Here is a 1,153,433-nt window from a genome sequence, read left to right as displayed (position 1 = left end):
AACCTGAAGTGAAGCATCGGAATGTGTAACTAGCGTCACAGGAATGGTTCGAAACATAGACACTAAGAAGAGTCAGTCTGCTTGTACTTAAGACGGCATTGTGCCTTTTGTATTTAATTCCGATGCAATTTCTGTGTTTGATCGCCAATAAGAAGGTCAGGGGGTTAAAGTACACCTGAAGTGAAGCATCGGAATCTATAACTAGAGTCACAGGAATGGTTCAAAACATAGTCAGTAAGAAGAGTCAGTCAATTTGTACTTAAGTCGGCATTGTGCCGTTTCTATTTAATTCCGATGCAATTTCTGTGTTTCATCGTCAATAAGAAGGTCCAAGGGTCACAGTAAACCTGGAGTGAAGAATCGGTATCTATAACTATTGTCACAGGAATGGTTCAAAACATAGACAGTAGGAAGTGTCAGTCTTGTTGTACTTAAGTCGGCATTGTGTCTTTTGTATTTAATTCCGATGCAATTTCTGTGTTTCATCGTCAATAAGAAGGTCCAAGGGTTACAGCAAACCTGGAGTGAAGCATCGGAATCTATAACTAGTGTCACAGGAATGGTTCAAAACATAGACAGGAAGAAGAGTCAGTCTTCTTGTACTTAAGTCGGCATTGTGAGTTTTCTCTTTAATTCCGATGCAATTTCTGTGTTTAATCGTCAATAAGAAGGTCAGAGGGTTACAGTAAACCTGAAGTGAAGCATCGGAATCTATAACTAGTGTCACAGGAATGGTTCAAAACATAGACAGTAAGAAGAGTCAGTCTTCGTGAACTAAAGTTGGCATTTTGCCTTTTGTATTTAATTCCAATGCTATATCTGCGTGTCACCGTCAATAACAAGGTCCAAGGGATACAGTAAACCTGAAGTGAAGCATCGGAATCTATAACTATTGTCACCGGAATGGTTCAAACTATTATCAGTAAGAAGAGTCAGTCCTCTTGTACTTAAGTCGGCATTGTGCCTTTTCTATTTCATTCCGATGCAGTTTCTGTGTTTCATCGTCAATAAGAATGTCAGAGGGATACAGTAAACTTGAAGGGAAGCTTCGGAATCTAAAACTAGTGTCACAGGAATGGTTCAAAACGTAGATAGTAAGAAGAGTCAGTCTTCTTGTCCTTAAGTCGGCATTGTGCCTTTTGTATTTAATTCCAAAGCAATTTCTGTGTTTCATCGTCATCAAGAAGGTACAAGGGATACAGTAAACCTGGAGTGAAGCATCGGAATCTATAACTAGTGTCACAGTAATGGTTCAAAACATAGACAGTAAGAAGAGTCAGTCTTCTTGTACTTAAGTCGGCATTGTGCCTTTTGTATTTAATTTCGATGCAATTTCTGTGTTTCATCGTCAATAAGAAAGTCCAAGGAATACAGTAAACCTGAAGTGAAGCATCGGAATCTATAACTAGTGTCACTGGAACGGTTCAAAATATAGACAGTAAAAAGAGTCAGACTTCTTGTACTTAAGTCGGCATTGTGCATTTTGTGTTTAATTTCGATGCAATTCCTGTGATTCATCGTCAATAAGAAGATCCAAGGAATACAGTAAACCTGAAGTGAAGCATCGGAATCTATAACTAGAGTCACAGGAATGTTTCAAAACATAGTCAGTAAGAAGAGTCAGTCTTCATGTCCTTAAGTCGGCATTGTGCCTTTTGTATTTAATTCAGATGCAATTTCTGTGTTTCATCGGCAACAAGGTCAGAGGGATACAGTAAACCTGAAGTGAAGCATCGGAACCTATAACTAGTGTCACAGGAATGGTTCAAAACATAGAGAGTAAGAAGAGTCAGTCTTCTTGTACTTAAGTCTACATTGAGCCTTTTCTATTTAATTCCGATGAAATTTCTGTGTTTCATCGTCAATAAGAATGTCCAAGGTATACAGTAAACCTGGAGTGAAGCATCGGAATCTATAACTAGTGTCACAGGAATGGTTCAAATCATAGACAGTAAGAAGAGTCAGTCTTCTTGTACTTAAGTCGGCATTGTGAGTTTTCTTTTAATTCCGATGCAATTTCTGTGTTTCATCGTCAATAAGAAGGTCAGAGGGATACAGTAAACCTGAAATGAAGCATCGGAATCTATAACAATTGTCACCGGAATGGTTCAAACTATTATCAGTAAGTAGAGTCAGTCCTCTTGTACTTAAGTCGGCATTGTGCCTTTTCTATTTCATTCCGATGCAGTTTGTGTGTTTCATCGTCAATAAGAAGGTCCAAGGGATACAGTAAACCTGGAGTGAGGCATCGAAATCAATAACGAGTATCACAGGGATGGTTGAAACATAGACAGTAAGAAGAGTCAGTCTTCTTTTACTTAAGTCGGCATTGCGCCTTTTCTTTTTAATTCCGATGCAATTTCTGTGTTTCATCGTCAATAAGAGGGTCAGAGGGATACAGTAAACCTGAAGTGAAGCATCGGAATCTATAACTAGTGTCGCAGGAATGGTTCAAAACATAGACAGTAAGAAGAGTCAGTCTTCTTGTCCTTAAGTCGGCATTGTGCCTTTTGTATTTAATTCCAATGCAATTTCTGTGTTACATCGTCAACAAGAAGGTACAAGGGATACAGTAAACCTGGAGTGAAGCATCGGAATCTATAACTAGTGTCACAGTAATGGTTCAAAACATAGACAGTGGGAAGAGTCAGTCTTCTTGTACTTAAGTCGGCATTGTGCCTTTTGTATTTAATTTCGATGCAATTTCTGTGTTTCATCGTCAATAAGAAAGTCCAAGGAATACAGTAAACCTGAAGTGAAGCATCGGAATCTATAACTAGTGTCACTGGAATGGTTCAAAATATAGACAGTAAGAAGAGTCAGACTTCTTGTACTTAAGTCGGCATTGTGCATTTTGTGTCTAATTCCGATGCAATTCCTGTGATTCATCGTCAATAAGACGATCCAAGGGATACGGTAAACCTGAAGTGAAGCATCGGAATCTATAACTAGAGTCACAGGAATGTTTCAAAACATAGTCAGTAAGAAAAGTCAGTCTTCATGTCCTTAAGTCGGCATTGTGCCTTTTGTATTTAATTCCGATGCAATTTCTGTGTTTCATCCGCAATAAGGCCAGAGGGATACATTAAACCTGAAGTGAGGCATCGGAATCTATAACTAGTGTCACAGGAATGGTTCAAAAAATAGTCAGTAAGAAGAGTCAGTCATCTTGTACTTAAGTCGGCATTGTGCCTTTTCTATTTAATTCCGATGCAATTTCTGTGTTTCATCGTCAATAAGAAGGTCCAAGGGTCACAGTAAACCTGGAGTGAAGCATCGGAATCTATAACTAGTGTCACAGGAATGGTTCAAAACATAGACAGTAGGAAGAGTCAGTCTTCTTGTACTTAAGTCGGCATTGTGCCTTTTGTATTTAATTCCGATGCAATTTCTGTGTTTCATCGTCAATAAGAAGGTCCAAGGGTACAGTCAACCTGGAGTGAAGCATCGGAATCTATAACTAGTGTCACAGGAAAGGTTCAAAACATAGACAGCAAGAAGAGTCAGTCTTCTTGTACTTAAGTCGACATTGAGCCTTTTCTATTTAATTCCGATGCAATTTCTGTGTTTCATCGTCAATAAGAATGTCCAAGGTATACAGTAAACCTGGAGTGAAGCATCGGAATCTATAAATAGTGTCACACGAATGGTTCAAATCATAGACAGTAAGAAGAGTCAGTCTTCTTGTACTTAAGTCGGCATTGTGCCTTTTCTATTTCATTCCGATGCAGTTTCTGTGTTTCATCGTCAATAAGAAGGTCCAAGGGTCACAGTAAACCTGGAGTGAAGCATCGGAATCTATAACTAGTGTCACAGGAATGGTTCAAAAAATAGACAGTAAGAAGAGTCAGACTTCTTGTACTTAAGTCGGCATTGTGCATTTTGTGTCTAATTCCGATGCAATTCCTGTGATTCATCGTCAATAAGACGATCCAAGGGATACGGTAAACCTGAAGTGAAGCATCGGAATCTATAACTAGAGTCACAGGAATGTTTCAAAACATAGTCAGTAAGAAAAGTCAGTCTTCATGTCCTTAAGTCGGCATTGTGCCTTTTCTATTTAATTCCGATGCAATTTCTGTGTTTCATCGTCAATAAGAAGGTCCAAGGGTCACAGTAAACCTGGAGTGAAGAATCGGTATCTATAACTATTGTCACAGGAATGGTTCAAAACATAGACAGTAGGAAGAGTCAGTCTTGTTGTACTTAAGTCGGCATTGTGTCTTTTGTATTTAATTCCGATGCAATTTCTGTGTTTCATCGTCAATAAGAAGGTCCAAGGGTTACAGCAAACCTGGAGTGAAGCATCGGAATCTATAACTAGTGTCACAGGAATGGTTCTAAACATAGACAGGAAGAAGAGTCAGTCTTCTTGTACTTAAGTCGGCATTGTGCCTTTTCTATTTAATTCCGATGCAATTTCTGTGTTTCATCGTCAATAAGAATGTCCAAGGTATACAGTAAACCTGGAGTGAAGCATCGGAAACTATAACTAGTGTCACACGAATGGTTCAAATCGTAGACAGTAAGAAGAGTCAGTCTTCTTGTACTTAAGTCGGCATTGTGCTTTTTCTATTTCATTCCGATGCAGTTTCTGTGTTTCATCGTCAATAAGAAGGTCCACGGTATACAGTAAACCTGCAGTGAAGCATCGGAATCTATAACTAGTGTCACAGGAATGGTTCAAAAAATAGACAGTAAGAAGAGTCAGTCTTCTTGTACTTAAGTCAGCATTGTGCCTTTTGTATTTAATTCCGATGCAATTTCTGTGTTTCATCGTCAATAAGAAGGTCAGTGGGATGCAGTGACCCTGAAGTGAAGCATCGGAATATATAACTAGTGTCACAGGAATGGTTGATACATAGACAGTAAGAAGAGTCAGTCTTCTTGTACTTAAGTCGGCATTGTGCCTTTTGTTTTTAATTCCGATGCAATTACTGTGTTTCATCGTCAACAAGAAGGTCCAAAGGATACAATAAACCTGGAGTGAAGCTTCGGATTCTATAACTAGTGTCACAGTAATGGTTCAAATCATAGACAGTAAGAAGAGTCAGTCTTCTTGTACTTCAGTCGGCATTGTGCCTTTTGTATTTAATTTCGATGCAATTTCTGTGTTTCATCGTCAATAAGAAGGTCCAAGGAATACAGAAAACCTGAAGTGAAGCATCAGAATCTATAACTAGTGTCACTGGAATGGTTCAAAATATAGACAGTAACAAGAGTCAGTCTTCTTGTACTTCAGTCGGCATTGTGCCTTTTGTATTTAATTCCGATGCAATTTCTGTGTTTCATCGTCAATAAGAAGGTACAAGGTATACAGTAAACCTGAAGTGAAACATCGGAATCTATAACTAGTGTCACAGGAATGGCACAAAACATAGTCAGTAAGAAGAGTCAGCCTTCTTGTACTTAAGTCGGCATTGTGCCTTTTCTATTTAATTCCGATGCAATTTCTGTGTTTCATCGTCACTAAGAATGTCCAAGGGTTACAGTAAACCTGGAGTGAAGCATCGGAATCTATAACTAGTGTCACAGGAATGGTTCAAAACATAGACAGTAAGAAGAGTTAGTCTTCTTGTACTTAAGTCGACATTGTGCCTTTTTTATTTAATTCCGATGCAATTTCTGTGTTTCATCGTCAATAAGAATGTCCAAGGTATACAGTAAACCTGAAGTAAAGCATCGGAATCTATAACTAGTGTCACATCAATGGTTCAAACATAGACAGTAATAAGAGTCAGTCTTCTTGTACTTAAGTCAGCATTGTGAGTTTTCTATTTAATTCCGATGCAATTTCGGTGTTTCATCGTCTATAAGAAGGTCAGAGGGATACAGTAAACCTGAAGTGAAGCGTCGGAATCTATAACTAGTGTCACAGGAATGGTTCAAACTATTATCAGAAAGAAGAAACAATCTTCTTGTACTTAAGTCGGCATTGTGCCTTTTCAATTTCATTCCGATGCAATTTCTGTGTTTCATCGTCAATAAGAAGGTCCAAGGGATACAGTAAACCTGGAGTGAAGCATCGGAATTATAACTAGTGTCACAGGAATGGTTGAAACATAGACAGTAAGAAGAGTCAGTCTTCTTGTACTTAAGTCGGCATTGTGGTTTTGTATTTAATTCCGATGCAATTTCTGTGTTTCATCGTCAATAAGAAGGTCAGAAGGATACAGTAAACCTGAAGTGAAGCATCGGAATCTATAACTAGTGTCACAGGAATGGTTCAAAGCATAGTCAGTAAGAAGAGTCAGTCTTCTTGCCCTTAAGTCGGCATTGTGCCTTTTTTATTTAATTCCAATGCAATTTCTGTTTTATCGTCAACAAGAAGGTCCAAGGGATACAGTAATCCTGGAGTGAAGCATCGGAATATATAACTAGTGTCACAGTAGTGGTTCAAAACATTGACAGTAAGAAGAGTCAGTCTTCTTGTACTTAAGTCGGCATTGTGCCTGTTGTATTTAATTTCGATGCAATTTCAGTGTTCATCGTCTATAAGAAGGTCCAAGGAATACAGTAAACCTGAAGTGAAGCATCTGAATCTATAACTAGTGTCACTGGAATGGTTCAAAATATAGACAGTAAGAAGAGTCAGTCTTCTTGTCCTTAAGTCGGCATTGTGCCTTTTGTATTTAATTCCGATGCAATTTCTGTAATTCATCGTCAATAAGAAGTTTCAAGGGATACAGTAAACCTGAAATGAAGCATCGGACTCTATAACTAGTGTCACAGAATTGGTTCAAAGCATAGACAGTAGGAAGAGTCAGTCTTCTTGTACTTAAGTCGGCATTGTGCCTTTTGTATTTTATTCCGATGCAATTTCTGTGTTTCATCGTCAATAAGAAGGTCCAAGGGAAACAGTAAACCTGAAGTGAAGCATCGGAATCTATAACTAGTGTCACAGGAATGGTTCAAATCCTAGACAGTAAGAAGAGTCAGTCTTCTTGTACTTAAGTCGGCATTGTGGCTTTTGTATTTAATTACGATGCAATTTCTGTTTTTCATCGTAAATAAGAAGGTCAGAGGGATACAGTAAACCTGAAGTGAAGCATCGGAATCTATAACTAGAGTCACAGGAATGGTTCAAAGCATAGTCAGTAAGAAGAGTCAGTCTTCTTGCGCTTTAGTCGGCATTGTGCCTTTTGTATTTACTTCCGATGCAATTTCTGTGTTTCATCGGCAATAAAGTCAAAGGGATACAGTAAAGCTGAAGTGAAGCATCGGAATCTATAACTAGTGTCACAGGAATGGTTCAAAACATAGACAGTAGGAAGAATCAGTCTTCTTGTACTTAAGTCGGCATTGTGCCTTTTGTATTTAATTCCGATGTAATTTCTGTGATTCATTGTCAATAAGAAGGTCAGAGGGATACCGTAAGCCTGAAGTGAAGCATCGGAATCTATAACTAGTGTCACAGGAATGGTTCAAAACATAGTCAGTAAGAAGAGACTGTCTTCTTGTACTTAAGTCGGCATTGTGCCTTTTGTCTTTAATTCCGATGCAATTTCTGTGTTTCATCGTCAATAAGAAGGTCCAAGGTAAACAGTAAACCTGAAGTAAAGCATCGCAATCTATAACTAGTGTCACAGCAATGGTTCAAACTATAATCACTAAGAAGAGTCAGTCTTCTTGTACTTAAGTCGGCATTGTGCCTTTTCTATTTAATTCCGATGCAATTTCTGTGTTTCATCGTCAATAAGAACGTCCAAGGGATACAGTAAACCCGGAGTGAAGAATCGGAATCTATATCTAGTGTCACAGGAATGGTTCAAAACATAGACAGTAAGAAGAGTCAGTCTTCTTGTACTTAAGTCGGCATTGTGAGTTTTCTTTTTAATTCCGATGCAATTTCTGTGTTTCATCGTTAATAAGAAGGTCAGAGGGATACAGTAAACTAGAAAGTGAAGCATCGGAATCTATAACTAGTGTCACAGGAATGGTTCAAAACATAGACAGTAAGAAGAGTCAGTCTTCGTGTACTAAAGTTGGCATTTTGCCTTTTGTATTTAATTCCAATGCTATTTCTGTGTGTCACCGTCAATAACAAGGTCCAAGGGATACAGTAAACCTGGAGTGAAGCATCGGAATAAATAACTAGTATCACAGGAATGGTTGAAACATAGACAGTAAGAAGAGTCAGTCTTCTTGTACTTAAGTCGGCATTGCGCCTCTTGTATTTAATTCCGATGCAATTTCTGTGTTTCATCGTCAATAAGAAGGTCAGAGGGATAGAGTAAACCTGAAGTGAAGCATCGGAATCTATAACTAGAGTCACAGGAATGTTTCAAAACATAGTCAGTAAGAAGAGTCAGTCTTCATGTCCTTAAGTCGGCATTGTGCCTTTTGTATTTAATTCCGATGCAATTTCTGTGCTTCATTGGCAATAACGTAAGAGGGATACAGTACACCTGAAGTGAAGCATCGGAAACTATAACTAGTGTCACATGAATGGTTCAAATCATAGACAGTAAGAAGAGTCAGTCTTCTTGTACTTAAGTCGGCATTGTGAGTTTTCTATATAATTCCGATGCAATTTCGATGTTTCATCGTCAATATGAAGGTCAGAGGGATACAGTAAACCTGAAGTGAAGCATCGGAATCTATAACTAGTGTCACAGGAATGGTTCAAAACATAGTCAGTAAGAAGAGTCAGTCATCTTGTACTTAAGTCGGCATTGTGCCTTTTCTATTTAATTCCGATGGAATTTCTGTGTTTCATCTTCAATAAGAAGGTCCAAGGGTCACAGTAAACCTGGAGTGAAGCATCGGAATCTATAACTAGTGTCACAGGAATGGTTCAAAACATAACCAGTAGGAAGAGTCAGTCTTCTTGTACTTAAGTCGGCATTGTGCCTTTTCTATTTAATTCCGATGCAATTTCTGTGTTTCATCGTCAATAAGAAAGTCCAAGGGATACAGTAAACCCGGAGTGAAGAATCGGAATCTATAACTAGTGTCACAGGAATGGTTCAAAACATAGACAGTAAGAAGAGTCAGTCTTCTTGTACTTAAGTCGGCATTGTGAGTTTTCTTTTTAATTCCGATGCAATTTCTGTGTTTCATCGGTAATAAGAAGGTCAGAGGGATACAGTAAACTTGAAGTGAAGCATCGGAATCTATAACTAGTGTCACAGGAATGGTTCAAAACATAGACAGTAAGAAGAGTCAGTCTTCGTGTACTAAAGTTGGCATTTTGCCTTTTGTATTTAATTCCGATGAAATTTCTGCGTTCCATCGTCAATAAGAAGGTCCAAGGAATTCAATAAACCTGAAGTGAAGCATCGGAATATATAACTAGTGTCACTGGAATGGTTCAAAATATAGACAGTAAGAAGAGTCAGTCTTCTTGTCCTGAAGTCGGCATTGTGCCTTTTGTATTTAATTCCGATGCAATTTCTGTAATTCATCGTCAATAAGAAGTTTCATGGGATACAGTAAACCTGAAGTGAAGCATCGGACTCTATAACTAGTGTCACAGAATTGGTTCAAAGCATAGACAGTAGGAAGAGTCAGTCTTCTTGTACTTAAGTCGGCATTGTGGCTTTTGTATTTAATTACGATGCAATTTCTGTGTTTCATCGTAAATAAGAAGGTCCGAGGGATACAGTATACCTGAAGTGAAGCATCGGAATCTATAACTAGAGTCACAGGAATGGTTCAAAGCATAGTCAGTAAGAAAAGTCAGTCTTCTTGTCCTTTAGTCGGCATTGTGCGTTTTGTATTTACTTCCGATGCAATTTCTGTGTTTCATCGGCAATAAAGTCAAAGGGATACAGTAAACCTGAAGTGAAGCATCGGAATCTATAACTAGTGTCACAGGAATGGTTCAAAACATAGACAGTATGAAGAGTCAGTCTTCTTGTACTTAAGTCGGCATTGTGCCTTTTGTATTTAATTCCGATGTAATTTCTGTGATTCATTGTCAATAAGAAGGTCAGAGGGATACAGTAAACCTGAAGTGAAGCATCGGAATCTATAACTAGTGTCACAGGAATGGTTCAAAACATAGTCAGTAAGAAGAGACTGTCTTCTTGTACTTAAGTCGGCATTGTGCCTTTTGTCTTTAATTCCGATGCTATTTCTGTGTGTCACCGTCAATAACAAGGTCCAAGGGATACAGTAAACCTGAAGTGAAGCATCGGAATCTATAACTATTGTCACCGGAATGGATCAAACTATTATCAGTAAGAAAGTCAGTCCTCTTGTACTTAATTCGGCATTGTGCCTTTTCTATTTCATTCCGATGCAGTTTCTGTGTTTCATCGTCAATAAGAAGGTCCAAGGGATACAGTAAACCTGGAGTGAAGCATCGGAATCTATAACTAGAGTCGCAAGAATGTTTCAAAACATAGTCAGTAAGAAGAGTCAGTCTTCTTGTACTTAAGTCAGCATTGTGCCATTTGTATTTAATTCCGATGCAATTTCTGTGTTTCATCGTCAATAAGAAGGTCAGAGGGATGCAGTGACCCTGAAGTGAAGCATCGGAATATATAACTAGTGTCACAGGAATGGTTGATACATAGACAGTAAGAAGAGTCAGTCTTCTTGTACTTAAGTCGGCATTGTGCCTTTTGTTTTTAATTCCGATGCAATTTCTGTGTTTCATCGTCAACAAGAAGGTCCAAAGGATACAATAAACCTGGAGTGAAGCTTCGGATTCTATAAGTAGTGTCACACGAATGGTTCAAATCGTAGACAGTAAGAAGAGTCAGTCTTCTTGTACTTAAGTCGGCATTGTGCTTTTTCTATTTCATTCCGATGCAGTTTCTGTGTTTCATCGTCAATAAGAAGGTCCAAGGTATACAGTAAACCTGGAGTGAAGCATCGGAATCTATAACTAGTGTCACAGGAATGGTTCAAAAAATAGACAGTAAGAAGAGTCAGTCTTCTTGTACTTAAGTCAGCATTGTGCCTTTTGTATTTAATTCCGATGCAATTTCTGTGTTTCATCGTCAATAAGAAGGTCAGAGGGATGCAGTGACCCTGAAGTGAAGCATCGGAATATATAACTAGTGTCACAGGAATGGTTGATACATAGACAGTAAGAAGAGTCAGTCTTCTTATACTTAAGTCGGCATTGTGCCTTTTGTTTTTAATTCCGATGCAATTTCTGTGTTTCATCGTCAACAAGAAGGTCCAAAGGATACAATAAACCTGGAGTGAAGCTTCGGATTCTATAACTAGTGTCACAGTAATGGTTCAAATCATAGACAGTAAGAAGAGTCAGTCTTGTTGTACTTCAGTCGGCATTGTGCCTTTTGTATTTAATTTCGATGCAATTTCTGTGTTTCATCGTCAATAAGAAGGTCCAAGGAATACAGAAAGCCTGAAGTGAAGCATCAGAATCTATAACTAGTGTCACTGGAATGGTTCAAAATATAGACAGTAACAAGAGTCAGTCTTCTTGTACTTCAGTCGGCATTGTGCCTTTTGTATTTAATTCCGATGCAATTTCTGTGTTTCATCGTCACTAAGAATATCCAAGGGTTACAGTAAACCTGGAGTGAAGCATCGGAATCTATAACTAGTGTCACAGGAATGGTTCAAAACATAGACAGTAAGAAGAGATAGTCTTCTTGTACTTAAGTCGACATTGTGCCTTTTTTATTTAATTCCGATGCAATTTCTGTGTTTCATCGTCAATAAGAATGTCCAAGGTATACAGTAAACCTGAAGTAAAGCATCGGAATCTATAACTAGTGTCACACCAACGTTCAAACATAGACAGTAAGAAGAGTCAGTCTTCTTGTACTTAAGTCAGCATTGTGAGTTTTCTATTTAATTCCGATGCAATTTCGGTGTTTCATCGTCTATAAGAAGGTCAGAGGGATACAGTAAACCTGAAGTGAAGCGTCGGAATCTATAACTAGTGTCACAGGAATGGTTCAAACTATTATCAGAAAGAAGAAACAATCTTCTTGTACTTAAGTCGGCATTGTGCCTTTTCAATTTCATTCCGATGCAATTTCTGTGTTTCATCGTCAATAAGAAGGTCCAAGGGATACAGTAAACCTGGAGTGAAGCATCGGAATTATAACTAGTGTCACAGGAATGGTTCAAAGAATAGACAGTAAGAATAGTCAGTCTTCTTGTACTTAAGTCGGCATTGTGCCTTTTGTATTTAATTCCGAAGCAATTTCTGTGTTTCATCGCCAATAAGAAGGTCAGAGGGATACAGTAAACCTGAAGTGAAGCATCGGAATCTATAACTAGTGTCACAGGAATGGTTGAAACATAGACAGTAAGAAGAGTCAGTCTTCTTGTACTTAAGTCGGCATTGTGCTTTTGTATTTAATTCCGATGCAATTTCTGTGTTTCATCGTCAATAAGAAGGTCAGAAGGATACAGTAAACCTGAAGTGAAGCATCGGAATCTATAACTAGTGTCACAGGAATGGTTCAAAGCATAGTCAGTAAGAAGAGTCAGTCTTCTTGCCCTTAAGTCGGCATTGTGCCTTTTTTATTTAATTCCGATGCAATTTCTGTGTTATCGTCAACAAGAAGGTCCAAGGTATACAGTAATCCTGGAGTGAAGCATCGGAATCTATAACTAGTGTCACAGTAGTGGTTCAAAACATTGACAGTAAGAAGAGTCAGTCTTCTTGTACTTAAGTCGGCATTGTGCCTTTTGTATTTAATTTCGATGCAATTTCAGTGTTCATCGTCTATAAGAAGGTCCAAGGAATACAGTAAACCTCAAGTGAAGCATCGGAATCTATAACTAGTGTCACTGGAATGGTTCAAAATATAGACAGTAAGAAGAGTCAGTCTTCTTGTCCTTAAGTCGGCATTGTGCCTTTTGTATTTAATTCCGATGCAATTTCTGTAATTCATCGTCAATAAGAAGTTTCAAGGGATACAGTAAACCTGAAGTGAAGCATCGGACTCTATAACTAGTGTCACAGAATTGGTTTAAAGCATAGACAGTAGGAAGAGTCAGTCTTCTTGTACTTAAGTCGGCATTGTGCCTTTTGTATTTTATTCTGATGCAATTTCTGTGTTTCATCGTCAATAAGAAGGTCCAAGGGAAACAGTAAACCTGAAGTGAAGCATCGGAATCTATAACTAGTGTCACAGGAATGGTTCAAATCCTAGACAGTAAGAAGAATCAGTCTTCTTGTACTTATGTCGGCATTGTGGCTTTTGTATTTAATTACGATGCAATTTCTGTTTTTCATCGTAAATAAGAAGGTCAGAGGGATACAGTAAACCTGAAGTGAAGCATCGGAATCTATAACTAGAGTCACAGGAATGGTTCAAAGCATAGTCAGTAAGAAGAGTCAGTCTTCTTGCCAATTAGTCGGCATTGTGCCTTTTGTATTTACTTCCGATGCAATTTCTGTGTTTCATCGGCAATAAGGTCAAAGGGATACAGTAAACCTGAAGTGAAGCATCGGAATCTATAACTAGTGTCACAGGAATGGTTCAAAACATAGACAGTAGGAAGAATCAGTCTTCTTGTACTTAAGTCGGCATTGTGCCTTTTGTATTTAATTCCGATGTAATTTCTGTGATTCATTGTCAATAAGAAGGTCAGAGGGATACAGTAAACCTGAAGTGAAGCATCGGAATCTATAACTAGTGTCACAGGAATGGTTCAAAACATAGTCAGTAAGAAGAGACTGTCTTCTTGTACTTAAGTCGGCATTGTGCCTTTTGTCTTTAATTCCGATGCAATTTCTGTGTTTCATCGTCAATTAGAATGTCCAAGGGATACAGTAAACCCGGAGTGAAGAATCGGAATCTATATCTAGTGTCACAGGAATGGTTCAAAACATAGACAGTAAGAAGAGTCAGTCTTCTTGTACTTAAGTCGGCATTGTGAGATTTCTTTTTAATTCTGATGCAATTTCTGTGTTTCATCGTTAATAAGAAGGTCAGAGGGATACAGTAAACTGGAAAGTGAAGCATCGGAATCTATAACTAGTGTCACAGGAATGGTTCAAAACATAGACAGTAAGAAGAGTCAGTCTTCGTGTACTAAAGTTGGCATTTTGCCTTTTGTATTTAATTCCAATGCTATTTCTGTGTGTCACCGTCAATAACAAGGTCCAAGGGATACAGTAAACCTGAAGTGAAGCATCGGAATCTATAACTATTGTCACCGGAATGGTTTAAACTATTATCAGTAAGAAAGTCAGTCCTCTTGTACTTAATTCGGCATTGTGCCTTTTCTATTTCATTACGATGCAGTTTCTGTGTTTCATCGTCAATAAGAAGGTCAGAGGGATAGAGTAAACCTGAAGTGAAGCATCGGAATCTATAACTAGAGTCACAGGAATGTTTCAAAACATAGTCAGTAAGAAGAGTCAGTCTTCATGTCCTTAAGACGGCATTGTGCCTTTTGTATTTAATTCCGATGCAATTTCTGTGCTTCATTGGCAATAACGTAAGAGGGATACAGTAAACCTGAAGTGAAGCATCGGAAACTATAACTAGTGTCACAGGAATGGTTCAAAACATAGACAGTAGTAAGAGTGAGACTTCTTGTACTTAAGTCGGCATTGTGCCTTTTGTATTTAATTCCGATGCAATTTCTGTGTTTCATTGTCAACAAGAAGGTCCAAGGTATACAGTAAACCTGGAGTGAAGCATTGGAATCTAAAACTAGTGTCACATGAATGGTTCAAATCATAGACAGTAAGAAGAGTCAGTCTTCTTGTACTTAAGTCGGCATTGTGAGTTTTCTATATAATTCCGATGCAATTTCGATGTTTCATCGTCAATATGAAGGTCAGAGGGATACAGTAAACCTGAAGTGAAGCATCGGAATCTATAACTAGTGTCACAGGAATGGTTCAAAACATAGTCAGTAAGAAGAGTCAGTCATCTTGTACTTAAGTCGGCATTGTGCCTTTTCTATTTTATTCCGATGGAATTTCTGTGTTTCATCTTCAATAAGAAGGTCCAAGGGTCACAGTAAACCTGGAGTGAAGCATCGGAATCTGTAACTAGTGTCACAGGAATGGTTCAAAACATGAACAGTAGGAAGAGTCAGTCTTCTTGTACTTAAGTCGGCATTGTGCCTTTTCTATTTAATTCCGATGCAATTTCTGTGTTTCATCGTCAATAAGAAAGTCCAAGGGATACAGTAAACCCGGAGTGAAGAATCGGAATCTATAACTAGTGTCACAGGACTGGTTCAAAACATAGACAGTAAGAAGAGTCAGTCTTCTTGTACTTAAGTCGGCATTGTGAGTTTTCTTTTTAATTCCGATGCAATTTCTGTGTTTCATCGTTAATAAGAAGGTCAGCGGGATACAGTAAACTTGAAGTGAAGCATCGGAATCTATAACTAGTGTCACAGAATTGGTTCAAAGCATAGACAGTAGGAAGAGTCAGTCTTCTTGTACTTAAGTCGGCATTGTGGCTTTTGTATTTAATTACGATGCAATTTCTGTGTTTCATCGTAAATAAGAAGGTCAGAGGGATACAGTATACCTGAAGTGAAGCATCGGAATCTATAACTAGAGTCACAGGAATGGTTCAAAGCATAGTCAGTAAGAAGAGTCAGTCTTCTTGTCCTTTAGTCGGTATTGTGCCTTTTGTATTTACTTCCGATGCAATTTCTGTGTTTCATCGGCAATAAAGTCAAAGGGATACAGTAAACCTGAAGTGAAGCATCGGAATCTATAACTAGTGTCACAGGAATGGTTCAAAACATAGACAGTAGGAAGAGTCAGTCTTCTTGTACTGAAGTCGGCATTGTGCCTTTTGTATTTAATTCCGATGTAATTTCTGTGATTCATTGTCAATAAGAAGGTCAGAGGGATACAGTAAACCTGAAGTGAATCATCGGAATCTATAACTAGTGTCACAGGAATGGTTCAAAACATAGTCAGTAAGAAGAGACTGTCTTCTTGTACTTAAGTCGGCATTGTGCCTTTTGTCTATAATTCCGATGCTATTTCTGTGTGTCACCGTCAATAACAAGGTCCAAGGGATACAGTAACCTGAAGTGAAGCATCGGAATCTATAACTATTGTCACCGGAATGGATCAAACTATTATCAGTAAGAAAGTCAGTCCTCTTGTACTTAATTCGGCATTGTGCCTTTTCTATTTCATTCCGATGCAGTTTCTGTGTTTCATCGTCAATAAGATGGTCCAAGGGATACAGTAAACCTGGAGTGAAGCATCGGAATCTATAACTAGAGTCGCAGGAATGTTTCAAAACATAGTCGGTAAGAAGAGTCAGTCTTCATGTCCTTAAGTCGGCATTGTGCCTTTTGTATTTAATTCCGATGCAATTTCTGTGCTTCATCGGCAATAACGTCACAGGGATACAGTAAACCTGAAGTGAAGCATCGGAATCTATAACTAGTGTCACAGGAATGGGTCAACACATAGACAGTAGTAAGAGTCAGTCTTCTTGTACTTAAGTCGGCGTTGTGCCTTTTGTATTTAATTCCGATGCAATTTCTGTGTTTCATCGTCAATAAGAAGGTCCAAGGAATACAGCAAATCTGAAGTGAAGCATCGGAATCTATAACTAGTGTCACTGGAATGGTTCAAAATATAGACAGTAAGAAGGGTCAGTCTTCTTGTACTTAAGTCGGCATTGTGCCTTTTGTATTTAATTCCGATGCAATTCCTGTGATTCATCGTCAATGAGAAGGTCCAAGGGATACAGTAAACCTGAAGTGAAGCATCGGACTCTATAACTAGTGTCACAGGAATGGTACAAAACATAATCAGTAAGAAGAGTCAGTCTTCTTGTACTTAAGTCGGCATTGTGCCTTTTCTATTTAATTCCGATGCAATTTCTGTGTTTCATCATCAATAAGAAAGTCCAAGGGTTACAGTAGCCTGGAGTGAAGAATCGGAATCTATAACTAGTGTCACAGGAATGGTTCAAATCATAGACAGTAAGAAGAGTCCTTCTTCTTGTACTTAAGTCGACATTGTACCTTTTTTATTTAATTCCAATGCAATTTCTGTGTTTCATCGTCAATAAGAATGTCCAAGGTATACAGTAAACCTGAAGTAAAGCATCGGAATCTATAACTAGTGTCACAGCAATGGTTCAAACTATAATCACAAAGAAGAGTCTGTCTTCTTGTACTTAAGTCGGCATTGTGCCTTTTCTATTTAATTCCGATGCAATTTCTGTGTTTCATCATCAATAAGAAGGTCCAAGGTATACAGTAAACCAGGAGTGAAGCATCGGAATCTATAACTAGTGTCACAGCAATGGTTCAAAACATAGATAGTAAGAAGAGTCAGTCTTCTTGTACTTAAGTCAGCATTCTGAGTTTTCTATTTAATTCCGATGCAATTTCGGTGTTTCATCGTCTATAAGAAGGTCAGAGGGATACGGTAATCCTGAAGTGAAGCATCGGAATCTATAACTAGTGTCACAGGAATGGTTCAAAACATAGACAAAAAGGAGAGTCAGTCGTCGTGTACTAAAGTTGGCATTTTGCATTTTGTATTTAATTCCAATGCTATTTCTGTGTGTCACCGTCAATAACAAGGTCCAAGGGATACAGTAATCCTGAAGTGAAGCATCGGAATCTATAACTATTGTCACAGGAATGGTTCAAACTATTATCAGTAAGAAGAGTCAGTCATCTTGTACTTAAGTCGGCATTGTGTCTTTTCAATTTCATTCCGATGCAGTTTCTGTGTTTCAACGTCAATAAGAAGGTCCAAGGGATACAGTAAACCTGGAGTGAAGCATCGGAATCTATAACTAGTGTTACAGGAATGGTTCAAAAAATAGACAGTAAGAAGAGTCAGTCTTCTTGTACTTAAGTCGGCATTGTGCTTTTGTATTTAATTCCGATGCAATTTCTGTGTTTCATCGTGAATAAGAAGGTCAGAAGGATACAGTAAACCTGAAGTGAAGCATCGGAATCTGTAACTAGTGTCACTGGAATGGTTCAAAATATAGACAGTAAGAAGAGTCAGTCTTCCTGCCCTTAAGTCGGCATTGTGCCTTTTGTATTTAATTCCGATGCGATTTCTGTCATTCATAGTCAATAAGAAGTTCCAAGGGATACAGTAAACCTGACGTGAAGCATCGGACTCTATAACTAGTGTCACAGAATTGGTTCAAAACATAGACAGTAGGAAGAGTCAGTCTTCTTGTACTTAAGTCGGCATTGTGGCTTTTGTATTTAATTACGATGCAATTTCTGTGTTTCATTGTCAATAAGAAGGTCAGAGGGATACAGTAAACCTGAAGTGAAGCATCGGAATCCAAAACTAGAGTCGCAGGAATGGTTCAAAACATAGACATTGGGAAGAGTCAGTCTTCTTGTACTTAACTCGGCATTGTGCCTTTTGTATTTAATTCCGATGCAATTTCTGTGTTTCATCGTCAATCAGAAGGTCCAAGGTATACAGTAAACCTGAAGTGAAGCATCGGAATCTATAACTAGTGTCACAGGAATGGTTCAAAACATAGACAGTAAGAAGAGTCAGTCTTCTTGTACTTAAGTCGACATTGTGCCTTTTCTATTTAATTCTGATGCAATTTCTGTGTTTCATCGTCAATAAGAATGTCCAAGGTATACAGTAAACCTGAAGTAAAGCGTCGGAATCTATAACTAGTGTCACAGCAATGGTTCAAAATATAGACAGTAAGAAGGGTCAGTCGTCTTGTACTTAAGACGGCATTGTGATTTTTGTATTTGATTCCGATGCAATTCCTGTGATTCATCGTCAATGAGGAGGTCCAAGGGATACAGTCAACCTGAAGTGAAGTATCGGACTCTATAACTCGTGTCACAGAATTGGTTCAAAACATAGACAGTTGGAAGAGTCAGTCTTCTAGTACCTAAGTCGGCATTGTGCCTTTTGTATTTAATTCCGATGCAATTTCTGTGTTTCATCGTCAATAAGAAGGTACAAGGTATACTGTAAACCTGAAGTGAAGCATCGGAATCTATAACTAGTGTCACAGGAATGGTACAAAACATAGTCAGTAAGAAGAGTCAGTCTTCGTGTACTTAAGTCGGCATTGTGCCTTTTCTATTTAATTCCGATGCAATTTCTGTGTTTCATCGTCAATAAGAAGGTCCAAGTGGTTCAGTAAACCTGGAGTGAAGCATCGGAATCTATAACTAGTGTCACAGGAATGGTTCAAAACATAGACAGTAAGAAGAGTCAGTCTCCTTGTACTTAAGTCGACATTATGCCTTTTTTATTTAATTCCGATGCAATTTCTGTGTTTCATCGTCAATAAGAATGTCCAAGGTATACACTAAACCTGAAGTAATGCATCGGAATCTATAACTAGTGTCACAGCAATGGTTCAAACTATAATCATAGAGAAGAGTCTGTCTTCTTGTACTTAAGTCGGCATTGTGCCATTTCTATTTAATTCCGATGCAATTTCTGTGATTCATCGTCAATAAGAAGTTCCAAGGGATACAGTAAACCTGAAGTGAAGCATCGGACTCTATAACTAGTGTCACAGAAATGGTTCAAAACATAGACAGTACGAAGAGTCAGTCTTCTTGTACCTAAGTCGTCATTGTGGCTTTTGTATTTAATTACGATGCAATTTCTGTGTTTCATTGTCAATAAGAAGGTCAGAGGGATACAGTAAACCTGAAGTGAAGCATCGGAATCCAAAACTAGTGTCACAGGAATGGTTCAAAACATAGACATTGGGAAGAGTCAGTCTTCTTGTACTTAAGTTGGCATTGTGCCTTTTGTATTTAATTCCGATGCAATTTCTGTGTTTCATCGTCAATAAGAAGGTCCAAGGTATACAGTAAACCTGAAGTGAAGCATCGGAATCTATAACTAGTGTCACAGGAATGGTTCAAAACTAAGACAGTAAGAAGAGTCAGTCTTCTTGTACTTAAGTCGACATTGTGCCTTTTCTATTTAATTCTGATGCAATTTCTGTGTTTCATCGTCAATAAGAATGTCCAAGGTATACAGTAAACCTGAAGTAAAGCGTCTGAATCTATAACTAGTGTCACAGCAATGGTTCAAACTATAGTCACTAAAAAGAGTCAGTCTTCTTGTACTTAAGTCGGCATTGTGCTTTTTCTATTTAATTCCGATGCAATTTCTGTGTTTCATCGTCAATAAGAAGGTCCAAGGGATACAGTAAACCTGGAGTGAAGCATCGGAATCTATAACTAGTGTCACAGGAATGGTTCAAAACATTGACAGTAAGAAGAGTCAGTCTTCTTGTACTTAAGTCGGCATTGTACCTTTTCTAATTAATTCCGATGCAATTTCTGTGTTTCATCGTCAATAAGAAGGTCTGAGGGATACAGTAACCCTGAAGTGTAGCAACGGAATCTATAACTAGTGTCAAAGGAATGGTTGATACATAGACAGTAAGAAGAGTCAGTCTTCTTGTACTTAAGTCGGCATTGTGCCATTTGTATTTAATTCCGATGCAATTTCTGTGTTTCATCGTCAATAAGAAGGTACAAGGTATACTGTAAACCTGAAGTGAAGCATAGGAATCTATAACTAGTGTCACAGGAATGGTACAAAACATAGTCAGTAAGAAGAGTCAGTCTTCTTGTACGTAAGTCGGCATTGTGCATTTTCTATTTAATTCCGATGCAATTTCTGTGTTTCATCGTCAATAAGAAGGTCCAAGGGTTACAGTAAACCTGGAGTGAAGTATGGGAATCTATAACTAGTCTCACAGCAATGGTTCAAAACATAGACAGTAAGAAGAGTCAGTCTTCTTGTACTTAAGTCAGCATTGTGAGTTTTCTATTTAATTCCGATGCAATTTCGGTGTTTCATCGTCTATAAGAAGGACAGAGGGATACAGTAAACCTGAATTGAAGCATCGGAATCTATAGCTAGTGTCACAGGAAAGGTTCAAAACATAGACAATAAGAAGAGTCAGTCGTCGTGTACTTAAGTCGGCATTGTGCCTTTTGTATTTAATTCCAATGCTTTTTCTGTGTGTCACCATCAATAAGAAGGTCCAAGGGAACAGTAAACCTGAAGTGAAGCATCGGAATCTATAACTAGTGTCACAGGAATGGTTCATATCATAGACAGTAAGAAGAGTCAGTCTTCTTGTACTTAAGTCGGCATTGTGGCTTTTGTATTTAATTACGATGCAATTTCTGTGTTTCATCGTCAATAAGAAGGTCAGAGGGATACAGTAAACCTGAAGTGAAGCATCAGAATCTATAACTAGAGTCACAGGAATGGTTCAAAACATAGTCAGTAAGAAGAGTCAGTCTTCTTGTCCTTAAGTCGGCATTGTGCCATTTGTATTTACTTCCGATGCAATTTCTGTGTTTCATCGGCAATAAAGTCAGAGGGATACAGTAAACCTGAAGTGAAGCATCGGAATCTATAACTAGAGTCACAGGAATGGTTCAAAACATAGTCAGTAAGGAGAGTCAGTCTTCTTGTCCTTAAGTCGGCATTGTGCCTTTTCTATTTAATTCCGATGCAATTTCTGTGTTTCATCGTCAATAAGAAGGTCAGAGGGATACAGTAACCCTGAAGTGAAGCATCGGAATCTATGACTACTGTCAAAGGAATGGTTGATACGTAGACAGTAAGAAGAGTCAGTCTTCTTGTACTTAAAACGGCATTGTGCCTATTGTATTTAATTCCGATGAAATTTCTGCGTTTCATCGTCAATAAGAAGGTCCAAGGATTCCAATAACCCTGAAGTGAAGCATCGGAATATATAACTAGTGTCACTGGATTGGTTCAAAATATAGACAGTAAGAAGAGTCACTCTTCTTGTCCTTAAGTCGGCATTGTGCCTTTTGTAATTCATTCCGATGCAATTTCTGTGTTTCATCGTCAATAAGAAGGTCCAAGGGATACAGTAGAACTGGAGTGAAGCATCGGAATCTATAACTAGTGTCAATGGAATGGTTCAATTCATAGACAGTAAGAAGAGTCCGTCTTCTTGTACTTAAGTCGGCATTGTGCCTTTTGTATTTAATTCCGATGCAATTTCTGAGTTTCATCGTCAATAAGAAGGTCAGAGGGATACAGTAAACCTGAATTGAATCATCGGAATCTATAACTAGTGTCACAGGAATGGTTCAAAACATAGTCAGTAAGAAGAGTCAGTCTTCTTGTACTTAAGTCGGCATTGTGCCTTTTCTATTTAATTCCGATGCAATTTCTGTGTTTCATCGTCTATAAGAAGGTCCAAGGGATACAGTAGAACTGGAGTGAAGCATCGGAATCTATAACTAGTGTCAATGGAATGGTTCAATTCATAGACAGTAAGAAGAGTCCGTCTTCTTGTACTTAAGTCGGCATTGTGCCTTTTGTATTTAATTCCGATGCAATTTCTGAGTTTCATCGTCAATAAGAAGGTCAGAGGGATACAGTAACCCTGAAGTGAAGCATCGGAATCTATAACTAGTGTCACAGGAATGGTTAAAAACATAGCCAGTAAGAAGTCAGTCTTCTTGTACTTAAGTCGGCCTTGTGCATTTTCAATTTAATTCCGATGCAATTTCTGTGTTTCATCGTCAATAAGAAGGCCCAAGGGATACAGTAAACCTGGAGTGAAGCATCGGAATCTATAACTAGTGTCAATGGAATGGTTCAATACATAGACAATAAGAAGAGTCAGTCTTCTTGTACTTAAGTCGGCATTGTGCCTTTTGTATTTAATTGCGATGCAATTTCTGAGTTTCATCGTCAATAAGAAGGTCAGAGGGATACAGTAAACCTGAAGTGAAGCATCGGAATCTATAACTAGTGTCACAGGAATGGTTGAAAACATAGTCAGTAATAGAGTCAGTCTTCTTGTCCTTAAGTCGGCATTGTGCCTTTTGTATTTCATTCCGATGCAATTTCTGTGTTTCATCGTCAATAAGAAGGTCCAAGGGATATAGTAAACCTGGAGTGAAGCATCGGAATCAATAACTAGTGTCACAGGAATGGTTCATAACATAGACTGTAAGAAGAGTCATTCTTCTTGTACTTAAGTCGGCATTGTGCCTTTTTTATTTAATTCCGATGCAATTTCTGTATTTCATCTTCTATAAGAAGGTCCAAGAGATACTGTAAACCTGAAGTGAAGCATCGGAATCTACAACTAGTGCCACAGGAATGGTTCAAAACATAGACAATAAGAAGAGTCGGTCTTCTTGTATTTAAGTCCGCATTGTGCCTTTTCTATTTAATTCTGATGCAATCTCTGTGTTTCATCGTCAATAAGAAGGTCACAGGGATACAGTAAACCTGAAGTGAAGCATCGGAATCTATAACTAGTGTCACAGGAATGGTTCAACACATAGTCAGTATGAACAGTCAGTCTTCTTGTCCTTAAGTCGGCATTGTGCATTTTGTATTTAATTCCGATGCAATTTCTGTGTTCCATCGTCAATAAGAAGGTCCAAGGGGTACAGTAAACCTCAAGTGCAGCATCGGACTCTATAACTAGTGGCACAGAAATGGTTCAAAACGTAGACAGTAGGAAGAGTCACTCTTCTTGTACTTAAGTCGGCATTGTGAATTTTGTTTTTTATTCCGATGCAATTTCTGTGTTTCATTCGCAATAAGAAGGTCCAAGGGAAACAGTAAACCTGATGTGATGCATCGCAATCTATAACTAGTGTCACAGGAATGGTTCAAAACATAGTCAGTAGGAAGAGACAGTCTTCTTGTCCTTAAGTCGCCATTGTGCCTTTTGTATTTAATTCCGAAGCTATTTCTGTGTTTCATCGGCAATAAGGTCAGAGGTATACAGTAAACCTGAAGTGAGGCATCGGAATCTATAACTAGTGTCACAGGAATGGTTCAAAACATAGACAGTAGGATGAGTCAGTTTTTTGTACTTAAGTCGGCATTGTGCCTTTTGTATTTAATTCCCATGCAATTTCTGTGTTTCATCGTCAATAAGAAGGTAAAAGGGATACAGTAAACGTGGAGTGAAGCATTGGAATCTACAACTAGTGCCACAGGAATGGTTCAAAACATAGACAGTAAGAAGAGTCAGTCTTCTTGTACTTAAGTCGGCATTGTGCCTTTTCTATTTATTTCCGATGCAATTCCTGTGTTTCATCGTCTATAATAATGTCCAAGGGATACAGTAGAACTGGAGTGAAGCATCGGAATCTATAAATGGTGTCAATGGAATGGATCAATTCATACACAGTAAGAAGAGTCAGTCTTCTTGTACTTAAGTCGGCATTGTGCCTTTTGTATTTAATTCTGATGCAATTTCTGAGTTTCATCGTCAAGAAGAAGGTCAGGGGGATTCAGTAACCCTGAAGTGAAGCATCGGAATCTATAACTAGTGTCACAGGAATGGTTCAAAACATAGTCAGTAAGAAGTCAGTCTTCTTGTACATAAGTCGGCATTGTGCATTTTCAATTTAAATCCGATGCAATATCTGTGTTTCATCGTCAATAAGAAGGCCCAAGGGATACAGTAAACCTGGAGTGAAGCATCGGAATCTATAACTAGTGTCAATGGAATGGTTCAACACATAGTCAGTATGAACAGTCAGTCTCCTTTTCCTTAAGTCGGCATTGTGCCTTTTGTATTTAATTCCGATGCAAATTCTGTGTTTCATCGTCAATAAGAAGGTCCAAGGGGTACAGTAAACCTGAAGTGCAGCATCGGACTCCATAACTAGTGTCACAGAAATGGTTCAAAACGTAGACAGTAGGAAGAGTCAGTCTTCTTGTACTTAAGTCGGCATTGTGCCATTTGTCTTTAATTCCGATGCAATTTCTGTGTTTCATTCGCAATAAGAAGGTCCAAGGGAAACTGTAAACCTGAAGTGAAGCATCGCAATCTATAACTAGTGTCACAGGAATGGTTCAAAACATAGTCAGTAAGAAGATACTGCCTTCTTGTCCTTAAGTCGCCATTGTGCCTTTTGTATTTAATTCCGAAGCAATTTCTGTGTTTCATCGCCAATAAGGTCAGAGGGATACAGTAAACCTGAAGTGAAGCATCGGAATCTATAACTAGTGTCACAGGAATGGTTCAAAACATAGACAGTAGGATGAGTCAGTTTTCTTGTACTTAAGTCGGCATTGTGCCTTTTGTATTTAATTCCCATGCAATTTCTGTGTTTCACCGTCAATAAGAAGGACAGTGAGATACAGTAAACCTGAAGTGAAGCATCGGAATCTACAACTAGTGCCACAGGAATGGTTCAAAACATAGACAGTAAGAAGAGTCAGTCTTCTTGTACTTATGTCGGCATTGTGCTTTTTCTATTTAATTCTGAAGCAATCTCTGTAATTCATCGTCAAGAAGAAGGTCACAGGGATACAGTAAACCTGAAGTGAAGCATCGGAATCTATAACCAGTGTCACAGGAATGGTTCAACACATAGTCAGTATGAACAGTCAGTCTTGTTGTCCTTAAGTCGGCATTGTGCCTTTTGTATTTAATTCCGATGCAATTTCTTTGTTTCATCGTCAATAAGAAGGTCCAAGGGATACAGTAAACCTGAAGTGCAGCATCGGACTCTAAAACTAGTGTCACAGAAATGGTTCAAAACGTAGACAGTTGGAAGAGTCAGTCTTCTTGTACTTAAGTCGGCATTGTGCCTTTTGTTTTTAATTCCGATGCAATTTCTGTGTTTCATTCGCATTAAGAAGGTCCAAGGGAAACAGTTAACCAGAAGTGAAGCATCGCAATCTATAACTAGTGTCACAGGAATGGTTCAAAACATAGTCGGTAAGGAGAGACAGTCTTCTTGTCCTTAAGTCGCCATTGTGCCTTTTGTATTTAATTCCGAAGCAATTTCGGTGTTTCATCGGCAATAAGGTCAGAGGGATACAGTAAACTTGAAGTGAAGCATCGGAATCTATAACTAGTGTCACAGGAATGGTTCAAAACATAGACAGTAGGATGAGTCAGTTTTCTTGTACTTAAGTCGGCATTGTGCCTTTTGTATTTAATTCCCATGCAATTTCTGTGTTTCATTGTCAATAAGAAGGTCAGAGGGATACAGTAAACCTGAAGTGAAGCATCGGAATCCAAAACTAGTGTCACAGGAATGGTTCAAAACATAGACAGTAGGAAGAGTATGTCTTCTTGTACTTAAGTCGGCATTGTGACTTTTGTATTTAATTCCGATGCAATATCTGTGTTTCATCGTCAATAAGAACTTCCAAGGTATACAGTAAAACTGTAGTGTAGCATCGGAATCTATAACTAGTATCACAGGAATGGTTCAAAACTAAATCAGTAAGACGAGTCAGTCTTCTTGTCCTTAAGTCGGCATTGTGCCTTTTGTATTTAATTACGATGCAATTTCTGTGTTTCATCGTCAATAAGAAGGTCCAGGGGATACAGTAAACCTGGAGTGTAGCATCGGGATCCATAACTAGTGTCACAGGAATGGTTCAAAACATAGACAGTAAGAAGAGTCAGTCTTCGTGTACTAAAGTTGGCAATTGTCCTTTTGTATTTAATTCCGATGCAATATCTGTGTTTCATCGTCAATAAAAAGGTCCAAGGGATACTGTAAACATGAAGTGAAGCATCGGAATCTATAACTAGTGTCACAGGAATGGTTCAAAACATAGTTAGTAAGAAGAGTCGGTCTTCTTGTACTTAAGTCGGCATTGTGCCTTTTCTACTTAATTCCGATGCAATTTCTGTGTTTCATCGTTAATAACAAGGTCCAAGGGATACAGTGAACCTGGAGTGAAGCATCGGAATCCATAACTAGTGTCAATGGAATGGGTCAAAACATAGACAGTAAGAAGAGTCAGTCTTCTTGTACTTAAGTCGGCATTATACCTTTTGTATTTAATTCCGATGCAATTTCTGTGTTTCACCGTCAATAAGAAGGTCAGAGGGATACAGTAAACCTGACGTGAAGCATCGGAATCTATTGCTAGTGTCACAGGAATGGTTCAAAACATAGACAGTAAGAAGAGTCAGTTTTCTTGTACTTAAGTCGGCATTGTGCCTTTTGCATTTAATTCCGATGCAATTTCTGTGCTTCATCGTGAATAAGAAGGTCCAGGGAATACAGTAAACCTGAAGTGCAGCATCGGACTCTACAACTAGTGTCACAGAAATGGTTCAAAACGTAGAAAGTAGGAAGAGTCAGTCTTCTTGTACTTAAGTCGGCATTGTGCCTTTTGTTTTTCATTCCGATGCAATTTCTGTGTCTCATTCGCAATAAGAAGGTCCAAGGGAAACAGTAAACCTGATGTGAAGCATCGCAATCTATAACTAGTGTCACAGGAATGGTTCAAAACATAGTCAGTAAGAAGAGACAGACTTCTTGTCCTTACGTCGCCATTGTGCCTTTTGTATTTAATTCCGAAGAAATTTCTGTGTTTCATCGGCAATAAGGTCAGAGGGACTCAGTAAACCTGAAGTGAAGCATCGGAATCTATAACTAGTGTCACAGGAATGGTTCAAAACATAGACAGTAGGATGAGTCAGTTTTCTTGTACTTAAGTCGGCATTGTGCCTTTTGTATTTAATTCCCATGCAATTTCTGTGTTTCACCGTGAATAAGAAGGACAGTGGGATACAGTAAACCTGAAGTGAAGCATCGGAATCTATAACTAGTGTCACAGGAATGGTTCAAACATAGACAGTAGGAAGAGTCAGTTTTCTTGTACTTAAGTCGGCATTGTGCCTTTTGTATTCAATTCCGATGCAATTTCTGTGTTTCTTCGTCAATAAGAAGGTAAAAGGGATACAGTAAACCTGGAGTGAAGCATCGGAATCTACAACTAGTGCCACAGGAATGGTTCAAAACATACACAGTAAGAAGAGTCAGTCTTCTTGTACTTATGTCGGCATTGTGCCTTTTCTATTTAATTCCGATGCAATCTCTGTGTTTCATCGTCAATAAGAAGATCACAGGGATACAGTAAACCTGAAGTGAAGCATCGGAATCTATAACTAGTGTCACAGGAATGGTTCAACACATAGTCAGTATGAACAGTCAGTCTTTTTGTCCTTAAGTCGGTATTGTGCCTTTTGTATTTAATTCCGATGCAATTTCTGTGTTTCATCGTCAATAAGAAGGTCCAAGGGATACAGTAAACCTGAAGTGCAGCATCGGACTCTATAACTATTGTCACAGAAATGGTACAAAACGTAGACAGTAGGAAGAGTCAGTCTTCTTGTACTTAAGTCGCCATTGTGCCTTTTGTATTTAATTCCGAAGCAATTTCTGTGTTTCATCGGCAATAAGGTCAGAGGGATTCAGTAAACCTGAAGTGAAGCATCGGAATCCATAACTAGTGTCAATGGAATGGGTCAAAACATAGACAGTAAGAAGAGTCAGTCTTCTTGTACTTAAGTCGGCATTATACCTTTTGAATTTAATTCCGATGCAATTTCTGTGTTTCATCGTCAATAAGAAGGTCAGAGGGATACAGTAAACCTGAAGTGAAGCATCGGATTCCACAACTAGTGTCACAGGAATGGTTCAAAACATAGACAGTAGGAAGAATCCGCCTTCTTGTAGTTATGTCGGCATTGTGCCTTTTGTATTTAATTCCGATGCATTGTCTGTGTTTCATCGTCAATACGAAGGTCCAAGGTATACAGTAAACCTGAAGTAAAGCATCGGAATCTATAACTAGTGTCACAGGAATTCTTCAAACATAGACAGTAAGAAGAGTCAGTCTTCTTGTACTTAAGTCGGCATTGTGCCTTTCGTATTTAATTCCGATGCAATTTCTGTGTTTCACCGTCAATAAGAAGGTCAGAGGGATACAGTAATCCTGAAGTGACGCATCGGAATCTATAACCAGTGTCACAGTAATGGTTCAAACATTGACAGTAAGAGGAGTCAGTCTTCGGGTACTTAAGTCGGCATTGTCCCTTTTGTATTTAATTCCGATGCAATTTCCGTGTTTCATCGTTAATAAGAAGGTCAGAGGGATACAGTAAACCTGAAGTGAAGCATCGGAATCTATAACTAGTGTCACAGGAATGGTTCAAGGCGTAGTCAGTAAGAAGAGTCAGTCTTCGGGTACTTAAGTCGGTATTGTCCCTTTTGTATTTAATTCCGATGCAATTAATGTGTTTCATCGTCAATAAGAAGTTCCAAGGGATACAGTAAACCTGAATGAAGCATCGGACTCTATAACTAGTGTCACAGAATTGGTTCAACACATAGACAGTAGGAAGAGTCAGTCTTCTTGTACTTTAGTCGGCATTGTGCATTTTCAATTTAAATCCGATGCAATATCTGTGTTTCATCGTCAATAAGAAGGCCCAAGGGATACAGTAAACCTGGAGTGAAGCATCGGAATCTATAACTAGTGTCAATGGAATGGTTCAACACGTAGTCAGTACGAACAGTCAGTCTCCTTTTCCTTAAGTCGGCATTGTGCCTTTTGTATTTAATTCCGATGCAAATTCTGTGTTTCATCGTCAATAAGAAGGTCCAAGGGGTACAGTAAACCTGAAGTGCAGCATCGGACTCCATAACTAGTGTCACAGAAATGGTTCAAAACGTAGACAGTAGGAAGAGTCAGTCTTCTTGTACTTAAGTCGGCATTGTGCCATTTGTCTTTAATTCCGATGCAATTTCTGTGTTTCATTCGCAATAAGAAGGTCCAAGGGAAACTGTAAACCTGAAGTGAAGCATCGCAATCTATAACTAGTGTCACAGGAATGGTTCAAAACATAGTCAGTAAGAAGATACTGCCTTCTTGTCCTTAAGTCGCCATTGTGCCTTTTGTATTTAATTCCGAAGCAATTTCTGTGTTTCATCGCCAATAAGGTCAGAGGGATACAGTAAACCTGAAGTGAAGCATCGGAATCTATAACTAGTGTCACAGGAATGGTTCAAAACATAGACAGTAGGATGAGTCAGTTTTCTTGTACTTAAGTCGGCATTGTGCCTTTTGTATTTAATTCCCATGCAATTTCTGTGTTTCACCGTCAATAAGAAGGACAGTGAGATACAGTAAACCTGAAGTGAAGCATCGGAATCTACAACTAGTGCCACAGGAATGGTTCAAAACATAGACAGTAAGAAGAGTCAGTCTTCTTGTACTTATGTCGGCATTGTGCTTTTTCTATTTAATTCTGAAGCAATCTCTGTAATTCATCGTCAAGAAGAAGGTCACAGGGATACAGTAAACCTGAAGTGAAGCATCGGAATCTATAACCAGTGTCACAGGAATGGTTCAACACATAGTCAGTATGAACAGTCAGTCTTGTTGTCCTTAAGTCGGCATTGTGCCTTTTGTATTTAATTCCGATGCAATTTCTTTGTTTCATCGTCAATAAGAAGGTCCAAGGGATACAGTAAACCTGAAGTGCAGCATCGGACTCTAAAACTAGTGTCACAGAAATGGTTCAAAACGTAGACAGTTGGAAGAGTCAGTCTTCTTGTACTTAAGTCGGCATTGTGCCTTTTGTTTTTAATTCCGATGCAATTTCTGTGTTTCATTCGCATTAAGAAGGTCCAAGGGAAACAGTTAACCAGAAGTGAAGCATCGCAATCTATAACTAGTGTCACAGGAATGGTTCAAAACATAGTCGGTAAGGAGAGACAGTCTTCTTGTCCTTAAGTCGCCATTGTGCCTTTTGTATTTAATTCCGAAGCAATTTCGGTGTTTCATCGGCAATAAGGTCAGAGGGATACAGTAAACTTGAAGTGAAGCATCGGAATCTATAACTAGTGTCACAGGAATGGTTCAAAACATAGACAGTAGGATGAGTCAGTTTTCTTGTACTTAAGTCGGCATTGTGCCTTTTGTATTTAATTCCCATGCAATTTCTGTGTTTCATTGTCAATAAGAAGGTCAGAGGGATACAGTAAACCTGAAGTGAAGCATCGGAATCCAAAACTAGTGTCACAGGAATGGTTCAAAACATAGACAGTAGGAAGAGTATGTCTTCTTGTACTTAAGTCGGCATTGTGACTTTTGTATTTAATTCCGATGCAATTTCTGTGTTTCATCGTCAATAAGAACTTCCAAGGTATACAGTAAAACTGTAGTGTAGCATCGGAATCTATAACTAGTATCACAGGAATGGTTCAAAACTAAATCAGTAAGACGAGTCAGTCTTCTTGTCCTTAAGTCGGCATTGTGCCTTTTGTATTTAATTACGATGCAATTTCTGTGTTTCATCGTCAATAAGAAGGTCCAGGGGATACAGTAAACCTGGAGTGTAGCATCGGGATCCATAACTAGTGTCACAGGAATGGTTCAAAACATAGACAATAAGAAGAGTCAGTCTTCGTGTACTAAAGTTGGCAATTGGCCTTTTGTATTTAATTCCGATGCAATATCTGTGTTTCATCGTCAATAAAAAGGTCCAAGGGATACTGTAAACATGAAGTGAAGCATCGGAATCTATAACTAGTGTCACAGGAATGGTTCAAAACATAGTTAGTAAGAAGAGTCGGTCTTCTTGTACTTAAGTCGGCATTGTGCCTTTTCTACTTAATTCCGATGCAATTTCTGTGTTTCATCGTTAATAACAAGGTCCAAGGGATACAGTGAACCTGGAGTGAAGCATCGGAATCCATAACTAGTGTCAATGGAATGGGTCAAAACATAGACAGTAAGAAGAGTCAGTCTTCTTGTACTTAAGTCGGCATTATACCTTTTGTATTTAATTCCGATGCAATTTCTGTGTTTCACCGTCAATAAGAAGGTCAGAGGGATACAGTAAACCTGACGTGAAGCATCGGAATCTATTGCTAGTGTCACAGGAATGGTTCAAAACATAGACAGTAAGAAGAGTCAGTTTTCTTGTACTTAAGTCGGCATTGTGCCTTTTGCATTTAATTCCGATGCAATTTCTGTGCTTCATCGTGAATAAGAAGGTCCAGGGAATACAGTAAACCTGAAGTGCAGCATCGGACTCTACAACTAGTGTCACAGAAATGGTTCAAAACGTAGAAAGTAGGAAGAGTCAGTCTTCTTGTACTTAAGTCGGCATTGTGCCTTTTGTTTTTCATTCCGATGCAATTTCTGTGTCTCATTCGCAATAAGAAGGTCCAAGGGAAACAGTAAACCTGATGTGAAGCATCGCAATCTATAACTAGTGTCACAGGAATGGTTCAAAACATAGTCAGTAAGAAGAGACAGACTTCTTGTCCTTACGTCGCCATTGTGCCTTTTGTATTTAATTCCGAAGAAATTTCTGTGTTTCATCGGCAATAAGGTCAGAGGGACTCAGTAAACCTGAAGTGAAGCATCGGAATCTATAACTAGTGTCACAGGAATGGTTCAAAACATAGACAGTAGGATGAGTCAGTTTTCTTGTACTTAAGTCGGCATTGTGCCTTTTTTATTTAATTCCCATGCAATTTCTGTGTTTCACCGTGAATAAGAAGGACAGTGGGATACAGTAAACCTGAAGTGAAGCATCGGAATCTATAACTAGTGTCACAGGAATGGTTCAAACATAGACAGTAGGAAGAGTCAGTTTTCTTGTACTTAAGTCGGCATTGTGCCTTTTGTATTCAATTCCGATGCAATTTCTGTGTTTCTTCGTCAATAAGAAGGTAAAAGGGATACAGTAAACCTGGAGTGAAGCATCGGAATCTACAACTAGTGCCACAGGAATGGTTCAAAACATACACAGTAAGAAGAGACAGTCTTCTTGTACTTATGTCGGCATTGTGCCTTTTCTATTTAATTCCGATGCAATCTCTGTGTTTCATCGTCAATAAGAAGATCACAGGGATACAGTAAACCTGAAGTGAAGCATCGGAATCTATAACTAGTGTCACAGGAATGGTTCAACACATAGTCAGTATGAACAGTCAGTCTTTTTGTCCTTAAGTCGGTATTGTGCCTTTTGTATTTAATTCCGATGCAATTTCTGTGTTTCATCGTCAATAAGAAGGTCCAAGGGATACAGTAAACCTGAAGTGCAGCATCGGACTCTATAACTATTGTCACAGAAATGGTACAAAACGTAGACAGTAGGAAGAGTCAGTCTTCTTGTACTTAAGTCGCCATTGTGCCTTTTGTATTTAATTCCGAAGCAATTTCTGTGTTTCATCGGCAATAAGGTCAGAGGGATTCAGTAAACCTGAAGTGAAGCATCGGAATCCATAACTAGTGTCAATGGAATGGGTCAAAACATAGACAGGAAGAAGAGTCAGTCTTCTTGTACTTAAGTCGGCATTATACCTTTTGAATTTAATTCCGATGCAATTTCTGTGTTTCATCGTCAATAAGAAGGTCAGAGGGATACAGTAAACCTGAAGTGAAGCATCGGATTCCACAACTAGTGTCACAGGAATGGTTCAAAACATAGACAGTAGGAAGAATCCGCCTTCTTGTAGTTATGTCGGCATTGTGCCTTTTGTATTTAATTCCGATGCATTGTCTGTGTTTCATCGTCAATAAGAAGGTCCAAGGTATACAGTAAACCTGAAGTAAAGCATCGGAATCTATAACTAGTGTCACAGGAATTCTTCAAACATAGACAGTAAGAAGAGTCAGTCTTCTTGTACTTAAGTCGGCATTGTGCCTTTCGTATTTAATTCCGATGCAATTTCTGTGTTTCACCGTCAATAAGAAGGTCAGAGGGATACAGTAATCCTGAAGTGACGCATCGGAATCTATAACCAGTGTCACAGTAATGGTTCAAACATTGACAGTAAGAGGAGTCAGTCTTCGGGTACTTAAGTCGGCATTGTCCCTTTTGTATTTAATTCCGATGCAATTTCCGTGTTTCATCGTTAATAAGAAGGTCAGAGGGATACAGTAAACCTGAAGTGAAGCATCGGAATCTATAACTAGTGTCACAGGAATGGTTCAAGGCGTAGTCAGTAAGAAGAGTCAGTCTTCGGGTACTTAAGTCGGTATTGTCCCTTTTGTATTTAATTCCGATGCAATTAATGAGTTTCATCGTCAATAAGAAGTTCCAAGGGATACAGTAAACCTGAATGAAGCATCGGACTCTATAACTAGTGTCACAGAATTGGTTCAACACATAGACAGTAGGAAGAGTCAGTCTTCTTGTACTTTAGTCGGCATTGTGCCTTTTGAATTTAATTCCGATGCAATTTCTGTGTTTCATCGTCAATAAGAAAGTCCACGGGAAACAGTAAACCTGAAGTGAAGCATCGGAATCTATAACTAGTGTCACAGGAATGGTTCAAATCATAGACAGTAAGAAGAGTCAGTCTTCTTGTATTTAAGTCGGCATTGTGGCTCTTGTATTTGATTACGATGAAATTTCTGTGTTTCATCGTCAATAAGAAGGTCAGAGGGATACAGTAAACCTGAAGTGAAGCATCGTAATCCATAACTAGAGTCACAGGAATGGTTCAAATCATAGTCAGTAAGAAGAGTCAGTCTTCTTGTCCTTAAGTCGGCATTGTGCCTTTTGTATTTAATTACGATGCAATTTCTGTGTTTCATCGGCAATAAAGTCAGAGGGATACAGTAAACGTGAAGTGAAGCATCGGAATCTATAACTAGTGTCACAGGAATGGTTCAAAACATAGACAGTAGGAACAGTCAGTCTTCTTGTACTTAAGTCGGCATTGTGCCTTTTGTATTTAATTCCGATGCAATTTCTGTGTTTCATCGTCAATAAGAAGGTCTAAGGGGTACAGTAAACCTGAAGTGAAGCATCGGAATCTATAACTAGTGTCACAGGAATGGTTGAAACATAGACAGTAAGAAGAGTCTGTCTTCGGGTACTTAAGTCGGCATTGTGCCTTTTGTATTTAATTCCGATGCAATTTCTGTGTTTCATAGTCAATAAGAATGTCCAAGGTATACAGTAAACCGGAAGTAAAGCGTCGGAATCTATAACTAGTGTCACAGCAATGGTTCAAACTATAATCACAAAGAGGAGTCAGTCTTCTAGTACTTAAGTCGGCATTGTGCCTTTTCTATTTAATTCCGATGCAATTTCTGTGTTTCATCGTCAATGAGAAGGTCCAAGGGATACAGTAAACCTGGAGTGAAGCATCGGAATCTATAACTAGTGTCACAGGAATGGTTCAAAACATAGACAGTACGAAGAGTCTGTCTTCTTGTACTTAAGTCGGCATTGTGCCTTTTCCATTTAATTCCGATGCAATTTCTGTGTTTCATCGTCAATAAGAAGGTCAGAGGGATACAGTAAACCTGAAGTGAAGCATCGGAATCTATAACTAGTGTCACAGGAATGGTTCAAAACATAGTCAGTAAGAAGAGACAGTCTTCTTGTCCTTAAGTCGCCATTGTGCCTTTTGTATTTAATTCCGAAGCAATTTCTGTGTTTCATCGGCAATAAGGTCAGAGGGATACAGTAAACCTGAAGTGAAGCATCGGAATCTATAACTAGTGTCACAGGAATGGTTCAAAACATAGACAGGAGGATGAGTCAGTTTTGTTGTACTTAGGTCGGCATTGTGCCTTTTGTATTTAATTCCCATGCATTTTCTGTGTTTCATTGTCAATAAGAAGGTTGAGGGATACAGTAAAACTGAAGTGGAGCATCGGAATCCAATACTACTGTCACAGGAATGGTCCAAAACATAGATAGTAGGAAGAGTCAGTCTTCTTGTACTTAAGTCGGCATTGTGCCTTTTGTATTTAATTCCGATGCAATTTCTGTGTTTCACCGTCAATAAGAAGGTCAGAGGGATACAGTAAACCTGGAGTGAAGCATCGGAATCCATAAATAGTGTCAATGGAATGGGTCAAAACATAGACAGTAAGAAGAGTCAGTGTTCTTGTACTTAAGTCGGCATTATACATTTTGTATTTAATTCCGATGCAAAGTCTGTGTTTCATCGTCAATAAGAAGGTCAGAGGGATACAGTAAACCTGAAGTGAAGCATCGGAATCCACAACTAGTGTCACAGGAATGGTTCAAAACATAGACAGTAGGAAGAATCAGCCTTCTTGTAGTTATGTCGGCATTGTGACTTTTGTATTTAATTCCGATGAATTTTCTGTGTTTCATCGTCAATAAGAAGGTCCAAGGTATACAGTAAACCTGAAGTAAAGCATCGGAATCTATAACTAGTGTCACAGAAATTCTTCAAACATAGTCAGTAAGAAGAGTCAGTCTTCTTGTACTTAATTCGGCATCGTGCCTTTCGTATTTAATTCCGATGCAATTTCTGTGTTTCACCGTCAATAAGAAGGTCAGAGGGATACAGTAATCCTGAAGTGAAGCATCGGAATCTATAACCAGTGTCACAGGAATGGTTCAAACATTGACAGTAAGAAGAGTCAGTCTTCGGGTACTTAACTCGGCATTGTCATTTGTATTTAATTCCGATGCAATTTCCGTGTTTCATCGTTAATAAGAAGGGCAGAGGGATACAGTAAATCTGAAGTGAAGCATCGGAATCTATAACTAGTGTTACAGGAATGGTTCAAGGCATAGTCAGTAAGAAGAGTCAGTCTTCGGGTACTTACGTCGGCATTGTCCCTTTTGTATTTAATTCCGATGCAATTTCTGTGTTTCATCGTCAATAAGAAGTTCCAAGGGATACAGAAAACCTGAAGTGAAGCATCGGACTCTATAACTAGTGTCACAGAATTGGTTCAAAACATAGACAGTAGGAAGAGTCAGTCTTCTTGTACTTAAGTCGGCATTGTGCCTTTTGTATTTAATTCCGATGCAATTTCTGTGTTTCATCGTCAATAAGAAGGTCCACGGGAAACAGTAAACCTGAAGTGAAGCATCGGAATATATAACTTGTGTCACAGGAATGGTTCAAATCATAGACAGTAAGAAGAGTCAGTCTTCTTGTACTTAAGTCGGCATTGTGGCAATTGTATTTAATTACGATGCAATTTCTGTGTTTCATCGTCAATAAGAAGGTCAGAGGGATACAGTAAACCTGAAGTGAAGCATCAGAATCTATAACTAGAGTCACAGGAATGGTTCAAAACATAGTCAGTAAGAAGGGTCAGTCCTCTTGTCCTTAAGTCGGCATTGTGCCTTTTGTATTTAATTACGTTGCAATTTCTGTGATTCATCGGCAATAAAGTCAGAGGGATACAGTAAACGAGAAGTGAAGCATCGGAATCTATATCTAGTGTCACAGGAATGGTTCAAAACATAGACAGTAGGAACAGTCAGTCTTCTTGTACTTAAGTCGGCATTGTGCCTTTTGTATTTAATTCCGATGCAATTTCTGTGTTTCATCGTCAATAAGAAGGTCAGAGGGATACAGTAAACCTGAAGTGAAGCATCGGAATCTATAAGTAGTGTCACAGGAATGGTTCAAAACATAGTCAGTAAGAAGAGTCAGTCTTCTTGTACTTAAGTCGGCATTGTGCCTTTTCTATTTATTTCCGATGCAATTTCTGTGTTTAATCGTCAATAAGAAGGTCAGAGGGATACAGTAAACCTGAAGTGAAGCATCGGAATCTATAACTAGTGTCACAGGAATGGTTCAAAACATAGTCAGTAAGAAGAGTCAGTCTTCTTGTACTTAAGTCGGCATTGTGCCTTTTCTATTTATTCCCGATGCAATTTCTGTGTTTCATCGTCAATAAGAAGGTCAGAGGGATACAGTAAACCTGATGTGAAGCATCGGAATCTATAACTAGTGTCACAGGAATGGTTCAAAACTTAGTCAGTAAGAAGAGTCAGTCTTCTTGTACTTAAGTCGGCATTGTGCCTTTTGTATTTAATTCCGATGCAATTTCTGTGTTTCATCGTCAATAAGAAGGTCAGAGGGATACAGAAAACCTGAAGTAAAGCATCGGAATCTATAACTAGTGTCACAGGAATGATTGAAACATAGACAGTAAGAAGAGTCTGTCTTCTTGTACTTAAGTCGGCATTGTGCCTTTTGTATTTAATTCCGATGCAATTTCCGTGTTTCATCGTCAATAAGAAGGTCCAAGGGATACAGTAAACATGAAGTGAAGCATCGGAATCTATAACTAGTGTCACAGGAATGGTTCAAAACATAGTCAGTAAGAAGAGTCAGTCTTTTTTGACCATAAGTCGGCATTGTGCCTTTTTTATTTAATTCCGATGCACTTTCTGTGTTTCATCGCCAACAAGATGGTCCAAGGGATACAGTAAACCTGCAGTGGAGCATCGGAATCTATAACTAGTAACACAGTAATGGTTCAAAGCATTGACAGTAAGAAGAGTCAGTCTTCTTGTATTTAAGGCGGCATTGTGCCTTTTGTATTTAGTTTCGATGCAATTTCTGTGTTTCATCGTCAATAAGAAGGGCCAAGGAATACAGTAAACCCGAAGTGAAGCATCGGAATCTATAACTAGTGTCACTGGAATGGTTCAAAATATAGACAGTAAGAAGAGTCAGTCTTCTTGTAGTTAAGTCGGCATTGTGCCTTGTGTATTTAATTCCGATGCAGTTCCTGTGATTCATCGTCAATAAGAAGGTCCATGGGATACAGTAAGCCTGAAGTGAAGCATCGGACTCTATTACTAGTGTCACAGAATTGGTTCAAAGCATAGACAGTAGGAAGAGTCAGTCTTCTTGTACTTAAGTCGGCATTGTGCCTTTTGTACTTAATTCCGATGAAATTTCTGTGTTTCATCGTCAATAAGAAGGTCCAAGGAATTCAGTAAACCTGAAGTGAAGCATCGGAATCTATAACTAGTGTCACTGGAATGGTTCAAAATATAGACAGTAGGAAGAGTCAGTCTTCTTGTACTTAAGTTGGCATTGTGTCTTTTCTATTTAATTCCGATGCAATTTCTGTGTTTCATCGTCAATAAGAATGTCCAAGGTATACAGTAAACCTGAAGTAAAGCGTCGGAATCTATAACTAGTGTCACAGCAATGGTTCAAACTATAATCACTAAGAAGAGTCAGTCTACTTGTACTTTAGTCGGCATTGTGCTTTTTCTATTTAATTCCGATTCAATTTCTGTGTTTCATCGTCAATAAGAAGGTCCAAGGGATATAGTAAACCTGGAGTGAAGCATCGGAATCTATAACTAGTGGCACAGGAATGGTTCATAACATAGACAGTAAGAAGAGTCAGTCTTCTTGTACTTAAGTCGGCATTGTGCCCTTTACATTTTATTCCGATGCAATTTCTGTGTTTCATCGTCAATAAGAATGTCCAAGGGATACAGTAAAAATGAAGTGAAGCATCGGAATCTATAACTAGTGTCACAGGAATGGTTCAAAACATAGTCAGTAAGAAGAGTCAGTCTTCTTGTACTTAAGTCGGCATTGTGCCTTTTCTATTTAATTCCGATGCCATTTCTGTGTTTCACCGTCAATATGAAGGTCCAAGGGATACAGTAAACCTGGAGTGAAGCATCGGAATCTATAACTAGTGTCACAGGAATGGTTCAAAACATAGACAGTAAGAAGAGTCAGTCTTCTTGTACTTAAGTCGACATTGTGCCTTTTCTATTTAATTCCGATGCAATTTCGGTGTTTCATCGTCAATAAGAATGTCCGAGGTATACAGTAAACCTGAAGTAAAGCGTCGGAATCTCTAACTAGTGTCACAGCAATGGTTCAAACTATAATCACTAAGAGGAGTCAGTCTTCTTGTACTTAAGTCGGCATTGTGCCTCTTCTATTTAATTCCGATGCAATTTCTGTGTTTCATCGTCAATAAGAAGGTCAGAGGGATACAGTAAATCTGAAGTGAAGCATCGGAATCTATTGCTAGGGTCACAGGAATGGTTCAAAACAGAGTCAGTAAGAAGAGTCAGTCTTCTTGTACTTAAGTCGGCATTGTGCCTTTTGTATTTAATTCCGATGCAATTTCTGTGTTTCATCGTCAATAAGAAGGTCCAAGGTATACAGTAAACCTGAAGTGAAGCATCGGAATCTATAACTAGTGTCACAGGAATGGTTCAAAACTAAGTCAGTAAGAAGAGTCAGTCTTCTTGTCCGTAAGTCAGAATTGTGCCTTTTGTATTTAATTCCGATGCAATTTCTGTGTTTTATCGTCAATAAGAAGGTCCAGGGGATACAGTGAACTTGGAGTGTATCATCGTGATCCATAACTAGTGTCACAGGAATTTTTCAAAACATAGACAGTTAGAAGAGTCAGTCTCTTCGTGTACTAAAGTTAGCAATTTGCCTTTTGTATTTAATTCCGTTGCAATTTCTGTGTTTCATCGTCAATACAAAGGTCCAAGGGCAACTGTAAACCTAAAGTGAAGCATCGGAATCTATAACTAGTGTCACAGTAATGGTTCAAAACGTAATCAGTAAGAAGAGTCAGTCTTCTTGTACTTAAGTCGGCATTGTGCCATTTCTATTTAATTCCGATGCCATTTCTGTGTTTCATCGTCAATATGAAGGTCCAAGGGATACAGTAAACCTGGAGTGAAGCATCGGAATCTATAACTAGTGTCACAGGAATGGTTCAAAACATAGACAGTAAGAAGAGTCAGTCTTCTTGTACTTAAGTCGACATTGTGCCTTTTCTATTTAATTCCGATGCAATTTCGGTGTTTCATCGTCAATAAGAATGTCCAAGGTATACAGTAAACCTGAAGTAAAGCGTCGGAATCTCTAACTAGTGTCACAGCAATGGTTCAAACTATAATCACTAAGAGGAGTCAGTCTCCTTGTACTTAAGTCGGCATTGTGCCTTTTTTATTTAATTCCGATGCAATTTCTGTGTTTCATCGTCAATAAGAAGGTCAGAGGGATACAGTAAATCTGAAGTGAAGCATCGGAATCTATTGCTAGGGTCACAGGAATGGTTCAAAACAGAGTCAGTAAGAAGAGTCAGTCTTCTTGTACTTAAGTCGGCATTGTGCCTTTTGTATTTAATTCCGATGCAATTTCTGTGTTTCATCGTCAATAAGAAGGTCTAAGGTATACAGTAAACCTGAAGTGAAGCATCGGAATCTATAACTAGTGTCACAGGAATGGTTCAAAACTAAGTCATTAAGAAGAGTCAGTCTTCTTGTCCGTAAGTCAGAATTGTGCCTTTTCTATTTAATTCCGATGCAATTTCCGTGTTTCATCGTCAATAAGAAGGTCAGAGGGATACAGTAAACCTGAAGTGAAGCATCGGAATCTATAACTAGTGTCACAGGAATGGTTCAAAACATAGTCAGTAAGAAGAGTCAGTCTTCTTGTACTTAAGTCGGCATTGTGCCTTTTGTATTTAATTCCGATGCAATTTCTGTGTTACATCGTCAATAAGAAGGTCAGAGGGACACAGTAAACCTGAAGTGAAGCATCGGAATCTATAACTAGTGTCACAGGAATGGTTGAAACATAGACAGTAAGAAGAGTCTGTCTTCTTGTACTTAAGTCGGCATTGTGCCTTTTGTATTTAATTTCGATGCAATTTCCGTGTTTCATCGTCAATAAGAAGATCCGAGGGATACAGTAAACATGAAGTGAAGCATCGGAATCTATAACTAGTGTCACAGGAATGGTTCAAAACATAGTCAGTAAGAAGAGTCAGTCTTCTTGTCCATAAGTCGGCATTGTGCCTTTTTTATTTAATTCCGATGCAATTTCTGTGTTTCATCGCCAACAAGATGGTCCAAGGGACACAGTAAACCTGCAGAGGAGCATCGGAATCTATAACTAGAGTCACAGTAATGGATCAAAACATTGACAGTAAGAAGAGTCAGTCTTCTTGTATTTAAGTCGGCATTGTGCCTTTTGTATTTTGTTTCGATGCAATTTCTGTGTTTCATCGTCAATAAGAAGGTCCAAGGAATATAGTAAACCTGAAGTGAAGCATCGGAATCTATAACTAGTTTCAATGGAATGGTTCAAGGTATAGACAGTAAGAAGAGTCAGTCTTCTTGTAGTTAAGTCGGCATTGTGCCTTGTGTATTTAATTCCGATGCAATTCCTGTGATTCATCGTCAATAAGAAGGTCCAAGGGATACAGTAAACCTGAAGTGAAGCATCGAACTCTATTACTAGTGTCACAGAATTGGTTAAAAGCATAGACAGTAGGAAGAGTCAGTCCTCTTGCACTTAAGTCGGCATTGTGCCTTTTGTATTTGATTCCGATGCAATTTCTGTGTTTCATCGTCAATAAGAAGGTCCAAGGGAAACAGTAAACCTGAAGTGAAGCATCGGCATCTATAACTAGTGTCAACGGAATGGTTCAAATTATAGTCCGTAAGAAGAGTCAGTCTTCTTGTACATAAGTCGGCATTGTGCCATTTCTATTTAATTCCGATGCAATTTCAGTGTTTCATCGTCAATAAGAAGGTCAGAGGGATACAGTAAACCTGAAGTGAAGCATCGGAATCTATAACTAGTGTCACAGGAATAGTTCAAAACATAGTCAGTAAGAAGAGTCAGTCTGCTTGTACTTAAGTCTGCATTGTGCCTTTTCTATTTAATTCCGATGCAATTTCTGTGTTTCATCGTCGATAAGAAGGTCAAAGGGATACAGTAGACCTGCAGTGAAGCATCGGAATCCATAACTAGTGTCAATGGAATGGTTCAATTCATAGACAGGAAGAAGAGTCAGTCTGCTTGTACTTAAGTCGGCAATGTGCCATTTTGTATTTAATTCTGATGCAATTTCTGAGTTTCATCGTCAATAAGAAGGTCAGAGGGATACAGTAAACCTGAAGTGATGCATCGGAATATATAACTAGTGTCACAGGAATGGTTAAAAACATAGTCAGTAAGAAGTCAGTCTTCTTGTACTTAAGTCGGCATTGTGCCTTTTCAATTTAATTCCGATGCAATTTCTGTGTTTCATCGTCAATAAGAAGGTCCAAGGGATACAGTAAACCAGGAGTGAAGCATCAGAATCTATAACTAGTGTCAATGGAATGGTTCAAAACATAGTCAGTAAGAAGAGTCAGTCTTCTTGTACTTAAGTCGGCATTGTGCCTTTTCTATTTTATTCCGATGCAATTTCTGTGTTTCATCGTCTATTAGAAAGTCCAAGGTATACTGTAAACCTGAAGTGAAGCATCGGATCTATAACTGGTGACACAGGAATGGTTCAAAACATTGTCAGTAAGACGAGTCAGTCTTCTTGTCCATAAGTCGGCATTGTGCCTTTTTTATTTACTTCCGATGCAATTTCTGTGTTTCATCGCCAACAAGATGGTCCAAGGGATACAGTAAACCTGCAGTGGAGCATCGGAATTTATAACTAGTGTCACAATAATGGTTCAAAGCATTGACAGTAAGAAGAGTCAGTCTTCTTGTATTTAAGTCGGCATTGTGCCTTTTGTATTTAGTTTCGATGCAATTTCTGTGTTTCATCGTCAATAAGAAGGTGCAAGGAATGCAGTAAACCTGAAGTGAAGCATCGGAATCCACAACTAGTGTCACAGGTATGGTTCAAAACATAGACAGTAGGAAGAGTCTGTCTTGTTGTACTTAACTCGGCATTGTGCCTTTTGTACTTAATTCCGGTGCAATGTCTGTGTTTCATCGTCAATAAGAAGGTCCAAGTTATACAGTAAACCGGAAGTTAAGCATCGGAATCTATAACTAGTGTCACAGGAAAGGTTCAAACTATAATCAGTAAGAACAGTCATCCTTCTTGTACTTATGTCGGCATTGTGGCTGTTGTATTTAATTCCGATGCAATTTCTGTGTTTCATCGTCAATAAGAAGGTCCAAGGGATACAGTAAACCTGGAGTGAAGCATCGGAATCTATAACTAGTGTCACAGGAATGTTTCTAAACATAGACAGTAAAAAGAGTCAGTCTTCTTGTACTTAAGTCGGCATTGTGCCTTTCGTATTTAATTCCGATGCAATTTCTGTGTTTCACCGTCAATAAGAAGGTCAGAGGGATACAGTAAACCTGAAGCATCGGAATCTATTACGAGTGTCACAGGAATGGTTCAAAACATAGTCAGTAGGAAGTGTCAGTCTTCTTGTCCTTAAGTCGGCATTGTGCCTTTTGTATTTAATTCCGATGCAATATCTGTGTTTCATCGTCAACAAGAAGGTCCAAGGGATACAGTAAACCTGGAGTAAAGCATCGGAATCTATAACTAGTGTCACAGTATTGGTTCAAAGCATAGACAGTAGGAAGAGTCAGTCTTCTTGTACTTAAGTCGGCATTGTGCCTTTTGTATTTAATTCCGATGCAATTTCTGTGTTTCATCGTCAATAAGAAGGTCAGAGGGATACAGTAAACCTGAAGTGAAGCATCGGAATCTATAACTAGTGTCACCGGAATGGTTCAAAACATAGTCAGTAAGAAGAGTCAGTCTTCTTGTCTGTAAGTCGGAATTGTGCCTTTCTATTTAATTCCGATGCAATTTCTGTGTTTTATCGTCAATAAGAAGGTCCAGGGGATACAGTGAACTTGGAGTGTATCATCGGGATCCATAACTAGTGTCACAGGAATGGTTCAAAACATAGACAGTTAGAAGAGTCAGTCTCTTCGTGTACCAAAGTTGGCAATTTGCCTTTTGTATTTAATTCCGTTGCAATTTCTGTGTTTCATCGTCAATACAAAGGTCCAAGGGCAACTGTAAACCTGAAGTGAAGCATCGGAATCTATAACTAGTGTCACAGGAATGGTTCAAAACATAGTCAGTAAGAAGAGTCATTCTTCTTGTACTTAAGTCGGCATTGTGCCTTTTCTATTTAATTCCGATGCCATTTCTGTGTTTCATCGTCAATATGAAGGTCCAAGGGATACAGTAAAAGTGGAGTGAAGCATCGGAATCTATAACTAGTGTCACAGGAATGGTTCAAAACATAGACAGTAAGAAGAGTCAGTCTTCTTGTACTTAAGTCGACATTGTGCCTTTTCTATTTAATTCCGATGCAATTTCGGTGTTTCATCGTCAATAAGAATGTCCAAGGTATACAGTAAACCTGAAGTAAAGCGTCGGAATCTCTAACTAGTGTCACAGCAATGGTTCAAACTATAATCACTAAGAGGAGTCAGTCTTCTTGTACTTAAGTCGGCATTGTGCCTTTTCTATTTAATTCCGATGCAATTTCTGTGTTTCATCGTCAATAAGAAGGTCCAAGGGATACAGTAAAACTGGAGTGAAGCATCGGAATCTATAACTAGTGTCACAGGAATGGTTCAAAACATAGACAGTAAGAAGAGTCAGTCTTCTTGTACTTAAGTCGGCATTGTGCCTTTTCTATTTAATTCCGATGCAATTTCTGTGTTTCATCGTCAATAAGAAGGTCAGAGGGACACAGTAAACCTGAAGTGAAGCATCGGAATCTATAACTAGTGTCACAGGAATGGTTGAAACATAGACAGTAAGAAGAGTCTGTCTTCTTGTACTTAAGTCGGCATTGTGCCTTTTGTATTTAATTCCGATGCAATTTCCGTGTTTCATCGTCAATAAGAAGATCCGAGGGATACAGTAAACATGAAGTGAAGCATCGGAATCTATAACTAGTGTCACAGGAATGGTTCAAAACATAGACAGTAAGAAGAGTCAGTCTTCTTGTACTTAAGTCGGCATTGTGCCTTTTCTATTTAATTCCGATGCAATTTCTGTGTTTCATCGTCAATAAGAAGGTCAGAGGGACACAGTAAACCTGAAGTGAAGCATCGGAATCTATAACTAGTGTCACAGGAATGGTTGAAACATAGACAGTAAGAAGAGTCTGTCTTCTTGTACTTAAGTCGGCATTGTGCCTTTTGTATTTAATTCCGATGCAATTTCCGTGTTTCATCGTCAATAAGAAGATCCGAGGGATACAGTAAACATGAAGTGAAGCATCGGAATCTATAACTAGTGTCACAGGAATGGTTCAAAACATAGTCAGTAAGAAGAGTCAGTATTCTTGGCCATAAGACGGCATTGTGCCTTTTTTATTTAATTCCGATGCAATTTCTGTGTTTCAACGCCAACAAGATGGTCCAAGGGACACAGTAAACCTGCAGAGGAGCAACGGAATCTATAACTAGTGGCACAGCAATGGTTCAAACTATAATCACTAAGAAGAGTCAGTCTACTTGTACTTTAGTCGGCATTGTGCTTTTTCTATTTAATTCAGATGCAATTTCTGTGTTTCATTGTCAATAAGAAGGTCCAAGGGATGTAGTAAACCTGGAGTGAAGCATCGGAATCTATAACTAGTGTCACAGGAATGGTTCAAAACTAAGTCAGTAAGAAGAATCAGTCTTCTTGTCTGTAAGTCGGAATTGTGCCTTTCTATTTAATTCCGATGCAATTTCTGTGTTTTATCGTCAATAAGAAGGTCCAGGGGATACAGTGAACTTGGAGTGTATCATCGGGATCCATAACTAGTGTCACAGGAATGGTTCAAAACATAGACAGTTAGAAGAGTCAGTCTCTTCGTGTACTAAAGTTGGCAATTTGCCTTTTGTATTTAATTCCGTTGCAATTTCTGTGTTTCATCGTCAATACAAAGGTCCAAGGGCAACTGTAAACCTGAAGTGAAGCATCGGAATCTATAACTAGTGTCACAGGAATGGTTCAAAACATAGTCAGTAAGAAGAGTCATTCTTCTTGTACTTAAGTCGGCATTGTGCCTTTTCTATTTAATTCCGATGCCATTTCTGTGTTTCATCGTCAATATGAAGGTCCAAGGGATACAGTAAACCTGGAGTGAAGCATCGGAATCTATAACTAGTGTCACAGGAATGGTTCAAAACATAGACAGTAAGAAGAGTCAGTCTTCTTGTACTTAAGTCGACATTGTGCCTTTTCTATTTAATTCCGATGCAATTTCGGTGTTTCATCGTCAATAAGAATGTCCAAGGTATACAGTAAACCTGAAGTAAAGCGTCGGAATCTCTAACTAGTGTCACAGCAATGGTTCAAACTATAATCACTAAGAGGAGTCAGTCTTCTTGTACTTAAGTCGGCATTGTGCCTTTTCTATTTAATTCCGATGCAATTTCTGTGTTTCATCGTCAATAAGAAGGTCCAAGGGATACAGTAAAACTGGAGTGAAGCATCGGAATCTATAACTAGTGTCACAGGAATGGTTCAAAACATAGACAGTAAGAAGAGTCAGTCTTCTTGTACTTAAGTCGGCATTGTGCCTTTTCTATTTAATTCCGATGCAATTTCTGTGTTTCATCGTCAATAAGAAGGTCAGAGGGACACAGTAAACCTGAAGTGAAGCATCGGAATCTATAACTAGTGTCACAGGAATGGTTGAAACATAGACAGTAAGAAGAGTCTGTCTTCTTGTACTTAAGTCGGCATTGTGCCTTTTCTATTTTATTCTGATGCAATTTCCGTGTTTCATCGTCAAGAAGAAGATCCGAGGGATACAGTAAACATGAAGTGAAGCATCGGAATCTATAACTAGTGTCACAGGAATGGTTCAAAACATAGACAGTAAGAAGAGTCAGTCTTCTTGTACTTAAGTCGGCATTGTGCCTTTTCTATTTAATTCCGATGCAATTTCTGTGTTTCATCGTCAATAAGAAGGTCAGAGGGACACAGTAAACCTGAAGTGAAGCATCGGAATCTATAACTAGTGTCACAGGAATGGTTGAAACATAGACAGTAAGAAGAGTCTGTCTTCTTGTACTTAAGTCGGCATTGTGCCTTTTTTATTTAATTCCGATGCAATTTCTGTGTTTCAACGCCAACAAGATGGTCCAAGGGACACAGTAAACCTGCAGAGGAGCATCGGAATCTATAACTAGTGGCACAGCAATGGTTCAAACTATAATCACTAAGAAGAGTCAGTCTACTTGTACTTTAGTCGGCATTGTGCTTTTTCTATTTAATTCAGATGCAATTTCTGTGTTTCATTGTCAATAAGAAGGTCCAAGGGATGTAGTAAACCTGGAGTGAAGCATCGGAATCTATAACTAGTGTCACAGGAATGGTTCAAAACTAAGTCAGTAAGAAGAATCAGTCTTCTTGTCTGTAAGTCGGAATTGTGCCTTTCTATTTAATTCCGATGCAATTTCTGTGTTTTATCGTCAATAAGAAGGTCCAGGGGATACAGTGAACTTGGAGTGTATCATCGGGATCCATAACTAGTGTCACAGGAATGGTTCAAAACATAGACAGTTAGAAGAGTCAGTCTCTTCGTGTACTAAAGTTGGCAATTTGCCTTTTGTATTTAATTCCGTTGCAATTTCTGTGTTTCATCGTCAATACAAAGGTCCAAGGGCAACTGTAAACCTGAAGTGAAGCATCGGAATCTATAACTAGTGTCACAGGAATGGTTCAAAACATAGTCAGTAAGAAGAGTCATTCTTCTTGTACTTAAGTCGGCATTGTGCCTTTTCTATTTAATTCCGATGCCATTTCTGTGTTTCATCGTCAATATGAAGGTCCAAGGGATACAGTAAACCTGGAGTGAAGCATCGGAATCTATAACTAGTGTCACAGGAATGGTTCAAAACATAGACAGTAAGAAGAGTCAGTCTTCTTGTACTTAAGTCGACATTGTGCCTTTTCTATTTAATTCCGATGCAATTTCGGTGTTTCATCGTCAATAAGAATGTCCAAGGTATACAGTAAACCTGAAGTAAAGCGTCGGAATCTCTAACTAGTGTCACAGCAATGGTTCAAACTATAATCACTAAGAGGAGTCAGTCTTCTTGTACTTAAGTCGGCATTGTGCCTTTTCTATTTAATTCCGATGCAATTTCTGTGTTTCATCGTCAATAAGAAGGTCCAAGGGATACAGTAAACATGAAGTGAAGCATCGGAATCTATAACTAGTGTCACAGGAATGGTTCAAAACATAGACAGTAAGAAGAGTCAGTCTTCTTGTACTTAAGTCGGCATTGTGCCTTTTCTATTTAATTCCGATGCAATTTCTGTGTTTCATCGTCAATAAGAAGGTCAGAGGGACACAGTAAACCTGAAGTGAAGCATCGGAATCTATAACTAGTGTCACAGGAATGGTTGAAACATAGACAGTAAGAAGAGTCTGTCATCTTGTACTTAAGTCGGCATTGTGCCTTTTGTATTTAATTCCGATGCAATTTCCGTGTTTCATCGTCAACAAGAAGATCCGAGGGATACAGTAAACATGAAGTGGAGCATCGGAATCTATAACTAGTGTCACAGGAATGGTTCAAAACATAGTCAGTAAGAAGAGTCAGTCTTCTTGTCCATAAGTCGGCATTGTGCCTTTTTTATTTAATTCCGATGCAATTTCTGTGTTTCAACGCCAACAAGATGGTCCAAGGGACACAGTAAACCTGCAGAGGAGCATCGGAATCTATAACTAGTGTCACAGTAATGGATCAAAACATTGACAGTAAGAAGAGTCAGTCTTCTTGTATTTAAGTCGGCATTGTGCCTTTTGTATTTTGTTTCGATGCAATTTCTGTGTATCATCGTCAATAAGAAGGTCCAAGGAATATAGTAAACCTGAAGTGAAGCATCGGAATCTATAACTAGTTTCACTGGAATGGTTCAAAGTATAGACAGTAAGAAGAGTCAGTCTTCTTGTAGTTAAGTCGGCATTGTGCCTTGTGTATTTAATTCCGATGCAATTCCTGTGATTCATCGTCAATAAGTAGGTCCAAGGGATACAGTAAACCTGAAGTGAAGCATCGAACTCTATTACTAGTGTCACAGAATTGGTTAAAAGCATAGACAGTAGGAAGAGTAAGTCTTCTTGTACTTAAGTCGGCATTGTGCCTTTTGTACTTAATTCCGATGAAATTTCTGTGTTTCATCGTCAATAAGAAGGTCCAAGGAATTCAGTAAACCTGAAGTGAAGCATCGGAATCTATAACTAGTGTCACTGGAATGGTTCAAAATATAGACAGTAAGAAGAGTCATTCTTCTTGTCCTTATGTTGGCATTGTGCCTTTTGTATTTAATTCCGATCCAATTTCTTTGATTCTTCGTCAATAAGAAGTTCCAAGGGATACAGTAAACCTGAAGTGAAGCATCGGACTCTATAACTAGTGTCACAGAATTGGTTCAAAACATAGACAGTAGGAAGAGTCAGTCCTCTTGCACTTAAGTCGGCATTGTGCCTTTTGTATTTGATTCCGATGCAATTTCTGTGTTTCATCGTCAATAAGAAGGTCCAAGGGAAACAGTAAACCTGAAGTGAAGCATCGGAATCTATAACTAGTGTCAACGGAATGGTTCAAATTATAGTCCGTAAGAAGAGTCAGTCTTCTTGTACATAAGTCGGCATTGTGCCATTTCTATTTAATTCCCATGCAATTTCAGTGTTTCATCGTCAATAAGAAGGTCAGAGGGATACAGTAAACCTGAAGTGAAGCATCGGAATCCATAACTAGTGTCAATGGAATGGTTCAATTCATAGACAGTAAGAAGAGTCAGTCTTCTTGTACTTAAGTCGGCATTGTGCCTTTTTGTATTTAATTCTGATGTAATTTCTGAGTTTCATCGTCAATAAGAAGGTCAGAGGGATACAGTAAACCTGAAGTGATGCATCGGAATATATAACTAGTGTCACAGGAATGGTTAAAAACATAGTCAGTAAGAAGTCAGTCTTCTTGTACTTAAGTCGGCATTGTGCCTTTTCAATTTAATTCCGATGCAATTTCTGTGTTTCATCGTCAATAAGAAGGTCCAAGGGATACAGTAAACCAGGAGTGAAGCATCGGAATCTATAACTAGTGTCAATGGAATGGTTCAAAACATAGTCAGTAAGAAGAGTCAGTCTTCTTGTACTTAAGTCGGCATTGTGCCTTTTATATTTTATTCCGATGCAATTTCTGTGTTTCATCGTCTATTAGAAAGTCCAAGGTATACTGTAAACCTGAAGTGAAGCATCGGAATCTATAACTGGTGACACAGGAATGGTTCAAAACTTTGTCAGTAAGAAGAGTCAGTCTTCTTGTCCATAAGTCGGCATTGTGCCTTTTTTAGTTACTTCCGATGCAATTTCTGTGTTTCTTCGCCAACAAGATGGTCCAAGGGATACAGTAAACCTGCAGTGGAGCATCGGAATCTATAACTAGTGTCACAATAATGGTTCAAAGCATTGACAGTAAGAAGTGTCAGTCTTCTTGTATTTAAGTCGGCATTGTGCCTTTTGTATTTAGTTTCGATGAAATTTCTGTGTTTCATCGTCATTAAGAAGGTGCAAGGAATACAGTAAACCTGAAGTGAAGCATCGGAATCCACAACTAGTGTCACAGGAATGGTTCAAAACATAGACAGTAGGAAGAGTCTGACTTGTTGTACTTAACTCGGCATTGTGCCTTTTGTACTTAATTCCGGTGCAATGTCTGTGTTTCATCGTCAATAGGAAGGTCCAAGTTATACAGTAAACCGGAAGTAAAGCATCGGAATCTATAACTAGTGTCACAGGAAAGGTTCAAACTATAATCAGTAAGAACAGTCATCCTTCTTGTACTTATGTCGGCATTGTGGCTGTTGTATTTAATTCCGATGCAATTTCTGTGTTTCATCGTCAATAACAAGGTCGAAGGGATACAGTAAACCTGGAGTGAAGCATCGGAATCTATAACTAGTGTCACAGGAATGTTTCTAAACATAGACAGTAAAAAGAGTCAGTCTTCTTGTACTTAAGTCGGCATTGTGCCTTTCGTATTTAATTCCGATGCAATTTCTGTGTTTCACCGTCAATAAGAAGGTCAGAGGGATACAGTAAACCTGAAGTGAAGCATCGGAATCTATAACTAGTGTCACCGGAATGGTTCAAAACATAGTCAGTAAGAAGAGTCAGTCTTCTTGTACATAAGTCGGCATTGTGCCTTTTCTATTTAATTCCGATGCAATTTCAGTGTTTCATCGTCAATAAGAAGGTCAGAGGGATACAGTAAACGTGAAGTGAAGCATCGGAATCTATAACTAGTGTCACAGGAATAGTTCAAAACATAGTCAGTAAGAAGAGTCAGTCTGCTTGTACTTAAGTCTGCATTGTGCCTTTTCTATTTAATTCCGATGCAATTTCTGTGTTTCATCGTCAATAAGAATGTCCAAGGTATACAGTAAACCTGAAGTAAAGCGTCGGAATCTATAACTAGTGGCACAGCAATGGTTCAAACTATAATCACTAAGAAGAGTCAGTCTACTTGTACTTTAGTCGGCATTGTGCTTTTTCTATTTAATTCAGATGCAATTTCTGTGTTTCATTGTCAATAAGAAGGTCCAAGGGATGTAGTAAACCTGCAGTGAAGCATCGGAATCTATAACTAGTGTCACAGGAATGGTTCAAAACTAAGTTAGTAAGAAGAGTCAGTCTTCTTGTCCGTAAGTCGGAATTGTGCCTTTCTATTTAATTCCGATGCAATTTCTGTGTTTTATCGTCAATAAGAAGGTCCAGGGGATACAGTGAACTTGGAGTTTATCATCGGGATCCATAACTAGTGTCGCAGGAATGGTTCAAAACATAGACAGTTAGAAGAGTCAGTCTCTTCGTGTACTAAAGTTGGCAATTTGCCTTTTGTATTTAATTCCGTTGCAATTTCTGTGTTTCATCGTCAATACAAAGGTCCAAGGGCAACTGTAAACCTGAAGTGAAGCATCAGAATCTATAACTAGTGTCACAGGAATGGTTCAAAACATAGTCAGTAAGAAGAGTCATTCTTCTTGTACTTAAGTCGGCATTGTGCCTTTTCTATTTAATTCCGATGCCATTTCTGTGTTCCATAGTCAATATGAAGGTCCAAGGGATACAGTAAACCTGGAGTGAAGCATCGGAATCTATAACTATTGTCACAGGAATGGTTCAAAACATAGACAGTAAGAAGAGTCAGTCTTCTTGTACTTAAGTCGACATTGTGCCTTTTCTATTTAATTCCGATGCAATTTCGGTGTTTCATCGTCAATAAGAATGTCCAAAGTATACAGTAAACCTGAAGTAAAGCGTCGGAATCTCTAACTAGTGTCACAGCAATGGTTCAAACTATAATCACTAAGAGGAGTCAGTCTTCTTGTACTTAAGTCGGCATTGTGCCTTTTCTATTTAATTCCGATGCAATTTCTGTGTTTCATCGTCAATAAGAAGGTCCAAGGGATACAGTAAAACTGGAGTGAAGCATCGGAATCTATAACTAGTGTCACAGGAATGGTTCAAAACATAGACAGTAAGAAGAGTCTGTCTTCTTGTACTTAAGTCGGCATTGTGCCTTTTGTATTTAATTCCGATGCAATTTCCGTGTTTCATCGTCAATAAGAAGATCCGAGGGATACAGTAAACATGAAGTGAAGCATCGGAATCTATAACTAGTGTCACAGTAATGGATCAAAACATTGACAGTAAGAAGAGTCAGTCTTCTTGTATTTAAGTCGGCATTGTGCCTTTTGTATTTTGTTTCGATGTAATTTCTGTGTTTCATCGTCAATAAGAAGGTCCAAGGAATATAGTAAACCTGAAGTGAAGCATCGGAATCTATAACTAGTGTCACTGGAATGGTTCAAAGTATAGACAGTAAGAAGAGTCAGTCTTCTTGTAGTTAAGTCGGCTTTGTGCCTTGTGTATTTAATTCCGATGCAATTCCTGTGATTCATCGTCAATAAGAAGGTCCAAGGGATACAGTAAACCTGAAGTGAAGCATCGGACTCTATTACTAGTGACACAGAATTGGTTCAAAGCATAGACAGTAGGAAGAGTAAGTCTTCTTGTACTTAAGTCGGCATTGTGCCTTTTGTACTTAATTCCGATGAAATTTCTGTGTTTCATCGTCAATAAGAAGGTCCAAGGAATTCAGTAAACCTGAAGTGAAGCATCGGAATCTATAACTAGTGGTTCTGGAATGGTTCAAAATATAGACAGTAAGAAGAGTCAGCCATCTTGTCCTTAAGTTGGCATTGTGCCTTTTGTACTTAATTCCGATCCAATTTCTGTTATTCTTCGTCAATAAGAAGTTCCAAGGGATACAGTAAACCTGAAGTGAAGCATCGGACTCTATAACTAGTGTCACCGGAATGGTTCAAATTATAGTCCGTAAGAAGAGTCAGTCTTCTTGTACATAAGTCGGCATTGTGCCATTTCTATTTAATTCCGATGCAATTTCAGTGTTTCATCGTCAATAAGAAGGTCAGAGGGATACAGTAAACCTGAAGTAAAGCATCGGAATCTATAACTAGTGTCACAGGAATAGTTCAAAACATAGTCAGTAAGAAGAGTCAGTCTGCTTGTACTTAAGTCTGCATTGTGCCTTTTCTATTTAATTCCGATGCAATTTCTGTGTTTCATCGTCGATAAGAAGGTCCAAGGGATACAGTAGACCTGCAGTGAAGCATCGGAATCCATAACTAGTGTCAATGGAATGGTTCAATTCATAGACAGTAAGAAGAGTCAGTCTTCTTGTACTTAAGTCGGCATTGTGCCTTTTTGTATTTAATTCCGATGCAATTTCTGAGTTTCATCGTCAATAAGAAGGTCAGAGGGATACAGTAAAGCTGAAGTGAAGCATCGGAATATATAACTAGTGTCACAGGAATGGTTGAAACATAGACAGTAAGAAGAGTCTGTCTTCTTGTACTTAAGTCGGCATTGTGCCTTTTTTATTTAATTCCGATGCAATTTCTGTGTTTCAACGCCAACAAGATGGTCCAAGGGACACAGTAAACCTGCAGAGGAGCATCGGAATCTATAACTAGTGGCACAGCAATGGTTCAAACTATAATCACTAAGAAGAGTCAGTCTACTTGTACTTTAGTCGGCATTGTGCTTTTTCTATTTAATTCAGATGCAATTTCTGTGTTTCATTGTCAATAAGAAGGTCCAAGGGATGTAGTAAACCTGGAGTGAAGCATCGGAATCTATAACTAGTGTCACAGGAATGGTTCAAAACTAAGTCAGTAAGAAGAATCAGTCTTCTTGTCTGTAAGTCGGAATTGTGCCTTTCTATTTAATTCCGATGCAATTTCTGTGTTTTATCGTCAATAAGAAGGTCCAGGGGATACAGTGAACTTGGAGTGTATCATCGGGATCCATAACTAGTGTCACAGGAATGGTTCAAAACATAGACAGTTAGAAGAGTCAGTCTCTTCGTGTACTAAAGTTGGCAATTTGCCTTTTGTATTTAATTCCGTTGCAATTTCTGTGTTTCATCGTCAATACAAAGGTCCAAGGGCAACTGTAAACCTGAAGTGAAGCATCGGAATCTATAACTAGTGTCACAGGAATGGTTCAAAACATAGTCAGTAAGAAGAGTCATTCTTCTTGTACTTAAGTCGGCATTGTGCCTTTTCTATTTAATTCCGATGCCATTTCTGTGTTTCATCGTCAATATGAAGGTCCAAGGGATACAGTAAACCTGGAGTGAAGCATCGGAATCTATAACTAGTGTCACAGGAATGGTTCAAAACATAGACAGTAAGAAGAGTCAGTCTTCTTGTACTTAAGTCGACATTGTGCCTTTTCTATTTAATTCCGATGCAATTTCGGTGTTTCATCGTCAATAAGAATGTCCAAGGTATACAGTAAACCTGAAGTAAAGCGTCGGAATCTCTAACTAGTGTCACAGCAATGGTTCAAACTATAATCACTAAGAGGAGTCAGTCTTCTTGTACTTAAGTCGGCATTGTGCCTTTTCTATTTAATTCCGATGCAATTTCTGTGTTTCATCGTCAATAAGAAGGTCCAAGGGATACAGTAAACATGAAGTGAAGCATCGGAATCTATAACTAGTGTCACAGGAATGGTTCAAAACATAGACAGTAAGAAGAGTCAGTCTTCTTGTACTTAAGTCGGCATTGTGCCTTTTCTATTTAATTCCGATGCAATTTCTGTGTTTCATCGTCAATAAGAAGGTCAGAGGGACACAGTAAACCTGAAGTGAAGCATCGGAATCTATAACTAGTGTCACAGGAATGGTTGAAACATAGACAGTAAGAAGAGTCTGTCATCTTGTACTTAAGTCGGCATTGTGCCTTTTGTATTTAATTCCGATGCAATTTCCGTGTTTCATCGTCAACAAGAAGATCCGAGGGATACAGTAAACATGAAGTGGAGCATCGGAATCTATAACTAGTGTCACAGGAATGGTTCAAAACATAGTCAGTAAGAAGAGTCAGTCTTCTTGTCCATAAGTCGGCATTGTGCCTTTTTTATTTAATTCCGATGCAATTTCTGTGTTTCAACGCCAACAAGATGGTCCAAGGGACACAGTAAACCTGCAGAGGAGCATCGGAATCTATAACTAGTGTCACAGTAATGGATCAAAACATTGACAGTAAGAAGAGTCAGTCTTCTTGTATTTAAGTCGGCATTGTGCCTTTTGTATTTTGTTTCGATGCAATTTCTGTGTATCATCGTCAATAAGAAGGTCCAAGGAATATAGTAAACCTGAAGTGAAGCATCGGAATCTATAACTAGTTTCACTGGAATGGTTCAAAGTATAGACAGTAAGAAGAGTCAGTCTTCTTGTAGTTAAGTCGGCATTGTGCCTTGTGTATTTAATTCCGATGCAATTCCTGTGATTCATCGTCAATAAGTAGGTCCAAGGGATACAGTAAACCTGAAGTGAAGCATCGAACTCTATTACTAGTGTCACAGAATTGGTTAAAAGCATAGACAGTAGGAAGAGTAAGTCTTCTTGTACTTAAGTCGGCATTGTGCCTTTTGTACTTAATTCCGATGAAATTTCTGTGTTTCATCGTCAATAAGAAGGTCCAAGGAATTCAGTAAACCTGAAGTGAAGCATCGGAATCTATAACTAGTGTCACTGGAATGGTTCAAAATATAGACAGTAAGAAGAGTCATTCTTCTTGTCCTTATGTTGGCATTGTGCCTTTTGTATTTAATTCCGATCCAATTTCTTTGATTCTTCGTCAATAAGAAGTTCCAAGGGATACAGTAAACCTGAAGTGAAGCATCGGACTCTATAACTAGTGTCACAGAATTGGTTCAAAACATAGACAGTAGGAAGAGTCAGTCCTCTTGCACTTAAGTCGGCATTGTGCCTTTTGTATTTGATTCCGATGCAATTTCTGTGTTTCATCGTCAATAAGAAGGTCCAAGGGAAACAGTAAACCTGAAGTGAAGCATCGGAATCTATAACTAGTGTCAACGGAATGGTTCAAATTATAGTCCGTAAGAAGAGTCAGTCTTCTTGTACATAAGTCGGCATTGTGCCATTTCTATTTAATTCCCATGCAATTTCAGTGTTTCATCGTCAATAAGAAGGTCAGAGGGATACAGTAAACCTGAAGTGAAGCATCGGAATCCATAACTAGTGTCAATGGAATGGTTCAATTCATAGACAGTAAGAAGAGTCAGTCTTCTTGTACTTAAGTCGGCATTGTGCCTTTTTGTATTTAATTCTGATGTAATTTCTGAGTTTCATCGTCAATAAGAAGGTCAGAGGGATACAGTAAACCTGAAGTGATGCATCGGAATATATAACTAGTGTCACAGGAATGGTTAAAAACATAGTCAGTAAGAAGTCAGTCTTCTTGTACTTAAGTCGGCATTGTGCCTTTTCAATTTAATTCCGATGCAATTTCTGTGTTTCATCGTCAATAAGAAGGTCCAAGGGATACAGTAAACCAGGAGTGAAGCATCGGAATCTATAACTAGTGTCAATGGAATGGTTCAAAACATAGTCAGTAAGAAGAGTCAGTCTTCTTGTACTTAAGTCGGCATTGTGCCTTTTATATTTTATTCCGATGCAATTTCTGTGTTTCATCGTCTATTAGAAAGTCCAAGGTATACTGTAAACCTGAAGTGAAGCATCGGAATCTATAACTGGTGACACAGGAATGGTTCAAAACTTTGTCAGTAAGAAGAGTCAGTCTTCTTGTCCATAAGTCGGCATTGTGCCTTTTTTAGTTACTTCCGATGCAATTTCTGTGTTTCTTCGCCAACAAGATGGTCCAAGGGATACAGTAAACCTGCAGTGGAGCATCGGAATCTATAACTAGTGTCACAATAATGGTTCAAAGCATTGACAGTAAGAAGTGTCAGTCTTCTTGTATTTAAGTCGGCATTGTGCCTTTTGTATTTAGTTTCGATGAAATTTCTGTGTTTCATCGTCATTAAGAAGGTGCAAGGAATACAGTAAACCTGAAGTGAAGCATCGGAATCCACAACTAGTGTCACAGGAATGGTTCAAAACATAGACAGTAGGAAGAGTCTGACTTGTTGTACTTAACTCGGCATTGTGCCTTTTGTACTTAATTCCGGTGCAATGTCTGTGTTTCATCGTCAATAGGAAGGTCCAAGTTATACAGTAAACCGGAAGTAAAGCATCGGAATCTATAACTAGTGTCACAGGAAAGGTTCAAACTATAATCAGTAAGAACAGTCATCCTTCTTGTACTTATGTCGGCATTGTGGCTGTTGTATTTAATTCCGATGCAATTTCTGTGTTTCATCGTCAATAAGAAGGTCGAAGGGATACAGTAAACCTGGAGTGAAGCATCGGAATCTATAACTAGTGTCACAGGAATGTTTCTAAACATAGACAGTAAAAAGAGTCAGTCTTCTTGTACTTAAGTCGGCATTGTGCCTTTCGTATTTAATTCCGATGCAATTTCTGTGTTTCACCGTCAATAAGAAGGTCAGAGGGATACAGTAAACCTGAAGTGAAGCATCGGAATCTATAACTAGTGTCACCGGAATGGTTCAAAACATAGTCAGTAAGAAGAGTCAGTCTTCTTGTACATAAGTCGGCATTGTGCCTTTTCTATTTAATTCCGATGCAATTTCAGTGTTTCATCGTCAATAAGAAGGTCAGAGGGATACAGTAAACGTGAAGTGAAGCATCGGAATCTATAACTAGTGTCACAGGAATAGTTCAAAACATAGTCAGTAAGAAGAGTCAGTCTGCTTGTACTTAAGTCTGCATTGTGCCTTTTCTATTTAATTCCGATGCAATTTCTGTGTTTCATCGTCAATAAGAATGTCCAAGGTATACAGTAAACCTGAAGTAAAGCGTCGGAATCTATAACTAGTGGCACAGCAATGGTTCAAACTATAATCACTAAGAAGAGTCAGTCTACTTGTACTTTAGTCGGCATTGTGCTTTTTCTATTTAATTCAGATGCAATTTCTGTGTTTCATTGTCAATAAGAAGGTCCAAGGGATGTAGTAAACCTGCAGTGAAGCATCGGAATCTATAACTAGTGTCACAGGAATGGTTCAAAACTAAGTTAGTAAGAAGAGTCAGTCTTCTTGTCCGTAAGTCGGAATTGTGCCTTTCTATTTAATTCCGATGCAATTTCTGTGTTTTATCGTCAATAAGAAGGTCCAGGGGATACAGTGAACTTGGAGTGTATCATCGGGATCCATAACTAGTGTCGCAGGAATGGTTCAAAACATAGACAGTTAGAAGAGTCAGTCTCTTCGTGTACTAAAGTTGGCAATTTGCCTTTTGTATTTAATTCCGTTGCAATTTCTGTGTTTCATCGTCAATACAAAGGTCCAAGGGCAACTGTAAACCTGAAGTGAAGCATCAGAATCTATAACTAGTGTCACAGGAATGGTTCAAAACATAGTCAGTAAGAAGAGTCATTCTTCTTGTACTTAAGTCGGCATTGTGCCTTTTCTATTTAATTCCGATGCCATTTCTGTGTTCCATAGTCAATATGAAGGTCCAAGGGATACAGTAAACCTGGAGTGAAGCATCGGAATCTATAACTATTGTCACAGGAATGGTTCAAAACATAGACAGTAAGAAGAGTCAGTCTTCTTGTACTTAAGTCGACATTGTGCCTTTTCTATTTAATTCCGATGCAATTTCGGTGTTTCATCGTCAATAAGAATGTCCAAAGTATACAGTAAACCTGAAGTAAAGCGTCGGAATCTCTAACTAGTGTCACAGCAATGGTTCAAACTATAATCACTAAGAGGAGTCAGTCTTCTTGTACTTAAGTCGGCATTGTGCCTTTTCTATTTAATTCCGATGCAATTTCTGTGTTTCATCGTCAATAAGAAGGTCCAAGGGATACAGTAAAACTGGAGTGAAGCATCGGAATCTATAACTAGTGTCACAGGAATGGTTCAAAACATAGACAGTAAGAAGAGTCTGTCTTCTTGTACTTAAGTCGGCATTGTGCCTTTTGTATTTAATTCCGATGCAATTTCCGTGTTTCATCGTCAATAAGAAGATCCGAGGGATACAGTAAACATGAAGTGAAGCATCGGAATCTATAACTAGTGTCACAGTAATGGATCAAAACATTGACAGTAAGAAGAGTCAGTCTTCTTGTATTTAAGTCGGCATTGTGCCTTTTGTATTTTGTTTCGATGTAATTTCTGTGTTTCATCGTCAATAAGAAGGTACAAGGAATATAGTAAACCTGAAGTGAAGCATCGGAATCTATAACTAGTGTCACTGGAATGGTTCAAAGTATAGACAGTAAGAAGAGTCAGTCTTCTTGTAGTTAAGTCGGCTTTGTGCCTTGTGTATTTAATTCCGATGCAATTCCTGTGATTCATCGTCAATAAGAAGGTCCAAGGGATACAGTAAACCTGAAGTGAAGCATCGGACTCTATTACTAGTGACACAGAATTGGTTCAAAGCATAGACAGTAGGAAGAGTAAGTCTTCTTGTACTTAAGTCGGCATTGTGCCTTTTGTACTTAATTCCGATGAAATTTCTGTGTTTCATCGTCAATAAGAAGGTCCAAGGAATTCAGTAAACCTGAAGTGAAGCATCGGAATCTATAACTAGTGGTTCTGGAATGGTTCAAAATATAGACAGTAAGAAGAGTCAGCCATCTTGTCCTTAAGTTGGCATTGTGCCTTTTGTACTTAATTCCGATCCAATTTCTGTTATTCTTCGTCAATAAGAAGTTCCAAGGGATACAGTAAACCTGAAGTGAAGCATCGGACTCTATAACTAGTGTCACCGGAATGGTTCAAATTATAGTCCGTAAGAAGAGTCAGTCTTCTTGTACATAAGTCGGCATTGTGCCATTTCTATTTAATTCCGATGCAATTTCAGTGTTTCATCGTCAATAAGAAGGTCAGAGGGATACAGTAAACCTGAAGTAAAGCATCGGAATCTATAACTAGTGTCACAGGAATAGTTCAAAACATAGTCAGTAAGAAGAGTCAGTCTGCTTGTACTTAAGTCTGCATTGTGCCTTTTCTATTTAATTCCGATGCAATTTCTGTGTTTCATCGTCGATAAGAAGGTCCAAGGGATACAGTAGACCTGCAGTGAAGCATCGGAATCCATAACTAGTGTCAATGGAATGGTTCAATTCATAGACAGTAAGAAGAGTCAGTCTTCTTGTACTTAAGTCGGCATTGTGCCTTTTTGTATTTAATTCCGATGCAATTTCTGAGTTTCATCGTCAATAAGAAGGTCAGAGGGATACAGTAAAGCTGAAGTGAAGCATCGGAATATATAACTAGTGTCACAGGAATGGTTAAAAGCATAGTCAGTAAGAAGTCACTCTTCTTGTACTTAAGTCGGCATTGTGCGTTTTCAATTTAATTCCGATGCAATTTCGGTGTTTCATCGTCAATACGAAGGTCCAAGGGATACAGTAAACCAGGAGTGAAGCATCGGAATCTATAACTAGTGTCAATGGAATGGTTCAAAACATAGTCAGTAAGAAGAGTCAGTCTTCTTGTACTTAAGTCGGCATTGTGCCTTTTCTATTTTATTCCGATGCAATTTCTGTGTTTCATCGTCTATTAGAAAGTCCAAGGTATACTGTAAACCTGAATGAAGCATCGGAATCTATAACTAGTGACACAGGAATGGTTCAAAACATAGTCAGTAAGAAGAGTCAGTCTTCTTGTACTTAAGTCGGCATTGTGCCTTTTGTATTTAATTCATATGAATTTCTGTGTTTCATCGTCAATAAGAAGGTCAGAGGGATACAGTAAACCTGAAGTGAAGCATCGGAATCTATAACTAGTGTCACAGGAATGGTTGAAACATAGACAGTAAGAAGAGTCTGTCTTCTTGTACTTAAGTCGGCATTGTGCCTTTTGTATTTAATTACGATGCAATTTCCGTGTTTCATCGTCAATAAGAAGGTCCAAGGGATACAGTAAACATGAAGTGAAGCATCGGAATCTATAACTAGTGTCACAGGAATGGTTCAAAACATAGTCAGTAAGAAGAGTCAGTCTTCTTGTCCATAAGTCGGCATTGTGCCTTTTTTATTTAATTCCGATGCAATTTCTGTGTTTCATCGCCAACAAGATGGTCCAAGGGATACAGTAAACCTGCAGTGGAGCATCGGAATCTATAACTAGTGGCACAGTAATGGTTCAAAACATTGACAGTAAGAAGAGTCAGTCTTCTTGTATTTAAGTCGGTATTGTGCTTTTTGTATTTAGTTTCGATGCAATTTCTGTGTTTCATCGTCAATAAGAAGGTCCAAGGTATACAGTAAACCGGAAGAAAAGCATCGGAATCTATAACTAGTGTCACAGGAAAGGTTCAAACTATAATCAGTAAGAACAGTCATCCTTCTTGTACTTATGTCGGCATTGTGGCTTTTGTATTTAATTCCGATGCAATTTCATGTTTCATCGTCAATAAGAAGGTCCAAGGGATACAGTAAACCTGGAGTGAAGCATCGGAATCTATAACTAGTGTCACAGGAATGTTTCAAAACATAGACAGTAAAAAGAGTCAGTCTTCTTGTACTTAAGTCGGCATTGTGCGTTTCGTATTTAATTCCGATGCAATTTCTGTGTTTCACCGTCAATAAGAAGGTCAGAGGGATACAGTAAACCTGAAGCATCGGAATCTATTACGAGTGTCACAGGAATGGTTCAAAACATAGTCAGTAGGAAGAGTCAGTCTTCTTGTCCTTAAGTCGGCATTGTGCCTTTTGTATTTAATTCCGATGCAATATCTGTGTTTTATCGTCAACAAGAAGGTCCAAGGGATACAGTAAACCTGGAGTAAAGCATCGGAATCTATAACTAATGTCACAGTATTGGTTCAAAGCATAGACAGTAGGAAGAGTCTGTCTTCTTGTACTTAAGTCGGCATTGTGCCTTTTGTATTTAATTCCGATGCAATTTCTGTGTTTCATCGTCAATAAGAAGATCCGAGGGATACAGTAAACATGAAGTGAAGCATCGGAATCTATAACTAGTGTCACAGGAATGGTTCAAAACATAGACAGTAAGAAGAGTCAGTCTTCTTGTACTTAAGTCGGCATTGTGCCTTTTCTATTTAATTCCGATGCAATTTCTGTGTTTCATCGTCAATAAGAAGGTCAGAGGGACACAGTAAACCTGAAGTGAAGCATCGGAATCTATAACTAGTGTCACAGGAATGGTTGAAACATAGACAGTAAGAAGAGTCTGTCTTCTTGTACTTAAGTCGGCATTGTGCCTTTTGTATTTAATTCCGATGCAATTTCCGTGTTTCATCGTCAATAAGAAGATCCGAGGGATACAGTAAACATGAAGTGAAGCATCGGAATCTATAACTAGTGTCACAGGAATGGTTCAAAACATAGTCAGTAAGAAGAGTCAGTCATCTTGTCCATAAGACGGCATTGTGCCTTTTTTATTTAATTCCGATGCAATTTCTGTGTTTCAACGCCAACAAGATGGTCCAAGGGACACAGTAAACCTGCAGAGGAGCATCGGAGTCTATAACTAGTGGCACAGCAATGGTTCAAACTATAATCACTAAGAAGAGTCAGTCTACTTGTACTTTAGTCGGCATTGTGCTTTTTCTATTTAATTCAGATGGAATTTCTGTGTTTCATTGTCAATAAGAAGGTCCAAGGGATGTAGTAAACCTGGAGTGAAGCATCGGAATCTATAACTAGTGTCACAGGAATGGTTCAAAACTAAGTCAGTAAGAAGAATCAGTCTTCTTGTCTGTAAGTCGGAATTGTGCCTTTCTATTTAATTCCGATGCAATTTCTGTGTTTTATCGTCAATAAGAAGGTCCAGGGGATACAGTGAACTTGGAGTGTATCATCGGGATCCATAACTAGTGTCACAGGAATGGTTCAAATCATAGACAGTTAGAAGAGTCAGTCTCTTCGTGTACTAATGTTGGCAATTTGCCTTTTGTATTTAATTCCGTTGCAATTTCTGTGTTTCATCGTCAATACAAAGGTCCAAGGGCAACTGTAAACCTGAAGTGAAGCATCGGAATCAATAACTAGTGTCACAGGAATGGTTCAAAACATAGTCAGTAAGAAGTCAGTCTTCTTGTACTTAAGTCGGCATTGTGCCTTTTTGTATTTAATTCTGATGTAATTTCTGAGTTTCATCGTCAATAAGAAGGTCAGAGGGATACAGTAAACCTGAAGTGATGCATCGGAATATATAACTAGTGTCACAGGAATGGTTAAAAACATAGTCAGTAAGAAGTCAGTCTTCTTGTACTTAAGTCGGCATTGTGCCTTTTCAATTTAATTCCGATGCAATTTCTGTGTTTCATCGTCAATAAGAAGGTCCAAGGGATACAGTAAACCAGGAGTGAAACATCGGAATCTATAACTAGTGTCAATGGAATGGTTCAAAACATAGTCAGTAAGAAGAGTCAGTCTTCTTGTACTTAAGTCGGCATTGTGCCTTTTATATTTTATTCCGATGCAATTTCTGTGTTTCATCGTCTATTAGAAAGTCCAAGGTATACTGTAAACCTGAAGTGAAGCATCGGAATCTATAACTGGTGACACAGGAATGGTTCAAAACTTTGTCAGTAAGACGAGTCAGTCTTCTTGTACTTAAGTCGGCATTGTGCCTTTTGTATTTAATTTCGGTGCAATTTCTGTGTTTCATCGTCAATAAGAAGGTCAGAGGGATACAGTAAACCTGAAGTGAAGCATCGGAATTTATAACTAGTGTCACAGGAATGGTTGAAACATAGACAGTAAGAAGAGTCCGTCTTCTTGTACTTAAGTCGGCATTGTGCCTTTTGTATTTAATTCCGATGCAATTTCCGTGTTTCATCGTCAATAAGAAGGTCCAAGGGATACAGTAAACATGAAGTGAGCTTCGGAATCTATAACTAGTATCACAGGAATGGTTCAAAACATAGTCAGTAAGAAGAGTCAGTCTTCTTGTCCATAAGTCGGCATTGTGCCTTTTTTAGTTACTTCCGATGCAATTTCTGTGTTTCTTCGCCAACAAGATGGTCCAAGGGATACAGTAAACCTGGAGTGGAGCATCGGAATCTATAACTAGTGTCACAATAATGGTTCAAAGCATTGACAGTAAGAAGTGTCAGTCTTCTTGTATTTAAGTCGGCATTGTGCCTTTTGTATTTAGTTTCGATGCAATTTCTGTGTTTCATCGTCAATAAGAAGGTGCAAGGAATACAGTAAACCCGAAGTGGAGCATCGGAATCCACAACTAGTGTCACAGGAATGGTTCAAAACATAGACAGTAGGAAGAGTCTGTCTTGTTGTACTTAACTCGGCATTGTGCCTTTTGTACTTAATTCCGGTGCAATGTCTGTGTTTCATCGTCAATAAGAAGGTCCAAGTTATACAGTAAACCGGAAGTAAAGCATCGGAATCTATAACTAGTGTCACAGGAAAGGTTCAAACTATAATCAGTAAGAACAGTCATCCTTCTTGTACTTATGTCGGCATTGTGGCTGTTGTATTTAATTCCGATGCAATTTCTGTGTTTCATCGTCAATAAGAAGGTCCAAGGGATACAGTAAACCTGGAGTGAAGCATCGGAATCTATAACTAGTGTCACAGGAATGTTTCTAAACATAGACAGTAAAAAGAGTCAGTCTTCTTGTACTTAAGTCGGCATTGTGCCTTTCGTATTTAATTCCGATGCAATTTCTGTGTTTCACCGTCAAAAAGAAGGTCAGAGGGATACAGTAAACCTGAAGCATCGGAATCTATTACGAGTGTCACAGGAATGGTTCAAAACATAGTCAGTAGGAAGAGTCTGTCTTCTTGTCCTTAAGTCGGCATTGTGCCTTTTGTATTTAATTCCGATGCAATATCTGTGTTTCATCGTCAACTAGAAGGTCCATGGGATACAGTAAGCCTGGAGTAAAGCATCGGAATCTATAACTAGTGTCACAGTATTGGTTCAAAGCATAGACAGTAGGAAGAGTCAGTCTTCTTGTACTTAAGTCGGCATTGTGCCTTTTGTATTTAATTCCGATGCAATTTCTGTGTTTCATCGTCAATAAGAAGGTCAGAGGGATACAGTAAACCTGAAGTGAAGCATCGGAATCTATAACTAGTGTCACCGGAATGGTTCAAAACATAGTCAGTAAGAAGAGTCAGTCATCTTGTCCATAAGACGGCATTGTGCCTTTTTTATTTAATTCCGATGCAATTTCTGTGTTTCAACGCCAACAAGATGGTCCAAGGGACACAGTAAACCTGCAGAGGAGCATCGGAGTCTATAACTAGTGGCACAGCAATGGTTCAAACTATAATCACTAAGAAGAGTCAGTCTACTTGTACTTTAGTCGGCATTGTGCTTTTTCTATTTAATTCAGATGGAATTTCTGTGTTTCATTGTCAATAAGAAGGTCCAAGGGATGTAGTAAACCTGGAGTGAAGCATCGGAATCTATAACTAGTGTCACAGGAATGGTTCAAAACTAAGTCAGTAAGAAGAATCAGTCTTCTTGTCTGTAAGTCGGAATTGTGCCTTTCTATTTAATTCCGATGCAATTTCTGTGTTTTATCGTCAATAAGAAGGTCCAGGGGATACAGTGAACTTGGAGTGTATCATCGGGATCCATAACTAGTGTCACAGGAATGGTTCAAATCATAGACAGTTAGAAGAGTCAGTCTCTTCGTGTACTAATGTTGGCAATTTGCCTTTTGTATTTAATTCCGTTGCAATTTCTGTGTTTCATCGTCAATACAAAGGTCCAAGGGCAACTGTAAACCTGAAGTGAAGCATCGGAATCAATAACTAGTGTCACAGGAATGGTTCAAAACATAGTCAGTAAGAAGTCAGTCTTCTTGTACTTAAGTCGGCATTGTGCCTTTTTGTATTTAATTCTGATGTAATTTCTGAGTTTCATCGTCAATAAGAAGGTCAGAGGGATACAGTAAACCTGAAGTGATGCATCGGAATATATAACTAGTGTCACAGGAATGGTTAAAAACATAGTCAGTAAGAAGTCAGTCTTCTTGTACTTAAGTCGGCATTGTGCCTTTTCAATTTAATTCCGATGCAATTTCTGTGTTTCATCGTCAATAAGAAGGTCCAAGGGATACAGTAAACCAGGAGTGAAACATCGGAATCTATAACTAGTGTCAATGGAATGGTTCAAAACATAGTCAGTAAGAAGAGTCAGTCTTCTTGTACTTAAGTCGGCATTGTGCCTTTTATATTTTATTCCGATGCAATTTCTGTGTTTCATCGTCTATTAGAAAGTCCAAGGTATACTGTAAACCTGAAGTGAAGCATCGGAATCTATAACTGGTGACACAGGAATGGTTCAAAACTTTGTCAGTAAGACGAGTCAGTCTTCTTGTACTTAAGTCGGCATTGTGCCTTTTGTATTTAATTTCGGTGCAATTTCTGTGTTTCATCGTCAATAAGAAGGTCAGAGGGATACAGTAAACCTGAAGTGAAGCATCGGAATTTATAACTAGTGTCACAGGAATGGTTGAAACATAGACAGTAAGAAGAGTCCGTCTTCTTGTACTTAAGTCGGCATTGTGCCTTTTGTATTTAATTCCGATGCAATTTCCGTGTTTCATCGTCAATAAGAAGGTCCAAGGGATACAGTAAACATGAAGTGAGCTTCGGAATCTATAACTAGTATCACAGGAATGGTTCAAAACATAGTCAGTAAGAAGAGTCAGTCTTCTTGTCCATAAGTCGGCATTGTGCCTTTTTTAGTTACTTCCGATGCAATTTCTGTGTTTCTTCGCCAACAAGATGGTCCAAGGGATACAGTAAACCTGGAGTGGAGCATCGGAATCTATAACTAGTGTCACAATAATGGTTCAAAGCATTGACAGTAAGAAGTGTCAGTCTTCTTGTATTTAAGTCGGCATTGTGCCTTTTGTATTTAGTTTCGATGCAATTTCTGTGTTTCATCGTCAATAAGAAGGTGCAAGGAATACAGTAAACCCGAAGTGGAGCATCGGAATCCACAACTAGTGTCACAGGAATGGTTCAAAACATAGACAGTAGGAAGAGTCTGTCTTGTTGTACTTAACTCGGCATTGTGCCTTTTGTACTTAATTCCGGTGCAATGTCTGTGTTTCATCGTCAATAAGAAGGTCCAAGTTATACAGTAAACCGGAAGTAAAGCATCGGAATCTATAACTAGTGTCACAGGAAAGGTTCAAACTATAATCAGTAAGAACAGTCATCCTTCTTGTACTTATGTCGGCATTGTGGCTGTTGTATTTAATTCCGATGCAATTTCTGTGTTTCATCGTCAATAAGAAGGTCCAAGGGATACAGTAAACCTGGAGTGAAGCATCGGAATCTATAACTAGTGTCACAGGAATGTTTCTAAACATAGACAGTAAAAAGAGTCAGTCTTCTTGTACTTAAGTCGGCATTGTGCCTTTCGTATTTAATTCCGATGCAATTTCTGTGTTTCACCGTCAAAAAGAAGGTCAGAGGGATACAGTAAACCTGAAGCATCGGAATCTATTACGAGTGTCACAGGAATGGTTCAAAACATAGTCAGTAGGAAGAGTCTGTCTTCTTGTCCTTAAGTCGGCATTGTGCCTTTTGTATTTAATTCCGATGCAATATCTGTGTTTCATCGTCAACTAGAAGGTCCATGGGATACAGTAAGCCTGGAGTAAAGCATCGGAATCTATAACTAGTGTCACAGTATTGGTTCAAAGCATAGACAGTAGGAAGAGTCAGTCTTCTTGTACTTAAGTCGGCATTGTGCCTTTTGTATTTAATTCCGATGCAATTTCTGTGTTTCATCGTCAATAAGAAGGTCAGAGGGATACAGTAAACCTGAAGTGAAGCATCGGAATCTATAACTAGTGTCACCGGAATGGTTCAAAACATAGTCAGTAAGAAGAGTCAGTCTTCTTGTACATAAGTCGGCATTGTGCCTTTTCTATTTAATTCCGATGCAATTTCAGTGTTTCATCGTCAATAAGAAGGTCAGAGGGATACAGTAAACGTGAAGTGAAGCATCGGAATCTATAACTAGTGTCACAGGAAGAGTTCAAAACATAGTCAGTAAGAAGAGTCAGTCTGCTTGTACTTAAGTCTGCATTGTGCCTTTTCTATTTAATTCCGATGCAATTTCTGTGTTTCATCGTCAATAAGAATGTCCAAGGTATACAGTAAACCTGAAGTAAAGCGTCGGAATCTATAACTAGTGGCACAGCAATGGTTCAAACTATAATCACTAAGAAGAGTCAGTCTACTTGTACTTTAGTCGGCATTGTGCTTTTTCTAGTTAATTCAGATGCAATTTCTGTGTTTCATTGTCAATAAGAAGGTCCAAGGGATGTAGTAAACCTGCAGTGAAGCATCGGAATCTATAACTAGTGTCACAGGAATGGTTCAAAACTAAGTCAGTAAGAAGAGTCAGTCTTCTTGTCCGTAAGTCGGAATTGTGCCTTTCTATTTAATTCCGATGCAATTTCTGTGTTTTATCGTCAATAAGAAGGTCCAGGGGATACAGTGAACTTGGAGTGTATCATCGGGATCCATAACTAGTGTCACAGGAATGGTTCAAAACATAGACTGTTAGAAGAGTCAGTCTCTTCGTGTACTAAAGTTGGCAATTTGCCTTTTGTATTTAATTCCGTTGCAATTTCTGTGTTTCATCGTCAATACAAAGGTCCAAGGGCAACTGTAAACCTGAAGTGAAGCATCAGAATCTATAACTAGTGTCACAGGAATGGTTCAAAACATAGTCAGTAAGAAGAGTCATTCTTCTTGTACTTAAGTGGGCATTGTGCCTTTTCTATTTAATTCCGATGCCATTTCTGTGTTCCATCGTCAATATGAAGGTCCAAGGGATACAGTAAACCTGGAGTGAAGCATCGGAATCTATAACTATTGTCACAGGAATGGTTCAAAACATAGACAGTAAGAAGAGTCAGTCTTCTTGTACTTAAGTCGACATTGTGCCTTGTCTATTTAATTCCGATGCAATTTCGGTGTTTCATCGTCAATAAGAATGTCCAAGGTATACAGTAAACCTGAAGTAAAGCGTCGGAATCTCTAACTAGTGTCACAGCAATGGTTCAAACTATAATCACTAAGAGGAGTCAGTCTTCTTGTACTTAAGTCGGCATTGTGCCTTTTCTATTTAATTCCGATGCAATTTCTGTGTTTCATCGTCAATAAGAAGGTCCAAGGGATACAGTAAAACTGGAGTGAAGCATCGGAATCTATAACTAGTGTCACAGGAATGGTTCAAAACATAGACAGTAAGAAGAGTCTGTCTTCTTGTACTTAAGTCGGCATTGTGCCTTTTGTATTTAATTCCGATGCAATTTCCGTGTTTCATCGTCAATAAGAAGATCCGAGGGATACAGTAAACATGAAGTGAAGCATCGGAATCTATAACTAGTGTCACAGTAATGGATCAAAACATTGACAGTAAGAAGAGTCAGTCTTCTTGTATTTAAGTCGGCATTGTGCCTTTTGTATTTTGTTTCGATGTAATTTCTGTGTTTCATCGTCAATAAGAAGGTCCAAGGAATATAGTAAACCTGAAGTGAAGCATCGGAATCTATAACTAGTGTCACTGGAATGGTTCAAAGTATAGACAGTAAGAAGAGTCAGTCTTCTTGTAGTTAAGTCGGCATTGTGCCTTGTGTATTTAATTCCGATGCAATTCCTGTGATTCATCGTCAATAAGAAGGTCCAAGGGATACAGTAAACCTGAAGTGAAGCATCGGACTCCATTACTAGTGTCACAGAATTGGTTCAAAGCATAGACAGTAGGAAGAGTAAGTCTTCTTGTACTTAAGTCGGCATTGTGCCTTTTGTACTTAATTCCGATGAAATTTCTGTGTTTCATCGTCAATAAGAAGGTCCAAGGAATTCAGTAAACCTGAAGTGAAGCATCGGAATCTATAACTAGTGGTTCTGGAATGGTTCAAAATATAGACAGTAAGAAGAGTCAGTCTTCTTGTCCTTAAGTTGGCATTGTGCCTTTTGTACTTAATTCCGATCCAATTTCTGTGATTCTTCGTCAATAAGAAGGTCCAAGGGATACCGTAAACCTGAAGTGAAGCATCGGACTCTATAACTAGTGTCACCGGAATGGTTCAAATTATAGTCCGTAAGAAGAGTCAGTCTTCTTGTACATAAGTCGGCATTGTGCCATTTCTATTTAATTCCGATGCAATTTCAATGTTTCATCGTCAATAAGAAGGTCAGAGGGATACAGTAAACCTGAAGTGAAGCATCGGAATCTATAACTAGTGTAACAGGAATAGTTCAAAACATAGTCAGTAAGAAGAGTCAGTCTGCTTGTACTTAAGTCTGCATTGTGCCTTTTCTATTTAATTCCGATGCAATTTCTGTGTTTCATCGTCGATAAGAAGGTCCAAGGGATACAGTAGACCTGCAGTGAAGCATCGGAATCCATAACTAGTGTCAATGGAATGGTTCAATTCATAGACAGTAAGAAGAGTCAGTCTTCTTGTACTTAAGTCGGCATTGTGCCTTTTTGTATTTAATTCCGATGCAATTTCTGAGTTTCATCGTCAATAAGAAGGTCAGAGGGATACAGTAAAGCTGAAGTGAAGCATCGGAATATATAACTAGTGTCACAGGAATGGTTAAAAGCATAGTCAGTAAGAAGTCAGTCTCCTTGTACTTAAGTCGGCATTGTGCGTTTTCAATTTAATTCCGATGCAATTTCGGTGTTTCATCGTCAATAAGAAGGTCCAAGGGATACAGTAAACCAGGAGTGAAGCATCGGAATCTATAACTAGTGTCAATGGAATGGTTCAAAACATAGTCAGTAAGAAGAGTCAGTGTTCTTGTACTTAAGTCGGCATTGTGCCTTTTCAATTTTATTCCGATGCAATTTCTGTGTTTCATCGTCTATTAGAAAGTCCAAGGTATACTGTAAACCTGAAGTGAAGCATCGGAATCTATAACTAGTGACACAGGAATGGTTCAAAACATAGTCAGTAAGAAGAGTCAGTCTTCTTGTACTTAAGTCGGCATTGTGCCTTTTGTATTTAATTCATATGAATTTCTGTGTTTCATCGTCAATAAGAAGGTCAGAGGGATACAGTAAACCTGAAGTGAAGCATCGGAATCTATAACTAGTGTCACAGGAATGGTTGAAACATAGACAGTAAGAAGAGTCTGTCTTCTTGTACTTAAGTCGGCATTGTGCCTTTTGTAATTAATTACGATGCAATTTCCGTGTTTCATCGTCAATAAGAAGGTCCAAGGGATACAGTAAACATGAAGTGAAGCATCGGAATCTATAACTAGTGTCACAGGAATGGTTCAAAACATAGTCAGTAAGAAGAGTCAGTCTTCTTGTCCATAAGTCGGCATTGTGCCTTTTTTATTTAATTCCGATGCTATTTCTGTGTTTCATCGCCAACAAGATGGTCCAAGGGATACAGTAAACCTGCAGTGGAGCATCGGAATCTATAACTAGTGTCACAGTAATGGTTCAAAACATTGACAGTAAGAAGAGTCAGTCTTCTTGTATTTAAGTCGGTATTGTGCTTTTTGTATTTAGTTTCGATGCAATTTCTGTGTTTCATCGTCAATAAGAAGGTCCAAGGTATACAGTAAACCGGAAGAAAAGCATCGGAATCTATAACTAGTGTCACAGGAAAGGTTCAAACTATAATCAGTAAGAACAGTCATCCTTCTTGTACTTATGTCGGCATTGTGGCTTTTGTATTTAATTCCGATGCAATTTCTGTGTTTCATCGTCAATAAGTAGGTCCAAGGGATACAGTAAACCTGGAGTGAAGCATCGGAATCTATAACTAGTGTCACAGGAATGTTTCAAAACATAGACAGTAAAAAGAGTCAGTCTTCTTGTACTTAAGTCGGCATTGTGCGTTTCGTATTTAATTCCGATGCAATTTCTGTGTTTCACCGTCAATAAGAAGGTCAGAGGGATACAGTAAACCTGAAGCATCGGAATCTATTACGAGTGTCACAGGAATGGTTCAAAACATAGTCAGTAGGAAGAGTCAGTCTTCTTGTCCTTAAGTCGGCATTGTGCCTTTTGTATTTAATTCCGATGCAATATCTGTGTTTTATCGTCAACAAGAAGGTCCAAGGGATACAGTAAACCTGGAGTAAAGCATCGGAATCTATAACTAATGTCACAGTATTGGTTCAAAGCATAGACAGTAGGAAGAGTCTGTCTTCTTGTACTTAAGTCGGCATTGTGCCTTTTGTATTTAATTCCGATGCAATTTCTGTGTTTCATCGTCAATAAGAAGGTCAAAGGGATACAGTAAACCTGAAGTGAAGCATCGGAATCTATAACTAGTGTCACCGGAATGGTTCAAAACATAGTAAGTAAGAAGAGTCAGTCTTCTTGTACATAAGTCGGCATTGTGCCTTTTCTATTTAATTCCGATGCAATTTCAGTGTTTCATCGTCAATAAGAAGGTCAGAGGGATACAGTAAACGTGAAGTGAAGCATCGGAATCTATAACTAGTGTCACAGGAATAGTTCAAAACATAGTCAGTAACAAGAGTCAGTCTGCTTGTACTTAAGTCTGCATTGTGCCTTTTCTATTTAATTCCGATGCAATTTCTGTGTTTCATCGTCAATAAGAATGTCCAAGGTATACAGTAAACCTGAAGTAAAACGTCGGAATCTATAACTAGTGTCACAGCAATGGTTCAAACTATAATCACTAAGAAGAGTCAGTCTACTTTTACTTTAGTCGGCATTGTGCTTTTTCTATTTAATTCAGATGCAATTTCTGTGATTCATTGTCAATAAGAAGGTCCAAGGGATGTAGTAAACCTGGAGTGAAGCATCGGAATCTATAACTAGTGTCACAGGTATGGTTCATAACATAGACAGTAAGAAGAGTCAGTCTTCTTGTACTTAAGTCGGCATTGTGCCTTTTATATTTAATTCCGATGCAATTTCTGTGTTTCATCGTCAATAAGAATGTCCAAGGGATACAGTAAAAATGAAGTATAGCAACGGAATCTATAACTAGTGTCACAGGAATGGTTCAAATCATTGTCAGTAAGAAGATTCGGTCTTCATGTACTTAAGTCGGCATTGTGCCTTTTGTATATAATTCCGATGCAATTTCTGTGTTTCATCGTCTATAAGAAGGTCCAAGGGATACAGTAAACCTGAAGTGAAGCATCGGAATCTACAAATAGTGCCACAGCCATGGTTCAAAACATAGACAGTAAGATGAGTCAGTCTTCTTGTACTTAAGTCGGCATTGTGCCTTTTCTATTTATTTCCGATGCAATCTCTGTGTTTCATCGTCAATGAGAAGGTCACTGGGATACAGTAAACCTGAAGTGAAGCATCGGAATCTACAACTAGTGCCACAGGAATGGTTCAAAACATAGACAGTAAGAAGAGTCAGTCTTCTTGTACTTAAGTCGGCGTCGTGCCTTTTCTATTTAATTCCGATGCAATCTCTGTGTTTCATCGTCAATAAGAAGGTCACAGGGATACAGTAAACCTGAAGTGAAGCATCGGAATCTATAACTAGTGTCACAGGAATGGTTCAAAACATAGTCAGTATGAACAGTCAGTCTTCTTGTCCTTAAGTCGCCATTGTGCCTTTTGTATTTAATTCCGATGCAATTTCTGTGTTTCATCGGCAATAAGGTATGAGGGATACAGTAAACCTGAAGTGAAGCATCGGAATCCATATTTAGTGTCACAGGAATGGTTCAAAACCAAGTCAGTAAGAAGAGTCAGTCTTCTTGTCCTTAAGTCAGCATTGTGCCTTTTGTATTTAATTCCGATGCAATTTCTGTGTTTCATCCTCAATAAGAAGGTCCAGGGGATACAGTAAACCTGGAGTATAGCATCGGGATCCATAACTAGTGTCACAGGAATGGTTCAATACATATACAGTAAGAAGAGTGAGTCTTCGTGTACTAAAGTTGGCAATTTGCCTTTTGTATTTAATTCCGATGCAATTTCTGTGTTTCATCGTCAATAAAAAGGTCCAAGGGATACTGTAAACTTGAAGTGAAGCATCGAAATCTATAACTAGTGTCACAGGAATGGTTCAAAAGATAGTCAGTAAGAAGAGTCGGTCTTCTTGTACTTAAGTCGGCATTGTGCATTTTCTACTTAATTCTGATGCAATTTCTGTGTTTCATCGTCAATAACAAGGTCCAAGGGATACAGTGAACCTGGAGTGAAGCATCGGAATCCATAACTAGTGTCAATGGAATGGGTCAAAACATAGACAGTAAGAAGCGTCAGTCTTCTTGTACTTAAGTCGGCATTATGCCTTTTGTATTTAATTCCGATGCAATTTCTTTGTTTCATCGTCAATAAGAAGGTCAGAGGGATACAGTAAACCTGAAGTGTAGCATCGGAATCTATTGCTAGTGTCACAGGAATGGTTCAAAACAGAATCAGTAAGAACAGTCAGTCTTCTTGTTCTTATGTCGGCATTGTGCCTTTTGCATTTAATTCCGATGCAATTTTTGTGTTTCATCGTCAATAAGAAGGTCAGAGGGATACACTAAACCTGAAGTGAAGCATCGAAATCCACAACTAGTGTCACACGAATGATTCAAAACATAGACAGTAGGAAGAATCAGCCTTCTTATACTTATGTCGGCATTGTGCCTTTTGTATTTAGTTCCGATGCATTTTCTGTGTTTCATCGTCAATAAAAAGGTCCAAGGTATACAGTAAATCTGAAGTAAAACATCGGAATCTATAACTAGTGTCATAGGAATGGTTCAAAAATAGTCAGTAAGAAGAGTCAGTCTTCTTGTACTTAAGTCGGCATTGTGCCTTTCGTATTTAATTCCGATGCAATTTCTGTGTTTCACCCTCAATAAGAAGGTCAGAGGGATACAGTAAACCTGAAGTGAAGCATCGGAATCTATAACCAGTGTCACAGGAATGGTTCAAACATTGACAGTAAGAAGAGTCAGTCTTCGGGTACTTAAGTCGGCATTGTCCCTTTTGTATTTAATTCCGATGCAATTTCTATGTTTCATCGTCAATAAGAAGGTCAGAGGGATACAGTAAACCTGAAGTGAAGCATCGGAATCTATAACTAGTGTCACAGGAATGGTTCAAGACATAGTCAGTAAGAAGAGTCAGTCTTCGGGTACTTTAGTCGGCATTGTCCCTTTTGTATTTAATTCCGATGCCATTTCTGTGTTTCATCGTCAATAAGAAGTTCCAAGGGATACAGTAAACCTGAAGTGAAGCATCGGACTCTATAACTAGTGTCACAGAGTTGGTCCAAAACATAGACAGTAGGAAGAGCCAGTCTTCTTGTACTTAAGTCGGCATTGTGGCTTTTGTATTTAATTCCGATGCAATTTCTGTGTTTCATCGGCAATAAAGTCAGAGGGATACAGTAAACCTGAAGTGAAGCATCGGAATCTATAAATAGTGTCACAGAAATGGTTCAGAGCATTGTCAGTAAGAAGAGTCAGTCTTCTTGTCCATAAGTCGGCATTGTGCCTTTGGTATGTAATTCCGATGCAAATTCTGTGTTTCATCGTCAATAAGAAGGTCCAAGGGATACAGTAAACATTAAGTGAAGCATCGGAATCAGTAACTAGTGACACAGGAATGGTTCAAACATAGTCAGTAAGAAGAGTCAGTCTTCTTGTACTTAAGTCTACATTGTGCCTTTTGTATTTAATTCCGAGGCAATTTCTGTGTTTCATCGTCAATAAGAAGGTCCAAGGGAAACAGGAAACCTGGAGTGAAGCACCGGAATCTATAACTAGTGTCACAGGAATGGTTGAAAAACATAGTCAGTAAGAAACGTCAATCTTCTTGTCCATTAAGTTGGCTTTGTGCCTTTTGTATTTAATTCCGATGCAATTTCTGTGTTTCATCGGCAATAAAGTCAGAGAGATACAGTAAACCTGAATTGAAGCAACGGGATCTATAACTAGTCTCACAGAAATGGTTCAAAACATAGACAGTAAGAAGAGTCAGTCTTCTTGTACTTAAGTCGGCATTGTGCCTTTTGCATTTAATTCCGATGCAATTTCTGTGTTTCATTGTCAATAAGAAGGTCAGAGGGATACAGTAAACCTGAAGTGAAGCATCGGAATCCAAAACTAGTGTCACAGGAATGGTTCAAAACATAGACAGTGGGAAGAGTCAGTCTTCTTGTACTTAAGTCGGCATTGTGCCTTTTTTATTTAATTCCGATGCAATTTCTGTGTTTCATCGTCAATAAGAAGGTCCAAGGTATACAGTAAACCTGAAGTGAAGCATCGGAATCTATAACTAGTGTCACAGGAATGGTTCAAAACTAAGTCAGTAAGAAGAGTCAGTCTTCTTGTCCGTAAGTCGGCATTGTACCTTTTGTATTTAATTCCGATGCAATTTCTGTGTTTCATCGTCAATAAGAAGGTCCAGCGGATACAGTAAACCTGGAGTGTATCATCGGGATCCATAACTAGTGTCACAGGAATGGTTCAAAACATAGACAGTTGGAAGAGTCAGTCTTCGTGTACTAAAGTTGGCAATTTGCCTTTTGTATTTAATTCCCATGCAATTTCTGTGTTTCACCGTCAATACAAAGGTCCTGGGGAAACTGTAAACCTGAAGTGAAGCATCGGAATCTATAACTAGTGTCACAGGAATGGTTCAAAACATAGTCAGTAAGAAGAGTCGAACTTCTTGTACTTAAGTCGGCATTGTGCTTTTTCTACTTAATTCCGATGCAATTTCTGTGTTTCTTCGTCAATAACAAGGTCCAAGGGATACAGTGAACCTGGAGTGAAGCATCGGAATCCATAACTAGTGTCAATGGAATGGGTCAAAACATAGACAGTAAGAAGAGTCAGTCTTCTTGTACTTAAGTCGGCATTATGCCTTATGTATTTAATTCCGATGCAATTTCTGTGTTTCATCGTCAATAGGAAGGTCAGAGGGATACAGTAAACCTGAAGTGAAGCATCGGAATCTATTGCTAGTGTCACAGGAATGGATCAAAACAGATACAGTAAGAAGAGTCAGTCTTCTTGTCCTTAAGTCGGCATTGTGCCTTTTGCATTTAATTCCGATGCAATTTCTGTGTTTCATCGTCAATAAGAAGGTCAGAGGAATACAGAAAACTGAAGTGAAGCATCGGAATCCACAACTAGTGTCACAGGAATGGTTCAAAACATAGACAGTAAGAAGAGTCAGTCTTCTTGTTCTTAAGTCAGCATTGTGCCTTTTGTATTTAATTCCGATGCATTTTCTGTGTTTCATCGTCAATAAGAAGGTCCAAGGTATACAGTAAACCTGAAGTAAAGCATCGCAATCTATAACTAGTGTCACAGGAATGGTTCAAACATAGTCAGTAAGAAGAGTCAGTCTTCTTGCACTTAAGTCGGCATTATCGTTTTGTATTTAATTCCGATGCAATTTCTGTGCTTCATCGTCAATAAGAAGGTCAGAGGGATACAGTATACCTGAAGTGAAGCATCGAAATCTATAAATAGTGTCACAGAAATGGTTCAGAGCATTGTCAGTAAGAAGAGTCAGTCTTCTTTCCCATAAGTCGGCATTGTGCCTTTGGTATTTAATTCCGATGCAAATTCTGTGTTTCATCGTCAATAAGAAGGTCCAAGGGATACAGTAAACCTTAAGTGAAGCATCGGAATCAGTAGCTAGTGACACAGGAATGGTTCAAACATAGTCAGTAAGAAAAGTCAGTCTTCTTGTACTTAAGTCGACATTGTGCCTTTTGTATTTAATTCCGAGGCAATTTCTGTGTTTCATCGTCAATAAGAAGGTCCAAGGGAAACAGGAAACCTGGAGTGAAGCACCGGAATCTATAACTAGTGTCACAGGAATGGTTGAAAAACATAGTCAGTAAGAAACGTCAGTCTTCTTGTACTTAAGTCGGCATTGTGCCATTTCTATTTAATTCCGAAGCAATTTCTGTGTTTCATCGTCAATAAGAAGGACAGAGGGATACAGTAAACCTGAAGTGAAGCATCGGAATCTATAACTAGAGTCACAGGAATGATTCAAACATAGTCAGTAAGAAGAGTCAGTCTTCTTGTCCTTAAGTCGGCATTGTGCCTTCTGTATTTATTTCCCATTCAATTTCTGTGTTTCATCGGCAACAAAGTCAGAGGGATACAGTAATACTGAAGTGAAGCATCGCAATCTATAACTAGTGTCACAGGAATGGTTCAAAACATAGACAGTGGGAAGAGTCAGTCTTCTTGTACATAAGTCGGCATTGTGCCTTTTGTATTTAATTCGGATGCAATTTCTGTGTTTCATCGTCAATAAGAAGGTCCAAGGTATACAGTAAACCTGAAGTGAACCATCGGGAGCTATAACTAGTGTCACAGGAATGGTTCAAAATATAGACAGTAAGAAGAGTCAGTCTTCTGTTACTTAAGTCGACATTGTGCCTTTTCTATTTAATTCCGATGCAATTTCTGTGTTTCGTCGTCAATAAGAATGTCCAAGGTATACAGTAAACCTGAAGTAAAGCGTCGGAATCTATAATTAGGTTCACAGCAATGGTTCAAACTATAATCACTAAGAAGAGTCAGTCTTCTTGTACTTAAGTCTGCATTGTGCATTTTCTATTTAATTCCGATGCAATTTCTGTGTTTCATCGTCAATAAGAAGGTCCAAGGGATACAGTAAACCTGGAGTGAAGCATCGGAATCTATAACTAGTGTCACAGGAATGGTTCAAAACATAGACAGTAAAAAGAGTCAGTCTTCTTGTACTTAAGTCGGCATTGTGCCTTTTCTATTTAATTCCGATGCAATTTCTGTGTTTCATCGACAATAAGAAGGTCAGAGGGTTACAGTAAACCTGAAGTGAAGCATCGGAACCTATAACTAGTGTCACAGGAATGGTTCAAAACATAGTCAGTAAGAAGAGTCAGTCTTCTTGAACTTAAGTCGGCATTGTGCCTTTTCTATTTAATTCCGATGCATGTTCAGTGTTTCATCGTCAATAAGAAGGTCCAAGGGATACAGTAAACCTGGAGTGAAGCATCGGAATCTATAACTAGTGTCAATGGAATGGTTCAATTCATTGACAGTAAGAAGCGTCAGTCTTCTTGTACTTAAGTCGGCATTGTGCCTTTTGTATTTAATTCCGATGCAATTTCTGAGTTTCATCGTCAATAAGAAGGTCAGAGGGATAAAGTAAACCTGAAGTGAAGCATCGGATGTATAACTAGTGTCACAGGAATGGTTCAAAACATAGTCAGTAAGAAGAGTCAGTCTTCTTGTTCTTAAGTCAGCATTGTGCCTTTTCTATTTATTTCCGATGCAATTTCTGTGTTTCATCGTCAATAAGAAGGTCCAAGGGATACAGTAAACCTGGAGTGAAGCATCGGAATCTATAACTAGTGTCAAAGGAATGTTTCAATTCATAGACAGTAAGAAGAGTCAGTCTTCTTGTACTTAAGTCGGCATTGTGCCTTTTGTATTTAATTCCGATGCAATTTCTGAGTTTCATCGTCAATAAGAAGGTCAGAGGGATACAGGAAACCTGAAGTGAAGCATCGGAATCTATAACTAGTGTCACAGCAATGGTTCAAAACATAGTCAGTAAAAGAGTCAGTCTTCTTGTCCTTAAGTCGGCATTGTGCCTTTTGTATTTAATTCCGATGCAATTTCTGTGTTTCATCGTCAATAAGAAGGTCCAAGGGATATAGTAAACCTGGAGTGAAGCAACGGAATCTACTACTAGAGTCACAGGAATGGTTCATAACATAGACAGTAAGAAGAGTCAGTCTTCTTAAGTCGGCATTGAGCCTTTTGTATTTAATTCCGATGGAATTTCTGTGTTTTATCGTCAATAAGAATGTCCAAGGGATACAGTAAAAATGAAGTGAAGCATCGGAATCTATAACTAGTGTCACAGGAATGGTTCAAAACATAGATAGTAAGAAGAGTCAGTCTTCTTGCACGTAAGTCGGCATTGTGCCTTTCGTATTTAATTCCGATGCAAATTCTGTGTTTCACCGTCAATAAGAAGGACAGTGGGATACAGTAAACCTGAAGTGAAGCATCGGAATCTATAACTAGTGTCACAGGAATGGTTCAAACATAGACAGTACGAAGAGTCAGTTTTCTTGTACTTAAGTCGCCATTGTGCCTTTTGTATTTAATTCCAATGCAATTTCTGTGTTTCATCGTCAATAAGAATGTCCAAGGGATACTGTAAACCTGAAGTGAAGAATGGGAATCTACAACTGGTCCCACAGGAATGCTTCAAAACATACATAGTAAGAAGAGTCAGTCTTCTTGTACTTAAGACGGCATTGTGCCTTTTAATTTAATTCCGATGTAATCTCTGTGTTTCATCGTCAATAAGCAGGTCACAGGAATACAGTAAACCTGAAGTGAAGCATCGGAATCTATAACTAGTGTCACAGGAATGGTTCAAAACATAGTCAGTATGAACAGTCAGTCTTCTTGTCCTTAAGTCGACATTGTGCCTTTTGTATTTAATTCCGATGCAATTTCTGTGTTTCATCGTCAATAAGAAGGTCCAAGGGATACAGTAAACCTGAAGTACAGCATCGGACTGTATAACTAGTGTCACAGAAAGGGTTCAAAACATAGACAGTAGGAGGAGTCAGTCTTCTTGTACTTAAGTCGGCATTGTGCCTTTTGTTTTTAATTCAGATGCAATTTCTGTATTTCATCGTCAATACGAAGGTCCAAGGGAAACAGTAAACCTGAAGTGAAGCATCGCAATCTATAACTAGTGTCACAGGACTGGTTCAAAACATAGTCAGTCTTCTTGTCCTTAAGTCGCCATTGTGCCTTTTGTATTTAATTCAGATGCAATTTCTGTGTTTCATCGTCAATAAGGTCAGAGGGATACAGTAAACCTGAAGTGAAGCATCGGGATCTATAACTAGTGTCACAGGAATGGTTAAAATATAAACAGTAAGAACAGTCTGTCTTCTTGTCCCTAAGTCGGCATTGTGCCTTTTGTAATTAATTCCTATGCAATATCTGTGTTTCAGCGTCAATAAGAAGGTCCAAGGGATACAGTAAACCTGAAGTGAAGCATCGGAATCTATAACTAGTGTCACAGGAATGGTTCAAACATTGACAGTAAGAAGAGTCAGTCTTCGGGTACTTAAGTCGGCATTGACGCTTTTGTATTTAACTCCGATGCAATTTCTGTGTTTCATCGTCAATAAGAAGGTCAGAGGGATACAGTAAACTTGAAGTGAAGCATCGGAATCTATAACTAGTGTCACAGGAATGGTTCAAGACATAGTCAGTAAGAAGAGTCAGACTTCGGGTACTTAAGTCGGCATTGTGCCTTTTGTATATAATTCCGATGCAATTTCTGTGTTTCATCGTCTATAAGAAGGTTCAAGGGATACAGTAAACCTGAAGTGAAGCATCGGAATCTAAAACTAGTGCCACAGGAATGGCTCAAAACATAGACAGTGAGAAGAGTCAGTCTTCTTGTACTTTAGTCGGCATTGTGCCTTTTCTATTTAATTCCGATGCAATCTCTATATTTCATCGTCAAAAAGAAGGTCACAGGGATACAGTAAACATGAAGTGAAGCATCGGAATCTATAACTAGTGTCACAGGAATGGTTCAAAACATTGTCAGTAAGAAGAGTCAGTCTTCTTGTACTTAAGTCGGCATTATGCTTTTTGTATTTAATTCCGATGCAATTTCTGTGTTTCATCGTCGATAGGAAGGTCAGAGGGATACAGTAAACCTGAAGTGAAGCATCGGAATCTATTGCTAGTGTCACAGGAAAGGTTCAAAACAGAAACAGTAAGAAGAGTCAGTCTTCTTGTCCTTAAGTCTGCATTGTGCCTTTTGTATTTAATTCCGATGCAATTTCTGTGTTTCATCGTCAATAGGAAGGTCAGAGGGATACAGTAAACCTGAAGTGAAGCATCGGAATCTATTGCTAGTGTCACAGGAATGATTCAAAACAGAGACAGTAAGAAGAGTCAGTCTTCTTGTCCTTAAGTCGGCATTGTGCCTTTTGCATTTAATTCCGATGCAATTTCTGTGTTTCATCGTCAATAAGAAGGTCCAAGGTATACAGTAAACCTGAAGTGAACCATCGGGAGCTATAACTAGTGTCACAGGAATGGTTCAAAATATAGACAGTAAGAAGAGTCAGTCTTCTGTTACTTAAGTCGACATTGTGCCTTTTCTATTTAATTCCGATGCAATTTCTGTGTTTCGTCGTCAATAAGAATGTCCAAGGTATACAGTAAACCTGAAGTAAAGCGTCGGAATCTATAATTAGGTTCACAGCAATGGTTCAAACTATAATCACTAAGAAGAGTCAGTCTTCTTGTACTTAAGTCTGCATTGTGCATTTTCTATTTAATTCCGATGCAATTTCTGTGTTTCATCGTCAATAAGAAGGTCCAAGGGATACAGTAAACCTGGAGTGAAGCATCGGAATCTATAACTAGTGTCACAGGAATGGTTCAAAACATAGACAGTAAAAAGAGTCAGTCTTCTTGTACTTAAGTCGTCATTGTGCCTTTTCTATTTAATTCCGATGCAATTTCTGTGTTTCATCGACAATAAGAAGGTCAGAGGGTTACAGTAAACCTGAAGTGAAGCATCGGAACCTATAACTAGTGTCACAGGAATGGTTCAAAACATAGTCAGTAAGAAGAGTCAGTCTTCTTGAACTTAAGTCGGCATTGTGCCTTTTCTATTTAATTCCGATGCATTTTCAGTGTTTCATCGTCAATAAGAAGGTCCAAGGGATACAGTAAACCTGGAGTGAAGCATCGGAATCTATAACTAGTGTCAATGGAATGGTTCAATTCATTGACAGTAAGAAGCGTCAGTCTTCTTGTACTTAAGTCGGCATTGTGCCTTCTGTATTTATTTCCCAGGCAATTTCTGTGTTTCATCGGCAACAAAGTCAGAGGGATACAGTAATACTGAAGTGAAGCATCGCAATCTATAACTAGTGTCACAGGAATGGTTCAAAACATAGACAGTGGGAAGAGTCAGTCTTCTTGTACTTAAGTCGGCATTGTGCCTTTTGTATTTAATTCCGATGCAATTTCTGTGTTTCTTCGTCAATAAGAAGGTCCAAGGTATACAGTAAACCTGAAGTGAACCATCGGGAGCTATAACTAGTGTCACAGGAATGGTTCAAAATATAGACAGTAAGAAGAGTCAGTCTTCTGTTACTTAAGTCGACATTGTGCCTTTTCTATTTAATTCCGATGCAATTTCTGTGTTTCGTCGTCAATAAGAATGTCCAAGGTATACAGTAAACCTGAAGTAAAGCGTCGGAATCTATAATTAGGTTCACAGCAATGGTTCAAACTATAATCACTAAGAAGAGTCAGTCTTCTTGTACTTAAGTCTGCATTGTGCATTTTCTATTTAATTCCGATGCAATTTCTGTGTTTCATCGTCAATAAGAAGGTCCAAGGGATACAGTAAACCTGGAGTGAAGCATCGGAATCTATAACTAGTGTCACAGGAATGGTTCAAAACATAGACAGTAAAAAGAGTCAGTCTTCTTGTACTTAAGTCGTCATTGTGCCTTTTCTATTTAATTCCGATGCAATTTCTGTGTTTCATCGACAATAAGAAGGTCAGAGGGTTACAGTAAACCTGAAGTGAAGCATCGGAACCTAAAACTAGTGTCACAGGAATGGTTCAAAACATAGTCAGTAAGAAGAGTCAGTCTTCTTGAACTTAAGTCGGCATTGTGCCTTTTCTATTTAATTCCGATGCATTTTCAGTGTTTCATCGTCAATAAGAAGGTCCAAGGGATACAGTAAACCTGGAGTGAAGCATCGGAATCTATAACTAGTGTCAATGGAATGGTTCAATTCATTGACAGTAAGAAGCGTCAGTCTTCTTGTACTTAAGTCGGCATTGTGCCTTTTGTATTTAATTCCGATGCAATTTCTGAGTTTCATCGTCAATAAGAAGGTCAGAGGGATAAAGTAAACCTGAAGTGAAGCATCGGATCTATAACTAGTGTCACAGGAATGGTTCAAAACATAGTCAGTAAGAAGAGTCAGTCTTCTTGTTCTTAAGTCAGCATTGTGCCTTTTCTATTTATTTCCGATGCAATTTCTGTGTTTCATCGTCAATAAGAAGGTCCAAGGGATACAGTAAACCTAGAGTGAAGCATCGGAATCTATAACTAGTGTCAAAGGAATGTTTCAATTCATAGACAGTAAGAAGAGTCAGTCTTCTTGTACTTAAGTCGGCATTGTGCCTTTTGTATTTAATTCCGATGCAATTTCTGAGTTTCATCGTCAATAAGAAGGTCAGAGGGATACAGGAAACCTGAAGTGAAGCATCGGAATCTATAACTAGTGTCACAGCAATGGTTCAAAACATAGTCAGTAAAAGAGTCAGTCTTCTTGTCCTTAAGTCGGCATTGTGCCTTTTGTATTTAATTCCGATGCAATTTCTGTGTTTCATCGTCAATAAGAAGGTCCAAGGGATATAGTAAACCTGGAGTGAAGCAACGGAATCTATTACTAGAGTCACAGGAATGGTTCATAACATAGACAGTAAGAAGAGTCAGTCTTCTTAAGTCGGCATTGAGCCTTTTGTATTTAATTCCGATGGAATTTCTGTGTTTTATCGTCAATAAGAATGTCCAAGGGATACAGTAAAAATGAAGTGAAGCATCGGAATCTATAACTAGTGTCACAGGAATGGTTCAAAACATAGATAGTAAGAAGAGTCAGTCTTCTTGCACTTAAGTCGGCATTGTGCCTTTCGTATTTAATTCCGATGCAAATTCTGTGTTTCACCGTCAATAAGAAGGACAGTGGGATACAGTAAACCTGAAGTGAAGCATCGGAATCTATAACTAGTGTCACAGGAATGGTTCAAACATAGACAGTACGAAGAGTCAGTTTTCTTGTACTTAAGTCGCCATTGTGCCTTTTGTATTTAATTCCAATGCAATTTCTGTGTTTCATCGTCAATAAGAATGTCCAAGGGATACTGTAAACCTGAAGTGAAGAATGGGAATCTACAACTGGTCCCACAGGAATGCTTCAAAACATACATAGTAAGAAGAGTCAGTCTTCTTGTACTTAAGACGGCATTGTGCCTTTTAATTTAATTCCGATGTAATCTCTGTGTTTCATCGTCAATAAGCAGGTCACAGGAATACAGTAAACCTGAAGTGAAGCATCGGAATCTATAACTAGTGTCACAGGAATGGTTCAAAACATAGTCAGTATGAACAGTCAGTCTTCTTGTCCTTAAGTCGACATTGTGCCTTTTGTATTTAATTCCGATGCAATTTCTGTGTTTCATCGTCAATAAGAAGGTCCAAGGGATACAGTAAACCTGAAGTACAGCATCGGACTGTATAACTAGTGTCACAGAAAGGGTTCAAAACATAGACAGTAGGAGGAGTCAGTCTTCTTGTACTTAAGTCGGCATTGTGCCTTTTGTTTTTAATTCAGATGCAAATTCTGTATTTCATCGTCAATACGAAGGTCCAAGGGAAACAGTAAACCTGAAGTGAAGCATCGCAATCTATAACTAGTGTCACAGGACTGGTTCAAAACATAGTCAGTCTTCTTGTCCTTAAGTCGCCATTGTGCCTTTTGTATTTAATTCAGATGCAATTTCTGTGTTTCATCGTCAATAAGGTCAGAGGGATACAGTAAACCTGAAGTGAAGCATCGGAATCTATAACTAGTGTCACAGGAATGGTTAAAACATAAACAGTAAGAACAGTCTGTCTTCTTGTCCCTAAGTCGGCATTGTGCCTTTTGTATTTAATTCCTATGCAATTTCTGTGTTTCAGCGTCAATAAGAAGGTCCAAGGGATACAGTAAACCTGAAGTGAAGCATCGGAATCTATAACTAGTGTCACAGGAATGGTTCAAACATTGACAGTAAGAAGAGTCAGTCTTCGGGTACTTAAGTCGGCATTGACGCTTTTGTATTTAACTCCGATGCAATTTCTGTGTTTCATCGTCAATAAGAAGGTCAGAGGGATACAGTAAACTTGAAGTGAAGCATCGGAATCTATAACTAGTGTCACAGGAATGGTTCAAGACATAGTCAGTAAGAAGAGTCAGACTTCGGGTACTTAAGTCGGCATTGTGCCTTTTGTATATAATTCCGATGCAATTTCTGTGTTTCATCGTCTATAAGAAGGTTCAAGGGATACAGTAAACCTGAAGTGAAGCATCGGAATCTAAAACTAGTGCCACAGGAATGGCTCAAAACATAGACAGTGAGAAGAGTCAGTCTTCTTGTACTTTAGTCGGCATTGTGCCTTTTCTATTTAATTCCGATGCAATCTCTATATTTCATCGTCAAAAAGAAGGTCACAGGGATACAGTAAACATGAAGTGAAGCATCGGAATCTATAACTAGTGTCACAGGAATGGTTCAAAACATTGTCAGTAAGAAGAGTCAGTCTTCTTGTACTTAAGTCGGCATTATGCTTTTTGTATTTAATTCCGATGCAATTTCTGTGTTTCATCGTCGATAGGAAGGTCAGAGGGATACAGTAAACCTGAAGTGAAGCATCGGAATCAATTGCTAGTGTCACAGGAAAGGTTCAAAACAGAAACAGTAAGAAGAGTCAGTCTTCTTGTCCTTAAGTCTGCATTGTGCCTTTTGTATTTAATTCCGATGCAATTTCTGTGTTTCATCGTCAATAGGAAGGTCAGAGGGATACAGTAAACCTGAAGTGAAGCATCGGAATCTATTGCTAGTGTCACAGGAATGATTCAAAACAGAGACAGTAAGAAGAGTCAATCTTCTTGTCCTTAAGTCGGCATTGTGCCTTTTGCATTTAATTCCGATGCAATTTCTGTGTTTCATCGTCAATAAGAAGGTCAGAGGGATACAGTAAAACTGAAGTGAAGCATCGGAATCCACAACTAGTGTCACAGGAATGGTTCAAAACATAGACAGTAGGAAGAATCAGCCTTCTTGTACTTATGTCGGCATTGTGCCTTTTGTATTTTATTCCGATGCATTTTCTGTGTTTCATCGTCAACAAGAAGGTCCAAGGTATACAGTAAACCTGAAGTAAAGCATCGCAATCTATAACTAGTGTCACAGGAAAGGTTCAAACATAGTCAGTAAGAAGAGTCAGTCTTCTTGTACTTAAGTCGGCATTGTCGTTTTGTATTTAATTCCGATGCAATTTCTGTGTTTCATCGTCAATAAGAAGGTCAGAGGGATACAGTAAACCAGAAGTGAAGCATCGGAATCTATAAATAGTGTCACAGAAAAGGTTCAGAGCATTGTCAGTAAGAAGAGTCAGCCTTCTTGTCCATAAGTCGGCATTGTGCCTTTGGTATTTAATTCCGATGCAAATTCTGTGTTTCATCGTCAATAAGAAGGTCCAAGGGATACAGTAAACCTGGAGTGAAGCATCGGAATCAGTAACTAGTGACACAGGAATGGTTCAAACATAGTCAGTAAGAAGAGTCAGTCTTCTTGTACTTTAGTCGACATTGTGCATTTTGTATTTCATTCCGAGGCAATTTCTGTGTTTCATCGTCAATAAGAAGGTCCAAGGGAAACAGGAAACCTGGAGTGAAGCACCGGAATCTATAACTAGTGTCACAGGAATGGTTGAAAAACATAGTCAGTAAGAAGGGTCAGTCTTATTTTACTTAAGTCGGCATTGTGCCATTTCTATTTAATTCCGATGCAATTTCTGTGTTTCATTGTCAATAAGAAGGACAGAGGGATACAGTAAACCTGAAGTGAAGTATCGGAATCTATAACTAGAGTCACAGGAATGATTCAAAACATAGTCAGTAAGAAGAGTGAGTCTTCTTGTCCTTAAGTCGGCATTGTGCCTTTTGTATTTATTTCCCAGGCAATTTATGTGTTTCATCGGCAAAAAAGTCAGAGGGATACAGAAAACCTTAAGTGAAGCATCGGAATCTATAACTAGTGTCACAGGTATGGTTCAAAACATAGACAGTAGGAAGAGTCAATCTTCTTGTACTTAAGTCGGCATTGTGCCTTTTGTATTTAATTCCGATGCAATTTCTGTGTTTCATTGTCAATAAGAAGGTCAAAGGGATACAGTAAACCTGAAGTGAAGTATCGGAATCTATAACTAGAGTCACAGGAATGATTCAAAACATAGTCAGTAACAAGAGTCAGTCTTCTTGAACTTAAGTCGGCAATGTGCCTTTTCTATTTAATTCCGATGCATTTTCAGTGTTTCATCGTCAATAAGAAGGTCCAAGGGATACAGTAGACCTGGAGTGAAGCATCGGAATCTATAACTAGTGTCAATGGAATGGTTCGATTCATAGACAGTAAGAAGAGTCAGTCTTCTTGTGCTTAAGTCGGCATTGTGCCATTTGTATTTAATTCCGATGCAATTTCTGAGTTTCATCGTCAATAAGAAGGTCAGAGGGATACAGTAAACCTGGAGTGAAGCATCGGAATCTATAACTAGTGTCAATGGAATGTTTCAATACATAGACAGTAAGAAGAGTCAGTCTTCTTGTACTTAAGTCGGCATTGTGCCTTTTCTATTTAATTCCGATGCAATTTCTGTGTTTCATCGTCAATAAGAAGGTCCATGGGATATAGTAAACCTGGAGTGAAGCATCGGAATCTATTATTAGTGTCACAGGAATGGTTCATAACATAGACAGTAAGAAGAGTCAGTCTTCTTAAGTCGGCATTGAGCCTTTTGTATTTAATTCCGATGCAATTTCTGTGTTTTATCGTCAATAAGAATGTCCAAGGGATACAGTAAAAATGAAGTGAAGCATCGGAATCTATAACTAGTGTCACAGGAATGGTTCAAAACATAGTCAGTAAGAAGAGTCAGTCTTCTTGCACTTAAGTCAGCATTGTGCCTTTCGTATTTAATTCCGATGCAAATTCTGTGTTTGACCGTCAATAAGAAGGACAGTGGGATACAGTAAACCTGAAGTGAAGCATCGGAATCTATAACTAGTGTCACAGGAATGGTTCAAACATAGACAGTAAGAAGAGTCAGTTTTCTTGTACTTAAGTCGGCATTGTGACTTTGTATTTAATTCCGATGCAATTTCTGTGTTTCATCGTCAATAAGATGGTCCAAGGGATACTGTAAACCTGAAGTGAAGCATCGGAATCTACAACTGGTGTCACAGGAATGTTTCAAAACATAGACAGTAAGAAGAGTCAGTCTTCTTGTACTTAAGACGGCATTGTGCATTTGCAATTTAATTCCGATGCAATCTCTGTGTTTCATCGTCAATAAGCAGGTCACAGGAATACAGTAAACCTGAAGTGAAGCATCGGAATCTATAACTAGTGTCACAGGAATGGTTCAATACATAGTCAGTAAGAAGAGACAGTCTTCTTGTCCTTAAGTTGGCATTGTGCCTTTTGTATTTAATTCCGATGCAATTTCTGTGTTTCATCGTCAATAAGAAGGTCCAAGGGATACAGTAAACCTGAAGTACAGCATCGGACTGTATAACTAGTGTCACAGAAAGGGTTCAAAACATAGACAGTAGGAAGAGTCAGTCTTCTTGTACTTAAGCCGGCATTGTGCCTTTTGTTTTTAATTCAGATGCAATTTCTGTATTTCATCGTCAATACGAAGGTCCAAGGGAAACAGTAAACCTGAAGTGAAGCATCGCAATCTATAACTAGTGTCACAGGACTGGTTCAATACATAGTCAGTAAGAAGAGACAGTCTTCTTGTCCTTAAGTCGCCATTGTGCCTTTTGTATTTAATTCAAATGCAATTTCTGTGTTTCATCGTCAATAAGGTCAGAGGGATACAGTAAACCTGAAGTGAAGCATCGGAATCTATAACTAGTGTCACAGGAATGGTTCAAAACATTGTCAGTAAGAAGAGTCAGTCTTCTTGTACTTAAGTCGGCATTATGCCTTTGGTATTTAATTCCGATGCAATTTCTGTGTTTCATCGTCAATAGTAAGGTCAGAGGGATACAGTAAACCTGAAGTGAAGCATCGGAATCTATTGCTTGTGTCACAGGAAAGGTTCAAAACAGAAACAGTAAGAAGAGTCAGTCTTCTTGTCCTTAAGTCTGCATTGTGCCTTTTGTATTTAATTCCGATGCAATTTCTGTGTTTCATCGTCAATAAGAAGGTCAGAGGGATACAGTGAACCTGAAGTGAAGCATCGGAATCCACAACTAGTGTCACAGGAATGGTTCAAAACATAGACATTAGGAAGAATCAGCCTTCTTGTACTTATGCCGGCATTGTGCCTTTTGTATTTAATGGTTCAAAACATAGTCAGTATGAACAGTCAGTCTTCTTGTCCTTAAGTCGCTATTGTGCCTTTTGTATTTAATTCAGATGCAATTTCTGTGTTTCATCGGCAAGAAGCTCAGAGGGATGCAGTCAACCTGAAGTGAAGCATCGGAATCTATAACTAGTGTCAATGGAATGGTTCAAAACATAGACAGTAAGAGGAGTCAGTCTTCTTGTACTTAAGTCGGCATTATGCCTTGTGTATTTAATTCCGATGCAATTTCTGTGTTTCATCGTCAATAAGGAGGTCAGAGGGATACAGTAAACCTTAAGTGAAGCATCGGAATGTATTGCTAGTGTCACAGGAATGGTTCAAAACAGAGTCAGTAAGAAGAGTCAGTCTTCTTCAGTAGGTAGAGTAAGTCTTCTTGTACTTAAGTCGGCATTGTGCCTTTTTTATTTAATTCCGATGAAATTTCTGTGTTTCATCGTCAATAAGAACGTCCAAGGGATACAGTAAACCTGAAGTGACGCATTGGAATCTATAACTAGTGTCACAGGAATGGTTCAAAACATGGTCAGTAAGAAGAGTCAGTCTCTTGTACTGAAGTCGGCATTGTGCCATTTGTTTTTTTTCCGATGGAATTTCAGTGTTTCATCGTCAATAAGAAGGTCAGAGGGATACAGTAAACCTGAAGTGAAGCATCGGAATCTGTAACTAGTGTCACAGGAATGGTTCAAAACATAGTCAGTAAGAAGAGTCCGTCTTTTTGTACTTAAGTCGGCATTTTCCCTTTTGTATTTAATTCCGATGCAATTTCTGTGTTTCATCGTCAATAAGAAGGTCCAAGGGATGTAGTAAACTTGAAGTCAAGCATCGCAATCTATAACTAGTGTCGCAGGAATGGTTCAAAACATAGACAGTTAGAAGAGTCAGTCCTCTTGTACTAAAGTCACATTGTGTCTTTTCTATTTAATTCCGATGCAATTTCTGTGTTTCATCGTCAAAGGTCAGAGAGATACAGTAAACTTGATGGGAAGCATCGGAATCTATAACTAGTGTCACAGGAATGGTTCGAAATATAGTCAGTAAGAATAGTCAGTCTTCTTGTACTTAAGTCGGCATTGTCGTTTTGTATTTAATTCCGATGCAATTTCTGTGTTTCATCGTCATTTAAGAAGGTCAGAGGTATACAGTAAAACTGAAGTGAAGCATCGGAATCCACAACTAGTGTCACAGGAATGGTTCAAAACATAGACAGTAGGAAGAATCAGCCTTCTTGTACTTATGTCGGCATTGTGCCTTTTGTATTTAATTCCGATGCATTTTCTGTGTTTCATGGTCAACAAGATGGTCCAAGGTATACAGTAAACCTGAAGTAAAGCATCGCAATCTATAACTAGTGGCACAGGAATGGTTCAAACATAGTCAGTAAGAAGAGTCAGTCTTCTTGTACTTAAGTCGGCATTGTCGTTTTGTATTTAATTCCGATGCAATTTCTGTGTGTCATCGTCAATAAGAAGGTCAGAGGGATACAGTAAACCAGAAGTGAAGCATCGGAATCTATAAATAGTGTCACAGAAATGGTTCAGAGCATTGTCAGTAAGAATAGTCAGCCTTCTTGTCCATAAGTCGGCATTGTGCCTTTGGTATTTAATTCCGATGCATATTCTGTGTTTCATCGTCAATAAGAAAGTCCAAGGGATACAGTAAACCTGGAGTGAAGCATCGGAATCAGTAACTAGTGACACAGGAATGGTTCAAACATAGTCAGTAAGAAGAGTCAGTCTTCTTGTACTTAAGTCGACATTGTGCATTTTGTATTTCATTCCGAGGCAATTTTTGTGTTTCATCGTCAATAAGAAGGTCCAAGGGAAACAGGAAACCTGGAGTGAAGCACCGGAATCTATAACTAGTGTCACAGGAATGGTTGAAAAACATAGTCAGTAAGAAGCGTCAGTCTTCTTGTACTTAAGTCGGCATTGTGCCATTTCTATTTAATTCCGATGCAATTTCTGTGTTTCATTGTCAATAAGATGGACAGAGGGATACAGTAAACCTGAAGTGAAGTATCGGAATCTATAACTAGAGTCACAGGAATGATTCAAAACATAGTCAGTAAGAAGAGTCAGTCTTCTTGTCCTTAAGTCGGCATTGTGCCTTTTGTATTTATTTCCCAGGCAATTTCTGTGTTTCATCGGCAACAAAGTCAGAGGGATACAGAAAACCTTAAGTGAAGCATCGGAATCTATAACTAGTGTCACAGGAATGGTTCAAAACATAGACAGTAGGAAGAGTCAATCTTCTTGTACTTAAGTCGGCATTGTGCCTTTTGTATTTAATTCCGATGCAATATCTGTGTTTCATTGTCAATAAGAAGGTCAAAGGGATACAGTAAATCTGAAGTGTAGCATCGGAATCCAAAACTAGTGTCACAGGAATTGTTCAAAACATAGACAGGGGGAAGAGTCAGTCTTCTTGTACTTAAGTCGGCATTGTGCCTTTTGTATTTAATTCCGATGCAATTTCTGTGTTTCATCGTCAATAAGAAGGTCCAAGGTATACAGTAGACCTGAAGTGAAGCATCGGGATCTATAACTAGTGTCACAGGAATGGTTCAAACATAGACAGTAAGAAGAGTCAGTCTTCTGCTACTTAAGTCGACATTGTGCCTTTTCTATTTAATTCCGATGCAATTTCTGTGTTTCGTCGTCTATAAGAATGTCCAAGGTATACAGTAAACCTGAAGTAAAGCGTCGGAATCTATAATTAGTTTCACAGGAATGGTTCAAACTATAATCACTAAGAAGAGTCAGTCTTCTTGTACTTAAGTCTGCATTGTGCATTTTCTATTTAATTCCGATGCAATTTCTGTGTTTCATCGTCAATAAGAAGGTCCAAGGGATACAGTAAACCTGGAGTGAAACATCGGAATCTATAACTAGTGTCACAGGAATGGTTCAAAACATAGACAGTAAAAAGAGTCAGTCTTCTTGTACTTAAGTCGGCATTGTGCCTTTTCTATTTAATTCCGATGAAATTTCTGTGTTTCATCGACAATAAGAAGGTCAGAGGGATACAGTAAACCTGAAGTGAAGCATCGGAACCTATTACTAGTGTCACAGGAATGGTTCAAAACATAGTCAGTAAGAAGAGTCAGTCTTCTTGAACTTAAGTCGGCAATGTGCCTTTTCTATTTAATTCCGATGCATTATCAGTGTTTCATCGTCAATAAGAAGGTTCAAGGGATACAGTAGACCTGGAGTGAAGCATCGGAATCTATAACTAGTGTCAATGGAATGGTTCGATTCATAGACAGTAAGAAGACTCAGTCTTCTTGTACTTAAGTCGGCATTGTGCCTTTTGTATTTAATTCCGATGCAATTTCTGAGTTTCATCGTCAATAAGAAAGTCAGAGGGATACAGTAAACCTGGAGTGAAGCATCGGAATCTATAACTAGTGTCAATGGAATGTTTCAATACATAGACAGTAAGAAGAGTCAGTCTTCTTGTACTTAAGTCGGCATTGTGCCTTTTCTATTTAATTCCGATGCAATTTCTGTGTTTCATCGTCAATAAGAAGGTCCAAGGGATATAGTAAACCTGGAGTGAAGCATCGGAATCTATTACTAGTGTCACAGGAATGGTTCATAACATAGACAGTAAGAAGAGTCAGTCTTCTTAAGTCGGCATTGAGCCTTTTGTATTTAATTCCGATGCAATTTCTGTGTTTTATCGTCAATAAGAATGTCCAAGGGATACAGTAAAAATGAAGTGAAGCATCGGAATCTATAACTAGTGTCACAGGAATGGTTCAAAACATAGTCAGTAAGAAGAGTCAGTCCTCTTGCACTTAAGTCGGCATTGTGCCTTTCGTATTTAATTCCGATGCCAATTCTGTGTTTCACCGTCAATAAGAAGGACAGTGGGATACAGTAAACCTGAAGTGAAGCATCGGAATCTATAACTAGTGTCACAGGAATGGTTCAAACATAGACAGTAAGAAGAGTCAGTTTTCTTGTACTTAAGTCGGCATTGTGACTTTTGTATTTAATTCCGATGCAATTTCTGTGTTTCATCGTCAATAAGAAGGTCCAAGGGATACTGTAAACCTGAAGTGAAGCATCGGAATCTACAACTGGTGCCACAGGAATGTTTCAAAACATAGACAGTAAGAAGAGTCAGTCTTCTTGTACTTAAGACGGCATTGTGCATTTTCAATTTAATTCCGATGCAATCTCTGTGTTTTATCGTCAATAAGCGTGTCACAGGAATACAGTAAACCTGAGGTGAAGCATCGGAATCTATAACTAGTGTCACAGGAATGGTTCAATACATAGTCAGTAAGAAGAGACAGTCTTCTTGTCCTTAAGTCGGCATTGTTCCTTTTGTATTTAATTCCGATGCAATTTCTGTGTTTCATCGTCAATAAGAAGGTCCAAGGGATACAGTAAACCTGAAGTACAGCATCGGACTGTATAACTAGTGTCACAGAAAGGGTTCAAAACATAGACAGTAGGAAGAGTCAGTCTTCTTGTACTTAAGTCGGCATTGTGCCTTTTGTTTTTAATTCAGATGCAATTTCTGTATTTCATCGTCAATACGAAGGTCCAAGGGAAACAGTAAACCTGAAGTGAAGCATCGCAATCTGTAACTAGTGTCACAGGACTGCTTCAATACATAGTCAGTAAGAAGAGACAGTCTTCTTGTCCTTAAGTCGGCATTGTGCCTTTTGTATTTAATTCCGATGCAATTTCTGTGTTTCATCGTCAATAGTATGGTCAGAGGGATACAGTAAACCTGAAGTGAAGCATAGGAATCTATTGCTTGTGTCACAGGACAGGTTCAAAACAGAAACAGTAAGAAGAGTCAGTCTTCTTGTCCTTAAGTCTGCATTGTGCCTTTTGTATTTAATTCCGATGCAATTTCTGTGTTTCATCGTCAATAAGAAGGTCAGAGGGATACAGTGAACCTGAAGTGAAGCATCGGAATCCACAACTAGTGTCACAGGAATGGTTCAAAACATAGACAGTAGGAAGAATCAGCCTTCTTGTACTTATGCCGGCATTGTGCCTTTTGTATTTAATGGTTCAAAACATAGTCAGTATGAACAGTCAGTCTTCTTGTCCTTAAGTCGCTATTGTGCCTTTTGTATTTAATTCAGATGCAATTTCTGTGTTTCATCGGCAAGAAGCTCAGAGGGATGCAGTCAACCTGAAGTGAAGCATCGGAATCTATAACTAGTGTCAATGGAATGGGTCAAAACATAGACAGTAAGAGGAGTCAGTCTTCTTGTACTTAAGTCGGCATTATGCCTTTTGTATTTAATTCCGATGTAATTTCTGAGTTTCATCGTCAATAAGGAGGTCAGAGGGATACAGTAAACCTGAAGTGAAGCATCGGAATGTATTGCTAGTGTCACAGGAATGGTTCAAAACAGAGTCAGTAAGAAGAGTCGGTCTTCTTCAGTAGGTAGAGTAAGTCTTCTTGTACTTAAGTCGGCATTGTGCCTTTTTTATTTAATTCCGATGAAATTTCTGTGTTTCATCGTCAATAAGAACGTCCAAGGGATACAGTAAACCTGAAGTGACGCATCGTGATCTATAACTAGTGTCACAGGAATGGTTCAAAGCATAGTCAGTAAGAAGAGTCAGTCTCTTGTACTGAAGTCGGCATTGTGCCATTTGTATTTTATTCCGATGGAATTTCAGTGTTTCATCGTCAATAAGAAGGTCAGAGGGATACAGTAAACCTGAAGTGAAGCATCGGAATCTGTAACTTGTGTCACAGGAATGGTTCAAAACATAGTCAGTAAGAAGAGTCCCTGTTTTTGTACTTAAGTCGGCATTTTCCCTTTTGTATTTAATTCCGATGCAATTTCTGTGTTTCATCGTCAATAAGAAGGTCCAAGGGATGTAGTAAACTTGAAGTCAAGCATCGCAATCTATAACTAGTGTCGCAGGAATGGTTCAAAACATAGACAGTTAGAGGAGTCAGTCTTCTTGTACTTAAGTCACATTGTGTATTTTCTATTTAATTCCGATGCAATTTCTGTGTTTCATCGTCAATAAGAAGGTCAGGGGGATACAGTAAACCTGGAGTGAAGCATCGGAATCTATAACTAGTGTCAATGGAATGGTTCAAAACATAGACAGTAAGAAGAGTCAGTCTTCTTGTACTTAAGTCGGCATTGTGCCTTTTGTATTTAATTCATATGCAATTTCTGAGATTCATCGTCAATAAGAAGGTCAGAGAGATACAGTAAACTTGATGTGAAGCATCGGAATCTATAACTAGTGTCACAGGAATGGTTCGAAATATAGACAGTAAGAAGAGTCAGTCTTCTAGTACTTTCGTCGGCATTGTGCCTTTTGTATTTAATTCTGATGCAATTTCTGTGATTCATCGTCAATAAGAAGGTCCAAAGGATACAGTAAACCTGAAGTGAAGCATCGGAATCTATAACTAGTGACACTGGAATGGTTCAAAATATAGACAGTAAGAAGAGTCAGTCTTCTAGTACTTTCGTCGGCATTGTGCCTTTTGTATTTAATTCCGATGCAATTTCAGTGATTCATCGTCAGTAAGAAGGTCCAAGGGATACAGTAAACCTGAAGTGATGCATCGGACCCTATAACTAGTGTCACAAAAATGGTTCAAAACATAGACAGTCGGAAGAGTCAGTCTTCTTGTACTTAAGTCGGCTTTGTGCCTTTTGTATTTATTTCCGATGCAATTTCTGTGTTTCATCGTCATTATGATGGTCAGAGGGATACAGTAAACCTGAAGTGAAGCATCGGAATCTATAACTAGTGACACTGGAATGGTTCAAAATATAGACAGTAAGAAGAGTCAGTCTTCTAGTACTTTCGTCGGCATTGTGCCTTTTGTATTTAATTCTGATGCAATTTCTGTGATTCATCGTCAATAAGAAGGTCCAAAGGATACAGTAAACCTGAAGTGAAGCATCGGAATCTATAACTAGTGACACTGGAATGGTTCAAAATATAGACAGTAAGAAGAGTCAGTCTTCTAGTACTTTCGTCGGCATTGTGCCTTTTGTATTTAATTCCGATGCAATTTCAGTGATTCATCGTCAATAAGAAGGTCCAAGGGATACAGTAAACCTGAAGTGAAGCATCGGACCCTATAACTAGTGTCACAGGAATGGTTCAAAACATAGACAGTAGGAAGAGTCAGTCTTGTTGTACTTAAGTCGGCATTGTGCCTTTTGTATTTAATTCCGATGCAATGTCTGTGTTTCATCGTCGATAAGTAGGTACAAGGTATACAGTAAAATGGAAGTAAAGCATCGGAATCTATAACTAGTGTCACAGGAATGGTTTAAACTATAATCAGTAAGAACAGTCATCCTTCTTGTACTTATGTCCGAATTGTGCCTTTTGTATTTAATTCCAATGCAATTTCTGTGTTTCATCGTCAATAAGAAGGTCCAAAGGATACAGTAAACCTGGAGTGAAGCATCGGAATCTATAACTAGTGTCACAGGAATGTTTCAAACATAGACAGTAAGAAGAGTCAGTCTTCTTGTACTTAAGGCGGCATTGTGCCTTTCGTATTTAATTCCGATGATATTTCTGTGTTTCACCGTCAATAAGAAGGTCAGAGGGATACAGTAAACCTGAAGTATCGGAATCTATTACAAGTGTCACAGGAATGGTTCAAACATGGACAGTATGAAGAGTCAGTCTTCTAGTACTTAAGTCGGCATTGTGCCTTTTGTATTTAATTCGGTTGCAATATCTGTGTTTCATCGTGAATAAGAAGGTCAGAGGGATATAGTAAACGCGAAGTGAAGCATCGGAATCTATAACTAGTGTCACAGGAATGGTTCAAATCATAGAAAGTAAGATGAGTCAGTCTTCTGGTCCATTTGTCGGCAATGTGCCTTTTGTATTTAATTCCGTTTGCAATTTCTGAGTTTCATCGTGAATAAGAAGGTCAGAGGGATACTGTAAACTTGAAGTGCAGCATCGGAATCTATAACTAGTGTCACAGGAAAGGTTCAAAAAATAGTCAGTAAGAAAAGTCAGTCTTCTTGTACTTAAGTCGGCATTGTGGCTTTTGTATTTAATTCCGATGCAATTTCTGTGTTTCATCGTCAATAAGAAGGTCCAAGGGATACAGTAAACGTGGAGTTAAGCATCGGAATCTATAACTAGTGTCACGGTAATGGTTCAAAACATAGAAAGTAAGAAGAGTCAGTCTTCTTGTACTTAAGTCGGCATTTTGCCTTTTGTATTTAATTCCGATGCAATTTCTGTGTTTCATCGTTAATAAGATGGTCCAAAGGATACAGTAAACCTGAAGTGAAGCATCGGAATCTATAACTAGTGTCACTGGAATGGTTCAAAATATAGACAGTAAGAAGAGTCAATCTTCTAGTACTTTCGTCGGCATCGTGACTTTTGTATTTAATTCCGATGCAATTTCTGAGATTCATCGTCAATAACAAGGTCCAAGGGATACAGTAAACCTGAAGTGAAGCACCGGACCCTATAACTAGTGTCACAGAAATGGTTCAAAACATAGACAGTAAGAAGAGTCAGTCTTCTTGTACTTAAGTCGGCATTGTGCCTTTCGTATTTAATTCCGATGCAATTTCTGTGTTTCACCGTCAATAAGAAGGTCAGAGGGATACAGTAAACCTGAAGCGTCGGAATCTATTACAAGTGTCACAGAAATGGTTCAAACATAGACAGTATGAAGAGTCAGTCTTCTTGTACTTAAGTCGGCATTGTGCCTTTTGTATTTAATTCGGTTACAATATCTGTGTTTCATCGTGAATAAGAAGGTCAGAGGGATATAGTAAACCTGAAGTGAAGCATCGGAATCTATAACTAGTGTCACAGGAATGGTTCAAAACATAGTCAGTAAGAAGAGTCAGTCTTCTTGTCCTTAAGTCGGCATTGTGCCTTTTGTATTTAATTCCGATGCAATATCTGTGTTTCATCGTCAACAAGAAGGTCCAAGGGATACAGTAAACCTGGAGTAAAGCATCGGAATCTATAACTAGTGTCACAGTATTCGTCAAAGCATAGACAGTAAGAAGAGTCAGTCTTCTTGTACTTAAGTCGGCATTGTGCCTTTTGTATTTAATTATAATGCAATTTCTGTGTTTCATCGTCAACAAGAAGGTCAGAGGGATACAGTAAACCTGAAGTGAAGCATCGGAATCTATAACTAGTGTCACAGGAATGGTTCAAAACATAGTCAGTAAGAAGAGTCAGTCTTTTTGTACATAAGTCAGCATTGTGCCTCTTGAATTTAATTCCGATGCAATTTCTGTGTTTCATCGTCAATAAGAAGGTCCAAGGGATGCAGTAAACCTGAAGTGAAGCATCGGAATCTATAACTAGTGTCACAGGAATGGTTTAAAACATAGACAGTAAGAAGAGTCAGTCTTCTTGTACTTAAGTCGGCATTGTGCCTTTTGTATTTAATTCCGATGCAATTTCTGTGTTTCATAGTCAATAAGAATGACCAAGGGATACTGTAATCCTGAAGTGAAGCATCGGAACTATAACTAGTGTTACAGGAATGGTTCAAAACATAGACAATAAGAAGAGTCAGTCTCTTGTACTTAAGTTGGCATTGTGCCTTTTGTATTTAATTCCGATGCAATTTCTGTGTTTCATCGTCCATAAGGAGGTCCATGGGATACAGTAAAAATGAAGTCAAGCATCGGAATCTATAACTAGTGTCGCAGGAATGGTTCAAAACATAGACAGTGAGAAGAGTCAGTTTTCTTGTTTTTAAGTCGGCATTGTGTCTTTTCTATTTAATTCCGATGCAACTTCTGTGTTTCATCGTCAATAAGAAGGTCAGAGGGATACAGTAAATTTGAAGTGATTCATCGGAATCTATAACTAGTGTCACAGGAATGTTTCAAAACATAGTCAGTAAGAAGAGTCAGTCTTCTTGTCCTTAAGTCGTCATTGTGGCTTTTGTATTTAATTCCGATGCAATTTCTGTGTTTCGTCGTCTATAAGAATGTCCAAGGTATACAGTAAACCTGAAGTAAAGCGTCGGAATCTATAATTAGTTTCACAGGAATGGTTCAAACTATAATCACTAAGAAGAGTCAGTCTTCTTGTACTTAAGTCTGCATTGTGCATTTTCTATTTAATTCCGATGCAATTTCTGTGTTTCATCGTCAATAAGAAGGTCCAAGGGATACAGTAAACCTGGAGTGAAACATCGGAATCTATAACTAGTGTCACAGGAATGGTTCAAAACATAGACAGTAAAAAGAGTCAGTCTTCTTGTACTTAAGTCGGCATTGTGCCTTTTCTATTTAATTCCGATGAAATTTCTGTGTTTCATCGACAATAAGAAGGTCAGAGGGATACAGTAAACCTGAAGTGAAGCATCGGAACCTATTACTAGTGTCACAGGAATGGTTCAAAACATAGTCAGTAAGAAGAGTCAGTCTTCTTGAACTTAAGTCGGCAATGTGCCTTTTCTATTTAATTCCGATGCATTATCAGTGTTTCATCGTCAATAAGAAGGTTCAAGGGATACAGTAGACCTGGAGTGAAGCATCGGAATCTATAACTAGTGTCAATGGAATGGTTCGATTCATAGACAGTAAGAAGACTCAGTCTTCTTGTACTTAAGTCGGCATTGTGCCTTTTGTATTTAATTCCGATGCAATTTCTGAGTTTCATCGTCAATAAGAAAGTCAGAGGGATACAGTAAACCTGGAGTGAAGCATCGGAATCTATAACTAGTGTCAATGGAATGTTTCAATACATAGACAGTAAGAAGAGTCAGTCTTCTTGTACTTAAGTCGGCATTGTGCCTTTTCTATTTAATTCCGATGCAATTTCTGTGTTTCATCGTCAATAAGAAGGTCCAAGGGATATAGTAAACCTGGAGTGAAGCATCGGAATCTATTACTAGTGTCACAGGAATGGTTCATAACATAGACAGTAAGAAGAGTCAGTCTTCTTAAGTCGGCATTGAGCCTTTTGTATTTAATTCCGATGCAATTTCTGTGTTTTATCGTCAATAAGAATGTCCAAGGGATACAGTAAAAATGAAGTGAAGCATCGGAATCTATAACTAGTGTCACAGGAATGGTTCAAAACATAGTCAGTAAGAAGAGTCAGTCCTCTTGCACTTAAGTCGGCATTGTGCCTTTCGTATTTAATTCCGATGCCAATTCTGTGTTTCACCGTCAATAAGAAGGACAGTGGGATACAGTAAACCTGAAGTGAAGCATCGGAATCTATAACTAGTGTCACAGGAATGGTTCAAACATAGACAGTAAGAAGAGTCAGTTTTCTTGTACTTAAGTCGGCATTGTGACTTTTGTATTTAATTCCGATGCAATTTCTGTGTTTCATCGTCAATAAGAAGGTCCAAGGGATACTGTAAACCTGAAGTGAAGCATCGGAATCTACAACTGGTGCCACAGGAATGTTTCAAAACATAGACAGTAAGAAGAGTCAGTCTTCTTGTACTTAAGACGGCATTGTGCATTTTCAATTTAATTCCGATGCAATCTCTGTGTTTTATCGTCAATAAGCGTGTCACAGGAATACAGTAAACCTGAGGTGAAGCATCGGAATCTATAACTAGTGTCACAGGAATGGTTCAATACATAGTCAGTAAGAAGAGACAGTCTTCTTGTCCTTAAGTCGGCATTGTTCCTTTTGTATTTAATTCCGATGCAATTTCTGTGTTTCATCGTCAATAAGAAGGTCCAAGGGATACAGTAAACCTGAAGTACAGCATCGGACTGTATAACTAGTGTCACAGAAAGGGTTCAAAACATAGACAGTAGGAAGAGTCAGTCTTCTTGTACTTAAGTCGGCATTGTGCCTTTTGTTTTTAATTCAGATGCAATTTCTGTATTTCATCGTCAATACGAAGGTCCAAGGGAAACAGTAAACCTGAAGTGAAGCATCGCAATCTGTAACTAGTGTCACAGGACTGCTTCAATACATAGTCAGTAAGAAGAGACAGTCTTCTTGTCCTTAAGTCGGCATTGTGCCTTTTGTATTTAATTCCGATGCAATTTCTGTGTTTCATCGTCAATAGTATGGTCAGAGGGATACAGTAAACCTGAAGTGAAGCATAGGAATCTATTGCTTGTGTCACAGGACAGGTTCAAAACAGAAACAGTAAGAAGAGTCAGTCTTCTTGTCCTTAAGTCTGCATTGTGCCTTTTGTATTTAATTCCGATGCAATTTCTGTGTTTCATCGTCAATAAGAAGGTCAGAGGGATACAGTGAACCTGAAGTGAAGCATCGGAATCCACAACTAGTGTCACAGGAATGGTTCAAAACATAGACAGTAGGAAGAATCAGCCTTCTTGTACTTATGCCGGCATTGTGCCTTTTGTATTTAATGGTTCAAAACATAGTCAGTATGAACAGTCAGTCTTCTTGTCCTTAAGTCGCTATTGTGCCTTTTGTATTTAATTCAGATGCAATTTCTGTGTTTCATCGGCAAGAAGCTCAGAGGGATGCAGTCAACCTGAAGTGAAGCATCGGAATCTATAACTAGTGTCAATGGAATGGGTCAAAACATAGACAGTAAGAGGAGTCAGTCTTCTTGTACTTAAGTCGGCATTATGCCTTTTGTATTTAATTCCGATGTAATTTCTGAGTTTCATCGTCAATAAGGAGGTCAGAGGGATACAGTAAACCTGAAGTGAAGCATCGGAATGTATTGCTAGTGTCACAGGAATGGTTCAAAACAGAGTCAGTAAGAAGAGTCGGTCTTCTTCAGTAGGTAGAGTAAGTCTTCTTGTACTTAAGTCGGCATTGTGCCTTTTTTATTTAATTCCGATGAAATTTCTGTGTTTCATCGTCAATAAGAACGTCCAAGGGATACAGTAAACCTGAAGTGACGCATCGTGATCTATAACTAGTGTCACAGGAATGGTTCAAAGCATAGTCAGTAAGAAGAGTCAGTCTCTTGTACTGAAGTCGGCATTGTGCCATTTGTATTTTATTCCGATGGAATTTCAGTGTTTCATCGTCAATAAGAAGGTCAGAGGGATACAGTAAACCTGAAGTGAAGCATCGGAATCTGTAACTTGTGTCACAGGAATGGTTCAAAACATAGTCAGTAAGAAGAGTCCCTGTTTTTGTACTTAAGTCGGCATTTTCCCTTTTGTATTTAATTCCGATGCAATTTCTGTGTTTCATCGTCAATAAGAAGGTCCAAGGGATGTAGTAAACTTGAAGTCAAGCATCGCAATCTATAACTAGTGTCGCAGGAATGGTTCAAAACATAGACAGTTAGAGGAGTCAGTCTTCTTGTACTTAAGTCACATTGTGTCTTTTCTATTTAATTCCGATGCAATTTCTGTGTTTCATCGTCAATAAGAAGGTCAGGGGGATACAGTAAACCTGGAGTGAAGCATCGGAATCTATAACTAGTGTCAATGGAATGGTTCAAAACATAGACAGTAAGAAGAGTCAGTCTTCTTGTACTTAAGTCGGCATTGTGCCTTTTGTATTTAATTCATATGCAATTTCTGAGATTCATCGTCAATAAGAAGGTCAGAGAGATACAGTAAACTTGATGTGAAGCATCGGAATCTATAACTAGTGTCACAGGAATGGTTCGAAATATAGACAGTAAGAAGAGTCAGTCTTCTAGTACTTTCGTCGGCATTGTGCCTTTTGTATTTAATTCTGATGCAATTTCTGTGATTCATCGTCAATAAGAAGGTCCAAAGGATACAGTAAACCTGAAGTGAAGCATCGGAATCTATAACTAGTGACACTGGAATGGTTCAAAATATGGACAGTAAGAAGAGTCAGTCTTCTAGTACTTTCGTCGGCATTGTGCCTTTTGTATTTAATTCCGATGCAATTTCAGTGATTCATCGTCAGTAAGAAGGTCCAAGGGATACAGTAAACCTGAAGTGATGCATCGGACCCTATAACTAGTGTCACAAAAATGGTTCAAAACATAGACAGTCGGAAGAGTCAGTCTTCTTGTACTTAAGTCGGCTTTGTGCCTTTTGTATTTATTTCCGATGCAATTTCTGTGTTTCATCGTCATTATGATGGTCAGAGGGATACAGTAAACCTGAAGTGAAGCATCGGAATCTATAACTAGTGACACTGGAATGGTTCAAAATATAGACAGTAAGAAGAGTCAGTCTTCTAGTACTTTCGTCGGCATTGTGCCTTTTGTATTTAATTCTGATGCAATTTCTGTGATTCATCGTCAATAAGAAGGTCCAAAGGATACAGTAAACCTGAAGTGAAGCATCGGAATCTATAACTAGTGACACTGGAATGGTTCAAAATATAGACAGTAAGAAGAGTCAGTCTTCTAGTACTTTCGTCGGCATTGTGCCTTTTGTATTTAATTCCGATGCAATTTCAGTGATTCATCGTCAATAAGAAGGTCCAAGGGATACAGTAAACCTGAAGTGAAGCATCGGACCCTATAACTAGTGTCACAGGAATGGTTCAAAACATAGACAGTAGGAAGAGTCAGTCTTGTTGTACTTAAGTCGGCATTGTGCCTTTTGTATTTAATTCCGATGCAATGTCTGTGTTTCATCGTCGATAAGTAGGTACAAGGTATACAGTAAAATGGAAGTAAAGCATCGGAATCTATAACTAGTGTCACAGGAATGGTTTAAACTATAATCAGTAAGAACAGTCATCCTTCTTGTACTTATGTCCGAATTGTGCCTTTTGTATTTAATTCCGATGCAATTTCTGTGTTTCATCGTCAATAAGAAGGTCCAAGGGATACAGTAAACCTGGAGTGAAGCATCGGAATCTATAACTAGTGTCACAGGAATGTTTCAAACATAGACAGTAAGAAGAGTCAGTCTTCTTGTACTTAAGGCGGCATTGTGCCTTTCGTATTTAATTCCGATGATATTTCTGTGTTTCACCGTCAATAAGAAGGTCAGAGGGATACAGTAAACCTGAAGTATCGGAATCTATTACAAGTGTCACAGGAATGGTTCAAACATGGACAGTATGAAGAGTCAGTCTTCTAGTACTTAAGTCGGCATTGTGCCTTTTGTATTTAATTCGGTTGCAATATCTGTGTTTCATCGTGAATAAGAAGGTCAGAGGGATATAGTAAACGCGAAGTGAAGCATCGGAATCTATAACTAGTGTCACAGGAATGGTTCAAATCATAGAAAGTAAGATGAGTCAGTCTTCTGGTCCATTTGTCGGCAATGTGCCTTTTGTATTTAATTCCGTTTGCAATTTCTGAGTTTCATCGTGAATAAGAAGGTCAGAGGGATACTGTAAACTTGAAGTGCAGCATCGGAATCTATAACTAGTGTCACAGGAAAGGTTCAAAAAATAGTCAGTAAGAAAAGTCAGTCTTCTTGTACTTAAGTCGGCATTGTGGCTTTTGTATTTAATTCCGATGCAATTTCTGTGTTTCATCGTCAATAAGAAGGTCCAAGGGATACAGTAAACGTGGAGTTAAGCATCGGAATCTATAACTAGTGTCACGGTAATGGTTCAAAACATAGAAAGTAAGAAGAGTCAGTCTTCTTGTACTTAAGTCGGCATTTTGCCTTTTGTATTTAATTCCGATGCAATTTCTGTGTTTCATCGTTAATAAGATGGTCCAAAGGATACAGTAAACCTGAAGTGAAGCATCGGAATCTATAACTAGTGTCACTGGAATGGCTCAAAATATAGACAGTAAGAAGAGTCAATCTTCTAGTACTTTCGTCGGCATCGTGACTTTTGTATTTAATTCCGATGCAATTTCTGAGATTCATCGTCAATAACAAGGTCCAAGGGATACAGTAAACCTGAAGTGAAGCACCGGACCCTATAACTAGTGTCACAGAAATGGTTCAAAACATAGACAGTAAGAAGAGTCAGTCTTCTTGTACTTAAGTCGGCATTGTGCCTTTCGTATTTAATTCCGATGCAATCTCTGTGTTTCACCGTCAATAAGAAGGTCAGAGGGATACAGTAAACCTGAAGCATCGGAATCTATTACAAGTGTCACAGAAATGGTTCAAACATAGACAGTATGAAGAGTCAGTCTTCTTGTACTTAAGTCGGCATTGTGCCTTTTGTATTTAATTCGGTTACAATATCTGTGTTTCATCGTGAATAAGAAGGTCAGAGGGATATAGTGAACCTGAAGTGAAGCATCGGAATCTATAACTAGTGTCACAGGAATGGTTCAAAACATAGTCAGTAAGAAGAGTCAGTCTTCTTGTCCTTAAGTCGGCATTGTGCCTTTTGTATTTAATTCCGATGCAATATCTGTGTTTCATCGTCAACAAGAAGGTCCAAGGGATACAGTAAACCTGGAGTAAAGCATCGGAATCTATAACTAGTGTCACAGTATTCGTCAAAGCATAGACAGTAAGAAGAGTCAGTCTTCTTGTACTTAAGTCGGCATTGTGCCTTTTGTATTTAATTATAATGCAATTTCTGTGTTTCATCGTCAACAAGAAGGTCAGAGGGATACAGTAAACCTGAAGTGAAGCATCGGAATCTATAACTAGTGTCACAGGAATGGTTCAAAACATAGTCAGTAAGAAGAGTCAGTCTTTTTGTACATAAGTCAGCATTGTGCCTCTTGAATTTAATTCCGATGCAATTTCTGTGTTTCATCGTCAATAAGAAGGTCCAAGGGATGCAGTAAACCTGAAGTGAAGCATCGGAATCTATAACTAGTGTCACAGGAATGGTTTAAAACATAGACAGTAAGAAGAGTCAGTCTTCTTGTACTTAAGTCGGCATTGTGCCTTTTGTATTTAATTCCGATGCAATTTCTGTGTTTCATAGTCAATAAGAATGACCAAGGGATACTGTAATCCTGAAGTGAAGCATCGGAACTATAACTAGTGTTACAGGAATGGTTCAAAACATAGACAATAAGAAGAGTCAGTCTCTTGTACTTAAGTTGGCATTGTGCCTTTTGTATTTAATTCCGATGCAATTTCTGTGTTTCATCGTCCATAAGGAGGTCCATGGGATACAGTAAAAATGAAGTCAAGCATCGGAATCTATAACTAGTGTCGCAGGAATGGTTCAAAACATAGACAGTGAGAAGAGTCAGTTTTCTTGTTTTTAAGTCGGCATTGTGTCTTTTCTATTTAATTCCGATGCAACTTCTGTGTTTCATCGTCAATAAGAAGGTCAGAGGGATACAGTAAATTTGAAGTGATTCATCGGAATCTATAACTAGTGTCACAGGAATGTTTCAAAACATAGTCAGTAAGAAGAGTCAGTCTTCTTGTCCTTAAGTCGTCATTGTGGCTTTTGTATTTAATTCCGATGCAATTTCTGTGTTTCATCGTCAATAAGGAGGCCCAAGGGATACAGTAAACCTGTAGTGAAGCATCGGAATCTATAACTAGTGTCACAGTAATGGCTCAAAACATAGAAAGTAAGAAGAGTCAGTCTTCTTGTACTTAAGTCGGCATTGTGCCTTTTGTATTTAGTTCCGATGCAATATCTGTGATTCATCGTCAATAAGAAGGTCCAAAGGATACAGTAAACCTGAAGTGAAGCATCGGAATCTATAACTAGTGTCACTGGAATGGTTCAAAATATAGACAGTAAAAAGAGTCAGACTTTTTGTACTTAAGTCGGCATTGTGCCTTTTGTATTAAATTCCGATGCAATTTCTGTGTTTCATCGTCATTAAGAAGGTCCAAGGGATACAGTATACCTGGAGTGTAGCATCGGAATCTATAACTAGTGTCAATGGAATGGTTCAAAACATAGAAAGTAAGAAGAGTCAGTCTTCTTGTACTATAGTCGGCATTGTGCCTTTTGAATTCAATTCCGATGCAATTTCTGAGTTTCATAGCCTATAAGAAGGTCAGAGGGATACAATAAACCTGAAGTGAAGCATCGCAATCAATAATTAGTTCACAGGAATGGTTCAAAACATAATCAGTAAGAAGAGTCAGTCTTCTTGTCCTTAAGTCGGCATTGTGCCTTTTGTATTTAATTCCGATACAATATCTGTGCTTCATCGTCAATAAGAAGGTCAAAGGGATAAAGTAAACGTGGAGTGAAGCATCAGAATCTATAACTAGTGTCACAGGAATGGTTCAAATCATTGACAGTAAGAAGAGTCAGTCTTCTTGTACTTAAGTCGGCATTGTGCCTTTCGTATTTAATTCCGATGCGATTTCTGTGATTCATCGTCAATTAGAAGGTCCAAGGGATACAGTAAACCTGAAGTGAGGCATCGGACTCTATAACTAGTGTCACGGGAATGGTTCAAAACTTAGACAGTAGGAAGAGTCAGTCTTCTTGTACTTAAGTCGGCATTGTGCCTTTTCTATTTAATTCCGATGCAATTTCTGTGTTTCATCGTCAATAAGAACGGCAGAGGGATACAGTAACCTGAAGTGAAGCATCGGAATCTATAACTAGTGTCACAGGAATGGTTCAAAACATAGTAAGAAGAGTCAGTCTCTTGTACTTAAGTCGGCATTGTGCGTTTTGTATATAATTCCGATGCAATTTCTGTTTTTCATCGTCAATAAGAATGTCCAAGGGATACAGTAAAACTGAAATCAAACATCGGAATCTATAACTAGTGTCACAGGAATGGTTCAAAACTTAGACAGTAAGAAGAGTCAGTCTTCTTGTACTTAAGTCTTCATTGTGCCTTTTGTATTTAATTCCGATGCAATTTCTGTGTTTCATCGTCAATAAGAATGTCCAAGGGATACAGTAAACCTGAAGTGAAGCATCCGAATCTATAACTAGTGTCACAGGAATGGTTCAAAACATAGTCAGTAAGATGAGTCAGTCATATTGTACTTAAGTCGGCATTGTGCCTTTTGTATTTAATTCGGATGCAATTATTGTGTTTCATCGTAAATAAGAAGGTCAGAGGGATATAGTACACCCGAAGTGAAGCATCGGAATCTATAACTAGTGCCACAGGAATGGTTCAAAACATATTCAGTAAGAAGAGTCAGTCTTCTTGTCCTTAAGTCGGCATTGTGCCTTTTGTATTTAATTCCGATGCAATATCTGTGTTTCATCGTCAACAAGAAGGTCCATGGGATACAGTAAACCTGGAGTAAAGCTTCGGAATCTATAACTAGTGTCACAGCATTGGTTCAAAGCATAGACAGTAAGAAGAGTCAGTCTTCTTGTACTTAAGTCGGCATTGTGCGTTTTGTATTTAATTCCGATGCAATTTCTGTGTTTCATCGTCAATAAGAAGGTCGAAGGAATACAGTAAACATGAAGTGAAGCATCGGAATCTATAACTAGTGTCACTGGAATGGTTCAAAATATAGACAGTAAGAAGAGTCAGTCTTCTTGTACTTAAGTCGGCATTGTGCCTTTTGTATTTAATTCCGATGCGATTTCTGTGATTTATCGTCAATTAGAAGGTCCAAGGGATACAGTAAACCTGAAGTGAGGCATCGGACTCTATAACTAGTGTCACGGGAATGGTTCAAAGCTTAGACAGTAGGAAGAGTCAGTCTTCTTGTACTTAAGTCGGCATTGAGCCTTTTCTATTTAATTCCGATGCAATTTCTGTGTTTCATCGTCAATAAGAACGGCAGAGGGATACAGTAACCTGAAGTGAAGCATCGGAATCTATAACTAGTGTCACAGGAATGGTTCAAAACATAGTAAGAAGAGTCAGTCTCTTGTACTTAAGTCGGCATTGTGCGTTTTGTGTATAATTCCGATGCAATTTCTGTTTTTCATCGTCAATAAGAAGGTCCAAGGGATACAGTAAAACTGAAGTCAAACATCAGAATCTATAACTAGTGTCACAGGAATGGTTCAAAACTTAGACAGTAAGAAGAGTCAGTCTTCTTGTACTTAAGTCTTCATTGTGCCTTTTGTATTTAATTCCGATGCAATTTCTGTGTTTCATCGTCAATAAGAATGTCCAAGGGATACAGTAAACCTGAAGTGAAGCATCCGAATCTATAACTAGCGTCACAGGAATGGTTCAAAACATAGTCAGTAAGATGAGTCAGTCTTCTTGTACTTAAGTCGGCATTGTGCCTTTTGTATTTAATTCGGATGCAATTATTGTGTTTCATCGTGAATAAGAAGGTCAGGGGGATATAGTACACCCGAAGTGAAGCATCGGAATCTATAACTATGGTCACAGGAATGGTTCAAAACATAGTCAGTAAGAAGAGTCAGTCTTCTAGTCCTTAAGTCGGCATTGTGCCTTTTGTATTTAATTCCGATGCAATATCTGTGTTTCATCGTCAACAAGAAGGTCCATGGGATACAGTAAACCTGGAGTAAAGCTTCGGAATCTATAACTAGTGTCACAGTATTGGTTCAAAGCATAGACAGTAAGAAGAGTCAGTCTTCTTGTACTTAAGTCGGCATTGTGCCTTTTGTATTTAATTCCGATGCAATTTCTGTGTTTCATCGTCAATAAGAAGGTCGAAGGAATACAGTAAACCTGAAGTGAAGCATCGGAATCTATAACTAGTGTCACTGGAATGGTTCAAAATATAGACAGTAAGAAGAGTCAGTCTTCTTGTACTTAAGTCGGCAATGTGCCTTTTGTATTTAATTCCGATGCGATTTCTGTGATTCATCGTCAATAAGAAGGTCCAAGGGATACAGTAAACCTGAAGTGAGGCATCGGACTCTATAACTAGTGTCACAGAAATGGTTCAAAACATAGTCAGTAGGAAGTGTCGGTCTTCATGTACTTAAGTCGGCATTGTGCCTTTTGTATTGAATTCCGATGCAATTTCTGGGTTTCATCGTCAATAAGAAGGTCCAAGGCAAACAGTAAACCTGAAGTGAAGCATCGGAATCTATTACTAGTGTCACGGGAATGGTTCAAAACTTAGACAGTAGGAAGAGTCAGTCTTCTTGTACTTAAGTCGGCATTGTGCCTTTTCTATTTAATTCCGATGCAATTTCTGTGTTTCATCGTCAATAAGAACGGCAGAGGGATACAGTAACCTGAAGTGAAGCATCGGAATCTATAACTAGTGTCACAGGAATGGTTCAAAACATAGTAAGAAGAGTCAGTCTCTTGTACTTAAGTCGGCATTGTGCGTATTGTATATAATTCCGATGCAATTTCTGTTTTTCATCGTCAATAAGAAGGTCCAAGGGATACAGTAAAACTGAAGTCAAACATCGGAATCTATAACTAGTGTCACAGGAATGGTTCAAAACGTAGACAGTAAGAAGAGTCAGTCTTCTTGTACTTAAGTCGGCATTGTGGCTTTTCTATTTAATTCCGATGCAATTTCAGTGTTTCATCGTCAATGTGAAGGTCAGAGGGATACAGTAAACCTGAAGTGAAGCATCGGAATCTATAACTAGTGTCACAGGAATGGTTAAAACATAGTCAATAAGAAGAGTCAGTCTTCTTGTACTTAAGTAGGAATTGTGCCTTTTGTATTTTATTCCGATGCAACTTCTGTGTTTCATCGTCAACAAGAACGTCAGAGGGATACAGTAAACCTGAAGTGAAGCATCGGAATCTATAACTAGTGTCACAGGAATGTTTCAAACCATAGTCGGTAAGAAGAGTCAGTCTATTTGAACATAAGTCGGCATTGTGCCTTTTGAATTTAATTCCGATGCAATTTCTGTGTTTCATCGTCAATAAGAAGGTCCAAGGGATGCAGTAAACCTGAAGTGAAGCATTGGAATCTATAACTAGTGTCACAGGAATGGATAAAAACATAGACAGTAAGAAGAGTCAGTCTTCTTGTACTTAAGTCGGCATTGTGCCTTTCGTATTTAATTCCGATGCAATTTCTGTGTTTCACCGTCAATAAGGAGGTCAGAGGGATACAGTAAACCTGAAGCATCGGAATCTATTACAAGTGTCACAGGAATGGTTCAAACATAGACAGTATGAAGAGTCAGTCTTCTTGTACTTATGTCGGCATTGTGCCTTTTGTATTTAATTCGGATGCAATTTCTGTGTTTCATCGTGAATAAGAAGGTCAGAGGGATATAGTAAACCCAAAGTGAAGCATCGGAATCTACAACTAGAGTCACAGGAATGGTTCAAAACATAGTCAGAAAGAAGAGTCAGTCTTCTTGTCCTTAAGTCGGAATTGTGCCTTTTATATTTAATTCCGATGAAATATCTGTGTTTCATCGTCAACAAGAAGGTCCAGGGGATACAGTAAACCTGGAGTAAAGCATCGGAATCTATAACTAGTGTCACAGTATTGGTTCAAAGAATAGACACTAAGAAGAGTCAGTCTTCTTGTACTTAAGTCGGCATTGTGCCTTTTGTATTTAATTCCGATGCAATTTCTGTGTTTCATCGTCAACAATAATTTCGAAGGAAAACAGTAAATCTGAAGTGAAGCATCGGAATCTATAACTAGTGTCACTGGAATTGTTCAAAATATAGACAGTAAGAAGAGTCAGTCTTCTTGTACTTAAGTCGGCATTGTGCCTTTTGTATTTAATTCCGATGCGATTTCTGTGATTCATCGTCAATAAGAAGGTGCAAGGGATACAGTAATCCTTAAGTGAGGCATCGGACTCTATAACTAGTGTCACAGAAATGGTTCAAAACATAGTCAGTAAGAAGTGTCGGTCTTCATGTACTTAAGTCGGCATTTTGCCTTTTGTATTGAATTCGGATGCAATTTCTGTGTTTCATCGTCAATAAGAAGGTCCAAGGGAAACACTAAACCTGAAGTGAAGCTTGGGAATCTATAACTAGTGACACGGGAATGGTTCAAATCTTAGACAGTAGGAAGAGGCAGTCTTCATGTACTTAAGTCGGCATCGTGCCTTTTCTATTTAATTCCGATGCAATTTCTGTGTTTCATCGTCAATAAGAACGGCAGGGGGATACAGTAAACCTGAAGTGAAGCATCGGAATCTATAACTAGTGTCACAGGAATGGTTCAAAACATAGTCAGTAAGAAGAGTCAGTCTCTTGTACTTAAGTCGGCATTGTGCGTTTTGTATTTAATTCCGATGCAATTTCTGTTTTTCATCGTCAATAAGAAGGTCCAAGGGATACAGTAAAACTGAAGTCAAACATCGGAATCTGTAACTAGTGTCACAGGAATGGTTCGAAACGTAGACAGTAAGAAGAGTCAGTCTTCTTGTACTTAAGTCGGCATTGTGCCTTTTCTATTTAATTCCGATGCAATTTCAGTGTTTCATCGTCCATACGAAGGTCAGAGGGATACAGTAAACCTGAAGTGAAGCATCGGAATCTATAACTAGTGTCACAGGAATGGTTCAAAACATGACAGTAAGAAGAGTCAGTCTTCTTGTACTTAAGTCGGCATTGTGCCTTTTGTATTTAATTCCGATGCAATTTCTGTGTTTCATCGTCAATAAGAATGTCCAAGGGATACAGTAATCCTGAAGTAAAGCATCGGAATCTATAACTAGTGTCACAGGAATGGTTCAAATCATAGACAGTAAGAAGAGTCAGTCCCTTGTACTTAAGTCGGCATTGTGCCTTTTGTATTTAATTCCGATGCAATTTCTGTGTTTCATCGACCATAAGGAGGTCCATGGGATACAGTAAAAATGAAGTCAAGCATCGGAATCTATAACTAGTGTCGCAGGAATGGTTCAAAACATAGACAGTAAGAAGAGTCAGTCTTCTTGTTTTTAAGTCGGCAGTGTGCCTTTTCTATTTAATTCCGATGCAATTTCGGTGTTTCATCGTCAATAAGTAGGTCAGAGGGATACAGTAAATTTGAAGTGAAGCATCGGAATCTATAACTAGTGTCACAGGAATGGTTCAAACATAGGCAATAAGAAGAGTCAGTCTTCTTGTACTTAAGTAGGCTTTGTGCCATTTGTATTTAATTCCGATGCAATTTCTGTGTTTCATCGTCAATAAGAAGTTCAGAGAGATACAGTAAACCTGAAGTGAAGCATCGGAATCCAAAACTAGTGTCACAGGAATTTTTCAAAACATAGACACCATTAAGAGTCAGTCTTCTTGTACTTCAGTCGGCATTGTGCCTTGTGTATTTAATTTCGTTGCAATTTCTGTGTTTTATCGACAATAAGCAGGTCCAAGGGATACAGTAAACCTGGAGATTAGCATTGGAATCTATAACTAGTGTCACAGAGAATGGTTAAAAACATAGACAGTAAGAAGAGTCGGTCTTCATGTACTTAAGTCGGCATTGTGCCTTTTGTATTTAATTCCGATGCAATTTCTGTGTTTCATCGTCAATACGAAGATCCAAGAGATACAGTAAACCTGAAGTGAAGCATCGGAATCCATAACTAGTGTTCAGGAATGGTTCAAATCATAGTCAGTAAGAAGAGTCAGTCTTCTTGTACTTAAGTCGGCATTGTGCCTTTTCTATTTAATTCCTTTGCAATATCTGTGTTTCATCGTCAATAAGAGGGTCCAAGGGATACAGAAAACCTGGAGCGAAGCATCGGAATCTATAACTAGTGTCAATGGAATGGTTCAAAACATAGACAGTAAGAAGAGTCAGTCTTCTTGTACTAAAGTCGGCATTGTGCATTTTGTATTTAATTCCGATGCAATTTATGAGTTTCATAGTCAATGAAAAGGTCAGAGTGATACAGTAAACTTGAAGTGAAGCATCGGAATCTATAGCTAGTGTCACAGGAATGGTTCAAAACATAGTCAGTAAGAAGAGTCAGTCTTCTTGTACTTAAGTCGGCATTATGCCTTTTGTATTTAATTCCGATGCAATTTCTGTGTTTCATCGTCAATAGGAAGGTCAGAGGGATACAGTAAACCTGAAGTGAAGCATCGGAATCTATTGCTAGTGTCACAGGGAAGGTTCAAAACAGAAACAGTAAGAAGAGTCAGTCTTCTTGTCCTTAAGTCTGCATTGTGCCTTTTGTATTTAATTCCGATGCAATTTCTGTGTTTCATCGTCAATACGAAGGTCAGAGGGATACAGTAAACCTGAAGTGAAGCATCGGAATCCACAACTAGTGTCACAGGAATGGTTCAAAACATAGACAGTAGGAAGAATCAGCCTTCTTGTACTTATGCCGGCATTGTGCCTTTTGTATTTAATGATTCAAAACATAGTCAGTATGAACAGTCAGTCTTCTTGTCCTTAAGTCGCTATTGTGTCTTTTGTATTTAATTCAGATGCAATTTCTGTGTTTCATCGGCAATAAGCTCAGAGAGATGCAGTCAACCTGAAGTGAAGCATCGGAATCTATAACTAGTGTCACAGGAATGGTTAAAAACATAGACAGTAGGAAGAGTCAGTCTTCTTGTACTTAAGTCGGCATTGTGCCTTTTGTATTTAATTCCCATGCAATTTCTGTGTTTCATTGTCAATAAGAAGGTCAGAGGGATACAGTATACCTGAATCCAAAACTAGTGTCACAGGAATGGTTCAAAACATAGACAGTAGGAAGAGTCAGTTTTCTTGTACTTAAGTCGGCATTATGCCTTTTGTATCTAATTCCGATGCAATTTCTGTGTTTCATCGTCAATAAGGAGGACAGAGGGATACAGTAAACCTGAAGTGAAGCATCGGAATCTATAACTAGTGTCACAGGAATGGTTCAAAACATAGTCAGTAAGAAGAGTCAGTCTCTAGTACTGAAGTCGGCATTGTGCCATTTGTATTTCATTCCGATGCAATTTCTATGTTTCATCGTCAATAAGAAGGTCCAAGGGATACAGTAAAACTGAAGTCAAACATCGGAATCTATAACTAGTGTCACAGGAATGGTTCAAAACGTAGACAGTAAGTAGAGTCAAACTTCTTGTAGTTTAGTAGGCATTGTGCCTTTTGTATTTTATTCCGATGGAATTTCAGTGTTTCATCGTCAATAAGAAGGTCAGAGGGATACAGTAAACCTGATGTGAAGAATCGGAATCTATAACTAGTGTCTCAGGAATGGTTCAAAACATAGTCAATAAGAAGAGTCAGTCTTCTTGTACTTAAGTAGGCATTGTGCCTTTTGTATTTTATTCCGATGCAATTTCTGTGTTTCATCGTCAACAAGAAGGACAGAGGGATACAGTAAACCTGAAGTGAAGCATCGGAATCTATAACTAGTGTCACAGGAATGGTTGAAAACATAGTCAGTAAGAAGAGTCAGTCTCTTTGTACATAAGTCAGCATTGTGCCTTTTGAATTTAATTCCGATGCAATTTCTGTGTGTTTCATCGTCCATAAGAAGGTCCAAGGGATGCAGTAAACCTGAAGTGGAACATCGGAATCTATAACTAGTGTCACAGGAATGGTTTAAAACATATACAGTAAGAAGAGTCAGTCTCCTTGTACTTAAGTCGGCATTGTGCCTTTTGTATTTAATTCCGATGCAATTTCTGTGTTTCATCGTCAATAAGAATGACCAAGGGATACAGTAATCCTGAAGTGAAGCATCGGAATCTATAACTACTGTCACAGGAATGGTTCAAAACATAGACAATAAGAAGAGTCAGTCTCTTGTACTTAAGTTGGCATTGTGCCTTTTGTATTTAATTCCGATGCAATTTCTGTGTTTCATCGTGAATAAGAAGGTCAGAGGGATATAGTAAACCCAAAGTGAAGCATCGGAATCTACAACTAGTGTCACAGGAATGGTTCAAAACATAGTCAGAAAGAAGAGTCAGTCTTCTTGTCCTTAAGTCGGAATTGTGCCTTTTGTATGTAATTCCGATGCAATATCTGTGTTTCATCGTCAACAAGAAGGTCCAGGGGATACAGTAAACCTGGAGTAAAGCATCGGAATCTATAACTAGTGTCACAGTATTGGTTCAAAGCATAGACAGTAAGAAGAGTCAGTCTTCTTGTACTTAAGTCGGCATTGTGCCTTTTGTATTTAATTCCGATGCAATTTCTGTGTTTCATCGTCAACAATAATTTCGAAGGAAACCAGTAAACCTGAAGTGAAGCATCGGAATCTATAACTAGTGTCACTGGAATGGTTCAAAATATAGACAGTAAGAAGAGTCAGTCTTCTTGTACTTAAGTCGGCATTGTGCCTTTTGTATTTAATTCCGATGCGATTTCTGTTATTCATCGTCAATAAGAAGGTGCAAGGGATACAGTAAACCTGAAGTGAGGCATCGGACTCTATAACTAGTGTCACAGTATTGGTTCAAAGCATAGACAGTAAGAAGAGTCAGTCTGTTGTACTTAAGTTGGCATTGTGCCTTTTGTATTTAATTCCGATGCAATTTCTGTGTTTCATCGTGAATAAGAAGGTCAGAGGGATATAGTAAACCCAAAGTGAAGCATCGGAATCTACAACTAGTGTCACAGGAATGGTTCAAAACATAGTCAGAAAGAAGAGTCAGTCTTCTTGTCCTTAAGTCGGAATTGTGCCTTTTGTATTTAATTCCGATGCAATATCTGTGTTTCATCGTCAACAAGAAGGTCCAGGGGATACAGTAAACCTGGAGTAAAGCATCGGAATCTATAACTAGTGTCACAGTATTGGTTCAAAGCATAGACAGTAAGAAGAGTCAGTCTTCTTGTACTTAAGTCGGCATTGTGCCTTTTGTATTTAATTCCGATGCAATTTCTGTGTTTCATCGTCAACAATAATTTCGAAGGAAAACAGTAAACCTGAAGTGAAGCATCGGAATCTATAACTAGTGTCACTGGAATGGTTCAAAATATAGACAGTAAGAAGAGTCAGTCTTCATGTACTTAAGTCGGCATCGTGCCTTTTCTATTTAATTCCGATGCAATTTCTGTGTTTCATCGTCAATAAGAACGGCAGGGGGATACAGTAAACCTGAAGTGAAGAATCGGAATCTATAACTAGTGTCACAGGAATGGTTCAAAACATAGTCAGTAAGAAGAGTCAGTCTCTTGTACTTAAGTCGGCATTGTGCGTTTTGTATTTAATTCCGATGCAATTTCTGTTTTTCATCGTCAATAAAAAGTCCAAGGGATACAGTAAAACTGAAGTCAAACATCGGAATCTATAACTAGTGTCACTGGAATGGTTCAAAATATAGACAGTAAGAAGAGTCAGTCTTCATGTACTTAAGTCGGCATTGTGCCTTTTGTATTTAATTCCGATGCAATTTCTGTGTTTCATCGTCAATAAGAATGTCCAAGGGATACAGTAATCCTGAAGTAAATAATCGGAATCTATAAGTAGTGTCACAGGAATGGTTCAAATCATAGACAGTAAGAAGAGTCAGTCCCTTGTACTTAAGTCGGCATTGTGCATTTTGTATTTAATTCCGATGCAATTTCTGTGTTTCATCGACCATAAGGAGGTCCATGGGATACAGTAAAAATGAAGTCAAGCATCGGAATCTATAACTAGTGTCGCAGGAATGGTTCAAAACATAGACAGTAAGAAGAGTCAGTCTTCTTGTTTTTAAGTCGGCAGTGTGCCTTTTCTATTTAATTCCGATGCAATTTCTGTGTTTCATCGTCAATAAGTAGGTCAGAGGGATACAGTAAATTTGAAGTGAAGCATCGGAATCTATAACTATAGTCACAGGAATGGTTCAAACATAGGCAATAAGAAGAGTCAGTCTTCTTGTACTTAAGTAGGCTTTGTGCCATTTGTATTTAATTCCGATGCAATTTCTGTGTTTCATCGTCAATAAGAAGTTCAGAGAGATACAGTAAACCTGAAGTGAAGCATCGGAATCCAAAACTAGTGTCACAGGAATTTTTCAAAACATAGACACCATTAAGAGTCAGTCTTCTTGTACTTCAGTCGGCATTGTGCCTTGTGTATTTAATTTCGTTGCAATTTCTGTGTTTCATCGACAATAAGCAGGTCCAAGGGATACAGTAAACCTGGAGTTTAGCATTGGAATCTATAACTAGTGTCACAGAGAATGGTTAAAAACATAGACAGTAAGAAGAGTCGGTCTTCATGTACTTAAGTCGGCATTGTGCCTTTTGTATTTAATTCCGATGCAATTTCTGTGTTTCATCGTCAATACGAAGATCCAAGAGATACAGTAAACCTGAAGTGAAGCATCGGAATCCATAACTAGTGTTCAGGAATGGTTCAAAGCATAATCAGTAAGAAGAGTCAGTCTTCTTGTACTTAAGTCGGCATTGTGCCTTTTCTATTTAATTCCGATGCAATTTCTGTGTTTCATCGTCAATAAGAGGGTCCAAGGGATACAGAAAACCTGGAGCGAAGCATCGGAATCTATAACTAGTGTCAATGGAATGGTTCAAAACATAGACAGTAAGAAGAGTCAGTCTTCTTGTACTTAAGTCGGCATTGTGCATTTTGTATTTAATTCCGATGCAATTTCTGAGTTTCATAGTCAATGAAAAGGTCAGAGTGATACAGTAAACTTGAAGTGAAGCATCGGAATCTATAGCTAGTGTCACAGGAATGGTTCAAAACATAGTCAGTAAGAAGAGTCAGTCTTCTTGTACTTAAGTCGGCATTATGCCTTTTGTATTTAATTCCGATGCAATTTCTGTGTTTCATCGTCAATAGGAAGGTCAGAGGGATACAGTAAACCTGAAGTGAAGCATCGGAATCTATTGCTAGTGTCACAGGGAAGGTTCAAAACAGAAACAGTAAGAAGAGTCAGTCTTCTTGTCCTTAAGTCTGCATTGTGCCTTTTGTATTTAATTCCGATGCAATTTCTGTGTTTCATCGTCAATACGAAGGTCAGAGGGATACAGTAAACCTGAAGTGAAGCATCGGAATCCACAACTAGTGTCACAGGAATGGTTCAAAACATAGACAGTAGGAAGAATCAGCCTTCTTGTACTGATGCCGGCATTGTGCCTTTTGTATTTAATGGTTCAAAACATAGTCAGTATGAACAGTCAGTCTTCTTGTCCTTAAGTCGCTATTGTGCCTTTTGTATTTAATTCAGATGCAATTTCTGTGTTTCATCGGCAATAAGCTCAGAGAGATGCAGTCAACCTGAAGTGAAGCATCGGAATCTATAACTAGTGTCACAGGAATGGTTAAAAACATAGACAGTAGGAAGAGTCAGTCTTCTTGTACTTAAGTCGGCATTGTGCCTTTTGTATTTAATTCCCATGCAATTTCTGTGTTTCTTTGTCAATAAGAAGGTCAGAGGGATACAGTAAACCTGAATCCAAAACTAGTGTCACAGGAATGGTTCAAAACATAGACAGTAGGAAGAGTCAGTCCTCTTGTACTTAAGTCGGCATTATGCCTTTTGTATTTAATTCCGATGCAATTTCTGTGTTTCATCGTCAATAAGGAGGACAGAGGGATACAGTAAACCTGAAGTGAAGCATCGGAATCTATTGCTAGTGTCACAGGAATGGTTCAAAACAGAGTCAGTAAGAAGAGTCAGTTTTCTTCAGTAGGTAGAGTAAGTCTTCTTGTACTTAAGTCAGCATTGTGCCTTTTTTATTTAATTCCGATGAAATTTCTGTGTTTCATCGTCAATAAGAACGTCCAAGGGATACAGTAAACCTGAAGTGACGCATCGGAATCTATAACTAGTGTCACAGGAATGGTTCAAAACATAGTCAGTAAGAAGAGTCAGTCTCTTGTACTGAAGTCGGCATTGTGCCATTTGTATTTCATTCCGATGCAATTTCTGTGTTTCATCGTCAATAAGAAGGTCCAAGGGATACAGTAAAACTGAAGTCAAACATCGGAATCTATAACTAGTGTCACAGGAATGGTTCAAAACGTAGACAGTAAGTAGAGTCAAACTTCTTGTAGCTTAGTAGGCATTGTGCCTTTCGTATTTTATTCCGATGGAATTTCAGTGTTTCATCGTCAATAAGAAGGTCAGAGGGATACAGTAAACCTGAAGTGAAGCATCGGAATCTATAACTAGTGTCACAGGAATGGTTCAAAACATAGTCAATAAGAAGAGTCAGTCTTCTTGTACTTAAGTAGGCATTGTGCCTTTTGTATTTTATTCCGATGCAATTTCTGTGTTTCATCGTCAACAAGAAGGTCAGAGGGATACAGTAAACCTGAATGAAGCATCGGAATCTATAACTAGTGTCACAGGAATGGTTCAAAACATAGTCAGTAAGAAGAGTCAGTCTCTTTGTACATAAGTCAGCATTGTGCCTTTTGAATTTAACTCCGATGCAATTTCTGTGTGTTTCATCGTCAATAAGAAGGTCCATGGGGTGCAGTAAACCTGAAGTGGAGCATCGGAATCTATAACTAGTGTCACAGGAATGGTTTAAAACATATACAGTAAGAAGAGTCAGTCTTCTTGTACTTAAGTCGGCATTGTGCCTTTTGTATTTAATTCCGATGCAATTTCTGTGTTTCATCGTCAATAAGAATGACCAAGGGATACAGTAATCCTGAAGTGAAGCATCGGAATCTATAACTAGTGTCACAGGTATGGTTCAAAACATAGACAATAAGAAGAGTCAGTCACTTGTACTTAAGTTGGCATTGTGCCTTTTGTATTTAATTCCGATGCAATTTCTGTGTTTCATCGTCCATAAGGAGGTCCATGGGATACAGTAAAAATGAAGTCAAGCATCGGAATTGATAACTAGTGTCGCAGGAATGGTTCAAAACATAGACAGTGAGAAGAGTCAGTTTTCTTGTTTTTAAGTCGGCAGTGTGCCTTTTCTATTTAATTCCGATGCAACTTCTGTGTTTCATCGTCAATAAGAAGGTCAGAGGGATACAGTAAATTTGAAGTGATGCATCAGAATCTATAACTAGTGTCACAGGAATGGTTCAAAACATAGTCAGTAAGAAGAGTCAGTCTTCTTGTCCTTAAGTCGTCGTTGTGGCTTTTGTATTTAATTCCGATGCAATTTCTGTGTTTCATCGTCAATAAGGAGGCCCAAGGGATACAGTAAACCTGGAGTGAAGCATCGGAATCTATAACTAGTGTCACAGTAATGGTTCAAAACATAGAAAGTAAGAAGAGTCAGTCTTCTTGTACTTAAGTCGGCATTGTGCCTTTTGTATTTAATTCCGATGCAATATCTGTGTTTCATCGTCAATAAGAATGTCCAAGGGATACAGTAAACCTGAAGTGAAGCATCCGAATCTATAACTAGTGTCACAGGAATGGTTCAAAACATAGTCAGTAAGTGTCAGTCTTCTTGTACTTAAGTCGGCATTGTGCCTTTTGTATTTAATTCGGATGCAATTATTGTGTTTCATCGTGAATAAGAAGGTCAGAGGGATATAGTACACTCGAAGTAAAGCATCGGAATCTATAACTAGTGTCACAGGAATGGTTTAAAACATAGTCAGTAAGAAGAGTCAGTCTTCTTGTCCTTAAGTCGGCATTGTGCCTTTTGTATTTGATTCCGATGCAATATCTGTGTTTTGTCGTCAACAAGAAGGTCCATGGGATACAGTAAACCTGGAGTAAAGCTTCGGAATCTAAAACTAGTGTCACAGTATTGGTTCAAAGCATAGACAGTAAGAAGAGTCAGTCTTCTTGTACTTAAGTCGGCATTGTGCCTTTTGTATTTAATTCCGATGCAATTTCTGTGTTTCATCGTCAATAAGAATTTCGAAGGAATACAGTAAACCTGAAGTGAAGCATCGGAATCTATAACTAGTGTCACTGGAATGGTTCAAAACATAGTCAGTAGGAAGTGTCGGTCTTCATGTACTTAAGTCGGCATTATGCCTTTTGTATTGAATCCGATGCAATTTCTGGGTTTCATCGTCAATAAGAAGGTCCAAGGCAAACAGTAAACCTGAAGTGAAGCATCGGAATCTATTACTAGTGTCACGGGAATGGTTCAAAACTTAGACAGTAGGAAGAGTCAGTCTTCTTGTACTTAAGTCGGCATTGTGCCTTTTCTATTTAATTCCGATGCAATTTCTGTGTTTCATCGTCAATAAGAACGGCAGAGGGATACAGTAACCTGAAGTGAAGCATCGGAATCTATAGCTAGTGTCACAGGAATGGTTCAAAACATAGTAAGAAGAGTCAGTCTCTTGTACTTAAGTCGGCATTGTGCGTTTTGTATATAATTCCGATGCAATTTCTGTTTTTCATCGTCAATAAGAAGGTCCAAGGGATATAGTAAAACTGAAGTCAAACATGGGAATCTATAACTAGTGTCACAGGAATGGTTCAAAACGTAAATAGTAAGAAGAGTCAGTCTTCTTGTACTTAAGTCGGCATTGTGCCTTTTCTATTTAATTCCGATGCAATTTCTGTGTTTCACCGTCAATAAGAAGGTCAGAGGGATACAGTAAACCTGAAGCATCGGAATCTATTACAAGTGTCACAGGAATGGTTCAAACATAGACAGTATGAAGAGTCAGTCTTCTTGTACTTATGTCGGCATTGTGCCTTTTGTATTTAATTCGGATGCAATTTCTGTGTTTCATCGTGAATAAGAAGGTCAGATTGATATAGTAAACCCGAAGTGAAGCATCGGAATCTACAACTAGTGTCACAGGAATGGTTCAAAACATAGTCAGAAAGATGAGTCAGTCCTCTTGTCCTTAAGTCGGCATTGTGCCTTTTGTATTTAATTCCGATGCAATATCTGTGTTTCATCGTCAACAAGAAGGTCCAGGGGATACAGTAAACCTGGAGTAAAGCATCGGAATCTATAACTAGTGTCACAGTATTGGTTCAAAGCATAGACAGTAAGAAGAGTCGGTATTCTTGTACTTAAGTCGGCATTGTGCCTTTTGTATTTAATTCCGATGCAATTTCTGTGTTTCATCGTCAATAATAATTTCGAAGGGAAACAGTAAACCTGAAGTGAAGCATCGGAATCTATAACTAGTGTCACTGGAATGGTTCAAAATATAGACAGTAAGAAGAGTCAGTCTTCTTGTACTTAAGTCGGCATTGTGCCTTTTGTATTTAATTCCGATGCGATTTCTGTGATTCATCGTCAATAAGAAGGTGCAAGGGATACAGTAAACCTGAAGTGAGGCATCGGACTCTATAACTAGTGTCACAGAAATGGTTCAAAGCATAGTCAGTAAGAAGTGTCGGTCTTCATGTACTTAAGTCGGCATTGTGCCTTTTGTATTGAATTCGGATGCAATTTCTGTGTTTCATCGTCAATAAAAAGGTCCAAGGGAAACACTAAACCTGAAGTGATGCTTGGGAATCTATAACTAGTGACACGGGAATGGTTCAAAACTTAGACAGTAGGAAGAGTCAGTCTTCTTGTACTTAAGAAGGCATCGTGCCTTTTCCATTTAATTCCGATGCAATTTCTGTGTTTCATCGTCAATAAGAACGGCAGGGGGATACAGTAAACCTGAAGTGAAGCATCGGAATCTATAACTAGTGTCACAGGAATGGTTCAAAACATAGTCATTATGAAGAGTCAGTCTCTTGTACTTAAGTCGGCTTTGTGCGTTTTGTATTTAATTCCGATGCAATTTCTGTTTTTCATCGTCAATAAGAAGGTCCAAGGGATACAGTAAAACTGAAGTCAAACATCGGAATCTATAACTAGTGTCACAGGAATGGTTCGAAACGTAGACAGTAAGAAGAGTCAGTCTTCTTGTACTTAAGTCGGCATTGTGCCTTTTCTATTTAATTCCGATGCAATTTCAGTGTTTCATCGTCAATACGAAGGTCAGAGGGATACAGTAAACCTGAAGTGAAGCATCGGAATCTATAACTAGTGTCACAGGAATGGTTCAAAACATGGACAGTAAGAAGAGTCAGTCTTCTTGTACTTAAGTCGGCATTGTGCTTTTTGTATTTAATTCCGATGCAATTTCTGTGTTTCATCGTCAATAAGAATGTCCAAGGGATACAGTAATCCTGAAGTAAAGCATCGGAATCTGTAACTAGTGTCACAGGAATGGTTCAAAACATAGACAGTAAGAAGAGTCAGTCTCTTGTACTTAGGTCGGCATTGTGCCTTTTGTATTTAATTCCGATGCAATTTCAGTGTTTCATCGTCCATAAGGAGGTCCATGGGATACAGTAAAAATGAAGTCAAGCATCGGAATCTATAACTAGTGTCGGAGGAATGGTTCAAAACATAGACAGTAAGAAGAGTCGGTCTTCATGTACTTAAGTCGGCATTGTGCCTTTTGTATTTAATTCCGATGCAATTTCTGTGTTTCATCGTCAATACGAAGGTCCAAGAGATACAGTAAACCTGAAGTGAAGCATCGGAATCCATAACTAGTGTCACAGGAATGGTTCAAAGCATAGTCAGTAAGAAGAGTCAGTCTTCTTGTACTTAAGTCGGCATTGTGCCTTTTATATTTAATTCCGATGCAATTTCTGTGTTTCATCGTCAATAAGAGGGTCCAAGGGATACAGAAAACCTGGAGCGAAGCATTGGAATCTATAACTAGTGTCAATGGAATGGTTCAAAACATAGACAGTAAGAAGAGTCAGTCTTCTTGTACTTAAGTCGACATTGTGCATTTTGTATTTAATTCCGATGCAATTTCTGAGTTTCATAGTCAATGAAAAGGTCAGAGTGATACAGTAAACCTGAAGTGAAGCATCGGAATCTATAACTAGTGTCACAGGAATGGTTCAAAACATGGACAGTAAGAAGAGTCAGTCTTCTTGTACTTAAGTCGGCATTGTGCCTTTTGTATTTAATTCCCATGCAATTTCTGTGTTTCATTGTCAATAAGAAGGTCAGAGGGATACAGTAAACCTGAATCCAAAACTAGTGTCACAGGAATGGTTCAAAACATAGACAGTAGGAAGAGACAGTCTTCTTGTACTTAAGTCGGCATTGTGCCTTTTGCATTTAATTCCGATGCAATTTCTGTGTTTCATCGTCAATAAGGACTTCCAAGGTATACGGTAAACCTCAAGTGTAGTATCGGAATCTATAACTAGTGTCACAGGAATGGTTGAAAACACAGGCAGTAAGAAGAGTCAGTCTTCTTGTACTTATGTCGGCATTGTGCCTTTTCTACTTAATTAAGATGCAATTTCTGTGTTCCATCGTCAATAACAAGGTCCAAGGGAATACAGGGAACCTGGAGTGAAGCATCGGAATCCATAACTAGTGTCACAGGAATGGTTCAAAACATAGACAGTAGGAAGAGTATGTCTTGTTGTACTTAAGTCGGCATTGTGCCTTTTGTATTTAATTCCGATGCAATGTGTGTGTTTCATCGTCAATAAGAAGGTACAAGGTATACAGTAAACCGGAAGTAAAGCATCGGAATCTATAACTAGTGTCACAGGAATGGTTCAAACTATAATCAGTAAGAACAGTCATCCTTCTTGTACTTATGTCCGAATTGTGCCTTTTGTATTTAATTCCGATGCAATTTCTGTGTTTCATCGTCAATAAGAAGGTCCAAGGGATACAGTAAACCTGGAGTGAAGCATCGGAATCCATAACTAGTGTCACAGGAATGTTTCAAACATAGACAGTAAGAAGAGTCAGTCTTCTTGTACTTAAGTCGGCATTGTGCCATTCGTATTTAATTCCGATGATATTTCTGTGTTTCACCGTCAATAAGAAGGTCAGAGGGATACAGTAAACCTGAAGCATCGGAATCTATTACAAGTGTCACCCGAATGGTTCAAACATAAACAGTATGAAGAGTCAGTCTTCTTGAACTTAAGTCGGCATTGTGCCTTTTGTATTTAATTCGGTTGCAATATCTGTGTTTCATCGTGAATAAGAAGGTCAGAGGGATATAGTAAACCCAAAGTGAAGCATCGGAATCTATAACTAGTGTCACAGGAATGGTTCAATCATAGAAAGTAAGATGAGTCAGTCTTCTGGTTTATTTGTCGGCATTGTGCCTTTTGTATTTAATTCCGTTTGCAATTTCTGAGTTTCATCGTGAATAAGAGGGTCAGAGCGATACTGTAAACTTGAAGTGAAGCATCGGAATCTATAACTAGTGTCACAGGAATGGTTCAAAAAATAGTCAGTAAGAAAAGTCAGTCTTCTTGTACTTAAGTCGGCATTGTGGCTTTTGTATTTAATTCCGATGCAATTTCTGTGTTTCATCGTCAATAAGACGGTCCAAGGGATACAGTAAACGTGGAGTGAAGCTTCGGAATCTATAACTAGTGTCACGGTAATGGTTCAAAACATAGAAAGTAAGAAGAGTCAGTCTTCTTGTACTTAAGTCGGCATTGTGCCTTTTGTATTTAATTCCGATGCAATATCTGTGTTTCATCGTCAATAAGAAGGTCCAAAGGATACAGTAAACCTGAAGTGAAGCATCGGAATCTATAACTAGTGTCACTGGAATGGTTCAAAATATAGACAGTAAGAAGAGTCAATCTTCTAGTACTTTCGTCGGCATCGTGTCTTTTGTATTTAATTCCGATGCAATTTCTGAGATTCATCGTCAATAACAAGGTCCAAGGTATACAGTAAACCTGAAGTGAAGCATCGGACCCTATAACTAGTGTCACAGAAATGGTTCAAAACATAGACAGTAGGAAGAGTCAGTCTTCTTGTACTTAAGTCGGCTTTGTGCCTTTTGTATTTAATTCCGATGCAATTTCTGTGTTTCATCGTCATTAAGATGGTCAGAGGGATACAGTAAACCTGAAGTGAAGCATCGGAATCCACAACTAGTGTCACAGGAATGGTTCAAAACATAGACAGTAGGAAGAGTCAGTCTTGTTGTACTTAAGTCGGCATTGTGCCTTTTGTATTTAATTCCGACGCAATGTCTGTGTTTCATCGTCAATAAGAAGGTCCAAGGTATACAGTAAACCGGAAGTAAAGCATCGGAATCTATAACTAGTGTCACAGGAAAGGTTCAAACTATAATCAGTAAGAACAGTCATCCTTCTTGTACTTATGTCCGAATTGTGCCTTTTGTATTTAATTCGGTTGCAATATCTGTGTTTCATCGTGAATAAGAAGGTCAAAGGGATATAGTAAACCCGAAGTGAAGCATCGGAATCTATAACTAGTGTCACAGGAATGGTTCAAAACATAGTCAGTAAGAAGAGTCAGTCTTCTTGTACTTAAGTCGGCATTGTGCCTTTTTTTTTAAATTCCGATGCAATATCTGTGTTTCATCGTCAGCAAGAAGGTCCAAGGGATACAGTAAACCTGGAGTAAGGCATCGGAATCTATAACTAGTGTCACAGTATTCGTCAAAGCATAGACAGTAAGAAGAGTCAGTCTTCTTGTACTTAAGTCGGCATTGTGCCTTTTGTATTTAATTCCAATGCAATTTCTGTGTTTCATCGTCAATAAGAAGGTCGAAGGAATACAGTAAACCTGAAGTGAAGCATCGGAATCTAAAACTAGTGTCACGGGAATGGTTCAAAGCATAGGCAGTAGGAAGAGTCAGTCTTCTTGTACTTAAGTCGGCATTGTGCCTTTTCTATTTAATTCCGATGCAATTTCTGTGTTTCATCGTCAATAAGAACAACAGAGGGATACAGTACACCTGAAGTCAAGCATCGGAATCTATAACTAGTGTCACAGGAATGGTTCAAAGCATAGTCAGTAAGAAGAGTCAGTCTCTTGTACTTAAGTCGGCATTGTGCCATTTGTATTTAATTCCGATGCAATTTCTGTGTTTCATCGTCAATAAGAAGGTCCAAGGGATACAGTAAAACTGAAGTCAAACATCGGAATCTATAACTAGTTTCTCAGGAATGGTTCAAAACGTAGACAGTAAGAAGAGTCAGTCTTCTTGTACTTAAGGCGGCATTGTGAATTTTCTATTTAATTCCGATGCAATTTCAGTGTTTCATCGTCAATACGAAGGTCAGAGGAATACAGTAAACCTGAAGTGAAGCATCGGAATCTATAACTAGTGTCACAGGAATGGTTCAAAACATAGTCAGTAAGAAGAGTCAGTCTTTTTGTACATAGGTCGGCATTGTGCCTTTTGAATTTAATTCCGATGCAATTTCTGTGTTTCATCGTCAATAAGAAGGTCCAAGGGATGCAGTAAACCTGAAGTGAAGCATCGGAATCTATAACTAGTGTCACAGGAATGGTTTAAAACATAGACAGTAAGAAGAGACAGTCTTCTTTTACTTAAGTCGGCATTGTGCCTTTTGTATTTAATTCCGATGCAATTTCTGTGTTTCATCGTCAATAAGAATGACCAAGGGATACAGTAATCCTGAAGTGAAGCATCGTAATCTACAACTAGTGTCACAGTAATGGTTCAAAACATAGACAGTAAGAAGAGTCAGTCTCTTGTACTTAAGTTGGCATTGTGCCTTTTGTATTTAATTCCGATGCAATTTCTGTGTTTCATCGTCCATAAGTAGGACCATGGGGTACAGTAAAAATGAAGTCAAGCATCGGAATCTGTAACTAGTGTCGCAGGAATGGTTCAAAACATAGACAGTCAGAAGAGTCAGTCTTCTTGTTTTTAAGTCGGCAGTGTTCCTTTTCTATTTAATTCCGATGAACCTTCTGTGTTTCATCGTCAATAAGAAGGTCAGAGGGATACAGTAAATTTGAAGTGATGCATCGGAATCTATAACTAGTGTCACAGGAATGGTTCAAAACATAGTCAGTAAGAAGAGTCAGTCTTCTTGTCCTTAAGTCGTCATTGTGGCTTTTGTATTTAATTCCGATGCAATTTCTGTGTTTCATCGTCAATAAGGAGGCCCAAGGGATACATTAAACCTGGAGTGATGCATCGGAATCTATAACTAGTGTCACAGTAATGGTTCAAATCATAGAAAGTAAGAAGAGTCAGTCTTCTTGTACTTAAGTCGGCATTGTGCCTTTTGTATTTAGTTCCGATGCAATTTCTGTGTTTCATCGTCAATAAGAAGGTCCAAAGGATACAGTAAACCTGAAGTGAAGCATCGGAATCTATAACTAGTGTCACTGGAATGGTTCAAAATATAGACAGTAAAAAGAGTCAGACTTTTTGTACTTAAGTCGGCATTGTGCCTTTTTTATTAAATTCCGATGCAATTTCTGTGTTTCATCGTCATTAAGAAGGTCCAAGCGATACAGTATACCTGGAGTGTAGCATCGGAATCTATAACTAGTGTCAATGGAATTGTTCAAAACATAGAGAGTAAGAAGAGTCAGTCTTCTTGTACTTAAGTCGGCATTGTGCCTTTTGAATTCAATTCCGATGCAGTTTCTGAGTTTCATAGCCTATAAGAAGGTCAGAGGGATACAATAAACCTGAAGTGAAGCATCGGAATCAATAATTAGTTCACAGGAATGGTTCAAAACATAATCAGTAAGAAGAGTCAGACTTCTTGTCCTTAAGTCGGCATTGTGCCTTTTGTATTTAATTCCGATACAATATCTGTGCTTCATCGTCAATAAGAAGGTCCAAGGGATAAAGTAAACCTGGAGTGAAGCATCAGAATCTATAACTAGTGTCACAGGAATGGTTCAAATCATAGACAGTAAGAAGAGTCAGTCTTCTTGTACTTAAGTCTTCATTGTGCCTTTTGTATTTAATTCCGATGCAATTTCTGTGTTTCATCGTCAATAAGAATGTCCAAGGGATACAGTAAACCTGAAGTGAAGCATCCGAATCTATAACTAGTGTCACAGGAATGGTTCAAAACATAGTCAGTAAGATGAGTCAGTCTTCTTGTACTTAAGACGGCATTGTGCCTTTTGTATTTAATTCGGATGCAATTATTGTGTTTCATCGTGAATAAGAAGGTCAGAGGGATATAGTACACCCGAAGTGAAGCATCGGAATCTATAACTAGTGTCACAGGAATGGTTCAAAACTTAGTCAGTAAGAAGAGTCAGTCTTCTTGTACTTAAGTCGGCATTGTGCCTTTCGTATTTAATTCCGATGCAATTTCTGTGTTTCACCGTCAATAAGAAGGTCAGAGGGATACAGTAAACCTGAAGCATCGGAATCTATTACAAGTGTCACAAGAATGGTTCAAACATAGACAGTATGAAGAGTCAGTCTTCTTGTACTTATGTCGGCATTGTGCCTTTTGTATTTAATTCGGATGCAATTTCTGTGTTTCATAGTGAATAAGAAGGTCAGAGGGATATGGTAAAAACGAAGTGAAGCATCGGAATCTACAACTAGTGTCACAGGAATGGTTCAAAACATAGTCAGAAAGAAGAGTCAGTCTTCTTGTCCTTAAGTCGGCATTGTGCCTTTTGTATTTAATTCCGATGCAATATCTGTGTTTCATCGTCAACAAGAAGGTCCAGGGGATACAGAAAACCTGTAGTAAAGCATCGGAATCTATAACTAGTGTCACATTATTGGTTTAAAGCATAGACAGTAAGAAGAGTCAGTCTTCTTGTACTTAAGTCGGCATTGTGCCTTTTGTATTTAATTCCGATGCAATTTCTGTGTTTCATCGTCAATAATAATTTCGAAAGAAAACAGTAAACCTGAAGTGAAGCAGCGGAATCTATAACTAGTGTCACTGGAATGGTTCAAAACATAGACAGTAAGATGAGTCAGTCTCTTGTACTTAAGTCGGCATTGTGCCCTTTGTATTTAATTCCGATGCAATTTCTGTGTTTCATCGTCCATAAGGAGATCCATGGGATAGAGTAAAAATGAAGTCAAGCATCGGAATCTATAACTTGTGTCGCAGGAATGGTTCAAAACATAGACAGTAAGAAGAGTCAGTCTTCTTGTTTTTAAGTCGGCAGTGTGCCTTTTCTATTTAATTCCGATGCAATTTCTGTGTTTCATTGTCAATAGGAAGGTCAGAGGGATACAGTAAATTTGAAGTGAAGCATCGGAATCTATAACTAGTGTCACAGGAATGGTTCAAACATAGGCAATAAGAAGAGTCAGTCTTCTTGTACTTAAGTAGGCTTTGTGCCTTTTGTATTTAATTCCGATGCAATTTCTGTGTTTCATCGTCAATAAGAAGTTCAGAGAGATACAGTAAACCTGAAGTGAAGCATCGGAATCCAAAACTAGTGTCACAGGAATTTTTCAAAACATAGACAGCAGGAAGAGTCAGTCTTCTTGTACTTCAGTCGGCATTGTGCCTTGTGTATTTAATTTAGTTGCAATTTCTGTGTTTCATCGACAATAAGCAGGTCCAAGGGATACAGTAAACCTGGAGTTTAGCATTGGAATCTATAACTAGTGTCACAGAGAATGGTTAAAAACATAGACAGTAAGAAGAGTCGGTCTTCATGTACTTAATTCGGCATTGTGCCTTTTGTAATGAATTCGGATGCAATTTCTGTGTTTCATCGTCAATAAGAATGTCCAAGGGAAACACTAAACCTGAAGTGAAGCTTGGGAATCTATAAGTAGTGTCACGGGAATGGTTCAAAACTTAGACAGTAGGAAGAGTCAGTCTTCTTGTACTTAAGTCGGCATCGTGCCTTTTCTATTTATTTCCGATGCAATTTCTGTGTTTCATCGTCAATAAGAACGGCAGGGGGATACAGTAAACCTGAAGTGAAGCATCGGAATCTATAACTAGTGTCACAGGAATGGTTCAAAACATAGTCAGTAAGAAGAGTCAGTCTTCTTGTACTTAAGTCGGCATTGTGCGTTTTGTATTTAATTCCGATGCAATTTCTGTTTTTCATCGTCAATAAGAAGGTCCAAGGGATACAGTAAAACTGAAGTCAAACATCGGAATCTATAACTAGTGTCACAGGAATGGTTCGAAACGTAGACAGTAAGAAGAGTCAGTCTTCTTGTACTTAAGTCGGCATTGTGCCTTTTGTATTTAATTCCGATGCAATTTCTGAGTTTCATAGTCAATAAGAAGGTCCAAGGGATGCAGTAAACCTAAAGTGAGGCATCGGACTCTATAACTAGTGTCACAGAAATGGTTCAAAACATAGTCAGTAGGAAGTGTCGGTCTTCATGTACTTAAGTCGGCATTGTGCCTTTTGTATTGAATTCCGATGCAATTTCTGGGTTTCGTCGTCAATAAGAAGTTCCAAGGCAAACAGTAAACCTGAAGTGAAGCATCGGAATCTATTACTAGTGTCACGGGAATGGTTCAAAACTTAGACAGTAGGAAGAGTCAGTCTTCTTGTACTTAAGTCGGCATTGTGCCTTTTCTATTTAATTCCGATGCAATTTCTGTGTTTCATCGTCAATAAGAACGGCAGAGGGATACAGTAACCTGAAGTGAAGCATCGGAATCTATAACTAGTGTCACAGGAATGATTCAAAACATAGTAAGAAGAGTCAGTCTCTTGTACTTAAGTCGGCATTGTGCGTTTTGTATATAATTACGATGCAATTTCTGTTTTTCATCGTCAATAAGAAGGTGCAAGGGATACAGTAAAACTGAAGTCAAAATTCGGAATCTATAACTAGTGTCACAGGGATGGTTCAAAACGTAGACAGTAAGAAGAGTCAGTCTTCTTGTACTTAAGTCGGCATTGTGCCTTTTCTATTTAATTCCGATGCAATTTCAGTGTTTCATCGTCAATACGAAGGTCAGAGGGATACAGTAAACCCGAAGTGAAGCATCGGAATCTACAACTAGTGTCACAGGAATGGTTCAAAACATAGACAGTAAGAAGAGTCAGTCTTCTTGTACTTGAGTCGGCATTGTGCCTTTCGTATTTAATTCCGATGCAATTTCTGTGTTTCACCGTCAATAAGAAGGTCAGAGGGATACAGTAAACCTGAAGCATCGGAATCTATTACAAGTGTCACAAGAATGGTTCAAACATAGACAGTATGAAGAGTCAGTCTTCTTGTACTTATGTCGGCATTGTGCCTTTTGTAATTAATTCGGATGCAATTTCTGTGTTTCATCGTGAATAAGAAGGTCAGAGGGATATAGTAAACCCGAAGTGAAGCATCGGAATCTACAACTAGTGTCACAGGAATGGTTCAAACCATAGTGAGAAAGAAGAGTCAGTCTTCTTGTCCTTAAGTCGGCATTGTGCCTTTTGTATTTAATTCCGATGCAATATCATTGTTTCATCGTCAACAAGAAGGTCCAGGGGATACAGTAAACCTGGAGTAAAGCATCGGAATCTATAACTAGTGTCACAGTATTGGTTCAAAGCATAGACAGTAAGAAGAGTCAGTCTTCTTGTACTTAAGTCGGCATTGTGCCTTTTGTATTTAATTCCGATGCAAGTTCTGTGTTTCATCGTCAATAATAATTTCGAAGGAAAACAGTAAACCTGAAGTGAAGCATCGGAATCTATAACTAGTGTCACTGGAATGGTACAAAATATAGACAGTAAGAAGAGTCAGTCTTCTTGTACTTAAGTCGGCATAGTGCCTTTTGTATTTAATTCCGATGCGATTTCTGTGATTCATCGTCAATAAGAAGGTGCAAGGGATACAGTAAACCTGAAGTGAGGCATTGGACTCTATAACTAGTGTCACAGAAATGGTTCAAAACATAGTCAGTAAGAAGTGTCGGTCTTCATGTACTTAAGTCGGCATTGTGCCTTTTGTATTGAATTCGGATGCAATTTCTGTGTTTCATCGTCAATAAGAAGGTCCAAGGGAAACACTAAACCTGAAGTGAAGCTTGGGAATCTATAACTAGTGTCACGGGAATGGTTCAAATCTTAGACAGGAAGAGTCAGTCTTCTTGTACTTAAGTCGGCATCGTGCCTTTTCTATTTAATTCCGATGCAATTTCTGTGTTTCATCGTCAATAAGAACGGCAGGGGGATACAGTAAACCTGAAGTGAAACATCGGAATCTATAACTAGTGTCACAGGAATGGTTCAAAACATAGTCAGTAAGAAGAGTCAATCACTTGTACTTAAGTCGGCATTGTGCGTTTTGCATTTAATTCCGATGCAATTTCTGTTTTTCATCGTCAATAAGAAGGTCCAAGGGATACAGTAAAACTGAAGTCAAACATCGGAATCTATAACTAGTGTCACAGGAATGGTTCAAAACGTAGACAGTAAGAAGAGTCAGTCTCTTGTACTTAATTCGGCATTGTGCCTTTTGTATTTAATTCCGATGCAATTTCTGTGTTTCATCGTCCATAAGGAGGTCCATGGGATACAGTAAAAATGAAGTCAAGCATCGGAATCAATAACTAGTGTCGCAGGAATGGTTCAAAACATAGACAGTAAGAAGAGTCAGTCTTCTTGTTTTTAAGTCGGCAGTGTGTCTTTTCTATTTAATTCCGATGCAATTTCTGTGTTTCATCGTCAACAAGAAGGTCAGAGGGATACAGTAAATTTGAAGTGAAGCATCGGAATCTATAACTAGTGTCACAGGAATGGTTCAAACATAGGCAATAAGAAGAGTCAGTCTTCTTGTACTTAAGTAGGCTTTGTGCCTTTTGTATTTAATTCCGATGCAATTTCTGTGTTTCATCGTCAATAAGAATGACCAAGGGATACAGTAATCCTGAAGTGAAGCATCGTAATCTACAACTAGTGTCACAGTAATGGTTCAAAACATAGACAGTAAGAAGAGTCAGTCTCTTGTACTTAAGTTGGCATTGTGCCTTTTGTATTTAATTCCGATGCAATTTCTGTGTTTCATCGTCCATAAGTAGGACCATGGGGTACAGTAAAAATGAAGTCAAGCATCGGAATCTGTAACTAGTGTCGCAGGAATGGTTCAAAACATAGACAGTGAGAAGAGTCAGTCTTCTTGTTTTTAAGTCGGCAGTGTGCCTTTTCTATTTAATTCCGATGAACCTTCTGTGTTTCATCGTCAATAAGAAGGTCAGAGGGATACAGTAAATTTGAAGTGATGCATCGGAATCTATAACTAGTGTCACAGGAATGGTTCAAAACATAGTCAGTAAGAAGAGTCAGTCTTCTTGTCCTTAAGTCGTCATTGTGGCTTTTGTATTTAATTCCGATGCAATTTCTGTGTTTCATCGTCAATAAGGAGGCCCAAGGGATACATTAAACCTGGAGTGATGCATCGGAATCTATAACTAGTGTCACAGTAATGGTTCAAATCATAGAAAGTAAGAAGAGTCAGTCTTCTTGTACTTAAGTCGGCATTGTGCATTTGTATTTAGTTCCGATGCAATTTCTGTGTTTCATCGTCAATAAGAAGGTCCAAAGGATACAGTAAACCTGAAGTGAAGCATCGGAATCTATAACTAGTGTCACTGGAATGGTTCAAAATATAGACAGTAAAAAGAGTCAGACTTTTTGTACTTAAGTCGGCATTGTGCCTTTTTTATTAAATTCCGATGCAATTTCTGTGTTTCATCGTCATTAAGAAGGTCCAAGCGATACAGTATACCTGGAGTGTAGCATCGGAATCTATAACTAGTGTCAATGGAATGGTTCAAAACATAGAAAGTAAGAAGAGTCAGTCTTCTTGTACTTAAGTCGGCATTGTGCCTTTTGAATTCAATTCCGATGCAGTTTCTGAGTTTCATAGCCTATAAGAAGGTCAGAGGGATACAATAAACCTGAAGTGAAGCATCGGAATCAATAATTAGTTCACAGGAATGGTTCAAAACATAATCAGTAAGAAGAGTCAGTCTTCTTGTCCTTAAGTCGGCATTGTGCCTTTTGTATTTAATTCCGATACAATATCTGTGCTTCATCGTCAATAAGAAGGTCCAAGGGATAAAGTAAACCTGGAGTGAAGCATCAGAATCTATAACTAGTGTCACAGGAATGGTTCAAATCATAGACAGTAAGAAGAGTCAGTCTTCTTGTACTTAAGTCTTCATTGTGCCTTTTGTATTTAATTCCGATGCAATTTCTGTGTTTCATCGTCAATAAGAATGTCCAAGGGATACAGTAAACCTGAAGTGAAGCATCCGAATCTATAACTAGTGTCACAGGAATGGTTCAAAACATAGTCAGTAAGATGAGTCAGTCTTCTTGTACTTAAGACGGCATTGTGCTTTTGTATTTAATTCGGATGCAATTATTGTGTTTCATCGTGAATAAGAAGGTCAGAGGGATATAGTACACCCGAAGTGAAGCATCGGAATCTATAACTAGTGTCACAGGAATGGTTCAAAACTTAGTCAGTAAGAAGAGTCAGGCTTCTTGTCCTTAAGTCGGCATTGTGCCTTTTGAATTTAATTCCGATGCAATTTCTGTGTTTCATCGTCAATAAGAAGGTCCAAGGGATGCAGTAAACCTGAAGTGAAGCGTTGGAATCTATAACTAGTGTCACAGGAATGGTTCAAAACATAGACAGTAAGAAGAGTCAGTCTTCTTGTACTTAAGTCGGCATTGTGCCTTTCGTATTTAATTCCGATGCAATTTCTGTGTTTCACCGTCAATAAGAAGGTCAGAGGGATACAGTAAACCTGAAGCATCGGAATCTATTACAAGTGTCACAAGAATGGTTCAAACATAGACAGTATGAAGAGTCAGTCTTCTTGTACTTATGTCGGCATTGTGCCTTTTGTATTTAATTCGGATGCAATTTCTGTGTTTCATCGTGAATAAGAAGGTCAGAGGGATATGGTAAAAACGAAGTGAAGCATCGGAATCTACAACTAGTGTCACAGGAATGGTTCAAAACATAGTCAGAAAGAAGAGTCAGTCTTCTTGTCCTTAAGTCGGCATTGTGCCTTTTGTATTTAATTCCGATGCAATATCTGTGTTTCATCGTCAACAAGAAGGTCCAGGGGATACAGAAAACCTGTAGTAAAGCATCGGAATCTATAACTAGTGTCACATTATTGGTTCAAAGCATAGACAGTAAGAAGAGTCAGTCTTCTTGTACTTAAGTCGGCATTGTGCCTTTTGTATTTAATTCCGATGCAATTTCTGTGTTTCATCGTCAATAATAATTTCGAAAGAAAACAGTAAACCTGAAGTGAAGCAGCGGAATCTATAACTAGTGTCACTGGAATGGTTCAAAACATAGACAGTAAGATGAGTCAGTCTCTTGTACTTAAGTCGGCATTGTGCCTTTTGTATTTAATTCCGATGCAATTTCTGTGTTTCATCGTCCATAAGGAGATCCATGGGATAGAGTAATAATGAAGTCAAGCATCGGAATCTATAACTTGTGTCGCAGGAATGGTTCAAAACATAGACAGTAAGAAGAGTCAGTCTTCTTGTTTTTAAGTCGGCAGTGTGCCTTTTCTATTTAATTCCGATGCAATTTCTGTGTTTCATTGTCAATAGGAAGGTCAGAGGGATACAGTAAATTTGAAGTGAAGCATCGGAATCTATAACTAGTGTCACAGGAATGGTTCAAACATAGGCAATAAGGAGAGTCAGTCTTCTTGTACTTAAGTAGGCTTTGTGCCTTTTGTATTTAATTCCGATGCAATTTCTGTGTTTCATCGTCAATAAGAAGTTCAGAGAGATACAGTAAACCTGAAGTGAAGCATCGGAATCCAAAACTAGTGTCACAGGAATTTTTCAAAACATAGACAGCAGGAAGAGTCAGTCTTCTTGTACTTCAGTCGGCATTGTGCCTTGTGTATTTAATTTCGTTGCAATTTCTGTGTTTCATCGACAATAAGCAGGTCCAAGGGATACAGTAAACCTGGAGTTTAGCATTGGAATCTATAACTAGTGTCACAGAGAATGGTTAAAAACATAGACAGTAAGAAGAGTCGGTCTTCATGTACTTAAGTCGGCATTGTGCCTTTTGTAATGAATTCGGATGCAATTTCTGTGTTTCATCGTCAATAAGAATGTCCAAGGGAAACACTAAACCTGAAGTGAAGCTTGGGAATCTATAAGTAGTGTCACGGGAATGGTTCAAAACTTAGACAGTAGGAAGAGTCAGTCTTCTTGTACTTAAGTCGGCATCGTGCCTTTTCTATTTATTTCCGATGCAATTTCTGTGTTTCATCGTCAATAAGAACGGCAGGGGGATACAGTAAACCTGAAGTGAAGCATCGGAATCTATAACTAGTGTCACAGGAATGGTTCAAAACATAGTCAGTAAGAAGAGTCAGTCTTCTTGTACTTAAGTCGGCATTGTGCGTTTTGTATTTAATTCCGATGCAATTTCTGTTTTTCATCGTCAATAAGAAGGTCCAAGGGATACAGTAAAACTGAAGTCAAACATCGGAATCTATAACTAGTGTCACAGGTATGGTTCGAAACGTAGACAGTAAGAAGAGTCAGTCTTCTTGTACTTAAGTCGGCATTGTGCCTTTTGTATTTAATTCCGATGCAATTTCTGAGTTTCATAGTCAATAAGAAGGTCCAAGGGATGCAGTAAACCTGAAGTGAGGCATCGGACTCTATAACTAGTGTCACAGAAATGGTTCAAAACATAGTCAGTAGGAAGTGTCGGTCTTCATGTACTTAAGTCGGCATTGTGCCTTTTGTATTGAATTCCGATGCAATTTCTGGGTTTCGTCGTCAATAAGAAGTTCCAAGGCAAACAGTAAACCTGAAGTGAAGCATCGGAGTCTATTACTAGTGTCACGGGAATGGTTCAAAACTTAGACAGTAGGAAGAGTCAGTCTTCTTGTACTTAAGTCGGCATTGTGCCTTTTCTATTTAATTCCGATGCAATTTCTGTGTTTCATCGTCAATAAGAACGGCAGAGGGATACAGTAACCTGAAGTGAAGCATCGGAATCTATAACTAGTGTCACAGGAATGATTCAAAACATAGTAAGAAGAGTCAGTCTCTTGTACTTAAGTCGGCATTGTGCGTTTTGTATATAATTACGATGCAATTTCTGTTTTTCATCGTCAATAAGAAGGTGCAAGGGATACAGTAAAACTGAAGTCAAAATTCGGAATCTATAACTAGTGTCACAGGGATGGTTCAAAACGTAGACAGTAAGAAGAGTCAGTCTTCTTGTACTTAAGTCGGCATTGTGCCTTTTCTATTTAATTCCGATGCAATTTCAGTGTTTCATCGTCAATACGAAGGTCAGAGGGATACAGTAAACCCGAAGTGAAGCATCGGAATCTACAACTAGTGTCACAGGAATGGTTCAAAACATAGACAGTAAGAAGAGTCAGTCTTCTTGTACTTGAGTCGGCATTGTGCCTTTCGTATTTAATTCCGATGCAATTTCTGTGTTTCACCGTCAATAAGAAGGTCAGAGGGATACAGTAAACCTGAAGCATCGGAATCTATTACAAGTGTCACAAGAATGGTTCAAACATAGACAGTATGAAGAGTCAGTCTTCTTGTACTTATGTCGGCATTGTGCCTTTTGTATTTAATTCGGATGCAATTTCTGTGTTTCATCGTGAATAAGAAGGTCAGAGGGATATAGTAAACCCGAAGTGAAGCATCGGAATCTACAACTAGTGTCACAGGAATGGTTCAAACCATAGTGAGAAAGAAGAGTCAGTCTTCTTGTCCTTAAGTCGGCATTGTGCCTTTTGTATTTAATTCCGATGCAATATCATTGTTTCATCGTCAACAAGAAGGTCCAGGGGATACAGTAAACCTGGAGTAAAGCATCGGAATCTATAACTAGTGGCACAGTATTGGTTCAAAGCATAGACAGTAAGAAGAGTCAGTCTTCTTGTACTTAAGTCGGCATTGTGCCTTTTGTATTTAATTCCGATGCAAGTTCTGTGTTTCATCGTCAATAATAATTTCGAAGGAAAACAGTAAACCTGAAGTGAAGCATCGGAATCTATAACTAGTGTCACTGGAATGGTACAAAATATAGACAGTAAGAAGAGTCAGTCTTCTTGTACTTAAGTCGGCATAGTGCCTTTTGTATTTAATTCCGATGCGATTTCTGTGATTCATCGTCAATAAGAAGGTGCAAGGGATACAGTAAACCTGAAGTGAGGCATTGGACTCTATAACTAGTGTCACAGAAATGGTTCAAAACATAGTCAGTAAGAAGTGTCGGTCTTCATGTACTTAAGTCGGCATTGTGCCTTTTGTATTGAATTCGGATGCTATTTCTGTGTTTCATCGTCAATAAGAAGGTCCAAGGGAAACACTAAACCTGAAGTGAAGCTTGGGAATCTATAACTAGTGTCACGGGAATGGTTCAAATCTTAGACAGGAAGAGTCAGTCTTCTTGTACTTAAGTCGGCATCGTGCCTTTTCTATTTAATTCCGATGCAATTTCTGTGTTTCATCGTCAATAAGAACGGCAGGGGGATACAGTAAACCTGAAGTGAAACATCGGAATCTATAACTAGTGTCACAGGAATGGTTCAAAACATAGTCAGTAAGAAGAGTCAATCACTTGTACTTAAGTCGGCATTGTGCGTTTTGCATTTAATTCCGATGCAATTTCTGTTTTTCATCGTCAATAAGAAGGTCCAAGGGATACAGTAAAACTGAAGTCAAACATCGGAATCTATAACTAGTGTCACAGGAATGGTTCAAAACGTAGACAGTAAGAAGAGTCAGTCTCTTGTACTTAATTCGGCATTGTGCCTTTTGTATTTAATTCCGATGCAATTTCTGTGTTTCATCGTCCATAAGGAGGTCCATGGGATACAGTAAAAATGAAGTCAAGCATCGGAATCAATAACTAGTGTCGCAGGAATGGTTCAAAACATAGACAGTAAGAAGAGTCAGTCTTCTTGTTTTTAAGTCGGCAGTGTGTCTTTTCTATTTAATTCCGATGCAATTTCTGTGTTTCATCGTCAACAAGAAGGTCAGAGGGATACAGTAAATTTGAAGTGAAGCATCGGAATCTATAACTAGTGTCACAGGAATGGTTCAAACATAGGCAATAAGAAGAGTCAGTCTTCTTGTACTTAAGTAGGCTTTGTGCCTTTTGTATTTAATTCCGATGCAATTTCTGTGTTTCATCGTCAATAAGAAGTTCAGAGAGATACAGTAAACCTGAAGTGAAGCATCGGAATCCAAAACTAGTGTCACAGGAATTTTTCAAAACATAGACAGCAGGAAGAGTCAGTCTTCTTGTACTTCAGTCGGCATTGTGCCTTGTGTATTTAATTTCGTTGCAATTTCTGTGTTTCATCGACAATAAGCAGGTCCAAGGAATACAGTAAACCTGGAGTTTAGCATTGGAATCTATAACTAGTGTCACAGAGAATGGTTAAAAACATAGATAGTAAGAAGAGTCGGTCTTCATGTACTTAAGTCGGCATTGTGCCATTTGTATTTAATTCCGATGCAATTTCTGTGTTTCATAGTCAATACGAAGGTCCAAGAGATACAGTAAACCTGAAGTGAAGCATCGGAATCCATAACTAGTGTCACAGGAATGGGTCAAAGCATAGTCAGTAAGAAGAGTCAGTCTTCTTGTACTTAAGTCGGCATTGTGCCTTTTCTATTTTATTCCGATGCAATTTCTGTGTTTCATCGTCAATAAGAGGGTCCAAGGGATACAGAAAACCTGGAGCGAAGCATCGGAATCTATAACTAGTGTCAATGGAATGGTTCAAAACATAGACAGTAAGAAGAGTCGGTCTTCTTGTACTTAAGTCGGCATTGTGCATTTTGTATTTAATTCCGATGCAATTTCTGAGTTTCATAGTCAATGAAAAGGTCAGAGTGATACAGTAAACTTGAAGTGAAGCATCGGAATCTATAACTAGTGTCACAGGAATGGTTCAAAACATAGTCAGTAAGAAGAGTCAGTCTTCTTCTCCTTAAGTCGGCATTGTGCATTTTCTATTTCATTCCGATCCAATTTCTGTGTTTCATCGGCAATAAGAAGGTCCAAGGAATATAGTAAACCTGGAGTGAAGCATCGGAATCTATAACTACTGTCACAGGAATGGTTTAAAGCATAGAAAGTAAGAACAGTCAGACTTCTTGTCCATTTGTCGGCATTCTGCCTTTTGTATTAAATTCCGATGCAATTTCTGTGTTTCATCGTCAATAATAATTTCGAAGGAAAACAGTAAACCTGAAGGTAAGCATCGTAATCTATAACTAGTGCCACTGGAATGGTTCGAAACATAGACAGTAAGAAGAGTCAGTCTTCTTGTACTTAAGTCGGCATTGTGCATTTTGTATTTAATTCCGATGCAATTTCTGTGTTTCATCGTTAATTAGAAGGTCAGAGGGATACAGTAAATTTGATGTGAAGCATCGGAATCAATAACTAGTGTCACAGGAATGGTTCAAACATAGGCAATAAGAAGAGTCAGTCTTCTTGTACTTAAGTAGGCTTTGTGCCTTATGTATTTAATTCCGATGCAATTTCTGTGTTTCATCGTCAATAAGAAGTTCAGAGAGATACAGTAAACCTGAAGTGAAGCATCGGAATCCAAAACTAGTGTCACAGGAATTTTTCAAACATAGACAGCAGGAAGAGTCAGTCTTCTTGTACTTCAGTCGGCATTGTGCCTTGTGTATTTAATTTCGTTGCAATTTCTGTGTTTCATCGACAATAAGCAGGTCCAAGGGATACAGTAAACCTGGAGTTTAGCAATGGAATCTATAACTAGTGTCACAGAGAATGGTTAAAAACATAGACAGTAAGAAGAGACGGTCTTCATGTACTTAAGTCGACATTGTGCCTTTTGTATTTAATTCCGATGCAATTTCTGTGTTTCATCGTCAATAAAAAGGTACAAGGGATACAGTAAACCTGAAGTGAAGCATCGGAATCTATAACTAGTGTCACAGCAATGGTTCAAACATAAACAGTAAGAAGAGTCAATCTTCTTGTACTTAAGTCGGCATTGTGCCTTTTGTATTTATTTCCGATGCATTTTCTGTGTTTCATCGTCAATAAGAAGGTCAGAGGGATACAGTAAACCTGAAGTGAAGCATCGGAATCTATACCTAGTGTCACAGGAATGGTTCAAAACATAGTCAGTAAGAAGAGTCAGTCTTCTTGCCCTTAAGTCGGCATTGTGGCTTTTGTATTTAATTCCGATGCAATTTCTGTGTTTCATCGTCAATAAGGAGGTCCAAGGGATACAGTAAACCTGGAGTGAAGCATCGGAATCTATAACTAGTGTCACAGTAACGATTCAAAACATAGAAAGTAAGAAGAGTCAGTCTTCTTGTACTTAAGTCGGCATTGTGCCTTTTGTATTTAATTGCGATGCAATTTCTGTGTTTCATCGTCAATGTCCAAAGGATACAGTAAACCTGAAGTGAAGCATCGGAATCTATAACTAGAGTCACTGGAATGGTTCAAAATATAGACAGTAAGAAGAGTCAGTCTTCTTGTACTTAAGTCGGCATTGTGCCTTTTGTATTTAATTCCGATGCAATTTCTGTGATTCATCGTCAATAAGAAGGTCCAAGGGATACAGTAAACCTGAAGTGAAGCATCGGACTCTATAACTAGTGTCACAAAAATGGTTCTAAGCACAGACAGTAGGAAGAGTCAGTCTCCTTGTACTTAAGTCGGCATTGTGGCTTTTATATTTAACTCCGTTGCAATTTCTGTGTTTCATTGTTAATAAGAAGATCCAAGGTAAACAGTAAACCTTCAGTGAAGCATCGGAATCTATAACTAGTGCCACAGGAATGGTTCAAAGCATAGACAGTAAGAAGAGTCAGTCTTCTTGTACTTAAGTCGGCATTGTGGCTTTTGTATTTAATTCCGATGCAATATCTGTGTTTCATCGTCAATAGGAAGGTCAGAGGGATACAGTAAACCTGAAGTGAAGCATCGGAATCTATAACTAGTTTCACAAGAATGGTTCAAAACATAGTCAGTAAGAAGAGTCAGTCTTCTTGTCGTTAAGTCGGCATTGTGCCTTTTGTATTTAAATCCGATGCAATTTCTGTGTTTCATCGGCAATAAGGTCAAAGGGATACAGTAAACCTGAAGTGAAGCATCGGAATCTATAACTAGTGTCACAGGAATGGTTCAAAACATAGACAGTAGGACGAGTCAGTCTTCTTGTACTTAAGTCGGCAATGTGCCTTTTGTATTTAATTCCGATGCAATTTCTGTGATTCATCGTCATTAAGAAGGTCAGAGGGATATAGTAAACCCGAAGTGAAGCATCGGAATCTACAACTAGTGTCACAGGAATGGTTCAAAACATAGTCAGAAAGAAGAGTCAGTCTTCTTGTCCTTAAGTCGGCATTGTGCCTTTTGTATTTAATTCCGATGCAATATCTGTGTTTCATCGTCAACAAGAAGGTCCAGGGGATACAGTAAACCTGGAGTAAAGCATCGGAATCTATAACGAGTGTCACAGTATTGGTTCAAAGCATAGACAGTAAGAAGAGACAGTCTTCCTGTACTTAAGTCGGCATTGTGCCTTTTGTATTTAATTCCGATGCAATTTCTGTGTTTCATCGTCAATAATAATTTCGAAGGAAAACAGTAAACCTGAAGTGAAGCATCGGAATCTATAACTAGTGTCACTGGAATGGTACAAAATATAGACAGTAAGAAGAGTCAGTCTTCTTGTACTTAAGTCGGCATAGTGTCTTTTGTATTTAATTCCGATGCGATTTCTGTGATTCATCGTCAATAAGAAGGTGCAAGGGATACAGTAAACCTGAAGTGAGGCATCGGACTCTATAACTAGTGTCACAGAAATGGTTCAAAACATAGTCAGTAAGAAGTGTCGGTCTTCATGTACTTAAGTCGGCATTGTGCCTTTTGTATTGAATTCGGATGCAATTTCTGTGTTTCATCGTCAATAAGAAGGTCCAAGGGAAACACTAAACCTGAAGTGAAGCTTGGGAATCTATAACTAGTGTCACGGGAATGGTTCAAATCTTAGACAGTAGGAAGAGTCAGTCTTCTTGGACTTAAGTCGGCATCGTGCCTTTTCTATTTAATTCCGATGCAATTTCTGTGTTTCATCGTCAATAAGAACGGCTGGGGCATACTGTAAACCTGAAGTGAAGCATCGGAATCTATAACTAGTGTCACAGGAATGGTTCAAAACATAGTCAGTAAGAAGAGTCAGTCTCTTGTACTTAAGTCGGCATTGTGCGTTTTGTATTTAATTCCGATGCAATTTCTGTTTTTCATCGTCAATAAGAAGGTCCAAGGGATACAGTAAAACTGAAGTCAAACATCGGAATCTATAGCTAGTGTCACAGGAATGGTTCGAAACGTAGACAGTAAGAAGAGTCAGTCTCTTGTACTTAAGTCGGCATTGTGTCTTTTGTATTTAATTCCGATGCAATTTCTGTGTTTCATCGTCCATAAGGAGGTCCATGGGATACAGTAAAAATGAAGTCAAGCATCGGAATCTATAACTAGTGTCGCAGGAATGGTTCAAAACATAGACAGTAAGAAGAGTCAGTCTTCTTGTTTTTAAGTCGGCAGTGTGCCTTTTCTATTTAATTCCGATGCAATTTCTGTGTTTCATCGTCAATAAGAAGGTCAGAGGGATACAGTAAATTTGAAGTGAAGCATCGGAATCTATAACTAGTGTCACAGGAATGGTTCAAACATAGGCAATAAGAAGAGTCAGTCTTCTTGTACTTAAGTAGGCTTTGTGCCTTTTGTATTTAATTCCGATGCAAATTCTGTGTTTCATCGTCAATTAGAAGTTCAGAGAGATACAGTAAACCTGAAGTGAAGCATCGGAATCCAAAACTAGTGTCACAGGAATGTTTCAAAACATAGACAGCAGGAAGAGTCAGTCTTCTTGTACTTCAGTCGGCATTGTGCCTTGTGTATTTAATTTCGTTGCAATATCTGTGTTTCATCGACAATAAGCAGGTCCAAGGGATACAGTAAACCTGGAGTTTAGCATTGGAATCTATAACTAGTGTCACAGAGAATGGTTAAAAACATAGACAGTAAGAAGAGTCGGTCTTCATGTACTTAAGTCGGCATTGTGCCTTTTGTAATGAATTCGGATGCAATTTCTGTGTTTCATCGTCAATAAGAATGTCCAAGGGAAACACTAAACCTGAAGTGAAGCTTGGGAATCTATAAGTAGTGTCACGGGAATGGTTCAAAACTTAGACAGTAGGAAGAGTCAGTCTTCTTGTACTTAAGTCGGCATCGTGCCTTTTCTATTTATTTCCGATGCAATTTCTGTGTTTCATCGTCAATAAGAACGGCAGGGGGATACAGTAAACCTTAAGTGAAGCATCGGAATCTATAACTAGTGTCACAGGAATGGTTCAAAACATAGTCAGTAAGAAGAGTCAGTCTTCTTGTACTTAAGTCGGCATTGTGCGTTTTGTATTTAATTCCGATGCAATTTCTGTTTTTCATCGTCAATAAGAAGGTCCAAGGGATACAGTAAAACTGAAGTCAAACATCGGAATCTATAACTAGTGTCACAGGTATGGTTCGAAACGTAGACAGTAAGAAGAGTCAGTCTTCTTGTACTTAAGTCGGCATTGTGCCTTTTGTATTTAATTCCGATGCAATTTCTGAGTTTCATAGTCAATAAGAAGGTCCAAGGGATGCAGTAAACCTGAAGTGAGGCATCGGACTCTATAACTAGTGTCACAGAAATGGTTCAAAACATAGTCAGTAGGAAGTGTCGGTCTTCATGTACTTAAGTCGGCATTGTGCCTTTTGTATTGAATTCCGATGCAATTTCTGGGTTTCGTCGTCAATAAGAAGTTCCAAGGCAAACAGTAAACCTGAAGTGAAGCATCGGAGTCTATTACTAGTGTCACGGGAATGGTTCAAAACTTAGACAGTAGGAAGAGTCAGTCTTCTTGTACTTAAGTCGGCATTGTGCCTTTTCTATTTAATTCCGATGCAATTTCTGTGTTTCATCGTCAATAAGAACGGCAGAGGGATACAGTAACCTGAAGTGAAGCATCGGAATCTATAACTAGTGTCACAGGAATGATTCAAAACATAGTAAGAAGAGTCAGTCTCTTGTACTTAAGTCGGCATTGTGCGTTTTGTATATAATTACGATGCAATTTCTGTTTTTCATCGTCAATAAGAAGGTGCAAGGGATACAGTAAAACTGAAGTCAAAATTCGGAATCTATAACTAGTGTCACAGGGATGGTTCAAAACGTAGACAGTAAGAAGAGTCAGTCTTCTTGTACTTAAGTCGGCATTGTGCCTTTTCTATTTAATTCCGATGCAATTTCAGTGTTTCATCGTCAATACGAAGGTCAGAGGGATACAGTAAACCCGAAGTGAAGCATCGGAATCTACAACTAGTGTCACAGGAATGGTTCAAAACATAGACAGTAAGAAGAGTCAGTCTTCTTGTACTTGAGTCGGCATTGTGCCTTTCGTATTTAATTCCGATGCAATTTCTGTGTTTCACCGTCAATAAGAAGGTCAGAGGGATACAGTAAACCTGAAGCATCGGAATCTATTACAAGTGTCACAAGAATGGTTCAAACATAGACAGTATGAAGAGTCAGTCTTCTTGTACTTATGTCGGCATTGTGCCTTTTGTATTTAATTCGGATGCAATTTCTGTGTTTCATCGTGAATAAGAAGGTCAGAGGGATATAGTAAACCCGAAGTGAAGCATCGGAATCTACAACTAGTGTCACAGGAATGGTTCAAACCATAGTGAGAAAGAAGAGTCAGTCTTCTTGTCCTTAAGTCGGCATTGTGCCTTTTGTATTTAATTCCGATGCAATATCATTGTTTCATCGTCAACAAGAAGGTCCAGGGGATACAGTAAACCTGGAGTAAAGCATCGGAATCTATAACTAGTGGCACAGTATTGGTTCAAAGCATAGACAGTAAGAAGAGTCAGTCTTCTTGTACTTAAGTCGGCATTGTGCCTTTTGTATTTAATTCCGATGCAAGTTCTGTGTTTCATCGTCAATAATAATTTCGAAGGAAAACAGTAAACCTGAAGTGAAGCATCGGAATCTATAACTAGTGTCACTGGAATGGTACAAAATATAGACAGTAAGAAGAGTCAGTCTTCTTGTACTTAAGTCGGCATAGTGCCTTTTGTATTTAATTCCGATGCGATTTCTGTGATTCATCGTCAATAAGAAGGTGCAAGGGATACAGTAAACCTGAAGTGAGGCATTGGACTCTATAACTAGTGTCACAGAAATGGTTCAAAACATAGTCAGTAAGAAGTGTCGGTCTTCATGTACTTAAGTCGGCATTGTGCCTTTTGTATTGAATTCGGATGCTATTTCTGTGTTTCATCGTCAATAAGAAGGTCCAAGGGAAACACTAAACCTGAAGTGAAGCTTGGGAATCTATAACTAGTGTCACGGGAATGGTTCAAATCTTAGACAGGAAGAGTCAGTCTTCTTGTACTTAAGTCGGCATCGTGCCTTTTCTATTTAATTCCGATGCAATTTCTGTGTTTCATCGTCAATAAGAACGGCAGGGGGATACAGTAAACCTGAAGTGAAACATCGGAATCTATAACTAGTGTCACAGGAATGGTTCAAAACATAGTCAGTAAGAAGAGTCAATCACTTGTACTTAAGTCGGCATTGTGCGTTTTGCATTTAATTCCGATGCAATTTCTGTTTTTCATCGTCAATAAGAAGGTCCAAGGGATACAGTAAAACTGAAGTCAAACATCGGAATCTATAACTAGTGTCACAGGAATGGTTCAAAACGTAGACAGTAAGAAGAGTCAGTCTCTTGTACTTAATTCGGCATTGTGCCTTTTGTATTTAATTCCGATGCAATTTCTGTGTTTCATCGTCCATAAGGAGGTCCATGGGATACAGTAAAAATGAAGTCAAGCATCGGAATCAATAACTAGTGTCGCAGGAATGGTTCAAAACATAGACAGTAAGAAGAGTCAGTCTTCTTGTTTTTAAGTCGGCAGTGTGTCTTTTCTGTTTAATTCCGATGCAATTTCTGTGTTTCATCGTCAACAAGAAGGTCAGAGGGATACAGTAAATTTGAAGTGAAGCATCGGAATCTATAACTAGTGTCACAGGAATGGTTCAAACATAGGCAATAAGAAGAGTCAGTCTTCTTGTACTTAAGTAGGCTTTGTGCCTTTTGTATTTAATTCCGATGCAATTTCTGTGTTTCATCGTCAATAAGAAGTTCAGAGAGATACAGTAAACCTGAAGTGAAGCATCGGAATCCAAAACTAGTGTCACAGGAATTTTTCAAAACATAGACAGCAGGAAGAGTCAGTCTTCTTGTACTTCAGTCGGCATTGTGCCTTGTGTATTTAATTTCGTTGCAATTTCTGTGTTTCATCGACAATAAGCAGGTCCAAGGGATACAGTAAACCTGGAGTTTAGCATTGGAATCTATAACTAGTGTCACAGAGAATGGTTAAAAACATAGATAGTAAGAAGAGTCGGTCTTCATGTACTTAAGTCGGCATTGTGCCATTTGTATTTAATTCCGATGCAATTTCTGTGTTTCATAGTCAATACGAAGGTCCAAGAGATACAGTAAACCTGAAGTGAAGCATCGGAATCCATAACTAGTGTCACAGGAATGGGTCAAAGCATAGTCAGTAAGAAGAGTCAGTCTTCTTGTACTTAAGTCGGCATTGTGCCTTTTCTATTTTATTCCGATGCAATTTCTGTGTTTCATCGTCAATAAGAGGGTCCAAGGGATACAGAAAACCTGGAGCGAAGCATCGGAATCTATAACTAGTGTCAATGGAATGGTTCAAAACATAGACAGTAAGAAGAGTCGGTCTTCTTGTACTTAAGTCGGCATTGTGCATTTTGTATTTAATTCCGATGCAATTTCTGAGTTTCATAGTCAATGAAAAGGTCAGAGTGATACAGTAAACTTGAAGTGAAGCATCGGAATCTATAACTAGTGTCACAGGAATGGTTCAAAACATAGTCAGTAAGAAGAGTCAGTCTTCTTCTCCTTAAGTCGGCATTGTGCATTTTCTATTTCATTCCGATCCAATTTCTGTGTTTCATCGGCAATAAGAAGGTCCAAGGAATATAGTAAACCTGGAGTGAAGCATCGGAATCTATAACTACTGTCACAGGAATGGTTTAAAGCATAGAAAGTAAGAACAGTCAGACTTCTTGTCCATTTGTCGGCATTCTGCCTTTTGTATTAAATTCCGATGCAATTTCTGTGTTTCATCGTCAATAATAATTTCGAAGGAAAACAGTAAACCTGAAGGTAAGCATCGTAATCTATAACTAGTGCCACTGGAATGGTTCGAAACATAGACAGTAAGAAGAGTCAGTCTTCTTGTACTTAAGTCGGCATTGTGCATTTTGTATTTAATTCCGATGCAATTTCTGTGTTTCATCGTTAATTAGAAGGTCAGAGGGATACAGTAAATTTGATGTGAAGCATCGGAATCAATAACTAGTGTCACAGGAATGGTTCAAACATAGGCAATAAGAAGAGTCAGTCTTCTTGTACTTAAGTAGGCTTTGTGCCTTATGTATTTAATTCCGATGCAATTTCTGTGTTTCATCGTCAATAAGAAGTTCAGAGAGATACAGTAAACCTGAAGTGAAGCATCGGAATCCAAAACTAGTGTCACAGGAATTTTTCAAACATAGACAGCAGGAAGAGTCAGTCTTCTTGTACTTCAGTCGGCATTGTGCCTTGTGTATTTAATTTCGTTGCAATTTCTGTGTTTCATCGACAATAAGCAGGTCCAAGGGATACAGTAAACCTGGAGTTTAGCAATGGAATCTATAACTAGTGTCACAGAGAATGGTTAAAAACATAGACAGTAAGAAGAGACGGTCTTCATGTACTTAAGTCGACATTGTGCCTTTTGTATTTAATTCCGATGCAATTTCTGTGTTTCATCGTCAATAAAAAGGTACAAGGGATACAGTAAACCTGAAGTGAAGCATCGGAATCTATAACTAGTGTCACAGCAATGGTTCAAACATAAACAGTAAGAAGAGTCAATCTTCTTGTACTTAAGTCGGCATTGTGCCTTTTGTATTTATTTCCGATGCATTTTCTGTGTTTCATCGTCAATAAGAAGGTCAGAGGGATACAGTAAACCTGAAGTGAAGCATCGGAATCTATACCTAGTGTCACAGGAATGGTTCAAAACATAGTCAGTAAGAAGAGTCAGTCTTCTTGCCCTTAAGTCGGCATTGTGGCTTTTGTATTTAATTCCGATGCAATTTCTGTGTTTCATCGTCAATAAGGAGGTCCAAGGGATACAGTAAACCTGGAGTGAAGCATCGGAATCTATAACTAGTGTCACAGTAACGATTCAAAACATAGAAAGTAAGAAGAGTCAGTCTTCTTGTACTTAAGTCGGCATTGTGCCTTTTGTATTTAATTGCGATGCAATTTCTGTGTTTCATCGTCAATGTCCAAAGGATACAGTAAACCTGAAGTGAAGCATCGGAATCTATAACTAGAGTCACTGGAATGGTTCAAAATATAGACAGTAAGAAGAGTCAGTCTTCTTGTACTTAAGTCGGCATTGTGCCTTTTGTATTTAATTCCGATGCAATTTCTGTGATTCATCGTCAATAAGAAGGTCCAAGGGATACAGTAAACCTGAAGTGAAGCATCGGACTCTATAACTAGTGTCACAAAAATGGTTCTAAGCACAGACAGTAGGAAGAGTCAGTCTTCTTGTACTTAAGTCGGCATTGTGGCTTTTATATTTAACTCCGTTGCAATTTCTGTGTTTCATTGTTAATAAGAAGATCCAAGGTAAACAGTAAACCTTCAGTGAAGCATCGGAATCTATAACTAGTGCCACAGGAATGGTTCAAAGCATAGACAGTAAGAAGAGTCAGTCTTCTTGTACTTAAGTCGGCATTGTGGCTTTTGTATTTAATTCCGATGCAATATCTGTGTTTCATCGTCAATAGGAAGGTCAGAGGGATACAGTAAACCTGAAGTGAAGCATCGGAATCTATAACTAGTTTCACAAGAATGGTTCAAAACATAGTCAGTAAGAAGAGTCAGTCTTCTTGTCGTTAAGTCGGCATTGTGCCTTTTGTATTTAAATCCGATGCAATTTCTGTGTTTCATCGGCAATAAGGTCAAAGGGATACAGTAAACCTGAAGTGAAGCATCGGAATCTATAACTAGTGTCACAGGAATGGTTCAAAACATAGACAGTAGGACGAGTCAGTCTTCTTGTACTTAAGTCGGCAATGTGCCTTTTGTATTTAATTCCGATGCAATTTCTGTGATTCATCGTCATTAAGAAGGTCAGAGGGATATAGTAAACCCGAAGTGAAGCATCGGAATCTACAACTAGTGTCACAGGAATGGTTCAAAACATAGTCAGAAAGAAGAGTCAGTCTTCTTGTCCTTAAGTCGGCATTGTGCCTTTTGTATTTAATTCCGATGCAATATCTGTGTTTCATCGTCAACAAGAAGGTCCAGGGGATACAGTAAACCTGGAGTAAAGCATCGGAATCTATAACTAGTGTCACAGTATTGGTTCAAAGCATAGACAGTAAGAAGAGACAGTCTTCCTGTACTTAAGTCGGCATTGTGCCTTTTGTATTTAATTCCGATGCAATTTCTGTGTTTCATCGTCAATAATAATTTCGAAGGAAAACAGTAAACCTGAAGTGAAGCATCGGAATCTATAACTAGTGTCACTGGAATGGTACAAAATATAGACAGTAAGAAGAGTCAGTCTTCTTGTACTTAAGTCGGCATAGTGTCTTTTGTATTTAATTCCGATGCGATTTCTGTGATTCATCGTCAATAAGAAGGTGCAAGGGATACAGTAAACCTGAAGTGAGGCATCGGACTCTATAACTAGTGTCACAGAAATGGTTCAAAACATAGTCAGTAAGAAGTGTCGGTCTTCATGTACTTAAGTCGGCATTGTGCCTTTTGTATTGAATTCGGATGCAATTTCTGTGTTTCATCGTCAATAAGAAGGTCCAAGGGAAACACTAAACCTGAAGTGAAGCTTGGGAATCTATAACTAGTGTCACGGGAATGGTTCAAATCTTAGACAGTAGGAAGAGTCAGTCTTCTTGGACTTAAGTCGGCATCGTGCCTTTTCTATTTAATTCCGATGCAATTTCTGTGTTTCATCGTCAATAAGAACGGCTGGGGCATACTGTAAACCTGAAGTGAAGCATCGGAATCTATAACTAGTGTCACAGGAATGGTTCAAAACATAGTCAGTAAGAAGAGTCAGTCTCTTGTACTTAAGTCGGCATTGTGCGTTTTGTATTTAATTCCGATGCAATTTCTGTTTTTCATCGTCAATAAGAAGGTCCAAGGGATACAGTAAAACTGAAGTCAAACATCGGAATCTATAGCTAGTGTCACAGGAATGGTTCGAAACGTAGACAGTAAGAAGAGTCAGTCTCTTGTACTTAAGTCGGCATTGTGTCTTTTGTATTTAATTCCGATGCAATTTCTGTGTTTCATCGTCCATAAGGAGGTCCATGGGATACAGTAAAAATGAAGTCAAGCATCGGAATCTATAACTAGTGTCGCAGGAATGGTTCAAAACATAGACAGTAAGAAGAGTCAGTCTTCTTGTTTTTAAGTCGGCAGTGTGCCTTTTCTATTTAATTCCGATGCAATTTCTGTGTTTCATCGTCAATAAGAAGGTCAGAGGGATACAGTAAATTTGAAGTGAAGCATCGGAATCTATAACTAGTGTCACAGGAATGGTTCAAACATAGGCAATAAGAAGAGTCAGTCTTCTTGTACTTAAGTAGGCTTTGTGCCTTTTGTATTTAATTCCGATGCAAATTCTGTGTTTCATCGTCAATTAGAAGTTCAGAGAGATACAGTAAACCTGAAGTGAAGCATCGGAATCCAAAACTAGTGTCACAGGAATGTTTCAAAACATAGACAGCAGGAAGAGTCAGTCTTCTTGTACTTCAGTCGGCATTGTGCCTTGTGTATTTAATTTCGTTGCAATATCTGTGTTTCATCGACAATAAGCAGGTCCAAGGGATACAGTAAACCTGGAGTTTAGCATTGGAATCTATAACTAGTGTCACAGAGAATGGTTAAAAACATAGACAGTAAGAAGAGTCGGTCTTCATGTACTTAAGTCGGCATTGTGCCTTTTGTATTTAATTCCGATGCAATTTCTGTGTTTCATCGTCAATACGAAGGTCCAAGAGATACAGTAAACCTGAAGTGAAGCATCGGAATCCATAACTAGTGTCACAGGAATGGTTCAAAGCATAGTCAGTAAGAAGAGTCAGTCTTCTTGTACTTAAGTCGGCATTGTGCCTTTTCTATTTAATTCCGATGCAATTTCTGTGTTTCATCGTCAATAAGAGGGTCCAAGGGATGCAGAAAACCTGGAGCGAAGCATCGGAATCTATAACTAGTGTCAATGGAATGGTTCAAAACATAGACAGTAAGAAGAGTCGGTCTTCTTGTACTTAAGTCGGCATTGTGCATTTTGTATTTAATTCCGATGCAATTTCTGAGTTTCATAGTCAATGAAAAGGTCAGAGTGATACAGTAAACTTGAAGTGAAGCATCGGAATCTATAACTAGTGTCACAGGAATGGTTCAAAACATAGTCAGTAAGAAGAGTCAGTCTTCTTCTCCTTAAGTCGGCATTGTGCCTTTTGTATTTAATTGCGATGCAATTTCTGTGTTTCATCGTCAATAAGAAGGTCCAAGGAATATAGTAAACCTGGAGTGAAGCATCGGAATCTATAACTAGTGTCACAGGAATGGTTTAAAGCATAGAAAGTAAGAACAGTCAGACTTCTTGTCATTTGTCGGCATTGTGCTTTTTGTATTTAATTCCGATGCAATTTCTGTGTTTCATCGTCAATAATAATTTCGAAGGAAAACAGTAAACCTGAAGTGAAGCATCGGAATCTATAACTAGTGTCACAGTAACGATTCAAAACATAGAAAGTAAGAAGAGTCAGTCTTCTTGTACTTAAGTCGGCATTGTGCCTTTTGTATTTAATTGCGATGCAATTTCTGTGTTTCATCGTCAATAAGAAGGTCCAAAGGATACAGTAAACCTGAAGTGAAGCATCGGAATCTATAACTAGAGTCACTGGAATGGTTCAAAATATAGACAGTAAGAAGAGTCAGTCTTGTTGTACTTAAGTCGGCATTGTGCCTTTTGTATTTAATTCCGATGCAATTTCTGTGATTCATCGTCTATAAGAAGGTCCAAGGGATACAGTAACCCTGAAGTGAAGCATCGGACTCTATAACTAGTGTCACAAAAATGGTTCAAAACACAGACAGTAGGAAGAGTCAGTCTTCTTGTACTTAAGTCGGCATTGTGGATTTTGTATTTAACTCCGTTGCAATTTCTGTGTTTCATCTTTAGTAAGAAGATCCAAGGTAAACAGTAAACCTTAAGTGAAGCATCGGAATCTATAACTAGTGCCACAGGAATGGTTCAAAGCATAGACAGTATGAAGAGTCGGTCTTCTTGTACTTAAGTCGGCATTGTGGCTTTTGTATTTAATTCCGATGCAATATCTGTGTTTCATCGTCAATAGGAAGGTCAGAGGGATACAGTAAACCTGAAGTGAAGCATCGGAATCTATAACTAGTTTCACAAGAATGGTTCAAAACATAGTCAGTAAGAAGAGTCAGTCTCCTTGTCCTTAAGTCGCCATTGTGCCTTTTGTATTTAAATCCGATGCAATTTCTGTGTTTCATCGGCAATAAGGTCAAAGGGATACAGTAAACCTGAAGTGAAGCATCGGAATCTATAACTAGTGTCACAGGAATGGTTCAAAACATAGACAGTAGGACGAGTCAGTCTTCTTGTACTTAAGTCGGCAATGTGCCTTTTGTATTTAATTCCGATGCAATTTCTGTGATTCATCGTCATTAAGAAGGTCAGAGGGATACAGTAAACCTGAAGTGAAGCATCGGAATCTATAACTAGTGTCACAGGAATGGTTCAAAACATAGTCAGCAAGAAGAGTCAGTCTTCTTGTACTTAAGTCGGCATTGTGCCTTTTGTATTACATTCCGATGTAATTTCTGTGTTTCATCGTCAATAAGAAGGTCCAAGGGATACAGTAAACCTGGAGTGTAGCATCGGAAACTATAACTAGTGTCAATGGAATGGTTCAAAACATAGACAGTAAGAAGAGTCAGTCTTCTTGTCCTTATATCGGCATTGTGCCTTTTGTATTTAAATCCGATGCAATTTCTGTGTTTCATCGTCAATAAGAAGGTCCAAGGGATATAGTAAACCTGGAGTGAAGCATCGGAATCTATAACTAGTGTCACAGGAATGGTTCAAAACATAGACAGTAAGAAGAGTCAGTCTTCTTGTACTTAAGTCGGCATTGTGCCTTTTGTATTTAATTCCGATGCAATTTCTGTGTTTCATCGTCAATAAGAATGTCCAAGGGATACAGTAAACCTGAAGTGAAGCATCGGAATCTATAACTAGTGTCACAGGAATGGTTCCAACTCTAAGCAGTAAGAAGAGTCAGTCTTCTTGTACTAAAGTCGGCATTGTGCCTTTTCTATTTAATTCCAATGCAATTTCTGTGTTTCATCGTCAATACGAAGGTCCAAGGGATACAGTAAACCTGAAGTGAAGCATCGGAATCCATAACTAGTGTCACAGGAATGGTTCAAAGCATAGTCAGTAAGAAGATTCAGTCTTCTTGTACTTAAGTCGGCATTTTGCCTTTTGTATTTAATTCCGATGCAATTTCTGTGTTTCATCGTCAATAAGGTCAGAGGGATACAGTAAACCTGAAGTGAAGCATCGGAATCTATAACTAGTGTCACAGGATGGGTTCAAAACATAGATAATAGAAAGAGTCAGTCTTCTTGTACTTAAGTCGGCATTGTGCCTTTTGTATTTAATTCCGATGCAATTTCCGTGTTTCATCGACAATAAGAAGGTCCAAGGGATACAGTAAACCTTGAGTGACGCATCGGAATCTATAACTAGTGTCAATGGAATGGTTCAAAACATAGACAGTAAGAAGAGTCAGTCTTCTTGTACTTATGTCGGCATTGTGCCTTTTGTATTTAATTCCGATGCAATTTCTGAGTTTCATCGACAATAAGAAGGTCAGGGGGATACAGTAAACTTGATGTGAAGGATGGGAATCTATAACTAGTGTCACAGGAATGGTTCAAAGCATAGTCAGTAAGAAGAGTCAGTCTTCTTGTCCTTGAGTCGGCATTGTGCTTTTGTATTTAATTCCGATGCTATTTCTGTGTTTCATCGTAAATAAGAAGGTCCAAGGGATATAGTAAGCCTGGAGTGAAGCATCGGAATCTATAACTAGTGTCACAGGAATGGTTCTAAACATAGAAAGTAAGAAGAGTCAGTCTTCTTGTACTTAAGTCGGCATTGTGCCTTTTGTATTTAATTCCGATGCAATTTCTGTGTTTCATCGTCAATAAGAAGGTCCAAATGATACAGTAAACCTGAAGAGAAGCATCGGAATCTATAACTAGTGTCACTGGAATGGTTCAAAATATAGACAGTAAGATGAGTCAGTCTTCTTGTACTTAAGTCATCATTGTGCCTTTTGTGTTTAATTCCGATGCAATTTCTGTGATTCATCGTCAATAAGACGGTTCAAGGGATACAGTAAACCTGAAGTGAAGCATCGGACTCTATAACTAGTGTCACACAAATGGTTCAAAACATAGACAGTAGGAAGGGTCACTCTTCTTGTACTTAAGTCGGCATTGTGCCTTTTGTATTTAACTCCGATGCAATTTCTGTGTTTCATCGTCAATAAGAAGGTCCAAGGGAAACAGTAAACCTGAAGTGAAGCTTCGGAAACTATAACTAGTGCCACAGGAATGGTTCAAAAGATAGACAGTAAGAAGAGTCAGTCTTCTTGTACTTATGACGGCATTGTGGCTTTTGTATTTAATTCCGATGCAATATCTGTGTTTCATCGTCAATAAGAAGGTCAGAGGTATACAGTAAACCTGAAGTGAAGCATCGGAATCTATAACTTGTTTCACAGGAATGGTTCAAAACATAGTCAGTGAGAAGAGTCAGTCTTCTTTTCCTTAGGTCGGCATTGCGCCTTTTGTATTTAAATCCGATGAAATGTCTGTGTTTTATCGCCAATAAAAACAGAGGGATACAGTAACCCTGAAGTGAAGCATCGGAATCTATAACTAGTGTCACAGGAATGGTTCAAGACATAGACAGTAGGAAGAGTCAGTCTTGTTGTACTTAGGTCGGCATTGTGCCTTTTGTATTTAATTCCGATGCAATTTCTGTGTTTCACCGTCAATAAGAAGGTCAGAGGAATACAGTATACTTGAAGCATCTGAATCTATAACTAGTGTCACAGGAATGGTACAAACATAGACAGTAAGAAGAGTCAGTCTTCTTGTACTTAAGTCGGCATTGTGACTTTTGTATTTAATTAACATGCAATTTCTGTGTTTCATCGTCAATAAGAAGGGCAGAGGGATACACTAAACCTGAAGTGAATCATCGGAATCTATGACTAGTGTCACAGGAATGGTTCAAAGCATAGTCAGTAAGAAGAGTCAGTCTTCTTGTACTTAAGTCGGCATTGTGCCTTTTCTATTTAATTCCGATGCAATTTCTGTGTTTCATCGTCAATAAGAGGGTCCAAGGGATACAGAAAACCTGGAGCGAAGCATCGGAATCTATAACTAGTGTCAATGGAATGGTTCAAAACATTGACAGTAAGAAGAGTCAGTCTTCTTGTACTTAAGTCGGCATTGTGCATTTTGTATTTAATTCCGATGCAATTTCTGAGTTTCATAGTCAATGAAAAGGTCAGAGTGATACAGTAAACTTGAAGTGAAGCATCGGAATCTATAACTAGTGTCATAGGAATGGTTCAAAACATAGTCAGTAAGAAGAGTCAGTCTTCTTCTCCTTAAGTCGGCATTGTGCATTTTCTATTTCATTCCGATCCAATTTCTGTGTTTCATCGGCAATAAGAAGGTCCAAGGAATATAGTAAACCTGGAGTGAAGCATCGGAATCTATAATTAGTGTCACAGGAATGGTTTAAAGCATAGAAAGTAAGAACAGTCAGACTTCTTGTCCATTTGTCGGCATTGTGCCTTTTGTATTTAATTCCGATGCAATTTCTGTGTTTCATCGTCAATAATAATTTCGAAGGAAAACAGTAAACCTGAAGTGAAGCATCGGAATCTATAACTAGTGTCACAGGAATGGTTCAAACATAGGCAATAAGAAGAGTCAGTCTTCTTGTACTTAAGTAGGCTTTGTGCCTTATGTATTTAATTCCGATGCAATTTCTGTGTTTCTTCGTCAATAAGAAGTTCAGAGAGATACAGTAAACCTGAAGTGAAGCATCGGAATCCAAAACTAGTGTCACAGGAATTTTTCAAAACATAGACAGCAGGAAGAGTCAGTCTTCTTGTACTTCAGTCGGCATTGTGCCTTGTGTATTTAATTTCGTTGCAATTTCTGTGTTACATCGACAATAAGCAGGTCCAAGAGATACAGTAAACCTGGAGTTTAGCATTGGAATCTATAACTAGTGTCACAGAGAATGGTTAAAACATAGACAGTAAGAAGAGACGGTCTTCATGTACTTAAGTCGACATTGTGCCTTTTGTATTTAATTCCGATGCAATTTCTGTGTTTCATCGTCAATAAAAAGGTACAAGGGATACAGTAAACCTGAAGTGAAGGATCGGTATCTATAACTAGTGTCACAGCAATGGTTCAAACATAAACAGTAAGAAGAGTCAATCTTCATGTACTTAAGTCGGCATTGTGCCTTTTGTATTAATTTCCGATGCAATTTCTGTGTTTCATCGTCAATAAGAAGGTCAGAGGGATACAGTAAACCTGAAGTGAAGCATCGGAATCTATAACTAATGTCACATGAATGGTTCAAAACATAGTCAGTAAGAAGAGTCAGTCTTCTTGCCCTTAAGTCGGCATTGTGCCTTTTGTATTTAATTCCGATGCAATTTCTGTGTTTCATCGTCGATAAGGAGGTCCAAGGAATACAGTAAACCTGGAGTGAAGCATCGGAATCTATAACTAGTGTCACAGTAACGATTCAAAACATAGAAAGTAAGAAGAGTCAGTCTTCTTGTACTTAAGTCGGCATTGTGCCTTTTTTATTTAATTGCGATGCAAATTCTGTGTTTCATCGTCAATAAGAAGGTCCAAGGGATACAGTAAACCTGAAGTGAAGCATCGGAATCTATAACTAGAGTCACTGAAATGGTTCAAAATATAGACAGTAAGAAGAGTCAGTCTTCTAGTACTTAAGTCGGCATTGTGCCTTTTGTATTTAATTCCGATGCAATTTCTGTGATTCATCGTCAATAAGAAGGTCCAAGGGATACAGTAAACCTGAAGAGAAGCATCGGACTCTATAACTAGTGTCACAAAAATGGTTCAAAACACAGACAGTAGGAAGAGTCAGTCTTCTTGTACTTAAGTCGGCATTGTGGCTTTTGTATTTAACTCCGTTGCAATTTCTGTGTTTCATCGTTAATAAGAAGATCCAAGGTAAACAGTAAACCTTAAGTGAAGCATCGGAATCTATAACTAGTGCCACAGGAATGGTTCAAAGCATAGACAGTAAGAAGAGTCAGTCTTCTTGTACTTAAGTCGACATTGTGGCTTTTGTATTTAATTCCGATGCAATATCTGTGTTTCATCGTCAATAGCAAGGTCAGAGGGATACAGTAAACCTGAAGTGAAGCATCGGAATCTATAACTAGTTTCACAAGAATGGTTCAAAACATAGTCAGTAAGAAGAGTCAGTCTTCTTGTCCTTAAGTCGGCATTGTGCCTTTTGTATTTAAATCCGATGCAATTTCTGTGTTTCATCGGCAATAAGGTCAAAGGGATACAGTAAACCTGAAGTGAAGCATCGGAATCTATAACTAGTGTCACAGGAATGGTTCAAAACATAGACAGTAGGACGAGTCAGTCTTCTTGTACTTAAGTCGGCAATGTGCCTTTTGTATTTAATTCCGATGCAATTTCTGTGATTCATCGTCATTAAGAAGGTCAGAGGGATACAGTAAACCTGAAGTGAAGCATCGGAATCTATAACTAGTGTCACAGGAATGGTTCATAACATAGTCAGCAAGAAGAGTCAGTCTTCTTGTACTTAAGTCGGCATTGTGCCTTTTGTATTAAGTTCCGATGTAATTTCTGTGTTTCATCGTCAATAAGAAGGTCCAAGGGATACAGTAAACCTGGAGTGTAGCATCGGAAACTATAACTAGTGTCAATGGAATGGTTCAAAACATAGACAGTAAGAAGAGTCAGTCTTCTTTTACTTAAGTTGGCATTGTGTCTTTTGTATTTAATTCCGATGCAATTTCTGAGTTTCATCGCCAATAAGAAGGTCAGAGGGATACAGTAAACCTGAAGTGAAGCATCGGAATCTATAACTAGTGTCACAGGAATTGTTCAAAACATAGCCAGGAAGAAGAGTCAGTCTTCTTGTCCTTACATCGGCATTGTGCCTTTTGTATTTAATTCCGATGCAATTTCTGTGTTTCATCGTCAATAAGAAGGTCCAAGGGATATAGTAAACCTGGAGTGAAGCATCGGAATCCATAACTAGTGTCACAGGAATGGTTCAAAGCATAGACAGTAAGAAGAGTCAGTCTTCTTGTACTTAAGTCGGCATTGAGCCTTTTGTATTTAATTCCGATGCAATTTCTGTGTTTCATCGTCAATAAGAATGTCGAAGGGATACAGTAAACCTGAAGTGAAGCATCGGAATCTATAACTAGTGTCACAGGAATGGTTCCAACTCTAAGCAGTAAGAAGAGTCAGTCTTCTTGTACTAAAGTCGGCATTGTGCCTTTTCTATTTAATTCCAATGCAATTTCTGTGTTTCATCGTCAATACGAAGGTCGAAGGGATACAGTACACCTGAAGTGAAGCATCGGAATCCATAACTAGTGTCACAGGAATGGTTCAAAGCATAGTCAGTAAGAAGAGTCAGTCTTCTTGTACTTAAGTCGGCATTGTGCCTTTTGTATTTAATTCCGATGCAATTTCTGTGTTTCATCGTCAATAAGGTCAGAGGGATACAGTAAACCTGAAGTGAAGCATCGGAATCTATAACTAGTGTCACAGGATGGGCTCAAAACATAGATAATAGGAAGAGTCAGTCTTCTTGTACTTAGGTCGGCATTGTGCCTTTTGTATTTAATTCCGATGCAATTACCGTGTTTCATCGACAATAAGAAGGTCCAAGGGATACAGTAAACCTTGAGTGACGCATCGGAATCTATAACTAGTGTCAATGGAGTGGTTCAAAACATAGACAGTAAGAAGAGTCAGTCTTCTTGTACTTATGTCGGCATTGTGCCTTTTGTATTTAATTCCGATGCAATTTCTGAGTTTCATCGACAATAAGAAGGTCAGGGGGATACAGTAAACCTGATGTGAAGGATGGGAATCTATAACAAGTGTCACAGGAATGGTTCAGAGCATAGTCAGTTAGAAGAGTCAGTCTTCTTGTCCTTAAGTCGGCATTGTGCTTTTGTATTTAATTCCGATGCTATTTCTGTGTTTCATCGTCAATAAAAAGGTCCAAGGGATACAGTAAACCTCGAGTGTAGCATCGGAATCTATAACTAGTGTCACAGAGAATGGTTAAAGACATTGACAGTAAGAAGAGTCGGTCTTCATGTACTTAAGTCGGCTTTGTGCCCTTTGTATTTAATTCCGATGCATTTTCTGTGTTTCATCGTCAATAAGACGGTACAAGGGATACGGTAAAACTGAAGTGAAGCATCGGAATCTATAACTAGTGTCACAGGAGTGGTTCAATCATAGACAGTAAGAAGAGTCAGTCTTCTTGTACTTTAGTCGCAATTGTGCCTTTTGTATTTAATTCTGATGCAATTTCTGTGTTTCATCGTCAATAAGAAGGTCAGAGGGTACAGTAAACCTGGAGTGAAGCATCGGAATCTATAACTGGTGTCACAGTAATGGTTCAAAACATAGAAAGTAAGAAGAGTCAGTCTTCTTGTACTTAAGTCGGCATTGTGCCTTTTGTATTTAATTCCGATGCAATTTCTGTGTTTCATCGTCAATAAGAAGGTCCAAATGATACAGTAAATCTGAAGAGATGCATCGGAATCTATAACTAGTGTCACTGGAATGGTTCAAAATATAGACAGTAAGATGAGTCAGTCTTCTTGTACTTAAGTCATCATTGTGCCTTTTGTGTTTAATTCCGATGCAATTTCTGTGATTCATCGTCAATAAGACGGTTCAAGGGATACAGTAAACCTGAAGTGAAGCATCGGACTCTATAACTAGTGTCACACAAATGGTTCAAAACATAGACAGTAGGAAGGGTCACTCTTCTTGTACTTAAGTCGGCATTGTGCCTTTTGTATTTAACTCCGATGCAATTTCTGTGTTTCATCGTCAATAAGAAGGTCCAAGGGAAACAGTAAACCTGAAGTGAAGCTTCGGAAACTATAACTAGTGCCACAGGAATGGTTCAAATGATAGACAGTAAGAAGAGTCAGTCTTCTTGTACTTATGTCGGCATTGTGGCTTTTGTATTTAATTCCGATGCAATTTCTGTGTTTCATCGTCAATAAGAAGGTCAGAGGTATACAGTAAACCTGAAGTGAAGCATCGGAATCTATGACTTGTTTCACAGGAATGGTTCAAAACATTGTCAGTGAGAAGAGTCAGTCTTCTTTTCCTTAGGTCGGCATTGCGCCTTTTGTATTTAAATCCGATGAAATGTCTGTGTTTTATCGGCAATAAGGACAGAGGGATACAGTAAACCTGAAGTGAAGCATCGGAATCTATAACTAGTGTCACAGGAATGGTTCAAAACATAGACAGTAGGAAGTGTCAGCCTTCTTGTACTTAAGTCGGCATTGTGCCTTTTGTATTTAATTCCGATGCAATTTATGTGTTTCATCGTCATTAAGAAGGTCAGAGTGATACAGTAAACCTGAAGTGAAACATCGGAATCCACAACTAGTGTCACAGGAATGTTTCAAAACATAGACAGTAGGAAGAGTCAGTCTTGTTGTACTTAGGTCGGCATTGTGCCTTTTGTATTTAATTCCGATGCAATTTCTGTGTTTCACCGTCAATAAGAAGGTCAGAGGAATACAGTAAACTTGAAGCATCTGAATCTATAACTAGTGTCACAGGAATGATACAAACATAGACAGTAAGAAGAGTCAATCTTCTTGTACTTAAGTCGGCATTGTGACTTTTGTATTTAATTAACATGCAATTTCTGTGTTTCATCGTCAATAAGAAGGGCAGAGGGATACACTAAACCTGAAGTGAAGCATCGGAATCTATGACTAGTGTCACAGGAATGGTTCAAAAGCATAGTCAGTAAGAAGAGTCAGTCTTCTTGTCCTTAAGTCGGCATTGTGCCATTTGTATTTAATTCCGATGCTATTTCTGTGTTTCATCGTCAACAAGAAGGTCCAAGGGATACAGTAAACCTTGAGTGAAGCATCGGAACCTATAACTAGTGTCACAGTTTTGGCTCAAAACATAGACAGTAAGAAGAGTCAGTCTTCTTGTACTTATGTAGGCAATGTGCCTTTTGTATTTAATTCCGATGCAATTTCTGTGTTTCATGGTCAATAAGAAGGTCCAAGGAATACAGTAAACCTGAAGAGAAGCATCGGAATCTTTAACTAGTGTCACAGTATTGGTTCAAAACATAGACAGTAAGAAGAGTCAGTCTTCTTGCACTTAAGTCGGCATTGTGGCTTTTGTATTTAATTCCGATGCAATTTCTGTGTTTCATCGTCTATAAGAAGGTCAGAGGGATACAGTAAACCTGAAGTGAAACATCGGAATGTATAACTAAAGCCACAGGAATGGTTCAAAACATAGTCAGTAAGAAGAGTCAGTCTTCTTGTCCTTAAGTCAGCATTGTGCCTTTTGTATTTAATTCCGATGCAATTTCTGTGATTCATCTTCAATAAAAAGGTACAAGTGATACAGTAAACCTGAAGTGAAGCATCGGACTCTATAACTAGTGTCACAGAATTGGTTCAAAACGTAGACAGTGGGATGAGTCCGTCTTCTTGTACTTAGGTCGGCATTGTGCCCTTTGTATTTAATTCCGATGCAATTTCTGTGTTTCATCGTCAATAAGAAGGTCAGAGGTATACAGTAAACCTGAAGTGAAGCATCGGAATCTATAAGTAGTTTCACAGGAATGGTTCAATACACAGTCAGTAAGAAGAGTCAGTCTTCTCTTCTTTAGGTCGGCATTGCGCCTTTTGTATTTAAATCCGATGAAATGTCTGTGTTTCATCGGCAATAAGGTCAGAGGGATACAGTAAACCTGAAGTGAAGCATCGGAATCTATAACTAGTGTCACAGGAATGGTTCAAAACATAGACAGTAGGAAGAGTCAGTCTTCTTGTACTTAAGTCGGCATTGTGCCTTTTGTATTTAATTCCGATGCAATTTATGTGTTTCACCGTCATTAAGAAGGTCAGAAGGATACAGTAAACCTGAAGTGAAGCATCGGAATCCACAACTAGTTTCACAGGAATGGTTCAAAACATAGACAGTAGGAAGAGTCAGTCTTGTTGTACTTAGGTCGGCATTGTGCCTTTCGTATTTAATTAATATGCAATTTCTGTGTTTCATCGTCAATAAGAAGGTCAGAGGGATACAGTAAACCTGAAGTGAAGCATCGGAATCTATGACTAGTGTCACAGGAATGGTTCAAAACATAGTCAGTAAGAAGATTCAGTCTTCTTGTCCTTAAGTCGGCATTGTGCCTTTTGTATTTAATTCCGATTCAATTTCTGTTTTTCATCGGCAATAAGGTCAGTGTTATACACTAAACCTCAAGTGAAACATGGAATCTATAACTAGTGTCACAGGAATGGTTCAAAACATAGACAGTAGGAAGAGTCAGTCTTCTTGTACTTAAGTCGGCATTGTGCCTTTTGTATTTAATTCCGATGCATATTCTGTGTTTCATCGTCAATAAGAAGGTCCAAGGAATACAATAAACCTGAAGTGATGCATCGGAATCTATAACTAGTGTCACAGTATTGGTTCAAAGCATAGACAGTAAGAAGAGTCAGTCTTCTTGTACTTAAGTCGGCATTGTGCCTTTTGTATTTAATTCGGATGCAATGTCTGTGATTCATCTTCAATAAGAAGGTCCAAGTGATACAGTAAACCTGAAGTGAAGCATCGGACTCTATAACTAGTGTCACAGAATTGGTTCAAACGTAGACAGTAGGAAGAGTCAGTCTTCTTGTACTTAAGTCGGCATTGTGCCTTTTGTATTTAATTCCGATGCAGTTTATGTGTTTCATCGTGATTAAGAAGGTCAGAGGGATACAGTAAACCTGAAGTGAAGCATCGGAATCCACAACTAGTGTCACATCAATGGTTCATAACATAGACAGTAGGAAGAGTCAGTCTTCTTGTACTTAAGTCGGCATTGTGCCTTTTGTATTTAATTCCGATGCAATTTCTGTGTTTCATCGTCAATAAGAAGGTCCAAGGAATACAATAAACCTGAAGTGAAGCATCGGAATCTATAACTAGTGTCACAGTATTGGTTCAAACCATAGACAGTAAGAAGAGTCAGTCTTCTTGTACTTAAGTCGGCATTGTGCCTTTTGTATTCAATTCCGATCTAATTTCTGTGATTCATCTTCAATAAGAAGGTCCAAGGGAAACAGTAAACCTGAAGTGAAGCATCGGAATATATAAGTAGTGTCACAGGAATGGTTCAAATCATAGACAGTAAGAAGAGTCAGTCTTCTTGTACTTAAGTCGGCATTGTGACATTTGTATTTCATTCCGATGCAATTTCTGTGTTTCATCGTCAATAAGAAGGTCAGAGGGATACAGTAAACCTGAAGTGAAGCATCGGAATCCAAAACTAGTGTCACAGGAATGGTTCAAAACATAGACAGTAGGAAGAGTCAGTCTTCTTGTACTTAAGTCGGCATTGTGCCTTTTGTATTTAATTCCGATGCAATTTCTGTGTTTCATCGTCAATAAGATGGTCCAAGGTATAAAGTAAACCTGAAGTGAAGCATCGGACTCTATAACTAGTGTCACAGAATTGGTTCAAAACGTAGACAGTAGGAAGAGTCAGTCTTCTTGTACTTCAGTCGGCATTGTGCCCATTGTATTTAATTCCGATGCAATTTCTGTATTTCATCGTCAATAAGAATGTCCAAGGGATACAGTAAACCTGGAATGAAACATCGGAATCTATAACTAGTATCACAGGAATGGTTCAAAACATAGACAGTAAGAAGAGTCAGTCTTCTTGTACTTAAGTCGACATTGTGCCTTTTCTATTTAATTCCGATGCATTTTCTGTGTTTCATCGTCAATAAAAAGGTCCAAGGGATACAGTAAACCTGGAGTGTAGCATCGGAATCTATAACCAGAATCACAGGAATGGTTCAAAACATTGACAGTAAGAAGAGTCAGTCTTCGTGTACTAAAGTCGGCATTTTGCCTTTTGTATTTTATTCCGATGCAATTTCTGTGTTTCATCTCCAATAAGAAGGTCCAAGGGATACAGTAAATCTGAAGTGAAGCATCGGAATCCATAACTAGTGTCACAGGAATGGTTAAAATCATTGTCAGTAAGAAGAGTCGGGCTTTAAGAACTGAAGTCGGCATTGTGCCTTTTGTATTTAATTCCGATGCAATTTCTGTGTTTCATCGTCAATAAGAAGGTCCAAGGGGTACAGTAAACCTGAAGTGATGCATCGGAATCTACAACTAGTGCCACAGAAATGGTTCAAAACATAGTCAGTAAGAAGAGTCAGTCTTCTTGTACTTAAGTCGGCATTGTGCCTTTTCTATTTAATTCCGATGCAATTTCTGTGTTTCATCGTCAATAAGGAGGTCAGAGGGATACAGTAATCCTGAAGAGAGGTATCGGAATGTATAACTAGTGTCACAGGAATGGTTCAAAACATAGTCAGTAAGAAGAGTCAGTCTTCTTGTACTTAAGTCGGCATTGTGCCTTTTGTATTTAATTCCGATGCATATTCTGTGTTTCATCGTCAATAAGAAGGTCCAAGGAATACAATAAACCTGAAGTGATGCATCGGAATCTATAACTAGTGTCACAGTATTGGTTCAAAGCATAGACAGTAAGAAGAGTCAGTCTTCTTGTACTTAAGTCGGCATTGTGCCTTTTGTATTTAATTCGGATGCAATGTCTGTGATTCATCTTCAATAAGAAGGTCCAAGTGATACAGTAAACCTGAAGTGAAGCATCGGACTCTATAACTAGTGTCACAGAATTGGTTCAAACGTAGACAGTAGGAAGAGTCAGTCTTCTTGTACTTAAGTCGGCATTGTGCCTTTTGTATTTAATTCCGATGCAGTTTATGTGTTTCATCGTGATTAAGAAGGTCAGAGGGATACAGTAAACCTGAAGTGAAGCATCGGAATCCACAACTAGTGTCACATCAATGGTTCATAACATAGACAGTAGGAAGGGTCAGTCTTCTTGTACTTAAGTCGGCATTGTGCCTTTTGTATTTAATTCCGATGCAATTTCTGTGTTTCATCGTCAATAAGAAGGTCCAAGGAATACAATAAACCTGAAGTGAAGCATCGGAATCTATAACTAGTGTCACAGTATTGGTTCAAACCATAGACAGTAAGAAGAGTCAGTCTTCTTGTACTTAAGTCGGCATTGTGCCTTTTGTATTCAATTCCGATCTAATTTCTGTGATTCATCTTCAATAAGAAGGTCCAAGGGAAACAGTAAACCTGAAGTGAAGCATCGGAATATATAACTAGTGTCACAGGAATGGTTCAAAGCATAGACAGTAAGAAGAGTCAGTCTTCTTGTACTTAAGTCGGCATTGTGACTTTTGTATTTCATTCCGATGCAATTTCTGTGTTTCATCGTCAATAAGAAGGTCAGAGGGATACAGTAAACCTGAAGTGAAGCATCGGAATCCAAAACTAGTGTCACAGGAATGGTTCAAAACATAGACAGTAGGAAGAGTCAGTCTTCTTGTACTTAAGTCGGCATTGTGCCTTTTGTATTTAATTCCGATGCAATTTCTGTGTTTCATCGTCAATAAGATGGTCCAAGGTATAAAGTAAACCTGAAGTGAAGCATCGGACACTATAACTAGTGTCACAGAATTGGTTCAAAACGTAGACAGTAGGAAGAGTCAGTCTTCTTGTACTTCAGTCGGCATTGTGCCCATTGTATTTAATTCCGATGCAATTTCTGTATTTCATCGTCAATAAGAATGTCCAAGGGATACAGTAAACCTGGAATGAAACATCGGAATCTATAACTAGTATCACAGGAATGGTTCAAAACATAGACAGTAAGAAGAGTCAGTCTTCTTGTACTTAAGTCGACATTGTGCCTTTTCTATTTAATTCCGATGCATTTTCTGTGTTTCATCGTCAATAAAAAGGTCCAAGGGATACAGTAAACCTGGAGTGTAGCATCGGAATCTATAACCAGAATCACAGGAATGGTTCAAAACATTGACAGTAAGAAGAGTCAGTCTTCGTGTACTAAAGTCGGCATTTTGCCTTTTGTATTTTATTCCGATGCAATTTCTGTGTTTCATCTCCAATAAGAAGGTCCAAGGGATACAGTAAATCTGAAGTGAAGCATCGGAATCCATAACTAGTGTCACAGGAATGGTTAAAATCATTGTCAGTAAGAAGAGTCGGGCTTTAAGAACTGAAGTCGGCATTGTGCCTTTTGTATTTAATTCCGATGCAATTTCTGTGTTTCATCGTCAATAAGAAGGTCCAAGGGGTACAGTAAACCTGAAGTGATGCATCGGAATCTACAACTAGTGCCACAGAAATGGTTCAAAACATAGTCAGTAAGAAGAGTCAGTCTTCTTGTACTTAAGTCGGCATTGTGCCTTTTCTATTTAATTCCGATGCAATTTCTGTGTTTCATCGTCAATAAGGAGGTCAGAGGGATACAGTAAACCTGAAGAGAGGTATCGGAATGTATAACTAGTGTCACAGGAATGGTTCAAAACATAGTCAGTAAGAAGAGTCAGTCTTCTTGTACTTATGTCGGCAATGTGCCCTTTGTATTTAATTCCGATGCAGTTTCTGAGTTTCATCGTCAATGAGAAGGTCAGAGGTATACAGTAAACCTGAAGTGAAGCATCGGAATCTATAAGTAGTTTCACATGAATGGTTCAAAGCACAGTCACTAAGAAGAGTCAGTCTTCTTTTCTTTAGGTCGGCATTGCGCCTTTTGTATTTAAATCCGTTGAAATGACTGTGTTTCATCGGCAATAAGGTCAGAGGGATACAGTAAACCTGAAGTGAAGCATCGGTATCTATAACTAGTGTCACAGGAATGGTTCAAAACATAGACAGTAGGAAGAGTCAGTCTTCTTGTACTTAAGTCGGCATTGTGCCTTTTGTATTTAATTCCGATGCAATTTACGTGTTTCATCGTCATTAAGAAGGTCAGAGGGATACAGTAAACCTGAAGTGAAGCATCGGAATCCACAACTAGTGTCACAGGAATGGTTCAAAACATAGACAGTAGGAAAAGTCAGTCTTGTTGTACTTAGGTCGGCATTGTGCCTTTTGTATTTAATTCCGATGCAATTTCTGTGTTTCACCGTAAATAATAAGGTCAGAGGGATACAGTAAAACTGAAGCATCGGAATCTATAACTAGTGTCACAGGAATGGTACAAACATAGACAGTAGGAAGAGTCAGTCTTCTTGTTCTTAAGTCGCCATTTTGCCTTTCGTATTTAATTAATATGCAATTTCTGTGTTTGATCGTCAATAAGAAGGTCAGAGGGATACAGTAAACCTGAAGTGAAGCATCGGAATCTGTGACTAGGGTCACAGGAATGGTTCAAAACATAGTCAGTAAGAAGATTCAGTCTTCTTGTCCTTAAGTCGGCATTGTGCCTTTTGTATTTAATTCCGATGCAATTACTGTGTTTCATCGTCAATAAGAAGGTCCAAGTGATACAGTAAACCTTAAGTGAACCATCGGACTCTATAACTAGTGTCACAGTATTGGTTCAAAACATAGACAGTAAGAAGAGTCAGTCTTCTTGCACTTAAGTCGGCATTGTGGCTTTTGTATTTAATTCCGATGCAATTTCTGTGTTTCATCGTCAATAAGAAGGTCAGAGGGATACAGTAAACCTGAAGTGAAGCATCGGAATCTATAACTAGAGTCACAGGAATGGTTCAAATCATAGTCAGTAAGAAGAGTCAGTCTTCTTGTCCTTAAGTCGGCATTGTGCCTTTTGTATTTAATTCCGATGCAATTTCTGTGATTCATCTTCAATAAGAAGGTCCAAGTGATACAGTAATTCTGAAGTGAAGCATCGGACTCTATAACTAGTGTCACAGAATTGGTTCAAAACGTAGACAGTGGGAAGAGTCAGTCTTCTAGTACTTAGGTCGGCATTGTGCCCTTTGTATTTAATTCCGATGCAATTTCTGTGTTTCATCGTCAATAAGAAGGTCAGAGGTATACAGTAAACCTGAAGTGAAGCATCGGAATCTATAAGTAGTTTCACAGAAATGGTTCAAAACACAGTCAGTAAGAAGAGTCAGTCGTCGTTTCTTTAGGTCAGCATTGCGCCCTTTGTATTTAATTCCGATGCAATTTCTGTGTTTCATCGTCAACAAAAAGGTCCAAGGGATACAGTAAACCTGCAGTGAAGCATCGGAACCTATTACTGGTGTCACAGTATTGGTTCAAAACATAGACAGTAACAAGAGTCAGTCTTCTTGTACTTATGTCGGCATTGTGCCTTTTGTATTAAATTCCGACGCAATTTCTGTGTTTCATTGTCAATAAGAAGGTCCTAGGAATACAGTAAACCTGAAGTGAAGCATCGGAATCTATAACTAGTGTCACAGTATTGGTTCAAAACATAGACAGTAAGAAGAGTCAGTATTTTTGTACTTAAGTCGGCATTGTGGCCTTTGTATTTAATCCCGATGCAATTTCTGTGTTTCATCGTCAATAAGAAGGTCCAAGTGATACAGTAAACCTGAAGTGAAGCATCGGACTCTATAACTAGTGTCACAGTATTGGTTCAAAACATAGACAGTAAGAAGAGTCAGTCTTCTTGTACGTAAGTCGGCATTGTGCCGTTTGTATTTAATTCCGATGGAATTTCTGTGATTCATCTTCAATAAGAAGGTCCAAGTGATACAGTAAACCTGAAGTGAAGCATCGGACTCTATAACTAGTGTCACAGAATTGGTTCAAAACGTAGACAGTAGGGAGAGTCAGTCTTCTTGTACTTAGGTCGGCATTGTGCTTTTTGTATTTAATTCCGATTCAATTTCTGTGTTTCATCGTCAATAAGAAGGTCCAAGGGAAACAGTACACATGAAGTGAAGCATCGGAAACTATAACTAGTGTCACAGGAATGGTTCAAAGCATAGACAGTAAGACGAGTCAGTCTTCTTGTACTTAAGTCGGCATTGTGACTTTTGTATTTAATTCCGATGCAATTTCTGTGTTTCATCGTCAATACGAAGGTCAGAGGGATACAGTAAACCTGAAGTGAAACATCGGAATCCAAAACTAGTGTCACAGGAATGGTTCAAAACGTAGAGAGTAGGAAGAGTCAGTCTTCATGTACTTAAGTCGGCATTGTGCCATTTGTATTTAATTCCGATGCAATTTCTGTATTTCATCGTCAATAAGATGGTCCAAGGTATAAAGTAAACCTGAAGTGAAGCATCGGACTCTATAACTAGTGTCACAGAATTGGTTCAAAACGTAGACTGTAGGAAGAGTCGGTCTTCTTGTACTTAAGTCGGCATTGTGAACTTTGTATTTAATACCGATGCAATTTCTGTGTTTCATCGTCAATAAGAAGGGCAGAGGGATACAGTAAACATGAAGTCAAGCATCGGAATCTATAAGTAGTGTCACAAGAATGGTTCAAATCATTGACAGTAAGAAGAGTCAGTCTTCTTGTACTAATGTAGGCAATGTGCCTTTTGTATTTAATTCCGATGCAATTTCTGAGTTTCATCGCCAATAAGAAGGTCCAAGGAATACAGTAAACCTGAAGTGAAGCATCGGAATATATAACTTGTGTCACAGTATTGGTTCAAAACATAGACAGTAAGAAGAGTCAGTCTTCTTGTACTTACGTAGGCAATGTGCCTTTTGTATTTAATTCCGATGCAATTTCTGTGTTTCATCGTCAATAAGAAGGTCCAGGGAATACAGTAAACCTGAAGTGAAGCATCGGAATCTATAACTAGTGTCACAGTATTGGTTCAAAACATAGACAGTAAGAAGACTCAGTCTTCTTGCACTTATGTCGGCATTGTGGCTTTTGTATTTAATTCCGATGCAATTTCTGTGTTTCATCATCAATAAGAAGGTCAGAGGGATACAGTAAACCTGTAGTGAAGCATCGGAATCTATAACTAGAGTCACAGGAATGGTTCAAAACATAGTCAGTAAGAAGAGTCAGTCTTCTTGTCCTTAAGTCGGCATTGTGCATTTTGTATTTAATTCCGATGCAATTTCTGTGATTCATCTTCAATAAGAAGGTCCAAGTGATACAGTAAACCTGAAGTGAAGCATCGGAATCTGTAAGTCGTTTCACAGGAATGGTTCAAAACACAGTCAGTAAGAAGAGTTATTCTTCTTTTCTTTAGGTCGGCATTGCGCCTTTTGTATTTAATTCCGATGCAGTTTATGTGTTTCATCGTGATTAAGAAGGTCAGAGGGATACAGTAAACCTGAAGTGAAGCATCGGAATCCACAACTAGTGTCACAGGAATGGTTCAAAACATAGACAGTAGGAAGAGTCCGTCTTGTTGTACTTAGGTCGGCATTGTGCCCTTTGTATTTATTTCCGATGCAATTTCTGTGTTTCACCGTCAATAATAAGGTCAGAGGGATACAGTAAACCTGAAGCATCGGAATCTATAACTAGTGTCACAGGCATGGTACAAACATAGACAGTAAGAAGAGTCAGTCTTCCAGTACTTAAGTCGGCATTGTGCCTTTTGTATTTAATTAATATGCAATTTCTGTGTTTCATCGTTAATAAGAAGGTCCGAGGGATACAGTAAACCTGAAGTGAAGCATCGGAATCTATGACTAGTGTCACAGGAATGGTTCAAAACATAATCAGTAAGAAGATTCAGTCTTCTTGTCCTTAAGTTGGCATTGTGCCTTTTGTATTTAATTCCGATGCAATTTTTGTGTTTCATCGTCATTAAGAAGGTCAGAGGGATACAGTAAAACTGAAGTGAAGCATCGGAATCCACAACTAGTGTCACAGGAATAGTTCAAAACATAGACAGTAGGAAGAGTCAGTCTTGTTGTACTTAGGTCGGCATTGTGCCTTTTGTATTTAATTCCGATGCAATTTCTGTGTTTCACCGTCAGTAATAAGGTCAGAGGGATACAGTAAACCTGAAGCATCGGAATCTATAACTAGTGTCACAGGAATGGTACAAACATAGACAGTAAGAAGAGTCAGTCTTCCTGTACTTAAGTCGGCATTGTGCCTTTTGTATTTAATTAATATGCAATTTCTGTGTTTCATCGTCAATAAGAAGGTCAGAGGGATACAGTAAACCTGAAGTGAAGCATCGGAATCTATGACTAGTGTCACAGGAATGGTTCAAAATAGTCAGTAAGAAGATTCAGTCTTCTTGTCCTTAAGTTGGCATTGTGCCTTTTGTATTTAATTCAGATGCAATTTCTGTGTTTCATCGTCAACGAGAAGGTCCAAGGGATACAGTAAACCTGGAGTGAAGCATCGGAACCTATAACTGGTGTCTCAGTATTGGTTCAAAACATAGACAGTAAGAAGAGTCAGTCTTCTTGTACTTATGTCGGCATTGTGCCTTTTGTATTTAATTCCGATGCAATTTCTGTGTTTCATCGACAATAAGAAGGTCCTAGGAATACAGTAAACCTGAATGAAGCATCGGAATCTATAACTAGTGTCGCAGTATTGGTTCAAAACATAGACAGTAAGAAGAGTCAGTATTCTTGTACTTAGGTCGGCATTGTGCCTTTTGTATTTAATTCCGATGCAATTTCTGTGTTTCACCGTCAATAATAAGGTCAGAGGGATACAGTAAACCTGAAGCATCGGAATCTATAACTAGTGTCACAGGAATGGTACAAACATAGACAGTAAGAAGAGTCAGTCTTCCTGTACTTAAGTCGGCATTGTGCCTTTTGTATTTAATTAATATGCAATTTCTGTGTTTCATCGTCAATAAGAAGGTCAGAGGGATACAGTAAACCTGAAGTGAAGCATCGGAATCTGTAACTAGAGTCACAGCAATGGTTCAAAGCATAGTCAGTAAGAAGAGTCAGTCTTCTTGTCCTTAAGTCGGCATTGTGCCTTTTGTATTTAATTCCGATTCAATTTGTGTTTTTCATCGGCAATAAGGTCAGTGGTATACACTAAACCTCAGTTGAAACATCGGAATCTATAACTAGTGTCACAGGAATGGTTCAAAACATAGACAGTAGGATAAGTCAGTCTTCTTGTACTTAAGTCGGCATTGTGACTTTTGTATTTAATTCCGATGCAATTTCTGTGTTTCATCGTCAATAAGAAGGTCAGAGGGATACAGTAAACCTGAAGTGAAGCATCGGAATCTATAACTAGTGTCACAGGAATGGTTCAAAACATACACAGTAGGAAGAGTCAGTCTTCTTGTACTTAAGTCGGCATTGTGCCTTTTGTATTTAATTCCGATGCAATTTCTGTGTTTCATCGTCAATAAGATGGTCCAAGGTATAAAGTAAACCTGAAGTGAAGCATCGGACTCCATAACTAGTGTCACAGAATTGGTTCAAAACGTAGACAGTAGGAAGAGTCAGTCTTCTTGTACTTAAGTCGGCATTGTGCCCTTTGTATTTAATTCCGATGCAATTTCTGTATTTCATCGTCAATAAGAATGTCAAAGGGATACAGTAAACCTGGAATGAGACATCGGAATCTATAACAAGTGTCACAGGAATGGTTCAAAACATAGACAGTAAGTAGAGTCAGTCTTCTTGTACTTAAGTCGACATTGTGCCTTTTCTATTTAATTCCGATGCAATTTTTGTGTTTCAACGTCAATAAGAAGGTCAGAGGGATACAGTAAACCTGAAGTGAAGCATCGGAATCTATAACTAGTGTCACAGGAATGGTTCAAAACATAGCCAGTAAGAAGAGTATGTCTTCTTGTACTTAAGTCGGCATTTTGCCTTTTGTATTTAATTCCGATGCAATTTCTGTGTTTCATCGTCAATAAGAAGGTCCTAGGGATACAGTAAACCTGAAGTGAAGCATCGGATTTTACAACTAGTGCCACAGAAATGGTTCAAAACATAGTCAGTAAGAAGAGTCAGTCTTCTTGTACTTAAGTCGACATTGTGCCTTTGCTATTTAATTCCGATGCAATTTCTGTGTATCATCGTCAATAAAAAAGTCCAAGGGATACAGTAAACCTGGAGTGTAGCATCGGAATCTATAACTAGTGTCACAGGAATGGTTCAAAACATTGACAGTAAGAAGAGTTAGTCTTCGTGTACTTAAGTCAGCATTTTGCCTTTAGTATTTTATTCCGATGCAATTTCTGTGTTTCATCGCCAATAAGAAGGTCCAAGGGATACAGTAAACCTGAAGTGAAGCATCGGAATCCCTAACTAGTGTCACAGGAATGGTTAAAATCATTGTCAGTAAGAAGAGTCGGTCTTTAAGCACTGAAGTCGGCATTGTGCCTTTTGTATTTAATTCCGATGCAATTTCTGTGTTTCATCGTCAATAAGGAGGACCTAGGGATACAGTAAACCTGAAGTGAAGCATCGGAATCTACAACTAGTGCCACAGAAATGGTTCAAAACATAGTCAGTAAGAAGAGTCAGTCTTCTTGTACTTAAGTCGGCATTGTGCCTTTTCTATTTAATTCCGATGCAATTTCTGTGTTTCATCGTCAATAAGGAGGTAAGAGGGATACAATAAACCTGAAGAGAGGTATCGGAATCTATAACTAGTGTCACAGGAATGGTTCAAAGCATAGTCAGTAGGAAGAGTCAGTCTTCTTGTACTTATGTCGGCATTGTGCCCTTCGTGTTTAATTCCGATGCAATTTCTGTGTTTCACCGTCAATAAGAAGGTCAGAGGGATACAGTAAACCTGGAGTGAAGTACCCGAATCTATAACAAGTGTCACAGGAATTGTTGAAAAAATAGACAGTAAGAAGAGTCAGTCTTCTTGTACTTAAGTCGGCATTGTGCCTTTTCTATTTAATTCCGATGCAATTTCTGTGTTTCATCGTCAATAAGAAGGTTAGAATGATACAATAAATCTGGAGTGAAAAATCGGAATCTAAAACTAATGTCACAGTGATGGTTCAAAGCATAGACAGTAAGAAGAGTCAGTCTTCTTGTACTTAAGTCGGCATTGTGCTTTTTGTATTTACTTCCGATGCAATTTCTGTGTTTCATCGTCAATAAGAAGGTCCAAGGGGTACAGTAAACCTGAAGTGAAGCATCGAAATCTATAACTAGTGTCACAGGAATGGTTCAAACATAGACAGAAAGAAGAGACAGTCTTCTTGTACTTAAGTCGGCATTGTGTCTTTTGTATTTAATTCCGATGCAATTTCTGTCATTCATCGTCAATAAGAAGGTCCAAGAGATACAGTAAACCTGAAGTGAAGCATCGGACTCTGTAACTAGTGTCACAGGAATGGTTCAAAACATAGACAGTAAGAAGTATCAGTCTTCTTGTACTTAAGTCGGCATTGTGCTTTTTGTATTTACTTACGATGCAATTTCTGTGTTTCATCGTCAATAAGATGGTCCAAGGGGTACAGTAAACCTGAAGTGAAGCATCGGAATCTATAACTAGTGTCACTAGAATGGTTCAAAATATAGACAGTAAGAAGAGTCAGTCTTCTTGTACTTAAGTCGGCATTGTGCCTTTTGTATTTAATTCCGATGCAATTTCTGTGATTCATCGTCAATAAGAAGGTCCAAGAGATACAGTAAACCTGAAGTGAAGCATCGGACTCTATAACTAGTGTCACAGGAATGGTTCAAACATAGACAGAAAGAAGAGTCAGTCTTCTTGTACTTATGTCGGCATTGTGCCTTTTGTATTTAATTCCGATGCAATTTCTGTGTTTCATCGTCAATAATAAGGTCAGAGGGATACAGTAAACTTGAAGTGAAGCATCGGAATCTATAACTAGTGTCACAGGAATTGTTCAAAAAATAGACAGTAAGAAGAGTCAGTCTTCTTGTACTTAAGTCGGCATTGTGCCTTTTGTATTTAATTCCGATGCAATTTCTGTGTTTCATCGTCAATAAGAAGGTCAGAGGGATACAGTAAACCTGGAGTGAAGCATCGGAATCTATAACTAATGTCACAGGGATCGTTCAAAACATAGACAGTAAGATGAGTCAGTCTTCTTGTACTTATGTCGGCATTGTGCCTTTTCTATTTAATTGAGATGCAATTTCAGTGTTTCATCGTCAATAAGAAGGTCAGAGGTATACAGTAAACCTGAAGTGAAGCATCGGAATCTATAACTAGTGTCACAGGAATGGTTTAAACATAGACAGTAAGAAGAGACAGACTTCGTGTACTTAAGTCGGCATTGTGCCTTTTGTATTTAATTTCGATGCCATTTCCGTGTTTCATCGTCAATAAGAAGGTCAGAGGGGTACAGTAAACCTGAAGTGAAGCATCGGAATCTATAACTAGTGTCACTGGAATGGTTCAAAATATAGACAGTAAGATGAGTCAGTCTTCTTGCACTTAAGTCGGCATTGTGCCTTTTGTATTTAATTCCGATGCAATTTCTGTGATTCATCGTCAATAAGATGGTCCAAGAGATACAGTAAACCTGAAGTGAAGCATCGGACTCTATTACTAGTGTCACAGAAATAGTTCAAATCTTAGACAGTAGGAAGAGTCAGTCTTCTTGTACATAAGTCGGCTTTGTGCCTTTTGTATTTAATTCCGATGCAACTTCTGTGTTTCATCGTCAATAAGAACGTCCAAGGGATACAGTAAACCTGAAGTGAAGCATCGGAATCTATAACTAGTGTCACAGGAATGGATCAAAACATACACAGTAAGAAGAGTCAGTCTTCTTGTACTTAAGTCGACATTGTGCCTATTCTATTTAATTCCGATGCAATTTCTGTGTTTCGTCGTCAATAAGAAGGTCCAAGGGATACACTAAAACTGAAGTCAAGCATCGGAATCTATACCTAGTGTCACAGGATTGGTTCAAAACAATGTCAGTAAGAAGAGTCAGTCTTCTTGTCCTTATGTCGGCATTGTGCCTTTTCTATTTAATTCCGATGCAATTTCTGTGTTTCATCGTCAATAAGAAGGTCCAAGGGATACAGTAACCCTGGAGTGAAGCATCGGAATCTATAACTAGTGCCACAGGTATTGTTCAAAGAATAGACAGTAAGAAGAGTCAGACCTCTTGTATTTAAGTCGGCATTGTGCCTTTTGTATTTAATTCCAATGCTATTTCTGTGTTTCACAGTCAATACCAAGGTCGAAGGGATTCAGTAAATTTAAAGTGAAGCATCGGAATCTATAACTATTGTCACAGGAATGGTTCAAACTATTATCAGTAATAAGAGTCAGTCTTCTTGTATTTAAGTCGGCATTGTGCCTTTTCTATTTCATTCCGATGCAATTTCTGTGTTTCATCGGCAATAAGAACGTCCAAGGGATACAGTAAACCAGGGGTGAAGCATCGCAATCTGTAACTAGTGTCACAGTGATGGTTCAAAACATAGACCGTAAGAAGAGTCAGTCTTCTTGTACTTAAGTCGGCATTGTGCTTTTTGTATTTACTTCCGATGCAATTTCTGTGTTTCATCGTCAATAAGAAGGTCCAAGGGGTACAGTAAACCTGAAGTGAAGCACCGGAACTATAACTAGTGTCACTGGAATGGTTCAAAATATAGACAGTAAGAAGAGTCAGTCTTCTTGTACTTAAGTCGGCATTGTGCCTTTTGTAATTAATACCGATGCAATTTCTGTGATTCATCGTCAATAAGAAGGTCCAAGAGATACAGTAAACCTGAAGTGAAGCATCGGACTCTATGACATGTGTCACAGGAATGGTTCAAACATAGACAGTAAGAAGAGTCATTCTTCTTGTACTTAAGTCGGCATTGTGAATTTTGTATTTAATTCCGATGCAGTTTCTGTGTTTCATCGTCAATAAGAAGGTCCAAGGGAACAGTAAACCTGAAGTGAAGCATCGGATTCTATAACTAGTGTCACAGGAATGGTTCAAAACAGAGACAGTAGGAAGAGTCAGTCTTCTTGTACTTAAGTCGGCATTGTGCCTTTTGTATTTAATTCCGACGCAATTTCTGTGTTTCATGGTCAATAGGAAGGTCAGAGGGATACAGTAAACCTAAAGTAAAGAATCGGAATCTAAAACTAGTGTCACAGGAATGGATCAAAACATAGACAGTAGGAAGAGTCAGTCTTCTTGTACATAAGTCGGCATTGTGCCTTTTGTATTTAATTCCGATGCAATTTCTGTGTTTCATCGTCAATAAGAACTTCCAAGGTATACAGTAAACCTGAAGTGAAGCATCGTAATCTATAACTAGTGTCACAGGAATGGTTCAAAGCATAGTCAGTAAGAAGAGTCAGTCTTCGTGTACATAAGTCGGCATTCTGCCTTTTCTATTTAATTCCGATGCAATTTCTCTGTTTCATCGTCAATAAGAAGGTCAGAGGGATACAGTATACCTGGAGAGAGGCATCGGAATCTATAACTAATGTCACAGGGATGGTCAAAACATAGACAGTAAGATGAGTCAGTCTTCTTGTACTTATGCGGCATTGTGCCTTTTCTATTTAATTCCGATGCAATTTCTGTGTTTCATCGTCAATAAGAAGGTCAGAGGGATACAGTAAACCTGAAGTGAAGCATCGGAATCTATAACTAGTGTCACAGGAATGGTTCAAATTATAGACAGTAAGAAGAGTCAGTCTTCTTGTACTTAAGTCGACATTGTGCCTTTTCTATTTAATTCCGATGCAGCTTCTGTGTTTCATCGTCAATAAGAAGCTCCAAGGGATACCCTAAAACAGAAGTCAAGCATCGGTATCTGTACCTAGTGTCACACGATTGGTTCAAAACAAAGTCAGTTAGAAGACTCAGTCTTCTTGTCCTTTAGTCGGCATTGTGCCTTTTGTATATAATTCCGATGCAATTTCTGTGTTTCATCGTCAATAAGAAGGTCAGAGGGATACAGTAAACCTGAAGTGAAGCATTGGAATCTATAACTAGTGTCACTGGAATGGTTCAAAGTATAGACAGTAAGAAGAGTCAGTCTTCTTGTACTTAGGTCGGCATTGTGCCTTTTGTATTTATTTCCGATGCAATTTATGTGTTTCATCGTCAATAAGAAGGTCAGAGGGATACAGTAAACCTGAAGTGAAGCATCGGAATCTATAACTAGTGTCACAGGAATGGTTCAAACATAGACAGTAAGAAGAGACAGTCTTCTTGTACTTAAGTCGGCATTGTGCTTTGTGTATTTACTTCCGATGCAATTTCTGTGTTTCATCGTCAATAACAAGGTCCAAGGTGTACAGTAAACCTGAAGTGAAGCATCTGAATCTATAACTAGTGTCACTGGAATGGTTCAAATTATACACAGTAAGAAGAGTCAGTCTTCTTGTACTTAAGTCGGCATTGTGAATTATGTATTTAATTAGGATGCAATTTCTGTGATTCATCGTCAATAAGAAGGTCCAAGAGATACAGTAAACCTGAAGTGAAGCATCGGACTCTATAACTAGTGTCACAGAAATGGTTCAAAACATAGACAGTAGGAAGAGTCAGTCTTCTTGTACTTAAGTCGGCATTGTGCCTTTTGTATTTAATTCCGATGCAATTTCTGTGTTTCTTCGTCAGTAAGAAGGTCCAAGGGAAACAGTAAACCTGAAGTGAAGCATCGGAATCTATAACTAGTGTCACAGGAATGGTTCAAACATAGACAGTAAGAAGAGTCAGTCTTCTTGTCCTTAAGTCGCCATTCTGCCTTTTGTATTTAATTCCGATTCAATTTCTGTGTTTCATCGGCAATAAGGTCAGAGGGATGCAGTAAACCTGAAGTGAAGCATCGGAATCTATAACTAGTGTCACAGGAATGGTTCAAAACAGAGACAGTAGGAAGAGTCAGTCTTCTTGTACTTAAGTCGGCATTGTGCCTTTTGTATTTAATTCCGACGCAATTTCTGTGTTTCATGGTCAATAAGAAGGTCAGAGGGATACAGTAAACCTGAAGTATAGAATCGGAATCTAAAACTAGTGTCACAGGAATGGATCAAACATAGACAGTAGGAAGAGTCAGTCTTCTTGTACATAAGTCGGCATTGTGCCTTTTGTATTTAATTCTTATGCAATTTCTGTGTTTCATCGGCAATAAGAACTTCCAAGGTATACAGTAAACCTGAAGTGAAGCATCGTAATCTATAACTAGTGTCACAGGAAAGGTTCAAAGCATAGTCAGTAAGAAGAGTCAGTCTTCTTGTACATAAGTCGGCATTGTGCTTTTTGTATTTAATTCCGATGCAATTTCTGTGTTTCATCGTCAATAAGAAGGTCAGAGGGATACAGTATACCTGGAGTGAAGCATCGAAATCTGTAACTAATGTCACAGGGATGGTCAAAACATTGACAGTAAGATGAGTCAGTCTTCTTATACTTATGTCGGCATTTTGCCTTTTCTATTTACTTCCGATGCAATTTCTGTGTTTCATCGTCAATAAGAAGGTCAGAGGGATACAGTACACCTGAAGTGAAGCATCGGAATCTATAACTAGTGTCACAGGAATGGCTCAAACATACACAGTAAGAAGAGACAATCTTCTTGTACTTAAGTCGGCATTGTGCCTTTTGAATTTAATTCCGATGCAATTTCCGTGTTTCATCGTCAATAAGAAGGTCAGAGGGATACAGTAAACCTGGAGTGAAGAATGGGAATCTATAACTAGTGTCACAGTGATGGTTCAAAACATAGACCGTAAGAAGAGTCAGTCTTCTTGTACTTAAATCGGCATTGTGCTTTGTGAATTTACTTCCAATGCAATTTCTGTGTTTCATCGTCAATAAGACGGTCCAAGGGGTACAGTAAACCTGAAGTGAAGCATCTGAATCTATAACTAGTGTCACTGGAATGGTTCAAAATATACACAGTAAGAAGAGTCAGTCTTCTTGTACTTAAGTCGGCATTGTGCCTTATGTATTTAATTAAGATGCAACTTCTGTGATTCATCGTCAATAAGAAGGTCCAAGGTGTACAGTAAACCTGAAGTGAAGCATCGGACTCTATAACTAGTGTCACAGAAATGGTTCAAAACATAGACAGTAGGAAGAGTCAGTCTTCTTGTACTTAAGTCGGCATTGTGCCTTTTGTATTTAATTCCGATGCAATTTCTGTGTTTCTTCGTCAATAAGAAGGTCCAAGGGAAACAGTAAACCTGAAGTGAAGCATCGGAATCTATAACTAGTGTCACAGGAATGGTTCAGATATAGTCAGTAAGATGAGTCAGTCTTCTTGTCCTTAAGTCGCCATTCTGCGTTTTGCATTTAATTCCGATTCAATTTCTGTGTTTCATCGGCAATAAGGTCAGAGGGATACAGTAAACCTGAAGTGAAGCATCGGAATCTATTACTAGTGTCACAGGAATGGTTCAAAACAGAGACAGTAGGATGAGTCAGTCTTCTTGTACTTAAGTCGGCATTGTGCCTTTTGTATTTAATTCCGACGCAATTTCTGTGTTTCATGGGCAATAAAAAGGTCAGAGGGATACAGTAAACCTGAAGTAAAGAATCGAAATCTAAAACTAGTGTCACAGGAATGGATCAAACATAGACAGTAGGAAGAGTCAGTCTTCTTGTACATAAGTCGGCATTGTGCCTTTCGTATTTAATTCTTATGCAATTTCTGTGTTTCATCGTCAATAAGAACTTCCAAGGTATACAGTAAACCTGAAGTGAAGCATCGTAATCTATAGCTAGTGTCACAGGAAAGGTTCAAAGCATAGTCAGTAAGAAGAGTCAGTCTTCTTGTACATAAGTCGGCTTTGTGCATTTTGTATTTAATTCCAATGCAATTTCTGTGTTTCATCGTCAATAAGAAGGTCAGAGGGATACAGTAAACCTGGAGTGAAGCATCGGAATCTATAACTAGTTTCACTGGAATGGTTAAAGTCATAGACTGTAAGAAGAGTCAGTCTTCTTGTACTTAAGACGACATTGTTCCTTTTCTATTTAATTCCGATGCAATTTCTGTGTTTAATCGCCAATAAGAATGTCCAAGGTATACAGTAAACCTGAAGTAAAGCATCGGAATCTATAACTAGTGTCACAGCAATGGTTCAAACTCTAATCACTAAGAAGAGTCAGTCTTCTTGTACTTAAGTCGGCATTGTGCCTTTTCTATTTATTTGCGATGCAATTTCTGTGTTTCATCGTCAATAAGAAGGTTCAAGGGATACAGTAAACCTGGAGTGAAGCCTCGGAAACTATAACTAGTGTCACAGGAATGGTTCAAACATAGTCAGTAAGAAGAGTCAGTCTTCTTGTCCTTAAGTCGCCATTCTGCCTTTTGTATTTAATTCCGATTCAATTTCTGTGTTTCATCGGCAATAAGGTCAGAGGGATACAGTAAACGTGAAGTGAAGCATCGGAATCTATAACTAGTGGCACAGGAAAGGTTCAAAGCATAGTGAGTAAGAAGAGTCAGTCTTCTTGTACATAAGTCGGCATTGTGCATTTTGTATTTAATTCCGATGCAATTTCTGTGTTTCATCGTCAACAAGAAGGTCAGAGGGATACAGTATACCTGGAGTGAAGCATCGGAATCTATAACTAATGTCACAGGGGTGGTCAAAACATAGACAGTAAGATGAGTCAGTCTCCTTATACTTATGTCGGCATTGTGCCTTTTCTATTTAATTCCGATGCAATTTCTGTGTTTCATCGTCAATAAGAAGGTCAGAGGGATACAGTAAACCTGAAGTGAAGCATCGGAATCTATAACTAGTGTCACAGGAATGGTTCAAACGTAGACAGTAAGAAGAGACAGTCTTCTTGTACTTAAGTCGGCATTGTGCCTTTTGTATTTAATTCCGATGCAATTTCCGTGTTTCATCGTCAATAAGAAGGTCAGAGGGATACAGTAAACCTGATGTGAAGCATCGGAAACTATAACTAGTGTCAGAGGAACTGTTCAAAAAATAGACAGTAAGAAGAGTCAGTCTTCTTGTACTTAAGTCGGCATTGTGGCTTTTGTATTTAATTCCGATGCAATTTCCATGTTTAATCGTCAATAAGAAGGTCAGAGGGATACAGTAAACCTGAAGTGAAGAATGGGAATCTATAACTAGTGTCACAGTGATGGTTCAAAACATAGACAGTAAGAAGAGTCAGTCTTCTTGTACTTAAGTCGGCATTGTGCTTTGTGAATTTACTTCCAATGCAATTTCTGTGTTTCATCGTCAATAAGAAGGTCCAAGGGGTACAGTAAACCTGAAGTGAAGCATCTGAATCTATAACTAGTGTCACTGGAATTGTTCAAAATATACACAGTAAGAAGAGTCTGTCTTCTTGTACTTAAGTCGGCATTGTGCCTTATGTATTTAATTAAGATGCAATTTCTGTGATTCATCGTCAATAAGAAGGTCCAAGAGATACAGTAAACCTGAAGTGAAGCATCGGACTCTATAACTAGTGTCACAGAAATGGTTCAAAACATAGACAGTAGGAAGAGTCGGTCTTCTTGTACTTAAGTCGGCATTGTGCCTTTTGTATTTAATTCCGATGCAATTTCTGTGTTTCTTCGTCAATAAGAAGGTCAGAGGGATACAGTAAACCTGAAGTAAAGAATCGAAATCTAAAACTAGTGTCACAGGAATGGATCAAACATAGACACTAGGAAGAGTCAGTCTACTTGTACATAAGTCGGCATTGTGCCTTTCGTATTTAATTCTTATGCAATATCTGTGTTTCATCGTCAATAAGAACTTCCAAGGTATACAGTAAACCTGAAGTGAAGCATCGTAATCTATAACTAGTGTCACAGGAAAGGTTCAAAGCATAGTCAGTAAGAAGAGTCAGTCTTCTTGTACATAAGTCGGCATCGTGCATTTTGTATTTAATTCCAATGCAATTTCTGTGTTTCATCGTCAATAAGAAGGTCAGAGTGATACAGTAAACCTGAAGTGAAGCATCGGAATCTATAACTAGTGTCACAGGAATGGTTCAAAACAGAGACAGTAGGAAGAGTCAGTCTTCTTGTACTTAAGTCGGCATTGTGCCTTTTGTATTTAATTCCGACGCAATTTCTGTGTTTCATGGTCAATAAGAAGGTCAGAGGGATACAGTAAACCTGAAGTAAAGAATCGAAATCTAAAACTAGTGTCACAGGAATGGATCAAACATAAACAGTAGGAAGAGTCAGTCTTCTTGTACATAAGTAGGCATTGTGCCTTTCGTATTTCATTCTTATGCAATTTCTGTGTTTCATCGTCAATAAGAACTTCCAAGGTATACAGTAAACCTGAAGTGAAGCATCGTAATCTATAACTAGTGTCACAGGAAAGGTTCAAAGCATAGTCAGTAAGAAGAGTCAGTCTTCTTGTACATAAGTCGGCATTGTGCATTTTGTATTTAATTCCAATGCAATTTCTGTGTTTCATCGTCAATAAGAATGTCCAAGGGATACAGTAAACCTGAAGTGAAGCATCGGAATCTATAACTAGTGTCACAGGAATGGTTCAAACTTAGACAGTAAGAAGAGACAGTCTTCTTGTACTTAAATCGGCAATGTGCCTTTTGTATTTAATTCCGATGCAATTTCCGTGTTTCATCGTCAATAAGAAGATCAGAGGGATACAGTAAACCTGGAGTGTAGCATCGGAATCTATAACTAGTTTCACTGGAATGGTTAAAGTCATAGACTGTAAGAAGAGTCAGTCTTCTTGTACTTAAGACGACATTGTTCCTTTTCTATTTAATTCCGATGCAATTTCTGTGTTTCATCGCCAATAAGAATGTCCAAGGTATACTGTAAACCTGAAGTAAAGCATCGGAATCTATAACTAGTGTCACAGCAATGGTTCAAACTATAATCACTAAGAAGAGTCAGTCTTCTTGTACTTAAGTCGGCATTGTGCCTTTTCTATTTAATTCCGATGCAATTTCTGTGTTTCATCGCCAATAAGAAGGTTCAAGGGATACACTAAACCTGGAGTGAAGCATCGGAATCTATAACTAGTGTCACAGGAATGGTTCAAAACATAGACAGTAAGAAGAGTCAGTCTTCTTGTACTTAAGTCGGCATTGTGAGTTTTCTATTTAATTCCGATGCAATTTCTGTGTTTCATCGTCAATAAGAAGGTCAGAGGGATACAGTAAACCTGAAGTGAAGCATCGGAATCTATAACTAGTGTCACAGGAATGGTTCAAAACATAGACAGTAAGAAGAGTCAGTCTTCGTGGACTAAAGTTGGCATTTTGCCTTTTGTATTTAATTCCAATGCTATTTCTGTGTTTCACCGTCAATAACAAGGTCCAAGGGATACAGTAAACCTGAAGTGAAGCAGCGGAATCTATAACTATTGTCACTGGAATGGTTCAAACTATTATCAGTAAGAAGAGTCAGTCTTCTTGTACTTAAGTCGGCATTGTGCCTTTTCTATTTAATTCCGATGCAATTTCTGTGTTTTATCGTCAATAAGAAGGTCAGAGAGATACAGTTAACCTGAAGTGAAGCATCGGAATCTATAACTAGTGTCACAGGAATGGTTCAAACATAGTCAGTAAGAAGAGACAGTCTTCTTGTACTTAAGTCGGCATTGTGCCTTTTGTATTTAATAACGATGCAATTTCCGTGTTTCATCGTCAATAAGATGGTCAGTGGGATACAGTAAACCTGAAGTGAAGCATCGGAATCTATAACTAGTGTCACAGGAATTGTTCAAAAAATAGACAGTAAGAAGAGTCAGTCTTCTTGTACTAAAGTCGGCATTGTTCCTTTTGTATTTAATTCCGATGCAATTTCTGTGTTTCATCGTCAATAAGAATGTCAGAGGGATACAGTAAACCTGAAGTAAAGAATCGGAATCTAAAACTAGTGTCACAGGAATGGATCAAACATAGACAGTAGGAAGAGTCAGTCTTCTTGTACATAAGTCGGCATTGTGCCTTTTGTATTTAATTCCGATGCAATTTCCATGTTTCATCGTCAATAAGAAGGTCAGAGGGATACAGTAAACCTGGAGTGAAGAATGGGAATCTATAACTAGTGTCACAGTGATGGTTCAAAACATAGACAGTAAGAAGAGTCAGACTTCTTGTACTTAAGTCGGCATTGTGCTTTGTGAATTTACTTCCGATGCAATTTCTGTGTTTCATCGTCAATAAGAAGGTCCAAGGGCTACAGTAAACCTGAAGTGAAGCATCTGAATCTATAACTAGTGACACTGGAATGGTTCAAAATATACACAGTAAGAAGAGTCAGTCTTCTTGTACTTAAGTCGGCATTGTGCCTTATGTATTTAATTAAGATGCAATTTCTGTGATTCATCGTCAATAAGAAGGTCCAAGAGATACAGTAAACCTGAAGTGAAGCATCGGAATCTGTAACTAGTGTCACAGGAATGGTTCAAACATAGTCAGTAAGAAGAGTCAGTCTTCTTGTCCTTAAGTCGCCATTCTGCCTTTTGTATTTAATTCCCGTTCAATTTCTGTGTTTCATCGGCAATAAGGTCAGAGGGATACAGTAAACCTGAAGGGAAGCATCGGAATCTATAACTAGTGTCACAGGAATGGTTCAAAACAGAGACTTTAGGAAGAGTCAGTCTTCTTGTACTTAAGTCGGCATTGTGCCTTTTGTATTTAATTCCGACGCAATTTCTGTGTTTCATGGTCAATAAGAAGGTCAGAGGGATACAGTAAACCTGAAGTAAAGAATCGGAATCTAAAACTAGTGTCACAGGAATGGATCAAACATAGACAGTAGGAAGAGTCAGTCTTCTTGTAATTAAGTCGGCATTGTGCCTTTTGTATTTAATTCTTATGCAATTTCTGTGTTTCATCGTCAATAAGAACTTCCAAGGTATACAGTAAACCTGATGTGAAGCATCGTAATCTATAACTAGTGTCACAGGAAAGGTTGAAAGCATAGTCAGTAAGAAATTTCAGTCTTCTTGTACATAAGTCGGCATTGTGCATTTTGTTTTTAATTCCAATGCAATTTCTGTGTTTCATCGTCAATAAGAAGGTCCCAGGGAGACAGTAAACCTGGAGTGAAGCATCGGAATCTATAACTGGTTTCACTGGAATGGTTAAAGTTATAGACTGTAAGAAGAGTCAGTCTTCTTGTACTTAAGACGACATTGTTCCTTTTCTATTTAATTCCGATGCAATTTCTTTGTTTCATCGCCAATAAGAATGTCCAAGGTATACAGTAAACCTGAAGTAAAGCATCGGAATCTATAACTAGTGTCACAGCAATGGTTCAAACTATAATCACTAAGAAGAGTCAGTCTTCTTGTACTTAAGTCGGCATTGTGCCTTTTCTATTTAATTCCGGTGCAATTTCTGTGTTGCATCGTCAATAAGAAGGTCCAAGGGATACAGTAAACCTGGAGTGAAGCATCGGAATCTATAACTAGTGTCACAGGAATTGTTCAAAACATAGACAGTAAGAAGAGTCAGTCTTCTTGTACTTAAGTCGGCATTGTGAGTTTTCTATTTAATTCCGATGCAATTTCTGTGTTTCATCGTCAATAAGAAGGTCAGAGGGATACAGTAAACCTGAAGTGAAGCATCGGAATCTATAACTAGTGTCACAGGAATGGTTCAAAACATAGACAGTAAGAAGAGTCAGTCTTCGTGGACTAAAGTTGGCATTTTGCATTTTGTATTTAATTCCAATGCTATTTCTGTGTTTCACCGTCAATAACAAGGTCCAAGGGATACAGTAAACCTGAAGTGAAGCATCGGAATCTATAACTATTGTCACTGGAATGGTTCAAACTATTATCAGTAAGAAGAGTCAGTCTTCTTGTACTTAAGTCGGCATTGTGCCTTTTCTATTTAATTCCGATGCAATTTCTGTGTTTTATCGTCAATAAGAAGGTCAGAGAGATACAGTTAACCTGAAGTGAAGCATCGGAATCTATAACTAGTGTCACAGGAATGGTTCAAATATAGTCAGTAAGATGAGTCAGTCTTCTTGTCCTTATGTCGCCATTCTGCCTTTTGTATTTAATTCCGATTCAATTTCTGTGTTTCATCGGCAATAAGGTCAGAGGGATACAGTAAACCTGAAGTGAAGCATCGGAATCTATAACTAGTGTCACAGGAATGGTTCAAAACAGAGACAGTAGGAAGAGTCAGTCTTCTTGTACTTAAGTCGGCATTGTGCCTTTTGTATTTAATTCCGACGCAATTTCTGTGTTTCATGGTCAATAAGAAGGTCAGAGGGATACAGTAAACCTGAAGTAAAGAATCGAAATCTAAAACTAGTGTCACAGGAATGGATCAAACATAGACAGTAGGAAGAGTCAGTCTTCTTGTACATAAGTCGGCATTGTGCCTTTCGTATTTAATTCTTATGCAATTTCTGTGTTTCATCGTCAATAAGAACTTCCAAGGTATACAGTAAACCTGAAGTGAAGCATCGTAATCTATAGCTAGTGTCACAGGAAAGGTTCAAAGCATAGTCAGTAAGAAGAGTCAGTCTTCTTGTACATATGTCGGCATTGTGCATTTTGTATTTAATTCCAATGCAATTTCTGTGTTTCATCGTCAATAAGAAGGTCAGAGGGATACAGTAAACCTGAAGTGAAGCATCGGAATCTATAACTAGTGTCACAGGAATGGTTCAAACTTAGACAGTAAGAAGAGACAGTCTTCTTGTACTTAAGTCGGCATTGTGCTTTTTGTATTTAATTCCGATGCAATTTCCGTGTTTCATCGTCAATAAGAAGGTCAGAGGGATACAGTAAATCTGGAGTGAAGCATCGGAATCTATAACTAGTTTCACTGGATTGGTTAAAGTCATAGACTGTAAGAAGAGTCAGTCTTCTTGTACTTAAGACGACATTGTTCCTTTTCTATTTAATTCCGATGCAATTTCGTGTGTTTCATCGCCAATAAGAATGTCCAAGGTATACAGTAAACCTGAAGTAAAGCCTCGGAATCTATAACTAGTGTCTCAGCAATGGTGCAAACTATGATCACTAAGAAGAGTCAGTCTTCTTGTACTTAAGTCGGCATTGTGCCTTTTCTATTTATTTGCGATGCAATTTCTGTGTTTCATCGTCAATAAGAAGGTTCAAGGGATACAGTAAACCTGGAGTGAAGCATCGGAATCTATAACTAGTGTCACAGGAATGGTTCAAACATAGTCAGTAAGAAGAGTCAGTCTTCTTGTCCTTAAGTCGCCATTCTGCCTTTTGTATTTAATTCCGACTCAATTTCTGTGTTTCATCGGCAATAAGGTCAGAGGGATACAGTAAACCTGAAGTGAAGCATCGGAATCTATAACTAGTGTCACAGGAATGGTTCAAAACAGAGACAGTAGGAAGAGTCAGTCTTCTTGTACTTAAGTCGGCATTGTGCCTTTTGTATTTAATTCCGACGCAATTTCTGTGTTTCATGGTCAATAAGAAGGTCAGAGGGATACAGTAAACCTGAAGTAAAGAATCGGAATCTAAAACTAGTGTCACAGGAATGGATCAAACATAGACAGTAGGAAGAGTCAGTCTTCTTGTACATAAGCCGGCATTGTGCCTTTTGTATTTAATTCTTATGCAATTTCTGTGTTTCATCGGCAATAAGAACTTCCAAGGTATACAGTAAACCTGAAGTGAAGCATCGTAATCTATAACTAGTGTCACAGGAAAGGTTCAAAGCATAGTGAGTAAGAAGAGTCAGTCTTCTTGTACATAAGTCGGCATTGTGCATTTTGTATTTAATTCCGATGCAATTTCTGTGTTTCATCGTCAATAAGAAGGTCAGAGGGATACAGTATACCTGGAGTGAAGCATCGGAATCTATAACTAATGTCACAGGGTGGGTCAAAACATAGACAGTAAGATGAGTCAGTCTTCTTATACTTATGTCGGCATTGTGCCTTTTCTATTTAATTCCGATGCAAATTCTGTGTTTCATCGTCAATAACAAGGTCAGAGGGATACAGTAAACCTGAAGTGAAGCATCGGAATCTATAACTAGTGTCACAGGAATGGTTCAAACGTAGACCGTAAGAAGAGACAGTCTTCTTGTACTTAAGTCGGCATTGTGCCTTTTGTATTTAATTCCGATGCAATTTCCGTGTTTCATCGTCAATAAGAAGGTCAGAGGGATACAGTAAACCTGAAGTGAAGCATCGGAAACTATAACTAGAATCACAGGAATTGTTCAAAAAATAGACAGTAAGAAGAGTCAGTCTTCTTGTACTTAAGTCGGCATTGTGCCTTTTGTATTTAACTCCGATGCAATTTCCATGTTTCATCGTCAATAAGAAGGTCAGAGGGATACAGTAAACCTGGAGTGAAGAATGGGAATCTATAACTAGTGTCACAGTGATGGTTCAAAACATAGACAGTAAGAAGAGTCAGTCTTCTTGTACTTAAGTCGGCATTGTGCTTTGTGAATTTACTTCCAATGCAATTTCTGTGTTTCATCGTCAATAAGAAGGTCCAAGGGGTACAGTAAACCTGAAGTGAAGCATCTGAATCTATAATTAGTGTCACTGGAATGGTTCAAAATATACACAGTAAGAAGAGTCAGTCTTCTTGTACGTAAGTCGGCATTCTGCCTTATGTATTTAATTAAGATGCAATTTCTGTGATTCATCGTCAATAAGAAGGTCCAAGAGATACAGTAAACCTGAAGTGAAGCATCGGACTCTATAACTAGTGTCACAGAAATGGTTCAAAACATAGACAGTAGGAAGAGTCAGTCTTCTTGTACTTAAGTCGGCATTGTGCCTTTCGTATTTAAATCTTATGCAATTTCTGTGTTTCATCGTCAATAAGAACTTCCAAGGTATACAGTAAACCTGAAGTGAAGCATCGTAATCTATAACTAGTGTCACAGGAAAGGTTCAAAGCATAGTCAGTAAGAAGAGTCAGTCTTCTTGTACATAAGTCGGCATTGTGCATTTTGTATTTAATTCCAATGCCATTTCTGTGTTTCATCGTCAATAAGAAGGTCAGAGGGATACAGTAAACCTGAAGTGAAGCATCGGAATCTATAACTAGTGTCACAGGAATGGTTCAAAACAGAGACAGTAGGAAGAGTCAGTCTTCTTGTACTTAAGTCGGCATTGTGCCTTTTGTATTTAATTCCGACGCAATTTCTGTGTTTCATGGTCAATAAGAAGGTCAGAGGGATACAGTAAACCTGAAGTAAAGAATCGAAACCTAAAACTAGTTTCACAGGAATGGATCAAACATAGACAGTAGGAAGAGTCAGTCCTCTTGTACATAAGTCGGCATTGTGCCTTTCGTATTTAATTCTTATGCAATTTCTGTGTTTCATCGTCAATAAGAACTTCCAAGGTATACAGTAAACCTGAAGTGAAGCATCGTAATCTATAACTAGTGTCACAGGAAAGGTTCAAAGCATAGTCAGTAAGAAGAGTCAGTCTTCTATTACATAAGTCGGCATTGTGCATTTTGTATTTAATTCCAATGCAATTTCTGTGTTTCATCGTCAATAAGAAGGTCAGAGGGATACAGTAAACCTGAAGTGAAGCATCGGAATCTATAACTAGTGTCACAGGAATGGTTCAAACTTAGACAGTAAGAAGAGACAGTCTTCTTGTACTTAAGTCGGCATTGTGCCTTTTATATTTAATTCCGATGCAATTTCCGTGTTTCATCGTCAATAAGAAGGTCAGAGGGATACAGTAAACCTGGAGTGAAGCATCGGAATCTATAACTAGTTTCACTGGAATGGTTAAAGTCATAGACTGTAAGAAGAGTCAGTCTTCTTGTACTTAAGACGACATTATTCCTTTTCTATTTAATTCCGATGCAATTTCTGTGTTTCATCGCCAATAAGAATGTCCAAGGTATACAGTAAACCTGAAGTAAAGCATCGGAATCCATAACTAGTGTCACAGCAATGGTTCAAACTATAATTACTAAGAAGAGTCAGTCTTCTTGTACCTAAGTCGGCATTGTGCCTTTTCTATTTAATTCCGATGCAATTTCTGTGTTCATCGTCAATAAGAAGGTTCAAGGGATACAGTAAACCTGGAGTGAAGCATCGGAATCTATAACTAGTGTCACAGGAATGGTTCAAAACATAGACAGTAAGAAGAGTCAGTCTTCTTGTACTTAAGTCGGCATTGTGAGTTTTCTATTTAATTCCGAAGCAATTTCTGTGTTTCATCGTCAATAAGAAGGTCAGAGGGATACAGTAAACCTGAAGTGAAGCATCGGAATCCATAACTAGTGTCACAGGAATGGTTCAAAACATAGACAGTAAGAAGAGTCAGTCTTCGTGGACTAAAGTTGGCATTTTGCCTTTTGTATTTAATTCCAATGCTATTTCTGTGTTTCACCGTCAATAACAAGGTCCAAGGGATACAGTAAACCTGAAGTGAAGCAGCGGAATCTTTAACTATTGTCACTGGAATGGTTCAACTATTATCAGTAAGAAGAGTCAGTCTTCTTGTACTTAAGTCGGCATTGTGCCTTTTCTATTTAATTCCGATGCAATTTCTGTGTTTTATCGTCAATAAGAAGGTCAGAGAGATACAGTTAACCTGAAGTGAAGCATCGGAATCTATAACTAGTGTCACAGGAATGGTTCAAACATACACAGTAAGAAGAGACAGTCTTCTTGTACTTAAGTCGGCATTGTGCCTTTTGTATTTAATTACGATGCAATTTCCGTGTTTCATCGTCAATCAGATGGTCAGTGGGATACAGTAAACCTGAAGTGAAGCATCGGAATCTATAACTAGTGTCACAGGAATTGTTCAAAAAATAGACAGTAAGAAGAGTCAGTCTTCTTGTACTTAAGTCGGCCTTGTTCCTTTTGTATTTAAATCCGATGCAATTTCTGTGTTTCATCGTCAATAAGAAGGTCAGAGGGATACAGTAAACCTGAAGTAAAGAATCGGAATCTAACACTAGTGTCACAGGAATGGATCAAACATAGACAGTAGGAAGAGTCAGTCTTCTTGTCCATAAGTCGGCATTGTGCCTTTTGTATTTAATTCCGATGCAATTTCCATGTTTCATCGTCAATAAGAAGGTCAGAGGGATACAATAAACCTGGAGTGAAGAATGGGAATCTATAACTAGTGTCACAGTGATGGTTCAAAACATAGACAGTAAGAAGAGTCAGTCTTCTTGTGCATTGTGCTTTGTGAATTTACTTCCGATGCAATTTCTGTGTTTCATCGTCAATAAGAAGGTCCAAGGGGTACAGTAAACCTGAAGTGAAGCATCTGAATCTATAACTAGTGTCACTAGAATGGTTCAAAATATACACAGTAAGAAGAGTCAGTCGTCTTGTACTTAAGTCGGCATTGTGCCTTATGTATTTAATTAAGATGCAATTTCTGTGATTCATCGTCAATAAGAAGGTCCAAGAGATACAGTAAACCTGAAGTGAAGCATCGGATTCTATAACTAGTGTCACAGAAATGGTTCAAAACATAGACAGTAGGAAGAGACAGTCTTCTTGTACTTAAGTCGGCATTGTGCCTTTTGTATTTAATTCCGATGCAATTTCTGTGTTTCATCGTCAATAAGAAGGTCCAAGGGAAACAGTAAACCTGAAGTGAAGCATCGGAATCTATAACTAGTGTCACAGGAATGGTTCAAACATAGTCAGTAAGAAGAGTCAGTCTTCTTGTCCTTAAGTCGCCATTCTGCCTTTTGTATTTAATTCCCGTTCAATTTCTGTGTTTCATCGGCAATAAGGTCAGAGGGATACAGTAAACCTGAAGGGAAGCATCGGAATCTATAACTAGTGTCACAGGAATGGTTCAAAACAGAGACAGTAGGAAGAGTCAGTCTTCTTGTACTTAAGTCGGCATTGTGCCTTTTGTACTTAATTCCGACGCAATTTCTGTGTTTCATGGTCAATAAGAAGGTCAGAGGAATACAGTAAACCTGAAGTAAAGAATCGGAATCTAAAACTAGTGTCACAGGAATGGATCAAACATAGACAGTAGGAAGAGTCAGTCTTCTTGTACTTAAGTCGGCATTGTGCCTTTTGTATTTAATTCTTATGCAATTTCTGTGTTTCATCGTCAATAAGAACTTCCAAGGTATACAGTAAACCTGAAGTTAAGCATCGTAATCTATAACTAGTGTCACAGGAAAGGTTCAAAGCATAGTCAGTAAGAAGAGTCAGTCTTCTTGTACATAAGTCGGCATTGTGCATTTTGTATTTAATTCCAATTGCAATTTCTGTGTTTCATCGTCAATAAGAAGGTCCCAGGGAGACAGTAAACCTGGAGTGAAGCATCGGAATCTATAACTGGTTTCACTGGAATGGTTAAAGTCATAGACTGTAAGAAGAGTCAGTCTTCTTGTACTTAAGACGACATTGTTCCTTTTCTATTTAATTCCGATGCAATTTCTTTGTTTCATCGCCAATAAGAATGTCCAAGGTATACAGTAAACCTGAAGTAAAGCATCGGAATTTATAACTAGTGTCACAGCAATGGTTCAAACTATAATCACTAAGAAGAGTCAGTCTTCTTGTACTTAAGTCGGCATTGTGCCTTTTCTATTTAATTCCGATGCAATTTCTGTGTTTCATAGTCAATAAGAAGGTCCAAGGGATACAGTAAACCTGGAGTGAAGCATCGGAATCTATAACTAGTGTCACAGGAATGGTTCAAAACATAGACTGTAAGAAGAGTCAGTCTTCTTGTACCTAAGTCGGCATTGTTAGTTTTCTATTTAATTCCGATGCAATTTCTGTGTTTCATAGTCAATAGTAAGGTCAGAGGGATACAGTAAACCTGAAACGAAGCATCGGAATCTATAACTAGTGTCACAGGAATGGTTCAAAACATAGACAGTAAGAAGAGTCAGTCTTCGTGGACTAAAGTTGGCATTTTGCCTTTTGTATTTAATTCCAATGCTATTTCTGTGTTTCACCGTCAATAACAAGGTCCAAGGGATACAGTAAACCTGAAGTGAAGCATCGGAATCTATAACTATTGTCACTGGAATGGTTCAAACTATTATCAGTAAGAAGAGTCAGTCTTCTTGTACTTAAGTCGGCATTGTGCCTTTTCTATTTAATTCCGATGCAATTTCTGTGTTTCATCGTCAATAAGAAGGTCAGAGAGATACAGTTAACCTGAAGTGAAGAATCGGAATCTATAACTAGTGTCACAGGAAAGGTTCAAAGCATAGTCAGTAAGAAGAGTTAGTCTTCTTGTACATAAGTCGGCATTGTGCATTTTGTATTTAATTCCAATGCAATTTCTGTGTTTCATCGTCAATAAGAAGGTCCCAGGGAGACAGTAAACCTTGAGTGAAGCATCGGAATCTATAACTAGTTTCACTGGAATGGTTAAAGTCATAGACTGTAAGAAGAGTCAGTCTTCTTGTACTTAAGGCGACATTGTTCCTTTTCTATTTAATTCCGATGCAATTTCTGTGTTTCATCGCCAATAAGAATGTCCAAGGTATACAGTAAACCTGAAGTAAAACATCGGAATCTATAACTAGTGTCACAGCAATGTTTCAAACTATAATCACTAAGAAGAGTCAGTCTTCTTGTTCTTAAGTCGGCATTGTGCCTTTTCTATTTAATTCCGATGCAATTTCTGTGTTTCATCGTCAATAAGAAGGTCCAAGGGATACAGTAAACCTGGAGTGAAGCATCGGAATCTATAACTAGTGTCACAGGAATGGTTCAAAACATAGACAGTAAGAAGAGTCAGTCTTCTTGTACTTAAGTCGGCATTGTGAGTTTTCTATTTAATTCCGATGCAATTTCTGTGTTTCATCGTCAATAAGAAGGTCAGAGGGATAGAGTAAACCTGAAGTGAAGCATCGGAATCTATAACTAGTGTCACAGGAATGGTTCAAAACATAGACAGTAAGAAGAGTCAGTCTTCGTGGACTAAAGTTGGCATTTTGCCTTTTGTATTTAATTCCAATGCTATTTCTGTGTTTGACCGTCAATAACAAGGTCCAAGGGATACAGTAAACCTGAAGTGAAGCATCGGAATCTGTAACTATTGTCACTGGAATGGTTCAAACTATTATCAGTAAGAAGAGTCAGTCTTCTTGTACTTAAGTCGGCATTGTGCCTTTTCTATTTAATTCCGATGCAATTTCTGTGTTTCATCGTCAATAAGAAGATCAGAGAGATACAGTTAACCTGAAGTGAAGCATCGGAATCTATAACTAGTGTCACAGGAATGGTTCAAACATAGACAGTAAGAAAAGACAGTCTTCTTGTACTTAAGTCGGCATTGTGCCTTTTGTATTTAATTACGATGCAATTTCCGTGTGTCATCGTCAATAAGATGGACAGTGGGATACAGTAAACCTGAAGTGAAGCATCGGAATCTATAACTAGTGTCACAGGAATTGTTCAAAAAATAAACAGTAAGAAGAGTCAGTCTTCTTGTACTTAAGTCGGCATTGTTCCTTTTGTATTTAATTCCGATGCAATTTCTGTGTTTCATCGTCAATAAGAAGGTCAGAGTGATACAGTAAACCTGGAGTGAAGAATCGGAATCTATAACTAGTGTCACAGTGATGGTTCATAACATAGACAGTAAGAAGAGTCAGTCTTCTTGTACTTAAGTCGGCATTGTGCTTTTTGTATTTACTTCCGATGCAATTTCTGTGTTTCATCGGCAATAAGAAGGTCCAAGGGGTACAGTAAACCTGAAGTGAAGCATCGGAATCTATAACTAGTGTCACTTGAATGGTTCAAAATATAGACAGTAAGAAGATTCAGTATTCTTGTACTTAAGTCGGCATTGTGCCTTTTGTATTTAATTCCGACGCAATTTCTGTGATTCATCGTCAATGATAAGGTCCATGAGATACAGTAAACCTGAAGTGAAGCATCGGACTCTATAACTAGTGTCACTGGAGTGGTTCAAAACATAGACAGTAAGAAGAGTCAGTCTTCTTGTACGTAAGTCGGCATTGTGCCTTTTGTATTTAATTCCGATGCAATTTCTGTGTTTCATCGTCAATAAGAAGGTCAGAGGGATACAGTAAACCTGGAGTGAGGCATCGGAATCTATAACTAGTTTCACTGGAGTGGTTAAAGTCATACACTGTAAGAAGAGTCAGTCTTCTTGTACTTAAGACGTCATTGTTCCTTTTCTATTTAATTCCAATGCAATTTCTGTGTTTCATCGCCAATAAGAATGTCCAAGGTATACAGTAAACCTGAAGTAAAGCATCGGAATCTATAACTAGTGTCACAGCAATGGTTCAAACTATAATCACTAAGAAGAGTCAGTCTTCTTGTACTTAAGTCGGCATTGTGCCTTTTCTATTTAATTCCTATGCAATTTCTGTGTTTCATCGTCAATAAGAAGGTTCAAGGGATACAGTAAACCTGGAGTGAAGCATCGGAATCTATAACTAGTGTCACAGGAATGGTTCAAAACGTAGACAGTAAGAAGAGTCAGTCTTCTTGTACTTATGTCGGCATTATGAGTTTTCTATTTAATTCCGATGCAATTTCTGTGTTTCATCGTCAATAAGAAGGTCAGAGGGATACAGTAAACCTGAAGTGAAGCATCGGAATCTATAACTAGTGTCACAGGAATGGTTCAAAACATAGACAGTAAGAAGAGTCAGTCTTCGTGGACTAAAGTTGGCATTTTGCCTTTTGTATTTAATTCCAATGCTATTTCTGTGTTTCACCGTCAATAACAAGGTCCAAGGGATACAGTAAACCTGAAGTGAAGCAGCGGAATCTATAACTATTGTCACTGGAATATTTCAAACTATTATCAGTAAGAAGAGTCAGTCTTCTTGTACTTAAGTCGGCATTGTGCCTTTTCTATTTAATTCCGATGCAATTTCTGTGTTGTATCGTCAATAAGAAGGTCAGAGAGATACAGTTAACCTGAAGTGAAGCATCGGAATCTATAACTAGTATAACAGGAATGGTTCAAACATAGACAGTAAGAAGAGACAGTCTTCTTGTACTTAAGTCGGCATTGTGCCTTTTGTATTTAATTACGATGCAATATCCGTGTTTCATCGTCAATAAGATGGTCAGTGGGATACAGTAAATCTGAAGTGAAGCATCGGAATCTATAACTAGTGTCACAGGAATTGTTCAAAAAATAGACAGTAAGAAGAGTCAGTCTTCTTGTACTTAAGTCGGCATTGTTCCTTTTGTATTTAATTCCGATGCAATTTCTGTGTTTCATCATCAATAAGAGGGTCAGAGGGATACAGTAAACCTGAAGTAAAGAATCGGAATCTAAAACTAGTGTCACAGGAATGGATCAAACATAGACAGTAGGAAGAGTCAGTCTTCTTGTACATAAGTCGGCATTGTGCCTTTTGTATTTAATTGCGATGCAATTTCCATGTTTCATCGTCAATAAGAAGGTCAGAGGGATACAGTAAACCTGGAGTGAAGAATGGGAATCTATAACTAGTGTCACAGTGATGGTTCAAAACATAGACAGTAAGAAGAGTCAGTCTTCTTGTACTTAAGTCGGCATTGTGCTTTGTGAATTTACTTCCGATGCAATTTCTGTGTTTCATCGTCAATAAGAAGGTCCAAGGGGTACAGTAAACCTGAAGTGAAGCATCTGAATCTATAACTAGTGTCACTGGAATGGTTCAAAATATACACAGTAAGAAGAGTCAGTCTTCTTGTACTTAAGTCGGCATTGTGCCTTATGTATTTAATTAAGATGCAATTTCTGTGATTCATCGTCAATAAGAAGGTCCAAGAGATACAGTAAACCTGAAGTGAAGCATCGGACTCTATAACTAGTGTCACAGAAATGGTTCAAAGCATAGACAGTAGGAAGAGTCAGTCTTCTTGTACTTAAGTCGGCATTGTGCCTTTTGTATTTAATTCCGATGCAATTTCTGTGTTTCATCGTCAATAAGAAGGTCCAAGGGAAACAGTAAACCTGAAGTGAAGCATCGGAATCTATAACTAGTCTCACAGGAATGGTTCAAACATAGTCAGTAAGAAGAGTCAGTCTTCTTGTCCTTAAGTCGCCATTCTGCCTTTTGTATTTAATTCCCGTTCAATTTCTGTGTTTCATCGGCAATAAGGTCAGAGGGATACAGTAAACCTGAAGGGAAGCATCGGAATCTATAACTAGTGTCACAGGAATGGTTCAAAACAGAGACAGTAGGAAGAGTCAGTCTTCTTGTACTTAAGTCGGCATTGTGCCTTTTGTATTTAATTCCGACGCAATTTCTGTGTTTCATGGTCAATAAGAAGGTCAGAGGGATACAGTAAACCTGAAGTAAAGAATCGGTATCTAAAACTAGTGTCACAGGAATGGATCAAACATAGACAGTAGGAAGAGTCAGTCTTCTTGTACTTAAGTCGGCATTGTGCCTTTTGTATTTAATTCTTATGCAATTTCTGTGTTTCATCGTCAATAAGAACTTCCAATGTATACAGTAAACCTGAAGTGAAGCATCGTAATCTATAACTAGTGTCACAGGAAAGGTTCAAAGCATAGTCAGTAAGAAGAGTCAGTCTTCTTGTACATAAGTCGGCATTGTGCATTTTGTATTTAATTCCAATAGCAATTTCTGTGTTTCATCGTCAATAAGAAGGTCCCAGGGAGACAGTAAACCTGGAGTGAAGCATCGGAATCTATAACTGGTTTCACTGGAATGGTTAAAGTCATAGACTGTAAGAAGAGTCAGTCTTCTTGTACTTAAGACGACATTGTTCCTTTTCTATTTAATTCCGATGCAATTTCTTTGTTTCATCGCCAATAAGAATGTCCAAGGTATACAGTAAACCTGAAGTAAAGCATCGGAATCTATAACTAGTGTCACAGCAATGGTTCAAACTATAATCACTAAGAAGAGTCAGTCTTCTTGTACTTAAGTCGGCATTGTGCCTTTTCTATTTAATTCCGATGCAATTTCTGTGTTTCATCGTCAATAGGAAGGTCCAAGGGATACAGTAAACCTGGAGTGAAGCATCGGAATCTATAACTAGTGTCACAGGAATGGTTCCAAACATAGACAGTAAGAAGAGTCAGTCTTCTTGTACTTAAGTCGGCATTGTGAGTTTTCTATTTAATTCCGATGCAATTTCTGTGTTTCATCGTCAATAAGAAGGTCAGAGGGATACAGTAAACCTGAAGTGAAGCATCGGAATCTATAACTAGTGTCACAGGAACGGTTCAAAACATAGACAGTAAGAAGAGTCAGTCTTCGTGGACTAAAGTTGGCATTTTGCCGTTTGTAGTTAATTCCAATGCTATTTCTGTGTTTCACCGTCAATAACTAGGTCCAAGGGATACAGTAAACCTGAAGTGAAGCATCGGAATCTATAACTATTGTCACTGGAATGGTTCAAACTATTATCAGTAAGAAGAGTCAGTCTTCTTGTACTTAAGTCGGCATTGTGCCTTTTCTATTTAATTCCGATGCAATTTCTGTGTTTTATCGTCAATAAGAAGGGCAGAGAGATACAGTTAACCTGAAGTGAAACATCGGAATCCATAACTAGTGTCACAGGAATGGTTCAAACATAGACAGTAAGAAGAGACAGTCTTCTTGTACTTAAGTCGGCATTGTGCCTTTTGTATTTAATTACGATGCAATTTCCGTGTTTCATCGTCAATAAGATGGTCAGTGGGATACAGTAAACCTGAAGTGAAGCATCGGAATCTATAACTAGTGTCACAGGAATTGTTAAAAAAATAGACAGTAAGAAGAGTCAGTCTTCTTGTACTTAAGTCGGCATTGTTCCTTTTGTATTTAATTCCGATGCAATTTCTGTGTTTCATCGTCAATAAGAACTTCCAAGGTATACAGTAAACCTGAAGTGAAGCATCGTAATCTATAACTGGTGTCACAGGAAAGGTTCAAAGCATAGTCAGTAAGAAGAGTTAGTCTTCTTGTACATAAGTCGGCATTGTGCATTTTGTATTTAATTCCGATGCAATTTCTGTGTTTCATCGTCAATAAGAAGGTCCCAGGGAGACAGTAAACCTGGAGTGAAGCATCGGAATCCATAACTGGTTTCACTGGAATGGTTAAAGTCATAGACTGTAAGAAGAGTCAGTCTTCTTGTACTTAAGACGACATTGTTCCTTTTCTATTTAATTCCGATGCAATTTCTGTGTTTCATCGCCAATAAGAATGTCCAAGGTATACAGTAAACCTGAAGTAAACCATCGGAATCTATAACTAGTGTCACAGCAATGGTTCAAACTATAATCACTAAGAAGAGTCAGTCTTCTTGTTCTTAAGTCGGCATTGTGCCTTTTCTATTTAATTCCGATGCAATTTCTGTGTTTCATCGTCAATAAGGAGGTCCAAGGAATACAGTAAACCTGGAGTGAAGCATCGGAATCTATAACTAGTGTCACAGGAATGGTTCAAAACATAGACAGAAAGAAGAGTCAGTCTTCTTGTACTTAAGTCGGCATTGTGAGTTTTCTATTTAATTCCGATGCAATTTCTGTGTTTCATCGTCAATAAGAAGGTCAGAGGGATAGAGTAAACCTGAAGTGAAGCATCGGAATCTATAACTAGTGTCACAGGAATGATTCAAAACATAGACAGTAAGAAGAGTCAGTCTTCGTGGACTAAAGTTGGCATTTTGCCTTTTGTATTTAATTCCAATGCTATTTCTGTGTTTCACCGTCAATAACAAGGTCCAAGGGATACAGTAAAACTGAAGTGAAGCATCGGAATCTATAACTATTGTCACTGGAATGGTTCAAACTATTATCAGTAAGAAGAGTCAGTCTTCTTGTACTTAAGTCGGCATTGTGCCTTTTCTATTTAATTCCGATGCAATTTCTGTGTTTCATCGTCAATAAGAAGGTCGCAGAGATACAGTTAACCTGAAGTGAAGCACGGAATCTATAACTAGTGTCACAGGAATGGTTCAAACATAGACAGTAAGAAGAGACAGTCTTCTTGTACTTAAGTCGGCATTGTGCCTTTTGTATTTAATTACGATGCAATTTCCGTGTTTCATCGTCAATAAGAAGGTCAGAGGGATACAGTAAACCTGGAGTGAAGAATCGGAATCTATAACTAGTGTCACAGTGATGGTTCATAACATAGACAGTAAGAAGAGTCAGTCTTCTTGTACTTAAGTCGGCATTGTTCCTTTTGTATTTAATTCCGATGCAATTTCTGTGTTTCATCGTCAATAAGAAGGTCCAAGGGGTACAGTAAACCTGAAGTGAAGCATCGGAATCTATAACTAGTGTCACTGGAATGGTTCAAAATATAGACAGTTAGAAGATTCAGTATTCTTGTACTTAAGTCGGCATTGTGCCTTTTGTATTTAATTCCGACGCAATTTCTGTGATTCATCGTCAATGATAAGGTCCATGAGATACAGTAAACCCGAAGTGAAGCATCGGACTCTATAACTAGTGTCACAGGAGTGGTTCAAAACATAGACAGTAAGAAGAGTCAGTCTTCTTGTACGTAAGGCGGCATTCTGCCTTTTGTATTTAATTCCGATGCAATTTCTGTGTTTCATCGTCAATAAGAAGGTCAGAGGGATACAGTAAACCTGAAGTGAAGCATCGGAATCTATAACTAGTGTCACAGGAATTGTTCAAAAAATAGACAGTAAGAAGAGTCAGTCTTCTTGTACTTAAGTCGGCAATGTGTTTTTTGTATTTAATTCCGAAGCAATTTCTGTGTTTCATCGTCAATAAGAAGGTCAGAGGGATACAGTATACCTGGAGTGAAGCATCGGAATCTATAACTAATGTCACAGGGATGGTCAAAACATAGACAGTAAGATGAGTCAGTCTTCTTGTACTAATGCGTTATTGTGCCTTTTCTATTTAATTCCGATGCAATTTCTGTGTTTCATCGTCAATAAGAAGGTCAGAGGGATACAGTGAACCTGAAGTGAAGCATCGGAATCTATAACTAATGTCACAGGAATGGTTCAAACATAGACAGTAAGAAGAAACAGTCTTCTTGTACTTAATTCGGCATTGAGCCTTTTGTATTTAATTCCGATGCAATTTCCGTGTTTCATCGTCAATAAGAAGGTCAGAGGGATACAGTAAACCTGAAGTGAAGCATCGGAAACTATAACTAGTGTCACAGGAATAGTTCAAAAAATAGACAGTAAGAAGAGTCAGTCTTCTTGTACTTAAGTCGGCATTGTGCCTTTTGTATTTAATTCCGATGCAATTTCCATGTTTCATCGTCAATAAGAAGGTCAGAGGGATACAGTAAACCTGGAGTGAAGAATGGGAATCTATAACTAGTGTCACATTAATGGTTCAAAACATAGACAGTAAGAAGAGTCAGTCTTCTTGTACTTAAGTCGGCATTGTGCTTTGTGTATTTACTTCCGATGCAATTTCTGTGATACATCGTCAATAAGAAGGTCCAAGGGGTACAGTAAACCTGAAGTGAAGCATCTGAATCTATAACTAGTGTCACTGGAATGGTTCAATATATACACAGAAAGAAGAGTCAGTCTTCTTGTACTGAAGTCTGCATTGTGCCTTATGTATTTAATGAAGATGCGATTTCTGTGATTCATCGACAATAAGAAGGTCCAAGAGATACAGTAAACCTGAAGTGAAGCATCGGACTCTATAACTAGTGTCACAGAAATGGTTCAAAACATAGACAGTAGGAACAGTCAGTCTTCTTGTACTTAAGTCGGCATTGTGCCTTTTGTATTTAATTCCGATGCAATTTCTGTGTTTCATCGTCAATAAGAAGGTCCAAGGGAAACAGTAAACCTGAAGTGAAGCATCGGAATCTATAACTAGTGTCACAGGAATGGTTCAAACATAGTCAGTAAGAAGAGTCAGTCTTCTTGTCCTTAAGTCGCCATTCTGCGTTTTGTATTTAATTCCAATTCAATTTCTGTGTTTCATCGGCAATAAGGTCAGAGGGATACAGTAAACCTGAAGTGAAGCATCGGAATCTATAACTAGTGTCACAGGAATTGTTCAAAACAGAGACAGTAGGAAGAGTCAGTCTTCTTGTACTTAAGTCGGCATTGTGCCTTTTGTATTTAATTCCGACGCAATTTCTGTGTTTCATGGTCAATAAGAAGGTCAGAGGTATACAGTAAACCTGAAGTAAAGAATCGGAATCTAAAACTAGTGTCACAGGAATGGATCAAACATAGACAGTGGGAAGAGTCAGTCTTCTTGTACATAAGTCGGCATTGTGCCTTTTGTATTTAATTCTTATGCAATTTCTGTGTTTCATCGTCATAAGAACTTCCAAGGTATACAGTAAACCTGAAGTGAAGCATCGTAATCTATAACTAGTGTCACAGGAATGGTTCAAAGCATAGTCAGTAAGAAGAGTCAGTCTTCTTGTACATAAGTCGGCATTGTTCCTATTCTATTTAATTCCGATGCAATTTCTCTGTTTCATCGTCAATAAGAAGGTCCAAGGGATACAGTAAACCAGAAGTGAAGCATCGGAATCTATAACTAGTGTCACAGGAATGGTTCAAATTATAGACAGTAAGAAGAGTCAGTCTTCTTGTACTTAAGTCGACATTGTGCCTTTTCTATTTAATTCCGATGAAATTTCTGGGTTTCATCGTCAATAAGAAGGTCCAAGGTATACAGTAAACCTGAAGTGAAGCATCGGTATCTATAATTAGTGTCACAGGAATGGTTCAAAACATAGTCAGTAAGAAGAGTCAGTCTTCTTGTACTTAAGTCGGCATTGTGCCTTTTCTATTTAATTACATTGCAATTTCTGTGTTTCATCGTCAATAAGAAGGTCCAAGGGATACAGTAAACCTGGAGTGAAGCATCGGAATCTATAACTAGTTTCACTGGAATGGTTAAAGTCATAGACTGTAAGAAGAGTCAGTCTCCTTGTACTTAAAACGACATTGTTCCTTTTCTATTTAATTCCGATGCAATTTGTGTGTTTCATCGTCAATAAGAATGTCCAAGGTATACAGTAAACCTGAAGTAAAGCATCGGAATCTATAACTAGTGTCACAGCAATGGTTCAAACTATAATCACTAAGAAGAGTCAGTCTTCTTGTACTTAAGTCGGCATTGGGCCTTTTCTATTTAATTCCGATGCAATTTCTGTGTTTCATCGTCAATAAGAAGGTCCAAGGGATACAGTAAACCTGAAGCGAAGCATCGGAATCTATAACTATTGTCACTGGAATGGTTCAAACTATTATCAGTAAGAAGAGTCAGTCTTCTTGTACTTAAGTCGGCATTGTGCCTTTTCTATTTAATTCCGATGCAATTTCTGTGTTTTATCGTCAATAAGAAGGGCAGAGAGATACAGTTAACCTGAAGTGAAGCATCGGAATCTATAACTAGTGTCACAGGAATGGTTCAAACATAGACAGTAAGAAGAGACAGTCTTCTTGTACTTAAGTCGGCATTGTGCCTTTTGTATTTAATTACGATGCAATTTCCGTGTTTCATCGTCAATAAGATGGTCAGTGGGATACAGTAATCCTGAAGTGAAGCATCGGAATCTATAACTAGTGTCACAGGAATTGTTAAAAAAATATACAGTAAGAAGAGTCAGTCTTCTTGTACTTAAGTCGGCATTGTTCCTTTTGTATTTAATTCCGATGCAATTTCTGTGTTTCATCGTCAATAAGAACTTCCAAGGTATACAGTAAACCTGAAGTGAAGCATCGTAATCTATAACTAGTGTCACAGGAAAGGTTCAAAGCATAGTCAGTAAGAAGAGTTAGTCTTCTTGTACATAAGTCGGCATTGTGCATTTTGTATTTAATTCCAATGCAATTTCTGTGTTTCATCGTCAATAAGAAGGTCCCAGGGAGACAGTAAACCTGGAGTGAAGCATCGGAATCTATAACTAGTTTCACTGGAATGGTTAAAGTCATAGACTGTAAGAAGAGTCAGTCTTCTTGTACTTAAGACGACATTGTTCCTTTTCTATTTAATTCCGATGCAATTTCTGTGTTTCATCGCCAATAAGAATGTCCAAGGTATACAGTAAACCTGAAGTAAACCATCGGAATCTATAACTAGTGTCACAGCAATGGTTCAAACTATAATCACTAAGAAGAGTCAGTCTTCTTGTTCTTAAGTCGGCATTGTGCCTTTTCTATTTAATTCCGATGCAATTTCTGTGTTTCATCGTCAATAAGAAGGTCCAAGGGATACAGTAAACCTGGAGTGAAGCATCGGAATCTATAACTAGTGTCACAGGAATGGTTCAAAACATAGACAGTAAGAAGAGTCAGTCTTCTTGTACTTAAGTCGGCATTGTGAGTTTTCTATTTAATTCCGATGCAATTTCTGTGTTTCATCGTCAATAAGAAGGTCAGAGGGATAGAGTAAACCTGAAGTGAAGCATCGGAATCTATAACTAGTGTCACAGGAATGGTTCAAAACATAGACAGTAAGAAGAGTCAGTCTTCGTGGACTAAAGTTGGCATTTTGCCTTTTGTATTTAATTCCAATGCTATTTCTGTGTTTCACCGTCAATAACAAGGTCCAAGGGATACAGTAAACCTGAAGTGAAGCATCGGAATCTATAACTATTGTCACTGGAATGGTTCAAACTATTATCAGTAAGAAGAGTCAGTCTTCTTATACTTAAGTCGGCATTGTGCCTTTTCTATTTAATTCCGATGCAATTTCTGTGTTTCATCGTCAATAAGAAGGTCAGAGAGATACAGTTAACCTGAAGTGAAGCATCGGAATCTATAACTAGTGTCACAGGAATGGTTCAAACATAGACAGTAAGAAGAGACAGTCTTCTTGTACTTAAGTCGGCATTGTGCCTTTTGTATTTAATTACGATGCAATTTCCGTGTTTCATCGTCAATAAGATGGTCAGTGGGATACAGTAAACCTGAAGTGAAGCATCGGAATCTATAACTAGTGTCACAGGAATTGTTCAAAAAATAGACAGTAAGAAGAGTCAGTCTTCTTGTACTTAAGTCGGCATTGTTCCTTTTGTATTTAATTCCGATGCAATTTCCATGTTTCATCGTCAATAAGAAGGTCAGAGGGATACAGTAAACCTGGAGTGAAGAATGGGAATCTATAACTAGTGTCACATTAATGGTTCAAAACATAGACAGTAAGAAGAGTCAGTCTTCTTGTACTTAAGTCGGCATTGTGCTTTGTGTATTTACTTCCGATGCAATTTCTGTGATACATCGTCAATAAGAAGGTCCAAGGGGTACAGTAAACCTGAAGTGAAGCATCTGAATCTATAACTAGTGTCACTGGAATGGTTCAATATATACACAGAAAGAAGAGTCAGTCTTCTTGTACTGAAGTCTGCATTGTGCCTTATGTATTTAATGAAGATGCGATTTCTGTGATTCATCGACAATAAGAAGGTCCAAGAGATACAGTAAACCTGAAGTGAAGCATCGGACTCTATAACTAGTGTCACAGAAATGGTTCAAAACATAGACAGTAGGAACAGTCAGTCTTCTTGTACTTAAGTCGGCATTGTGCCTTTTGTATTTAATTCCGATGCAATTTCTGTGTTTCATCGTCAATAAGAAGGTCCAAGGGAAACAGTAAACCTGAAGTGAAGCATCGGAATCTATAACTAGTGTCACAGGAATGGTTCAAACATAGTCAGTAAGAAGAGTCAGTCTTCTTGTCCTTAAGTCGGCATTGTGAGTTTTCTATTTAATTCCGATGCAATTTCTGTGTTTCATCGTCAATAAGAAGGTCCAAGGGATACAGTAAACCTGGAGTGAAGCATCGGAATCTATAACTAGTGTCACAGGAATGGTTCAAAACATAGACAGTAAGAAGAGTCAGTCTTCTTGTACTTAAGTCGGCATTGTGAGTTTTCTATTTAATTCCGATGCAATTTCTGTGTTTCATCGTCAATAAGAAGGTCAGAGGGATAGAGTAAACCTGAAGTGAAGCATCGGAATCTATAACTAGTGTCACAGGAATGGTTCAAAACATAGACAGTAAGAAGAGTTAGTCTTCGTGGACTAAAGTTGGCATTTTGCCTTTTGTATTTAATTCCAATGCTATTTCTGTGTTTCACCGTCAATAACAAGGTCCAAGGGATACAGTAAACCTGAAGTGAAGCATCGGAATCTATAACTATTGTCACTGGAATGGTTCAAACTATTATCAGTAAGAAGAGTCAGTCTTCTTATACTTAAGTCGGCATTGTGCCTTTTCTATTTAATTCCGATGCAATTTCTGTGTTTCATCGTCAATAAGAAGGTCAGAGAGATACAGTTAACCTGAAGTGAAGCATCGGAATCTATAACTAGTGTCACAGGAATGGTTCAAACATAGACAGTAAGAAGAGACAGTCTTCTTGTACTTAAGTCGGCATTGTGCCTTTTGTATTTAATTACGATGCAATTTCCGTGTTTCATCGTCAATAAGATGGTCAGTGGGATACAGTAAACCTGAAGTGAAGCATCGGAATCTATAACTAGTGTCACAGGAATTGTTCAAAAAATAGACAGTAAGAAGAGTCAGTCTTCTTGTACTTAAGTCGGCATTGTTCCTTTTGTATTTAATTCCGATGCAATTTCTGTGTCTCATCGTCAATACGAAGGTCAGAGGGATACAGTAAAGCTGGAGTGAAGAATCGGAATCTATAACTAGTGTCACAGTGATGGTTCATAACATAGACAGTAAGAAGAGTCAGTCTTCTTGTACTTAAGTCGGCATTGTGCTTTTTGTATTTACTTCCGATGCAATTTCTGTGTTTCATCGTCAATAAGAAGGTCCAAGGGGTACAGTAAACCTGAAGTGAAGCATCGGAATCTATAACTAGTGTCACTGGAATGGTTCAAAATATAGACAGTAAGAAGATTCAGTATTCTTGTACTTAAGTCGGCATTGTGCCTTTTGTATTTAATTCCGACGCAATTTCTGTGATTCATCGTCAATGATAAGGTCCATGAGATACAGTAAACCTGAAGTGAAGCATCGGACTCTATAACTAGTGTCACAGGAGTGGTTCAAAACATAGACAGTAAGAAGAGTCAGTCTTCTTGTACGTAAGTCGGCATTCTGTCTTTTGTATTTAATTCCGATGCAATTTCTGTGTTTCATCGTCAATAAGAAGGTCAGAGGGATACAGTAAACCTGAAGTGAAGCATCGGAATCTATAACTAGTGTCACAGGAATTGTTCAAAAAATAGACAGTAAGAAGAGTCAGTCTTCTTGTACTTAAGTCGGCAATGTGTTTTTTGTAATTAATTCCGATGCAATTTCTGTGTTTCTACGTCAATAAGAAGGTCAGAGGGATACAGTATACCTGGAGTGAAGCATCGGAATCTATAACTAATTTCACAGGGATGGTCAAAACATAGACAGTAAGATGAGTCAGTCTTCTTGTACTTATGCGGCATTGTGCCTTTTCTATTTAATTCCGATGCAATTTCTGTGTTTCATCGTCAATAAGAAGGTCAGAGGGATACAGTGAACGTGAAGTGAAGCATCGGAATCTATAACTAATGTCACAGGAATGGTTCAAACATAGACAGTAAGAAGAAACAGTCTTCTTGTACTTAATTCGGCATTGTGCCTTTTGTATTTAATTCCGATGCAATTTCCGTGTTTCATCGTCAATAAGAAGGTCAGAGGGATACAGTAAACCTGAAGTGAAGCATCGGAAACTATAACTAGTGTCACAGGAATTGTTCAAAAAATAGACAGTAAGAAGAGTCAGTCTTCTTGTACTTAAGTCGGCATTGTGCCTTTTGTATTTAATTCCGATGAAATTTCCATGTTTCATCGTCAATAAGAAGGTCAGAGGGATACAGTAAACCTGGAGTGAAGAATGGGAATCTATAACTAGTGTCACAGTGATGGTTCAAGACATAGACAGTAAGAAGAGTCAGTCTTCTTTTACTTAAGTCGGCATTGTGCTTTGTGTATTTACTTCCGATGCAATTTCTGTGTTTCATCGTCAATAAGAAGGTCCAAGGGGTACAGTAAACCTGAAGTGAAGCATCTGAATCTATAACTAGTGTCACTGGAATGGTTCAATATATACACAGAAAGAAGAGTCAGTCTTCTTGTACTTAAGTCGGCATTGTGCCTAGTGTATTTAATGAAGATGCGATTTCTGTGATTCATCGACAATAAGAAGGTCCAAGAGATACAGTAAACCTGAAGTGAAGCATCGGACTCTATAACTAGTGTCACAGAAATGGTTCAAAACATAGACAGTAGGAAGAGTCAGTCTTCTTGTACTTAAGTCGGCATTGTGCCTTTTGTATTTAATTCCGATTCAATTTCTGTGTTTCATCGGCAATAAGGTCAGAGGGATACAGTAAACCTGAAGTGAAGCATCGGAATCTATAACTAGTGTCACAGGAATGGTTCAAAACAGAGACAGTAGGAAGAGTCAGTCTTCTTGTACTTAAGTCGGCATTGTGCCTTTTGTATTTAATTCCGACGCAATATCTGTGTTTCATGGTCAATAAGAAGGTCAGAGGTATACAGTAAACCTGAAGTAAAGAATCGGAATCTAAAACTAGTGTCACAGGAATGGATCAAACATTGACAGTAGGAAGAGTCAGTCTTCTTGTACATAAGTCGGCATTGTGCCTTTTCTATTTAATTCCGATGCAATTTCTGTGTTTCATCGTCATAAGAACTTCCAAGGTATACAGTAAACCTGAAGTGAAGCATTGTAATCTATAACTAGTGTCACAGGAATGGTTCAAAGCATAGTCAGTAAGAAGAGTCAGTCTTCTTGTACATAAGTCGGCATTGTTCCTATTCTATTTAATTCCGATGCAATTTCTCTGTTTCATCGTCAATAAGAAGGTCCAAGGGATACAGTAAACCTGAAGTGAAGCATCGGAATCTATAACTAGTGTCACAGGAATGGTTCAAATTATAGACAGTAAGAAGAGTCAGTCTTCTTGTACTTAAGTTGACATTGTGCCTTTTCTATTTAATTCCGATGAAATTTCTGGGTTTCATCGTCAATTAGAAGGTCCAAGGGATACAGTAATCCTGGAGTGAAGCATCGGAATCTATAACTAGTGTCACAGGAATGGTTCAAAACATAGACAGTAAGAAGAGTCAGTCTTCTTGTACTTAAGTCGACATTGTGCCTTTCTATTTAATTCCGATGCAATTTCTGTGTTTCATCGTCAATAAGAATGTCCAAGGTATACAATAAACCTGAAGTAAAGCATCGGAATCTACAACTAGTGTCACAGCAATGGTTCAAACTATAATCACTAAGAAGAGTCAGTCTTATTGTACTTAAGTCGGCATTGTGCCTTTTCTATTTAATTCCGATGCAATTTCTGTGTTTCATCGTCAATAAGAAGGTCCAAGAGATACAGTAAACCTGGAGTGAAGCATCGGAATCTATAACTAGTGTCACAGGAATGGTTCAAAACATAGTCAGTAAGAAGAGTCAGTCTTCTTGTACTTATGTCGGCATTGTGCCTTTTCTATTTAATTCCGATGCAATTTCTGTGTTTCATCGTCAATAAGAAGGTCCAAGGGAGACAGTAAACCTGGAGTGAAGCATCGGAATCTATAACTAGTTTCACTGGAATGGTTAAAATCATAGACTGTAAGAAGAGTTAGTCTTCTTGTACTTAAGACGACATTGTGCCTTTTCTATTTAATTCCGATGCAATTTCTGTGTTTCATCGTCAATAAGAAGGTCCAAGGAATTCAGTTAACCTGAAGCATCGGTGTCTATAACTAGTGTCACTGGAATGGTTCAAAATATAGACAGTAAGAAGAGTCAGTCTTCTTGTACTAAAGTCGGCATTGTGCATTTTGTATTTAATTCCAATGCAATTTCTGTGTCTCATCGTCAATAAGAAGGTCCAAGGGAGACGGTAAACCTGGAGTGAAGCATCGGAATCTATAACTAGTTTCACTGGAATGGTTAAAGTCATAGACTGTAAGAAGAGTCAGTCTCCTTGTACTTAAAACGACATTGTTCCTCCTCTATTTAATTCCGATGCAATTTGTGTGTTTCATCGTCAATAAGAATGTCCAAGGTATACAGTAAACCTGAAGTAAAGCATCGGAATCTATAACTAGTGTCACAGCAATGGTTCAAACTATAATCACTAAGAAGAGTCAGTCTTCTTGTACTTATGTCGGCATTGTGCCTTTTCTATTTAATTCCGATGCAATTTCTGTGTTTCATCGTCAATAAGAAGGTCAGAGGGATACAGTAAACCTGAAGTAAAGCATCGGAATCTATAACTATTGTCACTGGAATGGTTCAAACTATTTTCAGTAAGAAGAGTAAGTCTTCTTGTACTTAAGTCGGCATTGTGCCTTTCCTATTTAATTCCGATGCAATTTCTGTGTTTCATCGTCAATAAGAAGGTCAGAGGGATACAGTTAACCTGAAGTGAAGCATCGGAATCTATAACTAGTGACACAGGAATGGTTCAAACATAGACAGTAAGAAGAGACAGTCTTCTTGTACTTAAGTAGGCATTGTACCTTTTGTATTTAATTACGATGCAATTTCCGTGTTTCATCGTCAATAAGATGGTCAGTGGGATACAGTAAACCTGAAGTGAAGCATCGAAATCTATAACTAGTGTCACAGGAATGGTTCAAAACATAGTCAGTAATAAGAGTCAGTCTTCTTGTACATAAGTCGGCATTGTTCCTATTCTATTTAATTCCGATGCAATTTCTCTGTTTCATCGCCAATAAGAAGGTCCAAAGGATACAGTAAACCTGAAGTGAAGCATCGGAATCTATAACTAGTGTCACAGGAATGGTTCAAACTATAATCACTAAGAAGAGTCAGTCTTCTTGTACTTAAGTCGACATTGTGCCTTTTCTATTTAATTCCGATGCAATTTCTGTGTTTCATCGTCAATAAGAAGGTCCAAGGGAGACAGTAAACCTGGAGTGAAGCATCGGAATCTATAACTAGTTTCACTGGAATGGTTAAAATCATAGACTGTAAGAAGAGTTAGTCTTCTTGTACTTAATACGACATTGTGCCTTTTCTATTTAATTCCGATGCAATTTCTGTGTTTCATCGTCAATAAGAAGGTCCAAGGAATTCAGTAAACCTGAAGCATCGGAATCTATAACTAGTGTCACTGGAATGGTTCAAAATATAGACAGTAAGAAGAGTCAGTCTTCTTGTACTTAAGTCGGCATTGTGCATTTTGTATTTAATTACAATGCAATTTCTGTGTTTCATCGTCAATATGAAGGTCCAAGGGAGACAGTAATCCTGGAGTGAAGCATCGGAATCTATAACTAGTTTCACTGGAATGGTTAAAGTCATAGACTGTAAGAAGAGTCAGTCTTCTTGTACTTAAAACGACATTGTTCCTTTTCTATTTAATTCCAATGCAATTTGTGTGTTTCATCGTCAATAAGAATGTCCAAGGTATACAGTAAACCTGAAGTAAAGCATCGGAATCTATAACTAGTGTCACAGCAATGGTTCAAACTATAATCACTAAGAAGAGTCAGTCTTCTTGTACTTAAGTCGGCATTGGGCCTTTTCTATTTAATTCCGATGCAATTTCTGTGTTTCATCGTCAATAAGAAGGTCCAAGGGAGACAGTAAACCTGGAGTGAAGCATCAGAATCTATAACTAGTTTCACTGGAATGGTTAAAATCATAGACTGTAAGAAGAGTTAGTCTTCTTGTACTTAAGACGACATTGTGCCTTTTCTATTTAATTCCGATGCAATTTCTGTGTTTCATCGCCAATAAGAAGGTCCAAGGAATTCAGTTAACCTGAAGCATCGGTATCTATAACTAGTGTCACTGGAATGGTTCAAAATATAGACAGTAAGAAGAGTCAGTCTTCTTGTACTAAAGTCGGCATTGTGCATTTTGTATTTAATTCCAATGCAATTTCTGTGTTTCATCGTCAATAAGAAGGTCCAAGGGAGACGGTAAACCTGGAGTGAAGCATCGGAATCTATAACTAGTTTCACTGGAATGGTTAAAGTCATAGACTGTAAGAAGAGTCAGTCTCCTTGTACTTAAAACGACATTGTTCCTCCTCTATTTAATTCCGATGCAATTTGTGTGTTTCATCGTCAATAAGAATGTCCAAGGTATACAGTAAACCTGAAGTAAAGCATCGGAATCTATAACTAGTGTCACAGCAATGGTTCAAACTATAATCACTAAGAAGAGTCAGTCTTCTTGTACTTATGTCGGCATTGTGCCTTTTCTATTTAATTCCGATGCAATTTATGTGTTTCATCGTCAATAAGAAGGTCAGAGGGATACAGTAAACCTGAAGTAAAGCATCGGAATCTATAACTATTGTCACTGGAATGGTTCAAACTATTTTCAGTAAGAAGAGTAAGACTTCTTGTACTTAAGTCGGCATTGTGCCTTTCCTATTTAATTCCGATGCAATTTCTGTGTTTCATCGTCAATAAGAAGGTCAGAGGGATACAGTTAACCTGAAGTGAAGCATCGGAATCTATAACTAGTGACACAGGAATGGTTCAAACATAGACAGTAAGAAGAGACAGTCTTCTTGTACTTAATTAGGCATTGTACCTTTTGTATTTAATTACGATGCAATTTCCGTGTTTCATCGTCAATAAGATGGTCAGTGGGATACAGTAAACCTGAAGTGAAGCATCGAAATCTATAACTAGTGTCACAGGAATGGTTCAAAACATAGTCAGTAATAAGAGTCACTCTTCTTGTACATAAGTCGGCATTGTTCCTATTCTATTTAATTCCGATGCAATTTCTCTGTTTCATCGTCAATAAAAAGGTACAAGGGATACAGTAAACCTGAAGTGAAGCATCGGAATCTATAACTAGTGTCACAGGAATGGTTCAAACTATAATCACTTAGAAGAGTCAGTCTTCTTGTACTTAAGTCGACATGGTGCCTTTTCTATTTAATTCCGATGCAATTTCTGTGTTTCATCGTCAATATGAAGGTCCAAGGGAGACAGTAAACCTGGAGTGAAGCATCGGAATCTATAACTAGTTTCACTGGAATGGTTAAAATCATAGACTGTAAGAAGAGTTAGTCTTCTTGTACTTAATACGACATTGTGCCTTTTCTATTTAATTCCGATGCAATTTCTGTGTTTCATCGTCAATAAGAAGGTCCAAGGAATTCAGTAAACCTGAAGCATCGGAATCTATAACTAGTGTCACTGGAATGGTTCAAAATATAGACAGTAAGAAGAGTCAGTCTTCTTGTACTCAAGTCGGCATTGTGCATTTTGTATTTAATTACAATGCAATTTCTGTGTTTCATCGTCAATAAGAAGGTCCAAGGGAGACAGTAAACCTGGAGTGAAGCATCAGAATCTATAACTAGTTTCACTGGAATGGTTAAAGTCATAGACTGTAAGAAGAGTCAGTCTTCTTGTACTTAAAACGACATTGTTCCTTTTCTATTTGATTCCAATGCAATTTGTGTGTTTCATCGTCAATAAGAATGTCCAAGGTATACAGTAAACCTGAAGTAAAGCATCGGAATCTATAACTAGTGTCACAGCAATGGTTCAAACTATAATCACTAAGAAGAGTCAGTCTTCTTGTACTTAAGTCGGCATTGGGCCTTTTCTATTTAATTCCGATGCAATTTCTGTGTTTCATCGTCAATAAGAAGGTCCAAGGGAGACAGTAAACCTGGAGTGAAGCATCGGAATCTATAACTAGTTTCACTGGAATGGTTAAAATCATAGACTGTAAGAAGAGTTAGTCTTCTTGTACTTAAGACGACATTGTGCCTTTTCTATTTAATTCCGATGCAATTTCTGTGTTTCATCGTCAATAAGAAGGTCCAAGGAATTCAGTTAACCTGAAGCATCGGTATCTATAACTAGTGTCACTGGAATGGTTCAAAATATAGACAGTAAGAAGAGTCAGTCTTCTTGTACTAAAGTCGGCATTGTGCATTTTGTATTTAATTCCAATGCAATTTCTGTGTTTCATCGTCAATAAGAAGGTCCAAGGGAGACGGTAAACCTGGAGTGAAGCATCGGAATCTATAACTAGTTTCACTGGAATGGTTAAAGTCATAGACTGTAAGAAGAGTCAGTCTCCTTGTACTTAAAACGACATTGTTCCTCCTCTATTTAATTCCGATGCAATTTGTGTGTTTCATCGTCAATAAGAATGTCCAAGGTATACAGTAAACCTGAAGTAAAGCATCGGAATCTATAACTAGTGTCACAGCAATGGTTCAAACTATAATCACTAAGAAGAGTCAGTCTTCTTGTACTTATGTCGGCATTGTGCCTTTTCTATTTAATTCCGATGCAATTTCTGTGTTTCATCGTCAATAAGAAGGTCAGAGGGATACAGTAAACCTGAAGTAAAGCATCGGAATGTATAACTATTGTCACTGGAATGGTTCAAACTATTTTCAGTAAGAAGAGTAAGTCTTCTTGTACTTAAGTCGGCATTGTGCCTTTCCTATTTAATTCCGATGCAATTTCTGTGTTTCATCGTCAATAAGAAGGTCAGAGGGATACAGTTAACCTGAAGTGAAGCATCGGAATCTATAACTAGTGACACAGGAATGGTTCAAACATAGACAGTAAGAAGAGACAGTCTTCTTGTACTTAATTAGGCATTGTACCTTTTGTATTTAATTACGATGCAATTTCCGTGTTTCATCGTCAATAAGATGGTCAGTGGGATACAGTAAACCTGAAGTGAAGCATCGAAATCTATAACTAGTGTCACAGGAATGGTTCAAAACATAGTCAGTAATAAGAGTCAGTCTTCTTGTACATAAGTCGGCATTGTTCCTATTCTATTTAATTCCGATGCAATTTCTCTGTTTCATCGTCAATAAAAAGGTACAAGGGATACAGTAAACCTGAAGTGAAGCATCGGAATCTATAACTAGTGTCACAGGAATGGTTCAAACTATAATCACTTAGAAGAGTCAGTCTTCTTGTACTTAAGTCGACATTGTGCCTTTTCTATTTCATTCCGATGCAATTTCTGTGTTTCATCGTCAATATGAAGGTCCAAGGGAGACAGTAAACCTGGAGTGAAGCATCGGAATCTATAACTAGTTTCACTGGAATGGTTAAAATCATAGACTGTAAGAAGAGTTAGTCTTCTTGTACTTAATACGACATTGTGCCTTTTCTATTTAATTCCGATGCAATTTCTGTGTTTCATCGTCAATAAGAAGGTCCAAGGAATTCAGTAAACCTGAAGCATCGGAATCTATAACTAGTGTCACTGGAATGGTTCAAAATATAGACAGTAAGAAGAGTCAGTCTTCTTGTACTTAAGTCGGCATTGTGCATTTTGTATTTAATTACAATGCAATTTCTGTGTTTCATCGTCAATAAGAAGGTCCAAGGGAGACAGTAAACCTGGAGTGAAGCATCGGAATCTATAACTAGTTTCACTGGAATGGTTAAAGTCATAGACTGTAAGAAGAGTCAGTCTTCTTGTACTTAAAACGACATTGTTCCTTTTCTATTTGATTCCAATGCAATTTGTGTGTTTCATCGTCAATAAGAATGTCCAAGGTATACAGTAAACCTGAAGTAAAGCATCGGAATCTATAACTAGTGTCACAGCAATGGTTCAAACTATAATCACTAAGAAGAGTCAGTCTTCTTGTACTTAAGTCGGCATTGGGCCTTTTCTATTTAATTCCGATGCAATTTCTGTGTTTCATCGTCAATAATAAGGGCCAAGGGAGACAGTAAACCTGGAGTGAAGCATCGGAATCTATAACTAGTTTCACTGGAATGGTTAAAATCATAGACTGTAAGAAGAGTTAGTCTTCTTGTACTTAAGACGACATTGTGCCTTTTCTATTTAATTCCGATGCAATTTCTGTGTTTCATCGTCAATAAGAAGGTCCAAGGAATTCAGTAAACCTGAAGCATCGGAAACTATAACTAGTTTCACTGGAATGGTTAAAGTCATAGTCTGTAAGAAGAGTCAGTCTTCTTGTACTTAAAACGACATTGTTCCTTTTCTATTTAATTCCGATGCAATTTGTGTGTTTCATCGTCAATAAGAATGTCCAAGGCATACAGTAAACCTGAAGTAATGCATCGGAATCTATAACTAGTGTCACAGCAATGGTTCAAACTATAATCACTAAGAAGAGTCAGTCTTCTTGTACTTAAGTCGGCATTGGGACTTTTCTATTTAATTCCGATGCAATTTCTGTGTTTCATCGTCAATAAGAAGGTCAGAGGGATACAGTTAACCTGAAGTGAAGCATCGGAATCTATAACTAGTATCACAGGAATGGTTCAAACATAGACAGTAAGAAGAGACAGTCTTCTTGTACTTAAGTAGGCATTGTACCTTTTGTATTTAATTACGATGCAATTTCCGTGTTTCATCGTCAATAAGATGGTCAGTGGGATACAGTAAACCTGAAGTGAAGCATCGAAATCTATAACTAGTGTCACAGGAATGGTTCAAAACATAGTCAGTAATAAGAGTCAGTCTTCTTGTACATAAGTCGGTATTGTTCCTATTCTATTTAATTCCGATGCAATATCTCTGTTTCATCGTCAATAAGAAGGTCCAAAGGATACAGTAAACCTGAAGTGAAGCATCGGAATCTATAACTAGTGTCACAGGAATGGTTCAAACTATAATCACTAAGAAGAGTCAGTCTTCTTGTACTTAAGTCGACATTGTGCCTTTTCTATTTAATTCCGATGCAATTTCTGTGTTTCATCGTCAATAAGAAGGTCCAAGGGAGACAGTAAACCTGGAGTGAAGCATCGGAATCTATAACTAGTTTCACTGGAATGGTTAAAATCATAGACTGTAAGAAGAGTTAGTCTTCTTGTACTTAATACGACATTGTGCCTTTTCTATTTAATTCCGATGCAATTTCTGTGTTTCATCGTCAATAAGAAGGTCCAAGGAATTCAGTAAACCTGAAGCATCGGAATCTATAACTAGTGTCACTGGAATGGTTCAAAATATAGACAGTAAGAAGAGTCAGTCTTCTTGTACTTAAGTCGGCATTGTGCAATTTGTATTTAATTACAATGCAATTTCTGTGTTTCATCGTCAATATGAAGGTCCAAGGGAGACAGTAAACCTGGAGTGAAGCATCGGAATCTATAACTAGTTTCACTGGAATGGTTAAAGTCATAGACTGTAAGAAGAGTCAGTCTTCTTGTACTTAAAACGACATTGTTCCTTTTCTATTTAATTCCAATGCAATTTGTGTGTTTCATCGTCAATAAGAATGTCCAAGGTATACAGTAAACCTGAAGTAAAGCATCGGAATCTATAACTAGTGTCACAGCAATGGTTCAAACTATAATCACTAAGAAGAGTCAGTCTTCTTGTACTTAAGTCGGCATTGGGCCTTTTCTATTTAATTCCGATGCAATTTCTGTGTTTCATCGTCAATAAGAAGGTCCAAGGGAGACAGTAAACCTGGAGTGAAGCATCGGAATCTATAACTAGTTTCACTGGAATGGTTAAAATCATAGACTGTAAGAAGAGTTAGTCTTCTTGTACTTAAGACGACATTTTGCCTTTTCTATTTAATTCCGATGCAATTTCTGTGTTTCATCGTCAATAAGAAGGTCCAAGGAATTCAGTAAACCTGAAGCATCGGAATCTATAACTAGTGTCACTGGAATGGTTCAAAATATAGACAGTAAGAAGAGTCAGTCTTCTTGTACATAAGTCGGCATTGTGCATTTTGTATTTAATTCCAATGCAATTTCTGTGTTTCATCGTCAATAAGAAGGTCCAAGGGAGACAGTAAACCTGGAGTGAAGCATCGGAATCTATAACTAGTTTCACTGGAATGGTTAAAGTCATAGACTGTAAGAAGAGTCAGTCTTCTTGTACTTAAAACGACATTGTTCCTTTTCTATTTAATTCCGATGCAATTTGTGTGTTTCATCGTCAATAAGAATGTCCAAGGTATACAGTAAACCTGAAGTAAAGCATCGGAATCTATAACTAGTGTCACAGCAATGGTTCAAACTATAATCACTAACAAGAGTCAGTCTTCTTGTACTTAAGTCGGCATTGGGCCTTTTCTATTTAATTCCGATGCAATTTCTGTGTTTCATCGTCAATAAGAAGGTCCAAGGGATACAGTAAACCTGGAGTGAAGCATCGGAATCTATAACTAGTGTCACAGGAATGGTTCAAAACATAGACAGTAAGAAGAGTCAGTCTTCTTGTACTTAAGTCGGCATTGTGAGTTTTCTATTTAATTCCGATGCAATTTCTGTGATTCATCGTCAATAAGAAGGTCAGAGGGATACAGTAAACCTGAAGTGAAACATCGGAATCTATAACTAGTGTCACAGGAATGGTTCAAAACATAGACAGTAAGAAGGGTCAGTCTTCGTGGATTAAAGTTGGCATTTTGCATTTTGTATTTAATTCCAATGCTATTTCTGTGTTTCACCGTCAATAACAAGGTCCAAGGGATACAGTAAACCTGAAGTGAAGCATCGGAATCTATAACTATTGTCACTGGAATGGTTCAAACTATTTTCAGTAAGAAGAGTCAGTCTTCTTGTACTTAAGTCGGCATTGTGCCTTTCCTATTTAATTCCGATGCAATTTCTGTGTTTCATCGTCAATAAGAAGGTCAGAGGGATACAGTTAACCTGAAGTGAAGCATCGGAATCTATAACTAGTGTCACAGGAATGGTTCAAACATAGACAGTAAGAAGAGACAGTCTTCTTGTACTTAAGTAGGCATTGTACCTTTTGTATTTAATTACGATGCAATTTCCGTGTTTCATCGTCAATAAGATGGTCAGTGGGATACAGTAAACCTGAAGGGAAGCATCGAAATCTATAACTAGTGTCACAGGAATGGTTCAAAGCATAGTCAGTAATAAGAGTCAGTCTTCTAGTACATAAGTCGGCATTGTTCCTATTCTATTTAATTCCGATGCAATTTCTCTGTTTCATCGTCAATAAGAAGGTCCAAGGGATACAGTAAACCTGAAGTGAAGCATCGGAATCTATAACTAGTGTCACAGGAATGGTTCAAATTATAGACAGTAAGAAGAGTCAGTCTTCTTGTACTTAAGTCGACATTGTGCCTTTTCTATTTAATTCCGATGCAATTTCTGTGTTTAATCGTCAATAAGAAGGTCCAAGGGAGACAGTAAACCTGGAGTGAAGCATCGGAATCTATAACTAGTTTCACTGGAATGGTTAAAATCATAGACTGTAAGAAGAGTTAGTCTTCTTGTACTTAAGACGACATTGTGCCTTTTCTATTTAATTCCGATGCAATTTCTGTGTTTCATCGTCAATAAGAAGGTCCTAGGAATTCAGTAAACCTGAAGCATCGGAATCTATAACTAGTGTCACTGGAATGGTTCAAAATATAGACAGTAAGAAGAGTCAGTCTTCTTGTACTTAAGTCGGCATTGTGCATTTTGTATTTAATTACAATGCAATTTCTGTGTTTCATCGTCAATAAGAAGGTCCAAGGGAGACAGTAAACCTGGAGTGAAGCATCGGAATCTATAACTAGTTTCACTGGAATGGTTAAAGTCATAGACTGTAAGAAGAGTCAGTCTTCTTGTACTTAAAACGACATTGTTCCTTTTCTATTTAATTCCGATGCAATTTCTGTTTTTCATCGTCAATAAGAAGGTCAGAGGGATACAGTAAACCTGAAGTGAAGCATCGGAATCTATAACTATTGTCACTGGAATGGTTCAAACTATTTTCAGTAAGAAGAGTCAGTCTTCTTGTACTTAAGTCGGCATTGTGCCTTTTCTATTTAATTCCGATGCAATTTCTGTGTTTCAAAGTCAATAAGAAGGTCAGAGGGATACAGTTAACCTGAAGTGAAGCATCGGAATCTATAACTAGTGTCACAGGAATGGTTCAAACATAGACAGTAAGAACAGACAGTCTTCTTGTACTTAAGTAGGCATTGTACCTTTTGTATTTAATTACGATGCAATTTCCGTGTTTCATCGTCAATAAGATGGTCAGTGGGATACAGTAAACCTGAAGTGAAGCATCGGAATCTATAACTAGTGTCACAGTGATGGTTCAAACCATAGACAGTAAGAAGAGTCAGTCTTCTTGTACTTAAGTCGGCATTGTGCTTTTTGTATTTACTTCCGATGCAATTTCTGTGTTTCATCGTCAATAAGAAGGTCCAAGGGGTACAGTAAACCTGGAGTGAAGCATCGGAATCTATAACTATTGTCACTGGAATGGTTCAAACTATTATCAGTAAGAAGAGTCAGTCTTCTTGTACTTAAGTGGGCATTGTGCCTTTTCTATTTAATTCCGATGCAATTTCTGTGTTTCATGGTCAATAAGAAGGTCAGAGGGATACAGTTGACCTGAAGTAAAGAATCGGAATCTAAAACTAGTGTCACAGGAATGGATCAAACCATAGACAGTAGGAAGAGTCTGTCTTCTTGTACATAAGTCGGCATTGTGCCTTTTGTATTTAATTCATATGCAGTTTCTGTGTTTCATCGTCAATAAGAACTTCCAAGGTATACAGTAAACCTGAAGTGAAGCATCGTAATCTATAACTAGTGTCACAGGAATGGTTCAAAGCATAGTCAGTAAGAAGAGTCAGTCTTCTTGTACATAAGTCGGCATTGTGCAATTTCTATTTAATTCCGATGCAATTTCTCTGTTTCATCATCAATAAGAAGGTCCAAGGGATACAGTAAACCTGAAGTGAAGCATCGGAATCTATAACTAGTGTCACAGGAATGGTTCATATTATAGACAGTAAGAAGAGTCAGTCTTCTTGTACTTAAGTCGAGTGCCTTTTCTATTTAATTCCGATGCAATTTCTGTGTTTCATCGTCAATACGAAGGTCCAAGGTATACAGTAAACCTGAAGTGAAGCATCGGAATCTATAACTAGTGTCACAGGAATGGTTCAAAACATAGTCAGTAAGAAGAGTCAGTCTTCTTGTACTTAAGTCGGCATTGTGCCTTTCCTATTTAATTCCATTGCAATTTCTGTGTTTCATCGTCAATAAGAAGGTCCAAGGGATACAGTAAATCTGGAGTGAAGCATCGGAATCTATAACTAGTGTCACAGGAATGGTTCAAAACATAGACAGTAAGAAGAGTCAGTCTTCTTGTACTTAAGTCGACATTGTGCCTTTTCTAATTCATTCCGATGCAATTTCTGTGTTTCATCGTCAATAAGAATATCCAAGGTATACAATAAACCTGAAGTAAAGCATCGGAATCTACAACTAGTGTCACAGCAATGGTTCAAACTATAATCACTAAGAAGAGTCAGTCTTATTGTACTTAAGTCGGCATTGTGCCTTTTCTATTTAATTCCGATGCAATTTGTGTGTTTCATCGACAATAAGAAGGTCCAAGAGATACAGTAAACCTGGAGTGAAGCATCGGAATCTATAACTAGTGTCACAGGAATGGTTCAAAACATAGTCAGTAAGAAGAGTCAGTCTTCTTGTACTTATGTCGGCATTGTGCCTTTTCTATTTAATTCCGATGCAATTTCTGTGTTTCATCGTCAATAAGAAGGTCCAAGGGAGACAGTAAACCTGGAGTGAAGCATCGGAATCTATAACTAGTTTCACTGGAATGGTTAAAATCATACACTGTAAGAAGAGACAGTCTTCTTGTACTTAAGACGACATTGTTCCTTTTCTATTTTATTCCGATGCAATTTCTGTGTTTCATCGTCAATAAGAATGTCCAAGGTATACAGTAAACCTGAAGTAAAGCATCGGAATCTATAACAAGTGTCACAGCAATGGTTCAAACTATAATCACTAAGAAGAGTCAGTCTTCTTGTACTTAAGTCGGCATTGGGCCTTTTCTATTTAATTCCGATGCAATTTCTGTGTTTCATCGTCAATAAGAAGGTCCAAGGGATACAGTAAACCTGGTTTGAAGCATCGGAATCTATAAGTAGTGTCACAGGAATGGTTCAAACATAGACAGTAAGAAGAGACAGTCTTCTTGTACTTAAGTCGGCATTGTGCCTTTTGTATTTAATTACGATGCAATTTCCGTGTTTCATCGTCAATAAGGTGGTCAGTGGGATACAGTAAACCTGAAGTGAAGCATCGGAATCTATAACTAGTGCCACAGGAATTGTTCAAAAAATAGACAGTAAGAAGAGTCAGTCTTCTTGTACTTAAGTCGGCATTGTTCCTTTTGTATTTAATTCCGATGCAATTTCTGTGTTTCATCGTCAATAAGTAGGTCAGAGGGATACATTAAACCTGGAGTGAAGAATCGGAATCTATAACTAGTGTCACAGTGATCGTTCAAAACATAGACAGTGAGAAGAGTCAGTCTTCTTGTACTTAAGTCGGCATTGTGCTTTTTGTATTTACTTCCGATGCAATTTCTGTGTTTCATCGTCAATAAGTAGGTGCAAGGGGTACAGTAAACCTGAAGTGAAGCATCGGAAGCTATAACTAGTGTCACAGGAATGGTTCAAAACATAGACAGTAAGAAGATTCAGTCTTCTTGTACTTAAGTCGGCATTGTGCCTTTTGTATTTAATTCCGATGCAATTTCTGTGATTCATCGTCAATAATAAGGTCCAAGAGATACAGTAAACCTGAAGTGAAGCATCGGACACTATAACTAGTGTCACAGGAATGGTTCAAACATAGACAGTAAGAAGAGTCAGTCTTCTTGTACTTAAGTCGGCATTGTGCCTTTTGTATTTAATTCCGATGCAATTTCTGTGTTTCATCGTCAATAAGATGGTCAGAGGGATACAGTAAACCTGAAGTGAAGCATCGGAATCTATAACTATTGTCACTGGAATGGTTCAAACTATTATCAGTAAGAAGAGTCAGTCTTCTTGTACTTAAGTCGGCATTGTGCCTTCTCTATTTAATTCCGATGCAATTTCTGTGTTTCATGGTCAATAAGAAGGTCAGAGGGATACAGTAAACCTGAAGTAAAGAATCGGAATCTAAAACTAGTGTCACAGGAATGGATCAAAACATAGACAGTAGGAAGAGTCAGTCTTCTTGTACATAAGTCGGCATTGTGCCTTTTGTATTTAATTCTTATGCAATTTCTGTGTTTCATCGTCAATAAGACCTTCCAAGGTATACAGTAAACCTGAAGTGAAGCATCGTAATCTATAACTAGTGTCACAGGAATGGTTCAAAGCATAGTCAGTAATAAGAGTCAGTCTTCTTATACCTAAGTCGACATTGTGCCTTTTCTATTTAATTCCGATGCAATTTCTCTGTTTCATCGTCAGTAAGAAGGTCCAAGGGATACAGTAAACCTGAAGTGAAGCATCGGAATCTATAACTAGTGGCACAGGAATGGTTTAAATTATAGACAGTAAGAAGAGTCAGTCTTCTTGTACTTAAGTCGACATTGTGCCTTTTCTATTTAATTCCGATGCAATTTCTGTGTTTCATCGTCAATAAGAAGGTCCAAGGTATACAGTAACCCTGAAGTGAAGCATCGGAATCTATAACTAGTGTCAAAGGAATGGTTCAAAACATAGTCAGTAAGAAGAGTCAGTCTTCTTGTACTTAAGTCGGCATTGCGACTTTTCTATTTAATTCCATTGCAATTTCTGTGTTTCATCGTCAATATGAAGGTCCAAGGGATACAGTAAATCTGGAGTGAAGCATCGGAATCTATAACTAGTGTCACAGGAATGGTTCAAAACATAGACAGTAAGAAGAGTCAGTCTTCTTGTACTTAAGTCGACATTGTGCCTTTTCTATTTAATTCCGATGCAATTTCTGTGTTTCATCGTCAATAAGAATGTCCAAGGTATACAATAAACCTGAAGTAAAGCATCGGAATCTACAACTAGTGTCACAGCAATGGTTCAAAATATAATTACTAAGAAGAGTCAGTCTTATTGTACTTAAGTCGACATTGTGCCTTTTCTATTTAATTCCGATGCAATTTCTGTGTCTCATCGTCAATAAGAAGGTCCAAGAGATACAGTAAACCTGAAGTAAAGAATCGGAATCTAAAACTAGTGTCACAGGAATGGATCAAAACATAGACAGTAGGAAGAGTCAGTCTTCTTGTACATAAGTCAACATTTTGCCTTTTGTATTTAATTCTTATGCAATTTCTGTGTTTCATCGTCAATAAGAACTTCCAAGGTATACAGTAAACCTGAATTGAAGCATCGTAATCTATAACTAGTGTCACAGGAATGGTTCAAAGCATAGTCAGTAAGAAGAGTCAGTTTTCTTGTACATAAGTCGGCATTGTGCCTTTTCTATTTAATTCCGATGCAATTTCTCTGTTTCATCGTCAATAAGAAGGTCCAAGGGATACAGTAAACCTGAAGTGAAGCATCCGAATCTATAACTAGTGTCACAGGAATGGTTCAAATTATAAACAGTAAGAAGAGTCAGTCTTCTTGTACTTAAGTCGGCATTGTGCCTTTTCTATTTAATTCCAATGCTATTTCTGTGTTGCACCGTCAATAATAAGGTCCAAGGGATACAGTAAATTTGAAGTGAAGCATCGGAATCTATAACTATTGTCACAGGAATGGTTCAAACTATTATCAGTAATAAGAGTCAGTCTTCTTGTACTTAAGTCGGCATTGTGCCTATTCTATTTCATTCCGATGCAATTTCTGTGTTTCATCGGCAATAAGAAGGTCCAAGGGATACAGTAAACCTGGAGTGAAGCATCGCAATCTATTACTAGTGTCACAGGAATGGTTCCAAAAATAGACAGTAAGAAGAGTAAGACTTCTTGTACTTTAGTCGGCATTGTGCCTTTTGTATTTAATTCCGATGCAATTTCTGTGCTTCATCGTCAATACGAAGGTCAGAGGGATACAGTAAACCTGAAGTGAAGCATCGGAATCTATAACTAGTGTCACTGGAATGGTTCAAAATATAGACAGTAAGAAGAGTCAGTCTTCTTGTACTTAGGTCGGCATTGTGCCTTTGGTATTTATTTCCGATGCAATTCCTGTGATTCATCGTCAATAAGAAGGTCCAAGGGATACAGTAAACCTGAAGTGAACCATCGGACTCTATAACTAGTGTCACAGAATTGGTTCAAAACGTAGACAGTAGGAAGAATCAGTCTTTTTGTACTTAAGTCGGCATTGTGCCTTTTGTATTTAATTCCGATGCAATTTCTGTGCTTCAGCGTCAATAAGAAGGTCCAAGGAATTCAGTAAACCTGAAGCATCGGAATCTATAACTAGTGTAACTGGAATGGTTCAAAATATAGACAGTAAGAAGAGTCAGTCTTCTTGTACTTAAGTCGGCATTGTGCATTTTGTATTTAATTCCGATGCAATTTCTGTGTTTCATCGTCAATAAGAAGGTCCAAGGTATACAGTAAACCTGAAGTGAAGCATCGGAATCTTTAACTAGTGTCACAGGAATGGTTCAAAACATAGTCAGTAAGAAGAGTCAGTCTTCTTGTACTTAAGTCGGCATTGTGCCTTTTCTATTTAATTCCATTGCAATTTCTGTGTTTCACCGTCAATAAGAAGGTCCAAGGGATACAGTAAATCTGGAGTGAAGCATCGGAATCTATAACTAGTGTCACAGGAATGGTTTAAAACATAAACAGTAAGAAGAGACAGTCTTCTTGTACTTAAGTCGACTTTGTGCATTTTCTATTTAATTCCGATGCAATTTCTGTGTTTCATCGTCAATAAGAATGTCCAAGGTATACAATAAACCTGAAGTAAAGCATCGGAATCAATAACTAGTGTCACAGCAATGGTTCAAACTATAATCACTAAGAAGAGTCAGTCTTCTTGTACTTAAGTCGGGATTGTGCCTTTTCTATTTAATTCCGATGCAATTTCGGTGTTTCATCGTCAATTAGAAGGTCCAAGGGATACAGTAAACCTGGAGTGAAGCATCGGAATCTATAACTAGTGTCACAGGAATGGTTCAAAACATAGTCAGTAAGAAGAGTCGGTCTTCTTGTACTTATGTCGGCATTGTGCCTTTTCTATTTAATTCCGATGCAATTTCTGTGTTTCATCGTCAATAAGAAGGTCCAAGGGAGACAGTAAACCTGGAGTGAAGCATCGGAATCTATAACTAGTTTCACTGGAATGGTTCAAAATATAGACAGTAAGAAGAGTCAGTCTTCTTGTACTTAAGTCGGCATTGTGCATTTTGTATTTAATTCCAATGCAATTTCTGTGTTTCATCGTCAATAAAAAGGTCCAAGGGAGACAGTAAACCTGGAGTGAAGCATCGGAATCTATAACTAGTTTCACTGGAATGGTTAAAGTCATAGACTGTAAGAAGAGTCAGTCTTCTTGTACTTAAGACGACATTGTTCCTTTTCTATTTAATACCGATGCAATTTCTGTGTTTCATCGTCAATAAGAATGTCCAAGGTATACAGTAAACCTGAAGTAAACCATCGGAATCTATAACTAGGGTCACAGCAATGGTTCTAACTATAATCACTAAGAAGAGTCAGTCTTCTTGTACTTAAGTCGGCATTGTGCCTTTTCTATTTAATTTCGATGCAATTTCTGTGTTTCATCGTCAATAAGAAGGTCCGAGGGATACAGTAAACCTGGAGTGAAGCATCGGAATCTATAACTAGTGTCACAGGAATGGTTCAAAACATAGACAGTAAGAAGAGTCAGTCTTCTTGTACTTAAGTCGGCATTGTGAGTTTTCTATTTAATTCCGATGCAATTTCTGTGTTTCATCGTCAATAAGAAGGTCAGAGGGATACAGTAAACCTGAAGTGAAGCATCGGAATCTATAACTAGTGTCACAGGAATGGTTCAAAGCATAGACAGTAAGAAGAGTCAGTCTTCGTGGACTAAAGTTGGCATTTTGCCTTTTGTATTTAATTCCAATGCTATTTCTGTGTTTCACCGTCAATAACAAGGTCCAAGTGATACAGTAAACCTGAAGTGAAGCATCGGAATCTATAACTATTGTCACTGGAATGGTTCAAACTATTATCAGTAAGAAGAGTCAGTCTTCTTGCACTTAAGTCGGCATGGTGCCTTTTCTATTTCATTCCGATGCAGTTTCTGTGTTTCATCGTCAATAAGAAGGTCGAAGCGATACAGTAAACCTGGAGTGAAGCATCGGAATCTATAACTAGTGTCACAGGAATGGTTCAAAAAATAGACAGTAAGAAGAGTCAGTCTTCTTGTACTTAAGGCGGCATTGTGCCTTTTGTATTTAATTCCGATGCAATTTCTGTGTTTCATCGTCAATAAGAAGGTCAGAGGGATACAGTAAACCTGAAGTGATGCATCGGAATCTATAACTAGTGTCACAGGAGTGGTTGAAACATAGACAGTAAGAAAAGTCAGTCTTCTTCTACTTAAGTCGGCATTGTGCCTTTTGTATTTAATTCCGAAGCAATTTCTGTGTTTCATCGTCAATAAGAGGGTCAGAGGGATACAGTAAACCTAAAGTGCGGCATCGGAATATATAACTAGTGTCACAGGAATTGTTCAAAACATAGTCAGTAAGAAGAGTCAGTCTTCTTGTCCTTACGTCGGCATTGTGCCTTTTGTATTTAATTCCGATGCAATTTCTGTGTTTCATCGTCAAAAAGAAGGTCCAAGGGATACAGTATTCCTGGAGTGAAGCATCGGAATCTATAACTAGTGACACAGTAATGGTTCAAAACATAGACAGTAAGATGAGTCAGTCCTCTTGTACTTAAGTCGGCATTGTGCCTTTTGTATTTAATTTCGATGCAATTTCTGTGTTTCATCGTCAATACGAATGTCCAAGGAATACAGTAAACCTGAAGTGAAGCATCGGAATCTATAACTAGTGTCACTGGAATGGTTCAAAATATATACTGTAAGAAGAGTCAGTCTACTTGTACTTAAGTCGGCATTGTGCATTTTGATTTTAATTCCAATGCAATTTCTGTGTTTCATCGTCAATAAGAAGGTCCAAGGGAGACAGTAAACCTGGAGTGAAGCATCGGAATCTATAACTAGTTTCACTGGAATGGTTAAAGTCATAGACTGTAAGAAGAGTCAGTCTTCTTGTACTTAAGACGACATTGTTCCTTTTCTATTTAATTCCGATGCAATTTCTGTGTTTCATCGTCAATAAGAATGTCCAAGGTATACAGTAAACCTGAAGTAAACCATCGGAATCTATAACTAGTGTCACAGCAATGGTTCTAACTATAATCACTAAGAAGAGTCAGTCTTCTTGTACTTAAGTCGGCATTGTGCCTTTTCTATTTAATTTCGATGCAATTTCTGTGTTTCATCGTCAATAAGAAGGTCCGAGGGATACAGTAAACCTGGAGTGAAGCATCGGAATCTATAACTAGTGTCACAGGAATGGTTCAAAACATAGACAGTAAGAAGAGTCAGTCTTCTTGTACTTAAGTCGGCATTGTGAGTTTTCTATTTAATTCCGATGCAATTTCTGTGTTTCATCGTCAATAAGAAGGTCAGAGGGATACAGTAAACCTGAAGTGAAGCATCGGAATCTATAACTAGTGTCACAGGAATGGTTCAAAGCATAGACAGTAAGAAGAGTCAGTCTTCGTGGACTAAAGTTGGCATTTTGCCTTTTGTATTTAATTCCAATGCTATTTCTGTGTTTCACCGTCAATAACAAGGTCCAAGGGATACAGTAAACCTGAAGTGAAGCATCGGAATCTATAACTATTGTCACTGGAATGGTTCAAACTATTATCAGTAAGAAGAGTCAGTCTTCTTGCACTTAAGTCGGCATGGTGCCTTTTCTATTTCATTCCGATGCAGTTTCTGTGTTTCATCGTCAATAAGAAGGTCGAAGCGATACAGTAAACCTGGAGTGAAGCATCGGAATCTATAACTAGTGTCACAGGAATGGTTCAAAAAATAGACAGTAAGAAGAGTCAGTCTTCTTGTACTTAAGGCGGCATTGTGCCTTTTGTATTTAATTCCGATGCAATTTCTGTGTTTCATCGTCAATAAGAAGGTCAGAGGGATACAGTAAACCTGAAGTGATGCATCGGAATCTATAACTAGTGTCACAGGAGTGGTTGAAACATAGACAGTAAGAAAAGTCAGTCTTCTTCTACTTAAGTCGGCATTGTGCCTTTTGTATTTAATTCCGAAGCAATTTCTGTGTTTCATCGTCAATAAGAGGGTCAGGGGGATACAGTAAACCTAAAGTGCGGCATCGGAATATATAACTAGTGTCACAGGAATTGTTCAAAACATAGTCAGTAAGAAGAGTCAGTCTTCTTGTCCTTACGTCGGCATTGTGCCTTTTGTATTTAATTCCGATGCAATTTCTGTGTTTCATCGTCAAAAAGAAGGTCCAAGGGATACAGTATTCCTGGAGTGAAGCACCGGAATCTATAACTAGTGACACAGTAATGGTTCAAAACATAGACAGTAAGATGAGTCAGTCCTCTTGTACTTAAGTCGGCATTGTGCCTTTTGTATTTAATTTCGATGCAATTTCTGTGTTTCATCGTCAATACGAATGTCCAAGGAATACAGTAAACCTGAAGTGAAGCATCAAAATCTATAACTAGTGTCACTGGAATGATTCAAAATATAGACTGTAAGAAGAGTCAGTCTTCTTGTACTTAAGTCGGCATTGTGCCTTTTGTATTTACTTCCGATGCAATTCCTGTGATTCATCGTCAATAATAAGGTCCAAGGGATACAGTAAACCTGAAGTGAAGCATCGGAATCTATAACTAGTGTCACTGGAATGGTTCAAAATATAGACAGTAAGAAGAGTCAGTCTTCTTGTACTTAAGTCGGCCTTGTGCTTTTGTATTTAATTCCGATGCAATTTCTGTGTTTCATCGGCAATAAGGTCAGAGGGATAGAGTAAACCTGAAGTGAAGCATCGGAATCTATAACTAGAGTCACAGGAATTTTTCAAAACATAGTCAGTAAGAAGAATCAGTCTTCTTGTCCTTAAGTCGGCATTGTGAATTTTGTATTTAATTCCGATGCAATTTCTGTGTTTCATCGGCAATAAGGTCAGAGGATTACAGTAAACCTGAAGTGAAGCATCGGAATCTATAACTAGTGTCACAGGAATGGTTCAAAACATAGACAGTAGGAAGAGTCAGTCTTCTTGTACTTAAGTCGGCATTGTGCTTTTGTATTTAATTCCGATGCAATTTCTATGTTTCATTGTCAATAAGAAGGTCAGAGGGATACAGTAAACCTGAAGTGAAGCATCGGAATCCAAAACTAGTGTCACAGGAATGGTTCAAAACATAGACATTAGGAAGAGTCAGTCTTATTGTACTTAAGTCAGCATTGTGCCTTTTGTATTTAACTCCGATGCAATTTCTGTGTTTAATCGTCAATAAGAAGGTCCAAGGTATACAGTAAACCTGAAGTGAAGCATCGGAATCTATAACTAGTGTCACAGGAATGGTTCAAAGCATAGTCAGTAAGAAGAGTCAGTCTTCTTGTACTTAAGTCGGTATTGTGCCTTTTCTATTTAATTCCGATGCAATTTCTGTGTTTCGTCGTCAATAAGAAGGTCCAAGGGTTACAGTAAACCTAGAGTGAAGCATCGGAATTTATAACTAGTGTCACAGGAATGGTTCAAAACATAGACAGTAAGAAGAGTCAATCTTCGTGTACTAAAGTTAGCATTTTGCCTTTTGTATTTAATTTCAATGCTATTTCTGTGTGTCACCGTCAATAACAAGGTCCAAGGGATACAGTCAACCTGAAGTGAAGCATCGGAATCTATAACTATTGCCACCGGAATGGTTCCAACTATTATCAGTAAGAAGAGTCAGTCTTCTTGTACTTAAGTCGGCATTCAGCCTTTTCTATTTCATTCCGATGCAGTTTCTGTGTTACATCGTCAATAAGAAGGTCAGAGGGATACAGTAAACCTGAAATGAAGCATCGGAATCTGTAACTAGTGTCACAGGAATGGTTCAAAACATAGACAGTAGGAAGAGTCAGTCTTCTTGTACTTAAGTCGGCATTGTGCATTTTCTATTTAATTCCGATGCAATTTCTGTGTTTCATCGTCAAAAAGAAGGTCCAAGGGATACAGTATACGTGGGGTGAAGCATCGGAATCTATAACTAGTGACACAGTAAGATGAGTCAGTCTTCTTGTACTTAAGTCGGCATTGTGCCTTTTGTATTTAATTTCGATGCAATTTCTGTGTTTCATCGTCAATACGAATGTCCAAGGAATACAGTAAACCTGAAGTGAAGCATCGGAATCTATAACTAGTGTCACTGGAATGGTTCAAAATATAGACTGTAAGAAGAGTCAGTCTTCTTGTACTTAAGTCGGCATTGTGCCTTTTGTATTTACTTCCGATGCAATTCCTGTGATTCATCGTCAATAACAAGGTCCAAGGGATACAGTAAACCTGAAGTGAAGCATCGGAATCTATAACTAGTGTCACTGGAATGGTTCAAAATATAGACAGTAAGAAGAGTCAGTCTTCTTGTACTTAAGTCGGCTTTGTGCCTTTTGTATTTAATTCCGATGCAATTTCTGTGTTTCATCTGCAATAAGGTCAGAGGGATACAGTAAACCTGAAGTGAAGCATCGGAATCTATAACTAGAGTTACAGGAATTTTTCAAAACATAGTCAGTAAGAAGAATCAGTCTTCTTGTCCTTAAGTCGGCATTGTGAATTTTGTATTTAATTCCGATGCAATTTCTGTGTTTCATCGGCAATAAGGTCAGAGGATTACAGTAAACCTGAAGTGAAGCATCGGAATCTATAACTAGTGTCACAGGAATGGTTCAAAACATAGACAGTAGGAAGAGTCAGTTTTCTTGTACTTAAGTCGGCATTGTGCTTTTGTATTTAATTCCGATGCAATTTCTATGTTTCATTGTCAATATGAAGGTCAGAGGGATACAGTAAACCTGAAGTGAAGCATCGGAATCCAAAACTAGTGTCACAGGAATGGTTCAAAACATAGACAGTAGGAAGAGTCAGTCTTATTGTACTTAAGTCGGCATTGTGCCTTTTGTATTTAACTCCGATGCAATTTCTGTGTTTAATCGTCAATAAGAAGGTCCAAGGGTTACAGTAAAACTAGAGTGAAGCATCGGAATCTATAACTAGTGTCACAGGAATGGTTCAAAACATAGACAGTAAGAAGAGTCAGTCTTCTTGTACTTAAGTCGACATTGAGCATTTTCTATTTAATTCCGATGCAATTTCTGTGTTTCATCGTCAATAAGAATGTCGAAGGTATACAGTAAACCTGAAGTAAAGCATCGGAATCTATAACTAGTGTCACAGCAATGGTTCAAACTATAATCACTAAGAAGAGTCAGTCTTCTTGTACTTTTGTCGGCATTGTGCCTTTTTCTATTTAATTCCGATGCAATGTCTGTGCTTCATCGTCAATAAGAAGGTCCAAGGGATACAGTAAACCTGGAGTGAAGCATCGGAATCTATAACTAGTGTCACAGGAATGGTTCAAAACATAGACAGTATGAAGAGTCAGTCTTCTTGTACTTAAGTCGGCATTGTGAGTTTTCTATTTAATTCCGATGCAATTTCTGTGTTTCATCGTCAATAAGTAGCTCAGAAGGATACAGTAAACCTGAAGTGAAGCATCGGAATCTATAACTAGTGTCACAGGAATGGTTCAAAACATAGACAGTAAGAAGAGTCAATCTTCGTGTACTAAAGTTAGCATTTTGCCTTTTGTATTTAATTTCAATGCTATTTCTGTGTGTCACCGTCAATAACAAGGTCCAAGGGATACAGTAAACCTGAAGTGAAGCATCGGAATCTATAACTATTGTCACCGGAATGATTCAAACTATTATCAGTAAGAAGAGTCAGTCTTCTTGTACTTAAGTCGGCATTCTGCCCTTTCTATTTCATTCCGATGCAGTTTCTGTGTTACATCGTCAATAAGAAGGTCGAAGGTATACAGTAAACCTGAAGTAAAGCATCGGAATCTATAACTAGTGTCACAGCAATGGTTCAAACTATAATCACTAAGAAGAGTCAGTCTTCTTGTACTTAAGTCGGCATTGTGCCTTTTGTATTTAATTCCGATGCAATTTCTGTGTTTCATCGTCAATAAGAAGGTCAGAGGGATACAGTAAACTTAAAGTGCGGCATTGGAATCTATAACTAGTGTCACAGGAATTGTTCAAAACATAGTCAGTAAGATGAGTCCTTCTTCTTGTACTTAAGTCGGCATTGTGCCTTTTGTATTTAATTTCGATGCAATTTCTGTGTTTCATCGTCAATACGAATGTCCAAGGAATACAGTAAACCTGAAGTGAAGCATCGGTATCTATAACTAGTGTCACTGGAATGGTTCAAAATATAGACTGTAAGAAGAGTCAGTCTTCTTGTACTTAAGTCGGCATTGTGCCTTTTGTATTTACTTCCGATGCAATTCCTGTGATTCATCGTCAATAATAAGGTCCAAGGGATACAGTAAACCTGAAGTGAAGCATCGGAATCTATAACTAGTGTCACTGGAATGGTTCAAAATATAGACAGTAAGAAGAGTCAGTCTTCTTGTACTGAAGTCGGCATTGTGCCTTTTGTATTTAATTCCGATGCAATTTCTGTGTTTCATCGGCAATAAGATCAGAGGGATACAGTAAACCTGAAGTGAAGCATCGGAATCTGTAACTAGAGTCACAGGAATTTTTCAAAACATAGTCAGTAAGAAGAATCAGTCTTCTTGTCCTTAAGTCGGCATTGTGAATTTTGTATTTAATTCCGATGCAATTTCTGTGTTTCATCGGCAATAAGGTCAGAGGATTACAGTAAACCTGAAGTGAAGCATCGGAATCTATAACTAGTGTCACAGGAATGGTTCAAAACATAGACAGTAGGAAGAGTCAGTCTTCTTGTACTTAAGTCGGCATTGTGCCTTTGTATTTAATTCCGATGCAATTTCTATGTTTCATTGTCAATAAGAAGGTCAGAGGGATACAGTAAACCTGAAGTGAAGCATCGGAATCCAAAACTAGTGTCACAGGAATGGTTCAAAACATAGACAGTAGGAAGAGTCAGTCTTATTGTATTTAAGTCGGCATTGTGCCTTTTGTATTTAACTCCGATGCAATTTCTGTGTTTAATCGTCAATAAGAAGGTCCAAGGTATACAGTAAACCTGAAGTGAAGCATCGGAATCTATAACTAGTGTCACAGGAATGGTTCAAAGCATAGTCAGTAAGAAGAGTCAGTCTTCTTGTAATTAAGTCGGTATAGTGCCTTTTCTATTTAATTCCGATGCAATTTCTGTGTTTCATCGTCAATAAGAAGGTCCAAGGGTTACAGTAAACCTAGAGTGAAGCATCGGAATCTATAACTAGTGTCACAGGAATGGTTCAAAACATAGACAGTAAGAAGAGTCAGTCTTCTTGTACTTAAGTCGGCATTGTGAGTTTTCTATTTAATTCCGATGCAATTTCTGTGTATCACCGTCAATAAGTAGGTCAGAAGGATACAGTAAACCTGAAGTGAAGCATCGGAATCTATAACTAGTGTCACAGGATTGGTTCAAACTATTATCAGTAAGAAGAGTCAGTCTTCTTGTACTTAAGTCGGCATTCTGCCTTTTCTATTTCATTCCGATGCAGTTTCTGTGTTACATCGTCAATAAGAAGGTCAGAGGGATACAGTAAACCTGAAATGAAGCATCGGAATCCATAACTAGTGTCACAGGAATGGTTCAAACATAGACAATAGGAAGAGTCAGTCTTCTTGTACTTAAGTCGGCATTGTGCCTTTTCTATTTAATTCCGATGCAATTTCTGTGTTTCATCGTCAATAAGAAGGTCAGAGGGATACAGTACACCTGAAGTGAAGCATCAGAATCTATAACTAGTGTCACAGGAATGGTTGAAACATAGACAGTAAGAAAAGTCAGTCTTCTTCTACTTAAGTCGGCATTGTGCGTTTGTATTTAATTCCGATGCAATTTCTGTGTTTCATCGTCAATAAGAAGGTCAGAGGGATACAGTAAACCTAAAGTGCGGCATCGGAATCTATAACTAGTGTCACAGGAATTGTTCAAAACATAGTCAGTAAGAAGAGTCAGTCTTCTTGTCCTTACGTCTGCATTGTGCCTTTTGTATTTAATTCCGATGCAATTTCTATGTTTCATCGTCAAAAAGAAGGTCCAAGGGATACAGTATACCTGGAGTGAAGCATCGGAATCTATAACTAGTGACACAGTAATGGTTCAAAACATAGACAGTAAGATGAGTCAGTCTTCTTGTACTTAAGTCGGCATTGTGCCTTTTGCATTTAATTTCGATGCAATTTCTGTGTTTCATCGTCAATACGAATGTCCAAGGAATACAGTAAACCTGAAGTGAAGCATCGGAATCTATAACTAGTGTCACTGGAATGGTTCAAAATATAGACAGTAAAAAGAGTCAGTCTTCTTGTACTTGAGTCGGCATTGTGCCTTTTGTATTTAATTCCGATGCAATTTCTGTGTTTCATCGGCAATAAGGTAAGAGGGATACAGTAAACCTGAAGTGAAGCATCGGAATCTATAACTAGAGTCACAGGAATTTTTCAAAACATAGTCAGTAAGAAGAATCTGTCTTCTTGTCCTTAAGTCGGCATTGTGAATTTTGTATTTAATTCCGATGCTATTTCTGTGTTTCATCGGCAATAAGGTCAGAGGATTACAGTAAACCTGAAGTGAAGCATCGGAATCTATAACTAGTGTCACAGGAATGGTTCGAAACATAGACAGTAGGAAGAGTCAGTCTTCTTGTACTTAAGTCGGCATTGTGCTTTTGTATTTAATTCCGATGCAATGTCTATGTTTCATTGTCAATAAGAAGGTCAGAGGGATACAGTAAACCTAAAGTGAAGCATCGGAATCCAAAACTAGTGTCACAGGAATGGTTCAAAACATAGACAGTAGGAAGAGTCAGTCTTATTGTACTTAAGTCGGCATTGTGCCTTTTGTATTTATTTCCGATGCAATTTCTGTGTTTAATCGTCAATAAGAAGGTCCAAGGTATACAGTAAACCTGAAGTGAAGCATCGGAATCTATAACTAGTGTCACAGGAATGGTTCAAAGCATAGTCAGTAAGAAGAGTCAGTCTTCTTGTACTTAACTCGGTATTGTGCCTTTTCTATTTAATTCCGATGCAATTTCTGTGTTTCATCGTCAATAAGAAGGTCCAAGGGTTACAGTAAACCTAGAGTGAAGCATCGGAATCTATAACTAGTGTCACAGGAATGGTTCAAAACATAGACAGTAAGAAGAGTCAGTCTTCTTGTACTTAAGTCGACATTGAGCATTTTCTATTTAATTCCGATGCAATTTCTGTGTTTCATCGTCAATAAGAATGTCGAAGGTATGCAGTAAACCTGAAGTAAAGCATCGGAATCTATAACTAGTGTCACAGCATTGGTTCAAACTATAATCACTAAGAAGAGTCAGTCTTCTTGTACTTTTGTCGGCATTGTGCCTTTTGTATTTAATTCCGATGCAATTTCTGTGATTCATCGTCAATAAGAAGGTCCAAGGGATACAGTAAACCTGGAATGAAGCATCGGAATCTATAACTAGTGTCACAGGAATGGTTCGAAACATAGACAGTATGAAGAGTCAGTCTTCTTGTACTTAAGTCGGCATTGTGAGTTTTCTATTTAATTCCGATGCAATTTCTGTGTTTCATCGTCAATAAGTAGGTCAGAAGGATACAGTAAACCTGAAGTGAAGCATCGGAATCTATAACTAGTGTCACAGGAATGGTTCAAAACATAGACAGTAAGAAGAGTCAATCTTCGTGTACTAATGTTAGCATTTTGCCTTTTGTATTTATTTTCAATGTTATTTCTGTGTGTCACCGTCAATAACAAGGTCCAAGGGATACAGTAAACCTGAAGTGAAGCATCGGAATCTATAACTAGTGTCACAGGAATGGTTCAAAACATAGACATTAGGAAGAGTCAGTCTTCTTGTACTTAAGTCGGCATTGTGTCTTTTGTGTTTAATTCCGATGCAATTCCTGTGATTCATCGTCAATAAGAAGGTCCAAGGGATACAGTAAACCTGAAGTGAAGCATCGGAATCTATATCTAGAGTCACAGGAATGTTTCAAAACATAGTCAGTAAGAGGAGTTAGTCTTCTTGTTCTTAAGCCGGCATTCTGCCTTTTGTATTTAATTCCGATGCAATTTCTGTGTTTCATCGGCAATAAGGTCAGAGGGATACAGTAAAGCTGAAGTGAAGCATCGGAATCTATAACTAGTGTCACAGGAATGGTTCAAAACATAGACAGTAGGAAGAGTCAGTCTTCTTGTACTTAAGTCGACATTGAGCATTTTCTATTTAATTCCGATGCAATTTCTGTGTTTCATCGTCAATAAGAATGTCGAAGGTATACAGTAAACCTGAAGTAAAGCATCGGAATCTATAACTAGTGTCACAGCAATGGTTCAAATTATAATCACTAAGACGAGTCAGTCTTCTTGTACTTAAGTCGGCATTGTGCCTTTTGTATTTAATTCCGATGCAATTTCTGTGTTTCATCGTCAATAAGATGGTCAGAGGGATACAGTAAACCTGAAGTGAAGCATCGGAATCTATAACTAGTGTCACAGGAATGGTTGAAACATAGACAGTAAGAAAATTCAGTCTTCTTCTACTTAAGTCGGCATTGTGCCTTTTGTATTTAATTCCGATGCAATTTCTGTGTTTCATCGACAATAAGAAGGTCAGAGGGATACAGTAAACCTAAAGTGCGGTATCGGAATCTATAACTAGTGTCACAGGAATTGTTCAAAACATAGTCAGTAAGAAGAGTCAGTCTTCTTGTCCTTACGTCGGCATTGTGCCTTTTGTATTTAATTCCGATGCAATTTCTGTGTCTCATCGTCAAAAAGAAGGTCCAAGGGATACAGTATACCTGGAGTGAAGCATCGGAATCTATAACTAGTGACACAGTAATGGTTCAAAACATAGACAGTAAGATGAGTCAGTCTTCTTGTACTTAAGTCGGCATTGTGCCTTTTGTATTTAATTTCGATGCAGTTTCTGTGTTTCATCGTCAATACGAATGTCCAAGGAATACAGTAAACCTGAAGTGAAGCATCGGAATCTATAACTAGTGTCACTGGAATCGTTCAAAATATAGACTGTAAGAAGAGTCAGTCTTCTTGTACTTAAGTCGGCATTGTGCCTTTTGTATTTACTTCCGATGCAATTCCTGTGATTCATCGTCAATAATAAGGTCCAAGGGATACAGTAAACCTGAAGTGAAGCATCGGAATCTATAACTAGTGTCACTGGAATGGTTCAAAATATAGACAGTAGGAAGAGTCAGTCTTCTAGTACTTAAGTCGGCATTGTGCCTTTTGTATTTAATTCCGATGCAATTTCTGTGTTTCATCGGCAATAAGGTCAGAGGGATACAGTAAACCTGAAGTGAAGCATCGGAATCTATAACTAGAGTCACAGGAATTTTTCAAAACATAGTCAGTAAGAAGAATCAGTCTTCTTGTCCCTAAGTTGGCATTGTGAATTTTGTATTTAATTCCGATGTAATTTCTGTGTTTCATCGGCAATAAGGTCAGAGGATTACAGTAAACCTGAAGTGAAGCATCGGAATCTATAACTAGTGTCACAGGAATGGTTCAAAACATAGACAGTAGGAAGAGTCAGTCTTCTTGTACTTAAGTCGGCATTGTGCTTTTGTATTTAATTCCGATGCAATTTCTATGTTTCATTGTCAATAAGAAGGTCAGAGGGATACAGTAAACCTGAAGTGAAGCATCGGAATCCATAACTAGTGTCACAGGAATGGTTCAAAACATAGACAGTGGGAAGAGTCAGTCTTATTGTACTTAAGTCGGCATTGTGCCTTTTGTATTTAACTCCGATGCAATTTCTGTGTTTAATCGTCAATAAGAAGGTCCAAGGTATACAGTAAACCTGAAGTGAAGCATCGGAATCTATAACTAGTGTCACAGCAATGGTTCAAACTATAATCACTAAGAAGAGTCAGTCTTCTTGTACTTTAGTCGGCATTGTGCCTTTTCTATTTAATTCCGTTGCAATTTCTGTGCTTCATCGTCAATAAGAAGGTCCAAGGGATACAGTAAACCTGGAGTGAAGCATCGGAATCTATAACTAGTGTCACAGGAATGGTTCAAAACATAGACAGTATGAAGAGTCAGTCTTCTTGTACTTAAGTCGGCATTGTGAGTTTTCTATTTAATTCCGATGCAATTTCTGTGTTTCATCGTCAATAAGTAGGTCAGAAGGATACAGTAAACCTGAAGTGAAGCATCGGAATCTATAACTAGTGTCACAGGAATGGTTCAAAACATAGACAGTAAGAAGAGTCAATCTTCGTGTACTAAAGTTAGCATTTTGCCTTTTGTATTTAATTTCAATGCTATTTCTGTGAGTCACCGTCAATAACAAGGTCCAAGGGATACAGTAAACCTGAAGTGAAGCATCGGAATCTATAACTATTGTCACCGGAATGGTTCATACCATTATCAGTAAGAAGAGTCAGTCTTCTTGTACTTAAGTCGGCATTCTGCCTTTTCTATTTCATTCCGATGCAGTTTCTGTGTTACATCGTCAATAAGAACGTCAGAAGGATACAGTAAACCTGAAATGAAGCATCGGAATCTATAACTAGTGTCACAGGAATGGTTCAAAACATAGACAGTAGGAAGAGTCAGTCTTCTCGTCCTTAAGCCGGCATTGTGCCTTTTGTATTTAATTCCGATGCAATTTCTTTGTTTCATCGGCAATAAGGTCAGAGGGATACAGTAAACCTGAAGTGAAGCATCGGAATCTAAAACTAGAGTCACAGGAATTTTTCAAAACATAGTCAGTAAGAAGAATCAGTCTTCTTGTCCCTAAGTAGGCATTGTGAATTTTGTATTTAATTCCGATGTAATTTCTGTGTTTCATCGGCAATAAGGTCAGAGGATTACAGTAAACCTGAAATGAAGCATCGGAATCTATAACTAGTGTCACAGGAATGGTTCAAAACATAGTCAGTAAGAAGAGTCAGTCTTCTCGTCCTTAAGCCGGCATTGTGCCTTTTGTATTTAATTCCGATGCAATTTCTGTGTTTCATCGGCAATAAGGTCAGAGGGATACAGTAAAGCTGAAGTGAAGCATCGGAATCTATAACTAGTGTCACAGGAATGGTTCAAAACATGGACAGTAGGAAGAGTCAGTCTTCTTGTACTTAAGTCGGCATTGTGCCTTTTGTATTTAATTCCGATTCAATTTCTGTGTTTCATTGTCAATAAGAAGGTCAGACGGATACAGTAAATTTGAGGTGAAGCATCGGAATCCAAAACTAGTGTCACAGGAATGGTTCAATACATAGACAGTAGGAAGAGTCTGTCTTCTTGTACTTAAGTCGGCATTGTGCCTTTTGTATTTAATTCCGATGCAATTTCTGTGTTTCATCGTCAATAAGATGGTACAAGGTATACAGTAAACCTGAAGTGAAGCATCGGAATCTATAACTAGTGTCACAGGAATGGTTCAAAACATAGTCAGTAAGAAGAGTCAGTCTTCTTGTACTTAAGTCGGCATTGTGCCTTTTCTATTTAATTCCGATGCAATTTTGTGTTTCATCGTCAATAAGAAGGTCCAAGGGTTACAGTAAACCTGGAGTGAACCATCGGAATCTATAACTAGTGTCACAGGAATGGTTCAAAGATAGACAGTAAGAAGAGTCAGTCTTCTTGTACTTAAGTCGACATTGTGCCTTTTCTATTTAATTCCGATGCAATTTCTGTGTTTCATCGTCAATAATAATGCCCAAGGTATACAGTAAACATGGAGTGAAGCATCGGAATCTATAACTAGTGTCACAGGAATGGTTCAAAACATAGACAGTAAGAAAAGTAAGTCTTCTTGTACTTAACTCGACAATAAGCTTTTTCTATTTAATTCCGATGCAATTTCTGTGTTTCATCATCAATAAGAATGTCCAAGGTATACAGTAAAAGTAAGTCTTCTTGTACTTAACTCGACAATAAGCCTTTTCTATTTAATTCCGATGCAATTTCTGTGTTTCATCATCAATAAGAATGTCCAAGGTATACAGTAAACCTGAAGTGAAGCATCGGAATCTATAACTAGTGTCACAGGAATGGTTCAAGGCATAGTCAGTAAGAAGATTCAGTCTTCTTGTACTTAAGTCGGCATTGTGCCTTTTGTATTTAATTCCGATGCAATTTCTGTGTTTCATCGTCAATAAGATGGTCCAAGGGATACAGTAAACCTGGAGTGAGGCATCTGAATCTGTAACTAGTGTCACAGGAATGGTTCAAAACATAGACAGTAAGCAGAGTCAGTCTTCTTCAACTTAAGTCGGCATTGTGCCTTTTTTATTTAATTCCTATGCAATTTCTGTGTTTCATCGTCAATAAGAAGGTTCAAGGGATACATTAAACCTAGAGTGAGGCATCGGAATCTATAACTAGTGTCACAGGAATGGTTCAAAACATACGCAGTAAGAAGAGTCAGTATTCTTGTACTGAAGTCGGCATTGTGCCTTTTGTATTTAAATCCGATGCAATATCTGTGTATCATAGTCATTTAGAAGGTCCAAGGGATACAGTCAAACTGGAGTGAAGCATCGGAATCTATAACTAGTGTCACGGGGATGGTTCGAAACATAGGCAGTAAGAAGAGTCAGTATTCTTGTACTTAAGTCGGCATTGTGCCTTTTGTATTTAATTCCGATGCAATTTCTGTGTTTCATCGTCAATAAGAATGTCCAAGGTATACAGTAAACCTGGAGTGAAGCATCGGAATCTATAACTAGTGTCACAGGAATGGTTCAAAACATAGACAGTAAGAAGAGTCAGTCTTCTTGTACTTAAGTCGACATTGAGCCTTTTCTATCTAACTCCGATGCAATTTCTCTGTTTCATCGTCAATAAGAATGTCCAAGGTATACAGTAAACCTGAAGTGAAGCATCGGAATCTATAACTAGTGTCACAGGAATGGTTCAAAGCATAGTCAGTAAGAAGAGTCAATCTTCTTGCACTTAAGTCGGCATTGTGCCTTTTGTATTTAATTCCGATGCAATTTCTGTGTTTCATTGTCAATAAGAAGGTCAGAGGGATACAGTAAACCTGAGGTGATGCATCGGAATCCATAACTAGTGTCACAGGAATGGTTCAAAACATAGACAGTAGAAAGAGTCAGTCTTCTTGTACTTAAGTCGGCATTGTGCCTTTTGTATTTAATTCCGATGCAATTTCTGTGTTTCATCGTCAATAAGAAGGTACAAGGTATACAGTAAACCTGAAGTGAAGCATCGGAATCCATAACTAGTGTCACAGGAATGGTTCAAAACATAGTCAGTAAGAAGAGTCAGTCTTCTTGTACCTAAGTTAGCATTGTGCCTTTTCTATTTAATTGCGATGCAATTTCTGTGTTTCATCGTCAATAGGAAGGTCCAAGGATTACAGTAAACCTGGAGTGAAGCATCGGAATCTATAACTAGTGTCACAGGAATGGTTCAAAACATAGACAATAAGAAGAGTCAGTCTTCTTGTACTTAAGTCGACATTGAGCCTTTTCTATCTAACTCCGATGCAATTTCTCTGTTTCATCGTCAATAAGAATGTCCAAGGTATACAGTAAACCTGAAGTGAAGCATCGGAATCTATATCTAGTGTCACAGGAATGGTTCAAACATAATCAGTAAGAAGAGTCAATCTTCTTGCACTTAAGTCGGCATTGTGCCTTTTGTATTTAATTCCGATGCAATTTCTGTGTTTCATTGTCAATAAGAAGGTCCAAGGGATACAGTAAGCCTGGAGTGAGGCATCGGAATCTGTATCTAGTGTCAAAGGAATTGTTCAAAACATAGACAGTAAGAAGAGTCAGTATTCTTGTACTTAAGTCGACATTGTGCCTTTTGTATTTAATTCCGATGCAATTTCTGTGTTTCTTCGTCAATAAGAATGTCCAAGGTATACCGTAAACCTGAAGTAAAGCATCGGAATCTATAACTAGTGTCACAGGAATGGTTCTAAACATAGACAGTAAGAAGAGTCAGTCTTCTTGTACTGAAGTAGGCACTGTGCCTTTTCTATTTAATTCCGATGCAATTTCTGTGCTTCATCGTCAATAAGAAGGTCCAAGGGATACAGTAAACCTGGAGTGAAGCATCGGAATCTATAACTAGTGTCACAGGAATGGTTCAAAACATAGACAGTATGAAGAGTCAGTCTTCTTGTACTTAAGTCGGCATTGTGAGTTTTCTATTTAATTCCGATGCAATTTCTGTGTATCATAGTCCTTTAGAAGGTCCAAGGGATACAGTCAAACTGGAGTGAAGCATCGGAATCTATAACTAGTGTCACGGGGATGGTTCGAAACATAGGCAGTAAGAAGAGTCAGTATTCTTGTACTTAAGTCGGCATTGTGCCTTTTGTATTTAATTCCGATGCAATTTCTGTGTTTCATTGTCAATAAGAAGGTCAGAGGGATACAGTAAACCTGAGGAGATGCATCGGAATCCTTAACTAGTGTCACAGGAATGGTTCAAAACATAGACAGTAGAAAGAGTCAGTCTTCTTGTACTTAAGTCGGCATTGTGCCTTTTGTATTTAATTCCGATGCAATTTCTGTGTTTCATCGTCAATAAGAAGGTACAAGGTATACAGTAAACCTGAAGTGAAGCATCGGAATCTATAACTAGTGTCACAGGAATGGTTCAAAACATAGTCAGTAAGAAGAGTCAGTCTTCTTGTACCTAAGTTAGCATTGTGCCTTTTCTATTTAATTGCGATGCAATTTCTGTGTTTCATCGTCAATAGGAAGGTCCAAGGATTACAGTAAACCTGGAGTGAAGCATCGGAATCTATAACTAGTGTCACAGGAATGGTTCAAAACATAGACAATAAGAAGAGGCAGTCTTCTTGTACTTAAGTCGACATTGAGCCTTTTCTATCTAACTCCGATGCAATTTCTCTGTTTCATCGTCAATAAGAATGTCCAAGGTATACAGTAAACCTGAAGTGAAGCATCGGAATCTATAACTAGTGTCACAGGAATGGTTCAAAGCATAGTCAGTAAGAAGAGTCAATCTTCTTGCACTTAAGTCGGCATTGTGCCTTTTGTATTTAATTCCGATGCAATTTCTGTGTTTCATTGTCAATAAGAAGGTCCAAGGGATACAGTAAGCCTGGAGTGAGGCATCGGAATCTGTATCTAGTGTCACAGGAATTGTTCAAAACATAGACAGTAAGCAGAGTCAGTATTCTTGTACTTAAGTCGACATTGTGCCTTTTGTATTTAATTCCGATGCAATTTCTGTGTTTCTTCGTCAATAAGAATGTCCAAGGTATACCGTAAACCTGAAGTAAAGCATCGGAATCTATAACTAGTGTCACAGGAATGGTTCTAAACATAGACAGTAAGAAGAGTCAGTCTTCTTGTACTGAAGAAGGCATTGTGCCTTTTCTATTTAATTCCGATGCAATTTCTGTGCTTCATCGTCAATAAGAAGGTCCAAGGGATACAGTAAACCTGGAGTGAAGCATCGGAATCTATAACTAGTGTCACAGGAATGGTTCAAAACATAGACAGTATGAAGAGTCAGTCTTCTTGTACTTAAGTCGGCATTGTGAGTTTTCTATTTAATTCCGATGCAATTTCTGTGTTTCATCGTCAATAAGTAGGTCAGAAGGATACAGTAAACCTGAAGTGAAGCATCGGAATCTATAACTAGTGTCACAGGAATGGTTCAAAACATAGACAGTAAGAAGAGTCAATCTTCGTGTACTAAAGTTAGCATTTTGCCTTTTGTATTTAATTTCAATGCTATTTCTGTGTGTCACCGTCAATAACAAGGTCCAAGGGATACAGTAAACCTGAAGTGAAGCATCGGAATCTATAACTATTGTCACCGGAATGGTTCAAACTATTATCAGTAAGAAGAGTCAGTCTTCTTGTACTTAAGTCGGCATTCTGCCTTTTCTATTTCATTCCGATGCAGTTTCTGTGTTACATCGTCAATAAGAACGTCAGAGGGATACAGTAAACCTGAAATGAAGCATCGGAATCTATAACTAGTGTCAAAGGAATGGTTCAAAACATAGACAGTAGGAAGAGTCAGTCTTCTTGTACTTAAGTCGGCATTGTGTCTTTTGTGTTTAATTCCGATGCAATTCCTGTGATTCATCGTCAATTAGAAGGTCCAAGGGATACAGTAAACCTGAAGTGAAGCATCGGAATCTATAACTAGAGTCACAGGAATGTTTCAAAACATAGTCAGTAAGAAGAGTCAGTCTTCTCGTCCTTAAGCCGGCATTGTGCCCTTTGTATTTAATTCCGATGCAATTTCTTTGTTTCATCGGCAATAAGGTCAGAGGGATACAGTAAAGCTGAAGTGAAGAATCCGAATCTATAACTAGTGTCACAGGAATGGTTCAAAACATAGACAGTAGGAAGAGTCAGTCTTCTTGTACTTAAGTCGGCATTGTGCCTTTTGTATTTAATTCCGATTCAATTTCTGTGTTTCATTGTCAATAAGAAGGTCAGACGGATACAGTAAATTTGAGGTGAAGCATCGGAATACAAAACTAGTGTCACAGGAATGGTTCAATACATAGACAGTAGGAAGAGTCTGTCTTCTTGTACTTAAGTCGGTATTGTGCCTTTTGTATTTAATTCCGATGCAATTTCTGTGTTTCATCGTCAATTAGATGGTACAAGGTATACAGTAAACCTTAAGTGAAGCATCGGAATCTATAACTAGTGTCACAGGAATGGTTCAAAACATAGTCAGTAAGAAGAGTCAGTCTTCTTGTACTTAAGTCGGCATTGTGCCTTTTCTATTTAATTCCGATGCAATTTTGTGTTTCATCGTCAATAAGAAGGTCCAATGGTTACAGTAAACCTGGAGTGAAGCATCGGAATCTATAACTAGTGTCACAGGAATGGTTCAAACATAGACAGTAAGAAGAGTCAGTCTTCTTATACTTAAGTCGACATTGTGCCTTTTCTATTTAGTTCCGATGCAATTTCTGTGTTTCATCGTCAATAAGAATGTCCAAGGTATACAGTAAACCTGAAGTAAAGCATCGGAATCGATAACTAGTGGCACAGCAATGGTTCAAACTATAATCACTAAGAAGAGTCAGTCTTCTTGTACTTAAGTCGGCATTGTGCCTTTTCTATTTAATTCCGATGCAATTTCTGTGTTTCATCGTCAATAAGCAGGTCCAACGTATACAGTAAACATGCAGTGAAGCATCGGAATCTATAACTAGTGTCACAGGAATGGTTCAAAACATAGACAGTAAGAAAAGTAAGTCTTCTTGTACTTAACTCGACAATAAGCCTTTTCTATTTAATTCCGATGCAATTTCTGTGTTTCATCATCAATAAGAATGTCCAAGGTATACAGTAAACCTGAAGTGAAGCATCGGAATCTATAACTAGTGTCACAGGAATGGTTCAAAGCATAGTCAGTAAGAAGAGTCAGTCTTCTTGTACTTAAGTCGGCATTGTGCCTTTTGTATTTAATTCCGATGCAATTTCTGTGTTTCATCGTCAATAAGAAGGTCCAAGGGATACAGTAAACCTGGAGTGAGGCATCTGAATCTGTAACTAGTGTCACAGGAATGGTTCAAAACATAGACAGTAAGCAGAGTCAGTATTCTTGTACTGAAGTCGGCATTGTGCCTTTTGTATTTAATTCCGATGCAATTTCTGTGTATCAACGTCATTTAGAAGGTCCAAGGGATACAGTCAAACTGGAGTGAAGCATCGGAATCTATAACTAGTGTCACGGGGATGGTTCGAAACATAGGCAGTAAGAAGAGTCAGTATTCTTGTACTTAAGTCGGCATTGTGCCTTTTGTATTTAATTCCGATGCAATTTCTGTTTTTCATCGTCAATAAGAATGTCCAAGGTATACAGTAACCCTGAAGTAAAGCATCGGAATCTATAACTAGTGTCACAGCAATGGTTCAAACTATAAACACTAAGAAGAGTCAGTCTCCTTTTACTTAAGTCGGCATTGTGCCTTTTCCATTTAATTCCGATGCAATTTCTGTGTTTCATCGTCAATAAGAAGGTCCAAGGCATACAGTAAACCTGGAGTGAAGCATCGGAATCTATAACTAGTGTCACAGGAATGGTTCAAAACATAGACAGTAAGAAGAGTCAGTCTTCTTGTACTTGAGTCGGCATTGTGAGTTTTCTATTTAACTCCGATGCAATTTCGGTGTTTCATCGTCAATAAGAAGGTCAGAGGGATACAGTAAAACTGAAGTGAAGCATCGGAAACTGTAACTAGTGTCACAGGAATGGTTCAAACATAGTCAGTAAGAAGAGTCAGTCTTCTTGTACTTAAGTCGGTTTGTGCCTTTTCTATTTAATTCCGATGCAATTTCTGTGTTTCATCGTGAATAAGAAGGTCCAAGGGTTACAGTAAATGTGGAGTGAAGCATCGGAATCTATAACTAGAGTCACAGGGATGGTTCAAAACATAGACAGTAAGAAGAGTCAGTCTTCTTGTACATAAGTCGACATTGTGCCTTTTCTATTTAATTCCGATGCAATTTCTATGTTTCATCGTCAATAAGAATGTCCAAGGTATACAGTAAACCTGAAGTAAAGCATCGGAATCTATAACTAGTGTGACAGCAATGGTTCAAACTATAATCAGTAAGAAGAGTCAGTCTTCTTGTACTTAAGTCGACATTGTGCCTTTTCTATTTAATTCCGATGCAATTTCTATGTTTCATCGTCAATAAGAATGTCCAAGGTATACAGTAAACCTGAAGTGAAGCATCGGACTCTAAAACTAGTGTCACAGGAATGGTTCAAATCATAGACAGTAGGAGGAGTCAGTCTTCTTGTGCTTATGTTGGTATTGTGCCATTTGTATTTAATTCCGATGCAATTTCTGTGTTTCATTGCCAATAAGAACGTCAGAGGGATACAGTAAACCTGAGGTGATGCATCGGGATCCATAACTAGTGTCACAGGAATGGTTCAAAACATAGACAGTAGAAAGAGTCAGTCTTCTTGTACTTAAGTCGGCATTGTGCCTTTTGTATTTAATTCCGATGCAATTTCTGTGTTTCATCGTCAATAAGAAGGTACAAGGTATACAGTAAACCTGAAGTGAAGCATCGGAATCTATAACTATTGTCACAGGAATGGTTCAAAACATAGACAGTAAGAAGAGTCAGTCTTCTTGTACTTAAGTTAGCATTGTGCCTTTTCTATTTAATTGCGATGCAATTTCTCTGTTTCATCGTCAATAGGAAGGTCCAAGGATTACAGTAAACCTGGAGTGAAGCATCGGAATCTATAACTAGTGTCACAGGAATGGTTCGAAACATAGACAATAAGAAGAGTCAGTCTTCTTGTACTTAAGTCGACATTGAGCCTTTTCTAAATAACTCCGATGCAATTTCTCTGTTTCATCGTCAATAAGAATGTCCAAGGTATACAGTAAACCTGAAGTGAAGCATCGGAATCTATAACTAGTGTCACAGGAATGGTTCAAAGCATAGTCAGTAAGAAGAGTCAATCTTCTTGCACTTAAGTCGGCATTGTGCCTTTTGTATTTAATTCCGATGCAATTTCTGTGTTTCATTGTCAATAAGAAGGTCCAAGGGATACAGTAAGCCTGGAGTGAGGCATCGGAATCTGTATCTAGTGTCACAGGAATTGTTCAAAACATAGACAGTAAGCAGAGTCAGTATTCTTGTACTTAAGTCGACATTGTGCCTTTTGTATTTAATTCCGATGCAATTTCTGTGTTTCTTCGTCAATAAGAATGTCCAAGGTATACAGTAAACCTGAAGTAAAGCATCGGAATCTATAACTAGTGTCACAGGAATGGTTGAAAACATAGACAGTAAGAAGAGTCAGTCTTCTTGTACTGAAGTATGCATTGTGCCTTTTGTATTTAATTACGATGCAATTTCTGTGTATCATCGTCAATTAGAAGGTCCAAGGGATACAGTCAAACTGGAGTGAAGCATCGGAATCTATAACTAGTGTCACGGGGATGGTTCGAAACATAGGCAGTAAGAAGAGTCAGTATTCTTGTACTTAAGTCGGCATTGTGCCTTTTGTATTTAATTCCGATGCAATTTCTGTGTTTCATCGTCAATAAGAATGTCCAAGGTATACAGTAAACCTGAAGTAAAGCATCGGAATCTATAACTAGTGTCACAGCAATGGTTCAAACTATAATCACTAAGAAGAGTCAGTCTTCTTTTACTTAAGTCGGCATTGTGCCTTTTCTATTTACCGATGCAATTTCTGTGTTTCATCGTCAATAATAAGGTCCAAGGTATACAGTAAACCTGGAGTGAAGCATCGGAATCTATAACTAGTGTCACAGGAATGGTGTCAAAACATAGACTGTAAGAAGAGTCAGTCTTCTTGTACTTGAGTCGGCATTGTGAGTTTTCTATTTAACTCCGATGCAATTTCGGTGTTTCATCGTCAATAAGAAGGTCAGAGGGATACAGTAAACCCAAAGTGAAGCATCGGAATCTATAACTCGTGTCACAGGAATGGTTCAAACATAGTCAGTAAGAAGAGTCAGTCTTCTTGTACTTAAGTCGGCATAGTGCCTTTTCTATATAATTCCGATGCAATTTCTGTGTTTCATCGTCAATAAGAAGGTCCAATTGTTACAGTAAATGTGGAGTGAAGCATCGGATTCTATAACTAGAGTCACAGGAATGGTTCAAAACATAGACAGTAAGAAGAGTCAGTCTTCTTGTACTTAAGTCGACATTGTGCCTTTTCTATTCAATTCCGATGCAATTTCTATGTTTCATCGTCAATAAGAATGTCCAAGGTATACAGTAAACCTGAAGTAAAGCATCGGAATCTATAACTAGTGTGACAGCAATGGTTCAAACTGTAATCACTAAGAAGAGTCAGTCTTCTTGTACTTAAGTCGGCATTGTGCCTTTTCTATTTAATTCCGATGCAATTTCTGTGTTTCATCGGCAATAAGGTCAGAGGGATACAGTAAACCTGAAGTGAAGCATCGGAATCTATAACTAGTGTCACAGGAATGGTTCAAAACATAGACAGTAGGAAGAGTCAGTCTTCTTGTGCTTAAGTTGGCATTGTGCCATTTGTATTTAATTCCGATGCAATTTCTGTGTTTCATTGTCAATAAGAAGGTCAGAGGGATACAGTAAACCTGAGGTGATGCATCGGAATCCGTCACTAGTGTCACAGGAATGATTCAAAACATAGACAGTAAGAAGAGTCAGTCTTCTTGTACTTAAGTCGACATTGAGCCTTTTCTATTTAATTCCGATGCAATTTCTCTGTTTCATCGTCAATAAGAATGTCCAAGGTATACAGTAAACCTGAAGTGAAGCATCGGAATCTGTAACTAGTGTCACAGGAATGGTTCAAAGCATAGTCAGTAAGAAGAGTCAGTCTTCTTGCACTTAAGTGGCATTGTGCCTTTTGTATTTAATTCCGATGCAATTTCTGTGTTTCATTGTCAATAAGAAGGTCCAAGGGATACAGTAAGCCTGGAGTGAGGCATCGGAATCTGTATCTAGTGTCACAGGAATTGTTCAAAACATGGACAGTAAGCAGAGTCAGTCTTCTTGTACTTAAGTCGGCATTGTGCCTTTTTTAATTAATTCCTATGCAATTTCTGTGTTTCATCGTCAATAAGAAGGTTCAAGGGATACATGAAACCTAGAGTGAGGCATCGGAATCTATAACTAGGGTCACAGGAATGGTTCAAAACATAGACAGTAAGGAGAGTCAGTCTTCTTGTACTAAAGACGGCATTGTGCCTTTTGTATTTAATTCCGATGCAATTTCTGTGTATCATCGTCAATTAGAAGGTCCAAGGGATACAGTCAACCTGGAGTGAAGCATCGGAATCTATAACTAGTGTCACGGGGATGGTTCGAAACATAGACAGTAAGAAGAGTCAGTATTCTTGTACTTAGGTCGGCATTGTGTTTTTTGTATTTAATTCCGATGCAATTTCTGTGTTTCATCGTCAATAAGAATGTCCAAGGTAACAGTAAACCTGAAGTAAAGCATCGGAATCTATAACTAGTGTCACAGTAATGGTTCAAACTATAATCACTAAGAAGAGTCAGTCTTCTTGTACTTAAGTTGGCATTGTGCCTTTTCGATTTAATTCCGATGCAATTTCTGTGTTTCATCGTCAATAAGGAGGTCCAAGGTATACAGTATACCTGGAGTGAAGCATCGGAATCTATAACTAGTGTCACAGGAAAGGTTCAAAACATAGACAGTAAGAAGAGTCAGTCTTCTTGTACTTGAGTCGGCATTGTGAGTTTTCTATTTAACTCCGATGCAATTTCGGTGTTTCATCGTCAATAAGAAGGTCTGAGGGATACAGTAAACCTGAAGTGAAGCATCGGAATCTGTAACTAGTGTCACAGGAATGGTTCAAAACATAGTCAGTAAGAAGAGTCAGTCTTCTTGTACTTAAGTCGGTATTGTGCCTTTTCTATTTAATTCCGATGCAATTTCTGTGTTTCATCGTCAATAAGAAGGTCCAAGGGTTACAGTAAACCTAGAGTGAAGCATCGGAATCTACAACTAGTGTCACAGGAATGGTTCAAAACATAGACAGTAAGAAGAGTCAGTCTTCTTGAACTTAAGTCGACATTGAGCATTTTCTATTTAATTCCGATGCAATTTCTGTGTTTCATCGTCAATAAGAATGTCGAAGGTATTCAGTAAACCTGAAGTAAAGCATCGGAATCTATAACTAGTGTCACAGCAATGGTTCAAACTATAATCACTAAGAAGAGTCAGTCTTCTTGTACTTAAGTCGGCATTGTGAGTTTTCTATTTAATTCCGATGCAATTTCTGTGTTTCATCGTCAATAAGTAGGTCAGAAGGATACAGTAAACCTGAAGTGAAGCATCGGAATCTATAACTAGTGTCACAGGAATGGTTCAAAACAGAGACAGTAAGAATAGTCAATCTTCGTGTACTAAAGTTAGCATTTTGCCTTTTGTATTTAATTTCAATGCCATTTCTGTGTGTCACCGTCAATAACAAGGTCCAAGGAATACAGTAAACCTGAAGTGAAGCATCGGAATCTATAACTATTGTCACCGGAATGGTTCAAACTATTATCAGTAAGACGAGTCAGTCTTCTTGTACTTAAGTCGGCATTGTGCCTTTTCTATTTCATTCCGATGCAGTTTCTGTGTTACATCGTCAATAAGAAGGTCAGAGGGATACAGTAAACCTGGAATGAAGCATCGGAATCTATAACTAGTGTCACAGGAATGGTTCAAAACATAGACAGCAGGAAGAGTCAGTCTTCTTGTACTTAAGTCGGCATTGTGCCTTTTGTGTTTAATTCCGATGCAATTCCTGTGATTCATCGTCAATAAGAAGGTCCAAGGGATACAGTAAACCTGAAGTGAAGCATCGGAATTTATAACTAGAGTCACAGGAATGTTTCAAAACATAGTCAGTAAGAAGAGTCAGTCTTCTTGTCCTTAAGCCGGCATTGTGCCTTTTGTATTTAATTCCGATGCAATTTCTGTGTTTCATCGGCAGTAAGGTCAGAGGGATACAGTAAAGCTGAAGTGAAGCATCGGAATCTATAACTAGTGTCACAGGAAAAGTTCAAAACATAGACAGTAGGAAGAGTCAGTCTTCTTGTACTTAAGTCGGCACTGTGCCCTTTGTATTTAATTCCGATGCAATTTCTGTGTTTCATTGTCAATAAGAAGGTCAGAGGGATACAGTAAACTTGAGGTGAAGCATCGGAATCCAAAACTAGTGTCACAGGAATGGTTCAATACATAGACAGTAGGAAGAGTCTGTCTTCTTGTACTTAAGTCGGCATTGTGTCTTTTGTATTTAATTCCAATGCAATTTCTGTGTTTCATCGTCAATAAGATGGTACAAGGTATACAGTAAACCTGAAGTGAATCATCGGAATCTATAACTAGTGTCACAGGAATGGTTCAAAACATAGTCAGTAAGAAGAGTCAGTCTTCTTGTACTTAAGTCGGCATTGTGCCTTTTCTATTTAATTCCGATGCAATTTTTGTGTTTCATCGTCAATAAGAAGGTCCAAGGATTACAGTAAACCTGGAGTGCAGCATCGGAATCTATAACTAGTGTCACAGGAATGGTTCAAACATAGACAGTAAGAAGAGTCAGTCTTCTTGTACTTAAGTCGACATTGTGCCTTTTCTATTTAATTCCGATGCAATTTCTGTGTTTCATCGTCAATAAGAATGTCCAAGGTATACAGTAAACCTGAAGTAAAGCATGGGAATCGATAACTAGTGTCACAGCAATGGTTCAAACTATAATCACTAAGAAGAGTCAGTCTTCTTGTACTTAAGTCGGCATTGTGCCTTTTCTATTTAATTCCGATGTAATTTCTGTGTTTCATCGTCAATAAGAAGGTCCAAGGGTTACAGTAAACCTGGAGTGAAGCATCGGAATCTATAACTAGTGTCACAGGAATGGTTCAAAACATAGACAGTAAGCAGAGTCTGTTTTCTTGTACTTAAGTCGGCATTGTGCCTTTTGTATTTAATTCCGATGAAATTCCTGTGTTTCATCGACAATAAGAAGGTCCAAGGGATACAGTAAACCTGGAGTGAGGCATCGGAATCTGTAACTAGTGTCACAGGAATGGTTGAAAACATAGACAGTAAGCAGAGTCAGTCTTCTTGTACTTAAGTCGCCATTGTGCCTTTTTTATTTAATTCCTATGCAATTTCTGTGTTTCATCGTCAATAAGAAGGTTCAAGGGATACATTAAACCTTGAGTGAGGCATCGGAATCTATAACTAGTGTCACAGGAATGGTTCAAAACATAGACAGTAAGAAGAGTCAGTCTTCTTGTACTGAAGTCGGCATTGTGCCTTTTGTATTTAATTCCGATGCAATTTCTGTGTATCATCGTCAATTAGAAGGTCCAAAGGATACAGTCAACCTGGAGTGAAGCATCGGAATCTATAACTAGTGTCACGGGGATGGTTAGAAACATAGGCAGTAAGAAGAGTCAGTATTCTTGTACTTAAGTCGGCATTGTGCCTTTTGTATTTAATTCCGATGCAATTTCTGTGTTTCATCGTCAATAAGAATGTCCAAGGTATACAGTAAACCTGAAGTAAAGCATCGGAATCTATAACAAGTGTCACAGCAATGGTTCAAACTATAATCACTAAGAAGAGTCAGTCTTCTTTTACTTAAGTCGGCATTGTGCCTTTTCAATTTAATTCCGATGCAATTTCTGTGTTTCATCGTCAATAAGAAGGTCCAAGGGTTACAGTAAACCTGGAGTGAAGCATCGGAATCTATAACTAGTGTCACAGGAATGGTTCAGGCATAGACAGTAAGAAGAGTCAGTCTTCTTGTACTTAAGTCGACATTGTGCCTTTCCTATTTAATTCCGATGCAATTTCTGTGTTTCATCGTCAATAAGAATGTCCAAGGTATACAGTAAACCTGAAGTAAAGCATCGGAATCGATAACTAGTGTCACAGCAATGGTTCAAACTATAATCACTAAGATGAGTCAGTCTTCTTGTACTTAAGTCGGCATTGTGCCTTTTCTATTTAATTCAGATGCAATTTCTGTGTTTCATCGTCAATAAGCAGGTCCAACGTATACAGTAAACCTGGAGTGAAGCATCGGAATCTATAACTAGTGTCACAGGAAAGGTTCAAAACATAGACAGTAAGAAGAGTCAGTCTTCTTGTACTTGAGTCAGCATTGTGAATTTTCTATTTAATTCCGATGCATTTTCGATGTTTCATCGTCAATAAGAAGGTCAGAGGGATACAGTAAACCTGAAGTGAAGCATCGGAATCTGTAACTAGTGTCACAGGAATGGTTCAAACATAGTCAGTAAGAAGAGTCTGTCTTCTTGTACTTAAGTCGGCATTGTGCCTTTTCTATTTAATTCCGATGCAATTTCTGTGTTTCATCGGCAATAAGGTCAGAGGGATAAAGTAAACCTGAAGTGAAGCATCGGAATCTATAACTAGTGTCACAGGAATGGTTCAAAACATAGACAGTAGGAAGAGTCAGTCTTCTTGTACTTAAGTCGGCATTGTGCCTTTTGTATTTAATTCCGATGCAATTTCTGTGTTTTATCGTCAATAAGAAGGTCAGAGGGATACAGTAAACCTGAAGTGAACCATCGGAATCTATAACTAGTGTCACAGGAATGGTTCAAAGCATAGTCAGTAAGAAGAGTCAGTCTTCTTGTCCTTAAGTCGGCATTGTGCCTTTTGTATTTAATTCCGATGCAATTTCTGTGTTTCATCGTCAACAAGAAGATCCAAAGGATACAATAAACCTGGAGTGAAGCTTCGGAATCTATAACTAGTGTCACAGTAATGGTTCAAAGCATAGACAGTAAGAAGAGTCAGTCTTCTTGTACTTAAGACGGCATTGTGCCTTTGTATTTAATTTCGATGCAATTTCTGTGTTTCATCGACAATAAGAAGGTCCAAGGAATATAGCGAACCTGAAGTGAAGCATCGGAATCTATAACTAGTGTCACTGGAATGGTTCAAAATATAGACAGTAAGACGAGTCAATCTTCTTGTACTTAATTCGGCATTGTGCCTTTTGTATTTAATTCCGATGCAATTCCTGTGATTCATCGTCATTGAGAAGGTCCAAGGGATACAGTAAACCTGAAGTGAAGCTTCGGACTCTATAACTAGTGTCACAGAATTGGTTCAAAACATAGACAGTAGGAAGAGTCAGTCTTCTTGTACTTAAGTCGGCATTGTGCCTTTTGTATTTAATTCCGATGCAATTTCTGTGTTTCATCGTCAATAAGAAGGTACAAGGTATACTGTAAACCTGAAGTGAAGAATCGGAATCTATAACTAGTGTCACAGGAATGGTACAAAACATAGTCAGTAAGAAGATTCAGTCTTCTTGTACTTAAGTCGGCATTGTGCCTTTTCTATTTAATTCCTATGCAATTTCTGTGTTTCATCGTCAATAAGAAGGTCCAAGGGTTACAGTAAACCTGGAGTGAAGCATCGGAATCTATAACTAGTGTCACAGGAATGGTTCAAAACATAGAGAGTAAGAAGAGTCAGTCTTCTTGTACTTAAGTCGACATTGTGCCTTTTTTATTTAATTCCGATGCAATTTCTGTGTTTCATCGTCAATAAGAATGTCCAAGGTATACAGTAAACCTGAAGTAAAGCATCGGAATCTATAACTAGGGTCACAGCAATGGTTCAAACTATAATCACAAAGAAGAGTCTGTCTTCTTGTACATAAGTTGGCATTGTGCCTTTTGTATTTAATTCCGATGCAATTTCTGTGTTTCATCGTCATTAAGAAGGTCCAAGGTATACATTAGACCTGGAGTGAAGCATCGGAATCTATAACTAGTGTCACAGCAATGTTTCAAAACATAGACAGTAAGAAGAGTCTGTCTTCTTGTACTTAAGTCAGCATTGTGAGTTTTCTATTTAATTCCGATGCAATTTCGGTGTTTCATCGTCTATAAGAAGGTCAGAGGGATACAGTAAACCTGAAGTGAAGCATCGGAATCTATAACTAGTGTCACAGGAAAGGTTCAAAACATAGACAATAAGAAGAGTCAGTCGTCGTGTACTAAAGTTGGCATTTTGCCTTTTGTATTTGATTCCAATGCTATTTCTGTGTGGCACCGTCAATAACAAGGTCCAAGGGATACAGTAAACCTGAAGTGAAGCATCGGAATCAATAACTATTGTCACAGGAATGGTTCAAACAATTATCAGTAAGAAGAGTCAGTCTTCTTGTACTTAAGTCGGCATTGTGCCTTTTCAATTTCTTTCCGATGCAGTTTCTGTGTTCATCGTCAATAAGAAGGTCCAAGGGATACAGTAAACCTGGAATGAAGCATCGGAATCTATAACTAGTGTCACAGGAATGGTTCAAAGAATAGACAGTAAGAAGAGTCAGTCTTCTTGTACTTAAGTCGGCATTGTGCAATTTCTATTTAATTATGATGCAATTTCTGTGTTTCATCGTCAATAAGAAGGTCAGAGGGATACAGTAAACCTGAAGTGAAGCATCGGAATCTATAACTAGTGTCACAGGAATGGGTGAAACATAGACAGTAAGAAGAGTCAGTCTTCTTGTACTTAAGTCGGCATTGTGCTTTTGTATTTAATTCCGATGCAATTTCTGTGTTTCATCGTCATTAAGAAGGTCAGAAGGATACAGTAAACCTGAAGTGAAGCATCGGAATCTATAACTAGTGTCACAGGAATGGTTCAAAACATAGTCAGTAAGAAGAGTCAGTCTTCTTGCCCTTAAGTTAGCATTGTGCCTTTTGTATTTAATTCCGATGAAATTCCTGTGATTCATCGTCAATAAGATGGTCCAAGGGATACAGTAAACCTGAAGTAAAGCATCGGACTCTATTACTAGTGTCACAGAATTGGTTCAAAACATAGACAGTAGGAAGAGTCAGTCTTCTTGTACTTAAGTCGGCATTGTGCCTTTTGTATTTAAATCCGATGAAATTTCTGCGTTTCATCGTCAATATGATGTCCAAGGATTTCAATAAACCTGAAGTGAAGCATCGGAATCTATAACTATTGTCACAGGAATGGTTCAAACAATTATCAGTAAGAAGAGTCAGTCTTCTTGTACTTAAGTCAGCATTGTGGCTTTTGTATTTAATTACGATGCAATTTCTGTGTTTCATCGTCAATAAGAAGGTCAGAGGGATACAGTAAACCTGAAGTGAAGCATCGGAATCCACAACTAGTGTCACAGGAATTGTTCAAAACATAGACAGTAGGAAGAATCTGCCTTCTTGTACTTAAGTCGGCATTGTGCCTTTTGTATTTAACTCCGATGCAATTTCTGTGTTTCATCGTCATTAAGAAGGTCCAAGGTATACAGTAAACCTGGAGTGAAGCATCGGAATCTATAACTAGTGTCACAGCAATGGTTCAAAACATAGACAGTAAGAAGAGTCTGTCTTCTTGTACTTAAGTCAGCATTGTGAGTTTCCTATTTAATTCCGTTGCAATTTCGGTGTTTCATCGTCTATAAGAAGGTCAGAGGGATACAGTAAACCTGAAGTGAATCATCGGAATCTATAACTAGTGTCACAGGAAAGGTTCAAAACATAGACAATAAGAAGAGTCAGTCGTCGTGTACTAATGTTGGCATTTTGCCTTTTGTATTTAATTCCAATGATATTTCTGTGTGTCACCGTCAATAACAAGGTCCAACGGATACAGTAAACCTGAAGTGAAGCATCGGAATCTATAACTAGTGTCACAGTAATGGTTCAAAGCATTGACAGTAAGAAGAGTCAGTCTTCTTGTCTTTAAGTCGGCATTGTGCATTTTGTATTTAATTCCGATGCAATTTCTGTGTTTCATCGTCAATAAGAAGGTCCAAGGGATACAGTAAACCTGAAGTGCAGCATCGGACTCTATAACTAGTGTCACTGAAATGGTTCAAAACATAGACAGTAGGAAGAGACAGTCTTCTTGTACTTAAGTCGGCATTGTGCCTTTTGTATTTAATTCCGATGCAATTTCTGTGTTTCATCGTCAATAAGAATGTTCAAGGGATACAGTAAACCTGGAGTGAAGCATCGGAATCAAAAACTAGTGCCACAGGAATGGTTCAAAACATAGACAGTAAGAAGAGTCAGTCTTCTTGTACTTTCGTCGGCATTGTGCCTTTTATACTTATTTCCGATGCAATTTCTATGGTTCATTGTCAATTAGAAGGTCAGAGTGATACAGTAAACCTAAAGTGAAGCATCGGAATCCAAAACTAGTGTCGCAGGAATGGTTCAAAACATAGACAGTAGGAAGAGTCAGTCTTCTTGTACTTAAGTCGGCATTGTGCCTTTTGTATTTAATTCCGATGCAATTTCTGTGTTTCATCGTCAATAAGAAGGTCCAAGGGAAACAGTAAACCTGAAGTGAAGCATCGGAATCAAAAACTAGTGCCACAGGAATGGTTCAAAACATAGACAGTAAGAAGAGTCAGTCTTCTAGTACTTAAGCCGGCATTGTGCCTTTTCTATTTAATTCCGATGCAATCTCTGTGTTTCATTGTCAATAAGAAGGTCCAAGGGAAACAGTAAACCTGAAGTGAAGCATCGGAATCTAAAACTAGTGCCACAGGAATGGTTCAAAACATAGTCATTAAGAAGAGTCAGTCTTCTTGTACTTAAGTCGGCATTGTCCCTTTTGTATTTAATTCCGATGCAATTTCTGTGTTTCATCGTCTATAAGAAGGTCAGGGGGATACAGTAAACCTGAAGTGAGGCATCGGAATCTAAAACTAGTGTCACAGGAATGGTTCAAACATAGTCAGTAAGAAGAGTCAGTCTTCTTGTACTTAAGTCGGCATTGTGCCTTTTGTATTTAATTCCAATGCAATTTCTGTGTTTCATCGTCAATAAGAAGGTCCAAGGGATACAGTAAACCTGGAGTGAAGCATCGGAATCAATAACTAGTGTCACAGGAATGGTTAAAAACATAGACAGTAAGAAGGGTCAGTCTTCTTGTCCTTAAGTCGACATGGTGCTTTTTGTATTTAATTCCGATGCAAATTCCGTGTTTCATCGGCAATAAGGTCAGAAGGATGCAGTAAACCTAAAGTGAAGCATCGGAATCTAAAACTAGTGTCACAGGAATGGTTCAAAACATAGTAAGAAGAGTCAGTCTGCTTGTACTTAAGTCGCCATTGTGCCTTTTGTATTTAATTCCGATGCAATTTCTGTGTTTCATCGTTAATAAGAAGGTCCAAGGTACACAGTAAACCTGAAGTAAAGTATCGGAATCTATAACTAGTGTCACAGGAATGGTTCAAACTATAATCAGTAAGAAGAGTCAGTCTTCTTGTACTTAAGTCGGCATTGTGCTTTTTCTATTTAATTCCGATGCAATTTCTGTGTTTCATCGTCAATAAGAAGGTCCAAGGGATACAGTAAACCTGGAGTGAAGCATCGGAATCTATAACTAGTGTCACAAGAATGGTAGAATACATAGACAGAAAGAAGAGTCAGTCTTCTTGTACTTAAGTCGTCATTGTGCCTTTTCTATTTAATCCCGATGCAATTTCTGTGTTTCATCGTCAATAAGAAGGTCCAAGGGATACAGTAAACCTGAAGTGAAGCATCGGAATCTATACCTAGTGTCACAGGAATGGTTCAAAACATAGTAAGAAGAGTCAGTCTGCTTGTACTTAAGTCGCCATTGTGCCTTTTGTATTTAATTCCGATGCAATTTCTGTGTTTCATCGTCAATAAGAAGGTCCAAGGTACACAGTAAACCTGAAGTAAAGTATCGGAATCTATAACTAGTGTCACAGGAGTGGTTCAAACTATAATCAGTAAGAAGAGTCAGTCTTCTTGTACTTAAGTCGGCATTGTGCCTTTTCTATTTATTTCCGATGCAATTTCTGTGTTTCATCGTCAATAAGAAGGTCCAAGGGATACAGTAAACCTGGAGTGAAGCATCGGAATCTATAACTAGTGTCACAAGAATGGTAGAATACATAGACAGTAAGAAGAGTCAGTCTTCTTGTACTTAAGTCGGCATTGTGCCTTTTCTATTTAATTCCTATGCAATCTCTGTGTTTCATCGTCAATAAGAAGGTCCAAGGGAAACAGTAAACCTGGAGTGAAGCATCGGAATCTGAAACTAGTGCCACAGGAATGGTTCAAAACATAGGCAGTAAGAAGAGTCAGTCTTCTTGTACTTAAGTCGGCATTGTCTATTTTGTATTTAATTCCGATGCAATTTCTGTGTTTCATCGTCAATAAGAAGGTCAGGGGGATACAGTAAACCTGAAGTGAAGCATCGGAATCTAAAACTAGTGTCACAGGAATGGTTCAAATATAGTCAGTATGAAGAGTCAGTCTTCTTGTACTTAAGTCGGCATTGTGCCTTTTGTATTTAATTCCGATGTAATTTCTGTGTTTCATCGTCAATAAGAAGGTCCAAGGGATACAGTAAACCTGGAGTGAAGCATCGGAATCAATAACTAGTGTCACAGGAATGGTTAAAAACATAGACATTAAGAAGAGTCAGTCTTCTTGTATTTAAGTCGGCATTGTGGCTTTTGTATTTAATTGCGATGCAATTTCTGTGTTTCATCGTCAATAAGAAGGTCAGAGGGATACTGTAAACCTGAAGTGAAGCATCGGATTCTATAACTAGAGTCACAGGAATACTTCAAAACATAGTCAGTAAGAAGAGTCAGTGTTCTTGTCCTTAAGTCGACATTGTGCCTTTTGTATTTAATTCCGATGCAATTTCTGTGTTTCATCGGCAATAAGGTCAGAAGGATACAGTAAACCTGAAGTGAAGCATCGGAATCTATAACTAGTGTCACAGGAATGGTTCAAAACATAGACAGTAGGAAGAGTCAGTCTTCTTGTACTTAAGTCGGCATTGTGCGTTTTGTACTTATTTCCGATGCAATTCCTATGGTTCTTTGTCAATTAGAAGGTCAGAGTGATACAGTAAACCTAAAGTGAAGCATCGGAATCCAAAACTAGTGTCGCAGGAATGGTTCAAAACATAGACAGTAGGAAGAGTCAGTCTTCTTGTACTTCAGTCGGGATTGTGCCTTTTGTATTTAATTCCGATGCAATTTCTGTGTTTCATCGTCAATAAGAAGGTCCAAAGGATACAGTAAACCTGAAGTGAAGCATCGGAATCTATAACTAGTGTCACAGGAATGGTTCAAAACATAGTAAGAAGAGTCAGTCTGCTTGTACTTAAGTCGCCATTGTGCCTTTTGTATTTAATTCCGATGCAATTTCTGTGTTTCATCGTCAATAAGAAGGTCCAAGGTACACAGTAAACCTGAAGTAAAGTATCGGAATCCATAACTAGTGTCACAGGAATGGTTCAAACTATTATCAGTAAGAAGAGTCAGTCTTCTTGTACTTAAGTCGGCATTGTGCCTTTTCTATTTAATTCCGATGCAATTTCTGTGTTTCACCGTCAATAAGAAGGTCATAGGGATACAGTAAACCGGAAGTGTAGCATCGGAATCTATAACTAGTGTCACAGGAATGTTTCAAACATAGACATTAAGAAGAGTCAGTCTTCTTGTACTTAAGTCGGCGTTGTGCCTTTTATATTTAATTCGGATGCAATTTCTGTGTTTCATCGTCAATAAGAAGGTCCAAGGGATACAGTAAACCTGGAGTGAAGCATCGGAATCTATAACTAGTGTGACAGTAATGGTTCAAAGCATAGACAGTAAGAAGACTCAGTCTTCTTGTCTTTAAGTCGGCATTGTGCCTTTTGTATTTAATTCCGATGCAATATCTGTGTTTCATCGTCAATAAGAAGGTCCAAGGGATACAGTAAACCTGAAGTGCAGCATCGGACTCTATAACTAGTGTCACAGAAATGGTTCAAAACATAGACAGTAGGAAGAGTCAGTCTTCTTGTACTTAAGTCGTCATTGTGCCTTTTGTTTTTAATTCCGATGCAATTTCTGTGTTTCATCGTCAAGAAGAAGGTCCAAGGGATACAGTAAACCTGATGTGCAGCATCGGACTCTATAACTAGTGTCACAGAAATGGTTCAAAACATAGACAGTAGGCAGAGTCAGTCTTCTTGTACTTAAGTCGGCATTGTGCCTTTTGTTTTTAATTCCGATGCAATTTCTGTGTTTCATCGTCAATAAGAAGGTCCAAGGGAAACAGTAAACCTGAAGTGAAGCATCGCAATCTATAACTAGTGTCACAGGAATGGTTCAAAACATAGTCAGTTAGAAGAGACAGTCTTCTTTTCCTTAAGCCGCCATTGTGCCTTTTGTATTTAATTCCGATGCAATTTCTGTGTTTCTTCGGCAATAAGGTCAGAGGGATACAGTAAACCTGAAGTAAAGCATCGGAATCTAAAACTAGTGTCACAGGAATGGTAGAATACATAGACAGTAAGAAGAGTCAGTCTTCTTGTACTTAAGTCGTCATTGTGCCTTTCTATTTTATCCCGATGCAATCTCTGTGTTTCATCGTCAATAAGAAGGTCCAAGGGATACAGTAAACCTGAAGTGAAGCATCGGAAACTAAAACTAGTGGCACAGGAATGGTTCAAAACATAGTCAGTAAGAAGAGTCAGTCTTCTTGTACTTAAGTCGGCATTGTGACTTTCGTATTTAATTCCGATGCAATTTCTGTGTTTCACCGTCAATAAGAAGGTCCAAGGGATACAGTAAACCGGAAGTGTAATATCGGAATCTATAACTAATATCACAGGAATGGTTCAAACATAGACAGTAAGAAGAGTAAGTCTTCTTGTACTTAAGTCGGCATTGTGCCTTTTGTATTTAATTCCGATGCAATTTCTATGTTTCATCGTCAATACGAAGGTCCAAGGGATACAGTAAACCTGGAGTGAAGCATCGGAATCTATAACTAGTGTCACAGTAATGGTTCAAAGCATTTACAGTAAGAAGAGTCAGTCTTCTTGTCTTTAAGTCGGCATTGTGCATTTTGTATTTAATTCCGATGCAATTTCTGTGTTTCATCGTCAATAAGAAGGTCCAAGGGATACAGTAAACCTGAAGTGCAGCATCGGACTCTATAACTAGTGTCACAGACATGGTTCAAAACGTAGACAGTAGGAAGAGTCAGTCTTCTTGTACTTAAGTCGGCATTGTGCCTTTTGTATTTAATTCAGATGCAATTTATGTGTTTTAATCGTCAATAAGAAGGTCCAAGGAATACAGTAAACCTCAAGTGAAGCAACGGAATCTATAACTAGAGTCACTGGAATGGTTCAAAATATGGACAGTAAGAAGAGTCAGTCTACTTGTACTTTAGTCGGCATTGTGCCTTTTGTGTTTAATTCCGATGCCATTTCTGTGATACATCGTCAATAAGAAATTCCAAGGGATTCAGTAAACCTGAAGTGAAGCATCGGACTCTATAACTAGTGTCACAGAAATGGTTCAAACATAGACAGTAGGAAGAGTCAGTCTTCTTGTACTTAAGTCGGCATTGTGCCTTTTCTATTTAATTCCGATGCAGTTTCTGTGTTTCATCGTCAATAAGAAGGTCCAAGGGAAACTGTAAACCTGAAGTGAAGCATCGGAATCTAAAACTAGTGCCACAGGAAAGGTTCAAAACATAGACAGTAAGAAGAGTCAGTCTTCTTGTACTTAAGTCGGCAATGTGCCTTTTCTATTTAATTCCGATGCAATCTCTGTGTTTCATCGTCAATAAGAAGGTCCAAGGGAAACAGTAAACCTGAAGTGAAGCATCGGAATCTAAAACTAGTGCCACAGGAATGGTTCAAAACATAGTCAGTAAGAAGAGTCAGTCTTCTTGTACTTAAGTCGGCATTGTCCCTTTTGTATTTAATTCCGATGCAATTTCTGTGTTTCATCGTCAATAAGAAGGTCAGGGGGATACAGTAAACCTGAAGTGAAGCATCGGAATCTAAAACTAGATCCACAGGAATGGTTCAAACATAGTCAGTAAGAAGAGTCAGTCCTCTTGTACTTAAGTCGGCATTGTGCCTTTTGTATTTAATTCCGATGCAATTTCTGTGTTTCATCGTCAATAAGAAGGTCCAAGGGATACAGTAAACCTGGAGTGAAGCATCGGAATCAATAACTAGTGTCACAGGAATGGTTAAAAACATAGACAGTAAGAAGAGTCAGTCTTCTTGTATTTAAGTCGGCATTGTGGCTTTTGTATTTAATTGCGATGCAATTTCTGTGTTTCATCGTCAATAAGAAGGTCAGAGGGATACAGTAAACCTGAAGTGAAGCATCGGAATCTATAACTAGTGTCACAAGAATGGTAGAATACATAGACAGAAAGAAGAGTCAGTCTTCTTGTACTTAAGTCGTCATTGTGTCTTTTCTATTTACTCCCGATGCATTTTCTGTGTTTCATCGTCAATAAGAAGGTCCAAGGGATACAGTAAACCTGAAGTGAAGCATCGGAATCTATAACTAGTGTCACAGGAATGGTTCAAAACATAGTAAGAAGAGTCAGTCTGCTTGTACTTAAGTCGCCATTGTGCCTTTTGTATTTAATTCCGATGCAATTTCTGTGTTTCATCGTCAATAAGAAGGTCCAAGGTACACAGTAAACCTGAAGTAAAGTTTCGGAATCTATAACTAGTGTCACAGGAGTGGTTCACACTATAATCAGTAAGAAGAGTCAGTCTTCTTGTACTTAAGTCGGCATTGTGCCTTTTCTATTTAATTCCGATGCAATTTCTGTGTTTCATCGTCAATAACAAGGTCCAAGGGATACAGTAAACCTGGAGTGAAGCATCGGAATCTATAACTAGTGTCACAAGAATGGTAGAATACATAGACAGTAAGAAGAGTCAGTCTTCTTGTACTTAAGACGTCATTGTGCCTTTTCTATTTAATCCCGATGCAATTTCTGTGTTTCATCGTCAATAAGAAGGTCCAAGGGATACAGTAAACCTGAAGTGAAGCATCGGAAACTATAACTAGTGTCACAGGAATGGTTCAAAACATAGTCAGTAAGAAGAGTCAGTCTTCTTGTACTTAAGTCGGCATTGTGCCTTTCGTATTTAATTCCGATGCAATTTCTGTGTTTCACCGTCAATTAGAAGGTCAGAGGGATACAGTAAACCGGAAGTGTAGCATCGGAATCTATAACTAGTGTCACAGGAATGGTTCAAACATAGACAGTAAGAAGAGTCAGTCTTCTTGTACTTAAGTCGGCATTGTGCCTTTTATATTTAATTCCGATGCAATTTCTGTGTTTCATCGTCAATAAGAAGGTCCAAGGGATACAGTAAACCTGATGTGCAGCATCGGACTCTATAACTAGTGTCACAGAAGTGGTTCAAAACATAGACAGTAGGAAGAGTCAGTCTTCTTGTACTTAAGTCGGCATTGTGCCTTTTGTTTTTAATTCCGATGCAATTTCTGTGTTTCATCGTCAATAAGAAGGTCCAAGGGAAACAGTAAACCTGAAGTGAAGCATCGCAATCTATAACTAGTGTCACAGGAATGGTACAAAACATAGTCAGTTAGAAGAGACAGTCTTCTTTTCCTTAAGTCGCCATTGTGCCTTTAATTCCGATGCAATTTCTGTGTTTCTTCGGCAATAAGGTCAGAGGGATACAGTAAACCTGAAGTGAAACATCGGAATCTATAACTAGTGTCACAGGAATGGTAGAATACATAGACAGTAAGAAGTGTCAGTCTTCTTGTACTTAAGTCGTCATTGTGCCTTTCTATTTTATCCCGATGCAATTTCTGTGTTTCATCGTCAATAAGAAGGTCCAACGGATACAGTAAACCTGAAGTGAAGCATCGGAAACTAAAACTAGTGGCACAGGAATGGTTCAAAACATAGTCAGTAAGAAGAGTCAGTCTTCTTGTACTTAAGTCGGCATTGTGCCTTTCGTATTTAATTCCGATGCAATTTCTGTGTTTCACCGTTAATAAGAAGGTCCAAGGTATACAGTAAACCGGAAGTGTAATATCGGAATATATAACTAATATCACAGGAATGGTTCAAACATAGACAGTAAGAAGAGTCAGTCTTCTTGTACTTAAGTCGGCATTGTGCCTTTTGTATTTAATTCCGATGCAATTTCTGTGTTTCATCGTCAATACGAAGGTCCAAGGGATACAGTAAACCTGGAGTGAAGCATCGGAATCTATAACTAGTGTCACAGTAATGGTTCAAAGCATTGACAGTAAGAAGAGTCAGTCTTCTTGTCTTTAAGTCGGCATTGTGCATTTTGTATTTAATTCCGATGCAATTTCTGTGTTTCATCGTCAATAAGAAGGTCCAAGGGATACAGTAAACCTGAAGTGCAGCATCGGACTCTATAACTAGTGTCACAGACATGGTTCAAAACATAGACAGTAGGAAGAGTCAGTCTTCTTGTACTTAAGTCGGCATTGTGCCTTTTGTATTTAATTCCGATGCAATTTATGTGTTTTAATCGTCAATAAGAAGGTCCAAGGAATACAGTAAACCTCAAGTGAAGCATCGGAATCTATAACTAGAGTCACTGGAATGGCTCAAAATATAGACAGTAAGAAGAGTCAGTCTTCTTGTACTTTAGTCGGCATTGTGCCTTTTGTATTTAATTCCGATGCCATTTCTGTGATTCATCGTCAATAAGAAATTCCAAGGGATTCAGTAAACCTGAAGTGAAGCATCGGACTCTATAACTAGTGTCACAGAAATGGTTGAAACATAGACAGTAGGAATAGTCAGTCTTCTTGTACTTAAGTCGGCATTGTGCCTTTTCTATTTAATTCCGATGCAATTTCTGTGTTTCATCGTCAATAAGAAGGTCCAAGAGAAACTGTAAACCTGAAGTGCAGCATCGGAATCTAAAACTAGTGCCACAGGAATGGTCCAAATCATAGACAGTAAGAAGAGTCAGTCTTCTTGTACTTAAGTCGGCAATGTGCCTATTCTATTTAATTCCGATGCAATTTCTGTGTTTCATCGTCAATAAGAAGGTCCAAGGGATACAGTAAACCTGGAGTGAAGCATCGGAATCAATAATTAGTGTCACAGGAATGGTTAAAAACATAGACAGTAAGAAGAGTCAGTCTTCTTGTATTTAAGTCGGCATTGTGGCTTTTGTATTTAATTGCGATGCAATTTCTGTGTTTCATCGTCAATAAGAAGGTCAGAGGGATACAGTAAACCTGAAGTGAAGCATCGGAATCTATAACTAGAGTCACAGGAACGCTTCAAAACATAGTCAGTAAGAAGAGTCAGTCTTCTTGTCCTTAAGTCGACATTGTGCCTTTTGTATTTAATTCCGATGCAATTTACGTGTTTCATCGGCAATAAGGTCAGAAGGATACAGTAAACCTGGAGTGAAGCATCGGAATCTATAACTAGTGTCACAGGAATGGTTCAAAACATAGATAGTAGGAAGAGTCAGTCTTCTTGTACTTAAGTCGGCATTGTGCCTTTTGTACTTATTTCCGATGCAATTTCTATGGTTCATTGTCAATTAGAAGGTCAGAGTGATACAGTAAACCTAAAGTGAAGCATCGGAATCCAATACTAGTGTCGCAGGAATGGTTCAAAACATAGACAGTAGGAAGAGTCAGTCTTCTTGTACTTCAGTCGGCATTGTGCCTTTTGTATTTAATTCGGATGCAATTTCTGTGTTTCTTCGTCACTAAGAAGGTCCAAGGTATACGGTAAACCTAAAGTGAAGCATCGGAATCTACAACTAGTGTCACAGGAATGGTTCAAAACATAGTAAGAAGAGTCAGTCTGCTTGTACTTAAGTCGCCATTGTGCCTTTTGTATTTAATTCCGATGTAATTTCTGTGTTTCATCGTCAATAAGAAGGTCCAAGGTACACAGTAAACCTGAAGTACAGTATCGGAATCTATAACTAGTGTCACAGGAATGGTTCAAACTATAATCAGTAAGAAGAGTCAGTCTTCTTGTACTTAAGTCGGCATTGTGCTTTTTCTATTTAATTCCGATGCAATTTCTGTGTTTCACGTCAATAAGAAGGTCCAAGGGATACAGTAAACCTGAAGTGAAGCATCGGAATCTATAACTAGTGTCACAAGAATGGTAGAATACATAGACAGAAAGAAGAGTCAGTCTTCTTGTACTTAAGTCGTCATTGTGCCTTTTCTATTTACTCCCGATGCAATTTCAGTGTTTCATCGTCAATAAGAAGGTCCAAGGGATACAGTAAACCTGAAGTGAAGCATCGGAATCTATAACTAGTGTCACAGGAATGGTTCAAAACATAGTAAGAAGAGTCAGTCTGCTTGTACTTAAGTCGCCATTGTGCCTTTTGTATTTAATTCCGATGCAATTTCTGTGTTTCATCGTCAAGAAGAAGGTCCAAGGTACACAGTAAACCTGAAGCAAAGTATCGGAATCTATAACTAGTGTCACAGGAGTGGTTCAAACTATAATCAGTAAGAAGAGTCAGTCTTCTTGTACTTAAGTCGGCATTGTGCCTTTTCTATTTAATTCCGATGCAATTTCTGTGTTTCATCGTCAATAAGAAGGTCCAAGGGATACAGTAAACCTGGAGTGAAGCATCGGAATCTATAACTAGTGTCACAAGAATGGTATAATACATAGACAGTAAGAAGAGTCAGTCTTCTTGTACTTAAGACGTCATTGTGCCTTTTCTATTTAATCCCGATGCAATTTCTGTGTTTCATCGTCAATAAGAAGCTCCAAGGGATACAGTAAACCTGGAGTGAAGCATCGGAATCTGAAACTAGTGTCACAAGAATGGTATAATACATAGACAGTAAGAAGAGTCAGTCTCCTTGTACTTAAGACGTCATTGTGCCTTTTCTATTTAATCCCGATGCAATTTCTGTGTTTCATCGTCAATAAGAAGGTCCAAGGGATACAGTAAACCTGAAGTGAAGCATCGGAAACTATAACTAGTGTCACAGGAATGGTTCAAAACATAGTCAGTAAGAAGAGTCAGTCTTCTTGTACTTAAGTCGGCATTGTGCCTTTCGTATTTAATTCCGATGCAATTTCTGTGTTTCACCGTCAATTAGAAGGTCAGAGGGATACAGTAAACCGGAAGTGTAGCATCGGAATCTATAACTAGTGTCACAGGAATGGTTCAAACATAGACAGTAAGAAGAGTCAGTCTTCTTGTACTTAAGTCGGCATTGTGCCTTTTATATTTAATTCCGATGCAATTTCTGTGTTTCATCGTCAATAAGAAGGTCCAAGGGATACAGTAAACCTGGAGTGAAGCATCGGAATCTATAACTAGTGTCACAGTAATGGTTCAAAGCATAGACAGAAAGAAGAGTCAGTCTTCTTGTCTTTAGGTCGCCATTGTGTCTTTTGTTTTTAATTCCGATGCAATTTCTGTGTTTCATCGTCAATAAGAAGGTCCAAGGGAAACAGTAAACCTGAAGTGAAGCATCGCAATCTATAACTAGTGTCACAGGAATGGTTCAAAACATAGTCAGTTAGAAGAGACATTCTTCTTTTCCTTAAGTCGCCATTGTGCCTTATGTATTTAATTCCGATGCAATTTCTGTGTATCTTCGGCAATAAGGTCAGAGGGATACAGTAAACCTGTAGTGAAGCATCGGAAACTATAACTAGTGTCACAGGAATGGTTCAAAACATAGTCAGTAAGAAGAGTCAGTCTTCTTGTACTTAAGTCGGCATTGTTCGTTTCGTATTTAATTCCGATGCAATTTCTGTGTTTCACCGTCAATAAGAAGGTCAGAGGGATACAGTAAACCGGAAGTGTAGCATCGGAATCTATAACTAATATCACAGGAATGGTTCAAACATAGACAGTAAGAAGAGTCAGTCTTCTTGTACTTAAGTCGGCATTGTGCCTTTTGTATTTAATTCCGATGCAATTTCTGTGTTTCATCGTCAATACGAAGGTCCAAGGGATACAGTAAACCTGGAGTGAAGCATCGGAATCTATAACTAGTGTCACAGTAATGGTTCAAAGCATTGACAGTAAGAAGAGTCAGTCTTCTTGTCTTTAAGTCGGCATTGTGCATTTTGTATTTAATTCCGATGCAATTTCTGTGTCTCATCGTCAATAAGAAGGTCCAAGGGATACAGTAAACCTGAAGTGCAGCATCGGACTCTATAACTAGTGTCACAGAAATGGTTCAAAGCATAGACAGTAGGAAGAGTCAGTCTTCTTGTACTTAAGTCGGCATTGTGCCTTTTGTATTTAATTCCGATGCAATTTCTGTGTTTCATCGTCAATACGAAGGTCCAAGGGATACAGTAAACCTGGAGTGAAGCATCGGAATCTATAACTAGTGTCACAGTAATGGTTCAAAGCATTGACAGTAAGAAGAGTCAGTCTTCTTGTACTTAAGTTGGCATTGTGCCTTTTCTATTTAATTCCGATGCAATTTCTGTGTTTCATCGTCAATAAGAAGGTCCAAGGGAAACAGTAAACCTGAAGTAAAGCATCGGAATCTAAAACTAGTGCCACAGGAATGGTTCAAAACATAGACAGTAAGAGGAGTCAGTCTTCTTGTACTTAAGTCGGCATTGTGCCTTTTCTATTTAATTCCGATGCAATCTCTGTGTTTCATCGTCAATAAGAAGGTCCAAGGGAAACAGTAAACCTGAAGTAAAGCATCGGAATCTAAAACTAGTGCCACAGGAATGGTTCAAAACATAGACAGTAAGAGGAGTCAGTCTTCTTGTACTTAAGTCGGCATTGTGCCTTTTCTATTTAATTCCGATGCAATCTCTGTGTTTCATCGTCAATAAGTAGGTCCAAGGGAAACAGAAAACCTGAAGTGAAGCATCGGAATCTAAAACTAGTGCCACAGGAATGGTTCAAAACATAGTCAGTAAGAAGAGTCAGTCTTCTTGTACTTAAGTCGGCATTGTCCCTTTTGTATTTAATTCCGATGCAATTTCTGTGTTTCATCGTCAATAAGAAGGTCAGGGGGATACAGTAAACCTGAAGTGAAGCATCGGAATCTAAAACTAGTGTCACAGGAATGGTTTAAACATAGTCAGTAAGAAGAGTCAGTCTTCTTGTACTTAAGTCGGCATTGTGCCTTTTGTATTTAATTCCAATGCAATTTCTGTGTTTCATCGTCAATAAAAAGTTGGACCTTCTTATTGACGATGAAATACAGTAAACCTGGAGTGAAGCATCGGAATCAATAACTAGTGTCACAGGAATGGCTAAAAACATAGACAGTAAGAAGAGTCAGTCTTCTTGTACTTAAGTCGGCATTGTGCCTTTCGTATTTAATTCCGATGCAATTTCTGTGTTTCACCGTCAATAAGAAGGTCAGAGGGATACAGTAAACCGGAAGTGAAGCATCGGAATCTATAACTAGTGTCACAGAAATGGTTCAAACATAGACAGTATGAAGAGTCAGTCTTCTTGTACTTAAGTCGGCATTGTGCCTTTTATATTTAATTCCGATGCAATTTCTGTGTTTCATCGTCAATAAGAAGGTCCAAGGGATACAGTAAACCTGGAGTGAAGCATCGGAATCTATAACTAGTGTCACAGTAATGGTTCAAAGCATAGACAGTAAGAAGAGTCAGTCTTCTTGTCTTTAAGTCGGCATTGTGCCTTTTGTATTTAATTCCGATGCAATATCTGTGTTTCATCGTCAATAAGAAGGTCCAAGGGATACAGTAAACCTGAAATGCAGCATCGGATTCTATAACTAGTGTCACAGAAATGGTTCAAAACATAGACAGTAGGAAGAGTCAGTCTTCTTGTACTTAAGTCGGCATTGTGCCTTTTGTTTTTAATTCCGATGCAATTTCTGTGTTTCATCGTCAATAAGAAGGTCCAAGGGATACAGTAAACCTGAAGTGCAGCATCGGACTCTATAACTAGTGTCACAGAAATGGTTCAAAACATAGACACTAGGAAGAGTCAGTCTCCTTGTACTTAAGTCGGCATTGTGCCCTTTGTTTTTAATTCCGATGCAATTTCTGTGTTTCATCGTCAGTAAGAAGGTCCAAGGGAAACTATAAACCTGAAGTGAAACATCGCAATCTATAACTAGTGTCACAGGAATGGTCCAAAACGTAGTCAGTTAGAAGAGTCAGTCTTCTTTTCCTTAAGTCGCCATTGTGCCTTTTGTATTTAAATCCGATGCAATTTCTGTGTTTCATCGGCAATAAGGTCAGAGGGATACAGTAAACCTGAAGTGAAGCATCGGAATCTATAACTAGTGCCACAGGAATGGTAGAATACATAGACAGTAAGAAGAGTCAGTCTTCTTGTACTTAAGTCGTCATTGTGCCTTTCTATTTAATCCCGATGCAATTTCTGTGTTTCATCGTCAATAAGAAGGTCCAAGGGATACACTAAACCTGAAGTGAAGCATCGGAAACTATAACTATTGCCACTGGAATGGTTCAAAACATAGTCAGTAAGAAGAGTCAGTCTTCTTGTACTTAAGTCGGCATTGTGCCTTTCGTATTTAATTCCGATGCAATTTCTGTGTTTCACCGTCAATAAGAAGGTCAGAGGGATACAGTAAACCGGAAGTGTAGCATCGGAATCTATAACTAGTGTCACAGGAATGGTTCAAACATAGACAGTAAGAAGAGTCAGTCTTCTTGTACTTAAGTCGGCATTGTGCCTTTTGTATTTAATTCCGATGCAACTTCTGTGTTTCATCGTCAATACGAAGGTCCAAGGGATACAGTAAACCTGGAGTGAAGCATCGGAATCTATAACTAGTGTCACAGTAATGGTTCAAAGCATTGACAGTAAGAAGACTCAGTCTTCTTGTCTTTAAGTAGGCATTGTGCATTTTGTATTTAATTCCGATGCAATTTCTGTGTTTCATCGTCAATAAGAAGGTCAGAGGGATACAGTAAACCTGAAGTGCAGCATCGGTCTCTATAACTAGTGTCACAGAAATGGTTCAAAACATAGACAGGAGGAAGAGTCAGTCTTCTTGTACTTAAGTCGGCATTGTGCCTTTTGTTTTTAATTCCGATGCAATTTCTGTGTTTCATCGTCAATAAGAAGGTCCAAGGGAAACAGTATACCTGAAGTGAAGCATCGCAATCTATAACTAGTGTCACAGGAATGGTTCAAAACATAGTCAGTTAGGAGAGACAGTCTTCTCTTCCTTAAGTCGCCATTGTTCCTCTTGTATTTAATTCCGATGCAATTTCTGTGTTTCATCGGCAATAAGGTCAGAGGGATACAGTAAATCTGAAGTGAAGCATCGGAATCTATAACTAGTGTCACAGGAATGGTTCTAAACATAGACAGTAGGAGGAGTCAGTCTTCTTGTACTTAAGTCGGCATTGTGCCTTTTGTATTTAATTCCGATGCAATTTCTGTGTTTCATAGTCAATAAGAAGGTCCAAGGGATACAGTAAACCTGAAGTGCAGCATCGGACTCTATAACTAGTGTCACAGAAATGTTTCAAAACATAGACAGTAGGAAGAGTCAGTCTTCTTGTACTTAAGTCGGCATTGTGACTTTTGTTTTTAATTCCGATGCAATTTCTGTGTTCATCGTCAATAAGAAGGTCCAAGGGAAACAGTAAACCTGAAGTGAAGCATCACAATCTATAACTAGTGTCACAGGAATGGTTCAAAACATAGTCAGTAAGAAAAGACACTCTTCTTGTACTTAAGTCGACATTGTGCCTTTTGTATTTAATTCCGATGCAATTTCTGTGTTTCATCGGCAATTAGGTCAGAGGATTACAGTAAACCTGAAGTGAAGCATCGGAATCTATAAGTAGTGTCACAGGAATGGTTCAAAACATAGACAGTAGGAAGAGTCAGTCTTCTTGTACTTAAGTCGGCATTGTGCCTTTTAAATTTAATTCCGATGCAATTTCTGTGTTTCATCGTCAATAAGAAGGTCCAAGGGATACAGTAAACCTGGAGTGAAGCATCGGAATCTATAACTAGTGTCACAGTAATGGTTCAAAGCATAGACAGTAAGAAGAGTCAGTCTTCTTGTCTTTAAGTCGGCATTGTGCCTTTTGTTTTTAATTCCGATGCAATTTCTGTGTTTCATCGTCAATAAGAAGGTCCAAGGGAAACAGTAAACCTGAAGTGAAGCATCGCAATCTATAACTAGTGTCACAGGAATGGTTCAAAACGTAGTCAAATAGAAGAGACATTCTTCTTTTCCTTAAGTCGCCATTGTGCCTTTTGTATTTAATTCCGATGCAATTTCTGTGTTTCTTCGGCAATAAGGTCAGAGGGATACAGTAAACCTGAAGTGAAGCATCGGAATCTGTAACTAGTGTCACAGGAATGGTAGAATACATAGACAGTAAGAAGAGTCAGTCTTCTTGTACTTAAGTCGTCATTGTGACTTTCTATTTAATCCCGATGCAATTTCTGTGTTTCATCGTCAATAAGAAGGTCCAAGGGATACAGTAAACCTGAAGTGAAGCATCGGAAACTAAAACTAGTGTCACAGGAATGGTTCAAAACATAGTCAGTAAGAAGAGTCAGTCTTCTTGTACTTAAGTCGGCATTGTGCCTTTCGTATTTAATTCCGATGCAATTTCTGTGTTTCACCGTCAATAAGAAGGTCAGAGGGATACAGTAAACCGGAAGTGTAGCATCGGAATCTATAACTAATATCACAGGAATGGTTCAAACATAGACAGTAAGAAGAGTCAGTCTTCTTGTACTTAAGTCGGCATTGTGCCTTTTGTATTTAATTCCGATGCAATTTCTGTGTTTCATCGTCAATACGAAGGTCCAAGGGATACAGTAAACCTGGAGTGAAGCATCGGAATCTATAACTAGTGTCACAGTAATGGTTCAAAGCATTGACAGTAAGAAGAGTCAGTCTTCTTGTCTTTAAGTCGGCGTTGTGCATTTTTTATTTAATTTCGATGCAATTTCTGTGTTTCATCGTCAATAAGAAGGTCCAAGGGATACAGTAAACCTGAAGTGCAGCATCGGACTCTATAACTAGTGTCACAGAAATGGTACAAAACATAGACAGTAGGAAGAGTCAGTCTTCTTGTACTTAAGTCGGCATTGTTCCTTTTGTATTTAATTCCGATGCAATTTCTGTGTTTCATCGTCAATAAGAATGTTCAAGGGATACAGTAACCATGGAGTGAAGCATCGGAATCTATAACTAGTGTCACAGTAATGGTTCAAAGCATAGACAGAAAGAAGAGTCAGTCTTCTCGTACTTAATTCGGCATTGTGCCTTTTGTATTTAATTCCGATGCAATTTATGTGTTTTAATCGTCAATAAGGAGGTCCAAGGAATACAGTAAACCTCAAGTGAAGCATCGGAATCTATAACTAGTGTCACTGGAATGGTTCAAAATATAGACAGTAAGAAGAGTCAGTCTTCTTGTACTTTAGTCGGCATTGTGCCTTTTGTATTTAATTCCGATGCCATTTCTGTGATTCATCGTCAATAAGAAGGTCCAAGGGATACAGTAAACCTGAAGTGAAGCATCGGACTCTATAACTAGTGTCACAGAAATGGTTCAAACATAGACAGTAGGAAGAGTCAGTCTTCTTGTACTTAAGTCGGCATTGTGCCTTTTCTATTTAATTCCGATGCAATTTCTGTGTTTCATCGTCAATAAGAAGGTCCAAGGGAAACAGTAAACCTGAAGTAAAGCATACGAATCTAAAACTAGTGCCACAGGAATGGTTCAAAACATAGACAGTAAGAAGAGTCAGTCTTCTTGTACTTAAGTCGGCATTGTGCCTTTTCTATTTAATTCCGATGCAATCTCTGTGTTTCATCGTCAATAAGAAGGTCCAAGAGAAACAGTAAACCTGAAGTGAAGCATCGGAATCTAAAACTAGTGCCACAGGAATGGTTCAAAACATAGTCAGTAAGAAGAGTCAGTCTTCTTGTACTTAAGTCGGCATTGTCCGTTTTGTATTTAATTCCGATGCAATTTCTGTGTTTCATCGTCAATAAGAAGGTCAGGGGGTTACAGTAAACCTGAAGTGAAGCATCGGAATCTAAAACTAGTGTCACAGGAATAGTTCAAACATAGTCAGTAAGAAGAGTCAGTCTTCTTGTACTTAAGTCGGCATTGTGCCTTTTGTATTTAATTCCGATGCAATTTCTGTGTTTCATCGTCAATAAGAAGTTGGACCTTCTTATTGACGATGAAATACAGTAAACCTGGAGTGAAGCATCGGAATCAATAACTAGTGTCACAGGAATGGTTAAAATATAGACAGTAAGAAGAGTCAGTCTTCTTGTACTTAAGTCGGCATTGTGCCTTTCGTATTTAATTCCGATGCAATTTCTGTGTTTCACCTTCAATAAGAAGGTCAGAGGGATACAGTAAACCGGAAGTGTAGCATCGGAATCTATAACTGGTGTCACAGAAATGGTTCAAACATAGACAGTAAGAAGAGTCAGTCTTCTTGTACTTAAGTCGGCATTGTGCCTTATATATTTAATTCCGATGCAATTTCTGTGTTTCATCGTCATTAAGAAGGTCCAAGGGATACAGTAAACCTGGAGTGAAGCATCGGAATCTATAACTAGTGTCACAGTAATGGTTCAAAGCATAGACAGTAAGAAGAGTCAGTCTTCTTGTCTTTAAGTCGGCATTGTGCCTTTTGTATTTAATTCCGATGCAATATCTGTGTTTCATCGTCAACAAGAATGTCCAAGGGATACAGTAAACCTGAAGTGCAGCATCGGATTCTATAACTAGTGTCACAGAAATGGTTCAAAACATAGACAGTAGGAAGAGTCAGTCTTCTTGTACTTAAGTCGGCATTGTGCCTTTTGTTTTTAATTCCGATGCAATTTCTGTGTTTCATCGTCAATAAGAAGGTCCAAGGGATACAGTAAACCTGAAGTGCAGCATCGGACTCTATAACTAGTGTCACAGAAATGGTTCAAACATAGACAGTAAGAAGAGTCAGTCTTCTTGTACTTAAGTCGGCATTGTGCCTTTTGTATTTAATTCCGATGCAATTTCTGTGTTTCATCGTCAATACGAAGGTCCAAGGGATACAGTAAACCTGGAGTGAAGCATCGGAATCTATAACTAGTGTCACAGTAATGGTTCAAAGCATTGACAGTAAGAAGACTCAGTCTTCTTGTATTTAAGTCGGCATTGTGCATTTTGTATTTAATTACGATGCAATTTCTGTGTTTCATCGGCATTAAGGTCAGAGGGATACAGTAAACCTGAAGTGAAGCATCGGAATCTATAACTAGTGTCACAGGAATGGTAGAATACATAGACAGTAAGAAGAGTCAGTCTTCTTGTACTTAAGTCGTCATTGTGCCTTTCTGTTTAATCCCGATGCAATTTCTGTGTTTCATCGTCAATAAGAAGGTCCAAGGGATACAGTAAACCTGAAGTGAAGCATCGGAAACTATAACTATTGCCACAGGAATGGTTCAAAACATAGTCAGTAAGAAGAGTCAGTCTTCTTGTACTTAAGTCGGCATTGTGCCTTTCGTATTTAATTCCGATGCAATTTCTGTGTTTCACCGTCAATAAGAAGGTCAGAGGGATACAGTAAACCGGAAGTGTAGCATCGGAATCTATAACTAGTGTCACAGGAATGGTTCAAACATAGACAGTAAGAAGAGTCAGTCTTCTTGTACTTAAGTCGGCATTGTGCCTTTTGTATTTAATTCCGATGCAATTTCTGTGTTTCATCGTCAATACGAAGGTCCAAGGGATACAGTAAACCTGGAGTGAAGCATCGGAATCTATAACTAGTGTCACAGTAATGGTTCAAAGCATTGACAGTAAGAAGACTCAGTCTTCTTGTCTTTAAGTCGGCATTGTGCATTTTGTATTTAATTCCGATGCAATTTCTGTGTTTCATAGTCAATAAGAAGGTCCAAGGGATACAGTAAACCTGAAGTGCAGCATCGGACTCTATAACTAGTGTCACAGAAATGTTTCAAAACATAGACAGTAGGAAGAGTCAGTCTTCTTGTACTTAAGTCGGCATTGCGAATTTTGTTTTTAATTCCGATGCAATTTCTGTGTTCATCGTCAATAAGAAGGTCCAAGGGAAACAGTAAACCTGAGGTGAAGCATCACAATCTATAACTAGTGTCACAGGACTGGTTCAAAACATAGTCAGTAAGAAAAGACACTCTTCTTGTACTTAAGTCGACATTGTGCCTTTTGTATTTAATTCCGATGCAATTTCTGTGTTTCATCGTCAATAAGAAGGTCAGAGGGATACAGTAAACGTGAAGTGAAGCATCGGAATCCACAACTAGTGTCACAGGAATGGTTCAAATCATAGACAGTTGGAAGAATCAGCCCTCTTGTACTTAAGTCGGCATTGTGCATTTTGTATTTAATTCCGATGCATTTTCTGTGTTTCATCGTCAATAAGAAGGTCCAAGGGATACAGTAAACGTGAAGTGAAGCATCGGAATCCACAACTAGTGTCACAGGAATGGTTCAAATCATAGACAGTAGGAAGAATCAGCCCTCTTGTACTTAAGTCGGTATTGTGGCTTATATATTTAATTCCGATGCAATTTCTGTGTTTCATCGTCAATAAGAAAGTCCAAGGGATACAGTAAACATGGAGTGAAGCATCGGAATCTATTACTAGTGTCACAAGAATGGTTCAAAACATAGTAAGAAGAGTCAGTCTGCTTGTACTTAAGTCGCCATTGTGCCTTTTGTATTTAATTCCGATGCAATTTCAGTGTTTCATCGTCAATAAGAAGGTCCAAGGTACACAGTAAACCTGAAGTAAAGTATCAGAATCTATAACTAGTGTCACAGGAATGGTTCAGACTATAATCAGTAAGAAGAGTCTGTCTTCTTGTACTTAAGTCGGCATTGTGCTTTTTCTATTTAATTCCGATGCAATTTCTGTGTTTCATCGTCAATAAGAAGGTCCAAGGGATACAGTAAACCTGCAGTGAAGCATCGGAATCTATAACTAGTGTCACAAGAATGGTAGAATACATATACAGAAAGAAGAGTCAGTCTTCTTGTACTTAAGTCGTCATTGTGCCTTTTCTATTTAATCCCGATGCAATTTCTGTGTTTCATCGTCAATAAGAAGGTCCAAGGGATACAGTAAACCTGAAGTGAAGCATCGGAATCTATACCTAGTGTCACAGGAATGGTTCAAAACATAGTAAGAAGAGTCAGTCTGCTTGTACTTAAGTCGCCATTGTGCCTTTTGTATTTAATTCCGATGCAATTTCTGTGTTTCATCGTCAATAAGAAGGTCCAAGGTACACAGTAAACCTGAAGTAAAGTATCGGAATCTATAACTAGTGTCACAGGAGTGGTTCAAACTATAATCAGTGAGAAGAGTCAGTCTTCTTGTACTTAAGTCGGCATTGTGCCTTTTCTATTTAATTCCGATGCAATTTCTGTGTTTCATCGTCAATAAGAAGGTCCAAGGGATACAGTAAACCTGGAGTGAAGCATCGGAATCTATAACTAGTGTCACAAGAATGGTAGATTACATAGACAGTAAGAAGAGTCAGTCTTCTTGTACTTAAGTCGGCATTGTCTATTTTGTATATAATTCCGATGCAATTTTTTGTGTTTCATCGTCAATAAGAAGGTCAGGGGGATACAATAAACCTGAAGTGAAGCGTCGGAATCTAAAACTAGTGTCACAGGAATGGTTCAAACATAGTCAGTAAGAAGAGTCAGTCTTCTTGTACTTAAGTCGTCATTGTGACTTTTGTATTTAATTCCGATGCAATTTCTGTGTTTCATCGTCAATAAGAAGGTCCAAGGGATACAGTAAACCTGGAGTGAAGCATCGGAATCAATAACTAGTGTCACAGGAATGGTTAAAAACATAGACAGTAAGAAGAGTCAGTCTTCTTGTATTTAAGTCGGCATTGTGGCTTTTGTATTTAATTGCGATGCAATTTCTGTGTTTCATCGTCAATAAGAAGGTCCGAGGGATACAGTAAACCTGAAGTGAAGCATCGGATTCTATAACTAGAGTCACAGGAATGCTTCAAAACATAGTCAGTAAGAAGAGTCAGTCTTCTTGTCCTTAAGTCGACATTGTGCCTTTTGTATTTAATTCCGATGCAATTTCTGTGTTTAATCGGCAATAAGGTCAGAAGGATACAGTAAACCTGAAGTGAAGCATCGGAATCTATAACTAGTGTCACAGGAATGGTTCAAAACATAGACAGTAGGAAGAGTCAGTCTTCTTGTACTTAAGTCGGCATTGTGCGTTTTGTACTTATTTCCGATGCAATTTCTATGGTTCATTGTCAATTAGAAGGTCAGAGCGATACAGTAAACCTAAAGTGAAGCATCGGAATCCAAAACTAGTGTCGCAGGAATGGTTCAAAACATAGACAGTAGGAAGAGTCAGTCTTCTTGTACTTCAGTCGGCATTGTGCCTTTAGTATTTAATTCCGATGCAATTTCTGTGTTTCTTCGTCACTAAGAAGGTCCAAGGTATACAGTAAACCTAAAGTGAAGCATCGGAATCTATAACTAGTGTCACAGGAATGGTTCAAAACATAGTAAGAAGAGTCAGTCTGCTTGTACTTAAGTCGCCATTGTGCCTTTTGTATTTAATTCCGATGCAAATTCTGTGTTTGGTCGTCAATAAGAAGGGTCAAGGTACACAGTAAACCTGAAGTAAAGTATCGGAATCTATAACTAGTGTCACAGGAATGGTTCAAACTATAATCAGTAAGAAGAGTTAGTCTTCTTGTACTTAAGTCAGCATTGTGCCTTTTCTATTAAATTCCGATGCAATTTCTGTGTTTCATCGTCAATAAGAAGGTCCTAGGGATACAGTAAACCTGGAGTGAAGCATCGGAATCTATAACTAGTGTCACAAGAATGGTAGAATACATAGACAGTAAGAAGAGTCAGTCTTCATGTACTTAAGTCGTCATTGTGCCTTTTCTATTCAATCCCGATGCAATTTCTGTGTTTCATCGTCAATAAGAAGGTCCAAACGATACAGTAAACCTGAAGTGAAGCATCGGAATCTATAACTAGTGTCACAGGAATGGTTCAAAACATAGTAAGAAGAGTCAGTCTGCTTGTACTTAAGTCGCCATTGTGCCTTTTGTATTTAATTCCGATGCAATTTCTGTGTTTCATCGTCAATAAGAAGGTCCAAGGTACACAGTAAACCTGAAGTAATGTATCGGAATCTATAACTAGTGTCACAGGAATGGTTCAAAATATAATCAGTAAGAAGAGTCAGTCTTCTTGTACTTAAGTCGGCATTGTGCCTTTTCTATTTAATTCCGATGCAATTTCTGTGTTTCACCGTCAATATGAAGGTCGTAGGGACACAGTAAACCGGAAGTGTAGCATCGGAATCTATAACTAGTGTCACAGGAATGGTTCAAACATAGACAGTAAGAAGAGTCAGTCTCCTTGTACTTAAGTCGGCGTTGTGCCTTTTATATTTAATTCGGATGCAATTTCTGTGTTTCATCGTCAATAACAAGGTCCAAGGGATACAGTAAACCTGGAGTGAAGCATCGGAATCTATAACTAGTGTCACAGTAATGGTTCAAAGCATAGACAGTAAGAAGAGTCAGTCTTCTTGTCTTATGTCGGCATTGTACCTTTTGTATTTAATTCCGATGCAATATCTGTGTTTCATCGTCAATAAGAAGGTCCAAGGGATACAGTAAACCTGAAGTGCAGCATCGGACTCTATAACTAGTGTCACAGAAGTGGTTCAAAACATAGACAGGAGGAAGAGTCAGTCTTCTTGTACTTAAGTCGGCATTGTGCCTTTTGTTTTTAATTCCGATGCAATTTCTGTGTTTCATCGTCAATAAGAAGGTCCAAGGGAAACAGTATACCTGAAGTGAAGCATCGCAATCTATAACTAGTGTCACAGGAATGGTTCAAAACATAGTCAGTTAGAAGAGACAGTCTTCTTTTCCTTAAGTCGCCATTGTTCCTTTTGTATTTCATTCCGATGCAATTTCTGTGTTTCATCGGCAATAAGGTCAGAGGGATACAGTAAATCTGAAGTGAAGCATCGGAATCTATAACTAGTGTCACAGGAATGGTTCTAAACATAGACAGTAGGAGGAGTCGGTCTTCTTGTACTTAAGTCGGCATTGTGCCTTTTGTATTTAATTCCGATGCTTTTTCTGTGTTTCATCGTCAATAAGAAGGTCCAAGGAATACAGTAAACCTGAAGTGAAGCATCGGAAACTATAACTAGTGTCACAGGAATGGTTCAAAACATAGTCAGTAAGAAGAGTCAGTCTTCTTATACTTAAGTCGGCATTGTGCATTTCGTATTTAATTCCGATGCAATTTCTGTGTTTCACCGTTAATAAGAAGGTCAGAGGGATACAGTAAACCGGAAGTGTAGCATCGGAATCTATAACTAGTGTCACAGGAATGGTTCAAACTATAATCAGTAAGAAGAGTCAGTCTTCTTGTACTTAAGTCGGCGTTGTGCCTTTTGTATTTAATTCCGATGCAATATCTGTATTTCATCGTTAATAAGAAGGTCCAAGGGATACAGTAAACCTGGAGTGAAGCATCGGAATCTATACCTAGTGTCACAGGAATGGTTCAAAACACAGTAAGAAGAGTCAGTCTGCTTGTACTTAAGTCGCCATTGTGCCTTTTGTATTTAATTCCGATGCAATTTCTGTGTTTCATCGTCAATAAGAAGGTCCAAGGTACACAGTAAACCTGAAGTAAAGTATCGTAATCTATAACTAGTGTCACAGGAGTGGTTCAAACTATAATCAGTAAGTAGAGTCAGTCTTCTTGTACTTAAGTCGGCATTGTGCCTTTTCTATTTAATTCCGATGCAATTTCTGTGTTTCATCGTCAATAAGAAGGTCCAAGGGATACAGTAAACCTCGAGTGAAGCATCGGAATCTATAACTAGTGTCACAAGAATGGTAGATTACATAGACAGTAAGAAGAGTCAGTGTTCTTGTACTAAAGTCGGCATTGTCTATTTTGTATTTAATTCCGATGCAATTTCTGTGTTTCATCGTCAATAAGAAGGTCAGGGGGATACAATAAACCTGAAGTGAAGCGACGGAATCTAAAACTAGTGTCACAGGAATGGTTCAAACATAGTCAGTAAGAAGAGTCAGTCTTCTTGTACTTAAGTCGGCATTGTGCCTTTTGTATTTAATTCCGATGCAATTTCTGTGTTTCATCGTCAATAAGAAGGTCCAAGGGATACAGTAAACCTGGAGTGAAGCATCGGAATCAATAACTAGTGTCACAGGAATGGTTAAAAACATAGACAGTAAGAAGAGTCAGTCTTCTTGTATTTAAGTCGGCATTGTGGCTTTTGTATTTAATTGCGATGCAATTTCTGTGTTTCATCGTCAATAAGAAGGTCCGAGGGATACAGTAAACCTGAAGTGAAGCATCGGATTCTATAACTAGAGTGACAGGAATGCTTCAAAACATAGTCAGTAAGAAGAGTCAGTCTTCTTGTCCTTAAGTCGACATTGTGCCTTTTGTATTTAATTCCGATGCAATTTCTGTGTTTCATCGGCAATAAGGTCAGAAGGATACAGTAAACCTGAAGTGAAGCATCGGAATCTATAACTAGTGTCACAGGAATGGTTCAAAACATAGACAGTAGGAAGAGTCAGTCTTCTTGTACTTAAGTCGGCATTGTGCGTTTTGTACTTATTTCCGATGCAATTTCTATGGTTCATTGTCAATTAGAAGGTCAGAGTGATACAGTAAACCTAAAGTGAAGCATCGGAATCCAAAACTAGTGTCGCAGGAATCGTTCAAAACATAGACAGTAGGAAGAGTCAGTCTTCTTGTACTTCAGTCGGCATTGTGCCTTTTGTATTTAGTTCCGATGCAATTTCTGTGTTTCTTCGTCACTAAGAAGGTCCAAGGTATACAGTAAACCTAAAGTGAAGCATCGGAATCTATAACTAGTGTCACAAGAATGGTTCAAAACATAGTAAGAAGAGTCAGTCTGCTTGTACTTAAGTCGCCATTGTGCCTTTTGTATTTAATTCCGATGCAATTTCTGTGTTTCGTCGTCAATAAGAAGGTCCAAGGGAAACAGTAAACCTGAAGTGAAGCATCGCAATCTATAACTAGTTTCACAGGAATGGTTCAAAACATAGTCAGTAAGAAGAGACAGTCTTCTTGTCCTTAAGTCGCCATTGTGCCTTTTGTATTAAATTCCGATGCAATTTCTGTGTTTCATCTACAATATGGTCAGAGGGATACAGTAAACCTGAAGTGAAGCATCGGAATCTATAACTAGTGTCACAGGAATGGTTCAAAACATAGACAGTAGGGAGAGTCAGTCTTCTTGTACTTATGCCGGCATTGTGCCTTTTGTATTTAATTCCCATGTAATTTCTGTGTTTCATTGTCAATAAGAAGGTCAGAGGGATACAGTAAACCTGAAGTGAAGCATCGGAATCCAAAACTAGTGTCACAGGAATGGTTCAAAACATAGACAGTAGGAAGAGTCAGTCTTGTTGTACTTAAGTCGGCATTGTGCCTTTTGTATTTAATTCCGATGCAATTTCTGTGTTTCATCGTCAATAAGAATGTTCAAGGGATACAGTAAACCTGAAGTGAAGCATCGGAATCTATAACTAGTATCACAGGAATGGTTCAAGACACAGTAAGAAGAGTCAGTCTGCTTGTACTTAAGTCGCCATTGTGCCTTTTGTATTTAATTCCGATGCAATTTCTGTGTTTCATCGTCAATAAGAAGGTCCAAGGTACACAGTAAACCTGAAGTAAGTATCGGAATCTATAACTAGTGTCACAGGAGTGGTTCAAACTATAATCAGTAAGAAGAGTCAGTCTTCTTGTACTTAAGTCGGCATTGTGCCTTTTCTATTTAATTCCGATGCAAATTCTGTGTTTCATCGTCAATAGGAAGGTCCAAGGGATACAGTAAACCTGGAGTGAAGCATCGGAATCTATAACTAGTGTCACAAGAATGGTAGAATACATAGCCTTAAGAAGAGTCAGTCTTCTTGTACTTAAGACGTCATTGTGCCTTTTCTATTTAATCCCGATGCAATTTCTGTGTTTTATCGTCAATAAGAAGGTAAAAGGGATACAGTAAACCTGAAGTGAAGCATCGGAAACTATAACTAGTGTCACAGTAATGGTTCAAAGCATATACAGTAAGAAGAGTCAGTCTTCTTGTCTTTAAGTCGGCATTGTGCCTTTTGTATTTAATTCCGATGCAATATCTGTGTTTCATCGTCAATAAGAAGGTCCAAGGGATACAGTAAACCTGAAGTGCATCATCGGATTCTATAACTAGTGTCACAGAAATGGTTCAAAACATAGACAGTAGGAAGAGTCAGTCTTCTTGTACTTAAGTCGGCATTGTGCCTTTTGCTTTTAATTCCGATGCAATTTCTGTGTTTCTTCGTCAATAAGAAGGTCCAAGGGATACAGTAAACCTCAAGTGCAGCATCGGACTCTATAACTAGTGTCACAGAAATGGTTCAAAACATAGACAGTAGGAAGAGTCAGTCTTCTTGTACTTAAGCCGGCATTGTGCCTTTTGTTTTTAATTCCGATGCAATTTCTGTGTTTCATCGTCAATAAGAAGGTCCAAGGGAAACAGTAAACCTGAAGTGAAGCATCGCAAACTATAACTAGTGTCACAGGAATGGTTCAAAACATAGTCAGTTAGAAGAGTCAGTTTTCTTTTCCTTAAGTCGCCATTGTGCCTTTTGTATTTAATTCCGATGCAATTTCTGTGTTTCATCGTCAATAAGAAGGTCCAAGGGATACAGTAAACCTGAAGTGAAGCATCGGAAATTTTAACTATTGCCACAGGAATGGTTCAAAACATAGTCAGTAAGAAGAGTCAGTCTTCTTTTACTTAAGTCGGCATTGTGCCTTTCGTATTTAATTCCAATGCAATTTCTGTGTTTTACCGTCAATAAGAAGGTCAGAGGGATACAGTAAACCGGAAGTGTAGCATCGGAATCTATAACTAGTCTCACAGGAATGGTTCAAACATAGACAGTAAGAAGAGTCTGTCTTCTTGTACTTAAGTCGGCATTGTGCCTTTTGTATTTAATTCCGATGCAATTTCTGTGTTTCATCGTCAATACGAAGGTCCAAGGGATACAGTAAACCTGGAGTGAAGCATCGGAATCCATAACTAGTGTCACAGTAATGGTTCAAAGCATTGACAGTAAGAAGACTCAGACCTCTTGTCTTTAAGTCGGCATTGTGCATTTTGTATTTAATTCCGATGCAATTTCTGTGTTTCATCGTCAATAAGAAGGTCCAAGGGATACAGTAAACCTGAAGTGCAGCATCGGACTCTATAACTAGTGTCACAGACATGGTTCTAAACATAGACAGTAGGAGGAGTCAGTCTTCTTGTACTTAAGTCGGCATTGTGGCTTTTGTATTTAATTCCGATGCAATTTCTGTGTTTCATAGTCAATAAGAAGATCCAAGGGATACAGTAAACCTGAAGTGCAGCATCGGACTCTATAACCAGTGTCACACAAATGGTTCAAAACATAGACAGTTGGAAGAGTCAGTCTTCTTGTACTTAAGTCGATATTGTGACTTTTGTTTTTAATTCCGATGCAATTTCTGTGTTCATCGTCAATAAGAAGGTCCAAGGGAAACAGTAAACCTGAAGTGAAGCATCGCAATCTATAACTAGTGTCACAGGAATGGTTCAAAACATAGTCAATAGGAAGAAACACTCTTCTTGTACATAAGTCGACATTGTGCCTTTTGTATTTAATTCCGATGCAATTTCTGTGTTTCATCGTCAATAAGAAGGTCAGAGGGATACAGTAAACCTGAGGTGAAGCATCGGAATCCGCAACTAGTGTCACAGGAATGGTTCAAAACATAGACAGTAGGAAGAATCAGCCTTCTTGTACTTAAGTCGGCATTGTGCCTTTTGTATTTAATTCCGATACATTTTCTGTGTTTCATCGTCAATAAGAAGGTCCAAGGGATACAGTAAACCTGAAGTGAAGCATCGGAAACTATAACTAGTGTCACAGGAATGGTTCAAAACATAGTCATTAAGAAGAGTCAGTCTTCTTATACTTAAGTCGGCATTGTGCCTTTCGTATTTAATTCCGATGCAATTTCTGTGTTTCACCGTCAATAAGAAGGTCAGAGGGATACAGTAAACCGGAAGTGTAGCATCGGAATCTATAACTAGTGTCACAGGAATGGTTCAAAACATAGACAGTAAGAAGAGTCAGTCTTCTTGTATTTAATTCGGCATTGTGGCTTTTGTATTTAATTCCGATGCAATTTCTGTGTGTCATCGTCAATATGAAGGTCAGAGGGATACCTTAAACCTGAAGTGAAGCATCGGAATCCAAAACTAGTGTCGCAGGAATGGTTCAAAATATAGTAAGAAGAGTCAGTCTGCTTGTACCTAAGTCAGCATTGTGACTTTTGTATTTAATTCCAATGCAATTTCTGAGTTTCATTGTCAATAAGAAGGTCCAAGGTACACAGTAAACCTGAAGTAAAGTATCGGAATCTATAACTAGTGTAATAGGAATGGTTCAAACTATAATCAGAAAGAAGAGTCAGTCTTCTTGTACTTCAGACGGCATTGTGCCTTATCTATTTAATTCCGATGCAATTTCTGTGTTTCATCGTCAATAAGAAGGTCCAAGGGATACAGTAAACCTGGAGTGAAGCATCGGAATCTATAACTAGTGTCACAGTAATGGTTCAAACATAGACAGTAAGAAGAGTCAGTCTTCTTGTATTCTTGTACTTAAGTCGGCATTGTGCCTTTTATATTTCATTCCGATGCAATTTCTGTGTTCCATCGTCAATAAGAAGGTCCAAGGGATACAGTAAACCTGCAGTGAAGCATCGGAATCCACAACTAGTGTCACAGGAATGGTTCAAAACATAGACAGTAGGAAGAATCAGCCTTCTTGTACTTAAGTCGGCATTGTGCCTTTTGTATTTAATTCCGATGCATTTTCTGTGTTTCATCGTCAATAAGAAGGTCCAAGGTATACAGTAAACCTGAAGTGAAGCATCGGAATCTATAACTAGTGTCACAGGAATGGTTCAAACATAGACAGTAAGAAGAGTCAGTCTTCGGGTACTTAAGTCGGCATTGTCCCTTTTGTATTTAATTGCGATGAAATTTCTGTGTTTCATCGTCAATAAGACGGTCAGACGGATACAGTACACCTGAAGTGAAGCATCGGAATCTATAACTAGTGTCACAGGAATGGTTCAAGACATAGTCAGTAAGAAGAGTCACTCTACTTGTACTTAAGTCGGCATTGTGCCTTTTGTATTTAATTCCAATGCAATTTCTGTGTTTCATCGTCAATAAGAAGGTCCAAGAGATACAGTAAACCTGGAGTGAAGCATCGGAATCAATAACTGGTGTCACAGGAATGGTTCAAAACATAGACAGTAAGAAGAGTCAGTCTTCTTGTATTTAAGTCGGCATTGTGGCTTTTGTATTTAATTCCGATGCAATTTCTGTGTTTCATCGTCAATAAGAAGGTCAGAGGGATACAGTAAACCAGAAGTGGAGCATCGGAATCTATAAATAGAGTTACAGGAATGGTTCAAACCATAGTCAGTAAGAAGAGTCAGTCTTCTTGTCCTTAAGTCGGCATTGTGCCTTTTGTATTTAATTCCGATGCAATTTCTGTGTTTCATCGGCAATAAGGTCAGAGGGATACAGTAAACTTGAAGTGAAGCATCGGAATCTATAGCTAGTGTCACAGGAATGGTTCAAAACATAGACAGTAGGAAGAGTCAGTCTTCTTGTACTTAAGTCGGCATTGTGCCTTTTGTACTTATTTCCGATGCAATTTCTGTGTTTCGTTGTCAATTAGAAGGTATGAGTGATACAGTAAACCTGAAGTGAAGCATCGGAATCCAAAACTAGTGTCGCAGGAATGGTTCAAAACATAGACAGTAGGATGAATCAGTCTTCTTGTACTTCAGTCGGCATTGTGCCTTTTGTATTTAATTGCGATGCAATTTCTGTGTTTCAGCGTCACTACGAAGGTCCAAGGTATACAGTAAACCTAAAGTGATGCATCGGAATCTATAAGTAGTGTCACTGGAATGGTTCAAAATATAGACAGTAAGAAGAGTCAGTCTTCTTGTACTTTAGTAGGCATTGTGCCTTTTCTATTTAATTCCGATGCAATTTCTGTATTTCATCGTCAACAAGAAGGTCCAAGGGGTACAGTAAACCTGGAGTGAAGCATCGGAATCTATAGCGAGTGTCACAGTAATGGTTCAAAACATAGACAGTAAGAAGAGTCAGTCTTCTTGTACTTAAGTCGGCATTGTGCCTATTCTATTTAATTCCGATGCAATTAATGGTTTTAATCGACAATAAGAAGGTCCAAGGAATACAGTAAACCTGAAGTGAAGCATCGGAATCTATAAGTAGTGTCACTGGAATGGTTCAAAATATAGACAGTAAGAAGAGTCAGTCTTCTTGTACTTTAGTCGGCATTGTGCCTTTTCTATTTAATTCCGATGCAATTTCTGTGTTTCATCGTCAATAAGAAGGTCCAAGGGAAACAGTAAACCTGAAGTGAAGCTTCGTAATCTAATACTAGTGCCACAGGAATGGTTCAAAACATAGACAGTAAGAAGAGTCAGTCTTCTTGTACTTAAGTCGCCATTGTGCCATTTCTATTTAATTCCGATGCAATCTCTGTGTTTCATCGTCAATAAGAAGGTCACAGGGATACAGTAAACCTGAAGTGAAGCATCGGAATCTATAACTAGTGTCAAAGGAATGGTTCATAACATAGTCAGTAAGAAGAGTCAGTCTTCTAGCACTTAAGACGGCATTGTGCCTTTCGTATTTAATTCCGATGCAATTTCTGTGTTTCACCGTCAATAAGAAATACAGTGGGATACAGTAAACCTGAAGTGAAGCATCGGAATCTATAACTAGTGTCACAGGAATGGTTCAATCATAGTAAGAAGAGTCAGTTTTCTTGTACTTAAGTCGGCATTGTGCCTTTTGTATTTAATTCCGATGCAATTTCTGTATTTCATCGTCAATAAGAAGGTCCAAGGGATACAGTAAACCTGAAGTGAAGCATCGGAATCTACAACTAGTGCCACAGGAATGGTTCAAAACATAGGCAGTAAGAAGAGTCAGTCTTCTTGTACTTAAGTCGGCATTGTGCCTTTTCTATTTAATTCCGATGCAATTTCTGTGTTTCATCGTCAATAAGAAGGTCCAAGGGATACAGTAAACCTGAAGTGCAGCATCGGACCCTATAACTAGTGTCACAGAAATGGTTCAAACATAGACAGTAGGAAGAGTCAGTCTTCTTGTACTTAAGTCGGCATTGTGCCTTTTGTATTTAATTCCGATGCAATATCTGTGTTTCATCGTCAATTAGAAGGTCCAAGGGAAACAGTAAACCTGAAGTGAAGCATCGGAATCTATAACTAGTGTCACAGGAATGGTTCAAAACATAGACAGTAGGTAGAGTCAGTCTTCTTGTACTTATGCCGGCATTGTGCCTTTTGTAATTAATTCCCATGCAATTTCTGTGTTTCATTGTCAATAAGAAGGTCAGAGGGATACAGTAAACCTGAAGTGAAGCATCGGAATCCAAAACTAGTGTCACAGGAATGGTTCAAAACATAGACAGTAGGAAGAGTCAGTCTTCTTTTACTTAAGTCGGCATTGTGCCTTTTGTATTTCATTCCGATGCAATTTCTGTGTTTCATCGTCAATAAGAACTTCCAAGGTATACAGTAAACCTGAAGTGTAGCACCGGATCTATAACTAGTGTCACAGGAATGGTTCAAAACATAGGCAGTAAAAAGAGTCAGTCTTCTTGTACTTTAATCGGCATTGTGCCTTTTCTATTTAATTCCGATGCAATTTCTGTGTTTCATCGTCAATAAGAAGGTCTAAGGGATACAGTAAACCTGATGTGCAGCATCGGAATCTATAACTAGTGTCACAGGAATGGTTCAAAACATAGACAGTAAGAAGAGTCGGTCTTCTTGTACTTAAGTCGGCATTGGGCCTTTCGTATTCAATTCCGATGCAATTTCTGTGTTTCACCGTCAATAAGAAGGTCAGAGGGATACAGTAAACCTGAAGTGAAGCATGGGAATCTATAACTATCGTCACAGGAATGGTTCAAACATTGACAGTAAGAAGAGTCAGTCTTCGGGTACTTAAGTCGGCATTGTCCCTTTTGTATTTAATTCCGATGCAGTTTCTGTGTTTCATCGTCAATAAGAAGGTCAGAGGGATACAGTCAACCTGAAGTGAAGCATCGGAATCTATAACTAGTGTCACAGGAATGGTTCAAGACATAGTCAGTAAGAAGAGTCAGTCTTCTTGTACTTAAGTCGGCATTGTGGCTTTTGTATTTAATTCCGATGCAATTTCTGTGTTTCATCGTCAATAAGAAGGTCCAAGGGATACAGTAAACCTGAAGTGCAGCATCGGACTCTATAACTAGTGTCACAGAAATGGTTCAAAACATAGACAGTAGGAAGAGTCAGTCTTCTTGTACTTAAGTCGGCATTGTGACTTTTGTTTTTAATTCCGATGCAATTTCTGTGTTCATCGTCAATAAGAAGGTCCAAGGGAAACAGTAAACCTGAAGTGAAGCATCGCAATCTATAACTAGTGTCACAGGAATGGTTCAAAACATAGTCAGTAAGAAGAGACACTCTTCTTGTACTTAAGTCGACATTGTGCCTCTTGTATTTAATTCTGATGCAATTTCTGTGTTTCATTGTCAATAAGAAGGTCAGAGGGATACAGTAAACCTGAAGTGAAGCATCGGAATCCACAACTAGTGTCACAGGAATGGTTCAAAACGTAGACAGTAGGAAGAATCAGCCTTCTTGTACTTAAGTCGGCTTTGTGCCTTTTGTATTTAATTCCGATGCATTTTCTGTGTTTCATCGTCAATAAGAAGGTCCAAGGGATACAGTAAACGTGAAGTGAAGCATCGGAATCCACAACTAGTGTCACAGGAATGGTTCAAATCATAGACAGTAGGAAGAATCAGCCCCCTTGTACTTAAGTCGGTATTGTGCCTTATATATTTAATTCCGATGCAATTTCTGTGTTTCATCGTCAATAAGAAAGTCCAAGGGATACAGTAAACATGGAGTGAAGCATCGGAATCTATTACTAGTGTCACAAGAATGGTTCAAAACATAGTAAGAAGAGCCAGTCTGCTTGTACTTAAGTCGCCATTGTGCCTTTTGTATTTAATTCCGATGCAATTTCAGTGTTTCATCGTCAATAAGAAGGTCCAAGGTACACAGTAAACCTGAAGTAAAGTATCAGAATCTATAACTAGTGTCACAGGAATGGTTCAGACTATAATCAGTAAGAAGAGTCTGTCTTCTTGTACTTAAGTCGGCATTGTGCTTTTTCTATTTAATTCCGATGCAATTTCTGTGTTTCATCGTCAATAAGAAGGTCCAAGGGATACAGTAAACCTGCAGTGAAGCATCGGAATCTATAACTAGTGTCACAAGAATGGTAGAATACATATACAGAAAGAAGAGTCAGTCTTCTTGTACTTAAGTCGTCATTGTGCCTTTTCTATTTAATCCCGATGCAATTTCTGTGTTTCATCGTCAATAAGAAGGTCCAAGGGATACAGTAAACCTGAAGTGAAGCATCGGAATCTATACCTAGTGTCACAGGAATGGTTCAAAACATAGTAAGAAGAGTCAGTCTGCTTGTACTTAAGTCGCCATTGTGCCTTTTGTATTTAATTCCGATGCAATTTCTGTGTTTCATCGTCAATAAGAAGGTCCAAGGTACACAGTAAACCTGAAGTAAAGTATCGGAATCTATAACTAGTGTCACAGGAGTGGTTCAAATTATAATCAGTGAGAAGAGTCAGTCTTCTTGTACTTAAGTCGGCATTGTGCCTTTTCTATTTAATTCCGATGCAATTTCTGTGTTCCATCGTCAATAAGAAGGTCCAAGGGATACAGTAAACCTGGAGTGAAGCATCGGAATCTATAACTAGTGTCACAAGAATGGTAGATTACATAGACAGTAAGAAGAGTCAGTCTTCTTGTACTTAAGTCGGCATTGTCTATTTTGTATATAATTCCGATGCAATTTCTGTGTTTCATCGTCAATAAGAAGGTCAGGGGGATACAATAAACCTGAAGTGAAGCGTCGGAATCTAAAACTAGTGTCACAGGAATGGTTCAAACATAGTCAGTAAGAAGAGTCAGTCTTCTTGTACTTAAGTCGTCATTGTGCCTTTTGTATTTAATTCCGATGCAATTTCTGTGTTTCATCGTCAATAAGAAGGTCCAAGGGATACAGTAAACCTGGAGTGAAGCATCGGAATCAATAACTAGTGTCACAGGAATGGTTAAAAACATAGACAGTAAGAAGAGTCAGTCTTCTTGTATTTAAGTCGGCATTGTGGCTTTTGTATTTAATTGCGATGCAATTTCTGTGTTTCATCGTCAATAAGAAGGTCCGAGGGATACAGTAAACCTGAAGTGAAGCATCGGATTCTATAACTAGAGTCACAGGAATGCTTCAAAACATAGTCAGTAAGAAGAGTCAGTCTTCTTGTCCTTAAGTCGACATTGTGCCTTTTGTATTTAATTCCGATGCAATTTCTGTGTTTAATCGGCAATAAGGTCAGAAGGATACAGTAAACCTGAAGTGAAGCATCGGAATCTATAACTAGTGTCACAGGAATGGTTCAAAACATAGACAGTAGGAAGAGTCAGTCTTCTTGTACTTAAGTCGGCATTGTGCGTTTTGTACTTATTTCCGATGCAATTTCTATGGTTCATTGTCAATTAGAAGGTCAGAGCGATACAGTAAACCTAAAGTGAAGCATCGGAATCCAAAACTAGTGTCGCAGGAATGGTTCAAAACATAGACAGTAGGAAGAGTCAGTCTTCTTGTACTTCAGTCGGCATTGTGCCTTTAGTATTTAATTCCGATGCAATTTCTGTGTTTCTTCGTCACTAAGAAGGTCCAAGGTATACAGTAAACCTAAAGTGAAGCATCGGAATCTATAACTAGTGTCACAGGAATGGTTCAAAACATAGTAAGAAGAGTCAGTCTGCTTGTACTTAAGTCGCCATTGTGCCTTTTGTATTTAATTCCGATGCAATTTCTGTGTTTGGTCGTCAATAAGAAGGGTCAAGGTACACAGTAAACCTGAAGTAAAGTATCGGAATCTATAACTAGTGTCACAGGAATGGTTCAAACTATAATCAGTAAGAAGAGTTAGTCTTCTTGTACTTAAGTCAGCATTGTGCCTTTTCTATTAAATTCCGATGCAATTTCTGTGTTTCATCGTCAATAAGAAGGTCCTAGGGATACAGTAAACCTGGAGTGAAGCATCGGAATCTATAACTAGTGTCACAAGAATGGTAGAATACATAGACAGTAAGAAGAGTCAGTCTTCTTGTACTTAAGTCGTCATTGTGCCTTTTCTATTCAATCCCGATGCAATTTCTGTGTTTCATCGTCAATAAGAAGGTCCAAAGGATACAGTAAACCTGAAGTGAAGCATCGGAATCTATAACTAGTGTCACAGGAATGGTTCAAAACATAGTAAGAAGAGTCAGTCTGCTTGTACTTAAGTCGCCATTGTGCCTTTTGTATTTAATTCCGATGCAATTTCTGTGTTTCATCGTCAATAAGAAGGTCCAAGGTACACAGTAAACCTGAAGTAATGTATCGGAATCTATAACTAGTGTCACAGGAATGGTTCAAAATATAATCAGTAAGAAGAGTCAGTCTTCTTGTACTTAAGTCGGCATTGTGCCTTTTCTATTTAATTCCGATGCAATTTCTGTGTTTCACCGTCAATAAGAAGGTCATAGGGACACAGTAAACCGGAAGTGTAGCATCGGAATCTATAACTAGTGTCACAGGAATGGTTCAAAGCATAGACAGTAAGAAGAGTCAGTCTTCTTGTCTTTAAGTCGGCATTGTACCTTTTGTATTTAATTCCGATGCAATATCTGTGTTTCATCGTCAATAAGAAGGTCCAAGGGATACAGTAAACCTGAAGTGCAGCATCGGACTCTATAACTAGTGTCACAGAAGTGGTTCAAAACATAGACAGGAGGAAGAGTCAGTCTTCTTGTACTTAAGTCGGCATTGTGCCTTTTGTTTTTAATTCCGATGCAATTTCTGTGTTTCATCGTCAATAAGAAGGTCCAAGGGAAACAGTATACCTGAAGTGAAGCATCGCAATCTATAACTAGTGTCACAGGAATGGTTCAAAACATAGTCAGTTAGAAGAGACAGCCTTCTTTTCCTTAAGTCGCCATTGTTCCTTTTGTATTTCATTCCGATGCAATTTCTGTGTTTCATCGGCAATAAGGTCAGAGGGATACAGTAAATCTGAAGTGAAGCATCGGAATCTATAACTAGTGTCACAGGAATGGTTCTAAACATAGACAGTAGGAGGAGTCAGTCTTCTTGTACTTAAGTCGGCATTGTGCCTTTTGTATTTAATTCCGATGCATTTTCTGTGTTTCATCGTCAATAAGAAGGTCCAAGGAATACAGTAAACCTGAAGTGAAGCATCGGAAACTATAACTAGTGTCACAGGAATGGTTCAAAACATAGTCAGTAAGAAGAGTCAGTCTTCTTATACTTAAGTCGGCATTGTGCATTTCGTATTTAATTCCGATGCAATTTCTGTGTTTCACCGTCAATAAGAAGGTCAGAGGGATACAGTAAACCGGAAGTGTAGCATCGGAATCTATAACTAGTGTCACAGGAATGGTTCAAACTATAATCAGTAAGAAGAGTCAGTCTTCTTGTACTTAAGTCGGCGTTGTGCCTTTTGTATTTAATTCCGATGCAATATCTGTATTTCATCGTTAATAAGAAGGTCCAAGGGATACAGTAAACCTGGAGTGAAGCATCGGAATCTATACCTAGTGTCACAGGAATGGTTCAAAACATAGTAAGAAGAGTCAGTCTGCTTGTACTTAAGTCGCCATTGTGCCTTTTGTATTTAATTCCGATGCAATTTCTGTGTTTCATCGTCAATAAGAAGGTCCAAGGTACACAGTAAACCTGAAGTAAAGTATCGGAATCTATAACTAGTGTCACAGGAGTGGTTCAAACTATAATCAGTAAGAAGAGTCAGTCTTCTTGTACTTAAGTCGGCATTGTGCCTTTTCTATTTAATTCCGATGCAATTTCTGTGTTTCATCGTCAATAAGAAGGTCCAAGGGATACAGTAAACCTCGAGTGAAGCATCGGAATCTATAACTAGTGTCACAAGAATGGTAGATTACATAGACAGTAAGAAGAGTCAGTGTTCTTGTACTTAAGTCGGCATTGTCTATTTTGTATTTAATTCCGATGCAATTTCTGTGTTTCATCGTCAATAAGAAGGTCAGGGGGATACAATAAACCTGAAGTGAAGCGTCGGAATCTAAAACTAGTGTCACAGGAATGGTTCAAACATAGTCAGTAAGAAGAGTCAGTCTTCTTGTACTTAAGTCGGCATTGTGCCTTTTGTATTTAATTCCGATGCAATTTCTGTGTTTCATCGTCAATAAGAAGGTCCAAGGGATACAGTAAACCTGGAGTGAAGCATCGGAATCAATAACTAGTGTCACAGGAATGGTTAAAAACATAGACAGTAAGAAGAGTCAGTCTTCTTGTATTTAAGTCGGCATTGTGGCTTTTGTATTTAATTGCGATACAATTTCTGTGTTTCATCGTCAATAAGAAGGTCCGAGGGATACAGTAAACCTGAAGTGAAGCATCGGATTCTATAACTAGAGTGACAGGAATGCTTCAAAACATAGTCAGTAAGAAGAGTGAGTCTTCTTGTCCTTAAGTCGACATTGTGCCTTTTGTATTTAATTCCGATGCAATTTCTGTGTTTCATCGGCAATAAGGTCAGAAGGATACAGTAAACCTGAAGTGAAGCATCGGAATCTATAACTAGTGTCACAGGAATGGTTCAAAACATAGACAGTAGGAAGAGTCAGTCTTCTTGTACTTAAGTCGGCATTGTGCGTTTTGTACTTATTTCCGATGCAATTTCTATGGTTCATTGTCAATTAGAAGGTCAGAGTGATACAGTAAACCTAAAGTGAAGCATCGGAATCCAAAACTAGTGTCGCAGGAATCGTTCAAAACATAGACAGTAGGAAGAGTCAGTCTTCTTGTACTTCAGTCGGCATTGTGCCTTTTGTATTTAATTCCGATGCAATTTCTGTGTTTCTTCGTCACTAAGAAGGTCCAAGGTATACAGTAAACCTAAAGTGAAGCATCGGAATCTATAACTAGTGTCACAGGAATGGTTCAAAACATAGTAAGAAGAGTCAGTCTGTTTGTACTTAAGTCGCCATTGTGCCTTTTGTATTTAATTCCGATGCAATTTATGTGTTTCGTCGTCAATAAGAAGGTCCAAGGGAAACAGTAAACCTGAAGTGAAGCATCGCAATCTATAACTAGTTTCACAGGAATGGTTCAAAACATAGTCAGTAAGAAGAGACAGTCTTCTTGTCCTTAAGTCGCCATTGTGCCTTTTGTATTAAATTCCGATGCAGTTTCTGTGTTTCATCTACAATATGGTCAGAGGGATACAGTAAACCTGAAGTGAAGCATCGGAATCTATAACTAGTGTCACAGGAATGGTTCAAAACATAGACAGTAGGTAGAGTCAGTCTTCTTGTACTTATGCCGGCATTGTGCCTTTTGTATTTAATTCCCATGTAATTTCTGTGTTTCATTGTCAATAAGAAGGTCAGAGGGATACAGTAAACCTGAAGTGAAGCATCGGAATCCAAAACTAGTGTCACAGGAATGGTTCAAAACATAGACAGTAGGAAGAGTCAGTCTTGTTGTACTTAAGTCGGCATTGTGCCTTTTGTATTTAATTCCGATGCAATTTCTGTGTTTCATCGTCAATAAGAATGTTCAAGGGATACAGTAAACCTGGAGTGAAGCATCGGAATCTATTACTAGTGTCACAGTAATGGTTCAAAGCATAGACAAAAAGAAGAGTGAGTCTTCTCGTACTTAAGTCGGCATTGTGCCTTTTGTATTTAATTCCGATGCAATTTACGTGTTTTAATCGTCAATAATAAGGTCCAAGGAATACAGTAAACCTCAAGTGAAGCATCGGAATCTGTAACTAGTGTCACTGGAATGGTTCAAGATATAGACAGTAAGAAGAGTCAGTCTTCTTGTACTTAAGTCGTCATTGTGCCTTTTCTATTCAATCCCGATGCAATTTCTGTGTTTCATCGTCAATAAGAAGGTCCAAGAGATACAGTAAACCTGAAGTGAAGCATCGGAATCTATAACTAGTATCACAGGAATGGTTCAAGACACAGTAAGAAGAGTCAGTCTGCTTGTACTTAAGTCGCCATTGTGCCTTTTGTATTTAATTCCGATGCAATTTCTGTGTTTCATCGTCAATAAGAAGGTCCAAGGTACACAGTAAACCTGAAGTAAGTATCGGAATCTATAACTAGTGTCACAGGAGTGGTTCAAACTATAATCAGTAAGAAGAGTCAGTCTTCTTGTACTTAAGTCGGCATTGTGCCTTTTCTATTTAATTCCGATGCAAATTCTGTGTTTCATCGTCAATAGGAAGGTCCAAGGGATACAGTAAACCTGGAGTGAAGCATCGGAATCTATAACTAGTGTCACAAGAATGGTAGAATACATAGCCTTAAGAAGAGTCAGTCTTCTTGTACTTAAGACGTCATTGTGCCTTTTCTATTTAATCCCGATGCAACTTCTGTGTTTTATCGTCAATAAGAAGGTAAAAGGGATACAGTAAACCTGAAGTGAAGCATCGGAAACTATAACTAGTGTCACAGTAATGGTTCAAAGCATATACAGTAAGAAGAGTCAGTCTTCTTGTCTTTAAGTCGGCATTGTGCCTTTTGTATTTAATTCCGATGCAATATCTGTGTTTCATCGTCAATAAGAAGGTCCAAGGGATACAGTAAACCTGAAGTGCATCATCGGATTCTATAACTAGTGTCACAGAAATGGTTCAAAACATAGACAGTAGGAAGAGTCAGTCTTCTTGTACTTAAGTCGGCATTGTGCCTTTTGCTTTTAATTCCGATGCAATTTCTGTGTTTCATCGTCAATAAGAAGGTCCAAGGGATACAGTAAACCTCAAGTGCAGCATCGGACTCTATAACTAGTGTCACAGAAATGGTTCAAAACATAGACAGTAGGAAGAGTCAGTCTTCTTGTACTTAAGCCGGCATTGTGCCTTTTGTTTTTAATTCCGATGCAATTTCTGTGTTTCATCGTCAATAAGAAGGTCCAAGGGAAACAGTAAACCTGAAGTGAAGCATCGCAAACTATAACTAGTGTCACAGGAATGGTTCAAAACATAGTCAGTTAGAAGAGTCAGTTTTCTTTTCCTTAAGTCGCCATTGTGCCTTTTGTATTTAATTCCGATGCAATTTCTGTGTTTCATCGTCAATAAGAAGGTCCAAGGCATACAGTAAACCTGAAGTGAAGCATCGGAAATTTTAACTATTGCCACAGGAATGGTTCAAAACATAGTCAGTAAGAAGAGTCAGTCTTATTTTACTTAAGTCGGCATTGTGCCTTTCGTATTTAATTCCAATGCAATTTCTGTGTTTTACCGTCAATAAGAAGGTCAGAGGGATACAGTAAACCGGAAGTGTAGCAACGGAATCTATAACTAGTCTCACAGGAATGGTTCAAACATAGACAGTAAGAAGAGTCTGTCTTCTTGTACTTAAGTCGGCATTGTGCCTTTTGTATTTAATTCCGATGCAATTTCTGTGTTTCATCGTCAATACGAAGGTCCAAGGGATACAGTAAACCTGGAGTGAAGCATCGGAATCCATAACTAGTGTCACAGTAATGGTTCAAAGCATTGACAGTAAGAAGACTCAGACTTCTTGTCTTTAAGTCGGCATTGTGCATTTTGTATTTAATTCCGATGCAATTTCTGTGTTTCATTGTCAATAAGAAGGTCCAAGGGATACAGTAAACCTGAAGTGCAGCATCGGACTCTATAACTAGTGTCACAGACATGGTTCTAAACATAGACAATAGGAGGAGTCAGTCTTCTTGTACTTAAGTCGGCATTGTGGCTTTTGTATTTAATTCCGATGCAATTTCTGTGTTTCATAGTCAATAAGAAGATCCAAGGGATACAGTAAACCTGAAGTGCAGCATCGGACTCTATAACCAGTGTCACAGAAATGGTTCAAAACATAGACAGTTGTAAGAGTCAGTCTTCTTGTACTTAAGTCGATATTGTGACTTTTGTTTTTAATTCCGATGCAATTTCTGTGTTCATCGTCAATAAGAAGGTCCAAGGGAAACAGTAAACCTGAAGTGAAGCATCGCAATCTATAACTAGTGTCACAGGAATGGTTCAAAACATAGTCAATAGGAAGAAACACTCTTCTTGTACTTAAGTCGACATTGTGCCTTTTGTATTTAATTCCGATGCAATTTCTGTGTTTCATCGTCAATAAGAAGGTCAGAGGGATACAGTAAACCTGAAGTGAAGCATCGGAATCCGCAACTAGTGTCACAGGAATGGTTCAAAACATAGACAGTAGGAAGAATCAGCCTTCTTGTACTTAAGTCGCCATTGTGCCTTTTGTATTTAATTCCGATGCATTTTCTGTGTTTCATCGTCAATAAGAAGGTCCAAGGGATACAGTAAACCTGAAGTGAAGCATCGGAAACTATAACTAGTGTCACAGGAATGGTTCAAAACATAGTCATTAAGAAGAGTCAGTCTTCTTATACTTAAGTCGGCATTGTGCCTTTCGTATTTAATTCCGATGCAATTTCTGTGTTTCACCGTCAATAAGAAGGTCAGAGGGATACAGTAAACCGGAAGTGTAGCATCGGAATCTATAACTAGTGTCACAGGAATGGTTCAAAACATAGACAGTAAGAAGAGTCAGTCTTCTTGTATTTAATTCGGCATTGTGGCTTTTGTAGTTAATTCCGATGCAATTTCTGTGTGTTATCGTCAATATGAAGGTCAGAGGGATACCTTAAACCTGAAGTGAAGCATCGGAATCCAAAACTAGTGTCGCAGGAATGGTTCAAAATATAGTAAGAAGAGTCAGTCTGCTTGTACCTAAGTCAGCATTGTGCCTTTTGTATTTAATTCCAATGCAATTTCTGAGTTTCATTGTCAATAAGAAGGTCCAAGGTACACAGTAAACCTGAAGTAAAGTATCGGAATCTATAACTAGTGTAATAGGAATGGTTCAAACTATAATCAGAAAGAAGAGTCAGTCTTCTTGTACTTCAGACGGCATTGTGCCTTATCTATTTAATTCCGATGCAATTTCTGTGTTTCATCGTCAATAAGAAGGTCCAAGGGATACAGTAAACCTGGAGTGAAGCATCGGAATCTATAACTAGTGTCACAGTAATGGTTCAAACATAGACAGTAAGAAGAGTCAGTCTTCTTGTATTCTTGTACTTAAGTCGGCATTGTGCCTTTTATATTTCATTCCGATGCAATTTCTGTGTTCCATCGTCAATAAGAAGGTCCAAGGGATACAGTAAACCTGCAGTGAAGCATCGGAATCCACAACTAGTGTCACAGGAATGGTTCAAAACATAGACAGTAGGAAGAATCAGCCTTCTTGTACTTAAGTCGGCATTGTGCCTTTTGTATTTAATTCCGATGCATTTTCTGTGTTTCATCGTCAATAAGAAGGTCCAAGGTATACAGTAAACCTGAGGTGAAACATCGGAATCTATAACTAGTGTCACAGGAATGGTTCAAACATAGACAGTAAGAAGAGTCAGTCTTCGGGTACTTAAGTCGGCATTGTCCCTTTTGTATTTAATTGCGATGAAATTTCTGTGTTTCATCGTCAATAAGACGGTCAGACGGATACAGTACACCTGAAGTGAAGCATCGGAATCTATAACTAGTGTCACAGGAATGGTTCAAGACATAGTCAGTAAGAAGAGTCACTCTACTTGTACTTAAGTCGGCATTGTGCCTTTTGTATTTAATTCCAATGCAATTTCTGTGTTTCATCGTCAATAAGAAGGTCCAAGAGATACAGTAAACCTGGAGTGAAGCATCGGAATCAATAACTGGTGTCACAGGAATGGTTCAAAACATAGACAGTAAGAAGAGTCAGTCTTCTTGTATTTAAGTCGGCATTGTGGCTTTTGTATTTAATTCCGATGCAATTTCTGTGTTTCATCGTCAATAAGAAGGTCAGAGGGATACAGTAAACCAGAAGTGAAGCATCGGAATCTATAAATAGAGTTACAGGAATGGTTCAAACCATAGTCAGTAAGAAGAGTCAGTCTTCTTGTCCTTAAGTCGGCATTGTGCCTTTTGTATTTAATTCCGATGCAATTTCTGTGTTTCATCGGCAATAAGGTCAGAGGGATACAGTAAACTTGAAGTGAAGCATCGGAATCTATAGCTAGTGTCACAGGAATGGTTCAAAACATAGACAGTAGGAAGAGTCAGTCTTCTTGTACTTAAGTCGGCATTGTGCCTTTTGTACTTATTTCCGATGCAATTTCTGTGTTTCGTTGTCAATTAGAAGGTATGAGTGATACAGTAAACCTGAAGTGAAGCATCGGAATCCAAAACTAGTGTCGCAGGAATGGTTCAAAACATAGACAGTAGGATGAATCAGTCTTCTTGTACTTCAGTCGGCATTGTGCCTTTTGTATTTAATTGCGATGCAATTTCTGTGTTTCATCGTCACTACGAAGGTCCAAGGTATACAGTAAACCTAAAGTGAAGCATCGGAATCTATAAGTAGTGTCACTGGAATGGTTCAAAATATAGACAGTAAGAAGAGTCAGTCTTCTTGTACTTTAGTAGGCATTGTGCCTTTTCTATTTAATTCCGATGCAATTTCTGTATTTCATCGTCAACAAGAAGGTCCAAGGGGTACAGTAAACCTGGAGTGAAGCATCGGAATCTATAGCGAGTGTCACAGTAATGGTTCAAAACATAGACAGTAAGAAGAGTCAGTCTTCTTGTACTTAAGTCGGCATTGTGCCTATTCTATTTAATTCCGATGCAATTAATGGTTTTAATCGACAATAAGAAGGTCCAAGGAATACAGTAAACCTGAAGTGAAGCATCGGAATCTATAAGTAGTGTCACTGGAATGGTTCAAAATATAGACGGTAAGAAGAGTCAGTCTTCTTGTACTTTAGTCGGCATTGTGCCTTTTCTATTTAATTCCGATGCAATTTCTGTGTTTCATCGTCAATAAGAAGGTCCAAGGGAAACAGTAAACCTGAAGTGAAGCTTCGTAATCTAATACTAGTGCCACAGGAATGGTTCAAAACATAGACAGTAAGAAGAGTCAGTCTTCTTGTACTTAAGTCGCCATTGTGCCATTTCTATTTAATTCCGATGCAATCTCTGTGTTTCATCGTCAATAAGAAGGTCACAGGGATACAGTAAACCTGAAGTGAAGCATCGGAATCTATAACTAGTGTCAAAGGAATGGTTCATAACATAGTCAGTAAGAAGAGTCAGTCTTCTAGCACTTAAGTCGGCATTGTGCCTTTCGTATTTAATTCCGATGCAATTTCTGTGTTTCACCGTCAATAAGAAATACAGTGGGATACAGTAAACCTGAAGTGAAGCATCGGAATCTATAACTAGTGTCACAGGAATGGTTCAATCATAGTAAGAAGAGTCAGTTTTCTTGTACTTAAGTCGGCATTGTGCCTTTTGTATTTAATTCCGATGCAATTTCTGTGTTTCATCGTCAATAAGAAGGTCCAAGGGATACAGTAAACCTGAAGTGAAGCATCGGAATCTACAACTAGTGCCACAGGAATGGTTCAAAACATAGGCAGTAAGAAGAGTCAGTCTTCTTGTACTTAAGTCGGCATTGTGCCTTTTCTATTTAATTCCGATGCAATTTCTGTGTTTCATCGTCAATAAGAAGGTCCAAGGGATACAGTAAACCTGAAGTGCAGCATCGGACCCTATAACTAGTGTCACAGAAATGGTTCAAACATAGACAGTAGGAAGAGTCAGTCTTCTTGTACTTAAGTCGGCATTGTGCCTTTTGTATTTAATTCCGATGCAATATCTGTGTTTCATCGTCAATTAGAAGGTCCAAGGGAAACAGTAAACCTGAAGTGAAGCATCGGAATCTATAACTAGTGTCACAGGAATGGTTCAAAACATAGACAGTAGGTAGAGTCAGTCTTCTTGTACTTATGCCGGCATTGTGCCTTTTGTATTTAATTCCCATGCAATTTCTGTGTTTCATTGTCAATAAGAAGGTCAGAGGGATACAGTAAACCTGAAGTGAAGCATCGGAATCCAAAACTAGTGTCACAGGAATGGTTCAAAACATAGACAGTAGGAAGAGTCAGTCTTCTTTTACTTAAGTCGGCATTGTGCCTTTTGTATTTCATTCCGATGCAATTTCTGTGTTTCATCGTCAATAAGAACTTCCAAGGTATACAGTAAACCTGAAGTGTAGCACCGGATCTATAACTAGTGTCACAGGAATGGTTCAAAACATAGGCAGTAAAAAGAGTCAGTCTTCTTGTACTTTAATCGGCATTGTGCCTTTTCTATTTAATTCCGATGCAATTTCTGTGTTTCATCGTCAATAAGAAGGTCTAAGGGATACAGTAAACCTGAAGTGCAGCATCGGAATCTATAACTAGTGTCACAGGAATGGTTCAAAACATAGACAGTAAGAAGAGTCGGTCTTCTTGTACTTAAGTCGGCATTGGGCCTTTCGTATTCAATTCCGATGCAATTTCTGTGTTTCACCGTCAATAAGAAGGTCAGAGGGATACAGTAAACCTGAAGTGAAGCATGGGAATCTATAACTATCGTCACAGGAATGGTTCAAACATTGACAGTAAGAAGAGTCAGTCTTCGGGTACTTAAGTCGGCATTGTCCCTTTTGTATTTAATTCCGATGCAGTTTCTGTGTTTCATCGTCAATAAGAAGGTCAGAGGGATACAGTCAACCTGAAGTGAAGCATCGGAATCTATAACTAGTGTCACAGGAATGGTTCAAGACATAGTCAGTAAGAAGAGTCAGTCTTCTTGTACTTAAGTCGGCATTGTGGCTTTTGTATTTAATTCCGATGCAATTTCTGTGTTTCATCGTCAATAAGAAGGTCCAAGGGATACAGTAAACCTGAAGTGCAGCATCGGACTCTATAACTAGTGTCACAGAAATGGTTCAAAACATAGACAGTAGGAAGAGTCAGTCTTCTTGTACTTAAGTCGGCATTGTGACTTTTGTTTTTAATTCCGATGCAATTTCTGTGTTCATCGTCAATAAGAAGGTCCAAGGGAAACAGTAAACCTGAAGTGAAGCATCGCAATCTATAACTAGTGTCACAGGAATGGTTCAAAACATAGTCAGTAAGAAGAGACACTCTTCTTGTACTTAAGTCGACATTGTGCCTCTTGTATTTAATTCTGATGCAATTTCTGTGTTTCATTGTCAATAAGAAGGTCAGAGGGATACAGTAAACCTTAAGTGAAGCATCGGAATCCACAACTAGTGTCACAGGAATGGTTCAAAACGTAGACAGTAGGAAGAATCAGCCTTCTTGTACTTAAGTCGGCTTTGTGCCTTTTGTATTTAATTCCGATGCATTTTCTGTGTTTCATCGCCAATAAGAAGGTCCAAGGTATACAGTTAACCTGAAGTGAAGCATCGGAATCTATAACTAGTGTCACAGGAATGGTTCAAACATAGACAGTAAGAAGAGTCAGTCTTCGGGTACTTAAGTCGACATTGTCCCTTTTGTATTTAATTCCGATGCAATTTCTGTGTTTCGTCGTCAATAAGACGGTCAGAGGGATACAGTAAACCTGAAGTGAAGCATCGGAATCTATAACTAGTGTCACAGGACTCGTTCAAGACATAGTCAGTAAGAAGAGTCAGTCTTCTTGTACTTAAGTCGGCATTGTGCGTTTTGTATTTAATTCCGATGCAATTTCATTGTTTCATCATCAATAAGAAGGTCCAAGGGATACAGTAAACCTGGAGTGAAGCATCGGAATCTATAAATAGAGTTACAGGAATGGTTCAAACCATAGTCAGTAAGAAGATTGAGTCTTCTTGTCCTTAAGTCGGCATTGTGCTTTTGTATTTAATTCCGATGCAGTTTCTGTGTTTCATCGGCAATAAGGTCAGAGGGATGCAGTAAACTTGAAGTGAAGAATCGGAATCTATAGCTAGTGTCACAGGAATGGTTCAAAAAATAGACAGTAGGAAGAGTCAGTCTTCTTTTACTTAATTAGGCATTGTGCCTGTTGTACTTATTTCCGATGCAATTTCTGTGTTTCATTATCAATTAGAAGGTATGAGTGATACAGTAAACCTGAAGTGAAGCATCGGAATCCAAAACTAGTGTCGCAGGAATGGTTCAAAATATCGACAGTAGGATGAATCAGTCTTCTTGTACTTTAGTCGGCATTGTGCCTTTTGTATTTAATTCTGATGCAATTTCTGTGTTTCATCGTCACTAAGAAGGTCCAAGGTATACAGTAAACCTAAAGTGAAGCATCGGAATCTATAACTAGTGTAACAGGAAAGGTTCAAAACATAGTAAGAAGAGTCAGTCTGCTTGTACTTAAGTCGGCATTGTGCCTTTTGTATTTAATTCCTTTGCAATTTCTGTGTTTCATCGTCAATAAGAAGGTCCAAGGTACACAGTAAACCTGAAGTAAAGTATCGGAATCTACAACTAGTGTCACAGGAATGGTTCAAACTATAATCGGTAAGAAGAGTCAGTCTTCTTGTACTTAAGTCGGCATTGTGCCTTTTCTATGTAATTCCGATGCAATTTCTGTGTTTCATCGTCAATAAGAAGGTCCAAGAGATACAGTAAACCTGGAATGAAGCATCGGAATTTATAACTAGTGTCACAAGAATGGTACAATACATAGACAGTAAGAAGAGTCAGTCTTCTTGGACATAAGTCGTCATTGTGCCTTTTCTATTTAATCCCGATGCAATTTCTGTGTTTCATCGTCAATAAGAAGGTCCAAGGGATACAGTAAACCTGAAGTGAAGCATCGGAATCTGTAACTAGTGTGACAGGAATGGTTCAAATCATAGTCAGTAAGAAGAGTCAGTCTTCTTGTACTTAAGTCGGCATTGTGCCTTTTGTATTTAGTTCCGATGCAATTTCTGTGTTTTATCGTCAATAAGAAGGTCCAAGGGGTACAGCAAACCTGGAGTGAAGCATCGGAATCTATAGCTAGTGTCACAGTAATGGTTCAAAACATAGACAGTAAGAAGAGTCAGTCTTCTTGTACTTAAGTCGGCATTGTGCCTTTTCTATTTAATTCCGATGCAATTTATGTGTTTTAAACGACAATAAGAAGGTCCAAGGAATACAGTAAACCTTAAGTAAAGCATCGGAATCTATAAGTAGTGTCGCTGGAATGCTTCAAAATATAGACAGTCAGAAGAGTCAGTCTTCTTGTACTTTAGTCGGCATTGTGCCTTTTCTATTTAATTCCGATGCAATTTCTGTGTTTCGTCGTCAATAAGAAGGTCCAAGGGAAACAGTAAACCTGAAGTGAAGCATGGGAATCTAATACTAGTGCCACAGGAATGGTTCAAAACATAGACAGTAAGAAGAGTCAGTCTTCTTGTACTTAAGTCGGCATTGTGCCTTTTCTATTTAATTCCGATGCAATCTCTGTGTTTCATCGTCAACAAGAAGGTCACAGGGATACAGTAAACCTGAAGTGAAGTATCGGAATCTATAACTAGTGTCACAGCAATGGTTCATAACATAGTCAGTAAGAAGAGTCAGTCTTCTAGCACTTAAGTCGGCATTGTGCCTTTCGTATTTAATTCCGATGCAATTTCTTTGTTTCACCGTCAATAAGAAGGACAGTGGGATACAGTAAACCTGAAATGAAGCATCGGAATCTATAAATAGTGTCACAGGAATGGTTCAATCATAGTAAGAAGAGTCGGTTTTCTTGTACTTAAGTCGGCATTGTGCCTTTTGTATTTAATTCCGATGCAATTTCTGTGTTTCATCGGCAATAAGGTCACAGGGATACAGTAAACCTGAAGTGAAGCATCGGAATCTATAGCTAGTGTCACAGGAATGGTTCAAAACATAGACAGTAGGTAGAGTCAGTCTTCTTGTACATATGTCGGCATTGTGCCTTTTGTATTTAATTCCCATGCAATTTCTGTGTTTCATTGTCAATAAGAAGGTCAGAGGGATACAGTAAACCTGAAGTGAAGCATCGGAATCCAAAACTAGTGTCACAGGAATGGTTCAAAACATAGACAGTAGGTAGAGTCAGTCTTTTTGTACTTAAGTCGGCATTGTGCCTTTTGTATTTAATTCCGATGCAATTTCTGTGTTTCATCGTCAGTAAGAACTTCCAAGGTATACAGTAAACCTGAAGTATAGCACCGGAATCTATAACTAGTGTCACAGGAATGGTTCAAAACATAGGCAGTAAGAAGAGTCAGTCTTCTTGTACTTAAGTAGGCATTGTGCCTTTTCTATTTAATTCCGATGCAATTTCTGTTTTTCATCGTCAATAAGAAGGTCCAAGGGATACAGTAAACCTGGAGTGTAGCATCGGAATCTATAACTAGTGTCACAGGAATGGTTCAAAACATAGACTGTAACAAGAGTCAGTCTTCTTGTACTTAAGTCGACATTGTGCCTTTTCTATTTAATTCCAATGCAATTTCTGTTTTTCATCGTCAAGAAAAAGGTCCAAGAGATACTGTAAACCTGAAGTGAAGCATCGGAATCTATAACTAGTGTCACTGGAATGGTTCAAAGCATAGCCGGTAAGAAGAGTCAGTCTTCTTGTATTTAAGTCGGCATTGTGCCTTTTCTACTTAATTCCGATGCAATTTCTGTGTTTCATCGTCAATAACAAGGTCCAAGGGATACAGTGAACCTGGAGTGAAGCATCGGAATCCACAACTAGTGTCACACGAATGGTTCAAAACATAGACAGTAGGAAGAATCAGCCTTCTTGTACTTAAGTCGGCATTGTGCCTTTTGTATTTAATTCCGATGCATTTTCTGTGTTCCATCGTCAATAAGAAGGTCCAAGGTATACAGTAAACATGAAGTAAAGCATCGGAATCTATAACTAGTGTCACAGGAATGGTTCAAACATAGTCAGTAAGAAGAGTCGGTCTTCTTGTACTTAAGTCGGCATTGTGCCTTTCGCATTTAATTCCGATGCAATTTCTGTGTTTCACCGTCAAGTAGAAGGTCAGAAGGATACAGTAAGCCTGAAGTGAAGCATCGGAATCTATAACTAGTGTCACAGGAATGGTTCAAAACATAGACAGTAAGAAGAGTCAGTCTTCTTGTATTTAATTCGGCATTGTGGCTTTTGTATTTAATTCCGATGCAATTTCTGTGTGTCATCGTCAATATGAAGGTCAGAGGGATACCTTAAACCTGAAGTGAAGCATCGGAATCCAAAACTAGTGTCGCAGGAATGGTTCAAAATATAGTACGAAGAGTCAGTCTGCTTGTACCTAAGTCAGCATTGTGCCTTTTGTATTTAATTCCAATGCAATTTCTGAGTTTCATTGTCAATAAGAAGGTCCAAGGTACACAGTAAACCTGAAGTAAAGTATCGGTATCTATAACTAGTGTAATAGGAATGGTTCAAACTATAATCAGAAAGAAGAGTCAGTCTTCTTGTACTTCAGACGGCATTGTGCCTTATCTATTTAATTCCGATGCAATTTCTGTGTTTCATCGTCAATAAGAAGGTCCAAGGGATACAGTAAACCTGGAGTGAAGCATCGGAATCTATAACTAGTGTCACAGTAATGGTTCAAACATAGACAGTAAGAAGAGTCAGTCTTCATGTACTTAAGTCGGCATTGTGCCTTTTGTATTTAATTCCAAAGCAATTTATGTGTTATAATCGTCAATTAGAAGGTCCAAGGAATACAGTAAACCTGAAGTGAAGCATCGGAATCTATAACTAGTGTCACTGGAATGGTTCAAAATATAGACAGTAAGAAGAGTCAGTCTTCTAGTACCTTAGTCGGCATTGTGGCTTTTGTATTTAATTCCGATGCAATTTCCGTGATTCATCGTCAATAAGAAGGTCCAAGGGATACAGTAAACCTGAAGTGAAGCATTGGACTCTCTAACTAGTGTCACAGAAACGGTTCAAAACATAGACAGTAGGAAGAGTCAGTCTTCTTGTACTTAATTCGGCATTGTGCCTTTTCTATTAAATTCCGATGCAATTTCTGTGTTTCATCGTGAATTAGATGGTCCAAAGGCAACAGTAAACCTGAAGTGAAGCGTCGGAATCTATAACTAGTGTCACAGGAAAGGTTCAAATCATAGGCGGTAAGAAGAGTCTGTCTTCTTGTACTTAAGTCGGCATTGTGGCTTTTTTATTTAATTCCGATGCAATTTCTGTGTTTCATCGTCAATAAGAAGGTCAGAGGGATACAGTAAACCTGAAGTGAAGCATCGGAATCTATAACTAGAGTCACAGGAATGGTTCAAAACATAGTCAGTAAGAAGAGTCAGACTTCTTGTCCTTAAGTCGGCATTGTGCCATTTGTATTTAATTCCGATGCAATTTCTGTGTTTCATCGTAAATAAGGTCAGAGGGATACAGTACACCTGAAGTGAAGCATCGGAATCTATAACTAGTATCACAGGAATGGTTCAAAACATAGAAAGTAGGAAGAGTCAGTCTTCTTGTACTTCAGCCGGCATTGTGCCTTTTGTATTTAATTCCGATGCAATTTCCGTGTGTCATCATCAATATGAACGTCAGAGGGATACCTTAAACCTGAAGTGAAGCATCGGAATCCAAAACTAGTGTCGCAGGAATGGTTCAAAACATAGACAGTAGGAAGAGTCAGTCTCCTTGTACTTCAGTCGGCATTGTGCCTTTTGTATTTAATTCCGATGCAATTTCTGTGTTTCATCGTCAATAAGAAGGTCCAAGTTATACAGTAAACCTAAAGTGAAGCATCGGAATCTATAACTAGTGTCACAGGAATGGTTCAAAACATAGTAAGAAGTGTCAGTCTGCTTGTACTTAAGTCAGCATTGTGCCTTTTGTATTTAATTCCGATGCAATTTCTGTGTTTCATTGTCAATAAGAAGGTCCAAGGTACACAGTAAACCTGAAGTAAAGTATCGGAATCTATAACTAGTGTAACAGGAATGGTTCAAACTATAATCAGTAAGAAGAGTCAGTCTTCTTGTACTTCAGTCGGCATTGTGCCTTATCTATTTAATTCCGATGCAATTTCTGTGTTTCATCGTCAATAAGAAGGTCCAAGGGATACAGTAAACCTGGAGTGAAGCATCGGAGTCTATAACTAGTGTCACAGTAATGGTTCAAACGTAGACAGTAAGAAGAGTCAGTCTTCTTGTACTTAAGTCGGCATTGTGCCTTTTGTATTTAATTCCGGTGCAATTTATGTGTTATAATCGTCAATAAGAAGGTCCAAGTAATACAGTAAACCTGAAGTGAAGCATCGGAATCTATAACTAGTGTCACTGGAATGCTTCAAAATATAGACAGTAAGAAGAGTCTGTCTTCTTGTACTTAAGTCGGCATTGTGGCTTTTTTATTTAATTCCGATGCAATTTCTGTGTTTCATCGTCAATAAGTAGGTCAGAGGGATACAGTAAACCTGCAGTGAAGCATAGGAATCTATAACTAGAGTCACAGGTATGGTTCAAAACATAGTCAGTAAGAAGAGTCAGACTTCTTGTCCTTAAGTCGGCATTGTGCCTTTTGTATTTAATTCCGATGCAATTTCTGTGTTTCATCGTAAATAAGGTCAGAGGGATACAGTACACCTGACGAGAAGCATCGGAATCTATAACTAGTGTCACAGGAATGGTTCAATCATTCTCAGTAAGAAGAGTCGGTCTTCATGTACTTAAGTCGGCATTGCGCGTTTTGTATTTAATTCCGATGCAATTTCTGTGTTTCTCCGTCAATAAGAAGGTCAGAGGGATACAGTAAACCTGAAGTGAAGCATCGGAATCTATAACTAGTGTCACAGGTATGGTTCAAAGCATAGTCAGTAGGAAGAGTCAGTCATCTTGTCCTTAAGTCGGCATTGTGCCTTTTGTATTTAATTCCGATGCAATTTCTGTGTTTCATCGTCAATAAGAAGGTCCAAGGGATACAGTAAACCTGGAGTGAAGCATCGGAACCTACAACTAGTGTCACAGTGATGGTTCAAATCATAGACAGTAAGAAGAGTCAGTCTTCGTGTACTTAAGTCGACATTGTGCCTTTTGTATTTAATTCCGATGCAATTTATGTGTTTTAATCGTCAATAAGAAAGTCCACGGAATACAGTAAAACTGAAGTGAAGCATCGGAATCTATAACTAGTGTCACTGGAATGGTTCAAAATATAGACAGGCAGAAGAGTCAGTCTTCTTGTACCTTAGTCGGCATTGTGCCTTTTGTATTTAATTCCGATGCAATTTCTGTGTTTCCTCGTCAATAAGTGGGTCCAAGGGAAACAGTAAACCTGAAGTGAAGCATCGGAATCTATAACTAGTGTCACTGGAATGGTTCAAAATATAGACAGTAAGAAGAGTCAGTCTTCTAGTACCTTAGTCGGCATTGTGGCTTTTGTATTTAATTCCGATGCAATTTCCGTGATTCATCGTCAATAAGAAGGTCCAAGGGATACAGTAAACCTGAAGTGAAGCATTGGACTCTCTAACTAGTGTCACAGAAACGGTTCAAAACATAGACAGTAGGAAGAGTCAGTCTTCTTGTACTTAATTCGGCATTGTGCCTTTTCTATTAAATTCCGATGCAATTTCTGTGTTTCATCGTGAATTAGATGGTCCAAAGGCAACAGTAAACCTGAAGTGAAGCGTCGGAATCTATAACTAGTGTCACAGGAAAGGTTCAAATCATAGGCGGTAAGAAGAGTCTGTCTTCTTGTACTTAAGTCGGCATTGTGGCTTTTTTATTTAATTCCGATGCAATTTCTGTGTTTCATCGTCAATAAGAAGGTCAGAGGGATACAGTAAACCTGAAGTGAAGCATCGGAATCTATAACTAGAGTCACAGGAATGGTTCAAAACATAGTCAGTAAGAAGAGTCAGACTTCTTGTCCTTAAGTCGGCATTGTGCCATTTGTATTTAATTCCGATGCAATTTCTGTGTTTCATCGTAAATAAGGTCAGAGGGATACAGTACACCTGAAGTGAAGCATCGGAATCTATAACTAGTATCACAGGAATGGTTCAAAACATAGAAAGTAGGAAGAGTCAGTCTTCTTGTACTTCAGCCGGCATTGTGCCTTTTGTATTTAATTCCGATGCAATTTCCGTGTGTCATCATCAATATGAAGGTCAGAGGGATACCTTAAACCTGAAGTGAAGCATCGGAATCCAAAACTAGTGTCGCAGGAATGGTTCAAAACATAGACAGTAGGAAGAGTCAGTCTCCTTGTACTTCAGTCGGCATTGTGCCTTTTGTATTTAATTCCGATGCAATTTCTGTGTTTCATCGTCAATAAGAAGGTCCAAGTTATACAGTAAACCTAAAGTGAAGCATCGGAATCTATAACTAGTGTCACAGGAATGGTTCAAAACATAGTAAGAAGTGTCAGTCTGCTTGTACTTAAGTCAGCATTGTGCCTTTTGTATTTAATTCCGATGCAATTTCTGTGTTTCATTGTCAATAAGAAGGTCCAAGGTACACAGTAAACCTGAAGTAAAGTATCGGAATCTATAACTAGTGTAACAGGAATGGTTCAAACTATAATCAGTAAGAAGAGTCAGTCTTCTTGTACTTCAGTCGGCATTGTGCCTTATCTATTTAATTCCGATGCAATTTCTGTGTTTCATCGTCAATAAGAAGGTCCAAGGGATACAGTAAACCTGGAGTGAAGCATCGGAGTCTATAACTAGTGTCACAGTAATGGTTCAAACGTAGACAGTAAGAAGAGTCAGTCTTCTTGTACTTAAGTCGGCATTGTGCCTTTTGTATTTAATTCCGGTGCAATTTATGTGTTATAATCGTCAATAAGAAGGTCCAAGTAATACAGTAAACCTGAAGTGAAGCATCGGAATCTATAACTAGTGTCACTGGAATGCTTCAAAATATAGACAGTAAGAAGAGTCTGTCTTCTTGTACTTAAGTCGGCATTGTGGCTTTTTTATTTAATTCCGATGCAATTTCTGTGTTTCATCGTCAATAAGTAGGTCAGAGGGATACAGTAAACCTGCAGTGAAGCATAGGAATCTATAACTAGAGTCACAGGTATGGTTCAAAACATAGTCAGTAAGAAGAGTCAGACTTCTTGTCCTTAAGTCGGCATTGTGCCTTTTGTATTTAATTCCGATGCAATTTCTGTGTTTCATCGTAAATAAGGTCAGAGGGATACAGTACACCTGACGAGAAGCATCGGAATCTATAACTAGTGTCACAGGAATGGTTCAATCATTCTCAGTAAGAAGAGTCGGTCTTCATGTACTTAAGTCGGCATTGCGCGTTTTGTATTTAATTCCGATGCAATTTCTGTGTTTCTCCGTCAATAAGAAGGTCAGAGGGATACAGTAAACCTGAAGTGAAGCATCGGAATCTATAACTAGTGTCACAGGTATGGTTCAAAGCATAGTCAGTAGGAAGAGTCAGTCATCTTGTCCTTAAGTCGGCATTGTGCCTTTTGTATTTAATTCCGATGCAATTTCTGTGTTTCATCGTCAATAAGAAGGTCCAAGGGATACAGTAAACCTGGAGTGAAGCATCGGAACCTACAACTAGTGTCACAGTGATGGTTCAAATCATAGACAGTAAGAAGAGTCAGTCTTCGTGTACTTAAGTCGACATTGTGCCTTTTGTATTTAATTCCGATGCAATTTATGTGTTTTAATCGTCAATAAGAAAGTCCACGGAATACAGTAAAACTGAAGTGAAGCATCGGAATCTATAACTAGTGTCACTGGAATGGTTCAAAATATAGACAGGCAGAAGAGTCAGTCTTCTTGTACCTTAGTCGGCATTGTGCCTTTTGTATTTAATTCCGATGCAATTTCTGTGTTTCCTCGTCAATAAGTGGGTCCAAGGGAAACAGTAAACCTGAAGTGAAGCATCGGAATCTATAACTAGTGTAACAGGAATGGTTCAAAACATAGACAGTAAGAAGGCTCAGTCTTCTTCTACTTATGTCGGCATTGTGGCTTTTGTATTTAATTCCGATGCATTTTCTGTGTTTCATAGTCAATAAGAAGGTCAGAAGGATACAGTAAACCTGAAGTGAAGCATCGGAATCTATAACTATCGTCACAGGAATGGTTCAAACATTGACAGTAAGAAGAGTCAGTCTTCGGGTACTTAAGTCGGCATTGTCCCTTTTGTATTTAATTCCGATGCAATTTCTGTGTTTCATCGTCAATAAGAAGGTCAGAGGGATACAGTAAACCTGGAGTGAAGCATCGGAATCTATAACTAGTGTCACAGGAATGGTTCAAAACATAGACAGTAAGAAGAGTCAGTCTTCTTGTATTTAATTCGGCATTGTGGCTTTTGTATTTAATTCCGATGCAATTTCTGTGTGTCATCGTCAATAAGAAGGTCCAAGGTATACAGTAAGCCTAAAGTGAAGCATCGGAATCCATAACTAGTGTCACAGGAATGGTTCAAAATATAGTAAGAAGAGTCAGTCTGCTTGTACTTAAGTCAGCATTGTGCCTTTTGTAATTAATTCCAATGCAATTTCTGAGTTTCATTGTCAATAAGAAGGTCCAAGGTACACAGTAAACCTGAAATAAAGTATCGGAATCTATAACTAGTGTAACAGGAATGGTTCAAACTATAATCAGTAAGAAGAGTCAGTCTTCTTGTACTTCAGTCGGCATTGTGCCTTATCTATTTAATTCCGATGCAATTTCTGTGTTTCATCGTCAATAAGAAGGTCCAAGGGATACAGTAAACCTGGAGTGAAGCATCGGAGTCTATAACTAGTGTCACAGTAATGGTTCAAACGTAGACAGTAAGAAGAGTCAGTCTTCTTGTACTTAAGTCGGCATTGTGCCTTTTGTATTTAATTCCGGTGCAATTTATGTGTTATAATCGTCAATAAGAAGGTCCAAGTAATACAGTAAACCTGAAGTGAAGCATCGGAATCTATAACTAGTGTCACTGGAATGCTTCAAAATATAGACAGTAAGAAGAGTCTGTCTTCTTGTACTTAAGTCGGCATTGTGGCTTTTTTATTTAATTCCGATGCAATTTCTGTGTTTCATCGTCAATAAGTAGGTCAGAGGGATACAGTAAACCTGCAGTGAAGCATAGGAATCTATAACTAGAGTCACAGGTATGGTTCAAAACATAGTCAGCAAGAAGAGTCAGTCTTCTTGTCCTTAAGTCGGCATTGTGCCTTTTGTATTTAATTCCGATGCAATTTCTGTGTTTCATCGTAAATAAGGTCAGAGGGATACAGTACACCTGACGAGAAGCATCGGAATCTATAACTAGTGTCACAGGAATGGTTCAATCATTCTCAGTAAGAAGAGTCGGTCTTCATGTACTTAAGTCGGCATTGCGCGTTTTGTATTTAATTCCGATGCAATTTCTGTGTTTCACCGTCAATAAGAAGGTCAGAGGGATACAGTAAACCTGAAGTGAAGCATCGGAATCTATAACTAGTGTCACAGGTATGGTTCAAAGCATAGTCAGTAGGAAGAGTCAGTCATCTTGTCCTTAAGTCGGCATTGTGCCTTTTGTATTTAATTCCGATGCAATTTCTGTGTTTCATCGTCAATAAGAAGGTCCAAGGGATACAGTAAACCTGGAGTGAAGCATCGGAACCTACAACTAGTGTCACAGTGATGGTTCAAATCATAGACAGTAAGAAGAGTCAGTCTTCTTGTACTTAAGTCGACATTGTGCCTTTTGTATTTAATTCCGATGCAATTTATGTGTTTTAATCGTCAATAAGAAAGTCCACGGAATACAGTAAAACTGAAGTGAAGCATCGGAATCTATAACTAGTGTCACTGGAATGGTTCAAAATATAGACAGGCAGAAGAGTCAGTCTTCTTGTACCTTAGTCGGCATTGTGCCTTTTGTATTTAATTCCGATGCAATTTCTGTGTTTCCTCGTCAATAAGTAGGTCCAAGGGAAACAGTAAACCTGAAGTGAAGCATCGGAATCTATAACTAGTGTAACAGGAATGGTTCAAAACATAGACAGTAAGAAGGCTCAGTCTTCTTCTACTTATGTCGGCATTGTGGCTTTTGTATTTAATTCCGATGCATTTTCTGTGTTTCATAGTCAATAAGAAGGTCAGAAGGATACAGTAAACCTGAAGTGAAGCATCGGAATCTATAACTATCGTCACAGGAATGGTTCAAACATTGACAGTAAGAAGAGTCAGTCTTCGGGTACTTAAGTCGGCATTGTCCCTTTTGTATTTAATTCCGATGCAATTTCTGTGTTTCATCGTCAATAAGAAGGTCAGAGGGATACAGTAAACCTGGAGTGAAGCATCGGAATCTATAACTAGTGTCACAGGAATGGTTCAAAACATAGACAGTAAGAAGAGTCAGTCTTCTTGTATTTAATTCGGCATTGTGGCTTTTGTATTTAATTCCGATGCAATTTCTGTGTGTCATCGTCAATAAGAAGGTCCAAGGTATACAGTAAGCCTAAAGTGAAGCATCGGAATCTATAACTAGTGTCACAGGAATGGTTCAAAATATAGTAAGAAGAGTCAGTCTGCTTGTACTTAAGTCAGCATTGTGCCTTTTGTAATTAATTCCAATGCAATTTCTGAGTTTCATTGTCAATAAGAAGGTCCAAGGTACACAGTAAACCTGAAATAAAGTATCGGAATCTATAACTAGTGTAACAGGAATGGTTCAAACTATAATCAGTAAGAAGAGTCAGTCTTCTTGTACTTCAGTCGGCATTGTGCCTTATCTATTTAATTCCGATGCAATTTCTGTGTTTCATCGTCAATAAGAAGGTCCAAGGGATACAGTAAACCTGGAGTGAAGCATCGGAGTCTATAACTAGTGTCACAGTAATGGTTCAAACGTAGACAGTAAGAAGAGTCAGTCTTCTTGTACTTAAGTCGGCATTGTGCCTTTTGTATTTAATTCCGGTGCAATTTATGTGTTATAATCGTCAATAAGAAGGTCCAAGTAATACAGTAAACCTGAAGTGAAGCATCGGAATCTATAACTAGTGTCACTGGAATGCTTCAAAATATAGACAGTAAGAAGAGTCTGTCTTCTTGTACTTAAGTCGGCATTGTGGCTTTTTTATTTAATTCCGATGCAATTTCTGTGTTTCATCGTCAATAAGTAGGTCAGAGGGATACAGTAAACCTGCAGTGAAGCATAGGAATCTATAACTAGAGTCACAGGTATGGTTCAAAACATAGTCAGTAAGAAGAGTCAGTCTTCTTGTCCTTAAGTCGGCATTGTGCCTTTTGTATTTAATTCCGATGCAATTTCTGTGTTTCATCGTAAATAAGGTCAGAGGGATACAGTACACCTGACGAGAAGCATCGGAATCTATAACTAGTGTCACAGGAATGGTTCAATCATTCTCAGTAAGAAGAGTCGGTCTTCATGTACTTAAGTCGGCATTGCGCGTTTTGTATTTAATTCCGATGCAATTTCTGTGTTTCACCGTCAATAAGAAGGTCAGAGGGATACAGTAAACCTGAAGTGAAGCATCGGAATCTATAACTAGTGTCACAGGTATGGTTCAAAGCATAGTCAGTAGGAAGAGTCAGTCATCTTGTCCTTAAGTCGGCATTGTGCCTTTTGTATTTAATTCCGATGCAATTTCTGTGTTTCATCGTCAATAAGAAGGTCCAAGGGATACAGTAAACCTGGAGTGAAGCATCGGAACCTACAACTAGTGTCACAGTGATGGTTCAAATCATAGACAGTAAGAACAGTCAGTCTTCTTGTACTTAAGTCGACATTGTGCCTTTTGTATTTAATTCCGATGCAATTTATGTGTTTTAATCGTCAATAAGAAAGTCCACGGAATACAGTAAAACTGAAGTGAAGCATCGGAATCTATAACTAGTGTCACTGGAATGGTTCAAAATATAGACAGGCAGAAGAGTCAGTCTTCTTGTACCTTAGTCGGCATTGTGCCTTTTGTATTTAATTCCGATGCAATTTCTGTGTTTCCTCGTCAATAAGTAGGTCCAAGGGAAACAGTAAACCTGAAGTGAAGCATCGGAATCTATAACTAGTGTAACAGGAATGGTTCAAAACATAGACAGTAAGAAGGCTCAGTCTTCTTCTACTTATGTCGGCATTGTGGCTTTTGTATTTAATTCCGATGCATTTTCTGTGTTTCATAGTCAATAAGAAGGTCAGAAGGATACAGTAAACCTGAAGTGGAGCATCGGAATCTATAACTATCGTCACAGGAATGGTTCAAACATTGACAGTAAGAAGAGTCAGTCTTCGGGTACTTAAGTCGGCATTGTCCCTTTTGTATTTAATTCCGATGCAATTTCTGTGTTTCATCGTCAATAAGAAGGTCAGAGGGATACAGTAAACCTGGAGTGAAGCATCGGAATCTATAACTAGTGTCACAGGAATGGTTCAAAACATAGACAGTAAGAAGAGTCAGTCTTCTTGTATTTAATTCGGCATTGTGGCTTTTGTATTTAATTCCGATGCAATTTATGTGTTATAATCGTCAATAAGAAGGTCCAAGGAATACAGTAAACCTGAAGTGAAGCATCGGAATCTATAACTAGTGTCACTGGAATGGTTCAAAATATAGACAGTAAGAAGAGTCAGTCTTCTAGTACTTTAGTCGGCATTGTGGCGTTTGTATTTAATTCCGATGCAATTTCCGTGATTCATCGTCAATAAGAAGGTCCAAGGGATACAGTAAACCTGAAGTGAAGCATTGGACTCTATAACTAGTGTCACAGAAACGGTTCAAAACATAGACAGTAGGAAGAATCAGTCTTCTTGTACTTAAGTCGGCATTGTGCCTTTTGTATTTAATTCCGATGCAATTTCTGTGTTTCATCGTAAATAAGGTCAGAGGGATACAGTACACCTGAAGTGAAGCATCGGAATCTATAACTAGTATCACAGGAATGGTTCAAAACATAGAAAGTAGGAAGAGTCAGTCTTCTTGTACTTCAGCCGGCATTGTGCCTTTTGTATTTAATTCCGATGCAATTTCCGTGTGTCATTGTCAATATGAAGGTCAGAGGGATACCGTAAACCTGAAGTGAAGCATCGGAATCCAAAACTAGTGTCGCAGGAATGGTTCAAAACATAGACAGTGGGAAGAGTCAGTCTTCTTGTACTTCAGTCGGCATTGTGCCTTTTGTATTTAATTCCGATGCAATTTCTGTGTTTCATCGTCAATAAGAAGGTCCAAGGGGTACAGTAAACCTGGAGTGAAGCATCGGAATCTACAACTAGTGTCACAGTGATGGTTCAAATCATAGACAGTAAGAAGAGTCAGTCTTCTTGTACTTAAGTCGACATTGTGCCTTTTGTATTTAATTCCGATGCAATTTATGTGTTTTAATCGTCAATAAGAAGGTCCACGGAATACAGTAAAACTGAAGTGAAGCATCGGAATCTATAACTAGTGTCACTGGAATATTTCAAAATATAGACAGTAAGAAGAGTCAGTCTTCTTGTACCTTAGTCGGCATTGTGCCTTTTGTATTTAATTCCTATGCAATTTCTGTGTTTCCTCGTCAATAAGAAGGTCCAAGGGATACAGTAAACCTGAAGTGAAGCATTGGACTCTATAACTAGTGTCACAGAAACGGTTCAGAACATAGACAGTAGGAAGAGTCAGTCTTCTTGTACTTAAGTCGGCATTGTGCCTTTTCTATTTAATTCCGATGCAATTTCTGTATTTCATCGTGAATTAGAAGGTCCAAAGGAAACAGTAAACCTGAAGTGAAGCGTCGGAATCTATAACTAGTGTCACAGGAATGGATCAAATCATAGACGGTAAGAAGAGTCTGTCTTCTTGTACTTAAGTCGGCTTTGTGGCTTTTTTATTTAATTCCGATGCAATTTCTGTGTTTCATCGTCAATAAGAAGGTCAGAGGGATACAGTAAAACCTGAAGTGAAGCATCGGAATCTATAACTAGACTCACTGGAATGGTTCAAAACATAGTCAGTAGGAAGAGTCGGTCTTCTTGTCCTTAAGTCGGCATTGTGCCTTTTGTATTTAATTCCGATGCAATTTCTGTGTTTCATCGTAAATAAGGTCAGAGGGATACAGTACACCTGAAGTGAAGCATCGGAATCTATAACTAGTATCACAGGAATGGTTCAAAACATAGAAAGTAGGAAGAGTCAGTCTTCTTGTACTTCAGCCGGCATTGTGCCTTTTGTATTTAATTCCGATGCAATTTCCGTGTGTCATCGTCAATATGAAGGTCAGAGGGATACCTTAAACCTGAAGTGAAGCATCGGAATCCAAAACTAGTGTCGCAGGAATGGTTCAAAACATAGACAGTAGGAAGAGTCAGTCTCCTTGTACTTCAGTCGGCATTGTGCCTTTTGTATTTAATTCCGATGCAATTTCTGTGTTTCATCGTCAATAAGAAGGTCCAAGTTATACAGTAAACCTAAAGTGAAGCATCGGAATCTATAATTAGTGTCACAGGAATGGTTCAAAACATAGTAAGAAGAGTCAGTCTGCTTGTACTTAAGTCAGCATTGTGCCTTTTGTATTTAATTCCGATGCAATTTCTGTGTTTCATTGTCAATAAGAAGGTCCAAGGTACACAGTAAACCTGAAGTAAAGTATCGGAATCTATAACTAGTGTAACAGGAATGGTTCAAACTATAATCAGTAAGAAGAGTCAGTCTTCTTGTACTTCAGTCGGCATTGTGCCTTATCTATTTAATTCCGATGCAATTTCTGTGTTTCATCGTCAATAAGAAGGTCCAAGGGATACAGTAAACCTGGAGTGAAGCATCGGAGTCTATAACTAGTGTCACAGTAATGGTTCAAACGTAGACAGTAAGAAGAGTCAGTCTTCTTGTACTTAAGTCGGCATTGTGCCTTTTGTATTTAATTCCGGTGCAATTTATGTGTTATAATCGTCAATAAGAAGGTCCAAGTAATACAGTAAACCTGAAGTGAAGCATCGGAATCTATAACTAGTGTCACTGGAATGCTTCAAAATATAGACAGTAAGAAGAGTCTGTCTTCTTGTACTTAAGTCGGCATTGTGGCTTTTTTATTTAATTCCGATGCAATTTCTGTGTTTCATCGTCAATAAGTAGGTCAGAGGGATAAAGTAAACCTGCAGTGAAGCATAGGAATCTATAACTAGTGTCACAGGTATGGTTCAAAGCATAGTCAGTAGGAAGAGTCCTTAAGTCGGCATTGTGCCTTTTGTATTTAATTCCGATGCAATTTCTGTGTTTCATCGTCAATAAGAAGGTCCAAGGGATACAGTAAACCTGGAGTGAAGCATCGGAACCTACAACTAGTGTCACAGTGATGGTTCAAATCATAGACAGTAAGAAGAGACAGTCTTCTTGTACTTAAGTCGACATTGTGCCTTTTGTATTTAATTCCGATGCAATTTATGTGTTTTAATCGTCAATAAGAAAGTCCACGGAATACAGTAAAACTGAAGTGAAGCATCGGAATCTATAACTAGAGTCACTGGAATGGTTCAAAATATAGACAGGCAGAAGAGTCAGTCTTCTTGTACCTTAGTCGGCATTGTGCCTTTTGTATTTAATTCCGATGCAATTTCTGTGTTTCCTCGTCAATAAGTAGGTCCAAGGGAAACAGTAAACCTGAAGTGAAGCATCGGAATCTATAACTAGTGTAACAGGAATGGTTCAAAACATAGACAGTAAGAAGGCTCAGTCTTCTTCTACTTATGTCGGCATTGTGGCTTTTGTATTTAATTCCGATGCATTTTCTGTGTTTCATAGTCAATAAGAAGGTCAGAAGGATACAGTAAACCTGAAGTGAAGCATCGGAATCTATAACTATCGTCACAGGAATGGTTCAAACATTGACAGTAAGAAGAGTCAGTCTTCGGGTACTTAAGTCGGCATTGTCCCTTTTGTATTTAATTCCGATGCAATTTCTGTGTTTCATCGTCAATAAGAAGGTCAGAGGGATACAGTTAACCTGGAGTGAAGCATCGGAATCTATAACTAGTGTCACAGGAATGGTTCAAAACATAGACAGTAAGAAGAGTCAGTCTTCTTGTATTTAATTCGGCATTGTGGCTTTTGTATTTAATTCCGATGCAATTTCTGTGTGTCATCGTCAATAAGAAGGTCCAAGGTATACAGTAAACCTAAAGTGAAGCATCGGAATCTATAACTAGTGTCACAGGAATGGTTCAAAATATAGTAAGAAGAGTCAGTCTGCTTGTACTTAAGTCAGCATTGTGCCTTTTGTAATTAATTCCAATGCAATTTCTGAGTTTCATTGTCAATAAGAAGGTCCAAGGTACACAGTAAACCTGAAGTAAAGTATCGGAATCTATAACTAGTGTAACAGGAATGGTTCAAACTATAATCAGAAAGAAGGGTCAGTCTTCTTGTACTTCAGTCGGCATTGTGCCTTATCTATTTAATTCCGATGCAATTTCTGTGTTTCATCGTGAATAAGAAGGTCCAAGGGATACAGTAAACCTGGAGTGAAGCATCGGAATCTATAACTAGTGTCACAGTAATGGTTCAAACATAGACAGTAAGAAGAGTCAGTCTTCTTGTACTTAAGTCGGCATTGTGCCTTTTGTATTTAATTCCGATGCAATTTATGTGTTATAATCGTCAATAAGAAGGTCCAAGGAATACAGTAAACCTGAAGTGAAGCATCGGAATCTATAACTAGTGTCACTGGAATGGTTCAAAATATAGACAGTAAGAAGAGTCAGTCTTCTAGTACTTTAGTCGGCATTGTGGCGTTTGTATTTAATTCCGATGCAATTTCCGTGATTCATCGTCAATAAGAAGGTCCAAGGGATACAGTAAACCTGAAGTGAAGCATTGGACTCTATAACTAGTGTCACAGAAACGGTTCAAAACATAGACAGTAGGAAGAATCAGTCTTCTTGTACTTAAGTCGGCATTGTGCCTTTTCTATTAAATTCCGATGCAATTTCTGTGTCTCATCGTGAATTAGATGGTCCAAAGGAAACAGTAAACCTGAAGTGAAGCGTTGGAATCTATAACTAGTGTCACAGGAAAGGTTCAAATCATAGGCGGTAAGAAGAGTCTGTCTTCTTGTACTTAAGTCGGCATTGTGGCTTTTTTGTTTAATTCCGATGCAATTTCTGTGTTTCATCGTCGATGAGAAGGTCAGAGGGATACAGTAAACCTGAAGTGAAGCATCGGAATCTATAACTAGAGTCACAGGAATGGTTCAAAACATAGTCAGTAAGAAGAGTCAGTCTTCTTGTCCTTAAGTCGGTATTGTGCCTTTTGTATTTAATTCCGATGCAATTTCTGTGTTTCATCGTAAATAAGGTCAGAGGGATACAGTACACCTGAAGTGAAGCATCGGAATCTATAACTAGTATCACAGGAATGGTTCAAAACATAGAAAGTAGGAAGAGTCAGTCTTCTTGTACTTCAGCCGGCATTGTGCCTTTTGTATTTAATTCCGATGCAATTTCCGTGTGTCATCGTCAATATGAAGGTCAGAGGGATACCGTAAACCTGAAGTGAAGCATCGGAATCCAAAACTAGTGTCGCAGGAATGGTTCAAAACATAGACAGTAGGAAGAGTCAGTCTTCTTGTACTTCAGTCGGCATTGTGCCTTTTGTATTTAATTCCGATGCAATTTCTGTGTTTCATCGTCAATAAGAAGGTCCAAGGGGTACAGTAAACCTGGAGTGAAGCATCGGAATCTACAACTAGTGTCACAGTGATGGTTCAAATCATAGACAGTAAGAAGAGTCAGTCTTCTTGTACTTAAGTCGACATTGTGCCTTTTGTATTTAATTCCGATGCAATTTATGTGTTTTAATCGTCAATAAGAAGGTCCACGGAATACAGTAAAACTGAAGTGAAGCATCGGAATCTATAACTAGTGTCACTGGAATATTTCAAAATATAGACAGTAAGAAGAGTCAGTCTTCTTGTACCTTAGTCGGCATTGTGCCTTTTGTATTTAATTCCTATGCAATTTCTGTGTTTCCTCGTCAATAAGAAGGTCCAAGGGATACAGTAAACCTGAAGTGAAGCATTGGACTCTATAACTAGTGTCACAGAAACGGTTCAGAACATAGACAGTAGGAAGAGTCAGTCTTCTTGTACTTAAGTCGGCATTGTGCCTTTTCTATTTAATTCCGATGCAATTTCTGTATTTCATCGTGAATTAGAAGGTCCAAAGGAAACAGTAAACCTGAAGTGAAGCGTCGGAATCTATAACTAGTGTCACAGGAATGGATCAAATCATAGACGGTAAGAAGAGTCTGTCTTCTTGTACTTAAGTCGGCTTTGTGGCTTTTTTATTTAATTCCGATGCAATTTCTGTGTTTCATCGTCAATAAGAAGGTCAGAGGGATACAGTAAACCTGAAGTGAAGCATCGGAATCTATAACTAGACTCACTGGAATGGTTCAAAACATAGTCAGTAGGAAGAGTCGGTCTTCTTGTCCTTAAGTCGGCATTGTGCCTTTTGTATTTAATTCCGATGCAATTTCTGTGTTTCATCGTAAATAAGGTCAGAGGGATACAGTACACCTGAAGTGAAGCATCGGAATCTATAACTAGTATCACAGGAATGGTTCAAAACATAGAAAGTAGGAAGAGTCAGTCTTCTTGTACTTCAGCCGGCATTGTGCCTTTTGTATTTAATTCCGATGCAATTTCTGTGTTTCATCGTCAATAAGAAGGTCCAAGTTATACAGTAAACCTAAAGTGAAGCATCGGAATCTATAACTAGTGTCACAGGAATGTTTCAAAACATAGTAAGAAGAGTCAGTCTGCTTGTACTTAAGTCGGCATTGTGCCTTTTGTATTTAATTCCGATGCAATTTCTGTGTTTCATCGTAAATAAGGTCAGAGGGATACAGTACACCTGACGTGAAGCATCGGAATCTATAACTAGTGTCACAGGAATGGTTCAATCATTCTCAGTAAGAAGAGTCGGTCTTCATGTACTTAAGTCGGCATTGCGCGTTTTGTATTTAATTCCGATGCAATTTCTGTGTTTCACCGTCAATAAGAAGGTCAGAGGGATACAGTAAACCTGAAGTGAAGCATCGGAATCTATAACTAGTGTCACAGGTATGGTTCAAAGCATAGTCAGTAGGAAGAGTCAGTCATCTTGTCCTTAAGTCGGCATTGTGCCTTTTGTATTTAATTCCGATGCAATTTCTGTGTTTCATCGTCAATAAGAAGGTCCAAGGGATACAGTAAACCTGGAGTGAAGCATCGGAACCTACAACTAGTGTCACAGTGCTGGTTCAAATCATAGACAGTAAGAAGAGTCAGTCTTCTTGTACTTAAGTCGGCATTGTGCCTTTTGTATTTAATTCCGTTGCTATTTCTGTGTTTCATCGTCAATAAGAAGTTCCAAGGTATACAGTAACCCTGAAGTGAAGCATAGGAATCTATAACTAGTGTCACAGGAATGGTTCAAAACATAGTCAGTAAGAAGTGTCAGTCTTCTTGTACTTAAGTCGCCATTGTGCCTTTTCTCTTTAATTCCGGTGCAATATCTGTGTTTCATCGTCAATAAGAAGGTCCAAGGGATACAGTAAACCTGGAGTGAGGCATAGGAATCTATAACTAGTGTCACAGGAAACGTTCAAAACATAGACAGTAAAAAGGGTCAGTCGTCTTGTACTTAAGTCGACATTGTGCCTTTTCTATTTAATTCCGATGCAATTTCTGTGTTTCATCGTCAATAGGAAGGTCAGAGGGATACAATAAACCTGAAGTGAAGTATCGGAATGTACAAGTAGTGTCAATGGAATGGTTCAAAACATAGACAGTAAGAAGAGTCAGTCTTCATGTACTTAAGTCGGCATTGTGCCTTTTGTATTTAATTCCGATGCATTTTCTGTGTTTCATCGTCATTAAGAATGTCCAAGGTATTCAGTAAACCTGAAGTAAAGCATCGGAATCTATAACTAGTGTCACAGGAATGGTTCAAATCATTGACAGTAAGAAGAGTCAGTCTTCTTGTACTTAAGTCGGCATTGTGCCTTTTGTATTTAATTCCGATGCATTTTCTGTGTTTCATTGTCAATCAGAAGGTCTGAGGGATACAGTTAACCTGAAGTGAAGCATCGGAATCCAAAACTAGTGTCACAGGAATGGTTCAAAGCATTGACAGTAGGAAGAGTCAGTCTTCTTGTACTTAAGTCGGCATTGTGACTTTTGTATTTAATTCCGATGCAATTTCTGTGTTTCATCGTCAATAAGAAGGTCCAAGGTATACAGTAACCCTGAAGTGAAGCATCGGAATCTATAAATAGTGTCACAGGAGTGGTTCAAAACATAGTCAGTAAGAAGAGTCACTCTTCTTCTCCTTAAGTCGGCATTGTGCCTTTTGTGTTTAATTCCGATGAAATTTCTGTCTTTCATCGTCAATAAGAAGGTCCAACGGATACAGGAAACTTGGAGTGAAGCATCGGAATCTATAACTAGTGTCACAGGAATGGTTCAAAATATAGACAGAAAGAAGAGTCAGTCTTCTTGTACTTAAGTCGGCATTTTGCCTTTTGTATATAATTCCGATGCAATTTCTGTGATTCATTGTCCAAGAAGGTCCAAGGGATACAGTAAACCTGAAGTGAAGCATCGAACTCTATAACTAGATTCACAGAAATGGTTCAAAACATAGTAAGAAGAGTCAGTCTGCTTGTACTTAAGTCGGCATTGTGCCTTTTGTATTTAATTCCGATGCAATTTCTGTGTTTCATCGTCAATAAGAAGGTCCAAGGGATACAGTATACCTGGAGTGAAGCATCGGAATCTATTACTAGTGTCACAGGAATGGTTCAAAATATAGACAGTAAGAATAGTTAGTCTTGTTGCACTTCAGTCAGCATTGTGCCTTTTGTATTCAATTCCGATGCAATTTCTGTGTTTCATTGTTTATAAGAATGTCCAAGGGATACAGTAAACCTGATGTGAAGCATCGGAATCTATAACTAGTGTCGCAGGAATGGTTCAATCATTCTCAGTAAGAAGAGTCGGTCTTCATGTACTTAAGTCGGCATTGCGCCTTTTGTATTTAATTCCGATGCAATATCTGTGTTTCACCGTCAATTAGAAGGTCAGAGGGATACAGTAAACCTGAAGTGAAGCATCGGAATCTATAACTAGTGTCACAGGAATGGTTCAAAGCATAGTCAGTAAGAAGAGTCAGTCTTCTTGTCCTTAAGTCGGCATTGTGCCTTTTGTATTTAATTCCGATGCAATTTCTGTGTTTCATCGTGAATAAGAAGGCCCAAGGGATACAGTAAACCTGGAGTGAAGCATCGGAATCTACAACTAGTGTCACAGTGATGGTTCAAAACATAGACAGTAAGAAGGGTCAGGCTTCTTGTACTTAAGTCTGCATTGTGCTTTTTGTATTTAATTCCGATGCAATTTCTGTGTATCATCGTCAATAAGAAGGTCCAAGGGATACAGTAAACCTGAAGTGAAGCATCGGAATCTATAACTAGTGTCACAGGAGTGGTTCAAAACTTAGACAGTAAGAAGAGTCAGTCTTCTTGTACTTAAGTCGGCATTGTGCCTTTTGTATTTCTTTCCGATGCAATTTCTGTGTTTCATTGTCAATAAGAAGGTCTGAGGGATACGGTTAACCTGAAGTGAAGCATCGGAATCCAAAACTAGTGTCACAGGAATGGTTCAAAACATTGACAGTAGGAAGAGTCAGTCTTCTTGTACTTAAGTCGGCATTGTGCCTTTTTTTTTTAATTCCGATGCTATTTCTGTGTTTCATCGTCAATAAGAAGTTCCAAGGTATACAGTAACCCTGAAGTAAAGCATAGGAATCTATAACTAGTGTCACAGAAATGGTTCAAAACATAGTCAGTAAGAAGTGTCAGTCTTCTTGTTCTTAAGTCGGCATTGTGCCTTTTCTATTTAATTCCGATGCAATATCTGTGTTTCATCGTCAATAAGAAGGACCAAGGGATACAGTAAACCTGGAGTGATGCATCGGAATCTATAACTAGTGCCACAGGAAAGGTTCAAAACATAGAGAGTAAGAAGAGTCAGTCGTCTTGTACTTAAGTCGACATTGTGCCTTTTCTATTTAATTCCGATGCAATTTCTGTGTTTCATCGTCAATAAGAAGGTCCTAGGGATACAGTAAACCTGAAGTGAAGCATCGGAATCTATAACTAGTGTCACAGGAATGGTTCAAAACATAGACAGTAAGAAGGGTCAGTCTTCTTGTACTTAAGCCGGTATTGTGCCTTTTCTATTTAATTCCGATGCAATTTCTGTCTTTCATAGTCAATAAGAAGGTCAGAGGGATACAGTAAACCGGAAGTGAAGCATCGGAATCTATAACTAGTGTCACAGGAATGGTTCAAAACATAGTCAGTAAGAAGAGTCAGTCTTCTTGTTCTTAAGTCGGCATTGGGCCTTTTGTATTTAATTCCGATGCAATTTCTGTGTTTCATCGGCAATAAGGTCAGAGGGATACAGTAAACCAGAAGTGAAGCATCGGAATCTATAACTAGTGTCACAGGAATGGTTCAAAACAAAGTCAGTAAGAAGAGTGAGTCTTCTTGTCCTTAAGTCGGCATTGCGCCTTTTGTGTTTAATTCCGATGAAATTTCTGTGTTTCATCGTCAATAAGAAGGTCCAAGGGATATACTAAACCTGGAGTGAAGCATCGGAATCTATAACTATTGTCACAGGAATGGTTCAAATCATAGACAGTAAGAAGTGTCAGTCTTCTTGTACTTAAGTCGGCATTGTGCCTTTTTTATTTAATTCCGATGCAATTTCTGTGTTTCATCGTCTTTAAGAATGTCCAAGGGATACAGTAAACCTGAAGTAAAGCATCGGAATCTATAACTAGTGTCACAGGAATGGTTCAAATCATTGTCAATAAGAAGAGTCGGTCTTCATGTACTTAAGTTCGCATTGTGCCTTGTTATTTATTCCGATGCAATTTCTGTGTTTCATCGTCAATAAGAAGGTCCAAGGGATACAGTATACCTGAAGTGAAGCATCGGAATCTATAACTAGTGTCACTGGAATGGTTCAAAATATAGACAGAAAGAGGAGTCAGTCTCCTTGTACTTAAGTCGGCATTTTGCCTTTTGTATATAATTCCGTTGCAATTTCTGTGATTCATTGTCAATAAGAAGGTCCAAGGGATACAGTAAACCTGAAGTGAAGCATCGAACTCTGTAAATAGTGTCACAGAAATGTTTCAAAACATAGACAGTAGGAAGAGTCAGTCTTCTTGTACTTAAGTCGGCATTGTGCCTTTTGTATTTAATTCCGATGCAATTTCTGTGTTTCATCGTCAATAAGAAGGTCCAAGGGATACAGTATACCTGGAGTGAAGCATCGGAATCTATTACTAGTGTCACAGGAATGGTTCAAAATTTAGGCAGTAAGAATAGTTAGTCTTGTTGCACTTCGGTCGGCATTGTGGTTTTTGTGTTCAATTCCGATGCAATTTCTGTGTTTCATTGTTTATAAGAATGTCCAAGGGATACAGTAAAACTGATGTGAAGCATCGGAATCTATAACTAGTGTCACAGGAATGGTTCAATCATTCTCAGTAAGAAGAGTCGGTCTTCATGTACTTAAGTGGGCATTGCGCCTTTTGTATTTAATTCCGATGCAATTTCTGTGTTTCACCGTCAATAAGAAGGTCAGAGGGATAGAGTAAACCTGAAGTGAAGCATCGGAATCTATAACTAGTGTCACAGGAATGGTTCAAAGCATAGTCAGTAAGAAGAGTCAGTCTTCATGTACTTAAGTCGGCATTATGCCTTTTGTATTTAATTCCGATGCAATATCGGTGTTTCATCGTCAATAAGAAGGTCAGAGGGATACAGTAAACCCGAAGTGAAGCATCGGAATCTATTGCTAGTGTCACAGGAATGGTTCAAAACATAGGCAGTAAGAAGAGTCAGTCTTCTTGTCCTTAAGTCGGCATTGTGCCTTTTGTATTTAATTCCGATGCAATTTCTGTGTTTCATCGTCAATAAGAAGGTCCAAGGGATACAGTAAACCTGAAGTGAAGCATCGGAATCTATAACTAGTGTCACAGGAATGGTTCAAAACATAGACAGTAAGAAGGGTCAGTCTTCTTGTACTTAAGCCTTCATTGTGCCTTTTCTATTTAAATCCGATGCAATTTCTGTGTTTCATAGTCAATAAGAAGGTCAGAGGGATACAGTAAACCTCAAGTGAAGCATCGGAATCTATAACTAGTGTCACAGGAATGGTTCAAAGCATAGTCAGTAAGAAGAGTCAGTCTTCTTGTTCTTAAGTCGGCATTGGGCGTTTTGTATTTAATTCCGATGCAATTTCTGTGTTTCATCGCCAATAAGGTCAGAGGGATACAGTAAACCAGAAGTGAAGCATCGGAATCTATAACTAGTGTCACAGGAATGGTTCAAAGCATTGACAGTAGGAAGAGTCAGGCTTCTAGTACTTAAGTAGGCATTGTGCCTATTGTATTTAATTCCGATGCAATTTCTGTGTTTCATCGTCAATAAGAAGGTCCAAGGTATACAGTAACCCTGACGTGAAGCATCGGAATCTATAACTAGTGTCACAGGAGTGGTTCAAAACATAGTCAGTAAGAAGAGTCAGTCTTCTTCTCCTTAAGTCGGCATTGTGCCTTTTGTGTTTAATTCCGATGAAATTTCTGTGTTTCATCGTCAATAAGAAGGTCCAACGGATACAGTAAACTTGGAGTGAAGCATCGGAATCTATAACTAGTGTCACAGGAATGGTTCAAAACATAGTAAGAAGAGTCAGTCTGCTTGTACTTAAGTCGGCATTGTGCCTTTTGTATTTAATTCCGATGCAATTTCTGTGTTTCATCGTCAATAAGAAGGTCCAAGGGATACAGTATACCTGGAGCGAAGCATCGGAATCTATTACTAGTGTCACAGGAATGGTTCAAAATATAGACAGTAAGAATAGTTAGTCTTGTTGCACTTCAGTCGGCATTGTGAACTTTGTATTCAATTCCGATGCGATTTCTGTGTTTCATTGTTTATAAGAATGTCCAAGGGATACAGTAAACCTGATGTGAAGCATCGGAATCTATAAGTAGTGTCACAGGAATGGTTCAATCATACTCAGTAAGAAGAGTCGGTCTTCATGTAGTTAAGTCGGGATTGCGCCTTTTGTATTTAATTCCGATGCAATTTCTGTGTTTCACCGTCAATAAGAAGGTCCAAGGGATACAGTAAACCTGGAGTGAAGCATCGGAATCTACAACTAGTGTCACAGTGATGGTTCAAAACATAGACAGTAAGAAGAGTCAGTCTTCTTGTACTTAAGTCTGCATTGTGCTTTTTGTATTTAATTCCGATGCAATTTCTGTGTATCATCGTCAATAAGAAGGTCCAAGGGATACAGTAAACCTGAAGTGAAGCATCGGAATCTATAACTAGTGTCACTGGAATGGTTCAAAGTATAGACAGAAAGAAGAGTCAGTCTTCTTGTACTTAAGTCGGCATTTTGCCTTTTGTATATAATACCGATGCAATTTCTGTGATTCATTGTCAATAAGAAGGTCTAAGGGATACAGTAAACCTGAAGTGAAGCATCGGACTCTGTAACTAGTGTCACAGAAATGGTTCAAAACATAGACAGCAGGAAGAGTCAGTCTTCTTGTACTTAAGTCGGCACTGTGCCTTTTGTATTTAATTCCGATGCAATATCTGTGTTTCATCGTCAATAAGAAGGTCCAAGGGAAACAGTAAACCTGAAGTGAAGCATCGGAATCTATAACTACTGCCACAGGAATGGTTCAAAACATAGACAGTAAGAAGGGGCAGTCTTCTTCTACTTATGTCGGCATTGTGGCTTTTGTATGTAAATTCCGATGCATTTTCTGTGTTTCATAGTCAATAAGAAGGTCAGAGGGATACAGTAAACCTGAAGTGAAGCATCGGAATCTATAACTAGTGTCACAGGAATGGTTCAAAACATAGTCAGTAAGAAGAATCAGTCTTCTTGTCCTTAAGTCTGCATTGTGCCTTTTGTATTTAATTCCGATGCAATATGTGTGTTTCATCGGCAATAAGGTCAGAGGGATACAGTAAACCTGAAGTGAAGCATCGGAATCTATAATTAGTGTCACAGGAATGGTTCAAAAAATAGACAGTAAGAAGAGTCAGTCTTCTTGTACTTAAGTCGGCATTGTGCCTTTTGTAATTATATCCGATGCAATTTCTGTGTTTCATTGTCAATAAGAAGGTCTGAGGGATACAGTTAACCTGAAGTGAAGCATCGGAATCCAAAACTAGTGTCACAGGAATGGTTCAAAACATTGACACTAGGAAGAGTCAGTCTTCTTGTGCCTTTTGTATTTAATTCCGATGCAATTTCTGTGTTTCATCGTCAATAAAAAGTTCCAAGGTATACAGTAACCCTGAAGTGAAGCATAGGAATCAATAACTAGTGTCACAGTAATGGTTCAAAACATAGTCAGTAAGAAGTGTCAGTCTTCTTGTACTTAAGTCGGCATTGTGCCTTTTCTATTTAATTCCGATGCAATATCTGTGTTTCATCGTCAATAGGAAGGTCCAAGGGATACAGTAAAACTGGAGTGATGCATCGGAATCTATAACTAGTGTCACAGGAAAGGTTCAAAACATAGACAGTAAGAAGAGTCAGTCGTCTTGTACTTAAGTCGACATTGTGCCTTTTCTATTTAATTCCGATGCAATTTCTGTGTTTCATCGTCAATAGGAAGGTCAGAGGGATGCAATAAACCTGAAGTGAAGTATCGGAATCTACAAGTAGTGTCAATGGAATGGTTCAAATCATAGACAGTAAGAAGAGTCAGTCTTCATGTACTTAAGTCGGCATTATGCCTTTTGTATTTAATTCCGATGCAATATCTGTGTTTCATCGTCAATAAGAAGGTCAGAGGGATACAGTAGACCCGAAGTGAAGCATAGGAATCTATTGCTAGTGTCACAGGAATGGTTCAAATCATAGTCAGTAAGAAGAGTCAGTCTTCTTGTTCTTAAGTCGGCATTGGGCCTTTTGTATTTAATTCCGATGCAATATCTGTGTTTCATCGTCAATAAAAAGGTCAGAGGGATACAGTAAACCCGAAGTGAAGCATCGGAATCTATAACTAGTGTCACAGGAGTGGTTCAAAACATAGTCAGTAAGAAGAGTCAGTCTTCTTGTTCTTAAGTCGGCGTTGAGCCTTTTGTATTTAATTCCGATGCAATTTCTGTGTTTCATCGGCAATAAGGTCAGAGGGATACAGTAAACCAGAAGTGAAGCATCGGACTCTGTAACTAGTGTCACAGAAATGGTTCAAAACATAGACAGCAGGAAGAGTCAGACTTCTTGTACTTAAGTCGGCACTGTGCCTTTTGTATTTAATTCCGATGCAATATCTGTGTTTCATCGTCAATAAGAAGGTCCAAGGGAAACAGTAAACCTGAAGTGAAGCATCGGAATCTATAACTACTGCCACAGGAATGGTTCAAAACATAGACAGTAAGAAGGGGCAGTCTTCTTCTACTTATGTCGGCATTGTGGCTTTTGTATGTAAATTCCGATGCATTTTCTGTGTTTCATAGTCAATGAGAAGGTCAGAGGGATACAGTAAACCTGAAGTGAAGCATCGGAATCTATAACTAGTGTCACAGGAATGGTTCAAAACATAGTCAGTAAGAAGAATCAGTCTTCTTGTCCTTAAGTCTGCATTGTGCCTTTTGTATTTAATTCCGATGCAATATGTGTGTTTCATCGGCAATAAGGTCAGAGGGATACAGTAAACCTGAAGTGAAGCATCGGAATCTATAATTAGTGTCACAGGAATGGTTCAAAAAATAGACAGTAAGAAGAGTCAGTCTTCTTGTACTTAAGTCGGCATTGTGCCTTTTGTAATTATATCCGATGCAATTTCTGTGTTTCATTGTCAATAAGAAGGTCTGAGGGATACAGTTAACCTGAAGTGAAGCATCGGAATCCAAAACTAGTGTCACAGGAATGGTTCAAAACATTGACACTAGGAAGAGTCAGTCTTCTTGTACTTAAGTCGGCATTGTGCCTTTTGTATTTAATTCCGATGCAATTTCTGTGTTTCATCGTCAATAAAAAGTTCCAAGGTATACAGTAACCCTGAAGTGAAGCATAGGAATCAATAACTAGTGTCACAGTAATGGTTCAAAACATAGTCAGTAAGAAGTGTCAGTCTTCTTGTACTTAAGTCGGCATTGTGCCTTTTCTATTTAATTCCGATGCAATATCTGTGTTTCATCGTCAATAAGAAGGTCCAAGGGATACAGTAAAACTGGAGTGATGCATCGGAATCTATAACTAGTGTCACAGGAAAGGTTCAAAACATAGACAGTAAGAAGAGTCAGTCGTCTTGTACTTAAGTCGACATTGTGCCTTTTCTATTTAATTCCGATGCAATTTCTGTGTTTCATCGTCAATAGGAAGGTCAGAGGGATACAATAAACCTGAAGTGAAGTATCGGAATCTACAAGTAGTGTCAATGGAATGGTTCAAATCATAGACAGTAAGAAGAGTCAGTCTTCATGTACTTAAGTCGGCATTATGCCTTTTGTATTTAATTCCGATGCAATATCTGTGTTTCATCGTCAATAAGAAGGTCAGAGGGATACAGTAGACCCGAAGTGAAGCATAGGAATCTATTGCTAGTGTCACAGGAATGGTTCAAATCATAGTCAGTAAGAAGAGTCAGTCTTCTTGTTCTTAAGTCGGCATTGGGCCTTTTGTATTTAATTCCGATGCAATATCTGTGTTTCATCGTCAATAAAAAGGTCAGAGGGATACAGTAAACCCGAAGTGAAGCATCGGAATCTATAACTAGTGTCACAGGAGTGGTTCAAAACATAGTCAGTAAGAAGAGTCAGTCTTCTTGTTCTTAAGTCGGCATTGAGCCTTTTGTATTTAATTCCGATGCAATTTCTGTGTTTCATCGGCAATAAGGTCAGAGGGATACAGTAAACCAGAAGTGAAGCATCGGAATCTATAACTAGTGTCACAGGAATTTTTCAAAACAAAGTCAGTAAGTCGAGTGAGTCTTCTTGTCCTTAAGTCGGCATTGTGCCTTTTGTGTTTAATTCCGATGAAATTTCTGTGTTTCATCGTCAATAAGAAGGTCCAAGGGATATAGTAAACCTAGAGTGAAGCATCGGAATCTATAACTATTGTCACAGGAATGGTTCAAATCATAGACAGTAAGAAGAGTCAGTCTTCTTGTACTTAAGTCGGCATTGTGCCTTTTGTATTTAATTCCGATGCAATTTTTGTGTTTCATCGTCTTTAAGAATGTCCAAGGGATACAGTAATCCTAAAGTAAAGCATCGGAATCTATAACTAGTGTCACAGGAATGGTTCAAATCATTGTCAATAAGAAGAGTCGGTCTTCATGTACTTAAGTTTGCATTGTGCCTTTTGTATTTATTCCGATGCAATTTCTGTGTTTCATCGTCAATAAGAAGGTACAAGGGATACAGTAAACCTGAAGTGTAACATCGGAATCTATAACTAGTGTCACTGGAATGGTTCAAAACATAGACAGTAGGAAGAGTCAGTCTTCTTGTACTTAAGTCGGCATTGTGGCTTTTGTATTTAATCCGATGCAATTTCTGTGTGTCATAGTCAATAAGAAGGTCAGAGGGATACAGTAAACCCGAAGTGAAGCATCGGAATCTATAACTAGTGTCACAGGAATAGTTCAAAACATAGTCAGTAAGAAGAATCAGTCTTCTTGTTCTTAAGTCGGCATTGGGCCTTTTGTATTTAATTCCGTTGCAAATTCTGTGTGTCATCGGCAATAAGGTAGAGGGACACAGTATACCTGAAGTGAAGCATCGGAATCGATAACTAGTGTCACAGGAATGGTTCAAAACATAGACGTTAAGAAGAGTCAGTCTTCTTGTACTTAAGTCGGCATTGTGCCTTTTGTATTTAATTCCGATGCAATTTCTTTGTTTCATCGTCAATAAGAAGGTCCAAGGGATATAGTAAACCTGGAGTGAAGCATCGGAATCTATAACTAGTGTCACAGAAATGGTTCTAAACATAGACCGTAAGAAGAGTCTGTTTTCTCGTACTTAAGTCGGCATTGTCGCCTTTGTATTTAATTCCGATGCAATTTCTGTGTTTCATCGTCAATAAGAAGGTCCAAGGGAAACAGTAAACCTGAAGTGAAGCATCGGAATCTATAACTAGTGTCACAGGAATGGTTCAAAAAATAGACAGTGAGAAGGGACAGTCTTCTTGTACTTAAGTCGGCATTGTGGCTTTTGTATTTAATCCCTATGCAATTTCTGTGTTTCATAGTCAATAAGAAGGTCAGAGGGATACAGTAAACCTGAAGTGAAGCATCGCAAACTATAACTAGTGTCACAGGAATGGTTCAAAACATAGTCAGTAAGAAGAGTCAGTCTTCCTGTTCTTACGTCGGCATTGGGCCTTTTGTATTTAATTCCGATTCAATTTCTGTGTTTCATAGTCAATAAGAAGGTCAGAGGGATACAGTAAACCTGAAGTGAAGAATCGCAAACTATAACTAGTGTCACAGGAATGGTTCGAAACATAGTCAGTAAGAAGAGCCAGTCTTCTTGTTCTTACGTCGGCATTGGGCCTTTTGTATTTAATTCCGATGCAATTTCTGTGTTTCATCGGCAATAAGGTCAGAGGGATACAGTATACCTGACGTGAAGCATCGGAATCTATAACTAGTGTCACAGGAATGGTTCAAAACATAGTCAGTAAGAAGAGGCAGTCTTCTTGTACTTAAGTCGGCATTGTGCCTTTTCTATTTAATTCCGATGCAATTTCTGTGTTTCATCGTCAATAAGAAGGTCCAAGGGATACAGTAAACCTGGAGTGAAGCATCGGAATCTATAACTAGTGTCACAGGAAAGGTTCAAATCATTGACAGTAAGAAGAGTCAGTCTTCTTGTACTTAAGTCGACATTGTGCCTTTTCTATTTAATTCCGATGCAATTTCTGTCTTTCATCGTCAATAGGAAGGTCAGAGGGATACAATAAACCTGAAGTGAAGCATCGGAATCTATAACTAGTGTCACAGGAGTGGTACAAATCAAAGTCTGTAAGAAGAGTCAGTCTTCTTGTACTTAAGTCGGCATTGTGCTTTTTGTATTTAATTCCGATGCAATTTCTGTGTTTCATTGTCAATAAGAAGGTCCAAGGTACACAGTAAACCTGAAGTAAAGTATCGGAATCTATATCTAGTGTCACAGGATTGGTTCAAACAATAATCAGAAGGAAAAGTCAGTCTTCTTGTACTTAAGTCGGCATTGTGCCTTATCTATTTATTTCCGATGCAATTTCTGTGTTTCATCGTCAATAAGAAGGTCCAAGGGATACAGTAAACCTGAAGTGAAGCATCGGAATCTATAACTAGTGTCACAGGAATGGTTCAAAACATAGTCAGTAAGAAGAGTCAGTCTTCTTGTACTTAAGTCGGTGTTGTGCCTTTTGTATTTAATTCCGATGCAATTTCTGTGTTTCATCGTAAATAATGTCAGAGGGATACAGTACACCTGAATTGAAGCATCGGAATCTATAACTAGTGTCACAGGAATGGTTCAAAACATAGACAGTAGGAAGAGTCAGTCTTCTTGTACTTAAGTCGGCATTGTGCCATTTGTATTTAATTCCGATGCAATTTCTGTGTTTCATTGTCAATTAGAAGGTCAGAGGGATACAGTAAACCTGAAGTGAAGCATCGGAATCTATAACTAGTGTCACAGGAATGGTTCAAAACATAGAAAGCAGGAAGAGTCAGTCTTCTTGTCTTTAAGCCGGCATTGTGCCTTATGTAATTAATTCATATGCAATTTCTGTGTTTCATCGTCAATAAGAAGGTCCAAGGCATACAGTAAACCTGAAGTGAAGCATCGGAATCTATAACTAGTGTCACAGGAATGGTTCAAAACAAAGTTAGTAAGAAGAGTCAGTCTTCTTGTACTTAAGTCGGCATTGTGTCTTTCCTATTTAACTCCGTTGCAATTTCTGTGTTTCATCGTCACTAAGGAGGTCCCAGGGATACAGTAAACCTGGAGTGAAGCATCGGAATCTATAACTAGTGTCACAGGAATGGTTCAAAGCATTGACAGTAGGAAGAGTCACTCTTCTTGTACTTATGTCGGCATTGTGCCTTTTGTATTTAATTCCTATGCAATTTCTGTGTTTCATCGTCAACAAGAAGGTCCATGGTATACAGTAAACCTGAAGTGAAGCATCGGAATCTATAACTAGTGTCATAGGAGTGGTTCAAAACATAGTCAGTACGAAGAGTCAGGCTTCTTCTCCTTAAGTCGGCATTGTGCCTTTTGTGTTTAATTCCGATGAAATTTCTGTGTTTCATCGTCAATAAGAAGGTCCAACGGATACAGTAATCTTGGAGTGAAGCATCGGAATCAATAACTAGTGTCACAGGAATGGTTCAAAACATAGTAAGAAGAGTCAGTCTGCTTGTACTTAAGTCGGCATTGTGCATTTTGTATTTAATTCCGATGCAATTTCTGTGTTTCATCGTCAATAAGAAGGTCCAAGGGATACAGTATACCTGGAGTGAAGCAGCGGAATCTATAACTAGTGTCACAGGAATGGTTCAAAATATAGACAGTAAGAATAGTTAGTCTTCTTGCACTTAAGTCGGCATTGTGCCTTTTGTATTCAAATCCGATGCAATTTCTGTGTTTTATTGTTTATAAGAATGTCCAAGGGACACAGTAAACCTGATGTGAAGCATCGGAATCTATAACTACTGTCACAGGAATGGTTCAATCAATCTCAGTAAGAAGACTCCGTCTTCATGTACTTAAGTCGGCATTGCGCCTTTTTTTTTAATTCCGATGCAATTTCTGTGTTTCACCGTCAATAAGAAGGTCAGAGGGATACAGTAAACCTGAAGTGAAGCATCGGAATCTATAACTAGTGTCACAGGAATGGTTCAAAGCATTGTCAGTAAGAAATGTCAGTCTTCTTGTCCTTAAGTCAGCAGTGTGCCTTTTGTATTTAATTCCGATGGAATTTCTGTGCTTCATCGTCAATAAGAAGGTCCAAGGGATACAGTAAACCTGGAGTGAAGCATCGGAATCTACAACTAGTGTCACAGTGATGGTTCAAAACATAGACAGTAAGAAGAGTCAGTCTTCTTGTACTTAAGTCTGCATTGTGCTTTTTGCATTTAATTCCGATGCAATTTCTGTGTATCATCGTCAATAAGAAGGTGCAAGGGATACAGTAAACCTGAAGTGAAGCATCGGAATCTATAACTAGTGTCACTGGAATGGTTCAAAATATAGACAGAAAGAAGAGTCAGTCTTCTTGTACTTAAGTCGGCATTTTGCCTTTTGTATATAATTCCGATGCAATTTCTGTGATTCATTGTCAATAAGAAGGTCCAAGGGATACAGTAAACCTGAAGTGAAGCATCTAACTCTGTAACTAGTGTCACAGAAATGGTTCAAAAATTAGACAGTAGGAAGAGTCAGTCTTCTTGTACTTAAGTCGGCATTGTGCCTTTTGTATTTAATTCCGATACAATTTCTGTGTTTCATCGTCAATAAGAAGGTCCCAGGGGGAACAGTAAACCGGAAGTGAAGCATCGGAATCTATAACTAGTGTCACAGGAATGGTTCAAAACATAGACAGTATGAAGGGGCAGTCTTCTTCTACTTATGTCGGCATTGTGGCTTTTGTATTTAATTCCGATGCATTTTCTGTGTTTCATAGTCAATAAGAAGGTCAGAGGGATACAGTAAACCAGAAGTGAAGCATCGGAATTTATAACTAGTGTCACAGGAATGGTTCTAAACATAGTCAGTAAGAAGAGTCAATCTTCTTGTCCTTAAGTCTGCATTGTGCCTTTTGTATTTAATTCCGATGCAATATGTGTGTTTCATCGGCAATAAGGTCAGAGGGATACAGTAAACCTGAAGTGAAGCATCGGAATCTATAACTAGTGTCACAGGAATGGTTCAAAACATAGACAGTAAGAAGAGTCAGTCTTCTTGTACTTAAGTCGGCATTGTGCCTTTTGTATTTATTTCCGATGTAATTTCTGTGTTTCATTGTCAATAAGAAGGTCTGAGGGATACAGTTAACATGAAGTGAAGCATCGGAATCCAAAACTAGTGTCACAGGAATGGTACAAAACATTGGCAGTAGGAAAAGTCATTCTTCTTGTACTTAAGTCGGCATTGTGCCTTTTGTATTTAATTCCGATGCAATTTCTGTGTTTCGTCGTCAATAAGAAGTTCCAAGGTATACAGTAACCCTGAAGTGAAGCATAGGAATCTATAACTAGTGTCACAGGAATGGTTCAAAACATAGTCAGTAAGAAGTGTCAGTCTTCTTGTACTTAAGTCGGCATTGTGCCTTTTCTATTTAATTCCGATGCAATATCTGTGTTTCATTGTCAATAAGAAGGTCCAAGGGATACAGTAAACCTGGAGTGATGCATCGGAATCTATAACTAGTATCACAGGAAAGGATCAAAACATAGACAGTAAGAAGAGTCAGTCGTCTTGTACTTAAGTCGACATTGTGCCTTTTCTATTTAATTCCGATGCAATTTCTGTGTTTCACCGTCAATAGGAAGGTCAGAGGGATACAATAAACCTGAAGTGAAGTATCGGAATATACAAGTAGTGTCAATGGAATGGTTCAAATCATAGTCAGTAAGAAGAGTCAGTCTTCTTGTTCTTAAGTCGGCATTGGGCCTTTTGAATTTAATTCCGATGCAATTTCTGTGTTTCATCGGCAATAAGGTCAGAGGGATACAGTAAACCAGAAGTGAAGCATCGGAATCTATAACTAGTGTCACAGGAATGGTTCAAAACAAAGTCAGTAAGACGAGTGAGTCTTCTTGTCCTTAAGTCGGCATTGTGCCTTTTGTGTTTAATTCCGATGAAATTTCTGTGTTTCATCGTCAATAAGAAGGTCCAAGGGATATAGTAAACCTGGAGTGAAGCATCGGAATCTATAACTATGGTCACAGGAATGGTTCAAATCATAGACAGTAAGAAGAGTCAGTCTTCTTGTACTTAAGTCGGCATTGTGCCTTTTGTATTTAATTCCGATGCAATTTCTGTGTTTCATCGTCTTTAAGAATGTCCATGGGATACAGTAATCCTGAAGTAAAGCATCTGAATCTATAACTAGTGTCACAGGAATGGTTCAAATCATTGTCAATAAGAAGAGTCGGTCTTCATGTACTTAAGTTCGCATTCTGCCTTTTGTATTTATTCCGATGCAATTTCTGTGTTTCATCGTCAATAAGAAGGTACAAGGGATACAGTAAACCGGAAGTGAAACATCGGAATCTATAAATAGTGTCACTGGAATGGTTCAAAACATAGACAGTAGGAAGAGTCAGTCTTCTTGTACTTAAGTCGGCATTGTGGCTTTTGTATTTAATCCGATGCTATTTCTGTGTTTCATAGTCAATAAGAAGGTCAGAGGGATACAGTAAACCCGAAGTGAAGCATCGGAATCTATAACTAGTGTCACAGGAATGGTTCAAAACATAGTCAGTAAGAAGAGTCAGTCTTCTTGTTCTTAAGTCGGCATTGGGCCTTTTGTATTTAATTCCGTTGCAATTTCTGTGTTTCATCGGCAATAAGGTCAGAGGGACACAGTATACCTGAAGTGAAGCATCGGAATCTATAACTAGTGTCACAGGAATGGTTCAAAACATAGACGGTAAGAAGAGTCAGTCTTCTTGTACTTAAGTCGGCATTGTGCCTTTTGTATTTAATTCCGATGCATAATCTGTGTTTCATTGTGAATAAGAAGGTCTGAGGGATACAGTTAACCTGTACTTATTGTACTTAAGTCGGCATTGTGCCTTTTCTATTTAAATCCGATGCAATTTCTGTGTTTCATCGTCAATAAGAAGGTCCAAGGGATACAGTAAACCTGAAGTGAAGCATCGGAATCTATAACTAGTGTCAATGGAATGGTTCAAAACATAGACACCAAGAAGAAACGGTCTTCTTGTACTTAAGTCGGCATTGTGCCTTTTGTATTTAATTCCGATTGAATTTCTGAGTTTCATCGTCAATAAGAAGGTCAGAGGGATACAATAAACCTGAAGTGAAGCATCGGAATCTATAACTAGTGTCACAGGAATGGTTCAAGGCATAGTCAGTAAGAAGAGTCAGTCTTACTGTCCTTAAGTCGCCATTGTGCCTTTTGTATTTAATTCCGATGCAATTTCTTTGTTTCATCGTCAATAAGAAGGTCCAAGGGATATAGTAAACCTGGAGTGAAGCATCGGAATCTAAAACAAGTGTCACAGAAATGGTTCTAAACATAGACAGTAAGAAGAGTCTGTTTTCACGTACTTAAGTCGGCCTTGTGCCTTTTGTATTTAATTCCGATGCAATTTCTGTGTTTCATCGTCAATAAGAAGGTCCAAGTCAAACAATAAACCTGAAGTGAAGCATCGGAATCTATAACTAGTGTCACAGGAATGGTTCAAAAAATAGACAGCAAGAAGGGTCAGTCTTCTTGTACTTAAGTCGGCATTGTGGCTTTTGTATTTAATTCCTATGCAACTTCTGGGTTTCATAGTCAATAAGAAGGTCAGAGGGATACAGTAAACCTGAAGTGAAGCATCGCAAACTATAACTAGTGTCACAGGAATGGTTCAAAACATAGTTAGTAAGAAGAGTCAGTCTTCTTGTTCTTAAGTCGGCATTGGGCCTTTTATATTTAATTCCGATGCAATTTCTGTGTTTCATCGGCAATAAGGTCAGAGGGATACAGTATACCCGACGTGAAGCATCCGAATCTATAACTAGTGTCACAGGAATGGTTCAAAACATAGACGGTAAGAAGAGTCAGTCTTCTTGTACTTAAGTCGGCATTGTGCCTTTTGTATTTAATTCCGATGCAATATCTGTGTTTCATTGTCAATAAGAAGGTCTGAGGGACACAGTTAAACTGAAGTGAAGCATCGGAATCCAAAACTAGTGTCACAGGAATGGTTCAAAGCATTGACAATAGGAAGAGTCAGTCTTCTTGTACTTAAGTCGGCATTGTGCTTTTTGTATTTAATTCCGATGTAATTTCTGTGTTTCATTGTCAATAAGAAGGTCTGAGGGATACAGTTAACATGAAGTGAAGCATCGGAATCCAAAACTAGTGTCACAGGAATGGTTCAAAGCATTGACAATAGGAAGAGTCAGTCTTCTTGTCCTCAAGTCGCCAATGTGCCTTTTGTATTTAATTGCGATGCAATTAATGTGTTTCATCGTCAATAAGTAGGTCCAAGGGATACAGAAAACCTCGAGTGAAGCATCGGAATCTATAACTAGAGTCACAGTAATGGATCAAAACATAGAAAGTAAGAAGAGTAGGTCTTCTTGCACTTAATCGGCATTGTGCCTTTTGTATTTAATTCCGATACAATTTCGGTGTTTCATCGTCAATAAGAAGGTCCAAGGGATACAGTAAACATGAAGTGAAGCATCGGAATCTATAACTAGTGTCATTAGAATGGTTCAAAACAAAGACAGTATGAAGAGTCAGTCTTCTTTAACTTAAGTCGGCATTGTGCCTTATGTATTTAATTCCTATGCAATTTCTGTGTTTCATCGTCAATAAGAAGGTCAGAGGGATACAGTAATCCTGAAGTGAAGCATCGGAATCCAAAACTAGTGTCACAGGAACGGTTCAAAACGTAGACAGTAGGAAGAGTCAGTCTTCTTGTACGTAAGTCGGCATTGTGCCTTTTGTATTTAATACCGATGCAATTTCTGTGTTTCATCGTCAATAAGAAGGTCCAAGGTATACAGCAAACCTGAAGTGAAGCATCGGAATCTGTAACTAGTGTCACAGGAATGGTTCAAAGCATAGTCAGTAAGAAGAGTCAGTCTTCTTGCACTTATGTCGTCATTGTGCCTTTTCTATTTAATTCCGATGCAATTTCTGTGTTTGATGGTCAATAAGAACGTCAGAGGGATACAGTAATCCTGAGGTGAAGCATCGGAATCTATAACTAGTGTCACAGGAATGGTTCAAAACATAGTCAGTAAGAAGAGTCAGTCTTCTTGTACTTAAGTCGGCATTGTGCCTTTTGTATTTAATTCCGATGCAATTTCTGTGTTTCATCGTCAATAAGAATGTCCAAGGGATACAGTAAACCTGGAGTGTAGCATCGGAATCTATAACTAGTGTCACAGGAATGGTTAAAAACATAGTCAGTAAGAAGAGTCAGTCTCTTTGTACTTAAGTCGGCATTGAGCCTTTTGTATTTAGTTCCAATGCTATTTCTGAGTTTCATCGTCAATAAGAAGGTCAGAGGGATACAGTAAACCTGAAGTGAAGCATCGGAATCCATAACTAGTGTCACAGGAATGGTTCAAAACATAGTCAGTAATAAGAGTCAGTCTTCTTGCAATTAAGTCGGTGTTCTGCCTTTCGTATTTAATTCCGATGCAATATCTGTGTTTCACCGTCAATAAGAAGGACAGAGGGATACAGTAAACCTGAAGTGAAGCATCGGAATCTATAACTAGTGTCACCGTAATGGTTCAAATCATAGACAGTAAGAAGAGTCAGTCTTCTTGTACTTAAGTCGGCATTGTGCCTTTTGTATTTGATTTCGATGCAATTTCTGTGTTTCATCGTCAATAAGAAGGTCCAAGGAATACAGTAAACCTGAAGTGAAGCATCGGAATCTATAACTAGTGTCACTGGAATGGTTCTAATTATAGACAGTAAGAAGAGTCAGTCTTCCTGTACTTAAGTCGGCATTGTGGCATTTGTATTTAATTCCGATGCAATTTCTGTGTTTCATCGTCAATAACAAGGTCAAAGGGATACATTAAACCTGGAGTGAAGCATCGGAATCTATAACTAGAGTCACAGGAATGGTTCAAAACGTGGTCAGTAGGAAGAGTCAGTCTTCTTGTCCTTAAGTTGGCATTGTGCCTTTTGTATTTAATTCCGATGCAATTTCTGTGTTTCATCGTCAATAACAAGGTCAGAGGTATACAGTAAACCTGAAGTGATGCATCGGAATCCACAACTAGTGTCACAGGGATGGTTCAAAACACAGAGAGTAGCAATAGTCAGTCTTCTTGTACTTAAGTCGGCATTGTGGCTTTTGTATTTAATTCCGATGCAATTTCTGTGTTTCATCGTCAATAAGAAGGTCCAAGGTATACAGTAAACCTGAAGTAAAGCATCGGAATCTATAACTAGAGTCACAGGAATGGTTCAAACTATAATCAGTAAGAAGAGTCAGTCTTCTTGTACTTAAGTCGGCATTGTGCATTTTCTATTTAATTCCGATGCTATTTCTGTGTTTCATAGTCAATAAGAAGGGCCAAGGGATACAGTAAACCTGGAGTGAAGCATCGGAATCTATAACTAGTGTCACAGGAAAGGTTGAAAACATAGACAGTAAGAAGAGTCAGTCTTCTTGTACGTAAGTCGGCATTGCGCCTCTTCTATTTAATTCCGATGCAATTTCTGTGTTTGATCGTCAATAAGAAGGTCAGAGGGATACAGTAAACCTGAGGGGAAGCATCGGAATCTATAACTAGTGTCACAGGAATGGTTCAAACATAGTCAGTAAGAAGAGTCTGTCTTCTTGTACTTAAGTCGGCATTTTGCCTTTTGTATTTAATTCCGATGCAATTTCTGTGTTTCATCGTCAATAAGAAGGTCCAAGGGATGTAGTAAACCTGGAGTGAAGCATCGGAATCTATAACTAGTGTCACAGGAATGGTTCAAATCATTGTCAATAAGAAGAGTCGGTCTTCATGTACTTAAGTCGGCATTGTGTCTTTTGTATTTAATTCCGATGCAAAATCTGTGTTTCATCGTCAATAAGAAGGTCCAAGGGATACAGTAAACCTGAAGTGAAGCATCGAAATCTACAACTAGTATCACAGGAATGGTTCAAATCATTGTCAATAAGAAGAGTCGGTCTTCATGTACTTAACTCGGCATTGTGCCTTTTGTATTTAATTCCAATGCAATTTCTGTGTTTCATCGTCAATAAGAAGGTACAAGGGATACAGTTAACCTGAAGTGAAGCGTCGGAATCTATAACTAGTGCCACAGGAATGGTTCAAAACATAGACAATAGGAAGAGTCAGTGTTCTGGTACTTAAGTCGGTATTGTGCCTTTTGTATTTAATTCCGATGGAATTTCTGTGTTTCATCGTCAATAAGAAGGTCCAAGGGATACAGTAAACCTGAAGTGAAACATCGGAATCTACAACTAGTGTCACAGGATTGGTTCAAAACATAGACAGTAAGAAGAGTGTGTCTTCTTGTACTTAAGTCGGCATTGTGCCTTTTCTATTTTATTCCGATGCAATTTCTGTGTTTCATCGTCAATAAGAGGGTCAGAGAGATACAGTAAACCTCAAGTGAAGCATCTGAATCTATAACTAGTGTCACAAGAATGGTTCAAAACATAGTCGGTAAGAAGAGTCACTTTTCTTGTACTTAAGTCGGCATTGAGCCTTTTGTAATTAATTCCGATGCAATTTGTGTGTTTCGTCGTCAATAAGAGGGTCAGAGGGATACAGTAAACATGAAGTGAAGCATCGGAATCTATAACTAGTGTCACAGGAATGGTTCAAAACATAGTCAGTAAGAAGAGTCAGTCTTCTTGTCCTAAAGTCGGCATTGTGCCTTTTGTATTTAATTCCCATGCAATTTCTGTGTTTCATCGTCAATAAGTAGGTCTAAGGGATACAGTAAACCTGGTGTGATGCATCGGAATCTATAACTAGAGTCACAGTAATAGTTCAAAACATAGACAGTAAGAAGGGTCGGTCTTCTTGTACTTAAGTCGGCATTGTGCCTTTTGTATTTAATTCCGATGCAATTTCTGTGTTTCATCGTCAATAAGAAGCTCCAAGGGATACAGTAAATCTGAAGTGAAGCATCAGAATCTATAACTAGTGTCACTGGAATGGTTCAAAATATAGACAGTAAGAAGAGTCAGTCTTCTTGTACTTAAGTCGGCATTGTGCCTTTTGTATTTAATTCCGATGCAATTTCTGTGTTTCATCGCCAATAAGAAGGTACAAGGGATACAGTTATCCTGAAGTGAAGCGTCGGAATCTATAACTAGTGCCACAGGAATGGTTCAAAACATAGACAGTAGGAAGAGTCAGTTTTCTTGTACTCAAGTCGCATTGTGCCTTTCGTATTTAATTCCGATTCAATTTCTGTGTTTCATCGTCAATAAGTAAGTCCAAGGGATACAGTACACCTGAAGTGAAGCATCGGAATCTACATCTAGTGTCTCAGGATTGGTTCAAAGCGTAGACAGTAAGAAGAGTCAATCTTCTTGTACTTAATTCGGCATTGTGCCTTTTCTATTTAGTTCCGATGTAATTTCTGTATTTCAACGTCAATAAGAAGGTCAGAGGGATACAGTAAACCTGAGGTGAAGCATCGGAATCTATAACTAGTGTCACAGGAATGGTTCAAAACATAGTCAGTAAGAAGAGACCGTCTTCTTGTACTTAAGTCGGCATTGTGCCTTTCGTATTTAATTCCGATGCAATTTCTGTGTTTCATCGTCAATAAGAGGGTCAGAGGGATACAGTAAACATGAAGTGAAGCATCGGGACCTATAACTAGTGTCACAGGAATGGTTCAAAACATAGTCAGTAAGAAGATTCAGTCTTTTTGTCCTCAAGTCGCCAATGTGCCTTTTATATTTAATTGCGATGCAATTTCTGTGTTTCATCGTCAATAAGTAGGTCCAAGGGATACAGTAAACCTCGAGTGAAGCATCGGAATCTATAACTAGAGTCACAGTAATGGATCAAAACATAGAAAGTAAGAAGAGTAGGTCTTCTTGCACTTAATCGGCATTGTGCCTTTTGTATTTAATTCCGATACAATTTCGGTGTTTCATCGTCAATAAGAAGGTCCAAGGGATACAGTAAACATGAAGTGAAGCATCGGAATCTATAACTAGTGTCACTGGAATAGTTTAAAATATAGACAGTAAGAAGAGTCAGTCGTCTTGTACTTGAGTCGGCATTGTGCCTTTTGTATTTAATTCCGATGCAATTTCTGTGTTTCATCGTCAATAAGAACGTCAGAGGGATACAGAAAATCTGAAGTGAAGCATCGGAATCAATAACTAGTGTAACAGGAATGGTTCAAATCATAGTCAGTAAGAAGAGTCAGTCTTCTTGTACTTAAGTCGGCATTGTGCCTTTTGTATTTAATTCCGATGCAGTTTCTGTGTTTCATCGGCAATAAGGTCAGAGGGATACAGTAAACCTGAAGTGAAGCATCGGAATCTATAACTAGTGTCATTAGAATGGTTCAAAACAAAGACAGTATGAAGAGTCAGTCTTCTTTAACTTAAGTCGGCATTGTGCCTTATGTATTTAATTCCTATGCAATTTCTGTGTTTCATCGTCAATAAGAAGGTCAGAGGGATACAGTATTCCTGAAGTGAAGCATCGGAATCCAAAACTAGTGTCACAGGAACGGTTCAAAACATAGACAGTAGGAAGAGTCAGTCTTCTTGTACGTAAGTCGGCATTGTGCCTTTTGTATTTAATACCGTTGCAATTTCTGTGTTTCATCGTCAATAAGAAGGCCCAAGGTATACAGCAAACCTGAAGGGAAGCATCGGAATCTGTAACTAGTGTCACAGGAATGGTTCAAAGCATAGTCAGTAAGAAGAGTCAGTCTTCTTGCACTTATGTCGGCATTGTGCCTTTTCTATTTAATTCCGATGCAATTTCTGTGTTTCATCGTCAATAAGAAGGTCAGAGGGATACGGTTAACCTGAGGTGAAGCATCGGAATCTATAACTAGTGTCACAGGAATGGTTCAGAACATAGTCAGTAAGAAGAGTCAGTCTTCTTGTACTTAAGTCGGCATTGTGCCTTTTGTATTTAATTCCGATGCAATTTCTGTGTTTCATCGTCAATAAGAATGTCCAAGGGATACAGTAAACCTGGAGTGTAGCATCGGAATCTATAACTAGTGTCACAGGAATGGTTAAAAACATAGTCAGTAAGAAGAGTCAGTATTCTTGTACTTAAGTCGGCAATGAGCCTTTTGTATTTAGTTCCAATGCTATTTCTGAGTTTCATCGTCAATAAGAAGGTCAGAGGGATACAGTAAACCTGAAGTGAAGCATCGGAATCCATAACTAGTGTCACAGGAATGGTTCAAAACATAGTCAGTAATAAGAGTCAGTCTTCTTGCAATTAAGTCGGTGTTCTGCCTTTCGTATTTAATTCCGATGCAATATCTGTGTTTCACCGTCAATAAGAAAGACAGAGGGATACAGTAAACCTGAAGTGAAGCATCGGAATCTATAACTAGTGTCACCGTAATGGTTCAAATCATAGACAGTAAGAAGTGTCAGTCTTCTTGTATTTAAGTCGGCATTGTGCCTTTTGTATTTGATTTCGATGCAATTTCGGTGTTTCATCGTCAATAAGAAGGTCCAAGGAATACAGTAAACCTGAAGTGAAGCATCGGAATCTATAACTAGTGTCACAGGAATGGTTCTAATTATAGACAGTAAAAAGAGTCAGTCTTCCTGTACTTAAGTCGGCATTGTGGCTTTTGTATTTAATTCCGATGCAATTTCTGTGATTCATCGTCAATAAGAAGGTCCAAGGGAAACAGTAAACCTGAAGTGAAGCATCGGAATCTATAACTAGTGTCACTGGAATGGTTCTAAACATAGTCAGTAGGAAGAGTCAGTCTTCTTGTCCTTAAGTTGGCATTGTGCCTTTTGTATTTAATTCCGATGCAATTTCTGTGTTTCATCGTCAATAACAAGGTCAGAGGTATACAGTAAACCTGAAGTGAAGCATCGGAATCCACAACTATTGTCACAGGGATGGTTCAAAACACAGACAGTAGCAAGAGTCAGTCTTCTTGTACTTAAGTCGGCATTGTGCCTTTTGTATTTATTTCCGATGCAATTTCTGTGTTTCATCGTGAATATCGTGAATAAGAAGGTCCAAGGTATATAGTAAACCTGAAGTAAAGCATCGGAATCTATAACTAGTGTCACAGGAATGGTTTAAACTATAATCAGTAAGAAGAGTCAGTCTCCTTGTACTTAAGTCGGCATTGTGCCTTTTCTATTTAATTCCGATGCTATTTCTGTGTTTCATAGTCAATAAGAAGGGCCAAGGGATACAGTAAACGTAAAGTGAAGCATCGGAATCTATAACTAGTGTCACAGGAAAGGTTGAATACATAGACAGTAAAAAGAGTCAGTCTTCTTGTACTTAATTCGGCATTGCGCCTCTTCTATTTAATTCCGATGCAATTTCTGTGTTTGATGGTCAATAAGTAGGTCAGAGGGATACAGTAAACATGAGGTGAAGCATCGGAATCTATAACTAGTGTCACAGGAATGGTTCAAATCATAGTCAGTAAGAAGAGTCTGTCTTCTAGTACTTAAGTCGGCATTGTGAATTAGGTATTTAATTCCGATGCAATTTCTGCCTTTCATCGTCAATAAGAAGGTCCAAGGGATACAGTAAACCTGGAGTGAAGCATCGGAATCTGTAACTAGTGTCACAGGAATGGTTCAAATCATAGACAATAAGAAGGGTCAGTCTTCGTGTACTTAAGTCGGCATTTTGCCTTTTGTATTTAATTTAGATGCAATTTCTGTGTTTCATCGTCAATAAGAAGGTCCAAGGGATGTAGTAAACCTGGAGTGAAGCATCGGAACCTATAACTAGTGTCACAGGAATGGTTCAAACATAGACAGCAAGAAGAGTCAGTCTTCTTGTACTTAAGTCGGCATTGTGCCTTTTGTATTAAATTCCGATGCAATTTCTGTGTTTCATCGTCAATAAGAAGGTCCAAGGGATATAGTAATCTTGACGTGAAGCATCGAAATCTATAACTAGTATCACAGGAATGGTTCAAATCATTGTCAATAAGAAGAGTCGGTCTTCATGTACTTAAGTCGGCATTGTGCCTTTTGTAATTAATTCCGATGCAATTTCTGTGTTTCATCGTTAATAAGAAGGTACAAGGGATACAGTTAACTTGAAGTGAAGCGTCGGAATCTATAACTAGTGCCACAGGAATGGTTCAAAACATAGACAGTAGGAAGAGTCAGTGTTCTGGTACTTAAGTCGGTATTGTGCCTTTTGTATTTTATTCCGATGCAATTTCTGTGTTTCATCGTCAATAAGAAGGTCCAAGGGATACAGTAAACCTGAAGTGAAGCATCGGAATCTATAACTAGTGTCACTGGAATGGTTCAAAATATAGACAGTAAGAAGGGTCGCTCTTCTTGTACTTAGGTCGGCATTGTGCCTTTTGTATTTAATTCCGATGCAATTTCTGTGTTTCATCGTCAATAAGAAACTCCAAGGGATACAGTAAACCTGAAGTGAAGCATCAGAATCTATAACTAGTGTCACTGGAATGGTTCAAAATATAGACAGTAAGAAGAGTCAGTCTTCTTGTACTTAAGTCGGCATTGTGCCTTTTGTATTTAATTCCGATGCAATTTCTGTGTTTCATCGCCAATAAGAATGTACAAGGGATACAGTTATCCTGAAGTGAAGCATCGGAATCTATAACTAGTGACACAGGAATGGTTCAAAACATAGACAGTAGGAAGAGTCAGTGTTCTTGTACTTAAGTCGCATTGTGCCTTTCGTATTTAATTCCGATTCAATTTCTGTGTTTCATCGTCAATAAGTAGGTCCAAGGGATACAGTAAACCTGAAGTGAAGCATCGGAATCCACATCTAGTGTCTCAGGATTGGTTCACAGCATAGACAGTAAGAAGAGTCAATCTTCTTGTACTTAATTCGGCATTGTGCCTTTTCTATTTAATTCCGATGTAATTTCTGTGTTTCATCGTCAATAAGAATGTCAGAGGGATACAGTAAAACTGAGGTGAAGCATCGGAATCTATAACTAGTGTCACAGGAATGGTTCAAAACATAGTCAGTAAGAAGAGACCGTCTTCTTGTACTTAAGTCGGCATTGTGCCTTTCGTATTTCATTCCGATGCAATTTCTGTGTTTCATCGTCAATAAGAGGGTCAGAGGGATACAGTAAACATGAAGTGAAGCATCGGGACCTATAACTAGTGTCACAGGAATGGTTCAAAACATAGTCAGTAAGAAGATTCAGTCTTCTTGTCCTCAAGTCGCCATTGTGCCTTTTGTATTTAATTGCGATGCAATTTCTGTGTTTCATCGGCAATAAGGTCAGAGGGATACAGTAAACCTGAAGTGAAGCATCGGAATCTATAACTAGTGTCACATGAATGGTTCAAAACATAGACAGTATGAAGAGTCAGTCTTCTTTAACTTAAGTCGGCATTGTGCCTTTTGTATTTAATTCCTATGCAATTTCTGTGTTTCATCGTCAATAAGAAGGTCAGAGGGATACAGTAAACCTGAAGTGAAGCATCGGAATCCAAAACTAGTGTCACAGGAACGGTTCAAAACATAGACAGTAGGAAGTGTCAGTCTTCTTGTACGTAAGTCGGCATTGTGCCTTTTGTATTTAATTCCGATGCAATTTCTGTGTTTCATCGTCAATAAGAAGGTCCAAGGTATACAGCAAACCTGAAGTGAAGCATCGGAATCTGTAACTAGTGTCACAGGAATGGTTCAAAACATAGTCAGTAAGAAGAGTCAGTCTTCTTGCACTTATGTCGGCATTGTAGCTTTTCTATTTAATTCCGATGCAATTTCTGTGTTTCATCGTCAATAAGGAGGTCAGAGGGATACAGTAAACCTGAGGTGAAGCATCGGAATCTATAACTAGTGTCACAGGAATGGTTCAAAACATAGTCAGTAAGAAGAGTCAGTCTTCTTGTACTTAAGTCGGCATTGTGCCTTTTGTGTTTAATTGCGATGCAATTTCTGTGTTTCATCGTCAATAAGAATGTCCAAGGGATACAGTAAACCTGGAGTGTAGCATCGGAATCTATAACTAGTGTCACAGGAATGGTTCAAAACATAGTCAGTAATAAGAGTCAGTCTTCTTGCAATTAAGTCGGTATTCTGCCTTTCGTATTTAATTCCGATGCAATATCTGTGTTTCACCGTCAATAAGAAGGACAGAGGGATACAGTAAACCTGAAGTGAAGCATCGGAATCTATAACTAGTGTGGTGTCACCGCCAGACACCACACTTGCTAGGTGGTAGCTTAAATCGGCCGCGGTCCAATTAGTACATGTCGGACCCGCGTGTCGCCATTGTGTAATCGCAGACCTAGCGCCACCACCAAGGCAGGTCTCGTAATACGAGAGAGCACTCGCCCCAGTTGTACGAGAACCTAGCTACCGACCAGATGTACGAAGCCTATCTCTCTCATTAGCCGAGAGACAGAATAGCCATCAGCTAAGTTAATGGCTACGAACTAGCAAGGCGCCATTAGCCATACAGTGATTGTACTTAAAGTCTCCTGTGTATCGTCAAAATCGATGTACCACCATGATTGAGTAAAGTTAAGTATTAAACCTGCTACGTACTTTTCTTAATAACATTAATTACGTAGCCTGTTCCAGTACTTAACGCCCGTCTGCGTTAGTCTAGCGTGCATTTTCAGCCATCTCAACTTCACGGTGTCGGCCCAGCTACCGACACAACATTGGCGACGAGGGAAAAGAGTTCTTTCTGATTGCTTACATTTAATTGTGTCATGGCTTCGCCACATTCTCCAGATGTACTGTCCGAATTTTATCGCTTGCAGAATCAGCAGACGCAGGCGTTACTGGATGCCCTTGGACAGCTCGTCCAGGGTCAACGTACCATTCAAACCGATGCGGCCGCCGCCGCTTCTTCGCTACCGCTGCCACTAAACGCTGTTGCACCTCCCTTTCGACCATACGTGGCAGCCGATGAGACCTGGCACGAGTGGTCTCGCCAGTTCAACTTTCATCTAGCAGCCTACAGAATTCAAGGTAAAGAGCGGCAGCCGTTTTTGCTTTCTTGTGTCGGTGTGTCCACATACCGTGTGATAGTGAAATTGTTTCCCCGACGCGACGTAGCAACTCTGTCCTACGAGGAAATTTTGTCTGCTTTAGATGCCTATTTCAAAGAAACAGTTAATGTGGTTGCAAAACGGTATACGTTTTTTCGTACAAAACGTACGGCCGGTCAAACTAATAGGGAGTGGGTAGCAACATTGCAAGGACTTACTAGGGACTGTGCCTTTGAATGTGACTGTGGTCTTTCTTATTCAGATACAATGGTGCGTGATGCAATTGCACAGAACGTTTCTGATGTTCGCATACGGGAGCAAATTTTGAAACTAGTTAATCCCTCCCTTCAACAAGTGATAGACATATTGGATAGACAGGACACACTTGACTGTGCTCAGGAATCTTTTGAAACTTCGCCAGCCGTGTGTAACATTAACCGGCCCGCTGGACGCGCTCCGCGGCCCGGTAACCGGGCTTCGCGCACGTCCGCACAGCTGCCGCCGCGCGCTAAGCCACGTGTGCCGCGCCAGCCCACAAATGTAGTGAAATCGTGCCCGCGGTGTGCTACTAGACATTCGCGTGAACATTGCCCGTCACTCCGAGCTATTTGCTTTTTCTGCAATAAGAAAGGACATGTTCAAAGTGTTTGCCAGAAACAGCTCAGATCAGACAATCACAATCATTCCAGGCCCTTTGCTTCGCGCCGGAATCGAACCAAGGACACTCAGGCTCGTGGACCTTCGCCTATGGACATTCATGTCGTTAATTCCACTTCGTCCAGTGACACTTTCTCTAACAGTAACTGTGTTCGTCCCACAAAAACTGTGCGTCGACGTCGCCGGAAATCACGTCAATTAGCAAGTGATTCTGTACCAGTGTCTGTTCCAATTGCACAAAACAGTCGCTCTTGTCGTCAGCAGAACAATAAACTTTTTGTGGACTTAGACTTTGAAGGCAAAGTGATACCATTCCAGCTCGATACCGGAGCTGCGGTTTCATTGCTCAATCATGACACGTACAAACAACTGGGCAAACCTCCGTTGCGTTCCGCAAATGTTAAGCTAACTACATATTCCGGACAGAAAATTCCTGTGTTAGGACAGTGCAGCCTTCTTGCAACATACAAGGGACAAACAAAACTTGTGTCATTTTACGTTCTTCGTTCTTCTACTGCAGTGAACTTGTTTGGTCTAGATTTATTTAAGTTGTTTAACATGTCTATTGTAAATCAGGTGCTATCAGTGAATCAGACTGTGCCTACAGACAGTGTTTCTCGGCTGTGTGACGAATTTGCAGACATTTTTGCACCGGGCTTAGGTTGCGCTAAAAACTATGAAGCACATTTAGAACTGGAAGGAAACGCGCAACCGAAATTTTTCAGAGCGCGCAATGTTCCCCACGCATTGCGTCAGGAGGTCGCAAGAACATTGCACAATGTAGAATCACAAGGTGTGAGTGAATGTGCGCAATGCCTCTTCCATTTCAGCTCCGCTTCATCGCTTACGCCATAAAGGTGTTCCGTTCGTCTGGACGACGGAATGTGAACGCGCCTTTCGCCAGTTGAAATCGGCGTTGCTTTCTAATACTTGCCTTACGCCATTCGATCCCCAGAAACCCCTTTTGTTGATGGTAGATGCATCGGATTTCGGGATCGGTGCTGTGCTTGCGCACAAAGTTGGCTCCCATGATCGTCCTATTGCCTTTGCGTCCAAATTGCTGTCGTCTGCGCAAAGAAATTATTCACAGATAGAGAAAGAAGCATTGGCTCTCGTGTTTGGTGTTACTAAGTTCCATGATTTCTTGTATGGTCGTCACTTTACCATCATCACAGACCACAAACCTTTGACTTCGCTTTTTCATCCGACCAAGCCTGTACCTCCACGTACAGCGCAGAAATTCATTCGCTGGTCTATTTTACTCTCGCAGTACCGCTACGATATCTTGTATCGGTCCACTGCTAAGCACGGCAACGCCGATGCGTTGTCCCGTTTGCCTGTTGCTGAGGATAAAGCATTCGATTCTTCCGAACTTGCTTGCATGTTCATTGATTCGGATACCGATGAAATGGTCGAATCGTTTCCGATTGATTTTCGTCGTGTCGCTACAGCCACAGCTGCTGACCCTGTCCTTGCTACTGTTTTACGTTTTGTTGCTACGCAATGGCCTTTGTCAAAGTCTCGGATCGAGGATCCGTTGGTTCGCCGATTTTTTGCTCACAAGGAGAGACTTTTTGTTCGGCGTGGTGTTTTGTTGTTGCGTTCTGATAATGATCAGTCCAGAGTCGTGGTCCCACGTTCGTTACAGTCCTCTGTTTTACGGCTTCTTCACCAAGGACATTGGGGTATAGTGCGAACGAAACAACTTGCTCGTCAGCACTGTACTTGGTTCGGAATCGATGCTGCGATTACGAATATGTGTTCTTCGTGCCCGGCGTGTGCCGAACAACAGTCCGCACCGCCGCGGAAAGTCTTTGCGTGGCCAAAAGCCACTTCCCCTTGGCAACGCTTGCACATTGATTTTGCTGGTCCATTCTGGAATGCTCGATGGTTGGTTCTGGTCGACGCCTTCAGTAATTTTCCTTTTGTTGTCCGGATGTCTTCCACGACGTCCTACGCCACCATCCAAGCGTTGTCTGCTATCTTTTGAAATGAAGGTCTTCCGCAGACTATTGTTTCCGACAATGGCCCACAATTCATGTCCGCAGAATTTCAGTCATTCTGCCAGGCCAATGGTATTCAACATCTGACATCCGCGCCGTTTTCGCCTCAGTCCAACGGTGCCGCTGAACGATTGGTCCGGACTTTCAAGTCACAGATGTTGAAATTGAAAGAGTCGCATTCTCGGGAGGACGCATTGTTGCTCTTTTTATCTTCGTATCGCTCTCAGCCCCGAGATGGTCGCTCGCCGGCTGAGTTGCTCCACGGTCGTCCTCATCGCACCTTGATGTCTTTGCTGCATCCGCCGCATCAGGTTCCTGTGCAGCGGCAGACTCCTGCTTTTGCTCCAGGCGACGTTGTATTTTATCGCAACTATCGCGGTTCACGGCGTTGGCTCGCAGGGCGCATTCTTCGCTGCCTCGGCCGCGCGATGTATTTGGTTTTGGGGGCCTCTGGTGAGGTGCGTCGGCATCTCAATCAGCTGCGCCTCTGTCGTCGCTCGGGTTCTGCCGCTCCCCGTCTGCTTTCAGCGACGGTGCCGTCCGGTCAGCGCCCTGGGGACCCATCTACTGACTCGCCTCATCCCCAGGTGTTACCGACGATGCCTTCCATTTTGCCCCATGGCGACGCGCCGCCGCCGCCGCAGCAGCAGCAGCCGCCGCCGCCGCCGCTTGTTCTCCCGCCGGCGCCGCCCGCATTCGACGCTTCGTTGCAGCCGCCAAGCGCCTCCCAGGGTCACGCGCCGCCGATCGCTTCCCGTGACCAGCTGTCCTCCGCCATGGAACTCCCGCCCGCTCCGGACCACATGACGTCATCGCGAGTCGGCTACCCCGACGCAATGGAGGTTGATCCTTCGGTCCCTCCTGTCTCTTTACGGGCGCATACACCGCATGTTGACGTGCACCCTGGACTAGTTTTTCAGGCGTTTCCTAGCTCCCCTCGGACCGAATGGCCGGGTGCGGGTGGCACAGCCTCGCCTGTTGTTAGGCTCCCCACCTCATCGCATACGTCAACATGTGGTCCTCCCCGCGGCGGGCGGAAGCCTTATCACACGACCGTTCGCCGATTTGCGGGGGAGGAATGTGGTATCACCGCCAGACACCACACTTGCTAGGTGGTAGCTTAAATCGGCCGCGGTCCATTTAGTACATGTCGGACCCGCGTGTCGCCACTGTGTAATCGCAGACCTAGCGCCACCACCAAGGCAGGTCTCGTGATACGAGAGAGCACTCGCCCCAGTTGTACGAGAACCTAGCTACCGACCAGATCTACGAAGCCTTTCTCTCTCATTAGCCGAGAGACAGAATAGCCATCAGCTAAGTTAATGGCTATGAACTAGCAAGGCGCCATTAGCCATACAGTGATTGTACTTAAAGTCTCCTGTGTATCGTCAAGATCGATGTACCACCATGATTGAGTAAAGTTAAGTATTAAACCAGCTACGTACTTTTCTTAATAACCTTAATTACGTAGCCTGTTCCAGTACTTCACGCCCGTCTGCGTTAGTCTAGCGTGCATTTTCAGCCATCTCAACTTCACGGTGTCGGCCCAGCTACCGACACAACAACTAGTGTCACCGTAATGGTTCAAAACATAGACAGTAAGAAGAGTCAGTCTTCTTGTACTTAAGTCGGCATTGTGCCTTATGTATTAGATTTCGATGCAATTTCTGTGTTTCATCGTCAATAAGAAGGTCCAAGGAATACAGTAAATCTGAAGTGAAGCATCGGAATCTATAACTAGTGTCACTGGAATGGTTCTAATTATAGACAGTAAGAAGAGTCAGTCTTCCTGTACTTAAGTCGGCATTGTGGCTTTTGTATTTAATTCCGATGCAATTTCTGTGATTCATCGTCAATAAGAAGGTCCAAGGGAAACAGTAAACCTGAAGTGAAGCATCGGAATCTATAACTAGTGTCACAGGAATGGTTCAAACTATAATCAGTAAGATGAGTCAGTCTTCATGTACTTAAGTCGGCATTGTGCCTTTTCTATTTAATTCCGATGCAATTTCTGTGTTTCATCGACAATAAGAAGGTCCAAGGGATACAGTAAACCTGGAGTGAAGAATCGTAATCTATAAGTAGTGTCACAGGAATGGTTCAAACTATAATCAGTAAGAAGAGTCAGACTTCTTGTACTTACGTCGGCATTGTGCCTTTTGTATTTAATTCCGATGCAAATTCTGTGTTTCATCGTCAATATGAAGGTCCAAGGGATACAGTAAACCTGGAGTGAAGCATCGGAATCTATAACTAGTGTCACAGGAAAGGTTCAAAACATAGACAGTAAGAAGAGTCAGTCTTCTTGTACTTAAGTCGGCATTGTACCTTTTCTATTTAATTCCGATGCAATTTCTGTGTTTCATCGTCAATAAGAAGGTCGGAGGGATACAGTAAACCTGAGGTGTAGCATCGGAACCCATAACTAGTGTCACAGGAATGGTTCAAACATAGTCAGTAAGTAGAGTCAGTCTTCTTGTACTTAAGTCGGCATTGTGCCGTTCGTATTTAATTCCGATGCAATTCTGTGTTTCACCGTCAATAAGAAGGTCAGAGGGATACAGTAAACCTGAAGTAAAGCATCGGAATCCATAACTAGTGTCACAATAATGGTTCAAAACATAGACAGTAAGAAGAGTCAGTCTTCTTGTACTTAAGTAGGTATTGTGCCTTTGTATTTGATTCCGATGCAATTTCTGTGTTTCATCGTCAATAAGAAGGTCCAAGGAATACAGTAAACCTGAAGTGAAGCATCGGAATTTATAACTAGTGCCACTGGAATGGTTCTAATTATAAACACTAAGAAGAGTCAGTCTTCCTGAACTTATGTCGGCATTGTGGCTTTTGTATTTAATTCCGATGCGATTTCTGTGATTCATCGTCAATAAGAAGGTCCAAGGGAAACAGTAAACCTGAAGTGAAGCATCGGAATCTATAACTAGTGTCACAGGAATGGTTCAAATCATAGACAGTACGAAGAGTCAGTCTTCTTGTACTTAAGTCGGCATTGTTCCTTTTGTATTTAATTCCGATGCAATTTCTGTGTTTCATCGTCAATAACAAGGTCCAAGGGATACAGTAAACCTGGAGTGAAGCATCGGAATCTATAACTAGAGTCACAGGAATGGTTCTAAACATAGTCAGTAGGAAGAGTCAGTCTTCTTGTCCTTAAGTTGGCATTGTGCCTTTTGTATTTAATTCCGATGCAATTTCTGTGTTTCATCGTCAATAACAAGGTCAGAGGTATACAGTAAACCTGAAGTGAAGCATCGGAATCCACAACTAGTGTCACAGGGATGGTTCAAAACACAGACAGTAGCAAGAGTCAGTCTTCTTGTACTTAAGTCGGCATTGTGCCTTTAGTATTTAATTCCGATGCAATTTCTGTGTTTCATCGTCAATAAGATGGTCCAAGGTAAACAGTAAACATGAAGTAAAGCATCGGAATCTATAACTGGTGTCACAGGAATGGTTCAAACTATAATCAGTAAGAAGAGTCAGTCTTCTTGTACTTAAGTCGGCAATGTGCCTTTTCTATTTAATTCCGATGCTATTTCTGTGTTTCATAGTCAATAAGAAGGGCCAAGGGATACAGTAAACCTGGAGTGAAGCATCGGAATCTATAACTAGTATCACAGGAAAGGTTGAAAACATAGACAGTAAAAAGAGTCAGTCTTCTTGTACTTAAGTCGGCATTGTGCCTCTTCTATTTAATTCCGATGCAATTTCTGTGTTTGATGGTCAATAAGAAGGTCAGAGGGATACAGTAAACCTGAGGTGAAGCATCGGAATCTATAACTAGTGTCACAGGAATGGTTCAAACATAGTCAGTAAGAAGAGTCTGTCTTCTTGTACTTAAGTCGGCATTGTGAATTAGGTATTTAATTCCGATGCAATTACTGTCTTTCATCGTCAATAAGAAGGTCCAAGGGATACAGTAAACCTGGAGTGAAGCATCGGAATCTGTAACTAGTGTTACAGGAATGGTTCAAATCATAGACAATAAGAAGAGTCAGTCTTCGTGTACTTAAGTCGGCATTTTGCCTTTTGTATTTAATTCCGATGCAATTTCTGTGTTTCATAGTCAATAAGAAGGTCCAAGGGATGTAGTAAACCTGGAGTGAAGCATCGGAACCTATAACTAGTGTCACAGGAATAATTCAAATCATAGACAGCAAGAAGAGTCAGCTTCTTGTACTTAAGTCGGCATTGTGCCTTTTGTATTTAATTCCGATGCAATTTCTGTGTTTCATCGTCAATAAGAAGGTCCAAGGGATACAGTAAATCTGGAGTGTAGCATCGGAATCTATAACTAGTGTCACAGGAAAGGTTGAAAACATAGACAGTAAAAAGAGTCAGTCTTCTTGTACTTAAGTCGGCATTGTGCCTCTTCTATTTAATTCCGATGCAATTTCTGTGTTTGCTGGTCAATAAGAAGGTCAGAGGGATACAGTAAACCGGAGGTGAAGCATCGGAATATGTAACTAGTGTCACAGGAATGGTTCAAATCATAGACAATACGAAGAGTCAGTCTTCGTGTACTTAAGACGGCATTGTGCCTTTTGTATTTAATTCCGATGCAATTTCTGTGTTTCATCGTCAATAACAAGGTCAGAGGTATTCAGTAAACCTGATGTGAAGCATCGGAATCCACAACTAGTGTCACAGGGATGGTTCAAAACACAGATAGTAGCAAGAGTCAGTCTTCTTGTAATTAAGTCGGCATTGTGCCTTTTGTATTTAATTCCGATGCAATTTCTGTGTTTCATCGTCAATAAGAAGGTCCAAGGTATACAGTAAACCTGAAGTAAATCATCGGAATCTATAACTGGTGTCACAGGAATGGTTCAAACTATAATCAGTAAGAAGAGTCAGTCTTCTTGTACTTAAGTCGGCATTGTGCCTTTTCTATTTAATTCCGATGCTATTTCTGTGTTTCATAGTCAATAAGAAGGGCCAAAGGATACAGTAAACCTGGAGTGAAGCATCGGAATCTATAACTAGTGTCACAGGAAAGGTTGAAAACACACACAGTAAAAAGAGTCAGTCTTCTTGTAGTTAAGTCGGCATTGTGCCTCTTCTATTTAATTCCGATGCAATTTCTGTATTTGATGGTCAATAAGAAGGTCAGAGGGATACAGTAAACCTGAGGTGAAGCATCGGAATCTGTAACTAGTGTCACAGGAATGGTTCAAATCATAGACAATAAGAAGAGTCAGTCTTCGTGTACTTAAGTCGGCATTTTGCCTTTTGTATTTAATTCCGATGCAATTTCTGTGTTTCATCGTCAATAAGAAGGTGCAAGGGATGTAGTAAACCTGAAGTGAAGCATCGAAATCTATAACTAGTATCACAGGAATGGTTCAAATCATTGTCAATAAGAAGAGTCGGTCTTCATGTAGTTAAGTCGGCATTGAGCCTTTTGTATTTAATTCCGATGCAATTTCTGTGTTTCATCGTCACTAAGAAGGTACAAGGGATACAGTTAACCTGAAGTGAACCGTCGGAATCTATAACTAGTGCCACAGGAATGGTTCAAAACATAGACAGTAGGAAGAGTCACTGTTCTGGTACTTAAGTCGGTATTGTGCCTTTTGTATTTTATTCCGATGCAATTTCTGTGTTTCATCGTCAATAACAAGGTAAAAGGGATACAGTAAACCTGAAGTGAAGCATCGGAATCTACAACTAGTGTCACAGGATTGGTTCAAAACATAGACAGTAAGAAGAGTCAGTCTTCTTGTACTTAAGTCGGCATTGAGCCTTTTGTAATTAATTCCGATCCAATTTCTGTGTTTCATCGTCAATAAGAGGGTCAGAGAGATACAGTAAACATGAAGTGAAGCATCGAAATCTATAACTAGTATCACAGGAATGGTTCAAATCATTGTCAATAAGAAGAGTCAGTCTTCATGTACTTAAGTCGGCATTGTGCCTTTTCTATTTAATTCCGATGCAATTTCTGTGTTTCATCGTCAATAGGAGGGTCAGAGGGATGCAGTAAACCTCAAGTGAAGCATCGGAATCTATAACTAGTGTCACAAGAATGGTTCAAAACATAGTCAGTAAGAAGAGTCAGTTTTCTTGTACTTAAGTCGGCATTGAGCCTTTTGTAATTAATTCCGATGCAATTTCTGTGTTTCATCGTCAATAAGAGGGTGAGAGGGATACAGTAAACATGAAGTGAAGAATCGGAATCTATTACTAGTGTCACAGGAATGGTTCAAAACATAGTCAGTAAGAAGAGTCAGTCTTCTTGCCCTAAAGTCGGCATTGTGCCTTTTGTATTTAATTCCCATGCAATTTCTGTGTTTCATCTTCAATAAGTAGGTCTAAGGGATACAGTAAACCTGGAGTGATGCATCGGAATCTATAACTAGAGTCACAGTAATGGTTCAAAACATAGACAGTAAGAAGGGTCGGTCTTCTTGTACTGAAGTCGGCATTGTGCCTTTTGTATTTAATTCCAACGCAATTTCTGTGTTTCATCGTCAATAAGAAGGTCCAAGGGATACAGTAAACCTGAAGTGAAGCATCAGAATCTATAACCAGTGTCACTGGAATGGTTCTAAATATAGACAGTAAGAAGGGTCGGTCTTCTTGTACTTAAGCCGGCATTGTGCCTTTTGTATTTAATTCCGATGCAATTTCTGTGTTTCATCGTCAATAAGAAGGTCCAAGGGATACAGTAAACCTGAAGTGAAGCATCAGAATCTATAACTAGTGTCACTGGAATGGTTCAAAATATAGACAGTAAGAAGAGTCAGTCTTCTTGTACTTAAGTCGGCATTGTGCCTTTTGTATTTAATTCCGATGCAATTTCTGTGTTTCATCGCCAATAAGAAGGTACAAGGGATACAGTTATCCTGAAGTGAAGCGTCGGAATCTATAACTAGTGCCACAGGTATGGTTCAAAACATAGACAGTAGGAAGAGTCAGTGTTCTTGTACGTAAGTCGCATTGTGCCTTTTGTATTTAATTCCGATGCAATTTCTGTGTTTCATCGTCAATAAGTAGGTCCAAGGGATACAGTAAACCTGAAGTGAAGCATCGGAATCTACAACTAGTGTCTCAGGATTCGTTCAAAGCATAGACAGTAAGAAGAGTCAATCTTCTTGTACTTAATTCGGCATTATGCCTTTTCTATTTAATTCCGATGTAATATCTGTGTTTCATCGTCAATAAGAAGGTCAGAGGGATACAGTAAACATAAGTTGAAGCAACGGAATCTATAACTAGTGTCACAGGAATGGTTCAAAACATAGTCAGTAAGAAGAGACCGTCTTCTTGTACTTAAGTCGGCATTGTGCCTTTCGTATTTAATTCCGATGCAATTTCTGTGTTTCACCGTCAATAGGGAGATCAGAGGGATAACGTAAAAATGAAGTGAAGCATTAGAATCTATAACTAGTGTCACAGGAATGGTTCAAACATATATAGTAAGAAGAGTCAGTCTTCTTGTACTTAAGTCGGCATTGTGCCCTTTGTATTTAATTCCGATGCAATTTTGTGTTTCATCGTCAATAAGAGGGTCAGAGCGATACAGTAAACATGAAGTGAAGCATCGGGACATATAACTAGTGTCACAGGAATGGTTCAAAACATAGTCAACAAGAAGATTCAGTCTTCTTGTCCTTAAGTCGCCATTGTGCCTTTTGTATTTAATTGCGATGCAATTTCTGTGTTTCATCGTCAATAAGTAGGTCCAAGGGATACAGTAAACCTCGAGTGAAGCACCGGAATCTATAACTAGAGTCACAGTAATGGATCAAAGCATAGAAAGTAGGAAGAGTAGGTCTTCTTGTACTTAATCGGCATTGTGCCTTTTGTATTTAATTCCGATACAATTTCGGTGTTTCATCGTCAATAAGAAGGTCCAAGGGATACAGTAATCATGAAGTGAAGCATCGGAATCTATAACTAGTGTCACTGGAACAGTTCAAAATATAGACAGTAAGAAGAGTCAGTCTTCTTGTACTTGAGTCGGCATTGTGCTTTTTGTATTTAATTCCGATGCAATTTCTGTGTATCATCGTCAATAAGAAGGTCCAAGAGATACAGTAAACCTGAAGTGAAGCATCGGAATCTATATCTAGTGTCACAGGAATGGTTCCACACATAGACAGTACGAAGAGTCAGTCTTCTTGTACTTAAGACGGCATTGTGGCTTTTGAATTTAATTCCGATGCAATTTCTGTGTTTCATCGTCAATAAGAACGTCAGAGGGATACAGAAAATCTGAAGTGAAGCATCGGAATCATTAACTAGTGTCACAGGAATGGTTCAAATCATAGTCAGTAAGAAGAGTCAGTCTTCTTGTCCTTAAGTCGGCATTGTGCCTTTTGTATTTAATTCCGATGCAATTTCTGTGTTTCATCGTCAATAAGAAGGTCCAAGGGATACAATAAATCTGGAGTGTAGCATCGGAATCTATAACTAGTGTCACAGGAAAGGTTGAAAACATAGACAGTAAAAAGAGTCAGTCTTCTTGTACTTAAGTCGGCATTGTGCCTCTTCTATTTAATTCCGATGCAATTTCTGTGTTTGATGGTCAATAAGAAGGTCAGAGGGATACAGTAAACCTGAGGTGAAGCATCGGAATATGTAACTAGTGTCACAGGAATGGTTCAAATCATAGACAATAAGAAGAGTCAGTCTTCGTGTCCTTAAGTCGGCATTGTGCCTTTTGTATTTAATTCCGATGCAATTTCTGTGTTTCATCGTCAACAACAAGGTCAGAGGTATACAGTAAACCTGAAGTGAAGCATCGGAATCCACAACTAGTGTCACAGGGATGGTTCAAAACACAGATAGTAGCAAGAGTCAGTCTTCTTGTACTTAAGTCGGCATTGTGCCTTTTGTATTTAATTCCGATGCAATTTCTGTGTTTCATCGTCAATAAGAAGGTCCAAGGTATACAGTAAACCTGAAGTAAAGCATCGGAATCTATAACTGGTGTCACAGGAATGGTTCAAACAATAATCAGTAAGAAGAGTCAGTCTTCTTGTACTTATTCGGCATTGTGCCTTTTCTATTTAATTCCGTTGCTATTTCTGTGTTTCATAGTCAATAAGAAGGGCCAAGGGATACAGTAAACCTGGAGTGAAGCATCGGAATCTATAACTAGTGTCACAGGAAAGGTTGAAAACATAGACAGTAAAAAGAGTCAGTCTTCTTGTACTTAAGTCGGCATTGTGCCTCTTCTATTTAATTCCGATGCAATTTCTGTGTTTGATGGTCAATAAGAAGGTCAGAGGGATACAGTAAACCTGAGGTGAAGCACCGAAATCTATAACTAGTATCACAGGAATGGTTCAAATCATTGTCAAAAAGAAGAGTCGGTCTTCATGTACTTAAGTCGGCATTGAGCCTTTTGTATTTAATTCCGATGCAATTTCTGTGTTTCATCGTCAATAAGAAGGTACAAGGGATACAGTTAACCTGAAGTGAAGCGTCGGAATCTATAACTAGTGCCACAGGAATGGTTCAAAGCATAGACAATAAGAAGAGTCAGTCTTCGTGTACTTAAGTCGGCATTTTGCCTTTTGTATTTAATTCCGATGCAATTTCTGTGTTTCATCGTCAATAATATGGTCCAAGGGATACAGTAAACCTGAAGTGAAGCATCAGAATCTATAACTAGTGTCACTGGAATGGTTCTAAATATAGACAGTAAGAAGGGTCGGTCTTCTTGTACTTAAGTCGGCATTGTGCCTTTTGTATTTAATTCCGATGCAATTTCTGTGTTTCATCGTCAATAAGAAGGTCCAAGGGATACAGTAAACCTGAAGTGAAGCATCAGAATCTATAACTAGTGTCACTGGAATGGTTCTAAATATAGACAGTAAGAAGAGTCAGTCTTCTTGTACTTAAGTCGGCATTGTGGCTTTTGTATTTAATTCCGATGCAATTTCTGTGTTTCATCGCCAATAAGAAGGTACAAGGGATACAGTTATCCTGAAGTGAAGCGTCGGAATCTATAACTAGTGCCACAGGAATGGTTCAAAACATAGACAGTAGGAAGAGTCAGTGTTCTTGTACTTAAGTCGCATTGTGCCTTTTGTATTTAATTCCGATGCAATTTCTGTGTTTCATCGTCAATAAGTAGGTCCAAGGGATACAGTAAACCTGAAGTGAAGCATCGGAATCTACAACTAGTGTCTCAGGATTGGTTCAAAGCATAGACAGTAAGAAGAGTCAATCTTCTTGTACTTAATTCGGCATTGTGCCTTTTCTATTTAATTCCGATGTAATATCTGTGTTTCATCTTCAATAAGAAGGTCAGAGGGATACAGTAAACCTGAGGTGAAGCATCGGAATCTATAACTAGTGTCACAGGAATGGTTCAAACATTGTCAGTAAGAAAAGACCGTCTTCTTGTACTTAAGTCGGCATTGTGCCTTTCGTATTTAATTCCGATGCAATTTCTGTGTTTCACCGTCAATAGGGAGATCAGAGGGATAAAGTAAAAATGAAGTGAAGCATCGGAATCTATAACTAGTGTCACAGGAATGGTTCAAACATATATAGTAAGAAGAGTCAGTCTTCTTGTACTTAAGTCGGCATTGTGCCCTTTGTATTTAATTCCGATGCAATTTTATGTTTCATCGTCAATAAGAGGGTCAAAGCGATACAGTAAACATGAAGTGAAGCATCGGGACCTATAACTAGTGTCACAGGAATGGTTCAAAACATAGTCAACAAGAAGATTCAGTCTTCTTGTCCTTAAGTCGCCATTGTGCCTTTTGTATTTCATTGCGATGCAATTTCTGTGTTTCATCGTCAATAAGTAGGTCCAAGGGATACAGTAAACCTCGAGTGAAGCACCGGAATCTAAAACTAGAGTCACAGTAATGGATCAAAGCATAGAAAGTAGGAAGAGTAGGTCTTCTTGTACTTAATCGGCATTGTGCCTTTTGTATTTAATTCCGATACAATTTCGGTGTTTCATCGTCAATAAGAAGGTCAAGGGATACAGTAATCATGAAGTGTAGCATCGTAATCTATAACTAGTGTCACTGGAACAGTTCAAAATATAGACAGTAAGAAGAGTCAGTCTTCTTGTACTTGAGTCGGCATTGTGCTTTTTGTATTTAATTCCAATGCAATTTCTGTGTATAATCGTGAATAAGAAGGTCCAAGGGAAACAGTAAACCTGAAGTGAAGCATCGGAATCTATAACTAGTGTCACAGGAATGGTTCCACACATAGACAGTACGAAGAGTCAGTCTTCTTGTACTTAAGACGGCATTGTGGCTTTTGAATTTAATTCCGATGCAATTTCTGTGTTTCATCGTCAATAAGAACGTCAGAGGAATACAGAAAAGCTGAAGTGAAGCATCGGATTCATTAACTAGTGTCACAGGAATGGTTCAAATCATAGTCAGTAAGAAGAGTCAGTCTTCTTGTCCTTAAGTCGGCATTGTGCCTTTTGTATTTAATTCCGATGCAATTTCTGTGTTTCATCGTCAATAAAAAGGTCCAAGGTATACAGTAAACCTGAAGTAAAGCATCGGAATCTATAACTGGTGTCACAGGAATGGTTCAAACTATAATCAGTAAGAAGAGTCAGTCTTCTTGTACTTAAGTCGGCATTGTGACTTTTCTATTTAATTCCGATGCAATTTTTTTGTTTCATAGTCAATAAGAAGGGCCAAGGGATACAGTAAACCTGGAGGGAAGCATCGGAATCTATAACTAGTGTCACAGGAAAGGTTGAAAACATAGACAGTAAAAAGAGTCAGTCTTCTTGTACTTAAGTCGGCATTGTGCCTCTTCTATTTAATTCCGATGCAATTTCTGTGTTTGATGGTCAATAAGAAGGTCAGAGGGATACAGTAAACCTGAGGTGAAGCATCGGAATCTGTAACTAGTGTCACAGGAATGGTTCAAATCATAGACAATAAGAAGAGTCAGTCTTCGTGTACTTAATCGGCATTGTGCCTTTTGTATTTAATTCCGATACAATTTCGGTGTTTCATCGTCAATAAGAAGGTCGAAGGGATACAGAAATCATGAAGTGAAGCATCGGAATCTATAACTAGTGTCACTGGAACAGTTCAAAATATAGACAGTAAGAAGAGTCAGTCTTCTTGTACTTGAGTCGGCATTGTGCTTTTTGTATTTAATTCCGATGCAATTTCTGTGTATCATCGTCATTAAGAATGTCCAAGGGATACAGTAAACCTGGAGTGTAGCATCGGAATCTATAACTAGTGTCACAGGAATGGTTAAAAACATAGTCAGTAAGAAGAGTCAGTCTTCTTGTACTTAAGTCGGCATTGTGCCTTTTCTATTTAATTCCGATGCAATTTCTGTGTTTCATCGTCAATAAGAAGGTCCAAGGGATACAGTAAACCTGGAGTGAAACATCGGAATCTGTAACTAGTGTCAATGGAATGGTTCAAAACATAGACAGTAAGAAGACTCAGTCTTCTTGTACTTAAGTCGGCATTGAGCCTTTTGTATTTAATTCCAATGCTATTTCTGAGTTTCATCGTCAATAAGAAGGTCACAGGGATACAGTAAACATGAAGTGAAGCATCGGAATCTATAACTAGTGTCACAGGAATGGTTCAAAACATAGTCAGTAAGAAGAGTCAGTCTTCGTGTACTTAAGTCGGCATTGTGCCTTTTGTATTTAATTCCGATGCAATTTCTGTGTTTCATCGTCAATAACAAGGTCAGAGGTGTACAGTAAACCTGAAGTGAAGCATCGGAATCAACAACTAGTGTCACAGGGATGGTTCAAAGCAAACACAGTAGCAAGAGTCAGTCTTCTTGTACTTAAGTCGGCATTGTGCCTTTTGTATTTAATTCCGATGCAATTTCTGTGTTTCATCGTCAATAAGAAGGTCCAAGGTATACAGTAAACCTGAAGTAAAGCATCGGAATCTATAACTGGTGTCACAGGAATGGTTCAAACTATAATCAGTAAGAAGAGTCAGTCTTCTTGTACTTAAGTCGGCATTGTGACTTTTCTATTTAATTCCGATGCTATTACTTTGTTTCATAGTCAATAAGAAGGGCCAAGGGATACAGTAAACCTGGAGTGAAGCATCGGAATCTATAACTAGTGTCACAGGAAAGGTTGAAAAGATAGACAGTAAAAAGAGTCAGTCTTCTTGTACTTAAGTCGGCATTGTGCCTCTTCTATTTAATTCCGATGCAATTTCTGTGTTTGATGGTCAATAAGAAGGTCAAAGGGATACAGTAAACCTGAGGTGAAGCATCGGAAACTGTAACTAGTGTCACAGGAATGGTTTAAATCATAGACAATAAGAAGAGTCAGTCTTCGTGTACTTAAGTCGGCATTTTGCCTTTTGTATTTAATTCCGATGCAATTTCTGTGTTTCATCGTCAATAAGAAGGTCCAAGGGATGTAGTAAACCTGAAGTGAAGCATTGAAATCTATAACTAGTATCACAGGAAAGGTTCAAATCATTGTCAATAAGAAGAGTCGGTCTTCATGTACTTAAGTCGGCATTGAGCATTTTGTATTTAATTCCGATGCAATTTCTGTGTTTCATCGTCAATAAGAAGGTACAAGGGATACAGTTAACCTGAAGTGAAGCGTCGGAATCTATAACTAGTGCCACAGGAATGGTTCAAAACATAGACAGTAGGAAGAGTCAGTGTTCTGGTACTTAAGTCGGTATTGTGCCTTTTGTATTTTATTCCGATGCAATTTCTGTGTTTCATCGTCAATAAGATGGTCCAAGGGATACAGCAAACCTGAAGTGAAGCATCGGAACCTACAACTAGTGTCACAGGATTGGTTCAAAACATAGACAGTAAGAAGAGTCAGTCTTCTTGTACTTAAGTCGGCATTGTGCCTTTTCTATTTAATTCCGATGCAATTTCTGTGTTTCATCGTCAATAAGAGGGTCAGAGGGATACAGTAAACATGAAGTGAAGCATCGGAATCTATAACTAGTGTCACAGGAATGGTTCAAAACATAGTCAGTAAGAAGAGTCAGTCTTCTTGCCCTAAAGTCGGCATTGTGCCTTTTGTATTTAATTCCCATGCAATTTCTGTGTTTCATCGTCAATAAGTAGGTCCAAGGGATACAGTAAACCTGAAGTGAAGCATCAGAATCTATAACAAGTGTCACTGGAATGGTTCTAAATATAGACAGTAAGAAGAGTCAGTCTTCTTGTACATAAGTCGGCATTGTGCCTTTTGTATTTAATTCCGATGCAATTTCTGTGTTTCATCGCCAATAAGAAGGTACAAGGGATACAGTTATCCTGAAGTGAAGCGTCGGAATCTATAACTAGTGCCACAGGAATGGTTCAAAACATAGACAGTAGGAAGAGTCAGTGTTCTTGTACTTAAGTCGCATTGTGCCTTTTGTATTTAATTCCGATGCAATTTCTGTGTTTCATCGTCAATAAGTAGGTCCAAGGGATACAGTAAACCTGAAGTGAAGCATCGGAATCTACAACTAGTGTCTCAGGATTGGTTCAAAGCATAGACAGTAAGAAGAGTCAATCTTCTTGTACTTCATTCGGCATTGTGCCTTTTCTATTTAATTCCGATGTAATATCTGTGTTTCATCGTCAATAAGAAGGTCAGAGGGATACAGTAAACCTGAGGTGAAGCATCGGAATCTATAACTAGTGTCACAGGAATGGTTCAAAACATAGTCACTAAGAAGAGACCGTCTTCTTGTACTTAAGTCGGCATTGTGCCTTTCGTATTTAATTCCGATGCAATTTCTGTGTTTCACCGTCAATAGGGAGATCAGAGGGATAAAGTAAACCTGAAGTGAAGCATCGGAATCTATAACTAGTGTCAGAGGAATGGTTCAAACATATATAGTAAGAAGAGTCAGTCTTCTTGTATTTAAGTCGGCATTGTGCCCTTTGTATTTAATTCCGATGCAATTTTGTGTTTCATCATCAATAAGAGGGTCAGAGCGATACAGTAAACATGAAGTGAAGCATCGGGACCTATAACTAGTGTCACAGGAATGGTTCAACACATATTCAGTAAGAAGATTCAGTCTTCTTGTCCTTAAGTCGCCATTGTGCCTTTTGTATTTAATTGCGATGCAATTTCTGTGTTTCATCGTCAATAAGTAGGTCCAAGGGATACAGTAAACCTCGAGTGAAGCACCGCAATCTATAACTAGAGTCACAGTAATGGATCAAAACATAGAAAGTAGGAAGAGTAGGTCTTCTTGTACTTAATCGGCATTGTGCCTTTTGTATTTAATTCCGATACAATTTCGGTGTTTCATCGTCAATAAGAAGGTCCAAGGGATACAGTAATCATGAAGTGAAGCATCGGAATCTATAACTAGTATCACAGGAATGGTTCAAATCATTGTCAATAATAAGAGTCGGTCTTCATGTACTTAAGTCGGCATTGTGCCTTTTGTATTTAATTCCGATGCAATTTCTGTGTTCCATCGTCAATAAGAAGGTACAAGGGATACAGTTAACCTGAAGGGAAGCGTCGGAATATATAACTATTTTCACAGGAATGGTTCAAAGCATAGACAGTAGGAAGAGTCAGTCTTCTTGTACTTAAGTCGCATTGTGCCTTTTGTATTTAATTCCGATGCAATTTCTGTGTTTCATAGTCAATAAGAAGGTCCAAGGTATACAGTAAACCTGAAGTAAAGCATCGGAATCTTTAACTAGTGTCACAGGAATGGTTCAAACTATAATCAGTAAGAAGAGTCAGTCTTCTCGTACTTAAGTCGGCATTGTGCCTTTTCTATTTAATTCCGATGCAATTTCTGTGTTTCATCGTCCATAACAAGGTCCAAGGGATACAGTAAACCTGGAGTGAAGAATCGAAATTTATAACTAGTGTCACAGGAAAGGTTCAAAACATAGACAGTAAGAAGAGTCAGTCTCCTTGTACTTAAGTCGGCATTGTGCCTTTTCTATTTAATTCCGATTCAATTTCTGTGTTTCATCGTCAATAAGAAGGTCAGAGGGATACAGTAAACCTGAGGTGTAGCATCGGAATTCATAACTAGTGTCACAGGAATGGTACAAAACATAGTCAGTAAGAAGAGTCAGTCTTCTTGTACTTAAGTCGGCATTGTGCCTTTTGTATTTAATTCCGATGCAATTTCTGTGTTTCATCGTCAATAAGAAGGTCCAAGGGGTACAGTAATCATGAAGTGAAGCATCGGAATCTATAACTAGTGTCACTGGAATAGTTCAAAATATAGACAGTAAGAAGAGTCAGTCTTCTTGTACTTGAGTCGCCATTGTGCCTTTTGTATTTAATTCCGATGCAATTTCTGTGTATCATCGTCAATAAGAAGGTCCAAGGGAAACAGTAAACCTGAAGTGAAGCATCGGAATCTATAACTAGTGTCACAGGAATGGTTCCACACATAGACAGTACGAAGAGTCAGTCTTCTTGTACTTAAGACGGCATTGTGGCTTTTGAATTTAATTCCGATGCAATTTCTGTGTTTCATCGTCAATAAGAACGTCAGAGGGATACAGAAAATCTGAAGTGAAGCATCGGAATCATTAACTAGTGTCACAGGAATGGTTCAAATCATAGTCAGTAAGAAGAGTCAGTCTTCTTGTCCTTAAGTCGGCATTGTGCCTTTTGTATTTAATTCCGATGCAATTTCTGTGTTTCATCGTCATTAAGAACGTCCAAGGGATACAGTAAACCTGGAGTGTAGCATCGGAATCTATAACTAGTGTCACAGGAATGGTTAAAAACATAGTCAGTAAGAAGAGTCAGTCTTCTTGTACTTAAGTCGGCATTGTGCCTTTTCTATTTAATTCCGATGCAAATTCTGTGTTTCATCGTCAATAAGAAGGTCCAAGGGATACAGTAAACCTGGAGTGAAGCATCGGAATCTGTAACTAGTGTCAATGGAATGGTTCAAAGCATAGACAGTAAGAAGAGTCAGTCTTCTTGTACTTAAGTCGGCATTGAGCCTTTTGTATTTAATTCCAATGCTATTTCTGAGTTTCATCGTCAATACGAAGGTCACAGGGATACAGTAAACATGAAGTGAAGCATCGGAATCTACAACTAGTGTCACAGGAATGGTTCAAAACATAGTCAGTAAGAAGAGTCAGTCGTCCTGTCCTTAAGCCGGCATTGTGCCTTTTGTATTTAATTCCGATGCAATTTCTGTGTTTCATCGTCAATAAGAAGGTCCAAGGGATATAGTAAATCTGGAGTGAAGCATCGGAATCTATTACTAGTGTCACAGGAATGGTTCAACACATAGACAGTAAGAAGATTCAGTCTTCTTGTACTTAAGTCGGCATTGTGCCTTTTGTATTTAATTCCGATGCAATTTCTGTGTTTCATCGACAATAAGAAGGTCCAAGGGATACAGTAAACATGAAGTGAAGCATCGGAATCTATAACTAGTATCACAGGAATGGTCCAAATCATTGTCAATAATAAGAGTCGGTCTTCATGTACTTAAGTCGGCATTGTGCCTTTTGTATTTAATTCCGATGCAATTTCTGTGTTTCACCGTCAATAAGAAGGTACAAGGGATACAGTTAACCTGAAGTGAAGCGTCGGAATCTATAACTATTGTCACAGGAATGGTTCAAAGCATAGACAGTAGGAAGAGTCAGTCTTCTTGTACTTAAGTCGGCATTGTGCCTTTTGTATTTAATTCCGATGCAATTTCTGTGTTTCATCGTCAATAAGAAGGTCCAAGGTATACAGTAAACCTGAAGTAAAGCATCGGAATCATTAACTAGTGTCACAGGAAAGTTTCAAACTATAATCAGTAAGAAGAGTCAGTCTTCTCGTACTTAAGTCGGCATTGTGCCTTTTCTATTTAATTCCGATGCAATTTCTGTGTTTCATCGTCCATAACAAGGTCCAAGGGATACAGTAAACCGGGAGTGAAGAATCGGAATTTATAACTAGTGTCACAGGAAAGGTTCAAAACATAGACAGTAAGAAGAGTCAGTCTCCTTGTACTTAAGTCGGCATTGTGCCTTTTCTATTTAATTCCGATTCAATTTCTGTGTTTCATCGTCAATAAGAAGGTCAGAGGGATACAGTAAACCTGAGGTGTAGCATCGGAATTCATAACTAGTGTCACAGGAATGGTTCAAAACATAGTCAGTAAGAAGAGTCAGTCTTCTTGTACTTAAGTCGGCATTGTGCTTTTAGTATTTAATTCCGATGCAATTTCTGTGTTTCATCGTCAATAAGAAGGTCCAAGGGATACAGTAAACCTGGAATGTAGCATCGGAATCTATAACTAGTCTCACAGGAATGGTTCCACACATAGACAGTACGAAGAGTCAGTCTTCTTGTACTTAAGACGGCATTGTGGCTTTTGTATTTAATTCCGATGCAATTTCTGTGTTTCATCGTCAATAAGAACGTCAGAGGGAAATCTGAAGTGAACCATCGAAATCAATAACTAGTGTCACAGGAATGGTTCAAATCATAGTCAGTAAGAAGAGTCAGTCTTCTTGTCCTTAAGTCGGCATTGTGCCTTTTGAATTTAATTCCGATGCAATTTCTGTGTTTCATCGGCAATAAGGTCAGAGGTATACAGTAAACCTCAAGTGAAGCATCGGAATCTATAACTAGTGTCACAAGAATGGTTCAAAACATAGACAGTATGAAGAGTCAGTCTTCTTTAACTTAAGTCGGCATTGTGCCTTTTGTATTTAATTCCTATGCCATTTCTGTGTTTCATCGTCAATGAGAAGGACAGAGGGATACAGTAAACCTGAAGTGAAGCATCGAAATCGAAAACTAGTGTCACAGGAACGGTTCAAAACATAGACAGTAGGAAGAGTCAGTCTTCTTGTACCTATGTCGGCATTGTGCCTTTTGTATTTAATTCCGATGCAATATCTGTGTTTCATCGTCAATAAGAAGGTCCAAGGTATACAGCAAACCTGAAGTGAAGCATCGGAATCTATAACTAGTGTCACAGGAATGGTTCAAAACATAGACAGTAAGAAGAGTCAGTCGTCTTGTACTTAAGTTGGCATTGTGCATTTTGTATTTAATTCCGATGCTATTTCTGAGTTTCATCGTCAGTAAGAAGGTCAGAGGGAAATAGTAAACCTGAAGTGAAGCATCGGAATCTATAACTAGTGTCACAGGAATGGTTCAAAACATAGACAGTAAGAAGAGTCAGTCTTCTTGTACTTAAGTCGGCATTGTGAATTTTCTATTTAATTCCGATGCAATTTCTGTGTTTCATCGTCAATAAGAAGGTCAGAGGGATACAGTAAACCTGAAGTGAAGCATCGGAATCTATAACTAGTGTCACAGGAATGGTTCAAAACATAGTCAGTAAGAAGAGTCAGTCTTCTTGTACTGAAGTCGGCATTGTGCCTTTCGTATTTAATTCCGATGCAATTTCTGTGTTTCACCGTCAATAAGATGGTCAGAGGGATACAGTAAACCTGAAGTGAAGCATCGGAATCCATTACTAGTGTCACAGTAATGGTTCAAAACATAGACATTAAGAAGAGTCAGTCTTCTTGTACTTAAGTCGGCATTGTGCCTTTTGTATTTGATTCCGATGCAATTTCTGTGTATTCATCGTCAATAAGAAGGTCCAAGGAATACAGTAAACATGAAGTGAAGCATCGGAATCTATAACTAGTGTCACTGGAATGGTTCTAATTATAGACAGTAAGAAGAGTCAGTCTTCTTGTACTTAAGTCGGCATTGTGCCTTTTGTATATAATTCTGATGCAATATCTGTGTTTCATCGTCAATAACAATGTCCAAGGGATACAGTAAACCTGGAGTCTAACATCGGAAACTATAACTAGTGTCACTGGAATGGTTAAAAACATAGTCAGTAAGAAGAGTCAGTCTTCTTGTACTTAAGTCGGCATTGTGCCTTTTCTATTTAATTCCGATGCAATATCTGTGTTTCATCGTCAATAAGAAGGTCCAAGGGATACAGTAAACCTGGAGTGAAGCATCGGAATCTGTAGCTAGTGTCAATGGGATGGTTCAAAACATAGACAGTAAGAAGAGTCAGTCTTCTTGTACTTAAGTCGGCATTGAGCCTTTTGTATTTAATTCCAATGCTATTTCTGAGTTTCATCGTCAACAAGAAGGTCACAGGGATACAGTAAACCTGGAGTGAAGCATCGGAATCAATAACTAGTGTCACAGGAATGGTTCAAAACATAGTCAGTAAGAAGAGTCAGTCTTCTTGCACTTAAGTCGGCATTGTGCCTTTTCTATTTAATTCCGATGCAATTTCTGTGTTTCATCGGCAATAAGGTCAGAGGGATACAGTAAACCTGAAGTGAAGCATCGGAATCTATAACTAGTGTCACAAGAATGGTTCAAAACATAGACAGTATGAAGAGTCAGTCTTCTTGTACTTAAGTCGGCATTGTGCCTCTTCTATTTAATTCCGATGCAATTTCTGTGTTTGATGGTCAATAAGAAGGCCAAAGGGATACAGTAAACCTGAGGTGAAGCATCGGAATCTGTAACTAGTGTCACAGGAATGGTTTAAATCATAGACAATAAGAAGAGTCAGTCTTCGTGTACTTAAGTCGGCATTTTGCCTTTTGTATTTAATTCCGATGCAATTTCTGTGTTTCATCGTCAATAAGAAGGTCCAAGGGATGTAGTAAACCTGAAGTGAAGCATTGAAATCTATAACTAGTATCACAGGAATGGTTCAAATCATTGTCAATAAGAAGAGTCGGGCTTCATGTACTTAAGTCGGCATTGAGCCTTTTGTATTTAATTCCGATGCAATTTCTGTGTTTCATCGTCAATAAGAAGGTACAAGGGATACAGTTAACCTGAAGTGAAGCGTCGGAATCTATAACTAGTGCCACAGGAATGGTTCAAAACATAGACAGTAGGAAGAGTCAGTGTTCTGGTACTTAAGTCGGTATTGTGCCTTTTGTATTTTATTCCGATGCAATTTCTGTGTTTCATCGTCAATAAGATGGTCCAAGGGATACAGCAAACCTGAAGTGAAGCATCGGAACCTACAACTAGTGTCACAGGATTGGTTCAAAACATAGACAGTAAGAAGAGTCAGTCTTCTTGTACTTAAGTCGGCATTGTGCCTTTTCTATTTAATTCCGATGCAATTTCTGTGTTTCATCGTCAATAAGAGGGTCAGAGGGATACAGTAAACATGAAGTGAAGCATCGGAATCTATAACTAGTGTCACAGGAATGGTTCAAATCATAGTCAGTAAGAAGAGTCAGTCTTCTTGCCCTAAAGTCGGCATTGTGCCTTTTGTATTTAATTCCCATGCAATTTCTGTGTTTCATCGTCAATAAGTAGGTCCAAGGGATACAGTAAACCTGAAGTGAAGCATCAGAATCTATAACAAGTGTCACTGGAATGGTTCTAAATATAGACAGTAGGAAGAGTCAGTCTTCTTGTACATAAGTCGGCATTGTGCCTTTTGTATTTAATTCCGATGCAATTTCTGTGTTTCATCGCCAATAAGAAGGTACAAGGGATACAGTTATCCTGAAGTGAAGCGTCGGAATCTATAACTAGTGCCACAGGAATGGTTCAAAACATAGACAGTAGGAAGAGTCAGTGTTCTTGTACTTAAGTCGCATTGTGCCTTTTGTATTTAATTCCGATGCAATTTCTGTGTTTCATCGTCAATAAGTAGGTCCAAGGGATACAGTAAACCTGAAGTGAAGCATCGGAATCTACAACTAGTGTCTCAGGATTGGTTCAAAGCATAGACAGTAAGAAGAGTCAATTTTCTTGTACTTAATTCGGCATTGTGCCTTTTCTATTTAATTCCGATGTAATATCTGTGTTTCATCGTCAATAAGAAGGTCAGAGGGATACAGTAAACCTGAGGTGAAGCATCGGAATCTATAACTAGTGTCACAGGAATGGTTCAAAACATAGTCAGTAAGAAGAGACCGTCTTCTTGTACTTAAGTCGGCATTGTGCCTTTCGTATTTAATTCCGATGCAATTTCTGTGTTTCACCGTCAATAGGGAGATCAGAGGGATAAAGTAAACCTGAAGTGAAGCATCGGAATCTATAACTAGTGTCAGAGGAATGGTTCAAACATATATAGTAAGAAGAATCAGTCTTCTTGTATTTAAGTCGGCATTGTGCCCTTTGTATTTAATTCCGATGCAATTTTGTGTTTCATCATCAATAAGAGGGTCAGAGCGATACAGTAAACATGAAGTGAAGCATCGGGACCTATAACTAGTGTCACAGGAATGGTTCAACACATATTCAGTAAGAAGATTCAGTCTTCTTGTCCTTAAGTCGCCATTGTGCCTTTTGTATTTAATTGCGATGCAATTTCTGTGTTTCATCGTCAATAAGTAGGTCCAAGGGATACAGTAAACCTCGAGTGAAGCACCGCAATCTATAACTAGAGTCACAGTAATGGATCAAAACATAGAAAGTAGGAAGAGTAGGTCTACTTGTACTTAATCGGCATTGTGCCTTTTGTATTTAATTCCGATACAATTTCGGTGTTTCATCGTCAATAAGAAGGTCCAAGGGATACAGTAATCATGAAGTGAAGCATCGGAATCTATAACTAGTATCACAGGAATGGTTCAAATCATTGTCAATAATAAGAGTCGGTCTTCATGTACTTAAGTCGGCATTGTGCCTTTTGTATTTAATTCCGATGCACTTTCTGTGTTTCATCGTCAATAAGAAGGTACAAGGGATACAGTTAACCTGAAGGGAAGCGTCGGAATATATAACTATTGTCACAGGAATGGTTCAAAGCATAGACAGTAGGAAGAGTCAGTCTTCTTGTACTTAAGTCGCATTGTGCCTTTTGTATTTAATTCCGATGCAATTTCTGTGTTTCATAGTCAATAAGAAGGTCCAAGGTATACAGTAAACCTGAAGTAAAGCATCGGAATCATTAACTAGTGTCACAGGAATGGTTCAAACTATAATCAGTAAGAAGAGTCAGTCTTCTCGTACTTAAGTCGGCATTGTGCCTTTTCTATTTAATTCCGATGCAATTTCTGTGTTTCATCGTCCATAACAAGGTCCAAGGGATACAGTAAACCTGGAGTGAAGAATCGGAATTTATAACTAGTGTCACAGGAAAGGTTCAAAACATAGACAGTAAGAAGAGTCAGTCTCCTTGTACTTAAGTCGGCATTGTGCCTTTTCTATCTAATTCCGATTCAATTTCTGTGTTTCATCGTCAATAAGAAGGTCAGAGGGATACAGTAAACCTGAGGTGTAGCATCGGAATTCATAACTAGTGTCACAGGAATGGTTCAAAACATAGTCAGTAAGAAGAGTCAGTCTTCTTGTACTTATGTCGGCATTATGCCTTTTGTATTTAATTCCGATGCAATTTCTGTGTTTCATCGTCAATAAGAAGGTCCAAGGGGTACAGTAATCATGAAGTGAAGCATCGGAATCTATAACTAGTGTCACTGGAATAGTTCAAAATATAGACAGTAAGAAGAGTCAGTCTTCTTGTACTTGAGTCGGCATTGTGCCTTTTGTATTTAATTCCGATGCAATTTCTGTGTATCATCGTCAATAAGAAGGTCCAAGGGAAACAGTAAACCTGAAGTGAAGCATCGGAATCTATAACTAGTGTCACAGGAATGGTTCCACACATAGACAGTACGAAGAGTCAGTCTTCTTGTACTTAAGACGGCATTGTGGCTTTTGAATTTAATTCCGATGCAATTTCTGTGTTTCATCGTCAATAAGAACGTCAGAGGGATACAGAAAATCTGAAGTGAAGCATCGGAATCATTAACTAGTGTCACAGGAATGGTTCAAATCATAGTCTGTAAGAAGAGTCAGTCTTCTTGTCCTTAAGTCGGCATTGTGCCTTTTGTATTTAATTCCGATGCAATTTCTGTGTTTCATCGTCATTAAGAACGTCCAAGGGATACTGTAAACCTGGAGTGTAGCATCGGAATCTATAACTAGTGTCACAGGAATGGTTAAAAACATAGTCAGTAAGAAGAGTCAGTCTTCTTGTACTTAAGTCGGCATTGTGCCTTTTCTATTTAATTCCGATGCAAATTCTGTGTTTCATCGTCAATAAGAAGGTCCAAGGGATACAGTAAACCTGGAGTGAAGCATCGGAATCTGTAACTAGTGTCAATGGAATGGTTCAAAGCATAGACAGTAAGAAGAGTCAGTCTTCTTGTACTTAAGTCGGCATTGAGCCTTTTGTATTTAATTCCAATGCTATTTCTGAGTTTCATCGTCAATACGAAGGTCACAGGGATACAGTAAACATGAAGTGAAGCATCGGAATCTACAACTAGTGTCACAGGAATGGTTCAAAACATAGTCAGTAAGAAGAGTCAGTCGTCCTGTCCTTAAGCCGGCATTGTGCCTTTTGTATTTAATTCCGATGTAATTTCTGTATTTCATCGTCAATAAGAAGGTCCAAGGGATATAGTAAATCTGGAGTGAAGCATCGGAATCTATTACTAGTGTCACAGGAATGGTTCAACACATAGACAGTAAGAAGAATCAGTCTTCTTGTACTTAAGTCGGCATTGTGCCTTTTGTATTTAATTCCGATGCAATTTCTGTGTTTCATCGACAAGAAGAAGGTCCAAGGGATACAGTAAACATGAAGTGAAGCATCGGAATCCATAACTAGTATCACAGGAATGGTCCAAATCATTGTCAATAATAAGAGTCGGTCTTCATGTACCTAAGTCGGCATTGTGCCTTTTGTATTTAATTCCGATGCAATTTCTGTGTTTCACCGTCAATAAGAAGGTACAAGGGATACAGTTAACCTGAAGTGAAGCGTCGGAATCTATAACTATTGTCACAGGAATGGTTCAAACCATAGACAGTAGGAAGAGTCAGTCTTCTTGTACTTAAGTCGGCATTGTGCCTTTTGTATTTAATTCCGATGCAATTTCTGTGTTTCATCGTCAATAAGAAGGTCCAAGGTATACAGTAAACCTGAAGTAAAGCATCGGAATCATTAACTAGTGTCACAGGAAAGTTTCAAACTATAATCAGTAAGAAGAGTCAGTCTTCTCGTACTTAAGTCGGCATTGTGCCTTTTCTATTTAATTCCGATTCAATTTCTGTGTTTCATCGTCAATAAGAAGGTCAGAGGGATACAGTAAACCTGAGGTGTAGCATCGGAATTCATAACTAGTGTCACAGGAATGGTTCAAAACATAGTCAGTAAGAAGAGTCAGTCTTCTTGTACTTAAGTCGGCATTGTGCTTTTAGTATTTAATTCCGATGCAATTTCTGTGTTTCATCGTCAATAAGAAGGTCAAAGGGATACAGTAAACCTGGAATGTAGCATCGGAATCTATAACTAGTCTCACAGGAATGGTTCCACACATAGACAGTACGAAGAGTCAGTCTTCTTGTACTTAAGACGGCATTGTGGCTTTTGTATTTAATTCCGATGCAATTTCTGTGTTTCATCGTCAATAAGAACGTCAGAGGGAAATCTGAAGTGAAGCATCGAAATCAATAACTAGTGTCACAGGAATGGTTCAAATCATAGTCAGTAAGAAGAGTCAGTCTTCTTGTCCTTAAGTCGGCATTGTGCCTTTTGAATTTAATTCCGATGCAATTTCTGTGTTTCATCGGCAATAAGGTCAGAGGTATACAGTAAACCTCAAGTGAAGCATCGGAATCTATAACTAGTGTCACAAGAATGGTTCAAAACATAGACAGTATGAAGAGTCAGTCTTCTTTAACTTAAGTCGGCATTGTGCCTTTTGTATTTAATTCCTATGTCATTTCTGTGTTTCATCGTCAATAAGAAGGACAGAGGGATACAGTAAACCTGAAGTGAAGCATCGAAATCGAAAAATAGTGTCACAGGAACGGTTCAAAACATAGACTGTAGGAAGAGTCAGTCTTCTTGTACCTATGTCGGCATTGTGCCTTTTGTATTTAATTCCGATGCAATTTCTGTGTTTCATCGTCAATAAGAAGGTCCAAGGTATACAGCAAACCTGAAGTGAAGCATCGGAATCTATAACTAGTGTACAGGAATGGTTCAAAACATAGACAGTAAGAAGAGTCAGTCGTCTTGTACTTAAGTTGGCATTGTGCATTTTGTATTTAATTCCGATGCTATTTCTGAGTTTCATCGTCAGTAAGAAGGTCAGAGGGAAATAGTAAACCTGAAGTGAAGCATCGGAATCTATAACTAGTGTCACAGGAATGGTTCAAAACATAGACAGTAAGAAGAGTCAGTCTTTTTGTACTTAAGTCGGCATTGTGAATTTTCTATTTAATTCCGATGCAATTTCTGTGTTTCATCGTCAATAAGAAGGTCAGAGGGATACAGTAAACCTGAAGTGAAGCATCGGAATCTATAACTAGTGTCACAGGAATGGTTCAAAACATAGTCAGTAAGAAGAGTCAGTCTTCTTGTACTTAAGTCGGCATTGTGCCTTTCGTATTTAATTCCGATGCAATTTCTGTGTTTCACCGTCAATAAGATGGTCAGAGGGATACAGTAAACCTGAAGTGAAGCATCGGAATCCATTACTCGTGTCGCAGTAATGGTTCAAAACATAGACATTAAGAAGAGTCAGTCTTCTTGTACTTAAGTCGGCATTGTGCCTTTTGTATTTGATTCCGATGCAATTTCTGTGTATTCATCGTCAATAAGAAGGTCCAAGGAATACAGTAAACATGAAATGAAGCATCGGAATCTATAACTAGTGTCACTGGAATGGTTCTAATTATAGACAGTAAGAAGAGTCAGTCTTCTTGTACTTAAGTCGGCATTGTGCCTTTTGTATATAATTCTGATGCAATATCTGTGTTTCATCGTCAATAACAATGTCCAAGGGATACAGTAAACCTGGAGTCTAACATCGGAAACTATAACTAGTGTCACTGGAATGGTTAAAAACATAGTCAGTAAGAAGAGTCAGTCTTCTTGTACTTAAGTCGGCATTGTGCCTTTTCTATTTAATTCCGATGCAATATCTGTGTTTCATCGTCAATAAGAAGGTCCAAGGGATACAGTAAACCTGGAGTGAAGCATCGGAATCTGTAGCTAGTGTCAATGGAATGGTTCAAAACATAGACAGTAAGAAGAGTCAGTCTTCTTGTACTTAAGTCGGCATTGAGCCTTTTGTATTTAATTCCAATGCTATTTCTGAGTTTCATCGTCAACAAGAAGGTCACAGGGATACAGTAAACATGAAGTGAAGCATCGGAATCTATAACTAGTGTCACAGGAATGGTTCAAAACATCGTCAGTAAGAAGAGTCAGTCGTCTTGTCCTTAAGCCGGCGTTGTGCCTTTTGTATTTAATTCCGATGCAATTTCTGTGCTTCATCGTCAATAAGAAGGTCCAAGGGATATAGTAAACCTGGAGTGAAGCATCGAAATCAATAACTAGTGTCACAGGAATGGTTCAAAACATAGTCAGTAAGAAGAGTCAGTCTTCTTGCACTTAAGTCGGCATTGTGCCTTTTCTATTTAATTCCGATGCAAATTCTGTGTTTCATCGGCAATAAGGTCAGAGGGATACAGTAAACCTGAAGTGAAGCATCGGAATCTATAACTAGTGTCACAAGAATGGTTCAAAACATAGACAGTATGAAGAGTCAGTCTTCTTTAACTTAAGTCAGCCTTGCGCCTTTTGTATTTAATTCCTATGCAATTTCTGTGTTTCATCGTCAATAAGAAGGTCAGAGGGATACAGTAAACCTGAAGTGAAGCAACGGAATACAAAACTAGTGTCACAGGAACGGTTCAAAACATAGACAGTAGGAAGAGGCAGTCTTCTTGTACCTAAGTCGGCATTGTGCCTTTTGTATTTAATTCCGATGCAATTTCTGTGTTTCATCGTCAATAAGAAGGTCCAAGGTATACAGCAAACCTGAAGTGAAACATCGGAATCTATAACTAGTGTCACAGGAATGGTTCAAAACATAGTCAGTAAGAAGAGTCAGTCCTCTTGCACTTAAGTCGGCATTGTGCCTTTTCTATTTAATTCCGATGCAATTTCTGTGTTTCATCGTCAATAAGAAGATCCAAGGGATACAGTAAACCTGGAGTGAAGCATCGGAATCTGTAACTAGTGTCAATGGAATGGTTCTAATTATAGACAGTAAGAAGAGTCAGTCTTCCTGTAGTTAAGTCGGCATTGTGGTTTTGTATTTAATTTCGATGCAATTTTTGTGATTCATCGTCAATAAGAAGGTCCAAGGGAAACAGTAAACCTGAAGTGAAGCATCGGAATCTATAACTAGTGTCACAGGAATGGTTCAAAACATAGACAGTACGAAGAGTCAGTCTTCTTGTACATAAGTCGGCATTGTTCCTTTTCTATTTAATTCCAATGCAATTTCTGTGTTTCATCGTCAATAACAAGGTCCAAGGGATACGGTAAACCGTGAGTGAAGCATCGGAATCTATAACTAGAGTCACAGGAATGGTTCAAAACATAGTCAGTAAGAAGAGTCAGTCTTCTTGTCCTTAAGTTGGCATTGTGCCTTTTGAATTTAATTCCGATGTAATTTCTGTGTTTGATCGTCAATAACAAGGTCCAAGGTATACAGCAAACCTGAAGTGAAGCATCGGAATCTATAACTAGTGTCACAGGAATGGTTCAAAACATAGTCAGTAAGAAGAGTCAGTCTTCTTGTACTTAGGTCGGCATTGTGCCTTTTCAATTTAATTCCGATGCAATTTCTGTGTTTCATCGTCAATAAGATGGTCCACGGTATACAGTAAACCTGAAGTAAAGCATTGGAATCTATAAATAGTGTCACACGAATGGTTCAAACTATAATCAGTAAGAAGAGTCAGTCTTCTTGTACTTAAGTCGGCATTGTGCCTTTTCTATTTAATTCCGATGCAATTTCTGTGTTTCATCGTCAATAAGAATATCCAAGGGATACAGTAAACCTGGAGTGAAGCATCGGAATCCATAACTAGTGTCACAGGAAAGGTTCAAAACATAGACAGCAAGAAGAGTCAGTCTTCTTGCACTTAAGTCGGCATTGTGCCATTTCTATTTAATTCCGATGCAATTTCTGTGTTTCATCCTCAATAAGAAGGTCCAAGGGATACAGTAAACCTTGAGTGAAGCATCAGAATCTGTAACTAGTGTCAATGGAATGGTTCAAAACATAGACAGTAAGAAGAGTCAGTCTTCTTGTACTTAAGTCGGCATTGTGCCTTTTGTATTTAATTCCGATGTAATTTCTGAGTTTCATCGTCAATCAGAAGGTCTGAGGGAAACAGTAAAGCTCGAGTGAAGCATCGGAATCTGTAACTAGTGTCAATGGAATGGTTCAAAACATAGACAGTAAGAAGAGTCAGTCTTCTTGTACTTAAGTCGGCTTTGTGCCTTTTGTATTTAATTCCGATGTAATTTCTGAGTTTCATCGTTAATCAGAAGGTCAGAGGGAAACAGTAAACCTGAAGTGAAGCGTCGGAATCTATAACTAGTGTCACAGGAATGGTTGAAAACATAGACAGTAAGAAGAGTCAGTCTTCTTGTACTTAAGTCGGCATTGTGCCATTCCTATTTAATTCCGATGCAATTTCTGTGTTTCATCGTCAATTAGATCGGCAGAGGGATACAGTAAACCTGAAGTGAAGCATCGGAATCCATAACTAGTGTCACAGTAATGGTTCAAAACATAGACAGTAAGAAGAGTCAGTCTTCTTGTACTTAAGTCGGCATTGTGCCTTTTGTATGTGATTCCGATGCAATTTCTGTGTTTCATCGTCAATAAGAAGGTCCAAGGAATACAGTAAACCTGAAGTGAAGCATCGGAATCTATAACTAGTGTCACTGGAACGGTTCTTATTATAGACAGTAAGAAGAGTCAGTCTTCCTGTACTTAAGAAGGCATTGTGGCTTTTGTATTTCATTCCGATGCAATTTCTGTGATTCATCGTCAATAAGAAGGTCCAAGGGAAACAGTAAACCTGAAGTGAAGCATCAGAATCTATTACTAGTGTCACAGGAATGGTTCAAAACATAGACAGTACGAAGAGTCAGTCTTCTTGTACATAAGTCGGCATTGTTCCTTTTCTATTTAATTCCGATGCATTATCTGTGTTTCATCGTCAATAACAAGGTACAAGGGATACAGTAAACCTGGAGTGAAGCATCGGAATCTATAACTAGTGTCACAGGAATGGTTCAAAACATGGACAGTAAGAAGAGTCAGTCTTCTTGTACTTAAGTCGGCATTGTGCCTTTTCTATTTAATTCCGATGCAATTTCTGTGTTTCATCGTCAATAACAAGGTCCAAGGTATACAGCAAACCTGAATGAAGCATCGGAATTTATAACTAGTGTCACAGGAATGGTTCAAAACATAGTCAGTAAGAAGAGTCAGTCTTCTTGTACTTAAGTCGGCATTGTGCCTTTTCTATTTAATTTCGATGCAATTTCTGTGTTTCATCGTCAATAAGAAGGTCCACGGTATACATTAAACCTGAAGTAAAGCTTCGGAATCTATAACTAGTGTCACAGGAATGGTTCAAACTATACTCAGTAAGAAGAGTCAGTCTTCTTGTACTTAAGTCGGCATTGTGCCTTTTCTATTTAATTCCGATGCAATTTCTGTGTTTCATCGTCAATAAGAAGGTCCAAGGGATACAGTAAACCTGGAGTGAAGCATCGGAATCTATAACTAGTGTCACAGGAAAGGTTCAAAACATAGACAGCAAGAAGTGTCAGTCTACTTGCACTTAAGTCGGCATTGTGCCTATTCTATTTAATTCCGATGCAATTTCTGTGTTTCATCCTCAATAAGAAGGTCCAAGGGATACAGTGAACCTGGAGTGAAGCATCGGAATCTGTAACTAGTGTCAATGGAATGGTTCAAAATATGGACAGTAAGAAGAGTCAGTCTTCTTGTACTTAAGTCGGCATTGTGCCTTTGGTATTTAATTCCGATGCTATTTCTGAGTTTCATCGTCAATAAGAAGGTCAGAGGTAAACAGTAAACCTGAAGTGAGGCATCGGAATCTATAACTAGTGTCACAGGAACGGATCAAAACATAGACAGTAAGAAGGGTCAGTCTTCTTGTACTTAAGTCGGCATTGTGCCTTTTCTATTTAATTCCGATGCAATTTCTGCGTTTCATCGTCAATAAGAAGGTCAGAGGGATACAGTAAACCTGAAGTGAAGCATCGTAATCTATAACTAGTGTCACGGGAATGGTTGAAATCATAGTCAGTAAGAAGAGTCAGTCTTCTTGTACTTAAGTCGGCATTGTTCCTTTCGTATTTAATTCCGATGCAATTTCTGTGTTTCACCGTCAATAAGAAAGTCATAGGGATACAGTAAACCTGAATTGAAGCATCAGAATCCATAACTAGTGTCACATTAATGGTTCAAAACAAAGACCGTAAGAAGAGTCAGTCTTCTTGTACTTAAGTCGGCATTGTGCCTTTTGTATTTGATTCCGATGCAATTTCTGTGTTTCATCGTCAATAAGAAGGTCCAAGGAATACAGTAAACCTGAAGTGAAGCATCGGAATCTATAACTAGTGTCACTGGAATGGTTCTTATTATAGACAGTAAGAAGAGTCAGTCTTCCTTTACTTAAGTCGGCATTGTGTCTTTTGTATTTAATTCAGGATGCAATTTCTGTGATTCATCGTCAATAAGAAGGTCCAAGGGAAACAGTAAACCTGAAGTGAAGCATCGGAATCTATAACTAGTGTCACAGGAATGGTTCAAAACATAGACAGTACGAAGAGTCAGTCTTGATGTACATAAGTCGGCATTGTTCCCTTTCTATTTAATTCCGATGCAATATCTGTGTTTCATCGGCAATAACAAGGTCCAAGGGATACAGTAAACCTGGAGTGAAGCATCGGAATCCACAACAAGTGTCACAGGGATGGTTCAAAACACAGACAGTAGGAAGAGTCAGTCTTCTAGTACTTAAGTCGGCATTGTGCCTTTTGTATTTAATTCCGATGCAATTTCTGTGTTTCATCGTGAATTAGAAGGTCCAAGGTATACAGTAAACCTGAAGTAAAGCATCGGAATCTATAACTAGTGTCACAGGAATGGTTCAAACTATAATCAGTGAGAAGAGTCAGTCTTCTTGTACTTAAGTCGGCATTGTGCCTAATCTATTTAATTCCGATGCTATTTCTGTGTTTCATTGTCATAAAGAAGGTCCAAGGGATACAGTAAACCTGGTGTGAAGCATCGGAATCTATAACTAGTGTCACAGGAAGGGTTCAAATCATTGCCAGTAAGAAGAGTCAGTCTTCTTGTACTTAAGTCGGCATTGTGCCTCTTCTATTTAATTCCGATGAAATTTCTGTGTTTCATCGTCAATAAGAAGGTTAGAGGGATACAGTAATCCTGAGGTGAAGCATCGGAATCTATAACTAGTGTCACAGGAATGGTTCAAAACATAGTCAGTAAGAAGAGTCAGTCATCTTCTACTTAAGTCGGCATTGTGCCTTTTCTATTTAATTCCGATGCAATTTCTGTGTTTCATCGTCAATAAGAAGGTCCGAGGGGGTACAGTAAACCTGGAGTGTAGCATCGGAATCTATAACTAGTGTCAAAGGAATGGTTCAAAACATAGACAATAAGAAGAGTCAGTTTTCGTGTACTTAAGTCGGCATTTTGCCTTTTGTATTTAATTCCGATGCAATTTCTGTGTATCATCGTCAATAAGAAGGTCCAAGGGATATAGTAAACCTGGAGTGAAGCATCGGAATCTATAACTAGTGTCACAGGAATGGTTCAAAACATAGACAGCAAGAAGAGTCAGTCTTCTTGTACTTAAGTCGGCATTGTGCCTTTTCTATTTAATTCCGATGCAATTTCTGTGTTTCATCGTCAATAAGAAGGTCCAAGGGATACAGTAAACCTGATATGAAGCACCGGAATCTATAACTAGTATCACAGGAATGGTTCATATCATTGTCAATAAGAACAGTCGGCCTTCATGTACTTAAGTCGGCATTGTGCCTTTTGTATTTAATTCCGATGCAATTTCTGTGTTTCATCGTCAATAAGAAGGTCCAAGGGATACAGTAAACCTGGAGTGAAGCTTTGGAATCTGTACCTAGTGTCAATGGAATGGTTCAAAACATAGACAATAAGAAGAGTCAGTCTTCGTGTACTTACGTCGGCATTTTGCCTTTTGTATTTAATTCCGGTGCAATTTCTGTGTTTCATCGTCAATAAGAAAGTCCAAGGGATACAGTAAAACTGAAGGGAAGCATCGGAATCTATAACTAGTGTCACAGGAATGGTTCAAAACATAGTCAGTAAGAAGTGTCAGTCTTCTTGCACTTAAGTCGGCATTGTGCCTTTTCTATTTAATTCCGATGCAATTTCTGTGTTTCATCGTCAATAAGAAGGTCCAAGGGATACAGTAAACCTGGAGTGAAGCATCGGAATCTGTAACTAGTGTCAATGGAATGGTTCAAAACATAGACAGTAAGAAGAGTCAGTCTTCTTGTACTTAAGTCGGCATTAAGCCTCTTGTATTTAATTCCGATGCTATTTCTGAGTTTCATCGTCAACAAGAAGGTCAGAGGGAATCAGTAAACCTGAAGTGAAGCATCGGAATCTATAACTAGTGTCACAGGAAAGGTTCAAAACATAGACAGTAAGAAGAGTCAGTCTTCTTGTACTTAAGTCGGCATTGTGCCTTTTCTATTTAATTCCAATGCAATGTCTGTGTTTCATCGTCAATAAGAAGGTCGGAGGGATAGAGTAAACCTGAGGTGTAGCATCGTAACCCGTAACTAGTGTCACAGGAATGGTTCAAACATATACAGTAAGAAGAGTCAGTCTTCTTGTACTTAAGTCGGCATTGTGCCCTTTGTATTTTATTCCGATGCAATTTCTGTGTCTCATCGTCAATAAGAAGGTCCAAGGTATACAGCATACCTGAAGTGAAGCATCGGAATCTATTACTAGTGTCACAGGAATGGTTCAAAACATAGTCAGTAAGAACAGTCAGTCTTCTTGTACTTAAGTCGGCATTGTGCCTTTTCTATTTCATTCCGATGCAATTTCTGCGTTTTATCGCCAATAAGAAGGTCCAAGGGATACAGTAAACCTGGAGTGAAGCATCGGAATCTATCACTAGAGTCACACGAATGGTTCAAAACATAGACAGTAAGAAGAGTCAGTCCACTTGTACTTATGTCGACATTGTGCCTTTTCTATTTCATTCCGATGCAATTTCTGTGTTTCATCGTCAATACGAAGGTCAGAGGGATACAATAAACCTGAAGTGAAGCATCGGAATCTATAACAAGTGTCACAGGAAAGGTTAAAAACATAGACAGTAAGAAGAGTCAGTCTTCTTGTACTTAAGTCGGCATTGTGCCTTTTCTATTTAATTCCGATGCAATTTCTGTCTTTCATCGTCAATAAGAAGGTCAGAGGGATACAGTAAACCTGAGGTGAAGCATCTGAATCTATAACTAGTGTCACAGGAATGATTCAAAACATAGTCAGGTAGAAGAGTCAGTCTTCTTGTACTTAAGTCGGCATTGTGCCTTTTGTATTTAATTCCGATGCAATTTCTGTGTTTCATCGTCAATAAGAAGGTCCAAGGGAAACAGTAAACCTGGAGTGTAGCATAGGAATCTATAACTAGTGTCACAGGAATGGTTCAAAGCATAGACAGTAAGAAGAGTCAGTCTCCGTATACTTAAGTCGGCATTTTGCCTTTTGTATTTAATTCCGATGCAATTTCTGTGTTTCATCGTCAATAAGAAGGTCCAAGGGATACAGTAAACCTGGAGTGTAGCATAGGAATCTAGAACTAGTGTCACAGGAATGGTTCAAAACATAGACAGTAAGAAGAGTCAGTCTTCGTATACTTAAGTCGGCATTTTGCCTTTTGTATTTAATTCCGATGCAATTTCTGTCTTTCATCGTCAATAAGAAGGTCCAAGGGATACAGTAAACCAGAAGTGAAGCATCGGAATCAATGACTAGTGTTACAGGAATAGTTCAAAACATTGTCAGTAAGAAGAGTCAGTCTTCTTGTACTTACGTCGGCATTGTGCCTTTTATATTTAATTCCGATGCAATTTCTGTGTTTCATCGGCAATAACAAGGTCCAAGGGATACAGTAAACCTGGAGTGAAGCATCGGAATCTATAACTAGAGTCACAGGAATGGTTCAGAACATAGTCAGTAAGAAGAGTCAGTCTTGTTGTCCTTAAGTTGGCATTGTGTCTTTTGTATTTAATTCCGATGCAATTTCTGTGTTTCATCGTCAATAACAAGGTCAGAGGTATACAGTAAACCTGAAGTGAAGCATCGGAATCCACAACTAGTGTCACAGGGATGGTTCAAAACACAGACAGTAGGAAGAGTCAGTCTTCTAGTACTTAAGTCGGCATTGTGCCTTTTGTATTTAATTCCGATGCAATTTCTGTGTTTCATCGTCAATTAGAAGGTCCAAGGTATACAGTAAACCTAAAGTAAAGCATCGGAATCTATAACTAGTGTCACAGGAATGGTTCAAACTATAATCAGTAAGAAGAGTCAGTCTTCTTGTACTTAAGTCGGCATTGTGCCTTTTCTATTTAATTCCGATCCTATTTCTGTGTTTCATTGTCATAAAGAAGGTCCAAGGGATACAGTAAACCTGGTGTGAAGCATCGGAATCTATAACTAGTGTCACAGGAAGTGTTCAAAACATTGACAGTAAGAAGAGTCAGTCTTCTTGTACTTAAGTCGGCATTGTGCCTCTTCTATTTAATTCCGATGCATTTTCTGTGTTTCATCGTCAATAAGAAGGTTAGAGGGATACAGTAAACCTGAGGTGAAGCATCGGAATCTATAACTAGTGTCACAGGAATGGTTCAAAACATAGTGAGTAAGAAGAGTCAGTCTTCTTGTACTGAAGTCGGCATTGTGCCTTTTGTATTTAATTCCGATGCAATTTCTGTGTTTCATCGTCAATAAGAAGGTCCAAGGGATACAGTAAACCTGGAGTGTAGCATCGGAATCTATCACTAGTGTCACAGGAATGGTTCAAAACATAGACAGTAAGAAGAGTCAGTTTCGTGTACTTAAGTCGTCATTCTGCATTTTGTATTTAATTCCGATGCAATTTCTGTGATTCATCGTCAATAAGAAGGTCCAAGGGATACAGTAAACCTGAAGTGACGCATCGGAATCTATAACTAGTGTCACGGGAATGGTTCAAAGCATAGTCAGTAAGAAGAGTCAGTCTTCTTGTACTTACGTGGGCATTGTGCCTTTTCTATTTAATTCCGATGCAATTTCTGTGTTTGATCGTCAATAAGAAGGTCAGAGGGTTACAATAAATCTGAAGTGAAGCATCGGAATCTATAACTAGTGTCACAGGAATGGTTCAAAACATAGTTAGTAAGAAGAGTCAGTCTTCTTGTACTTAAGTCGGCATTGTGCCTTTCGTATTTAATTCCGATGCAATTTTTGTGTTTCATCGTTAATAAGAAGGTCAGAGGGATACAGTAAACCTGAAGTGAAGCATCGGAATCTATAACTAGCGTCACAGGAATGGTTCAAAACATAGTGAGTAAGAAGAGTCAGTCTTCTGGTCCTTGAGTCGGCATTGTGCCTTTTCTTTTTAATTTCGATGCAATTTCTGTGTTTCATCGTCAATAAGAAGGTCCAAGGGATACAGTAAACCGGGAGTGAAGCATCGGAATCTATAACTAGTGTCACAGGAATGGTTCAAAACATAGACAGTGAGAAGAGTCAGTCTTTTTGTACTTAAGTTGGCATTGTGCCTTTTGTATTTAATTCCGATGCAATTTCTGTGTTTCATCGGCAATAAGGTCAGACGGATACAGTAAACCTGAAGTGAAGCATCGGAATCTATAACTAGTGTCTCAGGAATGGTTCAAGACATAGACAGTAGGAAGAGTCAGTTTTCTTGTACTTATGTCGGCATTGTGCCTTTTGTATTTAATTCCGATGCAATTTCTGTGTTTCATCGTCAATAAGAAGGTCAGAGGGATACAGATAACCTGAAGTGAAGCATCGGAATCCAAAACTAGTGTCACAGGAATGGTTCAACTCATAGACAGTAGGAAGAGTCAGTCTTCTTGTACTTAAGTCGGCATTGTGCCTTTTGTATTTAATTCCGATGCAATTTCTGTGTTTCATCGTCAATAAGAAGGTCCAAGGTATACAGTAAACCTGAAGTGAAGCATCGGAATCTATAACTAGTGTCACAGGAATGGTTCAAAACATAGTCAGTAAGAAGAGTCAGTCTTCTTGTCCTTAAGGTGGCATTGTGCCTTTTGTATTTAACTCCGATGCAATTATTGTGTTTCATCGTCAATAAGAAGGTCATAGGGATACAATAAACCTGAAGTGAAGCATCGGAATCTTTAATTAGTGACACAGGAATGGTTCAAAGCAAAGTCAGTAAGAAGAGTCAGTCTTCTTGTATTTAAGTCGGCATTGTGCCTTTTCTATTTATTTCCGATGCAATTTCTGTGTTTCATCGTCAATAAGAAGGTCCAAGGGATACAGTAAACCTGGAGTGTAGCATCGGAATCTATCACTAGTGTCACAGGAATGGTTCAAAGCATAGACCGTAAGAAGAGTCAGTCTTCGTGTACTTAAGTCGGCATTGTGCCTTTTGTATTTAATTCCGATGCAATTTCTGTGTTTCATCGTCAATAAGATGGTCCAAGGGATACAGTACACCTGGAGTGTAGCATCGTAATCTATCACTAGTCTCACGGAATGGTTCAAAACATAGACAGTAAGAAGAGTCAGTCTTCATGAACTTAAGTCGGCATTGTGCCTTCTATATTTAATTCCGATGCAATTTCTGTGTTTCATCGTCAATAAGAAGGTCAGAGGGATACAGTAAACCTGAAGTGAAGCATCTGAATCCACAACTGGTGTGACAGGAATGGTTCAAAACATAGAAATTAGGATGAGTCAGTCTTCTTGTACTTCAGTCGGCATTGTGCCTTTTCTATTTAATTCCGATGTAATTTCTGTGTTTCATCGTCAATTAGAAGGTCCAAGGGATACAGTAAACCTGGAGTGAAGCATCGGAATCTATAACTAGTGTCACAGGAATGGTTCAAAACATAGTCAGTAAGAAGAGTCAGTCTTCTTGTCCTTAAGGTGGCATTGTGCCTTTTGTATTTAACTCCGATGCAATAATTGTGTTTCACCGTCAATTCTGGTCATAGGGATACAATAAACATGAAGTGAAGCATCGGAATCTTTAATTAGTGACACAGGAATGGTTCAAAGCAAAGTCAATAAGAAGAGTCAGTCTTCTTGTACTTATGTCGGCATTGTGCCATTTGTATTTAATTCTGATGCAATTTCTGTGTTTCATCGACAATAAGAAAGTCCAAGGGATACAGTAGACCCGGAGTGAAGCATCGGAATCTATAACTAGTGTCACAAGAATGGTTCAAACATAGACAGTAAGAAGAGTCAGTCTTCTTGTACTTAAGTCGGCATTGTGCCTTTTGTATTTAATTCCGATGCAATTTCTGCGTTTCATCGTCAATAAGAAGGTCCAAGGGATACAGTAAACCTGGAGTGTAGCATCGGAATCTATCACTAGTGTCACAGGAATGGTTCAAAGAATAGACAGTAAGAAGAGTTAGTCTTCATGTACTTAAGTCGGCATTGTGCCTTTTGTATTTAATTCCGATGCAATTTCTGTGTTTCATCGTCAATAAGAAGGTCCAAGTCATACAGTAAACCTAGAGTGAAGCATCGGAATCTATAACTAGTGTCAATGGAATGGTTCAAAACATAGACAGTAAGAAGAGTCAGTCTTCTTGTACTTAAGTCGGCATTGTGCCTTTTCTATTTAATTCCGATGCAATTTCTGTGTTTCATCGTCAATAAGAAGGTCAGAGGGATACAGTAAACCTGAAGTGAAGCATCGGAATCTATAACTAGTGTCACAGGAATGGTTCAAAACTTAGACAGTAGGAAGAGTCAGTCTTCTTGTACTTAAGTCGGCATTGTGCCTTTTGTATTTAATTCCGATGCAATTTCTGTGTTTCATCGTCAATAAGAAGGTCCAAGGGATACAGTAAACCTGGAGTGTAGCATCGGAATCTATCACTAGTGTCACAGGAATGGTTAAAAACATAGACAGTAAGAAGAGTCAGTCTTCGTGTATTTAAGTCGTCATTCTGCTTTTTGTATTTAATTCCGATGCAATTTCTGTGATTCATCGTCAATAAGAAGGTCCAAGGGATACAGTAAACCTGAAGTGACGCATCGGAATCTATAACTAGTGTCACAGGAATGGTTCAAAGCATAGACAGTAAGAAGAGTCAGTCTTCTTGTACTTAAGTTGGCATTGTGCCTTTTCTATTTAATTCCGATTCAATTTCTGTGTTTCATCGTCAATAAGAAGGTCCAAGTCATACAGTAAACCTAGAGTGAAGCATCGGAATCTATAACTAGTGTCAATGGAATGGTTCAAAACATAGACAGTAAGAAGAGTCAGTCTTCTTGTACTTAAGTCGGCATTGTGCCTTTTGTATTTAATTCCGATGCAATTTCTGTGTTTCATCGTCAATAAGAAGGTCCAAGGGATACAGTAAACCTGGAGTGTAGCATCGGAATCTATCACTAGTGTCACAGGAATGGTTAAAAACATAGACAGTAAGAAGAGTCAGTCTTCGTGTATTTAAGTCGTCATTCTGCTTTTTGTATTTAATTCCGATGCAATTTCTGTGATTCATCGTCAATAAGAAGGTCCAAGGGATACAGTAAACCTGAAGTGACGCATCGGAATCTATAACTAGTGTCACAGGAATGGTTCAAAGCATAGACAGTAAGAAGAGTCAGTCTTCTTGTACTTAAGTTGGCATTGTGCCTTTTCTATTTAATTCCGATTCAATTTCTGTGTTTCATCGTCAATAAGAAGGTCCAAGTCATACAGTAAACCTAGAGTGAAGCATCGGAATCTATAACTAGTGTCAATGGAATGGTTCAAAACATAGACAGTAAGAAGAGTCAGTCTTCTTGTACTTAAGTCGGCATTGTGCCTTTTCTATTTAATTCCGATGCAATTTCTGTGTTTCATCGTCAATAAGAAGGTCAGAGGGATACAGTAAACCTGAAGTGAAGCATCGGAATCTATAACTAGTGTCACAGGAATGGTTCAAAACTTAGACAGTAGGAAGAGTCAGTCTACTTGAACTTAAGTCGGCATTGTGCCTTTTGCATTTAATTCCGTAGCAATTTCTGTGTTTCATCGGCAATAAGGTCAGACGGATACAGTAACCCTGAAGTGAAGCATCGGAATCTATGACTAGTGTCACAGGAATGGTTCAAAACATAGACAGTAGGAAGAGTAAGTCTTCTTGTACTTATGTCGGCATTGTGCCTTTTGTATTTAATTCCGATGCAATTTCTGTGTTTCATCGTCAATAAGAAGGTCAGAGGGATACAGAAAACCTGAAGTGAAGCATCTGAATCCAAAACTAGTGTCACAGGAATGGTTCAAAGCATAGACAGTAGGAAGAGTCAGTCTTCTTGTACTTAAGTCGGCATTGTGCCTTTTGTATTTAATTCCGATGCAATTTCTGAGTTTCATCGTCAATAAGAAGGTCCAAGATATACAGTAAATCTGAAGTGAAGCATCGGAATCTATAACTAGTGTCACAGGAATGGTTCAAAACATAGTCAGTAAGAAGAGTCAGTCTTCTTGTACTTAAGTCAGCATTGTGCCTTTTGTATTTAATTCCGATGCAATTTCTGTGCTTCATCGTCAATAAGAAGGTCTATTAAGAAGGTCCATGGGATACAGTAAACCCGGAGTGAAGCATCGGAATCTATAACTAGAGTCATAAGAATGTTTCAAAACATAGACAGTAAGAAGAGTCAGTCTTCTTGTACTTAAGTCGACATTGTGCCTTTTCTATTTAATTTCGATGCAATTTCTGTGTTTCATCGTCAATAAGAAGGTCAGAGAAATACAATAAACCTGAAATGAAGCATCGGAATCTATAATTAGTGTCACAGGAATGGTTCAAAACAAAGTCAGTAAGAATAGTCCGTCTTCTTGTCCTTAAGTCGGCATTGTGCCTTTTGTATTTAATTCCGATGCAATTTCTGTGTTTCATCGTCAATAAGAAGGCACAAGGGATACAATAAGCCTGGAGTGTAGCATCGGAATCTATAACTAGTGTCACAGGAATGGTTCAAAACATAGTCAGTAAGAAGAGTCAGCCTTCTTGTACTTAAGTCGGCATTGTGCCTTTTGTATTTAATTCCGATGCAATTTCTGTGCTTCATCTTCAATAAGAAGGTCCATGGGATACAGTAAACCCAGAGGGAAGAATCGGAATCTATAACTAGTGTCACAAGAATGGTTCAAAACATAGACAGTAAGAAGAGTCAGTCTTCTTGTACTTAAGTCGACATTGTGCCTTTTCTATTTAATTCCGATGCAATTTCTGTGTTTCATCGTCAATAAGAAGGTCCAAGGGATACAGTAAACCTGGAGTGAAGCATCGGAATCTGTAACTAGTGTCAATGGAATGGTTCAAAACATAGACAGTAAGAAGAGTCAGTCTTCTTGTACTTAAGTCGGCATTGAGCCTTTTGTATTTAATTCCAATGCTATTTCTGAGTTTCATCGTCAATAAGAAGGTCATAGGGATACAGTAAACATGAAGTGAAGCATCGGGATCTATAACTAGTGTCACAGGAATGGTTCAAAACATAGTCAGTAAGAAGAGTCAGTCGTCTTGTCCTTAAGTCGGCATTGTGCCTTTTGTAATTAATTAGGATGCAATTTCTGTGTTTCATCGTCAATAAGAAGGTCCTAGGGATATAGTAAACCTGGAGTGAAGCATCGGAATCTATTACTAGTGTCACAGGAATGGTTCAAAACATAGACAGTAAGAAGAATCAGTCTTCTTGTACTTAAGTCGGCATTGTGCCTTTTGTATTTAATTCCGATGCAATTTCTGTGTTTCATCGTCAATAAGAAGGTCAGAGGGATACAATAAAACTGATGTGAAGCATCGGAATCTATAACTAGTGTCACAGGAATGGTTCAAAACATAGACAGTAGGAAGAGTCAGTCTTCTTGTACTTAAGTCGGCATTGTGCCTTTCGTATTTAGTTCCGATGCAATTGCTGTGTTTCACCGTCAGTAAGAAGGTCAGAGGTATACAGTGAACCTGAAGTGAAGCATCGGAATCTATAACTAGTGTCACAGGAATGGTTCAAAACATAGTCAGTAAGAAGAGTCAGTTTTCTTGTACCTAAGTTCTCATTGTGCCTTTCCTATTTAAATCCGATGCAATTTCTGCATTTCATCGTCAATAAGAAGGTCCAAGGGATACATTAAACCTGGAGTGTAGCATCGGAATCTATAACTAGTGTCAATGGAATGGTTCAAAACATAGTCAGTAAGAAGCGTCAGTTTTCTTGTCCTTAAGTCGGCATTGTGCCTTTTCTATTTAATTATGATGCAATTCCTGTGTTTCATCGTCAATAATAAGGTCCAAGGGAAACAGTAAACCTGGAGTGAAGCACTGGAATCTATAACGAGAGTCACAGGAATGGTTCAAAACATACACTGTTAGAAGAGTCAGTCTTCTTGTACTTTAGTCGGCATTGTGCCTTTTGTATTTAATTACGATGCAATTTCTGTGTTTCATCGTCAATAAGAGGGTCCAAGGGATACAGTAAACCTGTAGTGAAGAATCGGAATCTATAACTAGTGTCACAGGAATGGATCAAATCATAGACAGTAAGAAGAGTCAGTCTTCTTGTACTTAATTCTGAATTGTGCCCATTGTATTTAATTCCGATGCAATCTCTGTGTTTCATCGTCAATAAGAAGATCCAAGGGATACAGTAAACCTGAAGTGAAGCATCGGAATTTATAACTATTGTCACAGGAATGGATCAAAACATAGTCAGTAAGAAGAGTCAGTCTTCTTGTACTTAAGTCGGAATTTTGCCTTTTGTATTTAATTGCGATGCAATTTCTGTGTTTCATCGTCAATAAGAAGGACCAAGAGATACAGTAAACCTGGAGTGTAGCATCGGAATCCATATCTAGTGTCACAGGGATGGTTCAAAACATAGACACCAAGAAGAGTCAGTCTTCTTGTACTTAAGTCGACATTGTGCCTTTTGTATTTAATTCCGATACAATATCTGTGTTTCATCGGCAATAAGAAGTCAGAGGGATACAGTAATCCTAAAGTGAAGCATCGGAATCTATAACTAGTGTCACAGGAATGGTTCAAAGCATAGTCAGTAAGAATAGTCAGTCTTCTTGTACTTAAGTCATCATTGTGCATTTTCTATTTAATTCGGATGCAATTTCTGTGTTTCATCGTCAATAAGAAGGTCCAAGGGATACAGTAAACCCGGAGTGAAGCATCGGAATCTATAACTAGTGTCACAGGAATGGTTCAAAACATAGACAGTTGGAACAGTCAGTCTTCTTGTACTTAAGTCGGCGTTGTGTCTTTTGTATTTATTTCCGATGCAATTTCTGTGTTTCATCGTCAATAAGAAGGTCAGAGGTATACAGTAAACCTGAAGTGAAGCATCGGAATCTATAACTAGTGTCACAGGAATGGTTCAGAACATAGACTGTATGAAGAGTCAGTCTTCTTGTACTTTAGTCGGCATTGTGCCATTTGTATTTAATTCCGATGCAATTTCTGTGTTTCATCGTCAATAAGAAGGTCAGAGGGATACAGTAATCCTGAAGTGAAGCATCGGAATCCATAACTAGTGTCACAGGAATGGTTCCAAACATAGACAGTAAGAAGAGTCAGTCTTCTTGTACTTAAGTTGGCATTGTGCATTTTGTATTTAATTCCGATGCAATTTCTGCGTTTCATCAGCAAAAAGGTCAGAGGGATACAGTAAACCTGAAGTGAAGCATCGGAATCTATAACTAGTGTCACAGGAATGGTTCAAAACATAGACAGTAGGAAGAGTCAGTCTTCTTGTTCTTACGTCGGATTGTGCCTTTTGTATATAATTCCGATGCAATTTCTGTGTTTCATCCTCAATAAGAAGATCAGAGGGATTCAGTAAACCTGAAGTGAAGCATCGGAATCCAAAACTAGTGTCACAGGAATGGTTCAAATCATAGACAGTAGGAAGAGTCAGTCTTCTTGTACTTAAGTCGGCATTGTGCCTTTTGTATTTAATTCCGATGCAATTTCTGTGTTTCATCGTCAATAAGAAGGTCCACGGTATACAGTAATCTGAAGTGAAGCATCGTAATCTATAACTAGTGTCACAGGAATGGTTCAAATCATAGTCAGTAAGAAGAGTCAGTCTTCTTGTACTTAATTCAGCATTGTGCCTTTTGTATTTAATTCCGATGCAATCTCTGTGTTTCATCGTCAACAAGAAGATCCAAGGGATACAGTAAACCTGAAGTGAAGCATCGGAATTTATAACTAGTGTCACAGGAATGGATCAAAACATAGTGAGTAAGAAGAGTCAGTCTTCTTGTACTGATGTCGGAATTTTGCCTTTTGTATTTAATTCCGATTCAATTTCTGTGTTTCATCGTTAATAAGAAGGACCAACGGATACAGTAAACCTGGAGTGTAGCATCGAAATCTATAACTAGTGTCACAGGGATGGTTCAAAACATAGACAGTAAGAAGAGTCAGTCTTCTTGTACTTAAGACGGCATTGCGCCATTTGTATTTAATTCCGATACAAAATCTGTGTTTCTTCGTCAATAAGAAGGTCAGAGGGGTACAGTAATACTAAAGTGAAGCATCGGAATCTATAACTAGTGTCACAGGAATGGCTCAAAGCATAGTCAGTAAGAATAGTCAGTCTTCTTGTACTTAAGTCATCATTGTGCATTTTCTATTTAATTCAGATGCAATTTCTGTGTTTGAACGTCAATAAGAAGGTCCAAGGGATACAGTAAACCAGGAGTGAAGCATCGGAATCGATAACTAGTGTCACAGGAATGGTTCAAATCATAGATAGTAAGAAGAGTCAGTCTTCTTGTACTGAAGTCGGCATTGTGCCTTTTGAATTTAATTCCAATGCAATTTCTGTGTTTCATCGTCAATAAGAAGGTCCAAGGGATACAGGAAACCTGGAGTGAAGCATCGGAATCTATAGCTAGTGTCACAGGGACGGTTCAAAACATAGACAGTAAGTTGAGTCAGTACTTTTGTACTTAAGTCGGCATTGTGCTTTTTGTATTTAATTCCGATGCAATTTCTGTGTTTCATCGTCACTAAAAGGTCAGAGGGATACAGTAATCCTGAAGTTAAGCATCGGAAACTATAACTAGTGTCACAGGAATGGTTCAAAATATAGACAGTTGGAACAGTCAGTCTTCTTGTACTTAAGCCGGCGTTGTGTCTTTTGTCTTTAATTCAGATGCCATTTCTGTGTTTCATCGTCAATAACAAGGTCCGAGGTATATAGTAAACCTGAAGTGAAACATCGTAATCTATAACTAGTGTCACAGGAATGGTTCAAAACATAGTCAGTAAGAAGAGTCAGTCTTCTTGTCCTTATGTCGGCATTGTGCCTTTTGTATTTAATTCCGATGCAATTTCTGTGTTTCATCGTCAATAAGAAGGTCCAAGATATACAGTAAATCTGAAGTGAAGCAACGGAATCTATAACTAGTGTCACAGGAATGGTTCAAAACATAGTCAGTAAGAAGAGTCAGTCTTCTTGTACTTAAGTCAGCATTGTGCCTTTTGTATTTAATTCCGATGCAATTTCTGTGCTTCATCGTCAATAAGAAGGTCTATTAAGAAGGTCCATGGGATACAGTAAACCCGGAGTGAAGCATCGGAATCTATAACTAGAGTCATAAGAATGTTTCAAAACATGGACAGTAAGAAGAGTCAGTCTTCTTGTACTTAAGTCGACATTGTGCCTTTTCTATTTAATTCCGATGCAATTTCTGTGTTTCATCGTCAATAAGAAGGTCAGAGAAATACAATAAACCTGAAATGAAGCATCGGAATCTATAATTAGTGTCACAGGAATGGTTCAAAACAAAGTCAGTAAGAATAGTCCGTCTTCTTGTCCTTAAGTCGGCATTGTGCCTTTTGTATTTAATTCCGATGCAATTTCTGTGTTTCATCGTCAATAAGAAGGCACAAGGGATACAATAAGCCTGGAGTGTAGCATCGGAATCTATAACTAGTGTCACAGGAATGGTTCAAAACATAGTCAGTAAGAAGAGTCAGCCTTCTTGTACTTAAGTCGGCATTGTGCCTTTTGTATTTAATTCCGATGCAATTTCTGTGCTTCATCTTCAATAAGAAGGTCCATGGGATACAGTAAACCCAGAGTGAAGAATCGGAATCTATAACTAGTGTCACAAGAATGGTTCAAAACATAGACAGTAAGAAGAGTCAGTCTTCTTGTACTTAAGTCGACATTGTGCCTTTTCTATTTAATTCCGATGCAATTTCTGTGTTTCATCGTCAATAAGAAGGTCAGAGGGATACAGTAAACCTGAAGTGAAGCATCGGAATCCACAACTGGTGTCACAGGAATGGTTCAAAACATAGAAATTAGGATGAGTCAGTCTTCTTGTACATAAGTCGGCATTGTGCCTTTTCTATTTAATTCCGATGTAATTTCTGTGTTTCATCGTCAATTAGACGGTCCAAGGGATACAGTAAACCTGGAGTGAAGCATCGGAATCTATAACTAGTGTCACAGGAATGGTTCAAAACATAGTCAGTAAGAAGAGTCAGTCTTCTTGTCCTTAAGGTGGCATTGTGCCTTTTGTATTTAATTCCGATGCAATTTCTGTATTTCATCGTCAATAAGAAGGTCCAAGTGATACAGTAAACCTGGAGTGAAGCATCGGAATCTATAACTAGTGTCAATCGAATGGTTCAAAACATAGACAGTCAGAAGAGTCAGTCTTCTTGTACTTAAGTTGGCATTGTGCCTTTTGTATTTAATTCCGATGCAATTTCTGTGTTTCATCGTCAATAAGAAGGTCAGAGGGATACAGTAAAACTGATGTGAAGCATCGGAATCTATAACTAGTGTCACAGGAATTGTTCAAAACATAGACAGTAGGAAGAGTCAGTCTTCTTGTACTTAAGTCTTCATTGTGCCTTTCGTATTTAGTTCCGATGCAATTGCTGTGTTTCACCGTCAGTAAGAAGGTCAGAGGTATACAGTGAACCTGAAGTGAAGCATCGGAATCTATAACTAGTGTCACAGGAATGGTTCAAAACATAGTCAGTAAGAAGAGTCAGTTTTCTTGTACTTAAGTTCTCATTGTGCCTTTCCTATTTAAATCCGATGCAATTTCTGCGTTTCATCGTCAATAAGAAGGTCCAAGGGATACAGTAAACCTGGAGTGTAGCATCGGAATCTATAACTAGTGTCAATGGAATGGTTCAAAACATAGTCAGTAAGAAGCGTCAGTTTTCTTGTCCTTAAGTCGGCATTGTGCCTTTTCTATTTAATTATGATGCAATTCCTGTGTTTCATCGTCAATAATAAGGTCCAAGGGAAACAGTAAACCTGGAGTGAAGCACTGGAATCTATAACGAGAGTCACAGGAATGGTTCAAAACATACACTGTTAGAAGAGTCAGTCTTCTTGTACTTTAGTCGGCATTGTGCCTTTTGTATTTAATTACGATGCAATTTCTGTGTTTCATCGTCAATAAGAGGGTCCAAGGGATACAGTAAACCTGTAGTGAAGAATCGGAATCTATAACTAGTGTCACAGGAATGGATCAAATCATAGACAGTAAGAAGAGTCAGTCTTCTTGTACTTAATTCTGCATTGTGCCCATTGTATTTAATTCCGATGCAATCTCTGTGTTTCATCGTCAATAAGAAGATCCAAGGGATACAGTAAACCTGAAGTGAAGCATCGGAATTTATAACTATTGTCACAGGAATGGATCAAAACATAGTCAGTAAGAAGAGTCAGTCTTCTTGTACTTAAGTCGGAATTTTGCCTTTTGTATTTAATTGCGATGCAATTTCTGTGTTTCATCGTCAATAAGAAGGACCAAGAGATACAGTAAACCTGGAGTGTAGCATCGGAATCCATATCTAGTGTCACAGGGATGGTTCAAAACATAGACACCAAGAAGAGTAAGTCTTCTTGTACTTAAGTCGACATTGTGCCTTTTGTATTTAATTCCGATACAATATCTGTGTTTCATCGGCAATAAGAAGGTCAGAGGGATACAGTAATCCTAAAGTGAAGCATCGGAATCTATAACTAGTGTCACAGGAATGGTTCAAAGCATAGTCAGTAAGAACAGTCAGTCTTCTTGTACTTAAGTCATCATTGTGCATTTTCTATTTAATTCGGATGCAATTTCTGTGTTTCATCGTCAATAAGAAGGTCCAAGGGATACAGTAAACCCGGAGTGAAGCATCGGAATCTATAACTAGTGTCACAGGAATGGTTCAAAACATAGACAGTTGGAACAGTCAGTCTTCTTGTACTTAAGTCGGCGTTGTGTCTTTTGTATTTATTTCCGATGCAATTTCTGTGTTTCATCGTCAACAAGAAGATCCAAGGGATACAGTAAACCTGAAGTGAAGCATCGGAATTTATAACTAGTGTCACAGGAATGGATCAAACATAGTGAGTAAGAAGAGTCAGTCTTCTTGTACTGATGTCGGAATTTTGCCTTTTGTATTTAATTCCGATTCAATTTCTGTGTTTCATCGTCAATAAGAAGGACCAACGGATACAGTAAACCTGGAGTGTAGCATCGAAATCTATAACTAGTGTCACAGGGATGGTTCAAAAGATAGACAGTAAGAAGAGTCAGTCTTCTTGTACTTAAGTCGGCATTGCGCCATTTGTATTTAATTCCGATACAAAATCTGTGTTTCTTCGTCAATAAGAAGGTCAGAGGGGTACAGTAATACTAAAGTGAAGCATCGGAATCTATAACTAGTGTCACAGGAATGGTTCAAAGCATAGTCAGTAAGAATAGTCAGTCTTCTTGTACTTAAGTCATCATTGTGCATTTTCTATTTAATTCAGATGCAATTTCTGTGTTTCAACGTCAATAAGAAGGTCCAAGGGATACAGTAAACCTGGAGTGAAGCATCGGAATCGATAACTAGTGTCACAGGAATGGTTCAAATCATAGATAGTAAGAAGAGTCAGTCTTCTTGTACTGAAGGCGGCATTGTGCCTTTTGAATTTAATTCCAATGCAATTTCTGTGTTTCATCGTCAATAAGAAGGTCCAAGGGATACAGAAAACCTGGAGTGAAGCATCGGAATCTATAGCTAGTGTCACAGGGACGGTTCAAAACATAGACAGTAAGTTGAGTCAGTATTTTTGTACTTAAGTCGGCATTGTGCTTTTTGTATTTAATTCCGATGCAATTTCTGTGTTTCATCGTCACTAAAAGGTCAGAGGGATACAGTAATCCTGAAGTTAAGCATCGGAATCTATAACTAGTGTCACAGGAATGGTTCAAAATATAGACAGTTGGAACAGTCAGTCTTCTTGTACTTAAGCCGGCGTTGTGTCTTTTGTCTTTAATTCAGATGCCATTTCTGTGTTTCATCGTCAATAACAAGGTCCGAGGTATATAGTAAACCTGATGTGAAACATCGTAATCTATAACTAGTGTCACAGGAATGGTTCAAAACATAGTCAGTAAGAAGAGTCAGTCTTCTTGTCCTTATGTCGGCATTGTGCCTTTTGTATTTAATTCCGATGCAATTTCTGTGTTTCATCGTCAATAAGAAGGTCCAAGGGATACAGTAAACCTGCAGTGAAGCATCGGAATTTATAACTAGTGTCACATAAATGGTTAAAACATAGACAGTAGGAAGAGTCAGTCTTCCTGTACTTAAGTCGGCATTGTGCCTTTTGGATTTAATTCCGATGCAATTTCTGTGTTTCATCGTCAATAAGAAGGTCCAAGGGAAACAGTAAACCTGAAGCGAAGCATCGGAATCTATAACTAGTGTCACAGGAATTGTTCAAACATAGTCAGTAAGAAGAGTCAATCTTCTTGTCCTTAAGTCGGCATTGTGCCTTATGTATTTAATTCCGATGCAATATCTGTGTTTCATCGGCAATAAGGTCAGAGGGATACACTAAACCTGAAGTGAAGTATCGGAATCTATAACTAGTGTCACAGGAATGGTTCAAAACATAGACAGTAGGAAGAGTCAGTCTTCCTGTACTTAAGTCGGCATTGTGCCCTTTTTGTGTTTAATTCCGATGCAATTTCTGTGTTTCATCGTCAATAAGAAGGTCAGAGGGATACAGTAAACCTGAAGTGAAGCATCGGAATCCAAAACTAGTGTCACAGGAATGGTTCAAAACATAGACAGTAGGAAGAGTCAGTCTTCTTGTACTTAAGTGGGCATTGTGCCTTTTGTATTTAATTCCGATGCAATTTCTGTGTTTCATCGTCAATAAGAAGGTCCAAGGTATACAGTAAACCTGAAGTGAAGCATCGGAATCTATAACTAGTGTCACAGGAATGGATCAAAACATAGTCAGTAAGAAGAGTCAGTCTTCTTGTACTTTAGTCGGCATTGTGCCTTTTGTATTTAATTCCGATTCAATTTCTGTGTTTCATCGTCAATAAGAGGGTCCAAGGGATACAGTAAACCTGTAGTGAAGAATCGGAATCTATAACTAGTGTCACAGGAATGGATCAAAACATAGACAGTAAGAAGAGTCAGTCTTCTTGTACTTAATTCTGCATTGTGCCCATTGTATTTAATTCCGATGCAATCTCTGTGTTTCTTCGTCAATAAGAAGATCCAAGGGATACAGTAAACCTGAAGTGAAGCATCGGAATTTATAACTAGTGTCACAGGAATGGATCAAAACATAGTCAGTAAGAAGAGTCAGTCTTCTTGTACTTAAGTCGGAATTTTTCCCTTTGGATTTTAATTGCGATGCAATTTCTGTGTTTCATCGTCAATAAGAAGGACCAAGGGATACAGTAAACCTGGAGTGTAGCATCGGAATCCATATCTAGTGTCACAGGGATGGTTCAAAACATAGACAGTAAGAAGAGTCAGTCTTCTTGTACTTAAGTCGACATTGTGCCTTTTGTATTTAATTGCGATACTATATCTGTGTTTCATCGGCAATAAGAAGGTCAGAGGGATACAGTAATCCTAAAGTGAAGCATCGGAATCTATAACTAGTGTCAGAGGAATGGTTCAAAGCATAGTCAGTAAGAATAGTCTGTCTTCTTGTACTTAAGTCATCATTGTGCATTTTCTATTTAATTCGGATGCAATTTCTGTGTTTCATCGTCAATAAGAAGGTCCAAGGGATACAGTAAACCTGCAGTGAAGCATCGGAATTTATAACTAGTGTCACATAAATGGTTAAAACATAGACAGTAGGAAGAGTCAGTCTTCCTGTACTTAAGTCGGCATTGTGCCTTTTGGATTTAATTCCGATGCAATTTCTGTGTTTCATCGTCAATAAGAAGGTCCAAGGTATACAGTAATCTGAAGTGAAGCATCGTAATCTATAACTAGTGTCACAGGAATGGTTCAAATCATAGTCAGTAAGAAGAGTCAGTCTTCTTGTACTTAATTCTGCATTGTGCCTTTTGTATTTAATTCCGATGCGATCTCTGTGTTTCATCGTCAATAAGAAGATCCAAGGGATACAGTAAACCTGAAGTGAAGCATCGGAATTTATAACTACTGTCACAGGAATGGATCAAAACATAGTCAGTAAGAAGAGTCAGTCTTCTTGTACTTAAGTCGGAATTTTGCCTTTTGTATTTAATTCCGATGCAATTTCTGTGTTTCATCGTCAATAAGAAGGACCAAGGGATACAGTAAACCTGGAGTGTAGCATCGGAATCTATAACTAGTGTCAAAGGGATGGTTCAAAACATAGACAGTAAGAAGAGTCAGTCCTCTTGTACTTAAGTCGGCTTTGCGCCATTTGTGTTTAATTCCGATACAAAATCTGTGTTTCATCGTCAACAAGAAGGTCAGAGGGATACAGTAATCCTAAAGTGAAGCATCGGAATCTATAACTAGTGTCACAGGAATTGTTCAAACATAGTCAGTAAGAAGAGTCAATCTTCTTGTCCTTAAGTCGGCATTGTGCCTTATGTATTTAATTCCGATGCAATATCTGTGCTTCATCGCCAATAAGATCAGAGGGATACACTAAACCTGAAGTGAAGTATCGGAATCTATAACTAGTGTCACAGGAATGGTTCAAAACATAGACAGTAGGAAGAGTCAGTCTTCTTGTACTTAAGTCGGCATTGTGCATTTTGTGTTTAATTCCGATGCAATTTCTGTGTTTCATCGTCAATAAGAAGGTCAGAGGGATACAGTAAACCTGAAGTGAAGCATCGGAATCCAAAACTAGTGTCACAGGAATGGTTCAAAACATAGACAGTAGGAAGAGTCAGTCTTCTTGTACTTAAGTGGGCATTGTGCCTTTTGTATTTAATTCCGATGCAATTTCTGTGTGTCTTCGTCAATAAGAAGGTCCAAGGGATCCAGTAAACCTGGAGGGAAGCATCGCAATCTGTAACTAGTGTCACAGCAATGGTTCATAACATAGACAGTAAGAAGAGTCAGTCTCCTTGTGCTTAAGTCGACATTGTGCCTTTTCTATTTAATTCCGATGCAATTTCTGTGTTTCATCGTCAATAAGAAGGTCAGAGGGATACAATAAACCTGAAGTGAAGCATCGGAATCTATAACTAGTGTCACAGTAATGGTTCAAAACATAGTCAGTAAGAACAGTCAGACTTCTTCTCTTGAAGTCGGCATTGTGCATTTTGTATTTAATTCCGATGCAATTTCTGTGTTTCATCGCCAATAGGAAGGTCCAAGGGATACAGTAAACCTGGAGTGTAGCATCAGAATCTATAACTAGTGTCACAGGAATGGTTCAAAACATAAACAGTAAGAAGAGTCAGTCTTCGTGTACTTAAGTTGCCATTTTGCCTTTTTTATTTAATTCCGATGCAATTTCTGTGTTTCATCGTCAATAAGAAGGTGCAAGCGATACAGTAAACCTGAGGTGAAGCATTGGAATCTATAACTAGTGTCACAGGAATGGTTCAGAACATAGTCAGTAAGAAGAGTCAGTCTTCTAGTCCTTTAGTCGGCATTGTCTCTTTTGTATTTAATTCCGATGCAATTTCTGTGTTTCATCGTCAATAAGAAGATCAGAGAGATACAGTAAACCTGAAGTGAAGCATCGGAATCTATAACTAGTGTCACAGGAATGGTTCAAATCATTGACAATAGGAAGAGTCAGTCTTCTTGTACTTAAGTCGGCATGGTGCCTTTTGTACTTAATTCAGATGCAATTTCTGTGTTTCATCGTCAATAAGAAGGTCCAAGGGATACAGTAAACCTGAAGTGAAGCATCGGAATCTATAACTAGTGTCACAGGATTGGTTCAAATCATAGTCAGTAAGAAGAGTCAGTCTTTTTGTACTCAAGTCGGCATTGTGCCTTTTGTGTTTAATTCCGATGCAATTTCTGTGTTTCAGCGTCAATAAGAAGGTCCAACGGTTACAGTAAACCTGAAGTGAAGCATCGGAATCTATAACTAGTGTCACAGGAATGGTTCAAAACATAGACAGTAAGATGATTCAGTCTTCGTGTACTTAAGTCGGCATTTTGCCTTTTTTATTTAATTCCGATTCAATTTCTGTGTTTCATCGTCAAAAAGAAGGTCCAAGGGATACAGTAAACCTGAAGTGAAGCATCGGAATCAATAACTAGTGTGACAGGAATGCTTCAGAACATAGTCAGTAAGAAGTGTCAGTCTTCTATTCCTTAAGTCGGCATTCTGCTTTTTCTATTTAATTCCGATGCAATTTCTGTGTTACATCGTCAATTAGAAGGTCCAAGGGATACAGTAAACCTGGAGTGTAGCATCGGAATCTATAACTAGTGTCACAGGAATGGTTCAAACCAAGACAGTAAGAAGAGTCAGTCATCTTGTACTTAAGTCAGCATTGTGCATTTTGTCTGAAATTCCGACGCAATTTCTGTGTTTCATCGTCAATTAGAAGGTCCAAGGGATACAGTAAACCTCAAGTGAAGCATCGGAATCTATAACTAGTGTCACAGGAATGGTTCAAACATAGTCAGTAGGAAGAGTCGGTCTTCATGTACTTAAATCGGCATTGTGCCTTTTGTATTTAATTCCGATGCAATTTCTGTGTTTCATCGTCAATAAGTAGTTCCAAGGGATACAGTTAACCTGAAGTGAAGCATCGGAATGTATAACTAGTGTCACAGGAATGGTTCAAAACATAGACAGTAAGAAGAGTCAGTCTTCTTGTACTTAAGTCGGCATAGTGCCTTTTGTATTTAATTCCGACGCAATTTCTGTGTTTCATCGTCAATAAGACGGTCAGAGGGATACAGTAAACCTGAAGTGAAGCACCGCAATCTATAACTAGTGTCACAGGAATGGTTCAAAACATAGTCTGTAAGAAGAGTCAGTATTTTTGTACTTAAGTCGGCATTGTGCCTCATGTGCTTAATTCCGATGCAATTTCTGTGTTTCAGCGTCAATAACAAGGTCCAAGGGATACAGTAAACCTGAAGTGAAGCATCGGAATCTATAACTAGTGTCACAGGAATGGTTCAAAACATAGACAGTAAGATGAGTCAGTCTTCTTGTACTTAAGTCGGCATTGTGCCTTTTGTATTTAATTCCGATGCAATTTCTGTGTTTCATCGTCAATAAGAAGATCAGAGGGATACAGTAAACCTAAAGTGAAGCATCGGAATCTATAACTAGTGTCACAGGGATGGTTCAAAACATAGACAGTAAGAAGAGTTAGTATTCTTGTACTTAAGTCAGCATTGTGCCTTTTGTATATAATTCCGATGCAATTTCTGTGTTTCATCGACAATAAGAAGGTCCAAGGGATACAGTAAACCTGAAGTGAAGCACCGGAATCTATAACTAGTGTCACAGGAAAGGTTCAAAGCATAGTCAGTAAGAACAGTCAGTCTACTTGTACTTAAGTCGGCATTGTGCCTTTTGTATTTAATTCCGATGCAATTTCTGTGTTTCATCGTCAATAAGAAGGTCCAAGGGATACAGTAAACCTAAAGTGAAGGATCAGAGTCTATAACTAGTGTCACAGGAATGGTTGAAAACATAGTCAGTAAGAAGAGTCAGTCTTCTTGTACTTAAGTCGGCATTGTGCCTTTTGTATTTAATTCCGATGCAATTTCTGTGTTTCCTCGTCAATAAGAAGGTCAGAGGGATACAGTCAACCTAAAGTGAAGCACCGGGATCTATAACAAGTGTCACAGGTATGGTTCAAAACATAGTCAGTAAGAAGAGTCAGTCTGCTTGTACTTAAGTCGGCATTGTGCCTTTTGTATTTAATCCCGATGCAATTTCTGTGTTTCATCAGGAATAAGAAGGTCCAAGGGATACAGTAAACCTGAAGTGAAGCATCGGAATCTATAAGTAGTGTCACAGGAATGGTTCAAAACATAGTCAGTAAAAAGAGTCAGTCTTCTTGTACTTAAGTCGGCATTGTGCCTTTTGTATTTAATTCCGATGCAATTTCTGTTTTCATCGTCAATAAGAAGGTCGGAGGGATACAGTAAACCTGAAGTGAAGCATCGGAATCTATAACTAGTGTCACAGGAATGGTTCAATACATAGTCAGTAAGAAGAGTCATCTTTTTGTACTTAAGACGGCATTGTGCCTTTTGTGTTTAATTCTGATGCAATTACTGTGTTTCATCGTCAATAAGAAGGTCCAAGGGATACAGTAAACCTGAAGTGAAGCATCGGAATCTATACTAGAGTCACAGGAATGGTTCAAAAAATAGACAGTAAGATGAGGCAGTCTTCTTGTACTTATGTCGGCATTGTGTCTTTTGTATTTAATTCCAATGCAATTTCTGTGTTTCATCGTCAATAAGAAGATCAGAGGGATACAGTAAACCTGAAGTGAAGCATCGGAATCTATAACTAGTGTCACAGGAATGGTTCAAATCATTGACAATAGGAAGAGTCAGTCTTCTTGTACTTAAGTCGGCATTGTGCCTTTTGTATTTAATTCCGATGCAATTTCTGTGTTTCATCGTCAATAAGAAAGTCCAAGGGATACAGTTAACCTGAAGTGAATCATCGGAATCAATAACTAGTGTCACAGGAATGGTTCAAAACATAGTCAGTAACAAGAGTCAGTCTTCTAGTCCTTAAGTCGGCATTGTGCCTTTTGTATTTAATTCCGATGCATTTTCTGGGTTTCATCGTCAATAAGAAGGTCCTAGGGATGCAGTAAACCTGGAGTGTAGCATCGGAATCTATAACTAGTGTCACAGGAATGGTTCAAAACATAGACAGTAAGATGAGTCAGTCTTCTTGTACTTAAGTCGGCATTGTGAATTTTGTATTCAATTCCGATGCAATTTCTGTGTTTCATCGTCAATAAGAAGATCAGAGTCAAACAGTAAACCTGAAGTGAAGCATCGGAATCTATAACTATTGTCACAGGAATGGTTCAAAGCATAGACAGTAAGAAGAGTCAGTCTTCTTGTACTTAAGTCGGCATAGTGCCTTTTGTATTTAATTCCGATGCAATTTCTGTGTTTCATCGTCAATAAGATGGTCAGAGGGATACAGTAAACCTGAAGTGAAGCATCGCAATCTATAACAAGTGTCACAGGATTGGTTCAAAACATAGTCAGTAAGAAGAGTCAGTCTTTTTGTACTTAAGTCGGCATTGTGCCTTTTGTGTTTAATTACGATGCAATTTCTGTGTTTCAGCGTCAATAAGAAGGTCCAAGGGATACAGTAAACCTGAAGTGAAGCATCGGAATCTATAACTAGTGTCGCAGGAATGGTTCAAAACATAGACGGCAAGATGAGTCAGTCTTCTTGTACTTAAGTCGGCATTATGCCTTTTGAATTTCATTCCGATGCAATATCTGTGTTTCATCGTCAATTAGATCAGAGGGATACAGTAAACCTGGAGTGAAGCATCGGAATCTACAACTAGAGTCACAGGAATGGTTCAAAACAGTGACAGTAGAAAGAGTCAGTCTTCCTTGTACTTAAGTCGGCATTGTGCCCTTTGTATTTAATTCCGATGCAATTTCTGTGTTTCATCGTCAATAAGAAAGTCCAAGGGATACAGTAAACCTGAAGTGAAGCATCGGAATCTATAACTAGTGTCACAGGAATGGTTCAAAATATAGACAGTAAGAAGAGTCAGTCTTCTTGTACTTAATTCTGCCTTGTGCCTTTTGTATTTAATTCCGATGCAATTTCTGTGTTTCATCGTCAATAAGAAGGTCCAAGGGATACAGTAAAAGTGAAGTGATGAATCGGAATCTATAACTAGTGTCACAGGAATGGTTCGAAACATAGACAGTAAGAAGGATCAGTCTTCTTGTACTTAAGTCGGCATTGAGCCTTTTGTATTTAATTCCGATGCAATTTCTGTGTTTCGTCGTCAATAAGAAGGTCCAAGGGATACAGTAAAGCTGAGGTCAAGCATCGGAATCTACAACTAGTGTCACAGGAATGGTTCAAAACATAGCTAGTAAGAAGAGTCAGTCTTCTTGTACTTAATTCGGCATTGTGCCTTTTGTATTTAATTCCGATGCAATTTCTTTGTTCCATCGTCAATAAGAAGGTCAGAGGGATACAGTAAACCTCAAGTGAAGCATCGGAATCTATAACTAGTGTCACAGGAATGGTTCAAAACATAGTCAGTAAGAAGAGTCGGTCTTCATGTACTTAAGTCGGCATTGTGCTTTTGTATTTAATTCAGATGCAATTTCTGTGTTTCATCGAAATTGAGAAGGTCCAAGGGATACAGTAAATCTGGAGTGAAGTATCGGAATCTATAAGAAGTGTCACAGGGATGAATCAAAACATAGACAGTAAGAAGAGTCAGTATTCTTGTACTTAAGTCGGCATTGTGCCTTTTGTATTTAATTCCGATGCAATTTCTGTGTTTCTTCGTCAATAAGAAGGTCCAAGGGATACAGTAAACCTGAAGTGAAGCATCGGAATCAATATCTAGCGTCACAGGAATGGTTCAAAACATAGTCAGTAAGAAGACTCAGTCTTCTAGTCCTTAAGTCGGCATTGTGCCTTATGTATTTAATTCCGATACAATTTCTGTGTACACCGTCAATAAGAAGGTCCAAGGATACAGTAAACCTGGAGTGTAGCATCGGAATCTATAACTAGTGTCACAGGAATGGTTCAAAACATACACAGTAAGAAGAGTCAGTCTTCTTGTACTTAAGTCGGCATTGTGCCATTTGTATTTAATTCCAATGCAATTTGTGTGTTTCATCGTCAATAAGAAGGTCCAAGGGATACAGTAAACCTGAAGTGAAGGATCGGAATCTATAATTAGTGTCACAGGAATGGTTCAAAACATAGACAGTAAGAAGAGTCAGTCTTCTTGTACTTAAGTCGACATAGTGCCTTTTGTATTTAATTCCGATGCAATTTCTGTGTTTCATCGTCAATAAGATTGTCAGAGGGATACAGTAAACCAGAAGTGAAGCATCGCAATCTATAACTAGTGTCACAGGATTGGTTCAAAACATAGGCAGTAAGAAGAGTCAGTATTCTTGTACTTATATCGGCATTGTGCCTTTTGTATTTAATTCCGATGCAATTTCTGTGTTTCATCGTCAATAAGAAGGTCCAAGGGATACAGTAAACTAGAAGTTAAGCATCGCAATCTATAACTAGTGTCACAGGATTGGTTCAAAACATAGACAGTAAGAAGAGTCAGTATTCTTGTACTTAAGTCGGCATTGTGTCTTTTGTATTTAATTTCGATGCAATTTCTGTGTTTCATCGTCAGTAAGATGATCAGAGGGATACAGAAAACCTGAAGTGAAGCATCGGAATCTATAACTAGTGTCCCAGGAACGGTTCAAATCATTGACAATAGGAAGAGTCAGTCTTCTTGTACTTAAGTCGGCATTGTGCATTTTGTATTTAATTCCGATGCAATTTCTGTGTTTCATCGTCAATAAGAAGGTCCAAGGGATACAGTAAACCTGAAGTGAAGCATCGGAATCTATAACTAGTGACACAGGAATGGTTCAAAACATAGACAGTAAGAAGAGTGAGTCGTCTTGTACTTAGGTCGGTATTGTGCCTTTTGTATTTAATTCCGATGGAATTTCTGTGTTTCATCATCAATATAAAGGTCCCAGGGATACAATAAATCTGAAGTGTAGCATCGGAATCTATAACTAGTGTCGCAGGAATGGTTCAAAGCATAGACAGTAAGAAGAGTGAGTCGTCTTGTACTTAGGTCGGTATTTTGCCTTTTGTATTTAATTCCGATGCAATTTCTGTGTTTCATCGCCAATAGGAAGGTCCAAGGGATACAGTAAACCTCAAGTGAAGCATCGGAATCTATAATTAGTGTCACAGGAATGGTTCAAACATAGTCAGTAGGAAGAGTCGGTCTTCATGTACTTAAATCGGCATTGTGCCTTTTGTTTTTACTTCCGACGCAATTTCTGTGTTTCATCGTCAATAAGAAGGTCCAAGGGATACAGTAAACGTGAAGTGAAGCATCGGAATTTATAACTAGTGTCACAGGAATGGTTCAAAACATAGACAGTATGAAGAGTCAGTCTTCTTGTACTTAAGTCGGCATTGTGCCTTTTGTATTTAATTCCGATGCAATTTCTGTGTTTCATCGTCAATAAGTAGTTCCAAGGGATACAGTTAACCTGAAGTGAAGCATCGGAATCTATAACTAGTGTCACAGGAATGGTTCAAAACATAGACAGTAAGAAGAGTCAGTCTTCTTGTACTAAAGTCGGCATAGTGCCTTTTGTATTTAATTCCGACGCAATTTCTGTGTTTCATCGTCAATAAGATGGTCAGAGGGATACAGTAAACCTGAAGTGAAGCACCGCAATCTATAACTAGTGTCACAGGAATGGTTCAAAACATAGTCAGTAAGAAGAGTCAGTATTTTTGTACTTAAGTCGGCATTGTGCCTCATGTGCTTAATTCCGATGCAATTTCTGTGTTTCAGCGTCAATAACAAGGTCCAAGGGATACAGTAAACCTGAAGTGAAGCATCGGAATCTATAACTAGTGTCACAGGAATGGTTCAAAACATAGACAGTAAGATGAGTCAGTCTTCTTGTACTTAAGTCGGCATTGTGCCTTTTGTATTTAATTCCGATGCAATTTCTGTGTTTCATCGTCAATAAGAAGATCAGAGGGATACAGTAAACCTAAAGTGAAGCATCGGAATCTATAACTAGTGTCACAGGGATGGTCAAAACATAGACAGTAAGAAGAGTCAGTATTCTTGTACTTAAGTCAGCATTGTGCCTTTTGTATATAATTCCGATGCAATTTCTGTGTTTCATCGACAATAAGAAGGTCCAAGGGATACAGTAAACCTGAAGTGAAGCACCGGAATCTATAACTAGTGTCACAGGAATGGTTCAAAGCATAGTCAGTAAGAACAGTCAGTCTACTTGTACTTAAGTCGGCATTGTGCCTTTTGTATTTAATTCCGATGCATTTTCTGGGTTTCATCGTCAATAAGAAGGTCCAAGGGATGCAGTAAACCTGGAGTGTAGCATCGGAATCTGTAACTAGTGTCACAGGAATGGTTCTAAACATAGACAGTAAGATGAGTCAGTCTTTTTGTACTTAAGTCGGCATTGTGCCTTTTGTGTTTACTTGCGATGCAATTTCTGTGTTTCAGCGTCAATAAGAAGGTCCAAGGGATACAGTAAACCTGAAGTGAAGCATCGGAATCTATAACTAGTGTCGCAGGAATGGTTCAAAACATAGACGGCAAGATGAGTCAGTCTTCTTGTACTTAAGTCGGCATTATGCCTTTTGAATTTCATTCCGATGCAGTATCTGTGTTTCATCGTCAATAAGATCAGAGGGATACAGTAACCCTGGAGTGAAGCATCGGAATCTACAACTAGAGTCACAGGAATGGTTCAAAACAGTGACAGTAGAAAGAGTCAGCCTTCCTTGTACTTAAGTCGGCATTGTGCCCTTTGTATTTAATTCCGATGCAATTTCTGTGCTTCATCGTCAATAAGAAAGTCCAAGGGATACAATAAACCTGAAGTGAAGCATCGGAATCTATAACTAGTGTCACAGGAATGGTTCAAAAGATAGACAGTAAGAAGAGTCAGTCTTCTTGTACTTAATTCGGCCTTGTGCCTTTTGTATTTAATTCCGATGCAATTTCTGTGTTTCATCGTCAATAAGAAGGTCCAAGGGATACAGTAAAAGTGAAGTGATGAATCGGAATCTATAACTAATGTCACAGGAATGGTTCGAAACATAGACAGTAAGAAGGGTCAGTCTTCTTGTACTTAAGTCGGCATTGTGCTTTTGTATTTAATTCAGATGCAATTTCTGTGTTTCATCGAAAATGAGAAGGTCCAAGGGATACAGTAAATCTGGAGTGAAGTATCGGAATCTATAAGTAGTCTCACAGGGATGAATCAAAACATAGACAGTAAGAAGAGTCAGTATTCTTGTACTTAAGTCGGCATTGTGCCTTTTGTATTTAATTCCGATGCATTTTCTGTGTTCCATCGTCAATAAGAAGGTCAGAGGGATACAGTAAACCTCAAGTGAAGCATCGGAATCTATAACTAGTGTCACAGGAATGGTTCAAAACATAGTCAGTAAGAAGAGTCGGTCTTCATGTACTTAAGTCGGCATTGTGCTTTTGTATTTAATTCAGATGCAATTTCTGTGTTTCATCGAAAATGAGAAGGTCCAAGGGATACAGTAAATCTGGAGTGAAGTATCGGAATCTATAAGTAGTCTCACAGGGATGAATCAAAACATAGACAGTAAGAAGAGTCAGTATTCTTGTACTTAAGTCGGCATTGTGGATTTTGTATTTAATTCCGATGCAATTTCTGTGTTTCATCGTCAATAAGAAGGTCCAAGGGATACAGTAAACCTGAAGTGAAGCATCGGAATCAATATCTAGCGTCACAGGAATGGTTCAAATCATAGTCAGTAAGAAGACTCAGTCTTCTAGTCCTTAAGTCGACATTGTGCCTTATGTATTTAATTCCGATACAATTTCTGTGTACACCGTCAATAAGAAGGTCCAAGGATACAGTAAACCTGGAGTGTAGCATCGGAATCTATAACTAGTGTCACAGGAATGGTTCAAAACATACACAGTAAGAAGAGTCAGTCTTCTTGTACTTAAGTCGGCATTGTGCCTTTTGTATTTAATTCCAATGCAATTTGTGTGTTTCATCGTCAATAAGAAGGTCCAAGGGATACAGTAAACCTGAAGTGAAGGATCGGAATCTATAACTAGTGTCACAGGAATGGTTCAAAACATAGACAGTAAGAAGAGTCAGTCTTCTTGTACTCAAGTCGACATAGTGCCTTTTGTATTTAATTCCGATGCAATTTCTGTGTTTCATCGTCAATAAGATGGTCAGAGGGATACAGTAAACCAGAAGTGAAGCATCGCAATCTATAACTAGTGTCACAGGAATGGTTCAAAACATAGACAGTAAGAAGAGTCAGTATTCTTGTACTTATATCGGCATTGTGCCTTTTGTATTATATTCCGATGCAATTTCTGTGTTTCATCGTCAATTAGAAGGTCCAAGGGATTCAGTAAACCAGAAGTTAAGCATCGCAATCAATAACTAGTGTCACAGGATTGGTTCAAAACATAGACAGTAAGAAGAGTCAGTATTCTTGTACTTAAGTCGGCATTGTGTCTTTTGTATTTAATTTCCATGCAATTTCTGTGTTTCATCGTCAATAAGATGATCAGAGGGATACAGTAAACCTGAAGTGAAGCATCGGAATCTATAACTAGTGTCCCAGGAACGGTTCAAATCATTGACAGTAGGAAGAGTCAGTCTTCTTGTACTTAAGTCGGCATTGTGCATTTTGTATTTAATTCCGATGCAATTTCTGTGTTTCATCGTCAATAAGAAGGTCCAAGGGATACAGTAAACCTGAAGTGAAGCATCGGAATCTATAACTAGTGACACAGGAATGGTTCAAAACATAGACAGTAAGAAGAGTCAGTCGTCTTGTACTTAGGTCGGTATTGTGCCTTTTGTATTTAATTCCGATGGAATTTCTGTGTCTCATCGTCAATAAGAAGGTCCAAGGGATACAGTAAACCTGAAGTGAAGCATCGGAATCTATAACTTGTGTCACAGGAATGGTTCAAAACATAGTCAGTAAGAAGAGTCAGTCTTCTTGTTCTTAAGTCGGCATTGTGCCTTTTCTATTTAATTCCGATGCAATTTCTGTGTTTCAGCGTCAGTAAGAAGGTCCAAGGGATACAGTAAACCAGAAGTGAAGCATCGGAATCTATTACTAGTGTCACAGGTATGGTTTAAATCATAGACAGTAACATGAGTCAGTCTTCTTGTACTTAAGTCGGCATTGTGCCTTTTGTATTTAATTCAGATGCAATTTCTGTGTTTCATCGAAAATGAGAAGGTCCAAGGGATACAGTAAATCTGGAGTGAAGTATCGGAATCTATAAGTAGTGTCACAGGGATGAATCAAAACATAGACAGTAAGAAGAGTCAGTATTCTTGTACTTAAGTCGGCATTGTGCCTTTTGTATTTAATTCCGATGCAATTTCTGTGTTTCATCGTCAATAAGAAGGTCCAAGGGATACAGTAAACCTGAAGTGAAGCATCGGAATCAATATCTAGCGTCACAGGAATGGTTCAAAACATAGTCAGTAAGAACACTCAGTCTTCTAGTCCTTAAGTCGGCATTGTGCCTTATGTATTTAATTCCGATGCAATTTCTGTGTACACCGTCTATAAGAAGGTCCAAGGATACAGTAAACCTGGAGTGTAGCATCGGAATCTATAACTAGTGTCACAGGAATGGTTCAAAACATACACAGTAAGAAGAGTCAGTCTTCTTGTACTTAAGTCGGCATTGTGCCTTTTGTATTTAATTCCAATGCAATTTGTGTGTTTCATCGACAATAAGAAGGACCAAGGGATACAGTAAACCTGGAGTGTAGCATCAAAATCTATAACTAGTGTCACAGGGATGGTTCAAAACATTGACAGTAAGAAGAGTCAGTCTTCTTGTACTTAAGTCGGCATTGCGCCATTTGTATTTAATTCCGATACAAAATCTGTGTTTCATCGTCAATAAGAAGGTCAGAGGGATACAGTAATACTAAAGTGAAGCATCGGAATCTATAACTAGTGTCACAGGAATGGGTCAAAGCATAGTCAGTAAGAATAGTCAGTCTTCTTGTACTTAAGTCATCATTGTGCATTTTCTATTTAATTCAGATGCAATTTCTGTGTTTCATCGTCAATAAGAAGGTCCAAGGGATACAGTAAACCTGGAGTGAAGCATCGGAATCGATAACTAGTGTCACAGGTATGGTTCAAATCATAGATAGTAAGAAGTGTCAGTCTTCTTGTACTGAAGTCGGCATTGTGCCTTTTGAATTTAATTCCGATGCAATTTCTGTGTTTCATCGTCAATAAGAAGGACCAAGGGATACAGAAAACCTGGAGTGAAGCATCGGAATCTATAGCTAGTGTCACAGGGACGGTTCAAATCATAGACAGTAGGAAGAGTCAGTCTTCTTGTACTTTAGGCGGCATTGTGCCTTTTGTATTTAATTCCGATGCAATTTCTGTGTTTCATCGTCAATAAGAGGGTCCAAGCGATACAGTAAACCTGTAGTGAAGAATCGGAATCTATAACTAGTGTCACAGGAATGGATCAAAACATAGACAGTAAGAAGAGTCAGTCTGCTTGTACTTAATTCTGCATTGTGCCCATTGTATTTAATTCCGATGCAATCTCTGTGTTTCATCGTCAATAAGAAGATCCAAGGGATACATTAAACCTGAAGTGAAGCATCGGAATCTATAACTAGTATCACAGGAATGGTTCAAAACATAGTCAGTAAGAAGAGTCAGTCTTCTTGTACTTTAGTCGGCATTGTGCCTTTTGTATTTAATTCCGATGCAATTTCTGTGTTTCATCGTCAATAAGAGGGTCCAAGCGATACAGTAAACCTGTAGTGAAGAATCGGAATCTATAACTAGTGTCACAGGAATGGATCAAAACATAGACAGTTAGAAGAGTCAGTCTTCTTGTACTTAATTCTGCATTGTGCCCATTGTATTTAATTCCGATGCAATCTCTGTGTTTCATCGTCAATAAGAAGATCCAAGGGATACAGTAAACCTGAAGTGAAGCGTCGGAATTTATAACTAGTGTCACAGGAATGGATCAAAACATAGTCAGTAAGAAGAGTCAGTCTTCTTGTACTTAAGTCGGAATTTTGTATTTGTATTTAATTGCGATGTAATTTCTGTGTTTCATCGTCAATAAGAAGGACCAAGGGATACAGTAAACCTGGGGTGTAGCATCGGAATCCATATCTAGTGTCACAGGGATGGTTCAAAACATAGACAGTAAGAAGAGTCAGTCTTCTTGTACTTAAGTCGACATTGTGCCTTTTGTATTTAATTGCGATACTATATCGGTGTTTCATCGGCAATAAGAAGGTCAGAGGGATACAGTAATCCTAAAGTGAAGCATCGGAATCTATAACTAGTGTCACAGGAATGGTTCAAAGCATAGTCAGTAAGAATAGTCAGTCTTCTTGTACTTAAGTCATCATTGTGCATTTTCTATTTAATTCGGATGCAATTTCTGTGTTTCATCGTCAATAAGAAGGTCCAAGGGATACAGTAAACCCGGAGTGAAGCATCGGAATTTATAACTAGAGTCACAGGAATGGTTCAAAACATAGACAGTTGGAACAGTCAGTCTTCTTGTACTTAAGTCGGCATTGTGCCTTTTGTATTTAATTCCGATGCATTTTCTGTGTTTCATAGTCAATAAGAAGATCAGAGGGATTCAGTAAACCTGAAGTGAAGCATCGGAATCCAAAACTAGTGTCACAGGAATGGTTCAAATCATAGACAGTAGGAAGAGTCAGTCTTCTTGTACTAAAGTCGGCATTGTGCCTTTTGTATTTAATTCCGATGCAATCTCTGTGTATCATCGTCAATAAGAAGGTCCAAGGTATACAGTAATCTGAAGTGAAGCATCGTAATCTATAACTAGTGTCACAGGAATGGTTCACATCATAGTCAGTAAGAAGAGTCAGTCTTCTTGTACTTAATTCTGCATTGTGCCTTTTGTATTTAATTCCGATGCAATCTCTGTGTTTCATCGTCAATAAGAAGATCCAAGGGACACAGTAAACCTGAAGTGAAGCATCGGAATTTATAACTAGTGTCACAGGAATGGATCAAAACATAGTCAGTAAGAAGAGTCAGTCTTCTTGTACTTAAGTCGGAATTTTGCCTTTTGTATTTAATTCCGATGCAATTTCTGTGTTTCATCGTCAATAAGAAGGACCAAGGGATACAGTAAACCTGAAGTGAAGCATCGCAATCTATAACTAGTGTCACAGGATTGGTTCAAAGCATAGTCAGTAAGAAGAGTCAGTCTTTTTGTACTCAAGTCGGCATTGTGCCTTTTGTGTTTAATTCCGATGCAATTTCTGTGTTTCAGCGTCAATAAGAAGGTCCAACGGGTACAGTAAACCTGAAGTGAAGCATCGGAATCTATAACTAGTGTCACAGGAATGGTTCAAAACATAGACAGTAAGATGATTCAGTCTTCGTGTACTTAAGTCGGCATTTTGCCTTTTTTATTTAATTCCGATTCAATTTCTGTGATTCATTGTCAAAAAGAAGGTCCAAGGGATACAGTAAACCTGAAGTGAAGCATCGGAATCAATAACTAGTGTGACAGGAATGCTTCAGAACATAGTCAGTAAGAAGAGTCAGTCTTCTAGTCCTTAAGTCGGCATTGTGCTTTTTCTATTTAATTCCGATGCAATTTCTGTGTTACATCGTCAATTAGAAGGTCCAAGAGATACAATAAACCTGGAGTGTAGCATCGGAATCTATAACTAGTGTCACAGGAATGGTTCAAAACATAGACAGTAAGAAGTGTCAGTCATCTTGTACTTAAGTCGGCATTGTGCCTTTTGTATGAAATTCCGATGCAATTTCTGTGTTTCATCGTCAATTAGAAGGTCCAAGGGATACAGTAAACCTCAAGTGAAGCATCGGAATCTATAACTAGTGTCACAGGAATGGTTCAAAACATAGTCAGTAGGAAGAGTCGGTCTTCATGTACTTAAATCGGCATTGTGCCTTTTGTTTTTACTTCCGACGCAATGTATGTGTTTCATCGTCAATAAGAAGGTCCAAGGGATACAGTAAACGTGAAGTGAAGCAGTGGAATTTATAACTAGTGTCACAGGAATGGTTCAAAACATAGACAGTAGGAAGAGTCAGTCTTCTTGTACTTAAGTCGGCATTGTGCCTTTTGTATTTAATTCCGATGCAATTTCTGTGTTTCATCGTCAATAAGAAGTTCCAAGGGATACAGTTAACCTGAAGTGAAGCATCGGAATCTATAACTAGTGTCACAGGAATGGTTCAAAACATAGACAGTAAGAAGAGTCAGTCTTCTTGTACTTAAGTCGGCATAGTGCCTTTTGTATTTAATTCCGACGCAATTTCTGTGTTTCATCGTCAATAAGATGGTCAGAGGGATACAGTAAACCTGAAGTGAAGCACCGCAATCTATAACTAGTGTCACAGGAATGGTTCAAAACATAGTCAGTAAGAAGAGTCAGTATATTTGTACTTAAGTCGGCATTGTGCCTCATGTGCTTAATTCCGATGCAATTTCTGTCTTTCAGCGTCAATAACAAGGTCCAAGGGATACAGTAAACCTGAAGTCAAGCATCGGAATCTATAACTAGTGTCACAGGAATGGTTCAAAACATAGACAGTAAGATGAGTCAGTCTTCTTGTACTTAAGTCGGCATTGTGCCTTTTGTACTTAATTCCGATGCAATTTCTGTGTTTCATCGTCAATAAGAAGATCAGAGGGATACAGTAAACCTAAAGTGAAGCATCGGAATCTATAACTAGTGTCACAGGGATGGTTCAAAACATAGACAGTAAGAAGAGTCTGTATTCTTGTACTTAAGTCAGCATTGTGCCTTTTGTATATAATTCCGATGCAATTTCTGTGTTTCATCGTTAATAAGAAGGTCCAAGGGATACAGTAAACCTGAAGTGAAGCACCGGAAGCTATAACTAGTGTCACAGGAATAGTTCAAAGCATAGTCAGTAAGAACAGTCAGTCTACTTGTACTTAAGTCGGCATTGTGCCTTTTGTATTTAATTCCGATGCAATTTCTGTGTTTCATCGTCAATAAGAAGGTCCAAGGGATACAGTAAACCTAAAGTGAAAGATCAGAGTCTATAACTAGTGTCACAGGAATGGTTGAAATCATAGTCAGTAAGAAGAGTCAGTCTTCTTGTACTAAAGTCGGCATTGTGCCTTTTGTATTTAATTCCGATGCAATTTCTGTGTTTCCTCGTCAATAAGAAGGTCAGAGGGATACAGTAAACCTAAAGTGAAGCACCGGGATCTATAACAAGTGTCACAGGAATGGTTCAAACATAGTCAGTAAGAAGAGTCAGTCTGCTTGTACTTAAGTCGGCATTGTGCATTTTGTATTTAATCCCGATGCAATTTCTGTGTTTCATCGTGAATAAGAAGGTCCAAGGGATACAGTAAACCTGAAGTGAAGCATCGGAATCTATAACTAGTGTCACAGGAATGGTTCAAAACATAGTCAGTAAAAAGAGTCAGTCTTCTTGTACTTAAGTCGGCATTGTGGCTTTTGTATTTAATTCCGATGCAATTTCTGTGTTTCATCGTCAATAAGAAGGTCGGAGAGATACAGTAAACCTTAAGTGTAGCATCGGAATCTATAACTAGTGTCACAGGAATGGTTCAATACATAGTCAGTAAGAAGAGTCATCTTTTTGTACTTAAGACGGCATTGTGCCTTTTGTGTTTAATTCTGATGCAATTACTGTGTTTCATCGTCAACAAGAAGGTCCAAGGGATACAGTTAACCTGAAGTGAAGCATCGGAATCTATACTAGAGTCACAGGAATGGTTCAAAAAATAGACAGTAAGATGAGGCAGTCTTCTTGTACTTATATCGGCATTGTGTCTTTTGTATTTAATTCCGATGCAATTTCTGTGTTTCATCGTCAATAAGAAGATCAGAGGGATACAGTAAACCTGAAGTGAAGCATCGGAATCTATAACTAGTGTCACAGGAATGGTTCAAATCATTGACAATAGGAAGAGTCAGTCTTCTTGTACTTAAGTCGGCATTGTGCCTTTTGTATTTAATTCCGATGCAATTTCTGTGTTTCATCGTCAATAAGAAAGTCAAGGGACACAGTAAACCTGAAGTGAATCATCGGAATCAATAACTAGTGTCACAGGAATGGTTCAAAACATAGTCAGTAACAAGAGTCAGTCTTCTAGTCCTTATGTCGGCATTGTGCCTTTTGTTTTTAATTCCGATGCATTTTCTGGGTTTCATCGTCAATAAGATGGTCCAAGGGATGCAGTAAACATGGAGTGTAGCATCGGAATCTATAACTAGTGTCACAGGAATGGTTCAAAACATAGTCAGTAAGAAGAGTCAGTCTTTTTGTACTTAAGTCGGCATTGTGCCTTTTGTGTTTAATTCCGATGCAATTTCTGTGTTTCAGCGTCAATAAGAAGGTCCAAGGGATACAGTAAACCTGAAGTGAAGCATCGGAATCTATAACTTGTGTCGCAGGAATGGTTCAAAACATAGACGGCAAGATGAGTCAGTCTTCTTGTACTTAAGTCGGCTTTATGCCTTTTGTATTTCATTCCGATGCAATATCTGTGTTTCATCGTCAATGAGATCAGAGGGATACAGTAAACCTGGAGTGAAGCATCGGAATCTATAACTAGAGTCACAGGAATGGTTCAAAACAGTGACAGTAGGAAGAGTCAGTCTTCCTTGTACTTAAGTCGGCATTGTGCCCTTTGTATTTAATTCCGATGCAAATTCTGTGTTTCATCGTCAATAAGAAAGTCCAAGTTATACAGTAAACCTGAAGTGAAGCATCGGAATCTATAACTAGTGTCACAGGAATAGTTCAATACATAGTCAGTAAGAAGAGTCATCTTTTTGTACTTAAGACGGCATTGTGCCTTTTGTGTTTAATTCTGATGCAATTACTGTGTTTCATCGTCAATAAGAAGGTCCAAGGGATACAGTTAACCTGAAGTGAAGCATCGGAATCTATACTAGAGTCACAGGAATGGTTCAAAAAATAGACAGTAAGATGAGGCAGTCTTCTTGTACTTATGTCGGCATTGTGTCTTTTGTATTTAATTCCGATGCAATTTCTGTGTTTCATCGTCAATAAGAAGATCAGAGGGATACAGTAAACCTGAAGTGAAGCATCGGAATCTATAACTAGTGTCACAGGAATGGTTCAAATCATTGACAATAGGAAGAGTCAGTCTTCTTGTACTTAAGTCGGAATTTTGCCTTTTGTATTTAATTCCGATGCAATTTCTGTGTTTCATCGTCAATAAGAAGGACCAAGGGATACAGTAAACCTGAAGTGAAGCATCGCAATCTATAACTAGTGTCACAGGATTGGTTCAAAGCATAGTCAGTAAGAAGAGTCAGTCTTTTTGTACTCAAGTCGGCATTGTGCCTTTTGTGTTTAATTCCGATGCAATTTCTGTGTTTCAGCGTCAATAAGAAGGTCCAACGGGTACAGTAAACCTGTAGTGAAGCATCGGAATCTATAACTAGTGTCACAGGAATGGTTCAAAACATAGACAGTAAGATGATTCAGTCTTCGTGTACTTAAGTCGGCATTTTGCCTTTTTTATTTAATTCCGATTCAATTTCTGTGATTCATTGTCAAAAAGAAGGTCCAAGGGATACAGTAAACCTGAAGTGAAGCATCGGAATCAATAACTAGTGTGACAGGAATGCTTCAGAACATAGTCAGTAAGAAGAGTCAGTCTTCTAGTCCTTAAGTCGGCATTGTGCTTTTTCTATTTAATTCCGATGCAATTTCTGTGTTACATCGTCAATTAGAAGGTCCAAGAGATACAATAAACCTGGAGTGTAGCATCGGAATCTATAACTAGTGTCACAGGAATGGTTCATAACATAGACAGTAAGAAGTGTCAGTCATCTTGTACTTAAGTCGGCATTGTGCCTTTTGTATGAAATTCCGATGCAATTTCTGTGTTTCATCGTCAATTAGAAGGTCCAAGGGATACAGTAAACCTCAAGTGAAGCATCGGAATCTATAACTAGTGTCACAGGAATGGTTCAAAACATAGTCAGTAGGAAGAGTCGGTCTTCATGTACTTAAATCGGCATTGTGCCTTTTGTTTTTACTTCCGACGCAATGTATTTGTTTCATCGTCAATAAGAAGGTCCAAGGGATACAGTAAACGTGAAGTGAAGCAGTGGAATTTATAACTAGTGTCACAGGAATGGTTCAAAACATAGACAGTAGGAAGAGTCAGTCTTCTTGTACTTAAGTCGGCATTGTGCCTTTTGTATTTAATTCCGATGCAATTTCTGTGTTTCATCGTCAATAAGAAGTTCCAAGGGATACAGTTAACCTGAAGTGAAGCATCGGAATCTATAACTAGTGTCACAGGAATGGTTCAAAACATAGACAGTAAGAAGAGTCAGTCTTCTTGTACTTAAGTCGGCATAGTGCCTTTTGTATTTAATTCCGACGCAATTTCTGTGTTTCATCGTCAATAAGATGGTCAGAGGGATACAGTAAACCTGAAGTGAAGCACCGCAATCTATAACTAGTGTCACAGGAATGGTTCAAAACATAGTCAGTAAGAAGAGTCAGTATATTTGTACTTAAGTCGGCATTGTGCCTCATGTGCTTAATTCCGATGCAATTTCTGTCTTTCAGCGTCAATAACAAGGTCCAAGGGATTCAGTAAACCTGAAGTCAAGCATCGGAATCTATAACTAGTGTCACAGGAATGGTTCAAAACATAGACAGTAAGATGAGTCAGTCTTCTTGTACTTAAGTCGGCATTGTGCCTTTTGTATTTAATTCCGATGCAATTTCTGTGTTTCATCGTCAATAAGAAGATCAGAGGGATACAGTAAACCTAAAGTGAAGCATCGGAATCTATAACTAGTGTCACAGGGATGGTTCAAAACATAGACAGTAAGAAGAGTCTGTATTCTTGTACTTAAGTCAGCATTGTGCCTTTTGTATATAATTCCGATGCAATTTCTGTGTTTCATCGTTAATAAGAAGGTCCAAGGGATACAGTAAACCTGAAGTGAAGCACCGGAATCTATAACTAGTGTCACAGGAATGGTTCAAAGCATAGTCAGTAAGAACAGTCAGTCTACTTGTACTTAAGTCGGCATTGTGCCTTTTGTATTTAATTCCGATGCAATTTCTGTGTTTCATCGTCAATAAGAAGGTCCAAGGGATACAGTAAACCTAAAGTGAAAGATCAGAGTCTATAACTAGTGTCACAGGAATGGTTGAAATCATAGTCAGTAAGAAGAGTCAGTCTTCTTGTACTAAAGTCGGCATTGTGCCTTTTGTATTTAATTCCGATGCAATTTCTGTGTTTCCTCGTCAATAAGAAGGTCAGAGGGATACAGTAAACCTAAAGTGAAGCACCGGGATCTATAACAAGTGTCACAGGAATGGTTCAAACATAGTCAGTAAGAAGAGTCAGTCTGCTTGTACTTAAGTCGGCATTGTGCATTTTGTATTTAATCCCGATGCAATTTCTGTGTTTCATCGTGAATAAGAAGGTCCAAGGGATACAGTAAACCTGAAGTGAAGCATCGGAATCTATAACTAGTGTCACAGGAATGGTTCAAAACATAGTCAGTAAAAAGAGTCAGTCTTCTTGTACTTAAGTCGGCATTGTGGCTTTTGTATTTAATTCCGATGCAATTTCTGTGTTTCATCGTCAATAAGAAGGTCGGAGAGATACAGTAAACCTTAAGTGAAGCATCGGAATCTATAACTAGTGTCACAGGAATGGTTCAATACATAGTCAGTAAGAAGAGTCATCTTTTTGTACTTAAGACGGCATTGTGCCTTTTGTGTTTAATTCTGATGCAATTACTGTGTTTCATCGTCAACAAGAAGGTCCAAGGGATACAGTTAACCTGAAGTGAAGCATCGGAATCTATACTAGAGTCACAGGAATGGTTCAAAAAATAGACAGTAAGATGAGGCAGTCTTCTTGTACTTATATCGGCATTGTGTCTTTTGTATTTAATTCCGATGCAATTTCTGTGTTTCATCGTCAATAAGAAGATCAGAGGGATACAGTAAACCTGAAGTGAAGCATCGGAATCTATAACTAGTGTCACAGGAATGGTTCAAATCATTGACAATAGGAAGAGTCAGTCTTCTTGTACTTAAGTCGGCATTGTGCCTTTTGTATTTAATTCCGATGCAATTTCTGTGTTTCATCGTCAATAAGAAAGTCAAGGGACACAGTAAACGTGAAGTGAATCATCGGAATCAATAACTAGTGTCACAGGAATGGTTCAAAACATAGTCAGTAACAAGAGTCAGTCTTCTAGTCCTTATGTCGGCATTGTGCCTTTTGTTTTTAATTCCGATGCATTTTCTGGGATTCATCGTCAATAAGATGGTCCAAGGGATGCAGTAAACATGGAGTGTAGCATCGGAATCTATAACTAGTGTCACAGGAATGGTTCAAAACATAGTCAGTAAGAAGAGTCAGTCTTTTTGTACTTAAGTCGGCATTGTGCCTTTTGTGTTTAATTCCGATGCAATTTCTGTGTTTCAGCGTCAATAAGAAGGTCCAAGGGATACAGTAAACCTGAAGTGAAGCATCGGAATCTATAACTTGTGTCGCAGGAATGGTTCAAAACATAGACGGCAAGATGAGTCAGTCTTCTTGTACTTAAGTCGGCTTTATGCCTTTTGTATTTCATTCCGATGCAATATCTGTGTTTCATCGTCAATGAGATCAGAGGGATACAGTAAACCTGGAGTGAAGCATCGGAATCTATAACTAGAGTCACAGGAATGGTTCAAAACAGTGACAGTAGGAAGAGTCAGTCTTCCTTGTACTTAAGTCGGCATTGTGCCCTTTGTATTTAATTCCGATGCAAATTCTGTGTTTCATCGTCAATAAGAAAGTCCAAGTTATACAGTAAACCTGAAGTGAAGCATCGGAATCTATAACTAGTGTCACAGGAATAGTTCAATACATAGTCAGTAAGAAGAGTCATCTTTTTGTACTTAAGACGGCATTGTGCCTTTTGTGTTTAATTCTGATGCAATTACTGTGTTTCATCGTCAATAAGAAGGTCCAAGGGATACAGTTAACCTGAAGTGAAGCATCGGAATCTATACTAGAGTCACAGGAATGGTTCAAAAAATAGACAGTAAGATGAGGCAGTCTTCTTGTACTTATATCGGCATTGTGTCTTTTGTATTTAATTCCGATGCAATTTCTGTGTTTCATCGTCAATAAGAAGATCAGAGGGATACAGTAAACCTGAAGTGAAGCATCGGAATCTATAACTAGTGTCACAGGAATGGTTCAAATCATTGACAATAGGAAGAGTCAGTCTTCCTTGTACTTAAGTCGGCATTGTGCCCTTTGTATTTAATTCCGATGCAATTTCTGTGTTTCATCGTCAATAAGAAGGTCCAAGGGATACAGTAAAAGTGAAGTGATGAATCGGAATCTATAACTAGTGTCACAGGAATGGTTCGAATCATAGACAGTAAGAAGGGTCAGTCTTCAAGTACTTAAGTCGGCATTGAGCCTTTTGTATTTAATTCCGATGCAATTTCTGTGTTTCGTAGTCAATAAGAAGGTTCAAGGGATACAGTAAAGCTGAGGTCAAGCATCGGAATCTACAACTAGTGTCACAGGAATGGTTCAAAACATAGCCAGTAAGAAGAGTCAGTCTTCTTGTACTTAATTCGGCATTGTGCCCTTTGTATTTAATTCCGATGCAATTTCTGTGTTCCATCGTCAATAAGAAGGTCAGAGGGATACAGTAAACCTCAAGTGAAGCATCGGAATCTATAACTAGTGTCACAGGAATGGTTCAAAGCATAGTCAGTAAGAAGAGTCGGTCTTCTTGTACTTAAGTCTGCATTGTGCCTTTTGTAATTAATTCAGATGCAATTTCTGTATTTCATCGAAAATGAGAAGGTCCAAGGGATACAGTAAATCTGGAGTGAAGTATCGGAATCTATAAGTAGTGTCACAGGGATGAATCAAAACATAGACAGTAAGAAGAGTCAGTATTCTTGTACTTAAGTCGGCATTGTGCCTTTTGTATTTAATTCCCATGCAATTTCTGTGTTTCATCGTCAATAAGAGGGTCCAAGGGATACAGTAAACCTGAAGTGAAGCATCGGAATCAATATCTAGCGTCACAGGAATGGTTCAAACATAGTCTGTAAGAAGACTCAGTCTTCTAGTCCTTAAGTCGGCATTGTGCCTTATGTATTTAATTTCGATGCAATTTCTGTGTACACCATCAATAAGAAGGTCCAAGGATACAGTAAACCTGGAGTGTAGCATCGGAATCTATAACTAGTGTCACAGGAATGGTTCAAAACATACACAGTAAGAAGAGTCAGTCTTCTTGTACTTAAGTCGGCATTGTGCCTTTTGTATTTAATTCCAATGCAATTTGTGTGTTTCATCGTCAATAAGAAGGACCAACGGATACAGTAAACCTGGAGTGTAGCATCGAAATCTATAACTAGTGTCACAGGGATGGTTCAAAACATAGACAGTAAGAAGATTTAGTCTTCTTGTACTTAAGTCGGCATTGCGCCATTTGTATTTAATTCCGATACAAAATCTGTGTTTCTTCGTCAATAAGAAGGTCAGAGGGGTACAGTAATACTAAATTGAAGCATCGGAATCTATAACTAGTGTCACAGGAATGGTTCAAAGCATAGTCAGTAAGAATAGTCAGTCTTCTTGTACTTAAGTCATCATTGTGCATTTTCTATTTAATTCAGATGCAATTTCTGTGTTTCAACGTCAATAAGAAGGTCCAAGGGATACAGTAAACCTGGAGTGAAGCATCGGAATCGATAACTAGTGTCACAGGAATGGTTCAAAACATAGACAGTAAGATGAGTCAGTCTTCTTGTACTTAAGTCGGCATTGTGCCTTTTGTATTTAATTCCGATGCAATTTCTGTGTTTCATCGTCAATAAGAAGATCAGAGGGATACAGTAAACCTAAAGTGAAGCATCGGAATCTATAACTAGTGTCACAGGGATGGTTCAAAACATAGACAGTAAGAAGAGTCTGTATTCTTGTACTTAAGTAAGCATTGTGCCTTTTGTATATAATTCCGATGCAATTTCTGTGTTTCATCGTTAATAAGAAGGTCCAAGGGATACAGTAAACCTGAAGTGAAGCACCGGAATCTATCACTAGTGTCACAGGAATGGTTCAAAGCATAGTCAGTAAGAACAGTCAGTCTACTTGTACTTAAGTCGGCATTGTGCCTTTTGTATTTAATTCCGATGCAATTTCTGTGTTTCATCGTCAATAAGAAGGTCCAAGGGATACAGTAAACCTAAAGTGAAAGATCAGAGTCTATAACTAGTGTCACAGGAATGGTTGAAATCATAGTCAGTAAGAAGAGTCAGTCTTCTTGTACTAAAGTCGGCATTGTGCCTTTTGTATTTAATTCCGATGCAATTTCTGTGTTTCCTCGTCAATAAGAAGGTCAGAGGGATACAGTAAACCAGAAGTGAAGCACCGGGATCTATAACAAGTGTCACAGGAATGGTTCAAACATAGTCAGTAAGAAGAGTCAGTCTGCTTGTACTTAAGTCGGCATTGTGCCTTTTGTATTTAATCCCGATGCAATTTCTGTGTTTCATCGTGAATAAGAAGGTCCAAGGGATACAGTAAACCTGAAGTGAAGCATCGGAATCTATAACTAGTGTCACAGGAATGGTTCAAAACATAGTCAGTAAAAAGAGTCAGTCTTCTTGTACTTAAGTCGGCATTGTGGCTTTTGTATTTAATTCCGATGCAATTTCTGTGTTTCATCGTCAATAAGAAGGTCGGAGAGATACAGTAAACCTTAAGTGAAGCATCGGAATCTATAACTAGTGTCACAGGAATGGTTCAATACATAGTCAGTAAGAAGAGTCATCTTTTTGTACTTAAGACGGCATTGTGCCTTTTGTGTTTAATTCTGATGCAATTACTGTGTTTCATCGTCAACAAGAAGGTCCAAGGGATACAGTTAACCTGAAGTGAAGCATCGGAACCTATACTAGAGTCACAGGAATGGTTCAAAAAATAGACAGTAAGATGAGGCAGTCTTCTTGTACTTATATCGGCATTGTGTCTTTTGTATTTAATTCCGATGCAATTTCTGTGTTTCATCGTCAATAAGAAGATCAGAGGGATACAGTAAACCTGAAGTGAAGCATCGGAATCTATAACTAGTGTCACAGGAATGGTTCAAATCATTGACAATAGGAAGAGTCAGTCTTCTTGTACTTAAGTCGGCATTGTGCCTTTTGTATTTAATTCCGATGCAATTTCTGTGTTTCATCGTCAATAAGAAAGTCAAGGGACACAGTAAACCTGAAGTGAATCATCGGAATCAATAACTAGTGTCACAGGAATGGTTCAAAACATAGTCAGTAACAAGAGTCAGTCTTCTAGTCCTTATGTCGGCATTGTGCCTTTTGTTTTTAATTCCGATGCATTTTCTGTGTTTCATCGTCAATAAGATGGTCCAAGGGATGCAGTAAACATGGAGTGTAGCATCGGAATCTATAACTAGTGTCACAGGAATGGTTCAAAACATAGTCAGTAAGAAGAGTCAGTCTTTTTGTACTTAAGTCGGCATTGTGCCTTTTGTGTTTATTTCCGATGCAATTTCTGTGTTTCAGCGTCAATAAGAAGGTCCAAGGGATACAGTAAACCTGAAGTGAAGCATCGGAATCTATAACTTGTGTCGCAGGAATGGTTCAAAACATAGACGGCAAGATGAGTCAGTCTTCTTGTACTTAAGTCGGCTTAATGCCTTTTGTATTTCATTCCGATGCAATATCTGTGTTTCATCGTCAATGAGATCAGAGGGATACAGTAAACCTGGAGTGAAGCATCGGAATCTATAACTAGAGTCACAGGAATGGTTCAAAACAGTGACAGTAGGAAGAGTCAGTCTTCCTTGTACTTAAGTCGGCATTGTGCCCTTTGTATTTAATTCCGATGCAATTTCTGTGTTTCATCGTCAATAAGAAAGTCCAAGTTATACAGTAAACCTGAAGTGAAGCATCGGAATCTATAACTAGTGTCACAGGAATGGTTCAATACATAGTCAGTAAGAAGAGTCATCTTTTTGTACTTAAGACGGCATTGTGCCTTTTGTGTTTAATTCTGATGCAATTACTGTGTTTCATCGTCAATAAGAAGGTCCAAGGGATACAGTTAACCTGAAGTGAAGCATCGGAATCTATACTAGAGTCACAGGAATGGTTCAAAAAATAGACAGTAAGATGAGGCAGTCTTCTTGTACTTATATCGGCATTGTGTCTTTTGTATTTAATTCCGATGCAATTTCTGTGTTTCATCGTCAATAAGAAGATCAGAGGGATACAGTAAACCTGAAGTGAAGCATCGGAATCTATAACTAGTGTCACAGGAATGGTTCAAATCATTGACAATAGGAAGAGTCAGTCTTCTTGTACTTAAGTCGGCATTGTGCCTTTTGTATTTAATTCCGATGCAATTTCTGTGTTTCATCGTCAATAAGAAAGTCAACGGACACAGTAAACCTGAAGTGAATCATCGGAATCAATAACTAGTGTCATAGGAATGGTTCAAAACATAGTCAGTAACAAGAGTCAGTCTTCTAGTCCTTAAGTCGGCATTGTGCCTTTTGTTTTTAATTCCGATGCATTTTCTGGGTTTCATCGTCAATAAGATGGTCCAAGGGATGCAGTAAACATGGAGTGTAGCATCGGAATCTATAACTAGTGTCACAGGAATGGTTCAAAACATAGTCAGTAAGAAGAGTCAGTCTTTTTGTACTTAAGTCGGCATTGTGCCTTTTGTGTTTAATTCCGATGCAATTTCTGTGTTTCAGCGTCAATAAGAAGGTCCAAGGGATACAGTAAACCTGAAGTGAAGCATCGGAATCTATAACTTGTGTCGCAGGAATGGTTCAAAACATAGACGGCAAGATGAGTCAGTCTTCTTGTACTTAAGTCGGCTTTATGCCTTTTGTATTTCATTCCGATGCAATATCTGTGTTTCATCGTCAATGAGATCAGAGGGATACAGTAAACCTGGAGTGAAGCATCGGAATCTATAACTAGAGTCACAGGAATGGTTCAAAACAGTGACAGTAGGAAGAGTCAGTCTTCCTTGTACTTAAGTCGGCATTGTGCCCTTTGTATTTAATTCCGATGCAATTTCTGTGTTTCATCGTCAATAAGAAGGTCCAAGGGATACAGTAAAAGTGAAGTGATGAATCGGAATCTATAACTAGTGTCACAGGACTGGTTCAATACATAGTCAGTAAGAAGAGTCATCTTTTTGTACTTAAGACGGCATTGTGCCTTTTGTGTTTAATTCTGATGCAATTACTGTGTTTCATCGTCAACAAGAAGATCCAAGGGATACAGTTAACCTGAAGTGAAGCATCGGAACCTATACTAGAGTCACAGGAATGGTTCAAAAAATAGACAGTAAGATGAGGCAGTCTTCTTGTACTTATATCGGCATTGTGTCTTTTGTATTTAATTCCGATGCAATTTCTGTGTTTCATCGTCAATAAGAAGATCAGAGGGATACAGTAAACCTGAAGTGAAGCATCGGAATCTATAACTAGTGTCACAGGAATGGTTCAAATCATTGACAATAGGAAGAGTCAGTCTTCTTGTACTTAAGTCGGCATTGTGCCTTTTGTATTTAATTCCGATGCAATTTCTGTGTTTCATCGTCAATAAGAAAGTCAAGGGACACAGTAAACCTGAAGTGAATCATCGGAATCAATAACTAGTGTCACAGGAATGGTTCAAAACATAGTCAGTAACAAGAGTCAGTCTTCTAGTCCTTATGTCGGCATTGTGCCTTTTGTTTTTAATTCCGATGCATTTTCTGTGTTTCATCGTCAATAAGATGGTCCAAGGGATGCAGTAAACATGGAGTGTAGCATCGGAATCGATAACTAGTGTCACAGGAATGGTTCAAAACATAGTCAGTAAGAAGAGTCAGTCTTTTTGTACTTAAGTCGGCATTGTGCCTTTTGTGTTTATTTCCTATGCAATTTCTTTGTTTCAGCGTCAATAAGAAGGTCCAAGGGATACAGTAAACCTGAAGTGAAGCATCGGAATCTATAACTTGTGTCGCAGGAATGGTTCAAAACATAGACGGCAAGATGAGTCAGTCTTCTTGTACTTAAGTCGGCTTAATGCCTTTTGTATTTCATTCCGATGCAATATCTGTGTTTCATCGTCAATGAGATCAGAGGGATACAGTAAACCTGGAGTGAAGCATCGGAATCTATAACTAGAGTCACAGGAATGGTTCAAAACAGTGACAGTAGGAAGAGTCAGTCTTCCTTGTACTTAAGTCGGCATTGTGCCCTTTGTATTTAATTCCGATGCAATTTCTGTGTTTCATCGTCAATAAGAAAGTCCAAGTTATACAGTAAACCTGAAGTGAAGCATCGGAATCTATAACTAGTGTCACAGGAATGGTTCAATACATAGTCAGTAAGAAGAGTCATCTTTTTGTACTTAAGACGGCATTGTGCCTTTTGTGTTTAATTCTGATGCAATTACTGTGTTTCATCGTCAATAAGAAGGTCCAAGGGATACAGTTAACCTGAAGTGAAGCATCGGAATCTATACTAGAGTCACAGGAATGGTTCAAAAAATAGACAGTAAGATGAGGCAGTCTTCTTGTACTTATATCGGCATTGTGTCTTTTGTATTTAATTCCGATGCAATTTCTGTGTTTCATCGTCAATAAGAAGATCAGAGGGATACAGTAAACCTGAAGTGAAGCATCGGAATCTATAACTAGTGTCACAGGAATGGTTCAAATCATTGACAATAGGAAGAGTCAGTCTTCTTGTACTTAAGTCGGCATTGTGCCTTTTGTATTTAATTCCGATGCAATTTCTGTGTTTCATCGTCAATAAGAAAGTCAAGGGACACAGTAAACCTGAAGTGAATCATCGGCATCAATAACTAGTGTCACAGGAATGGTTCAAAACATAGTCAGTAACAAGAGTCAGTCTTCTAGTCCTTAAGTCGGCATTGTGCCTTTTGTTTTTAATTCCGATGCATTTTCTGGGTTTCATCGTCAATAAGATGGTCCAAGATATGCAGTAAACATGGAGTGTAGCATCGGAATCTATAACTAGTGCCACAGGAATGGTTCAAAACATAGTCAGTAAGAAGAGTCAGTCTTTTTGTACTTAAGTCGGCATTGTGCCTTTTGTGTTTAATTCCGATGCAATTTCTGTGTTTCAGCGTCAATAAGAAGGTCCAAGGGATACAGTAAACCTGAAGTGAAGCATCGGAATCTATAACTTGTGTCGCAGGAATGGTTCAAAACATAGACGGCAAGATGAGTCAGTCTTCTTATACTTTAGTCGGCTTTATGCCTTTTGTATTTCATTCCGATGCAATATCTGTGTTTCATCGTCAATGAGATCAGAGGGATACAGTAAACCTGGAGTGAAGCATCGGAATCTATAACTAGAGTCACAGGAATGGTTCAAAACAGTGACAGTAGGAAGAGTCAGTCTTCCTTGTACTTAAGTCGGCATTGTGCCCTTTGTATTTAATTCCGATGCAATTTCTGTGTTTCATCGTCAATAAGAAGGTCCAAGGGATACAGTAAAAGTGAAGTGATGAATCGGAATCTATAACTAGTGTCACAGGAATGGTTCGAATCATAGACAGTAAGAAGGGTCAGTCTTCTTGTACTTAAGTCGGCATTGAGCCTTTTGTATTTAATTCCGATGCAATTTCTGTGTTTCGTAGTCAATAAGAAGGTTCAAGGGATACAGTAAAGCTGAGGTCAAGCATCGGAATCTACAACTAGTGTCACAGGAATGGTTCAAAACATAGCCAGTAAGAAGAGTCAGTCTTCTTGTACTTAATTCGGCATTGTGCCCTTTGTATTTAATTCCGATGCAATTTCTGTGTTCCATCGTCAATAAGAAGGTCAGAGGGATACAGTAAACCTCAAGTGAAGCATCGGAATCTATAACTAGTGTCACAGGAATGGTTCAAACATAGTCAGTAAGAAGAGTCGGTCTTCTTGTACTTAAGTCGGCATTGTGCCTTTTGTAATTAATTCAGATGCAATTTCTGTATTTCATCGAAAATGAGAAGGTCCAAGGGATACAGTAAATCTGGAGTGAAGTATCGGAATCTATAAGTAGTGTCACAGGGATGAATCAAAACATAGACAGTAAGAAGAGTCAGTATTCTTGTACTTAAGTCGGCATTGTGCCTTTTGTATTTAATTCCCATGCAATTTCTGTGTTTCATCGTCAATAAGAGGGTCCAAGGGATACAGTAAACCTGAAGTGAAGCATCGGAATCAATATCTAGCGTCACAGGAATGGTTCAAACATAGTCAGTAAGAAGACTCAGTCTTCTAGTCCTTAAGTCGGCATTGTGCCTTATGTATTTAATTTCGATGCAATTTCTGTGTACACCATCAATAAGAAGGTCCAAGGATACAGTAAACCTGGAGTGTAGCATCGGAATCTATAACTAGTGTCACAGGAATGGTTCAAAACATACACAGTAAGAAGAGTCAGTCTTCTTGTACTTAAGTCGGCATTGTGCCTTTTGTATTTAATTCCAATGCAATTTGTGTGTATCATCGTCAATAAGAAGGACCAACGGATACAGTAAACCTGGAGTGTAGCATCGAAATCTATAACTAGTGTCACAGGGATGGTTCAAAACATAGACAGTAAGAAGAGTCAGTCTTCTTGTACTTAAGTCGGCATTGCGCCATTTGTATTTAATTCCGATACAAAATCTGTGTTTCTTCGTCAATAAGAAGGTCAGAGGGGTACAGTAATACTAAATTGAAGCATCGGAATCTATAACTAGTGTCACAGGAATGGTTCAAAGCATAGTCAGTAAGAATAGTCAGTCTTCTTGTACTTAAGTCATAATTGTGCATTTTCTATTTAATTCAGATGCAATTTCTGTGTTTCAACGTCAATAAGAAGGTCCAAGGGATACAGTAAACCTGGAGTGAAGCATCGGAATCGATAACTAGTGTCACAGGAATGGTTCAAAACATAGACAGTAAGAAGAGTCAGTATTCTTGTACTTAAGTCGGCATTGTGTCTTTTGTATTTAATTTCGATGCAATTTCTGTGTTTCATCGTCAATAAGATGATCAGAGGGATACAGAAAACCTGAAGTGAAGCATCGGAATCTATAACTAGTGTCACAGGAACGGTTCAAATCATTGACAATAGGAAGAGTCAGTCTTCTTGTACTTAAGTCGGCATTGTACATTTTGTATTAAATTCCGATGCAATTTCTGTGTTTCATCGTCAATAAGAAGGTCCAAGGGATACAGTAAACCTGAAGTGAAGCATCGGAATCTATAACTACTGTCACAGGAATGGTTCAAAACATAGACAGTAAGAAGAGTCAGTCGTCTTGTACTTAAGTCGGTATTGTGCTTTTTGTATTTATTTCCGATGGAATTTCTGTGTTTCATCGTCAATAAGAGGGTCCAAGGGATACAATAAATCTGAAGTGTAGCATCGGAATCTATAACTAGTGTCGCAGGAATGGTTCAAAGCATAGACAGTAAGAAGAGTCAGTCTTCGTGTACTTAGTTCTGCATTTTGCCTTTTTTATTTAATTCCGATGCAATTTCTGTGTTTCATCGTCAATAAGAAGGTCCAAGGGATACAGTAAACCTGAAGTGAAGCATCGGAATATATAACTTGTGTCACAGGAATGGTTCAAAACATAGTCAGTAAGAAGAGTCAGTCTTCTTGTTCTTAAGTCGGCATTGTGCCTTTTCTATTTAATTCCGATGCCATTTCTGTGTTTCAGCGTCAGTAAGAAGGTCCAAGGGATACAGTAAACCAGAAGTGAGGCATCGGAATCTATAACTAGTGTCACAGGTATGGTTTAAATCATAGTCAGCAACATGAGTCAGTCTTCTTGTACTTAAGTCGGCATTGTGCCTTTTGTATTTAATTCCGATGCAATTTCTGTGTTTCATCGTCAATAAGATGGTCAGAGGGATACAGTAAACCAGAAGTGAAGCATCGCAATCTATAACTAGTGTCACAGGATTGGTTCAAAACATAGACAGTAAGAAGAGTCAGTATTCTTGTTCTTAAGTCGGCATTGTGCCTTTTGTATTTAATTCCGATGCAATTTCTGTGTTTCATCGTCAATAAGAAGGTCCAAGGGATACAGTAAACCAGAAGTGAAGCATCGCAATCTATAACTAGTGTCACAGGATTGGTTCAAAACATAGACAGTAAGAAGAGTCAGTATTCTTGTACTTAAGTCGGCATTGTGTCTTTTGTATTTAATTTCGATGCAATTTCTGTGTTTCATCGTTAATATGATGATCAGAGGGATACAGGAAACCTGGAGTGAAGCATCGGAATCTATAACTAGTGTCACAGGAACGGTTCAAATCATTGACAATAGGAAGAGTCAGTCTTCTTGTACTTAAGTCGGCATTGTGCATTTTGTATTTAATTCCGATACAATTTCTGTGTTTCATCGTCAATAAGAAGGTCCAAAGGATACAGTAAACCTGAAGTGAAGCATCGGAATCTATAACTAGTGTCACAGGAATGGTTCAAAGCATAGACAGTAAGAAGAGTCAGTCGTCTTGTACTTAAGTCGGTATTGTGCCTTTTGTATTTAATTCCGATGGAATTTCTGTGTTTCATCGTCAATAAGAAGGTCCAAGGGATACAATAAATCTGAAGTGTAGCATCGGAATCTATAACTAGTGTCGCAGGAATGGTTCAAAGCATAGACAGTAAGAAGAGTCAGTCTTCGTGTACTTAGGTCTGCATTTTGCCTTTTGTATTTAATTCCGATGCAATTTCTGTGTTTCATCGTCAATAAGAAGGTCCAAGGGATACAGTAAACCTGAAGTGAAACATCGGAATCTATAACTTGTGTCACAGGAATGGTTCAAAACATAGTCAGTAAGAAGAGTCAGTCTTCTTGTTCCTAAGTCGGCATTGTGCCTTTTCTATTTACTTCCGATGCAATTTCTGTGTTTCAGCGTCAGTAAGAAGGTCCAAGGGATACAGTAAACCAGAAATGAAGCATCGGAATCTATAACTAGTGTCACAGGTATGGTTTAAATCATAGACAGTAACATGAGTCAGACTTCTTGTACTTAAGTCGGCATTGTGCCTTTTGTATTTAATTCCGATGCAATTTCTGTGTTTCATCGTCAATAAGAAGATCAGAGGGATACAGTAAACCTGAAGTGAAGCATCGGAATCTATAACTAGAGTCACAGGAGCGGTTCGAAATAGTGACAGTAGGAAGAGTCAGTCTTCTTGCACTTAAGTCGGCATTGTGCCCTTTGTATTTCATTCCGATGCAATTTCTGTGTTTCATCGTCAACAAGAAAGTCCAAGGGATACAGTAAACCTGGAGTAAAGCTTCGGAATCTATGACTAGTGTCACAGGGATGGTTCAAAACATAGACAGTAAGAAGAGACAGTATTCTTGTACTTAAGTCGGCATTGTGCCTTTTGTATTTAATTCCGATGCAATTTCTGTGTTTCATCGTCGATAAGGAGGTCCAATGGATACAGTAAATCTGAAGTGAAGCACCGGAATCTATAACTAGTGTCACAGGAATGGTTCAAACATATAAGTAAGAACAGTCAGTCTTCTTGTACTTAATTCTGCATTGTGCCCATTGTATTTAATTCCGATGCAATCTCTGTGTTTCATCGTCAATAAGAAGATCCAAGGGATACAGTAAACCTGAAGTGAAGCATCGGAATTTATAACTAGTGTCACAGGAATGGATCAAAACATAGTCAGTAAGAAGAGTCAGTCTTCTTGTACTTAAGTCGGAATTTTTCCCTTTGGATTTTAATTGCGATGCAATTTCTGTGTTTCATCGTCAATAAGAAGGACCAAGGGATACAGTAAACCTGGAGTGTAGCATCGGAATCCATATCTAGTGTCACAGGGATGGTTCAAAACATAGACAGTAAGAAGAGTCAGTCTTCTTGTACTTAAGTCGACATTGTGCCTTTTGTATTTAATTGCGATACTATATCTGTGTTTCATCGGCAATAAGAAGGTCAGAGGGATACAGTAATCCTAAAGTGAAGCATCGGAATCTATAACTAGTGTCAGAGGAATGGTTCAAAGCATAGTCAGTAAGAATAGTCTGTCTTCTTGTACTTAAGTCATCATTGTGCATTTTCTATTTAATTCGGATGCAATTTCTGTGTTTCATCGTCAATAAGAAGGTCCAAGGGATACAGTAAACCTGAAGTGAAGCATCGGAATCTATAACTAGTGTCACAGGAATGGTTCAAAACATAGACAGTATGAAGAGTCACTCGTCTTGTACTTAAGTCGGTATTGTGCCTTTTGTATTTAATTTCGATGCAATTTCTGTGTTTCATCGTCAATAAGAAGGTCCAAGGGATACAATAAATCTGAAGTGTAGCATCGGAATCTATAAGTAGTGTCACAGGAATGGTTCAAAAATAGTCAGTAAGAAGAGTCAGTCTTCTTGTCTTTAAGGTGGCATTGTGCCTTTTGTATTTAATTCCGATGCAATTTCTGTGTTTCATCGTCAATAAGAAGGTCAGAGGGATACAGTAAACCTGAAGAGAAGCATCGGAATCCACAAGTAGTGTCACAGGAATGGTTCAAACCATAGATAGTAGGAATAGTCTGTCATCTTGTCCTTAAGTCGGCTTTGTGCCTTTTGTATTTCATTCCGATGCAATTTCTGTGTTTCATCGTCAATAAGAAGGTCCAAGGTATACAATTTAACTGGAGTGTAGCATCGGAATCTATAACTAGTGTAACAGGAATGGTTCAAAGCATAGACAGTAAGAAGAGTCAGTCTTCGTGTACTTAAGTCGGCATTTTGCCTTTTGTATTTAATTCCAAGGCAATTTCTGTGTTTCATCGTCAGTAAGAAGGTCCAAGGAATACAGTAAATCTGAAGTGAAGCATCGGAATCTATAACTAGTGTCACAGGAATGGTTCAAAATATAGTCAGTAAGAAGACTTAGTCTTCTTGATCTTAAGTCGGCATTGTGCCTTTTCTATTTAATTCCGATGCAATTTCTGTATTTCATCGTCAATAACAAGGTGCAAGGGATACAGTGAAGCTGGAGTGAAGCATCGGAATCATTAACTAGTGTCACAGGAATGGTTCGAAACATAGTCAGTAAGAAGAGTCAGTCTTCTTGTCCTTAAGGTGGCATTGTGTCTTTTGTATTTAATTTTGATACAATTTCTTTGTTTCATCGTCAAGAAGAAGGTCAGAGAGATACAGTAAACCTGAAGAGAAGCATCGGAATCCACAACTCGTGTCACAGGCTTGGTCAAAACATAGACAGTAGGAAGAGTCAGTCTTCTTGTACTTAAGTCGGCATTGTGCCTTTTGTATTTAATTCCGATGCAATTTCTGTGTTTTATCGTCAATAAGAAGGTCCAAGGTATACAGTAAACCTGAAGTAAAGCGTCCGAATCTGTAACTAGTGTCACAGGAATGGTTCAAACTATAATCAGTAAGAAGAGTCAGTCTACTAGTACTTAAGTCGGCATTGTGCCTTATCTATTAAATTCCGATGCAAAATCTGTGTTTCATCGTCAATAAGAAGGTCCAAGGGATACAGTAAACCTAAAGTGAAAGATCAGAGTCTATAACTAGTGTCACTGGAATGGTTGAAATCATAGTCAGTAAGAAGAGTCAGTCTTCTTGTACTAAAGTCGGCATTGTGCCTTTTGTATTTAATTCCGATGCAATTTCTGTGTTTCCTCGTCAATAAGAAGGTCAGAGGGATACAGTAAACCTAAAGTGAAGCACCGGGATCTATAACAAGTGTCACAGGAATGGTTCAAAACATAGTCAGTAAGAAGAGTCAGTCTGCTTGTACTTAAGTCGGCATTGTGCCTTTTGTATTTAATCCCGAAGCAATTTCTGTGTTTCATCGTGGATAAGAAGGTCCAAGGGATACAGTAAACCTGAAGTGAAGCATCGGAATCTATAACTAGTGTCACAGGAATGGTTCAAAACATAGTCAGTAAAAAGAGTCAGTCTTCTTGTACTTAAGTCGGCATTGTGGCTTTTGTATTTAATTCCGATGCAATTTCTGTGTTTCTTTGTCAATAAGAAGGTCGGAGAGATACAGTAAACCTTAAGTGAAGCATCGGAATCTATAACTAGTGTCACAGGAATGGTTCAATACATAGTCAGTAAGAAGAGTCATCTTTTTGTACTTAAGACGGCATTGTGTCTTTTGTGTTTAATTCTGATGCAATTACTGTGTTTCATCGTCAATAAGAAGGTCCAAGGGATACAGTTAACCTGAAGTGAAGCATCGGAATCTATACTAGAGTCACAGGAATGGTTCAAAAAATAGACAGTAAGATGAGGCAGTCTTCTTGTACTTATATCGGCATTGTGTCTTTTGTATTTAATTCCGATGCAATTTCTGTGTTTCATCGTCAATAAGAAGATCAGAGGGATACAGTAAACCTGAAGTGAAGCATCGGAATCTATAACTAGTGTCACAGGAATGGTTCAAATCATTGACAATAGGAAGAGTCAGTCTTCTTGTACTTAAGTCGGCATTGTGCCTTTTGTATTTAATTCCGATGCAATTTCTGTGTTTCATCGTCAATAAGAAAGTCAAGGGACACAGTAAACCTGAAGTGAATCATCGGAATCAATAATTAGTGTCACAGGAATGGTTCAAAACATAGTCAGTAACAAGAGTCAGTCTTCTAGTCCTTAAGTCGGCATTGTGCCTTTTATTTTTAATTCCGATGCATTTTCTGGGTTTCATCGTCAATAAGGTGGTCCAAGGGATGGAGTAAACATGGAGTGTAGCATCGGAATCTATAACTAGTGTCACAGGAATGGTTCAAAACATAGTCAGTAAGAAGAGTCAGTCTTTTTGTACTTAAGTCGGCATTGTGCCTTTTGTGTTTAATTCCGATGCAATTTCTGTGTTTCAGCGTCAATAAGAAGGTCCAAGGGATACAGTAAACCTGAAGTGAAGCATCGGAATCTATAACTTGTGTCGCAGGAATGGTTCTAAACATAGACGGCAAGATGAGTCAGTCTTCTTGTACTTAAGTCGGCTTTATGCCTTTTGTATTTCATTCCGATGCAATATCTGTGTTTCATCGTCAATGAGATCAGAGGGATACAGTAAACCTGGAGTGAAGCATCGGAATCTATAACTAGAGTCACAGGAATGGTTCAAAACAGTGACAGTAGGAAGAGTCAGTCTTCCTTGTACTTAAGTCGGCATTGTTTCTTTTGTATTTAATTCCGATGCAATTTTTGTGTTTCATCGTCAATAAGAAGATCAGAGGGATACAGTAAACCTGAAGTGAAGCATCGGAATCTATAACTAGTGTCACAGGAATGGTTCAAATCATTGACAATAGGAAGAGTCAGTCTTCTTGTACTTAAGTCGGCATTGTGCCTTTTGTATTTAATTCCGATGCAATTTCTGTGTTTCAACGTCAATAAGAAAGTCAAGGGACACAGTAAACCTGAAGTGAATCATCGGAATCAATAACTAGTGTCACAGGAATGGTTCAAAACATAGTCAGTAACAAGAGTCAGTCTTCTAGTCCTTAAGTCGGCATTGTGCCTTTTGTTTTTAATTCCGATGCATTTTCTGGGTTTCATCGTCAATAAGATGGTCCAAGGGATGCAGTAAACATGGAGTGTAGCATCGGAATCTATAACTAGTGTCACAGGAATGGTTCAAAACATAGTCAGTAAGAAGAGTCAGTCTTTTTGTACTTAAGTCGGCATTGTGCCTTTTGTGTTTAATTCCGATGCAATTTCTGTGTTTCAGCGTCAATAAGAAGGTCCAAGGGATACAGTAAACCTGAAGTGAAGCATCGGAATCTATAACTCGTGTCGCAGGAATGGTTCAAAACATAGACGGCAAGATGAGTCAGTCTTCTTGTACTTAAGTCGGCTTTATGCCTTTTGTATTTCATTCCGATGCAATATCTGTGTTTCATCGTCAATGAGATCAGAGGGATACAGTAAACCTGGAGTGAAGCATCGGAATCTATAACTAGAGTCACAGGAATGGTTCAAAACAGTGACAGTAGGAAGAGTCAGTCTTCCTTGTACTTAAGTCGCCATTGTGCCCTTTGTATTAAATTCCGATGCAATTTCTGTGTTTCATCGTCAATAAGAAAGTCCAAGTTATACTGTAAACCTGAAGTGAAGCATCGGAATCTATAACTAGTGTCACAGGAATGGTTCAAAAGATAGACAGTAAGAAGAGTCAGTCTTCTTGTACTTAATTCGGCCTTGTGCCTTTTGTATTTAATTCCGATGCAATTTCTGTGTTTCATCGTCAATAAGAAGGTCCAAGGGATACAGTAAAAGTGAAGTGATGAATCGGAATCTATAACTAGTGTCACAGGAATGGTTCGAAACATAGACAGTAAGAAGGGTCAGTCTTCTTGTACTTAAGTCGGCATTGAGCCTTTTGTATTTAATTCCGATGCAATTTCTGTGTTTCGTAGTCAATAAGAAGGTTCAAGGGATACAGTAAAGCTGAGGTCAAGCATCGGAATCTACAACTAGTGTCACAGGAATGGTTCAAAACATAGCCAGTAAGAAGAGTCAGTCTTCTTGTACTTAATTCGGCATTGTGCCCTTTGTGTTTAATTCCGATGCAATTTCTGTGTTCCATCGTCAATAAGAAGGTCAGAGGGATACAGTAAACCTCAAGTGAAGCATCGGAATCTATAACTAGTGTCACAGGAATGGTTCAAAACATAGTCAGTAAGAAGAGTCGGTCTTCTTGTACTTAAGTCGGCATTGTGCCTTTTGTAATTAATTCAGATGCAATTTCTGTATTTCATCGAAAATGAGAAGGTCCAAGGGATACAGTAAATCTGGAGTGAAGTATCGGAATCTATAAGTAGTGTCACAGGGATGAATCAAAACATAGACAGTAAGAAGAGTCAGTATTATTGTACTTAAGTCGACATAGTGCCTTTTGTATTTAATTCCGATGCAATTTCTGTGTTTCATCGTCAATAAGATGATCAGAGGGATACAGAAAACCTGAAGTGAAGCATCGGAATCTATAACTAGTGTCACAGGAACGGTTCAAATCATTGACAATAGGAAGAGTCAGTCTTCTTGTACTTAAGTCGGCATTGTGCATTTTGTATTTAATTCCGATGCAATTTCTGTGTTTCATCGTCAATAAGAAGGTCCAAGGGATACAGTAAACCTGAAGTGAAGCATCGGAATCTATAACTAGTGTCACAGGAATGGTTCAAAACATAGACAGTAAGAAGAGTCAGTCGTCTTGTACTTAAGTCGGTATTGTGCTTTTTGTATTTAATTCCGATGGAATTTCTGTGTTTCATCGTCAATAAGAAGGTCCAAGGGATACAATAAATCTGAAGTGTAGCATCGGAATCTATAACTAGTGTCGAGGGAATGGTTCAAAGCATAGACAGTAAGAAGAGTCAGTCTTCGTGTACTTAGGTCTGCATTTTGCCTTTTTTATTTAATTCCGATGCAATTTCTGTGTTTCATCGTCAATAAGAAGGTCCAAGGGATACAGTAAACCTGAAGTGAAGCATCGGAATCTATAACTTGTGTCACAGGAATGGTTCAAAACATAGTCAGTAAGAAGAGTCAGTCTTCTTGTTCTTAAGTCGGCATTGTGCCTTTTCTATTTAATTCCGATGCAATTTCTGTGTTTCAGCGTCAGTAAGAAGGTCCAAGGGATACAGTAAACCAGAAGTGAAGCATCGGAATCTATAACTAGTGTCACAGGTATGGTTTAAATCATAGACAGCAACATGAGTCAGTCTTCTTGTACTTAAGTCGGCATTGTGCCTTTTGTATTTAATTCCGATGCAATTTCTGTGTTTCATCGTCAATAAGATGGTCAGAGGGATACAGTAAACCAGAAGTGAAGCATCGCAATCTATAACTAGTGTCACAGGATTGGTTCAAAACATAGACAGTAAGAAGAGTCAGTATTCTTGTTCTTAAGTCGGCATTGTGCCTTTTGTATTTAATTCCGATGCAATTTCTGTGTTTCATCGTCAATAAGAAGGTCCAAGGGATACAGTAAACCAGAAGTGAAGCATCGCAATCTATAACTAGTGTCACAGGATTGGTTCAAAACATAGACAGTAAGAAGAGTCAGTATTCTTGTACTTAAGTCGGCATTGTGTCTTTTGTATTTAATTTCGATGCAATTTCTGTGTTTCATCGTCAATAAGATGATCAGAGGGATACAGAAAACCTGGAGTGAAGCATCGGAATCTATAACTAGTGTCACAGGAACGGTTCAAATCATTGACAATAGGAAGAGTCAGTCTTCTTGTACTTAAGTCGGCATTGTGCATTTTGTATTTAATTCCGATGCAATTTCTGTGTTTCATCGTCAATAAGAAGGTCCAAGGGATACAGTAAACCTGAAGTGAAGCATCGGAATCTATAACTAGTGTCACAGGAATGGTTCAAAATATAGTCAGTAAGAAGACTTAGTCTTCTTGTTCTTAAGTCGGCATTGTGCCTTTTCTATTTAATTCCGATGCAATTTCTGTATTTCATCGTCAATAACAAGGTTTAAGGGATAGAGTGAAGCTGGAGTGAAGCATCGGAATCATTAACTAGTGTCTCAGGAATGGTTCAAAACATAGTCAGTAAGAAGAGTCAGTCTTCTTGTCCTTAAGGTGGCATTGTGTCTTTTGTATTTAATTTTGATACAATTTCTTTGTTTCATCGTCAAGAAGAAGGTCAGAGATATACAGTAAACCTGAAGAGAAGCATCGGAATCCACAACTCGTGTCACAGGCTTGGTCAAAACATAGACAGTAGGAAGAGTCAGTCTTCTTGTACTTAAGTCGGCATTGTGCCTTTCGTATTTAATTCCGATGCAATTTCTGTGTTTTATCGTCAATAAGAAGGTCCAAGGTATACAGTAAACCTGAAGTAAAGCGTCCGAATCTGTAACTAGTGTCACAGGAATGGTCCAAACTATAATCAGTAAGAAGAGTCAGTCTTTTAGTACTTAAGTCGGCATTGTGCCTTTTCTATTAAATTCCGATGCAAAATCTGTGTTTCATCGTCAATAAGAAGGTCCAAGGGATACAGTAAACCTGGAGTGAAGCATCGGAATCTATAACTAGTGTCACAGAAATGGTTCAAAACATAGACAGTAAGACGAGTCAGTCTTCTTGTACTTAAGTCGGCATTGTGCCATTTCTATTTAATTCCGATGCAATTTCTGTGTTCCATCGTCAATAAGAAGGTCCAAGGGATACAGTAATCCTGGACTGTAGCATCGGAATCTATAACTAGTGTCACAGGAATGGTTCAAAACATAGACAGTAAGAAGAGTCAGTCCTCTTGTACTTAAGTCGGCATTGTGCCTTTTGTATTTAAGTCCGATGCAATTTCTTTGTTTCATCGTCAATAAGAAGGTCCAAGGGATAGAGTAAACCTGAAGTGAAGCATCGGAATCTACAACTAGTGTCTCAGGATTGGTTCAAAACATAGACAGTAAGAAGAGTCAGTCCTCTTGTACTTAAGTCGGCATTGTGCCTTTTGTATTTAATTCCCATGCAATTTCCGTGATTCATCGTCAATAAGAAGGTACAAGGGATACAGTAAACCTGAAGTGAAGCGTCGGAACCTATAACTAGTGTCACAGGAATGGTTCAAATCATACACAGTAGGAAGAGTCAGTGTTCTTGTACTTAAGTCGGCATTGTGCCTTTTGTATTTAATTCCGATGCAATTTCTATGTTTCATCGTCAATAAGACGGTCCAAGGGCTACAGTAAACCTGAAGTGAAGCATCGGAATCTATAACTAGTGTCACAGGAATGGTTCAAAACATAGACAGTATGAAGAGTTAGTCTCCTTATACTTAAGTCGGCATTGTGCCTTTTGTATTTAATTCCGATGCAATTTCTATGTTTCATCGTCAATAAGACGGTCCAAGGGCTACAGTAAACCTGAAGTGAAGCATCGGAATCTACAACTATTGTCACAGGATTGGTTCAAATCATAGGCAGTAAGATGAGTCAGTCCTCTTGTACTTAAGTCGGCATTGTGCATTTTGTATTTAAGTCCGATGCAATTTCTTTGTTTCATCGTCAATAAGAAGGTCCAAGGGATAGAGTAAACCTGAAGTGAAGCATCGGAATCTACAACTACTGTCACAGGATTGGTTCAAAGCATAGACAGTAAGAAGAGTCAGTCTTCTTGTCCTTAAGGTGGTATTGTGTCTTTTGTAATTAATTTTGATACAATTTCTTTGTTTCATCGTCAATAAGAAGGTCAGAGAGATACAGTAAACCTGAAGAGAAGCATCGGAATCCACAACTCGTGTCACAGGCTTGGTCAAAACATAGACAGTAGGAAGAGTCAGTCTTCTTGTACTTAAGTCGGCATTGTGCCTTTAGTATTTAATTCCGATGCAATTTCTGTGTTTCATCGTCAATAAGAAGGTCCAAGGTATACAGTAAACCTGAAGTAAAGCATCCGAATCTGTAACTAGTGTCACAGGAATGGTTCAAACTATAATCAGTAAGAAGAGTCAGTCTTCTAGTTCTTAAGTCGGCATTGTGCCTTTTCTATTTAATTCCGATGCAAATTCTGTGTTTCATCGTCAATAAGAAGGTCCAAGGGATACAGTAAACCTGGAGTGAAGCATCGGAATCTATAACTGGTCTCACAGAAATGATTCAAAACATAAACAGTAAGACGAGTCAGTCTTCTTGTACTTAAGTCGGCATTGTGCCATTTCTATTTAATTCCGATGCAATTTCTGTGTTCCATCGTCAATAAGAAGGTCCAAGGGATACAGTAATCCTGGAGTGTAGCATCGGAATCTATAACTAGTGTCACAGGAATGGTTCAAAACATAGACAGAAAGAAGATTTAGTCTTCATGTACTTAAGTCGGTATTTTGCCCTTTGTATTTAATTCCGAAGCAATTTCTGTGTTTTATCGACAATAAGAAGGTCCAAGGGATACAGTAAACCTGAAGTGAAGCATCGGAATCTATAACTAGTGTCACAGGAATGGTTCAAAACATAGACAGTAAGAAGAGTCAGTCTTCTTGTACTTAAGTCGGCATTGTGCCTTTTGTATTTAATTCCGATGCAATTTCCGTGATTCATCGCCAATAAGAAGGTACAAGGGATACAGTACACCTGAATTGAAGCGTCGGAACCTATAACTAGTGTCACAGGAATGGTTCAAATCATAGACAGTAGGAAGAGTCAGTGTTCTTGTACTTAAGTCGGCATTGTGCCTATTGTATTTAATTCCGATGCAATTTCTATGTTTCATCGTCAATAAGACGGTCCAAGGGCTACAGTAAACCTGAAGTGAAGCATCGGAATCTACAACTAGTGTCACAGGATTGGTTCAAAACATAGACAGTTAGAAGAGTCAGTCCTCTTGTACTTCAGTCGGCATTGTGCCTTTTGTATTTAAGTCCGATGCAATTTCTTTGTTTCATCGTCAATAAGAAGGTCCAAGAGATAGAGTAAACCTGAAGTGAAGCATCGGAATCTACAACCAGTGTCACAGGATTGGTTCAAAACATAGACAGTAAGAAGAGTCAGTCCTCTTGTACTTAAGTCGGCATTGTGCCTTTTGTATTTAATTCCGATGCAATTTCCGTGATTCATCGTCAATAAGAAGGTACAAGGGATACAGTAAACATGAAGTGAAGCGTCGGAACCTATAACTAGTGTCACAGGAATGGTTCAAATCATACACAGTAGGAAGAGTCAGGGGTCTTGTACTTAAGTCGGCATTGTGCCTTTTGTATTTAATTCCGATGCAATTTCTATGTTTCATCGTCAATATCACGGTCCAAGGGCTACAGTAAACCTGAAGTGAAGCATCGGAATCTATAACTAGTGTCACAGGAATGGTTCAAAACATAGACAGTAAGAAGAGTCAGTCTTCTTGTACTGAAGTCGGCATTGTGCCTTTTGTATTTAATTCCGATGAAATTTCCGTGATTCATCGTCAATAAGAAGGTACAAGGGATACAGTAAACCTGAAGTGAAGCGTCGAAACCTATAACTAGTGTCACAGGAATGGCTCAAATCATAGACAGTAGGAAGAGTCAGTGTTCTTGTACTTAAGTCGGCATTGTGCCTTTTGAATTTAATTTCGATGTAATTTCTGTGTTTCATCGTCAATAAGAAGGTCCAAGGGATACAATAAATCTGAAGTGTAGCATCGGAATCTATAACTAGTGTCACAGGAATGGTTCAAAAGATAGTCAGTAAGAAGAGTCAGTCTTCTTGTTTTTAAGCTGGCATTGTGCCTTTTGTATTTAATTCCGTTGCCATTTATGTGTTTCATCGTCAATAAGAAGGTCAGAGGGATACAGTAAACCTGAAGAGAAGCATCGGAATCCACAAGTAGTGTCACAGGAATGGTTCAAACCATAGACAGTAGGAATAGTCTGTCTTCTTGTCCTTAAGTCGGCTTTGTGCCTTTTGTATTTCATTCCGATGCAATTTCTGTGTTTCATCGTCAATAAGAAGGTCCAAGGTATACAATTTAACTGGAGTGTAGCATCGGAATCTATAACTAGTGTAACAGGAATGGTTCAAAGCATAGACAGTAAGAAGAGTCAGTCGTCGTGTACTTAAGTCGGCATTTTGCCTTTTGTATTTAAGTCCGATGCATTTAATGTGTTTCATCGTCAGTAAGAAGGTCCAAGGAATACAGTAAACCAGAAGTGAAGCATCGGAATCTATAACTAGTGCCACAGGAATGGTTAAAAATATAGTCAGTACGAAGACTTAGTCTTCTTGTTCTTAAGTCGGCATTGTGCCTTTTCTATTTAATTCCGATGCAATTTCTGTGTTTCATCGTCAATAACAAGGTCCAAGGGATACAGTGAAGCTGGAGTGAAGCATCGGAATCATTAACTAGTGTCACAGGAATGGTTCAAAACATAGTCAGTAAGAAGAGTCAGTCTTCTTGTCCTTAAGGTGGCATTGTGCCTTTTGTATTTAATTCCGATGCAATTTCTGTGTTTCATCGTCAATAAGAAGGTCCAAGGGATACAATAAATCTGAAGTGTAGCATCGGAATCTATAACTAGTGTCACTGGAATGGTTCAAAAGATAGTCAGTAAGAAGAGTCAGTCTTCTTGTCTTTAAGCTGGCATTGTGCCTTTTGTATTTAATTCCGATGCCATTTCTGTGTTTCATCGTCAATAAGAAGGTCAGAGGGATACAGTAAACCTGAAGAGAAGCATCGGAATCTATAACTAGTGTCACAGGAATGGTTAAAAATATAGTCAGTAAGAAGACTTAGTCTTCTTGTTCTTAAGTCGGCATTGTGCCTTTTCTGTTTACTTCCGATGCAATTTCTGTGTTTCATCGTCAATAACAAGGTCCAAGGGATACAGTGAAGCTGGAGTGAAGCATCGGAATCATTAACTAGTGTCACAGGAATGGTTCAAAACATAGTCAGTAAGAAGAGTCAGTCTTCTTGTCCTTAAGGTGGCATTGTGCCTTTTGTATTTAATTCCGATGCAATTTCTGTGTTTCATCGTCAATAAGAAGGTCCAAGGGATACAATAAATCTGAAGTGTAGCATCGGAATCTATAACTAGTGTCACTGGAATCGTTCAAAAGAGAGTCAGTAAGAAGAGTCAGTCTTCTTGTCTTTAAGCTGGCATTGTGCCATTTGTATTTAATTCCGATGCCATTTCTGTGTTTCATCGTCAATAAGAAGGTCAGAGGGATACAGTAAACCTGAAGAGAAGCATCGGAATCTATAACTAGTGTCACAGGAATGGTTCAAAACATAGACAGTAAGAAGAGTCAGTCTTCTTGTACTTAAGTCGGCATTGTGCCTTTTGTATTTAATTCCGATGCAATTTCCGTGATTCATCGTCAATAAGAAGGTACAAGGGATACAGTAAACCTGAAGTGAAGCGTCGGAACCTATAACTAGTGTCACAGGAATGGTTCAAATCATAGACAGTAGGAAGAGTCAGTGTTCTTGTACTTAAGTCGGCATTGTGCCTTTTGTATTTAATTCCGATGCAATTTCTATGTTTCATCGTCAATTAGACGGTCCAAGGGCTACAGTAAACCTGAAGTGAAGCATCGGAATCTACAACTAGTGTCACAGGATTGGTTCAAAACATAGACAGTAAGAAGAGTCATTCCTCTTGTACTTAAGTCGGCATTGTGCCTTTTGTATTTAATTCCGATGCAATTTCTGTGTTTCATCGTCAATAAGAAGGTCCAAGGGTTAGAGTAAACCTGAAGTGAAGCATCGAAATCTATAACTAGTGTCACTGGAAAGGTTCAAAATATAGACAGTAAGATGAGTCAGTCTTCTTGTACTTAAGTCGGCAATGTGGCTTTTGTATTTAATCCCGATGGAATTTCTGTGATTCATTGTCAATAAGAAGGTCCAAGAAAAACAGTAAACCTGAAGTGAAGCATCGGAATCTATAAGTATTGCCACAGGACTGGTTCGAAGCATAGACAGTACGAGGAGTCAGTCTTCTTGTACTTAAGTCGGCATTGTGCCTTTTCTATTTGACTGCGATGCAATTTCTGTGTTTCATCGTCAATGAGAATGTCCAAGGGATACAGTAAACCTGGAGTGAAGCATCGGAAACTATAACTAGTGTCACAGGAATGGTTGAAAATGTAGTCAGTAAGAAGAATCAGTCTTCTTGTCCTTAAGTTGGCATTGCGCCTTTTGTATTTAATTCCGATGCAATTTCTGTGTTTCATCGTCAATAAGAAGGTCAGAGGGATACAGTAAACCTGAAGTGAAGCATCGGAATCTATAACTAGTGTCACAGGAATGGTTCAAATCATAGTCAGTAAGAAGAGACAGTCTTCTTGTACTTAAGTCGGCATTGTGCCTTTTCTATTTAATTCCGATGCAATTTCTGTGTTTCATCGTCAATAAGAAGGTCAGAGGGATACAGTAAACCTGAAGTGAAGCATCGGAATCTATAACTAGTGTCACAGGAATGGTTCAAAACATAGTCAGTAAGAAGAGACAGTCTTCTTGTACTTAAGTCTTCATTGTGCCTTTTGTATTTAATTCCGATGCAATTTCTGTGTTTAATCGTCAATAAGAAGGTCCAAGGTATACAGTAAACCTGAAGTAAAGCGTCGGAATCTATAACTAGCGTCACAGGAATCGTTCAAACTATAATCAGTAAGAAGAGTCAGTCTTCTTGTACTTAGGCGGCATTGTGCCTTTTCTATTTAACTGCGATGCAATTTCTGAGTTTCATCGTCAATGACAATTTCCATGGGATACAGTACACCTGGAGTGAAGCATCGGAAACTATAACTAGGGTCACAGGAATGATTGAAAACGTAGTCAGTAGGAAGAGTCAGTCTTCTTGTCCTTATGTTGGCATTGTGCCTTTTGTATTTAATTGCGATGCAATTTCTGTGTTTCATCGTCAATAAGAAGGACAAAGGGAAACAGTAAACCTGGAGTGAAGCATCGGAATCTGTAACTAGTGTCAATGGAATGGTTCAAAACATAGACAGTAAGAAGAGTCAGTCTTCTTGTACTTAAGTCGGCATTGTGCTTTTTGTATTTAATTCCGATGCAATTTCTGTGTTTCATTGTCAATAAGAAGGTCCAAGGGATACAGTAAACCTGAAATAAAGCATCGGAAACTACAACTAGTGTCACAGGATTGGTTCAAAACATAGACAGTAAGAAGAGTCAGTCTTCTTGTACTTAAGTCGGCATAGTGCCTTTTCTATTTAATTCCGATGCAATTTCTGTGTTTCATCGTCAATAAGAAGGTCAGAGGGATACAGTAAACCTGAAGTGAAGCATCGGAATCTATAACTAGTGTCACAGGAATGGTTCAAATCATAGTCAGTAAGAAGAGTCAGTCTTCTTGTAGTTAGGTCAGCATTGTGCCTTTCGTATTTAATTCCGATGCAATTTCTGTGTTTCACCGTCAATAAGTAGGTCAGAGGGATACAGATAACCTGAAGTGAAGCATCGGAATCTATAACTAGTGTCACAGTAATGGTTCCAGACATAGACAGTAAGAAGAGTCAGTCTTCTTGTACTTAAGTCGGCATTGTGCCTTTTGTATTTGATTCCGATGCAATTTCTGTTTTTCATCGTCAATAAGAAGGTCCAAGGGATACAGTAAACCTGAAGTGAAGCAACGTAATCTATAACTAGTGTCACTGGAATGGTTCTAAATATAAACAGTAAGAAGAGTCAGTCTTCCTGTACTTAAGTCGGCATTGTGATATTTGTATTTAATTCCGATGCAATTTCTGTGTTTCATCGTCAATAACAAGGTCCAAGGGATACAGAAAACCTGGAGTGAAGCATCGGAATCTATAATTAGTGTCACAGGAATTGTTCAAACATAGTCAGTATGAAGAGTCAGTCTTCTTGTCCTTAAATTGGCATTGTGCCTTTTGTATTTAATTCCGATGCAATTTCTGTGGTTCCTCGTCAATAAGAAGGTCAGAGGTATGCAGTAAACCTGAAGTGAAGCATCGGAATCCACAACTAGTGTCACAGGAATGGTTCAAAACATAGACAGTAGGAAGAGTCAGTCTTCTTGTACTTAGGTCGGCATTGTGACTTTTGTATTTAATTCCGATGCAATTTCTGTGTTTCATCGTCAATAACAAGGTCCAAGGGATACAGAAAACCTGGAGTGAAGCATCGGAATCTATAATTAGTGTCACAGGAATGGTTCAAACATAGTCAGTATGAAGAGTCAACTTTCTTGTCCATAAGTTGGCATTGTGCCTTTTGTATTTAATTCCGATGCAATTTCTGTGGTTCCTCGTCAATAAGAAGGTCAGAGGTATACAGTAAACCTGAAGTGAAGCATCGGAATTCACAACTAGTGTCACAGGAATGGTTCAAAACATAGACAGTAGGAAGAGTCAGACTTCTTGAACTTAGGTCGGCATTGTGCCATTTGTATTTAATTCCGATGCAATTTCTGTGTTTCATTGTCAATAAGAAGGTTCAAGGTATACAGTAAACCTGAAGTAAAGCTTCGGAATCTATAACTAGTGTCACAGGAATGGTTCAAACTATAATCAGTAAGAAGAGTCACTCTTCTTATACTTAAGTCGTCATTGTGCCTTTTCTATTGAATTCCGATGCTATTTCTGTGTTTCATCGTCAATAAGAAGGTCCAAGGGATACAGTAAACCTGGAGTGAAGCATCGGAATCTATAACTAGTGTCACAGTAATGGTTCAAATCATAGTCAGTATGAAGAGTCAGTCTTCTTGTCCTTAAGTTGGCATTGTGCCTTTTGTATTTCATTCCGATGCAATTTCTGTGGTTCATCGTCAATAAGAAGGTCAGAGGTATACAGTAAACCCGAAGTGAAGCATCGGAATCCACAACTAGTGTCACAGGAATGGTTCAAAACATAGACAGTAGGAAGAGTCAGTCTTCTTGTACTTAGGTCGGCATTGTGCCTTTTGTATTTAATTCCGATGCAATTTCTGTGTTTCATCGTCAACAAGAAGGTCCAAGGTATACAGTAAACCTGAAGTAAAGCTTCGTAACCTATAACTAGTGTTACAGGAATGGTTCAAAACAAAGTCTGTCAGAAGAGTCAGTCTTCTTGCACTTAAGTCGGCACTGTGCCTTTTCTATTGAATTCCGATGCTATTTCTGTGTTTCATCGTCAATAAGAAGGTCCAAGGGATACAGTAAATCTGGAGTGAAGCATCGGAATCTATAACTAATGTCACAGTAATGGTTCAAAGCATAGACAGTAAGAAGAGTCAGTCTTCTTGTACTTAAGTCGGCATAGTGCCTTTTCTATTTACTTCCGTTGCAATTTCTGTGTTTCATCGTCAATAAGAAGGTGAGAGGGATACAGTAAACCTGAAGTGAAGCAACGGAATCTTTAACTAGTGTCACAGGATTGGTTCAAATCATAGTCAGTAAGAAGAGTCAGTCTTCTTGTACTTAAGTCGGCATTGTGCCTTTCGTATTTAATTCCGATGCAATTTCTGTGTTTCACCGTCAATAAGAAGGTCAGAGGGATACAGTAAACCTGAAGTGAAGCATCGGAATCTATAACTAGTGTCACAGTAATGGAACAAAACATAGACAGTAAGAAGAGTTAGTCCTCTTGTACTTAAGTCGGCATTGTGCCTTTTGTATTTGATTCCGATGCAATTTCTGTGTTTCATCGTCAATAAGAATGTCCAAAGGATACAGTAAACCTGAAGTGAAGCATCGGAATCCATAACTAGTGTCACTGGAATAATTCTAAATATAGACAGTAAGAAGAGTCAGTCTTCCTGTACTTAAGTCCGCATTGTGGCTTTTGTATTTAATTCCGATGCAATTTCTGTGATTCATCGTCAATATGAAGGTCCAAGGGAAACAGTAAACCTGAATTGAAGCAACGGAATCTATAACTAGTGTCACAGGAATGGTTCAAAACATAGACAGTACGAAGAGTCAGTCTTCTTGTACTTAAGACGGCATTGTGCCTTTTCTATTTAATTCCGATGCAATTTCTGTGTTTCATCGTCAATAACAAGGTCCAAGGGATACAGAAAACTTGGAGTGAAGCATCGGAATCTATAATTAGTGTCACAGGAATGGTTCAAAAGTTAGTCAGTATAAAGAGTCAGTCTTCTTGTCCTTAAGTTGGCATTGTGCCTTTTGTATTTAATTCCGATGCAATTTCAGTACTTCATCGTCAATAAGAAGGTCAGAGGTATACACTAAACCTGAAGTGAAGCATCGGAATCCTCAACTAGTGTCACAGGAATGGTTCAAAACATAGACAGTAAGAAGAGTCAGTCTTCTTGTACTTAAGTCGGCATTGTGCCTTTTGTATTTAATTCCGATGCTATTTCTGTGTTTCATCGTCAATAAGAAGGTCCAAGGTATACAGTAAACCTGAAGTAAAACATCGTAATCTATAACTAGTGTCACAGGAATGGTTCAAACTATAAAAAGTAAGAAGAGTCAGTCTTCTTATACTTAAGTCGGCATTGTGCCCTTTCTATTTCATTCCGATGCAATTTCTGTGTTTCATCGTCAATAAGAAAGTCCAAGGGATACAGTAAACCTGGAGTGAAGCATCGGAATCTATAACTAGTGTCACAGGAAAGGTTCAAAACATAGACAGTAAGAAGAGTCAGTCTTCTTGTACTTAAGTCTGCATTGTGCCCTTTCTATTTAATTCCGATGCAATTTCTGTGTTTCATCGTCAATAAGAAGGTCAGAGGGATACAGTATACCTGAGGTGAAGCATGGGAATCTATAACTAGTGTCACAGGAATGGTTCAAATCATAGTCAGTAAGAAGAATCAGTCTTCATGTACTTCAATCAGCAATGTGCCTTTTGTATTTAATTCCGATGCATTATCTGTGTTTCATCGTCAATAAGAAGATACAAGGGAAACAGTAAACCTTGAGTGTAGCATCGGAATCTATAACTAGTGTCACACGAATGGTTCAAAACATAGACAGTAAGAAGAGTCAGTCTTCATGTACTGAAGTCGGCATTTTGCCATTTGTATTTAATTCCGAAGCAATTTCTGTGTTTCATCGTCAATAAGAAGGTCCAAGGGATACAGTAAACCTGAAGTGAAGCATCAGAATCTATAACTAGTGTCACAGGAATGGTTCAAAACATAGTCAGTAAGAAGAGTCAGTCTTCTTGCACTTAAGTCGGTATTGTGCCTTTTCTATTGAATTCCGATGGTATTTCTGTGTTTCATTGTCAATTAGAAGGTCCAAGGGATACAGTAAACCTGGAGTGAAGCATCGGAATCTGTAACTAGTGTCAATGGACTGGTTCAAATCATAGACAGTAAGAAGAGCCAGTCTTCTTGTACATAAGTCGGCGTTGTGCCTTTTGTATTTAATTCCGATGAAATTTCTGTGTTTCAACGTCAATAAGAAGGTACAAGGGATACAGTAAACCTGAAGTGAAGCGTCGGAATCTATAACTAGTGTCACAGGAATGGTTCAAAACATAGACAGTAGGAAGAGTCAGTGTTCTTGTACTTAAGTCGGCATTGTGCCTCTTGTATTTAATTCCGATGCAATTTCTGTGTTTTATCGTCAATAAGAAGGTCCAAGGGATACAGTAAACCTGAAGTAAAGCATCGGAATCTACAACTAGTGTCACAGGATTGGTTCAAAACATAGACAATAAGAAGAGTCAGTCTTCTTGTACTTAAGTCGGCATAGTGCCTTTTCTATTTAATTCCGATGCAATTTCTGTGTTTCACCGTCAATAAGAAGGTCAGAGGGACACAGTAAACCTAAAGTGAAGCATCGGAATCTATAACTAGTGTCACAGTAATGGTTCAAAGCATAGTCAGTAAGAAGAGTCAGTCTTCTTGTACTTAAGTCGGCATTGTGCCTCTTGTATTTAATTCCGATGAAATATCTGTGTTTCATCGTCAATAACAAGGTCCAAGGGATACAGAAAACTTGGAGTGAAGCATCGGAATCTATAATTAGTGTCACAGGAATGGTTCAAAAGTTAGTCAGTATAAAGAGTCAGTCTTCTTGTCCTTAAGTTGGCATTGTGCCTTTTGTATTTAATTCCGATGCAATTTCTGTACTTCATCGTCAATAAGAAGGTCAGAGGTATACACTAAACCTGAAGTGAAGCATCGGAATCCTCAACTAGTGTCACAGGAATGGTTCAAAACATAGACAGTAAGAAGAGTCAGTCTTCTTGTACTTAAGTCGGCATTTTGCCTTTTGTATTTAATTCCGATGCTATTTCTGTGTTTCATCGTCAATAAGAAGGTCCAAGGTATACAGTAAACCTGAAGTGAAACATCGTAATCTATAACTAGTGTCACAGGAATGGTTCAAACTATAAAAAGTAAGAAGAGTCAGTCTTCTTATACTTAAGTCGGCATTGTGCCCTTTCTATTTCATTCCGATGCAATTTCTGTGTTTCATCGTCAATAAGAAAGTCCAAGGGATACAGTAAACCTGGAGTGAAGCATCGGAATCTATAACTAGTGTCACAGGAAAGGTTCAAAACATAGACAGTAAGAAGAGTCAGTCTTCTTGTACTTAAGTCTGCATTGTGCCCTTTCTATTTAATTCCGATGCAATTTCTGTGTTTCATCGTCAATAAGAAGGTCAGAGGGATACAGTATACCTGAGGTGAAGCATGGGAATCTATAACTAGTGTCACAGGAATGGTTCAAATCATAGTCAGTAAGAAGAATCAGTCTTCATGTACTTCAATCAGCAATGTGCCTTTTGTATTAATTCCGATGCATTATCTGTGTTTCATCGTCAATAAGAAGATACAAGGGAAACAGTAAATCTTGAGTGTAGCATCGGAATCTATAACTAGTGTCACACGAATGGTTCAAAACATAGACAGTAAGAAGAGTCAGTCTTCATGTACTGAAGTCGGCATTTTGCCATTTGTATTTAATTCCGAAGCAATTTCTGTGTTTCACCGTCAATAAGAAGGTCAGAGGGACACAGTAAACCTAAAGTGAAGCATCGGAATCTATAACTAGTGTCACAGTAATGGTTCAAAGCATAGTCAGTAAGAAGAGTCAGTCTTCTTGTACTTAAGTCGGCATTGTGTCTTTTTGTATTTGATTCCGATGCAATTTCTGTGTTTCACCGTCAATAAGAAGGTCAGAGGGACACAGTAAACCTAAAGTGAAGCATCGGAATCTATAACTAGTGTCTCAGGAATGGTTCAAATAATAGACAATAAGAAGAGCCAGTCTTCGTGTACTTAAGTCGGCATTTTGCCTTTTGTATTTAATTGCGATGCAATTTCTGTGTTTCATCGTCAATAAGAAGGTCCTAGGGATTCAGTAAACCTGAAGTGAAGCATCGGAATCTATAACTAGTGTCACAGGAATGGTTCAAAACATAGTCAGTAAGAAGAGTCAGTCTTATTGCACTTAAGTCGGCATTGTGCCTTTTCTATTAAATTCCGATGCAATTTCTGTGTTTCATCGTCAATAAGAAGGTCAGAGATATACAGTAAACCTGAAGTGAAGCATCGGAATCTATAACTAGTGTCTCAGGAATGGTTCAAAACATAGTCAGTAAGAAGTGTCAGTCTTCTTGTACTTAAGTCGGCATTGTGCCCTTCGTATTTAATTCCGATGCAGTTTCTGTGTTTCACCGTCAACAAGAATGTCAGAGGGATACAGTAAACCTGAAGTAAAACATCGGAATCAATAACTAGTGTCACAGTAATGGTTCAAAAAATAGACAGTAAAAAGAGTCAGTCTTCTTGTACTTAAGTCGGCATTGTGCCTTTTGCATTTGATTCCGATGCAATTTCTGTCTTTCATCGTCAATAAGAAGGTCCAAGGAATACAGTAAACCTGAAGTGAAGCATCGGAATCTATAACTAGTGTCACTGGAATGGTTCAAATCATAGACAGTACGAAGAGTCAGTCTTCTTGTACTTAAGTCAGCATTGTTCCTTTTCTATTTAATTCCGATGCAATTTCTGTGTTTCATCGTCAATAACAAGGTCCAAGGGATACAGTAAACCTGGAGTGAAGCATCGGAATCTATAACTAGAGTCACAGGAATGGTTCAAAACATAGTCAGTAAGAAGAGTCAGTCTCCTTGTACTTAAGTCGGCATTGTGCCTTTCGTATTAAATTCCGATGCATTTTCTGTGTTTTACCGTCAATAAGAAGGTCAGAGGGATACAGTAAACCTGAAGTGAAGCATCGGAATCTATAACTAGTGTCACAGTAATGGTTCAAAGCATAGACAGTAAGAAGAGTCAGTCTTCTTGTACTTAAGTCGCCATTGTGCCTTTTGTATTTGATTCCGATGCCATTTCTGTGTTTCATCGTCAATAAGAAGGTCCAAGGTATACAGTAAACCTGAAGTGAAGCATCGGAATCTATAACTAGAGTCACTTGAATGGTTCTAAATATAGACAGTAAGAAGAGTCAGTCTTCCTGTACTTAAATCGGCATTGTGGCTTTTGTATTTAATTCCAATGCAATTTCTGTGATTCATCGTCAATATGAAGATCCAAGGGAAACAGTAAACCTGAAGTGAAGAATCGGAATCTATAACTAGTGTCACAGGAATGGTTCAAAACATAGACAGTACGAAGAGTCAGTCTTCATGTACTTCAATCAGCAGTGTGCCTTTTGTATTTAATTCCGATGCATTATCTGTGTTTCATCGTCAATAAGAAGATACAAGGGAAACTGTAAACCTGGAGTGTAGCATCGGAATCTATAACTAGTGTCACACGAATGGTTCAAAGCACAGACAGTAAGAAGAGTCAATCTTCATGTACTGAAGTCGGCATTTTGCCATTTGTATTTAATTCCGATGCAATTTCTGTGTTTCATCGTCAATAAGAAGGTCCAAGGGATACAGTAAACCTGAAGTGAAGCATCAGAATCTATAACTAGTGTCACAGGAATGGTTCAAAACATAGTCAGTAAGAAGAGTCAGTCTTCTTGCACTTAAGTCGGCATTGTGCCTTTTCTATTGAATTCCGATGCTATTTCTGTGTTTCATTGTCAATTAGAAGGTCCAAGGGATACAGTAAACCTGGAGTGAAGCATCGGAATCTGTAACTAGTGTCAATGGAATGGTTCAAAACATAGACAGTAAGAAGAGTCAGTCTTCTTGTACTTAAGTCGGCATTGTGCCTTTTGTATTTAATTCCGATGAAATTTCTGTGTTTCAACGTCAATAAGAAGGTACAAGGGATACAGTAAACCTGAAGTGAAGCCTCAGAATCTATAACTAGTGTCACAGGAATGGTTCAAAACATAGACAGTAGGAAGAGTCAGTGTTCTTGTACTTAAGTCGGCATTGTGCCTCTTGTATTTAATTCCGATGCAATTTCTGTGTTTTATCGTCAATAAGAAGGTCCAAGGGATACAGTAAACCTGAAGTAAAGCATCGTAATCTACAACTAGTGTCATAGGATTGGTTCAAAACATAGACAATAAGAAGAGTCAGTCTTCTTGTACTTAAGTCGGCATAGTGCCTTTTCTATTTAATTCCGATGCAATTTCTGTGTTTCACCGTCAATAAGAAGGTCAGAGGGATACAGTAAACCTAAAGTGAAGCATCGGAATCTACAACTAGTGTCACAGTAATGGTTCAAAGCATAGTCAGTAAGAAGAGTCAGTCTTCTTGTACTTAAGTCGGCATTGTGCCTTTTTGTATTTGATTCCGATGCAATTTCTGTGTTTCATCGTCAATAAGAAGGTCCAAGGGATACAGTAAACCTGAAGTGAAGCATCGGAATCTATAACTAGTGTCACTGGAATGGTTCTAAATATAGACAGTAAGAAGAGTCATTCTTCCTGTACTTAAGTAGGCATTGTGGCTTTTGTATTTAATTCCGATGCAATTTATGTGATTCATCGTCAATAAGAAGGTCCAAGGGAAACAGTAAACCTGAAGTGAAGCATCGGAATCTATAACTAGTGTCACAGGAATGGTTCATAACATAGACAGTGCGAAGAGTCAGTCTTCTTGTACTTAAGTCGGCATTGTGCCATTTCTAATTAATTCCGATGCAATTTCTGTGTTTCATCGTCAATAACAAGGTCCAAGGGATACAGAAAACCTGGAGTGAAGCATCGGAATCTATAATTTGTGTAACAGGAATGGTTCAAAACATAGTCAGTATGAAGAGTCAGTCTTCTTGTCCTTAAGTTGGCATTGTGCCTTTTGTATTTAATTCCGATGCAATTTCTGTGTTTCATCGTCAATTATAAGGTCAGAGGTATACAGTAAACCTGAAGTGAAGCATTGGAATCCACAACTAGTGTCACAGGAATGGTTCAAAACATAGACAGGAGGAAGAGTCAGTCTTCTTGTACTTAAGTCAGCATTGTGCCTTTTGTATTTAATTCCGATGCAAATTCTGTGTTTCATCGTCAATAAGAAGGTCCAAGGGATACAGTAAGCCTGGAGTGTAGCATCTGAATCTGTAACTTGTGTCACAGGAATGGTTCAAAAAATAGACAATAAGAAGAGCCAGTCTTCGTGTACTTAAGTCGGCATTTTGCCTTTTGAATTTAATTGCGATGCAATTTCTGTGTTTCATCGTCAATACGAAGGTCCTAGGGATTCAGTAAACCTGAAGTGAAGCATCGGAATGTATAACTAGTGTCACAGGAATGGTTAAAACATAGTCAGTAAGAAGAGTCAGTCTTATTGCACTTAAGTCGGCATTATGCCTTTTCTATTTAATTCCGATGCAATTTCTGTGTTTCATCGTCAATAAGAAGGTCAGAGATATACAGTAAACCTGAAGTGAAGCATCGGAATCTATAACTAGTGTCACAGGAATGGTTCAAAACATAGTCAGTAAGAAGAGTCAGTCTTCTTGTACTTAAGTCGGCATTGTGCCCTTCGTATTTAATTCCGATGCGATTTCTGTGTTTCACCGTCAATAAGAAGGTCAGAGGGATACAGTAAACCTGAAGTAAAGCATCGGAATCAATAACTAGTGTCACAGTAATGGTTCAAAACATAGACAGTAAAAAGAGTTAGTCTTCTTGTACTTAAGTCGGCATTCTGCCTTTTGTATTCGATTCCGATGCAATTTCTGTGTTTCATCATCAATAAGAAGGTCCAAGGAATACAGTAAACCTGAAGTGAAGCATCGGAATCTATAACTAGTGTCACTGGAATGGTTCTAAATATAGACAGTAAGAAGAGTCAGTCTTCCTGTACTTAAATCGGCATTGTGGCTTTTGTATTTATTTCCGATGCAATTTCTGTGATTCATCGTCAATATGAAGGTCCAAGGGAAACAGTAAACCTGAAGTGAAGCATCGGAATCTATAACTAGTGTCACAGGAATGATTGAAAACATAGACAGTACGAAGAGTCAGTCTTCTTGTACTTAAGTCAGCATTGTTCCTTTTCTATTTAATTCCGATGCAATTTCTGTGTTTTATCGTCAATAAGAAGGTCCAAGGGATACAGTAAACCTGAAGTAAAGCATCGGAATCTACAACTAGTGTCACAGGATTGGTTCAAAACATAGACAATAAGAAGAGTCAGTCTTCTTGTACTTAAGTCGGCATAGTGCCTTTTCTATTTAATTCCGATGCAATTTCTGTGTTTCACCGTCAATAAGAAGGACAGAGGGACACAGTAAAGCTAAAGTGAAGCATCGGAATCTATAACTAGTGTCACAGTAATGGTTCAAAGCATAGTCAGTAAGAAGAGTCAGTCTTCTTGTACTTAAGTCGGCATTGTGCCTTTTTGTATTTGATTCCGATGCAATTTCTGTGTTTCATCGTCAATAAGAAGGTCCAAGGGATACAGTAAACCAGAAGTGAAGCATCGGAATCCACAACTAGTATCACAGGAATGGTTCAAAACATAGACAGGAGGAAGAGTCAGTCTTCTTGTACTTAAGTCAGCATTGTGCCTTTTGTATTTAATTCCGATGCAAATTCTGTGTTTCATCGTCAATAAGACGGTCCAAGGGATACAGTAAGCCTGGAGTGTAGCATCAGAATCTATAACTAGTGTCACAGGAATGGTTCAAATAATAGACAATAAGAAGAGCCAGTCTTCGTGTACTTAAGTCGGCATTTTGCCTTTTGTATTTAATTGCGATGCAATTTCTGTGTTTCATCGTCAATAAGAAGGTCCTAGGGATTCAGCAAACCTGAAGTGAAGCATCGGAATCTGTAACTAGTGTCACAGGAATGGTTCAAAACATAGTCAGTAAGAAGGGTCAGTCTTCTTGTACTTAAGTCGCCATTGTGCCTTTTGTATTTGATTCCGATGCCATTTCTGTGTTTCATCGTCAATAAGAAGGTCCAAGGTATACAGTAAACCTGAAGTGAAGCATCGGAATCTATAACTAGAGTCACTGGAATGGTTCTAAGTATAGACAGTAAGAAGAGTCAGTCTTCCTGTACTTAAATCGGCATTGTGGCTTTTGTATTTAATTCCAATGCAATTTCTGTGATTCATCGTCAATATGAAGATCCAAGGGAAACAGTAAACCTGAAGTGAAGAATCGGAATCTATAACTAGTGTCACAGGAATGGTTCAAAACATAGACAGTACGAAGAGTCAGTCTTCATGTACTTCAATCAGCAGTGTGCCTTTTGTATTTAATTCCGATGCATTATCTGTGTTTCATCGTCAATAAGAAGATACAAGGGAAACTGTAAACCTGGAGTGTAGCATCGGAATCTATAACTAGTGTCACACGAATGGTTCAAAGCATAGACAGTAAGAAGAGTCAATCTTCATGTACTGAAGTCGGCATTTTGCCATTTGTATTTAATTCCGATGCAATTTCTGTGTTTCATCGTCAATAAGAAGGTCCAAGGGATACAGTAAACCTGAAGTGAAGCATCAGAATCTATAACTAGTGTCACAGGAATGGTTCAAAACATAGTCAGTAAGAAGAGTCAGTCTTCTTGCACTTAAGTCGGCATTGTGCCTTTTCTATTGAATTCCGATGCTATTTCTGTGTTTCATTGTCAATTAGAAGGTCCAAGGGATACAGTAAACCTGGAGTGAGGCATCGGAATCTGTAACTAGTGTCAATGGAATGGTTCAAAACATAGACAGTAAGAAGAGTCAGTCTTCTTGAACTTAAGTCGGCATTGTGCCTTTTGTATTTAATTCCGATGAAATTTCTGTGTTTCAACGTCAATAAGAAGGTACAAGGGATACAGTAAACCTGAAGTGAAGCCTCGGAATCTATAACTAGTGTCACAGGAATGGTTCAAAACATAGACAGTAGGAAGAGTCAGTGTTCTTGTACTTAAGTCGGCATTGTGCCTCTTGTATTTAATCCCGATGCAATTTCTGTGTTTTATCGTCAATAAGAAGGTCCAAGGGATACAGTAAACCTGAAGTAAAGCATCGTAATCTACAACTAGTGTCACAGGATTGGTTCAAAACATAGACAATAAGAAGAGTCAGTCTTCTTGTACTTAAGTCGGCATAGTGCCTTTTCTATTTAATTCCGATGCAATTTCTGTGTTTCACCGTCAATAAGAAGGTCAGAGGGATACAGTAAACCTAAAGTGAAGCATCGGAATCTATAACTAGTGTCACAGTAATGGTTCAAAGCATAGTCAGTAAGAAGAGTCAGTCTTCTTGTACTTAAGTCGGCATTGTGCCTTTTTGTATTTGATTCCGATGCAATTTCTGTGTTTCATCGTCAATAAGATGGTCCAAGGGATACAGTAAACCTGAAGTGAAGCATCGGAATCTATAACTAGTGTCACTGGAATGGTTCTAAATATAGACAGTAAGAAGAGTCATTCTTCCTGTACTTAAGTAGGCATTGTGGCTTTTGTATTTAATTCCGATGCAATTTCTGTGATTCATCGTCAATAAGAAGGTCCAAGGGAAACAGTAAACCTGAAGTGAAGCATCGGAATCTATAACTAGTGTCACAGGAATGGTTCAAAACATAGACAGTGCGAAGAGTCAGTCTTCTTGTACTTAAGTCGGCATTGTGCCATTTCTAATTAATTCCGATGCAATTTCTGTGTTTCATCGTCAATAACAAGGTCCAAGGGATACAGAAAACCTGGAGTGAAGCATCGGAATCTATAATTTGTGTAACAGGAATGGTTCAAAACATAGTCAGTATGAAGAGTCAGTCTTCTTGTCCTTAAGTTGGCATTGTGCCTTTTGTATTTAATTCCGATGCAATTTCTGCGTTTCATCGTCAATAAGAAGGTCAGAGGTATACAGTAAACCTGAAGTGAAGCATTGGAATCCACAACTAGTGTCACAGGAATGGTTCAAAACATAGACAGGAGGAAGAGTCAGTCTTCTTGTACTTAAGTCAGCATTGTGCCTTTTGTATTTAATTCCGATGCAAATTCTGTGTTTCATCGTCAATAAGAAGGTCCAAGGGATACAGTAAGCCTGGAGTGTAGCATCAGAATCTGTAACTAGTGTCACAGGAATGGTTCAAAAAATAGACAATAAGAAGAGCCAGTCTTCGTGTACTTAAGTCGGCATTTTGCCTTTTGTATTTAATTGCGATGCAATTTCTGTGTTTCATCGTCAATACGAAGGTCCTAGGGATTCAATAAACCTGAAGTGAAGCATCGGAATCTATAACTAGTGTCACAGGAATGGTTAAAACATAGTCAGTAAGAAGAGTCTGTCTTATTGCACTTAAGTCGGCATTATGCCTTTTCTATTTAATTCCGATGCAATTTCTGTGTGTCATCGTCAATAAGAAGGTCAGAGATATACAGTAAACCTGAAGTGAAGCATCGGAATCTGTAACTAGTGTCACAGGAATGGTTCAAAACATAGTCTGTAAGAAGAGACAGTCTTCTTGTACTTAAGTCGGCATTGTGCCCTTCGTATTTAATTCCGATGCAATTTCTGTGTTTCACCGTCAATAAGAAGGTCAGAGGGATACAGTAAACCTGAAGTAAAGCATCGGAATCAATAACTAGTGTCACAGTAATGGTTCAAAACATAGACAGTAAAAAGAGTCAGTCTTCTTGTACTTAAGTCGGCATTCTGCCTTTTGTTTTCGATTCCGATGCAATTTCTGTGTTTCATCGTCATTAAGAAGGTCCGAGGAATACAGTAAACCTGAAGTGAAGCATCGGAATCTATAACTAGTGTCACTGGACTGGTTCTAAATATAGACAGTAAGAAGAGTCAGTCTTCCTGTACTTAAATCGGCATTGTGGCTTTTGTATTTATTTCCGATGCAATTTCTGTGATTCATCGTCAATATGAAGGTCCAAGGGAAACGGTAAACCTGAAGTGAAGCATCGGAATCTATAACTAGTGTCACAGGAATGATTGAAAACATAGACAGTACGAAGAGTCAGTCTTCTTGTACTTAAGTCAGCATTGTTCCTTTTCTATTTAATTCCGATGCAATTTCTGGGTTTCATCGTCAATAACAAGGTCCAAGGGAAACAGTAAACCTGGAGTGAAGCATCGGAATCTATAACTAGAGTCACAGGAATGGTTCAAAACATAGTCAGTAAGAAGAGTCAGTCTTCTTGTACTTAAGTCGGCATTGTGCATTTTGTATTTAATTCCGATGAAATTTCTGTGTTTCAACGTCAATAAGAAGGTACAAGGGATACAGTAAACCTGAAGTGAAGCGTCGGAATCTATAACTAGTGTCACAGGAATGGTTCAAAACATAGACAGTAGGAAGAGTCAGTGTTCTTGTACTTAAGTCGGCATTGTGCCTCTTGTATTTAATTCCGATGCAATTTCTGTGTTTTATCGTCAATAAGAAGGTCCAAGGGATACAGTAAACCTGAAGTAAAGCATCGTAATCTACAACTAGTGTCACAGGATTGGTTCAAAACATAGACAATAAGAAGAGTCAGTCTTCTTGTACTTAAGTCGGCATAGTGCCTTTTCTATTTAATTCCGATGCAATTTCTGTGTTTCACCGTCAATAAGAAGGTCAGAGGGATACAGTAAACCTAAAGTGAAGCATCGGAATCTATAACTAGTGTCACAGTAATGGTTCAAAGCATAGTCAGTAAGAAGAGTCAGTCTTCTTGTACTTAAGTCGGCATTGTGCCTTTTTGTATTTGATTCCGATGCAATTTCTGTCTTTCATCGTCAATAAGAAGGTCCAAGGGATACAGTAAACCTGAAGTGAAGCATCGGAATCTATAACTAGTGTCACTGGAATGGTTCTAAATATAGACAGTAAGAAGAGTCAGTCTTCCTGTACTTAAGTAGGCATTGTGGCTTTTGTATTTAAGTCCGATGCAATTTCTGTGATTCATCGTCAATAAGAAGGTCCAAGGGAAACAGTAAACCTGAAGTGAAGCATCGGAATCTAATAACTAGTGTCACAGGAATGGTTCAAAACATAGACAGTGCGAAGAGTCAGTCTTCTTGTACTTAAGTCGGCATTGTGCCATTTCTAATTAATTCCGATGCAATTTCTGTGTTTCATCGTCAATAACAAGGTCCAAGGGATACAGAAAACCTGGAGTGAAGCATCGGAATCTATAATTTGTGTAACAGGAATGGTTCAAAACATAGTCAGTATGAAGAGTCAGTCTTCTTGTCCTTAAGTTGGCATTGTGCCTTTTGTATTTAATTCCGATGCAATTTCTGTGTCTCATCGTCAATAAGAAGGTCAGAGGTATACAGTAAACCTGAAGTGAAGCATTGGAATCCACAACTAGTGTCACAGGAATGGTTTAAAACATAGACAGGAGGAAGAGTCAGTCTTCTTGTACTTAAGTCAGCATTGTGCCTTTTGTATTTAATTCCGATGCAAATTCTGTGTTTCATCGTCAATAAGAAGGTCCAAGGGATACAGTAAACCTGAAGTGAAGCATTGGAATCCACAACTAGTGTAACAGGAATGGTTTAAAACATAGACAGGAGGAAGAGTCAGTCTTCTTGTACTTAAGTCGGCATTCTGCCTTTTGTATTCGATTCCGATGCAATTTCTGTGTTTCATCGTCAATAAGAAGGTCCAAGGAATACAGTAAACCTGAAGTGAAGCATCGGAATCTATAACTAGTGTCACTGGAATGGTTCTAAATATAGACAGTAAGAAGAGTCAGTCTTCCTGTACTTAAATCGGCATTGTGGCTTTTGTATTTATTGCCGATGCAATTTCTGTGATTCATCGTCAATATGAAGGTCCAAGGGAAACAGTAAACCTGAAGTGAAGCATCGGAATCTATAACTAGTGTCACAGGAATGATTGAAAACATAGACAGTACGAAGAGTCAGTTTTCTTGTACTTAAGTCAGCATTGTTCCTTTTCTATTTAATTCCGATGCAATTTCTGTGTTTCATCGTCAATAACAAGGTCCAAGGGAAACAATAAACCTGGAGTGAAGCATCGGAATCTATAACTAGAGTCACAGGAATGTTTCAAAACATAGTCAGTAAGAAGAGTCAGTCTTCTTGTACTTAAGTCGGCATTGTGCATTTTGTATTTAATTCCGATGAAATTTCTGTGTTTCAACGTCAATAAGAAGGTACAAGGGATACAGTAAACCTGAAGTGAAGCGTCGGAATCTATAACTAGTGTCACAGGAATGGTTCAAAACATAGACAGTAGGAAGAGTCAGTGTTCTTGTACTTAAGTCGGCATTGTGCCTCATGTATTTAATTCCGATGCAATTTCTATGTTTTATCGTCAATAAGAAGGTCCAAGGGATACAGTAAACCTGAAGTAAAGCATCGGAATCTACAACTAGTGTCACAGGATTGGTTCAAAACATAGACAATAAGAAGAGTCAGTCTTCTTGTACTTAAGTCGGCATAGTGCCTTTTCTATTTAATTCCGATGCAATATCTGTGTTTCACCGTCAATAAGAAGGTCAGAGGGATACAGTAAACCTAAAGTGAAGCATCGGAATCCATAACTAGTGTCACAGTAATGGTTCAAAGCATAGTTAGTAAGATGAGTCAGTCTTCCTGTATTTAAGTCGGCATTGTGCCTTTTTGTATTTGATTCCGATGCAATTTCTGTGTTTCATCGTCAATAAGAAGGTCCAAGGGACACAGAAAACCTGAAGTGAAGCATCGGAATCTATAACTAGTGTCACTGGAATGGTTCTAAATATAGACAGTAAGAAGAGTCAGTCTTCCTGTACTTAAGTAGGCATTGTGGCTTTTGTATTTAATTCCGATGCAATTTCTGTGATTCATCGTCAATAAGAAGGGTCAAGGGATACAGTAAACCTGGAGTGAAGCATCGGAATCTATAACTAGTGTCACAGGAATGGTTCGAAACATAGACAGTAAGAAGAGTCAGTCTTCTTGTACTTAAGTCGGCATTGTGCCATTTCTAATTAATTCCGATGCAATTTCTGTGTTTCATCGTCAATAACAAGGTCCAAGGGATACAGAAAACCTGGAGTGAAGCATCGGAATCTATAATTTGTGTCACAGGAATGGTTCAAAACATAGTCAGTATGAAGAGTCAGTCTTCTTGTTCTTAAGTTGGCATTGTCCCTTTTCTATTTAATTCCGATGCAATTTCTGTGTTTCATCGTCAATAAGAAGGTCATAGGGATACAGTAAACTTGAAGTGAAGCATCGGAATCTATGTCTAGTGTCACAGGAATGGTTCAAAACGTAGTCAGTAAGAAGAGTCAGTCTTCATGCACTTAAGTCGGCATTGTGCCTTTTCTATTTAATTCCGATGCAATTTCTGTGTTTCATCGTCAATAAGAAGGTCAGAGGGATACAGTAAACCTGAAGTGAAGCATCGGAATCTATAACTAGTGTCACAGGAATGGTTCAAAGCATATACAGTACGAAGAGTCAGTCTTCTTGTACTTAAGTCGGCATTGTCCCTTTTCTATTTAATTCCGATGCAATTTCTGTGTTTCATCGTCAATAAGAAGGTCAGAGGGATACAGTAAACTTGAAGTGAATCATCGGAATCTATAACTAGTGTCACTGGAATGGTTCTAATTATAGACAGTAAGAAGAGTCAGTCTTCCTGTACTTAAGTCGGCATTGTGGCTTTTGTATTTAATTCCGATGCAATTTCTGTGATTCATCGTCAATAAGAAGGTCCAAGGGAAACAGTAAACCTGAAGTGAAGCATCGGAATCTATAACTAGTGTCACAGGAATGGTTCAAAACATAGACAGTACGAAGAGTCAGTCTTCTTGTACTTAAGTCGGCATTGTTCCTTTTCTATTTAATTCCAATGCAATTTCTATGTTTCATCTTCAATAACAAGGACCGAGGGATACAGTAAACCTGGAGTGAAGCATCGGAATCTATAACTAGAGTCACAGGAATGGTTCAAAACATAGTCAGTAAGAAGAGTCAGTCTTCTTGTCCTTAAGTTGGTATTGTGCTTTTTGTATTTAATTACGATGCAATTTCTGTGATTCATCGTCAATAAGAAGGTCCAAGGTATACAGTAAACCTGACGTAAAGCATCGGAATCTATAACTAGTGTCTCAGGAATGGTTCAAAACACAGACAGTAGGAAGAGTCAGTCTTCTTGTACTTAAGTCGGCATTGTGCCTTTTGTATTTAATTCCGATTCAATTTCTGTTTTTCATCGTCAATAAGAAGGTCCAAGGTATACAGTAAACCTGAAGGAAAGCATCGGAATCTATAACTAGTGTCAAAGGAATGGTTCAAACTATAATCAGTAAGAAGAGTCAGTCTTCTTGTACTTAAGTCGGCATTGTGCCTTCTCTCTTTAATTCCGATGCAATTTCTGTGTTTCATCGTCAATAAGAAGGTCCAAGGGATACAGTAAACCTGGAGTGAAGCATCGGAATCTATAACCAGTGTCACAGGAAAGGTTCAAAGCATAGACAGTAAGAAGAGTCAGTCTACTTGTACTTATGTCGGCATTGTGCCTCTTCTATTTAATTCCGATGCAATTCTGTGTTTCATCGTCAATAAGAAGGTCAGAGGGATACAGTAAACCTGAGGTGAAGCATCGGAATCTATAACTAGTGTCACAGGAATGGTTCAAAACATAGTCAGTAAGAAGAGTCAGTCTTCTTGTACTTAAGTCGGCACTGTGCCTTTTGTATTTAATTCCGATGCAATTTCTGTGTTTCATCGTCAATGAGAATGTCCAAGGGATACAGTAAACCTGGAGTGTAGCATCGGAATCTATAACTAGTGTCACAGGAATGGTTCAAAACTTAGTCAGTAAGAAGAGTCAGTCTTCTTGTACTTAAGTCTGCATTGTGCCTTTTCTATTTAATTCCGATGCAATTTCTGTGTTTCATCGTCAATAAGAAGGTCCAAGGGATACAGTAAACCTGGAGTGAAGCATCGGAATCTGTAACTAGTGTCAATGGAATGGTTCAAAACATAGACAGTAAGAAGAGTCAGTCTTCTTGTACTTAAGTCGGCATTGAGCCTTTTGTATTTAATTCCAATGCTATTTCTGAGTTTCATCGTCAATAAGAAGGTCATAGGGATACAGTAAACATGAAGTGAAGCATCGGGATCTATAACTAGTGTCACAGGAATGGTTCAAAACATAGTCAGTAAGAAGAGTCAGTCGTCTTGTCCTTAAGTCGGCATTGTGCCTTTTGTAATTAATTAGGATGCAATTTCTGTGTTTCATCGTCAATAAGAAGGTCCTAGGGATATAGTAAACCTGGAGTGAAGCATCGGAATCTATTACTAGTGTCACAGGAATGGTTCAAAACATAGACAGTAAGAAGAATCAGTCTTCTTGTACTTAAGTCGGCATTGTGCCTTTTGTATTTAATTCCGATGCAAATTCTGTGTTTCATCGTCAATAAGAAGGTCCAAGGGATACAGTAAACATGAAGTGAAGCATCGTAATCTATAACTAGTATCACAGGAATGGTTCAAATCATTGTCAATAATAAGAGTCGGTCTTCATGTACTTAAGTCGGCATTGTGCCTTTTGTATTTAATTCCGATGCAATTTCTGTGTTTCATCGTCAATAAGAAGGTACAAGGGATACAGTTAACCTGAAGTGAAGCGTCGGAATCTATAACTATTGTCACAGGAATGGTTCAAAGCATAGACAGTAGGAAGAGTCAGTCTTCATGTACTTAAGATGGCATTGTGCCTTTTGTATTTAATTCCGATGCAATTTCTGTGTTTCATCGTCAATAAGGAGGTCCAAGGTATACAGTAAACCTGAAGTAAAGCATCGGAATCAATAACTAGTGTCACGGGAATGGTTCAAACTATAATCAGTAAGAAGAGTCAGTCTTCTCGTACTTAAGTCGGCATGGTGCCTTTTCTATTTAATTCCGATGCAATTTCTGTGTTTCATCGTCAATAAGAAGGTCAGAGGGATACAGTAAACCTGAGGTGTAGCATCGGAATTCATAACTAGTGTCACAGGAATGGTTCAAAACATAGACAATAAGAAGAGTCAGTTTTCGTGTACTTAAGTCGGCATTTTGCGTTTTGTATTTAATTCGGATGCAATTTCTGTGTTTCATCGTCAATAAGAAGGTCTAAGGGATACAGTAAACCTGGAGTGAAGCATCGGAATCTGTAACTAGTGTCAATGGAATGGTTCAAAACATATACAGTAAGAAGAGTCAGTCTTCTTGTACTCAAGTCGGCATTGTGCCTTTTCTATTTAATTCCGATGCTATTTCTGAGTTTCATCGTCAATAAGATGGTCAGAGGGATACAGTAAACCTGAAGTGAAGCATCGGAATCCATAACTAGTGTCACAGGAATGGTTCAAAACATAGTCAGTAAGAGGAGTCAGTCTTCTTGCAATTAAGTCGGCATTGTGCCTTTCGTATTTAATTCCGATTCAATTTCTGTTTTTCACCGTTCATAAGAAGGTCAGAGGGATACAGTAAACCTGGAATGTAGCATCGGAATCTATAACTAGTGTCACAGGAAAGGTTCAAAACATAGACAGTAAGAAGAGTCAGTCTCCTTGTACTTAAGTCGGCATTGTGCCTTTTCTATTTAATTCCGATTCAATTTCTGTGTTTCATCGTCAATAAGAAGGTCAGAGGGATACAGTAAACCTGAGGTGTAGCATCGGAATTCATAACTAGTGTCACAGGAATGGTTCAAAACATAGTCAGTAAGAAGAGTCAGTCTTCTTGTACTTAAGTCGGCATTGTGCCTTTTGTATTTAATTCTGATGCAATTTCTGTGTTTCATCGTCAATAAGAAGGTCCAAGGGATACAGTAAACGTGGAATGTAGCATCGGAATCTATAACTAGTGTCACAGGAATGGTTCAAAACATAGACAATAAGAAGAGTCAGTCTTCGTGTACTTAAGTCGGCATTGTGCCTTTTGTATTTGATTTCGATGCAATTTCTGTGTTTCATCGTCCATAAGAAGGTCCAAGGAATACAGTAAACCTGAAGTGAAGCATCGGAATCTACAACTAGTGTCACTGGAATGGTTCTAATTATAGACAGTAAGAAGAGTCAGTCTTCCTGTACTTAAGTCGGCATTGTGGCTTTTGTATTTAATTCCGATGCAATTTCTGTGATTCATCGTCAATAAGAAGGTCCAAGGGAAACAGTAAACCTGAAGTGAAGCATCGGAATCTATAACTAGTGTCACAGGAATGGTTCAAACTATAATCAGTAAGATGAGTCAGTCTTCATGTACTTAAGTCGGCATTGTGCCTTTTCTATTTAATTCCGATGCAATTTCTGTGTTTCATCGTCAATAAGAAGGTCCAAGGGATACAGTAAACCTGGAGTGAAGAATCGGAATCTATAAGTAGTGTCACAGGAATGGTTCAAACTATTATCAGTAAGATGAGTCAGTCTTCATGTACTTAAGTCGGCATTGTGCCTTTTCTATTTAATTCCGATGCAATTTCTGTGTTTCATCGTCAATAAGAAGGTCCAAGGGATACAGTAAACCTGGAATGTAGCATCGGAATCTATAACTAGTGTCACAGGAATGGTTCAAAACATAGACAATAAGAAGAGTCAGTCTTCGTGTACTTAAGTCGGCATTGTGCCTTTTGTATTTGATTTCGATGTAATTTCTGTGTTTCATCGTCCATAAGAAGGTCCAAGGAATACAGTAAACCTGAAGTGAAGCATCGGAATCTACAACTAGTGTCACTGGAATGGTTCTAATTATAGACAGTAAGAAGAGTCAGTCTTCCTGTACTTAAGTCGGCATTGTGGCTCTTGTATTTAATTCCGATGCAATTTCTGTGATTCATCGTCAATAAGAAGGTCCAAGGGATACAGTAAACCTGGAGTGAAGCATCGGAATCTATACCTAGTGTCACAGGAAAGGTTCAAAACATAGACAGTAAGAAGAGTCAGTCTTTTTGTACTTATGTCGGCATTGTGCCTTTTCTATTTAATTCCGATGCAATTTCTGTGTTTCATCGTCAATAAGAAGGTCGGAGGGATACAGTAAACCTGAGGTGTAGCATCGGAACCCATAACTAGTGTCACAGGAATGGTTCAAACATAGTCAGTAAGAAGAGTCAGTCTTCTTGTACTTAAGTCGGCATTGTGCCTTTTGTATTTGATTCCGATGCAATTTCTGTGTTTCATCGTCAATAAGAAGGTCCAAGGAATACAGTAAACCTGAAGTGAAGCATCGGAATTTATAACTAGTGTCACTGGAACGGTTCTAATTATAGACAGTAGGAAGAGTCACTCTTCCTGAACTTATGTCGGCATTGTGGCTTTTGTATTTAATTCCGATGCAATTTCTGTGATTCATCGTCAATAAGAAGGTCCAAGGGAAACAGTAAACCTGAAGTGAAGGATCGGAATCTATAACTAGTGTCACAGGAATGGTTCAAATCATAGACAGTACGAAGAGTCAGTCTTCTTGTACTTAAGTCGGCATTGTTCCCTTTGTATTTAATTCCGATGCAATTTCTGTGTTTCATCGTCAATAACAAGGTCCAAGGGATACAGTAAACCTGGAGTGAAGCATCGGAATCCACAACTAGTGTCACAGGGATGGTTCAAAACACAGACAGTAGCAAGAGTCAGTCTTCTTGTACTTAAGTCGGCATTGTGGCTTTTGTATTTAATTACGATGCAATTTCTGTGTTTCATCGTCAATAAGAAGGTCCAAGGTATACAGTAAACCTGAAGTAAAGCATCGGAATCTATAACTAGTGTCACAGGAATGGTTCAAACTATAATCAGTAAGAAGAGTCAGTCTTCTTGTACTTAAGTCGGCATTGTGCAGTTTCTATTTAATTCCGATGCTATTTCTGTGTTTCATGGTCAATAAGAAGGTCCAAGGGATACAGTTAACCTGAAGTGAAGCGTCGGAATCTATAACTAGTGCCACAGGAATAGTTCAAAACATAGACAGTAGGAAGAGTCAGTGTTCTGGTACTTAAGTCGGTATTGTGCCTTTTGTATTTAATTCCGATGCAATTTCTGTGTTTCATCGTCAATAAGAAGGTCCAAGGGATACAGTAAACCTGAAGTGAAGCATCGGAATCTACAACTAGTGTCACAGGACTGGTTCAAAACATAGACAGTAAGAAGAGTCAGTCTTCTTGTACTTAAGTCGGCATTGTGCCTTTTCTATTTAATTCCGATGCTATTTCTGTGTTTCATCGTCAATAAGAGGGTCAGAGGGATACAGTAAACCTCAAGTGAAGCATCGGAATCTATAACTAGTGTCACAAGAATGGTTCAAAACATAGTCAGTAAGAAGAGTCAGTTTTCTTGTACTTAAGTCGGCATTGAGCTTTTTGTAATTAATTCCGATGCAATTTCTGTGTTTCGTCGTCAATAAGATGGTCAGAGGGATACAGTAAACATGAAGTGAAGCATCGGAATCTATAACTAGTGTCACAGGAATGGTTCAAAACATAGTCAGTAAGAAGAGTCAGTCTTCTTGCCCTAAAGTCGGCATTGTGCCTTTTGTATTTAATTCCCATGCAATTTCTGTGTTTCATCGTCAATAAGTAGGTCCAAGGGATACAGTAAACCTCGAGTGAAGCATCGGAATCTATAACTAGAGTCACAGTAATGGATCAAAACATAGAAAGTAAGAAGAGTAGGTCTTCTTGCACTTAGTCGGCATTGAGCCTTTTGTATTTAATTCCGATACAATTTCGGTGTTTCATCGTCAATAAGAAGGTCCAAGGGATACAGTAAACATGAAGTGAAGCATCGGAATCTATAACTAGTGTCACTGGAATAGTTCAAAATATAGACAGTAAGAAGAGTCAGTTTTCTTGTACTTGAGTCGGCATTGTGCCTTTTGTATTTAATTCCGATGCAATTTCTGTGTTTCATCGTCAATAAGAACGTCAGAGGGATACAGAAAATCTGAAGTGAAGCATCGGAATCAATAACTAGTGTAACAGGAATGGCTCAAATCATAGTCAGTAAGAAGAGTCAGTCTTCTTGTCCTTAAGTCGGCATTGTGCCTTTTGTATTTAATTCCGATGCAGTTTCTGTGTTTCATCGGCAATAAGGTCAGAGGGACACAGTAAAGCTGAAGTGAAGCATCGAATCTATAACTAGTGTCACAAGAATGGTTCAAAACAAAGACAGTATGAAGAGTCAGTCTTCTTTAACTTAAGTCGGCATTGTGCCTTATGTATTTCATTCCTATGCAATTTCTGTGTTTCATCATCAATAAGAAGGTCAGAGGGATACAGTAAACCTGAAGTCAAGCATCGGAATCCAAAACTAGTGTCACAGGAACGGTTCAAAACATAGACAGTAGGAAGAGTCAGTCTTCTTGTACGTAAGTCGGCATTGTGCCTTTTGTATTTAATTCCGATGCAATTTCTGTGTTTCATCGTCAATAAGAAGGTCCAAAGTATTCAGCAAACCTGAAGTGAAGCATCGGAATCTGTAACTAGTGTCACAGGAATGGTTCAAAACATAGTCAATAAGAAGAGTCAGTCTTCTTGCACTTATGTCGGCATTGTGCCTTTTCTATTTAATTCCTAAGCAATTTCTGTGTTTCATCGTCAATAAGAAGGTCAGAGGGATACAGTAAACCTGAGGTGAAGCATCGGAATCTATAACTAGTGTCACAGGAATGGTTCAAAGCATAGTCAGTAAGAAGAGTCAGTCTTCTTGTACTTAAGTCGGCATTGTGCCTTTTGTATTTAATTCCGATGCATTTTCTGTGTTTCATCGTCAATAAGAATGTCCAAGGGATACAGTAAACCTGGAGTGTAGCATCGGAATCTATAACTAGTGTCACAGGAATGGTTCAAAACATAGACAGTAAGAAGAGTCAGTCTTCTTGTACTTAAGTCGGCATTGAGCCTTTTGTATTTAGTTCCAATGCTATTTCTGAGTTTCATCGTCAATAAGAAGGTCAGAGGAATACAGTAAACCTGAAGTGAAGCATCGGAATCCATAACTAGTGTCACAGGAATGGTTCAAAAGAAAGACAGTAAGAAGAGTCAGTCTTCTTGCTCTAAAGTCGGCATTGTGCCTTTTGTATTTAATTCCCATGCAATTTCTGTGTTTCATCGTCAATAAGTAGGTCCAAGGGATACAGTAAACCTCGAGTGAAGCATCGGAATCTATAACTAGAGTCACAGTAATGGATCAAACATAGAAAGTAAGAAGAGTAGGTCTTCTTGCACTTAGTCGGCATTGTGCCTTTTGTATTTAATTCCGATACAATTTCGGTGTTTCATCGTCAATAAGAAGGTCCAAGGGATACAGTAAACATGAAGTGAAGCATCGGAATCTATAACTAGTGTCACTGGAATAGTTCAAAATATAGACAGTAAGAAGAGTCAGTCTACTTGTACTTGAGTCGGCATTGTGCCTTTTGTATTTAATTCCGATGCATTTTCTGTGTTTCATCGTCAATAAGAATGTCCAAGGGATACAGTAAACCTGAGGTGAAGCATCGGAATCTATAACTAGTGTCACAGGAATGGTTCAAAGCATAGTCAGTAATAAGAGTCAGTCTTCTTGCAATTAAGTCGGTATTCTGCCTTTCGTATTTAATTCCGATGCAATATCTGTGTTTCACCGTCAATAACAAGGACAGAGGGATACAGTAAATTTGAAGTGAAGCATCGGAATCTATAACTAGTGTCACCGTAATGGTTCAAATCATAGACAGTAAGAAGAGTCAGTCTTCTTGTACTTAAGTCGGCATTGTGCCTTTTGTATTTAATTTCGATGCAATTTCTGTGTTTCATCGTCAATACGAAGGTCCAAGGAATACAGTAAACCTGAAGTGAAGCATCGGAATCTATAACTAGTGTCACTGGAATGGTTCTAATTGTAGACAGTAAGAAGAGTCAGTCTTCCTGTACTTAAGTCGGCATGGTGGCTTTTGTATTTAATTCCGATGCAATTTCTGTGATTCATCGTCAATAAGAAGGTCCCAGGGAAACAGTAAACATGAAGTGAAGCATCGGAATCTATAACTAGTGTCACAGGAATGGTTCTAAACATAGTCAGTAGGAAGAAGCAGTCTTCTTGTCCTTAAGTTGGCATTGTGCCTTTTGTATTTAATTCCGATGCAATTTCTGTGTTTCATCGTCAATAACAAGGTCAGAGGTATACAGTAAACCTGAAGTGAAGCATCGGAATCCACAACTAGTGTCACAGGGATGGTTCAAAACAAAGACAGTAGCAAGTGTCAGTCTTCTTGTACTTAAGTTGGCATTGTGCCTTTTGTGTTTAATTCCGATGCAATTTCTGTGTTTCATCGTCAATAAGAAGGGCCAAGGGATACAGTAAACCTGGAGTGAAGCATCGGAATCTATAACTAGTGTCACAGGAGAGGATGAAAACATAGACAGTAAAAAGAGTCAGTCTTCTTGTACTTAAGTCGGCATTGCGCCTCTTCTATTTAATTCCGATGCAATTTCTGTGTTTGATGGTCAATAAGAAGGTCAGAGGGATACAGTAAACCTGAGGTGAAGCATCGGAATCTATAACTAGTGTCACAGGAATGGTTCAAAACATAGTCAGTAAGAAGAGTCTGTCTTCTTGTACTTAAGTCGGCATTGTGAATTAGGTATTTAATTCCGATGCAATTTCTGTGTTTCATCGTCAATAACAAGGTCCAAGGTATACAGTAAACCTGAAGTAAAGCATCGGAAACTATAAATAGTGTCACAGGAATGGTTTAAACTATAATCAGTAAGAATAGTCAGTCTTCTTGTACTTAAGTCGGCATCGTGCTTTTCTATTTAATTCCGATGCTATTTCTGTGTTTCATAGTCAATAAGAAGGGCCAAGGGATACAGTAAACCTGGAGTGAAGCATCGGAATCTATAACTAGTGTCACAGGAAAGGATGAAAACATAGACAGTAAAAAGAGTCAGTCTTCTTGTACTTAAGTCGGCATTGCGCCTCTTCTATTTAATTCCGATGCAATTTCTGTGTTTGATGGTCAATAAGAAGGTCAGAGGGATACAGTAAACCTGAGGTGAAGCATCGGAATCTATAACTAGTGTCACAGGAATGGTTCAAAACATAGTCAGTAAGAAGAGTCTGTCTTCTTGTACTTAAGTCGGCATTGTGAATTAGGTATTTATTTCCGATGCAATTTCTGTGTTTCATCGTCAATAAGAAGGTCCAAGGGATACAGTAAACCTGGAGTGAAGCATCGGAATCTGTAACTAGTGTCACAGGAATGGTTCAAATCATAGACAATGAGAAGAGTCAGTCTTCGTGTACTTAAGTCGGCATTTTGCCTTTTGTATTTAATTTAGATGCAATTTCTGTGTTTCATCGTCAATAAGAAGGTCCAAGGGATGTAGTAAACCTGGAGTGAAGCATCGGAACCTATAACTAGTGTCACAGGAATGGTTCAAAACATAGACAGCAAGAAGAGTCAGTCTTCTTGTACTTAAGTCGGCATTGTGCCTTTTGTATTTAATTCCGATGCAATTTCTGTGTTTCATCGTGAATAAGAAGGTCCAAGGGATACAGTAAACTTGAAGTGAAGCATCGAAATCTATAACTAGTATCACAGGAATGGTTCAAATCATTGTCAATAAGAAGAGTCGGTCTTCATGTAGTTAAGTCGGCATTGTGCCTTTTGTATTTAATTCCGATGCAATTTCTGTGTTTCATCGTCAATAAGAAGGTACAAGGGATACAGTTAACCTGAAGTGAAGCGTCGGAATCTATAACTAGTGCCACAGGAATGGTTCAAAACATAGACAGTAGGAAGAGTCAGTGTTCTGGTACTTAAGTCGGTATTGTGCCTTTTGTATTTTATTCCGATGCAATTTCTGTGTTTCATCGTCAATAAGAAGGTCGGAGGGATACAGTAAACCTGAGGTGTAGCATCGGAACCCATAACTAGTGTCACAGGAATGGTTCAAACATAGTCAGTAAGAAGAGTGAGTCTTCTTGTACTTAAGTCGGCATTGTGCCTTTTGTATTTGATTCCGATGCAATTTCTGTGTTTCATCGTCAATAAGAAGGTCCAAGGAATACAGTAAACCTGAAGTGAAGCATCGGAATCTATAACTAGTGTCACTAGAACGGTTCTAATTATAGACAGTAGGAAGAGTCAGTCTTCCTGAACTTATGTCGGCATTGTGGCTTTTGTATTTAATTCCGATGCAATTTCTGTGATTCATCGTCAATAAGAAGGTCCAAGGGAAACAGTAAACCTGAAGTGAAGGATCGGAATCTATAACTAGTGTCACAGGAATGGTTCAAATCATAGACAGTACGAAGAGTCAGTCTTCTTGTACTTAAGTCGGCATTGTTCCCTTTGTAACTAATTCCGATGCAATTTCTGTGTTTCATCGTCAATAACAAGGTCCAAGGGATACAGTAAACCTGGAGTGAAGCATCGGAATCTATAACTAGAGTCACAGGAATGGTTCAAAACGTAGTCAGTAGGAAGAGTCAGTCTTCTTGTCCTTAAGTTGGCATTGTGCCTTTTGTATTTAATTCCGATGCAATTTCTGTGTTTCATCGTCAATAACAAGGTCAGAGGTATACAGTAAACCTGAAGTGAAGCATCGGAATCCACAACTAGTGTCACAGGGATGGTTCAAAACACAGACAGTAGCAAGAGTCAGTCTTCTTGTACTTAAGTCGGCATTGTGGCTTTTGTATTTAATTCCGATGCAATTTCTGTGTTTCATCGTCAATAAGAAGGTCCAAGGTATACAGTAAACCTGAAGTAAAGCATCGGAATCTATAACTAGTGTCACAGGAATGGTTCAAACTATAATCAGTAAGAAGAGTCAGTCTTCTTGTACTTAAGTCGGCATTGTGCAGTTTCTATTTAATTCCGATGCTATTTCTGTGTTTCATGGTCAATAAGAAGGTTTAAGGGATACAGTTAACCTGAAGTGAAGCGTCGGAATCTATAACTAGTGCCACAGGAATAGTTCAAAACATAGACAGTAGGAAGAGTCAGTGTTCTGGTACTTAAGTCGGTATTGTGCCTTTTGTATTTAATTCCTATGCAATTTCTGTGTTTCATCGTCAATAAGAAGGTCCAAGGGATACAGTAAACCTGAAGTGAAACATCGGAATCTACAACTAGTGTCACAGGACTGGTTCAAAACATAGACAGTAAGAAGATCAGTCTTCTTGTACTTAAGTCGGCATTGTGCCTTTTCTATTTAATTCCGATGCTATTTCTGTGTTTCATCGTCAATAAGAGGGTCAGAGGGATACAGTAAACCTCAAGAGAAGCATCGGAATCTATAACTAGTGTCACAAGAATGGTTCAAAACATAGTCAGTAAGAAGAGTCAGTTTTCTTGTACTTAAGTCGGCATTGAGCTTTTTGTAATTAATTCCGATGCAATTTCTGTGTTTCGTCGTCAATAAGATGGTCAGAGGGATACAGTAAACATGAAGTGAAGCATCGGAATCTATAACTAGTGTCACAGGAATGGTTCAAAACATAGTCAGTAAGAAGAGTCAGTCTTCTTGCCCTAAAGCCGGCATTGTGCCTTTTGTATTTAATTCCCATGCAATATCTGTGTTTCATCGTCAATAAGTAGGTCCAAGGGACACAGTAAACCTCGAGTGAAGCATCGGAATCTATAACTAGAGTCACAGTAATGGATCAAAACATAGAAAGTAAGAAGAGTATGTCTTCTTGCACTTAGTCGGCATTGTGCCTTTTGTATTTAATTCCGATACAATTTCGGTGTTTCATCGTCAATAAGAAGGTCCAAGGGATACAGTAAACATGAAGTGAAGCATCGGAATCTATAACTAGTGTCACTGGAATAGTTCAAAATATAGACAGTAAGAAGAGTCAGTCTTCTTGTACTTGAGTCGGCATTGTGCCTTTTGTATTTAATTCCGATGCAATTTCTGTGTTTCATCGTCAATAAGAACGTCAGAGGGATACAGAAAATCTGAAGTGAAGCATTGGAATCAATAACTAGTGTAACAGGAATGGCTCAAATCATAGTCAGTAAGAAGAGTCAGTCTTCTTGTCCTTAAGTCGGCATTGTGCCTTTTGTATTTAATTCCGATGCAGTTTCTGTGTTTCATCGGCATTAAGGTCAGAGGGATACAGTAAAGCTGAAGTGAAGCATCGAATCTATAACTAGTGTCACAAGAATGGTTCAAAACAAAGACAGTATGAAGAGTCAGTCTTCATGTACTTAAGTCGGCATTGAGCCTTTTGTATTTAGTTCCAATGCTATTTCTGAGTTTCATCGTCAATAAGAAGGTCAGAGGAATACAGTAAACCTGAAGTGAAGCATCGGAATCCATAACTAGTGTCACAGGAATGGTTCAAAACATAGTCAGTAATAAGAGTCAGTCTTCTTGCAATTAAGTCGGCATTGTGCCTTTTGTATTTAATTCCGATGCAATTTCTGTGTTTCATCGTCAATAAGAAGGTCCAAGGTATTCAGCAAACCTGAAGTGAAGCATCGGAATCTGTAACTAGTGTCACAGGAATGGTTCAAAACATAGTCAATAAGAAGAGTCAGTCTTCTTGCACTTATGTCGGCATTGTGCCTTTTCTATTTAATTCCTAAGCAATTTCTGTGTTTCATCGTCAATAAGAAGGTCAGAGGGATACAGTAAACCTGAGGTGAAGCATCGGAATCTATAACTAGTGTCACAGGAATGGTTCAAAGCATAGTCAGTAAGAAGAGTCAGTCTTCTTGTACTTAAGTCGGCATTGTGCCTTTTGTATTTAATTCCGATGCATTTTCTGTGTTTCATCGTCAATAAGAATGTCCAAGGGATACAGTAAACCTGGAGTGTAGCATCGGAATCTATAACTAGTGTCACAGGAATGGTTCAAAACATAGACAGTAAGAAGAGTCAGTCTTCATGTACTTAAGTCGGCATTGAGCCTTTTGTATTTAGTTCCAATGCTATTTCTGAGTTTCATCGTCAATAAGAAGGTCAGAGGAATACAGTAAACCTGAAGTGAAGCATCGGAATCCATAACTAGTGTCACAGGAATGGTTCAAAACATAGTCAGTAATAAGAGTCAGTCTTCTTGCAATTAAGTCGGTATTCTGCCTTTCGTATTTAATTCCGATGCAATATCTGTGTTTCACCGTCAATAAGAAGGACAGAGGGATACAGTAAATTTGAAGTGAAGCATCGGAATCTATAACTAGTGTCACCGTAATGGTTCAAATCATAGACAGTAAGAAGAGTCAGTCTTCTTGTACTTAAGTCGGCATTGTGCCTTTTGTATTTAATTTCGATGCAATTTCTGTGTTTCATCGTCAATACGAAGGTCCAAGGAATACAGTAAACCTGAAGTGAAGCATCGGAATCTATAACTAGTGTCACTGGAATGGTTCTAATTATAGACAGTAAGAAGAGTCAGTCTTCCTGTACTTAAGTCGGCATGGTGGATTTTGTATTTAATTCCGATGAAATTTCTGTGATTCATCGTCAATAAGAAGGTCCCAGGGAAACAGTAAACATGAAGTGAAGCATCGGAATCTATAACTAGTGTCACAGGAATGGTTCTAAACATAGTCAGTAGGAAGAAGCAGTCTTCTTGTCCTTAAGCTGGCATTGTGCCTTTTGTATTTAATTCCGATGCAATTTCTGTGTTTCATCGTCAATAACAAGGTCAGAGGTATGCAGTAAACCTGAAGTGAAGCATCGGACTCCACAACAAGTGTCACAGGGATGGTTCAAAACAAAGACAGTAGCAAGTGTCAGTCTTCTTGTACTTAAGTTGGCATTGTGCCTTTTGTGTTTAATTCCGATGCAATTTCTGTGTTTCATCGTCAATAAGAAGGTCCAAGGTATACAGTAAACCTGAAGTAAAGCATCGGAAACTATAAATAGTGTCACAGGAATGGTTTGAACTATAATCAGTAAGAAGAGTCAGTCTTCTTGTACTTAAGTCGGCATTGTGCCTTTTCTATTTAATTCCGATGCTATTTCTGTGTTTCATAGTCAATAAGAAGGGCCAAGGGATACAGTAAACCTGGAGTGAAGCATCGGAATCTATAACTAGTGTCACAGGAAATGATGAAAACATAGACAGTAAAAAGAGTCAGTCTTCTTGTACTTAAGTCGGCATTGCGCCTCTTCTATTTAATTCCGATGCAATTTCTGTGTTTGATGGTCAATAAGAAGGTCAGAGGGATACAGTAAACCTGAGGTGAAGCATCGGAATCTATAACTAGTGTCACAGGAATGGTTCAAAACATAGTCAGTAAGAAGAGTCTGTCTTCTTGTACTTAAGTCGGCATTGTGAATTAGGTATTTAATTCCGATGCAATTTCTGTGTTTCATCGTCAATAAGAAGGTCCAAGGGATACAGTAAATCTGGAGTGAAGCATCGGAATCTGTAACTAGTGTCACAGGAATGGTTCAAATCATAGACAATAAGAAGAGTCAGTCTTCGTGTACTTAAGTCGGCATTTTGCCTTTTGTATTTAATTTAGATGCAATTTCTGTGTTTCATCGTCAATAAGAAGGTCCAAGGGATGTAGTAAACCTGGAGTGAAGCATCGGAACCTATAACTAGTGTCACAGGAATGGTTCAAAACATAGACAGCAAGAAGAGTCAGTCTTCTTGTACTTAAGTCGGCATTGTGCCTTTTGTATTTAATTCCGATGCAATTTCTGTGTTTCATCGTGAAAAAGAAGGTCCAAGGGATACAGTAAACTTGAAGTGAAGCATCGAAATCTATAACTAGTATCACAGGAATGGTTCAAATCATTGTCAATAAGAAGAGTCGGTCTTCATGTAGTTAAGTCGGCATTGTGCCTTTTGTATTTAATTCCGATGCAATTTCTGTGTTTCATCGTCAATAAGAAGGTACAAGGGATACAGTTAACCTGAAGTGAAGCGTCGGAATCTATAACTAGTGCCACAGGAATGGTTCAAAACATAGACAGTAGGAAGAGTCAGTGTTCTGGTACTTAAGTCGGTATTGTGCCTTTTGTATTTTATTCCGATGCAATTTCTGTGTTTCATCGTCAACAAGAAGGTCCAAGGGATACAGTAAACCTGAAGTGAAGCATCGGAATCTGCAACTAGTGTCACAGGATTGGTTCAAAACATAGACAGTAAGAAGAGTCAGTCTTCTTGTACTTAAGTCGGCATTGTGCCTTTTCTATTTAATTCCGATGCAATTTCTGTGTTTCATCGTCAATAAGAGGGTCAGAGGGATACAGTAAACATGAAGTGAAGCATCGGAATCTATAACTAGTGTCACAGGAATGGTTCAAAACATAGTCAGTAAGAAGAGTCAGCCTTCTTGCTCTAAAGTCGGCATTGTGCCCTTTGTATTTAATTCCCATGCAATTTCTGTGTTTCATCGTCAATAAGTAAGTCTAAGGGATACAGTAAACCTGGTGTGATGCATCGGTATCTATAACTAGAGTCACAGTAATGGTTCAAAACATAGACAGTAAGAAGGGTCGGTCTTCTTGTACTTAAGTCGGCATTGTGCCTTTTGTATTTAATTCCGATGCAATTTCTGTGTTTCATCGTCAATAAGAAACTCCAAGGGATACAGTAAACCTGAAGTGAAGCATCAGAATCTATAACTAGTGTCACTGAAATGGTTCAAAATATAGACAGTAAGAAGAGTCAGTCTTCTTGTACTTAAGTCGACATTGTGCATTTTGTATTTAATTCTGATGCAATTTCTGTGTTTCATCGCCAATAAGAAGGTACAAGGGATACAGTTATCCTGAAGTGAAGCATCGGAATCTATAACTAGTGACACAGGAATGGTTCAAAACATAGACAGTAGGAAGAGTCAGTGTTCTTGTACTTAAGTTGCATTGTGCCTTTTGTATTTAATTCCGATTCAATTTCTGTGTTTCATCGTCTATAAGTAGGTCCAAGGGATACAGTAAACCAGAAGTGAAGCATCGGAATCTACATCTAGTGTCTCAGGATTGGTTCAAAGCATAGACAGTAAGAAGAGTCAATCTTCTTGTACTTAATTCGGCATTGTGCCTTTTCTATTTAATTCCGATGTAATTTCTGTGTTTCATCGTCAATAAGAAGGTCAGAGGGATACAGTAAACCTGAGGTGAAGCATCGGAATCTATAACTAGTGTCACAGGAATGGTCCAAAACATAGTCAGTAAGAAGAGACCGTCTTCTTGTACTTAAGTCGGCATTGTGCCTTTCGTATTTAATTCCGATGCAATTTCTGTGTTTCATCGTCAATAAGAGGGTCAGAGGGATACAGTAAACATGAAGTGAAGCATCTGGACCTATAACTAGTGTCACAGGAATGGTTCAAAACATAGTCAGTAAGAAGATTCAGTCTTCTTGTCCTCAAGTCGCCATTGTGCCTTTTGTATTTAATTGCGATGCAATTTCTGTGTTTCATCGTCAATAAGTAGGTCCATGGGATACAGTAAACCTCGAGTGAAGCACCGGAATCTATAACTAGAATCACTGTAATGCATCAAAACATAGAAAGTAAGAAGAGTAGGTCTTCTTGCACTTAATCGGCATTGTGCCTTTTGTACTTAATTCCGATACAATTTCGGTGTTTCATCGTCAATAAGTAGGTCCAAGGGATACACTAAACATGAAGTGGAGCATCGGAATCTATAACTAGTGTCACTGGAATAGTTCAAAATATAGACAGTAAGAAGAGTCAGTCTTCTTGTACTTGAGTCGGCATTGTGCCTTTTCTATTTAATTCCGATGCAATTTATGTGTTTCATCGTCAATAAGAACGTCAGAGGGATACCGAAAATCTGAAGTGAAGCATCGGAATCAATAACTAGTGTAACAGGAATGGTTCAAATCATTGTCAGTAAGACGAGTCAGTCTTCTTGTCCTTAAGTCGGCATTGTGCCTTTTGTATTTAATTCCAATGCAATTTCTGTGTTTCATCGGCAATAAGGTCAGAGGGATACAGTAAACCTGAAGTGAAGCATCGGAATCCATAACTAGTGTCACAAGAATGGTTCAAAACATAGACAGTATGAAGAGTCAGTCTTCTTTAACTTAAGTCGGCATTGTGCCTTTTGTATTTCATTCCTATGCAATTTCTGTGTTTCATCGTCAATAAGAAGGTCAGAGGGATACAGTAAACCTGAAGTGAAGCATCGGAATCCAAAACTAGTGTCACAGGAACGGTTAAAACCATAGACAGTAGGAAGAGTCAGTCTTCTTGTACGTAAGTCTGCTTTGTGCCTTTTGTATTTAATTCCGATGCAATTTCTGTGTTTCATCGTCAATAAGAAGGTCCAAGGTATACAGCAAACCTGAAGTGAAGCATCGGAATCTGTAACTAGTGTCACAGGAATGGTTCAAAACATAGTCAGTAAGAAGAGTCAGTCTTCTTGCACTTATGTCGGCATATTACCTTTTCTATTTAATTCCGATGCAATTTCTGTGCTTCATCGTCAATAAGAAGGTCAGAGGGATACAGTAAACCTGAGGTGAAGCATCGGAATCTATAACTAGTGTCACAGGAATGGTTCAAAACATAGTCAGTAAGAAGAGTCAGTCTTCTTGTACTTAAGTCGGCATTGTGCCTTTTGTGTTTAATTCCGATGCAATTTCTGTGTTTCATCGTCAATAAGAATGTCTAAGGGATACAGCAAACCTGAAGTGAAGCATCGGAATCTGTAACTAGTGTCACAGGAATGGTTCAAAACATAGTCAGTAATAAGAGTCAGTCTTCTTGCAATTAAGTCGGTATTCTTCCTTTCGTATTTAATTCCGATGCAATATCTGTGTTTCACCGTCAATAAGAAGGACAGAGGGATACAGTAAACCTGAAGTGAAGCATCGGAATCTATAACTAGTGTGGTGTCACCGCCAGACACCACACTTGCTAGGTGGTAGCTTAAATCGGCCGCGGTCCATTTAGTACATGTCGGACCCGCGTGTCGCCACTGTGTAATCGCAGACGTAGCGCCACCACCAAGGCAGGTCTCGTAATACGAGAGAGCACTCGCCCCAGTTGTACGAGAACCTAGCTACCGACCCGATGTACGAAGCCTTTCTCTCTCATTAGCCGAGAGGCAGAATAGCCATCTGCTAAGTTAACGGCTACGAACTAGCAAGGCGCCATTAGCCATACAGTGATTGTACTTAAAGTCTCCTGTGTATCGTCAAGATCGATGTACCACCATGATTGAGTAAAGTTAAATATTAAACCTGCTACGTACTTTTCTTAATAACATTAATTACGTAGCCTGTTCCAGTACTTCACGCCCGTCTGCGTTAGTCTAGCGTGCATTTTTAGCCATCTCAACTTCACGGTGTCGGCCCAGCTACCGACACAACATTGGCGACGAGGGAAAAGAGTTCTTTTTGATTGCTTACATTTAATTGTGTCATGGCTTCGCCACATTCTCCAGATGTACTGTCCGAATTTTATCGCTTGCAGAATCAGCAGACGCAGGCGTTACTGGATGCCCTTGGACAGCTCGTCCAGGGTCAACGTACCATTCAAACCGATGCGGCCGCCGCCGCTTCTTCGCTACCGCTGCCACTAAACGCTGTTGCACCTCCCTTTCGACCATACGTGGCAGCCGATGAGACCTGGCACGAGTGGTCTCGCCAGTTCAACTTTCATCTAGCAGCCTACAGAATTCAAGGTAAAGAGCGGCAGCCGTTTTTGCTTTCTTGTGTCGGTGTGTCCACATACCGTGTGATAGTGAAATTGTTTCCCCGACGCGACGTAGCAACTCTGTCCTACGAGGAAATTTTGTCTGCTTTAGATGCCTATTTCAAAGAAACAGTTAATGTGGTTGCAAAACGGTATACGTTTTTTCGTACAAAACGTACGGCCGTTCAAACTAATAGGGAGTGGGTAGCAACATTGCAAGGACTTACTAGGGACTGTGCCTTTGAATGTGACTGTGGTCTTTCTTATTCAGATACAATGGTGCGTGATGCAATTGCACAGAACGTTTCTGATGTTCGCATACGGGAGCAAATTTTGAAACTAGTTAATCCCTCCCTTCAACAAGTGATAGACATATTGGATAGACAGGACACACTTGACTGTGCTCAGGAATCTTTTGAAACTTCGCCAGCCGTGTGTAACATTAACCGGCCCGCTGGACGCGCTGCGCGGCCCGGTAACCGGGCCTCGCGCACGTCCGCACAGCTGCCGCCGCGCGCTAAGCCACGTGTGCCGCGCCAGCCCACAAATGTAGTGAAATCGTGCCCGCGGTGTGCTACTAGACATTCGCGTGAACATTGCCCGTCACTCCGAGCTATTTGCTTTTTCTGCAATAAGAAAGGACATGTTCAAAGTGTTTGCCAGAATCAGCTCAGATCAGACAATCACAATCATTCCAGGCCCTTTGCTTCGCGCCGGAATCGAACCAAGGACACTCAGGCTCGTGGACCTTCGCCTATGGACATTCATGTCGTTAATTCCACTTCGTCCAGTGACACTTTCTCTAACAGTAACTGTGTTCGTCCCACAAAAACTGTGCGTCGACGTCGCCGGAAATCACGTCAATTAGCAAGTGATTCTGTACCAGTGTCTGTTCCAATTGCACAAAACAGTCGCTCTTGTCGTCAGCAGAACAATAAACTTTTTGTGGACTTAGACTTTGAAGGCAAAGTGATACCATTCCAGCTCGATACCGGAGCTGCAGTTTCATTGCTCAATCATGACACGTACAAACAACTGGGCAAACCTCCGTTGCATTCCGCAAATGTTAAGCTAACTACATATTCCGGACAGAAAATTCCTGTGTTAGGACAGTGCAGCCTTCTTGCAACATACAAGGGACAAACAAAACTTCTGTCATTTTACGTTCTTCGTTCTTCTACTGCAGTGAACTTGTTTGGTCTAGATTTATTTAAGTTGTTTAACATGTCTATTGTAAATCAGGTGCTATCAGTGAATCAGACTGTGCCTACAGACAGTGTTTCTCGGCTGTGTGACGAATTGGCAGACATTTTTGCACCGGGCTTAGGTTGCGCTAAAAACTATGAAGCACATTTAGAACTGGAAGGAAACGCGCAACCGAAATTTTTCAGAGCGCGCAATGTTCCCCACGCATTGCGTCAGGAGGTCGCAAGAACATTGCACAATGTAGAATCACAAGGTGTGAGTGAATGTGCGCAATGCCTCTTCCATTTCAGCTCCGCTTCATCGCTTACGCCGTAAAGGTGTTCCGTTCGTCTGGACGACGGAATGTGAACGCGCCTTTCGCCAGTTGAAATCGGCGTTGCTTTCTAATACTTGCCTTACGCCATTCGATCCCCAGAAACCCCTTTTGTTGATGGTAGATGCATCGGATTTCGGGATCGGTGCTGTGCTTGCGCACAAAGTTGGCTCCCATGATCGTCCTATTGCCTTTGCGTCCAAATTGCTGTCGTCTGCGCAAAGAAATTATTCACAGATAGAGAAAGAAGCATTGGCTCTCGTGTTTGGTGTTACTAAGTTCCATGATTTCTTGTATGGTCGTCACTTTACCATCATCACAGACCACAAACCTTTGACTTCGCTTTTTCATCCGACCAAGCCTGTACCTCCACGTACAGCGCAGAAATTCATTCGCTGGTCTATTTTACTCTCGCAGTACCGCTACGATATCTTGTATCGGTCCACTGCTAAGCACGGCAACGCCGATGCGTTGTCCCGTTTGCCTGTTGCTGAGGATAAAGCATTCGATTCTTCCGAACTTGCTTGCATGTTCATTGATTCGGATACCGATGAAATGGTCGAATCGTTTCCGATTGATTTTCGTCGTGTCGCTACAGCCACAGCTGCTGACCCTGTCCTTGCTACTGTTTTACGTTTTGTTGCTACGCAATGGCCTTTGTCAAAGTCTCGGATCGAGGATCCGTTGGTTCGCCGATTTTTTGCTCACAAGGAGAGACTTTTTGTTCGGCGTGGTGTTTTGTTGTTGCGTTCTGATAATGATCAGTCCAGAGTCGTGGTCCCACGTTCGTTACAGTCCTCTGTTTTACGGCTTCTTCACCAAGGACATTGGGGTATAGTGCGAACGAAACAACTTGCTCGTCAGCACTGTACTTGGTTCGGAATCGATGCTGCGATTACGAATATGTGTTCTTCGTGCCCGGCGTGTGCCGAACAACAGTCCGCACCGCCGCGGAAAGTCTTTGCGTGGCCAAAAGCCACTTCCCCTTGGCAACGCTTGCACATTGATTTTGCTGGTCCATTCTGGAATGCTCGATGGTTGGTTCTGGTCGACGCCTTCAGTAATTTTCCTTTTGTTGTCCGGATGTCTTCCACGACGTCCTCCGCCACCATCCAAGCGTTGTCTGCTATCTTTTGAAATGAAGGTCTTCCGCAGACTATTGTTTCCGACAATGGCCCACAATTCATGTCCGCAGAATTTCAGTCATTCTGCCAGGCCAATGGTATTCAACATCTGACATCCGCGCCGTTTTCGCCTCAGTCCAACGGTGCCGCTGAACGATTGGTCCGGACTTTCAAGTCACAGATGTTGAAATTGAAAGAGTCGCATTCTCGGGAGGACGCATTGTTGCTCTTTTTATCTTCGTATCGCTCTCAGCCCCGAGATGGTCGCTCGCCGGCTGAGTTGCTCCACGGTCGTCCTCATCGCACCTTGATGTCTTTGCTGCATCCGCCGCATCAGGTTCCTGTGCAGCGGCAGACTCCTGCTTTTGCTCCAGGCGACGTTGTATTTTATCGCAACTATCGCGGTTCACGGCGTTGGCTCGCAGGGCGCATTCTTCGCTGCCTCGGCCGCGCGATGTATTTGGTTTTGGGGGCCTCTGGTGAGGTGCGTCGGCATCTCAATCAGCTGCGCCTCTGTCGTCGCTCGGGTTCTGCCGCTCCCCGTCTGCTTTCAGCGACGGTGCCGTCCGGTCAGCGCCCTGGGGACCCATCTACTGACTCGCCTCATCCCCAGGTGTTACCGACGATGCCTTCCATTTTGCCCCATGGCGACGCGCCGCCGCCGCCGCAGCAGCAGCAGCCGCCGCCGCCGCCGCTTGTTCTCCCGCCGGCGCCGCCCGCATTCGACGCTTCGTTGCAGCCGCCAAGCGCCTCCCAGGGTCACGCGCCGCCGATCGCTTCCCGTGACCAGCTGTCCTCCGCCATGGAACTCCCGCCCGCTCCGGACCACATGACGTCATCGCGCGTCGGCTACTCCGACGCAATGGAGGTTGATCCTTCGGTCCCTCCTGTCTCTTTACGGGCGCATACACCGCATGTTGACGTGCACCCTGGACTAGTTTTTCAGGCGTTTCCTAGCTCCCCTCGGACCGAAAGGCCGGGTGCGGGTGGCACAGCCTCGCCTGTTGTTAGGCTCCCCACCTCATCGCACACGTCAACATGTGGTCCTCCCCGCGGCGGGCGGAAGCCTTATCACACGACCGTTCGCCGATTTGCGGGGGAGGAATGTGGTGTCACCGCCAGACACCACACTTGCTAGGTGGTAGCTTAAATCGGCCGCGGTCCATTTAGTACATGTCGGACCCGCGTGTCGCCACTGTGTAATCGCAGACATAGCGCCACCACCAAGGCAGGTCTCGAGATACGAGAGAGCACTCGCCCCAGTTGTACGAGAACCTAGCTACCGACCAGATGTACGAAGCCTTTCTCTCTCATTAGCCGAGATACAGAATAGCCATCAGCTAAGTTAATGGCTACGAACTAGCAAGGCGCCATTAGCCATACAGTGATTGTACTTAAAGTCTCCTGTGTATCGTCAAGATCGATGTACCACCATGATTGAGTAAAGTTAAGTATTAAACCTGCTACGTACTTTTCTCAATAACATTAATTACGTAGCCTGTTCCAGTACTTCACGCCAGTCTGCGTTAGTCTAGCGTGCATTTTCAGCCATCTCAACTTCACGGTGTCGGCCCAGCTACCGACACAACAACTAGTGTCACCGTAATGGTTCAAAACATAGACAGTAAGAAGAGTCAGTCTTCTTGTACTTAAGTCGGCATTGTGCCTTTGTATTTCATTTCGATGCAATTTCTGTGTTTCATCGTCAATAAGAAGGTCCAAAAAATACAGTAAATCTGAAGTGAAGCATCGGAATCTATAACTAGTGTCACTGGAATGGTTCTAATTATAGACAGTAAGAAGAGTCAGTCTTCCTGTACTTAAGTCGGCATTGTGGCTTTTGTATTTAATTCCGATGCAATTTCTGTGATTCATCGTCAATAAGAAGGTCAAAGGGAAACAGTAAACCTGAAGTGAAGCATCGGAATCTATAACTAGTGTCACAGGAATGGTTCAAACTATAATCAGTAAGATGAGTCAGTCTTCATGTACTTAAGTCGGCATTGTGCCTTTTCTATTTAATTCCGATGCAATTTCTGTGTTTCATCGACAATAAGAAGGTCCAAGGGATACAGTAAACCTGGAGTGAAGAATCGTAATCTATAAGTAGTGTCACAGGAATGGTTCAAACTATAATCAGTAAGAAGAGTCAGTCTTCTTGTACTTACGTCGGCATTGTGCCTTTTGTATTTAATTCCGATGCAAATTCTGTGTTTCATCGTCAATATGAAGGTCCAAGGGATACAGTAAACCTGGAGTGAAGCATCGGAATCTATAACTAGTGTCACAGGAAAGGTTCAAAACATAGACAGTAAGAAGAGTCAGTCTTCTTGTACTTAAGTCGGCATTGTGCCTTTTCTATTTAATTCCGATGCAATTTCTGTGTTTCATCGTCAATTAGAAGGTCGGAGGGATACAGTAAACCTGAGGTGTAGCATCGGAACCCATAACTAGTGTCACAGGAATGGTTCAAACATAGTCAGTAAGAAGAGTCAGTCTTCTTGTACTTAAGTCGGCATTGTGCCTTTTGTATTTAATTCCGATGCAATTTCTGTGTTTCATCGTCAATATGAAGGTCCAAGGGATACAGTAAACCTGGAGTGTAGCATCGGAATCTATAATTAGTGTCACAGGAATGGTTCGAAACATAGTCAGTAAGAAGAGTCAGTCTTCTTGTAGTTAAGTCGGCATTGTGCCTTTCGTATTTAATTCCGATGCAATTCCTGTGTTACACCGTCAATAAGAAGGTCAGAGGGATACAGTAAACCTGAAGTAAAGCATCGGAATCCATAACTAGTGTCACAATAATGGTTCAAAACATAGACAGTAAGAAGAGTCAGTCTTCTTGTACTTAAGTCGGCATTGTGCCTTTTGTATTTGATTCCGATGCAATTTCTGTGTTTCATCGTCAATAAGAAGGTCCAAGGAATACAGTAAACCTGAAGTGAAGCATCGGAATTTATAACTAGTGTCACTGGAATGGTTCTAATTATAGACAGTAAGAAGAGTCAGTCTTCCTGTACTTAAGTCGGCATTGTGGCTTTTGTAATTAATTCCAATGCAATTTCAGTGTTTCATCGTCAATAAGAGGGTCAGAGGGATACAGTAAACATGAAGTGAAGCATCGGAATCTATAACTAGTGTCACAGGAATGGTTCAAAACATAGTCAGTAAGAAGAGTCAGTCTTCTTGCACTAACGTCGGCATTGTGCCTTTTGTATTTAATTCCCATGCAATTTCTGTGTTTCATCGTCAATAAGTAGGTCTAAGGGATACAGTAAACCTGGAGTGATGCATCGGAATCTATAACTAGATTCACAGTAATGGTTCAAAACATAGACAGTAAGAAGGGTCGGTCTTCTTGTACTTAAGTCGGCATTGTGCCTTTTGTATTTAATTCCGATGCAATTTCTGTGTTTCATCGTCAATAAGAAGGTCCAAGGGATACAGTAAACCTGAAGTGAAGCATCAGAATCTATAACTAGTGTCGCTGGAATGGTTCTAAATATAGACAGTAAGAAGAGTCAGTCTTCTTGTACTTAAGTCGGCATTGTGCCTTTTGTATTTAATTCCGATGCAATTTCTGTGTTTCATCGCCAATAAGAAGGTACAAGGGATACAGTTATCCTGAAGTGAAGCGTCGGAATCTAAAACTAGTGTCACAGGAATGGTTCAAAACATATACAGTAGGAAGAGTCAGTGTTCTTGAACTTAAGTCGCATTGTGCCTTTTGTATTTAATTCCGATGCTATTTCTGTGTTTCATCGTCAATAAGTAGGTCCAAGGGATACAGTAAACCTGAAGTGAAGCATCGGAATCTACAACTAGTGTCTCAGGATTGGTTCAAAGCATAGACAGTCAGAAGAGTCAATCTTCTAGTACTTAATTCGGCATTGTGCCTTTTCTATTTAATTCCGATGTAATATCTGTGTTTCATCGTCAATAAGAAGGTCAGAGGGATACAGCAAACCTGAGGTGAAGCATCGGAATCTATAACTAGTGTCACAGGAATGGTTCAAAACATAGTCAGTAAGAAGAGACCGTCTTCTTGTACTTAAGTCGGCATTGTGCCTTTCGTATTTAATTCTGATGCAATTTCTGTGTTTCACCGTCAATAGGGAGATCAGAGGGATAAAGTAAAAATGAAGTGAAGCATCGGAATCTATAACTAGTGACACAGGAATGGTTCAAACATATATAGTAAGAAGAGTCAGTCTTCTTGTACTTAAGTCGGCATTGTGCCCTTTGTATTTAATTCCGATGCAATTTTGTGTTTCATCGTCAATAAGAGGGTCAGAGCGATACAGTAAACATGAAGTGAAGCATTGGGACCTATAACTAGTGTCACAGGAATGGTTCAAAACATAGTCAACAAGAAGATTCAATCTTCTTGTCCTTAAGTCGCCATTGTGCCTTTTGTATTTAATTGCGATGCAATTTCTGTGTTTCATCGTCAATAAGTAGGTCCAAGGGATACAGTAAACCTCGAGTGAAGCACCGGAATCTATAACTAGAGTCACAGTAATGGATCAAAGCATAGAAAGTAGGAAGAGTAGGTCTTCTTGTACTTAATCGGCATTGTGCCTTTTGTATTTAATTCCGAAACAATTTTGGTGTTTTATCGTCAATAAGAAATCCAAGGGATACAGTAATCATGAAGTGAAGCATCAGAATCTATAACTAGTGTCACTGGAACAGTTCAAAATATAGACAGTAAGAAGAGTCAGTCTTCTTGTACCTAAGACGGCATTGTGGCTTTTGAATTTAATTCCGATGCAATTTCTGTGTTTCATCGTCAATAAGAACGTCAGAGGGATACAGAAAATCTGAAGTGAAGCATCGGAATCATTAACTAGTGTCACAGGAATGGTTCAAATCATAGTCAGTAAGAAGAGTCAGTCTTCTTGTACTTAAGTCGGCATTGTGCCTTTTCTATTTAATTCCGATGCAATTTCTGTGTTTCATCGTCAATAAGAAGGTCCAAGGGATAAAGTAAACATGGAGTGAAGCATCGGAATCTGTAACTAGTGTCAATGGAATGGGTCAAAACATAGACAGTAAGAAGAGTCAGTCTTCTTGTACTTAAGTCGGCATTGAGCCTTTTGTATTTAATTCCAATGCTAATTCTGAGTTTCATCGTCAATAAGAAGGTCACAGGGATACAGTAAACATGAAGTGAAGCATCGGAATCTATAACTAGTGTCACAAGAATGGTTCAAAACATAGTCAGTAAGAAGAGTCAGTCTTCGTGTACTTAAGTCGGCATTGTGCCTTTTGTATTTAATTCCGATGCAATTTCTGTGTTTCATCGTCAATAACAAGGTCAGAGGTATACAGTAAACCTGAAGTGAAGCATCGGAATCCACAACTAGTGTCACAGGGATGGTTCAAAACACAGACAGTAGCAAGAGTCAGTCTTCTTATACTTAAGTCTGCATTGTGCCTTTTGTATTTAATTCCGATGCAATTTCTGTGTTTCATCGTCAATAAGAAGGTCCAAGGTATACAGTAAACCTGAAGTAAAGCATCGGAATCTATAACTGGTGTCACAGGAATGGTTCAAACTATAATCAGAAAGAAGAGTCAATCTTCTTGTACTTAAGTCGGCATTGTGACTTTTGTATTTAATTCCGATGCTATTTCTGTGTCTCATAGTCAATAAGAAGGTCCAAGGGATACAGAAAACCTGGAGTGAAGCATCGGAATCTATAACTACTGTCACAGGAAAGGTTGAAAACATAGACAGTAAAAAGAGCCAGTCTTCTTGTACTTAAGTCGACATTGTGCCTCTTCTATTTAATTCCGATGCAATTTCTGTTTTTGATGGTCAATAAGAAGGTCAGAGGGATACAGTAAACCTGAGGTGAAGCATCGTAATCTGTAACTAGTGTCACAGGAATGGTTCAAATCATAGACAATAAGAAGAGTCAGTCTTCGTGTACTTAAGTCGGCATTTTGCCTTTTGTATTTAATTCCGATGCAATTTCTGTGTTTCATCGTCAATAAGAAGGTCCAAGGGATGTAGTAAACCTGAAGTGAAGCATCGAAATCTATAACTAGTATCACAGGAATGGTTCAAATCATTGTCAATAAGAAGAGTCGGTCTTCATGTACTTAAGTCGGCATTGAGCTTTTGTATATAATTCCGATGCAATTTCTGTGTTTCATCGTCAATAAGAAGGTAAAAGGGATACAGTTAACCTGAAGTGAAGCGTCGGAATCTATAACTAGTGCCACAGGAATGGTTCAAAACATAGACAGTAGGAAGAGTCAGTGTTCTGGTACTTAAGTCGGTATTGTGCCTTTTGTATTTTATTCCGATGCAATTTCTGTGTTTCATCGTCAATAAGAAGGTCCAAGGGATACAGCAAACCTGAAGTGAAGCATCAGAATCTACAACTAGTGTCACAGGATTGGTTCAAAGCATAGACAGTAAGAAGAGTCAGTCTTCTTGTACTTAAGTCGGCATTGTGCCTTTTCTATTTAATTCCGATGCAATTTCTGTGTTTCATCGTCAATAAGAGGGTCAGAGGGATACAGTAAACCTCAAGTGAAGCATCGGAATCTATAACTAGAGTCACAGTAATGGTTCAAAACATAGACAGTAAGAAGGGTCGGTCTTCTTGTACTTAAGTCGGCATTGTGCCTTTTGTATTTAATTCCGATGCAATTTCTGTGTTTCATCGTCAATAAGTAGGTCCAAGGGATACAGTAAACCTGAAGTGAAGCATCGGAATCTACAACTAGTGTCTCAGGATTGGTTCAAAGCATAGACAGTAAGAAGAGTCAATCTTCTTGTACTTAATTCGGCATTGTGGCTTTTCTATTTAATTCCGATGTAATATCTGTGTTTCATCGTCAATAAGAAGGTCAGAAGGATACAGTAAACCTGAGGTGAAGCATCGGAATCTACAACTAGTGTCACAGGAATGGTTCAAAACATAGTCAGTAAGAAGAGACCGTCTTCTTGTACTTAAGTCGGCATTGTGCCTTTCGTAATTAATTCCGATGCAATTTCTGTGTTTCACCGTCAATAGGGAGATCAGAGGGATAAAGTAAACCTGAAGTGAAGCATCGGAATCTATAACTAGTGTCACAGGAATGGTTCAAACATATATAGTAAGAAGAGTCAGTCTTCTTGTACTTAAGTCGGCATTGTGCCCTTTGTATTTAATTCCGATGCAATTTTGTGTTTCATCGTCAATAAGAGGGTCAGAGCGATACAGTAAACATGAAGTGAAGCATCGGGACCTATAATTAGTGTCACAGGAATGGTTCAAAACATAGTCAGTAAGAAGATTCAGTCTTCTTGTCCTTAAGTCGCCATTGTGCCTTTTGTATTTAATTGCGATGCAATTTCTGTGTTTCATCGTCAATAAGTAGGTCCAAGGGATACAGTAAACCTCGAGTGAAGCACCGGAATCTATAACTAGAGTCACAGTAATGGATCAAAGCATAGAAAGTAGGAAGAGTAGGTCTTCTTGTACTTAATCGGCATTGTGCCTTTTGTATTTAATTCCGATACAATTTCGGTGTTTCATCGTCAATAAGAAGGTCCAAGGGATACAGTAATCATGAGTGAAGCATCGGAATCTATAACTAGTGTCACTGGAATAGTTCAAAATATAGACAGTAAGAAGAGTCAGTCTTCTTGTCCTTAAGTCGGAATTGTGCCTTTTGTATTTAATTCGGATGCAATTTCTGTGTTTCATCGTCATTAAGAATGTCCAAGGGATACAGTAAACCTGTAATGTAGCATCGGAATCTATAACTAGTGTCATAGGAATGGTTAAAAACATAGTCAGTAAGAAGAGTCAGTCTTCTTGTACTTAAGTCGGCATTGTGCCTTTTCTATTTAATTCCGATGCAATTTCTGTGTTTCATCGTCAATAAGAAGGTCCAAGGGATACAGTAAACCTGGAGTGAAGCATCGGAATCTGTAACTAGTGTCAATGGAATGGTTCAAAACATAGACAGTAAGAAGAGTCAGTCTTCTTGTACTTAAGTTGGCATTGAGCCTTTTGTATTTAATTCCAATGCTATTTCTGAGTATCATCGTCAATAAGAAGGTCACAGGGATACAGTAAACATGAAGTGAAGCATCGGAATCTAGAACTAGTGTCACAGGAATGGTTCAAAACATAGTCAGTAAGAAGAGTCAGTCGTCCTGTCCTTAAGCCGGCATTGTGCCTTTTGTATTTAATTCCGATGCAATTTCTGTGTTTCATCGTCAATAAGAAGGTCCAATGGATATAGTAAACCTTGAGTGAAGCATCGGAATCTATTACTAGTGTCACAGGAATGGTTCAACACATAGACAGTAAGAAGAATCAGTCTTCTTGTACTTAAGTCGGCATTGTGCCTTTTGTATTTAATTCCGATGCAATTTCTGTGTTTCATCGTCAATAAGAAGGACCAAGGGATACAGTAAACATGAAGTGAAGCATCGGAATCTATAACTAGTATCACAGGAAAGGTTCAAATCATTGTCAATAATAAGAGTCGGTCTTCATGTACTTAAGTCGGCATTGTGCCTTTTATATTTAATTCCGATGCAATTTCTGTGTTTCATCGTCAATAAGAAGGTACAAGGGAAACAGTTAACCTGAAGTGAAGCGTCGGAATCTATAACTATTATCACAGGAATGGTTCAAAGCATAGACAGTAGGAAGAGTCAGTCTTCTTGTACTTAAGTCGGCATTGTGCCTTTTGTATTTAATTTCGATGCAATTTCTGTGTTTCATCGTCAATAAGAAGGTCCAAGGTATACAGTAAACCTGAAGTAAAGCATCGGAATCATTAACTAGTGTCACAGGAATGGTTCAAACTATAATAAGTAAGAAAAGTCAGTCTTCTCGTACTTAAGTCGGCATTGTGCCTTTTCTATTTAATTCCGATGCAATTTCTGTGTTTCATCGTCCATAACAAGGTCCAAGGGATACAGTAAACCTGGAGTGAAGAATCGGAATTTATAACTAGTGTCACAGGAAAGATTCAAAACATAGACAGTAAGAAGAGTCAGTCTCCTTGTACTTAAGTCGGCATTGTGCCTTTTCTATTTAATTCCGATTCAATTTCTGTATTTCATCGTCAATAAGAAGGTCAGAGGGATACAGTAAACCTGAGGTGTAGCATCGGAATTCATAACTAGTGTCACAGGAATGGTTCAAAACATAGTCAGTAAGAAGAGTCAGTCTTCTTGTACTTAAGTCGGCATTGTGCCTTTTGTATTTAATTCCGATGCAATTTCTGTGTTTCATCGTCAATAAGAAGGTCCAAGGGATACAGTAAACCTGGAATGTAGCATCGGAATCTATAACTAGTGTCACAGGAATGGTTCAAAACATAGACAATAAGAAGTGTCAGTCTCCGTGTACTTAAGTCGGCATTTTGCCTTTTGTATTTAATTCCGATGCAATTTCTGTGTTTCATCGTCAATAAGAAGGTCCAAGGGATCCAGTAAACCTGAAGTGAAGCATCGGAATCTATAACTAGTGTCACAGGAATGGTTCAAAACATAGTCAGTAAGAAGAGTCAGTCTTCTTGTACTTAAGACGGCATTGTGGTTTTTGTATTTAATTCCGATGCAATTTCTGTGTTTCATCGTCAATAAGAAGGTCCAAGGGAAACAGTAAACCTGAAGTGAAGCATCGGAATCTATAACTAGTGTCACAGGAATGGTTCCACACATAGACAGTACGAAGAGTCAGTCTTCTTGTACTAAAGACGGCATTGTGGCTTTTGTATTTATTTCCGATGCAATTTCTGTGTTTCATCGTCAATAAGAAGGTCCAAGGGATAAAGAAACATGGAGTGAAGCATCGGAATCTGTAACTAGTGTCAATGGAATGGTTCAAAACATAGACAGTAAGAAGAGTCAGTCTTCTTGTACTTAAGTCGGCATTGAGCCTTTTGTATTTAATTCCAATGCTATTTCTGAGTTTCATCGTCAATAAGAAGGTCACAGGGATACAGTAAACATGAAGTGAAGCATCGGAATCTATAACTAGTGTCACAAGAATGGTTCAAAACATAGTCACTAAGAAGAGTCAGTCTTCGTGTACTTAAGTCGGCATTTTGCCTTTTGTATTTAATTCCGATGCAATTTCTGTGTTTCATCGTCAATAAGAAGGTCCAAGGGATACAGTAAACCTGAAGTGAAGCATCGGAATCTATAACTAGTGTCACAGGAATGGTTCAAAACATAGTCAGTAAGAAGAGTCAGTCTTCTTGTACTTAAGACGGCATTGTGGTTTTTGTATTAAATTCCGATGCAATTTCTGTGTTTCATCGTCAATAAGTAGGTCTAAGGGATACAGTAAACCTGGAGTGATGCATCGGAATCTATAACTAGAGTCACAGTAATGGTTCAAAACATAGACAGTAAGAAGGGTCGGTCTTCTTGTACTTAAGTCGGCATTGTGCCTTTTGTATTTAATTCCGATGCAATTTCTGTGTTTCATCGTCAATAAGAAGGTCCAAGGGATACAGTAAACCTGAAGTGAAGCATCAGAATCTATAACTAGTGTCACTGGAATGGTTCTAAATATAGACAGTAAGAAGAGTCAGTCTTCTTGTACTTAAGTCGGCATTGTGCCTTTTGTATATAATTCCGATGCAATTTCTGTGTTTCATCGCCAATAAGAAGGTACAAGGGATACAGTTATCCTGAAGTGAAGCGTCGGAATCTATAACTAGTGCCACAGGAATGGTTGAAAACATAGACAGTAGGAAGAGTCAGTGTTCTTGTACTTAAGACGCATTGTGCCTTTTGTATTTAATTCCGATGCAATTTCTGTGTTTCATCGTCAATAAGTAGGTCCAAGGGATACAGTAAATCTGAAGTGAAGCATCGGAATCTACAACTAGTGTCTCAGGATTGGTTCAAAGCATAGACAGTAAGAAGAGTCAATCTTCTTGTACTTAATTCGGCATTGTGGCTTTTCTATTTAATTCCGATGTAATATCTGTGTTTCATCGTCAATAAGAAGGTCAGAAGGATACAGTAAACCTGAGGTGAAGCATTGGAATCTACAACTAGTGTCACAGGAATGGTTCAAAACATAGTCAGTAAGAAGAGACCGTCTTCTTGTACTTAAGTCGGCATTGTGCCTTTCGTAATTAATTCCGATGCAATTTCTGTGTTTCACCGTCAATAGGGAGATCAGAGGGATAAAGTAAACCTGAAGTGAAGCATCGGAATCTATAACTAGTGTCACAGGAATGGTTCAAAACATAGTCAGTAAGAAGATTCAGTCTTCTTGTCCTTAAGTCGCCATTGTGCCTTTTGTATTTAATTGCGATGCAATTTCTGTGTTTCATCGTCAATAAGTAGGTCCAAGGGATACAGTAAACCTCGAGTGAAGCACCGGAATCTATAACTAGAGTCACAGTAATGGATCAAAGCATAGAAAGTAGGAAGAGTAGGTCTTCTTGTACTTAATCGGCATTGTGCCTTTTGTATTTAATTCCGATACAATTTCGGTGTTTCATCGTCAATAAGAAGGTCCAAGGGATACAGTAATCATGAGTGAAGCATCGGAATCTATAACTAGTGTCACTGGAATAGTTCAAAATATAGACAGTAAGAAGAGTCAGTCATCTTGTACCTGAGTCGGCATTGTGCCTTTTGTATTTAATTCCGATGCAATTTCTGTGTATCATCGTCAATAAGAAGGTCCAAGGGAAACAGTAAACCTGAAGTGAAGCCACGGAATCTATAACTAGTGTCACAGGAATGGGTCCACACATAGACAGTACGAAGAGTCAGTCTTCTTGTACTTAAGACGGCATTGTGGCTTTTGAATTTAATTCCAATGCAATTTCTGTGTTTCATCGTCAATAAGAACGTCAGAGGGATACAGAAAATCTGAAGTGAAGCATCGGAATCATTAACTAGTGTCACAGGAATGGTTCAAATCATAGTCAGTAAGAAGAGTCAGTCGTCCTGTCCTTAAGCCGGCATTGTGCCTTTTGTATTTAATTCCGATGCAATTTCTGTGTTTCATCGTCAATAAGAAGGTCCAAGGGATATAGTAAACCTTGAGTGAAGCATCGGAATCTATTACTAGTGTCACAGGAATTGTTCAACACATAGACAGTAAGAAGAATCAGTCTTCTTGTACTTAAGTCGGCATTGTGCCTTTTGTATTTAATTCCGATGCAATTTCTGTGTTTCATCGTCAATAAGAAGGACCAAGGGATACAGTATACATGAAGTGAAGCATCGGAATCTATAACTAGTATCACAGGAAAGGTTCAAATCATTGTCAATAATAAGAGTCGGTCTTCATGTACTTAAGTCGGCATTGTGCCTTTTATATTTAATTCCGATGCAATTTCTGTGTTTCATCGTCAATAAGAAGGTACAAGGGAAACAGTTAACCTGAAGTGAAGCGTCGGAATCTATAACTATTGTCACAGGAATGGTTCAAAGCATAGACAGTAGGAAGAGTCAGTCTTCCTGTACTTAAGTCGGCATTGTGCCTTTTGTATTTAATTCCGATGCAATTTCTGTGTTTCATCGTCAATAAGAAGGTCCAAGGTATACAGTAAACCTGAAGTAAAGCATCGGAATCATTAACTAGTGTCACAGGAATGGTTCAAACTATAATAAGTAAGAAAAGTCAGTCTTCTCGTACTTAAGTCGGCATTGTGCCTTTTCTATTTAATTCCGATGCAATTTCTGTGTTTCATCGTCCATAACAAGGTCCAAGGGATACAGTAAACCTGGAGTGAAGAATCGGAATTTATAACTAGTGTCACAGGAAAGATTGAAAACATAGACAGTAAGAAGAGTCAGTCTCCTTGTACTTAAGTCGGCATTGTGCCTTTTCTATTTAATTCCGATTCAATTTCTGTATTTCATCGTCAATAAGAAGGTCAGAGGGATACAGTAAACCTGAGGTGTAGCATCGGAATTCATAACTAGTGTCACAGGAATGGTTCAAAACATAGTCAGTAAGAAGAGTCAGTCTTCTTGTACTTAAGTCGGCATTGTGCCTTTTGTATTTAATTCCGATGCAATTTCTGTGTTTCATCGTCAATAAGAAGGTCCAAGGGATACAGTAAACCTGGAATGTAGCATCGGAATCTATAACTAGTGTCACAGGAATGGTTCAAAACATAGACAATAAGAAGTGTCAGTCTTCGTGTACTTAAGTCGGCATTTTGCCTTTTGTATTTAATTCCGATGCAATTTCTGTGTTTCATCGTCAATAAGAAGGTCCAAGGGATACAGTAAACCTGAAGTGAAGCATCGGAATCTATAATTAGTGTCACAGGAATGGTTCAAAACATAGTCAGTAAGAAGAGTCAGTCTTCTTGTACTTAAGACGGCATTGTGGTTTTTGTATTTAATTCCGATGCAATTTCTGTGTTTCATCGTCAATAAGAAGGTCCAAGGGAAACAGTAAACCTGAAGTGAAGCATCGGAATCTATAACTAGTGTCACAGGAATGGTTCCACACATAGTCAGTACGAAGAGTCAGTCTTCTTGTACTAAAGACGGCATTGTGGCTTTTGTATTTATTTCCGATGCAATTTCTGTGTTTCATCGTCAATAAGAACGTCAGAGGGATACCGAAAATCTGAAGTGAAGCATCGAAATCAATAACTAGTGTCACAGGAATGGTTCAAATCATAGTCAGTAAGAAGAGTCAGTCTTCTTGTCCTTAAGTCGGCATTGTGCCTTTTGAATTTAATTCCGATGCAATTTCTGTGTTTCATCGGCAATAAGGTCAGAGGAATACAGTAAACCTGAAGTGAAGCATCGGAATCTATAACTAGTGTCACAAGAATGGTTCAAAACATAGACAGTATGAAGAGTCAGTCGTCTTTAACTTAAGTCGGCATTGTGTCTTTTGTATTTAATTCCTATGCCATTTCTGTGGTTCATCGTCAATAAGGAGGTCAGAGGGATACAGTAAACCTGAAGTGAAGCATCGGAATCCAAAACTAGTGTCACAGCAACGGTTCAAAACATAGACAGTAGGAAGAGTCAGTCTTCTTGTACCTAAGTCGGCATTGTGCCTTTTGTATTTAATTCCGATGCAATATCTGTGTTTCATCTTCAATTAGAAGGTCCGAGGTATACAGCAAACCTGAAGTGAAGCATCGGAATCTATAACTAGTGTCACAGGAATGGTTCAAAACATAGACAGTAAGAAGAGTCAGTCTTCTTGTACTTAAGTTGGCATTGTGCATTTTGTATTTAATTCCGATGCAATTTCTGTGTTTCACCGTCAATAAGATGGTCAGAGGGATACAGTAAACATGAAGTGAAGCATCGGGACCTATAATTAGTGTCACAGGAATGGTTCAAAACATAGTCAGTAAGAAGATTCAGTCTTCTTGTCCTTAAGTCGCCATTGTGCCTTTTGTATTTAATTGCGATGCAATTTCTGTGTTTCATCGTCAATAAGTAGGTCCAAGGGATACAGTAAACCTCGAGTGAAGCACCGGAATCTATAACTAGAGTCACAGTAATGGATCAAAGCATAGAAAGTAGGAAGAGTAGGTCTTCTTGTACTTAATCGGCATTGTGCCTTTTCTATTTAATTCCGATACAATTTCGGTGTTTCATCGTCAATAAGAAGGTCCAAGGGATACAGTAATCATGAGTGAAGCATCGGAATCTATAACTAGTGTCACTGGAATAGTTCAAAATATAGACAGTAAGAAGAGTCAGTCATCTTGTACCTGAGTCGGCATTGTGCCTTTTGTATTTAATTCCGATGCAATTTCTGTGTATCATCGTCAATAAGAAGGTCCAAGGGAAACAGTAAACCTGAAGTGAAGCCACGGAATCTATAACTAGTGTCACAGGAATGGGTCCACACATAGACAGTACGAAGAGTCAGTCTTCTTGTACTTAAGACGGCATTGTGGCTTTTGAATTTAATTCCAATGCAATTTCTGTGTTTCATCGTCAATAAGAACGTCAGAGGGATACAGAAAATCTGAAGTGAAGCATCGGAATCATTAACTAGTGTCACAGGAATGGTTCAAATCATAGTCAGTAAGAAGAGTCAGTCGTCCTGTCCTTAAGCCGGCATTGTGCCTTTTGTATTTAATTCCGATGCAATTTCTGTGTTTCATCGTCAATAAGAAGGTCCAAGGGATATAGTAAACCTTGAGTGAAGCATCGGAATCTATTACTAGTGTCACAGGAATTGTTCAACACATAGACAGTAAGAAGAATCAGTCTTCTTGTACTTAAGTCGGCATTGTGCCTTTTGTATTTAATTCCGATGCAATTTCTGTGTTTCATCGTCAATAAGAAGGACCAAGGGATACAGTAAACATGAAGTGAAGCATCGGAATCTATAACTAGTATCACAGGAAAGGTTCAAATCATTGTCAATAATAAGAGTCGGTCTTCATGTACTTAAGTCGGCATTGTGCCTTTTAAATTTAATTCCGATGCAATTTCTGTGTTTCATCGTCAATAAGAAGGTACAAGGGAAACAGTTAACCTGAAGTGAAGCGTCGGAATCTATAACTATTGTCACAGGAATGGTTCAAAGCATAGACAGTAGGAAGAGTCAGTCTTCTTGTACTTAAGTCGGCATTGTGCCTTTTGTATTTAATTCCGATGCAATTTCTGTGTTTCATCGTCAATAAGAAGGTCCAAGGTATACAGTAAACCTGAAGTAAAGCATCGGAATCATTAACTAGTGTCACAGGAATGGTTCAAACTATAATAAGTAAGAAAAGTCAGTCTTCTCGTACTTAAGTCGGCATTGTGCCTTTTCTATTTAATTCCGATGCAATTACTGGGTTTCATCGTCCATAACAAGGTCCAAGGGATACAGTAAACCTGGAGTGAAGAATCGGAATTTATAACTAGTGTCACAGGAAAGATTGAAAACATAGACAGTAAGAAGAGTCAGTCTCCTTGTACTTAAGTCGGCATTGTGCCTTTTCTATTTAATTCCGATTCAATTTCTGTATTTCATCGTCAATAAGAAGGTCAGAGGGATACAGTAAACCTGAGGTGTAGCATCGGAATTCATAACTAGTGTCACAGGAATGGTTCAAAACATAGTCAGTAAGAAGAGTCAGTCTTCTTGTACTTAAGTCGGCATTGTGCCTTTTGTATTTAATTCCGATGCAATTTCTGTGTTTCATCGTCAATAAGAAGGTCCAAGGGATACAGTAAACCTGGAATGTAGCATCGGAATCTATAACTAGTGTCACAGGAATGGTTCAAAACATAGACAATAAGAAGTGTCAGTCTTCGTGTACTTAAGTCGGCATTTTGCCTTTTGTATTTAATTCCGATGCAATTTCTATGTTTCATCGTCAATAAGAAGGTCCAAGGGATACAGTAAACCTGAAGTGAAGCATCGGAATCTATAATTAGTGTCACAGGAATGGTTCAAAACATAGTCAGTAAGAAGAGTCAGTCTTCTTGTACTTAAGACGGCATTGTGGTTTTTGTATTTAATTCCGATGCAATTTCTGTGTTTCATCGTCAATAAGAAGGTCCAAGGGAAACAGTAAACCTGAAGTGAAGCATCGGAATCTATAACTAGTGTCACAGGAATGGTTCCACACATAGACAGTACGAAGAGTCAGTCTTCTTGTACTAAAGACGGCATTGTGGCTTTTGTATTTATTTCCGATGCAATTTCTGTGTTTCATCGTCAATAAGAACGTCAGGGGGATACCGAAAATCTGAAGTGAAGCATCGAAATCAATAACTAGTGTCACAGGAATGGTTCAAATCATAGTCAGTAAGAAGAGTCAGTCTTCTTGTCCTTAAGTCGGCATTGTGCCTTTTGAATTTAATTCCGATGCAATTTCTGTGTTTCATCGGCAATAAGGTCAGAGGGATACAGTAAACCTGAAGTGAAGCATCGGAATCTATAGCTAGTGTCACAAGAATGTTTCAAAACATAGACAGTATGAAGAGTCAGTCTTCTTTAACTTAAGTCGGCATTGTGTCTTTTGTATTTAATTCCTATGCCATTTCTGTGGTTCATCGTCAATAAGGAGGTCAGAGGGATACAGTAAACCTGAAGTGATGCATCGGAATCCAAAACTAGTGTCACAGCAACGGTTCAAAACATAGACAGTAGGAAGAGTCAGTCTTCTTGTACCTAAGTCGGCATTGTGCCTTTTGTATTTAATTCCGATGCAATATCTGTGTTTCATCTTCAATTAGAAGGTCCGAGGTATACAGCAAACCTGAAGTGAAGCATCGGAATCTATAACTAGTGTCACAGGAATGGTTCAAAACATAGACAGTAAGAAGAGTCAGTCTTCTTGTACTTAAGTTGGCATTGTGCATTTTGTATTTAATTCCGATGCAATTTCTGTGTTTCACCGTCAATAAGATGGTCAGAGGGATACAGTAAACCTGAAGTGAAGCATCGGAGTCCATTACTAGTGTCACTGGAATGGTTCTAATTATAGACAGTAAGAAGAGTCAGTCTTCTTGTACTTAAGTCGGCATTGTGCCTTTTGTATATAATTCTGATGCAATATCTGTGTTTCATCGTCAATAAGAATGTCCAAGGGATACAGTAAACCTGGAGTGTAGCATCGGAAACTATAACTAGTGTCACAGGAATGGTTAAAAACATAGTCAGTAAGAAGAGTGAGTCTTCTTGTACTTAAGTCGGCATTGTGCCTTTTGTATTTAATTCCGATGCAATTTCTGTGTTTCATAGTCAATAAGAAAGTCCAAGGGATACAGTAAACCTGGAGTGAAGCATCGGAATCTGTTGCTAGTGTCAATGGAATGGTTCAAAACATAGACAGTAAGAAGAGTCAGTCTTCTTGTACTTAAGTCGGCATTGAGCCTTTTGTATTTAATTCCAATGCTATTTCTGAGTTTCATTGTCAATAAGAAGGTCGCAGGGATACAGTAAACATGAAGTGAAGCATCGGAATCCATAACTAGTGTCACAGGAATGGTTCAAACATAGTCAGTAAGAAGAGTCAGTCGTCTTGTCCTCAAGCCGGCATTGTGCCTTTTGTATTTAATTCCGATGCAATTTCTGTGTTTCATCGTCAATAAGAAGGTCCAAGGGATATAGTAAACCTGGAGTGACGCATCGGAATCTATTACTAGTGTCACAGGAATGGTTCAAAACATAGTCAGTAAGAAGAATCAGTCTTGTTGTACTTAAGTCGGCATTGTGCCTTTTGTATTTAAATCCGATGCAATTTCTGTGTTTCATCGTCAATATGAAGGTCCAAGGGATACAGTAAATATGAAGTGAAGCATCGGTGTGTATAACTAGTATCACAGGAATGGTTCAAATCATTGTCAATATTAAGAGTCGGTCTTCATGTACTTAAGTCGGCATTGTGCCTTTTGTATTTAATCCCGATGCAATTTCTGTGTTTCATCGTCAATAAGAAGGTACAAGGTATAGAGTTAACCTGAAGTGAAGCGTCGGAATCTATAACTATTGTCACAGGAATGTTTCAAAGCATAGACAGTAGGAAGAGTCAGTCTTCTTGTACTTAAGTCGGCATTGTGCCTTTTGTATTTAATTCCGATGCAATTTCTGTGTTTCATCGTCAATAAGAAGGTCCAAGGTATACAGTAAACCTGAAGTAAAGCAACGGAATCATTAACTAGTGTCACAGGAATGGTTCAAACTATAATCAGTCAGAAGAGTCAGTCTTCTTGCACTTAAGTCGGCATTGTGCCTTTTCTATTTAATTCCGAGGCAATTTCTGTGTTTCATCGTCCATAACAAGGTCCAAGGGATACAGTAACCCTTGAGTGAAGAATCGGAATTTATAACTAGTGTCACAAGAAAGGTTCAAAACATAGACAGTAAGAAGAGTCAGTCTCCTTGTACTTAAGTCGGCATTGTGAATTTTCTATTTAATTCCGATTCAATTTCTGTGTTTCATCGTCAATAAGAAGGTCAGAGGGATACAGTAAACCTGAGGTGTAGCATCGGAATTCATAACTAGTGTCACAGGAATGGTTCAAAACATAGTCAGTAAGAAGAGTCAGTCTTCTTGTACTTAAGTCGGCATTGTGCCTTTTGTATTTAATTCCGATGCAATTTCTGTGTTTCATCGTCAATAAGAAGGTCCAAGGGATACAGTAAACCTGGAATGTAGCATCGGAATCTATAACTAGTGTCACAGGAATGGTTCAAAACATAGACAATAAGAAGAGTCAGTCTTCGTGTATGTAAGTCGGCATTTTGCCTTTTTATTTAATTCCGATGCAATTTCTGTGTTTCATCGTCAATAAGAAGGTCCAAGGGATACAGTAAACCTGAAGTGAAGCATCGGAATCTATAACTAGTGTCACAAGAATGGTTCAAAACATAGTCAGTAAGAAGAGTCAGTCTTCTTGTATTTAAGACGGCATTGTGGCTTTTGTATTTAATTCCGATGCAATTTCTGTGTTTCATCGTCAATAAGAAGGTCCAAGGGAAACAGTAAACCTGAAGTGAAGCATCGGAATCTATAACTAGTGTCACAGGAATGGTTCCACACATAGACAGTACGAAGAGTCAGTCTTCTTGTACTTAAGACGGCATTGTGGCTTTTGTATTTAATTCCGATGCAATTTCTGTGTTTCATCGTCAATAAGAACTTCAGAGGGATACAGAAAATCTGAAGTGAAGCATCGGAATCAATAACTAGTGTCACAGGAATGGTTCAAATCATAGTCAGTAAGAAGAGTCAGTCTTCTTGTCCATAAGTCGGCATTGTGCCTTTTGTATTTAATTCCGATGCAATTTCAGTGTTTCATCGGCAATAAGGTCAGAGGGATACAGTAAACCTGAAGTGAAGCATCGGAATCTATAACTAGTGTCACAAGAATGGTTCAAAACATAGACAGTATGAAGAGTTAGTCTTCTTTAACTTAAGTCGGCATTGAGCCTTTTGTATTTAATTCTTATGAGATTTCTGTGTTTCATCGTCAATAAGAAGGTCAGAGGGATACAGTAAACCTGAAGTGAAGCATCGGAATCCAAAACTAGTGTCACAGGAACGGTTCAAAACATAGACAGTAGGAAGAGTCAGTCTTCTTGTACCTAAGTCGTCATTGTGCCTTTTGTATTTAATCCCGATGCAATTTCTGTGTTTCATCGTCAATAAGAAGGTCCTAGGTATACAGCAAACCTGAAGTGAAGCATCGGAATCTATAACTAGTGTCACAGGAATGGTTCAAAACATAGTCAGTAAGAAGAGTCAGTCTTCTTGCACTTAAGTCGGCATTGTGCCTTTCCTATTTAATTCCGATGCAATTTCTGTGTTTCATCGTCAATAAGAAGGTCCAAGGGATACAGTAAACCTGGAGTGAAGCATCGGAATTTGTAACTAGTGTCAATGGAATGGTTCAAAACATAGACAGTAAGAAGAGTCAGTCTTCTTGTACTTAAGTTGGCATTGTGCATTTTGTATTTTATTCCGATGCTATTTCTGAGTTTCATCGTCAATAAGAAGGTCAGAGGGAAATAGTAAACCTGAAGTGAAGCATCGGAATCTATAACTAGTGTCACAGGAATGGTTCAAAACATAGACAGTAAGAAGAGTCAGTCTTCTTGTACTTAAGTCGGCATTGTGCCTTTTGGATTTAATTCCGATGCAATTTCTGTGTTTCATCGTCAATAAGAAGGTCAGAGGGATACAGTAAACCTGAAGTGAAGCATCGGAATCTATAACTAGTGTCACAGGAATGGTTCAAAACATACCCAGTACGAAGAGTCAGTCTTCTTGTACATAAGTCGGCATTGTTTCTTTTCTATTTAATTCCAATGCAATTTCTGTGTTTCATCGTCAATAACAAGGTCCAAGGGATACGGTAAACCGTGAGTGAAGCATTGGAATCCATAACTAGAGTCTCAGGAATGTTTCAAAACATAGTCAGTAAGAAGAGTCAGTCTTCTTGTCCTTAAGTTGGCATTGTGCCTTTTGTATTTAATTGCGATGTTATTTCTGTGTTTCATCGTCAATAACAAGGTCCAAGGTATACAGCAAACCTGAAGTGAAGCATCGGAATCTACAACTAGTGTCACAGGAATGGTTCAGAACATAGTCAGTAAGAAGAGTCAGTCTTCTTGTACTTAAGTCGGCATTGTGCCTTTTCAATTTAATTCCGATGCAATTTCTGTGTTTCATCGTCAATAAGAAGGTCCACGGTATACAGTAAACCTGAAGTCAAGCATTGGAATCTATAAATAGTGTCACAGGAATGGTTCAAACTATAATCAGTAAGAAGAGTCAGTCTTCTTGTACTTAAGTCGGCATTGTGCCTTTTCTATTTAATTCCGATGCAATTTCTGTGTTTCATCGTCAATAAGAAGATCAAAGGGATACAGTAAACCTGGAGTGAAGCATCGGAATCCATAACTAGTGTCACAGGAAAGGTTCAAAACATAGACAGCAAGAAGTGTCAGTCTTCTAGCACTTAAGTCGGCATTGTGCCATTTCTATTTAATTCCGATGCAATTTCTGTGTTTCATCCTCAATAAGAAGGTCCAAGGGATACAGTAAACCTCGAGTGAAGCATCGGAATCTGTAACTAGTGTCAATGGAATGGTTCAAAACATAGACAGTAAGATGAGTCAGTCTTCTTGTACTTAAGTCGGCATGTGCCTTTTGTATTTAATTCCGATGTAATTTCTGAGTTTCATTGTCAATAAGAAGGTCAGAGGGAAACAGTAAACCTGAAGTGAAGCATCGGAATCTATAACTAGTGTCACAGGAATGGTTGAAAACATAGACAGTAAGAAGAGTCAGTCTTCTTGTACTTAAGTCGGCATTGTGCCTTTTGTATGTGATTCCGATGCAATTTCTGTGTTTCATCGTCAATAAGAAGGTCCAAGGAATACAGTAAACCTGAAGTGAAGCATCGGAATCTATAACTAGTGTCACTGGAATGGTTCTTATTATAGACAGTAAGAAGAGTCAGTCTTCCTGTACTTAAGTCGGCATTGTGGATTTTGTATTTCATTCCGATGCAATTTCTGTGATTCATCGTCAATAAGAAGGTCCAAGGGAAACAGTAAACCTGAAGTGAAGCATCGGAATCTATAACTAGTGTCACAGGAATGGTTCAAAACATAGACAGTACGAAGAGTCAGTCTTCTTGTACATAAGTCGGCATTGTTACTTTTCTATTTAATTCCGATACATTTTCTGTGTTTCATCGTCAATAACAAGGTACAAGGGATACAGTAAACCTGGAGTGAAGCATCGCAATCTATAACTAGAGTCACAGGAATTGTTCAAAACATAGTCAGTAAGAAGAGTCAGTCTTCTTGTCCTTAAGTTGGCATTGTGCCTTTTGTATTTAATTCCGATGCAATTTCTGTGTTTCATCGTCAATAACAAGGTCAGAGGCATACAGTAAACCTGAAGTGAAGCATCGGAATCCACAACTAGTGTCACAGGGATGGTTCAAAACACAGACAGTAGGAAGTGTCAGTCTTCTTGTACTTAAGTCGTCATTGTGCCTTTTGTATTTAATTCCGATGCAATTTCTGTGTTTCATCGTCAATAAGAAGGTCCAAGGTATACAGTAAACCTGAAGTAAAGCATCGGAATCTATAACTAGTGTCACAGGAATGGTTCAAACTATAATCAGTAAGAAGAGTCAGTCTTCTTGTACTTAAGTCGGCATTGTGCCTTTTCTATTTAATTCCGATGCTATTTATGTGTTTCATAGTCAATAAGAAGGTCCAAGGGATACAGTAAACCTGGAGTGAAGCATCGAAATCTATAACTAGTGTCACAGGAAATGTTCAAAACATAGACAGTAAGAAGAGTCGATCTACTTGTACTTAGGTCGGCATTGTGCCTCTTCTATTTAATTCCGATGCAATTTCTGTGTTTCATCGTCAATAAGTAGGTCAGAGGGATACAGTAAACCTGAGGTGAAGCATCGGAATCTATAACTATTGTCATAGGAATGGTTCAAAACATAGTCAGTAAAAAGAGTCAGTCTTCTTGTACTTAAGTCGGCATTGTGCCTTTTGTATTTAATTCCGATGCAATTACTGTGTTTCATCGTCAATAAGAAGGTCCGAAGGGATACAGTAAATCTGGAGTGTAGCATCGGAATCTATAACTATTGTCACAGGAATGGTTCAAAACATAGACAATAGGAAGAGTTAGTCTTCGTGTACTTATGTCGGCATTTTGCCTTTTGTATTTAATTCCGATGCAATTTCTGTGTTTCATCGTCAATAAGAAGGTCCAAGGGATATAGTAAACCTGGAGTGAAGCATCGGAATCTATAACTAGTGTCACAGGAATGGTTTAAAACATAGACAGCAAGAAGAGTCAGTCTTCTTGTACTTAAGTCGGCATTTTGCCTTTAGTATTTAATTCCGATGCAATTTCTGTGTTTCATCGTCAATAAGAAAGTCCAAGGGACACAATAAACCTGAAAAGAAGCATCGGAATCTATAACTAGTGTCACAGGAATGGTTCAAAACATAGTCAGTAAGAAAAGTCAGTCTTCTTGCACTTAAGTCGGCATTGTGCCTTTTCTATTTAATTCCGATGCAATTTCTGTGTTTCATCGTCAATAAGAAGGTCCAAGGGATACAGTAAACCTGGAGTGAAGCATCGGAATCTGTAACTAGTGTCAATGGAATGGTTCAAAACATAGACAGTAAGAAGAGTCAGTCTTCTTGCACTTAAGTCGGCATTGTGCCTTTTCTATTTAATTCCGATGCAATTTCTGTGTTTCATCGTCCATAACAAGGTCCAAGGGAGACAGTAAACCTGGAGTGAAGCATCGGAATCTGTAACTAGTGTCAATGGAATGGTTCAAAACATAGACAGTAAGAAGAGTCAGTCTTCTTGCACTTAAGTCGGCATTGTGCCTTTTCAATTTAATTCCGATGCAATTTCTGTGTTTCATCGTCAATAAGAAGGTCCACGGTATACAGTAAACCTGAAGTAAAGCATTGGAATCTATAAATAGTGTCACAGGAATGGTTCAAACTATAATCAGTAAGAAGAGTCAGTCTTCTTGTACTTAAGTCGGCATTGTGCCTTTTCTATTTAATTCCGATGCAATTTCTGTGTTTCATCGTCCATAACAAGGTCCAAGGGAGACAGTAAACCTGGAGTGAAGCATCGGAATCTGTAACTAGTGTCATAGGAATGGTTCAAAACATAGTCAGTAAAAAGAGTCAGTCTTGTTGTACTTAAGTCGGCATTGTGCCTTTTGTATTTAATTCCGATGCAATTTCTGTGTTTCATCGTCAATAAGAAGGTCCGAAGGGATACAGTGAATCTGGAGTGTAGCATCGGAATCTATAACTATTGACACAGGAATGGTTCAAAACATAGACAATAGGAAGAGTTAGTCTTCGTGTACTTAAGTCGGCATTTTGCCTTTTGTATTTAATTCCGATGCAATTTCTGTGTTTCATCGACAATAAGAAGGTCCAAGGGATATAGTAAACCTGGAGTGAAGCATCGGAATCTATAACTAGTGTCACAGGAATGGTTTAAAACATAGACAGCAAGAAGAGTCAGTCTTCTTGTACTTAAGTCGGCGTTTTGCCTTTAGTATTTAATTCCGATGCAATTTCTGTGTTTCATCGTCAATAAGAAAGTCCAAGGGATACAATAAACCTGAAAACAAGCATCGGAATCTATAACTAGTGTCACAGGAATGGTTCAAAACATAGTCAGTAAGAAAAGTCAGTCTTCTTGCACTTAAGTCGGCATTGTGCCTTTTCTATTTAATTCCGATGCAATTTCTGTGTTTCATCGGCAATAAGAAGGTCCAAGGGATACAGTAAACCTGGAGTGAAGCATCGGAATCTGTAACTAGTGTCAATGGAATGGTTCAAAACATAGACAGTAAGAAGAGTCAGTCTTCTTGCACTTAAGTCGGCATTGTGCCTTTTCTATTTAATTCCGATGCAATTTCTGTGTTTCATCGTCCATAACAAGGTCCAAGGGATACAGTAAACCTGGAGTGAAGCATCGGAATCTGTAACTAGTGTCAATGGAATGGTTCAAAACATAGACAGTAAGAAGAGTCAGTCTTCTTGTACTTAAGTTGGCATTGTGCATTTTGTATTAAATTCCGATGCTATTTCTGAGTTTCATCGTCAATAAGAAGGTCAGAGGGAAATAGTAAACCTGAAGTGAAGCTTCGGAATCTATAACTAGTGTCACAGGAATGGTTCAAAACATAGACAGTAAGAAGAGTCAGTCTTCTTGTACTTAAGTCGGCATTGTGCCTTTTCTATTTAATTCCGATGCAATTTCTGTGTTTCATCGTCAATAAGAAGGTTAGAGGGATACAGTGAACCTGAAGTGAAGCATCGGAATCTATAACTAGTGTCACAGGAATGGTTCAAAACATAGACAGTACGAAGAGTCAGTCTCCTTGTACATAAGTCGGCATTGTTTCTTTTCTATTTAATTCCAATGCTATTTCTGTGTTTCATCGTCAATAACAAGGTCCAAGGGATACGGTAAACCGTGAGTGAAGCATCGGAATCTATAACTAGAGTCACAGGAATGTTTCAAAACATAGTCAGTAAGAAGAGTCAGTCTTATTGTCCTTAAGTTGGCATTGTGCCTTTTGTATTTAATTAAGATGTTATTTCTGTGTTTCATCGTCAATAACAAGGTCCAAGGTATACAGCAAACCTGAAGTGAAGAATCGGAATCTATAACTAGTGTCACAGGAATGGTTCAAAACATAGTCAGTAAGAAGAGTCAGTCTTCTTGTACTTAAGTCGGCATTGTGCCTTTTCAATTTAATTCCGATGCAATTTCTGTGTTTCATCGTCAATAAGAAGGTCCACGGTATACAGTAAACCTGAAGTAAAGCATTGGAATCTATAAATAGTGTCACAGGAATGGTTCAAACTATAATCAGTAAGAAGAGTCAGTCTTCTTGTACTTAAGTCGGCATGTGCCTTTTGTATTTAATTCCGATGTAATTTCTGAGTTTCATCGTCAATAAGAAGGTCAGAGGGAAACAGTAAACCTGAAGTGAAGCATCGGAATCAATAAGTAGTGTCACAGGAATGGTTCAAAACATAGACAGTACGAAGAGTCAGTCTTCTTGTACATAAGTCGGCATTGTTACTTTTCTATTTAATTCCGATGCATTTTCTGTTTTTCATCGTCAATAACAAGGTACAAGGGATACAGTAAACCTGGAGTGAAGCATCGGAATCTATAACTAGAGTCACAGGAATTGTTCAAAACATAGTCAGTAAGAAGAGTCAGTCTTCTTGTCCTTAAGTTGGCATTGTGCCTTTTGTATTTAATTCCGATGCAATTTCTGTGTTTCATCGTCAATAACAAGGTCAGAGGTATACAGTAAACCTGAAGTGAAGCATCGGAATCCACAACTAGTGTCACAGGGATGGTTCAAAACACAGTCAGTTGGAAGAGTCAGTCTTCTTGTACTTAAGTCGGCATTGTGCCTTTTGTATTTAATTCCGATGCAATTTCTGTGTTTCATCGTCAATAAGAAGGTCCAAGGTATACAGTAAACCTGAAGTAAAGCATCGGAATCTATAACTAGTGTCACAGGAATGGTTCAAACTATAATCAGTAAGAAGAGTCAGTCTTCTTGTACTTAAGTCGGCATTGTGCCTTTTCTATTTAATTGCGATGCTATTTATGTGTTTCATAGTCAATAAGAAGGTCCAAGGGATACAGTAAACCTGGAGTGAAGCATCGAAATCTATAACTAGTGTCACAGGAAATGTTCAAAACATAGACAGTAAGAGGAGTCGATCTTCTTGTACTTAAGTCGGCATTGTGCCTCTTCTATTTAATTCCGATGCATTTTCTGTGTTTCATCGTCAATAAGAAGGTCCAAGGGATATAGTAAACCTGAAGTGAAGCATCGGAATCTATATCTGGTGTCACAGGTATGGTTCCACACATAGACAGTACGAAGAGTCAGTCTTCTTGTACTTAAGACGGCATTGTGGCTATTGTATTTAATTCCGATGCAATTTCTGTGTTTCATCGTCAATAAGAACGTCAGAGGGATACAGAAAATCTGAAGTGAAGCATCGGAATCAATAACTAGTGTCACAGGAATGGTTCAAATCATAGTCAGTAAGAAGAGTCAGTCTTCTTGTCCTTAAGTCGGCATTGTGCCTTTTGTATTTAATTCCGATGCAATTTCTGTGTTTCATCGGCAATAAGGTCAGAGGGATACAGTAAACCTGAAATGAAGCATCGGAATCTATAACTAGTGTCACAAGAATGGTTCAAAACATAGACAGTATGAAGAGTCAGTCTTCTTTAACTTAATTCGGCATTGTGCCTTTTGTATTTAATTCCTATGCAATTTCTGTGTTTCATCGTCAATAAGAAGGTCAGAGGGATACAGTAAACCTGAAGTGAAGCAACGGAATACAAAACTAGTGTCACAGGAACGGTTCAAATTATAGACAGTAGGAAGAGTCAGTCTTCTTGTACCTAAGTCGGTATTATGCCTTTTGTATTTAATTCCGATGCAATTTCTGTGTTTCATCGTCAATAAGAAGGTTCAAGGTATACAGCAAACCTGAAGTGAAGCATCGGAATCTATAACTAGTGTCACAGGAATGGTTCAAATCATAGTCAGTAAGAAGAGTCAGTCTTCTTGCACTTAAGTCGGCTTTGTACCTTTTCTATTTAATTCCGATGCAATTACTGTGTTTCATCGTCAATAAGAAGGTCCAAGGGATACAGTAAACCTGGAGTGAAGCATCGGAATCTGTAACTAGTGTCAATGGAAAGGTTCAAAACATAGACAGTAAGAAGAGTCAGTCTTCTTGCACTTAAGTCGGCATTGTGCCTTTTCTATTTAATTCCGATGCAATTTCTGTGTTTCATCGTCAATAAGAAGGTCCAAGGGATACAGTAAACCTGGAGTGAAGCATCGGAATCTGTAACTAGTGTCAATGGAATGGTTCAAAACATAGACAGTAAGAAGAGTCAGTCTTCTTGCACTTAAGTCGGCATTGTGCCTTTTCTATTTAATTCCGATGCAATTTCTGTGTTTCATCGTCCATAACAAGGTCCAAGGGATACAGTAAACCTGGAGTGAAGCATCGGAATCTGTAACTAGTGTCAATGGAACGGTTCAAAACATAGACAGTAAGAAGAGTCAGTCTTCTTGTACTTAAGTTGGCATTGTGCATTTTGTATTAAATTCCGATGCTATTTCTGAGTTTCATCGTCAATAAGAAGGTCAGAGGGAAATAGTAAACCTGAAGTGAAGCATCGGAATCTATAACTAGTGTCACAGGAATGGTTCAAAACATAGACAGTAAGAAGAGTCAGTCTTCTTGTACTTAAGTCGGCATTGTGCCTTTTCTATTTAATTCCGATGCAATTTCTGTGTTTCATCGTCAATAAGAAGGTTAGAGGGATACAGTAAACCTGAAGTGAAGCATCGGAATCTATAACTAGTGTCACAGGAATGGTTCAAAACATAGACAGTACGAAGAGTCAGTCTCCTTGTACATAAGTCGGCATTGTTTCTTTTCTATTTAATTCCAATGCAATTTCTGTGTTTCATCGTCAATAACAAGGTCCAAGGGATACGGTAAACCGTGGGTGAAGCATCGGAATCTATAACTAGAGTCACAGGAATGTTTCAAAACATAGTCAGTAAGAAGAGTCAGTCTTCTTGTCCTTAAGTTGGCATTGTGCCTTTTGTATTTAATTCCGATGTTATTTCTGTGTTTCATCGTCAATAACAAGGTCCAAGGTATACAGCAAACCTGAAGTGAAGCATCGGAATCTATAACTAGTGTCACAGGAATGGTTCAAAACATAGTCAGTAAGAAGAGTCAGTCTTCTTGTACTTAAGTCGGCATTGTGCCTTTTCAATTTAATTCCGATGCAATTTCTGTGTTTCATCGTCAATAAGAAGGTCCACGGTATACAGTAAACCTGAAGTAAAGCATTGGAATCTATAAATAGTGTCACAGGAATGGTTCAAATTATAATCAGTAAGAAGAGTCAGTCTTCTTGTACTTAAGTCGGCTTGTGCCTTTTGTATTTAATTCCGATGTAATTGTTGAGTTTCATCGTCAATAAGAAGGTCAGAGGGAAACAGTAAACCTGAAGTGAAGCATCGGAATCTATAACTAGTGTCACAGGAATGGTTCAAAACATAGACAGTACGAAGAGTCAGTCTTCTTGTACATAAGTCGGCATTGTTACTTTTCTATTTAATTCCGATTCATTTTCTGTTTTTCATCGTCAATAACAAGGTACAAGGGATACAGTAAACCTGGAGTGAAGCATCGGAATCTATAACTAGAGTCACAGGAATTGTTCAAAACATAGTCAGTAAGAAGAGTCAGTCTTCTTGTCCTTAAGTTGGCATTGTGCCTTTTGTATTTAATTCCGATGCAATTTCTGTGTTTCATCGTCAATAACAAGGTCAGAGGTATACAGTAAACCTGAAGTGAAGCATCGGAATCCACAACTAGTGTCACAGGGATGGTTCAAAACACAGACAGTTGGAAGAGTCAGTCTTCTTGTACTTAAGTCGGCATTGTGCCTTTTGTATTTAATTCCGATGCAATTTCTGTGTTTCATCGTCAATAAGAAGGTCCAAGGTATACAGTAAACCTGAAGTAAAGCATCGGAATCTATAACTAGTGTCACAGGAATGGCTCAAACTATAATCAGTAAGAAGAGTCAGTCTTCTTGTACTTAAGTCGGCATTGTGCCTTTTCTATTTAATTCCGATGCAATTTCTGTGTTTCATCGTCAATAAGAACGTCAGAGGGATACAGAAAATCTGAAGTGAAGCATCGGAATCAATAACTAGTGTCACAGGAATGGTTCAAATCATTGTCAGTAAGAAGAGTCAGTCTTCTTGTCCTTAAGTCGGCATTGTGCCTTTTGTATTTAATTCCGATGCATTTTCTGTGTTTCATCGGCAATAAGGTCAGAGGGATACAGTAAACCTGAAATGAAGCATCGGAATCTATAACTAGTGTCACAAGAATGGTTCAAAACATAGACAGTATGAAGAGTCAGTCTTCTTTAACTTAATTCGGCATTGTGCCTTTTGTATTTAATTCCTATGCAATTTCTGTGTTTCATCGTCAATAAGAAGGTCAGAGGGATACAGTAAACCTGAAGTGAAGCAACGGAATACAAAACTAGTGTCACAGGAACGGTTCAAATTATAGACAGTAGGAAGAGTCAGTCTTCTTGTACCTAAGTCGGTATTATGCCTTTTGTATTTAATTCCGATGCAATTTCTGTGTTTCATCGTCAATAAGAAGGTTCAAGGTATACAGCAAACCTGAAGTGAAGGATCGGAATCTATAACTAGTGTCACAGGAATGGTTCAAAACATAGTCAGTAAGAAGAGTCAGTCTTCTTGCACTTAAGTCGGCTTTGTGCCTTTTCTATTTAATTCCGATGCAATTTCTGTGTTTCATCGTCAATAAGAAGGTCCAAGGGATACAGTAAACCTGGAGTGAAGCATCGGAATCTGTAACTAGTGTCAATGGAAAGGTTCAAAACATAGACAGTAAGAAGAGTCAGTCTTCTTGTACTTAAGTTGGCATTGTGCATTTTGTATTTAATTCCGATGCTATTTCTGAGTTTCATCGTCAATAAGAAGGTCAGAGGGAAATAGTAAACCTGAAGTGAAGCATCGGAATCTATAACTAGTGTCACAGGAATGGTTCAATACATAGACAGTAAGAAGAGTCAGTCTTCTTGTACTTAAGTCGGCATTGTGCCTTTTCTATTTCATTCCGATGCAATTTCTGTGTTTCATCGTCAATAAGAAGGTCAGAGGGATACAGTAAACCTGAAGTGAAGCATCGGAATCTATAACTAGTGTCACAGGAATGGTTCAAATCATAGACAGTACGAAGAGTCAGTCTCCTTGTACATAAGTCGGCATTGCTTCTTTTCTATTTAATTCCAATGCAATATCTGTGTTTCATCGTCAGTAACAAGCTCCAAGGGATACGGTAAACCGTGAGTGATGCATCGGAATCTATAACTAGAGTCACAGGAATGTTTCAAAACATAGTCAGTAAGAAGAGTCAGTCTTCTTGTCCTTAAGTTGGCATTGTGCCTTTTGTATTTAATTCCGATGTTATTTCTGTGTTTCATCGTCAATAACAAGGTCCAAGGTATACAGCAAACCTGAAGTGAAGCATCGGAATCTATAACTAGTGTCACAGGAATGGTTCAAAACATAGTCAGTAAGAAGAGTCAGTCTTCTTGTACTTAAGTCGGCATTGTGCCTTTTCAATTTAATTCCGATGCAATTTCTGTGTTTCATCGTCAATAAGAAGGTCCACGGTATACAGTAAACCTGAAGTAAGGCATTGGAATCTATAAATAGTGTCACAGGAATGGTTAAAACTATAATCCGTAAGAAGAGTCAGTCTTCTTGTACTTAAGTCGGCATGTGCCTTTTGTATTTAATTCCGATGTAATTTCTGAGTTTCATCGTCAATAAGAAGGTCAGAGGGAAACAGTAAACCTGAAGTGAAGCATCGGAATCTATAACTAGTGTCACAGGAATGGTTGAAAACATAGACAGTAAGAAGAGTCAGTCTTCTTGTACTTAAGTCGTCATTGTGCCTTTTGTATGCGATTCCGATGCAATTTCTGTGTTTCATCGTCAATAAGAAGGTCCAAGGAATACAGTAAACCTGAAGTGAAGCATCGGAATCTATAACTAGTGTCACTGGAATGGTTCTTATTATAGACAGTAAGAAGAGTCAGTCTTCCTGTACTTAAGTCGGCATTGTGGCTTTTGTATTTCATTCCGATGCAATTTCTGTGATTCATCGTCAATAAGAAGGTCCAAGGGAAACAATAAACCTGAAGTGAAGCATCGGAATCTATAACTAGTGTCACAGGAATGGTTCAAAACATAGACAGTACGAAGAGTCAGTCTTCTTGTACATAAGTCGGCATTGTTACTTTTCTACTTAATTCCGATGCATTTTCTGTTTTTCATCGTCAATAACAAGGTCAGAGGTATACAGTAAACCTGAAGTGAAGCAACGGATTACAAAACTAGTGTCACAGGAACGGTTCAAAACATAGACAGTAGGAAGAGTCAGTCTTCTTGTACCTAAGTCGGCATTATGCCTTTTGTATTTAATTCCGATGCAATTTCTGTGTTTCATCGTCAATAAGAAGGTTCAAGGTATACAGCAAACCTGAAGTGAAACACCGGAATCTATAACTAGTGTCACAGAAATGGTTCAAAACATAGTCAGTAAGAAGAGTCAGTCTTCTTGCACTTAAGTCGGCTTTGTGCCTTTTCTATTTAATTCCGATGCAATTTCTGTGTTTCATCGTCAATAAGAAGGTCCAAGGGATACAGTAAACCTGGAGTGAAGCATCGGAATCTGTAACTAGTGTCAATGGAGTGGTTCAAAACATAGACAGTAAGAAGAGTCAGTCTTCTTGCACATAAGTCGGCATTGTGCCTTTTCTATTTAATTCCGATGCAATTTCTGTGTTTCATCGTCAATAAGAAGGTCCAAGGGATACAGTAAACCTGGAGTGAAGCATCGGAATCTGTAACTAGTGTCAATGGAATGGTTCAAAACATAGACAGTAAGAAGAGTCAGTCTTCTTGTACTTAAGTTGGCATTGTGAATTTTGTATTTAATTCCGATGCTATTTCTGAGTTTCATCGTCAATAAGAAGGTCAGAGGGAAATAGTAAACCTGAAGTGAAGCATCGGAATCTATAACTAGTGTCACAGGATTGGTTCAAAACATAGACAGTAAGAAGAGTCAGTCTTCTTGTACTTAAGTCGGCATTGTGCCTTTTCTATTTAATTCCGATGCAATTTCTGTGTTTCATCGTCAATAAGAAGGTCAGAGGGATACAGTAAACCTGAAGTAAAGCATCGGAATCTATAACTAGTGTCACAGGAATGGTTCAAAACATAGACAGTACGAAAAGTCAGTCTCCTTGTACATAAGTCGGCATTGTTTCTTTTCTATTTAATTCCAATGCAATTTCTGTGTTTCATCGTCAATAACAAGGTCCAAGGGATACGGTAAACCGTGAGTGAAGCATCGGAATCTATAACTAGAGTCACAGGAATGTTTCAAAACATAGTCAGTAAGAAGAGTCAGTCTTCTTGTTCTTAAGTTGGCATTGTGCCTTTTGTATTTAATTCCGATGTTATTTCTGTGTTTCATCGTCAATAACAAGGTCCAAGGTATACAGCAAACCTGAAGTGAAGCATCGGAATCTATAACTAGTGTCACAGGAATGGTTCAAAACATAGTCAGTAAGAAGAGTCAGTCTTCTTGTACTTAAGTCGGCATTGTGCCTTTGCAATTTAATTCCGATGCAATTTCTGTGTTTCATCGTCAATAAGAAGGTCCACGGTATACAATAAACCTGAAGTAAAGCATTGGAATCTATAAATAGTGTCACAGGAATGGTTCATACTATAATCAGTAAGAAGAGTCAGTCTTCTTGTACTTATGTCGGCATTGTGCCTTTTGTATGTGATTCCGATGCAATTTCTGTGTTTCATCGTCAATAAGAAGGTCCAAGAAATACAGTAAACCTGAAGTGAAGCATCGGAATCTATAACTAGTGTCACTGGAATGGTTCTTATTATAGACAGTAAGAAGAGTCAGTCTTCCTGTACTTAAGTCGGCATTGTGGCTTTTGTATTTCATTCCGATGCAATTTCTGTGATTCATCGTCAATAAGAAGGTCCAAGGGAAACAGTAAACCTGAAGTGAAGCATCGGAATCTATAACTAGTGTCACAGGAATTGTCCAAAACATAGTCAGTAAGAAGAGTCAGTCTTCTTGTCCTTAAGTTGGCATTGTGCCTTTTGTATTTAATTCCGATGCAATTTCTGCGTTTCATCGTCAATAACAAGGTCAGAGGTATACAGTAAACCTGAAGTGAAGCATCGGAATCCACAACTAGTGTCACATGGATGGTTCAAAACACAGACAGGTGGAAGAGTCAGTCTTCTTGTACTTAAGTCGGCATTGTGCCTTTTGTATTAAATTCCGATGCAATTTCTGTGTTTCATCGTCAATAAGAAGGTCCAAGGTATACAGTAAACCTGAAGTAAAGCATCGGAATCTATAACTAGTGTCACTGGAATGGTTCTTATTATAGACAGTAAGTAGAGTCAGTCTTCCTGTACTTAAGTCGGCATTGTGCCTCTTCTATTTAATTCCGATGCAATTTCTGTGTTTCATCGTCAATAAGAAGGTCAGAGGGATACAGTAAACCTGAGGTGAAGCAACGGAATCTATAACTATTGTCATAGGAATGGTTCAAAACATAGTCAGTAAGAAGAGTCAGTCTTCTTGTACTTAAGTCGGCATTGTGCCTTTTGTATTTAATTCCGATGCAATTTCTGTGTTTCATCGTCAATAAGAAGGTCCAAGGGGTACAGTAAACCTGGAATGTAGCATCGGAATCTATAACTAGTGTCACAGGAATGGTTCAAAACATAGACAATAAGAAGAGTCAGTCTTCTTGTACTTAAGTCGGCATTTTGCCTTTTGTATTTAATTCCGATGCAATTTCTGTGTTTCATCGTCAATAAGAAGGTCCAAGGGATACAGTAAACCTGAAGTGAAGCATCGGAATCTATAACTAGTATCACAGGAATGGTTCAAAACATAGTCAGTAAGAAGAGTCAGTCTTCTTGTACTTAAGACGGCATTGTGGCTTTTGTATTTAATTCCAATGCAATTTCTGTGTTTCATCGTCAATAAGAAGGTCCAAGGGAAACAGTAAACCTGAAGTGAAGCATCGGAATCTATAACTAGTGTCACAGGAATGGTTCCACACATAGACAGTACGAAGAGTCAGTCTTCTTGTACTTAAGACGGCATTGTGGCTTTTGTATTTAATTCCGATACAATTTCTGTGTTTCATCGTCAATAAGAACGTCAGGGGTATACAGAAAATCTGAAGTGAAGCATCGGAATCAATAACTAGTGTCACAGGAATGGTTCAAATCATAGTCAGTAAGAAGAGTCAGTCTTCTTGTCCTTAAGTCGGCATTGTGCCTTTTGTATTTAATTCCGATGCAATTTCTGTGCTTCAACGGCAATAAGGTCAGAGGTATACAGTAAACCTGAAATGAAGCATCGGAATCTATAACTAGTGTCACAAGAATGGTTCAAACATAGACAGTATGAAGAGTCAGTCTTCTTTAACTTAAGTCGGCATTGTGCCTTTTGTATTTAATTCCTATGCAATTTCTGTGTTTCATCGTCAATAAGAAGGTCAGAGGGATACAGTAAACCTGAAGTGAAGCAACGGAATACAAAACTAGTGTCACAGGAACGGTTCAAAACATAGACAGTAGGAAGAGTCAGTCTTCTTGTACCTAAGTCGGCATTATGCCTTTTGTATTTAATTCCGACGCAATTTCTGTGTTTCATCGTCAATAAGAAGGTCCAAGGTATACAGCAAACCTGAAGTGAAGCATCGGAATCTATAACTAGTGTCACAGGAATGGTTCAAAACATAGTCAGTAAGAAGAGTCAGTCTTCTTGCACTTAAGTCGGCATTGTGCCTTTTCTATTTAATTCCGATGCAATTTCTGTGTTTCATCGTCAATAAGAAGGTCCAAGGGATACAGTAAACCTGGAGTGAAGCATCGGAATCTGTAACTAGTGTCAATGGAATGGTTCAAAACATAGACAGTAAGAAGAGTCAGTCTTTTTGTACTTAAGTTGGCATTGTGCATTTTGTATTTACTTCCGATGCTATTTCTGAGTTTCATCGTCAATAAGAAGGTCAGAGGGAAATAGTAAACCTGAAGTGAAGCATCGGAATCTATAACTAGTGTCACAGGAATGGTTCAAAACATAGACAGTAAGAAGAGTCAGTCTTCTTGTACTTAAGTCGGCATTGTGCGTTTTCTATTTAATTCCGATGCCATTTCTGTGTTTCATCGTCAATAAGAAGGTCAGAGGGATACAGTAAACCTGAAGTGAAGCATCGGAATCTATAACTAGTGTCACAGGAATGGTTCAAAACATAGTCAGTAAGAAGAGTCAGTCTTCTTGTACTTAAGTCGGCGTTGTGCCTGTCGTATTTAATTCCGATGCAATTTCTGTGTTTCACCGTCACTAAGATGGTCAGAGGGATACAGTAAACCTGAAGTGAAGTCTCGGAATCCATTACTAGTGTCACAGTAATGGTTCAAAACATAGATAGTAAGACGAGTCAGTCTTCTTGTACTTAAGTCGGCATTGTGCCTTTTGTATTTGATTCCGATGCAATATCTGTGTTTCATCGTCAATAAGAAGGTCCAAGGAATACAGTAAACCTGAAGTGAAGCATCGGAATCTATAACTAGTGTCACTGGAAAGGTTCTAATTATAGACAGTAAGAAGAGTCAGTCTTCCTGTAGTTAAGTCGGCATTGTGGTTTTGTATTTAATTCCGATGCAATTTCTGTGATTCATCGTCAATAAGAAGGTCCAAGGGAAACAGTAAACCTGAAGTGAAGCATCGGTATCTATAACTAGTGTCACAGGAATGGTTCAAAACATAGACAGTACGAAGAGTCAGTCTTCTTGTACATAAGTTGGCATTGTTCCTTTTCTATTTAATTCCAATGCAATTTCTGTGTTTCATCGTCAATAACAAGGTCCAAGGGATACGGTAAACCGTGAGTGAAGCATCGGAATCTATAACTAGAGTCACAGGAATGGTTCAAAACATAGTCAGTAAGAAGAGTCAGTCTTCTTGTCCTTAAGTTGGCATTGTGCCTTTTGGATTTTAATTACGATGTAATTTCTGTGTTTCATCGTCAATAACAAGGTCCAAGGTATACAGCAAACCTGAAGTGAAGCATCGGAATCTATAACTAGTGTCACAGGAATGGTTCAAAACATAGTCAGTAAGAAGAGTCAGTCTTCTTGTACTTAAGTCGGCATTGTGCCTTTTCAATTTTTTTCCGATACCATTTCTGTGTTTAATCGTCAATAAGATGGTCCACGGTATACAGTAAACCTGAAGTAAAGCATTGGAATCTATAAATAGTGTCACAGGAATGGTTCAAACTATAATCAGTAAGAAGAGTCAGTCTTCTTGTACTTAAGTCGGCATTGTGCCTTTTCTATTTAATTCCGATGCAATTTCTGTGTTTCATCGTCAATAAGAAGATCCAAGGGATACAGTAAACCTGGAGTGAAGCATCGGAATCCATAACTAGTGTCACAGGAAAGGTTCAAAACATAGACAGCAAGAAGAGTCAGTCTTCTTGCACATAAGTCGGCATTGTGCCATTTCCATTTAATTCCGATGCAATTTCTGTGTTTCATCCTCAATAAGAAGGTCCAAGGGATACAGTAAACCTCGAGTGAAGCATCGGAATCTGTAACTAGTCTCAATGGAATGGTTCAAAACATACACAGTAAGAAGAGTCAGTCTTCTTGTACTTAAGTCGGCATTGTGCCTTTTGTATTTAATTCCGATGTAATTTCTGAGTTTCATCGTCAATCAGAAGGTCAGAGGGAAACAGTAAACCTGAAGTGAAGCATCGGAATCTATAACTAGTGTCACAGGAATGGTTGAAAACATAGAGAGTAAGAAGAGTCAGTCTTCTTGTACTTAAGTCGGCATTGTGCCATTTCTATTTAATTCCGATGCAATGTCTGTGTTTCATCGTCAATAAGAAGGTCGGAGGGATACAGTAGACCTGAGTTGTAGCATCGTAACCCGTAACCAGTGTCACAGGAATGGTTCAAACATAGTCAGTAAGAAGAGTCAGTCTTCTTGTACTTAAGTCGGCATTCTGCCTTTTCTATTTAATTCCGATGCAATTTCTGTGTTTCATCGTCAATAAGAAGGTCCAAGGGATACAGTAAACCAGGAGTGAAGCATCGGAATATATAACTAGTGTCATAGGATAGGTTCAAAACATAGACAGTAAGAAGAGTCAGCCTTCTTGTACATAAGTCGTCATTGTGCCTTTTCTAATTCATTCCAATGCAATGTCTGTGTTTCATCGTCAATAAGAAGGTCGGAGGGATACAGTAAACCTGAGGTGTAGCATCGTAACCCATAACTAGTGTCACAGGAATGGTTCAAACATAGTCAGTAAGAAGAGTCAGTCTTCTTGTACTTAAGTCGGCATTGTGCCTTTTGTATTTAATTCCGATGCAATTTCTGTGTTTCATCGTCAATAAGAAGGTCCAAGGGATACAGTAAACCTGGAGCGTAGCATCAGAATCTATAACTAGTGTCACAGGAATGGTTCAAAACATAGACAATAAGAAGAGTCAGTCTTCGTGTACTTAAGTCGGCATTTTGCCTTTTGTATTTAATTCCGATGCAATCTCTGTGTTTCATCGTCAATAAAAAAGTCCAAGGGATACAGTAAACCTGAAGGGAAGCATCGGAACCGATAACTAGTGTCACTGGAATGGTTCAAAACATAGTCAGTAAGAAGAGTCAGTCTTCTTGCACTTAAGTCGGCATTGTGCCTTTCGTATTTAATTCCGATGCAAATTCTGTGTTTCACCGTCAATAAGAAGGTCAGAGGGATACAGTAAACCTGGAGTGTAGCATCGGAATCTATAAGTAGTGTCACAGGAATGGTTAAAAAAAAAAGACAATATGAAGAGTCAGTCTTCGTGTACTTAAGTCGGCATTTTGCCTTTTGTATTTAATTACGATGCAATTTCTGTGTTTCATCGTCAATAAGAAGGTACAAGGGATACAGTTAACCTGAAGTGAAGCGTCGGAATCTATAACTAACGCCACAGGAATGGTTCAAAACATAGTCAGTAAGAAGAGTCAGTCTTCTTGTACTTAAGTCGGCATTGTGCCTTCCGTATTTAATTCCGATGCAATTTCTGTGTTTCACCGTCAATAAGAAGGTCAGAGGGATACAGTAAACCTGAAGTGAAGCATCAGAATCCATAACTAGTGTCACAGTAATGGTTCAAAACATAGACAGTAAGAAGAGTCAGTCTTCTTGTACTTAAGTCGGCATTGTGCCTTTTGTATTTGATTCCGATGCAATTTCTGTGTTTCATCGTCAATAAGAAGGTCCAAGGAATACAGTAAACCTGAAGTGAAGCATCGGAATCTATAACTAGTGTCACAGGAATGGTTCAAAACATAGACAGTAAGAAGAGTCAGTCTTCTTGTACTTAAGTCGGCATTGTGCTTTTTGTATTTAATTCCGATGCAATTTCTGTGTTTCATCGTCAATAAGAAGGTCCAAGGGATACAGTAAACCTGATATGAAGCACCGGAATCTATAACTAGTATCACAGGAATGGTTCATATCTTTGTCAATAAGAAGAGTCGGTCTTCATGTACTTAAGTCGGCATTGTGCCTTTTGTATTTAATTCCGATGCAATTTCTGTGTTTCATCGTCAATAAGAAGGTACATGGGATACAGTTAACCAGAAGTGAAGCGTCGGAATCTATAACTAGTGCCACAGGAATGGTTCAAAACATAGACAGTAAGATGATTTAGTCTTCATGTACTTAAGTCGGCATTGTGCCTTTTCTATTTAATTCCGATGCAATTTCTGTGTTTCATCGTCAATAAGGAGGTCCAAGGGATACAGTAAACCTGGAGTGAAGCATCGGAATCTGTAACTAGTGTCAATGGAATGGTTCAAAACATAGACAGTAAGACGAGTCAGTCTTTTTGTACTTAAGTTGGCATTGTGCATTTTGTATTTACTTCCGATGCTATTTCTGAGTTTCATCGTCAATAAGAAGGTCAGAGGGAAATAGTAAACCTGAAGTGAAGCATCGGAATCTATAACTAGTGTCACAGGAATGGTTCAAAACATAGACAGTAAGAAGAGTCAGTCTTCTTGTACTTAAGTCGGCATTGTGCGTTTTCTATTTAATTCCGATGCCATTTCTGTGTTTCATCGTCAATAAGAAGGTCAGAGGGATACAGTAAACCTGAAGTGAAGCATCGGAATCTATAACTAGTGTCACAGGAATGGTTCAAAACATAGTCAGTAAGAAGAGTCAGTCTTCTTGTACTTAAGTCGGCGTTGTGCCTGTCGTATTTAATTCCGATGCAATTTCTGTGTTTCACCGTCACTAAGATGGTCAGAGGGATACAGTAAACCTGAAGTGAAGTCTCGGAATCCATTACTAGTGTCACAGTAATGGTTCAAAACATAGATAGTAAGACGAGTCAGTCTTCTTGTACTTAAGTCGGCATTGTGCCTTTTGTATTTGATTCCGATGCAATATCTGTGTTTCATCGTCAATAAGAAGGTCCAAGGAATACAGTAAACCTGAAGTGAAGCATCGGAATCTATAACTAGTGTCACTGGAAAGGTTCTAATTATAGACAGTAAGAAGAGTCAGTCTTCCTGTAGTTAAGTCGGCTTTGTGGTTTTGTATTTAATTCCGATGCAATTTCTGTGATTCATCGTCAATAAGAAGGTCCAAGGGAAACAGTAAACCTGAAGTGAAGCATCGGTATCTATAACTAGTGTCACAGGAATGGTTCAAAACATAGACAGTACGAAGAGTCAGTCTTCTTGTACATAAGTTGGCATTGTTCCTTTTCTATTTAATTCCAATGCAATTTCTGTGTTTCATCGTCAATAACAAGGTCCAAGGGATACGGTAAACCGTGAGTGAAGCATCGGAATCTATAACTAGAGTCACAGGAATGGTTCAAAACATAGTCAGTAAGAAGAGTCAGTCTTCTTGTCCTTAAGTTGGCATTGTGCCTTTTGGATTTTAATTACGATGTAATTTCTGTGTTTCATCGTCAATAACAAGGTCCAAGGTATACAGCAAACCTGAAGTGAAGCATCGGAATCTATAACTAGTGTCACAGGAATGGTTCAAAACATAGTCAGTAAGAAGAGTCAGTCTTCTTGTACTTAAGTCGGCATTGTGCCTTTTCAATTTTTTTCCGATACCATTTCTGTGTTTAATCGTCAATAAGATGGTCCACGGTATACAGTAAACCTGAAGTAAAGCATTGGAATCTATAAATAGTGTCACAGGAATGGTTCAAACTATAATCAGTAAGAAGAGTCAGTCTTCTTGTACTTAAGTCGGCATTGTGCCTTTTCTATTTAATTCCGATGCAATTTCTGTGTTTCATCGTCAATAAGAAGATCCAAGGGATACAGTAAACCTGGAGTGAAGCATCGGAATCCATAACTAGTGTCACAGGAAAGGTTCAAAACATAGACAGCAAGAAGAGTCAGTCTTCTTGCACATAAGTCGGCATTGTGCCATTTCCATTTAATTCCGATGCAATTTCTGTGTTTCATCCTCAATAAGAAGGTCCAAGGGATACAGTAAACCTCGAGTGAAGCATCGGAATCTGTAACTAGTCTCAATGGAATGGTTCAAAACATACACAGTAAGAAGAGTCAGTCTTCTTGTACTTAAGTCGGCATTGTGCCTTTTGTATTTAATTCCGATGTAATTTCTGAGTTTCATCGTCAATCAGAAGGTCAGAGGGAAACAGTAAACCTGAAGTGAAGCATCGGAATCTATAACTAGTGTCACAGGAATGGTTGAAAACATAGAGAGTAAGAAGAGTCAGTCTTCTTGTACTTAAGTCGGCATTGTGCCATTTCTATTTAATTCCGATGCAATGTCTGTGTTTCATCGTCAATAAGAAGGTCGGAGGGATACAGTAGACCTGAGTTGTAGCATCGTAACCCGTAACCAGTGTCACAGGAATGGTTCAAACATAGTCAGTAAGAAGAGTCAGTCTTCTTGTACTTAAGTCGGCATTCTGCCTTTTCTATTTAATTCCGATGCAATTTCTGTGTTTCATCGTCAATAAGAAGGTCCAAGGGATACAGTAAACCAGGAGTGAAGCATCGGAATATATAACTAGTGTCATAGGATAGGTTCAAAACATAGACAGTAAGAAGAGTCAGCCTTCTTGTACATAAGTCGTCATTGTGCCTTTTCTAATTAATTCCAATGCAATGTCTGTGTTTCATCGTCAATAAGAAGGTCGGAGGGATACAGTAAACCTGAGGTGTAGCATCGTAACCCATAACTAGTGTCACAGGAATGGTTCAAACATAGTCAGTAAGAAGAGTCAGTCTTCTTGTACTTAAGTCGGCATTGTGCCTTTTGTATTTAATTCCGATGCAATTTCTGTGTTTCATCGTCAATAAGAAGGTCCAAGGGATACAGTAAACCTGGAGCGTAGCATCAGAATCTATAACTAGTGTCACAGGAATGGTTCAAAACATAGACAATAAGAAGAGTCAGTCTTCGTGTACTTAAGTCGGCATTTTGCCTTTTGTATTTAATTCCGATGCAATCTCTGTGTTTCATCGTCAATAAAAAAGTCCAAGGGATACAGTAAACCTGAAGGGAAGCATCGGAACCGATAACTAGTGTCACTGGAATGGTTCAAAACATAGTCAGTAAGAAGAGTCAGTCTTCTTGCACTTAAGTCGGCATTGTGCCTTTCGTATTTAATTCCGACGCAAATTCTGTGTTTCACCGTCAATAAGAAGGTCAGAGGGATACAGTAAACCTGGAGTGTAGCATCGGAATCTATAAGTAGTGTCACAGGAATGGTTAAAAAAAAAAGACAATATGAAGAGTCAGTCTTCGTGTACTTAAGTCGGCATTTTGCCTTTTGTATTTAATTACGATGCAATTTCTGTGTTTCATCGTCAATAAGAAGGTACAAGGGATACAGTTAACCTGAAGTGAAGCGTCGGAATCTATAACTAACGCCACAGGAATGGTTCAAAACATAGTCAGTAAGAAGAGTCAGTCTTCTTGTACTTAAGTCGGCATTGTGCCTTCCGTATTTAATTCCGATGCAATTTCTGTGTTTCACCGTCAATAAGAAGGTCAGAGGGATACAGTAAACCTGAAGTGAAGCATCAGAATCCATAACTAGTGTCACAGTAATGGTTCAAAACATAGACAGTAAGAAGAGTCAGTCTTCTTGTACTTAAGTCGGCATTGTGCCTTTTGTATTTGATTCCGATGCAATTTCTGTGTTTCATCGTCAATAAGAAGGTCCAAGGAATACAGTAAACCTGAAGTGAAGCATCGGAATCTATAACTAGTGTCACAGGAATGGTTCAAAACATAGACAGTAAGAAGAGTCAGTCTTCTTGTACTTAAGTCGGCATTGTGCTTTCTGTATTTAATTCCGATGCAATTTCTGTGTTTCATCGTCAATAAGAAGGTCCAAGGGATACAGTAAACCTGATATGAAGCACCGGAATCTATAACTAGTATCACAGGAATGGTTCATATCTTTGTCAATAAGAAGAGTCGGTCTTCATGTACTTAAGTCGGCATTGTGCCTTTTGTATTTAATTCCGATGCAATTTCTGTGTTTCATCGTCAATAAGAAGGTACATGGGATACAGTTAACCAGAAGTGAAGCGTCGGAATCTATAACTAGTGCCACAGGAATGGTTCAAAACATAGACAGTAAGATGATTTAGTCTTCATGTACTTAAGTCGGCATTGTGCCTTTTCTATTTAATTCCGATGCAATTTCTGTGTTTCATCGTCAATAAGGAGGTCCAAGGGATACAGTAAACCTGGAGTGAAGCATCGGAATCTGTAACTAGTGTCAATGGAATGGTTCAAAACATAGACAGTAAGACGAGTCAGTCTTCTTGTACTTAAGTCGGCATTGTGCCTTTTGTATTTAATTCCGATGCAATTTCTGTGTTTCATCGTCAATAAGAAGGTCAGAATGATACAGTAAACCTGAGGTGAAGCATCGGAATCTATAACTATTGTCACAGGAATGGTTCAAAACATAGTCAGTAAGAAGAGCCAGTTTTGTTGTATTTAAGTCGGCATTGTGCCTTTTGTATTTAATTCCGATGCAATTTCTGTGTTTCATCGTCAATAAGAAGGTCCGAAGGGATACAGTAAATCTGGAGTGCAGCATCGGAATCTTTAACTATTGTCACAGGAATGGTTCAAAACATAGACAATAGGAAGAGTTAGTCTTCGTGTACTTAAGTCGGCATTGTGCCTTTTGTATTTAATTCCGATGCAATTTCTGTGTTTCATCGTCAATAAGAAGGTCCAAGGGATACAGTAAACCTGAAGTGAAGCATCAGAATCTATAACTAGTGCCACTGGAATTTTTCAAAATATAGACAGTAAGAAGAGTTAGTCTTCTTGTACTTAATTCGGCATTGTGCCTTTTGTATTTAATTCCGATGCAATTTCTGTGTTTCATCGTCAATAAGAAGGTACAAGGGATACAGTTAACCTGAAGTGAAGCGTCGGAATCTATAACTAGTGCCACAGGAATGGTTCAAAACATAGACAGTAAGACGAGTCAGTCTTCTTGTACTTAAGTCGGCATTGTGCCTTTTCTATTTAATTCCGATGCAATTTCTGTGTTTCATCGTCAATAAGAAGGTCCAAGGGATACAGTAAACCTGGAGTGAAGCATCGGAATCTGTAACTAGTGTCAATGGAATGGTTCAAAACATAGACAGTAAGACGAGTCAGTCTTCTTGTACTTAAGTCGGCATTGTGCCTTTTGTATTTAATTCCGATGCAATTTCTGTGTTTCATCGTCAATAAGAAGGTCCGAAGGGATACAGTAAATCTGGAGTGTAGCATCGGAATCTATAACTATTGTCACAGGAATGGTTCAAAACATAGACAATAGGAAGAGTTAGTCTTCGTGTACTTAAGTCGGCATTTTGCCTTTTGTATTTAATTCCGATGCAATTTCTGTGTTTCATCGTCAATAAGAAAGTCCAAGGGATATAGTAAACCTGGAGTGAAGCATCGGAATCTATAACTAGTGTCTCAGGAATGGTTCAAAACATAGACAGCAAGAAGAGTCAGTCTTCTTGTACTTAAGTCGGCATTTTGCCTTTTGTATTTAATTCCGATGCAATTTCTGTGTTTCATCGTCAATAAGAAAGTCCAAGGGATACAGTAAACCTGAAGGGAAGCATCGGAATCTATAACTAGTGTCACAGGAATGGTTCAAAACATAGTCAGTAAGAAGAGTCAGTCTTCTTGCACTTAAGTCGACATTGTGCCTTTTCTATTTAATTCCGATGCAATTTCTGTGTTTCATCGTCAATAAGAAGGTCCAAGGGATGCAGTAAACCTGGAGTGAAGCATCGGAATCTGTAACTAGTGTCAATGGAATGGTTCAAAACAAAGACAGTAAGACGAGTCAATCTTCTTGTACTTAAGTCGGCATTGTGCCTTTTGTATTTAATTCCGATGCTATTTCTGAGTTTCATTGTCAATAAGAAGGTCAGAGGGAAACAGTAAACCTGAAGTGAAGCATTGGAATCTATAACTAGTGCCACAGGAAAGGTTCAAAACATAGACAGTAAGAAGAGTCAGTCTTCTTGTCCTTAAGTTGGCATTGTGCCTTTTGTATTTAATTCCGATGTAATTTCTGTGTTTCATCGTCAATAACAAGGTCCAAGGTATACAGCAAACCTGAAATGAAGCATCGGAATCATTTACTAGTGTCACAGGAATGGTTCAAAACATAGTCAGTAAGAAGAGTCAGTCTTCTTGTACTTAAGTCGGCATTGTGCCTTTTCTATTTAATTCCGATGCAATTTCTGTGTTTCATCGTCAATAAGAAGGTCCGCGGTATACATTAAACCTGAAGTAAAGCATCGGAATCTATAACTAGTGTCACAGGAATGGTTCAAACTATACTCAGTAAGAAGAGTCAGTCTTCTTGTACTGAAGTCGGCATTGTGCCTTTTCTATTTAATTCCGATGCAAATTCTGTGTTTCATCGTCAATAAGAAAGTCCAAGGGATACAGTAAACCTGGAGTGAAGCATCGGAATCTATAACTAGTGTCACAAGAAAGGTTCAAAACATAGACAGCAAGAAGTGTCAGTCTACTTACACTTAAGTCGGCATTGTGCCTATTCTATTTAATTCCGATGCAATTTCTGTGTTTCATCCTGAATAAGAAGGTCCAAGGGATACAGTAAACCTAGAGTGAAGCATCGGAATCTGTAACTAGTGTCGATGGAATGGTTCAAAATATGGACAGTAAGAAGAGTCAGTCTTCTTGTACTTAAGTCGGCATTGTACCTTTGGTATTTAATTCCGATACTATTTCTGAGTTTCATCGACAATAAGAAGGTCAGAGGTAAACAGTAAACCTGAAGTAAAGCATCGGAATCTACAACTAGTGTCACAGGAATGGTTCAAAACATAGACATTAAGAAGGGTCAGTCTTCTTGTACTTAAGTCGGCATTGTGCCTTTTCTATTTAATTCCGATGCAATTTCTGCGTTTCATCGTCAATAAGAAGGTCAGAGGGATACAGTAAACCTAAAGTGAAGCATCGGAATCTATAACTAGTTTCACGGGAATGGTTCAAAACATAGTCAGTAAGAAGAGTTAGTCTTCTTGTACTTCAGTCAGCATTGTGCCTTTCGTATTTAATTCCGATGCAATTTCTGTGTTTCACCGTCAATAAGAAGGTCAGAGGGATACAGTAAACCTGAAGTGAAGCATCAGAATCCATAACTAGTGTCACATTAATGGTTCAAAACATAGACAGTAAGAAGAGTCAGTCTTCTTGTACTTAAGTCGGCATTGTCCCTTTTGTATTTGATTTCGATGCAATTTCTGTGTTTCATCGTCAATAAGAAGGTCCAAGGAATACAGTAAACCTGAAGTGAAGCATCGGAATCTATAACTAGTGTCACTGGAATGGTTCTTATTATAGACAGTAAGAAGAGTCAGTCTTCCTTTACTTAAGTCGGCATTGTGTCTTTTGTATTTAATTCCGATGCAATTTCTGTGATTCATCGTCAATAAGAAGGTCCAAGGGAAACAGTAAACCGGAAGTGAAGCATCGGAATCTATAACTAGTGTCACAGGAATGGTTCAAAACATAGACAGTACGAAGAGTCAGTCTTGATGTACATAGGTCGGCATTGTTCCCTTTCTATTTAATTCCGATGCAATTTCTAAGTTTCATCGGCAATAACCAGTTCCAAGGGATACAGTAAACCTGGAGTGAAGCATCGGAATCTATAACTAGAGTCACAGGAATGGTTCAAAACATAGTCAGTGAGATGAGTCAGTCTTGTTGTCCTTAAGTTGGCATTGTGTCTTTTGTATTTAATTCCGATGCAATTTCTGTGTTTCATCGTCAATAACAAGGTCAGAGGTATACAGTAAACCTGAAGTGAAGCATCGGAATCCACAACTAGTGTCACAGGGATGGTTCAAAACACAGACAGTAGGAAGAGTCAGTCTTCTAGTACTTAAGTCGGCATTGTGCCTTTTGTATTTAATTCCGATGCAATTTCTGTGTTTCATCGTCAATTAGAAGGTCCAAGGTATACAGTAAACCTGAAGTAAAGCATCGGAATCTATAACTAGTGTCACAGGAATGGTTCAAAACATAGTCAGTAAGAAGAGTCAGTCTTCTTCTACTTAAGTCGGCATTGTGCCTTTTGTATTTAATTCCGATGCAATTTCTGTTTTTCATCGTCAATAAGAAGATCCGAGGCGATACAGTAAACCTGGAGTGTAGCATCGGAATCTATAACTAGTGTCACAGGAATGGTTCAAAACATAGACAATAGGGAGAGTCAGTTTTCGTGTACTTAAGTCGGCATTTTGCCTTTTGTATTTAATTCCGATGCAATTTCTGTGTATCATCGTCAATAAGAGGGTCCAAGGGATATAGTAAACCTGGAGTGAAGCATCGGAATCTATAACTAGTGTCACAGTAATGGTTCAAAACATAGACAGCAAGAAGAGTCAGTCTTCTTGTACTTAAGTCGGCATTGTGCCTTTTGTATTTAATTCCGATGCAATTTCTGTGTTTCATCGTCAATAAGAAGGTCCAAGGGATACAGTAAACCTGATATGAAGCACCGGAATCTATAACTAGTATCACAGGAATGGTTCATATCATTGTCAATAAGAAGAGTCGGTCTTCATGTACTTAAGTCGGCATTGTGCCTTTTGTATTTAATTCCGATGCAATTTCTGTGTTTTATCGTCAATAAGAAGGTCCAAGGGATACAGTAAACCTGGAGTGAAGCTTTGGAATCTGTACCTAGTATCAATGGAATGGTTCAAAACATAGACAATAAGAAGAGTCAGTCTTCGTGTACTTAAGTCGGCATTTTGCCTTTTGTATTTAATTCCGATGCAATTTCTGTGTTTCATCGTCAATAAGAAAGTCCAAGGGATACAGTAAAACTGAAGGGATGCATCGGAATCTATAACTAGTGTCACAGGAATGGTTCAAAACATAGTCAGTAAGAAGTGTCAGTTTTCTTGCACTTAAGTCGGCATTGTGCCTTTTCTATTTAATTCCGATGCAATTTCTGTGTTTCATCGTCAATAAGAAGGTCCAAGGGATACAGTAAACCTAGAGTGAAGCATCGGAATCTGTAACTAGTGTCAATGGAATGGTTCAAAACATAGACAGTAAGAAGAGTCAGTCTTCTTGTACTTAAGTCGGCATTAAGCCTCTTGTATTTAATTCCGATGCTATTTCTGAGTTTCATCGTCAACAAGAAGGTCAGAGGGAATCAGTAAACCTGAAGTTAAGCATCGGAATCGATAACTAGTGTCACAGGAAAGGTTCAAAACATAGACAGTAAGAAGAGTCAGTTTTCTTGTACTTAAGTCGGCTTTGTGCCTTATCTATTTAATTCCAATGCAATGTCTGTGTTTCATCGTCAATAAGAATGTCGGAGGGATAGAGTAAACCTGAGGTGTAGCATCGTAACCCGTAACTAGTGTCACAGGAATTGTTCAAACATATACAGTAAGAAGAGTCAGTCTTCTTGTACTTAAGTCGGCATTGTGCCTCTTCTATTTAATTCCGATGCAAGTTCTGTGTTTCATCGTCAATACGAAGGTCAGAGGGATACAGTAAACATGAAGTGAAGCATCGGCACCTATAACTAGTGTCACAGGAATGGTTCAAAACATAGACAGTAAGAAGAGTCAGTCCTCTTGTACTTATGTCGACATTGTGCCTTTTCTATTTCATTCCGATGCAATTTCTGTGTTTCATCGTCAATACGAAGGTCAGAGGGATACAATAAACCTGAAGTGAAGCATCGGAATCTATAACAAGTGTCACAGGAAAGGTTAAAAACATAGACAGTAAGAAGAGTCAGTCTTCTTGTACTTAAGTCGGCATTGTGCCTTTTGTATTTAATTCCGATGCAATTTCTGTGTTTCATCGTCAATTAGAAGGTCCAAGGTATAGAGTAAACCTGAAGTAAAGCATCGGAATCTATAACTAGTGTCACAGGAATGGTTCAAACTATAATCAGTAAGAAGAGTCAGTCTTCTTGTACTTAAGTCGGCATTGTGCCTCTTCTATTTAATTCCGATGCAAGTTCTGTGTTTCATCGTCAATAAGAAGGTTAAAGGGATACAGTAAACCTGAGGTGAAGCATCGGAATCTATAACTAGTGTCTCAGGAATGGTTCAAAACATAGTCAGTAAGAAGAGTCAGTCTTCTTCTACTTAAGTCGGCATTGTGCCTTTTGTATTTAATTCCGATGCAATTTCTGTTTTTCATCGTCAATAAGAAGGTCCAAGGGATACAGTAAACCTGGAGTGAAGCATCGGAATCTGTAACTAGTGTCACAGGAATGGTTCAAATCATAGACAATGAGAAGAGTCAGTCTTCGTGTACTTAAGTCGGCATTTTGCCTTTTGTATTTAATTTAGATGCAATTTCTGTGTTTCATCGTCAATAAGAAGGTCCAAGGGATGTAGTAAACCTGGAGTGAAGCATCGGAACCTATAACTAGTGTCACAGGAATGGTTCAAAACATAGACAATAAGAAGAGTCAGTTTTCGTGTACTTAAGTCGGCCTTGTGCCATTTGTACTTAATTCCGATGCAATTTGTGTGTATCATCGTCAATAAGAAGGTCCAAGGGATATGGTAAACCTGGAGTGAAGCATCGGAATCTATAACTAGTGTCACAGGAATGGTTCAAGACATAGACAGCAAGAAGAGTCAGTCTTCTTGTTCTTAAGTCGGCATTGTGCCTTTTGTATTTAATTCCGATGCAATTTCTGTGATTCATCGTCAATAAGAAGGTCCAAGGGATACAGTAAACCTGATATGAAGCACCGGAAACTATAACTAGTATCACAGGAATGGTTCATATCATTGTCAATAAGAAGAGTCGGTCTTCATGTACTTAAGTCGGCATTGTGCCTTTTGTATTTAATTCCGATGCAATTTCTGTGTTTCATCATCAATAAGAAGGTCCAAGGGATACAGTAAAACTGGAGTGAAGCTTTGGAATGTGTACCTAGTGTCAATGGAATGGTTCAAAACATAGACAATAAGAAGAGTCAGTCTTCGTGTACTTAAGTCGGCATTTTGCCTTTTGTATTTAATTCCGATGCAATTTCTGTGTTTCATCGTCAATACGAAGGTCAGAGGGATACAATAAACCTGAAGTGAAGCATCGGAATCTATAACAAGTGTCACAGGAAAGGTTAAAAACATAGACAGTAAGAAGAGTCAGTCTTCTTGTACTTAAGTCGGCATTGTGCCTTTTCTATTTAATTCCGATGCAATTTCTGTGTTTCATCGGCAATAAGAAGGTCAGAGGGATACAGTAAAATTGAAGTGAAGCATCGGAATCAATAACTAGTGTCACAGGAATGGTTCAAATCATAGTCAGTAAGAAGAGTCAGTCTTCTTGTCCTTAAGTCGGCACTGTGCCTTTTGTATTTAATTCCGATGCAATTCCTGTGATTCATCGTCAATAAGAAGGTCCAAGGGATACAGTAAACCTGAAGTGAAGCATCGGACTCTATAACTAGTGTCACAGAAATGGTTCAAAACATAGACAGTAGGAAGAGTCAGTCATCTCATACTTATGTCGGCTTTGTGCCTTTTGTATTGAATTCCGATGCAATTTCTGTGCTTCATCGTCAATAAGAAGGTCCAAGGGAAACAGTAAACCTGAAGTGAAGCATCGGAATCTATAACTGGTGTCACAGGAATGGTTCCACACATAGACAGTAAGAAGAGTCAGTCTTCGTATACTTAAGTCGGCATTTTGCCTTTCGTATTTATTTCCGATGCAATTTCTGTGTTTCATCGTCAATAAGAAGGTCCAAGGGATACAGTAAACCTGAAGTGAAGCATTGGAATCTATGACTAGTGTCACAGGAATGGTTCAAATCATTGTCAGTAAGAAGAGTCAGTCTTCTTGTACTTACGTCGGCATTGTGCCTTTTCTTTTTAATTCCGATGCAATTTCTGTGTTTCATCGTCAATGAGAAGGTCCAAGGGATACAGTAAACCTGGAGTGAGCATCGGAATCTGTAACTAGTGTCAATGGAATGGTTCAAAACATAGACAGTAAGAAGAGTCAGTCTTCTTGTACTTAAGTCGGCATTGTGCCTTTTGTACTTAATTCCGATGCTATTTCTGAGTTTCATCGTCAATAAGAACGTCAGAGGGATACAGAAAATCTGAAGTGAAGCAATGGAATCAATAACTAGTGTCACAGGAATGGTTCAAATCATAGTCAGTAAGAAGAGTCAGTCTTCCTGTCCTTAAGTCGGCATTGTGCCTTTTGTATTTAATTCCGATGCAATTTCTGTTTTTCATCGGCAATAACGTCAGAGGGATACAGTAAACCTGAAGTGAAGCATCGGAATCTATAACTAGTGTCACAATAATGGTTCAAAACATAGAGAGTAGGAAGAGTCAGTCTTCTTGTACTTAAGTCAGCATTGTGCCTTTTGTATTTAATTCCGATGCAATTTCTGTGTTTCATCGTCAATAAGAAGGTACAAGGGATACAGTTAACCTGAAGTGAAGCGTCGGAATCTATAACTAGTACCACAGGAATGGTTCAAAACATAGTCAGTAAGAAGAGACCGTCTTCTTGTACTTCAGTCGGCATTGTGCCTTTCGTATTTAATTCCGATGCAATTTCTGTGTTTCACCATCAATAGGAAGGTCAGAGGGATACAGTAAACCTGAAGTGAAGCATCGGAATCTATAACTAGTGTCACAGGAATGGTTCAAACATATACAGTAAGAAGAGTCAGTCTTCTTGTACTTAAGTCGGCATTGTGCCCTTTGTATTAAATTCCGATGCAATTTCTGTGTTTCATCGTCAATAATAGGGGCAGAGGGATATAGTAAACATGAAGTGAAGCATCGGAACCTTTAACTAGTGTCACAGGAATGATTCAAAACATAGACAGTAAGAAGATTCAGTCTTCTTGTCCTTAAGTCGCCATTGTGCATTTTGTATTTAATTGCGATGCAATTTCTGTGTTTCATCGTCAATAAGTAGGTCCAAGGGTTACAGTAAACCTGGAGTGATGCACCGGAATCTATAACTAGAGTCACAGTAATGGATCAAAGCATAGAAAGTAACAAGAGTAGGTCTTCTTGTACTTAATCGGCATTGTGCCTTTTGTATTTAATTCCGATGCATTTTCGGTTTTTGATCGTCAATAAGAATGTCCATGGGATACAGTAAACATGAAGTGAAGCATTGGAAACTATAACTAGTGTCACTGGAATAGTTCAAAATATAGACAGTAAGAAGAATCAGTCTTCTTGTACTTGAGTCGGCATTGTGCCTTTTGTATTTAATTCCGATGCAATTTCTGTGATTCATCGTCAATAAGAAGGTCCAAGGGATACAGTAAACCTGAAGTGAAGCATCGGACTCTATAACTAGTGTCATAGAAATGGTTCAAAACATAGACAGTAGGAAGAGTCAGTCATCTCATACTTAAGTCGGCATTGTGCCTTTTCTATTTTATTCCGATGCAATTTCTGTGTTTCATCATCAATACGAATGTCCAAGGGAATCAGTAAACCTGAAGTGAAGCATCGGAATCTATAACTAGTGTCACAGGAATGGTTCCACACATAGACAGTACGAAGAGTCAGTCTTCTTGTACTTAAGTAGGCATTGTGGCTTTTGTATTTAATTCCGATACAATTTCTGTGTTTCATCGTCAATAAGAACGTCAGAGGGATAAAGAAAATCTGAAGTGAAGCATCGGAATCAATAACTAGTGTCACAGGAGTGGTTCAAATCATAGTCAGTAAGAAGAGTCAGTCTTCTTGTCCTTAAGTCGGCACTGTGCCTTTTGTATTTAATTCCGATGCATTTTCGGTGTTTGATCGTCAATAAGAATGTCCATGGGATACAGTAAACATGAAGTGAAGCATCGGAATCTATAACTAGTGTCACTGGAATAGTTCAAAACATAGACAGTAAGAAGAATCAGTCTTCTTGTACTTGAGTCGGCATTGTGCCTTTTGTATTTAATTCCGATGCAATTTCTGTGTTTCATCGTCAATAAGAAGGTCCAAGGTATAGAGTAAACCTGAAGTAAAGCATCGGAATCTATAACTAGTGTCACAGGAATGGTTCAAACTATAATCAGTAAGAAGAGTCAGTCTTCTTGTACTTAAGTCGGCATTGTGCCTCTTCTATTTAATTCCGATGCAAGTTCTGTGTTTCATCGTCAATAAGAAGGTTAGAGGGATACAGTAAACCTGAGGTGAAGCATCGGAATCTATAACTAGTGTCTCAGGAATGGTTCAAAACATAGTCAGTAAGAAGAGTCAGTCTTCTTCTACTTAAGTCGGCATTGTGCCTTTTGTATTTAATTCCGATGCAATTTCTGTTTTTCATCGTCAATAAGAAGGTCCGAGGGGATCAGTAAACCTGGAGTGCAGCATCAGAATCTATAACTAGTGTCACAGGAATGGTTCAAAACATAGACAATAAGAAGAGTCAGTTTTCGTGTACTTAAGTCGGCCTTGTGCCATTTGTACTTAATTCCGATGCAATTTGTGTGTATCATCGTCAATAAGAAGGTCCAAGGGATATGGTAAACCTGGAGTGAAGCATCGGAATCTATAACTAGTGTCACAGGAATGGTTCAAGACATAGACAGCAAGAAGAGTCAGTCTTCTTGTACTTAAGTCGGCATTAAGCCTCTTGTATTTAATTCCGATGCTATTTCTGAGTTTCATCGTCAACAAGAAGGTCAGAGGGAATCAGTAAACCTGAAGTTAAGCATCGGAATCGATAACTAGTGTCACAGGAAAGGTTCAAAACATAGACAGTAAGAAGAGTCAGTTTTCTTGTACTTAAGTCGGCTTTGTGCCTTATCTATTTAATTCCAATGCAATGTCTGTGTTTCATCGTCAATAAGAATGTCGGAGGGATAGAGTAAACCTGAGGTGTAGCATCGTAACCCGTAACTAGTGTCACAGGAATTGTTCAAACATATACAGTAAGAAGAGTCAGTCTTCTTGTACTTAAGTCGGCATTGTGCCCTTTGTATTTAATTCCGATGCAATTTCTGTGTTTCATCGTCAATAAGAGGGTCAGAGGGATACAGTAAACATGAAGTGAAGCATCGGCACCTATAACTAGTGTCACAGGAATGGTTCAAAACATAGACAGTAAGAAGAGTCAGTCCTCTTGTACTTATGTCACATTGTGCCTTTTCTATTTCATTCCGATGCAATTTCTGTGTTTCATCGTCAATACGAAGGTCAGAGGGATACAATAAACCTGAAGTGAAGCATCGGAATCTATAACAAGTGTCACAGGAAAGGTTAAAAACATAGACAGTAAGAAGAGTCAGTCTTCTTGTACTTAAGTCGGCATTGTGCCTTTTGTATTTAATTCCGATGCAATTTCTGTGTTTCATCGTCAATTAGAAGGTCCAAGGTATAGAGTAAACCTGAAGTAAAGCATCGGAATCTATAACTAGTGTCACAGGAATGGTTCAAACTATAATCAGTAAGAAGAGTCAGTCTTCTTGTACTTAAGTCGGCATTGTGCCTTTTCTATTTAATTCCGATGCTATTTCTGTGTTTCATTGTCATAAAGAAGGTCCATGGGATACAGTAAACCTGGTGTGAAGCATCGGAATCTATAACTAGTGTCACAGGAAGGGTTCAAAACATTGACAGTAAGAAGAGTCAGTCTTCTTGTACTTAAGTCGGCATTGTGCCTCTTCTATTTCATTCCGATGCAAGTTCTGTGTTTCATCGTCAATAAGAAGGTTAGAGGGATACAGTAAACCTGAGGTGAAGCATCGGAATCTATAACTAGTGTCTCAGGAATGGTTCAAAACATAGTCAGTAAGAAGAGTCAGTCTTCTTCTACTTAAGTCGGCATTGTGCCTTTTGTATTTAATTCCGATGCAATTTCTGTTTTTCATCGTCAATAAGAAGGTCCAAGGGATACAGTAAACCTGGAGTGAAGCATCGGAATCTGTAACTAGTGTCACAGGAATGGTTCAAATCATAGACAATGAGAAGAGTCAGTCTTCGTGTACTTAAGTCGGCATTTTGCCTTTTGTATTTAATTTAGATGCAATTTCTGTGTTTCATCGTCAATAAGAAGGTCCAAGGGATGTAGTAAACCTGGAGTGAAGCATCGGAACCTATAACTAGTGTCACAGGAATGGTTCAAAACATAGACAATAAGAAGAGTCAGTTTTCGTGTACTTAAGTCGGCCTTGTGCCATTTGTACTTAATTCCGATGCAATTTGTGTGTATCATCGTCAATAAGAAGGTCCAAGGGATATGGTAAACCTGGAGTGAAGCATCGGAATCTATAACTAGTGTCACAGGAATGGTTCAAGACATAGACAGCAAGAAGAGTCAGTCTTCTTGTTCTTAAGTCGGCATTGTGCCTTTTGTATTTAATTCCGATGCAATTTCTGTGATTCATCGTCAATAAGAAGGTCCAAGGGATACAGTAAACCTGATATGAAGCACCGGAAACTATAACTAGTATCACAGGAATGGTTCATATCATTGTCAATAAGAAGAGTCGGTCTTCATGTACTTAAGTCGGCATTGTGCCTTTTGTATTTAATTCCGATGCAATTTCTGTGTTTCATCATCAATAAGAAGGTCCAAGGGATACAGTAAAACTGGAGTGAAGCTTTGGAATGTGTACCTAGTGTCAATGGAATGGTTCAAAACATAGACAATAAGAAGAGTCAGTCTTCGTGTACTTAAGTCGGCATTTTGCCTTTTGTATTTAATTCCGATGCAATTTCTGTGTCTCATCGTCAATACGAAGGTCAGAGGGATACAATAAACCTGAAGTGAAGCATCGGAATCTATAACAAGTGTCACAGGAAAGGTTAAAAACATAGACAGTAAGAAGAGTCAGTCTTCTTGTACTTAAGTCGGCATTGTGCCTTTTCTATTTAATTCCGATGCAATTTCTGTGTTTCATCGGCAATAAGAAGGTCAGAGGGATACAGTAAAATTGAAGTGAAGCATCGGAATCAATAACTAGTGTCACAGGAATGGTTCAAATCATAGTCAGTAAGAAGAGTCAGTCTTCTTGTCCTTAAGTCGGCACTGTGCCTTTTGTATTTAATTCCGATGCAATTCCTGTGATTCATCGTCAATAAGAAGGTCCAAGGGATACAGTAAACCTGAAGTGAAGCATCGGACTCTATAACTAGTGTCACAGAAATGGTTCAAAACATAGACAGTAGGAAGAGTCAGTCATCTCATACTTATGTCGGCTTTGTGCCTTTTGTATTGAATTCTGATGCAATTTCTGTGTTTCATCGTCAATAAGAAGGTCCAAGGGAAACAGTAAACCTGAAGTGAAGCATCGGAATCTATAACTGGTGTCACAGGAATGGTTCCACACATAGACAGTAAGAAGAGTCAGTCTTCGTATACTTAAGTCGGCATTTTGCCTTTCGTATTTATTTCCGATGCAATTTCTGTGTTTCATCGTCAATAAGAAGGTCCAAGGGATACAGTAAACCTGAAGTGAAGCATTGGAATCTATGACTAGTGTCACAGGAATGGTTCAAATCATTGTCAGTAAGAAGAGACCGTCTTCTTGTACTTCAGTCGGCATTGTGCCTTTTGTACTTAATTCCGATGCTATTTCTGAGTTTCATCGTCAATAAGAACGTCAGAGGGATACAGAAAATCTGAAGTGAAGCAATGGAATCAATAACTAGTGTCACAGGAATGGTTCAAATCATAGTCAGTAAGAAGAGTCAGTCTTCCTGTCCTTAAGTCGGCATTGTGCCTTTTGTATTTAATTCCGATGCAATTTCTGTTTTTCATCGGCAATAACGTCAGAGGGATACAGTAAACCTGAAGTGAAGCATCGGAATCTATAACTAGTGTCACAATAATGGTTCAAAACATAGACAGTAGGAAGAGTCAGTCTTCTTGTACTTAAGTCAGCATTGTGCCTTTTGTATTTAATTCCGATGCAATTTCTGTGTTTCATCGTCAATAAGAAGGTACAAGGGATACAGTTAACCTGAAGTGAAGCGTCGGAATCTATAACTAGTACCACAGGAATGGTTCAAAACATAGTCAGTAAGAAGAGACCGTCTTCTTGTACTTCAGTCGGCATTGTGCCTTTCGTATTTAATTCCGATGCAATTTCTGTGTTTCACCATCAATAGGAAGGTCAGAGGGATACAGTAAACCTGAAGTGAAGCATCGGAATCTATAACTAGTGTCACAGGAATGGTTCAAACATATACAGTAAGAGGAGTCAGTCTTCTTGTACTTAAGTCGGCATTGTGCCCTTTGTATTAAATTCCGATGCAATTTCTGTGTTTCATCGTCAATAATAGGGGCAGAGGGATATAGTAAACATGAAGTGAAGCATCGGAACCTTTAACTAGTGTCACAGGAATGATTCAAAACATAGACAGTAAGAAGATTCAGTCTTCTTGTCCTTAAGTCGCCATTGTGCATTTTGTATTTAATTGCGATGCAATTTCTGTGTTTCATCGTCAATAAGTAGGTCCAAGGGTTACAGTAAACCTGGAGTGATGCACCGGAATCTATAACTAGAGTCACAGTAATGGATCAAAGCATAGAAAGTAACAAGAGTAGGTCTTCTTGTACTTAATCGGCATTGTGCCTTTTGTATTTAATTCCGATGCATTTTCGGTTTTTGATCGTCAATAAGAATGTCCATGGGATACAGTAAACATGAAGTGAAGCATTGGAAACTATAACTAGTGTCACTGGAATAGTTCAAAATATAGACAGTAAGAAGAATCAGTCTTCTTGTACTTGAGTCGGCATTGTGCCTTTTGTATTTAATTCCGATGCAATTTCTGTGATTCATCGTCAATAAGAAGGTCCAAGGGATACAGTAAACCTGAAGTGAAGCATCGGACTCTATAACTAGTGTCATAGAAATGGTTCAAAACATAGACAGTAGGAAGAGTCAGTCATCTCATACTTAAGTCGGCATTGTGCCTTTTCTATTTTATTCCGATGCAATTTCTGTGTTTCATCATCAATACGAATGTCCAAGGGAATCAGTAAACCTGAAGTGAAGCATCGGAATCTATAACTAGTGTCACAGGAATGGTTCCACACATAGACAGTACGAAGAGTCAGTCTTCTTGTACTTAAGTAGGCATTGTGGCTTTTGTATTTAATTCCGATACAATTTCTGTGTTTCATCGTCAATAAGAACGTCAGAGGGATAAAGAAAATCTGAAGTGAAGCATCGGAATCAATAACTAGTGTCACAGGAATGGTTCAAATCATAGTCAGTAAGAAGAGTCAGTCTTCTTGTCCTTAAGTCGGCACTGTGCCTTTTGTATTTAATTCCGATGCATTTTCGGTGTTTGATCGTCAATAAGAATGTCCATGGGATACAGTAAACATGAAGTGAAGCATCGGAATCTATAACTAGTGTCACTGGAATAGTTCAAAACATAGACAGTAAGAAGAATCAGTCTTCTTGTACTTGAGTCGGCATTGTGCCTTTTGTATTTAATTCCGATGCAATTTCTGTGTTTCATCGTCAATAAGAAGGTCCAAGGTATAGAGTAAACCTGAAGTAAAGCATCGGAATCTATAACTAGTGTCACAGGAATGGTTCAAACTATAATCAGTAAGAAGAGTCAGTCTTCTTGTACTTAAGTCGGCATTGTGCCTCTTCTATTTAATTCCGATGCAAGTTCTGTGTTTCATCGTCAATAAGAAGGTTAGAGGGATACAGTAAACCTGAGGTGAAGCATCGGAATCTATAACTAGTGTCTCAGGAATGGTTCAAAACATAGTCAGTAAGAAGAGTCAGTCTTCTTCTACTTAAGTCGGCATTGCGCCTTTTGTATTTAATTCCGATGCAATTTCTGTTTTTCATCGTCAATAAGAAGGTCCGAGGGGATCAGTAAACCTGGAGTGCAGCATCGGAATCTATAACTAGTGTCACAGGAATGGTTCAAAACATAGACAATAAGAAGAGTCAGTTTTCGTGTACTTAAGTCGGCCTTGTGCCATTTGTACTTAATTCCGATGCAATTTGTGTGTATCATCGTCAATAAGAAGGTCCAAGGGATATGGTAAACCTGGAGTGAAGCATCGGAATCTATAACTAGTGTCACAGGAATTTTTTCAAGACATAGACAGCAAGAAGAGTCAGTCTTCTTGTTCTTAAGTCGGCATTGTGCCTTTTGTATTTAATTCCGATGCAATTTCTGTGATTCATCGTCAATAAGAAGGTCCAAGGGATACAGTAAACCTGATATGAAGCACCGGAAACTATAACTAGTATCACAGGAATGGTTCATATCATTGTCAATAAGAAGAGTCGGTCTTCATGTACTTAAGTCGGCATTGTGCCTTTTGTATTTAATTCCGATGCAATTTCTGTGTTTCATCATCAATAAGAAGGTCCAAGGGATACAGTAAAACTGGAGTGAAGCTTTGGAATGTGTACCTAGTGTCAATGGAATGGTTCAAAACATAGACAATAAGAAGAGTCAGTCTTCGTGTACTTAAGTCGGCATTTTGCCTTTTGTATTTAATTCCGATGCAATTTCTGTGTTTCATCGTCAATACGAAGGTCAGAGGGATACAATAAACCTGAAGTGAAGCATCGGAATCTATAACAAGTGTCACAGGAAAGGTTAAAAACATAGACAGTAAGAAGAGTCAGTCTTCTTGTACTTAAGTCGGCATTGTGCCTTTTCTATTTAATTCCGATGCAATTTCTGTGTTTCATCGGCAATAAGAAGGTCAGAGGGATACAGTAAAATTGAAGTGAAGCATCGGAATCAATAACTAGTGTCACAGGAATGGTTCAAATCATAGTCAGTAAGAAGAGTCAGTCTTCTTGTCCTTAAGTCGGCACTGTGCCTTTTGTATTTAATTCCGATGCAATTCCTGTGATTCATCGTCAATAAGAAGGTCCAAGGGATACAGTAAACCTGAAGTGAAGCATCGGACTCTATAACTAGTGTCACAGAAATGGTTCAAAACATAGACAGTAGGAAGAGTCAGTCTTCTTGTACTTAAGTCAGCATTGTGCCTTTTGTATTTAATTCCGATGCAATTTCTGTGTTTCATCGTCAATAAGAAGGTACAAGGGATACAGTTAACCTGAAGTGAAGCGTCGGAATCTATAACTAGTACCACAGGAATGGTTCAAAACATAGTCAGTAAGAAGAGACCGTCTTCTTGTACTTCAGTCGGCATTGTGCCTTTCGTATTTAATTCCGATGCAATTTCTGTGTTTCACCATCAATAGGAAGGTCAGAGGGATACAGTAAACCTGAAGTGAAGCATCGGAATCTATAACTAGTGTCACAGGAATGGTTCAAACATATACAGTAAGAAGAGTCAGTCTTCTTGTACTTAAGTCGGCATTGTGCCCTTTGTATTAAATTCCGATGCAATTTCTGTGTTTCATCGTCAATAATAGGGGCAGAGGGATATAGTAAACATGAAGTGAAGCATCGGAACCTTTAACTAGTGTCACAGGAATGATTCAAAACATAGACAGTAAGAAGATTCAGTCTTCTTGTCCTTAAGTCGCCATTGTGCATTTTGTATTTAATTGCGATGCAATTTCTGTGTTTCATCGTCAATAAGTAGGTCCAAGGGTTACAGTAAACCTGGAGTGATGCACCGGAATCTATAACTAGAGTCACAGTAATGGATCAAAGCATAGAAAGTAACAAGAGTAGGTCTTCTTGTACTTAATCGGCATTGTGCCTTTTGTATTTAATTCCGATGCATTTTCGGTTTTTGATCGTCAATAAGAATGTCCATGGGATACAGTAAACATGAAGTGAAGCATTGGAAACTATAACTAGTGTCACTGGAATAGTTCAAAATATAGACAGTAAGAAGAATCAGTCTTCTTGTACTTGAGTCTTCATTGTGCCTTTTGTATTTAATTCCGATGCAATTTCTGTGATTCATCGTCAATAAGAAGGTCCAAGGGATACAGTAAACCTGAAGTGAAGCATCGGACTCTATAACTAGTGTCATAGAAATGGTTCAAAACATAGACAGTAGGAAGAGTCAGTCATCTCATACTTAAGTCGGCATTGTGCCTTTTCTATTTTATTCCGATGCAATTTCTGTGTTTCATCATCAATACGAATGTCCAAGGGAATCAGTAAACCTGAAGTGAAGCATCGGAATCTATAACTAGTGTCACAGGAATGGTTCCACACATAGACAGTACGAAGAGTCAGTCTTCTTGTACTTAAGTAGGCATTGTGGCTTTTGTATTTAATTCCGATACAATTTCTGTGTTTCATCGTCAATAAGAACGTCAGAGGGATAAAGAAAATCTGAAGTGAAGCATCGGAATCAATAACTAGTGTCACAGGAATGGTTCAAATCATAGTCAGTAAGAAGAGTCAGTCTTCTTGTCCTTAAGTCGGCACTGTGCCTTTTGTATTTAATTCCGATGCATTTTCGGTGTTTGATCGTCAATAAGAATGTCCATGGGATACAGTAAACATGAAGTGAAGCATCGGAATCTATAACTAGTGTCACTGGAATAGTTCAAAACATAGACAGTAAGAAGAATCAGTCTTCTTGTACTTGAGTCGGCATTGTGCCTTTTGTATTTAATTCCGATGCAATTTCTGTGTTTCATCGTCAATAAGAAGGTCCAAGGTATAGAGTAAACCTGAAGTAAAGCATCGGAATCTATAACTAGTGTCACAGGAATGGTTCAAACTATAATCAGTAAGAAGAGTCAGTCTTCTTGTACTTAAGTCGGCATTGTGCCTCTTCTATTTAATTCCGATGCAAGTTCTGTGTTTCATCGTCAATAAGAAGGTTAGAGGGATACAGTAAACCTGAGGTGAAGCATCGGAATCTATAACTAGTGTCTCAGGAATGGTTCAAAACATAGTCAGTAAGAAGAGTCAGTCTTCTTCTACTTAAGTCGGCATTGTGCCTTTTGTATTTAATTCCGATGCAATTTCTGTTTTTCATCGTCAATAAGAAGGTCCGAGGGGATCAGTAAACCTGGAGTGCAGCATCGGAATCTATAACTAGTGTCACAGGAATGGTTCAAAACATAGACAATAAGAAGAGTCAGTTTTCGTGTACTTAAGTCGGCCTTGTGCCATTTGTACTTAATTCCGATGCAATTTGTGTGTATCATCGTCAATAAGAAGGTCTAAGGGATATGGTAAACCTGGAGTGAAGCATCGGAATCTATAACTAGTGTCACAGGAATGGTTCAAGACATAGACAGCAAGAAGAGTCAGTCTTCTTGTTCTTAAGTCGGCATTGTGCCTTTTGTATTTAATTCCGATGCAATTTCTGTGATTCATCGTCAATAAGAAGGTCCAAGGGATACAGTAAACCTGATATGAAGCACCGGAAACTATAACTAGTATCACAGGAATGGTTCATATCATTGTCAATAAGAAGAGTCGGTCTTCATGTACTTAAGTCGGCATTGTGCCTTTTGTATTTAATTCCGATGCAATTTCTGTGTTTCATCATCAATAAGAAGGTCCAAGGGATACAGTAAAACTGGAGTGAAGCTTTGGAATGTGTACCTAGTGTCAATGGAATGGTTCAAAACATAGACAATAAGAAGAGTCAGTCATCGTGTACTTAAGTCGGCATTTTGCCTTTTGTATTTAATTCCGATGCAATTTCTGTGTTTCATCGTCAATACGAAGGTCAGAGGGATACAATAAACCTGAAGTGAAGCATCGGAATCTATAACAAGTGTCACAGGAAAGGTTAAAAACATAGACAGTAAGAAGAGTCAGTCTTCTTGTACTTAAGTCGGCATTGTGCCTTTTCTATTTAATTCCGATGCAATTTCTGTGTTTCATCGGCAATAAGAAGGTCAGAGGGATACAGTAAAATTGAAGTGAAGCATCGGAATCAATAACTAGTGTCACAGGAATGGTTCAAATCATAGTCAGTAAGAAGAGTCAGTCTTCTTGTCCTTAAGTCGGCACTGTGCCTTTTGTATTTAATTCCGATGCAATTCCTGTGATTCATCGTCAATAAGAAGGTCCAAGGGATACAGTAAACCTGAAGTGAAGCATCGGACTCTATAACTAGTGTCACAGAAATGGTTCAAAACATAGACAGTAGGAAGAGTCAGTCATCTCATACTTATGTCGGCTTTGTGCCTTTTGTATTGAATTCCGATGCAATTTCTGTGTTTCATCGTCAATAAGAAGGTCCAAGGGAAACAGTAAACCTGAAGTGAAGCATCGGAATCTATAACTGGTGTCACAGGAATGGTTCCACACATAGACAGTAAGAAGTGTCAGTCTTCGTATACTTAAGTCGGCATTTTGCCTTTCGTATTTATTTCCGATGCAATTTCTGTGTTTCATCGTCAATAAGAAGGTCCAAGGGATACAGTAAACCTGAAGTGAAGCATTGGAATCTATGACTAGTGTCACAGGAATGGTTCAAATCATTGTCAGTAAGAAGAGTCAGTCTTCTTGTACTTACGTCGGCATTGTGCCTTTTCTTTTTAATTCCGATGCAATTTCTGTGTTTCATCGTCAATGAGAAGGTCCAAGGGATACAGTAAACCTGGAGTGAGCATCGGAATCTGTAACTAGTGTCAATGGAATGGTTCAAAACATAGACAGTAAGAAGAGTCAGTCTTCTTGTACTTAAGTCGGCATTGTGCCTTTTGTACTTAATTCCGATGCTATTTCTGAGTTTCATCGTCAATAAGAACGTCAGAGGGATACAGAAAATCTGAAGTGAAGCAATGGAATCAATAACTAGTGTCACAGGAATGGTTCAAATCATAGTCAGTAAGAAGAGTCAGTCTTCCTGTCCTTAAGTCGGCATTGTGCCTTTTGTATTTAATTCCGATGCAATTTCTGTTTTTCATCGGCAATAACGTCAGAGGGATACAGTAAACCTGAAGTGAAGCATCGGAATCTATAACTAGTGTCACAATAATGGTTCAAAACATAGACAGTAGGAAGAGTCAGTCTTCTTGTACTTAAGTCAGCATTGTGCCTTTTGTATTTAATTCCGATGCAATTTCTGTGTTTCATCGTCAATAAGAAGGTACAAGGGATACAGTTAACCTGAAGTGAAGCGTCGGAATCTATAACTAGTACCACAGGAATGGTTCAAAACATAGTCAGTAAGAAGAGACCGTCTTCTTGTACTTCAGTCGGCATTGTGCCTTTCGTATTTAATTCCGATGCAATTTCTGTGTTTCACCATCAATAGGAAGGTCAGAGGGATACAGTAAACCTGAAGTGAAGCATCGGAATCTATAACTAGTGTCACAGGAATGGTTCAAACATATACAGTAAGAAGAGTCAGTCTTCTTGTACTTAAGTCGGCATTGTGCCCTTTGTATTAAATTCCGATGCAATTTCTGTGTTTCATCGTCAATAATAGGGGCAGAGGGATATAGTAAATATGAAGTGAAGCATCGGAACCTTTAACTAGTGTCACAGGAATGATTCAAAACATAGACAGTAAGAAGATTCAGTCTTCTTGTCCTTAAGTCGCCATTGTGCATTTTGTATTTAATTGCGATGCAATTTCTGTGTTTCATCGTCAATAAGTAGGTCCAAGGGTTACAGTAAACCTGGAGTGATGCACCGGAATCTATAACTAGAGTCACAGTAATGGATCAAAGCATAGAAAGTAACAAGAGTAGGTCTTCTTGTACTTAATCGGCATTGTGCCTTTTGTATTTAATTCCGATGCATTTTCGGTTTTTGATCGTCAATAAGAATGTCCATGGGATACAGTAAACATGAAGTGAAGCATCGGAAACTATAACTAGTGTCACTGGAATAGTTCAAAATATAGACAGTAAGAAGAATCAGTCTTCTTGTACTTGAGTCGGCATTGTGCCTTTTGTATTTAATTCCGATGCAATTTCTGTGATTCATCGTCAATAAGAAGGTCCAAGGGATACAGTAAACCTGAAGTGAAGCATCGGACTCTATAACTAGTGTCATAGAAATGGTTCAAAACATAGACAGTAGGAAGAGTCAGTCATCTCATACTTAAGTCGGCATTGTGCCTTTTCTATTTTATTCCGATGCAATTTCTGTGTTTCATCATCAATACGAATGTCCAAGGGAATCAGTAAACCTGAAGTGAAGCATCGGAATCTATAACTAGTGTCACAGGAATGGTTCCACACATAGACAGTACGAAGAGTCAGTCTTCTTGTACTTAAGTAGGCATTGTGGCTTTTGTATTTAATTCCGATACAATTTCTGTGTTTCATCGTCAATAAGAACGTCAGAGGGATAAAGAAAATCTGAAGTGAAGCATTGGAATCAATAACTAGTGTCACAGGAATGGTTCAAATCATAGTCAGTAAGAAGAGTCAGTCTTCTTGTCCTTAAGTCGGCACTGTGCCTTTTGTATTTAATTCCGATGCATTTTCGGTGTTTGATCGTCAATAAGAATGTCCATGGGATACAGTAAACATGAAGTGAAGCATCGGAATCTATAACTAGTGTCACTGGAATAGTTCAAAACATAGACAGTAAGAAGAATCAGTCTTCTTGTACTTGAGTCGGCATTGTGCCTTTTGTATTTAATTCCGATGCAATTTCTGTGTTTCATCGTCAATAAGAAGGTCCAAGGGAAACAGTAAACCTGGAGTGTACCATAGGAATCTATAACGAGTGTCACAGGAATGGTTCAAAACATGGACAGTACGAAGAGTCAGTCTTCTTGTACTTAAGTCGGCATTGTGGCTTTTGTATTTAATTCCGATGCAATTTCTGTGTTTCATCGTCAATAAGAAGGTCCGAGGAATACAGTAAACCTGAAGTGAAGCATCGCAATCCACAACTAGTGTCACAGGGATGGTTCAAAACACAGACAGTAGGAAGAGTCAGTCTACTTGTACTTAAGTCGGCATTGTGCCTTTTGTATTTAATTCCGATACAATTTCTGTGTTTCATCGTCAATAACAAGGTCCAAGGGATACAGTAAAACTGGAGTGAAGCATCGGAATCTATAACTAGAGTCACAGGAATGGTTCATAACATTGTCAGTAAGAAGAGTCAGTCTTCTTGTCCTTAAGTTGGCATTGTGCCTTTTGTATTTAATTCCGATGCAATTTCTGAGTTTCATCGTCAATAACAAGGTCAGAGGTATACAGTAAACCTGAAGTGAAGCATCGGAATCCAAAACTAGTGTCACAGGGATGGTTCAAAACACAGACAGTAGGAAGAGTCAGTCTTCTTGTACTTAAGTCGGCATTGTGCCTTTTGTATTTAATTCCGATGCAATTTCTGTGTTTCATCGTCAATAAGAAGGTGCAAGGTATACAGTAAACCTGAAGTAAAGCATCGGAATCTATAACTAGTGTCACGGGAATGGTTTAAACTATAATCAGTAAGAAGAGTCAGTCTTCTTGTACTTAAGTAGGCATTGTGCCTTTTCTATTTAATTCCGATGCTATTTCTGTGTTTCATAGTCAATAAGAAGGTCCAAGGGATACAGTAAACCTGGAGTGAAGCATCGGAATCTATAACTAGTGTCACAGGAAAGGTTCAAAACATTGACAGTAAGAAGAGTCAGTCTTCTTGTACTTAAGTCGGCATTGTGCCTCTACTATTTAATTCCGATGCAATTTCTGTGTTTCATCGTCAATAAGATGGTCAGAGGGATTCAGTAAACCTGAAGTGAAGCATCGGAATCTATAACTAGTATCACAGGAATGGTTCAAATCATTGTCAATAAGTAGAGTCGGTCTTCATGTACTTAAGTCGGCATTGTGCCTTTTGTATTTAATTCCGATGCAATTTCTGTGTTTTATCGTCAATATGAAGGTACAAGGGATACAGTTAACCTGAAGTGAAGCATCGGAATCTATAACTAATGCCACAGGAATGGTTCAAAACATAGACAGTAGGAAGAGTCAGTGTTCTGATAGTTATGTCGGCATTGTGCCTTTTGCATTTAATTCCGATGCAATTTCTGTGTTTCATCGTCAATAAGAAGGTCCAAGGGATACAGTAAACCTGAAGAGAAGCATCGGAATCTACAACTAGTGTCACAGGATTGGTTCAAACATAGACAGTAAGAAGAGTCTGTCTTCTTGTACTTAAGTCGCCATTGTGCTTTTTCTATTTAATTCCGATGCAATTTCTGTGTTTCATCGTCAATAAGAGGGTCAGAGGGATATAGTACACCTCAAGTGAAGCATCGGAATCTATAACTAGTGTCACAAGAATGGTTCAAAACATAGTCAGTAAGAAGAGTCAGTCTTCTTCTACTTAAGTCGGCATTGTGCCTTTCGTATTTAATTCCAATGCAATTCCTGTGTTTCACCGTCAATAAGAAGGTCAGAGGGATACAGTAAACCTGAAGTGAAGCATCAGAATCTATAACTAGTGTCACAGGAATGGTTCAAACATATACAGTAAGAAGAGTCAGTCCTCTTGTATTTAAGTCGGCATTGAGCCTTTTGTATTTAATTCCGATGCAATTTCTGTGTTTCATCGTCAATAAGAGGGTCAGAGGGATACAGCAAACATGAAGTGAAGCATCGGAATCTATAACTAGTGTCACAGGAATGGTTCAAAATATAGTCAGTAAGGAGAGTCAGTCTTCTTGCCCTAAAGACGGCATTGTGCTTTTTGTATTTAATTCCCATGCAATTTCTGTGTCTCATCGTCAATAAGTAGGTCTAAGGGATACAGTAAACCTGAAGTGAAGCATCGGAATCTAATCCTAGTGTCACAGGATTAGTTCAAAACATAGACAGCAAGAAGAGTCAATCTTCTTGTACTTAATTCGGCATTGTGCCTTTTCTATTTAATACCGATGCAATTTCTGTGTTTCATCGTCAATAAGAAGGTCAGAGGGATACAGTAAACCTGAGGTGAAGCATCGGAATCTATATCTAGTGTCACAGGAATTGTTCAAAACATTGTCAGTAAGAAGAGACCGTATTCTTGTACTTAAGTCGGCATTGTGCCATTGTGCCTTTCGTATTTAATTCCGATGCAATTTCTGTGTTTCATCGTCAATAAGAAGGTCCAAGGGATAGAGTAAACCTGAAGTGAAGCATCAGAATCTATAACTAGTGTCACTGGAATGGTTCAAAATATTGACAGTAAGAAGAGTCAGTCTTCTTGTACTTAAGTCGGCATTGTGCCTTTTGTATTTAATTCCGATGCAATTTCTGTATTTCATCGTCAATAAGAAGGTACAAGGGATACAGTTAACCTGAAGTGAAGCGTCGGAATCTATAACTAGCACTACAGGAATGCTTCAAAACATAGACAGTAGGAAGAGTCAGTGTTCTTGTACTTAAGTCGCATTGTGCCTTTTGTATTTAATTCCGATGCAATTTCTGTGTTTCATCGGCAATAAGTAGGTCCAAGGGATACAGTAAACCTGAAGTGAAGCATCGGAATCTAATCCTAGTGTCACAGGATTAGTTCAAAACATAGACAGTAAGAAGAGTCAATCTTCTTGTACTTAATTCGGCATTGTGCCTTTTCTATTTAATACCGATGCAATTTCTGTGTTTCATCGTCAATAAGAAGGTCAGAGGGATACAGTAAACCTGAGGTGAAGCATCGGAATCTATAACTAGTGTCACAGGAATTGTTCAAAAGATTGTCAGTAAGAAGTGACCGTATTCTTGTACTTAAGTCGGCATTGTGCCATTGTGCCTTTCGTATTTAATTCCGATGCAATTTCTGTGTTTCACCGTCAATAGGAAGGTCAGAGGGATACAGTAAACCTGAAGTGAAGCATCGGAATCTATAACTAGTGTCACAGGAATGGTTCAAACATATACAGTAAGAAGAGTCAGTGTTCTTGTACTTAAGTCGGCATTGTGCCCTTTGTATTTAATTCCGATGCAATATCTGTGTTTCATCGTCAATAAGAGGGGCAGAGGGATATAGTAAACATGAAGTGAAGCATCGGAACCTATAACTAGTGTCACAGGAATGGTTCAAAACATAGTCAGTAAGACCATTGAGTCTTCTTGTCCTTTAGTCGCCATTGTGCCTTTTGTATTTAATTGCGATGCAATTTCTGTGTTTCATCGTCAATAAGTAGGTCCAAGGGATACAGTAAACCTGGACTGAAGCACCGGAATCTATAACTAGAGTCACAGTAAAGGATCAAAGCATAGAAAGTAAGAAGAGTAGGTCTTCTTGTACTTAATCGGCATTGTGCCTTTTGTATTTAATTCCGATGCAATTTCGGTGTTTCATCGTCAATAAGAACGTCCATGGGATACAGTAAACATGAAGTGAAGCATCGGAATCTATAACTAGTGTCACTGGAATAGTTCAAAATATAGACAGTAAGAAGAATCAGTCTTCTTGTACTTGAGTCGGCATTGTGCCTTTTGTATTTAATTCCGATGCAATTCCTGTGATTCATCGTCAATAAGAAGTTCCAAGGGATACAGGAAACCTGGAGTGAGCATCAGAATCTGTAACTAGTGTCAATGGAATGGTTCAAAACATAGACACTAAGAAGAGTCAGTCTTCTTGTACTTAAGTCGGCATTGTGCCTATTGTACTTAAATCCGATGCTATTTCTGAGTTTCATCGTCAATAGGAAGGTCAGAGGGATACAGTAAACCTGAAGTGAAGCATCAGAATCTATAACTAGTGTCACAGGAATGGTTCAAAACATAGTCAGTGAGAAGAGTCAGTCTTCTTGTCCTTAAGTGGGCATTGTGCCTTTTGTATTTAATTCCGATGCAATTTCTGTGTTTCATCGTCAATAAGAAGGTACAAGGGATACAGTTAACCTGAAGTGAAGCGTCGGAATCTATAACTAGTACCACAGGAATGGTTCAAAACATAGTCAGTAAGAAGAGACCGTCTTCTTGTACTTCAGTCGGCATTGTGCCTTTCGTATTTAATTACGATGCAATTTCTGTGTTTCACCGTCAATAGGAAGGTCAGAGGGATACAGTAAACCTGAAGTGAAGCATCGGAATCTAAAACTAGTGTCACAGCAACGGTTCAAATCATACACAGTAGGAAGAGTCAGTCGTCTTGTACGTAAGTCGGCATTGTGCCTTTTGTATTTAATTCCGAAGCAATTTCTGTGTTTCATCGTCAATAAGAAGGTCCAAGGGAAACAGTAAACCTGGAGTGTACCATAGGAATCTATAACGAGTGTCACAGGAATGGTTCAAAACATGGACAGTATGAAGAGTCAGTCTTCGTATACTTAAGTCGGCATTTTGCCTTTTGTATTTAATTCCGATGCAATTTTTGTGTTTCATCGTCAATAAGAACGTCCAAGGGATACAGTAAACCTGGAGTGTAGCATACGAATCTATAACTAGTGTCACAGGAATGGTTCAAAACATAGTCAGTGAGAAGAGTCAGTCTTCTTGTCCTTAAGTCGGCATGGTGCCTTTTGTATTTAATTCCGATGCAATTTCTGTGTTTCATCGTCAATAAGAAGGTACGAGGGATACAGTTAACCTGAAGTGAAGCGTCGGAATCTATAACTAGTACCACAGGACTGGTTCAAAACATTGTCAGTAAGAAGAGACCGTCTTCTTGTACTTCAGTCGGCATTGTGCCTTTCGTATTTAATTCCGATGCAATTTCTGTGTTTCACCGTCAATAGGAAGGTCAGAGGGATACAGTAAACCTGAAGTGAAGCATCGGAATCTATAACAAGTGTCACAGGAATGGTTCAAACATATACAGTAAGAAGAGTCAGTCTTCTTGTACTTAAGTCGGCATTGTGCCCTTTGTATTAAATTCCGATGCAATTTCTGTGTTTCATCGTCAATAATAGGGGCAGAGGGATATAGTAAACATGAAGTGAAGCATCGGAACCTATAACTAGTGTCACAGGAATGGTTCAAAACATAGACAGTAAGAAGATTCAGTCTTCTTGTCCTTAAGTCGCCATTGTGCCTTTTGTATTTAATTGCGATGCAATTTCTGTGTTTCATCGTCAATAAGTAGGACCAAGGGTTACAGTAAACCTGGAGTGAAGCACCGGAATCTATAACTAGAGTCACAGTAATGGATCGAAGCATAGAAAGTAAGAAGAGTAGGTCTTCTTGTACTTAATCGGCATTGTGCCTTTTCTATTTAATTCCGATGCATTTTCGGTGTTTGTCGTCAATACGAATGTCCATGGGATACAGTAAACATGAAGTGAAGCATCGGAATCTATAACTAGTGTCACTGGAATAGTTCAAAATATAGACAGTAAGAAGAATCAGTCTTCTTGTACTTTAGTCGGCATTGTGCCTTTTGTATTTAATTCCGATGCAAATTCTGTGATTCATCGTCAATAAGAAGGTCCAAGGGATACAGTAAACCTGAAGTGAAGCATCGGACTCTATAACTAGTGTCATAGAAATGGTTCAAAACATAGACAGTAGGAAGAGTGAGTCATCTCATACTTAAGTCGGCATTGTGCCTTTTGTATTTTATTCCGATGCAATTTCTGTGTTTCATCGTCAATAAGAACGTCAGAGGGATACAGAAAATCTGAAGTGAAGCATCGGAATCAATAACTAGTGTCACAGGAATGGTTCAAATCATAGTCAGTAAGAAGAGTCAGTCTTCTTGTCCTTAAGTCGGCACTGTGCCTTTTGTATTTAATTCCGATGCAATTTCTGTGTTTCATCGGCAATAAGGGCAGAGGGATACAGTAAACCTGAAGTGAAGCATCGGAATCTATAACTAGTGTCACAAGAATGGTTCAAAACATAGACAGTAGGAAGAATCAGTCTTCTTGTACTTAAGTCAGCATTGTGCCTTTTGTATTTAATTCCGATGCAATTTCTGTTTTTCATCGTCAATAAGAAGGTCAGAGGGATACAGTAAACCTGAAGTGAAGCATCGGAATCCAAAACTAGTGTCACAGGAACGGTTCCAAACATAGACAGTAGGAAGAGTCAGTCTTCTTGTACGTAAGTCGGCATTGTGCCTTTTGTATTTAATTCCGATGCAATTTCTGTGTTTCATCGTCAATAAGAAGGTCAGAGGGATACAGTAAACCTGAGGTGAAGCATCGGAATCTATAACTAGTGTCACAGGAATGATTCAAAACATTGTAAGGAAGAAGAGTCAGTCTTCCTCGTACTTAAGTTGGCATTGTGCCTTTTGTATTTAATTCCGATGAAATTTCTGTGTTTCATCGTTAATAAGAAGGTTCAAGGGATACAGTAAACCTACAGTGTAGCATAGGAATCTATAACTAGTGTCACAGGAATGGTTCAAAACATAGACAGTAAGAAGAGTCAGTCTTCGTATACTTAAGTCGGCATTTTGCCTTTTGTATTTAATTCCGATGCAATTTCTGTGTTTCATCGTCAATAAGAAGGTCCAAGGGATACAGTAAACCTGAAGTGAAGCATCGGAATCTATGAGTAGTGTCACAGGAATGGTCAAAACATTGTCAGTAAGAAGAGTCAGTCTTCTTGTACTTACGTCGGCATTGTGCCTTTTCTATTTAATTCCGATGCAATTTCTGTGTTTCATCGTCATTAAGAAGGTCCAAGGGATACAGTAAACCTGGAGTGAGCATCGGAATCTGTAACTAGTGTCAATGGAATGGTTCAAAACATAGACAGTAAGAAGAGTCAGTCTTCTTGTACTTAAGTCGGCATTGTGCCTTTTGTATTTAATTCCGATGCTATTTCTGAGTTTCATCGTCAATAAGAAGGTCTAAGGGATACAGTAAACCTGGAGTGAAGCATCGGAATCTATAACTAGAGTCACAGTAATGGTTCAAAACATAGACAGTAAGAAGGGTCGGTCTTCTTGTACTTAAGTCGGCATTGTGCCTTTTGTATTTAATTCCGATGCAATTTCTGTGTTTCATCGTCAATAAGAGGGTCAGAGGGATACAGTAAACATGAAGTGAAGCATCGGAATCTATAACTAGTGTCACAGGACTGGTTCAAAACATAGTCAGTAATGAGAGTCAGACTTCTTGCCCTAAAGTCGGCATTGTGCCTTTTGTTTTTAATTCCCATGCAATTTCTCTGTTTCATCGTCAATAAGTAGGTCTAAGGGATTCAGTAAACCTGGAGTGAAGCATCGGAATTTATAACTAGAGTCACAGTAATGGTTCAAAACATAGACAGTAAGAAGGGTCGGTCTTCTTGTACTTAAGTCGGCGTTGTGCATTTTGTATTTAATTCCGATGCAATTTCTGTGTTTCATCGTCAATAATTAGGTCCAAGGGATACAGTAAACCTGAAGTGAAGCATCGGAATCTATAACTAGTGTCACAGGAATGGTTCAAAACATAGTCAGTAAGAAGAGTCCCTCTTCTTGTACTTAAGTCTGCATTGTGCCTTTCGTATTTAATTCCGATGCAATTTCTGTGTTTCACCCTCAATAGGAAGGTCAGAGGGATACAGTAAACTTGAAGTGAAGCATCGGAATCTATAACTAGTGTCACAGGAATTGTTCAAACATATACAGTAAGAAGAGTCAGTCTTCTTGTACTTAAGTCGGCATTGTGCCCTTTGTATTTAATTCCGATGCAATTTCTGTGTTTCATCGTCAATAAGAGGGGCAGAGGGATATAGTAAACATGAAGTGAAGCATCGGAACCTATAACTAGTGTCACAGGAATGGTTCAAAACATAGTCAGTAAGAAGATTCAGTCTTCTTGTCCTTAAGTCGCCATTGTGCCTTTTTTATTTAATTGCGATGCAATTTCTGTGTTTCATCTTCAATAAGGACAGAGGGATACAGTAAACCTGAAGTGAAGAATCGGAATCTATAACTACTGTCACAAGAATGGTTCAAAACATATACAGTAAGAAGAGTCAGTCTTCTTGTACTTAAGTCGGCATTGTGCCTTTTGTATTTAATTCCGATGCAATTTCTGTGATTCATCGTCAATAAGATGGTCAGAGGGATACAGTAAACCTGGAGTGTAGCATAGGAATCTATAACTAGTGTCACAGGAATGGTTCAAAACATGGACAGTAAGAAGAGTCAGTCTTCGTATACTTAAGTCTGCATTTTGCCTATTGTATTTAATTCCGATGCAATTTCTGTGTTTCATCGTCAATAAGAAGGTCCAAGGGATACAGTAAACCTGGAGTGTAGCATAGGAATCTATAACTAGTGCCACAGGAATGGTTCAAAACATAGACAGTAAGAAGAGTCAGTCTTTGTATACTTAAAACGGCATTTTGCCTTTTGTATTTAATTCCGATGCAATTTCTGTGTTTCATCGTCAATAAGAAGGTCCAAGGGATACAGTAAACCTGAAGTGAAGCATCGGAATCTATGACTAGTGTCACAGGAATGTTTCAAAAGATTATCAGTAAGAAGAGTCAGTCTTCTTGTACTTAAGTTGGCATTGTGCCTTTTCTATTTAATTCCGATGCAATTTCTGTGTTTCATCGTCAATAAGAAGGTCCAAGGGATACAGTAAACCTGAAGTGAAGCATCGGAATCTATAACTAGTATCACAGGAATGGTTCAAATCATTGTCAATTAGAAGAGTCGGTCTTCATGTACTTAAGTCGGTATTGTGCCTTTTGTATTTAATTCCGATGCAATATCGGTGTTTCATCGTCAATAAGAAGGTCCAAGGGATATAGTAAACCTGGAGTGAAGCATCGGAATCTATGACTAGTGTCACAGGAATGTTTCAAAAGATTATCAGTAAGAAGAGTCAGTCTTCTTGTACTTAAGTCGGCATTGTGCCGTTTCTATTTAATTCCGATGCAATTTCTGTGTTTCATCGTCAATAAGAAGGTCAGAGGGATACAGTAAACCTGAAGTGAAGCATCGGAATCTATAACTAGTGTCACAGGAATGGTTTAACACATAGCTAGTGAGAAGAGTCAGTCTTCTTGTCCTTAAGTCGGCATTGTGTTTTTTGTATTTAATTCCGATGCAATATCGGTGTTTCATCGTCAATAAGAAGGTCCAAGGGATATAGTAAACCTGGAGTGAAGCATCGGAATCTATAACTAGTGTCACAGGAGTGGTTCAAAACATAGACAGTAAGAAGAGTCAGTCTTCTTGTACTTAAGTCGGAATTGTGCCTTTTGTATTTAATTCCGATGCAATTTCTGTGTTTCATCGTCAATAAGAATGTCCAAGGGATACAGTAAACCTGAAGTGAAGCATCGGAATCTATAACTAGTATCACAGGAATGGTTCAAATCATTGTCAATTAGAAGAGTCGGTCTTCATGTACTTAAGTCGGTATTGTGCCTTTTGTATTTAATTCCGAAGCAATTTCTGTGTTTCATCGTCAATAAGAAGGTACAAGGGATACAGTAGACCTGAAGTGAAGCGTTGGAATCTATAACTAGTGTCACAGGAATGGTTCAAAACATAGACAGTAGGAAGAGTCAGTGTTCTTGTACTTGAGTCGGCATTGTGCCTTTTGTATTTAATTCCGATGCAATTTCTGTGTTTCATCGTCAATAAGAAGGTCCAAGGGATACAGAAACCTGAAGAGAAGCATCGGAATCTACAAATAGTGTCACAGGATTGGTTCAAAACATAGACAGTAAGAAGAGTCAGTCTTCTTGTACTTAAGTTGGCATTGTGCCTTTTCTATCTATTTTTGATGCAAATTCTGTGTTTCATCGTCACTAAGAAGGTCAGAGGGATACAGTAAACCGGAAGTGAAACATCGGAATCTATAGCTAGTGTCACAGGAATGGTTCAAACATAATCAGTAAGAAAAGTCAGTCTTCTTGTACTTAAATCGACATTGTGCCTTTCGTATTTAATTCCGATGCAATTTCTGTGTTTCACCGTCAATAAGAAGGTCAGAAGGATACAGTAAACCTGAAGTGAAGCATCGGAATCTATAACCAGTGTCAGAGTAATGGTTCAAACATATACAGTAAGAAGAGTCAGTGCTCTTGTACTTAAGTCGGTATTGTGCCTTTTGTATTTAATTCCGAAGCAATTTCTGTGTTTCATCGTCAATAAGAAGGTACAAGGGATACAGTAGACCTGAAGTGAAGCGTTGGAATCTATAACTAGTGTCACAGGAATGGTTCAAAACATAGTCAGTAAGAAGAGTCAGTCTTCTTGTACTTTGGTTGGCATTGTGCCTTTTCCATTTAATTCCGATGCAATTTCTGTGTTTCATCGTCAATAAGAAGGTCCAAGGGATCCAGTAAACCTGGAGTGAAGCATCGGAATCTGTAACTAGTGTCAATGGAATGGTTCAAAACATAGACAGTAAGAAGAGTCAGTCTTCTTGTACTTAAGTCGGCATTGTGCCTTTTGTATTTAATTCCGATGCTATTTTAGAGTTTCATCGTCAATAGGAAGGTCCAAGGGATACAGTAAACCTGGAGTGAAGCATCGGAATCTATCACTAGAGTAACAGGAATGGTTCAAAACATAGACAGTAAGAAGAGTCAGTCCTCTTGTACTTAAGTCGACATTGTGCATCTTCTATTTAATTCCGATGCAATTTCTGTGTTTCATCATCAATAAGAACGTCCAAGGAATACAGTATACCTGAAGTGAAGCATCGGAATCTCTAACTAGTGTCACTGCAATGGTTCTTATTATAGACAGTAAGAAGAGTCAGTCTTCCTGTACTTAAGTCAGCATTGTGGATTTTGTATTTAATTCCGATGCAATTTCTGTGATTCATCGTCAATAAGAAGGTACAAGGGAAACAGTAAACCTGAAGTGAAGCATCGGAATCTATAACTAGTGTCACAGGAGTGGTTCAAAACATAGACAGTACGAAAAGTCAGTCTTCTTGTACATAAGTCGGCATTGTTCCTTTTCTATTTAATTCCGATGCAATTTCTGAGATTCATCGTAAATAACAAGGTCCAAGGGATACAGTAAACCTGCAGTGAAGCATCGGAATCTATAACTAGAATCACAGGAATGGTTCAAAACATAGTCAGTAAGAAGAGTCAGTCTTCTTGTCCTTAAGTTGGCATTGTGCCTTTTGTATTTAATTCCGATGCAATTTCTGTGTTTCATCGTCAATAACAAGGTCAGAGGTATACAGTTAACCTGAAGTGAAGCATCGGAATCCACAACAAGTGGCACAGGGATGGTTCAAAACACAGACAGTAGGAAGAGTCAGTCTTCTTGTACTTAAATCGGCATTGTGCCTTTTGTATTTAATTCCGATGCAATTTCTGTGTTTCATTGTCAAAAAGAAGGTCCAAAGGATACAGTAAACCTGGAGTGTAGCATCGGAATCTATAACTAGTGTCACAGGAATGGTTCAAAACATAGGCAATAAGAAGAGTCAGTCTTCGTGTACTTAAGTCGGCATTTTGCCTTTTGTATTTAATTCCGATGCAATTTCTGTGTTTCATCGTCAATAAGAAAGTCCAAGGGATACAGTAATCCTGAAGGGAAGCATCGGAATCTATAACTAGTGTCACAGGAATGGTTCAAAACATAGTCAGTAAGAAGAGTCAGTCTTCTTGCACTTAAGTCGGCATTGTGCCTTTTCTATTTAATTCCGATGCAATTTCTGTGTTTCATCGTCAATAAGATGGTCCAAGGGATACAGTAAACCTGGAGTGAAGCATCGGAATCTGTAACTAGTGTCAATGGAATGGTTCAAAACATAGACAGTAAGAAGAGTCAGTCTTCTTGTACTTAAGTCGGCATTGTGCCTTTTGTATTTAATTCCGATGCTATTTCTGAGTTTCATCGTCAATAAGACGGTCAGGGGGAAACAGTAAACCTGACGTGAAGCATCGGAATCTATAACTAGTGTCACAGGAATGGTTCAAAACCTAGACAGTAAGAAGAGTCAGTCTTCTTGTACTTAAGTCGGCATTGTGCCTTTTGTATTTGATTCCGATGCAATTTCTGTGTTTCATCGTCAATAAGTAGGTCCAAGGAATACAGTAAACCTGAAGTGAAGCATCGGAATATATAACTAGTGTCACTGGAATGGTTCTTATTATAGACAGTAAGAAGATTCAGTCTTCCTGTACTTAAGTCGGCATTGTGGCTTTTGTATTTAATTCCGATGCAATTTCTGTGATTCATCGTCAATAAGAATGTCCAAGGGAAACAGTAAATCTGAAGTGAAGCATCGTAATCTACAACTAGTATCACAGGAATGGTTCAAATCATTGTCAATAAGAAGAGTCGGTCTTCATGTACTTAAGTCGGCATTGTGCCTTTTGTATTTAATTCCGATGCAATTTCTGTGTTTCATCGTCAATAAGAAGGTCCAAGGGATACAGTAAACCTGAAGTGAAGCATCGGAATCTACAAATAGTGTCACAGGATTGGTTCAAAACATAGACAGTAAGAAGAGTCAGTCTTCTTGTACTTAAGTTGGCATTGTGCCTTTTCTATTTATTTTCGATACAATTTCTGTGTTTCATCGTCACTAAGAAGGTCAGAGGGATACAGTAAACCGGAAGTGAAGCATCGGAATCTATAACTAGTGTCACAGGAATGGTTCAAAACATAATCAGTAAGAAAAGTCAGTCTTCTTGTACTTAAGTCGGCATTGTGCCTTTCGTATTTAATTCCGATGCAATTTCTGTGTTGCACCGTCAATAAGAAGGTCAGAAGGAGACAGTAAACCTGAAGTGAAGCATCGGAATCTATAACCAGTGTCAGAGTAATGTTTCAAACATATACAGTAAGAAGAGTCAGTGCTCTTGTACTTAAGTCGGCATTGTGCCTTTTGTATTTAATTCCGATGCAATTTCTGTGTTTCATCGTCAATAAGAAGGTTCAAGGGATACAGTAAACCTGAAGTGAAGCATCGGAATCTACAACTAGTGTCACAGGATTGGTTCAAAACATAGACAGTAAGAAGAGTCAGTCTTCTAGTACTTAAGTCGGCATTGTGCCTTTTGTAATTAATTCCGATGCAATTTCTGTCTTTCATCGTCAATACGAATGTCCAAGGGATACAGTAAACCTGAAGTGAAGCAACGGGATCTTTAACTAGTGTCACAGGAGTGGTTCAAAACATCGGCAGTAGGAAGAGTCAGTCTTCTTGTACTTAAGTCGGCATTGTGCCTTTTCTATTTAATTCCGATGCAATTTCTGTGTTTCATCGTCAATAAGAAGGTCCTAGGGATGCAGTAAACCTGAAGTGAAGCTTCGGAATCTATAACTAGTGTCACAGGAATGGTTCAAAACATAGTCCGGAAGAAGAGTCAGTCTTTTTGTACTTAAGTCGGCATTGTGCCCTTTGAATTTAATTCCGATTCAATTTCTGTGTTTCATCGTCAATAAGAAGGTCCAAGGGATACAGTAAACCTGGAGTGTAGCATAGGAATCAATAACTAGTGTCACAGGAATGGTTCAAAACATAGACAGTAAGAAGAGTCAGTCTTCGTATACTTAAGTCGGCATTTTGCCTTTTGTATTTAATTCCGATGCAATTTCTGTGTTTCATCGTCAATAAGAAGATCCAAGGGATACAGTAAACCTGAAGTAAAGCATCGGAATCTATAACTAGTGTCACAGGAATGGTTCAAAACATAGTCAGTAAGAAGAGTCAGTCTTCTTGTACTTACGTTGGCATTGTGCCTTTTCTATTTAATTCCTATGCAATTTCTGTGTTTCATCGTCAATAAGAAGGTCCAAGGGATGCAGTAAACCTGGAGTGAAGCATCGGAATCTGTAACTAGTGTCATTGGAATGGTTCAAAACATAGACAGTAAGAAGAGTCAGTCTTCTTGTACTTAAGTCGGCATTGTGCCATTTGTATTTAATTCCGATGCTATTTTAGAGTTTCATCGTCAATAGGAAGGTCCAAGGGATACAGTAAACCTGGAGTGATCATCGGAATCTATCACTAGAGTCACAGGAATGGTTCAAAACATACACAGTAAGAAGAGTCAGTCCTCTTGTACTTAAGTCGACATTGTGCCTTTTCTATTTATTTCCGATGCAATTTCTGTGTTTCATCGTCAATAAGAAGGACAGAGGGATACAATATACCTGAAGTGAAGCATCGGGATCTATAACTAGTGTCACAGGAATGGTTCAAAACATAGGCAGTAGGAAGAGTCAGTCTTCTTGTACTTAAGTCGGCATTGTGCCTTTTCTATTTAATTCCGATGCAATTTCTGTGTTTCATCGTCAATAAGAACGTCCAAGGAATACAGTAAACCTGAAGTGAAGCATCGGAATCTCTAACTAGTGTCACTGCACTGGTCCTTATTATAGACAGTAAGAAGAGTCAGTCTTCCTGTACTTAAGTCAGCATTGTGGATATTGTATTTAATTCCGATGCAATTTCTGTGATTCATCGTCAATAAGAAGGTACAAGGGAAACAGTAAACCTTAAGTGAAGCATCGGAATCTATAACTAGTGTCACAGGAATGGTTCAAAACATAGACAGTACGAAAAGACAGTCTTCTTGTACATAAGTCGGCATTGTTCCTTTTCTATTTAATTCCGATGCAATTTCTGAGTTTCCTCGTCAATAACAAGGTCCAAGGGATACAGTAAACCTGCAGTGAAGCATCGGAATCTATAACTAGAATCACAGGAATGGTTCAAAACATAGTCAGTAAGAAGAGTCAGTCTTCTTGCACTGAAGTCGGCATTGTGCCTTTTCTATTTAATTCCGATGCAATTTCTGTGTTTCATCGTCAATAAGAAGGTCCAAGGGATACAGTAAACCTGGAGTGAAGCATCGGAATCTGTAACTAGGGTCAATGGAATGGTTCAAAACATAGACAGTAAGAAGAGTCAGTCTTCTTGTACTTAAGTCGGCATTGTGCCTTTTCTATTTAATTCCGATGCAATTTCTGTGTTTCATCGTCAATAAGAAGGTCCAAGGGATACAGTAAACCTGGAGTGAAGCATCGGAATCTGTAACTAGGGTCAATGGAATGGTTCAAAACATAGACAGTAAGATGAGTCAGTCTTCTTGTACTTAAGTCGGCATTGTGCCTTTTCTATTTAATTCCGATGCTATTTCTGAGTTTCATCGTCAATAAGAGGGTCAGAGGGAAACAGTAAACCTGAAGTGAAGCATCGGAATCTATAACTAGTGTCACAGGAATGGTTGAAACTATAATCAGTAAGAAGAGTCAGTCTTCTTGTACTTAAGTCGGCATTGTGCCTTTTCTATTTAATTCCGATGCAATTTCTGTGTTTCATCGTCAATAAGAAGGTCCAAGGGATACAGTAAACCTGGAGTGAAGCATCGGAATCTATAACTAGTGTCACAGGAAAGGTTCAAAACATAGACAGTGAGAAGAGTCAGTCTTCTTGTACTTAAGTCGGCATTGTGCCTTTTCTATTCAATTTCGATGCGATTTCTGTGTTTCATCGTCAATAAGAAGGTCGGAGGGATACAGTAACCCTGAGGTGTAGCATCGGAACCCATAACTAGTGTCACAGGAATGGTTCAAACATAGTCAGTAAGAAGAGTCAGTCTTCTTGTACTTAAATCGGCATTGTGCCTTTTGTATTTAATTCCGATGCAATTTCTGTGTTTCATTGTCAAAAAGAAGGTCCAAAGGATACAGTAAACCTGGAGTGTAGCATCGGAATCTATAACTAGTGTCACAGGAATGGTTCAAAACATAGGCAATAAGAAGAGTCAGTCTTCGTGTACTTAAGTAGGCATTTTGCGTTTTGTATTTAATTCCGATGCAATTTCTGTGTTTCATCGTCAATAAGAAAGTCCAAGGGATACAGATAACCTGAAGGGAAGCATCGGAATCTATAACTAGTGTCACAGGAATGGTTCAAAACTTAGTCAGTAAGAAGAGTCAGTCTTCTTGCACTTATGTCGGCATTGTCCTTTTTCTATTTAATACCGATGCAATTTCTGTGTTTTATCGTCATTAAGAAGGTCCAAGGGATACAGTAAACCTGGAGTGAAGCATCGGAATCTGTAACTAGTGTCAATGGAATGGTTCAAAACATAGACCGTAAGAAGAGTCAGTCTTCTTGTACTTAAGTCGGCATTGTGCCTTTTGTATTTAATTCCGATGCTATTTCTGAGTTTCATCGTCAATAAGACGGTCAGGGGGAAAAAGTAAACCTGAAGTGAAGCATCGGAATCTATAACTAGTGTCACAGGAATGGTTCAAAACGTAGACAGTAAGAAGAGTCAGTCTTCTTGTACTTAAGTCGGCATTGTGCCTTCTGTATTTGATTCCGATGCAATTTCTGTGTTTCATCGTCAATAAGTAGGTCCAAGGAATACAGTAAACCTGAAGTGAAGCATCAGAATCTATAACTAGTGTCACTGGAATGGTTCTTATTATAGGCAGTAAGAAGATTCAGTCTTCCTGTACTTAAGTCGGCATTGTGGCTTTTGTATTTAATTCCGATGCAATTTCTGTGATTCATCGTCAATAAGAATGTCCAAGGGAAACAGTAAACCTGAAGTGAAGCATCGTAATCTATAACTAGTGTCACAGGAATGGTTCAAAACATAGACAGTACGAAAAGGCTGTCTTCTTGTACATAAGTCGGCATTGTTCCTTTTCTATTTAATTCCGATGCAATTTCTGTGTTTCATCGTCAATAACAAGGTCCGAGGGATACAGTAAACCTGAAGTGAACCATCGGAATCTATAACTAGTGTCACAGGAATGGTTCAAACATAGTCAGTAAGAAGAGTCAGTCTTCTTGTACTTAAGTCGGCATTGTGCCTTTCGTATTTAATTCCGATGCAATTTCTGTGTTTCACCGTCAATAAGAAGGTCAGAGGGATACAGTAAACCTGAAGTGAAGCATCGGAATCCATAACTAGTGTCACAGGAATGGTTCAAAACATAGACAGTAAGAAGAGTCAGTGTTCTTGTACTTAAGTCGGCATTTTGCCTTTTGTATTTAATTCCGATGGTATTACTGAGTTTCATCGTCAATAAGAAGGTCAGAGGGAAACAGTAAACCTGAAGTGAAGCATCGGAATCTATAACTAGTATCACAGGAATGGTTCAAAACATAGACAGTAAGAAGAGTCAGTCTTCTTGTACTTAAGTCGGCATTGTGCCTTTTCTATTTAATTCCGAAGCAATTTCTGTGTTTCATCGTCAATAAGAAGGTCAGTGGGATACAGTTAACCTGAAGTGAACCATCGGAATCTATAACTAGTGTCACAGGAATGGTTCAAACATAGTCAGTAAGAAGAGTCAGTCTTCTTGTACTTAAGTCGGCATTGTGCCTTTCGTATTTAATTCCGATGCAATTTCTGTATTTCACCGTCAATAAGAAGGTCAGAGGGATACAGTAAACCTGAAGTGAAGCATCGGAATCCATAACTAGTGTCACAGGAATGGTTCAAAACATAGACAGGAAGAAGAGTCAGTCTTCTTGTACTTAAGTCGGCATTTTGCCTTTTGTATTTAATTCCGATGCAATTTCTGTGTTTCATCGTCAATAAGAAGGTCCAAGGGATACAGTACACCTGGAATGAAGCATCGGAATCTGTAACTAGTGTCAATGGAATGGTTCAAAACATAGACAGTAAGAAGAGTCAGTCTTCTTGTACTTAAGTCGGCATTGTGCCTTTTGTATTTAATTCCGATGCTAGTTCTGAGTTTCATCGTCAATAAGACGGTCAGGGGGAAAAAGTAAACCTGAAGTGAAGCATCGGAGTCTATAACTAGTGTCACAGGAATGGTTCAAAACATAGACAGTAAGAAGAGTCAGACTTCTTGCACTTAAGTCGGCATTGTGCCTTTTCTATTTAATTCCGATGCAATTTCTGTGTTTCATCGTCAATAAGACGGTCCAAGGGATACAGTAAACCTGGAGTGAAGCATCGGAATCTGTAACTAGGGTCAATGGAAGGGTCAAAACATAGACAGTAAGAAGAGCCAGTCTTCTTGTACTTAAGTCGGCATTGTGCCTTTTCTATTTAATTCCGATGCTATTTCTGAGTTTCATCGTCAATAAGAAGGTCAGAGGGAGACAGTAAACCTGAAGTGAAGCATCGGAATCTATAACTAGTGTCACAGGAATGGTTCAAACTATAATCAGTAAGAAGAGTCAGTCTTCTTTTACTTAAGTCGGCATTGTGCCTTTTCTATTTAATTCCGATGCAATTTCTGTGTTTCATCGTCATCAAGAAGGTCTAAGGGATACAGTAAACCTGGAGTGAAGCATCGGAATATATAACTAGTGTCACAGGAAAGGTTCAAAACATAGACAGTAAGAAGAGTCAGTCTTCTTGTACTTAAATCGGCATTGTGCCTTTTGTATTTAATTCCGATGCAATTTCTGTGTTTCATTGTCAAAAAGAAGGTCCAAAGGATACAGTAAACCTGGAGTGTAGCATCGGAATCTATAACTAGTGTCACAGGAATGGTTCAAAACATAGGCAATAAGAAGAGTCAGTCTTCGTGTACTTAAGTCGGCATTTTGCGTTTTGTATTTAATTCCGATGCAATTTCTGTGTTTCATCGTCAATAAGAAAGTCCAAGGGATACAGTAAACCTGAAGGGAAGCATCGGAATCTATAACTAGTGTCACAGGAATGGTTCAAAACATAGTCAGTAAGAAGAGTCAGTCTTCTTGTACTTAAGTTGGCATTGTGCCTTTTCTATTTATTTTCGATGCAATTTCTGTGTTTCATCGTCACTAAGAAAGTCAGAGGGATACAGTAAACCGGAAGTGAACCATCGGAATCTATAACTAGTGTCACAGGGATGGTTCAAAACATAATCAGTAAGAAAAGTCAGTCTTCTTGTACTTAAGTCGGCATTGTGCATTTCGTATTTAATTCCGATGCAATTTCTGTGTTTCACCGTCAATAAGAAGGTCAGAAGGATACAGTAAACCTGAAGTGAAGCATCGGAAACTATAACCAGTGTCAGAGTAATGGTTCAAACTTATACAGTAAGAAGAGTCAGTGCTCTTGTACTTAAGTCGGCATTGTGCCTTTTGTATTTAATTCCGATGCAATTTCTGTGATTCATCGTCAATAAGAAGGTCCAAGGGATACAGTAAACCTGAAGTGAAGCATCGGAATCTACAACTAGTGTCACAGGAATGGTTCAAAACATAGACAGCACGAAAAGTCAGTCTTCATGTACATAAGTCGGCATTGTTCCTTTTGTATTTAATTCCTATGCAATTTCTGAGATTCATCGTAAATAACAAGGTCCAAGGGATACAGTAAACCAGCAGTGAAGCATCGGAATCTATAACTAGAATCACACGAATGGTTCAAAACATAGTCAGTAAGAAGAGTCAGTCTTCTTGTCCTTAAGTTGGCATTGTGCCTTTTGTATTTAATTCCGATGCAATTTCTGTGTTTCATCGTCAATAACAAGGTCAGAGGTATACAGTAAACCTGAAGTGAAGCATCGGAATCCACAACAAGTGTCACAGGGATGGTTCAAAACACAGACAGTAGGAAGAGTCAGTCTTCTTGTACTTAAATCGGCATTGTGCCTTTTGTATTTAATTCCGAAGCAATTTCTGTGTTTCATTGTCAAAAAGAAGGTCCAAAGGATACAGTAAACCTGGAGTGTAGCAGCGGAAACTATAACTAGTGTCACAGGAATGGTTCAAAACATAGGCAATAAGAAGAGTCAGTCTTCGTGTACTTAAGTCGGCATTTTGCCTTTTGTATTTAATTCCGATGCAATTTCTGTGTTTCATCGTCAATAAGAAAGTCCAAGGGATACAGTAAACCTGAAGGGAAGCATCGGAATCTATAACTAGTGTCACAGGAATGGTTCAAAACATAGTCAGTAAGAAGAGTCAGTCTTCTTGCACTTAAGTCGGCATTGTGCTTTTTCTATTTAATTCCGATGCTATTTCTGAGTTTCATCGTCAATAAGACGGTCAGGGGGAAACAGTAAACCTGAAGTGAAGCATCGGAATCTATAACTAGTGTCACAGGAATGGTTCAAAACCTAGACAGTAAGAAGAGTCAGTCTTCTTGTACTTAAGTCGGCATTGTGCCTTTTGTATTTGATTCCGATGCAATTTCTGTGTTTCATCGTCAATAAGTAGGTCCAAGGAATACAGTAAACCTGAAGTGAAGCATCGGAATATATAACTAGTGTCACTGGAATGGTTCTTATTATAGACAGTAAGAAGATTCAGTCTTCCTGTACTTAAGTCGGCATTGTGGCTTTTGTATTTAATTCCGATGCAATTTCTGTGATTCATCGTCAATAAGAATGTCCAAGGGAAACAGTAAATCTGAAGTGAAGCATCGTAATCTACAACTAGTATCACAGGAATGGTTCAAATCATTGTCAATAAGAAGATTCGGTCTTCATGTACTTAAGTCGGCATTGTGCCTTTTGTATTTAATTCCGATGCAATTTCTGTGTTTCATCGTCAATAAGAAGGTACAAGGGATACAGTAAACCTGAAGTGAAGCGTTGGAATCTATAACTAGTGTCACAGGAATGGTTCAAAACATAGACAGTTGGAAGAGTCAGTGTTCTTGTACTTGAGTCGGCATTGTGCCTTTTGTATTTAATTCCGATGCAATTTCTGTGTTTCATCGTCAATAAGAAGGTCAGTGGGATACAGTTAACCTGAAGTGAACCATCGGAATCTATAACTAGTGTCACAGGAATGGTTCAAACATAGTCAGTAAGAAGAGTCAGTCTTCTTGTACTTAAGTCGGCATTGTGCCTTTTGTATTTAATTCCGATGGTATTACTGAGTTTCATCGTCAATAAGAAGGTCAGAGGGAAACAGTAAACCTGAAGTGAAGCATCGGAATCTATAACTAGTATCACAGGAATGGTTCAAAACATAGACAGTAAGAAGAGTCAGTCTTCTTGTACTTAAGTCGGCATTGTGCCTTTTCTATTTAATTCCGAAGCAATTTCTGTGTTTCATCGTCAATAAGAAGGTCAGTGGGATACAGTTAACCTGAAGTGAACCATCGGAATCTATAACTAGTGTCACAGGAATGGTTCAAACATAGTCAGTAAGAAGAGTCAGTCTTCTTGTACTTAAGTCGGCATTGTGCCTTTCGTATTTAATTCCGATGCAATTTCTGTGTTTCATCGTCAATAAGAAGGTACAAGGGATACAGTAAACCTGAAGTGAAGCGTTGGAATCTATAACTAGTGTCACAGGAATGGTTCAAAACATAGACAGTTGGAAGAGTCAGTGTTCTTGTACTTGAGTCGGCATTGTGCCTTTTGTATTTAATTCCGATGCAATTTCTGTGTTTCATCGTCAATAAGAAGGTCAGTGGGATACAGTTAACCTGAAGTGAACCATCGGAATCTATAACTAGTGTCACAGGAATGGTTCAAAACCTAGACAGTAAGAAGAGTCAGTCTTCTTGTACTTAAGTCGGCATTGTGCCTTTTGTATTTGATTCCGATGCAATTTCTGTGTTTCATCGTCAATAAGTAGGTCCAAGGAATACAGTAAACCTGAAGTGAAGCATCGGAATATATAACTAGTGTCACTGGAATGGTTCTTATTATAGACAGTAAGAAGATTCAGTCTTCCTGTACTTAAGTCGGCATTGTGGCTTTTGTATTTAATTCCGATGCAATTTCTGTGATTCATCGTCAATAAGAATGTCCAAGGGAAACAGTAAATCTGAAGTGAAGCATCGTAATCTACAACTAGTATCACAGGAATGGTTCAAATCATTGTCAATAAGAAGAGTCGGTCTTCATGTACTTAAGTCGGCATTGTGCCTTTTGTATTTAATTCCGATGCAATTTCTGTGTTTCATCGTCAATAAGAAGGTACAAGGGATACAGTAAACCTGAAGTGAAGCGTTGGAATCTATAACTAGTGTCACAGGAATGGTTCAAAACATAGACAGTTGGAAGAGTCAGTGTTCTTGTACTTGAGTCGGCATTGTGCCTTTTGTATTTAATTCCGATGCAATTTCTGTGTTTCATCGTCAATAAGAAGGTCAGTGGGATACAGTTAACCTGAAGTGAACCATCGGAATCTATAACTAGTGTCACAGGAATGGTTCAAACATAGTCAGTAAGAAGAGTCAGTCTTCTTGTACTTAAGTCGGCATTGTGCCTTTTGTATTTAATTCCGATGGTATTACTGAGTTTCATCGTCAATAAGAAGGTCAGAGGGAAACAGTAAACCTGAAGTGAAGCATCGGAATCTATAACTAGTATCACAGGAATGGTTCAAAACATAGACAGTAAGAAGAGTCAGTCTTCTTGTACTTAAGTCGGCATTGTGCCTTTTCTATTTAATTCCGAAGCAATTTCTGTGTTTCATCGTCAATAAGAAGGTCAGTGGGATACAGTTAACCTGAAGTGAACCATCGGAATCTATAACTAGTGTCACAGGAATGGTTCAAACATAGTCAGTAAGAAGAGTCAGTCTTCTTGTACTTAAGTCGGCATTGTGCCTTTCGTATTTAATTCCGATGCAATTTCTGTATTTCACCGTCAATAAGAAGGTCAGAGGGATACAGTAAACCTGAAGTGAAGCATCGGAATCCATAACTAGTGTCACAGGAATGGTTCAAAACATAGACAGGAAGAAGAGTCAGTCTTCTTGTACTTAAGTCGGCATTTTGCCTTTTGTATTTAATTCCGATGCAATTTCTGTGTTTCATCGTCAATAAGAAGGTCCAAGGGATACAGTACACCTGGAATGAAGCATCGGAATCTGTAACTAGTGTCAATGGAATGGTTCAAAACATAGACAGTAAGAAGAGTCAGTCTTCTTGTACTTAAGTCGGCATTGTGCCTTTTGTATTTAATTCCGATGGTATTTCTGAGTTTCATCGTCAATAAGAAGGTCAGAGGGAGACAGTAAACCTGAAGTGAAGCATCGGAATCTATAACTAGTGTCACAGGAATGGTTCAAACTATAATCAGTAAGAAGAGTCAGTCTTCTTGTACTTAAGTCGGCATTGTGCCTTTTCTATTTAATTCCGATGCAATTTCTGTGTTTCATCGTCATCAAGAAGGTCTAAGGGATACAGTAAACCTGGAGTGAAGCATCGGAATATATAACTAGTGTCACAGGAAAGGTTCAAAACATAGACAGTAAGAAGAGTCAGTCTTCTTGTACTTAAATCGGCATTGTGCCTTTTGTATTTAATTCCGATGCAATTTCTGTGTTTCATTGTCAAAAAGAAGGTCCAAAGGATACAGTAAACCTGGAGTGTAGCATCGGAATCTATAACTAGTGTCACAGGAATGGTTCAAAACATAGGCAATAAGAAGAGTCAGTCTTCGTGTACTTAAGTCGGCATTTTGCGTTTTGTATTTAATTCCGATGCAATTTCTGTGTTTCATCATCAATAAGAAAGTCCAAGGGATACAGTAAACCTGAAGGGAAGCATCGGAATCTATAACTAGTGTCACAGGAATGGTTCAAAACATAGTCAGTAAGAAGAGTCAGTCTTCTTGTACTTAAGTTGGCATTGTGCCTTTTCTATTTATTTTCGATGCAATTTCTGTGTTTCATCGTCACTAAGAAAGTCAGAGGGATACAGTAAACCGGAAGTGAACCATCGGAATCTATAACTAGTGTCACAGGAATGGTTCAAAACATAATCAGTAAGAAAAGTCAGTCTTCTTGTACTTAAGTCGGCATTGTGCATTTCGTATTTAATTCCGATGCAATTTCTGTGTTTCACCGTCAATAAGAAGGTCAGAAGGATACAGTAAACCTGAAGTGAAGCATCGGAAACTATAACCAGTGTCAGAGTAATGGTTCAAACTTATACAGTAAGAAGAGTCAGTGCTCTTGTACTTAAGTCGGCATTGTGCCTTTTGTATTTAATTCCGATGCAATTTCTGTGATTCATCGTCAATAAGAAGGTCCAAGGGATACAGTAAACCTGAAGTGAAGCATCGGAATCTACAACTAGTGTCACAGGAATGGTTCAAAACATAGACAGCACGAAAAGTCAGTCTTCATGTACATAAGTCGGCATTGTTCCTTTTGTATTTAATTCCTATGCAATTTCTGAGATTCATCGTAAATAACAAGGTCCAAGGGATACAGTAAACCAGCAGTGTAGCATCGGAATCTATAACTAGAATCACACGAATGGTTCAAAACATAGTCAGTAAGAAGAGTCAGTCTTCTTGTCCTTAAGTTGGCATTGTGCCTTTTGTATTTAATTCCGATGCAATTTCTGTGTTTCATCGTCAATAACAAGGTCAGAGGTATACAGTAAACCTGAAGTGAAGCATCGGAATCCACAACAAGTGTCACAGGGATGGTTCAAAACACAGACAGTAGGAAGAGTCAGTCTTCTTGTACTTAAATCGGCATTGTGCCTTTTGTATTTAATTCCGAAGCAATTTCTGTGTTTCATTGTCAAAAAGAAGGTCCAAAGGATACAGTAAACCTGGAGTGTAGCATCGGAAACTATAACTAGTGTCACAGGAATGGTTCAAAACATAGGCAATTAGAAGAGTCAGTCTTCGTGTACTTAAGTCGGCATTTTGCCTTTTGTATTTAATTCCGATGCAATTTCTGTGTTTCATCGTCAATAAGAAAGTCCAAGGGATACAGTAAACCTGAAGTGAAGCATCGGAATATATAACTAGTGTCACTGGAATGGTTCTTATTATAGACAGTAAGAAGATTCAGTCTTCCTGTACTTAAGTCGGCATTGTGGCTTTTGTATTTAATTCCGATGCAATTTCTGTGATTCATCGTCAATAAGAATGTCCAAGGGAAACAGTAAATCTGAAGTGAAGCATCGTAATCTACAACTAGTATCACAGGAATGGTTCAAATCATTGTCAATAAGAAGAGTCGGTCTTCATGTACTTAAGTCGGCATTGTGCCTTTTGTATTTAATTCCGATGCAATTTCTGTGTTTCATCGTCAATAAGAAGGTACAAGGGATACAGTAAACCTGAAGTGAAGCGTTGGAATCTATAACTAGTGTCACAGGAATGGTTCAAAACATAGACAGTTGGAAGAGTCAGTGTTCTTGTACTTGAGTCGGCATTGTGCCTTTTGTATTTAATTCCGATGCAATTTCTGTGTTTCATCGTCAATAAGAAGGTCCAAGGGATACAGTAAACCTGAAGTGAAGCATCGGAATCTACAAATAGTGTCACAGGATTGGTTCAAATCATAGACAGTAAGAAGAGTCAGTCTTCTTGTACTTAAGTTGGCATTGTGCCTTTTCTATTTATTTTCGATGCAATTTCTGTGTTTCATCGTCATTAAGAAGGTCCAAGGGATACAGTAAACCTGGAGTGAAGCATCGGAATCTGTAACTAGTGTCAATGGAATGGTTCAAAACATAGACCGTAAGAAGAGTCAGTCTTCTTGTACTTAAGTCGGCATTGTGCCTTTTGTATTTAATTCCGATGCTATTTCTGAGTTTCATCGTCAATAAGACGGTCAGGGGGAAAAAGTAAACCTGAAGTGAAGCATCGGAATCTATAACTAGTGTCACAGGAATGGTTCAAAACATAGACAGTAAGAAGAGTCAGTCTTCTTGTACTTAAGTCGGCATTGTGCCTTCTGTATTTGATTCCGATGCAATTTCTGTGTTTCATCGTCAATAAGTAGGTCCAAGGAATACAGTAAACCTGAAGTGAAGCATCAGAATCTATAACTAGTGTCACTGGAATGGTTCTTATTATAGGCAGTAAGAAGATTCAGTCTTCCTGTACTTAAGTCGGCATTGTGGCTTTTGTATTTAATTCCGATGCAATTTCTGTGATTCATCGTCAATAAGAATGTCCAAGGGAAACAGTAAACCTGAAGTGAAGCATCGTAATCTATAACTAGTGTCACAGGAATGGTTCAAAACATAGACAGTACGAAAAGGCTGTCTTCTTGTACATAAGTCGGCATTGTTCCTTTTCTATTTAATTCCGATGCAATTTCTGTGTTTCATCGTCAATAACAAGGTCCGAGGGATACAGTAAACCTGGAGTGAAGCATCGGAATCTATAACTAGTGTCACAGGAATGGTTCAAAACATTGACAGCAAGAAGAGTCAGTCTTCTTGTACTTAAGTCGGCATTGTGCCTTTTGTATTTAATTCCGATGCAATTTCCGTGTTTCATCGTCAATAAGAAGGTCCAAGGGATACAGTAAACCTGGAGTGAAGCATCGGAATCTGTAACTAGTGTCAATGGAATGGTTCAAAACGTAGACAGTAAGAAGAGTCAGTCTTCTTGTACTTAAGTCGGCATTGTGCCTTTTGTATTTAATTCCGATGCTAATTCTGAGTTTCATCGTCAATAAGACGGTCAGGGGGAAAAAGTAAACCTGAAGTGAAGCATCGGAATCTATAACTAGTGTCACAGGAATGGTTCAAAACATAGACAGTAAGAAGAGTCAGTCTTCTTGTACTTAAGTCGGCATTGTGCCTTTTGTATTTGATTCCGATGCAATTTCTGTGTTTCATCGTCAATAAGTAGGTCCAAGGAATACAGTAAACCTGAAGTGAGGCATCAGAATCTATAACTAGTGTCACTGGAATGGTTCTTATTATAGACAGTAAGAAGATTCAGTCTTCCTGTACTTATGGTAGGCATTGTGGCTTTTGTATTTAATTCCGATGCAATTTCTGTGATTCATCGTCAATAAGAAGGTCCAAGGGAAACAGTAAACCTTAAGTGAAGCATCGTAATCTATAACTAGTGTCACAGGAATGGTTCAAAACATAGACAGTACGAAAAGGCAGTCTTCTTGTACATAAGTCGGCATTGTTCCTTTTCTATTTAATTCCGATGCAATTTCTGTGTTTCATCGTCAATAACAAGGTCCGAGGGATACAGTAAACCTGGAGCGAAGCATCGGAATCTATAACTAGTGTCACAGGAATGGTTCAAAACATAGACAGCAAGAACAGTCAGTCTTCTGGTACTTAAGTCGGCATTGTGCCTTTTGTATTTAATTCCGATGCTATTTCCGTGTTTCATCGTCAATAAGAAGGTCCAAGGGATACAGTAAACCTGGAGTGAAGCATCGGAATCTGTAACTAGTTTCAATGGAATGGTTCAAAACATAGACAATAAGATGAGTCAGTCTTCGTTTACTTAAGTCGGCATTTTGCTTTTTGTATTTAATTCCGATGCAATTTCTGTGTTTCATCGTCAATAAGAAAGTCCAAGGGATACAGTAAACCTGAAGGGAAGCATCGGAATCTATAACTAGTGTCACAGCAATGGTTCAAAACATAGTCAGTAAGAAGAGTCAGGCTTCTTGCACTTAAGTCGGCATTGTGCCTTTTCTATTTAATTCCGAAGCAATTTCTGTGTTTCATCGTCAATAAGAAGGTCAGAGGGATACAGTAAACCTGAAGTGAACCATCGGAATCTATAACTAGTGTCACAGGAATGGTTCAAACATAGTCAGTAAGAAGAGTCAGTCTTCTTGTACTTAAGTCGGCATTGTGCCTTTCGTATTTAATTCCGATGCAATTTCTGTGTTTCACCGTCAATAAGAAGGTCAGAGGGATACAGTAAACCTGAAGTGAAGCATCGGAATCCATAACTAGTGTCACAGGAATGGTTCAAAACATAGACAGTAAGAAGAGTCAGTGTTCTTGTACTTAAGTCGGCATTTTGCCTTTTGTATTTAATTCCGATGGTATTACTGAGTTTCGTCGTCAATAAGAAGGTCAGAGGGAAACAGTAAACCTGAAGTGAAGCATCGGAATCTATAACTAGTATCACAGGAATGGTTCAAAACATAGACAGTAAGAAGAGTCAGTCTTCTTGTACTTAAGTAGGCATTGTGCCTTTTCTATTTAATTCCGAAGCAATTTCTGTGTTTCATCGTCAATAAGAAGGTCAGAGGGATACAGTAAACCTGAAGTGAACCATCGGAATCTATAACTAGTGTCACAGGAATGGTTCAAACATAGTCAGTAAGAAGAGTCAGTCTTCTTGTACTTAAGTCGGCATTGTGCCTTTCGTATTTAATTCCGATGCAATTTCTGTGTTTCACCGTCAATAAGAAGGTCAGAGGGATACAGTAAACCTGAAGTGAAGCATCGGAATCCATAACTAGTGTCACAGGAATGGTTCAAAACATAGACAGGAAGAAGAGTCAGTCTTCTTGTACTTAAGTCGGCATTGTGCCTTTTCTATTTAATTCCGATGCAATTTCTGTGTTTCATCGTCAATAAGAAGGTCCAAGGGATACAGTAAACCTGGAGTGAAGCATCGGAATCTGTAACTAGGGTCAATGGAAGGGTCAAAACATAGACAGTAAGAAGAGTCAGTCTTCTTGTACTTAAGTCGGCATTGTGCCTTTTCTATTTAATTCCGATGCTATTTCTGAGTTTCATCGTCAATAAGAAGGTCAGAGGGAAACAGTAAACCTGAAGTGAAGCATCGGAATCTATAACTAGTGTCACAGGAATGGTTCAAACTATAATCAGTAAGAAGAGTCAGTCTTCTTGTACTTAAGTCGGCATTGTGCCTTTTCTATTTAATTCCGATGCAATTTCTGTGTTTCATCGTCATCAAGAAGGTCTAAGGGATACAGTAAACCTGGAGTGAAGCATCGGAATCTATAACTAGTGTCACAGGAAAGGTTCAAAACATAGACAGTAAGAAGAGTCAGTCTTCTTGTACTTAAATCGGCATTGTGCCTTTTGTATTTAATTCCGATGCAATTTCTGTGTTTCATTGTCAAAAAGAAGGTCCAAAGGATACAGTAAACCTGGAGTGTAGCATCGGAATCTATAACTAGTGTCACAGGAATGGTTCAAAACATAGGCAATAAGAAGAGTCAGTCTTCGTGTACTTAAGTCGGCATTTTGCGTTTTGTATTTAATTCCGATGCAATTTCTGTGTTTCATCGTCAATAAGAAAGTCCAAGGGATACAGTAAACCTGAAGGGAAGCATCGGAATCTATAACTAGTGTCACAGGAATGGTTCAAAACATAGTCAGTAAGAAGAGTCAGTCTTCTTGCACTTATGCCGGCATTGTCCTTTTTCTATTTAATTCCGATGCAATTTCTGTGTTTTATCGTCAATAAGAAGGTCCAAGGGATACAGTAAACCTGGAGTGAAGCATCGGAATCTGTAACTAGTGTCAATGGAATGGTTCAAAACATAGACAGTAAGAACAGTCAGTCTTCTTGTACTTAAGTCGGCATTGTGCCTTTTGTATTTAATTCCGATGCTATTTCTGAGTTTCATCGTTAATAAGACGGTCAGGGGGAAAAAGTAAACCTGAAGTGAAGCATCGGAATCTATAACTAGTGTCACAGGAATGGTTCAAAACATAGACAGTAAGAAGAGTCAGTCTTCTTGTACTTAAGTCGGCATTGTGCCATTTGTATTTGATTCCGATGCAATTTCTGTGTTTCATCGTCAATAAGTAGGTCCAAGGAATACAGTAAACCTGTAGTGAAGCATCAGAATCTATAACTAGTGTCACTGGAATGGTTCTTATTATAGACAGTAAGAAGATTCAGTCTTCCTGTACTTACGTCGGCATTGTGGCTTTTGTATTTAATTCCGATGCAATTTCTGTGATTCATCGTCAATAAGAAGGTCCAAGGGAAACAGTAAACCTGAAGTGAAGCATCGTAATCTATAACTAGTGTCACAGGAATGGTTCAAAACATAGACAGTACGAAAAGGCAGTCTTCTTCTACATAAGTCGGCATTGTTCCTTTTCTATTTAATTCCGATGCAATTTCTGTGTTTCATCGTCAATAACAAGGTCCGAGGGATCCAGTAAACCTGGAGTGAAGCATCGGAATCTATAACTTGTGTTACAGGAATGGTTCAAAACATAGACAGCAAGAAGAGTCAGTCTTCTTGTACTTAAGTCGGCATTGTGCCTTTTGTATTTAATTCCGATGCAATTTCCGTAGTTTCATCGTCAATAAGAAGGTCCAAGGGATACAGTAAACCTGGAGTGAAGCATCGAAATCTGTAACTAGTTTCAACGGAATCGTTCAAAACATAGACAATTAGAAGAGTCAGTCTTCGTGTACTTAAGTCGGCATTTTGCTTTTTGTATTTAATTCCGATGCAATTTCTGTGTTTAATCGTCAATAAGAAAGTCCAAGGGATACAGTAAACCTGAAGGGAAGCATCGGTATCTATAACTAGTGTCACAGCAATGGTTCAAAACATAGTCAGTAAGAAGAGTCAGGCTTCTTGCACTTAAGTCGGCATTGTGCCTTTTCTATTTAATTCCGATGCAATTTCTGTGTTTCATCGTCAATAAGAAGGTCCAAGGGATACAGTAAACCTGGAGTGAAGCATCGGAATCTGTAACTAGTGTCAATGGAATGGTTTAAAACATAGACAGTAAGAAGAGTCAGTCTTCTTGTACTTAAGTCGGCATTGTGCCTTTTGTATTTAATTCCGATGGTATTTCTGAGTTTCATCGTCAATAAGAAGGTCAGAGGGAAACAGTAAACCTGAAGTGAAGCATCGGAATCTATAACTAGTGTCACTGGAATGGTTCTTATTATAGACAGTAAGAAGATTCAGTCTTCCTGTACTTACGTCGGCATTGTGGCTTTTGTATTTAATTCCGATGCAATTTCTGTGATTCATCGTCAATAAGAAGGTCCAAGGGAAACAGTAAACCTGAAGTGAAGCATCGTAATCTATAACTAGTGTCACAGGAATGGTTCAAAACATAGACAGTACGAAAAGGCAGTCTTCTTGTACATAAGTCGGCATTGTTCCTTTTCTATTTAATTCCGATGCAATTTCTGTGTTTCATCGTCAATAAGAAGGTCCAAGGGATACAGTACACCTGGAATGAAGCATCGGAATCTGTAACTAGTGTCAATGGAATGGTTCAAAACATACACAATAAGAAGAGTCAGTCTTCTTGTACTTAAGTCGGCAATTTGCCTTTTGTATTTGATTCCGATGCAATTTCTGTGTTTCATCGTGAATAAGAAAGTCCAAGGGATGCAGTAAACCTGAAGGGAAGCATCGGAATCAATAACTAGTGTCACAGCAATGGTTAAAAACATAGTCAGTAAGAAGAGTCAGTCTTGTTCCACTTAAGTCGGCATTGTGCCTTTTCTATTTAATTCCGATGCAATTTCAGTGTTTCATCGTCAATTAGAAGGTCCAAGGGATACAGTAAACCTGGAGTGATGCATCGGAATCTGGAACTAGTGTCACAGGATAGGTTCGAAACATAGACTGTAAGAAGAGTCAGTCTTCTTGTACTTAAGTCGGCATTGTGCCTTTTCTATTTAAGTTCGATGCAATTTCTGTGTTTCATCGTCAATAAGAAGGTCGGAGGGATACAGTAACCCTGAGGTGTAGCATCGGAACCCATAACTAGTGTCACAGGAGTGGTTCAAACATAGTCAGTAAGAAGAGTCAGTCTTCTTGTACTTAAATCGGCATTGTGCCTTTTGTATTTAATTCAGATGCAATTTCTGTGTTTCATCGTCAAAAAGAAGGTCCAAGGGATACAGTAAACCTGGAGTGTAGCATCGGAATCTATAACTAGTGTCACAGGAAATGGTTCAAAACGTAGACAATAAGAAGAGTCAGTCTTCGTGTACTTAAGTCGGCATTTTGCATTTGTATTTAATTCAGATGCAATTTCTGTGTTTCATCGTCAAAAAGAAGATCCAAGGGATACAGTAAACCTGAAGTGTAGCATCGGAATCTATAACTAGTGTCACAGGAATGGTTCAAAACGTAGACAATAAGAAGAGTCATTCTTCGTGTACTTAAGTCGGCATTTTGCATTTGTATTTAATTCCGAAGGAATTTCTGTGTTTCATCGTCAATAAGAAAGTCCAAGGAATATAGTAAACCTGAAGGGAAGCATCGGAACCTATAACTAGTGTGGTGTCACCGCCAGACACCACACTTGCTAGGTGGTAGCTTAAATCGGCCGCGGTCCATTTAGTACATGTCGGACCCGCGTGTCGCCACTGTGTAATCGCAGACCTAGCGCCACCACCAAGGCAGGTCTCCTGATACGAGAGAGCACTCGCCCCAGTTGTACGAGAACCTAGCTACCGCCCAGTTGTACGAGAACGTAGCTACCGACCAGATGTACGAAGCCTTTTCTCTCTCATTAGCCGAGAGACAGAATAGCCATCAGCTAAGTTAATGGCTTCGAACTAGCAAGGCGCCATTTGTATCAGTGCCTATAGCTTACGAGTATTCAAGAGAGATGTATTCCAAGGACTAAATAAAAGATAAGTAATAAGCATCTACATACTTTTCTTCTTATTCATTTATAAGTTCTCATGTTCCAGACTTCACGCCCGTCTGCGGTAGCCTTGCGTGCCCTATCGGCTACAACGTTAGTCTAGCGTTCATTTTCAGCCATCTCAACTTCACGGTGTCGGCCCAGCTACCGACACAACAACTAGTGTCACAGGAATGGTTCAAAACATAGTCAGTAAGAAGAGTCAGTCTTCTTGCACTTAAGTCGGCATTGTGCCTTTTCTATTTAATTCCGATGCAATTTCTGTGTTTCATCGTCAATAAGAAGGTCCAAGGGATACAGTAAACCTGAAGTGAAGCATCGGAATCTATAACTAGTGTCACAGGAATGGTTCAAAACATAGTCAGTAAGAAGAGTCAGTCTTCTTGTACTTAAGTCGGCATTGTGCCTTTCGTATTTAATTCCGATGCAATTTCTGTGTTTCACCGTCAATAAGGAGGTCAGAGGGATACAGTAAACCTGAAGTGAAGCATCGGAATCCATAACTAGTGTCACAGTAATGGTTCAAAACATAGACAGTAAGAAGAGTCAGTCTTCTTGTACTTAAGTCGGCATTGTGCCTTTTGTATTTGATTCCGATGCAATTTCTCTGTTTCATCGTCAATAAGAAGGTTCAAGGAATACAGTAAACCTGGAGTGAAGCATCGGAATCTGTAACTAGTTTCAATGGAATGGTTCAAAACATAGACAATAAGAAGAGTCAGTCTTCGTTTACTTAAGTCGGCATTTTGCTTTTTGTATTTAATTCCGATGCAATTTCTGTGTTTCATCGTCAATAAGAAAGTCCAAGGGATACAGTAAACCTGAAGGGAAGCATCGGAATCTATAACTAGTGTCACAGCAATGGTTCAAAACATAGTCAGTAAGAAGAGTCAGGCTTCTTGCACTTAAGTCGGCATTGTGCCTTTTCTATTTAATTCCGAAGCAATTTCTGTGTTTCATCGTCAATAAGAAGGTCAGAGGGATACAGTAAACCTGAAGTGAACCATCGGAATCTATAACTAGTGTCACAGGAATGGTTCAAACATAGTCAGTAAGAAGAGTCAGTCTTCTTGTACTTAAGTCGGCATTGTGCCTTTCGTATTTAATTCCGATGCAATTTCTGTGTTTCACCGTCAATAAGAAGGTCAGAGGGATACAGTAAACCTGAAGTGAAGCATCGGAATCCATAACTAGTGTCACAGGAATGGTTCAAAACATAGACAGTAAGAAGAGTCAGTGTTCTTGTACTTAAGTCGGCATTTTGCCTTTTGTATTTAATTCCGATGGTATTACTGAGTTCCATCGTCAATAAGAAGGTCAGAGGGAAACAGTAAACCTGAAGTGAAGCATCGGAATCTATAACTAGTATCACAGGAATGGTTCAAAACATAGACAGTAAGATGAGTCAGTCTTCTTGTACTTAAGTCGGCATTGTGCCTTTTCTATTTAATTCCGAAGCAATTTCTGTGTTTCATCGTCAATAAGAAGGTCAGAGGGATACAGTAAACCTGAAGTGAACCATCGGAATCTATAACTAGTGTCACAGGAATGGTTCAAACATAGTCAGTAAGAAGAGTCAGTCTTCTTGTACTTAAGTCGGCATTGTGCCTTTCGTATTTAATTCCGATGCAATTTCTGTGTTTCACCGTCAATAAGAAGGTCAGAGGGATACAGTAAACCTGAAGTGAAGCATCGGAATCCATAACTAGTGTCACAGGAATGGTTCAAAACATAGACAGGAAGAAGAGTCAGTCTTCTTGTACTTAAGTCGGCATTTTGCCTTTTGTATTTAATTCCGATGCAATTTCTGTGTTTCATCGTCAATAAGAAGGTCCAAGGGATACAGTACACCTGGAATGAAGCATCGGAAAATGTAACTAGTGTCAATGGAATGGTTCAAAACATAGACAGTAAGAAGAGTCAGTCTTCTTGTACTTAAGTCGGCATTGTGCCTTTTGTATTTAATTCCGATGCTAGTTCTGAGTTTCATCGTCAATAAGACGGTCAGGGGGAAAAGTAAACCTGAAGTGAAGCATCGGAGTCTATAACTAGTGTCACAGGAATGGTTCAAAACATAGACAGTAAGAAGAGTCAGACTTCTTGTACTTAAGTCGGCATTGTGCCTTTTCTATTTAATTCCGATGCAATTTCTGTGTTTCATCGTCAATAAGAAGGTCCAAGGGATACAGTAAACCTGGAGTGAAGCATCGGAATCTGTAACTAGGGTCAATGGAAGGGTCAAAACATAGACAGTAAGAAGAGTCAGTCTTCTTGTACTTAAGTCGGCATTGTGCCTTTTCTATTTAATTCCCATGCTATTGCTGAGTTTCATCGTCAATAAGAAGGTCAGAGGGAAACAGTAAACCTGAAGTGAAGCATCGGAATCTATAACTAGTGTCACAGGAATGGTTCAAACTATAATCAGTAAGAAGAGTCAGTCTTCTTGTACTTAAGTCGGCATTGTGCCTTTTCTATTTAATTCCGATGCAATTTCTGTGTTTCATCGTCATCAAGAAGGTCTAAGGGATACAGTAAACCTGGAGTGAAGCATCGGAATCTATAACTAGTGTCACAGCAATGGTTCAAATCATAGTCAGTAAGAAGAGTCAGGCTTCTTGCACTTATGCCGGCATTGTCCTTTTTCTATTTAATTCCGATGCAATTTCTGTGTTTTATCGTCAATAAGAAGGTCCAAGGGATACAGTAAACCTGGAGTGAAGCATCGGAATCTGTAACTAGTGTCAATGGAATGGTTCAAAACATAGACAGTAAGAAGAGTCAGTCTTCTTGTACTTAAGTCGGCATTGTGCCTTTTGTATTTAATTCCGATGCTATTTCTGAGTTTCATCGTTAATAAGACGGTCAGGGGGAAAAAGTAAACCTGAAGTGAAGCATCGGAATCTATAACTAGTGTCACAGGAATGGTTCAAAACATAGACAGTAAGAAGAGTCAGTCTTCTTGTACTTAAGTCGGCATTGTGCCATTTGTATTTGATTCCGATGCAATTTCTGTGTTTCATCGTCAATAAGTAGGTCCAAGGAATACAGTAAACCTGTAGTGAAGCATCAGAATCTATAACTAGTGTCACTGGAATGGTTCTTATTATAGACAGTAAGAAGATTTAGTCTTCCTGTACTTACGTCGGCATTGTGGCTTTTGTATTTAATTCCGATGCAATTTCTGTGATTCATCGTCAATAAGAAGGTCCAAGGGAAACAGTAAACCTGAAGTGAAGCATCGTAATCTATAACTAGTGTCACGGGAATGGTTCAAATCATAGACAGTACGAAAAGGCAGTCTTCTTCTACATAAGTCGGCATTGTTCCTTTTCTATTTAATTCCGATGCAATTTCTGTGTTTCATCGTCAATAACAAGGTCCGAGGGATCCAGTAAACCTGGAGTGAAGCATCGGAATCTATAACTTGTGTTACAGGAATGGTTCAAAACATAGACAGCAAGAAGAGTCAGTCTTCTTGTACTTAAGTCGGCATTGTGCCTTTTGTATTTAATTCCGATGCAATTTCCGTAGTTTCATCGTCAATAAGAAGGTCCAAGGGATACAGTAAACCTGGAGTGAAGCATCGAAATCTGTAACTAGTTTCAACGGAATCGTTCAAAACATAGACAATGAGAAGAGTCAGTCTTCGTGTACTTAAGTCGGCATTTTGCTTTTTGTATTTAATTCCGATGCAATTTCTGTGTTTAATCGTCAATAAGAAAGTCCAAGGGATACAGTAAACCTGAAGGGAAGCATCGGAATCTATAACTAGTGTCACAGCAATGGTTCAAATCATAGTCAGTAAGAAGAGTCAGGCTTTTTGCACTTAAGTCGGCATTGTGCCTTTTCTATTTAATTCCGATGCAATTTCTGTGTTTCATCGTCAATAAGAAGGTCCAAGGGATACAGTAAACCTGGAGTGAAGCATCGGAATCTGTAACTAGTGTCAATGGAATGGTTTAAAACATAGACAGTAAGAAGAGTCAGTCTTCTTGTACTTAAGTCGGCATTGTGCCTTTTGTATTTAATTCCGATGGTATTTCTGAGTTTCATCGTCAATAAGAAGGTCAGAGGGAAACAGTAAACCTGAAGTGAAGCATCGGAATCTATAACTAGTGTCACTGGAATGGTTCTTATTATAGACAGTAAGAAGATTCAGTCTTCCTGTACTTACGTCGGCATTGTGGCTTTTGTATTTAATTCCGATGCAATTTCTGTGATTCATCGTCAATAAGAAGGTCCAAGGGAAACAGTAAACCTGAAGTGAAGCATCAGAATCTATAACTAGTGTCACAGGAATGGTTCAAAACATAGACAGTACGAAAAGGCAGTCTTCTTGTACATAAGTCGGCATTGTTCCTTTTCTATTTAATTCCGATGCAATTTCTGTGTTTCATCGTCAATAAGAAGGTCCAAGGGATACAGTACACCTGGAATGAAGCATCGGAATCTGTAACTAGTGTCAATGGAATGGTTCAAAACATACACAATAATAAGAGTCAGTCTTCTTGTACTTAAGTCGGCATTTTGCCTTTTGTATTTGATTCCGATGCAATTTCTGTGTTTCATCGTGAATAAGAAAGTCCAAGGGATGCAGTAAACCTGAAGGGAAGCATCGGAATCTATAACTAGTGTCACAGCAATGGTTAAAAACATAGTCAGTAAGAAGAGTCAGTCTTGTTCCACTTAAGTCGGCATTGTGCCTTTTCTATTTAATTCCGATGCAATTTCAGTGTTTCATCGTCAATAAGAAGGTCCAAGGGATACAGTAAACCTGGAGTGATGCATCGGAATCTGGAACTAGTGTCACAGGATAGGTTCGAAACATAGACTGTAAGAAGAGTCAGTCTTCTTGTACTTAAGTCGGCATTGTGCCTTTTCTATTTAAGTTCGATGCAATTTCTGTGTTTCATCGTCAATAAGAAGGTCGGAGGGATACAGTAACCCTGAGGTGTAGCATCGGAACCCATAACTAGTGTCACAGGAGTGGTTCAAACATAGTCAGTAAGAAGAGTCAGTCTTCTTGTACTTAAATCGGCATTGTGCCTTTTGTATTTAATTCAGATGCAATTTCTGTGTTTCATCGTCAAAAAGAAGGTCCAAGGGATACAGTAAACCTGGAGTGTAGCATCGGAATCTATAACTAGTGTCACAGGAAATGGTTCAAAACGTAGACAATAAGAAGAGTCAGTCTTCGTGTACTTAAGTCGGCATTTTGCATTTGTATTTAATTCAGATGCAATTTCTGTGTTTCATCGTCAAAAAGAAGGTCCAAGGGATACAGTAAACCTGAAGTGTAGCATCGGAATCTATAACTAGTGTCACAGGAATGGTTCAAAACGTAGACAATAAGAAGAGTCAGTCTTCGTGTACTTAAGTCGGCATTTTGCATTTGTATTTAATTCCGAAGGAATTTCTGTGTTTCATCGTCAATAAGAAAGTCCAAGGAATATAGTAAACCTGAAGGGAAGCATCGGAACCTATAACTAGTGTGGTGTCACCGCCAGACACCACACTTGCTAGGTGGTAGCTTAAATCGGCCGCGGTCCATTTAGTACATGTCGGACCCGCGTGTCGCCACTGTGTAATCGCAGACCTAGCGCCACCACCAAGGCAGGTCTCCTGATACGAGAGAGCACTCGCCCCAGTTGTACGAGAACCTAGCTACCGCCCAGTTGTACGAAACGTAGCTACCGACCAGATGTACGAAGCCTTTTCTCTCTCATTAGCCGAGAGACAGAATAGCCATCAGCTAAGTTAATGGCTTCGAACTAGCAAGGCGCCATTTGTATCAGTGCCTATAGCTTACGAGTATTCAAGAGAGATGTATTCCAAGGACTAAATAAAAGATAAGTAATAAGCATCTACATACTTTTCTTCTTATTCATTTATAAGTTCTCATGTTCCAGACTTCACGCCCGTCTGCGGTAGCCTTGCGTGCCCTATCGGCTACAACGTTAGTCTAGCGTTCATTTTCAGCCATCTCAACTTCACGGTGTCGGCCCAGCTACCGACACAACAACTAGTGTCACAGGAATGGTTCAAAACATAGTCAGTAAGAAGAGTCAGTCTTCTTGCACTTAAGTCGGCATTGTGCCTTTTCTATTTAATTCCGATGCAATTTCTGTGTTTCATCGTCAATAAGAAGGTCCAAGGGATACAGTAAACCTGAAGTGAAGCATCGGAATCTATAACTAGTGTCACAGGAATGGTTCAAAACATAGTCAGTAAGAAGAGTCAGTCTTCTTGTACTTAAGTCGGCATTGTGCCTTTCGTATTTAATTCCGATGCAATTTCTGTGTTTCACCGTCAATAAGGAGGTCAGAGGGATACAGTAAACCTGAAGTGAAGCATCGGAATCCATAACTAGTGTCACAGTAATGGTTCAAAACATAGACAGTAAGAAGAGTCAGTCTTCTTGTACTTAAGTCGGCATTGTGCCTTTTGTATTTGATTCCGATGCAATTTCTCTGTTTCATCGTCAATAAGAAGGTTCAAGGAATACAGTAAACCTGAAGTGAAGCATCGGAATCTATAACTAGTGTCACTGGAATGGTTCTTATTATAGACAGTAAGAAGATTCAGTCTTCCTGTACATAAGTCGGCATTGTGGTTTTTGTATTTAATTCCGAAGCAATGTCTGTGATTCATCGTCAATAAGAAGGTCCAAGGGAAACAGTAAACCTGAAGTGAAGCATCGGAATCTATAACTAGTGTCACAGGAATGGTTCAAAACATAGACAGTACGAAAAGTCAGTCTTCTTGTACATAAGTCGGCATTGTTCCTTTTCTATTTAATTCCGATGCAATTTCTGTGTTTCATCGTCAATAACAAGGTCCAAGGGATACAGTAAACCTGTAGTGAAGCATCGGAATCTATAACTAGTGTCACAGGAATGGTTCAAAACATAGACTGTAAGAAGAGTCAGTGTTCTTGTACTTAAGTCGGCATTGTGCCTTTTGTATTTAATTCCGATGGTAATTCTGTGTTTCATCGTCAATAGGAAGGTCCAAGGGATACAGTAAACCTGGAATGAAGCATTGGTATCTGTAACTAGTGTCAATGGAATGGTTCAAAACATACACAATAAGAAGAGTCAGTCTTCGTGTACTTAAATATGCATTTTTCCGTTTGTATTTAATTCCGATGCAATTTCTGTGTTTCATCGTGAATAAGAATGTCCAAGGGATGCAGTAAACCTGAAGGGAAGCATCGGAATCTATAACTAGTGTCACAGCAATGGTTCAAAACATAGTCAGTAAGAAGAGTCAGTCTTGTTGCACTTAAGTCGGCATTGTGCCTTTTCTATTTAATTCCGATGCAATTTCTGTGTTTCATCGTCAACAAGAAGGTCCAAGGGATACAGTAAACCTGCAGTGAAGCATCGGAATCTGTAACTAGTGTCAATGGAATGGTTCAAAACATAGACAGTAAGAAGAGTCAGTCTTCTTGTACTTATGTCGGCATTGTGCCTTTTCTATTTAATTCCGATGCTATTTCTGTGTTTCATCGTCAATAAGAAGGTCAGAGGGAAACAGTAAACCTGAAGTGAAGCATCGGAATCTATAACTAGTGTCACAGGAATGGTTCAAACTATAATCACTAAGAAGAGTCTGTCTTCTTGTACTTAAGTCGGCATTGTGCCTTTTCTACTTAATTCCGATGCAATTTCTGTGTTTCATCGTCAATAAGAAGGTCCAAATGATACAGTAAACTTGGAGTGAAGCATCGGAATCTATAACTAGTGTCACAGGAAAGGTTCAAAACATAGACAGTAAGAAGAGTCAGTCTTCTTGTACTTAAGTCGGCATTGTGCCTTTTCTATTTAATTTCGATGCAATATCTGTGTGTCATCGGCAATATGAAGGTCGGAGGGATACAGTAACCCTGAGGTGTAGCATCGGAACCCATAACTAGTGTCACAGGAGTGGTTCAAATCATAGTCAGTAAGGAGAGTCAGTCTTCTTGCACTTAAGTCGGCATTGTGCCTTTTGTATTTAATTCCGATGCAATTTCTGTGTTTCATCGTCAATAAGAAGGTCCAAGGGATACAGTAAACCTGGAGTGATGCATCGGAATCTGTAACTAGTGTCAATGGAATGGTTCAAAACATAGACAGTAAGAAGAGTCAGTCTTCTTGTACTTAAGTCGGCATTGTGCCTTTTGTATTTAATTCACATGCAATTTCTGTGTATCATCGTCAATAAGAAGGTACAAGGGATACAGTTAACCTGAAGTGAAGCGTCGGAATCTCTAACTAATGCCACAGGAATGGTTCAAAACATAGACAGTAGGAAGAGTCAGTGTTCTGGTACTTAAGTCGGCATTGTGCCTTTTGTATTTACTTCCGATGCAATTTCTGTGTTTCATCGTCAATAAGAAGGTCCAAGGGGTACAGTAAACCTGAAGTGAAGCATCGGAATCTTCAACTAGTGTCACAGGATTTGTTCAAACATAGAGAGTAAGAAGAGTCAGTCTTCTTGTACTTAAGTCGGCATTGTGCCTTTTCTATTTTATTACGATGCAATTTCTGTATTTCATCGTCAATAAGAGGGTCAGAGGGATACAGTAAACCTCAAGTGAAGCATCGGAATCTATAACTAGTGTCACAGGAATGGTTCAAACATATACAGTAAGAAGAGTCAGTCTTCTTGTATTTAAGTCGGCATTGAGCCTTTTGTATTTAATTCCGATGCAATTTCTGTGTTTCATCGTCAATAAGAAGGTCCAAGGGATACAGTAAACCTGGAGTGATGCATCGGAATCTGTAACTAGTGTCAATGGAATGGTTCAAAACATAGACTGTAAGAAGAGTCAGTCTTCTTGTACTTAAGTCGGCATTGTGCTTTTTCTCTTTTATTCCGATGCAATTTCTGTGTTTCACCGTCAATCAGAAGGTCAGAGGGATACAGTAAACCTGAAGTGAAGCATCGGAATCCATAACTAGTGTCACAGTAATGGTTCAATACATAGGCAGTATGAAGAGTCAGACTTCTTGTACTTAAGTCGGCATTGTGCCTTTTGTATTTGATTCTGATGCAATTTCTGTGTTTCATCGTCAATAAGAAGGTCCAAGGAATACAGTAAACCTGAAGTGAAGCATCGGAATCTATAACTAGTGTCACTGGAATGGTTCTTATTATAGACTGTAAGAAGATTCAGTCTTCCTGTACATAAGTCGGCATTGTGGCTTTTGTATTTAATGTCGATTCAATTTCTGTGATTCATCGTCAATAAGAAGGTCCAAGGGAAACAGTAAACCTGAAGTGAAGCATCGGAATCTATAACTAGTGTCACAGGAATGGTTCAAAACATAGACAGTACGAAAAGTCTGTCTTCTTGTACATAAGTCGGCATTGTTCCTTTTCTATTTAATTCCGATGCAATTTCTGTGTTTCATCGTCAATAACAAGGTCCAAGGGATACAGTAAACCTGGAGTGAAACAATGGAATCTATAACTAGCGTCACAGGAATGGTTCAAAACATAGTCAGTAAGAAGAGTCAGTCTTCTTGTCCTTAAGTTGGCATTGTGCCTTTTGCATTTAATTCTGATGCAATTTCTGTGTTTCATCGTCAATAACAAGGTCAGAGGTATACAGTAAACCTGAAGTGAAGCATCGGAATCCACAACTAGTGTCACAGGGATGGTTCATAACACAGACAGTAGGAAGAGTCAGACTTCTTGAACTTAAGTCGGCATTGTGCCTTTTGTATTTAATTCCGATGCAATTTCTGTGTCTCATCGTCAATAAGAAGGTCCAAGGGATACAGTAAACCTGGAGTGAAGCATCGGAATCTATAACTAGTGTCACAGGAAAGGTTCAAAACATAGACAGTAAGAAGAGTCAGTCTTCTTGTACTTAAGTCGGCATTGTGCCTCTTCTGTTTAATTCCGATGCAATTTCTGTGTTTCATCGTCAATAAGAAAGTCAGAGGGATACAGTAAACTTGAGGTGAAGCATCGGAATCTATAACTAGTGACACAGGAATGGTTCAAAACATAGTCAGTAAGAAGAGTCAGTCTTCTTGTACTTAAGTCGGCATTGTGCCTTTTGTATTTAATTCCGATGCAATTTCTGTGTTTCATCGTCAATAAGAAGGTCCGAAGGGATACAGTAAACCTGGAGTGTAGCATCGGAATCTATAAATAGTGTCACAGGAATGGTTCAAAACATAGACAATAAGAAGAGTCAGTCTTCGTGTACTTAAGTCGGGATTATGCCTTTTGTATTCAATTCCGATGCAATTTCTGTGTTTCATCGTCAATAAGAAGGTCCAAGGGATATAGTATACATGAAGTGAAGCATCGGAATCTATAACTAGTGTCACAGGAATGGTTCAAAACATAGACAGCAAGAAGAGTCAGTCTTCTTGTACTTAAGTCGGCATTGTGCCTTTTGTATTTACTTCCGATGCAATTTCTGTGTTTCATCGTCAATAAGAAGGTCCAAGGGGTACAGTAAACCTGAAGTGAAGCATCGGAATCTTCAACTAGTGTCACAGGATTTGTTCAAACATAGAGAGTAAGATGAGTCAGTCTTCTTGTACTTAAGTCGGCATTGTGCCTTTTCTATTTTATTACGATGCAATTTCTGTATTTCATCGTCAATAAGAGGGTCAGAGGGATACAGTAAACCTCAAGTGAAGCATCGGAATCTATAACTAGTGTCACAGGAATGGTTCAAACATATACAGTAAGAAGAGTCAGTCTTCTTGTATTTAAGTCGGCATTGAGACTTTTGTATTTAATTCCGATGCAATTTCTGTGTTTCATCGTCAATAAGAGTGTCAGAGGGATACAGTACACATGAAGTGAAGCATTGGAATCTATAACTAGTGTCACAGGAATGGTTCAAAACATAGTCAGTAAGAAGAGTGAGTCTTCTTTTCCCTAAAGTCGGCATTGTGCCTTTTGTGATTAATTCCCATGCAATTTCTGTGTTTCATCGTCAATAAGTAGGTCTAAGGGATACAGTGACCTGGAGTGAAGCATTCGAATCTGTAACAAGAGTCACAGTAATGGTTCAAAACATAGACAGTAGGAAGGGTCGGTCTTCTTGTACTTAAGTCGGCATTGTGCCTTTTGTATTTAATTCCAATGCAATTTCTGTGTTTCATCGTCAATAAGAAGGTCAGAGGGATACAGTAAACCTGAAGTGAACAATCGGAATCTATAACTAGTGTCACAGGAATGGTTCAAAACATAGTCAGTAAGAAGAGTCAGTCTTCTTGTACTTAAGTCGGCATTGTGCCTTTTCTATTTAATTCCGATGCAATTTCTGTGTTTCATCGTCAATAAGAAGGTCAGAGGGATACAGTAAACCTGAAGTGAACAATCGGAATCTATAACTAGTGTCACAGGAATGGTTCAAACATAGTCAGTAAGAAGAGTCAGTCTTCTTGTACTTAAGTCGGCATTGTGCCTTTCGTATTTAATTCCGATGCAATTTCTGTGTTTCATCGTCAATAAGAAGGTCCAAGGAATACAGTAAACCTGGAGTGAAGCATCGGAATCTGTAACTAGTGTCAATGGAATGGTTCAAAACATAGACAGTAAGAAGAGTCAGTCTTCTTGTACTTAAGTCGGCATTGTGCCTTTTCTATTTAATTCCGATGCTATTTCTGAGTTTCATCGTCAATAAGAAGGTCAGAGGGAAACAGTAAACCTGAAGTGAAGCATCGGAATCTATAACTAGTGTCACAGGAATGGTTCAAACTATAATCAGTAAGAAGAGTCAGTCTTCTTGTACTTAAGTCGGAATTGTGCCTTTTCTCTTTAATTCCGATGCAATTTCTGTGTTTCATCGTCAATAAGAAGGTCCAAGGGATACAGTAAACCTGGAGTGAAGCATCGGAATCTATAACTAGTGTCACAGGAAAGGTTCAAAACATAGACAGTAAGAAGAGTCATTCTTCTTGTACTTAAGTCGGCATTGTGCCTTTTCTATTTAATTTCGATGCAATTTCTGTATTTCATCGTCAATAAGAAGGTCGGAGGGATACAGTAACCCTGAGGTGTAGCATCAGAACCCATAACTAGTGTCACAGGAGTGGTTCAAACATAGTCAGTAAGAAGAGTCAGTCTTCTTGTACTTAAATCGGCATTGTGCCTTTTGTATTTAATTCAGATGCAAATTCTGTGTTTCATCGTCAAAAAGAAGGTCCAAGGGATACAGTAAAACTGGAGTGAAGCATCGGAATCTATAACTAGTGTCACAGGAATGGTTCAAAACGTAGACAATAAGAAGAGTCAGTCTTCGTGTACTTAAGTCGGCATTTTGCCTTTTGTAGTTAATTCCGATGCAATTTCTGTGTTTCATCGTCAATAAGAAGGTCCAAGGGGTACAGTAAACCTGAAGTGAAGCATCGGAATCTTCAACTAGTGTCACAGGATTTGTTCAAACATAGAGAGTAAGAAGAGTCAGTCTTCTTGTACTTAAGTCGGCATTGTGCCTTTTCTATTTTATTACGATGCAATTTCTGTGTTTCATCGTCAATAAGAGGGTCAGAGGGATACAGTAAACCTCAAGTGAAGCATCGGAATCTATAACTAGTGTCACAGGAATGGTTCAAACATATACAGTAAGAAGAGTCAGTCCTCTTGTATTTAAGTCGGCATTGAGACTTTTGTATTTAATTCCGATTCAATTTCTGTGTTTCATCGTCAATAAGAGTGTCAGAGGGATACAGTACACATGAAGTGAAGCATTGGAATCTATAACTAGTGTCACAGGAATGGTTCAAAACATAGTCAGTAAGAAGAGTGAGTCTTCTTGCCCTAAAGTCGGCATTGTGCCTTTTGTATTTAATTCCCATGCAATTTCTGTGTTTCATCGTCAATAAGTAGGTCTAAGGGATACAGTAAACCTGGAGTGAAGCATCGGAATCTGAAACAAGAGTCACAGTAATGGTTCAAAACATAGACAGTAGGAAGGGTCGGTCTTCTTGTACTTAAGTCGGCATTGTGCCTTTTGTATTTAATTCCAATGCAATTTCTGTGTTTCATCGTCAATAAGAAGGTCCAAGGGATACAGTAAACCTGAAGTGAAGCATCAGAATCTATAACTAGTGTCACTGGATTGGTTCAAAATATAGACAGTAAGAAGAGTCAGTCTTCTTGTACTTAAGTCGGCATTGTGCCTTTTCTATTTAATTCCGATGCAATTTCTGTGTTTCATCGTCAATAAGAAGGTCAGAGGGATACAGTAAACCTGAAGTGAACAATCGGAATCTATAACTAGTGTCACAGGAATGGTTCAAAACATAGTCATTAAGAAGAGTCAGTCTTCTTGTACTTAAGTCGGCATTGTGCCTTTTCTATTTAATTCCGATGCAATTTCTGTGTTTCATCGTCAATAAGAAGGTCAGAGGGATACAGTAAACCTGAAGTGAACAATCGGAATCTATAACTAGTGTCACAGGAATGGTTCAAACATATACAGTAAGAAGAGTCAGTCTTCTTGTATTTAAGTCGGCATTGTGCCTTTTGTATTTAATTCCGATGCAATTTCTGTGTTTCATCGTCAATAAGAAGGTCCAAGGGATACAGTAAACCTGGAGTGATGCATCGGAATCTGTAACTAGTGTCAATGGAATGGTTCAAAACATAGACTGTAAGAAGAGTCAGTCTTCTTGTACTTAAGTCGGCATTGTGCTTTTTCTCTTTAATTCCGATGCAATTTCTGTGTTTCACCGTCAATCAGAAGGTCAGAGGGATACAGTAAACCTGAAGTGAAGCATCGGAATCCATAACTAGTGTCACAGTAATGGTTCAATACATAGGCAGTATGAAGAGTCAGACTTCTTGTACTTAAGTCGGCATTGTGCCTTTTGTATTTGATTCTGATGCAATTTCTGTGTTTCATCGTCAATAAGAAGGTCCAAGGAATACAGTAAACCTGAAGTGAAGCATCGGAATCTATAACTAGTGTCACTGGAATGGTTCTTATTATAGACTGTAAGAAGATTCAGACTTCCTGTACATAAGTCGGCATTGTGGCTTTTGTATTTAATGTCGATTCAATTTCTGTGATTCATCGTCAATAACAAGGTCCAAGGGAAACAGTAAACCTGAAGTGAAGCATCGGAATCTGTAACTAGTGTCACAGGAATGGTTCAAAACATAGACAGTACGAAAAGTCTGTCTTCTTGTACATAAGTCGGCATTGTTCCTTTTCTATTTAATTCCGATGCAATTTCTGTGTTTCATCGTCAATAACAAGGTCCAAGGGATACAGTAAACCTGGAGTGAAACAATGGAATCTATAACTAGCGTCACAGGAATGGTTCAAAACATAGTCAGTAAGAAGAGTCAGTCTTCTTGTCCTTAAGTTGGCATTGTGCCTTTTGCATTTAATTCTGATGCAATTTCTGTGTTTCATCGTCAATAACAAGGTCAGAGGTATACAGTAAACCTGAAGTGAAGCATCGGAATCCACAACTAGTGTCACAGGGATGGTTCATAACACAGACAGTAGGAAGAGTCAGACTTCTTGTACTTAAGTCGGCATTGTGCCTTTTGTATTTAATTCCGATGCAATTTCTGTGTTTCATCGTCAATAAGAAGGTCCAAGGGATACAGTAAACCTGGAGTGAAGCATCGGAATCTATAACTAGTGTCACAGGAAAGGTTCAAAACATAGACAGTAAGAAGAGTCAGTCTTCTTGTACTTAAGTCGGCATTGTACCTCTTCTGTTTAATTCCGATGCAATTTCTGTGTTTCATCGTCAATAAGAAAGTCAGAGGGATACAGTAAACTTGAGGTGAAGCATCGGAATCTATAACTAGTGACACAGGAATGGTTCAAAACATAGTCAGTAAGAAGAGTCAGTCTTCTTGTACTTAAGTCGGCATTGTGCCTTTTGTATTTAATTCCGATGCAATTTCTGTGTTTCATCGTCAATAAGAAGGTCCGAAGGGATACAGTAAACCTGGAGTGTAGCATCGGAATCTATAAATAGTGTCACAGGAATGGTTCAAAACATAGACAATAAGAAGAGTCAGTCTTCGTGTACTTAAGTCGGGATTATGCCTTTTGTATTCAATTCCGATGCAATTTCTGTGTTTCATCGTCAATAAGAAGGTCCAAGGGATATAGTATACATGAAGTGAAGCATCGGAATCTATAACTAGTGTCACAGGAATGGTTCAAAACATAGACAGCAAGAAGAGTCAGTCTTCTTGTACTTAAGTCGGCATTGTGCCTTTTGTATTTAATTCTGATGCAATTTCTGTGTTTCATCGTCAATAAGAAGGTCCAAGGGATACAGTATACCTGAAGTGAAGCATCGGAATCTATAACTAGAGTCACAGGAATGGTTCAAAACATTGTCAATAAGAAGAGTCGGGCTTCATGTACTTAAGTCGACTTGTGCCTTTTGTTTTAATTCCCATGCAATTTCTGTGTATCATCGTCAATAAGAAGGTACAAGGGATACAGTTAACCTGAAGTGTAGCGTCGGAATCTCTAACTAATGCCACAGGAATGGTTCAAAACATAGACAGTAGGAAGAGTCAGTGTTCTGGTACTTAAGTCGGCATTGTGCCTTTTGTATTTACTTCCGATGCAATTTCTGTGTTTCATCGTCAATAAGAAGGTCCAAGGGGTACAGTAAACCTGAAGTGAAGCATCGGAATCTTCAACTAGTGTCACAGGATTTGTTCAAACATAGAGAGTAAGATGAGTCAGTCTTCTTGTACTTAAGTCGGCATTGTGCCTTTTCTATTTTATTACGATGCAATTTCTGTATTTCATCGTCAATAAGAGGGTCAGAGGGATACAGTAAACCTCAAGTGAAGCATCGGAATCTATAACTAGTGTCACAGGAATGGTTCAAACATATACAGTAAGAAGAGTCAGTCTTCTTGTATTTAAGTCGGCATTGAGACTTTTGTATTTAATTCCGATGCAATTTCTGTGTTTCATCGTCAATAAGAGTGTCAGAGGGATACAGTACACATGAAGTGAAGCATTGGAATCTATAACTAGTGTCACAGGAATGGTTCAAAACATAGTCAGTAAGAAGAGTGAGTCTTCTTTTCCCTAAAGTCGGCATTGTGCCTTTTGTGATTAATTCCCATGCAATTTCTGTGTTTCATCGTCAATAAGTAGGTCTAAGGGATACAGTGACCTGGAGTGAAGCATTCGAATCTGTAACAAGAGTCACAGTAATGGTTCAAAACATAGACAGTAGGAAGGGTCGGTCTTCTTGTACTTAAGTCGGCATTGTGCCTTTTGTATTTAATTCCAATGCAATTTCTGTGTTTCATCGTCAATAAGAAGGTCCAAGGGATACAGTAAACCTGAAGTGAAGCATCAGAATCTATAACTAGTGTCACTGGATTGGCTCAAAATATAGACAGTAAGAAGAGTCAGTCTTCTTGTACTTAAGTCGGCATTGTGCCTTTTCTATTTAATTCCGATGCAATTTCTGTGTTTCATCGTCAATAAGAAGGTCAGAGGGATACAGTAAACCTGAAGTGAACAATCGGAATCTATAACTAGTGTCACAGGAATGGTTCAAAACATAGTCAGTAAGAAGAGTCAGTCTTCTTGTACTTAAGTCGGCATTGTGCCTTTTCTATTTAATTCCGATGCAATTTCTGTGTTTCATCGTCAATAAGAAGGTCAGAGGGATACAGTAAACCTGAAGTGAACAATCGGAATCTATAACTAGTGTCACAGGAATGGTTCAAACATAGTCAGTAAGAAGAGTCAGTCTTCTTGTACTTAAGTCGGCATTGTGCCTTTCGTATTTAATTCCGATGCAATTTCTGTGTTTCATCGTCAATAAGAAGGTCCAAGGAATACAGTAAACCTGGAGTGAAGCATCGGAATCTGTAACTAGTGTCAATGGAATGGTTCAAAACATAGACAGTAAGAAGAGTCAGTCTTCTTGTACTTAAGTCGGCATTGTGCCTTTTCTATTTAATTCCGATGCTATTTCTGAGTTTCATCGTCAATAAGAAGGTCAGAGGGAAACAGTAAACCTGAAGTGAAGCATCGGAATCTATAACTAGTGTCACAGGAATGGTTCAAACTATAATCAGTAAGAAGAGTCAGTCTTCTTGTACTTAAGTCGGAATTGTGCCTTTTCTCTTTAATTCCGATGCAATTTCTGTGTTTCATCGTCAATAAGAAGGTCCAAGGGATACAGTAAACCTGGAGTGAAGCATCGGAATCTATAACTAGTGTCACAGGAAAGGTTCAAAACATAGACAGTAAGAAGAGTCATTCTTCTTGTACTTAAGTCGGCATTGTGCCTTTTCTATTTAATTTCGATGCAATTTCTGTATTTCATCGTCAATAAGAAGGTCGGAGGGATACAGTAACCCTGAGGTGTAGCATCAGAACCCATAACTAGTGTCACAGGAGTGGTTCAAACATAGTCAGTAAGAAGAGTCAGTCTTCTTGTACTTAAATCGGCATTGTGCCTTTTGTATTTAATTCAGATGCAAATTCTGTGTTTCATCGTCAAAAAGAAGGTCCAAGGGATACAGTAAAACTGGAGTGAAGCATCGGAATCTATAACTAGTGTCACAGGAATGGTTCAAAACGTAGACAATAAGAAGAGTCAGTCTTCGTGTACTTAAGTCGGCATTTTGCCTTTTGTAGTTAATTCCGATGCAATTTCTGTGTTTCATCGTCAATAAGAAGGTCCAAGGGGTACAGTAAACCTGAAGTGAAGCATCGGAATCTTCAACTAGTGTCACAGGATTTGTTCAAACATAGAGAGTAAGAAGAGTCAGTCTTCTTGTACTTAAGTCGGCATTGTGCCTTTTCTATTTTATTACGATGCAATTTCTGTGTTTCATCGTCAATAAGAGGGTCAGAGGGATACAGTAAACCTCAAGTGAAGCATCGGAATCTATAACTAGTGTCACAGGAATGGTTCAAACATATACAGTAAGAAGAGTCAGTCCTCTTGTATTTAAGTCGGCATTGAGACTTTTGTATTTAATTCCGATGCAATTTCTGTGTTTCATCGTCAATAAGAGTGTCAGAGGGATACAGTACACATGAAGTGAAGCATTGGAATCTATAACTAGTGTCACAGGAATGGTTCAAAACATAGTCAGTAAGAAGAGTGAGTCTTCTTGCCCTAAAGTCGGCATTGTGCCTTTTGTATTTAATTCCCATGCAATTTCTGTGTTTCATCGTCAATAAGTAGGTCTAAGGGATACAGTAAACCTGGAGTGAAGCATCGGAATCTGAAACAAGAGTCACAGTAATGGTTCAAAACATAGACAGTAGGAAGGGTCGGTCTTCTTGTACTTAAGTCGGCATTGTGCCTTTTGTATTTAATTCCAATGCAATTTCTGTGTTTCATCGTCAATAAGAAGGTCCAAGGGATACAGTAAACCTGAAGTGAAGCATCAGAATCTATAACTAGTGTCACTGGATTGGTTCAAAATATAGACAGTAAGAAGAGTCAGTCTTCTTGTACTTAAGTCGGCATTGTGCCTTTTCTATTTAATTCCGATGCAATTTCTGTGTTTCATCGTCAATAAGAAGGTCAGAGGGATACAGTAAACCTGAAGTGAACAATCGGAATCTATAACTAGTGTCACAGGAATGGTTCAAAACATAGTCATTAAGAAGAGTCAGTCTTCTTGTACTTAATTCGGCATTGTGCCTTTTCTATTTAATTCCGATGCAATTTCTGTGTTTCATCGTCAATAAGAAGGTCAGAGGGATACAGTAAACCTGAAGTGAACAATCGGAATCTATAACTAGTGTCACAGGAATGGTTCAAACATATACAGTAAGAAGAGTCAGTCTTCTTGTATTTAAGTCGGCATTGTGCCTTTTGTATTTAATTCCGATGCAATTTCTGTGTTTCATCGTCAATAAGAAGGTCCAAGGGATACAGTAAACCTGGAGTGATGCATCGGAATCTGTAACTAGTGTCAATGGAATGGTTCAAAACATAGACTGTAAGAAGAGTCAGTCTTCTTGTACTTAAGTCGGCATTGTGCTTTTTCTCTTTAATTCCGATGCAATTTCTGTGTTTCACCGTCAATCAGAAGGTCAGAGGGATACAGTAAACCTGAAGTGAAGCATCGGAATCCATAACTAGTGTCACAGTAATGGTTCAATACATAGGCAGTATGAAGAGTCAGACTTCTTGTACTTAAGTCGGCATTGTGCCTTTTGTATTTGATTCTGATGCAATTTCTGTGTTTCATCGTCAATAAGAAGGTCCAAGGAATACAGTAAACCTGAAGTGAAGCATCGGAATCTATAACTAGTGTCACTGGAATGGTTCTTATTATAGACTGTAAGAAGATTCAGACTTCCTGTACATAAGTCGGCATTGTGGCTTTTGTATTTAATGTCGATTCAATTTCTGTGATTCATCGTCAATAAGAAGGTCCAAGGGAAACAGTAAACCTGAAGTGAAGCATCGGAATCTGTAACTAGTGTCACAGGAATGGTTCAAAACATAGACAGTACGAAAAGTCTGTCTTCTTGTACATAAGTCGGCATTGTTCCTTTTCTATTTAATTCCGATGCAATTTCTGTGTTTCATCGTCAATAACAAGGTCCAAGGGATACAGTAAACCTGGAGTGAAACAATGGAATCTATAACTAGCGTCACAGGAATGGTTCAAAACATAGTCAGTAAGAAGAGTCAGTCTTCTTGTCCTTAAGTTGGCATTGTGCCTTTTGCATTTAATTCTGATGCAATTTCTGTGTTTCATCGTCAATAACAAGGTCAGAGGTATACAGTAAACCTGAAGTGAAGCATCGGAATCCACAACTAGTGTCACAGGGATGGTTCATAACACAGACAGTAGGAAGAGTCAGACTTCTTGTACTTAAGTCGGCATTGTGCCTTTTCTATTTAATTCCGATGCAATTTCTGTGTTTCATCGTCAATAAGAAGGTCCAAGGGATACAGTAAACCTGGAGTGAAGCATCGGAATCTATAACTAGTGTCACAGGAAAGGTTCAAAACATAGACAGTAAGAAGAGTCAGTCTTCTTGTACTTAAGTCGGCATTGTACCTCTTCTGTTTAATTCCGATGCAATTTCTGTGTTTCATCGTCAATAAGAAAGTCAGAGGGATACAGTAAACTTGAGGTGAAGCATCGGAATCTATAACTAGTGACACAGGAATGGTTCAAAACATAGTCAGTAAGAAGAGTCAGTCTTCTTGTACTTAAGTCGGCATTGTGCCTTTTGTATTTAATTCCGATGCAATTTCTGTGTTTCATCGTCAATAAGAAGGTCCGAAGGGATACAGTAAACCTGGAGTGTAGCATCGGAATCTATAAATAGTGTCACAGGAATGGTTCAAAACATAGACAATAAGAAGAGTCAGTCTTCGTGTACTTAAGTCGGGATTATGCCTTTTGTATTCAATTCCGATGCAATTTCTGTGTTTCATCGTCAATAAGAAGGTCCAAGGGATATAGTATACATGAAGTGAAGCATCGGAATCTATAACTAGTGTCACAGGAATGGTTCAAAACATAGACAGCAAGAAGAGTCAGTCTTCTTGTACTTAAGTCGGCATTGTGCCTTTTGTATTTAATTCTGATGCAATTTCTGTGTTTCATCGTCAATAAGAAGGTCCAAGGGATACAGTATACCTGAAGTGAAGCATCGGAATCTATAACTAGAGTCACAGGAATGGTTCAAAACATTGTCAATAAGAAGAGTCGGGCTTCATGTACTTAAGTCGACTTGTGCCTTTTGTTTTAATTCCCATGCAATTTCTGTGTATCATCGTCAATAAGAAGGTACAAGGGATACAGTTAACCTGAAGTGTAGCGTCGGAATCTCTAACTAATGCCACAGGAATGGTTCAAAACATAGACAGTAGGAAGAGTCAGTGTTCTGGTACTTAAGTCGGCATTGTGCCTTTTGTATTTACTTCCGATGCAATTTCTGTGTTTCATCGTCAATAAGAAGGTCCAAGGGGTACAGTAAACCTGAAGTGAAGCATCGGAATCTTCAACTAGTGTCACAGGATTTGTTCAAACATAGAGAGTAAGATGAGTCAGTCTTCTTGTACTTAAGTCGGCATTGTGCCTTTTCTATTTTATTACGATGCAATTTCTGTATTTCATCGTCAATAAGAGGGTCAGAGGGATACAGTAAACCTCAAGTGAAGCATCGGAATCTATAACTAGTGTCACAGGAATGGTTCAAACATATACAGTAAGAAGAGTCAGTCTTCTTGTATTTAAGTCGGCATTGAGACTTTTGTATTTAATTCCGATGCAATTTCTGTGTTTCATCGTCAATAAGAGTGTCAGAGGGATACAGTACACATGAAGTGAAGCATTGGAATCTATAACTAGTGTCACAGGAATGGTTCAAAACATAGTCAGTAAGAAGAGTGAGTCTTCTTTTCCCTAAAGTCGGCATTGTGCCTTTTGTGATTAATTCCCATGCAATTTCTGTGTTTCATCGTCAATAAGTAGGTCTAAGGGATACAGTGACCTGGAGTGAAGCATTCGAATCTGTAACAAGAGTCACAGTAATGGTTCAAAACATAGACAGTAGGAAGGGTCGGTCTTCTTGTACTTAAGTCGGCATTGTGCCTTTTGTATTTAATTCCAATGCAATTTCTGTGTTTCATCGTCAATAAGAAGGTCCAAGGGATACAGTAAACCTGAAGTGAAGCATCAGAATCTATAACTAGTGTCACTGGATTGGCTCAAAATATAGACAGTAAGAAGAGTCAGTCTTCTTGTACTTAAGTCGGCATTGTGCCTTTTCTATTTAATTCCGATGCAATTTCTGTGTTTCATCGTCAATAAGAAGGTCAGAGGGATACAGTAAACCTGAAGTGAACAATCGGAATCTATAACTAGTGTCACAGGAATGGTTCAAAACATAGTCAGTAAGAAGAGTCAGTCTTCTTGTACTTAAGTCGGCATTGTGCCTTTTCTATTTAATTCCGATGCAATTTCTGTGTTTCATCGTCAATAAGAAGGTCAGAGGGATACAGTAAACCTGAAGTGAACAATCGGAATCTATAACTAGTGTCACAGGAATGGTTCAAACATAGTCAGTAAGAAGAGTCAGTCTTCTTGTACTTAAGTCGGCATTGTGCCTTTCGTATTTAATTCCGATGCAATTTCTGTGTTTCATCGTCAATAAGAAGGTCCAAGGAATACAGTAAACCTGGAGTGAAGCATCGGAATCTGTAACTAGTGTCAATGGAATGGTTCAAAACATAGACAGTAAGAAGAGTCAGTCTTCTTGTACTTAAGTCGGCATTGTGCCTTTTCTATTTAATTCCGATGCTATTTCTGAGTTTCATCGTCAATAAGAAGGTCAGAGGGAAACAGTAAACCTGAAGTGAAGCATCGGAATCTATAACTAGTGTCACAGGAATGGTTCAAACTATAATCAGTAAGAAGAGTCAGTCTTCTTGTACTTAAGTCGGAATTGTGCCTTTTCTCTTTAATTCCGATGCAATTTCTGTGTTTCATCGTCAATAAGAAGGTCCAAGGGATACAGTAAACCTGGAGTGAAGCATCGGAATCTATAACTAGTGTCACAGGAAAGGTTCAAAACATAGACAGTAAGAAGAGTCATTCTTCTTGTACTTAAGTCGGCATTGTGCCTTTTCTATTTAATTTCGATGCAATTTCTGTATTTCATCGTCAATAAGAAGGTCGGAGGGATACAGTAACCCTGAGGTGTAGCATCAGAACCCATAACTAGTGTCACAGGAGTGGTTCAAACATAGTCAGTAAGAAGAGTCAGTCTTCTTGTACTTAAATCGGCATTGTGCCTTTTGTATTTAATTCAGATGCAAATTCTGTGTTTCATCGTCAAAAAGAAGGTCCAAGGGATACAGTAAAACTGGAGTGAAGCATCGGAATCCATAACTAGTGTCACAGGAATGGTTCAAAACGTAGACAATAAGAAGAGTCAGTCTTCGTGTACTTAAGTCGGCATTTTGCCTTTTGTATTTAATTCCGATGCAATTTCTGTGTTTCATCGTCAATAAGAAGGTCCAAGGGGTACAGGAAACCTGAAGTGAAGCATCGGAATCTTCAACTAGTGTCACAGGATTTGTTCAAACATAGAGAGTAAGAAGAGTCAGTCTTCTTGTACTTAAGTCGGCATTGTGCCTTTTCTATTTTATTACGATGAAATTTCTGTGTTTCATCGTCAATAAGAGGGTCAGAGGGATACAGTAAACCTCAAGTGAAGCATCGGAATCTATAACTAGTGTCTCAGGAATGGTTCAAACATATACAGTAAAAAGAGTCAGTCCTCTTGTATTTAAGTCGGCATTGAGACTTTTGTATTTAATTCCGATGCAATTTCTGTGTTTCATCGTCAATAAGAGTGTCAGAGGGATACAGTACACATGAAGTGAAGCATTGGAATCTATAACTAGTGTCACAGGAATGGTTCAAAACATAGTCAGTAAGAAGAGTGAGTCTTCTTGCCCTAAAGTCGGCATTGTGCCTTTTGTATTTAATTCCCATGCAATTTCTGTGTTTCATCGTCAATAAGTAGGTCTAAGGGATACAGTAAACCTGGAGTGCAGCATCGGAATCTGTAACAAGAGTCACAGTAATGGTTCAAAACATAGACAGTAGGAAGGGTCGGTCTTCTTGTACTTAAGTCGGCATTGTGCCTTTTGTATTTAATTCCAATGCAATTTCTGTGTTTCATCGTCAATAAGAAGGTCCAAGGGATACAGTAAACCTGAAGTGAAGCATCAGAATCTATAACTAGTGTCACTGGATTGGTTCAAAATATAGACAGTAAGAAGAGTCAGTCTTCTTGTACTTAAGTCGGCATTGTGCCTTTTCTATTTAATTCCGATGCAATTTCTGTGTTTCATCGTCAATAAGAAGGTCAGAGGGATACAGTAAACCTGAAGTGAACAATCGGAATCTATAACTAGTGTCACAGGAATGGTTCAAAACATAGTCATTAAGAAGAGTCAGTCTTCTTGTACTTAAGTCGGCATTGTGCCTTTTCTATTTAATTCCGATGCAATTTCTGTGTTTCATCGTCAATAAGAAGGTCAGAGGGATACAGTAAACCTGAAGTGAACAATCGGAATCTATAACTAGAGTCACAGGAATGGTTCAAAACATAGTCAGTAAGAAGAGTCAGTCTTCTTGTACTTAAGTCGGCATTGTGCCTTTCGTATTTAATTCCGATGCAATTTCTGTGTTTCATCGTCAATAAGAAGGTCCAAGGAATACAGTAAACCTGGAGTGAAGCATCGGAATCTGTAACTAGTGTCAATGGAATGGTTCAAAACATAGACAGTAAGAAGAGTCAGTCTTCTTGTACTTAAGTCGGCATTGTGCCTTTTCTATTTAATTCCGATGCTATTTCTGAGTTTCATCGTCAATAAGAATGTCAGAGGGAAACAGTAAACCTGAAGTGAAGCATCGGAATCTATAACTAGTGTCACAGGAATGGTTCAAACTATAATCAGTAAGAAGAGTCAGTCTTCTTGTACTTAAGTCGGAATTGTGCCTTTTCTCTTTAATTCCGATGCAATTTCTGTGTTTCATCGTCAATAAGAAGGTCCAAGGGATACAGTAAACCTGGAGTGAAGCATCGGAATCTATAACTAGTGTCACAGGAAAGGTTCAAAACATAGACAGTAAGAAGAGTCATTCTTCTTGTACTTAAGTCGGCATTGTGCCTTTTCTATTTAATTTCGATGCAATTTCTGTATTTCATCGTCAATAAGAAGGTCGGAGGGATACAGTAACCCTGAGGTGTAGCATCGGAACCCATAACTAGTGTCACAGGAGTGGTTCAAACATAGTCAGTAAGAAGAGTCAGTCTTCTTGTACTTAAATCGGCATTGTGCCTTTTGTATTTAATTCATATGCAATTTCTGTGTTTCATCGTCAAAAAGAAGGTCCAAGGGATACAGTAAACCTGGAGTGTTGCATCGGAATCTATAACTAGTGTCACAGGAATGGTTCAAAACGTAGACAATAAGAAGAGTCAGTCTTCGTGTACTTAAGTCGGCATTTTGCCTTTTGTATTTAATTCCGATGCAATTTCTGTGTTTCATCGTCAATAAGAAGGTCCAAGGGGTACAGGAAACCTGAAGTGAAGCATCGGAATCTTCAACTAGTGTCACAGGATTTGTTCAAACATAGAGAGTAAGAAGAGTCAGTCTTCTTGTACTTAAGTCGGCATTGTGCCTTTTCTATTTTATTACGATGCAATTTCTGTGTTTCATCGTCAATAAGAGGGTCAGAGGGATACAGTAAACCTCAAGTGAAGCATCGGAATCTATAACTAGTGTCACAGGAATGGTTCAAACATATAGTGTAAGAAGAGTCAGTCCTCTTGTATTTAAGTCGGCATTGAGACTTTTGTATTTAATTCCGATGCAATTTCTGTGTTTCATCGTCAATAAGAGTGTCAGAGGGATACAGTACACATGAAGTGAAGCATTGGAATCTATAACTAGTGTCACAGGAATGGTTCAAAACATAGTCAGTAAGAAGAGTGAGTCTTCTTGCCCTAAAGTCGGCATTGTGCCTTTTGTATTTAATTCCCATGCAATTTCTGTGTTTCATCGTCAATAAGTAGGTCTAAGGGATACAGTAAACCTGGAGTGCAGCATCGGAATCTGTAACAAGAGTCACAGTAATGGTTCAAAACATAGACAGTAGGAAGGGTCGGTCTTCTTGTACTTAAGTCGGCATTGTGCCTTTTGTATTTAATTCCAATGCAATTTCTGTGTTTCATCGTCAATAAGAAGGTCCAAGGGATACAGTAAACCTGAAGTGAAGCATCAGAATCTATAACTAGTGTCACTGGATTGGTTCAAAATATAGACAGTAAGAAGAGTCAGTCTTCTTGTACTTAAGTCGGCATTGTGCCTTTTCTATTTAATTCCGATGCAATTTCTGTGTTTCATCGTCAATAAGAAGGTCAGAGGGATACAGTAAACCTGAAGTGAACAATCGGAATCTATAACTAGTGTCACAGGAATGGTTCAAAACATAGTCATTAAGAAGAGTCAGTCTTCTTGTACTTAAGTCGGCATTGTGCCTTTTCTATTTAATTCCGATGCAATTTCTGTGTTTCATCGTCAATAAGAAGGTCAGAGGGATACAGTAAACCTGAAGTGAACAATCGGAATCTATAACTAGTGTCACAGGAATGTTTCAAAACATAGTCAGTAAGAAGAGTCAGTCTTCTTGTACTTAAGTCGGCATTGTGCCTTTCGTATTTAATTCCGATGCAATTTCTGTGTTTCATCGTCAATAAGAAGGTCCAAGGAATACAGTAAACCTGGAGTGAAGCATCGGAATCTGTAACTAGTGTCAATGGAATGGTTCAAAACATAGACAGTAAGAAGAGTCAGTCTTCTTGTACTTAAGTCGGCATTGTGCCTTTTCTATTTAATTTCGATGCAATTTCTGTATTTCATCGTCAATAAGAAGGTCGGAGGGATACAGTAACCCTGAGGTGTAGCATCAGAACCCATAACTAGTGTCACAGGAGTGGTTCAAACATAGTCAGTAAGAAGAGTCAGTCTTCTTGTACTTAAATCGGCATTGTGCCTTTTGTATTTAATTCAGATGCAAATTCTGTGTTTCATCGTCAAAAAGAAGGTCCAAGGGATACAGTAAAACTGGAGTGAAGCATCGGAATCCATAACTAGTGTCACAGGAATGGTTCAAAACGTAGACAATAAGAAGAGTCAGTCTTCGTGTACTTAAGTCGGCATTTTGCCTTTTGTATTTAATTCCGATGCAATTTCTGTGTTTCATCGTCAATAAGAAGGTCCAAGGGGTACAGGAAACCTGAAGTGAAGCATCGGAATCTTCAACTAGTGTCACAGGATTTGTTCAAACATAGAGAGTAAGAAGAGTCAGTCTTCTTGTACTTAAGTCGGCATTGTGCCTTTTCTATTTTATTACGATGCAATTTCTGTGTTTCATCGTCAATAAGAGGGTCAGAGGGATACAGTAAACCTCAAGTGAAGCATCGGAATCTATAACTAGTGTCACAGGAATGGTTCAAACATATACAGTAAGAAGAGTCAGTCCTCTTGTATTTAAGTCGGCATTGAGACTTTTGTATTTAATTCCGATGCAATTTCTGTGTTTCATCGTCAATAAGAGTGTCAGAGGGATACAGTACACATGAAGTGAAGCATTGGAATCTATAACTAGTGTCACAGGAATGGTTCAAAACATAGTCAGTAAGAAGAGTGAGTCTTCTTGCCCTAAAGTCGGCATTGTGCCTTTTGTATTTAATTCCCATGCAATTTCTGTGTTTCATCGTCAATAAGTAGGTCTAAGGGATACAGTAAACCTGGAGTGCAGCATCGGAATCTGTAACAAGAGTCACAGTAATGGTTCAAAACATAGACAGTAGGAAGGGTCGGTCTTCTTGTACTTAAGTCGGCATTGTGCCTTTTGTATTTAATTCCAATGCAATTTCTGTGTTTCATCGTCAATAAGAAGGTCCAAGGGATACAGTAAACCTGAAGTGAAGCATCAGAATCTATAACTAGTGTCACTGGATTGGTTCAAAATATAGACAGTAAGAAGAGTCAGTCTTCTTGTACTTAAGTCGGCATTGTGCCTTTTCTATTTAATTCCGATGCAATTTCTGTGTTTCATCGTCAATAAGAAGGTCAGAGGGATACAGTAAACCTGAAGTGAACAATCGGAATCTATAACTAGTGTCACAGGAATGGTTCAAAACATAGTCATTAAGAAGAGTCAGTCTTCTTGTACTTAAGTCGGCATTGTGCCTTTTCTATTTAATTCCGATGCAATTTCTGTGTTTCATCGTCAATAAGAAGGTCAGAGGGATACAGTAAACCTGAAGTGAACAATCGGAATCTATAACTAGTGTCACAGGAATGGTTCAAAACATAGTCAGTAAGAAGAGTCAGTCTTCTTGTACTTAAGTCGGCATTGTGCCTTTCGTATTTAATTCCGATGCAATTTCTGTGTTTCATCGTCAATAAGAAGGTCCAAGGAATACAGTAAACCTGGAGTGAAGCATCGGAATCTGTAACTAGTGTCAATGGAATGGTTCAAAACATAGACAGTAAGAAGAGTCAGTCTTCTTGTACTTAAGTCGGCATTGTGCCTTTTCTATTTAATTCCGATGCTATTTCTGAGTTTCATCGTCAATAAGAATGTCAGAGGGAAACAGTAAACCTGAAGTGAAGCATCGGAATCTATAACTAGTGTCACAGGAATGGTTCAAACTATAATCAGTAAGAAGAGTCAGTCTTCTTGTACTTAAGTCGGAATTGTGCCTTTTCTCTTTAATTCCGATGCAATTTCTGTGTTTCATCGTCAATAAGAAGGTCCAAGGGATACAGTAAACCTGGAGTGAAGCATCGGAATCTATAACTAGTGTCACAGGAAAGGTTCAAAACATAGACAGTAAGAAGAGTCATTCTTCTTGTACTTAAGTCGGCATTGTGCCTTTTCTATTTAATTTCGATGCAATTTCTGTATTTCATCGTCAATAAGAAGGTCGGAGGGATACAGTAACCCTGAGGTGTAGCATCGGAACCCATAACTAGTGTCACAGGAGTGGTTCAAACATAGTCAGTAAGAAGAGTCAGTCTTCTTGTACTTAAATCGGCATTGTGCCTTTTGTATTTAATTCATATGCAATTTCTGTGTTTCATCGTCAAAAAGAAGGTCCAAGGGATACAGTAAACCTGGAGTGTTGCATCGGAATCTATAACTAGTGTCACAGGAATGGTTCAAAACGTAGACAATAAGAAGAGTCAGTCTTCGTGTACTTAAGTCGGCATTTTGCCTTTTGTATTTAATTCCGATGCAATTTCTGTGTTTCATCGTCAATAAGAAAGTCCAAGGTATATAGTAAACCTGAAGGGAAGCATCGGAACCTATAACTAGTGTCACAGGAATGGTTCAAAACATAGTCAGTAAGAAGAGTCAGACTTCTTGCACTTAAGTCGGCATTGTGCCTTTTCTATTTAATTCCGATGCAATTTCTGTGCTTCATCGTCAATAAGAAGTTCCAAGGGATACAGTAAACCTGGAGTGATGCATCGGAATCTGTAACTAGTGTCAATGGAATGGTTCAAAACATAGACAGTAAGAAGAGTCAGTCTTCTTGTACTTAAGTCGGGATTGTGCCTTTTGTATTTAATTCCGATGCTATTTCTGAGTTTCATCGTCAATATGAAGGTCAGAGGGAAACAGTAAACCTGAAGTGAAGCATCGGAATCTATAACTTGTGTCACAGGAATGGTTCAAAACACAGACAGTAAGAAGAGTCAGTCTTCTTGTACTTAAGTCGGCATTGAGCCTTTCGTATTTAAATCCGATGCAATTTCTGTGTTTCACCGTCAATAAGAAGGTCAGAGGGATACAGTAAACCTGAAGTGAAGCATCGGAATCCATAACTAGTGTCACAGTAATGGTTCAAAACATAGACAGTAAGGAGAGTCAGTCTTCTTGTACTTAAGTCGGCATTGTGCCTTTTGTATTTGATTCCGATGCAATTTCTCTGTTTCATCGTCAATAAGAAGGACCAAGGAATACAGTAAACTAGAAGTGAAGCATCGGAATCTATAACTAGTGTCACTGGAATGGTTCTTATTATAGACAGTAAGAAGATTCGGTCATCCTGTACTTAAGTCGGCATTGTGGCTTTTGTATTTAATTCCGATGCAATTTCTGTGATTCATCGTCAATAAGAAGGTCCAAGGGAAACAGTAAACCTGAAGTGAAGCATCGGAATCTATAACTAGTGTCACAGGAATGGTTCAAAACATAGACAGTACGAAAAGTCAGTCTACTTGTACATAAGGCGGCATTGTTCCTTTTCTATTTAATTTCGATGCAATTTCTGTGTTTCATCGTCAATAACAAGGTCCAAGGGATACAGTAAACATGGAGTGAAACAATGGAATCTATAACTAGCGTCACAGGAATGGTTCAAAACATAGTCAGTAAGAGGAGTCAGTCTTCTTGTCCTTAAGTTGGCATTGTGCCTTTTGTATTTAATTCCGATGCAATTTCTGTGTTTCATCGTCCATAACAAGGTCTGAGGTATACAGTAAACCTGAAGTGAAGCATCGGAATCCACAACTAGTGTCACAGTGATGGTTCATAACACAGACAGTAGGAAGAGTCAGTCTTCTTGTACTTAAGTCGGCATTGTGCCTTTTGTATTTAATTCCGATGCAATTTCTGTGTTTCATCGTCAATAAGAAGGTCCAAGGTATACATTAAACCTGAAGTAAAGCATCGGAATCTATAACTAGTGTCACAGGAATGGTTCAAACTATAATCAGTAAGAAGAGACAGTCTTCTTGTACTTAAGTCGGCATTGTGCCTTATCTATTTAATTCCGATGCTATTTCTGTGTTTCATAGTCCATAAGAAGGTCCGAAGGGATACAGTAAACCTGGAGAGTAGCATAGGAATCTATAACTAGTGTCACAGGAATGGTTCAAACCATAGTCAATAAGAGGAGTCAGTCTTCGTGTACTTAAGTCGGGATTTTGCCTTTTGTATTCAATTCCGATGCAATTTCTGTGTTTCATCGTCAATAAGAAGGTCCAAGGGATATAGTATACCTGAAGTGAAGCATCGGAATCTATAACTAGTGTCACAGGAATGGTTCAAAACATAGACAGCAAGAAGAGTCAGTCTTCTTGTACTTAAGTCGGCATTGTGCCTTTTGTATTTAATTCTGATGCAATTTCTGTGTTTCATCGTCAATAAGAAGGTCCAAGGGATACAGTATACCTGAAGTGAAGCATCGGAATCTATAACTAGTATCACAGGAATGGTTCAAAACATTGTCAATAAGAAAAGTCGGGCTTCATGTACTTAAGTCGGCATTGTGCCTTTTGTACTTAATTCCCATGCAATTTCTGTGTATCATCGTCAATAAGAAGGTACAAGGGATACAGTTAACCTGAAGTGAAGCGTCGGAATCTCTAACTAATGCCACAGGAATGGATCAAAACATAGACAGTAGGAAGAGTCAGTGATCTGGTACTTAAGTCGGCATTGTGCCTTTTGTATTTAATTCCAATGCAATTTCTGTGTTTCATCGTCAATAAGAAGGTCAGAGGGATACAGGAAACCTGAAGTGAAGCATCAGAATCTATAACTAGTGTCACTGAATTGGTTCAAAATATAGACAGTAAGAAGAGTCAGTCTTCTTGTACTTAAGTCGGCATTGTGCCTTTTCTATTTATTTCCGATGCAATTTCTGTGTTTCATCGTCAACAAGAAGGTCTAGGGATACAGTAAACCTGGAGTGAAGCATCGGAATCTATAACTAGTGTCACAGGAAAGGTTCAAAACATAGACAGTAAGAAGAGTCATTCTTCTTGTACTTAAGTCGGCATTGTGCCTTTTCTATTTAATTTCGATGCAATTTCTGTATTTCATCGTCAATAAGAAGGTCGGAGGGATACAGTAACCCTGAGGTGTAGCATCGGAACCCATAACTAGTGTCACAGGAGTGGTTCAAACATAGTCAGTAAGAAGAGTCAGTCTTCTTGTACTTAGATCGGCATTGTGCCTTTTGTATTTAATTCAGATGCAATTTCTGTGTTTCATCGTCAAAAAGAAGGTCCAAGGGATACAGTAAACCTGGAGTGTTGCATCGGAATCTATAACTAGTGTCACAGGAATGGTTCAAAACGTAGACAATAAGAAGAGTCAGTCTTCGTGTACTTAAGTCGGCATTTTGCCTTTTGTATTTAATTCCGATGCAATTTCTGTGTTTCATCGTCAATAAGAAAGTCCAAGGTATATAGTAAACCTGAAGGGAAGCATCGGAACCTATAACGAGTGTCACAGGAATGGTTCAAAACATAGTCAGTAAGAAGAGTCAGACTTCTTGCACTTAAGTCGGCATTGTGCCTTTTCTATTTAATTCCGATGCAATTTCTGTGCTTCATCGTCAATAAGAAGTTCCAAGGGATACAGTAAACCTGGAGTGATGCATCGGAATCTGTAACTAGTGTCAATGGAATGGTTCAAAACATAGACAGTAAGAAGAGTCAGTCTTCTTGTACTTAAGTCGGCATTGTGCCTTTTGTATTTAATTCCGATGCTATTTCTGAGTTTCATCGTCAATATGAAGGTCAGAGGGAAACAGTAAACCTGAAGTGAAGCATCGGAATCTATAACTAGTGTCACAGGAATGGTTCAAAACATAGACAGTAAGAAGAGTCAGTCTTCTTGTACTTAAGTCGGCATTGTGCCTTTCGTATTTAATTCCGATGCAATTTCTGTGTTTCACCGTCAATAAGAAGGTCAGAGGGATACAGTAAACCTGAAGTGAAGCATCGGAATCCATAACTAGTGTCACAGTAATGGTTCAAAACATAGACAGTAAGGAGAGTCAGTCTTCTTGTACTTAAGTCGACATTGTGCCTTTTGTATTTGATTCCGATGCAATTTCTCTGTTTCATCGTCAATAAGAAGGTCCAAGGAATACAGTAAACTTGAAGTGAAGCATCGGAATCTATAACTAGTGTCACTGGAATGGTTCTTATTATAGACAGTAAGAAGATTCGGTCATCCTGTACTTAAGTCGGCATTGTGGCTTTTGTATTTAATTCCGATGCAATTTCTGTGATTCATCGTCAATAAGAAGGTCCAAGGGAAACAGTAAACCTGAAGTGAAGCATCGGAATCTATAACTAGTGTCACAGGAATGGTTCAAAACATAGACAGTACGAAAAGTCAGTCTACTTGTACATAAGGCGGCATTGTTCCTTTTCTATTTAATTTCGATGCAATTTCTGTGTTTCATCGTCAATAACAAGGTCCAAGGGATACAGTAATCCTGGAGTGAAACAATTGAATCTATAACTAGGGTCACAGGAATGGTTCAAAACATAGTCAGTAAGAAGAGTCAGTCTTCTTGTCCTTATGTTGGCATTGTGCCTTTTGTATTTAATTCCGATGCAATTTCTGTGTTTCATCGTCAATAAGAAGGTCCAAGGGATATAGTATACCTGAAGTGAAGCATCGGAATCTATAACTAGTGTCACAGGAATGGTTCAAAACATAGACAGCAAGAAGAGTCAGTCTTCTTGTACTTAAGTCGGCATTGTGCCTTTTGTATTTAATTCTGATGCAATTTCTGTGTTTCATCGTCAATAAGAAGGTCCAAGGGATACAGTTAACCTGAAGTGAAGCGTCGGAATCTCTAACTAATGCCACAGGAATGGATCAAAACATAGACAGTAGGAAGAGTCAGTGTTCTGGTACTTAAGTCGGCATTGTGCCTTTTGTATTTAATTCCAATGCAATTTCTGTGTTTCATCGTCAATAAGAAGGTCAGAGGGATACAGTAAACCTGAAGTGAAGCATCAGAATCTATAACTAGTGTCACTGGATTGGTTCAAAATATAGACAGTAAGAAGAGTCAGTCTTCTTGTACTTAAGTCGGCATTGTGCCTTTTCTATTTAATTCCGATGCAATTTCTGTGTTTCATCGTCAATAAGAAGGTCAGAGGGATGCAGTAAACCTGAAGTGAACAATCGGAATCTATAACTAGTGTCACAGGAATGGTTCAAAACATAGTCAGTAAGAAGAGTCAGTCTTCTTGTACTTAAGTCGGCATTGTGCCTTTCGTATTTAATTCCGATGCAATTTCTGTATTTCACCGTCAATAAGAAGGTCAGAGGGATACAGTAAACCTGAAGTGAAGCATCGGAATCCATAACTAGTGTCACAGTAATGGTTCAAAACATAGACAGTTAGAAGAGTCAGTCTTCTTGTACTTATGTCGGCATTGTGCCTTTGGTATTTGATTCCGATGCAATTTCTGTGTTTCATCGTCAATAAGAAGGTCCAAGGAATACAGTAAACCTGAAGTGAAGCATCGGAACCTATAACTAGTGTCACTGGAATGGTTCTTATTATAGACAGTAAGAAGATTCAGTCTTCCTGTACTTAAGTCGGCATTGTGGCTTTTGTATTTAATTCCGATGCAATTTCTGTGATTCATCGTCAATAAGAAGGTCCAAGGGAAACAGTAAACCTGAAGTGAAGCATCGGAATCTATAACTAGTGTCACAGGAATGGTTCAAAACATAGACAGTACGAAAAGTCAGTCTTCTAGTACATAAGTCAGCATTGTTCCTTTTCTATTTAATTCCGATGCAATTTCTGTGTTTCATCGTCAATAACAAGGTCCAAGGGATAAAGTAAACCTGGAGTGAAGCATCGGAATCTATAACTAGTGCCACAGGAATGGTTCAAAACATAGACAGTAAGAAGAGTCAGTCTTCTTGTACTTAAGTCGGCATTGTGCCTTTTGTATTTAATTCCGATGCATTTTCTGTGTTTCATCGTCAATAAGAAGGTCCAAGGGATACAGTAAACCTGGAATGAAGCATCGGAATCTGTAACTAGTGTCAATGGAATGGTTCAAAACATACACAATAAGAAGAGTCAGTCTTCGTGTACTTAAGTCGGCATTTTGCCTTTTGTGTTTAATTCAGATGCAATTTCTGTGTTTCATCGTGAATAAGAAAGTCCAAGGGATGCAGTAAACCTGAAGGGAAGCATCGGAATCTATAACTAGTGTCACAGCAATGGTTCAAAACATAGTCAGTAAGAAGAGTCAGTCTTGTTGCACTTAAGTCGGCATTGTGCTTTTTCTATTTAATTCCGATGCAATATCTGTGTTTCATCGTCAATAAGTAGGTCCAAGGGATACAGTAAACCTGGAGTGAAGCATCGGAATCTGTAACTAGTGTCAATGGAATGGTTCAAAACATAGCCAGTAAGAAGAGTCAGTCTTCTTGTACTTAAGTCGGCATTGTGCCTTTTCTATTTAATTCCGATGCTATTTCTGAGTTTCATCGTCAATAAGAAGGTCAGAGGGAAACAGTAAACCTGAAGTGAAGCATCGGAATCTATAACTAGTGTCACAGGAATGGTTCAAACTATGATCAGTAAGAAGAGTCAGTCTTCTTGTACTTAAGTCGGCATTGTGCCTTTTCTCTTTATTCCGATGCAATTTCTGTGTTTCATCGTCAATAAGATGGTCCAAGGGATACAGTAAACCTGGAGTGAAGCATCGGAATCTATAACTAGTGTCACAGGAAAAGTTCAAAGCATAGACAGTTTTAAGAGTCATTCTTCTTGTACTTAAGTCGGCATTGTGCCTTTTCTATTTAATTTCGATGCAATTTCTGTATTTCATCGTCAATAAGAAGGTCGGAGGGATACAGTAACCATGAGGTGTAGCATCGGAACCCATAACTAGTATCACAGGAGTGGTTCATACATAGTCAGTAAGAAGAGTCAGTCTTCTTGTACTTAAATCGGCATTGTGCCTTTTGTATTTAATTCAGATGCAATTTCTGTGTTTCATCGTCAAAAAGAAGGTCCAAGGGATACAGTAAACCTGGAGTGTTGCATCGGAATCTATAACTAGTGTCACAGGAATGGATCAAAACGTAGACAATAAGAAGAGTCAGTCTTCGTGTACTTAAGTCGGCATTTTGCCTTTTGTATTTAATTCCGATGCAATTTCTGTGTTTCATCGTCAATAAGAAAGTCCAAGGTATATAGTAAACCTGAAGGGAAGCATCGGAACCTATAACTAGTGTCACAGGAATGGTTCAAAACATAGTCAGTAAGAAGAGTTAGACTTCTTGCACTTAAGGCGGCATTGTGCCCTTTCTATTTAATTCCGATGCAATTTCTGTGCTTCATCGTCAATAAGAAGTTCCAAGGGATACAGTAAACCTGGAGTGATGCATCGGAATCTGTAACTAGTGTCAATGGAATGGTTCAAAACATAGACAGTAAGAAGAGTCAGTCTTCTTGTACTTAAGTCGGCATTGTGCCGTTTGTATTTAATTCCGATGCTATTTCTGAAATTCATCGTCAATATGAAGGTCAGAGGGAAACAGTAAACCTGAAGTGAAGCATCGGAATCTATAACTAGTGTCACAGGAATGGTTCAAAACATAGACAGTAAGAAGAGTCAGTCTTCTTGTACTTAAGTCGGCATTGTGCCTTTTGTATTTGATTCCGATGCAATTTCTCTGTTTCATCGTCAATAAGAAGGTCCAAGGAATACAGTAAACTTGAAGTGAAACATCGGAATCTATAACTAGTGTCACTGGAATGGTTCTTATTATAGACAGCAAGAAGATTCGGTCATCCTGTACTTAAGTCGGCATTGTGGCTTTTGTATTTAATTCCGATGCAATTTCTGTGATTCATCGTCAATAAGAAGGTCCAAGGGAAACAGTAAACCTGAAGTGAAGCATCGGAATCTATAACTAGTGTCACAGGAATGGTTCAAAACATAGACAGTACGAAAAGTCAGTCTACTTGTACATAAGTCGGCATTGTTCCTTTTCTATTTAATTTCGATGCAATTTCTGTGTTTCATCGTCAATAACAAGGTCCAAGGGATACAGTACACCTGGAGTGAAGCATCGGAATCTATAACTAGTGTCACAGGAATGGTTCAAATCATAGACAGTAAGAAGAGTCAGTCTTCATGTACTTAAGTCGGCATTGTGCCTTTTGTATTTGATTCCGATGCAATTTCTGTGTTTCATCGTCAATAAGAAGGTCCAAGGGAAACAGTAAACCTGAAGTGAAGCATCGGAAACTATAACTAGTGTCACAGGAATGGTTCAAAACATAGACAGTAAGAAGATTCAGTCATCCTGTACTTAAGTCGGCATTGTGGCTTTTGTATTTAATTCCGATGCAATTTCTGTGATTCATCGTCAATAAGAAGGTTCAAGGGAAACAGTAAACCTGAAGTGAAGCATCGGAATCTATAACTAGTGTCACAGGAATGGTTCAAAACATAGACAGTAGGAAGAGTCAGTCTTCTTGTACTTATGTCGGCATTGTGCCTTTTCTATTTAATTCCGATGCAATTTCTGTGTTTCATCGTCAATAAGAAGGTCAGAGGGATACAGTAAACCTGAAGTGAAGCATCGGAATCCATAACTAGTGTCACAGTAATGGTTCAAATCATAGACACTAAGAAGAGTCAGTCTTCTTGTACTTAAGTCGGCATTGTGCCTTTTGTATTTGATTCCGATGCAATTTCTGTGTTTCATCGTCAATAAGAAGGTCCAAGGAATACAGTAAACCTGAAGTGAAGCATCGGAATCTATAACTAGTGTCACTGGAATGGTTCTTATTATAGACAGCAAGAAGATTCAATCTTCCTGTACTTAAGTCGGCATTGTGGCTTTTGTATTTAATCCCGATGCAATTTTTGTGATTCATCGTCAATAAGAAGATCCAAGGGAAACAGTAAACCTGAAGTGAAGCATCGGAATCTATAACTAGTGTCACAGGAATGGTTCAAAATATAGACAGTACGAAAATTCAGTCTTCTTGTACATAAGTCGATATTGTTCCTTTTCTATTTAATTCCGATGCAATTTCTGTGTTTCATCGTCAATAACAAGGGCCAAGGGATACAGTAAACCTGGAGTGAAGCAATGGAATCTATAACTAGCGTCACAGGAATGGTTCAAAACATAGTCAGTAAGAAGAGTCAGTCTTCTTGTCCTTAAGTTGGCATTGTGCCTTTTGTATTTAATTCCGATGCAATTTCTGTGTTTCATCGTCAATAACAAGGTCAGAGGTATACAGTAAACCTGAAGTGAAGCATCGGAATCCACAACTAGTGTCACAGGGATGGTTCAAAACACAGACAGTAGGAAGAGTCAGTCTTCTTGTACTTAAGTCGGCATTGTGCCTTTTGTATTTGATTCCGATGCAATTTCTGTGTTTCACCGTCAATAAGAAGGTCAGAGGGATACAGTAAACCTGGAGTGAAGCACCGGAATCTACAACTACAGTCACAGTAATGTTTCAAACATAGACAGTATGAAGAGTCGGTCTTCTTGTACTTAAGTCGGCATTGTGCCTTTTGAATTAAATTCCGATGCAATATCAGTGTTTCATCGTCAATAAGAAGGTCCAAGGGATATAGTAAACCTAAAGTGAAGCATCGGAATCTATAACTAGTGTCACTGGAATGGTTCAAAATATAGCCAGTAGGAAGAGGCAGTCTTCTTGTACTTAAGTCAGCACTGTGCCTTTTCTATTTAATTCCGATGCAATTTCTGTGATTCATCGTCAATAAGAAGGATAGAGGGATACAATAAACCTGAAGTGAAGCATCGGAATCTATAACTAGTGTCACAGGAATGGTTCAAAACACTGACAGTAAGAAAAGTCAGTCTTCGTGTACTTAAGTCGGCATTTTGCCTTTTGTATTTAAAACCGATGCAACTTCTGTGTTTCATCGTCAATACGAATGTCCAAGGGATACAGTAAACCTGAAGTGAAGCATCGGGATCTATAACTAGTGTCACAGGAATGGTTCAAAACATAGCCAACAAGAAGAGTCAGTTTACTTGTACTTAAGTCGGCACTGTGCCTTTTGTATTTAATTCCGATGCAATTTCTATGTTTCATCGTCAATAAGAATGTCTACGGGATACAGTAAACCTGAAGTGAAGCATCGGAATCTACAACTAGTGTCAAAGGATTGGTTCAAAACATAGACAGTAAGAAGAGTCAATCTTCTTGTACTTAAGTCGGCATTGTGCCATTTCTATTTAATTCCGATGCAATTTCTGTGTCTCTCCGTCACTAAGAAGGTCGGAAGGATACAGTAAACCTGAAGTGAAGCATCGGAATCTACAACTAGTGTCAAAGGATTGGTTCAAAACATAGACAGTAAGAAGAGTCAGTCTTCTTGTACTTAAGTCGGCATTGTGCCTTTTGTATTTAATTCCTATGCAATTTCTGTGTTTCATCGTCAATAAGAATGTCCAAGGGATACAGTAAACCTGAAGTGAAGCATCGGAATCTATAACTAGTATCACAGGAATGGTTCAAATCATTGTCAATAAGAAGAGTCGGTCTTCTTGTACTTAAGTCGGCATTGTGCCTTTTCTATTTAATTCCGATGCAATTTCTATGTTTCACCGTCAATAAGAAGGTCAGAGGGATACAGTAAACCTGAAGTGAAGCATCGGAATCTATAACCAGTGTCGCAGGAATGGTTCAAACATATACAGTAAGAAGAGTCAGTCTTCTTGTACTTAAGTCGGCATTGTGCCTTTTGTATTTAATTCCGTTGCAATTTCTATGTTTCATCGTCAATAAGTAGGTCCAAGGGATACAGTAAACCTGGAGTGAAGCATCGGAATCTATCACTAGAGTCACAGGAATGGTTCAAAACATAGACAGTGAGAAGAGTCGGTCCCCTTGTACTTAAGTCGACATTGTGCCTTTTCTATTTATTTCCGATGCAATTTCTGTGTTTCATCGTCAATAAGAAGGACAGAGGGATACAATAAACCTGAAGTGAAGCATCGGAATCTATAACTAGTGTCACAGGAATGGTTCAAAACATAGACAGTAAGAAGAGTCAGTCTTCGTATACTTAAGTCTTCATTTTGCCTTTTGTATTTAATTCCGATGCAATTTCTGTGACTCATCGTCAATAAGAAGATCCAAGGTATACAGTAAACCTGAAGTGAAGCATCGGAATCTATAACTAGTGTTACAGGAATGGTTCAAAACATAGTCAGTAAGAAGATTCAGTCTTCTTGTACTTACGTTGGCATTGTGCCTTTTCTATTTAATTCCGATGCAATTTCTTTGTTTCATCGTCATTAAGAAGGTCCAAAGGATACAGTAAACCTGAAGTGAAGCATTGGAATCTGTAACTAGTGTCACAGGAATGGTTCAAAACATAGTCAGTAAGAAGAGTCATCCGTCTTGTCCTTAAGTCGGCATTGTGCCTTTTGTATTTAATTCAGATGCAATTTCTGTGTTTCATCGTCAATAAGAAGGTCCAACTGATATAGTAAACCTGGAGTCAAGCATCGCAATCTATAACTAGTGTCACAGGATTGGTTCAAAACATAGACAGTAAGGAGAGTCAGTCTTCTTGTACTTAAGTCGGCATTGTGCCTTTTGTATTTAAGTCCGATGCAATTTCTGTGTTTCATCGTCAATAAGAATGTCCAAGGGATACAGTAAACTTGAAGTGAAGCATCGGAATCTATAACTAGTATCACAGGAATGGTTCAAATCATTGTTAATAAGAAGAGTCGGTCTTCATGTACTTAAGTCGGCATTGTGCCTTTTCTATTTAATTCCGATGCAATTTCTGTGTTTCATCGTCAATAAGAAGGTCCAAGGGATACAGTAAACCTGAAGTGAAGCATCGGAATCTACAACTAGTGTCACAGGATTGGTTCAAAACATAGACCGTAAGAAGAGTCAGTCTTCTTGTACATAAGTCGGCATTGTGCCTTTTCTATTTAATTCCGATGCAATTTCTGTGTTTCACCGTCAATAAGAAGGTCCAAGGGATACAGTAAACCTGGAGTGTAGCATCGGAATCTATAACTAGTGTCACAGGATTGGTTCAAAACAAAGACAGTAAGAAGAGTCAGTCTTCGAATACTTAAGTCGGCATTTGGCCTTTTGTATTTAATTCCGATGCAATTTCTGTGTTTCATCGTCAATAAGAAGGTCAGAGGGATACAGTAAACCTGAAGTGAAGCATCGGAGTCCAAACTAGTGTCACAGAACGGTTCAAAACATAGACAGTAGGAAGAGTCAGTCTTCTTGTACGTAAGTCGGCATTGTACCTTTTGTATTTAATTCCGATGCAATTTCTGTGTTTCATCGTCTATAAGAAGGTCCAAGGTATACAGCAAACCTGAAGTGAAGCATCGGATTCTATAACTAGTGTCACAGGTATGGTTCAAAACAGAGTCAGTAAGAAGAGTCAGTCTTCTTGTACTTAAGTCGGCATTGTGCCTCTTCTATTTAATTCCGATGCAATTTCTCTGTTTCATCGTCAATAAGAAGGTCCAAGGGATACAGTAAACCTGGAGTGAAGCATCGGAATCTATCACAAGAGTCACAGGAATGGTTCAAAACATAGACAGTGAGAAGAGTCGGTCCCCTTGTACTTAAGTCCACATTGTGCCTTTTCTATTTATTTCCGATGCAATTTCTGTGTTTCAACGTCAATAAGAAGGACAGAGGGATACAGTAAACCTGAAGTGAAGCATCGGAATCCAAACTAGTGTCACAGAACGGTTCAAAACATAGACAGTAGGAAGAGTCAGTCTTCTTGTACGTAAGTCGGCATTGTACCTTTTGTATTTAATTCCGATGCAATTTCTGTGTTTCATCGTCTATAAGAAGGTCCAAGGTATACAGTAAACCTCAAGTGAAGCATCGGAATCTATAACCAGTGTCACAGGAATGTTTCAAACATATACAGTAAGAAGAGTCAGTCTTCTTGTACTTAATTCGGCATTGTGCCTTTTGTATTTAATTCCGTTGCAATTTCTGTGTTTCCTCGTCAATAAGTAGGGCCAAGGGATACAGTAAACCTGGAGTGAAGCACCGGAATCTATAACTAGAGTCACAGTAATGGTTCAAAACATAGACAGTATGAAGAGTCGGTCTTCTTGTACTTAAGTCGGCATTGTGCGTTTTCTATTTAATTCCGATGCAATATCTGTGATTCATCGACAATAAGAAGGTCCAAGGGAAACAGTAAACCTGACGTGACGCATCGGAATCTGTAACTAGTGTCACAGGAATGGTTCCAAACATAGACAGTACGAAGAGTCACTCTTCTTGTACTTAAGTCGTCATTGTGGATTTTGTATTTAATTCCGATGCAATTTCTGTGTTTAATCATCAATAAGAAGGTCAGAGGGATACAGTAAACCTGAAGTGAAGCATCGGAATCTATAACTAGTGTCACAGGAATGGTTCAAATATAGTCAGTAAGAAGAATCAGTCTTCTTGTCCTTATGTCGGCATTGTGCCTTTCGTATTTTATTCCGATGCAATTTCTGTGTTTCATTGGCAATAAGGTCAGAGGGATACAGTAAACCTGAAGTGAAGCATCGGAATCCTAAACTAGTGTCACAGGAATGATTCAAATCATAGACAGTAGGAAGAGTAAGTCTTCTTGTACTTAAGTCGACATTGAGCCTTTTCTCTTTAATTCCAATGCAATTTCTGTATTTCATCGTTAATAACAAGGGCCAAGGGATACAGTAAACCTGGAGTGAAGCATCGGAATCTATAACTAGTGTCAATGGAATGGTTCAAAACATAGACAGTAAGAAGACTCAGTCTTCTTGTACTTAAGACGGCATTGTGCCTTTTGTATTTAATTCCGATGCAATTTCTGTGTTTCATCGTCAACAAGCAGGTCCAAGGGATACAGTAAACCTGAAGTGAAGCATCGGAATCTATAACTAGTGTCACACTAATGGTTCAAAACAAAGTCAGTAAGAAGAGTGAGTCTTCATGCCCTTAAGTCGGCATTGGGAATTTTGTATTTAATTCCGATGCAATTTCTGTGTTTCATCGTCAATAAGAAGGTCCAAGGGATACAGTAAACCTGGAGTGTAGCATCGGAATCTGTAACTAGTGTCACAGGATTGGTTCAAAACATAGACAGTAAGAAGAGTCAGTCTTCGTATACTTAAGTCGGCATTTTGCCTTTTGTATTTAATTCCGATGCAATTTCTGTGTTTCATCGTCAATAAGAAGGTCAGAGTTATACAGTAAACCTGAAGTGAAGCATCGGAATCCAAACTAGTGTCACAGAACGGTTCAAAACATAGACAGTAGGAAGAGTCAGTCTTCTTGTACGTAAGTCGGCATTGTACCTTTTGTATTTAATTCCGATGCAATTTCTGTGTTTCATCGTCTATAAGAAGGTCCAAGGTATACAGCAAACCTGAAGTGAAGCATCGGATTCTATAACTAGTGTCACAGGTATGGTTCAAAACAGAGTCAGTAAGAAGAGTCAGTCTTCTTGTACTTAAGTCGGCATTGTGCCTCTTCTATTTAATTCCGATGCAATTTCTCCGTTTCATCGTCAATAAGAAGGTCCAAGGGATACAGTAAACCTGGAGTCAAGCATCGGAATCTATCATTAGAGTCACAGGAATGGTTCAAAGCGTAGACAGTAAGAAGAGTCAGTCCTCTTGTACTTAAGTCGACATTGTGCCTTTTCTATTTCATTCCGATGCAATTTCTGTGTTTCATCGTCAATACGAAGGTCAGAGGGATACAATAAACCTGAAGTGAAGCATCGGAATCTATAACAAGTGTCACAGGAAAGGTTCAAAACATAGACAGTAAGAAGAGTCAGTCTTCGTATACTTAAGTCGGCATTTTGCCTATTGTATTTAATTCCGATGCAATTTCTGTGTTTCATCGTCAATAAGAAGGTCCAAGGGATACAGTAAACCTGAATTGAAGCTACGGAATCTATGACTAGTGTCACAGGAATGGTTCAAAACATTGTCAGTAAGAAGAGTCAGTCTTCTTGTACTTACGTCGGCATTGTGCCATTTCTATTTAATTCCGATGCAATTTCTGTGTTTCATCGTTAATTAGAAGGTCCAAGGGATATAGTAAACCAGAAGTGAAGCATCGGAATCTATAACTAGTGTCACAGGAATGGTTCAAAACATAGACAGTAAAAAGAGTCAGTCTTCTTGTACTTAAGTCGGCATTGTGCCTTTTGTATTTAATTCCGATGCAATTTCTGTGTTTAATCATCAATAAGAAGGTCAGAGGGATACAGTAAACCTGAAGTGAAGCATCGGAATCTATAACTAGTGTCACAGGAATGGTTCAAATATAGTCAGTAAGAAGAATCAGTCTTCTTGTCCTTATGTCGGCATTGTGCCTTTTGTATTTTATTCCGATGCAATTTCTGTGTTTCATTGGCAATAAGGTCAGAGGGATACAGTAAACCTGAAGTGAAGCATCGGAATCCTAAACTAGTGTCACAGGAATGATTCAAATCATAGACAGTAGGAAGAGTAAGTCTTCTTGTACTTAAGTCGACATTGTGCCTTTTCTCTTTAATTCCAATGCAATTTCTGTATTTCATCGTTAATAACAAGGTCCAAGGGATACAGTAAACCTGGAGTGAAGCATCGGAATCTATAACTAGTGTCAATGGAATGGGTCAAAACATAGACAGTAAGAAGAGTCAGTCTTCTTGTACTTAAGTCGGCATTGTGCCTTTTGTATTTAATTCCGATGCAATTTCTGTGTTTCATCATCAACAAGAAGGTCCAAGGGATACAGTAAACCTGAAGTGAAGCATCGGAATCTATAACTAGTGTCACACTAATGGTTCAAAACAAAGTCAGTAAGAAGAGTGAGTCTTCATGCCCTTAAGTCGGCATTGGGAATTTAGTATTTAATTCCGATGCAATTTCTGTGTTTCATCGTCAATAAGAAGGTCCAAGGGATACAGTAAACCTGGAGTGTAGCATCGGAATCTATAACTAGTGTCACAGGATTGGTTCAAAACATAGACAGTAAGAAGAGTCAGTCTTCGTATACTTAAGTCGGCATTTTGCCTTTTGTATTTAATTCCGATGCAATTTCAGTGTTTCATCGTCAATAAGAAGGTCAGAGGGATACAGTAAACCTGAAGTGAAGCATCGGAATCCAAACTAGTGTCACAGAACGGTTCAAAACATAGACAGTAGGAAGAGTCAGTCTTCTTGTACGTAAGTCGGCATTGTACCTTTTGTATTTAATTCCGATGCAATTTCTGTGTTTCATCGTCTATAAGAAGGTCCAAGGTATACAGCAAACCTGAAGTGAAGCATCGGATTCTAAACTAGTGTCACAGGTATGGTTCAAAACAGAGTCAGTAAGAAGAGTCAGTCTTCTTGTACTTAAGTCGGCATTTTGCCACTTCAATTTAATTCCGATGCAATTTCTCTGTTTCATCGTCAATAAGAAGGTCCAAGGGATACAGTAAACCTGGAGTGAAGCATCGGAATCTATCATTAGAGTCACAGGAATGGTTCAATGCGTAGACAGTAAGAAGAGTCAGTCCTCTTGTACTTAAGTCGACATTGTGCCTTTTCTATTTAATTCCGATGCAATTTCTGTGTTTCATCGTCAATACGAAGGTCAGAGGGATTCAATAAACCTGAAGTGAAGCATCGGAATCTATAACAAGTGTCACAGGAAAGGTTCAAAACATAGACAGTAAGAAGAGTCAGTCTTCGTATACTTAAGTCGGCATTTTGCCTATTGTATTTAATTCCGATGCAATTTCTGTGTTTCATCGTCAATAAGAAGGTCCAAGGGATACAGTAAACCTGAATTGAAGCTACGGAATCTATGACTGGTGTCACAGGAATGGTTCAAAACATTGTCAGTAAGAAGAGTCAGTCTTCTTGTACTTACGTCGGCATTGAGCCATTTCTATTTAATTCCGATGCAATTTCTGTGTTTCATCGTTAATTAGAAGGTCCAAGGGATATAGTAAACCAGAAGTGAAGCATCGGAATCTATAACTAGTGTCACAGGAATGGTTCAAAACATAGACAGTAAGAAGAGTCAGTCTTCTTGTACTTAAGTCGGCATTGTGCCTTTTGTATTTAATTCCGATGCAATATCTGTGTTTCATCGTCAATAAGAATGTCCAAGGGATACAGTAAACCTGAAGTGAAGCATCGGAATCTATAACTAGTGTCACAGGAATGGTTCAAAACATAGTCAGCAAGAAGAGCCAGTCTTCTTGTCCTTAAGTCGGCATTGTGCCTTTTGTATTTAATTCCGATGCAATTTCTGTGTTTCATCGTTTATTAGAAGCTCCAAGGGATATAGTAAACCAGAAGTGAAGCATCGGAATCTATAACTAGTGTCACAGGAATGGTTCAAAACATAGACAGTAAGAAGAGTCAGTCTTCTTGTACTTAAGTCGGCATTGTGCCTTTTGTATTTAATTCCGATGCAATATCTGTGTTTCATCGTCAATAAGAATGTCCAAGGGATACAGTAAACCTGAAGTGAAGCATCGGAATCTATAATTAATATCACAGGAATGGTTCAAATCATTGCCAATAAAAAGAGTCGGTCTTCATGTACTTAAGTCGGCATTGTGCCTTTTGTATTTAATTCCGATGCAATTTCTGTGTTTCATTGGCAATAAGGTCAGAGGGATACAGTAAACCTGAAGTGAAGCATCGGAATCCTAAACTAGTGTCACAGGAATGATTCAAATCATAGACAGTAGGAAGAGTAAAACTTCTTGTACTTAAGTCGACATTGTGCCTTTTCTCTTTAATTCCAATGCAATTTCTGTGTTTCATCGTTAATAACAAGGTCCAAGGGATACAGTAAACCTGGAGTGAAGCATCGGAATCTATAACTAGTGTCAATGGAATGGTTCAAAACATAGACAGTAAGAAGAGTCAGTCTTCTTGTAATTAAGTCGGCATTGTGTCTTTTGTATTTAATTCCGATGCAATATCTGTGTTTCATCGTCAACAAGATGGTCCAAAGGATACAGTAAACCTGAAGTGAAGCATCGGAATCTATAACTAGTGTCACACTAATGGTTCAAAACAAAGCCAGTAAGAAGAGTGAGTCTTCATGCCCTTAAGTCGGCATTGGGCATTTTGTATTTAATTCCGATGCAATTTCTGTGTTTCATCGTCAATAAGAAGGTCCAAGGGATACAGTAAACCGGGAGTGTAGCATCGGAATCTATAACTAGTGTCACAGGATTGGTTCAAAACATAGACAGTAAGAAGAGTCAGTCTCCGTATACTTAAGTCGGCATTTTGCCTTTTGTATTTAATTCCGATGCAATTTCTGTGTTTCATCGTCAATAAGAAGGTCAGAGGGATACAGTAAACCTGAAGTGAAGCATCGGAATCCAAACTAGTGTCACAGAACGGTTCAAAACATAGTCAGTAGGAAGAGTCAGTCTTCTTGTACGTAAATCGGCATTGTGCCTTTTGTATTTAATTCCGATGCAATTTCTGTGTTTCATCGTCAATAAGAAGGTCCAAGGTATACAGCAAACCTGAAGTGATGCATCGGACTCTATAACTAGTGTCACAGGTATGGTTCAAAACATAGTCAGTAAGAAGAGTCAGTCTTCTTGTACTTAAGTCGGCATTGTGCCTTTTCTATTTAATTCCGATGCAATTTCTGTGTTTCATCGTCAATAAGAAGGTCCAAGGTATACAGCAAACCTGAAGTGATGCATCGGACTCTATAACTAGTGTCACAGGTATGGTTCAAAACATAGTCAGTAAGAAGAGTCAGTCTTCTTGTACTTAAGTCGGCATTGTGCCTTTTCTATTTAATTCCGATGCAATTTCTCTGTTTCATCGTCAATAAGAAGGTCCAAGGGATACAGTAAACCTGGAGTGAAGCATCGGAATCTATCATTAGAGTCACAGGAATGGTTCAAAACGTAGACAGTAAGAAGAGTCAGTCCTCTTGTACTTAAGTCGACATTGTGCCTTTTCTATTTAATTCCGATGCAATTTCTGTGTTTCATCGTCAATACGAAGGTCAGAGGTATACAATAAACCTGAAGTGAAGCATCGGAATCAATAACAAGTGTCACAGGAAAGGTTCAAAACATAGACAGTAAGAAGAGTCAGTCTTCGTAAACTTAAGTCGGCAATTTGCCTATTGTATTTAATTCCGATGCAATTTCTGTGTTTCATCGTCAATAAGAAGGTCCAAGGGATACAGTAAACCTGAAATGAAGCTACGGAATCTATGACTAGTGTCACAGGAATGGTTCAAAACATTGTCAGTGAGAAGAGTCAGTCTTCTTGTACTTACGTCGGCATTGTGCCATTTCTATTTAATTCCGATGCAATTTCTTTGCTTCATCGTCAATAAGAAGGTCCAAGGGATACAGTAAACCTGGAGTGAGCATCGGAAACTTTAACTAGTGTCAATTTAATGGTTCAAAACATAGACAGTAAGAAGAGTCAGTCTTCTTGTACTTAAGTCTGCATTGTGCCTTTTGTATTTAATTCCGATACTATTTCTGAGTTTCATCGTCAATAAGAAGGTCAGAAGGATACAGTAAACCTGAAGTGAAGCATCGGAATCTATAACTAGTGTCACAGGAATGGTTCAAAACATAGTCAGTAAGAAGAGTCAGTCTTCTTATCCTTAAGTCGGCATTGTGCCTTTTGTATTTAATTCCGATGCAATTTCTGTGTTACATCGTTAATTAGAAGGTCCAAGGGATATAGTAAACCAGAAGTGAAGCATCGGAATCTATAACTAGTGTCACAGGAATGGTTCAAAACATAGACAGTAAGAAGAGTCAGTCTTCTTGTACTTAAGTCGGCATTGTGCCTTTTGTATTTAATTCCGATGCAATATCTGTGTTTCATCGTCAATAAGAATGTCCAAGGGATACAGTAAACCTGAAGTGAAGCATCGGAATCTATAACTAATATCACAGGAATGGTTCAAATCATTGCCAATAAAAAGAGTCGGTCTTCATGTACTTAAGTCGGCATTGTGCCATTTGTATTTAATTCCGATGCCATTTCTGTGTTTCATCGTCAATAAGAAGGTACAAGGGATACAGTAAACCTGAAGTGAAACGTCGGAATCTATAATTAGTGTCACAGGAATGGTTCAAAGCATAGACAGTAGGAAGAGTCAGTGTTCTTGTACTTAAGTCGGCATTGTGGCTTTTGTATTTAATTCCGATGCAATTTCTGTGTTTCATCGTCAATAAGAAGGTCCAAGGGATACAGTAAACCTGAAGTGAAGCATCGGAATCTATAACTAGTGTCACAGGAATGGTTCAAAACATAGACAGTATGAAGAGTCGGTCTTCTTGTACTTAAGTCGGCATTGTGCCTTTTGTATTAAATTCCGATGCAATATCAGTGTTTCATCGTCAATAAGAAGGTCCAAGGGATACAGTAAACCTGAAGTGAAGCATCGGAATCTATAACTAGTGTCACTGGAATTGTTCTAAATTTAGACAGTAAGAAGAGTCAGTCTTCTTGTACTTAAGTCGGCATTGTGCCTTTTCTATTTAACTCCGATGCAATTTCTGTGATTCATCGTCAATAAGAAGATCCAAGGGAAACAGTAAACCTGACGTGACGCATCGGAATCTGTAACTAGTGTCACAGGAATGGTTGCAAACATAGACAGTACGAAGAGTCACTTTTCTTGTACTTAAGTCGTCATTGTGGAATTTGTATTTAATTCCGATGCAATTTCTGTGTTTAATCATCAATAAGAAGATCAGAGGGATACAGTAAACCTGAAGTGAAGCATCGGAATCTATAACTAGTGTCACAGGAATGGTTCAAAACATAGTCAGTAAGAAGAATCAGTCTTCTTATCCTTATGTCGGCATTGTGCCTTTTGTATTTAATTCCGATGCAATTTCTGTGTTTCATTGGCAATAAGGTCAGAGGGATACAGTAAACCTGAAGTGAAGCATCGGAATTCTAAACTAGTGTCACAGGAATGATTCAAATCATAGACAGTAGGAAGAGTAAGTCTTCTTGTACTTAAGTCGACATTGTGCCTTTTCTCTTTAATTCCAATGCAATTTCTGTGTTTCACCGTTAATAACCAGGTCCAAGGGATACAGTAAACCTGTAGTGAAGCATCGGAAACTATAACTAGTGTCAATGGAATGGTTCAAAACATAGACAGTAAGAAGAGTCAGTCTTCTTGTACTTAAGTCGGCATTGTGCCTTTTCTCTTTAATTCCGATGCAATTTCTGTGTTTCATCGTCAATAAGAAGGTCCAAGGGATACAGTAAACCTGGAGTGAAACATCGGAATCTATCATTAGAGTCACAGGAATGGTTCAAAACGTAGACAGTAAGAAGAGTCAGTCCTCTTGTACTTAAGTCGACATTGTGCCTTTTCTATTTAATTCCGATGCAATTTCTGTGTTTCATCGTCAATACGAAGGTCAGAGGGATACAATAAACCTGAAGTGAAGCATCGGAATCTATAACAAGTGTCACCGGAAAGGTTCAAAACATAGACAGTAAGAAGAGTCAGTCTTCGTATACTTAAGTCGGCATTTTGCCTATTGTATTTAATTCCGATGCAATTTCTGTGTTTCATCGTCAATAAGAAGGTCTGAGGGATACAGTAAACCTGAAGTGAAGCATCGGAATCCAAACTAGTGTCACAGAACGGTTCAAAACATAGACAGTAGGAAGAGTCAGTCTTCTTGTACGTAAGTCGGCATTTTGCCTTTTGTATTTAATTCCGATGTAATTTCTGTGTTTCATCGTCAATAAGAAGGTCTGAGGGATACAGTAAACCTGAAGTGAAGCATCGGAATCCAAACTAGTGTCACAGAACGGTTCAAAACATAGACAGTAGGAAGAGTCAGTCTTCTTGTACGTAAGTCGGCATTGTGCCTTTTGTATTTAGTTCCGATGCAATTTCTGTGTTTCATCGTCAATAAGAAGGTCCAAGGTATACAGCAAACCTGAAGTGAAGCATCGGACTCTATAACTAGTGTCACAGGTATGGTTCAAAACATAGTCAGTAAGAAGAGTCAGTCTTCTTGTACTTAAGTCGGCATTGAGCCACTTCTATTTAATTCCGATGCAATTTCTCTGTTTCATCGTCAATAAGAAGGTCCAAGGGATACAGTAAACCTGGAGTGAAACATCGGAATCTATCATTAGAGTCACAGGAATGGTTCAAAACGTAGACAGTAAGAAGAGTCAGTCCTCTTGTACTTAAGTCGACATTGTGCCTTTTCTATTTAATTCCGATGCAATTTCTGTGTTTCATCGTCAATACGAAGGTCAGAGGGATACAATAAACCTGAAGTGAAGCATCGGAATCTATAACAAGTGTCACCGGAAAAGTTCAAAACATAGACAGTAAGAAGAGTCAGTCCTCGTATACTTAAGTCGGCATTTTGCCTATTGTATTTAATTCCGATGCAATTTCTGTGTTTCATCGTCAATAAGAAGGTCCAAGGTATACAGTAAACCTGAAACGAAGCTACGGAATCTATGACTAGTGTCACAGGAATGGTTCAAAACATTGTCCGTAAGAAGAGTCAGTCTTCTAGTACTTACGTCCGCATTGTGCCATTTCTATTTAATTCCGATGCAATTTCTTTGTTTCATCGTCAATAAGAAGGTCCAAGGGATACAGTAAACCTGGAGTGAGCATCGGAAACTTTAACTAGTGTCAATTGAATGGTTCAAAACATAGACAGTAAGAAGAGTCAGTCTTCTTGTACTTAAGTCTGCATTGTGCCTTTTGTATTTATTTCCGATGCTATTTCTGAGTTTCATCGTCAATAAGAAGGTCAGAGGGATACAGTAAACCTGAAGAGAAGCATCGGAAACTATAACTAGTGTCACAGGAATGGTTCAAAACATAGTCAGTAAGAAGAGTCAGTCTTCTTGTCCTTAAGTCGGCATTGTGCCTTTTGTATTTAATTCCGATGCAATTTCTGTGTTTCATCGTTAATTAGAAGGTCCAAGAGATATAGTAAACCAGAAGTGAAGCATCGGAATCTATAACTAGTGTCACAGGAATGGTTCAAAACATAGCCAGTAAGAAGAGTCAGTCTTCTTGTACTTAAGTCGGCATTGTGCCTTTTGTATTTAATTCCGATGCAATATCTGTGTTACATCGTCAATAAGAATGTCCAAGGGATACAGTAAACCTGAAGTGAAGCATCGGAATCTATAACTAATATCACAGGAATGGTTCAAATCATTGCCAATAAAAAGAGTCGGTCTTCATGTACTTAAGTCGGCATTGTGCCTTTTGTATTTAATTCCGATGCAATTTCTGTGTTTCATCGTCAATAAGAAGGTACAAGGGATACAGTAAACCTGCAGTGACACGTCGGAATTTATAACTAGTGTCACAGGAATGGTTCAAAACATAGACAGTAGGAAGAGTCAGTGTTCTTGTACTTAAGTCGGCATTGTGCCTTTTGTATTTAATTTCGATGCAATTTCTGTGTTTCATTGTCAATACGAAGGTCCAAGGGATACAGTAAACCTGAAGTGAAGCATCGGAATCTATAACTAGTGTCAGAGGAATGGTTCAAAATATAGTCAGTAAGAAAAGTCAGTCTTCTTGTACTTAAGTCGGCATTGTGCCATTCGTATTTAATTCCGATGCAATTTCTGTGTTTCACCGTCAATAGGAAGGTCAGAGGGATTCAGTAAACCTGAAGTGAAGCATCGGAATCTATAACGAGTGTCAGAGTAATGGTTCAAACATATACAGTAAGAAGAGTCAGCGTTCTTGTACTTAAGTCGGCATTGTGCCTTTTGTATTTAATTCCGATGCAATTTCTGTGTTTCATCGTCAACAAGAAGGTCCAAGGGATACAGTAGACCTGAAGTGAAGCATCGGTATCTACAACTAGTGTCACAGGATTTTTTCAAACATAGACAGTAAGAAGAGTCAGTCTTCTTGTACTTAAGTCGGCATTGTGCCTTTTGTATTTAATTCCGATGCAATTTCTGTGTTTCATCGTCAATAAGTAGGTCCAAGGGATACAGTAAACCTGGAGTGAAGCACCGGAATCTATAACTAGAGTCACAGTAATGGTTCAGAACATAGACAGTAAGAAGAGTCGGTCTTCTTGTACTTATGTCGGCATTGTGCGTTTTGTTTTTAGTTCCGATGCGATATCAGTGTTTCATCGTCAATAAGAAGGTCCAAGGGATACAGTAAACCTGAAGTGATCCATCGTAATCTATAACTAGTGTCACTGGAATGGTTCAAAATATAGACAGTAAGAAGAGTCAGTCTTCCTGTACTTAAGTCGGCGTTGTGCCTTTTCTATTTAATTCCCATGCAATTTCTGTGATTCATCATCAATAAGAAGGTCCAGGGGAAACAGTAAACCTGAAGTGACGCATCGGAATCTATAACTAGTATCACAGGAATGGTTCCAATCATAGACAGTACAAAGAGTCAGTCTTCTTGTACTTAAGTCGGCATTGTGGCTTTTGTATTTAATTCCGATGCAATTTCTGTGTTTCATCGTCAATAAGAAGGTCCAAGGGAAACAGTAAACCTGAAGTGAAGCATCGGAATCTATAACTAGTGTCACAGGAATGGTTCCACACATAGACAGTACGAAGAGTCAGTCTTCTTGTACTTAAGTCGGCATTGTGGCTTTTGTATTTAATTCCGATGCAATTTCTGTGTTTCATCGTCAATAAGAATGTCAGAGGGATACAGTAAACATGAGGTGAAGCATCGGAATCCATCACTAGTGTCACAGGAATGGTTCAAAACATAGTCACTAAGAAGAGTCAGTCTCCTTGTCCTTAAGTCGGCATTGTGCCTTTTGTATTTAATTCCGATGCAATGTCTGTGTTTCTTCGGCAATAAGGTCAGAGGGATACAGTAAACCTGAAGCGAAGCATCGGAATCCATAACTAGTGTCACAGGAATGGTTCAAAGCATAGACAGTAGGAAGAGTCAGTCTTCTTGTACTTATGTCGGCATTGTGCCTTCTGTATTTAATTCCGATGCAATTTCTGTGTTTCATCGTCAATAAGAAAGTCAGAGGGATACAGTGTACCTGAAGTGAAGCATCGGAATCCAAAACTAGTGTCACAGGAATAGTTCAAATCATAGACAGTAGGAAGAGTCAGTCTTCTTGTACGTAAGTCGGCATTGTGCATTTTCTATTTAATTTCGATGCAATTTCTGTGTTTCTTCATCAATAAGAAGGTCCAAGCCATACAGTAAACCTGGAGTGTAGCATAGGAATCCACAACTAGTGTCACAGGAATGGTTCAAAACAAAGACAGTAAGAAGAGTCAGTCTTCGTATACTTAAGTCGGCGTTTTGCCTTTTGTATTTAATTCCGATGCAATTTCTGTGTTTCATCGTCAATAAGAAGATCCAAGGGATACAGTAAACCTGAAGTGAAGCATCGGAATCTATAACTAGTGTTCACTGGAATGGTTCAAAACATAGTCAGTAAGAAGAGTCAGTCTTCTTGTACTTACGTTGGCATTGTGCCTTTTCTATTTAATTCCGATGCAATTTCTGTGTTTCATCGTCAATAAGAAGGTCCAAGGGATACAGTAAAGCTGGAGTGAAGCATCGGAATCTGTAACTAGTGTCAATGGAATGGTTCAAAACATAGACAGTGTGAAGAGTCAGGCTTCGTATACTTAAGTCGGCATTTTGCCTTTTGTATTTAATTCCGATGCAATTTCTATGTTTCATCGTCAATAAGAAGATCCAAGGTATACAGTAAACCTGAAGTGAAGCATCGGAATCTGTAACTAGTGTCACAGGAATGGTTCAAAACATAATCAGTAAGAAGAGTCAGTCTTCTTGTACTTACGTTGGCATTGTGCCTTTTCTATTTAATTCCGATGCAATTTCTGTGTTTCATCGTCAATAAGAAGGTCCAAGGGATACAGTAAAGCTATAGTGAAGCATCGGAATCTGTAACTAGTGTCAATGGAATGGTTCAAAACATAGACAGTAAGAAGAGTCAGTCTTCTTTTACTTAAGACGGCATTGTGCCTTTTGTATTTAATTCCGATGCAATATCTGTGTTTCATCGTCAATAAGAACGTCCAAGGGATATAATAAACCTGAAGTGAAGCATCGGAATCTATAACTAGTATCACAGGAATGGTTCAAATCATTGTCAATAAGAAGAGTCGGTCTTCATGTATTTAATTCGCCAGTGTGCTTTTGTATTTAATTCCGATGCAATTACTGTGTTTCATCGTCAATAAGAAGGTACAAGGGAAACAGTAAACCTGAAGTGAAGCGTCGGAATCTATAACTAGTGTCACAGGAATGGTTCAAAACATAGCCAGTTGGAAGAGTCAGTGTTCTTGTACTTAAGTCGGCATTGTGCCTTTTGTATTTAATTCCGATGCAATTTCTGTGTTTCATCGTCAATAAGAAGGTCCAAGGTATATAGTAAACCTGACGTAAAGCATCGGATACTATAACTAGTGTCACAGGAATGGTTCAAACTATAATCAGTAGGAAGAGTCAGTCTTCTTGTACTTAAATCGGCATTGTGCCTTTTCTATTGAATTCCGATGCAATTTCTGTGTTTCATCGTCAATAAGAAGGTCCAAGGGATACAGTAAACCTGGAGTGAATCATCGGAATCTCTACCAAGGGTCACAGGAAAGGTTCAAAACATAGACAGTAAGAAGAGTCAGTCTTCTTGTACTTAAGTCGGCATTCTGCCTTTTCTATTTAATTCCGATGCAATTTCTGTGTTTCTTCGTCAATAAGAAGGTCCTAGGGATACAGTAAACCTGAAGTGAAGCTTCGGAATCTATAACTAGTGTCACAGGAATGGTTCAAAACATAGTCCGGAAGAAGAGTCAGTCTTTTTGTACTTAAGTCGGCATTGTGCCCCTTGTATTTAATTCCGATGCAATTTCTGTGTTTCATCGTCAATAAGAAGGTCCAAGCCATACAGTAAACCTGGAGTGTAGCATAGGAATCTACAACTAGTGTCACAGGAATGGTTCAAAACATAGACAGTAAGAAGAGTCAGTCTTCGTATACTTAAGTCGGCGTTTTGCCTTTTGTATTTAATTCCGATGCAATTTCTGTGTTTCATCGTCAATAAGGAGATCCAAGGGATACAGTAAACCTGAAGTGAAGCATCGGAATCTATAACTAGTGTCACTGGAATGGTTCAAAACATAGTCAGTAAGAAGAGTCAGTCTTCTTGTACTTACGTTGGCATTGTGCCTTTTCTATTTAATTCCGATGCAATTTCTGTGTTTCATCGTCAATAAGAAGGTCCAAGGGATACAGTAAAGCTGGAGTGAAGCATCGGAATCTGTAACTAGTGTCAATGGAATGGTTCAAAACATAGACAGTGTGAAGAGTCAGTCTTTGTATACTTAAGTCGGCATTTTGCCTTTTGTATTTAATTCCGATGCAATTTCTGTGTTTCATCGTCAATAAGAAGATCCAAGGGATGCAGTTAACCTGAAGTGAAGCATCGGAATCTGTAACTAGTGTCACAGGAATGGTTCAAAACATAATCAGTAAGAAGAGTCAGTCTTCTTGTACTTACGTTGGCATTGTGCCTTTTCTATTTAATTCCGATGCAATTTCTGTGTTTCATCGTCAATAAGAAGGTCCAAGGGATACAGTAAAGCTGGAGTGAAGCATCGGAATCTATAACTAGTATCACAGGAATGGTTCAAATCATTGTCAATAAGAAGAGTCGGTCTTCATGTACTTAATTCGCCATTGTGCTTTTGTATTTAATTCCGATGCAATTACTGTGTTTCATCGTCAATAAGAAGGTCCAAGGGATACAGTAAACCTGAAGTGAAGCATCGGAATCTACAACTAGAGTCACAGGATTGGTTCAAAGCATAGACAGTAAGAAGAGTCAGTCTTCTTGTACTTAAGTCGAAATTGTGCCATTTCTGTTTAATTCCGATGCAATATCTGTGTTTCATCGTCAATAAGAAGGTCCAAGGGATACAGTAAACCTGGAGTGAAGCATCGGAATCTATCACTAGAGTCACAGGAATGGTTCAAAACATAGACAGTAAGAAGAGTCAGTCATCTTGTATTTAAGTCGACATTGTGCCTTTTCTGTTTATTTCCGATGCAATTTCTGTTTTTCATCGTCAATAAGAAGGACAGAGGGATACAATAAAACGGAAGTGAAGCATCGGAATCTAACCCTAGTGTCACAGGAATGGTTCAAATCATAGACAGTAAGAAGAGTCAGTCTTCGTGTAATTCAGTCGGCATTTTGCCTTTTGTATTTAAATCCGATGCAATTTCTGTGTTTCATTGTCAATACGAATGTCCAAGGGATACAGTAAACTTGAAGTGAAGCTTCGGAATCTATAACTAGTGTCACTGGAATGGTTCAAAACATTGTCCGGAAGAAGAGTCAGTCTTTTTGTACTTAAGTAGGCATTGTGCCCCTTGTATTTAATTCCGATGCAATTTCTGTGTTTCACCGTCAATAAGAAGGTCCAAGCGAAACAGTAAACATGGAGTGTAGCATAGGAATCTATAACTAGCGTCACAGGAATGGTTCAAAACATAGATAGTAAGAAGAGTCAGTCTTCGTATACTTAAGTCGGCATTTTGCCTTTTGTATTTAATTCCGATGCAATTTCTGTGTTTCATCGTCAATAAGAAGATCCAAGGGATACAGTAAACCTGAAGTGAAGCATCGGAATCCATAACTAGTGTCACAGGAATGGTTCAAAACATAGTCAGTAAGAAGAGTCAGTCTTCTTGTACTTACGTTGGCATTGTGAATTTTCTATTTAATTCCGATGCAATTTCTGTGTTCCATCGTCAATAAGAAGATCCAAGGGATACAGTAAACCTGAAGTGAAGCGTCGGAATCTATAACTAGTGTCACTGGAATGGTTCAAAGAATAGTCAGTAAGAAGAGTCAGTCGTCTTGTTCTTAAGTCGGCATTGTTCCTTTTGTATTTAATTCAGATGCAATTTCTGTGTTTCATCGTCAATAAGAACGTACAACTGATATAGTAAACCTGAAGTGAAGCATCGCAATCTATAACTAGTGCCACAGGAATGGTTCAAAACATAGACAGTAAGAAGAGTCAGTCTTCTTGTACTTAAGTCGGTATTGTGCCCTTTGTATTTAATTCCGATGCTATTTCTGTGTTTCATCGTCAATAAGAATGCCCAAGGGATACAGTAAACCTGAAGTGAAGCAACGGAATCTATAACTAGTATCACAGGAATGGTTCGAATCATTGTCAATAAGAAGAGTCGGTCTTCATGTACTTAAGTCGGCATTATGCCTTTTGTATTTAATTGCGATGCAATTTCTGTGTTTCATCGTCACTAAGTGGGTCAGAGGGATACAGTAAACCTGAAGTGAAGCATCGGAATCTATAACTAGTGTCACAGGAATGGTTCAAAACATAGTCAGTAAGAAGAGTCAGTCTTCTTGTACTTAAGTCGGCATTGTGCCTTTCGTATTTAATTCCAATGCAATCTCTGTGTTTCACCGTCAATAAGAAGGTCAGAGGGATACAGTAAACCTGAAGTGAAGAATCGGAATCTATAACAGGAATGGTTCAAACATATACATTTAGAAGAGTCAGTCTTCTTGTACTTAAGTCGGCATTGTGCCTTTTGTATTCAATACCGTGAAATTTCTGTGTTTCATCGTCAATAAGTAGGTCCAAGGGATACAGTAAACCTGGAGTGAAGCACCGGAATCTATAACTAGAGTCACAGTAATGGTTCAAAACATAGAAAGTAAGAAGAGTCAGTCTTATTGTACTTAAGTCGACATTGTGCCTTTTGTATTTAATTCCGATGCAATTTCTGTGTTTCATCGTCAATAAGAAGGACAGAGGGATACAATAAACCTGAAGTGAAGCATCGGAATCTATAACTAGTGTCACAGGAATGGTTCAAAACATAGACAGTAAGAAGAGTCAGTCTTCGTGACCTTAAGTCGGCATTTTGCCTTTTGTATTTAAATCCGATGCAATTTCTGTGTTTCATCGTCAATACGAATGTCCAAGGGATACAGTAAACCTGAAGTGAAGCATCGGGATCTATAACTAGGGTCACAGGAATGGTTCAAAACGTAGTCAGTAAGAAGAGTCAGTCTTCTTGTCCTTAAGTTGGCATTGTGCCTTTTGTATTTAATTCCGATGCAATTTCTGTGTTTCATCGTCAATACGAAGGTCGGAGGGATACAGTAAACCTGAAGTGAAGCATCGGAATCCTCAACTAGTGTCACAGGAATGGTTCAAAACATAGGCAGTAGGAAGAGTCAGTCTTCCTGTACTTAAGTCGGCATTGTGCCTTTTGTATTTAATTCCGATGCAATTTCTGTGTTTCATCGTCAATAAGAAGGTCCAACGTATACAGTAAACTGACGTAAAGCATCGGAACCTATAACTAGTGTCACAGGAATTGTTCAAACTATTATCAGTAAGAAGAGTCAGTCTTCTTGTACTTAAGTCGGCATTGTGCCTTTTCTATTTAATTCCGATGCAATTTCTGTGTTTCATCGTCAATAAGAAGGTCCAAGGGATACAGTAAACCTGGAGTGAGGCATCGGAATCTAGAACAAGTGTCACAGGAAAGGTTCAAAACATCGACAGTAAGAAGAGTCAGTCTTCTTGTACTTAAGTCGGCATTGTGCCTTTTCTATTTAATTCCGATTCAATTTCTGTGTTTCATCGTCAATAAGAAGGTCCAACTGATATAGTAAACCGGGAGTGAAGCATCGCAATCTATAACTAGTGTCACAGGAATGGTTCAAAGCATAGACAGTAAGAAGAGTCAGTCTTCTTGTACTTAAGTCGGCATTGTGCCTTTTGTAATTAATTCCGATGCAATTTCTGTGTTTCATCGTCAATAAGAATGTCCAAGGGAGACAGTAAACCTGAAGTGAAGCATCGGAATCTATAACTAGTATCACAGGAATGTTTCAAATCATTGTCAATAAGAAGAGTTGGTCTTCATGTACTTAAGTCGGCATTGTGCCTTTTGAATTTAATTCCGATGCAATTTCTGTGTTTCATCGTTAATAAGAAGGTACAAGGGATACAGTAAACCTGAAGTGAAGCGTCGGAATCTATAACTAGTGTCACAGGAATGGTTCAAAACATAGCCAGTAGGAAGAGTCAGTGTTCTTGTACTTAAGTCGGCATTGTGCATTTTCTATTTAATTCCGATGCAATTTCTGTGTTTCATCGTCACTAAGAAGGTCAGAGGGATACAGTAAACCTGAAGTGAAGCATCTGAATCTATAACTAGTGTCACAGGAATGGTTCAAAACATAGTTAGTAAGAAGAGTCAGTCTTCTTGTACTTAAGTCGGCATTGTGCCATTCGTATTTAATTCCGATGCAATTTCTGTGTTTCACCGACAATAAGAAGGTCAGAGGGATACAGTAAAGCTGAAGTGAAGCATCGGAATCTATAACTAGTGTCACAGGAATGGTTCAAAGCATAGTCAGTAAGAAGATCCACTCATCTTGTACTTAAGTAGGCATTGTGCCTTTCGTACTTAATTCCGATGCTATTTTTGTGTTTCACCGTCAATAAGAAAGTCAGAGGGATACAGTAAACCTGAAGTGAAGCATCGAAATCTATAACCAGTGTCACAGGAATGGTTCAAACATATACTGTAAGAAGAGTCAGTCTTCTTGTACTTAAGTCAGCATTGTGCATTTTGTATTTAAATCCGGTGCAATTTCTGTGTTTCATCGTCAATAAGAGGGTCAGAGGGATACAGTAAACATAATGTCAAGCATCGGAATCTATAACTAGTGTCACAGGAATGGTTCAAAACATAGTAAGAAGAGTCAGTCCTCGTGTCCTTATGTCGGCATTGTGCCTTTTGTTTTTAATTCCGATGCAATTTCTGTGTTTCATCGTCAATAAGTAGGTCCAAGGGATACAGTAAACCTGGAGTGATGCACCGGAATCTATAACTAGAGTCACAGTAATTGTTCAAAACATAGACAGTAAGAAGAATCGGTCTTCTTGTACTTAAGTTGGCATTGTGCCTTTTGTATTTAATTCCGATGCAATTTCAGTGTTTCATTGTCAATAAGAAGGTCCAAGGGATACAGTAAACCTGAAGTGAAGCTTCGGAATCTATAACTAGTGTCACTGGAATGGTTCAAAATATAGACAGTAAGAAGAGTCAGTCTTCTTGTACTTAAGTCGGCATTGTGCCTTTTCTATTTAATTCCGATGCAATTTCTGTGTTTCATCGTCAATAAGAAGGTCAGAGGGATACAATAAAACAGGAGTGAAGCATCGGAATCTATAACTAGTGTCACAGGAAAGATTCAAAACATAAACAGGAAGAAGAGTCAGTCTTCGTGTACTTATGTTGGCATTTTGCCATTTGTATTTCATTCCGATGCAATTTCTGTGTTACATCGTCAATAAGAAGGTCCAAGGGATACAGTAAACCTGAAGTGAAGCATCGGAATCTATAACTAGTGTCACAGGAATGGTTCAAAACATAGACAGTAAGAAGAGTCAGTCTTCGTGAACTTAAGTCGGCATTTTGCCTTTTGTATTTAAATCCGATGCAATTTCTGTGTTTCATCGTCAATACGAATGTCCAAGGGATACAGTAAACCTGAAGTGAAGCATCGGGATCTATAACTAGGGTCACAGGAATGGTTCAAAACGTAGTCAGTAAGAAGAGACAGTCTTCTTGTCCTTAAGTTGGCATTGTGCCTTTTGTATTTAATACCGATGCAATTTCTGTGTTTCATCGTCAATATGAAGGTCGGAGGGATACAGTAAACCTGAAGTGAAGCATCGGAATCCTCAACTAGTGTCACAGGAATGGTTCAAAACATAGGCAGTAGGAAGAGTCAGTCTTCCTGTACTTAAGTCGGCATTGTGCCTTTTGTATTTAATTCCGATGCAATTTCTGTGTTTCATCGTCAATAAGAAGGTCTAACGTATACAGTAAACTGACGTAAAGCATCGGAACCTATAACTAGTGTCACAGGAATGGTTCAAACTATAATCAGTAAGAAGAGTCAGTCTTCTTGTACTTAATCTCGGCATTGTGCCTTTTCTATTTAATTCCGATGCAATTTCTGTGTTTCATCGTCAATAAGAAGGTTCTAGGTATACAGTAAACCTGAAGTGAAGCTTCGGAATCCATAACTAGTGTCACAGGAATGGTTCAAAACATAGTCCGGAAGAAGAGTCAGTCTTTTTGTACTTAAGTCGGCATTGTGCCCTTTGTATTTAATTCCGATGCAATTTCTGTGTTTCATCGTCATTAAGAAGGTCCAAGGGAAACAGTAAACCTGATGTGAAGCGTCGGAATCTATAACTAGTGTCACAGGAATGGTTCAAAACATAGCCAGTAGGAAGAGTCAGTGTTCTTGTACTTAAGTCGGCATTGTGCCTTTTGTATTTAATTCCGATTTAATTTCTGTGTTTCATCGTCAATAAGAAGGTCCAAGGGATACAGTAGACCTGAAGTGAAGCATCGGAAACTACAACTAGTGTCACAGGATTGGTTCAAAACATAGACAGTAAGAAGAGTCAGTCTTCTTGTACTTAAGTCGGCATTGTGTCTTTTCTATTTAATTCCGATGCAATTTCTGTGTTTCATCGTCACTAAGAAGGTCAGAATGATACAGTAAAACTGAAGTGAAGCATCGGAATCTATAACTAGTGTCACAGGAATTGTTCAAAACATAGTCAGTAAGAACAGTCAGTCTTCTTCTACTTAAGTCGGCATTGTGCCTTTTGTATTTAATTCCGAAGGTATTTCTGAGTTTCATCGTCAATAAGAAGGTCAGAGGGATACAGTAAACCTAAAGTGAAGCATCGGAATCTATAACTAGTGTCACAGGAATGGTTCAGAACATAGTCAGTAAGAAGAGACAGTCGTCTTGTCCTTAAGTCGGCATTGTGCCTATTGTATTTAATTCAGATGCAATTTCTGTGTTTCATCGTCAATAAGAAGGTCCAACTGATATAGTAAACCTGGAGTGAAGCATCGCAATCTATAACTAGTGTCACAGGAATGGTTCAAAACATAGACAGTAAGAAGAGTCAGTCTTCTTGTACTTAAGTCGGCATTGTGCCTTTTGTATTTAATTCCGATGCAATTTCTGTGTTTCATCGTTAATAAGAAGGTACAAGGGATACAGTAAACCTGAAGTGAAGCGTCGGAATCTATAACTAGTGTCACAGGAATGGTTCAAAACATAGACAGTAGGAAGAGTCAGTGTTCTTGTACTTAAGTCGGCATTGTGCATTTTCTATTTAATTCCGATGCAATTTCTGTGTTTCATCGTCACTAAGAAGGTCAGAGGGATACATTGAACCTGAAGTGATGCATCTGAATCCATAACTAGTGTCACAGGAATGGTTCAAAACATAGTTAGTAAGAAGAGTCAGTCTTCTTGTACTTAAGTCGGCATTGTGCCATTCGTATTTAATTCCGATGCAATTTCTGTGTTTCACCGACATTAAGAAGGTCAGAGAGATACAGTAAAGCTGAAGTGAAGCATCGGAATCTATAACTAGTGTCACAGGAATGGTTCAAAGCATAGTCAGTAAGGAGACACACTCATCTTGTACTTAAGTCGGCATTGTGCCTTTCGTACTTAATTCCGATGCAATTTTTGTGTTTCACCGTCAATAAGAAGGTCAGAGGGATACAGTAAACCTGAAGTGAAGCATCGAAATCTATAACCAGTGTCACAGGAATGGTTCAAACATATACAGTAAGAAGAGTCAGTCTTCTTGTACTTAAGTCAGCATTGTGCATTTTGTATTTAAATCCGGTGCAATTTCTGTGTTTCATCGTCAATAAGAGGGTCAGAGGGATACAGTAAACATAATGTCAAGCATCGGAATCTATAACTAGTGTCACAGGAATGGTTCAAAACATAGTAAGAAGAGTCAGTCCTCGTGTCCTTATGTCGGCATTGTGCCTTTTGTTTTTAATTCCGATGCAATTTCTGTGTTTCATCGTCAATAAGTAGGTCCAAGCGATACAGTAAACCTGGAGTGATGCACCGGAATCTATAACTAGAGTCACAGTAATTTTTCAAAACATAGACAGTAAGAAGAATCGGTCTTCTTGTACTTAAGTCGGCATTGTGCCTTTTGTATTTAATTCCGATGCAATTTCAGTGTTTCATTGTCAATAAGAAGGTCCAAGGGATACAGTAAACCTGAATGAAGCATCGTAATAAACAACTAGTGTCACTGGAATGGTTCAAAATATAGACAGTAAGAAGAGTCAGTCTTCTTGTACTTAAGTCGGCATTGTGCCTTTTCTATTTAATTCCGATGCAATTTCTGTGTTTCATCGTCAATAAGAAGGTCAGAGGGATACAATAAACAAGGCGTGAAGCATCGGAATCTATAACTAGTGTCACAGGAAAGATTCAAAACATAAACAGTAAGAAGAGTAAGTCTTCGTGTACTTATGTTGGCATTTTGCCTTTTGTATTTAATTCCGATGGAATTTCTGTGTTTCATCGTCAATAAGAAGGTCCAAGGGATAGAGTAAACCTGAAGTGAAGCATCGGAATCTATAACTAGTGTCACAGGAATGGATCAAAACATAGACAGTAACAAGAGTCAGTCTTCTTGTCCTTAAGTCGGCATTGTGCCTTTTGTATTTAATTCCGATGCAATTTCTGTGTTTCATCGGCAATAAGGTCAAAGGGATACAGTAAACCTGAAGTGAAGCATCGGAATCTATAACTAGTGTCACAGGAATGGTTCAAAACGTAGACAGTAGGAAGAGTCAGTCTTCTTGTACTTAAGTCGGCATTGTGCCTTTTGTACTTAATTCCGATGGAATTTCTGTGTTTCATCGTCAATAAGACGGTCAGAGGGATACAGTAAACCTGAAGTGAAGCATCGGAATCCAAAACTAGTGTCACAGGATTAGTTCAAAACATAGACAGTAGGTAGAGTCAGTCTTCTTGTACGTAAGTCGGCATTGTGCCTTTTGTATTTAATTCCGATGCAATTTCTGTGTTTCATCGTCAATACGAAGGTCCAAGGTATACAATAAACCTGAAGTGAAGCATCGGAATCTATAACCAGTGTCACAGAAATGGTTCATAACATAGTCAGCAAGAAGAGTCAGTCTTCTTGTACTTAAGTCGGCATTGTGCATTTTCTATTTAAATCCGATGCAATTTCTGTGTTTCATCGTTAATAATAAGGTCCAAGGGAAACATTAAACCTGAAGTGAAGTATCGGAATCTATAACTAATGTCACAGGAATGGTTCCACACATAGACAGTACGAAGAGTCAGAGTTCTTGTACCTAAGTCGGCATTGTGGCTTTTGTATTTAATTCTGATGCAATTTCTGTGTTTCATCGTCAATAAGAAGGTCTGAGGGATACAGTAAACCTGAAGTGAAGCATCGGAATCTATAACTACTGTCACAGGAATGGTTCAAAGCATAGTCAGTAAGAAGAGTTAGTCTTCTTGTCCTTAAGTCGGCATTGTGCCTTTTGTATTTAATTCCGGTGCAATTTCTGTGTTTCATCGGCAATAAGGTCAGAGGGATACAGTAAACCTAAAGTGAAGCATCGGAATCTATAACTAGTGTCACAGGAATGGTTCAAAACATAGACAGTAGGAAGAGTCAGTCTTCTTGTACTTTAGTCGGCATTGTGCCTTTTGTATTTAATTCCGATGCAATTTCTGTGTCTCATCGTCAATTAGAAGGTCAGATGGATACAGTAAACCTGAAGTGAAGCATCGGAATCCAAAACTAGTATCACAGGAATGGTTCAAAACATAGACAGTAGGAAGAGTCAGTCTTCTTGTACGTAAGTCGGAATTGTGCCTTTTGTATTTATTTCCGATGCAATTTCTGTGTTTCATCGTCAATAAGAAGGTCCAAGGTATACAGCAAACCTGAAGTGAAGCATTTGAATCTATAACTAGTGTCACAGGAATGGTTCAAATCATTGTCAATAAGAAGAGTCGGTCTTCATGTACTTAAGTCGGCATTGTGCCTTTTGTATTTACTTCCGATGCAATTTCTATCTTTCATCGTCAATAAGACGGTAAAAGGGATACGGTAAACCTGAAGTGAAGCGTCGGAATCTATAACTAGTGTCACAGGAATGGTTCAAAACATAGACAGTAGGAAGAGTCAGTGTTCTTGTACTTAAGTCGGCATTGTGCCTTTTGTATTTAATTCCGATGCAATTTCTGTGTTTCATCGTCAATAACAAGGTCCAAGGGATACAGTAAACCTGAAGTGAAGCATCGGAATCTACAACTAGTGTCACAGGATTGGTTCAAAACATAGACAGTAAGAAGAGTCAGTCTACTTGTAGTTATGTCGGCATTGCGTCTTTTCTATTTAATTCCGATGCAATTTCTGTGTTTCATCGTCACTAAGAAGGTCAGAGGGATACAGTAAACCTGAAGTGAAGCATCGGAATCTATAACTAGTGTCACAGGAATGGTTCAAAGCATAGTCAGTAAGAAGACACACTCATCCTGTACTTAAGTCGGCATTGTGTCTTTCGTACTTAATTCCGATGCAATTTTTGTGTTTCACCGTCAATAAGAAGGTCAGAGGGATACAGTAAACCTGAAGTGAAGCATCGAAATCTATAACCAGTGTCACAGGAATGGTTCAAACATATACAGTAACAAGAGTCAGTCTTCTTGTACTTAAGTCGGCATTGTGCATTTTGTATTTAATTCCGGTGCAATTTCTGTGTTTCATCGTCAATAAGAGTGTCAGAGGGATACAGTAAACATGATGTCAAGCATCGGAATCTATACCTAGTGTCACAGGAATGGTTCAAAACATAGACAGTAAGAAGAGTCAGTCCTCGTGTCCTTATGTCGGCATTGTGCCTTTTGTTTTTAATTCCGATGCAATTTCTGTGTTTCATCGTCAATAAGTAGGTCCAAGTGATACAGTAAACCTGGAGTGATGCACCGGAATCTATAACTAGAGTCACAGTAATTGTTCAAAACATAGACAGTAAGAAGAGTCGGTCTTCTTGTAATTAGGTCGTCATTGTGCCTTTTGTATTTAATTCCGATGCAATTTCAGTGTTTCATCGTCAATAAGAAGGTCCAAGGGATACAGTAAACCTGAAGTGAAGCATCGGAATCTATAACTAGTGTCACAGGAATGGTTCAAAACATAGACAGTAAGAAGAGTCAGTCTTCTTGTCCTTAAGTCGGCATTGTGCCTGTTGTATTTAATTCCGATGCAATTTCTGTGTTTCATCGGCAATAAGGTCTGAGGGATACAGTAAACCTGAAGTGAAGCATCGGAATCTATAACTAGTGTCACAGGAATGGTTCAAAACGTAGACATTAGGAAGAGTCAGTCTTCTTGTACTTAAGTCGGCATTGTGCCTTTTGTAATTAATTTCGATGCAGTTTCTGTGTTTCATCGTCAATGAGAAGGTCAGAGGGATACAGTAAACCTGAAGTGAAGCATCGGAATCCAAAACTAGTGTCACAGGATTAGTTCAAAGCATAGACAGTAGGTAGAGTCAGTCTTCATGTACGTATGTCGGCATTGTTCCTTTTGTATTTAATTCCGATGCAATTTCTGTGTTTCATCGTCAATACGAAGGTCCAAGGTATACAGCAAACCTGAAGTGAAGCATCGGAATCTATAACTAGTGTCACAGGAATGGTTCAAAGCATAGTCAGTAAGAAGAGTCAGTCTTCTTGTACTTAAGTCGGCATTGTGCCTTTTCTATGTAATTCCGATGCAATTTCTGTGTTTCATCGTCAATAAGAAGGTCCAAGGGATACAGTAAACCTGGAGAGAAGCTTCGGAATCTGTCACTAGTGTTACAGGAATGGTTCAAAACATAGACAGTAGGAAGAGTCAGTGTTCTTGTACTTAAGTCGGCATTGTGCCTTTTGTATTTAATTCCGATGCAACTTCTGTCTTTCATCGTCAATAAGAAGGTCAGAGGGATACAATAAACCTGAAGTGAAGCATCGGAATCTATAACAAGTGACACAGGAATGGTTCAAAACGTAGACAGTAATAAGAGTAGGTCTTCATGTACTTAAGTCGGAATTTTGCCTTTTGTATTTTATTCAGTTGCAATTTCTGTGTTTCATCGTCAGTAAGAAGCTCCAAGGGATACAGTAAACCTGAAGTGAAGCATCGGAATCTATAACTAGTGTCACAGGAATGGTTCAAAGCATAGTCAGTAAGGAGAGTCAGTCTTCTTGTACTTATGTCGGCATTGTGACTTTTCCATTTAATTCCGAGGCAATTTCTGTGTTTCATCGTCAATAACAAGGTCCAAGGGATACAATTAACCTGGAGCGAAGCATCGGAATCTATAACTAGTGTCAATGGAATGGTTCAAAACATAGACAGTAAGAAGAGTCAGTCTTCTTGTACTTAAGTCGGCATTGTGCCTTTTGTATTTAATTCCGATGCAATTTATGTGCTTCATCGTCAATATGAAGGTCGAAGGGATACAGTAAACCTGAAGTGAAGCATCGTAATCAATAACTAGAGTCACACTAATGGTTCAAAACAAAGTCAGTAAGAAGAGTCAGTCTTTTTGTCCTTAAGTCAGCATTGTGCCTTTTGTATTTAATTCCGATGCAATTTCTGTGTTTCATCGTCAATAAGAAGGTCCAAGGGATACAGTAAACCTGGAGTGTAGCATCGGAATCTATAACTTGTGTCACAGGAATGGTTCAAAACATAGACAGTAAGAAGAGTCAGTCTTCGTGTACTTAAGTCGGCATTTTGCCTATTGTATTTAATTCCGATGCACTTTCTGTGTTTCATCGTCAATAAGAAGGTCCAAGGGATACAGTAAAGCGGAAGTGAAGCATCGGAACCTATAACTAGTGTCACAGGAATGGTTCAAAACATAGTCAGTAAGAAGAGTCAGTCTTCTTGTACTTAAGTCTGCATTGTGCCTTTTCTATTGTATTCCGATGCAATTTCTGTGTTACATCGTCAATAAGTAGGTCCAAGGGATACAGTAAACCTGGAGTGAAGTACCGGAATCTATAACTAGAGTCACAGTAATGGTTCAAAGCATAGACAGTAAGAAGAGTCGGTCTACTTGTACTTAAGTCGGCATTGTGCCTTTTGTATTTAATTCCGATGCAATTTCAGTGTTTCATCGTCAATAAGAAGATAAGAGGGATACAGTAAACTTGGAGTGAAGCATCGGAATCTATAACTAGTGTCAATGGAATGGTTGAAAACATAGACAGCAAGAAGAGTCAGTCTTCGTGTACTTATGGCGGCATTTTGCCTTTTGTATTTAATTCCGATGCAATTTCTGTGTTTCATCGTCAATAAGAAGGTCCAAGGGATACAGTAAACCGGAAGTGAAGCATCGGAATCTATAACTAGTGTCACAGGAATGGTTCAAAACATAGTCAGTAAGAAGAGTCAGTCTTCTTGTACTTAAGTCTGCATTGTGCCTTTTCTATTTTCTTCCGATGCAATTTCTGTGCTTCATCGTCAATAAGAAGGTCAGAGGGATACAGTAAACCTGAAGTGAAGCATCGGAATCTATAACTAGGGTCACAGGAATGGTTCAAAACATAGTCAGTACGAAGTGTCAGTCTTCTTGTACTTAAGTCTGCATTCTGCCTTTCGTATTTAATTTCGATGCAATTTCTGTGTTTCACCGTCAATAAGAAGGTCAGAGGGAGACAGTAAACCTGAAGTGATGCATCGGAATCAATAACTAGTGTCACAGTAATGGTTCAAACGTAGACAGTAAGAAGAGTCAGTCAACTTGTACTTAAGTCGGCATTGTGCCTTTTGTATTTAATTCCGATGCAATTTCTGTGTTTCATCGTCAATAAGACGGTCAGAGGAATAGAGTAAACCTGGAGTGAAGCGTCGGAATCTATAACTAGAGTAACAGTAATGGTTCAAAACATAGACAGTACGAAGAGTCAGTCTCCTTGTACTTAAGTCGGCATTGTCGCTTTTGTATTTAATTCCGATGCAATTTCTGTGTTTCATCGTCTATAAGAAGGTCAGAGGGATACAGTAAACCTGAAGAGAAGCATCGGAATCTATAACTAGTGTCACAGGAATGGTTCAAACATAGTCAGTAAGAAGAGTCAGTCTTCTTGTCCTTGGGTCGGCATTGTGCATTTTGTATTTAATTCCGATGCAATTTCTGTGTTTCATCGGCAATAAGGTCAGTGGGATACAGTAAACCTGATGTGAAGTATCGGAATCTATAACTAGTGTCACAGGAATGGTTCACAACATAGACAGTAGGAAGAGTCAGTCTTCTTGTACTTAAGTCGGCATTGAGCCTTTTGTATTTGATTCCGATGCAATATCTGTGTTTCATCGTCAATAAGAAGGTCAGAGGGTTACAGTAATCCTGAAGTGAAGCATCAGAATCCAAAACTAATGTCACAGCAATGGTTCAAACATAGACAGTATGAAGAGTCAGTCTTCTTGTACGTAAGTCGGCATTGTGCTTTTTGTATTTAATTCCGATGCAATTTCTGTGTTTCATCATCAATAAGAAAGTCCAAAGTATACAGTAAACCTGAAGTGATGCATCGGAATCTATAACTAGTGTCACAGGAATGTTTCATAACATAGTCAGAAATAAGAGTCGGTCTTCTTGTCCTTAAGTCGGCATTGTGCCTATTGTATTTAATTCCGATGCAATTTCTGTGTTTCATCGTCAATAAGATGGTCCAAGGGTCTAGTAAACCTGGAGTGAAGCATCGGAATCTATAACTAGTGTCACAGGAATGGTTCTAAACATAGACAGTAAGAAGAGTCAGTCTTCTTGTACTTAAGTCGGCATTGTGCCTTTTGTATTTAATTCCGATGAAATTTCTGTGTTTCATCGTCAATAAGAATGTCCAAGGGATACAGTAAACCTGAAGTGAAGCATCGGAATCTATAACTAGTATCACAGGAATGGTTCAAATCATTGTCAATAAGAAGAGTCGGTCTTCATGTACTTAAGTCGGCATTGTGCCTCTTGTATTTAATTCCGAAGCAATTTCTGTGTTTCATCGTCAATAAGAAGGTACAAGGGATACAGTAAACCTGAAGTGAAGCGTCGGAATCTATAACTAGTGTCACAGAAATGGTTCAAAACATAGACAGTGGGAAGAGTCAGTCTTCTTGTACTTAAGTCGGCATTGTGTCTTTTGTATTTAATTCCGAAGCAATTTCTGTGTTTCATCGTCAATAAGTAGGTCCAAGGGATACAGTAAACCTGGAGTGAAGCACCGGAATCTATAACTAGAGTCACAGTAATGGTTCAAAACATAGACAATAAGAAGAGTCGATCTTCTTGAACTTAAGTCGGCATTCTGCCTTTTGTATCTAATTCCGATGCAAATTCAGTGTATCATCGTCAATAAGAAGGTCCAAGGGATACAGTAAACCTGAAGTAAAGCATCGGAATCTATAACTAGTGTCACTGGAATGTTTCAAAATATAGACTGTAAGAAGAGTCAGTCTTCTTGTACTTAAGTCGGCATTGTGCCTTTTCTATTTAATTCCGATGCAATTTCTGTGATTCATCGTCAATAAGAAGGTCCAAGGGATACAGTAAACCTGAAGTGAAGCATCGGAATCTATAACTAGTGTCACAGAAATGGTTCAAAACATATACAGTAGGAAGAGTCACTCTCCTTGTACTGAAGTCTGCATTGTGCCTTTCGTATTTAATTCCGATGCAATTTAAGTGTTTCACCGTCAATAAGAAGGTCAGAGGGATTCAGTAAACCTCAAGTGAAGCATCGGAATCTATAACTAGTGTCACAGGAATGGTTCAAACATAGACAGTAAGAGGAGTCAGTCTTCTTGTACTTAAGTCGGCATTGTGCCTTTTGTATTTAATTCCGATGAAATTTCTGTGTCTCATCGTCAATAAGATGGTCCAAGGGATAGAGTAAACCTGGAGTAAGGCATCGGAATCTATAAGTAGTGTCACAGGATTGGTTCAAAACATAGACAGTAAGAAGAGTCAGTCTTGTTGAACTTAAGTCGGCATTGTTTCTTTTGTATTTAATTCCGATGCAATTTCTGTGTTTCATCGTCAATAAGGTCAGAGGGATACAATAAACCAGGAGTGAAGCATCGGAATCTGTAACTAGTGTCACAGGAATGATTCAAAACATAGACAGTAAGAAGAGTCAGTCTTCGTGTACATATGTCGGCATTTTGCCTTTTGTATTTAATTCCGATGCAATTTCTGTGTTTCATCGTCAATAACAAGGTCCAAGGGATACAGTAAACCTGGATTGAAGCATCGGAATCTATAACTAGTGGTAATGGAATGCTTCAAACATAGACAGTAAGAAGAGTCAGTCTTCTTGTACTTAAGTTGGCATTGTGCCTTTTCTATTTTATTCTGATGCAATTTCTGTGTTTCATCGTCAATAAGAAGGCCAGAGGGATACAGTAAACCTGAAGTGAAGCATCGGAATCTATAACTAGTATCACAGGAATGGTTCAAATCATTGTCAATAAGAAGAGTCGGTCTTCATGTACTTAAGTCGGCATTGTGCCTCTTGTATTTAATTCCGAAGCAATTTCTGTGTTTCATCGTCAATAAGAAGGTACAAGGGATACAGTAAACCTGAAGTGAAGCGTCGGAATCTATAACTAGTGTCACAGAAATGGTTCAGAACATAGACAGTGGGAAGAGTCAGTCTTCTTGTACTTAAGTCGGCATTGGGCCTTTTGTATTTAATTCCGAAGCAATTTCTGTGTTTCATCGTCAATAAGTAGGTCCAAGGGATACAGTAAACCTGGAGTGAAGCACCGGAATCTATAACTAGCGTCACAGTAATGGTTCAAACATAGACAATAAGAAGAGTCGATCTTCATGTACTTAAGTCGGCATTCTGCCTTTTGTATCTAATTCCGATGCAATTTCAGTGTATCATCGTCAATAAGAAGGTCCAAAGGATACAGTAAACCTGAAGTAAAGCATCGGAATCTATAACTAGTGTCACTGGAATGTTTCAAAATATAGACAGTAAGAAGAGTCAGTCTTCTTGTACTTACGTCGGCATTGTGCCTTTTCTATTTAATTCCGATGCAATTTCTGTGATTCATCGTCAATAAGAAGGTCCAAGGGATACAGTGAACCTGAAGTGAAGCATCCGACTCTATAACTAGTGTCGCAGAAATGCTTCAAAACATAGACAGTAGGAAGAGTCAGTCATCTCATACTTAAGTCAGCATTGTGCCTTTTGTATTTAATTCCGATGCAATTTCTGTGTTTCATCGTTAATAATAAGGTCCAAGGGAAACATTAAACCTGAAGTGAAGCATCGGAATCTATAACTAGTGTCACAGGAATAGTTCCACACATAGACAATACGAAGAGTCAGAGTTCTTGTACTTAAGTCGGCATTGTGGCTTTTGTATTTAATTCCAATGCAATTTCTGTGTTTCATCGTCAATAAGAAGGTCTGAGGGATACAGTAAACCTGAAGTGAAGCATCGGAATCTATAACTACTGTCACAGGAATGGTTTAAAACATAGTCAGTAAGAAGAGTTAGTCTTCTTGTCCTTAAGTCGGCATTGTGCCTTTTGTATTTAATTCCGATGCAATTTCTGTGTTTCATCGGCAATAAGGTCAGAGGGATACAGTAAACCTGAAGTGACGCATCGGAATCTATAACTAGTGTCACAGGTATGGTTCAAAACATAGACAGTAGGAAGAGTCGGTCTTCTTGTAGTTAAGTCGGCATTGTGCCTTTTGTATTTAATTCCGATGCAATTTCTGTGTCTCATCATCAATAAGAATGTCAGTTGGATACAGTAAACCTGAAGTGAAGCATCGGAATCCAAAACTAGTGTCACAGGAATGGTTCAAAACATAGACAGTAGGAAGAGTCAGTCTTCTTGTACGTAAGTCGGCATTGTGCCTTTTGTATATCATTCAGATGCAATTTCTGTGTTTCATCGTCAATAAGAAGGTCCAAGGGAAACAGTAAACCTGAAGTGAAGCATCGGAACCTATAACTAGTGTCACAGGAATGGTTCATAACATAGTCAGAAAGAAGAGTCAGTCTTCTTGTACTTAAGTCGGCATTGTGCATTTTCTATTTAATTTCGATGCAAATTCTGTGTCTCATCGTCAATAAGAAGGTCCAAGGGACAGAGTAAACCTGCAGTAAAGCATCGGAATCTATAACTAGTGTCACAGGAATGGTTCAAAACATAGACAGTAAGAAGAGTCAGTCTTCTGAGACTGAAGTCGGCATTGTGACTTGTATTTAATTCCGATGCAATTTCTGTGTTTAATCGTCAATAAGAAGGTCAGAGGGATACAATAAACTAGGAGTGAAGCATCGGAATCTGTAACTAGTGTCACAGGAATGATTCAAAACATAGACAGTAAGAAGAGTCAGTCTTCGTGTACATATGTCGGCATTTTGCTTTTTGTATTTAATTCCGATGCAATTTCTGTGTTTCATCGTCAATAAGAAGGTCCAAGGGATACAGTAAACCTGGAGTGAAGCATCGGAATCTATAACTAGTGTCAATGGAATGCTTCAAACATAGACAGTAAGAAGAGTCAGTCTTCTTTTACTTAAGTCGGCATTGTGCCTTTTCTATTTTATTCTGACGCAATTTCTGTGTTTCATCGTCAATAATAAGGCCAGAGGGATACAGTAAACCTGATGTGAAGCATCGGAATCTATAACTAGTGTCACAGGAATGGTTCAAAACATAGTCAGTAAGAAGTGTCAGTCTTCTTGTACTTAAGTCTGCATTGTGCCTTTCGTATTTAATTCCGATGCAATTTCTGTGTTTCATCGTCAATAAGAAGGTCCAAGGGATACAGTAAACCTGAAGTGAAGCATCGGAATCTTTAACTAGTGTCACAGGAATGGTTCAAAACATAGACAGTAAGAAGAGTCAGTCTTCTTGTCCTTAAGTCGGCATTGTGCCTTTTGTATTTAATTCCGATGCAATTTCTGTGTTTCACCGTCAATAAGAAGGTCAGAGGGATACAGTAAACCTGAAGTGAAGCATCGAAATCTATAACCAGTGTCACAGGAATGGTTCAAACATATACAGTAAGAAGAGTCAGTCTTCTTGTACTTAAGTCGGCATTGTGCTTTTTGTATTTAATTCCGGTGCAATTTCTGTGTTTCATCGTCAATAAGAGGGTCAGAGGGATACAGTAAACATGATGTCAAGCATCGGAATCTATAACTAGTGTCACAGGAATGGTTCAAATCATAGCAGTAAGAAGAGTCAGTCCTCGTGTCCTTATGTCGGCATTGTGACTTTTGTTTTTAATTCCGATGCTATTTCTGTGTTTCATCGTCAATAAGTATGTCCAAGGGATACAATAAACCTGTAGTGATGCACCGGAATCTATAACAAGAGTCACAGTAATTGTTCAAAACATAGACAGTAAAAAGAGACTGTCTTCTTGTACTTAGGTCGGCATTGTGGCTTTTGTATTTAATTCCGATGCAATTTCAGTGTTTCATCGTCAATAAGAAGGTCCAAGGGATACAGTAAACCTGAAGTGAAGCATCGGAATCCTAAACTGGTGTCACAGGAATGGTTCAAAACATAGACAGTAAGAAGAGTCAGTCTTCTTCTACGTAAGTCGGCATTGTGCCTTTTGTATTTAATTCCGATGCAATTTCTGTGTTTCATCGTCAATAAGAAGGTCCAAAGTATACAGTAAACCCGAAGTGAAGCATCGGAATCTATAACTAGTGTCACAGGAATGGTTCATAACATAGTCAGCAAGAAGAGTCAGTCTTCTTGTACTTAAGTCGGCATTGTGCATTTTCTATTTAAATCCGATGCAATTTCTATGTTTCATCGTCAATAAGAAGGTCCAAAGTGTACAGTAAACCTGAAAAGAAGCATTGGAATCTATAACTAGTATCACTGGAATGGTTCAAAATATAGACAGTAAGAAGAGTCAGTCTCTTGTACTGAAGTAGGCATTGTGCCATTTGTCTTTAATTCCGATGCAATTTCTGTGATTCATCGTCAATAAGAAGGTCCAAGGGATACAGTAAACCTGAAGTGAAGCATCGGACTCTATAACTAGTGTCGCAGAAATACTTCAAAACATAGACAGTAGGAAGAGGCAGTCATCTCATACTTAAGTCGGCATTGTGCCTTTTGTATTTAATTCCGATGCAATTTCTGTGTTTCATCGTTAATAATAAGGTCCAAGGGAAACATTAAACCTGAAGTGAAGCATCGGAATCTATAACTAGTGTCACAGGAATGGTTCCGCACATAGACAGTACGAAGAGTCAGAGTTCTTGTACTTAAGTCGGCATTGTGGCTTTTGTATTTAATTCCGATGCAATTTCTGTGTTTCATCGTCAGTAAGAAGGTCTGAGGGATACAGTAAACCTGAAGTGAAGCATCGGAATCTATAACTAGTGTCACAGGAATGGTTCAAAACATAGACAGTAGGAAGAGTCGGTCTTCTTGTACTTAAGTCGGCATTGTGCCTTTTGTATTTAATTCCGATGCAATTTCTGTGTCTCATCGTCAATGAGAAGGTCAGATGGATACAGTAAACCTGAAGTGAAGCATCTTAATCCAAAACTAGTGTCACAGGAATGGTTCAAAACATAGACAGTAGGAAGAGTCAGTCTTCATGTACGTAAGTCGGCATTGTGCCTTTTGTATTTAATTCCGATGCAATTTCTGTGTTTCATCGTCAATAAGAAGGTCCAAGGTATACAGCAAACCTGAAGTGAAGCATCGGAATCTATAACTAGTGTCACAGGAATGGTTCAAAACATTGTCAGTAAGAAGAGTCAGTCTTCTAGTACTTAAGTCGGCATTGTGCTTTTCTATTTAATTCCGAGGCAATTTCTGTGTTTCATCGTCAATAAGAAGGTCCAAGGGATACAGTAAACCTGGAGTGAAGCATCGGAATCTATCACTAGAGTCATGGGAATGGTTCAAACATAGACAGTAAGAAGAGTCAGTCCTCTAGTACTTAAGTCGACATTGTGCCTTTTCTATTTAATTCCGATGCAATATCTGTGTTTCATCGTCAATAAGAAGGTCAGAGGGATACACTAAACCTGGAGTGAAGCATCGGAATCCATAACAAGTGTCACAGGAAAGGTTCAAACCATGGACAGTAAGAAGAGTCAGTCTTCTTGTACTTAAGTCGGCATTGTACCTTTTCTATTTAATTCCGATGGAATTTCTGTGTTTCATCGTCATTAGGAAAAACAGAAAGATACAGTAAACCTGAGGTGAAGCATCGCAATCTATAACTAGTGTCACAGGAATGGTTCAAAACATAGTAAGAAGAGTCAGTCTTGTTGTACTTAAGTCGGCATTGACCCTTTTGTATTTGATTCCGATACAATTTCTGTCTTTCATCGCCAATAAGAAGGTCCAAGGGATACAGAAAACCTCTAGTGTAGCATAGGAATCTATAACTAGTGTCACAGGAATGGTTCAAAGCATAGACAGTAAGAAGAGTCAGTCTTCGTGTACTTAAGTCGGCATTTTGCCTTTTGTATTTAATTCAGATGCAATTTCTGTGTTTCATCGTCAATAAGAAGGTCCAAGGGATACAGTAAATCAGAAGTGAAGCATCGGAATCTATAACTAGTGTCACAGGAACGGTTCTAAACATAGTCAGTAAGAAGAGTCAGTCTTCTTGTAGTTATGTCGGCATTGTGCCTTTTCTATATAATTCCGATGCACATTCTGTGTTTCACTGTCAATAAGAAGGTCCAAGGGGTACAGTAAACGTGGAGTGTTGCATCGGAATCTGTAACTAGTGTCAATGGAATGGTTCAAAACATTGACAGTAAGTAGAGTCAGTCTTCTACTACTTAAGTCGGCATTGTGCCTTTTGTATTTTTGTATTTAATTCCGATGCTATTTCTGAGTCTCATCGTCAATAAGAAGGTCAGAGGGAAACAGGAAACCTGAAGTGAAGCATCGGAATCTATAACTAGTGTCACAGGAATGGTTCAAAACATAGTCAGTAAGAAGAGTCAGTCTTCTTGCCCATAAGTCGTCATTGTGCCGTTTGTATTTAATTCCGATGCAATTTCTGTGTTTCATCGTCAATAACAATGTCCAAGAGATACAGTAAACCTGGAGTGTAGCATAGGAATCTATAACTAGTGTCACAGGAATGGTTCAAAGCATTGACAGAGAGAAGAGTCAGTCTTCGTGTACTTAAGTCGGCATTTTGCCTTTTGTATTTAATTCAGATGCAATTTCTGTGTTTCATCGTCAATAAGAAGGTCCAAGGGATACAGTAAATCAGAAGTGAAGCATCGGAATCTATAACTAGTGTCACAGGAACGGTTCTAAACATAGTCAGTAAGAAGAGTCAGTGTTCTTGTACTTAAGTCGGCATTGTGCCTTTTGTATTTAATTCCGATGCAATGTCTGTGTTTCATCGTCACTAAGAAGGTCAGAGGGATACAGTAAACCTGAAGTGAAGCATCGGAATCTATAACTAGTGTCACAGGAATGGGTCAAACCATAGTCAGTAAGAAGACACACTCATCTTGTACTTAAGTCGGCATTGTGCCTTTCGTACTTAATTCCGATGCAATTTTTGTGTTTCACCGTCAATAAGAAGGTCAGAGGGATACAGTAAACCTGAAGTGAAGCATCGAAATCTATAACCAGTGTCACAGGAATGGTTCAAACATATACAGTAAGAAGAGTCAGTCTTCTTATACTTAAGTCAGCATTGTGCATTTTGTATTTAATTCCGGTGCAATTTCAGTGTTTCATCGTCAACAAGAGGGTCAGAGGGATACAGTAAACATGATGTCAAGCATCGGAATCTATAACTAGATTCACAGGAATGGTTCAAAACATAGTAAGAAGAGTCAGTCCTCGTGTCCTTATGTCGGCATTGTGCCTTTTGCTTTTAATTCCGATGCAATTTCTGTGTTTCAACGTCAATAAGTAGGTCCAAGGGATACAGTGAACCTGGAGTGATGCACCGGAATCTATAACTAGAGTCACAGTAATTGTTCAAAACATAGACAGTGTGAAGAGTCGGTCTTCTTGTACTTAAGTCGGCATTGTGCCTTTTGTATTTAATTCCGATGCAATATCAGTGTTTCATCGTCAATAAGAAGGTCCAAGGGATACAGTAAACCTGAAGTGAAGCATCGGAATCTATAACTAGTGTCACTGGAATGGTTCAAAATATAGACAGTAAGAAGAGTCAGTCTTCTTGTACTTAAGTCGGCATTGTGCCTTTTCTATTTAATTCCGATGCAATGTCTGTGTTTCATCGTCATTAAGAAGGTCAGAGGGATACAATAAACCAGGAGTGAAGCATCGGAAACTATTACTAGTGTCACAGGAAAGATTCAAAACATAAACAGTAAGAAGAGTCAGTCTTCGTGTACTTATGTTGGCATTTTGCCTTTTGTATTTAATTCCGATGCAATTTCTGAGTTTCATCGTCAATAAGAAGGTCCAAGGGATACAATAAACCTGAAGTGAAGCATCGGAATCTATAACTAGTGTCACAGGAATGGTTCAAAACATAGACAGTAAGAAGAGTCAGTCTTCTTGTCCTTAAGTCGGCATTGTGCCTTTTGTATTTAATTCCGATGCAATTTCTGTGTTTCATCGGCAATAAGGTCAGAGGGATACAGTAACCCTGAAGTGAAGCATCGGAATCTATAACTAGTGTCACAGGAATGGTTCAAAACGTAGGCAGTAGGAAGAGTCAGTCTTCTTGTACTTAAGTCGGCATTGTGCCTTTTGTACTTAATTCCGATGCAATTTCTGTGTTTCATCGTCAATAAGAAGGTCAGTGGGATACAGTAAACCTGAAGTGAAGCATCGGAATCCAAAACTAGTATCACAGGATTAGTTCAAAACATAGACAGTAGGTAGAGTCAGTCTTCTTGTACGTAAGTCGGCATTGTGCCTTTTGTATTTAATTCCGATGCAATTTCTGTGTTTCATCGTCAATAACAAGGTCCAAGGGATACAGTAAACCTGGAGTGAAGCATCGGAAACTATAACTAGTGTCAATGGAATGGTTCAAAACATAGACAGTAGGAAGAGTCAGTCTTCTTGTACTTAAGTCGGCATTGTGCCTTTTGTATTTAATTCCGATGCAATTTCTGTGCTTCATCGTCAATAAGAAGGTCCAAGGGATACAGTAAACCTGAAGTGAAGCATCGTAATCTATAACTAGTGTCACACTAATGGTTCAAAACAAAGTCAGTAAGAAGAGTCAGTCTTTTTGTCCTTAAGTCGGCATTGTGCCTTTTGTATTTAATTCCGATGCAATTTCTGTGTTTCATAGTCAATAAGAAGGTCCAAGGGATACAGTAAACCTGGAGTGTAGCATCGGAATCTATAACTAGTGTCACAGGAATGGTTCATATCATAGACAGTATGAAGAGTCAGTCTTCGTGTACTTAAGTCGGCATTTTGCCTTTTGTATTTAATTCCGATGCACTTTCTGTGTTTCATCGTCAATAAGAAGGTCCAAGGGATACAGTAAACTGGAAGTGAAGCATCGGAATCTATAACTAGTGTCACAGGAATGGTTCAAAACATAGTCAGTAAGAAGAGTCAGTCTTCTTGTACTTAAGTCTGCATTGTGCCTTTTCTATTCTATTCCGATGCAATTTCTGTGTTACATCGTCAATAAGTAGGTCCAAGGGATACAGTAAACCTGGAGTGAAGCACCGGAATCTATAACTAGAGTCACAGTAATGGTTCAAAGCATAGACAGTAAGAAGAGTCGGTCTACTTGTACTTAAGTCGGCATTGTGCCTTTTGTGTTTCATTCCGATGCAATTTCAGTGTTTCATCGTCAATAAGAAGGTCAGAGGGATACAGTAAACCTGAAGTGAAGCATCGGAATCTATAACTACTGTCACAGGAATGGTTCAAATCATAGTCAGTAAGAAGAGTTAGTCTTCTTGTCCTTAAGTCGGCATTGTGCCTTTTGTATTTAATTCCGATGCAATATCTGTGTTTCATCGGCAATAAGGTCAGAGGGATACAGTAAACCTGAAGTGAGGCATCGGAATCTATAACTAGTGTCACTGGAATGGTTCAAACAAAGACAGTAAGAAGAGTCAGTCAACTTGTACTTAAGTCGGCATTGTGCCTTTTGTATTTAATTCCGATGCAATTTCTGTGTTTCATCGTCAATAAGACGGTCAGAGGGATACAGTAAACCTGGAGTGAAGCATCGGAATCTAAACTAGAGTAACAGTAATGGTTCAAAACATAGACAGTAAGAAGAGTCAGTCTTCTTGTACTTAAGTCGGAATTGTGCTTTTTGTATTTAATTCCGGTGCAATTTCTGTGTTTCATCGTCAATAAGAGGGTCAGAGGGATACAGTAAACATGATGTCAAGCATCGGAATCTATAACTAGTGTCACAGGAATGGTTCAAACATAGTCAGTAAGAAGAGTCAGTCTTCTTGTCCTTAGGTCGGCATTGTGCATTTTGTATTTAATTCCGATGCAATTTCTGTGTTTCATCGGCAATAAGGTCAGTGGGATACAGTAAACCTGAAGTGAAGCATCGGAATCTATAACTAGTGTCACAGGAATGGTTCAAAACATAGTCAGTACGAAGTGTCAGTCTTCTTGTACTTAAGTCTGCATTCTGCCTTTCGTATTTAATTTCGATGCCATTTCTGTGTTTCACCGTCAATAAGGAGGTCAGAGGGAGACAGTAAACCTGAAGTGAAGCATCGGAATCAATAACTAATGTCACAGTAATGGTTCAAACAAAGACAGTAAGAAGAGTCAGTCAACTTGTACCTAAGTCGGCATTGTGCCTTTTGTATTTAATTCCGATGCAATTTCTGTGTTTCATCGGCAACAAGGTCAGTGGGATACAGTAAACCTGAAGTGAAGCATCGGAATCTATAACTAGTGTCACAGGAATGGTTAACAACATAGACAGTAGGAAGAGTCAGTCTTCTTGTACTTAAGTCGGCATTGAGCCTTTTGTATTTGATTCCGATGCAATATCTGTGTTTCATCGTCAATAAGACGGTCAGAGGGATACAGTTAACCTGGAGTGAAGCATCGGAATCTAAACTACAGTAACAGTAATGGGTCAAAACATTGACAGTAAGAAGAGTCAGTGTTCTTGTACTTAAGTCGGCATTGTGCTTTTTGTATTTAATTCCGGTGCAATTTCTGTGTTTCATCGTCAATAAGAGGGTCAGAGGGATACAGTAAACATGATGTCAAGCATCGGAATCTATAACTAGTGTCACAGGAATGGTTCAAACATAGTCAGTAAAAAGAGTCAGTCTTCTTGTCCTTAGGTCGGCATTGTGCATTTTGTATTTAATTCCGATGCAATTTCTGTGTTTCATCGGCAACAAGGTCAGTGGGATACAGTAAACCTGAAGTGAAGCATCGGAATCTATAACTAGTGTCACAGGAATGGTTAACAACATAGACAGTAGGAAGAGTCAGTCTTCTTGTACTTAAGTCGGCATTGAGCCTTTTGTATTTGATTCCGATGCAATATCTGTGTTTCATCGTCAATAAGAAGGTCAGAGGGGTACGGTAATCCTGAAGTGAAGCATCGGAATCCAAAACTAATGTCACAGGAATGGTTCAAACGTAGACAGTAAGAAGAGTCAGTCTTCTTGTACGTAAGTCGGCATTGTGCCTTTTGTATTTAATTCCGATGCAATTTCTGTGTTTCATCATCAAAAAGAAGGTCCAAAGTATACAGTAAACCTGAAGTGAAGCATCGGAATCTATAACTAGTATCACAGGAATGGTTCAAATCATTGTCAATAAGAAGAGTCGGTCTTCATGTACTTAAGTCGGCATTGTGCCTCTTGTATTTAATTCCGAAGCAATTTCTGTGTTTCATCGTCAATAAGAAGGTACAAGGGATACAGTAAACCTGAAGTGAAGCGTCGGAATCTATAACTAGTGTCACAGGAATGGTTCAAAACATAGACAGTGGGAAGAGTCAGTGTTCTTGTACTTAAATCGGCATTGTGCCTTTTTTGTTTAATTCCGATGCAATTTCTGTGTTTCATCGTCAATAAGAAGGTCCGAGGGATACAGTAGACCTGAAGTGAAGCATCGGAATCTACAACTAGTGTCACAGGATTGGTTCAAAACATAGACGGTAAGAAGAGTCAGCCTTCTTGTACTGAAGTCGGCATTGTGCCGTTTCTATTTAATTCCGATGCAATTTCTGTGCTTCATCGTCACTAAGAAGGTCAGAGTGATACAGTAAACCTGAAGTGAAGCATCGGAATCTATAACTAGTGTCACAGGAATGGTTCAAAACATAGTCAATAAGAAGAGTCAGTATTCTTGTACTTAAGTCGGCATTTTGCCTTTCGTATTTAATTCCGATGCAATTTCTGTGTTTCACCGTCAATAAGAAGGTCAGAGGGATACAGTAAACCTGAAGTGTAGCATCGGAATCGATAACTAGTGTCACAGGAATGGTTCAAACATATACAGTAAGAAGATTCAGTCTTCTTGTACTTAAGTCGGCATTGTGCCTTTTGTATTTAATTCCGAAGCAATTTCTGTGTTTCATCGTCAATAAGTAGGTCCAAGGGATACAGTAAACCTGGAGTGAAGCACCGGAATCTATAACTAGGGTCACAGTAATGGTTCAAAACATAGACAATAAGAAGAGTCGATCTTCTTGTACTTAAGTCGGCATTGTGCCTTTTGTATCTAATTCCGATGCAATTTCAGTGTTTCATCGTCAATAAGAAGGTCCAAGGGATACAGTGAACCTGAAGTAAAGCATCGGAATCTATAACTAGTGTCACAGGAATGGTTCAAAACATAGTCAATAAGAAGAGTCAGTCTTCTTGTACTTAAGTCGGCATTGTGCGTTTTCTATTTAATTCCGATGCCATTTCTGTGATTCATCGTCAATAAGAAGGTCCAAGGGATACAGTAAACCTGAAGTGAAGCATCGGACTCTATAACTAGTGTCACAGAAATGGTTCAAAACATATACAGTAGGAAGAGTCAGTCTTCTTATACTTAAGTCGGCATTGTGCCTTTTGTATTTAATTCCGATGCAATTTCTGTGTTTCATCGTCAATAAGAAGGTCCAAGGGAAACAGTAAACCTGAAGTGAAGCATCGGAAACTATAACTAGTGTCACAGGAATGGTTCATAACATAGTCAGAAAGAAGAGTCAGTCTTCTTGTACTTAAGTCGCCATTGTGCATTTTCTATTTAATTCCGATGCAATTTCTGTGTCTCATCGTCAATATGAAAGTCCAAGGGATTGAGTAAACCTGGAGTTAAGCATCGGAATCTATAACTAGTGTCACAGGAATGGTTCAAAACATAGACAGTAAGAAGAGTCAGTCTTCTTGTACTTAAGTCGGCATTGTGCCTTTTGTATTTAATTCCGATGCAATTTCTGTGTTTCATCGTCAATAAGAAGGTCAGAGGGATACAATAAACCAGGAGTGAAGCATCGGAATCTGTAACTAGTGTCACAGGAATGATTCAAATCATTGACAGTAAGAAGAGTCAGTCTTTGTGTACATATGTCGGCATTTTGCCTTTTGTATTTAATTCCGATGCAATTTCTGTGTTTCATCGTCAATAAGAAGGTCCAAGGGATACAGTAAACCTGGAGTGAAGCATCAGAATCTATAACTAGTGTCAATGGAATGCTTCAAACATAGACAGTAAGAAGAGTCAGTCTTCTTGTACTTAAGTCGGCAATGTGCCTTTTCTATTTTATTCTGATGCAATTTCTGTGTTTCATCGTCAATAAGAAGGCCAGAGGGATGCAGTAAACCTGAAGTGAAGCATCGGAATCTATAACTAGTGTCACAGGAATGGTTCAAAACATAGTCAGTACGAAGTGTCAGTCTTCTTGTACTTAAGTCTGCATTGTGCCTTTCTTATTTAATTCCGATGCAATTTCTGTGTTTCACCGTCAATAAGAAGGTCAGAGGGATACAGTAAACCTGAAGTGAAGCATCGGAATCTATAACTAGTGTCACGGGAATGGTTCAAACATAGACAGTAAGAGGAGTCAGTCTTCTTTTACTTAAGTCGGGATTGTGCCTTTTGTATTTAATTCCGATGCAATTTCTGTGTTTCATCGTCAATAAGACGGTCAGAGGGATACAGTAAACCTGGAATGAAGCATCGGAATCTATAACTAGAGTCACAGTAATGGTTCAAAACATAGACAGTAAGAAGAGTCAGTCTTCTTGTCCTTAAGTCGGCATTGTGCCTTTTGTATTTAATTCCGATGCAATTTCTGTATTTCACCGTCAATAAGAAGGTCAGAGGGATACAGTAAAACTGAAGTGAAGCATCGAAATCTATAACCAGTGTCACAGGAATGGTTCAAACAAATACAGTAAGAAGAGTCAGTCTTCTTGTACTTAAGTCGGCATTGTGCTTTTTGTATTTAATACCGGTGCAATTTCTGCGTTTCATCGTCAATAAGAGGGTCAGAGGGATACAGTAAACATGATGTCAAGCATCGGAATCTATAACTTGTGTCACAGGAATTGTTCAAAACATAGTCAGTAAGAAGAGTCAGTCCCCGTGTCCTTATGTCGGCATTGTGCCTTTTGTTTTTAATTCCGATGCAATTTCTGTGTTTCATCGTCAATAAGTAGGTCCAAGGGATACAGTAAACCTGGAGTGATGCACCGGAATCTATAATTAGAGTCACAGTAATTGTTCAAACATAGACAGTAAGAAGAGTCGGTCTTCTTGTACTTAAGTCGGCATTGTGCCTTTTGTATTTAATTCCGATGCAATTTCTGTGTTTCATCGTCAATAAGATGGTCCAAGGGAAACAGTAAACCTGAAGTGAAGCATCGGAATCTATAACTAGTGTCACAGGAATGGTTCATAACATAGTCAGAAAGAAGAGTCAGTCTTCTTGTACTTAAGTCGCCGTTGTGCATTTTCTATTTAATTACGATGCAATTTCTGTGTCTCATCGTCAATAAGAAGGTCCAAGGGATACAGTAAACCTGGAGTAAAGCATCGGAATCTATAACTAGTGTCACAGGAATGGTTCAAATCATAGACAGTAAGAAAAGTCAGTCTCCTTGTACTTAAGTCGGCATTGTGCCTTTTCTATTTAATTCCGATGCAATTTCTGTGTTTCATCGTCAATAAGAAGGTCAGAGGGATACAATAACCCAGGAGTGAAGCATCGGAATCTGTAACTAGTGTCACAGGAATGATTCAAAACATAGACAGTAAGAAGAGTCAGTCTTAGTGTACATATGTCGGCATTTTGCCTTTTGTATTTAATTCCGATGCAATTTCTGTGTTTCTTCGTCAATAAGAAGGTCCGAAGGGATACAGTAAACCTGAAGTGAAGCATCGTAATGTACAACTAGTGTCACAGGATTGGTTCAAAACATAGACAGTAAGATGAGTCAGTCTTCTTGTACTTAAGTCGGCATTGTGCCTTTTCTATTTTATTCTGATGCAATTTCTGTGTTTCATCGTCAATAAGAAGGCCAGAGGGATACAGTAAACCTGAAGTGAAGCATCGGAATCCAAAACTAGTGTCACAGGATTGGTTCAAAACATAGACAGTAGGTAGAGTCAGTCTTCTTGTACGTAAGTCGGCATTGTGCCTTTTGTATTTAATTCCGAATCAATTTCTGTGTTTCATCGTCAATACGAAGGTCCAAGGTATACAGCAAACCTGAAGTGATGCATCGGAATCAATAACTAGTGTCACAGGAATGGTTCAAAGCATAGTCAGTAAGAAGAGTCAGTCTTCTTGTACTTAAGTCGGCATTGTGCCTTTTCTATTTAATTCCGATGCAATTTCTGTGTTTCATCGTCAATAAGAAGGCCCAAGGGATACAGTAAACCTGGAGTGAAGCATCGGAATCTGTCACTAGTGTCACAGGAATGGTTCAAAACACAGTCAGTATGAAGTGTCAGTCTTCTTGTACTTAAGTCTGCATTCTGCCTTTCGTATTTAATTCCGACGCAATTTCTGTGTTTCACCGTCAATAAGAAGGTCAGAGGGAGACAGTAAACCTGAAGTGAAGCATCGGAATCAATAACTAGTGTCACAGTAATGGTTCAAATATAGAGAGTAAGAAGAGTCAGTCATCTTGTAATTAAGTCGGCATTGTGCCTTTCGTATTAAATTCCGATGCAATTTCTGCGTTTCATCGTCAATAAGACGGTCAGAGGGATACAGTAAACCTGGAGTGAAGCATCGGAATCCATAACTAGAGTCACAGTAATGGTTCAAAACATAGACAGTAAGAAGAGTCAGTCTTCTTGTACTTAAGTCGGCATTGTGGCCTTTGTATTTAATTCCGATGCAATTTCTGTGTTTCATCGTCTATAAGAAGGTCAGAGGGATACAGTAAACCTGAAGAGAAGCATCGGAATCTATAACTAGTGTCACAGGAATGGTTCAAACATAGTCAGTAAGAAGAGTCAGTCTTTCTTGTCCTTAGGTCGGCATTGTGCCTTTTGTATTTAATTCCGATGCAATTTCTGTGTTTCATCGGCAATAAAGTCAGAGGGATACGGTAAATCTGAAGTGAAGCATCGGAATCTATAACTTGTGTTACATGAATGGTTCACAACATAGACAGTAGGAAGAGTCAGTCTTCTTGTACTTAAGTCTGCATTGTGCCTTTTCTATTTAATTCCGATGCAATTTCTGTGTTTCATCGTCAATAAGAAGGTCCAAGGATCTAGTAAACCTGGAGTGAAGCATCGAAATCTATAACTAGTGTCACAGGAATGGTTCAAAACATATACAGTAAGAAGAGTCAGACTTCTTGTACTTAAGTCGGCATTGTGCCTCTTGTATTTAATTCCGATGCAATTTCTGTGTTTCATCGTTAATAAGAATGTCCAAGGGATACAGTAAACCTGAAGTGAAGCATCGGAATCTATAACTAGTATCACAGGAATGGTTCAAATCATTGTCAATAAGAAGAGTCGGTCTTCATGTACTTAAGTCGGCATTGTGCCTCTTGTATTTAATTCCGAAGCAATTTCTGTGTTTCATCGTCAATATGAAGGTACAAGGGATACAGTAAACCTGAAGTGAAGCGTCGTAATCTATAACTAGTGTCACAGGAATGGTTCAAAACATAGACAGTGGGAAGAGTCAGTGTTCTTGTACTTAAGTCGGCATTGTGCCTTTTTTATTTAATTCCGATGCAATTTCTGTGTTTCATCGTCAATAAGAAGGTCCGAGGGATACAGTAGACCTGAAGTGAAGCATCGAAATCTACAACTAGTGTCACAGGATTGGTTCAAAACATAGACGGTAAGAAAGTCAGCCTTCTTGTACTTATGTCGGCATTGTGCCGTTTCTATTTAATTCCGATGCAATTTCTGTGCTTCATCGTCACTAAGAAGGTCAGAGTGATACAGTAAACCTGAAGTGAAGCATCGGAATCTGTAACTAGTGTCACAGGAATGGTTCAAAACATAGTCAATAAGAAGAGTCAGTATTCTTGTACTTAAGTCGGCATTTTGCCTTTCGTATTTAATTCCGATGCAATTTCTGTGTTTCATCGTCAATAAGAAGGTCCAAGGGATACAGTGAACCTGAAGTAAAGCATCGGAATCTATAACTAGTGTCACTGGAATGTTTCAAAATATAGACAGTAAGAAGAGTCAGTCTTCTTGTACTTAAGTCGGCATTGTGCGTTTTCTATTTAATTCCGATGCAATTTCTGTGATTCATCGTCAATAAGAAGGTCCAAGGGATACAGTAAACCTGAAGTGAAGCATCGGACTCTATAACTAGTGTCACAGAAATGGTTCAAAACATATACAGTAGGAAGAGTCAGTGTTCTTATACTTAAGTCGGCATTGTGCCTTTTGTATTTAATTCCGATGCAAGTTCTGTGTCTCATCGTCAATAAGAAGGTCCAAGGGATAGAGTAAACCTGGAGTTAAGCATCGGAATCTATAACTAGTGTCAATGGAATGCTTCAAACATAGACAGTAAGAAGAGTCAGTCTTCTTGTACTTAAGTCGGCATTGTGCATTTTCTATTTAATTCCGATGCAAGTTCTGTGTCTCATCGTCAATAAGAAGGTCCAAGGGATAGAGTAAACCTGGAGTTAAGCATCGGAATCTATAACTAGTGTCACAGGAATGGTTCAAAACATAGACAGTAAGAAGAGTCAGTCTTCTTGTACTTAAGTCGGCATTGTGCCTTTTGTATTTAATTCCGATGCAATTTCTGTGTTTCATCGTCAATAAGAAGGTCAGAGGGATACAATAAACCAGGAGTGAAGCATCGTAATCTGTAACTAGTGTCACAGGAATGATTCAAAACATAGACATTAAGAAGAGTCAGTTTTTGTGTACATATGTCGGCATTTTGCCATTTGTATTTAATTCCGATGCAATTTCTGTGTTTCATCGTCAATAAGAAGGTCCAAGGGATAGAGTAAACCTGGAGTGAAGCATCGGAATCTATAACTAGTGTCAATGGAATGCTTCAAACATAGACAGTAAGAAGAGTCAGTCTTCTTGTACTTAAGTCGGCATTGTGCCTTTTCTATTTTATTCTGATGCAATTTCTGTGTTTCATCGTCAATAAGAAGGCCAGAGGGATACAGTAAACCTGGAATGAAGCATCGGAATCTATAACTAGAGTCACAGTAATGGTTCAAAACATAGACAGTAAGAAGAGTCAGTCCTCATTTACTTAAGTCGGCATTGTGTCTTTTGTATTTAATTCCGATGCAATTTCTGCGTTTCATCGTCAATAAGAAGGTACAAGGGATACAGTAAACCTGAAGTGAAGCATCGGAATCTTTAACTAGTGTCACAGGAATGGTTCAAAACATAGACAGTAAGAAGAGTCAGTGTTCTTGTCCTTAAGTCGGCATTGTGCCTTTTGTATTTAATTTCGATGCAATTTCTGTGTTTCACCGTCAATAAGAAGGTCAGAGGGATACAGTAAACCTGAAGTGAAGCATCGAAATCTATAACCAGTGTCACAGGAATGGTTCAAACATATACAGTAAGAAGAGTCAGTCTTCTTGTACTTAAGTCGGCATTGTGCTTTTTGTATTTAATTCCGGTGCAATTTCTGTGTTTCATCGTCAATAAGAGGGTCAGAGGGATACAGTAAACATGATGTCAAGCATCGGAATCTATAACTAGTGTCACAGGAATGGTTCAAAACATAGTCAGTAAGAAGAGTCAGTTCTCGTGTCCTTATGTCGACATTGTGCCTTTTGTTTTTAATTCCGATGCAATTTCTGTGTTTCATCGTCAATAAGTAGGTCCAAGGGATACAGTAAACCTGGAGTGATGCACCGGAATCTATAACTAGAGTCACAGTAATTGTTCAAAACATAGACAGTAAGAAGAGTCAGTCCTCTTGTACTTAAGTCGGCATTGTGGCTTTTGTATTTAATTCAGATGCAATTACAGTGTTTCATCGTCAATAAGAAGGTCCAAGGGATACAGTAAACCTGAAGTGAAGCATCGGAATCTATAACTAGTGTCACTGGAATGGTTCAAAATATAGACAGTAAGAAGAGTCAGTCTTCTTGTACTTAAGTCGGCATTGTGCCTTTTCTATTTAATTCCGATGCAATTTCTGTGTTTCATCGTCAATAAGAAGGTCAGAGGGATACAATAAACCAGGAGTGAAGCATCGGGATCTATAACTAGTGTCACAGGAAAGATTCAAAACATAAACAGTAAGAAGAGTCAGTCTTCGTGTACTTATGTCGGCATTTTGCCTTTTGTATTTAATTCCGATGCAATTTCTGTGTTTCATAGTCAATAAGAAGGTCCAAGGCACACAATAAACCTGAAGTGAAGCATCGGACTCTATAACTAGTGTCACAGAAATGGTTCAAAACATATACAGTAGGAAGAGTCAGTCTTCTTATACTTAAGTCGGCATTGTGCCTTTTGTATTTAATTCCGATGCAATTTCTGTGTTTCATCGTCAACAAGAAGGTCCAAGGGAAACAGTAAACCTGAAGTGAAGCATCGGAATCTATAACTAGTGTCACAGGAATGGTTCATAACATAGTCAGAAAGAAGAGTCAGTCTTCTTGATCTTAAGTCGCCATTGTGCATTTTCTATTTAATTCCGATGCAATTTCTGTGTCTCATCGTCAATAAGAAGGTCCAAGGGATACAGTAAACCTGGAGTAAAGCATCGGAATCTATAACTAGTGTCACAGGAATGGTTCAAAACATAGACAGTAAGAAGAGTCAGTCTCCTTGTACTTAAGTCGGCATTGTGCTTTTCTATTTTATTCCGATGCAATTTCTGTGTTTCATCGTCAATAAGAAGGTCAGAGGGATACAATAAACCAGGAGTGAAGCATCGGAATCTGTAACTAGTGTCACAGGAATGATTCAAATCATAGACAGTAAGAAGAGTCAGTCTTAGTGACCATATGTCGGCATTTTGCATTTTGTATTTAATTCCGATGCAATTTCTGTGTTTCATCGTCAATAAGAAGGTCCAAGGGATACAGTAAACCTGGAGTGAAGCATCGGAATCTATAGCTAGTGTCAATGGAATGCTTCAAACATAGTCAGTAAGAAGAGTCAGTCTTCTTGTACTTAAGTCGGCATTGTGCCTTTTGTATTTAATTCCGATGCTATTTCTGAGTTTCATCGTCAATAAGAAGGTCAGAGGGATATAGTAAACCTGAAGTGAAGCATCGGAATCTATAACTAGTGTCACAGGAATGGTTCAAAACATAGACAGTAAGAAGAGTCAGTCTTCTTGTACATAAGTCGGCATTGTGTCTTTTGTATTTAATTCCGATGCAATTTCTGCGTTTCATCGTCAATAAGAAGGTCCAAGGGATACAGTAAACCTGAAGTGAAGCATCGAAATCTATAACCAGTGTCACAGGAATGGTTCAAACATATACAGTAAGAAGACTCAGTCTTCTTGTACTTAAGTCGGCATTGTGCTTTTTGTATTTAATTCCGGTGCAATTTCTGTGTTTCATCGTCAATAAGAGGGTCAGAGGGATACAGTAAACATGATGTCAAGCATCGGAATCTATAACTAGTGTAACATGAATGGTTCAAAACATAGACAGTAGGAAGAGTCAGTCTTCTTGTACTTAAGTCTGCATTCTGCCTTTCGTATTTAATTCCGATGCAATTTCTGTGTTTCACCGTCAATAAGAAGGTCAGAGGGAGACAGTAAACCTGAAGTGAAGCATCGGAATCAATAACTAGTGTCACAGTAATGGTTCAAATATAGATAGTAAGAAGAGTCAGTCATCTTGTACTTAAGTCGGCATTGTGCCTTTTGTATTAAATTCCGATGCAATATCTGTGTTTCATCGTCAATAAGACGGTCAGAGGGATACAGTAAACCTGGAGTGAAGCATCGGAATCTATAACTAGAGTCACAGCAATAGTTCAAAACATAGACAGTAAGAAGAGTCAGTCTTCTTGTACTTAATTCGGCATTGTGGTTTTTTATTTAATTCCGATGCAATTTCTGTGTTTCATCGTCTATAAGAAGGTCAGAGGGATACAGTAAACCTGAAGAGAAGCATCGGAATCTATAACTAGTGTCACAGGAATGGTTCAAACATAGTCAGTAAGAAGAGTCAGTCTTCTTGTCCTTAGGTCGGCATTGTGCCTTTTGTATTTAATTCCGATGCAATTTCTGTGTTAAATCGGCAATAAGGTCAGAGGGATACGGTAAACCTGAAGTGAAGCATCGGAATCTATAACTTGTGTCACAGGAATGGTTCACAACATAGACAGTAGGAAGAGTCAGTCTTCTTGTACTTAAGTCGGTATTGAGCCTTTTGTATTTGATTCCGATGCAATATCTGTGTTTCATCGAAAATAAGAAGGTCAGAGGGATACAGTAAACCTGAAGTGAAGCATCGGAATCCAAAACTAATGTCAAAGGAATGGTTCAACCATAGACAGTAAGAAGAGTCAGTCTTCTTGTACGTAAGTCGGCATTGTGCCTTTTGTATTTAATTCCGATGCAATTTCTGTGTTTCATCATCAATAAGAAGGTCCAAAGTATACAGTAAACCTGAAGTGAAGCATCGGAATCTATAACTAGTGTCACAGGAATGGTTCATAACATAGTTAGAAATAAGAGTCAGTCTTCTTGTCCTTAAGTCGGCATTGTGCCTTTTCTATTTAATTTCGATGCAATTTCTGTGTTTCATCGTCAATAAGAAGGTCCAAGGGTCTAGTAAACCTGGAGTGAAGCATCGGAATCTATAACTAGTGTCACATTAATGGTTCAAAACATAGACAGTAAGAAGAGTCTGACTTCTTGTACTTAAGTCGGCATTGTGCCTTTTGTATTTAATTCCGATGCAATTTCTGTGTTTCATCGTCAATAAGAATGTCCAAGGGATACAGTAAACCTGAAGTGAAGCATCGGAATCTATAACTAGTATCACAGGAATGGTTCAAATCATTGTCAATAAGAAGATTCGGTCTTCATGTACTTAAGTCGGCATTGTGCCTCTTGTATTTAATTCCGAAGCAATTTCTGTGTTTCATCGTCAATATGAAGGTACAAGGGATACAGTAAACCTGAAGTGAAGCGTCGGAATCTATAACTAGTGTCACAGGAATGGTTCAAAACATAGACAGTGGGAGGAGTCAGTGTTCTTGTACTTAAGTCGGCAATGTGCCTTTTTTATTTAATTCCATGCAATTTCTGTGTTTCATCGTCAATAAGAAGGTCCAAGGGATACAGTAGACCTGAAGTGAAGCATCGGAATCTACAACTAGTGTCACAGGATTGGTTCAAAACATAGACGGTAACAAGAGTCAGCCTTCTTGTACTTGAGTCGGCATAGTGCCGTTTCTATTTAATTCCGATGCAATTTCTGTGTTTCATCGTCACAAAGAAGGTCAGAGGGATACAGTAAACCTGAAGTGAAGCATCGGAATATATAACTAGTGTCACAGGAATGGTTCAAAACATAGTCAATAAGAAGAGTCAGTCTTCTTGTACTTAAGTCGGCATTTTGCCTTTCGTATTTAATTCCGATGCAATTTCTGTGTTTCACCGTCAATAAAAAGGTCAGAGGGATACAGTAATCCTGAAGTGTAGCATCGGAATCTATAACTAGTGTCACAGGAATGGTTCAAACATATACAGTAAGAAGAGTCAGTCTTCTTGTACTTAAGTCGGCATTGTGTCTTTTGTATTTAATTCCGATGCAATTTCTGTGTTTCATCGTCAATAAGTAGGTCCAAGGGATACAGTAAACCTGGAGTGAAGCACCGGAATCTATAACTAGAGTCACAGAAATGGCTCAGAACATAGACAATAAGAGGAGTCGTTCTACTTGTACTTATGACGGCATTGTGCCTTTTGTATCTAATTCCGATGCAATTTCAGTGTTTCATCGTCAATAGGAAGGTCCAAGGGATACAGTAAACCTGAAGTGAAGCATCGGAATCTATGACTAGTGTCACAGGAATGGTTCATAACATAGTCAGAAAGAAGAGTCAGTCTTCTTGTACTTAAGTCGGCATTTTGCATTTTCTATTTAATTCCGATGCAATTTCTGTGTTTCATCGTCAATAAGTAGGTCCAAGGGATACAGTAAACCTGAAGTGAAGCATCGGAATCTATAACTAGTGTCACAGGAATGGTTCAAACATAGACAGTAAGAAGAGTCAGTCTTCGTGTACTTAAGTCGGCATTGTGCCGTTTCTATTTAATTCCGATGCAATTTCTGTGTTTCATCGTCACTAAGAAGGTCAGAGGGATACAGTAAACCTGAAGTGAAGCATCGGAATCTATAACTAGTGTCACAGGAATGGTTCAACACATAGACAGTAAGAAGAGTCAGTCTTCTTGTACTTAAGTCGGCATTGTGCCTTTTCTATTTAATTCCGATGCAATTTCTGTGTTTCATCGTCAATAAGAGGGTCAGAGGGATACAATAAACCAGGAGTGAAGCATCGGAATCTGTAACTAGTGTCACAGGAATGATTCAAAACATAGACAGTAAGAAGAGTCAGTCTTCGTGTACATATGTCGGAATTTTGCCTTTTGTATTTAATTCCGATGCAATTTCTGTGTTTCATCGTCAATAAGAAGGTCCAAGGGATACAGTAAACCTGGAGTAAAGCATCGGAATCTATAACTAGTGTCACAGGAATGGTTCAAACATAGACAGTAAGAAGAGTCAGTTTTCTTGTACTTAAGTCGGCATTGTGCCTTTTCTATTTATTTCCGATGCAATTTCTGTGTTTCATCGTCAATAAGAAGGTCCGAAGGGATACAGTAAACCTGAGTGAAGCATCGTAATGTACAACTAGTGTCACAGGATTGGTTCAAATCATAGACAGTAAGATGAGTCAGTCTTCTTGTACTTAAGTCGGCATTGTGCCTTTTCTATTTTATTCTGATGCAATTTCTGTGTTTCATCGTCAATAAGAAGGCCAGAGGGATACTGTAAACCTGAAGTGAAGCATCAGAATCTATAACTAGTGTCACAGGAATGGTTCAAAACATAGTCAGTAAGAATTGTCAGTCTTCTTGTACTTAAGTCTGCATTGTGCCTTTCGTATTTAATTCCGATGCAATTTCTGTATTTCACCGTCAATAAGAAGGTCAGAGGGATACAGTAAACCTGAAGTGAAGCATCGGAATCTATAACTAGTGTCACAGGAATGGTTCAAACATAGACAGTAAGAGGAGTCAGTCTTCTTGTACTTAAGTCGGCATTGTGCCTTTTGTATTTAATTCCATTGCAATTTCTGTGTTTCATCGTCAATAAGACGGTCAGAGAGATACAGTAAACCTGGAGTGAAGCATCGGAATCTATAACTAGAGTCACAGTAATGGTTCAAAACATAGACAGTAAGAAGAGTCAGTCTTCTTGTACTTAAGTCGGCATTGTGGCTTTTGTATTTAATTCCGATGCAATTTCTGTGCTTCATCGTCAATAAGAAGGTCAGAGGGATACAGTAAACCTAAAGAGAAGCATCGGAATCTATAACTAGTGTCACAGGAATGGTTCAAACATAGTCAATAAGAAGAGTCAGTCTTCTTGTCCTTAGGTCGGCATTGTGCCTTTTGTATTTAATTCCGATGCAATTTCTGTGTTTCATCGGCAATAAGGTCAGAGGGATACGGTAAACCTGAAGTGAAGCATCGGAATCTATAACTAGTGTCACAGGAATGGTTCACAACATAGACAGTAGGCAGAGTCGGTCTTCTTGTACTTAAGTCGGCATTGAGCCTTTTGTATTTGATTCCGATGCAATATCTGTGTCTCATCGTCAATAAGAATGTCCAAGGGATACAGTAAACCTGAAGTGAAGCATCGGAATCTATAACTAGTATCACAGGAAAGGTTCCAATCATTGTCAATAAGACGATTCGGTCTTCATGTACTTAAGTCGGCATTGTGCCTCTTGTATTTAATTCCGAAGCAATTTCTGTGTTTCATCGTCAATATGAAGGTACAAGGGATACAGTAAACCTGAAGTGAAGCGTCGGAATCAATAACTAGTGTCACAGGAATGGTTCAAAACATAGACAGTGGGAGGAGTCAGTGTTCTTGTACTTAAATCGGCAATGTGCCTTTTTTATTTAATTCCATGCAATTTCTGTGTTTCATCGTCAATAAGAAGGTCCAAGGGATACAGTAGACCTGAAGTGAAGCATCGGAATCTACAACTAGTGTCACAGGATCGGTTCAAAACATAGACGGTAACAAGAGTCAGCCTTCTTGTACTTGAGTCGGCATAGTGCCGTTTCTATTTAATTCCGATGCAATTTCTGTGTTTCATCGTCACAAAGAAGGTCAGAGGGATACAGTAAACCTGAAGTGAAGCATCGGAATATATAACTAGTGTCACAGGAATGGTTGAAAACATAGTTAATAAGAAGAGTCAGTCTTCTTGTACTTAAGTCGGCATTTTGCCTTTCGTATTTAATTCCGATGCAATTTCTGTGTTTCACCGTCAATAAAAAGGTCAGAGGGATACAGTAATCCTGAAGTGTAGCATCGGAATCTATAACTAGTGTCACAGGAATGGTTCAAACATATACAGTAAGAAGAGTCAGTCTTCTTGTACTTAAGTCGGCATTGTGTCTTTTGTATTTAATTCCGATGCAATTTCTGTGTTTCATCGTCAAGAAGTAGGTCCAAGGGATACAGTAAACCTGGAGTGAAGCACCGGAATCTATAACTAGAGTCACAGAAATGGCTCAGAACATAGACAATAAGAGGAGTCGTTCTACTTGTACTTAAGACGGCATTGTGCCTTTTGTATCTAATTCCGATGCAATTTCAGTGTTTCATCGTCAATAGGAAGGTCCAAGGGATACAGTAAACCTGAAGTGAAGCATCGGAATCTATAACTAGTGTCACAGGAATGGTTCATAACATTGTCAGAAAGAAGAGTCAGTCTTCTTGTACTTAAGTCGGCATTTTGCATTTTCTATTTAATTCCGATGCAATTTCTGTGCTTCATCGTCAATAAGTAGGTCCAAAGGATACAGTAAACCTGAAGTGAAGCATCGGAATCTATAACTAATGTCAAAGGAATGGTTCAAACATAGACAGTAAGAAGAGTCAGTCTTCTTGTACGTAAGTCGGCATTGTGCCTTTTGTATTTAATTCCGATGCAATTTCTGTGTTTCATCGTCAATAAGACGGTCAGAGAGATACAGTAAACCTGGAGTGAAGCATCGGAATCTATAACTAGAGTCACAGTAATGGTTCAAAACATAGACAGTAAGAAGAGTCAGTCTTCTTGTACTTAAGTCGGCATTGTGGCTTTTGTATTTAATTCCGATGCAATTTCTGTGCTTCATCGTCTATAAGAAGGTCAGAGGGATACAGTAAACCTGAAGAGAAGCATCGGAATCTATAACTAGTGTCACAGGAATGGTTCAAACATAGTCAATAAGAAGAGTCAGTCTTCTTGTCCTTAGGTCGGCATTGTGCCTTTTGTATTTAATTCCGATGCAATTTCTGTGTTTCATCGGCAATAAGGTCAGAGTGATACGGTAAACCTGAAGTGAAGCATCGGAATCTATAACTAGTGTCACAGGAATGGTTCACAACATAGACAGTAGGCAGAGTCTGTCTTCTTGTACTTAAGTCGGCATTGAGCCTTTTGTATTTGATTCCGATGCAATATATGTGTTTCATCGACAATAAGAAGGTCAGAGGGATACAGTAAACCTGAAGTGAAGCATCGGAATCCAAAACTAATGTCAAAGGAATGGTTCAAACATAGACAGTAAGAAGAGTCAGTCTTCTTGTACGTAAGTCGGCATTGTGCCTTTTGTATTTAATTCCGATGCAATATCTGTGTTTCATCATCAATAAGAAGGTCCAAAGTATACAGTAAACCTGAAGTGAAGCATCGGAATCTATAACTAGTGGCACAGGAATGGTTCATAACATAGTCAGAAATAAGAGTCTGTCTTCTTGTCCTTAAGTCGGCATTGTGCCTTTTCTATTTAATTCCGATGCAATTTCTGTGTTTCATCGTCAATAAGAAGGTCCAAGGGTCTAGTAAACCTGGAGTGAAGCATCGGAATCTATAACTAGTGTCACAGGAATGGTTCAAAACATAGACAGTAAGCAGAGTCAGTCTTCTTGTACTTAAGTCGGCATTGTGCCTTTTTTATTAAATTCCGATGCAATTTCTGTGATTCATCGTCAATAAGAAGGTCCAAGGGATACAGTAGACCTGAAGTGAAGCATCGGAATCTACAACTAGTGGCACAGGTTTGGTTCAAAACATAGACGGTAAGAAGAGTCAGCCTTCTTGTACTTAAGTCGGCATAGTGGCGTTTCTATTTAATTCCGATGCAATTTCTGTGTTTCATGGTCACTAAGAAGGTCAGAGGGATACGGTAAACCTGAAGTGAAGCATCGGAATCTGTAACTAGTGTCACAGGAATGGTTCCAAACATAGTCAATAAGAAGAGTCAGTCTTCTTGTACTTAAGTCGGCATTTTGCCTTTCGTATTTAATTCCGATGCAATTTCTGTGTTTCACCGTCAATAAGAAGGCCAGAGGGATACAGTAAACCTGAAGTGGAGCATCGGAATCTATAACTAGTGTCACAGGAATGGTTCAAAACATAGACAGTAAGAAGAGTCAGTCTTCGTGTACATATGTCGGCATTTTGCCTTTTGTATTTAATTCCGATGCAATTTCTGTGTTTCATCGTCAATAAGAAGGTCCGAAGAGATACAGTAAACCCGAGTGAAGCATCGTAATGTACAACTAGTGTCACAGGATTGGTTCAAAACATAGACAGTAAGATGAGTCAGTCTTCTTGTACTTAAGTCTGCATTGTGCCATTCGTATTGAATTCCGATGCAATTTCTGTGTTTCACCGTCAATAAGAAGGTCAGAGGGATACAGTAAACCTGAAGTGAAGCATCGGAATCTATAACTAGTGTCACAGGAATGGTTGAAACATAGACAGTAAGAGGAGTCAGTCTTCTTGTACTTAAGTCGGCATTGTGCCTTTTGTATTTAATTCCGATGCAATTTCTGTGTTTCGTCGTCAATAAGACGGTCAGAGGGATACAGTAAACCTGGGGTGAAGCATCGGAAACTATAACTAGGGTCACAGTAATGGTTCAAACATAGACAGTAAGAGGAGTCAGTCTTCTTGTACTTAAGTCGGCATTGTGCCTTTTGTATTTAATTCCATTGCAATTTCTGTGTTTCATCGTCAATAAGACGGTCAGAGAGATACAGTAAACCTGGAGTGAAGCATCGGAATCTATAACTAGAGTCACAGTAATGGTTCAAAACATAGACAGTAAGAAGAGTCAGTCTTCTTGTACTTAAGTCGGCATTGTGGCTTTTGTATTTAATTCCGATGCAATTTCTGTGCTTCATCGTCAATAAGAAGGTCAGAGGGATACAGTAAACCTAAAGAGAAGCATCGGAATCTATAACTAGTGTCACAGGAATGGTTCAAACATAGTCAATAAGAAGAGTCAGTCTTCTTGTCCTTAGGTCGGCATTGTGCCTTTTGTATTTAATTCCGATGCAATTTCTGTGTTTCATCGGCAATAAGGTCAGAGGGATACGGTAAACCTGAAGTGAAGCATCGGAATCTATAACTAGTGTCACAGGAATGGTTCACAACATAGACAGTAGGCAGAGTCGGTCTTCTTGTACTTAAGTCGGCATTGAGCCTTTTGTATTTGATTCCGATGCAATATCTGTGTCTCATCGTCAATAAGAATGTCCAAGGGATACAGTAAACCTGAAGTGAAGCATCGGAATCTATAACTAGTATCACAGGAAAGGTTCCAATCATTGTCAATAAGACGATTCGGTCTTCATGTACTTAAGTCGGCATTGTGCCTCTTGTATTTAATTCCGAAGCAATTTCTGTGTTTCATCGTCAATATGAAGGTACAAGGGATACAGTAAACCTGAAGTGAAGCGTCGGAATCAATAACTAGTGTCACAGGAATTGTTCAAAACATAGACAGTGGGAGGAGTCAGTGTTCTTGTACTTAAATCGGCAATGTGCCTTTTTTATTTAATTCCATGCAATTTCTGTGTTTCATCGTCAATAAGAAGGTCCAAGGGATACAGTAGACCTGAAGTGAAGCATCGGAATCTACAACTAGTGTCACAGGATCGGTTCAAAACATAGACGGTAACAAGAGTCAGCCTTCTTGTACTTGAGTCGGCATAGTGCCGTTTCTATTTAATTCCGATGCAATTTCTGTGTTTCATCGTCACAAAGAAGGTCAGAGGGATACAGTAAACCTGAAGTGAAGCATCGGAATATATAACTAGTGTCACAGGAATGGTTGAAAACATAGTTAATAAGAAGAGTCAGTCTTCTTGTACTTAAGTCGGCATTTTGCCTTTCGTATTTAATTCCGATGCAATTTCTGTGTTTCACCGTCAATAAAAAGGTCAGAGGGATACAGTAATCCTGAAGTGTAGCATCGGAATCTATAACTAGTGTCACAGGAATGGTTCAAACATATACAGTAAGAAGAGTCAGTCTTCTTGTACTTAAGTCGGCATTGTGTCTTTTGTATTTAATTCCGATGCAATTTCTGTGTTTCATCGTCAAGAAGTAGGTCCAAGGGATACAGTAAACCTGGAGTGAAGCACCGGAATCTATAACTAGAGTCACAGAAATGGCTCAGAACATAGACAATAAGAGGAGTCGTTCTACTTGTACTTAAGACGGCATTGTGCCTTTTGTATCTAATTCCGATGCAATTTCAGTGTTTCATCGTCAATAGGAAGGTCCAAGGGATACAGTAAACCTGAAGTGAAGCATCGGAATCTATAACTAGTGTCACAGGAATGGTTCATAACATTGTCAGAAAGAAGAGTCAGTCTTCTTGTACTTAAGTCGGCATTTTGCATTTTCTATTTAATTCCGATGCAATTTCTGTGCTTCATCGTCAATAAGTAGGTCCAAAGGATACAGTAAACCTGAAGTGAAGCATCGGAATCTATAACTAATGTCAAAGGAATGGTTTAAACATAGACAGTAAGAAGAGTCAGTCTTCTTGTACGTAAGTCGGCATTGTGCCTTTTGTATTTAATTCCGATGCAATTTCTGTGTTTCATCGTCAATAAGACGGTCAGAGAGATACAGTAAACCTGGAGTGAAGCATCGGAATCTATAACTAGAGTCACAGTAATGGTTCAAAACATAGACAGTAAGAAGAGTCAGTCTTCTTGTACTTAAGTCGGCATTGTGGCTTTTGTATTTAATTCCGATGCAATTTCTGTGCTTCATCGTCTATAAGAAGGTCAGAGGGATACAGTAAACCTGAAGAGAAGCATCGGAATCTATAACTAGTGTCACAGGAATGGTTCAAACATAGTCAATAAGAAGAGTCAGTCTTCTTGTCCTTAGGTCGGCATTGTGCCTTTTGTATTTAATTCCGATGCAATTTCTGTGTTTCATCGGCAATAAGGTCAGAGTGATACGGTAAACCTGAAGTGAAGCATCGGAATCTATAACTAGTGTCACAGGAATGGTTCACAACATAGACAGTAGGCAGAGTCTGTCTTCTTGTACTTAAGTCGGCATTGAGCCTTTTGTATTTGATTCCGATGCAATATATGTGTTTCATCGACAATAAGAAGGTCAGAGGGATACAGTAAACCTGAAGTGAAGCATCGGAATCCAAAACTAATGTCAAAGGAATGGTTCAAACATAGACAGTAAGAAGAGTCAGTCTTCTTGTACGTAAGTCGGCATTGTGCCTTTTGTATTTAATTCCGATGCAATATCTGTGTTTCATCATCAATAAGAAGGTCCAAAGTATACAGTAAACCTGAAGTGAAGCATCGGAATCTATAACTAGTGGCACAGGAATGGTTCATAACATAGTCAGAAATAAGAGTCTGTCTTCTTGTCCTTAAGTCGGCATTGTGCCTTTTCTATTTAATTCCGATGCAATTTCTGTGTTTCATCGTCAATAAGAAGGTCCAAGGGTCTAGTAAACCTGGAGTGAAGCATCGGAATCTATAACTAGTGTCACTGGAATGGTTCAAAACATAGACAGTAAGCAGAGTCAGTCTTCTTGTACTTAAGTCGGCATTGTGCCTTTTTTATTAAATTCCGATGCAATTTCTGTGATTCATCGTCAATAAGAAGGTCCAAGGGATACAGTAGACCTGAAGTGAAGCATCGGAATCTACAACTAGTGGCACAGGTTTGGTTCAAAACATAGACGGTAAGAAGAGTCAGCCTTCTTGTACTTAAGTCGGCATAGTGGCGTTTCTATTTAATTCCGATGCAATTTCTGTGTTTCATGGTCACTAAGAAGGTCAGAGGGATACGGTAAACCTGAAGTGAAGCATCGGAATCTGTAACTAGTGTCACAGGAATGGTTCCAAACATAGTCAATAAGAAGAGTCAGTCTTCTTGTACTTAAGTCGGCATTTTGCCTTTCGTATTTAATTCCGATGCAATTTCTGTGTTTCACCGTCAATAAGAAGGCCAGAGGGATACAGTAAACCTGAAGTGGAGCATCGGAATCTATAACTAGTGTCACAGGAATGGTTCAAAACATAGACAGTAAGAAGAGTCAGTCTTCGTGTACATATGTCGGCATTTTGCCTTTTGTATTTAATTCCGATGCAATTTCTGTGTTTCATCGTCAATAAGAAGGTCCGAAGAGATACAGTAAACCCGAGTGAAGCATCGTAATGTACAACTAGTGTCACAGGATTGGTTCAAAACATAGACAGTAAGATGAGTCAGTCTTCTTGTACTTAAGTCTGCATTGTGCCATTCGTATTGAATTCCGATGCAATTTCTGTGTTTCACCGTCAATAAGAAGGTCAGAGGGATACAGTAAACCTGAAGTGAAGCATCGGAATCTATAACTAGTGTCACAGGAATGGTTGAAACATAGACAGTAAGAGGAGTCAGTCTTCTTGTACTTAAGTCGGCATTGTGCCTTTTGTATTTAATTCCGATGCAATTTCTGTGTTTCGTCGTCAATAAGACGGTCAGAGGGATACAGTAAACCTGGGGTGAAGCATCGGAAACTATAACTAGGGTCACAGTAATGGTTCAAAACATAGACAGTAAGAAGAGTCAGTCTTCTTGTACTTATGTCGGCATTGTGGCTTTTGTATTTAATTCCGATGCAATTTCTGTGTTTCATCGTCTATAAGAAGGTCAGAGGGATACAGTAAACCTGAAGAGAAGCATCGGAATCTATAACTAGTGTCACAGGAATGGTTCAAACATAGTCAGTAAGAATAGTCAGTCATCTTGTCCTTAGGTCGGCATTGTGCCTTTTGTTTTTAATTCCGATGCAATTTCTTTGTTTCATCGGCAATAAGGTCAGAGGGATACGGTAAACCTGAAGTGAAGCATCGGAATCTATAACTAGTGTCACAGGAATGGTTCACAACATAGATAGTAGGAAGAGTCAGTCTTCTTGTACTTAAGTCGGCATTGTGCCTTTTGTATTTAATTCCGATGCAATTTCTGTGTTTCATCATCAATAAGAAGGTATAAAGTACACAGTAAACCTGAAGTGAAGCATCTGAATCTATAACTAGTGTCACAGGAATGGTTCATAACATAGTCAGAAATAAGAGTCAGTCTTCTTGTCCTTAAGTCGTCATTGTGCCTTTTCTATTTAATTCAGATGCAATTTCTGTGTTTCATCATCAATAAGAAGGTCCAAGGGTCTAGTAAACCTGGAGTGAAGCATCGGAATCTATAACTAGTGTCACAGGAATGGTTCAAAACATAGACAGTAAGAAGAGTCAGTCTTCTTGTACTTAAGTCGGCATTGTGCCTTTTGTATGTAATTCCGATGCAATTTCTGTGTTTCATCGTCAATAAGAATGTCCAAGAGATACAGTAAACCTGAAGTGAAGCATCGGAATCTATAACTAGTATCACAGGAATGGTACAAATCATTGTCAATAAGAAGAGTCGGTCTCCATGTACTTCAGTCGGCATTGTGCCTCTTGTATTTAATTCCGAAGCAATATCTGTGTTTCATCGTCAATAAGAAGGTACAAGGGATACAGTAAACCTGAAGTGAAGCGTCGGAATCTATAACTAGTGTCACAGGAATGGTTCAAACATAGACAGTGGGAAGGGTCAGTGTTCTTGTACTTAAATCGGCATTGCGCCTTTTTTATTAATTTCCGATGCAATTTCTGTGTTTCATCGTCAATAAGAAGGTCCAAGGGATACAGTAGACCTGAAGTGAAGCATCGGAATCTACAACTAGTGTCACAGGAATGGTTCAAAACATAGACAGTAAGAAGAGTCAGTCTTCTTGTACTTAAGTCGGCATTGTGCCGTTTCTATTTAATTCCGATGCAATTTCTGTGTTTCATCGTCACTAAGAAGGTCAGAAAGATACAGTAAACCTGAAGTAAAGCATCGGAATCTATAACTAGTGTCACAGGAATGGTTCAAAACATAGACAGTAAGAAGAGTCAGTCTTCTTGTACTTAAGTCGGCATTGTGCCTCTTCTATTTAATTCCGATGCAATTTCTGTGTTTCATCGTCAATAAGAAGGTCAGAGGGATACAATAAACCAGGAGTGAAGCATCGGAATCTGTAACTAGTGTCACAGGAATGATTCACAACATAGACAGTAAGAAGAGTCAGTCTTCGTGTACATATGTCGGCATTTTACCTTTTGTATTTAATTCCGATGCAATTTCTGTGTTTCATCGTCAATAAGAAGGTCCAAGGGATACAGTAAACCTGGAGTAAAGCATCGGAATCTATAACTAGTGTCACAGGAATGGTTCAAAAACAAACACTAAGAAGAGTCAGTCTTCTTGTACTTAAGTCGGTATTGTGCCTTTTCTATTTAATTCCGATGCAATTTTTGTGTTTCATCGTCAATAAGAAGGTCCAAGGGATACAGTAAACCTGAAGTGAAGCATCGGAATCTATAACTAGTGTCACAGGAATGGTTCAAAACATAGACAGTAAGAAGAGTCAGTCTTCTTGTACTTAAGTCGGCATTGTGCCTTTTGTATTTAATTCCGATGCAATTTCTGTGTTTCATCGTCTATAAGAAGGTCAGAGGGATACAGTAAACCTGAAGAGAAGCATCGGAATCTATAACTAGTGTCACAGGAATGGTTCAAACATAGTCAATAAGAAGAGTCAGTCTTCTTGTCCTTAGGTCGGCATTGTGCCTTTTGTATTTAATTCCGATGCAATTTCTGTGTTTCATCGGCAATAAGGTCAGAGTGATACGGTAAACCTGAAGTGAAGCATCGGAATCTATAACTAGTGTCACAGGAATGGTTCACAACATAGACAGTAGGCAGAGTCTGTCTTCTTGTACTTAAGTCGGCATTGAGCCTTTTGTATTTGATTCCGATGCAATATCTGTGTTTCATCGACAATAAGAAGGTCAGAGGGATACAGTAAACCTGAAGTGAAGCATCGGAATCCAAAACTAATGTCAAAGGAATGGTTCAAACATAGACAGTAAGAAGAGTCAGTCTTCTTGTACTTAAGTCGGCATTGTGCCTTTTTTATTAAATTCCGATGCAATTTCTGTGATTCATCGTCAATAAGAAGGTCCAAGGGATACAGTAGACCTGAAGTGAAGCATCGGAATCTACAACTAGTGGCACAGGTTTGGTTCAAAACATAGACGGTAAGAAGAGTCAGCCTTCTTGTACTTAAGTCGGCATAGTGGCGTTTCTATTTAATTCCGATGCAATTTCTGTGTTTCATCGTCACTAAGAAGGTCAGAGGGATACGGTAAACCTGAAGTGAAGCATCGGAATCTATAACTAGTGTCACAGGAATGGTTCAAAACATAGTCAATAAGAAGAGTCAGTCTTCTTGTACTTAAGTCGGCATCTTGCCTTTCGTATTTAATTCCGATGCAATTTCTGTGTTTCACCGTCAATAAGAAGGCCAGAGGGATACAGTAAACCTGAAGTGGAGCATCGGAATCTATAACTAGTGTCACAGGAATGGTTCAAAACATAGACAGTAAGAAGAGTCAGTCTTCGTGTACATATGTCGGCATTTTGCCTTTTGTATTTAATTCCGATGCAATTTCTGTGTTTCATCGTCAATAAGAAGGTCCGAAGAGATACAGTAAACCCGAGTGAAGCATCGTAATGTACAACTAGTGTCACAGGATTGGTTCAAAACATAGACAGTAAGATGAGTCAGTCTTCTTGTACTTAAGTCTGCATTGTGCCATTCGTATTGGATTCCGATGCAATTTCTGTGTTTCACCGTCAATAAGAAGGTCAGAGGGATACAGTAAACCTGAAGTGAAGCATCGGAATCTATAACTAGTGTCACAGGAATGGTTGAAACATAGACAGTAAGAGGAGTCAGTCTTCTTGTACTTAAGTCGGCATTGTGCCTTTTGTATTTAATTCCGATGCATATTCTGTGTTTCGTCGTCAATAAGACGGTCAGAGGGATACAGTAAACCTGGGGTGAAGCATCGGAAACTATAACTAGAGTCACAGTAATGGTGCAAAACATAGACAGTAAGAAGAGTCAGTCTTCTTGTACTTAAGTCGGCATTGTGGCTTTTGTATTTAATTCCGATGCAATTTCTGTGTTTCATCGTCTATAAGAAGGTCAGAGGGATACAGTAAACCTGAAGAGAAGCATCGGAATCTATAACTAGTGTCACAGGAATGGTTCAAACATAGTCAGTAAGAATAATCAGTCTTCTTGTCCTTAGGTCGGCATTGTGCCTTTTGTATTTAATTCCGATGCAATTTCTTTGTTTCATCGGCAATAAGGTCAGAGGGTTACGGTAAACCTGAAGTGAAGCATCGGAATCTATAACTAGTGTCACAGGAATGGTTCATAACATAGTCAGAAATAAGAGTCAGTCTTCCTGTCCTTAAGTCGGCATTGTGCCTTTTCTATTTAATTCAGAAGCAATTTCTGTGTTTCATCGTCAATAAGAAGGTCCAAGGGTCTAGTAAACCTGGAGTGAAGCATCAGAATCTATAACTAGTGTCACAGGAATGGTTCAAAACATAGACAGTAAGCAGAGTCAGTCTTCTTGTACTTAAGTCGGCATTGTGCCTTTTGTATGTAATTCCGATGCAATTTCTGTGTTTCATCGTCAATAAGAATGTCCAAGGGATACAGTAAACCTGAAGTGAAGCATCGGAATCTATAACTAGTATCACAGGAATGGTACAAATCATTGTCAATAAGAAGAGTCGGTCTCCATGTACTTAAGTCGGCATTGTGCCTCTTGTATTTAATTCCGAAGCAATTTCTGTGTTTCATCGTCAATATGAAGGTACAAGGGATACAGTAAACCTGAAGTGAAGCGTCGGAATCTATAACTAGTGTCACAGGAATGGTTCAAAACATAGACAGTGGGAAGGGTCAGTGTTCTTGTACTTAAATCGGCATTGTGCCTTTTTTATTTATTTCCGATGCAATTTCTGTGTTTCATCGTCAATAAGAAGGTCCAAGGGATACAGTAGACCTGAAGTGAAGCATCGGAATCTACAACTAGTGTCACAGGAATGGTTCAAAACATAGACAGTAAGAAGAGTCAGTCTTCTTGTACTTAAGTCGGCATTGTGCCGTTTCTATTTAATTCCGATGCAATTTCTGTGTTTCATCGTCACTAAGAAGGTCAGAAAGATACAGTAAACCTGAAGTAAAGCATCGGAATCTATAACTATTGTCACAGGAATGGTTCAAAACATAGACAGTAAGAAGAGTCAGTCTTCTTGTACTTAAGTCGGCATTGTGCCTCTTCTATTTAATTCCGATGCAATTTCTGTGTTTCATCGTCAATAAGAAGGTCAGAGGGATACAATAAACCAGGAGTGAAGCATCGGAATCTGTAACTAGTGTCACAGGAATGATTCAAAACATAGACAGTAAGAAGAGTCAGTCTTCGTGTACATATGTCGGCATTTTGCCTTTTGTATTTAATTCCGATGCAATTTCTGTGTTTCATCGTCAATAAGAAGGTCCAAGGGATACAGTAAACCTGGAGTAAAGCATCGGAATCTATAACTAGTGTCACAGGAATGGTTCAAAACATAAACACTAAGAAGAGTCAGTCTTCTTGTACTTAAGTCGGCATTGTGCCTTTTCTAATTAATTCCGATGCAATTTTTGTGTTTCATCGTCAATAAGAAGGTCCAAGGGATACAGTAAACCTGAAGTGAAGCATCGGAATCTATAACTAGTGTCACAGGAATGGTTCAAAATATAGACAGTAAGAAGAGTCAGTCTTCTTGTACTTAAGTCGGCATTGTGCCTTTTGTATTTAATTCCGATGCAATTTCTGTGTTTCATCGTCAATAAGATTGTGCAAGGGATACTGTAAACCTGAAGTGAAGCATCGGAATCTATAACTAGTATCACAGGAATGGTTCAAATCATTGTCAATAAGAAGAGTCGGTCTTCATGTACTTAAGTCGGCATTGTGCCTCTTGTATTTAATTCCGAAGCAATTTCTGTGTTTCATCGTCAATAAGAAGGTACAAGGGATACAGTAAACCTGAAGTGAAGCGTCGGAATCTGTAACTAGTGCCACAGGAATGGTTCAAAACATAGACAGTGGGAAGACTCAGTTTTCTTGTACTTAAGTCGGCATTGTGCCTTTTTTATTTAATTCCGATGCAATTTCTGTGTTTCATCGTCAATAAGAAGGTCCAAGGGATACAGTAGACCTGAAGTGAAGCATGGGAATCTACAACTAGTGTCACAGGATTGGTTCAAAACATAGACGGTAAGAAGAGTCAGCCTTCTTGTACTTATGTCAGCATAGTGGCGTTTCTATTTAATTCCGATGCAATTTCTGTGTTTCATCGTCACTAAGAAGGTCAGAGGGATACAGTAAACCTGAAGTGAAGCATCGGAATCCATAACTAGTGTCACAGGAATGGTTCAAAACATAGTCAATAAGAAGAGTCAGTCTTCTTGTACTTAAGTCGGCATTTTGCCTTTCGTATTTAATTCCGATGCAATTTCTGTGTTTCATCGTCAATAAGAAGGCCAGAGGGATACAGTAAACCTGAAGTGAAGCATCGGAATCTATAACTAGTGTCACAGGAATGGTTCAAAACATAGACAGTAAGAAGAGTCAGTCTTCGTGTACATATGTCGGCATTTTGCCTTTTGTATTTAATTCCGATGCAATTTCTGTGTTTCATCGTCAATGAGAAGGTCCGAAGAGATACAGTAAACCCGAGTGAAGCATCGTAATGTACAACTAGTGTCACAGGATTGGTTCAAAACATAGACAGTAAGATGAGTCAGTCTTCTTGTACTTAAGTCGGCATTGTGTCTTTTCTATTTTATTCTGATGCAATTTCTGTGTTTCATCGTCAATAAGAAGGCCAGAGGGATACAGTAAACCTGAAGTGAAGCATCGGAATCTACAACTAGTGTCACAGGATTGGTTCAAAACATAGACAGTAAGAAGAGTCAGTCTTCGTGTACATATGTCGGCATTTTGCCTTTTGTATTTAATTCCGATGCAATTTCTGTGTTTCATCGTCAATAAGAAGGTCCGAAGAGATACAGTAAACCCGAGTGAAGTATCGTAATGTACAACTAGTGTCACAGGAATGGTTCAAAGCATAGTCAGTAAGAAGTGTCAGTCTTCTTGTACCTATGTCTGCATTGTGCCATTCGTATTGAATTCCGATGCAATTTCTGTGTTTCACCGTCAATAAGAAGGTCAGAGGGATACAGTAAACCTGAAGTGAAGCATCGGAATCTACAACTAGTGTCACAGGAATGGTTCAAACATAGACAGTAAGAGGAGTCAGTCTTCTTGTACTTAAGTCGGCATTGTGCCTTTTGTATTTAATTCCGATGCAATTTCTGGGTTTCATCGCCAATAAGACGGTCAGAGGGATACAGTAAATCTGGAGTGAAGCATCGGAAACTATAACTAGAGTCACAGTAATGGTTCAAACATAGTCAGTAAGAAGAGTCAGTCTTCTAGTACTTAAGTCGGCATTGTGCCTTTTGTATTTAATTCCGATGCAATTTCTTTGTTTCATCGGCAATAAGGTCAGAGGGATACGGTAAACCTGAAGTGAAGCATCGGAATCTATAACTAGTGTCACAGGAATGGTTCACAACATAGACAGTAGGAAGAGTCAGTCTTCTTGTACTTAAGTCGGCATAGAGCCTTTTGTATTTGATTCCGATGCATTATCTGTGTTTCATCGACAATAAGAAGGTCAGAGGGATACAGTAAATCTGAAGTGAAGCATCGGAATCCAAAACTAATGTCAAAGGAATGGTTCAAACATAGACTGTAAGAAGAGTCAGTCTTCTTGTACGTAAGTCGGCATTGTGACTTTTGTATTTAATTCCGATGCAATTTCTGTGTTACATCATCAATAAGAAGGTATAAAGTATACAGTAAACCTGAAGTGAAGCATCGGAATCTATAACTAGTGTCACAGGAATGGTTCAAACATAGTCAATAAGAAGAGTCAGTCTTCTTGTCCTTAGGTCGGCATTGTGCCTTTTGTATTTAATTCCGATGCAATTTCTGTGTTTCATCGGCAATAAGGTCAGAGTGATACGGTAAACCTGAAGTGAAGCATCGGAATCTATAACTAGTGTCACAGGAATGGTTCACAACATAGACAGTAGGCAGAGTCTGTCTTCTTGTACTTAAGTCGGCATTGAGCCTTTTGTATTTGATTCCGATGCAATATCTGTGTTTCATCGACAATAAGAAGGTCAGAGGGATACAGTAAACCTGAAGTGAAGCATCGGAATCCAAAACTAATGTCAAAGGAATGGTTCAAACATAGACAGTAAGAAGAGTCAGTCTTCTTGTACTTAAGTCGGCATTGTGCCTTTTTTATTAAATTCCGATGCAATTTCTGTGATTCATCGTCAATAAGAAGGTCCAAGGGATACAGTAGACCTGAAGTGAAGCATCGGAATCTACAACTAGTGGCACAGGTTTGGTTCAAAACATAGACGGTAAGAAGAGTCAGCCTTCTTGTACTTAAGTCGGCATAGTGGCGTTTCTATTTAATTCCGATGCAATTTCTGTGTTTCATCGTCACTAAGAAGGTCAGAGGGATACGGTAAACCTGAAGTGAAGCATCGGAATCTATAACTAGTGTCACAGGAATGGTTCAAAACATAGTCAATAAGAAGAGTCAGTCTTCTTGTACTTAAGTCGGCATCTTGCCTTTCGTATTTAATTCCGATGCAATTTCTGTGTTTCACCGTCAATAAGAAGGCCAGAGGGATACAGTAAACCTGAAGTGGAGCATCGGAATCTATAACTAGTGTCACAGGAATGGTTCAAAACATAGACAGTAAGAAGAGTCAGTCTTCGTGTACATATGTCGGCATTTTGCCTTTTGTATTTAATTCCGATGCAATTTCTGTGTTTCATCGTCAATAAGAAGGTCCGAAGAGATACAGTAAACCCGAGTGAAGCATCGTAATGTACAACTAGTGTCACAGGATTGGTTCAAAACATAGACAGTAAGATGAGTCAGTCTTCTTGTACTTAAGTCTGCATTGTGCCATTCGTATTGGATTCCGATGCAATTTCTGTGTTTCACCGTCAATAAGAAGGTCAGAGGGATACAGTAAACCTGAAGTGAAGCATCGGAATCTATAACTAGTGTCACAGGAATGGTTGAAACATAGACAGTAAGAGGAGTCAGTCTTCTTGTACTTAAGTCGGCATTGTGCCTTTTGTATTTAATTCCGATGCATATTCTGTGTTTCGTCGTCAATAAGACGGTCAGAGGGATACAGTAAACCTGGGGTGAAGCATCGGAAACTATAACTAGAGTCACAGTAATGGTGCAAAACATAGACAGTAAGAAGAGTCAGTCTTCTTGTACTTAAGTCGGCATTGTGGCTTTTGTATTTAATTCCGATGCAATTTCTGTGTTTCATCGTCTATAAGAAGGTCAGAGGGATACAGTAAACCTGAAGAGAAGCATCGGAATCTATAACTAGTGTCACAGGAATGGTTCAAACATAGTCAGTAAGAATAATCAGTCTTCTTGTCCTTAGGTCGGCATTGTGCCTTTTGTATTTAATTCCGATGCAATTTCTTTGTTTCATCGGCAATAAGGTCAGAGGGTTACGGTAAACCTGAAGTGAAGCATCGGAATCTATAACTAGTGTCACAGGAATGGTTCATAACATAGTCAGAAATAAGAGTCAGTCTTCCTGTCCTTAAGTCGGCATTGTGCCTTTTCTATTTAATTCAGAAGCAATTTCTGTGTTTCATCGTCAATAAGAAGGTCCAAGGGTCTAGTAAACCTGGAGTGAAGCATCAGAATCTATAACTAGTGTCACAGGAATGGTTCAAAACATAGACAGTAAGCAGAGTCAGTCTTCTTGTACTTAAGTCGGCATTGTGCCTTTTGTATGTAATTCCGATGCAATTTCTGTGTTTCATCGTCAATAAGAATGTCCAAGGGATACAGTAAACCTGAAGTGAAGCATCGGAATCTATAACTAGTATCACAGGAATGGTACAAATCATTGTCAATAAGAAGAGTCGGTCTCCATGTACTTAAGTCGGCATTGTGCCTCTTGTATTTAATTCCGAAGCAATTTCTGTGTTTCATCGTCAATATGAAGGTACAAGGGATACAGTAAACCTGAAGTGAAGCGTCGGAATCTATAACTAGTGTCACAGGAATGGTTCAAAACATAGACAGTGGGAAGCGTCAGTGTTCTTGTACTTAAATCGGCATTGTGCCTTTTTTATTTATTTCCGATGCAATTTCTGTGTTTCATCGTCAATAAGAAGGTCCAAGGGATACAGTAGACCTGAAGTGAAGCATCGGAATCTACAACTAGTGTCACAGGAATGGTTCAAAACATAGACAGTAAGAAGAGTCAGTCTTCTTGTACTTAAGTCGGCATTGTGCCGTTTCTATTTAATTCCGATGCAATTTCTGTGTTTCATCGTCACTAAGAAGGTCAGAAAGATACAGTAAACCTGAAGTAAAGCATCGGAATCTATAACTATTGTCACAGGAATGGTTCAAAACATAGACAGTAAGAAGAGTCAGTCTTCTTGTACTTAAGTCGGCATTGTGCCTCTTCTATTTAATTCCGATGCAATTTCTGTGTTTCATCGTCAATAAGAAGGTCAGAGGGATACAATAAACCAGGAGTGAAGCATCGGAATCTGTAACTAGTGTCACAGGAATGATTCAAAACATAGACAGTAAGAAGAGTCAGTCTTCGTGTACATATGTCGGCATTTTGCCTTTTGTATTTAATTCCGATGCAATTTCTGTGTTTCATCGTCAATAAGAAGGTCCAAGGGATACAGTAAACCTGGAGTAAAGCATCGGAATCTATAACTAGTGTCACAGGAATGGTTCAAAACATAAACACTAAGAAGAGTCAGTCTTCTTGTACTTAAGTCGGCATTGTGCCTTTTCTAATTAATTCCGATGCAATTTTTGTGTTTCATCGTCAATAAGAAGGTCCAAGGGATACAGTAAACCTGAAGTGAAGCATCGGAATCTATAACTAGTGTCACAGGAATGGTTCAAAATATAGACAGTAAGAAGAGTCAGTCTTCTTGTACTTAAGTCGGCATTGTGCCTTTTGTATTTAATTCCGATGCAATTTCTGTGTTTCATCGTCAATAAGATTGTGCAAGGGATACTGTAAACCTGAAGTGAAGCATCGGAATCTATAACTAGTATCACAGGAATGGTTCAAATCATTGTCAATAAGAAGAGTCGGTCTTCATGTACTTAAGTCGGCATTGTGCCTCTTGTATTTAATTCCGAAGCAATTTCTGTGTTTCATCGTCAATAAGAAGGTACAAGGGATACAGTAAACCTGAAGTGAAGCGTCGGAATCTGTAACTAGTGCCACAGGAATGGTTCAAAACATAGACAGTGGGAAGACTCAGTTTTCTTGTACTTAAGTCGGCATTGTGCCTTTTTTATTTAATTCCGATGCAATTTCTGTGTTTCATCGTCAATAAGAAGGTCCAAGGGATACAGTAGACCTGAAGTGAAGCATGGGAATCTACAACTAGTGTCACAGGATTGGTTCAAAACATAGACGGTAAGAAGAGTCAGCCTTCTTGTACTTATGTCAGCATAGTGGCGTTTCTATTTAATTCCGATGCAATTTCTGTGTTTCATCGTCACTAAGAAGGTCAGAGGGATACAGTAAACCTGAAGTGAAGCATCGGAATCCATAACTAGTGTCACAGGAATGGTTCAAAACATAGTCAATAAGAAGAGTCAGTCTTCTTGTACTTAAGTCGGCATTTTGCCTTTCGTATTTAATTCCGATGCAATTTCTGTGTTTCATCGTCAATAAGAAGGCCAGAGGGATACAGTAAACCTGAAGTGAAGCATCGGAATCTATAACTAGTGTCACAGGAATGGTTCAAAACATAGACAGTAAGAAGAGTCAGTCTTCGTGTACATATGTCGGCATTTTGCCTTTTGTATTTAATTCCGATGCAATTTCTGTGTTTCATCGTCAATGAGAAGGTCCGAAGAGATACAGTAAACCCGAGTGAAGCATCGTAATGTACAACTAGTGTCACAGGATTGGTTCAAAACATAGACAGTAAGATGAGTCAGTCTTCTTGTACTTAAGTCGGCATTGTGTCTTTTCTATTTTATTCTGATGCAATTTCTGTGTTTCATCGTCAATAAGAAGGCCAGAGGGATACAGTAAACCTGAAGTGAAGCATCGGAATCTACAACTAGTGTCACAGGAATGGTTCAAAACATAGACAGTAAGAAGAGTCAGTCTTCGTGTACATATGTCGGCATTTTGCCTTTTGTATTTAATTCCGATGCAATTTCTGTGTTTCATCGTCAATAAGAAGGTCCGAAGAGATACAGTAAACCCGAGTGAAGTATCGTAATGTACAACTAGTGTCACAGGAATGGTTCAAAGCATAGTCAGTAAGAAGTGTCAGTCTTCTTGTACCTATGTCTGCATTGTGCCATTCGTATTTAATTCCGATGCAATTTCTGTGTTTCACCGTCAATAAGAAGGTCAGAGGGATACAGTAAACCTGAAGTGAAGCATCGGAATCTACAACTAGTGTCACAGGAATGGTTCAAACATAGACAGTAAGAGGAGTCAGTCTTCTTGTACTTAAGTCGGCATTGTGCCTTTTGTATTTAATTCCGATGCAATTTCTGGGTTTCATCGCCAATAAGACGGTCAGAGGGATACAGTAAATCTGGAGTGAAGCATCGGAAACTATAACTAGAGTCACAGTAATGGTTCAAACATAGTCAGTAAGAAGAGTCAGTCTTCTAGTACTTAAGTCGGCATTGTGCCTTTTGTATTTAATTCCGATGCAATTTCTTTGTTTCATCGGCAATAAGGTCAGAGGGATACGGTAAACCTGAAGTGAAGCATCGGAATCTATAACTAGTGTCACAGGAATGGTTCACAACATAGACAGTAGGAAGAGTCAGTCTTCTTGTACTTAAGTCGGCATAGAGCCTTTTGTATTTGATTCCGATGCATTATCTGTGTTTCATCGACAATAAGAAGGTCAGAGGGATACAGTAAATCTGAAGTGAAGCATCGGAATCCAAAACTAATGTCAAAGGAATGGTTCAAACATAGACTGTAAGAAGAGTCAGTCTTCTTGTACGTAAGTCGGCATTGTGACTTTTGTATTTAATTCCGATGCAATTTCTGTGTTACATCATCAATAAGAAGGTATAAAGTATACAGTAAACCTGAAGTGAAGCATCGGAATCTATAACTAGTGTCACAGGAATGGTTCATAACATAGTCAGAAATAAGAGTCAGTCTTCTTGTCCTTAAGTCGGCATTATGCCTTTTCTATTTAATTCCGATGCAATTTCTGTGTTTCATCGTCAATAAGAAGGTCCAAGGGTCTAGTAAACCTGGAGTGAAGCATCGGAATCTATAACTAGTGTCTCAGGAATGGTTCAAAACATAGTCAGTATGAAGAGTCAGTCTTCTTGTACTTAAGTCGGCATTGTGCCTTTTGTATTTAATTCCGATGCAATTTCTGTGTTTCATCGTCAATAAGAATGTCCAAGGGATACAGTAAACCTGAAGTGAAGCATCGGAATCTATAACTAGTATCACAGGAATGGTACAAATCATTGTCAATAAGAAGAGTCGGTCTTCATGTACTTAAGTCGGCATTTTGCCTCTTGTATTTAATTCCGAAGCAATTTCTGTGTTTCATCGTCAATAAGAAGGTACAAGGGATACAGTAAACCTGAAGTGAAGCGTCGGAATCTATAACTAGTGTCACAGGAATGGTTCAAAACATAGACAGTGGAAAGAGTCAGTGTTCTTGTACTTAAGTCGGCATTGTGCCTTTTTTATTTAATTCCAATGCAATTTCTGTGTTTCATCGTCAATAAGAAGGTCAGAGGGATACAGTAGACCTGAAGTGAAGCATCGGAATCCAAAACTAATGTCAAAGGAATGGTTCAAACATAGACAGTAAGAAGAGTCAGTCTTCTTGTACTTAAGTCGGCATTGTGCCTTTTTTATTAAATTCCGATGCAATTTCTGTGATTCATCGTCAATAAGAAGGTCCAAGGGATACAGTAGACCTGAAGTGAAGCATCGGAATCTACAACTAGTGGCACAGGTTTGGTTCAAAACATAGACGGTAAGAAGAGTCAGCCTTCTTGTACTTAAGTCGGCATAGTGGCGTTTCTATTTAATTCCGATGCAATTTCTGTGTTTCATCGTCACTAAGAAGGTCAGAGGGATACGGTAAACCTGAAGTGAAGCATCGGAATCTATAACTAGTGTCACAGGAATGGTTCAAAACATAGTCAATAAGAAGAGTCAGTCTTCTTGTACTTAAGTCGGCATCTTGCCTTTCGTATTTAATTCCGATGCAATTTCTGTGTTTCACCGTCAATAAGAAGGCCAGAGGGATACAGTAAACCTGAAGTGGAGCATCGGAATCTATAACTAGTGTCACAGGAATGGTTCAAAACATAGACAGTAAGAAGAGTCAGTCTTCGTGTACATATGTCGGCATTTTGCCTTTTGTATTTAATTCCGATGCAATTTCTGTGTTTCATCGTCAATAAGAAGGTCCGAAGAGATACAGTAAACCCGAGTGAAGCATCGTAATGTACAACTAGTGTCACAGGATTGGTTCAAAACATAGACAGTAAGATGAGTCAGTCTTCTTGTACTTAAGTCTGCATTGTGCCATTCGTATTGGATTCCGATGCAATTTCTGTGTTTCACCGTCAATAAGAAGGTCAGAGGGATACAGTAAACCTGAAGTGAAGCATCGGAATCTATAACTAGTGTCACAGGAATGGTTGAAACATAGACAGTAAGAGGAGTCAGTCTTCTTGTACTTAAGTCGGCATTGTGCCTTTTGTATTTAATTCCGATGCATATTCTGTGTTTCGTCGTCAATAAGACGGTCAGAGGGATACAGTAAACCTGGGGTGAAGCATCGGAAACTATAACTAGAGTCACAGTAATGGTGCAAAACATAGACAGTAAGAAGAGTCAGTCTTCTTGTACTTAAGTCGGCATTGTGGCTTTTGTATTTAATTCCGATGCAATTTCTGTGTTTCATCGTCTATAAGAAGGTCAGAGGGATACAGTAAACCTGAAGAGAAGCATCGGAATCTATAACTAGTGTCACAGGAATGGTTCAAACATAGTCAGTAAGAATAATCAGTCTTCTTGTCCTTAGGTCGGCATTGTGCCTTTTGTATTTAATTCCGATGCAATTTCTTTGTTTCATCGGCAATAAGGTCAGAGGGTTACGGTAAACCTGAAGTGAAGCATCGGAATCTATAACTAGTGTCACAGGAATGGTTCATAACATAGTCAGAAATAAGAGTCAGTCTTCCTGTCCTTAAGTCGGCATTGTGCCTTTTCTATTTAATTCAGAAGCAATTTCTGTGTTTCATCGTCAATAAGAAGGTCCAAGGGTCTAGTAAACCTGGAGTGAAGCATCAGAATCTATAACTAGTGTCACAGGAATGGTTCAAAACATAGACAGTAAGCAGAGTCAGTCTTCTTGTACTTAAGTCGGCATTGTGCCTTTTGTATGTAATTCCGATGCAATTTCTGTGTTTCATCGTCAATAAGAATGTCCAAGGGATACAGTAAACCTGAAGTGAAGCATCGGAATCTATAACTAGTATCACAGGAATGGTACAAATCATTGTCAATAAGAAGAGTCGGTCTCCATGTACTTAAGTCGGCATTGTGCCTCTTGTATTTAATTCCGAAGCAATTTCTGTGTTTCATCGTCAATATGAAGGTACAAGGGATACAGTAAACCTGAAGTGAAGCGTCGGAATCTATAACTAGTGTCACAGGAATGGTTCAAAACATAGACAGTGGGAAGGGTCAGTGTTCTTGTACTTAAATCGGCATTGTGCCTTTTTTATTTATTTCCGATGCAATTTCTGTGTTTCATCGTCAATAAGAAGGTCCAAGGGATACAGTAGACCTGAAGTGAAGCATCGGAATCTACAACTAGTGTCACAGGAATGGTTCAAAACATAGACAGTAAGAAGAGTCAGTCTTCTTGTACTTAAGTCGGCATTGTGCCGTTTCTATTTAATTCCGATGCAATTTCTGTGTTTCATCGTCACTAAGAAGGTCAGAAAGATACAGTAAACCTGAAGTAAAGCATCGGAATCTATAACTATTGTCACAGGAATGGTTCAAAACATAGACAGTAAGAAGAGTCAGTCTTCTTGTACTTAAGTCGGCATTGTGCCTCTTCTATTTAATTCCGATGCAATTTCTGTGTTTCATCGTCAATAAGAAGGTCAGAGGGATACAATAAACCAGGAGTGAAGCATCGGAATCTGTAACTAGTGTCACAGGAATGATTCAAAACATAGACAGTAAGAAGAGTCAGTCTTCGTGTACATATGTCGGCATTTTGCCTTTTGTATTTAATTCCGATGCAATTTCTGTGTTTCATCGTCAATAAGAAGGTCCAAGGGATACAGTAAACCTGGAGTAAAGCATCGGAATCTATAACTAGTGTCACAGGAATGGTTCAAAACATAAACACTAAGAAGAGTCAGTCTTCTTGTACTTAAGTCGGCATTGTGCCTTTTCTAATTAATTCCGATGCAATTTTTGTGTTTCATCGTCAATAAGAAGGTCCAAGGGATACAGTAAACCTGAAGTGAAGCATCGGAATCTATAACTAGTGTCACAGGAATGGTTCAAAATATAGACAGTAAGAAGAGTCAGTCTTCTTGTACTTAAGTCGGCATTGTGCCTTTTGTATTTAATTCCGATGCAATTTCTGTGTTTCATCGTCAATAAGATTGTGCAAGGGATACTGTAAACCTGAAGTGAAGCATCGGAATCTATAACTAGTATCACAGGAATGGTTCAAATCATTGTCAATAAGAAGAGTCGGTCTTCATGTACTTAAGTCGGCATTGTGCCTCTTGTATTTAATTCCGAAGCAATTTCTGTGTTTCATCGTCAATAAGAAGGTACAAGGGATACAGTAAACCTGAAGTGAAGCGTCGGAATCTGTAACTAGTGCCACAGGAATGGTTCAAAACATAGACAGTGGGAAGACTCAGTTTTCTTGTACTTAAGTCGGCATTGTGCCTTTTTTATTTAATTCCGATGCAATTTCTGTGTTTCATCGTCAATAAGAAGGTCCAAGGGATACAGTAGACCTGAAGTGAAGCATGGGAATCTACAACTAGTGTCACAGGATTGGTTCAAAACATAGACGGTAAGAAGAGTCAGCCTTCTTGTACTTATGTCAGCATAGTGGCGTTTCTATTTAATTCCGATGCAATTTCTGTGTTTCATCGTCACTAAGAAGGTCAGAGGGATACAGTAAACCTGAAGTGAAGCATCGGAATCCATAACTAGTGTCACAGGAATGGTTCAAAACATAGTCAATAAGAAGAGTCAGTCTTCTTGTACTTAAGTCGGCATTTTGCCTTTCGTATTTAATTCCGATGCAATTTCTGTGTTTCATCGTCAATAAGAAGGCCAGAGGGATACAGTAAACCTGAAGTGAAGCATCGGAATCTATAACTAGTGTCACAGGAATGGTTCAAAACATAGACAGTAAGAAGAGTCAGTCTTCGTGTACATATGTCGGCATTTTGCCTTTTGTATTTAATTCCGATGCAATTTCTGTGTTTCATCGTCAATGAGAAGGTCCGAAGAGATACAGTAAACCCGAGTGAAGCATCGTAATGTACAACTAGTGTCACAGGATTGGTTCAAAACATAGACAGTAAGATGAGTCAGTCTTCTTGTACTTAAGTCGGCATTGTGTCTTTTCTATTTTATTCTGATGCAATTTCTGTGTTTCATCGTCAATAAGAAGGCCAGAGGGATACAGTAAACCTGAAGTGAAGCATCGGAATCTACAACTAGTGTCACAGGAATGGTTCAAAACATAGACAGTAAGAAGAGTCAGTCTTCGTGTACATATGTCGGCATTTTGCCTTTTGTATTTAATTCCGATGCAATTTCTGTGTTTCATCGTCAATAAGAAGGTCCGAAGAGATACAGTAAACCCGAGTGAAGTATCGTAATGTACAACTAGTGTCACAGGAATGGTTCAAAGCATAGTCAGTAAGAAGTGTCAGTCTTCTTGTACCTATGTCTGCATTGTGCCATTCGTATTTAATTCCGATGCAATTTCTGTGTTTCACCGTCAATAAGAAGGTCAGAGGGATACAGTAAACCTGAAGTGAAGCATCGGAATCTACAACTAGTGTCACAGGAATGGTTCAAACATAGACAGTAAGAGGAGTCAGTCTTCTTGTACTTAAGTCGGCATTGTGCCTTTTGTATTTAATTCCGATGCAATTTCTGGGTTTCATCGCCAATAAGACGGTCAGAGGGATACAGTAAATCTGGAGTGAAGCATCGGAAACTATAACTAGAGTCACAGTAATGGTTCAAACATAGTCAGTAAGAAGAGTCAGTCTTCTAGTACTTAAGTCGGCATTGTGCCTTTTGTATTTAATTCCGATGCAATTTCTTTGTTTCATCGGCAATAAGGTCAGAGGGATACGGTAAACCTGAAGTGAAGCATCGGAATCTATAACTAGTGTCACAGGAATGGTTCACAACATAGACAGTAGGAAGAGTCAGTCTTCTTGTACTTAAGTCGGCATAGAGCCTTTTGTATTTGATTCCGATGCATTATCTGTGTTTCATCGACAATAAGAAGGTCAGAGGGATACAGTAAATCTGAAGTGAAGCATCGGAATCCAAAACTAATGTCAAAGGAATGGTTCAAACATAGACTGTAAGAAGAGTCAGTCTTCTTGTACGTAAGTCGGCATTGTGACTTTTGTATTTAATTCCGATGCAATTTCTGTGTTACATCATCAATAAGAAGGTATAAAGTATACAGTAAACCTGAAGTGAAGCATCGGAATCTATAACTAGTGTCACAGGAATGGTTCATAACATAGTCAGAAATAAGAGTCAGTCTTCTTGTCCTTAAGTCGGCATTATGCCTTTTCTATTTAATTCCGATGCAATTTCTGTGTTTCATCGTCAATAAGAAGGTCCAAGGGTCTAGTAAACCTGGAGTGAAGCATCGGAATCTATAACTAGTGTCTCAGGAATGGTTCAAAACATAGTCAGTATGAAGAGTCAGTCTTCTTGTACTTAAGTCGGCATTGTGCCTTTTGTATTTAATTCCGATGCAATTTCTGTGTTTCATCGTCAATAAGAATGTCCAAGGGATACAGTAAACCTGAAGTGAAGCATCGGAATCTATAACTAGTATCACAGGAATGGTACAAATCATTGTCAATAAGAAGAGTCGGTCTTCATGTACTTAAGTCGGCATTTTGCCTCTTGTATTTAATTCCGAAGCAATTTCTGTGTTTCATCGTCAATAAGAAGGTACAAGGGATACAGTAAACCTGAAGTGAAGCGTCGGAATCTATAACTAGTGTCACAGGAATGGTTCAAAACATAGACAGTGGAAAGAGTCAGTGTTCTTGTACTTAAGTCGGCATTGTGCCTTTTTTATTTAATTCCAATGCAATTTCTGTGTTTCATCGTCAATAAGAAGGTCCAAGGGATACAGTAGACCTGAAGTGAAGCATCGGAATCTACAACTAGTGTCACAGGAATGGTTCAAAACATAGACAGGAAGAAGAGTCAGTCTTCTTGTACTTAAGTCGGCATTGTGCAGTTTCTATTTAATTCCGATGCAATTTCTGTGTTTCATCGTCACTAAGAAGGTCAGAGGGATACAGTAAACCTGAAGTGAAGCATCGGAATCTATAACTAGTGTCACAGGAATGGTTCAAAACATAGACAGTAAGAAGAGTCAGTCTTCTTGTACTTAAGTCGGCATTGTGCCTTTTGTATTTAATTCCGATGCAATTTCTGTGTTTCATCGTCAATAAGATGCTCAGAGGGATACAATAAACCAGGAGTGAAGCATCGGAATCTGTAACTAGTGTCACAGGAATGATTCAAAACATAGAGAGTAAGAAGAGTCAGTCTTCGTGTACATATGTCGGCATTTTGCCTTTTATATTTAATTCCGACGCAATTTCTGTGTTTCATCGTCAATAAGAAGGTCCAAGGGATACAGTAAACCCTGAGTAAAGCATCGGAATCTATAACTAGTGTCACAGGAATGGTTCAAAACATAGACACTAAGAAGAGTCAGTCTTCTTGTACTTAAGTCGGCATTGTGCCTTTTCTATTTAATTCCGATGCAATTTCTGTGTTTCATTGTCAATAAGAAGGTCCGAAGGGATACAGTAAACCTGAATGAAGCATCGTAATAAACAACTAGTGTCACAGGATTGGTTCAAAACATAGACAGTAAGATGAGGCAGTCTTCTTGTACTTAAGTCGGCATTGTGCCTTTTCTATTTTATTCTAATGCAATTTCTGTGTTTCATCGTCAATTAGAAGGCCAGAGGGATACAGTAAACCGGAAGAGAAGCATCGGAATCTATAACTAGTGTCACAGGAATGGTACAAAACATAGTCAGTAAGAAGTGACAGTCTTCTTGTACTTAAGTCTGCAATGTGCCTTTCGTATTTAATTCCGATGCAATTTCTGTGTTTCACCGTCAATAAGAGGGTCAGAGGGATACAGTAAACCTGAAGTGAAGCATCGGAATCTATAACTAGTGTCACAGGAATGGTTCAAACATAGACAGTAAGAGGAGTCAGTCTTCTTGTACTTAAGTCGGGATTGTGCCTTTTGTATTTAATTCCGATGCAGTTTCTGTGTTTCATCGTCAATAAGAAGGTCCAAGGGATACAGTAAACCTGAAGTGAAGCATCGGAATTTATAACTAGTGTCACAGGAATGGTTCAAAACATAGACAGTAAGATGAGTCAGTCTTCTTGTCCTTAAGTCGGCATTGTGTCTTTTGTATTTAATTCCGATGCAATTTCTGTGTTTCACCGTCAATAAGAAGGTCAGAGGGATACAGTAAACCTGAAGTGAAGCATCGAAATCTATAACCAGTGTCACAGGAATGGTTCTAACATATACAGTAAGAAGAGTCAGTCTTCTTGTACTTAAGTCGGCATTGTGCTTTTTGTATTTAATTCCGGTGCCATTTCTGTGTTTCATCGTCAATAAGAGGGTCAGAGGGATACAGTAAACATAATGTCAAGCATCAGAATCTATAACTAGTGTCAAAGGAATGGTTCAAAACATAGTCAGTAAGAAGAGTCAGTCCTCGTGTCCTTATGTCGGCATTGTGCCTTTTGTTTTTAATTCCGATGCAATTTCTGTGTTTCATCGTCAATAAGTAGGTCCGAGGGATACAGTAAACCTGGAGTGATGCACCGGAATCTATAACTAGAGTCACAGTAATTGTTCAAAACATAGACAGTAAGAAGAGTCGGTCTTCTTGTACTTAAGTCGGCATTGTGTCTTTTGTATTTAATTCTGATGCAATTTCAGTGTTTCATCGTCAATAAGAAGGTCAGAGTTATACAGTAAACCTTAGGTGAAGCATCGGAATCCAAAACTAGTGTCACAGGATTGGTTTAAAACATAGACAGTAGGTAGAGTCAGTCTTCTTGTACGTAAGTCGGCATTGTGCCTTTTGTATTTAATTCCGATGCAATTTCTGTGGTTCATCGTCAATACGGAGGTCCAAGGTATACAGCAAACCTGAAGTGAAGCATCGGAATCTATAATTAGTGTCACAGGAATGGTTCAAAGCATAGTCAGTAAGAAGAGTCAGTCTTCTTGTACTTAAGTCGGCATTGTGCTTTTTCTATTTAATTCCGATGCAATTTCTTTGTTTCATCGTCAATAAGAAGGTCCAAGGGATACAGTAAACCTGGAGTGAAGCATCGGAATCTGTCACTAGTGTCACAGGAATGGTTCAAAACATAGACAGTAGGAAGAGTCAGTCTTCTTGTACTTAAGTCGGCATTTTGCCTTTTGTATTTAATTCCGATGCAATTTCTGTGTTTCATCGTCAATAAGAAGGTCCAAGGGATACAGTAAACCTGAAGTGAAGCATCGGAATCTATAACTAGTGTCACAGGAATGGTTCAAAACATAGACAGTAAGAAGAGTCAGTCTTCTTGTACTTAAGTCGGCATTGTGCCTTTTGTATTTAATTCCGATGCAATTTCTGTGTTTCATCGTCAATAAGAATGTGCAAGGGATACTGTAAACCTGAAGTGAAGCATCGGAATCTATAACTAGTATCACAGGAATGGTTCAAATCATTGTCAATAAGAAGAGTCGGTCTTCATGTACTTAAGTCGGCATTGTGCCTCTTGTATTTAATTCCGAAGCAATTTCTGTGTTTCATCGTCAATAAGAAGGTACAAGGGATACAGTAAACCTGAAGTGAAGCGTCGGAATCTGTAACTAGTGCCACAGGAATGGTTCAAAACATAGACAGTGGGAAGACTCAGTGTTCTTGTACTTAAGTCGGCATTGTGCCTTTTTTATTTAATTCCGATGCAATTTCTGTGTTTCATCGTCAATAAGAAGGTCCAAGGGATACAGTAGACCTGAAGTGAAGCATCGGAATCTACAACTAGTGTCACAGGATTGGTTCAAAACATAGACGGTAAGAAGAGTCAGCCTTCTTGTACTTATGTCGGCATAGTGGCGTTTCTATTTAATTCCGATGCAATTTCTGTGTTTCATCGTCACTAAGAAGGTCAGAGGGATACAGTAAACCTGAAGTGAAGCATCGGAATCTATAACTAGTGTCACAGGAATAATTCAAAACATAGTCAATAAGAAGAGTCAAACTTCTTGTACTTAAGTCGGCATTTTGCCTTTCGTATTTAATTCCGATGCAATTTCTGTGTTTCATCGTCAATAAGAAGGCCAGAGGGATACAGTAAACCTGAAGTGAAGCATCGGAATCTATAACTAGTGTCACAGGAATGGTTCAAAACATAGACAGTAAGAAGAGTCAGTCTTCGTGTACATATGTCGGCATTTTGCCTTTTGTATTTAATTCCGATGCAATTTCTGTGTTTCATCGTCAATAAGAAGGTCCGAAGAGATACAGTAAACCCGAGTGAAGCATCGTAATGTACAACTAGTGTCACAGGATTGGTTCAAAACATAGACAGTAAGATGAGTCAGTCTTCTTGTACTTAAGTCGGCATTGTGTCTTTTCTATTTTATTCTGATGCAATTTCTGTGTTTCATCGTCAATAAGAAGGCCAGAGGGATATAGTAAACCTGAAGTGAAGCATCGGAATCTACAACTAGTGTCACAGGAATGGTTCAAAACATAGACAGTAAGAAGAGTCAGTCTTCGTGTACATATGTCGGCATTTTGCCTTTTGTATTTAATTCCGATGCAATTTCTGTGTTTCATCGTCAATAAGAAGGTCCGAAGAGATACAGTAAACCCGAGTGAAGTATCGTAATGTACAACTAGTGTCACAGGAATGGTTCAAAGCATAGTCAGTAAGAAGTGTCAGTCTTCTTGTACCTAAGTCTGCATTGTGCCATTCGTATTTAATTCCGATGCAATTTCTGTGTTTCACCGTCAATAAGAAGGTCAGAGGGATACAGTAAACCTGAAGTGAAGCATCGGAATCTACAACTAGTGTCACAGGAATGGTTCAAACATAGACAGTAAGAGGAGTCAGTCTTCTTGTACTTAAGTCGGCATTGTGCCTTTTGTATTTAATTCCGATGCAATTTCTGGGTTTCATCGCCAATAAGACGGTCAGAGGGATACAGTAAATCTGGAGTGAAGCATCGGAAACTATAACTAGAGTCACAGTAATGGTTCAAACATAGTCAGTAAGAAGAGTCAGTCTTCTTGTACTTAAGTCGGCATTGTGCCTTTTGTATTTAATTCCGATGCAATTTCTTTGTTTCATCGGCAATAAGGTCAGAGGGATACGGTAAACCTGAAGTGAAGCATCGGAATCTATAACTAGTGTCACAGGAATGGTTCACAACATAGACAGTAGGAAGAGTCAGTCTTCTTGTACTTAAGTCGGCATAGAGCCTTTTGTATTTGATTCCGCTGCATTATCTGTGTTTCATCGACAATAAGAAGGTCAGAGGGATACAGTAAATCTGAAGTGAAGCATCGGAATCCAAAACTAATGTCAAAGGAATGGTTCAAACATAGACAGTAAGAAGAGTGAGTCTTCTTGTACGTAAGTCGGCATTGTGACTTTTGTATTTAATTCCGATGCAATTTCTGTGTTACATCATCAATAAGAAGGTATAAAGTATACAGTAAACCTGAAGTGAAGCATCGGAATCTATAACTAGTGTCACAGGAATGGTTCATAACATAGTCAGAAATAAGAGTCAGTCTTCTTGTCCTTAAGTCGGCATTATGCCTTTTCTATTTAATTCCGATGCAATTTCTGAGTTTCATCGTCAATAAGAAGGTCCAAGGGTCTAGTAAACCTGGAGTGAAGCATCGGAATCTATAACTAGTGTCACAGGAATGGTTCAAAACATAGTCAGTATGAAGAGTCAGTCTTCTTGTACTTAAGTCGGCATTGTGCCTTTTGTATTTAATTCCGATGCAATTTCTGTGTTTCATCGTCAATAAGAATGTCCAAGGGATACAGTAAACCTGAAGTGAAGCATCGGAATCTATAACTAGTATCACAGGAATGGTACAAATCATTGTCAATAAGAAGAGTCGGTCTTCATGTACTTAAGTCGGCATTTTGCCTCTTGTATTTAATTCCGAAGCAATTTCTGTGTTTCATCGTCAATAAGAAGGTACAAGGGATACAGTAAACCTGAAGTGAAGCGTCGGAATCTATAACTAGTGTCACAGGTATGGTTCAAAACATAGACAGTGGAAAGAGTCAGTGTTCTTGTACTTAAGTCGGCATTGTGCCTTTTTTATTTAATTCCAATGCAATTTCTGTGTTTCATCGTCAATAAGAAGGTCCAAGGGATACAGTAGACCTGAAGTGAAGCATCGGAATCTACAACTAGTGTCACAAGAATGGTTCAAAACATAGACAGGAAGAAGAGTCAGTCTTCTTGTACTCAAGTCGGCATTGTGCAGTTTCTATTTAATTCCGATGCAATTTCTGTGTTTCATCGTCACTAAGAAGGTCAGAGGGATACAGTAAACCTGAAGTGAAGCATCGGAATCTATAACTAGTGTCACAGGAATGGTTCAAAACATAGACAGTAAGAAGAGTCAGTCTTCTTGTACTTAAGTCGGCATTGTGCCTTTTCTATTTAATTCCGATGCAATTACTGTGTTTCATCGTCAATAAGAAGCTCAGAGGGATACAATAAACCAGGAGTGAAGCATCGGAATCTGTAACTAGTGTCACAGGAATGATTCAAAGCATAGAGAGTAAGAAGAGTCAGTCTTCGTGTACATATGTCGGCATTTTGCCTTTTATATTTAATTCCGACGCAATTTCTGTGTTTCATCGTCAATAAGAAGGTCCAAGGGATACAGTAAACCTGGAGTAAAGCATCGGAATCTATAACTAGTGTCACAGGAATGGTTCAAAACATAGACACTAAGAAGAGTCAGTCTTCTTGTACTTAAGTCGGCATTGTGCCTTTTCTATTTAATTCCGATGCAATTTCTGTGTTTCATTGTCAATAAGAAGGTCCGAAGGGATACAGTAAACCTGAGTGAAGCATCGTAATGTACAACTAGTGTCACAGGATTGGTTCAAAACATAGACAGTAAGATGAGGCAGTCTTCTTGTACTTAAGTCGGCATTGTGCCTTTTCTATTTTATTCTAATGCAATTTCTGTGTTTCATCGTCAATAAGAAGGCCAGAGGGATACAGTAAACCTGAAGTGAAGCATCGGAATCTATAACTAGTGTCACAGGAATGGTTCAAAACACAGTCAGTAAGAAGTGTCAGTCTTCTTGTACTTAAGTCTGCAATGTGCCTTTCGTATTTATTTCCGATGCAATTTCTGTGTTTCACCGTCAATAAGAAGGTCAGAGGGATACAGTAAACCTGAACTGAAGCATCGAAATCTATAACCAATGTCACAGGAATGGTTCTAACATATACTGTAAGAAGAGTCAGTCTTCTTGTACTTAAGTCGGCATTGTGCTTTTTGTATTTAATTCCGGTGCCATTTCTGTGTTTCATCGTCAATAAGAGGGTCAGAGGGATACAGTAAACATAATGTCAAGCATCAGAATCTATAACTAGTGTCACAGGATTGGTTCAAAACATAGTCAGTAAGAAGAGTCAGTCCTCGTGTCCTTATGTCGGCATTGTGCCTTTTGTTTTCAATTCCGATGCAATTTCTGTGTTTCATCGTCAATAAGTAGGTCCGAGGGATACAGTAAACCTGGAGTGATGCACCGGAATCTATAACTAGAGTCACAGTAATTGTTCAAAACATAGACAGTAAGAAGAGTCGGTCTTCTTGTACTTAAGTCGGCATTGTGTCTTTTGTATTTAATTTCGATGCAATTTCAGTGTTTCATCGTCAATAAGAAGGTCAGAGTTATACAGTAAACCTTAGGTGAAGCATCGGAATCCAAAACTAGTGTCACAGGATTGGTTTAAAACATAGACAGTAGGTAGAGTCAGTCTTCTTGTACGTAAGTCGGCATTGTGCCTTTTGTATTTAATTCCGATGCAATTTCTGTGTGTCATCGTCAATACGGAGGTCCAAGGTATACAGCAAACCTGAAGTGAAGCATCGGAATCTATAACTAGTGTCACAGGAATGGTTCAAAGCATAGTCAGTAAGACGAGTCAGTCTTCTTGTACTTAAGTCGGCATTGTGCTTTTTCTATTTAATTCCGATGCAATTTCTTTGTTTCATCGTCAATAAGAAGGTCCAAGGGATACAGTAAACCTGGAGTGAAGCATCGGAATCTGTCACTAGTGTCACAGGAATGGTTCAAAACATAGACAGTAGGAAGAGTCAGTCTTTTTGTACTTAAGTCGGCATTTTGCCTTTTGTATTTAATTCCGATGCAATTTCTGTGCTTCATCGTCAATAAGAAGGTCCAAGGGATACAGTAAACCTGAAGTGAAGCATCGTAATCTATAACAAGTGTCACACTAATGGTTCAAAACATAGACAGTAAGAAGAGTCAGTCTTCGTGTACTTAAGTCGGCATTTTGCCTTTTGTATTTAATTCCGATGCAATTTCAGTGTTGCATCGTCAATAAGAAGGTCCAAGCGATACAGTAAACCGGAAGTGCAGCATCGGAATCTATAACTAGTGTCAGAGGAATGGTTCAAAACATAGTCAGTAAGAAGAGTCAGTCTTCTTGTACTTAAGTCTGCATTGTGCCTTTTCTATTTTATTCCGATGCAATTTCTGTGTTACATCGTCAATAAGTAGGTCCAAGGGATACAGTAAACCTGGAGTGAAGCACCGGAATCTATAACTAGAGTCACAGTAATGGTTCAAAGCATAGACAGTAAGAAGAGTCGGTCTACTTGTACTTAAGTCGGCATTGTGCCTTTTGTATTTAATTCCGATGCAATTTCAGTGTTTCATCGTCAATAAGAAGATAAGAGGGATACAGTAAACTTGGAGTGAGGCATCGGAATCTATAACTAGTGTCACAGGAATGGTTCAAAACATAGTCAGTACGAAGTGTCAGTCTTCTTGTACTTAAGTCTGCACTCTGCCTTTCGTATTTAATTCCGATGCAATTTCTGTGTTTCACCGTCAATAAGAAGGTCAGAGGGAGACAGTAAACCTGAAGTGAAGCATCGGAATCAATAACTAGTGTCACAGTAATGGTTCAAATATAGACAGTAAGAAGAGTCAGTCATCTTGTACTTAAGTCGGCATTGTGCATTTTGTATTTAATTCCGATGCAATTTCTGTGTTTCATCGTCAATAAGAGGGTCAGAGGGATACAGTAAACCTGGAGTGAAGCATTGGAATCTGTAACTAGAGTCACAGTAATGGTTCAAAACATAGACAGTAAGAAGAGTCAGTCTTCTTGTACTTAAGTCGGCATTGTGCCTTTTGTATTTAATTCCGATGCAATTTCTGTGTTTCATCGTCTATAACAAGGTCAGAGGGATACAGTAAACCTGAAGAGAAGCATCGGAATCTATAACTAGTGTCACAGGAATGGTTTAAACATAGTCAGTAAGAAGAGTCAGTCTTCTTGTCCTTAGGTCGGCATTGTGCCTTTTGTATTTAATTCCGATGCAATTTCTGTGTTTCATCGGCAATAAGGTCAGAGGGATACAGTAAACCTGAAGTGAAGCATCGGAATCTATAACTAGTGTCACAGGAATGGTTCACGACATAGACAGTAGGAAGAGTCAGTCTTCTTGTACTTAAGTCGGCATTGAGCCTTTTGTATTTGATTCCGATGCAATATCTGTGTTTCATCGTCAATAAGAAGGTCAGAGGGATACAGTAAACCTGAAGTGAAGCATCGTAATCCAAAACTAATGTCACAGGAATGGTTCAAACATAGACAGTAAGTAGAGTCAGTCTTCTTGTACGTAAGTCGGCATTGTGCCTTTTGTATTTAATTACGATGCAATTTCTGTGTTCCATCATCAATAAGAAGGTCCAAAGTATACAGTAAACCTGAAGTGAAGCATCGGAATCTATAACTAGTGTCACAGGAATGGTTCATAACATAGTCAGAAATAAGAGTCAGTCTTCTTGTCCTTAAGTCAGCATTGTGCCTTTTGTATTTAATTCCGATGCAATTTTTGTGTTTCATCGTCAATAAGAAGGTCCAAGGGTCTAGTAAACCTGGAGTGAAGCATCGGAATCTATAACTAGTGTCACAGGAATGGATCAAAACATAGACAGTAAGAAGAGTCAGTCTTCTTGTACTTAAGTCGGCATTGTGCCTCTTGTATTTAATTCCGAAGCAATTTCTGTGTTTCATCGTCAATAAGAAGGTACAAGCGATACAGTAAACCTGAAGTGAATCGTCGGAATCTATAACTAGTGTCACAGAAATGGTTCAAAACATAGACAGTGGGAAGAGTCAGTGTTCTTGTACTTAAGTCGGCATTGTGCCTTTTTTATTTAATTCCGATGCAATTTCTGTGTTTCATCGTCAATAAGAAGGTCCAAGGGATACAGTAGACCTGAAGTGAAGCATCGGAATCTACAACTAGAGTCACAGGATTGGTTCAAAACATAGACGGTAAGAAGAGTCAGCCTTCTTGTACTTAAGTCGGAATTGTGCCGTTTCTATTTAATTCCGATGCAATTTCTGTGTTTCATCGTCACTAAGAAGGTAAGACGGATACAGTAAACCTGAAGTGAAGCATCGGAATCTATAACTAGTGTCACAGGAATGGTTCAAGACATAGTCAATAAGAAGAGTCAGACTTCTTGTACTTAAGTCGGCATTTTGCCTTTCGTATTTAATTCCGATGCAATTCTGTGTTTCACCATCAATAAGTAGGTCAGAGGGATACAGTAAACCTGAAGTGAAGGATCGGAATCTATAACTAGTGTCACAGGAATGGTTCAAACATATACAGTAAGAAGAGTCAGTCTTCTTGTACTTAAGTCGGCATTGTGCCTTTTGTATTTAATTCCGATGCAATTTCTGTGTTTCATCGTCAATCAGTAGGTCCAAGGGATAAAGTAAACCTGGAGTGAAGCACCGGAATCTATAACTAGAGTCACAGTAATGGTTCAAAACATAGACAATAAGAAGAGGCCATCTTCTTGTACTTAAGTCGGCATTGTGCCTTTTGTATCTAATTCCGATGCAATTTCAGTGTTTCATCGTCAATAAGAAGGTCCAACGGATACAGTAAACCTGAAGTGAAGCATCGGACTCTATAACTAGTGTCACAGAAATGGTTCAAAACATAGACAGTAGGAAGAGTCAGTCTTCTTATACTTAAGTCGGCATTGTGCCTTTTGTATTTAATTCCGATGCAATTTCTGTGTTTCATCATCAATAAGAAGGTCCAAGGGAAACAGTAAACCTGAAGTGAAGCATCGGAATCTATAACTAGTGTCACAGGAATGGTTCATAACATAGTCAGAAAGAAGAGTCAGTCTTCGTGTACATATGTCGGCATTTTGCCTTTTGTATTTAATTCCGATGCAATTTCTTTGTTTCATCGTCAATAAGAAGGTCCAAGGGATAAAGGAAACCTGGATTGAAGCATCGGAATCTATAACTAGTGTCAATGGAATGCTTCAAACATAGTCAGTAAGAAGAGTCAGTCTTCTTGTACTTAAGTCGGCATTGTGCGTTTTGTATTTAATTCCGATGCTATTTCTGAGTTTCATCGTCAACAAGAAGGTCAGAAGGATATAGTAAACCTGAAGTGAAGCGTCGGAATCTATAACTAGTGTCACAGGAATGGTTCAAAACATAGCCAGTAGGAAGAGTCAGTGTTCTTGTACTTAAGTCGGCATTGTGCCTTTTGTATTTAATTCCGATGCAATTTCTGTGTTTCATCGTCAATAAGAAGGTCCGAAGGGATACAGTAAACCTGAAGTGAAGCATCGTAATGTACAACTAGTGTCACAGGATTGGTTCAATATATAGACAGTAAGATGAGTCAGTCTTCTTGTACTTAAGACGGCATTGAGCCTCTTCTATTTTATTCTGATGCAATTTCTGTGTTTCATCGTCAATAAGAAGGCCAGAGGGATACAGTAAACCTGAAGTGAAGCATCGGAATCTACAACTAGTGTCACAGGAATGGTTCAAAACATAGTCAGTAGGAAGTGTCAGTCTTCTTGTACTTAAGTCTGCATTGTGCCTTTCGTATTTAATTCCGATGCAATTTCTGTGTTTCACCGTCAATAAGAAGGTCAGAGGGATACAGTAAACCTGAAGTGAAGCATCGGAATCTATAACTAGTGTCACAGGAATGGTTCAAACATAGACAGTAAGAGGAGTCAGTTTTCTTGTACTTAAGTCGGGATTGTGCCTTTTGTATTTAATTCCGATGCAATTTCTGTGTTTCATCGTCAATAAGACGGTCAGATGGATACAGTAAACCTGGAGTGAAGCATCGGAATCTATAACTAGAGTCACAGTAATGGTTCAAGTCATAGACAGTAAGAAGAGTCAGTCTTCTTGTACTTAAGTCGGCATTGTGTCTTTTGTATTTAATTCCGATGCAATTTCTGTGTTTCATCGTCAATAAGAAGGTCCAAGGGATACAGTAAACCTGGAGTGAAGCATCGGAATCTATAAGTAGTGTCACAGGAATGGTTCAAATCATAGACAGTAGGAAGAGTCAGTCTTCTTGTACATAAGTCGGCATTGTGCCCTTTGTATTTAATTCCGATGCAATTTCTGTGTTTCATCGTCAATAAGAAAGTCAGAGGGATACAGTAAACCTGAAGTGAAGCATCGGAATCTAAAACTAGTGTCACAGGAATGGTTCAAAACATAGTCAATAAGAAGAGTCAGTCTTCTTGTACTTATGTCGGCATTGTGCCGTTTGTATTTAATTCCAATGCAATTTCTGTGTTTCATCGTCAATAAGAAGGTCCAAGGGATACAGTAAACCTGGAGTGAAGCATCGGAATCTATAAGTAGTGTCACAGGAATGGTTCAAAACATAGGCAGTAGGAAGAGTCAGTCTTCTTGTACATAAGTCGGCATTGTCCTTTTTGTATTTAATTCCGATGCCATTTCTGTGTTTCATCGTCAATAAGAAGGTCCAAGGTATACAGCAAACCTGAAGTGAAGCATCGGAATCTATAACTAGTGTCACAGGAATGGTTCAGAACATAGTCAGTAAGAAGAGTCAGTCTTCTTGTACTTAAATCGGCATTGTGCCTTTTCTATTTAATTCCGATGCAATTTCTGTGTTTCACCGTCAATAAGAAGGTCCAAGGGATACAATAAACCTGGAGTGAAGCATCGTAATCTATCACTAGTGGCACAGGAATGGTTCAAAACATAGACAGTAAGAACAGTCAGTCTTCTTGTACTTTATTCGACATTGTGCATTTTCTATTTAATTCCGATGCAATTACTGTGTTTCATCGTCAATAAGAAGGTCAGAGGGATACAATAAACCTGAAAAGAAGCATCGGAATCTATAACTAGTGTCACAGGAATGGTTCCAAACATAGACAGTAAGAAGAGTCAGTTTTCTTGTACTTAAGTCGGGATTGTGCCTTTTGTATTTAATTCCGATGCAATTTCTGTGTTTCATCGTCAATAAGAAGGTCCAAGGGATACAGTAAACCTGAAGTGAGGCATCGGAATCTATAACTAGTGTCACATTAATGCTTCAAAACATAGTCAGTAAGAAGAGTCAGTGTTCTTGTACTTAAGTCGGCATTGTGATTTTTCTGTTTAATTCCGATGCAATTTCTGTGTTTCATCGTCAATAACAAGGTCCAAGGGACACAGTAAACCTGAAGTGAACCAACGGAATCTATAACTAGTGTCACACTAATGGTTCAAAACAAAGTCAGTAAGATGAGTCAGTCTTTTTGTCCTTAATTCGGCATTGTGACTTTTGTATTTAATTCCGATGCAATTTCTGTGATTCATCGTCAATAGGAATGTTCAAGGGATACAGTTAACCTGGAGTGTAGCATCGGAATCTATAACTAGTGTCACAGGAATGGTTCAAAACATAGAGAGTAAGAAGAGTCAGTCTTCATGTTCTTAAGTCGGCATTTTGCCTTTTGTATTTAATTCCGATGCAATTTCTGTGTTTCATCGACAATAAGAAGGTCCAAGGGATACAGTAAACCTGAAATGAAGCATCGGAATCTATAACTAGTGTCACGGGAATGGTTCAAAACATAGACAGTAGGAAGAGTCAGTGTTCTTGCATTTAAGTCGGCATTGTGCCTTTTGTATTTAATTCCGCTGCAATTTCTGTGTTTCATCGTCAATAAGAAGATCCAAGGGATACAGTAAACCTTAAGGGAAGCATCGGAATCTACAACTAGTGTCATAGGATTGGTTCAAAACATAGACAGTAAGATGAGTCAGTCTTCTTGTACTTAAGTCGGCATTGTGCCTTTTCTATTTTATTCTGATGCAATTTCTGTGTTTCATCGTCAATAAGAAGGTCAGAGGGATACAGTAAACCTGAAGTGATGCATCGGAATCTATAACTAGTGTCACAGGAATGGTTCAAACATAGACAGTAAGAGGAGTCAGTCGTCTTGAACTTAAGTCGGGATTGTGCCTTTTGTATTTAATTCCGATGCAATTTCTGTGTTTCATAGTCAATAAGACGGTCAGAGGGATACAGTAAACCTGGAGTGAAGCATCGGAATCTATAACTAGAGTCACAGTAATGGTTCAAATCATAGACAGTAAGAAGAGTCAGTCTTCTTGTACTTAAGTCGGCATTGTGTCTTTTGTATTTAATTCCAATGCAATTTCTGCGTTTCATCGTCAATAAGAAAGTACAAGGGATACAATAAACCTGAAGTGAAGCATCGGAATCTATAACTAGTGTCACAGGAATGGTTCCAAACATAGTCAGTAAGAAGAGTCAGTCTTCTTGTCCTTAATTCGGCATTGTGACTTTTGTATTTAATTCCGATGCAAATTCTGTGTTTCATCGTCAATAAGAATGTCCAAGGGATACAGTAAACCTGGAGTGTAGCATCGGAATCTATAACTAGTGTCACAGGAATGGTTCAAAACATAGACAGTAAGAAGAGTCAGTCTTCGTGTTCTTAAGTCGGCATTTTGCCTTTTGTATTTAATTCCGTTGCAATTTCTGTGTTTCATCGACAATAAGCAGGTCCAAGGGATACAGTAAACCTGATGTGAAGCATCGGAATCTATAACTAGTGTCACAGGTATGGTTCAAAACATAGACAGTAGGAAGAGTCAGTGTTCTTGCACTTAAGTCGGCATTGTGCCTTTTGTATTTAATTCCGATGCAATTTCTGTGTTTCATCGTCAATAAGAAGATCCAAGGGATACAGTAAACCTGAAGTGAAGCATCGGAATCTACAACTAGTGTCATAGGATTGGTTCAAAACATAGACAGTAAGATGAGTCAGTCTTCTTGTACTTAAGTCGGCATTGTGCCTTTTCTATTTTATTCTGATGCAATTTCTGTGTTTCATCGTCAATAAGAAGGTCAGAGGGATACAGTAAACGTGAAGTGAAGCATCGGAATCTATAACTAGTGTCACAGGAATGGTTCAAACATAGACAGTAAGAGGAGTCAGTCTTCTTGTACTTAAGTCGGGATTGTGCCTTTTGTATTTAATTCCGATGCAATTTCTGTGTTTCATCGTCAATAAGCCGGTCAGAGGGATACAGTAAACCTGGAGTGAAGCATCGGAATCTATAACTAGAGTCACAGTAATGGTTCAAAACATAGACAGTAAGAACAGTCAGTCTTCTTGTACTTAAGTCGACATTGTGCCTCTTCTATTTAATTCCGATGCAATTACTGTGTTTCATCGTCAATAAGAAGGTCAGAGGGATACAATAAACCTGAAAAGAAGCATCGGAATCTATAACTAGTGTCACAGGAATTGTTCCAAACATAGACAGTAAGAAGAGTCAGTGTTCGGGTACTTAAGTAGGCATTTTGCCTTTTGAATATAATTCCGACGCAATTTCTGTGTTTCATCGTCAATAAGAATGTCCAAGGGATACAGTAAACCTGAACTGAGGCATCGGAATCTATAACTAGTGTCACATTAATGGTTCAAAACATAGTCAGTAAGAAGAGTCAGTGTTCTTGTACTTAAGTCGGCATTGTGATTTTTCTATTTAATTCCGATGCAATTTCTGTGTTTCATCGTCAATAACAAGGTCCAAGGGATACAGTAAACCTGAAGTGAACCAACGGAATCTATAACTAGTGTCACACTAATGGTTCAAAACAAAGTCAGTAAGATGAGTCAGTCTTTTTGTCCTTAATTCGGCATTGTGACTTTTGTATTTAATTCCGATGCAATTTCTGTGTTTCATCGTTAATAAGAATGTTCAAGGGATACAGTAAACCTGGAGTGTAGCATCGGAATCTATAACTAGTGTCACAGGAATGGTTCAAAACATAGACAGTAGGAAGAGTCAGTGATCTTGCACTTAAGTCGGCATTGTGCCTTTTGTATTTAATTCCGATGCAATTTCTGTGTTTCATCGTCAATAAGAAGATCCAAGGGATACAGAAACCTGAAGTGAAGCATTGGAATCTACAACTAGTGTCATAGGATTGGTTAAAAGCATAGACAGTAAGATGAGTCAGTCTTCTTGTACTTAAGTCGGCATTGTGCCTTTTCTATTTTATTCTGATGCAATTTCTGTGTTTCATCGTCAATAAGAACGTCAGAGGGATACAGTAAACCTTAAGTGAAGCATCGGAATCTACAACTAGTGTCATAGGATTGGTTCAAAACATAGACAGTAAGATGAGTCAGTCTTCTTGTACTTAAGTCGGCATTGTGCCTTTTCTATTTTATTCTGATGCAATTTCTGTGTTTCATCGTCAATAAGAAGGCCAGAGGGATACAGTAAACCTGAAGTGAAGCATCGGAATCTATAACTAGTGTCACAGGAATGGTTCAAACATAGACAGTAAGAGGAGTCAGTCGTCTTGTACTTAAGTCGGGATTGTGCCTTTTGTATTTAATTCCGATGCAATTTCTGTGTTTCATCGTCACTAAGACGGTCAGAGGGATACAGTAAACCTGGAGTGAAGCATCGGAATCTATAACTAGAGTCACAGTAATGGTTCAAATCATAGACAGTAAGAAGAGTCAGTCTTCTTGTATTTTAGTCGGCATTGTGTCTTTTGTATTTAATTCCGATGCAATTTCTACGTTTCATCGTCAATAAGACGGTCCAAGGGATACAATAAACCTGAAGTGAAGCATCGGAATCTATAACTAGTGTCACAGGAATGGTTCAAAACATAGTCAGTAAGAAGAGTCAGTCTCCTTGTCCTTAATTCGGCAATGGGACTTTTGTATTTAATTCCGATGCCATTTCTGTGTTTCATCGTCAATAAGAAGGTCCAAGGGATACAGTAAACCTGGAGTGTAGCATCGGAATCTATAACTAGTGTCACAGGAATGGTTCAAAACTTAGACAATAAGAAGAGTCAGTCTTCGTGTCCGTAAGTCGGCATTTTGCCTTTTGTATTTAATTCCGATGCAATTTCTGTGTTTCATCGACAATAAGAAGGTCCAAGGGATACAGTAAACCTGATGTGAAGCATCGGAATTTATAACTAGTGTCACAGGTATGGTTCAAAACATAGACAGTAGGAAGAGTCAGTGTTCTTGCACTTAAGTCGGCATTGTCCCTTTTGTATTTAATTCCGATGGAATTTCTGTGTTTCATCGTCAATAAGAAGATCCAAGGGATACAGTAAACCTGAAGTGAAGCATCGGAATCTACAACTAGTGTCATAGGATGGGTTCAAAACATAGACAGTAAGATGAGTCAGTCTTATTGTACTTAAGTCGGCATTGTGCCTTTTCTATTTTATTCTGATGCCATTTCTGTGTTTCATCGTCAATAAGAAGGTCAGAGGGATACAGAAAACCTGAAGTGAAGCATCGGAATCTATAACTAGTGTCACAGGAATGGTTCAAACATAGACAGTAAGAGGAGTCAGTCTTCTTGTACTTAAGTCGGGATTGTGCCTTTCGTATTTAATTCCGATGCAATTTCTGTGTTTCATCGTCAATAAGACGGTCAGAGGGATACAGTAAACCTGGAGTGAAGCATCGGAATCTATAACTAGAGTCACAGTAATGGTTCAAAACATAGACAGTAAGAAGAGTCAGTCTTCTTGTACTTAAGTCGGCATTGTGTCTTTTGAATTTAATTCCGATGCAATTTCTGCGTTTCATCGTCAATAAGAAGGTCCAAGGGATACAGTAAACCTGAAGCGAAGCATCGGAATCTAAAACTAGTGTCACAGGAATGGTTCAAAACATAGTCAGTAAGAAGAGTCAGTCTTCTTGTACTTATGTTGGCATTGTGCTTTTTGTATTTAATTCCGATGCAATTTCTGTGTTTCATCGTCAACAAGAAGGTCTAAGGGATACAGTAAACCTGGAGTGAAGCATCGTAATCTATAAGTAGTGTCACAGGAATGGTTCAAATCATAGACAGTAGGAAGAGTCAGTCTTCTTGTACATAAGTCGGCATTGTGCCTTTTGTATTTAATTCCGAAGCAATTTCTGTGATTCATCGTCAATAAGAAGGTCCAAGGTATACAGCAAACCTGAAGTGAAGCATCGGAATCTATAACTAGTGTCACAGGAATGGTTCAAAGCATAGTCAGTAAGAAGAGTCAGTCTTCTTGTACTTAAGTCGGCATTGTGCCTTTTCTATTTAATTCCGATGCAATTTCTGTGTTTCACTGTCAATAAGAAGGTCCAAGGGATACAGTAAACCTGGAGTGAAGCATCGTAATCTATCACTAGTGTCACAGGAATGGTTCAAAACATAGACAGTAAGAACAGTCAGTCGTCTTGTACTTAAGTCGACATTGTGCCTTTTCTATTTAATTCCGATGCAATTACTGTGTTTCATCGTCAATAAGAAGGTCAGAGGAATACAATAAACCTGAAGTGAAGCATCGGAATCTATAACTAGTGTCACAGGAATGGTTCTAAACATAGACAGTAAGAAGAGTCAGTCTTCGGGTACTTAAGTCGGCATTTTGCCTTTTGAATATGATTCCGACGCAATTTCTGTGTTTCATCCTCAATAAGAAGGTCCAAGGGATACAGTAAACCTGAAGTGAGGCATCGGAATCTATAACTAGTGTCACAGGAATGGTTCAAAACATAGAATGTAAGAAGAGTCAGTCTTCGTGTTCTTAAGTCGGCATTTTGCCTTTTGTATTTTATTCCGATGCAATTTCTGTGTTTCATCGACAATAAGAAGGTCCAAGGGATACAGTAAACCTGAAGTGAAGCATCGGAATCTATAACTAGTGTCTCAGGAATGATTCAAAACATAGACAGCAGGAAGAGTCAGTGTTCTTGCACTTATGTCGGCATTGTGCCTTTTGTATTTAATTCCGATGCAATTTCTGTGTTTCATAGTCAATAAGAAGATCCAAGGGATACAGTAAACCTGAAGTGAAGCATCGGAATCTACAACTAGTGTCATAGGATTGGTTCAAAACATAGACAGTAAGATGTGTCACTCATCTTGTACTTAAGTCGGCATTGTGCCTTTTCTATTTTATTCTGATGCAATTTCTGTGTTTCATCGTCAATAAGAAGGTCAGAGGGATACAGTAAACCTGAAGTGAAGCATCGGAATCTGTAACTAGTGTCACAGGAATGGTTCAAACATAGACAGTAAGAGGAGTCAGTCTTCTTGTACTTAAGTCGGGATTGTGCCTTTTGTATTTAATTCCGATGCAATTTCTGTGTTTCATCGTCAATAAGACGGTCAGAGGGATACAGTAAACCTGGAGTGAAGCATCGGAATCTATAACTAGAGTCACAGTAATGGTTCAAAACATAGACAGTAAGAAGAGTCAGTCTTCTTGTACTTAAGTCGGCATTGTGCCTTTTGTATTTAATTCCGATGCAATTTCTGTGTTTCATCGTCAATAAAATGGTCCTAGGGATACAGTAAACCTAAAGTGAAGCATCGGAATCTATAACTAGTGTCACTGGAATGGTTCAAAATATAGACAGTAAGAAGAGTCAGTCTTCTTCTAGTTAAGTCGGCATTGTGCCTTTTGTATTTAATTCCGATGCAGTTTCTGTGATCCATCGTCAATAAGAAGGTCCAAGGGATAAAGAAAACCTCGAGTGAAGCATCGGAATCTATAACTAGTGTCACAGGAATGGTTCAAAACATAGCCAGTAAGAAGAGTCAGTCTTCTTGTACTTAAGTCGGCATTGTGCCGTTTGTATTTAATTCCGATGCCATTTCTGTGTTTCATCGTCAATAAGAAAGTCAGAGGGATACAGTAAACCTGAAGTGAAGAATCGGAATCTAAAACTAGTGTCACAGGAATGGTTCAAAACATAGTCAGTAAGAAGAGTCAGTCTTCTTGTACTTATGTCGGCATTGTGCCGTTTGTATTTAATTCCGATGCAATTTCTGTGTTTCATCGTCACTAAGAAGGTCAGAGGGATACAGTAAACCTGATGTGAAGCATCGGAATCTATAACTAGTGTCACAGGAATGGTTCAAAACATAGTCAGTAAGAAGAGTCAGTCTTCTTGTACTTAAGTCGGTATTTTGCCTTTCGTATTTCATTCCGATGCAATTTCTGTGTTTCACCGTCAATACGAAGGTCAGAGGGATATAGTAAACCTGAAGTGAAGCATCGGAATCTATAACTAGTGTCACTGGAATGGTTCAAAATATAGAGAGTAAGAAGAGTCAGTCTTCTTGTAGTTAAGTCGGCATTGTGCCTTTTGTATTTAATTCCGATGCAATTTATGTGATTCATCGTCAATAAGAAGGTCCAAGGGATACAGTAAACCTGGAGTGAAGCATCGGAATCTATAAGTAGTGTCACAGGAATGGTTCAAAACATAGACAGTAGGAAGAGTCAGTCTTCTTGTACATAAGTCGGCATTGTGCCTTTTGTATTTAATTCCGATGCAATTTCTGTGTTTCATCGTCAATAAGTAGGTCCAAGGTATACAGCAAACCTGAAGGGAAGCATCGGAATCTTTAACTAGTGTCACAGGAACGGTTCTAAACATAGACAGTAAGAAGAGTCAGTCTTCGGGTACTTAAGTCGGCATTTTGCCTTTTGAATATAATTCCGACGCAATTTCTGTGTTTCATCGTCAATAAGAAGGTCCAAGGGATACAGTAAACCTAAAGTGAGGCATCGGAATCTATAACTAGTGTCACAGGAATGGTTCAAAACATAGTCAGTAAGAAGAGTGAGTGTTCTTGTACTTAAGTCGGCATTGTGACTTTTCTATTTAATTCCGATGCAATTTCCGTGTTTCATCGTCAATAACAAGGTCCAAGGGATACAGTAAACCTGAAGTGAACCATCGGAATCTATAACTAGTTTCACACTAATGGTTCAAAGCAATGTCAGTAAGAAGAGTCAGTCTTCTTGTCCTTAATTCGGCATTGTGACTTTTGTATTTAATTCCGAGGCAATTTCTGTGTTTCATCGTCAATAAGAATGTTCAAGGGATACAGCTAACCTGGAGTGTAGCACTGGAATCTATAACTAGTGTCACAGGAATGGTTCAAAACATAGACAGTAAGAAGAGTCAGTCTTCGTGTTCTTAAGTCGGCATTTTGCCTTTTGTATTTAATTCCGATGCAATTTCTATGTTTCATCGACTATAAGTAGGTCCAAGGGATACAGTAAACCTGAAGTGAAGCAGCGGAATCTATAACTAGTGTCACAGGAATGGTTCAAAACATAGACAGTAGGAAGAGTCATTTTACTTGCACTTAAGTCGGCATTGTGCCTTTTGTATTTAATTCCGATGCAATTTCTGTGTTTCATCGTCAATAAGAAGATCCAAGGGATACAGTAAACCTTAAGTGAAGCATCGGAATCTACAACTACTGTCATAGGATTGGTTAAAAACATAGACAGTAAGATGAGTCAGTCTTCTTGTACTTAAGTCGGCATTGTGCCTTTTCTATTTTATTCTGATGCAATTTCTGTGTTTCATCGTCAATAAGGTCAGAGGGATACAGTAAACCTGAAGTGAAGTATCGGAATCTATAACTAGTGTCACAGGAATGGTTCAAACATAGACAGTAAGAGGAGTCAGTCTTCTTGTACTTAAGTCGGGATTGTGCCTTTTGTATTTAATTCCGATGCAATTTCTGTGTTTCATCGTCTATAAGACGGTCAGAGGGATACAGTAAACCTGGAGTGAAGCATCGGAATCAATAACTAGAGTCACAGTAATGGTTCAAAACATAGAAAGTAAGAAGAATCAGTCTACTTGTGCTTAAGTCGGCATTGTGTCTTTTGTATTTAATTCCGATGCAATTTCTGCGTTTCATCGTCAATAAGAAGGTCCAAGGGATACAGTAAACTTCAAGTGAAGCATCGGAATCTATAACTAGTGTCACTGGAATGGTTCAAAATATAGAGAGTAAGAAGAGTCAGTCTTCTTCTAGTTAAGTCGGCATTGTGCCTTTTGTATTTAATTCCGATGCAATTTCTGTGTTTCATCGTCAATAAGAAGATCCAAGGGATACAGTAAACCTGAAGTGAAGCATCGGAATCTACAACTAGTGTCATAGAATTGGTTCAAAACATAGACAGTAAGATGAGTCAGTCATCTTGTAGTTAAGTCGGCATTGTGCCTTTTCTATTTTATTCTGATGCAATTTCTGTGTTTCATCGTCAATAAGAAAGTCAGAGGGATACAGTAAACCTGAAGTGAAGCATCGGAAACTGTAACTAGTGTCACAGAAATGGTTCAAACATAGACAGTAAGAGGAGTCAGTCTTCTTATACTTAAGTCGGGATTGTGCCTTTTGTATTTAATTCCGATGCAATTTCTGTGTTTCATCGTCAATAAGACGGTCAGAGGGATACAGTAAACCTGGAGTGAAGCATCGGAATCTATAACTAGTGTCACTGGAATGGTTCAAAAAATAGACAGTAAGAAGAGTCAGTCTTCTTCTAGTTAAGTCGGCATTGTGCCTTTTGCATTTAATTCCGATGCAATTTCTGTGATTCATCGTCAATAAGAAGGTCCAAGGGATACAGTAAACCTCGAGTCAAGCATCGGAATCTATAACTAGTGTCACAGGAACGGTTCAAAACATAGTCTGTAAGAAGAGTCAGTCTTCTTGTACTTAAGTCGGTATTTTGCCTTTCGTATTTCATTCCGATGCAATTTATGTGTTTCACCGTCAATACGAAGGTCAGAGGGATACAGTAAACCTGAAGTGAAGCATCGGAATCTAAAACTAGTGTCACTGCAATGGTTCAAAATATAGACAGTAAGAACAGTCAGTCTTCTTGTACTTAAGTCGGCATTGTGCCTTTTCTATTTAATTCCGATTCAATTTCTGTGATTCATCGTCAATAAGAAGGTCCAAGGGATACAGTAAACCTGAAGTGAAGCATCGGAATCTATAACTAGTGTCACTGGAATGGTTCAAAATATAGAGAGTAAGAAGAGTCAGTCTTCTTGTAGTTAAGTCTTCATTGTGCCTTTTGTATTTAATTCCGATGCAATTTATGTGATTCATCGTCAATAAGAAGGTCCAAGGGATACAGTAAACCTGGAGTGAAGCATCGGAATCTATAACTAGTGTCACAGGAATGGTTCAAAACATAGTCAGTAAGAAGAGTCAGTCTTCTTGTACCTAAGTCGGCATTGTGCCTTTTGTATTTAATTCCGATGCCATTTCTGTGTTTCATCGTCAATAAGAAAGTCAGAGGGATACAGTAAACCTGAAGTGAAGCATCGGAATCTAAAACTAGTGTCACAGGAATGGTTCAAAACATAGTCAGTAAGAAGAGTCAGTCGTCTTGTACTTATGTCGGCATTGTGCCGTTTGTATTTAATTCCGATTCAATTTCTGTGTTTTATCGTCAATAAGAAGGTCCAAGGGATACAGTAAACCTGGAGTGAAGCATCGGAATCTATAAGTAGTGTCACAGGAATGGTTCAAAACAAAGACAGTTGGAAGAGTCAGTCTTCTTGTACATAAGTCGGCATTGTGCCTTTTGTATTTAATTCCGATGCAATTTCAGTGTTTCATCGTCAATAAAAAGGTCCAAGGTATACAGCAAACCTGAAGTGAAGCATCGGAATCTATAACTAGTGTCACACTAATGGTTCAAAACAAAGTCAGTAAGAAGAGTCAGTCTTCTTGTCCTTAATTCGGCATTGTGAGTTTTGTAATTAATTCCGATGCAATTTCTGTGTTTCATCGTCAATAAGAATGTTCAAGGGATACAGCAAACCTGGAGTGTAGCATCGGAATCTATAAATAGTGTCACAGGAATGGTTCAAAACATAGACAGTAAGAAGAGTCAGTCTTCGTGTTCTTAAGTCGGCATTTTGCCTTTTGTATTTAATTCCGATGCAATTTCTGTGTTTCATCGACAATAAGAAGGTCCAAGGGATACAGTAAAACTGAAGTGAAGCATCGGAATCTATAACTAGTGTCACAGGAATGGTTCAAAACATAGACAGTAGGAAGAGTCAGTGTTCTTGCACTTAGGTCGGCATTGTTCCTATTGTATTTAATTCCGATGCAATTTCTGTGTTTCATCGTCAATAAGAAGATCCAAGGGATACAGTAAACCTGAAGTGAAGCATCGGAATCTACAACTAGTGTCATAGGATTGGTTAAAAACATAGACAGTAAGATGAGTCAGTCTTCTTGTACTTAAGTCGGCATTGTGCCTTTTCTATTTTATTCTGATGCAATTTCTGTGTTTCATCGTCAATAAGGTCAGAGGGATACAGTAAACCTGAAGTGAAGCATCGGAATCTATAACTAGTGTCACAGGAATGGTTCAAACATAGACAGTAAGAGGAGTCAGTCTTCTTGTACTTAAGTCGGGATTGTGACTTTTGTATTTAATTCCGATGGAATTTCTGTGTTTCATCGTCAATAAGACGGTCAGAGGGATACAGTAAACCTGGAGTGAAGCATCGGAATCTATAACTAGAGTCACAGTAATGGTTCAAAACATAGACAGTAAGAAGAGTTAGTCTTCTTGTGCTTAAGTCGGCATTGTGTCTTTTGTATTTAATTCCGATGCAATTTCTGCGTTTCATCATCAATAAGAAGGTCCAAGGGATACAGTAAACCTAAAGTGAAGCATCGGAATCTATAACTAGTGTCACTGGAAAGGTTCAAAATATAGAGAGTAAGAAGAGTCAGTCTTCTTGTAGGTAAGTCGGCATTGTGCCTTTTGTATTTAATTCCGATGCAATTTATGTGATTCATCGTCAATAAGAAGGTCCAAGGGATACAGTCAACCTGGAGTGAAGCATCGGAATCTATAACTAGTGTCACAGGAATGGTTCAAAGCAAAGTCAGTAAGAAGAGTCAGTCTTCTTGTACTTAAGTCGGCATTGTGCCTTTTGTATTTAATTTCGATGCCATTTCTGTGTTTCATCGTCAATAAGAAAGTCAGAGGGATACAGTAAACCTGAAGTGAAGCATCGGAATCTAAAACTAGTGTCACAGGAATGGTTCAAAACATAGTCAGTAAGAAGAGTCAGTCTTCTTGTACTTATGTCGGCATTGTGCCGTTTGTATTTAATTCCGATGCAATTTCTGTGATTCATCGTCAATAAGAAGGTCCAAGGGATACAGTAAACCTGGGGTGAAGCATCGGAATCAGTAAGTAGTGTCACAGGAATGGTTCAAAACATAGACAGTAGGAAGGGTCAGTCTTCTTGTACATAAGTCGGCATTGTGCCTTTTGTATTTAATTCCGATGCAATTTCTGTGTTTCATCGTCAATAAGAAGGTCCAAGGTATACAGCAAACCTGAAGTGAAGCATCGGAATCTCTAACTAGTGTCACAGGAACGGTTCAAAACATAGACAAGAGGAAGAGTCAGTGTTCTTGCACTTAAGTCGGCATTGTGCCTTTTGTATTTAATTCCGATGCAATTTCTGTGTTTCATCGTCAATAAGAAGATCCAAGGGATACAGTAAACCTGAAATGAAGCATCGGAATCTACAATTAGTGTCATAGGATTGGTTCAAAACTTAGACAGTAAGATGAGTCAGTCTTCTTGTAATTAAGTCGGCATTGTGCCTTTTCTATTTTATTCTGATGCAATTTCTGTGTTTCATCGTCAATAAGAAGGTCAGAGGGATACAGAAAACCTGAAGTGAAGCATCGGAATCTACAACTAGTGTCACAGGAATGGTTCAAACATAGACAGTAAGAGGAGTCAGTCTTCTTGTACTTAAGTCGGGATTGTGCCTTTTGTATTTAATTCCGATGCAATTTCTGTGTTTCATCGTCAATAAGACGGTCAGAGGGATACAGTAAACCTCGAGTGAAGCATCGGAATCTATAACTAGAGTCACAGTAATGGTTCAAAACATAGACAGTAAGAAGAGGCAGTCTTCTTGTAGTTAAGTCGGCATTGTGCCTTTTGTATTTAATTCCGATGCAATTTATGTGGTTCATCGTCACTAAGAAGGTCAGAGGGATACAGTGAACCTGATGTGAAGCATCGGAATCTATAACTAGTGTCACAGGAATGGTTCAAAACATAGTCAGTAAGAAGAGTCAGTCTTCTTGTAGTTAAGTCGGCATTTTGCCTTTCGTATTTGATTCCGATGCAATTTCTGTGTTTCACCGTCAATACGAAGGTCAGAGGGATACAGTAAACTTGAAGTGAACCATCGTAATTTATAACTAGTGTCACAGGAATGGTTCAAAACATAGACAGTAGGAAGTGTCAGTCTTCTTGTTCTTAAGTCGGCATTGTGCCTTTTGTATTTATTCCCATGCAATTCTGTGTTTCATCAGCAATAAGGTCAGAGGGATAGGGTAAACCTGAAGTGAAGCATTGGAATCTATAACTAGTGTCACAGGAATGGTTCAAAATATAGACAGTAAGAAGAGTCAGTCTTCTTCTAGTTAAGTCGGCATTGTGCCTTTTGTATTTAATTCCGATGCTATTTCTGTGATTCATCGTCAATAAGAAGGTCCAAGGGATACAGTAAACCTCGAGTCAAGCATCGGAATCTATAACTAGTGTCACAGGAACGGTTCAAAACATAGTCTGTAAGAAGAGTCAGTCTTCTTGTACTTAAGTCGGTATTTTTCCTTTCGTATTTCATTCCGATGCAATTTATGTGTTTCACCGTCAATACGAAGGTCAGAGGGATACAGTAAACCTGAAGTGAAGCATCGGAATCTAAAACTAGAGTCACTGCAATGGTTCAAAATATAGACAGTAAGAAGAGTCAGTCTTCTTGTACTTAAGTCGGCATTGTGCCTTTTCTATTTAATTCCGATTCAATTTCTGTGATTCATCGTCAATAAGAAGGTCCAAGGGATACAGTAAACCTGAAGTGAAGCATCGGAATCTATAACTAGTGTCACTGGAATGGTTCAAAATATAGAGAGTAAGAAGAGTCAGTCTTCTTGTAGTTAAGTCGGCATTGTGCCTTTTGTATTTAATTCCGATGTAATTTATGTGATTCATCGTCAATAGGAAGGTCCAAGGGATACAGTAAACCTGGAGTGAAGCATCGGAATCTATAACTAGTGTCACAGGAATGGTTCAAAACATAGTCAGTAAGAAGAGTCAGTCTTCTTGTACCTAAGTCGGCATTGTGCCTTTTGTATTTAATTCCGATGCCATTTCTGTGTTTCATCGTCAATAAGAAAGTCAGAGGGATACAGTAAACCTGAAGTGAAGCATCGGAATCTAAAACTAGTGTCACAGGAATGGTTCAAAACATAGTCAGTAAGAAGTGTCAGTCGTCTTGTACTTATGTCGGCATTGTGCCGTTTGTATTTAATTCCGATGCAATTTCTGTGTTTTATCGTCAATAAGAAGGTCCAAGGGATACAGTAAACCTGGAGTGAAGCATCGGAATCTATAAGTAGTGTCACAGGAATGGTTCAAAACATAGACTGTTGGAAGAGTCAGTCTTCTTGTACATAAGTCGGCATTGTGCCTTTTGTATTTAATTCCGATGCAATTTCTGTGTTTCATCGTCAATAAGAAGGTCCAAGGTATACAGCAAACCTGAAGTGAAGCATCGGAATCTGTAACTAGTGTCACACTAATGGTTCAAAACAAAGTCAGTAAGAAGAGTCAGTCTTCTTGTCCTTAATTCGGCATTGTGAGTTTTGTAATTAATTCCGATGCAATTTCTGTGTTTCATCGTCAATAAGAATGTTCAAGGGATACAGCAAACCTGGAGTGTAGCATCGGAATCTATAACTAGTGTCACAGGAATGGTTCAAAACATAGACAGTAAGAAGAGTCAGTCTTCGTGTTCTTAAGTCGGCATTTTGCCCTTTGTATTTAATTCCGATGCAATTTCTGTGTTTCATCGACAATAAGAAGGTCCAAGGGATACAGTAAAACTGAAGTGAAGCATCGGAATCTATAACTAGTGTCACAGGAATGGTTCAAAACATAGACAGTAGGAAGAGTCAGTGTTCTTGCACTTAAGTCGGCATTGTTCCTTTTGTATTTAATTCCGATGCAATTTCTGTGTTTCATCGTCAATAAGAAGATCCAAGGGATACAGTAAACCTGAAGTGAAGCATCGGAATCTACAACTAGTGTCATAGGATTGGTTAAAAACATAGACAGTAAGATGAGTCAGTCTTCTTGTACTTAAGTCGGCATTGTGCCTTTTCTATTTTATTCTGATGCAATTTCTGTGTTTCATCGTCAATAAGGTCAGAGGGATACAGTAAACCTGAAGCGAAGCATCGGAATCTATAACTAGTGTCACAGGAATGGTTCAAACATAGACAGTAAGAGGAGTCAGTCTTCTTGTACTTAAGTCGGGATTGTGACTTTTGTATTTAATTCCGATGGAATTTCTGTGTTTCATCGTCAATAAGACGGTCAGAGGGATACAGTAAACCTGGAGTGAAGCATCGGAATCTATAACTAGAGTCACAGTAATGGTTCAAAACATAGACAGTAAGAAGAGTTAGTCTTCTTGTGCTTAAGTCGGCATTGTGTCTTTTGTATTTAATTCCGATGCAATTTCTGCGTTTCATCGTCAATAAGAAGGTCCAAGGGATACAGTAAACCTAAAGTGAAGCATCGGAATCTATAACTAGTGTCACTGGAATGGTTCAAAATATAGAGAGTAAGAAGAGTCAGTCTTCTTGTAGTTAAGTCGGCATTGTGCCTTTTGTATTTAATTCCGATGCAATTTATGTGATTCATCGTCAATAAGAAGGTCCAAGGGATACAGTCAACCTGGAGTGAAGCATCGGAATCTATAACTAGTGTCACAGGAATGGTTCAAAACAAAGTCAGTAAGAAGAGTCAGTCTTCTTGTACTTAAGTCGGCATTGTGCCTTTTGTATTTAATTTCGATGCCATTTCTGTGTTTCATCGTCAATAAGAAAGTCAGAGGGATACAGTAAACCTGAAGTGAAGGATCGGAATCTGAAACTAGTGTCACAGGAATGGTTCAAAACATAGTCAGTAAGAAGAGTCAGTCTTCTTGTACTTATGTCGGCATTGTGCCGTTTGTATTTAATTCCGATGCAATTTCTGTGATTCATCGTCAATAAGAAGGTCCAAGGGATACAGTAAATCTGGGGTGAAGCATCCGAATCTGTAAGTAATGTCACAGGAATGGTTCAAAACATAGACAGTAGGAAGGGTCAGTCTTCTTGTACATAAGTCGGCATTGTGCCTTTTGTATTTAATTCCGATGCAATTTCTGTGTTTCATCGTCAATAAGAAGGTCCAAGGTATACAGCAAACCTGAAGTGAAGCATCGGAATCTCTAACTAGTGTCACAGGAATGGTTCAAAACATAGACAGTAAGAAGAGTCAGTCTTCGTGTTCTTAAGTCGGCATTTTGCCTTTTGTATTTAATTCCGATGCAATTTCTGTGTTTCATCGACAATAAGAAGGTCCAAGGGATACAGTACACCTGAAGTGAAGCATCGGAATCTATAACTAGTGTCACAAGAACGGTTCAAAACATAGACAATAGGAAGAGTCAGTGTTCTTGCACTTAAGTCGGCATTGTGCTTTTTGTATTTAATTCCGATGCAATTTCTGTGTTTCATCGTCAATAAGAAGATCCAAGGGATACAGTAAACCTGAAATGAAGCATCGGAATCTACAATTAGTGTCATAGGATTGGTTCAAAACATAGACAGTAAGATGAGTCAGTCTTCTTGTACTTAAGTCGGCATTGTGCCTTTTCTATTTTATTCTGATGCAATTTCTGTGTTTCATCGTCAATAAGAAGGTCAGAGGGATACAGAAAACCTGAAGTGAAGCATCGGAATCTACAACTAGGGTCACAGGAATGGTTCAAACATAGACTGTAAGAGGAGTCAGTCTTCTTGTACTTAAGTCGGGATTGTGCCTTTTGTATTTAATTCCGATGCAATTTCTGTGTTTCATCATCAATAAGACGGTCAGAGGGATACAGTAAACCTGGAGTGAAGCATCGGAATCTATAACTAGAGTCACAGTAATGGTTCAAAACATAGACAGTAAGAAGAGGCAGTCTTCTTGTAGTTAAGTCGGCATTGTGCCTTTTGTATTTAATTCCGAAGCAATTTATGTGTTTCATCGTCACTAAGAAGGTCAGAGGGATACAGTGAACCTGATGTGAAGCATCGGAATCTATAACTAGTGTCACAGGAATGGTTCAAAACATAGTCAGTAAGAAGAGTCAGTCTTCTTGTAGTTAAGTCGGCATTTTGCCTTTCGTATTTCATTCCGATGCAATTTCTGTGTTTCACCGTCAATACGAAGGTCAGAGGGATACAGTAAACTTGAAGTGCACCATCGTAATTTATAACTAGTGTCACAGGAATGGTTCAAAACATAGACAGTAGGAAGAGTCAGTCTTCTTGTTCTTAAGTCGGCATTGTGCCTTTTGTATTTATTCCCATGCAATTTCTGTGTTTCATCAGCAATAAGGTCAGAGGGATAGGGTAAACCTGAAGTGAAGCATCGGAATCTATAACTAGTGTCACAGGAATGGTTCAAAACATAGACAGTAGGAAGAGTCAGTCTTCTTGTACTTAAGTCGGCATTGTGCCTTTTCTATTTAATTCCGATGCAATTACTGTGTTTCATCGTCAATAAGAAGGTCAGAGGGATACAATAAACCTGAAGTGAAGCATCGGAATCAATAACTAGTGTCACAGGAATGGTTCTAAACATAGACAGTAAGAAGAGTCAGTCTTCGGGTACTTAAGTCGGCATTTTGCCTTTTCAATATAAATCCGACGCAATTTCTGGGTTTCATCGTCAATAAGAAGGTCCAAGGGATACAGTAAACCTAAAGTGAGGCATCGGAATCTATAACTAGTGTCACAGGAATGGTTCAAAACATAGACAGTAGGAAGAGTCAGTGTTCATGCACTTAAGTCGGCATTGTGACTTTTGTATTTAATTCCGATGCAATTTCTGTGTTTCATCGTCAATAAAATGGTCCAAGGGATACAGTAAACCTAAAGTGAAGCATCGGAATCTATAACTAGTGTCACTGGAATGGTTGAAAATATAGACAGTAAGAAGAGTCATTCCTCTTGTAGTTAAGTCGCCATTGTGCCTTTTGTATTTAATTCCCATGCAATTTCTGTGTTTCATCGGCAATAAGGTCAGAGGGACAAAATAAACCTGAAGTGAAGCATCGGAATCTATAACTAGTGTTTCAGGAATGGTTCAAAACATAGACAGTAGGAAGATTCAGTCTTCTTGTACTTAAGTCGGCATTGTGCATTTTGTATTTAATTCGCATGCAATTTCTGTGTTTCATCGTCAATAAGAAGGTCAGAGGGATACAGTAAACCTGAAGTGAAGCATCGGAATCCAAAACTAGTGTCACAGGAATGGTTAAAAGCATAGTCAGTATGAAGAGTCAGTCTTCTTGTACTTAAGTCGGCATTGTGCCTTTTCTATTTTATTCTGATGCAATTTCTGTGTTTCATCGACAATAAGAACGTCAGAGGGATACAGTAAACCTGAAGTGAAGCATCGGAATCTATAACTAGTGTCACAGGAATGGTTCAAACATAGACAGTAAGAGGAGTCAGTCTTCTTGTACTTAAGTCGGGATTGTGCCTTTTGTATTTAATTCCCATGCAATTTCTGTGTTTCATCGTCAATAAGACGGTCAGAAAGGATACAGTAAACCTGGAGTGAAGCATCGGAATCTATAACTAGAGTCACAGTGATGGTTCAAAACATAGACAGTAAGAAGAGTCAGTCTTCTTGTACTTAAGTCGACATTGTGCCTTATGTATTTAATTCCGATGCAATTTCTGAGTTTCATCGTCAATAAAATGGTCCAAGGGATACAGTAAACCTAAAGTGAACCATCGGAATCAATAACTAGTGTCACAGGAATGGTTCTAAACAAAGACAGTAAAAAGAATTAGTCTTTGGGTACTTAAGTCGGCATTTTGCCTTTTGAATATAAATCCGACCCAATTTCTGTGTTTCATCGTCAATAAGAAGGTCCAAGGGATACAGTAAACCTGAAGTGAGGCATCGGAATCTATAACTAGTGTCACAGGAATGGTTCAAAACATAGTCTGTAAGAAGAGTCAGTGTTCTTGTACTTAAGTCAGCATTGTGACTTTTCTATTTAATTCCGATGCAATTTCTGTGTTTCATCGTCAATAACAAGGTTCAAGGGATACAGTAAACCTGAAGTGAACCATCGGAATCTATAACTAGTGTCAAACTAATGGTTGAAAAAAAGTCAGTAAGAAGAGTCAGTCTTCTTATCCTTAACTCGGCATTGTGACTTTTGTATTTAATTCCGATGCAATTTCTGTGTTTCATCGTCAATAAGAATGTTTAAGGGATACAGTAAACCTGGAGTGTAGCATCGGAATCTATAACTAGTGTCACAGGAATGGTTCAAAACATAGACAGTAAGAAGAGTCAGTCTTCGTGTTCTTAAGTCGGCATTTTGCCTTTTGTATTTAATTCCGATGCAATTTCTGTGTTTCATCGACAATAAAAAGGTCCAAGGGATACAGTAAATCTGAAGTGAAGCATCGGAATCTATAACTAGTGTCACAGGAATGGTTCAAAACATAGACAGTAGGAAGAGTGAGTCTTCTTGTACTTATGTCGGCATTGTGCCGTTTGTATTTAATTCCGATGCAATTTCTGTGTTTCATCGTCACTAAGAAGGTCAGAGGGATACAGTGAACCTGATGTGAAGCATCGGAATCTATAACTAGTGTCACAGGAATGGTTCAAAAAATTGTCAGTAAGAAGAGTCAGTCTACTTGTAGTTAAGTCGGCATTTTGCCTTTCGTATTTCATTCCGATGCAATTTCTGTGTTTCACCGTCAATACGAAGGTCAGAGGGATACAGTAAACCTGAAGTGAACCATCGTAATCTATAACTAGTGTCACAGGAATGGTTCAAAACATAGACAGTAGGAAGAGTCAGTCTTGTTGTACTTAAGTCGGCATTGTGCCTTTTGTATTTATTCCCATGCAATTTCTGTGTTTCATCGGCAATAAGGTCAGAGGGATAGGGTAAACCTGAAGTGAAGCATCGGAATCTATAACTTGTGTCACAGGAATGGTTCATAACATAGACAGTAGGAAGAGTCAGTCTTCTTGTACTTAAGTCGGCATTGTGCCTTTTGTATTTAATTCCCATGCAATTTCTGTATTTCATCGTCAATAAGAAGGTCAGAGGGATACAGTAAACCTGAAGTCAAGTATCGGAATTTATAACTAGTGTCACAGGAATGGTTTTAAACATAGTCAGTAAGAAGAGTCAGTCTTCTTGTCCTTAAGTTATCATTGTGCCTTTTGTATTTAATTCCGATGCAATTTCTGTGTTTCATCGGCAATAAGGTCAGAGGGATAAAATAAACCTGAAGTGAAGCATCGGAATCTATAACTAGTGTTTCAGGAATGGTTCAAAACATAGACAGTAGGAAGATTCAGTCATCTTGTACTTAAGTCGGCATTGTGCCTTTTGTATTTAATTCCCATGCAATTTCTGTGTTTCATCGTCAATAAGAAGGTCAGAGGGATACAGTAAACCTGAAGTGAAGCATCGGAATCCAAAACAAGTGTCACAGGAATGGTTCAAAACATAGTCAGTAAGAAGAGTCAGTCTTCTTGTACTTAAGTCGGCATTGTGCCTTTTCTATTTAGTTCCGATGCAATTTCTGTTTTTCATCGTCAATAAGAAGGTCCAAGGGATACAGTAAACCTGAAGTGAAGCATCGGAATCAACACCTAGTGTCACAGGAATGGTTAAAAACATAGTCAGTATGAAGAGTCAGTCTTCTTGTACTTAAGTCGGCATTGTGCCTTTTCTATTTTATTCTGATGCAATTTCTGTGTTTCATCGTCAATTAGAACGTCAGATGGATACAGTAAACCTGAAGTGAAGCATCGGAATCTATAACTAGTGTCACAGGAATGGTTGAAACATAGACAGTAAGAGGAGTCAGTCTTCTTGTACTTAAGTCGGGATTGTGCCTTTTGTATTTAATTCCGATGCAATTTCTGTGTTTCATTGTCAATAAGACGGTCAGAAAGGATACAGTAAACCTGGAGTGAAGCATCGGAATCAATAACTAGAGTCACAGTAATGGTTCAAAACATAGACAGTAAGAAGAGTCAGTCTTCTTGTACTTAAGTCGACATTGTGCCTTATGTATTTAATTCCGATGCAATTTCTGTGTTTCATCGTCAATAAAATGGTCCAAGGGATACAGTAAACCTAAAGTGAACGATCGGAATCTATAACTAGTGTCACTGGAATGGTTCAAAATATAGTCAGTAGGAAGAGTCAGTCTTCTTGTACTTAAGTCGGCATTGTGCCATTTGTATTTAAATCTGATGCAAATTCTGTGTTTCATCCTGAATAAGAATGTCCATGGGATACAGTAAACCTGAAGTGAAGCATCGGAATCTATAACTAGTGTCACAGGAATGGTTCAAATCATTGTCAATAAGAAGAGTCGTTCTTCATGTACTTAAGTCTGCATTGTGCCTTTCGTATTTAATTCCGATGCAATTTCTGTGTTTCACCGTCAATAAGAAGGTCAGAGGGATACAGTAAACCTGAAGTGAAGCATCGGAATCTATAACTAGTGTCACAGGAATGGTTCAAAACATAGACTGTAGGAAGAGTCAGTGTTCTTGCACTTAAGTCGGCATTGTGCATTTTCTATTTTATTCTGATGCAATTTCTGTGTTTCATCGTCAATAAGAAGGTCAGAGGGATACAGTAAACCTGAAGTGAAGCATCGGAATGTACAACTAGTGTGACAGGAATGGTTCAAACATAGACAGTAAGAGGAGTCAGTCTTCTTGTACTTAAGTCGGGATTGTGCATTTTGTATTTAATTCCGATGTAATTTGTGTGTTTCATCGTCAATAAGACGGTCAGAGGGATACAGTAAACCTGGAGTGAAGCATCGGAATCTATAACTAGAGTCACAGTAATGGTTCAAAACATAGACAGTAAGAAGAGTTAGTCTTCTTGTACTTAAGTCCGCATTGTGTCTTTTGTATTTAATTCCGATGCAATTTCTGCGTTTCATCGTCAATAAGAAGGTCCAAGGGAAACAGTAAACCTAAAGTGAAGCATCGGAATCTATAACTAGTGTCACAGGAATGGTTCAAAACATAGACAGTAAGAACAGTCAGTCTTTATGTACTTAAGTCGGCATTGTGCCGTTTCTATTTAATTCCGATGCAATTTCTGTGTTTCATCGTCACTAAGAAGGTCAGAGGGATACAGTAAACCTGAAGTGAAGCATCGGAATCTATAACTAGTGTCACAGGAATGGTTCAAAACATAGACAGTAAGAAGAGTCAGTCTTCTTGTACTTAAGTCGGCATTGTGCCTTTTCTATTTAATTCCGATGCAATTTCTGTGTTTCATCGTCAATAAGAAGGTCAGAGGGATACAATAAACCAGGAGTGAAGCATCGGAATCTGTAACTAGTGTCACAGGAATGATTCAAAATATAGACAGTAAGAAGAGTCAGTCTTCTTGTAATTATGTCGGCATTGTGCCGTTTGTATTTAATTCCGATGCAATTTCTTTGTTTGATCGTCAATAAGAAGGTCCAAGGGATACAGTAAACCTGGAGTGAAGCATCGGAATCTATAAGTAGTGTAACAGGAATGGTTCAAAACATAGACAGTAGGAAGAGTCAGTCTTCTTGTACATATTTCGGCATTGTGCCTTTTGTATTTAATTCCGATGCAATTTCTGTGTTTCATCGTCAATAAGAAGGTCAGAGGGTTACAGTAAACCTGAAGTGAAGCATCGGAATCTACAACTAGTGTCACAGGAATGGTTCAAAACATAGACAGTAAGAACAGTCAGTCTTCTTGTACTTAAGTCGACATTGTGCCTTTTCTATTTAATTCCGATGCAATTACTGTGTTTCATCGTCAATAAGAAGGTCAGAGGCATACAATAAACCTGAAGTGAAGCATCGGAATCAATAACTAGTGTCACAGGAATGGTTCTAAACATAGACTGTAAGAAGAGTCAGTCTTCGGGTACTTAAGTCGGCATTTTGCCTTTTGAATATAAATCCGACGCAATTTCTGTGTTTCATCGTCAATAAGAAGGTCCAAGGGATACAGTAAACCTGAAGTGAGGCATCGGAATCTATAACTAGTGTCACAGGAATGGTTCAAAACATAGTCAGTAAGAAGAGTCAGTGTTCTTGTACTTAAGTCGGCATTGTGACTTTTCTATTTAATTCCGATGCAATATCTGTGTTTCATCGTCAATAACAAGGTCCAAGGGATACAGTAAACCTGAAGTGAACCATCGGAATCTATAACTATTGTCGCACTAATGGTTGAAAACAAAGTCAGTAAGAAGAGTCAGTCTTCTTGTCCTTAATACGGCATTGTGACTTTTGTATTTAATTCCGATGCAATTTCTGTGTTTCATCGTCAATAAGAATGTTCAAGGGATACAGTAAACCTGGAGTGTAGCATCGGAATCTATAACTAGTGTCACAGGAATGGTTCAAAACATAGACAGTAAGAAGAGTCAGTCTTCGTGTTCTTAAGTCGGCGTTTTGCCTTTTGTATTTAATTCCGATGCAATTTCTGTGTTTCATCGACAATAAGAAGGTCCAAGGGATACAGTAAACCTGAAGTGAAGCATCGGAATCTATAACTAGTGTCACAGGAGTGGTTCAAAACAGAGACAGTAGGAAGAGTCAGTGTTCTTGCACTTAAGTCGGCATTGTGCCTTTTGTATTTAATTCCGATGCAATTTCTGTGTTTCATCGTCAATAAAATGGTCCAAAGGATACAGTAAACCTAAAGTGAAGCAATGGAATCTATAACTAGTGTCACTGAAATGGTTCAAAATATAGACAGTAAGAAGAGTAATTATTCTTGTAGTTAAGTCGGCATTGTGCTTTTGTATTTAATTCCAATGCAATTTCTGTGATTCATCGTCAATAAGAACGTCCAAGGGATACAGTAAACCTTGAATGAAGCATCGGAATCTATAACTAGTGTCACAGGAATGGTTCAAAACATAGTCAGTAAGAAGAGTCAGTCTTCTTGTACTTAAGTCGGCATTGTGCCTTTTGTATTTAATTCCGATGCCATTTCTGTGTTTCATCGTCAATAAGAAGGTCAGAGGGATACAGTAAACCTGAAGTGAAGCATCGGAATCTAAAACTAGTGTCACAGGAATGGTTCAAAACATAGTCAGTAAGAAGAATCAGTCTTCTTGTACTTATGTCGGCATTGTGCCGTTTGTATTTAATTCCGATGCAATTTCTGTGTTTCATCGTCACTAAGAAGGTCAGAGGGATACAGTGAACCTGATGTGAAGCATCGGAATCTATAACTAGTGTCACAGGAATGGTTCAAACATAGTCAGTAAGAAGAGTCAGTCTTCTTGTAGTTAAGTCGGCATTTTGCCTTTCGTATTTCATTCCGATGCAATTTCTGTGTTTCACCGTCAATACGAAGGTCAGAGGGATACAGTAAACCTGAAGTGAACCATCGTAATCTATAACTAGTGTCACAGGAATGGTTCAAAACATAGACAGTAGGAAGAGTCAGTCTTCTTGTACTTAAGTCGGCATTGTGCCTTTTGTATTTATTCCCATGCAATTTCTGTGTTTCATCGGCAATAAGGTCAGAGGGAGAGAGTAAACCTGAAGTGAAGCATCGGAATCTATAACTAGTGTCACTGGAATGGTTCAAAACATAGACAGTAGGAAGAGTCAGTCTTCTTGTACTTAAGTCGGCATTGTGCCTTTTGTATTTAATTCCCATGCAATTTCTGTGTTTCATCGTCAATAAGAAGGTCAGAGGGATACAGTAAACCCGAAGTGAAGCATAGGAATCCAAAACTCGTGTCACAGGAATGGTTCAAAACATAGTCAGTAAGAAGAGTCAGCCTTCTTGTACTTAAGTCGGCATTGTGCCTTTTCTATTTAATTCCGATGCAATATCTGTTTTTCATCGTCAATAAGAAGGTCCAAGGGATACAGTAAACCTGAAGTGAAGCATCGGAATCAACACCTAGTGTCACAGGAATGCTTCAAAACATAGTCAGTAAGAAGAGTCAGTCTTCTTGTACTTAAGTCGGCATTGTGCCTTTTCTATTTTATTCTGATGCAATTTCTGTGTTTCATCGTCAATAAGAACGTCAGAGGGATACAGTAAACCTGAAGTGAAGCATCGGAATCTATAACTAGTGTCACAGGAATGGTTCAAAGCATAGACAGTAAGAAGAGTCAGTCTTCGTGTTCTTAAGTCGGCATTTTGCCTTTTGTATTTAATTCCGATGCAATTTCTGTGTTTCATCGACAATAAGAAGGTCCAAGGGATACAGTAATCCTGAAGTGAAGCGTCGGAATCTATAACTAGTGTCACAGGAATGGTTCAAACCATAGTCAGTAAGAAGAGTCAGTGTTCTTGTACTTAAGTCGGCATTGTGATTTTTCTATTTAATTCCGATGCAATTTCTGTGTTTCATCGTCAATACTAAGGTCCAAGGGATACAGTAAATCTGAAGTGAACCATCGGAATCTATAACTAGTGTCACACTAATGGTAGAAAACAAAGTCAGTAAGAAGAGTCAGTCTTCTTGTCCTTAATTCGGCATTGTGACCTTTGTATTTAATTCCGATGCAATTTCTGTGTTTCATCGTGAATAAGAATGTTCAAGGGATACAGTAAACCTTGAGTGTAGCATCGGAATCTATAACTAGTGTCACAGGAATGGTTCAAAACATAGACAGTAAGAAGAGTCAGTCTTCGTGTCCTTAAGTCGGCATTTTGCCTTTTGTATTTAATTCCGATGCAATTTCTGTGTTTCATCGACAATAAGAAGGTCCAAGGGATACAGTAAACCTCGATTGAAGCATCGGAATCTATAACTAGTGTCACAGGAATGGTTCAAAACATAGTCAGTAAGAAGAGTCAGTCTTCTTGTACTTAAGTCGGCATTGTGCCTTTTGTATTTAATTCCGACGCCATTTCTGTGTTTCATCGTCAATAAGAAAGTCAGAGGGATACAGTAAACCTGAAGTGAAGCATCGGAATCTAAAACTAGTGTCACAGGAATGGTTCAAAACATAGTCAGTAAGAAGAGTCAGTCTTCTTGTACTTATGTCGCCATTGTGCCGTTTGTATTTAATTCCGATGCAATTTCTGTGTTTCATCGTCACTAAGAAGGTCAGCGGGATACAGTAAACCTGAAGTCAAGTATCGGAATCTATAACTAGTGTCACAGGAATTGTTCAAAACATAGTCAGTAAGAAGAGTCAGTCTTCTTGTCCTTAAGTCATCATTGTGCCTTTTGCATTTAATTCCTATGCAATTTCTGTGTTTCATCGGCAATAAGGGCAGAGGGATAGAGTAAACCTTAAGTGAAGCATCGGAATCTATAACTAGTGTTTCAGGAATGGTTCAAAACATAGACAGTAGGAAAAGTCAGTCTTCTTGTACTTAAGTCGGCATTGTGCCTTTTGTATTTAATTCCCATGCAATTTCTGTGTTTCATTGTCAATAAGAAAGTCAGAGGGATACAGTAAACCTGAAGTGAAGCATCGGAATCCAAAACAAGTGTCACAGGAATGGTTCAAAGCATAGTCAGTAAGAAGAGTCAGTCTTCTTGTACTTAAGTCGGCATTGTGCCTTTTCTATTTAATTCCGATGCAATTTCTGTTTTTCATCGTCAATAAGAAGGTCCAAGGGATACAGTAAACCTGAAGTGAAGCTTCGGAATCAACACCTAGTGTCACAGGAATGGTTCAAAACATAGTCAGTAAGAAGAGTCAGTCTTCTTGTACTTAAGTCGGCATTGTGCCTTTTCTATTTTATTCTGATGCAATTTCTGTGTTTCATCGTCAATAAGAACGTCAGAGGGATACAGTAAACCTGAAGTGAAGCATCGGAATCTATAACTAGTGTCACAGGATTGGTTCAAAACATAGTCAGTAAGAAGAGTCAGTGTTCTTGTACTTAAGTCGGCATTGTGACTTTTCAATTTAATTCCGATGCAATTTCTGTGTTTCATCGTCAATAACAAGGTCCAAGGGATACAGTAAACCTGAAGTGAACCATCGGAATCTATAACAAATGTCACACTAATGGTTGAAAACAAAGTCAGTAAGAAGAGTCAGTCTTCTTGTCCTCAATTCGGCATTGTGACTTTTGTATTTAATTCCGATGCAATTTCTGTGTTTCATCGTCAATAAGAATGTTCAAGGGATACAGTGAACCTTGAGTGTAGCATCGGAATCTATAACTAGTGTCACAGGAATGGTTCAAAACATAGTCAGTAAGAAGAGTCAGTCTTCGTGTTCTTAAGTCGGCATTTTGCCTTTTGTATTTAATTCCGATGCAATTTCTGTGTTTCAACGACAATAAGAAGGTCCAAGGGATACAGTAAACCTCAAGTGAAGCATCGGAATCTATAACTAGTGTCACAGGAATGGTTCAAAACATAGACAGTAGGAAGAGTCAGTGTTCTTGCACTTAAGTCGGCATTGTGCCTTTTGTATTTAAATCCGATGCAATTTCTGTGTTTCATCGTCAATAAAATGGTCCAAGGGATACAGTTAACCTAATGTGAAGCATTGGAATCTATAACTAGTGTCACTGGAATGGTTCAAAATATAGACAGTAAGAAGAGTCATTCTTCTTGTAGTTAAGTCGGCATTGTGCCTTTTGTATTTAATTCCGATGCAATTTCTGTGATTCATCGTCAATAAGAAGGTCCAAGGGATACAGTAAACCTCGATTGAAGCATCGGAATCTATAACTAGTGTCACAGGAATGGTTCAAAACATAGTCAGTAAGAAGAGTCAGTCTTCTTGTACTTAAGTCGGCATTGTGCCTTTTGTATTTAATTCCGATGCCATTTCTGTGTTTCACCGTCAATATGAAAGTCAGAGGGATACTGTAAACCTGAAGTGAAGCATCGGAATCTAAAACTAGTGTCACAGGAATGGTTCAAAACATAGTCAGTAAGAAGAGTCAGTCTTCTTGTACTTATGTCGGCATTGTGCCGTTTGTATTTAATTCCGATGCAATTTCTGTGTTTCATCGTCACTAAGAAGGTCAGAGGGATACAGTGAACCTGATGTGAAGCATCGGAACCTATAACTAGTGTCACAGGAATGGTTCAAACATAGTCAGTAAGAAGAGTCAGTCTTCTTGTAGTTAAGTCGGCATTTTGCCTTTCGTATTTCATTCCGATGCAATTTCTGTGTTTCACCGTCAATACGGAGGTCAGAGGGATACAGTAAACCTGAAGTGAACCATCGTAATCTATAACTAGTGTCACAGGAATGGTTCAAAACATAGACAGTAGGAAGAGTCAGTCTTCTTGTACTTAAGTCGGCATTGTGCTTTCTGTATTTATTCCCATGCAATTTCTGTGTTTCATCGGCAATAAGATCAGAGGGATAGAGTAAATCTGAAGTGAAGCATCGGAATCTATAACTAGTGTCACAGGAATGGTTCAAAACATAGACAGTAGGAAGAGTCAGTCTTCTTGTACTTAAGTCGGCATTGTGCCTTTTGTATTTAATTCCCATGCAATTTCTGTGTTTCATCGTCAATAAGAAGGTCAGAGGGATACAGTAAACCTGAAGTCAAGTATCGGAATCTATAACAACTGTCACAGGAATGGTTCAAAACATATTCAGTAAGAAGAGTCAGTCTTCTTGTCCTTAAGTCATCATTGTGCCTTTTGTATTTAATTCCGATGCAATTTCTGTGTTTCATCGGCAATAAGGTCAGAGGGATAGAGTAAACCTGAAGTGAAGCATCAGAATCTATAACTAGTGTTTCAGGAATGGTTCAAAACATAGACAGTAGGAAGAGTCAGTCTTCTTGTACTTAAGTCGGCATTGTGTCTTTTGTATTTAATTCCCATGCAATTTCTGTGTTTCATCGTCAATAAGAAGGTCAGAGGCATACAGTAAACCTGAAGTGAAGCATCGGAATCCAAAACTAGTCTCACAGGAATGGTTCAAAACATAGTCAGTAAGAAGAGTCAGTCTTCTTGTACTTAAGTCGGCATTGTGCCTTTTCTATTTAATTCCGATGCAATTTCTGTTTTTCATCGTCAATAAGAAGGTCCAAGGGATACAGTAAACCTGAAGTGAAGTATCGGAATCAACACCTAGTGTCACAGGAATGGTTCAAAACATAGTCAGTAAGAAGGGTCAGTCTTCTTGTACTTAAGTCGGCATTGTGCCTTTTCTATTTTATTCTGATGCAATTTCTGTGTTTCATCGTCAATAAGAACGTCAGAGGGATACAGTAAACCTGAAGTGAAGCATCGGAATCTATAACTAGTGGCACAGGAATGGTTCAAACATAGACAGTAAGAGGAGTCAGTCTTCTTGTACTTAAGGCGGGATTGCGCTTTTTGTATTTAATTCCGATGCAATTTCTGTGTTTCATCGTCAATAAAATGGTCCAAGGGATACAGTAAACCTAAAGTGAAGCATCGGAATCTATAACTAGTGTCACTGGAATGGTTCAAAATATAGTCAGTAAGAAGAGTCAGTCTTCTTGTACTTAAGTCGGCATTGTGCCTTTTGTATTTAATTCCGATGCAATTTCTGTGTTTCATCCTGAAGAAGAATGTCCATGGGATACAGTAAACCTGAAGAGAAGCATCGGAATCTATAACTAGTGTCACAGGAATGGTTCAAATCATTGTCAATAAGAAGAGTCGGTCGTCATGTACTTAAGTCGGCATTGTGCCTTTTGTATTTAATTCCGATGCAAGTTCTGTGTTTCATCGTCAATAAGAAGGTACAAGGGATACAGTAAAGCAGAAGTGAAGCATCGGAATCTATAACTAGTGTCACAGGAATGGTCCAAAACATAGCCAGTAGGAAGAATCTGTGTTCTTGTACTTAAGTCGGCATTGTGCCTTTTGTATTTAATTCCGATGCAATTTCTGTGTTTCATCGTCAATAAGAAGGTCCAAGGGATACAGTAAACCTGAAGTGAAGCATCGGAATCTACAACTAGTGTCACAGGATTGGTTCAAAACATAGACAGTAAGATGAGTCAGTCTTCTTGTACTTAAGTCGGCATTGTGCCTTTTCTATTTCATTCTGATGCAATTTCTGTGTTTCATCGTCAATAAGAAGGACAGAGGGATACAGTAAACCTGAAGTGAAGCATCGGAATCTATTACTAGTGTCACAGGAATGATTCAAAACATAGTCAGTAAGAAGTGTCAGTCTTCTTGTACTTAAGTCTGCATTGTGCCTTTCGTATTTAATTCCGATGCAACTTCTGTGTTTCACCGTCAATAAGAAGGTCAGAGGGATACAGTAAACCTGAAGTGAAGCATCGGAATCTATAACTAGTGTTACAGGAATGGTTCAAACATAGATAGTAAGAGGAGTCAGTCTTCTTGTACTTAAGTCGGGATTGTGCCTTTTGTATTTAATTCCGATGCAATTTCTGCGTTTCATCGTCAATAAGAAGGTCCAAGGGATACAGTAAACCTAGAGTGAAGCACCGGAATCTATAACTAGTTTCACTGGAATGGTTCAAAATATAGAGAATAAGAAGAGTCAGTCTTCTTGTAGTTAAGTCGGCATTGTGACTTTTGTATTTAATTCCGATGCAATTTATGTCGGAATCTATAACTAGTGTCACTGGAATGGTTCAAAATATAGAGAATAAGAAGAGTCAGACTTCTTGTAGTTAAGTCGGCATTGTGACTTTTGTATTTAATTGCGATGCAATTTATGTGATTCATCGTCAATAAGAAGGTCAAAGGGATACAGTAAACCTGGAGTCAAGCATCGGAATCTATAACTAGTGTCACAGGAATGGTTCAAAGCATAGTCAGTAAGAAGAGTCAGTCTTCTTGTACTTAAGTCGGCATTGTGAATTTTGTATTTAATTCCGATGCCATTTCTGTGTTTCATCGTCAACAAGAAAGTCAGAGGGATACAGTAAACCTGAAGTGAAGCATCGGAATCTAAAACTAGTGTCACAGGAATGGTTCAAAACATAGTCAGTAAGAAGAGTCAGTCTTCTTGTACTTATGTCGGCATTGTGCCGTTTGTATTTCATTCCGATGCAATTTCTGTTTTTCATCGTCAATAAGAAGGTCCAAGGGATACAGTAAACCTGAAGTGAAGCATCGGAATCAACACCTAGTGTCACAGGAATGGTTCAAAACATAGTCAGTAAGAAGAGTCAGTCTTCTTGTACTTAAGTCGGCATTGTGCCTTTTGTATTTAATTCCGATGCAATTACTGTGTTTCATCGTCAATAAAATGGTCCAAGGGATACAGTAAACCTAAAGTGAAGCATCGGAATCTATAACTAGTGTCACTGGAATGGTTCAAAATATAGTCAGTAAGAAGAGTCAGTCTTCTTGTACTTAAGTCGGCATTGTGCCTTTTGTATTTAATTCCGATGCAATTTCTGTGTTTCATCCTGAATAAGAATGTCCATGGGATACAGTAAACCTGAAGTGAAGCATCGGAATCTATAACTAGTGTCACAGGAATGGTTCAAATCATTGTCAATAAGAAGAGTCGGTCTTCATGTACTGAAGTCGGCATTGTGCCTTTTGTATTTAATTCCGATGCAAGTTCTGTGTTTCATCGTCAATAAGAAGGTACAAGGGATACAGTAAAGCAGAAGTGAAGCATCGGAATCTATAACTAGTGTCACAGGAATGGTCCAAAACATAGCCAGTAGGAAGAATCTGTGTTCTTGTACTTAAGTCGGCATTGTGCCTTTTGTATTTAATTCCGATGCAATTTCTGTGTTTCATCGTCAATAAGAAGGTCCAAGGGATACAGTAAATCTGAAGTGAAGCATCGGAATCTACAACTAGTGTCACAGGATTGGTTCAAAACATAGACAGTAAGATGAGTCAGTCTTCTTGTACTTAAGTCGGCATTGTGCCTTTTCTATTTCATTCTGATGCAAGTTCTGTGTTTCATCGTCAATAAGAAGGTCAGAGGGATACAGTAAACCTGAAGTGAAGCATCGAAATCTATAACTAGTGTCACAGGAATGATTCAAAACATAGTCAGTAAGAAGTGTCAGTCTTCTTGTACTTAAGTCTGCATTGTGCCTTTCGTATTTAATTCCGATGCAATTTCTGTGTTTCACCGTCAATAAGAAGGTCACAGGGATACAGTAAACCTGAAGTGAAGCATCGGAATCTATAACTAGTGTTACAGGAATGGTTCAAACATAGATAGTAAGAGGAGTCAGTCTTCTTGTACTTAAGTCGGCATTGTGCATTTTGTATTTAATTCCGATGCAATTTCTGTGTTTCGTCGTCAATAAGACGGTCAGAGGGATACAGTAAACCTGGAGTATAGCATCGGAATCTATAACTAGAGTCACAATAATGGTTCAAAACATAGACAGTAAGAAGAGTCAGTCTTCTTGTACTTAAGTCGGCATTGTGCCTTTTGTATTTAATTCCGATGCAATTTCTGCGTTTCATCGTCAATAAGAAGGTCCAAGGGATACAGTAAACCTAGAGTGAAGCACCGGAATCTATAACTAGTGTCACTGGAATGGTTCAAAATATAGAGAATAAGAAGAGTCAGTCTTCTTGTAGTTAAGTCGGCATTGTGACTTTTGTATTTAATTCCGATGCAATTTATGTCGGAATCTATAACTAGTGTCACTGGAATGGTTCAAAATATAGAGAATAAGAAGAGTCAGTCTTCTTGTAGTTAAGTCGGCATTGTGACTTTTGTATTTAATTCCGATGCAATTTATGTGATTCATCGTCAATAAGAAGGTCAAAGGGATACAGTAAACCTGGAGTCAAGCATACGAATCTATAACTAGTGTCACAGGAATGGTTCAAAGCATAGTCAGTAAGAAGAGTCAGTCTTCTTGTACTTAAGTCGGCATTGTGAATTTTGTATTTAATTCCGATCCCATTTCTGTGTTTGATCGTCAATAAGAAAGTCAGAGGGATACAGTAAACCTGAAGTGAAGCATCGGAATCTAAAACTAGTGTCACAGGAATGGTTCAAAACATAGTCAGTAAGAAGAGTCAGTCTTCTTGTACTTATGTCGGCATTGTGCCGTTTGTATTTAATTCCGATGCAATTTCTGTGTTTCATCGTCAATAAGAAGGTCCAAGGGATACAGTAAACCTGAAGTGAAGCATCGGAATCTATAACTAGTGTCACACTAATGGTTGAAAACAAAGTCAGTAAGAAGAATCAGTCTTCTTGTCCTTAATTCGGCATTGTGACTTCTGTATTTAATTCCGATGCAATTTCTGTGTTTCATCGTCAATTAGAATGTTCAAGGGATACAGTAAACCTGGAGTGTAGCATCGGAATCTATAACTAGTGTCACAGGAATGGTTCAAAACATAGACAGTAAGAAGAGTCAGTCTTCGTGTTCTTAAGTCGGCATTGTGCCTTTTCTATTTTATTCTGATGCAATTTCTGTGTTTCATCGTCAATAAGAACGTCAGAGGGATACAGTAAACCTGAAGTGAAGCATCGGAATCTATAACTAGTGGCACAGGAATGGTTCAAACATAGACAGTAAGAGGAGTCAGTCTTCTTGTACTTAAGGCGGGATTGTGCCTTTTGTATTTAATTCCGATGCAATTTCTGTGTTTCATCGTCAATAAAATGGTCCAAGGGATACAGTAAACCTAAAGTGAAGCATCGGAATCTATAACTAGTGTCACTGGAATGGTTCAAAATATAGTCAGTAAGAAGAGTCAGTCTTCTTGTACTTAAGTCGGCATTGTGCCTTTTGTATTTAATTCCGATGCAATTTCTGTGTTTCATCCTGAATAAGAATGTCCATGGGATACAGTAAACCTGAAGTGAAGCATCGGAATCTATAACTAGTGTCACAGGAATGGTTCAAATCATTGTCAATAAGAAGAGTCGGTCGTCATGTACTTAAGTCGGCATTGTGCCTTTTGTATTTAATTCCGATGCAAGTTCTGTGTTTCATCGTCAATAAGAAGGTACAAGGGATACAGTAAAGCAGAAGTGAAGCATCGGAATCTATAACTAGTGTCACAGGAATGGTCCAAAACATAGCCAGTAGGAAGAATCTGTGTTCTTGTACTTAAGTCGGCATTGTGCCTTTTGTATTTAATTCCGATGCAATTTCTGTGTTTCATCGTCAATAAGAAGGTCCAAGGGATACAGTAAACCTGAAGTGAAGCATCGGAATCTACAACTAGTGTCACAGGATTGGTTCAAAACATAGACAGTAAGATGAGTCAGTCTTCTTGTACTTAAGTCGGCATTGTGCCTTTTCTATTTCATTCTGATGCAATTTCTGTGTTTCATCGTCAATAAGAAGGTCAGAGGGATACAGTAAACCTGAAGTGAAGCATCGGAATCTATTACTAGTGTCACAGGAATGATTCAAAACATAGTCAGTAAGAAGTGTCAGTCTTCTTGTACTTAAGTCTGCATTGTGCCTTTCGTATTTAATTCCGATGCAACTTCTGTGTTTCACCGTCAATAAGAAGGTCAGAGGGATACAGTAAACCTGAAGTGAAGCATCGGAATCTATAACTAGTGTTACAGGAATGGTTCAAACATAGATAGTAAGAGGAGTCAGTCTTCTTGTACTTAAGTCGGGATTGTGCCCTTTGTATTTAATTCCGATGCAATTTCTGCGTTTCATCGTCAATAAGAAGGTCCAAGGGATACAGTAAACCTAGAGTGAAGCACCGGAATCTATAACTAGTGTCACTGGAATGGTTCAAAATATAGAGAATAAGAAGAGTCAGTCTTCTTGTAGTTAAGTCGGCATTGTGACTTTTGTATTTCATTCCGATGCAATTTATGTCGGAATCTATAACTAGTGTCACTGGAATGGTTCATAATATAGAGAATAAGAAGAGTCAGACTTCTTGTAGTTAAGTCGGCATTGTGACTTTTGTATTTAATTCCGATGCAATTTATGTGATTCATCGTCAATAAGAAGGTCAAAGGGATACAGTAAACCTGGAGTCAAGCATCGGAATCTATAACTAGTGTCAAAGGAATGGTTCAAAGCATAGTCGGTAAGAAGAGTCAGTCTTCTTGTACTTAAGTCGGCATTGTAAATTTTGTATTTAATTCCGATGCCATTTCTGTGTTTCATCGTCAACAAGAAAGTCAGAGGGATACAGTAAACCTGAAGTGAAGCATCGGAATCTAAAACTAGTGTCACAGGAATGGTTCAAAACATAGTCAGTAAGAAGAGTCAGTCTTCTTGTACTTATGTCGGCATTGTGCCGTTTGTATTTCATTCCGATGCAATTTCTGTTTTTCATCGTCAATAAGAAGGTCCAAGGGATACAGTAAACCTGAAGTGAAGCATCGGAATCAACACCTAGTGTCACAGGAATGGTTCAAAACATAGTCAGTAAGAAGAGTCAGTCTTCTTGTACTTAAGTTGGCATTGTGCCTTTTGTATTTAATTCCGATGCAATTTCTGTGTTTCATCGTCAATAAAATGGTCCAAGGGATACAGTAAACCTAAAGTGAAGCATCGGAATCTATAACTAGTGTCACTGGAATGGTTCAAAATATAGTCAGTAAGAAGAGTCAGTCTTCTTGTACTTAAGTCGGCATTGTGCCTTTTGTATTTAATTCCGATGCAATTTCTGTGTTTCATCCTGAATAAGAATGTCCATGGGATACAGTAAACCTGAAGTGAAGCATCGGAATCTATAACTAGTGTCACAGGAATGGTTCAAATCATTGTCAATAAGAAGAGTCGGTCTTCATGTACTGAAGTCGGCATTGTGCCTTTTGTATTTAATTCCGATGCAAGTTCTGTGTTTCATCGTCAATAAGAAGGTACAAGGGATACAGTAAAGCAGAAGTGAAGCATCGGAATCTATAACTAGTGTCACAGGAATGGTCCAAAACATAGCCAGTAGGAAGAATCTGTGTTCTTGTACTTAAGTCGTCATTGTGCCTTTTGTATTTAATTCCGATGCAATTTCTGTGTTTCATCGTCAATAAGAAGGTCCAAGGGATACAGTAAATCTGAAGTGAAGCATCGGAATCTACAACTAGTGTCACAGGATTGGTTCAAAACATAGACAGTAAGATGAGTCAGTCTTCTTGTACTTAAGTCGGCATTGTGCCTTTTCCATTTCATTCTGATGCAATTTCTGTGTTTCATCGTCAATAAGAAGGTCAGAGGGATACAGTAAACCTGAAGTGAAGCATCGGAATCTATAACTAGTGTCACAGGAATGATTCAAAACATAGTCAGTAAGAAGTGTCAGTCTTCTTGTACTTAAGTCTGCATTGTGCCTTTCGTATTTAATTCCGATGCAACTTCTGTGTTTCACCGTCAATAAGAAGGTCAGAGGGATACAGTAAACCTGAAGTGAAGCATCGGAATCTATAACTAGTGTTACAGGAATGGTTCAAACATAGATAGTAAGAGGAGTCAGTCTTCTTGTACTTAAGTCGGGATTGTGCCTTTTGTATTTAATTCCGATGCAATTTCTGCGTTTCATCGTCAATAAGAAGGTCCAAGGGATTCAGTAAACCTAGAGTGAAGCACCGGAATCTATAACTAGTGTCACTGGAATGGTTCAAAATATAGAGAATAAGAAGAGTCAGTCTTCTTGTAGTTAAGTCGGCATTGTGACTTTTGTATTTAATTCCGATGCAATTTATGTGATTCATCGTCAATAAGAAGGTCAAAGGGATACAGTAAACCTGGAGTCAAGCATCGGAATCTATAACTAGTGTCACAGGAATGGTTCAAAGCATAGTCAGTAAGAAGAGTCAGTCTTCTTGTACTTAAGTCGGCATTGTGAATTTTGTATTTAATTCCGATGCCATTTCTGTGTTTCATCGTCAACAAGAAAGTCAGAGGGATACAGTAAACCTAAAGTGAAGCATCGGAATCTAAAACTAGTGTCACGGGAATGGTTCAAAGCATAGTCAGTAAGAAGAGTCAGTCTTCTTGTACTTATGTCGGCATTGTGCCGTTTGTATTTCATTCCGATGCAATTTCTGTTTTTCATCGTCAATAAGAAGGTCCAAGGGATACAGTAAACCTGAAGTGAAGCATCGGAATCAACACCTAGTGTCACAGGAATGGTTCAAAACATAGTCAGTAAGAAGAGTCAGTCTTCTTGTACTTAAGTCGGCATTGTGCCTTTTCTATTTTATTCTGATGCAATTTCTGTGTTTCATCGTCAATAAGAACGTCAGAGGGATACAGTAAACCTGAAGTGAAGCATCGGAATCTATAACTAGTGTCACAGGAATGGTTCAAACGTAGACAGTAAGAGGAGTCAGTTTTCAGGTACTTAAGTCGGGATTGTGCCTTTTGTATTTAATTCCGATGCAATTTCTGTGTTTCATCGTCAATAAGACGGTCAGAGGGATACAGTAAACCTGGAGTGAAGCATCGGAATCTATAACTAGAGTCACAGTTATGGTTCAAAACATAGACAGTAAGAAGAGTCAGTCTTCTTGTACTTAAGTCGGCATTGTGCCTTTTGTATTTAATTCCGATGCAATTTCTGTGTTTCATCGTCAATAAAATGGTCCAAGGGATACAGTAAACCTAAAGTGAAGCATCGGAATCTATAACTAGTGTCACTGGAATGGTTCAAAATATAGTCAGTAAGAAGAGTCAGTCTTCTTGTACTTAAGTCGGCATTGTGCCTTTTGTATTTAATTCCGATGCAATTTCTGTGTTTCATCCTGAATAAGAATGTCCATGGGATACAGTAAACCTGAAGTGAAGCATCGGAATCTATAACTAGTGTCACAGGAATGGTTCAAATCATTGTCAATAAGAAGAGTCGGTCTTCATGTACTTAAGTCGGCATTGTGCCTTTTGTATTTAATTCCGATGCAAGTTCTGTGTTTCATCGTCAATAAGAAGGTACAAGGGATACAGTAAAGCAGAAGTGAAGCATCGGAATCTATAACTAGTGTCACAGGAATGGTCCAAAACATAGCCAGTAGGAAGAATCTGTGTTCTTGTACTTAAGTCGGCATTGTGCCTTTTGTATTTAAATCCGATGCAATTTCTGTGTTTCATCGTCAATAAGAAGGTCCAAGGGATACAGTAAATCTGAAGTGAAGCATCGGAATCTACAACTAGTGTCACAGGATTGGTTCAAAACATAGACAGTAAGATGAGTCAGTCTTCTTGTACTTAAGTCGGCATTGTGCCTTTTCTATTTCATTCTGATGCAATTTCTGTGTTTCATCGTCAATAAGACGGTCAGAGGGATACAGTAAACCTGGAGTATAGCATCGGAATCTATAACTAGAGTCACAATAATGGTTCAAAACATAGACAGTAAGAAGAGTCAGTCTTCTTGTACTTAAGTCGGCATTGTGTCTTTTGTATTTAATTCCGATGCAATTTCTGCGTTTCATCGTCAATAAGAAGGTCCAAGGGATACAGTAAACCTAGAGTGAAGCACCGGAATCTATAACTAGTGTCACTGGAATGGTTCAAAATATAGAGAATAAGAAGAGTCAGTCTTCTTGTAGTTAAGTCGGCATTGTGACTTTTGTATTTAATTCCGATGCAATTTATGTCGGAATCTATAACTAGTGTCACTGGAATGGTTCAAAATATAGAGAATAAGAAGAGTCAGTCTTCTTGTAGTTAAGTCGGCATTGTGACTTTTGTATTTAATTCCGATGCAATTTATGTGATTCATCGTCAATAAGAAGGTCAAAGGGATACAGTAAACCTGGAGTCAAGCATACGAATCTATAACTAGTGTCACAGGAATGGTTCAAAGCATAGTCAGTAAGAAGAGTCAGTCTTCTTGTACTTAAGTCGGCATTGTGAATTTTGTATTTAATTCCGATCCCATTTCTGTGTTTGATCGTCAATAAGAAAGTCAGAGGGATACAGTAAACCTGAAGTGAAGCATCGGAATCTAAAACTAGTGTCACAGGAATGGTTCAAAACATAGTCAGTAAGAAGAGTCAGTCTTCTTGTACTTATGTCGGCATTGTGCCGTTTGTATTTAATTCCGATGCAATTTCTGTGTTTCATCGTCAATAAGAAGGTCCAAGGGATACAGTAAACCTGAAGTGAAGCATCGGAATCTATAACTAGTGTCACACTAATGGTTGAAAACAAAGTCAGTAAGAAGAGTCAGTCTTCTTGTCCTTAATTCGGCATTGTGACTTCTGTATTTAATTCCGATGCAATTTCTGTGTTTCATCGTCAATAAGAATGTTCAAGGGATACAGTAAACCTGGAGTGTAGCATCGGAATCTATAACTAGTGTCACAGGAATGGTTCAAAACATAGACAGTAAGAAGAGTCAGTCTTCGTGTTCTTAAGTCGGCATTTTGCCTTTTGTATTTAATTCCGATGCAATTTTTGTGTTTCATCGACAATAAGAAGGTCCAAGGGATACAGTAAACCTGAAGTGAAGCATCGGAATCTATAACTAGTGTCACAGGAATGGTTCAAAACATAGACAGTAGGAAGAGTCAGTGTTCTTGCACTTAAGTCGGCATTGTGCCTTTTGTATTTAAATCCGATGCAATTTCTGTGTTTCATCGTCAATAAAATGGTCCAAGGGATACAGTAAACCTAATGTGAAGCATTGGAATCTATAACTAGTGTCACTGGAATGGTTCAAAATATAGACACTAAGAAGAGTCATTCTTCTTGTAGTTAAGTCGGCATTGTGCGTTTTGTATTTAATTCCGATGCAATTTATGTGATTCATCGTCAATAAGAAGGTCCAAGGGATACAGTAAACCTCGATTGAAGCATCGGAATTTATAACTAGTGTCACAGGAATTGTTCAAAACATAGTCAGTAAGAAGAGTCAGTCTTCTTGTACTTAAGTCTGCATTGTGCCTTTTGTATTTAATTCCGATGCCATTTCTGTGTTTCATCGTCAATAAGAAAGTCAGAGGGATACAGTAAACCTGAAGTGAAGCATCGGAATCTAAAACTAGTGTCATAGGAATGGTTCAAAACATAGTCAGTAAGAAAAGTCAGTCTTCTTGTACTTATGTCGGCATTGTGCCGTTTGTATTTAATTCCGATGCAATTTCTGTGTTTCGTCGTCACTAAGAAGGTCAGAGGGATACAGTGAACCTGATGTGAAGCATCGGAATCTATAACTAGTGTCACAGGAATGGTTCAAACATAGTCAGTAAGAAGAGTCAGTCTTCTTGTAGTTAAGTCGGCATTTTGCCTTTCGTATTTCATTCCGATGCAATTTCTGTGTTTCACCGTCAATACGAAGGTCAGAGGGATACAGTAAACCTGAAGTGAACCATCGTAATCTATAACTAGTGTCACAGGGATGGTTCAAAACATAGACAGTAGGAAGAGTCAGTCTTCTAGTACTTAAGTTGGCATTGTGCCTTTTGTATTTATTCCCATGCAATTTCTGTGTTTCATCGGCAATAAGGTCAGAGGGATAGAGTAAACCTGAAGTGAAGCATCGGAATCTATAACTAGTGTCACAGGAATGGTTCAAAACATAGACAGTAGGAAGAGTCAGTCTTCTTGTACTTAAGTCGGCATTGTGCCTTTTGTATTTAATTCCCATGCAATTTCTGTGTTTCATCGTCAATAAGAAGGTCAGAGGGATACAGTAAACCTGAAGTCAAGTATCGGAATCTATAACTAGTGTCACAGGAATGTTTCAAAACATAGTCAGTAAGAAGTGTCAGTCTTCTTGTCCTTAAGTCATCATTCTGCCTTTTGTATTTAATTCCAATGCAATTTCTGTGTTTCATCGGCAATAAGGTCAGAGGGATAGAGTAAACCTGAAGTGAAGCATCGGAATCAACACCTAGTGTCACAGGAATGGTTCAAAACATAGTCAGTAAGAGGAGTCAGTCTTCTTGTACTTAAGTCGGCATTGTGCCTTTTCTATTTTATTCTGATGCAATTTCTGTGTTTCATCGTCAATAAGAAGGTCCAAGGGATACAGTAAACCTGAAGTGAACCATCGGAATCTATAACTAGTGTCACACTAATGGTTGAAAACAAAGTCAGTAAGAAGAGTCAGTCTTCTTGTCCTTAATTCGGCATTGTGACTTTTGTATTTAATTCCGATGCAATTTCTGTGTTTAATCGTCAATAAGAATGTTCAAGGGATACAGTAAACCTGGAGTGTAGCATCGGAATCTATAACTAGTGTCACAGGAATGGTTCAAAACATAGACAGTAAGAAGAGTCAGTCTTCGTGTTCTTAAGTCGGCATTTTGCCTTTTGTATTTAATTCCAAATCAATTTTTGTGTTTCATCGACAATAAGAAGGTCCAAGGGATACAGTAAACCTGAAGTGAAGCATCGGAATCTATAACTAGTGTCACAGGAATGGTTCAAAACATAGACAGTAGGAAGAGTCAGTGTTCTTGCACTTAAGTCGGCATTGTGCCTTTTGTATTTAATTCCGATGCAATTTCTGTGTTTCATCGTCAATAAAATGGTCCAAGGGATACAGTAAACCTAATGTGAAGCATTGGAATCTATAACTAGTGTCACTGGAATGGTTCAAAATATAGACAGTAAGAAGAGTCATTCTTCTTGTAGTTAAGTCGGCATTGTGCGTTTTTTATTTAATTCCGATGCAATTTATGTGATTCATCGTCAATAAGAAGGTCCAAGGGATACAGTAATCCTCGATTGAAGCATCGGAATCTATAACTAGTGTCACAGGAATGGTTCAAAACATAGTCAGTAAGAAGAGTCAGTCTTCTTGTACTTAAGTCGGCATTGTGCCTTTTCTATTTCATTCCGATGCAATTTCTGTGTTTCACCGTCAATACGAAGGTTAGAGGGATACAGTAAACCGAAGTGAACCATCGTAATCTATAACTAGTGTCACAGGAATGGTTCAAAACATAGACAGTAGGAAGAGTCAGTCTTCTTGTACTTAAGTTGGCATTGTGCCTTTTGTATTTATTACCATGCAATTTCTGTGTTTCATCGGCAATAAGGTCAGAGGGATACAGTAAACCTGAAGTCAAGTATCGGAATCCATAACTAGTGTCACAGGAATGTTTCAAAACATAGTCAGTAAGAAGAGTCAGTCTTCTTGTCCTTAAGTCATCATTGTGCATTTTGTATTTAATTCCAATGTAATTTCTGTGTTTCATCGGCAATAAGGTCAGAGGGATAGAGTAAACCTGAAGTGAAGCATCGGAATCTATAACTAGTGTTTCAGGAATGGTTCAAAACATAGACAGTAGGAAGAGTCAGTCTTCTTGTACTTAAGTCGGCAAAGTGCCTTTTGTATTTAATTCCCATGCAATTTCTGTGTTTCATCGTCAATAAGAAGGTCCAAGGGATACAGTAAACCTGGAGTGAAGCATCGTAATCTATCACTAGTGTCACAGGAATGGTTCAAAACATAGTCAGTGAGGAGAGTCAGTGTTCTTGTACTTAAGTCGGCATTGTGACTTTTCTATTTAATTCCGATGCAATTTTTGTGTTTCATCGTCAATAACAAGGTCCAAGAGATACACTAAACCTGAAGTGAGGCATCGGAATCTATAACTAGTGTCACAGGAATGGTTCAAAGCATAGTCAGTAAGAAGAGTCAGTCTTCTTGTACTTAAGTCGGCATTGTGCCTATTGTATTTAATTCCGATGCAATTTCTGTGTTTCATCGAAATAAGACGGTCGAAGGGATACAGTAAACCTGGAGTGAGGCATCGGAATCTACAACTAGTGTCACAGGAATGGTCCAAAACATAGACAGAAAGAAGAGTCAATCTTCTTGTACTTCTGTCGGCATTGTGCCTTTTGTATTAAATTCCGATGCAATTTGTGAGTTTTATCGTCAATTAGAAGGTCAGAGGGATACAGTAAACCTGTAGTGAAGCATCGGAAACTATAGCTAGTGTCACAGGAATGGTTCAAAACATAGTCAGTACGAAGAGTCAGTCTTCATGTCCTGAAGTCGGCATTGTGCCTTTTGTATTTGATTCCGATGCAATTTCTGTGTTTCATCGTCAATTTGAAGGTCCAAGGGATACAGTTAACCTGGAGTGAAGCATCGTAATCTATAACTAGTGTCGCAGGAATGGTTCAACACATAGACAGTAAGACGAGTTATTCTTCTTGTACTAAGTCGGCATTGTGCCTTTTGCATTTTATTCCGATGCAATTGCTGTGTTACATCGTCAATAAGATGGTCCATGGGATACAGTAAACCCCGAGTGTAGCATCGGAATCTATAACTAGTGTCACAGGAATTGTTCAAAATATAGACAGTAAGAAGAGTCAGTCTTCGTGTACTTAAGTCGGCATCTTGCCTTTTGTATTTAATTCCGATGCAATTTCTGTGTTTCATCGTCAATAAGAAGGTCCAAGGGATTCAGTAAACCTGAAGTGAGCATCGTAATCTATAACTAGTGTCACAGGAATGGTTCAAAACATTGTCAGTAAGAAGAGTCAGTCTCTTTGTACTTAAGTCGGCATTGTGCCTTTTGTGTTCAATTTCGATGCAATTTCTGTGTTTCATCATCAATAAGAAGGTCCAAGGGATACGGTAAACCTGAAGTGAAGCATCGGAATCTATAACTAGTGTCACAGGAATGGTTCAAAACATAGACACTAAGAAGAGTCAGTCTTCTTGTACTTAAGTCGGCATTGTGCCTCTTGCATTTATTTCCGATGCAATTTCTGTGTTTCATCGTCAATAAGAAGATCAGTGGGATACAGTAAACCTGAAGTGCAGCATCAGAATCTATATCAAGTGTCACAGGAATGGTTCAAAACATTTACAGTAGGAAGAGTCAGTCTTCTTGTACTTATGTCGGCATTGTGATTTTTTTTTTTAATTCCGATGCAATTTCTGTGTTTCATAGTCAATGAGAAGGTCCAAGAGATACAGTGCACCTGAAGTGAAGCATCGGAATCTATAACTAGTGTCACAGGAATGGTTCAAAACATAGTCAGTAAGAAGAGTCAGTCTTCTTGTTCTTAAGTCGGCATTGTGCCTTTTGTATTTAATTCCGATACAATTTCTGTGTTTCATCGTCAATAAGAAGGCCGAGGGATACAGTAAACCTGGAGTGAAGCATAGGAATCTATAACTAGTGTCACAGGAATGGTTCAAAACATAGTCAGTAAAAGGAGTCAGTCTTCTTGTACTTAAGTCGGCATTGTGCCTTTTGTATTCAATTCCGATGCAATTTCTGTGTTTCATCGTCAATAAAAAGGTCAGAGGGATACAGTAAATCTGAAGTGAATCATCGGAATCTATAACTAGTGTCACAGGAATGGTTCAAAACATAGTCAGAAAGAAGTGTCAGTCATTTTGAACTTAAGTCGGCATTGTGCCTTTTGTGTTTAATTCCGATGTAATTACTGTGTTTCATCGTCAATAAGAAGGTCCAAGGGATACAGTAAACCAAAAGTGAAGCATCGGAATCTAAAACTAGTGTCACAGAAATGGTTCAAATCATAGACAGTAGGAAGAGTCAGTCTTCTTGAACTTAAGTCGCATTGTGCCTTTTGTATTTAATTCCGAAGCAATTTCTGTATTTCATCGTCAATAACAAGGTCCAAGAGATACAGTAAACCTGAAGTGAGGCATCGGAATCTATAACTAGTGTCACAGGAATGGTTCAAAGCATAGTCAGTAAGAAGAGTCAGTCTTCTTGTACTTAAGTCGGCATTGTGCCTATTGTATTTAATTCCGATGCAATTTCTGTGTTTCATCGAAATAAGACGGTCGAAGGGATACAGTAAACCTGGAGTGAGGCATCGGAATCTACAACTAGTGTCACAGGAATGGTCCAAAACATAGACAGTAAGAAGAGTCAGTCTTCTTGTACTTAAGTCGGCATTTTGCATTTTGTATTTAATTCCGATGCAATATCTGTGTTTCATCGTCAATAAGAATGTCCAAGGAATACAGTAAACCTGAGGTGAAGCATCGGAATCTATAACTAGTGTCACAGGAATGGTTCAAACCATAGTCATTAAGAAGAGTCAGTCTTCTTGTACTGAAGTCGGCATTGTGCCTTTTGTATTTACTTCCGATGCAATTTCTGTGTTTCATCGTCAATAACAAGGTCCAAGGGATACAGTAAACCTGGAGTGAAGCATCGGAATCTATAACTAGTGTCAATGGTATGGTTCAAAACTTAGAGAGAAAGAAGAGTCAGTCTTCTTGTACTTATGTCGGCATTGTGGCTTTTGTATTTAATTCCGATGCAATTTCTGAGTTTCATCGTCAATTAGAAGGTCAGAGGGATACAGTAAACCTGCAGTGAAGCATCGGAAACTATAGCTAGTGTCACAGGAATGGTTCAAAACATAGTCAGTACGAAGAATCAGTCTTCATGTCCTGAAGTCGGCATCGTGCCTGTTGTATTTGATTCCGATGCAATTTCTGTGTTTCATCGTCAATTTGAAGGTCCAAGGGATACAGTTAACCTGGAGTGAAGCATCGTAATCTATAACTAGTGTCGTAGGAATGGTTCAAAACATAGACAGGAAGACGAGTTAGTCTTCTTGTACTAAGTCGGCATTGTGCCTTTTGTATTTTATTCCGATGCAATTTCTGTGTTACATCGTCAATAAGATGGTCCATGGGATACAGTACACCCCGAGTGTAGCATCGGAATCTATAACTAGTGTCACAGGAATTGTTCAAAACATAGACAGTAAGAAGAGTCAGTCTTCGTGTACTTAAGTCGGCATCTTGCCTTTTGTATTTAATTCCGATGCAATTTCTGTGTTTCATCGTCAATAAGAAGGTCCAAGGGATTCAGTAAACCTGAAGTTAGCATCGGAATCTATAACTAGTGTCACAGGAATGGTTCAAAACATAGTCAGTAAGAAGAGTCAGTCTTTTTGTACTTAAGTCGGCATTGTGCCTTTTGTGTTCAATTCCGATGCAATTTCTGTGTTTCATCATCAATAAGAAGGTCCAAGGGATACGGTAAACCTGAAGTGAAGCATCGGAATCTATAACTAGTGTCACAGGAATGGTTCAAAACATTTACAGTAGGAAGAGTCAGCCTTCTTGTACTTATGTCGGCATTGTGCCTTTTGTATTTAATTCCGATGCAATTTCTGTGTTTCATAGTCAATGAGAAGGTCCAAGAGATACAGTGCACCTGAAGTGAAGCATCGGAATCTATAACTAGTGTCACAGGAATGGTTCAAAACATAGTCAGTAAGAAGAGTCAGTCTTCTTGTACTTAAGTCGGCATTGCGCCTTTTGTATTTAATTCCGATACAATTTCTGTGTTTCATCGTCAATAAGAAGGCCGAGGGATACAGTAAACCTGGAGTGAAGCATCGAAATCTATAACTAGTGTCACAGGAATGGTTCATAACATAGTCAGTAAAAGGAGTCAGTCTTCTTGTACTTAAGTCGGCGTTGTGCCTTTTGTATTCAATTCCAATGCAATTTCTGTGTTTCATCGTCAATAAGAAAGTCAGAGGGATACAGTAAACCTGAAGTGAATCATCGGAATCTATAACTAGTGTCACAGGAATGGTTCAAAACATAGTCAGTAAGAAGTGTCAGTCATTTTGAATTTAAGTCGGCATTGTGCCTTTTGTGTTTAATTCCGATGTAATTACTGTGTTTCATCGTCAATAAGAAGGTCCAAGGGATACAGTAAACCAAAAGTGAAGCATCGGAATCTATAATTAGTGTCACAGAAATGGTTCAAAACATAGTCAGTAAGAAGAGTCAGTCTTCTTGTACTAAGCCGGCATTGTGCCTTTTGTATTTAATTCCGATGCTATTTCTGTGTTTCACCGTCATTAAGAAGGCCCAAGGGATACAGTAAACCTGGAGTGAAGCATCGGAATCTACAACTAGTGTCACAGAAATGGTTCAAAACATAGTCAGTAAGAAGTGTCAGTCATTTTGAACTTAAGTCGGCATTGTGCCTTTTGTGTTTAATTCCGATGTAATTACTGTGTTTCATCGTCAATTAGAAGGTCCAAGGGATACAGTAAACCAAAAGTGAAGCATCGGAATCTAAAACTAGTGTCACAGAAATGGTTCAAATCATAGACAGTAGGAAGAGTCAGTCTTCTTGAACTTAAGTCGCATTGTGCCTTTTGTATTTAATTCCGAAGCAATTTCTGTATTTCATCGTCAATAACAAGGTCCAAGAGATACAGTAAACCTGAAGTGAGGCATCGGAATCTATAACTAGTGTCACAGGAATGGTTCAAAGCATAGTCAGTAAGAAGAGTCAGTCTTCTTGTACTTAAGTCGGCATTGTGCCTATTGTATTTAATTCCGATGCAATTTCTGTGTTTCATCGAAATAAGACGGTCGAAGGGATACAGTAAACCTGGAGTGAGGCATCGGAATCTACAACTAGTGTCACAGGAATGGTCCAAAACATAGACAGTAAGAAGAGTCAGTCTTCTTGTACTTAAGTCGACATTGTGCCTTTTCTATTTAATTCCGATGCAATTTCTGTGTTTCATCGTCAACAAGAAGGTCAGAGGGATACAATAATCCTGAAGTGAAGCATAGGAATCTATAACTAGTGTCACAGGAATGGTTAAAGCAAAGTCAGTAAGAAGAGTCAGTCTTCTTGTCCGTAAGTCGGCATTGTGCCTTTTGTAATTAATTCCGATGCAATTTCTGTGTTTCATCGTCAATAAGAAGGTCCAAGGGATACAGTAAACCTGGAGTGTAGCATCGGAATCTATAACTAGTGTCACAGGAATGGTTCAAAACATAGACAGTAAGAAGAGTCAGTCTTCTTGTACTTAAGTCGGCATTTTGCATTTTGTATTTAATTCCGATGCAATTTCTGTGTTTCATCGTCAATAAGAATGTCCAAGGAATACAGTAAACCTGAGGTGAAGCATCGGAATCTATAACTAGTGTCACAGGAATGGTTCAAACCATAGTCATTAAGAAGAGTCAGTCTTCTTGTACTGAAGTCGGCATTGTACCTTTTGTATTTACTTCCGATGCAATTTCTGTGTTTCATCGTCAATAACAAGGTGCAAGGGATACAGTAAACCTGGAGTGAAGCATCGGAATCTATAACTAGTGTCAATGGTATGGTTCAAAACTTAGAGAGAAAGAAGAGTCAGTCTTCTTGTACTTATGTCGGCATTGTGGCTTTTGTATTTAATTCCGATGCAATTTCTGAGTTTCATCGTCAATTAGAAAGTCAGAGGGATACAGTAAACCTGCAGTGAAGCAACGGAAACTATAGCTAGTGTCACAGGAATGGTTCAAAACATAGTCAGTACGAAGAATCAGTCTTCATGTCCTGAAGTCGGCATTGTGCCTGTTGTATTTGATTCCGATGCAATTTCTGTGTTTCATCGTCAATTTGAAGGTCCAAGGGATACAGTTAACCTGGAGTGAAGCATCGTAATCTATAACTAGTGTCGTAGGAATGGTTCAAAACATAGACAGTAAGACGAGTTAGTCTTCTTGTACTAAGTCGGCATTGTGCCTTTTGTATTTTATTCCGATGCAATTTCTGTGTTACATCGTCAATAAGATGGTCCATGGGATACAGTAAACCCCGAGTGTAGCATCGGAATCTATAACTAGTGTCACAGGAATTGTTCAAAACATAGACAGTAAGAAGAGTCAGTCTTCGTGTACTTAAGTCGGCATCTTGCCTTTTGTATTTAATTCCGATGCAATTTCTGTGTTTCATCGTCAATAAGAAGGTCCAAGGGATTCAGTAAACCTGAAGTTAGCATCGGAATCTATAACTAGTGTCACAGGAATGGTTCAAAACATAGTCAGTAAGAAGAGTCAGTCTTTTTGTACTTAAGTCGGCATTGTGCCTTTTGTGTTCAATTCCGATGCAATTTCTGTGTTTCATCATCAATAAGATGGTCCAAGGGATACGGTATACCTGAAGTGAAGCAGCGGAATCTATAACTAGTGTCACAGGAATGGTTCAAAACATTTACAGTAGGAAGAGTCAGCCTTCTTGTACTTATGTCGGCATTGTGCCTTTTGTATTTAATTCCGATGCAATTTCTGTGTTTCATCGTCAATACGAAGGGCAGAGGGATACAGTAAACCTGGAGTGAAGCATCGGAATCTACAACTAGTGTCACAGAAATGGTTCAAAACATAGGCAGTAGGAAGAGTCTCTCTTCTTGTACTTAAGTCGGCATTGTGCCTTTTGTATTTAATTGCGATGCAATTTCTGTGTTTCATCGTCAATACGAAGGGCAGAGGGATACAGTAAACTTGAAGTGAAGCATCGGAATCTATAACTAGTGTCACAGGAATGGTTCAAAACATTGACAGTAGGAAGAGTCAGTCTTCTTGTACTTAAGTCGGCATTGTGCCTTTTGTATTTAATTCCGATGCAATTTCTGTGTTTCATCGTCAATAAGAAGGTCTAAGGGATACAGTAAACCTGAAGTGAAGCATCGGAATCTATAACTAGTGTCACAGGAATGGTTCAAAAAATAGTCAGTAGAACGAGTCAGTCTTCGTGTACTTAAGTCGGCATTGTGCCTTTTCTATTTACTTCCGATGCAATTTCTGTGTTTCATCGTCAATAACAAGGTCCAAGGGAAACAGTAAACCTGGAGTGTAGCATCGGAATCTATAACTAGTGTTAATGGAATGGTTCAAAACATAGACAGTAAGAAGAGTCAGTCTTCTTGTACTTAAGTCGGCATTGTGCATTTTGTATTTAGTTCCGATGCAATTTCTGTGTTTCATCGTGAATAAGACGGTCCAAGGGATACAGAAAACCTGGAGTGAGGCATCGGAATCTACAACTAGTGTCACAGGAATGGTCCAAACATAGACAGTAAGAAGAGTCAGCCTTCTTGTACTTAAGTCGACATTGTGCGTTTTCTATTTAATTCCGATGCAATTTCTGTGTTTCATCGTCAATAAGAATGTCCAAGAGATACAGTAAACCTGAGGTGAAACATCGGAATCTATAACTAGTGTCACAGGAATGGTTCAAAGAATAGTCATTAAGAAGAGTCAGTCTTCTTGTACTTAAGTCGGCATTGTGCCTTTTGTATTTACTTCCGATGCAATTTCTGTGTTTCATCGTCAATAACAAGGTCCAAGGGATACAGTAAACCTCGAGTGAAGCATCGGAATCTATAACTAGTGTCAATGGAATGGTTCAAAACATAGACAGTAAGATGAGTCAGTCTTCTTGTACTTATGTCGGCATTGTGCCTTTTGTATTTATTTCCAATGCAATTTCTGTGTTTCATCGTCAATTAGAAGGTCAGAGGGATACAGTAAACCTGTAGTGAAGCATCGGAAACTTTAGCTAGTGTCACAGGAATGGTTCAAAACATAGTCAGTACGAAGAGTCAGTCTTCATGTTCGTAAGTCGGCATTGTGCCTTTTGTATTTGATTCCGATGCAATTTCTGTGTTTCATCGTCAATAAGAAGGTCCAAGGGATACAGTGAACCTGGAGTGAAGCATCGTAATCTATAACTAGTGACGCAGGAATGGTTCAAAACATAGACAGTAAGACGAGTTAGTCTTCTTGTACTAAGTCGGCATCTTGCCTTTTGTATTTAATTCCGATGCAATTTCTGGGTTTCATCGTCAATAAGAAGGTCCAAGGGATTCAGTAAACCTGAAGTGAGCATCGGAATCTATAACTAGTGTCACAGGAATGGTTCAATACATAGTCAGTAAGAAGAGTCAGTCTTTTTGTACTTAAGTAGGCATTGTGCCTTTTGTGTTCGATTCCGATGCAATTTCTGTGTTTCATCATTAATAAGAAGGTCCAAGGGATACGGTAAACCTGAAGTGAAGCATCGGAATCTATAACTAGTGTCACAGGAATGGTTCAAAACATAGACACTAAGAAGAGTCAGTCTTCTTGTACTTAAGTCGGCATTGTGCCTCTTGCATTTAATTCCGATGCAATTTCTGTGTTTTATCGTCAATAAGAAGATCAGTGGGATACAGTAAACCTGAAGTGCAGCATCGGAATCTATAACTAGTGTCACAGGAATGGTTCAAACATTTACAGTAGGAAGAGTCAGTCTTCTTTTACTTATGTCGGCATTGTGCCATTTGTATTTAATTCCGATGCCATTTCTGTGTTTCATAGTCAATAAGAAGGTCCTAGAGCTGCAGTGCACCTGAAGTGAAGCATCGGAATCTATAACTAGTGTCACAGGAATGGTTAAAAACATAGTCAGTAAGAAGGGTCAGTCTTCTTGTACTTAAGTCGGCATTGTGCCTTTTGTATTTAATTCCGATACAATTTTTGTGTTTCATCGTCAATAAGAAGGCCGAGGGAGACAGTAAACCTGGACTGAAGCATCGGAATCTATAACTAGTGTCACAGGAATGGTTTTAAACATAGACAGTAAGAAGAGTCATTGTGCCTTTTGTATCTAATTCCGATGCAATTTCTGTGTTTCTTCGTCAATAAGAAGGTCCAAGGGATACAGTAGACCTCAACTGAAGCATCGGAATCTATAACTAGTATCACAGGAATGGTTCAAAACATAGACAGTAAGAAGAGTCAGTCTTCTTGAACTAAAGTCGGCATTGTGTCTTTTGTATTTAATTCCGATGCAATTTCTGTGTTTCATCGTCAATAAGAAGGTCAGAGGGATACAGTGAACCTTAAGTGAAGCATCGGTATCCAAAACTAGTGTCACAGGAATGGTTCAAAACATAGATAGTAGGAAGAGTCAGTCTTCTTGTACTTAAGTCGCATTATGCCTTTTGTATTTAATTCCGATGCAATATCTGTGTTTCATCGTCAATAAGAAGGTCCAAGGTATACAGTAAAACTGAAGTGAAGCATCGGAATCTATAACTAGTGTCACAGGAATCGTTCAGTGTGGTGTCACCGCCAGACACCACACTTGCTAGGTGGTAGCTTAAATCGGCCGCGGTCCATTTAGTACATGTCGGACCCGCGTGTCGCCACTGTGTAATCGCAGACCTAGCGCCACCACCAAGGCAGGTCTCGTGATACGAGAGAGCACTCGCCCCAGTTGTACGAGAAACTAGCTACCGACCAGATGTACGAAGCCATTTCTCTCTCATTAGCCGAGAGACAGAATAGCCATCAGCTAAGTTAATGGCTACGAACTAGCAAGGCGCCATTAGCCATACAGTGATTGTACTTAAAGTCTCCTGTGTATCGTCAAGATCGATGTACCTCAATGATATTGAAGATAAGTATTAATCCTGCTCAGTACTTTTCCTCCTAACATTAATTACGTATCCTGTTCCAGTACTTCACGCCCGTCTGAGTTAGTCTAGCGTGCATTTTCAGCCATCTCAACTTCACGGTGTCGGCCCAGCTACCGACACAACATTCAGAACATATTCAGTAAGAAGAGTCAGTCTTCTTGTACTTAAGTCGGCATTGTGCCTTTTCTAATTAATTCCGATGCAATTTCTGTGTTTCATCGTCAATAAGAAGGTCCAAGGGATACAGTAAACCTGGAGTGAAGCATCGGAATCTATAACTAGTGTCACAGGAATGGTTCAAAATATAGTCAGTAAGAAGAGTCAGTCATCCTCTACTTAAGTCGGCATTGGGCCTTTTCTATTAATTTCCGATGCAATTTCTGTGTTTCATCGTCAATAAGAAGCTCAGAGGGATACAATAATCCTGAAGTAAAGCATAGGAATCTATAACTAGTGTCACAGTAATGGTTCAAAACAAAGTCAGTAAGAAGAGTCAGTCTTCGTGTACTTAAGTCGGTATTTTGCATTTTGTATTTAATTCCGATGCAATTTCTGTGTTTCATCGTCAATAAGAATGTCCAAGGGATACAGTAAATCTGAGGTGTAGCATCGGAATCTATAACTAGTGTCACAGGAATGGTTCAAACCATAGTCATTAAGAAGAGTCAGTTTTCTTGTACTTAAGTCGGCATTGTGTCTTTTGTATTTAATTCCGATGCAATTTCTGTGTTTCATCGTCAATTAGAAGGTCAGAGGGATACAGTAAACCTGAAGTGAAGCATCGGAAACTATAGCTAGTGTCAGAGGAATGGTTCAAAACATAGTCAGTACGAAGAGTCAGTCTTCATGTCCTGAAGTCGGCATTGTGAATTTTGTATTTAATTCCGATGCAATTTCTGTGTTTCATCCTCAATAAGAAGGTCCAAGGGATACAGTAAACCCGGAGTGTAGCATCGGAATCTATAACTAGTGTCACAGGAATGGTTCAAAACATAGACAGTAAGAAGAGTCAGTCTTCGTGTACATAAGTCGGCATCTTGCCTTTTGTATTTAATTCCGATGCAATTTCTGTATTTCATCGTCAATAAGAAGGTCCAAGGGATACAGTAAACCTGAAGTGAGCAAAGGAATCTATTACTAGTGTCACAGGAATTGTTCAAAACATAGTCAGTAAGAAGAGTCAGTCTTTTTGTACTTAAGTCGGCATTGTGCCTTTTGTGTTTAATTCCGATGCAATTTCTGTGTTTCATCGTCAATAAGAAGGTCCAAGGGAGACAGTAAACCTGGAGTGAAGCATCGGAATCTATAACTAGTTTCACAGGAATGGTTCAAAACATTGACACTAAGAAGAGTCAGTCTTCTTGTACTTAAGTCGGCATTGTGCCTTTTGTATTTAATTCCGATGCAATTTCTGTGTTTGATCGTCAATGAGAAGATCATAGGGATACAGTAAACTGAAGTGAAGCATCGGAATCTATAACTAGTGTCACAGGAATGGTTCAAAACATTTACAGTCGGAAGAGTCAGTCTTCTTGTACTTAAGTCGGCATTGTGCCTTTTCTATTTAATTCCGATGCAATTTCTGTGTTTCATCGTCAATAAGAATGTCCAAGGGATACAGTAGACCTGAATTGAAGCATCAGAACCTATAACTAGTGTCACAGGAATGGTTCAAAACATAGACAGTAAGAAGAGTCAGTCTTCTTGTAGTTAAGTCGGCATTGTGCCTTTTGTATTTAATTCCGATGCAATTTCTGGGTTTCATCGTCAATAAGAAGGTCAGAGGGATACAGTAAACCTGAAGTGAAGCATAAGAATCTATAACTAGGGTCACAGGAATGGTTCAAAACATAGACAGTAAGAAGAGTCAGTCTTCTTGAACTAAAGTCGGCATTGGGCCTTTTGTATTTAATTCCGATGCAATTTCTGTGTTTCATCGTCTATAACAAGGTCCAAGGGATACAGTAAAACTGGAGTGAAACATCGTAATCTATAACTAGTGTCACAAGAATGGTTCAAAACATGATCAGTAAGAAGAGTCAGTCTTCTTGTAGATAAGTCGGCATTGTGCCTTTTGTATTTAATACCGATGCAATTTCCGTGTTTCATCGTCAATAAGAAGTTCAGAGGGATACAGTGAACCTTAAGTGAAGCATCGGTATCCAAAAGTAGTGTCACAGGAATGGTTCAAAACATAGACAATAGGAAGAGACAGTCTTCTTGTACTTAAGTCGCATTGTGCCTTTTGTATTTAATTCCGATGCAATTTCTGTATTTCATCGTCAATAAGAAGGGCCAAGGTATACAGTAAACCTGAAGTGAAGCATCGGAATCTATAACTAGTGTCACAGGAATTGTTCAGAACATATTCAATAAGAAGAGTCAGTCTTCTTGTACTTAAGTCGGCATTGTGCATTTTCTATTTAATTCCGATGCAATTTCTGTGTTTCATCGTCAATAAGAACGTCCAAGGGATACAGTAAACCTGAAGTGAAGCATCGTAATCTATAACTAGTGTCACAGGAACGGTTAAAACCATAGACAGTGAGAAGAGTCAGTATTCTTGTACTTAAGTCGGCATTGTGCCTTTTCTATTTAATTCCGATGCAATTTCTGTGTTTCATCGTCAATAAGAAGATGCAAGGGATACAGTAAACTTGAAGTGAAGCATCGGAATCCATAACTAGTGTCACAGGAAAGGTTCAAAGCATAGACAGTAGGAAGAGTCAGTCCTCTTGTACTTATGTCGGCAATGTGCTTTTTGTATTTAATTCCGGAGCAATTTCTGTGTTTCATCGTCAATAAGAAGGTCCAAGGGATACGGAAAACCTGAAGTGAATCATCGGAATCTATAACTAGTGTCATCGGAATGGTTCAAAACATAGACAGTAGGAAGAGTCAGTCGTCTTGTACTTAAGTCGGCATTGTGCCTTTTCTATATAATTCCGATGCAATTTCTGTGCTTCATCGTCAATAAGAAGGTCAGACTGATACAGTAAACCTGAAGTGAAGCATCCCAATCTATAACTAGTGTCACAGGAATGGTTCAAAACATAGTCAGTAAAAAGAGTCAGTCTTCTTGTACTTAAGTCGGCATTGTGAGTTTTGTATTTAAATCCGATGCAATTTCTGTGTTTCATCGTCAATAAGAATGTCAGAGGGATACAGTAAACCTGGAATGTAGCATCGGAATCTATAACTAGTGTCACAGGAATGGTTCAAAACATAGACAGTAACAAGAGTCAGTCTTCGTGTACTTAAGTCGGCATCTTGTATTTTGTACTTAATTCCGATGCAATTTCTGTGTTTCATCGTCAATAAGTAGGTCCAAGGGATACAGTAAACCTGAAGTGAGCAAAGGAATCTATTACTAGTGTCACAGGAATTGTTCAAAACATAGTCAGTAAGAAGAGTCAGTCTTTTTGTACTTAAGTCGGCATTGTGCCTTTTGTGTTTAATTCCGATGCAATTTCTGTGTTTCATCGTCAAAAAGATGGTCCAAGGGATACGGTAAACCTGAAGTGAAGCATCGGAATCTATAACTAGTGTCACAGGAATGGTTCAAAACATAGACAGTGGGAAGAGTCAGTCTTCTTGTCCTTATTTCGCATTGTGCCATTTGTATTTAATTCCGATGCAATTTCTGTGTTTCATCGTCAATAAGAAGGTCCAAGGTATACAGTAAACCTGAAGTGAAGCATCGGAATCTGTAACTAGTGTCACAGGAATCGTTCAGATCATATTCAGTAAGAAGAGTCAGTCTTCTTGTACTTAAGTCGGCATTGTGCCTTTTCTATATAATTCCGATGCAATTTCTGTGCTTCATCGTCAATAAGAAGGTCAGACTGATACAGTAAACCTGAAGTGAAGCATCCCAATCTATAACTAGTGTCACAGGAATGGTTCAAAACATAGTCAGTAAAAAGAGTCAGTCTTCTTGTACTTAAGTCGGCATTGTAAGTTTTGTATTTAAATCCGATGCAATTTCTGTGTTTCATCGTCAATAAGAATGTCAGAGGGATACAGTAAACCTGGAATGTAGCATCGGAATCTATAACTAGTGTCACAGGAATGGTTCAAAACATAGACAGTAACAAGAGTCAGTCTTCGTGTACTTAAGTCGGCATCTTGTATTTTGTACTTAATTCCGATGCAATTTCTGTGTTTCATCGTCAATAAGTAGGTCCAAGGGATACAGTAAACCTGAAGTGAGCAAAGGAATCTATTACTAGTGTCACAGGAATTGTTCAAAACATAGTCAGTAAGAAGAGTCAGTCTTTTTGTACTTAAGTCGGCATTGTGCCTTTTGTGTTTAATTCCGATGCAATTTCTGTGTTTCATCGTCAAAAAGATGGTCCAAGGGATACGGTAAACCTGAAGTGAAGCATCGGAATCTATAACTAGTGTCACAGGAATGGTTCAAAACATAGACAGTGGGAAGAGTCAGTCTTCTTGTCCTTATTTCGCATTGTGCCATTTGTATTTAATTCCGATGCAATTTCTGTGTTTCATCGTCAATAAGAAGGCCGAGGGAGACAGTAAACCTGGACTGAAGCATCGGAATCTATAACTAGTGTCACAGGAATGGTTTTAAACATAGACAGTAAGAAGAGTCATTGTGCCTTTTGTATCTAATTCCGATGCAATTTCTGTGTTTCTTCGTCAATAAGAAGGTCCAAGGGATACAGTAGACCTCAACTGAAGCATCGGAATCTATAACTAGTATCACAGGAATGGTTCAAAACATAGACAGTAAGAAGAGTCAGTCTTCTTGAACTAAAGTCGGCATTGTGTCTTTTGTATTTAATTCCGATGCAATTTCTGTGTTTCATCGTCAATAAGAAGGTCAGAGGGATACAGTGAACCTTAAGTGAAGCATCGGTATCCAAAACTAGTGTCACAGGAATGGTTCAAAACATAGATAGTAGGAAGAGTCAGTCTTCTTGTACTTAAGTCGCATTATGCCTTTTGTATTTAATTCCGATGCAATATCTGTGTTTCATCGTCAATAAGAAGGTCCAAGGTATACAGTAAAACTGAAGTGAAGCATCGGAATCTATAACTAGTGTCACAGGAATCGTTCAGTGTGGTGTCACCGCCAGACACCACACTTGCTAGGTGGTAGCTTAAATCGGCCGCGGTCCATTTAGTACATGTCGGACCCGCGTGTCGCCACTGTGTAATCGCAGACCTAGCGCCACCACCAAGGCAGGTCTCGTGATACGAGAGAGCACTCGCCCCAGTTGTACGAGAAACTAGCTACCGACCAGATGTACGAAGCCATTTCTCTCTCATTAGCCGAGAGACAGAATAGCCATCAGCTAAGTTAATGGCTACGAACTAGCAAGGCGCCATTAGCCATACAGTGATTGTACTTAAAGTCTCCTGTGTATCGTCAAGATCGATGTACCTCAATGATATTGAAGATAAGTATTAATCCTGCTCAGTACTTTTCCTCCTAACATTAATTACGTATCCTGTTCCAGTACTTCACGCCCGTCTGAGTTAGTCTAGCGTGCATTTTCAGCCATCTCAACTTCACGGTGTCGGCCCAGCTACCGACACAACATTCAGAACATATTCAGTAAGAAGAGTCAGTCTTCTTGTACTTAAGTCGGCATTGTGCCTTTTCTAATTAATTCCGATGCAATTTCTGTGTTTCATCGTCAATAAGAAGGTCCAAGGGATACAGTAAACCTGGAGTGAAGCATCGGAATCTATAACTAGTGTCACAGGAATGGTTCAAAATATAGTCAGTAAGAAGAGTCAGTCATACTCTACTTAAGTCGGCATTGGGCCTTTTCTATTAATTTCCGATGCAATTTCTGTGTTTCATCGTCAATAAGAAGCTCAGAGGGATACAATAATCCTGAAGTAAAGCATAGGAATCTATAACTAGTGTCACAGTAATGGTTCAAAACAAAGTCAGTAAGAAGAGTCAGTCTTCGTGTACTTAAGTCGGTATTTTGCATTTTGTATTTAATTCCGATGCAATTTCTGTGTTTCATCGTCAATAAGAATGTCCAAGGGATACAGTAAATCTGAGGTGTAGCATCGGAATCTATAACTAGTGTCACAGGAATGGTTCAAACCATAGTCATTAAGAAGAGTCAGTTTTCTTGTACTTAAGTCGGCATTGTGCCTTTTGTATTTAATTCCGATGCAATTTCTGTGTTTCATCGTCAATTAGAAGGTCAGAGGGATACAGTAAACCTGAAGTGAAGCATCGGAAACTATAGCTAGTGTCAGAGGAATGGTTCAAAACATAGTCAGTACGAAGAGTCAGTCTTCATGTCCTGAAGTCGGCATTGTGAATTTTGTATTTAATTCCGATGCAATTTCTGTGTTTCATCCTCAATAAGAAGGTCCAAGGGATACAGTAAACCCGGAGTGTAGCATCGGAATCTATAACTAGTGTCACAGGAATGGTTCAAAACATAGACAGTAAGAAGAGTCAGTCTTCGTGTACATAAGTCGGCATCTTGCCTTTTGTATTTAATTCCGATGCAATTTCTGTATTTCATCGTCAATAAGAAGGTCCAAGGGATACAGTAAACCTGAAGTGAGCAAAGGAATCTATTACTAGTGTCACAGGAATTGTTCAAAACATAGTTAGTAAGAAGAGTCAGTCTTTTTGTACTTAAGTCGGCATTGTGCCTTTTGTGTTTAATTCCGATGCAATTTCTGTGTTTCATCGTCAATAAGAAGGTCCAAGGGAGACAGTAAACCTGGAGTGAAGCATCGGAATCTATAACTAGTTTCACAGGAATGGTTCAAAACATTGACACTAAGAAGAGTCAGTCTTCTTGTACTTAAGTCGGCATTGTGCCTTTTGTATTTAATTCCGATGCAATTTCTGTGTTTGATCGTCAATGAGAAGATCATAGGGATACAGTAAACTGAAGTGAAGCATCGGAATCTATAACTAGTGTCACAGGAATGGTTCAAAACATTTACAGTCGGAAGAGTCAGTCTTCTTGTACTTAAGTCGGCATTGTGCCTTTTCTATTTAATTCCGATGCAATTTCTGTGTTTCATCGTCAATAAGAATGTCCAAGGGATACAGTAGACCTGAATTGAAGCATCAGAACCTATAACTAGTGTCACAGGAATGGTTCAAAACATAGACAGTAAGAAGAGTCAGTCTTCTTGTAGTTAAGTCGGCATTGTGCCTTTTGTATTTAATTCCGATGCAATTTCTGGGTTTCATCGTCAATAAGAAGGTCAGAGGGATACAGTAAACCTGAAGTGAAGCATAAGAATCTATAACTAGGGTCACAGGAATGGTTCAAAACATAGACAGTAAGAAGAGTCAGTCTTCTTGAACTAAAGTCGGCATTGGGCCTTTTGTATTTAATTCCGATGCAATTTCTGTGTTTCATCGTCTATAACAAGGTCCAAGGGATACAGTAAAACTGGAGTGAAACATCGTAATCTATAACTAGTGTCACAAGAATGGTTCAAAACATGATCAGTAAGAAGAGTCAGTCTTCTTGTAGATAAGTCGGCATTGTGCCTTTTGTATTTAATACCGATGCAATTTCCGTGTTTCATCGTCAATAAGAAGTTCAGAGGGATACAGTGAACCTTAAGTGAAGCATCGGTATCCAAAAGTAGTGTCACAGGAATGGTTCAAAACATAGACAATAGGAAGAGACAGTCTTCTTGTACTTAAGTCGCATTGTGCCTTTTGTATTTAATTCCGATGCAATTTCTGTATTTCATCGTCAATAAGAAGGGCCAAGGTATACAGTAAACCTGAAGTGAAGCATCGGAATCTATAACTAGTGTCACAGGAATCGTTCAGAACATATTCAATAAGAAGAGTCAGTCTTCTTGTACTTAAGTCGGCATTGTGCATTTTCTATTTAATTCCGATGCAATTTCTGTGTTTCATCGTCAATAAGAACGTCCAAGGGATACAGTAAACCTGAAGTGAAGCATCGTAATCTATAACTAGTGTCACAGGAACGGTTAAAACCATAGACAGTGAGAAGAGTCAGTCTTCTTGTACTTAAGTCGGCATTGTGCCTTTTCTATTTAATTCCGATGCAATTTCTGTGTTTCATCGTCAATAAGAAGATGCAAGGGATACAGTAAACTTGAAGTGAAGCATCGGAATCCATAACTAGTGTCACAGGAAAGGTTCAAAGCATAGACAGTAGGAAGAGTCAGTCCTCTTGTACTTATGTCGGCAATGTGCTTTTTGTATTTAATTCCGGAGCAATTTCTGTGTTTCATCGTCAATAAGAAGGTCCAAGGGATACGGAAAACCTGAAGTGAATCATCGGAATCTATAACTAGTGTCATCGGAATGGTTCAAAACATAGACAGTAGGAAGAGTCAGTCGTCTTGTACTTAAGTCGGCATTGTGCCTTTTCTATATAATTCCGATGCAATTTCTGTGCTTCATCGTCAATAAGAAGGTCAGACTGATACAGTAAACCTGAAGTGAAGCATCCCAATCTATAACTAGTGTCACAGGAATGGTTCAAAACATAGTCAGTAAAAAGAGTCAGTCTTCTTGTACTTAAGTCGGCATTGTGAGTTTTGTATTTAAATCCGATGCAATTTCTGTGTTTCATCGTCAATAAGAATGTCAGAGGGATACAGTAAACCTGGAATGTAGCATCGGAATCTATAACTAGTGTCACAGGAATGGTTCAAAACATAGACAGTAACAAGAGTCAGTCTTCGTGTACTTAAGTCGGCATCTTGTATTTTGTACTTAATTCCGAAGCAATTTCTGTGTTTCATCGTCAATAAGTAGGTCCAAGGGATACAGTAAACCTGAAGTGAGCAAAGGAATCTATTACTAGTGTCACAGGAATTGTTCAAAACATAGTCAGTAAGAAGAGTCAGTCTTTTTGTACTTAAGTCGGCATTGTGCCTTTTGTGTTTAATTCCGATGCAATTTCTGTGTTTCATCGTCAAAAAGATGGTCCAAGGGATACGGTAAACCTGAAGTGAAGCATCGGAATCTATAACTAGTGTCACAGGAATGGTTCAAAACATAGACAGTGGGAAGAGTCAGTCTTCTTGTCCTTATTTCGCATTGTGCCATTTGTATTTAATTCCGATGCAATTTCTGTGTTTCATCGTCAATAAGAAGGTCCAAGGTATACAGTAAACCTGAAGTGAAGCATCGGAATCTGTAACTAGTGTCACAGGAACCGTTCAGATCATATTCAGTAAGAAGAGTCAGTCTTCTTGTACTTAAGTCGGCATTGTGCCTTTTCTAATTAATTCCGGTGCAATTTCTGTGTTTCATCGTCAATAAGAAGGTCCAAGAAATACAGTAAACCTAAGTTGAAGCATCGGAATCTATAACTAGTGTCACAGGAACGGTTAAAAACATAGACAGTGAGAAGAGTCAGTATTCTTGTACTTAAGTCGACATTGTGCCTTTCTATTTAATTCCGATGCAATTTCTGTGTTTCATCGTCAATAAGAATGTCCAATGGATACAGTAGACCTGAATTGAAGCATCGAAACCTATAACTAGTGTCACAGGATTGGTTCAAAACTTAGACAGTAAGAAGAGTCAGTCTTCTTGTAGTTAATTCGGCATTGTGCCTTTTGTATTTAATTCCGATGCAATTTCTGTGTTTCATCGTCAATAAGAAGGTCAGAGGGATACAGTAAACCTGAAGTGAAGCATAAGAATCTATAACTAGGGTCACAGGAATGGTTCAAAACATAGACAGTAAGAAGGGTCAGTCTTCTTGAACTAAAGTCGGCATTGTGCCTTTTGTATTTAATTCCGATGCAATTTCTGTGTTTCATCGTCTATAACAAGGTCCAAGGGATACAGTAAAACTGGAGTGAAACATCGGAATCTATAACTAGAGTCACAAGAATGATTTAAAACATAGTCAGTAAGAAGAGTAAGTCTTCTTGTACTTAAGTCGGCATTGTGCCTTTTCTATTTAATTCTGATGCAATTTCTGTGCTTCATCGTCAAAAAGAAGGTCAGACTGATACAGTAAACCTGAAGTGAAGCATCCCAATCTATAACTAGTGTCACAGGAATGGTTCAAAACATAGTCAGTAAAAAGAGTCAGTCATCTTGTACTTAAGTCGGCATTGTGCATTTTGTATTTAAATCCGATGCAATTTCTGTGTTTCATCGTCAATAAGAATGTCAGAGGGATACAGTAAACCTGGAGTGTAGCATCGGAATCTATAACTAGTGTCACAGGAATGGTTCAAAACATAGACAGTAACAAGAGTCAGTCTTCGTGTACTTAAGTCGGCATCTTGTATTTTGTACTTAATTCCGATGCAATTTCTGTGTTTCATCGTCAATAAGTAGGTCCAAGGGATACAGTAAACCTGAAGTGAGCAAAGGAATCTATTACTAGTGTCACAGGAATTGTTCAAAACATAGTCAGTAAGAAGAGTCAGTCTTTTTGTACTTAAGTCGGCATTATGCCTTTTGTGTTTAATTCCGATGCAATTTCTGTGTTTCATCGTCAAAAAGATGGTCCAAGGGATACGGTAAACCTGAAGTGAAGCATCGGAATCTATAACTAGTGTCACAGGAATGGTTCAAAACATAGACAGTGGGAAGAGTCAGTCTTCTTGTCCTTATTTCGCATTGTGCCATTTGTATTTAAGTCCGATGCAATTTCTGTGTTTCATCGTCAATAAGAAGGTCCAAGGTATACAGTAAACCTGAAGTAAAGCATCGGAATCTATAACTAGTGTCACAGGAATCGTTCAGATCATATTCAGTAAGAAGAGTCAGTCTTCTTGTACTTAAGTCGGCATTGTGCCTTTTCTAATTAATTCCGGTGCAATTTCTGTGTTTCATCGTCAATAAGAAGGTCCAAGGAATACAGTAAACCTAAGGTGAAGCATCGGAAACTATAACTAGTGTCACAGGAACGGTTAAAAACATAGACAGTGAGAAGAGTCAGTATTCTTGTACTTAAGTCGACATTGTGCCTTTTCTATTTAATTCCGATGCAATTTCTGTGTTTCATCGTCAATAAGAATGTCCAAGGGATACAGTAGACCTGAATTGAAGCATCGAAACCTATAACTAGTGTCACAGGAATGGTTCAAAACTTAGACAGTAAGAAGAGTAAGTCTTCTTGTAGTTAAGTCGGCATTGTGCCTTTTGTATTTAATTCCGATGCAATTTCTGTGTTTCATCGTCAATAAAAAGGTCAGAGGGGTACAGTAAACCGGAAGTGAAGCATCGGAATCAATAACTAGTGTCACAGGAATGGTCAAAATATATACAGTAGGAAGAGTCAGTCTTCTTGTACTTAAGTCGGCATTGTGCCTTTTGTATTTAATTCCGATGCAATTTCTTTGTTTCATCGGCAATAAGGTCAGAGGGATACAGCAAACCTAAAGTGAAGCATCGGAATCGATAACTAGTGTCACAGGAATGGTTCATAACATAGACAGTAGGAAGAGTCAGTCTTCTTGTACATACGTCGGCATTGTGCCTTTTGCATTTAATTCCGATGCAATGTCTGTGTTTCATCGTCAATAAGAAGGTCAGAGGGATACAGTGAACCTTAAGTGAAGCATCGGTATCCAAAACTAGTGTCACAGGAATGGTTCAAAACATAGACAGTGGGAACAGTCAGTCTTCTTGTACTTAAGTCGCATTGTGCCATTTGTATTTATTTCCGATGCAATTTTTGTGTTTCATCGTCAATAAGAAGGTCCAAGGTATACAGTAAACCTGAAGTGAAGCATCGGAATCTATAACTAGTGTCACAGGAATCGATCAGAACATATTCAGTAAGAAGAGTCAGTCTTCTTGTACTTAAGTCGGCATTGTGCCTTTTCTAATTAATTCCGATGCAATTTCTGTGTTTCTTCGTCAATAAGAAGGTCCAAGGAATACAGTAAACCTGGAGTGAAGCATCGGAATGTATAACTAGTGTCGCAGGAATGGTTCAAAACATAGAAAGTAAGAAGAGTCAGTCTTATTGTACTTAAGTCGGCATTGTGCCTTTTGTATTTAATTCCGATGCAATTTCTGTGTTTCATCGTCAATAAGAAAGTCCAAGGGATACAGTAAACCTCAAGTGAAGCATCGGAATCAATAACTAGTGTCACAGGAATGGTTCAAAACATAGTCAGTAGGAAGAGTCGGTCTTCATGTACTTAAGTCGGCATTGTGCCTTTTCTATTTCATTCCGATGCAATTTCTGTGTTTCATCGTCAATAAGAAGATGCAAGGGATACAGTAAACTTGAAGTGAAGCATCGGAATCCATAACTAGTGTCACAGGAAAGGTTCAAAGCATAGACAGTAGGAAGAGTCAGTCCTCTTGTACTTATGTCGGCAATGTGCTTTTTGTATTTAATTCCGGAGCAATTTCTGTGTTTCATCGTCAATAAGAAGGTCCAAGGGATACAGAAAACCTGAAGTGAATCATCGGAATCTATAACTAGTGTCACCGGAATGGTTCTAAACATAGACAGTAGGAAGAGTCAGTCGTCTTGTACTTAAGTCGGCATTGTGCCTTTTCTATTTAATACCGATGCAATTTCTGTGCTTCATCGTCAATAAGAAGGTCAGACTGATACAGTGAACCTGAAGTGAAGCATCCGAATCTATAACTAGTGTCACAGGAATGGTTCAAAACATAGTCAGTAAAAAGAGTCAGTCTTCTTGTACTTCAGTCGGCATTGTGCATTTTGTATTTAAATCCGATGCAATTTCTGTGTTTCATCGTCAATAAGAAGGTCAGAGGGATACAGTAAACCTGGAGTGTAGCATCGGAATCTATAACTAGTGTCACAGAAATGGTTCAAAACATAGACAGTAACAAGAGTCAGTCATCGTGTACTTAAGTCGGCATCTTGCCTTTTGTATTTAATTCCGATGCAATTTCTGTGTTTCATCGTAATAAGAAGGTCCAAGGGATACAGTAAACCTGAAGTGAGCAAAGGAATCTATTACTAGTGTCACAGGAATTGTTCAAAACATAGTCAGTAAGAAGAGTCAGTCTTTTTTTACTTAAGTCGGCATTGTGCCTTTTGTGTTTAATTCCGATGCAATTTCTGTGTTTCATCGTTAAAAAGAAGGTCCAAGGTATACAGTAAACCTGAAGCGAAGCATCGGAATCTATAACTAGTGTCACAGGAATCGTTCAGAACGTATTCAGTAAGAAGAGTCAGTCTTCTTGTACTAAAGTCGGCATTGTGCCTTTTCTAATTAATTCCGATGCAATTTCTGTGTTTCATCGTCAATAAGAAGGTCCCAGGAATACAGTAAACCTGGAGTGAAGCATCGGAATCTAAAACTAGTGTCACAGGAATGGTTCAAAACATAGACAGTAACAAGAGTCAGTCTTCGTGTACTTAAGTCGGCATCTTGCCTTTTGTATTTAATTCCGATGCAATTTCTGTGTTTCATCGTCAAAAAGAAGGTCCAAGGGATACGGTAAACCTGAAGTGAAGAATCGGAATCTATAACTAGTGGCACAGGAATTGTTCAAAACATAGACAGTGGGAAGAGTCAGTCTTCTTGTACTTAAGTCGCATTGTGCCATTTGTATTTAATTCCGATGCAATTTCTGTGTTTCATCGTCAATAAGAAGGTCCAAGGTATACAGTAAACCTGAAGTGAAGCATCGGAATCTATAACTAGTGTCACAGGAATCGTTCAGAACATATTCAGTAAGAAGAGTCAGTCTTCTTGTACTTAAGTCGGCATTCTGCCTTTTCTAATTAATTCCGATGCAATTTCTGTGTTTCATCGTCAATAAGAAGGTCCAAGGAATACAGTAAACCTGGAGTGAAGCATTGGAATCTATAACTAGTGTCACAGGAACGGTTAAAAACATAGACAGTGAGAAGAGTCAGTATTCTTGTACTTAAGTCGACATTGTGCCTTTTCTATTTAATTCCGATGCAATTTCTGTGTTTCATCGTCAATAAGAATGTCCAAGGGATACAGTAGACCTGAATTGAAGCATCGGAACCTATAACTAGTGTCACAGGAATGGTTTAAAATAGACAGTAAGAAGAGTCAGTCTTCTTGTAGTTAAGTCGGCATTGTGCCTTTTGTATTTAATTCCGATGCAATTTCTGTGTTTCATCGTCAATAAAAAGGTCAGAGGGATACAGTAAACCTGAAGTGAAGCATAAGAATCTATAACTAGGGTCACAGGAATGGTTCAAAACATAGACAGTAAGAAGAGTCAGTCGTCTTGAACTAAAGTCGGCATTGTGCCTTTTGTATGTAATTCCGATGCAATTTCTGTGTTTCATTGTCTATAACAAGGTCCAAGGGATACATTAAAACTGGAGTGAAACATCGGAATCTATAACTAGAGTCACAAGAATGATTCAAAACATAGTCAGTAAGAAGAGTCAGTCTTCTTGTAGTTAAGTCGGCATTGTGCCTTTTGTATTTAATTCCGATGCAATTTCTGTGTTTCATCGTCAATAAAAAGGTCAGAGGGATACAGTAAACTGGAAGTGAAGCATCGGAATCAATAACTAGTGTCACAGGAATGGTCAAAATATATACAGTAGGAAGAGTCAGTCTTCTTGTACTTAAGCCGGCATTGAGCCTTTTGTATTTAATTCCGATGCAATTTCTTTGTTTCATCGGCAATAAGGTCAGAGGGATACAGTAAACCTAAAGTGAAGCATCGGAATCGATAACTAGTGTCACAGAAATGGTTCATAACATAGACAGTAGGAAGAGTCAGTCTTCTTGTACATACGTCGGCATTGTGCCTTTTGTATTTAATTCCGATGCAATATCTGTGTTTCATCGTCAATAAGAAGGTCAGAGGGATACAGTGAACCTTAAGTGAAGCATCGGTATCCAAAACTAGTGTCACAGGAATTGTTCAAAACATAGACAGTGGGAAGAGTCAGTCTTCTTGTACTTAAGTCGCATTGTGCCATTTGTATTTAATTCCGATGCAATTTTTGTGTTTCATCGTCAATAAGAAGGTCCAAGGTATACAGTAAACCTGAAGTGAAGCATCGGAATCCATAACTAGTGTCACAGGAATCGTTCAGAACATATTCAGTAAGAAGAGTCAGTCTTCTTGTACTTAAGTCGGCATTGTGCCTTTTCTAATTAATTCCGATGCAATTTCTGTGTTTCATCGTAATAAGAAGGTCCAAGGAATACAGTAAACCTGGAGTGAAGCATCGGAATCTATAAGTAGTGTCGCAGTAATGGTTCAAAGCATAGAAAGTAAGAAGAGTCAGTCTTATTGTACTTAAGTCGGCATTGTGCCTTTTGTATTTAATTCCGATGCAATTTCTGTGTTTCATCGTCAATAAGAAGGTCCAAGGGATACAGTAAACCTGGAGTGAAGCATCGGAATCTATAACTAGTGTCACAGGAACGGTTAAAAACATAGACAGTGAGAAGAGTCAGTATTCTTGTACTTAAGTCGACATTGTGCCTTTTGTATTTAATTCCGATGCAATTTCTGTGTTTCATCGTCAATAAGAATGTCCAAGGGATACAGTAGACCTGAATTGAAGCATCGGAACCTATAACTAGTGTCACAGGAATGGTTCAAAACATAGACAGTAAGAAGAGTCAGTCTTCTTGTAGTTAAGTCGGCATTGTGCCTTTTGTATTTAATTACGATGCAATTTCTGTGTTTCATCGTCAATAAGAAGGGCAGAGGGATACAGTAAACCGGAAGTGAAGCATCGGAATCTATAACTAGTGTCACAGGAATGGTCAAAACATATACAGTAGGAAGAGTCAGTCTTCTTGTACTTAAGTCGGCATTGTGCCTTTTGTATTTTATTCCGATGCAATTTCTTTGTTTCATCGGCAATAAGGTCAGAGGGATACAGTAAACCTAAAGTGAAGCATCGGAATCGATAACTAGTGTCACAGGAATGGTTCATAACATAGACAGTAGGAAGAGTCAGTCGTCTTGTACTTATGTCGGCATTGTGCCTTTTCTATTTAATTCCGATGCAATTTCTGTGCTTCATCGTCAATACGAAGGTCAGACTGATACAGTAAACCTGAAGTGAAGCATCCGAATCTATAACTAGTGTCACAGGAATGGTTCAAAACATAGTCAGTAAAAAGAGTCACTCTTCTTGTACTTAAGTCGGCATTGTGCATTTTGTATTTAAATCCGATGCAATTTCTGTGTTTCATCGTCAATAAGAAGGTCAGAGGGATACAGTAAACCTGGAGTGTAGCATCGGAATCTATAACTAGTGTCACAGGAATGGTTCAAAACATAGACAGTAACAAGAGTCAGTCTTCGTGTACTTAAGTCGGCATTTTGCCTTTTGTATTTAATTCCGATGCAATTTCTGTGTTTCATCGTCAATAAGAAGGTCCAAGAGATACAGTAAACCTGAAGTGAGCAAAGGAATCTATTACTAGTGTCACAGGAATTGTTCAAAACATAGTCAGTAAGAAGAGTCAGTCTTTTTGTACTTAAGTCGGCATTGTGCCTTTTGTGTTTAATTCCGATGCAATTTCTGTGTTTCATCGTTAAAAAGAAGGTCCAAGGTTTACAGTAAACCTGAAGTGAAGCATCGGAATCTATAACTAGTGTCACAGGAAGCGTTCAGAACGTATTCAGTAAGAAGAGTCAGTCTTCTTGTACTAAAGTCGGCATTGTGCCTTTTCTAATTAATTCCGATGCAATTTCTGTGTTTCATCGTCAATAAGAAGGTCCAAGGAATACAGTAAACATGGAGTGAAGCATCGGAATCTAAAACTAGTGTCACAGGAATGGTTCAAAACATAGACAGTAACAAGAGTCAGTCTTCGTGTACTTAAGTCGGCATCTTGCCTTTTGTATTTAATTCCGATGCAATTTCTGTGTTTCATCGTCAAAAAGAAGGTCCAAGGGATACGGTAAACCTGAAGTGAAGCATCGGAATCTATAACTAGTGTCACAGGAATCGTTCAAAACATTGACAGTGGGAAGAGTCAGTCTTCTTGTACTTATGTCGCATTGTGCCATTTGTATTTAATTCAGATGCAATTTCTGTGTTTCATCGTCAATAAGAAGGTCCAAGGTATACAGTAAACCTGAAGTGAAGCATCGGAATCTATAACTAGTGTCACAGGAATCGTTCAGAACATATTCAGTAAGAAGAGTCAGTCTTCTTGTACTTAAGTCGGCATTGTGCCTTTTCTAATTAATTCCGATGCAATTTCTGTGTTTCATCGTCAATAAGAAGGTCCAAGGAATACAGTAAACCTGGAGTGAAGCAATGGAATCTATAACTAGTGTCACAGGAACGGTTAAAATCATAGACAGTGAGAAGAGTCAGTATTCTTGTACTTAAGTCGACATTGTGCCTTTTCTATTTAATTCCGATGCAATTTCTGTGTTTCATCGTCAATAAGAATGTCCAAGGGATACAGTAGACCTGAATTGAAGCATCGGAACCTATAACTAGTGTCACAGGAATGGTTCAAAACATAGACAGTAAGAAGAGTCAGTCTTCTTGTACTTAAGTCGGCATTGTGCCTTTTGTATTTAATTCCGATGCAATTTCTGTGTTTCATCGTCAATAAAAAGGTCAGAGGGATACAGTAAACCTGAAGTCAAGCATAAGAATCTATAACTAGGGTCACAGGAATGGTTCAAAACATAGACAGTAAGAAGAGTCTGTCTTCTTGAACTAAAGTCGGCATTGTGCCTTTTGTATTTAATTCCGATGCAATTTCTGTGTTTCATCGTCTATAACAAGGTCCAAGGGATACATTAAAACTGGAGTGAAACATCGGAATCTATAACTAGAGTCACAAGAATGGTTCAAAACATAGTCAGTAAGAAGAGTCAGTCTTCTTGTAGTTAAGTCGGCATTGTGCCTTTTGTATTTAATTCCGATGCAATTTCTGTGTTTCATCGTCAATAAAAAGGTCAGAGGGATACAGTAAACTGGAAGTGAAGCATCGGAATCAATAACTAGTGTCACAGGAATGGTCAAAATATATACAGTAGGAAGAGTCAGTCTTCTTGTACTTAAGTCGGCATTGAGCCTTTTGTATTTAATTCCGATGCTATTTCTTTGTTTCATCGGCAATAAGGTCAGAGGGATACAGTAAACCTAAAGTGAAGCATCGGAATCGATAACTAGTGTCACAGGAATGGTTCAAAACATAGTCAGTAGGAAGAGTCGGTCTTCATGTACTTAAGTCGGCATTGTGCCTTTTCTATTTAATTCCGATGCAATTTCTGTGTTTCATCGTCAATAAGAAGATGCAAGGGATACAGTAAACTTGAAGTGAAGCATCGGAATCCATAACTAGTGTCACAGGAAAGGTTCAAAGCATAGACAGTAGGAAGAGTCAGTCCACTTGTACTTATGTCGGCAATGTGCTTTTTGTATTTAATTCCGGAGCAATTTCTGTGTTACATCGTCAATAAGAAGGTCCAAGGGATACAGAAAACCTGAAGTGAATCATCGGAATCTATAACTAGTGTCACCGGAATGGTTCAAAACATAGACAGTAGGAAGAGTCAGTCGTCTTGTACTTAAGTCGGCATTATGCCTTTTCTATTTAATTCTGATGCAATTTCTGTGCTTCATCGTCAATAAGAAGGTCAGACTGATACAGTAAACCTGAAGTGAAGCATCCGAATCTATAACTAGTGTCACAGGAATGGTTCAAAACATAGTCAGTAAAAAGAGTCAGTCTTCTTGTACTTAAGTCGGCATTGTGCATTTTGTATTTAATTCCGATGCAATTTCTGTGTTTCATCGTCAAAAAGAAGGTCCAAGGGATACGGTAAACCTGAAGTGAAGCATCGGAATCTATAACTAGTGTCACAGGAATGGTTCAAAACATAGACAGTGGGAAGAGTCAGTCTTCTTGTACTTAAGTCGCATTGTGCCATTTGTATTTAATTCCGATGCAATTTCTGTGTTTCATCGTCAATAAGAAGGTCCAAGGTATACAGTAAACCTGAAGTGAAGCATCGGAATCTATAACTAGTGTCACAGGAATCATTCAGAACATATTAAGTAATTAGAGTCAGTCTTCTAGTACTTAAGTCGGCATTGTGCCTTTTCTAATTAATTCCGATGCAATTTCTGTGTTTCATCGTCAATAAGAAGGACCAAGGAATACAGTAAACCTGGAGTGAAGCATTGGAATCTATAACTAGTGTCACAGGAACGGTCAAAAACATAGACAGTGAGAATAGTCAGTATTCTTGTACTTAAGTCGACATTGTGCCTTTTCTATTTAATTCCGAAGCAATTTCTGTGTTTCATCGTAAATAAGAATGTCCAAGGGATACAGTAGACCTAAATTGAAGCATCGGAACCTATAACTAGTGTCACAGGAATGGTTCAAAACATAGACAGTAAGAAGAGTCAGTCTTCTTGTAGTTAAGTCGGCATTGTGCCTTTTGTATTTAATTACGATGCAATTTCTGTGTTTCATCGTCAATAAGAAGGTCAGAGGGATACAGTAAACCGGAAGTGAACAATCGGAATCTATAACTAGTGTCACAGGAATGGTCAAAACATATACAGTAAGAAGTGTCAGTCTTCTTGTACTTAAGTCGGCATTGTGCCATTTGTATTTAATTCCGATGCAATTTCTTTGTTTCATCGGCAATAAGGTCAGAGGGATACAGTAAACCTAAAGTGAAGCATCGGAATCGATAACTAGTGTCACAGGAAAGGTTCAAAGCATAGACAGTAGGAAGAGTCAGTCCTCTTATACTTATGTCGGCAATGTGCTTTTTGTATTTAATTCCGGAGCAATTTCTGTGTTTCATCGTCAATAAGAAGGTCCAAGGGATACAGAAAACCTGAAGTGAATCGTCGGAATCTATAACTAGTGTCACCGGAATGGTTCAAAACATAGATAGTAGGAAGAGTCAGTCGTCTTGTACTTAAGTCGGCATTGTGCCTTTTCTATTTAATTCCGATGCAATTTCTGTGCTTCATCGTCAATAAGAAGGTCAGACTGATACAGTAAACCTGAAGTGAAGCATAAGAATCTATAACTAGTGTCACAGGAATGGTTCAAAACATAGTCAGTAAAAAGAGTCAGTCTTCTTGTACTTAAGTCGGCATTGTGCATTTTGTATTTAAATCCGATGCAATTTCTGTGTTTCATCGTCAATAAGAAGGTCAGAGGGATACAGTAAACCTGGAGTGTAGCATCGGAATCTATAACTAGTGTCACAGGAGTGGTTCATAACATAGACAGTAGGAAGAGTCAGTCTTCTTGTACATACGTCGGCATTGTGCCTTTTGTATTTAATTCCGATGCAATTTCTGTGTTTCATCGTCAATAAGAAGGTCAGAGGGATACAGTGAACCTTAAGTGAAGCATCGGTATCCAAAACTAGTGTCACAGGAATGGTTCAAATCATAGACAGTGGGAAGAGTAAGTCTTCTTGTACTTAAGTCGCATTGTGCCATTTGTATTTAATTCCGATGCAATTTTTGTGTTTCATCGTCTATAAGAAGGTCCAAGGGATACAGTAAACCTGAAGTGAAGCATCGGAATCTATAACTAGTGTCACAGGAATCGTTCAGAACATATTCAGTAAGAAGAGTCAGTCTTCTTGTACTTAAGTCGGCATTGTGCCTTTTCTAATTAATTCCGATGCAATTTCTGTGTTTCATCGTCAATAAGAAGGTCCAAGGAATACAGTAAACCTGGAGTGAAGCATCGGAATCTATAACTAGTGTCGCAGGAATGGTTCAAAACATAGAAAGAAAGAAGAGTCAGTCTTCTTGTACTTAAGTCGGCATTGTGCCTTTTGTATATAATTCCGATGCAATTTCTGTGTTTCATCGTCAATAAGAAGGTCCAAGGGATACAGTAAACCTCAAGTGAAGCATCGGAATCAATAACTAGTGTCACAGGCATGTTTCAAAACATAGTCAGTAGGAAGAGTCGGTCTTCATGTACTTAAGTCGGCATTGTGCCTTTTCTATTTAATTCCGATGCAATTTCTGTGTTTCATCGTCAATAAGAAGATGCAAGGAATACAGTAAACCTGGAGTGAAGCATCGGAATCTATAACTAGTGTCACAGGAATGGTCAAAACATATACAGTAGGAAGAGTCAGTCGTCTTGTACTTAAGTCGGCATTGTGCCTTTTCTATTTAATTCCGATGCAATTTCTGTGCTTCATCGTCAATAAGAAGGTCAGACTGATACAGTAAACCTGAAGTGAAGCATCCGAATCTATAACTAGTGTCACAGGAATGGTTCAAAACATAGTCAGTAAAAAGAGTCAGTCTTCTTGTACTTAAGTCGGCATTGTGCATTTTGTATCTAAATCCGATGCAATTTCTGTGTTTCATCGTCAATAAGAAGGTCAGAGGGATACAGTAAACCTGGAGTGTAGCATCGGAATCTATAACTAGTGTCACAGGAATGGTTCAAATCATAGACAGTAACAAGAGTCAGTCTTCGTGTACTTAAGTCGGCATCTTGCATTTTGTATTTAATTCGGATGCAATTTCTGTGTTTCATCGTCAATAAGAAGGTCCAAGGGATACAGTAAACCTGAAGTGAGCATCGGAATCTATTACTAGTGTCACAGGAATTGTTCAAAACATATTCAGTAAGAAGAGTCAGTCTTTTTGTACTTAAGTCGGCATTGTGCATTTTGTGTTTAATTCCGTTGCAATTTCTGTGTTTCATCGTCAAAAAGAAGGTCCAAGGGATACGGTAAACCTGACGTGAAGGATCGGAATCTATAACTAGTGTCACAGGAATGGTTCAAAACATAGAAAGTGGGAAGAGTCAGTCTTCTCGTACTTAAGTCGCATTGTGCCTTTGAATTTAATTCCGATGCAATTTCTGTGTTTCATCGTCAATAAGAAGCTCCAAGGTATACAGTAAACCTGAAGTGAAGCATCGGATCTATAACTAGTGTCACAGGAATCGTTCAGAACATATTCAGTAAGAAGAGTCAGTCTTCTTGTACTTAAGTCGGCATTGTGCCTTTTCTATTTAATTCCGATGCAATTTCTGTGTTTCATCGTCAATAAGAAGGTCCAAGGAATACAGTAAACCTGGAGTGAAGCATCGGAATCTATAACTAGTGTCACAGGAACGGTTAAAAACATAGACAGTGAGAAGAGTCAGTATTCTTGTACTTAAGTCGGCATTGTGCCTTTTGTATTTAATTCGGATGCAATTTCTTTGTTTCATCGGCAATAAGGTCAGAGGGATACAGTAAACCTAAAGTGAAGCATCGGAATCGATAACTAGTGTCACAGGAATGGTTCATAACATAGACAGTAGGAAGAGTCTGTGTTCTTGTACATACGTCGGCATTGTGCCTTTTGTATTTAATTCCGATGCAATTTCTGTGTTTCATCGTCAATAAGAAGGTCAGAATGATACAGTGAACCTTAAGTGAAGCATCGGTATCCAAAACTAGTGTCACAGGAATGGTTCAAAACATAGACAGTGGGAAGAGTCAGTCTTCTTGTACTTAAGTCGCATTGTGCCATTTGTATTTAATTCCGATGCAATTTTTGTGTTTCATCGTCAATAAGAAGGTCCAAGGTATACAGTAAACCTGAAGTGAAGCATCGGAATCTATAACTAGTGTCACAGGAATCGTTCAGAACATATTCAGTAAGAAGAGTCAGTCTTCTTGTACTTAAGTCGGCATTGTGCCCTTTCTACTTAATTCCGATGCAATTTCTGTGTTTCCTTGTCGATAAGAAGGTCCAAGGAATACAGTAAACCCGGAGTGAAGCATCGGAATCTATAACTAGTGTCACAGGAACGGTTAAAAACATAGACAGTGAGAAGAGTCAGTCTTCTTGTACTTAAGTCGACATTGTGCCTTTTCTATTTAATTCCGATGCAATTTCTGTGTTTCATCGTCAATAAGAAGGTCAGAGGGATACAATAAACCTAAAGTGAAGCATCGGAATCTATTACTAGTGTCACAGGAATGGTTCAAAACATAGACAGTAAGAAGAGTCTGTCTTCGTGTACTTAAGTCGGCATTTTGCATTTTATATTTAATTCCGATGCAATTTCTGTGTTTCATCGTCAATAAGAATGTCCAAGGGAAACAGTAAACCTGAGGTGTAGCATCGGAATCTATAACTAGTGTCACAGGATTGGTTCAAACCATAGTCATTAAGAAGAGTCAGTCTTCTTGTACTTAAGTCGGCATTGTGCCTTTTGTATTTAATTCCGATGCAATTTCTGTGTTTCATCGTCAATAATAAGGTCCAAGGGATACAGTAAACCTGGAGTGAAGCATCGTAATCTATAACTAGTGTCAATGGAATGGTTCAAAACATAGACAGTAAGAAGAGTCAGTCTTCTTGTACTTAAGTCGGCATTGTGCCTTTTGTATTTAATTCCGATGCAATTTCTGTGTTTCATCGTCAATAAGAAGGTCAGAGGGATACAGTAAACCTGAAGTGAAGCATCGGAATCTATAGCTAGTGTCACAGGAATGGTTCAAAACATAGTCAGTACGAAGAGTCAGTCTTCATGTCCTGAAGTCGGCATTGTGCCTTTTGTATTTGATTCCGATGCAATTTCTGTGTTTCATCGTCAATAAGAAGGTCCAAGGGATACAGAAAACCTGATGTGAATCATCGAAATCTATAACTAGTGTCACCGGAAAGGTTCAAAACATAGACAGTAGGAAGAGTCAGTCGTCTTGTACTTAAGTCGGCATTGTGCCTTTTCTATTTAATTCCAATGCAATTTCTGTGCTACATCGTCAATAAGAAGGTCAGACTGATACAGTAAACCTGAAGTGAAGCATCGGAATCTATAACTAGTGTCACAGGAATGGTTCAAAACATAGTCAGTAAAAAGAGTCAGTCTTCTTGTACTTAAGTCGGCATTGTGCATTTTGTATTTAAATCCGATGCAATTTCTGTGTTTCATCGTCAATAACAAGGTCAGAGGGATACAGTAAACCTGGAGTGTAGCATCGGAATCTATAGCTAGTGTCACAGGAATGGTTCAAAACATAGACAGTAACAAGAGTCAGTCTTCGTGTACTTAAGCCGGCATCTTGCCTTTTGTATTTAATTCCGATGCAATTTCTGTGTTTCATCGTCAATAAGAAGGTCCAAGGGATACAGTAAACCTGAAGTGAGCATCGGAATCTATTACTAGTGTCACAGGAATTGTTCAAAACATAGTCAGTAAGAAGAGTCAGTCTTTTTGTACTTAAGTCGGCATTGTGCCTTTTGTGTTTAATTCCGATGCAATTTCTGTGTTTCATCGTCAAAAAGAAGGTCCAAGGGATACGGTAAACCTGAAGTGAAGCATCGGAATCTATAACTAGTGTCTCAGGAATGGTTCAAAACATAGACAGTGGGAAGAGTCAGTCTTCTTGTACTTAAGTCGCATTGTGCCATTTGTATATAATTCCGATGCAATTTCTCTGTTTCATCGTCAATAAGAAGGTCCAAGGTATACAGTAAACCTGAAGTGAAGCATCGGAATCTATAACTAGTGTCACAGGAATCGTTCAGAACATATTCAGGAAGAAGAGTCAGTCTTCTTGTACTTAAGTCGGCATTGTGCCTTTTCTAATTAATTCCGATGCAATTTCTGTGTTTCATCGTCAATAAGAAGGTCCAAGGAATACAGTAAACCTTGAGTGAAGCATCGGAATCTATAACTAGTGTCACAGGAACGGTTAAAAACATAGACAGTGAGAAGAGTCAGTCTTCTTGTACTTAAGTCGACATTGTGCCTTTTCTATTTAATTCCGATGCAATTTCTGTGTTTCATCGTCAATAAGAAGGTCAGAGGGATACAATAAACCTGAAGTGAAGCATCGGAATCTATAACTAGTGTCACAGGAATAGTTCAAAACATAGTCAGTAAGGAGAGTCAGTCTTCCCTTACTTAAGTCGGCATTGTGCCTGTTCTATTTAATTCCGATGCAATTTCTGTGTTCCATCGTCAGTAAGAAGGTCAGAGGGATACAATAATCCTGAAGTGAAGCATAGGAATCTATAACTAGTGTCACAGGAGTGGTTCAAAACAAAGTCAGTAAGAAGAGTCAGTCTTCATGTCCGTAAGTCTGCATTGTGCCTTATGTAATTAATTCCGATACAATTTCTGTGTTTCATCGTCAATAAGGAGGTCCAAGAGATACAGTAAACCAGGAGTGTAGCATCGGAATCTATAACTAGTGTCACAGGAATGGTTCAAAACATAGACAGTACGAAGAGTCAGTCTTCTTGTACTTAAGTCGGCATTGTGCCTTTTGTATTTAATTCCGATGCAATTTCTGTGTTTCATCGTCAATAAGAATGTCCAAGGGATACAGTAAACCTGGAGTGAAGCATCGGTTTCTATAACTAGTGTCAATGGAATGGTTCAAAACATAGACAGTAAGAAGAGTCTGTCTTCTTGTACTTATGTCGGCATTGTGCCTTTTGTATTTAATTCCGATGCAATTTCTGTGTTTCATCGTCAATAAGAAGGTCAGAGGGATACAGTAAACCTGAAGTGAAGCATCGGAATCTATAGCTAGTGTCACAGGAATGGTTCCAAACATAGTCAGTACGAAGAGTCAGTCTTCATGTCCTGAAGTCGGCATTGTGCCTTTTGTATTTGATTCCGATGCAATTTCTGTGTTTCATCGTCAGTAACATGGTCCAAGGGATACAGTAAACCTGGAGTGAAGCATCGGAATCTATAACTAGTGTCGCAGAAATGGTTCAAAACATAGACAGTAAGAAGAGTAAGTCTTCTTGTACTTAAGTCTGCATTGTGCCTTTTGTATTTAATTTCGATGCAATTTCTGTCTTTCATCGTCTATAAGAAGGTCCAAGGGATACAGTAAACCTCAATTGAATCATCGGAATCTATAACTAGTGTCAGAGGAATGGTTTAAAACATAGTCAGTAGGGAGAGTCAGTCTACATGTACTTGAGTCAGCATTGTGCCTTTTGTAATTAATTCCGATGCAATTTCTGTGTTTCATCGTCAATAAGAAGATCCAAGGGATGCATTAAACCTGAAGTGAAGCTTCGGAATCTATAACTAGTGTCACAGGAATGGTTCAAAACATAGTCAGTTAGAAGATTCAGTCTTCTTGTACTTGAGTCGGCATTGTGCCTTTTGTATTTAATCCCGATGCAACTTCTGTGTTTCATCGTCAATAAGAAGGTCAGAGGGATACAGTAAACCTGAAGTGAAGCATCAGATGCTATAACTAGAGTCACAGGAATGGTTCAAAACATAGACAGTAAGAAGAGTCAGTCTTCTTGAACTAAAGTTGGCATTGTGCCTTTTGTATTTAATTCCGATGCTATTTCTGTGTTTCATCGTCAATAAGAAGGTCCAAGGGATACAGTAAAACTGGAGTGAAACATCGTAATCTATAACTAGTGTCACAAGAATGGTTCGAAACATGATCAGTAAGAAGAGTCAGTCTTCTAGTAGATAAGTCGGCATTGGGCCCTTTGTATTTAATTCCGATGCAATTTCTGTGTTTCATCGGCCATAAGGTCAGAGGGATACAGTAAACCTGAAGTGAAGCATCGGAATCTATAACTAGTGTCACAGGAATGGTTCAAAACATAGACAGTAGGAAGAGTCAGTCTTCTTGTACATACGTCGGCATTGTGCCTTTTGTATTTAATTCCGATGCAATTTCCGTCTTTCATCGTCAATAAGAAGATCAGAGGGATACAGTGACCTTAAGTGAAGCATCGGTATCCAAAACTAGTGTCACAGAAATGGTTCAAAACATAGACAATAGGAAGAGACAGTCTTCTTATACTTAAGTCGCGTTGTACTTTTTGTATTTAATTCCGATGCAATTTCTGTATTTCATCGTCAATAAGATGGTCCAAGGTATACAGTAAACCTGAAGTGAAGCATCGGAATCTATAACTAGTGTCACAGGAATCGTTCAGAACATATTCAGTAAGAAGAGTCAGTCTTCTTGTACTTAAGTCGGCATTGTGCCTTTTGTATTTAATTCCGATGCAATTTTTGTGTTTCACCGTCAATAAGAAGGTCCAAGGGATACAGTAAACCTCAAGTGAAGCATCGGAATCAATAACTAGTGTCACAGGAACGGTTCAAAACATAGTCAGTAGGAAGAGTCGGTCTTCATGTACTTAAGTCGGCATTGTGCCTTTTCTATTTAATTCCGATGCAATTTCTGTGTTTCATCGTCAATAAGAAGGTCAGAGGGATACAGTAAACCTGGAGCGTAGCATCGTAATCTATAACTAGTGTCACAGGAATGGTTCAAAACATAGACAGTAACAAGAGTCAGTCCTCGTGTACTTAAGTCGGCATCTTGGCTTTTGTATTTAATTCCGATGCAATTTCTGTGTTTCATCGTCAATAAGAAGATCCAAGGGATACGGTAAACCTGAAGTGAAGCATCGGAATCTATAACTAGTGTCACAGGAATGGTTTTAAACAAGGACAATAGGAAGAGTCAGTCTTCTTGTACTTAAGTCGGCATTGTGCCTTTTGTATTTAATTCCGATGCAATTTTTGTGTTTCATCGTCAATAAGAAGGTCCAAGGTATACAGTAAACCTGAAGTGAAGCATCGGAATCTATAACTAGTGTCACAGGAATCGTTCAGAACATATTCAGTAAGAAGAGTCAGTCTTCTTGTACTTAAGTCGGCATTGTGCCCTTTCTAATTAATTCCGATGCAATTTCTGTGTTTCCTTGTCAATAAGAAGGTCCAAGGAATACAGTAAACCCGGGGTGAAGCATCGGAATCTATAACTAGTGTCACAGGAACGGTTAAAAACATAGACAGTGAGAAGAGTCAGTCTTCTTGTACTTAAGTCGACATTGTGCCTTTTCTATTTAATTCCGATGCAATTTCTGTGTTTCATCGTCAATAAGAAGGTCAGAGGGATACAATAAACCTAAAGTGAAGCATCGGAATCTATAACTAGTGTCACAGGAATGGTTCAAAACATAGTAAGAAGAGTCAGTCTTCGTGTACTAAAGTCGGCATTTTGCATTTTATATTTAATTCCGATGCAATTTCTGTGTTTCATCGTCAATAAGAATGTCCAAGGGAAACAGTAAACCTGAGGTGTAGCATCGGAATCTATAACTAGTGTCACAGGATTGGTTCAAACCATAGTCATTAAGAAGAGTCAGTCTTCTTGTACTTAAGTCGGCATTGTGCCTTTTGTATTTAATTCCGATGCAATTTCTGTGTTTCATCGTCAATAATAAGGTAAAAGGGATACAGTAAACCTGGAGTGAAGCATCGGAATCTATAACTAGTGTCAATGGAATGGTTCAAAACATAGACAGTAAGAAGAGTCAGTCTTCTTGTACTTAAGTCGGCATTGTGCCTTTTGTATTTAATTCCGATGCAATTTCTGTGTTTCATCGTCAATAAGAAGGTCAGAGGGATACAGTAAACCTGAAGTGAAGCATCGGAATCTATAGCTAGTGTCACAGGAATGGTTCAAAACATAGTCAGTACGAAGAGTCAGTCTTCATGTCCTGAAGTCGGCATTGTGCCTTTTGTATTTGATTCCGATGCAATTTCTGTGTTTCATCGTCAATAACAAGGTCCAAGGGATACAGTAAACCTGGAGTGAAGCATCGGAATATATAACTAGTGTCGCAGAAATGGTTCAAATCATAGACAGTAAGCAGAGTTAGTCTTCTTGTACTTAAGTCTGCATTGTGCATTTTGTATTTAATTCCGATGCAATTTCTGTCTTTCATCGTCAATAAGAAGGTCCAAGGGATACAGTAAACCTCAAGTGAATCATCGGAATCTATAACTAGAGTCAGAGGAATGGTTCAAAACAAAGTCAGTAGGGAGAGTCGGTCTACATGCACTTGAGTCGGCATTGTGCCTTTTGCAATTAATTCCGATGCAATTTCTGTGTTTCATCGTCAATAAGAAGATCCAAGGGATGCATTAAACCTGAAGTGAAGCATCGGAAACTATTACTAGTGTCACATGAATGGTTCAAAATATAGACACTAAGAAGAGTCAGTCTTCTTGTACTTAAGTCGGCAATGTGCATTTTGTATTTAATTCCGATGACATTTCTGTGTTTCATCGTCAATAAGAAGATGCAAGGGATACAGTAAACTTGAAGTGAAGCATCGGAATCTATAACTAGTGTCACAATAAAGGTTTAAAGCATAGACAGTAGGAAGAGTCAGTCCTCTTGTACTTATGTCGGCAATGTGCTTTTTGTATTTAATTCCGGAGCAATTTCTGTGTTTCATCGTCAATAAGAAGGTCCAAGGGATACAGAAAACCTGATGTGAATGATCGAAATATATAACTAGTGTCACCGGAAAGGTTCAAAACATAGACAGTAGGAAGAGTCAGTCGTCTTGTACTTAAGTCGGCATTGTGCCTTTTCTATTTAATTCCGATGCAATTTCTGTGCTGCATCGTCAATAAGAAGGTCAGACTGATACAGTAAACCTGAAGTGAAGCATCGGAATCTATAACTAGTGTCACAGGAATGGTTCAAAACATAGTCAGTAAAAAGAGTCAGTCTTCTTGTACTTAAGTCGGCATTGTGCATTTTGTATTTAAATCCGATGCAATTTCTGTGTTTCATCGTCAATAACAAGGTCAGAGGGAAACAGTAAACCTGGAGTGTAGCATCGGAATCTATAGCTAGTGTCACAGGAATGGTTCAAAACATAGACAGTAACAAGAGTCAGTCTTCGTGTACTTAAGCCGGCATCTTGCCTTTTGTATTTAATTCCGATGCAATTTCTGTGTTTCATCGTCAATAAGAAGGTCCAAGGGATACAGTAAACCTGAAGTGAGCATCGGAATCTATAACTAGTGTCACAGGAATTGTTCAAAACATAGTCAGTAAGAAGAGTCAGTCTTTTTGTACTTAAGTCGGCATTGTGCCTTTTGTGTTTAATTCCGATGCAATTTCTGTGTTTCATCGTCAAAAAGAAGGTCCAAGGGATACGGTAAACCTGAAGTGAAGCATCGGAATCTATAACTAGTGGGTCAGGAATGGTTCAAAACATAGACAGTGGGAAGAGTCAGTCTTCTTGTACTTAAGTCGACATTGTGCCTTTTCTATTTAATTCCGATGCAATTTCTGTGTTTCATCGTCAATAAGAAGGTCAGAGGGATACAATAAACCTGAAGTGAAGCATCGGAATCTATAACTAGTGTCACAGGAATGGTTCAAAACATAGTCAGTAAGGAGAGTCAGTCTTCCCTTACTTAAGTCGGCATTGTGCCTGTTCTATTTAATTCCGATGCAATTTCTGTGTTCCATCGTCAGTAAGAAGGTCAGAGGGATACAATAATCCTGAAGTGAAGCATAGGAATCTATAACTAGTGTCACAGGAATGGTTCAAAACAAAGTCAGTAAGAAGAGTCAGTCTTCATGTCCGTAAGTCTGCATTGTGCCTTATGTAATTAATTCCGATACAATTTCTGTGTTTCATCGTCAATAAGGAGGTCCAAGAGATACAGTAAACCAGGAGTGTAGCATCGGAATCTATAACTAGTGTCACAGGAATGGTTCAAAACATAGACTGTACGAAGAGTCAGTCTTCTTGTACGTAAGTCGGCATTGTGCCTTTTGTATTTAATTCCGATGCAATTTCTGTGTTTCATCGTCAATAAGAAGGTCCAAGGGATACAGTAAACCTGGAGTGAAGCATCGGTTTCTATAACTAGTGTCAATGGAATGGTTCAAAACATAGACAGTAAGAAGAGTCTGTCTTCTTGTACTTATGTCGGCATTGTGCCTTTTGTATTTAATTCCGATGCAATTTCTGTGTTTCATCGTCAATAAGAAGGTCAGAGGGATACAGTAAACCTGAAGTGAAGCATCGGAATCTATAGCTAGTGTCACAGGAATGGTTCAAAACATAGTCAGTACGAAGAGTCAGTCTTCATGTCCTGAAGTCGGCATTGTGCCTTTTGTATTTGATTCCGATGCAATTTCTGTGTTTCGTCGTCAGTAACATGGTCCAAGGGATACAGTAAACCTGGAGTGAAGCATCGGAATCTATAACTAGTGTCGCAGAAATGGTTCAAAACATAGACAGTAAGAAGAAAAAGTCTTCTTGTACTTAAGTCTGCATTGTGCCTTTTGTATTTAATTTCGATGCAATTTCTGTCTTTCATCGTCAATAAGAAGGTCCAAGGGATACAGTAAACCTCAATTGAATCATCGGAATCTATAACTAGTGTCAGAGGAATGGTTCAATACATAGTCAGTAGGGAGAGTCAGTCTACATGTACTTGAGTCAGCATTGTGCCTTTTGTAATTAATTCCGATGCAATTTCTGTGTTTCATCGTCAATAAGAAGATCCAAGGGATGCATTAAACCTGAAGTGAAGCTTCGGAATCTATAACTAGTGTCACGGGAATGGTTCAAAACATAGTCAGTTAGAAGATTCAGTCATCTTGTACTTGAGTCGGCATTGTGCCTTTTGTATTTAATCCCGATGCAACTTCTGTGTTTCATCGTCAATAAGAAGGTCAGAGGGATACAGTAAACCTGAAGTGAAGCATCAGATGCTATAACTAGAGTCACAGGAATGGTTCAAAACATAGACAGTAAGAAGAGTCAGTCTTCTTGAACTAAAGTCGGCATTGTGCCTTTTGTATTTAATTCCGATGCTATTTCTGTGTTTCATCGTCAATAAGAAGGTCCAAGGGATACAGTAAAACTGGAGTGAAACATCGTAATCTATAACTAGTGTCACAAGAATGGTTCAAAACATGATCAGTAAGAAGAGTCAGTCTTCTAGTCGATAAGTCGGCATTGGGCCTTTTGTATTTAATTCCGATGCAATTTCTGTGTTTCATCGGCCATAAGGTCAGAGGGATACAGTAAACCTGAAGTGAAGCATCGGAATCTATAACTAGTGTCACAGGAATGGTTCAAAACATAGACAGTAGGAAGAGTCAGTCTTCTTGTACTTACGTCGGCATTGTGCCTTTTGTATTTAATTCCGATGCAATTTCCGTCTTTCATCGTCAATAAGAAGATCAGAGGGATACAGTGACCTTTAGTGAAGCATCGGTATCCAAAACTAGTGTCACAGAAATGGTTCAAAACATAGACAATAGGAAGAGACAGTCTTCTTATACTTAAGTCGCGTTGTACATTTTGTATTTAATTCCGATGCAATTTCTGTATTTCATCGTCAATAAGATGGTCCAAGGTATACAGTAAACCTGAAGTGAAGCATCGGAATCTATAACTAGTGTCACAAGAATCGTTCAGAACATATTCAGTAAGAAGAGTCAGTCTTCTTGTACTTAAGTCGGCATTGTGCCTTTTGTATTTAATTCCGATGCAATTTTTGTGTTTCACCATCAATAAGAAGGTCCAAGGGATACAGTAAACTTCAAGTGAAGCATCGGAATCAATAACTAGTGTCACAGGAACGGTTCAAAACATAGTCAGTAGGAAGAGTCGGTCTTCATGTACTTATGTCGGCATTGTGCCTTTTCTATTTAATTCCGATGCAATTTCTGTGTTTCATCGTCAATAAGAAGGTCAGAGGGATACAGTAAACCTGGAGCGTAGCATCGTAATCTATAACTAGTGTCACAGGAATGGTTCAAAACATAGACAGTAACAAGAGTCAGTCCTCGTGTACTTAAGTCGGCATCTTGGCTTTTGTATTTAATTCCGATGCAATTTCTGTGTTTCATCGTCAATAAGAAGATCAGAGGGATACAGTAAACCTGAAGTGAAGCATCGAAATCTTTAAGTAGTGTCACAGGAATGGTTCAAAGCATTTACAGTAGGAAGAGTCAGTCTTCTTGTACTGAAGTCGGCATTGTGCCTTTTGTATTTAATTCCGATGCAATTTTTGTGTTTCATCGTCAATAAGAAGGTCCAAGGGATACAGTGCACCTGAAGTGAAGCATCGGAATCTATAACTAGTGTCACAGGAATGGTTTTAAACAAGGACAATAGGAAGAGTCAGTCTTCTTGTACTTAAGTCGGCATTGTGCCTTTTGTATTTAATTCCATTGCAATTTCTGTGTTTCATCGTCAATAAGAATGTCCAAGGGATACAGTAGACCTTAATTGAAGCATCGGAATCTACAATTAGCGTCACAGGAATGGTTCAAAACATACACAGTAAGAAGAGTCAGTCTTCTTGTAGTTAAGTCGGCATTGTGCCTTTTGTATTTAATTCCGTTGCAATTTCTGTGTTTCATCGTCAATAAGAAGGTCAGAGGGATACAGTAAACCTGAAGTGAAGCATAAGAATCTATAACTAGGGTCACAGGAATGGCTCAAGACATAGACAGTAAGAAGAGCCTGTCTTCTTGAAGTAAAGTCGGCATTGTGCCTTTTGTATTTAATTCCGATGCAATTTCTGTGTTTCATCGTCAATAAGAAGGTCAGAGGGATACAGTAAACCGGAAGTGAAGCATCGGAATCTATCACTAGTGTCACAGGAATGGTCAAAACATATACAGTAGGAAGAGTCAGTCTTCTTGTACTTAAGTCGGCATTGTGCCTTTTGTATTTAATTCCGATGCAATTTCTTTGTTTCATCGGCATTAAGGTCAGAGGGATACAGTAAACCTGAAGTGAAGCATCGGAATCGATAACTAGTGTCACAGGAATGGTTCATAACTTAGACAGCAGGAAGAGTCAGTCATCTTGTACCTACGTCGGCATTGTGCCTTTTGTATTTAATTCCGATGCAATTTCTGTGTTTCATCGTCAATAAGAAGGTCAGAGGGATACAGTGAACCTTAGGTGAAGCATCGGTATCCAAAACTAGTGTCACAGGAATGGTTCAAAACATAGACAGTGGGAAGAGTCAGTCTTCTTGTACTAGAGTCGCATTGTGCCATTTGTATTTAATTCCGATGCAATTTCTGTGTTTCATCGTCAATAAGATGGTCCAAGGTATACAGTAAACCTGAAGTGAAGCATCGGAATCTATAACTAGTGTCACAGGAATCGTTCAGAACATATTCAGTAAGAAGAGTCAGTCTTCTTGTACTTAAGTCGGCATTGTGCCTTTTGTATTTAATTCCGATGCAATTTTTGTGTTTCATCGTCAATAAGAAGGTCCAAGGGATACAGTAAACCTCAAGTGAAGCATCGGAATCAATAACTAGTGTCACAGGAAAGGTTCAAAACATAGTCAGTAGGAAGAGTCGGTCTTCATGTACTTAAGTCGGCATTGTGCCTTTTCTATTTAATTCCGATGCAATTTCTGTGTTTCATCGTCAATAAGAAGGTCAGAGGGAAACAGTAAACCTGGAGTGTAGCATCGTAATCTATAACTAGTGTCGCAGGAATGGTTCAAAACATAGACAGTAACAAGAGTCAGTCCTCGTGTACTTAAGTCAGCATCTTGGCTTTTGTATTTAATTCCGATGCAATATCTGTGTTTCATCGTCAATAAGAAGGTCCAAGGGATACGGTAAACCTGAAGTGAAGCATCGGAATCGATAACTAGTGTCACAGGAATGGTTCAAAACATAGACTGTGGGAAGAGTCAGTCTTCTTGTACTTATGTCGGCATTGTACCTTTTGTATTTAATTCCGATGCAATTTCTGTGTTTCATCGTCAATAAGAAGGTCAGAGGGATACAGTAAACCTGAAGTGAGCATCGGAATCTATTACTAGTGTCACAGGAATTGTTCAAAACATAGTCAGTAAGAAGAGTCAGTCATTTTGTTCTTAAGTCGGCATTGTGCCTTTTGTGTTTAATTCCGATGCAATTTCTGTGTTTCATCGTCAAAAAGAAGGTCCAAGGTATACGGTAAATCTGAAGTGAAGCATCGGAATCTATAACTAGTGTCACAGGAATGGTTCAAAACTTAGACAGTGGGAAGAGTGAGTCTTCTTGTACTTAAGTCGGCATTGTGCCTTTTGTATTTAATTCCGATGCAATTTCTGTGTTTCATCGTCAATAAGAAGATCAGAGGGATACAGTAAACCTGAAGTGAAGCATCGGAATCTTTAACTAGTGTCACAGGAATGGTTCAAAGCATTTACAGTAGGAAGAGTCAGTCTTCTTGTACTGAAGTCGGCATTGTGCCTTTTGTATTTAATTCCGATCCAATTTTTGTGTTTCATCGTCAATAAGAAGGTCCAAGGCATACAGTGCACCTGAAGTGAAGCATCGGAATCTATAACCAGTGTCACAGGAATGGTTTTAAACAAGGACTGTAAGAAGAGTCAGTCTTCTTGTACTTAAGTCGGCATTGTGCCTTTTGTATTTAATTCCATTGCAATTTCTGTTTTTCATCGTCAATAAGAATGTCCAAGGGATACAGTAGACCTTAATTGAAGCATCGGAATTTATAATTAGCGTCACAGGAATGGTTCAAACATACACAGTAAGAAGAGTCAGTCTTCTTGTAGTTAAGTCGGCATTGTGCCTTTTGTATTTAATTCCGATGCAATTTCTGTGTTTCATCGGCAATAAGGTCAGAGGGATACAGTAAACCTGAAGTGAAGCATCGGAATCGATAACTAGTGTCACAGGAATGGCTCAAGATATAGACAGTAAGAAGAGCCAGTCTTCTTGAAGTAAAGTCGGCATTGTGCCTTTTGTATTTAATTCCGATGCAATTTCTGTGTTTCATCGTCAATAAGAAGGTCAGAGGGATACAGTAAACCGGAAGTGAAGCATCGGAATCTATCACTAGTGTCACAGGAATGGTCAAAACATATACAGTAGGAAGAGTCAGTCTTCTTGTACTTAAGTCGGCATTGTGCCTTTTGTATTTAATTCCGATGCAATTCCTTTGTTTCATCGGCAATAAGGTCAGAGGGATACAGTAAACCTGAAGTGAAGCATCGGAATCGATAACTAGTGTCACAGGAATGGTTCATAACTTAGACAGCAGGAAGAGTCAGTCTTCTTGTACATACGTCGGCATTGTGCCTTTTGTATTTAGTTCCGATGCAATTTCTGTGTTTCATCGTCAATAAGAAGGTCAGAGGGATACAATAAACCTGAAATCAAGCATCGGAATCAATCACTAGTGTCACAGGAATGGTTCAAAACATAGTCAGTAGGAAGAGTCGGTCTTCATGTACCTAAGTCGGCATTGTGCCTTTTCTATTTAATTCCGATGCAATTTCTCTGTTCCATCGTCAGTAAGAAGGTCAGAGGGATACAATAATCCTGAAGTGAAGCATAGGAATCTATAACTAGTGTCACAGGAATGGTTCAAAACAAAGTCAGTAAGAAGAGACAGTCTTCTTGTCCGTAAGGCGGCATTGTGCCTTATGTAATTAATTCCGATCCAATTTCTGTGTTTCAACGTCAATAAGAATGTCCAAGGGAAACAGTAAACCTGAGGTGTAGCATCGGAATCTATAACTAGTGTCACAGGATTGGTTTAAACCATAGTCATTAAGAAGAGTCAGTCTTCTTGTACTTAAGTCGGCATTGTGCCATTTGTATTTAATTCCGATGCAATTTCTGTGTTTCATCGTCAATAACAAGGTCCGAGGGATACAGTAAACCTGGAGTGAAGCATCGGAATCTATAACTAGTGTCACAGGAATGGTTCAAAACATAGACAGTAAGAAGAGTCAGTCTTCGTGTACTTAAGTCGGCATTTTGCATTTTGTATTTAATTCCGATGCAATTTCTGTGTTTCATCGTCAATAAGAATGTCCAAGGGAAACAGTAAACCTGAGGTGTAGCATCGGAATCTATAACTAGTGTCACAGGATTGGTTTAAACCATAGTCATTAAGAAGAGTCAGTCTTCTTGTACTTAAGTCGGCATTGTGCCATTTGTATTTAATTCCGATGCAATTTCTGTGTTTCATCGTCAATAACAAGGTCCGAGGGATACAGTAAACCTGGAGTGAAGCATCGGAATCTATAACTAGTGTCAATGGAATGGTTCAAAACATAGACATTAAGAAGAGTCAGTCTTCTTGTACTTAAGTCGGCATTGTGCCTTTTGTATTTAATTCCGATGCAATTTCTGTGTTTCATCGTCAATAAGAAGGTCAGAGGGATACAGTAACCCTGAAGTGAAGCATCGGAATCTATAGCTAGTGTCACAGGAATGGTTCAAAATATAGTCAGTACGAAGAGTCAGTCTTCATGTCCTGAAGTTGGCATTGTGCCTTTTGTATTTGATTCCGATGCAATTTCTGTGTTTCATCGTCAATAACAAGGTCCAAGGGATACAGTAAACCTGGAGTGAAGCATCGGAATCTATAACTAGTGTCGCAGTAATGGTTCAAATCATAGACAGTAAGAAGAGATAGTCTTCTTGTACTTAAGTCTGCATTGTGCCTTTTGTATTTAATTCCGGTACAATTTCTGTCTTTCATCGTCAATAAGAAGGCCCAAGGGATACAGTAAACCTCAAGTCAATCATCGGAATCTATAACTAGTGTCAGAGGAATGGTTCAAATCATAGTCAGTAGGGTGAGTCGGTCTACATGTACTTGAGTCGGCATTGTGCCTTTTGTAATTAATTCCGATTCAATTTCTGTGTTTCATCGTCAATAAGAAGATCCAAGGGATGCATTAAACCTGAAGTGAAGCATCGGAATCTATAACTAGTGTCACATGAATGGTTCAAAATATAGACTTTAGGAAGAGTCAGTCTTCTTGTACTTAAGTCGGCATTGTGCCTTTTGTATTTAATTCCGATGCAATTTCTGTGTTTCATCGTCAATAGGAAGGTCCAAGGGACACAATAAACCTGAAGTGAAGCATCGTAATCTATAACTAGTGTCACAGGAATGGTTCAAAACAAAGTCAGTAAGAAGAGTCAGTCTTCTTGTCCTTATGTCGGCATTGTGCCTTTTGTATTTAATTCCGATGCAGTTTCTGTGTTTCATCGTCAATAAGAAGGTCAGAGGGATACAGTAATCCTGAAGTGAAGCATAAGAATCTATAACTAGGGTCACAGGAATGGCTCAAGACATAGACAGTAAGAAGAGCCAGTCTTCTTGAAGTAAAGTCGGCATTGTGCCTTTTGTATTTAATTCCGATGCAATTTCTGTGTTTCATCGTCAATAAGAAGGTCAGAGGGATACAGTAAACCGGAAGTGAAGCATCGGAATCTATCACTAGTGTCACAGGAATGGTCAAAACATATACAGTAGGAAGAGTCAGTCTTCTTGTACTTAAGTCGGCATTGTGCCTTTTGTATTTAATTCCGATGCAATTTCTTTGTTTCATCGGCAATAAGATCAGAGGGATACAGTAAACCTGAAGTGAAGCATCGGAATCGATAACTAGTGTCACAGGAATGGTTCATAACTTAGACAGCAGGAAGAGTCAGTCTTCTTGTACATACGTCGGCATTGTGCCTTTAGTATTTAATTCCGATGCAATTTCTGTGTTTCATCGTCAATAAGAAGGTCCAAGGTATACAGTAAACCTGAAGTGAAGCATCGGAATCTATAACTAGTGTCACAGGAACGGTTAAAATCATAGACAGTGAGAAGAGTCAGTCTTCTTGTACTTAAGTCGACATTGTGCCTTTTCTATTCAATTCCGATGCAATTTCTGTGTTTCATCGTCAATATGAAGGTCAGAGGGATACAATAAACCTGAAATGAAGCATCGGAATCAATAACTAGTGTCAAAGGAATGGTTCAAAACATAGTCAGTAGGAAGAGTCGGTCTTCATGTACTTAAGTCGGCATTGTGCCTTTTCTATTTAATTCCGATGCAATTTCTGTGTTCCATCGTCAGTAAGAAGGTCAGAGGGATACAATAATCCTGAAGTGAAGCATAGGAATCTATAACTAGTGTCACAGGAATGGTTCAAAACAAAGTCAGTAAGAAGAGACAGTCTTCTGGTCCGTAAGTCGGTATTGTGCCTTATGTAATTAATTCCGATCCAATTTCTGTGTTTCAACGTCAATAAGGAGGTCCAAGGGATACAGTAAACCTGGAGTGTAGCATCGGTATCTATAACTAGTGTCACAGGAATGGTTCAAAACATAGACAGTAAGAAGAGTCAGTCTTCGTGTACTTAAGTCGGCATTTTGCATTTTGTATTTAATTCCGATGCAATTTCTGTGTTTCATCGTCAATAAGAAGGTCAGAGGGATACAGTAAACCTGAAGTGAAGCATCGGAATCTATAGCTAGTGTCACAGGAATGGTTCAAAATATAGTCAGTACGAAGAGTCAGTCTTCATGTCCTGAAGTCGGCATTGTGCCTTTTGTATTTGATTCCGATGCAATTTCTGTGTTTCATCGTCAATAACAAGGTCCAAGGGATACAGTAAACCTGGAGTGAAGCATCGGAATCTATAACTAGTGTCGCAGAAATGGTTCAAATCATAGACAGTAAGAAGAGATAGTCTTCTTGTACTTAAGTCTGCATTGTGCCTTTTGTATTTAATTCCGGTGCAATTTCTGTCTTTCATCGTCAATAAGAAGGCCCAAGGGATACAGTAAACCTCAAGTGAATCATCGGAATCTATAACTAGTGTCAGAGGAATGGTTCAAATCATAGTCAGTAGGGTGAGTCGGTCTACATGTACTTGAGTCGGCATTGTGCCTTTTGTAATTAAATCCGATGCAATTTCTGTGTTTCATCGTCAATAAGAAGATCCAAGGGATGCATTAAACCTGAAGTGAAGCATCGGAATCTATAACTAGTGTCACATGAATGGTTCAAAATATAGACTTTAGGAAGAGTCAGTCTTCTTGTACTTAAGTCGGCATTGTGCCTTTTGTATTTAATTCCGATGCAATTTCTGTGTTTCATCGTCAATAAGAAGGTAAAAGGGATACAGTAAACCTGAAGTGAAGCATCGTAATCTATAACTAGTGTCACAGGAATGGTTCAAAACAAAGTCAGTAAGAAGAGTCAGTCTTCTTGTCCTTATGTCGGCATTGTGCCTTTTGTATTTAATTCCGATGCAATTTCTGTGCTTCAACGTCAATAAGAAGGTCCAAGGCATACAGTAAACCTGGAGTGTAGCATCGGAATCTATAACTAGTGTACAGGAATGGTTCAAAACATTGACAATACCAAGAGTCAGTCTTCGTGTACTTAAGTCGGCATCTTGCCTTTTGTATTTAATTCCGATGCAACTTCTGTGTTTCATCGTCAATAAGAAGGTCAGAGGGATACAGTAAACCTGAAGTGAAGCATCAGATGCTATAACTAGAGTCACAGGAATGGTTCAAAACATAGACAGTAAGAAGAGTCAGTCTTCTTGAACTAAAGTCGGCATTGTGTCTTTTGTATTTAATTCCGAAGCTATTTCTGTGTTTCATCGTCAATAAGAAGGTCCAAGGGATACAGTAAAACTGGAGTGAAACATCGTAATCTATAACTAGTGTCACAAGTATGGTTCAAAGCATGATCAGTAAGAAGAGTCAGTCTTCTTGTACATAAGTCGGCATTGGGCCTTTTCTTTTTAATTCCGATGCAATTTCTGTGTTTCATCGTCAATAAGAAGGTCAGAGGGATACAGTAAACCAAAAGTGATGCATCGGAATCTAAAACTAGTGTCACAGGAATGGTAAAAACAAAGACAGTGGGAAGAGTCAGTCTTCTTGTACTTAAGTCGGCGTTGTAAAGTTTGTATTTAATTCCGATGCAATTTCTTTGTTTCATCGGCAATAAGGTCAGAGGGATACAGTAAACCTGAAGTGAAGCATCGGAATCTGTAACTAGTGTCACAGGAATGGTTAAAAACATAGACAGTAGGAAGAGTCAGACTTCTTGTACTTACGTCGGCATTGTGCCTTTTGTATTTAATTCCGATGCAATTTCTGTGTTTCATCGTCAATACGAATTTCAGAGGGATACAATAAACCTGAAGTCAAGCATCGGAATCTACAACTAGTGTCACAGGAATGGTTCAAAACATAGTCAGTAAGAAGAGTCAGGCCTCCATTACTTAAGTCGGCATTGTGGCTTTTCTATTTAATTCCGATGCAATTTCTGTGTTCCATCGTCAGTAAGAAGGTCAGAGGGATACAATAATCCTGAAGTGAAGCATAGGAATCTATAACTAGTGTCATAGCAATCATTCAGAACATATTCAGTAAGAAGAGTCAGTCCTCTTGTACTTAAGTCGGCATTGTGCATTTTCTATTTAATTCCGATGCAATTTCTGTGTTTCATCGTCAATAAGAACGTCCAAGGGATACAGTAAACCTGGAGTGAAGCATCGGAATCTGTAACTAGTGTCACAGGAACGGTTAAAATCATAGACAGTGAGAAGAGTCAGTCTTCTTGTACTTAAGTCGGCATTGTGCCTTTTGTATTTAATTCCGATGCAATTTCTGTGTTTCATCGTCAATAAGAAGGTCCAAGGGATACAGTAAACCTGGAGTGAAACATCGGAATCTATAACTAGTGTCGCAGGAATGGTTCAAAGCATAGACAGTAAGAAGAGTCAGTCTTCTTGTACTTTAGTCGGCATTGTGCCTTTTGTATTTAATTCCGATGCAATTTCTGTGTTTCATCGTCAAAAAAAAGTCCAAGGGATACAGTAAACCTCAAGTGAAGCATCGGAATCAATAACTAGTGTCACAGGAATGGTTCAAAACATAGTCAGTAGGAAGAGTCGGTCTTCATGTACTTAAGTCGGCAATGTGCTTTTTGTATTTAATTCCGGAGCAATTTCTGTGTTTCATCGTCAATAAGAAGGTCCAAGGGATACAGAAAACTTGAAGTGAATCATCGGAATCTATAACTAGTGTCACCGGAATGGTTCAAAACATAGACAGTAGGAAGAGTCAGTCGTCTTGTACTTAAGTCGGCACTGTGCTTTTTCTATTTAATTCCGATGCAATTTCTGTGTTTCATCGTCAATAAGAAGGTCAGACTGATACAGTAAACCTCAAGTGAAGCATAAGAATCTATAACTAGAGTCACAGGAATGGTTCAAAACATAGACAGTAAGGAGAGTCAGTCTTCTTGAAATAAAGTCGGCATTGTGCGTTTTGTATTTAATTCCGATGCAATTTCTGTGTTTCATCGTCTATAACAAGGTCCAAGGGATACAGTTAAACTGGAGTGAAACATCGGAATCTATAACTAGTGTCACAACAATGGTTCAAAACTTAGTCAGTAAGAAGAGTAAGTCTTCTTGTACTTAAGTCGGCATTGTGCCTTTAGTATTTAATTCCGATGCAATTTCTGTGTTTCATCGTCAACAAGAAGGTCAGAGGGATACAGTAAACCGGAAGTGAAGCATCGGAATCTATAACTAGTGTCACAGGAATGGTCAAAACATATACAGTAGGAAGAGTCAGTCTTCATGTAATTAAGTCGGCATTGTGCCTTTTGTATTTAATTCCGATGCAATTTCTTTGTTTCATCGGCAATAAGGTGAGAGTGATACAGTAAACCTGAAGTGAAGCATCGGAATCTATAACTAGTGTCACAGGAATGGTTCATAACATTGACAGTAGGAACTGTCAATATTCTTGTACTTACGTCGGCATTGTGCCTTTTGTATTTAATTCCGATGCAATTTCTGTGTTTCATCGTCAATAGGAAGGTCAGAGGGATACAGTGAACCTTAAGTGAAGCATCGGTATCCAAAACTAGTGTCACAGGAATGGTTCAAAACATAGACAGTAGGAAGAGTCAGTCTTCTTGTACTTAAGTCGCATTGTGCTTTTTCTATTTAATTCCAATGCAATTTCTGTGTTTCATCGTCAATATGAAGGTCCAAGGTATACAGTAAACCTGAAGTGAAGCATCGGAATCTATCACTAGTGTCACAGGAATCGTTCAGAACATATACAGTAAGGAGAGTCAGTCTTCTTGTACTTAAGTCGGCATTGTGCCTTTTCTAATTAATTTCGATGCAATTTCTGCGTTTCATCGTCAATAAGAAGGTCCAAGTGTTACAGTAAACCTGGAGTGAAGCATCGGAATCTATAACTAGTGTCACAGGAACTGCTAAAAACATAGTCAATGAGAAGAGTCAGTCTTCTTGTACTTAAGTCGACATTGTGCCTTTTCTATTTCATTCCGATGCAATTTCTGTGTTTCATCGTCAATACGAATTTCAGAGGGATACAATAAACCTGAAGTCAAGCATCGGAATCTACAACTAGTGTCACAGGAATGGTTCAAAACATAGTCAGTAAGAAGAGTCAGGCTTCCATTACTTAAGTCGGCATTGTGCCTTTTCGATTTAATTCCGATGCAATTTCTGTGTTCCATCGTCAGTAAGAAGGTCAGAGGGATACAATAATCCTGAAGGGAAGCATAGGAATCTATAACTAGTGTCACAGGAATGGTTCAAAACAAAGTCAGTAAGAAGAGTCAGTCTTCTTGTCGTAAGTCGGCATTGTGCCTTATGTAATTAATTCCGATCCAATTTCTGTGTTTCATCGTCAATAAGGAGGTCCAAGGGATACAGTAAACCTGGAGTGAAGCATCGGAATCTATAACTAGTGTCACAGGAATGGTTCAAAACATAGACAGTAAGAAGAGTCAGTCTTCGTGTCCTTAAGTGGCATCTAGCATTTTTATTTAATTCCGATGCAATTTCTGTGTTTCATCGTCAATACGAATGTCCAAGGGAAACAGTAAACCTGAGGTGAAGCATCGGAATCTATAACTAGTGTCACAGGAATGGTTCAAACCATAGTCATTAAGAAGAGTCAGTCTTCTTGTACTTAAGTCGGCATTGTGCCTTTTGTATTTAATTCCGATGCAATTTCTGTGATTCATCGTCAATAACAAGGTCCAAGGGATACAGTAAACCTGGAGTGAAGCATCGGAATCTATAACTAGTGTCGCAGGAATGGTTCAAAGCATAGACAGTAAGAAGAGTCAGTCTTCTTGTACTTAAGTCGGCATTGTGCCTTTTGTATTTAATTCCGATGCAATTTCTGTGTTTCATCGTCAAAAAAAAGTCCAAGGGATACAGTAAACCTCAAGTGAAGCATCGGAATCAATAACTAGTGTCACAGGAATGGTTCAAAACATAGTCAGTAGGAAGAGTCGGTCTTCATGTACTTAAGTCGGCAATGTGCTTTTTGTATTTAATTCCGATGCAATTTCTGTGTTTCATCGTCAATAAGAAAGTCAGACTGATACAGTAAACCTGATGTGAAGCATCCGAATCTATAACTAGTGTCACAGGAACGGTTCAAAACATAGTCAGTAAAAAGTGTCAGTCTTCTTGTCCTTAAGTCGGCATTGTGCATATTGTATTTTATTCCGATGCAATTTCTGTGTTTCATCGTCAATAAGAAGGTCAGAGGGATACAGTAAACCTCAAGTGAAGCATAAGAATCTATAACTAGAGTCACAGGAATGGTTCAAAACATAGACAGTAAGGAGAGTCAGTCCTCTTGAAATAAAGTCGGCATTGTGCGTTTTGTATATTTAATTCCGATGCAATTTCTGTGTTTCATCGTCCATAACAAGGTCCAAGGGATACAGTAAAACTGGAGTGAAACATCGGAATCTATAACTAGTGTCACAGGAATGGTTCAAAACATAGTCAGTAAGAAGAGTCAGTCTTCTTGTACTTGAGTCGGCATTGTGCCTTTTGTATTTAATTCCGATGCAATTTCTGTGTTTCATCGTCAATAAGAAGGTCAGAGGGATACAGTAAACCAGAAGTGATGCATTGGAATCTATAACTAGGGTCACAGGAATGGTTCAAAACATAGACAGTAAGAAGAGTCAGTCTTCGTGTACATAAGTCGGCATCTAGCATTTTTATTTAATTCCGATGCAATTTCTGTGTTTCATCGTCAATACGAATGTCCAAGGGAAACAGTAAAACTGGAGTGAAACATCGTAATCTATAACTAGTGTCACAGGAATGGTTCAAACCGTAGTCATTAAGAAGAGTCTGTCTTCTTGTACTTAAGTCGGCATTGTGCCTTTTGTATTTAATTCCGATGCAATTTCTGTGTTTCATCGTCAATAACAAGGTCCAAGGGGTACAGTAAACCTGGAGTGAAGCATCGGAATCTATAACTAGTGTCAATGGAATGGTTCAAAACATAGACAGTAAGAGGAGTCAGGCTTCTTGTACTTAAGTCGGCATTGTGCCTTTTGTACTTAATTCCGATGCAATTTCTGTGTTTCATCGTCAATAAGAATGCCAGACGGATAGGGTAAACCTGAAGTGAAGCATCGCAATCTATAGCTAGTGTCACAGGAATGGTTCAAAACATAGTCAGTACGAAGAGTCAGTCTTCATGTCCTGAAGTCGGCATTGTGCCTTTTGTATTTGATTCCGATGCAATTTCTGTGTTTCATCGTCAATAAGAAGGTCCAAGGGATACAGTGCACCTGTAGTGAAGCATCGGAATCTATAACTAGTGTCACAGGAATGGTTCAAGACATTTTCAGTAGGAAGAGTCAGTCTTCTTGTACTTAAGTCGGCATTGTGCCTTATGTATTTAATTCCGATGCAATTTCTGTGTTTCATCGTCAACAAGAAGGTCCAAGGGATACAGTGCACCTGAAGTGAAGCATCGGAATCTATAACTAGTGTCACAGGAATGGTTCAAAACATAGTCAGTAAGAAGAGTCAGTCTTCTTGTACTTGAGTCGGCATTGTGCCTTTTGTATTTAATTCCGATGCAACTTCTGTGTTTCATCGTCAATAAGAAGGGCAGAGGGATACAGTAAACCTGAAGTGAAGCATCAGATGCTATAACTAGAGTCACAGGAATGGTTCAAGACATAGACAGCAAGAAGAGTCAGTCTTCTTGAACTAAAGTCGGCATTGTGCCTTTTGTATTTAATTCCGATGCTATTTCTGTGTTTCATCGTCAATAAGAAGGTCCAAGGGATACAGTAAAACTGGAGTGAAACATCGTAATCTATAACTAGTGTCACAAGAATGGTTCAAAACATGATCAGTAAAAAGAGTCAGTCTTCTTATAGATAAGTCGGCATTGACCTTTTCTATTTAATTCCGATGCAATTTCTGTGTTTCATCGTCAATAAGAAGGTCAGAGGGATACAGTAAACCAGAAGTGATGCATTGGAATCTATAACTAGGGTCACAGGAATGGTCAAAACATAGACAGTGGGGAGAGTCAGTCTTCTTGTACTTAAGTCGGCATTGTGCCTTTTGTATTTAATTCCGATGCAATTTCTTTGTTTCATCGGCAATAAGGTCAGAGGGATACAGTAAACCTGAAGTGAAGCATCGGAATCTATAACTAGTGTCACAGGAATGGTTCAAAACATAGACAGTAGGAAGAGTCAGTCTTCTTGTACTTACGTCGGCATTGTGCCTTATGTATTTAATTCCGATGCAATTTCCGTGTTTCATCGTCAATAAGAAGGTCAGAGGGATACAGTGAACCTTAAGTGAAGCATCGGTATCCAAAACTAGTGTCACAGGAATGGTTCAAAACATAGACAATAGGAAGAGACAGTCTTCTTGTTCTTAAGTCGCATCGTGCCTTTTGTATTTAATTCCGATGCAATTTCTGTGTTTCATCGTCAATAAGAAGGTCCAAGGTACACAGTAAACCTGAAGTGAAGCATCGGAATCTATAACTAGTGTCACAGGAATCGTTCAGAACATATTCAGTAAGAAGAGTCAGTCTTCTTGTACTTAAGTCGGCATTGTGCATTTTCTATTTAATTCCGATGCAATTTCTGTGTTTCATCGTCAATAAGAAGGTCCAAGGTATACAGTAAACCTGAAGTGAAGCATCGGAATCTATAACTAGTGTCACAGGAATCGTTCAGAACATATTCACTAAGAAGAGTCATTCTTCTTGTACTTAAGTCGGCATTGTGCATTTTCTATTTAATTCCGATGCAATTTCTGTGTTTCATCGTCAATAAGAAGGTCCAAGGGATACAGTAAACCTGAAGTGAGCATCGGAATCTATTACTAGTGTCACAGGAATTGTTCAAAACATAGTCAGTAAGATGAGTCAGTCATCTTGTACTTCAGTCGGCATTGTGCCTTTTGTATTTAATTCCGATGCAATTTCTGTGTTTCATCGTCAATAAGAAGGTCCAAGGGATTCAGTAAACCTGGAGTGAAGCATCGGAATCTATAACTAGTGTCGCAGGAATGGTTCAAAACATAGACAGTAAGAAGAGTCAGTCTTCTTGTACTTAAGTGGGCATTGGGCCTTTTGTATTTAATTCCGATGCAATTTCTGTGTTTCATCGTCAATAAGAAGGTCCAAGGGATACAGCAAACCTCAAGTGAAGCATCGGAATCAATAACTAGTGTCACAGGAATGGTTCAAAACATAGTCAGTAGGAAGAGTCGGTCTTCATGTACTTAAGTCGGCATTGTGCATTTTCTATTTAATTCCGATGCAATTTCTGTGTTTCATCGTCAATAAGAAGATGCAAGAGATACAGTAAACTTGAAGTGAAGCATCGGAATCCATAACTAGTGTCACAGGAAAGGTTCAAAGCATAGACAGTAGGAAGAGTCAGTCCTCTTGTACTTAAGTCGGCAATGTGCTTTTTGTATTTAATTCCGGAGCAATTTCTGTGTTTCATCGTCAATAAGAAGGTCCAAGGGATACAGAAAACCTGAAGTGAATTATCGGAATCTATAACTAGTGTCACCGGAATGGTTCAAAAAATAGACAGCAGGAAGAGTCAGTCGTCTTGTACTTAAGTCGGCATTGTGCTTTTTCTATTTAATTAAGATGCAATTTCTGTGTTTCATCGTCAATAAGAAGGTCAGACTGATACAGTAAACCTGAAGTGAAGCATCGGAATCTATAACTAGTGTCAATGGAATGGTTCAAAACATAGACAGTAAGAGGAGTCAGTCTTCTTGTACTTAAGTAGGCATTGTGCCTTTTGTATTTAATTCCGATGCAATCTCAGTGTTTCATCGTCAATAGGAAGGTCAAAGGGATACAGTAAACCTAAAGTGAAGCATCGGAATCTATAGCTAGTGTCACAGGAATGGTTCATAGCATAGTCAGTACGAAGAGTCACTCTTCATGTCCTGAAGTCGGCATTGTGCTTATTGTATTTGATTCCGATGCAATTTCTGTGTTTCAACGTCAATAAGAAAGTCCAAGGCATACAGTAAACCTGGAGTGTAGCATCGGAATCTATAACTAGTGTCACAGGAATGGTTCAAAACATAGACAGTAACAAGAGTCAGTCTTCGTGTACTTAAGTCGGCATCTTGCCTTTTGTATTTAATTCCGATGCAATTTCTGTGTTTCATCGTCAATAAGAAGGTCCAAGGGATACAGTAAACCTGAAGTGAGCATCGGAATCTATTACTAGTGTCACAGGAATTGTTCAAAACATAGTCAGTAAGAAGAGTCAGACTTTTTGTACTTAAGTCGGCATCTTGCCTTTTGTATTCAATTCCGATGCAATTTCTGTGTTTCATCGTCAATAAGAAGGTCCAAGGGATACAGTAAACCTGAAGTGAAGCATCGTAATCTATAACTAGTGTCTCTGGAATGGTTCAAAACAAAGTCAGTAAGAAGTGTCAGTCTTCTTGTCCTTATGTCGGCATTGTGCCTTTTGTATTTAATTCCGATGCAATTTCTGTGTTTCAACGTCAATAAGAAGGTCCAAGGCATACAGTAAACCTGGAGTGTAGCATCGGAATCTATAACTAGTGTACAGGAATGGTTCAAAACATAGACAATACCAAGAGTCAGTCTTGGTGTACTTAAGTCGGCATCTTGCCTTTTGTATTTAATTCCGATGCAATTTCTGTGTTTCATCGTCAATAAGAAGATCAGAGGGATAAAGTAAACCTGAAGTGAAGCATCAGATGCTATAACTAGAGTCACAGTAATGGTTCAAAACATAGACAGTAAGAAGAGTCAGTCTTCTTGAACTAAAGTCGGCATTGTGCCTTTTGTATTTAATTCCGATGCTATTTCTGTGTTTCATCGTCAATAAGAAGGTCCAAGGGATACAGTAAAACTGGAGTGAAACATCGTAATCTATAACTAGTGTCACAAGTATGGTTCAAAGCATGATCAGTAAAAAGAGTCAGTCTTCTTGTACATAAGTCGGCATTGGGCCTTTTCTATTTAATTCCGATGCAATTTCTGTGTTTCATCGTCAATAAGAAGGTCAGAGGGATACAGTAAACCAGAAGTGATGCATCGGAACTATAACTAGTGTCACAGGAATGGTCAAAACATATACAGTAGGAAGAGTCAGTCTTCTTGTACTTAAGTCGGCATTGTGCATTTTGTATTTAATTCCGGAGCAATTTCTCTGTTTCATCGTCAATAAGAAGGTCCAAGGGATACAGAAAACTTGAAGTGAATCATCGGAATCTATAACTAGTGTCGTCGGAAAGGTTCAAAACATAGACAGTAGGAAGTGTCAGTCGTCTTGTACTTAAGTCGGCACTGTGCTTTTTCTATTCAATTCCGATGCAATTTCTGTGTTTCATCGTCAATAAGAAGGTCAGACTGATACAGTAAACCTGAAGTGAAGCATCCGAATCTGTAACTAGTGTCATAGGAATGGTTCAAAACATAGTCAGTAAAAAGTGTCAGTCTTCTTGTACTTAAGTCGGCATTGTGCATTTTGTATTTAATTCCGATGCAATGTCTGTGTTTCATCGTCAATATGAAGGTCAGAGGGATACAGTAAACCTCAAGTGAAGCATAAGAACCTATAACTAGAGTCACAGGAATGGTTCAAAACATAGACAGTAAGAGGAGTCAGTCTTCGTGAACTAAAGTCGGCATTGTGCGTTTTGTGTTTAATTCCGATGCAATTTCTGTGTTTCATCGTCTATAACAAGGTCCAAGGCATACAGTAAAACTGGAGTGAAACATCGGAATCTATAACTAGTATCACAAGAATGGATCAAACTTAGTCAGTAAGAAGAGTCAGTCTTCTTGTAGTTAAGTCGGCATTGTGCCTTTTGTATTTAATTCCGATGCAATTTCTGTGTTTCATCGTCAATAAGAAGGTCAGAGGGATACAGTAAACCGGAAGTGAAGCATCGGAATCTATAACTAGTGTCACAGGAATGGTCAAAACATATACAGTAGGAAGAGTCAGTCTTGTTGTACTTAAGTCGGCATTGTGCCTTTTGTATTTAATTCCGATGCAATTTCTTTGTTTCATCGGCAATAAGGTGAGAGTGATACAGTAAACCTGAAGTGAAGCATCGGAATCTATAACTAGTGTCACAGGAATGGTTCATAACATAGACAGTAGGAACTGTCATTCTTCTTGTACTTACGTCGGCATTGTGCCTTTTGTATTTATTTGCGATGCAATTTCTGAGTTTCATCGTCAATAAGAAGGTCAGAGCGATACAGTGAACCTTAAGTGAAGCATCGGTATCCAAAACTAGTGTCACAGGAATGGTTCAAAACATAGACAATAGGAAGAGTCAGTCTTCTTGTACTTAAGTCGCATTGTGCCTTTTGTATTTAATTCCGATGCAATTTCTGTGTTTCATCGTCAATAAGAAGGTCCAAGGTATACAGTAAACCTGAAGTGAAGCATCGGAATCTATCACTAGTGTCACAGGAATCGTTCAGAACATAATCAGTAAGGAGAGTCAGTCTTCTTGTACTTAAGTCGGCATTGTGCCTTTTCTAATTAATTCCGATGCAATTTCTGCGTTTCATCGTCAATAAGAAGGTCCAAGGGATACAGTAAACCTGGAGTGAAGCATCGGAATCTATAACTAGTGTCACAGGAACGGCTAAAAACATAGACAATGAGAAGAGTCAGTCTTCTTGTACTTAAGTCGACATTGTGCCTTTTCTATTTAATTCCGATGCAATTTCTGTGTTTCATCGTCAATACGAATTTCAGAGGGATACAATAAACCTGAAGTGAAGCATCGGAATGTATAACTAGTGTCACAGGAATTGTTCAAAACATAGTCAGTAAGAAGAGTCAGTCTTCCCTTACTTAAGTCGGCATTGTGCCTTTTCTATTTAATTCCGATGAAATTTCTGTGTTCCATCGTCAGTAAGAAGGTCAGAGGGATACAATAATCCTGAAGTGAAGCATAGGAATCTATAACTAGTGTCACAGGAATGGTTCAAAACAATGTCAGTAAGAAGAGTCAGTCTTCTTGTCGTAAGTCGGCATTGTGCCTTATGTAATTACTTCCGATCCAATTTCTGTGTTTCATCGTCAATAAGGAGGTCCAAGGGATACAGTAAACCTGGAGTGAAGCATCGGAATCTATAACTAGTGTCACAGGAATGGTTCAAAACATAGACTGTAAGAAGAGTCAGTCTTCGTGTACTTAAGTCGGCATTTAGCATTTGTATTTAATTCCGATGCAATTTCTGTATTTCATCGTCAATACGAATGTCCAAGGGAAACAGAAAAACCTGAGGTGAAGCATCGGAATCTATAACTAGTGTCACAGGAATGGTTCAAACCATAGTCATTAAGAAGAGTCAGTCTTCTTGTACTTAAGTCGGCATTGTGCCTTTTGTATTTAATTCCGATGCAATTTCTATGTTTCATCGGCAATAAGGTCAGAGGGATACAGTAAACCTGAAGTGAAGCATCGGAATCTATAACTAGTGTCACAGGAATGGTTCAAAACATAGACAGTAGGAAGAGTCAGTCTTCTTCTACTTACGTCGGCATTGTGCCTTTTGTATTTAATTCTGATGCAATTTCCGTGTTTCATCGTCAATAAGAAGGTCAGAGGGATACAGTGAACCTTAAGTGAAGCATCGGTATCCAAAACTAGTGTCACAGGAATGGTTCAAAACATAGACAATAGGAAGAGACAGTCTTCTTGTACTTAAGTCGGCATTGTGCCTTTTCTAATTAATTCCGATGCAATTTCTGCGTTTCATCGTCAATAAGAAGGTCCAAGGGATACAGTAAACCTGGAGTGAAGCATCGGAATCTATAACTAGTGTCACAGGAACGGCTAAAAACATAGACAATGAGAAGAGTCAGTCTTCTTGTACTTAAGTCGACATTGTGCCTTTTCTATTTAATTCCGATGCAATTTCTGTGTTTCATCGTCAATACGAATTTCAGAGGGATACAATAAACCTGAAGTGAGGCATCGGAATGTATAACTAGTGTCACAGGAATGGTTCAAAACATAGTCAGTAAGAAGAGTCAGTCTTAACTTACTTAAGTCGGCATTGTGCCTTTTCTATTTAATTCCGATGAAATTTCTGTGTTCCATCGTCAGTAAGAAGGTCAGAGGGATACAATAATCCTGAAGTGAAGCATAGGAATCTATAACTAGTGTCACAGGAATGGTTCAAAACAATGTCAGTAAGAAGAGTCAGTCTTCTTGTCGTAAGTCGGCATTGTGCCTTATGTAATTACTTCCGATCCAATTTCTGTGTTTCATCGTCAATAAGGAGGTCCAAGGGATACAGTAAACCTGGAGTGAAGCATCGGAATCTATAACTAGTGTCACAGGAATGGTTCAAAACATAGACTGTAAGAAGAGTCAGTCTTCGTGTACTTAAGTCGGCATTTAGCATTTGTATTTAATTCCGATGCAATTTCTGTATTTCATCGTCAATACGAATGTCCAAGGGAAACAGAAAAACCTGAGGTGAAGCATCGGAATCTATAACTAGTGTCACAGGAATGGTTCAAACCATAGTCATTAAGAAGAGTCAGTCTTCTTGTACTTAAGTCGGCATTGTGCCTTTTGTATTTAATTCCGATGCAATTTCTTTGTTTCATCGGCAATAAGGTCAGAGGGATACAGTAAACCTGAAGTGAAGCATCGGAATCTATAACTAGTGTCACAGGAATGGTTCAAAGCATAGACAGTAGGAAGAGTCAGTCTTCTTCTACTTACGTCGGCATTGTGCCTTTTGTATTTAATTCTGATGCAATTTCCGTGTTTCATCGTCAATAAGAAGGTCAGAGGGATACAGTGAACCTTAAGTGAAGCATCGGTATCCAAAACTAGTGTCACAGGAATGGTTCAAAACATAGACAATAGGAAGAGACAGTCTTCTTGTACTTAAGTCGCATTGTGCCTTTTGTATTTAATTCCGATGCAATTTCTGTGTTTCATCGTCAATAAGAAGGTCCAAGGTATACAGTAAACCTGAAGTGAAGCATCGGAATCTATAACTAGTGTCACAGGAATCGTTCAGAACATATTCAGTAAGAAGAGTCAGTCTTCTTGTACTTAAGTCGGCATTGTGCATTTTCTATTTAATTCCGATGCAATTTCTGTGTTTCATCGTCAATAAGAACGTCCAAGGGATACAGTAAACCTGGAGTGAAGCATCGGAATCTATAACTAGTGTCACAGGAACGGTTAAAATCATAGACAGTGACAAGAGTCAGTCTTCTTGTACTTAAGTCGGCATTGTGCCCTTTGTATTTAATTCCGATGCAATTTCTGTGTTTCATCGTCAATAAGAAGGTCCAAGGGATACAGTAAACCTGGAGTGAAGCATCGGAATCTATAACTTGTGTCGCAGGAATGGTTCAAAACATAGACAGTATGAAGAGTCAGTCTTCTTGTACTTAAGTCGGCATTGTGCTTTTTGTATTTAATTCCGATGCAATTTCTGTGTTTCATCGTCAATAAGAAGGTCCAAGGGATACAGTAAACCTCAAGTGAACCATCGGAATCAATAACTAGTGTCACGGGAATGGTTCAAAACATAGTCAGTAGGAAGAGTCGGTCTTCATGTACTTAAGTCGGCATTGTGCATTTTCTATTTAATTCCGATGCAATTTTTGTGTTTCATCGTCAATAAGAAGATGCAAGAGATACAGTAAACTTGAAGTGAAGCATCGGAATCCATAACTAGTGTCACAGGAAAGGTTCAAAGCATAGACAGTACGAAGAGTCAGTCCTCTTGTACTTAAGTCGGCAATGTGCTTTTTGTATTTAATTCCGGAGCAATTTCTGTGTTTCATCGTCAATAAGAAGGTCCAAGGGATACAGAAAACCTGAAGTGAATCATCGGAATCAATAACTAGTGTCACCGGAATGGTTCAAAACATAGACAGCAGGAAGAGTCAGTCGTCTTGTACTTAAGTCGGCATTGTGCTTTTTCTATTTAATTCCGATGCAATTTCTGTGTTTCATCGTCAATAAGAAGGTCAGACTGATACAGTAAACCTGAAGTGAAGCATCCGAGGCTATAACTAGGGTCACAGGAAAGGTTCAAATCATAGTCAGTAAAATGTGTCAGTCTTCTTGAACTAAAGTCGGCATTGTGCGTTTTGTATTTAATTCCGATGCAATTTCTGTGTTTCATCGTCTATAACAAGGTCCAATGGATACAGTAAAACTGGAGTGAAACATCGGAATCTATAACTAGTGTCACAAGAACGGTTCAAAACATAGTCAGTAAGAAGAGTCAGTCTTCTTGTATTTATGTCGGCATTGTGCCTTTTGTATTTAATTCCGATGCAATTTCTGTGTTTCATCGTCAATAAGAAGGTCAGAGGGATACAGTAAACCGGAAGTGAAGCATCGGAATCTATAACTAGTGTCACAGGAATGGTCAAAACATATACAGTAGGAAGAGTCAGTGTTCTTGTACTTAAGTCGGCATTGTGCCTTTTGTATTTAATTCCGATGCAATTTCTTTGTTTCATCGGCAATAAGGTGAGAGGGATACAGTAAACCTGAAGTGAAGCATCGGAATCTATAACTAGTGTCACAGGAATGGTTCATAACATAGACAGTAGGAACAGTCATTCTTCTTGTACTTACATCGGCATTGTGCCTTTTGTATTTAATTCCGATGCAATTTCTGTCTTTCGTCGTCAATAAGAAGGTCAGAGGGATACAGTGAACCTTAACTGAAGCATCGGTATCCAAAACTAGTGTCACAGGAATGGTTCAAAACATAGACAGTAGGAAGAGTCAGTCTTCTTGTACTTAAGTCGCATTTTGCCTTTTGTATTTAATTCCGATGCAATTTCTGTGTTTCATCGTCAATAAGAAGGGCCAAGGTATACAGTAAACCTTAAGTGAAGCATCGGAAACTATCACTAGTGTCACAGGAATCGTTCAGAACATATTCAGTAAGAAGAGTCAGTCTTCTTGTACTTAAGTCGACATTGTGCCTTTTCTATTTAATCCCGATGCAATTTCTGTGTCTCATCGTCAATACGAATGTCAGAGGGATACAATGAACCTGAAGTGAAGCATCGGAATCTATAACTAGTGTCACAGGAATGGTTCAAAACATAGTCAGTAAGAAGAGTCAGTTTTCCCTTACTTAAGTCGGCATTGTGCCTTTTCTATTTAATTCCGATGCAATTACTGTGTTCCATCGTCAGTAAGAAGGTCAAAGGGATACAATAATCCTGAAGTGAAGCATAGGAATCTATAACTAGTGTCACAGGAATGGTTCAAAACAAAGTCAGCAAGAAGAGTCAGTCTTCTTGTCGTAAGTCGGCATTGTGCCTTATGTAATTATTTCCGATCCAATTTCTGTGTTTCATCGTCAATAAGGAGGTCCAAGGGATACAGTAAACCTGGAGTGAAGCATCGGAATCTATAACTAGTGTCACAGGAATGGTTCAAAACATAGACAGTAAGAAGAGTCAGTCTTCGTGTACTTAAGTCGGCATTTTGCATTTTTATTTAATTCCGATGCAATTTCTGTGTTTAATCGTCAATACGAATGTCCAACGGAAACAGTAAACCTGAGGTGAAGCATCGGAATCTATAACTAGTGTCACAGGAATGGTTCAAACCATAGTCATTAAGAAGAGTCAGTCTTCTTGTACTTAAGTCGGCATTGTGCCTTTTGTATTTAATTCCGATGCAATTTCTGTGTTTCATCGTCAATAAGAAGGTCAGAGGGATACAGTAAACCTGAAGTGAAGCATCGGAATCTAAAGCTAGTGTCACAGGAATGGTTCATAACATAGTCAGTACGAAGAGTCAGTCTTCATGTCCTGAAGTCGGCATTGTGCTTATTGTATTTGATTCCGATGCAATTTCTGTGTTTCATCGTCAATAAGAAGGTCCAAGTGATACAGTAAACCTGGAGTGAAGCATCGGAATCTATAACTAGTGTCGCAGAAATGGTTCAAAACATAGACAGTAAGAAGAGTTAGTCTTCTTGTACTTAAGTCTGCATTGTGCCTTTTGTATTTAATTCCGATGCAATTTCTGTCTTTCATCGTCAATAAGAGGGTCCAAGGGATACAGTAAACTTCAAGTGAAGCATCGTAATCTATAACTAGTGTCAGAGGAATGGTTCAAAACATAGTCAGTAGGGAGAGTCGGTCTACATGTACTTCAGTCGGCATTGTGCCTTTAGTAATTAATTCCGATGCAATTTCTGTGTTTCATCGTCAATAAGAAGATCCAAGGGATGCTGTAAACCTGAAGTGAAGCATCGGAATCTATAACTAGTGTCACATGAATGGTTCAAAATATAGACAGTAGGAAGAGTCAGTCTTCTTGTACTTAAGTCGGCATTGTGCCTTTTGTATTTAATTCCGATGCAATTTCTGTGTTTCATCGTCAATAAGAAGGTCAGAGGGATACAGTGAACCTTAAGTGAAGCATCGGTATCCAAAACTAGTGTCACAGGAATGGTTCAAAACATAGACAGTAGGAAGAGTCAGTCTTCTTGTACTTAAGTCGCATTGTGCCTTTTGTATTTAATTCCGATGCAATTTCTGTGTTTCATCGTCAATAAGAAGGGCCAAGGTATACAGTAAACCTGAAGTGAAGCATCGGAATCTATCACTAGTGTCACAGGAATCGTTCAGAACATATTCAGTAAGAAGAGTCAGTCTTCTTGTACTTAAGTCGGCATTGTGCATTTTCTAATTAATTCCGATGCAATTTCTGCGTTTCATCGTCAATAAGAAGGTCCAAGGGATACAGTAAACCTGGAGTGAAGCATCGGAATCTATAACTAGTGTCACAGGAACGGTTAAAAACATAGACAGTGAGAAGAGTCAGTCTTCTTGTACTTAAGTCGACATTGTGCCTTTTCTATTTAATTCCGATGCAATTTCTGTGTGTCATCGTCAATACGAATGTCAGAGGGATACAATAAACCTGAAGTGAAGCATCGGAATCTATAACTAGTGTCACAGAAATGGTTCAAAACATAGTCAGTAAGAAGAGTCAGTTTTCCCTTACTTAAGTCGGCATTGTGCCTATTCTATTTAATTCCGATGCAATTTCTGTGTTCCATCGTCAGTAAGAAGGTCAGAGGGATACAATAATCCTGAAGTGAAGCATAGGAATCTATAACTAGTGTCACAGGAATGGTTCAAAACAAAGTCAGTAAGAAGAGTCAGTCTTCTTGTCGTAAGTCGGCATTGTGCCTTATGTAATTATTTCCGATCCAATTTCTGTGTTTCATCGTCAATAAGGAGGTCCAAGGGATACAGTAAACCTGGAGTGAAGCATCGGAATCTATAACTAGTGTCACAGGAATGGTTCAAAACATAGACAGTAAGAAGAGTCAGTCTTCGTGTACTTAAGTCGGCATTTTGCATTTTTATTTATTTCCGATGCAATATCTGTGTTTCATCGTCAATACGAATGTCCAAGGGAAACAGTAAACCTGAGGTGAAGCATCGGAAACTATAACTAGTGTCACAGGAATGGTTCAAACCATAGTGATTAAGAAGAGTCAGTCGTCTTGTACTTAAGTCGGCATTGTGCCTTTTGTATTTAATTCCGATGCAATTTCTGTGTTTCATCGTCAATAACAAGGTCCAAGGGATACAGTAAACCTGGAGTGAAGCATCGGAATCTATAACTAGTGTCACAGGAATGTTTCAAAACATTTACAGTAGGAAGAGTCAGTATTCTTGTACTTAAGTCGGCATTGTGCCTTTTGTATTTAATTCCGATGCAATTTCTGTGTTTCATCGTCAGTAAGAAGGTCAGAGGGATACAATAATCCTGAAGTGAAGCATAGGAATCTATAACTAGTGTCACAGGAATGGTTCAAAACAAAGTCAGTAAGAAGAGTCAGTCTTCTTGTCGTAAGTCGGCATTGTGCCTTATGTAATTATTTCCGATCCAATTTCTGTGTTTCATCGTCAGTAAGGACGTCCAAGGGATAGAATAAACCTGAAGTGAAGCATCGTAATCTATTAGTAGTGTCACAGGAATGTTTCAAAACAAAGTCAGTAAGAAGAGTCAGTCTTCTTGTCCTTATGTCGGCATTGTGCCTTTTGTATTTAATTCCGATGCAATTTCTGTGTTTCAACGTCAATAAGAAGGTCCAAGGCAAGCAGTAACATGGAGTCTAGCATCGGAATCTATAACTAGTGCCACAGGAATGGTTCAAAACATAGACAGCAACAAGAGTCAGTCTTCGTGTACTTAAGTCGGCATTGTGCCTTTTGTATTTAATTCCGATGAATTTCTGTGTTTCATCGTCAATAAGAAGGTCCAAGGGATACAGTAAACCTGAAGTGAGCATCGGAATCTATTACTAGTGTCACAGGAATTGTTCAAAACATAGTCAGTAAGAAGAGTCAGTCTTTTTGTACTTAAGTCGGCATTGTGCCTTTTGTGTTTAATTCCGATGTAATTTCTGTGTTTCATCGTCAATAAGAATGTCCAAGGGATACGGTAAACCAGAAGTGAAGCATCGGAATCTATAACTAGTGTCACAGGAATGTTTCAAAACATTTACAGTAGGAAGAGTCAGTATTCTTGTACTTAAGTCGGCATTGCGCCTTTTGTATTTAATTCCGAAGCAATTTCTGTGTTTCATCGTCAATAAGAAGGTCCAAGGGATACAGTGCACCTGAAGTGAAGCATCGGAATCTATAACTAGTGTCACCGGAATGGTTCAAAACATAGACAGTAGGTAGAGCCAGTCTTCTTGTACTTAAGTCGGCATTGTGCCTTTTGTATTTAATTCCGATGCAATTTCTGTGTTTCATCGTCAATAAGAAGGTCCAAGGGATACAGTAATCCTTAAGTGAAGCATCAGAAACTATAACTAGTGTCACAGGAATGGTTCAAAACATAGACAATTAGAAAAGTCAGTCGTCTTGTACTTAAGTCGGCATTGTGCCTTCTCTATTTAATTCCGATGAAATTTCTGTGTTTCATCGTCAATAAGAAGGTCAGACTGACACAGTAAACCAGAAGTGATGCATCCGAATCTATAACTAGCGTCTCAGGAATGGTTCAAAACATAGTCAGTAAAAAGAGTCAGTCTTCTTGTACTTAAGTCGGCGTTGTGCATTTTGTATTTAATTCCGATGCAATTTCTGTGTTTTATCGTCAATAAGAAGGTCTATGGGATACAGTAAACCTGGAGTGAAGCATCGGAATCTATAACTAGTGTCGCAGGAATGGTTCAAACCATAGTCATTAAGAAGAGTCAGAGTTCTTGTACTTAAATCGGCATTATGCCCATTGTATTTAATTCCGATGCAATTTCTGTGTTTCATCGTCAATAACAAGGTCCAAGGGATACAATAAACCTGAAGTGAAGCATCGTAATCTATAACTAGTGTCACAGGAATGGTTCAAAACAAAGTCAGTAAGAAGAGTCAGTCTTCTTGTCCTTATGTCGGCATTGTGCCTTTTGTATTTAATTCCGATGCAATTTCTGTGTTTCATCGTCAATAAGAAGGTCCAAATGATACAGTAAACCTCAAGTGAAGCATCGGAATCTATAACTAGTGTCAGAGGAATGGTTCAAAACATAGTCAGTAGGGAGAGTCTGTCTTCATGTACTTAAGTCGGCATTGAGCCTTTTGTATTTAATTCCGATGCAACTTCTGTGTTTCATCGTCAATAAGAAAATCCAAGGGATACAGTAAACCTGAAGTGAAGCATCACAATCTATAACTAGTGTCACAGGAATCGTTCAGAACATATTCAGTACGAAGAGTCAGTCTTCTTGTACTTAAGTCGGCATTGTGCATTTTCTATTTAATTCCGATGCAATTTTGTGTTTCATCGTCAATAAGAAGGTCCAAGGGATACAGTAAACCTTGAGTGAAGCATCGGAATCCATAACTAGTGTCACAGGAACGGTTAAAATCATAGACAGTGAGAAGAGTCAGTCTTCTTGTACTTAAGTCGGCATTGTGACTTTTGTATTTAATTCCGATGCAATTTCTGTGTTTCATCGTCAAAAACAAGGTCAGAGGGATACAATAAACCTGAAGTGAATCATCGGAATCTATAACTAGCGTCACAGGAATGGTTCAAAACATAGTCAGTAAGAAGAGTCAGTCTTATTGTACTTAAGTCGGCATTGTGCCTTTTCTATTTAATTCCGATGCAATTTCTGTGTTTCATCGTCAATAACAAGGTCCAAGGAATACAGAAAACCTGAAGTGAATTATCGGAATCCATAACTAGTGTCACCGGAATGGTTCAAATCATAGACAGTAGGAAGAGTCAGTCTCCTTGTTCTTAAGTCGGCATTGTGCATTTTGTATTTAATTCCGATGCAATTTCTGTGTTTCATCGTCAATAAGAAGGTCCAAGGGATACAGTAATCCTTAAGTGAAGCATCAGAAACTATACCTAGTGTTACAGGAATGGTTCAAAACATAGACAGTTAGAAAAGTCAGTCGTCTTGTACTTAAGTCGGCATTGTCCCTTTTCTATTTAATTCCGATGGAATTTCTGTGTTTCATCGTCAATAAGAAGGTCAGACTGATACAGTAAACCTGAAGTGAAGCATCCGAATCTATAATTAGTGTCACAGGAATGGTTCAAAATATAGTCAGTATGAAGAGTCATTTTTTTTGTACTGAAGTCGGCAATGTGCCTTTTGTGTTTAATTCCGATGCAATTTCTGTGTTTCATCGTCAATAAGAAGGTCCAAGGGATACAGAACACCTGAAGTGAAGAATCGGAATCTATAACTAGTGTCATAGGAATGGTTCAAAGCATAGACAGTAAGAAGAGTCAGTCTTCTTGTACCTAAGTCGGTATTGTGGCTTTTGTATTTAATTCCGATGCAATTTCTGTGTTTTATCGTCAATAAGAAGGTCCAAGGGATACAGTAAACCTGGAGTATAGCATCGGATTCTATAACTAGTGTCATAGGAATGGTTCAAAACATAGACAGTAAGAAGAGTCAGTGTTTGTGTACTTAAGTCGGCATTTTGCCTTTTGTATTTAATTCCGATGCAATTTCTGTGTTTCATCGTCAATAAGAATGTCCAAGGGATACAGTAAACCTGAGGTGAAGCATCGGAATCTATAACTAGTGTCACAGGAATGGTTCAAACCATAGTCATTAAGAAGAGTCAGAGTTCTTGTACTTAAGTCGGCATTATGCCCATTGTATTTAATTCCGATGCAATTTCTGTGTTTCATCGTCAATAACAAGGTCCAAGGGATACAGTAAACCTGGAGTGAAGCATCGGAATCTATAACTAGTGTCAATGGAATGGTTCAAAACATAGACAGTAAGAAGAGTCAATCTTCTTGTACTTATGTCGGCATTGTGCCTTTTGAATTTAATTCCGATGCAATTTCTGTGTTTCATCGTCAATAAGAAAGTCAGAAGGATACAGTAAACCTGAAGTGAAGCATCGGAATCTATAGCTAGTATCACAGGAATGTTTCAAAACATAGTCAGTACGAAGAGTCAGTCTTCATGTCCTGAAGTCGGCATTGTGCCTTTTGTATTTGATTCCGATGCAATTTCTGTGTTTCATCGTCAATAAGAAGGTCTATGGGATACAGTAAACCTGGAGTGCAGCATCGGAATCTATAACTAGTGTCACATGAATGGTTCAAAATATAGATAGTAGGAAGAGTCAGTCTTCTTGTACTTAAGTCGGCATTGTGCCTTTTGTAATTAATTCCGATGCAATTTCTGTGTTTCATCGTCAATAAGAAGGTCCAAGGGATACAGTGAACCTGGAGTGAAGCATCGGAATCTATAACTAGTGTCACAGGATTGGCTCAAAACATAGACAGTAAGAAGAGTCAGTCTACTTGTAATTAAGTCGGCATTGTGCCTTTTGTATTTAATTCCGATGCAATTTCTGTGTTTCATCGTCAGTAAGAAGGTCAGAGGGATACAATAATCCTGAAGTGAAGCATAGGAATCTATAACTAGTGTCACAGGAATGGTTCAAAACAAAGTCAGTAAGAAGAGTCAGTCTTCTTGTCGTAAGTCGGCATTGTGCCTTATGTAATTATTTCCGATCCAATTTCTGTGTTTCATCGTCAATAAGGAGGTCCAAGGGATACAATAAACCTGAAGTGAAGCATCGTAATCTATAACTAGTGTCACAGGAATGGTTCAAAACAAAGTCAGTAAGAAGAGTCAGTCTTCTTGTCCTTATGTCGGCATTGTGCCTTTTGTATTTAATTCCGATGCAATTTCTGTGTTTCAACGTCAATAAGAAGGTCCAAGGCAAACAGTAACCTGGAGTCTAGCATCGGAATCTATAACTAGTGTCACAGGAATGGTTCAAAACATAGACAGTAACAAGAGTCAGTCTTCGTGTACTTAAGTCGGCATTGTGCCTTTTGTATTTAATTCCGATGAATTTCTGTGTTTCATCGTCAATAAGAAAGTCAGAAGGATACAGTAAACCTGAAGTAAAGCATCGGAATCTATAGCTAGTATCACAGGAATGTTTCAAAACATAGTCAGTACGAAGAGTCAGTCTTCATGTCCTGAAGTCGGCATTGTGCCTTTTGTATTTGATTCCGATGCAATTTCTGTGTTTCATCGTCAATAAGAAGGTCTATGGGATACAGTAAACCTGGAGTGCAGCATCGGAATCTATAACTAGTGTCACATGAATGGTTCAAAATATAGATAGTAGTAAGAGTCAGTCTTCTTGTACTTAAGTCGGCATTGTGCCTTTTGTATTTAATTCCGATGCAATTTCTGTGTTTCATCGTCAATAAGAAGGTCCAAGGGATACAGTAAACCTGAAGTGAGCATCGGAATCTATTACTAGTGTCACAGGAATTGTTCAAAACATAGTCAGTAAGAAGAGTCAGTCTTTTTGTACTTAAGTCGGCATTGTGCCTTTTGTGTTTAATTCCGATGCAATTTCTGTGTTTCATCGTCAATAAGTAGGTCCAAGGGATACGGTAAACCTGAAGTGAAGCATCGGAATCTATAACTAGTGTCACAGGAATGTTTCAAAACATTTACAGTAGGAAGAGTCAGTATTCTTGTACTTAAGGCGGCATTGTGCCTTTTGTATTTAATTCCGACGCAATTTCTGTGTTTCATCGTCAATAAGAAGGTCCAAGGGATACAGTGCACCTGAAGTGAAGCATCGGAATCTATAACTAGTGTCACCGGAATGGTTCAAAACATAGACAGTAGGAAGAGACATTCTTCTTGTACTTAAGTCGGCATTGTGCCTTTTGTATTTAATTCCGATGCAATTTCTGTGATTCATCGTCAATAAGAAGGTCCAAGGGATACAGTAATCCTTAAGTGAAGCATCAGAAACTATAACTAGTGTCACAGGAATGGTTCAAAACATAGACAATTAGAAAAGTCAGTCGTCTTGTACTTAAGTCGGCATTGTGCCTTTTCTATTTAATTCCGATGCAATTTCTGTGTTTCATCGTCAATAAGAAGGTCAGACTGACACAGTAAACCAGAAGTGATGCATCCGAATCTATAACTAGCGTCTCAGGAATGGTTCAAAACATAGTCAGTAAAAAGAGTCAGTCTTCTTGTACTGAAGTCGGCATTGTGCATTTTGTATTTAATTCCGATGCAATTTCTGTGTTTCATCGTCAATAAGAAGGTCTATGGGATACAGTAAACCTGGAGTGAAGCATCGGAATCTATAACTAGTGTCGCAGGAATGGTTCAAAACATAGACAGTAAGAAGAGTTAGTCTTCTTGTTCTTAAGTCGGCATTGTGCCTTTTGTATTTAATTCCGATGCAATTTCTGTGTTTCATCGTCAATAAGAAGGTCCAAGGGATACTGTAAACCTCAAGTGAAGCATCGGAATCTATAACTAGTGTCAGAGGAATGGTTCAAATCATAGTCAGTAGGGAGAGTCGGTCTTCATGTACTTAAGTCGGCATTGAGCCTTTTGTATTTAATTCCGATGCAACTTCTGTGTTTCATCGTCAATAAGAAAATCCAAGGGATACAGTAAACCTGAAGTGAAGCATCACAATCTATAACTAGTGTCACAGGAATCGTTCAGAACATATTCAGTAAGAAGAGTCAGTCTTCTTGTACTTAAGTCGGCATTGGGCATTTTCTATTTAATTCCGATGCAATTTTGTGTTTCATCGTCAATAAGAAGGTCCAAGGGATACAGTAAACCTTGAGTGAAGCATCGGAATCCATAACTAGTGTCACAGGAACGGTTAAAATCATAGACAGTGAGAAGAGTCAGTCTTCTTGTACTTAAGTCAGCATTGTGACTTTTGTATTTAATTCCGATGCAATTTCTGTGTTTCATCGTCAAAAAGAAGGTCTATGGGATACAATAAACCTGAAGTGAATCATCGGAATCTATAACTAGCGTCACAGGAATGGTTCAAAACATAGTCAGTAAGAAGAGTCAGTCTTATTGTACTTAAGTCGGCATTGTGCCTTTTGTATTTAATTCCGATGCAATTTCTGTGTTTCATCGTCAATAACAAGGTCCAAGGAATACAGAAAACCTGAAGTGAATTATCGGAATCCATAACTAGTGTCACCGGAATGGTTCAAATCATAGACAGTAGGAAGAGTCAGTCTCCTTGTACTTAAGTCGGCATTGTGCCTTTTGTATTTAATTCCGATGCAATTTCTGTGTTTCATCGTCAATAAGAAGGTCCAAGGGATACAGTAACCCATAAGTGAAGCATCAGAAACTATAACTAGTGTTACAGGAATGGTTCAAAACATAGACAATTAGAAAAGTCAGTCGTCTTGTACTTAAGTCGGCATTGTCCCTTTTCTATTTAATTCCGATGGAATTTCTGTGTTTCATCGTCAATAAGAAGGTCTGACTGATACAGTAAACCTGAAGTGAAGCATCCGAATCTATAATTAGTGTCACAGGAATGGTTCAAAATATAGTCAGTATGAAGAGTCATTCTTTTTGTACTTAAGTCGGCATTGTGCCTTTTGTGTTTAATTCCGATGCAATTTCTGTGTTTCATCGTGAACAAAATGGTCCAAGGGATACAGAACACCTGAAGTGAAGAATCGGAATCTATAACTAGTGTCATAGGAATGGTTCAAAGCATAGACAGTAAGAAGAGTCAGTCTTCTTGTACCTAAGTCGGCATTGTGGCTTTTGTATTTAATTCCGATGCAATTTCTGTGTTTTATCGTCAATAAGAAGGTCCAAGGGATACAGTAAACCTGGAGTGTAGCATCGGATTCTATAACTAGTGTCATAGGAATGGTTCAAAACATAGACAGTAAGAAGAGTCAGTGTTTGTGTACTTAAGTCGGCATTTTGCCTTTTGTATTTAATTCCGATGCAATTTCTGTGTTTCATCGTCAATAAGAATGTCCAAGGGATACAGTAAACCTGAGGTGAAGCATCGGAATCTATAACTAGTGTCACAGGAATGGTTCAAACCATAGTCATTAAGAAGAGGCAGAGTTCTTGTACTTAAGTCGGCATTATGCCCATTGTATTTAATTCCGATGCAATTTCTGTGTTTCATCGTCAATAACAAGGTCCAAGGGATACAGTAAACCTGGAGTGAAGCATCGGAATCTATAACTAGTGTCAATGGAATGGTTCAAAACATAGACAGTAAGAAGAGTCAATCTTCTTGTACTTATGTCGGCATTGTGCCTTTTGTATTTAATTCCGATGCAATTTCTGTGTTTCATCGTCAATAAGAAAGTCAGAAGGATACAGTAAACCTGAATCGAAGCATCGGAATCTATAGCTAGTATCACAGGAATGTTTCAAAACATAGTCAGTACGAAGAGTCAGTCTTCATGTCCTGAAGTCGGCATTGTGCCTTTTGTATTTGATTCCGATGCAATTTCTGTGTTTCATCGTCAATAAGAAGGTCTATGGGATACAGTAAACCTGGAGTGAAGCATCGGAATCTATAACTAGTGTCACATGAATGGTTCAAAATATAGATTGTAGGAAGAGTCAGTCTTCTTGTACTTAAGTCGGCATTGTGCCTTTTGTATTTAATTCCGATGCAATTTCTGTGTTTCATCGTCAGTAAGAAGGTCAGAGGGATACAGTAAACCTGAAGTGAGCATCGGAATCTATTACTAGTGTCACAGGAATTGTTCAAAACATAGTCAGTAAGAATAGTCAGTCTTTTTGTACTAAAGTCGGCATTGTGCCTTTTGTGTTTAATTCCGATGCAATTTCTGTGTTTCATCGTCAATAAGAAGGTCCAAGGGATACGGTAATCCTGAAGTGAAGCATCGGAATCTATAACTAGTGTCACAGGAATGTTTCAAAACATTTACAGTAGGAAGAGTCAGTATTCTTGTACTTAAGTCGGCATTGTGCCTTTTGTATTTAATTCCGATGCAATTTCTGTGTTTCATCGTCAATAAGAAGGTCCAAGGGATACAGTGCACCTGAAGTGAAGCATCGGAATCTATAACTAGTGTCACCGGAATGGTTCAAAACATAGACAGTAGGAAGAGCCAGTCTTCTTGTACTTAAGTAGGCATTGTGCCTTTTGTATTTAATTCCGATGCAATTCCTGTGTTTCATCGTCAATAAGAAGGTCCAAGGGATACAGTAATCCTTAAGTGAAGCATCAGAAACTATAACTAGTGTCACAGGAATGGTTCAAAACTTAGACAATTAGAAAAGTCAGTCGTCTTGTACTTAAGTCGGCATTGTGCCTTTTGTATTTAATTCCGATGCAATTTCTGTGTTTCATCGTCAATAAGAAGGTCAGACTGACACAGTAAACCAGAAGTGATGCATCCGAATCTATAACTAGCGTTTCAGGAATGGTTCAAAACATAGTCAGTAAAAAGAGTCAGTCTTCTTGTACTTAAGTCGGCATTGTGCATTTTGTATTTAATTCCGATGCAATTTCTGTGTTTCATCGTATCCCATAGGATACAGTAAACCTGGAGTGAAGCATCGGAATCTATAACTAGTGTCGCAGGAATGGTTTAAACCATTAGTCATTAAGAAGAGTCAGAGTTCTTGTACTTAAATCGGCATTATGCCCATTGTATTTAATTCCGATGCAATTTCTGTGTTTCATCGTCAATAAGAAGGTCTATGGGATACAGTAAACCTGGAGTGAAGCATCGGAATCTATTACTAGTGTCGCAGGAATGGTTCAAAACATAGACAGTAAGAAGAGTTAGTCTTCTTGTACTTAAGTCGCCATTGTGCCTTTTGTATTTAATTCCGATGCAACTTCTGTGTTTCATCGTCAATAAGAAAATCCAAGGGATACAGTAAACCTGAAGTGAAGCATCACAATCAATAACTAGTGTCACAGGAATCGTTCAGAACATATTCAGTAAGAAGAGTCAGTCTTCTAGTACTTAAGTCGGCATTGTGCATTTTCTATTTAATTCCGATGCAATTTCTGTGTTTCATCGTCAATAACAAGGTCCAAGGAATACAGAAAACCTGAAGTGAATTATCGGAATCCATAACTAGTGTCACCGGAATGGTTCAAATCATAGACAGTAGGAAGAGTCAGTCTCCTTGTCCTTAAGTCGGCATTGTGCCTTTTGTATTTAATTCCGATGCAATTTCTGTGTTTCAACGTCAATAAGAAGGTCCAAGGCAAACAGTAACCTGGAGTCTAGCATCGGAATCTATAACTAGTGTCACAGGAATGGTTCAAAACATAGACAGTAACAAGAGTCAGTCTTCGTGTACTTAAGTCGGCATTGTGCCTTTTGTATTTATTTCCGATGAATTTCTGTGTTTCATCGTCAATAAGAAGGTCCAAGGGATACAGTAAACCTGAAGTGAGCATCGGAATCTATTACTAGTGTCACAGGAATTGTTCAAAACATAGTCAGTAAGAAGAGTCAGTCTTTTTGTACTTAAGTCGGCATTGTGCCTTTTGTGTTTAATTCCGATGCAATTTCTGTGTTTCATCGTCAATAAGAAGGTCCAAGGGATACGGTAAACCTGAAGTGAAGCGTCGGAATCTATAACTAGTGTCACATGAATGGTTCAAAATATAGATTGTAGGAAGAGTCAGTCTTCTTGTACTTAAGTCGGCATTGTGCCTTTTGTATTTAATTCCGATGCAATTTCTGTGTTTCATCGTCAGTAAGAAGGTCAGAGGGATACAATAATCCTGAAGTGAAGCATAGGAATCTATAACTAGTGTCACAGGAATGGTTCAAAACAAAGTCAGTAAGAAGAGTCAGTCTTCTTGTCGTAAGTCGGCATTGTGCCTTATGTAATTATTTCCGATCCAATTTCTGTGTTTCATCGTCAATAAGGAGGTCCAAGGGATACAATAAACCTGAAGTGAAGCATCGTAATCTATAACTAGTGTCACAGGAATGGTTCAAAACAAAGTCAGTGAGAAGAGTCAGTCTTCTTGTCCTTATGTCGGCATTGTGCCTTTTGTATTTAATTACGATGCAATTTCTGTGTTTCAACGTCAATAAGAAGGTCCAAGGCAAACAGTAACCTGGAGTCTAGCATCGGAATCTATAACTAGTGTCACAGGAATGGTTCAAAACATAGAGAGTAACAAGACTCAGTCTTCGTGTACTTAAGTCGGCATTGTGCCTTTTGTATTTATTTCCGATGAATTTCTGTGTTTCATCGTCAATAAGAAGGTCCAAGGGATACAGTAAACCTGAAGTGAGCATCGGAATCTATTACTAGTGTCACAGGAATTGTTCAAAACATAGTCAGTAAGAAGAGTCAGTCTTTTTGTACTAAAGTCGGCATTGTGCCTTTTGTGTTTAATTCCGATGCAATTTCTGTGTTTCATCGTCAATAAGAAGGTCCAAGGGATACGGTAAACCTCAAGTGAAGCATCGGAATCTATAACTAGTGTCACAGGAATGTTTCAAAACATTTACAGTAGGAAGAGTCAGTATTCTTGTACTTAAGTCGGCATTGTGCCTTTTGTATTTAATTCCGATGCAATTTCTGTGTTTCATCGTCAATAAGAAGGTCAGACTGACACAGTAAACCAGAAGTGATGCATCCGAATCTATAACTAGCGTTTCAGGAATGGTTCAAAACATAGTCAGTAAAAAGAGTCAGTCTTCTTGTACTTAAGTCGGCATTGTGCATTTTGTATTTAATTCCGATGCAATTTCTGTGTTTCATCGTCAATAGGAAGGTCTATGGGATACAGTAAACCTGGAGTGAAGCATCGGAATCTATAACTAGTGTCGCAGGAATGGTTCAAACCATTAGTCATTAAGAAGAGTCAGAGTTCTTGTACTTAAATCGGCATTATGCCCATTGTATTTAATTCCGATGCAATTTCTGTGTTTCATCGTCAATAAGAAGGTCTATGGGATACAGTAAACCTGGAGTGAAGCATCGGAATCTATTACTAGTGTCGCAGGAATGGTTCAAAACATAGACAGTAAGAAGAGTTAGTCTTCTTGTACTTAAGTCGCCATTGTGCCTTTTGTATTTAATTCCGATGCAACTTCTGTGTTTCATCGTCAACAAGAAAATCCAAGGGATACAGTAAACCTGAAGTGAAGCATCACAATCTATAACTAGTGTCACAGGAATCGTTCAGAACATATTCAGTAAGAAGAGTCAGTCTTCTAGTACTTAAGTCGGCATTGTGCATTTTCTATTTAATTCCGATGCAATTTCTGTGTTTCATCGTCAATAACAAGGTCCAAGGAATACAGAAAATCTGAAGTGAATTATCGGGATCCATAACTAGTGTCACCGGAATGGTTCAAATCATAGACAGTAGGAAGAGTCAGTCTCCTTGTCCATAAGTCGGCATTGTGCCTTTTGTATTTAATTCCGATGCAATTTCTGTGTTTCAACGTCAATAAGAAGGTCCAAGGCAAACAGTAACCTGGAGTCTAGCATCGGAATCTATAACTAGTGTCACAGGAATGGTTCAAAACATAGACAGTAACAAGAGTCAGTCTTCGTGTACTTAAGTCGGCATTGTGCCTTTTGTATTTATTTCCGATGAATTTCTGTGTTTCATCGTCAATAAGAAGGTCCAAGGGATACAGTAAACCTGAAGTGAGCATCGGAATCTATTACTAGTGTCACAGGAATTGTTCAAAACATAGTCAGTAAGAAGAGTCAGTCTTTTTGTACTTAAGTCGGCATTGTGCCTTTTGTGTTTAATTCCGATGCAATTTCTGTGTTTCATCGTCAATAAGAAGGTCCAAGGGATACGGTAAACCTGAAGTGAAGCATCGGAATCTATAACTAGTGTCACAGGAATGTTTCAAAACATTTACAGTAGGAAGAGTCAGTATTCTTGTACTTAAGTCGGCATTGTGCCTTTTGTATTTAATTCCGATGCAATTTCTGTGTTTCATCGTCAATAAGAAGGTCCAAGGGATACAGTGCACCTGAAGTGAAGCATCGGAATCTATAACTAGTGTCACCGGAATGGTTCAAAACATAGACAGTAGGAAGGGCCAGTCTTCTTGTACTTAAGTCGGCATTGTGCATTTTGTATTTAATTCCGATGCAATTTCTGTGTTTCATCGTCAATAAGAAGGTCAGACTGACACAGTAAACCAGAAGTAATGCATCCGAATCTATAACTAGCGTCTCAGGAATGGTTCAAAACATAGTCAGTAAAAAGAGTCAGTCTTCTTGTACTTAAGTCGGCATTGTGCATTTTGTATTTAATTCCGATGCAATTTCTGTGTTTCATCGTCAATAAGAAGGTCTATGGGATACAGTAAACCTGGAGTGAAGCATCGGAATCTATAACTAGTGTCGCAGGAATGCTTCAAACCATAGTCATTAAGAAGAGTCAGAGTTCTTGTACTAAAATCGGCATTATGCCCATTGTATTTAATTCCGATGCAATTTCTGTGTTTCATCATCAATAACAAGGTCCAAGGGATACAGTAAACCTGGAGTGAAGCATCGGAATCTATAACTAGTGTCAATGGAATGGTTCAAAACATAGACAGTAAGAAGAGTCAGTCTTCTTGTACTTAAGTCGGCATTGTGCCTTTTGTATTTCATTCCGATGCAATTTCTGTGTTTCGTCGTCAATAAGGAGGTCAGAAGGATACAGTAAACCTCAAGTGAAGCATCGGAATCTATAACTAGTGTCAGAAGAATGGTTCAAAACATAGTCAGTAGGGAGAGTCGGTCTTAATGTACTTCAGTCGGCATTGTGACTTTTGTATTTGATTCCGATTGAATATCTGTGTTTCATCGTCAATAAGAAGGTCTATTGGATACAGTAAACCTGGAGTGAAGCATCGGAATCTATAACTAGTGTCGCAGGAATGGTTCAAAACATAGACAGTAAGAAGAGTTATTCTTCTTGTACTTAAGTCGGCATTGTGCCTTTTGTATTTAATTCCGATGCAATTTCTGTGTTTCATCGTCAATAAGAAGGTCCAAGGGATACAGTAAACCTCAAGTGAAGCATCGGAATCTATAACTAGTGTCAGAGGAATGGTTCAAAACATAGTCAGTAGGGAGAGTCGGTCTTCATGTACTTAAGTCGGCATTGAGCCTTTTGTATTTAATTCCGATGCAACTTCTGTGTTTCATCGTCAATAAGAAAATCCAAGGGATACAGTAAACCTGAAGTGAAGCATCACAATCTATAACTAGTGTCACAGGAATCGTTCAGAACATATTCAGTAAGAAGAGTCAGTCTTCTTGTACTTAAGTCGGCATTGTGCATTTTCTATTTAATTCCGATGCAATTTTGTGTTTCATCGTCACTAAGAAGGTCCAAGGGATACAGTAATCCTTGAGTGAAGCATCGGAATCCATAACTAGTGTCACAGGAACGGTTAAAATCATAGACAGTGAGAAGAGTCAGTCTTCTTGTACTTAAGTCGGCATTGTGACTTTTGTATTCAATTCCGATGCAATTTCTGTGTTTCATCGTCAAAAAGAAGGTGAGAGGGATACAATAAACCTGAAGTGAATCATCGGAATCTATAACTAGCGTCACAGGAATGGTTCAAAACATAGTCAGTAAGAAGAGTCAGTCTTATTGTACTTAAGTCGGCATTGTGCCTTTTCTATTTAATTCCGATGCAATTTCTGTGTCTCATCGTCAATAACAAGGTCCAAGGAATACAGAAAACCTGAAGTGAATTATCGGAATCCATAACTAGTGTCACCGGAATGGTTCAAATCATAGACAGTAGGAAGAGTCAGTCTCCTTGTCCTTACGTCGGCATTGTGCCTTTAGTATTTAATTCCGATGCAATTTCTGTGTTTCATCGTCAATAAGAAGGTCCAAGGGATACAGTAATCCTTAAGTGAAGCATCAGAAACTATAACTAGGGTTACAGGAATGGTTCAAAACATAGACAGTTAGAAAAGTCAGTCGTCTTGTACTTAAGTCGTCATTGTCCCTTTTCTATTTAATTCCGATGGAATTTCTGTGCTTCATCGTCAATAAGAAGGTCAGACTGATACAGTAAACCTGAAGTGAAGCATCCGAATCTATAATTAGTGTCACAGGAATGGTTCAAAACATAGTCAGTATGAAGAGTCATTCTTTTTGTACTTAAGTCGGCATTGTGCCTTTTGTGTTTAATTCCGATGCAATTTCTGTGTTTCATCGTCAATAAGAAGGTCCAAGGGATACAGAACACCTGAAGTGAAGAATCGGAATCTATAACTAGTGTCATAGGAATGGTTCAAAACATAGAAAGTAAGAAGAGTCAGTCTTCTTGTACCTGAGTCGGTATTGTGGCTTTTGTATTTAATTCCGATGCAATATCTGTGTTTTATCGTCAATAAGAAGGTCCAAGGGATACAGTAAACCTGGAGTGTAGCATCGGATTCTATAACTAGTGTCATAGGAATGGTTCAAAACATAGACAGTAAGAAGAGTCAGTGTTTGTGTACTTAAGTCGGCATTTTGCCTTTTGTATTTAATTCCGATGCAATTTCTGTGTTTCATCGTCAATAAGAATGTCCAAGGGATACAGTAAATCTGAGGTGAAGCATCGGAATCTATAACTAGTGTCACAGGAATGGTTCAAACCATAGTCATTAAGAAGAGTCAGAGTTCTTGTACTTAAGTCGGCATTATGCCCTTTGTATTTAATTCCGATGCAATTTCTGTGTTTCATCGTCAATAACAAGGTCCAAGGGATACAGTAAACCTGGAGTGAAGCATCGGAATCTATAACTAGTGTCAATGGAATGGTTCAAAACATAGACAGTAAGAAGAGTCAATCTTCTTGTACTTATGTCGGCATTGTGCCTTTTGTATTTAATTCCGATGCAATTTCTGTGTTTCATCGTCAATAAGAAGGTCCAAGGGATACAGTAAACCTGGAGTGAAGCATCGGAATCTATAACTAGTGTCACAGGATTGGCTCAAAACATAGACAGTAAGAAGAGTCAGTCTACTTGTAATTAAGTCGGCATTGTGCCTTTTGTATTTAATTCCGATGCAATTTCTTTGTTTCATCGTCAATAAGAAGATCAGAGGGATACAGTAAACCTGGAGTGAAGCATCGGAATCTATAACTAGAGTCACAGTAATGGTTCAAAACATAGTCAGTAAGAAGAGTCAGTCTTCTTGTACTTAAGTCGGCATTGTGCCTTTTGTATTTAATTCCGATGCAATTTCTGTGTTTCATCGTCAATAAGAAGGTCCAAGGGATACAGTAAACCTCAAGTGAAGCTTCTTAATTAATAACTAGTGTCACAGGATTGGTTTAAAACAAAGTCAGTAGTAAGAGTAGGTCTTCATGTACTTAAGTCGGCATTATGCCTTTTCTATTTAATTCCGATGCAATTTCTGCGTTACATCGTCAATAAAAAGATGCAAGGGATACAGTAAACTTGAAGTGAAGCATCGGAATCTACAACTAATGTCACAGGAATGATTCAGACCATAGTCATTAAGAAGAGTCAGTCTTCTTGTACTTAAGTCGGCATTGTGCCCATTGTATTTAATTCCGATGCAATTTCTGTGTTTCATCATCAATAACAAGGTCCAAGGGATACAGTAATCCTGGAGTGAAGCACCGGAATCTATAACTAGTGTCACAGGATTGGTTCAAAACATAGACAGTAAGAAGAGTCAGTCTTCTTGTACTTAAGTCGGTATTGTGGCTTTTGTATTTAATTCCGGTGCAATTTCTGTGTTTCATCGTCAATAAGAAGGTCCAAGGGATACAGTAATCCTTAAGTGAAGCATCGGAAACTATAACTAGTGTCACAGGAATGGTTCAAAACATAGACAGTTAGAAAAGTCAGTCGTCTTGTACTTAAGTCGTCATTGTACCTTTTCTATTTAATTCCGATGCAATTTCTGTGTTTCATCGTCAATAAGAAGGTCAGACTGATACAGTAAACCCGAAGTGAAGCATCCGAATCTATAACTAGTGTCACAGGAATGGTTCATCACATAGTCAGTAAAATGAGTCAGTCTTTTTGTACTTAAGTCGGCATTGTGCCTTTTGTGTTTAATTCAGATGCAATTTCTGTGTTTCATCGTCAATAAGAAGGTCCAAGGGATACGGAAAACCTGCAGTGAAGCATCGGAATCTATAACTAGTGTCACAGGATTGGTTCAAAACATAGACAGTAAGAAGAGTCAGTCTTCTTGTACTTAAGTCGGTATTGTGGCTTTTGTGTTTAATTCCGATGCGATTTCTGTGTTTCATCGTCAATAAGAGGGTCCAAGGGATACAGTAAACCTGGAGAGTAGCAACGGAATCTATAACTAGTGTCACAGGAATGGTTCAAAACATAGACTGTTAGAAGAGTCAGTCTTCGTGTATTTAAGTCGGCATTTTCCCTTTTGTATTTAATTCCGATGCAATTTCTGTGTTTCATCATCAATAAGAATGTCCAAGGGATACAGTAAACCTGAGGTGAAGCATCGGAATCTATAACTAGTGTCACAGGAATGGTTCAAACCATAGTCATTAAGAAGAGTCAGTCTTCTTGTACTTAAGTCAGCATTATGCCCATTGTATTTAATTCCGATGCAATTTCTGTGTTTCATCGTCAATAAGAAGGTCCAAGGGATACAGTAAACCAAAAGTGAAGCATCGGAATCTATAACTAGTGTCACAGGAATGGTTCAAAACAAAGTCAGTAAGAAGAGTCAGTCTTCTTTTCCTTATGACGGCATTGTGCTTTTGTATTTAATTCCGATGCAATTTCTGTGTTTCATCGTCAATAAGAATGTCCAAGGGATACAGTAAACCTGGAGTGTAGCATCGGAATCTATAACTAGTGTCACAGGAATGGTTCAAAACATAGACAGTAAGAAGAGTCAGTCTTCGTGTACTTAAGTCGGCATTGTGCCTTTTTTATTTAATTCCGATGCAATTTCTGTGTTTCATCGTCAAGAAGAAGATCCAAGGGATACAATAAACCTGAAGTGAAGCATCGGAATCTATAACTAATGTCACAGGAATGGTTCAAAACATAGTCAGTAAGAAGAGTCAGTCTTCTTGTACTTAAGTCGGCATTGTGCCTTTTGTATTTAATTCCGATGCAATATCTGTGTTTCATCGTCAAAAAGAAGGTCCAAGGGATACAGTAAACCTGAAGTGAGCTTCGGAATCTGTAACTAGTGTCACAGAAATGGTTCAAAACATAGTCAGTAAGAAGGGTCAGTCATTTTGTACTTAAGTCGGCATTGAGCCTTTTTTGTTTAATTCCGATGCAATTTCTGTGTTTCATCGTCAATAAGAAGGTCCAATGGATACGGTAAACCTGAAGTGAAGCATCGGAATCTATAGTTAGTGTCACAGGAATGATTCAAAACATAGACACTAAGATGAGTCAGTCTTCTTGTACTTAAGTCGGCATTGTGCCTTTTGTATTTAATTCCGATGCAATTTCTGTGTTTCATCGTCAATAAGAAGATCAGAGGGATACAGTAAACCTGAAGTGAAGCATCGGAATCTATAACTAGTGTCACAGGAATGGTTCAAAACATTTACAGTAGGAAGAGTCAGTCTTCTTGTACTTAAGTCGGCATTGAGCCTTTTTTATTTAATTCCGATGCAATTTCTGTGTTTCATCGTCAATAAGAAGATCCAAGGGATACAATAAACCTGGAGTGAAGCATCGGAATCAATATCTAGTGTCACAGGAATGGTTTTAATATAGACAGTAAGAGAAGTCAGTCTTCTTGTACTTAAGTCGGAATTGTGCCTTTTGTATGTAATTCCGATGCAATTTCTGTGTTTCATCGTCAATAAGAAGGTCCAAGTGAAACAGTAGACCTGAATTTAAGCATCAGAATCTATAACTAGTGTCACGGGAATGGTTCAAAACATAGACAGTAAGAAGAGTCAGTCTTCTTGTACTTAAGTCGGCATTGTGCCTTTTGTATTTCATTCCGATGCAATTTCTTTGTGTCATCGGCAATAAGGTCAGAGGGATACAGTAAACCTGAAGTGAAACATCGGAATCTATAACTAGTGTCACAGTAATGGTTCAAAACATAGACAGTAGGAAGAGTCAGTCTTCTTGTACTTAAGTCGGCATTAAGCCTTTTGTATTTAATTCCGATGCAATTTCCGTGTTTCATCGTCAATAAGAAGGTCCAAGGGATACAGTAAACCTGGAAAGAAGCATCGGAATCTATAACTAGTGTCGCAGGAATGGTTCAAAACATAGACAGTAAGAAGAGTCAGTCTTCTTGTACTTAAGTCGGCATTGTGCCTTTTGTATTTAATTCCGATGCAATTTCTGTGTTTCATCGTCAACAAGAAGGTCCAAGTGATACAGTAAACCTCAAGTGAAGCATCGGAATCAATAACTAGTGTCACAGGAATGGTTCAAAACATAGTCAGTAGGAAGAGTCGGTCTTCATGTACTTAAGTCGGTATTGTGCCTTTTTTATTTAATTCCGATGCAATTTCTGTGTTTCATCGTCAATAAGAAGATGCATGGGATACAGTAAACTTGAAGTGAAGCATCGGAATCTTTAACTAGTGTCACAGGAATGGTTCAAAACATAGACAGTAGGAAGAGTCAGTCTTCTTGTACTTAAGTCGGCATTGTGCTTTTTGTATTTAATTCCGATGCAATTTCTGTGTTTCATTGGCAATAAGAAGGTCAAAGGGATACAGAAAACCTGAAGTGAATCATCGGAATCTATAACTAGTGTCACAGGAATGGTTCAAAACATAGACAGTAGGAAGAGTCAGTTTTCTTGTACTTAAGTCGGCATTGTGCCTTTTGTTCTTTATTCCGATGCAATATCTGTGTTTCATCGTCAAAAAGAAGGTCCAAGGGATACAGTAAACCTGAAGTGAGCATCGGAATCTATAACTAGTGTCACAGAAATGGTTCAAAACATAGTCAGTAAGAAGGATCAGTCATTTTGTACTTAAGTCGGCATTGAGCCTTTTTTGTTTAATTCCGATGCAATTTCTGTGTTTCATCGTCATCAAGAAGGTCCAATGGATACGGTAATCCTGAAGTGAAGCATCGGAATCTATAGTTAGTGTCACAGGAATGGTTCAAAACATAGACACTAAGAAGAGTCAGTCTTCTTGTACTTAAGTCGGCATTGTGCCTTTTGTATTTAATTCCGATGCAATTTCTGTGTTTCATCGTCAATAAGAAGATCAGAGGGATACAGTAAACCTAAAGTGAAGCATCAGAATCTATAACTAGTGTCACAGGAATGGTTCAAAACATTTACAGTAGGAAAAGTCAGTCTTCTTGTACTTAAGTCGGCATTGAGCCTTTTTTAATTAATTCCGATGCAATTTCTGTGTTTCATCGTCAATAAGAAGATCCAAGGGATACAATAAACCTGAAGTGAAGCATCGGAATCTATAACTAATGTCACAGGAATGGTTCAAAACATAGTCAGTAGGAAGAGTCGGTCTTCATGTACTTAAGTCGGCATTGTGATTTTTGTATTTAATTCCGATGCAATTTCTGTGTTTCATCGTCAATAAGAAGATGCAAGGGATACAGTAAACTTGAAGTGAAGCATCGGAATCTATAACTAGTGTCACAGGAATGGTTCAAAACATAGACAGTAGGAAGAGTCAGTCTTCTTGTACTTAAGTCGGCATTGTGCTTTTTGTATTTATTTCCGATGCAATTTCTGTGTTTCATCGTCAATAAGAAGGTCAAAGGGATACAGAAAACCTGAAGTGAATCATCGGAATCTATAACTAGTGTCACAGGAATGGTTCAAAACATAGACAGTAGGAAGAGTCAGTCTTCTTGTACTTAAGTCGGCATTGTGCCTTTTGTTTTTTATTCCGATGCAATTTCTGTGTTTCATCGTCAATAAGAAGGTCCAAGGGATACAGTAATCCTTAAGTGAAGCATCGGAATCTAGAACTAGTGTCACAGGAATGGTTCAAAACATAGACAGTTAGAAAAGTCAGTCGTCTTGTAAATAAGTCGGCATTGTGCCTTTTCTATTTAATTCCGATGCAATTTCTGTGTTTCATCGTCAATAAGAAGATGCAAGGGATACAGTAAACTTGAAGTGAAGCATCGGAATCTATAACTAGTGTCACAGGAATGGTTCAAAACATAGTCAGTATGAAGAGTCAGTCTTTTTGTACTTAAGTCTGTATTGTGCCTTTTGTATTTAATTCCGATGCAATTTCTGTGTTCATCGTCAATAAGAAGGTCCAAGGGATACAGGAAACCTGAAGTGAAGCATCGGAATCTATAACTAGTGTCACAGGAATGGTTCAAAACTTAGTCAGTAAGAAGAGTCAGTCTTTTTGTACTTAAGTCGGCATTGTGCCTTTTGTGTTTAATTTCGATGCAATTTCTGTGTTTCATCGTCAATAAGTAGATCCAAGGGATACAGTAAACCTAAAGTGAAGCATCGGAATCTATAACTAGTGTCACAGGATTGGTTCAAAACATAGACAGTAAGAAGAGTCAGTCTACTTGTACTTAAGTCGGCATTGTGCCTTTTGTATTTAATTCCGATGCAATTTCTTTGTTTCATCCTCAATAAGAAGATCAGAGGGATACAGTAAACCTGGAGTGAAGCATCGGAATCTATAACGAGAGTCACAGTAATGGTTCAAAACATAGTAAGGAGAGTCGGTCTTCATGTACTTAAGTCGGAATTGTGGCTTTTGTATTTAATTCCGATGCAATTTCTGTTTTTCATCGTCAATAAGAATGTCCAAGGGATACAGTAAACCTGGAGTGTAGCATCGGAATCTATAACTAGTGTCACAGGAATGGTTCAAAACATAGACAGTAAGAAGAATCAGTCTTCGTGTACTGAAGTCGGCATTTTGCCTTTTGTATTTAATTCCGATGCAATTTCTGTGTTTCATCGTCAATACGAATGTCCAAGGGATACAGTAAATCTGAGGTGAAGCATCTGAATCTATAACTAGTGTCACAGAAATGGTTCAAACCATAGTCATTAAGAAGAGTCAGTCTTCTTGTACTTAAGTCGGCATTGTGCCCTTTGTATTTAATTCCGATGCAATTTCTGTGTTTCATCGTCAATAACAAGGTCCAAGGGATACAGTAAACCTGGAGTGAAGCATCGGAATCTATAACTAGTGTCAATGGAATGGTTCAAAACATAGACAGTAAGAAGAGTCAGTCTTCTTGTACTTAAGTCGGCATTGTGCCTTTTGTAATTAATTCCGATGCAGTTTCTGTGTTTCATCGTCAATAAGAAGGTCAGAGGGATACAGTAAACCTGAAGTGAAGCATAGGAATCTATAGCTAGTGTCACAGAAATCGTTCAAAACATAGTCAGTACGAAGAGTCAGTCATCATGTCCTGAAGACGGCATTGTGCCTCTTGTATTTGATTCCGATGAAATTGCTGTGTTTCATCGTCAATAAGAAGGTCCAAGGGATACAGTAAACCTGGAGTGAAGCATCGCAATCTATAACTAGTGTCGCAGGAATGGTTCAAAACGTAGACAGTAAGAAGAGTTAGTCTTCTTGTATTTAAGTCGGCATTGTGCCTTTTGTATTTAATTCCGATGCAATTTCTGTGTTTCATCGTCAATAAGTAGATCCAAGGGATACAGTAAACCTAAAGTGAAGCATCGGAATCTATAACTAGTGTCACAGGATTGGTTCAAAACATAGACAGTAAGAAGAGTCAGTCTACTTGTACTTAAGTCGGCATTGTGCCTTTTGTATTTAATTCCGATGCAATTTCTTTGTTTCATCCTCAATAAGAAGATCAGAGGGATACAGTAAACCTGGAGTGAAGCATCGGAATCTATAACGAGAGTCACAGTAATGGTTCAAAACATAGTAAGGAGAGTCGGTCTTCATGTACTTAAGTCGGAATTGTGGCTTTTGTATTTAATTCCGATGCAATTTCTGTTTTTCATCGTCAATAAGAATGTCCAAGGGATACAGTAAACCTGGAGTGTAGCATCGGAATCTATAACTAGTGTCACAGGAATGGTTCAAAACATAGACAGTAAGAAGAATCAGTCTTCGTGTACTGAAGTCGGCATTTTGCCTTTTGTATTTAATTCCGATGCAATTTCTGTGTTTCATCGTCAATACGAATGTCCAAGGGATACAGTAAATCTGAGGTGAAGCATCTGAATCTATAACTAGTGTCACAGAAATGGTTCAAACCATAGTCATTAAGAAGAGTCAGTCTTCTTGTACTTAAGTCGGCATTGTGCCCTTTGTATTTAATTCCGATGCAATTTCTGTGTTTCATCGTCAATAACAAGGTCCAAGGGATACAGTAAACCTGGAGTGAAGCATCGGAATCTATAACTAGTGTCAATGGAATGGTTCAAAACATAGACAGTAAGAAGAGTCAGTCTTCTTGTACTTAAGTCGGCATTGTGCCTTTTGTAATTAATTCCGATGCAGTTTCTGTGTTTCATCGTCAATAAGAAGGTCAGAGGGATACAGTAAACCTGAAGTGAAGCATAGGAATCTATAGCTAGTGTCACAGAAATCGTTCAAAACATAGTCAGTACGAAGAGTCAGTCATCATGTCCTGAAGACGGCATTGTGCCTCTTGTATTTGATTCCGATGAAATTGCTGTGTTTCATCGTCAATAAGAAGGTCCAAGGGATACAGTAAACCTGGAGTGAAGCATCGCAATCTATAACTAGTGTCGCAGGAATGGTTCAAAACGTAGACAGTAAGAAGAGTTAGTCTTCTTGTATTTAAGTCGGCATTGTGCCTTTTGTATTTAATTCCGATGCAATTTCTGTGTTTCATCGTCAATAAGGAGGTCCAAGGGATACAGTAAACCTCAAGTGAAGCATCGGAATCTATAACTAGTGTCAGAGGAATGGTTCAAAACATAGTCAGTAAGGAGAGTCGGTCTTCATGTACTTAAGTCGGCATTGTGATTTTTGTATTTAATTCCGATGCAATTTCTGTGTTTCATCGTCAATAAGAAGATCCAAGGTATACAGTAAACCCAAAGTGTAGCATGGGAATCTATAACAGGTGTCACATGAATGGTTCAAATTATAGACAGTAGGAAGAGTCAGTCTTCTTGTACTTAAGTCGGCCTTGTGCCTTTTGTATTTAATTCCGATGCAATTTCTGTGTTTCATCGTCAACAAGAAGGTCCAAGGGATACAGTAAACCTGAAGTGAAGCATCGGAATCAATAACTAGTGTCACAGGAATGGTTCAAAACAAAGTCAGTAAGAAGAGTCAGTCTTCTTGTGCTTATGTCGGCATTGTGCCTATTGTATTTAATTCCGATGTAATTTCTGTGTTCCATCGTCAATAAGAAGGTCCAAGGGATACAGTAAACCTGGAGTGTAGTATCGGAATCTATAACTAGCGTCACAGGAATGGTTCAAAACATAGACAGTTAGAAGAGTCAGTCTTTGTGTACTTAAGTCGGCATCTTGCCTTTTGTATTTAATTCCGATGCAATTTCTGTGTTTCATCGTCAAAAAGAAGGTCCAAGGGATACAGTAAACCTGAAGTGAGCATCGGAATCTATAACTAGTGTCACAGAAATGGTTCAAAACATAGTCAGTAAGAAGGGGCAGTCATTTTGTACTTAAGTCGGCATTGAGCCTTTTTTGTTTAATTCCGATGCAATTTCTGTGTTTCATCGGCAATAAGAAGGTCCAATGGATACGGTAAACCTGAAGTGAAGCATCGGAATCTATAGTTAGTGTCACAGGTATGGTTCAAAACATAGACACTAAGAAGAGTCAGTCTTCTTGTACTTAAGTCGGCATTGTGCCTTTTGTATTTAATTCCGATGCAATTTCTGTGTTTCATCGTCAATAAGAAGATCAGAGGGATACAGTAAATCTGAAGTGAAGCATCGGAATCTATAACTAGTGTCACAGGAATGGTTCAAAACATTTACAGTAGGAAGAGTCAGTCTTCTTGTACTTAAGTCGGCATTGTGGCTTTTTTATTTAATTCCGATGCAATTTCTGTGTTTCATCGTCAATAAGAAGGTCAAAGGGATACAGAAAACCTGAAGTGAATCATCGGAATCTATAACTAGTGTCACAGGAATGATTCAAAACATAGACAGTAGGAAGAGTCAGTTTTCTTGTACTTAAGTCGGCATTGTGCCTTTTGTTCTTTATTCCGATGCAATATCTGTGTTTCATCGTCAAAAAGAAGGTCCAAGGGATACAGTAAACCTGAAGTGAGCATCGGAATCTATAACTAGTGTCACAGAAATGGTTCAAAACATAGTCAGTAAGAAGGGTCAGTCATTTTGTACTTAAGTCGACATTGAGCCTTTTTTGTTTAATTCCGATGCAATTTCTGTGTTTCATCGTCATCAAGAAGGTCCAATGGATACGGTAATCCTGAAGTGAAGCATCGGAATCTATAGTTAGTGTCACAGGAATGGTTCAAAGCATAGACACTAAGAAGAGTCAGTCTTCTTGTACTTAAGTCGGCATTGTGCCTTTTGTATTTAATTCCGATGCAATTTCTGTGTTTCATCGTCAATAAGAAGATCAGAGGGATACAGTAAACCTAAAGTGATGCATCAGAATCTATAATTAGTGTCACAGGAATGGTTCAAAACATTTACAGTAGGAAGAGTCAGTCTTCTTGTACTTAAGTCGGCATTGAGCCTTTTTTATTTAATTCCGATGCAATTTCTGTGTTTCATCGTCAATAAGAAGATCCAAGGGATACAATAAACCTGAAGTGAAGCATCGGAATCTATAACTAATGTCACAGGAATGGTTCAAAACATAGTCAGTAGGAAGAGTCGGTCTTCATGTACTTAAGTCGGCATTGTGCCTTTTGTATTTAATTCCGATGCAATTTTTGTGTTTCATCGTCAATAAGAAGATGCAAGGGATACAGTAAACTTGAAGTGAAGCATCGGAATCTATAACTAGTGTCACAGGAATGGTTCAAAACATAGACAGTAGGAAGAGTCAGTCTTCTTGTACTTAAGTCGGCATTGTGCTTTTTGTATTTATTTCCGATGCAATTTCTGTGTTTCATCGTCAATAAGAAGGTCAAAGGGATACAGAAAACCTGAAGTGAATCATCGAATTCTATAACTAGTGTCACAGGAATGGTTCAAAACATAGACAGTAGGAAGAGTCAGTCTCCTTGTACTTAAGTCGGTATTGTGCCTTTTGTTTTTTATTCCGATGCAATTTCTGTGTTTCATCGTCAATAAGAAGGTCCAAGAGATACAGTAATCCTTAAGTGAAGCATCGGAATCTATAACTAGTGTCACAGGAATGGTTCAAAACATAGACAGTTAGAAAAGTCAGTCGTCTTGTAAATAAGTCGGCATTGTGCCTTTTCTATTTAATTCCGATGCAATTTCTGTGTTTCATCGTCAATAAGAAGATGCAAGGGATACAGTAAACTTGAAGTGAAGCATCGGAATCTATAACTAGTGTCACAGGAATGGTTCAAAACATAGTCAGTATGAAGAGTCAGTCCTTTTGTACTTAAGTCTGTATTGTGCCTTTTGTATTTAATACCGATGCAATTTCTGTGTTCATCGTCAATAAGAAGGTCCAAGGGATACAGGAAACCTGAAGTGAAGCATCGGAATCTATAACTAGTGTCACAGGAATGGTTCAAAACATAGTCAGTAAGAAGAGTCAGTCTTTTTGTACTTAAGTCGGCATTGTGCCTTTTGTGTTTAATTTCGATGCAAATTCTGAGTTTTATCGTGAATAAGTAGATCCAAGGGATACAGTAAACCTAAAGTGAAGCATCGGAATCTATAACTAGTGTCACAGGATTGGTTCAAAACATAGACAGTAAGAAGAGTCAGTCTACTTGTACTTAAGTCGGCATTGTGCCTTTTGTATTTAATTCCGATGCAATTTCTTTGTTTCATCCTCAATAAGAAGATCAGAGGGATACAGTAAACCTGGAGTGAAGCATCGGAATCTATAACTAGTGTCAATGGAATGGTTCAAAACATAGACAGTAAGAAGAGTCAGTCTTCTTGTACTTAAGTCGGCATTGTGCCTTTTGTATTTAATTCCGATGCAGTTTCTGTGTTTCATCGTCAATAAGAAGGTCAGAGGGATACAGTAAACCTGAAGTGAAGCATAGGAATCTATAGCTAGTGTCACAGAAATCGTTCAAAACATAGTCAGTACGAAGAGTCAGTCATCATGTCCTGAAGACGGCATTGTGCCTCTTGTATTTGATTCCGATGAAATTGCTGTGTTTCATCGTCAATAAGAAGGTCCAAGGGATACAGTAAACCTGGAGTGAAGCATCGCAATCTATAACTAGTGTCGCAGGAATGGTTCAAAACGTAGACAGTAAGAAGAGTTAGTCTTCTTGTATTTAAGTCGGCATTGTGCCTTTTGTATTTAATTCCGATGCAATTTCTGTGTTTCATCGTCAATAAGGAGGTCCAAGGGATACAGTAAACCTCAAGTGAAGCATCGGAATCTATAACTAGTGTCAGAGGAATGGTTCAAAACATAGTCAGTAAGGAGAGTCGGTCTTCATGTACTTAAGTCGGCATTGTGATTTTTGTATTTAATTCCGATGCAATTTCTGTGTTTCATCGTCAATAAGAAGATCCAAGGTATACAGTAAACCCGAAGTGAAGCATGGGAATCTATAACTGGTGTCACATGAATGGTTCAAATTATAGACAGTAGGAAGAGTCAGTCTTCTTGTACTTAAGTCGGCCTTGTGCCTTTTGTATTTAATTCCGATGCAATTTCTGTGTTTCATCGTCAACAAGAAGGTCCAAGGGATACAGTAAACCTGAAGTGAAGCATCGGAATCAATAACTAGTGTCACAGGAATGGTTCAAAACAAAGTCAGTAAGAAGAGTCAGTCTTCTTGTGCTTATGTCGGCATTGTGCCTTTTGTATTTAATTCCGATGTAATTTCTGTGTTTCATCGTCAATAAGAAGGTCCAAGGGATACAGTAAACCTGGAGTGTAGTATCGGAATCTATAACTAGCGTCACAGGAATGGTTCAAAACATAGACAGTTAGAAGAGTCAGTCTTCGTGTACTTAAGTCGGCATCTTGCCTTTTGTATTTCATTCCGATGCAATTTCTGTGTTTCATCGTCAAAAAGAAGGTCCAAGGGATACAGTAAACCTGAAGTGAGCATCGGAATCTATAACTAGTGTCACAGAAATGGTTCAAAACATAGTCAGTAAGAAGGGGCAGTCATTTTGTACTTAAGTCGGCATTGAGCCTTTTTTGTTTAATTCCGATGCAATTTCTGTGTTTCATCGTCAATAAGAAGGTCCAATAGATACGGTACACCTGAAGTGAAGCATCGGAATATATAGTTAGTGTCACAGGAATGGTTCAAAACATAGACACTAAGAAGAGTCAGTCTTCTTGTACTTAAGTCGGCATTGTGCCTTTTGTATTTAATTCCGATGCAATTTCTGTGTTTCATCGTCAATAAGAAGATCAGAGGGATACAGTAAATCTGAAGTGAAGCATCGGAATCTATAACTAGTGTCACAGGAATGGTTCAAAACATTTACAGTAGGAAGAGTCAGTCTTCTTGTACTTAAGTCGGCATTGTGGCTTTTTTATTTAATTCCGATGCAATTTCTGTGTTTCATCGTCAATAAGAAGGTCAAAGGGATACAGAAAACCTGAAGTGAATCATCGGAATCTATAACTAGTGTCACAGGAATGGTTCAAAACATAGACAGTAGGAAGAGTCAGTTTTCTTGTACTTAAGTCGGCATTGTGCCTTTTGTTCTTTATTCCGATGCAATATCTGTGTTTCATCGTCAAAAAGAAGGTCCAAGGGATACAGTAAACCTGAAGTGAGCATCGGAATCTATAACTAGTGTCACAGAAATGGTTCAAAACATAGTCAGTAAGAAGGGTCAGTCATTTTGTACTTAAGTCGGCATTGAGCCTTTTTTGTTTAATTCCGATGCAATTTCTGTGTTTCATCGTCATCAAGAAGGTCCAATGGATACGGTAATCCTGAAGTGAAGCATCGGAATCTATAGTTAGTGTCACAGGAATGGTTCAAAACATAGACACTAAGAAGAGTCAGTCTTCTTGTACTTAAGTCGGCATTGTGCCTTTTGTATTTAATTCCGATGCAATTTCTGTGTTTCATCGTCAATAAGAAGATCAGAGGGATACAGTAAACCTAAAGTGATGCATCAGAATCTATAACTAGTGTCACAGGAATGGTTCAAAACATTTACAGTAGGAAGAGTCAGTCTTCTTGTACTTAAGTCGGCATTGAGCCTTTTTTATTTAATTCCGATGCAATTTCTGTGTTTCATCGTCAATAAGAAGATCCAAGGGATACAATAAACCTGAAGTGAAGCATCGGAATCTATAACTAATGTCACAGGAATGGTTCAAAACATAGTCAGTAGGAAGAGTCGGTCTTCATGTACTTAAGTCGGCATTGTGCCTTTTGTATTTAATTCCGATGCAATTTCTGTGTTTCATCGTCAATAAGAAGATGCAAGGGATACAGTAAACTTGAAGTGAAGCATCGGAATCTATAACTAGTGTCACAGGAATGGTTCAAAACATAGACAGTAGGAAGAGTCAGTCTTCTTGTACTTAAGTCGGCATTGTGCTTTTTGTATTTATTTCCGATGCAATTTCTGTGTTTCATCGTCAATAAGAAGGTCAAAGGGATACAGAAAACCTGAAGTGAATCATCGGAATCTATAACTAGTGTCACAGGAATGGTTCAAAACATAGACAGTAGGAAGAGTCAGTCTTCTTGTACTTAAGTCGGCATTGTGCCTTTTGTTTTTTATTCCGATGCAATTTCTGTGTTTCGTCGTCAATAAGAAGGTCCAAGGGATACAGTAATCCTTAAGTGAAGCATCGGAATCTATAACTAGTGTCACAGGAATGGTTCAAAACATAGACAGTTAGAAAAGTCAGTCGTCTTGTAAATAAGTCGGCATTGTGCCTTTTCTATTTAATTCCGATGCAATTTCTGTGTTTCATCGTCAATAAGAAGATGCAAGGGATACAGTAAACTTGAAGTGAAGCATCGGAATCTATAACTAGTGTCACAGGAATGGTTCAAAACATAGTCAGTATGAAGAGTCAGTCATTTTGTACTTAAGTCTGTATTGTGCCTTTTGTATTTAATTCCGATGCAATTTCTGTGTTCATCGTCAATAAGAATGTCCAAGGGATACAGGAAACCTGAAGTGAAGCATCGGAATCTATAACTAGTGTCGCAGGAATGGTTCAAAACATAGTCAGTAAGAAGAGTCAGTCTTTTTGTACTTAAGTCGGCATTGTGCCTTTTGTGTTTAATTTCGATGCAATTTCTGTGTTTCATCGTCAATAAGTAGATCCAAGGGATACAGTATACCTAAAGTGAAGCATCGGAATCTATAACTAGTGTCACAGGATTGGTACAAAACATAGACAGTAAGAAGAGTCAGTCTACTTGTACTTAAGTCGGCATTGTGCCTTTTGTATTTAATTCCGATGCAATTTCTTTGTTTCATCCTCAATAAGAAGATCAGAGGGATACAGTAAACCTGGAGTGAAGCATCGGAATCTATAACGAGAGTCACAGTAATGGTTCAACACATAGTAAGGAGAGTCGGACTTCATGTACTTAAGTCGGAATTGTGGCTTTTGTATTTAATTCCGATGCAATTTCTGTTTTTCATCGTCAATAAGAATGTCCAAGGGATACAGTAAACCTGGAGTGTAGCATCGGAATCTATAACTAGTGTCACAGGAATGGTTCAAAACATAGACAGTAAGAAGAATCAGTCTTCGTGTACTGAAGTCGGCATTTTGCCTTTTGTATTTAATTCCGATGCAATTTCTGTGTTTCATCGTCAATACGAATGTCCAAGGGATACAGTAAATCTGAGGTGAAGCATCTGAATCTATAACTAGTGTCACAGAAATGGTTCAAACCATAGTCATTAAGAAGAGTCAGTCTTCTTGTACTTAAGTCGGCATTGTGCCCTTTGTATTTAATTCCGATGCAAATTCTGTGTTTCATTGTCAATAACAAGGTCCAAGGGATACAGTAAACCTGGAGTGAAGCATCGGAATCTATAACTAGTGTCAATGGAATTGTTCAAAACATAGACAGTAAGAAGAGTCAGTCTTCTTGTACTTAAGTCGGCATTGTGCCTTTTGTATTTAATTCCGATGCAGTTTCTGTGTTTCATCGTCAATAAGAAGGTCAGAGGGATACAGTAAACCTGAAGTGAAGCATAGGAATCTATAGCTAGTGTCACAGAAATCGTTCAAAACATAGTCAGTACGAAGAGTCAGTCATCATGTCCTGAAGACGGCATTGTGCCTCTTGTATTTGATTCCGATGAAATTGCTGTGTTTCATCGTCAATAAGAAGGTCCAAGGGATACAGTAAACCTGGAGTGAAGCATCGCAATCTATAACTAGTGTCGCAGGAATGGTTCAAAACGTAGACAGTAAGAAGAGTTAGTCTTCTTGTATTTAAGTCGGCATTGTGCCTTTTGTATTTAATTCCGATGCAATTTCTGTGTTTCATCGTCAATAAGGAGGTCCAAGGGATACAGTAAACCTCAAGTGAAGCATCGGAATCTATAACTAGTGTCAGAGGAATGGTTCAAAACATAGTCAGTAAGGAGAGTCGGTCTTCATGTACTTAAGTCGGCATTGTGATTTTTGTATTTAATTCCGATGCAATTTCTGTGTTTCATCGTCAATAAGAAGATCCAAGGTATACAGTAAACACGAAGTGAAGCATGGGAATCTATAACTGGTGTCACATGAATGGTTCAAATAATAGACAGTAGGAAGAGTCAGTCTTCTTGTACTTAAGTCGGCCTTGTGCCTTTTGTATTTAATTCCGATGCAATTTCTGTGTTTCATCGTCAACAAGAAGGTCCAAGGGATACAGTAAACCTGAAGTGAAGCATCGGAATCAATAACTAGTGTCACAGGAATGGTTCAAAACAAAGTCAGTAAGAAGAGTCAGTCTTCTTGTGCTTATGTCGGCATTGTGCCTTTTGTATTTAATTCCGATGTAATTTCTGTGTTTCATCGTCAATAAGAAGGTCCAAGGGATACAGTAAACCTGGAGTGTAGTATCGGAATCTATAACTAGCGTCACAGGAATGGTTCAAAACATAGACAGTTAGAAGAGTCAGTCTTCGTGTACTTAAGTCGGCATCTTGCCTTTTGTATTTAATTCCGATGCAATTTCTGTGTTTCATCGTCAAAAAGAAGGTCCAAGGGATACAGTAAACCTGAAGTGAGCATCGGAATCTATAACTAGTGTCACAGAAATGGTTCAAATCATAGTCAGTAAGAAGGGGCAGTCATTTTGTACTTAAGTCGGCATTGAGCCTTTTTTGTTTAATTCCGATGCAATTTCTGTGTTTCATCGTCAATAAGAAGTTCCAATGGATACGGTAAACCTGAAGTGAAGCATCGGAATCTATAGTTAGTGTCACAGGAATGGTTCAAAACATAGACACTAAGAAGAGTCAGTCTTCTTGTAATTAAGTCGGCATTGTGCCTTTTGTATTTAATTCCGATGCAATTTCTGTGTTTCATCGTCAATAAGAAGATCAGAGGGATACAGTAAATCTGAAGTGAAGCATCGGAATCTATAACTAGTGTCACAGGAATGGTTCAAAACATTTACAGTAGGAAGAGTCAGTCTTCTTGTACTTAAGTCGGCATTGTGGCTTTTTTATTTAATTCCGATGCAATTTCTGTGTTTCATCGTCAATAAGAAGGTCCAAGGGATACAGTGCACCTGAAGTGAATCATCGGAATCTATAACTAGTGTCACAGGAATGGTTCAAAACATAGACAGTAAGAAGATTCAGTCTTCTTGAACTTAAGTCGGTATTGTGGCTTTTGTAATTAATTCCGGTGCAATTTCTGTGTTTCATCGTCAATATGAAGGTCCAAGGGATACAGTAAACCTGAAGTCAAGCATCGGAATCTATAACTAGTGTCACAGGAATGGTTCAAAACATAGACAGTAAGAAGAGTTAGTCTTCTTGTACTTAAGTCTGCATTGTGCCTTTTCTATTTAATTCCGATGCAATTTCTTTGTTTCATCGTCAATAAGAAGATCCCAGGGATTCAATAAACCTGAAGTGAAGCATCGGAATCTATAACTAGTGTCACAGGAATGGTTCAAAACATAGTCAGTAAGAAGAGTCAGTCTTCTTGTACTTAAGTCGGCATTGTGCCTTTTGTATTTAATTCCGATGGAATTTCTGTGTTTCATCGTCAATAAGAAGGTCCGAGGGATACAGTAAACCTGGAGTGAAGCATCGGAATCAATAACTAGTGTCACAGGAATGGTTCAAAACATAGACAGTAGGAAGAGTCAGTCTTCTTGTACTTAAGTCGGCATTGTGTTTTTGTATTTAATTCCGATGCAATTTCGGTGTTTCATCGTCAATAAGAAGATCAGAGGGATACAGTAAACCTGGAGTGAAGCATCGGAATCTATAACTAGAGTCACAGTAATGGTTCAAAACATAGTCAGTAGGGAGAGTCGGTCTTCATGTACATAAGTCGGAATTGTGGTTTTTGTATTTAATTCCGATGCAATTTCTGTGTTTCATCGTCAATAAGGAGGTCCAAGGGATACAGTAAACCTCAAGTGAAGCATCGGAATCTATAACTAGTGTCAGAGGAATGGTTCAAAACATAGTCAGTAAGGAGAGTCGGTCTTCATGTACTTAAGTCGGCATTGTGATTTTTGTATTTAATTCCGATGCAATTTCTGTGTTTCATCGTCAATAAGAAGATCCAAGGTATACAGTAAACCCGAAGTGAAGCATGGGAATCTATAACTGGTGTCACATGAATGGTTCAAATAATAGACAGTAGGAAGAGTCAGTCTTCTTGTACTTAAGTCGGCCTTGTGCCTTTTGTATTTAATTCCGATGCAATTTCTGTGTTTCATCGTCAATAAGAAGGTCAGAGGGATACAGTAAACCTGAAGTGAAGCATAGGAATCTATAGCTAGTGTCACAGAAATCGTTCAAAACATAGTCAGTACGAAGAGTCAGTCATCATGTCCTGAAGACGGCATTGTGCCTCTTGTATTTGATTCCGATGAAATTGCTGTGTTTCATCGTCAATAAGAAGGTCCAAGGGATACAGTAAACCTGGAGTGAAGCATCGCAATCTATAACTAGTGTCGCAGGAATGGTTCAAAACATAGACAGTTAGAAGAGTCAGTCTTCGTGTACTTAAGTCGGCATCTTGCCTTTTGTATTTAATTCCGATGCAATTTCTGTGTTTCATCGTCAAAAAGAAGGTCCAAGGGATACAGTAAACCTGAAGTGAGCATCGGAATCTATAACTAGTGTCACAGAAATGGTTCAAATCATAGTCAGTAAGAAGGGGCAGTCATTTTGTACTTAAGTCGGCATTGAGCCTTTTTTGTTTAATTCCGATGCAATTTCTGTGTTTCATCGTCAATAAGAAGTTCCAATGGATACGGTAAACCTGAAGTGAAGCATCGGAATCTATAGTTAGTGTCACAGGAATGGTTCAAAACATAGACACTAAGAAGAGTCAGTCTTCTTGTACTTAAGTCGGCATTGTGCCTTTTGTATTTAATTCCGATGCAATTTCTGTGTTTCATCGTCAATAAGAAGATCAGAGGGATACAGTAAATCTGAAGTGAAGCATCGGAATCTATAACTAGTGTCACAGGAATGGTTCAAAACATTTACAGTAGGAAGAGTCAGTCTTCTTGTACTTAAGTCGGCATTGTGGCTTTTTTATTTAATTCCGATGCAATTTCTGTGTTTCATCGTCAATAAGAAGGTCCAAGGGATACAGTGCACCTGAAGTGAATCATCGGAATCTATAACTAGTGTCACAGGAATGGTTCAAAACATAGACAGTAAGAAGATTCAGTCTTCTTGAACTTAAGTCGGTATTGTGGCTTTTGTAATTAATTCCGGTGCAATTTCTGTGTTTCATCGTCAATATGAAGGTCCAAGGGATACAGTAAACCTGAAGTCAAGCATCGGAATCTATAACTAGTGTCACAGGAATGGTTCAAAACATAGACAGTAAGAAGAGTTAGTCTTCTTGTACTTAAGTCTGCATTGTGCCTTTTCTATTTAATTCCGATGCAATTTCTTTGTTTCATCGTCAATAAGAAGATCCCAGGGATTCAATAAACCTGAAGTGAAGCATCGGAATCTATAACTAGTGTCACAGGAATGGTTCAAAACATAGTCAGTAAGAAGAGTCAGTCTTCTTGTACTTAAGTCGGCATTGTGCCTTTTGTATTTAATTCCGATGCAATTTCTGTGTTTCATCGTCAATAAGAAGGTCCGAGGGATTCAGTAAACCTGGAGTGAAGCATCGGAATCAATAACTAGTGTCACAGGAATGGTTCAAAACATAGACAGTAGGAAGAGTCAGTCTTCTTGTACTTAAGTCGGCATTGTGTTTTTGTATTTAATTCCGATGCAATTTCGGTGTTTCATCGTCAATAAGAAGATCAGAGGGATACAGTAAACCTGGAGTGAAGCATCGGAATCTATAACTAGAGTCACAGTAATGGTTCAAAACATAGTCAGTAGGGAGAGTCGGTCTTCATGTACATAAGTCGGAATTGTGGTTTTTGTATTTAATTCCGATGCAATTTCTGTGTTTCATCGTCAATACGAATGTCCAAGGGATACAGTAAACCTGAGGTGAAGCATCTGAATCTATAACTAGTGTCACAGGAATGGTTCAAACCATAGTCATTAAGAAGAGTCAGTCTTCTTGAACTTAAGTCGGCATTGTGCCCATTGTATTTAATTCCGATGCAATTTCTGTGTTTCATCGTCAATAACAAGGTCCAAGGGATACAGTAAACCTGGAGTGAAGCATCGGAATCTATAACTAGTGTCAATGGAATGGTTCAAAACATAGACAGTAAGAAGAGTCAGTCTTCTTGTACTTAAGTCGGCATTGTGCCTTTTGTATTTAATTCCGATGCAATTTCTGTGTTTCATCGTCAATAACGAGTTCCAAGGGATACAGTAAACCTCAAGTGAAGCATCGGAATCTATAACTAGTGTCAGAGGAATGGTTCAAAACATAGTCAGTAAGGAGAGTCGGTCTTCATGTACTTAAGTCGGCATTGTGCCTTTTGTATTTAATTCCGATGCAATTTCTGTGTTTCATCGTCAATAAGAAGATCAAAGGTATACAGTAAACCTGAAGTGAAGCATCGGAATCTATAACTGGTGTCACATGAATGGTTCAAATTATAGACAGTAGGAAGAGTCAGTCTTCTTGTACTTAAGTCGGCCTTGTGCCTTTTGTATTTAATTTCGATGCAATTTCTGTGTTTCATCGTCACAAGAAGGTCCAAGGGATACAGTAAACCTGAAGTGAAGCATCGGAATCAATAACTAGTGTCACAGGAATGGTTCAAAACAATGTCAGTAAGAAGAGTCAGTCTTCTTGTTCTTATGTCGGCATTGTGCCTTTTGTATTTAATTCCGATGCAAATTCTGTGTTTCATCGTCAATAAGAAGGCCCAAGGGATACAGTAAACCTGGAGTGTAGTATCGGAATCTATAACTAGCGTCACAGGAATGGTTCTAAACATAGACAGTTAGAAGAGTCAGTCTTCGTGTACTTAAGTCGGCATCTTGCCTTTTGTATTTAATTCCGATGCAATTTCTGTGTTTAATCGTCAATAAGAAGGTCCAAGGGATACAGTAAACCTGGAGTGAAGCATCAGAATCTATAACTAGTGTCGCAGGAATGGTTCAAACATAGACAGTAAGAAGAGTCAGTCTGCTTGTACTTAAGTCGGCATTGTGCCTTTTGTATTTAATTCCGATGCAATTTCTGTGTTTCATTGTCAATAAGAAGGTCCAAGGGATACAGTAAACCTCAAGTGAAGCATCGGAATCAATAACTAGTGTCACAGGAATGGTTCAAAACATAGTCAGTAGGAAGAGTCGGTCTTCATGTACTTAAGTTGGCATTGTGCCTTTTGTATTTAATTCCGATGCAATTTCTGTGTTACATCGTCAATAAGAAGATGCAAGGTATACAGTAAACTTAAAGTGAAGCATCGGAATATATAACTAGTGTCACAGGAATGGTTCAAAACATAGACAGTAGGAAGAGTCAGTCTTCTTGTACTTAAGTCGGCATTGTGCTTTTTGTATTTAATTCCGATGCAATTTCTGTGTTTCATCGCCTTAAGAAGGTCAGAGGGATACAGTAAACCTGAAGTGAAGCATCGGAAACTATAGCTAGTATCACAGGAATGTTTAAAAACATAGTCAGTACGTAGAGTCAGTCTTCATGTCCTGAAGTCGGCAGTGTGCCTTTTGTATTTGATTCCGATGCAATTTCTGTGTTTCATCGTCAATAAGAAGGTCCAAGGGATACAGTAAACCTCAAGTGAAGCATCGGAATCAATAACTAGTGTCACAGGAATGGTTCAAAACATAGTCAGTAGGAAGAGTCGGTCTTCATGTACTTCAGTCGGCATTGTGCCTTTTGTATTTAATTCCGATGCAATTTCTGTGTTTCATCGTCAATAAGAAGATCCAAGGGATACAGTAAACCTGAAGTGAAGCATCGGAATCTATAACTAGTGGCACATGAACGGTTCAAAATATAGACAGTAGGAAGTGTCAGTCTTCTTGTACTTAAGTCGGCATTGTGCCTTTTGTATTTAATTCCGATGAAATTTCTGTGTTTCATTGTCAATAAGAAGGTCCAAGGGATACAGTAAACCTCAAGTGAAGCATCGGAATCAATAACTAGTGTCACAGGAATGGTTCAAAACATAGTCAGTAGGAAGAGTCGGTCTTCATGTACTTAAGTTGGCATTGTGCCTTTTGTATTTAATTCCGATGCAATTTCTGTGTTTCATCGTCAATAAGAAGATGCAAGGTATACAGTAAACTTAAAGTGAAGCATCGGAATATATAACTAGTGTCACAGGAATGGTTCAAAACATAGACAGTAGGAAGAGTCAGTCTTCTTGTACTTAAGTCGGCATTGTGCTTTTTGTATTTGATTCCGATGCAATTTCTGTGTTTCATTGTCCATAAGTAGGTCAAAGGGATACAGAAAACCTGAAGTGAATCATCGGAATCTATAACTAGTGTCACAGGAATAGTTCAAAACATAGACAGTAGGAAGAGTCAGTCTTCTTGTACTTAAGTTGGCATTGTGCTTTTGTATTTTATTCCGATACAATTTCTGTGTTTCATCGTCAATAAGAAGGTCCAAGGGATACAGTAATCCTTAAGAGAAGCATCGGAATCTATAACTAGTGTCACAGGAATGGTTCAAAGCATAGACAATTAGAAAAGTCAGTCGTCCTGTACATAAGTCGGCATTGTGCCCTTTGTGTTTAATTCCGATGCAATTTCTGTGTTTCATCGTCAATAAGAAGGTCCAAGGGATACGGTAAACCTGAAGTGAAGCATCGGAATCTATAACTAGTGTCACAGGAATGTTTCAAAACATTTACAGTAAGAAGAGTCAGTATTCTTGTACTTAAGTCGGCATTGTGCCTTTTGTATTTAATTCCGATGCAATTTCTGTGTTTCATCGTCAATAAGAAGGTCCAAGGGATACAGTGCACCTGAAGTGAAGCATCGGAATCTATAACTAGTGTCACAGGAATGGTTCAAAACATAGTCAGTAAAAAGAGTCAGTCTTCTTGTACTTAAGTCGGCATTGTGCTATTTGTATTTAATTCCTATGCAATTTCTGTGTTTCATCGTCAATAAGATGGTCTGAGGGATACAGTAAACCTGAAGTGAGCATCGTAATCTATAACTAGTGTCACAGGAATGGTTCAAAACATAGTCAGTATGAAGAGTCAGTCTTTTTGTACTTAAGTCGGTATTGTGCCTTTTGTGTTTAATTCCGATGCAATTTCTGTGTTCATCGTCAATAAGAAAGTCCAAGGGATACAGTAAAAATCAAGTGAAGCATCGGAATCTTTAACTAGTGTCAGAGGAATGATTCAAAACATAGTCAGTAGGGAGAGTCAGTCTTCTTGTACTTAAGTCGGCATTGTGCCTTTTGTATGTAATTCCGATGCAATTTCTGTGTTTCATCGTCAATAAGAAGGTCCGAGGGATACAGTAAACCTGGAGTGAAGCATCGGAATCAATAACTTGTGTCACAGGAATGGTTTTGAAATAGACAGTAAGAGGAGTCAGTCTTCTTGTACTTAAGTCGGAATTGTGCCTTTTGTATTTAATTCCGATGCAATTTCTGTGTATCATCGTCAATAAGAAGGTCCAAGTGATACAGTAGACCTGAATTGAAGCATCGGAATCTATAACTAGTGTCACAGGAATGGATCAAAACATAGACAGTAAGAAGAGGCAGTCTTCTTGTACTTAAGTCGGCATTGTGCCTTTTGTATTTAATTCCGATGCAATTTCTGTGTTTCATCGTCAAAAAGAAGGTCAGAGGGATACAGTAAGCCTGAAGTGAAGCATCAGAATCTATAACTAGAGTCTCAGGAATGGTTCAAATCATAGTCAGTAAGAAGAGTCAGTCTTCTTGAACTAAAGTCGGCATTGTGCCTTTTGTATTTAATTCCGATGCAATTTCTGTGTTTCACCGTCAATAAGAAGGTCAGAGGGATACAGTAATCCTGAAGTGAAGCATCGGAATCTATAACTAGTTTCACAGGAATGGTCAAAACATAGACAGTAGGAAGAGTCAGTCTTCTTGTACCTAAGTCGGCATTGTGCCTTTTGTATTTAATTTCGATGCAATTTCTTTGTTTCATCGGCAATAAGGTCAGAGGGATACAGTAAACCTGAAGTGAAACATCGGAATCTATAACTAGTGTCACAGGAATGGTTCAAAACATAGACAGTAGGAAGAGTCAGTCTTCTTGTACTTAAGTCGGCATTGTGCCTTTTGTATTTAATTCCGATGCAATTTCTGTGTTTCATCGTCAATAAGAAGGTCCAAGGGATACAGTAAACCTGGAGTGAAGCATCGGAATCTATAACTAGTGTCGCAGGAATGGTTCAAAACATAGACAGTAAGAAGAGTCAGTCTTCTTGTACTTAAGTCGGCATTGTGCCTTTTGTATTTAATTCCGATGCAATTTCTGTGTTTCATCGTCAACAAGAAGGTCCAAGGGATGCAGTAAACATCAAGTGAAGCATCGGAATTAATAACTTGTGTCACAGGAATGGTTCAAAACATAGTCAGTAGGAAGAGTCAGTCTTCATGTACTTAAGTCGGCATTGTGCCTTTTGTATTTAATTCCGATGCAGTTTCTGTGTTTCATCGTCAATAAGAGGATGCAAGGGATACAGTAAACTTGAAGTCAAGCATCGGAATCTATAACTAGTGTCACAGGAATGGTTCAAAACATAGACAGTAGGAAGAGTCAGTCTGCTTGTACTTAAGTCGGCATTGTGTTTTTGTATTTAATTCCGATGCAATTTCTGTGTTTCATCGTCAATAAGAAGATCAGAGGGATACAGTAAACCTGGAGTGAAGCATCGGAATCTATAACTAGAGTCACAGTAATGGTTCAAAACATAGTCAGTAGGGAGAGTCGGTCTTCATGTACATAAGTCGGAATTGTGGCTTTTGTATTTAATTCCGATGCAATTTCTGTGTTTCATCGCCAATACGAATGTCCAAGGGATACAGTAAACCTGAGGTGAAGCATCTGAATCTATAACTAGTGTCACAGGAATGGTTCAAACCATAGTCATTAAGAAGAGTCAGTCTTCTTGAACTTAAGTCGGCATTGTGCCCATTGTATTTAATTCCGATGCAATTTCTGTGTTTCATCGTCAATAACAAGGTCCAAGGGATACAGTAAACCTGGAGTGAAGCATCGGAATCTATAACTAGTGTCAATGGAATGGTTCAAAACATAGACAGTAAGAAGAGTCAGTCTTCTTGTACTTAAGTCGACTTTATGCCTTTTGTATTTAATTCCGATGCAGTTTCTGTGTTTCATCGTCAATAAGAGGGTCAGAGGGATACAGTAAACCTGAAGTGAAGCATCGGAATCTATAGCTAGTGTCACAGGAATCGTTCAAAACATAGTCTGTACGAAGAGTCAGTCATCATGTCCTGAAGACGGCATTGTGCCTCTTGTATTTGATTCCGATGCAATTACTGTGTTTCATCGTCAATAAGAAGGTCCAAGGGAGACAGTAAACCTGGAGTGAAGCATCGGAATCTATAACTAGTGTCGCAGGAATGGTTCAAAACGTAGACAGTAAGAACAGTTAGTCTTCTTGTACTTAAGTCGGCATTGTGCCTTTTGTATTTAATTCCGATGCAATTTCTGTGTTTCATCGTCAATAACGAGTTCCAAGGGATACAGTAAACCTCAAGTGAAGCATCGGAATCTATAACTAGTGTCAGAGGAATGGTTCAAAACATAGTCAGTAAGGAGAGTCGGTCTTCATGTACTTAAGTCGGCATTGTGCCTTTTGTATTTAATTCCGATGCAATTTCTGTGTTTCATCGTCAATAAGAAGATCCAAGGTATACAGTAAACCTGAAGTGAAGCATCGGAATCTATAACTGGTGTCACATGAATGGTTCAAATTATAGACAGTAGGAAGAGTCAGTCTTCTTGTACTTAAGTCGGCCTTGTGCCTTTTGTATTTAATTTCGATGCAATTTCTGTGTTTCATCGTCACAAGAAGGTCCAAGGGATACAGTAAACCTGAAGTGAAGCATCGGAATCAATAACTAGTGTCACAGGAATGGTTCAAAACAAAGTCAGTAAGAAGAGTCAGTCTTCTTGTGCTTATGTCGGCATTGTGCCTTTTGTATTTAATTCCGATGCAATTTCTGTGTTTCATCGTCAATAAGAAGGTCCAAGGGATACAGTAAACCTGGAGTGTAGTATCGGAATCTATAACTAGCGTCACAGGAATGGTTCAAAACATAGACAGTTAGAAGAGTCAGTCTTCGTGTACTTAAGTCGGCATCTTGCCTTTTGTATTTAATTCCGATGCAATTTCTGTGTTTCATCGTCAAAAAGAAGGTCCAAGGGATACAGTAAACCTGAAGTGAGAATCTGAATCAATAACTAGTGTCAATGGAATGGTTCAAAACATAGACAGTAAGAAGAGTCAGTCTTCTTGTACTTAAGTCGGCATTGTGCCTTTTCTATTTAATTCCGATGCAATTTCTGTGTTTCATCGCCTTAAGAAGGTCAGAGGGATACAGTAAACCTGAAGTGAAGCATCGGAAACTATAGCTAGTATCACAGGAATGTTTCAAAACATAGTCAGTACGAAGAGTCAGTCTTCATGTCCTGAAGTCGGCAGTGTGCCTTTTGTATTTGATTCCGATGCAATTTCTGTGTTTCATCGTCAATAAGAAGGTCCAAGGGATACAGTAAACCTCAAGTGAAGCATCGGAATCAATAACTAGTGTCACAGGAATGGTTCAAAACATAGTCAGTAGGAAGAGTCGGTCTTCATGTACTTAGGTCGGCATTGTGCCTTTTGTATTTAATTCCGATGCAATTTCTGTGTTTCATCGTCAATAAGAAGATCCATGGGATACAGTAAACCTGAAGTGAAGCATCGGAATCTATAACTAGTGGCACATGAACGGTTCAAAATATAGACAGTAGGAAGTGTCAGTCTTCTTGTACTTAAGTCGGGATTGTGCCTTTTGTATTTAATTCCGATGCAATTTCTGTGTTTAATCGTCAATAAGAAGGTCCAAGGGATACAGTAAACCTGGAGTGAAGCATCAGAATCTATAACTAGTGTCGCAGGAATGGTTCAAAACATAGACAGTAAGAAGAGTCAGTCTGCTTGTACTTAAATCGGCATTGTGCCTTTTGTATTTAATTCCGATGCAATTTCTGTGTTTCATCGTCAATAAGAAGGTCCAAGGGATACAGTAAACCTCAAGTGAAGCATCGGAATCAATAACTAGTGTCACAGGAATGGTTCAAAACATAGTCAGTAGGAAGAGTCGGTCTTCATGTACTTAAGTCGGCATTGTGCCTTTTGTATTTAATTCCGATGCAATTTCTGTGTTTAATCGCCAATAAGAAGATGCAAGGGATACAGTAAACTTAATGTGAAGCATCGGAATATATAACTAGTGTCACAGGAATGGTTCAAAACATAGACAGTAGGAAGAGTCAGTCTTCTTGTACTTAAGTCGGCATTGTGCTTTTTGTATTTAATTCCGATGCAATTTCTGTGTTTCATCGTCCATAAGTAGGTCAAAGGGATACAGAAAACCTGAAGTGAATCATCGGAATCTATAACTAGTGTCACAGGAATAGTTCAAAACATAGACAGTTGGAAGAGTCAGTCTTCTTGTACTTAAGTTGGCATTGTGCCTTTTGTATTTTATTCCGATACAATTTCTGTGTTTCATCGTCAATAAGAAGGTCCAAGGGATACAGTAAACCTCAAGTGAAGCATCGGAATCAATAACTAGTGTCACAGGAATGGTTCAAAACATAGTCAGTAGGAAGAGTCGGTCTTCATGTACTTAAGTCGGCATTGTGCCTTTTCTATTTAATTCCGATGCAATTTCTGTGTTTCATCGCCAATAAGAAGGTCAGACTGATACAGTATACCTGAAGTGAAGCATCGGAATCAATAACTAGTATCACAGGAATGGTTGAAAACATAGACAGTGAGAAGAGTCAGTCTTCTTGAACTTAAAACGGCATTGTGCATGTTGTATTTAATTCCGATGCAATTTCTGTGTTTCATGGTCAATAACAAGGTCCAACGGATACAGTAAACCTGGAGTGAAGCATCGGAATCTATAACTAGTGTCAATGGAATGGTTCAAAACATAGACAGTAAGAAGAGTCAGTCTTCTTGTACTTAAGTCGGCATTGTGCCTTTTGTATTTCATTCCGATGCAGTTTCTGTGTTTCATCGTCAATAAGAAGGTCAGAGGGATACAGTAAACCTGAAGTGAAGCATCGGAACCTATAGCTAGTGTCACAGGAACCGTTCAAAACACAGTCAGTACGAAGAGTCAGTCATCATGTCCTGAAGTCGGCATTGTGCCTCTTGTATTTGATTCCCATGCAATTTCTGTGTTTCATCGTCAATAAGAAGGTCCAAGGGATACAGTAAACCTGGAGTGAAGCATCGGAATCTATAACTAGTGTCGCAGGAATGGTTCAAAACGTAGACAGTAAGAAGAGTTAGTCTTCTTGTACTTAAGTCGGCATTGTGCCTTTTGTATTTAATTCCGATGCAATTTCTGTGTTTCATCGTCAATAAGAAGGTCCAAGGGATACAGTAAAAATCAAGTGAAGCATCGGAATCTTTAACTAGTGTCAGAGGAATGGTTCAAAACATAGTCAGTAGGGAGAGTCAGTCTTCTTGTACTTAAGTCGGCATTGTGCCTTTTGTATTTAATTCCGATGCAATTTCTGTGTTTCATCGTCAATAAGAAGGTCCGAGGGATACAGTAAACCTGGAGTGAAGCATCGGAATCAATAACTAGTGTCACAGGAATGGTTTTAAAATAGACAGTAAGAGGAGTCAGTCTTCTTGTACTTAAGTCGGAATTGTGCCTTTTGTATTTAATTCCGATGCAATTTCTGTGTATCATCGTCAATAAGAAGGTCCAAGTGATACAGTAGACCTGAATTGAAGCATCGGAATCTATAACTAGTGTCACAGGAATGGATCAAAACATAGACAGTAAGAAGAGGCAGTCTTCTTGTACTTAAGTCGGCATTGTGCCTTTTGTATTTAATTCCGATGCAATTTCTGTGTTTCATCGTCAAAAAGAAGGTCAGAGGGATACAGTAAGCCTGAAGTGAAGCATCAGAATCTATAACTAGAGTCACAGGAATGGTTCAAATCATAGTCAGTAAGAAGAGTCAGTCTTCTTGAACTAAAGTCGGCATTGTGCCTTTTGTATTTAATTCCGATGCAATTTCTGTGTTTCACCGTCAATAAGAAGGTCAGAGGGATACAGTAATCCTGTAGTGAAGCATCGGAATCTATAACTAGTTTCACAGGAATGGTCAAAACATAGACAGTAGGAAGAGTCAGTCTTCTTGTACCTAAGTCGGCATTGTGCCTTTTGTATTTAATTTCGATGCAATTTCTTTGTTTCATCGGCAATAAGGTCAGAGGGATACAGTAAACCTGAAGTGAAACATCGGAATCTATAACTAGTGTCACAGGAATGGTTCAAAACATAGACAGTAGGAAGAGTCAGTCTTCTAGTACTTAAGTCAGCATTGTGCCTTTTGTATTTAATTCCGATGCAATTTCTGTGTTTCATCGTCAATAAGAAGGTCCAAGGGATGCAGTAAACCTCAAGTGAAGCATCGGAATTAATAACTAGTGTCACAGGAATGGTTCAAAACATAGTCAGTAGGAAGAGTCGGTCTTCATGTACTTAAGTCGGCATTGTGCCTTTTGTATTTAATTCCGATGCAATTTCTGTGTTTCATCGTCAATAAGAGGATGCAAGGGATACAGTAAACTCGAAGTCAAGCATCGGAATCTATAACTAGTGTCACAGGAATGGTTCAAAACATAGACAGTAGGAAGAGTCAGTCTGCTTGTACTTAAGTCGGCATTGTGTTTTTGTATTTAATTCCGATGCAATTTCTGTGTTTCATCGTCAATAAGAAGATCAGAGGGATACAGTAAACCTGGAAAGAAGCATCGGAATCTATAACTAGAGTCACAGTAATGGTTCAAAACATAGTCAGTAGGGAGAGTCGGTCTTCATGTACATAAGTTGGAATTGTGGCTTTTGTATTTAATTCCGATGCAATTTCTGTGTTTCATCGCCAATACGAATGTCCAAGGGATACAGTAAACCTGAGGTGAAGCATCTGAATCTATAACTAGTGTCACAGGAATGGTTCAAACCATAGTCATTAAGAAGAGTCAGTCTTCTTGAACTTAAGTCGGCATTGTGCCCATTGTATTTAATTCCGATGCAATTTCTGTGTTTCATCGTCAATAAGGAGGTCCAAGGGATACAGTAAACCTGGAGTGAAGCATCGGAATCTATAACTAGTGTCAATGGAATGGTTCAAAACATAGACAGTAAGAAGAGTCAGTCTTCTTGTACTTAAGTCGACATTGTGCCTTTTGTATTTAATTCCGATGCAGTTTCTGTGTTTCATCGTCAATAAGAGGGTCAGAGGGATACAGTGAACCTGAAGTGAAGCATCGGAATCTATAGCTAGTGTTACAGGAATCGTTCAAAGCATAGTCTGTACGAAGAGTCAGTCATCATGTCCTGAAGACGGCATTGTGCCTCTTGTATTTGATTCCGATGCAATTTCTGTGTTTCATCGTCAATAAGAAGGTCCAAGGGAGACAGTAAACCTGGAGTGAAGCATCGGAATCTATAACTAGTGTCGCAGGAATGGTTCAAAACGTAGACAGTAAGAACAGTTAGTCTTCTTGTACTTAAGTCGGCATTGTGCCTTTTGTATTTAATTCCGATGCAATTTCTGTGTTTCATCGTCAATAACGAGTTCCAAGGGATACAGTAAACCTCAAGTGAAGCATCGGAATCTATAACTAGTGTCAGAGGAATGGTTCAAAACATAGTCAGTAAGGAGAGTCGGTCTTCATGTACTTAAGTCGGCATTGTGCCTTTTGTATTTAATTCCGATGCAATTTCTGTGTTTCATCGTCAATAAGAAGATCCAAGGTATACAGTAAACCTGAAGTGAAGCATCGGAATCTATAACTGGTGTCACATGAATGGTTCAAATTATAGACAGTAGGAAGAGTCAGTCTTCTTGTACTTAAGTCGGCCTTGTGCCTTTTGTATTTAATTTCGATGCAATTTCTGTGTTTCATCGTCACAAGAAGGTCCAAGGGATACAGTAAACCTGAAGTGAAGCATCGGAATCAATAACTAGTGTCACAGGAATGGTTCAAAACAAAGTCAGTAAGAAGAGTCAGTCTTCTTGTGCTTATGTCGGCATTGTGCCTTTTGTATTTAATTCCGATGCAATTTCTGTGTTTCATCGTCAATAAGAAGGTCCAAGGGATACAGTAAACCTGGAGTGAAGCATCAGAATCTATAACTAGTGTCACAGGAATGGTTCAAAACATAGACAGTTAGAAGAGTCAGTCTTCGTGTACTTAAGTCGGCATCTTGCCTTTTGAATTTAATTCCGATGCAATTTCTGTGTTTCATCGTCAAAAAGAAGGTCCAAGGGATACAGTAAACCTGAAGTGAGAATCTGAATCAATAACTAGTGTCAATGGAATGGTTCAAAACATAGACAGTAAGAAGAGTCAGTCTTCTTGTACTTAAGTCGGCATTGTGCCTTTTGTATTTAATTCCGATGCAATTTCTGTGTTTCATCGCCTTAAGAAGGTCAGAGGGATACAGTAAACCTGAAGTGAAGCATCGGAAACTATAGCTAGTATCACAGGAATGTTTCAAAACATAGTCAGTACGAAGAGTCAGTCTTCATGTCCTGAAGTCGGCAGTGTGCCTTTTGTATTTGATTCCGATGCAATTTCTGTGTTTCATCGTCAATAAGAAGGTCCAAGGGATACAGTAAACCTCAAGTGAAGCATCGGAATCAATAACTAGTGTCACAGGAATGGTTCAAAACATAGTCAGTAGGAAGAGTCGGTCTTCATGTACTTAGGTCGGCATTGTGCCTTTTGTATTTAATTCCGATGCAATTTCTGTGTTTCATCGTCAATAAGAAGATCCATGGGATACAGTAAATCTGAAGTGAAGCATCGGAATCTATAACTAGTGGCACATGAACGGTTCAAAATATAGACAGTAGGAAGTGTCAGTCTTCTTGTACTTAAGTCGGGATTGTGCCTTTTGTATTTAATTCCGATGCAATTTCTGTGTTTAATCGTCAATAAGAAGGTCCAAGGGATACAGTAAACCTGGAGTGAAGCATCAGAATCTATAACTAGAGTCGCAGGAATGGTTCAAAACATAGACAGTAGGAAGAGACAGTCTTCTTGTACTTAAGTCGGCATTGTGCTTTTTGTATTTAATTCCGATGCAATTTCTGTGTTTCATCGTCCATAAGTAGGTCAAAGGGATACAGAAAACCTGAAGTGAATCATCGGAATCTATAACTAGTGTCACAGGAATAGTTCAAAACATAGACAGTAGGAAGAGTCAGTCTTCTTGTACTTAAGTTGGCATTGTGCCTTTTGTATTTTATTCCGATACAATTTCTGTGTTTCATCGTCAATAAGAAGGTCCAAGGGATACAGTAATCCTTAAGAGAAGCATCGGAATCTATAACTAGTGTCACAGGAATGGTTCAAAGCATAGACAGTTAGAAAAGTCAGTCGTCCTGTACATAAGTCGGCATTGTGCCTTTTCTATTTAATTCCGATGCATTTTCTGTGTTTCATCGCCAATAAGAAGGTCAGACTGATACAGTATACCTGAAGTGAAGCATCCGAATCTATAACTAGTGTCACAGGAATGGTTCAAAACATAGTCAGTAAAAAGAGTCAGTCTTCTTGTACTTAAGTCGGCATTGTGCTATTTGTATTTAATTCCTATGCAATTTCTGTGTTTCATCGTCAATAAGATGGTCTGAGGGATACAGTAAACCTGAAGTGAGCATCGTAATCTATAACTAGTGTCACAGGAATGGTTCAAAACATAGTCAGTATGAAGAGTCAGTCTTTTTGTACTTAAGTCGGTATTGTGCCTTTTGTGTTTAATTCCGATGCAATTTCTGTGTTCATCGTCAATAAGAAGGTCCAAGGGATACAGGAAACCTGAAGTGAAGCATCGGAATCTATAACTAGTGTCACAGGAATGGTTGAAAACATAGACAGTGAGAAGAGTCAGTCTTCTTGTACTTAAGTCGGTATTGTGGCTTTTGTATTTAATTCCGCTGCAATTTCTGTGTTTCATCGTCAACAAGAAGGTCCAAGGGATACAGTAAACCTGGAGAGTAGCATCGCAATCTATAACTAGTGTCGCAGGAATGGTTCAAAACGTTGACAGTAAGAAGAGTTAGTCTTCTTGTACTTAAGTCGGCATTGTGCCTTTTGTATTTAATTCCGATGCAATTTCTGTGTTTCATCGTCAACAAGAAGGTCAGAGGGATACAGTAAACCTGAAGTGAAGCATCGGAATCTATAGCTAGTGTCACAGGAACCGTTCAAAACACAGTCAGTATGAAGAGTCAGTCATCATGTCCTGAAGTCGGCATTGTGCCTCTTGTATTCGATTCCCATGCAATTTTTGTGTTTCATCGTCAATAAGAAGGTCCAAGGGATACAGTAAACCTGGAGTGAAGCATCGGAATCTATAACTAGTGTCGCAGGAATGGTTCAAAACGTAGACAGTAAGAAGAGTTAGTCTTCTTGTACTTAAGTCGGCATTGTGCCTTTTGTATTTAATTCCGATGCAATTTCTGTGTTTCATCGTCAATAAGAAGGTCCAAGGGATACAGTAAAAATCAAGTGAAGCATCGGAATCTTTAACTAGTGTCAGAGGAATGGTTCAAAACATAGTCAGTAGGGAGAGTCAGTCTTCTTGTACTTAAGTCGGCATTGTGCCTTTTGTATTTAATTCCGATGCAATTTCTGTGTTTCATCGTCAACAAGAAGGTCCAAGGGATACAGTAAACCTGGAGAGTAGCATCGGAATCTATAACTAGTGTCACAGGAATGGTTCAAAACATAGACAGTAAGAAGAGTCAGTCTTCGTGTAATTATGTCGGCATTTTGCCTTTTGTATTTAATTCCGATGCAATTTCTGTGTTTCATCGTCAATAAGAATGTCCAAGGGATACAGTAAACCTGAGGTGAAGCATCGGAATCTATAACTAGTGTCACAGGAATGGTTTAAACCATAGTCATTAAGAAAAGTCAGTCTTCTTGAACTTATGTCGGCATTGTGCCTTATGTATTTCATTCCGATGCAATTTCTGTGTTTCATCGTCAATACGAAGGTCAGAGGGATACAGTAAACCTGAAGTGAAGCATCGGAACCTATAGCTAGTATCACAGTAATGATTCAAAACATAGTCAGTACGAAGAGTCAGTCTTCATGTCCTGAAGTCGGCAGTGTGCCTTTTATATTTGATTCCGATGCAATTTCTGTGTTTCATTGTCAATAAGAAGGTCCAAGGGATACAGTAAACCTGAAGTGAGAATCGGAATCAATAACTAGTGTCAATGGAATGGTTCAAAACATAGATAATAAGAAGAGTCTGTCTTCTTGTACTTAAGTCGGCATTGTGCCTTATGTTTTTCATTCCGATGCAATTTCTGTGTTTCATCGTCAATAAGAAGGTCAGACTGATACAGTATACCTGAAGTGAAGCATCCGAATCTATAACTAGTGTCACAGGAATGGTACAAAACATAGTCAGTAAAAAGAGTCAGTCTTCTTGTACTTAAGTCGGCATTGTGCTATTTGTATTTAATTCCTATGCAATATCTGTGCTTCATCGTCAATAAGATGGTCTGAGGGATACAGTAAACCTGAAGTGAGCATCGTAATCTATAACTAGTGTCACAGGAATGGTTCAAAACATAGTCAGTATGAAGAGTCAGTCTTTTTGTACTTAAGTCTGTATTGTGCCTTTTGTGTTTAATTCCGATGCAATTTCTGTGTTCATCGTCAATAAGAAGGTCCAAGGGATGCAGGAAACCTGAAGTGAAGCATCGGAATCTATAACTAGTGTCACAGGAATGGTTGAAAACATAGACAGTGAGAAGAGTCAGTCTTCTTGTACTTAAGTCGGTATTGTGGCTTTTGTATTTAATTCCGCTGCAATTTCTGTGTTTCATCGTCAACAAGAAGGTCCAAGGGATACAGTAAACCTGGAGAGTAGCATCGGAATCTATAACTAGTGTCGCAGGAATGGTTCAAAACGTAGACAGTAAGAAGAGTTAGTCTTCTTGTACTTAAGTCGGCATTGTGCCTTTTGTATTTAATTCCGATGCAATTTCTGTGTTTCATCGTCAACAAGAAGGTCAGAGGGATACAGTAAACCTGAAGTGAAGCATCGGAATCTATAGCTAGTGTCACAGGAACCGTTCAAAACACAGTCAGTACGAAGAGTCAGTCATCATGTCCTGAAGTCGGCATTGTGCCTCTTGTATTTGATTCCGATGCAATTTCTGTGTTTCATCGTCAATACGAAGGTCAGAGGGATACAGTAAACCTGAAGTGAAGCATCGGAAACTATAGCTAGTATCACAGTAATGTTTCAAAACATAGTCAGTACGAAGAGTCAGTCTTCATGTCCTGAAGTCGGCAGTGTGCCTTTTGTATTTGATTCCGATGCAATTTCTGTGTTTCATCGTCAATAAGAAGGTCCAAGGGATACAGTAAACCTCAAGTGAAGCATCGGAATCTATAACTAGTGTCACAGGAATGGTTCAAAACATAGACAGTAGGAAGAGTCAGTCTTCTTGTACTTAAGTCGGCATTGTGCCTTTTGTATTTTATTCCGATGCAATTTCTGTGTTTCATCGTCAATAAGAAGGTCCAAGGGATACAGTAATCCTTAAGAGAAGCAACGGAATCCTTAACTAGTGTCACAGGAATGGTTCAAAGCATAGACAGTTAGAAAAGTCAGTCGTCTTGTACATAAGTCGGCATTGTGCCTTTTCTATTTAATTCCGATGCAATTTCTGTGTTTCATCGTCAATAAGAAGGTCAGACTGATACAGTAAACCTGAAGTGAAGCATCCGAATCTATAACTAGTGTCACAGGAATGGTTCAAAACATAGTCAGTAAAAAGAGTCAGTCCTCTTGTACTTAAGTCGGCATTGTGCACTTTGTATTTAATTCCTATGCAATTTCTGTGTTTCATGGTCAATAAGATGGTCAGAGGGATACAGTAAACCTGAAGTGAGCATCGGAATCTATAACTAGTGTCACAGGAATGGTTCAAAACATAGTCAGTATGAAGAGTCAGTCTTTTTGTACTTAGGTCGGTATTGTGCCTTTTGTGTTTAATTCCGATGCAATTTCTGTGTTCATCGTCAATAAGAAGGTCCAAGGGATACAGTAAACCTGAAGTGAGAATCGGAATCAATAACTAGTGTCAATGGAATGGTTCAAAACATAGATAATAAGAAGAGTTAGTCTTCTTGTACTTAAGTCGGCATTGTGCCTTTTGTATTTAATTCCGATGCAATTTCTGTGTTTCATCGTCAATTAGAAGGTCCAAGGGATACAGTAAAAATCAAGTGAAGCATCGGAATCTTTAACTAGTGTCAGGGGAATGGTTCAAAACATAGTCAGTAGGGAGAGTCAGTCTTCTTGTACTTAAGTCGGCATTGTGCCTTTTGTATTTAATTCCGATGCAATTTCTGTGTTTCATCGTCAACAAGAAGGTCCAAGGGATACAGTAAACCTGAAGTGAGAATCGGAATCAATAACTAGTGTCAATGGAATGGTTCAAAACATAGATAATAAGAAGAGTCTGTCTTCTTGTACTTAAGTCGGCATTGTGCCTTATGTATTTCATTCCGATGCAATTTCTGTGTTTCGTCGTCAATACGAAGGTCAGAGGGATACAGTAAACCTGAAGTGAAGCATCGGAAACTATAGCTAGTATCACAGTAATGTTTCAAAACATAGTCAGTACAAAGAGTCAGTCTTCATGTCCTGAAGTCGGCAGTGTGCCTTTTGTATTTGATTCCGATGCAATTTCTGTGTTTCATCGTCAATAAGAAGGTCCAAGGGATACAGTAAACCTCAAGTGAAGCATCGGAATCTATAACTAGTGTCAGAGGAATGGTTCAAAACATAGTCAGTAGGGAGACTCGGTCATCATGTTCTAAAGTCGGCATTGTGCCTTTTGTATTTAATTCCGATGCAATTTCTGTGTTCCATCGTCAAAAAGAAGGTCCAAGGTATACAGTAAACCTGGAGTGAAGCATCGGAATCTATAACTAGTGTCACAGGAATGGTTCAAAACATAGACAGTAAGAAGAGTCAGTCTTCGTGTACTTAAGTTGGCATTTTGCCCTTTGTATTTAATTCCGATGCAATTTCTGTGTTTCATCGTCAATATGAAGGTCCAAGGGATACAGTAAACCGGGAGTGTAGCATCGGAATCTATAACTAGTGTCACAGGAATGGTTCAAAACATAGACAGTAAGAAGAGTCAGTCTTCGTGTACTTAAGTTGGCATTTTGCCCTTTGTATTTAATTCCGATGCAATTTCTGTGTTTCATCGTCAATAAGAATGTCAAAGGGATACAGTAAACCTGAGGTGAAGCATCGGAATCGATAACTAGTGCCACAGGAATGGTTTAAACCATAGTCATTAAGAAGAGGCAGTCTTCTTGTACTTAAGTCGGCATTGTGCATTTTGTATTTAATTCCGATGCAATTTCTGTGTTTCATCGTCAATAACAAGGTCCAACGGATACAGTAAACCTGGAGTGCAGCATCGGATTCTATAACTAGTGTCAAAGGTATGGTTCAAAACATAGACAGTAAGAAGAGTCAGTCATCATGTCCTGAAGTCGGCATTGTGCCTTTTGTATTTAATTCCGATGCAATTTCTGTGTTTCATTGTCAATAAGAAGGTCAGACTGATACAGTAAACCTGAAGTGAAGCATCCGAATCAATAACTAGTGTCACAGGAATGGTTCAAAACATAGTCAGTAAAAAGAGTCAGTCCTCTTGTACTTAAGTCGGCATTGTGCATTTTGTATTTAATTCCTAAGCAATTTCTGTGTTTCATCGTCAATAAGATGGTCAGAGGGATACAGTAAACCTGAAGTGAGCATCGGAATCTAGAACTAGTGTCACAGGAATGGTTCAAAACATAGTCAGTATGAAGAGTCAGTCTTTTTGTACTTAAGTCGGTATTGTGCCTTTTGTGTTTAATTCCGATACAATTTCTGTGTTCATCGTCAATAAGAAGGTAAAAGGGATACAGTAAACCTGAAGTGAGAATCGGAATCAATAACTAGTGTCAATAAAATGGTTCAAAACATAGACAGTAAGAAGAGTCAGTCTTCTTGTACTTAAGTCGGCAGTGTGCCTTTTGTATTTGATTCCGATGCAATTTCTGTGTTTCATCGTCAATAAGAAGGTCCAAGGGATACAGTAAACCTCAAGTGAAGCATCGGAATCTATAACTAGTGTCAGAGGAATGGTTCAAAACATAGTCAGTAGGGAGACTCGGTCATCATGTTCTAAAGTCGGCATTGTGCCTTTTGTATTTAATTCCGATGCAATTTCTGTGTTTCATCGTCAATAAGAAGATCCAAGGGACACAGTAAACCTGAAGTGAAGCATCGGAATCTATAACTAGTGTCATAAGAATGGTTCAAAATATAGACAGTGGGAAGAGTGAGTCTTCTTGTACTTAAGTCGGCATTGTGCCTTTTGTATTTAATTCCGATGCAATTTCTGTGTTTCATCGTCAAAAAGAAGGTCCAAGGGATACAGTAAACCTGGAGTGAAGCATCGGAATCTATAACTAGTGTCGCAGGAATGGTTCAAAACATAGACAGTAAGAAGAGTCAGTCTTCTTGTACTTAAGTCGTCATTGTGCCTTTTGTATTTAATTCCGATGCAATTTCTGTGTTTCATCGTCAATAAGAAGGTCCAAGGGATACAGTAAACCTCAAGTGAAGCATCGGAATCTATAACTAGTGTCACAGGAATGGTTCAAAACATAGACAGTAGGAAGAGTCAGTCTTCTTGTACTTAAGTCGGCATTGTGCCTTTTGTATTTTATTCCGATGCAATTTCTGTGTTTCATCGTCAATAAGAAGGTCCAAGGGATACAGTAATCCTTAAGAGAAGCATCGGAATCTATAACTAGTGTCACAGGAATGGTTCAAAGCATAGACAGTTAGAAAAGTCAGTCGTCTTGTACATAAGTCGGCATTGTGCCTTTTCTATTTAATTCCGATGCAATTTCTGTGTTTCATCGTCAATAAGAATGTCAAAGGGATACAGTACAGCTGAGGTGAAGCATCGGAATCGATAACTAGTGTCACAGGAATGGTTCAAAACATAGACAGTGAGAAGAGTCAGTCTTCTTGTACTTAAGTCGGTATTGTGGCTTTTGTATTTAATTCCGATGCAATTTCTGTGTTTCATCGTCAATATGAAGGTCCAAGGGATACAGTAATCCGGGAGTGTAGCATCGGAATCTATAACTAGTGTCACAGGAATGGTTCAAAACATAGACAGTAAGAAGAGTCAGTCTTCGTGCACTTAAGTTGGCATTTTGCCTTTTGTATTTAATTCCGATGCAATTTCTGTGTTTCATCGTCAATAAGAATGTCAAAGGGATACAGTACACCTGAGGTGAAGCATCGGAATCGATAACTAGTGTCACAGGAATGGTTTAAACCATAGTCATTAAGAAGAGGCAGTCTTCTTGTACTTAAGTCGGCATTGTGCATTTTGTATTTAATTCCGATGCAATTTCTGTGTTTCATCGTCAATAACAAGGTCCAACGGATACAGTAAACCTGGAGTGCAGCATCGGAATCTATAACTAGTGTCAAAGGTATGGTTCAAAACATAGACAGTAAGAAGAGTCAGTATTCTTGTACTTAAGTCGGCATTGTGCCTTTTGTATTTAATTCCGATGCAGTTTCTGTGTTTCATCGTCAATAAGAAGGTCAGAGGGATACAGTAAACCTGAAGTGAAGCATCGGAATCTATAGCTAGTGTCACAGGAATCGTTCAAAACATAGTCAGTACGAAGAGTCAGTCATCATGTCCTGAAGTCGGCATTGTGCCTTTTGTATTTGATTCCGATGCAATTTCTGTGTTTCATCGTCAATAAGAAGGTCCAAGGGATACAGTAATCCTTAAGAGAAGCATCGGAATCTATAACTAGTGTCACAGGAATGGTTCAAAGCATAGACAGTTAGAAAGTCAGTCGTCTTGTACATAAGTCGGCATTGTGCCTTTTCTATTTAATTCCGATGCAATTTCTGTGTCTCATCGTCAATAAGAAGGTCAGACTGATACAGTAAACCTGAAGTGAAGCATCCGAATCTATAACTAGTGTCACAGGAATGGTTCAAAACATAGTCAGTAAAAAGAGTCAATCCTCTTGTACTTAAGACGGCATTGTGCACTTTGTATTTAATTCCTATGCAATTTCTGTGTTTCATGGTCAATAAGATGGTCAGAGGGATACAGTAAACCTGAAGTGAGCATCGGAATCTATAACTAGTGTCACAGGAATGGTTCAAGACATTGTCAGTATGAAGAGTCAGTCTTTTTGTACTTAAGTCGGTATTGTGCCTTTTGTGTTTAATTCCGATACAATTTCTGTGTTCATCGTCAATAAGAAGGTAAAAGGGATACAGTAAACCTGAAGTGAGAATCGGAATCAATAACTAGTGTCAATAAAATGGTTCAAAACATAGACAGTAAGAAGAGTCAGTCTTCTTGTACTTAAGTCGGCATTGTGCCTTTTGTATTTAATTCCGATGCAATTTCTGTGTTTCATCGTCAATAAGAAGGTCAGAGGGATACAGTAAACCTGAAGTGAAGCATCGGAATCTATAGCTAGTATGACAGGAATGTTTCAAAACATAGTCAGTACGAAGAGTCAGTCTTCATGTCCTGAAGTCGGCACTGTGCTTTTTGTATTTGATTCCGATGCAATTTCTGTGTTTCATCGTCAATAAGAAGGTCCAAGGGATACAGTAAACCTGGAGTGAAGCATCGGAATCTATAATTAGTGTCGCAGGAATGGTTCAAAACGTAGACAGTAAGAAGAGTTAGTCTTCTTGTACTGAAGTCGGCATTGTGCCTTTTGTATTTAATTCCGATGCGATTTCTATGTTTCATCGTCAATAAGAAGGTCCAAGGGATAGAGTAAACCTCAAGTGAAGCATCGGAATCTATAACTAGTGTCAGAGGAATGGTTCAAAACATAGTCAGTAGGGAGAGTCGGTCTTGATGTACTTAAGTCGGCATTGTGCATTTTGTATTTAATTCCGATGCAATTTCTGTGTTTCATCGTCAATAAGAAGATCCAAGGGATACAGTAAACCTGAAGTGAAGCATCGGAATCTATAACTAGTGTCACATGAATGGTTCAAATTATAGACAGTAGGAAGAGTCAGTCTTCTTGTACTTAAGTCGGCATTGTGCCTTTTGTATTTAATTCCGATGCAATTTCTGTGTTTCATCGTCAAAAAGAAGGTCCAAGGGATACAGTAAACCTGGAGTGAAGCATCGGAATCTATAACTAGTGTCGCAGGAATGGTTCAAAACATAGACAGTTAGAAGAGTCAGTCTTCTTGTACTTAAGTCGGCATTGTGCCTTTTGTATTTAATTCCGATGCAATTTCTGTGTTTCATCGTCAATAAGAAGGTCAGAGGGATACAGTAAACCTGAAGTGAAGCATCGGAATCTATAGCTAGTATGACAGGAATGTTTCAAAACATAGTCAGTACGAAGAGTCAGTCTTCATGTCCTGAAGTCGGCACTGTGCTTTTTGTATTTGATTCCGATGCAATTTCTGTGTTTCATCGTCAATAAGAAGGTCCAAGGGATAGAGTAAACCTCAAGTGAAGCATCGGAATCTATAACTAGTGTCAGAGGAATGGTTCAAAACATAGTCAGTAGGGAGAGTCGGTCTTGATGTACTTAAGTCGGCATTGTGCATTTTGTATTTAATTCCGATGCAATTTCTGTGTTTCATCGTCAATAAGAAGATCCAAGGGATACAGTAAACCTGAAGTGAAGCATCGGAATCTATAACTAGTGTCACATGAATGGTTCAAATTATAGACAGTAGGAAGAGTCAGTCTTCTTGTACTTAAGTCGGCATTGTGCCTTTTGTATTTAATTCCGATGCAATTTCTGTGTTTCATCGTCAAAAAGAAGGTCCAAGGGATACAGTAAACCTGGAGTGAAGCATCGGAATCTATAACTAGTGTCGCAGGAATGGTTCAAAACATAGACAGTTAGAAGAGTCAGTCTTCTTGTACTTAAGTCGGCATTGTGCCTTTTGTATTTAATTCCGATGCAATTTCTGTGTTTCATCGTCAATAAGAAGGTCCAAGGGATACAGTAAACCTCAAGTGAAGCATCGGAATCTATAACTAGTGTCACAGGAATGGTTCAAAACATAGACAGTAGGAACAGTCAGTCTTCTTGTACTTAAGTCGGCATTGTGCCTTTTGTATTTTATTCCGATGCAATTTCTGTGTTTCATCGTCAATAAGAAGGTCCAAGGGATACAGTAATCCTTAAGAGAAGCATCGGAATCTATAACTAGTAGCACAGGAATGGTTCAAAGCATAGACAGTTAGAAAGTCAGTCGTCTTGTACATAAGTCGGCATTGTGCCTTTTCTATTTAATTCCGATGCAATTTCTGTGTTTCATCGTCAATAAGAAGGTCAGACTCATACAGTGAACCTGAAGTGAAGCATCCGAATCTATAACTAGTGTCACAGGAATGGTTCAAAACATAGTCAGTAAAAAGAGTCAATCCTCTTGTACTTAAGTCGGCATTGTGCACTTTGTATTTAATTCCTATGCAATTTCTGTGTTTCATGGTCAATAAGATGGTCAGAGGGATACAGTAAACCTGAAGTGAGCATCGGAATCTATAACTAGTGTCACAGGAATGGTTCAAAACATAGACAGTAAGAAGAGTCAGTCTTCGTGTACTTAAGTCGGTATTTTGCCTTTTGTATTTAATTCCGATGCAATATCTGTGTTTCATCGTCAATAAGAATGTCAAAGGGATACAGTAAACCTGAGGTGAAGCATCGGAATCGATAACTAGTGTCACAGGAATGGTTTAAACCAAAGTCATTAAGAAGAGGCAGTCTTCTTGTACTTAAGTCGGCATTGTGCATTTTGTATTTAATTCCGATGCAATTTCTGTGTTTCATCGTCAATAACAAGGTCCAACGGATACAGTAAACCTGGAGTGCAGCATCGGAATCTATAACTAGTGTCAAAGGTATGGTTCAAAACATAGACAGTAAGAAGAGTCAGTATTCTAGTACTTAAGTCGGCATTGTGCCTTTTGTATTTAATTCCGATGCAATTTCTGTGTTTCATCGTCAATAAGAAGGTCAGACTGATACAGTAAACCTGAAGTGAAGCATCCGAATCTATAACTAGTGTCACAGGAATGGTTCAAAACATAGTCAGTAAAAAGAGTCAGTCCTCTTGTACTTAAGTCGGCATTGTGCACTTTGTATTTAATTCCTATGCAATTTCTGTGTTTCATGGTCAATAGGATGGTCAGAGGGATACAGTAAACCTGAAGTGAGCATCGGAATCTATAACTAGTGTCACAGGAATGGTTCAAAACATAGTCAGTATGAAGAGTCAGTCTTTTTGTACTTAGGTCGGTATTGTGCCTTTTGTGTTTAATTCCGATGCAATTTCTGTGTTCATCGTCAATAAGAAGGTCCAAGGGATACAGGAAACCTGAAGTGAAGCATCGGAATCAATAACTAGTGTCACAGGAATGGTTCAAAACATAGACAGTGAGAAGAGTCAGTCTTCTTGTACATAAGTCGGTATTGTGGCTTTTGTATTTAATTCCGATGCAATTTCTGTGTTTCATCGACAATATGAAGGTCCAAGGGATACAGTAATCCGGGAGTGTAGCATCGGAATCTATAACTAGTGTCACAGGAATGGTTCAAAACATAGACAGTAAGAAGAGTCAGTCTTCGTGTACTTAAGTTGGCATTTTGCCTTTTGTATTTAATTCCGATGCAATTTCTGTGTTTCATCGTCAATAACAAGGTCCAACGGATACAGTAAACCTGGAGTGCAGCATCGGAATCTATAACTAGTGTCAAAGGTATGGTTCAAAACATAGACAGTAAGAAGAGTCAGTATTCTTGTACTTAAGTCGGCATTGTGCCTTTTGTATTTAATTCCGATGCAGTTTCTGTGTTTCATCGTCAATAAGAAGGTCAGAGGGATACAGTAAACCTGAAGTGAAGCATCGGAATCTATAGCTAGTGTCACAGGAATCGTTCAAAACATAGTCAGTACGAAGAGTCAGTCATCATGTCCTGAAGTCGGCATTGTGCCTTTTGTATTTGATTCCGATGCAATTTCTGTGTTTCATCGTCAATAAGAAGGTCCAAGGGATACAGTAATCCTTAAGAGAAGCATCGGAATCTATAACTAGTGTCACAGGAATGGTTCAAAGCATAGACAGTTAGAAAGTCAGTCGTCTTGTACATAAGTCGGCATTGTGCCTTTTCTATTTAATTCCGATGCAATTTCTGTGTCTCATCGTCAATAAGAAGGTCAGACTGATACAGTAAACCTGAAGTGAAGCATCCGAATCTATAACTAGTGTCACAGGAATGGTTCAAAACATAGTCAGTAAAAAGAGTCAATCCTCTTGTACTTAAGACGGCATTGTGCACTTTGTATTTAATTCCTATGCAATTTCTGTGTTTCATGGTCAATAAGATGGTCAGAGGGATACAGTAAACCTGAAGTGAGCATCGGAATCTATAACTAGTGTCACAGGAATGGTTCAAAACATTGTCAGTATGAAGAGTCAGTCTTTTTGTACTTAAGTCGGTATTGTGCCTTTTGTGTTTAATTCCGATACAATTTCTGTGTTCATCGTCAATAAGAAGGTAAAAGGGATACAGTAAACCTGAAGTGAGAATCGGAATCAATAACTAGTGTCAATAAAATGGTTCTAAACATAGACAGTAAGAAGAGTCAGTCTTCTTGTACTTAAGTCGGCATTGTGCCTTTTGTATTTAATTCCGATGCAATTTCTGTGTTTCATCGTCAATAAGAAGGTCAGAGGGATACAGTAAACCTGAAGTGAAGCATCGGAATCTATAGCTAGTATGACAGGAATGTTTCAAAACATAGTCAGTACGAAGAGTCAGTCTTCATGTCCTGAAGTCGGCACTGTGCTTTTTGTATTTGATTCCGATGCAATTTCTGTGTTTCATCGTCAATAAGAAGGTCCAAGGGATACAGTAAACCTGGAGTGAAGCATCGGAATCTATAATTAGTGTCGCAGGAATGGTTCAAAACGTAGACAGTAAGAAGAGTTAGTCTTCTTGTACTGAAGTCGGCATTGTGCCTTTTGTATTTAATTCCGATGCGATTTCTATGTTTCATCGTCAATAAGACGGTCCAAGGGATAGAGTAAACCTCAAGTGAAGCATCGGAATCTATAACTAGTGTCAGAGGAATGGTTCAAAACATAGTCAGTAGGGAGAGTCGGTCTTGAAGTACTTAAGTCGGCATTGTGCATTTTGTATTTAATTCCGATGCAATTTCTGTGTTTCATCGTCAATAAGAAGATCCAAGGGATACAGTAAACCTGAAGTGAAGCATCGGAATCTATAACTAGTGTCACATGAATGGTTAAAATTATAGACAGTAGGAAGAGTCAGTCTTCTTGTACTTAAGTCGGCATTGTGCCTTTTGTATTTAATTCCGATGCAATTTCTGTGTTTCATCGTCAAAAAGAAGGTCCAAGGGATACAGTAAACCTGGAGTGAAGCATCGGAATCTATAACTAGTGTCGCAGGAATGGTTCAAAACATAGACAGTTAGAAGAGTCAGTCTTCTTGTACTTAAGTCGGCATTGTGCCTTTTGTATTTAATTCCGATGCAATTTCTGTGTTTCATCGTCAATAAGAAGGTCCAAGGGATACAGTAAACCTCAAGTGAAGCATCGGAATCTATAACTAGTGTCACAGGAATGGTTCAAAACATAGACAGTAGGAAGAGTCAGTCTTCTTGTACTTAAGTCGGCATTGTGCCTTTTGTATTTTATTCCGATGCAATTTCTGTGTTTCATCGTCAATAAGAAGGTCCAAGGGATACAGTAATCCTTAAGAGAAGCATCGGAATCTATAACTAGTAGCACAGGAATGGTTCAAAGCATAGACAGTTAGAAAGTCAGTCGTCTTGTACATAAGTCGGCATTGTGCCTTTTCTATTTAATTCCGATGCAATTTCTGTGTTTCATCGTCAATAAGAAGGTCAGACTCATACAGTAAACCTGAAGTGAAGCATCCGAATCTATAACTAGTGTCACAGGAATGGTTCAAAACATAGTCAGTAAAAAGAGTCAATCCTCTTGTACTTAAGACGGCATTGTGCACTTTGTATTTAATTCCTATGCAATTTCTGTGTTTCATGGTCAATAAGATGGTCAGAGGGATACAGTAAACCTGAAGTGAGCATCGGAATCTATAACTAGTGTCACAGGAATGGTTCAAAACATAGACAGTAAGAAGAGTCAGTCTTCGTGTACTTAAGTCGGCATTTTGCCTTTTGTATTTAATTCCGATGCAATATCTGTGTTTCATCGTCAATAAGAATGTCAAAGGGATACAGTAAACCTGAGGTGAAGCATCGGAATCGATAACTAGTGTCACAGGAATGGTTTAAACCAAAGTCATTAAGAAGAGGCAGTCTTCTTGTACTTAAGTCGGCATTGTGCATTTTGTATTTAATTCCGATGCAAATTCTGTGTTTCATCGTCAATAACAAGGTCCAACGGATACAGTAAACCTGGAGTGCAGCATCGGAATCTATAACTAGTGTCAAAGGTATGGTTCAAAACATAGACAGTAAGAAGAGTCAGTATTCTAGTACTTAAGTCGGCATTGTGCCTTTTGTATTTAATTCCGATGCAGTTTCTGTGTTTCATCGTCAATAAGAAGGTCAGAGGGATACAGTAAACCTGAAGTGAAGCATCGGAATCTATAGCTAGTGTCACAGGAATCGTTCAAACATAGTCAGTACGAAGAGTCAGTCATCATGTCCTGAAGTCGGCATTGTGCCTTTTGTATTTAATTCCGATGCAATTTCTGTGTTTCATCGTCAATAAGAAGGTCAGACTGATACAGTAAACCTGAAGTGAAGCATCCGAATCAATAACTAGTGTCACAGGAATGGTTCAAAACATAGTCAGTAAAAAGAATCAGTCCTCTTGTACTTAAGTCGGCATTGTGCCTTTTGTGTTTAATTCCGATGCAATTTCTGTGTTCATCGTCAATAAGAAGGTCCAAGGGATACAGGAAACCTGAAGTGAAGTATCGGAATCTATAACTAGTGTCACAGGAATGGTTCAAAGCATAGACAGTGAGAAGAGTCAGTCTTCTTGTACTTAAGTCGGTATTGTGACTTTTGTATTTAATTCCGATGCAGTTTCTGTGTTTCATCGTCAATAAGAAGGTCAGAGGGATACGGTAAACCTGAAGTGAAGCATCGGAATCTATAGCTAGGGTCACAGGAATCGTTCAAAACATAGTCAGTACGAAGAGTCAGTCATCATGTCCTGAAGTCGGCATTGTGCCTTTTGTATTTGATTCCGATGCAATTTCTGTGTTTCATCGTCAATAAGAAGGTCCAAGGGATACAGTAAACCTGGAGTGAAGCATCGGAATCTATAATTAGTGACGCAGGAATGGTTCAAAACGTAGACAGTAATAAGAGTTAGTCATCTTGTACTTAAGTCGGCATTGTGCCTTTTGTATTTAATTCCGATGCAATTTCTGTGTTTCATCGTCAATAAGACGGTCCAAGGGATACAGTAAACCTCAAGTGAAGCATCGGAATCTATAACTAGTGTCAGAGGAATGGTTCAAAACATAGTCAGTAGGGAGAGTCGGTCTTGATGTACTTAAGTCGGCATTGTGCCTTTTGTATTTAATTCCGATGCAATTTCTGTGTTTCATCGTCAATAAGAAGATCCAAGTGATACAGTAGACCTGAAGTGAAGCATCGGAATCTATAACTAGTGTCACATGAAAGGTTCAAATTATAGACAGTAGGAAGAGTCAGTCTTCTTGTACTTAAGTCGGCATTGTGCCTTTTGTATTTAATTCCGATGCAATTTCTGTGTTTCATCGTCAACAAGAAGGTCCAAGGGATACAGTAAACCTCAAGGTAAGCATCGGAATCTATAAATAGTGTCACAGGAATGGTTCAAAACATAGACAGTAGGAAGAGTAAGTCTTCTTGTACTTAAGTCGGCATTGTGCCTTTTGTATTTTATTCCGATGCAATTTCTGTGTTTCATCGTCAATAAGAAGGTCCAAGGGATACAGTAATCCTTAAGAGAAGCATCGGAATCTATAACTAGTGTCACAGGAATGGTTCAAAGCATAGACAGTTAGAAAAGTCAGTCGTCTTGTACATAAGTCGGCATTGTGCTTTTTCTATTTAATTCCGATGCAATTTCTGTGTTTCATCGTCAATAAGAAGGTCAGACTGATACAGTAAACCTGAAGTGAAGCATCCGAATCTATAACTAGTGTCACAGGAATGGTTCAAAACATAGTCAGTAAAAAGAGTCAGTGCTCTTGTACTTAGGTCGGCATTGTGCACTTTGTATTTAATTCCTATGCAATTTCTGTGTTTCATGGTCAATAAGATGGTCAGAGGGATACAGTAAACCTGAAGTGAGCATCGGAATCTATAACTAGTGTCACAGGAATGGTTCAAAACATAGTCAGTATGAAGAGTCAGTCTTTTTGTACTTAGGTCGGTATTGTGTCTTTTGTGTTTAATTCCGATGCAATTTCCGTGTTCATCGTCAATAAGAAGGTCCAAGGGATACAGGAAACCTGAAGTGAAGCATCGGAATCTATAACTAGTGTCACAGGAATGGTTCAAAACATAGACAGTGAGAAGAGTCAGTCTTCTAGTACTTAAGTCGGCATTTTGCCTTTTGTATTTAATTCCGATGCAATTTCTGTGTTTCATCGTCAATAAGAATGTCAAAGGGATACAGTAAACCTGAGGTGAAGCATCGGAATCGATAACTAGTGTCACAGGAATGGTTTAAACCATAGTCATTGAGAAAAGGCAGTCTTCTTGTACTTAAGTCGGCATTGTGCATTTTGTATTTAATTCCGATGCAATTTCTGTGTTTCATCGTCAATAACAAGGTCCAACGGATACAGTAAACCTGGAGTGCAGTATCGGAATCTATAACTAGTGTCAAAGGTATGGTTCAAAACATAGACAGTAAGAAGAGTCAGTATTCTTGTACTTAAGTCGGCATTGTGCCTTTTGTATTTAATTCCGATGCAGTTGTGTTTCATCGTCAATAAGAAGGTCAGGGGGATACAGTAAACCTGAAATGAAGCATCGGAATCTATAGCTAGTGTCACAGGAATCGTTCAAAACATAGTCAGTACGAAGAGTCAGTCATCATGTCCTGAAGTCGGCATTGTGCCTTTTGTATTTAATTCCGATGCAATTTCTGTGTTTCATCGTCAATAAGAAGGTCAGACTGATACAGTAAACCTGAAGTGAAGCATCCGAATCAATAACTAGTGTCACAGGAATGGTTCAAAACATAGTCAGTAAAAAGAGTCAGTCCTCTTGTACTTAAGTCGGCATTGTGCATTTTGTATTTAATTCCTAAGCAATTTCTGTGTTTCATCGTCAATAAGATGGTCAGAGGGATACAGTAAACCTGAAGTGAGCATCGGAATCTAGAACTAGTGTCACAGGAATGGTTCAAAACATAGTCAGTATGAAGAGTCAGTCTTTTTGTACTTAAGTCGGTATTGTGCCTTTTGTGTTTAATTCCGATGCAATTTCTGTGTTCATCGTCAATAAGAAGGTAAAAGGGATACAGTAAACCTGAAGTGAGAATCGGAATCAATAACTAGTGTCAATAAAATGGTTCAAAACATAGACAGTAAGAAGAGTCAGTCTTCTTGTACTTAAGTCGGCATTGCGCCTTTTGTATTTAATTCCGATGCAATTTCTGTGTTTCATCGTCAATAAGAAGGTCAGAGGGATACAGTAAACCTGAAGTGAAGCATCGGAATCTATAGCTAGTATGACAGGAATGTTTCAAAACATAGTCAGTACGAAGAGTCAGTCTTCATGTCCTGAAGTCGGCACTGTGCCTTTTGTATTTGATTCCGATGCTATTTCTGTGTTTCATCGTCAATAAGAAGGTCCAAGGGATACAGTAAACCTGGAGTGAAGCATCGGAATCTATAATTAGTGTTGCAGGAATGGTTCAAAACGTAGACAGTAAGAAGAGTTAGTCTTCTTGTACTTAAGTCGGCATTGTGCCTTTTGTATTTAATTCCAATGCAATTTCTGTGTTTCATCGTCAATAAGACGGTCCAAGGGATAGAGTAAACCTCAAGTGAAGCATCGGAATCTATAACTAGTGTCAGAGGAATGGTTCAAAACATAGTCAGTAGGGAGAGTCGTTATTCATGTACTTAGGTCGGCATTGTGCATTTTGTATTTAATTCCGATGCAATTTCTGTGTTTCATCGTCAATAAGAAGGTCAGACTGATACAGTAAACCTGAAGTGAAGCATCCGAATCTATACCTAGTGTCACAGGAATGGTTCAAAACATAGTCAGTAAAAAGAGTCAGTCCTCTTGTACTTAAGTCGGCATTGTGCATTTTGTATTTAATTCCTATGCAATTTCTGTGTTTCATCTTTAATAAGATGGTCAGAGGGATACAGTAAACCAGAAGTGAGCATCGGAATCTAGAACTAGTGTCACAGGAATGGTTCAAAACATAGTCAGTATGAAGAGTCAGTCTTTTTGTACTTAAGTCGGTATTGTGCCTTTTGTGTTTAATTCCGATGCAATTTCTGTGTTCATCGTCAATAAGAAGGTCCAAGGGATACAGGAAACCTGAAGTGAAGCATCGGAATCTATAACTAGTGTCACAGGAATGGTTCAAAACATAGACAGTCAGAAGAGTCAGTCTTCTTGTACTTAAGTCGGTATTGTGACTTTTGTATTTAATTCCGATGCAATTTCTGTGTTTCTTCGTCAATAAGAAGGTCCAAGGGATACAGTAAACCTGAGGTGAAGCATCGGAATCTATAACTAGTGTCACAGGAATGGTTTAAACCATAGTCTTTAAGATGAGTCAGTCTTCTTATACTTAAGTCGGCATTGTGCATTTTGTATTTAATTCCGATGCAATTTCTGTGTTTCATCGTCAATAACAAGGTCCAACGGATACAGTAAACCTGGAGTGAAGCATCGGAATCTATAACTAGTGTCAATGGAATGGTTCAAAACATAGACAGTAAGATGAGTCAGTCTTCTTGTACTTAAGTCGGCATTGTGCCTTTTGTATTTAATTCCGATGCAGTTTCTGTGTTTCATCGTCAATAAGAAGGTCAGAGGGATACGGTAAACCTGAAGTGAAGCATCGGAATCTATAGCTAGTGTCACAGGAATCGTTCAAAACATAGTCAGTACGAAGAGTCAGTCATCATGTCCTGAAGTCGGCATTGTGCCTTTTGTATTTGATTCCGATGCAATTTCTGTGTTTCATCGTCAATAAGAAGGTCCAAGGGACACAGTAAACCTGGGGTGAAGCATCGGAATCTATAATTAGTGACGCAGGAATGGTTCAAAACGTAGACAGTAAGAAGAGTTAGTCTTCTTGTACTTAAGTCGGCATTGTGCCTTTTGTATTTAATTCCGATGCAATTTCTGTGTTTCATCGTCAATAAGACGGTCCAAGGGATACAGTAAACCTCAAGTGAAGCATCGGAATCTATAACTAGTGTCAGAGGAATGGTTCAAAACATAGTCAGTTGGGAGAGTCGGTCTTGATGTACTTAAGTCGGCATTGTGCCTTTTGTATTTAATTCCGATGCAATTTCTGTGTTTCATCGTCAATAAGAAGATCCAAGTGATACAGTAGACCTGAAGTGAAGCATCGGAATCTATAACTAGTGTCACATGAAAGGTACAAATTATAGACAGTAGGAAGAGTCAGTCTTCTTGTACTTAAGTCGGCATTGTGCCTTTTGTATTTAATTCCGATACAATTTCTGTGTTTCATCGTCAACAAGAAGGTCCAAGGGATACAATAAACCTGAAGTGAAGCATCGGAATCAATTACTAGTGTCACAGGAATGGTTCAAAACAAAGTCAGTAAGAAGAGTCAGTCTTCTTGTGCTTATGTCGGCATTGTGCGTTTAGTATTTAATTCCGATGCAATTTCTGTGTTTCATCGTCAATAAGAAGGTCCAAGGGATACAGTAAACCTGGAGTGCAGCATCGTAATCTATAACTAGTGTCACAGGAATGGTTCAAAACATAGACAGTAAGAAGAGTCAGTCTTCGTGTACTTAAGTCGGCATCTTGCCTTTTGTATTTAATTCCGATGCAATTTCTGTGTTTCATCGTCAATAAGAAGGTCAGAGGGATACAGTAAACCTGAAGTGAAGCATCGGAATCTATAACTAGTGTCACATGAATGGTTCAAATTATAGACGGTAGGAAGGGTCAGTCTCCTTGTACTTAAGTCGGCATTGTGCCTTTTGTATTTAATTCCGATGCAATTTCTGTGTTTCATCGTCAATAAGAAGGTCCAAGGGATACAGTAAACCTGAAGTGAAGCATCGGATTCTATAACTAGTGTCACAGGAAAGGTTCAAAACAAAGTCAGTAAGAAGAGTCAGTCTTCTTGTCCTTATGTCGGCATTGTGGCTTTTGCATTTAATTCCGATGCATATCTGTGTTTCATCGTCAATAAGAAGGTCCAAGGGATACAGTAAACCTGGAGTGTAGCATCGGAATCTATAACTAGTGTCACAGGAATGGTTCAAAACATAGACAGTAAGAAGAGTCAGTCTTCGTGTACTTAAGTCGGCATCTTGCCTTTTGTATTTAATTCCGATGCAATTTCTGTGTTTCATCGTCAATAAGAAGGTCCAAGGGATACAGAAAACCTGAAGGGAGCATCGGAATCTATAACTAGTGTCACAGGAATGGTTCAAAACATAGTCAGTAAGAAGAGTCAGTCTTTTTGTACTGAAGTCGGCATTGTGCCTTTTTTGTGTAATCCAGGTACAATTTCTGTGTTTCATCGTCAATAAGAAGGTCCAAGGGATACGGTAAACCTGAAGTGAAGCATCGGAATCTATAACTAGTGTCACAGGAATGGTTCAAAACATAGACACTAAGAAGAGTCAGACTTCTTGTACTTAAGTCGGCATTGTGCCTTTTGTATTTATTTCCGATGCAATTTCTGTGTTTCATCGTCAATAAGAAGGTCCAAGGGATACAGTGCACCTGAAGTGAAGCATCGGAATCTATAACTAGTGTCACAGGAATGGTTCAAAACAATGACAGCAAGAAGATTCAGTCTTCTTGTACTTAAGTCGGTATTGTGGGTTTTGTAATTTATTCCGATGCAATTTCTGTGTTTCATCGTCAATATGAAGGTCCCAGGGATACAGTAAACCTGAAGTCAAGCATCGGAATCTATAACTAGTGTCACAGGAATGGTTCAAAACATAGACAGTAAGAAGAGTCAGTCTTCTTGTACTTAAGCCGGCAATGTGCCTTTTCTATTTATTTCCGATGCAATTTATGTGCTTCATCGTCAATAAGAAGATCCAAGGGATACAGTAAACCTGAAGTGAAGCATCGGAATCCATAACTAGTGTCACAGAAATGGTTCAATACATAGACAGTAAGAAGAGTCAGTCTTCTTGTACTTAAGTCGGCATTGTGCCTTTTGTATTTAATTCCGATGCAATTTCTGTGTTTCATCGTCAAAAAGAAGGTCCGAGGGATACAGTAAACCTTGAGTGAAGCATCGGAATCTATAACTAGTGTCACAGGAATGGTTCAAAACATAGTCAGTAAGAAGAGTCAGTCTTCTTGTACTTAAGTCGGCATTGTGCCTTTTGTATTTAATTCCGATGCAATTTCTGTGTTTCATCGTCAATAAGAAAGTCCGAGCGATACAGTAAACCTGGAGTGAAGCATCGGAATCTATAACTAGTGTCACAGGAATGGTTTTAAAATAGACAGTAAGAGGAGTCAGTCTTCTTGTACTTAAGTCGGCATTGTGCCTTTTGTATTTAATTCCGATGCAATTTCTGTGTTTAATCGTCAATAAGAAGGTCAGAGGTATACAGTAAACCTGAAGTGAAGCATCAGAATCTATAACTAGAGTCACAGGAATGGTTCAAACATAGACAGGAAGAAGAGTCAGTCTTCTTGTACTTAAGTCGGCATTGTGCCTTTTGTATTTAATTCCTATGCAATTTCTGTGTTTCATCGTCAATAAGAAGGTCCAAGGGATACAGTAAACCTGAAGTGAAGCATCAGAATCTATAACTAGTGTCACAGGAATGGTTCAAAACATAGTCAGTAAGAAGAGTCAGTCTTCTTGTACTTAAGTCGGCATTGTGCCTTTTGTATTTAATTCCGATGCAATTTCTGTGTTTCATCGTCGATAAGGTCAGAGGGATACAGTAAACCTGAAGTGAACATCGGAATCTATAGCTAGTATCACAGGAATGTTTCAAAACATAGTCAGTACGAAGAGTCAGTCTTCATGTCGTGAAGTCGGCAGTGTGCCTTTTGTATTTAATTCCGATGCAATTTCTGTGTTTCATCGTCAATAAGAAGGTCCAAGGGATACAGTAAACCTGGAGTGCAGCATCGTAATCTATAACTAGTGTCACAGGAATGGTTCAAAACATAGACAGTAAGAAGAGTCAGTCTTCGTGTACTTAAGTCGGCATCTTGCCTTTTGTATTTAATTCCGATGCAATTTCTGTGTTTCATCGTCAATAAGAAGGTCAGAGGGATACAGTAAACCTGAAGTGAAGCATCGGAATCTATAACTAGTGTCACATGAATGGTTCAAATTATAGACGGTAGGAAGGGTCAGTCTCCTTGTACTTAAGTCGGCATTGTGCCTTTTGTATTTAATTCCGATGCAATTTCTGTGTTTCATCGTCAATAAGAAGGTCCAAGGGATACAGTAAACCTGAAGTGAAGCATCGGATTCTATAACTAGTGTCACAGGAAAGGTTCAAAACAAAGTCAGTAAGAAGAGTCAGTCTTCTTGTCCTTATGTCGGCATTGTGGCTTTTGCATTTAATTCCGATGCATATCTGTGTTTCATCGTCAATAAGAAGGTCCAAGGGATACAGTAAACCTGGAGTGTAGCATCGGAATCTATAACTAGTGTCACAGGAATGGTTCAAAACATAGACAGTAAGAAGAGTCAGTCTTCGTGTACTTAAGTCGGCATCTTGCCTTTTGTATTTAATTCCGATGCAATTTCTGTGTTTCATCGTCAATAAGAAGGTCCAAGGGATACAGAAAACCTGAAGGGAGCATCGGAATCTATAACTAGTGTCACAGGAATGGTTCAAAACATAGTCAGTAAGAAGAGTCAGTCTTTTTGTACTGAAGTCGGCATTGTGCCTTTTTTGTGTAATCCAGGTACAATTTCTGTGTTTCATCGTCAATAAGAAGGTCCAAGGGATACGGTAAACCTGAAGTGAAGCATCGGAATCTATAACTAGTGTCACAGGAATGGTTCAAAACATAGACACTAAGAAGAGTCAGACTTCTTGTACTTAAGTCGGCATTGTGCCTTTTGTATTTATTTCCGATGCAATTTCTGTGTTTCATCGTCAATAAGAAGGTCCAAGGGATACAGTGCACCTGAAGTGAAGCATCGGAATCTATAACTAGTGTCACAGGAATGGTTCAAAACAATGACAGCAAGAAGATTCAGTCTTCTTGTACTTAAGTCGGTATTGTGGGTTTTGTAATTTATTCCGATGCAATTTCTGTGTTTCATCGTCAATATGAAGGTCCCAGGGATACAGTAAACCTGAAGTCAAGCATCGGAATCTATAACTAGTGTCACAGGAATGGTTCAAAACATAGACAGTAAGAAGAGTCAGTCTTCTTGTACTTAAGCCGGCAATGTGCCTTTTCTATTTATTTCCGATGCAATTTCTGTGCTTCATCGTCAATAAGAAGATCCAAGGGATACAGTAAACCTGAAGTGAAGCATCGGAATCTATAACTAGTGTCACAGAAATGGTTCAATACATAGACAGTAAGAAGAGTCAGTCTTCTTGTACTTAAGTCGGCATTGTGCCTTTTGTATTTAATTCCGATGCAATTTCTGTGTTTCATCGTCAAAAAGAAGGTCCGAGGGATACAGTAAACCTTGAGTGAAGCATCGGAATCTATAACTAGTGTCACAGGAATGGTTCAAAACATAGTCAGTAAGAAGAGTCAGTCTTCTTGTACTTAAGTCGGCATTGTGCCTTTTGTATTTAATTCCGATGCAATTTCTGTGTTTCATCGTCAATAAGAAAGTCCGAGCGATACAGTAAACCTGGAGTGAAGCATCGGAATCTATAACTAGTGTCACAGGAATGGTTTTGAAATAGACAGTAAGAGGAGTCAGTCTTCTTGTACTTAAGTCGGCATTGTGCCTTTTGTATTTCATTCCGATGCAATTTCTGTGTTTAATCGTCAATAAGAAGGTCAGAGGGATACAGTAAACCTGAAGTGAAGCATCAGAATCTATAACTAGAGTCACAGGAATGGTTCAAACATAGACAGGAAGAAGAGTCAGTCTTCTTGTACTTAAGTCGGCATTGTGCCTTTTGTATTTAATTCCTATGCAATTTCTGTGTTTCATCGTCAATAAGAAGGTCCAAGGGATACAGTAAACCTGAAGTGAAGCATCAGAATCTATAACTAGTGTCACAGGAATGGTTCAAAACATAGTCAGTAAGAAGAGTCAGTCTTCTTGTACTTAAGTCGGCATTGTGCCTTTTGTATTTAATTCCGATGCAATTTCTGTGTTTCATCGTCGATAAGGTCAGAGGGATACAGTAAACCTGAAGTGAACATCGGAATCTATAGCTAGTATCACAGGAATGTTTCAAAACATAGTCAGTACGAAGAGTCAGTCTTCATGTCGTGAAGTCGGCAGTGTGCCTTTTGTATTTGATTCCGATGCAATTTCTGTGTTTCATCGTCAATAAGAAGGTCCAAGGGATACAGTAAACCTCAAGTCAAGCATCGGAATCTATAACTAGTGTCAGAGGAATGGTTCAAAACATAGTCAGTAGGGAGAAGCGGTCTTCATGTACTTAAGTCGGCACTGTGCCTTTTGTATTTAATTCCGATGCAATTTCTGTGTTTCATCGTCAATAAGAAGATCCAAGGGATACAGTAATCCTGAAGTGAAGCATCGGAATTTATAACTAGTGTCACATGAATGGTTCAAATTATAGACAGTAGGAAGGATCAGTCTTCTTGTACTTAAGTCGGCATTGTGCCTTTTGTATTTAATTCCGATGCAATTTCTGTGTTTCATCGTCAATAAGAAGGTCCAAGGGATACAGTAAACCTGAAGTGAATCATCGGAATCTATAACTAGTGTCACAGGAATGGTTCAAAACAAAGTCAGTAAGAAGAGTCAGTCTTCTTGTCCTTATGTCGGCATTGTGCCTTTTGCATTTAATTCCGATGCAATTTCTGCGTTTCATCGTCAATAAGAAGGTCCAAGGGATACAGTAAACCTCGAGTGTAGCATCGGAATCTATAACTAGTGTCACAGCAATGGTTCAAAACATAGACAGTAAGAAGAGTTAGTCTTCGTGTACATAAGTCGGCATCTTGCCTTTTGTATTTAATTCCGATGCAATTTCTGTGTTTCATCGTCAATAAGAAGGTCCAAGGGATACCGAAAACCTGAAGTGAGCATCGGAATCTATAACTAGTGTCACAGGAATGGTTCAAACATAGTCAGTAAGAAGAGTCAGTCTTTTTGTACTTAAGTCGGCATTGTGCCTTTTTTGTTTAATCCAGATGCAATTTCCTTCTTTCATCGTCAATAAGAAGGTCCAAGGGATACAGTAAACCTCAAGTGAAGCATCGGAATCTATAACTAGTGTCAGAGGAATGGTTCAAAACATAGTCAGTAGGGAGAAGCGGTCTTCATGTACTTAAGTCGGCATTGTGCCCTTTGTATTTAATTCCGATGCAATTTCTGTGTTTCATCGTCAATAAGAAGATCCAAGGGATACAGTAAACCTGAAGTGAAGCATCGGAATTTATAACTAGTGTCACATGAATGGTTCAAAATATAGACAGTAGTAAGGGTCAGTCTTCTTGGACTTAAGTCGGCATTGTGCCTTTTGTATTTAATTCCGATGCAATTTCTGTGTTTCATCGTCAATAAGAAGGTCCAAGGGATACAGTAAACCTGAAGTGAATCATCGGAATCTATAACTAGTGTCACAGGAATGGTTCAAAACAAAGTCAGTAAGAAGAGTCAGTCTTCTTGTCTTTATGTCGGCATTAAGCCTTTTGCATTTAATTCCGATGCTATTTCTGTGTTTCATCGTCAATAAGAAGGTCCTAGGGATACAGTAAACCTGGAGTGTAGGATCGGAATCTATAACTAGTGTCACAGGAATGGTTCAAAACATAGACAGTAAGAAGAGTCAGTCTTCGTGTACTTAAGTCGACATCTTGCCTTTTGTATTTAATTCCGATGCAATTTCTGTGTTTCATCGTCAATAAGAAGGTCCAAGGGATACAGAAAACCTGAAGTGAGCATCGGAACCTATAACTAGTGTCACAGGAATGGTTCAAACATAGTCAGTAAGAAGAGTCTGTCTTTTTGTACTTAAGTCGGCATTGTGCCTTTTTTGTTTAATCCAGATGCAATTTCTGTCTTTCATCGACAATAAGAAGGTCCAAGGGATACAGTAAACCTGGAGTGAAGCATCAGAATCTAAAACTAGAGTCACAGGAATGGTTCAAAACATAGACAGGACGAAGAGTCAGTCTTCATGAACTATAGTCGCCATTGTGCCTTTTGTATTTAATTCCGATGCAATTTCTGTGCTTCATCGTCAATAAGAAGGTCAGACGGATACAGTAAACCTGAAGTGAAGCATCGGAATCTATAACTAGTGTCACAGGAATGGTCAAAACATAGACAGCAGGAAGAGTCAGTCTTTTTGTACGTAAGTCGGCATTGTGCCTTTTGTATTTAATTCCGATGCAATTTCTTTGTTTCATCGGCAATAAGGTCAGAGGGATACAGTAAACCTGAAGTGAAGCATCGGAATCTATAACTAGTGTGACAGGAATGGTTCAAAACATAGACAGTAGGAAGAGTCAGTCTTCTTGTACTTAAGTCGGCATTGTGCCTTTTGTATTTAATTCCGATGCATTTTCTGTGTTTCATCGTCAATAAGAAGGTCCAAGGGATACGGTAAACCTGAAGTAAAGCATCGGAATCTATAACTAGTGTCACAGGAATGGTTCAAAACATAGACACTAAGATAAGTCAGTCTTCTTGTACTTAAGTCGGCATTGTGCCTTTTGTATTTATTTCCGATGCAATTTCTGTGTTTCATCGTCAATAAGAAGGTCCAAGGGATACAGTGCACCTGAAGTGAAGCATCGGAATCTATAACTAGTGTCACAGGAATGGTTCAAATCAATGACAGCAAGAAGATTCAGTCTTCTTGTACTTAAGTCGGTATTGTGGTTTTTGTAATTTATTCCGATGCAATTTCTGTGTTTCATCGTCAATATGAAGGTCCCAGGGATACAGTAAACCTGAAGTCAAGCATCGGAATCTATAACTAGTGTCACAGGAATGGTTCAAAACATAGACAGTAAGAAGAGTCAGTCTTCTTGTACTTAAGCCGGCAATGTGCCTTTTCTATTTATTTCCGATGCAATTTCTGTGCTTCATCGTCAATAAGAAGATCCAAGGGATACAGTAAACCTGAAGTGAAGCATCGGAATCTATAACTAGTGTCACAGAAATGGTTCAATACATAGACAGTAAGAAGAGTCAGTCTTCTTGTACTTAAGTCGGCATTGTGCCTTTTGTATTTAAATCCGATGCAATTTCTGTGTTTCATCGTCAAAAAGAAGGTCCGAGGGATACAGTAAACCTTGAGTGAAGCATCGGAATCTATAACTAGTGTCACAGGAATGGTTCAAAACATAGTCAGTAAGAAGAGTCAGTCTTCTTGTACTTAAGTCGGCATTGTGCCTTTTGTATTTAATTCCGATGCAATTTCTGTGTTTCATCGTCAATAAGAAAGTCCGAGCGATACAGTAAACCTGGAGTGAAGCATCGGAATCTATAACTAGTGTCACAGGAATGGTTTTGAAATAGACAGTAAGAGGAGTCAGTCTTCTTGTACTTAAGTCGGCATTGTGCCTTTTGTATTTCATTCCGATGCAATTTCTGTGTTTAATCGTCAATAAGAAGGTCAGAGGGATACAGTAAACCTGAAGTGAAGCATCAGAATCTATAACTAGAGTCACAGGAATGGTTCAAACATAGACAGAAAGAAGAGTCAGTCTTCTTGTACTTAAGACGGCATTGTGCCTTTTGTATTTAATTCCTATGCAATTTCTGTGTTTCATCGTCAATAAGAAGGTCCAAGGGATACAGTAAACCTGAAGTGAAGCATCAGAATCTATAACTAGTGTCACAGGAATGGTTCAAAACATAGTCAGTAAGAAGAGTCAGTCTTCTTGTACTTAAGTCGGCATTGTGCCTTTTGTATTTAATTCCGATGCAATTTCTGTGTTTCATCGTCGATAAGGTCAGAGGGATACAGTAAACCTGAAGTGAACATCGGAATCTATAGCTAGTATCACAGGAATGTTTCAAAACATAGTCAGTACGAAGAGTCAGTCTTCATGTCGTGAAGTCGGCAGTGTGCCTTTTGTATTTGATTCCGATGCAATTTCTGTGTTTCATCGTCAATAAGAAGATCCAAGGGATACAGTAATCCTGAAGTGAAGCATCGGAATTTATAACTAGTGTCACATGAATGGTTCAAATTATAGACAGTAGGAAGGATCAGTCTTCTTGTACTTAAGTCGGCATTGTGCCTTTTGTATTTAATTCCGATGCAATTTCTGTGTTTCATCGTCAATAAGAAGGTCCAAGATATACAGTAAACCTGAAGTGAATCATCGGAATCTATAACTAGTGTCAGAGGAATGGTTCAAAACATAGTCAGTAGGGAGAAGCGGTCTTCATGTACTTAAGTCGGCACTGTGCCTTTTGTATTTAATTCAGATGCAATTTCTGTGTTTCATCGTCAATAAGAAGATCCAAGGGATACAGTAATCCTGAAGTGAAGCATCGGAATTTATAACTAGTGTCACATGAATGGTTCAAATTATAGACAGTAGGAAGGATCAGTCTTCTTGTACTTAAGTCTGCATTGTGCCTTTTGTATTTAATTCCGATGCAATTTCTGTGTTTCATCGTCAATAAGAAGGTCCAAGGGATACAGTAAACCTGAAGTGAATCATCGGAATCTATAACTAGTGTCACAGGAATGGTTCAAAACAAAGTCAGTAAGAAGAGTCAGTCTTCTTGTCCTTATGTCGGCATTGTGCCTTTTGCATTTAATTCCGATGCAATTTCTGTGTTTCATCGTCAATAAGAAGGTCCAAGGGATACAGTAAACCTCGAGTGTAGCATCGGAATCTATAACTAGTGTCACAGGAATGGTTCAAAACATAGACAGTAAGAAGAGTTAGTCTTCGTGTACATAAGTCGGCATCTTGCCTTTTGTATTTAATTCCGATGCAATTTCTGTGTTTCATCGTCAATAAGAAGGTCCAAGGGATACCGAAAACCTGAAGTGAGCATCGGAATCTATAACTAGTGTCACAGGAATGGTTCAAACATAGTCAGTAAGAAGAGTCAGTCTTTTTGTACTTAAGTCGGCATTGTGCCTTTTTTGTTTAATCCAGATGCAATTTCCTTCTTTCATCGTCAATAAGAAGGTCCAAGGGATACAGTAAACCTCAAGTGAAGCATCGGAATCTATAACTAGTGTCAGAGGAATGGTTCAAAACATAGTCAGTAGGGAGAAGCGGTCTTCATGTACTTAAGTCGGCATTGTGCCCTTTGTATTTAATTCCGATGCAATTTCTGTGTTTCATCGTCAATAAGAAGATCCAAGGGATACAGTAAACCTGAAGTGAAGCATCGGAATTTATAACTAGTGTCACATGAATGGTTCAAAATATAGACAGTAGTAAGGGTCAGTCTTCTTGGACTTAAGTCGGCATTGTGCCTTTTGTATTTAATTCCGATGCAATTTCTGTGTTTCATCGTCAATAAGAAGGTCCAAGGGATACAGTAAACCTGAAGTGAATCATCGGAATCTATAACTAGTCTCACAGGAATGGTTCAAAACAAAGTCAGTAAGAAGAGTCAGTCTTCTTGTCTTTATGTCGGCATTAAGCCTTTTGCATTTAATTCCGATGCTATTTCTGTGTTTCATCGTCAATAAGAAGGTCCTAGGGATACAGTAAACCTGGAGTGTAGGATCGGAATCTATAACTAGTGTCACAGGAATGGTTCAAAACATAGACAGTAAGAAGAGTCAGTCTTCGTGTACTTAAGTCGACATCTTGCCTTTTGTATTTAATTCCGATGCAATTTCTGTGTTTCATCGTCAATAAGAAGGTCCAAGGGATACAGAAAACCTGAAGTGAGCATCGGAACCTATAACTAGTGTCACAGGAATGGTTCAAACATAGTCAGTAAGAAGAGTCTGTCTTTTTGTACTTAAGTCGGCATTGTGCCTTTTTTGTTTAATCCAGATGCAATTTCTGTCTTTCATCGACAATAAGAAGGTCCAAGGGATACAGTAAACCTCGAGTGAAGCATCAGAATCTAAAACTAGAGTCACAGGAATGGTTCAAAACATAGACAGGACGAAGAGTCAGTCTTCATGAACTATAGTCGCCATTGTGCCTTTTGTATTTAATTCCGATGCAATTTCTGTGCTTCATCGTCAATAAGAAGGTCAGACGGATACAGTAAACCTGAAGTGAAGCATCGGAATCTATAACTAGTGTCACAGGAATGGTCAAAACATAGACAGTAGGAAGAGTCAGTCTTTTTGTACGTAAGTCGGCATTGTGCCTTTTGTATTTAATTCCGATGCAATTTCTTTGTTTCATCGGCAATAAGGTCAGAGGGATACAGTAAACCTGAAGTGAAGCATCGGAATCTATAACTAGTGTGACAGGAATGGTTCAAAACATAGACAGTAGGAAGAGTCAGTCTTCTTGTACTTAAGTCGGCATTGTGCCTTTTGTATTTAATTCCGATGCATTTTCTGTGTTTCATCGTCAATAAGAAGGTCCAAGGGATACGGTAAACCTGAAGTAAAGCATCGGAATCTATAACTAGTGTCACAGGAATGGTTCAAAACATAGACACTAAGAAGAGTCAGTCTTCTTGTACTTAAGTCGGCATTGTGCCTTTTGTATTTAATTCCGATGCAATTTCTGTGTTTCATCGTCAATAAGAAGATCAGAGGGATACAGTAAACCTGAAGTGAAGCATCGGAATCTATAAGTAGTGTCACAGGAATGGTTCAAAGCATTTACAGTAGGAAGAGTCAGTCTTCTTGTACTTAAGTCGGCATTGTGGCTTTTGTATTTAATTCCGATGCAATTTCTGTGTTTCATCGTGAATAAGAAGGTCCAAGGGATACAGTGCACCTGAAGTGAAGCATCGAAATCTATAACTAGTGTCACAGGAATGGTTCAAAACGTTGACAGTAAGAAGATTCAGTCTTCTTGTACGTAAGTCGGTATTGTGGCTTTTGTAATTAATTCCGATGCAATTTCTGTGTTTCATCGTCAATATGAACGTCCAAGGGATACAGTAAACCTGAAGTCAAGCATCGGAATCTATAACTAGTGTCACAGGAATTTTTCAAACCATAGACAGTAAGAAGAGTCAGTCTTCTTGTACTTAAGTCGGCATTGTGCCTTTTGTATTTAATTCCAATGCAATTTCTGTGTTTCATCGTCAATAAGAAGGTCCAAGGGATACAGTAAACCTGGAGTGAAGCATCGGAATCTATAACTAGTGTCGCAGGAATGGTTCACAACATATACAGTAAGAAGAGTCAGTCTTCTTGTACTTAAGTCGGCATTGTGCCTTTTGTATTTAATTCCTATGCAATTTCTGTGTTTCATCGTCAATAAGAAGGTCCAAGGGATACAGTAAACTTCAAGTGAAGCATCGGAATCAATAACTAGTGTCACAGGAATGGTTCAAAACATAGTCAGTAGGAAGAGTCGGTCTTCATGTTTTTAAGTTGGCATTGTGCCTTTTGTATTTAATTCCGATGCAATTTCTGTGTTTCATCGTCAATAAGAAGATGCAAGGGATACAGTAAACTTGAAGTGAAGCATCGGAATCTATAAGTAGTGTCACAGGAATGGTTCAAAACATAGACAGTAAGAAGAGTAAGTCTTCTTGTACCTAAGTCGGCATTGTGCCTTTTGTATTTAATTCCGATGCAATTTCTGTGTTTCATCGTCAATAAGAAGGTCCAAGGGATACAGTAAAACTGAAGTGAATCATCGGAATCTATAACTAGTGTCGCAGGAATGGTTCAAAACAAAGTCAGTAAGAAGAGTCAGTCTTCTTGTCCTTATGTCGGCATTGTGCCTTTTGCATTTAATTCCGATGCAATTTCTGTGTTTCGTCGTCAATAAGAAGGTCCAAGGGATACAGTAAACCTGGAGTGTTGCATCGGAATCTATAACTAGTATCACAGGAATGGTTCAAAACATAGACAGTAAGAAGAGTCAGTCTTCGTGTACATAAGTCGGCATCTTGCCTTTTGTATTTAATTCCGATGCAATTTCTGCGTTTCATCGTCAATAAGAAGGTCCAAGGGATACAGAAAACCTGAAGTGAGCATCGGAATCTATAACTAGTGTCACAGGAATGGTTCAAACATAGTCAGTAAGAAGAGTCAGTCTTTTTGTACTTATGTCGGCATTGTGCCTTTTTTGTTTAATCCAGATGCAATTTCTGTCTTTCATCGTCAATAAGAAGGTCCAAGGGATACAGTAAACCTCAAGTGAAGCATCGGAATCTATAACTAGTGTCAGAGGAATGGTTCAAAACATAGTCAGTAGGGAGAAGCGGTCTTCATGTACTTAAGTCGGCATTGTGCCTTTTGTATTTAATTCCGATGCAATTTCTGTGTTTCATCGTCAATACGAAGATCCAAGGGATACAGTAAACCTGAAGTGAAGCATCGGAATTCATAACTAGTGTCACATGAATGGTTCAAAATATAGACAGTAGTAAGGGTCAGTCTTCTTGTACTTAAGTCGGCATTGTGCCCTTTGTATTTAATTCCGATGCAATTTCTGTGTTTCATCGTCAATAAGAAGGTGCAAGGGATACAGTAAACCTGAAGTGAATCATCGGAATCTATAACTAGTGTCACAGGAATGGTTCAAAACAAAGTCAGTAAGAAGAGTCAGTCTTCTTGTCCTTATGTCGGCATTAAGCCTTTTGCATTTAATTCCGATGCAATTTCTGTGTTTCAACGTCAATAAGAAGGTCCTAGGGATACAGTAAACCTGGAGTGTAGCATCGGAATCTATAACTAGTGTCACAGGAATGGTTCAAAACATAGACAGTAAGAAGAGTCAGTCTTCCTGTACTTAAGTCGACATCTTGCCTTTTGTATTTAATTCCGATGCAATTTCTGTGTTTCATCGTCAATAAGAAGGTCCAAGGGATACAGAAACCTGAAGTGAGCATCGGAATCTATAACTAGTGTCACAGGAATGGTTCAAACATAGTCAGTAAGAAGTGTCAGTCTTTTTGTACTTAAGTCGGCATTGTGCCTTTTTTTTTTAATCCAGATGCAATTTCTCTCTTTCATCGTCAATAAGAAGGTCCAAGGGATACGGTAAACCTGAAGTGAAGCATCATAATCTATAACTAGAGTCACAGGAATGGTTCAAAACATAGACAGGAAGAAGAGTCAGTCTTCATGAACTAAAGTCGGCATTGTGCCTTTTGTATTTAATCCAGATGCAATTTCTGTCTTTCATCGTCAATAAGAAGGTCCAAGGGATACGGTAAACCTGAAGTGAAGCATCAGAATCTATAACTAGAGTCACAGGAATGGTTCAAAACATAGACACTAAGAAGAGTCAGTCTTCTTGTACTTAAGTCGGCATTGTGCCTTTTGTATTTAATTCCGATGCAATTTCTGTGTTTCATCGTCAATAAGAAGATCAGAGGGATACAGTAAACCTGAAGTGAAGCATCGGAATCTATAACTAGTGTCACAGGAATGGTTCAAAGCATTTACCGTAGGAAGAGTCAGTCTTCTTGTACTTAAGTCGGCATTGTGGCTTTTGTATTTAATTCCGATGCAATTTCTGTGTTTCATCGTGAATAAGAAGGTCCAAGGGATACAGTGCACCTGAAGTGAAGCATCGAAATCTATAACTAGTGTCACAGGAATGGTTCAAGACATAGACAGTAAGAAGATTCAGTCTTCTTGTACTTAAGTCGGCATTGTGCCTTTTCAATTTAATTCCGATGCATTTTCTGTGTTTCATCGTCAATAAGAAGATCCAAGGGATACAGTAAACCTAAAGTGGAGCATCGGATTCTATAACTAGTGTCACAGGAATGGTTCAAAACATAGTCAGTAAGAAGAGTCAGTCTTCTTGAACTTAAGTCGGCATTGTGCTTTTTGTATTTAATTCCGATGCAATTTCTGTGTTTCATCGTCAATAAGAAGGTCCGAGGGATATAGTAAACCTGGAGTGAAGCTTCGGAATCTATAACTAGTGTCACAGGAATGGTTTTAAAATAACAGTAAGATGAGTCAGTCTTCTTGTACTTAAGTCGGCATTGTGCCTTTTGTATTTAAGTCCGATGCAATTTCTGTGTTTCATCGTCAATAAGAAGGTCCAAGGGATACAGTAGACCTGAATTGAAGCATCGGAATCTATAACTAGTGTCACAGGAATGGTTCAAAACATAGACAGTAAGAAGAGTCAGTCTTCTTGTACTTAAGACGGCATTGTGCCTTTTGTATTTAATTCCGATGCAATTTCTGTGTTTCATCGTCAATAAGAAGGTCAGAGGGATACAGTAAACCTGAAGTGAAGCATCAGAATCTATAACTAGAGTCACAGGAATGGTTCAAACATAGACAGGAAGAAGAGTCAGTCTTCTTGAACTAAAGTCGGCATTGTGCCTTTTGTATTTAATTCCGATGCTATTTCTGTGTTTCATCGTCAATAAGAAGGTCAGAGGGATACAGTAAATGTGAAGTGAATCATCGGAATCTATAACTAGTGTCACAGGAATGGTCAAAACATAGACAGTAGGAAGAGTCAGTCTTCTTGTACTTAAGTCGGCATTGTGCCTTTTGTATTTAATTCCGATGCAATTTCTTTGTTTCATCGGCAATAAGGTCAGAGGGTACAGTAAACCTGAAGTGAAGCATCGGAATCTATAACTAGTGTCACAGGAATGGTTCAAAAAATAGACAGTAGGAAGAGTCAGTTTTCTTGTACTTAAGTCGGCATTGTGCCTTTTGTATTTAATTCCAATGCTATTTCTGTGTTTCATCGTCAATAAGAAGGTCCAAGGGATACAGTAAACCTGGAGTGAAGCATCGGAATCTATAACTAGTGTCGCAGGAGTGGTTCAAAGCATAGACAGTAAGAAGAGTCAGTCTTCTTGTACTTAAGTCGGCATTGTGCCTTTTGTATTTAATTCCTATGCAATTTCTGTGTTTCATCGTCAATAAGAAGGTCCAAGGGATACAGTAAACTTCAAGTGAAGCATCGGAATCAATAACTAGTGTCACAGGAATGGTTCAAAACACAGTCAGTAGGAAGAGTCGGTCTTCATGTTTTTAAGTTGGCATTGTGCCTTTTGTATTTAATTCCGATGCAATTTCTGTGTTTCATCGTCAATAAGAAGATGCAAGGGATACAGTAAACTTGAAGTGAAGCATCGGAATCTATAAGTAGTGTCACAGGAATGGCTCAAAACATAGACAGTAAGAAGAGTCAGTCTTCTTGTACTTAAGTCGGCATTGTGCCTTTTGTATTTAATTCCGATGCAATTTCTGTGTTTCATCGTCAATAAGAAGGTCCAAGGGATACAGTAAACCTGAAGTGAATCATCGGAATCTATAACTAGTGTCACAGGAATGGTTCAAAACAAAGTCAGTAAGAAGAGTCAGTCTTCTTGTCCTTATGTCGGCATTGTGCCTTTTGCATTTAATTCCGATGCAATTTCTGTGTTTCATCGTCAATAAGAAGTTCCAAGGGATACAGTAAACCTGGAGTGTAGCATCGGAATCTATAACTAGTGTCACAGGAATGGTTCAAAACATAGACAGTAAGAAGAGTCAGTCTTCGTGTACATAAGTCGGCATCTTGCCTTTTGTATTTAATTCCGATGCAATTTCTGTGTCATCGTCAATAAGAAGGTCCAAGGGATGCAGAAAACCTGAAGTGAGCATCGGAATCTATAACTAGTGTCACAGGAATGGTTCAAACATAGTCAGTAAGAAGAGTCAGTCTTTTTGTACTTATGTAGGCATTGTGCCTTTTTTGTTTAATCCAGATGCAATTTCTGTCTTTCATCGTCAATAAGAAGGTCCAAGGGATACAGTAAACCTCAAGTGAAGCATCGGAATCTATAACTAGTGTCAGAGGAATGGTTCAAAACATAGTCAGTAGGGAGAAGCGGTCTTCATGTACTTAAGTCGGCATTGTGCCTTTTGTATTTAATTCCGATGCAATTTCTGTGTTTCATCGTCAATAAGAAGATCCAAGGGATACAGTAAACCTGAAGTGAGGCATCGGAATTTATAACTAGTGTCACATGAATGGTTCAAAACATAGACAGTAGTAAGGGTCAGTCTTCTTGTACTTAAGTCGGCATTGTGCCTTTTGTATTTAATTCCGATGCAATTTCTGTGTTTCATCGTCAATAAGAAGGTCCAAGGGATACAGTAAACCTGAAGTGAATCATCGGAATCTATAACTAGTGTCACAGGAATGGTTCAAAACAAAGTCAGTAAGAAGAGTCAGTCTTCTTGTCCTTATGTCGGCATTAAGCCTTTTGCATTTAATTCCGATGCAATTTCTGTGTTTCATCGTCAATAAGAAGGTCCTAGGGATACAGTAAACCTGGAGTGTAGCATCGGAATCTATAACTAGTGTCACAGGAATGGTTCAAAACATAGACAGTAAGAAGAGTCAGTCTTCGTGAACTTAAGTCGACATCTTGCCTTTTGTATTTAATTCCGATGCAATTTCTGTGTTTCATCGTCAATAAGAAGGTCCAAGGGATACAGAATACCTGAAGTGAGCATCGGAATCTATAACTAGTGTCACAGGAATGGTTCAAACATAGTCGGTAAGAAGAGTCAGTCTTTTTGTACTTAAGTCGGCATTGTGCCTTTTTTGTTTAATCCAGATGCAATTTCTGTCTTTCATCGTCAATAAGAAGGTCCAAGGGATACGGTAAACCTGAAGTGAAGCATCAGAATCTATAACTAGAGTCACAGGGATGGTTCAAAACATAGACAAGAAGAAGAGTCAGTCTTCATGAACTAAAGTCGGCATTGTGCCTTTTGTATTTAATTCCGATGCAATTTCTGTGCTTCATCGTCAATAAGAAGGTCAGAGGGATACAGTAAACCTGAAGTGAAGCATCGGAATCTATAACTAGTGTCACAGGAATGGTCAAAACATAGACAGTAGGAAGAGTCAGTCCTCTTGTACGTAAGTCGGCATTGTGCCTTTTGTATTTAATTCCGATGCAATTTCTTTGTTTCATCGGCAATAAGGTCAGAGGGATACAGTAAACCTGAAGTGAAGCATCGGAATCTATAACTAGTGTCACAGGAATGGTTCAAACATAGTCGGTAAGAAGAGTCAGTCTTTTTGTACTTAAGTCGGCATTGTGCCTTTTGTATTTAATTCCGATGCATTTTCTGTGTTTCATCGTCAATAAGAAGGTCCAAGGGATACGGTAAACCTGAAATGAAGCATCGGAATCTATAACTAGTGTCACAGGAATGGTTCAAAACATAGACACTAAGAAGAGTCAGTCTTCTTGTACTTAAGTCGGCATTGTGCCTTTTGTATTTAATTCCGATGCAATTTCTGTGTTTCATCGTCAATAAGAAGATCAGAGGGATACAGTAAACCTGAAGTGAAGCATCGGAATCTATAACTAATGTCACAGGAATGGTTCAAAGCATTTACAGTAGGAAGAGTCAGTCTTCTTGTACTTAAGTCGGCATTGTGGCTTTTGTATTTAATTCCGATGCAATTTCTGTGTTTCATCGTGAATAAGAAGGTCCAAGTGATACAGTGCACCTGAAGTGAAGCATCGAAATCTATAACTAGTGTCACAGGAATGGTTCAAAACATAGACAGTAAGAAGATTCAGTCTTCTTGTACTTAAGTCGGTATTGTGGCTTTTGTAATTAATTCCGATGCAATTTCTGTGTTTCATCGTCAATATGAAGGTCCAAATGATACAGTAAACCTAAAGTCAAGCATCGGAATCTATAACTAGTGTCACAGGAATGGTTCAAACCATAGACAGTAAGAAGAGTCAGTCTTCTTGTACTTAAGTCGGCATTGTGCCTTTTCAATTAAATTCCGATGCAATTTCTGTGTTTCATCGTCAATAAGAAGATCCAAGGGATACAGTAAACCTGAAGTGAAGCATCGGAATCTATAACTAGTGTCACAGGAATGGTTCAAAACATAGTCAGTAAGAAGAGTGAGTCTTCTTGTACTTAAGTCGGCATTGTGCCTTTTGTATTTAATTCCGATGCAATTTCTGTGTTTCATCGTCAATAAGAAGGTCCAAGGGATACAGTAAACCTGGAGTGAAGCATCGGAATCTATAACTAGTGTCACAGGAATGGTTTTAAAATAGACAGTAAGAGGAGTCAGTCTTCTTGTACTTAAGTCGGCATTGTGGCTTTTGTACTTAAGTCCGATGCAATTTCTGTGTTTCATCGTCAATAAGAAGGTCCAAGGGATACAGTAGAAATGAATTGAAGCATCGGAATCTATAACTAGTGTCACAGGAATGGTTCAAAACATAGACAGTAAGAAGAGTCAGTCTTCTTGTACTTAAGTCGGCATTGTGCCTTTTGTATTTAATTCCGAAGCAATTTCTGTGTTTCATCGTCAATAAGAAGGTCAGAGGGATACAGTAAACCTGAAGTGAAGCATCAGAATCTATAACTAGAGTCACAGGAATGGTTCAAACATAGACAGGAAGAAGAGTCAGTCTTCTTGCACTAAAGTCGGCATTGTGCCTTTTGTATTTAATTCCGATGCTATTTCTGTGTTTCATCGTCAATAAGAAGGTCAGAGGGATACAGTAAAAGTGAAGTGAAGCATCGGAATCTATAACTAGTGTCACAGGAATGGTCAAAACATAGACAGTAGGAAGAGTCAGTCTTCTTGTACTTAAGTCGGCATTGTGCCTTTTGTATTTAATTCCGATGCAATTTCTTTGTTTCATCGGCAATAAGGTCAGAGGGTACAGTAAACCTGAAGTGAAGCATCGGAATCTATAACTAGTGTCACAGGAATGGTTCAAAAAATAGACAGTAGGAAGAGTCAGTCTTCTTGTACTTAAGTCGGCATTGTGCCTTTTGTATTTAATTCCAATGCAATTTCTGTGTTTCATCGTCAATAAGAAGGTCCAAGGGATACAGTAAACCTGGAGTGAAGCATCGGAATCTATAACTAGTGTCGCAGGAATGGTTCAAAACATAGACAGTAAGAAGAGTCAGTCTTCTTGTACTTAAGTCGGCATTGTGCCTTTTGTATTTAATTCCTATGCAATTTCTGTGTTTCATCGTCAATAAGAAGGTCCAAGGGATACAGTAAACTTCAAGTGAAGCATCGGAATCAATAACTAGTGTCACAGGAATGGTTCAAAACATAGTCAGTAGGAAGAGTCGGTCTTCATGTTTTTAAGTTGGCATTGTGCCTTTTGTATTTAATTCCGATGCAATTTCTGTGTTTCATCGTCAATAAGAAGATGCAAGGGATACAGTAAACTTGAAGTCAATCATCGGAATCTATAACTAGTGTCACAGGAATGGTTCAAATCATAGAGAGTAGGAAGAGTCAGGCTTCTTGTACTTAAGTCGGCATTGTGCCTTTTGTATTTTATTCCGATGCAATTTCTGTGTTTCATCGTCAATAAGAAGGTCCAAGGGATACAGTAATCCTTAAGTGAAGCATCGGAATCCATAACTAGTGTCACTGGAATGGTTCAAAACATAGACAATAAGAAGAGTCAGTCTTTTAGTACTTAAGTCGGTATTGTGGCTTTGTATTTAATTCCGATGCAATTTCTGTGTTTCATCGTCAATAAGAAGGTCCAAGGGATACAGTAAACCTGGAGTGTAGCATCGGAATCTATAACTAGTGTCACAGGAATGGTTCAAATCATAGACAGTAAGAAGAGTCAGTCTTCGTGTACTTAAGTCGGCATTTGCCTTTTGTATTTAATTCCGATGCAATTTCTGTGTTTCATCGTCAATAAGAATGTCCAAGGGATACAGTAAACCTGGGGTGAAGCATCGGAATCTATAACTAGTGTCACAGGAATGGTTCAAACCATAGTCATTAAGAAGAGTCAGTCTTCTTGTACTTAAGTCGGCATTTGGCCCATTGTATTTAATTCCGGGCAATTTCTGTGTTTCATCGTCAATAACAAGGTCCAAGGCATACAGTAAACCTGGAGTGAAGCATCGGAATCTATAACTAGTGTCAATGGAATGGTTCAAAACATAGACAGTGAAAAGAGTCAGTCTTCTTGTACTTAAGTCCGCATTGTTCCTTTTATATTTAATACCGATGCAGTTTCTGTGTTTCATCGTCAATAAGAAGGTCAGAGGGATACAGTAAACCTGAAGTGAAGCATCGGAATCTATAGCTAGTGTCACAGGAATCGTTCAAAACATAGTCAGTACGAAGAGTCAGACATCATGTCCTGAAGTCGGCATTGTGCCTTTTGTATTTGATTCCGATGCAATTTCTGTGCTTCATCGACAATAAGAAGGTCCAAGGGATACAGTAAACCTGGAGTGAAGCATCGGAATCTATAACTAGTGTCACATGAATGGTTCAAATTATAGACAGTAGGAAGAGTCAGTCTTCTTGTACTTAAGTTGGCATTATGCCTTTTGTATTTAATTGCGATGCAATTTCTGTGTTTCATCGTCAACAAGAAGGTCCAATGGATACAGTAAACCTGAAGTGAAGCATCGGAATCAATAACTAGTGTCACAGGAATGGTTGAAAACAAAGTCAGTAACGAGAGTCAGTCTTCTTGTGCTTATGTCGGCATTGTGCCTTTTGTATTTAATTCCGATGCAATTTCTGTGTTTCATCGTCAATAAGAAGGTCCAAGGGATACAGTAAACCTGGAGTGTAGCATCGGAATCTATAACTAGTGTCACAGGAATGGTTCAAAACATAGACAGTAAGAAGAGTCAGTCTTCGTGTACTTAAGTCGGCATCATGTCTTTTGTATTTAATTCCGATGCAATTTCTGTGTTTCATCGTCAATAAGAAGGCCCAAGGGATACAGTAAACCTGAAGTGTAGCATCGGAATCTATAACTAGTGTCACAGGAATGGTTCAAAACATTTACAGTAGGAAGAGTCAGTCTTCTTGTACTTAAGTCGGCATTGTGCCTTTTGTATTTAATTCCGATGCAATTTCTTTGTTTCATCGGCAATAAGGTCAGAGGGATACAGTAAACCTGAAGTGAAGCATCGGAATCTATAACTAGTGTCACAGGAATGGTTCAAAGCATAGACAGTAGGAAGAGTCAGTCTTCTTGTACTTAAGTCGGCATTGTGCCTTTTGTATTTAATTCCGATGCATTTTCTGTGTTTCATTGTCAATAGGAAGGTGCAAGGGATACGGTAAACCTGAAGTGAAGCATCGGAATCTATAACTAGTGTCACAGGAATGGTTCAAAACATAGACACTAAGAAGAGTCAGTCTTCTTGTACTTAAGTCGGCATTGTGCCTTTTGTATTTAATTCCGATGCATTTTCTGTGTTTCATCGTCAATAGGAAGGTCCAAGGGATACGGTAAACCTGAAGTGAAGCATCGGAATCTATAACTAGTGTCACAGGAATGGTTCAAAACATAGACACTAAGAAGAGTCAGTCTTCTTGTACTTAAGTCGGCATTGTGCCTTTTGTATTTAATTCCGATGCAATTTCTGTGTTTCGTTGTCAATAAGAAGATCAGAGGGATACAGTAAACCTGAAGTGAAGCATCGGAATCTAGAACTAGTGTCACAGGAATGGTTCAAAGCATTTACAGTAGGAAGAGTCAGTCTTTTTGTACTTAAGTCGGCATTGTGGCTTTTGTATTTAATTCCGATGCAATTTCTGTGTTTCATCGTGAATAAGAAGGTCCAAGTGATACAGTGCACCTGAAGTGAAGCATCGAAATCTATAACTAGTGTCACAGGAATGGTTCAAAACATAGACAGTAAGAAGATTCAGTCTTCTTGTACTTAAGTCGGTATTGTGGCTTTTGTAATTAATTCCGATGCAATTTCTGTGTTTCATCGTCAATATGAAGGTCCAAGGGATACAGTAAACCTGAAGTCAAGCATCGGAATCTATAACTAGTGTCACAGGAATGGTTCAAACCATAGACAGTAAGAAGAGTCAGTCTTCTTGTACATAAGTCGGCATTGTGCCTTTTCAATTTAATTCCGATGCAATTTCTGTGTTTCATCGTCAATATGAAGGTCCAAGGGATACAGTAAACCTGGAGTGAAGCATCGGAATCTATAACTAGTGTCGCAGGAATGGTTCAAAACATAGACAGTAAGAAGAGTCAGTCTTCTTGTACTTAAGTCGGCATTGTGCCTTTTGTATTTAATTCCTATGCAATTTCTGTGTTTCATCGTCAATAAGAAGGTCCAAGGGATACAGTAAACTTCAAGTGAAGCATCGGAATCAATAACTAGTGTCACAGGAATGGTTCAAAACATAGTCAGTAGGAAGAGTCGGTCTTCATGTTTTTAAGTTGGCATTGTGCCTTTTGTATTTAATTCCGATGCAATTTCTGTGTTTCATCGTCAATAAGAAGATGCAAGGGATACAGTAAACTTGAAGTGAAGCATCGGAATCTATAAGTAGTGTCACAGGAATGGTTCAAAACATAGAAAGTAGGAAGAGTCAGTCTTCTTCTACTTAAGTCGGCATTGTGCATTTTGTATTTAATTCCGATGCAATTTCTGTGTTTCATCGTTAATGAGAAGGTCAAAGGGATACAGAAAACCTGAAGTCAATCATCGGAATCTATAACTAGTGTCACATGAATGGTTCAAATCATAGAGAGTAGGAAGAGTCAGGCTTCTTGTACTTAAGTCGGCATTGTGCCTTTTGTATTTTATTCCGATGCAATTTCTGTGTTTCATCGTCAATAAGAAGGTCCAAGGGATACAGTAATCCTTAAGTGAAGCATCGGAATCCATAACTAGTGTCACTGGAATGGTTCAAAACATAGACAATAAGAAGAGTCAGTCTTTTAGTACTTAAGTCGGTATTGTGGCTTTGTATTTAATTCCGATGCAATTTCTGTGTTTCATCGTCAATAAGAAGGTCCAAGGGATACAGTAAACCTGGAGTGTAGCATCGGAATCTATAACTAGTGTCACAGGAATGGTTCAAATCATAGACAGTAAGAAGAGTCAGTCTTCGTGTACTTAAGTCGGCATTTGCCTTTTGTATTTAATTCCGATGCAATTTCTGTGTTTCATCGTCAATAAGAATGTCCAAGGGATACAGTAAACCTGGGGTGAAGCATCGGAATCTATAACTAGTGTCACAGGAATGGTTCAAACCATAGTCATTAAGAAGAGTCAGTCTTCTTGTACTTAAGTCGGCATTTGGCCCATTGTATTTAATTCCGGGCAATTTCTGTGTTTCATCGTCAATAACAAGGTCCAAGGGATACAGTAAACCTGGAGTGAAGCATCGGAATCTATAACTAGTGTCAATGGAATGGTTCAAAACATAGACAGTAAAAAGAGTCAGTCTTCTTGTACTTAAGTCCGCATTGTTCCTTTTATATTTAATACCGATGCAGTTTCTGTGTTTCATCGTCAATAAGAAGGTCAGAGGGATACAGTAAACCTGAAGTGAAGCATCGGAATCTATAGCTAGTGTCACAGGAATCGTTCAAAACATAGTCAGTACGAAGAGTCAGACATCATGTCCTGAAGTCGGCATTGTGCCTTTTGTATTTGATTCCGATGCAATTTCTGTGTTTCATCGACAATAAGAAGGTCCAAGGGATACAGTAAACCTGGAGTGAAGCATCGGAATCTATAACTAGTGTCACATGAATGGTTCAAATTATAGACAGTAGGAAGAGTCAGTCTTCTTGTACTTAAGTTGGCATTATGCCTTTTGTATTTAATTCCGATGCAATTTCTGTGTTTCATCGTCAACAAGAAGGTCCAAGGGATACAGTAAACCTGAAGTGAAGCATCGGAATCAATAACTAGTGTCACAGGAATGGTTGAAAACAAAGTCAGTAACGAGAGTCAGTCTTCTTGTGCTAATGTCGGCATTGTGCCTTTTGTATTTAATTCCGATGCAATTTCTGTGTTTCATCGTCAATAAGAAGGTCCAAGGGATACAGTAAACCTGGAGTGTAGCATCGGAATCTATAACTAGTGTCACAGGAATGGTTCAAAACATAGACAGTAAGAAGAGTCAGTCTTCGTGTACTTAAGTCGGCATCATGTCTTTTGTATTTAATTCCGATGCAATTTCTGTGTTTCATCGTCAATAAGAAGGCCCATGGGATACAGTAAACCTGAAGTGTAGCATCGGAATCTATAACTAGTGTCACAGGAATGGTTCAAAACATTTACAGTAGGAAGAGTCAGTCTTCTTGTACTTAAGTCGGCATTGTGCCTTTTGTATTTAATTCCGATGCAATTTCTTTGTTTCATCGGCAATAAGGTCAGAGGGATACAGTAAACCTGAAGTGAAGCATCGGAATCTATAACTAGTGTCACAGGAATGGTTCAAAGCATAGACAGTAGGAAGAGTCAGTCTTCTTGTACTTAAGTCGGCATTGTGCCTTTTGTATTTAATTCCGATGCATTTTCTGTGTTTCATCGTCAATAGGAAGGTCCAAGGGATACGGTAAACCTGAAGTGAAGCATCGGAATCTATAACTAGTGTCACAGGAATGGTTCAAAACATAGACACTAAGAAGAGTCAGTCTTCTTGTACTTAAGTCGGCATTGTGCCTTTTGTATTTAATTCCGATGCAATTTCTGTGTTTCGTTGTCAATAAGAAGATCAGAGGGATACAGTAAACCTGAAGTGAAGCATCGGAATCTATAACTAGTGTCACAGGAATGGTTCAAAGCATTTACAGTAGGAAGAGTCAGTCTTTTTGTACTTAAGTCGGCATTGTGGCTTTTGTATTTAATTCCGATGCAATTTCTGTGTTTCATCGTGAATAAGAAGGTCCAAGTGATACAGTGCACCTGAAGTGAAGCAGCGAAATCTATAACTAGTGTCACAGGAATGGTTCAAAACATAGACAGTAAGAAGATTCAGTCTTCTTGTACTTAAGTCGGTATTGTGGCTTTTGTAATTAATTCCGATGCAATTTCTGTGTTTCATCGTCAATATGAAGGTCCAAGGGATACAGTAAACCTGAAGTCAAGCATCGGAATCTATAACTAGTGTCACAGGAATGGTTCAAACCATAGACAGTAAGAAGAGTCAGTCTTCTTGTACTTAAGTCGGCATTGTGCCTTTTCAATTTAACTCCGATGCAATTTCTGTGTTTCATCGTCAATAAGAAGGTCCGAGGGATACAGTAAACCTGGAGTGAAGCATCGGAATCTATAACTAGTGTCACAGGAATGGTTTTAAAATAGACAGTAAGAGGAGTCAGTCTTTTTGTACTTAAGTCGGCATTGTGCCTTTTGTATTTAAGTCCGATGCAATTTCTGTGTTTCATCGTCAATAAGATGGTCCAAGGGATACAGTAGACCTGAATTGAAGTATCGGAATCTATAACTAGTGTCACAGGAATGGTTCAAAACATAGACAGTAAGAAGAGTCAGGCATCTTGTACTTAAGTCGGCATTGTGCCTTTTGTATTTAATTCCGAAGCAATTTCTGTGTTTCATCGTCAATAAGAAGGTCAGAGGGATACAGTAAACCTGAAGTGAAGCATCAGAATCTATAACTAGAGTCACAGGAATGGTTCAAACATAGACAGGAAGAAGAGTCAGTCTTCTTGAACTAAAGTCGGCATTGTGCCTTTTGTATTTAATTCCGATGCTATTTCTGTGTTTCATCGTCAATAAGAAGGTCAGAGGGATACAGTAAAAGTGAAGTGAAGCATCGGAATCTATAACTAGTGTCACAGGAATGGTCAAAACATAGACAGTAGGAAGAGTCAGTCTTCTTGTACTTAAGTCGGCATTGTGCCTTTTGTATTCAATTCCGATGCAATTTCTTTGTTTCATCGGCAATAAGGTCCAAGGGAAACAGTAAACCTGAAGTGAAGCATCGGAATCTATAACTAGTGTCACAGGAATGGTTCAAAAAATAGACAGTAGGAAGAGTCAGTCTTCTTGTACTTAAGTCGGCATTGTGCCTTTTGTATTTAATTCCAATGCAATTTCTGTGTTTCATCGTCAATAAGAAGGTCCAAGGGATACAGTAAACCTGGAGTGAAGCATCGGAATCTATAACTAGTGTCGCAGGAATGGTTCAAAACATAGACAGTAAGAAGAGTCAGTCTTCTTGTACTTAAGTCGGCATTGTGCCTTTTGTATTTAATTCCTATGCAATTTCTGTGTTTCATCGTCAATAAGAAGGTCCAAGGGATACAGTAAACTTCAAGTGAAGCATCGGAATCAATAACTAGTGTCACAGGAATGGTTCAAAACATAGTCAGTAGGAAGAGTCGGTCTTCATGTTTTTAAGTTGGCATTGTGCCTTTTGTATTTAATTCCGATGCAATTTCTGTGTTTCATCGTCAATAAGAAGATGCAAGGGATACAGTAAACTTGAAGTGAAGCATCGGAATCTATAAGTAGTGTCACAGGAATGGTTCAAAACATAGAAAGTAGGAAGAGTCAGTCTTCTTCTACTTAAGTCGTCATTGTGCTTTTTGTATTTAATTCCGATGCAATTTCTGTGTTTCATCGTTAATGAGAAGGTCAAAGGGATACAGAAAACCTGAAGTCAATCATCGGAATCTATAACTAGTGTCACAGGAATGGTTCAAATCATAGAGAGTAGGAAGAGTCAGGCTTCTTGTACTTAAGTCGGCATTGTGCCTTTTGTATTTTATTCCGATGCAATTTCTGTGTTTCATCGTCAATAAGAAGGTCCAAGGGATACAGTAATCCTTAAGTGAAGCATCGGAATCCATAACTAGTGTCGCAGGAATGGTTCAAAACATAGACAATAAGAAGAGTCAGTCTTTTAGTACTTAAGTCGGTATTGTGGCTTTGTATTTAATTCCGATGCAATTTCTGTGTTTCATCGTCAATAAGAAGGTCCAAGGGATACAGTAAACCTGGAGTGTAGCATCGGAATCTATAACTAGTGTCACAGGAATTGTTCAAATCATAGACAGTAAGAAGAGTCAGTCTTCGTGTACTTAAGTCGGCATTTGCCTTTTGTATTTAATTCCGTTGCAATTTCTGTGTTTCATCGTCAATAAGAATGTCCAAGGGATACAGTAAACCTGGGGTGAAGCATCGGAATCTATAACTAGTGTCACAGGAATGGTTCAAACCATAGTCATTAAGAAGAGTCAGTCTTCTTGTACTTAAGTCGGCATTTGGCCCATTGTATTTAATTCCGATGCAATTTGTGTGTTTCATCGTCAATAACAAGGTCCAAGGGATACAGTAAACCTGGAGTGAAGCATCGGAATCTATAACTAGTGTCAATGGAATGATTCAAAACATAGACAGTAAAAAGAGTCAGTGTTCTTGTACTTAAGTCCGCATTGTTCCTTTTATATTTAATACCGATGCAGTTTCTGTGTTTCATCGTCAATAAGAAGGTCAGAGGGATACAGTAAACCTGAAGTGAAGCATCGGAATCTATAGCTAGTGTCACAGGAATCATTCAAAACATAGTCAGTACGAAGAGTCAGACATCATGCCCTGAAGTCGGCATTGTGCCTTTTGTATTTGATTCCGATGCAATTTCTGTGTTTCATCGACAATAAGAAGGTCCAAGGGATACAGAAAACCTGGAGTGAAGCATCGGAATCTATAACTAGTGTCACATGAATGGTTCAAATTATAGACAGTAGGAAGAGTCAGTCTTCTTGTACTTAAGTTGGCATTATGCCTTTTGTATTTAATTCCGATGCAATTTCTGTGTTTCATCGTCAACAAGAAGGTCCAAGGGATACAGTAAACCTGAAGTGAAGCATCGGAATCAATAACTAGTGTCACAGGAATGGTTCAAAACAAAGTCAGTAACGAGAGACAGTCTTCTTGTGCTTATGTCGGCATTGTGCCTTTTGTATTTAATTCCGATGCAATTTCTGTGTTTCATCGTCAATAAGAAGGTCCAAGGGATACAGTAAACCTGGAGTGTAGCATCGGAATCTATAACTAGTGTCACAGGAATGGTCCAAAACATAGACAGTAAGAAGAGTCAGTCTTCGTGTACTTAAGTCGGCATCATGCCTTTTGTATTTAATTCCGATGCAATTTCTGTGTTTCATCGTCAATAAGAAGGCCCAAGGGATACAGTAACCCTGAAGTGTAGCATTGGAATCTATAACTAGTGTCACAGGAATGGTTCAAAACATTTACAGTAGGAAGAGTCAGTCTTCTTGTACTTAAGTCGGCATTGTGCCTTTTGTATTTAATTCCGATGCAATTTCTGTGTTTCATCGTCAACAAGAAGGTCCAAGGGATACAGTAAACCTGAAGTGAAGCATCAGAATCTATATCTAGAGCCACAGGAATGGTTCAAACATTGACTGTAAGAAGAGTCAGCCTTCTTGAACTAAAGCCGGCATTGTGCTTTTTGTATTTAATTCCGATACCATTTCTGTGTTTCATCGTCAATAAGAAGGTCAGAGGGATACAGTAAACCTGAAGTGAAGCATCGGAATCAATAACTAGTGTCACAGGAATGGTCAAAACATAGACAGTAGGAAGAGTCAGTCTTCTTGTACTTAAGTCGGCATTGTGCCTTTTGTATTTGATTCCGATGCAATTTCTGTGTTTCATCGACAATAAGAAGGTCCAAGGGATACAGTAAACCTGGAGTGAAGCATCGGAATCTATAACTAGTGTCGCAGGAATGGTTCAAAACGTAGACAGTAAGAAGAGTTCGTCTTCTTGTACTTAAGTCGGCATTGTGCCTTTTGTATTTAATTCCGATGCAATTCCTCTGTTTCATCGTCAATAAGAATGTCCTAGGGATACAGTAAACCTCAAGTGAAGCATCGGAAACTATAACTAGTGTCAGAGGAATGGTTCAAAACATAGTCAGTAGGGGGAGTCGGTCTTCATGTACTTAAGTCGGCATTGTGCATTTTGTATTTAATTCCGATGCAATTTCTGTGTTTCATCGTCAAGAAGAAGGTCAGAGGGTTACAGTAAACCTGAAGTGAAGCATCAGAATCTATAACTAGAGTCACAGGAATGGTTCAAAACATTGACAGTGAGAAGAGTCAGCCTTCTTGAACTAAAGTCGGCATTGTGATTTTTGTATTTAATTCCGATGCAATTTCTCTGTTTCATCGTCAATAAGAAGGTCCAAGGGAAACAGTAAACCTGGAGTGAAGCATTGGAATCTATAACTAGTGTCACAAGAATGGTTGAAACATAGTCAGTAAGAAGAGTCAGTCTTCTTGTAGTTAAGTCGGCATTGTGCCTTTTGTATTTAATTCCGATGCAATTTCTGTGTTTCATCGTCAATAAGAAGGTCAGAGGGATACAGTAAACCTGAAGTGAAGCATCGCAATCAATAACTAGTGTCACAGGAATGGTCAAAACATAGACAGTAGGAAGAGTCAGTCTTCTTGTACTTAAGTCGGCATTGTGCCTTTTGTATTTAATTCCGATGCAATTTCTTTGTTTCATCGGTAATAAAGTCAGAGGGATACAGTAAACCTGAAGTGAAGCATGGGAATCTATTACTAGTGTCACAGGAATGGTTCAAAAAATAGACGGTAGAAAGAGTCAGTCTTCTTGTACTTAAGTCGGCATTGTGCCTTTTGTATTTAATTCCAATGCAATATCTGTGTTTCATCGTCAATAAGAAGGTCGGTGGGATACAGTAAACCTGAAGTGAAGCATCGGAATCTATAACTAGTGTCACAGGAATGGTCAAAACATAGACAGTAGGAATAGTCAGTCTTCTTGTACTTAAGTCGGCATTGTGCCTTTTGTATTTAATTCCGATGCAATTTCTTTGTTTTATCGGCAATAAGGTCAGAGGGATACAGTAAACCTGAAGTGAAGCATCGGAATCTATCACTAGTGTCACAGGAATGGTTCAAACTTAGACAGTAGGAAGAGTCAGTCTTGTTGTACTTAAGTCGGCATTGTGCCTTTTGTATTTAATTCCAATGCAATTTCTGAGTTTCATCGTCAATAAGAAGGTCGAAGGGATACAGTAAACCTGGAGTGAAGCATCGGAATCTATAACTAGTGTCGCAGGAATGGTTCAAAACATAGACAGTAAGAAGGTCAGTCCTCTTGTACTTAAGTCGGCATTGTGCGTTTTGTATTTAATTCCTATGCAATTTCTGTGTTTCATCGTCAATCAGAAGGTCCAAGGGATACAGTAAACCTCAAGTGAAGCATCGGAATCAATAACTAGTGTCACAGGAATGGTTCAAAACATAGTCAGTAGGAAGAGTCGGTCCTCATGTTTTTAAGTCGGCATTGTGCCTTTTGTATTTAATTCCGATGCAATTTCTGTGTTTCATCATCAATAAGAAGATGCAAGGGATACAGTAAACTTGAAGTGAAGCATCGGAATCTATAAGTAGTGTCACAGGAATGGTTCAAAACATAGAAAGTAGGAAGAGTCAGTCTTCTTCTACTTAAGTCGGCATTGTGCTTTTTGTATTTAATTCCGATGCAATTTCTGTGTTTCATCGTTAATGAGAAGGTCAAAGGGATACAGAAAACCTGAAGTCAATCATCGGAATCTATAACTAGTGTCACTGGAATGGTTCAAATCATAGAGAGTAGGAAGAGTCAGGCTTCTTGTACTTAAGTCGGCATTGTGCCTTTTGTATTTTATTCCGATGCAATTTCTGTGTTTCATCGTCAATAAGAAGGTCCAAGGGATACAGTAATCCTTAAGTGAAGCATCGGAATCCATAACTAGTGTCACAGGAATGGTTCAAAACATAGACAATAAGAAGAGTCAGTCTTTTAGTACTTAAGTCGGTATTGTGGCTTTGTATTTAATTCCGATGCAATTTCTGTGTTTCATCGTCAATAAGAAGGTCCAAGGGAAACAGTAAACCTGGAGTGAAGCATTGGAATCTATAACTAGTGTCACAAGAATGGTTGAAACATAGTCAGTAAGAAGAGTCAGTCTTCTTGTAGTTAAGTCGGCATTGTGCCTTTTGTATTTAATTCCGATGCAATTTCTGTGTTTCATCGTCAATAAGAAGGTCAGAGGGATACAGTAAACCTGAAGTGAAGCATCGGAATCAATAACTAGTGTCACAGGAATGGTCAAAACATAGACAGTAGGAAGAGTCAGTCTTCTTGTACTTAAGTCGGCATTGTGCCTTTTGTATTTGATTCCGATGCAATTTCTGTGTTTCATCGACAATAAGAAGGTCCAAGGGATACAGTAAACCTGGAGTGAAGCATCGGAATCTATAACTAGTGTCGCAGGAATGGTTCAAAACGTAGACAGTAAGAAGAGTTCGTCTTCTTGTACTTAAGTCGGCATTGTGCCTTTTGTATTTAATTCCGATGCAATTCCTCTGTTTCATCGTCAATAAGAATGTCCTAGGGATACAGTAAACCTCAAGTGAAGCATCGGAAACTATAACTAGTGTCAGAGGAATGGTTCAAAACATAGTCAGTAGGGGGAGTCGGTCTTCATGTACTTAAGTCGGCATTGTGCATTTTGTATTTAATTCCGATGCAATTTCTGTGTTTCATCGTCAAGAAGAAGGTCAGAGGGTTACAGTAAACCTGAAGTGAAGCATCAGAATCTATAACTAGAGTCACAGGAATGGTTCAAAACATTGACAGTGAGAAGAGTCAGCCTTCTTGAACTAAAGTCGGCATTGTGATTTTTGTATTTAATTCCGATGCAATTTCTCTGTTTCATCGTCAATAAGAAGGTCCAAGGGAAACAGTAAACCTGGAGTGAAGCATTGGAATCTATAACTAGTGTCACAAGAATGGTTGAAACATAGTCAGTAAGAAGAGTCAGTCTTCTTGTAGTTAAGTCGGCATTGTGCCTTTTGTATTTAATTCCGATGCAATTTCTGTGTTTCATCGTCAATAAGAAGGTCAGAGGGATACAGTAAACCTGAAGTGAAGCATCGCAATCAATAACTAGTGTCACAGGAATGGTCAAAACATAGACAGTAGGAAGAGTCAGTCTTCTTGTACTTAAGTCGGCATTGTGCCTTTTGTATTTAATTCCGATGCAATTTCTTTGTTTCATCGGTAATAAAGTCAGAGGGATACAGTAAACCTGAAGTGAAGCATGGGAATCTATTACTAGTGTCACAGGAATGGTTCAAAAAATAGACGGTAGAAAGAGTCAGTCTTCTTGTACTTAAGTCGGCATTGTGCCTTTTGTATTTAATTCCAATGCAATATCTGTGTTTCATCGTCAATAAGAAGGTCGGTGGGATACAGTAAACCTGAAGTGAAGCATCGGAATCTATAACTAGTGTCACAGGAATGGTCAAAACATAGACAGTAGGAATAGTCAGTCTTCTTGTACTTAAGTCGGCGTTGTGCCTTTTGTATTTAATTCCGATGCAATTTCTTTGTTTTATCGGCAATAAGGTCAGAGGGATACAGTAAACCTGAAGTGAAGCATCGGAATCTATAACTAGTGTCACAGGAATGGTTCAAACTTAGACAGTAGGAAGAGTCAGTCTTGTTGTACTTAAGTCGGCATTGTGCCTTTTGTATTTAATTCCAATGCAATTTCTGAGTTTCATCGTCAATAAGAAGGTCGAAGGGATACAGTAAACCTGGAGTGAAGCATCGGAATCTATAACTAGTGTCGCAGGAATGGTTCAAAACATAGACAGTAAGAAGGTCAGTCCTCTTGTACTTAAGTCGGCATTGTGCGTTTTGTATTTAATTCCTATGCAATTTCTGTGTTTCATCGTCAATCAGAAGGTCCAAGGGATACAGTAAACCTCAAGTGAAGCATCGGAATCAATAACTAGTGTCACAGGAATGGTTCAAAACATAGTCAGTAGGAAGAGTCGGTCCTCATGTTTTTAAGTCGGCATTGTGCATTTTGTATTTAATTCCGATGCAATTTCTGTGTTTCATCGTCAAGAAGAAGGTCCAAGGGATACAGTAATCCTTAAGTGAAGCATCGGAATCCATAACTAGTGTCACAGGAATGGTTCAAAACATAGACAATAAGAAGAGTCAGTCTTTTAGTACTTAAGTCGGTATTGTGGCTTTGTATTTAATTCCGATGCAATTTCTGTGTTTCATCGTCAATAAGAAGGTCCAAGGGATACAGTAAACCTGGAGTGTAGCATCGGAATCTATAACTAGTGTCACAGGAATTGTTCAAATCATAGACAGTAAGAAGAGTCAGTCTTCGTGTACTTAAGTCGGCATTTGCCTTTTGTATTTAATTCCGATGCAATTTCTGTGTTTCATCGTCAATAAGAATGTCCAAGGGATACAGTAAACCTGGGGTGAAGCATCGGAATCTATAACTAGTGTCACAGGAATGGTTCAAACCATAGTCATTAAGAAGAGTCAGTCTTCTTGTACTTAAGTCGGCATTTGGCCCATTGTATTTAATTCCGATGCAATTTCTGTGTTTCATCGTCAATAACAAGGTCCAAGGGATACAGTAAACCTGGAGTGAAGCATCGGAATCTATAACTAGTGTCAATGGAATGGTTCAAAACATAGACAGTAAAAAGAGTCAGTCTTCTTGTACTTAAGTCCGCATTGTTCCTTTTATATTTAATACCGATGCAGTTTCTGTGTTTCATCGTCAATAAGAAGGTCAGAGGGATACAGTAAACCTGAAGTGAAGCATCGGAATCTATAGCTAGTGTCACAGGAATCGTTCAAAACATAGTCAGTACGAAGAGTCAGACATCATGTCCTAAAGTCGGCATTGTGCCTTTTGTATTTGATTCCGATGCAATTTCTGTGTTTCATCGACAATAAGAAGGTCCAAGGGATACAGAAAACCTGGAGTGGAGCATCGGAATCTATAACTAGTGTCACATGAATGGTTCAAATTATAGACAGTAGGAAGAGTCAGTCTTCTTGTACTTAAGTTGGCATTATGCCTTTTGTATTTAATTCCGATGCAATTTCTGTGTTTCATCGTCAACAAGAAGGTCCAAGGGATACAGTAAACCTGAAGTGAAGCATCGGAATCAATAACTAGTGTCACAGGAATGGTTCAAAACAAAGTCAGTAACAAGAGACAGTCTTCTTGTGCTTATGTCGGCATTGTGCCTTTTGTATTTAATTCCGATGCAATTTCTGTGTTTCATCGTCAATAAGAAGGTCCAAGGGATACAGTAAACCTGGAGTGTAGCATCGGAATCTATAACTAGTGTCACAGGAATGGTCCAAAACATAGACAGTAAGAAGAGTCAGTCTTCGTGTACTTAAGTATGCATCATGCCTTTTGTATTTAATTCCGATGCAATTTCTGTGTTTCATCGTCAATAAGAAGGCCCAAGGGATACAGTAAACCTGAAGTGTAGCATCGGAATCTATAACTAGTGTCACAGGAATGGTTCAAAACATTTACAGTAGGAAGAGTCAGTCTTCTTGTACTTAAGTCGGCATTGTGCCTTTTGTATTTAATTCCGATGCAATTTCTGTGTATCATCGTCAACAAGAAGGTCCAAGGGATACAGTAAACCTGAAGTGAAGCATCAGAATCTATAACTAGAGCCACAGGAATGGTTCAAACATTGACAGTAAGAAGAGTCAGCCTTCTTGAACTAAAGTCGGCATTGTGCTTTTTGTATTTAATTCCGATGCCATTTCTGTGTTTCATCGTCAATAAGAAGGTCCAAGGGAAACAGTAAACCTGGAGTGAAGCATTGGAATCTATAACTAGTGTCACAAGAATGGTTGAAACATAGTCAGTAAGAAGAGTCAGTCTTCTTGTAGTTAAGTCGGCATTGTGCCTTTGTATTTAATTCCGATGCAGATTCTGTGTTTCATCGTCAATAAGAAGGTCAGAGGGATACAGTAAACCTGAAGTGAAGCATCGGAATCAATAACTAGTGTCACAGGAATGGTCAAAACATAGACAGTAGGAAGAGTCAGTCTTCTTGTACTTAAGTCGGCATTGTGCCTTTTGTATTTGATTCCGATGCAATTTCTGTGTTTCATCGACAATAAGAAGGTCCAAGGGATACAGTAAACCTGGAGTGAAGCATCGGAATCAATATCTAGTGTCGCAGGAATGGTTCAAAACGTAGACAGTAAGAAGAGTTCGTCTTCTTGTACTTAAGTCGGCATTGTGCCTTTTGTATTTAATTCCGATGCAATTTCTCTGTTTCATCGTCAATAAGAATGTCCTAGGGATACAGTAAACCTCAAGTGAAGCATCGGAAACTATAACTAGTGTCAGAGGAATGGTTCAAAACATAGTCAGTAGGGAGAGTCGGTCTTCATGTACTTAAGTCGGCATTGTGCATTTTGTATTTAATTCCGATGCAATTTCTGTGTTTCATCGTCAAGAAGAAGGTCAGAGGGATACAGTAAACCTGAATGAAGCATCAGAATCTATAACTAGAGTCACAGGTATAGTTCAAAACATTGACAGTGAGAAGAGTCAGCCTTCTTGAACTAAAGTCGGCATTGTGATTTTTGTATTTAATTCCGATGCAATTTCTCTGTTTCATCGTCAATAAGAAGGTCCAAGGGAAACAGTAAACCTGGAGTGAAGCATTGGAATCTATAACTAGTGTCACAAGAATGGTTGAAACATAGTCAGTAAGAAGAGTCAGTCTTCTTGTAGTTAAGTCGGCATTGTGCCTTTTGTATTTAATTCCGATGCAATTTCTGTGTTTCATCGTCAATAAGAAGGTCAGAGGGTTACAGTAAACCTGAAGTGAAGCATCGGAATCAATAACTAGTGTCACAGGAATGGTCAAAACATAGACAGTAGGAAGAGTCAGTCTTCTTGTACTTAAGTCGGCATTGTGCCTTTTGTATTTAATTCCGATGCAATTTCTTTGTTTCATCATCAATAAGAATGTCAGAGGGATACCGTAAACCTGAAGTGAAGCATCAGAATCTATAACTAGAGTCACAGGAATGGTTCAAAACATAGACAGGAAGAAGAGTCAGTCTTCTTGAACTAAAGTCGGCATTGTGCCTTTTGTATTTAATTCCGATGCAATGTCTGTGTTTCAGCGTCAATAAGAAGGTCAGAGGGATACAGTAAACCTGAAGTGAAGCATCGGAATCTTTAACTAGTGTCACAGGAATGGTCAAAACATAGACAGTAGGAAGAGTCAGTCTTCTTGTACTTAAGTCGGCATTGTGCCTTTTGTATTTAATTCCGATGCAATTTCTTTGTTTCATCGGCAATAAAGTCAGAGGGATACAGTAAACCTGAAGTGAAGCATGGGAATCTATAACTAGTGTCACAGGAATGGTTCAAAAAATAGACGGTAGAAAGAGTCAGTCTTCTTGTACTTAAGTCGGCCTTGTGCCTTTTGTATTTAATTCCAATGCAATTTCTGTGTTTCATCGTCAATAAGAAGGTCGGAGGGATACAGTAAACCTGAAGTGAAGCATCGGAATCTATAACTAGTGTCACAGGAATGGTCAAAACATAGACAGTAGGAATAGTCCGTCTTCTTGTACTTAAGTCGGCATTGTGCCCTTTGTATTTAATTCCGATGCAATTTCTTTGTTTTATCGGCAATAAGGTCAGAGGGATACAGTAAACCTGAAGTGAAGCATCGGAATCTATAACTAGTGTCACAGGAATGGTTCAAACATAGACAGTAGGAAGAGTCAGTCTTGTTGTACTTAAGTCGGCATTGTGCCTTTTGTATTTAATTCCAATGCAATTTCTGAGTTTCATCGTCAATAAGAAGGTCGAAGGGATACAGTAAACCTGGAGTGAAGCATCGGAATCTATAACTAGTGTCGCAGGAATGGTTCAAAACATAGACAGTAAGAAGGTCAGTCCTCTTGTACTTAAGTCGGCATTGTGTCCTTTGTATTTAATTCCTATGCAATTTCTGTGTTTCATCGTCAATCAGAAGGTCCAAGGGATACAGTAAACCTCAAGTGAAGCATCGGAATCAATAACTAGTGTCACAGGAATGGTTCAAAACATAGTCAGTAGGAAGAGTCGGTCTTCATGTTTTTAAGTCGGCATTGTGCCTTTTGTATTTAATTCCGATGCAATTTCTGTGTTTCATCGTCAATAAGAAGATGCAAGGGATACAGTAAACTTGAAGTGAAGCATCGGAATCTATAAGTAGTGTCACAGGAATGGTTCAAAACATAGACAGTAGGAAGAGTCAGTCTTCTTCTACTTAAGTCGGCATTGTGCTTTTTGTATTTAATTCCGATGCAATTTCTGTGTTTCATCGTTAATGAGAAGGTCAAAGGGATACGGAAAACCTGAAGTGAATCATCGGAATCTATAACTAGTGTAACAGGAATGGTTCAATACATAGAGAGTAGGAAGAGTCACGCTTCTTGTACTGAAGTCGGCATTGTGCCTTTTGTATTTTGTTCCGATGCAATTTCTGTGTTTCTTCGTCAATAAGAAGGTCCAAGGGATACAGTAATCCTTAAGTGAAGCATCGGAATCTATAACTAGTGTCACAGGAATGGTTCATAACATAGACAGTAAGAAGAGTCAGTCTTCGCGTACTTAAGTCGGCATTTAGCCTTTTGTATTTAATTCCGATGCAATTTCTGTGTTTCATCGTCAATAAGAAGGTCAGACTGATACAGTAAACCTGAAGTGAAGCATCCGAATCTATAACTAGTGTCACAGGAATGGTTTAAAACATAGTCAGTAAAAAGAGTCAGTCTTCTTGTACTTAAGTCGGCATTGTGCATTTTGTATTTAATTCCGATGCAATTTCTGTGTTTCATCGTGAAAAAAATGGTCAGAGGGATACAGTAAACCTGAAGTGAACATCGGAATCTATAACTAGTGTCACAGGAATGGTTGAAAACATAGTCAGTTTGAAGAGTCATTCTTTTGGTACTTAAGTCGGTATTGTGCCTTTTGTGATTAATTCCGATGTAATTTCTGTGTTCATCGTCAATAGGAAGGTCCAAGGGATACAGAAAACCTGAAGTGAAGCATCGGAATCTATAACTAGTGTCACAGGAATGGTTCAAAACATAGACAGTAAGAAGAGTCAGTCTTCTTGTACTTAAGTCGGTATTGTGGCTTTGTATTTAATTCCGATGCAATTTCTGTGTTTCATCGTCAATATGAACGTCCGAGGGATACAGTAAACCTTGAGTGAAGCATCGGAATCTGTAACTAGTGTCACAGGAATGGTTTTAAACATAGACAGTAAGAAGAGTCAGTCTTCTTGTACTTAAGTCGGCATTGTGCCTTTTGTATTTAATTCCGATGCAATTTCTGTGTTTCATCGTCAAGAAGAAGGTCAGAGGGATACAGTAAACCTGAAGTGAAGCATCAGAATCTATAACTAGAGTCACAGGAATGGTTCAAAACATTGACAGTAAGAAGAGTCAGCCTTCTTGAACTAAAGTCGGCATTGTGCTTTTTGTATTTAATTCCGATACAATTTCTGTGTTTCATCGTCAATAAGAAGGTCCAAGGGAAACAGTAAACCTGGAGTGAAGCATTGGAATCTATAACTAGTGTCACAAGAATGGTTGTAACATAGTCAGTAAGAAGAGTCAGTCTTCTTGTAGTTAAGTCGGCATTGTGCCTTTTGTATTTAATTCCGATGCAATTTCTGTGTTTCATCGTCAATAAGAAGGTCAGAGGGATACAGTAAGCCTGAAGTGAAGCATCGGAATCAATAACTAGTGTCACAGGAATGGTCAAAACATAGACAGTAGGAAGAGTCAGTCTTCTTGTACTTAAGTCGGCATTGTGCCTTTTGTATTTAATTCCGATGCAATTTCTTTGTTTCATCATCAATAAGAAGGTCAGAGGGATACCGTAAACCTGAAGTGAAGCATCAGAATCTATAACTAGAGTCACAGGAATGGTTCAAAACATAGACAGGAAGAAGAGTCAGTCTTCTTGAACTAAAGTCGGCATTGTGCCTTTTGTATTTAATTCCGATGCAATTTCTGTGTTTCATCGTCAATAAGAAGGTCAGAGGGATACAGTAAACCTGAAGTGAAGCATCGGAATCTTTAACTAGTGTCACAGGAATGGTCAAAACATAGACAGTAGGAAGAGTCAGTCTTCTTGTACTTAAGTCGGCATTGTGCCTTTTGTATTTAATTCCGATGCAATTTCTTTGTTTCATCGGCAATAAGGTCAGAGGGATACAGTAAACCTGAAGTGAAGCATAGGAATCTATAACTAGTGTCACAGGAATGGTTCAAAAAATAGACGGTAGAAAGAGTCAGTCTTCTTATACTTAAGTCGGCATTGTGCCTTTTGTATTTAATTCCAATGCAATTTCTGTGTTTCATCGTCAATAAGAAGGTCAGAGGGATACAGTAAACCTGAAGTGAAGCATCGGAATCTATAACTAGTGTCACAGGAATGGTCAAAACGTAGACAGTAGGAAGAGTCAGTCTTCTTGTACTTAAGTCGGCATTGTGCCTTTTGTATTTAATTCCGATGCAATTTCTTTGTTTTATCGGCAATAAGGTCAGAGGGATACAGTAAACCTGAGGTGAAGCATCGGAATCTATAACTAGTGTCACAGGAATGGTTCAAAACGTAGACAGTAGGAAGAGTCAGTCTTCTTGTACTTAAGTCGGCATTGTGCCTTTTGTATTTAATTCCAATGCAATTTCTGTGTTTCATCGTCAATAAGAAGGTCGAAGGGATACAGTAAACCTGGAGTGAAGCATCGGAATCTATAACTAGTGTCGCAGGAATGGTTCAAAACATAGACAGTAAGAAGAGTCAGTCCTCTTGTACTTAAGTCGTCATTGTGCCTTTTGTATTTAATTCCTATGCAATTTCTGTGTTTCATCGTCAATAAGAAGGTCCAAGGGATACAGTAAACCTCAAGTGAAGCATCGGAATCAATAACTAGTGTCACAGGAATGGTTCAAAACATAGTCAGTAGGAAGAGTCGGTCTTCATGTTTTTAAGTCGGCATTGTGCCTTTTGTATTTAATTCCGATGCAATTTCTGTGTTTCATCGTCCATAAGAAGATGCAAGGGATACAGTAAACTTGAAGTGAAGCATCGGAATCTATAAGTAGTGTCACAGGAATGGTTCAAAACATAGACAGTAGGAAGAGTCAGTCTTCTTCTACTTAAGTCGGCATTGTGCTTTTTGTATTTAATTCCGATGCAATTTCTGTGTTTCATCGTTAATGAGAAGGTCAAAGGGATACGGAAAACCTGAAGTGAATCATCGGAATCTATAACTAGTGTCACAGGAATGGTTCAAAACATAGAGAGTAGGAAGAGTCACGCTTCTTGTACTGAAGTCGGCATTGTGCCTTTTGTATTTTGTTCCGATGCAATTTCTGTGTTTCTTCGTCAATAAGAAGGTCCAAGGGATACAGTAATCCTTAAGTGAAGCATCGGAATCTATAACTAGTGTCACAGGAATGGTTCATAACATAGACAGTAAGAAGAGTCAGTCTTCGTGTACTTAAGTCGGCATTTTGCCTTTTGTATTTAATTCCGATGCAATTTCTGTGTTTCATCGTCAATAAGAAGGTCAGACTGATACAGTAAACCTGAAGTGAAGCATCCGAATCTATAACTAGTGTCACAGGAATGGTTTAATACATAGTCAGCAAAAAGAGTCAGTCTTCTTGTACTTAAGTCGGCATTGTGCATTTTGTATTTAATTCCGATGCAACTTCTGTGTTTCATCGTGAAAAAAATGGTCAGAGGGATACAGTAAACCTGAAGTGAGCATCGGAATCTATAACTAGTGTCACAGGAATGGTTGAAAACATAGTCAGTTTGAAGAGTCAGTCTTTTGGTACTTAAGTCGGTATTGTGCCTATTGTGTTTCATTCCGATGTAATTTCTGTGTTCATCGTCAATAGGAAGGTCCAAGGGATACAGAAAACCTGAAGTGAAGCATCGGAATCTATAACTAGTGTCACAGGAATGGTTCAAAACATAGACAGTAAGAAGAGTCAGTCTTCTTGTACTTAAGTCGGTATTGTGGCTTTGTATTTAATTCCGATGCAATTTCTGTGTTTCATCGTCAATAAGAAGGTCCAAGGGATACAGTAAACCTAGAGTGTAGCATCGGAATCTATAACTAGTGTCACAGGAATGGTTCAATTCATAGACAGTAAGAAGAGTCAGTCTTCGTGTACTTAAGTCGGCATTCTGCCTTTTGTATTTAATTCCGATGCAATCTCTGTGTTTCATCGTCAATAAGAATGTCCAAGGGATACAGTAAACCTGAGGTGAAGCATCGGAATCTATAACTAGTGTCACAGGAATGGTTCAAACCATAGTCATTAAGAAGAGGCAGTCTTCTTGTACTTAGGTCGGCATTGTGCCCATTGTGTTTAATTGCGATGCAATTTCTGTGTTTCATCGTCAATAACAAGGTCCAAGGGATACAGTAAACCTGGAGTGAAGCATCGGAATCTATAACTAGTGTCAATGGAATGGTTCAAAACATAGACAGTAAAAAGAGTCAGCCTTCTTGTACTTAAGTCCGCATTGTTCCATTTGTATTTAATTCCAATGCAATATCTGTGTTTCATCGTCAATAAGAAGGTCCAAGGGATACAGTAAACCTGGAGTGAAGCATCGGAATCTATAACTAGTGTCGCAGGAATGGTTTAAAACATAGACAGTAAGAAGAGTCAGTCCTCTTGTACTTAAGTCGGCATTGTGCCTTTTGTATTTATTTCCTATGCAATTTCTGTGTTTCATCGTCAATAAGAAGGTCCAAGGGATACAGTAAACCTGAAGTGAAGCATCGGAATCAATAACTAGTGTCACAGGAATGGTTCAAAACAAAGTCAGTAACGAGAGTCAGTCTTCTTGTGCTTATGTCGGCATTGTGCCTTTTGTATTTAATTCCGATGAATTTCTGTGTTTCATCGTCAATAAGAAGGTCCAAGGGATACAGTAATCCTGGAGTGTAGCATCGGAATCTATAACTAGTGTCACAGGAATGGTTCAAAACATAGACAGTAAGAAGAGTCAGTCTTCGTGTACTTATGTCGGCATCTTGCCTTTTGTATTTAATTCCGATGCAATTTCTGTGTTTCATCGTCAATAAGAAGGTCCAAGGGATACAGTAAACCTGAAGTGAGAATCGGAATCAATAACTAGTGTCACAGGAATGGTTCAAAACATAGTCAGTAAGAAGAGTCAGTCTTTTTGTACTTAAGTCGGCACTGTGCTTTTTGTGTTTAATTCCGATGCAATTTCTGTGTTTCAACGTCAATAAGAAGGTCCGAGGGATACGGTAAACCTGAAGTGAAGCATCGGAATCTATAACTAGTGTCACAGGAATGGTTCAAAACATTTACAGTAGGAAGAGTCAGTCTTCTTGTACTGAAGTCGGCATTGTGGCTTTTGTATTTAATTCCGATACAATTTCTGTGTTCATCGTCAATAAGAAGGTCCAAGGGATACAGTGCACCTGAAGTGAAGCATCGAAATCTATAACTAGTGTCACAGGAATGGTTCAAAGCATAGACAGTAAGAAGATTCAGTCTTCTTGTACTTAAGTCGGTATTGTGGCTTTTGTAATTAATTCCGATGCAATTTCTGTGTTTCATCGTCAATATGAAGGTCCAAGGGATACAGTAAACCTGAAGTCAAGCATCGGAATCTATAACTAGAGTCAAAGGAATGGTTCAAAACATAGACAGTAAAAAGAGTCAGTCTTCTTGTACTTAAGTCGGCATTGTGCCTTTTCAATTTAATTCCGATGCAATTTCTGTGTTTCATCGTCAATAAGAAGATCCAAGGGATACAGTAAACCTGAAGTGAAGCATCGGAATCTATTACTAGTGTAACAGGAATGGTTCAAAACATAGTCAGTAAGAAGAGTCAGTCTTCTTGTACTTAAGTCGGCATTGTGCCTTTTGTATTTAATTCCGATGCAATTTCTGTATTTCATCGTCAATAAGAAGGTCCGAGGGGTACAGTAAACCTGGAGTGAAGCATCGGAATCTATAAATAGTGTCACACGAATGGTTTTAAAATAGACAGTAAGAGGAGTCAGTCTTCTTGTACTTAAGTCGGCATTGTGCCTTTTGTATTTAAGTCCGATGCAATATCTGTGTTTCATCGTCAATAAGAAGGTCCAAGGGATACAGTAGACCTGAATTGAAGCATCGGAATCTATAACTAGTGTCACAGGAATGGTTCAAAACATAGACAGTTAGAAAAGTCAGTCGTCTTGTACATAAGTCGGCATTGTGCCTTTACTATTTAATTCCGATGCAATTTCTGTGTTTCATCGTCAATAAGATGGTCAGACTGATACAGTAAACCTGAAGTGAAGCATCCGAATCTATAACAAGTGTCACAGGAATGGTTTAAAACATAGTCAGTAAAGAGAGTCAGTCTTCTTGTACTTAAGTCGGCATTGTGCATTTTGTATTTAATTCCGATGCAATTTCTGTGTTTCATCGTGAATAAGATGGTCAGAGGGATACTGTAAACCTGAAGTGAGCATCGGAATCTATAACTAGTGTCACAGGAATGGTTGAAAACATAGTCAGTATGAAGAGTCAGTCTTTTTGTACTTAAGTCGGTATTGTGCCTTTTGTGTTTAATTCCGATGTAATTCCTGTGTTCATCGTCAATAGGAAGGTCCAAGGGATACAGAAAACCTGAAGTGAAGCATCGGAATTTATAACTAGTGTGAATGGAATGGTTCAAAACATAGACAGTAAAAAGAGTCAGTCTTCTTGCACTTAAGTCCGCTTTGTTCCGTTTGTATTTAATACCGATGCAGTTTCTGTGTTTCATCGTCAATAAGAAGGGCAGAGGGATACAGTAAACCTGAAGTGAAGCATCGGAATCTATAGCTAGTGTCACAGGAATCGTTCAAAACATAGTCAGTACGAAGAGTCAGACATCATGTCCTGAAGTCGGCATTGTCCCTTTTGAATTTGATTCCGATGCAATTTCTGTGTTTCATCGTCAATAAGAAGGTCCAAGGGATACAGTAAACCTGGAGTGAAGCATCGGAATCTATAACTAGTGTCGCAGGAATGGTTCAAAACGTAGACAGTAAGAAGAGTTAGTCTTCTTGTACTTAAGTCGGCATTGTGCCATTTGTTATTAATTCCGATGCAATTTCTGTGTTTCATCGTCAATAAGAAGGTAATAGGGATACAGTAAACCTCAAGTGAAGCATCGGAAACAATAACTAGTGTCAGAGGAATGGTTCAAAACATAGTCAGTAGGGAGAGTCGGTCTTCATGTACTTAAGTCGGCATTGTGCATTTTGTATTTAATTCCGATGCAATTTCTGTGTTTCATCGTCAATAAGAAGATCCAAGGGATACAGTAAACCTGAAGTGAAGCATCGGAATCTATAACTAGTGTCACATGAATGGTTCAAATTATAGACAGTAGGAAGAGTCAGTCTTCTTGTACTTAAGTCGGCATTGTGCCTTTTGTATTTAATTCCGATGCAATTTCTGTGTTTCATCGTCAACAAGAAGGTCCAAGGGATACAGTAAACCTGAAGTGAAGCATCGGAATCAATAACTAGTGTCACAGGAATGGATCAAAACAAAGTCAGTAACGAGAGTCAGTCTCCTTGTGCTTATGTCGGCATTGTGCCTTTTGTATTTAATTCCGATGCAATTTCTGTGTTTCATCGTCAATAAGAAGGTCCAATCGATACAGTAAACCTGGAGTGTAGCATCGGAATCTATAACTAGTGTCACAGGAATGGTTCAAAACATAGACAGTAAGAAGAGTCAGTCTTCGTGTACTTAAGTCGGCATCTTGCCTTTTGTATTTAATTCCGATGCAATTTCTGTGTTTCATCGTCAATAAGAAGGTCCAAGGGATACAGTAAACCTGAAGTGACAATCGGAATCAATAACTAGTGTCACAGGAATGGTTCAAAACATAGTCAGTAAGAAGAGTCAGTCTCTTTGTACTTATGTCGGCACTGTGCATTTTGTGTTTAATTCCGATGCAATTTCTGTGTTTCATCGTCAATAAGAAGGTCCGAGGGATACGGTAAACCTGAAGTGAAGCATCGGAATCTATAACTAGTGTCACAGGAATGGTTTTAAACATAGACAGTAAGAAGAGTCAGTCTTCTTGTACTTAAGTCGGCATTGTGCCATTTGTATTTAATTTCGATGCAATTTCTGTGTTTCATCGTCAATAAGAAGGTCCAAGGGATACAGTAGACCTGAATTGAAGCATCGGAATCTATAACTAGTGTCACAGGAATGGTTCAAAACATAGACAGTAAGAAGAGTCAATCATGTTGTACTTAAGTCGGCATTGTGCCTTTTGTATTTAATTCCGATGCAATTTCTGTGTTTCATCGTCAAGAAGAAGGTCAGAGGGATACAGTAAACCTGAAGTGAAGCATCAGAATCTATAACTAGAGTCACAGGAATGGTTCAAAACATTGACAGTAAGAAGAGTCGGCCTTCTTGAACTAAAGTCGGCATTGTGCCTTTTGTATTTAATTCCGATGCAATTTCTGTGTTTCATCGTCAAGAAGAAGGTCAGAGGGATACAGTAAACCTGAAGTGAAGCATCAGAATCTATAACTAGAGTCACAGGAATGGTTCAAAACATTGACAGTAAGAAGAGTCAGCCTTCTTGAAGTAAAGTCGGCATTGTGCCTTTTGTATTTAATTCCGATGAAATTTCTGTGTTTCATCGTCAATAAGAAGGTCAGAGGGATACAGTAAACCTGAAGAGAAGCATCGGAATCTATAACTAGTGTTACAGGAATGGTCAAAACATAGACAGTAGGAATAGTCTGTCTTCTTGTACTTAAGTCGGCATTGTGCCTTTTGTATTTAATTTCGATGCAATTTCTTTGTTTCATCGGCAATAAGGTCAGAGGGATACAGTAAACCTGAAGTGAAGCATCGGAATCTATAACTAGTGTCACATGAATGGTTCAAATTATAGACAGTAGGAAAGGTCAGTCTTCTTGTACTTATGTCGGCATTGTGCCTTTTGTATTTAATTCCGATGCAATTTCTGTGTTTCATCGTCAACAAGAAGGTCCAAGGGATACAGTAAACCTGAAGTGAAGCATCGGAATCAATAACTAGTGTCACAGGAATGGTTCAAAACAATGTCAGTAACGAGAGTCAGTCTTCTTGTGCTTATGTCGGCATTGTGCCTTCTGTATTTAATTCCGATGCAATTTCTGTGTTTCATCGTCAATAAGAAGGTCCAAGGGATACAGTAAACCTGGAGTGTAGCATCGGAATCTATAACTAGTGTCACAGGAATGGTTCAAAACATAGACAGTAAGAAGAGTCAGTCTTCGTGTACTTAAGTCGGCATCTTGCCTTTTGTATTTAATTCCGATGCAATTTCTGTGTTTCATCGTCAATAAGAAGGTCCAAGGGATACAGTAAACCTGAAGTGAGAATCGGAATCAATAACTAGTTTCACAGGAATGGTTCAAAACATAGTCAGTAAGAAGAGTCAGTCCTTTTGTACTTATGACGGCACTGTGCTTTTTGTGTTTAATTCCGATGCAATTTCTGTGTTTCATCGTCAATAAGAAGGTCCGAGGGATACGGTAAACCTGAAGTGAAGCATCGGAATCTATAACTAGTGTCACAGGAATGGTTCAAAGCATTTACAGTAGGAAGAGTCAGTCTTCTTGTACTTAAGTCGGCATTGTGCCTTTTGTATTTAATTCCGATGCAATTTCTGTGTTTCATCGTCTATAAGAACGTCCGAGGGATACAGTAAACCTTGAGTGAAGCATCGGAATCTATAACTAGTGTCACAGGAATGGTTTAAAACATAGACAGTAAGAAGAGTTAGTCTTCTTGTACTTAAGTCCGCATTGTGCCATTTGTATTTAATTTCGAAGATATTTCTGTGTTTCATCGTCAATAAGTAGGTCCAAGGGATGCAGTAAACCTGAAGTGAAGCATCGGAATCTATAACTAGTGTCACAGGAATGGTCAAAACATAGACAGTAGGAATAGTCTGTCTTCTTGTACTTAAGTCGGCATTGTGCCTTTTGTATTTAATTCCGATGCAATTTCTTTGTTTCATCGGCAATAAGGTCAGAGGGATACAGTAAACCTGAAGTGAAGCATCGGAATCTATAACTAGTGTCACATGAATGGTTCAAATTATAGACAGTAGGAAAGGTCAGTCTTCTTGTACTTATGTCGGCATTGTGCCTTTTGTATTTAATTCCGATGCAATTTCTGTGTTTCATCGTCAACAAGAAGGTCCAAGGGATACAGTAAACCTGAAGTGAAGCATCGGAATCAATAACTAGTGTCACAGGAATGGTTAAAAACAAAGTCAGTAACGAGAGTCAGTCTTCTTGTGCTTATGTCGGCATTGTGCCTTTTGTATTTAATTCCGATGCAATTTCTGTGTTTCATCGTCAATAAGAAGGTCCAAGGGATACAGTAAACCTGAAGTGAGAATCGGAATCAATAACTAGTGTCACAGGAATGGTTCAAAACATAGTCAGTAAGAAGAGTCAGTCCTTTTGTACTTATGACGGCACTGTGCTTTTTGTGTTTAATTCCGATGCAATTTCTGTGTTTCATCGTCAATAAGAAGGTCCGAGGGATACGGTAAACCTGAAGTGAAGCATCGGAATCTATAACTAGTGTCACAGGAATGGTTCAAAGCATTTACAGTAGGAAAAGTCAGTCTTCTTGTACTTAAGTCGGCATTGTGCCTTTTGTATTTAATTCCGATGCAATTTCTGTGTTTCATCGTCAATAAGAACGTCCGAGGGATACAGTAAACCTTGAGTGAAGCATCGGAATCTATAACTAGTGTCACAGGAATGGTTCAAAACATAGACAATTAGAAGAGTCAATCATCTTGTACTTAAGTCGGCATTGTGCCTTTTGTATTTAATTCCGATGCAATATCTGTGTTTCATCGTCAAGAAGAAGGTCAGAGGGATACAGTAAACCTGAAGTGAAGCATCAGAATCTATAACTAGAGTCACAGGAATGGTTCAAAACATTGACAGTAAGAAGAGTCAGCCTTCTTGAACTAAAGTCGGCATTGTGCTTTTTGTATTTAATTCCGATGCAATTTCTGTGTTTCATCGTCAATAAGAAGGTCCAAGGGATACAGTAAACCTGTAGTGAAGCATTGGAATCTATAACTAGTGTCACAAGAATGGTTGAAACATAGTCAGTAAGAACAGTCAGTCTTCTTGTAGTTAAGTCGGCATTGTGCCTTTTGTATTTAATTCCGATGCAATTTCTGTGTTTCATCGTCAATAAGAAGGTCAGAGGGATACAGTAAACATGAAGTGAAGCATCGGAATCTATAACTAGTGTCACAGGAATGTTCAAAACATAGACAGTAGGAATAGTCAGTCTTCTTGTACTTAAGTCGGCATTGTGCCTTTTGTATTTAATTCCGATGCAATTTCTTTGTATCATCGGCAATAAGGTCAGAGGGATACAGTAAACCTGAAGTGAAGCAACGGAATCTATAACTAGTGTCACAGGAATGATTCAAAACGTAGACAGTAGGAAGAGTCAGTCTTCTTGTACTTACGTCGGCATTGTGCCTATTGTATTTAATTCCGATGCAATTTCTGTGTTTCAACATCAATAAGAAGGTCAGAGGGATACCGTAAACCTGAAGTGAAGCATCAGAATCTATATCTACAGTCACAGGAATGGTTCAAAACATAGACAGGAAGAAGAGTCAGTCTACTTGAACTAAAGTCGGCATTGTGCTTTTGTATTTAATTCCGATGCAATTTCTGTGTTTCGTCGTCAATAAAAAGGTCAGAGGGATACAGTAAACCTGAAGTGAAGCATCGGAATCTATAACTAGTGTCACAGGAATGGTTCAAAACATAGACAGTAGGAAGAGTCAGTCTTCTTGTACTTAAGTCGGCAATGTGCCTTTTGTATTTAATTCCAATGCAATTTCTGTGTTTCATCGTCAATAAGAAGGTCCAAAGGATACAGTAAACCTGGAGTGAAGCATCGGAATCTATAACTAGAGTCACAGGAATGGTTCAAAACATAGACAGGAAGAAGAGTCAGTCTTCTTGAACTAAAGTCGGCATTGTGCTTTTGTATTTAATTCCGATGCAATTTCTGTGTTTCATCGTCAATAAGATGGTCAGAGGGATACAGTAAACCTGAAGTGAAGCATCGGAATCTATATCTAGTGTCACAGGAATGGTTAATACATAGACAGTAGGAAGAGTCAGTATTCTTGTACTTAAGTCGGCATTGTGCCTTTTGTATTTAATTCCGATGCAATTTCTGTGTTTCATGGTCAATAAGAAAATGCAAGGGATACAGTAAACTTGAAGTGAAGCATCGGAATCTATAACTAGTGTCACTGGAATGGTTCAAAACATAGACAGTAGGAAGAGTCAGTCTTCTTCTTCTTAAGTCGGCATTATGCTTTTTGTATTTAATTCCGATGCAATTTCTGTGTTTCATCGCTAATGAGAACGTCAAAGGGATACAGAAAATCTGAAGTGAATCATCGGAATCTATAACTAGTGTCACAGGAATGGTTCAAAACATAGAAAGTAGGAAAAGTCAGGCTTCTTGTACTGAAGTCGACATTGTGCCTTTTGTATTTTATTCCGATGCAAGTTCTGTGTTTCATCGTCAATAAGAAGGTCCAAGGGATACAGTAATCCTTATATGAAGCATCGGAATCTATAACTAGTGTCACAGGAATGGTTCAAAACATAGACAGTTAGAAAAGTCAGTCGTCTTGTACATAAGTCGGCATTGTGCCTTTTCTATTTAATTCCGATGCAATTTCTGTGTTTCATCGTCAATAAGAAGGTGAGACTGATACAGTAAACCTGAAGTGAGGCATCCGAATCTATAACTAGTGTCACAGGAATGGTTCAAAACATAGTCAGTAAAAAGAGTCAGTCTTCTTGTACTTAAGTCGGCATTGTGCATTTTGTATTTAATTCCGATGCAATTTCTGTGTTTCATCGTGAATAAGATGGTCAGAGGGATACAGTAAACCTAAAGAGAACATCGGAATCTATAACTAGTGTCACAGAAATGGTTGAAAACATAGTCAGTATGAAGAGTCAGTCTTTTTGTACTTAAGTCGGTATTGTGACTTTTGTGTTTAATTCCGATGTAATTTCTGTGTTCATCGTCAATAAGAAGGTCCAAGGGATACAGAAAACCTGAAGTGAAGCATCGGAATCTAAACTAGTGTCACAGGAATGGTTCAAAACATAGACAGTAAGAAGAGTCAGTCTTCTTGTACTTAAGTCGGTATTGTGGCTTTGTATTTAATTCCGATTCAATTTCTGTGTTTCATCGTCAATACGAAGGTCCAAGGGATACAGTATACCTGGAGTGTAGCATCGGAATCTATAACTAGTGTCACAGGAATGGTTCAAATCATAGACAGTAGGAAGAGTCAGTCTTCGTGTACTTAAGTCGGCATTTTGCTTTTTGTATTTAATTCCGATGCAATTTCTGTGTTCATCGTCAATAAGAATGCCCAAGGGATACAGTAAACCTGAGGTGAAGCATTGGAATCTATAACTAGTGTCACAGGAATGGTTCAAACCATAGTCATTAAGAAGAGTCAGTCTTCTTGTACTTAAGTCGGCATTGTGCCAATTGTATTTAATTCCGAAGCAATTTCTGTGTTTCATCGTCAATAACAAGATCCAAGGGATACAGGAAACCAGGAGTGAAGCATCGGAATCTATAACTAGTGTCAATGGAATGGTTCAAAACATAGACAGTAAGAAGAGTCAGTCTTCTTGTACTTAAGTCCGCATTGTGCCTTTTGTATTTAATACCGATGCAGTTTCTGTGTTTCATCGTCAATAAGAGGGTCAGAGGGATACAGTAAACCTCAAGTGAAGCATCGGAATCTATAGCTAGTGTCGCAGGAATCGTTCAAAACATAGTCAGTACGAACAGTCAGACATCATGTCCTGAAGTCGGCATTGTGCCTTTTGTATTTGATTCCGATGCAATTTCTGTGTTTCATCGTCAATAAGAAGGTCCAAGGGATACAGTAAACCTGGAGTGAAACATCGGAATCTAAAACTAGTGTCAATGGAATGGTTCAAAACATAGTCAGTAGGGAGGGTCGGTTTCATGTACTTAAGTCGGCATTGTGCCTTTTGTATTTAATTCCGATGCAATTTCTGTGTTCCATCGTCAATAAGAAGATCCAAGGGATACAGTAAACCTGAAGTGAAGCAACGAAATCTATAACTAGTGTCAATGGAATGGTTCAAAACATAGACAGTAAGAAGAGTTAGTCTTCTTGTACTTAAGTCGGCATTGTGCCTTTTGTATTTAATTCCGATGCAATTTCTGTGTTTCATCGTCAATAAGAAGGTCCAAGGGATACAGTAAACCTCAAGTGAAGCATCGGAAACTATAACTAGAGTCAATGGAATGGTTCAAAGCATAGTCAGTAGGGAGAGTCGGTCTTCATGTACTGAAGTCGGCATTGTGCCTTTTGTATTTAATTCCGATGCAATTTCTGTGTTTCATCGTCAATAAGAAGATCCAAGGGATACAGTAAAGCTGAAGTGAAGCATCGGAATCTATAACTAGTGTCACATGAATGGTTCAAATTATAGACAGTAGGAAGGGTCAGTCATCCTGTACTTAAGTCGGCATTGTGCCTTTTGTATTTATTTCAGATGCAATTTCTGCGTTTCATCGTCAATAAGAAGGTCCAAGGGATACAATAAACCTGGAGTGTAGGATCGGAATCTATAACTAGTGTCACAGGAATGGTTCAAAACATAGACATTAAGAAGAGTCAGTCTCCGTGTACTTAAGTCGGCATCTTGCCTTTTGTATTTAATTCCGATGCAATTTCTGTGTTTCATCGTCAATAGGAAGGTCCAAGGGATACAGTAAACCTGAAGTGAGAATCGGAATCAATACCTAGTGTCACAGGAATGGTTCAAAACATATTCAGTAAGAACAGTCAGTCTTTTTGTACTTAAGTCGGCACTGTGCTTTTTGTGTTTAATTCCGATGCAATTTCTGTGTTTCATCGTCAATAAGTAGGTCCGAGGGATACGGTAAACCTGAAGTGAAGCATCGGAATCTATAACTAGTGTCACAGGAATGGTTCAAAGCATTTACAGTAGGAAGAGTCAGTCTTCTTGTACTTAAGTCGGCATTGTGCCTTTTGTATTTAATTCCGATGCAATTTCTGTGTTTCATCGTCAATAAGAACGTCCGACGGATACAGTAAACCTTGAGTGAAGCATCGGAGTCTATAACTAGTGTCACTGGAATGGTTTTAAACATAGACAGTAAGAAGAGTCAGTCTTCTTGTACTTAAGTCGGCATTGTGCCTTTTGTGTTTAATTTCGATGCAATTTCTGTGTTTCATCGACAATAAGAAGGTCCAAGGGATACAGTAGACCTGAATTAAAGTATCGGAATCTATAACTAGTGTCACAGGAATGGTTCAAAACATAGACAGTAAGAAGAGTCAGTCATCTTGTACTTAAGTCGGCATTGTGCCTTTTGTATTTAATTCCGATGCAATTTCTGTGTTTCATCGTCAAGAGGAAGGTCAGAGGGATACAGTAAACCTGAAGTGAAGCATCAGAACCTATAACTAGAGTCACAGGAATGGTTCAAACCTTTGACAGTAAGAAGAGTCAGCCTTCTTGAACTAAAGTCGGGATTGTGCTTTTCGTATTTAATTCCGATGCAATTTCTGTGTTTCATCGTCAATAAGAAGGTCCAAGGGATACAGTAAACCTGTAGTGAAGCATTGGAATCTATAACTAGTGTCACAAGAATGGTTGAAACATAGTCAGTAAGAAGAGTCAGTCTTCTTGTAGTTAAGCCGGCATTGTGCCTTTTGTATTTAATTCCGATGCAATTTCTGTGTTTCATCGTCAATAAGAAGGTCAGAGGGATACAGTAAACATGAAGTGAAGCATCGGAATCTATAACTAGTGTCACAGGAATGGTTCAAAACATAGACAGTAGGAATAGTCAGTCTTCTTGTACTTAAGTCGGCATTGTGCCTTTTGTATTTAATTCCGATGCAATTTCTTTGTTTCATCGGCAATAAGGTCAGAGGGATACAGTAAACCTGAAGTGAAGCATCGGAATCTATAACTAGTGTCACAGGAAGGTTCAAAACATAGACAATAGGAAGAGTCAGTCTTCTTGTACTTAAGTCGGCATTGTGCCTTTTGTATTTAATTCCAATGCAATTTCTGTGTTTCATCGTCAATAAGAAGGTCCAATGGATACAGTAAACCTGGAGTGAAGCATCGGAATCTGTAACTAGTGTCGCAGGAATGGTTCAAAACATAGACAGTAAGAAGAGTCAGTCTTCTTCTTCTTAAGTCGGCATTATGCTTTTTGTATTTAATTCCGATGCAATTTCTGTGTTTCATCGCTAATGAGAAGGTCAAAGGGATACAGAAAATCTGAAGTGAATCATCGGAATCTATAACTAGTGTCACAGGAATGGTTCAAAACATAGAAAGTAGGAAAAGTCAGGCTTCTTGTACTGAAGTCGGCATTGTGCCTTTTGTATTTTATTCCGATGCAAGTTCTGTGTTTCATCGTCAATAAGAAGGTCCAAGGGATACAGTAATCCTTATATGAAGCATCGGAATCTATAACTAGTGTCACAGGAATGGTTCAAAACATAGACAGTTAGAAAAGTCAGTCGTCTTGTACATAAGTCGGCATTGTGCCGTTTCTATTTAATTCCGATGCAATTTCTGTGTTTCATCGTCAATAAGAAGGTGAGACTGATACAGTAAACCTGAAGTGAGGCATCCGAATCTATAACTAGTGTCACAGGAATGGTTCAAAACATAGTCAGTAAAAAGAGTCAGTCTTCTAGTACTTAAGTCGGCATTGTGCATTTTGTATTTAATTCCGATGCAATTTCTGTGTTTCATCGTGAATAAGATGGTCAGAGGGATACAGTAAACCTAAAGAGAACATCGGAATCTATAACTAGTGTCACAGAAATGGTTGAAAACATAGTCAGTATGAAGAGTCAGTCTTTTTGTACTTAAGTCGGTATTGAGACTTTTGTGTTTAATTCCGATTCAATTTCTGTGTTTCATCGTCAATACGAAGGTCCAAGGGATACAGTAAACCTGGAGTGTAGCATCGGAATCTATAACTAGTGTCACAGGAATGGTTCAAATCATAGACAGTAGGAAGAGTCAGTCTTCGTGTACTTAAGTCGGCATTTTGCTTTTTGTATTTAATTCCGATGCAATTTCTGTGTTCATCGTCAATATGAATGCCCAAGGGATACAGTAAACCTGAGGTGAAGCATTGGAATCTATAACTAGTGTCACAGGAATGGTTCAAACCATAGTCATTAAGAAGAGTCAGTCTTCTTGTACTTAAGTCGGCATTGTGCCAATTGTATTTAATTCCGAAGCAATTTCTGTGTTTCATCGTCAATAACAAGATCCAAGGGATACAGGAAACCAGGAGTGAAGCATCGGAATCTATAACTAGTGTCAATGGAATGGTTCAAAACATAGACAGTAAGAAGAGTCAGTCTTCTTGTACTTAAGTCCGCATTGTGCCTTCTGTATTTAATACCGATGCAGTTTCTGTGTTTCATCGTCAATAAGAGGGTCAGAGGGATACAGTAAACCTCAAGTGAAGCATCGGAATCTATAGCTAGTGTCGCAGGAATCGTTCAAAACATAGTCAGTACGAACAGTCAGACATCATGTCCTGAAGTCGGCATTGTGCCTTTTGTATTTGATTCCGATGCAATTTCTGTGTTTCATCGTCAATAAGAAGGTCCAAGGGATACAGTAAACCTGGAGTGAAACATCGGAATCTATAACTAGTGTCAATGGAATGGTTCAAAACATAGTCAGTAGGGAGAGTCGGTTTCATGTACTTAAGTCGGCATTGTGCCTTTTGTATTTAATTCCGATGCAATTTCTGTGTTCCATCGTCAATAAGAAGATCCAAGGGATACAGTAAACCTGAAGTGAAGCAACGGAATCTATAACTAGTGTCAATGGAATGGTTCAAAACATAGACAGTAAGAAGAGTTAGTCTTCTTGTACTTAAGTCGGCATTGTGCCTTTTGTATTTAATTCCGATGCAATTCCTGTGTTTCATCGTCAATAAGAATGTCCAAGGGATACAGTAAACCTCAAGTGAAGCATCGGAAACTATAACTAGTGTCAATGGAATGGTTAAAAGCATAGTCAGTAGGGAGAGTCGGTCTTCATGTACTTAAGTCGGCATTGTGCCTTTTGTATTTAATTCCGATGCAATTTCTGTGTTTCATCGTCAATAAGAAGATCCAAGGGATACAGTAAACCTGAAGTGAAGCATCGGAATCTATAACTAGTGTCACATGAATGGTTCAAATTATAGACAGTAGGAAGAGTCAGTCATCCTGTACTTAAGTCGGCATTGTGCCTTTTGTATTTATTTCAGATGCAATTTCTCCGTTTCATCGTCAATAAGAAGGTCCAAGGGATACAATAAACCTGGAGTGTAGGATCGGAATCTATAACTAGTGTCACAGGAATGGTTCAAAACATAGACATTAAGAAGAGTCAGTCTCCGTGTACTTAAGTCGGCATCTTGCCTTTTGTATTTAATTCCGATGCAATTTCTGTGTTTCATCGTCAATAGGAAGGTCCAAGGGATACAGTAAACCTGAAGTGAGAATCGGAATCAATACCTAGTGTCACAGGAATGGTTCAAAACATATTCAGTAAGAACAGTCAGTCTTTTTGTACTTAAGTCGGCACTGTGCTTTTTGTGTTTAATTCCGATGCAATTTCTGTGTTTCATCGTCAATAAGAAGGTCCGAGGGATACGGTAAACCTAAAGTGAAGCATCGGAATCTATAACTAGTGTCACAGGAATGGTTCAAAGCATTTACAGTAGGAAGAGTCAGTCTTCTTGTACTTAAGTCGGCATTGTGCCTTTTGTATTTAATTCCGATGCAATTTCTGTGTTTCATCGTCAATAAGAACGTCCGAGGGATACAGTAAACCTTGAGTGAAGCATCGGAGTCTATAACTAGTGTCACTGGAATGGTTTTAAACATAGACAGTAAGAAGAGTCAGTCTTCTTGTACTTAAGTCGGCATTGTGCCTTTTGTGTTTAATTTCGATGCAATTTCTGTGTTTCATCGACAATAAGAAGGTCCAAGGGATACAGTAGACCTGAATTAAAGCATCGGAATCTATAACTAGTGTCACAGGAATGGTTCAAAACATAGACAGTAAGAAGAGTCAGTCATCTTGTACTTAAGTCGGCATTGTGCCTTTTGTATTTAATTCCGATGCAATTTCTGTGTTTCATCGTCAAGAGGAAGGTCAGAGGGATACAGTAAACCTGAAGTGAAGCATCAGAACCTATAACTAGAGTCACAGGAATGGTTCAAACCATTGACAGTAAGAAGAGTCAGCCTTCTTGAACTAAAGTCGGGATTGTGCTTTTCGTATTTAATTCCGATGCAATTTCTGTGTTTCATCGTCAATAAGAAGGTCCAAGGGATACAGTAAACCTGTAGTGAAGCATTGGAATCTATAACTAGTGTCACAAGAATGGTTGAAACATAGTCAGTAAGAAGAGTCAGTCTTCTTGTAGTTAAGTTGGCATTGTGCCTTTTGTATTTCATTCCGATGCAATTTCTGTGTTTCATCGTCAATAAGAAGGTCAGAGGGATACAGTAAACATGAAGTGAAGCATCGGAATCTATAACTAGTGTCACAGGAATGGTTCAAAACATAGACAGTAGGAATAGTCAGTCTTCTTGTACTTAAGTCGGCATTGTGCCTTTTGTATTTAATTCCGATGCAATTTCTTTGTTTCATCGGCAATAAGGTCAGAGGGATACAGTAAACCTGAAGTGAAGCATCGGAATCTATAACTAGTGTCACAGGAATGGTTCAAAACATAGACAATAGGAAGAGTCAGTCTTCTTGTACTTAAGTCGGCATTGTGCCTTTTGTATTTAATTCCAATGCAATTTCTGTGTTTCATCGTCAATAAGAATGTCCAAAGGATACAGTAAACCTGGAGTGAAGCATCGGAATCTATAACTAGTGTCACAGGAATGGTTCAAAACATAGACAATTAGAAGAGTCAATCATCTTGTACTTAAGTCGGCATTGTGCCTTTTGTATTTAATTCCGATGCAATATCTGTGTTTCATCGTCAAGAAGAAGGTCAGAGGGATACAGTAAACCTGAAGTGAAGCATCAGAATCTATAACTAGAGTCACAGGAATGGTTCAAAACATTGACAGTAAGAAGAGTCAGCCTTCTTGAACTAAAGTCGGCATTGTGCTTTTTGTATTTAATTCCGATGCAATTTCTGTGTTTCATCGTCAATAAGAAGGTCCAAGGGATACAGTAAACCTGTAGTGAAGCATTGGAATCTATAACTAGTGTCACAAGAATGGTTGAAACATAGTCAGTAAGAACAGTCAGTCTTCTTGTAGTTAAGTCGGCATTGTGCCTTTTGTATTTAATTCCGATGCAATTTCTGTGTTTCATCGTCAATAAGAAGGTCAGAGGGATACAGTAAACATGAAGTGAAGCATCGGAATCTATAACTAGTGTCACAGGAATGTTCAAAACATAGACAGTAGGAATAGTCAGTCTTCTTGTACTTAAGTCGGCATTGTGCCTTTTGTATTTAATTCCGATGCAATTTCTTTGTATCATCGGCAATAAGGTCAGAGGGATACAGTAAACCTGAAGTGAAGCAACGGAATCTATAACTAGTGTCACAGGAATGATTCAAAACGTAGACAGTAGGAAGAGTCAGTCTTCTTGTACTTACGTCGGCATTGTGCCTATTGTATTTAATTCCGATGCAATTTCTGTGTTTCAACATCAATAAGAAGGTCAGAGGGATACCGTAAACCTGAAGTGAAGCATCAGAATCTATATCTACAGTCACAGGAATGGTTCAAAACATAGACAGGAAGAAGAGTCAGTCTACTTGAACTAAAGTCGGCATTGTGCTTTTGTATTTAATTCCGATGCAATTTCTGTGTTTCGTCGTCAATAAAAAGGTCAGAGGGATACAGTAAACCTGAAGTGAAGCATCGGAATCTATAACTAGTGTCACAGGAATGGTTCAAAACATAGACAGTAGGAAGAGTCAGTCTTCTTGTACTTAAGTCGGCAATGTGCCTTTTGTATTTAATTCCAATGCAATTTCTGTGTTTCATCGTCAATAAGAAGGTCCAAAGGATACAGTAAACCTGGAGTGAAGCATCGGAATCTATAACTAGAGTCACAGGAATGGTTCAAAACATAGACAGGAAGAAGAGTCAGTCTTCTTGAACTAAAGTCGGCATTGTGCTTTTGTATTTAATTCCGATGCAATTTCTGTGTTTCATCGTCAATAAGATGGTCAGAGGGATACAGTAAACCTGAAGTGAAGCATCGGAATCTATATCTAGTGTCACAGGAATGGTTAATACATAGACAGTAGGAAGAGTCAGTATTCTTGTACTTAAGTCGGCATTGTGCCTTTTGTATTTAATTCCGATGCAATTTCTGTGTTTCATGGTCAATAAGAAAATGCAAGGGATACAGTAAACTTGAAGTGAAGCATCGGAATCTATAACTAGTGTCACTGGAATGGTTCAAAACATAGACAGTAGGAAGAGTCAGTCTTCTTCTTCTTAAGTCGGCATTATGCTTTTTGTATTTAATTCCGATGCAATTTCTGTGTTTCATCGCTAATGAGAACGTCAAAGGGATACAGAAAATCTGAAGTGAATCATCGGAATCTATAACTAGTGTCACAGGAATGGTTCAAAACATAGAAAGTAGGAAAAGTCAGGCTTCTTGTACTGAAGTCGGCATTGTGCCTTTTGTATTTTATTCCGATGCAAGTTCTGTGTTTCATCGTCAATAAGAAGGTCCAAGGGATACAGTAATCCTTATATGAAGCATCGGAATCTATAACTAGTGTCACAGGAATGGTTCAAAACATAGACAGTTAGAAAAGTCAGTCGTCTTGTACATAAGTCGGCATTGTGCCTTTTCTATTTAATTCCGATGCAATTTCTGTGTTTCATCGTCAATAAGAAGGTGAGACTGATACAGTAAACCTGAAGTGAGGCATCCGAATCTATAACTAGTGTCACAGGAATGGTTCAAAACATAGTCAGTAAAAAGAGTCAGTCTTCTTGTACTTAAGTCGGCATTGTGCATTTTGTATTTAATTCCGATGCAATTTCTGTGTTTCATCGTGAATAAGATGGTCAGAGGGATACAGTAAACCTAAAGAGAACATCGGAATCTATAACTAGTGTCACAGAAATGGTTGAAAACATAGTCAGTATGAAGAGTCAGTCTTTTTGTACTTAAGTCGGTATTGTGACTTTTGTGTTTAATTCCGATGTAATTTCTGTGTTCATCGTCAATAAGAAGGTCCAAGGGATACAGAAAACCTGAAGTGAAGCATCGGAATCTAAACTAGTGTCACAGGAATGGTTCAAAACATAGACAGTAAGAAGAGTCAGTCTTCTTGTACTTAAGTCGGTATTGTGGCTTTGTATTTAATTCCGATTCAATTTCTGTGTTTCATCGTCAATACGAAGGTCCAAGGGATACAGTATACCTGGAGTGTAGCATCGGAATCTATAACTAGTGTCACAGGAATGGTTCAAATCATAGACAGTAGGAAGAGTCAGTCTTCGTGTACTTAAGTCGGCATTTTGCTTTTTGTATTTAATTCCGATGCAATTTCTGTGTTCATCGTCAATAAGAATGCCCAAGGGATACAGTAAACCTGAGGTGAAGCATTGGAATCTATAACTAGTGTCACAGGAATGGTTCAAACCATAGTCATTAAGAAGAGTCAGTCTTCTTGTACTTAAGTCGGCATTGTGCCAATTGTATTTAATTCCGAAGCAATTTCTGTGTTTCATCGTCAATAACAAGATCCAAGGGATACAGGAAACCAGGAGTGAAGCATCGGAATCTATAACTAGTGTCAATGGAATGGTTCAAAACATAGACAGTAAGAAGAGTCAGTCTTCTTGTACTTAAGTCCGCATTGTGCCTTTTGTATTTAATACCGATGCAGTTTCTGTGTTTCATCGTCAATAAGAGGGTCAGAGGGATACAGTAAACCTCAAGTGAAGCATCGGAATCTATAGCTAGTGTCGCAGGAATCGTTCAAAACATAGTCAGTACGAACAGTCAGACATCATGTCCTGAAGTCGGCATTGTGCCTTTTGTATTTGATTCCGATGCAATTTCTGTGTTTCATCGTCAATAAGAAGGTCCAAGGGATACAGTAAACCTGGAGTGAAACATCGGAATCTATAACTAGTGTCAATGGAATGGTTCAAAACATAGTCAGTAGGGAGGGTCGGTTTCATGTACTTAAGTCGGCATTGTGCCTTTTGTATTTAATTCCGATGCAATTTCTGTGTTCCATCGTCAATAAGAAGATCCAAGGGATACAGTAAACCTGAAGTGAAGCAACGGAATCTATAACTAGTGTCAATGGAATGGTTCAAAACATAGACAGTAAGAAGAGTTAGTCTTCTTGTACTTAAGTCGGCATTGTGCCTTTTGTATTTAATTCCGATGCAATTTCTGTGTTTCATCGTCAATAAGAAGGTCCAAGGGATACAGTAAACCTCAAGTGAAGCATCGGAAACTATAACTAGTGTCAATGGAATGGTTCAAAGCATAGTCAGTAGGGAGAGTCGGTCTTCATGTACTTAAGTCGGCATTGTGCCTTTTGTATTTAATTCCGATGCAATTTCTGTGTTTCATCGTCAATAAGAAGATCCAAGGGATACAGTAAAGCTGAAGTGAAGCATCGGAATCTATAACTAGTGTCACATGAATGGTTCAAATTATAGACAGTAGGAAGGGTCAGTCATCCTGTACTTAAGTCGGCATTGTGCCTTTTGTATTTATTTCAGATGCAATTTCTGCGTTTCATCGTCAATAAGAAGGTCCAAGGGATACAATAAACCTGGAGTGTAGGATCGGAATCTATAACTAGTGTCACAGGAATGGTTCAAAACATAGACATTAAGAAGAGTCAGTCTCCGTGTACTTAAGTCGGCATCTTGCCTTTTGTATTTAATTCCGATGCAATTTCTGTGTTTCATCGTCAATAGGAAGGTCCAAGGGATACAGTAAACCTGAAGTGAGAATCGGAATCAATACCTAGTGTCACAGGAATGGTTCAAAACATATTCAGTAAGAACAGTCAGTCTTTTTGTACTTAAGTCGGCACTGTGCTTTTTGTGTTTAATTCCGATGCAATTTCTGTGTTTCATCGTCAATAAGTAGGTCCGGGGGATACGGTAAACCTGAAGTGAAGCATCGGAATCTATAACTAGTGTCACAGGAATGGTTCAAAGCATTTACAGTAGGAAGAGTCAGTCTTCTTGTACTTAAGTCGGCATTGTGCCTTTTGTATTTAATTCCGATGCAATTTCTGTGTTTCATCGTCAATAAGAACGTCCGACGGATACAGTAAACCTTGAGTGAAGCATCGGAGTCTATAACTAGTGTCACTGGAATGGTTTTAAACATAGACAGTAAGAAGAGTCAGTCTTCTTGTACTTAAGTCGGCATTGTGCCTTTTGTGTTTAATTTCGATGCAATTTCTGTGTTTCATCGACAATAAGAAGGTCCAAGGGATACAGTAGACCTGAATTAAAGTATCGGAATCTATAACTAGTGTCACAGGAATGGTTCAAAACATAGACAGTAAGAAGAGTCAGTCATCTTGTACTTAAGTCGGCATTGTGCCTTTTGTATTTAATTCCGATGCAATTTCTGTGTTTCATCGTCAAGAGGAAGGTCAGAGGGATACAGTAAACCTGAAGTGAAGCATCAGAACCTATAACTAGAGTCACAGGAATGGTTCAAACCTTTGACAGTAAGAAGAGTCAGCCTTCTTGAACTAAAGTCGGGATTGTGCTTTTCGTATTTAATTCCGATGCAATTTCTGTGTTTCATCGTCAATAAGAAGGTCCAAGGGATACAGTAAACCTGTAGTGAAGCATTGGAATCTATAACTAGTGTCACAAGAATGGTTGAAACATAGTCAGTAAGAAGAGTCAGTCTTCTTGTAGTTAAGCCGGCATTGTGCCTTTTGTATTTAATTCCGATGCAATTTCTGTGTTTCATCGTCAATAAGAAGGTCAGAGGGATACAGTAAACATGAAGTGAAGCATCGGAATCTATAACTAGTGTCACAGGAATGGTTCAAAACATAGACAGTAGGAATAGTCAGTCTTCTTGTACTTAAGTCGGCATTGTGCCTTTTGTATTTAATTCCGATGCAATTTCTTTGTTTCATCGGCAATAAGGTCAGAGGGATACAGTAAACCTGAAGTGAAGCATCGGAATCTATAACTAGTGTCACAGGAAGGTTCAAAACATAGACAATAGGAAGAGTCAGTCTTCTTGTACTTAAGTCGGCATTGTGCCTTTTGTATTTAATTCCAATGCAATTTCTGTGTTTCATCGTCAATAAGAAGGTCCAAAGGATACAGTAAACCTGGAGTGAAGCATCGGAATCTGTAACTAGTGTCGCAGGAATGGTTCAAAACATAGACAGTAAGAAGAGTCAGTCTTCTTCTTCTTAAGACGGCATTATGCTTTTTGTATTTAATTCCGATGCAATTTCTGTGTTTCATCGCTAATGAGAAGGTCAAAGGGATACAGAAAATCTGAAGTGAATCATCGGAATCTATAACTAGTGTCACAGGAATGGTTCAAAACATAGAAAGTAGGAAAAGTCAGGCTTCTTGTACTGAAGTCGGCATTGTGCCTTTTGTATTTTATTCCGATGCAAGTTCTGTGTTTCATCGTCAATAAGAAGGTCCAAGGGATACAGTAATCCTTATATGAAGCATCGGAATCTATAACTAGTGTCACAGGAATGGTTCAAAACATAGACAGTTAGAAAAGTCAGTCGTCTTGTACATAAGTCGGCATTGTGCCGTTTCTATTTAATTCCGATGCAATTTCTGTGTTTCATCGTCAATAAGAAGGTGAGACTGATACAGTAAACCTGAAGTGAGGCATCCGAATCTATAACTAGTGTCACAGGAATGGTTCAAAACATAGTCAGTAAAAAGAGTCAGTCTTCTAGTACTTAAGTCGGCATTGTGCATTTTGTATTTAATTCCGATGCAATTTCTGTGTTTCATCGTGAATAAGATGGTCAGAGGGATACAGTAAACCTAAAGAGAACATCGGAATCTATAACTAGTGTCACAGAAATGGTTGAAAACATAGTCAGTATGAAGAGTCAGTCTTTTTGTACTTAAGTCGGTATTGTGACTTTTGTGTTTAATTCCGATTCAATTTCTGTGTTTCATCGTCAATACGAAGGTCCAAGGGATACAGTAAACCTGGAGTGTAGCATCGGAATCTATAACTAGTGTCACAGGAATGGTTCAAATCATAGACAGTAGGAAGAGTCAGTCTTCGTGTACTTAAGTCGGCATTTTGCTTTTTGTATTTAATTCCGATGCAATTTCTGTGTTCATCGTCAATATGAATGCCCAAGGGATACAGTAAACCTGAGGTGAAGCATTGGAATCTATAACTAGTGTCACAGGAATGGTTCAAACCATAGTCATTAAGAAGAGTCAGTCTTCTTGTACTTAAGTCGGCATTGTGCCAATTGTATTTAATTCCGAAGCAATTTCTGTGTTTCATCGTCAATAACAAGATCCAAGGGATACAGGAAACCAGGAGTGAAGCATCGGAATCTATAACTAGTGTCAATGGAATGGTTCAAAACATAGACAGTAAGAAGAGTCAGTCTTCTTGTACTTAAGTCCGCATTGTGCCTTCTGTATTTAATACCGATGCAGTTTCTGTGTTTCATCGTCAATAAGAGGGTCAGAGGGATACAGTAAACCTCAAGTGAAGCATCGGAATCTATAGCTAGTGTCGCAGGAATCGTTCAAAACATAGTCAGTACGAACAGTCAGACATCATGTCCTGAAGTCGGCATTGTGCCTTTTGTATTTGATTCCGATGCAATTTCTGTGTTTCATCGTCAATAAGAAGGTCCAAGGGATACAGTAAACCTGGAGTGAAACATCGGAATCTATAACTAGTGTCAATGGAATGGTTCAAAACATAGTCAGTAGGGAGAGTCGGTTTCATGTACTTAAGTCGGCATTGTGCCTTTTGTATTTAATTCCGATGCAATTTCTGTGTTCCATCGTCAATAAGAAGATCCAAGGGATACAGTAAACCTGAAGTGAAGCAACGGAATCTATAACTAGTGTCAATGGAATGGTTCAAAACATAGACAGTAAGAAGAGTTAGTCTTCTTGTACTTAAGTCGGCATTGTGCCTTTTGTATTTAATTCCGATGCAATTTCTGTGTTTCATCGTCAATAAGAATGTCCAAGGGATACAGTAAACCTCAAGTGAAGCATCGGAAACTATAACTAGTGTCAATGGAATGGTTCAAAGCATAGTCAGTAGGGAGAGTCGGTCTTCATGTACTTAAGTCGGCATTGTGCCTTTTGTATTTAATTCCGATGCAATTTCTGTGTTTCATCGTCAATAAGAAGATCCAAGGGATACAGTAAACCTGAAGTGAAGCATCGGAATCTATAACTAGTGTCACATGAATGGTTCAAATTATAGACAGTAGGAAGAGTCAGTCATCCTGTACTTAAGTCGGCATTGTGCCTTTTGTATTTATTTCAGATGCAATTTCTCCGTTTCATCGTCAATAAGAAGGTCCAAGGGATACAATAAACCTGGAGTGTAGGATCGGAATCTATAACTAGTGTCACAGGAATGGTTCAAAACATAGACATTAAGAAGAGTCAGTCTCCGTGTACTTAAGTCGGCATCTTGCCTTTTGTATTTAATTCCGATGCAATTTCTGTGTTTCATCGTCAATAGGAAGGTCCAAGGGATACAGTAAACCTGAAGTGAGAATCGGAATCAATACCTAGTGTCACAGGAATGGTTCAAAACATATTCAGTAAGAACAGTCAGTCTTTTTGTACTTAAGTCGGCACTGTGCTTTTTGTGTTTAATTCCGATGCAATTTCTGTGTTTCATCGTCAATAAGAGGTCCGAGGGATACGGTAAACCTAAAGTGAAGCATCGGAATCTATAACTAGTGTCACAGTAATGGTTCAAAGCATTTACAGTAGGAAGAGTCAGTCTTCTTGTACTTAAGTCGGCATTGTGCCTTTTGTATTTAATTCCGATGCAATTTCTGTGTTTCATCGTCAATAAGAACGTCCGAGGGATACAGTAAACCTTGAGTGAAGCATCGGAGTCTATAACTAGTGTCACTGGAATGGTTTTAAACATAGACAGTAAGAAGAGTCAGTCTTCTTGTACTTAAGTCGGCATTGTGCCTTTTGTGTTTAATTTCGATGCAATTTCTGTGTTTCATCGACAATAAGAAGGTCCAAGGGAGACAGTAGACCTGAATTAAAGCATCGGAATCTATAACTAGTGTCACAGGAATGGTTCAAAACATAGACAGTAAGAAGAGTCAGTCATCTTGTACTTAAGTCGGCATTGTGCCTTTTGTATTTAATTCCGATGCAATTTCTGTGTTTCATCGTCAAGAGGAAGGTCAGAGGGATACAGTAAACCTGAAGTGAAGCATCAGAACCTATAACTAGAGTCACAGGAATGGTTCAAACCTTTGACAGTAAGAAGAGTCAGCCTTCTTGAACTAAAGTCGGGATTGTGCTTTTCGTATTTAATTCCGATGCAATTTCTGTGTTTCATCGTCAATAAGAAGGTCCAAGGGATACAGTAAACCTGTAGTGAAGCATTGGAATCTATAACTAGTGTCACAAGAATGGTTGAAACATAGTCAGTAAGAAGAGTCAGTCTTCTTGTAGTTAAGTCGGCATTGTGCCTTTTGTATTTCATTCCGATGCAATTTCTGTGTTTCATCGTCAATAAGAAGGTCAGAGGGATACAGTAAACAGGAAGTGAAGCATCGGAATCTATAACTAGTGTCACAGGAATGGTTCAAAACATAGACAGTAGGAATAGTCAGTCTTCTTGTACTTAAGTCGGCATTGTGCCTTTTGTATTTAATTCCGATGCAATTTCTTTGTTTCATCGGCAATAAGGTCAGAGGGATACAGTAAACCTGAAGTGAAGCATCGGAATCTATAACTAGTGTCACAGGAATGGTTCAAAACATAGACAATAGGAAGAGTCAGTCTTCTTGTACTTAAGTCGGCATTGTGCCTTTTGTATTTAATTCCAATGCAATTTCTGTGTTTCATCGTCAATAAGAATGTCCAAAGGATACAGTAAACCTGGAGTGAAGCATCGCAATCTGTAACTAGTGTCGCAGGAATGGTTCAAAACATAGACAGTAAGAAGAGTCAGTCTTCTTGTACTTAAGTCGGCATTGTGCTTTTTGTATTTAATTCCTATGCAATTACTGTGTTTCATCGTCAATAAGAAGGTCCAAGGGATACAGTAAACCTCAAGTGAAGCATCGGAATCAATAACTAGTGTCACAGGAATCGATCAAAACATAGTCAGTAGGAATAGTCGGTCTTCATGTACTTAAGTCGGCATTTTGCCTTTTGTATTTATTTGCGATGCAATTTCTGTGTTTCTTGGTCAACAAGAAGATGCAAGGGATACAGTAAACTTGAAGTGAAGCATCGGAATCTATAACTAGTGTCACAGGAATGGTTCAAAACATAGACAGTAGGAAGAGTCAGTCTTCTTCTACTTAAGTCGGCATTATGCTTTTTGTATATAATTCCGATGCAATTTCTGTGTTTCATCGTTAATGAGAAGGTCAAAGGGATACGAAAACCTGAAGTGAATCATCGGAATCTATAACTAGTGTCACAGGAATTGTTCAAAACATAGAAAGTAGGAAGAGTCAGGCTTCTTGTACTGAAGTCCTCATTGTGCCTCTTGTATTTTATTCCGATGCAATTTCTGTGTTTCAACGTCAATAAGAAGGTCCAAGGGATACAGTAATCCTTAAGTGAAGCATCGGAATCTATAACTAGTGTCACAGGAATGGTTCAAAACATAGACAGTTAGAAAAGTCAGTCGTCTTGTACATTAGTCGGCATTGTGCCTTTTCTATTTAATTCCGATGCAATTTCTGTGTTTCATCGTCAATAAGAAGGGCAGACTGATACAGTAAACCTGAAGTGAGGCATCCGAATCTATAACTAGTGTCATAGGAATGGTACAAAACATAGTCAGTAAAAAGAGTCAGTCTTCTTGTACTTAAGTCGGCATTGTGCATTTTGTATTTAATTCCGATGCAATTTCTGTGTTTCATCGTGAATAAGATGTTCAGAGAGATACAGTAAACCTGAAGTGAACATCGGAATCCATAACTAGTGTCACAGAAATGGTTGAAAACATAGTCAGTATGAAGAGTCAGTCTTTTTGTACTTAAGTCGGTATTGTGCCTTGTGTGTTTTATTCCGATGTAATTTCTGTGTTCATCGTCAATAAGAAGGTCCAAGAGATACAGAAAACCTGAAGTGAAGCATCGGAATCTATAACTAGTGTCACAGGAATTGTTCAAAACATAGACAGTAAGAAGAGTCAGTCTTCTTGTACTTAAGTCGGTATTGTGGCTTTGTATTTAATTCCGATGCAATTTCTGTGTATCATCGTCAATACGAAGGTCCAAGGGATACAGTAAACCTGGAGTGTAGCATCGGAATCTATAACTAGTGTCACAGGAATGGTTCAAATCATAGACAGTAAGAAGAGTCAGTCTTCGTGTACTTAAGTCGGCATTTTGCTTTTTGTATTTAATTCCGATGCAATTTCTGTGTTTCATCGTCAATAAGAATGTCCAAGGGATACAGTAAACCTGAGGTGAAGCATCGGAATCTATAACTAGTGTCACAGGAATGGTTCAAACCATAGTCATTAAGAAGAGTCAGTCTTCTTGTACTTAAGTCGGCATTGTGCCCATTGTATTTAATTCCGATGCAATTTCTGTGTTTCATCGTCAATAACAAGGTCCAAGGGATACAGTAAACCTGGAGTGAAGCATCGTAATCTATAACTAGTGTCAATGGAATGGTTCAAAACATAGACAGTAAGAAGATTCAGTCTTATTGTACTTAAGTCCGCATTGTGCCTTTTATATTTAATACCGATGCAGTTTCTGTGTTTCATCGTCAATAAGAAGGTCAGAGGGATACAGTAAACCTGAAGTGAAGCATCGGAATCTATAGCTAGTGTCACAGGAATCGTTCAAAACATAGTCAGTACGAAGTGTCAGACATCATGTCCTGAAGTCGGCATTGTGCCTTTTGTATTTGATTCCGATGCAATTTCTGTGTTTCATCGTCAATAAGAAGGTCCAAGGGATACAGTGAACCTGGAGTGAAACATCGGAATCTATAACTAGTGTCGCAGGAATGGTTCAAAATGTAGACAGTAAGAAGAGTTAGTCTTCTTGTACCTAAGTCTGCATTGTGCCTTTTGTATTTAATTCCGATGCAATATCTGTGTTTCATCGACAATAAGAAGGTGCAAGGGATACAGTAAACCTCAAGTGACGCATCGGAAACTATAACTAGTGTCAATGGAATGGTTCAGAACATAGTCAGTAGGGAGAGTCAGTCTTCATGTACTTAAGTCGGCATTGTGCCTTTTGTATTTAATTCCGATGCAATTTCTGTGTTTCATCGTCAATAAGAAGATCCAAGGGATACAGTAAACCTGAAGTGAAGCATCGGAATCTATAACTAGTGTCACATGAATGGTTCAAATTATAGACAGTAGGAAGAGTCAGTCTTCATGTACTTAAGTCGGCATTGTGCCTTTTGTATTTAATTCCGATGCAATTTCTGTGTTTCATCGTCAACAAGAAGGTCCAAGGGATACAGTAAACCTGAAGTGAAGCATCGGAATCAATAACTAGGGTCACAGGAATGGTTCAAAACAAAGTCAGTAACAAGAGTCAGTCTTCTTGTGCTTATGTCGGCATTGTGCCTTTTGTATTTAATTCCGATGCAATTTCTGTGTTTCATCGTCAATAACAAGGTCTAAGGGATACAGTAAACCTGGAGTGTAGCATCGGAATCTATAACTAGTGTCACAGGAATGGTTCAAAACATAGTCAGTAAGAAGAGTCATTCTTTTTGTACTTAAGTCGGCATTGTGCCTTTTGTGTTTAATTCCGATGCAATTTCTGTGATTCATCGTCAATAAGAAGGTCCAAGGGTATGGTAAACCTGAAGTGAAGCATCGGAATCTATAACTAGTGTCACAGGAATGGTTCAAAGCATTTACAGTAGGAAGAGTCAGTCTTCTTGTACTTAAGTCGGCATTGTGCCTTTTGCATTTAATTCCGATGCAATTTCTGTGTTTCATCGTCAATAACAACGTTCGAGGGATACAGTAAACCTTGAGTGAAGCATCGGAATCTACAACTAGTGTCACAGGAATGGTTTTAAACATAGACAGTAAGAAGAGTCTGTCTTCTTGTACTTAAGTCGGCACTGTGCCTTTTGTATTTAATTTCGATGCAATTTCTGTGTTTCATCGTCAATAAGAAGGTCCAAGGGATACAGTAGACCTGAATTGAAGCATCGGAATCTATAACTAGTGTCACAGGAATGGTTCAAAACATAGACAGTAAGAAGAGTCAGTCATCTTGTACTTAAGTCGGCATTGTGCCCTTTGTATTTAATTCCGATTCAATTTCTGTGTTTCATCGTCAAGAAGAAGGTCAGAGGGATACAGTAAACCTGAAGTGAAGCATCAGAATCTATAACTAGAGTAACAGGAATGGTTAAAAACATAGACAGTAAGAATAGTCAGCCTTCTTGAACTAAAGTCGGCATTGTGTTTTTGTATTTAATTCCGATGCAATTTCTGTGTTTCATCGTCAATAAGAAGGTCCAAGGGATACAGTAAACCTGGAGTGAAGCATTGGAATCTATAACTAGTGTCACAAGAATGGTTGAAACATAGTCAGTAAGATGAGTCAGTCTTCTTGTAGTTAGGTCGGCATTGTGCCTTTTGTATTTAATTCCGATGCAATTTCTGTGTTTCATCGTTAATACGAAGGTCAGAGGGATACCGTAAACCTTAAGTGAAGCATCGGAATCTATAGTTAGTGTCACAGGAAAGGTTCGAAACATAGTCAGTAAGAAGAGTCAGTCTTCTTGTCCTTAGGTCGGCATTGTGCCTTTTGTATTTAATTCCGATTCAATTTCTGTGTTTCATCTTCAATAAGAAGGTCCCAGGGATACAGTATACCTGGAGTGAAGCATCGGAATCTATAACTAGTGTTGCAGGAATGGTTCAAAACATAGACAGTAAGAAGAGTCAGTCTTCTTGTACTTAAGTCGGCATTGTGCCTTTTGTATTTAATTCCGATGCAATTTCTGTGTTTCATCCTCAATAAGAAGGTCCAAGGTGATACAGTAAACCTCAAGTGAAGCATCAGAATCAATAACTAGTGTCACACGAATGGTTCAAATCATAGTCAGTAGGAAGAGTCGGTCTTCATGTACTTAAGTCGGCGTTGAGCCTTTTGTATTTAATTCCGATGCAATTTCTGTGTTTCATCGTCAATAAGAAGATATCAAGGGATACAGTAAACCTGAAGTGAAGCATCGGAATCTATAACTACTGTCACAGGAATGGTTCAAAACATAGACAGTAGGAAGAGTCAGTCTTCTTGTACTTAAGTCGGCATTGTGCCTTTTGTATTTAATTCCGATGCAATTTCTTTGTTTCATCGGCAATAAGGTCAGAGGGATACAGTAAACCTGAAGTGAAGCATCGGAATCTATAACTAGTGTAACAGGAATTGTTCAAAACTTAGACAGTAGGAAGAGTCAGTCTTCTTGTACTTACGTCGGCATTGTGCCTTTTTTGTTTAATGCCGATGCAATTTCTGTGTTTCATCGTCAATAAGAAGGTCAGAGGGATACAGTAAACCTTAAGTGATGCATCGGAATCCAAAACTAGTGTCACAGGAATGGTTCAAAACATGGACAGTAGGAAGAGACAGACTTCTTGTACTTAAGTCGCATTGTTCCTTTTGTATTTAATTCCGATGCAATTTCTGTGTTTCATCGTCAATAAGAAGGTCCAAGGTATACAGTAAACCTGAAGTGAAGCATCGGAATCTATAACTAGTGTCACAGGAATCTTTCAGAACATAGTCAGTAACAAGAGTCAGTCTTCTTGTACTTAATTCGGCATTGTGCCTTTTCTATTTAATTCCGATGCAATTTCTGTGTTTCATCGTCAATAAGAAGGTCCAAGTGATACAATAAACCTGGAGTGAAGCATCGGAATCTATAACTAGTGTCACAGGAACGGTTCAAAACATAGACAGTGAGAACAGTCAGTCTTCTTGTACTTAAGTCGTCATTGTGCCTTTTCTATTTAATTCCGATGCAATTTCTGTGTTTCATCGTCAATAAGAAGGTCAGAGGGATACAATAAACCTGGAGTGAAACATCGGAATCTATAACTAGTGTCACAGGAATGGTTCAAAACATAGTCAGTAAGAAGAGTCAGTCTTTTTGTACTTAAGTCGGCATTGTGCCTTATGTGTTTAATTCCGATGCAATTTCCGTGTTCTTCGTCTATAAGAAGCCCCAAGGGATACGGAAATCCTGAAGTGAAGCATCGGAATCAATAACTAGTGTCACAGGAATGGTTCAAAACATAGACAGTAAGAAGAGTCAGTCTTCTTGTACTTAAGTCGGCATTGTGCCTTTTGTATTTAATTCCGATGCAATTTCTGTGTTTCATCGTCAATAAGAAGATCAGAGGGATACAGTAAACCTGAAGTGACGCAACGGAATCTATAACTAGTGTCACAGGAAAGGTTCAAAACATTGACAGTAGGAAGAGTCAGTCTTCTTGTACTTAAGTCGGCATTGTGCCTTTTGTATTTAATTCCGATGCAATTTCTGTGTTTCATCGTCAATAAGAAGGTCCAAGGGATACAGTAAACCTGACGTAAAGCATCGGAATCTATAACTAGTGTCACAGGAATGGTTCGAAACATAGACAGTAAGAAGAGTCAGTCTTCTTGTACTTAAGTCGGCATTGTGCCTTTTGTATTTAATTCCGATGCAATTTCTGTGTTTCATCATCAATAAGAAGGTCAGAGGGATACAGTAAACCTGAAGTGAAGCATCGGAATCTATAACTAGTGTCACAGGAATGGTCAAAACATAGACAGTACGAATAGTCAGTCTTCTTGTACTTACGTCGGCATTGTGCCTTTTGTATTTAATTCCGATGCAATTTCTGTGTTTCATAATCAATAAGAAGGTCAGAGGGATACAGTAAACCTGAAGTGAAGCATCGGAATCTATAACTAGTGTCACAGGAATGGTCAAAACATAGACAGTAGGAAGAGTCAGTCTTCTTGTACTTAAGTCAGTGTTGTGGCTTTGTATTTAATTCCGAAGCAATTTCTGTGTTTCATCGTCAATAAGAAGGTCCAAGGGATACAGTGAACCCGGAGTGAAGCATTGGAATCTATAACTAGTGTCACAAGAATGGTTGAAACATAGTCAGTAAGAAGTGTCAGTCTTCTTGTAGTTAAGTCGGCATTGTGCCTTTTGTATTTAATTCCGATGCAATTTCTGTGTTTCATCGTCAATAAGAAGGTCAGAGGGATACAGTAAACCTGAAGTGAAGCATCGGAATCTATAACTAGTGTCACAGGAATGGTCAAAACATAGACAGTAGGAATAGTCAGTCTTCTTGTAGTTACGTCGGCATTGGGCCTTTTGTATTTTATTCCGATGCAATTTCTGTGTTTCATCATCAATAAGAAGGTCAGAGGGATACCTTAAACCTGAAGTGAAGCATCAGAATCTATAACTAGAGTCACAGGAATCGTTCAAAACATAGACAGGAAGAAGAGTCAGCCTTCTTGAACTAAAGTCGGCATTGTGCTTTTGTATTTAATTCCGATGCAATTTCTGTGTTTCATCGTCAATAAGAAGGTCAGAGGGATACCGTAAACCTGAAGTGAAGCATCGGAATCTATAACTAGTGTCACAGGAATGGTCAAAACATAGACAGTAGGAAGAGTCAGTCTTCTTGTACTTAAGTCGGCATTGTGTCTTTTGTATTTAATTCCAATGCAATTTCTTTGTTTCATCGGCAATAAGGTCAGAGGGATACAGTAAACCTAAAGTGAAGCATCGGAATCTATAACTAGTGTCACAGGAATGGTTCAAAGCATAGACAGTAGGAAGAGTCAGTCTTCTTCTACTTAAGTCGGCATTATGCTTTTTGTATTTAATTCCGATGCAATTTCTGTGTTTCATCGTTAATGAGAAGGTCAAAGGGATACAGAAAACCTTAAGTGAATCATCGGAATCTATAACTAGTGTCACAGGAATGGTTCAAAGCATAGATAGTAGGAAGAGTAAGGCTTCTTGTACTGAAGTCGGCATTGTGCCTTTTGTATTTTATTCCGATGCAATTTCTGTGTTTCATCGTCAATAAGAAGGTCCAAGGGATACAGTAATCCTTAAGTGAAGCATCGGAATCTAAAACTAGTGTCACAGGAATGGTTCAAATCATAGACAGTTAGAAAAGTCAGTCGTCTTGTACATAAGTCGGCATTGTGCCTTTTCTATTTAATTCCGATTCAATTTCTGTGTTTCATCGTCAATAAGAAGGTCAGTCTGATACAGTAAACCTGAAGTGAGGCATCCGAATCTATAACTAGTGTCACAGGAATGATTAAAAACATAGTCAGTAAAAAGAGTCAGTCTTCTAGTACTTAAGTCGGCATTGTGCATTTTGTATTTAATTCCGATGCAATTTCTGTGTTTCATCGTGAATAAGATGGTCAGAGGGATACAGTAAACCTGAAGTGAACATCGGAATCTATAACTAGTGTCACAGAAATGGTTGAAAACATAGTCAGTATGAAGAGTCAGTCTTTTTGTACTTAAGTCAGTATTGTGCCTTTTGTGTTTCATTCCGATGTAATTTCTGTGTTCATCGTCAATAAGAAGGTCCAAGGGATACAGTAAACCTGGAGTGAAACATCGGAATCTATAACTAGTGTCGCAGGAATGGTTCAAAACGTAGACAGTAAGAAGAGTTAGTCTTCTTGTACTTAAGTCGGCATTGTGCCTTTTGTATTTAATTCCGATGCAATTTCTGTGTTTCATCGTCAATAAGAAGGTCCAAGGGATACAGTAAACCTCAAGTGAAGCATCGGAAACTATAACTAGTGTCAAAGGAATGGTTCAAAACATAGTCAGTAGGGCGGGTCGGTCTTCATGTACTTAAGTCGGCATTGTGCCTTTTGTATTTAATTCCGATGCAATATCTGTGTTTCATCGTCAATAAGAAGATCCAAGGGATACAGTAAACCTGAAGTGAAGCATCGGAATCTATAACTAGTGTCACAGGAATGGTTCAAAACATAGACTGTAGGAAGAGTCAGTCTTCTTGTAGTTAAGTCGGCATTGTGCTTTTTGTGTTTAATTCCGATGCGATTTCCGTGTTTCATCGTCAATAAGAAGGTCCAAGGGATACAGAAAACCTGAAGTGAATCATCGGAATCTATAACTACTGTCACAGGAATGGTTCAAAACGTAGACAGTAGGAAGAGTCAGTCTTCTTGTACTTACGTCGGCATTGTGCCTTTAGTATTTAATTCCGCAGCAATTTCTTTGTTTCATCGGCCATAAGGTCAGAGGAATACAGTAAACCTGAAGTGGGGCATCGGAATCTATAACTAGTGTCACAGGAATTGTTCAAAACATAGACAGTAGGAAGAGTCAGTCTTCTTGTACTTACGTCGGCATTGTGCCTTTTTTGTATAATGCCGATGCCATTTCTGTGTTTCATCGTCAATAAGAAGGTCCAAGGTATACAGTAAACCTGAAGTGAAGCATCGGAATCTATAACTAGTGTCACAGGAATCTATCAGAACATAGTCAGTAACAAGAGTCAGTCTTCTTGTACTTAAGTCGGCATTGTGCCTTTTCTATTTAATTCCGATGCATTTTCTGTGTTTTATCGTCAATAAGAAGGTCCAAGTGATACAATAAACCAGAAGTGAAGCATCGGAATCTATAACTAGTGTCACAGGAACGGTTCAAACATAGACAGTGAGAAGAGTCAGTCTTCTTGTACTTAAGTCGTCATTGTGCCTTTTCTATTTAATTCCGATGAAATTTCTGTGATTCATCGTCAATAAGAAGGTCAGAGGGATACAATAAACCTGAAGTGAAGGATCGGAATCTATAACTAGTGTCACAGGAATGGTTCAAAACATAGTCAGTAAGAAGAGTCAGTCTTTTTGTACTTAAGTCGGCATTGTGCCTTATGTGTTTAATTCCGATGCAATTTCTGTGTTCTTCGTCTATAAGAAGGCCCAAGGGATACAGTAAACCTGGAGTGAAACATCGGAATCTATAACTAGTGTCGCAGGAATGGTTCAAAACGTAGACAGTAAGAAGAGTTAGTCTTCTGGTACTTAAGTCGGCATTGTGCCTTTTGTATTTAATTCCGATGCAATTTCTGTGTTTCATCGTCAATAAGAAGGTCCAAGGGATACAGTAAACCTCAAGTGAAGCATCGGAAACTATAACTAGTGTCAAAGGAATGGTTCAAAACATAGTCAGTAGGGAGGGTCGGTCTTCATGTACTTAAGTCGGCATTGTGCCTTTTGTATTTAATTCCGATGCAATATCTGTGTTTCATCGTCAATAAGAAGATCCAAGGGATACAGTAAACCTGAAGTGAAGCATCGGAATCTATAACTAGTGTCACATGAATGGTTCAAATTATAGACAGTAGGAGAGCCAGTCTTCATGTACTTAAGTCGGCATTGTGCCTTTTGTATTTAATTCCGATGAAATTTCTGTGTTTCATCGTCAACAAGAAGGTCCAAGGGATACAGTAAACCTGAAGTGAAGCATCGGAATCAATAACTAGTGTCACAGGAATGGTTCAAAACATAGTCAGTAAGAAGAGTCAGTCTTTTTGTACTTAAGTCGGCATTGTGCCTTTTGTGTTTAATTCCGATGCAATTTCTGTGATTCATCGTCAATAAGAAGGTCCAAGGGATATGGTAAACCTGAAGTGAAGCATCGGAATCTATAACTAGTGTCACAGGAATGGTTCAAAATATTTACAGTAGGAAGAGTCAGTCTTCTTGTACTTAAGTCAGCATTGTGCCTTTTGTATTTAATTCCGATGCAATTTCTGTGCTTCATCGTCAATAAGAACGTCCGGGGGATACAGTAAACCTTGAGTGAAGCATCGGAATCTACAACTAGTGTCACAGGAATGGTTTTAAACATAGACAGTAAGAAGAGTCAGTCTTCTTGTACTTAAGTCGGCATTGTGCCTTTTGTATTTAATTTCGATGCAATTTCTGTGTTTCATCGTCTATAAGAAGGTCCAAGGGATACAGTAGACCTGAATTGAATCATCGGAATCTATAACTAGTGTCACAGGAATGGTTCAAAACATAGACAGTAAGAAGAGTCAGTCATCTTGTACTTAAGTCGGCATTGTGCCTTTTGTATTTAATTCCGATGCAATTTCTGTGTTTCATCGTCAAGAAGAAGGTCAGAGGGATACAGTAAACCTGAAGTGAAGCATCAGAATCTCTAACTAGAGTCACAGGAATGGTTCAAAACATAGACAGTAAGAAGAGTCAGCCTTCTTGAACTAAAGTCGGCATTGTGCATTTTGTATTTAATTCCGATGCAATTTCTGTGTTTCATCGTCAATAAGAAGGTCCAAGGGATACAGTAAACCTGGAGTGAAGCATTGGAATCTATAACTAGTGTCACAAGAATGGTTGAAACATAGTCAGTAAGAAGAGTCAGTCTTCTTATAGTTAGGTCGGCATTGTGCCTTTTGTATTTAATTCCGATGCAATTTCTGTGTTTCATCGTCAATAAGAAGGACAGAGGGATACAGTAAACCTGAAGTGAAGCAACGGAATCTATAACTAGTGTCACAGGAATGGTTCAAAACGTAGACAGTAGGAAGAGTCAGTCTTCTTGTACTTACGTCGGCATTGTGCCTTTTGTATTTAATTCCGATGAAATTTCTGTGTTTCATCGTCAATAAGAAGGTCAGAGGGATACCGTAAACCTGAAGTGAAGCATCGGAATCTATAGTTAGTGTCACAGGAAAGGTTCGAAACATAGTCAGTAAGAGGAGTCAGTCTTCTTGTCCTTAGGTCGGCATTGTGCCTTTTGTATTTAATTCCGATGCAACTTCTGTGTTTCATCTTCAATAAGAAGTTCCAAGGGATACAGTATACCTGGAGTGAAGCATCGGAATCTATAACTAGTGTTGCAGGAATGGTTCAAAACATAGACAGTAGGAAGAGTCAGTCTTCTTGTACTTAAGTCGGCATTGTGCCTTTTGTATTTAATTCCGATGCAATTTCTGTGTTTCATCGTCAATAAGAATGTCCAAGGGATACAGTAAACCTCAAGTGAATCATCGGAATCAATAACTAGTGTCACACGAATGGTTCAAATCATAGTCAGTAGGAAGAGTCGGTCTTCATGTACTTAACTCGGCATTGATCCTTTTGTATTTAATTCCGATGCAATTTCTGTGTTTCATCGTCTATAGGAAGATATCAAGGGATACAGTAAACTTAAAGTGAAGCATCGGAATCTATAACTAGTGTCACAGGAATGGTTCAAAACATAGACTGTAGGAAGAGTCAGTCTTCTTGTAGTTAAGTCGGCATTGTGCTTTTTGTGTTTAATTCCGATGCGATTTCCGTGTTTCATCGTCAATAAGAAGGTCCAAGGGATACAGAAAACCTGAAGTGAATCATCGGAATCTATAACTACTGTCACAGGAATGGATCAAAACGTAGACAGTAGGAAGAGTCAGTCTTCTTGTACTTACGTCGGCATTGTGCCTTTAGTATTTAATTCCGAAGCAATTTCTTTGTTTCATCGGCAATAAGGTCAGAGGAATACAGTAAACCTGAAGTGGGGCATCGGAATCTATAACTAGTGTCACAGGAATTGTTCAAAACATAGACAGTAGGAAGAGTCAGTCTTCTTGTACTTACGTCGGCATTGTGCCTTTTTTGTATAATGCCGATGCAATTTCTGTGTTTCATCGTCAATAAGAAGGTCCAAGGTATACAGTAAACCTGAAGTGAAGCATCGGAATCTATAACTAGTGTCACAGGAATCTTTCAGAACATAGTCAGTAACAAGAGTCAGTCTTCTTGTACTTAAGTCGGCATTGTGCCTTTTCTATTTAATTCCGATGCATTTTCTGTGTTTCATCGTCAATAAGAAGGTCCAAGTGATACAATAAACCAGAAGTGAAGCATCGGAATCTATAACTAGTGTCACAGGAACGGTTCAAACATAGACAGTGAGAAGAGTCAGTCTTCTTGTACTTAAGTCGTCATTGTGCCTTTTCTATTTAATTCCGATGCAATTTCTGTGTTTCATCGTCAACAAGAAGGTCAGAGGGATACAATAAACCTGAAGTGAAGGATCGGAATCTATAACTAGTGTCACAGGAATGGTTCAAAACATAGTCAGTAAGAAGAGTCAGTCTTTTTGTACTTAAGTCGGCATTGTGCCTTATGTGTTTAATTCCGATGCAATTTCTGTGTTCTTCGTCTATAAGAAGGCCCAAGGGATACAGAAATCCTGAAGTGAAGCATCGGAATCTATAACTAGTGTCACAGGAATGGTTCAAAACATAGACAGTAAGAAGAGTCAGTCTTCTTGTACTTAAGTCGGCATTATGCCTTTTGTATTTAATTCCGAAGCAATTTCTGTGTTTCATCGTCAATAAGAAGATCACCGGGATACAGTAAACCTGAAGTGAAGCAACGGAATCTATAACTAGTGTCACAGGAATGGTTCAAAACATTGACAGTAGGAAGAGTCAGTCTTCTTGTACTTAAGTCGGCATTGTGCCTTTTGTATTTAATTCCGATGCAATTTCTGTGTTTCATCGTCAATAAGAAGGTCCAAGGGATACAGTAAACCTGACGTAAAGCATCGGAATCTATAACTAGTGTCACAGGAATGGTTCAAAACATAGACAGTAAGAAGAGTCAGTCTTCTTGTACTTAAGTCTGTGTTGTGGCTTTTGTATTTAATTCCGATGCAGTTTCTGTGTTTCATCGTCAATAAGAAGGTCCAAGGGATACAGTAAACCTGAAGTGAAGCAATGGAATCTATAACTAGTGTCACAGGAATGGTTCAAACCATTGACAGTAGGAAGAGTCAGTGTTCTTGTACTTAAGTCGGCATTGTACATTTTGTAAGTAATTCCGATGCAATTTCTGTGTTTCATCGTCAATAAGAAGGTCCGAGGGATACAGTAAATCTGGAGTGATGCATCAGAATCTTAAACTAGTGTCACATGAATGGTTTTAAACATAGACTGTAAGAAGAGTCAGTCTTCTTGTACTTAAGTCCGCATTGTGCCTTTGTATTTAATTCCGATGCAATTTCTGTGTTTCATCGTCAATAAGAAGGTCCAAGGGATACAGTAGACCTGAATTGAAGAATCGGAATCTATAAGTAATGTCACTGGAATGGTTCAAAACATAGACAGTAAGATGAGTCAGTCTTCTAGTACTTAAGTCGGCATTGTGCCTTTTGTATTTAATTCCGGTGCAATTTCTGTGTTCCATTGTCAATAAGAAGGTCAGAGGGATACAGTAAACCTGAAGTGAAGCATCGGAATCTATAACTAGAGTCTCTGGAATGGTTCAAAACATAGACAGTAAGAAGAGTCAGTCTTCTTGAACTAAAGTCGGCATTGTGCGTTTTGTATTTAATTCCGATGCAATTTCTGTGTTTCATTGACAATAAGAAGGTCCAAGGGATACAGTAATCCCAGGAGTGAAGCATCGGAATCTATAACTAGTGTCACAAGAATGGTTCAAAACATAGTCAGTAAGAAGATTCAGTCTTGTTGTAGTTAAGTCGGCATTGTGCCTTTTTATTTAATTCCGATGCAATCTCTGTGTTTCATCGTCAATAAGAAGGTCCAAGGGATACAGTAAACCTGAATTGAAGCATCGGAATCTATAACTAGTGTCACAGGAATGGTCAAAACATAGGCAGTAGGAAGAGTCAGTCTCCTTGTACTTAAGTCGGCATTCTGCTTTTTGTATTTAATTCCGATGTAATTTCTGTGTTTCATCGGCAACAGGAAGGTCAGAGGGATTCAGTAAACCTGAAGTGAAGCATCGGAATCAATAACTAGTGTCATAGGACAGGTTCAAGACATAGACAGTAAGAAGTGTCAGTCTTCTTGTACTTAAGTCGGCATTGTGCCTTTTCTATTTAATTCCGATGCAATATCTGTGTTTCATCGTCAATAAGAAGGTCCAAGGGATACAGTAAACGTGGAGTGAAGCATCGGAAACTATAACTAGTGTCACAGGAATGGTTCAAAACATAAACAGTAAGAAGAGTCAGTCTTCTTGTACTTAAGTCGGCATTGTGCCTTTTCTATTTAATTCCGATGCAATATCTGTGTTTCGTCGTCAATAAGAAGGTCCAAGGGATACAGTAAATCTGAAGTGAAGCATCGGAATTTATAACTAGTGCCACAGGGATGGTTCAAAACACACACAGTAAGAAGAGTCAGTCTTCTTGTACTTTAGTCGGCATTGTGCCTTTTGTATTTAATTCCGATGCAATTTCTGTGTTTCATCGTCAATAAGAAGGTCAGAGGGATACAGTAATCCTGAAGTGAAGCATCGGAATCTATAACTAGTGTCACAGGAATGGTTCAAAACATAGTCAGTAAGAAGAGTCAGTCTTCTAGTACTTAAGTCATCATTGTGCATTTTCTATTTAATTCTGATGCAATTTCTGTGTTTAATCGTCAATAAGAAGTTCCAAGGGATACAGTAAACCTGGAGTGAAGCATCGGAATCTATAACTAGTGTCACAGGAATGGTTCAAATCATAGTCAGTAAGAAGAGTCAGTCTTATTGTACTTAAGTCCGCATTGTGCCTTTCGTATTTAATTCCGATGCAATTTCTGTGTTTCACCGGCAATAAGAAGGTCAGAGGGATGCAGTAAACCTGAAGTGAAGCATCGGAATCTATAACTAGTGTCACAGGAATGGTTCAAACATAGACAGTAGGAAGAGTCAGTCTTCTTGTACTTAAGTCGGCATTGTGCCTTTTATATTTAATTCCGATGCAATTTCTGTGTTTCACCGTCAATAAGAAGGTCCAAGGGAAACAGTAAACCTGAAGTGAAGCATCGGAATCTGTAACTCGTGTCACAGGAATGGTTCAAAACATAGACAGTAAGAAGAGTCAGTCATCTTGTACTTAAGTGTGGCTATTGTATTTAATTCCGATGCAATTTCTGTGTTTCATCGTCAATAAGAAGGTCAGAAGGATACAGTAAATCTGATATGAAGCATCGGAAGCTATAACTAGTGTAACAGGAATGGTTCAAAACATAGTCAGAGAGAAGAGTCAGTCTTCTGGTCCTTAAGTCGGCATTGTGCCTTTAGTATTTAATTCGGATGCAATATCTGTGTTTCATCGTCAATAAGAAGATCAGAGGGATACAGTAAACCTGAAGTGAACCATTGGAATCCAAAACTAGTGTCACAGGAATGGTTCACAACATAGACAGTAGGAAAAGTCAGTCTTCTTGTACTTAAGTCGGCATTGTGCCTTTTGTATTTAATTCCGATGCAATTTCTGTGTTACATCGTCAATAAGAAGGTCCAAGGTATACAGTAAACCTGAAGTGAAGCATCGTAATCTATAACTAGTGTCTCAGGAATGGTTCAAAACATAGTCAGTAAGAAGAGTGAGTCTTCTTGTACTTAAGTCGGCATTGTGCCTTTTCTATTTAATTCCGATGCAATTTCTGTGTTTCATCGTCAACAAGAAGGTCCAAGGGATACAGTAAACCTGGAGTGAAGCATCGGAATCTATAACTAGTGTCACAGGAATGGTTCAAAAGATAGACCATAAGAAGAGTCAGTCTTCTTGTACTTATGTCGACATTGTGCCTTTTCTACTTAATTCCGATGCAATTTCTGAGTTTCGTCGTCAATAAGAAGGTCAGAGGGATACAATAAACCTGAAGTGAAGCATAGGAATCTATAACTAGTGTCACAGGAATGGTTCAAAACATAGTCAGTAAGAAGAGTCAGTATTCTTGTACTTATGTCCTCATTGTGCCTTTCCTATTTAATTCCGATGCAATTTCTGTGTTTCATCGTCAATAAGAAGGTACAAGGGAAACAGTAAACCTGGAGTGAAGCACCGGAATCTATAACTAGTGTCACAGGAATGGTTCAAACATAGACTGTTAGAAGAGTCAGTCTTCTTGTACTTTAGTCGGCATTGTGCCTTTTGTATTTACTTCCGATGCAATTTCTGTGTTTCATCGTCAATAAGAAGGTCCAAGGGATACAGTAAACCTGAAGTGAAGCATCGGAATTTATAACAAGTGTCACAGGAATGGATCAAATCATAGTCAGTAAGAAGAGTCAGTCTTCTGGTACTTAAGTCGGAATTTTGCCTTTTGTATTTAATTCCGATGCAATTTCTGTGTTTCATCGTCAATATGAAGGACCAAGGGATACAGTAAACCTGGAGTGTAACATCGGAATCTATAGCTAGTGTCACAGGGATGGTTCAAAACATAGACAGTAAGAGGAGTCTGTCTTCTTGTACTTAATTCGGCATTGTGCCTTTTGTATTTAATTCCGATGCAATATCTGTGTTTCATCGTCAATAAGAGGGTCAGAGGGATACAGTAATCCTAAAGTGAAGCATCGGAATCTATAACTAGTGTCACAGGAATGGTTCAAAGCATAGTCAGTAAGAATAGTCAGTGTTCTTGTACTTAAGTAATCATTGTGCATTTTCTATTTACTTCGGATGCAATTTCTGTGTTTCATCGTCAATAAGAAGGTCCAAGGGATACAGCCAACCTGGAGTGAAGCATCGGAATCTATAACTAGTGTCACAGGAATGGTTCAAATCATAGACAGTAAGAAGAGTTAGACTTCTTTTACTTAAGTCGGCATGGTGCCTTTTGTATTTATTTCCGATGCAATTTCTGTGTTTCATCGACAATAAGAAGGTCCAAAGGATACGGTAAACCTGGAGTGAAGCATCGGAATCTATAACTAGTGTCAAGGGGATGGTTCAAAACATAGACAGTAAGAAGAGTCAGTCTTCTTGTACTTAAGTCGGCATTGTGCCTTTTACATTTAATTCCGATGCAATTTCTGTGTTTCATCGTCAATAAGAAGGTCCAAGGGATACAATAAACCTGAAGGGAAGCATCGAAATCTATAACTAGTGTCACATGAATGGTTCAAAACATGGACAGTAGGAAGAGTCATTTTATTTGTACTCTAGTCGGCATTGTGCCTTTTGTATTTAATTCCGATGCAATTTCTGTGTTTCATCATCAGTAAGAAGGTCAGAGGGATAGAGTAAACCTGAAGTGAAGCATCGGAATCCATAACTAGTGTCACAGGAATGGTTCAAATCATAGTCAGTAAGAAGAGTCAGTCTTCTTGTACTTAAGTCGGCATTGTGCCTTTTGTATTTAATTACGATGCAATTTCTGTGCTTCATCGTCAATAAGAAGGTCCAAGGGATACAGTAAACGTGGAGTGAAGCATCGGAATCTATAACTAGTGTCACAGGGACGGTTCAAAACATAGACAGTAAGATGAGTCAGTATCCTTGTACTTAAGTCGGCATTGTGCTTTTTGTATTTAATTCCGATGCAATTTCAGTGTTTCATCGTCACTAAGAAGGTCTGAAGGATACAGTAATCCTGAAGTTAAGAATCGGAATGTATGACTAGTGTCACAGGAATGGTTCAAAGCATAGTCAGTAAGGAGATCCAGTCTTCTTCTACTTAAGTCGGCATTGTGCATTTTGTATTTAATTCCGATGTAATTTCTGTGCTTCATCGTCAATAAGAAGGTCCAAGGGATACAGTAAACCTGGAGTGAAGCACCGGAATCTATAACTAGTGTCACAGGGACGGTTGAAAACATAGACAGTAAGATGTGTCAGTTTCCTTATACTTAAGTCGGCATTGTGCTTTTTGTATTTAATTCCGATGCAATTTCTGTGTTTCATCGTCACTAAGAAGGTCCAAAGGATACAGTAAACCTGAAGTGTAGCATCGGAATCTATAACTAGTGTCACAGGAATGGTTCAAAACATAGACAGTAGGAAGAGTCAGGCTTCTAGTACTTAAGTCGGCATTGTGCCTTTTCTATTTGATTCCGATGCAATTTCTGTGTTTCATCGTCAATAAGACGGTCGGAGGGATACAGTAAACCTGAGGTAAAGCATCGGTATCTATAACTAGTGTCACAGGAATGGTTCAAAACATAGACAGTTGGAACAGTCAGTCTTCTTGTACTTAAGTCGGCGTTCTGTCTTTTGTATTCAATTCCGATGCAATTCCTGTGTTTCATAGTCATTCAGAATGTCCGAGGTATACAGTTCACCTGAAGTGAAGCATCGGAATCTATAACTAGTGTCACAGGAATGGTTCAAAACATAGACTGTAAGAAGAGTCAGTCTTCTTGTACTTAAGTCGGCATTGTGCCTTTTGTATTTAATTCCGATGCAATTTCTGTGTTTCATCGTCAATAAGAAGGTCCAAGGGACACAGTAAACCTGACGTGAAGCATCGGAATTTATAACTAGTGTCACAGGAACGGTTCAAAACATAGTCAGTAAGAAGTGTCAGTCTTCTTGTACTTAAGTCGGCATTGTGCCTTTTGTATTTAATTCCGATGCAATTTCTGTGTTTCATCGGCAATAAGAAGGACCAAAGGATACAGTTAACCTGGAGTGAAGCATCGGAATCTATAACTACAGTCCCAGGGATGGTTCAAACATAGACAGTAAGAAGAGTCAGTCTTCTTGTACTTTAGTCGGCATTGTGCCTTTTGTATTCAATTCCGATGCAATTTCTGAGTTTCATCGTCAATAAGAAGGTCAGAGGGATACAGTAATCCTGAAGTGAAGCATCGAAATCTATAACTAGTGTCACAGGAATGGTTCAAAACTTAGTCAGTAAGAAGAGTCAGTCTTATTGTACTTAAGTCATCATTGTCCATTTTCTATTTAATTCCGACGCAATTTCTGTGTTTCATCGTCAATAAGAAGGTCCAAGGGATACAGTAAACCTGGAGTGAAGCATCGGAATCTATAACTAGTGTCACAGGAAAGGTTCAAATCATAGTCAGTAAGAAGAGTCAGTCTTCTTGTACTTAAGTCATCATTGTGATTTTTATATTTCATTCTGATGCAATTTGTGTGTTTCATCGTCAATTATAAGGTCCAAGGGATACAGTAAACCTGGAGTGAAGCATCGGAGTCTATAACTAGTGTCACAGGATTGGTTCTAATATAGACAGTAAGAGGAGTCAGTCTTCTTGTACTTAATTCGGCATTGTGCCTTTTGTATTTAATTCCGATGCAATTTCTGTGCTTCATCGTCAATAAGAAGGTCTAACGGATACAGTTAACCTGGAGTGAAGCATCGGAATCTATTTCTAGAGTCACAGGGATGGTTCAAAACATAGACAGTAAGAAGAGTCAGTCTTCTTGTACTTTAGTCGGCATTGTGCCTTTTGTATTCAATTCCGATGCAATTTCTGAGTTTCATCGTCAATAAGAAGGTCAGAGGGATACAGTAATCCTGAAGTTAAGCATCGGAATCGATAACTAGTGTCACAGAGATGGTTCAAAGCATAGTCAGTAAGAAGAGTCTGTCTTCTTGTACTTAAGTCGGCATTGTGCCTTTCGTATTTATTTCCGATGCAATTTCTGTGCTTCATCGTCAATAAGAAGGTCCAACGGATATAGTAAACCTGGAGTGAAGCATCGGAATCTATAACTAGAGTCACAGGAACGATTCAAAGCATAGTCAGTAAGAAGAGTCAGTCTTCTTGTACTTAAGTCGGCATTGTGCCTCTTGTATTTAATTCCGATGCAATTTCTGTGTTTCGTCGTCAATAAGAAGGACCAAGGGATACAGTAAACCTGGAGTAAAGCATCGGAATCTATAACTAGTGTCACAGGGATGGTTCAAAACATAGACAGTAACGAGAGTCAGTCTTCTTGTACTTTAGTCGGCATTGTGCCTTTTGTATTTAATTCCGACGCAATTTCTGTGTTTTATCGTCAATATGAAGGACCAAGGGATACGGTAAACCTGGAGTGAAGCATCGGAATCTATAACTAGTGTCACAGGGATGGTTCAAAACATAGACAGTACAAAGAGTCAGTCTTCTTGTACTTAAGTCGGCATTGTGCCTTTTACATTTAATTCCGATGCAATTTCTGTGTTTCATCGTCCATAAGAAGGTCCAAGGGATACAGTAAACCTGAAGGGAAGCATCGGAATCTATAACTAGTGTCACATGAATGGTTCAAAACATAGGCAGTAGGAAGAGTCAGTTTTCTTGTACTTTAGTCGGCATTGTGCCTTTTGTATTTAATTCCGATGCAATTTCTGTGTTTCATCGTCAATAAGAATGTCTAAGGGATACATTAAACCCGGAGTGAAGCATCGGAATGTATAACTAGTGTCACAGGAATGGATCAAAACATAGACAGTAAGAAGAGTCAGTCTTCTTGTACTTAATTCTGCATGGTGCCTTTTGTATTTAATTCCGATGCAATTTCTTTGTTTCATCGTCAATAATAAGATCTAAGGGATACAGTAAACCTGAAGTGAAGCATCGGAATTTATAACTAGTGTCACAGGAATGGTCAAAACATAGTCAGTAAGAAGAGTCAGTCTTCTTGTACTTAAGTCGGAATTTTGCCTTTTGTATTTAATTCCGATGCAATCTCTGTGTTTGATCGTCAGTAAGAAGGTCAGAGGGATACAGTAAACCTGAAGTGAAGCATCGGAATCCATAGCTAGTGTTACACGAATGGTTCAAATCATAGTCAGTAAGAAGAGTCAGTCTTCTTCTACTTAAGTTGGCATTGTGCCTTTTGTATTTAATTCCGATGCAATTTCTGTGCTTCATCGTAAATAAGAAGGTCCAAGGGATACAGTAAACCTGGAATGAAGCATCGGAATCTATAACTAGTGTCACAGGAATGGTCAAAACGTAGTCAGTAAGAAGAGTCAGTCTTCTTGTACTTAAGTCGGAATTTTGCCCTTTGTATTTAATTCCGATGCATTTTCTGTGTTTCATCGTCAGTAAGAAGGTCAGAGGGATACCGTAAACCTGAAGTAAAGCATCGGAATCCATACCTAGTGTCACACGAATGGTTCAAATCATAGTCAGTAAGAAGAGTCAGTCTTCTTGTACTTTAGTCGGCATTGTGCCTTTTGTATTTAATTCCGATGCAATTTCTGTGTTTCATCGTCAATAAGAACGTTCAAGGGACACAGTAAACCTGACGTGAAGCATCGGAATTTATAACTAGTGCCACTGGAACGGTTCAAAACATAGTCAGTAAGAAGTGTCAGTCTTCTTGTACTTAAGTCGGCATTGTGCCTTTTGTATTTAATTCCGATGCAATTTCTGTGTTTCATCGTCAATAAGAAGGACCAAGGGATACAGTTAACCTGGAGTGAAGCATCGGAATCTATAACTCGCGTCACAGGGATGGTTCAAAACATAGACAGTAAGAAGAGTCAGTCTTCTTGTACTTTAGTCGGCATTGTGCCTTTTGTATTCAATTCCGATGCAATTATTGTGTTTCATCGTCAATAAGAAGGTCAGAGGGATACAGTAATCCTGAGGTGAAGCATCGAAATCTATAACTAGTGTCACAGGAATGGTTCAAAACTTAGTCAGTAAGAAGAGTCAGTCTTATTGTACTTAAGTCATCATTGTCCATTTTCTATTTAATTCTGACGCATTTTCTGTGTTTCATCGTCAATAAGAAGGTCCAAGGGATACAGTAAACCTGGAGTGAAGCTTCGGAATCTATAACTAGTGTCACAGGAATGGTTCAAAACATAGTCAGTAAGAAGAGTCAGTCTTCTTGTACTAAAGTCATCATTGTGATTTTTCTATTTCTGTCTGATGCAATTTGTGTGTTTCATCGTCAATTATATGGTCCAAGGGATACAGTAAACCTGGAGTGAAGTATCGGAGTCTATAACTAGTGTCACATGATTGGTTCTGAAATAGACAGTAAGAAGAGTCAGTCTTCTTGTACTTAATTCGGCATTGTGCATTTTGTATTTAATTCCGATGCAATTTCTGTGTTTCGTCACTAAGAAGGTCAGAAGGATACAGTAATCTTGAAGTTAAGCATCGGAATCGATAACTAGTGTCACAGAGATGGTTCAAAGCATAGTCAGTAAGGAGAGTCAGTCTTCTTGTACTTAAGTCGGCATTGTGCCTTTTGTAATTAATTTCGATGCAATTTCTGTGCTTCATCGTCAATAAGAAGGTCCAACGGATACAGTAAACCTGGAGTGAAGCATCGGAATCTATAACTAGTGTCACAGGAACGGTTCAAAACATAGTCAGTAAGAAGAGTCAGTCTTCTTGTACTTAAGTTGGCATTGTGCCTCTTGTATTTAATTCCGATGCAATTTCTGTGTTTCATCGTCAATAAGAAGGACCAAGGGATACAGTAAACCTGGAGTGAAGCATCGGAATCTATAACTAGTGTCACAGGGATGGTTCAAAACATATACAGTAAGAAGAGTCAGTCATCTTGTACATTAGTCGGCATTGTGCCTTTTGTATTTAATTCCGACGCAATTTCTGTGTTTCATCGTCAATAAGAAGGTCAGAGGGATACAGTAATCCTGAAGTGAAGCATTGGAATCTATAACTAGTGTCACAGGAATAGTTCAAAACATAGTCAGTAAGAAGAGTCAGTCTTCTAGTACTTAAGTCATCATTGTGCATTTTCTATTTAATTCTGATGCAATTTCTGTGTTTCATAGTCAATAAGAGGGTCCGAGGGATACAGTAAACCTGGAGTGAAGCATCGGAATCTATAACTAGTGTCACAGGAGTGGTTCAAAACATAGTCAGTAAGAAGAGTCAGTCTTCTTGTACTTAAGTCATCATTGTGACTTTTCTATTTAATTCTGATGCAATTTCCGTGTTTCATCGTCATTTATAAGGTCCGAGAGATACAATAAACCTGGAGTGAAGCATCTGAATCTATAACTAGTGTCACAGGAATGGTTCAAAACATAGACAGTAAGAAGAGTCATACTTCTTTTACTTAAGTCGGCATTGTGCCTTTTGTATTTAATTCCGATGCAATTTCTGTGTTTCATCGCCACATGAAGGTCCAAGGGATACAGTAAACCTCAAGTGAAGCATCGGAATCTTTAACTAGTGTCACAGGAATGGTTCAAAACATAGTCAGTAAGAAGCGTCAGTCTTCTTGTACTTAAGTCGGCATTGTGCGTTTTCTATTTAATTATGATGCAATTCCTGTGTTTGATCGTCAATAAGAAGGTCCAAGGGGAACAGTAAACCTGGAGTGAAGCACCGGAATCTACAACTAGTGTCACAGGAATGGTTCAAAACATAGACTGTTAGAAGAGTCAGTCTTCTTGTGCTTTAGTCGGCATTGAGACTTTTGTATTTAATTCCGATGCAATTTCTGTGTTTCATCGACAATGAGAAGGTCCAAGGGATACAGTAAACCTGGAGTGAAGCATCGGAATCTATAACAAGTGTCACAAGAATGGATCAAAACATAGACAGTAAGAAGAGTCAGTCTTCTTGTACTTAATTCTGCATTGTGCCTTTTGTATTTAATTCCGATGCAATTTCTGTGTTTCATCGTCAATAAGAAGATCCAAGGGATACAGTAAACCTGAAGTGAAGCATCGGAATTTATAACTAGTGTCACAGGAATGGATCAAACATAGTCAGTAAGAAGAGTCAGTCTTCTTGTACTTAAGTAGGAATTTTGCCTTTTGGATTTAATTCCTATGCAATTTCTGTGTTTCATCGTCAATAAGAAGGACCAAGGGATACAGTAAACCTGGAGTGTAGCATCGGAATCTATAACTAGTGTCACAGGGATGGTTCAAAACATAGACAGTAAGAAGAGTCAGTCTTCTTGTACTTAAGTCGGCATTGTGCCATTTGTATTTAATTCCGATGCAATTTCTGTGTTACATCGTCAATAAGAAGGTCAGAGGAATACAGTAAACCTGAAGTGTAGCATCGGAATCCATAACTAGTGTCACAGGAATGGTTCAAAATATAATCAGTAAGAAGAGTCAGTCTTCTTGTACTTATGTCGGCATTGTGCCTTTTGTATTTAATTCCGATGCAATTTCTGTGTTTCATCGTCAATAAGAAGGTCCAAGGGATACAGTAGACCTGGAGTCAAGCATCGGAATCTATAACTAGTGTCACAGGGACGGTTCAAAACATAGACAGTAAGATGAGTCAGTATTCTTGTACTTAAGTCGGCATTGTGCTTTTTTTATTTCATTCCGATGCAATTTCTGTGTTTCATCGTCACTAAGATGGTCAGAGGGATACAGTAATCCTGAAGTAAAGCATCGGAATCTATAACTAGTGTCACAGGAATGGTTCAAAGCATAGTCAGTAAGAAGAGTCAGACTTCTTGTAGTTAAGTCACCATTGTGCCTTTTGTACTGAATTCCAATGCAATATCTGTGTTTCATCGTGAATAAGAATGTCCAAGGGATACAGTAAACCTGAAGTGAAGCATCGGAATCCATAACTAGTGTCACAGGAATGGTTCAAAACATAGACAGTAGGAAGAGTCAGGCGTCTAGTACTTAAGCCGGCATTGTACCTTTTTTATTTGATTCCGATGCAATTTCTGTGTTTCATCGTCAATAACACGGTCAGAGGGATACAGTAAACCTGAAGTGAAGCATCGGAATCTATAACTACTGTCACAGGAATGGTTCAAAACATAGACATTTGGAACAGTCAGTCTTCTTGTACTTTATTCGGCATTGTGCCTTTTGTATTTAATTCCGATGCAATTTCTGTGTTTCATCGTCAATAAGAACGTTCAAGGGACACAGTAAACCTGACGTGAAGCATCGGAATTTATAACTAGTGCCACTGGAACGGTTCTAAACATAGTCAGTAAGAAGTGTCAGTCTTCTTGTACTTAAGTCGGCATTGTGCCTTTTGTATTTAATTCCGATGCAATTTCTGTGTTTCATCGTCAATAAGAAGGACCAAGGGATACAGTTAACCTGGAGTGAAGCATCGGAATCTATAACTCGTGTCACAGGGATGGTTCAAAACATAGACAGTAAGAAGAGTCAGTCTTCTTGTACTTTAGTCGGCATTGTGCCTTTTGTATTCAATTCCGATGCAATTATTGTGTTTCATCGTCAATAAGAAGGTCAGAGGGATACAGTAATCCTGAAGTGAAGCATCGAAATCTATAACTAGTGTCACAGGAATGGTTCAAAACTTAGTCAGTAAGAAGAGTCAGTCTTATTGTACTTAAGTCATCATTGTCCATTTTCTATTTAATTCTGACGCATTTTCTGTGTTTCATCGTCAATAAGAAGGTCCAAGGGATACAGTAAACCTGGAGTGAAGCATCGGAATCTATAACTAGTGTCACAGGAATGGTTCAAAACATAGTCAGTAAGAAGAGTCAGTCTTCTTGTACTAAAGTCATCATTGTGATTTTTCTATTTCTGTCTGATGCAATTTGTGTGTTTCATCGTCAATTATAAGGTCCAAGGGATACAGTAAACCTGGAGTAAAGTATCGGAGTCTATAACTAGTGTCACATGATTGGTTCTAAAATAGACAGTAAGAAGAGTCAGTCTTCTTGTACTTAATTCGGCATTGTGCATTTTGTATTTAATTCCGATGCAATTTCTGTGTTTCGTCACTAAGAAGGTCAGAAGGATACAGTAATCTTGAAGTTAAGCATCGGAATCGATAACTAGTGTCACAGAGATGGTTCTAAGCATAGTCAGTAAGGAGAGTCAGTCTTCTTGTACTTATGTCGGCATTGTGCCTTTTGTATTTAATTCCGATGCAATTTCTGTGTTTCATCGTCAATAAGAATGTCCAAGGGATACAGTAAACCTGAGGAGAAGCATCGGAATCTATAACAAGTGTCACAGGAATGGTTCAAAACATAGACAGTAGGAAGAGTCAGGCGTCTAGTACTTAAGCCGGCATTGTACCTTTTTTATTTGATTCCGATGCAATTTCTGTGTTTCATCGTCAATAAGACGGTCAGAGGGATACAGTAAACCTGAAGTGAAGCATCGGAATCTATAACTAGTGTCACAGGAATGGTTCAAAACATAGACATTTGGAACAGTCAGTCTTCTTGTACTTAAGTCGGCGTTGTGCCTTTTCTATTTAACTGCGATGCAATTTCTGTGTTTCATCGTCAATAGCAATTTCCAAGGGATACAGTAAACCTGGAGTGAAGCATCGGAATCTATAACTAGTGTCACAATAATGGTTCAAAACATAGACACTAAGAAGAATCAGACGTCTTGTACATAAGTCGGCATTGTGCCTTTTGTATTTATTCCCGATGCAATTTCTGTGTTTCATCGGCAATAAGAAGGTCCAAGGGATACAGTAAACCTGAAGTGAAGCATCGGAATCTATAACTAGTGTCACAGGAATGGTTCAAAATATAGACAGTAAGAAGAGTCCGTCTTCTTGTACTTAAGTCTGCATTGTGCATTTTGTATTTAATTCCGATGCAATTTCTATGATTCATCGTCAATAAGAAGGCCCAAGTGATACAGTAAACCTGAAGTGAATCATCGGACTCTATAACTAGTGTCACAGAAATGGTTCAAAACAGATACAGTAGGAAGAGTCAGTCTTCTTGTATTTAAGTCGGCATTGTGCTTTTTGTATTTAATTCCGATGCAATTTCTGTGTTTCATCGTCAATAAGAAGGTCCAAGGTATACAGTAAACCTGAAGTGAAGCATCGGAATCTATAACTAGTGTCACAGGAATGGTTCAAAACATAGTCAGTAAGAAGAGTCAGTCTTCTTGTACTTAAGTCGGCATTGTGCCTTTTCTATTTAATTCCGATGCAATTCCTGTGTTTCATCGTCAATAAGAAGGTCCAAGGGATCCAGTAAACCTGGAGTGAAGCATCGGAATCTATAGCTAGTGTCACAGGAATGGTTCATAACATAGACAGTAAGAAGAGTCAGTCTCCTTGTACTTAAGTCGACATTGTGCCTTTTCTATTTAATTCCGATGCAATTTCTGTGTTTCATAGTCAATAGGAAGGTCCAAGGGATACAGTAAACCTGAAGTGTAGCATCGGACTCTATAACTAGTGTCACAGGAATGGTTCAAAACATAGACAGTAAGAAGTGTCAGTCTTCTTGTACTTAAGTCTGCATTGTGCCTTTTGTATTTAATTCCGATGCATTTTCTGTATTTCATCGTCAATAAGAAGGACCAAGGGATACAGTAAACCTGAAGTGAAGCATCGGAATCAATAACTAGTGTCACAGGAATGGTTCAAAACATAGACAGTAAGAAGAGTCAGTCATCTTATACTTATATCGGCATAGTGCCTTTTGTATTCAATTCCGATGCAATTTCTGTGTTTCATAGTCAATAAGAAGGTCCAAGGGATACAGTAAACCTGGAGTGTAGCATCGGACTCTATAACTAGTGTCACAGGAATGGTTCAAAACATAGACAGTAAGAAGTGTCAGTCTTCTTGTACTTTAGTCGGCATTGTGCCTTTTCTATTTAATTCCGATGCAATTCCTGTGTTTCTTCGTCAATAAGAAGGTCCAAGGGATCCAGTAAACCTGGAGTGAAGCATCGGAATCTATAGCTAGTGTCACAGGAATGGTTCATAACATAGACAGTAAGAAGAGTCAGTCTCCTTGTACTTAAGTCGACATTGTGCCTTTTCTATTTAATTCCGATGCAATTTCTGTGTTTCATCGTCAATAAGAAGGTCCAAGGGAAACAGTAAACCTGAAGTGAAGCATCGGAATCTATAACTAGTGTCACAGGAATGGTTCAAAACATAGTCAGTAAGAAGGGTCAGTAATCTTGTCCTTAAGTCGGCATTGTGACTTTTGTATTTAGTTCCGATGCAATCTCTGTGTTTCATCGGCAATAAGGTCAGAGGGATACAGTAAACCTGAAGTGAAGCATCGGAATCTATAATTAGTGTCCCAGGAATGGTTCAAAACATAGACAGTGGGAAGAATCAGTCGTCTTGTACTTAAATCGGCATTGTGCTTTTTGTATTTAATTCCGATGCAATTTCTGTGTTTCATCGTCAATAAGAAGGTCAGAGGGATACAGTAAACCTGAAGTGAAGCATCGGAATCCAAAACTAGTGTCACAGGAATGGTTCAAAACGTAGACAGTAATAAGAGTCAGTCTTCTTGTACTTAAGTCGGCATTGTGCCTTTTGTATTTAATTCCGATGCAATTTCTGTGTTTCATCGTCAATAAGAAGGTCCAAGGTATACAGTAAACCTGAAGTGAAGCATCGGAATCTATAACTAGTGTCACAGGAATGGTTCAAAACATAGTCAGTAAGAAGAGTCAGTCTTCTTGTACTTAAGTCGGCATTGTGCCTTTTCTATTTAATTCCGATGCAATTCCTGTGTTTCATCGTCAATAAGAAGGTCCAAGGGATCCAGTAAACCTGGAGTGAAGCATCGGAATCTATAGCTAGTGTCACAGGAATGGTTCATAACATAGACAGTAAGAAGAGTCAGTCTCCTTGTACTTAAGTCGACATTGTGCTTTTTCTATTTAATTCCGATGCAATTTCTGTGTTTCATAGTCAATAAGAAGGTCCAAGGGATACAGTAAACCTGGAGTGTAGCATCGGACTCTAAAACTAGTGTCACAGGAATGGTTCAAAACATAGACAGTAAGAAGTGTCAGTCTTCTTGTACTTAAGTCTGCATTGTGCCTTTTGTATTTAATTCCGATGCATTTTCTGTATTTCATCGTCAATAAGAAGGACCAAGGGATACAGTAAACCTGAAGTGAAGCATCGGAATCAATAACTAGTGTCACAGGAATGGTTCAAAACATAGACAGTAAGAAGAGTCAGTCATCTTATACTTAAATCGGCATAGTGCCTTTTGTATTTAATTCCGATGCAATTTCTGTGTTTCATCGTCAATAAGATGGTCAGAGAGATACAGTAAACCGGAAGTGAAGCATCGCAATCTATAACTAGTGTCACAGTGATAGTTAAAACCTAGTCAGTAAGAAGAGTCAGTCTTTTTGTACTTAAGTCGGCATTGTGCCTTTTGTGTTTAATTGCGATGCAATTTCTGTGTTTCAGCGTCAATAAGAAGGTCCAAGGGATACAGTAAACCTGAAGTGAAGCATCGGAATCTATAACTAGTGTCACAGGAATGGTTCAAAACATAGACAGTAAGATGAGTCAGTCTTCTTGTACTTAAGTCGGCATTGTGCCTTTTGTATTTAATTCCGATGCAATCTCTGTGTTTCATCGTCAGTAAGAAGGTCAGAGGGATACAGTAAACCTGAAGTGAAGCATCGGAATCCATAGCTAGTGTTACACGAATGGTTCAAATCATAGTCAGTAAGAAGAGTCAGTCTTCTTCTACTTAAGTTGGCATTGTGCCTTTTGTATTTAATTCCGATGCAATTTCTGTGCTTCATCGTCAATAAGAAGGTCCAAGGGATACAGTAAACCTGGAATGAAGCATCGGAATCTATAACTAGTGTCACAGGGACGGTTCAAAACATAGACAGTAAGATGAGTCAGTATCCTGGTACTTAAGTCGGCATTGTGCATTTTGTATTTAATTCCGATGCAATTTCTGTGTTTCATCGTCACTAAGAAGGTCCAAGGGATACAGTAAACCTGAAGTGAAGCATCGGAATCTATAACTAGTGTCACAGGAATGGTTCAAAACATAGACAGTAAGAAGAGTCAGTCTTCTTGTACTTAATTCTGCATTGTGCCTTTTGTACTTAATTCCGATGCAATTTCTTTGTTTAATCGTCAATAATAAAATCCAAGGGATACAGTAAACCTGAAGTAAAGCATCGGAATTTATAACTAGTGTCACAGGAATGGTCAAAACATAGTCAGTAAGAAGAGTCAATCTTCTTGTACTTAAGTCGGAATTTTGCCCTTTGTATTTCGTTCGAATGCAATTTCTGTGTTTCATCGTCAGTAAGAAGGTCAGAGGGATACCGTAAACCTGAAGTGAAGCATCGGAATCCATAACTAGTGTCACACGAATGGTTCAAATCATAGTCAGTAAGAAGAGTCAGTCTTCTTGTACTTTAGTCGGCATTGTGCCTTTTGTATTTAATTCCGATGCAATTTCTGTGTTTCATCGTCAATAAGAACGTTCAAGGGACACAGTAAACCTGACGTGAAGCATCGGAATCTATAACTCGTGTCACAGGGATGGTTCAAAACATAGACAGTAAGAAGAGTCAGTCTTCTTGTACGTTAGTCGGCATTGTGCCTTTTGTATTCAATTCCGATGCAATTATTGTGTTTCATCGTCAATAAGAAGGTCAGAGGGATACAGTAATCCTGAAGTGAAGCATCGAAATCTATAACTAGTGTCACAGGAATGGTTCAAAACTTAGTCAGTAAGAGGAGTCAGTCTTATTGTACTTAAGTCATCATTGTCCATTTTCTATTTAATTCTGACGCATTTTCTGTGTTTCATCGTCAATAAGAAGGTCCAAGGGATACAGTAAACCTGGAGTGAAGCGTCGGAATCTATAACTAGTGTCACAGGAATGGTTCAAAACATAGTCAGTAAGAAGAGTCAGTCTTCTTGTACTAAAGTCATCATTGTGATTTTTCTATTTCAGTCTGATGCAATTTGTGTGTTTCATCGTCAATTATAAGGTCCAAGGGATACAGTAAACCTGGAGTGAAGTATCGGAGTCTATAACTAGTGTCACAGGATTGGTTCTAAAATAGACAGTAAGAAGAGTCAGTCTTCTTGTACTTAATTCGGCATTGTGCATTTTGCATTTAATTCCGATGCAATTTCTGTGTTTCGTCACTAAGAAGGTCAGAAGGATACAGTAATCTTGAAGTTAAGCATCGGAATCGATAACTAGTGTCACAGAGATGGTTCAAAGCATAGTCAGTAAGGAGAGTCAGTCTTCTTGTACTTAAGTCGGCATTGTGCCTTTTGTAATTAATTTCGATGCAATTTCTGTGCTTCATCGTCAATAAGAAGGTCCAACGAATACAGTAAACCTGGAGTGAAGCATCGGAATCTATAACTAGTGTCACAGGAACGGTTCAAAGCATAGTCAGTAAGAAGAGTCAGTCTTCTTGTACTTAAGTCGGCATTGTGCCTCTTGTATTTAATTCCGATGCAATTTCTGTGTTTCATCGTCAATAAGAAGGACCAAGGGATACAGTAAACCTGGAGTGAAGCATCGGAATCTATAACTAGTGTCACAGGGATGGTTCAAAACATAGACAGTAAGAAGAGTCAGTCATCTTGTACATTAGTCGGCATTGTGCCTTTTGTATTTAATTCCGACGCAATTTCTGTGTTTCATCGTCAATAAGAAGGTCAGAGGGATACAGTAATCCTGAAGTGAAGCATTGGAATCTATAACTAGTGTCACAGGAATGGTTCAAAACATAGTCAGTAAGAAGAGTCAGTCTTCTAGTACTTAAGTCATCATTGTGCATTTTCTATTTAATTCTGATGCAATTTCTGTGTTTCATAGTCAATAAGAGGGTCCGAGGGATACAGTAAACCTGGAGTGAAGCATCGGAATCTATAACTAGTGTCACAGGAATGGTTCAAAACATAGTCAGTAAGAAGAGTCAGTCTTCTTGTACTTAAGTCATCATTGTGACTTTTCTATTTTATTCTGATGCAATTTCCGTGTTTCATCGTCATTTATAAGGTCCGAGAGATACAGTAAACCTGGAGTGAAGCATCTGAATCTATAACTAGTGTCACAGGAATGGTTCAAAACATAGACAGTAACAAGAGTCATACTTCTTTTACTTAAGTCGGCATTGTGCCTTTTGTATTTAATTCCGATGCAATTTCTGTGTTTCATCGCCATACGAAGGTCCAAGGGAAACAGTAAACCTGAAGTGAAGCATCGGAATCTATATCTAGTGTCACAGGAATGGTTCAAAACATAGACAGTAAGAAGAGTCAGTCTTCTTGTACATAAGTCGGCATTGTGCCTTTTGTATTTAATTCCGATGCAATTTCTGTGTTTCATCGCCAACATGAAGGTCCAAGGGATACAGTAAACCTCAAATGAAGCATCGGAATCTTTAACTAGTGTCACAGGAATGGTTCAAAACATAGTCAGTAAGAAGCGTCAGTCTTCTTGTACTTAAGTCGGCATTGTGCCTTTTCTATTTAATTATGATGCAATTCCTGTGTTTCATCGTCAATAAGAAGGTCCAAGGGAAACAGTAAACCTGGAGTGAAGCACCGGAATCTACAACTAGTCTCACAGGAATGGTTCAAAACATAGACTGTTAGAAGAGTCAGTCTTCTTGTACTTTAGTCGGCATTGTGCCTTTTGTATTTAATTCCGATGCAATTTCTGTGTTTCATCGACAATAAGAAGGTCCAAGGGATACAGTAAACCTGGAGTGAAGCATCGGAATCTATAACAAGTGTCACAAGAATGGATCAAAACATAGACAGTAAGAAGAGTCAGTCTTCTTTTACTTAATTCTGCATTGTGCCTTTTGTATTTAATTCCGATGCAATTTCTGTGTTTCATCGTCAATAAGAAGATCCAAGGGATACAGTAAACCTGAAGTGAAGCATCGGAATTTATAACTAGTGTCACAGGAATGGATCAAACGTAGTCAGTAAGAAGAGTCAGTTTTCTTGTACTTAAGTAGGAATTTTGCCTTTTGGATTTAATTCCTATGCAATTTCTGTGTTTCATCGTCAATAAGAAGGACCAAGGGATACAGTAAACCTGGAGTGTAGCATCGGAATCTATAACTAGTGTCACATGGATGGTTCAAAACATAGACAGTAAGAAGAGTCAGTCTTCTTGTACTTAAGTCGGCATTGTGCCATTTGTATTTAATTCCGATGCAATTTCTGTGTTACATCCACAATAAGAAGGTTAGAGGGATACAGTAAACCTGAAGTGAAGCATCGGAATCCATAACTAGTGCCACAGGAATGGTTCAAAATATAATCAGTAAGAAGAGTCAGTCTTCTTGTACTTATGTCGGCATTGTGCCTTTTGTATTTAATTCCGATGCAATTTCTGTGTTTCATCGTCAATAAGAAGGTCCAAGGGATACAGTAGACCTGGAGTCAAGCATCGGAATCTATAACTAGTGTCACAGGGACGGTTCAAAACATAGACAGTAAGATGAGTCAGTATTCTTGTACTTAAGTCGGCATTGTGCTTTTTTTATTTCATTCCGATGCAATTTCTGTGTTTCATCGTCACTAAGATGGTCAGAGGGATACAGTAATCCTGAAGTTAAGCATCGGAATCTATAACTAGTGTCACAGGAATGGTTCAAAGCATAGTCAGTAAGAAGAGTCAGTCTTCTTGTAGTTAAGTCACCATTGTGCCTTTTGTACTGAATTCCAATGCTATATCTGTGTTTCATCGTGAATAAGAATGTCCAAGGGGTACAGTAAACCTGAATTGAAGCATCGGAATCTATAACTAGTGTCACAGGAATGGTTCAAAACATAGACAGTAGGAAGAGTCAGGCGTCTAGTACTTAAGCCGGCATTGTACCTTTTTTATTTGATTCCGATGCAATTTCTGTGTTTCATCGTCAATAAGACGGTCAGAGGGATACAGTAAACCTGAAGTGAAGCATCGGAATCTATAACTAGTGTCACAGGAATGGTTCAAAACATAGACATTTGGAACAGTCAGTCTTCTTGTACTTAAGTCGGCGTTGTGCCTTTTCTATTTAACTGCGATCCAATTTCTGTGTTTCATCGTCAATAGCAATTTCCAAGGGATACAGTAAACCTGGAGTGAAGCATCGGAATCTATAACTAGTGTCACAATAATGGTTCAAAACATAGACACTAAGAAGAATCAGACGTCTTGTACTTAAGTCGGCATTGTGCCTTTTGTATTTATTCCCGATGCAATTTCTGTGTTTCATCGGCAATAAGAAGGTCCAAGGGATACAGTAAACCTGAAGTGAAGCATCGGAATCTATAACTAGTGTCACAGGAATGGTTCAAAATATAGACAGTAAGAAGAGTCAGTCTTCTTGTACTTAAGTCTGCAATGTGCATTTTGTATTTAATTCCGATGCAATTTCTGTGATTCATCGTCAATAAGAAGGCCCAAGTGATACAGTAAACCTGAAGTGAATCATCGGACTCTATAACTAGTGTCACAGAAATGGTTCAAAACAGATACAGTAGGAAGAGTCAGTCTTCTTGTACTGAAGTCGGCATTGTGCTTTTTGTATTTAATTCCGATGCATTTTCTGTGTTTCATCGTCAATAAGAAGGTCCAAGGGAAACAGTAAACCTGAAGTGAAGCATCGGAATCTATAACTAGTGTCACAGGAATGGTTCAAAACATAGTCAGTAAGAAGGGTCAGTAATCTTGTCCTTAAATCGGCATTGTGACTTTTGTATTTAGTTCCGATGAAATTTCTGTGTTTCATCGGCAATAAGGTCAGAGGGATACAGTAAACCTGAAGTGAAGCATCGGAATCTATAATTAGTGTCCCAGGAATGGTTCAAAACATAGACAGTGGGAAGAATCAGTCGTCTTGTACTTAATTCGGCATTGTGCTTTTTGTATTTAATTGCGATGCAATTTCTGTGTTTCATCGTCAATAAGAAGGTCAGAGGGATACAGTAAACCTGAAGTGAAGCATCGGAATCCAAAACTAGTGTCACAGGAATGGTTCAAATCGTAGACAGTAGGAAGAGTCAGTCTTCTTGTACTTAAGTCGACATTGTGCCTTTTGTATTTAATTCCGATGCAATTTCTGTGTTTCATCGTCAATAAGAAGGTCCAAGGTATACAGTAAACCTGAAGTGAAGCATCGGAATCTATAACTAGTGTCACAGGAATGGTTCAAAACATAGTCAGTAAGAAGAGTCAGTCTTCTTGTACTTAAGTCGGCATTGTGCCTTTTCTTTTTAATTCCGATGCAATTCCTGTGTTTCATCGTCAATAAGAAGGTCCAAGGGATCCAGTAAACCTGGAGTGAAGCATCGGAATCTATAGCTAGTGTCACAGGAATGGTTCATAACATAGACAGTAAGAAGAGTCAGTCTCCTTGTACTTAAGTCGACATTGTGCTTTTTCTATTTAATTCCGATGCAATTTCTGTGTTTCATAGTCAATAAGAAGGTCCAAGGGATACAGTAAACCTGGAGTGTAGCATCGGACTCTATAACTAGTGTCACAGGAATGGTTCAAAACATAGACAGTAAGAAGTGTCAGTCTTCTTGTACTTAAGTCTGCATTGTGCATTTTGTATTTAATTCCGATGCAATTTCTGTATTTCATCGTCAATAAGAAGGACCAAGGGATACAGTAAACCTGAAGTGAAGCATCGGAATCTATAACTAGTGTCACAGGAATGGTTCAAATCATAGACAGTAAGAAGAGTCAGTCTTCTTATACTTAAATCGGCATAGTGCCTTTTGTATTTAATTCCGATGCAATTTCTGTGTTTCATCGTCAATAAGATGGTCAGAGAGATACAGTAAACCGGAAGTGAAGCATCGCAATCTATAACTAGTGTCACAGTGATAGTTCAAAACATAGTCAGTAAGAAGAGTCAGTCTTTTTGTACTTAAGTCGGCATTGTGCCTTTTGTGTTTAATTGCGATGCAATTTCTGTGTTTCAGCGTCAATAAGAACGTCCAAGGGATACAGTAAACCTGAAGTGAAGCATCGGAATCTATAACTAGTGTCACAGGAATGGTTCAAAACATAGACAGTAAGATGAGTCAGTCTTCTTGTACTTAAGTCGGCATTGTGCCTTTTGTATTTAATTCCGATGCAATTTCTGTGTTTCATCGTCAATAAGAAGATCAGAGGGATGCAGTAAACCTTAAGTGAAGCATGAGAATATATAACTAGAGTCACAGGAATGGTTCAAAACATTGACAGTAGGAAGAGTCAGTCTTCTTGTACTTAGGTCGGCATTGTGCCCATTGTAGTTAATTGCGATGCAATTTCTGTGTTTCATCGTCAATAAGAAGGTCCAAGGGATACAGTAAACCTGAAGTGAAGCATCGGAATCTATAGCTAGTGTCACAGGAATGGTTCAAAACATAGAAAGTAAGAAGAGTCAGTCTTCTTGTACTTAAGTCCGCATTGTGCCTTTTGTATTTAATTCCGATACAATTTCTGTGTTTCATCGTCAATAAGAAGGTCCAAGAGATACAGTAAACCTGAAGTGAAGAATCGGAATCTATAACTAGTGTCACAGGAATGGTTCGAAACATAGACAGTAAGAAGGGTCAGTCCTCATGTACTTAAGTCGGCATTGTGCCTTTTGTATTTAATTCCGATGCAATTTCTGTGTTTCGTCGTCAATAAGAAGGTCCAAGGAATACAGTAAAACTGAAGTCAAGCATCGGAATCTATAACTAGTGTCACAGGAATGGTTCAAATCATAGTCAGTAAGAAGATTCAGTCTTCTTGTACTTAAGTCTGCATTGTGCCTTCTGTATTTCATTCCGATGCAATTTCTGTGTTTCATCGTCAACAAGAAGGTCCAAGGAATATAGTAAACCAGGAGTGAAGCATCGGAATCTATAACTAGTGTCACAGGGATGGTTCAAAGCATAGACAGTAAGAAGAGTCAGTATTCTTGTACTTAAGTCGGCATTGTGCCTTTTGTATTTAATTCCGATGCAATTTCTGTGTTTCATCGTCAATAAGAAAGTCCATGGGATACAGTAAACCTGAACTGAAGCATCGGAATCTATAACTAGTGTCACAGGAATGGTTCAAAGCATAGACAGTAAGAAAAGTCAGTCGTCTTGTACTTAAGTCGGCATTGTGATTTTTGTATTAGTTCCGATGCAATTTCTGTGTTTCATCGTCAATAAGAAGATTAGAGGGATACAGTAAACCTGAAGTGAAGCATCGGAATCTGTAACTAGTGTCACAGGAATGGTTCAAAACATTGACTGTAGGAAGAGTCAGTCTTCTTGTACTTAAGTCGGCATGGTGCCTTTTGTATTTAATTCCGATGCAATTTCTGTGTTTAATCGTCAATAAGAAGGTCCAAGGGATACAATAAACCTGAAGATAAGCATCGGAATCTATAACTAGTGTCACAGGAATGGTTCAAACATATACAGTAAGAAGAGTCAGTCTTCTTGTACTTAAGTCGGTGTTGTGCCTTTTGTATTTAATTCCGAGGCAATTTCTGTGTTTCATCGTCAATAAGAAGGTCCAAGGAATACAGTAAACCTGGAGTGAAGCATCAGAATTCATAACTTGTGTCACAGGAATGGTTCAAATCATACACAGTAAAAAGAGTCAGTCTTCCTGTACTTAAGTCAGCATTGTGCCTTTTCTATTTAATTCCGATACAATTTCTGTGTTTCATTGTCAATAATTAGGTCCAAGGGATACAGTAAACCTGAAGTGAAGCATCGGAATCTATAACTAGTGTCACAGGAATGGTTCATAACATAGCCAGAAAGAAGAGTCAGTTTTCTTGTACTTAGGTAGGCATTGTGGCGTTTCTATTTAATTCCGATGCAATTTCTGTGTTTCCTCGTCAATAAGAAGGTCAGAGGGATACAGTAAACATGAAGTGAAGCTTCGGGATCTATAACTAGTGTCACAGGTATGGTTCAAAACATAGTCAGTAAGAAGAGTCAGTCTTTTTGTAATTATGTCGGCATTGTGCCTTTTGTGTTTAATTCTGATGCAATTTCTGTGTTTCATCGTCAATAAGAAGGTCCAAGGGATACAATAAACCTGAAGATAAGCATCGGAATCTATAACTAGTGTCACAGGAATGGTTCAAACATAGACAGTAAGATGAGCCAGTCTTCTTGTACTTAAGTCGGCATTGTGCCTTTTGTATTTAATTCCGATGCAATTTCTGTGTTTCATCGTCAATAAAATGATCAGAGGGATACAGTAAACCTGAAGTGAAGCATCGGAATCTATAACTAGTGTCACAGGAATGGTTCAAATCATTGACAATAGGAAGAGTCAGTCTTCTTGTACTTAAGTCGGCATTGTGCCTTTTGTATTTAATTCCGATGCAATTTCTGTGTTTCATCGTCAATAAGAAGGTCCAAGGGATACAGTAAACCTGAACTGAAGCATCGGAATCTATAACTAGTGTCACAGGAATGGTTCAAAGCATAGACAGTAAGAAAAGTCAGTCGTCTTGTACTTAAGTCGGTAATGTGCCTTTTGTATTTAATTCCGATGCAATTTCTGTGTTCCATCGTCAATACGAAGGTAAGAGGGATACAATAAACCTGAAGTGAAGCATCGGAATCTATAACTAAAGGCACTGGAATGGTTTAAAACATAGTCGGTAAGAACAGTCAATCTTCTTGTCCTTAGGTAGGCATTGTGCCTTTTGTATTTAATTCCGATGCAATTTCTGTGTTTCATCGTCAATAAGAAGGTCCAAGGGATACAGTAAACCTGAAGTGATGCATCGGAATCTATAACTAGTGTCACAGGAATGGTTCAAAACATAGACAGTAAGAAGAGTCAGTCTTCTTGTACTTAAGTCGGTATTGTGCCTTTTCTATTTAATTCCGATGCAATATCTGTGTTACCTCGTCAATAAGAAGGTCAGAGAGATAAAGTAAACCTGAAGTGAAGCATCGGGACCTATAACTAGTGTCAAAGGAATGGTTCAATACATAGTCAGTAAGAAGAGTCAGTCTTCTTGTACTTAAGTCGTCATTGTGCCTTTCGTATTTGATTCCGATGCATTTTTTGTGTTTCATCGTCAATAAGAAGGTCCAAGGGATGCAGTAAACCTGAAGTGAAGCATCGCAATCTATATCTAGTGACACAGGAATGGTTCAAAACATAGACAGTAAGAAAAGTCAGTGGTCTTGTACTGAAGTCGGCATTGTGTCTTTTCTATTTAATGCCGATGCAATTTATGTGTTTCATCGTCAATAAGAAGGTAAGAGGGATACAGTAAACCTGAAGTGAAGCATCGGAATCTATTACTAGTGTCACAGGAATGATCCAAAAAATAGACAGTAGGAAGAGTCAGTCTTCTTGTACTTAAGTCGGCATTGTGCCTTTTCTATTTCATTCCGATGCAATTTCTGTGTTTCATTGTCAATAAGAAGGTCCAAGGGATACAGTAAACCTGGAGTGTAGCATCGGAATCTATAACTAGTGTCACAGGAATGGTTCAAAACATAGACAGTAAGAAGAGTCAGTTTCTTGTACTTAAGTCGGCAAAGTGCCTTTTGTATTTAATTCCGATGCAATCTCAGTGTTTCATCGTTAATAAGATGGTCAGAGGGATACAGTAAACCTGAAGTGAAACATCGCAATCTATAACTAGTGTCACAGGAATGGTTCAAAAAGTAGACAGTAGGAAGAGTCAGTCTTCTTGTACTTAAGTCAGCATTGTGCATTTTGTATGTAATTCCGATGCAATATCTGTCTTTCATCGTCAATAACAAGGTCCAAGGTATACAGTAAACCTGAAGTGAAGCATCGGAATCTATAACTAGTGTCACAGGAATGGTTCAAAACATAGTCAGTAAGAAGAGTCAGTCATCTTGTACTTAAGTAGGCATTTAGTCTTTTCTATTTAATTCCGATGCAATTCCTGTGTTTCATCGTCAATAAGAAGGTCCAAGGGATCCAGTAAACCTGGAGTGAAGCATCGGAATCTATAGCTAGTGTCACAGGAATGGTTCATAACATAGACAGTAAGAAGAGTCAGTCTCCTTGTACTTAGGTCGACATTGTGCCTTTTGTATTTAATTCCGATGCAATTTCTGTGTTTCATCGTCAATAAGATAGTCAGAGCGATACAGTAAACCTGAAGTGATGCATCGCAAATCTATAACTAGTGTCACAGGAATGGTTCAAAACATAGTCAGTAAGAAGAGTCAGTCTTTTTGTACTTAAGTCGGCATTGTGCCTTTTGTGTTTAATTCCGATGCAATTTCTGTGTTTCAGCGTCAATAAGAAGGTCCAAGGGATACAGTAAACCCGGAGTGTAGCATCGGAATCTATAACTAGTGCCACAGGAATGGTTCAAAACATAGACAGTAAGAAGAGTCAGTCTTCTTGTACTTAAGTCGGCATAGTGCCTTTTGTATTTAATTCCGATGCAATCTCTGTGTTTCATGGTCAATAAGATGGTCAGAGGGATACAGTAATTCTGAAGTGAAACATCGCAATCTATAACTAGTGTCACAGGAATGGTTCAAAACGTAGACAGTAGGAAGAGTCAGTCTTCTTGTACTTAAGTCGGCATTGTGCTTTTTGTATTTAATTCCGATGCAATTTCTGTGTTTCATCGTCAATAAGAAGGTCAGAGGGATACAATAAACCTGAAGTGAAGCATCGGAATCTATAACTAGTGGCACTGGAATGGTGTAAAACATAGTCAGTAAGAACAGTCAGTCTTCTTGTCCTTAAGTAGGCATTGTGCCTTTTGTATTTAATTCCGATGCAATTTCTGTGTTTCATCGTCAATAAGAAGGTCCAAGGGATACAGTAAACCTGAAGTGAAGCATCGGAATCTATAACTAGTGTCACAGGAATGGTTCAAAACATAGACAGTAAGAAGAGTCAGTCTTCTTGTACTTAAGTCGGTATTGTGCCTTTTCTATTTAATTCCGAGGCAATATCTGTGTATCATCGTCAATAAGAAGGTCCAAGGGATAAATTAAAACTGACGTCAGGCATCGGAATCTATAACTAGTGTCACAGGAATGGTTCAAAACATAGACAGTAGGAAGAGTCAGTCTTCTTGTACTTAAGTCGGCATTGTGCCTTTTCTATTTCATGCCGATGCAATTTCTGTGTTTCATTGTCAATAAGAAGATCCAAGGGATACAGTAAACCTTTAGTGTAGCGTCGGAATCTATAACTAGTGTCACAGGAATGGTTCAATACATAGACAGTAAGAAGAGTCAGTCTTCTTGTACTTAAGTCGGCAAAGTGCCTTTTGTATTTAATTCCGATGCAATCTCTGTGTTTCATCGTTAATAAGATGGTCAGAGGGATACAGTAAACCTGAAGTGAAACATCGCAATCTATAACTAGTGTCACAGGAATGGTTCAAAAAGTAGACAGTAGGAAGAGTCAGTCTTCTTGTACTTAAGTCGGCATTGTGCATTTTGTATGTAATTCCGATGCAATTTCTGTGTTTCATCGTCAATAACAAGGTCCAAGGTATACAGTAAACCTGAAGTGAAGCATCGGAATCTATAACTAGTGTCACAGGAATGGTTCAAAATATAGTCAGTAAGAAGAGTCAGTCTTCTTGTACTTAAGTAGGCATTTAGTCTTTTCTATTTAATTCCGATGCAATTCCTGTGTTTCATCGTCAATAAGAAGGTCCAAGGGATCCAGTAAACCTGGAGTGAAGCATCGGAATCTATAGCTAGTGTCACAGGAATGGTTCATAACATAGACAGTAAGAAGAGTCAGTCTTCTTGTACTTAGGTCGACATTGTGCCTTTTGTATTTAATTCCGATGCAATTTCTGTGTTTCATCGTCAATAAGATAGTCAGAGGGATACAGTAAACCTGAAGTGATGCTTCGCAATCTATAACTAGTGTCACAGGAATGGTTCAAATCATAGTCAGTAAGAAGAGTCAGTCTTTTTGTACTTAAGTCGGCATTGTGCCTTTTGTGTTTAATTCCGATGCAATTTCTGTGTTTCAGCGTCAATAAGAAGGTCCAAGGGATACAGTAAACCTGGAGTGTAGCATCGGAATCTATAACTAGTGTCACAGGAATGGTTCAAAACATAGACAGTAAGAAGAGCCAGTCTTCTTGTACTTAAGTCGGCATAGTGCCTTTTGTATTTAATTCCGATGCAATCTCTGTGTTTCATGGTCAATAAGATGGTCAGAGGGATACAGTAAACCTGAAGTGAAACATCGCAATCTATAACTAGTGTCACAGGAATGGTTCAAAACGTAGACAGTAGGAAGAGTCAGTCTTCTTGTACTTAAGTCGGCATTGTGCTTTTTGTATTTAATTCCGATGCAATTTCTGTGTTTCATCGTCAATAAGAAGGTCCAAGGTATACAGTAAACCTGAAGTGAAGCATCGGAATCTATAACTAGTGTCACAGGAATGGTTCAAAACATAGACAGTAAGAAGAGTCAGTCTTCTTGTACTTAAGTCGGTATTGTGCCTTTTCTATTTAATTCCGGGGCAATATCTGTGTTTCATCGTCAATAAGAAGGTCCAAGGGATACATTAAAACTGACGTCAGGCATCGGAATCTATAACTAGTGTCACAGGAATGGTTCAAAACATAGACAGTAGGAAGAGTCAGTCTTCTTGTACTTAAGTCGGGATTGTGCCTTTTCTATTTCATGCCGATGCAATTTCTGTGTTTCTTTGTCAATAAGAAGATCCAAGGGATACAGTAAACCTGGAGTGTAGCGTCGGAATCTATAACTAGTGTCACAGGAATGGTTCAAAACATAGACACTAAGAAGAGTCAGTTTTCTTGTAGTTAAGTCGGCAAAGTGCCTTTTGTATTTAATTCCGATGCAATCTCTGTGTTTCATCGTTAATAAGATGGTCAGAGGGATACAGTAAACCTGAAGTGAAACATCGCAATCTATAACTAGTGTCACAGGAATGGTTCAAAAAGTAGACAGTAGGAAGAGTCAGTCTTCTTGTACTTAAGTCGGCATTGTGCATTTTGTATGTAATTCCGATGCAATTTCTGTGTTTCATCGTCAATAACAAGATCCAAGGTATACAGTAAACCTGAAGTGAAGCATCGGAATCTATAACTAGTGTCACAGGAATGGTTCAAAATATAGTCAGTAAGAAGAGTCAGTCTTCTTGTACTTAAGTAGGCATTTAGTCTTTTCTATTTAATTCCGATGCAATTCCTGTTTTTCATCGTCAATAAGAAGTTCCAAGGGATCCAGTAAACCTGGAGTGAAGCATCGGAATCTATAGCTAGTGTCACAGGAATGGTTCATAACATAGACAGTAAGAAGAGTCAGTCTCCTTGTACTTAGGTCGACATTGTGCCTTTTGTATTTAATTCCGATGCAATTTCTGTGTTTCATCGTCAATAAGATAGTCAGAGGGATACAGTAAACCTGAAGTGATGCATCGCAATCTATAACTAGTGTCACAGGAATGGTTCAAAACATAGTCAGTAAGAAGAGTCAGTCTTTTTGTACTTAAGTCGGCATTGTGCCTTTTGTGTTTAATTCCGATGCAATTTCTGTGTTTCAGCGTCAATAAGAAGGTCCAAGGGATACAGTAAACCTGGAGTGTAACATCGGAATCTATAACTAGTGTCACAGGAATGGTTCAAAACATAGACAGTAAGAAGAGTCAGTCTTCTTGTACTTAAGTCGGCATAGTGCCTTTTGTATTTAATTCCGGAACAATCTCTGTGTTTCATGGTCAATAAGATGGTCAGAGGGATACAGTAAACCTGAAGTGAAACATCGCAATCTATAACTAGTGTCACAGGAATGGTTCAAAACGTAGACAGTAGGAAGAGTCAGTCTTCTTGTACTTAAGTCGGCATTGTGCTTTTTGTATTTAATTCCGATGCAATTTCTGTGTTTCATCGTCAATAAGAATGTCCAAGGTATACAGTAAACCTGAAGTGAAGCATCGGAATCTATAACTAGTGTCACTGGAATGGTTCAAAACCTAGTCAGTAAGAAGAGTCAGTCTTCTTGTACTTAAGTCGGCATTGTGCCTTTTCTATTTAATTCCGATGCAATTCCTGTGTTTCATCGTCAATAAGAAGGTCCAAGGGATCCAGTAAACCTGGAGTGAAGCATCGGAATCTATAGCTAGTGTTACAGGAATGGTTCATAACATAGACAGTAAGAAGAGTCAGTCTCCTTGTACTTAAGTCGACATTGTGCCTTTTCTATTTAATCCCGATGCAATTTCTGTGTTTCATCGTCAATAAGAAGGTCAGAGGGATACAATAAACCTGAAGTGAAGCATCGGAATCTATAACTAGTGGCACTGGAATGGTTTAAAACATAGTCAGTAAGAACAGTCAGTCTTCTTGTCCTTAAGTAGGCATTGTGCCTTTTGTATTTAATTCCGATGCAATTTCTGTGTTTCATCGTCAATAAGAAGGTCCAAGGGATACAGTAAACCTGAAGTGAAGCATCGGAATCTATAACTAGTGTCAACGGAATGGTTCAAAACCTAGTCAGTAAGAAGAGTCAGTCTTCTTGTACTTAAGTCAGCATTGTGCCTTTTCTATTTAATTCCGATACAATTTCTGTGTTTCATTGTCAATAATTAGGTCCAAGGGATACAGTAAACCTGAAGTGAAGCATCGGAATCTATAACTAGTGTCACAGGAATGGTTCATAACATAGCCAGAAAGAAGAGTCAGTTTTCTTGTACTTAGGTAGGCATTGTGGCGTTTCTATTTAATTCCGATGCAATTTCTGTGTTTCCTCGTCAATAAGAAGGTCAGAGGGATACAGTAAACATGAAGTGAAGCTTCGGGATCTATAACTAGTGTCACAGGTATGGTTCAAAACATAGTCAGTAAGAAGAGTCAGTCTTTTTGTAATTATGTCGGCATTGTGCCTTTTGTGTTCAATTCTGATGCAATCTCTGTGTTTCATCGTCAATAAGAAGGTCCAAGGGATACAATAAACCTGAAGATAAGCATCGGAATCTATAACTAGTGTCACAGGAATGGTTCAAACATAGACAGTAAGATGAGTCAGTCTTCTTGTACTTAAGTCGGCATTGTGCCTTTTGTATTTAATTCCGATGCAATTTCTGTGTTTCATCGTCAATAAAATGATCAGAGGGATACAGTAAACCTGAAGTGATGCATCGCAATCTATAACTAGTGTCACAGGAATGGTTCAAAACATAGTCAGTAAGAAGAGTCAGTCTTTTTGTACTTTAGTCGGCATTGTGCCTTTTGTGTTTAATTCCGATGCAATTTCTGTGTTTCAGCGTCAATAAGAAGGTCCAAGGGATACAGTAAACCTGGAGTGTAGCATCGGAATCTATAACTAGTGTCACAGGAATGGTTCAAAACATAGACAGTAAGAAGAGTCAGTCTTCTTGTACTTCAGTCGGCATAGTGCCTTTTGTATTTAATTCCGATGCAATCTCTGTGTTTCATGGTCAATAAGATGGTCAGAGGGATACAGTAAACCTGAAGTGAAACATCGCAATCTATAACTAGTGTCACAGGAATGGTTCAAAACGTAGACAGTAGGAAGAGTCAGTCTTCTTGTACTTAAGTTTGCATTGTGCTTTTTGTATTTAATTCCGATGCAATTTCTGTGTTTCATCGTCAATAAGAAGGTCCAAGGTATACAGTAAACCTGAAGTGAAGCATCGGAATCTATAACTAGTGTCACTGGAATGGTTCAAAACCTAGTCAGTAAGAAGAGTCAGTCTTCTTGTACTTAAGTCGGCATTGTGCCTTTTCTATTTAATTCCGATGCAATTCCTGTGTTTCATCGTCAATAAGAAGGTCCAAGGGATCCAGTAAACCTGGAGGGAAGCATCGGAATCTATAGCTAGTGTTACAGGAATGGTTCATAACATAGACAGTAAGAAGAGTCAGTCTCCTTGTACTTAAGTCGACATTGTGCCTTTTCTATTTAATTCCGATGCAATATCTGTGTTTCATCGTCAATAAGAAGGTCAGAGGGATACAATAAACCTGAAGTGAAGCATCGGAATCTATAACTAGTGGCACTGGAATGGTTTAAAACATAGTCAGTAAGAACAGTCAGTCTTCTTGTCCTTAAGTAGGCATTGTGCCTATTGTATTTAATTCCGATGCAATTTCTGTGTTTCATCGTCAATAAGAAGGTCCAAGGGATACAGTAAACCTGAAGTGAAGCATCGGAATCTATAACTAGTGCCACAGGAATGGTTCAAAACATAGACAGTAAGAAGAGTCAGTCTTCTTGTACTTAAGTCGGTATTGTGCCTTTTCTATTTAATTCCGAGGCAATATCTGTGTTTCATCGTCAATAAGAAGGTCCAAGGGATACAGTAAAACTGACGTCAGGCATCGGAATCTATAACTAGTGTCACAGGAATGGTTCAAAACATAGACAGTAGGAAGAGTCAGTCTTCTTGTACTTAAGTCGGGATTGTGCCTTTTCTATTTCATGCCGATGCAATTTCTGTGTTTCATTGTCAATAAGAAGATCCAAGGGATACAGTAAACCTGGAGTGTAGCGTCGGAATCTATAACTAGTGTCACAGGAATTTGTTCAAAACATAGACAGTTAGAAGAGTCAGTCTTCTTGTAGTTAAGTCGGCAAAGTGCCTTTTGTATTTAATTCCGATGCAGTCTCTGTGTTTCATCGTTAATAAGATGGTCAGAGGGATACAGTAAACCTGAAGTGAAACATCGCAATCTATAACTAGTGTCACAGGAATGGTTCAAAAAGTAGACAGTAGAAAGAGTCAGTCTTCTAGTACTTAAGTCGGCATTGTGCATTTTGTATGTAATTCCGATGCAATTTCTGTGTTTCATCGTCAATAACAAGGTCCAAGGTATACAGTAAACCTGAAGTGAAGCATCGGAATCTATAACTAGTGTCACAGGAATGGTTCAAAGTATAGTCAGTAAGAAGTGTCAGTCTTTTTGTACTTAAGTCGGCATTGTGCCTTTTGTGTTTAATTCCGATGCAATTTCTGTGTTTCAGCGTCAATAAGAAGGTCCAAGGGATACAGTAAACCTGGAGTGTAGCATCGGAATCTATAACTAGTGTCACAGGAATGGTTCAAAACATAGACAGTAAGAAGAGTCAGTCTTCTTGTACTTAAGTCGGCATAGTGCCTTTTGTATTTAATTCCGATGCAATCTCTGTGTTTCATGGTCAATAAGATGGTCAGAGGGATACAGTAAACCTGAAGTGAAACATCGCAATCTATAACTAGTGTCACAGGAATGGTTCAAAACGTAGACAGTAGGAAGAGTCAGTCTTTTTGTACTTAAGTCGGCATTGTGCCTTTTGTATTTAATTCCGATGCAATTTCTGTGTTTCATCGTCAATAAGAAGGTCCAAGGTATACAGTAAACCTGAAGTGAAGCATCGGAATCTATAACTAGTGTCACTGGAATGGTTCAAAACCTAGTCAGTAAGAAGAGTCAGTCTTCTTGTAATTAAGTCGGCATTGTGCCTTTTCTATTTACTTCCGATGCAATTCCTGTGTTTCATCGTCAATAAGAAGGTCCAAGGGATACAGTACACCTGAAGTGAAGCATCGGAATCTATAACTAGTGTCACAGGAATGGTTCAAAACATAGACAGTAAGAAGAGTCAGTCTTCTTGTACTTAAGTCGGTATTGTGCCTTTTCTATTTAATTCCGAGGCAATATCTGTGTTTCATCGTCAATAAGAAGGTCCAAAGGATACATTAAAACTGACGTTAGGCATCGGAATCTATAACTAGTGTCACAGGAATGGTTCAAAACATAGACAGTAGGAAGAGTCAGTCTTCTTGTACTTAAGTTGGAATTGTGCCTTTTCTATTTCATGCCGATGCAATTTCTGTGTTTCATTGTCAATAAGAAGATCCAAGGGATACAGTAAACCTGGAGTGTAGCGTCGGAATCTATAACTAGTGTCACAGGAATGGTTCAAAACATAGACAGTAAGAAGAGTCAGTCTTCTTGTACTTAAGTCAGCATTGTGCCTTTTCTATTTAATTCCGATACAATTTCTGTATTTCATTGTCAATAACTAGGTCCAAGGGATACAGTAAACCTGAAGTGAAGCATCGGAATCTATAACTAGTGTGACAGGAATGGTTCATAACATAGCCAGAAAGAAGAGTCAGTTTTCTTGTACTTAGGTAGGCATTGTGGCGTTTCTATTTAATTCCGATGCAATTTCTGTGTTTCCTCGTCAATAAGAAGGTCAGAGGGATACAGTAAACATGAAGTGAAGCTTCGGGATCTATAACTAGTGTCACAGGTATGGTTCAAAACATAGTCAGTAAGAAGAGTCAGTCTTTTTGTAATTATGTCGGCATTGTGCCTTTTGTGTTTAATTCTGATGCAATTTCTGTGTTTCATCGTCAATAAGAAGGTCCAAGGGATACAATAAACCTGAATATAAGCATCGGAATCTATAACTAGTGTCACAGGAATGGTTCAAACATAGACAGTAAGATGAGTCAGTCTTCTTGTACTTAAGTCGGCATTGTGCCTTTTGTATTTAATTCCGATGCAATTTCTGTGTTTCATCGTCAATAAAATGATCAGAGGGATACAGTAAACCTGAAGTGAAGCATCGGAATCTATAACTAGTGTCACAGGATTGGTTCAAATCATTGACAATAGGAAGAGTCAGTCTTCTTGTACTTAAGTCGGCATTGTGCCTTTTGTATTTAATTCCGATGCAATTTCTGTGTTTCATCGTCAATAAGAAGGTCCAAGGGATACAGTAAACCTGAACTGAAGCATCGGAATCTATAACTAGTGTCACAGGAATGGTTCAAAGCATAGACAGTAAGAAAAGTCAGTCGTCTTGTACTTAAGTCGGTAATGTGCCTTTTGTATTTAATTCCGATGCAATTTCTGTGTTCCATCGTCAATACGAAGGTCTAAGGGATACAGTAAACCTTTAGTGAAGCATCGGAATCTATAACTAGTGTGACAGGAATGGTTAATAACATAGGCAGTAAGAAGAGTCAGTCTTCTTGTACTTACGTCGGCATTGTGCCTTTTGTATTTAATTCCGATGCAATTTCTGTGTTTCATCGTCAATAAGAAGGTCCAAGAGATACAGTAAACCTAACGTGAAGGATCGGAATCTATAACTAGTGTCACAGGAATGGTTCAAAACATAGACAGTAAGAAGGGTCAGTCTTCTTGTACTTATGTCGGCATTGTGCCTTTTGCATTGAATTCCGATGCAATTTCTGTGTTTCATCTTCAATAAGAAGGTCCAAGGGATACAGTAAAACAGAAGTCAAGCATCGGAATCTATAACTAGTGTCACAGGATGGTTCTAAACATAGCCAGTAAGAAGAGTCAGTCTTCTTGTACTTAAGTAGGCATTGTGGCGTTTCTATTTAATTCCGATGCAATATCTGTGTTACCTCGTCAATAAGAAGGTCAGAGAGATAAAGTAAACCTGAAGTGAAGCATCGGGACCTATAACTAGTGTCACAGGAATGGTTCAATACATAGTCAGTAAGAAGAGTCAGTCTTCTTGTACTTAAGTCGTCATTGTGCCTTTCGTATTTAATTCCGATGCATTTTTTGTGTTTCATCGTCAATAAGAAGGTCCAAGGGATGCAGTAAACCTGAAGTGAAGCATCGCAATCTATATCTAGTGACACAGGAATGGTTCAAAACATAGACAGTAAGAAAAGTCAGTGGTCTCGTACTTAAGTCGGCATTGTGTCTTTTCTATTTAATGCCGATGCAATTTCTGTGTTTCATCGTCAATAAGAAGGTCAGAGGGATACAGTAAACCTGAAGTGAAGCATCTGAATCTGTAACTAGTGTCACAGGAATGGTTCAAAACAAAGTCAGTAAAAAATGTCAGTCTTCTTGTACTTAAGTCGGCATTGTGCCTCTTGTAATTAATTCCGATGCAATTTATGTGTTTCATCGTCAATAAGAAGGTAAGAGGGATACAGGAAACCTGAAGTGAAGCATCAGAATCTATAACTAGTGTCACTGGAATGGTTCAAACCATTGTCAGTAAGAAGAGTCAGTCTTTTTGTACTTAAGTCGGCATTGTGCCTTTTGTGTTTAATTTCGATGCAATTTCAATGTTTCATCGTCAATAAGAAGGTCCAAGGGATACAGTAAACCTGAAGTGAAGCATCGGAATCTATAACTATTGTCACAGGAATGTTTCAAAACATAGACAGTAAGAAGAGTCAGTCTTCTTGTACTTAAGTCGGCATTGTGCCTTTTGTATTTAATTCCGATGCAATTTCTGTGTTTCATCGTCAATAACAAGATCAGAGGGATACAGTAAAGCTGAAGTGAAGCATCGGAATCTATTACTAGTGTCACAGGAATGATCCAAAACATAGACAGTAGGAAGAGTCAGTCTTCTTGTACTTAAGTCGGCATTGTGCCTTTTCTATTTCATTCCGATGCAATTTCTGTCTTTCATTGTCAATAAGAAGGTCCAAGGGATACAGTAAACCTGGAGTGTAGCATCGGAATCTATAACTAGTGTCACCGGAATGGTTCAAAACATAGACAGTAAGAAGAGTCAGTTTTCTTGTACTTAAGTCGGCAAAGGGCCTTTTGTATTTAATTCCGATGCAATCTCAGTGTTTCATCGTTAATAAGATGGTCAGAGGGATACAGTAAACCTGAAGTGAAACATCGCAATCTATAACTAGTGTCACAGGAATGGTTCAAAAAGTAGACAGTAGGAAGAGTCAGTCTTCTTGTACTTAAGTCAGCATTGTGCATTTTGTATGTAATTCCGATGCAATTTCTGTCTTTCATCGTCAATAACATGGTCCAAGGTATACAGTAAACCTGAAGTGAAGCATCGGATCTATAACTAGTGTCACAGGAATGGTTCAAAACATAGTCAGTAAGAAGAGTCAGTCATCTTGTACTTAAGTAGGCATTTAGTCTTTTCTATTTAATTCCGATGCAATTCCTGTGTTTCATCGTCAATAAGAAGGTCCAAGGGATCCAGTAAACCTGGAGTGAAGCATCGGAATCTATAGCTAGTTATACAGGAATGGTTCATAACATAGACAGTAAGAAGAGTCAGTCTCCTTGTACTTAAGTCGACATTGTGCCTTTTCTATTTAATTCCGATGCAATTTCTGTGTTTCATCGTCAATAAGAAGGTCAGAGGGATACAATAAACCTGAAGTGAAGCATCGGAATCTATAACTAGTGGCACTGGAATGGTTTAAAACATAGTCAGTAAGAACAGTCAGTCTTCTTATCCTTAAGTAGGCATTGTGCCTTTTGTATTTAATTCCGATGCAATTTCTGTGTTTCATCGTCAATAAGAAGGTCCAAGGGATACAGTAAACCTGAAGTGAAGCATCGGAATCTATAACTAGTGTCACAGGAATGGTTCAAAACATAGACAGTAAGAAGAGTCAGTCTTCTTGTACTTAAGTCGGTATTGTGCCTTTTCTATTTAATTCCGAGGCAATATCTGTGTTTCATCGTCAATAAGAAGGTCCAAGGGATAAATTAAAACTGACGTCAGGCATCGGAATCTATAACTAGTGTCACAGGAATGGTTCAAAACATAGACAGTAGGAAGAGTCAGTCTTCTTGTACTTAAGTCGGCATTGTGCCTTTTCTATTTGATGCCGATGCAATTTCTGTGTTTCATTGTCAATAAGAAGATCCAAGGTATACAGTAAACCTGGAGTGTAGCGTCGGAATCTATAACTAGTGTCACAGGAATGGTTCAAAGCATAGACAGTAAGAAGAGTCAGTCTTCTTGTACTTAAGTCGGCAAAGTGCCTTTTGTATTTAATTCCGATGCAATCTCTGTGTTTCATCGTTAATAAGATGGTCAGAGGGATACAGTAAACCTGAAGTGAAACATCGCAATCTATAACTAGTGTCACAGGAATTTTTCAAAAAGTAGACAGTAGGAAGAGTCAGTCTTCTTGTACTTAAGTCGGCATTGTGCATTTTGTATGTAATTCCGATGCAATTTCTGTGTTTCATCGTCAATAACAAGGTCCAAGGTATACAGTAAACCTGAAGTGAAGCATCGGAATCTATAACTAGTGTCACAGGAATGGTTCAAAATATAGTCAGTAAGAAGAGTCAGTCTTCTTGTACTTAAGTAGGCATTTAGTCTTTTCTATTTAATTCCGATGCAATTCCTGTGTTTCATCGTCAATAAGAAGGTCCAAGGGATCCAGTAAACCTGGAGTGAAGCATCGGAATCTATAGCTAGTGTCACAGGAATGGTTCATAACATAGACAGTAAGAAGAGTCAGTCTTCTTGTACTTAGGTCGACATTGTGCCTTTTGTATTTAATTCCGATGCAATTTCTGTGTTTCATCGTCAATAAGATAGTCAGAGGGATACAGTAAACCTGAAGTGATGCATCGCAATCTATAACTAGTGTCACAGGAATGGTTCAAAACATAGTCAGTAAGAAGAGTCAGTCTTTTTGTACTTAAGTCGGCATTGTGCCTTTTGTGTTTAATTCCGATGCAATTTCTGTGTTTCAGCGTCAATAAGAAGGTCCAAGGGATACAGTAAACCTGGAGTGTAGCATCGTAATCTATAACTAGTGTCACAGGAATGGTTCAAAACATAGACAGTAAGAAGAGTCAGTCTTCTTGTACTTAAGTCGGCATAGTGCCTTTTGTATTTAATTCCGATGCAATCTCTGTGTGTCATGGTCAATAAGATGGTCAGAGGGATACAGTAAACCTGAAGTGAAACATCGCAATCTATAACTAGTGTCACAGGAATGGTTCAAAACGTAGACAGTAGGAAGAGTCAGTCTTCTTGTACTTAAGTCGGCATTGTGCTTTTTGTATTTAATTCCGATGCAATTTCTGTGTTTCATCGTCAATAAGAAGGTCCAAGGTATACAGTAAACCTGAAGTGAAGCATGGGAATCTATAACTAGTGTCACTGGAATGGTTCAAAACCTAGTCAGTAAGAAGAGTCAGTCTTCTTGTACTTAAGTCGGCATTGTGCCTTTTCTATTTAATTCCGATGTAATTCCTGTGTTTCATCGTCAATAAGAAGGTCCAGGGGATCCAGTAAACCTGGAGTGAAGCATCGGAATCTATAGCTAGTGTTACAGGAATGGTTCATAACATAGACAGTAAGAAGAGTCAGTCTCCTTGTACTTAAGGCGACATTGTGCCTTTTCTATTTAATTCCGATGTAACTTCTGTGTTTCATCGTCAATAAGAAGGTCAGAGGGATACAATAAACCTGAAGTGAAGCATCGGAATCTATAACTAGTGGCACTGGAATGGTTTAAAACATAGTCAGTAAGAACAGTCAGTCTTCTTGTCCTTAAGTAGGCATTGTGCCTTTTGTATTTAATTCCGATGCAATTTCTGTGTTTCATCGTCAATAAGAAGGTCCAAGAAATACAATAAACCTGAAGTGAAGCATCGGAATCTATAACTAGTGTCACAGGAATGGTTCAAAACATAGACAGTAAGAAGAGTCAGTCTTCTTGTACTTAAGTCGGTATTGTGCCTTTTCTATTTAATTCCGAGGCAATATCTGTGTTTCATCGTCAATAAGAAGGTCCAAGGGATACATTAAAACTGACGTCAGGCATCGAAATCTATAACTAGTGTCACAGGAATGGTTCAAAACATAGACAGTAGGAAGAGTCAGTCTTCTTGTACTTAAGTCGGGATTGTGCCTTTTCTATTTCATGCCGATGCAATTTCTGTGTTTCATTGTCAATAAGAAGATCCAAGGGATACAGTAAACCTGGAGTGTAGCGTCGGAATCTATAACTAGTGTCACAGGAATGGTTCAAATCATAGACAGTAAGAAGAGTCAGTCTTCTTGTAGTTAAGTCGGCAAAGTGCCTTTTGTATTTAATTCCGATTCAATCTCTGTGTTTCATCGTTAATAAGATGGTCAGAGGGATACAGTAAACCTGAAGTGAAACATCGCAATCTATAACTAGTGTCACAGGAATGGTTCAAGAAGTAGACAGTAGGAAGAGTCAGTCTTCTTGTACTTAAGTCGGTATTGTGCCTTTTCTATTTAATTCCGAGGCAATATCTGTGTTTCATCGTCAATAAGAAGGTCCAAGGGATAAATTAAAACTGACGTCAGGCATCGGAATCTATAACTAGTGTCACAGGAATGGTTCAAAACATAGACAGTAGGAAGAGTCAGTCTTCTTGTACTTAAGTCGGCATTGTGCCTTTTCTATTTGATGCCGATGCAATTTCTGTGTTTCATTGTCAATAAGAAGATCCAAGGGATACAGTAAACCTGGAGTGTAGCGTCGGAATCTATAACTAGTGTCACAGGAATGGTTCAAAACATAGACAGTAAGAAGAGTCAGTCTTCTTGTACTTAAGTCGGCAAAGTGCCTTTTGTATTTAATTCCGATGCAATCTCTGTGTTTCATCGTTAATAAGATGGTCAGAGGGATACAGTAAACCTGAAGTGAAACATCGCAATCTATAACTAGTGTCACAGGAATGGTTCAAAAAGTAGACAGTAGGAAGAGTCAGTCTTCTTGTACTTAAGTCGGCATTGTGCATTTTGTATGTAATTCCGATGCAATTTCTGTGTTTCATCGTCAATAACAAGGTCCAAGGTATACAGTAAACCTGAAGTGAAGCATCGGAATCTATAACTAGTGTCACAGGAATGGTTCAAAATATAGTCAGTAAGAAGAGTCAGTCTTCTTGTACTTAAGTAGGCATTTAGTCTTTTCTATTTAATTCCGATGCAATTCCTGTGTTTCATCGTCAATAAGAAGGTCCAAGGGATCCAGTAAACCTGGAGTGAAGCATCGGAATCTATAGCTAGTGTCACAGGAATGGTTCATAACATAGACAGTAAGAAGAGTCAGTCTTCTTGTACTTAGGTCGACATTGTGCCTTTTGTATTTAATTCCGATGCAATTTCTGTGTTTCATCGTCAATAAGATAGTCAGAGGGATACAGTAAACCTGAAGTGATGCATCGCAATCTATAACTAGTGTCACAGGAATGGTTCAAAACATAGTCAGTAAGAAGAGTCAGTCTTTTTGTACTTAAGTCGGCATTGTGCCTTTTGTGTTTAATTCCGATGCAATTTCTGTGTTTCAGCGTCAATAAGAAGGTCCAAGGGATACAGTAAACCTGGAGTGTAGCATCGGAATCTATAACTAGTGTCACAGGAATGGTTCAAAACATAGACAGTAAGAAGAGTCAGTCTTCTTGTACTTAAGTCGGCATTGTGCCTTTTGTATTTAATTCCGATGCAATCTCTGTGTGTCATGGTCAATAAGATGGTCAGAGGGATACAGTAAACCTGAAGTGAAACATCGCAATCTATAACTAGTGTCACAGGAATGGTTCAAAACGTAGACAGTAGGAAGAGTCAGTCTTCTTGTACTTAAGTCGGCATTGTGCTTTTTGTATTTAATTCCGATGCAATTTCTGTGTTTCATCGTCAATAAGAAGGTCCAAGGTATACAGTAAACCTGAAGTGAAGCATCGGAATCTATAACTAGTGTCACTGGAATGGTTCAAAACCTAGTCAGTAAGAAGAGTCAGTCTTCTTGTACTTAAGTCGGCATTGTGCCTTTTCTATTTAATTCCGATGTAATTCCTGTGTTTCATCGTCAATAAGAAGGTCCAGGGGATCCAGTAAACCTGGAGTGAAGCATCGGAATCTATAGCTAGTGTTACAGGAATGGTTCATAACATAGACAGTAAGAAGAGTCAGTCTCCTTGTACTTAAGGCGACATTGTGCCTTTTCTATTTAATTCCGATGTAACTTCTGTGTTTCATCGTCAATAAGAAGGTCAGAGGGATACAATAAACCTGAAGTGAAGCATCGGAATCTATAACTAGTGGCACTGGAATGGTTTAAAACATAGTCAGTAAGAACAGTCAGTCTTCTTGTCCTTAAGTAGGCATTGTGCCTTTTGTATTTAATTCCGATGCAATTTCTGTGTTTCATCGTCAATAAGAAGGTCCAAGGGATACAATAAACCTGAAGTGAAGCATCGGAATCTATAACTAGTGTCACAGGAATGGTTCAAAACATAGACAGTAAGAAGAGTCAGTCTTCTTGTACTTAAGTCGGTATTGTGCCTTTTCTATTTTATTCCGAGGCAATATCTGTGTTTCATCGTCAATAAGAAGGTCCAAGGGATACATTAAAACTGACGTCAGGCATCGAAATCTATAACTAGTGTCACAGGAATGGTTCAAAACATAGACAGTAGGAAGAGTCAGTCTTCTTGTACTTAAGTCGGGATTGTGCCTTTTCTATTTCATGCCGATGCAATTTCTGTGTTTCATTGTCAATAAGAAGATCCAAGGGATACAGTAAACCTGGAGTGTAGCGTCGGAATCTATAACTAGTGTCACAGGAATGGTTCAAATCATAGACAGTAAGAAGAGTCAGTCTTCTTGTAGTTAAGTCGGCAAAGTGCCTTTTGAATTTAATTCCGATTCAATCTCTGTGTTTCATCGTTAATAAGATGGTCAGAGGGATACAGTAAACCTGAAGTGAAACATCGCAATCTATAACTAGTGTCACAGGAATGGTTCAAGAAGTAGACAGTAGGAAGAGTCAGTCTTCTTGTACTTAAGTCGGCATTGTGCATTTTGTATGTAATTCCGATGCAATTTCTGTGTTTCATCGTCAATAACAAGGTCCAAGGTATACAGTAAACCTGAAGTGAAGCTTCGGAATCTATAACTAGTGTCACAGGAATGGTTCAAAATATAGTCAGTAAGAAGAGTCAGTCTTCTTGTACCTAAGTCGACCATGTGCCTTTTCTATTTAATTCCGATGCAATTTCTGTGTATCATCGTCAATAAGAAGGTCAGAGGGATACAATAAACCTGAAGTGAAGCATCGGAATCTATAACTAGTAGCACTGGAATGGTTCAAAACATAGTCAGTAAGAACAGTCAGTCTTCTTGTCCTTAGGTAGGCATTGTTACTTTTGTATTTAATTCCGATGCAATTTCTGTGTTTCATCGTCAATAAGAAGGTCCAAGGGATACAGTAAACCTGAAGTGAAGCATCGGAATCTATAACTAGTGTCACAGGAATGGTTCAAAACATAGACAGTAAGAAGAGTCAGTCTTCTTGTACTTAAGTCGGTATTGTGCCTTTTCTATTTAATTCCGAGGCAATATCTGTGTTTCATCGTCAATAAGAAGGTCCAAGGGATACATTAAAACTGACGTCAGGCATCGGAATCTATAACTAGTGTCACAGGAATGGTTCAAAACATAGACAGTAGGAAGAGTCAGTCTTCTTGTACCTAAGTCGGCATTGTGCCTTTTGTGTTTTATTCCGATGCAAATTCTGTGTTACATCGTCAATAAGATGGTCAGAGGTATACAGTAAACCTGAAGTGAAGCATCGGAATATATAACTAGTGTCACAGGAATGGTTCAAAACATAGTCAGTTAGAAGAGTCAGTCTTTTAGTACTTAAGTCGGCATTGTGCCTTTTGTGTTTAATTCTGATGCAATTTCTGTGCTTCATCGTCATAAATAAGGTCCAAGGGATACAGTAAACCTGAAGTGAAGCATCGGAAGCTATAACTAGTGTCACAGGAATGGTTCAAAACATAGTCAGTAAGAAGAGTCAATCTTTTTGTACTTAAGTCGGCATTGTGCCTTTTGTGTTTATTTGCGATGCAATTTATGTGTTTCAGCGTCAATAAGAAGGTCCAAGGGATACAGTAAACCTGAAGTGAAGCATCGAAATCTATAACTAGTGTCACAGGAATGGTTCAAAACATAGACAGTAAGATGAGCCAGTCTTCTTGTACTTAAGTCGGCATTGTGCCTTTTGTATTTAATTCAGATGCAATTTCTGCGTTTCATCGTCAATAAGAAGATCAGAGGGATGCAGTAAACCTTAAGTGAAGCATCGGCATATATAACTAGAGTCACAGGAATGGTCGAAACATTGACAGTAGGAAGAGTCAGTCTTCTTGTACTTAGGTCGGCATTGTGCCCATTGTATTTAATTGCAATGCAATTTCTGTGTTTTGTCGTCAATAGGAAGGTTCAAAGGAATACAGTAAAACTGAAGTCAAGCATCGGAATCTATAACTAGTGTCACAGGAATTGTTCAAAGCATAGTCAGTAAGAAGACTCAGTCTTCTTGTACTTAAGTCGGCATTGTGCCTTCTGCATTTCATTCCGATGCAATTTCTGTGTTTCATCGTCAACAAGAAGGTCCAAGGAATATAGTAAACCTGGAGTGAAGCATCGGAATCTATAACTAGTGTCACAGGGATGGTTCAAAACATAGACAGTAAGAAGAGTCAGTATTCTTGTACTTAAGTCGGCAGTGTGCCTTTTGTATTTAATTCCGATGCAATTTCTGTGTTTCATCGTCAATAAGAATGTCCATGGGATACAGTAAACCTGAAGTGAAGCACCGGAATCTATAACTAGTGTCACAGGAATGGTTCAAAACATTGTCAGTAAGAAGAGTCAGTCTTCTTGTACTTAAGTCGGCATTGTGCCTTTTGTATTTAATTCCGATGCAATGTCTGTGTTTCATCGTCAATAAGAAGGTCCAAGGGATACAGTAAACCTGAAGTGAAGCGTCAGAGTCTGTAACTAGTGTCACAGGAATGGTTCAAATCATAGTCAGTAAGAAGAGTCAGTCTTCTTGTACTTAAGTCGGCATTGTGCCTTTTGTATTTAATTCCGATGCAATTTCTGTGTTTCATCGTCAATAAGAAGATCAGAGGGATACAGTAAACCTTAAGTGAAGCATCAGAATCTATAACTAGTGTCACAGGAATGGTTCAAAGCATTGACTGTAGGAAGAGTCAGTCTTCTTGTACTTAAGTCGGCATGGTGCATTTTGTATGTAATTCCGATGCAATTTCTGTGTTTCATCGTCAATAAGAAGGTCCAAGGGATACAGTAAACCTGAAGTGAAGCATCGGAATCTATAACTAGTGTCACAGGAAAGGTTCAAAACATAGACAGTAACAAGAGTCAGTCTTCTTGTACTTAAGTCGGTATTGTGCCTTTTGTATTTAATTCCGAGGCAATTTCTGTGTTTCATCGTCAATAAGAAGGTCCAAGGAATACAGTAAACCTGAAGTGAAGCATCAGAATCCATAACTAGTGTCACAGGAATGGTTCAAAACATAGACAGTAAAAAGGGTCGGTCTTACTGGACTTAAGTCAGCATTGTGCCTTTTCTATTTAATTCCGATGCAATTTCTGTGTTTCATTGTCAATAAGTAGGTCCAAGGGATACAGTAAACCTGAAGTGAAGCATCGGAATCTATAACTAGTGTCACAGGAATGGTTCATAACATAGCCAGTAAGAAGAGTCAGTTTTCTTGTACTTAGGTAGCCATTGTGGCGTTTCTATTTAATTCCGATGCAATTTCTGTGTTTCCTCGTCAATAAGAAGGTCAGAGGGATACAGTAAACCTGAAGTGAAGCATCGGGATCTATAACTAGTGTCACAGGAATGGTTCAAATCATAGGCAGTAAGAAGCGTCAGTCTTCTTGTACTTAAGTCGGCATTGAGCCTTTTGTATTTAATTCCGATGCCATTTCTGTGTTTCATTGTCAATAAGAAGGTCCAAGGGATATAGTAAACCTGAAGTTAAGCATCGGAATCTATAACTAGCGTCACAGGAATGGTTCAAAACATAGTCAGTAAAAAGAATCAGTCTTCTTGTACTTAAGTCGGCATTGTGCTTTTGTATTTAATTCCGATGCAATTTCTGTGTTTCATCGTCAATAAGAAGGTCAGAGGGATACAGTAAACCTGAAGTGAAGCATCGGAATTTATAACTAGTGTCACTGGAATGGTTCAAAACATAGCCAGTAAGAAGACTCAGTTTTCTTGTACTTAAGTAGGCATTGTGGCGTTTCTATTTAATTCCGATGCAATTTCTGTGTTTCCTCGTCAATAAGAAGGTCAGAGGGATACAGTAAACATGAAGTGAAGCACCGGGATCTATAACTAGTGTCACAGGTATGGTTCAAAACATAGTCAGTAAGAAGAGTCAGTCTTCTTGTACTTAAGTCGGCATTGTGCCTTTTGTATTTAATTCCGATGCAATTTCTGTGTTTCATTGTCAATAAGAAGGTCCAAGGGATACAGTAAACCTGAAGTGAAGCATCGGAATCTATAACTAGTGTCACAGGGATGGTTTAACACATAGTCAGTAAAAAGAGTCAGTCTTCTTGTACTTAAGTCTCCATTGTGCCTTTTGTATTTAATTCCGATGCAATTTCTGTGTTTCATCGTCAATAAGAAGGTCAGAGGGATACATTAAACTTGAAGTGAAGCATCGGTATCTATAACTAGTGTCACAGGAATGGTTCAAAACATAGTCAGTAAGAAGAGTCAGTCTTTTTGTAATTATGTCGGCATTGTGCCTTTTGTGTTTAATTCTGATGCAATTTCTGTGTTTCATCGTCATTAAGAAGGTCCAAGCGATACAATAAACCTGAAGGGAAGCATCGGAATCTATAACTAGTGTCACAGGGATGGTTCAACACATAGTCAGTAAAAAGAGTCAGTCTTCTTGTACTTAAGTCGGCATTGTGTCTTTTGTATTTAATTCCGATGCAATTTCTGTGTTTCATCGTCAATAAAATGATCAGAGGGATACAGTAAACCTGAAGTGAAGCATCGGAATCTATAACTAGTGTTACAGGAATGGTTCAAATCATTGACAATAGGAAGAGTCAGTCTTCTTGTACTTATGTCGGCATTGTGCCTTTTCTATTTCATGCCGATGCAATTTCTGTGTTTCATTGTCAATAAGAAGATCCAAGGGATACAGTAAACCTGGAGTGTAGCGTCGGAATCTATAACTAGTGTCACAGGAATGGTTCAAAGCATAGACAGTAAGAAGAGTCAGTCTTCTTGTACTTAAGTCGGCAAAGTGCCTTTTGTATTTAATTCCAATGCAATCTCTGTGTTTCATCGTTAATAAGATGGTCAGAGGGATACAGTAAACCTGAAGTGAAACATCGCAATCTATAACTAGTGTCACAGGAATGGTTCAAAAAGTAGACAGTAGGAAGAGTCAGTCTTCTTGTACTTAAGTCGGCATTGTGCATTTTGTATTTAATTCCGATGCAATTTCTGTGTTTCATCGTCAATAACAAGGTCCAAGGTATACAGTAAACCTGAAGTGAAGCGTCGGAATCTATAACTAGTGTCACAGGAATGGTTCAAAATATAGTCAGTAAGAAGAGTCAGTCTTCTTGTACTTAAGTAGGCATTTAGTCTTTTCTATTTAATTCCGATGCAATTCCTGTGTTTCATCGTCAATAAGAAGGTCCAAGGGATCCAGTAAACCTGGAGTGAAGCATCGGAATCTATAGCTAGTGTCACAGGAATGGTTCATAACATAGACAGTAAGAAGAGTCAGTCTCCTTATACTTAGGTCGACATTGTGCCTTTTGTATTTAATTCCGATGCAATTTCTGTGTTTCATCGTCAATAAGATAGTCAGAGGGATACAGTAAACCTGAAGAGATGCATCGCAATCTATAACTAGTGTCACAGGAATGGTTCAAAACATAGTCAGTAAGAACAGTCAGTCTTCTTGTCCTTAAGTAGGCATTGTGCCTTTTGTATTTAATTCCGATGCAATTTCTGTGTTTCATCGTCAATAAGAAGGTCCAAGGGATACAGTAAACCTGAAGTGAAGCATCGGAATCTATAACTATTGTCACAGGAATGGTTCAAAACATAGACAGTAAGAAGAGTCAGTCTTCTTGTACTTAAGTCGGTATTGTGCCTTTTCTATTTAATTCCGAGGCAATATCTGTGTTTCATCGTCAATAAGAAGGTCCTAGGGATACATTAAAACTGACGTCAGGCATCGGAATCTATAACTAGTGTCACAGGAATGGTTCAAAACATAGACAGTAGGAAGGGTCAGTCTTCTTGTACTTAAGTCGGCATTGTGCCTTTTGTATTTTATTCCGATGCAAATTCTGTGTTACATCGTCAATAAGATGGTCAGAGGTATACAGTAATTCCGATGCAATTTCTGTGTTTCATCGTCAATAAGAAGGTCAGAGGGATACATTAAACTTGAAGTGAAGCATCGGTATCTATAACTAGTGTCACAGGAATGGTTCGAAACATAGTCAGTAAGAAGAGTCAGTCTTTTTGTAATTATGTCGGCATTGTGCCTTTTGTGTTTAATTCTGATGCAATTTCTGTGTTTCATCGTCAATAAGAAGGTCCGAGGGATACAGTAAAACTGAACTGAAGCATCGGAATCTATAACTAGTAGCACTGGAATGGTTCAAAACATAGTCAGTAAGAACAGTCAGTCTTCTTGTCCTTAGGTAGGCATTGTTACTTTTGTATTTAATTCCGATGCAATTTCTGTGTTTCATCGTCAATAAGAAGGTCCAAGGGATACAGTAAACCTGAAGTGAAGCATCGGAATCTATAACTAGTGTCACAGGGATGGTTCAACACATAGTCAGTAAAAAGAGTCAGTCTTCTTGTACTTAAGTCGGCATTGTGTCTTTTGTATTTAATTCCGATGCAATTTCTGTGTTTCATCGTCAATAAAATGATCAGAGGGATACAGTAAACCTGAAGTGAAGCATCGGAATCTATAACTACTGTCACAGGAATGGTTCAAATCATTGACAATAGGAAGAGTCAGTCTTCTTGTACTTAAGTCGGCATTGTGCCTTTTGTATTTAATTCCGATGCAATTTCTGTGTTTCATCATCAACAAGAAGGTTCAAGGGATACAGTAAACCTGGAATGAAGCATCGGAATCTATACCTAGTGTTACAGTAATGGTTCAAAACATAGACAGTAAGAAGAGTCAGTCTTCTTGTACTTAAGTCGGCATTGTGCCTTTTGTATTTAATTTCGATGCAATTTCTGTTTTTCTTCGTCAAAAAGAAGGTCCAAGGAATACAGTAAACCTGAAGTGAAGCATCGGAATGTATAACTAGTGTCACTGGAATGGTTCAAAATATAGACATTAAGAAGAGTCAGTCTTCTTGTACTTAAGTCAGCATTGTGCCTTTTGTGTTTAATTCCGATGCAACTCCTGTGATTCATCGTCAATAAGAAGGTCCAAGGGATACAGTGAACCTGAAGTGAAGCATCGGAATCTATAACTAGTGTCACAGGAATGGTTCAAAACATAGACAGTAAGAAGAGTCAGTCTTCTTTTCCTTCAGTCGGCATTGTGCCTTTTGTATTTAATTCCGATGCAATATCTGTGTTTCATCGTCAACAGGAAGGTTCAAGGGATACAGTAAACCTGGAATGAAGCATCGGAATCTATACCTAGTGTTACAGTAATGGTTCAAAACATAGACAGTAAGAAGAGTCAGTCTTCTTGTACATAAGTCGGCATTGGGCCTTTTGTATTTAATTTCGATGCAATTTCTGTGTTTCATCGTCAATAAGATGGTCCAAGGAATACAGTAAACCTGAAGTGAAGCATCGGAATCTATAACTAGTGTCACTGGAATGGTTCAAAATATAGACATTAAGAAGAGTCAGCCTTTTGTACTTAAGTCAGCATTGTGCCTTTTGTATTTAATTCCGATGCAATTTCTGTGTTTCATCGGCAATAAGATCAGAGGGATACCATAAAGCTGAAGTGATGCATCGGAATCTATAACTAGTGTCACAGGAATGGTTGAAACATAGACAGTAAGAAGAGTCAGTTTTCTTGTACTTAAGTCGGCATTGTGAGTTTTCTATTTAATTCCGATGCGATTTCTGTGTTTCATCGTCAATAAGTAGATCAGAGGGATACAGTAAACCTGAAGTGAAGCATCGGAATCTATAACTAGTGTCACAGGAATGGTTCAAAACATAGACAGTAAGAAGAGTCAGTCTTTGTGTACTAAAGTTGGCATTTTGCCTATTGTATTTACTTCCAATGCTATTTCTTTGTGTCACCGTCAATACCAAGGTCCAAGGGATACAGTAAACCAGAAGTGAAGCATCGGAATCTATAACAATTGTCACCGGAATGGTTCAAACTATTTTCAATAAGAAGAGTCAGTCTTCTTGTACTTAAGTCGGCATTGTGCCTTTTCTATTTCATTCCGATGCAGTTTCTGTGTTTCATCGTCAATAAGAAGGTCCAAGGAATACAGTAAACCTGGAGTGAAGCATCGGAATCTATAACTAGTGTCACAGGAATGGTTGAAACATAGTCAGTAAGAAGAGTCAGCCTTCTTGTACTTAAGTCGGCATTGTGCCTTTTGTATTTAATTCCGATGAAATATCTGTGTTTCATCGTCAATAAGAAGGTCAGAGGGATACAGTAAACCTGAAGTGAAGCATCGGAATCTATAACTAGTGTCACAGGAATGGTTCAAAACATAGACAGTAAGAAGAGTCAGTCTTCTTGTCCTTAAGTCGGCATTGTGCCTTTTGTATTTAATTCCGATGCAATTTCTGTGTTTCATCGTCAACAAGAAGGTTCAAGGGATACAGTAAACCTGGAATGAAGCATCGGAATCTATACCTAGTGTTACAGTAATGGTTCAAAGCATAGACAGTAAGAAGAGTCTGTCTTCTTGTACTTAAGTCGGCATTGTGCCTCTTGTATTTAATTTCGATGCAATTTCTGTGTTTCATCGTCAATAAGAAGGTCCAAGGAATACAGTAAACCTGAAGTAAAGCATCGGAATCTATAACTAGTGTCACTTGAATGGTTCAAAATATAGACATTAAGAAGAGTCAGTCTTCTTGTACTTAAGTCAGCATTGTGCCTTTTGTGTTTAATTCCGATGCAACTCCAGTGATTCATCGTCAATAAGAAGGTCCAAGGGATACAGTGAACCTGAAGTGAAGCATCGGAATCTATAACTAGAGTAACAGGAATGTTTCAAAGCATAGTCAGTAAGAAGAGTCAGTCTTCTTGTCCTTAAGTCGGCAGTGTGCCTTTTGTATTTATTTCCGATGCAATTTCTGTGTTTCATCGGCAATAAGGTCAGAGGGATACCGTAAAGCTGAAGTGAAGCATCGGAATCTATAACTAGTGTCACAGGAATGGTTCAAAACATAGACAGTATTAAGAGTCAGTCTTCTTGTACCTAAGTCGGCATTGTGCCTTTTGTATTTCATTCCGATGCAATTTCGGTGTTTCATCGTCAATAAGAAGGTCAGAGGGATACAGTAAACCTGAAGTGAAGCATCGGAATCTATAACTAGTGTCACAAGAATGGTTTAAACATAGTCAGTGAGAAGAGTCAGTCTCCTTGTACTTAAGTCGGCATTGTGCCCTTTCTATTTATTTCCAATGTAATTTCTGTGTTTCATCGTCAATAAGAAGGTCCAAGGGTTACAGTAAACCCGGAGTGAAGCATCGGAATCTATAACTAGTGTCACAGGAATGGTTCAAAACATAGACAGTAAGAAGAGTCAGTCTTCTTGTACTTAAGTCAGCATTGTGCCTTTTGTGTTTAATTCCGATGCAACTCCTGTGATTCATCGTCAATAAGAAGGTCCAAGGGATACAGTGAACCTGAAGTGAAGCATCGGAAACTATAACTAGAGTCACAGGAATGTTTCAAAACATAGTCAGTAAGAAGAGTCAGTCTTCTTGTCCTTAAGTCGGCATTGTGCCTTTTGTATTTAATTCCGATGCAATTTCTGTGTTTCATCGGCAATAAGGTCAGAGGGATACAGTAAACCTGAAGTGAAGCATCGGAATCTATAACTAGAGTCACAGGAGTGTTTCAAATCATAGTCAGTAAGAAGAGTCAGTCTTCTTGTCCTTAAGTCGGCATTGTGCCTTTTGTATTTAATTCCGTTGCAATTTCTGTGTTTCATCGTCAATAAGAAAGACCAAGGTATACAGTAAACCTGAAGTAAAGCATCGGAATCCATAACTATTGTCACAGCAATGGTTCAAACTATAATCACTAAGAAGAGTCAGTCTTCCTGAACTTAAGTCGCCATTGTGCCTTTTCTATTTAATTCCGATGCAATTTCTGTGTTTCATCGTCAATAAGAAGGTCCAAGGGATACAATAAACCTGGAGTGAAGCATCGGAATCTATAACTAGTGTCACAGGAATGTTTCAAAACATAGACAGTAAGAAGAGTGAGTCTTCTTATTTATAAGTCGGCATTGTGAGGTTTCTATTTAATTCTGATGCAATATCTGTCTTTCATCGTCAAAAACATGGTCCAAGGTATACAGTAAACCAGGAGTGAAGCATCGGAATCTATAACTAGTGTCACAGGAATGGTCCAAAACATAGACAGTTAGAAGAGACAGTCTTCTTGTACTTGAGTCGGCATTGTGAGTTTTCTATTTAATTCCGATGCAATTTCGGTGTTTCATCGTCAATAAGAAGGTCAGAGGGATACAGTAAACCTGAAGTGAAGCATCGGAATCTATAACTAGTGTCCCAGGAATGGTTTAAACATAGTCAGTAAGAAGAGTCAGTCTTCTTGTACTTAAGTCGGCTTTGTGCCTTTTCTATTTAATTCCGATGCAATTTCTGTGTGTCACCGTCAATAACAAGGTCCAAGGGATACAGTAAATCTGAAGTGAAGCATCGGAATCTATAACTATTGTCACCGGAATGGTTCAAACTATTATCAATAAGAAGAGTCAGTCGTCTTGTACTTTAGTCGGCATTGTGCCATTTCTATTTCATTCCGATGCAGTTTCTGTGTTTCATCGTCAATAAGAAGGTCCAATCGATACAGTAATCCTGGAGTGAAGCATCGGAATCTATAACTAGTGTAACAGGAATGGTTCAAAACATAGACAGTAGAAAGAGTCTGTCTTCTTGTACTTAAGTCGGCATTGTGCCTTTTGTTTTTAATTCCGATGCAATTTCTGTGTTTCATTGACAATAAGAAGGTCAGAGGGATACAGTAAAACTGAAGTGAAGCATCGGAATCTATAACTAGTGTCACAGGAATGGATCAAAACATAGACAGTAAGAAGAGTCAGTCTTCTTGTCCCTAAGTCGGCATTGTGCCTTTTGTATTTAATTACGATGAAATTTCTGTGTTTCATCGTCAATAAGAAGGTTCAAGGGATACAGCAAACCTGGAGTGAAGCATCGGAATCTATACCTAGTGTCACTGTAATGGTTCAAAACATAGACAGTAAGAAGAGTCAGTCTTCTTGTACTTAAGTCGGCATTGTGCCTTTTGTATTTAATTTCGATGCAATTTCTGTGTTTCATCGTCAATAACAAGGTCCAAGGAATACAGTAAACCTGAAGTGAAGCATCGGAAACTATAACTAGTGTCACTGGAATGGTTCAAAATATAGACAGTAAGAAGAGTCAGTCTTCTTGTACTTAAGTCAGCATTGTGCCTTTTGTGTTTAATTCCGATGCAATTCCTGTGATTCATCGTCAATAAGAAGGTCCAAGGGATACAGTGAACCTGAAGTGAAGCATCGGAATCTATAACTAGAGTCACAGGAATGTTTCAAAACATAGTCAGTAAGAAGAGTCAGTCTTCTTGTCCTTAAGTCGGCATTGTGCCTTTCGTATTTAATTCCGATGCAATTTCTGTGTTTCATCGGCAATAAGGTCAGAGGGATACAGTAAAGCTGAAGTGAAGCATCGGAATCTATAACTAGTGTCACAGGAATGGTTCAAAACATAGACAGTAGGAAGTGTCAGTCTTCTTGTTCTTAAGTCGGCATTGTGCCTTTTGTATTTAATTCCTATGCAATTTCTGTGTTTCATTGGCAATAAGAAGGTCAGAGGGATACAGTAAACCTGAGGTGAAGCATCGGAATCCAAAACTAGTGTCACAGGAATGATTCAAAGCATAGACAGTAGGAAGACTCAGTCTTCTTGTACTTAAGTCGGCATTGTGCCTTTTCTATTTAATTCCGATACAATTTCTGTGTTTCATCGTCAATAAGAAGGTACAAGGTATACAGTAAACCTGAAGTGAAGCATCGGAATCTATAACTAGTGTCACAGGAATGGTTCAAAACATAGTCAGTAAGAAGAGTCAGTTTTCTTGTACTTAAGTCGGCATTGTGCCTTTTCTATTTAATTCCGATGAAATTTCTGTGTTTCATCGTCAATACGAAGGTCCAAGGGTTACAGTAAACCTGGAGTGAAGCATCGGAATCTATAACTAGTGTCACAGGAATGGTTCAAACATAGACAGTCAGAAGAATCAGTCTTCCTGTACTTAAGTCGACATTGTGCCTTTTCTATTTAATTCCGATGCAATTTCTGTGTTTCATCGTCAATAAGAATGTCCAAGGTATACAGTAAACGTGTAGTAAAGCATCGGAATCTATAACTAGTGTCACAGCAATGGTTCAAACTATAATCACTAAGAAGAGTCAGTCTTCTTGTACTTAAGTCGCCGTTGTGCCTTTTCTATTTAATTCCGATGCAATTTCTGTGTTTCATCGTCAAAAAGATGGTCCAAGGTATACAGTAAACCAGGAGTGAAGCATCGGAATCTATAACTAGTGTTACAGGAATGGTCCAAAACATAGACAGTTAGAAGAGTCAGTCTTCTTGTACTTGAGTCGGCATTGTGAGTTTTCTATTTAATTCCGATGCAATTTCGGTGATTCATCGTCAATAAGAAGGTCAGAGGGATACAGTAAACCTGAAGTGAAGCATCGGAATCTATAACTAGTGTCACAGGAATGGTTTAAACATAGTCAGTAAGAAGAGTCAGTCTTCTTGTACTTAAGTCGGCTTTGTGCCTTTTCTATTTAATTCCGATGCAATTTCTGTGTGTCACCGTCAATAACAAGGTCCAAGGGATACAGTAAACCTGAAGTGAAGCATCGGAATCTATAACTATTGTCACCGGAATGTTTCAAACTATTATCAGTAAGAAGAGTCAGTCCTATTGTACTTAAGTCGGCATTGTGCCTTTTCTATTTCATTCCGAAGCAGTTTCTGTGGTTCATCGTCATTAAGATGGTCCAAGGGATACAGTAAACCTGGAGTGAAGCATCGGAATCTATAACTAGTGTCACAGGAATGTTTCAAAACATAGATAGTAGAAAGAGTCAGTCTTCTTGTACCTAAGTCGGCATTGTGCCTTTTGTTTTTAATTCCGATGCAATTTCTGTGTTTCATTGTCAATAAGAAGGTCAGAGGGATACAGTAAACCTGAAGTGAAGCATCGGAATCTATTACTAGTGTCACAGGAATGGTTCAAAACATAGACAGTAAGAAGAGTCAGTCTTCTTGTCCTTAAGTCGGCATTGTGCATTTTGTATTTAATTCCGATGCAATATCTGTGTTTCATCGTCAACAAGAAGGTTCAAGGGATACAGTAAATCTGGAGTGAAGCATCGGAATCTATACCTAGTGTCACAGTAATGGTTCAAATCATAGACAGTAAGAAGAGTCAGTCTTCTTGTACTTAAGTCGGCATTGTGCCTTTTGTATTTAATTTCGATGCAATTTCTGTGTTTCGTCGTCAATAAGAAGGTCCAAGGAATACAGTAAACCTGAAGTGAAGCATCGGAATCTATAACTAGTGTCACTGGAATGGTTCAAAATATAGACTGTAAGAAGAGTCAGTCTTCTTGTACTTAAGTCAGCATTGTGCCTTTTGTGTTTAATTCCGATGCAATTCCTGTGATTCATCGTCAATAAGATGGTCCAAGGGATACAGTGAACCTGAAGTGAAGCATCGGAATCTATGACTAGTGTCACAGGAATGGTTTAAACATAGTCAGTAAGAAGAGTCAGTCTTCTTGTACCTAAGTCGGCATTGTGCCTTTTTTTATTTAATTCCAATGCAATTTCTGTGTTTCATCGTCAATAAGAAGGTCCAAGGGTTACAGTAAACCTGGAGTGAAGCATCGGAATCTATAACTAGTGTCACAGGAATGGTTCAAAACATAGACAGTAAGAAGAGTCAGTCTTCTTGTACTTAAGTCGACATTGTGCCTTTTCTATTTCATTCCGATGCAATTTCTGTGTTTCATCGTCAATAAGAAGGTCCAAGGTATACAGTAAACCTGCAGTAAAGTATCGGAATCCATAACTAGTGTCTCAGCAATGGTTCAAACTATAATCACTAAGAGGAGTCAGTCTTCTTGTACTTAAGTCGGCATTGTGCCTTTCCTATTTAATCCCGATGCTATTTCTGTGTTTCATCGGCAATAAGGTCAGAAGGATACAGTAAACCTGAAGTGAAGCATCGGAATCTATAACTAGAGTCACAGGAGTGTTTCAAATCATAGTCAGTAAGAAGAGTCAGTCTTCTTGTCCTTAAGTCGGCATTGTGCCTTTTGTATTTAATTCCGATGCAATTTCTGTGTTTCATCGGCAATAAGATCAGAGGGATACAGTAAACCTGAAGTGAAGCATCGGAATCTATAACTAGTGTCACAGGAATGGTTCAAAACATAGACAGCAGGAAGAGTCAGTCTTCTTGTACTTAAGTCGGCATTGTGCCATTTGTATTTAAGTCCGATGCAATTTCTGTGTTTCATTGTCAATAAGAAGGTCTCATTGTCAATAAGAAGGTCAGAGGGATTCAGTAAACCTGAGGTGAAGACTCGGAATCCAAAACTAGTGTCACAGGAATGGTTCAAAACATAGACAGTAGGAAGAGTCAGTCTTCTTGTACTTAAGTCGGCATTGTGCCTTTTGTATTTAATTCCGATGCAATTTCTGTGTTTCATCGTCAATAAGAGGGTCGAAGGGTTACAGTCAACCTGGAGTGAAGCATCGGAATCTATAACTAGTGTCACAGGAATTGTTCTAACATAGACAGTAAGAAGAGTCAGTCTTCTTGTACTTAAGTCGACATTGTGCCTTTTCTATTTAATTCCGATGCAATTTTTGTGTTTCATCGTCAATAAGAATGTCAAAGGTATACAGTAAACCTGAAGTAAAGCATCGGAATCTATAACTAGTGTCACAGAAATGGTTCAAACTATAATCACTAAGATGAGTCAGTCTTCTTTTACTTAAGTCGGCATTGTGCCTTTTCTATTTAATTCCGATGCAATTTCTGTGTTTCATCGTCAATAAGAAGGTCCAAGGTATACAGTAAACCTGGAGTGAAGCATCGGAATCTATAACTAGTGTCACAGGAATGGTTTAAACATAGTCAGTAAGAAGAGTCAGTCTTCTTGTACTTAAGTCGGCATTGTGCCTTTTCTATTTAATCCCGATGCTATTTCTGTGTTTCATCGGCAATAAGGTCCGAGGGATACAATAAACCTGAAGTGAAGCATCGGAATCTATAACTAGAGTCACAGGAGTGTTTCAAATCATAGTCAGTAAGAAGAGTCAGTCTTCTTGTCCTTAAGTCGGCATTGTGAGTTTTCTTTTTAATTCCGATGCAATTTCTGTGTTTCATCGTCAATAAGAAGGTCAGAGGGATACAGTAAACCTGAAGTGAAGCATCGGAATCTATAACTAGTGTCACAGGAATGGTTCAAAACATAGACAGTAAGAAGAGTCAGTCTTCTTGTACTTAAGTCGACATTGAGCCTTTTCTATTTAATTCCGATGCAATTTCTGTGTTTCATCGTCAATAAGATTGTCCAAGGTATACAGTAAACCTGAAGTAAAGCATCGGAATCTATAACTAGTGTAACAGTAATGGTTCAATATATAATCCCTAAGAAGAGTCAGTCTTCTTGTACTTAAGTCGGCATTGTGCCTTTTCTATTTAATTCCGATGCAATTTCTGTGTTTCATCGTCAATACGATGGTCCAAGGGATTCAGTAAACCTGGAGTGAAGCATCGGAATCTATAACTAGTGTCACGGTAATGGTTCAAACATAGACAGTAAGAAGAGTCAGTCTTCTTGTACTTAAGTCGGCATTGTGAGTTTTCTTTTTAATTCCGATGCAATTTCTGTGTTTCATCGTCAATAAGATGGTCAGAGGGATACAGTAAACCTGAAGTGAAGCATCGGAATCTATAACTAGTGTCACAGGAATGGTTCAAAACATAGACAGTAAGAAGAGTCAGTCTTCGTGTACTAAAGTTGGCATTTTGCCTTTTGTATTTAATTCCAATGCTATATCTGTGTGTCACCGTCAATAACAAGGTCCAAGGGAGACAGTAAACCTGAAGTGAAGCATCGGAATCTAGAACTATTGTCACCGGAATGGTTCAAACTATTATCAGTAAGAAGAGTCAGTCCTCTTGTACTTAAGTCGGCATTGTGCCTTTTCTATTTCATTCCGAAGCAGTTTCTGTGTTTCATCGTCAATAAGAAGGTCCAAGGGATACAGTAAACCTGGAGTGAAGCATCGGAATCAATAACTAGTATCACAGGAATGGTTGAAACATAGACAGTAAGAAGAGTCAGTCTTCTTGTACTTAAGTCGGCATTGCGCCTTTTGTATTTAATTACGATGCAATTTCTGTGTTTCATCGTCAATAAGAAGGTCAGAGGGATACAGTAACCTGAAGTGAAGCATCGGAATCTATAACTAGTGTCACAGGTATAGTTCAAATCATAGACAGTAAGAAGAGTCAGTGTTCTTGTCCTTAAGTCGGCATTGTGCCTTTTGTATTTAATTCCAATGCAATTTCTGTGTTTCATCGTCAACAAGAAGGTACAAGGGATACAGTAAACCTGGAGTGAAGCATCGGAATCTATATCTAGTGTCACAGTAATGGTTCAAAACATAGACAGTAACAAGAGTCAGTCTTCTTGTACTTAAGTCGGCATTGTGCCTTTTGTATTTAATTCCGATGCAATTTCTGTGTTTCATCGTCAATAAGACGGTCCAAGGGTCACAGTAAACCTGGAGTGAAGCATCGGAATCTATAACTAGTGTCACAGGAATGGTTCAAAACATAGACAGTAGGAAGAGTCAGTCTTCTTGTACTTAAGTCGGCATTGTGCCTTTTGTATTTAATTCCGATGCAATTTCTGTGTTTCATCGTCAATAAGAAGGTCCAAGGGTTACAGTAAACCTGGAGTGAAGCATCGGAATATATAACTAGTGTCACAGGAATGGTTCAAAACATAGACAGCAAGAAGAGTCAGTCTTCTTGTACTTAAGTCGACATTGAGCCATTTCTATTTAATTCCGATGCAATTTCTGTGTTTCATCGTCAATAAGAATGTCCAAGGTATACAGTAAACCTGAAGTAAAGCATCGGAATCTATAACTAGTGTCACAGCAATGGTTCAAACTATAATCTCTAAGATGAGTCAGTCTTCTTGTACTTAAGTTGGCATTGTGCCTTTTCTATTTAATTACGATGCAATTTCTGTGTTTCATCGTCGATAAGAAGGTCCAAGGTATACAGTAAACCTGGAGTGAAGCATCGGAATCTATAACTAGTGTCACACGAATGGTTCAAATCATAGACAGTAAGAGGAGTGAGTCTTCTTATACTTAAGTCGGCATTGTGCCTTTTCTATTTCTTTCCGATGCAGTTTCTGTGTTTCATCGTCAATAAGAAGGTCCAAGGGATACAGTAAACCTGGAGTGAAGCATCGGAATCTATAACTAGTGTCACAGGAATGGTTCAAAGAATAGACAGTAAGAAGAGTCAGTCTTCTTGTACTTATGTTGGCATTGTGCCGTTTGTATTTAATTTCGATGCAATTTCTGTGTTTCATCGTCAATAAGAAGGTCAGAGGGATGCAGTAACCCTGAAGTGAAGCATCGGAATATATAACTAGTGTCACAGGAATGGTTGATACATAGACAGTAAGAAGAGTCAGTCTTCTTGTACTTTAGTCGGCATTGTGCCTTCTGTATTTAATTCCGATGCAATTTCTGTGTTTCATCGTCAACAAGAAGGTCCAAAGGATACAATGAACCTGGCGTGAAGCTTTGGAATCTATAACTAGTGTCACAGTAATGGTTCAAAACATAGACAGTAACAAGAGTCAGTCTTCTTGTACTTCAGTCGGCATTGTGCCTTTTGTATTTAATTTCGATGCAATTTCTGTGTTTCATCGTCAATAAGAAGGTCCAAGGAATACAGCAAACCTGAAGTGAAGCATCAGAATCTATAACTAGTGTCACTGGAATGGTTCAAAATATAGACAGTAAGAAGAGTCAGTCTTCTTGTACTTAAGTCGGCATTGTGCCTTTTATATTTAATTCCGATGCAATTCCTGTGATTCATCGTCAAGGGATACAGTAAACCTGAAGTGAAGCATCGGACTCTATAACTAGTGTCACAGAACTGGTTCAAAACATACACAGTAGGAAGAGTCAGCCTTCTTGAACTTAAGTCGGCATTGTGCCTTTTGTATTTAATTCCGATGCAATTTCTGTATTTCATCGTCAATAAGAAGGTCCAAGGGATACAGTAATCCTGAAGTGAAGCATCGGAATCTATAACTAGTGTCACGGGAATGGTACAAAACATAGTCAGTAAGGAGAGTCAGTCTTCTTGTACTTAAGTCGGCATTGTGCCTTTTCTATTTAATTCCGATGCAATTTCTGTGTTTCATCGTCAATAAGAAGGTTCAAGGGTTACAGTAAACCTGGAGTGGAGCATCGGAATCTATAACTAGTGTCACAGGAATGGTTCAAAACATAGACAGTAAGACGAGTCATTGTTCTTGTCCTTAAGTCGGCATTGTGCCTTTTTTATTTAATTCCGATGCAATTTCTGTGTTATCGTCAACAAGAAGGTCCAAGGGATACAGTAAACCTGGAGTGAAGCATCGGAATCTATAACTAGTGTCACAGTAGTGGTTCAAAATATTGACAGTAAGAAGAGTCAGTCTTCTTGTACTTAAGTCGGCATTGCGCCTTTTGTATTTAATTACGATGCAATTTCTGTGTTTCATCGTCAATAAGAAGGTCAGAGGGATACAGTAACCTGAAGTGAAGCATCGGAATCTATAACTAGTGTCACAGGAATGGTTCAAAACATAGACAGTAAGAAGAGTCAGTCTTCTTGTCCTTAAGTCGGCATTGTGCCTTTTGTATTTAATTCCAATGCAATTTCTGTGTTTCATCGTCAACAAGAAGGTACAATTGATACAGTAAACCTGGAGTGAAGCATCGGAATCTATAACTAGTGTCACAGTAATGGTTCAAAACATAGACAGTAAGAAGAGTCAGTCTTCTTGTACTTAAGACGGCATTGTGCCTTTTGTATTTAATTCCGATGCAATTTCTGTGTTTCATCGTCAATAAGAAGGTCCAAGGGTCACAGTAAACCTGGAGTGAAGCATCGGAATCTATAACTAGTGTCACAGGAATGGTTCAAAACATAGACAGTAGGAAGAGTCAGTCTTCTTGTACTTAAGTCGGCATTGTGCCTTTTGTATTTAATTCCGATGCAATTTCTGTGTTTCATCGTCAATAAGAAGGTCCAAGGGTTACAGTAAACCTGGAGTGAAGCATCGGAATATATAACAATTGTCACAGGATTGGTTCAAAACATAGACAGCAAGAAGAGTCAGTCTTCTTGTACTTAAGTCGACATTGAGCATTTTCTATTTAATTCCGATGCAATTTCTGTGTTTCATCGTCAATAAGAAGGTCAGAGGGATGCAGTAACCCTGAAGTGAAGCATCGGAATATATAACTAGTGTCACAGCAATGGTTGATACATAGACAGTAAGGAGAGTCAGTCTTCTTGTACTTAAGTCGGCATTGTGCCTTTTGTATTTAATTCCGATGCAATATCTGTGTTTCATCGTCAACAAGAAGGTCCAAAGGATACAATAAACCTGGAGTGAAGCTTCGGAATCTATAACTAGTGTCACAGTAATGGTTCAAAACATAGACAGTAACTAGAGTCAGTCTTCTTGTCCTTCAGTCGGCATTGTGCCTTTTGTATTTAATTTCGATGCAATTTCTTTGTTTCATCGTCAATAAGAAGGTCCAAGGAATACAGCAAACCTGAAGTGAAGCATCAGAATCTATAACTAGTGTCACTGGAATGGTTCAAAATATAGACAGTAAGAAGAGTCAGTCTTCTTGTACTTAAGTCGGCATTGTGCCTTTTGTATTTAATTCCGATGCAATTCCTATGATTCATCGTCAATAAGAAGGTCCAAGGGATACAGTAAACCGGAAGTGAAGCATCGGACTCTATAACTAGTGTCACAGAATTGGTTCAAAACATAGACAGTAAGAAGAGTCAGTCTTCTTGAACTTAAGTCGGCATTGTGCCTTTTGTATTTATTTCCGATGCAATTTCTGTGTTTCATCGTCAATAAGAAGGTCCAAGGGATACAGTAATCCTGAAGTGAAGCATCGGAATCTATAACTAGTGTCACGGGAATGGTACAAAACATAGTCAGTAAGAAGAGTCAGTCTTCTTGTACTTAAGTCGGCATTGTGCCTTTTCTATTTAATTCCGATGCAATTTCTGTGTTTCATCGTCAATAAGAAGGGGCAAGAGTTACAGTAAACCTGGAGTGGAGCATCGGAATCTATAACTAGTGTCACAGGAATGGTTCAAAACATAGACAGTAAGAAGAGTCAGTCTTCTTGTCCTTAAGTCGGCATTGTGCCTTTTTTAATTAATTCCGATGCAATTTCTGTGTTATCGTCAACAAGAAGGTCCAAGGGATACAGTAAACCTGGAGTGAAGCATCGGAATCTATAACTAGTGTCACAGTAGTGGTTCAAAACATTGACAGTAAGAAGAGTCAGTCTTCTTGTACTTAAGTCGGCATTGTGCCTTTTGTATTTAATTTCGATGCAATTTCAGTGTTCATCGTCAATAAGATGGTCCAAGGAATACAGTAAACCTGAAATAAAGCATCGGAATCTATAACTAGTGTCACTGGAATGGTTCAAAGTATAGACAGTAAGAAGAGTCAGTCTTCTTGTACTTAATTCGGCATTGTGCCTTTTGTATTTAATTCCGATGCAATTCCTGTGATTCATCGTCAATAAGAAGGTCCAAGGGATACAGTAAACCTGAAGTGAAGCATCGGACTCTATTACTAGTGTCACAGAATTGGTTCAAAACATAGACAGTAGGAAGAGTCAGTCCTCTTGTACTTAAGTCGGCATTGTGCCTTTTGTATTTAATTCCGATGAAATTTCTGCGTTTCATCGTCAATAAGAAGGTCAAAGGAATTCAATAAACCTGAAGTGAAGCATCGGAATATATAACTAGTGTCACTGGAATGGTTCAAAATATAGACAGTAAGAAAAGTCTGTCTTCTTTACCTTAAGTCGGCTTTGTGCCTTTTTTATTTAATTCCGATGCAATTTCTGTGTTATCGTCACCAAGAAGGTCCAAGGGATACAGTAAACCTGAAGTGAAGCATCGGAATCTGTAACTAGTGTCACAGTAGTGGTTCAAAACATTGACTGTAAGAAGAGTCAGTCTTCTTGTACTTAAGTCGGCATTGTGCCTTTTGTATTTAATTTCGATGCAATTTCAGTGTTCATCGTCAATAAGATGGTCCAAGGAATACAGTAAACCTGAAATGAAGCATCGGAATCTATAACTAGTGTCACTGGAATGGTTCAAAGTATAGACAGAAAGAATAGTCAGTCTTCTTGTACTTAATTCGGCATTGTGCATTTTGTATTTAATTCCGATGCAATTCCTGAGATTCATCGTCAATAAGAAGTTCCAAGGGATACAGTAAACCTGAAGTGAAGCATCGGACTCTATTACAAGTGTCACAGAACTGGTTCAAAGCATAGACAGTAGGAATAGTCAGTCTTCTTGTACTTATGTCGGCATTGTGCCTTTTGTATTTAATTCCGATGCAATTTCTGTGTTTCATCGGCAATAAGAAGGTCCAAGGGAAACAGTAAACCTGAAGTGAAGCATCGGAATCTATAACTAGTGTCACAGAAATGGTTCAAATCATAGACAGTAAGAAGAGTCAGTCTTCTTGTACTTAAGTCGGCATTGTGGCTTTTGTATTTAATTACGATACAATTTCTGTGTTTCATCTTCAATAAGAAGGTCAGAGGGATACAGTAAACCCGAAGTGAAGCATCGGAATCTATAACTAGAGTCACAGGAATGGTTCAAAACATAGTCAGTAAGAAGAGTCAGTCTTCTTGTCCTTAAGTCGGCATTGTGCCTTTTGTATTTACTTCCGATGAAATTTCTGTGTTTCATCGGCAATAAAGTCAGAGTGATACAGTAAACTTGAAGTGAAGTATCAGAATCTATAACTAGTGTCACAGGAATGGTTCAAAACATAGACAGTAGGAAGAGTCAGTCTTCTTGAACTTAAGTCGGCATTGTGCCTTTTGTATTTAATTCCGATGCAATTTCTGTGTTTCATCGTCAATAAGAAGGTCCAAGGGATACAGTAATCCTGAAGTGAAGCATCGGAATCTATAACTAGTGTCACGGGAATGGTACAAAACATAGTCAGTAAGAAGAGTCAGTCTTCTTGTACTTAAGTCGGCATTGTGCCTTTTCTATTTAATTCCGATGCAATTTCTGTGTTTCATCGTCAATAAGAAGGTTCAAGGGTTACAGTAAACCTGGAGTGGAGCATCGGAATCTATAACTAGTGTCACAGGAATGGTTCAAAACATAGACAGTAAGAAGAGTCAGTCTTCTTGTCATTAAGTCGGCATTGTGCCTTTTTTATTTAATTCCGATGCAATTTCTGTGTTATCGTCAACAAGAAGGTCCAAGGGATACAGTAAACCTGGAGTGAAGCATCGGAATCTATAACTAGTGTCACAGCAGTGGTTCAAAACATTGACAGTAAGAAGAGTCAGTCTTCTTGTACTTAAGTCGGCATTGCGCATTTTGTATTTAATTACGATGCAATTTCTGTGTTTCATCGTCAATAAGAAGGTCAGAGGGATACAGTAACCTGAAGTGAAGCATCGGAATCTATAACTAGTGTCACAGGAATGGTTCAAAACATAGACAGTAAGAAGAGTCAGTCTTCTTGTCCTTAAGTCGGCATTGTGCCTTTTGTATTTAATTCCAATGCAATTTCTGTGTTTCATCGTCAACAAGGAGGTACAAGGGATACAGTAAACCTGGAGTGAAGCATCGGAATCTATAACTAGTGTCACAGTAATGGTTCAAAACATAGACAGTAAGAAGAGTCAGTCTTCTTGTACTTAAGTCGGCATTGTGCCTTTTGTATTTAATTCCGATGCAATTTCTGTGTTTCATCGTCAATAAGAAGGTGAAAGGAATTCAATAAACCTGGAGTGGAGCATCGGAATCTATAACTAGTGTCACAGGAATGGTTCAAAACATAGACAGTAAGAAAAGTCAGTCTTCTTGTCCTTAAGTCGGCTTTGTGCCTTTTTTATTTAATTCCGATGCAATTTCTGTGTTATCGTCACCAAGAAGGTCCAAGGGATACAGTAAACCTGAAGTGAAGCATCGGAATCTATAACTAGTGTCACAGTAGTGGTTCAAAACATTGACAGTAAGAAAAGTCAGTCTTCTTGTACTTAAGTCGGTATTGTGCCTTTTGTATTTAATTTCGATGCAATTTCAGTGTTCATCGTCAATAAGATGGTCCAAGGAATACAGTAAACCTGAAATGAAGCATCGGAATCTATAACTAGTGTCACTGGAATGGTTCAAAGTATAGACAGTAAGAATAGTCAGTCTTCTTGTACTTAATTCGGCATTGTGCCTTTTGTATTTAATTCCGATGCAATTCCTGTGATTCATCGTCAATAAGAAGTTCCAAGGGATACAGTAAACCTGAAGTGAAGCATCGGACTCTATAACTAGTGTCACAGAACTGGTTCAAAGCATAGACAGTAGGAATAGTCAGTCTTCTTGTACTTATGTCGGCATTGTGCCTTTTGTATTTAATTCCGATGCAATTTCTGTGTTTCATCGTCAATAAGAAGGTCCAAGGGAAACAGTAAACCTGAAGTGAAGCATCGGAATCTATAACTAGTGTCACAGAAATGGTTCAAATCATAGAAAGTAAGAAGAGTCAGTCTTCTTGTACTTAAGTCGGCATTGTGGCTTTTGTATTTAATTACGATACAATTTCTGTGTTTCATCTTCAATAAGAAGGTCAGAGGGATACAGTAAACCTGAAGTGAAGCATCGGAATCTATAACTAGAGTCACAGGAATGGTTGAAAACACAGTCAGTAAGAAGAGTCAGTCTTCTTGTCCTTAAGTCGGCATTGTGCCTTTTGTATTTACTTCCGATGAAATTTCTGTGTTTCATCGGCAATAAAGTCAGAGGGATACAGTAAACCTGAAGTGGAGCATCAGAATCTATAACTAGTGTCACAGGAATGGTTCAAAACATAGACAGTAGGAAGAGTCAGTCTTCTTGAACTTAAGTCGGCATTGTGCCTTTTGTATTTAATTCCAATGCAATTTCTGTGTTTCATCGTCAATAAGAAGGTCCAAGGGATACAGTAATCCTGAAGTGAAGCATCGGAATCTATAACTAGTGTCACGGGAATGGTACAAAACATAGTCAGTAAGAAGAGTCAGTCTTCTTGTACTTAAGTCGGCATTGTGCCTTTTCTATTTAATTCCGATGCAATTTCTGTGTTTCATCGTCAATAAGAAGGTTCAAGGGTTACAGTAAACCTGGAGTGGAGCATCGGAATCTATAACTAGTGTCACAGGAATGGTTCAAATCATAGACAGTAAGAAGAGTCAGTCTTCTTGTCCTTAAGTCGGCATTGTGCCTTTTTTATTTAATTCCGATGCAATTTCTGTGTTATCGTCAACAAGAAGGTCCAAGGGATACAGTAAACCTGGAGTGAAGCATCGGAATCTATAACTAGTGTCATAGTAGTGGTTAAAAACATTGACAGTAAGAAGAGTCAGTCGTCTTGTACTTAAGTCGGCATTGCGCCTTTTGTATTTAATTACGATGCAATTTCTGTGTTTCATCGTCAATAAGAAGGTCAGAAAGATACAGTAACCTGAAGTGAAACATCGGAATCTATAACTAGTGTCACAGGAATGGTTCAAAACATAGACAGTAAGAAGAGTCAGTCTTCTTGTCCTTAAGTCGGCATTGTGCCTTTTGTATTTAATTCCAATGCAATTTCTGTGTTTCATCGTCAACAAGGAGGTACAAGGGATACAGTAAACCTGGAGTGAAGCATCGGAATCTGTAACTAGTGTCACAGTAATGGTTCAAAACATAGACAGTAAGAAGAGTCAGTCTTCTTGTACTTAAATCGGCATTGTGCCTTTTGTATTTAATTCCGATATAATTTCTGTGTTTCATCGTCAATAAGAAGGTCCAAGGGGCACAGTAAACCTGGAGTGAAGCATCGGAATCTATAGCTAGTGTCACAGGAATGGTTCAAAACATAGACAGTAGGAAGAGTCAGTCTTCTTGTACTTAAGTCGGCATTGTGCCATTTGTATTTAATTCCGATGCAATTTCTGTGTTTCATCGTCAATAAGAAGGTCGAAGGGTTACACTAAACCTGGAGTGAAGCATCGGAATATATAACTAGTGTCACAGGAATGGTTCAAAACATAGACAGCAAGAAGAGTCAGTCTTCTTGTACTTAAGTCGACATTGAGCCTTTTCTATTTAATTCCGATGCAATTTCTGTGTTTCATCGTCAATAAGAATGTCCAAGGTATACAGTAAACCTGAAGTAAAGCATCGGAATCTATAACTAGTGTCACAGCAATGGTTCAAACTATAATCTCTAAGATGAGTCAGTCTTCTTGTACTTAAGTTGGCATTGTGCCTTTTCTATTTAATTACGATGCAATTTCTGTGTTTCATCGTCAATAAGAAGGTCCAAGGTATACAGTAAACCTGGAGTGAAGCATCGGAATCTATAACTAGTGTTACACGAATGGTTCAAATCATAGACAGTAAGAAGAGTGAGTCTTCTTGTACTTAAGTCGGCATTGTGCCTTTTCTATTTCATTCCGATGCAGTTTCTGTGTTTCATCGTCAATAAGAAGGTCCAAGGGATACAGTAAACCTGGAGTGAAGCATCGGAATCTATAACTAGTGTCACAGGAATGGTTCAAAAAATAGACAGTAAGAAGAGTCAGTCTTCTTGTACTTATGTCGGCATTGTGCCGTTTGTATTTAATTCCGATGCAATTTCTGTGTTTCATCGTCAATAAGAAGGTCAGAGGGATGCAGTAACCCTGAAGTGAAGCATCGGAATATATAACTAGTGTCACAGGAATGGTTGATACATAGACAGTAAAGAGAGTCAGTCTTCTTGTACTTAAGTCGGCATTGTGCCTTTTGCATTTAATTCCGATGCAATATCTGTGTTTCATCGTCAACAAGAAGGTCCAAAGGATACAATAAACCTGGAGTGAAGCTTCGGAATCTATAACTAGTGTCACAGTAATGGTTCAAAACATAGACAGTAACAAGAGTCAGTCTTCTTGTACTTCAGTCGGCATTGTGCCTTTTGTATTTAATTTCGATGCAATTTCTGTGTTTCATCGTCAATAAGAAGGTCCAAGGAATACAGCAAACCTGAAGTGAAGCATCAGAATCTATAACTAGTGTCACTGGAATGGTTCAAAATATAGACTGTAAGAAGAGTCAGTCTTCTTGTACTTAAGTCGGCATTGTGCCTTTTGTATTTAATTCCGATGCAATTCCTCTGATTCATCGTCAGTAAGAAGGTCCAAGGGATACAGTAAACCTGAAGTGAAGCATCGGACTCTATAACTAGTGTCACAGAATTGGTTCAAAACATAGACAGTAGGAAGAGTCAGTGTTCTTGAACTTAAGTCGGCATTGTGCCTTTTGTATTTAATTCCGATGCAATTTCTGTGTTTCATCGTCAATAAGAAGGTCCAAGGGATACAGTAATCCTGAAGTGAAGCATCAGAATCTATAACTAGTGTCACGGGAATGGTACAAAACATAGTCAGTAAGAAGAGTCAGTCTTCTTGTACATAAGTCGGCATTGTGCCTTTTCTATTTAATTCCGATGCAATTTCTGTGTTTCATCGTCAATAAGAAGGTTCAAGGGTTACAGTAAACCTGGAGTGGAGCATCGGAATCTATAACTAGTGTCACAGGAATGGTTCAAAACATAGACAGTAAGAAGAGTCAGTCTTCTTGTCCTTAAGTCGGCATTGTGCCTTTTTTATTTAATTCCGATGGAATTTCTGTGTTATCGTCAACAAGAAGGTCCAAGGGACACAGTAAACCTGGAGTGAAGCATCGGAATCTATAACTAGTGTCACAGTAGTGGTTCAAAACATTGACAGTAAGAAGAGTCAGTCTTCTTGTACTTAAGTCGGCATTGTGCCTTTTGTATTTAATTTCGATGCAATTTCAGTGTTCATCGTCAATAAGATGGTCCAAGGAATACAGTAAACCTGAAATGAAGCATCGGAATCTATAACTAGTGTCACTGGAATGGTTCAAAGTATAGACAGTAAGAAGAGTCAGTCTTCCTGTACTTAATTCGGCATTGTGCCTTTTGTATTTAATTCCGATGCAATTCCTGTGATTCATCGTCAATAAGAAGGTCCAAGGGATACAGTAAACCTGAAGTGAAGCATCGGACTCTATTACTAGTGTCACAGAATTGGTTCAAAACATAGACAGTAGGAAGAGTCAGTCTTCTTGTACTTAAGTCGGCATTGTGCCTTTTGTATTTAATTCCGATGAAATTTCTGCGTTTCATCGTCAATAAGAAGGTCAAAGGAATTCAATAAACCTGAAGTGAAGCATCGGAATATATAACTAGTGTCACTGGAATGGTTCAAAATATAGACAGTAAGAAAAGTCAGTCTTCTTGTCCTTAAGTCGGCTTTGTGTCTTTTTTATTTAATTCCGATGCAATTTCTGTGTTATCGTCAACAAGAAGGTCCAAGGGATACAATAAACCTGAAGTGAAGCATCGGAATCTATAACTAGTGTCAGAGTAGTGGTTCAAAACATTGACAGTAAGAAGAGTCACTCTTCTTGTACTTAAGTCGGCATTGTGCCTTTTGTATTTAATTTCGATGCAATTTCAGTGTTCATCGTCAATAAGATGGTCCAAGGAATACAGTAAACCTGAAATGAAGCATCGGAATCTATAACTAGTGTCACTGGAATGGTTCAAAGTATAGACAGTAAGAAGAGTCAGTCTTCTTGTACTTAATTCGGCATTGTGCCTTTTGTATTTAATTCCGATGCAATTCCTGTGATTCATCGTCAATAAGAAGTTCCAAGGGATACAGTAAACCTGAAGTGAAGCATCGGACTCTATAACTAGTGTCACAGAACTGGTTCAAAGCATAGACAGTAGGAATAGTCAGTCTTCTTGTACTTATGTCGGCATTGTGCCTTTTGTATTTAATTCCGATGCAATTTCTGTGTTTCATCGTCAATAAGAAGGTCCAATGGAAACAGTAAACCTGAAGTGAAGCATCGGAATCTATAACTAGTGTCACAGAAATGGTTCAAATCATAGACAGTAAGAAGAGTCAGTCTTCTTGTACTTAAGTCGGCATTGTGGCTTTTGTATTTAATTACGATACAATTTCTGTGTTTCATCTTCAATAAGAAGGTCAGAGGGATACAGTAAACCTGAAGTGAAGCATCGGAATCTATAACTAGAGTCACAGGAAAGGTTCAAAACATAGTCAGAAAGAAGAGTCAGTCTTCTTGTCCTTAAGTCGGCATTGTGCCTTTTGTATTTACTTCCGATGAAATTTCTGTGTTTCATCGGCAATAAAGTCAGAGGGATACAGTAAACCTGAAGTGAAGCATCAGAATCTATAACTAGTGTCACAGGAATGGTTCAAAACATAGACAGAAGGAAGAGTAAGTCTTCTTGTACTTAAGTCGCATTGTGCCTTTTGTATTTAATTCCGATGCAATTCCTGTGATTCATCGTCAATAAGAAGGTCCAAGGTATACAGTAAACCTGAAGTAAAGCATCGGAATCTATAACTAGTGTCACAGCAATGGTTCAAACTATAATCACTAAGAATAGTCAGTCTTCATGCACTTAAGTCGGCATTGTGCCTTTTCTATTTAATTCCGATGCAATTTCTGTGTTTCATCGTCAATAAGAAGGTCCAAGGGATACAGTAAACCTGGAGTGAAGCATCGGAATCTATAACTAGTGTCACAGGAATGGTTCAAAACATAGACAGTAAGAAGCGTCAGTCTTCTTGTACTTAAGTCGGCATTGTGAGTTTTCTTTTTAAATCCGATGCAATTTCTGTGTTTCATCGTTAATAAGAAGGTCAGAGGGATACAGTAAACCTGAAGTGAAGCATCGGAATATATAACTAGTGTCACAGGAATGGTTCAAAACATAGACAGTAAGAAGAGTCAGTCTTCGTGTACTAAAGTTGGCATTTTGCCTTTTGTATTTAATCCCAATGCTATTTCTGTGTGTCACCGTCAATAACAAGGTCCAAGGGATACAGTAAACCTGAAGTGAAGCATCGGAATCTATAACAAGTGTCACAGGAATGGTTCAAAACATAGACAGTAAGAAGAGTCAGTCTTCTTGTACTTAAGTCGGCATTGTGCCTTTTGTATTTAATTCCGATGCAATTTCTGTGTTTCATCGTCAATAAGAAGGTCAGAGGGATGCAGTAACCCTGAAGTGAGGCATCGGAATATATAACTAGTGTCACAGGAATGGTTGATACATAGACTGTAAGAAGAGTCAGTCTTCTTGTACTTAGGTCGGCATTTTGCCTTTTGTATTTAATTCCGATGCAATTTCTGTGGTTCATCGTCAATACGATGGTCCAAGGGATTCAGTAAACCTGGAGTGAAGCATCGGAATCTATAACTAGTGTCACGGGAATGGTTCAAACATAGACAGTAAGAAGAGTCAGTCTTCTTGTACTTAAGTCGGCATTGTGAGTTTTCTTTTTAATTCCGATGCAATTTCTGTGTTTCATCGTCAATAAGATGGTCAGAGGGATACAGTAAACCTGAAGTGAAGCATCGGAATCTATAACTAGTGTCACAGGAATGGTTCAAAACATAGACAGTAAGAAGAGTCAGTCTTCGTGTACTAAAGTTGGCATTTTGCCTTTTGTATTTAATTCCAATGCTATATCTGTGTGTCACCGTCAATAACAAGGTCCAAGGGATACAGTAAACCTGAAGTGAAGCATCGGAATCTAGAACTATTGTCACCGGAATGGTTCAAACTATTATCAGTAAGAAGAGTCAGTCCTCTTGTACTTAAGTCGGCATTGTGCCTTTTCTATTTCATTCCGAAGCAGTTTCTGTGTTTTATCGTCAATAAGAAGGTCCAAGGGATACAGTAAACCTGGAGTGAAGCATCGGAATCAATAACTAGTATCACAGGAATGGTTGAAACATAGACAGTAAGAAGAGTCAGTCTTCTTGTACTTAAGTCGGCATTGCGCCTTTTGTATTTAATTACGATGCAATTTCTGTGTTTCATCGTCAATAAGAAGGTCAGAGGGATACAGTAACCTGAAGTGAAGCATCGGAATCTATAACTAGTGTCACAGGTATGGTTCAAATCATAGACAGTAAGAAGAGTCAGTGTTCTTGTCCTTAAGTCGGCATTGTGCCTTTTGTATTTAATTCCAATGCAATTTCTGTGTTTCATCGTCAACAAGAAGGTACAAGGGATACAGTAAACCTGGAGTGAAGCATCGGAATCTATATCTAGTGTCACAGTAATGGTTCAAAACATAGACAGTAAGAAGAGTCAGTCTTCTTGTACTTAAGTCGGCATTGTGCCTTTTGTATTTAATTCCGATGCAATTTCTGTGTTTCATCGTCAATAAGAAGGTCCAAGGGTCACAGTAAACCTGGAGTGAAGCATCGGAATCTATAACTAGTGTCACAGGAATGGTTCAAAACATAGACAGTAGGAAGAGTCAGTCTTCTTGTACTTAAGTCGGCATTGTGCCTTTTGTATTTAATTCCGATGCAATTTCTGTGTTTCATCGTCAATAAGAAGGTCCAAGGGTTACAGTAAACCTGGAGTGAAGCATCGGAATATATAACTAGTGTCACAGGAATGGTTCAAAACATAGACAGCAAGAAGAGTCAGTCTTCTTGTAATTATGTCGACATTGAGCCATTTCTATTTAATTCCGATGCAATTTCTGTGTTTCATCGTCAATAAGAATGTCCAAGGTATACAGTAAACCTGAAGTAAAGCATCGGAATCTATAACTAGTGTCACAGCAATGGTTCAAACTATAATCTCTAAGATGAGTCAGTCTTCTTGTACTTAAGTTGGCATTGTGCCTTTTCTATTTAATTACGATGCAATTTCTGTGTTTCATCGTCGATAAGAAGGTCCAAGGTATACAGTAAACCTGGAGTGAAGCATCGGAATCTATAACTAGTGTCACACGAATGGTTCAAATCATAGACAGTAAGAGGAGTGAGTCTTCTTATACTTAAGTCGGCATTGTGCCTTTTCTATTTCTTTCCGATGCAGTTTCTGTGTTTCATCGTCAATAAGAAGGTCCAAGGGATACAGTAAACCTGGAGTGAAGCATCGGAATCTATAACTAGTGTCACAGGAATGGTTCAAAAAATAGACAGTAAGAAGAGTCAGTCTTCTTGTACTTATGTTGGCATTGTGCCGTTTGTATTTAATTTCGATGCAATTTCTGTGTTTCATCGTCAATAAGAAGGTCAGAGGGATGCAGTAACCCTGAAGTGAAGCATCGGAATATATAACTAGTGTCACAGGAATGGTTGATACATAGACAGTAAGAAGAGTCAGTCTTCTTGTACTTTAGTCGGCATTGTGCCTTCTGTATTTAATTCCGATGCAATTTCTGTGTTTCATCGTCAACAAGAAGGTCCAAAGGATACAATGAACCTGGCGTGAAGCTTTGGAATCTATAACTAGTGTCACAGTAATGGTTCAAAACATAGACAGTAACAAGAGTCAGTCTTCTTGTACTTCAGTCGGCATTGTGCCTTTTGTATTTAATTTCGATGCAATTTCTGTGTTTCATCGTCAATAAGAAGGTCCAAGGAATACAGCAAACCTGAAGTGAAGCATCAGAATCTATAACTAGTGTCACTGGAATGGTTCAAAATATAGACTGTAAGAAGAGTCAGTCTTCTTGTACTTAAGTCGGCATTGTGCCTTTTATATTTAATTCCGATGCAATTCCTGTGATTCATCGTCAAGGGATACAGTAAACCTGAAGTGAAGCATCGGACTCTATAACTAGTGTCACAGAATTGGTTCAAAACATACACAGTAGGAAGAGTCAGCCTTCTTGAACTTAAGTCGGCATTGTGCCTTTTGTATTTAATTCCGATGCAATTTCTGTATTTCATCGTCAATAAGAAGGTCCAAGGGATACAGTAATCCTGAAGTGAAGCATCGGAATCTATAACTAGTGTCACGGGAATGGTACAAAACATAGTCAGTAAGGAGAGTCAGTCTTCTTGTACTTAAGTCGGCATTGTGCCTTTTCTATTTAATTCCGAAGCAATTTCTGTGTTTCATCGTCAATAAGAAGGTTCAAGGGTTACAGTAAACCTGGAGTGGAGCATCGGAATCTATAACTAGTGTCACAGGAATGGTTCAAAACATAGACAGTAAGACGAGTCATTGTTCTTGTCCTTAAGTCGGCATTGTGCCTTTTTTATTTAATTCCGATGCAATTTCTGTGTTATCGTCAACAAGAAGGTCCAAGGGATACAGTAAATCTGGAGTGAAGCATCGGAATCTATAACTAGTGTCACAGTAGTGGTTCAAAATATTGACAGTAAGAAGAGTCAGTCTTCTTGTACTTAAGTCGGCATTGCGCCTTTTGTATTTAATTACGATGCAATTTCTGTGTTTCATCGTCAATAAGAAGGTCAGAGGGATACAGTAAACCTGAAGTGAAGCATCGGAATCTATAACTAGTGTCACAGGAATGGTTCAAAACATAGACAGTAAGAAGAGTCAGTCTTCTTGTCCTTAAGGTGGCATTGTGCCTTTTGTATTTAATTCCAATGCAATTTCTGTGTTTCATCGTCAACAAGAAGGTACAAGGGATACAGTAAACCTGGAGTGAAGCATCGGAATCTATAACTAGTGTCACAGTAATGGTTCAAAACATAGACAGTAAGAAGAGTCAGTCTTCTTGTACTTAAGACGGCATTGTGCCTTTTGTATTAAATTCCGATGCAATTTCTGTGTTTCATCGTCAATAAGAAGGTCCAAGGGTCACAGTAAACCTGGAGTGAAGCATCGGAATCTATAACTAGTGTCACAGGAATGGTTCAAAACATAGACAGTAGGAAGAGTCAGTCTTCTTGTACTTAAGTCGGCATTGTGCCTTTTGTATTTAATTCCGATGCAATTTCTGTGTTTCATCGTCAATAAGAAGGTCCAAGGGTTACAGTAAACCTGGAGTGAAGCATCGGAATATATAACAATTGTCACAGGATTGGTTCAAAACATAGACAGCAAGAAGGGTCAGTCTTCTTGTACTTAAGTCGACATTGAGCATTTTCTATTTAATTCCGATGCAATTTCTGTGTTTCATCGTCAATAAGAAGGTCAGACGGATGCAGTAACCCTGAAGTGAAGCATCGGAATATATAACTAGTGTCACAGCAATGGTTGATACATAGACAGTAAGGAGAGTCAGTCTTCTTGTACTTAAGTCGGCATTGTGCCTTTTGTATTTAATTCCGATGCAATATCTGTGTTTCATCGTCAACAAGAAGGTCCAAAGGATACAATAAACCTGGAGTGAAGCTTCGGAATCTATAACTAGTGTCACAGTAATGGTTCAAAACATAGACAGTAACTAGAGTCAGTCTTCTTGTCCTTCAGTCGGCATTGTGCCTTTTGTATTTAATTTCGATGCAATTTCTTTGTTTCATCGTCAATAAGAAGGTCCAAGGAATACAGCAAACCTGAAGTGAAGCATCAGAATCTATAACTAGTGTCACTGGAATGGTTCAAAATATAGACAGTAAGAAGAGTCAGTCTTCTTGTACTTAAGTCGGCATTGTGCCTTTTGTATTTAATTCCGATGCAATTCCTATGATTCATCGTCAATAAGAAGGTCCAAGGGATACAGTAAACCGGAAGTGAAGCATCGGACTCTATAACTAGTGTCACAGAATTGGTTCAAAACATAGACAGTAAGAAGAGTCAGTCTTCTTGAACTTAAGTCGGCATTGTGCCTTTTGTATTTATTTCCGATGCAATTTCTGTGTTTCATCGTCAATAAGAAGGTCCAAGGGATACAGTAATCCTGAAGTGAAGCATCGGAATCTATAACTAGTGTCACGGGAATGGTACAAAACATAGTCAGTAAGATGAGTCAGTCTTCTTGTACTTAAGTCGGCATTGTGCCTTTTCTATTTAATTCCGATGCAATTTCTGTGTTTCATCGTCAATAAGAAGGGGCAAGAGTTACAGTAAACCTGGAGTGGAGCATCGGAATCTATAACTAGTGTCACAGGAATGGTCCATAACATAGACAGTAAGAAGAGTCAGTCTTCTTGTCCTTAAGTCGGCATTGTGCCTTTTTTATTTAATTCCGATGCAATTTCTGTGTTATCGTCAACAAGAAGGTCCAAGGGATACAGTAAACCTGGAGTGAAGCATCGGAATCTATAACTAGTGTCACAGTAGTGGTTCAAAACATTGACAGTAAGAAGAGTCAGTCTTCTTGTACTTAAGTCGGCATTGTGCCTTTTGTATTTAATTTCGATGCAATTTCAGTGTTCATCGTCAATAAGATGGTCCAAGGAATACAGTAAACCTGAAATAAAGCATCGGAATCTATAACTAGTGTCACTGGAATGGTTCAAAGTATAGACAGTAAGAAGAGTCAGTCTTCTTGTACTTAATTCGGCATTGTGCCTTTTGTATTTAATTCCGATGCAATTCCTGTGATTCATCGTCAATAAGAAGGTCCAAGGGATACAGTAAACCTGAAGTGAAGCATCGGACTCTATTACTAGTGTCACAGAATTGGTTCAAAACATAGACAGTAGGAAGAGTCAGTCCTCTTGTACTTAAGTCGGCATTGTGCCTTTTGTATTTAATTCCGATGCAATTTCTGTGTTTCATCGGCAATAAGAAGGTCCAAGGGAAACAGTAAACCTGAAGTGAAGCATCGGAATCTATAACTAGTGTCACAGAAATGGTTCAAATCATAGACAGTAAGAAGAGTCAGTCTTCTTGTACTTAAGTCGGCATTGTGGCTTTTGTATTTAATTACGATACAATTTCTGTGTTTAATCTTCAATAAGAAGGTCAGAGGGATACAGTAAACCTGAAGTGAAGCATCGGAATCTATAACTAGAGTCACAGGAATGGTTCAAAACATAGTCAGTAAGAAGAGTCAGTCTTCTTGTCCTTAAGTCGGCATTGTGCCTTTTGTATTTACTTCCGATGAAATTTCTGTGTTTCATCGGCAATAAAGTCAGAGTGATACAGTAAACTTGAAGTGAAGTATCAGAATCTATAACTAGTGTCACAGGAATGGTTCAAAACATAGACAGTAGGAAGAGTCAGTCTTCTTGAACTTAAGTCGGCATTGTGCCTTTTGTATTTAATTCCGATGCAATTTCTGTGTTTCATCGTCAATAAGAAGGTCCAAGGGATACAGTAATCCTGAAGTGAAGCATCGGAATCTATAACTAGTGTCACGGGAATGGTACAAAACATAGTCAGTAAGAAGAGTCAGTCTTCTTGTACTTAAGTCGGCATTGTGCCTTTTCTATTTAATTCCGATGCAATTTCTGTGTTTCATCGTCAATAAGAAGGTTCAAGGGTTACAGTAAACCTGGAGTGGAGCATCGGAATCTATAACTAGTGTCACAGGAATGGTTCAAAACATAGACAGTAAGAAGAGTCAGTCTTCTTGTCATTAAGTCGGCATTGTGCCTTTTTTATTTAATTCCGATGCAATTTCTGTGTTATCGTCAACAAGAAGGTCCAAGGGATACAGTAAACCTGGAGTGAAGCATCGGAATCTATAACTAGTGTCACAGCAGTGGTTCAAAACATTGACAGTAAGAAGAGTCAGTCTTCTTGTACTTAAGTCGGCATTGCGCCTTTTGTATTTAATTACGATGCAATTTCTGTGTTTCATCGTCAATAAGAAGGTCAGAGGGATACAGTAACCTGAAGTGAAGCATCGGAATCTATAACTAGTGTCACAGGAATGGTTCAAAACATAGACAGTAAGAAGAGTCAGTCTTCTTGTCCTTAAGTCGGCATTGTGCCTTTTGTATTTAATTCCAATGCAATTTCTGTGTTTCATCGTCAACAAGGAGGTACAAGGGATACAGTAAACCTGGAGTGAAGCATCGGAATCTATAACTAGTGTCACAGTAATGGTTCAAAACATAGACAGTTAGAAGAGTCAGTCTTCTTGTACTTAAGTCGGCATTGTGCCTTTTGTATTTAATTCCGATGCAATTTCTGTGTTTCATCGTCAATAAGAAGGTCAAAGGAATTCAATAAACCTGGAGTGGAGCATCGGAATCTATAACTAGTGTCACAGGAATGGTTCAAAACATAGACAGTAAGAAAAGTCAGTCTTCTTGTCCTTAAGTCGGCTTTGTGCCTTTTTTATTTAATTCCGATGCAATTTCTGTGTTATCGTCACCAAGAAGGTCCAAGGGATACAGTAAACCTGAAGTGAAGCATCGGAATCTATAACTAGTGTCACAGTAGTGGTTCAAAACATTGACAGTAAGAAGAGTCAGTCTTCTTGTACTTAAGTCGGCATTGTGCCTTTTGTATTTAATTTCGATGCAATTTCAGTGTTCATCGTCAATAAGATGGTCCAAGGAATACAGTAAACCTGAAATGAAGCATCGGAATCTATAACTAGTGTCACTGGAATGGTTCAAAGTATAGACAGTAAGAATAGTCAGTCATCTTGTACTTAATTCGGCATTGTGCCTTTTGTATTTAATTCCGATGCAATTCCTGTGATTCATCGTCAATAAGAAGTTCCAAGGGATACAGTAAACCTGAAGTGAAGCATCGGACTCTATAACTAGTGTCACAGAACTGGTTCAAAGCATAGACAGTAGGAATAGTCAGTCTTCTTGTACTTATGTCGGCATTGTGCCTTTTGTATTTAATTCCGATGCAATTTCTGTGTTTCATCGTCAATAAGAAGGTCCAAGGGAAACAGTAAACCTGAAGTGAAGCATCGGAATCTATAACTAGTGTCACAGAAATGGTTCAAATCATAGAAAGTAAGAAGAGTCAGTCTTCTTGTACTTAAGTCGGCATTGTGGCTTTTGTATTTAATTACGATACAATTTCTGTGTTTCATCTTCAATAAGAAGGTCAGAGGGATACAGTAAACCTGAAGTGAAGCATCGGAATCTATAACTAGAGTCACAGGAATGGTTGAAAACACAGTCAGTAAGAAGAGTCAGTCTTCTTGTCCTTAAGTCGGCATTGTGCCTTTTGTATTTACTTCCGATGAAATTTCTGTGTTTCATCGGCAATAAAGTCAGAGGGATACAGTAAACCTGAAGTGGAGCATCAGAATCTATAACTAGTGTCACAGGAATGGTTCAAAACATAGACAGTAGGAAGAGTCAGTCTTCTTGAACTTAAGTCGGCATTGTGCCTTTTGTATTTAATTCCAATGCAATTTCTGTGTTTCATCGTCAATAAGAAGGTCCAAGGGATACAGTAATCCTGAAGTGAAGCATCGGAATCTATAACTAGTGTCACGGGAATGGTACAAAACATAGTCAGTAAGAAGAGTCAGTCTTCTTGTACTTAAGTCGGCATTGTGCCTTTTCTATTTAATTCCGATGCAATTTCTGTGTTTCATCGTCAATAAGAAGGTTCAAGGGTTACAGTAAACCTGGAGTGGAGCATCGGAATCTATAACTAGTGTCACAGGAATGGTTCAAATCATAGACAGTAAGAAGAGTCAGTCTTCTTGTCCTTAAGTCGGCATTGTGCCTTTTTTATTTAATTCCGATGCAATTTCTGTGTTATCGTCAACAAGAAGGTCCAAGGGATACAGTAAACCTGGAGTGAAGCATCGGAATCTATAACTAGTGTCATAGTAGTGGTTAAAAACATTGACAGTAAGAAGAGTCAGTCGTCTTGTACTTAAGTCGGCATTGCGCCTTTTGTATTTAATTCCGATGCAATTTCTGTGTTTCATCGTCAATAAGAAGGTCAGAAAGATACAGTAACCTGAAGTGAAACATCGGAATCTATAACTAGTGTCACAGGAATGGTTCAAAACATAGACAGTAAGAGGAGTCAGTCTTCTTGTCCTTAAGTCGGCATTGTGCCTTTTGTATTTAATTCCAATGCAATTTCTGTGTTTCATCGTCAACAAGGAGGTACAAGGGATACAGTAAACCTGGAGTGAAGCATCGGAATCTGTAACTAGTGTCACAGTAATGGTTCAAAACATAGACAGTAAGAAGAGTCAGTCTTCTTGTACTTAAATCGGCATTGTGCCTTTTGTATTTAATTCCGATATAATTTCTGTGTTTCATCGTCAATAAGAAGGTCCAAGGGGCACAGTAAACCTGGAGTGAAGCATCGGAATCTATAGCTAGTGTCACAGGAATGGTTCAAAACATAGACAGTAGGAAGAGTCAGTCTTCTTGTACTTAAGTCGGCATTGTGCCTTTTGTATTTAATTCCGATGCAATTTCTGTGTTTCATCGTCAATAAGAAGGTCGAAGGGTTACACTAAACCTGGAGTGAAGCATCGGAATATATAACTAGTGTCACAGGAATGGTTCAAAACATAGACAGCAAGAAGAGTCAGTCTTCTTGTACTTAAGTCGACATTGAGCCTTTTCTATTTAATTCCGATGCAATTTCTGTGTTTCATCGTCAATAAGAATGTCCAAGGTATACAGTAAACCTGAAGTAAAGCATCTGAATCTATAACTAGTGTCACAGCAATGGTTCAAACTATAATCTCTAAGATGAGTCAGTCTTCTTGTACTTAAGTTGGCATTGTGCCTTTTCTATTTAATTACGATGCAATTTCTGTGTTTCATCGTCAATAAGAAGGTCCAAGGTATACAGTAAACCTGGAGTGAAGCATCGGAATCTATAACTAGTGTTACACGAATGGTTCAAATCATAGACAGTAAGAAGAGTGAGTCTTCTTGTACTTAAGTCGGCATTGTGCCTTTTCTATTTCATTCCGATGCAGTTTCTGTGTTTCATCGTCAATAAGAAGGTCCAAGGGATACAGTAAACCTGGAGTGAAGCATCGGAATCTATAACTAGTGTCACAGGAATGGTTCAAAAATAGACAGTAAGAAGAGTCAGTCTTCTTGTACTTATGTCGGCATTGTGCCGTTTGTATTTAATTCCGATGCAATTTCTGTGTTTCATCGTCAATAAGAAGGTCAGAGGGATGCAGTAACCCTGAAGTGAAGCATCGGAATATATAACTAGTGTCACAGGAATGGTTGATACATAGACAGTAAGGAGAGTCAGTCTTCTTGTACTTAAGTCGGCATTGTGCCTTTTGTATTTAATTCCGATGCAATATCTGTGTTTCATCGTCAACAAGAAGGTCCAAAGGATACAATAAACCTGGAGTGAAGCTTCGGAATCTATAACTAGTGTCACAGTAATGGTTCAAAACATAGACAGTAACAAGAGTCAGTCTTCTTGTACTTCAGTCGGAATTGTGCCTTTTGTATTTAATTTCGATGCAATTTCTGTGTTTCATCGTCAATAAGAAGGTCCAAGGAATACAGCAAACCTGAAGTGAAGCTTCAGAATCTATAACTAGTGTCACTGGAATGGTTCAAAATATAGACTGTAAGAAGAGTCAGTCTTCTTGTACTTAAGTCGGCATTGTGCCTTTTGTATTTAATTCCGATGCAATTCCTCTGATTCATCGTCAGTAAGAAGGTCCAAGGGATACAGTAAACCTGAAGTGAAGCATCGGACTCTATAACTAGTGTCACAGAATTGGTTCAAAACATAGACAGTAGGAAGACTCAGTGTTCTTGAACTTAAGTCGGCATTGTGCCTTTTGTATTTAATTCCGATGCAATTTCTGTGTTTCATCGTCAATAAGAAGGTCCAAGGGATACAGTAATCCTGAAGTGAAGCATCGGAATCTATAACTAGTGTCACGGGAATGGTACAAAACATAGTCAGTAAGAAGAGTCAGTCTTCTTGTACATAAGTCGGCATTGTGCCTTTTCTATTTAATTCCGATGCAATTTCTGTGTTTCATCGTCAATAAGAAGGTTCAAGGGTTACAGTAAACCTGGAGTGGAGCATCGGAATCTATAACTAGTGTCACAGGAATGGTTCAAAACATAGACAGTAAGAAGAGTCAGTCTTCTTGTCCTTAAGTCGGCATTGTGCCTTTTTTATTTAATTCCGATGGAATTTCTGTGTTATCGTCAACAAGAAGGTCCAAGGGACACAGTAAACCTGGAGTGAAGCATCGGAATCTATAACTAGTGTCACAGTAGTGGTTCAAAACATTGACAGTAAGAAGAGTCAGTCTTCTTGTACTTAAGTCGGCATTGTGCCTTTTGTATTTAATTTCGATGCAATTTCAGTGTTCATCGTCAATAAGATGGTCCAAGGAATACAGTAAACCTGAAATGAAGCATCGGAATCTATAACTAGTGTCACTGGAATGGTTCAAAGTATAGACAGTAAGAAGAGTCAGTCTTCCTGTACTTAATTCGGCATTGTGCCTTTTGTCTTTAATTCCGATGCAATTCCTGTGATTCATCGTCAATAAGAAGGTCCAAGGGATACAGTAAACCTGAAGTGAAGCATCGGACTCTATTACTAGTGTCACAGAATTGGTTCAAAACATAGACAGTAGGAAGAGTCAGTCTTCTTGTACTTAAGTCGGCATTGTGCCTTTTGTATTTAATTCCGATGAAATTTCTGCGTTTCATCGTCAATAAGAAGGTCAAAGGAATTCAATAAACCTGAAGTGAAGCATCGGAATATATAACTAGTGTCACTGGAATGGTTCAAAATATAGACAGTAAGAAAAGTCAGTCTTCTTGTCCTTAAGTCGGCTTTGTGTCTTTTTTATTTAATTCCGATGCAATTTCTGTGTTATCGTCAACAAGAAGGTCCAAGGGATACAGTAAACCTGAAGTGAAGCATCGGAATCTATAACTAGTGTCAGAGTAGTGGTTCAAAACATTGACAGTAAGAAGAGTCACTCTTCTTGTACTTAAGTCGGCATTGTGCCTTTTGTATTTAATTTCGATGCAATTTCAGTGTTCATCGTCAATAAGATGGTCCAAGGAATACAGTAAACCTGAAATGAAGCATCGGAATCTATAACTAGTGTCACTGGAATGGTTCAAAGTATAGACAGTAAGAAGAGTCAGTCTTCTTGTACTTAATTCGGCATTGTGCCTTTTGTATTTAATTCCGATGCAATTCCTGTGATTCATCGTCAATAAGAAGTTCCAAGGGATACAGTAAACCTGAAGTGAAGCATCGGACTCTATAACTAGTGTCACAGAACTGGTTCAAAGCATAGACAGTAGGAATAGTCAGTCTTCTTGTACTTATGTCGGCATTGTGCCTTTTGTATTTAATTCCGATGCAATTTCTGTGTTTCATCGTCAATAAGAAGGTCCAATGGAAACAGTAAACCTGAAGTGAAGCATCGGAATCTATAACTAGTGTCACAGAAATGGTTCAAATCATAGACAGTAAGAAGAGTCAGTCTTCTTGTACTTAAGTCGGCATTGTGTCTTTTGTATTTAATTACGATACAATTTCTGTGTTTCATCTTCAATAAGAAGGTCAGAGGGATACAGTAAACCTGAAGTGAAGCATCGGAATCTATAACTAGAGTCACAGGAATGGTTCAAAACATAGTCAGAAAGAAGAGTCAGTCTTCTTGTCCTTAAGTCGGCATTGTGCCTTTTGTATTTACTTCCGATGAAATTTCTGTGTTTCATCGGCAATAAAGTCAGAGGGATACAGTAAACCTGAAGTGAAGCATCAGAATCTATAACTAGTGTCACAGGAATGGTTCAAAACATAGACAGAAGGAAGAGTAAGTCTTCTTGTACTTAAGTCGCATTGTGCCTTTTGTATTTAATTCCGATGCAATTCCTGTGATTCATCGTCAATAAGAAGGTCCAAGGTATACAGTAAACCTGAAGTAAAGCATCGGAATCTATAACTAGTGTCACAGCAATGGTTCAAACTATAATCACTAAGAATAGTCAGTCTTCATGCACTTAAGTCGGCATTGTGCCTTTTCTATTTAATTCCGATGCAATTTCTGTGTTTCATCGTCAATAAGAAGGTCCAAGGGATACAGTAAACCTGGAGTGAAGCATCGGATTCTATAACTAGTGTCACAGGAATGGTTCAAAACATAGACAGTAAGAAGCGTCAGTCTTCTTGTACTTAAGTCAGCATTGTGAGTTTTCTTTTTAAATCCGATGCAATTTCTGTGTTTCATCGTTAATAAGAAGGTCAGAGGGATACAGTAAACCTGAAGTGAAGCATCGGAATATATAACTAGTGTCACAGGAATGGTTCAAAACATAGACAGTAAGAAGAGTCAGTCTTCGTGTACTAAAGTTGGCATTTTGCCTTTTGTATTTAATCCCAATGCTATTTCTGTGTGTCACCGTCAATAACAAGGTCCAAGGGATACAGTAAACCTGAAGTGAAGCATCGGAATCTATAACAAGAGTCACAGGAATGGTTCAAAACATAGACAGTAAGAAGAGTCAGTCTTCTTGTACTTAAGTCGGCATTGTGCCTTTTGTATTTAATTCCGATGCAATTTCTGTGTTTCATCGTCAATAAGAAGGTCAGAGGGATGCAGTAACCCTGAAGTGAGGCATCGGAATATATAACTAGTGTCACAGGAATGGTTGATACATAGACTGTAAGAAGAGTCAGTCTTCTTGTACTTAGGTCGGCATTTTGCCTTTTGTATTTAATTCCGATGCAGTTTCTGTGTTTCATCGTCAACAAGAAGGTCCAAAGGATACAATGAACGTGGAGTGAAGCTTCGGAATCTATAACTAGTGTCACAGTAATGGTTCAAAACATAGACAGTAAGAAGAGTCAGTCTTCTTGTGCTTCAGTCGGCATTGTGCATTTTGTATTTAATTTCGATGCAATTTCTGAGTTTCATCGTCAATAAGAAGGCCAAGGTATACAGCAAACCTGAAGTGAAGCATCAGAATCTATAACTAGTGTCACTGGAATGGTTCAAAATATAGACAGTAAGAAGAGTCAGTCTTCTTGTACTTAAGTCGGCATTGTGCCTTTTGTATTTAATTCCGATGCAATTCCTGTGATTCATCGTCAATAATAAGGTCCAAGGGATACAGTAAACCTGAAGTGAAGCATCGGACTCTATAACTAGTGTCACAGAATTGGTTCAAAACATAGACAGTAGGAAGAGTCAGTCCTCTTGTACTTAAGTCGGCATTGTGCCTTTTGTATTTCATTCCGATGCAATTTCTGTGTTTCATCGTCAATAAGAAGGTCAGAGGGATGCAGTAACCCTGAAGTGAGGCATCGGAATATATAACTAGTGTCACAGGAATGGTTGATACATAGACTGTAAGAAGAGTCAGTCTTCTTGTACTTAGGTCGGCATTTTGCCTTTTGTATTTAATTCCGATGCAGTTTCTGTGTTTCATCGTCAACAAGAAGGTCCAAAGGATACAATGAACGTGGAGTGAAGCTTCGGAATCTATAACTAGTGTCACAGTAATGGTTCAAAACATAGACAGTAAGAAGAGTCAGTCTTCTTGTGCTTCAGTCGGCATTGTGCCTTTTGTATTTAATTTCGATGCAATTTCTGAGTTTCATCGTCAATAAGAAGGCCAAGGTATACAGCAAACCTGAAGTGAAGCATCAGAATCTATAACTAGTGTCACTGGAATGGTTCAAAATATAGACAGTAAGAAGAGTCAGTCTTCTTGTACTTAAGTCGGCATTGTGCCTTTTGTATTTAATTCCGATGCAATTCCTGTGATTCATCGTCAATAATAAGGTCCAAGGGATACAGTAAACCTGAAGTGAAGCATCGGACTCTATAACTAGTGTCACAGAATTGGTTCAAAACATAGACAGTAGGAAGAGTCAGTCCTCTTGTACTTAAGTCGGCATTGTGCCTTTTGTATTTCATTCCGATGCAATTTCTGTGTTTCATCGTCAATAAGAAGGTACAAGGTATACAGTAAACCTGAAGTGAAGCATCGGAATCTATAACTAGTGTCACGGGAATGGTACAAAACATAGTCAGTAAGAAGAGTCAGTCTTCTTGTACTTAGGTCGGCATTGTGCCTTTTCTATTTAATTCCGATGCAATTTCGGTGTTTCGTCGTCAATAAGAAGGTCCAAGGGTTACAGTAAACCTGGAGTGAAGCATCGGAATCAATAACTAGTATCACAGGAATGGTTCAAAACATAGACAGTAAGAAGAGTCAGTCTTCTTGTACTTAATTCGGCATTGTGCCTTTTGTATTTAATTCCGATGCAATTTCTGTGATTCATCGTCAATAAGAAGTTCCAAGGGATACAGTAAACCTGAAGTGAATCATCGGACTCTATAACTAGTGTCACAGAATTGGTTCAAAGCATAGACAGTAGGAATAGTCAGTCTTCTTGTACTTAAGTTGGCATTGTGCCTTTTGTATTTAATTCCGATGCGATTTCTGTGTTTCATCGTCAATAAGAAGGTCCAAGGGAAAAGGTAAACCTGAAGTGAAGCATTAGAATCTATAACTAGTGTCACAGGAATGGTTCAAATCATAGACAGTAAGAAGAGTCAGTCTTCTTGCACTTATGTCGGCATTATGGCTTTTGTATTTAATTACGATGCAATTTCTGTGTTTCATCGTCAATAAGAAGGTCAGAGGGATACAGTAAACCTGAAGTGAAGCATCGGAATCTATAACTAGAGTCACAGGAATGGTTCAAAACATAGTCAGTAAGAAGAGTCAGTCTTCTTGTCCTTAAGTCGGCATTGTGCCTTTTGTATTTACTTCCGATGAAATTTCTGTGTTTCATCGGCAATAAAGTCAGAGGGATACAGTAAACCTGAAGTGAAGCATCGGAATCTATAACTAGTGTCACAGGAATGGTTCAAAACATAGACAGAAGGAAGAGTCAGTCTTCTTGTTCTTAAGTCGGAATTGTGCCTTTTGTATTTAATTCCGATGCAATTTCTGTGTTTCATTGTCAATAAGAAGGTCAGAGGGATACAGTAAGCCTGAAGTGAAGCATCGGAATCCAAAACTAGTGTCACAGGAATGGTTCAAAACATAGACAGTGAGAAGAGTCAGTCTTCTTGTACTTAAGTCGGCATTGTGCCTTTTGTATTTAATTCCGATGCAATTTCTGTGTTTCATCGTCAATAAGAAGGTCCAAGGTATACAGTAAACCTGAAGTAAAGCATCGGAATCTATAACTAGTGTCACAGCAATGGTTCAAACTATAATCACTAAGAAGAGTCAGTCTTCTTGTACTTAAGTCGGCATTGTGCCTTTTCTATTTAATTCCGATGCAATTTCTGTGTTTCATCGTCAATAAGAAGGTCCAAGGGATACAGTAAACCTGGAGTGAAGCATCGGAATCTATAACTAGTGTCACTGGAATGGTTCAAAACATAGACAGTAAGAAGAGTCAGTCTTCTTGTACTTAGGTCGGCATTGTGGCTTTTGTATTTAATTACGATGCAATTTCTGTGTTTCATCGTCAATAAGAAGGTCACAGGGATACAGTAAACCTGAAGTGAAGCATCGGAATCTATAACTACAGTCACAGGAATGGTTCAAAACATAGACAGTAAGAAGAGTCAGTATTCTTGTCCTTAAGTCGGCATTGTGCCTATTGTATTTACTTCCGATGAAATTTCTGTGTTTCATCGGCAATAAAGTCAGAGGGATACAGTAAACCTGAAGTGAAGCATCAGAATCTATAACTAGTGTCACAGGAATGGTTCAAAACATAGACAGAAGGAAGAGTCAGTCTTCTTGTACTTAAGTCGCATTGTGCCTTTTGGATTTAATTCCGATGCAATTTCTGTGTTTCATCGTCAATAAGAAGGTCCAAGGGAAACAGTAAACCTGAAGTGAAGCATCGGAATCTATAACTAGTGTCACAGGAATGGTTCAAATCATAGACAGTCAGAAGAGTCAGTCTTCTTGTACTTAAGTCGGCATTGTGGCTTTTGTATTTAATTACGATGCAATTTCTGTGTTTCATCGTCAATAAGAAGGTCAGAGGGATACAGTAAACCTGAAGTGAAGCATCGGAATCTATAACTAGAGTCACAGGAATGGTTCAAAACATAGACAGTAAGAAGAGTCAGTCTTCTTGTCCTTAAGTCGGCATTGTGCCTTTTGTATTTAATTCCAATGCAATTTCTGTGTTTCATCGTCAACAAGAAGGTACATGGGATAAGGTAAACCTGGAGTGAAGCATCGGAATCTATAACTAGTGTCACAGTAATGGTTCAAAACATAGACAGTAAGAAGAGTCAGTCTTCTTGTACTTAAGTCGGCATTGTGCCTTTTGTATTTAATTCCGATGCAATTTCTGTGTTTCATCGTCAATAAGAAGGTCCAAGGGTCACAGTAAACCTGGAGTGAAGCATCGGAATCTATAACTAGTGTCACAGGAATGGTTCAAAACATAGACAGTAGGAAGGGTCAGTCTTCTTGTACTTAAGTCGGCATTGTGCCTTTTGTATTTAATTCCGATGCAATTTCTGTGTTTCATCGTCAATAAGAACGTCCAAGGGTTACAGTAAACCTGGAGTGAAGCATCGGAATCTATAACTAGTGTCACTGGAATGGTTCAAAACATAGACAGCAAGAAGAGTCAGTCTTCTTGTACTTAAGTCGACATTGAGCCTTTTCTATTTAATTCCGATGCAATTTCTGTGTTTCATCGTCAATAAGAATGTCCAAGGTATACAGTAAACCTGAAGTAAAGCATCGGAATCTATAACTAGTGTCACAGCAATGGTTCAAACTATAATCTCTAAGAAGAGTCAGTCTTCTTGTACTTAAGTTGGCATTGTGCCTTTTCTATTTAATTACGATGCAATTTCTGTGTTTCATCGTCAATAAGAAGGTCCAAGGGATACAGTAAACCTGGAGTGAAGCATCGGAATCTATAACTAGTGTCACAGGAATGGTTCAAAAAATAGACAGTAAGAAGAGTCAGTCTTCTTGTTTTTATGTCGGCATTGTGCCGTTTGTATTTAATTCCGATGCAATTTCTGTGTTTCATCGTCAATAAGAAGGTCAGAGGGATGCAGTAACCCTGAAGTGAAGCATCGGAATATATAACTAGTGTCACAGGAATGGTTGATACATAGACAGTAAGAAGAGTCAGTCTTCTTGTACTTAAGTCGGCATTGTGCCTTTTGTATTTAATTCCGATGCAGTTTCTGTGTTTCATCGTCAACAAGAAGGTCCAAAGGATACAATAAACCTGGAGTGAAGCTTCGGAATCTATAACTAGTGTCACAGTAATGGTTCAAAGCATAGACAGTAAGAAGAGTCAGTCTTCTTGTCCTTAAGTCGGCATTGTGCCTTTTTTATTTAATTCCGATGCAATTTCTGTGTTATCGTCAACAAGAAGGTCCAAGGGATACAGGAAACCTGGAGTGAAGCATCGGAATCTATAACTAGTGTCACAGTAGTGGTTCAAAACATTGACAGTAAGAAGAGTCAGTCTTCTTGTACTTAAGTCGGCATTGTGCCTTTTGTATTTAATTTCGATGCAATTTCAGTGTTCATCGTCAATAAGATGGTCCAAGGAATACAGTAAACCTGAAATGAAGCATCGGAATCTATAACTAGTGTCACTGGAATGGTTCAAAGTATAGACAGTAAGAAGAGTCAGTCTTCTTGTACTTAATTCGGCATTGTGCCTTTTGTATTTAATTCCGATGCAATTCCTGTGATTCATCGTCAATAAGAAGGTCCAAGGGATACAGTAAACCTGAAGTGAAGCATCGGACTCCATTACTAGTGTCACAGAATTGGTTCAAAACATAGACAGTAGGAAGAGTCAGTCTTCTTGTACTTAAGTCGGCATTGTGCCTTTTGTATTTAATTCCGATGAAATTTCTGCGTTTCATCGTCAATAAGAAGGTCAAAGGAATTCAATAAACCTGAAGTGAAGCATCGGAATATATAACTAGTGTCACTGGAATGGTTCAAAGTATAGACAGTAAGAAGAGTCAGTCTTCTTGTCCTGAAGACGGCTTTGTGCCTTTTGTATTTAATTCCGATGCAATTTCTGTGATTCATCGTCAATAAGAAGTTCCAAGGGATACAGTAAACCTGAAGTGAAGCATCGGACTCTATAACTAGTGTCACAGAATCGGTTCAAATCATAGACAGTAGGAATAGTCAGTCTTCTTGTACTTATGTCGGCATTGTGCCTTTTGTATTTAATTCCGATGCAATTTCTGTGTTTCATCGTCAATAAAAAGGTCCAAGGGAAACAGTAAACCTGAAGTGAAGCATCGGAATCCAAAACTAGTGTCACAGGAATGGTTCAAAACATAGACAGTGGGAGGAGTCAGTCTTCTTGTACTTAAGTCGGCATTGTGCCTTTTGTATTTAATTCCGATGCAATTTCTGTGTTTCATCGTCAATAAGAAGGTCCAAGGTATACAGTAAACCTGAAGTAAAGCATCGGAATCTATAACTAGTGTCACAGCAATGGTTCAAACTATAATCACTAAGAAGAGCCAGTCTTCTTGCACTTAAGTCGGCATTGTGCCTTTTCTATTTAATTCCGATGCAATTTCTGTGTTTCATCGTCAATAAGAAGGTCCAAGGGATACAGTAAACCTGGAGTGAAGCATCGGAATCTATAACTAGTGTCACAGGAATGGTTCAAAACATAGACAGTAAGAAGAGTCAGTCTTCTTGTACTTATGTCGGCATTGTGAGTTTTCTTTTTAATTCCAATGCAATTTCTGTGTTTCATCGTTCATAAGAAGGTCAGAGGGGTACAGTAAACCTGAAGTGAAGCATCGGAATCCATAACTAGTGTCACAGGAATGGTTCAAAACATAGACAGTAAGAAGAGTCAGTCTTCGTGTACTAAAGTTGGCATTTTGCCTTTTGTATTTAATTCCAATGCTATTTCTGTGTGTCACCGTCAATAACAAGGTCCAAGGGATACAGTAAACCTGAAGTGAAGCATCGGAATCTATAACTAGTGTCACAGGAATGGTTCAAAACATAGACAGTAAGAAGAGTCAGTCTTCTTGTACTTAAGTCGGCTTTGTGCCTTTTGTATTTAATTCCGATGCAATTTCTGTGTTTCATCGTCAATAAGAAGGTCAGAGGGATGCAGTAACCCTGAAGTGAAGCATCGGAATATATAACTAGTGTCACAGGATGCGGTGTAACGACGTATTTAGGTTTGCGTTTGATATATGACCATGTGCAGACTTCTTCACCTACGTCAGTTACAACCCACTTCAAAAATGATTCATATTCTTTTTAAATGGTCATAGAATGGTTCTTGAACGAAACTGTAAAACATCAGTAGAGTCGTGTGCAGAGAATTACATCACTTGGGCCAATTGGGGTTTTGTAACTTTTCCGAATTTAAATTTCGTTTGTTTCTCCTCAGAAAATTATATCGACACACGTTATCTTGATCTAATCGATATCAGAATCACACATTAAATAAACTTTTTAGATTCAAAGTTTCGGTGAACGACGTAAGAATTACTAATCTTGTCAAATATATTATTAATCCGTTCACACAATTCTTCATAAATAAATCTTCAAGACACGTGTTTCAACTTTATTAGCATACACTATTTTATTAGCTTCCTACACATACAGATGTGAACTTGAGCGTTGACAGACAGTGACTAACTTTTCAATAAGGTTAAGATCATTATGACGTCATTGTTGTACAAAAAGAGTATAAAAATTCATTTTTAATTTTTTAGAAACACGACGCAACAACTCGGTTCCAGGATCTTCTGTTGCTCCTTGGCTGTCGACTCGCGACGTATAGCGGCCAGCAATTTCCTCTCTGGTCGCGGCAACGAAGATGCTGTCCCCGTTCGTTGCGCCGATCTCTCCGTACATGAAACACATAAAAAAAATACAAAACTTTTAGATAATTCACATTTATAACAAATAATAAGAAAACACATAAACAAAACTAAATTAAACTTATAGTCACCTGCAAACTGGGCTGACTTGGTGGATGGGTGACGTTTAATTTCGTCCCACTACATACTCCACCCACAAGCTCAGTTTGTCAGGTTTTAACCGGAATTAAAACTGTTCAATATACAATATTTAACTGTTAATACATTTTCCTCACATTTTACGTAACCTAGAGTCCTTGCTATTAGATAGATTTAATCCTTTTAATACGATATCGTCGTGACTATTTGTCATTTACTCTTAATTGTGCTCTTATGGTAATTCGTAACCGAATATAGGGAGATTGCTCCTCTTCAGTTAATAGTTGCTAATAAATACTAATTTAGTACGTTCTTTAACGTTGTACATTAGGACAGAGCGTTCAAACGGTGATAGATTAGTTTCAGTTTCATTTATTTACTAGTTATTCTTTCCAAGAATGTACATTACTAATAAGTTTCTCACAATAACTAATAGTACTATTTACTTTACGTCATTCTCTTCCCTAATGCCTTATTTATGCCTGAGGTCAAGAAGAAATCAAGCAAAACTTTCTTTCGAATCTATAATCTCTAAGAAGAGTCAGTCTTCTTGTACTTAAGTCGGCATTGTGCCTTTTCTATTTAATTCCGATGCAATTTCTGTGTTTCATCGTCAATAAGAAGGTCCAAGGTATACAGTAAACCTGGAGTGAAGCATCGGAATCTATAACTAGTGTCACAGGAATGGTTCAAAACATAGACAGTAAGAAGAGTCAGTCTTCTTGTACTTAAGTCGGCATTGTGCCTTTTCTATTTCATTCCGATGCAGTTTCTGTGTTTCATCGTCAATAAGAAGGTCCAAGGGATTCAGAAAACCTGGAGTGAACCATCGGAATCTATAACAGGTGTCACAGGAATGGTTCAAAAAATAGACAGTAAGAAGAGTCAGTCTCCATGTACTTAAGTTGGCATTGTGCCTTTTGTATTTAATTCCGATGCAATTTCTGTGTTTCATCGTCAATAAGAAGGTCAGAGGGATACAGTAACCCTGAAGTGAAGCATCGGAATTTGTAACTAGTGTCAAAGCAATGGTTGATACCTAGACAGTAAGAAGAGTCAGTCTTCTTGTACTTAAGTCGGCATTGTGCCTTCTGTATTTAATTCCGATGCAATTTCTGTGTTTCATCGTCAATAAGAAGGTCAGAGGGATACAGTAAACCTGAAGTGAACCATCGGAATCTATAACTAGTGTCACAGGAATGGTTCAAAACATAGTCAGTAAGAAGAGTCAGTCTTCTTGTACTTAAGTCTGCATTGTGCCTTTTGTATTTAATTCCGATGCAATTCCTGTGATTCATCGTCAATGAGAAGGTCCAAGGGATACAGTAAACCTGAAGTGAAGCATCAGACTCTATAACTAGTGTGACAGGAATGGTACAAAACATAATCAGTAAGAAGAGTCAGTCTTCTTGTACTTAAGTCGGCATTGTGCCTTTTCTATTTAATTCCGATGCAATTTCTGTGTTTCATCGTCAATAAGAAGGTCAAAGGGGTACAGTAAACCTGGAGTGAAGCATCGGAATCTATAACTAGTGTCACAGGAATGGTTCAATACATAGACAGTAAGAAGAGTCAGTCTTCATGTACTTAAGTCGACATTGTGCCTTTTTTATTTAATTCCGATGCAATTTCTGTGTTTCATCGTCAATAAGAATGTCCAAGGTATACAGTAAACCTGAAGTAAAGCATCGGAATCTATAACTAGTGTCACAGCAATGGTTCAAACTATAATCACAAAGACGAGTCTGTCTTCTTGTACTTAAGTCGGCATTGTGCCTTTTCTATATAATTCCGATGCAATTTCTGTGTTTCATCGTCAATAAGAAGGTCCAAGGTATACAGTAAACCTGGAGTAAAGCATCGGAATCTATAACTAGTGTCACAGCAATGGTTCAAAACATAGATAGTAAGAAGAGTCAGTCTTCTTGTACTTAAGTCAGCATTGTGAGTTTTCTATTTAATTCCGAAGCAATTTCGGTGTTTCATCGTCTATAAGAAGGTCAGAGGGATACGGTAAACCTGAAGTGAAGCATCGGAATCTATAACTAGTGTCACAGGAATGGTTCAAAGAATAGACAGTAAGAAGAGTCAGTCTTCTTGTACTTAAGTCGGCATTGTGCTTTTGTATTTAATACCGATGCAATTTCTGTGTTTCATCGTCATTAAGAAGGTCAGAAGGATACGGTTAACCTGAAGTGAAGCATCGGAATCTGTAACTAGTGTCACAGGAATGGTTCAAACATAGTCAGTAAGAAGAGTCAGTCTTCTTGTCCTTAAGTCGGCATTGTGCCTACTGTATTTAATTCCGATGCAATTCCTTTGATTCATCGTGAATAAGAAGGTCCAAGGGATACAGTAAACCTGAAGTGAAGTATCGAACTCTATTACTAGTGTCACAGAATTGGTTCAAAACATAGACAGTAGGATGAGTCAGTCTTCTTCTACTTAAGTCGGCATTGTGACTTTTGTATTTAATTCCGATGAAATTTCTGCGTTTCATCGTCAATAAGAAGGTCCAAGGATTTCAATAAACCTGAAGTGAAGCATCGGAATATATAACTAGTGTCACTGGAATGGTTCAAAATATAGACAGTAAGAAGAGTCAGTCTTCTTGTCCTTAAGTCGGCATTGTGCCTTTTGTATTTAATTCCGATGCAATTCCTGTGATTCATCGTCAATAAGAAGGTCCAAGGGATACAGTAAACCTGAAGTGAAGCATCGAACTCTATTACTAGTGTCACAGAATTGGTTCAAAACATAGACAGTAGGATGAGTCAGTCTTCTTGTCCTTAAGTCGGCATTGTGCCTTTTGTATTTAATTCCGATGCAATTTCTGTGATTCATAGTCAATAAGAAGTTCCAAGGGATACAGTAAACCTGAAGTGAAGCATCGGACTCTATAACTAGTGTCACAGAATTGGTTCAAAACATAGACAGTAGGAAGAGTCAGTCTTCTTGTACTTAAGTCGGCATTGTGGCTTTTGTATTTAATTACGATGCAATTTCTGTGTTTCATCGTCAATAAGGTCAGAGGGATACAGTAAACCTGAAGTGAAGCATCGGAATCTATAACTAGAGTCACAGGAATGGTTCAAAACATAGTCAGTAAGAAGAGTCAGTCTTCTTGTCCTTAAGTCGGCATTGTGCCTTTTGTATTTACTTCCGATGCAATTTCTGTGTTTCATCGGCAATAAAGTCAGAGGGATACAGTAAACCTGAAGTGAAGCATCGGAATCTATAACTAGTGTCATAGGAATGGTTCAAAACATAGACAGTAGGAAGAGTCAGTCTTCTTGTACTTAAGTCGGCATTGTGCCTTTTGTATTTAATTCCGATGCTATTTCTGTGTTTCATTGTCAATAAGAAGGTCAGAGGGATACAGTAAACCTGAAGTGAAACATCGGAATCCAAAACTAGTGTCACAGGAATGGTTCAAAACATAGACATTGGGAAGAGTCAGTCATCTTGTACTTAAGCCGGCATTGTGCCTTTTGTATTTAATTCCGATGCAATTTCTGTGTTTCATCGTCAATAAGAAGGTCCAAGGTATACAGTAAACCTGAAGTGAAGCATCGGAATCTATAACTAGTGTCACAGGAATGGTTCAAAACATAGACAGTAAGAAGAGTCAGTCTTCTTGTACTTAAGTCGACATTGTGCCTTTTCTATTAATTGTGATGCAATTTATTTGTTTCATCGTCAATAAGAATGTCCAAGGTATACAGTAAACCTGAAGTAAAGCGTCGGAATCTATAACTAGTGTCACAGCAATGGTTCAAACTATAGTCCCTAATAAGAGTCAGTCTTCTTGTACTTAAGTCGGCATTGTGCTTTTTCTATTTAATTCCGATGCAATTTCTGTGTTTCATCGTCAATAAGAAGGTCCAAGGGATACAGTAAACCTGGAGTGAAGCATCGGAATCTATAACTATTGTCACAGGAATGGTTCAAAACATAGACAGTGAGAAGAGTCAGTCTTCTTGAACTTAAGTCGGCATTGTGCCTTTTCTATTTAATTCCGATGCAATTACTGTGTTTCATCGTCAATAAGAAGGTCAGAGGGATACAGTAACCCTGAAGTGAAGCATCGGAATCTTTAACTAGTGTCAATGGAATGGTTGATACATAGACAGTAAGAAGAGTCAGTCTTCTTGTACTTAAGTCGGCATTGTGCCTTTTGTATTTAATTCCGATGCAATTTCTGTGTTTCATCGTCAATATGAAGGTCAGAGGGATACAGTAACCCTGAAGTGAAGCATCGGAATCTATAACTAGTGTCAAAGCAATGGTTGATACCTAGACAGTAAGAAGAGTCAGTCTTCTTGTACTTAAGTCGGCATTGTGCCTTTTGTATTTAATTCCCATGCAATTTCTGTATTTCATCGTCAATAAGAAGGTCCAAGGGATACAATAAACCTGGAGTGAAACTTCGGAATCTATAACTAGTGTCACAGTAATGGTTCAAAACATAGACAGTAAGAAGAGTCAGTCTTCTTGTACTTAAGTCGGCATTGTGCCTTTTGTATTAAATTTCGATGCAATTGCTGTGTTTCATCGTCAGTAAGAAGGTCCAAGGAATACAGCAAACCTGAAGTGAAGCATTGGAATCTATAACTAGTGTCACTGGAATGGTTCAAAATATAGACAGTAAGAAGGGTCAGTCGTCTTGTACTTAAGTCGGCATTGTGCCTTTTGTATTTAATTCCGATGCAATTCCTCTGATTCATCGTCAATGAGAAGTTCCAAGGGATACAGTAAACCTGAAGTGAAGCATCGGACTCTATAACTAGTGTCACAAAATTGGTTCAAAACATAGACAGTAGGAAGAGTCAGTCTTCTAGTACTTAAGTCGGCATTGTGCCTTTTGTATTTAATTCCGATGCAATTTCTGTGTTTCATCGTCAATAAGAAGGTACAAGGTATACTGTAAACCTGAAGTGAAGCATCGGAATCTATAACTAGTGTCACAGGAATGGTACAAAACATAGTCAGTAAGAAGAGTCAGTCTTCCTGTACTTAAGTCGGCATTGTGCCTTTTCTATTTAATTCCGATGCAATTTCTGTGTTTCATCGTCAATAAGAAGGTCCAAGGGTTACAGTAAACCTGGAGTGAAGCATCGGAATCTATAACTAGTGTCACAGGAATGGTTCAAAACATAGACAGTAAGAAGAGTCAGTCTTCTTGTACTTAAGTCGACATTGTGCCTTTCTTATTTAATTCCGATGCAATTTCTGTGTTTCATCGTCAATAAGAATGTCCAAGGTATACAGTAAACCTGAGGTAAAACATCGGAATCTATAACTAGTGTCACAGCAATGGTTCAAACTAAAATCACAAAGAAGAGTTTGTCTTCTTGCACTTAAGTCGGCATTGTGCCTTTTCTATTAATTTCCGATGCAATTTCTGTGTTTCATCGTCAATAAGAAGGTCCAAGGTATACAGTAAACCTGGAGTGAAGCATCGGAATCCATAACTAGTGTCACAGCAATGGTTCAAAACATAGACAGTAAGAAGAGTCAGTCTTCTTGTACGTAAGTCAGCATTGTGAGTTTTCTATTTAATTCCGATGCAATTTCGGTGTTTCGTCGTCTATAAGAAGGTCAGAGGGATACAATAAACCTGAAGTGAAGCATTGGAATCTATAACTAGTGTCACAGGAACGGTTCAAAACATAGAGAATAAGAAGAGTCAGTCGTCGTGTACTTAAGTCGGCATTGTGCCTTTTGTATTTAATTCCAATTCTATTTCTGTGTGTCACCGTCAATAAGAAGGTCCAAGGGAACAGTAAACCTAAAGTGAAGCACCGGAATCTATAACTAGTGTCACAGGAATGGTTCAAATCATAGACAGTAAGAAGAGTCAGTCTTCTTGTACTTAAGTCGGCATTGTGCCTTTTGTATTTAATTACGATGCAATTTGTGTGTTTCATCGTCAATAAGAAGGTCAGAGGGATACAGTAAACCTGAAGTGAAGCATCGGAATCTATAACTAGAGTCACAGGAATGATTCAAAACATAGTCAGTAAGAAGAGTCAGTCTTCTTATCCTTAAGTCGGCATTGTGCCTTTTGTATTTACTTCCGATGCAATTTCTGTGTTTCATCGGCAATAAAGTCAGACTGATACAGTAAACCTGAAGTGAAGCATCGGAATCCAAAACTAGTGTCACAGGAATGGTTCAAAACATAGACATTGGGAAGAGTCAGTCTTCTTGTACTTAAGTCGCCATTGTGGCTTTTCTATTTAATTATTATGCAATTTCTGTGTTTCATCGTCAATAAGAATGTCCAAGGTATACAGTAAACCTGAAGTAAAGCGTCGGAATCTATAACTAGTGTCACAGCAATAGTTCAAACTATAGTCACTAAAAAGATTCAGTCTTCTTGTACTTAAGTCGGCATTGTGCCTTTTCTATTTAATTCCGATGCAATTTCTGTGTTTCATCGTCAATAAGAAGGTCAGAGGGATACAGTAACCCTGAAGTGAAGCATCGGAATCTATAACTAGTATCAAAGGAATGGTTGATAGATATACAGTAAGAAGAGACAGTCTTCTTTTACTTAAGTCGGCATTGTGCCTTATGTATTTAATTCCGATGCAATTTCTGTGTTTCATCGTCAATAAGAAGGTCAGAGGGATACAGTAAACCTGAAGTGAACCATCGGAATCTATAACTAGTGTCACAGGAATGGTTCAAAACATAGTCAGTAAGAAAGGTCAGTCTTCTTGTCCTTAAGTCGGCATTGTGCCTTTTGTATTTAATTCCGATGCAATTTCTGTGTTTCATCGTCAACAAGAAGATCCAAAGGATACAATAAACCTGGAGTGAAGCTTCGGAATCTATAACTAGTGTCACAGTAATGGTTCAAAACATAGACAGTAAGAAGAATCAGTCTTCTTGTACCTAAGTCGGCATTGTGCCTTTTGTATTTAATTTCAATGCAATTTCTGTGTTTCATCGACAATAAGAAGGTCCAAGGAATACAGCAAACCTGAAGTGAAGCATCGGAATCCATAACTAGTGTCACTGGAATGGTTCAAAATATAGACAGTAAGAAGGGTCAGTCTTCTTGTACTTAAGTCGGCATTGTGCCTTTTGTATTTAATTCCGATGCAATTCCTGTGATTCATCGTCAATGAGAAGGTCCAAGGGATACAGTAAACCTGAAGTGAAGCATCGGACTCTATAACTAGTGTCACAGAATTGGTTCAAAACATAGACAGTGGGAAGAGTCAGTCTTCTTGTACTTAAGTCGGCATTGTGCCTTTTGTATTTTATTCCGATGCAATTTCTGTGTTTCATCGTCAATAAGAAGGTACAAGGTATACTGTACATTGAAGTGAAGCATCGGAATCTATAACTAGTGTCACAGGAATGGTACAAAACATAGTCAGTAAGAAGAGTCAGTCTTCTTGTACTTAAGTCGGCGTTGTGCCTTTTCTATTTAATTCCGATGCAATTTCTGTGTTTCATCGTCAATAAGAAGGTCCAAGGGTTACAGTAAACCTGGAGTGAAGCATCGGAATCTATAACTAGTGTCACAGGAATGGTTCAAATCATAGACAGTAAGAAGAGTCAGTCTTCTTGTACTTAAGTCGACATTGTGCCTTTTTTATTTAATTCCGATGCAATTTCTGTGTTTCATCGTCAATAAGAATGTCCAAGGTATACAGTAAACCTGAAGTAAAGCATCGGAAGCTATAACTAGTGTCACAGCAATGGTTCAAACTATAATTACATGAAGAGTCTGTCTTCTTGTACTTAAGTCAGCATTGTGCCTTTTCTATTTAATTCCGATGCAATTTCTGTGTTTCATCGTCAATAAGATGGTCCAAGGTATACAGTAAACCTGAAGTGAAGCATCGGAATCTATAACTAGTGTCACAGCAATGGTTCAAATCATAGACAGTAAGAAGAGTCAGTCTTCTTGTACTTAAGTCAGCATTGTGAGTTTTCTATTTAATTCCGATGCAATTTCGGTATTTCATCGTCTATAAGAAGGTCAGAGGGATACAGTAAACCTGAAGTAAAGCATCGGAATCTATAACTAGTGTCACAGGAAAGGTTCAAAACATAGACAATAAGAAGAGTCAGTCGTCGTGTTCTAAAGTTGGCATTTTGCCTTTTGTATTTAATTCCAATGCTATTTCTGTGTGTCAACGTCAATAACAAGGTCCAAGGGATACAGTAAACCTGAAGTGAAGCATCGGAATCTATAACTATTGTCACAGGAATGGTTCAAACAATTATCAGTAAGAAGAGTCAGTCTTCTTGTACTTAAGTCGGCATTGTGCCTTTTCAATTTCATTCCGATGCAGTTACTGTGTTTCATCGTCAATAAGAAGGTACAAGGGATACAGTAAACCTGGTGTGAAGCATCGGAATCTATAACTAGTGTCACAGGAACGGTTCAAAGAATAGACAGTAAGAGGGGTCAGTCTTCTTGTACTTAAGTCGGAATTGTGCCTTTTGTATTTAATTCCGATGCAATTTCTGTGTTTCATCGTCAATAAGAAGGTCAGAGGGATACAGTAAACCTGAAGTGAAGCATCGGAATCTATAACTAGTGTCACAGGAATGGGTGAAACATAGACAGTAAGAAGAGCCAGTCTTCTTGTACTTAAGTCGGCATTGTGCTTTTGTATTTAATTCCGATGCAATTTCTGTGTTTCATCGTCAATAAGAAGGTCAGAAGAATATAGTAAACCTGAAGTGAAGCATCGGAATCTATAAGTAGTGTCACAGGAATGGTTCAAAACATAGTCAGTAAGACGAGTCAGTCTTCTTGCCCTTAAGTCGGCATTGTGCCTTTTGTATTTAATTCCGATGCAATTCCTGTGCTTCATCGTCAATAAGAAGGTCCAAGCGATACAGTAAACCTGAAGTGAAGCATCGGACTCTATTACTAGTGTCACAGAATTGGTTCAAAACATAGACAGTAGGAAGAGTCAGTCTTCTTGTACTTAAGTCGCCATTGTGCCTTTTGTATTTAATTCCGATGAAATTTCTGCGTTTCATCGTCAATCAGAAGGTCCAAGGATTTCAATAAACCATAAGTGAAGCATCTGAATATATAACTAGTGTCACTGGAATGGTTCAAAATATAGACAGTAAGAAGAGTCAGTCTTCTTGTCCTTAAGTCGGCATTGTGGCTTTTGTATTTAATTCCGATGCAATTTCTGTGTTTCATCGTCAATAAGAAGCTCCAAGGGAACAGTAAACCTGAAGTGAAGCATCGGAATCTATAACTAGTGTCACAGGAATGGTTCAAACCATAGACAGCAAGAAGAGTCAGTCTTCTTGTACTTAAGGCGGCATTGTGGCTTTTGTATTTAATTACGATGCAATTTCTGTGTTTCATCGTGAATAAGAAGGTCAGAGGGATACAGTAAACCTGAAGTGAAGCATCGGAATCTATAACTAGAGTCACAGGAATGGTTCAAAACATAGTCAGTAATAAGAGTCAGTCTTCTTGTCCTTAAGTCGGCATTGTGCCTTTTGTATTTAATTCCGATGCAATTTCTGTGTTTCATCGTCAATAAGAAGGTCCAAGGGGTACAGTAAACCTGAAGTGCAGCATCGGACTCTATAACTAGTGTCACAGAAATGGTTCAAAACGTAGACAGTAGGAAGAGTCAGTCTTCTTGTAGATAAGTCGGCATTGTGCCTTTTGTATTTAATTCCGATGCAATTTCTGTGTTTCATCGTCAATAAGTAGGTCCAAGGGGTACAGTAAACCTGAAGTGCAGCATCGGACTCTATAACTAGTGTCACAGGAATGGTTCAAAACATAGACAGTAGGATGAGTCAGTTTTCTTGTACTTAAGTCGGCGTTGTGCCTTTGGTATTTAATTCCCATGCAACTTCTGTGTTTCACCGTCAATAAGAAGGACAGTGGGATACAGTAAACCTGAAGTGAAGCATCGGAATCTACAACTAGTGCCACAGGAATGGTTCAAAACATAGACAGTAAGAAGAGTCAATCTTCTTGTACTTATGTCGGCATTGTGCCTTTTCTATTTAATTCCGATGCAATCTCTGTGTTTCATCGTCAATAAGAAGGTCACAGGGATACAGTAAACCTGAAGTGAAGCATCGGAATCTATAACTAGTGTCACAGGATGGTTCAACACATAGTCAGTATGAACAGTCAGTCTTCTTGCCCTTAAGTCGGCATTGTGCCTTTTGTATTTACTTCCGATGCAATTTCTGTGTTTCATCGGCTATGAAGTCAGAGGGATACAGTAAACCTGAAGTGAAGCATCGCAAACTATAACTAGTGTCACAGGGATGGTTCAAAACATAGTCAGTAAGAAGAGTCAGTCTTCTTGCACTTAAGTCGGCATTGTGCCTTTCGTATTTAATTCCGATGCAATTTCTGTGTTTCATGGTCAATAAGAAGGTCCAAGGGATACAGTAAACCTGAAGTGCAGCATCGGACACTATAACTAGTGTCACAGAAATGGCTCAACACATAGTCAGTATGAACAGTCAGTCTTCTTGTCCTTAAGTCGGCATTGTGCCTTTTGTATTTAATTCCGATGCAATTTCTGTGTTTCATCGTCAATAAGAAGGTCCAAGGGGTACAGTAAACCTGAAGTGCAGCATCGGACTCTATAACTAGTGTCACAGAAATGGTTCAAAACGTAGACAGTAGGAAGAGTCAGTCTTCTTGTAGATAAGTCGGCATTGTGCCTTTTGTATTTAATTCCGATGCAATTTCTGTGTTTCATCGTCAATAAGTAGGTCCAAGGGGTACAGTAAACCTGAAGTGCAGCATCGGACTCTATAACTAGTGTCACAGGAATGGTTCAAAACATAGACAGTAGGATGAGTCAGTTTTCTTGTACTTAAGTCGGCGTTGTGCCTTTTGTATTTAATTCCCATGCAACTTCTGTGTTTCACCGTCAATAAGAAGGACAGTGGGATACAGTAAACCTGAAGTGAAGCATCGGAATCTACAACTAGTGCCACAGGAATGGTTCAAAACATAGACAGTAAGAAGAGTCAATCTTCTTGTACTTATGTCGGCATTGTGCTTTTTCTATTTAATTCCGATGCAATCTCTGTGTTTCATCGTCAATAAGAAGGTCACAGGGATACAGTAAACCTGAAGTGAAGCATCGGAATCTATAACTAGTGTCACAGGATGGTTCAACACATAGTCAGTATGAACAGTCAGTCTTCTTGCCCTTAAGTCGGCATTGTGCCTTTTGTATTTAATTGCGATGCAATTTCTGTGTTTCATCGTCAATAAGAATGTCCAAGGTATACAGTAAACCTGAAGTAAAACATCGGAATCTATAACTAGTGTCACAGCAATGGTTCAAACTATAATCACAAAGAAGAGTCTGTCTTCTTGTACTTAAGTCGGATTGTGCCTTTTCTATTTAATTCCGATGCAATTTCTGTGTTTCATCGTCAATAAGAAGGTCCAAGGTATACAGTAAACCTGGAGTGAAGCATCGGAATCTATAACTAGTGTCACAGCAATGGTTCAAAACATTGACAGTAAGAAGAATCAGTCTTCTTTTACTTAAGTCAGCATTGTGAGTTTTCTATTTAATTCCGATGCAATTTCGGTGTTTCATCGTCTATAAGAAGGTCAGAGGGATACAATAAACCTGAAGTGAAGCATTGGAATCTATAACTAGTGTCACAGGAACGGTTCAAAACATAGACAATAAGATGAGTCAGTCGTCGTGTAGTTAAGTCTGCATTGTGCCTTTTGTATTTAATTCCAATGCTATTTCTGTATGTCACCGTCAATAAGAAGGTCCAAGGGAACAGTAAACCTGAAGTGAAGCACCGGAATCTATAACTAGTGTAACAGGAATGGTTCAAATCATAGACAGTAAGAAGAGTCAGTCCTCTTGTACTTAAGTCGGCATTGTGGTTTTTGTATTTAATTACGATGCAATTTGTGTGTTTCATCGTCAATAAGAAGGTCAGAGGAATACAGTAAACCTGAAGTGAAGCATCGGAATCTATAACTAGAGTCACAGGAATGATTCAAAACATAGTCAGTAAGAAGAGTCAGTCTTCTTGTCCTTAAGTCGGCATTGTGCCTTTTGTATTTACTTCCGATGCAATATCTGTGTTTCATCGGCAATAAAGTGAGACTGATACAGTAAACCTGAAGTGAAGCATCGGAATCCAAAACTAGTGTCACAGGAATGGATCAAAACATAGACATTGGGAAGAGTCAGTCTTCTTGTACGTAAGTCGCCATTGTGCCTTTTCTATTTAATTATGATGCAATTTCTGTGTTTCATCGTCAATAAGAATGTCCAAGGTATACAGTAAACCTGAAGTAAAGCGTCGGAATCTATAACTAGTGTCACAGCAATAGTTCAAACTATAGTCACTAAAAAGAGTCAGTCTTCTTGTACTTAAGTCGGCATTGTGCTTTTTCTATTTAATTCCGATGCAATTTCTGTGTTTCATCGTCAATAAGAAGGTCAGAGGGTGACAGTAACCCTGAAGTGAAGCATCGGAATCTATAACTAGTGTCAAAGGAATGGTTGATAGATATACAGTAAGAAGAGACAGTCTTCTTGTACTTAAGCCGGCATTGTGCCTATTGTATTTAATTCCGATGCAATTTCTGTGTTTCATCGTCAATAAGAAGGTCAGAGGGATACAGTAAACCTGAAGTGAACCATCGGAATCTATAACTAGTGTCACAGGAATGGTTCAAAACATAGTCAGTAAGAAGGGTCAGTCTTCTTGTCCATAAGTCGGCATTGTGCCTTTTGTATTTAATTCCGATGCAATTTCTATGTTTCATCGTCAACAAGGAGATCCAAAGTATACAATAAACCTGGAGTGAAGCTTCGGAATCTATAACTAGTGTCACAGTAATGGTTCAAAAACATAGACAGTAAGAAGAGTCAGCCTTCTTGTACTTAAGTCGGCATTGTGCCTTTTGTATTTAATTTCGACGCAATTTCTGTGTTTCATCGACAATAAGAAGGTCCAAGGAATACAGCAAACCTGAAGTGAAGCATCGGACTCTATAACTAGTGTCACAGAATTGGTTCAAAACATAGACAGTAGGAAGAGTCAGTCTTCTTGTACTTAAGTCGGCATTGTGCCTTTTGTATTTAATTCCGATGCTATTTCTGTGTTTCATCGTCAATAAGAAGGTACAAGGTATACTGTAAACCTGAAGTGAAGCATCGGAATCTATAACTAGTGTCACAGGAATGGTACAAAGCATAGTCAGTAAGAAGAGTCAGTCTTCTTGCACTTAAGTCGGCGTTGTGCCTTTTCTATTTAATTCCGATGCAATTTCTGTGTTTCATCGTCAATAAGAAGGTCCAAGGGTTACAGTAAACCTGGAGTGAAGCATCGGAATCTATAACTAGTGTCACAGGAATGGTTGAAAACATAGACAGTAAGAAGAGTCAGTCTTCTTGTACTTAAGTCGACATTGTGCCTTTTTTATTTAATTCCGATGCAATTTCTGTGTTTCATCGTCAATAAGAATGTCCAAGGTATACAGTAAACCTGAAGTAAAGCATCGGAATCTATAACTAGTGTCACAGCAATGGTTCAAACTATTATCACAAAGAAGGTTCTGTCTTCTTGTACTTAAGTCGGCATTGTGCCTTTTCTATTTAATTCCGATGCAATTTCTGTGTTTCATCGTCAATAAGATGGTCCAAGGTATACAGTAAACCTGAAGTGAAGCATCGGATCTATAACTAGTGTCACAGCAATGGTTCAAAACATAGACAGTAAGAAGAGTCAGTCTTCTTGTACTTAAGTCAGCATTGTGAGTTTTCTATTTAATTCCGATGCAATTTCGGTATTTCATCGTCTACAAGAAGGTCAGAGGGATACAGTAAACCTGAAGTGAAGCATCGGAATCTATAACTAGTGTCACAGGAAAGGTTCAAAACATAGACAATAAGAAGAGTCAGTCGTCATGTACTAAAGTTGGCATTTTGCCTTTTGTATTTAATTCCAATGCTATTTCTGTGTGTCACCGTCAATAACATGGTCCAAGGGAACAGTAAACCTGAAGTGAAGCATCGGAATCTATAACTAGTGTCACAGGAATGGTTCAAACAATTATCAGTAAGAAGAGTCAGTCTTCTTGTACTTAAGTCGGCATTGTGCCTTTTCAATTTCATTCCGACGCAGTTTCTGTGTTTCATCGTCAATAAGAATATCCAAGGGATTCAGTAAAACTGGAGTGAAGCATCGGAATCTATAACTAGTGTCACAGGAATGGTTCAAAGAATAGACAGTAAGAAGAGTCAGTCTTCTTGTACTTAAGTCGGCATTGTGCCTTTTGTATTTAATTCCAATGCAATTTCTGTGTTTCATCGTCAATAAGAAGGTCAGAGGGATACAGTAAACCTGAATTGAAGCATCGGAATCTATAACTAGTGTCACAGGAATGGGTGAAACATAGACAGTAAGAAGAGTCAGTCTTCTTGCCCTTAAGTCGGCATTGTGCCTTTTGTATTTAATTCCGATGCAATTCCTGTGCTTCATCGTCAATAAGAAGGTCCAAGGGATACAGTAAACCTGAAGTGAAGCATCGGACTCTATTACTAGTGTCACAGAATTGGTTAAAAACATAGACAGTGGGAAGAGTCAGTCTTCTTGTACTTAAGTCGCCATTGTGCCTTTTGTATTTAATTCCGATGAAATTTCTGCGTTTCATCGTCAATAAGAAGGTCCAAGGATTTCAATAAACCTGAAGTGAAGCATCGGAATATATAACTAGTGTCACTGGAATGGTTCAAAATATAGACAGTAAGAAGTGTTAGTCTTCTTGTCCTTAAGTCGGCATTGTGGCTTTTTTATTTAATTCCGATGCAATTTCTGTGTTTCATCGTCAATAAGAAGGTCCTAGGGAACAGTAATCCTGAAGTGACGCATCGGAATCTATAACTAGGGTCACAGGAATGGTTCAAATCATAGACAGTAAGAAGAGTCAGTCTTCTTGTACTTAAGGCGGCATTGTGGCTTTTGTATTTAATTACGATGCAATTTCTGTGTTTCATCGTCAATAAGAAGGTCAGAGGGATACAGTAAACCTGAAGTGAAGCATCGGAATCTATAACTAGAGTCACAGGAATGGTTCAAAACATAGTCAGTAGGAAGAGTCAGTCTTCTTGTCCTTAAGTCGGCATTGTGCCTTTTGTATTTACATCCGATGCAATTTCTGTGTTTCATCGGCAATAAAGTCAGAGGGATACAGTAAACCTGAAGTGAAGCATCGGAATCTATAACTAGTGTCACAGGAATGGTTCAAAACATAGACAGTAGGAAGAGTCAGTCTTCTTGTACTTAAGTCGGCATTGTGCCTTTTATATTTAATTCCGATGCAATTTCTGTGTTTCATTGTCAATAAGAAGGTCAGAGGGATACAGTAAACCTGAAGTGAAGCATCGGAATCCAAAACTAGTGTCACAGGAATGGATCAAAACATAGACATTGGGAAGAGTCAGTCTTCTTGTACTTAAGTCGGCATTGTGCCTTTTGTATTTAATTCCGATGCAATTTCTGTGTTTCATCGTCAATAAGAAGGTCCAAGGTATACAGTAAACCTGAAGTAAAGCGTCGGAATCTATAACTAGTGTCACTGCAATGGTTCAAACTATACTCACTAAAAGAGTCAGTCTTCTTGTACTTAAGTCGGCATTGTGCCTTTTCTATTTCATTCCGATGCAATTTCTGTGTTTCATCGTCAATAAGAAGGTCCAAGGGATACAGCAAACCTGGAGTGAAGCATCGGAAACTATAACTAGTGTCACAGGAATGTTTCAAAACATAGACAGTAAGAAGAGTCAGTCTTCTTGTACTTAAGTCGGCATTGTGCCTTTTCTATTTAATTCCGATGCATTTTCTGTGTTTCATCGTCAATAAGAAGGTCAGAGGGATACAGTAAACCAGAAGTGATGCATCGGAATATATAACTAGTGTCACAGGAATGGTTCAAAACATGGTCAGTAAGAGGAGTCGGTCTTCTTGTACCTAAGTCGGCATTGTGCCTTTTCTATTTAATTCCGATGCAATTTCTGTGTTTCATCGTCTATAAGAAGGTCCAAGGGATACAGTAGAACTGGAGTAAAGCATCGGAATCTATAACTAGTGTCAATGGAATGGTTCAATTCATAGACAGTAAGAAGAGTCAGTCTTCTTGTACTTAAGTCGTCATTGTGCCTTTTGTATTTAATTCCGATGCAATTACTGAGTTTCATCGTCAATAAGAAGGTCAGAGGGATACAGTAACCCTGAAGTGAAGCATCGGAATCTATAACTAGTGTCACAGGAATGGTTAAAAACATAGTCAGTAAGAAGTCAGTCTTCTTGTACTTAAGTGGGCATTGTGCATTTTCAATTTAAGTCCGATGCAATTTCTGTGTTTCATCGTCAATAAGAAGGCCCAAGGGATATAGTAAACCTGGAGTCAAGCATCGGAATCTATAACTAGTGTCACAGGAATGGTTCATAACATAGACTGTAAGAAGAGTCAGTCTTCTTGTACTTAAGTCGGCATTGTGCCTTTTTTTTTAATTCCGATGCAATTTCTGTGTTTCATCGTCAATAAGAATGTCCAAGGGATACAGTATAAATGAAGTGAAGCATCGGAATCTATAACTAGTGTCACAAGAATGGTTCAAATCATTGTCAGTAAGAAGAGTCGGTCTTCATGTACTTAAGTCGGCATTGTGCCTTTTGTATATAATTCCGATGCAATTTCTGTGTTTCATCGTCTATAAGAAGGTCCAAGGGATACTGTAAACCTGAAGTGAAGCATCGGAATCTACAACTAGTGCCACAGGAATGGTTCAAAACATAGACAGTAATAAGAGTCAGTCTTCTTGTACTTAAGTCGGCATTGTGCCTTTTCTATTTAATTCCGATGCAATCTCTGTGTTTCATCGTCAATAAGAAGGTCACAGGGAAACAGTAAACGTGAAGTGAAGCATCGAAATCTATAACTAGTGTCACAGGGATGGTTCAAAACATAGTCAGTAAGAAGAGTCAGTCTTCTTGCACTTAAGTCGGCTTTGTGCCTTTCGTATTTAATTCCGATGCTATTTCTGTGTTTCATGGTCAATAAGAAGGTCCAAGGGATACAGTAAACCTGAAGTGCAGCATCAGACTCTATAACTAGTGTCACAGAAATGGCTCAACACATAGTTAGTATGAACAGTTAGTCTTCTTGTCCTTAAGTCGGCATTGTAACCTTTGTATTTAATTCCGATGCAATTTCTGTGTTTCATCGTCAATAAGAAGGTCCAAGGGGTACTGTAAACCTGAAGTGCAGCATCGGACTCTATAACTAGTGTCACAGAAATGGTTCAAAACGTAGACAGTAGGAAGAGTCAGTCTTCTTGTAGTTAAGTCGGCATTGTGCCATTTGTTTTTAATTCCGATCCAATTTCTGTGTTTCATTCGCAATAAGATGGTCCAAGGGAAACTGTAAACCTGAAGTGAAGCATCGCAATCTATAACTAGTGTCACAGGAATGGTTCAAAACATAGTCAGTAAGGAGAGACAGTGTTCTTGTCCTTAAGTCGCCATTGTGCCTTTTGTATTTAATTCCGAAGCAATTTCTGTTTTTCATCGGCAATAAGGTCAGATGGATACAGTAAACCTGAAGTGAAGCATCGGAATCTATAACTAGTGTCACAGGAATGGTTCAAAACATAGACAGTAGGATGAGTCAGTTTTCTTGTACTTAAGTCTGCATTGTGCCTTTTGTATTTAATTCCCATGCAATTTCTGTGTTTCACCGTCAATAAGAAGAACAGTGGGATACAGTAAACCTGAAGTGAAGCATCGGAATCTACAACTAGTGCCACAGGAATGGTTCAAAACATAGACAGTAAGAAGAGTCAATCTTCTTGTACTTATGTCGGCATTGTGCCTTTTCTATTTAATTCCGATGCAATCTCTGTGTTTCATCGTCAATAAGAAGGTCACAGGGATACAGTAAACCTGAAGTGAAGCATCGGAATCTATAACTAGTGTCACAGGATGGTTCAACACATAGTCAGTATGAACAGTCAGTCTTCTTGTCCTTAAGTCGGCATTGTGCCTTTTGTATATAATTCCGATGCAATTTCTGTGTTTCATCGTCAATAAAAAGGTCCAAGGGATACAGTAAACCTGAAGTGCAGCATCGGACTCTATAACTAGTGTCACAGAAATGGTTAAACACGTAGACAGTAGGAAGAGTCAGTCTTCTTGTACTTAAGTCGGCATTGTGCCTTTTGTTTTTAATTCCGATGCAATTTCTGTGTTTCATTCGCAATAAGAAGGTCTAAGGGAAACAGTAAACCTGAAGTGAAGCATCGCAATCTATAACTAGTGTCACAGGAATGGTTCAAAACATAGTCAGTATGAAGAGACAGTCTTCTTGTCCTTAAGTCGCCATTGTGCCTTTTGTATTTAATTCCGAAGCAATTTCTGTGTTTCATCGGCAATAAGGTCAGAGGGATACAGTAAACCTGAAGTGAAGCATTGGAATCCAAAACTAGTGTCACAGGAATGGTTCAAAACATAGACAGTAGGAAGAGTCAGCCTTCTTGTACTTAAGTCGGCATTTTGCCTTTTGTATTTAATTCCGATGCAATTTCTGTGTTTCATCGTCTATAAGAAGGTCCAAGGGATACAGTAAACCTGAAGTGAAGCATCGGAATCTACAACTAGTGCCACAGGAATGGTTCAAAACATAGACGGTAAGAAGAGTCAGTCTTCTTGTACTAAAGTCGGCATTGTGCCTTTTCTATTTAATCCCGATGCAATCTCTGTGTTTCATCGTCAATAAGAAGGTCACAGGGAAACAGTAAACGTGAAGTGAATCATCGAAATCTATAACTAGTGTCACAGGAATGGTTCAAAACATAGACAGTAAGAAGAGTCAGTCTTCGTGTACTAAAGTTGGCAATTTGCCTTTTGTATTTAATTCCGATGCAATTTCTGTGTTTCATCGTCAATAAAAAGGTCCAAGAGATTCTGTAAACATGAAGTGAAGCATCGGAATCTATAACTTGTGTCACAGGAATGGTTCAAAACATAGACAGTAGGATGAGTCAGTTTTCTTGTACTTAAGTCGGCATTGTGCCTTTTGTCTTTAATTCCCATGCAGTTTCTGTGTTTCACCGACAATAAGAAGGACAGTGGAATACAGTAAACCTGAAGTGAAGCATCGGAATCTATAACTAGTGTCACAGGAATGGGTCAAACATAGACAGTAAGAAGAGTCAGTCTTCTTGTCCTTAAGTCGCCATTCTGCCTTTTCAATTTAATTTCGATGCAAATTCTGTGTTTCATCGTCTATATGAATGTCCAAAGGATACAGTAGAACTGGAGTGAGGCATCGGAATCTATAAATAGTGTCAATGGAATGGTTCAATTCTTAGACAGTAAGAAGAGTCAGTCTTCTTGTACTGAAGTCGGCATTGTGCCTATTGTATTTAATTCCGATGCAATTTCTGAGTTTCATCGTCAATAAGAAGGTCAGAGAGATAAAGTAATCCTGAAGTGAAGCATCGGAATCTACAACTAGTGTCACAGGTATGGTTAAAAACATAGTCAGTAAGAAGGCAGTCTTCTTGTACTTAAGTCGGCATTGGGCATTTTCAATTTAATTCCGATGCAATTTCTGTGTTTCATCGTCAATAAGAAGGCCCAAGGGATACACTAAACCTGGAGTGAAGCATCGGAATCTGTAACTAGTGTCACAGGAATGGTTCAAAACATAGTCAGTAAAAGAGTCAGTCTTCTTGTCCTTAAGTCGGCATTGTGCCTTTTGTATTTAATTCCGATGCAATTTCTGTGTTTCATCGTCAATAAGAAGGTCCAAGTGAGTTAGTACACCTGGAGTGAAGCATCGGAATCTATAACTAGTGTCACAGGAATGGTTCATAACATAGACTGTAAGAAGTGTCAGTCTTCTTGTACTTAAGTCGGCATTGTGCCTTTTGTATATAATTCCGATGCAATTTCTGTGTTTCATCGTCTATAAGAAGGTCCAAGGGATACAGTAAACCTGAAGTGAAGCATCGGAATCTACAACTAGTGCCACAGGAATGGTTCAAAACATAGACGGTAAGAAGAGTCAGTCTTCTTGTACTAAAGTCGGCATTGTGCCTTTTCTATTTAATCCCGATGCAATCTCTGTGTTTCATCGTCAATAAGAAGGTCACAGGGAAACAGTAAACGTGAAGTGAAGCATCGAAATCTATAAGTAGTGTCACAGGGATGGTTCAAAACATAGTCAGTAAGAAGAGTCAGTCTTCTTGCACTTAAGTCGGCATTGTGCCTTTCGTATTTAATTCCCATGCAATTTCTGTGTTTCATGGTCAATAAGAAGGTCCAAGGGATACAGTAAACCTGAAGTGCAGCATCGGACTCTATAACTAGTGTCACAGAAATGGCTCAAAACGTAGACAGTAGGAAGAGTCAGTCTTCTACTACTTAAGTTGGCATTGTGCCTTTTGTTTTTAATTCCGATGCAATCTCTGTGTTTCATGAGTCAATTAGAAGCTCACAGGGATACAGTAAACCTGAAGTGAAGCATCGGAATCTATAACTAGTGTCACAGGAATGGTTCAACACATAGTCAGTATGAACAGTCAGTCTTCTTGTCCTTAAGTCGGCATTGTGCCTTTTGTATTTAATTCCGATGTAATTTCTGTGTTTCATCGTCAATAAGAAAGTCCTAGGGGTACAGTAAAGCTGAAGTGCAGCATCGGACTCTATAACTAGTGTCACAGAAATTGTTCAAAACGTAGACAGTAGGAAGAGTCAGTCTTCTTGTACTTAAGTCGGCATTGTGCCATTTGTTTTTAATTCCGATGCAATTTCGGTGTTTCATTCGCAATAAGAAGGTACATGGGATACTGTAAACCTGAAGTGAAGCATCGCAATCTATAACTAGTGTCACAGGAATGGTTCAAAACATAGTCAGTAAGAAGAGTCAGTCTTCTTGTACTTAAGTCGGCATTGTGCCTTTTGTATTTACTTCCGATGCAATTTCTGTGTTTCATCGGCAATAAAGTCAGACTGATACAGTAAACCTGAAGTGAAGCATCGGAATCCAAAACTAGTGTCACAGGAATGGTTCAAACATAGACATTGGGAAGAGTCAGTCTTCTTGTACTTAAGTCGCCATTGTGGCTTTTCTATTTAATTATGATGCAATTTCTGTGTTTCATCGTCAATAAGAATGTCCAAGGTATACAGTAAACCTGAAGTAAAGCGTCGGAATCTATAACTAGTGTCACAGCAATAGTTCAAACTATAGTCACTAAAAAGATTCAGTCTTCTTGTACTTAAGTCGGCATTGTGCCTTTTCTATTTAATTCCGATGCAATTTCTGTGTTTCATCGTCAATAAGAAGGTCAGAGGGATACAGTAACCCTGAAGTGAAGCATCGGAATCTATAACTAGTATCAAAGGAATGGTTGATAGATATACAGTAAGAAGAGACAGTCTTCTTGTACTTAAGTCGGCATTGTGCCTTATGTATTTAATTCCGATGCAATTTCTGTGTTTCATCGTCAATAAGAAGGTCAGAGGGATACAGTAAACCTGAAGTGAACCATCGGAATCTATAACTAGTGTCACAGGAATGGTTCAAAACATAGTCAGTAAGAAAGGTCAGTCTTCTTGTCCTTAAGTCGGCATTGTGCCTTTTGTATTTAATTCCGATGCAATTTCTGTGTTTCATCGTCAACAAGAAGATCCAAAGGATACAATAAACCTGGAGTGAAGCTTCGGAATCTATAACTAGTGTCACAGTAATGGTTCAAAACATAGACAGTAAGAAGAATCAGTCTTCTTGTACCTAAGTCGGCATTGTGCCTTTTGTATTTAATTTCAATGCAATTTCTGTGTTTCATCGACAATAAGAAGGTCCAAGGAATACAGCAAACCTGAAGTGAAGCATCGGAATCCATAACTAGTGTCACTGGAATGGTTCAAAATATAGACAGTAAGAAGGGTCAATCTTCTTGTACTTAAGTCGGCATTGTGCCTTTTGTATTTAATTCCGATGCAATTCCTGTGATTCATCGTCAATGAGAAGGTCCAAGGGATACAGTAAACCTGAAGTGAAGCATCGGACTCTATAACTAGTGTCACAGAATTGGTTCAAAACATAGACAGTGGGAAGAGTCAGTCTTCTTGTACTTAAGTCGGCATTGTGCCTTTTGTATTTAATTCCGATGCAATTTCTGTGTTTCATCGTCAATAAGAAGGTACAAGGTATACTGTACATTGAAGTGAAGCATCGGAATCTATAACTAGTGTCACAGGAATGGTACAAAGCATAGTCAGTAAGAAGAGTCAGTCTTCTTGTACTTAAGTCGGCGTTGTGCCTTTTCTATTTAATTCCGATGCAATTTCTGTGTTTCATCGTCAATAAGAAGGTCCAAGGGTTACAGTAAACCTGGAGTGAAGCATCGGAATCTATAACTAGTGTCACAGGAATGGTTCAAATCATAGACAGTAAGAAGAGTCAGTCTTCTTGTACTTAAGTCGACATTGTGCCTTTTTTATTTAATTCCGATGCAATTTCTGTGTTTCATCGTCAATAAGAATGTCCAAGGTATACAGTAAACCTGAAGTAAAGCATCGGAAGCTATAACTAGTGTCACAGCAATGGTTCAAACTATAATTACAAAGAAGAGTCTGTCTTCTTGTACTTAAGTCAGCATTGTGCCTTTTCTATTTAATTCCGATGCAATTTCTGTGTTTCATCGTCAATAAGATGGTCCAAGGTATACAGTAAACCTGAAGTGAAGCATCGGAATCTATAACTAGTGTCACAGCAATGGTTCAAATCATAGACAGTAAGAAGAGTCAGTCTTCTTGTACTTAATTCAGCATTGTGAGTTTTCTATTTAATTCCGATGCAATTTCGGTATTTCATCGTCTATAAGAAGGTCAGAGGGATACAGTAAACCTGAAGTAAAGCATCGGAATCTATAACTAGTGTCACAGGAAAGGTTCAAAACATAGACAATAAGAAGAGTCAGTCGTCGTGTTCTAAAGTTGGCATTTTGCCTTTTGTATTTAATTCCAATGCTATTTCTGTGTGTCAACGTCAATAACAAGGTCCAAGGGATACAGTAAACCTGAAGTGAAGCATCGGAATCTATAACTATTGTCACAGGAATGGTTCAAACAATTATCAGTAAGAAGAGTCAGTCTTCTTGTACTTAAGTCGGCATTGTGCCTTTTCAATTTCATTCCGATGCAGTTTCTGTGTTTCATCGTCAATAAGAAGGTACAAAGGATACAGTAAACCTGGTGTGAAGCATCGGAATCTATAACTAGTGTCACAGGAACGGTTCAAAGAATAGACAGTAAGAGGGGTCAGTCTTCTTGTACTTAAGTCGGAATTGTGCCTTTTGTATTTAATTCCGATGCAATTTCTGTGTTTCATCGTCAATAAGAAGGTCAGAGGGATACAGTAAACCTGAAGTGAAGCATCGGAATCTATAACTAGTGTCACAGGAATGGGTGAAACATAGACAGTAAGAAGAGCCAGTCTTCTTGTACTTATGTCGGCATTGTGCTTTTGTATTTAATTCCGATGCAATTTCTGTGTTTCATCGTCAATAAGAAGGTCAGAAGAATATAGTAAACCTGAAGTGAAGCATCGGAATCTATAAGTAGTGTCACAGGAATGGTTCAAAACATAGTCAGTAAGACGAGTCAGTCTTCTTGCCCTTAAGTCGGCATTGTGCCTTTTGTATTTAATTCCGATGCAATTCCTGTGCTTCATCGTCAATAAGAAGGTCCAAGCGATACAGTAAACCTGAAGTGAAGCATCGGACTCTATTACTAGTGTCACAGAATTGGTTCAAAACATAGACAGTAGGAAGAGTCAGTCTTCTTGTACTTAAGTCGCCATTGTGCCTTTTGTATTTAATTCCGATGAAATTTCTGCGTTTCATCGTCAATCAGAAGGTCCAAGGATTTCAATAAACCATAAGTGAAGCATCTGAATATATAACTAGTGTCACTGGAATGGTTCAAAATATAGACAGTAAGAAGAGTCAGTCTTCTTGTCCTTAAGTCGGCATTGTGGCTTTTGTATTTAATTACGATGCAATTTCTGTGTTTCATCGTCAATAAGAAGCTCCAAGGGAACAGTAAACCTGAAGTGAAGCATCGGAATCTATAACTAGTGTCACAGGAATGGTTCAAACCATAGACAGCAAGAAGAGTCAGTCTTCTTGTACTTAAGGCGGCATTGTGGCTTTTGTATTTAATTACGATGCAATTTCTGTGTTTCATCGTGAATAAGAAGGTCAGAGGGATACAGTAAACCTGAAGTGAAGCATCGGAATCTATAACTAGAGTCACAGGAATGGTTCAAAACATAGTCAGTAATAAGAGTCAGTCTTCTTGTCCTTAAGTCGGCTTGTGCCTTTTGTATTTACTTCCGATGCAATTTCTGTGTTTCATCGGCTATAAAGTCAGAGGGATACAGTAAACCTGAAGTGAAGCATCGCAAACTATAACTAGTGTCACAGGGATGGTTCAACACATAGTCAGTATGAACAGTCAGTCTTCTTGTCCTTAAGTCGGCATTGTGCCTTTTGTATTTAATTCCGATGCAATTTCTGTGTTTCATCGTCAATAAGAAGGTCCAAGGGGTACAGTAAACCTGAAGTGCAGCATCGGACTCTATAACTAGTGTCACAGAAATGGTTCAAAACGTAGACAGTAGGAAGAGTCAGTCTTCTTGTAGATAAGTCGGCATTGTGCCTTTTGTATTTAATTCCGATGCAATTTCTGTGTTTCATCGTCAATAAGTAGGTCCAAGGGGTACAGTAAACCTGAAGTGCAGCATCGGACTCTATAACTAGTGTCACAGGAATGGTTCAAAACATAGACAGTAGGATGAGTCAGTTTTCTTGTACTTAAGTCGGCGTTGTGCCTTTTGTATTTAATTCCCATGCAACTTCTGTGTTTCACCGTCAATAAGAAGGACAGTGGGATACAGTAAACCTGAAGTGAAGCATCGGAATCTACTACTAGTGCCACAGGAATGGTTCAAAACATAGACAGTAAGAAGAGTCAATCTTCTTGTACTTATGTCGGCATTGTGCCTTTTCTATTTAATTCCGATGCAATCTCTGTGTTTCATCGTCAATAAGAAGGTCACAGGGATACAGTAAACCTGAAGTGAAGCATCGGAATCTATAACTAGTGTCACAGGATGGTTCAACACATAGTCAGTATGAACAGTCAGTCTTCTTGCCCTTAAGTCGGCATTGTGCCTTTTGTATTTAATTGCGATGCAATTTCTGTGTTTCATCGTCAATAAGAATGTCCAAGGTATACAGTAAACCTGAAGTAAAACATCGGAATCTATAACTAGTGTCACAGCAATGGTTCAAACTATAATCACAAAGAAGAGTCTGTCTTCTTGTACTTAAGTCGGCATTGTGCCTTTTCTATTTAATTCCGATGCAATTTCTGTGTTTCATCGTCAATAAGAAGGTCCAAGGTATACAGTAAACCTGGAGTGAAGCATCGGAATCTATAACTAGTGTCACAGCAATGGTTCAAAACATTGACAGTAAGAAGAATCAGTCTTCTTTTACTTAAGTCAGCATTGTGAGTTTTCTATTTAATTCCGATGCAATTTCGGTGTTTCATCGTCTATAAGAAGGTCAGAGGGATACAATAAACCTGAAGTGAAGCATTGGAATCTATAACTAGTGTCACAGGAACGGTTCAAAACATAGACAATAAGATGAGTCAGACGTCGTGTAGTTAAGTCTGTATTGTGCCTTTTGTATTTAATTCCAATGCTATTTCTGTGTGTCACCGTCAATAAGAAGGTCCAAGGGAACAGTAAACCTGAAGTGAAGCACCGGAATCTATAACTAGTGTAACAGGAATGGTTCAAATCATAGACAGTAAGAAGAGTCAGTCCTCTTGTACTTAAGTCGGCATTGTGGCTTTTGTATTTAATTACGATGCAATTTGTGTGTTTCATCGTCAATAAGAAGGTCAGAGGAATACAGTAAACCTGAAGTGAAGCATCGGAATCTATAACTAGAGTCACAGGAATGATTCAAAAGATAGTCAGTAAGAAGAGTCAGTCTTCTTGTCCTTAAGTCGGCATTGTGCCTTTTGTATTTACTTCCGATGCAATATCTGTGTTTCATCGGCAATAAAGTGAGACTGATACAGTAAACCTGAAGTGAAGCATCGGAATCCAAAACTAGTGTCACAGGAATGGATCAAAACATAGACATTGGGAAGAGTCAGTCTTCTTGTACGTAAGTCGCCATTGTGCCTTTTCTATTTAATTATGATGCAATTTCTGTGTTTCATCGTCAATAAGAATGTCCAAGGTATACAGTAAACCTGAAGTAAAGCGTCGGAATCTATAACTAGTGTCACAGCAATAGTTCAAACTATAGTCACTAAAAAGAGTCAGTCTTCTTGTACTTAAGTCGGCATTGTGCCTTTTCTATTTAATTCCGATGCAATTTCTGTGTTTCATCGTCAATAAGAAGGTCAGAGGGTGACAGTAACCCTGAAGTGAAGCATCGGAATCTATAACTAGTGTCAAAGGAATGGTTGATAGATATACAGTAAGAAGAGACAGTCTTCTTGTACTTAAGTCGGCATTGTGCCTTTTGTATTTAATTCCGATGCAATTTCTGTGTTTCATCGTCAATAAGAAGGTCAGAGGGATACAGTAAACCTGAAGTGAACCATCGGAATCTATAACTAGTGTCACAGGAATGGTTCAATACATAGTCAGTAAGAAGGGTCAGTCTTCTTGTCCTTAAGTCGGCATTGTGCCTTTTGTATTTAATTCCGATGCAATTTCTATGTTTCATCGTCAACAAGGAGATCCAAAGTATACAATAAACCTGGAGTGAAGCTTCGGAATCTATAACTAGTGTCACAGTAATGGTTCAAAAACATAGACAGTAAGAAGAGTCAGCCTTCTTGTACTTAAGTCGGCATTGTGCCTTTTGTATTTAATTTCGACGCAATTTCTGTGTTTCATCGACAATAAGAAGGTCCAAGGAATACAGCAAACCTGAAGTGAAGCATCTGACTCTATAACTAGTGTCACAGAATTGGTTCAAAACATAGACAGTAGGAAGAGTCAGTCTTCTTGTACTTAAGTCGGCATTGTGCCTTTTGTATTTAATTCCGATGCTATTTCTGTGTTTCATCGTCAATAAGAAGGTACAAGGTATACTGTAAACCTGAAGTGAAGCATCGGAATCTATAACTAGTGTCACAGGAATGGTACAAAGCATAGTCAGTAAGAAGAGTCAGTCTTCTTGCACTTAAGTCGGCGTTGTGCCTTTTCTATTTAATTCCGATGCAATTTCTGTGTTTCATCGTCAATAAGAAGGTCCAAGGGTTACAGTAAACCTGGAGTGAAGCATCGGAATCTATAACTAGTGTCACAGGAATGGTTGAAAACATAGACAGTAAGAAGAGTCAGTCTTCTTGTACTTAAGTCGACATTGTGCGTTTTTTATTTAATTCCGATGCAATTTCTGTGTTTCATCGTCAATAAGAATGTCCAAGGTATACAGTAAACCTGAAGTAAAGCATCGGAATCTATAACTAGTGTCACAGCAATGGTTCAAACTATTATCACAAAGAAGAGTCTGTCTTCTTGTACTTAAGTCGGCATTGTGCCTTTTCTATTTAATTCCGATGCAATTTCTGTGTTTCATCGTCAATAAGATGGTCCAAGGTATACAGTAAACCTGAAGTGAAGCATCGGAATCTATAACTAGTGTCACAGCAATGGTTCAAAACATAGACAGTAAGAAGAGTCAGTCTTCTTGTACTTAAGTCAGCATTGTGAGTTTTCTATTTAATTCCGATGCAATTTCGGTATTTCATCGTCTATAAGAAGGTCAGAGGGATACAGTAAACCTGAAGTGAAGCATCGGAATCTATAACTAGTGTCACAGGAAAGGTTCAAAACATAGACAATAAGAAGAGTCAGTCGTCATGTACTAAAGTTGGCATTTTGCCTTTTGTATTTAATTCCAATGCTATTTCTGTGTGTCACCGTCAATAACATGGTCCAAGGGAACAGTAAACCTGAAGTGAAGCATCGGAATCTATAACTAGTGTCACAGAAATGGTTCAAACAATTATCAGTAAGAAGAGTCAGTCTTCTTGTACTTAAGTCGGCATTGTGCCTTTTCAATTTCATTCCGACGCAGTTTCTGTGTTTCATCGTCAATAAGAATATCCAAGGGATTCAGTAAAACTGGAGTGAAGCATCGGAATCTATAACTAGTGTCACAGGAATGGTTCAAAGAATAGACAGTAAGAAGAGTCAGTCTTCTTGTACTTAAGTCGGCATTGTGCCTTTTGTATTTAATTCCAATGCAATTTCTGTGTTTCATCGTCAATAAGAAGGTCAGAGGGATACAGTAAACCTGAATTGAAGCATCGGAATCTATAACTAGTGTCACAGGAATGGGTGAAACATAGACAGTAAGAAGAGTCAGTCTTCTTGCCCTTAAGTCGGCATTGTGCCTTTTGTATTTAATTCCGATGCAATTCCTGTGCTTCATCGTCAATAAGAAGGTCCAAGGGATACAGTAAACCTGAAGTGAAGCATCGGACTCTATTACTAGTGTCACAGAATTGGTTAAAAACATAGACAGTGGGAAGAGTCAGTCTTCTTGTACTTAAGTCGCCATTGTGCCTTTTGTATTTAATTCCGATGAAATTTCTGCGTTTCATCGTCAATAAGAAGGTCCAAGGATTTCAATAAACCTGAAGTGAAGCATCGGAATATATAACTAGTGTCACTGGAATGGTTCAAAATATAGACAGTAAGAAGTGTTAGTCTTCTTGTCCTTAAGTCGGCATTGTGGCTTTTGTATTTAATTCCGATGCAATTTCTGTGTTTCATCGTCAATAAGAAGGTCCTAGGGAACAGTAATCCTGAAGTGACGCATCGGAATCTATAACTAGGGTCACAGGAATGGTTCAAATCATAGACAGTAAGAAGAGTCAGTCTTCTTGTACTTAAGGCGGCATTGTGGCTTTTGTATTTAATTACGATGCAATTTCTGTGTTTCATCGTCAATAAGAAGGTCAGAGGGATACAGTAAACCTGAAGTGAAGCATCGGAATCTATAACTAGAGTCACAGGAATGGTTCAAAACATAGTCAGTAAGAAGAGTCAGTCTTCTTGTCCTTAAGTCGGCATTGTGCCTTTTGTATTTACATCCGATGCAATTTCTGTGTTTCATCGGCAATAAAGTCAGAGGGATACAGTAAACCTGAAGTGAAGCATCGGAATCTATAAATAGTGTCACAGGAATGGTTCAAAACATAGACAGTAGGAAGAGTCAGTCTTCTTGTACTTAAGTCGGCATTGTGCCTTTTATATTTAATTCCGATGCAATTTCTGTGTTTCATTGTCAATAAGAAGGTCAGAGGGATACAGTAAACCTGAAGTGAAGCATCGGAATCCAAAACTAGTGTCACAGGAATGGATCAAAACATAGACATTGGGAAGAGTCAGTCTTCTTGTACTTAAGTCGGCATTGTGCCTTTTGTATTTAATTCCGATGCAATTTCTGTGTTTCATCGTCAATAAGAAGGTCCAAGGTATACAGTAAACCTGAAGTGAAGCATTGGAATCTATAACTAGTGTCACAGGAATGGTTCAAAACATAGACAGTAAGAGGAGTCAGTCTTCTTGTACTTAAGTCGACATTGTGCCTTTTCTATTTAATTCTGATGCAATTTCTGTGTTTCGTCGTCAATAAGAAGGTCCGAGGTATACAGTAAACCTGAAGTGAAGCATCGGAATCTATAACTAGTGTCACAGGAATGGTTCAAAGCATAGACAGTAAGAAGAGTCATTCTTCTTGTACTTAAGTCGACATTGTGCCTTTTCTATTTAATTCTGATGCAATTTCTGTGTTTCATCGTCAATAAGAATGTCCAAGGTATACAGTAAACCTGAAGTAAAGCGTCGGAATCTATAACTAGTGTCACTGCAATGGTTCAAACTATAGTCACTAAAAGAGTCAGTCTTCTTGTACTTAAGTCGGCATTGTGCCTTTTCTATTTCATTCCGATGCAATTTCTGTGTTTCATCGTCAATAAGAAGGTCCAAGGGATACAGCAAACCTGGAGTGAAGCATCGGAAACTATAACTAGTGTCACAGGAATGTTTCAAAACATAGAGAGTTAGAAGAGTCAGTCTTCTTGTACTTAAGTCGGCATTGTGCCTTTTCTATTTAATTCCGATGCATTTTCTGTGTTTCATCGTCAATAAGAAGGTCAGAGGGATACAGTAAACCAGAAGTGATGCATCGGAATATATAACTAGTGTCACAGGAATGGTTCAAAACATAGTCAGTAAGAGGAGTCGGCCTTCTTGTACCTAAGTCGGCATTGTGCCTTTTCTATTTAATTCCGATGCAATTTCTGTGTTTCATCGTCTATAAGAAGGTCCAAGGGATACAGTAGAACTGGAGTAAAGCATCGGAATCTATAACTAGTGTCAATGGAATGGTTCAATTCATAGACAGTAAGAAGAGTCAGTCTTCTTGTACTTAAGTCGGCATTGTGCCTTTTGTATTTAATTCCGATGCAATTACTGAGTTTCATCGTCAATAAGAAGGTCAGAGGGATACAGTAACCCTGAAGTGAAGCATCGGAATCTATAACTAGTGTCACAGGAATGGTTAAAAACATAGTCAGTAAGAAGTCAGTCTTCTTGTACTTAAGTGGGCATTGTGCATTTTCAATTTAAGTCCGATGCAATTTCTGTGTTTCATCGTCAATAAGAAGGCCCAAGGGATACAGTAAACCTGGAGTGAAGCATCGGAATCTATAACTAGTGTCAATGGAATGGTTCAATACATAGACAGTAAGAAGAGTCAGTTTTCTTGTACTTAAGTCGGCATTGTGCCTTTTGTATTCAATTGCGATGCAATTTCTGAGTTTCATCGTCAATAAGAAGGTCAGAGGGATACAGTAAACCTGCAGTGAAGCATCGGAATCTATAACTAGTGTTACAGAAATGGTTCAAAACATAGTCAGTAATAGAGTCAGTCTTCTTGTCCTTAAGTCGGCTTTGTGCCTTTTATATTTAATTCCGATGCAATTTCTGTGTTTCATCGTCAATAAGAAGGTCCAAGGGATATAGTAAACCTGGAGTGAAGCATCGGAATCTATAACTAGTGTCACAGGAATGGTTCATAACATAGACTGTAAGAAGAGTCAGTCTTCTTGTACTTAAGTCGGCATTGTGCCTTTTTTTTTAATTCCGATGCAATTTCTGTGTTTCATCGTCAATAAGAATGTCCAAGGGATACAGTAAAAATGAAGTGAAGCATCGGAATCTATAACTAGTGTCACAAGAATGGTTCAAATCATTGTCAGTAAGAAGAGTCGGTCTTCATGTACTTAAGTCGGCATTGTGCCTTTTGTATATAATTCCGATGCAATTTCTGTGTTTCATCGTCTATAAGAAGGTCCAAGGGATACTGTAAACCTGAAGTGAGGCATCGGAATCTACAACTAGTGCCACAGGAATGGTTCAAAACATAGACAGTAATAAGAGTCAGTCTTCTTGTACTTAAGTCGGCATTGTGCCTTTTCTATTTAATTCCGATGCAATCTCTGTGTTTCATCGTCAATAAGAAGGTCACAGGGAAACAGTAAACGTGAAGTGAAGCATCGAAATCTATAACTAGTGTCACAGGGATGGTTCAAAACATAGTCAGTAAGAAGAGTCAGTCTTCTTGCACTTAAGTCGGCTTTGTGCCTTTCGTATTAAATTCCGATGCTATTTCTGTGTTTCATGGTCAATAAGAAGGTCCAAGGGATACAGTAAACCTGAAGTGCAGCATCAGACTCTATAACTAGTGTCACAGAAATGGCTCAACACATAGTTAGTATGAACAGTTAGTCTTCTTGTCCTTAAGTCGGCATTGTAACCTTTGTATTTAATTCCGATGCAATTTCTGTGTTTCATCGTCAATAAGAAGGTCCAAGGGGTACTGTAAACCTGAAGTGCAGCATCGGACTCTATAACTAGTGTCACAGAAATGGTTCAAAACGTAGACAGTAGGAAGAGTCAGTCTTCTTGTAGTTAAGTCGGCATTGTGCCATTTGTTTTTAATTCCGATCCAATTTCTGTGTTTCATTCGCAATAAGATGGTCCAAGGGAAACTGTAAACCTGAAGTGAAGCATCGCAATCTATAACTAGTGTCACAGGAATGGTTCAAAACATAGTCAGTAAGGAGAGACAGTCTTCTTGTCCTTAAGTCGCCATTGTGCCTTTTGTATTTAATTCCGAAGCTATTTCTGTTTTTCATCGGCAATAAGGTCAGATGGATACAGTAAACCTGAAGTGAAGCATCGGAATCTATAACTAGTGTCACAGGAATGGTTCAAAACATAGACAGTAGGATGAGTCAGTTTTCTTGTACTTAAGTCGGCATTGTGCCTTTTGTATTTAATTCCCATGCAATTTCTGTGTTTCACCGTCAATAAGAAGGACAGTGGGATACAGTAAACCTGAAGTGAAGCATCGGAATCTACAACTAGTGCCACAGGAATGGTTCAAAACATAGACAGTAAGAAGAGTCAATCTTCTTGTACTTATGTCGGCATTGTGCCTTTTCTATTTAATTCCGATGCAATCTCTGTGTTTCATCGTCAATAAGAAGGTCACAGGGATACAGTAAACCTGAAGTGAAGCATCGGAATCTATAACTAGTGTCACAGGATGGTTCAACACATAGTCAGTATGAACAGTCAGTCTTCTTGTCCTTAAGTCGGCATTGTGCCTTTTGTATTTAATTCCGATGCAATTTCTGTGTTTCATCGTCAATAAAAAGGTCCAAGGGATACAGTAAACCTGAAGTGCAGCATCGGACTCTATAACTAGTGTCACAGAAATGGTTAAACACGTAGACAGTAGGAAGAGTCAGTCTTCTTGTACTTAAGTCGGCATTGTGCCTTTTGTTTTTAATTCCGATGCAATTTCTGTGTTTCATTCGCAATAAGAAGGTCTAAGGGAAACAGTAAACCTGAAGTGAAGCATCGCAATCTATAACTAGTGTCACAGGAATGGTTCAAAACATAGTCAGTATGAAGAGACAGTCTTCTTGTCCTTAAGTCGCCATTGTGCCTTTTGTATTTAATTCCGAAGCAATTTCTGTGTTTCATCGGCAATAAGGTCAGAGGGATACAGTAAACCTGAAGTGAAGCATCGGAATCTTTAACTAGTGTCACAGGAATGGTTCAAAACATAGACAGTAGGAAGAGTCAGCCTTCTTGTACTTAAGTCGTCATTTTGCCTTTTGTATTTAATTCCGATGCAATTTCTGTGTTTCATCGTCAATAAAAAGGTCCAGGGGATACAGTAAACCTGGTTTGTAGCATCTGGATCCATAACTAGTGTCACAGGAATGGTTCAAAACATAGACAGTAAGAAGAGTCAGTCTTCGTGTACTAAAGTTGGCAATTTGCCTTTTGTATTTAATTCCGATGCAATTACTGTGTTTCATCGTCAATAAAAAGGTCCAAGAGATTCTGTAAACATGAAGTGAAGCATCGGAATCTATAACTAGTGTCACAGGAATGGTTCAAAACATAGACAGTAGGATGAGTCAGTTTTCTTGTACTTAAGTCGGCATTGTGCCTTTTGTCTTTAATTCCCATGCAATTTCTGTGTTTCACCGACAATAAGAAGGACAGTGGAATACAGTAAACCTGAAGTGAAGCATCGGAATCTATAACTAGTGTCACAGGAATGGGTCAAACATAGACAGTAAAAAGGGTCAGTCTTCTTGTCCTTAAGTCGGCATTCTGCCTTTTCAATTTAATTTCAATGCAATTTCTGTGTTTCATCGTCTATATGAATGTCCAAAGGATACAGTAGAACTGGAGTGAGGCATCGGAATCTATAAATAGTGTCAATGGAATGGTTCAATTCTTAGACAGTAAGAAGAGTCAGTCTTCTTGTACTTAAGTCGGCATTGTGCCTATTGTATTTAATTCCGATGCAATTTCTGAGTTTCATCGTCAGTAAGAAGGTCAGAGAGATAAAGTAATCCTGAAGTGAAGCATCGGAATCTACAACTAGTGTCACAGGTATGGTTAAAAACATAGTCAGTAAGAAGGCAGTCTTCTTGTACTTAAGTCGGCATTGGGCATTTTCAATTTAATTCCGATGCAATTTCTGTGTTTCATCGTCAATAAGAAGGCCCAAGGGATACACTAAACCTGGAGTGAAGCATCGGAATCTATAACTAGTGTCACAGGAATGGTTCAAAACATAGTCAGTAAAAGAGTCAGTCTTCTTGTACTAAAGTCGGCATTGTGCCTTTTCTATTTTATCCCGATGCAATCTCTGTGTTTCATCGTCAATAAGAAGGTCACAGGGAAACAGTAAACGTGAAGTGAAGCATCGAAATCTATAACTAGTGTCACAGGGATGGTTCAAAACATAGTCAGTAAGAAGAGTCAGTCTTCTTGCACTTAAGTCGGCATTGTGCCTTTCGTATTTAATTCCCATGCAATTTCTGTGTTTCATCGTCAATAAGAAGGTCCAAGGAATACAGTAAACCTGAAGTGAAGCATCGGAATCTATAACTAGTGTCACTGGAATGGTTCAAAATATAGACATTAAGAAGAGTCAGTCTTCTTGTACTTAAGTAAGCATTGTGCCTTTTGTGTTTAATTCCGATGCAACTCCTGTGATTCATCGTCAATAAGAAGGTCCAAGGGATACAGTGATCCTGAAGTGAAGCATCGGAATCTATAACTAGTGTCACAGGAATGGTTCAACACATAGTCAGTATGAACAGTCAGTCTTCTTGTCCTTAAGTCGGCATTGTGCCTTTTGTATTTAATTCCGATGTAATTTCTGTGTTTCATCGTCAATAAGAAAGTCCTAGGGGTACAGTAAACCTGAAGTGCAGCATCGGACTCTATAACTAGTGTCACAGAAATTGTTCAAAACGTAGACAGTAGGAAGAGTCAGTCTTCTTGTACTTAAGTCGGCATTGTGCCATTTGTTTTTAATTCCGATGCAATTTCGGTGTTTCATTCGCAATAAGAAGGTACATGGGATACTGTAAACCTGAAGTGAAGCATCGCAATCTATAACTAGTGTCACAGGAATGGTTCAAAACATAGTCAGTAAGAAGAGTCAGTCTTCTTGTACTTAAGTCGGCATTGTGCCTTTTGTATTTAATTCCGATGCAATTTCTGTGTTTCATCGTCAATAAGAAGGTCCAAGGGATACAGTAAACCTAAAGTGAAGCATCGGAATCTATAACTAGTGTCACAGGAATGGTTCAAACATAGACAGTAAGAAGAGTCAGTCTTCTTGTACTTAAGTCGGCATTGTGCCTTTTGTATTTAATTCCGATGCAATTTCTGTGTTTCATCGTCAATAAGAAGGTCCAAGGGATACAGAAAACCTGAAGTGAAGCTTCGGAATCTACAACTAGTGCCACAGGAATGGTTCAACACATAGTCAGTATGAACAGTCAGTCTTCTTGTCCTTAAGTCGGCATTGTGCCTTTTGTATTTAATTCCGATGCAATTTCTGTGTTTCATCGTCAACAAGAAGGTTCAAGGGATACAGTAAACCTGGAATGAAGCACCGGAATCTATACCTAGTGTTACAGTAATGGTTCAAAACATAGACAGTAAGAAGAGTCAGTCTTCTTGTACTTAAGTCGGCATTGTGCCTTTTGTATTTAATTTCGATGCAATTTCTGTGTTTCATCGTCAATAAGAAGGTCCAAGGAATACAGTAAACCTGAAGTGAAGCATCGGAATCTATAACTAGTGTCACTGGAATGGTTCAAAATATAGACATTAAGAAGAGTCAGTCTTCTTGTACTTAAGTCAGCATTGTGCCTTTTGTGTTTAATTCCGATGCAACTCCTGTGATTCATCGTCAATAAGAAGGTCCAAGGGATACAGTGATCCTGAAGTGAAGCATCGGAATCTATAACTAGAGTCACAGGAATGTTTCAAAACATAGGCAGTAAGAAGAGTCAGTCTTCTTGTCCTTAAGTCGGCATTGTGCCTTTTGTATTTAATTTCGATGCAATTTCTGTGTTTCATCATCGATTAGAAGGTCCAGAGGATACAGTAAAACTGGAGTGTAGCATTGGGATCCATAACTAGTGTCACAGGAATGGTTCAAAACATAGACAGTAAGAAGAGTCAGTCTTCGTGTACTAAAGTTGGCAATTGGCTTTTTGTATTTAATTCCGATGCAATTTCTGTGTTTCATCGTCAATAAAAAGGTCCAAGGGATACTGTAAACATGAAGTGAAGCATCGGAATCTATAACTAGTGTCACAGGAATGGTTCAAAACATAGTTAGTAAGAAGAGTCGGTCTTCTTGTACTTAAGTCGGCATTGTGCCTTTTCTACTTAATTCCGATGCAATTTCTGTGTTTCATCGTCAATAACAAGGTCCAAGGGATACAGTCAACCTGGAGTGAAGCATCGGAATCCATAACTAGTGTCAATGGAATGGTTCAACACATAGTCAGTATGAACAGTCAGTCTTCTTGCCCTTAAGTTGGCATTGTGCCTTTTGTATTTAATTCCGATGCAATTTCTGTGTTTCATCGTCAATAAGAAGGTCCAAGGGATACAGTAAACCTGAAGTGAAGCATCGGAATCTATAACAAGTGTCACAGCAATGGTTCAAAACATAGACAGTAAGAAGAGTCAGTCTTCGTGTACTAAAGTTGGCATTTTGCCTTTTGTATTTACTTCCAATGCTATTTCTGTGTGTCACCGTCAATACCAAGGTCCAAGGGATACAGTAAACCTGATGTGAAGCATCGGAATCTATAAAAATGTCACCGGAATGGTTCAAACTCTTATCAGTAAGAAGAGTCATTCTTCTTGTACTTAAGTCGGCATTGTGCCTTTTCTATTTCATTCCGATGAAGTTTCTGTGTTTCATCGTCAATAAGAAGGTCCAAGGAATACAGTAAACCTGGAGTGAAGCATCGGAATCTATAACTAGTGTCACAGGAATGGTTGAAACATAGTCAGTAAGAAGAGTCAGCCTTCTTGTACTTAAGTCGGCATTGTGCCTTTTGTATTTAATTCCGATGCAATTTCTGTGTTTCATCGTCAATAAGAAGGCCAGAGGGATACAGTAAACCTGAAGTGAAGCATCGGAATCTATAACTAGTGTCACAGGAATGGTTCAAAACATAGACAGTAAGAAGAGTCAGTCTTCTTGTCCTTAAGTCGGCATTGTGCCTTTTGTATTTAATTCCGATGCAATTTCTGTGTTTCATCGTCAACAAGAAGGTTCAAGGGATACAGTAAACCTGGAATGAAGCATCGGAATCTATACCTAGTGTTACAGTAATGGTTCAAAACATAGACAGTAAGAAGAGTCAGTCTTCTTGTACTTAAGTCGGCATTGTGCAATTTGTATTTAATTCCGATGCAATTTCTGTGTTTCATCGTCAATAAGAAGGTCCAAGGAATACAGTAAACCTGAAGTGAAGCATCGGAATCTATAACTAGTGTCACTGGAATGGTTCAAAATATAGACATTAAGAAGAGTCAGTCCTCTTGTACTTAAGTCAGCATTGTGCCTTTTGTGTTTAATTCCGATGCAACTCCTGTGATTCATCGCCAATAAGAAGGTCCAAGGGATACAGTGAACGTGAAGTGAAGAATCGGAATCTATAACTAGAGTCACAGGAATGTTTCAAAACATAGTCAGTAAGAAGACTCAGTCTTCTTGTCCTTAAGTCGGCATTGTGCCTTTTGTATTTAATTTGGATGCAATTTCTGTGTTTCATCATCAATTAGAAGGTCCAGAGGATACAGTAAACCTGGAGTGTAGCATTGGGATCCATAACTAGTGTCACAGGAATGGTTCAAACATAGACAGTAAGAAGAGTCAGTCTTCGTGTACTAAAGTTGGCAATTGGCCTTTTGTATTTAATTCCGATGCAATTACTGTGTTTCATCGTCAATAAAAAGGTCCAAGGGATACTGTAAACATGACGTGAAGCATCGGAATCTATAACCAGTGTCACAGGAATGGTTCAAAACATAGTTAGTAAGAAGAGTCGGTCTTCTTGTACTTAAGTCGGCATTGTGCCTTTTGTTTTTAATTCCGATGCAATTTCTGGGTTTCATTCGCAATAAGAGGGTCCAAGGGAAACAGTAAACCTAGAGTGAAGCATCGCAATCTATATCTGGTGTCACAGGAATGGTTCAAAACATAGTCAGTAAGAAGAGACAGTCTTCTTGTCCTTAGGTCGCCATTGTGCCTTTTGTATTTAATTCCGATGCAATTTCTGTGTTTCATCGTCAATAAGAACTTCCAAGGTATACAGTAAACCGGAAGTGTAGCATCGGAATCTATAACTAGTGTCACAGGAATGGTTCAAAACTAAGTCAGTAAGACGAGTCAGCCTTCTTGTCCTTAAGTCGGCATTGTGCCTTTAGTATTTAATTTCGATGCAATTTCTGTGTTTCATCATCAATTAGAAGGTCCAGAGGATACAGTAAACCTGGAGTGTAGCATTGGGAACCATAACTAGTGTCACAGGAATGGTTCAAAACATAGACAGTAAGAAGAGTCAGTCTTCGTGTACTAAAGTTGGCAATTGGCCTTTTGTATTTAATTCCGATGCAATTTCTGTGTTTCATCGTCAATAAAAAGGTCCAAGGGATACTGTAAACATGAAGTGAATCATCGGAATCTATAACTAGTGTCACAGGAATGGTTCAAACATAGTTAGTAAGAAGAGTCGGTCTTCTTGTACTTAAGTCGGCATTGTGCCTTTTCTACTTAATTCCGATGCAATTTCTGTGTTTCATCGTCAATAACAAGGTCCAAGGGATACAGTCAACCGGGAGTGAAGCATCGGAATCCATAACAAGTGTCAATGGAATGGGTGAAAACATAGACAGTAAGAAGAGTCAGTCTTCTTGTACTTAAGTCGGCATTATACCTTTTGTATTTAATTCCGATGCAATTTCTGTGTTTCACCGTCAGTAAGAAGGTCACAGGGATACAGTAAACCTGAAGTGAAGCATCGGACTCTATTGCTAGTGTCACAGGAATGGTTCAAAACATAGACAGTAAGAAGAGTCAGTTTTCTTGTACTTAAGTCGGCATTGTGCCTTTTGTATTTAATTCCGATGAAATTTCTGTGTTTAATCGTCAATAAGAAGGTCCAAGGGATACAGTAAACCTGAAGTGCAGCATCGGACTCTATAACTAGTTTCACAGAAATGGTTCAAAACGTAGACAGTAGGAAGAGTCAGTCTTCTTGTACTTAAGTCGGCATTGTGCCTTTTGTTTTTAATTCCGATGCAATTTCTGTGTTTCATTCGCAATAAGAAGGTCCAAGGGAAACAGTAAACCTGATGTGAAGCATCGCAATCTATAACTAGTGTCACTGGAATGGTTCAAAACATAGTCAGTAAGAAGAGACAGTCTTCTTGTCCTTAAGTCGCCATTGTGCCTTCTGTATTTAATTCCGAAGCAATTTCTGTGTTTCATCGGCAATAAGGTCAGAGGGATGCAGTAAACCTGAAGTGAAGCATCGGAATCTATAACTAGTGCCACAGGAATGGTTCAACACATAGTCAGTATGAACAGTCAGTCTTCTTGTCCTTAAGTCGGCATTGTGCCTTTTGTATTTAATTCCGATGCAATTTCTGTGTTTCATCGTCAACAAGAAGGTTCAAGGGATACAGTAAACCTGGAATGAAGCACCGGAATCTATACCTAGTGTTACAGTAATGGTTCAAAACATAGACAGTAAGAAGAGTCAGTTCTCATGTACTTAAGTCGGCATTGTGCCTTTTGTATTTAATTTCGATGCAATTTCTTTGTTTCATCGTCAATAAGAAGGTCCAAGGAATACAGTAAACCTGAAGTGAAGCATCGGAATCTATAACTAGTGTCACTGGAATGGTTCAAAATATAGACATTAAGAAGAGTCAGTCTTCTTGTACTTAAGTCAGCATTGTGCCTTTTGTGTTTAATTCCGATGCAACTCCTGTGATTCATCGTCAATAAGAAGGTCCAAGGGATACAGTGATCCTGAAGTGAAGCATCGGAATCTATAACTAGAGTCACAGGAATGTTTCAAAACATAGGCAGTAAGAAGAGTCAGTCTTCTTGTCCTTAAGTCGGCATTGTGCCTTTAGTATTTAATTTCGATGCAATTTCTGTGTTTCATCATCGATTACAAGGTCCAGAGGATACAGTAAAACTGGAGTGTAGCATTGGGATCCATAACTAGTGTCACAGGAATGGTTCAAAACATAGACAGTAAGAAGAGTCAGTCTTCGTGTACTAAAGTTGGCAATTGGCTTTTTGTATTTAATTCCGATGCAATTTCTGTGTTTCATCGTCAATAAAAAGGTCCAAGGGATACTGTAAACATGAAGTGAAGCATCGGAATCTATAACTAGTGTCACAGGAATGGTTCAAAACATAGTTAGTAAGAAGAGTCGGTCTTCTTGTACTTAAGTCGGCATTGTGCCTTTTCTACTTAATTCCGATGCAATTTCTGTGTTTCATCGTCAATAACAAGGTCCAAGGGATACAGTCAACCTGGAGTGAAGCATCGGAATCCATAACTAGTGTCAATGGAATGGTTCAACACATAGTCAGTATGAACAGTCAGTCTTCTTGTCCTTAAGTCGGCATTGTGCCTTTTGTATTTAATTCCGATGCAATTTCTGTGTTTCATCGTCAATAAGAAGGTCCAAGGGATACAGTAAACCTGAAGTGAAGCATCGGAATCTATAACTAGTGTCACAGGAATGGTTCAAAACATAGACAGTAAGAAGAGTCAGTCTTCTTGTCCTTAAGTCGGCATTGTGCCTTTTGTATTTAATTCCGATGCAATTTCTGTGTTTCATCGTCAACAAGAAGGTTCAAGGGATACAGTAAACCTGGAATGAAGCACCGGAATCTATACCTAGTGTTACAGTAATGGTTCAAAACATAGACAGTAAGAAGAGTCAGTCTTCTTGTACTTAAGTCGGCATTGTGCAATTTGTATTTAATTCCGATGCAATTTCTGTGTTTCATCGTCAATAAGAAGGTCCAAGGAATACAGTAAACCTGAAGTGAAGCATCGGAATCTATAACTAGTGTCACTGGAATGGTTCAAAATATAGACATTAAGAAGAGTCAGTCCTCTTGTACTTAAGTCAGCATTGTGCCTTTTGTGTTTAATTCCGATGCAACTCCTGTGATTCATCGCCAATAAGAAGGTCCAAGTGATACAGTGAACGTGAAGTGAAGCATCGGAATCTATAACTAGAGTCACAGGAATGTTTCAAAACATAGTCAGTAAGAAGACTCAGTCTTCTTGTCCTTAAGTCGGCATTGTGCCTTTTGTATTTAATTTGGATGCAATTTCTGTGTTTCATCATCAATTAGAAGGTCCAGAGGATACAGTAAACCTGGAGTGTAGCATTGGGATCCATAACTAGTGTCACAGGAATGGTTCAAACATAGACAGTAAGAAGAGTCAGTCTTCGTGTACTAAAGTTGGCAATTGGCCTTTTGTATTTAATTCCGATGCAATTACTGTGTTTCATCGTCAATAAAAAGGTCCAAGGGATACTGTAAACATGACGTGAAGCATCGGAATCTATAACTAGTGTCACAGGAATGGTTCAAAACATAGTTAGTAAGAAGAGTCGGTCTTCTTGTACTTAAGTCGGCATTGTGCCTTTTGTTTTTAATTCCGATGCAATTTCTGGGTTTCATTCGCAATAAGAGGGTCCAAGGGAAACAGTAAACCTAGAGTGAAGCATCGCAATCTATATCTGGTGTCACAGGAATGGTTCAAAACATAGTCAGTAAGAAGAGACAGTCTTCTTGTCCTTAAGTCGCCATTGTGCCCTTTGTATTTAATTCCGAAGCAATTTCTGTGTTTCATCGGCAATAAGGTCAGAGGGATACAGTAAACCTGAAGTGAAGCATCGGAATCTATAACTAGTGTCACAGGAATGGTTCAAAACATAGACAGTAGGATGAGTCAGTTTTCTTGTTCTTAAGTCGGCATTGTGCCTTTTGTATTTAATTCCCATGCAATTTCTGTGTTTCATTGTCAATAAGAAGGTCAGAGGGAGACAGTAAACCTGAAGTGAAGCATCGGAATCCAAAACTAGTGTCACAGGAATGGTTCAAAACATAGACAGTAGGAAGAGTCAGTCTTCTTGTACCTAAGTCGGCATTGTGCCTTTTGTATTTAATTCCGATGCAATTTCTGTGTTTCATCGTCAATAAGAACTTCCAAGGTATACAGTAAACCGGAAGTGTAGCATCGGAATCTATAACTAGTGTCACAGGAATGGTTCAAAACTAAGTCAGTAAGACGAGTCAGTCTTCTTGTCCTTAAGTCGGCATTGTGCCTTTAGTATTTAATTTCGATGCAATTTCTGTGTTTCATCATCAATTAGAAGGTCCAGAGGATATAGTAAACCTGGAGTGTAGCATTGGGAACCATAACTAGTGTCACAGGAATGGTTCAAAACATAGACAGTAAGAAGAGTCAGTCTTCGTGTACTAAAGTTGGCAATTGGCCTTTTGTATTTAATTCCGATGCAATTTCTGTGTTTCATCGTCAATAAAAAGGTCCAAGGGATACTGTAAACATGAAGTGAAGCATCGGAATCTATAACTAGTGTCACAGGAATGGTTCAAACATAGTTAGTAAGAAGAGTCGGTCTTCTTGTACTTATGTCGGCATTGTGCCTTTTCTACTTAATTCCGATGCAATTTCTGTGTTTCATCGTCAATAACAAGGTCCAAGGGATACAGTCAACCGGGAGTGAAGCATCGGAATCCATAACAAGTGTCAATGGAATGGGTGAAAACATAGACAGTAAGAAGAGTCAGTCTTCTTGTACTTAAGTCGGCATTATACCTTTTGTATTTAATTCCGATGCAATTTCTGTGTTTCACCGTCAGTAAGAAGGTCACAGGGATACAGTAAACCTGAAGTGAAGCATCGGAATCTATTGCTAGTGTCACAGGAATGGTTCAAAACATAGACAGTAAGAAGAGTCAGTTTTCTTGTACTTAAGTCGGCATTGTGCCTTTTGTATTTAATTCCGATGAAATTTCTGTGTTTAATCGTCAATAAGAAGGTCCAAGGGATACAGTAAACCTGAAGTGCAGCATCGGACTCTATAACTAGTGTCACAGAAATGGTTCAAAACGTAGACAGTAGGAAGAGTCAGTCTTCTTGTACTTAAGTCGGCATTGTGCCTTTTGTTTTTAATTCCGATGCAATTTCTGTGTTTCATTCGCAATAAGAAGGTCCAAGGGAAACAGTAAACCTGATGTGAAGCATCGCAATCTATAACTAGTGTCACAGGAATGGTTCAAAACATAGTCAGTAAGAAGAGACAGTCTTCTTGTCCTTAAGTCGCCATTGTGCCTTTTGTATTTAATTCCGAAGCAATTTCTATGTTTCATCGGCAATAAGGTCAGAGGGATGCAGTAAACCTGAAGTGAAGCATCGGAATCTATAACTAGTGTCACAGGAATGGTTCAAAACATAGACAGTAGGATGAGTCAGTTTTCTTGTACTTAAGTCGGCATTGTGCCTTTTGTATTTAATTCCCATGCAATTTCTGTGTTTCACCGTCAATAAGAAGGAAAGTGGGATACAGTAAACCTGAAGTGAAGCATCGGAATCTATAACTAGTGTTACAGGAATGGTTCAAACATAGACAGTAAGAAGAGTCAGTTCTCATGTACTTAAGTCGGCATTGTTCCTTTTGTATTTAATTCCGATGCAATTTCTGTGTTTCATCGTCAATAAGAAGGTAAAAGGGATACAGTAAACCTGGAGTGAAGCATCGGAATCTACAACTAGTGCCACAGGAATGGTTCAAAACATAGACAGTAAGAAGAGTCAGTCTTCTTGTACTTATGTCGGCATTGTGCCTTTTGTATTTAATTCCGATGCAATCTCTGTGTTTCATCGTCAATAAGAAGGTCACAGGGATACAGTAAACCTGAAGTGAAGAATCGGAATCTATAACTAGTGTCACAGGATTGGTTCAACACATAGTCAGTATGAACAGTCAGTCTTCTTGTCCTTAAGTCGGCGTTGTGCCTTTTGTATTTAATTCCGATGCAATTTCTGTGTGTCATCGTCAATAAGAAGGTCCAAGGGATACAGTAAACCTGAAGTGCAGCATCGGACTCTATAACTAGTGTCACAGAAATGGTTCAAAACGTAGACAGTAGGAAGAGTCAGTCTTCTTGTACTTAAGTCGGAATTGTACCTTTTGTTTTTAATTCCGATGCAATTTCAGTGTTTCATTCGCAATAAGAAGGTCCAAGGGAAACAGTAAACCTGAAGTGAAGCATCGCAATCTATAACTAGTGTCACAGGAATGGTTCAAAACATAGTCAGTAAGAAGAGACAGTCTTCTTGTCCTTAAGTCGCCATTGTGCCTTTTGTATTTAATTCCGAAGCAATTTCTGTGTTTCATCGGCAATAAGGTCAGAGGGATACAGTAAACCTGAAGTGAAGCATCGGAATCGATAACTAGTGTCACAGAATTGGTTCAAAACATAGACAGTAGGAAGAGTCAGTCTTCTTGTACTTAAGTCGGCATTGTGCCTTTTGTATTTAATTCCGATGCAATTTCTGTGTTTCATCGTCAATAAGAAGGTCCAATGGATACAGTAAACCTGGAGTGAAGCATCGGAATCTATAACTAGTGTCACAGGAATGGTTCAAAACATAGACAGTAAGAAGAGTCAGTCTTCTTGTACTTAAGTCGGCATTGTGCCTTTTCTATTTAATTCCGATGCAATTTCTGTGTTTCATAGTCTATAAGAAGGTCAGAGGGATACAGTAAACCTGAAGTGAAGCATCGGAATCTATAACTAGTGTCACAGGAATGGTTGAAACATAGACAGTAGGAAGAGTCTGTCTTCGGGTACTTAAGTCGGCATTGTGCCTTTTGTATTTAATTCCGATACTATTTCTGTGTTTCATCGTCAATAAGAAGGTCCAAGGTATACAGTGAACCTGAAGTGAAGCATCGGAATCTATAACTAGTGTCACAGGAATGGTTCAAAACATAGTCAGTAAGAAGAGTCAGTCTTCTTGTACTTAAGTCGGCATTGTGCCTTTTCTATTTAATTCCGATGCAATTTCTGTGTTTCATCGTAAATAAGAATGTCCAAGGTATACAGTAAACCTGAAGTAAAGCGTCGGAATCTATAACTAGTGTCACAGCAATGGTTCAAACTATAATCACTAAGAGGAGTCAGTTTCCTTGTAGTTAAATCGGCATTGTGCCTTTTCTATTTAATTCCGATGCAATTTCTGTGTTTCATCGTCAATAAAAAGGTCCAAGGTATACAGTAAACCGGAAGTGTAGCATCGGAATCTATAACTAGTGTCACAGGAATGGTTCAAAACTAAGTCAGTAAGACGAGTCAGTCTTCTTGTCCTTAAGTCGGCATTGTGCCTTTAGTATTTAATTTCGATGCAATTTCTGTGTTTCATCATCAATTAGAAGGTCCAGAGGATACAGTAAACCTGGAGTGTAGCATTGGGAACCATAACTAGTGTCACAGGAATGGTTCAAAACATAGACAGTAAGAAGAGTCAGTCTTCGTGTACTAAAGTTGGCAATTGGCCTTTTGTATTTAATTCCGATGCAATTTCTGTGTTTCATCGTCAATAAAAAGGTCCAAGGGATACTGTAAACATGAAGTGAAGCATCGGAATCTATAACTAGTGTCACAGGAATGGTTCAAACATAGTTAGTAAGAAAAGTCGGTCTTCTTGTACTTAAGTCGGCATTGTGCCTTTTCTACTTAATTCCGATGCAATTTCTGTGTTTCATCGTCAATAACAAGGTCCAAGGGATACAGTCAACCGGGAGTGAAGCATCGGAATCCATAACAAGTGTCAATGGAATGGGTGAAAACATAGACAGTAAGAAGAGTCAGTCTTCTTGTACTTAAGTCGGCATTATATCTTTTGTATTTAATTCCGATGCAATTTCTGTGTTTCACCGTCAGTAAGAAGGTCACAGGGATACAGTAAACCTGAAGTGAAGCATCGGAATCTATTGCTAGTGTCACAGGAATGGTTCAAAACATAGACAGTAAGAAGAGTCAGTTTTCTTGTACTTAAGTCGGCATTGTGCCTTTTGTATTTAATTCCGATGAAATTTCTGTGTTTAATCGTCAATAAGAAGGTCCAAGGGATACAGTAAACCTGAAGTGCAGCATCGGACTCTATAACTAGTGTCACAGAAATGGTTCAAAACGTAGACAGTAGGAAGAGTCAGTCTTCTTGTACTTAAGTCGGCATTGTGCCTTTTGTTTTTAATTCCGATGCAATTTCTGTGTTTCATTCGCAATAAGAAGGTCCAAGGGAAACAGTAAACCTGATGTGAAGCATCGCAATCTATAACTAGTGTCACAGGAATGGTTCTAAAACATAGTCAGTAAGAAGAGACAGTCTTCTTGTCCTTAAGTCGCCATTGTGCCTTTTGTATTTAATTCCGAAGCAATTTCTGTGTTTCATCGGCAATAAGGTCAGAGGGATGCAGTAAACCTGAAGTGAAGCATCGGAATCTATAACTAGTGTCACAGGAATGGTTCAAAACATAGACAGTAGGATGAGTCAGTTTTCTTGTACTTAAGTCGGCATTGTGCCTTTTGTATTTAATTCCCATGCAATTTCTGTGTTTCACCGTCAATAAGAAGGAAAGTGGGATACAGTAAACCTGAAGTGAAGCATCGGAATCTATAACTAGTGTCACAGGAATGGTTCAAACATAGACAGTAAGAAGAGTCAGTTCTCATGTACTTAAGTCGGCATTGTTCCTTTTGTATTTAATTCCGATGCAATTTCTGTGTTTCATCGTCAATAAGAAGGTAAAAGGGATACAGTAAACCTGGAGTGAAGCATCGGAATCTACAACTAGTGCGACAGGAATGGTTCAAAACATAGACAGTAAGAAGAGCCAGTCTTCTTGTACTTATGTCGGCATTGTGCCTTTTGTATTTAATTCCGATGCAATCTCTGTGTTTCATCGTCAATAAGAAGGTCACAGGGATACAGTAAACCTGAAGTGAAGAATCGGAATCTATAACTAGTGTCACAGGATTGGTTCGACACATAGTCAGTATGAACAGTCAGTCTTCTTGTCCTTAAGTCGGCATAGTGCCTTTTGTATTTAATTCCGATGCAATTTCTGTGTGTCATCGTCAATAAGAGGGTCCAAGGGATACAGTGAACCTGAAGTGCAGCATCGGACTCTATAACTAGTGTCACAGAAATGGTTCAAAACGTAGACAGTAGGAAGAGTCAGTCTTCTTGTACTTAAGTCGGAATTGTACCTTTTGTTTTTAATTCCGATGCAATTTCAGTGTTTCATTCGCAATAAGAAGGTCCAAGGGAAAAAGTAAACCTGAAGTGAAGCATCGCAATCTATAACTAGTGTCACAGGAATGGTTCAAAACATAGTCAGTAAGAAGAGACAGTCTTCTTGTCCTTAAGTCGCCATTGTGCTTTTTGTATTTAATTCCAAGCAATTTCTGTGTTTCATCGGCAATAAGGTCAGAGGGATACAGTAAACCTGAAGTGAAGCATCGGAATCGATAACTAGTGTCACAGAATTGGTTCAAAACATAGACAGTAGGAAGAATCAGTCTTCTTGTACTTAAGTCGGCATTGTGCCTTTTGTATTTAATTCCGATGCAATTTCTGTGTTTCATCGTCAATAAGAAGGTCCAATGGATACAGTAAACCTGGAGTGAAGCATCGGAATCTATAACTAGTGTCACAGGAATGGTTCAAAACATAGACAGTAAGAAGAGTCAGTCTTCTTGTACTTAAGTCGGCATTGTGCCTTTTCTATTTAATTCCGATGCAATTTCTGTGTTTCATAGTCTATAAGAAGGTCAGAGGGATACAGTAAACCTGAAGTGAAGCATCGGAATCTATAACTAGTGTCACAGGAATGGTTGAAACATAGACAGTAGGAAGAGTCTGTCTTCGGGTACTTAAGTCGGCATTGTGCCTTTTGTATTTAATTCCGATACTATTTCTGTGTTTCATCGTCAATAAGAAGGTCCAAGGTATACAGTGAACCTGAAGTGAAGCATCGGAATCTATAACTAGTGTCACAGGAATGGTTCAAAGCATAGTCAGTAAGAAGAGTCAGTCTTCTTGTACTTAAGTCGGCATTGTGCCTTTTCTATTTAATTCCGATGCAATTTCTGTGTTTCATCGTAAATAAGAATGTCCAAGGTATACAGTAAACCTGAAGTAAAGCGTCGGAATCTATAACTAGTGTCACAGCAATGGTTCAAACTATAATCACTAAGAGGAGTCAGTTTCCTTGTAGTTAAATCGGCATTGTGCCTTTTCTATTTAATTCCGATGCAATTTCTGTGTTTCATCGTCAATAAAAAGGTCCAAGGGATACAGTAAACCTGAAGTGAAGCATCAGAATCTATAACTAGTGTCACAGGAATGGTTCAAAACATAGTCAGTAAGAAGAGTCAGTCTTCTTGTACTTAAGTCGGCATTGTGCCTTTTGTATTTAATTCCGATGCAATTTCTGTGTTTCATCGTCAATAAGAAGGTCAGAGGGATACAGTAAACCTGAAGTGAAGCATCGGAATCCATAACTAGTGTCACAGGAATGGTTGAAACATAGACAGTAAGAAGAGTCTGTCTTCTTGTACTTAAGTCGGCATTGTGCCTTTTGTATTTAATTCCGATCCAATTTCCGTGTTTCATCGTCAATAAGAAGGTCCAAGGGATACAGTAAACATGAAGTGAAGCATTGGAATCTATAACTAGTGTCACAGGAATGGTTCAAAACATAGTCAGTAAGAATAGTCAGTCTTCTTGACCTTAAGTCGGCATTGTGCCTTTTTTATTTAATTCCGATGCAATTTCTGTGTTTCATCGCCAGCAAGAAGGTCCAAGGGATACAGTAAACCTGAAGTGAAGCATCGGAATCTATAACTAGTGTCACAGGAATGGTTCGCATCATAGACAGTACGAAGAGTCAGTCTTCTTGTACTTAAGTCGGCATTGTGGCTTTTCTATTTAATTACGATGCAATTTATGTGTTTCATCGTCAATAAGAAGGTCAGAGGGAGACAGTAAACCTCAAGTGAAGCATCGGAATCTATAACTAGTGTCACCGGAATGGTTCAAAACATAGACAGTAAGAAGTGTCAGTCTTCTTGTACTTATGTCGGCTTGTGCCTTTTCCATTTAATTCCGATGCAATCTCTGTGTTTCATAGTCAATAAGAAGGTCAGAGGGATACAGTAAACCTGAAGTGAAGCATCGGAATCTATAACTAGTGTCACAGGAATGGTTCAACACATAGTCAGTATGAACAGTCAGTCTTCTTGTCCTTAAGTCGGCATTGTGCCTTTTGTATTTAATTCCCATGCAATATCTGTGTTTCATCGTCAATAAGAACCTCCAACGTATACAGTAAACCTGAAGTGAAGCATCGGAATCTATTGCTAGTGTCACAGGAATGGTTCAAAACATAGACAGTAAGAAGAGTCAGTTTCCTTGTACTTAAGTCGGCATTGTGCCTTTTGTATTTAATTCCGATGGAATTTCTGTGTTTCATCGTCAATAAGAAGGACCAAGGGGTACAGTAAACCTGAAGTGCAGCATCGGACTCTATAACTAGTGTCACAGAAATGGTTCAAAACGTAGACAGTAGGAAGAGTCAGTCTTCTTGTACCGAAGTCGGCATTGTGCCTTTTGTTTTTAATTCCGATGCAATTTCTGTGTTTCATTCGCAAAAGAAGGTCCAAGGGAAACAGTAAACCTGATGGGAAGCATCGCAATCTATAACTAGTGTCACAGGAATGGTTCAAAACATAGTCAGTAAGAAGAGACAGTCTTCTTGACCTTAAGTCGCCATTGTGCCTTTTGTATTTCATTCCGAAGCAATTTCTGTGTTTCATCGGCACTAAGGTCAGAGGGATTCAGTAAACACGAAGTGAAGCATCGGAATCTATAACTAGTGTCACAGGAAGGGTTCAAAACATATACAGTAGGATGAGTCAGTTTTCTTGTATTTAAGTCGGCATTGTGCCTTTTGTATTTAATTCCCATGCAATTTCTGTGTTTCACCGTCAATAAGAAGGACAGTGGGATACAGTAAACCTGAAGTGAAGCATCGGAATCTATAACTAGTGTCACAGGAATGGTTCAAACATAGACAGTAGGAAGAGTCAGTTTTCTTGTACTTAAGTCGGCATTGTGCCTTTTGTATTTAATTCCGATGCAATTTCTGTGTTTCTTCGTCAATAAGAAGGTAAAAGGGATACAGTAAACCTGGAGTGAAGCATCGGAATCTACAACTAGTGCCACAGGAATGGTTCAAATCATAGACAGTAAGAAGAGTCAGTCTTCTTGTACTTATGTCGGCATTGTGCCTTTTCTATTTAATTCCGATGCAATTTCTGTGTTTCATCGTCAATAAGAAGGTCAGAGGGATACAGTAAACCTGAAGTGAAGCATCGGAATCTATAACTAGTGTAACAGGAATGGTTCAACCCATAGTCAGTATGAACAGTCAGTCCTCTTGTCCTTAAGTCGGCTTTGTGCCTTTTGTATTTAATTCCGATGCAATTTCTGTGTTTCATCGTCAATAAGAAGGTCCAAGGGATACAGTAAACCTGATGTGCAGCATCGGACTCTATAATTAGTGTCACAGAAATGGTTCAAAACGTGATAGTAGGAAGAGTCAGTCTTCTTGTACTTAAGTTGGCATAGTGCCTTTTGTTTTTAATTCCGATGCAATTTCTGTGTTTCATTCGCAATAAGAAGGTCCAAGGGAAACAGTAAACCTGAAGTGAAGCATCGCAATCTATAACTAGTGTCACAGGAATGGTTCAAAACATAGTCAGTAGGAAGAGACAGTCTTCTTGTCCTTAAGTCGCCATTATGCCTTTGATATTTAATTCCGATGCAATTCCTGTGTTTCATCGTATAAAAGAACTTCCAAGGTATACAGTAAACCTGAACTGTAGCATCGGAATCTATAACTAGTGTCACAGGAATGGATCAAAACATAGACAGTAAGAAGAGTCAGTCTTCGTGTACTAAAGTTGGCATTTTGCCTTTTGTATTTAATTCCGATGCAATTTCTGTGTTTCATCGTCAATAAAAAGGCCCAAGGGATACTGTAAACATGAAGTGAAGCATCGGAATCTATAACTAGTGTCACAGGAATGGTTCAAAACATAGACAGTAGGAAGAATCAGCCTTCTTGTACTTATGTCGGCATTGTGCCTTTTGTATTTAATTCCGATGCATTTTCTGTGTTTCATCGTCGATAAGAAGGTCCAAGGTATACAGTAAACCTGAAGTAATGCATCGGAATCTATAACTAGTGTCACAGGAATTTGTCAAACATAGTCAGTAAGAAGAGTCAGTCTTCTTGTACTTAAGTCGGCATTGTGCCTTTCGTATTTAATTCCGATACAATTTCTGTGTTTTACCGTCAATAAGAAGGTCAGAGGGATACAGTAATCCTGAAGTGAAGCATCGGAATCTATAACCAGTGTCACAGGAATGGTTCAAACATTGACGGTAAGAAGAGTCAGTCTTCGGGTACTTAAGTCGGCATTGTCCCTTTTGTATTTAATTCCGATGCAATTTCCGTGTTTCATCGTCAATAAGAAGGTAAAAGGGATACAGTAAACCTGAAGTGAAGCATCGGAATCTATAACCAGTGTCACAGGAATGGTTCAAACATTGACAGTAAGAAGAGTCAGTCTTCGGGTACTTAAGTCGGCATTGTGCCTTTTCTATTTAATTCCGATGCAATTTCTGTGTTTCATCGTCAATAAGAAGTTCCAAGGGATACAGTAAACCTGAAGTGAAGCATCGGAATCTATAACTAGTGTCACAGGAATGGTTGAAACATAGACAGTAGGAAGAGTCTGTCTTCGGGTACTTAAGTCGGCATTGTGCCTTTTGTATTTAATTCCGATACTATTTCTGTGTTTCATCGTCAATAAGAAGGTCCAAGGTATACAGTGAACCTGAAGTGAAGCATCGGAATCTATAACTAGTGTCACAGGAATGGTTCAAAACATAGTCAGTAAGAAGAGTCAGTCTTCTTGTACTTAAGTCGGCATTGTGCCTTTTCTATTTAATTCCGATGCAATTACTGTGTTTCATCGTAAATAAGAATGTCCAAGGTATACAGTAAACCTGAAGTAAAGCGTCAGAATCTATAACTAGTGTCACAGCAATGGTTCTAACTATAATCACTAAGAGGAGTCAGTTTCCTTGTACTTAAGTCGGCATTGTGCCTTTTCTATTTAATTCCGATGCAATTTCTGTGTTTCATCGTCAATAAAAAGGTCCAAGGGATACAGTAAACCTGAAGTGAAGCATCAGAATCTATAACTAGTGTCACAGGAATGGTTCAAAACATAGTCAGTAAGAAGAGTCAGTCTTCTTGTACTTAAGTCGGCATTGTGCCTTTTGTATTTAATTCCGATGCAATTTCTGTGTTTCATCGTCAATAAGAAGGTCAGAGGGATACAGTAAACCTGAAGTGAAGCATCGGAATCCATAACTAGTGACACAGGAATGGTTGAAACATAGACAGTAAGATGAGTCTGTCTTCTTGTACTTAAGTCGGCATTGTGCCTTTTGTATTTAATTCCGATCCAATTTCCGTGTTTCATCGTCAATAAGAAGGTCCAAGGGATACAGTAAACATGAAGTGAAGCATCGGAATCTATAACTAGTGTCACAGGAATGGTTCAAAACATAGTCAGTAAGAATAGTCAGTCTTCTTGACCTTAAGTCGGCATTGTGCCTTTTTTATTTAATTCCGATGCAATTTCTGTGTTTCATCGCCAACAAGAAGGTCCAAGGGATACAGTAAACCTGAAGTGAAGCATCGGAATCTATAACTAGTGTCACAGGAATGGTTCGAATCATAGACAGTACGAAGAGTCAGTCTTCTTGTACTTAAGTCGGCATTGTGGCTTTTCTATTTAATTACGATGCAATTTATGTGTTTCATCGTCAATAAGAAGGTCAGAGGGAGACAGTAAACCTGAAGTGAAGCATCGGAATCTATAACTAGTGTCACCGGAATGGTTCAAAACATAGACAGTAAGAAGTGTCAGTCTTCTTGTACTTATGTCGGCTTGTGCCTTTTCTATTTAATTCCGATGCAATCTCTGTGTTTCATCGTCAATAAGAAGGTCAGAGGGATACAGTAAACCTGAAGTGAAGCATCGGAATCTATAACTAGTGTCACAGGAATGGTTCAACACATAGTCAGTATGAACAGCCAGTCTTCTTGTCCTTAAGTCGGCATTGTGCCTTTTGTATTTAATTCCCATGCAATTTCTGTGTTTCATCGTCAATAAGAACTTCCAACGTATACAGTAAACCTGAAGTGAAGCATCGGAATCTATTGCTAGTGTCACAGGAATGGTTCAAATCATAGACAGTAAGAAGAGTCAGTTTCCTTGTACTTAAGTCGGCATTGTGCCTTTTGTATTTAATTTCGATGGAATTTCTGTGTTTCATCGTCAATAAGGAGGTCCAAGGCGTACAGTGAACCTGAAGTGCAGCATCGGACTCTATAACTAGTGTCACAGAAATGGTTCAAAACGTAGACAGTAGGAAGAGTCAGTCTTCTTGTACTGAAGTCGGCATTGTGCCTTTTGTTTTTAATTCCGATGCAATTTCTGTGTTTCATACGCAAAAGAAGGTCCAAGGGAAACAGTAAACCTGATGGGAAGCATCGCAATCTATAACTAGTGTCACAGGAATGGTTCAAAACATAGTCAGTAAGAAGAGACAGTCTTCTTGACCTTAAGTCGCCATTGTGCCTTTTGTATTTCATTCCGAAGCAATTTCTGTGTTTCATCGGCACTAAGGTCAGAGGGATTCAGTAAACACGAAGTGAAGCATCGGAATCTATAACTAGTGTCACAGGAAGGGTTCAAAACATAGACAGTAGGATGAGTCAGTTTTCTTGTATTTAAGTCGGCATTGTGCCTTTTGTATTTAATTCCCATGCAATTTCTGTGTTTCACCGTCAATAAGGAGGACAGTGGGATACAGTAAACCTGAAGTGAAGCATCGGAATCTATAACTAGTGTCACAGGAATGGTTCAAACATAGACAGTAGGAAGAGTCAGTTTTCTTGTACTTAAGTCGGCATTGTGCCTTTTGTATTTAATTCCGATGCAATTTCTGTGTTTCATCGTCAATAAGAAGGTAAAAGGGATACAGTAAACCTGGAGTGAAGCATCGGAATCTACAACTAGTGCCACAGGAATGGTTCAAATCATAGACCGTAAGAAGAGTCAGTCTTCTTGTACTTATGTCGGCATTGTGCCTTTTCTATTTAATTCCGATGCAATATCTGTGTTTCATCGTCAATAAGAAGGTCACAGGGATACAGTAAACCTGAAGTGAAGCATCGGAATCTATAACTAGTGTAACAGGAATGGTTCAACACATAGTCAGTATGAACAGTCAGTCCTCTTGTCCTTAAGTCGGCTTTGTGCCTTTTGTATTTAATTCCAATGCAATTTCTGTGTTTCATCGTCAATAAGAAGGTCCAAGGGATACAGTAAACCTGATGTGCAGCATCGGACTCTATAATTAGTGTCACAGAAATGGTTCAAAACGTGATAGTAGGAAGAGTCAGTCTTCTTGTACTTAAGTTGGCATAGTGCCTTTTGTTTTTAATTCCGATGCAATTTCTGTGTTTCATTCGCAATAAGAAGGTCCAAGGGAAACAGTAAACCTGAAGTGAAACATCGCAATCTATAACTGGTGTCACAGGAATGGTTCAAAACATAGTCAGTAGGAAGAGACAGTCTTCTTGTCCTTAAGTCGCCATTATGCCTATGATATTTAATTCCGATGCAATTCCTGTGTTTCATCGTCAAAAAGAACTTCCAAGGTATACAATAAACCTGAAGTGTAGCATCGGAATCTATAACTAGTGTCACAGGAATGGATCAAAACATAGACAGTAAGAAGAGTCAGTCTTCGTGTACTAAAGTTGGCATTTTGCCTTTTGTATTTAATTCCGATGCAATTTCTGCGTTTCATCGTCAATAAAAAGGCCCAAGGGATACTGTAAACATGAAGTGAAGCATCGGAATCTATAACTAGTGTCACAGGAATGGTTCAAAACATAGACAGTAGGAAGAATCAGCCTTCTTGTACTTATGTCGGCATTGTGCCTTTTGTATTTAATTCCGATGCATTTTCTGTGTTTCATCGTCGATAAGAAGGTCCAAGGTATACAGTAAACCTGAAGTAAAGCATCGGAATCTATAACTAGTGTCACAGGAATAGTTCAAACCATAGACAGTAAGAAGGGTCAGTCTTCTTGTACTTAAGTCGACATTGTGCCTTTTCTATTTAATTCCGATGCAATTTCTGTGTTTCATCGTAAATAAGAATGTCCAAGGTATACAGTAAACTTGAAGTAAAGCGTCGGAATCTATAACTAGTGTCACAGCAATGGTTCAAACTATAATCACTAAGAGGAGTCAGTCTTCTTGTACTTAAGTCGTAATTGTGCCTCTTCTATTTAATTCCGATGCAATTTCTGTGTTTCATCGTCAATAAGAAGGTCCAATGGATACAGTAAACCTGGAGTGAAGCATCGGAATCTATAACTAGTGTCACAGGAATGGTTCAAAACATAGACAGTAAGAAGAGTCAGTCTTCTTGTACTTAAGTCGGCATTGTGCCTTTTCTATTTAATTCCGATGCAATTTCTGTGTTTCATAGTCAATAAGAAGGTCAGAGGGATACAGTAAACCTGAAGTGAAGCATCGGAATCTATAACTAGTGTCACAGGAATGGTTCAAAACATAGTCAGTAAGAAGAGTCAGTCTTCTTGTACTTAAGTCGGCATTGTGCCTTTTCTATTTATTTCCGATGCAATTTCTGTGTTTCTTCGTCAATAAGAAGGTCAGAGGGATACAGTAAACCTGAAGTGAAGCATCGGAATCTATAACTAGTGTCACAGGAATGGTTCAAATCATAGTCAGTAAGAAGAGTCAGTCTTCTTGTAATTAAGTCGGCATTGTGCCTTTTGTATTTAATTCCGATGCAATTTCTGTGTTTCATCGTCAATAAGAAGGTCAGAGGGATACAGTAAACCTGAAGTGAAGCATCGGAATCTATAACTAGTGTCACAGGAATGGTTGAAACATAGACAGTAAGAAGAGTCTGTCTTTTTGTACTTAAGTCGGCATTGTGCCTTTTGTATTTAATTCCGATGCAATTTCCGTGTTTCATCGTCAATAGGAAGGTCCAAGGGATACAGTAAACATGAAGTGAAGCATCGGAATCTATAACTAGTGTCCTAGGAATGGTTCAAAACATAGTCAGTAAGAAGAGTCAGTCTTCTTGTACTTAAGTCGGCATTGTGCCTTTTCTATTTAATTCCGATGCAATTTCTGTGTTTCATCGTCAATATGAAGGTCCAAGGGATACAGTAAACCTGGAGTGAAGCATCGGAATCTATAACTAGTGTCACAGGAATAGTTCAAACCATAGACAGTAAGAAGAGTCAGTCTTCTTGTACTTAAGTCGACATTGTGCCTTTTCTATTTAATTCCGATGCAATTTCTGTGTTTCATCGTAAATAAGAATGTCCAAGGTATACAGTAAACCAGAAGTAAAGCGTCGGAATCTATAACTAGTGTCACAGCAATGGTTCAAACTATAATCACTAAGAGGAGTCAGTCTTCTTGTACTTAAGTCGGCATTGTGCCCTTTCTATTTGATTCCGATGCAATTTCTGTGTTTCATCGGCAATATGAAGGTCCAATGGATACAGTAAACCTGGAGTGAAGCATCGGAATCTATAACTAGTGTCACAGGAATGGTTCAAAACATAGACAGTTAGAAGAGTCAGTCTTCTTGTACTTAAGTCGGCATTGTGCCTTTTCTATTTAATTCCGATGCAATTTCTGTGTTTCATAGTCAATAAGAAGGTCAGAGGGATACAGTAAACCTGCAGTGGAGCATCGGAATCTATAACTAGTGTCACAGTAATGGTTCAAAACATTGACAGTAAGAAGAGTCAGTCTTCTTGTATTTAAGTCGGCATTGTGCCTTTTCTTATTGACGATGAAACACAGAGATTGCATCGAAACTAAATACAAAAGGCACAATGCCGACTTAAGTACAAAAAGACAGACTCTTCTTACTGTCTATGTTTCAACCATTCCTGTGACACTAGTTATAGGTTCCGATGCTTCACTTCAGGTTTACTGTATCCCTCTGACCTTCTTATTGACGATGAAACACAGAAATTGCATCGGAATTAAATACAAAAGGCACATTGCCGACTTAAGTACAAGAAGACTGACTCTTCTTACTGACTATGTTTTGAACCATTCCTGTGACACTAGTTATAGATTCCGATGCTTCACTTCAGGTTTACTGTATCCCTCTGACCTTCTTATTGACGAAGAAACACAGAAATTGCATCGGAAATAAATAGAAAAGGCACAATGCCGACTTAAGTACAAGAAGACTGACTCTTCTTACTGACTATGTTTTGAACCATTCCTGTGACACTAGTTATAGATTCCGATGCTTCACTTCAGGTTTACTGTATCCCTCTGACCTTCTTATTGACTATGAAACACAGAAATTGCATCGGAATTAAATAGAAAAGGCACAATACCGACTTAAGTACAAGAAGACTGACTCTTCTAACTGTCTATGTTTTGAACCATTCCTGTGACACTAGTTATAGATTCCGATGCTTCACTCCAGGTTTACTGTATCCATTGGACCTTCTTATTGACGATGAAACACAGAAATTGCATCGGAATAAAATAGAAAGGGCACAATGCCGACTTAAGTACAAGAAGACTGACTCCTCTTAGTGATTATAGTTTGAACCATTGCTGTGACACTAGTTATAGATTCCGACGCTTTACTTCAGGTTTACTGTATACCTTGGACATTCTTATTTACGATGAAACACAGAAATTGCATCGGAATTAAATAGAAAAGGCACAATGTCGACTTAAGTACAAGAAGACTGACTCTTCTTACTGTCTATGGTTTGAACTATTCCTGTGACACTAGTTATAGAATCCGATGCTTCACTCCAGGTTTACTGTATCCCTTGGACCTTCATATTGACGATGAAACACAGAAATTGCATCGGAATTAAATAGAAAAGGCACAATGCCGACTTAAGTACAAGAAGACTGACTCTTCTTACTGACTATGTTTTGAACCATTCCTGTGACACTAGTTATAGATTCCGATGCTTCACTTCAGGTCCACTGTATACCTTGGACCTTCTTATTGACGATGAAACACAGAAATAGCATCGGAATTAAATACAAAAGGCACAATGCCGACTTAAGTACCCGAAGACAGACTCTTCTTACTGTCTATGTTTCAACCATTCCTGTGACACTATTTATAGATTCCGATGCTTCACTTCAGGTTTACTGTATCCCTCTGACCTTCTTATTGACTATGAAACACAGAAATTGCATCGGAATTAAATAGAAAAGGCACAATGCCGACTTAAGTACAAGAAGACTGACTCTTCTTACTGTCTATGTTTTGAACCTTTCCTGTGACACTAGTTATAGGTTCCGATGCTTCACTCCAGGTTAACTGTATCCACTGGACCTTCTTATTGACGATGAAACACAGAAATTGCATCGGAATTAAATACAAAAGGCACAATGCCGACTTAAGTACAAGAAGACTGACTCTTCCTACTGTCTATGTTTTGAACCAATTCTGTGACACTAGTTATAGAGCCCGATGCATCACTTCAGGTTTACTGTATCCCTTGGAACTTCTTATTGACGATGAAACACAGAAATTGCATCGGAATTAAATACAAAAGGGACAATGCCGTCTTAAGTACTCGAAGACTGACTCTTCTTACTGACTATGCCTTGAACCATTCCTGTGGCACTAGTTATAGATTCCGATGCTTCACTTCAGGTTTACTGTATCCCTTTTACCTTCTTATTGACGATGAAACACGGAAATTGCATCGGAATTAAATACAAAAGGGACAATGCCGACTTAAGTACCCGAAGACTGACTCTTCTTACTGTCAATGTTTGAACCATTCCTGTGACACTGGTTATAGATTCCGATGCTTCACTTCAGGATTACTGTATCCCTCTGACCTTCTTATTGACGGTAAAACACAGAAATTGCATCGGAATTAAATACGAAAGGCACAATGCCGACTTAAGTACAAGAAGACTGACTCTTCTTACTGACTATGTTTGAAGAATTCCTGTGACACTAGTTATAGATTCCGATGCTTTACTTCAGGTTTACTGTATACCTTGGACATTCTTATCGACGATGAAACACAGAAAATGCATCGGAATTAAATACAAAAGGCACAATGCCGACATAAGTACAAGAAGGCTGATTCTTCCTACTGGCTATGTTTTGAACCATTCCTGTGACACTAGTTATAGATTCCGATGCTTCACTTCATGTTTACAGTATCCCTTGGACCTTTTTATTGACGATGAAACACAGAAATTGCATCGGAATTAAATACAAAAGGCAAAATGCCAACTTTAGTACACGAAGACTGACTCTTCTTACTGTCTATGTTTTGAACCATTCCTGTGACACTAGTTATAGATTCCGATGCTACACTTCAGGTTTACTGTATTCCTTGGAAGTTCTTTTTGACGATGAAACACAGAAATTGCATCGGAATTAAATACAAAAGGCACAATGGCGACTTAAGGACAAGAAGACTGTCTCTTCCTACTGACTATGTTCTGAACCATTCCCGTGACACTAGTTATAGATTGCGATGCTTCACTTCAGGTTTACTGTTTCCCTTGGACCTTCTTATTGTGAATGAAACACAGAAATTGCATCGGAATTAAAAACAAAAGGCACAATGCCGACTTAAGTACAAGAAGACTGACTCTTCCAACTATCTACGTTTTGAACCATTTCTGTGACACTAGTTATAGAGTCCGATGCTGCACATCAGGTTTACTGTATCCCTTGGACCTTCTTATTGACGATGAAACACAGAAATTGCATCGGAATTAAATACAAAAGGCACAATGCCGACTTGAGGACAAGAGGACTGACTGTTCATACTGACTATGTGTTGAACCATTCCTGTTACACTAGTTATAGATTCCGATGCTTCACTTCAGGTTTACTGTATCCCTGTGACCTTCTTATTGACGATGAAACACAGAGATTACATCGGAATTAAATAGAAAAGGGTCAATGCCGACATAAGTACAAGAAGACTGACTCTTCTTACTGTCTATGTTTTGAACCATTCCTGTGGCACTAGTTGTAGATTCCGATGCTTCACTCCAGGTTTACTGTATCTCTTTTACCTTCTTATTGACGATGAAACACAGAAATTGCATCGGAATTAAATACAAAAGGCACAATGCCGACTTAAGTACAAGAAAAATGACTCTTCCTACTGTCTATGTTTGAAACATTCCTGTGACACTAGTTATAGATTCCGATGCTTCACTTCATGTTTACTGTATCCCACTGTCCTTCTTATTGACGGTGAAACACAGAAATTGCATGGGAATTAAATACAAAAGGCACAATGCCGACTTAAGTACAGGAAAACTGACTCATCCTACTGTCTATGTTTTGAACCATTCCTGTGACACTAGTTATAGATTCCGATGCTTCACTTCAGGTTTACAGAATCCCTCTGACCTTATTGCCGATGAAACACAGAAATTGCTTCGGAATGAAATACAAAAGGCACAATGGCGACTTAAGGTTAAGAAGACTGTCTCTTCTTACTGACTATGTTTTGAACCATTCCTGTGACACTAGTTATAGATTGCGATGCTTCCCATCAGGTTTACTGTTTCCCTTGGACCTTCTTATTGCGAATGAAACACAGAAATCGCATCGGAATTAGAAACAAAAGGCACAATGCCGACTTAAGTACAAGAAGACTGGCTCCTCCTACTGTCTATGATTTGAACCATTTCTGTGACACTAGTTATAGATTCCGATTCTTCACTTCAGGTTTACTGTATCCCTCTCACCTTCTTATTGACGGTGAAACACAGAAATTGCATCGGAATTAAATACAAAATGTATAATGCCGACTTAAGTACAAGAAGACTGACTCTTCTTACTGTCTATGTTTTGACCCATTCCATTGACACTAGTTATGGATTCCGATGCTTCACTCCAGGTTCACTGTATCCCTTGGACCTTGTTATTGACGATGAAACACAGAAATTGCATCGGAATTAAGTAGAAAAGGCACAATGCCGACTTAAGTACAAGAAGACCGACTCTTCTTACTAACTATGATTTGAACCATTCCTGTGACACTAGTTATAGATTCCGATGCTTCACTTCATGTTTACAGTATCCCTTGGACCTTTTTATTGACGATGAAACACAGAAATTGCATCGGAATTAAATACAAAAGGCCAATTGCCAACATTAGTACACGAAGACTGACTCTTCTTACTGTCTATGTTTTGAACCATTCCTGTGACACTAGTTATGGATCCCGATGCTACACTCCAGGTTTACTGTATCCCCTGGACCTTCTTATTGACGATGAAACACAGAAATTGCATCGAAATTAAATACAAAAGGCACAATGCCGACTTAAGGACAAGAAGACTGACTCGTCTTACTGACTTAGTTTTGAACCATTCCTGTGACACTAGTTATAGATTCCGATGCTACACTTCAGGTTTACTGTATACCTTGGAAGTTCTTATTGACGATGAAACACAGAAATTGCATGGGAATTAAATACAAAAGGCACAATGCCGACTTAAGGACAAGATGACTGACTGTTCATACTGACTATGTTTTGAACCATTCCGGTGACACTAGTTATAGATTCCGATGCTTCACTTCAGGTTTACTGTATCCCTCTGACCTTCTTATTGACGATGAAACACATAAATTGCATCGTAATTAAATACAAAAGCCACAATGCCGACTTAAGTACAAGATGACTGAATCTTCGTACAGTCTATGTTTCGAACCATTCCTGTGACACTAGTTATAGATTCCGATGCTTCACTTCAGGTTTACTGTATCCCTCTGACCTTCTTATTGACGATGAAACACATAAATTGCATCGGATTTAAATACAAAAGTCACAATGCCGACTTAAGTACAAGAAGACTGACTCTTCCTACTGTCTATGTTTTGAACCAATTCTGTGACACTAGTTATAGAGTCCGATGCTTCACTTCAGGTTTACTGTATCCCTTGGAACTTCTTATTGACGATGAAACACAGAACTTGCATCGGAATTAAATACAAAAGGGACAATGCCGACTTAAGTACCCGAAGACTGACTGTTCTTACTGACTATGCCTTGAACCATTCCTGTGACACTAGTTATAGATTCCGATGCTTCACTTCAGTTTTACTGTATCCCTCTGACCTTCTTATTGACAATGAAACACAGAAATTGCATGGGAATTAAATTCAAAAGGCACAATGCCGACTTAAGTACAAGAAAACTGACTCATCCTACTGTCTATGTTTTGGGCCATTCCTGTGACACTAGTTATAGATTCCGATGCTTCACTTCAGGTATACTGTATCCCTCTGACCTTATTGCCGATGAAACACAGAAATTGCTTCGGAATTAAATACAAAAGGCACAATGGCGACTTAAGGACAAGAAGACTGTCTCTTCTTACTGACAATGTTTTGAACCATTCCTGTGACACTAGTTATAGATTGCGATGCTTCACTTCAGGTTTACTGTTTCCCTTGGACCTTCTTATTGCGAATGAAACACTGAAATTGCATCGGAATTAGAAACAAAAGGTACAATGCCGACTTAAGTACAAGAAGACTGACTCTTCCTACTGTCTACGTTTTGAACCATTTCTGTGACACTAGTTATAGAGTCCGATGCTGCACTTCAGGTTTACTGTATCCCTTGGACCTTCTTATTGACGATGACACACAGAAATTGCATCGGAATTAAATACAAAAGGCACAATGCCGACTTAAGGACAAGAAGACTGACTGTTCATACTGACTATGTGTTGAACCATTCCTGTGACACTAGTTATAGATTCCGATGCTTCACTTCAGGTTTACTGTATCCCTGTGACCTTCTTATTGACGATGAAACACAGAGATTGCATCGGAATTAAATAGAAAAGGCACAATGCCGACATAAGTACAAGAAGACTGACTCTTCTTACTGTCTATGTTTTGAACCATTCCTGTGGCACTAGTTGTAGATTCCGATGCTTCACTCCAGGTTTACTGTATCCCTTTTACCTTCTTTTTGACGATGAAACACAGAAATTGCATCGGAATTAAATACAAAAGGCACAATGCCGACTTAAGTACAAGAGAACTGACTCTTCTTACTGTCTATGTTTGAACCATTCCTGTGACACTAGTTATAGATTCCGATGCTTCACTTCAGGTTTACTGTATCCCACTGTCCTTCTTATTGACGGTGAAACACAGAAATTGCATGGGAATTAAATACAAAAGGCACAATGCCGACTTAAGTACAAGAAAACTGACTCATCCTACTGTCTATGTTTTGAACAATTCCTGTGACACTAGTTATAGATTCCGATGCTTCACTTCAGGTTTACTGCATCCCTCTGACCTTATTGCCGATGAAACACAGAAATTGCTTCGGAATTAAATACAAAAGGCACAATGGCGACTTAAGGACAAGAAGACTGTCTCTTCTTACTGACTATGTTTTGAACCATTCCTGTGACACTAGTTATAGATTGCGATGCTTCACATCAGGTTTACTGTTTCCCTTGGACCTTCTTATTGCGAATGAAACACAGAAATTGCATCGGAATTAAATACAGAAGGTATAATGCCGACTTAAGTACAAGAAGACTGACTCTTCTTACTGTCTATGTTTTCACCCATTCCATTGACACTTGTTATGGATTCCGATGCTTCACTCCAGGTTGACTGTATCACTTGGACCTTGTTATTGACGATGAAACACAGAAATTGCATCGGAATTAAGTAGAAAAGGCACAATGCCGACTTAAGTACAAGAAAACTGACTCATCCTACTGTCTATGTTTTGAACCATTCCTGTGACACTAGCAATAGATTCCGATGCTTCACTTCAGGTTTACTGTATCCCACTGTCCTTCTTATTGACGGTGAAACACAGAAATTGCATGGGAATTAAATACAAAAGGCACAATGCCGACTTAAGTACAAGAAAACTGACTCTTCCTACTGTCTATGTTTTGAACCATTCCTGAGACACTAGTTTTGGATTCCGATGCTTCACTTCAGGTTTACTGTATCCCTCTGACCTTCTTATTGACAATGAAACACAGAAATTGCATGGGAATTAAATACAAAAGGCACAATGCCGACTTAAGTACAAGAAAACTGACTCATCCTACTGTCTATGTTTTGAACCATTCCTGTGACACTAGTTATAGATTCCGATGCTTCACTTCAGGTTTACTGTATCCCTCTGACCTTATTGCCGATGACACACAGAAATTGCTTCGGAATTAGATACAAAAGGCACAATGCCGACTTAAGGACAAGAAGACTGACTCTTCTTATTCTCTATGTTTTGAACCATTCCTGTGACACTAGTTATAGATTCCGATGCTTCACTCCAGGTTTACTGTATTCCTTGGACCTTCTTATTGACGATGAAACACAGAAACTGCATCGGAATGAAATAGAAAAGGCACAATGCCGACTTAAGTACAAGAAGACTGACTCTGCTTACTGATAATAGTTTGAACCATTCCGGTGACAATTGTTATAGATTCCGATGCTTCACTTCATGTTTACAGTATCCCTTGGACCTTTTTATTGACGATGAAACACAGAAACTGCATCGGAATTAAATACAAAAGGCCAATTGCCAACATTAGTACACGAAGACTCACTCTTCTTACTGTCTATGTTTTGAACCATTCCTGTGACACTAGTTATGGATCCCGATGCTACACTCCAGGTTTACTGTATCCCCTGGACCTTCTTATTGACGATGAAACACAGAAATTGCATCGAAATTAAATACAAAAGGCACAATGCCGACTTAAGGACAAGAAGACTGACTCTTCTTACTGACTATGGTTTGAAACATTCCTGTGACTCTAGTTATAGATTCCGATGCTACACTCCAGGTTTACTGTATCCCCTGGACCTTCTTATTGACGATGAATCACAGGAGTTGCATCGGAATTAAACACAAAAGGCACAATGCTGACTTAAGTACAAGAAGACTGACTCTTCTTAATGTCTATATTTTGTACCATTCCAGTGACACTAGTTATAGATTCCGATGCTTCACTTCAGGTTTACTGTATTCCTTGGACCTTCTTATTGACGATGAAACACAGAAATTGCATCGAAATTAAATACAAAAGGCACAATGCCGACTTAAGTACAAGAAGACTGACTCTTCTTACTGTCTATGTTTTGAACCATTACTGTAACACTAGGTATAGATTCCGATGCTTCATTCCTGGTTTACTGTATCCCTTGAACCTTCTTCTTGACGATGAAACACAGAAATTGCATCGGAATTAAATACAAAAGGCACAATGCCGACTTAAGGACAAGAAGACTGACTCTTCTTATTCTCTATGTTTTGAACCATTCCGGTGACACTAGTTATAGATTCCGATGCTTCACTTCAGGTTTACTGTATCCCTCTGACCTTCTTATTGACGATGAAACACATAAATTGCATCGGATTTAAATACAAAAGTCACAATGCCGACTTAAGTACAAGAAGACTGACTCTTCCTACTGTCTATGTTTTGAACCAATTCTGTGACACTAGTTATAGAGTCCGATGCTTCACTTCAGGTTTACTGTATCCCTTGGAACTTCTTATTGACGATGAAACACAGAAATTGCATCGGAATTAAATACAAAAGGGACAATGCCGACTTAAGTACCCGAAGACTGACTGTTCTTACTGACTATGCCTTGAACCATTCCTGTGACACTAGTTATAGATTCCGATGCTTCACTTCAGTTTTACTGTATCCCTCTGACCTTCTTATTGACAATGAAACACAGAAATTGCATGGGAATTAAATTCAAAAGGCACAATGCCGACTTAAGTACAAGAAAACTGACTCATCCTGCTGTCTATGTTTTGGGCCATTCCTGTGACACTAGTTATAGATTCCGATGCTTCACTTCAGGTATACTGTATCCCTCTGACCTTATTGCCGATGAAACACAGAAATTGCTTCGGAATTAAATACAAAAGGCACAATGGCGACTTAAGGACAAGAAGACTGTCTCTTCTTACTGACAATGTTTTGAACCATTCCTGTGACACTAGTTATAGATTGCGATGCTTCACTTCAGGTTTACTGTTTCCCTTGGACCTTCTTATTGCGAATGAAACACTGAAATTGCATCGGAATTAGAAACAAAAGGTACAATGCCGACTTAAGTACAAGAAGACTGACTCTTCCTACTGTCTACGTTTTGAACCATTTCTGTGACACTAGTTATAGAGTCCGATGCTGCACTTCAGGTTTACTGTATCCCTTGGACCTTCTTATTGACGATGACACACAGAAATTGCATCGGAATTAAATACAAAAGGCACAATGCCGACTTAAGGACAAGAAGACTGACTGTTCATACTGACTATGTGTTGAACCATTCCTGTGACACTAGTTATAGATTCCGATGCTTCACTTCAGGTTTACTGTATCCCTGTGACCTTCTTATTGACGATGAAACACAGAGATTGCATCGGAATTAAATAGAAAAGGCACAATGCCGACATAAGTACAAGAAGACTGACTCTTCTTACTGTCTATGTTTTGAACCATTCCTGTGGCACTAGTTGTAGATTCCGATGCTTCACTCCAGGTTTACTGTATCCCTTTTACCTTCTTTTTGACGATGAAACACAGAAATTGCATCGGAATTAAATACAAAAGGCACAATGCCGACTTAAGTACAAGAGAACTGACTCTTCTTACTGTCTATGTTTGAACCATTCCTGTGACACTAGTTATAGATTCCGATGCTTCACTTCAGGTTTACTGTATCCCACTGTCCTTCTTATTGACGGTGAAACACAGAAATTGCATGGGAATTAAATACAAAAGGCACAATGCCGACTTAAGTACAAGAAAACTGACTCATCCTACTGTCTATGTTTTGAACAATTCCTGTGACACTAGTTATAGATTCCGATGCTTCACTTCAGGTTTACTGCATCCCTCTGACCTTATTGCCGATGAAACACAGAAATTGCTTCGGAATTAAATACAAAATGCACAATGGCGACTTAAGGACAAGAAGACTGTCTCTTCTTACTGACTATGTTTTGAACCATTCCTGTGACACTAGTTATAGATTGCGATGCTTCACATCAGGTTTACTGTTTCCCTTGGACCTTCTTATTGCGAATGAAACACAGAAATTGCATCGGAATTAAATACAGAAGGTATAATGCCGACTTAAGTACAAGAAGACTGACTCTTCTTACTGTCTATGTTTTCACCCATTCCATTGACACTTGTTATGGATTCCGATGCTTCACTCCAGGTTGACTGTATCACTTGGACCTTGTTATTGACGATGAAACACAGAAATTGCATCGGAATTAAGTAGAAAAGGCACAATGCCGACTTAAGTACAAGAAAACTGACTCATCCTACTGTCTATGTTTTGAACCATTCCTGTGACACTAGCAATAGATTCCGATGCTTCACTTCAGGTTTACTGTATCCCACTGTCCTTCTTATTGACGGTGAAACACAGAAATTGCATGGGAATTAAATACAAAAGGCACAATGCCGACTTAAGTACAAGAAAACTGACTCTTCCTACTGTCTATGTTTTGAACCATTCCTGAGACACTAGTTTTGGATTCCGATGCTTCACTTCAGGTTTACTGTATCCCTCTGACCTTCTTATTGACAATGAAACACAGAAATTGCATGGGAATTAAATACAAAAGGCACAATGCCGACTTAAGTACAAGAAAACTGACTCATCCTACTGTCTATGTTTTGAACCATTCCTGTGACACTAGTTATAGATTCCGATGCTTCACTTCAGGTTTACTGTATCCCTCTGACCTTATTGCCGATGACACACAGAAATTGCTTCGGAATTAGATACAAAAGGCACAATGCCGACTTAAGGACAAGAAGACTGACTCTTCTTATTCTCTATGTTTTGAACCATTCCTGTGACACTAGTTATAGATTCCGATGCTTCACTCCAGGTTTACTGTATTCCTTGGACCTTCTTATTGACGATGAAACACAGAAACTGCATCGGAATGAAATAGAAAAGGCACAATGCCGACTTAAGTACAAGAAGACTGACTCTGCTTACTGATAATAGTTTGAACCGTTCCGGTGACAATTGTTATAGATTCCGATGCTTCACTTCATGTTTACAGTATCCCTTGGACCTTTTTATTGACGATGAAACACAGAAATTGCATCGGAATTAAATACAAAAGGCCAATTGCCAACATTAGTACACGAAGACTGACTCTTCTTACTGTCTATGTTTTGAACCATTCCTGTGACACTAGTTATGGATCCCGATGCTACACTCCAGGTTTACTGTATCCCCTGGACCTTCTTATTGACGATGAAACACAGAAATTGCATCGAAATTAAATACAAAAGGCACAATGCCGACTTAAGGACAAGAAGACTGACTCTTCTTACTGACTATGGTTTGAAACATTCCTGTGACTCTAGTTATAGATTCCGATGCTACACTCCAGGTTTACTGTATCCCCTGGACCTTCTTATTGACGATGAATCACAGGAGTTGCATCGGAATTAAACACAAAAGGCACAATGCTGACTTAAGTACAAGAAGACTGACTCTTCTTAATGTCTATATTTTGAACCATTCCAGTGACACTAGTTATAGATTCCGATGCTTCACTTCAGGTTTACTGTATTCCTTGGACCTTCTTATTGACGATGAAACACAGAAATTGCATCGAAATTAAATACAAAAGGCACAATGCCGACTTAAGTACAAGAAGACTGACTCTTCTTACTGTCTATGTTTTGAACCATTACTGTAACACTAGGTATAGATTCCGATGCTTCATTCCAGGTTTACTGTATCCCTTGAACCTTCTTCTTGACGATGAAACACAGAAATTGCATCGGAATTAAATACAAA

Source organism: Schistocerca serialis, unplaced genomic scaffold (genome assembly GCF_023864345.2).
Source record: "Schistocerca serialis cubense isolate TAMUIC-IGC-003099 unplaced genomic scaffold, iqSchSeri2.2 HiC_scaffold_1363, whole genome shotgun sequence".
Taxonomy (NCBI): Eukaryota; Metazoa; Arthropoda; class Insecta; order Orthoptera; family Acrididae; genus Schistocerca; species Schistocerca serialis.
The sequence above is the reverse complement of the archived record's forward strand: the minus strand, read 5'-3'. Positions refer to the sequence as shown.